The sequence below is a fragment of the Canis lupus genome, chromosome 24 (genome assembly GCF_048164855.1).
Source record: "Canis lupus baileyi chromosome 24, mCanLup2.hap1, whole genome shotgun sequence".
Lineage (NCBI taxonomy): Eukaryota > Metazoa > Chordata > Mammalia > Carnivora > Canidae > Canis > Canis lupus.
The window spans coordinates 29,814,434-30,886,965 of record NC_132861.1 but is presented as its reverse complement, the minus strand read 5'-3'; the positions used below and the strand labels follow the sequence as shown (position 1 = coordinate 30,886,965).

Sequence of the window (1,072,532 nt, the reverse complement as noted above, 5' to 3'; positions counted from 1 at the left end):
TTTCTTTCTTTTTCTCTCTCTCTTTCTTTCTTTCAGATTTATTTATTCATGAGAGACACGGAGAGAGGCAGAGACATAGACAGAGGGAGAAGCAGGCTCCCTGAAAGGACCTTGATGTGGGAATCAATCCCGGAACCCCAGGATCACACCGTGAGCCAAAGGCAGATGCTCAACCACTGAGCCACCCAAGGCATCCTCCCTGGAAAAGAGATTTCTAACTTATTCCTCTTCCATTTCTAAGACACTGATTGGGTGATATTGTTGATCAGCTTTAGGGGAATAGAAAATGATGGGGAAACTGAAAAAGTGGCCAACGTTTCCAATAGTTTGAATGTCTGAATCCCAAAGGCTCTGAATTTTTCTTTACATTTTTAATGTAAGGAGGAAGGTAGAGCAGAGGTGTGCTCAGAAGGACAGATGGGGATACCTATTCAAGGCCTGATGTCATTCTCTGATTCATAATGATAGGTATAGTAAGAGTGGCCATTCATTCAGTGAGACTGGAAATATAGATTAGTACAGACACTGTAGAGAACAATTTAATATGAAGAATAAAGAATTTTTAAAATATTTGCATCCTTTGGACCTTTAAAAACTGAAAATGGTTACAACATTTTGGTACAAAATGGTACAGCTATACAATGTTTGTATAGAACTATAACCAAAAAAAAAAAAAAAACAAAAAAAAAACCTCGATGTGCTCAAGGAAATGAGAAATGTTTATATGAAGCAAAAAAAAAAAAAACACTCAATAATTTGCACAGAATTCGCAATTCTGTAAAAATATATATCCATAGCAACATGTGAAGAAGTAACCCAATATGTACGCCTTTGCTTGTGAGTAGTGAAATTGTGGGTGCTTTTTAAAAAAAAAAAAAATTGGTCTAATTACTTACACTTTTCTGTCTTTGCCACAGTTTACACAGTAAGCACATACTGCTTTGATTCGATGGTGGCGGAGGGAGGTTGAAACTGACCTCAAATCTCCCCAGTTTCCTTCCCAATTCTCTGCAGGTTGATTTCCTCCAAGACCCCTCTTGAAAGGTTTGAGGGCGGTCCCAGCCCGGTGGCTCAGGGCCTGATCCTGGGGTCCTGGGATCGAGTCCTCCCCCTCCCCCGCAGGGAGCCTGCTTCTCCCCCTGCCCAGGTCTCTGCCTCTCTCTCTCTCTCTCTGGGTTTTTCATGAATAAATAAATAAAATCTTAAAAGAAGAAGAAGTTTGGAGGGTCCCCGCGGAGGAGCGGGGCCGGGGCAGGAAGGTTGGAGAGGCCGAGGCCAGGCGGCCCGGCTCGTGGGGTGTCTGCGAGTCCGCGGCGAGCTGCACCCACGCCCCGCGCGCCCCGCCCGCCCCGCCCGCCGGCCACGCGCCGCCCCAGCCCCGTCCCTCCCGGGGGCGCCTCGCCCTGGGGTGGCGGCCGGCGGAGGCGCCCGGGCCGGGGAGGCAGAGCCAGGCCCCTCCCCGCCAGCTCAGCCTCCCGGCGCGCGAGGCCCGAGGGCGGCGGCGCGGACGTGCCCGGGCCCACGGAGGCCTCCCTGCGCCACCCCGGGCGCGCGGCCGGCGGGCGGGGAGGGCGGGGAGCGCGGGGAGCGCGGCGGGCCCCAGGCCCGGGCCCCGCCGAGGGCGCGGGCGGAGGAGGGGGAGGGGGCGGGGGCGGCCGCGCTCGGCCCCTTTGTCCCGCAGTCGCTCCGGCCCGCGGGTCCGAGGGCTCCCGAGCCGGGCGCGCGCGTGGGCGCCGCTGCGGGGCGGCCTCGGGGCCGCCGGGGGTGCGCGCTCGCCTGGGCCTCGCCGTGGGCGCGCCTTCCTCGCCTGGGCCGCTTTGCCCCGGCTCCCCGCCGCTCCCGTGCTGCGTCCGACGCGCCACGGGCCTTGAACCCCTCGGTCTCCACTTCTGGACCCGCACGCTCCCCGCAGCGGCCCCGGGTCCTCGCCGCCGTCCCCGCCCTCCGCCGGCACACGTGCACGACACACTGCCCCTCTCCCTGTCCTCCCCAGATGTTCCCCACGGAGAAAAGAGTTTACGCCTGCTCCCTCAACCTGAACCAGCTACGCAATTGGCAGAGGCTACAGGGCAAGATGAACCCGCAGGACTCCCGCGGGGGGCTCAGCGGTTTGGAGCCTGCGGTCCGTCCCGCGTGTGATCCTGGAGTCCAGGGATCGGGTCCCGTCGGGCTCCCTGCGTGGAGCCTGCTTCTCCCTCCTCCTGTGTCTCTGCCTCTCTCTCTCTCTCTCTCTACGTGTCTCTCATGAATAAGTAAATAAAAGATTTTTAAAAAATGTTAAGAACTTCAAGAGCATTAAACCAAGCCAGGGGCCCTTAAGCGCAGGAGCCTGTGAGTGATGGCACCCAGGAAGCTGGCCTTGCCAGCACATCTCTATCCTCAAGCCTATGCCCTAACCTACCTCCACCAATGTCCCCTGTTAAAAGGACACACGAATAGTCATAGTCTCTTCCTTGTGGCTAGTTATTAGAACCGGGGATCTTTCCTCTTGGTCAGCCATCTCCTTTAACTTCTTCACAGCTTTCACACAGCTGGCTGGTCTTGTCCCTATAAAATCCCCGTTTCCTTTGGTTTCTGTAATGGGTCACTATTGCGTTTCCCTCACTCTCTAGTGCATTCATTCCTCCAAGGCCTTGCCGGCTTCCCTTTCTCCCATTCTGCAACTGTGTGTGTTCCAAAGCTTAGGTCCTCATTCTTTCTAATGCCCCTGGAGAGATTGTCTTTTGTGTTTGGAAAGTTCCAGGCTTTCTCTGAAGCCCAGATTTCCTCCCAAGCCCTAGTCTCACTTTCCTAATTCTCAGGTGTCCTGGCAACCCCAAAGTAACAAGTCAAGAATTGAATATATGCTTCTTTGCCCTTCCCTTCCTTCCTTCTTTCCTTCTTTGTGGGAACTGAGCAAAAAATAAAATAAAATAAACCAAGCCTGGGACCCTTCTAAGTGCAAGACCCAACGCAGCTTCACAGGTGGTGGTGCCATGAAGCCAGTCTTGCCACCACCTTTCAAAGCATCTCCTCATGAAATAGTTTAGTAATTAGGCAGGGAGATGAGTAACTTTACCATAGAAAAACCTGTCAGGTACCGTCTTAAGTCATGAAAGTCAACATCACAAGCGATGACATAAATCAGTACTGTGTGGGGCACCTGGGTGGCTCAGCGGTTGAGCATCTGCCGTTGGCTCAGGGAATCCTGGGGTGGAGTCCTGCATCCGGCTCCCCATGGAAAGCCTGCTTCTCCTTCTGCCTATGTCTCTGCCTCTCTCTGTTTCTCTGAATAAATAAATACAATCTTTTAAAAAAAAAATCAGTACAGTGTGCCATCTGATGACACAGTGAGCTTGCAGTCATTTCTGTGGTATTCCAGTCAAAGATGCATAACCTGGTCTAATCATGAGGAAACACTGGACAAACCCAAACCAAGGGACAGCCTACAAAAGGGTCTGTAAAAAAAAAAAAAAAGTCAAGGCCATGAAAGTAAAATCGAGGAATTTCTGTAGAATGAAGGAGATTTGAAAGACATGACAGTTGGGTGCAATCCATGATCCTATGTTGGATCCTTTTGGTATAAAGGACATTATTGAGATGACAGGCAAAGGGACTATAATGTTTATTTTGCACTATTTTATTTATTTATTTATTTATTTATTTATTTATTTATTTATTCATGATAGTCACACACACACACACACACAGAGAGAGGCAGAGAGGCAGAGACACAAGCAGGCTCCATGCACCGGGAGCCTGACGTGGGATTCGATTCCGGGTCTCCAGGATCGACCCCGGGCCAAAGGCAGGCACCAAACCGCTGCGCCACCCAGGGATCCCTATTTTGCACTATTTTTTTAATTAACTTTTCTCAAAGTTTGAACTTACTGCGAGGCACCTGGGTGGCTCACTCAGGGGAGCATTGGACTCTTGATCTCAGAAGTCATGGATTCAAACCCCGCACTGGGTGTAGAGATTACTTATAGAAATAAATCTTTTTTAAAAAAGTTTGACATGAGTGCAGAAGAAAAAGAGAAAATTTACCTCCCTCCAATTTTGCTTTTCCCCTAGGCATCTGTTAATAACATTCTCCGATTTGTCCAAGTTTAAAAACTTTGGGATCAGCTTTGATTCCTCTCCACCTCCCAACTCCTTTCCCACAACTCTACCAGTCTTTAAGTCCTGCCAGTTATCATTATTATTTTTAGTATTTCTCACATAGACACCTTTTAAAATTAAACTTTCAGGTTTTTTTTTTTTAATGATACTTCCTGCCTCACATAATCATTTAAGGAGTGTTTGTGAAAAGAATTTGTATAACAAAATACCAGGTAAACTTAAAGTCCTATCACTCCATCTCAAACCTGGATTACTGCTGCTTGCTGCTATAATTTTCTAACTGGTCTTCCTGTCTTTGGTCATTCCCTTCAATAACCCATCCTGTATACAGTTACCAGAGTAATCTGCCTAAAAGCACACATTTATCCTTTTAGGACTTTGCTTCCCATGATGCACAGAGGGGCTTAATCCATACTCCCTGGGAAGACTGTTCTGGGAGCTGCACCAAGGTGGTCTGCCCTCATATCAAATAACCATGGCCTTTGCCCAATCCACAGAGAAAAGAAAATGTAATAGACAAGACTTCCTCAACTTGTAAGGTTTTTTACCCCTATACTGTTTTCCCATAGTGGTAGGGATCCCAACTTTCATCTGCTAGCATTAGCAGATGACAAACTGAATGAAAAAGCAGCAAATAATAACACAGATTTAACAACAACAGATCGTATTTACTCCAACAGCTTGGTTTTCTCATGGCCACATGTGTTAGTAGCTGTGATTTTTTTTTTTAAGATTTTATTTATTTATTCATGAGAGACAGAGAGAGAGGAAGAGACACAGGCAGAGGGAGAAGCAGGCTCCATGCAGGGAGCCTGATGTGGGACTCAATCCGGGAGCATGGAATCATACCCGGAGCCGAAGACAGATGCTCAACCGCTGAGCCACCCAAGCTTCCCAGTAGTTGTGATTTTTATAACGCATGTCAATTGTATAGTCATTTCTTTTCTTAAAAAATGTGTTTCTTTTTTAGGACAAAATAAAATATATTAGTTTCATCATGAATGATTTAGAGAAAACATTGCACTCCCAATTAAATACCTTGATGTATCACTACTACTCCCCTGCACGAATTCTTGACTTCAAAGTTGTCTAATCTCTGTTTGCTTTTGCTTTTTATTTTTTTTAAGGTTTATTTATTTATTCATTCATGAGAGACATAGAGAGAGAGAGGTAGAGACATAGGCAGACGGAGAAGCAGGCTCCCTGTAGGGGCCAGATGTGGGACTTGATCCCGGAACTCTGGGATCTCTCCTTGAACTGAAGACAGATGCTCAACCACTGAACCACCCAGGCGTCCCTTATTTTTAGCTTTTGCTTTGCACAGACCATTCCATCTCCTTGGAACTCTGTCCTGGCTCCCGCCTGTCCAACTAACCCCACACAGCCTTAAAGGACCAAATCAACTCTCTACTTGGTGAAAACTCCTAAAATCGTGACTATCTCTCCTAACTCACTATGTTATGTGGAGATTTCATGAGAAAGAACAGAATGGTATGCAGCAGTGTTCTTCAAACATCGAAGGGCCTAAGAAATTTAAGAAACACCTGGCAACCTTTATAAAATGCAGAGGTTTTGATTTGTTCCTGTAAGAACATTTTAAGTTCTATTCTCTTAGCAAATTTCAGTATACAAGACAGTGTTATCAAGTATAATCAAAATGTTTCATATTAGATTCTCAGACCTTTTTCATCTTACTGCTGAAAGTTTGCATCTTTTTTTTTTTTACCAATCTCTCCCTAACTCCCCTACCTCCCAGCCCCCGGCAACCACTTTTCTACTCTCTGTTTCTATGAGTCTGACTTTGGTGGTTGTTTTTTGTTTGTTTGTTTTTAAGATTCCACATATAAAGTGATACCATGCAGCATTTGTCTTTGTTTTCCTTATCTCATTTAGTATAAGGACTTCAAGTTCTATCCACATGGTCACAAAGGTCAGAATTTCTTTCTTTCTTATGGCTCAATAATATCTTCTTTATCCATTCATCTGTTGATGGACACTTTGTTTGTATTCTTATCTTGACTATTGTGAATAATGCTGCAACTAACATGCAGATGTCTCTTCCATATCCTGTTTCGTTTTCCTTCAATAAATACCCAGATGTGGGATTCCTGGATCATAGGGTAGTTCTATTTTCAATTTTCTGAGGAGCCTCCACACTTTTTCCTTAGCGCTTGCACCAGTTTGCATTCCCACCAACAGTGCACAAGGATTCCCTTTTCTCCACATATTGCCAGCACTTGTTATAGCTTGTCTTTTTGAGGCAAGCCATTCTAACACGTGTGAGGTGATAATTCATTGTGGTTTGATTTGCATTTCCCTGGTGATAACTATGTTGAGGTCCACCTTTTTATGGACTTCTTGGCCATTTTCTATGTCTTCTTTGGAAAAATGTCTCTTCAGTTTTTCTGCCCAATTTAAATTCAGATTGTTTGGGTTTTTGCTTTTGAGTTGTATGAGTTCTTTATATATTTTGGGTATTAATCCCTTATCAGATAGTTGACTTGTAAGTATTTTCTCCATTCTGTAGGTTACTTTTTAATTTTGTTGATGGTTTCCTGCTGATGGTTCCTGCTTTTACTTTGGTGTCCTCCCAGTTGTTGTTTTTTTTTTTTTTTTTTTTTTTGTTACCTTTGTTTTTGGTGTCAAATCTAAAACATCATTCCCAAGACCAATGTCAAGGGACCTCTATGTTTTCTTTTAGGGGTTTCATGGTTTCAGGTCTTACATTCAAGCTTTTAATCTAGTTTGAGGTGATTTTTGTGCATGGTGTAACATAAAGGTCCAGTTCCATTTGTTTGCACCTGGCTGTCCACTTTTCCCAACACCATTTATTGAAGAAACTATCATTTTTCCATTGTATGTATTGGGCTTCTCTCTTGTAAGTTAATCTACCACAAATAAATGGGTTTATTTTTGGATTCTATGTTGTTTCATTGATATCTGTGTTTGTTTTATGCCAATATCATACTGGTTTTTTAAAGTTCTTTTTAACAAGATTTTATTTATTTATTTGAGAGAGAGAGAGTGAGAGTAGGAGCAGGGGGAGGGGTAGAGGGACAGGAAGGAGCAGACTCCTTGCTGAGGAGGGAGCCCAACTCAGGGTTCAATCTCAGGACCCTGGGATCATGACCTGAGCCCAAGGCAGATGCTTAACAGACTGAGCCATCCAGGCATATAAATATATATACATATATTTACATATATAGTATATATTAAGCTATATATTAATTACTGTAGCTTTATAATACAGTTTGACATCAGAAAGCATAATGCGGGGCAGCCCAGGTGGCTCAGCAGTTTAGCGCCGCCTTCAGCCCAGGGCGTGATCCTGGTGACCCGGGATCGAGTCTCGCGTTGGGTTCCCTGCATGGAGCCTGCTTTTCCCTCTACCTGTGTCTCTGCCCCTCTCTCTCTCTGTCTCTCATGAATGAATAAATAAAATCTTTTTTAAAAATTATTAAAAAAAAAGAAAAAAGAAAGCATAATGCCCCCATCTTTGCTCCTTCTCAGGATTGCTTCAGCTATTTGGGGTCTTGTGCGGGTCTATAAATTTTAGGATTTTTTTCTTTTTCTGTGAAAGGTGCTTTTGGAATTTTGATAGAAATTACATTGAATCTGTAGGTTGCTTTCGGTTTTATGGATATTTTAGCAATATTAACTCTTCCTATCCATGAGCACAGAGTACCTTCTCATTTATTTGTGACTCCTTTAATTTCTTTCATCAGTGTTTTAAGGTTTCAGTGTACAGATTTTTCACCTCCTTTTTTTTCACCTACCTCCTAGGTATTTTATTGTTTTTGATGTAATTGTTAATGGAATTTTCTTAATTTCTCTTTCTGATAGTTTATGAGTGTATAGAAACATAACAGATTTTTGTATATTGGTTTTGTATCCTGTACCTTAACTAGTTTCATCTATTATTTCTAATAGTTTTTTGGAGGAGTCTTTAGAGTTTTCTATATGTATATAATATCCTGTCATCTGCAAACAGAGAGGGGTTTTCTTCTTGCTTTCCAATCTGGTTGCTTCTTATTTCTTTTTCGTGCCTAGGACCACCAATACAATGTTGAATGAAAGTGGCTCTTGCCACTGGGATGTTCTTGTCTTCCTTTTGATCTCAAAGCAAAGTTTTCACTTTTCACCATTGAATGTGATGTCATCTGTGGCCTTTATTATGACAAAGGGCATCCCCTTTATATCTAGTTCATTAAGTTTTTATCATGAATGGATTGGATTTTGTTAAATGCTTTTTCTTCATCCGCTGATATGACCATATGATTTTTCTCCTTCATTTTGTTAATGTGGTGTATGTATCATGTTGATTGATTTGTGGATACTGAGAAAGGCCGCCTATCATTTTAATCCAAAAATTTCTTTTCTTCCTTGGGTCCACTCTCCCTTATCCAGTCCTTCATCATCTTATACCTGAATTCTTGCAGCAGTGGTCAATTCACCCACCTATTGTTTTTACCTCTCAAATCTATCCTGTTTCTCACTAATCTTCTGAAAATGGTTTTACCATATTATTTCTCAATGCAACAACCCACAAGTCTCCTTACTACACCCTGCTCAGGTGTTGTCTGCCCTTAGCCTTGCCCTCTCCACCTGCCCTTCCTGCTCTGCCCTCACAGGACACAAGTCAAGCCTTGACTCCTGTCCTAGTAGCAAACTTTTTCCTACAGTCTTCTTGCTCCTACTGTTATTTCCTTGTCTCTATCTATCCAAGCCTCCCCCTTCCTCCAGGGCTTGGGTCACCTTCACAACTGCTTTTCAATCACCCTTGCCTTTGTTCTATGCTTAACTATGCTTAACATCCTTAAAATGCAACAGTCTCCTGTCTAGAAGATACACCTTCCTGCTGCATCATAGTTTTCTTGATTGCAAGGATCCTACCTTGGCTGTAGAATCTTTTAAGGGGTCTGGAAAAGAAATAACTGAGTACAATTGAGTACAAAAGGATAGTATCTTTGTTAAATACACTGATTACCAAGTAAATAGGGTCTCAGTTATTCAGTGTTTCAAGAATATTAACAGGGAATATTTATTGATAAAAGTAGTATTTATTGTATTTATTGATTCATGTTTTTCTGTAAGATTGCCTTGTAACAATTGTGATTCTCAGCTCTCTTGAGTTTGGTATCATATTACCCACCTGATATTTATATACCCCCATCATCACCATGGAGACTTATTAATACTAATTCCTAATAGGAGAGTCACTTCCCTCAGGTGTTTTGGGGTTAACATTCCCACCTGAAAGAAAAGTGAAACTCTTGGTGCTATTTATTAAAGTAATATTATTTCTGGCCACCTGGCTGGCTTAGTCAGTAAAAGCTTGGGATTCTTGATCTCAAGGTCATGAGTTGGAGCCCCACATTGGGCATGGAGCCTACTTAAAATAAATTAAAAATTTCTTTCACCTTTCTATCTACTGGGTTAGAATTGGACCTTTCTCAGAGTATATATCAGTTCTTAGTTCTTTGAGCATTAATGAGGAAGAGAGTCTGCTTGACAAAATGGGGTAGAAAATGCCACATGCAAGAATTACATGCACTTCTGCTCAGGCAGGCAGGGGGAGACCTGACAACTCACTTGCTCTTGCATAAACTTCTCTAGATTATCTTAGATTCCATTTGTGTGTGATGGTGCACCCATGCAGAGGCAGCAGTCACCAACATGGTGATAAGACTTCTAAAAAGAAAAGAATATTCATCTAGATCAAATGCTATGGATGGAGATGGAGAAATGGCCATTTGATTTGGCAGTTAGAAGGGTCCTGGGAACCTATGTGCTGTGGTATGAATGTTTGTGTCATCCCAAAATTCATATGTTGAAATCCTAACCCCCAAAGTGATGGGTATGGGGAGGTGGGGCCTTTAGGAGATGATTAGGTCATGAAGGTGGAGTCCTCATTAAAGGGATTAGTATTCTTATAAAAGAGATCCCAGAGAGCTCCCTTACTTATTCTACTATGTGAGGACACAGGGAGAATGCTGTGGCCTATAAACCAGAGGGCAGGCACTTGCCAGACACCAAATATATCAGCAATTCGATCTTGAACTGGGAGACATAAATTTCAGTTGTTTATAAGCCACCCAATCTATGATATTTTGTTTTAGCAGCCCAAATAGACTAAGACACTGTGAGAAAGCAATTGCCATGAGTTAAGGCTGAGACCAGATTTCCTGATTTAAGGTAAGTAGATATTGAAGAACAGAAGGAAGATATGCATGTAACTTGCAAGAGAGTGTTTAGCAAAATGAAGGAGAGGAACAAGGCTGGGTCAAATCATGACTTTTTTTAAAAAAGAATTTTAATATAATTATTTGAGAGACAGAGCATAAGCAGGGAGGGGGGGGATAGGGGAGGGGCAGTGAGAGAGGGAGAAGGAGACTTCCTGCTGAGTAAGGAGCCCAACACAGGGCTCGATCCCAGGACCCTGAGATCATGACCTGAGCCAAAGGCAGATGCTAAACTGACTAAGCTACCCAGGCACCCCCAAATCATGACATTTTTGAGACAAGTTGTAAAGTGTGAGGTGAAGAATGTAAGACATCTGAAAAAAAGTTTAACTGAAAAAGCATGGTCCTAGGCACCAAAAGGAATGGAGCCAGGAGTGTAGGTGGGTGGGGACATATTGCTTCAGTATTGGCCATTTCGTCAGAATCCTTGGCCCTCTCCCTTACAGACACAGCAATGTACAACTCTGAGGGTCTTCACTGTTGTATGAGGTGAGGATGTATCTGACACTGGGGTTAAAGATACATCTCTCTCTTTCTCTTTGTTTATCCTTACATTTTTATGTGTATGATTTAGTAGAATTAAGTAGATTCACATTGCTGTGCAGCCATAAATACCATCTATCTCCAGAACTTTTTCATCTTCCCAAACTGAAATTAAACACATGGTGCCCCTGGCAACCACCATTCTTTCTGTCTCTATGGATTTGACTACTTTAGGTCCCTCATCCAAGTGGAATCACACAGTATTTGTCCTTTGGTGCCTGGTTTATTTTCCTTAGCATTATGTCCTCAAGATTCATCCACATTGTACCATGTGTCCGAATTTCCTTTTTTTTAGATGGCAATAATAAATTTTATTTACCCAACAAATACATTTTTTGAGGACCTATTATACATTAGACATTATGTTATACTCTAGAAACAAAGTAATTAAAGGGGCACCTGGCTGGCTCAGTCGGTGGAGCACGTGACTCTTGATCTTGGGGTTGTGAGTTCAAGCCCCACATTGGGTATAGAGATTACTTTAAAATAAAATCTTAAAAAAAAAAAAAAAAAGAAACAGGATGATTAAGACCATGCTCTAGTTTCCATGAGCTCACAGTCTGACATAGAGTCTGTATTAACAATCACATAATGGCAGGAAGAATTTCCCTTGTTTTTAAGGCTGAATAATATCCCATTGTAGGGATAGACCACATTTGTTTTTTTTTTTTTTTAATTTTTTTTTTTTTTTTTTTGTGATAGAGAGAGAGAGAGAGGCAGAGACACAGGCAGAGGGAGAAGCAGGCTCCATGCACCGGGAGCCCGACGTGGGACTCGATCCTGGGTCTCCAGGATCGCGCCCTGGGCCAAAGGCAGGCGCCAAACCGCTGCGCCACCCAGGGATCTCCACATTTGTTTATCTATTCATCCATCAATGAACACTTGGGTTGCTTCCACCTTTTGGCTATCATGAATAATCCTGCTATGAACTTGGGCATAAAAGATACATTTCTTAAATACTTTGTTACTTTTTTTTGATCTTGCTAAAATTAGGGCTTCACAAGGTGATCTATTTCTTCTATGAGTAGAAAGTGGGAAGAATTAAGGATATTTCTCAGCTGGGATCTTAAGAGTGGTGAGGGTGTAAGATGTAAGGAAGAAGGACAGAAATGCAAAGTGAGAGGAGAGAATGAAGCCTATTGGCTGAAAAACCACAGGAAGAAAGCCCATGGTCAGAGTGGGGCTGCTGACAGTAGTTGACCTCAGGGTGGATGCAGAGGATGGGGGTGGCCACCTGGTATTTAGAACCAATGCCAGGGAAAGGAAAAACAGATCTAGTTCCTGCCCTGACTCTGTATTAACTGGAACACCCTTGCCAGGTTCATTAACATCTGTGAATCTTAGAATCTTCACGTGTATGTTGGTGATAGTAGTGTCTTGCGTGTTTGTCTCATGAAATTGTCTAATGTGTTAATAGTGCAGGAGAAAGGTCACAGTAATCTATCAAGTACTATAAAAAAATCTGGATTCTGATAAAACCAGTGCAGGGGCTAGAGAACCTAAATTATAGGAAGTAAACAAAATAAGCTTGGGGAGAATGTAGGGTGTAGGAAAGACATCATAACATAAAAACTATAATCTAGGGCATCAAGAAGAGCCTAAGAACTTATCTTGCTTTATCCACTATACATCCTTTAAGACCCAGATCACTGTTATCCCTGATTATAATTGTTCCCAGCCTCTCCCCACCATGTAGAATAAGCTGCTCCATATTCAGAACTTGCCTCTGTTTTAGTACTGATAACTATGCATTTTGAGTGTTTCCCCCCTTTATTCTTTTTTGGTGTAGTAAAACACACATGACATAATATTTACCATTTTAACCATTTTTTCCCCAATTTTAACCATTTTTAAGTGTACAATTCAGTGGTATTAAGTACATTCGCATTGTTGTGCAACCATCACCACCACCCATCTTCCAAAATGGAACTTTGTACCCACTAAACACTAACTCCCCATTTTTCCCTTCCACAGCCCCTAGAAACCTTTATTCTATTTTTATTTCTTTGAATTTGACTGCTCTAGGTACCTAATATAACTGGAATCATACAGTATCTTTGAAACTGGCTTCTTTTTTAAACATTTTTATTTTTAAAAGTAATCTCTACACCCAACCCGGGGCTCAAACTCACAATCCCAAGATCAAGAGATGCATGCTCTACTGACTGAGCCAGCCAGGCTGGCTTCTTTAATTTAGCATAATGTAGCATGTGTCAGAATTTCCTTCCTTTCTAAGGCTAAATAATATTCCAGTGTATGTATAAACCACACTTTGTTTATCCATTCATCTGTCAATGGACACTTGTGTTGCTTCCACCTTTTGGCTATTATAAGTAATACTGCTATGAACATGGATATACTAATATCTCTTTGAGTCCCTGTTCTCAATTATATCTGAATTGCTGGATCATAAACTAATCCTATGTTTAATTTTTCCATAGCATCTGTCATTTTACAACCCCAGCAACAAAGGCACAAAGGTTCCAATTTCCCCACCTCCTTGCCAACACTTGTTTTTGATGTTTTCGACAATAGCCATCCTAATGGGTGTAAGGTTACTTTTTAAAACACAGGTTTCTTCCCTAGACTTTACGTTTTTCAAAAACTGACTTGGTGGGTCTTTGTTGGATTTGAATGAAATCAAAGACCTGGGCTGAACACATATTTCCCTAAGGGTGTCTGTATAAATATTCAAAATTTCCCTCAAACCTCTCCCCAATAGTAATACAAATATGTTCTCACTGAGGTCAGTCACGTCTGAATTTTCAAGAGTATGAAATAATAGAAGAGCAGCAGCTCGCTGGACTGAGCTAGAGGGGAAGGAGCGCCCTCTTGTGTCCTTTCTCTGTCAATGTCAGTGGATCAAGGAGCCAGCTGAGAAATGAACATTTCAGACCCTCAGATGACATTCCCGTGACGACAAACTCCAGTTACACCCCTCCTGCATTAAGAAAATGTGAAAATACAGAGTGAGTGAAACTGGGGTCCTCTGAAAAGTTCCCAATCCATAAGGCGGGTGGACGGGCGGGTGGGAAGAGTAAAAGATAGGCAGAAATAACAACAGAATACTAGACGCAAGATGGATAGACTACTATGTAAATACAGGAAGATTAAGACCTCGAAGGAGATAAGTCAAGATTTATATCAGAATATAAACCTCGCTGGTTAAGAAGGAGCTGGGGTTGGCACTGGAGTTTCTCCTAAGGCTGCAGGTACAGGGTGTCCCCGACCTGGGAAGGCAGCCTCCACGTAGGGGCGGTATGGGTCCAGCTGTTAGAGGTTTCCAGAGACCCTGTAAGGTCTAGACAAGCTCACCTGTCTTTTGGAGGGAGGCCCTGGACACCCATCACGTGTTCCTTTCTTCCCTTTTGTGTCCTTCTCCTAGCTCCTTATCTCTTGACTTCCATCTCCCGACACTTCTTCCCTCCCTAAATTGGCTGTTGACTGGGACACTGTCTCCATAGCTTCCCCTGGCCCTGATACTCACAAAGATAATCACGCAGGACCTCTGGCTTTAGAGTTTTTGCATGTATAACAAGTGTGGGGACCAGTTACAAAGGATTAAGAAGCGTTCTTGCAATGCTTGCTCCTGAAAGCAACCTCAGCTGGCCTCTTAGAGTAGATAGAGTCATTCCCTAGGTCTTCATCCTTCAATGCTGAGGGCAGATGAAGTCAAGGCATCACAGTAAATGTGCAAAATATCCAATCAGGTAGAAACTAGTGCTCATTAGGGAAACAGCGTGGTGTAAAAAATCAGGTATTTATGGCCCAACACTTCTGGGTTGAAAGCCCAGCTATGCTGCTTGTAGCTGTGGCCACTTGTGCACATTACTTTGTTATAAATTTGGCAGCTGGTAAAATGAGAAAAACAACCTGCCTACCTCAAAATATTCTTGCAAAAATTAAGTAAGACCAAGTACATAAATCATTTAGGAAGTATCACGTGTAATAAATGCCCATCTTCTTCCCTCTCTTGCCCCCAGCCTCCTCCTGTTCTTGTAAGTCTAGTGGCTCTGGTTGAGATTTCTGGGTCACTGGTGTCACAATGGAGAATTTTTAGGTCAATAAGAGCTATATGGGAAGCCGAAGAATAGCTGCTTTGCTGGTATTCTTGTGTAGGGTGGTGTGGGGAAGGTCTTTCCAAACCATCCAAATTACTTCCCAAGACTTTTTGCAATTGCCCAAACCAGAAACCTGAGAGTCATGCTTGAATGTCTTATTTGTATTTCTAAGTTCTATTACTTCTCCTTAAGATATTCTAAATCCTAGGGTTTTCTCTATCCCCGTGCAATGGCTTCTTGACCAGCCTATAGAATTGTCCCTTTTCTTAATTATGCAGCAGTTGGAGCTCTTCCTACATCTACGTCTTAGCCAGTCGCTCCCTTGCTTAAGGTCACCTATTGATCGCTCAACTTCTTTCTGTTTTTTTCTTAAAGATTTTATTTGTTCACTTGACAGAAAGAGAGAGAGAAAGAGCGAGAGAGAGAACAAGCAGGGGGAGATGCAGAGGGAGAGAGAGAGAAGCAGACTCCTTGCTGAGCTGAGCTGGAGCCCAACAGGGGGCTCAATCCCAAGACCCTGGGATCATGATCTGAGCCAAAGGCAGACACTTAACCATCTGAGCCACCCAGGCGCCCCCATTGTTCAACTTCTTTCAAGATGAAGTCTAAACTTAGCATGGCTTGGTTCCTGTTTGGACTCCTGCCTACTTTTTCAGCTTGCTCTCTCACCAACCCTGCTGCCACCCCACTTCCTCTATGTGCCAGCCATACCCAACTATTTACAGTGCCATAGACCAGGCACAGTGAGTGAGGTGTTGTTACATGTGGGACTTCAGCCCTAAGACCAGGCCAGCTCTGGGCAAACCAGGATGGCAGTCACCCTAGTTTTGCCTTGGGTCTCTGTATGGTTTATTCATTTCTCCCAAATGCTTCATCTGTCACACTTCCTATTTACTACTCAATACCACTTCCTCCATTTCTGCTTGGACACCACTTGTGCAGCTCCATGTGGAGTGGTTTATTTGTCCCTTCCCAAAGCTGTAGCAGCCTGTGCTCCTTGCAGCTACTGCTCTATTTTAATGGCTGCTTTGTCTCCCTCATAAACTATAAATGGGTTATAAACCCATTAAAGGCAGGATGCCTCCTACCTACATTCCCTAGCAGAGCCTAGCAGAGAGTCTGGCACAAGGTTGGAGTTCAATCAAGTTTTCTCAAATTAACAAATATCAAGAGAAATCTATCTTTCTCCATTGTCATCTAATTCATATCACTCTGGGCGATGTTAAAAGTCCAATGCTTGCATCCCCATGCAAATTCATAGGTTGAACCCTTAGTGTGACTGTTTTGGAGATGAGGCCACTAAGGAAATAATTAAGGTTAAATCAGGCCATAAGTGTGGGGTCCTGATTTCATATGACTGGTGTCTTTATAAGAAGAGAAACCATAGAAACCTCTCTCTCTCTCTCTTTCTCTCTCTCTCTCTGCACAGGTACCAAGGAAAGGGCATATGAGCACACAGAGAAGAGGTAACCCCAAAAGAGAGGTCTCGCAAGATGCCAACTGTGCCAACACCTTGATCTTGGACTTCCAGCCTCCAAAACTATGAGAAAATAAATGTCTGTTGTTTAAGCCACCCAGTCAGTGGTATTTTGTTATAGCAGCCCAAGCAGACTAATACAGGGGATGTGCCTTGTTCATATAACTATGCTGTGGCTAATGACAAGTAAGGGTCACACAGGGAACCATCCTGAGGCAGTCTGTTCCAAAATAGTCACAATTATATTTCCTATCCCACATGTTCTTCCAGAACCTTACAATTCTGTAAAGTCTATGCCTGCTCTGCTTGAAACTGGATAAGCCTCTGTGGTCATCAGGGCATAATGGAGAAACTTCTGAGGCTAGGACAAAAGAGGTGATTCAGAGCCCACTTGTCTCTCTCTTGGGATGCTCTTCCGTAGAACCCAGCCCCCATACTATGAGAACCCTAGCCCAGATGAAGAGGAGCAGGGGCCCCTGCCCTCATCTCTGGCTGAACGCCCAGTGAAAGGCTAGCATGCACTTCCCAGCCATGTCTCTAGACCATCTTGGGATTGGACCTTCCAGCCCTCTGTCAGGAGGACTCAGAGGATGATATTGTACGGATCAGAGACAAGCTCCTCCCCAGAACGCTCCCAAACTGCTGATTTATGAGGGGAATGACAGACTGTTATTGTAAGCAACTAAATTTGGGGCTGGTTTGTTTTATAGAAATAGATAACCTAACTACAGCTTAAGACAAGATGTAGCCACTAGTACTAGACGAGCCCTTCCTTCTCTTGATAGGTCCTTGCCCCAGAAGATTCTGGTTTATTTCAGAAGAGACACAGACACACTCCAGACCGGCCCATTCAAATTTATGCCCACGATGTGACTGGATCCTGACATAATCCAGGGGGCTCAATGGGACAAAGCAGTGCAGAATCCTGGAGCTGTAGGCCTCCCAGCTACCCAGCTGCCCCTGACTCCTGGGAGCTGACCATGAGGGCTCAGCCTTCATGAAGAAGTAATCTTAACTAATAGTCATCTGCTTTGCCCATGGGAGGAATACCAGGTCTCATCCCAGGTATATATATTTTTTCTTCTCTGCCTCAGTGTCATGTTTAATATCACCTTGGGTGGTGCAAACTAATCAATTGTAAGTTGGGCATGTTTTGTCCTATACCAATCATTTGGGCATCCAAACCACTGTATCCTGGGCCATCCTTCCAGGCCATCATTTTGAACCATTCAAAAACAAGTATGTGTATATATATATATATATACACATACATACATATATATATATATATATATATATATATACACATATATACATATTAGTGTTCAACATTATTGACAAACATTTGGTTTTCTATCATTATACTTAACTAGGTAAGTAAGTATCCTAGAATGGTAACTTCTGGGACCTTGAAATGGTTACATGAGTAGGTGGTTTAGTTTAGAACATATAACTAATATTTTTGCAGCTAAGTAACATTTTCTGTTTTCCAATTACCCTTTGAAGCCCATTCACATTGCTTGAATATCAATTATAATTCCTTCTTCAAAAATTTTTACATTTCGCCCCATTGTGCTAGTTATTCCTCACTGTCTCACCCATATAATACCCCTTCCACCACACCTAGACACATTTCTCCCCAGGCTTCTTTGTGCTCTGACTTCTGGATGAGAGGCAAGTGCTGTTGGAGTGTCAAGGGATAGGGAGAGAGGGGTTGGGACTTCTCCCTCTCCCTTCCCTGCTAGGCCTTGTTTTTAACAGTGACTGTGTTCCTCCATCATAGAGTATATATCTCACTGGGCGGCCCTTCTCCTGTGGCTACAGCTCTCATGGGTTCTAGGAACAAAAGGCCCTTTCCCTCTTGTCTTGCCTCTTCAGGCCACAGGATGACAGAGGCTTCCACTGTTGCTAGTTCCTAGGTGCTTCACCATCTCATCTTGATTCTCTTACTTCTCCCTACAGTGTTGTTGTGGGCTGAATTGTGTCCCACCCCCTTAGCCTCCACCCCCCATCTAAACTCCTATATTCAAGTCTTAACCCCCAGGACCTCAGAATGTGACTATCTTTGGAGATGAAGTCTTCAAAGAGGTAATTAAGGTTAAATGAGGTCATATGGGCAGGCCCTAATCTATTCTGACTTGTATCCTTATAATAAGAGGAGATTAGGACACAGACCTGCCCAGAAGAAGACCATATGAAGACACAAGGAGAAGGTGGCCACTCACAAGCCAAGGAGAGAGGCCTCAGAAGTAACCAATCCTGCTGACATCTTGATCTTAGAGCTCCCAGCCTCTAGAACTGTGAGAAAATAAATGTATGTTGTTTATAAGCTACCCATCTATGGTATTTTTGTTATAGCAGCTGGAACAGATGAAGACAGTGGTATTTTGTGATGGAGCCCTAGCCAGTGAGACACCATGGGAAACAGCCCCTTCATTAAACTGCTCATTAAACTAGCCTTGGGAGTATGCTGTCTGTATCCTTCTGGGACCCTGCCCCCTATACCCAATATTACCACTGTAGCTATTCTATGTCCCTTTATCAATCCCATGGTATCTATCCTCACATTTATATCTAGGTTTGTAACTATATCAGCACTTATGCCATGAATACCTTTTATAGAGATACTGAGAACTCCCTTTGCCAAGTGGGTACCTAAGCTGAAAGTTAGTAATAGTCCTCTAATAGAGGACTCAAGTAACACCCAACTCTCCAGTGTGTAGAACACCTTGTCATTCTATCAAAATCCTTTCACATATCTAAATTGACTTCAGATCAGGAGCCTAGCTGGGTAAAGCCTGAAGTCCAGAGTGCCTCTGAAGATGATGCATGAGGATTTTCGTTGCTGCTTCGGTGGCTGGGAGCCCTGCCCACCAATGAGGAGACCAAGCAAGATGAGTGGGAACTTGTAGAGGGGCGCTGGGTTCTGCACTTAGGGATATCTGGGGAGGAAAAAGACATCATTTGAGTGACAGCCACTAAAACATCAGAGAGGAAGCTATATAGTTAACTTATTTTAAATTTTTTTTTTAATTTTTATTTATTTATGATAGTCACAGAGAGAGAGAGAGAGGCAGAGACACAGGCAGAGGGAGAAGCAGGCTCCATGCACCGGGAGCCTGATGTGGGATTCGATCCCGGATCTCCAGGATCGCGCCCTGGGCCAAAGGCAGGCGCCAAACCGCTGCGCCACCCAGGGATCCCTAGTTAACTTATTTTAATGATACAAAACAACTTTATCAAATTGTAGGGCTGGATGGGATTTATTGAGGCTTTCTCAATGTCACCACCCCTAGCCCCCATGCAATCTTCACCTTGAGCTAACATCAGTTTTTTTTTGTCTCCAGAGTGCTTTCACAACCATACTTTCATTTGAACCTCAAGAAAATTCTGCAAGGTAGGTAGGGAAGTATTAGCATCTCCATTTTACAAATAAATGAAACCCAAGAACGGGCTATTTAAGTGCCAGCTCAAGTTCACAGCGCAAAAAAGGTGTCAGCCAGGTCTGGAGTCTTGCGGCTCTCAGGCCAGGTGAGTATTGGTAGAGTTTCCATATTTTACACTCTCAACTAATCTGTACATGCACACATTCACTCTAAAAAGGAAAATGTTGCAGGTTGACATTCCAACCAAAACTCACAGTGAGAAAGGATTTCTCCTGGACATCTGGCTGGGAGCAGGAAAGGGAAGAAGGAAAGTTGGAGACGACAAGAGAAAGAAAGATCACAAGCTGAGCTTGCAGGGAGCATAAGCGATGGACTCTTGTAAGTTCACTCCTTTTTTTTTTTTTTGTAAGTTCACTCTTAACATTGGCCCCTACTGTACAGAGAGACATAAGGAAGTGGGACAGATATGCAGATACCGTAACCTTCCCTGAACACAATCTTGGTCCCATGATTCCATATCCAGCTGGCATGTCCCAACCATCAGATCATGTATTATATCCTTCTCATGCTCTACTAGATATGTTCGAAACACACAGGGTTTCCATTAATCTGGGGAAATCCTACTTTAGACTTTCACTGAATCAGAAACCACTTCATCCAATGACTGTTGTCTCCTGTCCTCTTGTCCAGGGAACTGGGTCCCTCATTATTCCACAAAGATGCCCCAAACGGACTGGTCTTACCTCACACCCTATACCAGCTTCACATACTCTATTCTTTATTTAAATCTAACCTGTCCTTTGAGGTCCACCTTCTCCAAGAAGCTTGGGTTTCTTGACCCTCAGGGATTTCTGCCTCAGCTGGATTCTGGAAGTCATTATTATGGACTTGGCATTGAACATATGTTCTTGGACATTAGCATTCACTCCTGACTGTAATCATTTGTCTCCTGACAAAATCGCAAACTCTGAGAACAAAGCTGGGATTTTTTTTTTTTTTTTTTTTTTTATGATAGTCACACAGAGAGAGAGAGAGAGAGGCAGAGACATAGGCAGAGGGAGAAGCAGGCTCTATGCACCGGGAGCCTGACGTGGGACTCGATCCCGGGTCTCCAGGATCGCGCCCTGGGCCAAAGGCAGGCGCCAAACCGCTGCGCCACCCAGGGATCCCCCAAAGCTGGGATCTTATACTTCAATGAATCTACGGGTTCCTATAGTAGATCCATAGTTCATTGATGATTTTTCTGGGAAAAAGTAGGCAAAGCTGGGATTAAATGTAGCAAGTTGTTAGAATTGGAGAGGAAAAGGTGGAAGAAATGGGTGCAAATAATCTTCCCTCCTTTGAAGCTTTCAGGGTTGTTTCAAGATCAGTGTACAGTAAAAAAAAAAAAAAAAAAAAAAAAAAAAAAAGATCAGTGTACAGTAAGCATTTTTGGTGTTGTTCTAAGATCAACCTAAGGTAAGAGAACAAACAGAGGTGTTCCCTTTGTGCTATCTTAGTAACAATAAAAATAAAATAATACCTGTTGAATGAAGAAAAGGCCTAGCTCTCTAGGATACAAGCACGGGCTAGTCACACATCACCTGTAACAGTTTTGAATTTAATCCTATTACTTTGCAAAGCTGATTTATCACTGCCACTGCATTTGAGGAACCCCTTTTTCCTAAGTTCCCCCGGGGTGGAGGTGGGAGGGTGGGGAGTTCACATGCTCAGGCAGGTTCCTCTCAAGATCTCCTTTTTAGCCAAGGCAGGTTGCAGGGATTCACCCTACCCCCACACACACAGACGCCCCCCACCCTTGGTAATTGTCACCACCTATCCAGACTGTTGGGTTTCTCTTCCCTCTAAGATGGGCTCTGGGAAAATCATCTTGTTAAATCCACCCTTTCTTTCTGTCTCTGAAAACAAATTTGCAGACCCTTTTCATTTTAAGGCTTTAATGTCCATCATTACAAGAGAAAAGATAAGATTTAAGAGGAAAACATGGGGAGGTTACATAAAAAAGGTATAAATCTGACAGTCTCAGATATTGATCTAAAGCATCTGATGATCTGGTTGAAATAACTGGGAATTTCTTGTATGCTAACATTGGGTATGAGATAATAGAAGAATACATATTAGTCTTGGTCCCATGTTCCTGGCACGAAGCTCCTCAAACCCTTGTAATTTCCTAAGTGATAAGAACACTTAGGAGTATCTTTTTTTCTATTGAGGTGACTCTGGATGGGCTCCTGGATGGGGGCTGATTACCAGAAAGCCCAAGCCATTATTAGAAGCTTAGAATTTTCAGCCCCACTCACCATCCTCTGGAGAGGGGAGAGGGGCTAGAAATGGACTTGATAATTGATCATGCCTCCATGATGGAGCCTCCATAAAAATCCCAGTAGGATGGGGTTGCTCTTACAAGCAATGTTGTTATAAATTATCTTTACTTATGTGCAGGTGTATCTGTTACCGCTTTTCCTTACTATTCCCACAAAGAAGGATGGAACCAGCCTACAGATCTTTCTCAACCTATGATGGGGTTATGTCCTGATAAACACATCATGAATTAAAAATATTTTAAGTAAAAAATGCATTTAATATACCTAATCTACTGATTATAGCTCAGCCTAGCCTACGTTAAACATGCTCAGGACACTTACGTTGGCCTACAGGTGGGCAAAATCATCAAACACAAAGTCAATTTTATGATAAAGTATGGAATAGCTCATGTAATGTATTGAATATTGTACCAAAAGTGAGAAGCAGAATGGTTCTGTGGGTACAGACTGGTTTTAAGTGTATCAGTTGTTTACTCTTGTGACTGTGTGACTGACTGGAGCTGCAGTTGCCACCAACCTGCATCATGAGATGAGAGTGTCATACTGCCTATCACTAGCCTGGGAAAAGATCAAAATCCAAATCTCAAAGTATGGTTTTTACTGAATGTGTACTGCTTTTGCACCATCATAAAGCTGAAAAAGTCATAAGTTAAACCACTGAGAGCCAGGGACCATCTATAATTATTTTTCTCAGGGTTTCTGAGTGCCTCAGTTGGTTAAGTGTCTGACTTCTGATTTCAGCTCAGGTCATGATCTCAGGGTCATGGGATCAAGCCCCAACATCAGGCTCTGAGCTCAGTGCAGAGTCTGCTTGACATTCTCTTTCTCTCCCTCTGCCCCTCACTGCTCATGTGAGCTCTAAATAAATAAATAAATAAATAAATAAATAAATAAATAAATAGATTTTTCTCACTGTTGATCTTACTGTTTCCTTTTCTTTTAAAGATTTTATTTATTTTTTTTCTTAAGATTTTATTTATTCATGAGAGACACAGAGAAAGAGAGAGAGAGAGAGAGAGGCAGAGACACAGGCAGAGGGAGAAGCAGGCTCCATGCAGGGAGCCAGATGTGGGACTAGATCCCAGGACTTCAGGATCACGCCCTGGGCTGAAGGCAGGCACTAAACCACTGAGCCACCCAGGGATCCCTAAAGATTTCATTTTTAAATAACTTCTACACTCAGTGTGGGGCTTGAACCTATAAGCCCGAGGTCAAGAGTCATGTGCTCTACCAACTAAGGCAGCAAGGTGCCCCCTTACTGTTCTTTTTCTAGAAATATTTACTCAATAATATCACCAATTGGTGTCAGCATGTCTTTAAATGCAAGGACATAGAAGAGAAATATAAGGCCATGCTTTACACAATAGAATTCTCCAGGCCCACTTCCTAGGCAATCAGTGCCTATGTCTTCAACTGCTAGATTTATATCTCTTGCCCCTCTGTCCCTCCTGAACTCTTGGGTCATAAATTCAGCTCTCTTCTGAATACATATACTTGTTGTCCCACGGGTACCTCACACCTAGCATGTCCTGCTGCATTTCCAATCTCAGTGGGTGGCATGAGCATTAACACAATTGCCCAACCCAGACACCTAGGAGTTACCCCTTCCTTGACAGGAAGCTTTCCTCCTCCAGCATGTAGCTCCTGGAAGGCAAGGACTTTATCTTGTTATAGTTGTGTCCCTAGCACCCACTCTTGCACCTGTAAAGTACTTGTGGGATAAGTGAATAAACGGACCAATGATTCCTCTTTCATTTCAGGGCAGTGGCTGAAAGCACCTTGCAAGTGGACATTGAAGTAGGAATAGAAAATTCCTATCTTCAGGCTGGATGGTCATTTTATTAGGCACAGAAGAGTGAGAATGGGGAGAGGCTATTGAGGCTGAGCGTCCCAAGAAGGAGTAGGACCCTACAGCAGGTGAAGGCCCAAGAAGGGCTATCACCTGGAATAACTTGTGTATACCAGCTTGAATATATCCCTGTATCTGTCACTCCCCAGTGAATTTCATTTTCTGATTCTCCATTCATGTTATTTGCAAAAATTTGCAAATGATCACTGATACAACACTATTGGATAAATGCACATAAGAGAATAGATTAGGTAAATGATTATGTGGATATGGAAAAGAGATAAATATAGTAACAATAATGATAGTCCCTGAAGTGTGCCAATCATTCTTCTAGAAATACCACCCCACCAGCCCCAATTGCAAATATCTAATGCCATACATTAAAAAAATGCCATACATTTATTATTTCTTTTTTTAATGTGTTAAATTTTTAATTTTTTAAAATTATTTTTGTTATTGGTGTTCAATTTGCTAACATACAGCATAACACTCAGTGCTCATCCCACCAAGTGCCCCCTCAGTGCCCATCACCCAGTCACCCCAACCACCCACCCACTTCCCCTTCCACTACCCCTTGTTCATTTCCCAGAGTTAGGTCTCTCATGTTTTGTCACCCTCACTGACATTTACACTCCTTGTTTGTTTCCCAGAGTTAGGAGTCTCTCATGTTCTGTGATCCTTACTGATATTTCCACTCATTTTCTTTCCTTTCCCCTTTATTCCCTTTCACTAATTTTTTATATTCCCCAAATGAACGAGACCATATAATGTTTGTCCTTCTCCGATTAACTTACTTCACCCAGCATAATACCCTCCAGTCCCATCCACATTGAAGCAAATGGTGGGTATTTGTCGTTTCTAATGGCTGAGTAATATTCCATTGTATACATAGACCACATCTTCTTTATCCATTCATCTTTTGATGGACACCGAGGCTCCTTCCACAGTTTGGCTATTGTGGACATTGCTGCTATAAACATTGGGGTGCAGGTGTCCTGCCATTTCATTGCATCTGTATCTTTGGGGTAAATCCCCAGCAGTACAATTGCTGGGTCATAGGGCAGTTCTATTTTTAACTCTTTGAGGAACCTCCACACAGTTTTCCAGAGTGGCTGTACCAGTTCACATTCCCACCAATTGTGCAAGAGGGGTTCCCCTTTCTCCACATCCTCTCCAACATTTGTTGTTTCCTGTCTTGTTAACTTTCACCATTCTCACTGGTGTGAGGTGGTATTTGTGGTTTTGATTTGTATTTTCCTGATGGCAAGTGATGCGGAGCATTTTCTCATGTGGTTGTTGGCCATGTCTATGTCTTCCTCTGTGAAATTTCTGTTCATGTCTTTTGCCCATTTCATAATTGGATTGTTTGTTTCTTTGCTGTTGAGTTTAATAAGTTCTTTTTTTTTTTAAGATTTTGTTTATTCACTCATGAGAGACACACAGAGAGAGGCAGAGACACAGGCAGAGGGAGAAGCAGACTCCATGCAGGGAGCTCGATGTGGGACTTGATCCCGGACTCCAGGATCATGTCCTGGGCTGAAGGCAGACGCTCAACCACTGAGCTACCCAGGTGTCCCTAATAAGTTCTCTATAGATCTTGGATACTACTAGCCCTTTATCTGATATGTCATTTGCAAATATCTTCTCCCATTCTGTAGGTTGTCTTTTAGTTTTGTTTACTGTTTCCTTTGCTGTGCAGAAGCTTTTTTTTTTAATTTTTATTTATTTATGACAGTCACAGAGAGAGAGAGAGGCAGAGACACAGGCAGAGGGAGAAGCAGTCTCCATGCACCGGGAGCCTGACGTGGGATTCGATCCCGGGTCTCCAGGATCGCGCCCTGGGCCAAAGGCAGGCGCTAAACCGCTGCGCCACCCAGGGATCCCTGTGCAGAAGCTTTTTATCTTAAGTCCCAATAATTCATTTTTGCTTTTGTTTCCCTTGCCTTCACAGATGTATCTTGCAAGAAGTTGCTGTGGCCAAGTTCAAAAAAGGGTGTTGCCTGTGTTCTCCTCTAGGATTTTGATGGATTCTTGTCTCACATTTAGATCTTTCATCCATTTTGAGTGTATCTTTGTGTATGGTGTAAGAGAGTGGTCTAGTTTCATTCTTCTGCATGTGGCTGTCCAATTTTCCCAGAACCATTTATTTAAGAGACTTTTTTCCAGTGGATGGTCTTTCCTGCTTTGTCGAATATTAGTTGACCATAGAGTTGAGGACCCATTTCTGGATTCTCTATTCTGTTCCATTGATCTATGGGTCTGTTTTTGTGCCAGTACCACACTGTCTTGATGATCACAGCTTTGTAGTATAACCTGAAATCTGGCATTGTGATGTCCCTGGCTCTGGGTTTTGTTTTTTAATATTCCCCTGGCTATTCGGGGAAATTTTTAGATTTTTTTTAAGTAGGCTTTACACCCAGCATGGAGCCCGACTCAGAGCTTGAACTCAACACCCTGAGATCATGACCTGAGATCAAGAGTCGGATGCTGAACTGACTGAGCCACTCAGGTGACATTATTTCATTTAATCTTCTCAAGCCTGTGATATGGTAAAGTAAGGTAAAGAAGGTGACAATCTTCACTCTGTAGATTTTACCCACTTCCCCCCTTTTAAATATCTACCCTCAACATTTTATGACACTTAATTCAAGAGTAATATGGTAGTAGTACATATAAATATGGACTATTGTGTTTGAAAATCATAAAATCTGAAGTGTTTGTTTTAGTCAGCTTCAACTCATTCCTATAAATTGCCTCAACACAGGTTGGGGACTGAGCAATAAGTAAGGGTCACTGATGGGGATACCCACCTAGAGGGGTTTCCTTTTGGAAGAGATTTTAAAAGGAATGACTACTCATCCTGGCTTCACTTCAACTTTTGCTTAATCTCTAGGATGGGGCTGCTCCCTGGATTTTTCAATCTGGGAATTCTGGGAGGAGGATCCCTGCTGTTCTCTTGCCTGCTTAGGATCCCAAGTTGCTGCCCAGACCTGTGTGGTCAGTCTTCCAGGGGGCCCCTGCTTCGTTCAACACTATGGAGGAGGTGTTCCCTTTTCTTCCTAGCTCACTCTGCTTCTGTGAGAAACAGAGGGAACATGTTGGGGAAAAATCATCAACAGAATTTTAAAGAAGCCACAGGTCTGTCTTTGCTGTTGGTTTATCTTTTAAGTAATCTTGGGGTAAAGCTGTGAGCTGCGAAGGAAGGCTAAGCAACCCTAGGCCAGGTTTTAAAATTTAAATCCAAGACTCTGTGATGGCACCAATAGGTCTCCCAAGTGAAGGAAGGCAGGAATATGTTGCAAAATGTGCACAGGCCATGAAGTTCAAAGGGTTATTTGTTAGCAATGATCGTGAACTCGGATTTCTAAACAGCTATGTCTTAGAAAATTGGCTTGTACTGTAGTTTGTGGTGAAATACTATATTACAAAATTATATATACATAATACACATACATATATATATTATATATATAATAAAAATTATTATATATATATAATTTTTGTAAGCGAGCCCTGGGTCTAAAGTGGGGCTTAAACTCACAACCCTGAGGTCAAGAATCACATGCTCTACTGATTCAGCCAGCCAGCCAGCTCATATATTTTTAAAACCCCAGAAGTAACAGTGATTAAATATCTGTCATAACTAACATGTATGTAACTAATAATATTACATAACTCACAATGTAGATCCCAAAGAGAAGCCAATTTGTGTCAAATATTTTGTATGTAACTCTTAAAAATGAGTAGCCATGATGCCACAGTCTAAATATTCAGTGAAAGAGAAGTAGGTAGAGTCATTCCTGTTGGATATACCAGGGTAATTCATTATACATAGCATCATAAAACAAGAGATAACAAGACAGAACAAGAAAACTATGCTCTCTTAGAGGTAAAGGATAAATGCAGATTCTAAATAGTGGTCCTGCCTGAGAGTTAATTTTTCCCCCAGGATTGTTAGCAATTAGGTCCTTTCTTCTCTTGGGTATCAAAAATTAACAACCACTAATATTGTAATTGACAAGCAGTGGAGTGCGTGTAGTACAGAATTCACAGCGCTGAGTTCAACATGTGTGCTCTGTTCAGCCTGAGTGTGGAATAAAAAACCCAACACTGATGAGTAATGAGTGCATGAACATATGCGTAGGCACAAGACTGTACAGAGACCATGCAGGAAAAAAGAAATACGTGGCTCACATTTCAATATATAACTACGGATGCAACCATTTTTCATATAGTGGAAACTGTGAGAGGAAGAAAAGACAAAGGGAGATAAAGAAAACTGAGGGGAACCAAAAGTAAAAGCAAGAAAAATAAGCTTATTTCACAGGTTAGAGACTTGTGCCAAGGACCCCCGGCTGCCTGGCTGACCTCTCTTGCTATAGCTTCTTATCATCAGTGCTCTCCCTCCTGCAGCCTCAGGCTGTCCTGTGGTGGGATTTTGACCTTGGTTATTGCCATTACTCTTACCAGCTATTTACTGACTGCTTCTTTGAGCAAGGCCTATGCTAAATGCTTTACATCCCCCCTCCCAACTTTGTGAGGTTAGTGTCATTACTACTAACTCCATTTTGCCTGTGAGGAAACAGAGCGTCCCAGAGGTTAATAAGTGACCCAAATCACAATCCTGCAAGGGAGGAATCATTATTCCCATTTTACAGATGAAAAAATGAAGGCTCGGAAAGGTCTAGTAACTTATCCAAAGTCACACCATTTAGTAAAAGAGCTCAAGTCTGTCTGACTGCAAAGCCCATGTTCTTTCTTTTTATTTTTTAAAAAATTTTTATTTATTTACTCATGAGAGACACAGAGAGAGAGAGAGAGAGGCAGAGACACAGGCAGAGGGAGAAGCAGGCTCCATGCAGGGAGCCTGATGTAGGACTCCATCCCAGGACTCCAGGATCATGTCCTGGGCCGAAGGAAGGTGCTCAACCGCTGAGCCATCCAGGCATCCCTCCTTTTTTTTTTTTTTTTAAATAAAGATTTTACTTATTCATTCGAGAGAGAAGCAGAAAGAGAAGCAGGGGAATGTGGGACTTGATCCCATGATTCCAGGATCACAACATGAGCTGAAGGCAGGTGCCCAGCCAACTGAGCCACCCAAGTACCCGCCCATGTTCTTTTTTACTCTGCATTTCAAATGGAATTCTCAGGAATTTCACTGCTGGAGGTAAATGATTTAAAATCTCTTCTGTAGAGATTTCTAGTTCTATACATCCAAACCAAATATATGTTAGAAAACAGGGATCCCTGGGTGGCGCAGCGGTTTGGCGCCTGCCTTTGGCCCAGGGCGCGATCCTGGAGACCCAGGATCGAATCCCACATTGGGCTCCCGGTGCATGGAGCCTGCTTCTCCCTCTGCCTATGTCTCTGCCTCTCTCTCTCTCTCTCTCTCTCTCTCTCTGTGTGTGTGTGTGTGACTATCATAAATAAATTTAAAAAATCAAAAATAAAAAAAATAAAAAAAGAAAACAAATACCTGGGGAAGTCATCAGAATTCTAAAGAAATCTATTAAAGACTGCCAGAAACCAGAGCATACAATTAAAGAAATCTATTAAAGACTGAATGGGTGACGGGCACTGGGGGTTATTCTGTATGTTAGCAAATTGAACACCAATAAAAAATAAATTAAAAAAAAAGAAAAAAAAAAGACTGCCAGGAAACCAGAGCATACAATTGTTTGGTAAATACTTCTGTTTAGAATCCAATGTATTTTCTAAAGCTCCAAGTAAAAGACAGAGACAGAAACTGGTTTTGATTGGTTGATAATCAGAATTCACGAGTGTGATGGATTCTTTTTTTTTTTTAAATAAATTTATTTTTTATTGGTGTTCAATTTACCAACATACAGAATAACACCCAGTGCTCATCCCGTCAAGTGCCCCCCTCAGTGCCCGTCACCCATTCACCCCCACCCCCCGCCCTCCTCCCCTTCCACCACCCCTAGTTCGTTTCCCAGAGTTAGGAGTCTTTTTTTTTTTTTAATTTTTATTTATTTATGATAGTCACAGAGAGAGAGAGAGAGAGAGAGGCAGAGACACAGGCAGAGGGAGAAGCAGGCTCCATGCACCGGGAGCCCGATATGGGATTCGATCCTGGGTCTCCAGGATCGTGCCCTGGGCCAAAGGCAGGCGCCAAACCGCTGCGCCACCCAGGGATCCCGAGTTAGGAGTCTTTATGTTCTGTCTCCCTTTCTGATATTTCCCACACATTTCTTCTCCCTTCCCTTATAGTGTGATGGATTCACACTAAAATTTTATATAAAGTCACTTGAGGGATCCCTGGGTGGCTCAGGGGTTTGTTACCGCCTTCAGCCCAGGGCCTGATCCTGGAGTCCCGGGATGGAGTCCTGCATCGGGCTCCCTGCATGGAGCCTGCTTCTCCCTCTGCCTGTGTCTCTGCCTCTCTCTCTATCTGTGTCTCTCATGTATAAATAAACAAAATCTTAAAAAAAAAAAAAGTCACTTGAGCTTCAGCTGTGTCCCTCAGGTATCAGAAGAGAGTGGGGAGAGAACATTTATAGGGGACTGTGAGGTCCCACTGCTCCAGACCGTAGGCTGGGATGGATTTTAAAGATGTTGGAATCCAAACTCTCATTTCATAAATGGGAAAATGAAAACTCATTGCCAGTTAATTATAGAGTGGAGGCCAGAACTCTGGGTTTTCTGATTCTTAAACCATTGTTCTTTCCATGACAAGAATCAGGTATCGATTTAGAGTCTATTCTTTTTTTCCTCCTCTTCTGACTCAGAGAAGGTGAGAAAGAAAAAGGTGAGGAAGCTTGCAGAAGCATTTTAAAAACCTTTAGTATTCTTAGAATACTAAGAATCAAGTTATCTTGGAAAGTGTTGAAGAAGGTAAGCGCAGAGGCTGGAATTAGCAGAGCACAGAAAACGATAACTTGTTATCTAAAGCAATTAGAGTAAGCAGGCAATTAGAGGCTTTTGTTACTTGGATTTAGGTGAATGCCCTGAAACAGCAAGCTCTTTGAAATCTGTGGCCAAATCAGAACCTAGAAAGTGAAGACTTCTAATCTCCAAGCAAAAGTTCAAAGTGAGATAAAAGGTATTTAAGGTTTTTATACTTCACTTGGTAAGAAAAAGAAAAAAAAATGAGATGAAACAAGATGTCAGCCAGGATCCTCTAAGTCTACCTCCAGGTCTGGGCAAGTCCAAAACCCACCTTTGGGTTTTTTGTGAATTGTCCCAGGGGCTTTTGTTTTCGTGGTCTTCTAGACTTTTGAGATCTTTCATGTGTAAATTGAGAATTTACTACAGCGATGGAAGGTGGGGTGGACATCCCAGCAACAGCAAATAAGTTCAATCAGAATGGGTCCTAGCCCCACTCCCCTACATGTCTGAGCTTCTCTCCTCCTGGCTAGCTCTTTCTCCACCACTTCTTTCTCTCCTACCCTCCACCTTCCCATTCCCAGGCAGGAGGAGAAACAACAAACTTCCTTAATCTCCTACAGAGCAGGTTTTCCCCTCCTCTGAAGTCCAGGTGCCTGTAGCATCTCAGCCCTCAAGATGGCATCCCTCCTCACAAGCTCTTCAAGGCTTTCCCACAGGGAGACAGCTCCCACCTTCCCCTTCCTGAACAGGCAGTGTGGGTCTGGCTCTTGAGATGAAAAACAACTTTTTTTCTATGTCTTTATACAAGATGGGAAATTTCCTGAAGTTTAATTAAGATGGTAGTACTTGCTATACTGTGGTAGTGTTTATATTTTTCAATTGCTTTGTCCTGTATGGAGTTTTATTTTAATAATGAAGAGTAACGGACCTTTCTTGATATGTATCTAATTTTAATAAATGGTTTTCAAAATTGTAAAGCATTAGTGATCAGGTCTAGGCTTTATTCGCATCTTCTATCAAGGATTCACACCAAAGGTGGTTTAAATGAAGCAGCTGTAGAGGCAGCTTTAGGGCTCCTGAGTGGCTCAGTGGTTTAGCGCCACCTTCAGCTCAGGTTGGGGTCCTGGGATCGAGTCCCACGTTGGGCTCCCTGCATGGAGCCTGCTTCTCGCTCTGCCTGTGTCCCTGCCCTCTGTGTCTCTCATGAATAAATAAATAAAATATTAAAAAAAAAAAAGAGGCAGCTTTAGGGTGGCCTGGGTGGCTCAGTGGTTAAGTGTCTGCCTTTGGCTGAGGTTCTGGGATCAAGCCCTGCATCAGGCCCTCCACTCAGCGGGAAGCCTGCTTCTCCCTTTCCCTCTACCTGCAGCTCTGCCTGCTTGTGCTCTTGCTCTCTGTTAGATAGATAGATAGATAGATAGATAGATAGATAGATAGATATCTTTTTTGTTTTTAAGAGGCAGCTTTAGAATTAAAAGCATTAAGAGGCAATCAGGTAGGTACCCTTTTACCCTAAGGGGATGATTTTGAAAACCAAAGCCCATTTAAAAAAATAGAAAACATCACAAGCTCGCTGTTTGGATTTGAACCTGTTTCCCCAAACAGGTTTCTCTTTCTAAAGACATCTCTCACATTGTTTTTTTGTTTTATTTTTTTAAAGATTTTATTTTATTTATTCATGAGGGACACACAGAGAAAGACAGAGACACAGGCAGAGGGAGAAGCAGGCTCCCTGTGGGAAGCCCAATGCGGGACTCAATCCCAGGACCCTGGGATCACACCCTGAGCCAAAGGCAGAGCCACCCAGGCATCCCCCTCTCACATCTGAAAGCTGTAAGTCACGATAGGCAAAGAATGAAGAAGCTGGGTCTCAGTGGCCTGATGCCCACAGTTCTGGAGAGATGGCTTAAGGAATTTTTCTCTGTACTTTCATGCTCCCGGGCTTTTTTTCTGTTCCAGTCATTCCATTTCATGAAGCTCTACCTTTGCCAAGTATCCAAGTATTTTCTGCTTACAGGAGCCAAGGAATCCTCAGTGTTCAGGTCTCAGGTACCTTCTGGGCCACTTTGAGGGTCTGTCCTTCTCATCCTCACCTTTATAATGTGTTCCCCTGAATTTTGCCGCTCACCTGTATGCCCAGTTCCTCCTACATATCTCCATACATACACCTATCTAAAGGATGTGAGAACTTTCTATTGAATGAACATGGTGTTGTCTCCATTGCCATGGCACCAGGCTGCGTCTACCACCCTCTCTGCAGTGGCAAGTCTCGAGTTCTGCTCCCTTCTTTCCTGTCCCCTAATTGAATTTCCTCAAAACCCATTTCCTCTTCTCTCAGGTCCCACATCCAGCATTTCCTAATTTTCACAACTGTCTTGCATTACTGAGGAGGTTGCTTATTTCCTCTGAGCTAGGTGGCCCACAGTGAGGGCAAACTGCCACCACGTGGAGAGCGGGCCTGAGCCACACGCTGCCTCGCGGCCCCACACAACCAGGCTTGTCATAGGCATCCTTACCGAGAGAATGATCCTAGCACGCTTCTGGAGGGTTTATTTTATTTTATTTTTTTAAAGATTTTTTATTTATTCATGATAGTTACACAGAGAGAGACAGAGAGGCAGAGACACAGGCAGAGGGAGAAGCAGGCTCCATGCAGGGAGCCCGATGTGGGATTCGATCCCGGGTCTCCAGGATCGCGCCCCAGGCCAAAGGCAGGCGCCAAACCGCTGCGCCACCCAGGGATCCCACTTCTGGAGGGTTTAATGATGCCTTATGCTCCTTATCAAAACTACCAAGCATAAATAGTGATTATAATTAGTATATTTACATAAACAATACAAGTACATCAATACAACTGCACACTTCATTTTATTAATGGCTTCACCATTCTCTCTCATTGTCTAATTTGTCCTGGTCTCCCTTAATGAGCACAACTTTTAAAGTTTATAAATATAATGAATTTTTTTAATGTACGCAAACCCTTCTAGTGTGTGACAGATGGTTAATGTCAAAAGCCCCTAAAGAAGGCTTCTGTGTAGCCTTTTATTTTGTCTTGTGTTTTAAGCCAGAGAAATGCTTGACTGTGCTGATAATTTATAAGCATACATCAACCATCAACTTTTATCGTCCTTTAAATTCCCAGCTCTCCCCTGGATTTCTCTTCTACTCCTGGCTTAGAAAGGGCTGGGAAACTGGGCAGAAGTGTGCCTAAATGGCCTGTGTGATAAGCCTCATAAAGTTATTTTTCTCAATTAATCGTTTTCACTGACAATTTTACTGCTCTGCGTTCAGCTTCTCCATTCCCTTGGGCATCTGTACATATGTCTGTTATAAACCTCATCCAGTCCAACAAAATTGGCTCCTCAATACAGACTGCCCTATTTTTTAAAAAGCTCATTTTAAAAAGCTCTCTCTCTCTCTTTTTGAAACATAACACTTGAAAATACATTTAAACAGAAAGTAATAGCTTTAAAGCAGAGCTCTAAAAGTGATTTATTCATAAGTACATACTTATTCCTCTCCCAATTGACATCTATTTTATATTAATTTTCCTTGAGTGTGTATCCTCAGCTTATTTCTAAATCTTTACTACTAAAATGAACTTTTTATTCCACCCTTATTCTTTTCTACTTTGCTCCAAAGACTCTCATACGGGCTGAGAGGGATCCACTGGGTGTACGGAACCACAATTTGGAAAACTCTGCTATGAAATAATAATGCTCCCTAGTCACAATCACTGACTTTATTAGGTAGTCAATTAGCTATTTTTAATTAGGGAAGGAAAAGTTTCTAATTCATTTTTTCTGAAGTGACTTGAAGTGCACTTTTATAATCATGCTCCACTGGTAACAGGAAAACTATGGAAAGTACACCTTTTTTCTTAGGTAAGTTGAACCTTCACTCTATAAGTTAGTAATTTATTTTATTTTTTTTTAAAGATTTTATTTCTTTTTTTTTTTTTTTAAGATTTTATTTCTTTATTTGAGAGAGTGAGTGAGGGAGAGAGAGCATGAGTGGGGAGAGAGAAAAAGGGAAAGCAGATTCCCCTCTGATCAGAGAGCCCGATGTGGGAGCTCAATCCCAGGACCCTGGGATCTTGACCTGAGTAGAAGGCAGACACCCAGGGGCCCCCAGAAGTAAGTAATTTCTAGAGAAATCTCTATAGCCCATTCTCCCTCACCCCAAAGGACTCACAGCAGAAGAATCAATGATAATAATGTTCCCTTTATATTGTATACTTTTTCACAGCAGATTCATATACTTCAGTTCATCCAGGTTTTTTTTAAAAGATTTTATTTATTTTATTTATTTATTTGACACAGAGAGAGCACAAGCAGGAGGAGCAACAGCAAGAGAGGGAGAAGCAGGTTCTTTGCTGAGCAGGAAGCCCAAGGCAGGGCTTGATCCCAGGACCCTAGGATGACCTGAGCTGAAGGCAGAGGCTTAACTGACTGAGCCATTGAAGGGTCCCCAGTTTTGTTTTTTTTAAATAGATGAGAAAATAGACTTAGAGTCTCATGGGAATAAAAAGTAGCACATAGGGAATACAGTCACAGATATTATGATAGTGTTGTATGATGACAGATGTTAGCTCTACTTGTGGTGAGCACAGCATAATGTATAGAGATGTTGAATCACAATGTTGTACACCTGAAACTAATGCAATACTGTATGTCAACTATACTTAAATATTTTTTTTAAATAGAGGCTTAGAGAAATTAAATAAAGGATGTCTTCCAGGTCACATAGCTTGTCAGTCAGAGACTAGAATTTAAATCACCACTTGATGATTCTGATTAAAAAAACAAAACAAACAAATTTCATTTCACAAATAGGATTAGAGATCTAGCAATTTTCATAAACATTATGGTACAGAAGCTTTTATAAGTAATACTTACCAGTGACTGCGCTTTTCTTAGCCTAGATCTGTCCTGCAATTTATTTTTCTTATCACGTGACTGTCGACTGAAATCTGGGTTCATTTCATGTCTTTTCCTCCTCCTGTAAATTCAAAGTCATTAGCACATTACAAACAATCATTCTAAATTTGTATAGCTATTTGTCTGTTTGATTTTGTGGTTCCTGTGGTTTAAATGATTGTTTTCATTCAATTGGAAAGGAGCCAAATATAATATCACTAGAAAACTGGTTGAATAAACTCTGGCAAATCCATGCAATGGAGCACAGCGAAAAGGAAAGCATGGTATTTCTACATACAGCTGTGGGGTGATCTCCAGGATATACTGTTATATGAAAAAAGAAAGGTGAATAAAATGGTATGCGTTGTGTATATTTTATTTCAGAAACAGATGTATTTACTTAAATTTTGTCAAATGGAAGGACTAGGGGCACCTGGGTGGCTCAGTTGGTTAAGCGTCTGCCTTAGGCTCAGGTCATGATCCCAGGGTCATGGGATCAACCTGGCATTGGACTCCCTGATCATCAGGGAGTCTGCTTCTCCCCCTGTCCCTCACTCTGCTTGTGCTCTCTCACACACTCTTTCTTTTCTTTTTTTCTTTTTTTAAAGATTTTATTTACTTATCCATGAGAGACACAGAGACAGAGGCAGAGACATAGGCAGAGGGAGAAGTAGGCTCCCTCCTGGGAGCCCAATGTGGGACTCCGGGATAACAACCTGAGCCAAAGGCAGGCACTCAACCACTGAGCCACCCAGGTGCCCCAATTAATAAAAATTAACAATAAAGAAATATGGGATACCTGGGTGGTTCAGCAGTTGAGCACCTGCCCCTGGCTCAGGGTGTGATCCACGGTCTCAGGATCGAGTCCCACACTAGGCTCCCTGCCTGGAGCCTGCTTCTCCCTCTGCCTATGTCTCTGCCTTTCTCTCTCTGTGTCTTTCATGAATAAATAAATAAAATCTTTAAAAAATAAAAATAAAGAAATATTTTTAGCATAACATTTTGAAAACTGGTTACCTATAAGTAGGATTCCCATGAGATCCAATCAAGAACAAAGAACAGTATGGAGGAGTAGGAACAGAAGCTAGACTTTTCCAAATATACTTTGTTTTATATATCTGACTTTGGAATCTTCAATTTTTCTCAAAGGGACAAAATCCCCCAAATTTAAGAACAAAATGAAAGGGCAGCCAGGGTGGCTCAGCGGTTTAGCACCACCTTCAGCCCAGGGCCTGATCCTGGAGACCTGGGATGGAGTCCCATGTTGGGCTCCCTGCATGGAGCCTGCTTCTCCCTCTGCCTGTGTCTCTGCCCCTCTCTCTCTCTGTCTCTCTCTCTCTGTGTGTCTCTCATGAATGAATAAATAAAATCTTAAAAAAAAAAAGAACAAAATGAACAAAAAAAGAAACAATCTTGTCTCTGGAATTGGTATTACTACACTGAGGAACTAGGGACTTTAACATAGTAATTTGAATATTCTTAGTAGAATATAAGGACAAAAACACAGGCAAAGAAATCTTAAACTGTTTTTAGTAATCCTATTGTTTGAATCAATATTAGTATTGATTTTCTAAAACTATCATATATATTTGGATAAAGCAAGGATCAGCAAACTATAACTCTGAGGCCAACTTGGCCCAGTGCCTGTTTTTGTAAATAAAGCTATATTGGGACATACTCATGCTTATTTTTTGCATATTATCTTTAACTATTTTCAGGCTACAATGGCAGAGCAGTTGTGACAGAGTGACGTCCTGTAAAGCCTAACATATTTATCATTTAGTGCTTTCTAAAAAAGTTTACCTGTAATAATGGACCTAGGCAATGGTCCTCAAAACCACTAACATTACACACAAAAAGAGACAACCAGAAGTTATGTGCCTCGTGATAGAAGTACATGATCTTATATACTCCAGCCTCTAGATCTGACTACCAGTATGGCCAAGTACAGGAGACAGAGGAACACGTTAAGCTGCATATTGGGAGTACAATCAGCAAAATTGAGAATGTGAAAAGTTCTACAGGTTGATCTCTATAACAAACAAATTACAAGGGAGAGAAAAAGACAGAGGGTAAGCCCCTAGATCCAAAAAAGATTTAAGTGACACATGGACTAAATACAATCCACAGACTTCGTCTGGAACTTGATTAAATAAACCAACTGTTTAAAAATACTATTTATGAGACATTCAAAGATACCTCAAAACTGACTTGATATTTGATTGATTATATTGTGGAGTCATCTATTGATTTCAATGTGATATCATATCATGATTTTTAGAAAGAGTTTATCTTTTGAGGATAGGTATTTATTGAAATATATATGAATGAAATAATGACATTTAGGTTTGTCTCCAAAGTGACCTGGGGGAAGGGCAGAGTGGGTGAGGGATAAATGAAACCAGATTGGTCATGAATTCAAAACTATTAATGCTAGCTGATGGTTACAAGTGGTTGTATTCTCTCTACTCTTACATATATTTATTTCCATTATAAAAATTATATTTAAAAGATCAGCTTTGCCCAAATATTTCTTGTTGCTTAATTTGCAAAACTTTCTCCCAACTTTTAATTAAGAAGTTTCAAACATACAAAATAGTTGAAAGAATAGCACAGTAATCACCCATACACTCTCCAACTAGATTCAACAATTAGTGACATTCAGTTATTTTTGCTTTCTCTCTCTCTATATATATAGATACATATGTATACATGCACAAGCCACATATATGTGCAGGTATGTATTTTTCGCTACACCATAGGAATATAAATTACAGACATTTCACCCCTAAATACTTCAATATTCATCTCCTAAGATAAAGACATTTGCCTCCTCAACCACATTAGTATCATGATACTTTGGAAAACGAACAGTAATTCTTTATTATCATTTAATATTCAGTCCATATTCAAATTTCTGCAATTGTCCCAAGAACGCCTTCTTTTTTGAAAGATTAGAATTCTATCTAGATTCAAACTGTATTTGGTTATGTCTCTTATGTTAGAATATTTTCCCCACTTCTTTATTTTTCCCCATGGCACTGACTCTTCGAAGAGTCCAAGCATCTGGTCTATGTCGGTGAATATAGCACATGCACTTAGAAAAAATGTGTTTGTGGAATTGTCTATCTTTTTAAAGCTGTCAATTTTTGTCTTATGTTCTTTGAGGCTTTGTAATTAGGTACATATGCATTTATAACAGTTACATATTTTCGTTTAGTTAATATTTATATTATTATGAAGTGCTGCCCTTTATCTTTGGTAATACTTTATCTTAATGTCTATTTTATTTAATGTTAATGGCCATTCTAGCCTTCGTATGCTTATTTCTTTGCATGGTACATCTTTTTCCATCACTTCATTTTCATTTATTTTTAAGATTTTATTTATTTATTCATGATAGACATAGAGAAAAAGAGAGAGGCAGAGACACAGGCAGAGGGAGAAGAAGCAGGCTCCATGCTGGGAGCCCGACACAGGACTCGATCCCAGGACCCTGGGATCATGCCCTGGGCCAAAGGCAGGCGCTGAACTGCTGAGCCACCCAGGAATCCCGCATCACTTCATTTTTAAACTTATTTGTGTCTTTAAATTTAGGGTGTGTCTCTTGTAAAATATATACAGTTGGTTCTTGCCTTTTTACCTGTTCTGATAATGTCTGACTTTTAATTGGATGTTCAATACATTAACATTTAATGTAATTATTGCTTTTCACAAAAAGTATTTGAGTTTCACAGAAAACTCAGGACAATAGCACTTAATGTACCATACATATGCCTGGGTATCTAAATTTGCCTCTCTTTCATTTACCACCATAGTTCAGACTAAGGGCCATATACATACTCTTAAATATTTTCTTCATGGATATATTGATCAATACACAGTCAATACATTCACAATGATTCAAAATTCAAGAGTTCAAAAGGATGTGCAGTGAAATTTGTCCTATCTATCCTTGTCTCCAACTTACTGTTCTCTTCCTTGAAGGCAAGTGATATATATTAGTTTATTGTGTATATTCCAGAGATATTTTATGTATAGATATTTATGAATATATACATATATTCTTTCTTCTCCATCTACTTTATTTTTTTTATTTATTTATGATAGTCATCACAGAGAGAGAGAGAGAGAGAGGCAGAGACACAGGCAGAGAGAGAAGCAGGCTCCATGCACTGGGAGCCCGACGTGGGATTCGATCCCGGGTCTCCAGGATGGCGCCCTGGGCCAAAGGCAGGCGCCAAACCTCTGCACCACCCAGGGATCCCTCCATCTACTTTAATATAAATGGTAGAATGTCTTTTAAGCTTTGATTGTACCTTGTTTTTTTTTTTTTTTCTGCCCAATATTTTCTAAATTACCAGCAAACTAATTAGGCTTTTTCTGATACAACTAGATAAAGTTCATGAATTCAAAGGCTATACTTCTCTCAAAATCAGTTAATGAGTATTGCAAAGCTAATCAGTGTTGATATAAAAATGAGTAAGACATGGTCTGCATGCTCAAAGAGTTCAATTCTTGCCTAGTTAGGGATACCACTCTCATCTCACCTCCAAAGGGACTCCAATAGTCCTGAAAATACACATGTAATCTCAATGTCCCCAAGTCACCAAACTTTCTGGAATTACTCTTTCTTTTTTTTTTTAATTTTTTAAAAATTCAATTAATTAACATAAATGTATTATTAGTTTCAGAGGTAGAGGTCAGTGATTCATCTGTCTTATATAACACCCAGTGCTCATTACATCAAATATCCTTTCTTTTATTAGCCAAATAATATAATTTTAGAAACTATCCTACAAAAGAGGTATTTACTTACTATGTGTCAGGCACTATCATAAGCATTTCACATACATGAGGATTACCTCACAGGGATCCTATGAGTTAGATATTACTTACTGCCATTTTATAGGTATAGAAACCAAGGCACAGAGAAGTTAAGGAACTCCCCAGGATCACATTAGAAGTGTGGGAGTCTGGATTTGAACCCAAGTAATATGGCACCAGAGCCTGTATACTGCCACCATCTTATGCTGCCCTGATGTTAATCTGTTGAAATATCTTCTGAAAACATGGACATATGTGTGTGCTATATACATGCACATATGTGTGTCTATCAACAAATAAACATACGTATGTATATACAGATACAGATTTATATTTTTTTACTTTTTCCTCTTTCTGTACAATGGGTGGCATACTATAGATACTCTCTTAAAATTTGCTTTTCTCACTTAACAACCTACCCTCTCACTCCTTATCAGTTCATAGAGCGCTTCCTCATTTCTACTGTTGCCTTAGTTCACCACTGTGTAAATGGACCATACATAGTTTATTCAACAGACACTATGTATGAAAATTTAAGTTATTCACAATATTTAAAAGTTGTAAACAATCCTGCAGTAAAACCCCTGCACAAACATTCTTTCCATATTTTCAAGGTTGATTCCTAAAAGTGGGATTTGGGGGTCAAAATGTAAATGCATACGTATTTTTGCTAGATAACTGTCAAACACCCCTCCATAAGGTTATGCTAATTTATCTTCCCACCTGCAATGTATGAGGCTGTTTGCCCACAGCCTTACCAACAGAAAGTACTGTCAAACTTTTAAAGCTTTTGCCAATCATATAATTGAAAAATGGTAAAATAATGAGATTTGTTAGTGGGAATGGGGGTGGAAAAGACAACAGGGTGAGAGTGGAGTAGAAGAGATGAGGATGTGAGTATATCTTTTGTGCACTTCTTGTATATTTTTATATAGTTTTAACTTTAGAACAATGTAACATACCTACACTGATGGTAAAAGGAGATATTTAAAAAAAAGAACCCAGGGACGCCTGGGTGGCTCAGCGGTTGAGCCTCTGCCTTCAGCTCAGGGCATGATCCTTCAGTCTGGGATGGAGTCCCACACCGGACTCCTTGCAGGGAGCCTGCTTCTCCCTCTGCCTATGTCTCTGCCTCTCTCTCTCTCTGTATCTCTCATGAATAAATAAATAAAATATTTTTTAAAAAGAACCCATATAACTTTGGAACACAGTATTATGAATATATGTCCTCAGACTAAAATCAAAAAGAATTATAAACAAATATTGAATTCTAATTAGTAGATTTTTTTCTTAGGATTTTATTTATTTATATGACACAGAGAGTGAGCACAAGCAGTGGGAGCAGCAGAGGGAGAGGGAGAAGCAGACTCCCCACTAAGCAGGGAGCCCGACAAAGATGTGGGGATTGATCCTAGGATCCCAGAATCATGACCTGAGCTGAAAACAGAAGCTTAACCAACTGAGCCACCTAGGTGTCTCAGCAGATTTGTTTTAATTATGAAATGGGTTAGTTATATTGAAATTCCTTTCTGAATTTGTTTTTTTTTAAGATTTTATTTATTTATTCATAAGAGACACACACACACACACACACACAGAGGCAGAGACACAAGCAGAGGGAGAAGCAGGCTCCATGCAGGGAGCCCAATGTGGGACTCGATCCCGGGACTCCAGGATCATGCCCTGGGCTGTAGGCAGGTGTTAAACCACTGAGCCACCCAGGGATCCCCTCCTTTCTGAATTTGTAAGTAAATATATACTGTTTTTTAAATGTGTATATATACTACATAGTATAGAATTTTTATATAACTTATATATGTACATATAATATATAATCAAACTCATATATGTGTATATATAACTTGTATAAATAAATATGAAAGCCCGATTTCTCACTGTCAGAGAAGGGAGGTGCAAATATGAAAAAGGAAAAGACCAGAACGAACTCTATGGTGCTAGACTGAAATTTGAAGTCTTAAATATTAAAAGAAGCTGTAACATTAAGTCATTACAGCTACAAGATGCAATCAAATCCAAATGAACAGGGTAAATTTGCCAATAGTGGTTTATTTACCTTTCAATTACTTTTTGCTTCTATGTATTGAAAGATATTTGCATTTCACAGTAAATTCTATTTTCCTCTTGTCATATAATTAAGTGCCAGCAAATTGTTTCTAACAGCAAATAAATAGAGAAGAGCATAGAGCTTCTCACCCTTGCCAGATTTGCTCAATGGGGTCACAGTTGTCCAGATAATTGAAGCGAATGATATCAGTTGGGTGCTTATCAGAGGATCGCCAGGGTGGGAGTTCTTTCTCCGCTGCGTGAGTCTTCTTCCTCAAAGAGGAAGAGGACCGGAAAGCTGATGCAGGAGACTGCTTTTCCCCTGGAGACCTGCTTGTAACTGGTTGAACATTGGCAATGGAAAACCCATCTTTTGGAGGCGTCTAGAACAAGAAAATTAATTATTTCTGGTCTTAGAACATCATAAAAATCACAACAATAAAACAAAGCAGCAGCAGCAGCATCACCACAATTACAGTGATAAAGGTGACAATAATGAAGCAGCCACCAACCCAGGAGTCCTTGTATATGCTAGGTACTGTCTCAGGAAGTTTTCATGTATTATTTTATTTAATTTTCATAATAACTCTAAAAGGTAATAGTTACTACTCCCATTTTACAGAAGAGGAAACTGAAGATAGGACAAGTAGATGAGCTTGTCCTCTACTACATAAGTAGTAAGACAGAAGGTCAGAATTTGAATCTAGGACTGTCTTGCTTCAAGCCTTTGCACTAAACCTCTTTATCCTGTACTGCCACCTCTTCCACCACATCATTGCATAATTTTTTCACGACTGCAGTTAATTGACTCATGAACACGTGCACATTCCAAAAATTAGTTCTCCAGGCTTAATTATCTGTAACACATAGGGACAACTTTGAGTTATACAGAGGTAGACTATAGATTTTATCAATTATCAAAACCTTAACTGCTCCCAAAGAATACTTTTGCTTTAATTTCCCAAATGGAAAGTCTATTTTTGTGTGTGAAATTCATAAGGTTTTTATGTGGTTGTAACCTAAGGGAAGTGGTTAATGGTATGTTGAGAAGCCATTAAAGGCTTAATTTTTGTTCTTTAAGAGATTAGGGAAGCTTTGTATGGTAAATTGGTTTGCTTGAATTGTTTGTGACAATTAAGAAATTCCCCAATCCATTCAAGCAGAATCAGTTAGTTTCTTACCCTTGTTTTAAGTGTTCTTTGTATCTACTTCTGATACAGGACAGTACTTGGTACTCAGTGTCGTAATTGGGTATTTGTCTATGTCCTAGGCCACTAGACTAGACTCCTTGAAAGCAGGGTTAGGATCATTATACTCAGCATCGACCATACAACAGTATTTTTTTAAAAAGATTTTATTTAGGGATCCCTGGGTGGCGCAGCGGTTTGGCGCCTGCCTTTGGCCCAGGGCGCGATCCTGGAGACCCGGGATCGAATCCCACGTCGGGCTCCCGGTGCATGGAGCCTGCTTCTCCCTCTGCCTGTGTCTCTGCCTCATTCTCTCTCTCTCTCTGTGACTGTCACAAATAAATAAAAATTTAAAAAAAACAAAAAAAACAAAAAGATTTTATTTATTTATTCATGAGAGAGAGAGAGAGGCAGAGACACAGGCAGAGGGAGAAGCAGGCTCCATGCAGGGAGCCCGATGCAGGACTCGATCAGTATTTAATAAGTATTTATTAATTTAATGAATGATTGTAGTTTGGTAAATTAAGAAGAAATTTTATATTTATATAAAATTATATATTTATAATTTTATATATTATATAAATTATATTTATATAATAGCTCATTATTGGTTTAATATTTAATATTTTGTTCAGGTCTCATTTAGAATGGACATTCATTTAATTTCTCTGAGCCTGGGATCCCTGGGTGGTGCAGGGGTTTAGCGCCTGCCTTTGGCCCAGGGCGCGATCCCGGAGATCCGGGATCGAATCCCACATCGGGCTCCTGGTGCATGGAGCCTGCTCCTCCCTCTGCCTGTGTCTCTACCTCTCTCTGTGTGTGTGTGTCTATCATAAATAAATAAAAAATTAAAAAAAAATTAAAAAAAAATAATTTCTCTGAGCTTATATTGAACAAAATCTGTTTTTGCTGAAGAAGGTCTAGTTTAATACTACTGGTAATAAATAATATATGATAATAAAAAATTTCAGGGGGGAAATTCAGGCATAAGTGCTAGTAATAATATATAAATAAACATTGTTCATTCTGAAAAGTAACAAAATGTTTGACACTTTAAAAAAATAGGATATAATGAAAACTGATGAGTTTTCTATATTAAGTAAACAAAAGTTTTGTTCACTTCACCTAGGGTCTTTGAGAATTTTTAAAATCATGATATTGCACTTTTGTTTATGTTTTTGTCTGCATATACTGAGGTGATTATACATCTTTTCTCTTTTATTCTGTGAATTATATATATATTTTTAATATTATGCCAATTTTACTTCCCATGGATACTTCCCACTTGGTCATCATGTATTATCCTTTCTTTATATAGAACTTGATTTAATATACTAATATTTTTATATCTCTGTTCATAAGGAATATTAATCTGTGGTTTTGTTTTCTTGTAAAGGCTTTATCTGGTTTTGGTATAAAGGTAATGGGATGGGAAGTATTCCTTCATCTTTTATTTTTTTATTTTTTTTCATCTTTTATTTTATGAATTTCTGTAGACTTGGTATTTCTACTTTAAATGTGTGATAGAATTCACCAGTGAAGCTATCTGGTTCTGGAGCTTTGTGGAAAGTTATGAATTCAATTTTTATTTTTTATTTATTTTATTTTTTAAAAAGATTTTATTTTTATTTATTCATGAGAGACACAGAGAGAGGCAGAGACACAGGCAGAGAGGGAAGCAGGCTCCCCCGGGTGGAGCCCGTTGCAGGACTCAATCCCAGGACCCTGGGATCACGACCTGAGCCAAAGGCAGATTCTCAACCACTAAGCCACTTAGGTGTCCCATGAATTCAATTTTTAAATTGGTAAAGATTTATTCATGTTTTCTATTTCCTTGTGAGACTGCTTTTGTAAACTGTATTTTAAAGAATTGCCCATTTCATCCAGGCGGTTGAATTTAGTTACATGGACTTGTTCATAATATCCTTCTTATGTTATAGGATCTGTAGTGATGCCCCCTCTTTCATTCCTATTACTAGTAATTTATGTTTTCTCTCTTTTTTCCCGTCATCAACCTAGCTAGATTGGCTCCTTCTATCTACTTTGGGTTAACTTACTCTTCTTTTTCTAGATGAAGTCTTTTTGAAATTACGTTCTTTGGATAGATAGCATAGCCTGACAGACAGTTATAAAGGTCATTCTAGTCCAGTCCTCTCATTTTAAAGTTGGGGGAACTAATATTAACCACAATCATTTGCTTGTAAAATGCTTTCAAAAGCTCTGCTGGAGCACCTGCCAGGTACAGGGTATTGAGGGAAGGTGCTTGAATGAAAGTAAATTATGCTCTAATCCAGTGGCTGTCTATGTTTGCCATCACTGGAGCAACCTCACAAGGAATCACACAAATTATTCAAGTACACATAGCGCTGATAGTTGACTTTTTATTTATTTTATTTTTTAAAAAAGATTTTATTTATTTATTCTTGAGACACACACACACACACACACAGAGGCAGACACAGGCAGAGGGAGAAGCAGGATCCCTGGTTTCCAGATCAGGCCCTGGGCTGAAGGCAGCGCTAAACCGCTGAGCCACCCAGGCTGCCCGACAGTTGACTTTATAACCTTAGTCATATGACTTAGTCTTTCTCACTTAAGTCTATTTATTAAACAGAAAAACTGGGGTGTCTGGGTAGCTCAGTTGGTTGAGCATCTGCCTTTGGCTCAAGTCATAATCCCAGGGTCCTGGGATGGAGTTCTTGCTCAGTGAGAAGTATGCTCCTCCCTGCTTATGCTCTCTTTCTTTTGCTCTCTCTCAAATAAATAAATAAAATCTTAAAAAACAAAACCCAGAAAAACTAAAGTTTGATATACCAAAGTGTTCCCTAAAGAAGTTTAATACTAAGCAATTTTCTTGCATCAGAATGATTCATCATTTTTAAATAAAGTTATGCACATTTTATAGAAAAGAATTACAACTAAAGACAAAGCTTTCAAGTCAGTTTTACAAATAATACTCAAAACGTCTTCTCCTTCTATAAGCTGGCTAATCACTTTTCTCTTCTCTGCCCAAGTATGGCCCAAGCTTCAGCTATTGAATGCCATTCTCTGCCTTCTAACTGAAAATGAAAGTTAAGAAAAGCCTTATCAGTTTTTGAAATCATAGCTATAGGGGATGCCTGGGTGGCTCAGCAGTGGGCATTTGCCTTCAGCTCGGGGTGTGATCCCAGAATCCAGGATTGAGTCCCACATCAGGCTCTCTGTGGAGAGCCTGCTTCTCCCTCTGCCTGTGTCTCTGCCTCTCTCTGTGTGTCTCTCATGAATAAATAAATAAATCTTAAAAAAAAAAAAAAAGAAATCGTAACTATGGTAATTTTTAAAACAACTTTTTCTATCACTACAGTTTACATTTTTCTTTTTTTTTTATTATTTATTTATGATAGTCACAGAGAGAGAGAGAGAGAGAGAGAGAGAGAGGCAGAGACACAGGCAGAGGGAGAAGCAGGCTCCATGCACCGGGAGCCTGACGTGGGATTTGATCCCGGGTCTCCAGGATCGCGCCCTGGGCCAAAGGCAGGCTCTAAACCGCTGCGCCACCCAGGGATCCCTACATTTTTCTTTTTTAAAAAAATCCTCGTGGCGCACACCAATTACTGAAATCAGAAAGGCTAGTTTTATCATTGCAATTGTAACAATATTAATTATGCATAGTTTATTACTATACTAAATGTAGATGGATTCTACTTTAAAACAATAAAGCTAAACCTAAATGAGCAAGTTAGGAGTTGACTATTCATCTTTCAAAAGGTTTCTTCAATTTTAAAAGGATTCACTGCAATTTTTTCATAGAATATGATACCCCTGTGGTTTTAAAAATCATTAAAAAATTTAATTTACACATAATTTTTCAGGAACTCATCTATTGTACAAAATGACGCACAGCTCTGAATGTGTACAGATCACACCATAAAGAAAAGGCTCATAAAATTTTCCCATGAGTCATCTAATTAACTGTGACTATAAGAATGAACGTAAACATTGGTTATAATGTAGGGAAAACAACTAGAAAAATTATTCTCACATTATTTACTTTTTATGATTATATGTAAATGCTTTACATTGCTTAGTTTCTAGATTAAAAAGAACTTTAGTATACTTGTTATTCCAAAATTATGGATTTATTGGAAAACTTTTCTTAGGAATGATATAAAAATAAACTTTACCTCACCTGGTAGAATCAGAAAATTTTATTTTTTTTTATTTTTATTTTTTTAGAAAATTTTAATTACTAAGGTAAAATTTGATGACCCATTGATAGCAAATGCTGCACATTGTCCACAGAGTCCTGATGTCAGAATTGCCTGGCGTGTGAGTCAGAGATATGAAAATCCAGGAATCTGAACAGAGTGAGGATCTCTCCTATCCTAACCCCCTGGGTGGAGCTGCAGTTTGGGAGTGTCCAATGGGGGCGGTCAGCTAACATGGGGATGTCTTGAAAAAGACTATCAAGTTTCAGAAAAGGAGAATTTTTTTTTTTTTTTTTTTTTTTTTAAGATTTATTCACTCAGAGAGAGCACGAGAGAGGCAGAGACACAGGCAGAGGGAGAAGCAGGCATCATACAGTGAGCCTGATGTGGGACTTGATCCAGGGTCTCCAGGATCACACCCCGGGCTGCAGGCGGCGCTAAACCGCTGCGCCACCAGGGCTGCCCAGAAAAGGAGAATTTTGAAGTAATAGTTTATTTCCTTTGAACCAAGTCCCTTCCCCAACTTCAAGTTTGATCAATTTAGTCTTAGTCCTAGAATTCCTTTTTTTTTTTAAAGTTTTTATTTAAATTCTAGTTAGTTAATCGACAGTGTGGTATTAGTTTCAGGTGTACAATTTAGTTATTTAACACTTGCATACGACACCCTGGGCTCATTACAAGTGCACCCCTTAATCCTCATCACCTGTTTAACTCATTCCTCCTTCCCCCCATATTCCTAAACAGCTAATATTTGTATGCTTGTCACTTTTTGCCCCAAATTTACCTTAGGCTTGGTAACATGAAGTTCTTTTACCATTTGAATGTAGTGCTTCTTCCATATACCCTGCTCAAAGGGAGTTGGAGAAAAATTGATGTACCAGTTAAATCGTAGACATTTGAGCATCCAGAGCTGATCCAACTCTGTTAAGTTCTTCCAATGCCAGCTCACCTGGAAAAACAACAGTTGGAAAAACAACAGTTGGAAAAACAAACAAACAAACCAACCCTACTCAGGCTACATGCCCATTTTCTCTGGGTCTTGAGCTGTCACCCTGGACCTGAGATCACTTCTTGTTCTTTTCTTCCAAATCAAAGCTTAGTTACCTGCAGTGCTTCCTACCCAGGCAGAAGGATTTTCTTTAAATGTTAAATCACACTTAGATTCAGAGTCAACCAATATTTCTTGATTACCAATATTTCTTGATTACCTACCTATTACCATCCCCCCAAGGAGGTAGGTGTTATTATTACTCTCTTGCTGCAAATGAAAGGACTGTGGCTCAGATAAGACTTTGGAACTTCCTAGAAGTTCCTGAGGTTCATATGAAAGTTATATGAGGGTTATCGAAGCTCAGATCTGCATATTATGTACTCATTTTTTGGTATGCTTCCATTTTCTCTCCATTCTTGTGATTTAACTGAATAGAAATTTTATAAGTAGAATGCAATTAGTAGTATCATATGGTGTGTCCTAGATAGTCTTTAAGATTTCATACAGCTCTGCTCATTCATTCCATTCCAATGGCATCATGGTCACTCTCGCACATCTAGCAAATGATGGAGGTGACCCTACTATGTGCAGCAGTATTTCCAATAACTTACTACAGATTTTGAACAAGTCTTGCTGAAAACTAGGGTCAAGTTCATGTATAAAGTTCAGACTAGAGGTTCTGTGTCTTGGCTATAAGAGTCGCAAAGATGACATGTAACCTTCCAACCCAAATTTCATCCTTGGAAAACTGTTTCATTTTCAACATTAAAGCATTAATAACTTTTGAACAAAAGAAAGAAAGAAAGAAACAAATACAGGCGTGGTGGGTGAAACACTGTAATATACATCCATTTTTTCTGGCCCTCCTATTCTCCCTCCTTCTATCTATCAAGTGCTGAGTTCCAGTATATTTAGCATTGTTTTCTGTGCTGAAGAAGAGACATTACAGAATAGGGGAGGACATAATTACAAGAAATAACAGGTTCAGGAGCTGAAAGGATGAAAAAGGGTAGAGAATCTGACAGAGCCCTGCAGGCAGGAATAGAAATCACATCTACCTTGTTCAATGCAGAAATAAAACAACATCAACCTTAATCCCTATATGGTTAATTAACTCAGAATTCCATGGAGAGGTGAGGTTTCAGAGGGAGGGGATGAGGAGAAAGGTTTCTCATTTCTCATTTTTTCCTCATTTTCCTTACATCTTGTTTTAACCTGGGTATTAAGTTGTTTTTATTCCCCCAGGGTAGATAAGGGTTTGTATGTTTGTGTTTTTGCTTTTTAGTGTTTTTTGTTTGTTTTAAGGTAGACAGGAATGAGGAGAATTGAAGAGTAGGTAAGAGCTTTTCAAAATTATCAGACCCACCTCTCCATCTTTTTAAACGGTTCAAAGCTCATTTTATTGCAATGACAGTATTGTTTAAATCTAGCTGAAGAACAACTGTCTAAGTCATTCCTCCCTGTCAATACTGGGAACAAATGTAATGCTGAGATCTTGCAAAACAGACATATGGTACACATATATGATAGGATTAGTGATTTCAAATAACACTTCCCTTAAATGATAACATTCACATTGTGCAAAACTTGGAAAATTCTGAGAAGTTAAAGAAAAACAATACCCATCAGTGTATCAATCAGAGATAACCTTTATTAATAACCTGAGAGAGTTCTTTTCTTTTCTTTTTTCTAGGCATGTATGAAACAAAATTGGGAGATTCTATATATAAAATTTTAAATTGTGCTTTCTTCATTTTACATATTATAAGCATCTTTGTTCTTCAAAAACATATTTTCTAATGGCCATTCAATAATTCATCATATGACTATATGATAGTCTCTTATTATTGGACATGTAGAATGCTATGCTCTTTAAAGAAATGTTTCACTTTTGGAATATGTAATTAGTGTATATTAATACTAAATTTAAAGATCCAAAAGGACATGAGGTAAAAGTCTCTCTCTCATCCCCATCCTCTGGTCACTCATTCCCCTCACTGGATGCAACCACTGCTATAGCTCCTGTGTATCATTCCAGAAACATCCTAGGCCTATTTAATAAATATGTGTATATTATTTTTCCTTTCAAAAGTAGTAGGACAGTTCTGTACCTTTGCTTTTTTCACTGATGATACATCTTAAAGATTGTTGCAATTTATTTAACCAGTCCCCTAATGATGGACATTTCCATTGTTTCCAAACTTCAGCTATTACAAACAATGCTACAATATTCTTATACAGACAGGTTTTACATATTAAAGCATTCCAAGAAGTGGAACTGCTGAATCAAAGGAAAACGTTATTGGTTGTACCAATTTATCTACCAACAATATATGAATGTTCTTATTACCTCACACCCTCACCAATACAGAATGTGATCATTAAAAAAAAAAAAAAACTCAGTTAATTTGAGTCATGAAAAATGGCATCACACAATAAGGTTTAGCATTTTATCTCTTTAAAAACATCTATAGGGACGCCTGGGTGGCTCAGGGGTTTAGCGTCTGCCTTCCGCCAGGGCATGATCCTGGAGTCCTGGGATTGAGTCCCACATTGGGCTCCCTGCATGGACCCTGCTTCTCTCTCTGCCTACTGTCTCTGCCTCTCTTGCTCTCTCTCCCTGTCTCTCTCATTAATGAATAAATAAAATCTTTAAAGATAATAACATTTAAGAATTTTTAAAAATAAAAACTTCTAAAAAAAACTACATTTCTTTATGTGAACTACTTGTTCATTTCCTTTGCTCATTTTTCTGTTGTGTTGTTCATCTTTTTTATTTGTTCTTAATACAGATTTATAGGAATTCGTTAAAACAGTAGGAAATTATCCACTCACTGGCAATATGTTTTTTCCTTGTTTATTGTTTGGGGATTTATTAATGAAGTTCTTTTTTATGAAGAAAATTTTAATGTTCATAGTTACAACTTAAAATCTAATATATATATAATGAATAAAGCAAGATTTTAAATTGTGTATTTTCTTTTAAGACTTCTGGGTATAATAATACTCACAAAGGCCTCCTTCCCTATGTTTTCTTTGAGTACTTCAATGGTTTCCTTTGATTTCATACCAATCTTTTATCTTATTGGAATTTTTTTTCAGATAGCTGCCCAATTGTCCCAACACCATTTACTGAGAACTCCCTTCTTACTGCGTTCATTTTCTTAATTTTATATTTTATGTATGTATGTATGTATGTATGAGAGAGACAGAGAGAGAGAGCATGAGCACATGCCAGAGTGAGAGAGAGCACTAGTAGTGGGGAGAGGGAGAAGCAGACTCCCCAGTGAACTGAGAGCCTGATGTGGGGCTCAATTCTAGGACCTGGGTTCATGACCTGAGCTGAAGGCAGATGCTTAACCTATTGAGCCATCCAGGTGCCTCATCATTTTAATTTTAAAGACTAAAATTAAGTTACACATACATGAATATATGGTAACAAGTAATTTCTGGTATTACCAGACTCTACAAAAATTCTCAACAAAATGGCTATCAGTTTCATCTTGTAAGTAATAGAAGTATACTTCAACAACAGTCCCTTTTCCAAGGCTGCTGGAAGCAAGTCTACTCACTCTGAACTCTGAGTCTTGTATTTTTTGTGCATACCTCTCTAGGACCTCATTTTGAGCTTTTCTGTTTACAAGTGGCCTGCATTACTATACAATTCAGAATTGTATTCTTTTCCTATGCTCTGCAACATGAAACTATCCTGCTGATGAACCATTTTATATATATGCATTTGTCTCCCCAGCAGTGAATACTATCCTGTTGCCACTAGTGATGCCTTACATCATTTTACATGTATTTTTGAGCACTAAATACAGAGGCACAAAGAAGACAGGGGCTAATTCAAACTATATGGACTACACATACAGACCATCTCATCTATTTCTTGGTTTTACATATGTGCTTTTTCTCCCCCCTCATTTTAGAATTTTCTAGGCTATCAGTACAAAATGTCGTATACTTATTGTTTGCCTTTACCTGTGCACAACGACATAGGCTTCGGGGGTCCAGGAAAGAAAAGATGTATAAAGATAACACCCTTGGAAGCTTGGTAGTAAAATCCAGAGCTTCTGCTGGAATTTTTTCCTGAAGCTTTTGACAGCAGAACTTCTGCTGTGACAGGGAGCAACGTTCTAACAGGCCTGTCAAGATTCTTCTCCGTTGAGAGTCTGTCCATTTGTCAAACTGGAAAAAAGAAAGATAAAAAAACCCTGCAGGTTTAGTCAGATACCAGAGATTCATTAGAGGAAGGGGTAAGAATGGCATAGAAAGTGAGCTTAATATTTTATTCCTAATGAATAGCATGTATATCTTCCCCCAGTTAATAAATTTGATATTTTGCCACTTACCTGTCCTTTCTCACATTAATACATATGAGCATGTGCAAGACCTGAGTAGGTACACAGAAGTGCATTTGACCTCAGAACTTGTAGTTACATAAGCACAGTAAGTTGGAAGCTGGCCATATTCATGAACTGAGAAAATATATACTTAAAATATAACTTCAAGAGAAGGCATCTTGGCAATCTCTCTGGCCAGAGTTTCTGTACTAGCTCATAAGCGCTTAACTCTAGGACCAGAAACAAAGGTTTGCATTCACAATTGGAGATAAGGTGTACTACGCAAATATCCCTGAGAAGGGGAGTATGTTGAGTTAAAGTCTCTCTAATGTGTAAATGATTGATTGGAGAGAAAATGTCAATAGGAAGACCTGGAAAAAAAAAAAAAAAAAAGAGTGCCAGGGACAGGAAGTAGATGCCAGGGTAGACTGGGGCATGCTGAACAAAAGCTTTGGTCACTTCACAATTTCCCCCAGAGAGAACTCTAAATCAGTCCCAAGATCAATGACTGATCAAAGATAAGAATTTGAGAACTGGACAAAACCAAAATAAAGGCCCTTATGGGAACACCTACCAATTGAGTGAGCCATTTTACCGGAAGTCTAAACCTTTCTTTTTCCCTTAGCTCATTTTAGAGAAGGGAAATTTTAGAGAAGAGTTTGGGGCTACCTGTATTTTGTATACTATTACATTTCACATATATATTTTTTCTATGGTTGTCATAAAGTAATGAGAATTATAAGGAACTTTATTTTTATTTTTATTTTTTTAAATAAATTTATTTTTTATTGGTGTTCAATTTACCAACATACAGAATAACACCCAGTGCTCATCCCGTCAAGTGCCCCCCTCAGTGCCCGTCACCCATTCACCCCCACTCCCCGCCCTCCTCCCCTTCCACCACCCCTAGTTCGTTTCCCAGAGTTAGGAGTCTTTATGTTCTGTCTCCCTTTCTGATATTTCCCACACATTTCTTCTCCCTTCCCTTATATTCCTATAAGGAACTTTAGTTATAATCATAAAATATACTGAGTACCTAAAAAGCATGACAAGTCAGCTTCACTAGAGCCATATGATGTGTTTTTTTTTTTTAATTGGCAAGAATACTTCTTGATCAAAACTATTCACTATTATAGATCTATTTAATGGCCCAGGAATCTCAGTTTGGAAACTACAATTCAAAGGGAAATGTAGGGAGCAAGATGGAGCCACTCATGTCAAGCAGTGACATAAGCAGCCAAGGAAGGATGTTGTAGCTAAGACCAGATATCACCCAAACCAGCACAGACTGGCAGTACTAAAGACTAATAATCAGGAAGGCCATGGGTTTCTGGATGAACCAAGAGCTGATCATTACTGGAACCAGGAGAGGCCTGCAAAGGCCCAAGACTGATTAAGCTCCTTTAAACAGAGGATTTCTGGATCAAACTGTCAGACTCTGCAGACACTGACCCTTCCACTTCTGACGGTCTTTGAAAGGCAATTGTCGCTCCAGGCCCGGCCTGATTGATCTTAAACATAACAGAGATTCTCCACTGCTTGAACAGAATAAGCAGTATGAGCTGAGAGCTGACCTAGACTGGACCGAGGCCTCACCTTAACTGTGCTCTCAGGGACTGACCTCCATTTGGTTCGTTAACTTCTTGCCCCCTGTTATAGCTTCTCTGCTGTGTGACTTTGTATTGTACTTTGTTTTGTGTGATGTGTGTGAAGCTAAGTTAAATGCGTGATGACAAATGTCATTCTGTTTGGAATCCTGACATTGTGGAAAGACAGAACTCATGTAGAGAACTTTATAGTGTGCTTGCGGCAGGGAAGAAAAAAAACAAAACCTCAACTTACAAATAAATGAAGAAAATCTATTCATGTGTGAGTATTCCCTGATTTCTCCTATCCCTATTTCTGCACAATTCATATTTCCAGCTTTCACAGTGGGGGATTTCTTTCCTTTTGGGATGGATTGTTAGAATGAAGAGAGAAGCCAGATCAGAATGACTGGGGCCAAGGAAAAAACCAAGCCAGAAAAAGTGCACTGATCTATAAAGAGCCAAGGGGAGAGTGTGAAGAGAGAGAAAAGCAGTTAGGTTTTGGCGTGTTGGGAGTTTGGGAGTTCAGAATGTCATTGCCTCGACAGCAATTAGAGACTGTGAGAGAATTGAGGTATAAAGGAAGGTATTAAAAAGAAAACCACTGTACAGTGGAGTCACTTATGTTAAGGGCCCATGTCAGCAAACCAAGATTTAATACTAACCTAATTGTATATTATATATCCCCAGGAATATAACCTTTAACCAGTCAATGCGGAATTTCCTGGTCAGCACTAGGAAATTTTCCAACAGATCCCTTCCATTTCCCTTAGGAAAGCAACCTTGCCTAAAACAATGCATTCTTTGCTAATAATTTCTGCTGTTAGGCTCCCTCTCTACTTTTTTTTAAAGAGATTTTATTTATTTATTCATGAGAGATGCAGAGAGAGAGAGAGAGACAGAGCCATAGGCAGAGGAAGAAGCAGGCTCCATACCAGGGAGCCCGATGTGGGACTGGATCAGACACTCAACCACTGAGCCACCCAGGTGTCCCTTCCTCTCTACTTTTAAAAACCTTTCCTTTTCTGTAGCTCGAGGGAGCTCTTCTCTATTTGCTAGATGGTATGCTGCCTGATTCACAAATTGCTTAATAGAGTCAATTTGATCTTTTAAATTACCCAGTTGAATTTTTGTTGTTTAACAAAAGGAGACCTGAGAACTATTGTCAAGAGTTTTGAACTGGTGCTGCTGTGATTTTTCTTTGAAACACAAAGTGGAAATTGGAATTATTTTAAAAGTTCCTTGTAGGTGGCATTCTGTGGTTCTGTAGAAACTGAGCTACATAGGGACCCAGGATGATTATGGTCACAAAAAAATTTTCATGAGATATTATCATCACTGCAAGAAAACAGAAATAACCAAAAATGCCTAACAATAGGGGATCAGATATGCTAACTATAATATATAAACATGATAAGAGAAAGTATGGGATTACAGATTGATGGTGGGTTTGGGAAGGAGGCCATTAGAAGTCTCACTTCCAGTATTCTCCTATTTCTAATACTCTTTAGAAATAAATCACTAAATCCCAGCTCTGCCACTAAAAACCTCTCAATTTCCTCATTTATACATTAAGAATAATTATATCTAAATTGTAGGGTTGTTGTGAGGATTAAATAAAATAACATATGTGTAAAATTCTTAATGAGGTGCATGACTCATTGTAGACATAGTAGCCATCATTATGCAATATTATCATTAAAAACAATAAGTACGGGGATATCTGGGTGGCTCAGCGGTTTAGCACCTGCCTTAGGCCCAGGGCATGATCCTGGAGTCCCGTGATCGAGTCCCACGTAGGGCTCCCTGCATGGAGCCTGCTTCTCCTTCTGCCTGTGTCTCTGCTTCTCTCTCTATATATCTCTCATGAATAAATAAATAAAATCTTTTAATAATAAAAAAATAATAATAAGTACGGGGACACCTGGGTTGCTCAGCGGTTGAGTGTCTGCCTTTGGTCCAGGGCGTGATCCCAGGATTGGGGATTAAGTCCCACATCTCGCTCCTTGCAGGGAGCCTGCTTCTCCTTCAGCCTATGTCTCTGCCTCTCTCTCACTGTGTCTCTCATGATAAATAAATAAAATCTTTAGTAAAAAAATAAGTATGTGTGTTAAATCAGTGTGAAAAGAATATATATGCAAGCAATTAAATTAAAAAACATAAAATTCTCATGTTTGCAGATTGGCAAGGTTGTAAAGTACATTTAGAATGATTGAGGTTAGCTCATCTACTTTCATTGCTGCCCACGAAAAAAGAGTGAGCTCAGGTGGAAGAACAGTGATTTAAAATGAATATAAAAGAACCTAGCATTATAAAATGCCAAAGAAATCTATAAAAAAAATTAAAACATTTTCCACTAGAGATTAAAAAGATAATTATGTTGGTTTCTCATTTATTTCCTTGATTACCATGGTCAAAAGTAATTTATATCTGGCTTTGATAAGTGTTCTTTGCCTTGAGGGATTTTTCCTTTCTAATTGTGTTTGTTTAGGTTAATAGAAAATGAATTTGCATTCCTTGAACTCCTACCAATTGAAGGTGAGTTGATGACTCAGAAGAATGCTTCACAGTTGGGGAAAATCCCTTTGGAATTTAAAAGACGCTAGGAATAATCCAAAAAGTAAATAATCCGTGGAAGAGTTAACTGTCCAGGAATTCGATAATCTCCTACATCTCTCCCCTCACCTTTCAAGTAAAAATACCCATAACATAGTAGCCAGGGATCCAATATGTGAAATTTGGGGAAGATACCACTTTTCGATCCTGGTATCACATATGGTACCTTTCTTCACAGTTCCTTTTTTATATTATACTACATTATACCAAGTGTATTATGTTATATCACAATTAAGATAGGGTTATATTTTATAATTATTTTAATGCCTTTTTATATGGCTTTCTGGACTCAATAGAATTGTGAAAATCCTATGTTTGGAGTAGATGTTCCAAGGATTCTTGCTGCAGTTGCAGAAAGTGAGGACATTTGCTAGAGCCTTCAGGTTCCTCTCATCTCACACTAAATGGCAAGGAAAAGTTCACAGCAAGTGAGGGACAAGAGAAGAGGAAGACTTGTTATTTTTTGCTTGTTGGTTATTTATCTCAATCTGGTTAAGTTTCTGAGTCCTAATCAAAAAACACAGGGGCGCCTGGGTGGTTCAGTCAGTTGAGCATCTGCTTTCAGTTCAGGTCATGATCCCAAGGTCCTGGGATCTAGCTCTGCATCGGGCTTTTTGTTTAGCGGGGAGCCTGCTTCTCCCTCTCCCTCTGCCTACTGCTCCACCTACTTCTGATCTCTCTGTCAAATAAATAAATAAATATAATCTTAAAAAAAATAAAGTATGGACATATTATTTAAAAGTTTCAAAGAGGTACGAATACAGTTAGACATGAAAATCCTCTGTGACTGCTCCTCCCCATCCAATTTCATTCCATTCTCCAGAAATAACCACTATGCACAATTTGATGTTATACATTTCTATGCATTTGCATACATGTAGAGCCATCAATAAGGAAACAGTTAAATAAATTACAATACACCCATCCTGCAAGATACTGCATAGCAGTTTTTTTTTTCTTAAGATTTTATTTATTTATTCATGAAAGACACACAGAGAGAGAGACAGATATAGGCAGAGGGAGAAGCAGGTTCCATGCGGAAGCCTGATGTGGGACTTGGTCCTGGGACTCCAGGATCATGCCCTGAGCCAAAGGGAGACCCTCAACTACTGAGCCAACCAGGCGTCCCAACATAGCAGTTTAAAAAACGAACAAAACATAGCCATAAATGATCTGATATGTAATAAACCCAGAGTGTATTATTTTCTCATTCATTCATGGCCTATTCATTTTCTCATTCATTCCTTCATCATGGCTATACTGCGATCTACTTACTATTGACACCATTTATGATACAAAAAAAAAAAAAAAAAACTGCAATATTCCGAAACATGCCTTTTCATGTCCTGTGTGAATATTTCTCTAGTACAGATAAGCAGAAGTGGAATTACAGGTTCAAAGGACATTTGCATTGAAAAGTTTAATCAATCCTGTCAAATTGCCTTTTAAAAGTCTTTACCATTTTACAGTCCCTCCAATTGTATTTAAGCATATCCTCTTACTCTCCAATAAATCCTTACTTACATTGGATATTATCTAGTTCTTCAATTTTTGTTACATCTCACTGTTTGGGAATCTCATTGTTTTGTATTTCTCTAATTTTAGTGAAACAGATAATATTTTATATGTTCATTGGTCATTTATATATTTTTGTATATTTCTCATTCTTCTACATAGAGGAGGGGCTGTATTTTTCTTTTTGATTTGAAGGAACTCTTTTTTTTTTTTTTTAAAGATTTGATTTATTCATGAGAGACACAGAGAGAGCACAGAGAGAGAGGCAGAGACATAGGCAGAGGCAGGTTCCCCACAGAGAGCCTGATGTGGGACTCCATCCAGGAACTCCAGGATCTTGACCAGAGCCAAAGGCAGACATTCAACCTTTGAGTACTTAGGTGACCCTGTAGAAAGTCTTTAAAATCCTAAATATTAATCTTTACCTATCATGCAACTTGCAAAATATTTTCTCCTGTTTCCCTTTTGAAATTTAGCTCTGTTTATGGTTGTTGCCAGCAAATTAAAAGTAGTACCCTCTACTTTTTTCAAATTCCTTATAACACTATTATTATTATTTTACATTTTATTCTTAAGTAATCTTTATACCCAATGTGGGGCTTGAACCCACAACCCTGAGATCAAGAGTTGCATGCTCTACCAACTGAGCTAGCCAGGCATCCCCACTATTACTTCTGTTAACAACATAGAAGGTGAGAAAAAGTTTGAGGTGCTTTCTTTTCAATTAAGGTATTTCAGCTATTGTTTTCTGGGAGTTGTTTTTCTTAGAAGCAATTGCCTTTTCTAACAAGGATTAAAGGGCAGAGAAGATTCAAGAGATAAGGAATTAAACATGGAACAGGAAAGTAGAGGAGCTTTTCAGTTCCTTTTAATTATTTTGTTACTGTACAGAACGTCAGACAAGACCATGTGCTAATATATAAACAAAAAAGACATTCTATGGCCAATTATCTTTTGGATTGCCTATAATTGGATAGGTTTTATATTATATCTTACTGCATAATGTCCAGATTATTTTTAAAAATTACTTTACTTGTAATAGTAGATTGAGCTTTTTTAAATCGATACTTGATCCCTATAATAAAAAGGTGGTATAGTCATCACTGCTGTCTAATTCCAGAACATTTTCATTATCCCCCAGAAGAAACCCTATACCCATTATCCATCAATTCCCCAGCCCCTGGAAACCACTAATCTATTTTGTGCCTCTATGTATTTGCCTATTCTAGACATTGCATATAAATGAGATCATATGATACAAGGTCTGGTTTCTTTCACTTAACAACATATTTTTTAAAGATTTTATTTATTTATTTGAGAGACCGAGAGACAGAGACAGAGAGGAAGGGGGGCAGAGGCAGAGGGAGAAGCAGATTTCCTGCTGAGCAATGAGCCAGATGCAGGTCTCTATCCCAGGACCCTGGGATCATGATCTGAGCCAAAGAAAGATGCTTAACTGACTGAAACATCCATGAACCCCTCACTTAGCATATTATTTTTAGGGTTCATCCATGTTGTAGCATGTATCAATACTTTATTCCTTTCTCTTCCTTTTAAAAATTTTTCTTACCTTTAAAAAATTTTAGTATAATATACGTAACATAAAATTTATCAATTTAAAATTTTTTAATTTATTTATTCATGACAGACACACACAGAGAGAGGCAGAGACACAGGCAAAGGGAGAAGCAGGCTCGATCCAGGGTCTCCAGGATCAGACCCCAGGCCGAAGGTGGCACTAAACCGCTGTACCACCAGGGCTGCCCAAAATTTATCATTTTAACCTTTTTTTTAAAAAAAATTTTATTTATTTATTCATGAGAGACACACAGAGAGAGAGAGGCAGAGACACAGGCAGAGGGAGAAGCAGGCTCCATGCAGGAAGCCCGACGTGGGACTCAATCCCGGGTCTTCAGGATCACGCCCTGGGCCGAAGGCAGTGCTAAACTGCTGAGCCACCTGGGCTGCCCATTAACCATTTTTAAGTGTACCGGTCAAGGGCATTAAGTACATTCACAATGTTGTACAATCATCATCCCCATTCCTCTGCAGAACTTTTTCATCATCCCAAACTGAATCTCTGTCCCTATTAAACAATAATTACACATTCCTTAAATCTCTATTCTACTTTGTCTCTATGAATTTGACTACTCTCGGTACATCATATAAATGGAATCATACAATAGTTGTCCTTTTGTTTCTGCCTTATTTCACTTAGCATATTGCCTTCAAAGTTCATCTGCACTTTGCTTATATCAGAATGTCATTTTTTATGGCTGACTAATATTCCATTGTATGGCTAAACCACATTTTATTTATCCATTCATCTGTTGATGGATATTTGGGTGTTCATACTTTTTGAGTATTATGAATAATGCTATTAACATTCATGTACACATTTTTGCATGACCATATGTTTTCAATTCTCTTAGGTAGTAGAGACAGGTGGGGCTGTAGAGGAATTTGATGAGTAGTCAACATTGCTCAGCAATTGATCATGACTGAGAGAAGGACAATGATCACTGGGACTCTGTGTCTCCTTTGAGGAAAGCTTGAGGATGTTTTTAGTTGTGTAGAGGATGCTTGTATCTTGTTAAATAAAAGCATAAAGTTGTTACAGTCTTCCTTTGGAAATTTAAATATAGGTAGAAGGGTGCAAATGGATGCTAAGTAGCCAAATGGATGAACTGTGCTGGTTACCAAGCTGTTGTCTCAGATTCAACTCACCTTTCTAAACTCTACTTTGTAAGAGATAGAAACCTACTTTGTGAGTATAGAACCCTAATTGATATACATAGAGAGTATCAGTCAAATTTCTCAGGCAATGAGTGATCACTTATAACTTTATGTTCAAACTGAATTATTTGGGCTCTATGATAATTAAACATAACATAATAGAGAAGAAATTATGTTTTAAATGGTTACCCATTTTCCAAGCAGAGCTCTTCTTTCTTCAAATACCTACAATAAATAAAAAGAACAGAATGATTTTATATTTCATGGTTCAAAATACCCATTATAAGAAAGATATCATTGAAGTATCAATAAATAAAAACTGACAGTCTTTGCATTATACCAACTGAGTATAAAAAGACAGATTTCATTCCTGAGAGGGTACGTTGGAGGTGATATTGTTTTTGTTTCTCCATGTGGAATTATTCATCTTAAAGAAAAAATAACCCTTTTTTTAAAGGCAAGAAATAAGAAAAGAAAGGAATTGTAAAGTGAAATCAATTTTAGAATTTGAAAGAAGGTGAAAAAAACTGACAAAGGAAAAACAGGAAAATGGAGATCTTCCTCCCCCAAATATCAATACTCTGAGAACCCGTGAAATTTATGAATGAGCAGCTCTGTTTTTATATTTCGATGTGTATTTATATCATGGGTGCAACACTGATATGTTTGTAGGATTAGAAGTTTATATATGTGTACCTCTGGACATACAACTCAGTGTTTATCTGTATAGGTTTGTTATTATATACAGGTTAGAACAGAAACCATGTCTTATTCATCTTTACATCTTCACTGTACAATATAACGCATATTACAGGTACTCACGTTTGCTAGATTGAATGAATGTGGCTGTGATAAGGAATATCCTTATGAATGTATTGGCGCAATGTGACTAGATTTATGTATTAGTGCAGAGGTATTTTTCTGAGCATCAGTCACATGTGTGTTTGAATGAATGAGGAAAGGAGACTGATGTGAGAATGTTTGGCAGAGGAGGGAGTTATGAGGAGAGGAAGCAAGAGAGAGTCAGGAACAGATGTGACTGTCTCTCTCGCGCCCACATTCACCCCCTCTGTCAGCTTTCACAATTGGGATTGATGTTTTTTCCCTTCCTTTTAGCACTGCCTAAGTGCTCTAGTGTTGTAAGAATGTTCCCACTTGGAGAGTTGCTTAGGCCCATTTCTTCTCTTTTTTTGTGGAGGAGGATGAGGAGCTGGTTTTATGCTTCTAACAGATAATGCTTTCCTTCCTTTTTTAGACTCTCAAACTTTAGTTTCAAAGGGCATACAAGGGATGTCTGGGTGGCTCAGTGGCTGAGCGCCTGCCTTCAGTCCAGGGTGTGATCCTGAAGTCCTGAGATCAAGTCCCGCATCAGGCCTCATGCATGGAGCCTGCTTCTCTCTCTGCCTATGTCTCTGCCTCTCTCTCTCTGTCTCTCATGAATAAATAAATAAAATCTTTTTTTAAAAAAGCTATTTAAAAAGGCATACAAAATGGGAATTGAAATAATTGCTTCAACAACCATCTAAGGCCATGAAATGGCATTTTTGCTCCCGGCCGGAGAATCTCATATATCACAGGTAGACACTTGATAGACTTTAGAGAAGAATGCCCTTCTCCCTTTCCCCCTATTAGTCCTCCCCTGGGCTATTAGGACCCTCAAATAATGGCAACAGATAAACTTGGGATTTCTGAATGAAAACAGAAGATAACCTATAGAACACAGAAGATTTTAAAATCTGGATTCAAATATTTCCTCAACTCTTGCCCTCTAACCAAAGCCTGTCAATCATCTGTTACCTGACTCCAGTCAACAGCACCAGCACTTCTCTGATACCCAGGGATCTAGCTCCTCCCAACTCATATTCCATTTATAGCCCGCATTCCACTTGGGCTTTACAGGGTTTACCATGGCTCTTTAGTTGTTTCTAGTCATTTTATTTTCCCATGCGGATTACAACCACTTTCTCCATAATCTGTCCAGGTTGCAAGGCAGGCCCTCAATAAACATCTGCTGATTGAACAACAACAAAAAAGCTTCAAAAGTCATAGAATTTTAGAGCTAAAAGGAATTCTTGAGATCTTTTCAATTTCCTTATTTTAGAGAGGACAAGCAGAGGCTCAAAGGCTTACATTTATAAATTTTATTTTACTTTTTTAAAGATTTTATTTATTCATAAGAGACACAGAGAGGAAAAAAAAAAAAGAGAGAGACACAGAGAGAGAGGCAGAGACACAGGCAGAGGAAGAAGCCGGCTCCAAGCAGGAAGTCCAACGTGGGACTTGATCCCGGGTCTCCAGGATCACACCCTGAGCTGAAGGCGGCGCTAAACCGATGAGCCATCGGGCTGCCCTAAATTTTAAAAATCACTGGTACAGTTGGCTGTCTGTTCAGCTCAACCCTACCGTGTTTCTCACTATAACTGTGGTCTTCCCTATTCTGACTTCCAGCCCTACATTTGAACTGCTGGGAAGAAGAAAATGTTACCACAACCTCCTTTCAAAAGGCAGATAAGGTGACCATCATAGTGCCCAGTGACAATATGGGGCATTGGAAACAAAGGGGCACTGATTTGAAGGGGAGAGAAGATAGTCAGCAAGAAGGTAGCAGGAAGGGGCACCTTTGGCTCAGGTCATGATCCTGGGGTCCTGGGATTGAGTCCTGCATCCAGCTCCCTGCAGGGAGCCTGCTTCTCCCTCTACCTATGTCTCTGCCTCTTTCTCTGTGTCTCTCACAAATAAATAAATAAAATCTTAAAAAAAAAAAAAGAAGGTAGCAGGAAAGGAATGGAGTGGGAGGTAGGGAGTGTTACTTAGGCTAACTAACACAGTAGTCTTTTTTTTTTTTTTAGAGGACAGAGTCGGGGAGAGGGAGAGAGAGAATCTTAAACAGGCTCCATGCCCAGTGCAGAGCTTGACGTGGAGCTCGCCCTCATATCCCTGAGACAATGATCTGAGCCGAAACCAAGAGTCAGATGTTTAACCAACTAAGCCACCCAGGCATCCCTAAAACAAGTCTTTAGAGAGCCAATGACCAAGTCGAAGCAGGTCTAAGCAAATCCACTTCTTACAAAGGCATCTAGATCCAAATAGAAACTGATGGAAGTCGGGGGGCAGGGGGGAGGAATACCACTAGACAAGCTCAGTTCTGGCTCTGACTCGACCCTTGCAAGAAATAGAATTTGGGACACACTATTTATCAGGTGTTCAGTCAGTCTTATATTCTCTGGTTTAGAGTTAGTCTAAAGACTTGCAAATGAGGTTTGTCCTCTTAAAGAGCTGAAAAACAAAGTATTGATTCAAAATAGAAATATTAAAATGGATCATCTTTCCTCCCAGAGCCCTGCAGTTTGTTTATATCACAGTTTATTCAGAGCCTGCTGTTAAGTCAAAATCCTACGGTTGTTATTTTAGTCTGTTGACACTGCAGTTACATATTTCACCATGCGACATCATTACAGTGTAGGAGTGAAACATTTAGGGGCTCCTAAATTATGAGTGATGGATGGTAACTAGGTGCTTTTTCTCAGAACACCTTTTAACATGTAACTGTACTACATCTCGAAAAAGAAATGTTGGCTACTTTCAATTAAAACACTAGATGACGGGCCACCTAGGTGGCTCAGTGGTTGAGCCTCTGCCTTTGGGTCAGGGCATGATCCTGGAGTCCTGGTATTGAGTCCCACACTGGGCTTCCTACATGGAGCCTGCTTCTCCCTTTGCCTATGTCTCTGCCTCTCTCTCTCTATGTCTCTCATGAATAAATAAAATCTTAAAAAAAAATAAAACACTAGATGGCAAAGAAATGCATACTTTAAAAACACTCTTCTCTCAAAATTCATAATGCCCAAGTTATTTTGAAATCTGTCACATTTGGCTATGCTGATCATACTATCTTTTAAGGCATGTGAATTTGAATTCAATCTCTGTGCTAAAGGCCTGCTGCAAAGTTAAATTCCTGTACCCGGTGAAGCATCAAATGTTGTATGGAAGTGTTGAATTACTACATTGTACACCTGAAACTAATATTACCCTCTATGTTAACTAACTAGAACTTAAGTAAAAACTTAAAATACTGTGACCCTTTTTAAATCTAAAATAGTTGCATAGTTTACATTTTACTACAGAATCGAACAAAGACACAATTGAAATGAGAACAGAAAACAGGACCTCAAAATTACACCGATCATTGGTGACATTTAAATGCCCTGTTTTACAAGTATAGAAAAACCCTTGACATTATTTATGCATAGACACCTTCTGGCCAGCTGCATCCTTGGCATCTATTTTTAATACATTTTACACAGAATATTAGATCTGGAAGCAACCTCCAAGGTAATCTGATCCAACATAACTCATTTTATAAAGGAGGATGGTAAAGCCCAGAGAAAGGAAGTGACTTATTCAAGTCATGTAGGAAATTATCACTGTTCTGGAACCAGAGTTTCCAATTCCCAGAATTATTGTTATCTCCTTACTCTTATTTGTATCATTTTTAGATTGTTTTAAAATTTGGAGTTTTAGAAATTTTATTGCACTATGTAAAGTAAAAAATGAAAGCTTTCTTCTTACAGGACCACCTCCCCCATTGCCATCTAACTCTTTGGGGAAAACCATGATTAATAGTTTGGCATTGGAGCACCTGACTGGTTCAGTCAGTAGAGCATGTGACTCTTGATCTGGGGGTTGTGAGTTTGAACCTTACATTAAGTAGAGATTACTTAAAAAAAATAATTTGGTCTACCCATATACAAATTTTATGTGTGTCTATGTACATCTGCACATTTATATGTATGTGTGTGTGTGTGTGTGTGTGTATACATGCAGATATTTAAATGTTAAATGTCTGATTCTTGATTTCAGCTCAAGTCATGATCTCAGGGTTGTGGGATCATGCCCCAGGTCAGGCTCTTCACTCAGCAGGGAGCCTAGTTAAGATTCCCTCTCTCTGCCTACCCCATAACAAATAAATCTTTTTTAAAAATAGAGAGGTCTAAAGAACAAAATAAATATTATCTCAAGAAATTATCATTTTGAGACAAAAACTATTAAAAAACCAAGATGAGATAATGTAATGCTTGCTGTGATCTATTGCCCAGGATTTACTCACCCACCTGTTGGGAGTGATGTTGACTGTCAGCCATGAGCTTGAGAGCTCTGCTTTGTTCCATTTGCCCTTCCATGGGACAGCTAATATCTACTGAATAGTCAGCATAGAAGTATATTTTTTATTATTTACTTATTTATTTAAATAATCTCTACACCCAGTGTGGGGCTCAAACTCACAACCCTGAGATCAAGAGTCAGATGCTGCACCAACTAAGCCAGCCAGATCCCCCAATGTAGAAGTATACAGGCAGGTGGCTACAGGGCCAGGCCTCAGACCTATGGCCTTCTCTCTCTTCCTCCCTCCTTCTCCCCTCACCCACCTCCCCCTTTTTCCCTTCCTTTCCCTGGTGCTGATCCGAGAGCCCTCCACAATCAATGCTCTACACACTAATCTCAAAGTCTGAGTCTCTAGTAAGCCAACCTGCAATGGGCAATCAGGCAATTAAGATACTTTTTTTCTCCGCAGCTGCTAAATCGACCAAGACTTCTAATTTTTCAAAGATAATTTCTGAAAATCAAGGCACCCAACAAATATGTATTTTGATTCAAGTCACTTTTTCACATATGTGTAAAACCTTCACAATTCTATGAGAAAACAGATTTCAAAACCAAACACTGAAGCTTTTTGGTAGGGGAAAGCAGAGAAGCTGTTAGATAAACTGTTGTGAGTGCCAAGAACATTAACAAACAGGTGCTCAATAAACAGTTGTTGAGCTGAATAAAAAAATACTTTCTCAATAAACTTGCAGTGTTTGCGCTCATGGCCAGATGAAGGCTGAATTTCTGTCTCTCATTCTCTGCCTTTCCTTTTGTTTCTCCTGGTCCCTCCTCTTAGTCTATGTATCATTCTTCTTTTCTCATTTCTTTTATCTTTTTCCTTTTCAGTCTCTCTCCCTTTTATTTCTCACTATTACGAGGGCTACACTAATATCTCTCTCCTCAAAATTGCTAATGTTTCATATCAGAGAGTAGAAACAGAAAAGTGCTGAACAGGAAGGGTCAGGACTGATGCTCTTGTTTTGCCAGGGTGGTAGCATATCTACTCACTTTCAAGGCCGAGGCTCAAATTCAAACTAAGGAAGGAGGGATTTAGAGACTAGAAGGAGAGAGACAGTGAAGGAGGTCCCAGGGAGGATGGCTGAATTCTGACTCCATCTTTTGGAACTATGTCAGGCATGGAAAATGCAGAGAGAAAAGATAGAATCACAGCTCTTAACACATTACAGTCGAGTGGGAAAGTTGGTAAACAGTGATGAGAGCAAAGAGAAGCAAGCAGGAGGAGGCTCTCCCAAGAAAATGACATTTGAGTTGGCTAGTAGGGGAGGCATCAAGGGGAGCAAAAGAGTGGAGGTGTGAGAGACCAGGGCTCATCTGGAAGCCACTTAATTGGCCTGAGCATAGGACAGAAGGAAGCAGTGGCAGGGCTTGGAACTGAGAGGTTAGCTGAGGTCAACTTACAAAAGATCCTCATTGCTAGGTGTAGTGATTTGGAATTTACTCTGTGGAGCAGGGTCTGTTATCAGTTTCACACTGTAGGATTCACTTGGTATTTTATTTTTAAATTTTATTTATGTTACTTTTTTTTATTTTGATATTTTAGAAAAATCATTCTGGGGCCAGACTAGAAGATGGATTGGTAGGAATTGAGGCAAAGAAACCAGTTGGGAGTTACAGCAGTGCATTATGCAAAGGGTTATGAGAGTATATGAAACAATGATGTGAAGCTGGAGGCATATGTAAATGAATGCAGGAAAGGGGCCCAGATGAAGAGGAAGACTTCTAGAACTTGAAAATGAATTAGATGGGGACACCCGGGTGGCTCAATTGGTTAAGTATCTGCATTTGCTCAGGTCATGATCTTGGAGTCCTGGGATCGAACCCCACATCCCTAGTCAGCAAGGAATCTACTTCTCCCTCTGCCACTCCCCCTACTTGTACTCTCTTGCCCTCTCTCTGTCAAATAAATAAAATCTTTAAAAAAAATGAATTGGATGTGGAAGTGAGGAGTGAGGGGGTACTGGTAGACACACCTCTTTGGGCCTCCCTCTTATACTCCTAAATATCTTGGAATACTAAGGGTGCAAGGTCTTCATTGTTCTTTCCTTGGGACCATTTTTCCAAGGTACATTTGGAGTAAGACAACCTTGAGTAATGAGATACTATCTCTCTTTGGGGCCAAGGGTGGGCTTGCTTACTGCTTAGTATAAAAGCAGTGGATTCCCTGGGCTCACTGTTTCTTAGTTGTGAAGTAAACCCATGGTGTGTGTAGTATTTTTTTGGGCCTTCTGGAGCACTCTTGTGAGAAAAAGGCAGGCAAGAAGAACCAATGCAAATGTGGTGCTCCTGCTGCTTGCTGCACTGTAACAGAGATTTTTGTCTCTGACCCAAGAATCTTGTGTTTTCCTGTGAAAGAGTAGTGTCTTCTATGCCATAAGTAACAGACTAAGTTATTAGCATGTAAATTGGGGAAAACCAATCCAGAGCTGGCATGGAGAAGGATAATTTCTGGCTTGAGTGACTTGGTGTAAAGTGATGCCTTTTACCAGAAGGAGGAACTGGTGTATAGGAGCAAGATAATCAAGTCAGTTTTATTGATGTTGATTGTATTTTACTGACAACTAGGTGTGGTCCTTGTAATAGGTATTGACTATAGGAGCTCACTGACCTGTTGGTAAATTCTGCCCTTAAGTGAAGTACGAATAGAAATCCCCAGAGGTTGGCCAGTCTCACACACCAGCATGATACTCAGCTTCCCATCTCTGCAGTCCTTTGGTGCATTCTATTAGTGATTTCCCGGAATGCAGGTAGGAAATAAACTTCTTAGGCGTAGCTGAGTAATGTTAGTATCAATTGAGATTTATTCATTTTATTTGGTTAAATATGCAGCATTATCCAGTAACTGAAACTCTAGCAAGAAAATCTTTTTTGAGAACTCCTCACAGACAACCCTTTCCTCTCTCATTCCTGATGGTTCCAACAGAGAATCAGTGATGGAAGAGAAAAGCATTTGGGATGAAAGAGAGAAGAGCAGTGACAGTAGATATGGGTGAGGAAAGAACAAATCTAACACATTTTCATCATGGGCAGGGATCCTGTCTACTGCCAGCCTTGCCCACATAGCAAGGGCTCAACTAAGTTTTTTTTTTTTTTTTTTAATTCTCCATTTGCTCCTTTTTTCCCCGAAGATTTTTTTTTTTTTTCATGAGGGACACTGGGAAAGGCAGAGACACAGACAGAGGGAGAAACAGGTTCCTCAAGGGGAGCCCGATGTGGGACTTTATCCTGGGACTCTGGGACCACACCCTGAGCCGAAGACAGATGCTCAACCACTGAGCCACCCAGGCATCCCTCCATTTGCTTTTTAATCAATTACAACAATCCTAAACAATTCTTGTTCATATTTTGATAAATAACATTTTAATACTTTTTTTTTTTCTTTAAGGCATGGATACAATGGATTAAATGGCTCCAGTCACTTACCCGATCATTCAAAAGCTGATGGTTTAGGGGTGTCCAGGTACTCATCTTTGTCTGCATTTTGGGACCATCTATGCATTTTGGAGGTGCAAATGCCATCATAAAATAACTGAATATCCTTCCATAAGAAAAATCATACCTATCAGAAGAAATGAATCATGTAATCTTCAGAATATTGAAAGCACTAACACCACACCATCTTTTAGTATGTTGACAGAGAGAATTGGGGGGAAGAACATTTACTGGGAGCATTTTATAGGTCAGGCACTTTATATCCATGCTAAAAGTTCATAACAATTTGAAGAGTTGGTAGGTTTTAGCTCATTTTATGTATGGAAAAAATGAAGCTCATTGAAGTTACATACCCTGCCTAAGTTTATACAGACAGTAGGTTGTGGAATTAGATATCATACCAGATCTGTTTAAATCACTCCTACCTAGAATATACTGTACTGGCCAGAAATAAGTATTTTAATTTATAAAATCATAGTGCGACAGAAAGCACTCTATCCCAGTCCCTTGTGTCTTTCTTCCTCCCCTCTTTCTGATATCTAAGTAATAAGGGTTCTAGCTTGATACCATATTTAAGAAGTAGAATGGTGTAATGGACAAAGCTAAGCCTTTAGAGATGGATAGATTTGGTTTTACTAGGGGAAATGTGCTGTTTTTTAAATGCCCACTATAGGTCTACATTCATTTAATTAAAACACTTTAATTCTCATGAAGAATTACTTTGCCCTCAGTGCTTAAAATCTACTCATTTGGTTAATCAAGGTGGCCTCCTCTTCCTCAGCCAAGACATGGTTATGAGACCAAGCTAGGCCAGTTGGACTGACACTGGCTCATCCTTATTGGACGGCTGAGGTCGTTGTTCACAGTAGCACTGATGTTCTGTCAAATTGCTCCTGCTGCCTTACCCCTCAGAAGCCCCTTGTCCCTTCTTGCTCATTTCGTGAGCTACCTGACATCCTTGCAATAAATTTCCTCTTTCTGCTTATTTATTTACATTGCAAACATTACATTTGCTAACATTAAAAATTATAAAACTTTTAACCTTATACAGGTTTGATCTTGGCTCTAAAACCTACTAGCTGTATAATGTTTTGCAAATTATTCAGTCTATCTGAGCATTTAATCTATTTGCATCTACCTCCAACCACTGTTTCAAAGACTGGAGAAAATGGGTCCAGCAGAAGGCCTGACAAATGGATGGTCTCAATAACTAGTAACTTCCCTGTAACCTTTCCTAGAACTTTCTGTCATTTACAGGGTGCCTCAAAACCTATTAGAGAGCCATAACAAAATATTTAAAGTGGAAAACATTTAAAACGGGTTGATGATAGTTTCAATATATATCTTCAGAGTATCTGCTTTCTTCTGCCTTCCTTCCTCTCTGAAGGTGGGTTTCTATCAGAAGGCAGTGGTCGTGACCAAGAGAGCCAGGGCTTGCCTGCCTGTTCTTTCTTTTTTTTAAGATTTTATTTATTCATTCATGAGAGACAGAGAGAGAGAGGCAGAGACATAGGCAGAGGGAGAAGCAGGCTCCTTGCGGGGAGCCCCATGCAAGACTCAATCCCAGAACCTGGGGATCACAACCTGAGCCAAAGACAGACGTTCAACCACTGAGACGTTCAACCTTGCCTGCCTGTTCTATGGGCTCCAAAGACTACTCTACAGAAGAAAAAACTAGACAATTAAACACACACACACACACACACACACACACACACACACACACACATTACTTTTTGGCTGATATGGGATTTCCCTGAAAGCTAGATCTGAAATCTTTGAGGCTCTCACTTGACAGGTAATATTCTCTCTTGGGTTTGAGTTATAGCAGAAGATAAAGCCAATGTTTGAAAACTACAGGGGCATCATTACACAATTCCCTCTTGGCAGTTGCCTCCTGCCACCACTCCACTGGTATAAAGAAGACTCACATCAGCACTCACATTTTCCCCAACCTCTAACAGTTAATTATCTGAGTCACATGTGAGCCAACTTGCAAAAGGTATAAGAAATTATTTCATTACAGTTTTGTTAATTGGCAGCTATAAAAGTACGTGCGAGTGGGCAAGTTAAAGATACAAAGCATGGTCTTTGAGCCTAGATCTGCTCAGTTAAAAAATCACCTATTTCCTTTTGTTTTGCATTGTTCTTACTTATGTTTGACCTTTTTTCTCTTTAAAACAGTTGTTGTTTTTAATCTTTTTTTTTTTGAGGGTCATAAAGCTCTTGGAGAACATGATGAAAGCTATAAATCCTTTCCCTAGAAAAATGCACGTTAACACAAAATTTTGCTTAGCCCAGGTGAAAAACTCCTGCTGTAAGCTGAGAACTTTTCAGTTTGTGTAGGAAACAAGCTAGGCACAATTTCTGAATGAAGACAAAATAGCTTCTCTTGAGCTTCCCTAAGGTCCTGCACTGGCTGTTTTCCTTTTCCTGGTTCCTAAAAGCTAGAAATTATTTGATTAGCCTTTCTTCAATCAACTTGGTTTTCAGGAGATGGGGCTGGCCAGGAGAAACAGCTCTCTTGGTAATACAGTTCTGCTGAAGCATTCAAATGGGGCTGTCCTGCCCTTGCCTTCGTCATTATTCTTTTGTGGGTTTTTTCCTCCTCTTCCCATTCCAGAAGATGTGCAGTGTACATACCTGCATGTACACACATGTTCACAGCACACTCAGGATTATTACAAAGACAGAATTTTTATATAACATACACAAGAAATAACTGTCCCCACTTTTTGTCACCAAGACAAAGCAAGCTGTCTTCCTCTCCTTCCACATAGAAAGCTTGCTCCTGTTTTTTGTGTGACCTCTTTCCTCTTTAATGGCTGTCCCTGAATGCTGATCTTTAATTTTCCTTTAAATGAAAAGGAAAAAAGAGGGTCTTTGGCCTTAACCCCCAAGGTATGGTTCTAGTTCCACATTCAACAGCAAGGATGGGTCCTCTGGTGAAGTTTCAGGGGTTACAAACCTCCAATCTCATTTTCAGACCCACACTGTCACCATTATTTGACTTTACTAAGGACCTACTAGTCCTGTGTTAGGGGTACAAATATGAGTCTTTGCTTTAATAAAGCATGCAGTCTACTGGAAGAAAGGTTTTAAAAAAATATTTTATTTATTTATTCATAGAGACAGAGAGAGAGAGAGGCAGAGACACAGGCAGAGGGAGAAGCAGGCATCATACAGAGAGCCTGACGTGGGACTTGATCCAGGGTCTCCAGGATCAAGCCCTGGGCTGCAGGCGGCGCTAAACCGCTGTGCCACCGGGGCTGCCCTTTTTTTTTTTTTTTTTACAAAAAATGTATATATTTAAGGTGTACAATTTGATGTTTTGATATATGTATCAATTTGATATATGTATCAATGTAATCATTGTGAAATTATTACAATCAAGGTATTTAACAGATCCATCACCTCTCATAGTTAGCATTTGTGTATGTTGAACACATGAGAGCTACTCTTAGTTTTCTTTGTTTTTTTTTTTTAAGATTTTATTTATTTATTTATTTGACAGAGAGTGAGAGGGCACAAGCAGGGGGAATAGCAAAATGAGAGGGGGAAGCAGACTCCCCGCTGAGCAGGGAGCCCAATGTGCGATTTGATCCTAGGATCATGCCCTGAGCTGAAGGCAGATGCTTAACTGCCTGAGCCACCCAGGCACTCCTCTCTCTTATTAGTTTTCAAGTATAAAACATATTATTAATTACAGTCACCATGCTAGACATTAGATCTCCAAAACTTATTCATCTTATAACTGAAAGTTTGTACCCTTTAATCAATGTCTCCCTACATCCCCTAGCCCCTGGAAACCACCATTCTACTAAGGGAAATATTTTTTTTTAAAGACCAGTTGAGAGCAGCCCAGGTGGCTCAGCGGGTTAGCACCGCCTTCAGCCCAGGGCGTGATCCTGGAGTCCCGAGATTGAGTCCCATGTCAGGCTCCCTGCATGGAGCCTGCTTCTCCCTCTGCCTGTGTCTCTCATGAATAAATAGATAAAATCTTAAAAAAAAAAAAAAAAAGACCAGTTGATTGTACCACTTTTCAGCTCAAAAACCTTCAGAGGCTCTCTGATGGCTACAACATAACCAGACTCCTTAGCATGGAAGTCTAGGTCCACTATGAGTTTACCTCAATCTACCTTTTCAGCCTCATCCCACTCTTTCTCCTCAATCTACCTTTTCAGCCTCATCCCACTCTTTCTCCCTTCACGCACTATCCACCCAGACACACGGAACTTTGGTACAAAACAACTAGTACAGAACTCTGATGCTTCTTTGCTCATGTGGTTTTCTTACATTGCTCACCTGAATCCTAATCCCAGCACTACATAATCGGTGCTCAAATATTTGTTAAATCAACTGACTGAATGAACACAATAGTGGAGAAGAAGCAGTTTAAAGATTAAAACTAATACAAAGGTAGGATAAAACTCAGAACATTATGAATTGAACACTGGAATTAAACTCAGGATTATTGGATTTTTAATTTGGAATTAACAGACCAAAATAGGATTGAGTTTCTCTGCCAACACACATTGTGCATTGCCTTATCATCAGAGAAGGAAATAATATTATCAGAAAATTATCAGGAAACAAGGTATGGTTAGATTTCAACCATATATATAAGATGAATTCATCTTATATTCAACTAATTAGAGCAAAGCAAAAACTACACTAGATCCAAAGAGCTAGTGTCTGATAGGCACAGAAATAATTAACTGTTGTTAATTTCGTAAGTATGAAGCATCTGGCACTTAAATTGCAGCTGAAAGGGAGCAAAATGTAATCCCCAGGAGCACTAACAAGATTTGTGAGAGGCCCAGGAGAATCTCAGAGTGGAGCTCTGTAAAGAGTCTCCATCTTTTTCATGCACTGCCCACTGCTCTCACCTCTTTCAGCTCACCTCCCTCTTCAAGCCTCAAGCGCTGGTGTTGCCATGGCAGCTTTTTCTTTGACTCTGTCCAGCCCCCACCCTTCCTTCCAGTAGTCCAATCACCATCTATAGATCCTTTCTCTGGCATACGGGGTCTCTTAGGCAACAATGTGTGGTCTCTTGATTGGTCAAGAGATTCAGGAGGGCTGGCTCCAAAATTGGGCACACGGAGAAAATTAAAAAAGCCCGAGTGCCAAGAGGGTGGGAGGGGCTGCAATCTCCCAATATAATGCCGCAAGAAAGATGCGTCCAATCTGGACACTTAGAAGCACTGACAAACACTCAAGACATATTTGTGTTCCAAATGAGGGCAACCTACTGAGCATGCCCAATTACATTTCTCTGGCCATTCCCGAGCTCCAAAATGTAAATTCCACTTTTCCGGGTTTTAAGAGTGGCCAACAGGTAAAAGAGGGTGGGAGGGAAAAAAACAACAACTCGAGACTAGTTCAATAAAAGAATAGCACCTGCAGCAGGAAGTGGAAGGACATGGGGAAATTGCCTAACTGACAAACTCACAAATGCTTCAACGTGAATTTCAGCAGGAATTCGGGCTGACTGACAGATACACCAGGGAACCAGCAGATGGCATGGCTTAATAAGAATAACTCCAAATTTGGAAAATTTTACAGACCGGGCTCATTTAAAATTCTTGAGCACCCATCATATAATTAGGGGCAGAGTGAGAACATAAGGATAAAAAAGATGAGAAAGACTGGAAAATGCAATGTGTAAATAACTAATATAAGACCCACATTGTTAACTGTTGTTGATAGAACTACAAACAAGTACTGGAGAACCACCAAAAATTCAAAATTCCAGACGGAGCTTCTTTGGTACATATAAAGGAGTTCCTGTGGGCAGCAGGTAACAACAAAAAGAAAAAAACAAAAAATCCCCAAACTTCACTATCTTATGCTTCCAAAAACAGATAAGAATATGCTCTCCTCCCAACTTCAGTGTAAACCTATGTTTCATAGTTTTGAGATAGGCAGCATTTGTGTATCTCCAACTTGAAAAAGGAAAGTGAAGCTCATAGAGATTGTTGCTTTCCTTGAGTTAACAAAGGATCTGTACTTGGCCAAACTGAAATTGGAACCTAGGCTGTCTGAATTCCAGCCCAGTGGTTTTTCCACACGATCAGGTTGTATGTAAACGAATAAACAAAGCCTTTGGTGGGGGATGGGAACCTGAGGGAGGTAGTAGATACAACGCTAAATTACCATGTACAGTATTACCAGTTAACATTTATGCTTTCAAAACGAGTTCATCCAGAAAGAGACCTGTTTTAACAACATGCTGCTTGAGTGCTATGTCTCTCTGTGAAGTTCCCACTCATTAAAGACTTTCTATTGGGGGTTATAACATTAAATGAAAGGGATATGGGATAAAAGAAACCATCTCACTTTATCCCTGTTGAATTTCAGTAATTTTACACCTGAAAATAAGTGCCATGTCGACTCTCCTCTCAACCAGCACCCTCTGGGTGTCCTCTGGTCCAGCACCTCATCCATCTAACTGCAGATGCTCCCTTTGCCCTGATCTGAAGTGACATTAGTCAATGTTCATAGTGAGCACACCAGCTTAAAGTCTGAAATACTTCAAACATAACAATTTAGAGACTACATAAGAAATACCCTTTATCCCCATCAAAAATTTAAAAAATATTAACATTTGCTTTGTGTGTGATTAACGGTTGAAGCCCCTTTTGTACACTTTCCAGATCTCATTATCCTCCTGCCTTTCTAGAGGTAACCACTATCTATGGATTGGTGTGTAGCCTACTTGCCCATTTTTTATGCTTTCTATATATACATGTTTGGTCTCATAAACAATACAGCCAGGTGTTTTAAAAGAGATACCATAATTTACCTATCTCATAGTTCGCTTTTTTTCTTTGTAGTTTGCTTTTTTCAACGTTATATTTCTGAGATATAAACATGTTGATACATGCACTGATAATTTCTACATCACTCCCACCCTTCCATGTGAGAGCTATGATATGTCCTATGTCTGACAGTTTTCACAGAATGGTGTGTAAAAATACATCTAGCTGCATATCTTTAGGTTCTGCAGGTATAAGGGATCTGGAACTACATAACGAACACATGCAGATTTTCATATATGCTATTTGCCTCCTCACCCACCCTCAGTGGAGGCAGTGTTGGCTCAACATGACACTTAGAATCAACTGAAGGATCAGTGTTATTCAAAAACAAAACAAAACAAAAAAACAAAAACAAAAAACAAGGGACGCCTGGGTGGCTTAGCTATTGAGTGTCTGCCTTTGACTCAGGGAGTGATCCTAGGTCTGGGATTGAGTTCCACATCCGGCTCCTGCATGGAGCCTGCTTCTCCCTCTGCCTATAGCTCTCTCCATCACTCAAGAATAAATAAATAAATCTTAACAAAAAACCACCACCAACAAACTATCACTGCATAGGTATTTACTAAGAAAATTGAGAGCTCACTTCAGAGCTCATTTATTATGCTTTTCCCCATACCTCACCATCCGACGTTAAACTGTGACTATCAAAGCTCCATACTCATTATTTAACACTTATGGAGCACCTTTTAAAAATTGTGATAAAATACACTTAACATAAAATTCACCATTTTAACCATCGTTTAAGTGTATAGTTGAGTAGTGACAGGAACATTCATGCTGTTGTGCAACAGGATCAATATTCCTTTAGGTCCTACGTAGCTATCAACAGAGCAAAATGATGCCTGTGAATTCTAGCTTGCAAAGAGAGAAAGAGAAACAAAGGCAGGTAAAACAGGATAATAATAATAATAATAAATAAAAATAATAAATAATAATAAATAAATTAAAATATAATAAAAATAATTAAATAATAATTTTAAAAAGCTTTGGCTTTTTTTTTTTCCCCCCACTAAACAGTTGCGTGACTCTGGGTAAGTCATTTCACCTTTCAGAGCATTCTTTTCCTCATCTGAAAAAATGAATGATTGGGTTTAGATCATCTTTAAGAACTCTTTCAGCTCTGAAATGATTTAGGTAGAGGAAGAGAGGGAAGACATTTCCTAATGGAGAAAAGGATGGGGGAATGCTACCAATGACCACAAGCTCCCCCTGTGCACTGTGTTGACAACGTGGATGAAGCTGTTCCCAGGCAGGTAGCCCGTCTGTTGCTCAAGCGTGAAGACCTGCAACAGGCCAGATGCCTACTCCTATCTGCACCCGGGGTCACCCTCGACATATGTAACCCGATTCATGACCACTTCCAATCCCTTCCCTTGCAATGAGAGCATCCCAAGCTTTAAGAGAGACTTAGAGAGAGAGAGAGGCAGAGAGATAACAGGCTCCATGCCGGGAGCCCGACGCGGGGCTCGATCCCAGGTCTCCAGGACCGCGCCCTGGGCCAAAGGCGGGCGCCAAACCGCTGCGCCACCCAGGGATCCCCCACCCCAGGCTTTAAAGAGGAGAGTCGCCGCGCTATCTCAGCAGGGCAGGGAGGGCCTTGCAAACAGGGCTGCGTGCATTTTAGAATAACATTTCCAGAACTGGAAAGGCCTCCGCCGGGGCAGGGCGGCGCGAGGTGTCACCCCACGCCCGAGGCGGAGAAGAACCCGGCGGAGGGAGCTCCGGCACCTCGCAGCGGGCCTCAAAATGGGAGCGTTCGGCCAAGGGTGCGCAGCGCGCCTGCGCCGTGAGTGTGCGCGCGCACGCGCGCTCGCTCCCCGCGCCGCGCGCCCCGGCGCTCCCGAACGCTCGCGGTCGCTCGGAGGCGGCGCGCGCTGTCGGTCCGCGCTGGCTGGGGTTTACCTGAGGGACTCGCGGCCGCCCCGGGGGCCGGCCCTGCAGCACCCCCCCGCCCCGCCGCCCTTGGAGCCCGGCCCTGAGGTGTGAGGTGAGCGACGAGACGTGCGGCTCCCCGTCCGGCTTAGCTGGAAAAGGGGCGCGGGCCGTGTGGGGAAGGAGGAGGCGCCGCGGCGGCTGCCCGCTCCGCTGCCGAGCGCAGCGCTGAGGAGCCACCAGCAGCTCCGGCACCTCCTCCTCAGGGATCGTGATTCTCGTCGCGGCCAAAACAAAAGCCTTCGGCGCCAGGCTGCGGCGGGTGGTCGGAGGGGCTCCGGGAGCCGCGGCGGGCCGACGGGGTGCGGAGGACCCGAGTGTGCGGCGCGGGCTGAGGTGGGCAGACGCGGGCAGACGCCGGGGAGGGTGTTGACCCTCTGCATCCTAAACCCGCGCCGGGCAACCTGTGCGAGTGTGGACCGCGGCTCCCTCGCCGTCCCCCTCACCCCCCACCCCCGGCCCAAACCCGAGGCGAGGGAGGGGGTGTGGGGTGGGCGCCCACTCCCTCGGGCCGGCGCCGCGGGGGCGTGTGGCGCTCGCCGGAGCGGGGGCGGAGGACGCGGCGCCGGCGGCGGGGGGAGGACAATGCGTCCAGGGCTCCGGGGCGCGTGGGGCCGGCTCGGGACCCAGGTTAGGGTCGCCGCTGGCCTAGCTGTGGTGTGAGCGTTTGACCGACCTCTTCTTTCCAGTGCCCAAAAGTTGTCCCCTCAGTCCTGTCAGTTTCCAAAGTGTGCACACCCTCCCGGAGGCTTCCCCCCGCTGCCCCCGTTTATGCTAATGTGTATTTGCCGTGAGGGTACTGCTGGGTAATTAATAGACGGCCTCTCCTAAAGGTGCTGTAAAAACACTTCAAGACATTCTAAAATCTTCCCAGAAGCTCGTTAAATTTCAGGAGTCTTGGAGTTAGGTGCCTCCTCTGTAGGAGAAAGAGGGTTGTTGTTTTTTTTTTTAATTCACAGCCCCCCCCCCCCCCGTTTTTTTCTTATTTTTTTTGAGAACAAAAGCGCAGGCCATGAATTTACATATGGGATAGATTTGAAGTTGAAAGATATCCACCCAATAAAAGGGGTCCTTTTTTTTTTTTTTTTGCCCAGAATTAAAATCAAATTTTGAATTTTGGTTCCCTTCCTGAATTGGGGCAGAGGCAGCAGCAGAGCAAGACCCACAGCTCTAAAAATGACTGTTGTAAAAAAAAAAAAGTATCCAGACAAAAATCTTATTTTATGAAAAGTAGTTTTGATAGACCTGTTAGGTTTATTAGTAGGAATCGGGTGACTTTGCAAAGCCGATACCACAAGAGCAAGGGAACAAAGACCCTGACTGACATGAGGGATGGTTTACCTCCTTGCTTTCCAGGCTGCTTCTAGGCTTCAGTGGTGTGCTGTCAGTCTGAGGAATAGATAAATCTTTAGTTCTGTTATTAGGAAGTAAGATAATGCTTTTCCTCCATACTTTTAAGCAAATCAATACTATTTTTTTTTCCCCCGGAGGAAAAAAAAAAAAGCATTTACATGAACCACCAAGCCATAATGTAAGAGTAGAAAGATTCAGAGTTAGGGAAAGTAGGAAAGACCAGTGAAAGCTTAAGGGCAGGTTTGAAAGGATGGTGCTGAAGATAAAATATAATTAAGATACAGCCCTTCTCTTATCTTTTGCCTTTTATTTAGTGAAATACCATGTACCTCTACCCCCCACCCCCACCCCAAGTGTTTTGAAACTGTCAGGAGAGTAAGCGAATAATAAAATCTACCATCCTACTTTCACTATCCTACTATTTTTTAATTTTATTTTTACTTATTTTTTCAAAGATTTTATTTATTTATTCATGAGAGACACACAGAGAGAGGCAGAGAAGCAGCCTCCATTACACGCGTGGAGCCCGATGTGGGTGGGACTTGATCCCCGGGACTCCAGGATCACACCCTGGGCCAAAGGCAGGTGCTAAACCGCTGAGCCACCCAGGCGTCTCTATTTTTTATTTTTTTTAAAATATTTTATTTATTCATGAGAGACAGAAAGAGAGGCAGAGACACAGGCAGAGGGAGAAGCAGCCTTCCTGGGGATAGCCTGATGTGGGACTTGATCCAGGACCCCAGGATCACAGCCTGGGCCAAAGACAGATGCTCAACCACTGAGCCACCCAGGTGCCCTTTCCTACTATTTTTTAAAATCTCATCTGCTTACTGGTATTTTCTACGTGTACACCTCTTTGAAATCTCAGTGTCCCATTAATACTAGAAAAAATGATGGTTGGATTCTTTCATTCTTTTCCCCATCTTAGCTACGGTATTCTTTTGAGCTTTATTTTGTGCTTTGAACACTTAGGTAGATTTTTCTTGGGAGTTCCATGATTGAGATATTTGAAGTAGAGAAGGTTGAGAGGAATTTAATAAAGTACACATTCTTCCTTTATATAGTATGGTGCAGAAGGCTTTGTCATTGGGGAAGGAGAAAGGAGTTTTTAACTCATACTAAGTCCTCTGTTTCCTGCTTCAGGAAAAACTCTCTAGTCAAATTTCATATTAGTTAGGAAAACTGTAAGATTTTTTTTTTATAAAGTTTTTTATTTTTATTTTTACTTATTTATGATAGTCACACACACACACACACACAGACAGAGGCAGAGACACAGGCAGAGGGAGAAGCAGGCTCCATGCACCGGGAGCCCGACATGGGATTCGATCCCGGGTCTTCAGGATCGCGCCCTGGGCCAAAGGCAGGCGCTAAACCGCTGCGCCACCCAGGGATCCCCTAAAACTGTAAGATTGCATATTCAAAAGTAATTCTGAGCATATTAATTTGTTGGTGATAGGCTTCTGTTGACTTTATTTTCTTTAGGAAACGTGGTAGGAAACAGCTCTTGTATCTTTACTTTTCACAGAGGAGAGTGATGTTGGCCTCATGTTCTGTTTTGTTTTTTGTTTTTTAACTCCTAAAACTCTAGAACTATGTCTGGTTAAAGTTACCCACAAAAAGAGCAATAATACAAATAAAAAGACTGATTTGGAAAATGTCTGTTGAAGAAATTATTCATTATAGATTTGAGAAAAGAGTAACAAGTCTTTACTGGCTAGGAAGGAAGGAGTTTTAACTGATGATTGCATCAAAAATACTTTTCACTTCTTTATACTGAGAACTTTTGACACTTGATGTATCTAAGGAATGAAGTATTAACTAGGCTAGTGAACTTAAAAAAAAATCCTGGTTTTTAAATTTTATCTCCTTGAAATAATTTTATTTTATTTTTTTTAATTTTTATTTATTTATGATAGTCACAGAGAGAGAGAGAGAGAGAGAGAGAGGCAGAGACATAGGCAGAGGGAGAAGCAGGCTCATGCACCGGGAGCCCGACGTGGGATTCGATCCCCGGTCTCCAGGATCATGCCCTGGGCCAAAGGCAGGCGCTAAACCGCTGCGCCACCCGGGGATCCCCTGAAATAATTTTATTGTCAAAGCATACACACCATTCAAGCCTTGGTAAGGGAAAAAGTTGGGCTTGATGTTATGGGATTTTCTGATGAGTAGATTTTTAATTAGAAGGGGAAACTGGGCTAGAATTTCAATCCAGAACCTTTTTTTTTTTTTTTTTTTTTTTTTTTACGTTCAGAATCTTTTAACACCCTCCCCCCCTTTTTTTTGAAGATTTTCTTTTTTTAAGTAATCCCTACACCCAGGTTGGAACTCCCAACTCCCAAGATTAAGAGTCGCATACTCCACCCACTGAGCCAGTCCGAGGCACCATTAACTTTTCATTTTTCTTTTCAGGTTAGTTTGAAAAGATCTTCTACTTTCTTCGGTCTTAAAAATAATTTTTAATTGTAAAATGGATTGGATTTTGATGCCTATCATTCATTTTATTTTGAACCTAGGTGTATTTGTTTTTCCTGTTTCTTTTTTTAAAGCCCTATCATCACTCAGCACATTGGATGATTAAGTTATTTGTGGTAATAGATAGATGCGCTGATGGACTTTAAAAATTAGAGAGATGAAGTAGAGCAGAAAAGAGAACCTCATTCTGAGATTAATAGGAATCCAAGCCCTCTGAATTAAATATGAAGCTATAGGGGGATCCCTGGGTGGCTCAGCGGTTTAACGCCTGCCTACGGCCCAGGGCATGATCCTGGAGTCCTGGGATCAAGTCCCACATTGGGCTCCATGCATGGAGCCTGCTTTCCCCTCTGCTTGTGTCTCTGCCTCTCTCTCTCTCTCTCTCTGTATCTCTCATGAATGAATAAAATCTTTTTAAAAAAATATGAAGGTATATAAATTTAGCAACCAGGAAACAAAATTTTGAGAATGAATTTATTTTTTAAATAATAAGATGTGGAAAATAAAAGACCAGAGAACACGTGGATTTTAGGAAAACAACACTTAGAAGTGTAATATGCTCTGAGTACGTATTTTGTTTATCTTACAATACATTACTTTCCCTTAGAGGAGAAACTTCATTAGAGTAGTCATTGCTAATCCTTGCAGTGCATTCTTGGAAAACTGAAAGAAGACAAAGAACATCTCTCCTGTTTCCACAGTAGCCACTGTGTGTGAGGCAACCTTTGGATAGTGTTTCTGAGTTGGAAAGGCAAAATGTTGTTTATAAGGTGTCAAGAAAATGAAATCTAAACAGAATGATGAAATCGATCACTTTCTTTACAGCAAATGTGAATTGGAATAGAATTACTGAACCTGATCTTTTGCAGGACCCTATTGACAGCCCTCAAGACCTACTTTGTCAGTATTTCCTCAGGATTCAGCCTGCTTTCCTCTTCACAGTTGCCACTTTCCGCTTTTCTCACCTAAGTTGAGTCTGGTTTTGCAGCCAGCCTGGAAACACAGTTTTCCAAGATCTCCAAGCCCTTTATTGCTGTTTTTCAGGACAAATACTCAGCTTATTTTATCTTAAAGGCTTTTATAATTTATAATCAAAAGAAAACTGGTAATTAGGAAGTATCAAATTCCTATTGTTACACATTCATAAATATTAGATGTATCTAATCCTTTTGTTTTCTGATGGGATGGTAATCCGGTAACTTAATCAGTTTTCCAGGTATCTTACATTGGTCCTTGGAGAAGTGAGTGTGCCTCTTTTCTCAAAGGTAGGGTGTGAACAGCTGTTGCCATATCACTCACTTTTTGATGGTCCCTGGCCCCTGAAGCTATTCTCTCTAGTTATGTTAACTCAGCAGATCCCTTTATTTATTTGAAATATTGCAGATTCCTGTAGTAATCCGTATAATATCAATAAGAATGCCAAAATGACTGTTTACTTTTGTTTAATGAGTTACTGTATCTTGGCCGAAACGTTTTGGGTCCAGGATCTTCTCTTTTTCCTGCAGGTCTGGAACTTCAACTTACAGGTTTTCCATAGATGACTCTACCTTAGGAAAAATGACTTTTGCTACCCATACAATCCTGTTTAGAAGCGGTATCTTGTTATTGAAGAGCAATTTGGACTATATATATCAAAAATTCTTTTTAAATGTGCATACCATTTGATTTGGCTGATAGGTGACCTGTTTTTTTTCAATATTGAAAATCAGTTTTTACTCAAACTAAATTGATCATCACTTTTTGCTTTTCTTACTGCCTGCAGTAGGTACTAGAGTATCCCTTGGCTGGTTGCTTAATTAGCATCCAATAAATCAGTGATTCAACTAGTATTTATTCTTCTTGTTAGCTAGTCAGCACACATGGGCGGTTTAGCAAAGTTAATTATTCTATACACAGAATAATATACCACAGGTTCTTTTATAAAATCTAAGAGCCTTTATAATGTTTTATTTTTAAGCAATTGAAATAGTTTTATTCTGTGCATATATTTTTTGACAAAAATGGGATATATGTGCTGTTTAGGAAATTGCTTTAATTTTGTTTTTTTACTTATTGTATTATTACTGTCTTACCCTGTCAGTAAATAGAGATCTTGCTCATCATTATTAGTGACTATATAATACTCCACTGTGTGGTTGTACCATAGTTTTGTTTTTTAATGAATCCCTTATTGATAGACTTTTGGGTTTCTAGTTTTTTATTTTATAAACAATGTTGCTCTAACATTTTGGTTATGCATGTGTACTTATGTGTTTACTTAGAATAAATTATAGATTAGACTTGTTGCATCAAATTGTGCACATTTTAAGGGCTTTTAAGGTAAGTAGCCAACCAGTACTGGTAAAAATACCAACCAGTTTACAGTAGTATTTCAAATTGTTGGAATGTTGAAAATATTCTTTTTTTCTGTACCCTCTGCTATACTGTGTTATTTCACTGTTATTTTTGCATTTGGCAAAAATGTTCTCTTACATTTGCATTTTTTTATTAGTAGTAAAGTTGAATACCTTTTGGTGTGTTTATTGGTTATTTGTAGTTCATTTATAAATTTATGTCCTTTTCCCATTTTTCTATTGAAGTATTATTCCTTGTCTGCTTTTTTAAAAAATTTATGTATTCTGCTAAGCATATAAGTATATTTAAATATACCTATACTCTTTTAAATTACTATATTTTAGGATAGCATTCTCAAAACATAACATATAAACTGTTTGTAATTGTATCTGAAGTAATTGTTAGAACGTAGTTCATTCTCCAGAAATTCAGATTTTTAAAAAAAAATTATTTTAAAGATGTTATTTATTTATTCCTGAGAGACACAGAGACAGAGAGAGAGGCAGAGACACAGTCAGAGGGAGAAGAAGACTCCGTGCAGGGAGCCCAAAGTGGGACTGGATCCCAGGTCTCCATGATCACGCCCTGGGCTGAAGGCGGCACTAACCACTGAGCCACCTGGGCTGCTCTCAGATTTTTTTTTTTTTTTTAAGATTGTATTTATTTATTCATGAAAGACATAAGCAGAGGGAGAAGCAGGCTGGTGGGGAGCCCAATACGGGACTCGATCCCAGGACCCTGAGCCAAAGGATCACGACCCTAGCCAAAGGCGAATGCTTAAACCACTGAGCCACCCAGGTGTCTCCAGAAATTCAGATTTCTTAGACTTCTGTAAGGTGATCTGTAAATCTGCTACACGTTAAAATTAGGGAATCTCTTATTTGGAGGAAAAAGAAACTGTTTTAAGATTTTTACTTTTTGTCTTAACTTGAATTCACTTTTATTTCAATAATCATAAACTGTAGTCTTAAAATAATAAGATTTTCATCTGACTTGAGCCTAACAATAGATTTTACAGAAGAGTTTTGATATATGGTAATTTGGGTGTTGTAGTACATAAAGGAAACACTTTTATAAGACTGTGGGAAGGGATCCCTGGGTGGCGCAGCGGTTTGGCGCCTGCCTTTGGCCCAGGGCGCGATCCTGGAGACCCGGGATCGAGTCCCACGTCGGGCTCCCTGCATGGAGCCTGCTTCTCCCTCTGCCTGTGTCTCTGCCTCTCTCTCTCTCTCTCTCTGTGTGACTATCATGAATAAATAAATAAAATCTTAAAAAAAAAAAATGTGGGAAGCTTCATTTGTACATGAGGCCAAAGGAATAATTGAGAGGAAATAAGGTAAATAAAGTAGGTATAAGTATAAGGGGATGTCTTCTAGTTTTAAAAACCCAGGGAGGTATTCACATTCCTTCTTTTATATGATAGTCTTTGAACCATAAATTTGAAACACTTAATTGTTTGAAAAATTAGCCTAAGTGAAATTTGAAAAATTCTTTAGTCTAAATGAAATTTTAAAAATTCTTGATATTGCTATAAATATATTTTAAAAAGGAACAGTGTTCTCTTTTGTTTAATTGCAAGCTGATGAGCATGCTGCATGAGCAACAAACTACAAAGATTGAATTTTTACATAGATATTTTAATACTGTAACCAGATAAAGCTTTCAGTAGTTTTTTGACACATATTTAATGATATGCATAATTGTTACTGTGTTGCACATAATTAAGCTTAAATATAAACGACTGTGTTTACTACCAGTTTTTTATAGCCAGACCTCACAATTTTGGGGCCAGCTTGAAGGAGGAAAAAAATATGGCAGGCCAAGAAACTGTGGCAAAGATCTCTGACTTAGAGATTTTGCATAGAGAGAATAGTCATTTAGGGCAAAGATTGCTCATAACTTTAATATTCCTAATTTTAATTCTTAGTATTCCTAATTCATAGACCTTGTCCCTTCCACCACTTAATACCATGTACTACAGGAAGAAATTGGAAAGGTTTAGCCACTGCTTTATTTTCTCCAAATATTATTTTTTTTCTACTTAGTAACTAAAGCTTGGGATGTAGAGGTCCCAAGCATTGATAGTGAACTAAGAACAGTTTCTTTTCTTGCTTCAGTGAAACCAGTACAGGTCTCAAAGTCTAAGCTGTCATGGGTCCTGGTATTTAAGTTGTCCTGTTTATGTGGGTCTCTCAGAATTTCTGAACCTGAACTTCTCATGTTTTCTGAACAAAGGCTCTTCACAACAAACACAGAAATAGCCAATGCATATATAAAACAAAATGAAATTAAATTTAACCATTATTAAGCCAAATGAAGCCATGATAGCTTAGTAAATGCTGTTTTCCTACCAGACCTACCTTTCATTCTACCCATTCTACCCTCTCAGCCCCAAACAAGATATGTATTCTTGCCCCTGGAAAAGTAGGAGCAAATCAAAAGAATCTAAAGCTTAGTGGAAACTGTAACTGGGAATCATTCCTATTCCTGCTGTGATTTTTCTTTTTAGGAATGATTTTTATTCTCTGCAGCATGGCTGTGCTGTGAAACATTTGTTAGTCAGATATTTCTACATCTAGATACTGTTTCTGCACTAAAAAGATGATGTAATGTTGGAAAAATTTCTTGATAATACTTTTAGAACCTTCTGTTTGCCAGTTCAGTATTGGTTGATGGAGATAGCCTTTGTATCTTGTATCTTGTATCTTTGTAGCCTTTGTACTTCAGTAATAAAATTACTTAATGTTTAATGCTGCTTTACTATTTTATAAAGTACTTTTACATATATTATCTCATAATTCATTTGTATATCATACTTGTAAGAGAGAGAGTATTTTCAGGAAGAAAAATTCTGAGTTCAGAGAAGTTAAATGATATGTTTACACTTAACACAGCTAGTAAGGGACTTGAATTCATCCAATTTATTTATATTTCAACTTTTTCACAGATACCTTCTGCCAAATCAGTTAATGTAGAAATGCACCATTAATGATTAAAACACATATAATACATTTTAAATTCAGTAGTTTTGGTTATAAATATGGCAGATATTTAAATTTAGTACAACAGCATAAGAATTTTTCAAAATGGATCAATTATATTTTGTGACAAATGAGAAACTGCCATTCTAGATAAGGAATTAAACCATATGTTATATAAGCAACTGAGGGAAGAAAATTGCCTTTAAGTTCTGGTTAAGGATATCTACAGAATAAATGATAAAGGAGAAAAACTATACTATGTCTCTGTGAAATACTGATGTATTTTGTTTATTAAGTCAGTATGATATCTCTCATCAAAGATTGTTTTATTTCTCTTTCTCATAGTTCATTGTTGGTGTGTGGAAACACAACCGATTTTTGTATATTGATTTGTATCCAGCAACTTTACTGAACTCATCAAAGGCTTTAATATCAAGTCTACAATATTTTGAGAAGAAATTATTAATATTGCCCATTAAAAAAATACTTTGCAGATATTTCAACCAAAGGAAGAAATAGCTCTCCTAAGATGGAATCTGTTGTTTGGGAATGTGGTTGATCAACTTGATATGTTGGCCAGATATGCCCTATGTAATAAAATGAAAAGAAGAGACAAGATGATGTCATTTTCCCGTATTGTGAAACCAAAAACAAATGCCTTTTGTGAGACCAAGCTAACAAACCTCTGATGGTCAAAGAGTATTTAACTGTTTGAAGAACTTAACAGTAAGATATAGAAGAAATACTTTCAAGCTGAGACCTGCAGGTGAATAATGATCTAAAATACATATTGAGTAGGCCTGATCATCCAAATCTCATTCAGATCCAGGAAGGATGGCTATGAGTTGGATTGTCTTCTACTTTTGGCCCTTGACTATGTTTGTGGGACATATAGGTGGGCACAGTTTGTTTTCTTGTGAACCCATTACCTTGAGGATGTGCCAAGATTTGCCTTATAATACTACCTTTATGCCTAATCTTCTGAATCACTATGACCAACAGACAGCAGCTTTAGCAATGGAGGTAAGACTTGATCTATTATTTGATGTATCTTAATGGTGATTCTTATAATGTCTTGTTAACTACTCTAATGAATGTGTTTGATTAAAAACAGAAGAATGTTATTTTTAACTATATCTTATACATTAAAAAGTTATATGTTTAGGTTCAAACTGTAATAGATTGAAGAATTCATGTTTGGGGAATGTTACTCTTGACTTATTTTTAGATGTGTTTTTATAAAGAAATATGAAACATTGGAACATGGAAGTTAATAGCCATTGAGAAGTTTAAAATTGTCCAAGTTATGATATTACATTTTTTCTGTTTGATAATAAAACCTCAGATAAAGAGTAGAATATAATAATAGTCACACTTCATTCCTTAAGTATTGAAGGTAACATGATCTTGTAAAATAAGTTCTTTGTTCAGCCTTTAGGCTGGTGGTTTATGGTATTTAAATTTTCTTAAAAACTTTGAAAAATGTTTATGATTTTACCATCACATCAATTTAAGGATGATAACTCCTGATGAACAAAAAAGGTTTAAGGTTTGGTTGTATAAATTTTAACTGTTCTTGACCTCTCAGAATTTTATGAAAATGTGTTGCCTTTCTTGAATATTTCTAATAGTAGTTCTTCAGATAACTTTTTAATGATTTTACTTTAGAAACTATGACAAATTAATGAACATAGTTAACAATAGGTTTAAATAACTATGCATGCATTTCTACAGAGATTTTAGAATTGTGGACAAGGATAATATGCTTACCAGATAGGAGCCAGGCGGCCCCCGATGGTGGCAATAGGAAGCATAGGCTTTGGAGTTATGCAAATAGGCTTGAATTCTAGCTTTATCATTTTCTAGCTTTATTACTTTGGGAAAATTATGAGAACTTTCTTACCATAGCTTCTTTGCTTGTAAGGTGGAATTAATAATAATTATACAGAGAATGTTTTGTACTTTAGTCTGTAATCTATTATTATAGTGCTTTCAGCACATTGAAGCCTATATGTTTTGGAATGCTTCATTTTATGGTAAAACCCAAAGATTCATTACTTCCAAGTAGACTAACATAAATGTGCCTGGGAAAATTTATAGAAAGACTATTATTTGCAGATTTTGAAATGTGGAGGATATCTTATATATTCCAAATATTTGAAAATATTACAGAGATTGAGCATTTTCTACTCTTCTGACTATGTAAGGTCTGATACAGGGAGATTTGGTATACACTATCAGATTAGGATATGAAAATGGATAGTGTCTTAATACATTATTTTGGTTCCAGGTGTAGTGTTCCTTGCTGTGTATTAAAACCATCAATTCTCTTATCAAAAAAATTGGAGTAGAAATACCTTTGTTTTGGGATCCCTGGGTGGCGCAACGGTTTGGAGCCTGCCTTTGGCCCAGGGCGCGATCCTGGAGACCCGGGATTGAATCTCACGTCGGGCTCCCGGTGCATGGAGCCTGCTTCTCCCTCTGCCTGTGTCTCTGCCTCTCTCTCTCTCTCTCTCTCTCTCTGTGACTATCATAAATAAATAAAAAATTTAAAAAAAAGAAATACCTTTGTTTTTAGTATCATTATAAGTCAGTATAACTCCTTTGGAAAGCAAATAGTGTAATAAGAAGCAAGTAATCAAGATGTTTGAACTGATATGGGTTCAACTTTTGGTTCTGCTTTGTAGTAGCTTTAAGACTTTGAATAGTCACTTAGCCTTGGTTTCTTCATTTGTGAAAAGGCAGTAATAACAAAAAACCTTGAAGGGCTGTTAGGATTAAACTTATAAAGTAGCTAGTACAGGGAATGGCACACAGTAGGTTAACTACAAATGTTAATTCTATTCCAATTCTGTTTCTAAATGATCCTAAAGAGAAAGTACCAGAAAGATAATGTATTTGTTCTAAATGAACTTGCATTCCTATGTGTAGGCTTTTGGGACATTCATAATAATGGCATAGTAAGCTATCACTACCTTCTTCTCACAGTTGCCTGTGTAGTCTAGATTGTTTATTGGCAATAAGGTTGCTTCTTTTTAAATTTCATACATTCTGGGGAGAGCACCTAAGTGGGCAGTATTTTCTAAGAGAAGGCTCCAGTTCTTTGACTTAAATAATATTGCAGATAGTTGTTACATGGTTGTTATATCAAGACAATGATGCCACTGACAGAATTGTCAGTTTGAGAGTGTAAAGTTTCTGTAATAGCAAAGGACATGGAAACTCAGCAGTCAACAAAACATCCTTCTAGATGGAAGTAGGGATTCTTGGGCCCTTATAAGGACAAGAATCTATCTCTGATTCTAGAATGTGTCTGTCAACTTTTAACAGGAGCAAGTAGTTGGAGCAAACAGTGGGAGCACATTTTTGAGTGTTCACTGTGGGTCATAGTGAATTGAAAGATAATTTCTTAGGTGCAGGCCCATGTTTCAGGTCTGCCTTAGGGTCATTCCTGTATGATTTGCTGAGTCAAAATGAGTGCCTGGAATAGAATAGTATAGGACAGTGAGCTAGGGATACCACAGATGAGAGGAAGTACAGAATCTGGGTTATTTCACATATGATTATTCAGAGTTAATAAATTGGCTGTTCTTTCATTGTAGGTATAAGATTCTTAGTCTATACTTTCATTGAATTTGGGACATATTTAAATAAATGGGATAATGTAAGTATCAAGTCATTAAGTTGGAAAAGAAGATCTTTACTAATATGTTTATTTCTCTATCCCCCCCCTTCTAAAACATACTCATCTATACAGAAACACTAAATTTTTATAAGTTCTTGACTTGATGTTTTTTCCTCATGAGTGGCTTTTGACAGAGAAAAAAATTTCTCATTCCTGAGTTTCAAACCATTTGGGCTGTCCGAATTGCTAAGTAAATTTTTGGGAGCTGTCCAGCACAGTCAAGAAAGTGTTAACAAATTGTTGGTAACTATCTTTACCAACCGCATGTTATCAGGTATTTATGACTGCAGTGGTAATAAAAGAGATCTGAACAGCCTTCCTCCCTATACTGGATAATTAAATGCAGTTGAATAGGAAGAGACAGTTTAGTGGAAAAAGCACTAAATGAGGGATAGGAAATTTGTTATTTTGCCACTAAATAGTTTTGTAACTTCTTTGTGTTAGTTTCCTCTAGGAAGTGAATTTTTTTCCCTGTCCATTTTACAAGGTTAAGATTCAATGATGTAAGTGATGTGTATATTTAAAAAATTTGAAAAGTTAAAGTGCTGTATAAATGCAAAGCAGTACTCCTTGTTGCCTGTCACCCTATTTAACTTCAGTTAATATGTGGAACAAGCATTCTTACCTTTTTATGAGGTTGATAACTTGTCTACTCCTTTTTTTTTTTTTTTTTTTTTGAGAGAGAAAGAACATGTGCAAGTGGAGTGTGGGGGGTGGGGAGAGGGAGAGAATGTTAAGCAGGCTCCATGCCCAGTATAGATCCCAATGTGAGGCTTGATCCCATGACCCTAAGATCATGACCTGAACCGAAACCAGGAGTCAGATATTTAACCTACTAAGCCACACAGGTGCCCCTTGTCTTTTTTTTTGTTTGTTTTTTAAGAGAAACTAGACCACTCTTAGGATAATCAGAGGATAAACTCTTGGGATTGTTTGTGTTTGCCTCCCATTTCCTGTTTTCTTTTGTCATTCTCAAAGATTTTCTGTAGCATGGAAAGTTGGCAGTGGGATAGATTCTGCTGGGAACACAGAACCTAAAAGGTCAAAATCCTGGTATCCTTTATGATTCATTAAGAACAAAGCATGTTTTTAAAAAAAAAAAGAACAAAGCATGTTTGAACCAATCTTCATGTTATCCAGACTCAAACTGTAACTTAAAAAAAAGCTTTATTATAGATAATTTTAGTTATATAGACATATAGATAATAGTATAATGGACACCATATACCCATTACTTACCATCTAGCTTCAAAAATTATCAACTCAAAATCTTAAAAAAAAAAACAAAACAGCCCGGGTGGCTCAGCAGTTTAACGCAGCCTTCGGCCCAGGGCATGATCCCGGAGATCCAGGATGGAGTCCCATATCAGGCTCCCTTCATGGAGCCTGCTTCTCCCACTGCCTCTTTTTCTCTCTGTGTCTCTCATGAATAAATAAACAAAATCTTTATCACAGCTAGTTTTGTTTCATTTATGACTGCATATCCCAACTGGGTTACTTTGAAGCAAATTTCAAACACCATAATTCCATCTACAAATATTTCTGTATATATCTCTAAAAAAAAGTAAGAACTCTTAAAAAAATATATAAACACCTTACCTGGGATCCCTGGGTGGCGCAGCGGGTTAGCGCCTGCCTTTGGCCCAGGGCGCGATCCTGGAGACCCGGGATCGAATCCCACATCGGGCTCTCGGTGCATGGAGCCTGCTTCTCCCTCTGCCTGTGTCTCTGCCCCTCTCTCTCTCTCTCTCTCTGTGACTATCATAAATAAATTAAAAAAAAAAAAATAAACACCTTACCTTTATTACTTCCTCAGTATCATCAATTATCCAGTTAAATGTTCACTTTACTCTGACCATTTCACGGTTGTTTATATAGTTGACTTTTCAAATCAGGATTCATATATTGCATTCAATTGATATGTCTTTCTTTTATAGTTTCTCCTTTTCCTCTCTTTTTTTCTTGTAATATGTTTGCCTTATAGAGTTTCCCATTGTCTTTATTTGGTTGATTGCATCCCTGTGGTTTTATTTCCCATGTTCTTTTGTCTCCTTTTTTGATTTTTTTTAGGAAAATACTTCATGGGCACATAATATCTGGTTGTCACTTTGTAATTTTGGAATGCATTCATGATCATCTCTTAGATTGATAATTTCATTAAAGTTTTATAAAAATGCTTATAATTTAATTCTGTCATTCTTCACTTCTCAGCTGGAATGCTTCATAAACAGAAAATTCCACTCATTGACTGTTGGGCTGCTAAGTTACTCTCATGTACAGTCTATATAAGAAAGATAAGATAAATACTTGGTTATTCTCAAATATTTATCAGTATTTATTCGTTTTTCAGATCATGACTTGATTCCCAAACATCCTTCAAAGGTGAACAATGAAGTCTTTTTTTTTTTTAAAGGTTTCATTATAAACTCATAGATTTAACATATTTGGTTTGTTTCAAGTCCATTACAGTTATTATTCCTACTTGGACTCTAACTGTACTTGCTATCTTTTGTAGTGGAAGCCTCTTCAAGGTAGCTTCTAGGTTTTTTTTTTTGTTTTTTTTGTTTTTTTTAAATTTATTTATTTATGATAGTCACACACAGAGAGAGAGAGAGAGGCAGAGACACAGGCAGAGAGAGAAGCAGGCTCCATGCACTGGGAGCCCGACGTGGGATTCGATCCCAGGTCTCCAGGATCGCGCCCTGAGCCAAAGGCAGGCGCCAAACCGCTGCGCCACCCAGGGATCCCTAGCTTCTAGGTTTTGACGCTACCCTAGTAGTCTGTCATAGGTTCCTTGCAGGGTGCCTGATATGGGACTTGATCCTGGGTTGAGGCAGCACTAAACTGCTGAGCCACCCCGGCTGCCCAGAAACTTTTTTTAAAAGAAAGTACATCCTGAGTTTATATTGATACTTTCAATTCAAATAATATTGCAGAGTTTTTAACATTATAAAATCTTATTTTTTCTTTTTTCTTATATTGAAGCTTTATGATACACATACATTACATAAGAACAATTATTACAATATGATTACTGGAAGCAGTTTGTTTGTTTTGTACTTCTTTTTGTCTTTAGGCATGTAACTCACCAAAGATATACTGGCAAATTACTGTGTTTTAAAGTTAAATACTTCTTTGTGTGGTTAAACTCAATACACATTTAGATTCATATGTTTCATTTATTGAGAAATGACTTTAAAATTTTTTTTAAAGTTTCTTTCTTTCTTAAGGACTTTACTTATTCATGAGAAACAGAGGGAGAGAGGCAGAGACATAGGCAGATGGCCATGCAGACTCCCTGCGAAGAGCCTGATGTGGGGACTCGATCCCGGGACCCTGGGATCAGGCCTTGAGCTGAAGGCAGCTGCTCAATTGCTGAGCCACCTAGGGGTCCCAAAACTTTCCTTCTTTCTAATTGTGTTTTAAAACTGTATACAGGGGAAAAAAAATTAAAACAAACAAACAAAAAAACTGTATATAGGGGCAGCCCATGTAGCGCAGCAGTTTAGCGCCGCCTGCAGCCCAGGGTGTGATCCTGAGACCCAGTATTGAGTTCCACGTCGGGCTCCCTGCATGGAGCCTGCTTCTCCCTCTGCCTGTGCCTCTGCCTCTCTCTCTCTCTGTCTCTCATGAATGAATAAATAAATAAATAAGATCTTAAAAAAAAAACAGAAAAACAACTGTATATACAGGGACACCTGGATGACTCAGCTATTGAGTGTCTGCCTTTGGCTCATCGAGTCCCACATCAGGCTCCCTGTATGAAGCCTGCTTCTCCCTCTGCCTATGTCTTTGCCTCTCTCTCTGTCTCTCATGAATAAATAAAATCTTTAAAAAAAAACCCCAAAACTATATATACAGAACAAGATACATTCAGAAAAGTCTAGTTTCTGGACCTTTCCCACTCTATCTTGTTCTTTCTTTCCTCTTAAATGTCATTGAAAGAGTTTTGTTTATTTTTCTATTACAAAAATTTAAATATAATTTAATATTTATATAAGATGTTCAATATTTGTTCATGTATATTCTTTTGCCTTTCTTTGATAATAGTGTCATATTTGTCTTTTCTATCTTGTTTCATTTAACAATATATCATGGATATTCCATAGTAGTATTTATAGATATTGGTTATTAAAATGTTTTTTTGAACTGTAAAAATACATACAAAGTTCACCATTCCAACCCTTCCAACTTTAGGTATACAGCTTGGTGATATGAAGTATATTCATCTTGTTATACAATTATGATCTCTATTCATCTCTAGCACTTTTTAATTTAACAAAACTGAAACTCTGTACGAAGTAAACAATAATTCCCCGTTTTCCTCTCCTCCAGGCCCCTGGCAACTACCATTCTTCTTTCACTCTGAATTTAATTATGCTAGTAGGTACCTAATATATGAGGAACGATACAATATTTGTCCTTTTGTGACTGGCTTATTTCACTTAACATAATGTCTTCAAGGTTCATCCATGTAGCAAATGCCAGGATTTCCTTTCCGTTTAAAGCCAAATGATACTTCATTGTATGTGTATACCACATTTTGTTTATCCACTCATCCATCAAACACTTGAGTTGCTTCTACCTTTTGGCTGTTATGAATAATGCTGCTATGAACATGGGTGTAAAATACTTGTTTGAGTCCCTACTTTCAATTTTTGGCGCTATATACCCAGAAGAGGAATTACTGAGACATATGATAATTCTATATTTAACTTTTTGAGGAACCGCGATACTGTTTTCCATAGCAGCTGCTTCCATTTTACATTCCCATCAGTGCCACAGAGGTTCCAATTTCTCCACATCCTTGCCAGCACTTGTTATTTTCTGGTTTTGTTTTTGTTATAATAGTCATCCTAGTGGGTATTAAGTTATCCTCATTTTTTTTTCATTCAGTTTTCCTATTGATGGATATTTGGGTTGTTTCTGTCTTTTGCTTTTGAAATCAGAGCTTGTCCTTATTCATCTTCGTATGTCCAGCACCCCACACACACAGTCCAGTGACTCACAATAGGAACTACTAAATAAATTGCTAAAAAATAAAATGCTTGAATTAATTAATGAACTTTACAAAGTCTTTTTTTTTTTTTTTTAAGATTATTTATTTATTTATTTATTCATGAGAGACAGAGAGGCAGAGATACAGGCAGAGGGAGAAGCAGGCTCCATACAGGGAGCCCGATGTGGGACTTGATCCCAGAACTCCAGGATCACGCCCTGGGCCAAGGCAGGCGCTAAACCACTGAGCCACCCAGGCATCCCCTACAAAGTCTTTTAAGAGATGATAGTAGTCTTGCTCTAAGCACTTAATCTGCCGCTGTAAATAGAAGGTGCTTTATGGGGATGGTAATCCCAATCCCAAGAGTACCATATAACTGTGAACACTAGTATTTTACTTTGCCTTTTGAGAGGTGGGGAGCAGCTAATCAAAGTGACTCAGAGCTTTGGGCATCATGTGTTTGTACTTGTAAGTGTTGTAATTAAGTAAAAGAAAAGCGCAACCTGTCTTTCTCATCTCTAGGCTTTAATGTTCCTTATGCCTTAATCTTTTCTTGATCTTTGTCAAAAGATGGTTGATGGTTGTACTGATGGTTGTACTTTTCCTACGTTATGTAGGAAAAAGAAGATAGGAGTGGATATCATTATATGTGGTATCATCCCATTTTTCTTAAAAAATATGTGTGTGTGTGTGTGTGTGTGTGTGTGTGTGTGTGTGTGTTTATGAAGAGTAAGTGATCTGGAAGGATTTTCACCAAGGCCAACAGTAGTTTTCCTGAATTAGCACAATTTATTTGTGTTTTCTGTGTCTTATTTAATGTTTATATTTTTAAATTTTTCTGTAAGAATCATATTATGCTTTTAAAATAGTAAAATTAGTGAAGAAACTTTATTTTTAATAACCCCAACAGTTCTTTTTTGTTTAGTTCTCAGTTACAGTGGGCAGGAGTTAGTATATATTAAATATATTTTGATTGAATGAGTGAAACACAAGAAGAACTTGGTAAGTACCACCGAAAGAAGGCATAAAGTGCTAAGGGGATTTGAAAGAGAGAATTTTCTGTGGAAGGAATCACTTGTAGATGGTATTTGAATGAAAGACAGGGTTTCTTTTTGTTTTTTGTGAGAGAATAGTGTAATATACTCCTATATGGTAGTAATTATTAACATTTTGTGGATAGGCCTTTTAGAAAATGAATTTGATTGCAATTCATGGTTTTTATCTTCAGAATACATGCATTATCAGATTTGCTTCTCTTATTGTCTTTTGTTAGTTTACTGTTTAGATGGTATGCTTGAAACAAACAACAATCTAGTGAAACGGCTTAAGAAGTCAGGAATTAAGAATCTTGTAAATTGAAAAATGTACGTAAGGTATTGGAGAATTAATAGCATTTAGTTATTTCTGACTTTAAGAAAAAAATAGTATTTTAAGTTTTTTCTTTGATTTTCTTGTGTGACCAATCACTTTAAAGGAATACCTTTAAAATACTTATTTTCAATTAAATTATGAAGCGTGATAGAATTTTGATCATCAGGTTTTATCTTTTGAGAGTGATCATAGTTCAGAACTGTTCATGGTATTTGAAATATTAAAATTTACTTCCTTAAAGAAAAGTCAAATTTATGGGCTCTTCTGGGAATTCCCCTTTGACTTAAGAATATAAATCTGTTCCTCTCATAATGGCAAATTTCTATAAACCAACTTACCGAAATACTGTTGAAAAGTATTTAGTACACTGTCCTCAAGGCATTTTTAAAAATTAAGATTTGCAAAAGAAAAAAATCTGTAGGATTAAAGGTATTTTTCAAACCTAGAATTTTTTTTTTTAAACCTAGAATTTTTAAATACAAAATAATTCTTAAAGTTTTAGATCTCTTTTCCTATGAGAATTTATTTTTACAGAAAAGGAGTTTTTTAAAGATCTAATTTTAAATCACTTGAAATTATTCTGAAAAGTTGTTTTTGAATAACTTCTTATTCTAGTTTGGATCTGAAATAAAATGAGTACCATTTTTTGAGTTTCCAGGGCCACTCCACATTTGGTTTCGCTTTTAGTGAATTTAGACAAATATTCCCGAACGCAGTAGGATACAGTTTCTATGGTTACCAGACACTTTGTAGAGTGACAAAGATCGGAATTCTGATTCTCATGAGTCAAAATTTGGCCTTTGACTCTGTCCCCTTTTCATACCCCTTGCTAAGCTTGGGCTGTTGCTGTGCTTGAAGGCTTGTCAGCTAGCAGGTTCCTATGGTAACGGGAATGGAAATTTGAAAGAAGAAAGAGAATGGGAGCACAAAGGCTTGGTTGATTTGAATTTGAACAAAGAATGGAAGGTTCCGTGTAGTGCACCTTTGTTATAGAAACCAGAAATTTAATTTTAGGAAAGTTACTTTTCAGTTTGTAAACTTCTATACCCTGGTCTTGATTTAGCGAACAAAAAGTATTACTGTTTAAGGAGGTATGCAGTAGAAATCTTTAAAAAATTAATCAGCTAAATTGTTTTTCTATTTGATAAAGCTTTAATAGTATTCCTAATCTAATATTTCTCAACTTTACCATATGCAGACTACCTCATTTAATTTTGATTTTGCTTAGGTTAAAAAATTGTTAAAGCAATTTGCTCATTTGAAAAACATTAGTATTTTTGTTTTTATATAACTGCTTTATTGAGGTATAATTAGTGTACAGCAAACGACCCATTTGAAATGTTCAGTGTTTTGACAAATGTGTATGTCCATGAAACCATTAATACAATCAAAATATAGAACATTTCCATTACCCCAGAAGCTTTCTTGTGTGCCTTTGTAGTCTACCCTCCCTCTTCACTCCCTGCTCCAAGCCACCACCTGTTTTCTGTCACTGGATTAGTTTTCATTTTCTAGAGTTTTATATACATGTAATCATATGTTATCTACTTTTTTATGTCTGGTTTCCTTCACCCAGCATAATGATTATGATATTCATCCATGTTCTGTTTTGCTTTTTAATCACATCATTCCAATTGACTTTCACTTGTTAGTGACAAGGGAATTCAAATTTAGCCGGGTTCCTTAGGCCCACCGTATAGGAAGGATAGCTATAGCTCTGTTAACTTGCAGCTCTTTCCTAATCCCCTTTTAAGCTTTACTGGGTTCTGTATGCTATTTTATATACTGTTATTTATATGTTATTAAAACCATCTTACAGAGGAGAAAACTCAAGTTGAGAGATGTAGAACAAATTGCTTAAATTCAGGGGCTCTAGATAGGAATGCCAGGGTCTTGACTCTTGGGTCTGTCTTTGTAGCTCTGTGATCTTGGGCAAGTTACTTAATTTCAGGTCTCATTTTCTTCATATGTATTATAAAATGTGATCAATAATTATAGTACCTACCTTATGGGATTATCAAGAAGATTAAATGAGATAATATGTGTAAGGCACTTAATTTACTGCCACTTTACTGTCAGTAAATGCTAGCTGAGATACACAGCAGAGGGTACTTACAGCTAATAAGTGGCAGGAGCATAAACTTACAGCTTTAGGCTTATTGCAGGCAGCACAAAATAATCACTTAAATCAGTTTTATAATTCATCAGTAATTCACAGATGGAGGTTTTACTAACATAGTAACATAATATCAAATTGGTTGATATTTTATTTGTTGCTAAGTACCAAGCAAGTTTTGAGACTTAAGACATACATAAAAATAAGGGTGCTTGGGTGGCTCAGTTGGTTAAGTGTCTGCCTTTGGCTCAGGTCATGATCTCAGGGTCCTGGAACCAAACTCCACGTTGGGCTCCGTGCTCAGCAGGGAGTCTGCTCCTCCCCATGCTCATGCTTGAGTGCTCTCTCTCAAATAAGTAAAAACATACGTGTGTGTATGAGATGTATGTACATACATCAACATGTGAATATAATAACGTTTTTAACTTTTAATTTAAAAATAATTAGAAACTCATGGAAAGTTGCAAAAAGAGTACAGAGAAATTCTGTGTACCCTACCTAGCCCCCACCTTCAACCCCCAGTCTTCGTATCTTATATAACTGTCATACAGCTCAAAACTAGGAAGTTAACTTTGGTACTATCTATAGAACTTATCATATTTCACCAGTTTTTACATGTACTCATTTTGTGTGTGTATATGCATATATCTGTGTGTGTAGTCTTTGCAGTTCTTTTTCAATAAGCTCTATGCCCAAAGTGGTGCTTCAGCTCACAACCCCTAGATCAAGAGTCACATGCTCCACCAACTGAGCCAACCATATGCGCTCCTAGTCTTTGCAATTTTATCACATATATAGATGTGTATAGCCACTTCTACAATTAAAGAACTGTTTTATCACCACTAAGGGATTCCCTTATGTTTCCTTTTTACCTCCTTTCTTTTCCCAATACTAAGCAACTACCACTTTGTTCTCTTATCCATAATTTTGTCATTTCAAGAATTTTATATAAATGGAATCATACAGTATGTAGTCTTTTGAGTTTTTTTCACTTAGCATAATGCTGTTTGAGATCTATACAAGTTCTGTGTATTAATAGTTACTGTTTTCAATTTCTGAATATTTTGTTATACAGTTATACCACGTTTTGTTTAATCAGCCACCCATTGAAGAACATTTAGGTTGTTTCAGCTCTTTGCTATTACAAATAAAGCTGCTATGAACATTGATGTACAGGTTTTTGTGCAGACATAAATTTTTATTTTGGAGGGATAAATGCCCAGGAGTGTGATTGCTGTGTCATTTGATAAGCATATGTTTGGAATTTTAAGAAACTGCCATTTTCCCTAGTGGTTGTACCATTTTACATTCTCACCAGCAATGTAGGTGAGATTTACTTTCTCTACATTCTCACTACCAGTTAGTATTATCATAAATTTTTAATTTCAATTTTTCTGATACACATATAACAATACCTCATGTGGTTTTAATTTGCATTTCCCTTATAGCTAATGATATTGAACATCTTTTCATATGCTTATTTGCCATTCATATGTCCTTTTTGGTAAAATATCTGTTATGTCTTTTGTTCATATTGCAATTGAATTGTTTCTTATTTTTGTGTTGTTAGAGTTCTATATATAGTCTGGTTACAAATCCGTTGTTGGATATATGGTTTACAAATAGTTTATCCTACTCTGTAGTCTGTCTTTAACTTTTAACAAGGTCTTTAAGAGAACAGAAGTTCTAAATTTTAAATAAGTCTAAAACTTCCAGGTTTTTTTTTTTCCTTTGGTGTAATTTCTAAGAAATTCACCTAATTCTTAGTCTGGAGATTTTTTCTTGTTTGGTTCTCTTGGTTCATTCTCTTATCTATAAATATCCACTTCTTCCAGCACCATTTGTTGAAAAAACTATCCTTTCACCATTGAATTGCTTTTGCTCCTTTTTCAGAAATCGATTGTCCATCCTTGTATAGGTTTAATTCTAGGTTCTCTGTTACATTCTATTGATCTTTTGTATCTGTGTCTCCACTGATATTGCACTGTCTTGATTACTGTTAGCTGTATAGTAAGTCTTAGAATTGGATAGCATGATTCTTCACACTTTTTTTTTTTTCAAAGTCTATTCTTTTGGGGGTTTCTTTTCATATAATTTTAGAATAAACTCATCTTTACTAAAAGTCATGCTGAGTTTTGATACAAATTTCATTAAATCTGAAATCATTTAGGGGAGAATTGGCATCTTTACTGTTGAATCTTCAACCCAGAAATAGTGTTATTATGGGTTGAATTGAGTTGCCCTAAAATGCATATGTTGAAGTTCTAACCCCTAGTACCTCAAAATGTGACCGTATTTGGAAATAGGATCATTACAAATGTAATTAGTAAAGATGAGCTCATACTGGAGTGGGGAAGAGCCCTAATTCAACATGACTGGTGTCCTTAGCGAAAGGGAAATTTGGGGGCACCTGGGTGGCTCAGTCGTTTAAGCATCTGCTTTTCGGTTCGGGTCAGGTTAGGGTCATGGTCCCAAGGTGCTGGGATCGATCCTATGTCAAGTTGCCCTGCTCAGTGGGGAGACTGTTTCTCCCTTTCTTTCTTTCTTTTTTTTTTTTTTTAAAGATTTTATTTATTTATTCATGAGAGACACACACAGAGAGAGAGAGAGAGATGCATAGACACAGGCAGAGGGAGAAGCAGGCTCCATGCAGGGAGCCCAACGCGGGACTTGATCCTGGGTCTTGAGGATCACACTCCAGGCTGCAGGCGTTGCTAAATTGCTGTGCCCCCAGGCTGCCCTTTTTTTTTTTTTTTTTTTTTTTTTAAGTGTTTCTCCCTTTCTGCCCCTCTTCCTGTTTATGCTTTTTGTCTCTCTCGCTCTCTGGCTCACTTTAATACATAAAATCTTAAAAAAGAAAGAAAAGGGAAATTTGGACACAGACATACTAGAGGGAAGAACCCGTGAAGAGGCACAGGGAGAATGCAATGTGAAGATCGGATTTATGCTATCACAATCCAAGGAACTGCCAGAAACTAGGAGAGAGACCAGGAGCAGATCCTTCTCTTGCACCTTCAGAGGGAACATACATGGTTCTGCCAACATCTTGATCTCGGACTTCTAGCTTCCATAAATGTGAAACAGTGAATTTCTGTTGGTTAAGCCCCTCAGTTTATGGTACTTTGTTACAGCACTTCTAGCAAACTAATACACTGTGTGTTTGTTCATTTATTTATATTCCTTCTTTTATTTTGTCATCATTTTATATTTTTCTGCGTACAGGTTCTAAACCTGTTTTGTCAAATTTATACCTAGGTGTTTCTTTTTTCTTTCTTTTTTTAGTGGTTGTAAGTATTGCTTTAGTTTTCTTACGCTTTTTATATTTAGAATGCAATTTTACATAGAAGTAGAATTAGGCCGGGGTGCCTGAGTGGCTCAGTCATTTGAGAGTCTGATTTTGGCTTAGATCGTGATCTTGGGGTCCTGGGATCGAGCCCTGTGTGTGGCTCCCAGCTCAGTGGTGAGTCTGCTTCTCTCTCTCCCTCTGCCCCTCCCCTTGCTTGTGCTCTCTGTCTCTCAAATAAATAAATAGAATCTTAAAAAAAGAAAACACCCTAGTTAGGGGCGCCTGCATGCCTCTGTCGGTTAAGCATCTGACTCTTGTTTTTGGTTCAGGTTGTGATCTCCTGGTCGTGGGATTGAGCTCCACAACTGGCTCTGTGCTTAGTGGGGAGTCTGCTTGGGATTCTTTCCATCTGCCCTTCCCCATAGCTCATGTGTGTTCTCTCTCCCTTAGTCTCTCAAAAAGGACAAATAAATAAATAAATAAAAGAATTGTTTTTTTTTTGTATGTTTTTCTTATGTCTTGCAACCTTGCTGAACTCACTAGTTCAAGGAGCTATTCTTTGTAGATGCCTTGGGATTTTCTATGTAGATATTAATGTTAACTGCAAATAGGAACAGTTTTATTTCTTTTTCTTACATCTATACCTTTTCCCCCCTTTTCTTGCTTTATTGGGTTGGCAGGATTTCCATTACCATATTGCATAATAGTGGTAAGAGCGGGGACACCTGGGTCAGTGGTTGAGGATCTGCCTTTGGCTCAGGGTATGACCCTGGGGCTAAGGATCTAATCCTGCATTGGGCTCCCTGTGAGGGGCCCGCTTCTGCCTCTATGTCTCTGCCTTTCTGTCTCTTGTGAATAAATACATAAAACTTTAAAAAAAAAAAAAAGAGTGGTAAGAACAGACATCCTTCCCTTATTTCTAATCTTAGGGGTAAGCAACTATGTTTCACCGTTAATTATGATAGCTATAAGATGTTTGTAGATGCTCTTTATCAAGTTAAGGAAGTTACCCTCTGTTTCTAGTTTGTTGAAAACTTAAAATCATGAGTGCTTCCTCTGCATCATTTGGCATTATAATGTATTTTTCTGTTAGCCTGTTAATTTGGGATTAATTGATTTTTGAATATTGAACCAGCTGTGAGTTTCTAGAGCAAATCCTACTAGGTTGTGGTATAGAATACTTATATTTTTGGATTTGCTTTGCTGTTACTTTGTTAAGGACTTTACATTTTGTTTCTGAGGAATATTGGTTTGTAGATATATGAAAGCATTCTATTTTGATGAAGTCTGATATATCTATATTCTTTTGTATTATCTTTATTTGATTTTAATATTAAGCACCTCTTGCTTTGTAGAATTAGTTGGAATATGTTCTCTTCTTTGCTGTTTTCTTGAAGAGATTATGTAGAATTGGTGTTAATTATTCTTTAAATGTTGTTAGATTTTATCCAGGAAACCATCTGACTTGGACATTTCTTTTTCTGGATGTTTTTAACCACAAATTCAAATTCTTAGTAGTTACAGGTTTCTTCAGATTATCACTTTAATTTTGGGAGAGTTTTTGTAGTGTAGCTTTGAGGAATTTGTCTACTTCTTCTAAGGCACCTAGTTTATGTGCATAGGTTTGTTTGTAATATTCCCTTATTGTCTTTTTAATGCCTACAGAGCCTCAGTGACATCTCTTTTATTCTTGATATTGGTAATTTGTGCTTTTCCTTTTTCTTTGTCTTTTCAGAACCTTACCAATTTTATTGGTAGTTTCAAAGAACCAGCTCTTATTTGAGAATTTCTATTTTCTGTTTTCAATTTCATTGATTTTTCTAATTTATTATTTCCTTCCCTTTGCTTTATTTTGTTCTCTGGGCTATTATGAATAATGCTGTTCTGCTGTGAAAATTCATATACAAGTTTTGCCTTGGGGATGCCTGGGTAGCTCAGTGGTTAAGCGTCTGCCTTCAGCTCAGGGCGTGATCCTGGAGTCCCAGGATCGAGTCCCCCATAGGGCTCCCTGCATGGAGCCTGCTTCTCCCTCTGCCTATATCTTTGCCTTTCTCTGTGTGTGTGTCTCTCATGAATAAATAAATAAAATCTTTAAAAAAAGAAAAGTTTTGCCTTGAATACCATTTTTAATTTACTTTTACTTTTAACTTATATTGAATATCATTTAATAATTAATATACCTAGGACTGGAATTGCTGGATCATATGATAATTTATGTTTAACTTTTTTTTTTTTAGGATTTTATTTATTTTAGAGAGAGAGACAGAGATAGTGAGAGAGGAGAGCATGAGCCGGAAGGAAATGGAGAAGCAGGCTCCTCACTGAGCAGGGAGTCAGACTGGGGATCCCTGGTTTATGACCTGAACCCAAGGCAGACAGTTAACTGACTGAGCCACCCAGGTGCCCCTCTGTTTAACTTCTTAAGGAATCACCAAATTTTTTTCTGTAGTGGTTCACATGATTTACATTACCATAGCAACACATAAGGGTTCTGATTTCTTCACATCCTTCTCAACACTTCTTATTTTCTGTTTGTTGTTCGTTTTTTTATTTTCTGTTTTTTAGATCACAGCTATCTTAGTGGGTGTAATATAGTATCTCATTGTGGTTTTGATTTGTATTTCCCTGATGATCAGTGACATTGAACATCTTTTTATGTGTTTATTAGCCATGGTATAACTTCTTTGGAGAAATGTCTATTGAAGTTTTTTTGTCCAAAAAATTGGGTTGTCTTTTTGTTGAGTTGTGGGAGTTTTTTGTTTTCTGTGTACTAGACACTTACCAGATGTGTTTTATAAATATTTTTTTCCAGTTTGTGGATTGTCTATGTACTCTCCTGATAATGTCCTTAGATACATGAAGCATTTTATTTTGATGAAGTCTAATATGTCTGTTTTTTCTTTTGTACTTGTGCTTTTATTGTCAAATCTAAAACCATTGCCATCCAAGATCATGAAGATTACCTCTGTTTTCTTCTACAAGTTCTATAGATTTAGCTCTTAAATGTAGATGTTTATCCATTTTTAGTTAATTTTTGTATGTGGTATAATGCAAGGGTCTCCAGCTTTATTCTTTTGCATGTTTAGACTTATGCCAGTACCAGAGTATTTTGATTACTATAGCTTGTATTAAGTTTTGAAATTGGAAAGTATGAGTAGTCCAATTTTGTTCTTTTTTATTCAAGGTGGTTTTGATCAGTTCAGACGCTCTTGCAATTCCATATGAATTTTGGGATCAGCTTTTCCATTTCTGCAAAAAAAAAAAAGGCAATTGGGATTTCTGAAGGGATTAGATTCAATCTGTAGATCATATTAGGGAGTATCACCATCCTTTTTTTTTTTTTCTTTTTTAAAGATTTTATTTATTCATAGAGAGAGAGAGACAGGCAGAGTCACAGGCAGAGGGAGAAGCAGGCTCCATGCAGGGAGCCCGACACGGGACTCCATCCTGGGTCTCCAGGATCACACCCTGGGCTGCAGGCGGCGCTGAACCACTGCGCCACTGGGGCTGCCCGGAGTATCACCATCTTAACAGCATTATCATTTAATCCATGAATACAGGATGTCTATTTATTAGGTCTTCTTCAGTTTCTTTCAGTAACACTTTATAGTTTTCTGTCTTGTACCACACTGGTTAACTTTCTTAAGTATAGGATGCTATACTTTCTTTTTGATGCTCTTAAAAATGGATTTTTTCCTTAGTTTCCTTTTCTATTGGTGATTTTTTAAAATTTCCTTTTTAATATATTCCTGGAATGTAGAAATATGACTTTTATCTCAATTGATTTTTATATAAAGTGTTTGTAATAAATTCATTTATTCTAATGGTTTATAGATTATCTTGGATTTTCTTTGTAACAGGTTTTATTAGTCTAATTCTGTTAGAAGACGGAAGCACTCAATGATTTAAACAAGGGAAGAATAAAATAAAGAATAAGTAGTATAGGAGAGTATAAGATAGCTCAACAGGGTTCTCTGGGGCAGAGGGACAATCTTGGAAGGGACTACCAGACCCCAAGGCTCAGACCTTAATTATAGGTGATATAGTTGCTGCTCAATGGGTGGCAGAGAAATTCACTGGGTTAGTTGGGCCAGAGCTGGTCCACAGTTGCTGGGCAAGCAGGAAGCAAGTCTTAAGGTCATGGGGAAAAGTTAGCTGATGATTCAGCAAGAAGAGGGAGTCAGAGCACTGTTACAGGTAGGAGGCCTTGAGCATGCAGTGTCTTTATTGGAAGGGCTGCAGGAAGGGGGTCAACAGGCTACACAGTGATTGTGAGGCTACTCAGAGACCTTTCTGGGTACATGGGGGGACAGAGCACCATAGGTTTCTTTACATTTCCACTGCTGCCTGACTGTGCAGCAACCACAACCAACAAGGAAGCCTCTTTGTTCTGCAGTATTCCTCCAACATTCTTTATTGATAAAATTTAAATTCATGTTTAATGTAAAGGAGAAGTGGTGAAATGAATCCCATCTATTATCATCATTCAGCTGATATTGAAGGATGAATTTGGAACTGATAGGTAGAAGTTTGGTAACTGGAACACTAGTCATATATGAATAATGATAGTTTCTATCTGATCCACCTTTAATTTTTATATTTCTTTCCTTCTAATTCTTTTACATTTTTTTCTTTTTCTTTTCGTACTGTCCTAATGAGGACTTTAAATACAATAAGATGGTGATAAGAGATATTTTTGCCTCATCTTTGATCTTGGGAAGCTTTCAGGAATTTACCACCAAGTATGAGGTTTGCTGTAATTTGATGTATGTACTCTCCATAAGATTTGAGGAAATTTCATCTTACTCTGCAAAGAGTCTTCATCATAAATGAGTGTTGAATTTCATCTAATACTTTTACTACATCTATATTATTAATGGATCATGTGATTCCCCCATTTTTCTATTAATGCTATTAATTACATTAATAGGTTTTTCAGATGTTAATCAGTGGTGTATCCTTAGGAAAAAAGTTCACTTGGTGAACTTTAAGATTTTATTTATTTATTTATTTATTTATTTATTTATTTATCAATCAGAGAGAGAGAGAGAGCATAAGCAGGGGGAGCAGCAGGTAGAGGGAGAGGGAGAGGGAGAAGCAGGCTCCCCACTGAGCAGGGAGCCTGATGTAGGGGCCTGATCCCAGGACCCTAGGTCATGACCTGAGTCGAAGGCAGACGCTTTAACCAATTGAGCCACCCAGGCGCCCTTATTATTTCTTTTTTACATATTCTGGATTAATTTACTAACATTGGGACATGATTTTTTTTTAAGATTTTTTTATTTATATATTCATGATAGAGAGTCAGAGACAGGCAGAGGGAGAGGCAGGCTCCATGCCAGGAGCCCCACGCGGGACTGGATCCCAGGACTCCAGGACCACGCCCTGGCCCAAAGGCAGGTGCTAAACCGCTGAGCCACCTAGGGATCCCCGGGACATGATTTTTATATCTATAATCATGAGGAATAATTTTCCTTCTTAGATAGTTCCTTTTAGGTTTTATTATAAAAATGAGGGTGATTTCATAAGATCAATTAGGAAAGGTTCCTTTTTCCCCCTTTTTAGGAAGAGTTTGTGTGTGATTACTGTGACTTCTTGCTTTGACATTTGACAAATTTGTCTAGTGAAGCCATCTTAACCTAGAGTTTTCTTTAGGGGAATCATTTCTAATAATGCATTAAGTTTCTTTGTAGATAGAGGATAGATTTTCTTTTATGAGTTTTGGTGAATTATGATTTTTTCCCCAAGGCATTTGTTCATTTCATCATGTCAAATATATTATTTATGGTTATCTACATTACTCTCCTTCATTCTTGATATTGGTAATTCACATTGCTGGTTGTTGTTGTTGTTGTTATTATTATTGCCTGTACCTTCTCTAAGTTTGGCCACTCTTTTTCTAGCTTCTTGGGATGGAGTTTATGTCATTGATTGTTTTTAGGCTTTCTTATTTTCTGATATGTGTATGTCAGGTTGTAAATTTCCTCTGAGTACAGCTTTTGCTGATATTTTATTGTCTTTATTTACTTTTATATATAGATTATATAACCTATATAATTATACATATAATTTAAATTTCAGTTATGATTCCCTTTGGTGATTATGGGTATTTAGAAGTTTGTTGTCCAATTTACAAATTTTTGAGCAATTGGGTTTGAGTTCTTTATTTTTAAGATTTTATTTATTTATTCATGAGTGACAGAGTGAGAGAGGCAGGGATGTAGGCAGAGGTAGAAGCAGGCTCCCCACAGGAAGCCCAAAGTGGGACTCGATCCAAGGACCTCAGGATCATGACCCGAACCAAAGGCAGACACTCAACCACTGAGCCACCCACGAGCCCCAATCCAGTCATTGTTGGGTATCATGATTATAAATATGTTATTTAGATCAAATTTGTAATTGGCTTGGTTAGGTTTTTGCATTCTTACAGAATTTTTGTCTTCCTCTTCCATCACTTACTGAGAGGTGTATCAATCTTTCCTCTCAGTGTGGGTTTGTACATTTTCCCTTTTGGTTTTGTCTTCTGTTTTTTATTAAAATAATTTGAAGCTGTATTAAGTGGTACATATAGGTTTAGATTTGCTTTTTGGTATTAATGTATTGATTCTATTCTCTTAGGAAATGCCCTTAACTCTGGGAATACTTCTAGTCAAAATTTACTCTGTTTTGGTTGGTTCTGGCATTACAACTTGCCTTTCCTCTACTTTTAACCTGTTTCTTTCTTTCTATTTTTTTTAAACATGTTTCTTTATGTTGAAAAATGTGTTTGGGGCTCCTGAGTGGCTCAGTCAATTAAGCATCAGCCTTCAGCTCAGGTTATGATCCCAGGGGTTCTAGAATGAAGCCCCCATATCAGGCTGCTCCGCGGGGAGCCTGCTTCTCCCTCTCCCTCTGCCTGCCACTCTCCCTGCATGTGCTCTCTCTCTCTCCCTCTGTCAAACAAATAAAATCTTTTAAAAAAGATATTGTAAACAGCATTTTTTTTTTTAACCTGGTCCAAAACTCTTAGTCCTTTACTTAGAGTTTTTAGTCCATGTGTATCTAATATAATTATTGGTGTATTTGAGCTAATATTTACTGTCTTACTAATTGAGTTCAATGTGTCCAAACTGTTTTGCATTTTTTTCTTTCCAGTCTTGCCTTCTTTTGTGTTATCTTATTTCCCTTATTTACTTCATTATGCATTCTTTTATTGTTTACCCTAGAAATTATGATATGTACTCTGATACTCAATACTCTAATAAAATCGTTATTTTAACCACTACCCATTAATGTTCTTTTGGCCTCCCATCTTTTCCATTTTATTATTATGCATATTAATATACCTGTGTTTTGTATGTATTTTAAGACATTATTATTTTGTAACAGAACAGAGAGTATTCATTTATATTTTTCATATATTCACCCCTTTTTTTGCTTTTAAATACTTTTGAGTTTTCATCTTTGATGTTCCTTTTGTCAGAAGAACTCTGAAGTATTCCTTGTAGTGTAGATTTCCTGCTGACTAATTTTCTCCCATTTTTTTGTCTGTCTGAAAATGTCTTGTCTTTGCCTTCATTTATGAAGGATTTTTTTTTTTAAGATTTTATTTATTTATTCATGAGAGACACAGAGAGAGGCAGAGACATAGGCAAAGGGAGAAGCAGGTTCCCTGTGGGAAGCCCAATGCGGGACTCAATCCTGGACCATGGGATCACACCCTGAGCTGAACGCAGACGCTCAACCACTGACCCACCCTGGCACCCTATGAAGGATATTTTTGTTGGCTATAGACTTGTAAGTTTGCAGTTACTTTCCCTTAGTTCTTTAAGTCATTCTATTGTTTCATGGTTTTCTGAAGTCAGCTCTGAGTGTTAACTGTTGCTCTGTTAAAGATAAGTTGTCTTCTCTGTCTGCCCCGCCCTCCCCAGGGGCTGCTTTTTAGGTATTTTTCTTCAGTTTTCAACAATTTAAATAACATTTTCCTAGGTGTGATATTCTTATATTTAACCTTCTTGGGGTTTGCAGAAGATTTTGAATCTGTATATTGTTGTCTTCAATTAGTTTTGGAAAATTCTCAGTCATTATCTTTTTATATATTGCCTTTGCCCATTCTCTTTCTCCTCCCCTTTTGAGATTACAGTTATGCATATCTTAGACTTTTCCACATCTTTTACATGTGTGTTATGTTCTTTTATGTATTTTTCAGTATTTTTTGGTCTGTGTGCTTCTGTTTGGGTATTTCCTATTGCCTTGTGTTTTCTGTTTTGCCGATTCTGTCTTCTGATAAATCCAATGAGTTCTCAGTTCCAGATTGTATATTTCAGTTATAAAATTTCCACTTGATTCTTTTTATAATAGATTGTGTGTATATATATATATATATATATATATATATATATATATATAATAAAGATTTTATATATATAATGTAATAGATATTATAATTTCAATTTCTGGTTGAAATTCTTCATTTTATTTTCTTGACATATTTGACGTAGTTATATACAGTCTTGTGTATTAGGTCCAATAGCTGGATCACTAAAGCACTATAATATTTTTCCTTGGTTTTAATCATTTGGCCCTCTCTCTCTCTCTCTCTCTCTCTTTTTAAGATTTTATTTATTAATTTGAGAAAGCCACAAGAGGAGAGAGAGAGAGAGTGCACACAAGCAGGGTGGGGAGGGGCAGAGGGAGAGGGAGAAGCAGGAGATTCCCTGCTGAGTAGGGGGCCCCACACAGGGCTCACTGATCCCAGGACCCGAAGATCATGATCTGAGCCAAAGCCAACTGCTTAACTGACTGACCACCCAGGCACCCCATATGGTCCTGTCTTTTGAAATGCCCAGTAATTTTTTGTTGAGTGTTAGACATTACAAAATGGTGAAGTTCTAGATGATGCTATATTACTACAGAGGTTCACCTTTCTTCTGAATAACAGATAAATGGTGGATCATCTTAATTCCATCAGAAGGGTCTGAATTGAGGCTGGGTTGCAGTTTTGGTAGGTCTCTGCCTCCTTTGATTTGCCCCTGCAACTGGAGTGTAGCCATTCAGAGGCTTCCAGGTGGGAGTCTACTTAGTTCACATCCCCTGGCAGGACTTGAACTTTAATCCATGTTTCCATGGTAAAACTGCCAAAATCTCCACTCTCCCTTTCAGAAGTTTTCTGCTTAGCTTCTTAGCTCCTACAGAATTTTCAGATATCTTGAAGGGAAAATTGGCTGTGTCAGACTCAGTCCTTGGCACTTTCCCTTCTCACCTACATCTTACTCCTTTCATTTTGAATTTTGTCTGTAGCCTTGTAGACCACCAAAGCTGTGCTGTTTTCTAGTACCAGCCTAGTCAAAGCCTGATTCTCAGCCTCTTGCCTCATGCTCAGATATAATAAGTGCCTCCTTGGAAAAGTAGTGGCACTTATCTGGCCACCTTTCCATATTTCCCTGCTCTCTGTATTCTTGGTCCCTCCAGTTCTTTTGCTTCAACCGTTCTTCAGTAGCTTTAAATAGATATTTTAAAACTTTTTTCCTATATTTTAAAATTGTTCTTGATGGAAACATTGTTTTAACACAAGCTGCTCCTTCATTCTTGGGAGTGATGGTCACATATAGTTTATTGTTACATATTGAATACCATATCCATTATACAGTTAATGTCTCAGTTTCTTTAAGTGACTCTTGGTTTTCTGACTGGATCTTGTATAGGAGGCCTTAAGAAAATACTACATATCAATGTAAAAACTGATTGATTCTTATTCAGTAGAAAGGCTTAGTAGTGAGAATATCTATTATCAGATCAAAATCAGCAATGACTCTGTAACTTATATAAATAAGTGGAAAAATAGGAGCACCTAGGTGGCTCAGTGGGCTAAGCATCTGCCTTCAACTAAGGTTATGATCCTAGGGTCCTGAAATCAAGCCCTGAGTTGGGCTCCCTGCTCAGCGGGGAGTCTGCTTCTTCCTCTCCCTCTGCCCTTTCCCCTGCTCATGCTCTCTCTTTCTCTCTCTCTCTCTCTGTCGCAAATAAATAAAATCTTAAAAAAAAAAAAAAGTGGAAAAGTATTTGATAGTCAAAAACTCAGGTGCATATTTATTGGGATATTTGATGTGTTCCTGTGGTTTTAATGATTATTTTAGCATCGTTTTATGTCTGGGGCCACTGTTTTTTCTTTTTGTTTTTCTTAATATCAGCTTACAGTGTCCTATTTACATTATGTGATATCAGAGTTAAAAATTTTTTTTAATGTAACAAGGACAAGAAAATATGAGACAAATGTGAGAGATCCTTCCCTCTCCCTCACTCTCAAAATAACTACTGCTATGTATAACTACTTCTCTTCCTCCACCCCCACTCCCTTTCCTCTTTTAGCATTTTGTCTGCTCTCTCCTGTTGATACTTGTTAGTTGAAGAAAATTTAGAAATCGAGATACATAAGAAGAAGAAAATTAAAATCTCTTAAAATTCTGTCATCAAGCAGTAATCACTTTTTGAGCATTTGGAACATATCTTTTATGGTTTTTTTCCCAGTGTGATTCTCAGCACTGTCTCTTCATTAATATCACCTCTAACAATTAAAATATACATATAGGTTCTGAAATAAACCTCAGTTTTAACCAATTCAGAAGCTTTAGGGATATAGCTGAGAGGATTTTGTTTCAAAAAAACAAAAAGTTGCCTTCAGAAATTTTTAAACTGGACGAAAAGAATATTATTCTATATAGGAAGTTTTAACTTGTATACAATTCTTTCTCTAATTATTCCATTTTAACTTCTTCCTAGCCATTCCACCCAATGGTGAATCTGGATTGTTCTCGGGATTTTCGGCCATTTCTTTGTGCACTCTATGCTCCTATTTGTATGGAATATGGACGTGTCACACTTCCTTGTCGTAGGCTGTGTCAGCGGGCTTACAGTGAGTGCTCGGAGCTCATGGAGATGTTTGGTGTTCCTTGGCCTGAAGATATGGAATGCAGTAGGTGCGAAAATCATAGATTTTCATGGATCATTGCTTAATGCTATATAGTATGTTTAAAATTATTTGTCTTCTAGTTCATCAATTTGAAAAACTTTTTTGAAGTATTTATTACCATTAATTTTGAAAAGCAGTTTCATGACCTCAGAATTGTTCATTTCCTTAGAAACTTGAAATCACAAAATGAAAACATGGAAAAGAGAAAAACGTTTGTGTGAAGAAATTTTTAAAAGAATTAAAAAACAATGAAGACATACAGTTGATTTTTCTTCCTCAAAAAATTTCTTTTCTGGTTATATAAGCAATGCAATTAGAAAATAGAAGAAAATATTCATTACCTCATCATTAAATGTCTTTAATGATGACTTAATGGAAGTTACATATCTGTATGATTTAAATGTGTTAATGACTAAAGTAGTTCTGTCTCTTTTTTTTTTTTGTCATGTATTAACAAACCAGAATTAGAAAATGAGAGATACTTTTCAGATCACTTCCAGTATATAGATTATAAGCATTTCCTAAAGACTTGAGGATGTTTACTAGATAATCTTATAGATTTATATGAGAGAATATTATTGTTAGTAATAATGTGCATAGTAATACTGTATTTTTTTACCTTTTTGTATTGTGAAATATTTCTAGAATAAGGAACAAATAAGATAAATGCATATGTGCCAATTGTCTAGCTTCATCCAGTCTTAACATTTTGGGATACTTGCTTTAGTCACTTTTTTTCTTTTTAAGAAATAATACAGAAAAAAAAAAAAAAAAGAAATAATACAGAGAGAGTTGAAAGTTCCTTCCTTGGTATCCCATCTTGATTTCAGTCCCTTCTTTCCTCCCCAGAGATGAGGTAATAATTATGTTGACCATGTTGTTCATCATTCTTATATTTGTTTTTATATTCTTACTACATATATATATATCTGTAAGCAACATTGAATTTTTAAAAATGTATTTATATCTGTAGATTTGGTTCATTCCTTTTAATTACTACATAATGAGCTATTAATATTCTGTAGTTATTTAGCCATTTCCTACTGATGGTCATTTAAATTATTTCTGGGTGTTCTCTGTTATCAGTAATGCTGCAGTGAACATTCTTCTTCACGTTTAAAATTAATTTTGTCCTCTCAAAATAGCTCTTGGGGGTAGGTGAAAAGCAGGTGCTATTCTCATTTGGCAGTTGGAAGAACTTCAGAAATAAAACAATAGTTTTGGGACACCTGGGTGGCTCAGTGGTTGAGTGTCTGCCTTGGCTCAGGTTGTGATCCCAGGGTTCCAGGATCAAATCCCACATTGGGCTCCCTATGTGGAGCCTGCCTCTCCCTCTGCCTATATCTCTGCCTCTCTTTCTGTGTCTCTCATTAATAAATAAAATCTTAAAAAAATTTTTTTCTTAGAGTCAGTTTACTGACATTTTGCTTTCTCCTATTTGTCCACTCTATTTCTCACTGTTCAAATGGTTTTCTTATCTGGTCCCATATAACCATCTACTTTCTCCCCTAACACATGGTAGTGTTTACATCCCTCTTTTAGAAGTCTGTTAATTTCTTGATGTTTGTAACAACAGCTAGAATTGCTTGGGCAGGAACTCTATTTTATGTTTCTTGTAGCTAACTCCCATTATTTAGTGGTCTTTTTATAGTAATAGTTTATATACAAGTATAGAAATCTCATTATCATCTTTATTTCTTTATTTTGATGGGATTAAATCTATTTTATGTCCTCACTTATTGCCTAGCACTAAGTAACTATGAAACCTTAAATTCTGGCAAACTAGTCTTTCATAACAACCTTTCATTCTTCTACATCTCTTTCACCTGTCTCCTATACTTCTTCAACTTCATAGAAGTGGTTAGACTTTGGGTTTGTTTGTTTTTTATAGCCTCCTAATAACTCTCTTCCTAATTTCATTTGTTTCCTTACTTACTAAGCTTTGTGGTCTGTCACTTGAAATGACACTCTTGCTAGCAATTTCAACTCATTCCTTCTATTGCACTTGTTCAGATTTCCAACTGGATTGATTCAACCCATTTCTTACAAATTAAGTATGCTCTATATTTAATGATGCCAACCATAGCAGTTCCTTTTTTAAATGATATCTATCGGGATCCCTGGGTGGCGCAGCGGTTTGGCGCCTGCCTTTGGCCCAGGGCGCGATCCTGGAGACCCGGGATCGAATCCCACGTCGGGCTCCCAGTGCATGGAGCCTGCTTCTCCCTCTGCCTGTGTCTCTGCCTCTCTCTCTCTCTCTGTGTGACTATCATAAATTAAAAAAAAAAAAAATGATATCTATCTATCTATCATCTATCTATCTATCTATCTATCTATCTATCTATCTATCTATCATCTATCTATCTATCTATTTATTTATGAAACAGAGAGAGAATAGAGGGAGAAGGAGAGGCAGACTCCCCACTGAACAGAGAGCCTGACATGGGGCTCAATCCCAGGACCCCAGAATCATGACCTGAGCCAAAGTGAGATGCTTAACCAGCTAAGCTACCCAGGCCACCTCTACTGTAGCAATTCTATTTGCTGTTTGTCTTTGGCACATTTCCAGTTTTGTCAACAAATAATTTCTGTTTATTCCTCTCAGTACTTCTGCCAAATCTATATCACTCACTTCAAACCCATATTTCACCCTTATTCTGTATTACATCCTATTCCCCTTATCTCATCTTGTCTTCTTTTCATGAAAATCATTTAAGCCATCATATGTGAACTATTGTGGTTTGCTACATCTCACACCAGTTATTCTCAATTTCTTTTTTTGGATCCTTTTTCTCTTTTACCCCTTGAGTATTGGTGCTTTCCAGAGTTCTTTTCCTGTTCTTTTTCATTCTGTGTGCTTTCCCAGGATGATCTCATCTCACTCATTTTAACTCTTACTCATCTGCTGCTGACTCCTACACCTAAATCTGTAGCCTTGACATCTTCTTTTTTTTTTTTTAAAGATTTATTCATTCATTCATTCATTCATTCATTCATGATAGACACACACACACACACACACACACACACACACAGAGGCAGAGACACAGGCAGAGGGAGAAGCAGGCTCCATGCTGGGAGCCTGATGCAGGACTCGATCCCAGGACTCCAGGATCGTGCCCTGGGCCAAAGGCAGGTGCCAAACCGCTGAGCTACCCAGGGATCCCCCTGTAGCCTTGACATCTTCTTGCTGCATTCCAAATCTGCATATCTAGCAACTATTGGAAATCATAGCCTGCATTTGTCTCAAATGCCTTAATTTCAACATATCTAAAATTGATTTATTCTGTTGCTCATTTTTTAATTTTCTATAAGTCAACTTCTGTTCCTCCTTCATTGAACTTAGCTCCCACATCCAATCAGTTATAAACTCTATTGTTTTTATCTAACTAATTTCATATCTGTCTCATTCCACCTGCCTTATATGGTTTTTATTTTACTTTTTAAATATTTATTTTATTTTTTTTATTTTTAAGTAATCTCTGCACCCAACATGGGGCTCAGACTTAGAACCCCAAGATCAGGAGTCGCATGTTCTACTAGTCAAGCCACCCAGGCACTCCGCCTTATCTAGTTTTAGTTCTTATTCAGCTAATATCTCTGCTCCCATTTTTGCCCAAGTCTGTCCTCCACACTGCTCCTTGTCATCTTTCTAATTACTTGGGTTGGATCTATATGAATATTTTATTTAACAACCATTAACTCAACAAATATAATTGGATGTGCTAGGCATACTAGTCTAGATGCTGAAGATAAGCAGTGAACAAAATATAGTCTTGGTTCTTATGGAACTAAAATTCTAGTGGTGGGAGATAAATAGATAATGTCAGATGGTAATGAATGCTAATAAGAAAAGAATAGGTTTGGGTGATAGTGATAAAATATGGGGAAGCAGAAGGACTCTTTTCTATGGAAATGTTGAGGAAGGCCTTTTGATAAAGTGGCATTGGAATAGGGACCCGAATGAAATAAGAGAACAAATAATGCAGGTATCTAGGGAAGAACGACCTAGGCATAGGAAACAACAGTTAATGCAAATGCTCGTAAATGGAAGCATGCTTGGGATAGTGAAAGAACAAGGGAACCAGAGAATCTGGAACCGAGTAAGTTAGGAACGGAAGGACATCAGATCAGAAAGTACTGGCAGTAGGTTGTTTGTAGCTCCGAAACGGAGTTTGGATTTGACTCTGCATGAGATAGGAAACCGTTTAGAGGACTTTGAATGGAAGAGACATGATCATGAGCATAGGAGTGGCATGTCTGTAAAGGATCACTGACTGCTGTGTACCTATGGAGATCAATTGGAAGATACTCCAGAAGTCCAGGAGAGAGGTATTAATGGCTCAGATGGGACAGAGGCAGTAGAGGAAATGAGAAGATATAAAGTGCAGTGATAGAAATTGCTGATAGATTGAAAGGGAAAAGATTTCAAGTATGACCCCAAGGTTTTGGGCCATAACTAGAGGAATTTAATTAACCAATGGGGAAATTGAAGGAATAGAAATCAAGAGTTTGGTTTTTGGAAAGGGTATAGAGTGAAGTGTATATATGTTGAGTGGTGGCTGGATATATAAATATAGCCATAAAAACATAAAGCATAACTTTGCATGGTTTTAAATTTTATATCACTGTTTACACATTCATGCACTTGCTCACTCACTTGCTCTCTTCTGCAATATGCTTGTCTCTTGAACCTCATCTCCTGTCACAAGTCATGCACATGTCATGCTCCAGCAATATTAAACCACCCTGTTCAAATCTCTTTGCCAGTGCTTGCATTTCTTACTAGAATACTGATTGGCATACTACCAGAATTGTCAAATACTGATTCAAAATCTTGTATTTGTCCTTTACCTTATGAAGTTTTTCATAATCATGTCTTTTGGAAGAATTAATCCTTTTTATTATTTTTATACTTTATATAAATTTTGTTTGCTTTGTATATCCTACTGTCGAATTTTGTGTTTACAAGTTTGTATCTCCTTTTAGACTGCAGGATGGAAAGCCTGTGTTTTTTGTCTTTTTATGTTTAATCCCTGACATACTGCAGGATACAAACAAATGCTTAAATGTAATAAGTTTCTCTCATTTGGATTTATAATTCTAAGTCCAGTGAAGAAAATGGATTATATTAGAAAATAAAAGATTAATCAGCTACAGCAAAGGTTATGCATGTATTTGTCAAACTTAATATCAACAATGATTTCTTGGAAACTATTTGATGCGTATGAACTAGTAACTGTCTAGTTACTGGGACCCTGAAGGCTTAGAAACTCATACCAGCAAGAAAATTAAAGATGTAGGAAGTTCATGAGAATAGTGTCCTTACTCATGCCTATACCATAAATCTGTTTTATTTATCCTGTGGCTATCACACTTTCTCAAGTCTGCAGATCTTGTCCCTCTGGAAACTTGCTAAAATGCAAATTTCTGAGCCCTACCAGAAGTATACTGTAATATGATTTGTGGTGGTGGGAACCAAGAATTTCCTTATTTATTTATTTTAAAAATTGTATTTATTTATTTATTAGAGAGCACAGGGGGAGCGGCAGAGGGAGAGGGAGAAGCAGGTTCTTCCCTGCTGACCAGGGAGCCCAACATGGGGCTGGATCCTAGGACCCTGGGATCATGACCTGAGCCAAAGGCAGACCTTCAACTGACTGAGCCACCCAGACGCCCCAAGAATTTTCATTTTTAAAACAACATTAAGTTTTTCATATGTACACCACAGTTTGGGAATAACTGAGTTAGAGAATGTAATCGACTGGAGAGAAAATAGGGATGGTAAAAAAGAAATAGTTGATGTTAGAGATCTTTGAAGGACTGTAATTAACCAATATTTTAGCAGAAAGTGAATATAGGGATCCCTGGGTGGCGCAGTGGTTTAATCCTGGAGACCCAGGATCGAATCCCACGTCGGGCTCCCTGCATGAGGCTTGCCTCTCCCTCTGCCTGTGTCTCTGCCTCTCTCTCTCTCTCTGTGTGACTATCATGAATAAATAAATAAAATCTTTAAAAAAAAAAAAAAAGAAAGTGAATATAAAATGGGAAGAAAAGACCTAAAAACTAAACCACTTACAAGGATTTTTGATACTAATGTAATTCAAAACACCTTGGGCTAAGCATTTAGGGAAGATTTTTAACATTTACTAAGTAAATTCCATTGAATCTAGGGTAACTGTAGTTAAAGACAGGGAAAAAGCTACTGTTTATTACAGCTGTGTATTTATTTCTTTTATAATAATGTATGTTTATATTTTGAAATCTTTTTTTAAACTGTGTGTCCTGTGCAGCCCCGGTGGCGCAGCGGTTTAGCGCCGCCTGCGGCCCAGGGCGTGATCCTGGAGACCCTGGATCAAGTCCCACGTCAAGCTCTCTGCATGGAGCCTGCTTCTCCCTCTGCCTGTGTCTCTGCCTCTCTCTCTCTCTCTCTCTCTCTGCATCTCTATGAATAAATAAATAAAATCTTAAAAAAAAAATAAACTGTGTGTCCTAAGTAAATACTCTCTATGTATAGTGTTACTTATTGATGGCTATTTAGACTGTTTTAATAAAGAGCACTCTTTGGGGCATCTGGCTGGCTCAGGCAAAAGAGCATGCAACTCTTGATCTCAGGGGTTGTAAGTTCGAGCCCCATATTGAGTGCAGAGATGACAGATAAATATTTTTTTAAAAGGTACTGTTTTTGGGGATCCCTGGGTAACGCAGCAGTTTGGCGCCTGCCTTTGGCCCAGGGCGTGATCCTGGAGACCCGGGATCAAGTCCCACGTTGGGCTCCCTGTGCATGGAGCCTGCTTCTCCCTCTGCCTGTGTCTCTGCCCCCCCCCCCCCTGTGACTATCATAAATAAATAAAAATTTTAAAAAAAGGTACTGTTTTTGAAGCCAAAACAAAATTAAGTATAAAACCATATCATTTTTTGGTCAGCAATGGAAAACCTAGTTGTATGGCCCATAAACAAGATATCAACATTACTTTGTTCCTGCTTAATGTAATTTTACTCCAGGGATATAAGAATGAATAAAGTCATGAGTACTAAATTTGGATATCCAAATTGTTAGGTATCCGTAGATTTCCCAATAAGTGAAAATGGTTCTCGTCTTGTATTTTTTTAGGTTTCCAGATTGTGATGAGCCATATCCTCGACTTGTGGATCTGAATTTAGCTGGTGATCCTACTGAAGGAGCTCCAGTGGCAGTGCAGAGGGACTATGGTTTTTGGTGTCCTCGAGAGTTGAAAATTGATCCTGATCTCGGTTATTCTTTTTTACACGTGCGTGATTGTTCACCTCCTTGTCCAAATATGTACTTTAGAAGAGAAGAACTTTCATTTGCTCGATACTTCATAGGATTGATTTCAATCATTTGCCTCTCTGCCACATTGTTTACTTTTTTAACTTTTTTGATTGATGTCACAAGATTCCGTTATCCTGAAAGACCTATTATATTTTATGCAGTCTGCTACATGATGGTATCATTAATTTTCTTCATTGGGTTTTTGCTTGAGGACCGAGTAGCCTGCAACGCATCTAGCCCTGCACAGTATAAGGCTTCCACAGTGACACAAGGATCTCATAATAAAGCCTGTACCATGCTTTTTATGGTACTCTATTTTTTTACTATGGCTGGCAGTGTTTGGTGGGTAATTCTTACCATCACATGGTTCTTGGCAGCTGTGCCAAAGTGGGGTAGTGAAGCAATTGAGAAGAAAGCATTGCTATTTCACGCCAGTGCATGGGGCATCCCCGGAACTCTAACTATCATCCTTTTAGCGATGAATAAAATTGAAGGTGACAATATCAGTGGCGTGTGTTTTGTTGGCCTCTACGATGTTGATGCATTGAGATATTTTGTTCTTGCTCCCCTCTGCCTGTATGTGGTAGTTGGAGTTTCTCTCCTCTTAGCTGGCATTATATCCCTAAACAGAGTTCGAATTGAAATTCCATTAGAAAAGGAGAACCAAGATAAATTGGTGAAGTTTATGATCCGGATTGGTGTTTTCAGCATTCTTTATCTCGTACCACTCTTGGTTGTAATTGGATGCTACTTTTATGAGCAAGCTTACCGTGGCATCTGGGAAACAACATGGATACAAGAACGCTGCAGAGAATATCACATTCCATGTCCATATCAGGTAAGGGAAACCTTGTTCTAAATTTCAAAATGTGTAATAGTGAAAAGAAGGCATAGAACTGTTAAGACCTAATCTTAGCTAGTTTTTTTTTAAACTGTGTATGAACTTCAACCTGTACATTAAAATTTTAAAGTAAAGATAATGAACAAATACATTGTAGAAAGAATGTAATACACATGTTTCTATAAACCTCTTCCATTTAAAAAGATGACTTTTATAAGAAAATGCTATGGGATTTTAAGCAAATTACTTCTGTTGTCACAAAACAATTTGCTTGGTGATTGCTTAGAAGTCTACCGGTTTGAGGGCAAGAAGCACCTTACCAGCTGTCTTTTGTGAAAATTTTACTGATGGTTGAAAGAGGAATTCATTGTTTTAACAGTTTTGCAAAAGTAATAGAATGCAGTTGTACAAACCAACTCATCTCTTAATTGGCCCTGATTTTTCTTTTTTTCCATACTGAATATATTATGATTTACTTTTGAATTTAAACAGTTCAGATTATCATAGTCACAGAATCATAGAATTTTAAGTCTAGAAAGAACTTTAGAGGTCATTTATTCAAGTTTCCTTAGTAATTTAAAGTTCTTGAACATCTATCTCATTTGAGGCTTAGAAATGTTAAGGGACTTGCTTATATCCAGACTGGGATATAGTGTTAGGAGAGGAATATAGCAAAGAAAGTAGTTCAGAATAGTTGATGCTAAGTATTTCTCTATCTTAAACCTTCTCTAGAACCCATGCCCCTAGCTGTCATCCTCTTTTCTTTGTAAGGCAAGTTTTCTTGAAAGACTAGTCTCCATTGCTGTCTCCTGTTCATCATGTTCCAAGTTAGCTGTTAAAAGCCATCAGCCACTCTTTCATCTCCCCTGACCTTAATGTTTTAATGACCCTATTAAATTACTTATGTATTATAATTTTTATCTCTTTCTCCTGCTACACAGTGAACTCTTTGAAAGCAAGGACTTCTTTTTCATATTTTCGTATTTTTGAACATATATTCTGTAGGTTAGTAGATGATAACATTGAGAATGTGACTGTATAGATGGAGAAAAGACTTTTTTTTTAAAGATTTTATTTATTTATTCATGAGAGACAGAGAGAGAGAGAGAGAGAGGCAGAGACACAGGCAGAGGGAGACAGACAGAGAGAGAGAGAGAGAGAGGCAGAGACACAGGCAAAGGGAGACGTAGGCCTCCATGCTATGAGCCCGACGCAGGACCCAATCCTGGGTCTCCAGGATCACGCTCTGGGCTGAAGGTGGCGCCAAACCGCTGAACCACCTGGGCTGCCCAGAAAAGACACTTAAGAAATGGTAGCCACTTGGGTGGCTCAGTTGGTTGAGTGTCCAACTCTTGGTTTTGGCTTAGGTCATATACTCAGAGTCCTGAGATTGAGCCCCCCTGTGGGGCTCTGTGATCAGTGGGGAGTCTGCTTGAATTCTTTCCTTCTCTCTCTTACTCTGCTTCTGTCTGCCATCCCTCCCTACCTCTACCCCCGTCCCCCCAACTCTCTCTCTTTCTCTCTTTAAAAATCTTCTCTTGAGATTAATCTTTTTTAAAAAATGGTAACAGTGGTACCAGGGACAAGGAGTGTGTGTCATTAGCACATAATCAATGCTCATAAATATTTGACTGAAAATGCCAATTCTCTTTCTTTTGTTTTGTGGTATAAATAGACCTATACGAAATGATATTTTTATTATATAAGTATTAGCTATGGGCTTTTTTAAAAAACATCTCATATTGAGAGACCAGAATAAATGAATAATTGAAATTGAATTTCTTGACAGAATGACTTATTAAAAACTCTTAATATGAGTTTCCAGACCTGAAGCTAAGTAATGGAATTTTGCCTCTAATGAGAGAGAAAGAGATGGTTGAATTACATCATGCTTCTTTATATAAGTTATCTAAGATTCCAAATATATATTACCTTAGAACTATTGAAGAAATGATATTTGGTTACAAAATAATGATCTAAAAAATACCAAACCTCAAATATAGAAAAGGATGAATTAGAGTGGTTGGGATGCCACTATTTTTAGGACATTCCTAGGATTCTTTCAGCATCTTTAGAACCAGTTTGAGCTGCACAGAAATCTGTGTGTGTGTATGTGCATTTTTTTTTTGTGGTCATGGGTTAGAAAGTGTTTTTCCTTTCCAACATGCAGAAATAACATTGGAAATGAATTATTTACGATATACTGAAAAGAACAGAGACGTGGTTATTAAGCTGTAAACTCTGGAACACAAATCCTGGCTTCATATCTTACTTTCATTTTTTACTAGCTTTCAAACATTAGGCCAACTCCATCCACCTCTCTCTGCTTTAGTTCCTTGTCTGTAAAATAAATAACAGAATCCAATACTAATACAATAGTAATAGATAGTATTAGATAGAAGCAGAATCTCCCTCCTCAGGTTGTTCTCAAGAGTATACATGCATGGACTTGGAAGAGTGCCTACCACATAAGTGCTCAGATGTTAGCTCTCATTCATTTTCTTCATTTCTTATTGTTTGTGCTGTTGTTATTTACATACATACATCTATATAAATATGGGTTTTTAAAAATCATCCAGTACCAAGTTTTACCAAATGCCATATTTGCTTCAGACATACATTTATTTATTTAAAAAAATTTTTTTTTTAATTTTTTAAGTAAACTCTGTGCCTAGCTAGTGTGGGGCTTGAACTCACTACCCTGAGATCAAGAGTCTGATGCTTTACTGACAGAGCCAGTCAGGTGCCGCTTGCTTCAGGCATTCATTCATTCATTCATTCATTCATTCATTTTATTTATTTTTAAAGATTTCATTTATTTATTCATGAGAGACACACACAGAGAGAGGCAGAGACATAGGCAGAGGGAGAAGCAGACTCCAAGCAGGGAGCCCAATGTGGGACTCAATCCTGAGACTCCAGGATCACGCCATGAGCCAAAGGCAGACGCTTAACTGCTGAGCCACCCAGGCATCCCTGCTTCAGACTTTTAAGAGAAATCTTTACAGATTTGGCTGAAACTTCCCATGTACCCTTCCGCAGTCCTGTTACTCTGTGCCCAGAGGTAACCATCATCCTAAATGGATATATACCATTCCCATGAAAGTCTACACAACTACCAATATGTATGTAGTTGTGAAAAAACTTGGTTTTACCAAATAATACAATGATACCATACTATACATGCTTCTATAACTTGTTTTTTAACTTAAGATTTAGTTTTTGAGATGTATTTATATTAATGCTGTAGCTCTAGTTCATTTTTATTTATTTTTGAGATTTTTTTATTTGAGAGGGAGAGAGTATGAGTAGGGGTGAGGGAGAAGCAGATTCCCCAGTGGGCAAAGAGCCCGATGGAGGGCTCAATCCTGGAACTCTGAGATATGACCTTAGCCAAACGCAGATGTTTAACCAACTGAGCCACCTAGGCACCCCTCTAGTTTATTTTTTAAAATGTGTTTTCTTTTAAGGAAGTTTATATTATAAAGTGTTTTAAATATATAGAAGATAGTAAATAACATAACAAACACCTGTGCACTCATAGCCAAACTGCCTTGAAATCTTAACATTATATCATATTTAGCTGGCTGGCTGGCTGGCTAACTATCATTAAAGACACAGAAGATGCCTATCTGTTCCCTTAGGTATTCCTGTTCCTCTTCCTTTTCCTTCTCCTTCCCCAGAGGTAACCCTTTTCATAAAGATGGTATTTATTATCCTTCCCAGTATTTTTATATTGTGGTTGAATACTTACAAATCTATAAAACTTGCTGTTTGCAAGTTTTAAAAATCCATTAAGTGAAACCATTCTGTAGCTTGCTTTCTCCAATTCAGTTTTATGTGTATACCACTAATTTGTTCATTTTAACTGCAGTAATCTAATGTATAAATAAACTGCAATTTATTCACTCGTTCTTTTATGGACATGTAGTTTCCAATTTTTTTTGCTCTTATAAACCATTTTACAGTGAACCTTCTTATAATACCTACCTTCCTTGCACATCACCAAGAATTTCTATGAGGTATATACCAGAAAGTGAAATTGTTGCATTGTAAGTAAGATACAGATATCATCAAACCAGATGGTTATTTTGGGGGCTTGCTTAAGTAATAGTATATGTGCTGCCGAAGCGAGCACTTGCTTAAGTAATAGATATTGAATGAAATCTAGCTTGTTAAAAAATACTGTAGGTGTGCCTGGGTGGCTCAGTCAGTTGGATGTCCTCCAACTCTTGATTTCAACTCAGGTCATGATCTCAGGGTTGTGAGATGGAGCCCTGTGTTGGGCTCTGCGGCAGGCATGGAGTCTGCTTAAGATTCTCTCTCCCTCTCCTTCCTTTCCCCACCCTAAAAAAAAATGGAAGAAGAAGAAAGTGCTGTAAATATGAACTCATTGTGTTTAAAATCTATTATCTTACTTGATATCCACAACAGTCTTATGAAATAGTATGGCTTCATTTCTGTCACTTTAATGGGGAAAAAGTTGAAGCAATAAGAAATAATGTGGCTTACACATTAACAAACTGTATCAGGGGAGCCTAATTTGGGGCTCAATCCCAGAACCCTGAGATCATGACATGAGCCAGAGGCAGATGCTTAACTGACTGAGCCACCCGGGCACTCCCCCAATTTAAACCATTTAAAAAATAAAAAATAAAAAAAAATAAACCATTTTTAAGTGTACACTTCTGTGTCATTAAGTACATTCACAATGTTGTGCAACCATCTCCATCTCCAGAAACCTTTTCATCTTCTTAACCTGAAACTCTGTACCCATCAGTCAATATCTCCCATTCTTCCCTACCTTCCAGCCGCTGGCAGTCATCATACTACTTTTGTTCCTATGAATTTGACTATTCTAGGTACTTTGTATGAGTGGAATCATACAATATTCTACTTTATGATTCTTTAATATTCAAGTACTAGAATTTTTGTATCAGCTTTAATTCACAATTTTACTTTAGGGGAATCTTCTACAGACTTGTGAATTGAGCACCAGAGATATTAAATTCCTTTTTAAAGTCCTATCCACACATAATTGAAAAGATTTGCCATCACTGAGCATACCTGAAAGAATCCCTAGCAGGCTCTGATAATAATTCCTAACGAGAAGTTTTTTAAGTAAATATTAAGTCATGATGTTATCCTTGGAGTAGCCTCCTCAGGTGACCTAAAGAACATAGTATTTCAATATGTTTGCTTTAAAATCAGTAAGGTTACCTAATAGTCATTTTGCACATTATTGAAGTTTTCACATATTTGAAAAGAGGGTTTATGAAATAGTTAATCACATTGTTTCAGAGTACTAATTGGATTTTATGCAAAATGCATGTATTTAATTAATTTGAAGGAAAATGGGCTCATGTAAAGTCTTCTAAAATATTCAGAATACTTTATACTAAGTGTCTATTAGCAAGAACACTTTAAAAATGTATTATAATAATACTTGAGAAAGTAATATTTAATGCCTGAATCTAGAATTAACTATGAAATATAGCCTGAGTTGTCAGAATAATGAATATTTTACAGTTTAATATCAGTAGAGTTTATTCCTAGAATATATTTCCATCTTATGTATTATTTAAAGATAAACAGAGTAATTTTCCAGATACTCGGGGTGTTTTTTTTTTCTTTAAAAATAATTCCCTATATTTATTCAGTGCCTTCTAAGAGTCTTCAAGCATTTTATAAAGGAGTTAAAGTCTCAAAGATTGTTAATATTTCTAGAAAATGATTGGAATACAATATATTGGTTATAAATATGGGTCTTAAAAAATCATATAGACTAGGTTTATGTCCTGCCTCTAATAATCTGAGCTTCAATTCCTTATGTAAAATACAAGAAATAATAGGTTAAATATAGTAATATCTACGTCATGGGTGGCTATGAAGATTAAATGTGATAATGAATTTAAACCTTGTGGGGATCCCTGAGTGGCTCAGCGGTTTAGTGCCTGCCTTTGGCCCAGGGCGTGATCTTGGGGTCCTGGGATCGAGTCCCACATCGGGCTCCCTGCGTGGAGCCTGCTTCTCCCTCTGCCTGTGTCTCTGCCTTCTCTCTCTGGGTCTCTCATGAATAAATAAATAAAATCTTTTTTAAAAAAAAACAAAAAACCTTGTGATAGAGTGCTTTGCACAAAGAAAATTTTCAATACTCTGTTGTTACGAGTTCATAATTATTGAGGTCTGAAGGATTATCCCTGTCCTTCATTTTTTCTTCTAAATATTGATTTTCAGAAGAACATGCCTTTCCTAAAGTACCTCTTCACTTTTCTCATCTCTTTTGTCCATCTAATTCAGTGCTCTATGTCCCATGGAATTTTGATACTAATACCTGTGGTTCGGTACTAAATGTGTGTTATCAGAATACAAACAGCTTAGCTGAGACTGTCACATTCATATTAGAGCCATTTGTAGATTTCTGAAAAAAAATTTTATAGAAAACAAACAAAAAATATTATTTGTATTCTTTCAGTCACACAAGGGAACCCATCTGTTATTTATCTAGTCTTGATCCAGAAAAATACAAAAATAGCAGAATAATGTCAAATCTAACTTCTTATGATTTTAGCTTCATTTTCTGGTAAGAGTGCTTTCCTTTACCATGCAGTTCCAGAAGGGATCAGCAATGTGTATGAAAGGACCATGGGGCAAAATGGGTATGTCTACCCTTCCCATATTAGCAGCAATGAGTAATTCTGTATATAGTACTACTAATCTTTCTTTTTCTGCTCCTAATTTTTAAAGTGGTAAATATGTAGCCTGTGACTTGTTAGCACCAAATTAGTTTTTCCTCAAATTTGTTCAGTACCTATAATAGAGGAAAAGAGTGAGAATTCCCTGGAAAAAAATATATTCTAAATCAGGGGTGCCTGGGTGGCACAGTAGGTTAAGTATTCAACTCTTAGTTTTGGCTCAGGTTGTGATCTCAGTGTTGTGAGATCAAGCCCTGTGTCAGACTCCATGCTTGGCTTGGAGTCCACTGAAGACTCTCTCCTCCTTCTGCCCCTCCCCCACCACACATACTCTCTCTAAAAATAAATAAATCTTTAAAATATATATGTTCTAAATCTCTTGTAGGAAAATATATAGATATTATATAAACAACATTAAATAATATTAATAAAAATACTGTTATGTTCAGGTTATAAAGTGCTGTCACATGACATTTTTGGATAAATATATTAAAACCTACAAGTTGCTATTATTCTGGCTTCTGTTACACAGAATAGCCTAAAGCCATGAGTTCAATGTAAGCCTTACTTGCAGATATATCTGGTGTACAAATGGTAACACTTTTTAAGGAAAAAGTGTACTTGCCACAGTATATAGCAGGGCATAGTAAACTTTCAGTAAAAGTCAAATAGTAAATATTTTAGCCTTTGCTTGCTATAGGATGTTGTGTTTTTTTAAGCTACTCAACTCTGCTGGTATAGTACAAAAGCAGCCATAGACAGTATATAAACAAATGAAGTTCTAGTAAAGCGTTATTTACAAAAACAGAATTGTGGCAAATTTGGTCTGCAGACTATAGTTTACAAACTCTTGATCTACAGCAAGCATTATTCTATATTGCCTTTGATAACTCTTTCATAATAGGGAATGGTGACCTGTGGTACTTTTCTGTCCCATGTCAATTGTCACTGTTTCATTCTTATTACTTCTTTTGAGAATTATTATTTTACTGAACTGCAAAATGGCATTAAATATATTCAGTGTAGGAGCACTTGGCTTGCTCAGTTGGTACAGCATGTGACTCCTGATCTCAGGGTCATGAGTTCGAGTGCCATGTTGAATGTAGTTTCCTTAAAAAAAAAAAAATTCAATACAGTCTAGTGCTATTTTATCACTGTAACAAACAAATAAATTCTAGTATGTCACTATAAAAAAGATATGCCAATAAATCTTATTTCTTTGTCTTTGATGTCTTTGAAGGCATCATCATACCAATTTAAGGAAATAATTTCAGTAGTTTATGGGAATAGTAAAATAAACAACATAACGTAGTGACCATAAAAGCTTCTAGTTATTAGAAGCTTCTAGTTATCACCAGATCCTGTATTCAGCAAATTTATACACGTATTTAATCCTCAGAATAGCCCAGTACGTTAGATTGTACTCAATTTTACAAATGCAGAAATTGAGTCTCAAGTAATTATACAACTTACCCAAATTCATATAGTGATAGAACTGGGATGTAAATTGTCTTTCCGATTCCAAAGCCCACAGTTTTGCATCACTTTACACTTCTGCAAAAAAACAAAAACACAAACAAAACACTTTTATGATGAGTATTTGGGAGACACATTCCAGTTCTGGCTGCATATCTGGTTAACTTTGTATCTTTAGACAATTTATAATTTCTTCATCTCTAAAGTTAGGAGATTGGATTGAATAATGTCTAATGTTCTTAATAATCTAGCATTAAATGAATCTAGAAACTTTTCTCTCATAAACCAGTTTCTTTTTTGCCTTCCTATATAAAATTCATTAATGCAACAACCACTTATTACTTATATCTACATTCGGGGATATTGATAGTTGTTGAGGAAGCAACAGGGCTAAGATACATCTCCTACCCTGAAGGAAGTCATTAGCCCAGTAGGAGAAAATCAATATGAAAATCAGATAATTTTGTGACTAAAGTGAGTTCTTACTCTTCTATTCCTTTAAAAAAAAAAAGGAGAGATCTAGTGAAAATACCTTACATATGATATGGATTATTTTATAGCTAAAAATACAAAGTTGTTTAGTAAGTATACAAAAATTAATTTAGAAGAGTACATTTACTCTTCCAGCATGTCCAATGAAAATTTTTCATAGCCAAGTTAAAGTATGTCTGTTTATAAGTTGAGTAGGGAAAAGCTTCCTGAGATCCTAAAACCTAAAAGTGACCAGATAATCACTTTGTTTTTTAGGTAAATGTTTTCCCAAATTAACTCCAATAAAATATAGTATTTGAGTCTCAAAGGGTAACTATGGAAAAAATTAAAATAAGTAATGTCTTAAATTTATCACCAATATAAGCACTGTGCATGCAAATACATAATCTTTTGTGAACATTACAGTATATTTTGCATAGCTGATAGAATGGTGGCTATAATTTGAAAGCCCAGATTCTTGATTAGCTGCTTATACAGTGATGTTTTTTGCAAAGGGATGTGGGTGTGTCCACTATCTATCTAGAGGACTTCCTCTTGCCCTTTTTATTTTTTTTAATTTATTTTTTATTTTTATTTATTTATGATAGTCACACACACACACAGGGGGGGGGGGGCAGAGACATAGGCAGAGGGGGAAGCAGGCTCCATGCACCGGGAGCCCGACGTGGGATTCGATCCCAGGTCTCCAGGATCGCGCCCTGGGCCAAAGGCAGGCGCTAAACCACTGCGCCACCCAGGGATCCCTCTCTTGCCCTTTTCAACAAGAGAAGGGCCAAAAGAACTGCTTTGTAAATTTTTGTCCTGGATTAACTTCTGGTCTTGGCCTTATCTGTACCTCATAATTAGAGAAAGTGAGTAAAGACCTGAAAATGATAACTCTTCTCCCTCAGGCCTAAAGCTGAGCCTTCATAAACTGCCCTTCTATGTGCTTATTTTCTTCCAGATCCCTTCCTAATTCTAATAGCCTAATGGATGTATCCAATGGAAGGGATACATCAGCAAAGGAAAAAAGAGAGGATTATTAGAATTTTCATCCAATCTTTTTCAGTTATTTTTCTCTTCCTACAAAATGTCCATTCATTGGTACCATGACTTATTTGTCCTCTCCAAAGATTCCATTTTGTTCTTGGCCCATATCAGACACCCTTTTTTAGGGGTAGAACCAGGAGTTAAAACTTGAGCTCCCTCAAAAATTAGGAAGTGTCATGTGCAGATACCAATTATTCTCAAAATAACTGACTTCTCAGATTAGCTCTCTTGCTAGGTTGGAAGATATTTCCCAAGCCTTTTATAAAATAAGCTGATGACCAGTGCATAGTGGGTGCTTTGGCTGGAAGGCTATTTTCTGGAATACGTGTAGACTTCTCTTCCTTACCAATAGTTATATGTTAATGGTGTTTACTATGTCTGTTCTAAATTTATTATGTTTATTCTAGAACCTGTTGTGTTAAGTACTATGTGTTACTTCAATTTGGAATTGAATTAAATATTAGGTAAGTCAGTGAAGAATGGACTGGAAAAGAAAGTTTTGTTTTTTTTTTTAAGATTTATTTTAGAAAAAAAAAAAAAAAAAAAAAAAAAAAAAAAATAAGATTTATTTTAGAAACAGCGTGAGTAGTGGGGAGGGGTAGAGGGAGAGGAAGAGGGAATCCTTATGTAGATCTCCCCCCCACCCCCCCCACCCCCGTAAGCAGGGAGCCCACTGCGGGGCTCCATCCCAGGACCCTGAGATCATGACCTGAGCTCAAATCAAGAGTTGACTAATGAAGCCACCCAGGTGCCCCAAGAAAGCATTATTTTCATGAAAACTAAGTTGATTGCTTTGGAAAGACTTGATGAAGTCAAGTTTTTTAGAAGGGCTATTATTGAAGTTAATATAGGCAAGATGAACTGTTAAAGATTGGGTTAAGGAGACTAAAAATCTAGGATTTGCACATAGATTGCTTTATGAGTATTTGAGTTCTCTATTCACTTTAAAGAAATAGAAACTGGAAATCATGGATAGTGATAAGCTTGTATCATGTAAGAAAAAATTGAACTATTAATTAGCAGGTGAGCAATTAATGAAAAAGCCTTGACCTTACATCAGATGTTTATTTTAGGTTGAATAAATATTTGGTGTGTGTGTGATTTTTTTTTTTCAATACTAACAACCTGCTTGATCATGTCTGATACGAAATCTTCCATTTTATGTCCTTTAGTGAATCACAAATATTCTGTCAGTGATGTCATAGACTATGTTAACATCATTGGGTATACTAAAATTTTGTAAGCTTGCTAAAGAAAGAGCTAAGAAGTTTGTCCTAAAGTAGAGCATTAGCAAAATGAAAAATACACACCACTTCCTAATGACAATAAGACTTCTGACAATATGTCTGAATGGAAGCATCAGCAATTAAAGACTGATCCAATAAAATCTGGAAATAACACATTATTTGAGACAGCACAAATCTTACATGATTTAGGAGAGCTCTCCCAGTGGTCCCCCACTTCAAAAATAATTATGAATTGAAGCCAGCACAGTAAGGAGTTAGGGCTGGTCAAACAAGGGCTCTCAAGCAGATGGGAGGGGAGGCGTTGCCTGAATGTGGTGGTGGTATTGGAAATTGAGACCTGGGTCAGCTGGGAAGTTAAGAAAGTTGTCCCTTGTGAGCCTAGATCACCAGTCAGAGGTTAAAGTGTTTGCAAGTTATACTTCTTGGCAATCAGCAGAAGCAGATTCTTTCAGCAAGATCCCCACTGATTGATTAACCAAATAGCTCACATATAATGCTACCAAACACATGAGAAAACAACCCCCTATGACTTAGAGTCATTGGATAGAACAACATCAAATATAGATCAGAATATAGAAACTGAAATTGTGAGATACTGAATATGTAATATTTATAGAAATAACAGATATATATAAAAAAAAGAAATAACAGATATAGTCACAAAATTTTGTCACAATTTTTGAGAAACTACTTGGAATAAAGTTTTTTTATTTTTTGGAATAAAGTTTTTTTAAATTAGATGTCTAAAAACAACTTTTGATTTAGAAACAGTGAATTTCTGAAATGCAAAATGTAGACTGCTGTTTGAAGAGAGATTTAATGAACTATGTAGGTGAAAATAAAGTTATCTAGGATGCAGCAAGAGAGAAAAGGAAAATATAAAAGTAATATTAAGAGAAATAGAGGCCAGGGGCAGCTGGATGGCTCAGTTGGTTAAGTGTCGGGCTTCAGCTCAGGTTATGATCAAGGTCCTGGGTTGGAGCCGAAGTTAGGCTCCCTGCTCAGTGGGGAGTCTGCTTCTCCCTCTGCCCCTCCCCCCACCACTTGTGTGTATGCACTCTCTCAAATAAATAAATATCTAAAAAGAGAGAAATGGAGGGCAGAATGAAAAGTCCTAAAAAGAGGCTAATTAGAGTCCTAGGGCTGAGTTCCAAAAGGAGAAAACAGATAACGCAGAAGAGACAATATTTAAGGAGGTAATGGCTCCCAGTTTTCCAAACTACTACATGTGAATCCACAGATCAAGGAGCTACTGAATACCCCTACCAGGATAAATAAGAAGAAATCAACACTTCTGTGAAATTTGAGGGAAACAATAGAGACAAAAATCTTGAAAATAATCACAAAGAAAGGACATCATCAAAAACAACGACAAAGACCAACAGAATGGTAGCAGAGTCCTTCACAGCAATAAAAGCTAGAAGATAGGAGTATAATCTTTTAAAAATGGAGAGGAAAAAAAAGTTGAACCAAAATTTTGCACCTTGTGAAACGTGCTACGCATGGAGATGCACTGCCAGATCCCCTTCAGAGAAAGACTTGCTGCTCAGTTGCAGGAAGTGTGGTGAGCAGACACCCTTCAGCTGCAGAGAGCTGCCTTATCTGACCTCATGCCCTTCTTGGGATGGCCTGCAACTAGCAATTGTTAAGTGGGCTAGGAAGGCCTGGCTGTTGGCCCAACATGAGACCTTTTGAAGGTCATTATTTGTTCCAGGGCTCCCTACTAGTTTGTGGAGGCTTCTCTGAGAATTCACGGCAGGTCACTTGTTCCTTTGCCCAGTCCTGCTTCTACCCTTTTCCTTCACAGATCTCTTCCTCATAAATGTCTTGTACTCCAAAATTCATTTCATCTTCTTCTGAAGATTTCAACCTGTTCAAGAAACAAGGATGAAATCAAGCTATTTCCATATACACAAAAACTGACAGTTTAACACAGAGTCTTGTACTAAAGGCATTTCTAAAGGTTATATTTCAAGATTCTTGAAAATGATCTCTGAAGGATAGGAGATGAAAGGATGATTAGGAAATAAAATTGTATATAAAGCTAAACAATACTGTTTCTATAAAATATTAGTAACGATACATAATTTGGGGTTTTAAAATATATACCTAAAATCCAGTAGAAAAAAAGGACAGAATGTATATACAGAGAAGAATTAATGCTTCAGTCAATGAATTGCATCAGAAATCCATTATTGAGGGCACCTGTGTGGCTCAGTCAGTTAAGTAGCTGACTCTTGATTTTGGCTCAGGTCATGCGATTGAGCCCATGTCGTGCTCTGTGCTGGGTATGGAGCCTGCCTAAGATTCTCTCTCCGTCTCCCCCTCCCCACCTGACCCCATATACTCTCTCTCAGAAAAATAAATCAGTTAATGATGATCTAGAATCCCTGATGAAATGCCTTTCTTCCTCCACCCCCCGCCTTTATTTTTCTTTCTCCTCATCATAGGCGTCTTGTTCTTTAGGTTTTTGGTTTTTTTCTGATTAGGGTTTTTAATTTAATTTTTTGAATAGGTGATGTCTTAGCATAATTCATAATGTTAAGATATAAAATATAGTGAAAAGCAATATTCCTGCTTATATTCTTCATATTCTTAATTTTCCCCCTCCATAGTTTCTTGTATATAGTTCCAGAATTTCTTTTTCCATGACACTGTTTTGAGAAATAAGTCATAGAATACTTAAAAGCTCAGCACACAGTAAGAAGTCACTAAATTTAATTCCCTTTTTTCCTTAACCATTTTATGACCTTAAGACCCAAAAGCATAATTAACCATATATATTGCTGCTAGGTGTCATAAACTTTTGTTTTATACCTGTAAACATAAATTAGAACCATAAAACCATTTTCATGCATGACATAGTCTTAATGAAAACTTCAAAGAGCTTTCCTAGCTTTGGCCTAAAACTAATTAAAAAGGAAAAATATTTTTTAAGTGAATATGATTAATAGAAACTTATGTGCTTTTTGAAAAGCGATTCTGGAGTTTCAGAAGATATTCATGAAATTAAAAAGTTTAAGTATCAAATGTGAGATCAGGGAACCTGGCTGGCTCAGTCAGTGAAGAGCACAACTCTTGATCCCAGTGTTGTGAGTTCGAGCCCCACATTGGGTGTAGAGATTACTTAAAGCCAAAATCTTTTAAAAATATGTGAGATCAGGGGATCCCTGGTTGGCTCAGCGGTTTAGCGCCTGCCTTTGGCCCAGGGTGCAATCCTGGAGTCCCAGGATCGAGTCCCGCGTTGGGCTCCCAGCATGGAGTCTGCTTCTCCCTCCTCCTGTGTCTTTGCCTCTCTCTCTCTCTCTCTCTCTCTGTTTATCATAAATAAATAAATAAACAAATAAATAAATAAATAAATTTTTGAGAAATATGTGAAATCAGTATTTTTAAATTGAGGTATAACTGACATATTAGTTTCGAATGTACAACATAATGTTTCAATGTTTGTATATATTGTGAAAGGATCACCACAATAAGTCTAGTTAACTTTCATCACCATACATAATTATAAAACATTTGTGATGAGAATTTTTAAGATTTACTCTCTTAGCTTCCAAATATTTAGCACCGTATTATTAACTACAGTCACCGTGCTGTATATTACATCCCCAAGACTTTTTTATTTTATAACTAAGTTTGTACCTTTTTACCCCCTTCATCCATTTCTTAACTACCAATCTCTTTGTATCTGTGAGCTTGGTTTGTTGTTGTTTGGATTACACATACAAGTGAGATTGTATGTCATTTGTCTTCCTCTGTTGGACTTTTTTTTTTTCTTTTTTAGCATAATGTTCTCAAGGTCCATCCATACTGTCACAAATGGCAAGATTTCATCCTTTTTTATGGCTAATTTTCTTTATTCATTCATCCGTCAATGGACTTTGGTTGTTTCTATATCTTGGTATTGGAAATAATGCTGCAGTGAATGTGGGGGTGCATATATCTTTTCAAGTTAGTGTTTTCATGTTCTTTTGAGAAATGCCCAGAAATGAAATTGCTGGATCATATGGTATTTCTATTTTTAAGTTTTTTGAGGAACTTCCATACTGTTTTCTATAGTGTCTGCTCCACTTTCTACCAGCAGTGAACAAGGGTTCCCTTTTCTCCCTCCTTACTGACACATTCTTATCTTGGTAATAGTCCTTCTAACAGGTGTGAGGTATTGTGGTTTTGATTTGCATTTCCCTGATATCAGTGATGTTGAGCATCTTTTCATTGCCTGTTGGCCATCTGTAGGTCTTTAGGAAACTGTCTACTCAGATCTTCTGCCTATTTTTAAATTAGATTGATAGTTTTGCTCTTAAGTCATATGAGTTCTTTAGGTATTTTGGACATTAATCCTTATCAGCTATATGATTCACAAATATTTTTTCCCATTCAATAGGTTGCCTTTTCCTTTTGTTGATGGTTTCCTTTGCTGTGCAGAAGCTTTTTAGTTTGATGTAGCACAACTTGTTTAGTTTCGCTGTTTTTACTTTTGATTTCTGATCCCCAAATTCATCTCTAAGACCAATGTCAAGGAGCTTACTGCCTAGGTTTTCTCCTAGGCCTTTAGGGTGTCGGATCTTACATTAAAGTCTTTTGAATGTAAGAGTTAAATTTTGGGTTAATTTTTTCAATTATTTATTTATTTATTAGAGAGAGTGAGAGAGATCACAGAGGGAGAGGGAAAAGCAGACTCCCTGCTGAACAGGGAGCCTGACACAGAACCCTGAGATCACGACCTGGGCCAAAAGCAGGGGACTGAGCCACCCAGTCAGCCCCCATTTTGAGTTAATTTTTGTGTATGGTTTAAGATAGTGGTCTAGTTTCATTCTTTTGCATGTGACTGTCTAGTTTTCCTGACACTGTTTATTGAAGAGACTATCCTTTCCCCATTGTATGTTCTTAACTCCTCTGTTGTAAGTTAATTGACCATGGATGACATGGATGAGTCAGTGGGATGTATGCATGGTTTTTTTTTTTTTAAGACTTTATTTATTCATGATAGACACAGAGAGAGAGAGACAGAGACAGGCAGAGGGAGAAGCAGGCTCCACGCAGGGAGCCCGACGCAGGACTCGATCCCGCGTCTCCAGGGTTGTGCCCTGGGCCAAAGGCAGTATGCATGTTTTTTTTTCTGGGCTCTCTACTCTCTTCCATTGATCTATGTGTCTTTTTGGTTTTTGTTTTTTAAAGTTTTTATTTATTTATTCACAAGAGACAGAGAGATAAAGAGAGGCAAAGACACATGCAGAGGGAGAAGCAGGCTTCATGTAGGGAGCCTGATGTGGGACTCAATCCGTGACTCCAGGATCACTCCCTGGGCCAGAGGCAGGCACTAAACCGCTGAGCCACCCAGGGATCCCCATCTGTGTGTCTGTTTTTATGTCAATACTATACTGTTTTGATTGCTGTAGCTTTGTAATATAGTTTGAAATCAGGAAGCATGATTCCTCTAGCCTTGTTCTCCTTTCTCAAGATTGCTTTGGCTATGCAGGGTCTTTTGTGGTTCCAAACAAATTTTAGGATTATTTGTTCTATATCTGTGAAAAATGCCATTGGAATTTTGATAGGGATTGCATGTCCATAGGTTTCTTTGGGCAATATGGACATTTTAACAATATTAATTTTTCCAATACGTGAGCACAAAATACCTTCCCGTTTATTTGTATCTTGTATTTCTTTCATTAATACCTTATTTTCTTTATCTATAAATCATGAGATTGCAGAACAATTTTGAGGAGTTTCAGAGAACTCATTTCTGAATATGGTCTATTGCCTAAAGAGTTTTTATAAAGCTGGGGAAATTGATCTGCTGTGGTAATGCATGGCAAAGTCTAAGCCCTGTTTTCTGTTACATTATTTTATACTTAATGACAAACTAATTTATTTTCTTCAGTTCATATTTGGAAGAGAGAATGGAACTTTTCAGAATGATTTACCCTTTATCTTTGTTTTGGGGGAAAAAGACTATTTTTTAATCTAAAAGAGAAAGATAATGCTTTTCACAAGATGAACGAACATTATTATATATTGTGAATGAAGATTAGAATTCTTTATGTGCATCAAGATTAAGTATAAATTCTTATAACAAAGCTTTTAATTGTTTCCCAGTTATTGTTATTACATACATATTGTAAAGTATATGTATGTAGTATACATTTCCATTTTCTAGTTATATCTAATTTGTAAGACTAAAGTGACATCAGAGTGGTGATTATTTTTTCCCTCAGGTAAAATTTGGATGAAAATTCCGGTGATGTCCTTTGTTAATCAAATGTAACTTCTGAAGAAGTGAAATTTTCTGTTTCATAATGCCATCAAAACAGAAATAGTAGAATAGAATGAAATAACTATAATTTTAGTTTTCATTTTAAGTTCTTAAATTTTGGCTTTAAGCCTTTTCTCACGTTGTTTGTGAGTTTCTATGAGGTTAGATAATAGGCCCTATAAAATCCAGATGTCATGATTTTTGAGATAATAATATTCTATGGTTTTCTGAGCACTTACCCGTTAATTCCTTCCTAATCAGCCTATTGTACGTATTTTTCACAGTATTACAATTAAATTGATAGGCCTAGGATGAAAGAAGATAAACTTAGAAAGTAAAAGAAAGATACATAGATACAGATCTAGTGAAAAATGTTAATTACTGACTAGCTCTCTATTTATCCTACATATGCTACTTTCATTTTAAAACTATTGCCTCCTAAGAGGAAGAAAGTATTATAATTATAGGATCTTTGACTTTCTTTTTTGTCTTTTCTTTTTAAAAGATATTATAAATGTATCCAACTTACAGATATATGTAAGTAATAATACATCAAATACCAGTAGATTTGCCAGCCATTTAATAAATAAAACACTAACAAATCCTCAGGTCTTGAGGATTGAACCTCTCTTCTAAGCTCTCATTATTTAGAACTTTGTGTTTTTGTGTTTTTACTTCTATATTTATTCACATGTGGTTTTTTTCTAAATTATATATAGTATTAGTTTATTTTCAAACTTTATAAAAGTGTCAAAACTGTAAACAGCTTTTGTAGTACATGGTTGTGAGACATGGTAATATGTATGTTTATTTGCTCTCTCTACTGTTCAATATGAATACATCACATTATCTGTTTTACTCAGTGGATATTTAGATTGTATCTTATTTTTCCTCTTTTATAAATAATGCTGCTGTGAATATCCTTGTTCATCCATTTGAGCTTCTCTAGACTATATACCTAAAAATGGAATTGTTGGGTCATAAGATATGTGATCCTTCAGCTTTACTAGGATGTTGCCAAATTGCTTTCCAAAATGGTTGTACCAATTTAGAACCCCATATGAAGATACAGAGAGTTCTCATTGTTCTACATCCTCCATTGCTTGGTGTCATCAGACTTTTTAATTTTTGCCAATCTTATTGGCAATTGTCACCCTATTTTAATTTGTATTTCTCTAATGTGGGAATTTTCCAAATTCCTAAATTTGTATTGCTACTGAGATTGAACTTCTTTTCTTATGTTTATTAGCTATTTAGATTTCCTCTTCTGTGAATTGCTTTTTTTTTTTTTAATAGACACACACAAATATGCACACATATATTTCTGGATTACACTTGTCAGTTTATATGTCACAGATATCTAGCTTGGCTTTTTACTTTCTTAATGGTGTCCTTTGTTGAGCTGAAGTTTAAAAATTTAATGTATGTATTTTTTCTTTGTTTTTTAAAAATGTATTTTAAGAAATCTCCATCTGATGGTTATAAAAAAATATTCATCTGTGTTTTCATCCCTCAGTTTTAAAGTTTTGCTTTCCAGATTTGGATTTTTAAACTATAGAATTTATTTTTATATCTGGTGTTCAGGGGAAATACCATTTTTAAATATGTATATATCCAATTAGTGCTATTTATTGACTAGTCTTATCTACTGATCTGTAATGTGCCTTTGTCATATGTCAAGTTTCCATATGTGAAACTTGTTTCACTATTCCATAGTTTGTTTTCTGTCCTTAATTTTCTACCATTGTCTCAATTACTATAGCTTACCATAAGTCTTAATATATGATGGGGCAAGTAGGTGACCTTTCAAAGCAAAATAAAAGGCAGATAAAGCAATGTAGTATAATCAGTGTGCAAAATTTGGAGTCTGACCTCCATTCTAAAACTGTTGTCACTTACCACCATGATAGATTCCATATGAGCCTGATCAACAGTTTATTTTTATGTGGGCTTTAGGGAACCACAGGCTTAATATAAGCCAACATTTGTAATGAATCTTTTAAAAAAGAAAGCAAACCAGACAGAAAATAATGTAAAAGAAGGTTATATAAGATGACATTAAATAAATAATAAATACAATGAAAGCAAACCTAATGCAATATGTGTATCCACCAGTATAGATTCCATTTGATAGGGAAAATGGCCAAGGACTCTGCAACCTGATTCAGAGCCAAAGTCTCAGAAACAATAATTGAATTTAGGTCAGTACAACAGCCAAAAATACACCCTTGGTGGTTTTTTTCTTTGCAAGGCTTTTTTCTCCCTTAGAATGAATATTTTTTTCTATATAATTAAAAAGAATTTAAGTCCCAGGGTCTTTGGTGGATTAGGATCTAATTTTGGAAAAATGAAATATGGAAAAATACCTTCCTATTATGGTTGAATAAAGTCATATTGCAAAATTCTATTGATTAAAATTAGATGGCTTTAGAGGAGATCAGTTATTCAGTAGAGTGTATGTAGGCTTTTCACAGCTAGCCAGACTGTTGTAGAAAAATTACAGTAATTAAGGAGCTTAGAGTGGATGGTGATTGTTTCCCTTCTTTTCTGGGACGCTCTTTTGGTTCCCAGTAAATAGATCAAAGAAATATATCAGGTGAGGTTTTTTTGCATTGTTAAGGTGTTTTAAAAGGACAATTATAAATGAGAGAATAAAGTTTCTCTTTTGTCCATTTTAATTGTATGAGGAACTAAGGTATTTGGTGGGTTTTTTCCTCAGAAAAAAAATCCATGGTCATGCAATTCATTATAGGCCTATTTTTATTTATTTATTTTATTTATTTTTAAAGATTTATTTATTTTAGAAGGAGGGAGAGAGAATGAGCTGGGAGGGGTAGAGGGAGAGGGAGAACCTAAGCAGACTCCATGTTGAGTGCATGGAGGGGCTCGATCTCACAAGCCTGAAATCATGTGATCATGTGATCAAGAGATCACAGTGGCCAGGGTGAACTTTTTAAAACATAAATGAGAGGATGTTGTGCCTTCAAACAAAACCCACCAATGACTCTTAGAATAAAATTTATCATTTTTACCATTGCCTGCAGGGTCATTTTTTTTTTTTTTTTTTTTTTTTTTTTTTTTTTTATTTATGATAGTCACAGAGAGAGAGAGAGAGGCAGAGACACAGGCAGAGGGAGAAGCAGGCTCCATGCACCGGGAGCCCGACGTGGGATTCGATCCCGGGTCTCCAGGATCGCGCCCTGGGCCAAAGGCAGGCGCTAAACCACTGCGCCACCCAGGGATCCCTTTTTTTTTTTTTTTTTTTTTTTTTGTTTTTTTTTTTTGTTTTTTTTTTTTGCCTGCAGGGTCATATTTAATGTGGTTCCTGCCTACTTCTTTGACTTACACTGCCTACTCTTCTCCTTGCTTGCTTAGCTCTAGCTACGCTGGTCTCCTTGTTACTGTTCTTATGAAACAACAGATTTGTTTTCTCAGGATTATTGTCATTGCTGTTCCTTCTGCTTAAAACACTCCTACTGCAGAGTATACTCCAAATCCCTGTTTAAATGTGTTTTTGGAGATACCTTTTCTCACAATTTTTTTTTTAAATTTTTATTTATTTATGATAGTCACAGAGAGAGAGAGAGGCAGAGACACAGGCAGAGGGAGAAGCAGGCTCCATGCACCGGGAGCCCGATGTGGGATTCGATCCCGGGTCTCCAGGATCGCGCCCTGGGCCAAAGGCAGGCGCCAAACCGCTGCGCCACCCAGGGATTCCCCCTTTTCTCACAATTTTGATTGAAAATATATGGCCCATGCACTGCACTATCTCCGAAACCCCATTCCCTACCCTGCTTTAGTTCTGAGTTAATTACTCCATGGTATTATATATATTTTTTTATTTCCTTGTCACTTGGCAACACTCTGACCTCACTCTGTTGCCACCTCTCTCTAGAATGTATGCTCAGTGGGGCAGGGAATTTTCTGACTCACTTACTGTTGTATGTCTTGTACCAGAACACAGTAGGCACTCAGTATTTAAGTGACTGAATTAGTGACCTTGAACAAATCAATTCACCTCCCTTGACTTTGATTCCACATATATATAAAAGGGATTAGACTGTATAAGATCTCTGAAGAAAAGTATTTTAGGCAGATGACCAGTCATCTGTAATTGAAGGCAACCGCAAAGTCATTAAGTTCAAGCCTGCTATTCTTTAAATTATTTTTTTATTTTAAGATTTTATTCATTTATTCATGAGAAACATAAAGAGAGAGGCAGAGATACAGGCAGAGGGAAAAGCAGGCTCCCCTTAGGGAGCCCTATGTGGGACCCCATCCCTGAACTCCAGGATCACGCCCTGAACTGAAAGCAGAGCCCAACCACTGAGCCATCCAGGCATCCCTATTCTTTAAATTATTTGACCAAGGTCACATTGCTCCGGCCAGTGCTCTTTTCACATTACATAACACCTCTGATTCTGAGCTCAACTCTGATTAAATCTCCCTCCATACTTTACAGTTTTACTAGTTTTAATTTTTATGTTTTTGGCCTTCTTCCTCACATTTACAAATAGTTGTTTTTCTTCAGTCATTGTTTTTTCACCATTCACCAAATACAGGCTGACGTGATTTGAAACATGCCTCTCAATAGCCTCATTCTTCCCCTTATCTCCCTCCATTTTTTTTTTAATTTTTTTAACTTTTATTTATTTATGATAGTCACAGAGAGAGAGAGAGAGAGGCAGAGACACAGGCAGAGGGAGAAGCAGGCTCCATGCACTGGGAGCCCGACGTGGGATTCGATCCCGGGTCTCCAGGATCGTGCCCCGGGTCAAAGGCAGGCACCAAACCGCTGCGCCACCCAGGGATCCCCTCTCCCTCCATTTTTATAGGAACTTGCTTTCTCTTCGTTGTGAGTCAGAAATGTATAGAATTATGGTTAAAATGTATGTGTTAACTAGTATGATAGATTTTTAAATAATAGAGAATAGCTTTTGGAGCAAAATAAGATAGACATAATAAAAAATTAGAGGCTAGGCTCTAATTCCCCTAGAAAATTTTTCAAGTTTAATAGGGTTATAGATTATTAGAATAAACTTAGGATTTACCTATTCTAACCTCTTTAGTTTTCAGGTGGGGTAATTTAAGTGTATATAATAGCATGAGAAACACTAGGATGAATGAAGATAAACAGTTGCTTACTTCAGGACTTCTCAGAGCCCTAATTATCTGAATGTGCATGTGAATCTCCAAGGAGGGATTATAATATCAAAATTTTATTTTACCATGGACTATCTTATTATGGACCTTTTAGTATCTTTTGGGATAATAGTACTCCATATACCACATGTTTGAGTATTTATTAGGTGTCAAGTACAGTTCTAAGTACCTTACATGTTTTAACTCATTTTATATACTACCTATAGTCATTTGTTCTTATTACTATGTGAAAATCTGTGTTTAAGAAATAATGTGCCATGGTGGAAAATGCAGGGAAGTCACAAAAAGGGGTGTTTGTGTGTGTGTGTATACAAATGCAGAATATAAATCCTGGGCATTGAGTCCTGTACAGTTCATCATCATGTTTTCAGTGTAGTTGATCATTGATCTGTTTATCTGAAGCTTAAATATTCACTATATACTTTATTAAATATGAATATAATTTTTATATTTTCCTTAGAGAATTCATTTATAAAACATTTACTGATACTACCATAATCCAGATTTATGTTATATGACATGAGTTTTTGGCATTCCATTAATATGATGAAAAGTTTTCCTGATTAATATGTTTTATAATGTTTATTATATACATATGGTTTTCTCCACTTAATAAAATATTCCAGAATATCAGGAAAAAATTATTGTAAAACATATTCAGAGAAAAAACACACCTCCCCATCAATATAACCAGTATTTATATTTTTCTAACACTTTGATAGCTTCTCTAGAGATATACATTCTCTTGCCTCCAGCCAATGAACTACACATTTTGCTCTTGTGTAGTTCTTTTCCTTGAATTGGACTTTCTTTGTGACTTGCTTTTGATTAGTAGAATGCAGCAGAAGTGATTCTGTATGACCCTTGAAGCTAAGTCATAAGAAGCTTTGCCATTTTTTTCCAAGTTTTCTTGGAATGCTTTCTGTGGGAGGAAGCAGCCTCTAGTAAGAAGCCAACCTGCTCTGAAATCACAAAGTGTGGAATTCCAAACTAGTCATGAGATATACGGTAAGGCTGTGTGAAGTGAGGAGGAGAAGGAGAGTGGAAGAGAGATCCCATCCAGCTCCCACCTTTTCCAGCAATCCTAGCTGAGATTCCAAGTATTTCAGTGAAGAAATACTTATATATATGTTCATTTTAATATTACATTTAGATGATTCCAGTCCCATCTGTCATCCAACTGCAACTATGTGACAACCCAGATGAGAGTTACCCAAATGAACGCAGTCAACTCAGAGATGATAAGTTTCTGTTTTAAGCTACTAAGTTTTGGTATGGTTTCTTACTCACTAATAGATAACTAGAACAATCTATAGTGGTATTTTACAAAAACACCAAAAAGTCATGTTTGACATGTATATAAATAATAGATATTATATAGAATTTTAAAATTATAAATGTGATCATATTTGACACATTCATCTACCCTTAGTAGTGTACTAGAGCTGGCTTACACAGACTCACAAGAGATAGTTGTGCTTATCTCTTCATGACTTCACAGTAAGTGATGTCACACTGGTAACTTGCAAGTGGCATGGTTGGTGAATTTACACTACAAAATTTGTAGATGCTGCAAAACAGGACTCTCCATCCAGAGAACCAGTTAAACATTTACAAGCATATCACTATATCTTCCTTTTTCCACTTTATGTTACCATTATTGAATGGCTACTTATCTGGTTATTTGAATCATCTTAATTTATTTGAACAATCTCCTAGTATTAACCTATTTCTTTAGAATATATTTAAAAAAAAAGACTTTGTGGCTCAAATGTTGTACACATTTCACTTTTTAGTAAGTATTATGAGATTGTCTATCAGAAATATACCAATTTATATACTGCCCTCCAATGGGGATTTTTTCTCATATCCCATCCAACTCTTATTTTTATTTTTGGAATGCTCAGACTTAGAAAAATGAAGTTCTCTATTTTTTTATTCTTAAAAACATGGGTCAAAACCTAAAAGTAGAGTATATGGGAAAAGGTTTCGCATTTATGCCTGTCTCCCACCTGCCTAGTGCCCTTCCCAAGATGACTTGAATGTCACAGGGAATTATATGTACTTTCAGTGATGATTATACATGTGCAAACAAGTATATTCCTTTTTCTTTTGTACTTGAATGGTAACAACTATACACACTTTTCCATCCTGCTTTTGTCATTTAACAATATACCTTGGAGGTTAATACCTAAAGTGAAAAGGTTCCCTCAGTATTTGTTATGACCTCATAATATACCATGCGCTGGATAAACTACATTGTCTCTAATATTTTACTATTTCAAACAGTTTTTGTATATCATTTCACATATATGTGAATAGATCTACAGCATAAATTTTTAAAAGAATTCCTTGATCAAAGGGTTTAATTTTTTAGATATAATTGACATATGACATTATATTAGCTTCATAAAGGATATAATTTTGATAAATATTGCTAAATTGTGTTTTATAGATGTGACATGAATTTATATTTTCATCTCCAATATATGAGAGTATACCTCTCCACACATTTGCAAATACAACATACTATCAGACTTCGATCTTACCTATCTAATTGGTAAGATTACCATCAAATAATTTTTAATTTTTTAAACTATAAGTGAGCTTGAGCTCTTATATTTGTATTTCATTTCCTATAAACTGTTCATATCTTTTGCCAGTTTTCTTTAGTAGACTTTTATTTATAGAATTTATTTATTAACAAAATTAGCCCCTTTATCTGCCATAAATTTGTAACAATTTTATATTAGCTTTTTGTCTTTTGACTGTTCAGGAAGTTTTAGTCATGCAGAAATGTTGGGGTTTTATGTAGTCAGATTTATCTATCTTTACTTTTATGGCTTCTAGATTTTGTGTTATAACTAGAAAGTCATTCTTTACCCTGAGAATATGAAAGCTTTCATCTTGAACTTTGTGGTTTCTTTTTGTTGTCATTTAATTTTCTTTTACATTAGAATTTTTGATCTATTAGAAATTTATCTTGTTATGACATGTTATGGCTTCAGTGCTATTTTTTTCTAGATACCTATCTAGCATCCACTTTTTGAATAATTTCTCTTTTTTTCTGAACAGTTTGGAATATCATTTAAATACTCAAACTGTGCCCATTATTAATTACACAATTATAGTTCAATTTTACATATTTCTATTCTCTTTCAGCATTTTCCTGTTTAGACGGACTTGTTTGTTCTTCTGTATGAACTTTAAAATCATCCTGTTTAATACCCAGATAACTCTGTTGGTATTTTAATGAAATTGTGTTCAATTTAATGGCTAAATCAAGGAGAATTTGCATTTTTATAATAGTGATTCCTTCTAGCCAAGAGCATGTTTTAAGGGGAGTACATTTTAAAACTTCTTCCAAAAATAAAAAAATAAAAAATAAATAAAACTTCTTCCAGTACATCACTCACTTATCTTATTAAGTTTATTCCTTACTAGGTGTTTATCTTTTTTGTTACTGTGATTGTATTAGTTTCCTAAGGCTGCCATAACAAAATACCACAGACTAGGTGGTTTAAACAACAGAAACTTATTTTCTCAAAGTTGTGAAGGCTGGAAGTCAAAGATCAGGGTGTCACCATAGTTGGTTTCCTCAAAAGCCTCTGTCTTTGTTTTATGAGTAGTCATCTCTATTTCCTCACATATCTTTTCTAGTGTTTTTTTTCTTCATATGGTCTTTTTTCACATGGTGAATCCTTGGTGTCTAGGTGACTAAATTTCTTTTCTAAGGATACCAGTCAGATTGGTTTAGGACTCACCCATATAACCTCATTTAACCTTAATTACCTCTTTAAAGTCTCTATCTCCAAATAAGTCCTTTTGAGGGACTTCAACATATGAATTTTAGGATGGCACGGTTAAGCTCATACAATGGCAAATGAAGCCCTTTTTTGCCTACATATATATGAAAGTGATTTCTGTATTTTACTTTGTACCTCACCACCTTGCTTATGATATGTAATAGTTTTTATCTTATCTCTTAGATTTTCCAAGTATAAAATTATATTACTTATAAATTAAAGTAATTTTATCTCCTTTCTATATTCATAATCTATTTCTTTTGTCTAACTTCAGTCTGTTAGAACTATTGAAACAAGGTTAATTAAGAGTGGTGCTGGTACATATTATTCTATTCCTGACCTTAATGAGAATATTTAGTGGCTCCTGGTATTCCCATTAAGCATGATACTTTTGGATTGAGGGAGAATTATTTTGTCACGTTAAGAACTTATTCACCATCTATTTGTATGTTTTTACAACTCTTAAAAAAACAAAAATAGGTGTTTAGTTTATTAAATGCCTTTTGGCATACGTGAAAATGATTATATATATTTTTTCCCTTTGATCCAGCAATGTATGGAATTTATAAATTGGTCTCTTAATACTGAACCATCTTTGTATTTTTGGTTTTGGTCATGGCATATCTTTTAAATTTGCTGTTCAATTCTATTTGAATAAAAATTCATAAATGAGACATATAGTTTTATTTATATAATTAATTTTGTTTATATTTTACTACCATTTATTTTTGTTTTCAGGTTTATTTGAATGGAATTGAGCAAAGTAATCTCTTAAAGCTATTTTAGTTTTGTTAACATTGTTGATATGTATATCCTTGTATGTGTGTGTATTTGCTATTTTCTTCCCTTTGTTCTATTTTTACTCAGTTTCTGTTTCTTATTTTGCTTTATTGACAGATAATATAGTTAATATTCCTACTTAGTCATTAACCTATTGATTTAATATTTCTTGTTCTGCAGAAGTTTTAAGTTTTTAACATTCAAAACTATTAGTCTTTTCCTTTTATGTCTTTTTTGCTTCATGTTACTTTTTAAAAAGGCCTTCTGCACCGCCATTATAAAAATGTTCTTCATTCTTTTCATACTTTTATGATTTATTATTATCTGTCTAGAGTTTATTTTTTTTCTTGTGAGAGGTGGCATCTAAATTACTGTTACCAGGTGGATTGCCAACCATACTAACATCATTTATTAAACAATCTATGATATTTTCCCCATTTGAAATACTTTATCATATACTTTTAATATTCCATGAAAAAATCCTATTGCTCTTTTTTGGATTGTACCAAGCTTATAGGATTAATTTGGGGGATAATTGAATTGACATATTTAAAACATTAAATCTTTGCATGTAGAAAGATGGACTGTATCTCTAGTATTTCAGTTTTTCTCTGTGTTCTCTAATAGCATTTTATCATTTTCTTGTATTTCTTGCTGGGTTTATTCCTAGATATTTCTTGCTTTTGTTTGTTATTATAAATGAAATTGTTTTCATTATGTTTCTTCTCTGGTTACTGATACGTAAGAAAACATTTGATTTTTTTATATTAATCTTGCCCAACTTACTGAACCCTTTGATTGTTTCCTTTTTCTATTGATTTTATTGGATTTTCTGGATATCTTTTTGTCTCATGGTTCCCAATACTTACACCATGTTTTTAAGTTTTGTTTCTGGCAGGGCATCTTATCGAATTGACTGGGACTTTTGGAATGGTAGCCTTGTCCTTGGTAGCAAAAAAGTAGGACACATGGGGAGAATAGCTAAAGCTACTTGAACATGAAAGAGGCATACTTGTATTATTTTATCAATACCACCATACTAATTATATTCACAGAACAACTATATTGAAGCAAATTAGGTAAAGAATATGAGTAGATGACTTCTAAGTTTAAATGATTAGTTGAAAGTGTAAAGAGAGAATCGAGGAGTGACTTTAAGAACTCTTGTATAGAGGGTAGTGGGGGAGCAAAGGGTAGAAGAGCAGGAGTAGGAAGTCAAGAAAAAAAGTAATGAAGTAAGAAAATAATGCCTCATTAGGAGAGTAATCTGACTATGCAGTGTTATAGAAGCTGGTGGGAGGGGACAAAAAGTTTTGTAATGTATGAGATCATCAATAAATGATGCTATATATAGAAGTATTTTTTTAAAAATGTGAAACAGGGGCACCTGTCTGGCTCTATCAGTAGAGTATGTGACTCCTGATCTCAGGGTTATGAGTTCGAGCCCAATTGGGTATAGAGATTACTTAAGAATAAAATTTTTTAGAAAATGAAACAATAGAAAGCCTTTGTACTTTTTAATGGGGAGGTTATTTATGATCTGCTTTAGTATCTCTTCACTTGCTTCTTAACTATAGTTCTTAACTATTCAGTGTTTTTTTTAATTTGCATTTTCATTTAGATCATCAGCTTGGTAGGAACATTAATCAAACCTTACATCTGTTTTATAAGTCACGGGGTTTTGAACAGAATTATTCTTAGAGTAGTGGATGATCTATAAATATTTGCTTTTTGATTTTTAGGTAAATTCTAAAGGAATTACACCAAAATTCTAGGTTATAAGTATAATTTAAGTTCTATGTTTTGAGCTTACTAGGCTAACTCTAATCATATGCACTTATAGATAAAACATAAAATCAGTTATATATAAACCATAATAAAAGTTTTTAAATATAATCAGTCTAAAAGACAAAATAAACTTATTTGTGTAATAGAAATGCAAATTGAGGGATCCCTGGGTGGCGCAGCGGTTTAGCGCCTGCCTTTGGCCCAGGGCGCAATCCTGGAGACCCGGGATCGAATCCCATGTCGGGCTCCCGGTGCATGGAGCCTGCTTCTCCCTCTGCCTCTCTCTCTCTCTCTCTCTCTCTCTCTCTGTGACTATCATAAATAAATAAAAAAATAAAAAAAAAGAGAAATGCAAATTGATGACTAGGATGAAAAACATGGGCCTCTTGAACTCCAGCTAGAGGTGATTGGACATCCAGTTTCTGGGGTATAATGGGAAGTGTGTCATATGGAAGTCAGAGGGCCAGAATTAGCCTCATTGGTTAAAATTAGAAATTGGAATTGAGGCTCCCCTGCTCCCTGTTCCTGAAAGGAAGTGTGTAAAAAGTAATAACAACTGTTCCCTGAAGCTGTAGTTAATATAAAAATATTTATCTAGAGATGTGAGGTCGCCAGTACAGCTGTAAGACCAATACTTAAGCCAAACTGCAATGATTCAGTACTGAGTCCCCAGTAACCAATAACGTCTGAAGCTCACAGTCACCAATATGGAACCTGGTTTGTTTGGTTTTTTATTTTTGGAACCTAGTTTTTGAAGATGTACCTGTGTGCACTGGTGAAGACAAAAAGTCATGAGACAGGCTAAGATAAATGGAGGGAGGAAGGGAGAGAGAGAGAGAGAGAGAGAGAGAGAGAGAGAGAAAGGAGAAGAGGGAAAATTCTCAAACCTGCAAACTAAAATTTCAATGCACAATTCAAAAAAGAAAAAAGCCAAACCTAGAAAGCATACAACAAAATCAACAGTCAGAAGATGGATTTGCTCCCAGATGAAATGAAAGTAGTAAACGAATTTTTTAAAGACTTATTTAAAAATAAGTATGTTTAGGGACACCTGGGTGGCTCAACAGTTGGGTGCCTGCCTTCAGCTGAGGGTGTGATCCTGGAGACCCAGAATTGAGTCCCACATCGGGTTCCCTGCATGGAACCTGCTTCTCCCTCTGCCTGTGTCTCTGCCTCTTATTTCTGTGTCTCTCATGAATAAAATAAAATCTTAAAAAAAAAAAGTATGTTTAGGATTCTCCAAAAGGTAAATAATAAAAACCATTTTAAAAGAATAAGAAATAATGATACATTAGCAGAAATGAAATAAGAATACACAAATATAAGAACTAATTAGACATCTTAGAATTGAAGTTATGGAACTTAAATCAGTAGATAGAATGAATCCTAACATAGACATGATTGAAGAGGGAATTAGTAAAGTAGAAAATTCCTCTAAAGGGTTCACCCGGAATGCAGAATATAGAGAGACATAGAATGCTAAAAATTATGTAATTATGTAGTTAAGAGACCTAAAAAATAAGGATTGAGGAACTTCAGTATACACATCTAATGGGAGTTATAGAACAAAAAGCTGTAATAATGTCTAAAAAACCTAATGTCTGAGAATTTTCCAGAATTGAAAACTTGGGTCCTTAGATAAAAGTACACTCTGTATGCTAAGCAGGAGAAATAAAAATCAATCACAATGAGAGACATTCAATGGGAATATAAGGTGAAAAAGATAAAGAAAAATTTTAAAGCTACCAGAGAGGAAATAAATCTCCAAAATATTATCAATTAGACTTCTTAACAGAAACAATAGAAACTCGAAGATAATGAACTAATGTTTTTAAAATGCTGAGAGATAACTTTACCCATCTATACTATCATTCAAGACTGAGGGCAAAATAAGGACATTGTCAAAGACTAAAATAATTTATCTCTGGCATACCTTATTTGTAAGAATTTCTAAAGATCATCCTTTAGCAAGAAGTGAAGGGAACCCAAAGGTAGGCATAGGGTGTACTTTTTAACAAAGTTATAGATAATAAAGATAACTATTTTTACAAAGGTTGTTTTGAATTTCTGGAAAATAATAAAGAATATAGGTAGCTAAAGTATGCTAGGAGTATTTTCTTACTCTAAAAGATGGAGATGCTGATCATTTTAACTAATTTTTAAAAATAAAACCAAGTATATTTTAAATATGTATTTATTGAGTACCTACTACAAGCTGGCACTGGTCTAGATGGTAGGGATAAAAGAGTGGGGAAAGGGCAGCCCGGGTGGCCGGGTGGCTTCAGCCCAGGGCCTGATCCTGGAGACCCACGTCGGGCTCCCTGCATGGAGCCTGCTTCTCCCTCTGCCTGTGTCTCTGCCCCTCTGTGTGTGTGTGTGTGTGTGTGTGTGTGTGTGTGTGTGTGTGTCTTTCATGAATAAATGAATAAAATCTTTTTTAAAAAAGGGGGAAAATAATCTTTTCATGGGGTGTACGTTTTAGTGGGAGTAAACCATATACTACTTAAAAGCAGTATAACCAAAAGAGACAGACTTGAAAGAAATACATTGGCAAATAGGAAAAGATACACCTTGAAAATATGCTGCCATGATGAAGTGAAAAGCTGATTTGGCTTTGGTAATGTCAGATAAAAATAGTTTAAGGTGAAGAGCATTAATAAGCAAAATGAGCAGCTAGAGCATTATTGAATTTAAACACCTAACATAGGCTTGAAAGTGAAAACTGACAGGATTAGAAGGAAAACTGACAAGTCCCTAGTTATGTGAGAGATTTTGCCATGCCTCTATTAAAACAAGATTGGTAGGAAAAAATAATAAAAATAAAATAAAACAGATTGGTAGGGACACTTGGGTGTCTCAGTTGGTTAAGCATCTGCCCTTGGCTCAGGTTATGATCCCAGGGTCCATCAAGCCCTGCATTAGGCTTCCCTGCTCAATGGAGAGTCTGTTTCTTCCTCTCCCTCTGCAACCCCCTCCCTGCTCGTGCATGCTCTCTCAAACGAATAAGTAAAATCTTTTAAAAAATAAAACAGGTAAAATTAATTGAGAATACAGAAAAATTGAACGACAGAACTAATAAAGTTGATCTAATACATATAGAAAATTTTGTACCCAACAGAAAGTATGTGCTATTTTTTTTTAAAGATTTTATTTATTCATGAGAGACAGACAGAGAGAGAGAGAGAGAGAGAGGCAGAGACACAGGCAGAAGGGGAAGCAGGCTCCATGCTGGGAACCCGATGCGGGACTCAATCCCGGGACCCCAGGGTCACGCCCTGGGCCAAAGGCAGGTGCTAAACCACTGAGCCACCCAGGGATCCCCAAGTATATGCTATTTTATTTTATTTTATATATATATTTTTAGTATATGCTATTTTAAAGTTCACAAGAAATACTTACAAAAATTCATAGTGTCTTAAATCAAAAGGAAGCCTTCAAAGTTTAAGGTAACCAGAATGAAATAGACCACATTTTCTGACCACAATAATTAAACTTGAAACCAACAATAAAAAGCAACTTTTAAAAACTCATCTGACTAGAAACTAGAAAATGTACTTATAAATAACTCATAGGTTAAAAAGAAAGCTTGAAAACACCCAGCAGAGTAAAATAAATAGGTGGGAGGAAGGACTATAAAAGATAAGAACAGAAATTAATAAAATGGGAAAAGATTACTACTTTCCTACTCTTACATTGTAATGACCAATGATAGGACTAACAGAATTAGCCGAGAAGAATATAGGTATTATTTGAGCCTCTATCCCTATTCATGGCTTGTATTCTACATTAATAATCTTTTTCTTTAGAAGATAGCATTGTGGGCAGCCCGGGTGGCTCAGCGGTTTAGCACCACCTTCAACCCAGGACATGATCCTGGAGACCCGGGATCGAGTTCCACGTCGGGCTCCCTGCATGGAGCCTGCTTCTCCCTCTGCCTGTGTCTCTGCCTCTCTCTCTCTCTCTCTTTCTCTCTGTGTTTCTCATGAATAAATAAATAAAATCTTAAAAAAAAAAAAGCATTGTGAGCTAAGAAGAAAAATATGACTCAAAACATATGTCAAATTTTCAAAGTGTGTATCTTTTCCATATAATGAGAAAATTAACTCTGGAACTCTATAAGTGAAAATATCAAGTCTGTAGAATTACTATTTTTTTTAATTTTTATTTATTTATGATAGTCACAGAGAGAGAGAGAGAGGCAGAGACATAGGCATAGGGAGGAGCAGGCTCCACGCACCGGGAGCCTGATGTGGGGTTCGATCCCGGGTCTCCAGGATCGCGCCCTGGGCCAAAGGCAGGCACCAAACTGCTGCGCCACCCAGGGATCCCTAGAATTACTATTTTAAAAAAATATTGATAATGGCCTTTGATAGAAAGTTCTTTTTACATATTTAAAATATTTTTCTTTCCCTTCTTGTAGGTTACTCAAATGAGTCGTCCAGACCTGATTCTCTTTCTGATGAAATACCTGATGGCTCTCATAGTTGGTATTCCCTCCATTTTTTGGGTTGGAAGCAAAAAGACATGCTTTGAATGGGCCAGTTTTTTTCACGGTCGTAGGAAAAAAGAGTAAGTTGAAATAATCACAGTGTTCACAAGCCTCATATTCACATAAAATGTGTTGCTTATGTGAAAACAATTTGGATTTGGGGGATGTGTTTCAACGTGATTGTAACCTCAGCTGCTACCAGTTATAATCTGATTAGCAGAGTAGCATGTATTAATGAAAGTTTATCTAAGAAGAGAACCAAGTAGAACCAGGCTTAAGATCTACACCTCACTAATTCAGAATATTTGAGAGAAATCTAGTCTCTTATTTTCAAAAACTTAAATTACAATTTTCTTAAAAACAAATTAATGCTTTTATATATATTATTACTTGATCTTCTCAATATTCCTGGGAGGACTGGTATGTATTATTTCTGTTTTATGGATCAAAAACTAAGACACAGAGGTTAAATGCTTTGACCGAAATCATACAAGTATTAGGTTAGACTTCCTTTCCAATTGCCCATTGTTCTTCCAAGTATACCAGAAATTATATGGATAACATGTTATTCCATTATGATAAAGTATACATTAAAGCCAAAATAGAAAAATGATATTGAATATATTATAAAATGATAATGAAGTGAATCAAAGAAATTATTATAATTCATCTTTGGCCACACTGTGTATTAGAGTGTCATGGTAAAAATATAAAACTTGTCAAAGCAATCTCTTGAGGACATATTTATGGAATCTTTAGTCATGAAGCAAAAGAAAGCAAGCCCCTGGAATATTCATAAAGGAATAAAAGATTTCAAACTTTTTACTCCGTTTAAATCTTATGTGGATACTATACCTGAATTATCTCAAATTCCAAGTTAATGGAGTCTATATGCTTATGATTTTACTTAAACTAAGTCTGTGGAAAATAGGTTTGAGAGATAGTCTATAAAACTCTTCAGGTTGTATTTTAAATTGTGCCTTATATGGGTTAATGTACTTTTCCCATACAACTTAAAATGCCTCATTAACAAAATCTGTATTTTCTAAAGTACCAGTAATTATCCATTTCTGTTACACAGATTAGACTGAGACAAAATAATCCCATTTTTTATTTTTATTTTTATTTTTTATTTATTTATTTTTTTAATCCCATTTTTTAAATATACATTTCTTACTACTGTATCTGAGGCTGCTACTAGGGGTACCAGATAATGCATTTCTCCTTTAAGTAACAGTTTCATTGAGCACAGAAGGAAAGAAGGGAATAAGAGTTATTTAACAACAACAAAATGTGTTTCCTGGGCATTCATTTTTTAAGAATGTCTTGATAGAATGCTTACTATGTACCACGAACTATGTTGTGATACCAGGGATGCCAAGTCCCTGCCTTCATGGGAAAATCCTTGTGGGATTTACTGTGACTTATCTGTGTATTCTTTGAAATATTTACATTTTAATCACACTAAAAGATAATACTGAGGAAAATGGCTTGTATTAAACATTCCTGGTCATCTCTGGACCATACACAAACAATTCTTTAATAGCATTATATTGGAAATTCTAGATAGAACTAATCCCACTCTTATGGGGCTACTCCTAGTTATTTGCTGGATGCTGGTTGGGCCAGAATATTTTTGAAACTGGTTAGAATTCCCAAGACCCTTCTATTTGGTTTTCTGTGACCATGGATCCCCACCTAACAAAGTCATTGTGGTTCTACAAGCCAGGACTATGCCTTAGACTAGAGTGGCAGTTCTTTATCCTGGAGCTTGAGTGTGAGCATCCAATAGCTATCTCTAGCTTTTAAGTTATCTGCTTTAGCCTTGAGAAATAGCTATAAGGTAATTGTGATAATGGTTACCAATTAATTGAGCACATTCAATTCTCCAAGTACTGTTCTAAGCATTTTATATATTATTAAACCATTTAATCCTTCAAACAGCCTTGTAAGAGAGATCATCATTTTATAGAGAAGGAAACTGAGGCATGGAATCAGGGTTTCATAGTGAATGCTGAATTGAGATTCAGACCCAAGTAGTCTGACTCTAGACTCTCGTCTTTGCTCTTATCCCTTTTGTTATGTACTATGCTATAAAGAGACTAGTTTCTAAAATTGTGCTAATTGAATTAGTGTTTTCCCCCTAAGTGAAGCCACATTTAAGATTGTGTTTAGTAATTCTGACACTGAAATATTTTTAGAAATCTTATTTTGGAATTATCTAGATCGTATCATTTAATTTCTCTATTTTCTTATCTATGAAATGAGGGGACAAAACTTTACCATTTGAAGATGGAGTAAATTTTTGGCATGACCAGATGTCAGTCTGAACTAAATTAAAAAAAAAAATAAGTTTAGAAAATAACGTTAGCAACCAAGACTGACTTGGGATGTATGATTATATGATTAGGGCCATTGATGACCAGAGAAACATATACTTGTTTGGTTGGTTTTTTTAAAACTGTCTTTGACTTGTTCTTTCTTCTATCTAGTTTTTGAAACTTTGATTTGAGGAGATATGTGTGTATATATATCTGTGTGTGTGTGTGTGTGTTATATATATATTATGTGTCATATATAGATATGTTATATAAAATATTTTATCATTATAAATATATTTTATCATTACCTTACATTTAGCTTTTAAGTTATTTAGAGTGCAAGAGTGTGAGGGAGGGGCAAAGGGAGAGGAAGAGAGAGAATCTCAAGCAGGCTTCACACCCAGTGTGAAGGGCTTGATCTCACAACTCTGAGATTATTTTCAGAGCTGAAATCAAGAGTCAGACACTTAACCAACTGAGCCACCTAAGCATTGCTTCTTGGCCTTTTGGCTAAGATCAAGTGTGAGCCACCCTAGCACCACCAAGCTATTTAAACTTAAGTTTGACTGTTGATTTTGTTGTATGACTTTGGAAAGTTCTTTAATCCTTTAGGACCTCAGTTTTTTCATCTATGACATGGAGATCACAGTATTTATACTTAATAGAGGTCTATTCACAATAGATATATAATATCCTCTTAGAGATACCCTCTTAGAACATTGATCTCCATAATAAAAACATTAAGAAGGATCAAAGGAGACTTTATGTAAAACGCCTGGCACAATGTGGGTACCCAACAAGTATTAACCATTCTTTAGCCCTTCTACCTCACCACTAACAACAATAATAGTAACAACAATCCTTTTGTAATCTGAAAATTTAGAATATATGCACTTTCTCAATGTATGATCAAATCCTTATATGTCAGAGCTTTATTTTTTCATTTGTTTTTCTGATTCTAACTTTAACCCCTGATTCTCAGTCGTTTATTTACATAAACTGAGTCTCTGATCTTTGTGACTATTTAACTTACTCTTTTGTCAGTTTAATTGCTGCATTGTTCATTATCATAAACATTTATCTGCTTTTAACCTTTTCATAGCAGTTAAAAGCTTTTGTTCTTGACAATAATTCATCTCCTTAAATTATACACACAAACACACACACACACACACACACACACACACACACACTCTACAGTGAGGCCTCTAATACATCCATAAACTTCAAGAAAATGTTTCTCTACTTTATTGTAGTATCTTTATAATATTTCATTGTACTTGAAGGGCAGTGGGGTGGCCCAGTGGGTTAAATGTCTGCCTTTGGCTCAGGTCCTGATCTTGGGGTCCTGGGATCAAGCCCCAGCGGGGCTCCATGCTCAGTGAAGAATCTGTTTCCCCCTCCCCTTCTGCTTCTCCCCCTACTTGTGCTTGCTCTCTCTCTCTCAAATAAATAAAATCTTTAAAAAAAATTTCAAAGTCCTTGAGAATCATAAATTTCTTTAATTGAAAGTGACTTTAGAAATGATGAAATTGTAGAGCTTCATCTTATAGATGAGGAAAATGAAGGAAAGGGGATAATGACCTGCATGAGATCATGTATTTAATGAACTAAAATCCAGACTTTCTTACTCTAATACAGGCATCTTTCCATCATGCCACTTTAGAATACAGATTCTTTCCTCTGTCAACAATATTATATCTCTCCTAAAGACATTTGAAAAGCAATTAATTTCAAGAATAATGTCATTGTGTCACATTTATTGGTCTACAGGGATGTTATTCTGTACCTTTAACTTAGTATTTTGTTTTCTAGGATAGTAAATGAAAGCCGACAGGTACTACAGGAACCTGATTTTGCTCAGTCTCTTCTGAGGGATCCAAATACTCCTATTATAAGAAAATCAAGAGGAACTTCCACTCAAGGAACGTCCACACATGCTTCTTCAACTCAGCTTGCTATGGTGGATGATCAGAGAAGCAAAGCAGGGAGTGTCCACAGCAAAGTAAGCAGCTACCACGGCAGTCTCCACAGGTCCCGTGATGGCAGGTGAGTTTCATTGGTAGCTTACTTTATTTTATATATTGAATTAGAGTCACACAGCTTAAGAAGGAAGAGTAGCCAATTCTGAAAAAGAAGCTGAACATTATTTGTATTTTAAAATGTTTTTTAATTGAAGTATAATTAACATAGTATTATTACTTTCAGGTATACAATATAATGATTCAACAATTCTATGTATTATTACTCAGTGCCCATCATAAAAAATGTACTTTTAATGTCCTTTATCTGTTTTAGCCATGCCCCCTACCTACTTCCCCTCTGGCAACCACCTGTTTGTTCTCTGTATTTAGGAGTCTTTGTTTGTTTGTGGCTCTTTTTTCTTTATTTATTTATTTTGCTTCTTAAATTCCACATGTGAATGAAATCATATGGTATTTATCTTTTTCCATCTGACTTATTTCACTTAGTGTTATACCCTCTAAGTTTATCCATGTTGTCACCAGTGGCAAGATCTCATTCTTTTTATGGCTAGTAGTCCATTGTTTATATATACCCCATCTTCTTTATTCATAATGCCGCAGTAAACATAGGGGTGCATATATCTTTTCAAACTAGTATCTTTGTGTTCTTTGGGTAAATACCCTAGAGTGGAATTACTGGATCATATGGTAATTCTATTTTTAATTTTTTGAGGAACCTCCATACTGTTTTCCACAAAGGCTCCACCAGTTTGCATTCCTACTAATAATGCACTAGGGTTCCTTTTTCTCCACATCCTCATCAACATTTGTTATTTTTTGTCTATTTTATTTTAGCCATTCTGACAGGTATGCAGTAATATCTCATTGTGGTTTTGATTTGTACTTCCTAATAATTAGTGATGTTGAGCATCTTTTCATGTGTCTGTTGGCCATCTGTATATCTTGTTTGGAAAAATGTTGAGCCAAAATGCTCATCTTTTAATTGGATTCTTTGTTTTCCTAGTGTTGAGTTGTATATAAGTATTTATATTTTTTTGGATATTAACCTCTTATTGAATATATCATTTGCAAATATCTTCTCCCATTCTGTGGGTTGCCTTGTTTGTTGACAGTTTACTTCACTGTGCAAAATTCTTTTATTTTGGTGTAGTCCTAATAGTTTAATTTTGCTTTTGTTTCTTTTGCCTGAGGAGACATATCTAGAAAAATGTTTCTATGACTGATGTCAGAGAGATTACTGCCTATGCTCAAAGGCATCCAAATTGGTACTAAAGAAGTAAAACCTTCACTATTTGCAGATGACATGACACCATATATAGAAAACCCTAAAGACTCCACCAGAAAATTGTTATAACTGATAAATGAATTCAGTAAAGTCATAAGATACAAAATTAATATACAGAAATCTGTTGCATTTCTTTACACTCATAATAAAATAGCAGAAAAAGAATTTCAGGAAACAATCTCATTTACAACTGCACCAAAAATAATAAAATACCAAAGAATAAACTTAACCAAAGAGGCAAAAGACCTATACTCTGAAAACTATAAAACATTGATGAAATAAATTGAAAATGACACAACAGATGGAAAGATAGTCCATGCTTAAGAATTGAAAAAATCAATATTGTTAAAATGTCCGTACTACCCAAAACAATCTACAGATTTAATTCAATCTCTGTCAAAATACCAATAGCAGTTTCCACAGAACTAGAACAAGTAATCCTGAAATTTGTATGGAACTACAAAGGCCCCAAATAGCAAAGCTACCTTGAGAAAGAACAAAGTTGGAGGCATCATAATCTCAGATTTCAAGATATACTACAAAGCTGTAGTAATCAAAACAACATGGTGCTAGCACAGAAATAGACACATGAATCAATGGAACAGAACAGAGAGTCCAAAAATAACCCCACACACATAGGCTCAATTCATCTATGACAAGGGAGACAAGAATATACAATGGATAAAAGACCATCTTTTCAATGAGCGGCATTGGGAAAACTGGACAGTAACATGCAAGAGAATGAAACTGGGCCACTTCCTTGCACCATATACAAAAATTAATTCAAAATGGGTTAAAGACCTAAATGTAAGACCCAAAACCATAAGACTCCTAGAAGTTGGACATTTTTAAGTTTTTTGAACTTTGCTAAGTATAGTTGCCTTGGATTATGGTCAGACTTAAAGCCTTTCAGAGCAGTTTATGGTTTAGACCTGATGCAGTAAGCAAACATGGAGGCATTGAAGGGTACTGAGCAGGAAGAAGGCCAGGGTGAAAATGGATGTTAGTAAGATTAATTTAGTAAACAATTATGGAATATATACTATATCGAGCACTATGCTAGGCTCTGGGAATAAGATGATTTAGGCATGATCTTTGTTCTTAACAAAATCAAGAAAGAAAATATAGACAGTATTACTGTTGTTAAAAACATAGAGTCTAGAATGAAGATCCTCAGTCTCCTCATCTGTACAGTGGAAATAGTAGGGAGGCCTGGGTGGGTCAGCGGTTGAGTGTCTACCTCTGGCTCAGGGCCTGGTCCCAGAGTCCCAGGATCAGGTCCCACATCGGGCTCCTTGCATGGAGCCTGCTTCTCCTCCCTCTGCCTCTCTCTGTGTCTCTCATGAATAAATAAAGAAAATCTTTTTTAAAAAATGGAAATAGAAATATCTGCCCCTTTAGGAGTGTTGTGAAGAGTAAATGAGATAATATGTGTAATTGCTGGGAATAGTGCTTATCTCAGTAAGTACCTGATAGCAACTTCTATTATTATTGTAAGTGAACAAGTAAAGTAAAATATAAGTATGGTTATAGAGTCTAGAAGTTGGCAAACTTTTTCTATGAAAAGCCACATAGTAAATATTTTAGACATATGGTCTCTGTTGTACCTATTCATTTCTGCTGTTGTAGCATGAAAGCAGCCATAAATATATACAGTCAGAATGGGAGTGGCTTTTCCAATTAAACTTTATTTATTTATCAAATAAACTTTATTTATAAAAATAGGAAGGGGCCAGAGTTGACTGTGAGCCAGAGTTTGCCAACCCCTGTTGTATAGGAGCAATAGTAGCATGGAAGGGGGAGTAAATCTGGTCAGGGACAGGGTCAGAGAAAGCTTCACAGAGTATGTTTGAGAGAAGTCTGGATATGTATTCTTGTTAAATTTGATGATAGAGACACTAGAATTAGAAACTTGTTAGGAGCTTCGTAGTAATTCAGTTGATAGTTGATGAGGGCTTATTAGGTAGTAGAGTAGTGGCAGGGGTAAGAGAGAGCTAATTTGAAAGATGTCTAGAAAGAAGAAATGAAAGTAGTTGGTTATAAAAAAAAAAAAAAAAGAAAGTAGTTGGTTATAAATTAGTAACAGCTGGATAGAAGGAATGTGCCAAAAGTTTTTTTGTTTGTTTGGTTTTGGGGTTTTTTGTTTTTAAGATTTCTAGTTTGGGAAACTAAAGGAATGAAATGCCTTTGAAACTAAAGGAATCCTAATGCCTGAAATGGAAAGTATTTTTTTTTTTTAAATTTTTATTTATTTATGATAGTCACAGAGAGAGAGAGAGAGAGAGGCAGAGACACAGGCAGAGGGAGAAGCAGGCTCCATGCACCGGGAGCCCGATGTGGGATTCGATCCCGGGTCTCCAGGATCGCGCCCTGGGCCAAAGGCAGGCGCCAAACCGCTGCGCCACCCAGGGATCCCTGGAAAGTATTTTATGCTCACTTTAAAACATCGTTGTCCACAAACTGTCTTACATTCACCTTTTACTCTCTCTTCTCTGTCCTCTGAGTGTAGGATATGATTTCTATACTTACTCTTTAAAACCTGCTGTTTTTTTCTCTCAAATTGCTTTCTTTTGCCTTAGAACTTGGTCAGCTTTCTGTGTTTTTTTTTTAAATAGTGATATTTTTTATTTTATCCATTTCTTTTTTCTTTTTTTTTTGCCAGATTTTTAAAATGAATATTTTTAATATTTTCTTTCTACCTATTCCATCCTTCATTTCACATATACCTAGTCTTTTTTTTTTTTTTTTTTTGCCTTCTTACCCACCTAAACTGTACTTTCTACAATCACCAGTGACCTGTTTTTAACCACATTCAAAGATCCTTTCATTTTTTTTGCCTTTTCCCTTCCATTCCACTCTTATATGAGAAACGCTCTTCTGAGTGTTAGGGACACAGAGATGGAAGACAGAAGAGTAAACAATTGTAATATACTTTAACGGATATAATAAAACCATATACAAAATACTTTGAGATCCCAGAGAATACCATTTAATTTATTACTGAAAGTCAAAGAAAACTCCACAAGCAGGATTTCTACTTTGAATAGGAACAGAGGAGGCAGTTGAAATTAAAGACAAGGAAACCACATGAATGGAGGCAAGGAGGACAAACAGGCAGTTAGATACCAGAGTATATAGCTAGAGCACAGTATATATATATATTTGGACAGATGAAACATGATGAAGAGTTTAGATTTTTTCCAGACAGTAGTAAGAACCTATTAAAGGACTTGGAGCCTTGAGGTAATAAAATCAGATTTGTGTTTTAGAAAGATCACTTTGGCAACAACATAGGAGAAAAGATTGTAAGTAATCCAGTTAGGAAGTTTCTACAGTAATTTATGGGTCCTATCTTAAGATACTCAAGGAGAGGGGATCCATGGGTGGCGCAGCGGTTTGGCGCCTGCCTTTGGCCCAGGCGCGATCCTGGAGACCCGGGATCGAATCCACATCGGGCTCCGGTGCATGGAGCCTGCTTCTCCTTCTGCCTATTGTCTCTGCCTCTCTCTCTCTCTCTCTCTCTCTCTGTGATTATCATAAATAAATAAAAATTTAAAAAAAAGATACTCAAGGAGAAAGGGGATTTGAGAGTCTTTAAGAATATGTTTTGTCAACAGCACCCTCTGTGAACTAATTCTCAGCATTATTTTACATTTGACATTTTTAACCTCATACTTTTCAATAAGGAATGAACAATTATTTATAGTATACCTCCTGTGCATATGGCATTCTGTGTATAAAGAGATATATAGGAGAAAGGTAAGGTATAATTTCTGCATTCCTGAAGCATAATCTTATAGGAAAGGTAAGACATTTACCTAAGAGCCAATTATATAATAGTACAAGTCAGCACATAATTTAAACAGTGAGTGCTAGAAATGATTGATGTTATAGAACTTAAGAAAAGGGAAAGATCACGCTGCCTTCAGCCCAGGGCCTGATCCTGGAGACTCAGGATCGAGTCCCTCATTGGGCTCCCTGCATGGAGCCTGCTTTTCCCTCTACCTGTGTCTCTGCCTCTCTCTCTCTGTCTCTGTGTCTGTCATGGATAAATAAATAAAATCTTAAAATAAATAAATACATAAATAAATAAATAAAATCTTTAAAAAACAAAGGGAAAGATCAGATGGCCCATGAAAATAGCTTAGAGGAAATATATAGGATGAATGAATGGTAATAAAAGATAAATTCATATTGAGTAGAGAATTTCTGAAGGCAATAAAATACAGGGTATTTCAGCCTCTGTAATCTGAGTGGAACTGGAACTTAGGTTAGAAAGTTTATAATCCTTAATATAAGGTAATTGATCATTAAAATTTTGAGATGGAATTACTTGAAACATAGAATAGATCAAGAATGAGACCTTGGTGTAAATACTTACAGTAATAATAATACAAGAAGAATAGCCAGAAAGTGATTCAGAGAAAGTGCTATTGACATATGAAGGAATCTATAAAAGTATAGTGTCATAAAAAACAAAAGATAGATTATGACTCCTATAATGCTGTTTCCTACCTCTCTGCATAATCAAAATCATACCCATCCTTTAAGGACTGCTTAATTCCCATATCCATGGCAGTTAATTGCTTTTTAATCATTTTTTGGAATATGACCTATTTTCCATACAGCTATCTTTCCTCACCTACATTTGTAACTTCTGGAGAATGAGAATTAGGTGATAGACATCTCTGTATTTCCCCACAGTACCTAGCACAGCGCTAAGCATATATCTCCATCTGCATATCTGTTTATCTATCTGTATGTCTGTCTATCCATAGACCAATCTATTAAATAACTAATGACTTTAGAAATAATATGGGCATTTAGGGGTGCCTGGCTGGCTCAGTTGGTAGAGCATGTAACTTTTAATCTTAAGTTCGTCAGTTTGAGTCCCAAGTTGGGTGTAGAGATTACTTTTTTTTTTTTAAAGATTTCACTTATTTATTCATGAGAGACACAGAGAGAGAGAGAGAGAGGCAGAGACATAGGCAGAGGGAAAGCAGGGTTCATGCAGGGAGCCCGATGTGGGACTCAATCCCAGGTCTCCAGGATCAGGCCCTGGGCTGAAGGCAGCGCTAAACCGCTGAGCCACCCGGGCTGCCCGAGATTACTTTTTAAAAAAAGAAAAAAAAGAAATGATGCGGGTGTTTCCCAGGAATTCAGACTCCAGAATTTAAAATGACAGCCTATGAAGGGTGTTCTCTGTGGTACACAGATACTCCTACTAGAAGGCATCCTTCCGTAGCCAGAACATAAGAGCAGATCTGAAAGATTCTGAGACCGTGTTGGACTTAAGAGTCTAAATAGGGGTTTTCATAATTCCAGAAATCATCTCATGGAGATTTCTTTCTTATCCGTCAGCTTTTAAGTTTGCATGTTAACACTATCTTTTAGCCATTGTTCTCATCATTTAATAGTATCTGGTTATGAAATCTCACACACACACACCTGCTTCTCAATATTCACTCTAGTCCAGACTCCTTGATGGGTAATTATTAATCTCATTGCTACATGAAATAAAGTAGACTAAGGTAAATACACCTACACATGTATGTCAACTTCAAAGAATAAGTAATTGTTGGTTAGATGAGATGATGTGTAGAAAAGGAAGTAGATGAGTAGGTAGGTGGAGGTTTGGGAATGAGTGTTAGGTGATAGGTAGGTGACATGACAAGGGAAAGCTAGGGAATGAATAATGAGACACTGGTTAAACCAAAATGAATTCAATTATTTATATTAATGGCAGTACTTAGTATAGAGAATGAAAAAGACTAAGTTATCTTATGTTTCTTTCATTTTGATGTTGGAATATACCGTATTATCTTTTCAGCGAATTAACCTTTCCTATCATTTTTGCTAAGCTTATATTAAAATTAATGTACATTTTTATATTGCATAGTAGAGTAGATGGTCACAGTGTTGTGGTTTTATGTGTGTGTTGTTGTTTTTTTTTTTAGATTTTATTTATTTATTCATGAGAGACAGAGAGGCAGAGACACAGGCAGATGGAGAAGCAGGCTGCTCCAGGGAGCCTGATGTGGGACTTGATCCCCAAACTGGGATCACGCCCTGAGCCAAAGGCAGACACTCAACCATCCAGGCATCCTGTGTTGTGGTTTTTTTAAGATTGAGAAATCTGAAAGAGAGAAAGAAAGAAAGAAAGAAAGAAAGAAAGAAAGAAAGAAAGAAAGAAAGAAAGAAAGAAAGAAAGAAAGAAAGAAAGAAAGAAGGAAGGAAGGAAGGAAGGAAGGAAGGAAGGAAGGAAGGAAGGAAGGAAGGAAGGAGAGAAAGAAAGAAAGAAAGAAAGAAAGAAAGAAAGAAAGAAAGAAAGAAAGAAAGAAAAGGAAAGAAAGGAAGGAAGGAAGGAAGGAAGGAAGGAAGGAAGGAAGGAAGGAAGGAAGGAAGAAAAAATGATTGAGAAATCTTAAGGGGACAGAAGGAGAGGGGAAGGAAGGACAGAGGGAGAGAGAGCTAGAGAGACTTAAGCAGAGAGCAGAGTCCATGCTGAGTGTGGAGCCTGAGGCAGGGCTGGATCTCATAACTCTGAGATCATGACCTGAGCTGAAACCAAGAGTTGGACGCTTAGCCAGTTGTACCACTCAAGCACCCCAGTCACTGGTTTAAATGACTGGCAAAAGATAAATAAATCTGATAATTCCCATATATACGATTGAGATTAAATGCTATAATTAAATTTATTTTTCTGTGTAGTTGATTCCTAATTATCCATAGGCAGGTTGTTCATATTCTAGAATTTTGTGGATAACCTTAATATTTCACTTAAATAAATAAACATAAGAACTCAGCATAGTAATTTTTTCTATGGAAAATATATTTTTGAGTCTTATTTGTTAGACCCAAAGATTTAGGTTTTATTTTAGAAAATACCCAATTCATATTTTTAAATAATGATTTGTTTTTATTTTTAAATTACTTTGATATCATTCATTAAACTGTATCATACTTTGCTTTTTTTCCATTTGCCATATTCATTTTAAATAGATACTTATGAAGTCATTTGAGAGGTTTAAGATCTCAAAATTACCTGGCAAATTATATTTGGAAAAATCTTTCACTTACTTTAGGACAAGAATTATGATGCAGAATAGTAATTATTAGTTAGAATAACAAGTTCATTCTGAAATATTTTCATTTGCAAACAGTGTAATTTTACCAAAATATACAAATCAAATTTAAAACTATTTGTCCTGAATGTGAAATATCTTTTAATAGAAAAGAATTAAATACTTTTACCCACTTAACATAAAAGATTTTTTAAATATTTAAAATGCATTTTTTCATTCTTAAATTTTCTTGTTTGCTTTATTCAAACTGGAAACAAAAGACATGCTTTCTTTTATCATTTTATTTTATTTTTTTTTTTAATTTTTATTTATTTATGATAGTCACAGAGAGAGAGAGAGAGGCAGAGACACAGGCAGAGGGAGAAGCAGGCTCCATGCACCAGGAGCCTGATGTGGGATTCGATCCCGGGTCTCCAGGATCGCGCCCTGGGCCAAAGGCAGGCGCCAAACCGCTGCGCCACCCAGGGATCCCTCTTTTATCATTTTATTTTATTTTATTTTATTTTATTTTTTAATTTTTTTTTATTTATGATAGTCACACACAGAGAGAGAGAGGCAGAGACATAGGCAGAGGGAGAAGCAGGCTCCATGCACTGGGAGCCTGACGTGGGATTCGATCCCGGGTCTCCAGGATCGCGCCCTGGGCCAAAGGCAGGCGCCAAACCGCTGCGCCACCCAGGGATCCCCTCTTTTATCATTTTAAAAGGACTTCTGGGGCACCCTGCTGGCTTACTTGGTGGAGCATGCAACTCTTGGTCTCAGGGTGGGAAGTTCAAGTCTCACACTGGATGTAGAGCTTACTTAAAAATAAAATCTTAAAAAAAATAAAAAATAGGGGTGCCTAAGTGGCTCCAGCGATTGGGCTTCCAACTTCTGATTTTGGCTCAAGTCATTATCTCCGGTTGGTGGGATCAACCCCATGGGGGCTCTGCACTCAGTGGAGAGTCTGCTTCTCTCCCTCTGCACCCCCTCCCACTCATGTGCTCTCTCATTCTTTCTCTCTAAAATGAATGGATAAATCTTTTAATAAAAATAAATAGAAATAAAAGAACTCAACTTCTTGAGAAAATATTTATTTATTTGAGAGAGAGAGATTCATGAGCTGGGAGGAAGGGCAGAGGGAGATGGCGAAGCAGACTCTCTGCTGAGCAGGGAGCCTATAACCTAATGGCTGCATCCCAATACCTCAGGATCATGACCTGAGCTGAAGGCGGATGCCTACCCCACTGAGCCACCCAGGCACCCCAGGACTCCTCAATCTAAACTCTTGTGATCTGACAAAAACATTATTTGACAAGCACTTCTATAAAACTAGATCACCTCAGTAGTGTCTGAATAAGTCTTTAAAATCTTTAAATTGGGAGACCTGGGAGGCTCAGCGGTTGAGTGTCTGCCTTTGGCTCAGGGTGTGATCCTGGGGTCGGAGATCAGGCCCACATCAGGCTTCCTGTGTGGAGCCTACTCCTCCCTCAGCCTGTATCCCTGCCTCTCTTTCTCTGTGTCTCATGAATAAATAAATAAAACATTTTTAAAAATTGATCTAGATCTTAATAAATAAATAATAAAATCTTAAATTTTATAAATGATTCATATTGAGTCATGATTGTAATTATTGTGAAAACATGATGAATGATTTTTGACAGCCAATAGGTCTTCAGCTCCTAATGATTCATTCTTTTGATGAATTTTTTAAAAAGTATTTGTTTAGAGAACAAGTATACATGTGAGCAGGGGGGCGGGGTGGGGGAAGGGGCAGAGGGGGAGGGAGAGAGAGAGAGAGAGAGAATCCAGCATGGAGCCCCACAAAGGGCTGATCTCACAACCCTGAAATGATGACCTGAGCCTAAACCAAAAGTCAGATGCTTAACCACCTGTGCCACCCAGGTATCCCTGATGACTATTTTAAAAAGGAATGACCTGCTTTTTAATTTTAAAAAATCCTTTTTAATTTTAGAAATAAGATATATATGTTAGTCAAAGGTATAAATTAGATTCAGTTACATTTTCTTTGAGCTTGATTATCCTAAATTAAATACTTTTTTACAAAGAGGTGTATACAAATGTATGTTTTCTTATCTTTGATGCTCCCACTGTTGCGTTTCAAGATAAGCACAATGATGGAGAGAAGACTGCCTGCCTGCAATAAGCATTGCAGCCCAGTTCACATACATTCTACTTCTCAAAGGCTGAGTCTTGGGCTACACCTAGAGAATTTGCAGAACACCTGGGTGCCTCAGCGGTTGGGCGTCTGCCTTCGGCTCAGGGTGTGATCCCGGTCTGGGGATCGAGTCCCTACCGCATCAGGCTCCCTGTGAGGAGCCTGCTTCTCCCTCTGCCTATGTCTCTGCTCTCTCTCTGTGTTTCTCATGAATAAATAAATAAAAGATCTTAAAAAAAAGAATTTGCTTTATCTGGAATATAGGGTACAAATGTTTTGAGGATGTTACTAGAATACTTAAGTAGATGTAGCTTCTATGAAATAGCATCTTCACAGCCTCAAGCCCTAATGAAAAATAATTAAGACATTTACAGGTAGGTAGTTGGTTAGCTGTTAACTGGACTATCTAGAAAGAAGCTGTCAGCACATACTGTCATCATTGCTTGCTAATTCATTCACTTTTTTTTTTTTAGAAATACACTAATTTCTCCTCTAATTTCATATGCTCCCTCTTTCAACCCTAGTCTTTCACTAAAATTTGAGTATGTTGTACTACTGATTATAACCAGCCTTATAGACTTCCAGGGACAATGCTGTATTTCTTCTAATATTGTTCTCCTCTGCCAGAACCCACCCCACAACCCAAAATTCATTTGAATGAGCAAAGTATCCATACTTCACACATAGCTGTTTATCAGCCAACTCTGTTTATTTTTTTTTTTTTTCAGCCAACTCTGTTTAATCTTAGCTTCTGTCCCTTTGCAAGGAATAAGACCTTAATTCTGAATTGGATGAGATGGGTTTCTCCCTTTCTGGTCAACCATGTGAATAAATCTACTTTCTGAAATTACTGTAAATCATAAGTTGGTAGTAACTTGTTGGTTTCCTAATCATTTTACTTAATGAGGCATTTTCATGACAATTCTTAGTTTTATTGTCTCGTGTGTTGTGTTACCTGCTTCAAAATAAACTCTTGTATGTTAGGTACACTCCCTGCAGTTACAGAGGAATGGAAGAGAGACTACCTCATGGCAGCATGTCACGACTGACGGATCACTCCAGGCACAGTAGTTCTCATCGGCTCAATGAACAGTCACGACATAGCAGCATCAGAGACCTCAGTAGTAATCCCATGACTCACATCACACATGGTACTAGCATGAATCGAGTTATTGAAGAAGATGGAACCAGTGCTTAACTTGTCTGAAGGTGGAAAACCTGTGCTGTTTAAAAAGCAGATTTTATTCTTTGCCTTTGCATGACTGATTGCTGTAACTCACTGTTATCATGCTTTCAGTCAGGTACAGATTATGTCCACTGGAAAAATAAATTTATGCTTTTTATATTGCATCAAATTTGGAACATCAAGGCATCAAAAATGCTAATAATTATATCATCACATAAATAATTCTTATTTCTAGGTTGTGAAAAGATAATTATTTGTCTGGTAAGCATTTTTATAAACCCACTTATCTTTATATTTAGAAAAACCCTAAACATGTGGTGACTGCTTTGTAGTGAACTTTCATATGATATCAACTAGCTGTGAGATAACATTCTGGTAGTTGTATCAAAAAAACAAAATTTCAGAATTAAGGAAATTTTCTATGCAAGGTTTATTTCTCAGATGAATAGTTGGACTTTGTAGTTTTCTTTCTACTAAGTTGAAAAAGAACTATGTTTTTAAACTGTAGGAGAATTTGATAAATCAGCAAGGGTATTTTAGCTAATAAGATATAAGATCAACAGAAGAATCTGAATAGTCCATTGAAGGCTCTTCAAAAAAATCCTATCAAAATAATCTTCATCCAGAGACATACAGGATTAGGATTAGCAGTGGAATAAAAGCAGAGATGGACATTTTTTTTCTCTATAATTGTGCTGTCTTTACTACTTTTGTAAATATTACTTTTACTGGCTGTGTTTTTATAACTTAACCATATGCATGGTGGAAGAAGTTTAATTTGTAGCCATCTTTTCCCATGTAGTAGTATTAATTCTCAGAGAACACCATGTTCAGATCTGTTCCATGGAGGCATGTAATTAGATTAGCATCATACATTATAAGCTTTTTTGTGGGAACTACAATTACAAATGGCAAAATGTTTTCTCTATATTCATTGTTTGTATTTTTCTACAGTGAGATGTGATCTTGCCAAAGCCGCCAGATCTTGGTACCCAGGCCCCTCCTATTAGTGACTTGATTGTTTGTATTCGCATTTCCCAGTAGCCATGAGGCTATAGCTTTTTGCCCCACATTCTTGTTTCAGATTCTAGATCTTTTTTTTTTTACAGTTGAAATATATATAACCTAAGTCCAAAGTGGTGATTAATTTGAGATATTTGAAAAATCATTGTAACTAAATGAAGCATGATTAGTCTTGCTGTAAAGTATCTTTTAGTCTTACCAATATCAATTCAAAAATGTTTGACATTTTCTCATGTAATCTTTAAATAATTTACAGTAAAAACTATCAACTTTATTAGGCATGAAATTGATCATAAGGGAAAGAAAAATTATGGAAAATGCTGGATGTGTTTTATAGAATAGCATATTTAAATAAGTGGTCCTCAGTCCTGCCTACAGATAAGAATTACTTGGGGAACCTCTAATGTTCAACACCTTCCTCTCATTCAGAGGAGATTTGTTTTTTTTTTTTTCTTTTTAAAGCTTTCTAGGTGGTTCTAATCTGTAATCAAGATGCAGGCTGTTTCAAACTAACTTGCCCCCTGATAATGAGCTGATGGCATCATATTATATCACATAAATATCTAGCTGGACTCAATGTTGTGCTTTTATATCATTACCTGATATGGCAATTGTTCTTCACTTTATTGTCCATTATAAAATGTGGAATTTAGGGCACCACTCTTAAAGATTCTTACTCAGTAAGTCAAAGATGGTAGGACTTTTAAAGTATGTAGTTGTAAGAATACTACAGGTGATTCTTAATGCAGGTAATACAAGAATCACACTTTGAAAAATATTCTAGACTCTAGAGAGGCCTGGCTTTCCCATATGCCAATTTTTGACCTTTATAAAGTAAACTTCTCTGAGCCTCAGTTCCCTTGTTTATAAATGAAGATAGAAGATAAGTACCTACCTCACAAAGTTGTTGAATGGGAGTCAAATGAAAAATCATATGAAAGCTCTTTGAAAACTGTAAAGCATTGTGAAATATAAGGGATTAAGATTATTAAGGATTTAAGAGATTTGTTTGAAGGCTACTATAGTACATTCCTTGACATGTGTTTAATTCATGTGTACTTTTTTCTTTTCTTTTGAAAAATACTAAGAAATTGGGTGTTGCAAAGTTTTCTGATGATTTGTATATCATATTTTTCAAAGTACATATATCTTATGTTTATGATTAACTCTTTATAGAACATATTTGAACAGTTAGCCCCAAAGTATTTTTCTTTTTCCTCTGTCTTCATTGTCTTTGTCCTTGGAACTAACTGGAGTTAGTACTGGATAAGCAGGGTCTGAATTCCCTCATAACTGACAATTAGTAAGTAAACCTTTCCTCTGAAGGCCAAACTTACAACTCATTTATATAATAACTCAGTAATTCATAGGCTTTTTTCTGAGAATCTCTCCTGAGAACAGCATGAGAGGAACAAAACAAACATTCAGAAACAAAAATAAGAAGTTAAAATAGAAGGTACCAGTTTGAGCTCAAAGATGCTGTCATCCGTTACCATCTGCATTATATTATCAATTGCCAAAATGTTAATTGATTTTCTTGTACAAGTAGGCCAAGTGTAGACAGTTATGTGCACATCCCTGTGAAAATCTTAACTTTGTGCTGTTTTTTATATATTCATTACAAGTTCTTTATTAAACTCGCTGTTGTAATATATATAAATGCTATGTTGACCTTTCAGTTACTCTCAGTATCTTAATTTTGCTCCACAAAATTTACTTAATATCATCAATGAATTGTTTTAAATAACAATATGTAGTTTGGGTCACATTATTTATCAAACTGATGTTTAAATTAATTTTTTTAAAGAAACTGTTATCTATGTCAAACCAGTAATTGCAAAGTCTCAGTTCTCTTAAACCAACTTGAACAAGTTGAGACAGCTTTCTTACCATATGTTTAACTTTAATTTGTGTTTTGATTGGCATGTGATAATGTTTAGTATTTGTTCAGCTGACAACTGAGAAAATAATAGTTGTCTCTAAAATGTTAATATATAATCAAGAGGCTTTCAAAAAGTACTTCGATTTCACCAATACTGTTTAATTTACTTTATTCAATAATCAAAGCAAAGGGTAATATAAACTCAAAACAATAATTGGTTTCAAGGAACAATTGATTAGTAACAGCTAGCACAGAGCTTAGTACATTGTAGGTCTTTCAATAAATATATTTTTTTCAATAAATATTTATATATGAACTACTCATGTCATAAAACTCCCTCTTTAGCCTTAATAGTGAGAATCTCACCTAAAACGAATTTGAAGGATGTAAATGTAAATTGAGTGAAATAATGTCTCTATCAGAATAACATGTGGCAAGTAATAAATATGTAACTTGCACAAGAAATATATACACAAACTTGTACCAATACTTTATATTAACTTAAAAGGTGAAGAGCAATTCTTAGAAGTATTTACGTGCTTGTTGAGTGAAGTTAGATCTTTGTATACTAGTTGGGTAAGTGAATATTCAAACAAACCTGTATTAAGAATGATTTTCTTTTTCTGCTTCTTAGAGCAGATATGTGAAAATTCTAAGAATCTCTTTAAATTAGAAAAATATACTACATTTTGTCCTACTTCATTAGTTTATTTGTGATAAGAGCTGGGTATAACAAATTGTAACTATCTTGCTTGAGGCTATATCCCTGTGATATAAAAGGAACTACTTAAAAAAATTTTTAGTGGATCATTGACCAGAGCTTAGAAAACAATAACATACCAAAATTTCATTATGATAATATTTATACTGCTTTTGACATGCCAAAGATACATTTATGTATTATCACTTGGATGACTTACATCAAGTGCAGTGAAATTCTGTTAGGCTTGGAATTCAACGACCCATAATTATGATGTGAGGACAAGTCATTTAGTCTCTATTTATTCAGTATAGAATGAGGATAAGGTAATTTTTGGTCCCAAAACCTATCTCACTGGACTTTGGTCATAAGGATCAAATGAGACAACATGTATTATTGTGCTCTGTATCCTGTAAATTGCTCTATGGATATTATTAGTTTTTGTTAGAATTTGGAGGTTATAGAAAACAAAGTTATGGTCTTTAGTAGTATTTAGCAACAACAACAAAATAGGCCATTAGACCAGTATTTATTTGGTATAATCTTTAAATCAACAATCCAATTAACCTTTTAAAAAGAGTAGCTATGCCCTTAAACTGTGTTAGCTCTTTAATATATGTATACCAGAGTATACTCTCAAATATTATACAGTTAAATTTGTAGTTCACTCTCAACAGAAATTTGGGGATCTCCATTATATTTTTCTTTTGACATGGAATTATATAAAAACATTAGCTTGATTTCATTGAAACATAAGAAAAATATAGAGGAGGGATGCCTGGGTGGCTCAGTGATTGAGCATCTGTCTTTGGCTCAGGGCATGATCCCAGGGTCCTGGAATTGAGTCCCACATCAGGCTCCCTGGGAGGAACCTGCTTCTCCCTCTGCCTGTGTCTCTACCTCTCTCTCTGTGTCTCTTACGAATAAATAATAAATAAAATTGTTAAAAAAAGAAAGACATAAAAATATAAAGGAGTATAGGCCCTATAACTTTTTTTTCTTTGAGAACTTTCATGTGCTTAATTCTGATAAAGAAAAAGTTTTAAAAAGGTAGTAACTGTAGCTTGATATTAATCATGGCAGACCTTTAGATTTTAAGCTGTAACATTATCTTAATTGTATGTTTGTATATATAATTTTTAACCTACATAAAATAAGGAGTTCTCCATTCTTTTCCACACATCAACACACAAAAAAGTATTTTATGGAACCTAGATTTACAAAGGAATTAATGACTCTTTTAAACTTCTTTTATGCCATTTTACAACTGATTAAAATAAGAAGAAGTGTTTACATTCAATTCATGTTTCCCAGTAGCCACCTTTATACATTATTATGTCATTTCTATTTTATATGAAAATAATTACATTGACCTCTCTTCATAATTTACTTCTCTTCCTTCTTTGTTCCAGTGATACGAGAGGGAAAGGAATAGGAGGACTAAGCAACCCTTATCCTTCATTTAATTGTTTGAAGTCTTCTGGGATTTTTTCTAATTTAATTTTAATCCTATACTTCTTTAATAGTCAAATTGATATAGGATTATAGTTTTCTCCCAGGATCCAAAATCTTCTAGGAAAGAAAATGTTATACTCTACCTAAAATCAGCCATTTCTTAAACATTCCTATTTGGTTGATTTGCAGAGATTTAATATAATAAGTTAATGAGCATGGTTTCTATTCTGTGATCTCTAATTAGAAAATAAAATTTTTTTGCCATAAAGATAAAAGAAAGTAAAGCATCACTTATATTTTAGTCAAATCCCATACCAATACATTACTTCCTACAAAAGAGAGTAGTTCAGTCTATTTAAATGCATTAAAGAATAGTTCCCTTCAGATTTTTTTTTTAATAATCATTTATCTCAAGAAATCTATTGTGTCCTTTCTTGGAGATTTTCATTGGTACGCTAGCATTGCTCTTAATTTATTCTAATTTTATTGGCTACTGTCACCAGTTTTTCCTGATAAATAAGTTTTTACTTTGTAATAATTCAGAATTTGAAGATCCAGTGTTCCATTATTTTGATGATTACCATTTACTAGTAACTTCAGTATTTATAAGACAGTGATATTTCTAAGCTTGTTATTTTGTCATATTTCCTGATGATAGGTGAACTACTTTATTATTATTGTTTTTGCTGTAGCAGCCCTCGGGTTTTTGTTATATAAGTCAGTTTGTTTATATTGCTAACTTGCAAATATTACTTTAATTGTGTTGTGCTTATTGGCTTAAAAGAAAAAGCTTTAGAGCTTCATAATTTCTGTTTTCTGAATTGGCAGATTTCTTTCCCTAATGCTTAGTAAAAATGCATTATGTTATTTTTTAAGTACCACAGAATTTTGTATCAGGAAGCCTGATTTCTAGTATTGCCTCTGTTTTCAAAGAGCTTTGTAACTTTAAAGTTTTACCTTTTAGGACCTCAGGTTTTCTGATCTGAAAATGAAAAAAACAAGGGTATTAGATTAGGTAGTGTCTCAAATTCCACTTGCCTGTAATTTGGTTGTCCCTTGACCATTTTGTAATCACTATTTAGGCCTACTTTTATTCTTGTTATTCTTCCCATGAACTATATTTACTAGGTCAGCCTGTACTGTTAATGCAATCTATACTTAAATTGTAGGATTCAGATATGTTAACTTTGTTTTCCAGTTATGATTTTGAGTAATTTTAAGGAGGAAATTATATTACAGATAATAAAAGTTTAAGGAAATGAAAATGAAAGAAAGGTTACAAATAATTGACATGACCTTTTTTTCCCCATAGGAAGAGTCTCCTAAAGCACCAACATAAGCACCTTAAAACTGACATACAGGAGAAAAATGATATAAAATTCTGTGGTCTCTGTTCTCTTAAATACAAATATAGCTAGGTAGCCAAATTTTAAACAAAAAATATTCACAATAAAATTAGCAAACAAAGCAGTGATAGTGTTGGCCCGTATAGCTAATTAAAAAGCTTTTAAGTTTTACCTACATTAAAATAATTATAAAATGTAAAAATAATTTCAGAGGAGTAGATTGAAATTTTTCTATTCAATAATTATTCTTAAAATGTTCTTAGATTCATTGAATAAGTATAGTTGCCAGATTGCCATAAGCAGTTCCCGCTTTAATATATTAGAGATAAATGTGTTTCTTTTTTTTCTGGTTACACAGAAGATGTTTTCATAAAACCTTCTTGACTATCTAATAAAATCTAGAGATTCCATTAGTACAATCTCTCAGCAGAGTTCTCTTGTAGATTTGTGTTCTCTGAGAACTAGGCCAAAGAGGTTCCTGTTACTTTTAAAGATGATTGCCTTTCTCTAATTGTCTGCATTAGTTCATATCAATTTGTTGAACACATTGACCTGTAGGTTTATAATCTAGGTATTGGGTTCAGTGTCTGATGGGTTGAGAAGAATAATGGAAAGTTGATGTAGGAAGATGTACTGGTTTCTGGTGTGATTTCTTTGGTTATACTTGATTCCTGTCTTTGGTCAGTTCACTGTATCAGGCAACTTTCCTGGCTTCCAGAAATTAAATTAGATGATCAGCTTCTCTCATTCAGGCATAGCTATGTTACAATATTATTTTGATTGCTTGTAAAGAAGAAACAAACCTTTATTTTCAGTTCTTTGGCTCTGCATGTTTCGTTATTACATTTATTAAACTTGAATCTGAGGTCCAGACATTTCATTGAAGATTTTCTGGGTTTTGATAATGGGATAATTTGTAAGATAAAGCAGATAATCCTAGTGTGATTTAATTTGTATTTATCCATTGACCATTTTTCTATTTCTCTGACTACTACTCCCCTCCTCAGTTTTGAAAACAACACTTATAGTTGTCTTCCTTTACTCCCTTACCCTGCCTCAGATCATTTTTCCCTACACTACTCTTGTCAGCAGAAATAGGAAATAATTCTGTATTTCTAAAATAAAATCAACACAGAAGTTCTTTACATTGAACTGAGGTGAATATGTACTTGAAGATACTGTATTTTCTTTATATGTGAATTTAAAATTATTTTTTTAATCATAAAAAGGAGTCTCACTTGAAAATATTAGTCTGGAAGTCCTCGTCATCAGGTGCTATTTCTACCTTTGCTGTGAGTTATCAGAGTAAATCTGAATTCTTTATCATTTATCTTTTTTAAAAAATCAGCTTCTCTAGAATTATTCCATTTCACATGTCTTCAGCACCAACTTCAACTTTTCTGCTTTTGTTTTCAAATGCCAAATTTTATTTTTGAGAGTTATATTTTTTCATTGAAGTTTCAAAGTATTGCATATGTGAAGGAGTGACTGCAGTTTAAACATTTACTTTGGTATTATAAAGATACTACCACCACTATTGCTTTTCCCCAGCCCCAAAAAGAAAAGTTCATTTGACACTCAAAAGTTATTAAATTGTCTTATTTTTATTTGAAAGAGCTATGGAAACTGTTTCTTCTAATTTAAAAATCGTTTAATTTAGAAAATACTGACTTGCTGTATTTTAAGCTGATATTGAATTTAGGGGATTGCTTATATAAATATATGTTACAATTAATAATAGTTATGAGTTGTTTTACTTTCTGTATATGTGATACCTGAAGCTTACATTTATTTAATGTGAGCTTTTGTGTATGTCTGTGAGCCTTTGTTTTGTCTTAGTGTATATTAGGTTATTGTGGTCATCTCAGCAGATAATCCTTTGTAGATGGCCTGATTCTCAGAAAGAATAAAGAGATTATACTGTATCATCATAATTGGATAGTATTATTCTGAACTCTGCGAAATTGCCAGTTTTGCCAAAAATGGTGTTTCCAATTTCATAATACATATTCAAGAAACAAGCAGAAAAAATATCTTTTAGAACAAATATATTGACTCCTTATTCCAACTCTTCTTATCAACCTACCAGTGGCTTTATGAAGGAGATTCAAACCATAGATAACCACAGGTCTATCAGGAAAATTCTCCATTTTGTAGTTAAATTGCTTAGTTTTAAGAATATTTAAACAAAATAATCTTTGTAATTGAACAAATACCTTTTGGGAATACGTAAGTTACATTAAAACTTTAATAACCTAGGATATCATCATATATCAGATGATTAGTCTATAAATATTTAGAGGCAAAATAAGTATCCACACATACACACAATTTGTAGTATAGACTCAAATTTTGTGAGCCATAGAATTTTACCTTCTTGGTAGGCATTCTAAAATAATGAATACTACAATGTTACAGAGTCAACAGATTTGCCTTACAATGCCATGTAAAGATTTTCTTTGTACCTATGTTTCAGGTTCTAAGAATAACAGTATATGAGTTTAAAAATGCATGTAAAAAATATGAAGCTCCTACACAGAAAATCCAGAATTTTAGAAGAGCTATTATCTAAGAGATTGTAAATTGGATTGTTCTAAGCTCACATATCTTTCCTCATATAAATAATACTGTTATGAATAATGAGGGCAACAGATTAGACAACAAGACTGACCTAGAGCACTTCATATTAATTAGGTGTCTCAATTTAGGTATACTTTTATGGTGGAGAGACTTGACTTGGGTCTTTCAATAATTACTTGGTACACTTCTTTCTAGGTGATACCCTGAACCTTGTGCCATCTGGCCTATTCCTCAAATGCTACATTCCTCAAGACCTTCCTACCTGCCTTCTCTCCCCAGTCTTCCTTATCAATACTCCTGAAGTATAATCTATCTTCAAGTGTTAAGAAGATAGAAATTTTCTTTAATTCACATTCAAGTGTTAGTGACTATCCCCCTTTTATCCTTCTTAAATATAAATCTGCATTAAAGACAAACACAATGCTATTAGCACAAATTACTATCAATTAGAATATTAAGCTTTAAAATGAAAATGGAAATAATTAGTGTTGGTGGGACTCCTGAGGTGAGAAATACCATTAAGTAACCTAATTTGGGAATCTCTTTCTCTTTCACTGAACCTATGTGATGTCTGAAAGTGCTGTATATTTTGAGTGACCTTGAAGAGGGAGCTAGTCATTTGTATCTATTGGTCATTGAAGTCAGGGCCTTGCTGATCCTCTGTTTTTCAGTTCAAGAAATATGTCAGGAGCATTTTAGATATCGGTCACAAACACTCTTTTAAGACTTTGTATTTCAGTCTCAGTTTTCCTGCTGTCCAGCTAAGCCTAACTATCTTCCATCTCTGCTCATTTGGTATAGAACTATCTTTCCTCAGTTTATGTTATCAACATGACCACCACCTTCTCCTCTTTTCAAGAGATACAAAGGTAGAAACGATATTCCTTTTTTCATTATTTAAAAAAAAACTATTATTGTTAAACACCTAGCACTTGGCAATTTAGTTTTCAAACCGTATTTTGAATTAAATTTAGAAGGTGATTCTACAATTCTAAAATCTTAATCTTGCTTTTATCATATAAGCATCTAGTTAGAAAGTGTTTATGCTAAAGACTTGTATTTTGTGGCATTAGTTCTTCATGTTTCTTTTTTATGTGTTTAAAATTGTTCATTCATTTCCGAGTGAGTGGGAAAGTTACTGTTGTTGAGATATGTATAGGGCAAGTGCACTTGATTAGAGCATGAACTGTACTTTTACATTAGCTGGATGTGCTTTGCACTCTGCTCTTGTAGATTTATTTTGTTTACAGTAGACTGATGTCAGTTTTTGTAAATGTTTTTACTTAGCACTTTAACTGTGAGTGTATAAACTGATTTTAAATGTAGTGGTTGTATATTTTGGTTATAAATTGGAAATTTTTAATAAAACTAAATAATTTGTTCTCTATTTTGTCATTAGTACCTGATTGCATGTAATTTTCTTACATCATCTCCTAGACTACTTAACATATTATACTGCTATTTTTTAACTAGGTTTCATATTTTATATCCTAATATTACTAACATTTTTCATTTATAATAACATATATTGGTACTGTAGATATACAATAATTCTTTCACAGGATTATTTTCTAGACATTTGAGAAAAGGTATTCTGTTTCCTCCAAATCTTTTCCATAGGCAAAACATGTCCAATTATCAGGGCTCATGGGGGTCTCAGGCACTTGAGCGTCTGCCTTCAGCTTAGGTCATGATCTCAGGGTCAGATCAAGCTCTGCTTTGGGATCCGTGCTCAGCAGGGAGTCTACTTTACCTTCTCCCTTTGCCCTTCCCCCAACTCATCCTGGTACACACTCTCTCAAATAAATAAAATTTTTAAAAAAACAAAACATGTCCAATTTTTCAGTTTGTGTCCTATTTTCCAATTTTCCAGGACTTCCTGTCAGACCCTAGTTCTCTTCCAAAATACTCCAGTTGTCAGTATTCCTCTTAAAATTTCCATAGTGCTGAGCATGTATCTCCAGATTCTGTAAAACCAACATATCCAGGGATCCCTGGGTAGCTCAGCAGTTTAGAGCCTGCCTTTGGCCCAGGGCCTGATCCTGGAGACCAGGGATCAAGTCCCACATCAGGCTCCCTGCATGGAGCCTTTTTCTCCCTCTGCCTCTCTCTCTCTCTCTCTCTCTCTCTGTCTCTCAGGAATAAGTAAATAAAATCTTAAAAAAAAAAAAAGGCTTAAAAAAAGAAACCCCAACATATCCTGTATACTATTACTTCTGTTCACAGAAGTATGGGATAGGGATAACTCTTCTTCTTCTTCTTTTTTTTTTTTTTTTTTTTGGTATATTTTTTTATTGGAGTTCAATTTGTCAACATATAGTATAACACCCAGTGCTCATCCTGTCAAGTGCCCCCCTCAGTGCCCATCACCCAGTCACCCCATCCCCCCACCTAACTCCCCTTCTACTACCCTTTGTTTGTTTCCCAGAGTTAGGAGGCTCTCATGGTTTGTCACCCTCTCTACTATTTCCCACTGATTTTCTCTCCTTTCCCCTTTAATCTCTTTCACTATTTTTTATATTCCCCGAATGAATGAAATCACATAATGTTTGTCCTTCTCCGATTGACTTACTTCACTCAGCATAATGCCCTTCAGTTCTATCCATGCTATAGGGTAACTCTTATTGATCTCCTGACAAATTATTTCTAAGGTGAACCAAACATTTAATAAAGATGGGAAAATACCCTAAATTATAGTTTTATGGCTGCTAAATTGGGAAATTTTTTTAGTGTTTTGTTTTATGTTGATAACTATACAAAATTTTAATCATTTACAGTTTGAGTACTCATCATAGTGTGTGCTGGGTTACATAGATACAGATGCATACACTCTTTTCATCTGTAAAATGAAACTGTTGGATTAAGCCATTGGTTTTTAGCCATGGGATCTTTTTGTCAAATAGTATATGTAGTCTCAGTACATAAAATAGAAAAAAAAAAACAGACTGCTGTTTAAAGAGAAAGTGCCTGAAATAATAACTATTTGACCTAGGCCTTTTATCTCTCTTTTCACTACAGCATCGTTGAATCACCTATATGGAACTCTTAAGAGTTCAAAGAACCCACTTTGTAAGTTGCATAATCATTCTACATCTTGACTGTGGTTGTGGTCACAACTTTATACATGTAATAGAATTGTATAGAACTATACACACACACACAAATGAGTGCTTATAAAACTGGTGAAATCTATATAAAATAGATGGATTTTATCTATGCCAATTTCTTGATTTTGATATTACAATATTAAGTTACAAAAAATGCTACCATTGGGGGAAACTGAATATAGGTATTATTTCTTAAAGCTGCATGTAAATCTATAATTATCTCAAAAAGTTTAACATTTTAAAAATAAGTGATCTGTGGGTACCTTCTAAAATTCTACTATTAATGCCCCATTTATCTTTTAGCTGTCTTTTTCTTTCTGTTAATCCTGAAGAACCTATTAGAATTTATTTTGAGCACACTCAGTGAACGAATGTCACTTACCCAGGAATCCTTCAATTCTTGATTGGCTCTTCTAATTTAATGTTCTCACATGAAACAAGACCCTACTAATGTGCTTCATGCATTTTATTGTTCCCATTCCTCTTCTTCCTCTAAGGTTTCTAGGAGCAATAGTCAGAAATCAAATTGCTCAGTATCCCATGCTTTGAATGTGGTGAACAGAATAATGGTCCCCAAAGAAACCGTGAATGTATTATTTTCGTGGCAAAAGGGACTTTGCAGATGTATTTAAGGTTATAGACCTTGAGATGGAGAGATTATCCTGGATTATTCATGGGGGCCCAATCTAATTACATGAGTTCTTAGAAGCAGAGAACTCTTCCCAGCTGTGGTCAGGGAGGTGACAAGGGATGAAGGGTAAGAGCAATGCAAATGAAAAGGACTTAACTCCCCATTGCTGGTTTTATTAAAGATGGAAGAAGGAGGCCATGAGTGAGGAAATGTGAGTGGCCTCTCGAAGTTGGGAATGGCTTTGAGCTGACAGCCAACAAGAAAACATAGATCTCAGTCCTACAGTAGCATGGGACTAAATTCTGCCAACAACTAGAATGAGCAAGAAAATTAATATTCCTGTAAAGTCTCAAGAAACTACTGACATCTTCATTTTAGCCCTATGAGACCTATGTCAGACTTCTGACCTACAGAGATAATAAATTTGTGTTGCTTAAGCCCCAAATTAGGGTAATTTGTTACAGCAGGATTGAAGAACTAATAAACTGAGCCTCATATCCCCACATCTGCAGAGTGTAGGCAGTGAACAAATAAGTAATGGAAAATGGCCCAAGGAGTCCATTAAGAATCAGAAGCATTTCAGGGAGCTGGCAAGTTGCCTGAAACAGACTGTTGGGGGTGGAGACAGATTGGAGGTTTTGAGTAATAAGAGCAATCAGTCCCTGGTGCCTTTCTTCCTAGTCTCTTTTCTTCTTCTTCATGTTTCTCACCATTTTCAGTTTTTCATTTATTCCCATTCCTGCTCCTACCCTCTACACAAAAGGAAACGAAATTAAGGCGTTCACAAATATTTGAAAATAACAAAAGCGTTTTTCTAAGATACTGATTAGTCACTCTCTTCTATTCTGCTGCTGAAGAATTATGCTGAGTGCTTTTCATTTATCTCTGTAGATAGCTCAAAACTAAAGACAGTAAGGGGCTAACAGAAAGCTCATCAACTTCAAATAATATTAGATGAGCTACTGTACAGTAATAAATATAATAGAAGCATTTAACATCACATGAGGTTAATCAATGAAGCATGTATATTTTTATTTTAAGAATTTTCTAACCAGATTTATTAGAAAGTATTTGTTGGAGGGGTGCCTAGGTGGCTGAATTTGTTAAGCATCAGGCTCTTGATTTTGGCTCAGGTCATGACCTCAGGATCGTGAGATCGAGTCTGCATCCAGATGGAGCCCAGCATCAGTATTGGGCTCTGCGCTTAGCAAGACGTCTGCTGGAGATTCTCTCTCTCTCTCTCTCTCTCTGCCCCTTCCCTCCCCTGACTCTCTCAAATAAATAAATCGTTTTTAAAAAATGATGTTTCATGTTTCTGGTAGCATTCAATAGCATTCATTCATTCATTAATTTATTCAGTAAATACTCATTTATTTACCTACTCCTTCCCAGGTAGTAAGATCCCAGGAATTCAAAGAAGAAAATGACACGATTATACTCTTGCAAAATTCACACTGCAGTTTTTAAACACCTGAGTAGTATAATACTGGTGTGTTCAAAGTGTTACGCAAATGTAGAAGTTACCTCTGCCATGAAGACTGTGCATACAGACAACTTGATGGAATATGAAAGAGTTAATTGATAGGTATTTATTGGTCACATAATTGCTAAGGTTATGGTAGGGAACAAAACACACAATTGTTCTGTTGCAGTTCTGTAACCAGAATGTAGAGTATAAAAGGACACAGACAATAAGAAATTAACAGATTAGGTAATAAGTGCTATAACTATCCTATAGGGAGGGGCTTAAAGGTCTTAGTAAAGATTACAAATTTTCAAAATGCAAAAAGATGCATTAAAGCATTTTAATTAAAGAATTAACATCACATAATTTTCCCTTAAGAAATTATTCTGGTAGTATATGAAAATGGATTATAAGGATTGAGAATGCACATAGGGAAACCAATAAAAAAAAGGAGTTTAGTTAGTATAGGTTAGAGATAATAATGACTTACCCACAGATGGTATTGTAGAGGTAGACAAAAAAGGGAAGACTTAGGATGTCTTTTAAAGATAGAGTTATTAGGACCAATATACTGGGGGCACCTGGGTGGCTCAGTTGGTTAAGTGGCTAACTCTTGATTTCAGCTCAGGGTTGTGAGCTCCAGCCCTGCATTGGGCTCTCGCTGGACGTGGAGCCTGCTTAAGGTTCTCTTTTCCCCCGCTGTTCCTCCTCCACACACACTCTCTCTTAAAAACAAAAACAGGGGATCTCTGGGTGGCTCAGTGGTTTGGTGCCTGCCTTTGCCCCAGGGCATGATCCTGGAGACCCGAGATTGAGTCCCATGTCCGGCTCCCTGCATGGAGCCTGCTTCTCCCTCTGCCTGTGTCTCTGCCTCTCTCTCTCTCTCTCTCTCTTTTTCTCTCCGTCTCTGTGTCTTTCATGAATGAATAAATAAATTTTAAAAATCTTTTCAAAAAATCTCTCTCTCTCTGTCTCTGTGTCTTTCATGAATGAATAAATTTTAAAAATCTTAAAAAAAAAAAGAACCACAATATACTAGGTGTTATAGATGAGGAAAAGAGAATGAATCAAAGATAATTCTTAGTTTTTTAGCCAGAGCAGCTAGGTGGATTATGGTGTCACTGAGGTGAAGACTGGAGGAAGAATAAATGTTAGAGGGATAAATCAAATGTTCTGTTTTGGACAGGTTAGGTTTAAGGTCACTATCAGTGATTCAAGTGAAGATGCCATGTAAGCAGTTAGATATGAGTCTGGAGTTTCCGTTGAGATTTTGGCCTGTGATAGAAATTTGAGACCCATCAAGATGTAGATGGATTTAAAGCCATCAGGCTATATGAGATCATCTTGGAGAAAAGTGGATAGAGAAGAGAAGTTGTGTAGGGGACAGAAAGTCAGAAAGGGAGACCAAGAAAGAGAGGCCAGTGTGGTAAGAAGAAAATCAAGGGAATATGTTAGGGAAGCCAAAGAGAAAAGTGTTCTAAAGGAGGATACAGTTCAACTTCAAGTAATGGATAAAAATCAAACAAGATGACTGAGGAAGACCATGTGATTTTACAACATGGAGGTTATTGAAAAGTGTGCGAGAAACCAGTATGGAGTGGATTGGAGAGTAAATGCATTTCCATCAGTTGGAAAACTTTGTACATACTTTGAATGACCCTCCCAATGAAAGCAGTCAAAATGCTGGATTATATAAAAAATCATACTAAAGGAAGTCCATTAGGCTGAAAGGAAATGACACCAGGTAGTTACTTAAGTACACAGGAAAAAAAAGGATAAATGGTAAAAATGTGGGTTAATATGTTTTTTAAGGTTCCCAAATCCATTTCCAATAGGGTTGGGAAATGGGGTGGGGAGGCTATTTTCCACATAAACCACCAGTAATTCTCAGTCATTAGCAGGATGTCCAAGAGTTCAACTCAATTCTGAAACGATCTACCCAGAGATAGCATCAGATTCCATGGGTTAAGGGTTCAGTCCTATAAAGCTACCCCCCAACCACACTGTTGTTACCTGTGCTTCTGACATACCAGCTACACATTAGAGGCTCCAATGACCTCCATCTTAGGTTTGATTAATTTGTCAGGGCAGCTCACAGAACTCAGGGGAACACTTTCTTGTGTTTACCAGTTTATTAAAGGATCTCATAAAGGATTACAAAATAACAGCCAGATGAAGAGATGCATAGGCCAACATCCCAAACACAGGGGTTTTCTGTCCTCATGGACACCAAGCTCAGCTTGGTGGCACATGAAAGTGTTTCGGTTCCAGAAACATAGAATCTCTCTGAAAAGGGCTAAAAATCTGTCATCTTGGATTTTTATGGAGGCTTTATTACAGTTTATTTCAAAACTTGTAAAGCCACAAGAAACAAGATTGTGTGGTACTGCTACAAAATAGGCAAAAGCAATAGAACAGAACTGAGAGTCTTAAAAAAAATCTTTAATTATGGTTGATCAGTCCTCAACAATGGTTCTAAGAAAATTCAAGAGAGGAAAAGATAGTTTTTTTCAACAAATATGTTGGGACAAGTAGATATCCACATGCAAAAAATAATGAACTTAAACCCTAACCTCGTGCTATACACAAATGTTTAGCTAAAATACAGCATTCACCAATATGTAAGAACAAAATTAAAAAGCTTCTTTTTTTAAATTTTTTTTTTTTTATTTATGATAGGCACACAGTGAGAGAGAGAGAGAGGCAGAGACATAGGCAGAGGGAGAAGCAGGCTCCATGCACCAGGAGCCCGACATGGGATTCAATCCCGGGTCTCCAGGATTGCGCCCTGGGCCAAAGGCAGGCGCTAAACCGCTGCACCACCCAGGGATCCCCAAACTAAAAAGCTTCTTGAAAAAACATAGGTATAAGTCTTTATGACCTTAGGTTGGTCAAAGAGTTCTTAGCTATGACACTAGAAGCTCAATCCATAAAAATAAAATTGATAAATTGGCCTTGCCACAATTAAAAACTTTTGTGTTTCAAAAGACATCACTAAGTACATTAGAAGACAAACCACAGGGTGGGAGAAAATATTTGAAAATCATATAAAGGCCTTGTGTCAAGAACATAAAAAGAGCTCTCACGATTCAGTAATGAGAAACAGGCCAATTTTGTAAATGGCAAAACATTTAAATAGATATTTCCCCAAAGAAGATATATGCTTGGCTAATAAGCACATAAAAAAGTGCCTAATCTCATTAGTTATTAGGAAAATTCCATTTAAACTACAAATTAAATGCTACCCTAGCAAAAATGGCTATGCTCAAAAAGACAGATAATAGCAAGTGTTGATGAAGCTGTGGAGAAACTGGAAACTTCATCATATGTTGCTGGTGAGAACATAAAATGGTATACATACTTTAGAGAACAGTTGGGCAGTTCCTTAAAAAGCTAAACCCAGGGATGCCTGGGTGGCTCAGTGGTTGAGCATCTGCCTTCGGCTCAGGGTGTGATCCTGGAGTTCCAAGATCGAGTCCCACATCTGGCTCCCTGTACAGAGCCTGCTTCTCCTTCTGCCTGTGTCTCTGCCTCTCTCTCTCTCTGTCTCTCATGAATAAATAAATAAAAGCTTTAAAATAAAAAAGCTAAATATAAATTTATCATACAACCCAGCAATTCCACTCCTGGGTATTTGCCCATGAAAAATTAAAACATATGTCTACACAAAGACTTACATGTGTATGTTCATAGCAGCATTATTCATAATAGCCCCCAAAATGGAAACCATCCAAATGCCCATTAACTGGTGAACAGATCAACAAAATGTGGCAGATCCATACAATGAGATTCTATTCAGAATAAAAAGGAACTATTGCTCTATATTATAATGTAAATGAACCTCAAAGACATTATGTTAAGTGAAAGCAGCAAAATACAAGACGTTACATTTTGTATGATTCCCTTTACATGCAATGTCCAGAAATGACAAATCTATAGACACAGAAGATAGATCAGTGAAATAGGCATAAGAGATCTTGGCTATGATGAAAATGCTCTAAGATTGTATTGTGATGGTTGCATAACTTTGTATAACTTTACTATAAATCATTGAATTACATACTAAACAGGTGACTTTTTGAGGTAAATGATACCTCAATAAAGCTAAGGAAAAAAAAAGATTGACTTTAATTGTGGAGCCAATACCTACAAAGTCATCACTGAAAACATGAGTCATTATTCAATAAAAATAAATTGATGGAAATTCCGGGGATGTAATGGACAGCATGGTGACTATAGTTAACAATACTGTACATTTTCAAGTTATTAAGAGAGTAAATCTTAAAAGTTCTCATCACAAGAAAAAAATTTGTAACTGCAGGAAGTGATGGATGTTGATCATTTCACTATATATATATATATATATATATATATATATATATATATATATATTCTTTTGTTCCTGATCATCGATTGCAGGGAATGTGTTAAGGGGGAGGGTTCCCCCCACACCAACCAATTCTCCTGATACCAGCTGGGTGTCCTACATTCAACTCAATTCCAACACTATCTATCCAGGGATAGCAGGGAAAGGTTCACCCAGACATTGCAACATTTGGAAGTTGGGAAGATAAGAGGAAACCAGCAAGAGGGACCAAAGAGTGGCCATAAAGGTGAGCAATGTGTTACTCTGGAAAACAAGGAAGGAAGTTTTTCCAGGTTAGTTGTATGCTCAGCTCTCCTGTCGAAAAGTGCTGCTAAGTCAATTAAGAAGAGGACTGAGAAAAAGCCATTGATTTAGCAACTGGAAGGCAGTTTCAGATAAATGCTTTTGGTGGAGGAATGAGGCAGAAAACCTATTTCAGGTGAGAGAAAGAGTGGAGATAAGAAGTCTGGGTATGTCCAGACTACATGAGACTGGGTGGCCAAGGAGGAGCACCGGAATTGGTTACTGGACATGAGATAACTGAGGCTTATTAATAGTTTGGAGTCTAACAGATAACAAAGAGTTGCAATTAAGATGTCCTTTTTCTACTTGAGAGGGGGCTTCTGCATTCATTAGTTCATCAGCATGGATTCACTGGATTCCTTTATAGCTGAACATCTCTATTTCTGATTAGGTGAGCTAAAGATAGGAAATTCTGTAAGGTAGAAGGAAATAGAGTGATTTAGCCTGGGGATGTAAGCCCTGTGCTAGGAAAAGCTTTCAATGGGGACAGGCCAAAGGCTATAGGCACCCAAACCAGCTTCATCTACTTCACTGTTTTAGACTTTGCCAGTTTAAAACAAGGGAACAAACAGACTGAGCAAGGAATCCTGCCTTCTCTGGAATTCCCTTTTTACTTGTCTTTTCTTTGATACTAATCACTTAGTGCTCAGTCTCCAATGTTGTCTTCTTCCTCTTTTATGTCTGGCTTTCCTAAGTTTCCCCAATCATGCCAAAAATAAAAGAAATTATTGATACAGAAACAAGATAAATATGTCTGTGGAAGGGGCGATTAACTCTCTTTTAAAGAATGTCAGGGTCAGAAAAGGCCTTAGAAATGATCTGACTTGGGACACCTGGGTGGCTCAGCAGTTGAGTGTCTGCCTTTGGCTCAGGGCGTGATCCCAGACCTGGGATCAAGTCCCACATCGGGCTCCCTGAGAGGACCCTGCTTCTCCCTCTGCCTCTGTCTCTGCCTCTTTCTGTGTCTCTCATGAATAAATAAATAAAATCTTAAAAAAAAAAAAAAAGAAAAGAAACGATCAGACTAAGGACAAGCAGACTTGTTCTATAAAGGGCCAGACAGTAAATGTTTTAGGCTCTCAAATTACAATAATCCGCATCACAACCACTCAACTCTGCTGTTTTAGCACAAAAGCAGCCAGAGACAATACATAAACAGGTTCCAATAGAACTTGATTTACAAAACCAGGCAGGGGGCTAGATTTGGTCCAAGGGTCGTAATTTGCTGACCCCTGATCTAACCCAAGAGATGATAAAACAGACCCAGTGAGCATGAGGGAAAGCCAGGACTAGGACTCTACCTTTCTTGGGTCTCAGAGAAGAGCTCATCTTACTAGAACAGAGATTCTCAAATTTTTCTTTGCATAAAAATCACTTGGGGAGAGAAGTATGGAATTGTAAAAAACAGATTCTCAGGCCCACTCCTCAGGGGTCTAGATTCAGTTGGTCTGAAGTAGGACCCAGGAATCTGAATTTATCTTTTTTTTTTTCTAAAGATTGTATTCATTTATTAAGAAAGAGTGTGTTCAGGAGCATGAGCGGGCGAGGTGGGGTGGCAGGGGAGGCGGGAACAGAGGGAGAATCCCAAGTAGATTCCACCCTGAGCATGGCGCCCAACACCAGGTTCAATCCTACCATGGAGGATTATGACCTGACCCAAAACTCAAGAGTTGATTGCTTAATGGACTCAGCTACCCAGAGCCCCCAGGGAATCTAAATTTAAAATCCTGATGCCTATGGCCCAAGGGCCACACTTTGAAAAATAGCCCTCCCCCCACATCATAGATTCTTGAATCTCCTAGGCAGTGAGTAAATCCTCTGTATCAGATGAACAAATGAGTGGGAGATGAGGAGTGGTTTTGTATACTCCTTTAGATTTGTTTCCTGCCCCCTTGCTCCAGAATCCCTTGGTCTGCAGCAGCTTGCCTGTGCCATGGGACGGGCCTGTGGGAAGTATGCCCACACCTGCCAGCTGGCCTAGTGGGTGAAGTACAACTCTAGCGAGGTGACAGGGCAGTTTTGAGCCAGCTTTCCTAATGAGCATCACTTGTTGACTGACTAGAGGGGAGGAGCTAGTTACTCACTTTTGGCCTGGAGCCTTCCTTTGTAGAATTGCAAATGAATGGATGCCCTAAGACTTCCTTGTTCACCTCAATGAGAAAAAGAGGAAAAATCATCAAAGCAACAATATAGTTCACACTTCTCATTGAAAAGGGTCAGATTGTCTGGAAGGAAGCTTGTGGAGGTTGTTTGGCACAGAATTTTCACACTTGATCTATTCCTTTCTTTCTCAATCCATTACCCCTGCCCAATCCACCTTGATCCCTTGAATGGGGATATTGTCTGCTCCAAATCATCCAAAACAAAGCCTCAGTTCTTTTGAGTAATTCCTGCCCCCCAAACTCCCAGATGCTTAGGAAATATAACCCCTAAGAAAACAACCTGAGGTTAAGAATAGGAGTCCCTATTCCTGTAAAGGGGCTGGCCTAATCCAGAAAATTTGTTTCTTCTATTATCCCTACAGTACCTTTTCCTCTTAGCTCTTCATCTCTTAGTAAGAACTCTAGAGCCAGGTGTATATAATGGAGTTAAAAGTTAAATTGTCAGATAAGATGGAATTTGTGGAGCTCAATTTCAAATTGCTTTCCTGGGCCATCCCCAGCTGACTCTCCGAGGAAATGGAAGAGGCCTGAGGCAAAGGTCAGATTTAGATACTTTAGGTTGATGCTTTCTTTTCTTTTCTTTTCTTTTCTTTTCTTTTCTTTTCTTTTCTTTTCTTTTCTTTTCTTTTCTTTTCTTTTCTTCTTCTTTTTTTTTTTAGATTTTATTTTTTTTTATTCATGAGAGACACAGAGAGGCAGAGACATAGGCAGAGGGAGAAGCAGGCTCCCTGTGGGGAACCCAATGTGGGGGGGTACTTGATCCCAGGACCCCAGGATCACAACCTGAGGCAAAGGCAGATGCTCAACCACTGAGCCACACAGGTGCCCAAGGTTAATGTTTTCGATATAGATAGCCACCTTCTTTAGCCATAAAACCATACTAACAACAACAACAACAACAACAACAAAAAACCATACTATAAAGGAAGGTTCCTCCCTCCCCCACAAAAGAGAGTTCCTTCATTCCTATGTTCATTTCTGCAGCCCACAGGTGCTGGAAGGCAGAGAAGTCTTAGCTTGTCTTTCTGGCAGCCTTTGCTCCTTCTGTCTCTCCATGACACCCAGGACTCCTACTGACTGACTCTGGGGACAACTTCTAAGCTGACATCATGGTGATTAAAAAATGTCCATTTTCATCTATGTGAATCCCTTCATGGCACCCATTAGAAATGGGCTCTCTATTATTTTCAAGTGCAGCCCTGGTGGCCTAGTGGCTTAGCGCCAGCTTCAGCACTGGGTGTGATCCTGGAGACTGGGGATTGAGTCCCGCATTGGACTCCATCCCTGCCTGGAGCCTGCTTCGCCCTCTGCCTGTGTCTCTGCCTCTCTCTCTCTCTCTCTGTCTATGTGTCTGTCATGAATAAATAAATAAATAAATCTTAAAAAAAAAGAAAAAAAGAGAAAAGAAATGGGCTCTGTGAGAATACTGACTGGCTGAAATAACCCTCCTCAGGAATATGGCCTCCTTTTTGATGTTACTCTAGAACCAGCTTGTGTCAATAATCTCTAAGACCACAGCATATATGGGAGTATGTCTGCCTGAGTGAGAAGGGATGGGGAGATCAAACAGCACTGGCTCAGCTTCAAAGGTAAGCTCAGCGATGGTCTGGGTGTGAGAGATGGGGCCAAAACCAGAGCTGGCCCTTCTCCATGGCGTTCTTTCCATCCACCTCTCCATCTTTCTGCCTCTGCAGCTTTCTCTTGTTTCTCCCTTCTCTGGAGCCCTTTTTAGACCAGGAGTTCTTAACCTGTGGTTCATGGGGCCCTGGAATATATAAACATATGTGTATTTTATGGGAAAAGGACTCTCATTTCTTATATCCTCAAAGTAGACTGTAATGAGAAAAAGTTAAGAACCATTATTCTAGACCTTTGCTCCTCTCTGAGCTCCCTTTGCCTCATTAGGATTCTGACTGTTGATCTATTTTCACCCTCTTTCCTCAGCCTGTCTTCCTGTCCCTCTTCTCTCATGATTTCTCTCTTTCTCCTTCTATCTTTGGCTTCCTGACCTGTCTTTTTCCTTCTGAAATCTGCCTATAGTACAAACCTGAACACTAATAATTGCCATGTGTTGAGGTGTTCAGTAATTAAAGGCTTAGGGTCCCTAATTGTGTTCCTTATTTTAAAAGCCACTGAGTTGGACATTTTATATTTATGTAAAAAAAAATTCATGAGGGGTAGTTGTTGGCTACTTCTTAGCTTATCCATGACAGTTGATTTTTCGCCTGTGAACCCACAGCTGTCAACAAGAATATAGCTTCCCGACCTTGGTCTAGTTAGACATTTGGAGCACGCTTGCTCCCCCTACTGTCACATTTTTGGGTTGCATATTACCTGGAGGAGGAGGAGAAGCCAAAGGGCAAGAAACCTAATGGAATTTTAGTCCATGAGCATGAATGGTTTCCAGCAGCTTGCTGGGCTGTCAGGACAGGTGGCTGCAGAGATACAGAGAGAAAAAGCAGAGGAATCGAGGAAGGGTCTGACATATGAACCGTCTGAGACTCTCCTTGATTTACCTCAACAATTAGAGCAAATCTTTGACTTTCAAGTATACAGATTGCAATCTCACTTTTTGGTGTTTCAATGTTTTGATATATTAATATTCCAGTATCTTTGTTTACATGATGCTGCCATCATGGTGTTTTTAAAATCATACAAGGTGCCTGGGTGGTTCAGTCAGCTGGAGTGTCTTGTGATTTCAGCTCAGGTCATCATCATCTCTGCGCTCAGCAGGGAGTCTGCTTGAGGATCCTCTAAAATAAACAAATCTTAAAAAAAAAAATCTTTGAAAAAAAAATTGGAAACATTTACATCCTGAGATGTATTCAGAAAATTAGATACATTAATTTTCAAATGGAGTAAATGTGTATTCATTTGGGAAGTGTGCCTTTATGCCTCTATAGTGTCCAAGAAAAGAAAGAAAAATAACTGACAAAGCATCTTTTGCAAGAATGAATTTTTGTTTTCAAAGACTTTTAAACAAGCAGAACATGAACATGACAATATGAGAATTGATACAGATGACTTTGCTTTAGAATCTTCAGCTTTATGTGACAAGAGCAAAAAAGGTTAAAGAAATCCAGACAGAAACTTTAACAATGAAATAACTGATGTCCCTGTGGGGAAAAAACATGAGTTGATACTAAAAAGATTTTTTTTAAGTTATAAAGCATAACAAACAATATATATCCTTTGAAGACAGATTCAGAGGAAAATATTTGGAAATAGCTTATAAGTATTATTTTCTCACTCTTCCCCCAATGAGGATAAAGTTCAAAACTGCTTTCTCAGCTATGGGGAATTTTTGCACAAAATATACTCATAAGCAAACAGTGATATTATTGGAACATTTTGCTTTTTAATTTTTCACTTAAAAAATATTTTACTTATTTAATTATGAGAGAGAGAGAGTAGGGAGAGGGACAGAGAAATGGGAGACAGAGAATCTCAAGGAGACTCCATGCCCAGCATATGAGCCCCATGGGGGCTCCATCTCATGACCCTAAGATCATGACCTGAATTAAAATCAAGAGTCAGATGCTTAACCAACGTAGCCACCCAAGTACTCTTAATTTTTCACCTTTTTTTAAGAGCTGAAATTGTATTTAATGTTCAATTTTTCATTATTATTTTCATCATTTTAGTATAATCAAATATCATTTATAAATTTACATATACTACTTGATGGTTTTATGTGTTTATAATTTTTTAACTTGAAATGTATTCAAGTTTTGTTCCATTGATACTTAATTTCACAAATTCTAAACTTAAACAAAATATGTAATACACGCTAAGCACTGTTCTAAATGCTTTGCATGTATTGACTCACTTAATCCTCACAGTTCTGTTATCATCTCCATTTCACAGATGGGGAAAGTAGAGGGAGACCAAGTGAATTTTTCAAGGTTGCACAGTCAGTATTGGTGGAGCCAGGGTTTGAACTACGCAGTCCGTCTCCAAAATCTATGCTCTGAAACACTATGTCACACTGCCTCTCCAAAAACTGAAACATAAGTATATTACATGAAATAAATACTCGTATTTTGCTTTGGCACCAGGATTGTAATCAGCGATTCAAGAGAAATATATTCCAAAAGCTTCACAAATTCCCAGTTCACAAATTCATCTGAGATATAGTTTATAGATCAACATAGTTCAGCATTTAAGAGATTTGCTTCCACATTTTAAGGGCAAGTAAAGAAGGGCATACAGAGGAACAGCATTTTATGTACTTCTTGAAACTACTCTTTGATGAAGGGATTATCACTGCTATTAAAAATGATCCCCCCCCCCAAAAAAAAGATTCCCAGTTCACAGAGTCAATGATATTAAATCTGAGAATGGCAGTTGGGTGATATCTATATGATTAGGTTTTGGAATATAGGTAAGGTTTGGTGGGGTGAGGTCAGGGGCCCACGACCAAGAAAGAAGTCTTGAGATGTCTTTGGTGCAAAATGGGGACAGGACCTGTGGGCAGGAAAAACGGCTGCCTCTGGCCTGTGAAGCATGGCTGATTATATACATGGGAGTTGGGAGGGGTTTGGGGATAGTGTACTCTTTCAGGAATTTTGGAAGAAAGGTTTCCAGGACCTTGAGGGGGCTAGCTATTGTTGGGAAAAGGTCATTTATTACCATCTAATAAAACCTTAGTCATGAGACCCATGATTGCCAACACATACCTTGGGGGGGTAGAGATAAAGGACATTTCTAAAAGAATTTTTATACATTAAAGTAGACTTACAGGATCCTGGGGGTCAGGCTAGAATTGCCTTTTGCCCTTAGCAAACTGTCCACATTGAGGCAGTTGAATCTGTAGAGAAATGTCATGCCTGTTTCAAGAACTTGTCAATGTGCTGCCCCGGGCTTGTGCTTTGTCCTCGGCTAGTCCTCTGTACCCCCATCATAAGTGTACTTGATCATGTTCCGCACAACCCATAGATGTGTCTTGCCTTATCACCGTGTTCAGCAGCTATGGGAAGGGGGTAGGGGTGGGGAGCTGTGCCTGTGCATAGGCCGTGCTGTCTGGTGAAGCATTTTCCCTTTCTTATGTTTAGCAATTGGCATAATGTTACCTTGACGTTCAGCAGTTGGGAGGTAACCCAAGCTGTCTGCCTCCTTTGTGTCTAAGGACAACTTTTTATGGCATATGTAGGTGTTCCCAGTATTATCACGTTTCCCCTTCAATTCTCTGCCCCACCCTAAGTCACATACATGCATCCTTTCTTACTTTCTCTTAACCTCCATGTCTTTCCTGCCTCTCTCCTACACCCTCTATCCCACATACTTTTCAGCCCTCTTACATTTTCATCCAGTTTCAGCTACACCCCCTCATTCCCAAGAAAGATCCCCTGCATCTCCTCTTTCCTTCTCTCTCTCTCTCTCTCTTTTTAAAGATTTTATTTATTTATCCATGAGAGACAGAGAGAGAGAAAGAGAGATAGAGACACAGGCAGAGGGAGAAGCAGGCTCCATGCAGGGAGCCCGATGTGGGACTCAATCCCCGGTCTCCAGGATCATCCCCGGGCTGAAGGCAGCGCTAAACCGTTGAGCCACCCAGGGATCCCTCTCCTCTTTCCTTCTCGTCTCATGATGGCCTCTCATGAAAGGGGCCCCCTCACATGCCTTTTCCCTCTGCCATTCTCTTACATCTTCTTTGACAGAGATTCTATTTGAGGTATGAGACTGCTCCTGAGAACTTGGGATTTGGGATGTTCGGTCTAAAAATCCTGCATAGGGGATCCCTGGGTGGCTCAGCGGTTTAGCGCCGCCTTCAGTCCGGGGCGTGATCCTGGGGTCCCGGAATTGAGTCCCACATCGGGCTCCCTGCATGGAGCCTGCTTCTCCCTCTGCCTGTGTCTCTGCTTCTCTCTCCCTCTCTGTATCTCTCATGAATAAATAAATAAAGTCTTAAAAAAATAATAAAAAAATAAAAATCCTGCATCACCCTGCCCTTAAGATCCCAGAAATGCCCCAGGGAGGAGTCCAGAAGTTTGCCCTCATTTCTGTAATTTCCTGACTCTGAGCCCTGCCTGCACCACTTTAGCTGCATGTGGGTCTCACGCTCACCCAGTAAGAGCTGTCTCTGTTCTGCCCTGAATCCACCCAGAAATGAGATTCAGCCTTTCCTTGGTTTCTACCCAAAGTCTACTTCTAGGAGGCACCTGTGTGAGGAACAGACCTAACTGGATGCTCAAGAAGAGGGGATCACAATGCTTTAAGGAAAACCGTTCAAAACAGATATCAGAAATTTCTGTTTGTGAGAGAGACTATGGTTGGCAGGGGCTGTGGAGGAAGGGAGGAAAATGGGTGAAGGTAGTCAAAGGGTACAAACTTCCAGTGATAAGACGAATAATGTACAGCATGGTGACTACACTTCACAGCATATTGGGGCTTTGAAAGTCGATAAGGCAGTAGATCTGAAAAGTTATAAACTTCATAAACTCACACAAAAGGTAACCATATGAGGTAAAGGATCTGTTTGTTTTTTAAATTTTATTTATTTATTTATTCATGAGAGACACAGAGGCAGAGACAGGTAGAGGGAGAAGCAGGCTCCCTCTGGGGAGCCCGATAGGGGACTCAATCCTGGGACTCAGGGATCATGACCTGAGCTGAAGGCAGATGCTCAACCACTAAGCCACCCAGGTGTCCCAACGTAAAGGATCTGTTAACAAACCATCTTATGGTAATCATTTCACAACATATACATCTATCAAATCATCACAGTGGACACCTTAATGATATCAGTAAGTCTGGAGAGGAAAAAAAATCTGTTTTTCAAAGTCCATCAGCCAGGTTGCCAGGTTTTGTGAAATGTGTTTTGCTCATACTGTATAAATAATAAGAGCTATCTTTAAAAAAAAAAAAACAAAACAATAGTCTGTAAGACACTTTCTAGCTCTAATGGGTGATCTTAGCTCCAGGGCCCCCTTTGCTTAGCCAAAACTATCAAAGAGCTCAGCAGAATAAAAGGACCTGCCTCTGAGCATGACCCATTTTTCTTGAAGGCAGTTTGTAAGATGATTTTAAAATATACCCTAACAGGATTCCCATTTTCTGAAGTGGTGACAATTCTGTCAGGTTCTGAATATGACTGTAATAAAGTAGAACACTTTGGCTACTACCTATTTTTGCAACTGGTTTGATGTTGCTGTTTGACTTAGGGACTTGGGCACATAAATCAGCGGTGTCCAACTATACAATTGTTTGCTTCTCTGTTTGTTTTCTTACTAAGTAACGTGCAGGGCTCACATCTCTCTGGGAATGGGAAATGTAAGTCATCAATAGGAATCTCAGAAAAGGAGGGAGGATAACTGTTGGTGATGTTTCTTAAGGTGAAAAAACAATGATGGCATTTTAGGCCATATTAAAACACTCCTACATCAAAGCAGCTGCACCAAGCTGTCCCAAACCAAATAGAACAGGAGAGGCCACCATGCCGGAAGCAAGCTGGCCCTGCCTACATGGGGGAAGTATATCTTGATTTCAGGCCAGGTAGTCTGGAGGAAATAAACTTACCAACTCATCTTTTTTAAGGGACATGAGTGGATGGAGTGGAGTAGGGTGAGAGTGGGAAGAAACAACACTTACTGAGCACCTTAACTTCTATGTCCCTGGCACTGTACCTCATTTAGCTCTCAAAATACTCCTGGGTGAAAAACAAACAAACAAACAAACAAAAACAAAACAAAAACAAAACAAAACAAAACAAAACAAAACAAAACAAAAACACACACAAAAACTCCTGGGTGGCAGGTATCATTATTATTCCTAGTTTTGAACATTTGGGAGCTGAGAAACAGGTTAGATGGTATGATTCTTCCAAAATTCCCACTGTGGACATTCTAAAGGGGCCAAGGATGGCTATTTGCGAGCTGAACCAAAGACGGACCCAATTGCCCAGACCTCATCCTCTAACGAGTGCTGACACCTACTGGAAATGTAGCGAGGTAGAGAATGTTCTATTTCCAGCACTTCTCTTGGGGGAAAGCAGAATGAACAGCTGTGAGAAATAGTTGGTGGGCTGCTGGCAGCGGGGTAGAGTTAACCCCTGGCTGCCAGAGGGTCTTCTGGAGTGTGGGAGAGGGTCAAGCTGATGCAGGTTCTGGTTTGCGGGATTAAAGACAGCGCTCCATTCCTCGGGACCGCGGAGGGAAAGCTGAGCAGCTGCCGCCAAAGGGCGCCCTTCCTGCCTCCGGACCCCTCCACACCTGGCAGCCCTGCTGCGCCCTCCCGCCCAGTCGTGAACAGGTAGTTAGAGACTGCGGGCTGGAAGGCCAGGTAAATCCTCAGCCTCCTGAGGCAACTGCAGCCCAGCCCTGACTCCATCTGTCTCTCACCTGCCTAGTTGCACGCGCATCCCTTTCATTTCTGCAGTCTGCCCCTCCCCGCAGGGAAGCCCCCCACCTGTCACCCCCACGACACCCCCTCCCACTCCTTTCCCTGTGGGTCATAAAGTAGAAATGAAACAAATCTCCCATAACTGCTTTTCCACCGCTAGGCATTTTGTAAGTTATTGTGTATATAAATTGAGGCCATTTAGAAATTTTATGTGACTTTCACTTTGAGTAAATCTTTTCAGTGCTTAATACCAGTGTTGCTGGAAATTGTTTTCCTAAGGAGAAAACAGCAAGCCCACCATACCACAACGACAATAGGCTTCATTTTTCTAACTTAAGAGTGACAGCTATGCAGTTTAAAAATCAAATGTCCGTGCAATCATGTAAATGAGTCTAAATGAACAGGAAAGGTATTTTAAAAAACAAAAATCTAGATTTTCCCCCAAATTCCTTCTTTTAAATGAAATCATTCAGAATGCTGTAGAAAGTCGTTTGAAATGAATGAGAAGATTGGGAAGAGAAAGGGAATCACAGAGGGACAGGGATATAAAGAAGGAAAAGAAGGAGGAAGATAAAGAGGGATCTAGTGGGAGGAGGGCAGGAGAACGTTGTGAGGAAGAGGGCAAAATAGGTGATGAAGGGGAAGAAGGAGAGAACAGAGGCATGCTGGGTACTGTACCACACACCACTATGGTGAATTAAATGGGTAGACAGTAGGGCATGGGTATTGCTGCTTTAAGAGAGAGTTTTCCTTGGGGCATCTGGGTGTCTTGGTTAAGCCTTCAACTCTTGATTTGGGCTCAGGTCATGATCTCAGGGTCCTGGGTTTGAGTGTGTGGGGTCCCTAGTGGAGCCTTCTTGGGCTCCCTGCTCAGCAGGGAGTCTGCTGGAGAGTCCTTCTCCCTCTGCCCCTCCTCCAGTCTGCACACACACTCTCTCTCAAATAAAGAAATAAAAAGAGAGAGAGGTTTTCCTTGACCATGAGGTACAGTGTGAGAGTGAAATCGGAGGACAAGCAAGGAGGAAAGTAATCATTGAGAAATGGCCTATTCCACCATCTTTCTCAGGGCATATGCTCACCTTCCCTATCCACAGATGAAGAAATTGCAGAAGGAAGGTCCAGATCTATTCCTCTCACAAGGTGAGTATGCTTCCATCTGCCATGCTGTCTGCTTGCTTTGCACATTTTCCCCACGTCATATGCTAGCAGCACCCATCATATGCCAGCCTGGCACAAATACAAAAGGAGGACACAAAATTAGAATGTAGGGGACAGGGATAGAGCACAGCTTGTTTTGGAAATTGTGGCAATACATGGATTACTTTATTTTTTTACATCTTAATGTATTTTGGGGGTGCCTGGGTGGCTCAGTCAGTTAAGTGTCTGCCTTTGGCTCAGGTCATGATGCCAAGGTCCTGGGATCGAGCCCTGCATCAGGCTCCCTGCTCAGTGAGGAGTCTGCTTCTCCCTCTCCCTCTGCCCCTCCATCTGCTTGTGTTCTCTCTCTCTCTCTCTCAAAAAAAGAAAATAAATAAATAAATAAAATATTTTTAAAAATGTAATGTATTTTTTAATTCATGTGTAACTTATGTAAAGTGCACTAATCGTGACAGCTTTTTACATGTGTATTTGTACACCACCACAAACCATATAACCACCACAAACCAGATTAAGATACATAACATTTCTGAACTCCAGTAGGATCCCTTATGCCCCCTACCAGTCAGGATCTCCCCAAAGGTAACCACTTTGCCAGTCTCTATCCCTACAAATTGACTTTGCCTGTTTGATTTATACATATGCCGGGGGTGGGGTGGGGGGGAGGATGAAGAAGAGGTTTGTGTGTTTTGGCTTATTTTTCTCATCATTGTTTTGAGATTCATCCATATAATGTGTTATGGATAGTGGTAATTTTTTTTTGTGGTGTATATATGTAACGTTGTATACATATGTTCATACTTTATCCATTTTGTTGTTGATGGACATTTGGTTGTTTCTAGCTTTGGGTTATTATGAATAAAGCTGCTGTGAACATTCTTGTACATGTGTTTGGTGGACTTAGATACTCATTTCTCTACCATGTATACCCGGGAGTGGAATTACTGAGTCAGAGGGTATAGGCATATTTCGCTGTGGTAGGTAATGAACCCCTGGTTACTTTAATCCAGAGGGCCTTGGAGAGACCAGAATTCTCCATAGAGACTCTTACCTGTGGTTTTGTAGAAGACTCAGTAAATTGTGAGAGGATAGGGAATCGTGAAGGACATAAGGAGTAAAAGGAAGGGAGACGGTAAAAGAAAAGAAACAGAGAAGGAAAGAAAACAGAAGGGGCAGGCAGGGCTCCAGCATATGGAATGAAGACCTGGCGATGGGATGTTGAAGTCAAGGCAAGTGAAGGTGATAGAGAGGACACTGTGGCTGTTTTGGGATGGCTCTTCAGTATTGAATATTCTCTTGCCAATCACAAAAGGGAAAAAAATGGAGAATACAAAGCCTTTATAAGAGAATAACATTACTCAAAACTATGTCATTTGCCTGTAAAAAATGAGTAAATTCATTTCCCTGAAGACAAAAATAAAAATAACTATGCCCCTGAAATCCTGCTTATGTGGCCATCCTATGGTGATGATGGCAAAGCCTTGGTTATTGTAGATCAAAATTTAATGTCCCCAACATGGATTTTCCAGTCTTACTTACCTAAAATGTATGTTTATTAAAACAGTTTAGCTTAAAAAAAAAAAAACAGTTTAGGGGATCCGTGGGTGGCTCAGCGGTTTAGCGCCTGCCTTTGGCCCAGGGTGTGATCCCGGAGTCCCAGGATCGAGTCCCATGTCGGGCTCCCTGCATGCAGCCTGCTTCTCCCTCTGCCTGTGTCTCTACCTCTCTCTCTCTGTGTCTCTCATGAATAAATAAATAAAATCTTAAGAAAAGAAAAAACAGTTTAACTTAATTATTTTAAAGATCACATTCTGGGGACACCTGGTTGGCTCAGTGGTTGAACGTCTGCCTTTGGCTCAGGGTGTGATCCTGGAGTACCGGGATCGAGTCCTACATTGGGCTCCCTGCATGGAGCCTGCTTAATCCCTCTGACTAGGTCTCTGCCTCTCTCCTTCTGTGTCTCTCATGAATAAATAAATAAAACCTTTTTAAAAAATCACATTGTAGAACAACTTTGTAAACAGGTACCAAAGTAAAATTAGACATGTTCTTCATTAACCTAAAATTTTCATATATGAATAGATAGATCCTATCTTACCAGTTAATCTTCAGCTTTCAGGATTACTGGACATCATATACCTTGGACACCTGTTAGGGGAAGTCTGTTCCTCTAGCCTGGGTTAATTGAGTGAATCATAGCAAGGTTTTGGCTTGCCTATTTCAGACTCCCAGTGCTAAGAGGAAAGAAGGTAGCTGTAAATGTGTGTAAATGCTGTCAGAAGTTTAAGATCGCCACCCTTGTCTGTTCTCAGTCCCAAACTGGTGGTTAGCCACCACCTGAGTAGGAGTGATACTTTCCCCTCTTATTCCTTTATTCATTTTACTAACACTTATTGAACACTTCTTCTGTATAAATACCTGTGTGATAGTTGCTAGGAGAAGATAAAAAAAAGAATGATCTGATTCTTCCCTCAAGGAACTTATAATCTTGTGGGGTAATTCTAGGTATATAAAAGTAATGATAAGGCAAATAAAAGATGTAAAGGACTTATATACAAAAGGGTAATGGAATCTGGGAAAGCATTGGCTTATCAAAGAGTTTCTCAGAAGCTATAGCATTATAGCTGTGTCTTAAAAATGAAGAAATAGGATTTCAGTAGGTGGAGAGTGGAGGTGGGGTGAGAAAGAGCCTAAATCCAGGCAAAGGTATGAAAGTACTCGGCATATAGTGAAAATAGGAAAAGTTCACATTTGCTTTAGATAACTGAGCTTTCTTAACACCTTCTAAACCCTAGCTTGAGATAGCCACTCCCATTTGGAATTATATCATTTAAGAGAGATCACAGCATTTACATAGCAGAGAGCATTTGGAACATAATTTAACTATCTTTTTTGAGGGGGAGAGGCAGAGGGAGAAAGAGAATCTTAAGCAGGCTCCACACCCAGCATGGAAACTGATGCAGGGCTCAATCTCACAACCCCAATATCATGACCTGAGCTGAAATCAAGAGCCAGATGCTTAACCAATTGAGCCACCCAGGTGCCCCTAATTTAACTGTCTTTAAACCGATGTTTGAGTTGGTCTCATTACAGAAACACGTAGAGAACTACATTTCCAGAGGTCTCCTGGTAGAGATGCCTTTGGATGTCCAACCAATTGAGATTCTTTAGAAGAAGATTCTTCTTCAGAACTTGCCTGCTCTCTTCTCATTCCTGTACTGCTGCTTGACTGACCTGGTGAGTTTCTGAACCTTGGGAACTTTTTGTGAGATACTCTTGGGATTCAGTTGAAATGGACACTCTCTCAAGACAATCCTCTTTAGTTCACTTTTGGTGGTTTGGAGTTTATTACTTATTCTATTCAATCAACAAATATTTGTTGAATGACTTCCATGTGCCAGAACAGTGTTTAAACACTAAGGTACAGGATATAAGGTAGATTGCCATCTCATAGAGCTTACCTTCTAGTAGAGTGAGACAGATAATAACTAAAGAAATAAGCAAATTATCAACGAGTGATAAGAGCACACAGAGAATTAAAATAATGTAACACAATAGTGAATGGGTGGCTTCTTCTATGGGTCATTTGAGATAGTGACATTAAACTGAGTTCTGAAGAAGCCCTCCATGCAAAGCTATGAGGGAAATGCATTCAAAGCAGAGGCACAGCTAATGCAGAGGCCCTAAGGCAGGACCAAGATTGGTATATTTGAGGAACAGAAACAAGGGGAATTTGTCCAGAGCACAGTGAGCAAACAGAGAGTGGGTATGAGATCTTAGAAAGACAGCCTGGGGCCAGGTCACTGAGGACTCAGTGACTCAGAGGAAGGAATTTGGAATTTTTTCTAAGTGCAGCACACAATCGTCAGAAAGCTTTATGCAGAGGGATAATTTGATCTGGTATATATCTTTAAAACATCATTCTGGTGGGTTTGTGAAGAGGGGACAAGATTGGAATTAAGGAGACTGGCTAGATTGATACCACAATGGTAAAACAAATACTGACAGTGGCCTGGACTTGGGTAGCAAGTGGAGTTGTGCCAGTAGAGATGGAGAGAAGAGAACAGATTGGGTGCCTTGTGGATGGAGATTCTACAAACAAGAGGGAAGATGAAAGAAAGAGATCTAGGAAATTTTCTAGATCTTTGACATAAGCAATTGAGTAGATCATGGTGCTTTTTTTCTGAGATAGGGCTCCCTGAAAGAGGAGCAGATTTGGATGGGGGGAGGGTGGAATCAAGAATTCTCTTTTGAGCGTGACTCTTAAGATGGCTGTGACTCCATACAGGTGTCATTCTAGAGTTCTAGGCAGAAGTCAAGGCTGAAAATATAGATTTGAGGAGCCATAAGGCAATAGGGTGATTAACCTAATGCTCTTCATTAAATTATTGCCTCTGTCTTCTTCTGCCAACCCACTCTTCTTTCCAAACCCCTAACCCTACTCTCTCAAGCTCGGGAATCCACCTTTTCTCTACAAATATGAAGACCTGAGCTGACCAAAGTCCTTACTGCCTCTGATCATTTTTCCATTTAGAATAGGACCACTTCCCCATCCTCATTCTGAGATACACCTGCACACACACACACACACACACACACACACACACACACACACACATATTTCTCAGTTCTTACAGCAAATGTGGACATACATACAGATTAGGGAAAGTTCACTGAATTTAACAGTTGGGAAGGCTTCCAAAATACCGGCTAATATAAATTTTAATGATCTTTGTACTGTTTCTCAGAAAAATTAAACTATAGATGGATCTAGGTTTTCATATATAGTTTATCAGGGGCAGAGGCAGATGCTAAATCCAGTTGAGTGTCTCGTATGGCAGGTTTCCTATCTTAGTCTTCACACCCGTCCTGTGATGTGATTCTTCTTATCCCCATTTCACAGATGAAGAAGCAGGGACTCAGACTGTGAAATGAGCCCAGGTCTGCTTGCTTCTGTTACCTTCTGTTGTCTCTCCTTGTTGTATGTCCTTTGGCCAGTCTTTTAACCTTTTTTGGGCTGGGGTTCTCATTTATTAAGTGGGACATGAAAAAAAAAATCAATTTTTATGTCCTCGTCTAGCTCTAATAGTCTGGATTCTAAATGCCTTTCAATGTGTTTAATTTTTTCAGTTTTCTGAGCCAGAGTTTTGAACCATACTGTGACAAATGCTCTAGCCAGAGCATGATTTCCACCGCTTTGTGGCAGGAGAGGATAATGACCTCAAATTTGGAGCATCTGGCACAAGGGATTTGTTATGCTGATGCCCAAAAGTAAAAGGCCATAGAAATACAAAGGACACTGTCATACCTTCTTTGTTCCCCTTACAGCTCTTGATTTGTTTTCTTTCTTTATCACTGGAAAATACTTCTCATTTTCCAAATCCTTGTGCTTTGAAGACCAACTTGGCCAGAGAAATGTCAAAGGAGACACAGGGTTAGAGACAGAAGTGATTTTGTTGACTTCCAGCAGCAGAAGCTTTCCACTGTTGCCCCAGACCTCATGCTCTTGCCTCCACTGTGAGAGGCTTGACGTTCCACGGTCATCACTTCCTTTAGATTCTGCCATCAGCAAAGGGAAATGGCTCTTTCTTAATTGATGTTTGCCTTCTTGGGGCCAGAAGGGCATTATGATGGCAGAAAGGAAAAGCAGCACCAGTCCAGTGGCATGAGGTTTTGGTCAAAACCTATCTTCAGTGCAAAAGTTATCTTAGGGTTTGAATAAGTGATTGTCCATTCATAACACATTTTAAGACTCTAGAAAGGCAAGTCTTTTCTCTCTTAGTATTCTTTATTCAGGTGAAATTTAATACCTATCCTATTAATTTTTTTAAAAAGTTTCTTTATTTAAGGTATCTCCACACCCAATGAGGGGTTCAAACTCACAACTCAGAGATCGAGAGCCACATGCTCCCACCACTGAGCCAGCCAGGCGCCCTTATCTTATTATTATTTTTTAAAAGATTACTTATTTATTTATTCATGAGAGACACACAGAGAGAGAGAGAGAGAGAGGCAGAGACACAGGGAGAGGGAGTAGCAGGCTCCATGGAGGGAGCCTGATGTGGGACTCGATCCTGGGTCTCCAGGATCAGGCCCTGGGCTGAAGGCAGTGCTAAACCACTCAGCCACCCGGGCTCCCCTTATTTTTTTTCTAATAGAGGATCTAACATGAATATTTTTTATCATGAATGGATTTTGTCAAGTACTTTTTTCTGCATCTATTCATATGATCACATGATTTTTCTTCTTTAGTCTGTTGATATGCTGGATTACATTAACTGATTTTTGTGTGTTGAACTAGCCTTTTACACCCAGGATGAGTCCCACTTGGTGTGGTGTATAGTTCTTTTTATACATTGCTGGGATCAGTTTGCTAATACATTTGTTAAAGGAGTTTTCCATCTATGTTCAGGAAAGACATTGGTTCACAGTTTTCCTTTCTCGCAATGTCTTTGTCTGGTTTGGTATTAGCATAATGCTGCCCTCAGAATGAATTAGGAAGTATGCCCTTTGCCTCTGTTTTCTGGAAGAAGTGGTAGATAATCGATATTTCTTTCTTTAATGTTTGTTGGCAGTCATCAGTGAAACCATCTGGGCCTGGTGCTTTCAGGTTTGAAAAGTTATTAATTATTGATTCCATTTCTTTCTTAGATAAAAGCCTCTTCAGATTATAGATTTCTGCTTGTGTAAGTTTATGTAGAAATGATTTTGGTAGAAACACTTGTCTTTTTTGAGGATTGATCCATTTCATCCAAGTTATCAAATTTGCAAGCATGGAATTATGTATAATATTCCCTTATTATCCTTTTAATGTCCATGGGGTCAATATTTATGGTTTTTAATTATGTATTTACATAATGTATTTATGCATTTTTAATGTACATGGGATCTTTCATTTCTGGTATTAGTAATTTGTATCTTCTCTCCATTTTGCTTGGTTACTCTGGCCACAGGTTTATCCATTTTATTGATCTTTTCAAAGAATTCACTTCTAGTTTTGTTGATTTTTCTTTATTGATTTTCTGTTTTCAACTTCATTGATTTCTACTCTAATTTTTGTTATTTCTTTTCTTGTGCTTACTTTGGATTTAATTTGCTCTTCAGGTTCTTCACTCCTTTTTTTATTTTTTTAAAGATTTTATTTATTTATTCATGATAGTCACAGAGAGAGAGAGAGAGGCAGAGACACAGGCAGAGGGAGAAGCAGGCTCCATGCACCGGGAGCCCGACGTGGGATTCGATCCCGGGTCTCCAGGATCGCACCCTGGGCCAAAGGCAGGCGCCAAACCGCTGCGCCACCCAGGGATCCCCACTCCTTTTTTTTAAAGTAGAATCTATGCCCAGTGTGGAGCCCAACATAAGGCTTAAACTTGCAACCCTGAGATTAAGAGTCAGACACTTAACTGACTGAGCCACCTGGGCACCCTAATTTGCTCTTCTCTTTGAGTTTCCTAAGGTAGAAGCTTAGAGGATTGGTTTCAGATCCTTCTTTTCAAATGTATGCACTCAATGCTGTAAGTGTCCTTTATGCACTGCTTTTACTGCAGCCTACAAATTTTGATGTTGTACTTTCATTTAGTTCAAAATATTTAAAAATTTCTTGAGACTTCTTTGACCTATGTGTTCCTTAGAAGTGTGTTGTTTATTCTCCAAATACTTGAGAGTATCTTTATGTTATCAATTTCTAGTTTAATTCGGTTATGCTTTGAGAGCATACTTTGTGTAGTTTCTGATTTTTAAATTTGTTAAGATGTGTTTATGGCCCAGAATGTGGTCTGTCTTGGCAAATATTCTGTGTGACCTTGAGGGGAATGTGTTTTCTGTTGTTGTTGAATGAAGTAGTTGGTAGATGTCAATTATGTCTGCTTGATTGGTGATGTTGAGTTCAACTTTGTCCTTACTGATTTTCTGCCTACTGGGCCTGTCTGTTTCTGACAGACTGCCATTGAAGTATTCAACTGTAATAGTGGATTCATTTATTTCTCCTTGCAGTTCTATCCATTTTTGTCTCATATATTTTAACCCTGTTGTTAGGCATGTACACACTAAGGATTATTATGTCTTCTTGAAGAATTAACTCCTTTATCATTATGTAATACCCTTCTTTATCCCTGATAATTTTCCGCTCTAAAGTCTGCTTTGTCTGAAAGTAGGATAGCTACTCTAGTGTTCTATTAGTGTTACCATGGTATAACTTTTGCCATCTCTTGAAGTTTTAAAAAATATTACATAAGGGGCACCTAGGTAGCGCAGTGATTGAGTGTCTGCCTTTGACTCAGGTCATGATCTCAGGGTTCTGGGATCAAGTCCCGCATTGAGTTCCCCACAGGGAGCCTGTTTCTCACTCTGCCTCTCTCTCTGTGTCTCTCATGAATAAATAAATAAAATCTAATTTAGAAAAATAAAAATAAAATATTAAATGAAATCTACCATTGATGAAATTATTTCTTTGGAAAACATGATTACTCTTGCAGCATAGTAAGCTATTTTCAGTCATTCATACTTTAGTATGAATTAGTACATAAGATCCTTTTAAAGGTAAAGATAATTTTATGTGGAAGGAAATGGAGAAGTTGTAAGAGATTAAGGATCTGTAACTGAGACAGGGAGTTGGAAGCTCCATAGAAAGAAAGGAGAGGTAGTCGAATGTAAAAGGCAAATCTTGTGCTCTTTGAAATTCATGCATTTATGGATGCTTTAGAGCTTTCCTTTCTAAGTGAGTTTGTTAGCATTCTCCACTGAGTGTGCACTTGGATATGGAGAGGGAGCTAGGAACGCACAGAGGCTCCAAGGGATAACCTGGTGACACAATGGCTCCTCATAGGTCCATCTTAGAACTTGCTGTGGTTTCTCTCACTAAGCTTAGGAAATTGAGAGAAAGACAAAGTTGATCCCAGACTTATTCCCCAAGGTTCCTTTTTCCTTCCTTCTTTTTAGCCACATCCTCTTTTATCATCTTTAACCCCTTTTACTCAGACCGTATCAAGATAGCATCAGCATGTCTAGTTATACTCAACTCTAAGAAGGAGGATATTTTTTCAAAGCCCACTTCCTCTCAGTGTCTCAGGCTTGAGAGGATCTATCCAGGCAGGACTGGCCTTTCAGCCAAGCTGATTATATGTTATGTCTTGATGGTATGATTTTGAGGAGTGCCAGCAAGGTTGCCACATCCAAAAAATTATTTTCTATTCATGCCTAAAATTCCACCCTTAATGATTCACACCTGGTGCCTGGAAGGAAAAGACACAGAAAGGAGATACTGGCTGTTTACTTTCAATTTTGCTTCACAATAACCCATGACTAGTGTTATAAAGGGACTTTTTCTTTTAAGATTTTATTTGTAAGTAATCTCTTTACCCAACGCAGGGCTTGAACTCACAACCCCAAGATCAAGAGTCACATGATCTACTGACTGAGCCAGTCAGGCACACCTAAAGGGACTTCTAAGTATACAAATTGAAATGTCTTACAACTTTGCAGTTAATGCCAACAACATAAAATACAAAGCCTCAAGGTTTTGGGGCAGGAGAAAGAGAAACAAAGAGGCTTTCAGTGAGTATTTCTTAGGGGGAAGAATAGCAGCAATGAGCTGGGTTTGACCAAGTTCAGACTAGATCATACATTTAATATATTGTCAATTAAAGATCCTTGTTTGTATTCAGTATGCTCTATTACTTATTTTCATGTTAAAGCAGATGAAATAAAGTTGCATGCTGGCATCCTGCTGCCTACTTTGTCTTTATTGGACCATATTTATTGTTATAGTACAATTTGGTAGCTTGACTAAAGCTCTGCTGAGTGTTCCCATGACCACTTACTCTAATCTCTCTTCTCTTCTGTCTCCCATTCTTTTCTACTCTTCTCCTGTCAACCAATTCATGAGGATCAAATGCAGACCCATTTTTGCCACCCTTGGCCCAGGCCCTTGCTCTGACTCCTATTTTTGGAGTTCCTAAACAGCCTCCTCAGGCTCTGTTCCCTGTAGTCCTCCTGCTTTCATTTTGATAGTCCATCTAGGGAAGCCTGTCATTCAGTGGGGCAAAGTAGAAATATCCCTGGTCACAGTCAGGAGTTTTGGATTTGGTTTCCTGTTCCACCACTCTATGCATAAGGGATTCTCTGACATAAACAGAAGTTAACCAGGTCTACAAGAGAAAGAAGATCTTACCACATGGAGGGAAGAAGATGTGAAGAATATGCCAGTATTCACAGCAGCATTATTCACAAAAGCGCAAAGGTGGAAACAACCCAAGTGTCTATCAACAGATGAATGGATAAACAAAATGTAATATGTTTATACAATGGAATATTATCCAGCCATGGAAAAGGAATGGAATTCTGACACATGCTGCAACACGAATGAACCTTGAAAATATGCTAAGTAAAGGAAGTCAGACACAAAAGGACAAATATTGTATGATTCCATTTATATTAAATATCTAGAGTAGGCAAATTCATAGAGACGGAGAGTAGATTCAATGTTAGTAGAGGCTGAATGAATGGGGGTGTGGGGAATTATTGTTTAATAGGTACAGAGTTGCTGTTTATGGTGATGGAAAATTATGGGAATGGTGGTGATGGTTGCAGAATATTTTGAATGTACTTAATGGCACTAAATTTCTCACTTAAAAATGGTCAGGTTCTTTTGAGGGGGGGCACCTGGGTGGCTCAGTTGGTTAAGCATCTGCCTTCAGCTCAGGTCATAATCCTGGGGTCTGGGATCAAGCCCCACATTGGGGCTCTGTACTTCTCCCTCTCCCTTCCACCCAGCTCATGCTCTTTCTTTAAAAAATAGATTTGTTTATTTATTTTAGAGAGAGATGGGGTGGGTGGGGGAAGGGGAGGGGCAGAAAGAGTCTTAAACAGACTCTATGCTGAGTGTGGAGCCTGAGGCAGGGCTCTATCCCATGATCCTGAGATCAAGACCTGAGGCAAAACCAAGAGTCGGTACCCAGGTGCCCTAAAAATGGTAAGTTTTATGTTATATATATATATATTTCCACAATAAAAAGATAATTTTTAAAAACCCTAGGAATTCTTTTTTTTTTTAACCCTAGGAATTCAATAATAAAACTATAGATGTGACTTAAGAAGTATGGCATGGAAATAGGACTCACAGAACTAGGAAAAGAGCGAAAACTTACAGGGAACACAAACCTGAAGCCCTAGAATCAAGAAAACATAGCTTGTTTGGGAATGACAACCTGGATAAGGTGAAATTACCAGGAGCAGAGCAGCAGTTAAAGCTGGTGGATGAGGGAGTTAAAGCCTGATCAGGAAAAGCCTGTGTGCTGAGGGAGGGTGAACTTGATCCAGGAAAGAATTCTTAAGTAGGAGGAACATATGTGTGATGATCAGGTTTGCCTGTGAGAGAGCACTCTGGCAAGTGTGGGGGATGCAGTGTAGAAGAATGATATTAAAAGCAGAGTGGGGCAGCCCAGGTGGCTCAGCGGGTTAGTGCTGCCTTCAGCCCAGGGCCTGATCCTGGAGACCCAGGATCGAGTCCCACATCAGGCTCCCTACATGGAGCCTGCTTCTGCTTCTCTCTCTGTGTGTCTCTCATGAATAAATAAATAAAATCTTTAAAATAAGTAAAAAATAAAAGCAGAGTGATGAGCATGGACCCTGCCAGGTTAGGCTAGACAAGAATGAACAAGCATGGCTCAGGTGCACCACATACACCATATACAGGGCCCCGGAGGTCCAGTTTAAGTGTCAGGAGACCCACCTAGTTGCGTCGGTTTTCTTACCTGCCTTCGCACAAGCTTTACTCTGTTCTGATGGGGAGGAAGTCAATACACCTGGAGGAAGTCCATGTGGGATTTAGCTCAGGTGACAAGAATTATCTGTGTGAGTCCTGGAGGCACTAAACGAAATCTCTCTTCCTGGAAAGCTTCTACCAGAAAATTGGCCTAATAAGAGAAGCAAAAGAGGGGTGTTTCCCTCCAGTCTGAGAAAATTCTGATTGCCTCACCTGTGCCGTGAAGCTGCCTGTCCTACTTCTCCTACCCAGACTGGGTGAGCCTCTCTCAGCTGGGAAAGGATGCACTTCCCCCCTTTTGCCTGCTGTGTTCCATCTCCCTGCCCATTTCCCCTGCCCAAGTGGGCAGGACCTGGAGGCTGTGTGCGGACCCTGCTTCTTATTGAGTCACCCCACTGCCCATGGCTTGCCATTAGCACAGCTGGCCTGTTGGAGCCTCTGCTCCCAACCCACAAGAGCTGCCCCTTCACCTTTTACTGGGGTGCTCCCAGCTCTGGCTCCATGCCAGCAGCCTCCCAGCCTTGAGACTCTGTTAACCCAGTTACCTGGGGTTGGTGGTGTGCTGGAGCTCCAACTCTGCGTTCTGTGACCTCATGTTGGTAGCTTGATATTGGCAGTGGTGGGAGTATTTACACCGCAGAAATCCATAAACACCCCGCATCAGAGCTTTTCCTTCTGGAGAGCCAGTTGTCCTTTTAAATCAGTACACTGCTGACTGGGCTTCTGGTTCTTTCAGAATTTAAACAAACAGATCCAGAAGTATCGGGCAGCGCTTCATCTATCTCAGAGATCTTCTGGGTCCTCATCACCTCAGAAAGCAGGAGGCAGGGCTCAGTGAAAATTTCGAGCTTCTCATGCCACCTATGTGTTAAGGTTAATTGGAAGAGACTGGCTCGGTTCAGAGATACCACATTCCACCCTTGTAGGGCATCCTCCCCAAGCTGCAAGGGCTCTCATCAGTGTCTTGCCCTAAAGCTGAATTCTGCAGCAGGAGGGTATTTGTGTGTGCCCTCCAGTGATGGGGCTCCTGCTTCCTGTAATTCTCAACCCATATTCTTTCTGTCCATGTTCCTGAGCTTCAAATGCAAGGAGTCCTGCCCTCTTCCCAGGCATTTGGACACATCTTCAAGCCCTTTCTGCAGGAGGCTGGATACACCAGATATACTATTTATGGAGCCTCTAGGCTATTTTATCTCATTAACATCCCTGGTTTCAACTAAAAAGGCCGGCATGGTGTTTCAGGACAGAAGGAAGAAAGCTGCAATTAATTTGGTTTCACTACATTTTTCAGTTCTTAGGGTTTCGATACACGTGAGATTGTATACATTATACATCATACTATTGCTTGTCATTCAGCGGGTGCAGTTTTATAAGATTACATTGGAATCCTGTGATGGGTTGGATTGTGTCCTCTCTCTGTTCTCCCAAATTAACAGATTAAAGTCCTAATCATCAGTACCTCAGATCATGACTGTATTTGGAAATATGGTTGTTGTGGACATAACTAGGTAAAATGAGGTCATACTGGAGTAAGGTGGGTCCTTAATCCAATATGACTGGTGTTCTTATGAAAGGGGAATATTTATTTGAACATAGGCACACATATAGGAAGAACACCATGTGAATGTGAGGATGGCCATTTAGGAACCGAGAGAGTGGCCCGGAACAGATTTTGTTTCCCTCACAGCTTCCAGAAAGAACCAACCCCACTGACATTTTGAGCTCAGACTTCCAGCTTCCAAAACTGTGAGAAAATACACTTCTGTTTAAGTCACCCAGTCTCTGGTACTTTGTTACAACAGTCCTAGCAGAGAAAAAAACCTCCCCTGCTCCCTTCCACAATAAATTTATTTCCTTTTGTGTCCCACCAGGATTTGCAGACAAGTAAAATTATCATGGCTCACTACACCCTGAGAATTTTTTTCTTTTTAGACAACTTCTTTTTATGACTTACAGCGAGGTGAAACTGAAGTACTGCAGTGCCATCCCACATTAGAACTAGTCCCAACAATTTAGCAAATAAAAGAATCTTAAGACATTAAAGTCTATATTAAACTCTAGAAATAATTTACATTCCTCTAAAGTTTTTTTATATTTGTGAACACATGCATTTTCACATGGTTGGAATCATTGGCCATGTGGTTCCCCCACCTACTTTTTTTTTTTTTTTTTTAAAGTAGTGTCCAGCACAGCAGGCAGCCCAAGGTGGGATGTTAACTCAGAATCTCAGCTGATCAAGACCTGAGCTGAGATCAAGAGTTAGGCGCTTAATCAACTGAACCACCCAGGCACCCAGCCATGTACTTTCTTGTGTTCTATGTTTTTCATTTAACATTATTTGATAGAAATCATCCTACATAATGATACAATTCATATTATTTAAATAACTACATATTATTTTTGTACCTTTCACCTATGATTCATTTGTTATTTTCTAATTTTTCACTATGAATACTTTTGTATAAGCCACTTTTTTTTTTCTACTTCTTTTGAACTATTTCCTTGAGGTATACATGCTCAGTAGAGAAAGTCCTGGATTTCAGTTTCCTAGTTCCTGTTACATTTTTCCCCTCATATTCTCTAGACAGATTGAGCCCATCTGTGATTCTACCAGAAATAAAAATTAAGTGCAGATTTCTTCATAATCTTGACGTCATTCAGTCTTACAATTAAAAAAGTATTTTCCCTAGTTTAAAAAAGCTTTCCTTAGTCTCCCAAGTTCCTTTAGTTTGCAGTTAGGTCACTGCTAAGGGAGGGGGGCTTCGGGGACTTTTGAAGCATCTGGTTAAATTGTGATGTTTCACGGAGGTAAGGGAGACCTGCAGCGGACCCGGCTCGCGGGGGCGGCGCTGGGTGCAGGGCCTTCCTCTGGGCTGCAGCCGCCGCCGGCCCCGGGGCTCCCTCTGGAACTGCGCCCACCAGGGGTCAGTGTCCGCTCGGCTTCGGGCTCTGGCTTCCCACAATGCACCGGGCTCCCTAGTCCCCGCGCTGGGAGGTGACCGAGCTGCGGCCGCGGCGGCTGGAGCCCAGAGGGTCTGCGGGGCGCGGGGCCGCCGGCCGGGGGCGGGGCCTCAGCCGGGGGCGGGGCCTCAGCCGGGGGCGGGGCCTCAGCCGGGGGCGGGGCCTCAGCCGGGGGCGGGGCCAGAAGCCCGGAGCGCAGCTGTCGCGGGCCGCTGTGCCCCTCCCGCGGGCGCCGCCGGGGCTCGGCTCGCACCCTTCCCCACCTCGGAGACCTGTGCACCTGGCGCTGTAGCAAGGTAGGGGGGCTCCTCAGGACCATCCCTTTTTTTTTGGAGTGGGGGAGGTGTGGAGTCTCTTCTTGCTCAAACTGGAGAAGACTTAAACTGCCAAAATTTAGGCATGGAGCAGCCAGGTTGGCTCGCGGGGATGTGCTTTAAAACTCTTTTGTCTGCGTCCCTTTCTGGGCTCGCTCCAGGCTGCTGGGCTTTGGGGAGCCTGATTCGGGGGTCCGTGCCTGGGCAATTTCAAGCTCCTGGCTCATCCGTTCTGCCTTGTGTGTGGATGCAGACTCCGGGTGGGGTATGAATGTGGGAGCTCTTGTGTGGGTGTGGGCTGGGTTTCTTCGGATACGTGCGTGTGTGAGAAGTCGGGAGGATGTAGACGGGGGTCCCGGTCTGATTCACAGTGTGGATGGGGATCCTGAGTCCCCGCGGTTTCAGGTACCTGTGAGCGGCGTCTGTCCGGTGCGCCGCCCTGTCGCCTATCGGGACGTGGCTAACCTGTGATCTTAAGGCAGTAGGTGTCAAGTTCTAAACTGTCCCCCAGGACTTCTCAGGACACAGCTTCCCAGCAGTCCCCACTGCCACAGCCCCCTCACAGCACGGCTGACCCTAGTATGGAGATCCTACAATTTGACCTTTCCAAAAAACGAAGTTTGGCAGATTGAATGCCCTGGAATAGGGGGGCACCTGCGAAAGCTTGAGCTTGTTGGTGTCTGTCCTTCTCAGCCTGTTTCTGGGTCACACTGCAAGGCTCCATTCATTCAGCCTCACTTCCTGGTAATAATGTTCACCCTGGTAATAATGCCAACCCTGGATAATTTCAACCTGAAAGCTCCAGGCTGCGGTTCTAAAATGAAGTCCTTTTGCCCACATCTAGAGGCTCAGAAAAGCCCTTTCATCCTCTGATGTCTATCCCCAATGTAAAATATATTTTTAAAGATATATATATATATATATATTTAAAACCCCCACCCTGTTATACCCATTCCAATAATTGTCAATTGATTGATTTTAATTGTGAAATCCAAGCAGTTTCTTTTTTCTTTTTTAAAGATTTATTTATTTATTTATTTATTTATTTACTTATTTATTTATGAGAGAGAGAGAGAGAGAGAGAGAGAAAGCATGCAGAGGGAGAGGAAGAAGCAGACCCTGAGCAGGGACCCCAGGATCATGACCTGAGCCGAAGGCAGACCCTTAACTGAGCCACCCAGGTGCCCACGAGCAGTTTTATTTATTGTTTAATAATAAAGATTATAATGAGGAAAATTAAACAGTATATTCTTCAGGTGAACATGATCCAAATTAGCTCATCATAAAAGGCAGAAGGTAGGAAATCAGACAAACTTGATTCTACAACATTTCTGCCTCTGAGAACATTGGATGATTAAATTTTCTTTATTGTTCTTTCCAAATGTAAAATGCTATGAATGAACTTATTTCTCTTTTGCCGGACACACTTATTGATTGGAGATAACAATCAAAAATAAGAAAAGTCTTTCAAACTATTATCACCTTTGAAAAAAATATTTATTTATTTATTTATTTATTTATTTATCTATTTATGAGAGGCAGGGTTGCAGGGCAGAGGGAGAGGGAGAGAGAGATCTCAAGCAGACTCTGTACTGAGCATAAAGTTGCTTGGGATCTTGATCTTAACTACCCTAAGATCAGGACCTGGGACCCGGGGATCACAACCTGAGCTGAAGACAGATGCTCAACCACTGAGCCATCAGGTGCCCAAAAGATACACATCTTTAAAAAACTAAAAACAAGGAGAAAATTTGTCTTAATATACATCAGTGCTTCCCATCATGAGGTCCTCAGTTAGGAGCACTAAACCCAAAAGATAAAACCAAAATCTAGTTAAGTCATTAATCGTCACCAACACACATAAGAACTAGAGGGCACTAAAAAAAAAAAAAAAAAAAAAAGAACTAGAGGGCACTGTTTGAAGCTTAAAAGGAGCAGTTTAAGCAGGTGTTAAAGATAACTTTGCACAGTAGATTATAAGCATCAGTAAGCCCATAGCCCATAGCCTCAAGAGAGTCATATGGAAAGATACTGATACCCATATAAAGAAACTTAAATACAAATTCATGGGCTCACTAAAAATAAGCAGATCACATGTTTCCTACATCAACTGTAAATATATGCATTTTAAGTTACCATAAACAGTCCATTGGTTTTACAATCTTCCAATGTCCTTATTATTTTCAAAAACAGCATAGCTGGAACAGTTCTTACCTCTGAAGGAGATAAATTTAAAAATTGACCTCTAGCCACAGGCTGGAGTTTACAGCAGTTAGCACAAACAAGTGACTCATAATTTACTCCTTCCTTGAGCAAACATTTATCAAGCACCTACTAAATGCAAGATTGGACTCACTGCTTTAGTTCACTCCTAGTGAAAAATAGGCATAGCCCCCTTTTTGGGGGCTGTGTACTTCAGGAGCATACAATTACGGGCAGGATATTTCTCACCCATTAAAGAAGCAAAAGCATCTTTCAGAAGAACTGTGAAAACCAGAGGACCTCAACTTAAAAACACATTTTTTTTTTTGGAAAGAGAAAGGGATAGAGACAGTATCTTTGAATATATCTCCTTTGGCTTCTATCCCTTGTGGTGCTAATTAACAGCAACAACAAAACCTCCTCTTCATTAAATAGCATGTTATTAGAATTGTTCTAATAATAGAGTCATGTAATATGAGACTATTAGAAACAGTTATTCTGATCAACTCAAGAGTTAATCATATGTGAACTATTCCAACTTTATAATAATAAAAATACCACCTAATTTATTCATATTCACATATTTATTTATTCAATAAACATCCTAACACTGTGCTAACACTGGAAATGCAAATAATATAACCCCTGACTTTAAGAAGCTGATTTAGTTGGGAAATCAATCTACAGATAATTACAAGAAAGCGTGTTCTTGGTATAGTGATACCTGCTTCTGCTGCTGTGGGCTCCTACTCTGGTCTCATGGGGTCAGGAAGGCCTTCTGGAAAAGTCAATGCCTGAAATTCATATTAAAGGATGACTTTTAGGCAGGAATGGAAAAAGAGTTCTCCAGGTAGAGGGGACAAGTATGAACAAAATCACGGGGATGAAGTGCAAGATAAGAGGCCCGGAAAGACTAGGAATAAGAAAGACTGAAGAGAGAGGTAGGTGTCAAATTAGAGAAGGCCAGTAATGGTGAGAGGAGCCACTGAAATATTTAGTAAGGGAACAACAGGATCATATGTGCTTTAGAAAGTCATTCTGAGGCCTGAGCGAAAGCTAGACCGAAGAGGCCAGGAGGCAGGTGGCTGTAGAAGTGATTAGAAAACGATGAGGGCTTAGCATCTATAGAATGGCTTTCTCATATATTATTTCATTTGGGTTTTAGAACCCTTTGCAATCAGTAGGGTAAGATTAATATCTTCATTTTGTAAGTGCTTACCTCAGTGCTTTGAGTACATCATCCTCGACCCTTATAAAAACTCTGAAAATTAAGTATCATTAGGTCATTTTACAGAAGTTGATACTGAGACAGGGTGAGAAGCAGTTCCAGGTCGAGTGTCTAGTGTGGGATTCATTCTGAATAGCAAGTGGGTCCTCCTCCTCTTAAGAATGAGGCAAGACAACCCTTCCACGCAAATCTATATCCTTGAAACCCCTCTTGGAGTCAGCATGACAATGAGCCTGCAATGCCCAGCTTCCTAAGTGGTTCTGTCTCTGCATTTAAAAGTCCCATTGAACAAAACAGCTGGCAGTTCCTCAAAATAGTAAACAGAATTACCATGTGATCCAGCAATTCCAATTCTCTGTGTATACCCAAAAGAAGTGAAAGCAGAGTCTCAAAAAAATGTTTGGATGCCTGTGTTTATAGCAGCATTATTCACAATAGTCAAAAGGTAGAACAAGTCAGTGGACAAATGGCTAAACAAAATGTGTTACTCAGCCTTAAGAAGGAAGGAAATTCTGACATGGATGAGACTTGAGGATATCATGCTAAGTGAAATAAGCCAGTCACAAAAGAACAAATACTGTATGATTCCACATATGGTAGAGACAGAAAGTAGGCTGGTGGTTGCAGGCCAGGGGAGGAGGAGAATAGAATGTTTAATGGGTAGAGTTTTGGTTTGGGAAGATGAAAAGAGTTCTGTGGATGAGTGGTGTGAAGTGGCCCAACAATGTGAACGTGCTTAATGACGCTGAACTATACACTTAAAAATGGCTAAAGTGATCAATTTTATTTTACCACATACACACAAAAGTCCTACTGAGCATCATGTTATGGTCAGATGACCACATTCCAGAAACTTAATAAATTTGTGATAAGAAGACTAGGAAGTACAAGTCAAAACTCAAAGCGGACATGTTGAAAAACCCAGCCCAAGAAAAGAATGCTGGCTGGATTCCCAGAGGACAGATCACAGAAGTGTAAAGTTAGAAGGTTCCGGAGGCACCCACCATTTAGTTCAACCTCCACTTTTACATATGAGCACAGTGAGGCCCAGCGTCATCAAGTGACTTGCCCAAGGTGACAGAGCAAGTTCAGGCAAAGGGAGAATTCAAAGCAAAAACCTGGCCTCTGCCAGACATTCATGCCTGGGACTGACGGGGAAACTCTTTGAGCTGACAAAGGTGTGTTCTGGCCTTCTTTTTAAGCAGAGAGAGAAAAACCAAGCTTTCCATCTTGATCAGTCTTGCTGCAGTCAATTCATAGGATTACAATTACTGAAGAAAGTCAGGTGCTTAGAACTGATGTTCAGTTGCAGGCTTTGTCAAGGTAGCAAGGTGGGAAAGTATGATGAGTTAGAGTTCATTCATTCATTCAACCATTCATTATCAAATGCTTGAGGGCCTACATTGTGTCAAATATCTTTTCCAGTTTCCAGTTTTTTCATCAGGTAACAAGTGTCTGCCAGCTTTATTCTAGATGCTGTCCTGACAGTCGCCCTTGGATGTAAACTCTATATTAACCTTCATTGACTTACAGAAAGGTCAGTAGGGGAACAGATATAATTGGAGGGGAAGTGACATGAGGGGAAGCAGGAGGGTGGCAGATGCCAAAGAGAGTGATGATTCCGGTGAGGAAATCACACAGGGCTAAAGGATTCTCATTGGGACGTGTGTCTAGGGGCTGCAAATGCAGCAGAATGGGAGTCCTGCTCGTGTAATTGGCACAGACAAGTGTGGGAACTGCCTAAAGTTCTTAATGCCTGCATAGAGGATCAGTGATATCTACAGTGGGAACTCCAGAAGATAAACACAAAGAGTGATACATGGAAACAAGCAGAGATAGAGAGAGAGAGATGCAGAAGACCACGCGAGATGGAAAAGCCCTTCATGGGGCGTTATATTCATGGTATTACACCCCAATCGTGTGACCTGTAAGGATAAAGCCCGGTTGGCTCTTCACAACTGTGTGCACAAAGGTGAATAGAGACTTTTTCTTTGAAATATAATATTTGGAAAAAAATCCAATATTTGGACTTGCCAGCTTTCAGAAGACCTTAGGTATAGGATATGAGGTAAAACAGGGCTTAAACAATAAGGCACTAGGGTAGTTTAGTAAAACAAGGGCAAGATTTGAAACCACTTAAGAAGGAAGGGGACGTTAGGAAAGTCACAGTCCCTCACATAGAGGAGACACACAGTATATTCTATGTAGATTTGAAACTGTAAAAGATAAAAGTGGTCATAGCAGTGAAGCAGAAATAGATTTTACTAGGTACCTGGGATGAGATGCTTTGGCATGGGTTTGGCTGTATGCTTCTTGGAAGCCATAAAAGGAAACAGGTTGGGTTATATCATATTCTTATTCTGGCAAGATAAAATATACAGATTCAACTATAGAGAAGACTTTTTTTTTCTGTAACTAAATTCAAGGAAGGATTTATCACATGGGCTCCCTTGAATATAATTTTGAAGCTGTAGACAATATCTCCAATACCATTTTATGGTCAACTCTGAAAACGTCACCCAGATGAATGGTTTTTATTGCAACAACACTCTTAGCTTTGCGTAGACACTACCTGGAGTTGTCACTGAAAGTGTATTTTTCTGTCAGAATGCTACTGCAGTAGGATCCCAGGAGAGTCACTTTCAGGAAGTTACCAAAGGATGAGTCACCAGAAGAACCTGGGGAAATGGGCCGAATCGGACACCTGAGCAGGAAAAGGCTTAACTGTCCGTTGAGCTTAGTCATCTTTACTGTCATAGAGAAGACTATCCCTTGGCAGGAAATAAGAGCTAAGTGGTCCAACAGGCATTTAAGCTTTGAAGCAAGAATAGAATAAGCCTGTGCTACTCTTGACACAAAATGGCAGACTCCAGGGATGATAATTCCTGCTGCTCTTGGGTAGACCAGCAATTAACAAGCAGCTGGTGAATTTACTCTACGTAAACTAAACAGGAAGTGATATAGTAGAAAGACCATGCATGGACTTTGAAGTCAGATAAATCAGGTTCAAATCCTAGCTCTGCTACTTACTCTCACAAATTACTTAATTTTTCTGATCCTCCATTGGATTTTAGTATCATCCTTTTATGAGTCATTTTAGTGATCAGAGATAAGATGTATAAACAAAAATAATAATAGCAGTTAACAATTATTGATGCTTACCTCAGATGCAGCATTATGTTAAGTGCTTTACCTGCATTATTTTGTTTATTCTTCAAAGCAGTTCTCTGTGGTACATATTACCTGGCACCTAGGTGCTCAACACATGGTCAGTATTAGTATTATTAGTATCAGTTATAATAATAGACAAATTAGATAACAGTGGAAGAGACCATCTTTGCCTTGGGAATTAGTTCCTGGAAAAGGGGTTGGCAAACTCATCCACAGGCCAAATCATGCCCATATCTGTTTTTGTATAGCCAGTGAGCTAAGAATGGTTTTTATGTGTTTCAATGGTTGAAAAAAAAACAGAAAAATAATATTTCATAACATATTAAAATGATATAAAATACAAATTTCAGGGTCTGTAAATAAAGTTTTTTTTTAAATTTATGGCATTTTATTTTTTTGTAAATAAGGTTTTATTGGAACACAGCCATGTCCTTTTGTTTACATATTGTCTGTGGCTGCCTTCATGATACAACAGCAGCGTTGAGTAGTTGTGACGGAAATATGTATGGCTGACAACATCTAAAATATTTACTAAGTTGCCTTTTACAGAAAGTGTTTGCTGATCCCAGATCCAGGTGCCAAGGCAGTTACAGATTAAAAACTTAATCCATTTCAGTGTAAGCAAGGCTGCCCAAGAGTGAATAGTAAGAGATGGGATCTAGAAGGAATGAAACTCCATTTGGCCTTGTGTTTGGGCTACTGGACAAAAGGTGCAATAGGCTGTTTCAGTGCCAACTTGGATGGGTTGAGGAGAGAAAGCCTGGGATAGACCATCGATCTATGAGCTTTATGACCAAAGCTGATCTGGGGCTGGAGTCTGGGACCTGTGAGCTGTTCTTTTTTATGCCTTTGTATGTTTGCTTTGTGTTTTTGTGTTTGTTTGCTTTTCTCTTTGTGTTCAACAAAACTTCTCTCTTAAAAATTCTAATCTTATCCAGTTTAAGGGAAGGGGAAAAAATACTGTTTCACACTAGGACTAGGATAAAGTCCAAGCTCTTAATGTCTCAACTACTCTTAAGCTCTGTAGTGTCTGGTCTGGTTCCTTCTCACTTGTTGAACTCATTTTCTGTCCTCTTCCTAAGCTCGGTGCTCCATTCATGCTGTGCAACTTACAGCCCCCAGAAGTAAGCCTATTCTACATGCCATGCTTTTTAATACTATGCTGTTCTGTTTTCCATGCTCCCTCATCTTCCCTTCCTTTTTTTTAAATAACTTTTTAATTTTTATTTTAAAAAGATTTTATTTATTTATTCATGAGAGACACAGAGAGAGAGAGAGAGGCAGAGACATAGGCAGAGGGAGAAGCAGACTCCATGCAGGGAGCCCGTGTGGGACTTGATCCCGGAACCACAGGATCATGCCCTGGGCTTAAGGCAGGTGCTAAACTGCTGAGCTACCCAGGGATCCCCTCACCTTCCCTTCCTTGGGAAATCCTCATCCTTCAAGACTCTGCTAAAATATCACCTCCTTCATGAGGCCTTCCTGACTCTTTCTGCTGAAGAAATGATCACTCTCACATTTTTGCCTTCTACCTCCTATCACAGCACCAGTCCCTCGGTATTTACTTAGGCTACAAATTCTTCAAAGTTAGAAAAGATGTAATCACTTACTTCTGGGACATTAACCTCAGTGTGTGAAGGCTAAGGAGAATCAGAGTACTCTAAAGGAGGAATGAACTTTCTAGCTCAAGAAACTGGAAAGATAGGTAAGAAATGAGGCAGATAAATGAAAACCCAGGCAAGGAGGCAAGGATGGCAAAGTTCCTGCCTGGTTTTCTGTTTTTGTTTGTTTTTCCTTTGTGAAGAATATTGAATAATTCTGCTTAGGAGATACCCTCAACCCTAAAAGGCAAAATACACTATTCAGAGTATTAGTATCATAGCTTCCTGCAGATAGTTATCACAAGATCACATTGTAATTCAGAGAAGACACTTCAGGAAGGGTTGAGATAATATGGTCCCCACAGCATATGATAATGATAAAATGTGGCATATGGACAGAACTTGGATAGATAGCTAAGTGGCTGGGAGAGGCCATCTTTCAATGCAGATGTCTCATGTGAGTTTTTATCACTCTCATCTGAAACTTAAGAGTTGACACTGCAAGGCAACCTTATCAGTAGCCTTTTGGTGTTTGGCATTTGGTCAACCCAAGGGTTGTGTCTGCTCTTAAGAGAACTGTTGCTGGTAACTTGGATCTCTTCACTGGGCTGCCCCTAAGATCTCAAAACCTTTATTTTGCAAGCACAGTTTGAGTTTCGATTTGTTTTGTAAACCCAGATTCCTTCTCCTATTCCAGCCTGCTGAATCTTATTGGCCACTTTGCACTCTTGTCACACCATTTTGTGATAACTTCCTGTGGTTTCTCTTCATCATGTTGGCAGTTTATGATGCAGAAAGGCCGAGGGTCATATCACAAAGCTTAACAGTTCCTCTTTTAGATTTAGTAATGAAGAGTATTCCAGTACTAGCATTTAAAAAAATTTATAAAAGAGATTGTTTTATAAAGGTCTCTTATGTAAATCAGATGTCTCAGAAAGCAAACTTTCTTTTAGATTCCATTCTTTCTTTGACTACCAGATTTAGGTAAAACCACGGAATGGTCTCTCTCATCAAGTGAGCCCTTGTAGCTCTATGTCAGCTCTTTTTTATTTTCCTAGTCTCTCTCCTTTTCTCCACAGCAAGTTTGCAAACACCTTTCATTCTCCTTAAACCTCCCACCACCAAAGTTTCTGCAAAGGACCATGCCTGCTACTTCATGGAGAAGATAGAGGCTGTCCAGTAGAAACACCTCAGGTTCCTGCTGCCACACGAACTAGTCTGGTTAATTCTGCGTGTATCCTCTGCTCTTTCTATACAGTCCCAACTCAAGAGATATCCATCCCTTGGGTTAGGGCCAACTTTTAAATCTGTGCCTGGGCTGGTGCTCTGAACCTTCTCCCCTCATCCCTCAGGGACCTTTCTCAAGGATTGCTGAGTCCTTCTCATTAGCCTGTATATATATGTCCCCATCTCATCCATCTGAAAACCTCCTCCTCTTCACACCTCAACTTCTTTTTATTTATTTTATTTTTTATTTTTTAAGATTTTATTAATTTATTCATAGAGACACACACACACACAGGGGCAGAGACACAGGCAGAGGGAGAAGAAGCAGGCTCCATGCCGAGAACCCGACATGGGACTCAATCCCGGGTCTCCAGGATCACACCCTGGACTGAAGGTGGTGCTAAACTGCTGAGCCACCGGGGCTGCCCTTCTTTTTATTTTTTAAAAAGATTTTACTTATTTATTTGACAGAGAAGAGAGATTGAGAGCACATGTAGGTGGAGCAGCAGGCAGAGAGAGAGAGAGAAGCAGGCCCCTCACCAAGCAGAGAGCTAGACTTGGGGCTCGATCCCAGGATCCTGGGATCGTCACCTGAGCTGAAGGTAGATGCTTAACCAACTGAGCCACCAGGTGCCCCTCACAACTCAGCATCTTAAATTTAGAATCGTTTCTATTCTACTTCCTTATCTCAGCATCTAGTTCCCTTTAGTCTGTCTTGTATCCTTGTCACTCCACTGAAACTGTCCTCACAAAGGCCACAAACTACTGTCTTGTTGCTAACCTCAATGCATTTGTCTTATCTCTCAACAGCATTTGACTTTACTGACCACACGCTTCTTTTTGAAGAACTCTCTTCTCGGTGCTGTACTTTCCAGGTTCCTTTTTCTTCTTGCTTTCTTCTTGGGCTCTTCTTCCTGTGTCACCTCTTCAATGGTAGTTATACCCTGGGCTCTGTACTCCCACTGTCTCCACTCTTCCCAAGTTTTTTTGATTCCAAGCAAGTAGGACCCCAACTCAAACTTAACAATCTACCAACCAAACCACCACTACCACCACCACCAAAAACCATAGTCAAGGAAAATACATTGATTCATGTGCCTGTAAAGTCCAGTGGTAGAGCTGGGATAGCTGGTCCAGAAATGTAAAATAAGGACATAAGGAGTAGCCTCATTCTTCCTGCCTCTTAGCGTTGTTTTCGTCTGTGTTGGCTCCATTCTCAGGCAAGTGATGGCACAGTGCCTGCCAGCAACTCCCAGCTTATATCCAATCCTCTTAGCAAACAATGGAAAAATTTCTACCCAATTTCTTAATCTGGAATTCTAGGAATCATTTTTTGACTCCTCTTCCCCCACTGCTTAATCACCAAGTCCCATCCCAACTTCTAAATCTCTCTCCCTCCCTGCTGCTGGTATTTCAGTTCAGGTCATTACCACTTTTTGTCTAAAGATTCCTGCAACAGCCTCCCAGGGATTTTCTTGATTTTTTCTTCATATCACAGCCAAGGTCGTCTTTTTTTTTAAAAAAGAATTTATTTATTTGTTTGTTTGTTTGTTTATGTACAGAGGATGAGTGAGGGGGAGAGGAAGAGAGAGAGAGAGAGAGAGATATTGAGAGAGAGAGAGAATCTTAAACAGGTTCCATGCTGAGTGCAGAGCTGGATGCGGGGCTTGATCTCACAACTAAGATCATGACCTGAGCCAAAATCAAGAGTTGGACACCTAACCAACTGAGCCACCCAGGAAACCAACCAGACTAATCTTTTAGAAATGTTAATCTGATCCTATCACTTGCCTATATAAATCTTTGATGACCCCTGCTTTGGTAGGAAGTTAAAGGCAAAGCTGCCTGTTAGATTCTGTAAGCACTTGGGTGGTATGGCTCCTGCTTACTTCACTTTTCACTTCCTCCCTTATTCCAGGCAGTTCAGCCACAGATGCCAGATTAGCCACCTATCTCCAGCTCTGCACCTTTTCACATAGTGCTTCCTCCTCCTGGACCATGTCCCTCTTGAGCCCCTCCTCATGACCCCTGCTTACTTTCAGTTCACATTAGGTATAACTGTACTTAGAAAAGCCTTCCATACTGTAGTATGTACATATTTCTTCCTGTTAGAACATTCTACTTCCCCATCTTAGCAATTATAATACTCTATTGTAATTGTAAAATCATCCGTATCCCTCAGCAGACCATAAAGTCCCTGAAGGGAGATATTTCCCTTGTTTTGGGAAGTATCCCCAGCATCAGAATAAGACACCCAATAAATATTTGTTTGAATTGTGAAACAAAATGGGGTATTGTTGTACTAGGAGATTTTCCAGTTTTCTTCTAGATTTTAGAATCTAGATTGATTCTGTAAACTACTGGAAAATCTAGAATACAATATCTACTGCCTTTTAAAAAATGTGCTTTTTGGTCCTCCTTAAAGAATAGTAGAGTTTCAGAACTGAAGAGAGTCCTAGTTATCACCTGGCACTATTTCACTTCATTTGGTATAGCTCAAAGGGACTAGAACTTGTACAAGCCCCAGACCTAATTGGACTAGAACTCAGAGCTCATAACTTTCAGTCCAGAGTGGTTTCTTCTTCCATGGTATCATGATATCAGCACTTTTAACAGACTAGTGTAGTATGATTTTTATATTAATTCAGAGAACTCTTACTGCCTCTAGCTTCACATGTTTTATATTTTTAAATGTACTTACTGATCCTGTACATCTCCATAGATTCCAACAACTGTTTTCATCTCAGGATGAAAACTACTCCCTGGTCTGTAGAGGCCCAAGTGTCTTCTGGAGTCCTGTTCTCCCAAGTAGGGTTGATCATGGGTGCCATTGGCTTTCAAATGCACTGTCCACAAAAAACTAGAAGTTACACACTGGATTCAGTTGCTTCACTGCTTTTGCCTCAGAAGGGTAATTACTGAGTAGATGCCATCTGGATTTGATCTGTGGAACACTCGTGTAAAGGAAGTAACAGACTTCTGTTTAACTTGTGTGAACTCTGTTCTCCATTGCCTCTCTGAGGCTTACTGACTGATGTCCATTACAAAATAGGAGCTTGAAAAGAGAATTGCTTCTGTGAAAACCTAGTTGAGGTATGGAAAAGACTGAATAAAAATAACTTACTAAGAATAATTATAATAGAATTGGATATGGGTAAGGGGTGCCTGGGTTGCTTAGTTGGCAGTGTCTGCCTTCATCTCAGGTCATGATTTCAGAGTCTGGGGATGGAGCCCCACATTGGGCTCCCTGATCAGCGGGGAGTCTGCTTCTCCCTTTCCCTCTCCCCCTTCCGCACTTCCCCCCTTCCTCCGTGCCACATGTGCACACTCTCTCTCTCTTGCAAAGAAATATGTAGAATCTTTAAAAAATGAGATATGGGTGAGAAAACACATATTAGGATTGTTAATTAAATATTATTTAATTTAAAATTTTAATTATTAACAAAATTTTTTAAACTTTAAGGAAACCAAAAAATGGAGCCACTTAACCAAAGCATTATGATATTCCAGTTAATGGACCTATTCCAAAGAAAGCTCCTTGATGGTTCATTCAGATATTGTGCATAAATATTCTTCAAGCATTAATTTAAAATGAAATGTGCAACATATCTTTTGATTATGATGCCCTGCTTCTCAAGGTCTAGAACTAACCCAACATATTTCATTTCTTCTAAATCTTATTGTGGGGCCTCATGCAACGTTCTGCATATGCCTCTGATGATGGAATTTTATTTCCCTAACTATTAGTGGGGTCAGCTACTCTCTTTGTTTCTTTCTTTTTTTGACTGGCCATGCACTTTTATTATTCCTATTTGAAAAGTGACTGTATTACCAACTAGTCTTTCTTACTCTGGGTCAACATTATTGTGTTGTTTTCATCTTTACTCCCTTCTTTGTAACTTGCAGACACTGTTGCTTCCAAAAAAGGAGAGAGAGAAATGGAATATATAAGATGTTCAATCAACCAGTCTCTATCAGGAGCTTGGCATGTATTTGTAGCTCTTGATACTAAAACAGAAACTAAAAATGAAGTGAAAGACAAGTTAAAATATATTTAAAACACATGTTCGGGGATCCCTGGGTGGCGCGGCGGTTTGGCGCCTGACTTTGGCCCAGGGCGTGATCCTGGAGACCGGGGATCAAATCCCACGTCGGGCTCCTGGTGCATGGAGCCTGCTTCTCCCTCTGCCTGTGTCTCTGCCTCTCTCTCTCTCTGTGTGTGACTATCATAAATAAATAAAAATTAAAAAAAATAAATAAAACACATGTTTGTGCTTAAATACAAAAATTCCAAATGCAACCCTTTGACCCAGCAAGTCTACTTCTGGAAATCTATCCTATGGAAATAATTAAATTCATGCAAAAAGATTTAGCTTTAACATGTTCAGCTCACCCTTGTTTATAATGGAGGAGAATTAGAAACAACTTGAATTTTGAGCCATGAGGACTTAACATATAAATACAAGGGGATTCCTCAGCTAAAAATAATATATTTACTTACATATAAAGATAGTTACATTTTATTAATTAGAAAAATGTAAGCTATAAAATGTATACAGTTTCATCCCATTTTTGTAGAAGAAAAATATGCAAAAATGACTAGAAGTTTATACAAACATTATATGGTGGTAGTGAAATTAATTTTTATCTGTTTTAAATTTTTCCACAATAGACTTCTATAAAGTTATTTTATATGACCTTTTTCTTGAGAAGTAACTGATTATAAATAAATATGGAAATATTTGAGGTCTTACGAAAAGGAAAGGGTTACTTTCTTGCCTTGATATTGTTTTTTCCTAGATGCAGTGGACTCAAAATCAAAAACTAGGTTAGTTGGAGTCTTGTGAAGAGAGAGCAGTGACTTGGGTTCTATTTCTAGTTTACTTATTAATTCTCCTGATAACCTCGGGACATTTATTTTCCAGCTTTTTGTCCAGTAACTCTCTCTGTAAAATGTGGAAAACTTCCTCATTACTACCCCAGCAGAGATATTGGAAGTATCATTGGCCTCCACTCCTGGACTGGAACATGGTCAATCTTTGCCAATAAGCCATAGATACACATAATAAACACTAAATTAAGAATAAACAATTTATTGTAAAATTCATAAGAATTCACCTGGCTACCCAAGGTAACTTATGCTAACTACTCTGAACATTGACTAAATTGTCAAACTAATTCTGAGCCATTATTGATTAATGAATTCAACAAACATCTGAAAATTTACAGCCTGGATTCAAATCCCGGCTCTTCTTGGGGAAGCAATTAATTTCCCTGGGCCTCAGCTTCCTCACGTATAAAATGAACAGTATTGTTGTTATAGAGATTATAGGACATACAAAATGTGTAATGCCTAGCACATCATAAGCTCTCAATAAATGTAACTATTCAGTGCCTAATATGTGCCAAATACTGAGATTCACATTCATTCATTCAACAAACATTTATTGTTTAGTATGGGCCAGAGTTATAGGTCCTTGGGTCACATCAGTGAACAAAAGAGACAAAACAAACTTACTTGTTATCGTGGAGTTTACATAAGCAAATGCAAAGATTAACTAATACATGGTAGTCCAACCCATGGTTATTGGGTAATAAGAATTTATATTATTACTATTAATTATTAATAAGTTATTTGCCAGCCACTGTATAAGAGATTTTCATATATAATCTTATTTTCTCATTAACCGTGTGAGGGAGGAATTATTGTTATTTGATGGTGTGGAAACTGAGCATGAGAGATGTAATATAAATTAAGTCAGGAAATAAGCAGAGGAGTTGGTATTGGAACACACTTAACTACCACAACTCCCTACCTTCTCTTGGTGAGTCATTCATTGGTGGTTGTTATTTTTGCTTATGGTTCTTTCTTCACAGTCTTGGCAACACTTTTTGATCAGCAGTAAGGAGCTCCAAGGAAACGAAATTTGAGTTTTCCTTATTTTGTATTAAAATACTTAATTATCTCTGCAGGAAATGCTTGGAGAGGGAATAAGTGACTCTCCTCCATGTGTAGAATAGGGGTCACAATTAGAGGGAGAATTGGGAAATACAGCCTTGAGAGAGGTGCATGGATGGGGTCTGGGGGAGACTCCCAGGGGAATTCCCTTGATACTGATCATCCTACCAGGAAGGAAACAAAAAGTTGATGCCTCTGGTTTGTATCTTATGGTGTTGCATCATCTACATTTCCTGGCTCCTTCAGCTCTAAATCTCTCTTGTCCTCTGCAATTGCCCAACTATCTGGAATGTTTATGTCCGCAAAGTCATGCTGGATAACTACTGCTAGGATTTCAAAAATTATTATTATGAAATATTTCAAGGACCTAGAGAAGTATAAAGAACATAATGTACTCACAACTGTTTGGTCAAGTCTTAATATTTTGCCTTTTTTTCCAGTTCCCTTTTTTAAATAAAAAATATGAGTGTAGCTGACACCTCCTGTGTACCTCTCCCCAGTTTCCCTCTCATCTCTTCCTCCCTTGCAGAGGTCCACTGTTCTGAATTATCATTATAGTGCATGCTTTTGTCCTGTCACTTGCTACATATAAATGCAAATGTGTGGATAAATACACATGATGCTCTGGAGCACATTTTTTTTTAAAGATTTTATTTATTTATTTGAGAGAGAGTGAGTGGGAGTACAAGCAGGGGGAATGGCAGAGGGAGAGGGAGAAGCAGAGGCAGGGAGCCTGATGCAGGGCTCCATCCCAGGACCCTGAGATCATGACCTGAGCCAAAGGCAAATGCTTAACCCACTGAGCCACCCAGGTGCCCCTGAGGCACATTGTTGTAGCCGTGTCCTTGTCTGCATGGGTGGGAGTTTCTCTAGCAAGAGAAACTGTTTGTCTAGTGCTGCAATGCTCGGTCATAGTGAATGCACACTAATGGTCAAATTTCTCTCCACGATGGTTGTGCCATTTGATGGTATGTGTGACAGCTTCTGCTTTTGCTCTGACTTTTAAAATGGCCAATCTGATGCATGTGAAATGATCTCTCATAATGGTTTGTATTTTCCTTATAAAGAGGCTAAACATTTTTTCATGTGGTTATTGGTCATTCGTGTCTCCTCTTGAATTATTTGTTCATATTCTTTGCTTTTTTGTCTGTCATGTTGTTCTTTTTTATATTGGTTGAAGTAGTTCACTGTATATTCTGGTTACTGATCTTTTACAAGTCATACACTGTGCAGAGATCTCCAAATCTCTTGCTTGTCTTTTGCTTTGTTATGGGGTATTTTGATATACAGACAAGTTTAATTTGAAGACAGTCAAGATTTTATAATCTTTATTATTTGTAGTTTCAAGTATTATTTAAAATTTTTTCTCTCCCACTCCAAAATCATATGTATATTTTTCTTCCTAAAATTTTTTTCAAGTTTTGATATTCACATTAATCATGTAATCCATGTAGAGTTTATTCTGTGATTGGTATCCACTAGGGATCCATTTTTCTTTTTCTTCCATACAGAAAATCAATTGGTCCAGCACCTTTATTATAAAGTCTATTCTTTCTCCACCAATCTGTTATGTTTGTCTGAAACCTAGTTTCCATACAGTAGAGTTTGTTTCGGAGCTTCTTCGGTTGATTGATCTAGTTGCCTATTCCTGCACTAATAGAACACTCTATTAATACAGTAACTTTTTGTACATCTTGATATCTCACAGGGAGAGGGGGCCTGGTTGTTTTTACTTTGTTCAAAATTATTTTTTTGTTATTCTTAGTTCTTTATTCTTCCACTGAGTCTTAGGATCAGCTTCTGTTGTACCAGAGTGATACATGTGTTACAATCAGTGAACCTATTCTGATGCCTCATTATCTTTCAAAGTTTATAGTTTTATATCAGGGTCGTGAGTTTTGATAAATGTATAATGACATATATCCACCATCATAGTAGCATCTAGAATAAATTCACTGCCCTGAAATCTTCTTTATCTCACCTATTTATCTCTTTCACTTCTACCCTTCCCTTTGCCCATTTTAAAAATTAATTAATCGATTAATTAATCTTGATTTTATTTATTTATTCATGAGAGACACAGAGAGAGGCAGAGACATAGGCAAAGGGAGAAACAGGCTCCCCCCATGGGGAGCTCAATGCAGGATTCAATCCCAGGACCCCAGGATCATGACCTGAGCCAAAGACAGATGCTCAACCACTGAACCACCTGGGTGCCCCCTTTGCCCATTTTAAAACTGGGTTGTTTCTGTGCTGTTGGATTTTAGGAGTTCTTTATTGTGAATATTAAACTTGTATTGGATATATGACTTGTGAATATTCTCTCCCATTCTATGGTTTGTCTTTTCACTCTCTTGAGAGTGTTTTTTGATGCACAGTTTTAAATTTTTGTTAAGTCCAGTTTATCTATTTTTTTCTTGTGTTGTCTGTGCTCTCAGTATCATACTTAAGAAACCATTGCCAAATCCAAGAGCATACAAATTTGCCCCTATGTTTTCTTCTAAGAGTTTTATAGTATTACTTCTTAAATTTAGGTCTTTGCTTCATTTTGACTTACTTTTTGTAAATGGTGTAACATAAGGATCAACTTCATTCTTTTGCATGTGGCGATCTGGTTTTCCCAATACCATTTTTTTTAAATTTTTATTTATTTATGATAGTCACAGAGAGAGAGAGAGAGGCAGAGACACAGGCAGAGGGAGAAGCAGGCTCCATGCACCGGGAACCCGATGTGGGATTCGATCCCGGGTCTCCGGGATCGCGCCCTGGGCCAAAGGCAGGCGCCAAACCGCTGCGCCACCCAGGGATCCCCCAATACCATTTTTTAAAGAGACTATTCTTCCCCTTTAGAGAGGCACCTTTATTGACATCAATTGATCATATATCCACGGGTCTATTTCTAGGCTCTAAATTTTATTCCAGGGATCCCTGGGTGGCGCAGCGGTTTAGCACCTGCCTTTGGCCCAGGGCGCGATCCCGGAGACCGGGGATCGAATCCCACGTCAGGCTCCCGGTGCATGGAGCCTGCTTCTCCCTCTGCCTGTGTCTCTGCCTCTCTCTCTCTCTCTGTGTGACTATCATAAATAAATGAAAAAAAAAATAAATTTTATTCCACTGATTTATATGTCTATTCTTATTCCAGCACTACAGGCTTGATTACTATAGTTTTTAAATAATTTTTATTTATTTATTTTTAAATTTATTATTATTTTTAAAAGATTTTATTTATTTATTCATGAGAGACACAGAGAGAGGCAGAGACACAGGCAGAGGAAGAAGCAGGCTCCTTGCAGGAAGCCGCAGGGAGCCCGATGTGGGACTCGATCCTGGGACTCCAGGATCATGCCCTGAGATGAAGGCAGAAGCTGAACCGCTGAGCCACCCAAGCATCCCCTTGTAGTAAGTTTTAAAATCAAGTGGCATGAATTTTCCAAATTTATTCTTCTTTTTCAAGGTTATTTTGGCTATTCTGGGTTTCTTGGAATTCTGTATGAATTTTTAGCATGGGGTTTCCATCTCCAGAAAAAGGTCCTTGGGATTTTGATAGAGACTACATTGAATTTAAATATTGCTTTGGGTAGTATTATCATCTTAACAACATTAAATCTTCTAATCTATGAACATGGAGTGTTTTTCTATTTATTTAGAACTTTCTTTCAAGAATGTTTTACATTTTTTCTCACAGATTACTTATGTTGGTTGTTTGCTGGTAATTGCTAGGAAAAAATAGCAAATCTCTATAATACAACAGAAGAGGTTTTTTTCCTGAGATGTTAAGTCTTATAAATGTTACCTAACATGATAGAAAGCAATGTAGTATTACTTTTAGTACCAGAATTGATTTCCCTAGTAATGATGATTTTTTAGGATTCTTGAATTAGGAAAAAGAGATAGAAACTTCTCTGGTTTACAAATTCTCAGGAGATTTTGTTGACCTCATTATTCTCAGTAGGTCACAAGAGATTCGTTTCCTCTCTGTTGAATTTGACTAAAATAACAAAAAAAAAATTTAAGGAAGATTTTCTTGTTAAATCCATGTTCAATAATGCAAAACCTTCCTTAATTCCATTATCTATCATCATATTCCTGCTGTAATCTATATCATATCATAATGTAGGACAAAATATTCAGGTGTTTGATCTGAAGCTCTATCTTCTGTCTCGTATCCCAAGTTAGTTGTAATCCTAAACATTTACACTTATTGGCACATGCCACAAACCTCTCCTACCCCATCCTTAAGTTCATAATATGCTGTGAAAATTACTTAAGTTACTCAAATTTTACTAGAATATTCAGGGAATTAGCATTCTCAAGCTTTTCAGTCTCCTTAAATACAGAGTCTGGCTATATCCAGTCCCAAGAAAGAGTGACTCCTTTTCCCTTCAGATAACTTTTTCATCAAACCAGTGCTTAACCAGGAGAACCAAGAGCTACTATTTAGTCAGACCTTTTAGGCTTAGAGGAAAAAAATGGCAGATTTTTGTTTGTGAGCCCCAGGAACATGGGAGAAGGGGAACTGATTTAGTCTCTGGCCCTCTGCATTCCCCCTTGCATTTGCTTATTGACCTTCATAAGGTCAGCACAAGTCTTCTAATGTCAGAAGCAAATATTAAATATTTCCTTAATATTCTGGGCAATTTAAAATCCATTATCTATTTTAATCTTTACAATAAATCTACAAGACAAATATTATTATGCCAATATTATAAGAGAATCAACCTCAGATGAATTGAATAACTGGTGATGGTCATGCAGAGAGTCAGTGACAGGGCTGGGATCAAACCAGAGCTATCTGGTTTCAAAACCCATGCTCTTGTCATTTTCCTGGCCTTGGCTTCATTAATCTTAAACTTTGGGACTAAAAATCATTTATTCAGGGTGCCTGGGTGGCCCAGCGGTTAAGTGCCTGTCTTCAGTCCAAGGCGTGATCCTGGAGACCCGGGATCAAGTCCCATGTCGGGCTCCCGGCATGGCGCCTGCTTCTCCCGCTGCCTGTGTCTCTGCCTCTCTCTCTCTCTTTGTGTCTCTCATGAATAAATAAATAAAATCTTTTTAAAAAATCATTTATTCCTCATGAGTATTTTGTCAAACAAGAGCCTAGGCATCCTATTTCTCTTTTTGGTATTTATAGAATGATTCAACCTGGTTATATTGTCCTGAACTAGGACAGTCGTAGATTAAGGGAAAGGGACTAAAGGAAGGGTTGCTATTGACATAGAAACAATAGGAGTTAGATGTGATCGAGTAGGTGGGAAGGAACAGGTGGTGTCAAGATGAGTCAGAATACAGGCTCATTGAAAACCATTCTTCCTTTTTATATAATCTATTCATTTCAGAAAAGCACCTGCCATTAAAAATGCTTTTCTCTGAGGCATCCTAGACCCTTATTATTTATAATTTACCATCTGTGAGCAATCAGAAGTGCATGACACATAGCAGTTTAGATTGGGCTAAGGTGGAATGATCTTAAATTGTATGTGCTGTGAGGCTGGTGTATGGGAGAGAGGTTCTTTGTTTCTGAGAGTGCCCAGGCAAAAGTCCAGCCTTCTTATCTCACTGCAGCTTTGCTGCATAGAAAATAAAAAAGGACTCACATAAAGGTTGAAATGTCATTTACATTTTTGAGTTTTAGAATATTTTATACTGGAGTGTAGTAGCCCTCTGTTTTTTCTTTTTTCTGTTGTTATTGTTGTTTATTTATTTTGGTCTGTCTAACATCCTCTGAGTACTGAGATCAGGTATTCTTCACTCCAATCATGTGATTCTAGGAGGAACTGCCATGATCTTTTTTTTTTTTTATTTTTTTTATTTTTATTTTTTTTTTATTTATGATAGTCACAGAGAGAGAGAGAGAGAGAGAGAGAGAGGCAGAGACACAGGCAGAGGGAGAAGCAGACTCCATGCACCAGGAGCCTGACGTGGGATTTGATCCTGGGTCTCCAGGATTGCGCCCTGGGCCAAAGGCAGGCGCCAAACCGCTGCGCCACCCAGGGATCCCGGAACTGCCATGATCTTACAGCTCATTGGTCCAGGGTGGATATCTGACCATTGCTGGTCAATCAAAGATTCTTTTTGGGATATTTGAACTTGAAACCAGAAAAATTTGAGCAACTCCTTGCCAGTGGTGATACTTGACCAAACTTTCAGTGGCCATATTTTTATTATGTGGAGCAGGCAATGAAAATGGCTTGCATGGAGAAGCATAAGTGAGAGATGGACAGAGTCTTGGTGGTGTGTATGTCCCTGAGTCCTGTTCTTGTAGTTGCCTACTGAACCTCTGTCTTTTAAATTTTTTTGTCTAGCCATTCCTTGAATTCTATCCTCCAAATACACCTTTTCTGTCATTTGAGTGCCTATCATTTATAATCAAAAGACTAATAAAGGGGAAAGTTTTGTGTGATAGTATAGTTCTCACATCTGGAATTCAGGAAGTCTTTAGACTAGATCCTTTGCAAACATCAAGGTCCATTCTATATTTTTTCAAGTATTGAGGGGCTCGGTTTTCCATCTAATTCTATTTTTTACTAAGATTTTAAATTTATTTATTTGAGAGAGGGGAGATAGAGAGAGAGAGAGAACACAAGCAGTGTGGGAGGAGCAGAGGGAGAAGAAGAAGCAGACTCCCTGCTAAGCCGGAAACCCAATGTCGGGCTTGATTCCAGGACCTGAGATCATGACCTGAGCTGAAGGCAGATGTGTAACTGACTGAGCCACTCAGGCACCCCATACTGACTTTCCTTTAAATAAAACTTGTTTTTTATTTTATTTTATTTTTTAAAGGTTTTATTTATTTATTTGAGAGTGAGTGAGAGCCAGAGAGATCACAGAGGTGGGGACAGAGGGAGAAGCAGACTTGCTGCTGAACAGAGAGCCTGATGTAGGGCTTGATCCCAGGACCCTGAGATCATGACCTGAACCAAAGGCAGATGCTTAACCTACTGAGCCACCCAGGCACCCCTAAAACTTGTTTGTTAAATGGTGAAAAACATGTTAGCCTCAGCTCTGCCCAAACCTACTTAGATAATTTGAATATTAGCTCACTAAAGGAGCTGAGAGAGAAACTGGCCAACTTTCAAAATGTATTTGTTACAGTTCTGAGATGAATAGGACCATCATCATCATTTGGGTTCAAAGTGCTAGATACCGAGTTTCAGACCCAGTGAGAGGAAGACAGAGGAAGCCCTGACTGTGGCCTGGAGAGTTAGGACAAATGCAGGCATCCATTAAATGACTGCCCTTTCCTGCCCTGGAACCATGGACAGTTCCACACTGCCCAGCCTAACTAGGCAAGTCACACCAACTTACAGTCAGGTGACATCTTCAGCATTATAGGAAAATTTTTTAAAAATATAATATTATTATTTTTACCATTTCCAGCTGTAAATTTCTTTTTCAATTTTTATTATTTATTATTTTTTAAAAAGTGGGCTCTATGCCCAACGTGGGGCTTGAACTTACAACCCCAAGATTAAGAGTCACATGCTTTACTGACTGAATCAGCCAGGTGCCCCTACAGCTGTGAAATTCTTATGCTGCCCATCTGACCTGCCTTTCTTTATCTTTCAAAGTTCCTGAACTATTTAAGAATAGTGGTTTGGTTTTTAATATATACATCTTTCACATGGTGTGCAATAGTGTTTGTTTTCTAAGGGTAATCTATACTCATTTAAAAATAAAATTGGAAAGCACATCAAAGCATAAAAACCAGGAAAAAAAAATCTCCCATGATTACACAACCCAAAGCCAGCAGCTTCCACATTTGGGCAGATTTTTCTGGTATCTTTGGGGAGTATTTTCTAAGCTTGACTTGGCAGCCAGCCAGGCATCTGTCCCCGACTCTTTGACCTCCTGCACTTTACTCTTCCCTTAATAGAAATTTACTTAATCGACTCTGCCCTCCCCCCTTCTGCCCTCCCACAGTAAAAATTAAAGCCAGCTGCTTGAGGATTCTGGTAACTGGTGAGGATGGCTGGGCATGAACATCTTGGCAACAAGGCAGGCAGGGAGGGCTGGGATCCAGGCCCTGGTGAAGGAGAGGCACCAGGAGGGGAAGAATTTCAGCTGGGCAGTGGCTCAGAAGCCTTCAGACATCATGGCACAGCAGAAACAGCCCAATAGTGCACTGCAAAAACTATGTGCTCTCGGTCTCTTTCATTTTCCCTACCGTCCACAGACCTGGCCAAAGCTGAAGTCCATGCCCGAAACAGGGCAAGGGGGAGTCTCACGAAAACCAGCTTCATCCTCATTCTCCTGGGCTTCCTTGGAGAGTGTTTTTACATTATTCTCTTCTTAATTGTTTTGAATGGAAAAAACTACCACATATAGGTTCCAAAGATATCTATGCATTTTATGCAGTAAAAGTCTCCCTCTTTCCCTTCCCCATCACCCTCTTTTCACCCTCTCACAACTCACTGCTGGTCTCGGCTTTTAGTTTTTGTGTGTATTCATCTAGAGTTCACTATGAATATTAAAGTAAATACAAATATATTCTACATTCTTGTTTTTCCCACATAAACAAAAGGGTGCATCATATACACATTTTCTGCCACTTGCTGAGTACCCCCACCCCTTTAATAGGTTTTGGAGACTTTAAAAAATACTGTTCATTGAAAGCTTCCTTGTACATGTTTATACCTTCAGAATATTCCATTGTATATATATATAGCATGATTTATTTAACCAGTCCTCTATTCAAGGGTATTTGAGTCCTTTCCAATCTTTTGTTATTTTGAATAATGCTGCAGTGAGTAACTTTGTATATATGTTATTTCTTAATATGTTGGAAAGGATACATTCCCAGAAGTTAAATTACTGGGTCAAAGGAGAAACTTAGTTGTAATTTTGATCTATGTGCCCAAATTCCTTCCACAGGGGATTGTACTAATTTATACTTCCACTGGGAAAGTATGAGAGTAGTTGTTTCTCTTATATGTTGCTTTGAATTGTTCTTCAGTTATTTTAACTTGGGTGTTGTCCTCCTGGTTAGATGGCAAGTTTATTGAGAGCAATGGCCAAGCATTCGCTGCTTTTGAATCATCTGCATTTATAAAATAATATCATATGGCACCGTAGGAGCACAATGAATTTATTTGCAGTGTGATTCGGAAAAAGAATCCAGTTAGATCTTCACGATAAAAGATTTGTGTACTTGGTGAGAGTTCAACTGAACTGACTTCTACCCCCAAAGTAATTATGAGGCCTTGTTTCATGGAGTTCTAGAATGAATCCTGAGATGAGGTGGCGTGACCCAGGCTTACAGTGGGACCGCGTGTATGCTGGCTTCTATCCTGGAACCCAGGGTCATTTCACCAGGTTCAATCCGGTGGCGCTTCAGCATCCACAAGTCTAATTGCCTGCTTGTCCTGTCATCTTTTTTCTTTCACATGTGCTGGTGCCTGCCCCACAGTAAGCAGGAGAACAAAGAGCTGCTTTTAAACTTTTTATGTCTACTGCATATGTAAACATTACATCATTGTAATCTAGCTTTCCTGTATTCTAGTAGCAAAAATATACTGATTGTTCCTTTGTTCTCTCAGTTTCTACTATGTTGGCTTTACCCAAATGTATGATCCCGTGTTGGCGTCCGGGGGTCTTCAGACAATAGCAGAACAAGCTGTCCTTTACACATCAGAAATTTTGTGTCATGCCTTTTTTCCCCTGAATTTGCAGTTCCATTCTACTTCCCAGATAGATTTTTCTCATGTGTATTTTTTAAGCTTGAAAATCTTTCAGTGGCCACCCTATTGTACTGCAATAAATAAATATATATATAAATTGATATTAATATTTTTATTTCTTGACTGTAGCTCCTATGACCATGGAATAATCTCTTCTGATGGAGTTGTCATTATAATTATTAGTAATATAGTTGGTCAAAACAGCAATACATATTTCAAATTAGTAAGCAATTACTAAATATAAAATTCTATTTTCGTGGAAATACATCCTTTCATGAGAGAGACGGCCTTTTTACCACAACGAGGTTACATATCTGGTTTAATTATTACTCACTGCTCGAGTGGGTCAGAGTTCAGTATCAAATGTGTTTCTGAGTGGAAACACAGAGGAATCTTGTTCAGATGAAAAGAAGAATGGAAAAAAAGTGTTATAGCACTCTCAGTTAATTCTTTGAGCTCATTTGAGCCAAAAAATCCTATATTGACCTATTGTCAAAAATCATTCTGAATGCTCTGTAAGTTTGCGACTCTTTTAAGCCTTTCCTTCAGTTTTGTTGAACACAAAGCATCAGAAACCCCCTGACTTGTAGAAATATGGGCTATTCAGTCCATACAGCTGCTTGTTCCCTTAGCATCAACACTGATATTCCTAATCCTCTTTCTTTTTTTATAATAAAAAAAGATTTTATCCATTTATTTGACAGAGAGAGAGAGAGATTGAGACTGAGAGAGCACAAGTAGGGGGAGTGATAGGTAGAGGCAAAGGGAGAAGCAGGCTTCCCAGGATCCTGATGTGGGGCTCAACGTGGGCTCGATCCCAGTACCCTGGGATCATGACCTGAACCAGAGGCAGATGCTTAACCAACTGACCCATCCAAGTGCCCCCCATCCCATCCTCTTTCTGTTTGGTGCCCAGGGAAGTGAGCCATGGTAAGATTAGCACAGGTGAGAGGTGTTCTTGTCTTTCATCCTTTATAAAGTGGATAAAGGACTGTTGGAGAAAGGAAGAATCTGCTTGGGCAGCACAGGCAAGAGCTCAGGCAGGGAATTTTTTTGGATTTATGTCAAGGATCTGGTAACTGATTCCTTAAGCTGTTGGTGTCTCTTACCCTGTAGAAAGTGTTTGCATACCCCCACTTGAAGACCAGTACTTGTTGAAACCCCTCATTTCTTCCACTTTACAAGGTCTCCTTTAAACCTTCCCTCAGTGGAACAGGTTTCAGGTAGAGGTTGTGGTTATCTCTTTTTTTTTTTTTTTTCTGCTTCGTAGCAGGGCTGAGGAAACTGCTGGTCCAAGCTGGTCACAGGACTGCAGACGCTTGATCTCTAGATTCCATCTAAGCTTAAAAATGCAGACTCCAGAATTTGGCTGCTCTAGCGGATAGGAGTTACAAAGAGGCCCTTGGGAAAAGAAGAAGAAAATAAATGAGAAAATATTGCTGTCTTCTTATCCTTTCAAAATACAAGTAGGGCCTGACCCGGTGTTAGCTCCGTCTTCTATCTTAGCACTGTCAACAAAGCAAATGTGCCTACTTGTCCATTTAAGTGGATTCTCAAAGCCGATACACAGTGGAAAGTAAAATTACATTTTATAGCATCTCTATACTTATTTAAGCCATGGCTATTTTCAGAAGGGTGAGTTTGATGTTTAAAATCATGATAGATACATACCTAAAACTAATGTAATGTTATATGTCAATTATATCTCAATAAAAATAATAAAATAAAAATTATGATAGATGTTCTGTTGAGTGAGGGAAAAACTCCTCACCATGAAGCTAAAAAACAGTTTGGTGAAATTTAGTAGAAATATAGTTGCTGGGAGAGGTGGGGAAGGAAGAAAAAGTCAATCCCATAACTCTGTTATGAATTTATGAATATGGACTTTTTAAAAGGGTGTTTATAAAAGAGGCAGAAGCAGAATAAGTAAGCTGATGAGGCTTTAATACTAAAATATGAATATTGGGATGCCTGGGTGGCTTAGTGGTTTGGTGCATGCCTTCGGCCCAGGGCAGGATCCTGGGGTCTCAGGATTGAGTCCCACATCGGCCTCCCTGCAGGGAGCCTGCTTCTCCCTCTGCCTATGTCTCTGTCTCTCTCTCTCTCTCTCTCTCTGTGTCTCTCATGAATAAATAAATAGAATATTTTAAAAAATAAAATAAAATATAAATGTTTATTTTGTAGAAGGAGCTATTCACTTCAGATATTCAACATCTTCTCTATCTGTGACAGTGACCACTGATAAAAATGCACTTGACAAACACTTGATTACAGAATGAGCAGAGAGAAATCAAATGGTATTTGGCTGAGTGTCAATCTGTTTGGGCTTCTATTAAGAGAACACGGTAGACTGGGTGGCTTATGGACAACAAGCACTTATTTCTCACATTTCTGGAGGCCGGGGAGGCCAAAGTCAAGGCAATGGCAGATTCACTGTCTGGTGAGTCAGCTTCCTCACTGATGCTGTAACCTCACAGCAGCAGGGCATTAGGGATCTTTCTCAGCTCTTTTTATAAGGGCACTAGTCGCACTCATGGAGGATTACACCCTGTCAAAGGTCTCACCTCCTAATACCGGCCCACTGGGGATGAGGTTTCAATATATGAATTTGGTGGAACAGAAACATTCAGTCTATAGCAGTGTGCTTAGGTGGTTCAAACAACAGAAATTGTCTCACAATTCTGGAGGCTGGAAGTCTGAGATCAAGATGCTAGCATAGTTAGGTTCTTCTAAGAGTTCTCTTCCAGGCTAGCAGGTGCCACCTTCTCGTTGTATGTTTACAGGGCCACTCTCAGTGTGTGTGTTTGTGGAGAGAGAGACTGAAATCTTTCTCTCCTTTTAAGGCCACCAGTCCTATCGGATGAGGACCCCACTTTTTAAAAAACGTTTTTTGTTTATTTATTTGTTTGTTTATTTATTTTGAGAGAGAGAGAGAGAAAGAGAGAGAGAGAGAGAGAGTAGGGGACCACCAGAGGGAGAGGGAGAGAGAGAATCCCAACATGGGGCTCAATCACATGGCCCTGAGATCATAACCTGAGCTGAAACCAAGAGTTGAATGTTCAGACAACTGAGCCACCCTGGTGCCCTGAAGGTCCCACTTCTATGACTGCATTTAACCTACATTATCTCCTAGAAGCCACATTGGGGGTTAGAGCTTCAACATATGGATTTGGTCATGGGTGTGGGTGTGGGTGGTAGTGGTGGCATAATTCAGTCCATAGCACCAGGAATCAGAAGATGAGGGTTCTAACCCAGACTGCCACTAAGGGACTCTGATACTGGTGGGCATGTCACTTGATTGTTTTTCTGGGTTTTAGGGCAAACATTTTGATTAGGGGGAATGGTGACCCATTCCATGGTAATACGAGATCCTGAATGGAGGAACAAATTGTATTTTGTTCACTTTATGTTTACTTTGGCAAAAGAGAAGATGAAAACATTCAAAACTATTTTTAAAATTATGAACACTGAAAGAGAATCAGGAATTTTTAAGGCACTAGTAAGAAAGTTCAATTTTCCAGATAATTAGGATTTTATAATACCCCAGCACCCAAAGTATGACAGAAAGGGGGCGGGGAGAGTCTGTGTAGGGATGGAGTGATTAAAGAAGAGAATAAGTCTAAAGTCCAAGTGTGAATTTGGTGACTAATTTCTCAGCAAGCACCAGGGTGGAAAGAAAGAACAAATGATCCACAGAGGAATACTGAGCATCTCATTCATTAAATTGCCTGCTGTGATTTCATGAAACTTGTATCACTCTCTCTCAGATTTGTTTCCTTTGTTGCAAGCAAATACCTGAAGTAATTTTTTCAGATAGGATGAGTATTGTAAACTGAGTGTTTATGGATCTGAATATTATATTTGAATGACTGTTTAACCACAGAATTCAGAGCTCCAGATATTCTTTCTCTCAGGAGTTTGAAGGTATTGCTCCATTGTCTCTAGCAACCCATATTGCTGATTAACTTTGGTGCTAATTGGATTCTCCTCTTTGTATACATTTTTCCTTCTCATTGGAAACTTTAAAAATTTCTTAAAGTTTGAACTTCCCCCCAAAACTCACTAAGTTGGGTGTTTATTCGTTCATTTTTCACAGTACTCAGTGGGCACTTTTATTTTTATTTATTTTTTAAGATTTTATTTATTTATTCATGAGAGACATGCCTGCAGAGACATAGACAGAGGGAGAAGCAGGCTCCCCATGGGGAGCCGGACGATGCAGGACTCAATCCCAGGACTCTGGGATCACCACCTGAGCTGAAGGCAGATGCTCAACCACTGAGCCACCAGGTGTCCCTCAATGGGCCCAACTGAAGACTTGAGTCTATCTTCAGTTCAGAGAGGTCTTCTCTAATATCTTTGATGACTTCCTTCCCTTCCTTGTTTCTTTTCCTCTATTTGGAATTCCTTTTGAAGGAATATTGGGCTACCTGAATTTGTCATCCATAAGCCTTATCTTTTCTCTCTTATTTCCATATATTGATCTATTTACTCTTTATTCTGAAAGTTCTCCTTTACATCCAATCACAAATTTAGTCTTTGCCTGTGCACATTCTAATAAATACAATCCTTCTATTGGATTTCCTGCCCCTGTAATTACACTTTAATTGCCAAGTGTTCTTTTTTTAGACCTGTTTTCCATGGTTAGCTGGAGGGCAAAAGCTAAATTTGTTTAGGTGGGGAACACTGGAGGTTCCCACTTCCCCTGTGGCTCAGAATGCTGCTTGTTAACAAATTACTCTGATGATTGTCTGTGGGGCACTTCTGTACTTTCTGTTGCCACCCAGTTTAAAGATTCTATGGAATTTCTTTTTCAAGACCTATGTTCCCGTGAGGTGTTTAAACTGCGGTGTCCTTAGCTCCTTCTTTGTTAACCCTTTCTAATGCTCTCTATGCCCTCTAGGAGTTCTCAGGATTCTGGTCTTCTGATGGTCACCTTTCTTATTCTTGTATTTCTGCTATTACTTCACTCTTTCTCAAAATATCTTCCCAGAATTTCAGTGGGATTTTTGGATGGGAGAGGAGAGGGATCTTGTACCCAGTTTACCAGTTTAAACTGGAAGGCTCCTTTCTTCCTTAAAATTATAGGCTGGTCCTTGCCACCTCCCCCTGCAACTCTTTGGCTTATCTTCTTACCATACAGGACATTTCCTACAGTCAGGGATTCTGGACAAGCCTCTGGGCAGGCTGGACTTTGAAGCTCCCTGTAATGGTAGGTTTGTTGAGTCATCACCAGGCACTCTATAACTGCAAAGATGAGAGAATATGATTGTACTCATAGCTCTTCCAGGATTTGCCTATGCTCTGTCAAAGGAAATTTTTATCAGACAAATTAAATAGACAAGGAAGACTTTATTCAAGAATAATGCATTAGAGGTCAAGACTTGGGATAGGGGTGAGAGACGAAACTCAATTCTGAATACACAGGAGTAGTTAGGGGTTTGTAGCCAGTAGGCCGGATGGAAAATTACTAAGAGCAACTTCGGTAGATCCCAAGGGTTGGGGGATCCTTGCTAAACTGGCCTAGCAGGATTGTGCTGAACTGGTTGCCGGCTGAGGTTGGTAGACCCAGGACACAGCCTGGTCAAAAAGAGAGCTCAGAAGAGCTGGACCAAAGTTTGATCAAAAAGGGATCCTTTGGGGTGCCTGGCTGGCTCAGTCAGTAGAATACATGACTCTTGATCTTAGGGTCATGAATTCAAGACCCAAGTTGGGTGGAGAGCTTACTTAAAAAAGGGGGGGATACTTGGCAGCCCCTTCCTCATTCTGTGTACAGGTACTAGGAATATTTCTGTTCAGTCCTGCGATTCTTGTCCTCCTGACCAAGTGGCTATCATTGTAATTGGATGAATAGCCTAGACCTAATGTGATATCTCATTCTTATTTACATAAATTTGATTGGTTACATTTCCTCAAAGATAAGTCATTCCTAGCACTTTGGAAGGCAGAAATGAATTGTGGTTAAGAGAAAATGCTCTGGAATTGGAAGCATTTGGGGTCAGATCTTTGCTGCTTATTGGTTATATGACTTTGGGCAGGTCATGTAAAAATACCTTCTTCTTAGAGTTAACTATTAATGTAATTATCACTGCTCATTAGATGGAAGCTACCACTAATACTAGGTTATTGTTGTTGTTTGTTTGTTTTTTTCAAAAAGGGAGTGGGGACGGGTAGAGAGAGAGGAAGAGAGAATCTTAGGCAGGCTCTACACCCAGTGTGGAGCCCAAAGCAAGGCATGATGTCACGACCCAAGCCAAAATCAGGAGTTGGATGCTTAGTTGACTGAGCCACCCAGGTGCCTCTAATATTAGTCTTATTTTGACTCAGACGCACATATGGATCTCCTCAAGCTAGCCTCAACAGTATTCCCTGTATCATGACTAATATACAAATTTCTCTAGCCCTGGCAGATTGATGAATATCCACTAGTTACCAGTAACCTCTAAAGTAGCTCTGTTTGCTTTGGTAGAAGCAGAATTGCTGAGTCCCTCAATGGTAGCTCTCTTCATCTGAATGGTATTTAGGGTAACTTCAGCTTGTACTATGCTAGCTATAAGGAAAGTGTCCTAACTTTATTCCAATGGTGTTGTACATCAAGACCATTGGAGCACTCTTTTTTATGGGATAATTACTGAAGTGGTTACCTATGTTAGTACTTAGAGTGGAGTGTTAATGTTATACAGCTTATCTGCTCTTTCATGCCTATCAAATGCTTCTCTTCAACTTATCATCTCCTGGGAGATGCTGGTCCTCTTTTTAATTAACTGATATGTCCTCCATGGCTTCTTTACTTTCAAAAGTACAACCAAAAGCTTTCAGAAGTTTGAGAAGGTGTGTGTGTGTGCGTGCGTGTGTGTGTGTGTGTGTGTGTGTGTGAGCATGCATACAGAAATGGAACAGGATCCTTGCAAATTATGGAGACTGCAAATATTATTTATGCTATTGATATTTCTAACTTCTCTACTCTCAGATAATAACAAAGAAAAATCAACACTACCTAGGTTATTACAGTGGATATCTTAAATGAGCGTATGTTCCCCTTTTGGCAAGTCTCAACCTTGATGTCACTTCCAGGGCTGACAACACAAGGCTGAAATCACCAATAAGTCACTGAATCAGAATCATCTCTGCTGAAATGTCAAGTTATAGACATCCTTTATTTTTTTTTAAGATTTTATTTATTTATTTATTTGACAGAGAAAGAGAGCATAAGCAGAGGGAGAGGGAGAAGCAGACTCCCTGCTAAGCAAGGAGCCCAATGTCGGGCTTGATCCCAGGACCCCAGGATCATGACCCAAGCCAAAGGTAGTCACTTTACCAACTGAGCCACCCAGGCATCCTACCCATGCCCTTTAAAGGGACTTTGGTAGAGGTTACTATAAATGGTGATTTTTAGTGAAGGAGAAATTAAAGCAGAAAACAGGTTATTTAGAAAGAAATTTTTGTCCAGTGCTGTATTAGGATTCTTCAGAAAAATAGGATCAATGGGATGTGAGTATACATGTGTGTAATCTCTCTCTATATAAAGAGATGTATTATAAGGCATGGGCTCATGCAATTATGGAGGCTGAGAAGTCCTAAGATCTTCAGGTAGCAAGCCAGAGACCCAGGAGAGCTGATGGTGTAAGTTCTAGTCCAAAGCCATCAGGCTTGAGACCCGAAAAGAGCCAATGTTTTAGTTTGAGTCTGATGGCAGGAAAAGGATCCATGTCCCAGCTCAAGGTAGTCAGGAAGGAAGAGTTCACTCTTACCCATTTTGTTCTGTTCAGGCCTTCAGCTGAGGCTTCCCCACACTGGGGAGGGCAGACTGCTTTACTCAGTCTACTGATTCAAAGGCTAATTTCCTCCAAAAAGACCCTGGTGGACATACCCAGAACCATGTTCAAATAGCTGGGCCCCGTTACCACTCCCTCCCTCCCCCCCGGGCAAGTCAAGTTGACACATAAAATTAACCATCACAAATGCCTCCTCCTCTGTACTATTTTGGCATTTTGGATAGTCCCTTCAACTTTCAGAAACATAAAGGAATGGTGTGACAGCAAATCCTTAATTCTTTTCCTGGGATCACCATAGTACCTACTTTAAATGTTAATTGGACCCTTTCTTTAAACTCACCTGATGTTAACACGTATGTGAATTACTAAACTAGGATAATAGAAGTAGCTACTAAAATTCTTCTTTTCTCTGGCAGCACTCTGAGAAGGAGGAAGAATGGGAGCTTCTGGGAGTGATTTCTTTACAGCCTTTGCTGTGGTTGTTTTTCAGAGGATAGTAGAATTTTGAGTGTTGGGACCTATGATCCTCTTGCTTTTCCACCACTTAGCTTTTACATACCAGCCAATGTTTTCCTCCCTTAAGTAGCATGGAATAGGCAGAGGCTTTATAAATGTATAATTGCAGCGATTTTTGCTTTTCTTATATGTTTTTCTTGAGGCACATCGGATTAGTCTCTATTGGTGGTAAAGATTGTCAGGTACAGCAATGCAATTATACCCTTGACTTTACTGGTTCTCAGAGTGTAGTCCCTGGATCAGCAGTATCAGCATCACCTGGGAATTTTTCAGAACTAGAAACTCTTTGGTCTCATCCCAACCTACTGAGTCAGAAACTCTAGGGATGGGACCCAGAAGTTTGCGTTTTAAGACAAATTTAACAAGCCTTCTGGGTGATTCTGATGCATGTCTAAATTTGAGTGAGAACTGCTGATGTAGTATGTTTGCAATTAATGCTTATTGGTGGTGTGCCTATCCTGAGACTGACCAAAAAGTTAAAAAGGCAACCATGACCATTAGTGTGGTATATAAGCCATAATTCTAAGGAATTCCTAAACATCCTTTCTCAGAGCATATATTTTCATCACTGTATGGTAAATATAAGCCTTGCTCAGTTATATGTCCTTTTATATGTTTTTATTGGCCGTCAGTGTGATGAAGGGAGGATCACCCACAAATAGAATTTGTCATACTTCCATGTCCTTTAGTGATGAAACCATCCAGGGCACCTGGATGGCTCAGTCGGTTAAGCATCTGCCTTCTGAGGCTCAGGTCATGATCCCGGGGTCCTGGAATTGAGCCCCGAGTTGGGGCTCCCTGCTCAGCGGGGAGCCTGTTTCTCCCTCTGCCTGCTACTCCCCCTGCTTGTGCTCTCTTGCTATCTCTGTCTCTTACTCTCTAAAATAAAGAACTAAAATATTTATTTATTTTTATTCTTTATTTTTTAAAAAGATTTTATTATTTGTGAGAGACACAAAGAAAGAGGCAGAGACATACGCAGAGTGTCTCAACCAGTGAGCCACCCAGACATCCTAATAAATAAAATCTTTAAAAAAGTAAGAAAAGAAACATAAGTTACACTTCTTGTGGCCTACATGGTGCAAAATGGATGAGGGAGAAGAGATGCAAGCAGGTGATCTTGCCATTGTGATTGTGCCTTGTAGCATTGTCTTACCTCTCTATCAGCTGACAGAGCTTCTGAAGATTGGGTTAAAGAAGCTCATGAAATGGGAGTAGTGATGGAACACACTGGTTGTGACTGTCAGCAACCAGAGGTCTTACTGTTTCCTCAGATCTGTTTGAAAGAAAAGCTGTTGTGGGGCTCCTGTTTACTGGCATGGGGTCTGCCATGGAGAAATCATGCGGAGGGTTATTTTCACATTTTTCCTTCTCAGACTTATGTAGAAGGAGGGAGATTTACTCAAGACAGACAAATGTGTCTTATTGGCAGTAATGTCAACAATTTGATATTGGTGATAGTCTTTAAAAATAAATACGATAATCCTTCCTTGCAGATCCAAAGACTGCATATATTACCAAAGGCTCAATTAGATTACCACAAGACTTATTTAGGTGTCACCTTATGTAACTCTCTAAGCTTATCCCTCTTGGAGCATGGAGTACACTATTAAAATTATTGGCTTACTTGTTAGCTTCTTTATTGGATGATAAATTGTTAGAGGGCAGAGGGTTTTTGTCTTGCTCATTGTAACCACGATGCTCCTTGCATGATGTACGTTCAGTGGACTTTTGTTGCATGAATGAATTAACATAAGGAGAATTTTTTTTTAAACACCCCCAATGTCAGAGCCTGAGCTTGGTGCTGGCTGTACAAAGGCACATAAGTCAGACTTCTGGCCATCAAAGTGATCTAGTCTTACGGAGGAGATAAACATTTTAGTAAGTACTCTAGGGTGTAAGGAAGACCTCACAGAGGATTTGACCACTGACTGGGGTTTTAGGGGATGAATAGAACTTTGCCAGGAAGACCAGCTGAGATGGGAAGGTATAGAGGAGGAAGAGCATGTTGGAATCAGGTACCAGTAGGTACCAAGACACAAACAGGTGAAGCATCATGAGCCATTCCAAGAACAGGAGATAATTTGATATTACTGATATACTTGTGTGTTGAGGAAGGGGAGAATGGATGGGAAATACATTTGGAGGCGAGGCCAAGTTAGAAGTTATCATGTAAGGGATGATGTCAGGAAAAAGATCCATGTCCCAGCTCAAGGTAGTCAGGAAGGAAGGGTTCACTCTAACCCATTTTGTTCTGTTCAGGCCTTCAGCTGAGGTTCCCCCACGTTGGGGTGGGCAGGGGTGGGTGAGAGGAAACAGGATGCTGAAGAGTTCAAGGTGGGTGGCAGGGCTACCCTACAACACAGTGTGTTAAAATAGAGGCAGAGTGGGTATAGGGGAAGATACTGGGTTTGTTTTAGACATATCAAGTTTAGAAACCTGTGCAACATTTTGGTAGAAAGGCCCAGAAAGTGACTGGACCTTCTGGGGGGCTCCAAGATGAGGCCAGGGATGGAGGAATTCTCAAATTTATGCACACCTGTGCTCAAACAATGAAATCAATCTTTGGGTGGCTGAGATCACATAGAGAAGGGATCCAGCTCAAGAAAAGAAGAGGCCAGGACAGAGCCTTGGGGAATTTAACTTTAAAGGGACAGAGGAAGGTGTTCCAAAATGGTGAGGAAGCAGAGACATGGCCCACAGGTGGCAGGCACTTTTCAAAATTGAGTGTGCCTTGAATCACCTGGAGAGCATGTTAAAGCACAAAATCTTGGATCTCCACCCACGGAGATTGTGATTCAGTAGGTCTGGGTGGGCTGGAGGATTGCATCTCAAACGTACTCCCGTGCACTGCCGATGCTGCTGGTCCCAAGCCACACTGCGGGTGGCTCTAGAATATATAATGAGGTAGCAAAGAGTGGTCACTGGAGGGTAGTTTGAGGCTTCTGGGGATGTAAGAACCTTGGGGTTGTTTATAGATTGAGGTAAAGGAGACAGGGAGAAGTTGGAAAGTGTGGACAGAAAGGCAGTGATTTGTGGATGAGATTGAGGAATGGACCAAAAGAAGATGGAGGGACCAGAGATGGTCCCGGTAAACATCTTAATGGGCTTTTGTGTCCACTTTAAAAACCAAAGCCCCTTCAAGTAAGCTGACTTTCTTGTGGCTTCTCCTTCCTCTGTTTTGTTTTTATCACCTACCTCCTCGAGCTGCTGTTCCGTCTTACCTTCTGGCTCTCCCACCATGCCTAGGAGCCTTCATCTCTTTTGTCAGAATTCTCCCCGTGCTGTCACTTCCGTGTACAGATACGTAGGGATGACTTGCTACAGATGAATGATCAGTAATGACTTTCACCAACACAAGGCACTTCAAGGATAAAAGAAAATTTCAAAAAAATGTTTGATCATTATTGCTAAAATTGTGTTTCTACCACCTTCTTGCTAGAATTGCTGTCAGGCTGCTTGACAGCTCCCCTGGGATTATCACTCCCTGGTATTGCAATCATAGTGAAGCACAAAGACACAGCTCGCTCTCTCTTCTAATGAAAGCCTGCTTCCTTATAGCCTCAGAGCCCTTAGACAAACCAGAAAAGCTTCAAAAATCACTTTGTATGATTAAAAAACACAACCACCACCGCCACCACAATGATAGCTATGAGCAGTTATATGCCTGTGTGCGCGTCACATTGTCTGAGTTCAAGACAACAAAAATTTATTGAGGGCTTGTCATAGAATAAGCCACCACTGAGATTCAAAGATTAGTAAAATATTGTTGGGATTCTGAGAGAGTCCCTTCATGTCCCTTTGTTTTTCAAGTCCTGGACCAGAAGGATAGAGTTAGAAGAAATCAACTGGGACTGAAATATCATCTTTCTGGCTGCAAAAGCACATTTGGACAATGTTGCTTGGACCCGAGGCCAAAGCTGGCTTCTTATTTCTTCTTCCAGGAATTGAACTTTCCCCCTGGACATAGGCAAGGTTACTGGAAACTGCTTTACCCGCCACTGCATGGGGAGAGAACACATGGCCTGTGGTGCAGACCTCTCTGAAAGAGAAACACAAAAGGAGCTTAGGTAGTCAGTGTATAATGACCCTGTATATGGCCTCATCCATTATGTAAGTAATTTGTTTCTTCCTTGAGTAAGTAAGGGAAGTGGGCAGAAAGGATAGAAGCTATCTTCTTAGTATATGGAAAAACACTGTTGCCTATATTCTTGATCAAAGCAAGCATGGGGAGATGAGAGGGGCATGGTTTTGCCTACACTCTTCAATAGTTTGATCTTCTAATCCATGGGTTTTTATAATTAGCCTTATGGCCAACTGCGGATGGGGCTGCCCTCTTGTTACACATGTGTTGCAAGTGATGACAGATATATGGGGGGTTGTATTCCAGGCATCAAGAGCAATTTGGCTCCGCTTTCATGGGACCTCTCACTCATACATATAGCACCCTTGTGTATCTGCTTAGGGCCAGAGGGCTACTGAGCTTTGCCAGCAGAAGTCTCCATAAAGGGACAGAACAGTACATTGTAAATCAACTCCAGTACTTTCCTATGCTCTGTTCTCATTCTCATTTCAGGAATGTCCAGCCGTGTTTTGCCATGAGCCCAAATTGTAGTGTCAAAGTACTCTACGAACACCATGCCAGCAAATAAAATTGCCCTGAATTAGAATATTTCTCCCATTATTAAATTTCAAAAGGTAATTTAAGTTCCTGCCCCAAGAAGCTCTCAATCTAATTGAATAAGACAAATGCTTAAATAATTACAACCCAATCCAAGCATTTTAGAGTAAAAATTGACACATCTATAGTAGCTTAAAGGAGGCAGCATTAATTCTATCTGGGAGAGTGGGGAAAGATTTTACATAAGCAATAGTTTTTTTAAAACATTATTTTGAAAAAAATTCAAACTTATAGAAAATTTGCAAGAGCGATAAACATTAACTCAGATTTACCAGTTGTTTACATTTTGCTGTACTCTTTCGCTAGATTCACATGTTTTAGTTATTATTTTGAATTTTTCTGAAACAAATTAAAGTTGCAGACATTACCATCATTTGCCCCTAAATACCTCAGGATATATCTCTTCTTTAAAAAAATTTTTATTTACTCATGAGAGACACAGAGAAAGAGGCAGAGACACAGGCAGAGGGAGAAGCAGGCTTCCTGCAAGAAGGAAGCCTGATATGGGACTCGATCCCAGGACTCCAAGATCATGCCCTGAGCTGAAGGCAGATGCTTAACTGCTGAGCTGCCCAGGCATCCCTCAGGATATATCTCTTAAGAACAAGGACATTCTCTTACATACTCATACAGTGCAATTTTTAAATTCAGGGAATTTAATATTACCATAATACTATTATATAATAAAGAATCCATTTTCAAATTTTACCACTTGTTTCTATAATGTGTTTTATAGTATTTTTTTTTTCTAATTTAACATCCAGCCCAGGGTTACACATTGCGTTTAATTGTCATGTTTCTTTAGTCTCCTTTGATCTTGAACATTTCCTCAGCCCACCCCCCCATTTCCCTCCTTCACTCTCAGCTTCCTCTTTTTTTTTCACGACATTGACATTTTTAGAATCTAGGCCAGTTGTTTGATGAAATGTTCCTCAACTTGGGTTTGTTTGATTGTTACCGCATGGTTAGATTGCCTAATGCTTTCTTCCTTTTTTCTTTTGAAATAATTTCAAACTTACATATGAACCAGAATTATATAGAGTTCTGCAACTTTTTTGTAAATTCCAAATGATTCTTACCCAGATTCACCAATTTTTAACATTGTGTTACATCCACACTTATTCTTTCTCCCTCTCTCTGTCTCCCTTTATGTGTGTTTGGTGTGTGTGTGTGTGTTTATTGTGTATGTGTATACAGAACAGTTTTGTTTTTTAAAGTAAGCCCTATGGGGCTGATGATCCTGAGATCAAGAGTCACATGCTCCACCAACTGAGCCAACCACCCACTCCTAGATAATTGTATGAGTTTTTTTAAAATATGAACCAGTAAAGAATAGGTGTTACCCTTTTAATGACAGTTTATTTTAAATCAAAATTTTTATATTTAAGGTATATAACATGATGTTATAGGTATATTCATAGTGAAATGATTTCTGCAGTCAGGGCTAATTAGCAAATCCACTTCTTCACCCAAAAATAGTTACCTTTTTTTTTTTTTTAATTTATTTATTCATGAGAGAGGCAGAGACACAGGCAGAGGGAGAAGCAGGTTCCATGCAGGGAACCCGACATGGGACTTGATCCCTGGTCTCCAGGATCACTTCCTGGGCTGAAGGTTGCGCTAAACCGCTGAGCCACCCAGGTTGCCCCAATAGTTACCTTTCTTTTGTTGTTGTTGTAAGAGCACCTGAAATCTAACCTCTTAGCAAAATTCCACTATTCAATACGGTATTATAAACTATAGTCATTATGCTGTACATTAGATCTGTAAACTTATTCATCCTATATAACTGCAACTTTGTACCCTTGACCAACATCTTCCCATTTCCCCCACCTCCAACACCCCTGGCAACCACCATTCTACTCTCGGTTTCTATGTATTCAACTTGTTTAGATTCTACATATAAGTGAGGTCATGCAGTCTTTTTCTTTCTGCATCTGGTTATTTCACTCAGCTTAATGTCCTTCAGGTTCATCCAAGTTGTCACAAATGGTAGGATTTCTTTCTTTTTTAAGGCAGAATAATATTTTATTATTTATATGTGTATGCATGCACATAGACACATATACAATTGTTCACTTATGTATATCACTATTTTTTAATGGATTTGTCCATCGATAGATAATTAAGTTTTTTCCCTATCTTGGCTATTGTGAACAATGCTGCAGTGAACATGGGAGTGCAGGTATCTCTTTGAGATACTGATTTCTTTTTCTTTTTCTTTTTTTTTGATATATACCCAGACCAGGGATTGCTGGACCATATGGTAGTTCTGTTTTTTAATTAAATTAAATTTCTTTACAGTAGGCTCCATAGCCAGCATGGAGCACAGTACAGGGCTTGAACCCACAACCCTGAGATCAAGACCTGAACTGAGAGCAAGAGTTGGATATTTAACCAACTGAGCTACCCAGATTCCCCAGTAGTTCTGTTCTTTTTTTTAGATTCTATTTATTTATTTATTCATGAGAGAGAGAAAGAGAGGGGGAGAGAGAGAGAGAGAGAGAGAGAGAGAGAGAGGCAGAGACACAGGCAGAGGGAGAAGCAGGTTCCATGCAGGGAGCCTGATGTGGGACTCGATCCCTGGACTCCAGGATTACACCCTGGGCCAAAAGGCACAGTAGAACTGTGTTTAAGGAATAGTTATTTTGGGGAGGGGAGGTGGAAATCTCCTTACTGTTTTCCAAATTTGCTATTCCAATAGTGTACAGAGGTTCCTTTTTCTCTACATCCTAATACTTGTTATCTCTTATCTTTTTGATAATAGTCATCCTAACAAGTATGAGGTGATATTTTGTTATGGTTTTGATATGCATCTCCCTGATGATTAGTGATGCTGAGCACCTTTTTTGTACTTGTTGACCATTTGTATATCATCTTTGGAAAAATGTCTATTCAGGAATTTTTCCATTTTTTAATTGGGTTGCTCAATGGGTTTTTTTTTCCCAATGAGTTGTAGGAGTTCTTCATATATTTTGGTATTAACTCTAATCAGATATATGGTTTGCAAATATTTTCTCCTAATCTGTAGATTGCTTTTTCATTTTATTGGTTTGTTGTTGTTGTTTATTTGTTTATTTTTTTGTTTTTTGTGGTTTTGTTTGTTTTTTTGCTGTGTAGAAACTTTTTAGCTTGTTTATTTCTATTTTTGGTGGCTGGGCTTTGGTTACCATATAAGTGATAGCTTTTCAGGTAGGTCTTGAGGGAGATGAAGAAGCTTTCCAAGTTAGACAAAAGAATTTGGGTGTGGGAAGGGAATTATAGCCAGAAGGATCCACATGTGCAGAGATTTAAGTCAGTATGTACATGAACTAGCTGGTGAGCAGCCAATATTTTGAGTAACTGGTCTGGAGAAGGGACCAAAAAGCCAGTTGGAACTTATCATATTAAGGAATTTGGACTTTGTTCTATAGGAAAAAGGAAAATGTTGAAGGTTTTTAATCAAAGAGATGATAGTATCACATTTATTTTTTAGAAAGATTAACTCTAGGGCAATTTGAAGGAGATAAGGGCAAAAGAGACCAAATAGGTAGATAACGCACTGTAGCAGGTGGTGAAGAGACCTGAAGAAAGGGGTGTAGGGGAATGTTTGCTGAAGTCCTGTAGTGTGCTGGCCATTTTGCATGCAGTGTCTCATTTCACTATCACAAAGCCCTGAGATCAGAGAGGTTAAGTAATTTGGCCAAGAACCATCGAAGTTAATATTTGGACCCAGGACCATATGACTCTAAAGCCCACTCGGAACTACAGTGAAGTCACAAGGAATGGAGACAGGAAGGATCACAGCTGGTGTTAATCATAAAAATGACTCCCTGGGAAGGGAAAGAATTGGGGAGGTCAGAGAAAATGATGACTACATTAACAGTACCTGTAAATGTGGTTTGGATGGCTGGGTTTATGAAACGCCTATGGAAAGATACCTACTGTGCAGTTTGGCTCAAGAGTTCAGAAGAAGGATCTTGGCCCAGGGTAGAGATTTGGCTGTGAAAGTCACAAATACATGCTCCTAGTGAGTGCTAAATAAGAATAGAAGATGACTAAGGGCAGAATTCTTGGCACATCTACATTTAAAGGTGATGAGGAAAGAAAGGTCAGTGGGAGGAAAGAGAAAGGGTGGTGAGAGAGCAATGTGATGAGGAGCCAGGATTGGACCATTTCAAGAAGCTGGGTGACGAGGACTACCAAGTCCTGCAGAAGAATTCCAAAGGGAAGTCTGAAAAGATTCACTGGCATTACCGAAAGAGGAAGTCTCTGGTTACCATAATGAGAGCAATTTTAGTAGTTTGGCAGAAGCCAGCCTTCTGGATGTTACAGAGTAAATGGTGGTAGAGGAGTGAACATAGAGATTACTCTTTTGAGAATTCTGATGCATGATGATGACAATAGCAGTTAAATAAGAAGGCTTACTATTTGCCAGACACTGGGCTTACAATTTACACTCACTATCCAGGTTAATCCTTACCATACCCCTATTCGATATGTACTGTTATTATCCCCATTTTCTGATGAGGAAATTGTAGCCAAGAGAGTATAGAGAGGTTAAGTAATAAGTCCAAGGTTTATACCACTAATAGTAGATCAAAGATTCAAAATCTAAATCTTTTGGAGCTCAAACCTGGTGTTGTAAGATGGTGGTAGTTTGGGCCTGAGCCTGTGTATAAGAAGTGGGGGAAATCCCTATAGTGAGGAGAATATTGACTATATATATTAAAGAGAATAATTGATGGAGCACGGTCACAGGAAGGAAGGATATAGCAGATCACATTAAAAAACAAGAGTGCCTAGTTTTGGAGTGCCTAGTTCTTCTTGGAGAAGAATCCATGAATATGGACCCAGATGTCAGCTAAAGTAGTTTTGTTTTGTTTTAGATTTAAGTAAAATTGGCTTAAGATCCCATTCTGCTTTGGGACTTCATTTGAAAGTTCAGTGTCTGTTCCAAGATCTTTGTTAATTCCTGGAAGTTCATCTGATGGTTTCTTTGGCTTTTGAGAGTTTCTGCTTCCACTAAATTCTTCAGCTTACTTGTAATTCAGTTTTCATGTTCTTGGTTTTCATTTCCTTGGTTCCATGCTGACCCAGCTGTAGGACTTAGACCACTCTCCTTTGCATCTTTTTTCCTTGATTTCCCTCAAATCACTCACATAGGGATTTGTGCATGTATCAGATTTTTACTAAAGATTTTATTTATTTATTCATAAGAGACACACAGAGAGAGGCAGAGACACAGGCAGAGGGAGAAGCATGCTCCTCGCAGGGAGCCTGATGTGGGATTTGATCCCTGGGCTCCAGGATCATGCCCTGAGCCAAAGGCAGACTCAACTGCTGAGCCACCCAGGCATTCTCCATGTGTCAGATATTACTGAAGGCTTCAGGGATTTTATATCCTTAGCAACACAAATAATGTGAAGTCCAATAATAGAAATTTCTATTTTAAACATGCTTTTAGCTCCCCCATCGCTGGAACTCTCTCCCCAGACTTCAACCTCCCACACCATTATTTAAGCCCCATCTTTTCTTATACTCCTCCCATTTCCCCTCCTCTTTGCCCTGTTCCAGTCTTCACATTCTTCTTCTTTTTAAAAATGCAGATCTGTTTAGCTATCTCCTTGTTTCACAGTTTTATTACAAGCCAAGCTTTCTTCTTCCATGCTCCAAGTATCATATCAAGGTAGTTTCCTCAATAAGGCATTTTCTTTCCCTAAGAGGAACTCTGGCATCGGCTGCTAAAATAATAATCTTTTCACCTCAGTACTTAAAGATGGTTTCAATGTAGGAGGAGAGAACTTAAAGGGATTATGTCTGTTGCTTCTATATTCTCAGTGAATATGAGATATGCTCTTCTTTTGAGGTAGGGATGTGTCTAGGAGAGATCTGACAGCTAAGGTGAGGGATTATGTCAATAGAAATTTACCAGGTTTTGAAACTATGATAAAATACCATATTTACATAAAATGATTCCTTAAACTCAGCCTACAGATCTGTAGAATTGATTCCCTTGCTGGAGATGGATTATTCAGTTTACTGAGTACTCTGGTCAATATAAGAAAGATAGAAAAGGCAATGGAGAAAGAAAAGTCAGTGTAAGTAAACTAAAGTCAGGATAATGGGGATCACAGTTCTTGTTAATCCTTTCTCTCCCCTACCACTGGCACGAATACATACATGCCCAGCAGTTTCGGCATTGCTCTGGAGCTAGATAGCTGTTCATCTTCCAGCTAAAAAAGGGAAAAGGAGTCACGTTAGTCACATTCCATTACAAATGACCTCAAATGTAGTAATTTAAAATACAACTACTTATTATCTCTCAGTCTCTGCAGGTCAAGAATTCAGGAGCAACTTAGCTGGGTGGTTCTGGCTCAGGATCTTTCATAGGCTACATCATCTGAAGACCAGACTGGGGCTGGAGCATCTGCTCCCAATCCCACTCACATGTTTGCTGGCAGAAGTTTCAGTTCTTCACCACATGGATCTCTCTACAGTGTTGCTCATGACATGGCATCCAGCTTCTTTTAGAGTGAGTGATTAAAGAAAGAAAACCACCAGCTGAAATGCCTTCTATAACTTAATCTCATGAATGACCTACCATCACTTCTGCAGTGTTCTGTTGGTCACATAGATCATCTGTGGTACAGTGTGGAAGGGGACTACACGAGAGTATGAATCCTAGGGGTGAGATCAATGGGGACATTTTGGATGCTGATTACCACAGGAGTCTTTCCAAGAAAGATTGTGTGTGTGTGTGTGTGTGTGTATGTGTCTATGTGAGTTCATACCTTAAAATGCCATGAAGGGGGTGTAGTTAGAAGGTTAGCTGACTTCTGGATTTAATGGACTCGTAAAATAACAAATATTTGGTGGCGGTGGTGGTGGCACCAAAATAAATATGTCTCAGTATTTTGTCATGTAGGGAAGATTTTTAAAAAGCTGCCATTTATCATCACTTTAATTTTATAAAAAGGAATTTTAAAAAAGATTTTATTTATTCATGAGAGACACAGAGAGAGAGGCAGAGACATAGGCAGAGGGAGAGGCAGGCTCCCACAGGAGTGGGACTTGATCCCAGGACCTCAGGATCACGACCTGAGCCAAAGGCAGATGCTCAACCACTGAGCCACCTAGGTGTCCCTATAAAAAGGAATTTTAACATAAGAAAGGGGAAAGGACATCATCTCAAAATAAAGGACAATCTTTAAATTGAATATTTAGCTTTATTAAAAGCTTGATAACTTGCCTTTGTTTTTCTCATTTAACTGTGGACTGACAAAGTTTCATCCTATCTCGGCCCACAGACTGTCAGTCAGAAGCTACTGAGGACAGACTTGAAATGTTCTAGTACCTTTAGAGATAAGTATGAAAATCATGGAGAAACATGCAGTAATCCATTCAAAGTAAGTGCAACAAGGAATTGAAATGGTTGATACATAAAGATAGCAATTTTATAAAATTATGCTTGTCAACTGGAAAGGCACGACAGAACTGGCAAATATTCATCGGTCTTTGTGTTTTTTTGCTATTTGTGTTCCTACTAATATTTAGATGTTTATTATTTAAAGATGAAATATAAAAAAATTGAACATCATTGCAGCATATTTAAATGTACATAAAAGTAATACAAATGCATGATGTTTGAACTTTTAAAGTATTTTCATATTTAGTATATTTTACATATGGTTAATATATTTTTGGATTATTTGCATCACTTATTTCATTCATCCTTTTTATAAATAATCACCTCTTCATTTTATAGATATGCATTCCTTTATAACCCACACCATGTTATTATGTGTGTCCCTTATTACAGAAGATGGACTATCTGGGGATGCTGACGTTCAGTTGGTAGAGCATGAGACTCTTGATCTCTGGATTGTGGGTTCAAGCCTATGTTGGGTGTAGAGGTCACTTTAAAATATATTTTAAAAGATGAAATATCTGACACTATCCATTTGAGGTAAACTTTGGATTTTTCTCCCCCCAGAATTGGATTTGTAGAAATGTCACATTTTCATTTGGTTTCATTTTTCACCTATGGTACAGTGTTTGCAAGGCTGAAGGTGTGGAATGAGGAAGAGATCAATGATTCACTTGTCCTGGCACTGACTAGGTCCCACTAGAATCATGCTCTTCTCACTTCAGTTGAAAATTAAACTTGAGCAATATTTAGGAAAATAGTGAAAAACTTTCTCTATAATAAAATCTTACTGTAGGGCAGCCTGGGTGGCTCAGCAGTTTAGCGCCTCCCTTCGGCCCAGGGCGTGATCCTGGGGTCCCGGGATCGAGTCCTGTGTCGGGGTCCCTGCATGGAGCCTGCCTCTGTCTCTGCCTCTGTGTGTGTGTGTGTGTCTCTCATGAATAAAAATAAATAAAATCTTAAAAAAAAATCTTACTGTAAACATTCATGAATTGGTTTAGCCTACACATTTTCTTCTTGATAATCTGTTTGGCAGAAACTTTTTTTTTTTTTCCAAATGTACATGAACTTCATGTTATGACTAAGTTATATATATTTTTAAAGCTTTAAAAAGTTTTTTTTAGCATTATTGCTTTTACAAATTATGCTTCTAGGGAAAAAAAATATGCTTCCAATTGTGATTTTATAGCCATATTGGTTAACTAAGAAATTAGCTGATGTTCTCTAAGTACTTCTATGACATTTTGCTGATTTTCAGTTGGAATGCCTTGTTTATTTGAGGCATTTTTAAGTGGAAGTAGCAAGCATTTGATTTTTTTGAATCTTGGGTAGCTTTTTTTTGGTGAAGGATAATACTGAAGTCATAGAACTGCATACAGTATGACATTGAAACTCAGCCATCAATGCTCTCCCTAGTTTTTCTTCTTTTTTTCTGGTTACAACTCTCATTATGCTAAATTCTACAAACACTCAGACATGCCATGTTGTGGCATGTTGTGTCTAACTGAGCACATTTTTGCTACTCACTGGCATAATTCAGGGTAAATGTTAGGTGCCTGTATTTTTGCCTCAGGGGAACATATGTATCATTATTTGGAACTTCCAGGAGCAAACTTAGGAAATTTTGATGGCAATTTGATATCTACTGATCGTCAAACATGAGTGCCCCTGCAAAGCTATGCTGAGATGGTGGGGGAGAGAATAAAAAGTCACAGGAGAGACAGCACTTGAAGGAAGGAGGGACCTTAGAGACAGATACATTATATTTTAGGGACAATTAATTTTTAGAATGTTAACTGGTCATTACAGATTACATGTCTTATGTAGGTAACAGGTTTGAACCAGGTTAAGCTTCCTAATGAATGTGAAACTAGTACAAAATTTCTTTTTCACAGCCACGTGCAAGATAGCAAGTACAATGACATGAAGCAAGGAGTTAACAAATCCTTTTTTTTTTTTTTTTTTGACAGTAATGTGTTTTGTTTTAGAGGTGATGTTAATTCAGTGTTCTTACTACGAATTATTTGCAAACCATCCAAAACTATTCCACATTTTGCCAGATAAAAAACAGCCTCTCTTAAAAGCTAACATCAAAGCCAGGACTTTCAGAGCGAGCCACTTAGCAGGCTAATGAGTGCTACCCATGGAGCCTCAGAAGATGACCTTTTGTCTTTTTGGCATTGATGGACCAAAGAAAAAAGAGTAACCTTGAAACTCCAATCTAGAAATTGTCATCCATTGTTCTAATTATAAGCCACAAAATTGCTCAATCATTTATATATAGAAAAGATCTTGAATAGTGGCTGTCAGCACTTTCCTTTAAAATCAAAGCTTTACAGATAGAACAAGTTCTTATCTGACTTAAATTCACGGATAATTCCTGAATCCTACCTTTTGAAGGTTGCTGGGGGTCCCCAGTGGCTTGCCTGTGATTGATCTAGAAGGCTTGCTGAGTGGATTGTGGGTCTGGCAGCCATCATCATGGAGAGTGACCACGAGCGCCTCTTTCCCTAAGACTTTAAGTTAAACTTTTATCGATTTCTCTTTCCATAAGACTAAACCCCTTTTTTCCTGGATATTAACATTTTGGGAAAAATAGGTAATCAGCTGGGATCTTATAATGGAGTTCTTTGCTGAAATCTATAAAATAAATTTCCTGGCATAACAACATAGTCTTGTTACTACAATCTGTCACACTATGTGCATTTTATATTTCTCTAACATCTACGACTTAAAGTATAATTCCCTTGCGAAAGAAAGAAATACCAACTTCTTAGGCAGCCAGTCTTTCAATCTTTTTGTATCATTTCTACATTTGACTCATTTAACAGAATCAGATGCCTCTGTTTAATCCATTAATGCAGCATATAATTCACATTGCCATTTTCAGCATTTCTCTTGCACTGCAGTGTAGTTATAGCTGTTAAGATTTCAGGCTCCAGAGTCAGACAAAGACAACTTGGGTCCAAATCCTGGCACCACCACTGATCAGGTGTGTGATTTGGACAAGTTATATAACCTCTCTGGCTTCAGTTTTCTCAGCTGTGAAATGATAATCATAAAGGTACTTAGTATGTAGGGTTGTTAAAAGGACAAAATAAGATAATATATTCCACAAACAGAAATGTAATCACACTAGCTTAAATAAGTAAGATTTTCTTTTCTTTCTTCCTTTTTTTCCATAGTAAGTCTATGTGAGTAATCCCATGGATACCCAGTGACCGCTGGGATATATGACCAGAGCTGGAGAGTGAGCAGCCTCTGAGGCTTCTCCCTCCATCTCTCACAGGTTTGTGTGCTTCCTTCTGTATGTTGACTCTGTTTTCTGCAGACCTCACTGTTCTTGGCTTATTACTGTACATATGTCCAGAAATTCTTTCCACCAAATACATTTAATTTATTAGATGAAGCACTCTTCCCACCTGACTCCTGCTCCCAAGTTTCCAGATGAGAAGTCCAATCAGCTGGGGCTGGAAGGCATGGGGTCTTGTGATAGGAATGGTGGCTATTTCCAAAGGCTGAGAGTGGCATAGGGTCTCTAAAAAGGTGGTGTAATGGTGAGGGTGGGGTGGCAATAGTTGACAACTCTAGACTATTCATAGTGACAATGTTCCAGGGTACTTAAAGGCTCCTTATTTTGACCATGAATTACTTATTTGAAAAATCTTATTGAAGGAGAATATACATACAGAAAAGGACAATAACCTAAGTGTACAACTTGATGAATTTTGACAAGCTGATAACCAATGTGACCAGCATGCCAGCTCATCAAACAGAACATGACCAGCACCCACATAGCTCCTTTTGCTCCCGTCTGATCACTGCTCCTTACGGGTAGTTTTTCCTGTTTTTGTACTTTATATAAATGGAATTATAACCCAATGTACTTTTTCGTGTCTAGCTTCTTTTGTTTAACCTTGTGAGATTCATCAGTAGTGTATGTATTTGTAGGGCATTCTCATTGCTGTGAAGTATTCATTTGGGTAAATACACTACATTTTCTTGATCTAGTCTATCACTGATGGACATGTAGGTAGTTTTCTGTTTCTATGTCTTCCTTATGGTGCTGTTGTGAATTTGTTTTTTTTTGTTTTGTTTTTTTTTTTTTTTTGTGAATTTGTTTTGTTAAACACAGACACGTTACTGCTGATTACTTTTACCACCACAAGCTCGTGCAGGGTTTGCTGAATTATTTTCCATCACATATAATTGAATTGATGGTCTCTTACAGGTGAATATTGTTATGCCTTTTATCTGGTGATTTCTTTTTATGTTGTACGTTTCTTAGTATGAGGGTAGGGTTATGTTTTAAACATTTTGCATACATGAAAAAAAAAACCCTGTATGTGTTTTGAGAGGGTGCTCAACTATTTGTTGGTGGAATAAATGAATAAACAAATGAACAATGGTGTATGTCTTTTCCTTTTCTGGGAACATGCTCTATTTATAGGCTCTAATTGTTGTATTTAGACAAGCCTGACCTGTTGCTTAGCCAAAGCTGATTGGTCAAGGGGTCAACACAGGACTGAAGCCAGGACAATCATGTCTCTTTTCCAGGAATTTAATATCTGGAATGGAAGGAGGGAGACTGGGTACTGCAAAGTCCATCCCTATGACTGTGCTCTAGAGAGAAGATCCATGGGTTCCTGCTATTTGGTACCAAAGGCACACTGGTTTCTGTTCTTCCCTACTTCCTTGAAAAATATAAAGATCTGCATATATGACAGTTAAATAACAATGCAAAACTATTTTCAGTTCCAAAATGCAAAGTAGAGACAATAAATGCTGTGAAAGGTCACAATATGGAGAGATCAGTGAAGACTAGCTTCACCGCATACCCTGTTGTCTTGGTTTTCTTTCCGGAGGAAAGCTACTATGAATGTGATTGTATTTTCCAAGCCAGAAATTGCAGAGTTAAGGCAACAGCCCAAGAGAAGAGTAATGAGGACTTGGATCAGGGAAATAAGTGTGGGACTGCAGAGAAGAGACAGAAGAAATCCTATAGGTGAAGGTGTTAGTCTTAGAAATTGATTTGATAATGATGGTGAAGAGAGAAGTCAAGATGGTACCAGGTTTTGTGTTTCTATGATAGCAAAGATAATGGTAACACCATTATCAATAAGAACATTTGAGGAAAGCAAAGGAGGAGGAGTAAAGATGAGTTCACTGTGGGATATATTAGGTTTGGTGAGACAGATTGTTCTGGTCAAGAATACTGGCTCTGGAGTTCAGAGGACTTGGAGTTCCATCTGTACCTTGTGTCCCACTCTGTGATCTTGGGCATCTTATTTATTTAGCTTCTTTAAGTCTCAGTTTGCCATGTATACACTGATATCTCCTTGTAAGGATTAAAATGAGACAATGCCTACAAAGGGGTTAGCTTATTGCTTTGCAAGTAAGTATTCATAAAACATGCATTAATAGGATGATGATGTGCTGATGTCTGGAGTGCAGCCTGAAGACAGGGACTGGAGTGCCGCAGGGAGGAATCTGCTCAGAGGTGCATATGATGCAAAGGAGCTGATTGACATTGGCAATAAAGCATGTGTGGAGAGGAATCAGAAAGTAGCTTGTCATATCTTTTCAGGAACTGAATGAACTCTTAAGAGTCAGGAGAAGGAACAGGAGCCAGAGGAAGAGGCTGAGGCTACAACTCTTCGAGGGGAAGAAGAAGTGAGAGAGGACAGGCTCAAAAGATCCAAAGGAAGAGAGGTAGCACCCAGGGCTCCAGTGAAGTCAAGGAAATACCAAATTTTGGTTGGGTATCCTTTTTCTTCCTAAAGCTTGACTATCCTAAGCATCAAATAAATCACCCATAGGGGCAACAATGTGTTAAGTCACTCAGATGTGTGAGAAGACATTTAGGCTGAGTCCTCCAGGTAGCAGCTTCTGCAGGTCCTCTCTTGTCAGTGAGGAGATGAACCAATACCTGGTAATTCTTACCGTAGCTTCTGGGCTTCTGTGTGTCTCCTCCCACACTGCCAGACTTGTGCCTGCTGCCACAGATCTCTGGAGGAGAGCCAAGAAGATGAACTGTTTAAAAAGAGAGAGAGAGAGAAAGGAAAAAAGACAACTTTAGATTATTCAGGATAGTTGGGCAACAGTTTTCTTTATTTTCATTTCCTGGAATGCTTCTGATTTTTTAAAAATTTGCTTCCCCCCTTTTCCTGAACACATTGGTAAAAGTTAGGTTTTTGTACATATGCGATGGTGGTAGGACTTTGAATATTTGTTCATGGTGATATACTATTACAATAAAGGAATAAAGGTGAGGGAAACAGTGGGGTATGAGAAGAAATGGAAATAGGGGTGAGTAAGGAGGAGTCAGGAAAGAAGAAAAAGGAGGATCAGAAAGAGGAGATGGGTTTGGAGAGATGAAGAGTGTGTTCTGGAAAACAGTTTGCTAGGGTTTTTAGTTTTGTTTTGCAGATGGAATCCTGAGCTCAAACTTCCCTCTGGGAAACTAATCAATCTTCAGGATTTTCTCGGCCTCCTAGCTAGAGCGTGGGCCTGGTCTCCACCAAGAACAGTGTGTGGATGGGATATGGCAGCTGTAGAGCTGTCTCAGGGGCTGCAATCCGGGTAGAGTACTAGACCTCCCATGTGTAGGAATAGCAGCCGCCCTCTGGCCTTCCCCAGCTTCTCCAGGTTCTGGTGTGTGTTGGGTTCCCTACTTGGGAAACCCTGGAGAAGAAGCCCTGCCCTCTGGGGATTTAACACATGTTTATTTTTATTTTTTATTTTTTTAAACACATGTTTAAAAAAAATGTTGAAGCAAATTTGATCTTAGATTCTATTGCATTTATAGATTTTTTTTTTTTTTTTTTTTGCATTTATAGATTTTAAATAGTGGTTTAAACTCATTCGCGGGGCACCCGGGTGGCTCAGTGGGTTGAGCGACTGCCTTTGGCTCAGGGCATGATCCCGGGGTCCTGGGATCGAGCTCCGCATCGGGTTCCCGCAGGGAGGCAGCCTGCTACTTCTCCCTCTGCCTCTCTCATGAATAAATACAATCTTAAAAAAAAAAAAAAAAAAAAAAAAAAGCTCATTCTTGAGTTAACAATAACGATCAGGTGTGGCTTTCAGGATTGGTAGAGTTCCTTCCTTCGCCCACTCCATTGTTTCAGTTACCCAAAAACTCTTGTCCTGACTTTGCAGGTGTGGGAGTATCTCTTAGGACTGTAGAATCTGGCACTCTTGGGTTCACAGGGATTGGCTCTTAAGAGCCAATATTTCAAGTATTTCAAACGGTATTGCTCTCCCCCCTCCTCCTAGTTTTGGTTGCTCTTGCCACTGGACTGCATTAAGTCATTGTTTTTGTAAAGGTGGGTTGTTGTTGTTGTTGTTGTTTTCGTTAACCATCCAAGCTGCCCGGCCTTTTCTTTGTTGCTAAATATTCAAAGTGTTTCAGACCATTGCTGGCGACCGTCTGCTCATTTAGAAAGGCCTTTTCCACCGATACGGATTTATTTTTGCATTTAAATTTCCGCCGGCCGGCTCCAAGCGGCTGGGGCTCCTGCAGTGGGGCCCGCAGTCCTAGGTAGGGGTCTCCAAAGGGCGAGGGGCATCTGCAGGGCGCCGCTGCGAGGGCTTAGGCTCGGGCTCGGGCTCGGGCTCGCCGCGTCCCTCGTCCCGGCTGCCGGGCGGGCCGCCCTCGCCCTCGCCCTCGCCCTCGCCCTCGCTTGGCCGAGCGTTTCCCACAATCCCCGGCGTGGCCGCCGCCGCCGCCGCGGCTCCCGGACTCCGGTGACCCCGCTGGCGGAGCCCGACGCCTCGGCGGCCCTGCGAGCGCCGTCCGGAAAGTCCCGAGCGCCGCTCGGCTCGCGAGCGCCCGGGTTCGGCCGTTTCCGGCCATTTCCGGCCCGGCGCACTTCGGCAAGTTCCGCAGTCGCTTGTCGGAAATGGCTGCTCGCCGGCAGGGGGAGCGGAGGATCCGGCGCGGCCTGGAGGGCGGGCGGCCGGCGGCAGGAGCGGTTCTCGGGTCCCCGAGTTGCGGGCGGGCGGCGGCGGCTCGTCCCTGAACTGGAAGCGGGTCGGACTCCTGGCGACCGAAGCGGCGGCGGCGGCGGCGGCGGGGGCCGCGAGCAGCCGGGGGCGGCGGCCTAGAAGCGCTCGCGGTAGGGATCGCGGGGCTGGAGCGGGGCCGGGCAGCGGGCGGGACCTGGTCCGGCAGCGCTGGGGCCGCAGGAGCCCGGGGCAGGCTGCGCCCTGCGCGGCGGGGGCGTGCAGCCTCGGCGTAGGCCTTCCCAGCCGTCTCGGGGGCCTGGGGGAGCACCCCGGGGCCTTAGCCGCCAGCGAGGAAGTAGCCCGGCTCCGGGGGGCTCTCCCCTCGACCCTCCCTTCGCCCCGGCGCCCCTCGTAGCCTCAGTTTGGGATGCCCACCCCTGCCTCTTTTCTGGAAGCTCGGCTTCAGCTGTGCAGCCTCTCCCGCTCCCTCAGCCCTCCACCCTGCCTTTCCCCCAGTGTTTGTCCAGCTGTTTGTGTAAGAGCATCTTCCGTCGACGAAGGGGCGGCCCGGGTCTGCCCCCCTTCCCCTGTCCCCCCCGCCCCCCCCGCCCCCCCTGCACACACTACCACCATCTGCTTTGCGCCGCGTTCAGACACGGTCGCCTGCAGCTGCTCCTCCTTTGGCTCTTTCCACGGGGTTCACCTCCTTTGATCATAAGCCCGCAGTCAGAATAATAGCCACTTCCTGTCCGAGGGTCCAGGTGCCGCTGTTCTCTGCATCTGGCGCTCTTGCGCCCAGGCCCGGCTCCGTAGCGATGGGCCGGCCTAGCGCTGCCCGGGCAGGAGAGGGGCCGCGGAGTGCACGTCTACACTGCTGAAATCTTAGCCCGGTGACCCGACCCCGTGCGCTGCAGGGGACAGTACAAATCCCGAGCCCTTTGAAGATCAGGCTGGGCTGCCAGACTGCACATAGTGTCTGTCTCTTCTCCACGCTGAGCCAGTGATTCAGTTCCTCTTTGTATATCTGTAGCTCTCAAAAGACTTGAATTTGGTGGATCTGTACTTCTTTCCCTTTAAAAGATTCTAAGGGATTCATCAAGTCCTATTAGTTAACTCCTATGGAGGAGGAGGAGAAGGAGGAAATGCAGAACAACGCCTCCCCCCCCCCCCGCCCCCGCGCCCCGTGTGTGATTTACTTAAGGGGTGTCTTTAGCAGTTCTTCCACTTTGTTCTGTTTTCCCTCTAATTTAGGTAGCTTCAGTTTTGAAGGCTGGGTTCCCCATGTTTTCTTTTGTTTTAAAAAGATCTTTGTGTGTTGCAGTCATGGAGACTATCTGCGTTTTTCCCTGTTTTGATCAATGATTAGTCTTGCACTCTGTCCAGTTATTATACAGTATATCCGGAGCGCCTGGGATAGGAGTAACCTGTGGGGCCTTGATAGTCTTGGGTGAAGCTAAGCATTCTCAACTTATTCAGCAGGGGGACTTTTAAGTATTTCCTGATGAAAGAAAGACTATCTTCTAAAACTCTTATTGGTGAGTTAAAAATACCATATCCTGTAGGAATTTCCTGATCTTCCATCTCTGTGGGAGTTTGAGGAATCATAAGTACTCATAAGTTTGTGAGAAACCAGCGTAAACGCTTTCTAGAGAAGAATTAGAATTGTGAATTGTCAGAATCTTGAAACATTTATTAATATCTGAAAATGTGCTGTCAGGGGGCATGACTGCTAACCAAATGATTGACAAGAGCCTGTCTTCATTCCTTCATATTTCTCTCTGTTTTCTAGGGAAAAAACTGGCATTAAATGTGTGGCATGCAGTTGGAATATCCTAATGATTAGACCTCAGAGTTTTAACCTATGAGTAAAAAGACTATACGTGAACAGGTTAGAGAGCAATGAGTCACGGGTTAACTGAGTAGTGGACTTCTAGGACGTGGTGGAAGGTTCAAAGGATGGTTGGAAGCCATCAGAAGAATGTGGGGATTCGATAAGGACGTGCCCTTTCCCTCAGGTCACTAGGCTAGCTGTTGAGTGGAAAGTCATTGAAGGGTGGTACAGGAGTGAGGTGGTGGCAGAGGTGTGTGTGTGTGTGTGTGTGCCCTATCTGAGGTGAGACTGGCAAATAGTCCCCTGGAGGAGGGTTGTAAATACTGCCTGAAATAGAAGTAGAGTCAGATATTAGGAAAAGGAAGATCCCTCTAGATCCATTGTTGGTAGAGATTTGAGTGATTGCACATAGTAACTTCAGAGTGAGGCAAGGAATATGGATCTTTCATAAAGTCCTAAAACTGCACTTATTTCTGCTGAATATTAAGTTTATATCAGAAAGCTTCTGTTAGCATATTTATTTCCATTTTATTTTTATTCCCTCTTAGTTTTTGGTAACGGTTTTGAAAACCTATAATGATAGGATAACTAAGAGGAAAGAGGATTTTTCACGTTTTTGAATGTTCCATGAAAATAGTGGAGTTCAGACACATGCAAGTTGAACTTAAGAGGGACAGAGGTGGGCTCACCTATAAGCATAATCTTTTCCTGCCTGAACCAGTCCCACACTCCTTGTACAATGGGAATTTTTCATATCTCTTTGGTGATGTTACTAGGTGGAAGGGAGGAGCAGTATTAAAAATTTTGTGATCTTGAGTGAATAAGAGGAATATGGAGTCTCCATTTAGCACATTATTTACCTCCCCTACATTCAGGCCATAATGTTTAGTGTGGGTTTTCACTCACCTGCACCAAAATGACCCAGTAAAATCCCAGGGATAGAGCCATAGGAAGATGGATGATGTCTCCGCGTTTAGTCACCTGTGTGGTTTTTAACCTGAGAGTACTTTTACAGGAAAGTAAGTAAACTGTTTCTGTAAAGGGTCAAATAATAACTATTTTAGGTTTTGCAGTTCTTCAGCTTTGCTTTTGTAGAGTGGAAGCAGCATACACATGATACATATATATATGATAAATACATACAATAGGACATAAAATCCGTAACTGAATGAGCAGAGCTGTGTTCTAGTGTAACTTTATTTACAAAACAGGCAGCCAGATGTAGTTTACCAGTGCCTGCCCAGGTGTATTGGCCCCTCATACACATGTCATTACTTTTGGATATTTTTCCATTTGTGTGCAATACTTTTTAGACTGGTCAGTGATATTAATGATTAACATCCCGGACGTTTGTTTTGGTGACTGTTTCTCTGTTATCCTACCTTCTTATATCATTTTACCCTTGTTCTCCAACTTCCTTTTAAACATTTTTTCAACGAATATTTGATATTCTGTGGGAGGAATAAGAAATGAATTAGGGAATATATCCTTAGCTTTTATGATAAAAGAAATACATAAATACCTTATGATGTCAGGTTACAATAATGTCTTATTACTATACCATCATACAGTACTTTCATATATTCCTTTTTTTGTTACATGGATTTTGATCTTTACAGTAGCTCTGAGAGATAGGAGGGTAAATGTTAACACTATTCCTTCTTTTGACGGGGAAGGAAGGTAGGAAGGAAAACTGAGATGTGTGGAGGTTTAGTTATTTGACCAAGGCCAGTGGTAGTAAGTGCAGAATTCTTGAACTGGCCAGTATTACTTACTGACCTGTCTCCATTTGAATGTGCACAATGAAATGAATCTTCCTGGGCAGAAAAAGACTAGCTTTCTTTTTCTTTATTGACGTGCACTTGGCCTCTCTGTAATTGTCACTTTTTAGGGAAGCATAAAACAAGTCTATGACATTTCTTCAGATGTTGGAAGGTAGCCATCATGTTTTCCCAAGACAAGAGTTGCAGACTTGTGTGCATGGGTCAGTGAGGCCAGCACACATATCATTTGGCTGCCCAGTTTATGCAAAAACTTAAATTGGGAACGGTCTTTTAAAGATTTTTATTTATTAATGAGAGGCACAAAGGGAGAGAGGCAGAGACACAGGCAGAGGGAGAAGCAGGTTCCCCATGGGGAGCCCTATGTGGGACTTGATCCCAGGACCCCAGGATCATGACCTGAGCCAAAGGCAGACATTCAACCATTGAGCTGCCCAGGCGTCCTGAGAATGGACTTTTAGAAATGGGGAAATTTCTCATAAAAATTTCTTTCTGGCTTTTCTTGAGAAAAAAAAAAAGATTCAGTGATACAGAGCTCATATTTCTATCAGTAGTAATCTCCTTTAGGTGCTAAATATACTTTCCATTTTGCTAAAGTCTCTACCTGCTGACTTCATTCATTTACTTCATTTTGAGGGCTTCTGTCATTATTAAGATTTCTGGCCTTTTCCTAGATCTTCCATTCTACAGGCTAAATATTTCCATTTCCTTCAAATGTTTCTTTTCTTTTTAAAAGATTTTGTTTATTTATTTGAGAGAGTGTATGAGTGCAGGGGAGAAGCAGAGAGAGAGGGATAAGCAGACTCCCCGCTGAGCAGGGAGCCCAACATAGGACTTGATCCCAGGACCCTGAGATTATGACCTGAGCCACCCAAGTGTCCCCAAATGTTTTTTATTTGACAGATGCCCTCATCAGCTTCTTAGTCTTCTGCCCTCCATTTACTTTGTTAATGCCCTTCTTAAAGTGCACACAACACAGCTTATAGTCGTCAACATACAATGTCACCTTACAGAGTGGAGAGTAACCTTTACTCTTTCCTATTTTGACACTAGGTTTAAAAAAAAAACAAAAAACAGAAGAACAAGATGATAAGGTTTCTCTTTCCCCAAGCAGTCCTACATTCTTGACTCCTGAAATTATAGTCAACTGAAGTCACAGCTCTGTGTTGTATGTATGTGTAGGCTGATGTTAAGCCACATCATTTCCATGTAGTTTTGGGGTCTAAGTGATGAACTTTGCCTTTATCTCTATTAAATTTCCATCTGCTTGGATATTCCAGACTAACAAAATCTTTTTGTATCCTGATTTTTTTTTTTTTCCAGCCTTGACATACTCTTCCCAGCATGACTTTGTCTCTGAAGTGGAGCTGTAAAATATAAAAAGCACTGTCGCTTAGAAAGTAGTTAATGAGGACCCTGTTATTAATGGAGCCAGTGGACAACTTTGGGGAGGCCCTTAAAGAAAGCATTATGCTTTAAAATCTTGGAGGTGAAACAAAAGGAGGTCTTGGGAAGAGCCTTGCTGCCCTGAGTTGATGTATTGGTAACATTTTATCCCCCCAGTAAAATAGATACGTATGTGCTTTCTTGTGCTCCAGGCGGTTGTAAATCCAGTGGGGTCCAAGAATCTAAAAGGATCCTTGAGGTCATTTAGTTCAGTCCTTTGATTTATGAGTTAAAAAAGGATAAGGAGCATACAAGTGAAGAAGGACAAGAAATTGTGAAATTGGGGGACCCAGTGAATCAGACAGTAATGAGAGAGGGACAGCAAAACTGGAGTCTTGAGTTGAATTCACCCATGAAGGTTGCAGTTGGATACCTGAGTCATAAACCTGATTTATGTATCACTTACCACACTTTTATATCAGTTCTCTGTCTCATTCATAGCATAAAATAAAAATCTTGTTTTCTTGAGACACAGAAGCCTGAGACAAATTAGTTTACACTCCCGGCACTTGCACATCGAGTTGACTGCTCCAGGGAGATACTTTAGCAAAATCCATCTGAAAACCTTATTTTTAAAAGCCTGTGTTTTCTACCCCCTCCCTCCCTCCCTCCCATATAGTAGAATCTATGTTTTTCTTCTTACTGTGATATTGTGAACATTTTCCAATTTTATTTTAAATGATTGGAAAGCTAATCGACAGCTCAATAGTCATTTGAATGACATGGATTTTGTCATACTTTGTACTTAACCATGCTTCTAATTTTGAACATTTAAATTTTTATTATTCTTTTTGCTATTAAAAATAAAGTTGTGTTCACGTGGAATACATTCCTAGAAAGTGAAATCGCTGAACATTTTAAAGATTTCTGTTACAAATGGCAAATTACTTTTCTGTTTACCTTCCTACTACTAAAACAAGCAAGAGTACCTGCCTCACTGTGTAGCTGCCAGCGTATAGAGAGATGTACAGGACTTTATTAAGTGGTATACTTTGTAATGTTTTAGTGTGAATATTCTTGAAGTTAAATTCTTTTTCTCATTTGTGATTCTTAATAATAATTTCTGGAAGTGGAATTATAGGGTTAGAATGTAGGCACAGTTTCAGGGCTTTTATTACTTACTGCCAAATTGTGTTCTGGAAGGTGTGCCAATTTTCACTCCCAGTAGCAGAGTGTGGGGGTGTTATCCTTGATCCTGGTTAGCACTATATATTATAATTTTACAATTCTTTGCTGATTTATACATGGAAAATGTCATCGTATCTTATTAACATGTACATTTCTATGATTGCCAGGATAATTAATCATTTAAAATTATTTATGACTTGAGCCCATTCTTTTTGTATACTTGCACACATCAGACATTGCAGGTTTGGTTCCAGAACCCTGCAATAAAGTAAATGCCACTGTAGAGCAAGTCAGATGAATTTTTTTTTTTTGTTTCCTCATGCATGTAAAAGTTATATTTACATTGCAGCATAGTCTATTAAGTGTACAATGGCATCGTGTCTAAAAAATGTGCATGCCATGATTAAAAAATATTGCTAAAATATGCTATCATCTGAGCTTTTGGCAAGTCATATTCTTTTTGCTGGTGGAGGATTTTGCCTCATTGCTGACAGTTGCCGATGGATCAGAATGGTGGTATTGAAGGCTGGGGTAGTTGTGGCCATTTCTTAAAATAAGACAGCAGTGGAGTTTTTGCCACATCAGTTCACTCTTTTTTGTGTGAACAGTTTCTCTGTAGTGTGTGATGCTGTTTGATTGCATTTTATGCACAGCAGAACTTCTTTCAGAGTTCAAGTCTGTCCTCTCAATCCAACTTTATCAACTGAATTTCTGTAATATTCTCAATTCTTTATTGTCATTTCAACAGTCTTCCAGCATCCTAACCAGGAGTAGTTTCCATCTCAAGAAACCAGTTTCTTTGCCCATCCATCAGAAGCAACTCTTCATCTGTTCATGTTGCCACAAAGCTGCAACCATTTGGTGTCATCTTCAGGCTCCACATCTAACTTTCGTTCTTGTTTCCACCACATCTGCAGTTATTTCTACCACTGGAGTCTTGAGCCCCCCAAAGTCCTCCATGAAGATTGCAATCACATTCTTCCAAACCCATTCACGTTGGTATTTTAACCTTTTCCCACGAATCACAAATGTTCTTAATGTCACCTACAATGATGACTCCATTCCCAAAGGTTTTCAGTTTACTTTGCCCAGAGAAATCCATCAGATCCATCCAATTTACTTTGTCCATTAGAAAAATCACTATCTATGGTAGCTGTAGCTTCACGAAATGTGTTTCTTAAATAATATGATTTGAGAATTGAAATGACTTCTTGATCTGTGAGCTGCAGAATAATGGATGTTGTGTTCGCAGGCATGAAAACAACAGGAGTCTTATCATCCATCTCCAGCAGGACTCTTGGTCATGGGTGACCAGGTGCATTGTCAGTGAGCAATGTTTTGAAAGGAATCTTTCTTCCTGAGCAGTAGGTCTTAGCAGTGTGCTCAGAATATTCAGTAAACCGTGTTGTAAACAGATGTGCTGTCATCTGCTTTTTTCCATTTATAGAGTTCCTGCAGAGTAAATCTAGCACACTTCTTAAGGGCCGTAGGATTTTCACAATCATAGTTAAGCTTTGGCTTCAACTTAGCCACATTAGGCGCTAACAAGAGAGTCTGTCCTTTGAAGCTTTGAAGGCAGGCATTGACTTCTCTTAGCTAGCTATAGAAGTCCTAGATGACATCTTTCAATAAGTGGCTGTTTCATCTACATTAAAAATCTATTGTTTAGCTTAGCCACCTTCATTAATGATCTTGGCTAGATCTTCTGGATAACTTGCTGCGGCTTCTCCAGCAGCACTTGCTGCTTTACCTTGCACTTTGATGTTATGGGGGTGGCTTACTAAACCTCATGAACCTGCCTCTGCTAGCTTCAGACGTTTCTTCTGCAGCTTCTTTGCCTCTGTCAGACTTCACAGAATTGAAGACCATTAGGGCCTTGCTCTGGATTAGGCTTTGGTTTAACAGAATGTTATATGGCTGGTTTGATCTTCTATCTACAACACTTGTTATATCAGCAATAAGGCTGTTTTGCTTTCTTACCATTTGTGTGAAGGTTTTTGATTTCCTTTAAGAATTTTTCCTCTACTCTCACAACTTGGGTGTTTGGCACAAGAGCCCATCTCTTGCTTTTGGCCTATCTTGGCTTTCAGCATGCCTTCCTTACTAAGGTAATCATTTCTGGCTTTTGATTTAAAGTGAGAGATCTGTGACTTTCCTATCACTTGAACACTTATGGGCCATTGTAGGGCTATTAATTGATGTAATATCAGTATTGTGTCTTGGAATAGGGAAGCCCGAGGAGAGGAAAGAGGGAACAGCATAGGTGGAATGGTCAGAACACACACAACATTTATCTTACTAAGTTTGCCATCGTAGATAGGTACAGTTGGCGGTGCCCCAGAGTAAATATAGTAACATCAACTGATCACAGATCACCTTAACAAATAAAATAATGATGAAAATGTTTGAAATATTTTGAGAATTACCAAAATGTGACATAGACACAGGAAGTGAGCATATGTTGGAAAAATGGCAAATAGATTTGTTTAACTCAGGTTGCCACAAATGTTCAACTTGTAAAAAACACAGTATCTATGAAGTGAAATTAAAAAAAAATAAAATGAGGTATGTGTGTAATTTCCTGTTTATTTCCTTTGACTACTGTCGTATTGCTTTTACATCTATTAAAGTAATGTCATGCTGCAGATGCTTTTAAACCTTTTAAAAACTAAATATATAGAAACCTTTGCTTCTTTTTTTTTATTTTTTATTTTTTTTAAAATTTTTATTTATTTACGATAGTCACACACAGAGAGAGAGAGAGAGAGGCAGAGACACAGGCAGAGGGAGAAGCAGGCCCCATGCAGGGAGCCCGACGTGGGACTCGATCCCGGGTCTCCAGGATCGCGCCCTGGGCCAAAGGCAGGCACCAAACCGCTGCGCCACCCAGGGATCCCCGAAACCTTTGCTTCTTATGTAGTCAAATCTGCTTAACTTTTACAGATTCTGTTTTCTTTGGATTCCTGTAAAAATATTACATGTATTCCTTTTGTTCTTTTTATGGTTTCACTTATTACAATTATCTCTAGAATGCATTGGGATTTATTTTTGGATTTGGTTTGTCATGCAGGAATCTGACTTTATTTTTCCAAAAAGCTAATTGTCACATTATTTATTGAAAAATCTAGTATGATGTACTTTATAGCAACTGCAGCAAGATAATATTTTTCTTCACAAAATTGATACATGCCTATTGTAAAATGAATGTTGCGTAAACAAATAGTAAATATGTGAGTAGTAGGGTATAGGTCAGATAGACCTGGATTTGTACCAGGGCTCATCAACTTGCTTGCTGTATGGCCTTGAATAAGTTACCTAACCTTAGTGATTCCCACTTCTTTATCTGTAAAGGATAAATAACAATACCTACCCTCAGATGGTTGATGTGAGGATAAAATGAGATACTATGTGTAAAGTGTGTTATCTAGAGTACATTGTAAATATAAATAAATATAACAAGTGAAAAGTTTCCCCTACCTTCCATGTCTTCCAAAGGTGTATAATGTAGTCCACAGAATTCTTACATGAATAAGGTATATTGTTGTTTGTCTTCCTTAGTTGTCTGTAATTACATTGATTCAGATGTCATCAATCTGAATGAAGGTTGTCATTAATTCTTTGTTAGTCCAGTGGTTTTGAGTTAGAGTTGTGTACCCTGTGTTAAAATCACCTTGGAGTTTTGTCAAATTACAGAAGACTGGGCCCCATTTTTGGGAGTTCTGATTCAGTTAATGCAGGCTGGGCCTGGGTTTATCATTTGAAAAAAGTCCTTAAGTGAGTTGTGAATCAGATTTGTAACCTTAGTTAAAAACTGACTGGTAAGACAATGTGATTTTGGTTTATAGGATGTTATCAATCCAGTGGGAAGGATATAGGAAAAGACACAATTTTCAAATTGGAGACTTACCCAGGCTTTGAGACTTCTGGTTTCAGGTTTATTGCTGACTAAACAGATGACCTGGGTTAATCAAGAATCTTTGTTTACTTATTAATACCTTGATTTTTCCATGAGTAGTATATGTGGAACATCTTTGGCCTTAAAGAATGCTTGTTTTTCTCTTTCTAAAAGCCCTATAATAAGGGTGGCTTAACAGTGGTTCTCTGTGATTGTATCATAATCTTGACTCTCAACTCAGTAGGTCAGAGTACAATCAGTTTTTCTTACCTGATTTTGGTTTTTAATTGGTGACAACTTTCTATTTCCCTTATTTTATATCCAGATTCAGTTTATGCAGTAAATAAGCTACTGTGGTGGTTGTATTGTGAAAAACACATGGCCCCAAAACTGCTAGAACTGATACTGCATTCAGTCAAGTTGTGGGATACAAGATCAATGTGCAGAAATCTGTTGCATTTCTATACACCAATAATCAAGCAGCAGAAAGAGAAATTAAGAAAACAATCCCATTTACAGTTGAACCAAAAACAATAAGATATCTAGGAATAAAACTAACCAAAAGGTGAAAGACCTGTACTCTGAAAACTATAAAACACTGATGAAAGTAATTGAAGATGATACAAAGAAATGAGAAAGCATTCCATACTCATGGATTAGAAGAACAAATATTGTTGAGATGTCTATTCTACCCAAAGTAGTCTACACATTACAATCCCTATCAGAATGCCACCAGCATTTTTCACAGAGCTAGAACAAACAATCCTAAAATTTTTGTGGAACCAAAAAAGACCCTGAATAGCCAAAGCAACCTTGAAAAAGAAAAGCTAAGTTGGAGACATCACAGTTCCGGACTTCAAGTTATATTACAAAGCTGTAGTGATCAAAACACTATGGTACTGGCACAAAACTAGACACATAGGTCAGTGGAACAGAATAGAAAACCCAGAAATGAACCCATAACTATATGGTCAACTAATCTTCAATAGAGCAGGAAAGAATATTCAGTAGGAAAAAAAGTCTCTTGAACAAATGCTGTTGGGAAAACTGGACCACTTTCTTACACCAAACACAAAGAAACCTCAAAATGGGTTAAAGATTTGAATGTAGGACTTGAAACCATAAAAATCCTAGAGGAGAAAACTGGCTATAACTTCTTTGTTAGCTGTAGCAACATTTTTCTAGATATGTCTGGATATGAGGCAAGGGAAACAAAAGCAAAAATAAACTATTGGGACTACATAAAAATAAAAAGCTGCACAGCAAAAGAAACAACAAAACTAAAAGACAACCTATGGAATAGGAGAAGATATTAGCAAATGATGTATCTGATACAGGATACTAACAGGGTTAGTGTCCGAAATCTATAAAGAAGTTATCAACTCAACACCCAAAAACCAATCTAGTTACAAAATGAGCTGCAGACATGAATAGGCATTTTTCCAAAGAAGACATACAGATGGCTAACAAACACATAAAAAGATGCTTAACATTACTCATCATCAGGGAAATACAAATCAAAACCACAATAAGATATCACCTCACACCTGTCAGAATGGATACAACTAAGGAAACATGTTGCTGAGGATGCAGAAAAGGGAACCCTCTTGCACTGTTGGTGGGAATGCAAATTGGTGCAGACACTGTGGAAAAAAGTGTGAAAGTTCCTCAAAAAGTTAAAAATAGAGTTACCTTACAATCCAGCAATTGTACTACTAGGTATTTACCCAAAGAATACAAAAGTACTAATTCAAAGGGATACATGCATCCCAATGTTTATAGATAGCATTATTTACAATAGCCAGCATTATCTACAATACCCAAGCGTCAGCCAAGTGTTCATCGGATGATAAATGGATAAAGAAGAGGTGTGTATACACACACACACACACACACACATATGTTTACATATAAACACATACATCCACAGTGGAACATTGCTCAGCCATAAAAAAGAATGAAATCTTGCCATTTGCAGTGACATGGTGGAGCAAGAGAGTATTATGCTAAGTGAAATAAGTCAGAGAAAGATAAATACTATGCACATGATTTCACTTACATATGGAATTTAAGAAACAAAATAAGCAAAGGGAAAACAGGCAAACTGAGTAACAGACTCTTAACTACAGAGAACAAACTCTGATGTTTATCAGAGGAGGGGAGTCAGGGAATGGGAGAAATAGGTGATAGGGATTAAGGAGGGCACTTGTGATGGGCACTAGGCATTGCATGCAGGTGTTGAGTCACTATATTGTACACGTGAAACTAATAATTACACTGTTAACTAATTGGAATTTAAATAAAAGCTTAAAAAATAATCCTAGTGGAAAAAAACCAACAACACATGGCCTCTCTGTCCTTTAATTTGTGAAGTGCCTACATGCAGTTCTTACCAGTCATGCTTTATTTACAGTTAGCTTCTCTGGAAAGTGCCTTTTGTTATTTTGAACAATAGAAGAGAGTTGTCATAGTCAGCATCTTAACAGTAGTGCTAGCTAGATTGGGGAATTGTTTTAGTGCTTATTAACACATTTCCTGATTTTTGAATTAGGTACTACCTTGCCATAACAGGCTGTTTGTCATGCCTCTGTTTGGTGGGAAATCAGGAAATGATGTTCTTTTGGGTTGTTAGTATTTAAAAACAAAACAAAGCCTCTGAAATATTGCTTTCAACAACCTTGCTGAAATGATTTCCTATACAGAACTATGTTTACCTAATTTGAAGGGCTTGTGGCAGTAACAGCAGGAACGTACAAGCAGTTCCGTGGAACCTGGCACCTGGGTTGTAATGAAATTCTGCCTCCTTGATGGGCCAATTTTGTTTTACATGAAAAAAAGTAGTACTACATACACCAGATACACAGGTAAGTCATAGGTACACCAGCAAAGATATTTTGCTCTGAGTATGTTATTGTCTTGTTTTGTTTAGCAGATACATACTTTTTTTCTTTTTTTTAAAATTCAAGTTAGTTGGGGCTCCTGGGTGGCTCAGTCAGTTAAACGTCTGCCTTCAGTTTGAGTTGTGATCCCAGGGTCTTGGGATTGAGCCCTAAAGGCTCCCCCCATGGGAGCTTGCTTCTCCCTCTCGTTCTGCCTGCCACTCACCCTCCTTGTGCTCGCTCTCCCTCTCTCTCTGTCAAATAAATAAAAACCTTTAAAAAATTCAATTTAGTTAACATATATTATTAGTTTCTAGGGTAGAGCAGATAAATACTTTAAATATGAATATAATATTAGCTTTAGGTTCTGAAGTAATATTACTGTGTTGTAATTATAATTATTATCCATGGTTATAGTAATAAACAATAGTAATATGGATAATTTTAAAATAATTTATGCACGATATAAATGTGTACTGTGTTCCTTGATTTAATATCATAGGCAGTTCACCAAAATGGTTAAGGGATTAAGAGTGTGGGCAATTCTAAAATCAGCCCTCAAATCAAAGCAGATCTAAGAGTTTGATTTGAAGCCAAGTTTTATTTAGTATGGATGATCTTAGGCAAGTTATGTAACCTCTGTGCTTTGGTTTCCTCATATGAGAATTGTAGTAGTACTTATTTCATAGGATTGTTGTGAAGATTAAGTATGTTAAGGAATATAATAAGTTTAACTGGGTATACAGTAAACATTCAATAAATGTTAGCTATTATAATTATTGACAATTTTAAAGTCAGTTGAAAGTTTCATTTGGGAACATCTGGTAAGTGTTGAGTTTCTCTGTTTCTTGCCTCATTCTCTCTTCATACCCTTCAAATGTGATTATATGATGGCAGCCCCGTGGAACCAGCCATTCCCTTTTTTCCTCCCTTATGCTTTTTTTCTCTTCCATTGAATGTTTTACTTTAGTTCAATTTAGTTTTGTTGGTTTTTTTTTCTGGTATGAAGAAAATTATACAAGTTTATTGAAAGTCATAAAAGAATAAAGGAAAAAAAAAAGAAAGTCACAAAAGAAGACCTAAATAAACAGATATCCCAGATCTGTCATAGGGAGTTTCAGTATTAGAGTGTTTTTTTTTTTTTTTTTTTTTTTCAGTATTAGAGTGTTAAAAGAAAAAAATCCAGTCAATAAGATAGTTGTATTATCAAACTCTTGAAAGCTAAGTAAGTCCTGATCACAGGTATTGTTCCTTGCTGATAGTTTGCCAGTTGTGGTAAGGAATGTTAGAAGAGAAGACCACTGCAAAGAAAAGATGGTAATAGAGGGCATTGGTATGTTAAGTATAGGAGTGAGAAGATGAGAGCAAAATACAAATGCACGCAGAATTCTGAATTGGAACTGTAAATTCCTACTTCTCAGCTTACTTTTTTGACTTTTGGTTTCTTTTGTTCTTTGGTTTTATTTTTTAAAGACTATTTATTTGAGAAAGAGAGAGGAGTTGCAGGGAGAGGGGCAAAAGGAGAGGGAAAGAATCCTCAAGCAGACTCCCTGCTGAGCATGTATCTTGATTTAAGGTTCCATCCTAGGACCCTGAGATCATGACCTGAGCCATAATCAAGAGATGGATGCTTAACTGACTGAGCCACTTAGGCTCCCTACCTCTTGGACTTTGAATTGAGTTTTTGCTTTCCAAGAACTAAGCTTGTTTCAAGCCCTGAAGTGAGTGGCTGGCAGATAAAGAATAAGAATTCTACTTTGTATTTATAAGCAAAATGTATTTAGAATTTTTTTTTTCTCTTTCTGCTGGGAGAAGAAACTTAGTACTGCAACCTCCTTATAATCATAGATATACCCTTACTGCCATTAGAACATTAAGGTGTGGGTGTCTCTATTGCTGACCATGGAAAAGAGATATTGGGGGGGGAGGGTACAAGTATAGAGAAGTAAATTTGGGAGTCATCCAGTTAGAAAGGCTAATTGAAGCTAATTGGCTAGCTCTAGTAAGTGAAGACAGAGAAGAGGACAAAGGAGGAACTGGTGAAGAACCACTGTCTTTAGGAGTGGTGAAAGGAATCAGAGAAAGAACTGTTGGGATGGAGAACCAAGAGAGCAGATGATTAAAAAACATAAAATACAGATTAACTTAATATGAGATAAGGTGTGTGTGTGTGTGTGTGTGAGAGAGAGAGAGAGAGAGAGGGAATGACAGAACATTTTGACAGAAATCAAGGAAGGTGTGAATATTCCATTTGGAGAGGATTTTCATGCTTCTGGATAAGATTAACTATATGAAAATAATCCTTAGTCTTAGTTCAAGGAAAATAAAATACTATAAAATAAAAAGAGAATTTCACAGCCAGGAGGAGGCTTGAAGGCCACCTGGACTTGCAGCTATACTATCTGGCTCAGGAGTCCACATAGCCTAAGACTATCTAGGCTATAAATCTTAAACTTGAAGAGGAATAAAAATGTAAATTAAGACTGGAAACTAGTATTTTTATTTATTTTTATTTATTTATTTATTTAAAAAGATTTTATTTATTTATTCATGAGAGACACACAGAGAGAGGCAGAGACATAGCCAGAGGGAGAAGCAGGGTCCCTGTGAAGATCCTGATGTGAGGGTCTCGATCCCAGGACCGCAGGATCACAACCTAAGCCAAAGGTAGATGTTCACCTGCTGAGCCACCCAGTTGTCCCTAGGATCATTATTTATTGAGTGGTGATAAGTTACCTGAACTTTGTAGTAGTCTGTAGGGGGATTTCAAAAGTGGTGAGAAGAATAGTTTCTTTCTATAAGGAGGTTTTTTTTAAAAATATTTTATTTATTCATGGCAGACAGAAAGAGAGAGAGAGAGAGAGAGAGAGGCAGAGGGGGAAGCAGGCTCCATGCAGGGAACCCGACGTGGGACTCGATCCCGGGTCTCCAGGATCACACCCCAGGCTGAAGGTGGTGCTAAACCGCTGAGCCACCAGGGCTGCCCTCTATAAGGAGTTTTAATCCAGCTGGTGAGATATAAATTACTTAAATGAAACTAATAAACAGTTAGGTTCTGAATTCTCTAATACTGAGTACAGTGGGTATTTAGGAAGTTGTGTAATCTAGTATAGTTGGAGAAACTTTTATGAAAGATCAAAGTCTTTAAAAATGACTCCAAAGAAGTGCATAGGTGGAAAAGAGGAAGAATGTCAATCCAGTGTCTTTTGGTGTGGCTATTGGAGGAGAGATGGAGAAAATTGGAGAAAGAGTACAACTTGAGTCAGCTCATTCTCTGCAATGGGATAATGCTTGAGTCATGATTGAAACATTTTTGTATGTTTCGTAAGCATGTCTATTCATGCATAGAGAAAAGACTGGAAGAGGTCTCTGGTTCTGGCAAAATAGCAGACTAGATAAACAGAAACCCCTCACTGCTACAAAATGTACATTGTGCTTTCAAGAAAAAAAATAGTAAAAATAAAATAAAAACGTATGGTGGAAGCAGGGAAGGTTGGGGATTGAAAAGGCATGTGATGTGCAATTAGGTGTTATAGCCCCTTACAGTGTTTGCTATTTTGCTAGTCCTAGTAACTTGCATTTTAGTTTCCATAGAGACAAGAGAACAACCCTTAGGCCTGTGAGTGTTAGAATTGAGACACCAGATAAGAGTATAGATATTCAGAGGGCTGAACATTCACTAAAGAAGTAGATAGACGAGAAAAAATCTGCCTGTGATCACAGAGACGTTTCTGTTAGCTTGGATCTTGAATTCATTGGGGAAGGGAATATCTGCAGAGAACTCAAGACCATGACTTTCTCTTCATTTTGGTATTATGTTCAAATTTGCAATACCTGTGGAATCTGGGAGAATCTCCAGATTGAGAATTGATGTTAAAAAATGGTTTAAGGCTAATAATATGACAGAGGTGTCTGGAAAACAGAAACTGTTCAAGAGGGGCATATCCTCAACTCAGAACATGTTACATCCTAGAATAAAGCACTACCAAAATGAACTCAATATAGAATTATGAAGCATGTGAATAAACAATCCATTACTCTTCTATAAGCAAGAATTAGCAGATAGAAGAAACTAAACTCATGAAGAAAAGGAATAGAAAACATGAGAAAGATTAGGTGCTATTATAAACATACGGCAACTTTTAAAAAAAGAGCCAGTAGAACTTCTGGAAGTGTAAAATAGTCATTGAAATTAAAACCCAGTGGATAAAAAACCCCCCCAAAAAACCCAAACCCAAAACCCAGTGGATAGGATAAACAGCAGCTTAGATACAGAAGAGCAAATTAATGAACTAGATCTGGATTTGGCAAACTATGGCTTATTGGGTGAATCTGGGTTGTAGCTTGTTTTTTTTTTTGTACAGCTTACATGGGAAGAATGTTTTTTTTCACTTTTAAAGGATTATTTTTTTTAAAGGAAACAAAATATTCTATTTACACAGACTTTATGTGGCTCCCAAAGTTTAACATACTTAGTTTGTGACTCTGTATCAATTTCCTGACTCCTAACCTGGGTTGATCTGAGGAAATTTCCAGAAAGTAGCATAAAGGACAAGGAGGAAATATGAAAGAAAGGTTTAAAGACATGGAGAACGGAATGTGGAAGTCTGACATGTATCTAGTCATCTGAAAGGAGTTCCAGAAGGAGAGAATGAGGTACGGGCAAAATTCAAAGAGATGATGGCTGAGAATTTTCTAGATTAATGAAAGACATGAATCTTAAGAATTAATGTTTAATGAATACTGAGTGTCCCTCCCCCTAGTGCCCCAGATGTATATGTACATACATAAAGAACTCCATAGATGAAAAGATCTTAAATGCAACCAGAATGAAAAGTCAAATTATCTATAAAGTACAACCATTAGATTGACTTTCCCTTTTCAGCAGCAATGATAGAATCCAGAGGATTCTTCACTGTTGGTGGAAAAGAATTGCGAGTCTAGAATCGTATATCCAGCTAGATCATCATTGTGATTTAGGGTAAAATAAACTGTTTTCACATAAAAACAGTTTACCAACAACAGTCTTTCACTGAGGGAACTACTTAAGGAAAAAGAAAAGCAGAGGGAAGGAATGAAATGCAAAAAGGAATGGAATTTCTGAATAAGGAAATTGGTAAATATATGAGTGAATCTAACCAAGTGTGAATTCTTTTAATAATAAAGGCTAATATTGAGCATAAAATTAAAATATCAGTCAATAATGATGTAAAAAAGTCAAAAGGTAGGTCACCATAGGTGAAGATGATCTTTTATTAATTGAGAGGAGTGAGGAAATAGACATTTTTAAACTTTTGACTCAAGAATGCATGTTAAAACATTTTAAGAGTAACCTCTGAAGAAGATAAATTGGATATATAACTTACAGACTGGTAGAAAGGTTTAAAAAAAGGAATAAAAACCTTGATCAACTAAACGGAAGACAGGAAAGGGGTGAGGAGCATAGAAAAATATAACACAGATTAAGATTGTTATAAGTAAATCTTAATGTATCACAATAAGTGTAAGTGGATCAAATGCCAGTTTAAAGACAAAGATTGTTATATTGGAGTTTTATTTAAAAAATGAAATTTTGTTCTCAAATGTTTATAGGGGTACCTGAAACACATGGAATAGAAAGTTTGCTAGAAAGAGAATGGAAACTGTTAAGCTAGGCAAATATTAACAAAGACCTCAGTGTCTGAAAGGTGGAAACAACCTAAGTGTCCATCAACAGATGAATGGATAAAGTGGATGTATATACACACAATGGAATATTGTTCAACCATAAAAAGGAATGAAGTTCTGAGACATGCTGCAACATAGACATGCTGAAACATCATGCTAAGTGAAATAAGTCAGGCACGTAAGGACAGATATCGTATGATTCTACTTATAAGAATATTTAGAAAAGGCAAATTCGTAGAAGCAAAGTAAATTAGGTTACCAGGAGGGGAGAGGGAAAGGGAGGGTTAATGCTTAATAGTTATAAGAATTGTAGCTGTTGGAATCATTAAAAAGTTTTGGAAATACATAGTGATGATGATTATACAACATTGTGAATGTAATTAATACTGCTGAGTGGTACATTTAAAATGATTTATTTTTAAAGTTTTTTTTTTTTTTTTTTTTTAAAGACTGGGCTTATTTGATGGAGAGAAAGAGCATAAACAAGCAGGGGGCGTGGCAGGAAGAGGGAGAAGGAGAAGCAGGTTCCCTGTTGAACAGAGAGCCTGATCAAGCAGGGCTTGATCCTAGGACCATGGAATCATGACCTGAGCCAAAGGCAGACACTTAACCAACTGAGCCACCCAGGCACCCCTTAAAAATGATTTAGATGGCAAATTTTATGTCATGTATATTTTACCATACAATAAGAAATTATAAGATTTCAAAGAAACAAGTAAATATGACCCATGATTAAGAGAGGAAAAAATAGAGTCGAATTCACAGGTGCCCTAGTAGCAGATAAGGAATTTAATTTTTATGAATATATTAAATAATGGAAAAGATGGGAAAAAAAGTGAATAGATGGAGAATTTCAGTAGGGAAATAGAATCTCTAAAAAAAGGGCCTAATGGATATTCTAGAACTGAAAAATAAAATACCTAAAATTAAGAATTTATTGGATGAGGGGTGCCTGGGTAAATTAAGAATTTATTGGATGAGGGGTGCCTGGGTGGCTCAGTCAGTTAAGTTATCTGCGTTCAGTTTAGGTTATGATCCTGGGGTCCTGGGATTGAGCCCTATATAGAGCTTCCTGCTCAGCAGGGAGTGTACTTACTTCTTTTTCTCCCTCTGCCCCTCACCCTGCTTGTGCTCTTTCTTTCAAATAAATAAACTCTTAAAGAATTACTGGATGAAATTAATGACAGACTAGATTTGGCAGAAGAATTGGATTGGTGAACTCAAAGGTCAATTGAAATTATTCAAACTGAAGCACTATTAGATGAAATAGAAAATACTGATTTAGGAATGAAACAGGATAAATTGATGGAGAATGTGAGATTAGCATTATGGTTTGTTATGGTCCAGTACTAGATTGAAGGCAGTAGGGATAAATACAACATTTTTGTAAATTATTATTAATGCTATTATAAATATTATTACCATAATTATTATTATTATAAGAAAGAATGGATATAGTTTGGCAGGAGGTCAGATGTGAATGTAAGCAGTTGGAGGAATTAAAAATAACTCTAAGGGGCACTGGGTAGCTGGTTAAGTGTCTAACTCTTGGTTTTGGTTCAGGTTGTGATCCTCAGGGTCATGAGATTGAGCCCTGTGTCAGGTTCCATGCTCAGCCCAGAGTCTGCTTGAGATTCTCTGTCCCTCTCCCTCTGCCCTTCCCTCTCATGCTCTCTCTATCAAATAAATAAATAAATAAATAAATAAATAAATAAATAAATAAATAAAATAAATCTTTATAAAAATAAAAGTAAGTCTAAGACTTGTGGCTAATAAGTAGTCTACTATATGTCAGATATTGTGCAGGTTATTTTTTATTTGCTATTTCTAATTCTCATAATGATCCTGAGCATGACTATTACCTTTTTAGTGATGAAAAAAACTGTGGCTCAGAATGATTAGGTGACCATTTATTTAATAGCTTACAGAGCTGAGATTTGATCCAGGTCTGGCTAGCCCTGAGGTCTATACTCTTTCTTATATATCATATTGTTTCTAGTTGGCAAGACAGGAAGAAGGTAGTATCATGGGCAGAACTGTAAGTTATTGGAAAGATGAAGTACTTGGAATCATGATTGTGATATATATCTTAGGAGAGATATCCTTTAGGGAGTTGGAAATGTTGGTCTACTAGTGCAGAGCAGAAAGGCTAGGGTCAGAGTAATAGCTTAAGGGGTTGAAGCCATTTAAGTGGATAGATTCAGTACTAGGTTATGTTGAAAACCTTAGGGTATCATTTTCCATATGAGGTAAGAGGAGTACTGGGTAACAACAAAGCAGAAAGGAAGAACAAGTCAGGGAAATAGGTAGAACACCAGGAAGTATGGTTTCATGGTAAATCAAGTAGAAAGTAGAATGGGAAAATGATCAGTGATATAATTAATTTATTTCACAGATATTTATACAGCACTCACAGTATGCCAGGCACTGTGCTGGGTACTGGTGTTGTAGCAGTGATCCAAGCAAATGAGATTCCTGTCTTCAGGAGTTAAGTGAATTAAATGAGAAGATATTATGAATTAAAAGATGTTATGAAAGAAATCAATAGATGAGTGCCAGAAAGTGTTAGGGGGTAAGAAGAGCTACTTTAAGTGGGAATAGCAAGAAAGTTAAGAACTGAAGGATAAGGGGATCCCTGGATGGCTCAGCGGTTTAGTGCCTGCCTTCGGCCCGGGGGTGTGGTCCTAGAGTCCCGGGATTGAGTCCCACATCAGGCTGCCTGCATGGAGCCTGCTTCTCCCTCTGCCTGTGTCTCTGCCTCTCTCTCTCTCTTTCCCTCTCTCTCTCTTTCTCTGTGTCTCTCATGAATAAATAAATCTTAAAAAAAAAAAAAAAGTACTGAAGGATGGGAGTATGCCAGAGAAGTCCTGGGGAAGAGCCTTTGAGACTAAAAGAATGGCTGGTATAAAAGTTCTGAGGCGGTAAAGAGCTTGGTGTAGTTAAGGAATTGAAAGGAAGCTGGTGTAGATAAAGTTGAGGAAGGAAGTGGAACAGGTGGTCTGGATCTAGTTATGAAGAGCCTGGCAGTACAATGGAAAGCCACTGAAAATTTTTAAGGCGGGGAGAGACATGGTCTAATTCATGTTCGTTTCTTTGTTTAATTGATGTGTAATTGACATATACTATCCTATTAATTTTGGGAGTACATCACAGTGTTTTGTTATTTTTTTTTAAAGATTTTATTTATTTATTCATGAGACACAGAGAGAGAGAGGCAGAGATATAGGCAGAGGGAGAAGCAGGCTCCTTGCAGGGAGCCTGATGTGGGACTCAATCCCAGGACTCTGAGATCATGCCCTGAGCTGAAGGTGGATGCTCGACCACTGAGTCACCTGGGCGTCCCCATGTTTTGCTATTTTTATACGTTGTTGAAGTGATCCCCACAACATGTCTGATTATCATGTTACCATACAAAGTTATTATATTATTGATTATATTCCCTATGCTGTACATTACATTATATCCCCATGACTTATTTATTTTGTAACTGGAAATTTGTACATCTTAACCCCGTTGACCTATTTTGCCACCTCTACCCCCACCCAGGGGCCCCCTCTGGTAATTAAGTTTGTTTCCTGTATTTATGAGTCTGTTTCTCTTTTGTTTTGTTTTTAAAATTACATATGTGTGAAATCATACAGTATTTGTCTTTCTGTGTCTGACTTATTTCACTTAGCATTATACCATCTTGGTCCATCTATGTTGTCTCAGATGGCAAGATATTGTTCTTTATGGCTGAGTGATAATTCATTGTTTATATATACCACATCTTTATCCATTTATCTATTGATAGACACTATGATTGCTTCCATAGTCTTGGCTATTGTGAAAATACTACAGTGAATGTGGAGATGCATATATCTCTTCAAACCACTGTTTTTTGTTTTTGCCTAAATACATAGAAGTGGAATTACTGGATGGTACATTAGTTCTATTTTAAATTTCCTGAGGAACTTCCATATGGTTGTTCATTATGGTTGTACCAGTTTACATTCTTATGACATACTCTTTTCTACATCCTCACCAACACTTGGAATTTTTTGTCTTTTTTGATAATACCCAATCTGATGATTCCCTGATGATTAATAATGAGCATCTTTTTGTGCCTTTTGGGCATCTGTATGTCTTCTTTGGAAAAAATGTCTATTCGAGTCCTCTGCCCATTTTTTAATTGGGTGGTTTGGCTCTTTATATATTTTGGTATTAACCCCTTATCAGATGTATGATTTGTAGTTTTAGTATCCCCGCAGACTTCAGGATATTTAAATGATCCAAGAAGCTCTTGTGAAGATCAAGTTTTCAAATTTTTTACTGGGAACATCCTTAGGTCACCTTTGTACTCCCAGAAGGCATTCTTCTAGCAGTGTCTGTGATTCAGGCATCCATCTTTCACCTGCAAATTGATGATACTCATTTGATTTTTGCATAGTTTTATACTTGAAACAGTTATCAATATCTAAACCTTAAATGCACTTTACTTGTATGTTGACTTGATTTCACACTGTGATAGGGCAGGCATACATGCAGTTATACAGTGAGGTCTCTCTCTTTCACATGAAAGAAATCCCTGGGATACATTTGATGACCAGTAAACTAAAATGCATTCAAACCAATCTCCCCATATCTTTTTTTTTTTTTGAAGATTTTATTTGTTTATTCATGAGAGACAGAGAGAGAGAGAGAGAGGCAGAGACACAGGCAGAGGGAGAAGCAGGCTCCATGCAGGGAGCCTGATGTGGGACCTGATCCCAGGTCTCCAGGATCATGCTCTGAGCCAAAGGCAGATGCTCAACCCCTGAGCCACCCAGGTGTCCCAATCTCCCCATATCTTGGCATGGGAATGCAGACTGGGAGCCTTTTGGGGACCTTATGGACGGTCCCATGGACAGTGTGATCTAGGCCAGGCTGCAGCCCTCCACACATTTAGGTAATGGGATCCTCAAGACCTCTCCCAGCTACAGTCATGCACCCCTACCCCAATGTCCTGCCTAGGTGCCCAAGAGTCTGTGTATCTTGAACAACTTGCCATTCTGGAACCCCCAACACAGCACATTAGCAGAGAGCAGAGGCAAGAATAAAAGTGACATTTTATTATTTTTGATAGAATTGTAAATGCAGTTGTTTTCATAATGTCTCTTTCTGCTCACTCGTTATTAGTGTATAAAAATGCTACTAATTTTTATATGTTAATTTTGTATCCTGCTACTTCACTTGAATTCATTTATTTTAGTGGTTTGCTGTTCGAGTCTTTAGGGTTTTCTAAATATAGTAATCACATAATTTGCTAATAGTGTTTTATTTCTTCCTTTTTAATGTGAATGCCTTTTATTTCTTTTTCTTACATAATTGCTATGGCTAGGGCTTCCACTACTATGTTGAATGAATGGCAAGAGTGGACATCCTTATTTTGTTCTTGATCTTAGGAGGAAAAATGTTCAGCTTTTCACCATTGAGAGTGATGCAAGTTGTGGGTTTGTCCTGTGTGGCCTTTATTATGTTCCTTCCTTCTGTACCCACTGAGTTGAGAGTTTTTACCATAAATGGAAGTTGATTTTGGTCATATGCTTTTTCTCCAACTATTGAAATGATCATCTGATTTTTATCCTTTGTTTTGTTAATGTGTTGCATTATGTTGATTGATTTATAGATATTGAACTATTCTTGCATTCCTGGAATAAATCCCACTTGACTGTGGTTTACGATACTTTTAATGTATTGTTGAATGCAGTTTGCTAATATATTTTTTAAGTTTTAGTTTATTTAAATTCAGTTAATTAACACAGTGTATTATTAGTTTCTGAGGTAGAATTCAGTGATTCATTAGTTGTATATAACATCCAGTGCTCATTATATCACGTGCCCTCCTTAACACTCATTACCCTGTTACCCCACTCCCTTACCCACTGCCTTCCAGCAACCCTCAGTCTGTTTCCTATGATTAAGAGTCTCTTATGGCCTGTCTCCCTCTCTGATTTCATCTTATCTTATTTTTCCCTCCTTTCCTCTGTGATCCTGTTTTGTGTCTTAAATTCCACATATGAGTAAAACCATATGATAATTGTCTTTCTCTGATTATTAGCATGATATCCTCTAGTTCCAGCGACGTCATTGCAAGAGGTAAGATTTCATCCTGATGGCTGAGTAATGTTCCATTGTGTGTGTGTGTATGTATACACCACATCTTCTTTATCCATTCATCTGTTGATGGACATGTGGGCTCTTTCCATAGTTTGGCTGTTGTGGACATTGCTGCTATCAACATAGAGGTGCAGGTGCTCTTTCAGATCACTATATTGGTATCTTTTGAATAAATACCTAGTAGTATGATTGTTGGGTCATAGGGTAGTCCTATTTTTAATTTTTTGAGGAATCTCCATACTGTTTTCCAGAGTGTCTGTACCAGCTTGCATTCTTACCTGCAGTGTAAGTAAGAGTTTCCCTTTCTCTACATCCTCATTAACATTTATTTCCTGACTTGTTAATTTTAGCCATTCTGACTGGTATGAGGTGGTATCTCATTGTGGTTTTGATTTGTGTTTTCCTAATGTTGAGCATTTTTACATGTGTCTCTTGGCCATTTGTAGTCTTCTTTGGAGAAATAATCTGCTTATGTCTTCTGCCCATTTCTTGACTGGATTATTTGTTTTTTGGGTATTGGATTTGATAAGTTTTTTATAGACTTTGGATACACTTTATCTGATACGACATTTGCAAACATCTTTGCCCATTCAGTAGGTAGTCTTTTGGTTTTTGTCAACTATTTTCTTTGCTGTGAAAAAAACTTTTTTTCTTGATGAAGTCCCAGCAGTTCATTTATGTTCTTATTTCTCTTGCCATTGGAGATGTGACTTGCGAGAAGTTGCTGAGGTAAAAGAGGTTGCTACCTGTGTTTTCCTCTAGGATTTTGGTGGATTCCTGTCTCACATTTAGGTCTTTCATCTATTTTGAGTCTATTTTTGTGTATAGTATAAGAAAATGGTTCAGTTTCATTCTTCTGCATCTGGCTGTCTAATTTTCACAACACTGTTTGTTGAAGAGACTGTCTTTTATCCATTGGATATTCTTTTCTGCTTTGTTGAAGATTAGTTGAGGGTCTGTTTCTGGGTTCTCTATTCTGTTCCATTGATCCATGTGTCTGTTTTTGTGCCAGTACTGTACTGTCTTGATGATTACAACTTTGTAATATAGCTTGAAGTCCGGAATCGTGATGCCACCAGTTTTGGTTTTCTTTTTAAACATTCAGGATCTTTTGTGATTCCATATAAATTTTAGGATTATTTGTTCCAATTCTGTGAAAAATGTTGATGGTATTTTTTTTAAATTTATTTTTTATTGGTGTTCAATTTATAACATACAGAATAACCCCCAGTGCCCGTCACCCATTCACTCCCACCCCCCGCCCTCCTCCCCTTCTACCACCCCTAGTTCGTTTCCCAGAGTTAGCAGTCTTTACGTTCTGTCTCCCTTTCTGATATTTCCCACACATTTCTTCTCCCTTCCCTTATATTCCCTTTCACTATTATTTATATTCCCCAAATGAATGAGAACATATAATGTTTGTCCTTCTCCGACTGACTTACTTCACTCAGCATAATACCCTCCAGTTCCATCCACGTTGAAGCAAATGGTGGGTATTTGTCATTTCTAATAGCTGAGTAATATTCCATTGTATACATAAACCACATCTTCTTTATCCATTCATCTTTCGTTGGACACCGAGGCTCCTTCCACAGTTTGGCTATCGTGGCCACTGCTGCTATAAACATCGGGGTGCAGGTGTCCCGGCGTTTCATTGCATTTGTCTCTTTGGGGTAAATCCCCAACAGTGCAATTGCTGGGTCGTAGGGCAGGTATATTTTTAACTGTTTGAGGAACCTCCACACAGTTTTCCAGAGTGGCTGCACCAGTTCACATTCCCACCAACAGTGTATGAGGGTTCCCTTTTCTCCGCATCCTCTCCAACATTTGTTGTTTCCTGCCTTGTTAATTTTCCCCATTCTCACTGGTGTGAGGTGGTATCTCATTGTGGTTTTGATTTGTATTTCCCTGATGGCAAGTGATGCAGAGCATTTTCTCATATGCATGTTGGCCATGTCTATGTCTTCCTCTGTGAGATTTCTGTTCATGTCTTTTGCCCATTTCATGATTGGATTGTTTGTTTCTTTGGTGTTGAGTTTAATAAGTTCTTTATAGATCTTGGAAACTAGCCCTTTATCTGATATGTCATTTGCAAATATCTTCTCCCATTCTGTAGGTTGTCTTTGAGTTTTGTTGACTGTATCCTTTGCTGTGCAAAAGCTTCTTATCTTGATGAAGTCCCAATAGTTCATTTTTGCTTTTGTTTCTTTTGCCTTCGTGGATGAATCTTGCAAGAAGTTACTATGGCCGAGTTCAAAAAGGGTGTTGCCTGTGTTCTTCTCTAGGATTTTGATGGAATCTTGTCTCACATTTAGATCTTTCATCCATTTTGAGTTTATCTTTGTGTATGGTGAAAGAGAGTGGTCTAGTTTCATTCTTCTGCATGTGGATGTCCAATTTTCCCAGCACCATTTATTGAAGAGACTGTCTTTCTTCCAATGGATAGTCTTTCCTCCTTTATCGAATATTAGTTGCCCATAAAGTTCAGGGTCCACTTCTGGATTCTCTATTCTGTTCCACTGATCTATGTGTCTGTTTTTGTGCCAGTACCACACTGTCTTGATGACCACAGCTTTGTAGTACAACCTGAAATCTGGCATTATGATGCCCCCAGATATGGTTTTCTTTTTTAAAATTCCCCTGGCTATTCGGGGTCTTTTCTGATTCCACACAAATCTTAAAATAATTTGTTCTAACTCTCTGAAGAAAGTCCATGGTATTTTGATAGGGATTGCATTAAACGTGTATATTGCCCTGGGTAACATTGACATTTTCACAATATTAATTCTGCCAATCCATGAGCATGGAATATTTTTCCATCTCTTTGTGTCTTCCTCAATTTCTTTCAGAAGTGTTCTATAGTTTTGAGGGTTTAGATCCTTTACATCTTTGGTTAGGTTTATTCCTAGGTATCTTATGCTTTTGGGTGCAATTGTAAATGGGATTGACTCCTTAATTTCTCTTTCTTCAGTCTCATTGTTAGTGTATAGAAATGCCACTGACTTCTGGGCATTGATTTTGTATCCTGCCACGCTACCGAATTGCTGTATGAGTTCTAGCAATCTTGGGGTGGAGACTTTTGGGTTTTCTATGTAGAGTATCATGTCATTGGCGAAGAGGGAGAGTTTGACTTCTTCTTTGCCAATTTGAATGCCTTTAATGTCTTTTTGTTGTCTGATTGCTGAGTCTAGGACTTCCAGTACTATGTTGAACAGCAGTGGTGAGAGTGGACATCCCTGTCTTGTTCCTGATCTTAGGGGAAAGGCTCCCAGTGCTTCCCCATTGAGAATGATATTTGCTGTGGGCTTTTCATAGATGGCTTTTAAGATGTCGAGGAATGTTCCCTCTATCCCTACACTCTGAAGAGTTTTGATCAGGAATGGATGCTGTATTTTGTCAAATGCTTTCTCTGCATCCAATGAGAGGATCATATGGTTCTTGGTTTTTCTCTTGCTGATATGATGAATCACATTGATTGTTTTACGGGTGTTGAACCAGCCTTGTGTCCCAGGGATAAATCCTACTTGGTCATGGTGAATAATTTTCTTAATGTACTGTTGGATCCTATTGGCCAGTATCTTGTTGAGAATTTTTGCATCCATGTTCATCAGGGATATTGGTCTGTAATTCTCCTTTTTGGTGGGGTCTTTGTCTGGTTTTGGAATTAAGGTGATGCTGGCCTCAGAGAACGAATTTGGAAGTACTCCATCTCTTTCTATCTTTCCAGACAGCTTTAGGAGAATGGGTATGGTTTCTTCTTTAAACGTTTGATAGAATTCCCCTGGGAAGCATCTGGCCCTGGACTCTTGTGTCTTGGGAGGTTTTTGATGACTGCTTCAATTTCCTCCCTGGTTATTGGCCTGTTCAGGTTTTCTATTTCTTCCTGTTCCAGTTTTGGTAGTTTGTGGCTTTCCAGGAATGCGTCCATTTCTTCTAGATTGCCTAATTTATTGGCGTATAGCTGTTCATAATATGTTTTTAAAATCGTTTGTATTTCCTTGGTGTTGGTAGTGATCTCTCCTTTCTCATTCATGATTTTATTAATTTGAGTCTTCTCTCTCTTCTTTTTAATAAGGCTGGCTAATGGTTTATCTATCTTATTAATTCTTTCAAAGAACCAACTCCTGGTTCTGTTGATCTGTTCCACAGTTCTTCTGGTCTCGATTTTGTTGAGTTCTGCTCGAATCTTTATTAACTCCCTTCTTCTCTTGGGTGTAGGATCTATTTGCTGTTTTTTCTCTAGCTCCTTTATGTGTAAGGTTAGCTTTTGTATTTGAGTTCTTTCCAGTTTTTGAATGGATGCTTGTATTGCGATGTATTTCCCCCTTAGGACTGCTTTTGCTGCATCCCAAAGATTTTGTACGGTTGTATCTTCATTCTCATTAGTTTCCATGAATCTTTTTAATTCTTCCTTAATTTCCTGGTTGACCCTTTTATCTTTTAGCAGGATGGTCCTTAACCTCCACGTGTTTGAGGTCCTTCCAAACTTCTTGTTGTGATTTAGTTCTAATTTCAAGGCATTATGGTCTGAGAATATGCAGGGGACAATCCCAATCTTTTGGTATCGGTTCAGACCTGATTTGTGTCCCAGTATGTGGTCTATTCTGGAGAAAGTTCCATGTGCGCTTGAGAAGAATGTGTATTCAGTTGAGTTTGGATGTAAAGTTCTGTAGATATCTGTGAAATCCATCTGGTCCAGTGTATCATTTAAAGCTCTCGTTTCTTTGGAGATGTTGTGCTTAGAAGACCTATCGAGTATAGAAAGAGCTAGATTGAAGTCACCAAGTATAAGTGTATTATTATCTAAGTATTTCTTCACTTTGGTTAATAATTGATTGATATATTTGGCAGCTCCCACATTCGGGGCATATATATTGAGGATTGTTAAGTCCTCTTGTTGAATAGATCCTTTAAGTATGATATAGTGTCCCTCTTCATCTCTCACTACAGTCTTTGGGGTAAATTTTAGTTTATCTGATATAAGGATGGCTACCCCTGCTTTCTTTTGAGGACCATTCGAATGGTAAATGGTTCTCCAACCTTTTATTTTCAGGCTGTAGGTGTCCTTCTGTCTAAAATGAGTCTCTTGTAGACAGCAAATAGATGGGTCCTGCTTTTTTATCCAGTCTGAAACCCTGCGCCTTTTGATGGGGTCATTAAGCCCGTTCACATTCAGAGTTACTATTGAGAGATATGAGTTTAGTGTCATCATGATATCTATTCAGTCCTTGTTTTTGTGGACTGTTCCACTGAACTTCTTCTTAAAGGGGAATTTTAAGAGTCCCCCTTAAAATTTCTTGCAGAGCTGGTTTGGAGGTCACATATTCTTTTAGTTGCTGCCTGTCTTGGAAGCTCTTTATCTCTCCTTCCATTTTGAATGAGAGCCTTGCTGGATAAAGTATTCTTGGTTGCATGTTCTTCTCATTTAGGACCCTGAATATATCCTGCCAGCCCTTTCTGGCCTGCCAGGTCTCTGTGGAGAGGTCTGCTGTTACCCTAATACTCCTCCCCATAAAAGTCAGGGATTTCTTGTCTCTTGCTGCTTTAAGGATCTTCTCTTTATCTTTGGAATTTGCAAGCTTCACTATTAAATGTCGAGGTGTTGAACGGTTTTTATTAATTTTAGGGGGGGGATCTCTATTTCCTGGATCTGAATGCCTGTTTCCCTTCCCAGATTAGGAAAGTTTTCAGCTAGAATTTGTTCAAATACATATTCTGGCCCTCTGTCCCTTTCGGCGCCCTCGGGAACCCCAACGTAGGTTTTTCTTTCTCAGCCTGTCGTTTATTTCCCTTAATCTATCTTCATGGTCTTTTAATTGTTTGTCTCTTTTTTCCTCAGTTTCCCTCTTTGCTATCAACTTGTCTTCTATGTCACTCACTCGTTCTTCCACCTCGTTAACCCTCGTCCTTAGGACTTCTAGTTTGGATTGCATCTCATTCAATTGATTTTTAATTTCTGCCTGATTAGCTCTAAATTCTGCAGTCATGAAGTCTCTTGAGTCCTTTATGCTTTTTTCTAGAGCCACCAGTAGCTGTATAATAGTGCTTCTGAATTGGCTTTCTGACATTGAATTGTAATCCAGATTTTGTAACTCTGTGGGAGAGAGGACTGTTTCTGATTCTTTCTTTTGAGGTGAGGTTTTCCTTCTAGTCATTTTGCTCAGTGCAGAGTGGCCAAAAGCAAGTTGTATTGGGAAAAAGAGAAAAAGAGAGGAGAGAAAGAAGGAAAGAAAAGAGAAAGAGAAAAAAAAGGGAAGAAAAAAAACGAAAAAAAAAAAAAGGAAAAGAGAAAGAAAAAGAAAGGAGAAAAAAAGGGGGTGGGGGAAGGAAACAAATCAAAAAGCAAAACAAAACAAAACAAAACAAAAAAAAAAGAACCACCGGGGAGTATCTTCTGATTCTGTGTACTTTAAGTCCCTTGGCTTCTCCTGGAAGTTGTCCGTCTAGCTGGTCTTCTGGGGGAGGGGCCTGCTGTGCTGATTTTCAGGTGTTAGCAGTTGGGGGAGCTGCTCTGCCCCTGCCTGGTGCAGGGCTCAGTGGGGGTTGTTTGCCCCGTGAGGCCGCAGGAGGAACAGCCCCAGTGGCGGGGCAGCTCTGGAAACCTGGATTCAGCTCCGGCAGGAACTCCGTCTGCAGGGCCTGGAGGCTCCGGGGCGGGGCCGCTGATCTGCTCAGCTCGGGGCAGGAGCGTCCTTGCTGTTCTGGGCCCTCCCGGCCTCTGCCTGTCCCAGGGGAGGCCGGATCCTGGGCTGTGTCCCGGCGCCCTGTGCTCCGGGGCCTGCGCTGTTGGATTCGCGCTCCCGCCCCGCAGCCCCCTCCGCGGAGCTGCCGCCCGAGCCCCTCCGAGCTGCTCCTGGAACCGCGCAGCCCCCTCAGCACGGAGCCTCTTCCTCTGCCCGAGCCCCTCCGAGCTGCTCCCGGGGCCGCGCAGCCCCCTCAGCACGGAGCCTCTTCCTCTGCCCGAGCCCCTCCGAGCTGCTCCTGGAACCGCGCAGCCCCCTCAGCACGGAGCCTCTTCCTCTGCCCGAGCCCCTCCGAGCTGCTCCGGGTCCCGCCGTGCGCGCTGCAGCCCTTAGGGAGCTCGGCGCACTCTCCTGGGCGCGCAGTTGCTGTTACTGTCCCGGGGAGCCCGAGGGCATCCTCGCCCTCCTGGGTCCTGCTCCACCTCCCTGGGAGCCCCTTTCCCCCGGGAAGGTTGGTGCAGCTCCTGCTCCTCCGGGACGGGGCTCTCCTGTCCTGGGGACACTCGCCCCGGCCTCAGCCCGGCTCCTCGCGGGGCCCCTCCCCCTTGGAGGCCTTTGTTTCTTTATTTCTTTTTCCCCGTCTTCCTACCTTGATAGAAGCGCGAACTCTTCTCACTGTAGCATTCCAGCTGGTCTCTCTTTAAAATCAGGCCGAATTCATAGATTTTCAGGATAATTTGAAGGTTTTCTAGGTAATTTGGTGGAGACAGGTGATTTGGAGACCCTACTCTTCCGCCATCTTGCTCCTCCGATGGTATTTTGATAGGGATTGCATTGAATGTGTAGATTGCTCTGGGTAGCTTAGACATTTTAACAGTATTTGTTCATTCAATCCATGAGCATGAAACATTTAAAAAAAAAAAGATTTATTTATTTGGGAGGGAGAATACAAGCCAGGGGGAGAGGCAGAGGGAGAGGGAGAAGCAGACTCCCCATTAAGCAGGGAGTTCGATGTGGGGCTCAGTCCCAGGACAGGACCCTGGGGTCATGACCTGAGCCAAAGGTAGACTCTTAACTGACTGAGCCGCCCAGGCACCCCGAACATGGAACATATTTCCATTTCTTTGGGTCTTCCTCAATTTATTCCATGAGTGTTCTGTAGTTTTCAGAGTACAGATCCTTTGCCTCTTTGGTTAGGTTTATTCCTAGGTATCATATGGTTTTTGGTGCAGTTGTAAATGGGGTTGACTCCTTAATTTCTCTTTCTTCTGTCTCATTGTTAGTGTATAGTATTGCAACTGATTTCTATGCACTGATTTTATATTCTGCCACTTTGCTGAATTCCTGTATAAATTCTAGCAATTTTGGAGTGGAATCTTTTGGATTTTCCACATAGAGTATTATGTCATCTGCAAAGAATGAGTGTTTGACTTCTTCATTGACTATTTGGATACCTTTTATTTCTTTTTGTTGTCTGATTGCTGAGGTTAGGACTTCTAGTGCTATTTTGAATAACAGTGGTGATAGTTGACATCCCTATCGTATTCCCGACCTAAGGGGAAAAGCTCTCAATTTTTTCCCATTGAGAATGATATCCAATGTGGGCTTTTCATATATGGCTTTAGTGATATTGAGATATGTTCCCTCTATTCCTACACTGTGCAGAGTTTTAAGAAAGGATGCTGTACTTTGTCTAATGTTCTTTCTGCATCTATTGAGAAGATGATATAGTTCTTGTCCTTTCTTTTATTAATGTAGAGTATCACATTGATTGATTTGCAGATGTTGAACCACCCTTGCAACCCAGGAATAAATCCCACTTGGCCATGGTGAATAATCCTTTTAATGTACTGTTGGATCCTACTGGCTAGTATCTTGGTGAAAATTTTTGCATCCTTGTTCATCAGGAATATTGGTCTGTAACTCTCCTTTTTGGTGGGGTCTTTGTCTGGTTTTGGGATCAAGGTAATGCTGGTCTTATAGAAAGAGTTTGAAGTTTTCCTTCTATTTTTTGGAAACAGCTTCAGAAGAATAGATATTAATTCTTTAAATGTTTGGTAGAATTCCCCCTGGGAAGCCATCTGGCCCTGGACTCTTGTTTTTGGTAGACTCTTGATTATTGCTCCAATTTCCTTGCTGATTATGGGTCCGTTTTGGTTTTTTATTTCTTCCTGTTTCAGTTTTGGTAGTTTATAAGTTTCTAGGAATGCGCACATTTCTTCCTGGGTTGCTTGATTTGTTGGCATACAGTTGCTCATAATATGTCCTTATAGTTTGTATTTCTTCAGTATTATTGTGATCTCTCCTCTTTCATTCATGATTCTATTTATTTGAGTCCTTTCTCTTTTCTTTTTGATAAGTCTGGCTAGGAGTTTATTGATTTTATTAGTTCTTTCAAAGAACCAGTTCCTAGTTTCATTGATCTGTTCTACTCTTCTTTTGGTTTCTATTTCACTGATTTCTGCTCTAATCTTTATTAATTCTTTTCTCCAGCTGGGTTTAGGCTTTATTTGTTCTTCTTTCTCCAGCTATTTTAGGTGCATGGTTAGATTGTGTATTTGAGACTTCTTGTTTTTTTGAGAAAGGCTTGTATTGCTATATACTTACTTCTTAGGGCCGCCTTTGCTGCATCCCAAAGGTTTTGAACAGTTGTATTTTCATTTGCATTTGTTTCCATGCATTTTTAAAATTCTTTAATTTCTTATTTGATTTATTCATTCTTTTTTTTTTTTTAATTTTTATTTCTTTATGATAGTCACAGAGAGAGAGAGAGAGAGAGAGAGAGAGAGAGAGAGAGAGGGGCAGAGGGAGAAGCAGGCTCCATGCACTGGGAGCCCGACGTGGGATTCGATCCCGGGTCTCCAGGATCGCGCCCTGGGCCAAAGGCAGGTGCCAAACCGCTGCGCCACTCAGGGATCCCGATTTATTCATTCTTTAGTGGGATACTCTTAACCTCCATGTATTTATGTTCATTCCAAATTTCTTCTCGTGTTGAGTTCAAGCTTCAACACATTGTGGTGTAAAAATATGCAGGGAATAATCCCAATCTTTTGGTACCAGTTAAGACCTGACCTGTGACCTAGTAGGTGATCTATTCTGGAGAATGTTCCATGTGCAATGGGGAAGAATGTGTATTCTGTTGCTCTAGGTTGGAATACTCTGAATATATCTGTGAAATCCATCTGGTCCAGTGTATCATTCAAAACCCTTCTTTCCTTATTGGTCTTCTGCTTAGATGATCTATCCATTGCTATGAGTGGGGAGCATTAAAATCCCCTGCTACTATGGTATTCTTATCAATGTGTTTCTTTAATTTGGTTATTAAATGATTTATATAATTGGCTGCTCCCATGTTAGGAGCATAAATATTATAATTGTTTGATCTTCTTGTTGGATAGATTCTTTAATTGTGATATAGTGTCCTTCTTCATCTCTTGTTACAGTCTTTGGTTTAAAAATCTAATTTGTCTGATATAAGGATTGCCACCCCAGCTTTCTTTTGATGACCATTAGCATGATAAATGGTTCTCTATCTTTTCGGTTTCAATCAGAGGTGACTTTGGGTCTAAAATGAGTCTCTTATAGACAGCTTATCAATGGATTTTGCTTTTTTACCTAATCTTATACCCTGTGTCTTTTGATTGGAACATTTAGGCTGTTTATATTCAGAGTAACTCTTGAAAGATACAAATTTTGTGCCATTGTATTACCTATAAAGTCACTGTTTCTGTCTATTGTCTCTCTTCTGATGTGTTACTTTTTGGGCTCTTTGTTTAAAGAATCCCCTTTAATATTTCTTGCAGGGCTGGTTTAGTGATCACAAATTCTTTTAGTTTCTGTTTGTTCTGGAAGCTCTTTATCTCTCTCTCTCTTTTGAATGACATCCTTCCTGGATAAAGTATTCTTCGTTGCATGTTTTTCTCATTTAGCACCCTGAATATATCATGCCAGTCCTTTTTGGCCTGCTAGGTTTCTGTGGCTGGGTTTGCTGCCAGCCTTATGTTTTTACCCTTGTAGGCTCAGAACCTCTTTTCCTGAGCTGCTTTCAGGATTTTCTTTTTGTTTCTGAGATTTACAAGCTTCATTATATTACATGTCGAGATGTTGACCTATTTTTCTTGAGTTTGAGGGGGTTCTTTGTGCCTCCTGGACATGAATGCCTATATCCTTTCCCAGATAAGGAAAGTTGTCAGCTATAATTTGCTCAAATAAACCTTATGTACCCCGCCTTTCCTCTTCCTTTGGACACCAATTATTCTATTGTTTTGCTTTATGATATTACTGATCTCTTGAATTCTCCCCTTGTGATCCAGTAGTTGTTTATCTCTTTCTCAGCTTCTTTATTCTCCATCATTTTGTCTTCTTTATCATTAATTCTCTCTTCTGCCTCATTTGTCCTAGCAGTTAGAGCCTTCATTTTTAATTGTCTCAGTAATAGCCTTTTTTATTTCAACCTGATTAGATTTTAGTTCTTTTATTTCTCCAGTAAGGGTTTATCTAGTATCTTCTATGCTTTTTACAAGCCCAGCTAGTATCTTTATAATCGTTGTTTTGAATTCTGGTTCTGACATCTTACTTATACCCGTATTGATTAAATCCCTGGAAATGAATACTGCCTCTTTCTCTTTTTTTTTTTTTTTTTTTTTTTTGTTGGGGGGGGTGAGTTCTTCTGTTTTGTCATTATGTCTAGAGAAGAATAGATGAAAGAGAGAAAAAAATACAAAAATAGCAACAATGACACTAGAAAAATACATACTAAACACATCAGAAGAGATCAGAAACCAAAAAAAAAAAAAAAAGGAAAAAAGAGTACAAGAAAGAATAAAATCAAACAGAAGGTGAGTAGAACGGAACAATAAAGTAGATCCTGGGTGTATTTTGGTCTGTTTGTTAGAAGAAACTAGATCCCCAAATTGGAAAGTAAGAAAAATTTATATACATATACAAAAATAAAATTGAATACAATGAAAATAAAAAATGAAAAATACATATATATAAAACATAAATGTAAAAATGAAAATAAAGGGGTGCTTGGGTGGCTCAGTCTGTTAAGCATCTGCCTCTGGCTCTGGCTATGATCTCAGGTCCTGGAATCAAGTTCCACTTGTCCTTCTCACTCTCCCTCTATGCTCTTGCTCTCTCCCTTTCAAATAAATAAAATCTTAAAAAAAAATGAAAATTAAAAAAGGCTTAAAAAGTTTACAAAATAAATTAGCTGAAAAGGAGGGATCCCTGGGTGGCGCAGAGGATTGGTGCCTGCCTTTGGCCCAGGGCGTGATCCTGGAGACCCAGGATCGAATCCCACGTCGTGCTCCGGGTACATGGAGCCTGCATCTCCCTCTGCCTGTGTCTCTGCCTCTCTCTCTCTCTCTCTGTGTGACTATCATAAATAAATTAAAAAAAAAATAAATTAGTTGAAAAGGAAAAATAATTTTAAGCTGAAAGGCTAAAGAATTGTGAGAAAACCCCCACAAATTCTATATACTATTTTTCCCTAGCGCTGGAGTTTTGTGGTTCTCTATGTACATTAAACTTGGTATTAGCTGGATATTTCTGCTGGTCTTCTGGGAGACGGGTCTGTTGGGCTTATTCTCAGGCGTCTTTTCCCCAGCAGATTTGTACCCCCCTTGCCAGTGGGTGAGGCTCAGTGTAAGTGACTCTGGATTGTTCTATGTGGCTTTTGTTCCCCGAAGGCTTTCGGCACTGATTTGGGGGATGAAAATGGCGGCTCCCCAATCTTCGCCCCGAAATTGAAAGTTTTCACCCCCCACTCTTCAGTGTACCTTCACAGAAAAGTAGTCAATCCCTCTGGTCTCCCCAGTTTCTATTCATACTCTGTGTTCACCCAAACTGTAACTGAGCATTTTTATCTCAGGTATGTGATCCAGTTTCAAGTTTCTAAACTTTATAGACTCTTGTGCTGTCATTCTTCCCGAGGGAGGGAGACGGGGGGGGGGGGGGGGGGGGGATGGGCGTCTTACCTGATTTTTCTAGGTCTCTGCTCAGAGAGCAGTCACTTGACTGGCTATGATTCCTGGTTTATGGCAACACTGAGCACAAAGCTCACACCTGGGCTCACTGTTTGCAGCCAGCTTCTCTGCTCTGATGCTTGGGAACTCTGCTCTACTCAGGCACTCTAGTTCTTTTTGTGACCCCGGGGATCCTGAGATCATGCTGTCCCACCTGGGATTCTGTCCCACTTTGCCACCTGAGTGCCCATCAGGAAGGGACATCCCCCACTGGAGCATACTTCTAAAAGATCTAATTTTGTGCTCCATTTGCCTATATCATTTTCTGGTACCCGGCTTATGGAGGCTCTCTCTACCGGTGGTTTATCTTCTGATAATATGTTGCTTTGGATTCAGTTTTCCACATCTCTTACTTGCAAAAAGTGGTTGCTTTTCTCTTTGTAGAATTGCAGCCCCTCTTTTCTTCTGTTTGAGTTCGCAGGTGTTCAGAATGACTTGACAGCTATCTAGCTGAGTTCCAGGAACCAAACAAAATCATAGTCCCTTACTTCTTCATCATCTTACCTCTCTCCCCAGTTTGCTGATATCTTGTTGAAGATGTTTGCATCTGTATTCATCAGGGATATTGGCCTGTAATTTACTCCATTTTTGTGGTGTCTTTTCCTGGGTTTTAGTATCAGGGTAATAGTGGTGTCATAAAATGAGTTTAGAAGCTTTACTTCTTAGGGGTACCTGGGTGGCTCAGTCTTAAGGCTAAGCATCTGCCTTCAGCTCAGGTCATGGCCCCAGGGTCCTGGAATCCAGCATCTCATGGGCTCCCTGCTTGGTGGAGAGCTTGCTTCTCCCTCTGCTGCTCCTTCTGTTTGTGCTCTCTCTCACTCTCTTTCTCTCTCTCTCTCTTTCTGTCAAATAAAGAAATAAAATATTTTTTAAGAAAAGGAGTTTTCCTCCTTCAGTTTTTTTAGAATAAATAATTTAAGAAGGATAGGTAGTAACTATTCCTTATTTAAATTGTAGAGTTCAAAAAAAAATTGTAGAGTTCACCTGTTGTAAAGTCATCTGGTTCTGGACTTTTTTGAGTTCTAAAATTACTGATTCAATTTCATTACTTGTAATTGAGCAATTCAGATTTTCTATTTCTTTGTTATTTAGTCTTGGAAGGTTGTGTTTCTACGATTTTATCTACTTTTCTATGTTTTCCAAATTGTTGGTGTATAATTGCTTGCAAGTCTTACGATCCTTTGTATTTTTATGGTGTGGGTTGTAACTTCTCTTTTCATTTTTTATTTTATTTGGGTGCTTTTTTTTTTTTTTTTTCCCTTGAGGAGTCTGGCTAGAGGTTTATTGATTTTGTTTATCTTTTCAAAGAACTAGGTTTTAGTTTCATTCATCTTTTGTATTTTTTTTCTAGTCTTTATTTCATAATTTTTATTCTAATCTTTCTTAGTTCTTACCTTTTACTAGCTTGGGGCTTGTTTTTTTTTTTTTTAATTTATTTTTTATTGGTGTTCAATTTACCAACATACAGAATAACCCCCAGTGCCCGTCACCCATTCACTCCCACTTCCCGCCCTCCTCCCCTTCTACCACCCCTAGTTCGTTTCCCAGAGTTAGCAGTCTTTACGTTCTGTCTCCCTTTCTGATATTTCCCACACATTTCTTCGCCCTTCCTTATATTCCCTTTCACTATTATTTATATTCCCCAAATGAATGAGAACATATAATGTTTATCCTTCTCCGACTGACTTACTTCACTCAGCTTGGGGCTTGTTTTGTTCTTTTCTAATTCCTTTAGGTGTAAAGTTAGATTATTTGGGATTTTGTTTGTTTTTTGAGGTAGGAATGTATTGTTATGAACTTCCTCTTGGAACTGTTTTTGCTTGTCCCATAGATTTTGTAAAGTTGTGTTTCTGTTTTCATTTATGTTAAGTTATTTTTCAAATTTCTTTTTGATTTCTTCATTGATCCCTTGTTTTTTATAGCATGTTATTTAGTGCGCACGTTTGTATATTTTCCAGTTTTCTTGTAACTAATTTCTAGTTTTATACTGTTACAGAAAATGCTTGGTATGATTTCAGTCTTCTTGAATTTACTGAGTCTTGTTTTGTGGCCTCACATGAGATCTATCCAGGAGAATGTTCCATCTGCACTTGAAAAAAAAAATGTGTATCCTACAGTTTGTAATGAAATGTTTTGTGTGTATATATATATATAGTCTCTCTGCCCAATGTGTTAAGGCCAATGTTTAATTTCTGATTTTCTGTCTAGATAATCTATACATTGATGTAAGTGGAAGTATCATGTTCCCTACTATTATCGTATTATTGTCAGTTTCTCCCCTTTATGTTCACTAATACTTGTTTTTAATATTTAGGTGCTCCTACATTAGGTGCATAAATATTTATACATGTTATATCCTCTTATTGGATTGACTTAGTCATTATGTAATGCCCATCTTTGTGTGTGTTTTTTCAAGGTTTTAATTCATTTATTGGAGAGAGCACATGAGTTGTGGGAGGGGTAGAGGGACAAGCAGGGTTTCCATCCCAGGACCATGGGATCATGACCTGAGCCAAAGGCAGATGCTTAACTGACTGAGCCACCCAGCTGCCCCCCTTCTTTGTGTTTTGTTACAGTGTTTTAAAGTCTATTTTGTCTCATTGAGTATTACTACTACAACTTTGTTTTCATTTCTATTTGCATGGAATGTCTTTTTCTAGCCCTTTGTTCTCAGCCTTTGTATGTCCTGAAAGATCTGCAGTGAGTTTCTTACAGGTAGCATATAGATGGGTCTTTTTTTTTTTTTTTTTTTTTTTCAGTCCATTCAGCCGTGCTATATCTTTTGATTGGAACATTTAGTCTCTTTACATTTAAAGTAATTATTGATAGATATATACTTATTAACATTTTGTTAATTGTTTATTGTTTTCTGGTTGTTTTTGTTGCTCTTTTCTGTTCCTTTCTTCTCTTGGTCTCTTTTCTTGTGGTTTGATAGTTTTCGTTACTGTTTGTTTGGGTTCTTTTGTCTTTATTTTTTTGTGTATCTTTTGTAGATTTTGGTTTGTGGTTACTGTGAGGTTCATATATGTTAACCTATATACATAGCTGATAATCACTTAAGTTCAAATGCATCTAAAAACACTATGTTTGTGCCTCTTCCCGTTTTATGTTTTTGACTTCATATTTTACATCTATTTATTTTAACATCCATTAGCTATTTATTGTAGTAGTGGTTAATTATCTTATTTCTAGTTATGGCCTTTTCTTTTTCAGTTAAAGCCTCCTTAATGTTTCTTGTGAGGCCAGCTGGAGTGGGCATGGACCAAGGGGGCCTGTGGCATGTTGCACAGGAGCTGCCTTGCTGGGACACCTGGAGCTGGTGTGGGTTGCGGATCTGGGGTATGCTGGGGACACCCTAGCAGGCCAGCTAGAGCACCTGTACCTTGCTCCTGTTCATGCTATCAATGTGGAGTCTCTGACCCCATAGAGTTCTAGCAGTTTCCCTCCTGTTTGGTTATGCTCAAGAGTTAGTAAATGAATTTCTTTCACTTGTGGTATAGTTGCCTCGTAAATGACTATTTTCTTGCTGTGCCTTGGGATACATGAGTCAGTGCACGGGCCCCTTAGTAATAATATCCCTCCCTACTGCAGGATGGTGTTTTGGGGTGAGGTTCCTGTCATTATGGGGTCTCTGTCTCTTCTACCCTTTTCCGTGTATTTATTCTGTTGTTTGTTATGCAGAAGCTGTTCAGTGATCCCTTAGTTCTTCAGGAGGAACTGCTTTATATGTAGGTATATAGATTCAGTGTTTCCTTGATAGGAGATGAGTTCATTGTTTTCCCACACTGCCCTCTTGAACCACCAAAATTCTAGTTCATGTTTTAAAGGTGATGATTCTGGTTGTTATGTGTAGAATATGTTGTAGGGGAAGGATGACAAATTAGGTGTTCACAAGGCTGGGGCAGATGGCAGCGAATAGAGCAGGTTGTATTATATTTGGAGTAAAAAAAAAAAAGTCTCTGGAGATTGCTCCTTATCAGTATTTCAATGACATTTATTTCTAGATCCTAAGAACTTCATCGTCATTTTCCAGAGAATGACAGAAGAGATTCCGAGGGTTTTCTTTTTCTTTTGTGCTTGAAAATTTTTAATTAGCTGTTGAGGAAAAAATGGTCATGCTTTTGGACACTGATGACAGATTTTGCTTTATTCCAATTAAAGGGATGGAACTTGATGGGGAGAAATTCCTTTGACTTATTGTTGAATTATTGGTTCCCATTAGAACATTTGTTTATATTTCCACCTGTGTTCATGTAAGTTGGTAGCACTAACAATATTAGCTTAAGTCTCATCAGTCTCCAGATGACTTGTACAAAAAACATTTTGTTTAGACTCTGTGTAATAATATATTTTAGAGTTTTAGGTATGAAAAATTTCAAACATATATAAATGCAGACAACATTATAATAGACTGCCATGTATCCCCTATCATTCAGTGTCAAGAGTAATTAGCTCATGGTTAATCTTGTTTCATCTGTACTTCCAAACACCTTTCACCACCCTCTCTCATCCTGTTTATTTTAAAATTCCAGATAAATCGTTTTCTCTATAAAAATCTCAGTATATACTTTTAAAAGATAGGGACTTTTTTTTTTTGTTTTGTTTTACATTTCAGTGTTTTAGTTTATTCTCTCTTCTTAGAACACATAAAAAAGTAATTGTATATCTGGATGGTTTGTTTTTGGGTGTCAATTTATGCCTCTTGTTCCAGTGTAATTACTAATAGCACCCTATTCACTTAAAAGAATGTCTCTGAATATTAAATACCTTATATACATAACAGAAGGCTTTTCATAACTGTCAGTAAATATATTCATTTTATTTTATTCTATCTTATTTTAATTCTGATATAGTTACTATGTAGTGTTACATTAGTTTTAGGTATACATTACAGTGTTTCAGCAATTCCATACATCACCCAGTATTCATCACAAAGAGTGCACTCCTTAATCCTCATCACTTCTTTCACTTGTTTCCCCCCCACTTACTTCCGTCCCCTCTGATAACCATCAGTTTGTTTTCAGTAGTTAAGAGTCTGTTTCTTGGTGTGTCTTTCTTTTTCCTTTGCTTGTTTGTTTTGTTTCTTAAGTTCCATGTTTGAGTGAAATCTCATATGGTATATGGTAATTGTCTTTTTCTTATTTCACCCAGCATTATACATTCTAACCCCATCCATGTCATTGCAAATGGCAAGGTTTCATTCTTTTTTACAGCTAAGTAATATTCCATTATACATATATACACACCACATTTTCTTTATCCATTCATCTCTTGATGGGTGTTTGGGCTGCCATAATTTGGCTATTATTTTTTTAAAGATTTATTTATTTATTTATCATAGACAGAGAGGCAGAGACACAGGAGGAGGGAGAAGCAGGCTCCATGCCGGGAGCCTGACGTGGGACTCGATCCCGGGACTCCAGGATCGCTCCCTGGGCCAAAGGCAGGCGCTAAACCTCTGAGCCACCCAGGGATCCCCTAATTTGGCTATTATAAATAATGCTCCTATATATATAGGGGTGAGTGTATTCCTTTGAATTATTATTATTATTATTATTATTATTATTATTATTTTGGTAAATAACCAATAGCATAATTACTGGATCATAGGATAGTTCTATTTTTAACTTTCTGAGGAACCTCCATACTGTTTTCTACAGTGGTTGCACCAGTTTGTATTCCTACCACCTGTGCAAGAGGTTCCTTTTTCTCCACATCCTTGTCAACATTTGTTGTTTCTTGTATTTCTGATTTTAGCCACTGACAGGTGTGAGGTGATATCTTATTGTAGTTTCCATTTTCATTTCCCTGATGTTGAGTGATGTTGAGCATCTTTTCATATGTTTGTTAGCCATCTGTATGTCTTCTTTGGAGAACTGTCTGTTCATTTCTTCTGCCCATTTTTTAATTGGATTGTCTGTTTTTTGGATGTTGATTTGTATAAGTTCTTTGTGTATTTTGGGTACTAACCCTGTAACACATATGTCATTTGCGGGTATCTTCTATTCCATAGGTTGCCTTTTAGTTCTGTTGATTGTTTCTTTTGCTGTGCAAAAGCTTTTTATTTTGATGTAGTCCCAGTAGTTTATTTTTGTTTTGTTTCCCTTGCCTCAGAAGGCATATCTAGAAAAGTGTTGCAACTGCTGATGGTCAGAGACCTTACTGCCTGTTCTGTCTTAATGCCTGTTCTCTCTTCTAGGATTTTTATGGTTTTAGGTCTCACATTTAGATCTTTAATCCATTTTGAGTTTATTTTTATGGATGGTATAAGAAAGTAGTCCAGTTTCATTCTTTTGCATGTTGGTGTCCAGTTTTCCCAACACCATTTGTTTAAGAGACTATCTTCTTCCCATTGGATATTCTTTTGTGCTTTGTTGAAGATTAATTGACCATACACTTATGAGTTCATTTCTGGGTTTTCTGTTCCATTGATTTTTGTGTCTGTTTTTGTGCCAGTTCCATACTGTTTTGATTACCACAGCTTTATAATATAAACTGAAATGTGGAATTGTGATACCTCCAGCTTTTTCTTTTTCAAAATTGCTTTGGCAATTCAGAGTTTTTTGTTGTTTTTCTTTTTGTAGGATTTTTTTTAATAATAAATTTATTTTTTATTGGTGTTCAATTTGCCAATATACAGAATAACACCCAGTGCTCACCCTGTCAAGTGCCCCCCTCAGTGCCCACCATCCAGTCACCCCCACCCCCCTTCCACCACCCCTAGTTCGTTTCCCAGAGTTAGGAGTCTTCCATGTTCTGTCTCCCTTTCTGATATTTCCTACCCATTTCTTCTCCCTTCCCCTGTATTCCCTTTCACTATTATTTATATTCCCCAAATGAATGAGACCACATAATGTTTGTCCTTCTCCGATTGACTTATTTCACTCATCATAATACCCTCCAGTTCCATCCACGTCGAAGCAAATGGTGAGTATTTGTCATTTCTAATGGCTGAGTAATATTCCATTGTATACATAAACCACATCTTCTTTATCCATTCATCTTTCGATGGACACCGAGGATTTTTTGTTTAGTTCTATGAACAATGCTATTGGTATTTTGGTAGAGATTGCATTAAATGTGTAGATTGTTTAGTATAGACATTTTAGCAATATTTATTCTTCCAATACATGAGCATGGAATATCTTTCCATTCTTTGTATCATTTTCAGTTTCTTATATTAGTGGTTTGTAGTTTTCAGAGTACAGGTCTTTCATCTTTTTGATTATGTTTATTCCTGAGTATCTTATTATTTTTGATGCAATGATAAATGGGATTGTGTTCTTAATTTCTCTTTCTGCTGCTTGATTATTGGTGTATAGAAATGCAGCAGATTTCTCTTCTTTTGTTTTGTATCCTGTGATTTTTACCGAATTCATCTATCAGTTCTTAGAGTTTTTTGGTAGAGTCTTTAGGTTTTTCTATGTAGAGTATCATGTCATCTGCAAATAGTGAATTTTACTTCTTCTTTACCAATTTGGTTGCCTTTTATTTTTTTATGTTGTCTGATTGCTGTAGCTAGGACTTCCAGTACTCTGTTGATAAAAGAGTACCACTCTGTTGGTAAGAGTGGACATCCTTGTCTTGTTCCTGACTTTAGAGGAAAAGCTCAGTTTTTCCCCATTGAATATGATATTCACTATGGGTTTTTTATATATGGCCTTTAATATATGAAGTATGTTCCCCCTCAACCTACTTTATTGAGGAATTTTATCATTTATAGATGCTGTACTTTGTCAAATGTTTTCTCTGCATCTGTTGAGTTGATCATATGGTTTTTGTCTTTTCTCTTATTGATGTGATTGATATGTGACATTGGTTGGTTTGTGGATATTCAGTCTGCAACCCTGTGCCTTTTGATGGGGTCATTAAGCCCGTTCACATTCAGAGTTACTATTGAGAGATATGAGTTTAGTGTCATCATGATATCTATTCAGTCCTTGTTTTTGTGGATTGTTGCAGTGAACTTCTTCTTAAAGGGGAATTTTAAGAGTCCCCCTTAAAATTTCTTGCAGAGCTGGTTTGGAGGTCACATATTCTTTCAGTTGCTGCCTGTCTTGGAAGCTCTTTCTCTCTCCTTCCATTTTGAATGAGAGCCTTGCTGAATAAAGTATTCTTGGTTGCATGTTCTTCTCATTTAGGACCCTGAATGTATCCTGCCAGCCCTTTCTGGCCTGCCAGGTCTCTGTGGAGAGGTCTGCTGTTACCCTAATACTCCTCCCCATAAAAGTCAGGGATTTCTTGTCTCTTGCTGCTTTAAGGATCTTCTCTTTATCTTTGGAATTTGCAAGCTTCACTATTAAATGTCGAGGTGTTGAACGGTTTTTATTAATTTTAGGGGGGGGATCTCTATTTCCTGGATCTGAATGCCTGTTTCCCTTCCCAGATTAGGAAAGTTTTCAGCTAGAATTTGTTCAAATACATATTCTGGCCCTCTGTCCCTTTCGGCGCCCTCGGGAACACCAATTAAACGTAGGTTTTTCTTCCTTAGGCTGTCATTTATTTCCCTTAATCTATCTTCATGGTCTTTTAATTGCTTGTCTCTTTTTTCCTCAGTTTCCCTCTTTGCTATCAACTTGTCTTCTATGTCACTCACTCGTTCTTCCACCTCGTTAACCCTCGTCCTTAGGACTTCTAGTTTGGATTGCATCTCATTCAATTGATTTTTAATTTCTGCCTGATTAGCTCTAAATTCTGCAGTCATGAAGTCTCTTGAGTCCTTTATACTTTTTTCTAGAGCCACCAGTAGCTGTATAATAGTGCTTCTGAATTGGCTTTCTGACATTGAATTGTAATCCAGATTTTGTAACTCTGCGGGAGAGAGGACTGTTTCTGATTCTTTCTTTTGAGTTGAGGTTTTCCTTCTAGTCATTTTGCTCAGTGCAGAGTGGCCAAAAGCAAGTTGTATTGGGAAAAGGAGAAAAAGAGAGGAGAGAAAGAAGGAAAGAAAAGAGAGGGGAAAAAAAGGAAGAAAAAAACGAAAAAAAAAAGAAAAAGAGGGAGAAAAAGAAAGGGAAAAAAGGGGGTGGGGGAAGGAAACAAATCAAAAAGCAAAGCAAAACAAAACAAAACAACAACAACAACAACAAAAAAAAAAAAAAAAAAAGAAAGAAAAAAAGAACCACGGGGGAGTATCTTCTGATTCTGTGTACTTTAAGTCCCTTGGCTTCCCCTGGAAATTGTCCGTCTGGCTGGTCTTCTGGGGGAGGGGCCTGTTGTGCTGGTTTTCAGGTGTTAGCAGCTGGGGGAGCTGCTGTGCCCCTGCCTGGTGCAGGGCTCAGTGGGGGTTGTTTACCCCGTGAGGCCGCAGGAGGAACAGCCCCAGTGGCGGGCCAGCTCTGGAAACCTGGATTCAGCTCCGGCAGGAACTCCGGAGGTCTCCGTCTGCAGGGCCTGGAGGCTCCGGGGCGGGGCCGCTGATCTGCTCAGCTCGGGGCAGGAGCGTCCTTGCTGTCCGGGGCCCTCCTGGCCTCTGCCTGTTCCGGGGGAGGCGGGATCCTGGGCTGTGTCCCGGCGCCCTGTGCTCCGGGGCCTGCGCTGTTGGATTCGCGCTCCCGCCCCGCAGCCCCCTCCGCGGAGCCGCCGCCCGAGCCCCCCAAGCTGCTCCTGGAACCGCGCAGCCCCCTCCGCACAGAGCCTCTTCCTCCGCCCGAGCCCCTCCGAGCTGCTCCAGGAGCCGCGCAGCCCCCCCCCCGCAGGGAGCCTCTTCCTCCGCCCGAGCCCCCCCCCCAGCTGCTCCCGCCGCGCAGCCCCCTCCGCGGAGCCGCCGCCCGAGCCCCCCGAGCTGCTCCGGGTCCCGCCGTGCACGCTGCAGCCCTTAGGGAGCTCGGCGCACTCTCCCGGGAAGCAGGTGTCTGTTAGTGTCCCCGGGAGCCCGAGGGCATCCCCGCCCTCCCGGGTCCTGCTCCACCTCCCTGGAGCCCCTTTCCCCCGGGAAGGTCGGTGCAGCTCCTGCGTCTCCGGGACGGGGCTCTCCTGTCCTGGGGACACTCGCCCGGCCTCAGCCCGGCTCCTCGCGGGGCCCCTCCCCCTTGGAGGCCTTTGTTCCTTTATTTCTTTTTCCCCGTCTTCCTACCTTGATAGAAGCGCGAACTCTTCTCACTGTAGCATTCCAGGTGTTCTCTCTTTAATTCTCAGGCCGAATTCATAGATTTTCAGGATAATTTGAAGGCTTTCTAGGTAATTTGGTGGAGACAGGTGATTTGGAGACCCTACTCTTCCGCCATCCTGCCCCTCCTCGTTCGGTTTGTGGATATTGAACCACTCTTGCACACCAGGGTTAAATCCTACTTGATTGTGAATGTTTTTTTTTTTTAATGTATTTTTTGATTCTGTTTACTAATATTTTGTTGAAGATTTTAATTTTTTTTTTATTTTTTTAAAAATTTTTTTAATTTTTATTTATTTATGATAGTCACACACAGAGAGAGAGAGAGGCAGCGACACAGGCAGAGGGAGAAGCAGGCTCCATGCACCGGGAGCCCGACGTGGGATTCGATCCCGGGTCCAGGATCGCGCCCTGGGCCAAAGGCAGGCGCCAAACCGCTGCGCCACCCAGGGATCCCTTGTTGAAGATTTTTATATTGATGTTCATCAAAGATATTGGCCTGTAGTTCTTTTTTTTTTATATGTGTGGTGTCTTTAGTTGGGCTTGGTATCAGAGTAATGCTGGCCTCATACAATGATTTTGGAAGTTTTCTTTCCTCTTCTACTTTTTGGAATAGTTTGGGAAGAATGGGAATTAACTCTTCGTTAAATGTTTGGTAGAATTTGCCTGTGAAGCGGTCTGATCATGGACTTCCATTCTTTGAGCATTTTTTTTTTTTTTTAACTGATTCAATCTCCTTACTGGCAATCGATTTATTCAGATTTTCTATTTCTTCCCATTTGGGTTTTGGTAGGCTATAGTTTTTAGGAATATATCCATTTCCTCTAGGTTGTCCCAGTTTGTTGGCATTAGTTTTTCATAATATTCTCATAATTGTATTTCTGTGGTGTTGGTTGTTTTTTCTCCTCAATGATTTGTAGTTTTGAGTCCTTTCTCTTTGTTTTTTTTTTTTTTTTTTTTTTTTTTTTAATATTTGAGAGAGAGAGAGAGAGAGAGTAGGGAGAAGGGCAGAGGGAGAGAATTTGGTGTAGACTCTATGCTGAGCACAGAGCCTGTTATGGGGCTTGATCTCATAACCTTGAGATCATGACCTGAGCTGAAATCAAGAGCTCCTGGATGCTTAACCTACTGAACCAGGAAGACACCCCTATTTTTGTTTTTTGATGAGTCTGTCTAGAGGTTTATGAATTTTGTTGATCCTTTCAAAGAACCAGCTGGTGGTTTAGAGATCTGTTCTACTGTTTTGTTTTGGTTTCTGTATCATTTATTTCTACTCTGATATTTATTATTTCCTTCCATCTCCTGGGTTTGGGTTTTGTTTATTGTTCTTTTTTAGCTCCTTTAATTGTTTATTTGAGATTTTTCTTGCTTCTTGATGTAGGTCTGTATTGTTGTAAACTCCCCTCTTAGAACTCCTTTTGCTGCATGCCAAAGGTTTTGAGCCCTTGTGTTTTCATTTGTTTCCATGTGTTTTTTGCTTTCTTCTTTGGATTTTTGGTTGACGCATTCGTTGTTTATTAGCATGTTATTTATCCTCCATGTATTTGTGGTCTTTCCAGATTTTGTATTGTATTACTATTGATTAGTTTTTTATGTTTGTTATTAACTTTTGTACATTTGGGTACTCTCCGGTTGGGTGGGTAGATATTTACAATTGTTATACATTTTATTATTTCCATAATAAATATCTCTCCATTCCTTCACTTTCAGTCTGCAGGTGTCTTTAGGTATTAAATGAGTCTCCTGTAAGCAGCATTTAGGTGGGTCTTGTTTTTTTTTATTCATTCTGTCACCTTATGTCTTTTGACTGGAGCATTTAATCCATTTACAGTCAAATTAATTATTGATAGGGACACCTGGTGGCTAAGTTGATTAAACATCTAGCTCTTGATTTCAACTTAGGTCATGATCTCAGGGTCCTAGGATCCAGCTGCATTGGGCTCTGTGCACTGTGGGGAGCCGGCTTGAGGATTTTTCTCACTCTCTTGCACCACCCCCCTCCCCACCCTGATCCTGTGCACTGTGTGTGTGCACTCACTCACTCTCTCTCAAATAAATAAATTTAAAAAAAAAGTAATTACTGATAGATAGGCATTTATTGACACTTTAATCCTTGTTTTGTGGTTCCTTCTGTTTTTCTCTGATTCTTTTCTTTCTCTTTCATGGTTCATTACTTTTCTTTGGTGATATATTTTAATTCCTATCTCTTTATTCTTTTCATGTTATTAGTGGTTTTTGATTTGTGGTTACCATTAGGTTTATATATATAACATCTTCTGCATATGTCAGTGTATGTTAAGTTGATGACCATTAAAGTTTGAATTCATTCTTTACTCTTCCCACGTTTTAGATAGATGGTGTCATACTTTATATCTTTTTGTGAGTGCCTTAACTGAATTTTTACAGAAATACTCATTTTTTATTGCTTTTGTGTTTCTTACTTTCATACTATCACTTTGGATCTTTCCTTTCCATTCAAAAAATCTTTAATGTTTCTAGCAGGGCTGGTTTAGTGGTCATGAACTCCTCTAATTTTTGTTTTTTTTTTCTGAGAAACTCTTTATCTTCCCTTCTATTCTGAATGATAGCTCTGCTGGATAGAATATTCTTGGCTGGATAGAGTATTCTTGGCTGGAGATTTTTCCCATTTAGTACTTAGAATATATCATGCCACTCCCTCTGGCTTTTGGAGTTTCTGCTAAAAAAAAAATCTGATGATAGCCTTATGGAATTTTCCTTATGTAACTCTTCTTTTGCTGCTTTAAAATTTTTTTCTTTATCACAACCTTTTGCCATTTTATTTTAATTTTCTTTTTTTTAAAGATTTTATTTATTTATTCATGAGAGACACAGAGAGAGAGAGAGAGGCAGAGACATGGGCAGAAGGATAAACAGGCTCCATGCAGGAAGCCTGAGGCGGGACTTGATTCTTGGGCTAGGATCATGCCCTGGGCTGAAGGCAGCGCTAAACTGCTGAGCCACCTGGGCTGTCCCCTTTTGCCATTTTAATTATAACATCTCTTGATGTGGATTGGCTTCTGTTGATTTTATTAGGGGTTCTCTGTACTTCCTGGATCTGGGTAGCTTTCCTTCCCCTGATTAGGGAAGTTTTCAGCTATCATTTCTTCAAATAAATTTTCTGCCCCCTTTTCTCTCTCTTCTTCTGGGATCCCTATGATACAAATGTGATTATATTTGATGGAGTCACTAAGTTCCCTGAGTCTATTCTCATTTTGTATAGTTCTTTTTTTCTCTCTTTTGTTCAGCTTGATTGCTTTCCATTATTCTGTCTTCTATGTCATTAATTTGTACCTTGCTTCTTCCGGCCTGCTTCATTCCACCAAGTGTGTTTCTTATTTCATTTATTGAGCCCTTTATCTCTGCTATGTTATTCCTGATCTCTGTGTTAATCGTCCCACTGGTGCTTTCCAGTCTTTTCTCAAGTCCAGTGAGTATATTTATGATTATTACTTTAAATTATCTATCAGGCATGTTACTTTTATCTGTTTCACTTATATCTCTGGCTGTGGCCTTCTCCGCATATTTCCTCTAAGACACATACCTCTGTCTTCTCATTTTCTCTAAGTCTCTGTGCCTGTTTCTCTGTGTTAGGAAGGTCAGTTATGTCTCCTATTCTTGAGAGTAACGCCCTTATTTTTTTTTAATTCTTTTTTAAAAATATATATTTTATCTATTCATGAGACACACACACACACACACACACAGAGAGAGAGAGAGAGAGAGAGAGAGGCAGAGACATAAGCAGAGGGAGAAGCAGGCTCTGTGCAGGGAGCCCGACGTGGGACTCGATCCCAGGTCTCCAGGATCGCACCCTGGGCTAAGGCGGCGCTAAACCGCTGAGCCACTGGGGCTGTCCAAGAATAATGGCCTTTTGAAGAACAGGTCCAGTAGTGCCCTGCAGTGCAGTGTCCCCATTCCCCAGGGTCTGGCACTTCAGAGAGTGTCTCCATTGTGTGCTGCCTGCACTCTGCTGTTGTTTTCTGGTTACTTTATCCTTCAGGTGCATCATCTGCAAAGGCTGCCTTAGTTGTGAGCAGTGTTTGGTCCCTGGCCTGAATGTGATGAGTTTTTACTAGATGTTCTCTGGTCTGCTTGTGAAATGAGACCTGTTGCCACTGTTGCCTGAACTGAGGCCCTGCAAAACTCCCAGGTTGGGAAATGTGGTATGGGCAAGGGGTTGTTCCAGTCTTTTGGAGTAGGGGACCCACTGTGCTGGAATTGATGCAAACTTGATTGCGAAGGGCAATTCCACTGGAGCTCTAGGGTGCGGTGGGGCTTGGTATAAGCAAGTTAGGCGGTGAGGTAGTGTGTTGGTTCCCGCAGGTGACCCTGTACTTATGCTGAGTGGTGAGGCAGGAGGTGGTGGTAACAGGCCAGTTTCTTCATTCCTGGAGAGGTGTCTCTGCAAACAGTGCTTCTCTGGGGCTCTCTCTTGGATGAACAAATAACTTCCCCACTGTGTGTCCCAGGTGCTCTTCAGATTGCTGTTTCCACCCTGTATGTATATCCATATCTACAGGCTGTTTGCCCTGCCTTCTCTCCAACAACAGTCCCAGTGTTTTCTAGGCTCTCCCTAAACCAAGCCTGTCACTTAAAATTCCAGGCTTTAAGCCCCATTGTTTGCAAGAACTCATGAAATTCGGCCCCTCTTGCTTTCTGAGCCTTTGCTATGGGAATATGTCTTCTGTGTGTGGGTGTTGGTCTGCCTCTTGCCCTTCTTCACCACTTGGCTCCCTGCCCACCGCGGTGGCTGGGATCTGGGCACCTCCTACCTTTGTCATGTGGTTTCTTCTCTATCTTTAGTTGCAGAATTGGTTCTTTGAATCTTCAGGTCAATTTCTGATATTGACATAATTTGATAGTTACTTGCTTGTGTTCATGGGATGACAAGGTGAGCCTAGGGTTCTCCTACTCCCCTGGCATCTTCCCCTTCAGTAAATATATTCTTTAATAGTACCTTTAGTATTGAGTATTTTTCTAATAGCATGTCACTTTTCTATTTTCTATCAGGAAAGCAAGCCCTGGATCTGGAGTTCACTATGTCAAGAAATTATATGCTGAAGTAAAATGCTTTATGAGTTGGAAAAAGGAAGAATCTAGAAACTTATGGTAAGGAGGGAATGAATCAAGTGAATTTCCTTGATGCATTCTTTTACTTCCTCCACTTCCTATTAAAGTTTGAATGCAAGGTGCAGAGAGTATTCTTTTGGAAACAGAGATTTTTAACATTTGAATTAGAAGGATAATGCTTTAGAAATATTGACTTATATTCTCTGGGATATTTGCTTAGCTGTTAATTATCCAAGGCTTGATCCACCAAATTTAAGGTTTTTTGTGATCAACAGATTGTTTTCTGTTGTCCTTATCTCTTGTTCTACTTAGTTAAGCCTTTTATTAACACTGGAAACTTTTCTTATTTAAAAGAGAGAAGACTGTATCCAAACTAGTAATTTTACATCTCTACCAAACACAGAAGCTAGAGAGAGGATTGAGCATCTGTGATGTGCTACCTACATTATACTGCCTTGTAGTAGTATCCTTGCTATTTGTTTATATCTTATGTCTTAGGTTAAAGAAGGTTCCATGAGGTCAAAGATTATTTTACATTCTCGCTTCTTCCAGTTACACTGAGCATGTCTTAGACATGTTAAAAGTATGGTAAATACTTTTTGGAAGAAATGAATGAAAGAAATTGGAAGTATTCTTTGGCACAGAATATTAGGAATTCATTTCTAGATATTTGAGTTTGAGATGAAAGCAAGTGAAAAGCTTTTATAGCCAGTAGTAGTAAAATTTGGTAAATGAACAGAAGTGGGAATATTTCAGGATTTATTAGCTAAAAGTACCCTCACATCCTCTGTCTTTTCTTGTGATAGCAACAAAATATATTGTTTCTGTCTCAATACATGTCTTTCCTTTTTGGGAGATTAGGAAACTGAGGTATAAGGTTTGATAGCAAATCTGTCTCCAAAAAAGAAGAAATAATGCCCTTCATTTCTAAGTATAGTAGTCTTTCTAAAAGACCAAGTTACTATTTATATTTTAAGAAAGAGCACATGATGTCTGCTAGCAGAAGATAAATGAGAAGCAAACTGGGAAATACATTTTGTCTCTGGATTAACGCGTCTACTACTGGGTAAAAATCAAGAGCTCTCTTCAACTCATTTCAACTCTGAATATAAAACACTGAGCTTCTCAATTTTTTTTTTTTTTTTTTTTTAGTAATTCAAAAGAAGACTCATCTTAGGAATAAACCTGGCTTTCAAGACTGGGCAGGACAGTGTTTCTGTCCATCTAAAGATGCTACCTTAGTCTTGTTTGTTACAGATATCTTTGCACTCTGTTGAATGTGGCTGATTTTCATTTTATAGAGCTCTAATTCTGATCTGTAGGACGAAGGAGTATGTATGTCTGTGTGTGTAAAATCTGAAGCTGTTTTTGGACACTTATCCATTTCTTATTAACCACAAGTAAAATATCCATACTGAACACATCCTAAACTGAACTTAAAATATTCTGTGAGACACACACCCAATGTTCCAACTGTTCCTTTACCTTTTAAGATAAAAGCATTTTCTAGAAACTGAGGGAGTGTCGGGTTGTTGAACATAATCTTTTCATAACTGACACAGTTCTCTTTCTTTTGCAGGCCTGATTGTTGGCAATGACATCCATAAGAGTCTGGCATTTATTTCTGTTCTAACCAGTTACTTTATAACTGTGAAATAGTAACTATGCATATTTATTGGTCAGCAAAACCAAGGAACAAGAGCTATGGCAGTTGAAAAAGTCTGTCTGATTCCAGGTTATTTTTCCTGGATTTCATCATCAGAGACCTCCTCCTTTTCATCTCATCAACAATATGGTACCTTTTACCATTCGATAAAAAGTAAGGACATGTTCATTGGTCAGCAACCAGAACTTAAAATCTGCTGGAATAAGGTCAGAGACCATTTCAATTACAGCTGAAGAAAATGAAATTTCCATTTTATTCCGTGCCTTGTACAGGGAGCACACTAACTCTTAACGGAAAGGTGTGACTGAAAAGAGATTGAGTTTGTCTAGTAGAAACTCATGGTTATGGCGAGTGACCCAACGTGATTGGAGGGGGCAAAAGCCACACAGGAACTCATGACGGGCTATACCATGTTGCGGAATGGGGGAGTGGGGAATGGAGGTCAAACCTGTATGTTGCGGTGGTCCAACCGGATCCGACTCACATGGCTCAGTTTTACACTCTTCATTATTCTGGTTTTCTTCCCCCTAATTGCTCACTATTATCTCACCACTCTGGATGAGGCTGATGAGGCAGGCAAGCGGATTTTTGGCCCAAGGGCTGGTAATGAACTATGTGAGGTAAAGCATGTGCTGGATCTTTGCCGAATTCGTGAGTCTGTAAGTGAGGAGCTCTTGCAGCTGGAAGCCAAGCGACAGGAGCTGAACAGTGAAATTGCCAAGCTGAATCTGAAGATTGAAGCCTGTAAGAAGAGTATTGAGAATGCCAAGCAGGACCTGCTTCAGCTCAAGAATGTCATTAGCCAGACTGAGCATTCTTATAAAGAGCTGATGGCTCAAAATCAGCCCAAACTTTCTCTGCCTATCCGATTGCTTCCAGAGAAGGATGATGCTGGTCTTCCTCCCCCAAAGGTCATACGGGGATGCCGGCTGCACAATTGTTTTGATTATTCTCGCTGTCCTCTCACCTCTGGTTTTCCAGTCTATGTATATGACAGTGACCAGTTTGCCTTTGGCAGCTACCTGGATCCCTTGGTCAAGCAGGCTTTTCAGGCTACAGCACGAGCCAGCGTTTATGTTACAGAAAATGCAGACATTGCTTGCCTTTATGTGGTATTAGTGGGAGAAATACAGGAGCCAGTAGTGCTTCGGCCTGCTGAACTTGAGAAGCAGCTCTATTCTCTACCACATTGGCGGACAGATGGACACAACCATGTCATCATCAACCTATCACGGAAGTCAGATACACAGAACTTACTGTATAATGTCAGTACAGGCCGGGCCATGGTGGCTCAGTCTACTTTCTATGCTTCCCAGTACAGACCTGGCTTTGACTTGGTAGTATCACCACTAGTCCATGCCATGTCAGAGCCCAACTTCATGGAAATCCCACCACAGGTGCCAGTTAAGCGGAAGTATCTTTTCACCTTCCAGGGTGAGAAGATTGAATCACTGAGATCCAGCCTTCAGGAGGCCCGCTCTTTTGAAGAAGAAATGGAAGGTGACCCTCCAGCCGACTATGATGATCGTATCATTGCCACCTTAAAGGCTGTACAGGACAGCAAGCTAGATCAGGTCCTGGTAGAATTTACCTGCAAAAACCAACCTAAACCTAGTTTGCCTACTGAGTGGGCACTGTGCGGTGAGCGTGAGGACCGCTTAGAATTACTGAAGCTTTCCACCTTTGCTCTCATTATCACTCCTGGGGACCCTCACTTGGTTATTTCATCTGGCTGTGCAACTCGGCTCTTTGAAGCCCTGGAAGTTGGTGCTGTCCCTGTTGTGCTGGGGGAGCAAGTACAGCTTCCTTACCAGGACATGTTGCAGTGGAACGAGGCAGCCCTGGTGGTGCCCAAGCCACGTGTTACTGAGGTTCATTTTCTGTTACGAAGCCTCTCGGATAGTGATCTGCTGGCTATGAGGCGGCAAGGCCGCTTTCTCTGGGAGACTTACTTCTCAACTGCTGACAGTATTTTTAATACCGTGCTGGCTATGATTAGGACTCGCATACAGATCCCAGCTGCTCCCATCCGGGAAGAGGCAGCAGCTGAGATCCCCCATCGTTCAGGCAAGGCGGCGGGAACTGACCCTAACATGGCTGACAATGGGGACCTGGACCTGGGGCCAGTGGAAACGGAGCCGCCTTATGCCTCACCCAAATACCTCCGCAACTTTACTTTGACTGTCACTGATTTTTACCGCAGCTGGAACTCTGCACCAGGGCCTTTTCATCTGTTCCCCCACACACCCTTTGACCCTGTGTTGCCCTCAGAGGCCAAATTCTTGGGCTCAGGGACTGGATTTCGGCCTATTGGTGGTGGAGCTGGGGGTTCTGGCAAGGAGTTTCAGGCAGCACTTGGAGGCAATGTTCCTCGAGAGCAATTCACAGTGGTGATGTTGACATATGAGCGGGAGGAAGTGCTTATGAACTCTTTAGAGAGACTGAATGGCCTCCCTTACCTGAACAAGGTAGTGGTGGTATGGAATTCTCCCAAGCTACCGTCAGAGGACCTTCTGTGGCCCGACATTGGCGTCCCCATCATGGTAATAGAAAAAGAGCAGTTTGTTATACTGCATGAGATAGCATTTCACTCTCAATCCTTTTTCCAAATATATATATCTTTATAGATACACTTTTTTTTTTTTTAACTATACAGATTTCCTTTTGCCATGGAATTTATGCTCACTTTTTTTTTCGTCCTTTCTGGACTTGCCAGTTCCATCTCTGCTACTCACTTCATAAATCTCCTAAGACACTCCAGAACAGAAATTGCTGTTGGCCTCACGAAGGTTTACAAAAGCTCTTCAGTTACCCTGTTGATGTTTTTCCTGTCGTAATAAAGATGTTGATGAGAATGATGATGACAAAGTTAACACTTAGGAAGTACATATGACCCAGGCAATGTAATTTAGGATTTATAGAACGTTATTATGGTTTCTTCACTTTATAGCTATGAAAACTGAGGCTTAAAGAGGTTAACTCTTTTGCCCAAGGTCATAATCATGATGAATCATAGATGAGCTGAGCTTTAGTGTGTCTGATCCCAGAAGCTGCAGTTTTAATTACCTCCTAGATTTAGCAGGAAGACCCATTTTTTTAATCAGGATATTGTAGAAGTTTTTTGGAACAGTTGGGATTTGAAATATTCAGGAGTTGGAGATCCTGAACTTTTTCTATAGTCTCTTACACATTCTTTCTCATTTTTTACCTTATCTGTCATGATTTAGATGCTGTATTTTACAGGAAAAAAATAATAATTATGCAGGATAGGGCTTTAGTTTTGAGTACTTTGTTTATCTACCTTCTGGTATAAATTTGGCAATCTAGAAGATTACCCATTTATCTTAAACATGAGGCCTTTAGAACAAGTTGTAAGTGGCATAGATACTTTCCAGAAAAAGGTAGCAAAGACAGGCAAAAGTTCTGATGGGCTCTGTATGGCTAGAAGCTCGCCTAAGAAAATTAGTATAGTTTTGGGGATGAATTTGTTTAGAAGGGGAATGTTTCGGCTAGACTGGTTTTTAAAATTATATCAGCAGGAAACTAACTCATGTGTAATATTTTCTGAGCAGCAGCATAATATAATAGGATAGTATGAATTTTGGAGTAATACAGACCTGCAGTTAAGTAATAATTTTGTGATCAATGATGACTTAATGAACTTCTCTGACTTATGGATTAAAGAGGAAAATAAAATAATATCAGTGATGAATCTAGAAAGGTGCCTAATAATTGTTTGATTCCTTCTTATCCCTTCATGTCCAAGAAGATGGAAGGCAGTATGGATATGCTGGCTAGGTTGTGGACAACTTCAAATCACTTCACTTGATAAAGGCTTCTAATGTCCTCTGCATAATTTCCTTTTGTGTCATAGCTGTTACCACTTATCTTCTGTAGAAATCTTTGTTCTAGAAAAATTTTGTTTAGAAAGAAATTTTCTTTCTCATTACTGCTACTCCTTGCTTACTACTGCTGCTAGTCTTTTCTTGTATTTTATTTAATTAAATTTATAATCTGAGGCTCTTCGGACTAGGATTCTAAAAACTTTTGATCTCAGAATTTATCTTGTATATTAAAAAAAAGTACTGTGAATAGAGAGATTTCTTTATAGATTTCTTTCTAAATAATTTTCACTTTTTTTTTAGTTACTTTTAAAATGTCACTGAAGTTAAAAAAACACACACACATATTGAAGTTAAAAAAAAAAGCATTTGTTGTATGGAAGGGGGATGCTGCTCACATAGAATAATAGAGCAGCCTTTCTTTTCCATTTTTCCTGAGTTTTCTTTGAATTTGATAGGGATGTAGAGAAGCTGATGCCACCCTGTTAACAATGACTGAAATTCGTTAGAGAACTTACCAGAACTAATCCTTTCTTTTAACTTTGGTGGGAAATAAGTAGTCCTCTTTGATTACTGGTCAGCTCATGGCAATTATACAATGCCTAGTTGGTAAATGCCAGAAACTTTCCAAATGGGGAGCCATTCTGAATAGATTGCTCATATTAGCGATAACGGTTTTTTTTTTTTTTTTTTAGCTCTTCTGAAAAAGAGGAAACAGTTTTAAGCTGAAGAATTCATTGTATTCTCTTAATATTTTGACTGTGCTTTCTATTTAAGAGGAGCAGGTTTTTTGGACTGCAGTTGAATTCCTGACCTCTTTGGCATAGAGCCAACACTAGCGGGTATCAAGACGAGGAGGGATGGGCAGCTCTCTCCCCTGTGGAGAAATGGCACTATTATGAGATGTTGTGGAGTAGTTTTCCTAACTGGGATGCAGACGTACCCCATCCATTATTTTATAGTTAACAGCTCTTATAAAATTAGCAGTAGGGTGGTTCCCAGGCAATCTTTCAGATTCTCATCTTTCAGGGAAAATGATTTGAAATCAGCATATTTGAATCAACCCAGAACCCACATACCATTTCAGAAAATGATGGGCCATGTATGTTTCTCTGTGTTCGGGTTCTCATCTAAGCATTAGGCATAAATACTAAATATTTGTGGGCTATGAAATCTATTGAGCCCTAGGTTTTTTAATAGAAAGGGATTGTCTTAAGGGTGTCTCCTGGCACTTGTATATTAAAATTCCTCATTCTTGTCTATTAATTAGATAAAGGGGAAACTACATTGGATATAGCTTTAGAATAAGTGTGACCTTTGTTGCCACCATCCTTGGATACTCTTGCCCCAAATGCTTTAATTCTCATCAGTTCGAATGGCATAGGGCCTGGGCAAGGTGATTGGACTCCAATCCAGATGGGGTATGGTGAAAGTGCTGCTAGATGAAGTAGCTATCTTGTCAGAATGGTGTAGGGCCCCTGAACAAAGGTGATGGGGGTGCTGACTGCTCTCTCTGTCTCTTGCCTGTTTTCTAAATAAGTTGAATCAGGTTCCTTAGCTCTGGGAGCATAACAACAAAGACTATCTAATGGAAGTCAAGAGGAGAGTAATATTATGCCAAGGGATTTGAAAGCTAGTTCATTCCAAAAACAATGCAAAACTCATTGCATCTTAAAGATGTTCCTCTGTTTTCAAGACTCTGTTTCTGATGGTATGTCTGGTTTTCAGATTTTTTTTTTTCCCTGTATGGAATATGTTCTTTTTCTCTGGCTGCTTTCAAGACTTCTTCTTTATATTTGGTTTTTAGCAGTTTGAATATAATATGCCTTGCCATGGTTTTCTTTGATTTGTATTCTGACTGGGGTTTGTTAAACTTCTTAAATCTATCAAACTTTTTTCATCATATATTGAAAAATTTTTACTTCATTATTCTGATTTTTTTTTCTGTTCCATTCTTTTTCTCCACTCCTTGGGGGGCTCCATTATATGTATATTAGACACTTTGATTTTATCCCACAATTCTTAGTGTCTGTTCATTTTTTTAAACCTTTTTTTCTGGTACTGCAGTTTTGATCTTTTCTCTTGATTTATCATCAGGTTCACAGACTTTTGTATCATCTCTTATAGTTATGATAGCTACTTTAACATCTTTGCTGATTCCAACATATAGGTCACTTGGTGGATTTGTTTGAATTGATTTTCTTTTTTCTTGAGAGTCACATTTTTTTGGTCCTTGGTACATCACACAGTTTTGTACAGTGTGAGTGTTATATTGTGAAGACCATGGATTTTGTTTTGTTTCTTTGAAAGGTATTGATATCTTAGTTTTTGCAAGCAATTTATTCAGTTGGACTCAAACTGCAAGTTCTGTCTCTTGAGCAGCAACTCAAAGTTTAGCTCAGTCCTTTTATCTTTTGTTGGTCTGCTTACAGACAGCACCAAGCATACCCACATGGTTTAGTGGTGGGTCAGAGGCTGGGTAGTTATACAAAGAACTTGCAACTCCCTCTATCTGGCTTTCTCTTTTCTGGAATTTCCTATCTTTCGAAGGGTTGTTTTTGCCCCAGACTCTTCCCTCTTGTTCTTCAGGCCAGAAAGACATGGATGTTGTATGTGAGTTTAGCTGTTTTGCATGATGCTGACTCTGGCCTGTTGTCTGGGTAAAAGCAACTGTGATTCTACTCATGTTGTTAATTCCTTCCCAAATTTCAGCTCCTCTCTGTAATTTGCCACCTTCTGCTCACTGTCCAGTGCCTTCAGGTAATTGCTTTTTTGGTAATTTTGTCCAGAGTTTATAGTTACCATATACAGGAAGTTTGGATCTGGTAGGAGCTTACTCGGCCATCCTGAAAGCAGAAACCTCCATGTAATCTCTTTTTGATACATAGTCCACCCCAAATTTTGGTTCGAGTTATTAACTTCATTCTAACCAGTTAACACATCGTCCTTACTCTGTTATGTATTCTGGAAGATAGTAATAAATAGGTTGGCTTTATTTGGAGCACTCTGGAAATAAGAACACCAAAACTTGTCCTTATGGAGTTTGAAAACTTGGGTTGTTATGAAGGAGGACGTTTCAGTTATTAACAGTGTCTTGTTCACTCAAAACACCACTCATCTTCACACTGCATACTTACTCATTTCTCAGACAGTCTTGTGGGCAGCCAGTTCCTCAATTCTAATGCTCTTTTCCATAAAAGCTATGGTTAATTTACATAGAGTGCCTAGGAAGGCCTCTTTGAAGAGGTGACATTTGAGCAGAAGCTTGAATGAAGTAAGGGAATGGGCCATGTAAATTCTGGAGGAATAAACGGGGAATGGCAGATGCAAGAAGCTTGTTATGTTTAAGACACGGCAAGAGTGTCCTGTGTATCTGGGTGTTTGAGGAGAGCATTTGAAGGCAGGTTGGAGAAAGCAGAAGTCAGCACATGTAGGACCATATAGGGCCATAATAAGGATCCTAGATTTTATTTTATTTTATTTTATTTTATTTTATTTTATTTTATTTTATTTTATTTTATTTTATTTTATTTATTTTATTTTATTTTTTAATTTTTTTAAAATTTTTATTTATTTATGATAGTCACAGAGAGAGAGGCAGAGACATAGGCAGAGGGAGAAGCAGGCTCCATGCACCGGGAGCCCGACATGGGACTCGATCCCGGGTCTCCAGGATTGTGCCCTGGGCCAAAGGCAGGCGCTAAACCACTGCGCCACCCAGGGATCCCCTAGATTTTATTTTAGATGTGTTAGGATGCTGTTGGAGGTTTTTTTTTTTTTTTTTTTTTTGGAGGGTTTTGAGCAAGGAGTAATAGGATATGTGTGGGGGAAAAGAGCAGAATAAACAGTTCAAAGGCTATTTATTGTTGCAGTAGCCTAGGGGAGTGGTGTTCGCAGCTTGGACCGGGGCACTAGTGGTGGAGAGGGTAAACTTAGCATATCACATCTCCCTTGTAGACTCCAAGGTCTCTGTGGAAGTGGTAAGGCCAGAATGCGCCCATTTTTCCAAATGAAAACTATATAAAGAGATATGAGATTATTTTTCACTGCCCCTTCTCCTTCCTTCTCAGCCCTTGGTATTAGAATTGAAAAAGGAGGATTTTATTTTGGGACCCTGATGTCATGCCACGGTGGTTATTGTCATGTCATTCGTCATGCTGGTAGTCAACTAGGAAAAAAAAGAAGACTGGAAGAGAATTCAGTGTCATTTAATATTCAGGCTTGGGTCTCTGCCAGTCAGGCTGTTAAAGGCTTTACTTCTGGATAGACCTCAGGCAACGGTAGAGATAATTCCAAAAGCTATTCCTTAGAAAGTTGATACACTTTATTTTTATCCATGTGCATTCTCCTTTAAAAAATACTACTTGAATATATCAGATGATAATTTCCTAAAATTGTGATTTTGAAGCACAACAGGAAAAAATTTGTCCAGCTTTTCCAGGTCCAAGATTAAAGTCTGGTAGACTTCATTCGGTATTGGCGTATCTGGGCTTGGTTTTTGTTTTTTGACATTTTATTTAGTAACTTTATAGCTATGGCTTTCTTTTTTTCCATTCAAAAAGGGGCTGCATGACTGTGAAGGAGAATTCTATAAAACAAAGCTACCAGAAATCAGAAATTAATAGCAAAAAATTATAAATGTGTAGCATAAAGCAATTGCTGAAAAGTCATGTTGCATAAATGATTTCCTAATTGCTACAGATCAGTTCTTTAGGTAATATCTCCCCTTCTTAGTCTATATGTACTCTTCTTATTAATTCAAAGTAAAGAATCTGAGACTGAAATTTTATTGCTTTAGGTCACTTTAATTAATATTGAAATTAGAACTTAGGACTTCTGACCATGGTCAGCACATATTTTTCTTTTTTACCAAATCTAAATTTCTTGAATAAGGTTCAGTGTGTGTGTGTGTGTGTGTGTATATATATATATATATATATATAAAATCACAAAATAAAACCACTAAATAAAATAGGAAGAGATTGTATTAATCTTATGTGATAATAAGTGTTAACAATTTTTGAGCATTTTCTGTGTGCTAGGTCAGCACTGTGTTGTGCTCTTCATGTGCATTCTCTCATTTGCTGGTGAACCTCTAACTATGCAATTTTACCTACAGTTTCATAGGGATCACGTGTAACTTTTTGTCTTCTATGAGTTAAAATAGACTTATAACCTAAAATATATTATTTTTTAATACTGCATAGACCCAAATTTAAAGTTAGTTATAAATAGAAAATTTATATAACACAATTCATTGTGTTAACTTTCCTATTCTTTTCCCTTACTTTTGTGCATTTCCTTTTTGTCCCTACCACTTGGTGTTTACTGAACGAGTCTCTTGAAAAATCAAGATATCTTAATACTACTTGACCTTTCTCTGTTGATCACCATCACCTCAAGCTCTGTTTCACATGGGTTCTCACAGCGAGGTACATATGACTATGTGCTTCCTTTTGGACTCACTTTCTTGATTCTCAAGCTCTATGATGGGTTTCTTTTTTAAGTTATAGGAAAGGGGAGGATGGAAGACAAAAGTGAGTTTACCTAGTTGCCTGTATGATAAGGAGAGGAAATATAGTTTAGACCTTTTTGGTTAGAGATTAAGATAGAAGATTTTATTTAGAAGTGACTTGACATAAAGTTTATTTTCAGAAATGTATTCATTACAGAAGTGTATTACACATGTGTATGTTTTGAGGCTGGAGACTTTTGGCTTTGGTTGGGCAAAATTTGATCTTACAAGAGAAAAAGGGGCACCTGGGTGGTTTAGTCGTTTAAGCCTCCCAACTCTTGATTTTGGCTCAGGTCATGATCTCAGGATTGTGGGATTGAGCCCCACCATTGGGCTCCATGCTGGGTGTGAAACCTGCTTGGGATTCTCTCTCTCCCTCTCTTTAAAAAAAATAGAAAAGAAAAAGAGAAAGGATAACATTAAAAATGTATTTAAACTGCTGGATTTAGTCAGTGGCATTATGTGTTTTTATGGTGCTTTATATTTTCCACATACATTTTCTTTTTAAAATTTTTAAAAAGATTTATTTATTTGAGAGAGAAAGAGTGAGCACGTGTGCACATGTTCTTGTGAACCAGGGGAGGGGCATAGGCATAGGGAGAGAGAGAATCTCAAGCAGACTCCCTGCTCAGCATGGAGCCTGATGTGGGACTCCATCTCATGACTCTGAGATCATCACCTGCATCGAAATCAAAAGCTGACCACTTAACTGACTGAGCCACCCAGCAGCCCCTCCACATACATTTTCTAATTTTATTACTTCTCAGGTATATTTTACCTTCTTGTGTGTTGTTGGTCTACTGTATGACTTGGGTTAATTCACTTAATCTCTTCATGCCCTATTTTTCTTGCTTACTGACTTCAGAGACCTGCCAGTGGCTAGTCATGAGCTGCTTTTATAAAAGATTCCATATTTAAGTACTTCTTTTTGAATCCAAATTCATCCTGCTATACTTAAGCAACTATCACTTACTAATGGTTGAAATATTTTATTGTTCCTTGTTAATAGCAACTACTTACATTTCCATCCCTTAGATATTAAGAGATATTTGTTTACTATTAATTGGGCACCAAGTTTATCATTATAACTAATTAAATATTTATTTAAATTGATACTTTCCTAATTAATCTGGATTTGCTGATTCTACCTGGATTTAAAAGCCAAATGCCTTGTTAGCATACTAGGAGAAAGGATCCTATTAGAATAGTAGCTCTTTATCATTCATAAATTCTAGAATTTCTCAAGAACCAACTCGAATGTTACCTGAGGTTACTAATTATTTTTTGATCATGCATACACTTGCATACATTTGCATATGGTGGGGTTCCAAGCCATGACTGCTGTACTGTTCCATTGCAATGGGAAGAGAGGTGCAATGAGTAAAAGTCAAGGCTTTTATGAATGATGGTAAATGGGAGAACTAGTGAAGCATTTAAAAACCTTTTTTTTTTTTTTATTGGAGTGCAATCTCCAACATACAGCCTATCACCCAGTGCTCATCCCGTCCAGTGCTCCCCCAGTGCCTGTCACCCAGTCACACCATCCCCCTGCCCACCTCCCCTTCCACTACCCCTTGTTCGTTTCCAAGAGTTAGGTGTCTCTCATGTTCTGTCACCCTCTCTGATATTTCCCATTCATTTTCTCTCCTTTCCCCTTTATTCCCTTTCGCTATTTTTTATATTCCCCAAATGAACGAGACCATATAACGTATGTGAAGCAAGAAAAATGAATATTAGGGAGCACTGCTCCTGACTTGATTGATAGTTGTAGGTTGGAGGATAGTTTTGCTGTAGAAAACTAGATTAAATACTAGGTTTCAGTATATAGAATGTTATAGTTTTGATATATAAATTATCAAGTCTTTATTTCTATATTCTGAAAATAGAATCGACAGGGCTAAATTAGGGCTTATTTCCTAGTCATTTGTTCATTCATTCATTTATAAAATGTTTGTTGAATGCCTACTGTATACCAGGGTCTATATATTATGGTCAAGGTCATAACCAGTAATTCACTCAGTAACATGAAGATCAGTCTTCATGTTTACAGGTTACTAAGGTATAATCAGATGGCATGAAAAAATACACATTGTTGTGGAAGAAGTTTTTTAATTTGAAAAACAAAACAACGTCAACAAAAATGAGAATATTTCCTAAACAAGACTTACCACTCTGGATGACTCATTTCTTTCATGTTCAACCTGCCATTTCTCAAACTCTTAAAGGCCAATGCTGATCTGCAGGTCTGCATTACAAATGTTTAAGTTTTTTTGCCCTTATGATTTTGGTGCCAGAATGATAATGGTTGGTTTGCTGTGCTTGTGTCTAGCCATTAAACACTATGAGCTTTGAAGTAAAACTGTTAGAGCTTTTACTCTTCCCTTCTTTAATTTTAGTCTATATGTGCAGGGATTATAATTGCAGGAGTTTCTTTTTGGTTATGAGGAAAGGTGATTTTTCTTCAATAACAAACTACATTTATTCTTTGAAGTTTGCTGTACTGTCTTCTGATCATTGACTCTAAATCAGTGTGTCTCAGCTGTGGCCCTAATGACATTTAGGGCTGGATGATTCTTTGTTGTGGGGGTTGTCTTATACTTTGTAGGATTTAGCAGCATCCCTGGCCTCTGCTCACTAGGCATGAGTAGCTTGCCCCCTTCCACCACCATTTGTGATAACCAAAAATGTCCACAGACATTGTTTTAAGTGTTTCTTGGTGGGTAAAATCACTCAGAGTTGAGAATCACTGCTGTAAATTCTTAAAGCAGATTTATTGACCACAGTTGTTTGTGAGCTAACCAGAAATAAGATGCTGCAATTCATAATGTTGTGTTTCTGTGAATCCTGAAATATTTTCTTTTATTCTGATGACTATTGTATCATTTCCCTAATCCTGAAAATCGTGCTGCGATTCAGCCCAGAGGAATTGTGCCGGGATGAGCAGAGGCAGTATGTGTACTGCATTTCTGGAATCCATAATAGTTGTTGTTGTTCCTTCTTTTTTTTTTTTTTTTTAAGATTTTATTTATTTATCTGGAAGAGAGGGAGACTGAGCATGAGAGAGAGAGAGAGCACCAGTAGGGAGAGATAGAGAAGCAGGCTCCCGCTGATTAGGGACCCTGATTAGGGAGCCTGACGTGGAGCTCAGTCCCAGGATTTGGAATCATGACCTAAGCCAAAGGCAGTTGCATAATCTATTGAACCACCCAGGTGCCCCCATAGTAGTTGTTCTTAATGGACTTGACTCTTAATTGACTTTAATAAACTTGCTAAAAAAAAATGGATGTGAAATCTAGGTTAAAACACATTTGGTATTAGATCTTCAGTTCTAAGTCTTCCAAAGAACGGAAGCAGGTCCTCTTGATTTGATTTACTTTGTAAATTGGATAAAAATTTTGGAAATGTTTGTGGCCTTAGATCACAACTATTTTAGTTTTTGTTGTTACCTCTTGTGTTTAGAGTAGGTTAGGTTGTTTATAAGATTGTCAAGTTTGGATGATAAGCAAGTTCCATTTCTCCACACAACATGGTGCTGTATTCACTTAGCAGAAAGGGTGCTTGCTTATCTTTGTACAACAAGGAAGTGGTGGAGTTGGAATTTGAATTTAGGCTTTTCTGATTGACTCCAAAGCCTTGCTTTTTCCTCTACCAACCCTCTCAAAATTTAATGTGCATAGGAATCATCTGGGGAATTTTGCAGGTTCTGACGTGGTAGGTTTGGGGTAGGCCTGCACTTTTAAGAGAGTTCTAGGTGTGGCCCATGTTGCTAGTATTTGGCTCACACTTTGAGTACTAAAGCTCCATGCTGTGTTCCCGGATTACTAATTTTGCTGTAGATAATCCTCCTGGTGTCTAACCTGCAAAACTGTTAATCTACAACTGAATATTCAAGAACTGGATTTTTCAGTTATTTCTTCTTCATTTTAAGCTATGTGTATTCATTGCTAGAGTTGAGCAGGGAGCTTTGTTCACCTGAACTGACAGAAATGCAGTTCTGTATTAAGTGAATGCTAGGCGTGTTAGGGAAGTGAAATGAAGTACCAAGGTTGTTTGTTGGGTGTGGCTGAGCAAACAGCTGCCATAGTTCCATTAATTGTAAAGTGGACATTATTAACATTTTAACATCTCTGAAATTGGGTGCATCTTAAGATACATGGCATTTTATGGTTGCTGAGGTTGGCATTTGGCTTCTGCTACTTCTGACCACTTTCCTGCTCCCTGGGGATGGAGCCCAGCTGCTGCTATGGTGAGTATTTGATCATCTCTTCCTCCTTGCGCTTCTTTTCACCCTGACCCAGACCTCAGTACTTTGTTCTGTACCTGCTGAATCTGGGCTTGGGAGACCTAGGCTTTAAGCCCAGGGATTTTTTTATACTGGTCAAATATGCTTCAGGGCAAGGTGAATTTCCATGTCTGTCACTGTCTGATATCTGTTCTCTGTAGTAGCAAATCTGTTACATATCCTTTCTTGTCTTGGGAGAAACTCCTCTGTGGCTGAGGCAGAGTCTTAGAAAGGTCTCTGATAAAGTGAACATTCTAAGTGATAAACTATTTTATGTGCTTATTGGGCAGCATTTTTCTTTCTTGACGGTACACAATGCATTTTCCATAGGGCTCTGGTTTGATGAGATTTCTAAATTTAATGTAAGTTTAGTAGAAAAAAGACTGCTTTGGAGTTAGAAGGCACAAGTTGGTGTCTGGCTCTGCCATTTGGCCGTGTACAAGATAAGAATTGGACTGTAGGATCTCCAAGGCTCTTTGAGCTCTGAAGTAATTGGATTCTAAGTGTGTTAGAATGAATTAATTGAAGTATGTGGACTCTAAAAACATAGAAGTGATTCATTTTGAAGAGGGAGAAGTGACAGGTGTGTGAGCTAGGTCTCTAGGGAGAGTAATTCTGATAGAAAAATAGTAGAAAAAGTATTTTAAGCTGAAGAGCCAATATTTGTGAGGCCATAGGAGTACCTTTGAAACCATTCGTAGACTTTTAGACCCTGAATGTAATTCCATTCTTCAAGCGAGGTAGAGCTTCCTCTCAGTTCAAGTAAATTTCTGTTGAAAGTAAGGTGACCCTTTCTGTTTTTCTAAAAAGATGATTCCTCAGGAACTTCTCTTTGTTTTTTTTTTTTTTTTTTTTGAGACTAAAATGATAGTTCCTTTTTTGTTGGATTAATTAGATATAGATACCATAAAAATAAAATGAACTATTAAAGTACTGAGTATGGTCATCCTCATTTAAGTTTTGGGCAAGTTGAATAATAATAGCTACCACCTATGTTGTAGTAAACTATGCTTATCTAAATTTAAAAAAAAATATAGTGTAGTTCTGTTTGGGCACTAATCTTTGTTTAGAAGAAAATACTGCTTTGTATATGGATCATTTTGGATAGAAATTCTTTGAATTGGGATTTGCTGTGGACACAGCTTTTAGTTTTTCTGAATTAGGTACCCCTTGAAAGAAAAAAAGCTTTTGTATGTGTAGTTAGTACTGCAGGTGGGAATTGCAAAGGTGAGGTAATTAACCTCAACTGGATGGGCTCTCCCTCTCTCTTTTTTAAAATACCAGAAAAGGCCTTAAAATTAGGCATCAGAAATGACACAGACCCAGGGAATTTCTGAGTTGGGTTTTAAAATTTATGAGCAAGCCTGAGGATTCCAGAGCTGGGAATTATAACCTCAGTTCTACTCTGCCACCTTGTGTTCTCTTGGGAAAGTTATTAATTTCCCTAGACTATGTTGCTTATGTAAAATAATCCTCAGCTTTAGCTTGTTTCACAAGAAATTAGCAAATGAATAAAGCTTAAAATATGAAATATTTATACATTTGCTAAATTATAAGGCAGTTTCTTTTTTTAAGATTTTATTTATTCATGAGAGATACAGAGAGAAAGGCAGACATAGGCAGAGGTAGAAACAGGTTCGCTGCTGGGAGCCCCATTCGGGACTCCATCCCAGAACCCCAGGATCACAACCCAAGCCAAAGGCAGATAGATGTTCAACCACTGAGCCACCCAGGTGTCCCTATAAGGCAGTTTCTATTCCTGAAAGGCTTATGCTAGGTTTTACAAGCCGTAGGCAACCAGGCATGATTATTTAGTAAATTCAGTCACAGTCTCCTTTGACCTAAAGGCAGTTTTGGTTTTGCATTCTATAATGCAGCATTGATCGTTAGTGTTTTTCCTTCTTCCTTACAGGTTGTCCGTACTGAGAAGAACAGTTTGAACAATCGATTCTTGCCCTGGAATGAAATTGAGACAGAGGCCATTCTGTCTATTGATGATGATGCTCACCTCCGCCATGATGAAATCATGTTTGGGTTTCGGTGAGCAGCTGATTTTCAATTGAGAAATACCTTTGTTTGCAAATGACAGAAAACTAACTCAAACCTGGATTAGGCAGCAAAAATAATTTCTTGGCTGATAGTTATAGAAACCCTCAGAGTTAAAGGCTGACTCAAGACATAGCTGGATTTTGGGTCTTAGATGATATTAGAGAACTCCATTTCTCTTCATCTTAAGGTTTTGCTTCCTCTTTGTTGCCTTTGATCTTGCAAAGGCTCTTTGTTTGAGACCAGGGAGATGGATTCTGTGATTGACTAGACTAGGATTACCTGCCTGGCCCTGGAGCTGCAAGTACATCATCTTAAAACCACAAACCACATGGACTGAGTGGAGGCCAGGGTAGTTTGCTGAAAGAAATGTGAGGTTTTTGTGTTTACAATGTTGGGGAATAGCTCCCAGTCAGGCAGAAACAACATGTTAGAGCAATGGAATGGTGCCAGAATCCCGGGGCTTGAAAGATTTAGGAAAAAATGGTGTTAGGTACAAAGAGCCAAGAGAAAAAAAGGGGAGCAGGAGGAAGTTCTGATGATGACAGTGCATGACATTTATTGGACCCATAACTGTGTGCCAGAGACTAGCTGAGCACTTCATGTGATTTATCCTAAAACTTGATTATGTAAGTTGTACTCATCTCCATTTTACATAGGAGTAAATTAAGATCCAGGAGAACAAAACTATGATGCTAGAAAGTAAGTGGCAAAGCTGGAATTCACATGCAGGTTTGTCTGACTCCAGAACCTGGAATCAACCACTAAACTAACTATATTGTTTTCTTGAATCTTAGTAGTTCTTACTGGGGCTTATATATCCCAGTTGAGGGAGCATTACAGTTAAGAAAATGAACTAGATGAGGGCTATTCAGAGTGTGTCATGGAGTGGTAGGCAGGCCATGGACACTTTATTATCTGTCCACAGTGAGGTAAGTATAAAAATTGAGGGTAGGCCTTAGAAACTTTTAAAGCAGTTTGACATTTACTGTGACATCCAAGTTTGTGATCATTTTCTCAAAATTCGTCGGTAGTATTTATTGAATACAATTCAGATGTCCTACAGTTCACTCATTTAAGTGTATCATTCATTGGTTTTTCGTATATTTACAAAGTTATGCAACCATCACCATGATCTTTTTAGAAATCTTCATTACTCCCAAAAGAAATCCTGTGTACCAATAAGTGGTCCCTTCCCATTTCCCTCCAATCTCTCTTAGCCCTAGGTAACCATTAATCTACCTGTGCTCTATACATTTGCTTGTTGTGGACATTGACTATAATTGGTACCATATAATATGTGTGGTTTTGTAACTGGGTCCTTTGACTTAACATAGTGTTTAAAAGGTTCATCCATCTCATAGCATGTGTCAGTACTTCATTTTGTATAGATATACACATTTTGTTGGTCTCTTTATCTGTTGATGGACTTTTGGGTCATTTCTGCTTCTTGGTTATTGAATAATGCTGCTATGAAAATTCATGTACAAGTGTTTGTATTCACATTTCCTTTCTCTTGGAAATATAGGTTGGAGTGGAATTGCTGAATCGTATAGTAACTCTTTAACATTTTGAATAACTGCTAACTTGTTTTCCGCAGAGGCTGCACCATTCTATATTGCCACCAGCAGTATATAAGGATTCTAATTTCTCCATGTCCTTGACAATACTTGCTATTTTTCATTTTTTTATTTATAGAGATTCTACTGTGTGTGAAGTGGTATTTGAATATCATTTGCATTTTCCTGATGACTAATGATATTGAGTATCTTTTCATGTCTGTGGTAACCATTTGTGTATCTTCTTTGAAGAAATGTCTTTTCAGATCCTTTGCCCATTGTTATTTGGGTTGTCTTTTTATTGTTGAGTTGTAAGAGTTTCTTAACAATCATTGGAAATTCATGGTTTAGCTTCTGGTATAGAACTGGAGAATTACTTTTGGCTGTACTGCCTAATCTTTTATCACCCTGACTCTTCTCATTTGTTTGGGCATCTCTGATCTAAGAGCTTTTTCTTAACTTTCCAATTTCCTTTTTTCACTTGAATGAGAATGGAGCAGACCTAGATTCAAAAGGAAAAGGCAGCTATAACAAGAACTCTCCCCTCAGGCAAAAAGAATAATATGGGTTTGGCAAACTTCAACTTACGTAGCAAAGAAAGAGGCGGATAGATTCTTCTTCTTTTTTTTAAGATTTATTTATTTATTTATTCATGATAGACATACACACAGAGAGAGAGAGAGAGAGAGAGAGAGAGAGAGAGAGGGGCAGAGACACAGGCAGAAGGAGAAGCAGGCTCTCCGCTGGGAGCCTGATGCGGTACTCGATCCCGGGACTCTAGGATCACGCCCTGGGCCAAAGGCAGGCACTAAACCGCTGAGCCACCCAGGGATCCCCGAGGAAGATAGATTCTTAACAGACAGGTAAAACACAGGGGCCCCAAGAGAATTGAAAACATATGCTCATATTAAAGCAGTACATGGATGTTCATAGCAACATTATTTATAATAGTCAACAAGTATAATCAACACAGAAGGATAAATATCATATGATTCTTCTTATATGTCAGATCCATGGTGACAGATAGTAGAATGGTGGTTGCTGGGGGCTGGAGGAAGGAGGAATGGGGAATTAGTGTTTCATAGGCACAGAGTTTCAGATTGGGAAGATGAAAAACTTCTGGAGATGGATGGAGGTGATGATTGTACAGTGTGAAAATGTGCTTAATGCCATTGAACTGTGCACTTAAACATGATTAAAATTGTAAATTTATTGCATATATTTTGCCGCACACACACGCAAATCAGTTGTTAAACAAACAAATGAAGTGTAAACAGCCCAAACATCCATCAGCTAATGAATGGATTAAAAAAAAAAAAGGTCGGGATCCCTGGGTGGCGCAGCGGTTTAGCGCCTGCCTTTGGCCCAGGGCGCGATCCTGGAGACCCAGGATCGAATCCCACATCGGGCTCCCGGTGCATGGAGCCTGCTTCTCCCTCTGCCTGTGTCTCTGCCTCTCTCGCTCTCTCTGTGTGACTATCATAAATAAATAAAAAAAATTAAAAAAAAAAAAAAGGTCAATATATCCATACAACAGAATACTATTTAGCAATAAAAAGGAGTGAAGTACTGATATGAACTACTCTGTGGGTGAATTAGAAAACAGGCTAAGTGATAGAAGCCAGGTGCAAAGGCCACATACTGTTTGATTTTGTTTATATGAAATGTCCGTGTAAGGCAAATTGATGGAGTCAGATAGATGAGTGGTTGCAATGGGCTGGGGACAGAGGGAGATGAGGGCTGAGTGCTAATGGGTATGGGGTTTCTTTCTAGAGTGATGAAAATATTCTGAAATTAGGTAGTGGTGGTGGTTGCACAACTTTGTGAATGTACTAAAACCCACCAATTCAAATGCTTTTTTTTACATTGAGTGAATTTTATGGTATGTGATTTATATCTCATCAAACTTTATTGGGGAAAAAGGGATCCCTGGGTGGCGCAGCGGTTTGGCGCCTGCCTTTGGCCCAGGGCGCGATCCTGGAGATCCGGGATCGAATCCCACGTCGGGCTCCCGGTGCATGGAGCCTGCCTCTCTCTCTCTCGCTCTCTCTGTGACTATCATAAATGAATAAAAAATTAAAAAAAAAAAAAAACTTTACTGGGGAAAAAGAAAGAAAGAAAAGACAGCACAAGCTTAAGAGGAGGTATGGGATTATGGTCTGGAAGGTGGGTTTCTCTTCCTGGATCCAAGTATCTCTATTGTCTTGGAGTGAAACGTTCGAATTCTGCAACAGGACGTTGATCTTTTTCTCTGTAATATCATGGCTCTGCTTTATGGGTTTTCTTTTCCAAAGGGAAAACTAACCAAAACCTTTTCCTTTGCCATGGTTTAGTATAGGTTCCTCAATATCTTGTTTTGGAGAGAACGAAAAGTAATATATACTATCATAATATAAGATAAATACAAGAAACAGGGGGCTTAGAAAAGAAACTCTTGTTTTTTAGATAGGAAGCAAAATCTCACCTTATATTTTTTTACACATTTTGAATTATTCGTTGCTTTTACACTTTGTTTTTACTGCATTTCAAATCATTTGATTCTTAATGAACTAGAAAGAACTAATATGGACTTTATCATACAAAGAGACATTCTCATCCTTGTTGGTTATACTTCCATGTTTTCTTTCTTACATTAAATGTAATACTTTACATTTATGTACATTATTACATTTACATTAGATGGATGTATACTTTAATATAATGTAATTCCTTAAATATTTACTGCTTTAATCAAAACTGCTTTGCCGAAGTTTTGAAGATCATGAAATCAGCTTTTAATTAAAAATTAACAGTAATAGGGTACCTGGGTGGCTCAGTCAGTTAAGTGTCCAACTCTTTATTTCAACTCAGGTCATAACCTCAGGGTGGTGGGATTGAGCCCTGTATCAGACTCTATGCTCAGTGTGGAGTCTACTTATCCTTCTCTGTCTGCTCTTCCCCCCTTCATGCTCTCTGTAACATAAATAAAATCTTTAGAAAAAATCAACAGTAACATCTTTTGCTTCATTCAGGTAATTCATTAAAAAGTTGTTTTGATCTCACACACTTGCTTAAAAATATGTCTTTATTTAAAATATATAATATTTTGGGGTGCCTGGGTGGCTTATTCAGTTAAGTGTTTGCTTTTGGCTCAGGTCATGATCCTGGTGTCCTGGGATTGAGCCATGCATCCAGCTCCCTATTCAATAGGGAGTCTGCTTCTCTCTCTCCCTCTGCCCCTCCCCACCCTGCTCGTGCTCTCTCTCTCACTCTGCTCTCTCTCTCAAATAAATAAATAAAATCTTTTTAAAAATGTAGTATTTGAAAGGTTAACTTTTTTTTATTAAACTGTACTAATATGGAAATGTGTGGTAAGTGATGTGTCAAAGTTCATATCACAAAAAGGTTGAATTGATGTACTTATTTCTAAGATGATAATATTTAAATTTGAAATGTAAATAGAAGAATATCACTGACGATTCAGGTTATTCAGTGGAATACTATCTTGATTTCATTATTTCTAAAATTTTCCTTAGTTTTTCAAAGTTTCATTTATCTAGCAAATTTTCTGTTTTGAAGTTTGAGCTATAAAATTACCTTTGAAAATTTCTTCCTATTATAGTGTGTTAGAGGGCCCCTGGGTGGCACAGTATGTTAAGCATTGGACTCTTGGTTTACCCTCAGGTCATGATCTTAGTTAGGATTGTGGGATTGAGCCCTAGGTCAGTTCTGCGCAAGGAGTCTCTCTCCCTCTGCACTCTGTACCTCCCTGTGCTCTCTCTCTAAAGTGAATAAATAAATCTTTAATTTTTTTTATTTATTTATTTATTTATTTATTTATTTATTTATTTATTTATTTATTTATTTATGATAGTCACACAGAGAGAGAGAGAGGCAGAGACACAGGCAGAGGGAGAAGCAGGCTCCATGCACCGGGAGCCCGACGTGGGACTCGATCCTGGGTCTTCAGGATTGTGCCCTGGGCCAAAGGCAGACGCTAAACCGCTGCGCCACCCAGGGATCCCCGAATAAATAAATCTTTAAAAAGATAGTGTGTTGATAGTTAGAACATTAACTCATTTAAGGAACAATTCATTAAAGGTAAAGTATACCAAATAATATGGCATATACATTCCAAAATATTTAGTGCCAAACACCAAAACAAGCCAAAAGGGTGCCCGGGTGGCGCAGCAGTTGAGCATCTGCCTTCAGCTCAGGGTGTGATCCTGGGATCTGGGATCATATACCACATCGGGCTCCCTGTGAGGAGCTTGCTTCTCCTCTGCCTGTGTCTCTGCTTCTCTCTGTCTCTCTCATGAATAAATAAATATTTTTTAAAATTTAGTGCAGCACAAATTTGAGTATGATGTTAAGGAATTTGATTACATGCAACATTTTTATATGTAAAATTGTAGCATTATTTATAGTTGGTATTTTACTTATTTTTTTTAAAAAGATTTATCTATTTTAGAGTGCATGCACATGAGCGGGGGAGGGGGAGAGGGGGAGGAAGAGGAGCAGATTTCCTGCTGAGTGTGGAGCCCATTCAGCTAGATCTGAGATCGTGACTTGAGCCAAAATCAAGAGTCAGACACTTAACCAACTGAGCCACCAGTGTGTCCCTATAGTCAATATTTAAAATGCCTAACTTACTTCTTTCTTTCTCTTCCTTCTCTTCCTTCCTTCCTTCCTTCCTTCCCTTCCTTCCTTCCTTCCTTCCTTCCTTCCTTCCTTTCTTTCTTTCTTTCTTTCTTTCTTCTTTCTTTCTTTCCTTTTTTCTTTCTTTCTTTCTTTCTCTTTCTTTCTTTCTTTTTCTTTCTTTCTTTCTTTCTTTCTTTTTCTTTCTTTTCTTTTTTTTCTTTTCTTTCTTTTTCTTTCTTTCTTTCTTTCTTTCTTTCTTTCTTTCTTTCTTTCTTTCTTTTTCTTTCTTCTTTCTTTCTTTCTTTCTTTCTTTCTTTCTTTCTTTCTTTCTTTCTTTCTTTCTTTCTTTCTTTACTTATTTGTTGGGTGGGGGGGGGGTGGAGAGTACAACTATGGGGAGTGGCAGGCAGAGGGAGAGGGAGAAGCAGGCTCCCAGCTGAGCAGGAGCCCAATATGAGGCTCAATCCCAGGACTCTCAGATCATGAGTTGAGCCAACAACAGATGCCCAATTGACTGAGTCACCCAGGTGCCCCTAAATGCCTAACTTTCAAATATCCACTGAGGCCATACTATCTAAAACTACTGATGTACTGTCCCAGGAATTTAAGCCTTTATCTGAGTTTATCTCATACCAGTACTACTACTACTTTTTTTTTTTTTTAATATCGGTACTTCCATATTGATTTTTCCTTATTATTTAATAAATAACGTCCAGTTGACTGTGTAATGGTTGACAGCCCTTAACAAATTAGATATGTTATCTTTTGATATCATGTAGCCAATGAGATTCTGGCTTATTGAGAATTTATTACATTATTGATAGCAACCAAATCAGATGATTGAAATATTGTTTCCTATTCTGCTGCTTGAGGACTAGTAGGAGCAATAGGCATTTGAAGAGATAAGCATTTTTAGGAATATTGATAATATTTGTATATCCCAGTGGTATTTATTAGCAATTCTTACATTCTATAAATATCAAAATATATTGAAAACATCTTACAGCTTTTAGGTTAGTCATTTGGAGTTATTTTTAGGAAGTAAGTTAGGGCTCAGGTAGGACTTGGGTAGGAGATGCCAGAAGGCCCATGAAGAAGGCAGTTATATTGTGATACAAGTTGTGGTTTCTCATCTATAGGATTCAATTAATTGCCTTCAAACTTAATAGCTGAGGAATTCTTTTGGAATGACATCTTTTGTGTTTTATGAATTGAAGTTCTATGTGAGTGATGAGAGTTTCTCGAGCAGTTTATTTTTTTATTTTTATTTTTTAAAAGATTTTATTTATTCATGGGAATAAGAGAGGCAGAGACACAGGCAGAGGGAGAGGCAGGCTCCCCATAGGGAGCCCGATGCAGGACTTGATCCCAGGACCCCAGGATCACGACCTGAGTTGAAAGCAGATGCGCAGCCTCTGAGCCACCCGAGTGCTCCTCTTGAGCAGTTTAAATCTTGTTCTGGAGTGAGCTGGATTAGGGATATAGCAGTTTTTTTTCTTTACAAGACTCCTGAAGCACTTCTTTAGGGCCATAGTGTTCTATAGAGTATAAGTGCTTTCAGCTTTATGATTTTAGCCTGTAAAGTTGGGGAACTGAATTACTTTGCTCTACCTTATCTATAAATTTGGGGGTGATATAAAAGTTTATCCTGAAAACATGCTGTCTTTTCAATGTATTTTTTTTTTTTTAAAGATTTTACTCACTTGAGAGAGAGAGAGAGTGCAAGTGTGCACATGAGTGGGGGGAGGGACAGAGGGAGAGGGAGAAGCAGGCTCCCCGTTGAGCAGAGCCCAGTGTGGGGCTTGATCCCAGGACCCTGAGATCATGACCTGAGCCAAAGGCACATGCTTAAGTGGCTGAGCTGCCCAGGTGTTCTTCAATTTATTATTTCTTGCATTTATGAATCTTTCATTTGTATGGTCCTGTAGATCACTTTTTTGTTTTTTTTTATTACATTTTTAAATTTAAATTCAATTTGCCAACATATAGTATAATACCCAGTGCTCATTCCATCAAGTTGGATCACTTCTTTTGATGGTACAGGTTTCTGCCTCAGGTCTGCCCAAATCAGGAACTAAGACTGTTGCACCTTACTCCAGGCAACAGTCTCCTGTGGTTAAATCAGTGTTCTGCAAGCTTTTTTCTTTTTATGGTGTATCTTCCAGTAAGAGAAAAGTTAAGTATGTAATATACATAAATTATATACAAATCCTATTGTGCTCATTAAAAACAAAACTTTTCAGAAGAAAAATAAAAATAGAAAATAGCACAGAAAAAAATCAAAACTGTTTTGAGAATTAAGATTAAAAATAAATAGAACTAGAAATTGGTATCTTCTTCCTGCTTCTTAGCAGATTGCTGTATGTATGCCATTTTGGAGACTCTTTAGTTATCTCCTTTCCTATTCTGGCTGATTCTTTCTGTAAAGGCTGGAGAAGTGCTGGCTGCCAGATGTTAGAAGAGCAACAAGCAGATGGATATTAAAGAAGTTACATGTAGCACTGTTTGCTTGTTCTTATCCAGTTTGGCCTGTGATTGATTTACATTATTTAAAAATTTTTAAGAGGAAAAAAGAAATAATAGCCCAAGGGGGCCAGAGCCTGCAAAATAGAAGCAATAATTTCAACTGTTTCTGAACATCTTAGAACTTTGTACTCACACTCAGTGTGCATCTACTTGTGTTTTCTGAGGGTGTGGAGAGAAGCACGGGACCGCATTGTGGGTTTCCCCGGCCGTTACCATGCATGGGACATCCCTCACCAGTCCTGGCTCTACAACTCCAATTACTCCTGTGAGCTGTCCATGGTGCTGACAGGTGCTGCCTTCTTTCACAAGGTAAGAAAATAAGATTGGTGTGAACTTGGTTAAGAGTGAGCCTTTGTGTGTTGGTGAAATGTTGCCCTAAAGTTAGCCCTCCTAATGTTTCTTATATGTCTCTTTTATGTCAGATGTAAGTTATTTCTATTGTTAAAGATTGTATACAAGATGCTCAGAGCAACTCTGGAATAAAAAGTTAAGGTGGGAAGGCTCCCTGCACAATTGCATATAGGCTATTAGGGAAATTAGTTTGTCTTTTTGGGTGTTAGTTCTTCTTTTGTAAACTTGAGAGCTTTGGGCTAAAATACTGTTGTTTTACCATTGCCATCTCAGATATGGCCTGGTCAGCAGAAGGCTGGTTCTCTTCTGACTCAGGCTAACCCATCACCATCTCAGACTCCAGCATGAGCCTCTGTTGTGGTTTGGCAAGTTTTGTTTATTCCTTGGAGCTTTCACCATGGCATACATCCCAATTTTTATTGAATATCCAAAATGCAAACCCCTCTAGTCAGTATTTCTCTCCTGTATTGTTATTGCTAAGATTTTTTTTTTTGTGTGTGTGTGTTTTCCTGATTCATCTTTCATCTGGATCTTTTCTGTTCTGTAAAGCAGCCACTGGCCACACATGGGTATTGAGTATTTGAAATGAGACTGGTCAGTATTGAGATGGTTGTTAAGTGTAAAGTGCACACCAGACTTTGATATGTTAAAATGCAATTATTTTGGATACACTGGGTTAAATATATTCTAATTAATTTTACTGTGTCTCTTTTTAAAAATGTGGCTAGTCGGGATACCTGGGTGTCTCAGTTCAGTATCTGACTTTGGCTCAAGTCTATCTCAGGGTCCTGGGATCGAGTCCTGTGTTGGGCTCTGCTCTCAGTAGGAGGTCTGCTTGTCTCTCTCCCTCTGCCCTGCTCATGCTTCCTTTGTCTTTCTCACATATAAATTGATAAAATCTTTTAAAAAGATGTGCTATTAGAGAATTTAAAGTGACAGATGTGACTCACATTATATATCTTAATGTTGCTCTATACCTTCCCTCACAAGTACTTCTTCTGGGCTCTGAAGAATCCCTCTTCTGAGATAGTCAAGTTGCCTGCACCCTCCACTTCACAAATGCCTCCTCTATCTCCTTGATCTGATTAAAATACAACTATTTTCTAAGGCAGTGCTTCCCCCTTACCTTGTTCCTGTATTTCTTCCAGGGACAGTGATTGAGTCTATTTATTTCCCCAGATATGTACTTTGGGGAAGAGAAGGTATTAAAAAACCATTTTTATTGCTTAACGATGACACTTCTAGACAATTCTCAGCTTTCATATAAAATCTAGTTTGAGGCTCATAGCATCTGTCTTTTTGCTGCCATCTAGCAGCCTCCTACCAATTTTTTCCTGGTCATCAAAGATATTGGCACATGGCCCATTCCCCTGATCTCCCCTCCATGCTCTCTCTTATTTTGGTCAATTTCATTGCCCTCATGGAACACTTATGCACCACATGGTTTTCCCCATAAATGTCAGAAGTATCTCAGGCTTCTAGCTTCTGTATTTAGTGCTCTTCTTACTTTGTGTCTCTTCCCTAGATGTTCTCTCATATCTCAAGGTCTTGGCTGAGTACCTCCTATAGGCTGATAATTTCTGTGTCTGTATTCTAGCCTTGTTTGTTCCCTGAAGCCTGTACGCATATACTAATTGATTTCAGAACCTCCCCTGTATGTCCCTCTCGTACTTCAAACTGACATCCCAATTTTCTCCAGTCTTTGTTATATATTTCATATTTCAGATGCTGGCATCTTGTGACCCACCTCAAACAGAGCCTTGAGAGTCATCTTACTAGGGACATTTTGAACCAGCCTAAGAAATCATTACATTTTCAGCTTTCTTTTTTTCTTTTTAAAACTTAATGTGTGAAGTTGTTATGCTTGTCCCACTCTTGAACCTCACTCTTGTGCTTATTTTCTAAACATGTGTGAGCTTTGGTTAGGGTGGGGGGATGCTAGTAGAATTAGGAAGTATCTGGCTGAGAAACCATACCTAACTAGGAGTCCTTTATTTTCACATTGGTCATCTGAGAAAGAGCCACCAATTTCAGCATTGTCTATTCATACCTTGAGAATTTATTGGTCTTCTAAAAAGTCTGCCTGTTCTCAAATTCTTTAAAGTTACAATAGCCAGATCCCCTCACTTTCAAGTAATAAATAAATTACTTAGTAGACCTTAGAATTTTTTTTTCCATTTGAAAAACTAGAGCAAAGGTTATAAAGTAGCAGCCTTCAAGTCTGTGGTTTACAGAAATGTTTATTTAGTCCCCCAGTGCTATCCCATACACTGCCAAGTTTTAAACACCAGAGAATTTTACAGAATCATCTGGACCTCAGTAAACATGAAGACCAGGTTGGACTTGGGCATTGTTCCTGCCAGGCACCAATTGGCTTAAGCTGCATAGCCACTGTTCCCTGTAGATAGGCGTGTATTCACTTACTTGCTTCACGACATTTTATTTTTCTTTAAAATGTCACTTACTGAGGCCCCAGCATGGCTTAGTTGGTTGAGCATCTGACTCTTGGTCTTGGCTCAGGTCATGGTCTCAGGGTCCTGGGACCGAGCCCCACAATGAGCTTCACACTTGTCATGGTGTCTGCTTGGGATTCTTTCCCTTCCCCTCTGCTTATCCCTCTGCTCACACTCACTTGCTCTCTCTCTCTCAAATAAATGAATAAAATCTTGAAAAAAATGTGACTTATTTACTTTACTTACCTTGTTTGGTCCTTGAAAGCAATGAAGTTGGTCATCCTTAATCCAGAGATCAAGTTTTTTTTTTTTTTAAGTTTTTTTTTTATTATAAATACCTATCAATAAAAAATTTTAAATGTGTACCACACAGATGTGTATACTTATTTATAAATTAAATTTATATATGTACTACTGTACTTATGGAAATTTTTATAATGTTGAGATAAAGGTGAAATAAAGTTCCTTTTTTTTTTTTTTTTGAAGATTTTATTTATTCATGAGAGACAGAGGGAGAGAGAGACAGAGAGAGAGAGAGAGGCAGAGACACAGGCAGAGGGAGAAGCAGGCTCCATGCAGGAAGCCTGATGTGGGACTTGATCCCAGGACTCCAGGATCATGCCCTGGGCTGAAGGCAGGTGCTAAACAGCTGAGCCATCCAGGAATCTCCTGAAATAAAGTTTCAAAGTATTCTCACTGAATTCTTAAATTTTAGTGAAAGCAATATGATTGAATATGCTTTATTTATTTAAAGCGTTTTTAAAAAAGATTTATTTATTTGAGAGAGAGGGAGAGAGTGCAGAGGAGGAGGAACACAGGGTGAGGGAGAGAGAGAACCCCAGGTAGACTTCCCACCCATCAGGGAGCCTAATGTGGGTCTTGATCTCATGACTCTGAGACCACAGCCGGAGCTGAAACCAAGAGTCAGACATTTAACTGATTGAGCCACTCGAATGCCCCTAACATTTCAGTTTTGTTTTGTTTTGTTTTGTTTTTTTTCTAAAGATTTTATTTATTTATTCATGAGAGACACAGAGACAGACATAGGCAGAGGGAGAAGCAGGCTCTCCAGGGGGAAGCCCGATGCAGGACTCAATCCCAGGACCCGAGATCATGCTCTGGCCAAAGACAGACGCTCTCAAACACTGAGCCACCCAGGTGTCCCAACATCTTGTTTTAATTACAGTTAGTTAACATACAGTGTTATATTAGTTTCAGGTATATTATTTTTAATTCTGATTTGACACTGTTATGGTAAGTCAGGGCTCTATTTCTAAATTAAACACATTTTGGATAATTGATTTTAGTCACTGTTTCTGTATTGCTGTGCTTATTAAGTCATGATGCTCATCCACTGAATGTGTTCAAATTGGACGAGAATTATCATCTTCTTTATTGCCATTTAATTTTTTTTCAGCAAACTAATGAGAAAGTGTTACTTTTTCTTAGAGTAGGTTTTAAATCCATTGAAACTTCATTTAAAATATTTTAAAACAGCTTACAAAGTTTTTATATGATTTAAAATGTATCAATATGAAGGTGTTTATTGATTTATGGCATCAATCATAATCACATGATGGTGGAAATACTTCTAAATATTTTTTTTCATGATGCTTTCTCCATTTTTATAAAAAAGGCAATTCTTCTTGTTATGTGTACTTTCCCTTGTTGAGTATATGGATTGTGTTCAGTAAATATATTCTCATTACCATACTAATGACAGCACTGGACATTTAAGGGATCAACAAATTGCAATTGTCTGTCTTTTTTTTTTAATTTTTTTTTTTTTTTTTTTTTTTTTATTTATGATAGTCACACACACATTGAGAGAGAGAGAGAGAGAGAGAGAGAGGCAGAGACAGGCAGAGGGAGAAGCAGGCTCCATGCACCGGGAGCCCGACGTGGGATTCGATCCCGGGTCTCCAGGATCGCGCCCTGGGCCAAAGGCAGGCGCTAAACCGCTGCGCCACCCAGGGATCCCCTGTCTGTCTTTTTATAAAAGAAAAATATAATTCATCTTTTAAGTTCACCATCTTTTAAGTTCTTTGCCACAAGATAACCAGCAAACCACTGTGTGGTACAAAGATTTTCTGATCGTTATTTCACTACATAGATTCTAACTATTTAAGGTAATAAAATATATATAAATCAGTTTTATTGGGCACCTCACCTAATCATTCATCATCAGCAGCATTACAACACATCATAGTTAGTATGTGCCTTGTTTATAGCATTTGTCCATTTCTGTGGCATAAATATTCTTACCATGGTTGATTTCAAGTTATAGACAGGAGTCACTGAACTTGTAGTAGGGAAAGGATGGGGAAGTTCTGTAGTATTTTCACCGTATAGATGATAGACATAAATAACCTCAAGATAATAGTAAAATGTAATAAACAATAGTAAAATGAAGCTAAGAAATGGTGTACTTTAGGTATTCATTGGTTATCAATATAACTTGTTTAATTTTAAGTTTATATAATTATATTTTTAATAATGGCTATTTTTCATAAAACCTTATGAAATTCCTAAGCAGTCTCATAAAATTCCTGAAAATTTATCAGTTGACATTCATTGACAGGTGTGAGCCAGCTTTAGCATACCATTTTGTGGGCTTTTCAGGACATTTTAAGAACATAGGCCTTTATTCTGGGTGAGATGAAAAGCTATTGAGGGGTTTGTAGTGACATATTCAATTGGACTTATGTTTGAATATGATCACTCAGCTGTGCATAGAATGGACAGGAGGAGAGAAAATATCGGAGCAGGGAAACTGTTTAAGAAACTATATGAATAATCCAGGCAAGAGATGATGGTGGCTTGGAGCAGGGAGTAGCCAGTGGCAATGATTAAGAAGTGATCAGATTCTAGAATCCATAAGTGGAAGAACTGAGGGATTGGATGTTTTATGGCTCTATAACCAGTTTTCCCCCTTATTCATCTCTTATTGCCATTGTCACAGATAGAATGCTGTTCAACTAAACCACTGTCCGACCTAATTTGATAAATCATTATATTATTGTAAAATCACTGAGGTACGAAGGACCTCAAAAGCGGGTGATAATGGCAATTTGGATGGGAGGATTCTTTATTGCAGAAGATCTGCCTTATAGGATAGCATTCCTGGCCCCAACTTCCTAAATAAAGGGAGTAGTGATTCCATTGGTGATTGTCACACCCAACCTCCTCCCCACCCCCCCTATGCTTCCCAACAGCCCCTAGATTCATGTATATTTTGGCTGAAAGCCAAAGAATTTTGGCCTCTAACAGACTATGTGATTCTTTTTCTACTCCCAACAGTATTATGCCTACCTGTATTCTTACGTGATGCCCCAAGCTATCCGAGATATGGTGGATGAATACATCAACTGTGAGGACATTGCCATGAACTTCCTTGTCTCCCACATCACTCGGAAACCCCCCATCAAGGTGAGGGTCCCAGTACTTATTGGATTGGGGGGTGCATGTATATTTAATTCACTTATGTTGCAGTAGTGTGGATTGAAGCTCACCCTACCTCAGAGTCCTCATCTGTAATTGTCTTTGGGTTAATTTTTCTTTGAGTTGTTAATATATGGACTCTTCACTACTAAGGCATAAATGGACAGAACTCAGGGGGTTTGGAACATCGATGGGAAAAATGTTCTATCTTTAATTTTTGTTAATATCCTAACTGGGATTTAGCATTCCCATCAGTTAGGAAACATGTGTCAGTTCCTAAGAGTATTTGCAGTAACTGTGATTTGTCACCAGTAGAACTCATAGATATTTTCATATCATATTACTTTTGTTGCTACATCTTAAAGTATTATTTATGTTCATTAGTACTTTATTTTTTTTAAAGATTTTATTTATTCATGAGAGACACACACAGAGAGAGAGAGAGAGAGAGAGAGAGAGAGAGGCAGAGACACAGGCAGAGGGAGAAGCGGACTCCACGCAAGGAGCCCAACGTGGGACTTGAACCCGGGTCTCCAGGATCAGGTCCTAGGCTGAAGATGGCGCTAAACTGCTGAGCCACTGGTGCTGCCTGCCACTGGGGCTGCCCTAAAGCAGTGTTTTCTAATCATGTGACCCATCAGTAAAAAAATTTTGAAACTGCAACACCAATGTATTTATAAAATACATTTATATATTTTTGTATATATATGTTATAAAAAACTATATTACATAATAAAACATACAAAGAAAGGAAATTAAGAAGGATGATACAGGAGCTATCTTATAAAATGAAGTTTAAACATTTACTTAGCCAATATAATGGATTATATTTTATATGGGAACATTCCAGGTAATTTAGTCTATGAGAAGTATTAGTGTCATGCACAGTAATAGGAAAATCCTTTAATAGATGTTGAGAACCTCTTTTACCAGAGAATTAAGATGTTTACTTATGCTTCCTCCCTCTTTATTACCTAAGCCACCCATCTTCTAAATGCCTTTTTGAAATCCTTTATTCTGAATGAAGCCTATTTATAGTCTAGATCTTTCTCCTTCTTGAAAGATAACATTATTCAAACCAATAAGAAATTAACTCCCTGTTCTCTAGTCAATTTTGTGAAGATATTAACATTTTTGAAAGAACACTGCTCATCACATGAGTCATATCTTCTCAGTCATAACAAGGAAAAGGATAGTAAAAATCTGAAGTATTTATAGCAAAAAAAAAAAAGAATGACTATTTTACAACATAAAATAGTATAAATATCTGGCACTATTAAAGTTAAGTAAAATTAGTTAAAATATTTAGTTCAAACTGATTCTATATTATCAAGTATATAACTGGACTCAGAATTTGAAGACATTCTTAATTTATTGAGCTTTTGATTTTTTTTTTTTTAAGTAAGCTCCACACTCAGCATGGGGTCCAGTGCAAGGCTTGAACTCACCACTTTAAGATGAAGACCTGAGCTCAAATCAAGAGGCAGATATTTAACCGACTGAGCCATCCAGGCGCCTCTACTGAGCTTTTGATTTAAAAAAGTCATCTTACTCTTGAATCAAATGCTGCTTATATTCCCATAAGGTTGAGAAAATTCACAGAGAATACTCATTTGTCAAGTTTCATTTGGTAAGGATCATGGATAACGTGCAAATTATTTCTGTCCCACTCTCTACACTGAAGAGACAGTTTGGCCTAATAATATGGTAGACAAACACGCTTTAATAAGGATGAAAAAATCATCATGTCTGTGAATGCTTCAGGTGACTGGTGATATTATTAGGGACCTAATCACTCAGATTACTTTACATTTTCATGGATAATGTCTTCAGATCTACTAGGGAAGTATAAATAGAAGCATACATCTTGGATGAAGTTTAATCCCTGGCCACATAAGAAAAAAATAAAAGAAAATTGCATTGATCATTAATTTCTTTCTAAGACCACTATCTCCCTACCTTAAAGTTTGTAACGAAGTGTGCTTTTCATTTAACATCATGTAAAATGAGAACAAATATTTTCGTTTTATATTTATTTATTTTAACATCTATCCCTGAACCTGGGAAACACATTATTACACTTCTATATAAATAATTGTAACAATTATTATCCACAGTTTAAAAAAAGTTCATGCATTATTTTGCTACTTATTTTTCTTTTGTGAGGCTTTAGCAGAAGGCCCAGGAATAGGAAAAACTATGGAGTAATCGGGAGTTAATGCTGGACTATACTTAGGAAAAGGTTTGATTAGGTATAAATGGATGCATAAGGCCCCCAGATTGCCTTTCTCTCTCTCTCTCTCTGTTGCATGCACCCAAGGTCCTCTGTTTACTACTCTACTACCACTAAAGATATGATTTGAGGGCAGCCCCGGTGGCGCAGTGGTTTACGCTGCCTGCAGCCCAGGGCGTGATCCTGGAAACCCTGGATCGAGTCCCATGTCAGGCTCCCTGCATGGTGCCTGCTTCTCCCTCTCCCTGTGTCTCTGCCTCCCTCTCTCTCTGCGTCTCTATGAATAAATAAAGTCTTTAAAAAAAATAAAAATAAAGATATGATTTGAGTATCATTAGCATAGGCTGGTGGTTACTTAATCTATAACTTACCCTCAAAATATAAGAAGAATAAAATATCCACCCAATTATTATTAACTCATGGCACTGATATACATGAAGGTAAAATTATTTTATAAAATTAAATAATATGCCTTTTAACAATAATGGCAATAAGATCTTAATCATTAGCTTATTAACCCTAAGGACATCAGGTATAAATCTATAATATAAATACTGACAAATCATAGTCGTAGATACTATTAGTTTGAACCGACAAAGAGATTCTCAAGTATTAACTGTTGCAAAGTCTTTACCAGGCCTCAGTCCCTACCAGAAGAGCTTTCACTTGTCTAAACCTACAATGATGACCTAGAACTGCACTTTCTGTGCACTAAGTATGAAATTATTATATTCTGGTCAAATCTGATCACTGACTCAAAGACAGAACTCAATTTTTTAGAATTCTGAGGGCACTTGTGATTTTTGTTTTTGAGTAAATATCTTTCATAGTATTACTTATGTGCCTGGCATACACTCTCTCTCTCTGTGTCTCTCATGAATAAATAAATAAAATCTTAAAAAAAAAAAAAAAAAGAAAACACTGCTTTAGTGAAAGCAGTATAAATATCTTTTTGTGTCAGATGAAATAATTTGCAGGGTTATGGACTTTTCCCCTGTGGTTGGATGCTGGCATCTGGGATGAGGAGAAAGATTTTTAGGTGTAGAACCAAGTAGAATCCCATACATAGACACAGTTTGATAATATTCTTCTCTTGACACATTCTTGACAGGGAGGGTGGTGGGAAGAGTGGTAACTCATTGCTCCCTCTAAACCACAAGAGTCCTGTGGGAACTGGAGAAGTAGGGAGCCCTGGTGGGAGTGAGACGGAGAAGTGGGAAGACTGGTGGGTTCCTTCACAGAGCCCAGTACTGTTAAAGTCCTGTCTCCCTCAGACTTCTGGCTGTGTGGTGAGCTGCCCTTGGAGCACTGACCGGTGCTCACCACTTTTTCACCTCTGGAGACTCGGGTTGTGACGGCTGTTATAGGCTATATGTGATGTTTACTGTTTAGTTAAAAATTATGGGATGGGCCATTCAGTCTTGATTTTTTCCCTCAATTTATAATAGTAATAATAATTTTTAATTATTTGGGAAATGACAGATATATTCAGAAAGATATAGAAATTACTCAGGCCTTTTGGCATGTTTCTTTTGGGTTCTCTGGTTCCATGTCTGGTGGTAGCTTCTTTATTTTTTTTTTTTAAACATGTACTTTTTTTTGTAGTCTGCTTTTAAAGTTAACAGTAAATTTTCTGGTTCTGGCAATATTGTGGACTAGGCAACCTAAAAAATACCATGTTTTTAGTGTTCACATAGCAAACTTTTTTTTTCAGTGTATAGTTGGGCTTGTGAAGTAAGAGAATTGCCAGAAAGGAAGAGAGAACTAAAAATTAGAGTGGCAAATGTAGGGTGTCACTGGTGCTTCCTTGGGAGGGATGCTGATAGCTTATCTTCTAGAGGCTTGTGTTTTATCACTCATATGAAAAAGGGTGAAGAAGCTTTGGGCCTATTAAAGGCAAAAAACTGGAACTGAGATCTCCTACCTGTTGTCCCAGGAAGATGGCAGGCAACTTGTTGATTTTAACCTGTATTTTGGAGGTTAAAATGGGGAAAAAGAATAGATTGAGAATTTTAAATAATCTGAGCTTTCATAGGTTTGGAGACTCATGCTGTATGAAAATTAAACCTAGCCATTGATATCTTTTGACTATTTGACAGAATAAGACCAAAACCTGCCTATTAAGAGACATTCCTCACCTCAGGCACACAGAACACCCACAGGTAAAGCCTCACTGCCGATGAGCTTGAAATCCGAAAGTACTAGCCACATGAAGGAACAAGTGACCTTGAGCAAAGTTAACAGATTTGACAAACAGGTTAGCTCTCCAAGAATCCCAAATAATCAAACCAATTGGCCAGACTATAATTAAGTAGGTTTTAAATGACTAAAGATAAAAACTAAGGAATTGAAAACACAAAAAGCTACAAATTGCTAAGAAAAAAGACCAAGTGGATTTGAAAAACCTAACTAGAACTAAGGAAATGAAAATTAGAATTACTAAAATGAAAATTTCTGTGAGTGGGATAGAAAGATCAGACTTAGCTGAAGAGAAAGTTAATCAGCTAGGAGAAAAATATAAAAAGTTTCTCAGAAAGAATTTCAGAGGGATCCCTGGGTGGCGCAGCGGTTTGGCGCCTGCCTTTGGCCCAGGGCGCGATCCTGGAGACCCAGGATCGAATCCCACGTCAGGCTCCCGGTGCATGGAGCCTGCTTCTCCCTCTGCCTGTGTCTCTGCCTCTCTCTCTCTCTGTGTGTGACTATCATAAATAAATAAAAAAATTAAAAAAAAAAAAAAAAAGAAAGAATTTCAGAGACATGCAGAGATAGAAAATAAGAAAGAGGTTAAGAGACATGGAGGATATAAGAAGGTCCAACACAGAACCAAGAAAGGAAGAATAGAGAGGATAAGCGACAGGCAATTTTGAAATTTCTAGACTTTATTAAAAACATGAACATTATAGCAAACATAATACTTAATGATGAAGCTTTAGAAGATTCCCATTCAAATCGATATAAAGTGAGGTGATCCACTAAACAAATGGAAATAGAGACCATGTCTGTTTTCGCGATGAGGAGCTTGTATCATCAGGATAGCAGTTCTCCCCAAATCTAAAATTTCAAGGTAACTCTAATCAAAATCCTATTAGGATGTCTTATTTGGTTTAATTTGGTTTGGTGTGGAACTTGACAGACTTCTCAAATTCGTAAAGCAAAGGAAAGGCAAAAGAATAGCCAAGGCACTAGTGAGGAAGATGTGTACTTGCCTTGTTAGAACTCAGAAAATGCGATATTGGCACAGGGATTGGCAGGCAAACCAGTAGCACAAAGTGGAGTCCAGACACAGATCTGTGCATATAGGGAAACTCAACATATGATAAAGATGCCATTTACAGATGTGTGCTGGGATAATTGGTTATCTGTATGAAAAAGAAATTAAGGAATTTTAAGAAGTAGAAAGTACAAAATATAGAGGAAAAGATTGGTTTGAATACATTAAAATGAAAAACTTTGTTCAACAAAATTCAGTATATGAAAAAACAAGCCGGGGGATCCCTGGGTGGCGCAGCGGTTTGGCGCCTGCCTTTGGCCCAGGGCGCGATCCTGGAGACCCGGGATCGAGTCCCACATCGGGCTCCCGGTGCATGGAGCCTGCTTCTCCCTCTGCCTATGTCTCTGCCTCTCTCTCTCTCCCTGTGTGACTATCATAAATAAATAAAAATTAAAAAAAAAAAAAAAGAAAAAAGAAAAAACAAGCCACACACTGGGGTATTTACAAAGCCTATAAATGACAAAGAATTAATACTCAGAGTAAAGAATTTCCAAATAAGAGAAAGAGCAGATAGATAGAAATAAAAGTATATATGGATGTACAGAACCAGCACTGCAGACCACTGAGGTATGAGTGTGAACTCTGTGTGTAATGCAAATTGTTAGGAAAAAATGAAATTGGGTTCCTATCTTACACCATATGCAGACTCACTTCCAGAGTGATTATGATTTACATACAAAAGGGCAAAACCTAAAACTTGGAAAAGTTATGGAAGGGGGCATTTTTAAGACATTGGGGTAGAGAAAATTAATGAACTGTAGCTGCAAATATCAGTTGACGACTAAGCTCACATATAGTGAGTTTTTAAAAAGCTAACTGTAGAAGAATGCTTATGGTTTGATTTCACTTACATAAAGTCTAAAAAAATGCCAATCATTTGGATAAATACACATGTGGTAAAACCACTTTTTTTTATTTTTTTATTTTTTTATTTTTTTTTAATTTATTTTTTATTGGTGTTCAATTTATAACATACAGAATAACCCCCAGTGCCCGTCACCCATTCACTCTCACCCCCCGCCCTCCTCCCCTTCTACCACCCCTAGTTCGTTTCCCAGAGTTAGCAGTCTTTACGTTCTGTCTCCCTTTCTGATATTTCCCACACATTTCTTCTCCCTTCCCTTATATTCCCTTTCACTATTATTTATATTCCCCAAATGAATGAGAACATATAATGTTTGTCCTTCTCCGACTGACTTACTTCACTCAGCATAATACCCTCCAGTTCCATCCACGTTGAAGCAAATGGTGGGTATTTGTCATTTCTAATAGCTGAGTAATATTCCATTGTCTACATAAACCACATCTTCTTTATCCATTCATCTTTCGTTGGACACCGAGGCTCCTTCCACAGTTTGGCTATCGTGGCCATTGCTGCTATAAACATCGGGGTGCAGGTGTCCCGGCGTTTCATTGCATTTGTATCTTTGGGGTAAATCCCCAACAGTGCAATTGCTGGTCGTAGGGCAGGTCTATTTTTAACTCTTTGAGGAACCTCCACACAGTTTTCCAGAGTGGCTGCACCAGTTCACATTCCCACCAACAGTGTATGAGGGTTCCCTTTTCTCCGCATCCTTTCCAACATTTGTTGTTTCCTGCCTTGTTAATTTTCACTGGTGTGAGGTGGTATCTTAAAACCACTTTTTTAAAGGGGGGAGGGGAAGGGAATTTTTAAAACAAAATTCAAGATAGCAGTTTCTATGGAAGGAAGATGCAGGATGAGATGATGGGATTATGGGTACTGAAAATGTTAGACTTCCTTTTTTTTACATGAAAGACAGGTACATACTTAAAGAATTATATATGTCTATACAAATATGAAGTACTTATATATGAAACATTTGCTACTACTGATCTATAACATATGAGTGAAATGTTTTTTAAAAGGGAAGAATATTAAAAAAAAAGGGAAGACTATAACAAACATGCATACCCAGCAGTTTTGCCAAATATTGACATTTTACCCTATTTCAGATGATATATTTTCCTAGTTTTTTAAAAGAAACTGAGTTACCTGGGTGGCTCAGTCTGTTAAGCATCCAACTCTTGATCTTATTGTCATGAGTTCAAGCCCCTCATTGTGTTCCAAGCTGGGTGTGGAGCCTACTTAAAAAAATAAAATAAAAATAGGCACCTGGGTGGTTCAGTGGTTGAGCATCTGCCTTCAGCTCAGGGAGTGGTCTCAGGGTCCTGGGATCAAGTCCCCCATCAGACTTCCCCTTGGGAGCCTGCTTCTCCCTCTGCCTATGTCTCTGCCTCTCTGTGTGTCTTTCATGAGTTTCATTCTTTCATTTTTACATAAAAATCTTCAAAAAAAAAATAAAAATTTAAACATTATAAATAGCGTAGATGTCTTGTATCACCTTCCCTCCCTCTATCCATTCCTCTCTTGCTAGGTCATGGGATACATGTACCTTCAATTATACTTGTTAATACCAAACTTTCTTCAAAATAGACATACCAATGTGTACACACACCAGCACTGTATAACAGTTGCCTTTTTGACACACCTTTACTAACGTTTGGTACTGTCACACTTCCATTTTTGCCTGTTTGGTGGGTATAAACTGTATCCCATTTTTTAATTTTACATTTGCCTGGTTATTACAGAGGTTGAGCGTCTTTCTCCATGTTCAGTAATCCCACTTGCACACCATTGTCACTGGCGGCGGGGCGGGGCGGGGCAGGGTGGGCCCAGGTGAAGCTGGGTTCCTGTAGGTGGGAGGCGCAGCTCAGAGCAGGCCGCAGAGCTCAGCCAGCAGAATGGCAGCGAGTCCATGTCTTTTTTCTCTTGAAGGATCAGTTTTGCCTCTTTTTGAACTTCATCTAAATGGAATCATACAGTATCTTGTCTCCATATCTCTCAATCTTGCTTTCATATTTTTTAAAGCTTTTGGTCAATATTTTCTATTGTGGGTAATAATTTTAAGTATACTTTTCATCACTAATTTTCTTCACACCCATCCATTCAGTATGCCTTTCATTCCTGTTCTGTTTGGTTCTTTTCGAGTCCCTTCTTTCTCTATCACACTTTAAGTAATCTTTCAAAATTTCAGTGCATGTATACCCTACTGTGCTAGTCACATCTGATAATCCTGCGATACTGCAGGCCTTTGGGGTCTGATTCTGTTATTTATTTCTATAGAGTCTCCCTCATGTGGCTCATTCCCTTTTTTGTGACTTTTGATTGTGAAATCATAGTCTTTGGGATTTTAGTTATGGCATTTCTAGGAGGCCTGAGTTTATACCTGAGAGGATTTGCATTTGCATCTGCCATATACCCTCAGTCAATACCTACTTGAGACCTGTTTAAGCTAAATTAGCATCTTGGTGCTTTTCAGGACACACAGGTAACATAAACTCTAGCCTCATGTGGGTGAGGGCCAGTGTGTGGTTCTACATTCTTGGAGGTGATGTTTCCTCTTTCGCTTAGAGCTAAGATGGGGAAAAAGACTGCTTTCTATGGAGCTGCCTCCAATCTGTGCAGCCTTCCATTAATTGGGTCCTGGTGTTTTAAAAAAATCTGCAGTAATGTTTTGTGGCTCTTGCCTCCCAAGCCTTTTAAAAACCAAAGTTCCTGGCTATCTCATTGGATTCAGGCTTTTCATTATTTTGGCCTTTGATGATTTAATTTCCGTCCTTAAATTTCATTTCCTTTCTTTCATTACAAGCTTGGCCATACATTTAAAGAGATAATTTATATAGTTACATTTAAAGAGATAATTTATATAGTTCGTCCTGCATTCTCAGGTATTCTGTGCTAAGGGAGTTTTTATGTTATTTGGTCTGTCACATTGCTGATAGTGAAGCTGTGATATTACTCTTTTACTCTTCTAATTGCTTGAAATTTCATCAGTGTCATCAAAACTACTATGGCTATAATACAACCACTTTCCCATGTCTTCAGATAAAATTTTTCTAAATATATTTTTTAGTGGATGTGTAGTATTTCATAATTATTTAACTTATTTAACTAGTCCCTTTTTATGGGTACTTTTCCAGTATTTTGCTGTGAAAAACATTGATGAAATGAACAACTTTATATGTACATCTTGCTGTGCAACCCAGGTAAATACTAGAGGTTGAGCTACTGAGACAAGTAATACTAAACGTTTTGCTCTCTACAGGTTAGGTTATTCGGAAAGAGCACCCTTTCCAACAATATGGCTATGTACGTGGGGGAAGGGAGCCAAGGCTTTGGTTCTCTGGTGAACGTGGCCACCTGGGGTCAGTGCGTTCACCAGGAAAATGGAAGCATTGGATTGGTTAGGCTGCAGGATTTCCATCCATCCTGGTAGCTGCCATTCTCACTGCGCTCTCTCTTCTCTATTCCCAGGTGACCTCTCGTTGGACTTTCCGATGCCCGGGATGCCCTCAGGCCCTGTCACACGATGATTCCCACTTTCACGAGCGGCACAAATGTATCAACTTTTTTGTCAAGGTGTATGGCTATATGCCCCTACTGTACACTCAATTCAGGGTGGACTCTGTGCTCTTCAAGACCCGCCTGCCCCACGACAAGACCAAGTGCTTCAAGTTCATCTAGGGGCATTGCAAGTTTTGGGGAGAGGATGAGCAGAGTTGGGGAGATGGCTCCTAAGGTTCCTAGACATTGAAGGACCTCAGGGACATCCGCTGGGTGGGTGGCCCAAACCCTTTATGGGGAGAGGCAGCGGAAAGAATGGAAAGGAAATAGCCTTCTTTCTCTTAAAGTCGGCCACACTGGGCCTGGAACCCTGGTCAGAGGACACAGGGGTTCCCTATACAGGGCACTGATAGCTTACACTGAGGACCATGGGGACTCCAGAGAGTCACTCACGCAGTTCATAAGCCCAGGACAGCTGGTTTGTGGTTTTTAAATTCAGTAACAACTATTATTATTATTTAAAAGGAGAAAGTTTCAGATTTGCCATTTGAGGCTTATTTATAGATGTGTGTGTATATATACATATACATATATGTACATATATGCACACACACTCTCACATACATATACATATACGTATAAATATATATATTTGGGGGGAGTTTGAAATTTCTGCCTGTTTTACAAAGTGAGGGACCCACCAAGTCTTCTGATGTTCTGTACATTGGTGGAGATGGATCCTGGCCTTATGATATCTGGCGCATCCTTAAAGATCATCTCCGTATTCCCCAGGGCATCTGTGTGCAGAAACAAAAAAAGCCCGGCTTGGCCCTCCTCTGGGGCCCTGGACGAGAGAAGCCCTGTTGGTTTGTTCCTTCCTCCATCTGCTGCCACCTAGCGATCTGGAACTCGCATCCTCCTGTTGCTTGAGTCCATGAGGAGGACCTGCACTTTTGGGAAGAAGGGGGCTTCCCCGTGCTGGATTCAGTGTTTTTGAGGATTCATCACTAGTTCGTGCTGTCCCAGAACCTGTCCCAGCGCTCCCATTCTCTCCCATTTGAAAGAGAAGAATGAGGAAGGAGCAAGACCTGAAGACAGTGCTCCCAGGTGGCTTTTTTGTTTGGTCCTCCTTTTAAAACACATGTTGTACTTTGGCTTCAGGCTTTCCTGAAAGTTCTCTCTTGTGTAAGAGAAGAGAACTGGCAGCCTGCACTTTTGGCTGTGATCTGAAGTGCTTTGCAGGTTGGCCTAATCTCTGGCGTAGAAGGAGCAAGCACCCTTTGAGGACCCCTACCCGGCTGGCCGGGAAGTCTTAGAGCAAGGCACCTGCCTTGGGATAAATACCTTGGTGAAATTCACCTTCCCTTCTCCTTTGTCTGGACCTGTACCCCGTGTTACCTGTAGTTTTTAGATCCTCTAATGCCAGGTTGGTTCCAGGACCCCTCGAAATTTGGTGTGTGCCAGCACGGTAGGAAGATACAATTTGTTATGTTGAGCTCCAGTCCAGCCTGAGATGTTACAGGCGTTCATACCCATGTTACCACTTTCCACTCTGGGTTTACATTTCTGTTCCCTGGCTGAAATGGAAAATAAGCTATTTTTATTTTTATTTTTATTTTGGTGGTGGAGGCAGTAGGGGAACTGAAGAGGGTGTTAGTGGCATCTGGCAGGGGTTTAGCCCATGACTTCTACCATTCTCCTGGACCCCACTTTCTTGCAGTGAAGTTGAATACAGGTGGTTTCCCGCAGCTGGACAAAAGCTCAGGTCTGTCCTGGTCATGTACATGCCTTAAGCCAGTTCCGTCTTCCCCAGACCTTGACACCCTGTGCTTCTATTTCTTGGGGGCACATTTTCCTCTGACCTGTCTTTACCAGCGGGGCTCTTCAAGTATCATTTTGAAGCCAGACTCTGACCGGTTCGAGGGCCAGCTGGACTGAAGGGACCTCTCCTTAATGGGCAGATAAGACCGGGGCTGCTCCTAGGACCTGTGTCCTCCAGAGGTTCCCACTGGCATTTTCTTGTCACTCTCCTACAGAGGCAGCTACCCAGGAAATCCAATTCTGCTTCTCAGCAGCCCAGCAAAGGAGTCCAGACTCCCTGCATCCTAACTTTCTAACTACCCTTTCCTAGACTCCTGACTTTATTCTTTTTAGCGGTAGCCTTCTTCCCTCCGGGGAGCCAAAGAGTGTGGTGTTTTGAGCTATATATGTGGCTGCTATTTTTATCTTGTTTATTTTAATGTGAGAAACTCATAAACTGACTTTCAGTGGGACCTGGTGAGAGAAAAGAGCAGTCTGTGTTGGGACCCCCGATAGTGGAGCTGAGTTGTTGGGTCCCTGAATGCCATTGGTAGATGCAGGAGTAGCCGAGTGGTCTGAGATGATGGGTGACATCAAAGTCTACTGCAGAAAGGGTTACAACATCAGAGCCTCAAACAAAGCATATGCAGTATTTGGACCTAACAGGACAGTAACCTGAGGACTCCCAACAGCAGGCTCTGGCGGACACTGGCCATGTTCCTCAGGGACACTCTCAGTAGCAAGGGGCTGGGCAATCAGACCTTTTACAGTTGCTTGGTTAGGTGCTCCTGGAGAGCGGCTGTGTTTGGCAAGGTGGATCAGGGTGAGGCGCAGCTCCATGCTGCGAATGCCCTTGATGCCGATCTGTCCTGTTGGGAAACACAGATGTCATCTATACCACATAACTGTGACTGATATGGAACATGAAAAACAGCTCTGCAGATTCACATGGGTTTCCCCAGCTGTCCGCAGGTAACACCTCATTGCCTAGTCTTTGCTCCCAGGGCCCAGGACATCCTTGTCCCCAGCTAGCCAGTTTGCTCCTCACTGAGAGGGGCGTTCACCCAAGTGAGGGCCTCCCTGAGGTGCTCATCAGGTCGTTCTGAGCTTCTGCGCCCCGGGCAGCAGTTCTCCATCTGGTGTGGATGGCTCCTCATGCCGAGGCCGGCGCACAGTCGGTGGGGTCCTATCTGGGTGGATGGGGAGTAGTCTCTTCAGTAGCTGCCTGCATGTGTGCTTAGGGAGCTCCTGGTTTGAAATGAGGATATTTTGCAGGGGGAAGCTCTCCGATGTCCATGCCATGTCCATCCATCCCACCCCCTTTTCCAGTTCATGAGCACAATAGTCTTATGTTGGATTTTTGTAAAAAAAAAATAATAAAAATAATAAAAATAAATGGAGACTTTAACTCAAGCAGTGTGGAGGTCCTTTGTGATTTTTTTCAGCAGGGACAGAAGAGTGATCCAAGAGGAGGTGCCTGCCTGATTGCGGGGAACCACCATCGTGCAGCCAGGTGGGACACCTCCCAGCATATGTCTGTGGGCTGTGTGATTTTGGTCCTGGAGCAGCCTGTGCACTTGAACCTGCGTGATTCTGTACACATGCATGGACATGGGCAGCCTTGCCTGGGCCTGTTTTTCTGGGGTTAGTCATTTGATCACCCAGAGAGGAATCTAGGTGTCCTTTTCTTTTTTTTTTCCCCCTAATGTCCTTTAACTGATGTGAGTAGACTATAGGATGCTATGTACCATTTATATACCTCCATCCTTTTTTCATGGTGATTTATTTATTTATTTTTTTAAAAGATTTTATTTATTTATTCATTGAGACACAGCTAGAGAGAGAGACAGAGACACAGGCAGAGGGAGAAGCAGGCTCCACGCAGGGAGCCCGATGTGGGACTCAATCCCAGGGTCTCCAGGATCACACCCTGGGCTGCAGGCGGCGCTAAACCGCTGCGCCACTGGGGCTGCCCTCATGGTGATTTAAAAAAAGTGTGTGGCATGGTGCTGAGGAGGTAGTATGTTTAAATCTCAAAGAGAGGGTGGAAGTTTACATAATAAGTGCAAGAAGTCTGGTGTGTGGTGCACAGTAGAAATGAATGATTACTGGGGTGACGTACTGAGAATTTCTCTGTGGCTCTTTCTGCATTCCATGTATCTTAACACCAGCTCATTGTTCCAGACTCAGTGGAAGGCAGGTTTCAGGAAGCCTTCCTGTCTCAGAAACCACTGCTTGCCCCTGCCCTGTCTCCTGTTCAGCAGCTCATCCCGAGCACAATAGTGGTTCCTAGCCCTGCGTCCCACTCCACACTGTAAGCCTCCTGAGAACAGAACACAGAGTAAGTGCTGAATGGTTTTTTGATGAATGATTTGACAAAAAATCCAAAGAGGGTCCCAAAGGAATCAGTAGTGCTTTTGGAATAGAGCTAATGTATTATCAGATAGGTAAAGGAAGCCTGGCACATGATGGCTGAGAAGTCTTTTTTTTTTTTTTTTTTTTTTAATCTTCATTGACAAAGGAAGATGAGAGCATACCAAGAATTAAAGACACAGAATGGATTCCAAAAGACATTATTAAAGTAGGGCGGGAAGCCTGACCATAGGGCCGGTCTGGTTTGTTACATAATTTCATCTGTTTCTTGATTTGGTTTGGTTTGTTTTTCAAGTTTTAAAATTTCAGTTAGTAAACTCTTGTTTTAATTCAGCAAATGGTTTTATCTTTCTCAATTTGTCTCCATGTTTGTGAAAGTACAAATTCTGGTCATACTGCAGGTCATAACATTTAACAACATACTGTTAAATGTTTAACATCCAACATTTAACATGTCATGTTAAATCTTAACAGGACAACAACTGCAGGGTTATCATGTTAAGATTTAAACTATTTAGATTCTAGTTATTTAAACTATTGGTCCCAATATTTCATTATGTAAAAATAAGTATCTTATTTATAGTATAAATCCATATACCTAACAACCAATTTACTATACTTGCTTTGTATGTCTCTGTGTATCTATCCCTCTATCCATCTATCTGTCTCTCTATTCATCCTTTTTCCATCCGATTTTTGGTGCATTTCTAAGTGAATTGGTGACCTTAATACACTTTCTTCCAAATACATAAGCACACACATCATTAACTGAATGTCAATATTAGTTTCTATGTGTTTAATGTAAAATTTAAATACTAAATATACAAACCAAAATGCACAAATCTTAAGTGTACATTCTCTTGAGTTTTGACAAATGCTTCCACCTGTGTAGCCCTATCCCCTATCAAGATCTAGAACATTGCTGGGGCACCTGGGTGGCTCAGTCTGTTGAGCGGCTGCCTTTGGCTCGAGTCATGATCCCAGGGTCCCTCCTCAGTGGGGAGCCTGCTTCTTCCTCTCCTTCTGCCGCTCCCCACCCCCCACTCTTGCTGTCTCTCCCTCTCCTCTCTCAAATAAATAAATAAAATCTTAAAAAAAAAAAAAAAAAGATATAGAGCATTACTGTCAAACCCAGAAAGTTCCTGTATCAGTTCCTGGTCAGTTTCCACATCTACCTCCTAGAGAAAACCAAGGATTTGATTTTTTTTCACATTGGATTTGTTTTCCCCATTCTAGAATTTCATATAAATGGTGTCATAAAATTTTTACTCTTTTTGTGCCAGGCTTCTAGAAACTTGCATATTTTTGAGATCCACCCAATGTCATGTTTTTTACTAATTTGTTCCTTTTATTGCGGAAGAATACTCCCTTGTACAGCAGCATTCATCCTTGAGCTGTTTCCAGTTTTGGGCTATCAGGAATAAAACTGCCATGAATATTTGAGTGCAAGTCTTTTTGTGGATTTACAGTTTTCTCTCAGGTAAATACCCAGGAGTGGAATTGTGTGACAGATAAGGTAAGTATATACAAATTTAGTTTTATACAAAAAGCTGCTGGACTTTTTCCCAAAGTGATTGTACCCATTTTGTACAACAACCAATAATGTTGAGAATTCCAAATACATCCTCACCAATCTATGCTGTTGTCAGCCTCTTTAGCCATTCTGGTGGGTGAGTAATGGTATCGTAATTTCCATGTGTATTTCCCTGAAGACTGAGGACATTAGGTGCCTGCCTTCCTGTTTCTTTTTCTTTTTTTTCTTTTTTCTTTTCTTTTCTTTTCGCTTTTCTTTCTTTTTCTTTTCTTTTTTTTAAAGATTTTATTTATTTGAGAGAGAAAGCAAGCACAAGCAGGGCGAGTGGCAAAGGCAGAGGGAGAAGTAGACCCCCTGCTGAGCAGGGAACCCGACATGAGGCTGGATCCCAGGACCCTGAGATCATGACCTGAGCTGAAGGCAGATGCTTAACCGACTAAGTCATCCAGGTGTCTCCATTAAGCACCTTTCTACGTGCTTACACCATTTATATGTATTTCCTTTGTGAAGTATCTGGACAAATCTTTTTGCCCCCATTAAAAAAAAAGTTGGTTTGTCTTTTTTTTTTTTTTGTATTGCTTAAAAAATAAATCTTTAACAGACTTTGGTTTTTTGAGTGTTTTTAGGTTTACAGAAAAATTGAGTGGAAAAGTAGAGTTTCTGCTCTCTCTTATCATCTTGCATTAGTGGGGTATATTTGTTACAGTTGATAAACCAGTGTTGACATATTAACTAAAGTCCTAGCTTATGTTAGGGTTCATTCTTGGTGCAGTGTATTCAGTGGGTTTCAGCAAGAGTATGATGACCTAAAAAAAAAAAAAAAGTATGATGACCTATCTCTACTATTCTAATATTCTACAGAAGTTTCACTGTCTTCAAAATCCTTTGCTTCTGCTGCTCCTTCCTTCTGCCCCCTGGCACCCACTGATCTGTTTACTGTTTTGCCTTTTCCAGAATGTCCTATAACTGAAATTGTGCAGCATGTAGCTTTCACACATGGGCCCCTCTCACTCAGCAATGTGAATGTTGGTTTCTTCCATCTTTTTTGTGGTTTGATCACCCATTTCTTTTTATTGCTGAATAGTATTCCATTATCTGGGTGTCTTATCTTTTTATTGATACTGGTCCATCATCAGATGTATGTTTTACACATATTTTCCCCCGGTTTGTGGCTTGCCTATCCATCTTCTTTATATCTTCTGATGAGCAGAAGCTTTTAATTTTGATGTGGTCTGTTTATAAGTTTTCTCCTAGATATTGCTTTCTGTTACTCAAGAAAGCCGTGCCACGAGTTCTAAAGATATTGTTTTCCACTAAAAGCCTTATATGAAGTGTTAGCTTTTATACTTCAGCCTAGAATCTAGCTCAAAATAAATTTGGTGGCATGGAGTGCAGTGGTCAAGGTTCTCTTTCTTATTTTCTGTTATGAATTCTAACGCCATTTGTTACAGACTTTATTTTCTCCATTGAATTACTTTGAGGTCTTTGTTGAAAATGTAGCCACCATGTGTCGGTATTTCCGAGCTCTCTGCTGTCTTTCCGAGCTCTCTGCTGTCTTCCATGGACTTACCAGTCCTTGTTGTTAGCTGTATTACCCCAGCTTTCCCCTCAGCCTTCAAGGAAGTTAAAGTTTCTCCAACTTGCTCAGTGTTCTCAAGATTGCTTTGGGTTTTATTGTAGTTACTTTGTAGTTCTAGAAATAAATTTTGGGGTTAGTTTGTCAATTTCTTGTAAAAAACCTAGAATTAAAATATGTTCATTCTGGTAAAATTTATGTAACTTAAAAATGACCTTTTAACCTATTTTTAATTGCATGATTCAGTGGTATTAAGTATACTCATGGTATGTGACCGTCACCACCAGCAAGTCCTGGGGCTTTCTTATCTTCCCCACAGGAAGTCTGTGCTGTTAAACAACAGCTCCCTACCTCTCACTCCCTTCAGCCCCTCACCACCTCTATGTGGCCTCAATGAATCTGTCCATTCTGGACATTCATATACATGAAATCATACAAAAGTGAGTCTTTTGTCTGGTTTACTTTACTCAGCATGTTTTCAAGATTCATCATGTTGTAGCATTTGTCAGAACTTCCTTTTTATGGTTGGATAATATTCCATTTTACACACACACTCACACGCAGTCTTGGAAATTTGTTCCTCCGTATTTATGAGAAATTAGGAGAAACTTATGTTTTGTCTGTTACTCTGTGAGCTATATTCAAGAGAGACAGCACAATGCACAGATTATAATAGGTGCCTAATACATGCTCACTGAGGATTGGAAAGGCTTACTGATGATTGGAAGAGACTTTATTGTAATGTCAAAAATACTGTGTACACTGCAACTAGTTACTAGATTAAAAATTAGATAATCTCCAACATGTCAGCAAACTTTTAGTTGATAATGCTTTTAGTAATTCAAAATTCGTATATTCAAAATAAAGTTACTTTTATTTGTGATTGATTTCCTAGTTGGACGTCGGGAAAGTTAGGAATTATTACTGTGGTTTGTCGTAGCGAAGAGTAAGGGATAAATCCTGCCACCACAAGAATTATTGTGCACAGGCTACACACCTCCATTTCCTGCAGTGGTCTCACATAACAACATAAGAGAAATGAGAAGCAAGTCTGCGTGCCTAATGACAAGATGTGGGCAAAACACTTTTGAAGACCTGTGGTACTGTAACTCCAAAAATGCTTCAGTTTAATACATGTAAAATAATGTGTTTCACTAGCTTTACTGGTATTATTGACCTAGATAATGTGTAGGTTTAAGCTGTACAGCGTGATGGTTTGATACATGTACCTTTTGAGAAACGATTACCACTAGAAGGTTGGTTGACAGCTCCATCCCCTCACATAATTACCATTTTCATGATGATAACTTTTGTGGTGATCCACTCTTCTAACTTTCAATACAGTAGAAGCTACTGTATTGTTAATCACATAGTCACCATGCTGCCCATGGCCTAGAGCCACAGAAGTTACTCATCTTTTTGCTGAAGTTTGTACCCTTGGACCAACATCGCCCCATTGCCCCACCCCCCAGCCTCTGGCAAACACTATTCTACTCTCTGAGTTTGCATTTTTTAGATTCCACATATGAGTGAGAACAGACAGGAGTACCTTGGAGATACTGCAGGTTTGGTTCCAGACCACTGCAATAAAGTGAATGTGGCAATAGAGAGTCAAATTAGTTTTTTGGTTTCCCAGTGCCTATCAAAGTTATGTTTATAGTGTAGTCTATGAAGTCTACAACAGCAGTATGTCTAAAAAATACATACCTTAATTTAAAAATACTTCATTGATAAGAAATGCTGACTACCATCTGAGCTTTCAGCAAGTTGTAATCTTTCTGCTGGTGGAGGGTCTTGTCTTGGCACTGACAGCTGCTGATGGATTAGGGTGAGGGTGTCGAAGGCTGGGGTGGCTGTGGCAATTTCTCAAAATAAAACAACAGTGAAGTTTGCCACATCAGTTGATGCTTCCTTTCATGACTCCTCTATAGCATCACATGCTGCTTGCATTTTACCCACAGAATTTCTTTCAAAATTGGAGTCCATCCTCTCACACCTTCCTGCTGCTTTATCAACTGAGTTTCTGTAATATTCTAAATCCTCTGTTGTCCTTTGAACAGTCTTCCCAGCATCCTCACTGGGAGTAGACTCCTTTTCAAGACTCCATTTCTTCGCTCATGCATAGAAGCAGCTCCTCACCTGTTCAAGTTTGATCATGAGATCGCATCAGTCCAGTCCCATCTCCAGGCTCCACTCCTAATTCTAGTTCTCTTGCTGTTTCCCCCACGTCTGCAGTCACTTCCTCCACTCAAGTCTTGAACCTGTGGCTTGTAAAAAATGCAGTATCTGCAAAGCACAACACCACGAGGTGTGCCTGTACAGTATTTGTCTTTCTTGGATTTATTTCACATAGCATAACACCCTTAAGGTCCATCCATCTTGTAAAAGGCAGAACTTTCTTGTGTGGGCCTTTTTTTTTTAAATAGTTGAATAATATCCCATTTTGTGTTTGTATGTCCCACATCTTCTTTATCCATTTCTCCATCGATGGACACTTAGGCTGCTTCCCTGTGTTGGCTATTGTGACTACTGCTGCAGTGAACACGGGGGCTGCAGGTATCTGAGAGAACAGCTCCATTTCCTTGGGCTATATGCCTAGAAGTGGAATGCCAGATCATGTGGTTGTATTTTCAATTTTTTGAGGTACTTCCTACTGTTTTCCATAGTAGCTGCACCAATTCCTACCAGCAGGTCACAAGGATTCCCTTTATTCCACATCCTTGCCAACACTTGTTATTTCTTGTCTTTTTGAGGATAGACATTCTAACAGGTGTGAGGTGGTATCTCATGTTTTTGAACATTTATTTTCCTGACAATTAGTGATGTTGAGCACCTTTTCATGTACCTGTTGGCTATCTGTATGCCTTCTTTGGAAAAATGTCTATTCAAGTCCTTTGCCCTTTTTTAAGTCAAATTTTTTTTTTCTTTTGAGTTGTATGAGTTTTTTTATATACTTTGGATATTAACTCCTTGTCAGATAGATGGTTTACAAATATTTTCTCCTATTTGGTAGGCTCCCTTTTCATTTTGTTGATGGTTTCCTTTGCTGTGCAGAATTTTCTAGTTTGATGTAGTTTCACTTGTTGATTTTTGTTTTTGTTCCTTGTGCTTGGGGTCATATCCAAAAAATTATTGCCAAGGCCAGTGTCAAGGAGCTTTTTCCCTATGTTTTCTTCTAGTAGTTTTGAGTCTCAAATTTAAAGCTTTGATCTTTTTCAAGTTAATTTTTGGTGTAAGACAGCAGTCCAATTTAATTCCTCTTCATGTGGTTATAGAGTTTCCCATTTATTGAAAAAAACCTCTCCTTTTCCCAAAGAGTATTCTTGGTTCCCTTGACAAATCTTAGTTGACTGTGTAAGTGTGGGTTTATTTCTGGGCTCTCAAGTCTGCACCATTGGTTTATGTGTCTGTTTTTATGCTAGTACGATACTGTCTTGATTACTATAGCTTTGTAATAAAGCTTGACATCAGGAATTGTGATGCTTCTATCTTTGTTCTTTTTCAAGATTACTTTGGTTAAATATTCAGGATCTTTTGTGGTTCCACACAAATTTTAGGGTTGTTTTTTCCTATTTCTGTGAAAAATGTCATTGGAATCTTGCTAAAGATTTTATTGAATCTATAGACAGGAAGATAATGTTTTTATGATGTGACTAAACCCATAATGCGCTACTAAGCAGCAGTAGAGACTGTGGTATTTAATCTTTAGTCTCATGATCGATGTTGGCTCTAGCTAGCCTCTGGCAAGATTAGACATTTTCGGCTGAGTTCTACACTGCCTGTGTCTAGGTTTTAGCTGCCACTTCCTCTGGAATTGTAGTTGGTTATTTCTAACCTCATTCTGGGTTCAAAGAAGAGTAATGTTGTTTATCCATAGGTTCACTGCAGTGAATTTGAGAACATCAGATGTTTCCAACCTACCCACAGTGGCATAAAATGATGAGCCAACATTCAGCTTTGTTTCTGGAGGCAGGAGAAAAACTGGACTTGGGGCCAGAGGAAAGAAGCATCTCCCTTTCCTGTCCACCAGTTTGCCTGGCTCAAAGGAATGTATCATCATACAGCATTGGAGGCTTCTTCACTCTTGTTTCTAAGTTTAATGCTCTGCTTAACGCAGAGAATCCTGACCATCTGTGGGAAAGGCAGTGGTGGGTAATGATTAACTAGCAGACCCTGAGCTGTGTGTTCTGGACCTTTCCCCAGAAGGTTAAGGCTGCTGTTACCAATCTGTGTTGGTGTTTTTTTTTTTTTTTTTTTTTTTTAATTTTATTTATTGATTTATTTATTTGAGAATGCAGGAGAGGCGCAGAGGGGGAGGGTAGGGGACAAGCTAACTCTGTACTGAACTGGAGCCCAACAAAGAGCTCAATCTCAGGGTCCTGAGATCATGATAGGTGCTGAAATCAAGAGTTGGATGCCCAACAGAGTGAGCCACCCAAATGCCCCCATGTTGGGTGTTTTTTTTATACAGATGTGGCTCATATAAAGTTAAGCACATTTTCATACAATTTAAGAAAAATATATGAGTTTTCTAAATAATGTTGGGTTATATGCTTGCACGCACCAAACTAAAATTTGCTATGGTATTTTTTTAAAAGTAGATTCCATATCCAGTGTGGAGCCCAACAAAGGGCTTGAACTCATGACCATGAGATCAAGACCTGAGCTGACATCAAGAGTCAGATGCTTAACTGACTGAGCCATCCAGGTTCCCCATTATAATATTTTCTAAGTTTATGCTGTTCTGTATAGTTTAATACTTTTCCAGACACTAAATCAATGTGTACATTCGAGGTTCAACAGAGCACAGATACTTCTATAAAAAAATAAGTTTTATTAACAAAATGGGCTTATGGTATAAAATACAAATAGATGGTTCGTTATACCAATTTTTTTGGATCATCTTTCTTATTAGGTATAGCACTGTAGACAAGTAAATAAAACACAATCCAATGCTAGTTCCCCTGCCCAAGGCCTAGGACACCACGAAAAACAAACACAGACTGCTTACGTCATTCATCTTTTCACCCCTCCTTCCACCATTCACTTCTGGGAAAGCTGCTGCTTATGCTACTCCTCAGCTTGCCGCCTTTCCATCTTGGCCACCCAAGGGAGGCAGGTTTGGGAAGAAAAGGAGTTTAAGTTTAAAGCATAAGTCCTTGCCCACAACAGTGCTAAAAATCTAGCCCAGGAGATTCTGGCTATATCTGTGGATAATCGTATTCCTCAAGGGCCACTTCTTTATTCCTTAAGCCAGAAAACACCACAAAGACGTGGCCAACTTTTTACGCCCTTCCTCAGTTTGTGCTGGGCAGCCACAGCGAAGGACTGTAGGATTTCAGTGAAGTAGAAATGGCTTAGCTGTTCCATTTAGAACTTCTGTAGGAATTTGAGAACGAGGTCCCGCAGTCGTACCCTGAGCACCTCATCATTGTCACAGATGATATGAGTTGAATCTTCCTCAATCTGGATGAGTGTCTCAGCTTCCTGGAGCAGGACAATATGGCCCTTCGCTGTGTCTTCTACCTTAATATCGCTGAAGCCATGCTGCTCCAAAAGAAAAGAGAAAGGAGGATGATGGATACTCTGAAGCAAGGGGTGGACTGAAAGGCAGGAGGACATGGGAGCAACTGACGGTTCTGAGAAATGACACTTCGTAGCCTTGGCTAAACTGAACATTCTAAAAACTGTCATTTTTTTATGCTCCCTAATATAATTCTTCAGACTTGTCATAGGACCTTCTACAGCAATGGAATTCAAACACAGCTTCATATACTTTAAAAGAAGCCTCCAAACATCCAAGATCTCATGCAAAACACAACAAAGTTTCTACAACCCGCTTAAGCTTTTGTGAGCTATCTTGAGGAGCACATCCAAGAGCTTGGTTCAGGAGTCTAGGACCCTGGGCTTTCTATCAGCAGCCTCCAAACTCTGCCAATGGTCCCTGATTAGAAAAAAGCTCCATCCTGTCCCAGGAAAATACCATTCCTCAAAGCAAGATACCAGTGACCTTGTGATTTGGCAAATCCTTCTTGAGGGAGGAGACAAGGCGGCAGGGCAAATACTTCTCCAGCTACCTTAATGTGAGTTACAGAATTTTCTTACACATCACACAAAGTTGAGAGAGAGGAAAAGAAATAGAAATAAGACTGACTTGCTTGAAAGGGCCACAAGATAGGTAATGGACATAGGCTAGGGAATCTCAACCCTTAGTCCTAGAAAGCTCGTGTGCAGGCTGGGGCAGGCACTGCTATTCCTCTTGCAGGAGGAGATGACGCAGAAATGGTGGAGAGAGTCAGGGTCAGATCCTAAGGGTCAACTGCTAGATGAGCCAAGCAGAAGAACTAAGTGCAGGGGATTCTGGGAAAGCAAGTTGTTTTGAGCTTTTAAAAAACAAGTCAAGCAGAGTCCTACCAATAGGGGCCAGAGCACTGCTCGGTCCCGAGGAAGCCGGCCCTGCCACGTCACAGCATCAGTGCTAACTCCCATACAGCGTTTCCACCCTCGGGCCAGGAGAGCCGCACAACTTGGCTGTGGTCTCTCCTTCAGGGAAGATTAAACAACTAATGGCTGGAGGCTGACACCAGAGGACCGCCTACTGCTTCCCCTTCTTGCCTCCTGTCTGCTTCTCCAACTCCCAGGGATCTAGTAGCACCTCTGTCCTCACTGCCCCCCAGTCCCGCGCCTCCCGTCTCCTGTGACACAGCCAGGCTGGCGCTCTGACAGCAAGGATCTTCTTGAAAAGTGAGGCTCCAAGGGGCAGACTTACTAAGTTTTCTTTATCTGGCCTTTCCCCCCTGCCCATCTGTCGCACCTAGGTTTCTGAAGGGCCTTCCTTGGTCTCGTTCCCATAAGAAATGGGGTGTGGTGAGGCAGTCTTCTAGGGGCCTGGGGTCTCACGGGAAGGAAGGGGCTGGCAGAGAAGAAATGGGGGACCTACAGGGAAGAGGGGGCATGGTCTTCTCTCAACTCTCTGGGACCCTCCCCTGGTTCTGTTCCTGCCATGACCCTGGATCAAGCAGAGGCTTCAGGGTCAGTAGCTCAGACAGTGGAGATGGAGAAAAAGGAGCAACATCCGGCTCCTGTGCAGTCTGGGCAGCACTCACCTTCTCCAGCGTCTGCACAAACTGTTCTACAGGGATGGAGCCGCTCAGCAGTGGCTTCAGCACTTTGCAGTCTGGGATGTCATCGCTTGCCCGCTTTCTCTTCTTACCACCTGTGGGCTGGGTGGGCCTGGGGGGAGGCTAGAGCCGGAGAAAACACAACCTCATCAAGCCCCTCACCCTGAGTACAGGGGAGGTCAGCGCAGGCCACAGCCAGAGCCCATCTGCCCATCCCTCCCTGGGCACTGCTGCCCTCCCTGAAGGAGGCCCCAGCACCCCGGTCCGGACTCATCCCTGCTGTGAGGTCAGCTGGCCCTGGAGTTCAGGGTTGCCAGGAGCTGGGGGCTCCACGAGGTGTTCTTTATAACAGAAGCTAATGCCAAAGCATCCACACAACATCAGTGCCTTTTCTGGCAAAGAAATCTTCCTTTTAGCAAGACTCATTTTTAATTTTTAAAGGATTCATTTTGGTATTTTCTGAGTAAATTCTTAATAATAAACTGTGCTGATAACTGTAGGTGTGACAGCAGCACGGTGGCCAAGGCCACCAGCTATGGGGTCAAGCTGATGGGTTAAAATGAAAGTCAGAGAAACTGCCTATAAAGTGATGGTGATTTTGTGAGAATTTTGTGAGGATGAAGTGGGAAGGTGAGAAGTAAGGATGACAAGGACCTAGGATGGCACCTCGCATATTTTACATGGCAGCACAGTCCCAAGTGTAGAAAGAGTTCTTCTCAGGGGTGAGGAGCAGGGCCCAAGGAGCTGCCCCACGAGGCGGTAAACACGGGGTGGAGGTGGGGCACGAGGTGCCGGGACAAGGCGCTGCAGTCTGTGGGCTGGGGTGGCTCACAGGTGCCCAGCTGCTGCCCGCCCCACAGGCATGTTGGGTAGGGGAGGCCTCCTGGGGCCTAAGGGCTGCCCACCACTCTGGGGGCTCCCGCCGCCTGGTGCTGTGCTCCGCACCGCGGGTCTGAGGAAGGTGCCCGTGGGAGCTGTGAGCACCACCAGTACTTTCGGAGGCGGGAAGGGCACTCAGGGTGAGGTGCGGCCCCAGCTCCATGAATAATAGCTGCTCTTCCCTTTTCTCTGAGGCATGTGGCCAGAGAACAAGTAGCGAAGAATTTATACGCAGTGTTCTCTCTGTTTCACATCTCATCCATTAAGGAGTCTGGTCTCTGGCTTGTGCTGGCGGGAGTCCTGGGACCACTGGTGGGGGTATCTGGGGGTTCCTGGGCTTCACAGGCCCCAGCGGCTCCTCAGGGACATGAGCCCGGCCCACCCTCCCCCGTACCTGAAGGACGTGCTTGTTATCTTTCGTGTGCAGCACAGCCGAGACGGTTGCCAAGGAAATGCCAGGCTTAATCTCCATGGGCACCAGCGCATCCGCGAGCTGGAAGCAAACGGGTTTCAGTGGGCCTCAACTAAATGTGGGGGGCGAGGTGCTGCAGCCTCGCCACCCCAAGTCGGGACCAGGAGGCCGCGCTGGGCCGCGGCTCGGCCTCCTCAGAGCTCACAGATGGCGATGGCTGGTGCCAGCCAAGGCCGGCTTTCCACACCCACTGGCTCGTTCCCGGCGGGAAGGGAGCTGAGCCTTCTGTGACCACCATTCTTCATTTTCTTTTCTTTTCAACTTTTGTTTCTATCACTGGAGTCTAAAATACCACATAATTTTAAGGACGAAAGAAGGCAAAAAAAAAAAAATCTAAAAATAACTTTAATCAAAAATACATCACACGGACGAAAGGAGGTAAGAGAAGCACAGAGGAGAACGAGCCTGAGCCCGACGTTCTTAGACCAGTGTGGCTGCTCTTCCTGGAGGCGGCCCACGACCCTCAGCAGCCACCTCGAGCAAGCTTGTGCCGTCGCATGCTGGGGCCCAGCTGACCCTTCTGCCTCGCCCTTTTGTTAGTTCACCCCCAAATGATGAACCGCCCACAACCTGCCACGGCCTCGTACCCTGAACCGCCGCACCTCACAGCCACCTTTCAGATGACTTCCAGGCAGCTCCTCACACTTCCACAGGATCTCTCAGAAACCTCTAAGGGCTTCTCCCTACTCAAAACACCTGTTGGGTGCTGACTTTTCATGCCGGCCTCTGCCTCTGTCCTCAAAACCCCGAGGTGACTAGTGTCAGGCAGGAAGGATAGGGACATTTGGACTGAGTGAACTAATTCCTGGTAGTCTGACTTCTCCCAAAGGTGGAACAGTCAACCTTTAGCCGGGGGAGCCATCTCTTTCCCTACCTGAGTCCGACAAGTACCCCCTTCTAGAACCTAGGCAGCTTTAGAGCCCTGGCGCAGCCACTGGCAGCAATGCCTGACCCTGTGAGAAGCCCCAGCTCCCAGGCTTTGCTGACTATTGCTCTTACACATGTAGACTCCGAGCTATCCAAGTCTCCTTTGTAGAAACAAAAATAAATAAATACACAAGACGTCATTTACATCAATATGAAGATCAATATCCCAAGGGCAGAGGAAGCAGCTTAGGGTATTTGAAAGGAACAGGAGAACTGTTTCACGAAACTCCAGTCTCCCAACAACGCCCACCCGAACACATCCTCTTCCTCCCGACCCTGCAGTTACTCCCCTCACAGGGCAGGCTGCCTGGGAGGCCTTGGGAAGGGCACCATGGGAGTATGGGCAGCCCCGGGAGCGAAATCTAAGAGGCCGCTGTGCCACAGGGCAACTCTACCCGGAGCCCACAACAACCACAATGTCACTCAGAGGCCTCTGCGGGGGGGGGGACGCACCCCTTGCCGCCCTGAACAGAGAGGGTTTTCCTACTAGAACACGTGCACAAGGGCGGGCACATCAGATCTCCTGCCTTGCACTTTACAGGGACAAAGGAGGAGGATTATGAGGAAGCTGCAGAGGACACACTCATTTGGGGGAGATATAAGTATCCTTTAGTAGTAGCAAAACCTGACGGGTGGCGGCACATTTTTAACCCCTGCACCTCACACAGGCCTCTCCCCCGCAAAACTCCGTGACGCTTTTAGTTCTCTCTACATTCTGTACACGGACAAAGATTTCTGTAAAAGAATATTTCTGAAAGCATGATTTGTAATACAGAAAAAGCAGATATAATAATAAATGTCCCCCACGGAAGGAAGAGTTAGGAAGCTGTTACGTCGCTACCTGGAAAATGAGATTCTGAAGATCCCACCTCTCTTCCCAGTTCCTTGCTTAAGGGCCTGCGTTCTTCGGCTCATCCGCATTTGAAACAAAACCAAAAGAAAGCCACCTCTGGGACAGGCCTCTTTCTGAGACCATGTGGAAAACCCTGGTTTGACCATGAGAGAGAGAACGGCTCACCTCAGGCATGATTTCGATCTTCTCGTAGCGACGCTTGAAGGGCAAGGCAAGGACCTCGGCCCGCCGGTACGACATGGCAGGTGGCTGGCAGTCGATCATCAGGTCCATCCGGTGGGACTGCGCGGGGGGCGGCTGCGTGTACTGCTCGGGGCAGACCACGTGGAGCGGCTGAGAACACACGAGATGGGCGGGGTGAGCAGGGAGGCCGTCCACGTCCCCTGGCACCACGTCCCCCGGCACGCTCGCTCGCCTCGCCTCTTCTGGGCCATCAGATCTCTCCTCTCAAACCCAAGTAACGGGTAGCAGGAAAGGTGAGCGCAGTGCGGGAAAGGAAGAAAAATTTCAGGGCAAAGCCCTCAACTGCCAGCCACATAGGCTAGTGGGGGATCCACTGCCTCTCTTTCCATTTGTTTTTTATTTTTTCAGTATTTTTAAGTCATTCTGATGGTGACTTCCATGGGCCTATTCTCAACTGGCCCCTAAGCCCCTGAGGGCATAGTCTTCTTGTCATACCTGCCATCACTGACTGGTGGGGCAACTGTTGGCCGACAGGCAAGAACTGCTGACTTTCACACTAGTCCAGTGTTCTGGGGTTGGGCATTGTTCTGGCATCTGCAGGCCCACTGGTATTCGACAGAGGGCACTGCTCAGATCACATACTCAATTGTGTATGTCAGGACAGACTGATTCAGAGCTTTTTTACAAAATGTCTGTCATTTTGAGAGACAAGAATAGTAAACCAATGACTACTGAGGACAAAGACCACACAACCGAAAATTGATCCTGGTGGCCCACTGAGTCATTGTATTGCCACTGCTCACTCTTAAGATCTGGAGCTCGCTTTCTCTTCCTGGAAGGAGGCCTTCCAGCAGGCCAACCGGATGCATTTAAAATAGCACTTGTTCTGTTGGGCTCACACGTGTCCTCTTCCTGACCTGGTGGTATGCTGTGACTCTTCTCAAAGCCACCCGACTGCACAGTCACAGCCTGAGGACTCCAGCCACGTTTGCCCCTTCTGCAGTGAAGACCAGGTGGCCGCCAGTTCCCAATGTCCCTGTACTGCCTGGGGCTCTGGGAGAACAGAGCTGCTGTAGGGACGGTGGGGGTAAGGTGTGGTGTTACTTAGTGACGAAAACCACAGGCTTTTAACTGTTTCTGCCCATGTACTGATGCATACATGGTGGGGTATCGAATCACCGAATCAGCCCAAACTTAGCCACTGCTCTAATCATGTCTAGAGAAAGTCCATCCTCTTTTCTGGAGGGCCAGCAAGCTAGTGATCACTATAAGCCACCGTCTCTGCATTCCTGAGGCTCCTCAGCTTCCCATTCCTTGTTGCCCGAGAGTTCTGTGGTAGTGCCACCCATCCCGAGGTCAAAGACTCTGGGAGGAGGAAAGTACACTTCTGACCTAGGCCAAGGAAAGTGAAGGGACTAGCCATACTTTGCTAAATTACTAGGTCAAGCGACAGGAGACAAGCCAGGGCATCCTGGCGTTCACTCAGCTCTGGAGGCAACAGGGAAGGAGAATTCTCCCTCTGGCCTCTTTCCCTCCCCAAGCCCGCCTATATATGCTGTGGGGTTGCTTGCCCAGCACGGAGATTTTAAACCCCTCCCACCCCCATGCCCCACTACAATTTTCCTTTTGTGCACATGGCCTTCCTTTTACCTACCACTTTACCCAACTACTTCTGCCCTTTCTCCACGGCAGAAAATGCAACTGGAATAAACAAATGAAAGCAACAAAAACCAAGCCAAAATAAATCTCTAGTGCAAAGCAAAGTAACACTGTGTGTGGTCCTAATCCACAAGCACAGCAGGGCCCCATACAGATTTCAGCTAAACTATCTTTTGGCTCGATGAGTAGGTTTCTACAACAATTTTTTTGGTGGGAGAGGGGGCAATTTGCTTTTAACTGGACACAGATGGTCCTCATCAAAAATAATAGACTGTTTATGCGTGCTTCTCCTCCACTTTTGATTTCTTCAGAACGGAAACTGCTTTCAGAGTGGAAAGCTCATTACTTTGAAGGGTAACTAAGTAGTACATGTGCCAGCACTTTGCAGATGCTAGAGAAATGAGGAAGGCAAGAAATGCAGCAAGACAGCCGGCCCTCGCCTCACAGCAACACAAACCACATAGGGGTGACAGGGCCACGGGGGAGACACTGGCAGTCCCCCTCCTTACCTGCACTTCTTTAAGCAGCTTTGACACTTGGATGAAATTCAGTCGTGTATCAATGGGGCAGTAAATGCATTTCATGGCCAAGGGCTGGTAGGGAGCCAGTGCTTCCAGGTAGGAGAAATCGGGTTCTAATGAGAGCACAAAAAAAACAAAAACAAAAACAAAAATCGAAAAGCAGGCAACAGAGTGGCTGCCCAGTGAGGAGGCAGCTGGTGTGGTCAAGGCCAAGCAGATGGTGGGGTGGTGGGGAGGGTGAGGCAGTTGTAAGTGCCCAGAGGCTGGTGGGAGCCAGATTCCCTATCGCTCAAGAGGAGTGATTTACAAATAAGGGAAGGGAGAGTCAGAATGAATAGCGCAGGGTGGATGTGGAATTCGGAGGTATGGGTGTGAGCTTGAGGCTTTCAACACAGAGCGAGGAAATAATAAAATGAAGGGTAACTAAGTAAATGGGGAGAAGCAAAAGCTTTTTTTTTTTAAATGTCAGAACGCCAAACAAACATATAGAAAACAAAAAAAAAATCGCCATTTGGCAACCATCACAGTAATAATTTATTCCGACCCAGGATCATATATGATGCTAAAATATTTAGTAAAAATTGGGGGAAGAGCAGGATATATAGTCTCAAAGTGTCTCCCCGGGGGCCTGCCAAGATCATGATTAAATATAAAAACAGTGAACTTCACAATGGAGAAACCTGACACAGGCCACTTGAATCAAGTGCTCAAAGTTAACGCACAGCTATGAGACAAAGCACATACCACTTACCTGACAGGATGCCCCAAGAGGAAAAGAAAAGGATCCCAGCCCACGTCACCGGATACTCCTGCTGCAAAGCCTGGCACAGCACGACTGGGAACCACGCCTGCCGGGCTGGCCCATTCGTTACCCCCAGAACCACTCACTGCAGCCTGCTTGGCAGGGATGGTTTATCCACTCGCCCACCATGAGCCAGAGGAACTGACACATTTCTGGTGTGAAAAATAATACTTCGATTCCCAACAGCCTGTGTCTCCACTTCTTATAGCCCTCGGGCTTACGCTCACTTGTCCCACTAACTTATCCAGTGCATTTGAGAAAACTGATGGAACATTCAGATTTTTAAATTAATCTCCCTCCAGCAGCTCCTGTTTCCCTAAGAAGCATACCCCTCCCTAAATGAGGCAGGCACACATACCTGGGAGAGATGACTGACTCCCATTTATTTATTTATTTATTTATTTACTTACTTACTTACTTTTTTGACTGACTGACTCCCTTTTTATGTGGACTATGTGAGCTTCAAGTCTAACACGGCTGTAATGCAATCTGCAAAAGTGGTCCAAAACGCATCTCTGACACTACCAGGCTTCACAAATGACCATGACACAGCCTTTGACTTCTTCATAGCTGGCTAAAGGAAGATTTATACAATAGCAAATACTCTGACCGTACCTATATGAATACTGTACCCACTGTTGTATCAGAGTCAACAGCTCCTCAAAAAGAACAGGAGACACCACCCTTAGGCCTACTAGACAATGTTCTTCAGATCACCTCCTGCTTAGCAAAACTTGGCAATGGTGAGGTTCTGGGTACCGTGAGTCAATGTCTTGTGGCCTGAGTTCCTCTTTGCCAAAGGGGGCTGGGAAAGACAGAAGCGGCCCCTGATGGCTGCTTTATTTATTTATTTTTTTTTTTATTTTTTTTTTATGAGCTTTCCTGGCACTTTCTACTAGGCCTTGGTGTTAGCCAGAGCCTGCCTGTCACTCATGGCTAGGCTATGGTGTTCTCCTGTTGGACACAAACAATTTCACAGAACACTAACACCAGACATGGCCACTTGGTGACCACAATGGATCAAAACAAAAACAAGAACCTGTCTGTAATCATGCCTGAGCACAAAACCACAACACTGTTCAAACCACAAAATGAGCAAACATTACCCTATCTAGCTCCATTCTTTTTGTCTTTTAGATAAGAATTATTAAGATACTCATCATATATAACTACTCCTATTTCCTGACAGCAGCCAATTCAGAGCAATGTCCCACATCTGTGAACCCACCTCAAAAATCACCCAACACAAGCCCAAATCCATAAGTTCTTTTCAACATGCTCTGAGATGCCTCCCACTTCTTCATGGTATGTGTTCTCCCCAGCTGCAATGAGTCAATAAAGCCAACTTTGTTTGACTAATAATGTGTTGGAGGTCTCTGGCACTCTTCACGCACAGGCTGAGCACAAGGAAGGGCCCCAGTGTCCCTGATCCTGAAGCTTTGGGGATTTATTAGACTCTCTTCCATCATTCAAGTCTTAAAAGTAATGAGAAAGAAGTTAACTGATAACTTTCTCAATAGCTTTTATGTGCCAGGCAGTATATGAAATGTTTCTTATAACATTTCACTAAATGCACAGAGCTGCCCAAGTAAGGAGCCAGCATAACCCCATGTCACAAGGAAAAAAGTGAGGCTCAGAGACACGGGTAACTTAGGTTAGGTTACAGTCCACTGGACCAGATTTGGGTCAAGGTTTTTTACTTTACTGCCCATAAGATTTCCAAGTCCCAAGGAAGACCTGAAATTGATAAAATAATATAGTGCTTAAGTAAAACCCCTGCTTGACCTCATTAAAGAATCTGTTCTACTCTGAGGGGTTTGTCTCCAGAAGGAAAACTGTAAGCCAGAGAAAACTGTAACTGAAGGAGAAAGGCCAAATTCAGGAAATAATTCCTAAAAGGTAAAACAAGAGTGGTTACTAGAATTATTGCTGTTCTTAAAACAGCATACAAAAATCTTCTCAAAAGGAGTTCAGTAGAAGTCTGTCTCAGGGAAAATCTCTGAAAATTGGTATGAAAATTTTGTTCAGTACAGTTTCCTAACAGTCCGTCTTGCTTTTTAATTCTTACTCTTTCCCCTGCGGTTTCCTCACCCTTTGGTATTTATGACAGATGAGTGTTTATATTTCTAACTGCAAAATTCGTCCCTTGGTCTCCACTTGGTCAGTGCATTGAGTGACGGTCCTAGCAGAAAGGGCAAAGTTTTGTTTATTTACCTGTAAATATGACAGTGTTGAGACTAGATTTCCCCCAGAGCTCCATGAAATGGACCACGTCCCCAAACCGGAGGGAGGGGTGCCCAGTGAACACCACACATGGCTGGCGGAAATCACTGCTGAAGTCTCCGTGGAGGCTGGGGTAGTGCTTCAGCTTGTTGGTCTGAATGAGCTACAATATGTACAGAGAGGCACACAAAGAGATGTTAGTCTGTGTAGCCCGAAGGAAGAACCACACAGCATGGAAGAGGGAACAGAAGGAAATTAAAAATACAAATGAATCTGATTAACATTTGCTGAAAATTGAGATTTTCAACCTAACAAGGTGACTTTCTGAACAGATGAGACCTTTTGGTACGTATTAACATATTCAATGGATACTTTTATTCAGGCTGTTAATACCTGATGTAGTCTAACTCTTCCTTTAGATCTTCTAGACACTCCAAGCCCTGGCCCCAGAAGCTCCCAATATGAATTATTTGAAGTACGAGTAGCTTTCCCATAACATGTGAAACACTAAGTTCTGTCGAGAATAAACATCTCACACAAGAAAAACTATTTATGCACATAGGACTACCTCTTGAGAAGTTATTGCAGAAACTTAATAAAGACAGAGGCCAAACTGGCTGTCAGAAATTTAGGATGTGACATCCTCACGACACAGGTATAGTAAGAAGTAGGCCATGTACAGCCTCGAGCTTGTCTTAAAAGTGTATGTTTTGAACCAAAAAGACTTCCCTTCCAGCACAATACTTGGCAATACTCGCCCAAAGTCATGTCCAATCCAAGGCAACACCATATACAGTAACAGCCACAGATGATGTCTTGTGACATGGCTCAGAAGCTCTTCCTGCTGCCCTGACCCTGCCTCTACCTTCCCACTCTAGCACCGAAAGGTCAGATGACAAACACTCAGACTTCAGACACCCTAAATACCACCTAAGTCAAAGGGAGTACTGCCCTGAGATATTGTCTGATGGATAAGGAAATGGTCTGTGGTACTACTTAATCCTGAAGCAACTCATAATGCATAAGAGGGGAAGCCCAGTCAACCCCCAACTCCAAATAAAGTCACCCCAATAGTGAGGTGTGGCCAGAATGGCACAAACCCCAAATGGAAGCCAAAATCTCTTCACTTTAAAGATTAAATCTTTAATTCAGAGACTGTTTTTACTCGTAACACTTCAACACTACCCCAGAGGTCATAATCAGGTGTCCAAGGTTGGATGGGATATGTGTGTAAAGATGGAGCAAATGCTAAACTCTCACCTTCCTTCCAAGTCATATACAAGTAAACTGACATTCTTTTTTTATAACTGATCTAGCCAAAATCATTACTTGCCCAGTTAAATAAGGGTAAGCACTGTCTAAAAGACTAAGTCTCCTGTATCCATTGCTGTCACAGAGATGAATGGAGTTCTAAGAATAGCACTGGGTCTTTGCACATAACTTAAATCACTTTTTAGGCATTACCTACAGTTCCTGAAGTTCTTCTGATCAATGCACAGAAACGAAGATAAATTCATCTCTCTTTCTCACTTTTTTGCCAATTGGACCTACCTTTCCAGCTGACTTATTACATATGACCATCTGGAATTATCTCTGTACTTCTTTAACATCCAAACTGTACAGGCAATGAAGCTGTAGGGTAGGAATTCTGTAATGTTTTTTATCAGTACTAAGGGCAGAACTATATTTTCTCATGGGTAGTGGCCACAATACCCAGGGTCAACTCCATCATGCCCTAACGTTGGCATGTGCATTTCAGGAACCCAGATGACACAATTATGGCCTTTTCATATTCATAACTGTAAATGGGACAAAGGTCATCTGTGACATATGTGGGTAAGAATGTGTAGTAACACTCAGAGGACAAAGAAAGGCTAATTGTTTGGAGGGGGAGGAGAAAAACAGACTTTTAGTGGTGAAGTCCACCACAAAATACGTTTTGCCACACTTCATTTTCTGACATTACTGCATTTCTAGCCCGAATTTCACTGTGGTAATGACAGAGCTTGCAAATACCTTGACTGCAATGTACGGACTGAAAAATGACTTCATCAGAAATTTCCACATGAAATTCTGGTTCATAAAAGTCCTTTGGAGTAGGAATAAGTAAGAGTAGTACAAGTTGTCAAATTTAAAATAGCAGAATATTTGTTGCAGTTTTCCCAGAAATTCTCCTTTTTCCCTTTCTGGGTACTACTGCCCTATCCCTACCTCCAGGGTAAGCACTGTCCTGGCTTCCAATACCATAGGTAGGTTTTGTGTGTTTTTGATCTTGTATATAAAGAAAATCACATCGTGTCTACTCTCTTATGTCTGACTTATTTCATGTTTGTGAAATATGTTTATATAACTAAGTGTAATTGGAGTTCATTCATTCTTACTGGCATAAGGTATTCCATTGTGTGAATATACCACAAAACCCACTAGACTGCTGAGAGCATTTGGCCATATTTCTTTCTTTCTTTCTTTTTTTTTTTTTTAAGATTTTATTTATTTATTCATGAGATACACCATACACACACACACAGAGGCAGAGACACAGGCAGAGGGTCCATGCAGGGAGCCCAGTGTGGGACTCGATCCCGGGACTCCAGGATCATGCCCTGGGCCGAAGGCAGGCACTAAACCGCTGAGCCACCCAGGGTATTTCTGAACTACTATTAAGAGTGCTCTGAAGATTTCTGGGTGTCTTTTGATGGCACAACTATGTATTTCTGTTTGGTATACACTTCAAGAACAAAACTGAGGAGGCACAAAGTATGTTTTATATGTTCAGCTTTAGTAGTTACTGCTAGTTTCCTAAAGTGGTTATACCAATTTAAACATCCTTTTTAAAAATATCACAAAAAAGTAGGAGTAACTCTTTTCTCGGATAGTAAGAGAATAGTTAAGTATATTATATTATAATCTGTCCATATGATATGCTATGGAACTCTAGGCAACAATAATAATGATAATAATGATAGGAAGCACAGAAAAATGTCCATCATAATACTATTTGGTGAAAAACAATGAAAACAAAACTGGGCACAAACTGATATAAAAACACTCATCCATTCTGTGAGAAAGGTATAATCTTTCCATTTAAAAAAAACCTAAGGTATAAGTGACATATAATGTATTAGTTTCGGGTGTACAGAATTTTATCTATTGTGAAAAAAATCACCACAGCAAGCCTTATAGTTAATATCCATCACCATACAGAGTTACAAACTTTTTTTTCTTGTGACGAGAACTTTTAATATCTGCTCTCTTAGCAACTTTTAAACATGCAACACAGTATTGTTAACTCCAGTCACTGTGCTGTACAGTACATCTTATGGCTTATTTATTTTATAAGTGGAAGTTCATTCCTTTTGACCTTTTATTTTCTAAAAACTTAAATGTTATTATTTTCATCATTAAAACTTCACATCTGTGATCAACATAACTAACTGGAAAGAAGACTTTGACAATAAATAAATCTGTTGCTAAAAAGTTAGTAGCAGGTATTAGATAAAATTCCCCACCCGGTCAACACAACAGAGTTAGGCTATGGACTGCAGACACACACTGGTACTATAACGTGGTAATGAGAAGGGGAAGTGGTGAATCTTGAGTTAGAGTACTTCCCTGTTGTCTCACATTGGAAACAAAGGGCTATATGAGCCTATGTAAGGATTTTTTTTTTTTTTTAATTTTTAGAGAGAGAGCGAGAGCGAGAGAACAAGAGAGAGAGAGGGAGAGAGAGAGAGAGATGAGGGTCAGGGGTAAAGGGAAAATCTTAAGCAGGCTCCACACTTAACATGGAAAACTGAAGCAGGGTCCCATGACCATGAGATTGTGACCTGAGCAGAAATTAAGAGTCGGACACTTAACCAACTGAGCACCCATGTGCCCCAGGGTTTTTAAAATCTAATGACCTGCTATCTCCATCTTGAACCAATTACCTGTATTTTTTCTTGCTTTGACCCAATAATGCCATTTTCTTTTTTTTTTTTAAATTATTTATTTATTTATGATAGTCACACAGAGAGAGAGAGAGAGGCAGAGACACAGGCAGAGGGAGAAGCAGGCTCCATGCACCGGGAGCCCGATGTGGGATTCGATCCCGGGTCTCCGGGATCGTGCCCTGGGCCAAAGGCAGGTGCCAAACCGCTGCGCCACCCAGGGATCCCTAATGCCATTTTCTTACCTCTGCATGAGGAAAAGGTGGTTCTGGAAGATACACCTTAGTCTGTTTGTTGTGACAAAGCCTTTTGAAGAGGAAAACCAGATCAGTATGTTAGGTCGGGCACACAGGGTCATTTGTTGCCACCTAGTGGTAGCAGCGCAAACACTGAATACTAAAGGTTATTTTAAAATTTTCCTGCCAGCGAATCTCACTGTGATTAAAAGCCAGAGTCCACAGAGTACTCAGAACATAAATGTCTTGTGTGAATTTTTTAACTGCTAAAATTCCTTAATACATTTTTGCCATAAAAAATAAGCTTATTTTGGAATAATTTTAGATTTACACAGAAAAGTTGCAAAGACAGTACAGATTTCCCTTGTGCCCTTTGCCTAGTGTTCCAATAATGTTAGCCTCTTACATTACCATGATACGTTTGCTGAATGAAGAAATTACTATTAGTGCATTACCACTAACTAAATTCCACTTTTGTTTGGATTTTGCCAGTTTTCCACTAATGTCCTTTTTCTGTTCCAGGGTCCAATTCAAAGTATCATATTCCATTCGTTATGACTGCTTTTGAGGAAAAAGTGAAAGGCTTTTTCTCAGACACACAACTTTCTGTTTTGCATACCCACTAAGCAGCACTGGTAACTCAAACTGGAGAGTAATGACATATCTCAATCTGGAGAAGCTGTGAATGTTTTAGGTAGTCTATGCTCTTTCTTAGCCAGATCTGACATTTAAAATACAGAAATGACTGAATAAAGCAATTGTGGCAAAAGTTAAAACTGATAACTCAAGAGTTATGGGTGTTCTGTAGGTTTGGCATTTTTAAAAGTTAGAAAAAATATATGTAATGATGTATGTTTGTTAGCACCCACTTGTGAGAATTTACTAAAATAGTATTAAAGTATTTCAACAGGTCTAACAGATACTACACTTTTGAGGTGGTAGTAGTTCAGGACCTACAAAAACAAAAACCTAAATGCACTGGGGTATCTTGGCCTAGATCCTGGGGCAGAAAATATTAGTGGAAAAACTGGTATGTTCTGCATAAAGACTGGAGTTCAGCTAATAATAATATGCTAATGTTCATTTTGTTCTGTTTAATGAACATTAGAACATACTTATAGTTTTTGTTCCAGTAATTCCATGTTTAGTAATTGGCAGAAGATGCAGTCACATATACATAAAATGATATTAATTGAACATTTATTACTAAAAGGAAAAAACTTGGCAAAGCTGGTCTGTCCAACAAGAAGACAATAGTTAAGTAAATTATACAATATATAAATGAGGCACAAATGATATAGTAATGAAGTCATGTAAAAACTATGTTCTGGAAGATTTTATAATGCTCTAATCTCATGTTAAAAATTTTAAAAGCAGGATCCAAAATTAAATAATCAGCACGATCCCCCCCATATAGAAAGAAAAAAAATCCATCAGAACGACAACAGTGATACTACTTTTGGAGAGTGGGTTTATGGGTTGTTTTTTCCTGTTTTCTGTAACTTGTATTGTTTTCTCTAGTAAATGTGTTTATATATATATATACACACACACACGTGTGTGTGTGTGTGTGTGTGTATATATATATATGAAATGAACAAATAAAGAGACCCAGAAATACAAAAATGACCTACACTGATTTTCGTGGTCCTGACTTCTATCCTATCAGATATTCTGACAAGAACAGAATGCGCGGCAGAAGGGTAGCCTTGAGGAACATACTAGCCCCTGGGCCTCGCAGGGCTGGTCCTGGAGTTTTTTTTTTTTACTAAGGACCTGGATGAGGAAATTCAGAACATGCTGATTAACTGTGCAAGTGATACTTAGGGTAGGATACTAATTATTCAAAATTAACTTTCTATGTTGGGGGAGAAAAGACCTAATGCAAAGGATAAAGTTCAGGAGGCACCGATAAAAGTGACAGCCCTACGGACAAACATGAATAACACGCAGGTGGGATTGAAAAGCTTGTCTGAATTGAGATAAAGAAAAAAGGTCCTTGACTACAACTAAATGGGGAGGAAAAAGGTGGAGGAGGCAGGCAGTATGTAGAACATGTAATGACAGAATGACGTACAAGACACTTAGTAGAATACTGTATCCATTAGGCTCTCACACAACTAAAATGGATTAAACACACCCTGTAGTATGTGTGTCCCACTCCAGTTCTAGAAACACCACTTTAAGGTACTGTTGGGTCGACTGTAAAAGTTAATATATTTCCCCCATTCCTCCCCCCCCTTTTTTTTTGGCCAGGTCAGTTAGACTCAGACATGCAGCTCAAGGATTCTAAAAAGGCTCACTGATTTCATACTGTACAATAATTTACCCACCTTAGGACTGGATCAAACAATTTCCTACTGTAATAAAACTTAATTTTGTCAAATATCATGCTATTGAAATGAAAAAAAAATCTAGCTTTTCTTGTCAGATTTAGTGTTATAAATTCCAGACAACATGAGCTTGGGTTTTTGAGCTTCTAGAATGTCACCTCACTTTGTAACAGCAGAGGGTAGCATGTGAGAAGATAGATGCATAATATTTTTGTCACTGATTCTGAAAGTGCTGGCTAAGTTAAATCTTTGCCTTTCATCCTTCTCTCCTTGCTAACTATTCTTCGGAACCGTAGCAACATAACAGATTTGGCTTTCATTAATACAATTTTCACATCACAGACACAGAAAGACAATAGAATGAAAGTCTCACAATAATGTGAGAATAAAACCCTATTTCTGTTCTTTTTTCAGTTAAAATTTTTTTTTTTACATTTTCAATCTTATTGCTTGAATGTACTGAATCATGGAGAAGAACACAGACATACCACTCAGCAAAAATCTGGGAAAACTCAAGTGAACTGTTGGCCACAGGGGAGATGAAGTAGAAAGGGATGTTGGAGAGGCCGGCTGAATCAATATACTGATAGAGACATTCAAGGAGGTCATAGATCACACCAGAAGGGTAACAGGGCACCAGCACGTTTCCTCCATTCCGGACTGTCAGTGCTAGAAAAGTTGAAGCCAGAGAGAAAACAGTGGCATCAAAAGAATAGTTTTATAAAGGTAGAACGAAACTTTCAAAATAATAGTTGGATTTCTTTCATTTTCCTACTTCTGTTTATACAATTTATTTTCCATTGATAATGATCTGCTTCTTTTAATGAATAGCATGGGAGTGGGGGATTCCAGAGGCTAACCATCAGCTGGGTTTTTACTTGATGTCTCAGTCCCTGGGAACAGGGCATGCAGTGAAGGTTTTGGGTTTTAAAGGTTACCAATGGCAGTCGAGCTTCAGGACAGACCCTCCAAGCTCCTTCTCTTTTTAGCTCCTGCCCAAAACTTTGCTGGATTTGTTTCTGTCCAGTTTCTGACCACTGCTGAATGACCTATAAGGAAATAGGTCAAGTTTTTCCGTTTGATTCATTTGAGTGACATTTTCTTTCATTAATGTGTTATCTGTAAGAAAATCCTCCAGACTTTAAATACTTAAATTGAAACACACAGCTTTTGGGCACAGATCTTGAAGCCTCCAATATCTTGGATCCTCTTCGTTCCCAAGTCCGACGCACAGGTTCTTGCAGATGCTTCACCCTGAGCACTGGCTGACTTGCCATTTGTAGGGTATGGTACCATGCAGAGAGACACTGGTCAGGGCTCCAGAGACCTGGCTCTATTTCTGCCTTTGTCACAAGCTATTGGATCTCACATAAGCCGCTGATACCTGGCTGGGCCTGTTTCCTGACTGGTTATGGGTTGAGTGAACTAGACCAGTGGTCTTCAAGCTTTAGTATGTGTGAAAATCGCCAGGGAACGTGTTGAAAATGCAGTTTTTCTGCTGGGTCTTTCTTCTCCCTAGAGAATCTGACTTACTAGGTCTGTGGCAGGGCTTCCAAACTGCATCTTTAATAAGCGGTCTCACTGATCTTGAGGCAAGTGGTTAGTGGACTCCGAGAAACAGTAGTAGATTAGATGTAAGGTTCCTTTCAGATCTAAAGCTCTTATTTTTTTTAAATTTATTTTATTTTTTTTTAGATCTAAAGCTCTTTGAGTCTATGATTCTAGATTATAAATAAATGAACATAAAAATCAAAGATGCTATTTGAGACAAGTCCAATTCATTTTTTCAAGGAAGAATAAATTGTGTGTGGCTTAATATCAGCAAAGAACAAAAAAGACTATGATTATTGGCATGGGCGACTGAATTTCCAAAGGATACTGCCATTCATGTAAATATTAAGATGATGACCATTTCTTTTCCCCAGAGCAGAGGTGACAGCACTTACAGTTGCTAGGGGTGGAAGGTCTGAGCTCATTAAACTCCCTTTGGTACATGTCACAGACTGAAGGTCTGTGTTCCCATAAAATTCATATATTGAAACCTTAACTCCTAATGTGATGGTACTGGCAAGGCGGGAGGGGGGTGGGTGGGAGGTAACTGGTTTTAGATGATGCCATGATGGTACGGCCTTCATGACGGGATTAGTGTCCTTATAAGAGATATGAGAGCTGCTTCTCTCTGCCAAGTGAGGACACACTTGTAGGCATCTACAAGCCAGGAGGAGGGCCCTCACCAGAACCTGACCATGCTGGCAACCTGATCTCAGACTTCCCAGCCTCCAGAACTATGAGAAAGAAATGGTGTTCAAGCCACCCAGTCTATGGTATTTCATTATAGCAGCTCAAGCTAAGAAAGTGAGCAATCTATACTTTTCTAAAAGTATAGGATAGCAGGATTTCTCAGCCTCCAGAACTATGAGAAAGAAATGGTGTTCAAGCCACCCAGTCTATGGTATTTCATTATAGCAGCTCAAGCTAAGAAAGTGAGCAATCTATACTTTTCTAAAAGTATAGGATAGCAGGATTTCTAGATTTTACAGACAATTTTATCTAAAGAAATATATATTTCTTCTAGGTAGCAAAACCCCAGCAAGTCTCTCCTCCAAATTTAAAATTTAGTCTTCTCCTAAAGAAAAAAAACACACCAAATATTGGGGGGAAAAATGATCTGTTCAGTGTATCACTGTTGTAAATACAAAGCAAAGATGTGATTCTTCCTTCCCTTTTTTGACAAGTGCTACCTTGTATGCATCCCCATCCTGCATCCCCTTCCTGCCACCACGAAGCAAGAAGAATAAATAACAATTTTCAACATAAAGGGGAGAATGTTGAATATTGGTTGCATAAAGTGCTAACCACTTGAATTGACCCTTATGACAACCATTCTGACATTCTTCAGATTTATGTTGCTTAAGAACTGCTTCTTTTGCTGACAACAGCAAGCTTTGAAGGACAGGCATGAAGGGTGGAGCTGGCAGGGGGAAAGCCTTGCACGAGGGCACTGGAGGGTATGAATATGAAGGGAAGGAGCACAAACTACAACAGAAGCAAGGTCTCCAAAGTAAACCTAGCAGATCTCCCATTCATGGCCGAGCTGCCTACGTACCCAGATTGCTGCAGAACTCTCCCACCATGCCGTCTGGGTTCGCGGTGGGGATCTGGGTCAGGCCTGTCAGAATGAGAACGTCGCTGTTTTTCAGAGAAGCTTGATCCATGGGCTGAAAAACCAGAGAGAACTCTGCTCAGTAATTAAAAATGAAATGGTAAGTAGAAGTAGTAAAAGGAAAAAAGAATATAGTCATTGCTCTTTCTATGGACTCAGCATCCTATCCTCTTACAATGAAGTCTGTCCGTGGACAGTAGTTGCCCAGTGGGGATGAGGGAGGCACGAGGGAACTCTATGGAATGATAAAAGAGTTCCCTGCCTCGACTGGTGTGATGATCACATAATGTGAAAATTCATAGAACTGTATGTTTAAGATCTTTGGGTTTCACTCTACATAAATTTTATATTGATGAAAAAAAAAAAAGCTTCCTATCCCCAATTTCTAGAACACTTTGCTCTTTTCAAAATGCTAACTCTCACATACCATCGGTGGGTCTCCAACTTGCGTGCATATTAGGGTCACCTGGAGGGTTTACTAAAACATGGATTGCTGGGTGCCAAACCCCCAGTTTTGAGGTGGGCCACAAGTTTGAAGTGGGCCTAAGAATTTGCATTTCTAACAAGCTCCCAAGAGATGCTTCTGGTGGTCTAGGGAACATGCTTTGAGAATCACTGCACTATATAATCTGATTCTTGACAACTCTGCAAAATGAAAACAAATGTAAAAACTTGAAATAAATATACAAAGTAAGTTTACATTATGAAAACACAAGCCGGGACTCAAAGAGCCAAGGTGATTTTCCCAAGTCTCAGTGGCAGAGGAGCCAGGAAAAATGCTGAATTAGGAATCAGTATATATAGGGATCCCTGGGTGGCTCAGCAGTTTAGTGCCTGCCTTCAGCCCAGGGCCTGATCCTGGAGACCCGGGATCGAGTCCCATGTTGGGCTCCCTGCATGGAGCCTGCTTCTCCCTCTGCCTGTACCTCTGCCGATCTTTCTCTCTCTCTGTGTCTCTCATGAATTAAAAAAAAAAAAAAAAAGGAATTGGTATATATATAAAGCCTCCCTCCCATTCCCTTACTAGTCATGAGACCTCAGCTCAGGCTCTGGGCTGGGTTTCTTATAACATGGGCATATTTGGTGACACATCCTGCTTCACTAATTTGAGAGTCTCAGGAGCTAATATAATCTTCTTGTAAACTGTGAAGTCCTGCAGTGCACTATTATGTGATCCTTAGGATGTTGTATTTTTATTTTTACCTGGTATGATTTGAATTTAATTTTGACTGTTTTCAGAGCACTTAAAAAAAAAATACTAACTACCTTTTCCAAACAAATTGAGATTCAGACTGAAAATAAAAATGAAGGCCCATGGATTGGGATGCTGGAGCTATTCTGTAACACATCTTTTCCTCAATATCATTTCACATACTTACCGGAACATAGAAGAAAAAAGCCAGAAACCCAGTTCAGTAAGAAGCCTCCTCCCTCCTTTCTCTGTTCTAGCCAGGTTTTCCAATAAAGAAAAGTCCAAAGAATAGCACTACAAAGACCCATCACCTGCAATGTTATCTGAGTATACGTGCCTTTTGATGTATATTCTTTTAGCATTTTTATATAAACATGGATATAAGGGCTTTGTTATTTTTAAATAACATGACTGCAGTTATGTAAGCTTCCTTATAACCGGAAAAACACTTCTTTTTAAAAAAATACTTTATTTATTTATTCATGAGAGACACAGAGAGAGACAGAGAGACACAGGCAGAGGGAGAAGCAGGCTCCATGCATGGAGCCCAACGTGGGACTCAATCCCGGGTCTCCAGGATCACACCCTGGGCTAAAGGCGGCGCTAAACCACTGAGCCACCCGGGCTGCCCGAGAAACACTTCTTCTCTAACATGGATGCCGAAAAGTATGGTTGTGACCAGCTATATTGAATAGATTCTAATTCCTATTTGCACAGATGTATTACACTACTGTATACAAGAGCTTTTCTTCTGCTTGGGCAGAACTGATCTATTTGTACTTATCTAAAAAATACATATGCATTTATTGTTTCCAGAGAAGGAAGAAGTAAAGTACATAGGTTTATAGTAGCAGATATGCTATGAGTCTGCAAGTGTTCACTGTCTGTATGTGTCAAACAGAAGGAACCTGGAATGGTGACAAAAGAGATCAAACTTTGTTTGCATATTTGGCTTAAAATGACAATTTTGTAAGAACCTTGTTAGAATAAGCCGACAATGACTCACAGGGCAGATGCAGAAATTCAGAGGGTCTAGGAAGCCCCTGAAATAGTATATACAATTCTGTGAGTGCCAATGTACACTTTCCCATAGATTTGATCGGATTGTCACATGGGGCCATGATCCCCAAAAGGTTAAGAACTACCAATTGGAATGAAAACATAACGGAGAGCAAATGTAGCCCTGAAAACAACATTATCTCTGAACCTCAGACAGAGGTTGCTTTCCTTTGAAAATTAAATGCCCATAAACAAAAGCAGGACTACAATAAGAATACCATGGAGTTGGAAGTTAAGAGAAATACATCATGATCAGATCCGACCAGATGTTTGTTTTTTAGCCCTATACTTGGGGACACTTCTTGTTGATTCCCAAGGCTATTGTAAAGAATCAGTTCTAAAAGCCTTTTAGTGACACTCTCAGAACCAAGCCGACACCTCCAACATCTCCATTTCACTACCAAAGGGCAAATGTATATATTTTATTGGTGTAAATAGCAACTTACTGAGTACTTCAAGTGGGAACATTTTGTTCAAACACAAACAGAAAATTCCACTGTGTCCAAGAATCAAATAAAAATACCTTACAAAGTTGAGAGTCACAATCAAACTTGTAGAATAAAATTTTTAAAAATCCTAGGCCCAAGGATACTGTGGTCATTATGTTAGTCCTCTGCTGGTTAATTTCCACTGGACATTTTGCACAGATTATGAAAAAAGGAGACTCAGTCTCTAGGCCCTAGGAAGAAACTTACAATCTAGCTGAAGAGAAAACATATACATATCATCAAAAAAGGAGTTTTTTGGGCACCTGGGTGGCATTGTTGGTTGAGCGTCTGACTCTTGGCTTTGGCTCAGGTCCTACCTCAGGGCTGTGGAATCCATGCTAGCATGTAGTCTGCTTATGTTTCTCTCTCCTCCTCCCTCTGCCCCTTCCACCCCCCCACTCTCTCTCTAAAATGAATGTTTAAAGAAAAAAAATAATTATACAAAAAGCTATAGAAAATATAACATGAATTTTCAGAGTTTGAACTGAACTGATTCTCTAAGTCCCAAGAGGAATGCAGAGTAGAGGGCCACACCAGGCCAGGTGGGGCCACTTAATACATGGCTTTCTCACAGATGAAGCTTTGCTTCTAGTTTTCTTTCTTTCTTTGGCTAAGGAACTTAAGACTCAATTTAAGACAACCTTTGGAATGGCTGTATGACATCCTTTTCTTCTCACAGCAAGATGCCCCTTCTGCATATGCTCCCATGGCCTCTAAAACTTTCTATACTAGCACTAATCACACTGAATCATAATGGCCTATTTACTTGTCTGTGTCCCCCACAGGACTCTGGAGCTCCGTGAAGGCAAGGATTTGGTGTCTCTTAATTCCTAGCAAAATGCCTGGTACACAGCAAGGAGTAAAAAACATTTGCTGAATAAATGAATGCATGAAAAAAAGATGGTCCAGTAGGAAATGTGAGAGCACTCCATACTGGAAAATAGTCCAGGAGATATCAGCAAGGTAAGAATAAGCAGGTTGACTGTGGCAGAAGGGCTGGGAGGGGGTAGGCAGAAGGCAGAGAAAGGCAACTTGTAGATGCCAAATGAATTTATTTGGCTGAAATGACAAGTTTATCGTGGGGCTGAGAAAAGAGATTAGTAAAAATGAGGGAAAGTGTAACTGGTAAAGAACCAAAAAGGCCAGAATAATGAAGACAGACAGAGGGGGCCATAAGGAATCAACAGTCTGGAGCAGGAGAGTGCCATTTTGGCAACAATAATTATAGGTGACAGCTGAGGAGGGGGTGAGACCAAAAAGAGAGAGAACACTCAGAGGTCCCCTGTGGCAGCCTAGACAAAAAGTAGTAAAAATTACTGGTTGCCTGGGTGGCTCAGTTGGTTAAGCATCTGCCTTTGGCTCAGGTCATGATCCTGGGATCCTGGGATGGAGCCCTGAGTCGGGCTCCTTTCTCCATGGGGAGTCTGCTTCTCCCTCTCTCTCTCCCTGCCACTCCTCCCCCCGCTTGTGGGTGTGTGTGCTCTGTCAAAATAAATAAGTAAAATCTTAAAAAAAAAAAAAAAGGGAGGGAGATTGTAATTTTATGGCACTTGAGGAGATGGAAGAAGCAGATCTACACAACATCACAAAAAAACAGTTAACAGACAGGTGGGAATGGACTGAATATACTGGACAATGGACGAAGCAAGTCCTTAAGATGGTTCCAAATTCTCAAGTCAGAAATGCAAAGGGAAATCAGAACGAAATGATTTAAAAGAATAAGGAGGCAATAATAAGTCCAGTGTCAGACTGTTGCAACTGGTTAGGGGATAACAAAATGGATTTATTAGGTGAATAAAAGAGAAAACAAAGGTGCATGATAGATATGGAGATTTGCTATGTACCCTTTATCAAAGCATTTCACAAAAATGTCAGTTTATTCCAGTGAGGAAAGTGGAATATGTCTAGGACCAAGGCTGTGGGACCTCATAAGGTAAATGGGGAGAGAAGCAAGTAAATAACAAGTACATAATGCAGCAAAGAGCCTCCCTGCCTGTAAAAATGAGCGGTTTGGGAAAGATAGCTTTATGGTGCTTACACCCTATAATATGACAAAATATCAAGTGGAGTAAGAAAACAACAAGGTTGCCCCAGAAGCCTGGACTGAAAAGGATTTTAACCAGAGACTGAGGGACAATGTCAAATGCAGCTGTGAGATGCTGGGGAAAACAGAAAAGAGTAAATTTGGCTGGAGGCTCATCAGTGTTGGGCTAGAGCCGTGAAATAAGATCCATGAGGTAAAAGCAGTTATGCAAGACTGAGCTGAGCAAGGTGAATAGGAGGAACCTCAGCTTAGTTAAGAGACAGAGAATCCCGGAGTGAGGTGATGAGTCAGTCCACTGGAAGCCTTTCTCCATATTAAATGCTTCAGGTTTACTTAAAAGCAGAAAAGAAGGAATGAGTGAATGACTCAATGACCTTAGACTTCTTTGATGAGATAAAGGAAGACATAAATTTGAGATCATGAAACACATCATCTCTAGCTTTAGTTTGGAGAATTGGGCTCCAAGCTAATTCAGACCAATTCAAAACCCGCTCTTCAGTGAGGTCTCCCTAATTCCCCCAGGAAGGGATTCATCCTCCTTCTGAATCTCACAGCACTTCAGCGAATTTCTAATCTGACAGGATTGACCACTTGCACCCTGGAGAAAAGTCCTGTAGGTCTCCATCTTTTTCCTCTGTTGTAACTTCCATAAATGTAAAACCTACTGATCCATGTTCCTCTTACAGCCTAGCATGTTCCACTGTCCAAAGTTGGGGTTTAAGAAATGCCATGGACTAACGAAGGAAGGAGTGACTGAACAAATAAATATAAGTAGCATATTATTATTTTTGAGAGAAGGAAACAGAGTTGATCATTGGACAACATGGGGTGGGGGAATCCACATATAACTTCTGACTCTCTCCAAAAATGTAACTGCTAATAGCTTACTGCTGATGGGAAGCCTTACTGATAATGTAGTTGATTAATACAGATTTTGTATGTTATATGTATTATATGATGTATTTTTACAATAAAGCAGGGTAGAGAAAAGAAAATATTAGGAAAATCATAAGAACAAGAAAATATACTTACAGTACTGTAAAAATCCATATATAAGTAGACTCATGCAGTTCAAACATGTGTTTTTATGGGTCAACTGTACTCTGCAGAGAAGCTATCCATCAGGTGAGAGACGAAACAGCAAGTGTGGAAAGAAACAGATTGGAGTCCAGCAGCTGTCTAGTTTCTCCCTGCTTATTCTTGGATCTGCTTCCTGAGCCCAATTCTCCAAACTAATCATGCATCATTAGTAGTTCAACTTTTCTACCAGCCCCAAATATAACAGGCTACACTTACTGATTGGGACTGTGTTGCCAGTGAGGACAAGAGCTTTGTTTCATTAGGACTGACCTAAGGAGGTGTTATTAAAGCTTTGGGGACTACTTGGAGTTAGGTCCACAGAGAGAAAAAAGTTTGTCTGTAGCCTTGACAGCTGAGGAGGGAGCTGGATGCTGTGTGGCTTGTCCTGAGATCTTTTCTTTTTGTTTTTGTTTTATATATATATATATATATAGAGAGAGAGAGAGAGAGAGAGAGAGAGAGAGAAAGAGCGAGCACATGCACAAGTGAGCATGGTGGGGCGAGGGGGAGGGGCAAAGGGAGAGGGAGAGAGAAATGCAAGCAGGCTCCAAGCTCAGTATGGATCTCAATGAGGCACTCAATATCATGACCCTAAAATCACGACCTGAGCCAAAATCAAGATTTGGATGCTTAACTGATTGAGCCACTCAGGTGCCCCCTGATATTTCTCTTAAATACCACTTTGAGGATGTGGCCATGTCCTTTATCCAGGAAGAGCAGGCTCTCCTAGACATATCTCAGAGAAAGCTGTGCAGAGATATGAGGCTTGTCATATCTTGATATGATATCAGTCACTTGTCCTCCACAGATGATTTGAAGCCCAGAGAAATAAACTGATTATTTCATGCAGCCCCCTCTTGAGTGGAAGGGCCCCAGGTGTCCCAGGGCCCTTGCAGTTCCTGAGTGCAACAAGGGTACAAGTAGAAAATGAAGAAATATTTTCAAAACTTTGTAGTTTCAAAGTTCTTTTTCTTGAATTTTATATCTATCCAAGCTATCATTTAAATGTGAGGAAAAATTAAAGATGTTCTTAGTACTTCAAGGCCTCATAAGGTTTACCATTTTAAGACCCTCTTGGTGAACATTGCTCAAGTACTCCTAAAAGAAGGAAAGTAAATCTAGAAGGATTATGAGATACATGGGAAGTAAGATTGAAAAAAACTCAACAAGTTTCACTGTTGTCTATAAATAAACAATATATTCAGCAGTCTATGTATATTCTAAATAACCCAGAACTAAAATTCCAGACAGTACAAACATGGTAGGGGGAGCAGGAAGGAGGAAGAGGAAAAAGATGGCAGGGACAAGAGTGAGATGTGGCTCTGGAGGAAAAGGAAAAGATATTGATAAGCTCAGGATACTCAAAGAAAAAATACATTAAGGAACAACTCAGAAGAATAAAAATCAAATACTTGTATTCAAACTTATAGAAAGAAATTTAGCCATCTAAAAGAAGAGAAGAAAGGATAGGGAAAAGAATGAAGTAAATGAAAAAAACATGAAATAAGATTGCAAAAATAAGCCCCTGATACAACAATAATTATAAGTAAATATAGTTTCATCAATGAAACTTGGTTAAAAAAGAAAAAAAAAAAATCAGAGCACCTGGGTGCCTCAGTCGGTTAAGCATCTGATTTGGTTTTGGTTTAGGTCATGATCTCAAGGGTCCTGGGATCGAGCCTAAGTCAGATTCTGTGTTCAGAGTGGGGTATACTTGAGGATTCTCTCTTCTTCCCCCTCTGCTTCTCTCCCCACCTGAATGCATGTTCTCTCTAAAATAAGTAAATAAACCTTAAAAAAAGAAAAGGAAAAAAAATCCCTTACAATGGTGTCTATAAGGGATTCACTAGAAAAGGATATAAAAAGAATGAAAAGAAATATGGATAGGAGACAAAGTCTCTTGGCTTTTAATGCAGTTTTGAGAGAAAAAAAATCAGCATCCTGATAAGAGGCATAATTGCTCAATAAAACATAATGATCATAAACATATATACCTCTGATTATACAGCTTAAAAATATAAAAAGCAGTAACTGGTGAAAGTACAGGAGAAACAGACCAACAAATAACACATCCTTTTCAGAAACTGGAAGCTAAGCAAATATATGAAAGAAATAACATAAAAAGCTCAAATGAATAAATACATATAGAAAACTTTTTCATTCAACAGTGAACATAGTCTTTTCCACATACACAGAACACTTACAGAAAGAGACTGTGTTTCAAAGTAACACTTCAATGAATTAGTATACTCTTATCCTAATTCAAAAGAGAAAGAAAGAAATTAAGAAAGAAATCCAGAAACAGTTATGTATGACTTGAAAAAAGTCTCTCATCTAACCCTAAGTCTAATCATATTGGATGGACTAGAAGCAAACAGCAGCACTACAAAACAACCTTTGGCTACTTAAATTATGAGCATTATGAAGGAAATTATGATATACTTAGAGATGAAGACAGAGCACACGTATCAACAATTTAACAGAGTTAAATGATACTAAGAGAGAAACTGATAGCTTTAAGAACACTTACTGGAAAGCACAGAAGGATGGAAATGAATGAGATAAATATTAAAAGAAAAGCAATGGAGTAAACCCAAAGATGGGGGGAAGGAAATAATAAAGGACAGAATAGAGAATGAAAATACAAAAACAATTAAACACAAAAACGTATTCTTTGAAGAAAATCAGTAATGCAGACATACTGGCCAATTTATTCCAGGAGTATATTTTAAAAAGAATAAACTGTGATCAAGTAAGATTTATCCCAAGACTACAAGGATGGTAAAATGTGAGAAAAACTAGTATTATAATTTACTACATTATTGTTCTAAAGGAGAGAAATCACATCATAGACTCAGAAAAATCATTTGATAAGGTACATCTACATTCGATTTTTTTAAATCAGAAAACTGGGAACAGAGGAGAAACTCCTTAACTTGATAGCTAAAAATATAGTAAGCCATCTTATTTAATGAAGAGGCTACAAAAGCATTTTAAAATCTGGTACAAGACAAGGCTGCCACTATCATTACTTTTGTTTACCTGGAACTAAAGTAATAGTTGTGAGATAGGAAAAAGAAACAAAAAATAGAAGGATTGGAAGAAAAGTGACAAAACTGTTACTTCTTTGCAGATAATATTATCATCAATAGACAAATATTAGAATATAAGAATTTAGCATTTTGTTGAATATTAGATCAATCAGAAAAATTCGTATAGAGATAGTTCTTCTCACTAAAAGCTAGTTCTCGGGGATCCCTGGGTGGCTCAGCGGTTTAGTGCCTGCCTTTGGCCTAGGGCGCGATCCTGGAGTTCCGGGATCGAATCCCACGTTGGGCTCCCGGCATGGAGCCTGCTTCTCCCTCTGCCTGTGTCTCTGCCTCTCTCTCTCTCTCTCTTTCTGGCTATCATAAATAAATCTTTAAAAAAAAAATAAAAATAAAATAAAAAATAAAATAAAAAATAAAATAAAAAATAAAATAAAAAAAATAAAAGCTAGTTCTCTCCTTCCATTTGGATGCTGTACCTTTGTGGGTCTCAATTCTCCTCTAACTGTCCATTCCTTTTTTTTTTTTTTTTAAGATATTATTTATTTATTTGAGAAAGAGAGAGATAGAGAGAAAGAGAGAACAGGAGCAAGGAGGGGGGCAGAGGGAGAGGCAGGTTTCCTGTGGAGCTGGGAACCTGATGTGGGGCTTGATCCCAAAACTCTGAGATCGCAATCTAAGCAGAAGGCAGATGCTTAACCAACTGAGCCACCTAGGCACCCGACACTAACTCCCCATTCTTATTCAAGATCATTTTTCTTCCTTCTACTTTCTATGATAAATGTTCCCCACAGCTCAGTCTTTCCCCTTCAGCTCTTTATTTACATACTTTAAAAAATTTGATGCTTCAATTTGTCTCCAGGCTTGCCTTCACATCCAAGTTCCAGTTCTATATTTTCATCCGTCCCCAGTGTTCACTCAAATTCTTCTTCATCTTACCCACTACCTCCTCCTAAAATCAGAACCCCCTCTGCCAACTCCTCCTTGTTGACTGGATTGGTGTTATCATCACCATTCTTAGCATGAAAGAATTGGGCCTGTATTTTTCCTTCCCTGAAGACAGAAAGCATTCAATAAGTATTTGTTGAATTAAAGACCTGCCAATGTTTTTCTCTGTCACTTCATTCTTACCAATTCAGGCTTAATCCAAAGCCCCACTACCCTATGTTTATAGATTACCACAGCAACCTATTCCCAGATAGGGAGGTTCCACTCAAGTAGGTCCATGGTTGGCCTTTTCTGTAAAGTTTAACTCTAAAGCAGAACTTTGCTGTTCCAGTGTGCAAGCAGCCATAAACAATCCATAACTAAATGGAGGTAGCTGTACTGCAACAAGACATTATTTACAAAAACAGGTGGCAAGCCAAACTTGATCCATGGGCCATAGTTTGCTGACACCTAAACTTTTATTATTTTTTTTTAAAGATTCTATTTATTTATTTGAGAGAGAAAGAGAAACACAAGTGGTGGAGAGGAAGAAGCAGGCCGCCCATTGAGCAGGGAGCCTGATGTGGGGCTGATCCCAGGATGCAGCTCATGACCTGAGCTGAAGGCAGCCCCCCTTAACCAACTGAGCTACCCAGGCACCCCTACACCTAAACTTTTCTTATCCCTACTAATTCAATATAGAAGACAATTATCTGGGTTTAAAAAAATCTAATTCATTATCTTTTTTTACATATAACACTGGTTTCCAGCTAGAAATTAAAATTAATTACTTAGGTATGTTGGTCATTACTTTCAAGACCTTATTTTCCCTTTAAATTTATGAACCTTGGAAGAATAATTTACTGGAAATTACATCAGTAGTACTGTAAAGGCTTTGATCTAAGCGGGACAAATCGGAAGAGTTGGCAGCCAAGTAATCTTTCTGTCTTTTATGGAAGAATATATCAAGAATGATAGAAGCTGCCAATAATGTATTTTGATTCAATGAAGCAAATTAAGATGACATTGATGGGTTTTTGATTTCAATAAGCGGGAAAGGCCCAGAATTCTGCTAGCTATAGGAAAAAAACAGCAACTTGTCCCCTCTAGACCTTGAGATGAAACTTGATTATAAAAGAAGGTATGAAGAAAGCCAGTACAAAGTGGCAGCTCAGATGCATCCTTTTGTTCTAGACCTATAACAGTCATTTCCCCCCTTCATATAAAAATAGGATATGGACTTCCTCAAGTTATCCAGGTATGTACCCATCCATCAGCTAACTAATCTTTTCTGCCCCTCCTTTTACAAGCATGGAAAGAATCAGGATACGAAATGAATGATAAGACCTAAAAAGGAATAAAGAATACATTTATAACAATGTTTATGTATTTAACTACTTGCCAAATAAGACTGTTAACAAATGGCCAACTTAAAATCTTCCAATAGTTGGGCAGCTCGGGTGGCTCAGCGGTTTAGCGCTGCCTTTGGCTCAGGGCGTGATCCTGGAGACCTGGGATTGAGTCCCGTGTCGGGCTCCCTGCATGGAGCCTGCTTCTCCCTCTGCCTGTGTCTCTGCCTCTATCTCTCTCTCTGTCTCATGAATAAATAAGTAAAATCTTAAAAAAACAAAACAAAAACCTTCCAATAGCTTCCCTCTACACGTTAAAATAAAACCCAAGAGTACCTGGGCGGCACAGTGGATTGGGTGTCTGACTATTGCTTTTGGCTCAGATCGTGAGATCAAGCTCCATGCTCAGCATGGAGTCTGCTTGAGTTTCTTTCTCCCTCCCTCTGCCTGCCAGCTCATGCTCTTTCTTTAAAATAAATAAATCTTTAAAAATAAAATAAAATCCGATCTAAATTTTTCATCATGGCCTACAAAGTTTCACATGACCTGGCTCTGCTCATCCCATGGATACCCCTGTTGACTATACTTGGCATGCTGCAATCACAACGGACCTCTCTGCTCTTCTGAACACAGATTTCATGAGCTGGGACTTTGCATATGGGTCACCATTGATTCCCTAACACCTACATAAGTGCTTGACACATAGTAGACCCTCAGTAAAGAAATAATTAACACTTGCTGAGTAAACGAGTAACCATTTCTGTTCCATATCAGGCTATCATTATTGGAAGTAGTAGAAAATCTCAAAATCCTAGAGATGAACCTAAAGGCAGCAGGATCTTCAGAGGAACTTGTAATCCTAAATATTGGGACATGAAGAATGTAACTCTCATGAAGAGTGTCTATAGAACATAAAGTTTCAGTTAAGCAAGATAAGTTCTAGAGATCTGCTATACAACACTGTACGTATGGTCAACAATAATGTATAGTATAAAATTATTAAGAGGATAGATCTCATGTTAAACATTCTTACCATAACAACAAAAATTAAAAAAAAAGATACATGTAGAAATCAAAATTAGAAAGATTTAAAAACTGATGATCCTCTAGATACATTATAAATTTGGGTTAAATAACTAAAAAGCTTAATTGTTAAAAGAGAATTAGAATTACCTGGGGATGTGTGGTAAGCAAGGAGGATCCGGATACATACGATACTTTCTCATAATGGGACTGGATAATCCAGTTGGAACTTCCAAGGGCATAGCCTGAGCTTAGCGGAGTCACCTGGACTGCACCAAAAAGCTCCTAGAGAAGAACCATAGTAAGGATGTGTGATGAGCTTTCAGCAGTGCAGTCACACTGGGTAAATCTTTGCAGGAAAAAAACCCAGAAATACCCTTCACTTACAGAAAATTTAAAGTAAAACAGACAGTATAAAATAAAGCAAAAAACCCAATGGAGACTATATGGTAGACCCAAAAAGCAATCCTATAGTCTTTACTTGCCCCCTCTCTTGAGTTTCAGTCTATCCACAGGTACCAGGCACCCAGGCCTTATTCATCAGAAGACAGAGATGACAGATTACCAGAAAGACTAAAGAGACAAATACTTTCCTTTTTTAGGTTAAGCATTCATCTTTTGGTCATTCTATATGGAGTGGCTCTCGGTACAAGTTAACAAAAATGGGAACCCTTAATATGAGATCAGAGTTCAAAAGTTATACTTGCCAAATTGCTTCTTGATCGGTTTTATGCTCTCTGGTTCCTGTTTCACTTGCCCCAAATCTATAACGTTGCACTCGCTGTTCTAAAGTGAATAGGATGAGATTTCTTTCTCCTGACTCATTACAAGCTGGTCAAGAGAACACTGACTAATGCTGGGGAATGTGAAGGTTAGGAAAGAACACTGATAATCTGGAGGATGAAGGATAATGACAGATGCTCTGACTTTTCACCTTGTACTAGAATAAGATTCTCAGTGACTGAAGAGCTACAGGAAGGGAACTATAAGATCCTCCAAAAGGGGAGCAATATGAATTGAAAGCATTCATGCCATCACTTAAAATCATATTAACACTCACAATTTTCTGAGAATATCCCACCAGCTGGATTTTGCTAAGGGCAGAGTTCACCTCTTGCATCGTATAGCATCTTCTCCAGGTTGATACTTCCACTGCATCCTTGAGTGGAGAAGGCAGCAGCCTATAAACGCATCACAATGCCAATTCTTTATGTTATCAAGGATTTCTTTCAAGTAATTTGCCCATTTCCTTTAAGTTGTCCAACTTACTGGCACAGAATTGTTTACAGGATTCCTTTATAATAATTTTTATTTCTGTAAGGCTGGTAGTACTGACCCTCTTTCACTTCTGATTCTAGTAGTTTGAGTCTTCTTCCTTTTTTTTTTTTTTTTTTTTTGGCCACTCTGGCTTAAGATTTGCTAGCTTTGTTGATCTTAAAAAAAAAAAAAAAAACTTTCCTCTATTTTTTTCCTATTTTTTATTTTGTTTAAACAGCATATAGCTGGATATTGTGTGTATGTGCGTTTTTAATCTAGTCTGGTCATCTCTGCCATATAAATTGCTTAATCCACTCACATTTACTACTGATATAGCTGGATTATGTTTACCAATTTATTTTGTTTTCTCTATGTCTCATGTCTGTTTTGTTCCTTTGTTCCTCCTTTATAATACCTTTTGGTACTAAGTGAATATTTTCTAATGCAGCCTTTTAATTTCCTTCATGGTTTTTCACTGTATTTTTTTGAGTTACTTCCTTTATGGCTGTTCTAGGGCTTATCATATGTATCTTAACATAGTGCATTTCTATAGGACATTTCAAATTCTCTTCCCTATTCATGAATGATAAATGAAATACACTTTGCTCATGGGCCTGCAAAGCTATAGAAAAGGACTGAGTGAAACACAGCTGAGGTGTGGCATAAAGGAGGAAAATAAACCACAATTTGTGACTTTTCAGATCAGCATCAGGAGTACCCCTTAAAACAAACAAACAAAACTTTCTCATTAGAAAAATACTATATCATTTGCTCTAACAAAATCAGGAATAGACCTGGGAGAGTGATTTCCCTGAAATACCACTGAACATAGTGAAGGGCTTTGCACACACAGGCACACACACACACACCTTCAAGACAAAGAGAATGAGAGAAGAGGCAAGAGCACTGGCATTTTAGAAAGTGGAAAGTATAAAGACAAATAATTAGCACACACAGGAAAGTTTAATTCAAATAATTTAAACTGCAGAACCCACAAAAAGCTCAGCAATCTGAAACAATAGATATGTCTGGAAGTAAGGTGGAAGGTGAGCCTAAAAACAAGGGGATTTGGTAAAAAAAAAAAAAAAAAAAAAGACAAAAACAAAAAACCCCGATAAATAGAAGCTTCCATGGCACAAAGACTTTTATAATCAGTTTTTTACTCTCCAACTCCTAAACATGAGCCAATAACCAAGGATCAGCATACATTTGAGGAAAATATCTAAAATGATAAAGGTCAAAACAAATGGAGGGAGGACAAGAGGAAATAAATTAGGCTGCTAGAATAAAATTTTAAAAAATACTATCATTATCCATAAAGAGATAGATAAGATATTATGTCTAAGAAATGAGAAGTGGCTTCTATTAAAAAAAGAGCATTAAGAGAATAAAAAAGCTCTTGGACATAAAATATGACAGCACACAATAAAAGCATGCCAATAAAACCTATCAAAATTTTAAAATTAGTTAAAAACATAAAAAAATTATAGAAGACACAAAAGAACTACATAAAAGAAAAACCAGAAAAGCTTCAAAAAAAGGTGATAGAACTTAATAAAGAATTAGAAATTTAAAACATTTTTTTCAGAAATGGAGACTGAAGTAACAGAATTACAAGACTGGATAAACACACAACAGGTAATGGCATAAGAAGAACATAGGAAGAAAAGATTAAATGCTAGAAAGAAATGAAAAGTTAAGAATTTGAAAGAAAGGCAGAAAATGAAGACAGGCAAAGAAGAAGCAACATACAGAGAACAGGAGTTCCTAACAGAAATCCAACCAAGGGAACAGAACAAATACTAAAAACTAATTGCTAAAATAAAAGAGGCTTGAAATTATACACTGAAAGAACTTTCACAGACCTGAAAATACCGACCCAGAAGAACTAACACCAGATATATTCTGAAAATATTTACACTATAAATAAACTTCTGGGAAGCTAGGCAAAGTGAGCAAGTGATTTACAAAGGAAAAAGTACAACACCAGAGTTTTAACAGCAATGCTATTTTACTTAAAGAAGTGAATAAAATATTTTAAGACATTCACAGAAAGAAAATGCAAGCCAAGGATTATACAATTAACAAAACTGACTTTCAAGGTTACAGAACACAGTAAACAATTATTAACCTGCAAGAACTTAAGGCATTTTATTCTCATGATCCCATCCTGAGATATCTTTTGAAGAATGACTTTTAGACAACCTAAATGACTATAGAAACATCAATACATCAGCTAGTAGTGAGTATTAAACACAGTTATGTAGAAGTAGGACCAAATGAAGATTAAAAGGGAGAGAGGATAGTATGTAATGCCTGTATATTCTGATAATATAAATATAATAAAAGCATGAAAAAATAAGGGAAGGAAAATACATATTCCCTTTCTTCAAAAGATGACCTAGAAATAATGACCAATCCAGGAGTAATGAGCAACCACAATGGGAGCTTAAAATTCCATTTCCTGGGCAGCCCAGGAGGCTCAGCAGTATAGCGCCACCTTTCAGCCCAGGGTGTGATCCTGGAGTTCCGGGATCGAGTCCCACGTTGGGCTCCCTGTGTGGAGCCTGCTTCTCCCTCTGCCTATGTCTCTGCCTATCTCTCTTTCTCTCTCTCTCTCTCTCTCTCTCTCTCTCTCTCTCTCTCTCTCTCCTCTCTCTGTGTATTCTCATGAATAAATAAAATCTTAAAAAAAAAATCCATTTCCTACTAAAAGACTATAGAGTATTTTAGAGAAATGGGTGATACCAGATTTAGGGTAGGAATATACCAGTGCAGTCTTAAATATCCTGCTTAAGTATATAGCAAGGAAACAATCAAAGGGTCAAAGGTCACAATAAAAGGACACAGCAGACAGCATGAAGAGGCTCACTCTCCAAAATGGGATAATCTGAGCTGCAAAAAATGACAGTATTGCAATGGGTTGAAATCCACGACATATGTGTCAGAGTGGGTTGTAATTAGATTGGGGCACAGAGAGGATCTTTTGAGTTACTGGAAATATTCTATTTTAGACCTGGGTAGCAGTCATAAGGACGGTTGCTTTACAATAATTTATTAACTATATATATGTTTGGTTTTTTGTTTTATATTACAATAAAAAAAGTTACTTTAAAAAATAGAAAAGGGACACCTGGGTAGCTCAGAGGTTGAGTGTCTGTCTTCAGCTACGTCATGATCTTGGGGTCCTGGGATAGAGTCCCGCATTGGGTTCCCTGCAGGAACCCTCCTTCTCCCTCTGCCTCTGTCTCTGCCTTTCTGTGTGTCTCTCATGAATAAATAAATAAAATCTTTAAAAAAAAATAGAAAAATTTATGTAAAAATAAGAAATTATGACAGCAGAAATGAAAAACTCATGGATAGGCTGGGAGGTTAAAAGAATTTCTCAGGCAAAAGAGCAAACAAAAATAAAGAGATGGAAAAGAGGACAGAAAAAAAATCTGAGTTCCAGTCCAGAAGGTTTAACATCTAAGTAGTGAGAGTTCCAGAAAGAGGGAACACAAGACATGAGAAAGAAAATTTTAAAAATAAACAAAAAAATTTTTTTGGCCAAAATTGAAGTTGTCCATTTTTTAGACTGGGAGGTCAGCAAACATCGTTTGTAAAAAGCCACAGATATTTTAAGCTCTGTAGACCACAGTCTGTCACATCATTCAATTTAGCTGTGTAATGCCACAGGCAATATGTAAATGCATGAGTGTGGCTGTGTGCCAATAAAACTTTACTGCTAACAACTGTGGCAGGCCAGATTTGGCTCATTAAACAAGAGCTTAGCCACAGTTGGAACTTCTGTACTAGATGGTAAGGACCCACTAAGTACTCAGCACATGAATGAGAACTGTCCTTTATTAAGACACATCATCACAAATTTAAGGAACAAGATTCTTAAAGTTTCCACAGAGGAGTAAGTGGGATACATACCAAAGATCTAGACCCAGAATAGTACTGCCCTTTTCAATGGTATTTCTGGAAGCTAGAGAAAATTATATCAAATCTGGATTGCTATCATTGGAGGGTGAGGGTAGAACAAAGGCATTCTAGGCATGCAGGGTCTCAGAAAATTGACCTCCCATGCACTCTTCCTCAGAATGTGCCTGGCAAAATGAACACAGGAACAAGAAAAAGGCCCAGAAACAGCTTCCAACAGTAGAAAGAAGTGAAAATATCTTCAGGATAATGGTGAAGAAAATCCTAAACTGAGAGCCATGTAGCAAGCCTAAGAGCAGCTGGGATCAGACTAGAGAAAGAGAGGTGGCTTTGGGAGTGGATTTCCAAGAAGATAAAACAATACCACTAAGTTTGAACATACCGAGTGAGGAGAAACTTGTACAAATGGCAGACGGGTTGTAGATAAACTAGTAAGAAGTGCACAGGAAACTAAGCAAATAAGCATACAACAAGATCATTATTAACTCAAGGGAAAACAAAAAGTTGTGCAAGAAAGAAAAAAATAATCCTAACAATGTTATATAGCCAGTGAGTTGCATTTATACAGTCATAATTTTGTAAACACTGAATAGAAGTTTAGCTAATGTAGCGCATAGATCACATTGTTTCTATTCTATCTTTGTTTCTCCAGGACAAAATACTAATAATTCTTCTCTTTACTTTCTGTATAAACAGACACACGAAGATCTTATTTCACTTATCTGTCCTATGTACACTGGATTGCTTTAGGTTTTACAATATTTATTCAATCATTATTTAGCCCTGACTATGGCCATAGCACTGAAGTGTTATAAGGGATATAAGAGGAACAACATAGAGGCTTCTTCTCCTAAGAGCTTAAGTCTAGAAAATTTTTACAATGGTATAAGGCAATATAAAGAGATGTCAAAAGCCATGAGTCATCCCTGCCTGCAGACTTGCCTTCCCTCACAGAAGGGTCTAAATGACATATTAAAAATGCAAATCTTAACACACACACACACACACACACACACACACACACACACACACCCTCCCCTCTTTCACTTTAATGGCTTTCCATTATATTCAGGATAAAATCCAAGGCTCTTAGTATGACTTTATAAGGCCCTTCTTTATCTGGGTCCTGCCTCAGCCTCTATTCTATATAATAAGCTATACACAGCCCTCTCGGTCCCAGGCTCCCTCCCTCAAGCCTGTAACCTACCTCACTGTCTTCAGATTTTGTGGGGACAACACTCCTTTAAAATCTAGACCACTTGTCCCTTTTTCTCAGGTCTTGTGACAGCGATCAAGACCAGGTGCACACCCTATGTACTCTTTGGAAACATAGCCCAAGTGTGTATCAGAGACAGGGAAGTGGTACAGAAGGTCCCTCTGGATGCAGCTACCGGTGTCAGTGGGGGTTGCTGCTACTGCTTCTCTTCTCCTTCCACATCCCTGTTGACTCTCTGCCAACCATTTGGAGGGAGGTTTCTCTCTGAGGCACATGATGGAAAAAAACAGGATTTACAGACTTGTCTGGATATAAATTCCAGTATTACCTCTTCACCTCAGTTTACTCATTTGTGAAATAAGGAGAGTAGCACCTTCTTTTAGAGTTGTTCTGTGAGGGATAAATGACATAATGTATGTGAGTGTCTGGCACAGAACAGATGCTGAATAAAGATGGGTTTCTAACAACCCCCCACGCTCCCTTATGCAGCCACCACAGCTCCAGGAGTATAGTTTCCCACAATATCATAGTAAACTTCAACCCAGGGTGATTTACTTCAATGAGCAGCAAGGACTCTGAACTTGAGTGGCCCAAGCACTACTCGACACAGTCTCAAGGAAAAACCTAAGCTATTCCCCTTCTTTAGCTCTTCTTTAAATGCCTTAGGATCAGGGAGCAACCATGGCTTGGGGCTCCTAGAACTGAACTGCATTAAAAATAAAGACTTATTTCGGGCTGGGTAGGAGCAGAGGGTTTCTTAACTTTATGCCAGAGCTGGAAAGCTATTACAAGAGTGGCCTAAGAGGGTGGGGAGGATCAATAACACCTGTAGGCCAACCACATCTTTCAACCTAGTTGAATTCGTCTTAAACTGCCCCCAGCTTTGCCAAGCTGCTGCAACTGAGTCACCTCTGTTAGAGGTTGAGCAAAAAGTCATACACAAAGCTAGGTTAGATACGTTTTCTTTTTAAAAATTTTTATTTAAATTCAATTTAGTTAACATACAGTGCATTAGGGGTAGAATTTAGTGATTCATCAGTTGCATGTAACACTCAGTGCTCATGATATCAAGGGCCTTCCTTAATGCCCATCCCCCAGTTACCTCTCCCTGTTCATCTCCCCTCCAACACCCTCAGTTTGTTTCATAGCATTCGGTATCTCTTATGCTTTGCCTCCCTATTTTCATTTTATTTTTCTGTCCCTTTCCCTACATTCATCTGTTTTATTTCTTTAATTCCTCATATGGTATAGGCCTTTCTCTGACTTATTTCACTTAGCATAAAATCCTCTAGTTCCATCTGTGTCATTGCAAGATTTTATTCTTTTTGATGGCCCAGTAATACGACATTGTATATATGAGACCTGCCTCCTTCCCATCCCTCGACAACTAGTACTGCCATTACTTACTTCCCTTGATGGCTCTTCCCAGCATACACTCCTCCCTTCCCATCTAGGACGATGTCCTAAATTAAGCAGATTAAAATCTGGAACAGTCTTTCTCCAAATGAAGGATTTGGCTAATGTTTCTATTCTCTGTTGGAGATTAAACAATCACATATTCAACCTCCAGAATAAGCCAGCAAATGCTCTGAGTCCTTGGTAAGGGAAAAATGGAAGATGGGAAATATTAACTACTTCTGTCTTCAACAGTCCAGAACCTACTTGAAGAGAAATTACTGGTGTGTTTCAGGTAGGAAAACAATTTCCTTAAGCAAAATAAAAGACTTGTGAATAATTCAGGTATATTTCAACTTGGATCTTTTCTCATTTTCCCTTCAGGGTAAATAGCCCAGAAACAATAAATTTAGGTTCTGGAGAAACTAAAGAAAGCATCTGTTTATAGAGAAACATTCATGATAATTTTTTTTAGATAATTTTTAATAACCAGTTTAGTATAGCACTGTTGGAGAGAACAGTGTTGTTAAATAAAACAACAAAAACAGTATGTTTTTATTCCAATATATCATACTACTCACACAGTAGTATGTTTTCACATTTTCATATCCTCAGCACTGAGCAATGCCCAACACAAACACTCCAAAGACAAAACATCTGTTCATTTGTTGCCCCAGGAAAGGTAGGAACCATTGAGTCAATTAACAAGTTCTATCTGAAGTGCAACGTTAGTTTGGCTTAGAGGTGAGCCAGAGGAGGAGAGCTATGCAGGTCCCAATGACTCTGGTCTAAAATATGACCAATTAGGTTTAGGGTTTTGTAGCTAGCATGGTCCCTAAGGATCCCTCACTTCCATATTCACCCCTTTGTGTAGTCCAATCCCTTGAGGGTGGGTGGACATAGGATTTGCTTCTAGTGAAGAGCATATGACAAAAGTGAAAGGATGTCACTTCCAAGATTAGTTCACTAAAGACTGTGACTTCCATCTTGCTTATTCTGACAAAACTGCTTTGAGATGCTCTATGGAGAGGTACACACATAAGGGCCTAAGAGAGCCCTCAGTCCATCACCCCTGAGGAATTGAACCCTACCATTACCCCTGTGAGTGAATCCTTTCCAAGAGGAGCTAGAGATAGCTGCAGCCCTTACAGGAGACTCAGAACAGAAAACCCAGTGTTTTTAATAACTTAAGACTTTTCTGGCCCGAGTTCTAGTACAGAAGCCGTGTTTAAATACCTTAACTAAGTCTGGGCTTTCCTGAGGTCTCCTCGATGACATTTCTATAAACTCTAATTGTAGAACTTCTGTAGAATGGTGTTCTTCATATCCAATTTAACTGGGATTTTTGCCTATTTTTGTTGCAATATTGAGCAATTTACTTAACCTTTTCTTCTCATCATATTTCTAAACTGAGGGTAAAATACTTCCTTCAAAGATCATTGTGAGGACTACAGTAAATAAGTGGTTATATGTGTGTGTGCATGTGTGTAATTATTACATATAGGATAAATATGAAATTTGCTTTATGCTTTATGAAATTTGACTTTTCTGAAAAGTTTTATTTATTTTAGAGAGAAAGAAGGAAAGGGAGAAAGAAAGAGACACAGAGAGAGAGAGAGAGAGAGAGAGAGAACGTGAGCAGGGGGAAGGGCAGGACGGGAAGAGAAGCAGACTCTGTGCTGACTGCAGAACCCAACATGGGGCTTGAGCCCAGGACCCTGAGATCATGACCTGACCTGAAATCAAGAATCGCCACTTATTCAACTGACCTACCCAGGTGCCACTGAAATTTAGCTTTTTTATGAAATTCAGGGACTTTAATATCCTCCCTCACCCTTATGCTTAAATTCTTTGGGTATCTTACTCTAGCAACTTATACTGACCATACTACTTTCAGATTTAAAACTAATTATTTTGTCATTTCTCTAGTTGGAAATATCCAGGTTTCCTTTTTCATATAGGCTTGGTAGACAAAATTTTCACAATTTTGGTGAATTTTCTATCAGCTACAGAAAAGATTTAAACTAGGAATTAGTCAAATATACTGTTAGCTTTTTCAAAAGACCAAAGTTTCCATATTCTTTTGTATAATGTTAAGTTCCAATTCTTTTTTCTCTTTCCTGGCATGCACTGGCTGATTTTAACCAATCCAGTCACCTTTCAGTTGTGCCGTGTTGCCATGTTTTTGCCCGTACCCTTCCCTATCTTAGGATCCTCTCTTCCCTCTTGGATACCCTACTTAATCTGCAAGCCCAAGCTAAGTCTTGCCACTTAGTACATAATCTTTGCTTGATAAGCTCCTTGGGTACAAGGACTATGTCTTAAACTTTCTTGGGCATTTTCCTGCAAACTTATCATAATGTCAGGCATTTGGCAGTTAATCAACAAATAAGTCATCTGAATTCCATATTTATACCCCAAAATTCCTTTTGCTAACACTCTTTTCTTATTCCTTTGAGATATTTAGTCACTTTGTCACTACTTTCATCTCCTATCATTCTGCCTAACCTAGCTCTCCCTAAAGTTCTGCTTCTGCTTACTTGAGGCCATAATTATAGAGAGGCATTTATAGAGCCATTTGAAGCCATTAAGATTATTGGCTGATTCAGGATAAGTTGGATAAGGAAACCCAGTGGGAACTAGTTCTATTTTTTTTCTGGCTTTCTAATTTATCAAAGTCAAATTCTCAGAGTCTAAATGTTTAATAAGTACTTTCTAAAAGATTTCATTGTTTTGTTTTTTCTTATCAGACTAGAGTGCTTAATAAACTTCCCCCCCAGTGCTCTGACATCATGCCAGAGCTCTGCTGTCTCTTCTTCCATCCTACCAGCAACCAACAAGCAGAAAAGACCATGTGTTTGTGTTAAAGAGTAAGACCTTAAGTCCACAGGGACCACTTAAAAATTTATAGATAAAACACTGGTTGGGTTTTTCTAAGTGTGTGATGAATGAAGGAATCTGCAAAATGAATATAAGAGCAGAATACAAAGAATGTAAGAAGCAGATAAATCTTTTTCCTTTCATTATAGCAAAGTGTGCTTTATTAATATACATGGGGGTGGGGTGGACTGGAAATGTGTTAGCAGAGTGATGACCTTTATGGAGTTTACCAAAGTGGAGCCTGATAATCAAGCATTTCTCAATACTAACCTGAAAATACACAATCCCTGATTTTTGTTTTAGGTCAATTTATCTCTAAAAAGGACAAAAGCAATTGCTTAGGCTACCAAAGCACAATAGAAACAATTCTCCAGAGTACCTAAACTGCTTCTGCTTTGATTCCATTCTTATCAAGAAAACTCTTATCTATAACTTAATCTCTTAAGTGGACTTGCTGACCAGACCAGTGTCCTATAGAGATGAACCTTTTTAGTTCTGGAGCCAGGCAGATGTCTCAGTATAAAGTAATTAAATGGGATTTTTGTTTGTCAGTCAATATCCTGCGAGTTTAGTTAGCCTGAATCAGTCCTTCAGAGGCTAATCAACTCTGAGTGAAATGAAATGATTAAGTTTCTGGAACTGCAAAGCTCAAGGACAAGCGGTGATGACTTCATCAAAGTACTGCCATTCTATGAATGCTGGCTGAAGGAGCCTCTCCCTTCCACATTTTTAAAAATTGTAACCTAAGTGAACTCAGAGATATTTTAATTCAATTCCCCTGTTTTACAAAAAAGGAGATTGAGTTCCAGTATCTGGATGACAATGCTAACAGCAGGCGAGAGTGAGATTAGAAAAAATGGTTTTCCTTCTCTTATACTACCTTGCTTTCATCAGAAAGGTGGCATCTAAAGATAAATTAGGCTGTGGAAGGCAGATGTGTGCTGATTACTGAAAAGGGGTTATGTGAGTCAAGTGTATCATTAAAGGAGAAACGGATGCTGGTGTTTATGGAGCACCTACTATGTGTCTGGTGCTGTTTTAAGGAGTCTCATGCTAATTTAGTCCTCACAGCAATTCTGCAGAGTTGCTGATATTCTTATTTTATAAATGAGGAAAGAGAGCCTAGAAGAAACAGATTGTTACAGCGCTACAGCTACTAAGAAGCAGATATGAAATTTAAACACTGGTCTGTTTGATCTCCAAGCCCATAGCTTTAATTTTTTCCCTACCATATAGTTAGACCTGATAAATTCCTCTATAAATGCCCACGGAGCATCAGAGCAGAGGGACTTCAACTATGTCTTTTTTTATGTCTTCTATAAGGTATGAACCCACGTTTTAGGCTCTGACTACTGGAAACTGCCGCAACATTTCAGCCAAGAATGTATCAGTGCATATTTCCTTAATGCTGGCAAAAGGGTTACGACAATATCCTGTTTTTATCCTTAATTGTAACTGTAGATTTCTAATCTTATACAGAAAAATCCTACTTGCTGTTTTAGTTTCTTAAGTGGAACATTCCGCTTTAAACTGACCTATTATAAACCCTAAACTTTAAAGTGGGTATGAGAAAGTCAGAAACTCAAAAATTACATTGCAAAGGGAGCTTCCCTTTCCTACCCATCAAAATCTCTTTTTCAAGAAGCGTAAACTGCAGCATCAAAATGAAGAAGAAAGATGACTAACTTCTAAATAAATCTCAAGGAGCAGTGTTGACTGAGGCAGGGAATCAGACAGCTGCCAAAAGCAAGAGTAATAGCTTCTTTGGGTTTACATACTAATACTAAATCAAATGCTAACTCAAACTAACTTCAAATGATTTAAGAGAATTTGTCAGATCCCTCTGACCAATGAGTCTGAAAGATTTTAATTTATTATTTTCTTTAGTTCATGGTCTTATTAAATAACAATCTACTAAAATGCATCAATTCTAGGCACTTAACCAAGAGACAGCCTGTGTAAAGTTTAAGTCAAAAACTGGGGGCTTGAGTCTCAAATCCAATTCAGAGGTGTTTTGCTTGGATCATACAGGATTTTATTTTAATGTGTGAGCCAACATTTTAAAAAGATGAAAAAAAAATCACATTAAAAACATCCAGATTTTGAGTTTCTCTTAAAAAAAGAAGAGAAAAGGAAGATTTGGCAGCAATGGGCTCACGTTTCCATATGGCCACGATCTGCTGAAGCTGTGTGTCAGCTGCCCCTTTAGATGGGTGTGGTCGCTGGTCCACAGTTACCCAAAGTCCACCTCACTCCTGTATTTACCTTCCCCATCCCCAGGAGACACCGGAGTTTGTGCTTCCTACCTGAGAACCCCTCTTGGATAAACTAAGTACAGGCATTAAAGAGGGAAAAAAAAGGGGGGGGGGATGAAAAAATAAGACAGAGCTCATATCACTTGGGAAAAATGTCAATGTAATAGCAAAAAACAGTGTTTCTCAATTTAGTTTTGCCACAGTACTTTGGGACACTAGATAGAAACTGGCTTGAGACAGAGAGAAATTTTAAAATGATGTAAATCCTTTGGCATAAATGTTATTCAAATGAAGCACTTTTAGTATTCTGGCCCAAGGTTAAATTCTAGGTGAATATTTCAAAAGAACTCTTTTTGTCTGATGTCAATTGCAAAACAGCTCTTCAACTTCCTCTACCACTTGTAATATTCATGCTGAGTTTATCCAGGAGAAAAAGAGGACATAGCTTGCTTGGTTTGTTTCTCTACCACCACAGCATACCCTTTCCAATAATTAGACTCCTCTCTTTCTCTATCAGTAACGGTGGCTCATCTTGTGCTTCAAGAGCCAAAACAAAATACCTGACCAGAACCAGAAATATGGTTATGATACATCAAATAAGCAAAGAAGGTCTTCTCCAATAGTGCAAGTTATTCTCCTTGCTTCTCTACCAAGTTGGCTTTTAACAGTTTCAGATTTTTGCCCACCAGGTGGCGAGATAGCAAGTTCAAGGTTTTATCTTTCAAAAAGCACCCCCCCCTTTTTTAAAGCACCCTTTTTTAAAAGGGAGATTTCCTCAGCATCTTAGGAAATAAGTTTCAGGCTCCCCCCTGCCACCCCATCCTCCTAGCCCTCTGCTCCTCCAAGTTCTTTTTTTTTTTTTTTTTTTAAGATTTTATTTTTTATCATGAGACACAGAAAGAAAGAGGCAAAGGCACAGGCAGAGGGAGAAGCAGGTTCCAGGTCCCAGGACCCCAGGATCACGCCCTGAACCAAAGGCAGACACTCAACCACTGAGCCACACAGGTGCCCTACTCCTTCAAGTTCAATTCAATTCTCCCTAATAAACGGTGGCACTTCTTTTGTAAGCCAGTTATCTTGTTGTATTTTACAAAGAATGGGAGGCAAAGGAAAACTGCCAAGGACTCTGCCCAAGGTCATAGAAGAAAAGGCAAAATAAGGATGTTGGACTTCCTAAGACTTGGCCCAGAGTTTGGAAGCCAGGAAACAGTGACCTTTGAACATCACCTCTAGTGTGCCAAAATTATTTGTGGCAAAATATCATAAAGGGTATAAATTTAAAAGGAGGAAGTAAGGGAAGCCAAGGTGTACGTGTTCCACATAGAAAACAAAGTCCTAAAATTTCTAAGGAGGGAAAGGTAGACAACTATGTCTGATGTGGTCCAGTGGGCTCTGGGAGAGAGAAAGAAAAAGGGAACGAGGGGGGCACCCAGGTGGCTCAGTCAATTAAGCATCTGCTTTTGGCTCAGGTCATGATCCTGGAGTCCCAGGATCAAGCCCCACATCTGGCTCCCTGCTCAGTGGGGAGTCTGCTTCTCCCTCTGTCCCTCACCCTCCATTTCCTGCTTTCTCTCTCTGTAATAAATAAAATATTCCAAAAAAAATTAAAAAGAAAAGGGTTAGGAGGGATAGCAATGGGCAGGAGGAAAAGCAGCTGAAAATAAGAATGCAAAATGAGAAGGGGAAGGGACCTTGTTATAAGCAGGTACACAGCCAGATCAAGGAAGTCATTTACATACAAACACAAGACTCAGACGTGTGTGTGTGTGTGTGTGTGTGTGTGTGTGTGTGTGTGTCCAGAAAACATTTCCTTCCATGAAGACATACGGACACCATATCCCTGATCAAGGAGAGAGAGACACAAAGAAGATCCATAAAACAGAAGAGAAAATGTGCAGTTACACATACCTCTCCCTTCCCTCTCATGAGGGGGCTCACATGCACTCCAGAAGAGACATGTATACCCAAGAGGGAGCCCAGCACAATGGTTAAAAGCACACACTCTGCATTTGAGTTCAAATCCTACAGCCTAGTTGGCTGACCTTGAGCAAGTTGCTTAACCTGTCTGTGGTGGTTTTCTCTTCTGTAAAATGATGTTAAAGAATTAAATGAATTAAGTAAAACATTGAGAATAGTGTCTGGCACACACCAAGTGCTATGTAAGTTAAATAAAACAGCACATACACAAAGGAATGCACAGAGGACACTTATGCTCAAACTCTGAAAGAGTTATAGTATAAAAACAAAGCATATTCTCTCAGCTACATACACAAAATCTTTTTAAAAAAGGATTTATTTATTATTTGAGAGATAGCGAGAGAGAGAGAGAGAGAGAGAGAGAGAGAATGCACATGTGCACATGCGCAAGAGGGAGGAGCACAGGAGAGAATCTTAAGCAACTCCCTGCTGAGCATGGAGCCTGACTGGGGCATGCTGAGATCATGATCTAAGCTGAAATCAAGAGTAGGAGGCTTAACCAACTGAGCCATTCAGGTGCTCCTGCATATACATGTTCTTATAGAAGGAATATTCACAAAAACCAAGACATTCCAAGTTTTGATAATTAGAGAGCTAACAAATCACTGACCTAGAAGGAAAAAGAACTCAGTAGCATGGTGGCTGGAAGAGCGTGGACTTGGATAGGCATTAATGGAACACTCATTACCTAGAAAGCTAACGACACATTTTTGTCTGACAGTCCTAGCCATGGTCTTCTGCTCTTGTCTCTGCGCCCCCATTCATCCTCCACGCTGCTTGCAGAGTTACTTTCCCCGTAAACAAATATGTGATCACATCATTCTCCTCCTTATAAACCTCTACCAAGGGACTTCCTACTCTCTGTAATATACAACTCTACACATCAGATTCGTCATTATCTTGTTCCAACGTACCTCTCTAGTTTCAACTCTCACCTCTCCTCTCTGCTTTCCTAATCTAATTCATCCTAAACTTCTCACTAGTTCCCAAATATACTATATCTCATCATGCTGTATCTGGATGCACTTCCTGATCTTTTCTATCAGGAAGAGTCCTTTTCGTCCTCCAAGATCCACCTTCATTGTCTTTTCCTAAGGAATGTCCTCCTCAGCTTCCCTACTCAGAAATTCTTCATTTTCTGAGCGCATATAATACTGTAACAGGCACCTCTTACAATACATGCCATCTAAGACTATAATTTACCCATTAATGGTCTGATTTCCCATCAACCCCTGAGTACCTCAAAGACAGTGCCAATTGTTTCACTAGTTTTTAAAAATTCTCAGACCCAGCACAATACCTCAAACATGGCACAGTTGCCTCTCATAATATGCTGGTTGAATCAAACATAGCTCTCCCCTAAAATAGGGAAAAGTGAACCTCTGGTGCTAATAGTATCAATGTGAAAGCATAACATGAGAGAACAAATGAGACCGTTTTGCAAAGCCTAAGGGTTGACTGTCAAGGGAAATAGGCCTACTGCTCACCGCTGAATATCCTTGTTCTTCCACAAGGAGGCAGACTGAGCCTTGGGCACTCTTTCGATGAAATTCACCAGCTCTTCCATGAGAAGCCTGAGTTTAAAGAAAAAAGTGGTGAACAGTCATAAAAGAATGAGAAAAACATACACTCTACATTGTAGCCAAGACAAATGGGCTTGTCTGCCTTTCCCCGCTGCCTCAATCATCTTTCTCTCTGTTGCATATAAACTTGGATACTGTTATACATAAAACTGAACAAAACCCCAACCATCTCATTAAACTTCCACGTTAAACATTTAGAACATAAATGAGTTAATTCAACTTTAAAACAAGCCTGGCATGTATCTTATCTTTGAACACTGAAATATACAAGCCTGTGATTGAAATCCTACTCTTAAGACCTGTGCCATTAGAGAAATAAAAATACTAAGGGAGAAAAAGTCATGTGACGGTGAACTACCTGATTTTTGTGGCAGCATGGGTAGGTAGGGCTGTTTTTTTATGGCAATGTTACATGGACATTTTAAACTGGAAAATGCATTTTAGGAATTTACAAAATTCCAGGTGGAAGAATACTCTAAGGATTCATACTAAAAGCCTAACTCAAAGACCTGCCAAAGGACCAGCTCTTTGTGCAGATCACAAGATGGACTCTAATGGAATCACAACTGAGGCAACCTAAGAAATGCTTCACTTGAGAGGATCAATGATGCATGTGCTCTGAGGAATACATGGCACAGAGAACTGTTAGAATCCTGGATGGCCAGAAGATGACCAAAAACCAAGAAACAGATTTTCAACATCTTGAATCCCCTTTCAGAATCCAGTATAGATGATCCATATTAACTTAAATCTTCTCCCAATCAACATATAGCTATAGCAAGCCATCAATTTACGAGCATTTGAATGTTGAATAACTTCATTTCATTTCCACTGATTTATTTATTCCTAATCCCATCTCCTCCTTTCATCTTGAGAGAGCAGCATTAGTTCCAGCACTCAAAGATCTGGGACCTAGGCGCCTTATCGTTCTGACTGTAGCTCTATGAAGAACAGTCTGGTGTGTCCTTCCTCATGCTTTAACTTTTTCAGACTAGAGTCTAATGTTTTCAGCTTATCCTCATTGCAACTGATCCATCTCTTGTGTTTTACTTCCCTATAATGTCTCTTCCTCAGATCCCTATGTTTCTCTGTACACATTACATGTTCTTTAATGTGAGCTGACACAAAAATGAGGACATATTTTGTTTCACCTACGGTAATTCCATCTTGTTATACTTCTGCAAGACATGAGAACCCAAAGCTAAGAGTCCATATCAACATCTTGATCTCATATTTTGAGTCTTGATAGCTTCACCTGACACCATTCTTGTTAGTTTGCTTCAACTCTTTTTTTCTGGGGTAGGTGATTTTCTTCACATAACTTATCTCACTGAATGATGTTATGGGTACTTGAAGCAAATACCTGTGTCATGAAAGCTTGGGGGAATGCAGAGAGAGAAATGGCAGAGCATTCTCAGAGTCAAAGGAAGTTTTACTCCTTAGAGTTCTGAGTTGCACTCTGTCAAAAGTACAGTCAACTTAACTGTCTAAAAAAAAAAAAAAAAAAAACTTAACTGTCTAATTACTTATCCTATTTTCTACAAGCTGTCTCCATTTATAGTCTGCATTAAATCATAAAGGGGGAAAATTCTGAAAACAAAGTAATAAAATTTATTCTTTTCTTAAATGTGCTACGCTCCTTTCTCCTGAAGCTCTTTGCATCGCAACTCTGTGGTGTCTTAACTCAAACGTTACCTCCCCTAATTAGTATCATCTGCACAGAGGATCTGTCTTGGTGAACACCTTCCTCTAGTCTTTGTTTCAAAAACAGAAAAAAAAAAAAAAAAAAAAAAAAAAAGACTAAGACAACTCACTGCATTAATCTCCAGGCAATTTCAACGAATACTTGTTTTATTTAGAGAGTTGTCTATTCATGCCAATTCTTTGGGTTAGCTGCTCAGAAGGAGACACCAATCCCTCCTGGCACAACACTCCATTACACAGTCACCACAGAAAGGAGTACTTTCTCTTAGGATACGGATATACACTCTCACCTGCCAATCTGAACGGTGGGTTCTGTGGCATACACTGTGCCTGTGAAACCGGTGTGCTCAGTGATGTAGGGCAGTGCCATCATGCAGTGGTAGTTAGAGATGAGGATCACATCTACTGTAGACAGATCTATTAGCTCGGTCTGAAAAGAAAGGGGAGGGAATGATACATATCTGTTCAGGGCACATAGATCAACGTGATGTGACTGAAAAATGATGCTGTCAGAATGCAGAGAAGTCGTTTTTGTACTACAGAATAATGATGCCTTTCCTGCAACACTTCTATTCTCTCATTTTAGGATATTTCCTAATACTGACATTAAGTAGCATGACAGGATGGCTAAGAACGAGAATGCAGCCAGTGCACCAGCAGCACTCTGATTTTACTAAAATAGAGTTCTGAGTTTGACATATGAGGGTAAATGACAACAGAACACTTCAGCAGCTGCTGCCTGGCAAATGCAACCAGTTACCATGAAGCAGAGAGAGCACAACAGAAGCTGTGAGGGGAACCAGAATATAATGCACCACGGCTACTGGTTTATTGGCAACAGAGAGAGCAGCATGCAGAGGAAATGCATGCAAGTCAAATGCAGGAGTAAACATTTTTTTTTTTTTTAAGGTAACTTTTGAACAGTGCTGGATGTAGAACAACAAAAAAAATTTAGTGGCAGAATCACAAAAGGAAATTATACTCTCATATTCTGCCCTAGGCTTAAACTCAAATCTACCTTTTACTCCATTGTTAGGGTCACGTGAAAGAGGAAAATGCCACTGTTTAGTAAATTTTATGAAAACCTTTTTAGTAGAAGGAACTGTTTTTCCCATATATTTAAGTCCTACCTGTCTTTTAAGGCTCAATTCTCTTCTTCCATTAAGCCTTCCTGATTTGCCCAGATAAAACAAACATTTCTTCCTCAGAACTGCCAAGACACTTTATGGATGTCCCTCTTATGACAGTTAGCATTCTGCCCAACAGCTCCTCAAAGTACCACTTGGACAGTATTAAATGTCTCTGAGGTTAAGAATCTTGTGTGACTCATCTCTGTCCCCTCCCAGTGGTGGTAGCCAGTGCAAAGCAAGCCTTGGTGCACTGTCTTTGGAGGAATGCAACATTATGACTAGCACCTTCCATAGGAAAAAGTGAGTTGCTATGGTTCAGAGACATCATCTTAGTCACTAAAGTTCCCTCTAGAAACTATATGAAGCACTAAGGGCAATATGGGGTAAGTCAAGGAAGTGTTTTAGTTAGGAGAATGGGTTATTGAACTAATATGTCTCCCACAGAGAAAAAGTAACAAAGATGTTCATGACATCTTTGCAAATAATAGAGATGATGCGCCATTTTGGCTGTCGGTATTTTCTAGTTGAATGATTTTACATGCAAAATAAGTTAATTTAAAAAAGCCACCAAGACATAATCAGCTCCTGAAGACAGCATGTAGATTAGAGGTCAGAAGCTACCCATTGCTAGGGCAATGGCAATCTGTGTGAATAAAATGCCTAATGATAGCTATAGTTAATTTATACCACCCTTAACTCTATGTTGTATGCCGTACACTTCCAAGACAATACCCTCATAATGAGGGGTCATGTAACATTTCACTAGTTCTGTTCCCTACTCTCTCTCTAGAACCATTTCTAAATAAATAAGAAAATTAAGATATAATTACAGAGTGACAGATCTGGAAGATAACAAGGGAATAACAGTTGAAGCAACAAGAAAGCTCAAAAGCATCTCCACTCTCCCTCTTGCATTTAGAAACTGGGTGAGTTTGAAATTTCTCTTTAATATATAAGAATCAGCCCACAGAGTCTAGAATGATGAAAAATCTGGTGAGGACAGCTGGAAGAAAAAATATATATATATACACTCTGTATATATATCAAGAGTGCCTACATAAACATTTTTCTTCTGAGAAATAAATTTAACATCCAAACCATGTTTATATACTCACATTTATATATTTGCTTACATTCTTTCACTTGATGAAATCCAATGAGGATTATTTTAATTTTCAACTTGTATATAGACACTTGGGTTCTATAGATCATAAACTGGGTCAAACACTCATAATTTACTAGCTGCTTACTATACTGCCCTAGACCTTACTCAGTCTACAGTGTGGACTTTGAGGCATACAAAAATGTTTAAGGTAGTTGTACTAGATTATAAATTCCATGAAGACTGGGAGTAGGTCTGCCTGGCTCACCTTCAAGTCTGTGAAGACTGAATTGGAGTAAGTACCTCTCTCCTGATTCTGTGACTCTCTTATTTTCTCCCAAGCATACAATGCCCTACCTCTACCTTAAAATAGTGACTATTACTAACTTGATACAAACTACAAGGCAATACGAGTTGAAAACCCTTATATATATAGCTCTAGAAGCCTCAATAGATCAATAATCCTTTAGCCCAGCAAAAGATGAACTGTGAAATGATAATTGTTTAATTCCAATTTCTAATAGTTTAGTACTTTATGGAGCAGGTCAGAAAGTCATCAGAACATCAATTCATAAATTCTACATTGTTGTCCACGAACTGAAGGTTGCAGCAGTCAGTACTGTACCGAAAATAAATGTAGCACTTGAGATTAGGAATCTTTGAACAGATGGGGACCTGTCCCACCAATTCCTAAATGACAGATAAAGGTGACAAAAGATTTGAATAGCAGTTAGGAAGAGACCAGGATTCTTGGTAACTCTTTAGCTTCACCCTTATTCTCATTACTTTATCTCAAACTTTTTCCCTTATCTGCCATCTTCAATTACCATACCTTGCTTTGTCTTTCTTCTTCTCTTTCACTCCACTATCCCAAAAGGGCACATACACATACTTCAAAGCAGAAAAGTTTATCTACAGAGTATCAAAGAAAGTGTTGAAATGGAAAGAGAGGCAGGAAGAGAGTACAAAAATAAGGGAAACAGTACTCCAAATTTTCTTTTGGCACTGAACTGTGAAAGTATCTCCTATAGGCACTATAATCCACTAGGTGCATGGAAAAAATAGAATGGTAGCCTCTCGTTGATTTCTTCAGGAACCTGGGACTTGCTAACTACTGGTCTTCCTATACTGTCTGTTGAGAATGCCATCTACACCACTCTAGAGACCAGCATTGTTGAGGGATTAGCTGTCTTTAAAATGAATGGAAATTGATCTTCACTTCCTTTAAAATGATAAAACTGGCCCCAAACTCGTAACAATCTCACTGTGATAATAATATGTAAGCAATAGGTACCTGTGGCTCAATTCAGAATCTGTGAATTTTAAGCAATATTTGATATGATATTTCAAGTCAGCAAGAATTTTTACATTTTACTATATTGGCTGAATTAACAGCAATTCCCAAATACCCACTGTAAGCAGGACTACAAAAGGTATGGCTAATCTAAGACACAGGCATGTAATTACAAAACTGAGAGGCTTGAGCTATTTCTAAACCTTTGTATGCCCTGGTACAAAGTATCGGTGGGGATTACAGAAAGAACAAGGAATACAAAAAAGCAGAGTTAAATTTCTTACAGATAATATAAAAATCTCCTAAAAAAATAAAAAAATAAAAAGCTCCTAAATGATTATATTTTAGCTGCATAATAATGTGCCTAGAATAATAGATTCATTTCAAATTGAAAACAAAGCTAAGCCCCTTAAAATTATTTCTTGACTTCATTTTGAGAGATATGCTTTGTTTCTAGTAAGAATCACTTTCATCTTACCTCTGGTAGGCAGAATTCAGGCACAGAATCCACAAATACATGACCTGAGCACTCTTTTAGCTCCTAAAAGTAACAAAAAGGAAAAAAATTCTAGAAGAGATATCCAACAGATACAGCACCAAAGAAACTTCATCCCCAAACCAAGCTTTCCATGAAGAATCATAGATTGCCAAAGAGTTAGAGGGCAGCTGGAAGGTTATTCAGGCCAACTGTTTTTCCTATTTAGGCCCAGGGAGGCTAAGTGTCTTATTCAGGATAAAAAATGCTGTTTGGTGGCTAACTTAGAATTTGTACATTTCTTGATGTCTCTTCAAGGCAGGTGTGGACATATGCTACTTTCTAACTCATGATGCAGTGCTTTCCAAGTAATAGTCATATAGCCTGTACAGCAAAATCAGAATGATCTGGTAATACTCATGGAAGTAAAGATACCTGAGTCCCATCTAAGACCCAAGGGATCAGAAGTCTGGGGATGAGGCATGCAACCTATATTTATAATAAGCAAATCTAGTGATTTTATTATGCAATCAGCTTAGGAGTTCTGGTCCTAGACAAATGACTTACAGCCTCTTTCTCCTCCTACCAAGGGTTGAGGGGTAAGGGGTAAGCAAGGACAGAGAAGAAGAGTAGAGGGTAGGGATTAAACCATCACCACCACCATCACCTCCATGAACATAATCTTTGTCTTTGCGGAGCATACAATTTATTCAGGGCTATAAACCAAAGGTCTTCATTCAAAAGAAAAAAGTATACTTACGTAGAAAAAAAAAATAAACTACAACTCCCCACTCTGCTCATGACCTACCATATTTAATATGCCTTAGTTTGGATTTCCTCAAAAACAGATGTCAAGAAAAGGGTGAGTGCAAGCTTATCTGGAAGCGCTGAGAAAAGAGCAGGATAGGTGAGTGATTAAGGGAAAGGACAGGAGCAGAAAATGGATATGTTACTGAACTACATACCACTGTGGGCAGCTGGAACTTACTCCCACAGGAACTCTAAGAAATGGTGTAGAAGATACACCTTGGAGTCACACTCCCCAAAGGCAAAGGATCTGGGATATTTACATGGAAACTTCTGCATTTTGTGTAGCTTCACGGAAAAAGCTCTCTGGCAGATTGGTAGACATACTGGCAGCTGAAATTATGAGAGAATAGCACAGGGAAGAGGCATGAGTGGGCCACCAACAGGGTCTGCTACAATGCCTCCAGAGGCCACTAGAGATCAGCTGTCAGCTGATACACATGCAGCTAGAGTTGCTGTCTTCCCTCACTCCTACTTTAAACTGAAATCAGTGGAGGATTTTTTTGGTTCATCAAGGTTAACATTTTTTATGATTTTATAAGGAAATGAGTGAAAATCAGTATTTGGCTGATAGTTTGCTCTTTCCAGAAAAAGAGAAATACTGTTGGAATTTTGTTCCATCATGTTTTCATTCATCACTGAACATGCCTTTCTATATAGTCATATATGCGTGTCTTTATACATTAGAGTCTGAATGGTTTTACTCTTAATCTTTATCTAAAATTAGGGTATTAACTATGTGTTATTTTCCTTTTGAATTTTACAAGTCTCATATCAGAACCTTGACAGAAGATTTCCTCCCCTTGCCTTCCACTGTAAACTGGCTTCTCTCTATAGAATTACTGTTTAAACAGTGAAAGACGGAGCCAAAAACGGACTGAAACAGTTCTTAATTATAGTGTACCTGTTAGCTAAAAACAAATGAGCAATTATGTTTAATGAGAGAAGACTTCCAACTCCCTTAGGATGAGGCTAAATATGATTAAAGACAAATCATGGGAAATTTCAAAGTCCTGCCTGGTCTTAAATTGGCTATGTAATCTTCTTCCCCATAATGTTACACATTGGAGCATGTCCACCTCACATGACAAAGCCTCCTCAGAGGCTCTCCTCTTTCGTGGCCTGGAAAAGCGTATTTGCCATTCCGTGCGCTCACAGTGTCCCTGTATTTTATTCACCACTCCCTTGTAATGAAATGCTCCCACATACACATGCAAGTCATTTTCGCTCACAATGTACTGGTAATGGGATGCTTCCAAGCCTTTCTCAGGGAACAATGATTTATAGCCAGCAGGAGAGTCAGGCTGAAATCAGGTGCACAGGTCCCTGAATGTCACATAATTTTACAGTTAACTATGAGGGAAATCTGGTTTCAAAATACGCATTTGGCCTGCACTGGAGGTTGGGGTGCAGTTATAGAAATTAATTCTATAAAAATACCACCCCTTTCTTTAACAATACCTACTACAAGAAGAAAATGCCTTACACAGATTATTCTTTTTAAGAATCAAATTTATTCAGTCTTTCAGTTGTGAAATTTGTGGGCAGCCCAGGTGGCTCAGTGGTTTAGCGCTGCCTTCAGCCCAGGGTGTGATCCTGGAGACCCAGGAAGACCCAGGATCGAGTCCCATGTCAGGCTCCCTGCATGGAGCCTGCTGCTCCCTCTGCCTGTGTCTCTGCCTTTCTCTCTCTCTGATGAATAAATAAATAAAATTAAAAAAAAATTGTGAAATTTGAGAGAGGAAGAATGATTTAGAGGACGAAGAGTGGCATGGATGAGCTTTATAGTTTTTAACCATCCTTTACTTTGGATCTTTTTAGTAGAAAATATGACTAGATTACAGTTTTAACATTTTTTGTATCTTTGGCTCTCATTTATAAATTGACTGCCTAAAAACTGATCTGAGGAAGGAATTATTATGATGAAGATAATCTAATGTCAAAAACTTAATAGCCTCAAAGAAAAAAGTTATTTGTCATTTACTGTAGGTGTAGTCAGTGATTAAAGTCATAACAGAACCCCAAACCCTAAATTCCTAGAACTGTACCATTTTTTTATGACCTACATAAGGCTGCCCATTCTAGGTTACCAGGAAAGGCTGGAATAAGATCATAGTTCATAGTTGAGAAGACCCTTTTTTACAATTTACCCAAGAACATACCCCTCCCCCAACCAAAAGAACACACTGCCTGGGAAGTTAAAACACTGGCTTCGTAGTCTGTTCTTTACATGGCAGCCAGAGTGATCTGATCAGACAATGATACTGCCTTCTTAAAACCTTCCATGGCCTCTCCTCACCCAAAGAGTAAGAAGCAAACTTTGTTCAAAGCCCTACCTTACCTAACTGCCGACAGAAGCAGTTTAAAACTCACATACTTGAGGATTTTAAAGTTAAAAAAAAAAAATTCTACTCCTTCCAGTCATGGAGTTAGTACAGCCTGAAAATAGAACGAACCGGATGGAACTCTCTATAGGCATTACCTTTGAAACTCTCATTGCATTTCTAAAAATAATAGTTTTCTTTCTGTGGTGATAAAATGTATTTGCAGCAGAAGTTCCTAGATTTTTACACACAAGCAAATTGGACCTGAATCTGAACACTGAGATTCCCTAAAAGGCTCTTAAAAAACAATAATCGCCAAGTTTAGATTATTTCTAAAGAAATAGAAGACCCTACACATGGATCTCGGGATTTTTCAGAGAATACACAGAGGGAAAAAAATGAGCCCACCAGTCACATTACAATAGGGGTGGCTCTGGTATCACAAGATGGCTTTCCACTGGGTGTAGATATGCCTCGGTTATCATTACCTTGTCCAAAAAAGCATTTCCATCCTTTAGGGACCAGCCAGGAAGATTAGACAGCCTGGGACTGCAAAACAAAAGATTAAATTATCCTAAGTAGATTATAGTCCTCAGTGATTTCATGGTAACTGTATCGTCTCCATAAAGTTAAAAACAGTTTCAAATTACTGGCAGCAATGTCCACCCAAAATACTAATAGAAAAGATGAAAAATAACCATGTTGTAACAAGCTTAAGAATTATGTGGCAACAGAACATTAAAAAGCCAAATAGTTTAGCTCTAAACTGGGAAGATGAAAGACTCCTATGCAGAATAATAAAGGGAAAGAAGAAAGATGAGACACTAGAACATTTTATAGTTTTCCAGTGACTGCCCATGACTTCACCTTGCTTGTGCTTGACAAGAAGCCTGAGGGGAGAGCTGAATGGGATCATCATATTGTGGATGAGAAAACAGACTCAAGGAGTCAGGTGCTCTGACAAGAACACTCAGCTGCCTATCAGCCTGAATTCACTGCAAATAAAAATACCTGAATTTCAGTCAAGTCCACATTCCAGATTCACTGTTTATAAATGGATTAGTCACTTCTCACCTGTGGCTTGGGTTTCCAATTCTGGAAAATGAACCTAGTTTTCCTAAGTATTACAAAATGACAGCATATGTAGGTGAATACTTTCTAGATAGTGAGGCTGATTTCAAGTACATGTTACATTTAAGAAATCTAGATTCAGATATCATTTACTTCTGGTAATCTCAGAATTTGAGTGTATGCTATTAGTTGACTAGAAGAATTATGCTGAAGGCTGAAAATGCAAATAACTTAGGGAGAAATGCTGATGAAAAGAAAAACTTAATGACCAAGGTGTTATGTGAAGAAAGCACATCAGTAGTACAAGTTGGATGGTGACAGGATGTTAGCAGTTCATCACAAAATTAGTCTCTAAAGTAAAAAATTAAGGGCAAAATAATGGTGTGGGACTAAAAGACTCCATAATCAGAAATCAAATTAATATACAGTCCCTCATCTTTTTGCCAAAATAGTTTTATCAAGTTCAGACTTTGTAATTAGGGTATGAAAGTCAAATAGAAACACAAATATTGTTAATATTTTCCAGTCTTTTAGAAAAGGTTAAAAACCCGAGTAAAATATGCATCTATCTAATTTTAGAGAAAAATAAGAATTTGAGGGATAACTTTTAATTCTGACATAATTTCAAATTTACGGAAAAGTTCTAAGAATGTAAGGATAATGAAGTCACATACCTTTCCCTATTCTCTGTTTACATTTTGCTTTTATTTATCAAAAAGTGAGAATTTTGGATTTCATACTTAGGAATGAAAATTACTAGTAGCAGAATAAATTTGGTTTGTATAAAATATACCTGATAAGCTTGTTTTTTAAAACTGTGGGAGTTCTCTGCTCTAACCTCTCAGAAAAATATTCTATCATTAATGGTTTAATTTCCATCTCATTTCATGGTTACATGTGTGTCTTCACTTCTAGACTTCTTGAAAAATGTATTTACTGTCAGATCAGATCTAAAAACGAAGCACTCAGATGAAAGTATAATGACAAAACAAAGGGAATACTGTTCTCATCTCATGCCCGCTAACTCTCTAAAGAAAGGTTGTAAATATCCACTTTCCTTTGTAAAGAGAACTGGATCACAGGACATGCATTGTCTGTTCCCCACACACGAATCAGCCCTCAAATTATAGATGACTGATTCAGCAGTCTTCACATGTCCTCACTGCTTATCAGACAATTCTTTTTAAAGTAAAATGTTCAGATGCTGTAGGTTTCTTTTTATTTTCCCCTAAGATTCTATTTTTAAGTAATCTCTACACCCAGTGTGGAGCTTAAACTTACAACCCTGAGATCAAGAGTCACATTGGTCCTCCACCTGAGCCAGCCAGGAGCCCCCCAGAAGCTGTAGTTTTAACTCTTGTTAAACTATTTTTTAATAACATCAAAGCCTTCTATAAAACACCTGTAGTTATTCTGGATTTGAGAAATTGCCAGTAGATGGAACTGATTGCTCAAGGAAAAGCAATAACCATGTCATAACAACAGTATCAAAGATGATGGCCACAGAAATGTGTTACCAAATGGCAAAGGGATGCTGACTACAGAGATAAAAAATATTTGGTCACTGAGTTTTACTCATTTAATGACTAAATCATAGTCAGTACACTTTAAGCTACCAAAGGGAAAGGGATTTATTATACTGCTCTTAATGATCACACAATTTTCCTGTGTAATTATTTTTTTAATTTTTAAAAAAAATTTTAGAGAGAGCTAGCATGTGTGTGCATGGGGGGTGGGGTGGGGGATTGAGAGGCAGATGAAAAAGGAGAGAGAATCTTAAGCAGGCTCCACACCCAGGGTGGAGCTGACACGGAGCTTGATCTCACTACTCTGAGATCATAACCTGAGCCAAAATCAAGAGTCAGACACAACCGACTGAGCTATCCAGGTGCCCGACTGTGTAAATTTTGTAAAACAAGGAGACAGAAGTCTCCACAGAAATTTACTTTAATAAAATATGGGAGAAAAATTATGATTATAGATGAAATATCTTTGCATCTCCCATTCAACAATTTTTTAGAAAAAGTGCCATTAAAAATATTATAGTCAAGAAAAAACATGTATACAAGATCTGCCATTTTAGTATTTATTGATTCAACAATTCTATACATTACTAAATGCTTACCATGATAACTGTAGTCACCAAATGTCACCATCCATTATTTCAATATTAATGACTATATTCCTTATGCTGTATTTTTCATCTCTGTGACTTATTTACTTTATAACTAGAAGTCTATGCCTCTTAATCCCCTTCATCTATTTATTTAAAAAAATAGGTAAAATATTCCTGTAAGTATATAAATAACCTAAGGCATTTAAAAGTAATTTATTGCCTAAAAAAAAAAGTGAAAGGTAGAATGAACATGATATGCAATTCACTTTCTTTTACTTTTCATTTTTCTAACTTTTTTAAAAAAGATTTTATGTATTTATTCATGAGAGACACAGAGAGAGAGAGAGAGAGAGAGAGAGAGAGAGAGAGAGGGGCAGAGACACAGGCAGAGGCAGAAGCAGGCTCCATGCAGGGAATCTGATGTGGGACTCGATCCAGGGTCTCCAGGATCACACCCCGGGCTGAAGGCGGCCCTAAACCGCTGGGCCTCCGGGGCTGCCCTCATTTTTCTAACTTTCTACTTTGAAATGTATTACTTTTATAATCAGAAAAGAATGTAAGAGGCATACACATTCCTTCATTCAAAAAACATTAATAAGAGCTTACTCTTGAGCAAAGTATACAAAGTATAAGCATATGACAGTACACAAAATAATCCTTAAATTTTAGGAGGGCGCACTTTAATACAAGGAGATGGTAAACAGCAATTACAATAGAATAAAATATAAACTATGAAAGGAGTACGCCTGGGTGGCTCAGTGGTTGAGCATCTGCGTTCGGCTCAGGGCGTGATCCTGGGATCCAAGATAGAATCCCACATCAGGCTCCTCCCAGGGAGCCTGCTTTTCCCTCTGCCTGTGTCTCTGCCTCTCTCTGTCTTTCATGAAATAAATAAATTTTAAGAAAAACAAAACAAAATGAAACTATGAAGTGGTGAAGTGGTAATCAGAGGTGTTATAGGTTCACACAGAAAGGGCATGTTTGACAGTGTGGGGTATTGTGCGAGAGCTGGGAATAAGAGTTAGGAGGTGAGAGTGGAGGAGGTGCTTCCATAAAGAGGGAAGAGGGAGAGAACAGCCTTAACATGTGGTACAGTACTGTAGAAGAATGAGGTGTTCATCTTCACTCATTTAGTAATGAATCTTTATTTGTCAGGTACGTAGGTTCTGGTGATATGACCATGAATAAAACATATCTGTCCTTCTGAGTAAGCAGGGAAGACAGACATATCAAGTAATCATACAAAAAGAGTACAAAATGCTAAAAATGATGATGCAATATAGTAGAAAGTTCTCTAAAGAGGAACTGGTCAAGGCAGCGTCAAAAGAATTCTCTGGGGGGATTCCTGGGTGGCTCAGTGGTTTAGCACCTGCCTTTGGCCCAGGGCGCGATCCTAGAGTCCCGGGATTGAGACCCGCGTCGGGCTCCCGGCATGGAGCCTGCTTCTCCCTCTCTTTCTATGTCTCTCATGAATAAATAAATAAAATCTTTAAAAAAAAAAAGAAAAAAAGAATTCTCTGGGCCTACAATGACTGAACTGAGATCTGGACAGTTCTAGATTAAAGGGGAAACTGAGTCAAAGGGCAGGGTTTGGAGGGAATAGAGAAAGACAGCTACAAGGCCTATACTCTCTTCCAGTCATTCTGACCAGCCTTTGGCATGGATATCTTATATAAAACGTTATTCAAGTGAAACTTCATAAAGAGGCCCACTTACCCTCCTCTCTGTCTCATCCAATCAGAATGCTATCTTTATATTCTTCCTACAGAAACTGGAGGTATAAATGCTCTTCTGAAGTAGGCTAAGGGAAGGCAAGATGGGGGAGGAAGAAAAGAATCTTTATGGCTGAAAGAAAAATATGTGGATATATGATTTCTTTGAAACTGAAAGGAAATGAAAAGTGAGCTACTAGAGGGGTAGATGAACTTGGTATTTATCCTAAAAGCAATGAAAACCACTGAAAGGTTTTAAAGAGGTGAGAGACAAGATTAGATATATATTTCTAAAAGTTGATTCTGAAGAAAATTGACACCATGTGCATTCTGGTAAAATATAGCACATTTGTGTGGTATTCCTATCCAAATAACCCCAATCTAATCATGAGGAGATACCAGACAAATCTAAACTGAAAGATGCTATATAAAATAATTAGGCTATACTCCTAAAAATGACAAGGTCATAAAGACAGACTATGAAACTCTTCCAGATTAATGGAGACTAAAGACAGGACAACTAAATGCAATGTGTGATCTGGACTGATCTTGGACCAGTAATGCTATTCTTTTTTTTTTTTCCTATAAAAGGTATTAGAGTGAAATACGCATTGGTATAACTTGGGAAATATGAAAAAGGTATACAGCCTAGACACTAACACAGTGTCAGTGTGTTATCTGGATTCACTGATTTTGATTATTATACTGTGATTGTATAAAATAATTTCTTTTTTCTTAGAAAATAGGCCTCAACTATTTAGGTAGTAAAGGAGCATCCTGTATCTTTCAAATGGATCAGAAAAAATTATAAGCATACATATCAAAAGAAAATGATAAAGCACATATGATAAAATATTAACAAGGGTAATTGGGAGTTGTTTGTACTATTCTTGCAACTTTTCTATAAATCTGAAATGATTTCAAAATAAAAAGTTATGCAAAAATGGGTCTGGATTCAGATGAGAGCAAGATTAGAACTGAAGAAACTGACTAGGAGGCTCTGGCAGTAATGTCTATAAAGATGGTCATGCTTATAGCAGGACTAAAGAGAAGTGACTGGATTCTAGAGTGTTTGAGAAGGTAAAAATAACAAGGCTTCATGAAAGACTCGCATATAGGCAGTGAGAAAGAGTGGCATATCTAAGTTAACTCCCAGTTTTCTGGCTTTTGTAACAGCTTGCTAATCACTAACATAGGGTACTGAGGAGGAAAACCAGATCTGGAAAGGTCTTCTCTCCTCTTCTGAACCAAGTTTGCTCATGGACTCAGTTTGAGGCATGCTGAGTTTTGAAGTGACTTCAAACCAGATCCAAGGAATAAAAAAAAACTCAGTAGTTGTTTCGGGTATATGGATCTGGAACTCAGAAGAGAATTATTAACTAAAGATATACATTTGTAGGTTATTGTTTAGATGGTTATCAAAGCCCTAAGCATTTAGGAAATTCCCTTGGTGGAGACTCTACTGGCCAAGCACTGGATATTGAAGAATTCTGATATATGACTGTAAGTTAGAGAAAGATGAATCTCCGGAGTAGATAGAAGAGGAAGTCAGAAAAGAGGAAAACAGAGGAGCTCATTATCATGGAGGAAAGGTCCAGCTGATGGCCAGAGAACGGACAAATGTGCATTATAGGAATGAGAACGGACAAATGTGCATCTAGTGACATGGAAGTCATTTTTGACTCTAGTAAGCAATGTTCTGGTAGGTGGTATGGGCAAAGTATAGAGTGGAGAGGAGTTAGTAATGCTGAAGGGGAAAGTAGAGTTGAGAGAAGGTTAAAAACTTTTTTAAAATATATTATATTTGGGACGCCTGGGTGGCTCAGCGGTTGAGCATCTGCCTTTGGCTCAGGGCATTATCTCGGAGTCCCAGGATCGAGTCCCACATCAGGCTTCCTTCATGGAGCCTGCTTCTCCCTCTGCCTGTGTCTTTGCCTCTCTCTCTCTCTCTGTGTGTGTGTGTGTATGTGTGTGTGTGTGTCTCTCATGAATAAATAAATAAAATCTTAAAAAAATTTAAAAATATTAAAATTAGAAGTGACTGAGTATAATTAAATGGGAAGAACTGAATCAAGATGGAGAGGTTCAAGATAAAAAAGAAAGATTAAAATTAATAGCAAAATCGCTCTTTAAGAAGGGTTGGGATTCAGAGAAGATAAAAGGATTCATTCTTATGACAAATCTTTACTGAGTAGCTAATATATGCCATGAACTATTTTAGGCATCCCTGACCTTAAAAACTTTTAGTGGAGAAGATAGCTAATATATAGACTAAGTATGTACATACACTATAAGTGCTATGAAGAAAAGCCAAGTAGGATGAAGGGCCAGGGAGGGACTGGGGATACTATTTTAGCCAAGTTTATCTCCAAGGTTTCTGGCCTAAGCAACAGAAAATACTCTTTATAAGGAACTACATATGGACTGCCAGTCATCCCACAAGTATAACCTCTCTCTGATAGAAGAACGATGATAAAGGGAAGAGAGTATAAGGGGATTCCAATGCTGAATCAGTGCTGTGAGAATACAGAATTAAGTAAAGACAAGAATGAATAAGAAAGGGAAAATATGCAGACAGAATTGTCTGCCCAATTCAGGACTGAGCACCAAGATAATTCATGATCTCACAGAGCATGTAGGAGCCCTTTCGGAAAATCTTTTTGTACCTTATATCTTATTTTTTAGCAATTATCTCAAATATATAGTTATTCTCTTAACACAAGTATAATGAAATCTTCAACTGTAAAATACTTTCTCCCCAACAGAATATAAGCTCTATGAGGAAAATAAAGTTGTCTTATTCATGTCTGTATCCCTTGGTTCAGCACAGTGCAGATTCCTGATAAACACCAAATAAACGAACACTGTAATCTGAGGGGGTGGGGGAGTTGAAAGAGGGCACATAGACAATAATATCACGCTATTTTAGTAAGAAATAACTTGTCAGTCATTTTTTACAGAAATATATGTGATACCTACAGTATCTGAAACAATTATAAATATATATAGATAGATAATATCTGTGGATAATAAATGTATTTCTAAGTATTGGGTGTGATTATAATTGAATTTTATCAGCTTTGCGTAAAATGTAATCTGGAATTACCTCTGAATTCTCTGTCCCCTTATTGTATCCCTTATCTCAGAAAAAAACCCAGAGGGTGAGTTTTAATTATACTTTTTCTAGAAGGTTATCATTACGAATAATCATTGCATATAGTGATGTCTTCAGGAATGAATGAAATACATTAGATAGTTTGCTCAGGTTGCTATGCTTTTAAGCTCTTAAATCTGCTTTAGATAGATTTTCTGTCTCTCCTATGTACCACTTTTTGTTACTGGGAATGTATTTGCTTCTGTTAATTACCCAACTCTCTTATAAATTGCTGTTTTCAATTAACTGCAAGCTGGGAAACCAATTTCTTAAAGTCATAGTAAGAGTAAACAGTGGTGACTATAGGCTTCAGGTAATCTATCTGCTTTAAGACAAGGACTTTGGCTGCATATATTATTCTATAATTTCTATTGCTGACTATTATGAAAAAAACACATAGATACCTATCAAAAAGAAATGTCGGCTCTATGATGTCAAGTCCCTGCAAAGGCAGTTAAATTATTCTAAAATTCAATTCTTGGGCTCATCAGTTGACCATTTATCAGCTCTTATATGAATTAGCAAGAAAGATGAAATATACATGACCTTACTTGCACGGAGCAGTTGCAAGAACATTTACAGAAGCTCAGAAGAAGTTATAATAAAGAAGTCAATCAATAAATCCATACAACACTTTCCATCAACCCAGCCAAAGGAAATAATTCTGATGAAGAACATTTTTAAGGGAACAAAGTAAACTAAGGACAACACACAAGGTACTGGTAATCTTTATGCTAATCAGTATCATTTTTCAGCAAACCAATGCTCATTTAGTCTCAGATGCAGCAGCACATACCTTTGAACAAGTGGCAAAGGAAGGAAATTGAGAGTGGAAGTCATGTCCAGTCCACAGTCCAACATAATGGTAGTTGATTTGAATTTAAGCACATTGCACGGTAAGGTTGGGTGCCCCGACAGGCAATACTGAAAAAAAAAAATCACATATCAATAATCAATTATAGAAAAAAATGTAAAAAGTATAGTGAATTAAGTAGAACTGATCATCTTCTCTTACAAGAACAGCATGTAAATTCAGCTAATATTCTATGGAGCTTCTCCTCCCTTTTCCAGCTCTGGATATCACTTTCCTCAGCAGTTCAAAAGTCTCAGGTCATAATTTTTCACAGGATGCCAAGTTCTATCTCAGGCAAGCACAGTTCTGGAGGGACTAAAGTTATTCCAAGTAGAAGGTTTACAGGGTTTAGTTATCTGCCCCCTTCTCACATGACACTTACAAGTCCCCACTACCCCACAGCACCTAAGTACTGCCTAAGGCTGTAGAGGTCAATTAAATTCTAAGCTGGATCCTCAAACAGTTAGGTGTTCTCCTGTAAAGAAGTCAAGTGATTTCCTCAAAGAGGAAGTGATTGGGAAGGGTTAACAAGCAGTATCAGTAAGGAGTTATGGCCCATCCTTGTCAGAAGAAATGACTCAAAAGGACAAGTGACTTCCCTGATGTGCAGATACTTAAGCAGGAGTGAGGGACACCTACTCCCAACCAATCAAGAGTCTCTTGCCTGTGGCAGCAGACCTCAGAAGTCAAAAGGGCACAAGCCACAGTGGCATATTCAAAGGAGAGTGATGAGGCAAGACAATACACTGACCTCGAACATTTCTCATGTCCTTTTCAATGTAGTGAGGATGACAGATCTGCCACACTGCAAATTATTTATATGGGATGTACCCTGTCACCATTCATAATTCTATTGCTGCTCTGGAGAAAAGAAATGAAAGAAGGAAAAGACCTTTCCCCCCATTTTTAAAGTCATCCTGTAGAAGCCTCCCTTCAACAGCAAAGCCCAGAAAATGGAGGGATCAAGGCTCTCAATCCCTCAACAAGTGCATTCTCTCTTACTGATTTAAGTACAAGTCCAAAACAAGTCAGGGTAATGTGACATCAATGCCTGGCCCCACATGGCCACAGTAGCTCAGGCTGTTTTTTGAGGTATTTGCTGCTGTTGGTTCTGACACTGGATAAATTTCCTCCTTTTCTCCACAGGATATTACAGGGACTGATTTTTTTTTTTTTTTAAACTGCATGTTCTAAAAATGAAAAGGACAAGAGCCAAGAATCTGTTATTCTGTAAGCTTTTTCTTTATTCCAAGTTTATGTATGATGATTGTATTTTCCAAACCAAAACTCACAACACATGATCAGAAATGGTACAAGATAACTTGCAATGAAAACATCACAAGTTATTTAAAATCGTAATTGTCCTAAAAAATTCCAGGAAGCATGACTTGGGTAATTAGACTTTACTAAGTTCATTCTTTGACAGGTGTCAGAATTATAGAAATAAACTATCCTACTAATTAAGATAGAGATATCCTTACCCCCATTCTCTATCTGGTTCCCTCCTGGTGGCTTAGTCTTTATCCTTTTATAAGAATTACTAATTAATGGTAAACTATCTCAAAACAAACACAAAACATCATTTTAAACTTGCCCCAAACATAACAAACATTCTAATAAGAGCTTTCCTAGATTTCTCCTTTTTAAAAATCAGATAAAAATACTGAAAAAAATTAAAAAGAAATAAAATGAAACATAATGGTTACTTCTAGATAGAATGATTATGGTATAATTTTTTCCTTGCAGCTTTTCATATTTTTCAAATATGACAATGACCATTTACTACATTTTTATAATGGAGAAAAAAAAGATTAAAACAAAACTGAAAATCTTGCCAGCCACAGTGAATGACAAAAGATTTTCTTCTTTCATCCTTAACCCTAAATTATAGACAAGGTACACCAGAAGACTGATGTGTAAAAGCTGCTGCTCAAAAGGTTTCAGGTAAAAGAAGTTAGCTGAAAGACTCTATATTTGCTCTCATCATGTGAGGATAAAGAAAGTGAGGAACACCTTATAAGGGCCATAGATGAATGGAAGGAACATTTTCAGAGCATTTAAAGGAGCACCAGACCTTGACCTCACTAGCTCCATTTTTATGGATGAGGAAACTGAGCTTTACAAAGTTTAAGCCACTTGTCTAAGAGCCAAAGACATACAGCAAGGTTCCCTGACTCCAGATTCTACTCATGCTTTGCAAATTGCACTGCTCACTTCATGGGTCAAATGAGGCAGCTGAGACAGTGACTGGCCGAGGTTCCTGCAACCAGTAAATGAAGCACCTGAAAAGTGCTTGAAATTTGCCTGTGTTCAATGGTGCCCTTTGCACGTTTTAAGCATGCTGCTGGCAATCACCAAGCAGCTTACAATCTAGTGAGGGTTAGGAGATAAATACACAAAAACATTTTTATTAAGTAATCATGTGACTTGATTCTTAAAATTAGGAATAAATATGTATTACTAAAAGCTTGAAAAACAGAAGAAAAATATCACCCACGATCATTTTTGTCATTCTTTTTTCATATTTGTAAAAGCTATAATTTTAGTGCACATACAGCTGTGTGCTGCTTTGAAAACTCAAGATGACTGTGTTTTCTTTGTCTATGTTGCATCACACTTCATCTTTATTGGCTGCCTAAGTAAATATACCATGGTGTGTTTAATCATTCCTTTACTGATGAACATTTAGGGTTGCTTCCAGTTGCTCTATTACAAACATGGCTGTGGTGATCACTTTAGTGCTTATGGCTTTTTCCATATTAGACTATTTCTTTAGAAGATTCCCAGAAGTGGCATTAACTAGGTCAAAAAATATGAGCATTTTATGGTTCTTGAAATATGCTGCCAAAATGCTTTCCAAAAAAGGCTGTACCTATTTACAATGCCATCAGTTATATATCAGAAGATCTGTTTCACTGCTTCTTCCCATCAGCATTATGGTCAAAACCATCTAGAATCTATACTAAAACAAAGCTGTAATGTTAGTAGCAGCTATCTTGAAGCAATTAAATGGCCCTACACAGGAAAGTCAACTACTTGATACATGTCTTTAATTTTGAGAGGGAATTTGGAGGAATGATTTAAAAAGCAGAGGGTTTGAAGTAAGACTGGGCTCAAATCCTGGTTGAGCTCATTATTAATGTGTGATTTGGGGAAAATCACTTTACTTTGCAAAGACTGAGTTCCCTTGTCAGTAAGATGCAGTAATAGAAGCTACCCTCCTGCAGTTATGAGGATCGAATGCATGGAAATAGTGTCTGACCTGTAGTATGTGCTGCTAGTTACAGAACCATTAAGGGGCTGAAAAGGCCACCTATATTTGGGGAACCACCTAAATTTATCAGCATTTTAGAGAAGAAAGTCTGTTCTATAGCAGCATTCACTAACGTCTTAGACACTTCTGCATCCCACAGACTTTGCTAGTTTTCCGTCCAGGAAGATACAGTCACTAGTGAGTACAGAAGTGAGTCATCTAGCCAACATAAGGGTCTATAATTTTTTTCTAGCTTAATAAACACACGGCAATACTTTCATGCTAATTTTATTTCTAATAACAAAGCTGCAGGTTTTTCTGTGTAATGATTTACTATCAACACTTCCTTGTATGCCTGTTGATCTCCTTTTTCTACTGAATAAGTAGAATGTGGTTATCGGGGGATCCCTGGGTGGCTCAGTGGTTTGGTGCCTGCCTTTGGCCCAGGGTGAGATCCTAGAGTCCCGGGATCAAGTCCCGCATCAGGCTCCAGGCGTGGAGCCTGCTTCTCCCTCTGCCTGAGTCTCTGCCTCTCTCTCTGTCTATCATAAATAAACGGATAAATCTTAAAAAAAAAAAAAAAAAAAAAAGAATGTGGTTATGGAACTTATATATGCTTAACATATATAAGCATTGTTTGTATTTTTGGATAGAAATTTTTTCAGTTAAGCATACTACATACCTTTCTCATTCTTTTGCTTTCATTAAAAGATTATGGAAAATTTCAAACATAAAAGTAAGCAAAATTAGTATAACGAACTCTCATTACTCAATGTGGATAGGTTTAACAACTATTCGTATTTTGCCTTTCTTTGCTGCTTTCCTTTTAAACTGACACATCTCAGGAGGATAGCTATTATGGTCACAAACCTAACTAATCTCTGAGAATACTGTTTTCGTAAATAGTCCTAAATTGATTTCTTATCCACAGCTGGGATAAAAATATATGTCCATTTTCCTCAATGCCCTACCAAAATTCATGAAAGGTGATTCTTTTCACCTTTAAGTTATTCTTGGTTTGTAACATACACCTCCGAGTCCTATAACAGATTATATATTTGAAGCCTCTATTTTGTCCTTTGGGCTTTTTTTTTTTCCCATTTGACTCCCAATGATGTAATGTTTACATTTTGCAATATTTTCAAGTAAGTCAGAATGACCAGACTTCAATTCTAAAGACACATTTTCCTAAGGATGGAGGCTACATTCAATCTATATATTAATTTAGGGAATGCTGCCATTTTTATTATACAGTAACATTTTTCTGAGCCAGGAGCAATGCAGTATTTTCTCTTCTTTTTCTTTTACAACTTAAAATATGTTCTTCCTTTAGTACATAAGCAACTACTCAGTTATCAATAAATATATTTTTGCTTTTCAATTTCTATTTAATTTTTGCTCAGTTTTATTGTTCTGTCTTGTTAAACTGCTATATTTAAAAAATATCTACAGTTGGATGGGTAGCTGATTAAAATATGCATTCAGGCTACAAACAGCCCTCTGAGTGATGCTCTGGATGTGTTTTTCAAGTTTATATTGTATCTTTAATGTATCCATTTCTAAATACTATGTAACTTTCATTATGATTTCTTTTTTGAGCCACAAATTACTTAGAAGTGTATTTGGTTTAATTTCCAAATATACAGGTGGTAAAAAACAAAACAAAACAAATATACAGGTGGTAATGATTATCTTTTGGTTGCTGACTTCTAATTTTATTATGTTCAGAGAATAGAATTTGCACATTAATTTCTGGATCTTTATTGAAACTTGCTTTGTAACTGTCTGTATACAATAAACAGTTGACTTTTTAAAAAAATATTTATTTATTCACAAGAGACACAGAGAAAGAAGCAGAGACATAGGCTGAAGGAGAAGCAGGCTCCTTGCAGGAAGCCTGATGCGGGAACTCGATCCCCAGACCTGGATCATGCCCTGAGCTGAAGGCAGATGCTCAACCACTGAGCCACCCAGGTCTCCCAAATAATTGATTTTTTATAAATGATTCAATTTTCAATGAACATTGAAAAGACATTATCTAATTGGATATACAGAATAGATTAACTTTATTATCTTATTTAAATGTCCCATACTCTTACTTGAGTCTTAGGGAAGAAAAACTTGTCCATTTCTAATTTTCTCAAATGTTGCTTTATATATTTTGAAGCTTCACTGCTAGGTATAGGACTCAGTATTATTACTAGTGAATGGTTTCTTTTATCACTATGTAATGCTCTTTGCTTAAAATCTAATTCTTCATTTATTTCTAAATAATTTAGCTATACTGATTTTTCCTTTGGTGAAGCATTGTCTTGTGTTTCTTTAAGTGAAATTTCACACATACACAGTTTAAATTAATCAAATAGTTTTATAAGCTATAAAAAAAATCTCACAGTCTCATTCTGAAAGGTAACTACTTTTGACTCTTCTAGCTATTTCTTCTAGTGTAACATGGCTATATTGCTATTTCTTGATTTACTGAATTTTAGTTATTGATTTTTTTCTACTATGAAAGCTATCCACAAGTTAAGGAAGCTTTCTCTATCATGATTTAAAGCAATTTACGTGAAGGTAACTGCCAAATGCCTTTGACTAGATAAAAGAAATTTCAAAAGAAAGGGAACTTAGTGTAACAGATTAGCCTAATGATCAGTGCCCTTATTAAAGCACTATGTCATGGTTTAATTCTCATTACTGTTTTGTCCTTCCTTAATGCTATGTAAATAAAGATATGTCTTAACAACAGTACCGGTAAGTCAATGACTTTACACTATTTTTCACAATTAATGATTATTTACCAATATATCTTTTTGAAGATTTTTATTTATTCATGAGAGACACACAGAGAGAAGCAGAGGCACAGACAGAGGGAGAAGCACACTCCTCACAGGGAGCCTGATATGGGACTTCATGCATGGACCTGGGATCATGCCCTGAGCTGAAGGCAGATGCTCAATCACTGAGCCACCCAGGCGTCCCTATTTACCAATATTTTAAGCAATCTTTGCTCAACAAGCCTTATTATATCCTATTTCTTCCTTTTGGGTTCAATTCTCTTCTTCCTGAAATATATCCTTTAGTATATACCACCTTTGGCGATGGTGTTCAAAAGGTAAACTCTTAGTCATTACTGGTCTGGAAATTTCTTACTTTAACTTTACTCCTCAACAGTGATAGAAGTAGAATTATAGAGTAGCAAATTACCTCAGAACACTAAAGACATAAATCCAACTTGTCTTCTGGCATCTATTATTGCTGATGAGAAATCTGCAGCCAGTCTAACTGGTGTTACATTACAGGTTGCAATTAAATTCTTTTCTTTGCCATTAATGTTCTGATCTTTCATTAAAATTTACATAGGCATAACTTTTTTTTTTAATTTATGCTTCTAACATACAAGGACTTATCTTTCACAACAATCATTTTGAATATTGCCTCTTTCCCATTCTTTCCAGTTTTTTCTACTAGTGAAATGCCTATAAAGTATATGTTGTAATGTTTCATTTTACTCTCCATCTCTGTGACTAAATTATCCTTTCATATTTTGCTTTTTTGAGCTCTGTGAATTCTGGATACTTTTCTCAGCTCTATCTTAGGGTTAATTAGTTCTTTCTTAGTGGTGTCAAATCTGCTATTTAACTCCTCTACTGAATTTTTTTCAGTTTCTGTTTTTTATTTCTACCTTTTTTTTTGTTTTTTTTTGTTTTTGTTTTTGTTTTGTTTTGTTTTGTTTGAGAGAGAAAGAGCACTCAAGTGAGTAGGGGCAAGGAGGGACAAACAGAGAGGGAGAGAATCTTCAGCAGATTCTGCTGAGCACAGAGTCAGGCATGGGACTCAATCTCACAACCCTGAGATCATGACCTTAGCTGAAGCCAAGACGCAGATGCTTAATTGCCTGAGCCACCCTGATGACCCTAGAGGTTCTTTTTTTAAAAAATAGCATCCTGGCAGCATCTGGCTGGTTCACTCAGTAGAGCATGCAACTCTTGTCTCAGGGTTGTAGGAGTCTCATGTTGGGCACAGAAATTACTTAAAAATAAATTAAATAAATCTTACAAAAGAGCATATTCTTTTCATAGGTTTGATATTTCCATATAGGTCTTTAATCACTTTAAGATATTAATTCTGGAATCTTCATCAGACTATATACAATTTTCTGAAATTCTTGGGAGTCTTGCTATACCTGCTGAGTCTCACAGTGGATTTCATTTGCTGCTGTTTTAGAAGTTTGGAAAACCATCTTCGGTGGACCTTTATTGGGAATTCTATGCAGAATGGATTGGGGCAAGTCCCAAGAAATATCACCATCTTTAGATCAATTTTTATGTTTATTTCTCAGCTAGAATATCTCTAATTGTACAAAGGACCTTATAACCAGACTTTCAACACTCTCAAAGCATTGGCTCAAGCTCTTTGCAGAGACAATCTTCCTTATTGACTTTGAGCAAATGAACAATACTTTTCTAGGACTCCTTCCACTGAGGTACACATCCCTTAGGGGTTTCAGATGACTGATCTTGAAACATATGTTTCTGTATTCAGACATCTATTCTGTATTACATCTATTACTAAAAAGACTCACATCATGACCTTAGGTTTTAGCAATTCTAATATGAAGACAAAATGATGGCCAGCCAACTTAACCTCATAAAAATCTTCAAAAGCAGTATGAATTGCTGTAAACTTCATAGAAAAAAATAAAAAATTTAGCAAATTAGTACATTTGGTAAACTTGGCAATTTGGTCATGGCAAATTGGTCAGTTGGCTTTGGGGAATGAGTCTGTCTTTTGCAGAAAGAATCATGGACCAAAATATCACATATGTTCTATTCCCCAGTCTTCTCTAAAATAATTATAATATACACAGTTATTATGGTATGGTGTTTATGCAGTATCAGGCACTCTGAAAGAGCTTTACATTTAATTCCTTCAATCCTCCCAAGAATGTTATGAGGTAGGAAGTGTGTTCTTATATTACAAATGAAGAAAATGAGACACTGAGATTATGCAATTTGTACATGGTCCCAAAACTGTAAGAACTGTACCAGGACTTGAATCCAGGACAGTAAGATCCAGAAAGAGTACACTTAACTACCATGGCATCCCATGCTACACAGAGAAAAAGAAGAGGAAAAAAAAAAGTGCTCTAAAATGATGTGCCCTAGAAGGCCACACTTTAAATTGACAAGAATGTAGACTGAATTTATAATCTGGTTGTGAACAAAGAAAATTAGTTAGCTAGCTAATGTAAGATAAAGCAAAGGTCCCAAGTAAATTAAATTATTAAATTGGTCTACAATCCATCATAGCAGTAATTTTCTTTTGTTGGGCTTTCTCTTCCATTAAAAAAAAAAAGTGATAGGATTCTCTCACTGTAAAGTAGTTTTGCTACTGAAACTACTTTTAATTATCTTTAATGTAACCTATAACCTCTAGGTTGAGCTAATGCCAAAAGCTCTTTAATATTGTTTGGAAGAATTGCACAATACCATAGAGGAACTGTTTTTTACAGGCAATAGTGTTAATGAAATAAGTTATAAATGATGTCACCATCCCCCGCCCCCCCCCCCCCACCCCTTCTCTCCTTTGTCTATTTAACTAACTCATATATCTGTTGTGGAGATCCATGAGCAAAGAGAAAACAGGTTCAGTTTGCTTTTCTCTCTGGTAGTAGAATAGAGGAGTGACTTTGGTTGTTTCTGATTCAAATACAACGTTAAAAAAAATTATTTTAGCCAATTGATTTTTGTGTAATGGTTTTGCTCCCTGGTACAACATCAGAAAACCTATTGGTATAATTCACACATAAATGAATATAGGGAAAAAAAATCTCAACAGATTCAGAAAATGTATTTGAAAAACACAACATTGATTCTAGGCAAAAGCTCTTACCAAACTATAAATGAAAGGTATTTCTTTAATTTGATAAAAAGTTCCTTAACCAAATCCTACATCACAGTTAATGATGAAGTACATAAAACTATTTCCTTAAAGGCAAGAAAAAAGCAAGGATACTCACGATGACTGCTTAAATTTAACACTAATACCTGGAAATGCTATACAATGCAATAAGGCAGGAAAACTAAAAAGTTAATAAGAAATGGAGAAATAAAAAGTCATTCCTCACAATTGATATGATTAGAAGCCATTCTAGAAACAAACTATTATAGCTAATAAGAGAGCGCAGGGCAGCCCTGGTGGCTTAGCGGTTTAGTGCCGCCTTCAGCCCAGGGTGTGATCTTGGGGTCCTGGGATCGAGTCCCACATCGGGGTCCCCACATGGAGCCTGCTTCTCCCTCTGCCTGTGTCTCTGCCTCTCTTTGTGTCTCTCATGAATAAATAAATAAAATCCTTAAAAAATAATAATAATAAGAGAGAGCTCACTGAGGTTGCTGGATACAAAAATCAATGTACCAAAATTAACTGAGTTCTTATACAATAGCAACAAATAGTAAAAGTAGTAAGTTAAAAATTACAATACTATTTACATGACAAAAAAAATTAAATGTATCATAGAAGTAAAAAAGAAGTGTAAAATATTTACCAAAAAAAATTATAAAACTCTACTTAAAGATAATATTAACTGGAAAGGAAACAACTCATAAAAAATAGCAATTCTCACAGATACTTTTTATGCAATTTAAGAATCATATGGAAGAGTCAAGGGCTAAGTTACCTAGGAAAATATTAAAGACCAATGATTAGAGGCGAATTAAATTTTCTGATATTACAACTTACTGTAATATAATTAACAGTAGGATGTTGTACTATGATAGCTAATGAACCAGTGAAATAGGAATAAACAGTAAAGAGATGCATACAAACCTATGGGCTTGACATATGATAAAAGTGGCATTTCCAATTTAATGGTACTGGGGAAGTTTGCAACCCATTAAAAAAATACTTTGTATTATACACAAAAATTAATTCCAGATGACTTAAATATTTAAGATATGAAGGCAAGAACTTTAAAATTTTAGTGGGAAAAAAAAAAGGGTAAATGCTGTATTACCCTGCGGTACTTGAGAATTTCTTAAGAGACAAAAAAGTACAAACCATAAGAGAAAGATTAAGAAACTTGACTGTAGGGCAGCCCTGGTGGCGCAGCGGTTTAGTGCCACTTGCAGCCCGGGGTGTGATCCTGGAGACCCTGGATCAAGTCCCACATCGGGCTCTCTGTATGATGCCTGCTTCTCCCTCTGCCTGTGTCTCTGCCTCTCTTGCGCTCTCTCTGAATAAATAAATCTTTAAAAAAAAAAAAAAAAAAAAAAAGAAACTTGACTGTAGTACTTTAAAATGGAAATCTCCAAAGGATACCAATTACAGAGTGAAAACACAAGCCAGAGATCAGAAGAAGATATTTCCAACACATGTTACTAAAAAACCACTAGTAACCTATTCAATATTAAAAACTCATACAAATCAACAACAAAGATTTTAAAATGCAATGGAAATGAGGAAACAAGAGTGGGCAATAAATGTAGATATAAAAAGCTCAAAATCACTAGGATCAGGTAAATGCAAAATAATAATGAGCAAACGGACTAATGATACTGTTGAAGAGAATATAGTAAAAATGGGGTATAAATTGGTGTGACTTTCAAGAGTAATTTGGCAATACCTAATAATATTGAATACGTACTGTAACAAACTAAACTAATAGAAGCATGAACAGTTATAATACATATCAACTTGAGGAAGGCAGTAACCTAGGAAAAGGGAGGAAAACTGAAGGTTGGGTTTTATCTTAGCTTTAGATATAACTTATGTCTTTAAAGGGGGGCATGAGAGGGAAGATCTGATTACTCAAAAAGGGGAAACTATTAACATCTATTTAAAGTTAGTAATGAAATACTAAGATGGGGTTTTTTTTGGTATTGTTATTAGACACTTCCTTAGACATTGGAATTATGTAACTACCTTTCCTACTATTGTCAAAATCTGTAGTGCTATTTTCCTTACAATAAGTCTCATCTTTTGTTGTACAAAAATAAAATCCAAGAGATTGTAATGGGTAAATATTTGAGTATTAATATACCATTTGCTAGATACATTTGTTAATTTCTAACGAACTGTGCTGAGTAGTGATAATGGTCCATAATTTTCATTTTGATATTATATGTGTCCTGATGTAAAAGTAAACAAGACTTAAAACTGCCATGTCCACTGACATGGCAATGGAAATGGAGAAATGAGAATGCTGCCTCATGAGAAGGATGATTCAACAAGATAGGGCCTTGGGTGGGGGTAGGAAAGAAAAAGCGGTAACTCCCAGATTTTTAGTCTAAAATTCTGAGATTATATTAGTACCCTGATTCTTCCTAGTCTTTGGAAGCCTGGTAAAACACTTCACTAACAAGATTCGGCAAGGCTTTATAATTTTACAAGAAATTTTTCAAATGATGTTGATCATTATCTAATTACCAGAAATGTTATATTAACACGATAGCTATATTTATAAAATATACATATTCATAAAAATACAAATTAATGCTGACACTTGAAAAGGAATTCTAAAAATAAAATTAGACCCTACCTTAGAATGGAACAGCAATTGAAAATTTCATTGTATGAATTACCTTCACTAAAAATAAGAATTCCAGACAAATATTTTCTATCCAATATTTAATTAGCTCTTTCCCAACAACTGAATAAAGTAAATGGTACAGATACCAACTCAATTGTCAAGGCCCAAAATCACACAGTTAATAACAGACTGAATCTGCACAAGTTCTAAATGTCTTCTCTTAAAGCATTTCACTAATATACTAGAAGAAAACCAATGATAGTGTACTATGATAAGAGCAACAGGTTTAATATGGATACGATAGGTAAATAGGAAAAAAAATCTAAGAATCTCAGAAGTAACAGTGACTAGTTTTTTTGTAGTCATCTTTTCTAACTTCTCTCTCAATACTGTTTTCCTGTTGTACCACTAGCCCTTGCTAGATTATTTCGAAGGCAGATAGCTTGAGATAGACCAAGAAAGGAAAATATTTAACTAGTTAATTAAGCTGCTGATACTGTCATTTCTATATTTCTGAGAAGTTGTACCCTAGTACAACTTTAACGTTTTTAAAATGTGGTATTTCCTAATGACAAAATTTATAAATTAAAAAAAATTCTTTTTTCTCAGTCTTGCTTATGTTCATCACTCTTAGCTTCCATAAAAATCATAAAATATGAGGGCTAAAGGGGTCTTTGAATTTGAAATGAATCATAGAACTAAATATAAGAGCTAAAACAATAAAACTTCTGGAAAAGTACAAGCAATAGAAATGCAATGCATGCCACAGACATAATTTTTAATTTTCTAGGAGCTAAATTAAAAGAGAAAAAGCAACAGGTGAAATTATTTTAGTAATATATTTCATTTAGCCCAAATATTTCTAAATTTTCATTTCAACAGATAACTGATATAAAAACATTAATGAGACATTTTTACATTACTTCATGGTACTAAGTCTTCAAAGCCTAGTGTAAACATTGTACTTGTAGCATATTTTAATTCAGATGCTAAATTTTCATCTGAAATACTTGATATACATTTAGATTGCATAAAACTTAGTTGAAGAAGTAGATCCATATACTCAAATTCTTTCAAAAATATTAAAAACTTTCTCAGTAACTGAATAGAGTATTAGCTTTTAAAGTTTAATTAAAATAAAAAGCCATACGGGGCACCTGGGTGGGTCAGTTGGTTAAGTGTCCAACTCTTGATTTCAGCTCAGGTCATGGTGGTCTCAGGGTCCTGAGATGGAGCCCTAATACCCATTCTGTGCTCAGCAGGGAGTCTGCTTGAGATTCTCTCACTGCCCCTTCCTCAGCTTACATGCGTGAGTGCTCTCTCAATAAATAAATAAGTAAATAAATAAAATCTTTAAAATAAAATATGATTTTCATCGGGTTCCCTGCATGGAGCCTGCTTCTCCCTCTGCCTGTGTCTCTGCCTCTCTCTCTCTGTATCTCTCATGAATAAATAAATGAAATTTAAAAATAAAATAAAATATGATTTAAAATTCAGTTCCTGGTGTTCCTGAATGGCTCAGTCAATTAAGTGCCTGCCTTCAGCTCAGGTCATGATCTCAGGGTCCTCATCAAGCTCCCTGCTCAGTGAGGAGTCTGCTTCTCCCTCTGCCCCTCTCTCCTGCTTACTCTCTCACATAAATAAAATCTTTAAAAAAAAAAAAAAATTCAATTCCTTAGTCATACTAGTAACAGTGTGTTTGAAAGCCATATGCAGGAATGCTGAGAGGGCTCAGTGGTTAAGCGTCTGCCTTCAGCTCAGGGCGTGATCCCATGGTCCTGGGATCGAGTCCTGCATCGGGCTCCCCATGGGAAGCCTGCTTCTCCCTCTGCCTCTCTCTCTGTGTCTCTCATGAATAAATAAATAAACTCTTTTTAAAAAGCCATATGCAAATAAATGAATAAGTAAATAAATAAAAATTAGAAAAATAAAAGCTATATGCAGCTGGTGGATACTGCACCTGACAGGGCAAATCTAGAAAAACAGAGAAAAATCTTTGTGCTTTAAGTTAAGCAATAATTTCTTAGACACACTATTCTTCAAAAGACATCCTTCAGAAAATGTAAGATAACTCAGACTGGTAGAAGATATTTGCAAAATACTTATCTCATAAAGAGCTTGAATGCAGAATTTTTACAGCTTCAAATGTTTTCAAATGAAAAGATGCTAAAAATTAGTCCTTAGAGAAATATAAATTAAAACCACAACAGAATACCACTATATTCTTAGTAGAAGGGTCAAATCTAAAGACTGACAAGCACTGGCAAGGATGCAGAGCAATTAGAAATTTCATATACTACAAGCATAGTGCTTTTGAGATGCATCCTTTTTGTTGTTATCAGTAGTTCATTCCTTTTACTGCTAAGAAGTAGTCCATTGTATGGATGTATCAGAATTTGCTTAATCCATTGACAAACCGATAGACATGTGGGTTGCTGTTTCCAGTTTTTGCTGATATGAAAAAGCAGTTATAGACATTCATGTATAGGTCTATGTAGGCGTATGATATCAATTCTCTTCAGCAAATATGTAAGAGTGACATTACTGGGCTATATACATTTAATTTTATAAGAAACTACCAAACTGTTTTCCAAAGTAGAAATTTATTTTTGGCTTAAAAAATATAAATGAGGCCATATGAATAGCTCTGTAAACTTTTTTTCCATCAACTCTAATTACTTCTTAACATTTTTAAAGTTCTGGTACCAGACGGTATCCAATATAAAACATTAGTTCTAGGCATAAAGTATTAGTTCTAACTTTGCCTCTAATTTGTTATTAATCCAAATAAATCCCCAAATTCTTTGGGCCTCAGATTTCTTCACCTGACAAATGAGGAGACTTAACTAGATTATTTCTAACCTCTCTCCTAACACAAAAATGTTGCTTCTCATTATTCCATCATTTCACTGGGTTGACCAAAATGCCTCGGTCTTTTATACAAATCTTTCATCAAGATGTGTTTATGCCACTGTGTTTTTTACAACTGACTTTCAGAAAATATAAGACATTATACAATTTATAAGCTTTAAGGAATTCTAAGATCTAGTCCAAATATCTCTTTAAAAAGTGAGGAACCTGGCCCTTATAGGGCTTATAAACTTTTATCTGTACCAATATCCCTGAGTATACATACATTTGTTGCCATCGATAGTTATAGCTCACTAGGAGATACTCCATGCCCCAATAGGATGTATAAGATTTTTACTGTGGCAGGGAAAGAGAAGAGAACACTCTATTGAGAATTTCTGCCTTATACACACCATCTTGAGTTAAACTGGCTTCCACTGAGCCAAATTTGTCTAATTTGGAACTATTACCCTGCTAAGAATTTTGGGCCAGGCCCTCCAGCACTCAGAGACTTCTATAAATACATCTCAATTTTATTTGGTAATCTTTCACTTTCTTTCACTTTATGTCTTGATTTTATCTTGCAGGAGAGCCGTTAAATGTGCCAATCATACTCACTGTCAAGCTGACTACACAGCTGGATAGAGGGATAATTTTCCATTTGAGCAGAAAATCTACAGCATGCATAGTGAACACACTGAAACCACTTTCTGGTTGGAGAGTGGCTAGATAACACACTCAGCTGGGTAACTGACACTTTCGGCTGCTCCTTCACACTTATTCTCTTCCCAGACTTGGCTCTCCATGCAAATGAGTTAAGGAAGCAGAGAGGGGTCATAAAAACACAAACAGCCCAACTTAAGTTCAGGAAGGGTGGGCATGTTCACAGTAAATATTAAGGATGGGACAGGGAAAATAAGTAAGGGTTGGCTTGGGAATGAATCACTGGATGTCTGGTACCAGAACTTTAAAAATGTTAAAAAGTGGAGTGGATTGAAAAAAGTTCACAGAGCTATTCATATGGCCCCATTTATGTAAATACATACATACATATGTAATTAAAAAAAAAGACAAAGCACATATCACACTAGTAAAACTGGCTACTGCATGGGAGGGTGGTTGAGCGTGCAACTTTCACTTTCTACTTTAGATACTACTGTATACACTTTAGTTTTTTAAAACCAGATTTCCAAATAAATAAATAAATAAATAAATCCAGATTTCCACCAGTTGATTTTTTTTTTTATCAGAATTTTTCCCTCCTCTTTTGGAATACAGAATAATGCCCACAGAAGTTTCTATTGGCAACAAAGTTTATTTTTAATTAACGTATAGTGTATTATTAGTTTCAGAGGTACTATAGGTCAGTGATTCATCAACTGCATGTAACACCCAGTGCTCATTACATCAGATGCCCTCCTTAATGGCAACAAAGTTTTAAAAGAGGTTGAGAGCAAAGAGGTAACAGTATTTAGAGGAAATAAGGAATATGGGAGACAGAGATAGGGGGAGAAATAGCTAAAGATAACAATAAATTAAAAAAATAAGTACTACTTTAACCTAATCTTTCATAGATTGATTGATTGATTTAGAGAGTGAGGAGGGGTAAAGGGAAGAGGTAAGAGGAAGAGAGAATCTCAAGTAAACTCCCTGTTGAGCCTGATGTGGGGCTCAGTCCCAGGACCCTGAGATCACGACCTGAGCCAAAACCAAGAGTTGGACAGTCAACCAACTGCATCACCCAGGCACCCCTCTAACTTAATCTTTCATACAAACTATGTATATCTACACTTCAGAATAAAAGTTGTGCTCTACTACCACCAGAAAAGAAATTGCATTAAAGATCATATATGACAGGCCTATGAGCTGGTTTTGTTCTACAGGGTTTGTTTTATTTGTGATTGGTTTTCAGGTGTTTAATGAACATTATTAACCCAGTGTGTTCTATAAGAACAAAAGCAGCAAGTGTGATAAAACTGCTAGTAAAAAGTCACATATGATTATGATGGATAAAGGTAAAGACACCTTTAAAAGGAAAAAAGAGATATGGAAATGTTAAGTATTATTTATGGGATGAATATATGCAAAAGTAGAGGCAATTTGACGGCAATGGAATTTATACAAATTGTTGAAAATCTGCAGCAATGACAATGAAGAAAAAAAGGAAAAAGGTTAACAAAATGGTAAACTAGTAAGTGGCTAAGATCAGCATCAACAAGGAGACTTCTTAATTTAATATTAATTCAAGAGTAAGCTAGGAATTTATTCTAGTCATGTTTTAAAAAAATCGTGCACTTTCCCCTCCCCAAACCACAGATAACGCATTGGCTCAAGGTTCATTGTCCAGCCAATGAAACCAGAAAGGAGGTCTGGAGATCCTGCAGTCTTTGCAGCTAGGCAGAGGAAGCGACAGTTGAGATGGCTAGAAAACTGGAGAAGCAGGAGAAGAAACACTTGATGAAGAAAAAACAGCTGGCCGCCCTTGCCATCATATCTCCAGAAAACAGCAGTAGTACCCTGGAGGAGTGTGAGGAGACCCAAAGTGAAAGACCCAAAAAGAAGACAAAGCAAAAGCCCCAGGAAACTCCACAGGAGATTGGAATGGAAGGCCCATCTGTCTCCTTTTTCCAAGGAGGAGCCGGTTAGTAGTGATGCTGAAGAGACAGTAAACAGGAACATCCCCCCACCCCCACCCCCACCCCCAAAAGAGGAAATTCTAAAGAGAAGCCACTCAGCAGTGGACCTGAAGAGGCTTCTGGCAGCAAGAGCAGCTCCAAGAAAAAGAAAAAGCTTCAGAAGCTATCGCAGGAAGATTAGAATGGACATTTACCAGGTGAGGCATAACCCACATAAGGTTTCCAAACCCATCCCTTATATCCCAATAAACATAATTCACAGGAAAAAAAAAAGTTGTTTGTCTAGAAAATTGTGGACATCAGAGTCAACCATGCAGGAGAGAGCAGAGATACCATGGTCACAAGGGAGTTTCCTGGGCATTTGTGTAGATAACTGGAAAGAGGTGTTACCTAACTGAACAGATTTTCTTTTCTTGTCTTTTAAAGATTTATTTATTTATCAGAGAGAGAGAAAGAGAATGGAGGGGGTTAAAGGAGAGAGAATCTTCATGCAGACTCCCTGCTGAGCTTGAAGCCAGATGCGGGGGTTCAGTCTCACAACCCTGAGAGCATGAGCTGCGCTGAAACCAAGAGTCGAATGCCCAACTGACTGAGCCATCCAGGTGCCCCTTGAACAGACTTTCAATGTTGACAAAACTGTTCTATTTAGAGGGAAGGTGCCAGAAATAATGCATATTAGCAAAGAGAAGAATATGCGTAACTCAATTAAATGAGTATGCTTCTAGATGGATTGGGAAGAAGCCTCTTTCAGTCACTTCAGATTTTCAAAGAAATGAATTTACAAACTGCTTTTGATTAAGTGAAGAAGTTTATAAAAACAGCTACCATTTACCGAGCACTTCATGCTGGGTTCTTCACATGCATTTATGTCTGGACAAAAACCAGGCTATCAGCAATTAGTGGTGGGGTCTAGAAAAGGCTTTTGGACCAAAAAAAAAAAGTCACACCAGTTAACATGTCAGGGGTCAGAGTAAAGAGTTTTCCTTTGCCTGTACCACCTGGGTCCTTGGGAGAGAACAGAAGCAGCAGCTTCTTTTACTAATTAATATTGATTCTACAAAAATAGCAGCAGGGACACCCACACTTGCTAGAGGATGTAGTTTAATTTTGATTTTTCACTTTGTTGTGGTTGATAAAGCAATTCTTGCAAAGTCTTTGTACAGAATGCACGTAGAGGAATTCTAAAGCTTCAGGGAAATATTGGCATATATTAAAGTCCTGGCATAGAAAAGGACTTTTAAGTACCATCCTAAAGCCATGATCTGAGAATTAAGTAACAATAGATTTGTTTATTTTACTAAAAACTTTGGTATGGCTGAAACTATTCTAAACAAAGCAAAAAGTGATACACTGGCAAAAACCATTTATAAAGCCAAGACAAAGAATCGATAACCTTAATATATGAAGAACTCTAATAACTGAGTAAGAAAAAAGACAAAGATTCCAACAGAAAAACAGGGAAAAACCATAAACAGGTAATTTGTAAAAGAATAGAAAGGGCCCTCAAAACATACCCAAATCACAAAACACCAAAAACTAATGCAGAGTAGTCAACTTTCTACAAGTAATAGAAGTGCAGATTAAAACTACACTTGTGAGAAAATGGTCTCACATGAAGAAACTAATCATGAAGATGTGGGAAAATGGAAACTCTCAGTTACTCTTGGTGGATAAAAATGAAAGAATTTCTGAAAAGCAATACCAAGTCAAAATTTAAAATGTGCATATATAGTCCTTGACCTCACAATTCTACTTAAGAAACTCACTTATACTAAGCAAAAAACTAGATAGGTGCAAAAAAAGTAAATAAAAATATGTTCTCTTCAGCATTGTGCAGGACAGTAGGGGACAGAAACCACAATGTCCAAAAGCACAATAAATTCATGTAATGTAATACTATAAAAATACCCCAAATGAGTGATACAGATATTTAAAATGGAAAGGCTTGTGACACAGTTGTCTCATTATCTGTATCCCTCTCTGTCTTTTTACAGGAGAACCTCAAATCTCAGCTGGAATTATGGCCACCTGGAGTAAAGACTATTTCCCAGTCTCTCTTGCAACTAGATGTAGCAATGTAAATTCTGGCTGAAAAAAAGTAGATCTAAGGAGTGTGTTCAAGTCTGAGAAACTAACAAAGGGAAGGGGCATCCTTTCTTTGCCCCTTCCTCCTGGCTAGAAATAAGGACCTGAGTCATATTGCATCATAGAGAGTGAGCCACATATTGAAGATGATGGGGCAATAAGTCAGCAAAGAGTTTGGGACTCTAAGGATCATGGACCTGCCATATCAGCCCTGGACTACTTACCCTCAGACATCACTTACTTAAGAGAGAAACATCAACCCTATTTAAGCCCTATTTCGGGCTTCCTATCACTAAGAGTAGAATCTTATCCTAACAGATTTATTACTTTAGAGTTACTGATATAGAACGCTATCTGTGCACACATCCACCAGAACAGATTATACACCAAAACGTTAAACAGTGATTATTCTAGGTAGTGAGATGACAGGTGATTTTTGCTTCCTTCTTTATAGCTTTCAATTATATTCTGAAAAAAATTAAGAGTATTTATTGATTCTATAATAGTTATTTTTGAGAAAAGCATTCCAAAATTCGAGTGAATTAAAGAAACAAGCTTTATTTAGTCCCTCTGTAGAACTCTGATAGTTCAGTCAGATCGATTTCTTTCTAAAAGAAACCATGTTGTGTTTGCCCGACAGCCTCCTACGGAATCACAGCAGCTTGCCAAGCCCAGAAATAGGTTTTACCAGGCTGAATGTCTTAGGGTCCCTTCAGGAACCCTACAAAGAGATGGTAGTCCCACAGGCAGTTTGCCAGTCCTCTAGGAAGTTGCTCTTTATACACGGGTGACATAGGTTAGCCAACAAGTCAACAGTTTTCATCCTTCAAAACTTTCAGGTCAACAACATGTTGAGTTAAAGCCAGACACAAATGAGAACATACATGGAAGTATAACTAGATAAAAATTCATCAAACTATATGCACACTTGAAATTTATGCCACTTTAACTGTATGAAAATTATATCAAAAAAATCTGAGGATGGCATCACACTTTCTAGTGATTTATCTATATTCAAGCTGTCGATGTAACCAAGAATATTCTATGCATTTATCAGTTTTGCAGGAAAGAGACTTTTGCCCAGCTTTTACTCAATAAAGGTGAATGTCAAGGAATTCACTGTCTCTGTTCTTTCCTTTTTTTCCTACCTAGGTATTGTTCTTAAATGGTGCCCGTCAACTGTTCCCATTGATTCTCTGGATTCTTTTCACTTTCTGATGTACCTACGAATTCTGTTACTGCTTATGAGGTCTCATAAAGTGCTTAGAAAAATCTTGTCCATGAGGCGTCTACGTGGCTCAGTCAGTTAAGCATCTACCTTCAGCTCAGGTTATGATATGAGGGTTCTGGGATCGAACCCCACAAAGTTGGGCTCCCTGTTCAGCACGGAGTCTGCTTTTCCCTCTCCCTCTGATTGTGTTCTCTTGCACTGTCAAATACATAAATAAATCTTCAAAAAAGAAAAAAAAAAAGAAAACTCTTGTCCTAAGCAGGGTAAATTCTGACTCTGCATTTGTTTTGATGCATTTGCTAAACTGCCTGATGCTTCTTGTTTCGATTATATTTCACTTTTCACAATATTTTCTATAATTGCAGTGAATCATACTTTTTGATTTCACATCCCAAAGTTTTTCTTAAGTGTGTAAAATACAGTTCTTCTAACTCCTTTGTCCTAGATTTCCCAAGGGATAAATTTAAAGGCTCCAGGTATTTAAACATTCTTACAGTAAAGCTGTAAAGCTCCCAAACTCCCTTAAAATATATATTTTTTATATATCCTTATTCTGCTACTGTCCAAACCACTAAGTCTCGTATTCAGTCACTACTGTGGCTTCAATCTACTTTTGTAATTTCATTCCTGATAACCCCCAGCAAGTCCATCCCTGACCCCAATGGCAATGACACAAAACTCTTCCTCTGACTTATTTGCCAGCCAACATACTTTTCAAGGCCAACTCAAATTATACTTCTGTAGGCAACTTTGACTTTCTGTTTGGAAAACATCTTTTATAATCCTAAAATTACATACACCACTACTGTCTTTATCACAGTCTTACTTAAAACTGCATACACTTAGTCACATACGTATATAGCATACACAATACACTCTGTCCATGGTTTGTTAAATATTTACTGATAGTAGGATCTATGTCTTAATTCATCGTTAGCTCGTCCCAGGGCATCAAGGAGGTTTTATAGGAGATATGCATTTAATAACATTTGTTGGCTCATACAGCCAAACAAAGGATTTTTGTTATTGCTTCTCTTATCTGTTAATTTTAACCATCACACAGTTGTTCACTGACAGTTTCTTCCTATTGGATCTACATAGCTTGAATCAAATATAGCCTAAAATAAATAAGCCCCTGCCTAGGGCTCTGACCCTTTTTTCGTTTCTACAGAGATTTTTCTTTTCTTTTTTTTTTTTTTTTGGTGTGGTAATTATGTTTATTTTAACAGACTGATTTGTTTACATTTCTTGCCTTTATCAGGCCTGTCTCTTAAGTACAGAGAGAGACTATTTCTGGCTTTTCTGTTTTCTAAGGAAACCCTGCAATTTTCTCTTAAGGTCATAGAAGTCTTTTATTTCTGTGAATCTGGTATACACCACCCAAGACTTTAAGTTATAAAAACCATTGTTTTCTCAAAAGTCTGGAAATAGCTTGTAAGATATAATTAACTGCCTAGAACAAACAATACGGTACAACACAAATAGATCTTCCCCTTAAAAAATAACTTATTGTTGGTCTATGTGAAAGAACCTCACTTTATTAGTGACTAGAAAATTCTGGAGCAAGAAAGTAGGTAGCTATGGCATGTAAATTAAAATATGCAAAATTTCAAGCCAAAACCTGATATAACAGTGACATGTTGCATTAAAGCAGCGTGTCCATTTATGTCAGAAATAGAAAAGAGATGTCTACCACCACCATTCCTATTCTGAACTAGACTGCAAGTATAAGCCAGTGAAATTACACCACAGAATAAAAACGAGGTTTAAGATTATCTACAAAGTTATACACCAGGAAAACGCACTGAACATTAGCTGGAAAAACTACTAAAAATTAAAATAAAGAATTCAACAAGGGGTTGTAGAGAGGATACAAAAAAGAAATACCCTTTTTATATGTAAACTATGTAGGAAAAGAGTCCAATTACAGTAACAATAAAAAATATAATGTTTAAGAAAAGGTTCAAGTAAAGGAAAAGACATTTGTTCTTTAGGCTTGATATGTTGTAAGTCAATTCTCTTCTTACATTTTATAAATTTAGCCTGATTCCAATAAAAATATGAGAACGATTTTACTGGGAACTAATAATTCTCACCTTTATAGGACATCTAAAATTCTAAATTTTATATGAAAAAAATAAATGAGAGCAGTCTGGAAAATTCTAAAGTAGTGAGCAATGAGTGGGAACATATACTACAAAATATTAAAATACACTCTAAAACTACAAAAATAAAAGTGTAGTACTGTAAAATAGATCAAGTGAGATAAAAGAGTTGAGAAGAAAACAGAAATACAGATGTTTTTGTAGACACATGAAAAGATGTTCTACATTTTACACATTGAAGAAAAGTTTTAAAAAGTATCATAACAGATCATTTTTTCACTTTTCAGTGAGAGAAAAAATAAGACAGTTTGACGGTAACACTGTAGTGGTACACTGGGATATGCTGTTGGAGATAGTGTAATCTGATAAGTCTCTAGGGGGCTTTTCAGCAATAAAATGAAATTAAAAACGCACATACTCTCTGAACCATCCATTTCACCCAGAAATGTATCCTACAAATATACTTCCATAGATGCTCACAAAGGAGATTATTGTGCAACATGATTTCTAATTGCAAAAGACTGGAAACAACATAATGCTCATCGATGAAGGTTTGGCTAGATAAATTATGGCATATCTAAACAACAAAACACTGCGCAACTGATTTATTTTCCAGCAATGGTATGAACATATTTTTGAGGTATGTTGACACTAATTTAATATGTTATGTTTTATATTAGCAAGAAACCATGCCCTAAACTTTAACAATGAATGATTTCAAAATTGTAGTGAGGGATGTAGGTGGGATAGTAGAACTTTATCTTCCAGCTTAACATCCATAAGTCTAAATTCATCTTTTAGACAATGAAAATACAAAGTGTGTGTTGGAAATATTTTTAAAAATATCTGAAAGGAGCAATGAAAATATTTCATTGTCTACAATGGAGTACTGTGAAAACAAATGATCCAAGACCTTATTATTATGATTATTATTTTTAAAGATTTTATTTATTTATTCATGAGAGAGAGAGAGAGAGAGGCAGAGGCAGAGACACAGGCAGAGGGAGAAGCAAGCTTCATGCAGGAAGCCCGACGTGGGACTCGATCCCGGATCTCCAAGATCAGGCTCTGGGCTGAAGGTGGCGCTAAACTGCTGAGCCACCCGGGCCGCCCCTCCAAGACCTTATTAAATGTAGACTTTGATTCATTAGGTATGAGTATGTAGTGTTTTATAAAACAAACCAGTTCTAGATATTGATATGAAATGATAGGTACGATACATTTCTAACTTAGAAAAAGGAATTTGCAAAACCAGTGTGGGTAGCGTCTTACTATTACATAAAATATTAAAAAGGGATGGATATTACATAAATGCAAATCCACAGAATATCTCTGAAGGGTATACAAGAAACTGATAATAGAGATTGGGGAGGAAGATAATGATAGGAGCAGGTCTCTTCACTTTTTCTTCTCCCTTAAACCTGTACAGTTTTATTATTTTATTAAACAATGTACATATATTACCTATCTCAAAACATACAAAAATGCTCAACATCACTAAGCATTAGGGAAATGTAATGAAAATCACAGTGAGACGCTAGTTCACACCCATTAGGATGGCTATTATCAAAACAAACAGAAAATGATAAGTGTTGGCGAGTGATGAAAATGTGGAGAAATCAGAACCCTCGTATACTGTTACTGGGAATATAAAATGGTGCAGGTGCACATGCTGTTAAAAAAACCAGTATGTTCATGCCTCAAAAAAGTCAAATGGAGAATTACCATGTGATCCAGCAATTCTATTCCTGGATAAATATCCCAAACAATTCAAAGCAGAGATTAACAGATCTATGTACAACCATCTTCAAAGCAGCTTTACTCATAATAGCCAAAAGGTAGAAATGACTTAAGTGTGCATACACAGATGAATGGATAATCGATATGTAGTATAAATGTTTGTGGAATATTATTCAGACTTAAAAAGGAAGAAAATTCTGAGACATGCTACAACATGGATAAACCTTGACGATGTCATACTAAGTGATATCTGGGGATGGATAGTAATGGTCACACATCCATGTGAATATACTTACTGCCTTTGAACTCTACACTTAAAAATGGTTAAAATAGTTAATCTTATGATGTTGTGGATATTTTACTACAATTTCTAAAAAGTGTAATGCACAAACAGAAAATCTGAAGAGACCCATAGCAAGTAAAGAAAGTGAAATAGTCAATTAAAAATCTGCCAACAAAGAAAAGCCCAGGCCCAAATGGCTTCACTGAAGAATTCTATTACAAATTTAAAGAAGAACTGATATAGGGACCATCTGGGTGGCTCAGCGGTTGAGCGTTTGCCTTCTGCTCTGGGCATGATCCTGGGGTCCAGAGATTGAGTCCTGCTTTGGGCTCCCTATGAGGATCCTGCTTCTCCCTCTACCTATGTCTCTGCCTCTCTCTGTGTGTCTCTCATGAACAAATAAATAAAATCTTAAAAAATAAAGAACTGATAAATTCTTTGAGCACTCCTCCAGGAGGAGGGAACATTTCCCAACTCATTCTAAGAGAACAATATTATATATTATACTCTGATACCAAAGCCAAAGACTAATTACAAGAAAACCACAGAATATCTCTTGTGAATATATATGCAAAAATCCTCAACAAAATATTAGCAAACCAATTTGGCAATATGTCTATAAGATTATACATCATGACCAAGTGGGAATTATACTTGGAATGTAAGACTGACTTACCATTGAACATATTATTCCCTTATATTAATATAAAAAAAGACAAAAAGTATATGATCATCTTGATTACCCTCAAAAAAGCATTTGATAAAATCCAAGACCTATCCATGATAAAGATGCTCAACAAACTAAGGACAGAAGAGAACATCTTTAACTTGACTAAGGATATCTACAGAAATCCTACAGCTCACATCATATTCAATAGTGAAAGACTAAATGTTTTCCCCTTCAGGTTGGAAACAGGGAAGACTGACAAGGATGTCTGCTCACACCACTTCAGTACTGTACTGGAGGTTCTAGCCAGTGCAATCATGCAAGAAAAAGAAATGAAAACATGGAGATACTAGAAATGGAAACCTTCCATGCAACAATAGCTCCAAAGTGAAAACAAATGTCTATCCAATGTTTATCACATGGATAAACAAAATGTGGTATACTCATATAGTGGAATATTATTAAGCACTATATGCTACAATATGGGTGAACCTCAAAAACACTATGCTAAGTGAAAGAAGTCAGACACAAAAGATTGCATATTGTAGTAGTCAATTTATATGAAATGACAAGAAAGGGCAAATCTACAAGACAGGAAGTACCTAAGTGGTTGCCTGAGCTTGGAGGTCGTAATGGGGATTGACTGCTAATGGGCACAAGGGATCTTTTTGGAGTGATGGAAATATTCTATAACTGGACTGTGGTGATTGTTGCACAACTCTAAATTTACTAAAAGTCACTGCATAGTACCCTTTAAGTGCATGAATTCTGTGGCATATAAACAATACCTCAATAAAGCTGCTTTAAAAATGTAAAAAGAAAGGTAATGGTTATAATAATAATATCCTCTACATTATTAATACAACTGTTTGTTCACTCATGCTGGAAAACATATGGGAAGGAAGACTTATTAAATTAGAACATCTAATTATGCCTTCCTCTATTTTACTGAAATAGAAAAATGCAGAAATGTTGTATTTAGGAAAAGAGAATCTGCTTAGGCCATACATAAATCTGAGGAATGGATTATGCAAGAAACCTGTTATTATTCACCTCCCCCCACCCCTTTATAAACATGAGTGATGAAAAAACAAACTGTATCTTAAGGGCAAAGAGGGTTTTTGTTTTGCAATTCCTTTTTTTTTTTTTTTTTTAAAGATTTTATTTATTTATTCATGAGACATAGAAGGAGAGAGGCAGAGACTTAGGCAGAGGAAGAAGCAGCTCCATGCAGGGAGCCCGATGTGGGACTCAATCCCGGAACTCCAGGATCATGCCCTGAGCTGAAGGCAGTCGCTCAACCGCTTACGGACCACCCGGGCATCCCATGTTTTGCAATTCCTATTAAAAAATCAGTTTCTTGAATATCATCTATCTGACTACATATCCTTGAGAGCGCTAAAGTTCATTCAGTTGTGCTTTCAATAGATTTAAATGTTTTAGACTTTCAAGGCATTCCCTTCAGATATATGGTCAATCAGGGACACCTGAAACTTCCTGTTTTTCTCACAGTACAGTTCCCACCACAGTTCTTAGACTTGATCACTGAGTGCCTTGGGGTTGCTTTTCAAACTGTCTTGTTTCTCCTTACAGTCTTTCTTATTTCCCTTCATCCTTTTGGTTTGCAGTCTTGCTTTTTTTCATGATTTCTGCAAATTCTGGCATCTATCTTTTCCTTAGTCCTTCCTGATATGTGAAATTCTAGCTTCATCTCACAGATTATTCCTTTTCTGGGGATGATGCAGGATCTCCTCTGTCATTTACACACACTTGTCCTGGCTGCCTCTCCAATCCATTTGATCCCATGATACTGCTGCCATCTTAATCACTACACCCATGCATCAGCACTATCATTTTTTTTTAAGATTTTATTTATTTATTTATTTATTCATTCATTCATGAGAGACACACAGAGAGAGGCAGAGACATAGGCAGAGAGAGAAGAAGGCTCCTCGCTGGGAGCCCAATGTGGGACTCCATCCCAGACCCTGGGATCATGCCCTGAGCCAAAGGCAGACACTCAACTGCTAAGCCACCCAGGCGTCCCGCATCAGCATTTTCAAAGCAATACCACAGATTCTTTTTAAAGATTCCTTTTAAAGATTCTTATGACACTATTTTTTTATATATGAAGAAATGTGTTCCCTTTTCTGGTACATTTCCCACATCCATATACCACTACCGTAAGGATGTTTTACTAAAAATGGCTGAAGTTTAAGAGACAAGAGGGTGTGAGGATTGATGAAAGAAGAAAGTTGCATTAGTAAGACACATAGTAAGAGTAAAGAAACAGATGGCATTGTTGGCAAGGGGGGAGGAAATGCATTCTCATACACTACAGGTACAATGGTAAACTAGTGGGCAAGTTGGCCATAACTGCTAAAATTTTAAGAAGGCATATTTTTGGATACAATTAGATGCATTATTTGACCATTACATTAAAAAAATACTTGAGCCAGTGCCCGATGATATCTCTACATCAGGAAGTTCACTGTAATATTGTTTGAATTGCACAGTAAACCCACTAGACGTTACTTTCCATAAAGGCAGGGAGTAAATGTTTTGTTCCCTGCAATACACCCAGTACCTTGAGCAAGGCCTAGTGAGACTGGTGGTAGGAAGATTTGTTGAAAGAATAAATGAATAATAATGGGAGATCTGAGGGGCTGTGTACGTCTGGACCTCTGTTGGCATTTAGCAAGCCAGGAGCAAATTTTCCTTCTGGAATGCTGGGTTTAACTGATTTCCATGCCATGTGACATTCTTGGTCCTTGTCAAGTACACTTCACTAATCATCAGAGTCAACAGCAGCAGCATTTGAGTGCTCAAAGCAAACCAAGCACAAAACAGATGTGTTATATGCAACACTAATGCTGTCATGCTTATATTGTGAGTCATATTTCTCAACTCATTGCTGAAAAAGATCTATTATTGGTACACCTTTTTTCATCTTAAGTATAAAAGATTTAATCTTCTGAGTTAACAACAATTATGACTTTGAAATGCCCCAAAGTAAAATATCCATTTTTATCTCACAGCACTGCTGAATAAAGTGTGTGACTTGGCCTTACGTTACATATTGCTTTTCAGTTTGAGAAAAGAAAGAAAAAACACCTACCATACAGGGGTGGTGATAAAACACAACCTTTGGGAAGCTCAAAATGATATTACATCATAAAGACACATGAGGGCACTCTAATCAACCAGCAAAGAGAAACAGAAAAGAGTGAAATCAGGTTGACATTTTAACAATTTGTATCACAATAGGTGAATTAATAAGCACTGGTAAAATTGTGAATGTTTGTAATTTATAGCAAGAGATTTTCTATTTTTGATCCAAGTTCTAAGAAGCCGAAAGCATTCTACAGTTCTGTAAATTAGAGAAATAATCTATCATTCTCATATCTGAGGTGAGGAATAACCACACCCCTTTCTAATGATTTATTAAATTAACCTTGGGGCAGAATTTGCCCCTTTCAAGCAAAGATCTTCTAGATCATCTGCAACTCCAACTGGTGTTTTATTTGTCCTCCACTGGGAACACTCAATGAATACATTTCTTTGCTCCATCTGTTTTCCTAGGAGAAATGTGAGTTAAAAGTTTGAGCCTTCCCCAAAAAGCCAGTAGTAATAGCACTTTGTATAAATGAGCAGGGATCACTCAAGAACATCTCCTGGACTTCTTGAGTTTTTAAATCTGTAAATACAACTACAACATATAATTTCCTCCATTAAATTAAAAAAGTATAGGGACGCCTGGATGGCTCAGTGTTGAGTGTCTGCCTTCGGCTCAAATCCCAGAATTGAGTCTCACGTCACACTCCTTGTATGGAGCCTCCTTCTCCCTCTGCCTATATCTCTGCCTCTCTCTGTGTGTCTCTCATGAATAAATAAACACAATCTTTAAAAATATATATAAATAAAAATGAATAAAAAAGTATAGCATAACAAACATTTAAAAGACCTTTCTTTTAGAACTTTAACAAAAGAGCTACAAAAACTACAGAGAGCCATGGATTCTGAGGCTATTAGGCTCATTCACTAAGGATTATCACTAATCTTTTTTTTTTAAGATTTTATTTATTTGAGATAGAGAAACCAAGCACATGAGGGGGGGAGGGGCAGAGAGAAAGAGAGAAGCGGGCTCCATGCTAAGCAGGGAGCCAGGAGTGGGGCACAAGCCCAGGACCCCAGGATCATGACAGGAGCCAAAGGCAGACGCTTAACCTACTGAATCACCTAGGCGCCTGGATTATCACTAACCTCAGTCATACTCAAATTTGTGTTTTGGCAAAATCACAAATAATTTCCTGTCATCAATCTTTGAGGTCGAATGTAAGAGTTAAAATGGAAAGTATTAAAACTTTGAATGCCAACAGTATACTGTAGTTGCATAATAAATCTTTGTTGACTTAATAAATTAGAAGATTGTCTCCATCTCCTGATCCATAGAAAGTATGACACATGCTGCATTTTTTTTTCTCTTTAAAGATTTTATTTATTTATTCATGAGAGACACGCACAGAGAGAGAGAGAGGCAGAGATACGTAGGCAGAGGGAGACATAGGATCCCCGGGAGGAGGCTGAAGTGGGACTTGATCCCGGATCCTGGGATCACACCTTGAGCCAAAGGCAGACGCTCAACTGCTGAGCCACCCAGGCGTTCCACATATTGCTTTCTTGAATTGCTTCTTACTATCTTAGTCACTTTAGTCTTCATCTCTTTGTATGACTAAATTCCTGGATATGGTATTTCAAACTCAATTTGTCAACGTATTCAGTATTTTTTTGTTCCATGATGTTTTGCTAAGGACCCTGATGAATTTTAGTTTCTATCCTTTGCTGAATTGGCCATCAGGCTCAATTTATACTAATAATAGAGCATGCTATAAAATATGCTAATTTAGAGGATACACTTCGAATTTTTCTGTTCTTTAAAAATAATTCAGGTTAACTACAGGTGCCAATAAGTTTTCTTCAGTTAAATAAAGCTGCCTGAATACTGCATTAGATTATAGCCAGTAATTAAAATCCTTTGAGATGGTATCTTTCTAAGGAGATATTCATGGATTATTTTATAATGACATCCATAGTCTTCCCTCGGGTGTGTGAAAAGCCATCAAGAGAGTGATGTGTAAAGTTAGAGCACTGTAAATGGTATTACAGAGGTTAAATTGGGTAGTATAAAAACTAACTTGGGCCTTCAACTCAATTGGTATGGTCTGATATGGAGCCCTTTATATTATCAAGGAAGTTTCCAAACTTTAATTTTTTTTAACAATAATCTTTTTAAAAGATCTTAATTTAATCAAACTCATATTTAATGCTAATTTAAAAAATAGCCTAGAATAAACTCTCACAGTGTGCACTCTGGTCTCCTTTTATTAAGAGATAACATATATCATGTACTTTGAAAGGTGCTGGAATCCCGGCCCTCATGAGGCAAAAGAGTCTGAAGGAAGGAATCTCAGATTCAGATCTTGGTTCTATTACATTTTTCATCTGTGTAACTTTGAGCCACTCCACTTTCCTGATGCTCAGACTTTTCATATGTAAAATGGGAATACTATCACCCAGATGGAAGGAGTAAGTGGGACACCACACCACAAGTACCTAGTACAGTGCCTGGCACACAGTAATTGCTCCACAAAAGGTAGCAAATATATATTTTTTTACTCCAAAGGATACCGCTTATTTTAATGTTTTAGATACACTCCTTAATCTTTTCTTATCAGTATTCACAGACCTTGACAATCCTTCAGAAATTATTTATTCAAGTACGACTCAGTGGGATCATACTATGTGTCAGGCCCTGGGACTATATGAGGGAGGACAAACATAAAACCCATAATTACCAGGGCTACAAAAAGAAAATGTGCCATGGAAGCACATAACAGTGGCACCCAATTCAAGGAAACCTTAAAGAAGTACTAAACAGAGACCTGAGACAAATGAAGAAATTAGGCAGGCAAAAAAAGCACTGTATGCAAAGCAACACACTTAAGAGTCCCTGAGGCAAACACATGGTGAGCTGAAGGAACTGGAAGATGTACAATATAATTGGAACCAAGAGAGCAAGGGAGATGAAGGCTAGGTACATGAGCCTGGAGAGGTAGGCAGGGCCATATTCTGCAGGACCAAGTAAGCCAAGTTAAAAATTATAAGACTTTATCCTAAGGGCAAAGGAAGATACTAGGTTTTTATGGAACTCTGCAATTTAACTTATGGGATGCAGAGTAAAGAACAGACTGGATGGGGTGAAGTTTGAACGCAGGGAGATCAGTTAGAAAGTATTGTTGAATTCTAAGTGTCAAGTGAAAAGAGTCAGTCCAAAGGCAGTATTAGTGGGATGGAGAGAAAGAGACTTGTTCAAGAACAGAAGTAGAATCAATCAACTGGTCATAGATTGTGCATGGGGAGGGTATTTTGGGAAGTCATTATCTCAAAAACAATGATATCCTCAATAAAATGTATTTCTGTTTTTCATGATATAAATGTAAATAAAGCATTTTACATAAAGTATTACTACATATTCCTGAAGCAGTACACAAAGTTAAAAATTTTAGGCCACGAGATGATTTATTTCAACTTTATGAGGTATAACACACGAGAAGTCTTACTGAGTGAGCGTCAATGTTTTTGAAATGCTATGTTGATGGTAATTCTGCATTAAAGATCATCTAACAACTACCAAATGAGTTTTAACATGTAACACGTGGATTGAAAATAAAGCGGGAGGGACCATAGATATAATAAACACTTCTTCTTTCTACGAGGCATATTTTGGTTCTTCAAGGAAAAAAAATAAGTTTTTACTCTTTTCCCTTTTTACGTGTTTCCACGTCTGTAAATAAATTAAGCAGGAGGATATTATGAGCAAACCAAAGTATACATAAAGTAAACTTTGGCTCTCTGATACTCTCAGCCAAGTGCGTTTTTAAGGAAAAAATTGTTTCACACTTGCATGCCTTTTCACCAAGCATACCAGTGTGATTTATTGTTTACTGGGGAATCATGGTTTGTGTTCCATGATCATTCAGGTGCAAGCTTTTTTGTACCTATAACCTGAACCCTCTTCATGGAAGGCCCTGGCCTACTCATTTTTCTTATCAGTTCGAGTCCTTTCCAGGAAGCTGTCTTCCACCTTTCTCCCACCTCATTATCCTCTCAATTCCCCAAACCCTGAACACATCTTTATTTTACCGTGAATGCAATGAATTAATTCTGGCTTTCTTTTCTACCTTCTTCATTCAATTGCATGCTTCTACAGGGCAAGGCAGTGACTTTCAATTCTGCATTCTTAAATGTTTCCCACACAGATCCAGAAGCAAACGAACATACATAACCAGCTTTAAATGGCAGCAGGTTTGGAATTGAATCTCCTTTAATACTTTCTCATACTTCTTTTCAGGAAACAGCTGACACTGTACAGAGTATATGCGGGGGGGCGGCGGGGGGGGGGGGGGCCGCACCGGAGCATACATTTTGGAAAAGTATGTTTAAATAAGAAAATAAACCTTCGGGGAATCCCTGGGTGGCTCAGCGGTTTGGCGCCTGCCTTTGGCCCAGGGCGCCGTCCTGGAGTCCCGGGATCGAGTCCCACGTCGGGCTCCCTGCATGGAGCCTGCTTCTCCCTCTGCCTGTGTCTCTGCCTCTCTCTCTCTCTCTCATGAATAAATAAATAAAATCTTTTTAAAAAAGAAGAGAAACCTTTTGTTTTTGTATAAACATCATAGAAAGTAAAGCCTAACATACTTGGCTGCAGGATCTTTAATTTTAAATGGTTGAGAAACAGCATCTAACACCTCCTAATTAACGCTGTTATTAATTCCATACGGGTAGAATAAACTAGTTGGATCTATGCAGAGTAAGTAAAATGCCCTAAAATAAAGGTCTGAGAAGCTTTTCTATAAGCAATGTGTTTAGGTTTTGCGATGCAAAGACTTTAGGTACACTGGCATGTTCCCTCTAACCTTGACCCATGCAGTCCCTAGGGTGGAATGCCTTAAAACCTCCTCTCGGCCCCCTATACGCAGGCTTTAAGACTCCAATCCTCCTACATCACACCCTGATTTCGTCCTTCTCTAAAGTCCTAGGGCAATTTTGTCTGTCACACAAAATTTAATAACTCCTCTCTGCCCAGTATTTTCTGCTGTCTGCTCACATCTAACAAAAACAGCCTCAACAGCGGCAGGGAGAAACGCTCGAGTGCCAACAGTATGGAAAGAAGTTAATCTAGTTCAACACTCACGTGGAGCTGAGAAGTCAAACCTAGCTCAAAAAGCCCAACCTCCGTTTGTAGGAGAAAAAACGCGACAGAGTCAACGTCTTATCTAACCAAAGGGACCCGTTAAAGGATGGAGATCTCCAGGCAGCTGGGGGGGGGGGGGGGGGGTTGGGGGTGGGGATTAGATTCAAACCTCCTCAACAACAGCAGCGCTTTCCTTGGCTCACTCCATTTTCTACTCCCCTTCCCAAGGTGCAAACGAAGAAGTCCAAAAGGATACGGCATCACCTTTGGCCTCTGACCTAGGAGCAGAGACTCACCAGTTTCATATTGGACTTCTGGTTTTCAGCACCAGACACTCCACTTCTCACACGCAGAAAGCGTCTTCCGGTTCAATCTCCGCCACCGGCCAGCCGAGAGCATCGCGGGACATGCAGTCCTTTCTTCTCCACGCCCCCTTCCCCGGGACATCATGGGAAATGTAGTCTTCCCTGGGTGCATCTTGGGAACTGTGGTCATCTTTCTCTTCCGTCCCTTTTCCTCTCTAACGCCTCCTTCGGCCAACTCAAATTCATCCCCGCCGCCAATTCATCCTCCCTCTGCACCCCAGCATGAAATCATGTCCCCTCTGTGGGTCTGGGACGCATGGTATTCTGGGATGTGTAGTCCCCATGGCTCTGGCGTCCTCCTTTCCCCCCCTCCCTGTGGGAAGGCGGATTGGCGCGGGACTTGCCGGGAGCTGTAGTTCCCTGGGGCCCCTGGATGTCGAGTCCCAAGCTTTTACTCAAGGGAGGCAAGAACTACAACTCCCAGGGCCGCCCGGCTGCAGCAGGTGGGAGCGGGGCTGTTGATATCAATATGGCGGTTGTCAGCCAGACAAAGACAGTCAGTCTGATGTGATTGAGACAAGGGAGGTTTTCAGGGGGAGACTGGGAGATAGGGGCCTCCCCTCCCCCGTCTCCTCTTCCTGCGCCGGCCTCTACCCCTCCCCAGTCCCCTTCCGACTGGCGCCCCACGCGGAAGACACCCCTCCCCCTCCCGCTTTCCCCTCCTCCCTGCCTCAGCCCTTCGTACTGGGACGTTGGGGAGGGGGTTGTGCCGGGCGGAGAGAACTCAGCAAGGATTCAGAGGTGAGTCGAGCGGTTCTGAAGCCGGACTACCCCAAGTCTCTTTCCTCACTTCTTTCTCTTCACTTTTTTGTTGTTGTTGTTGTTGTTGAGGGGTTTTGGGGGAGTAAGTGAGTGGGGCTGGGGCTGGGTCTCTTAGGCGGCCGGATTGAGAGGAGGGAGGAAGCAGGGGGCTTCCGAGTGGGTAACCCGGGCGCAGGGTGTGGGGTGGGGCAGTTTGTGGGGGCGGCAATTGAAAGGCGTCGGCTGCTCCCCAACTCTCTCTGTTTTTTTTTTTTTTTTTTTTTCCTCCTGGTTTCTCCACTGTGGGCGGAAGGTTTGAATCCTGGAGGTGGGGTCTCCTGTCTGGAGTTTGTGAAACTGCGAGGTGAATTGGAGGTGCTGTGTGGGGTCTGTTTGGGGTTTGTAACTGTGTTTTAAACTGTGACGTGTACTTGGTGTGATGTGTTAAGCCTTGAATAAACGTGTGTTCGGTGGGAAGTTAGGTAGCCGGAGTCCTAGCTTTTATCTGGGCCTGGGCAGAGAAGCATGTGCGTGAGGTCCGGGTCCTGGACCCCTGGGCTCGGCGGCGTGGTGCGGGGTGGCCGGGGTGAGCAACTCGTTGGGGTCCCATTACCCACCCGCTCACACTTCTGCTCCCCGCTTCCGCCCCCTCCCCTGGACAGATCTCCACGCTCCACCCCCCAAACTCCCGGCTGAAGAATTTTAGACATGAGGTGGTGTGGAGCTGGATTTTTTTTTTTTTTTTTTGGCATCCTTTAAGTCCAGAGGTAGGTGGGAAAGGAAAAGTGTTCTTTAATATTTTATTCCGGAACCGTGTTTTGGTTACACGATTGGGGCTACTTTGAAAGGAGTCCTCCACCCACCCTCACACCCCGAAACAGTAGGTGGATGTGTGTCGCCGGGTTCACGTTAAACGCATCAGATAACAGCACTCGAGGTTGGCGGGCGTGCGGCGGGGGTCTGGAGTGCTGCTGACACGGGTATGCGTCTGTCTGCTGCGTGCCTGCTGAAGACACAGGATGACGGCCGTGTGTCTGGGGACAGGGGACACTTATTTTCGTAGTGGGGGGGAAAAACTGTTGGAGATTATTGGGGTGGGGTTGGGGGGAGGCGAGGGGAGTAGCTGATAGGCGCTGGTTGTATTTTTCGTCTACCCCACCCTGTTCTGTCTCGGATTTGCCTGAAAGCTGGTATGGAAGAGTGAGGAAGCAGTGGGTGAGTGGGGAATGGAAGGCAGTTGACATTAAAGATACTATACTGTATAAAGTTGAATGGTATAAAGTGATTGCTGGTTTTGTTTTTTTTTACCTTGAAGCTTTAAAAATTCTTATGCATCTAATAGGGTAGAGTGATGTGTGTGACTAGTTCATCTCTCCGGGATCCTGCAGGTATAGAAACCCCTCTTCCCTTCCCTCCTTTCCTTCCTTCCTTCCTTCCTTCCTTCCTTCCTTCCTTCCTTCCTTCCTTCCTTCCTCCCTCCCTCCCTTCCCTTCCCTTCCCTTCCCTTTCCTTTTCCTTCCTTCCTTCCTTCCTTCCTTCCTTCCTTCCTTCCTTCCTTCCTTCCTTCCTTTCCTTCCCTCCCCTTCCTTTCCTTCCCTCCCCTCCCTTTCCTTTCTTTTCCTTTCCTTTCCTTTCCTTTCCTTTCCTTTCCTTTCCTTTCCTTTCCTTTCCTTTCCTTTCCTTTCCTTTCCTTCCCTTCTTTCCTTTCCTCCCCTTCCTTCCTTTCCTTTCCTTCCTTCCCTTCATCCTCCTTCGGTCCTTCTCTTCTTTCTTGGCGTGCTACCTTTCTCTTCCCGGATGGACATGATGCCTCCTGTGCCTGTTTTGTTTCGTTTGCGCTAATAAAGAGTTGTGCTTTCCGTGATTTTACTATAAAAATGCATCATTAGATGAAAAGGACTTGCATTTGTTTTTACTTGCATTTATGCCACAGGTAATTGTCACGTCGGATTGAAGTGCTTTGCGTTTAAACTGATTTTAAAATGACACAACTAAGTTGTTAGATCTAGTTGAATTGTGTTCATAAGCCAAGTTTGGGAAATTTGAATTCTGATTTTTTTTTCTCAAGTTTCAAGTAGAGTTATCTAGGCAAGAAGAATGAAATACCATCTTTTTTTTTTTCTCACAGTCTTTAATATTTAATGACATTACACCAGAATTTAAGACCATGTATTTTGTAGTTTCTTCAGTCTGAAATAGAAGTTTTTCAGTAGCACTCCTTCAGTGACAGTTTTTTTTTTGTGTGTGTGTGTGTGTGTGTAATGGACCTTTACATAACTAAAGAAATTGGTATAATTGCTCTTTTGATTGTTGAGACTTAGGGTATTTACATATTTGCCTCCAAACTTAACAGTTCTGGAACCTGTCAGTAAAGGACCTTAGATTCCATAAAAACTGAAAGTCACATAGATACAGTAGGTAGTCTTATGATGTGTTTTATAAGCTTTGATTTGAAATTTCTGCAATTGATCATTCACACAGATTGGCTGACTGTAAACGTGAGGTAGAATATATATTTAGATTGACCTGAATAGAAAAAAAAATTGATGTCTTCTAAATCTCAAATTTAGAATATAACTATGTGATACAAAGTCAAACCTTTGGTGGTTTTTTTGTTTTGTTTTTGTTTTTTTTTTTTTTTTTTGACTAGGATGTCTAGAATTTTTTGTTTTAACCTTCTATCTTACTCTGAAACATTACTTTGCCAAAACTGGAGGAAAATCCTATGTAACTACATAATAAAGTATATTTTTGCTGAAAGATATTGTTAGATGTGGAGTTTTTTAAATGTTCAATACTTGTTTTAGAAATAAAAAGCTAAAATATTTAAGAGTTGGAAAAACGAAACAGTATTTCTTTCCCACCTACCCGTACCTCAGATTTTCTTTTTATTTGTTTTCTTCCATGAAAGTGCAGAATTACTGGGAAGAGCTTTCATTAAACTTTTCTGACTAGTAGTCTGGTTAAAATCACTAAAAGCAAACCAAACATATTCCTTGCATTTGGCGGGTGGGGGTGGGGGTGGAGGTGGGGTTATTCTGTTGCATTTTAAGCACCGAGCATTAAAATGATGTAAAGCCTTTACTGCAGGTTAAAGCATAAAACATTGTCAGCATGTGGAAGTCATATGGTTTATGAAAAAAGTAGAAAATCAGGGCATTGGTGCCTGTCCAGCATAAAATTTCATCCCGTAACTGTGAAAGACACATTTATTTTAATATGATTGCTTCTAAAAATGTTGCCTGTATTATGGGAAGTTGAGAATCCAAACTGTTTTTAACCAATCTGTTGCTAGTTTAGTGTACTGTGTATCATGAATACTGTGGTTGCAAATGTGCATCAGGGAGCCTTTAGGGGTCAGCTCTATGTTGAACGTCTTTAGTGAGGCTTCGTTCTCATTGCTGTATGAACAGATTTCACTCTTAGCACAAACCCTTAGTTGAAGCATCACTAATAGAAATTTAATAGCCCATTATTGGTAAGTTATAAAATATATTGCACCAAATCTCTATTGTTTCATCATTTAAAAAAAAATAGAAGTAGCCAGTTTATGACAATTTTTGTGGCAAGTATCTATTGGAATGGGATTGCTTGTGTCAGTAGTTGTTGAATACATTGCGGATGTTTATGCTAAATTTGTTCATTTGGGGTCTTGTGTATTTTATAATCAGTCCATCCAATTTTAAATGTTGCAGACAACTTCCAGGTTTCCTGTAAAACCACATTTGCTTTTTTGATTCATTTCTTTGCAGCTCTTGCTTCTATTATTTTTGTATGCAGATCTTTAAACTTGAGTTATTTTTCTTGGAAATTAGAAATGTATCCTAAGATGTCATTTTTCATAAATGAAAGTTGGTATACCACTCAGCTTTTTAATAATGTGAATGCTTATAGGTAAAGTAGAAAGTGCTCAGTGAGAATGTGTTGGGTTTGTTTAGAAAAACTGCTTTATTTAGGTTTTTTTGGCTTCCAGAATTATTTAGCTTTTTTTTTTTTTTTTTTTTTTGCTTTTTGGCCAGATTTTTCTCTTAACTGTTGGCTTTTGCTTTTCAATTTAGTAGAACTTTAATTTGTAAAAAAATTGTTATGAGTGGGAATCACAGCTAGTTTAGAGTGTCATATAGCTACATTTACATACTCACTTACATAAAGCATCTTTATGTTTGTTTATATGTGAAATTGGTCTATATCTATGAGACCTGCAACCTGTAAAAAAGGAATCTGAACCACAAATAACAGGACACCAAACAGTGGCTCAAACTGGAAGCCAGAGTAACTACCACCATATGCTGTCCACATTATAGAAGCTATGGAGATTTTCAGTATCATTATAAATTGTTGTTTTAACATATTCTGCCAAAATCTGTTTCTCTCAAAATGGAAGCTATTGATACTGATTTTTTTCTGAAAGTAATGTTACTTAATATGTGACTTAGATTCCCAGGTTCAGCTGTCTCCCCACCTGACCCATACTGGTTATGCGGCCCATCATAAGTACAGAGTAAAGATTTTTCTGACTGATTATTTGAGGTATAACTTTTAGTTAGAGTCTATTTAACAGAATCCAGTACTTTAGATAACTTGTTTTTCTTGATCTTAGATGAAACAAGTTGGAAATTTACTATAGTATGGTCTTGGACACTTTCCAAGAGTATTTAGTTACTGGAAGGCTTTGGCTTTAGCATAGTTTTACCCTTACAATGTTAATAAGTTTGAAGTTACAGTAAGTTTTTCCAGTAGTTATTATAATTCTAATGCAGTACTTTACAGGTCCTTAACTTGGGGTATAAGGATAGTGTTTTTTGTTTTTGTTTTTTCATTTACAAACAAAAGTTTAAAAAATATATTTAGCTTGAAGTTATGAGTTATATACCTTTTTTGAATTTTAAAACAGGTGTCCATAGATCCCTGTAAATGATATAAATGATAAAATGATTCTAATTCACTCAAAGAGCATTTAGATTTTTTTAACTTAGAGTGCTGATTATGATAAGAATGTTTACTAAGTTGCACATATTCTCTGTGGCTTTTCTGTTTCTTATGTTCAGTGATGGTCTGGAGACGGTTTATGGAAAACATTTAATAGCTCTCTTTATTGTATGCATATTAAACAATTAGTATGGAGTTGCCAAGGGGCAATAATTTTAATGTATATAAGTTACAGTTTTCAAAGAGGTGAAAGTCAAATGCTATGGCTATTGCTGAAATGAAGATGACATGAAACTACATTTTTCTGCTTTAAGATTTTGATAAAATAGTGATCTGATTAAAATGTGAAGCCGTGGAGTTGGGCCCACTTAGTCAAACCTTGAGTCAGTCATTCTGACTCTCCACATCCAATCATAGAATCAAGTTGATTTTACATCCTTCGTATCTGTATCAATTGACTTCTTTTTATTGCATGCTTTTCCTTAATTCAGGCCTTCATCATTTTGTCTTGCCACATCAATTTCTTAACTAATCTTCCTGCGTTCAGTATTTTTTAAGTCATTTTTTACTACTATTTGAGAGATCTTGCTAAAGCAAAATGTAAATTTGATTGTTAGCCATACTTTGCCTGTAATCCTTCATTGGCTCCTCAGCCTTTCAAATTATTCCAAACTGTTACTCCATCTGTGTCCAAATCCTGGCTTTGCCAGTTACTAGCTATGTGACTTTGGGCAAGTCATTTAATCTGTTTCTCAGTTTCCTCATCTGTAGAATGGGGATAAATAGTCCTCACTTCATAGGATTATCATGAGCCCTTAGAATACTGTTAAGTCCTTAGAATGCTTTAGGAATATCGTAAATGTTTCTTATTATTATCATGTTACATGATGTATTTTGTGTTTTAGTTCCTGCCTTATATTTTATCATTATCAACCCCAGAACCTGTGCCTTATGCATGCCAAACTACTGGTAGGCCAAACAGGCACTTTTTAGCATAGCTAAGGACGATGGGGTATTATTAGTCTGTAAGGGTTGCAGTTTTTAGTAATGTCTTCAAAAGTAAAGAATTAATTGTGAACTTTAAAACATATTGCTGTATAAAGAATGATAGTATATTCTGTTGCCCTGGTTTCTGTTTTTTTTCTTCAAAATAAAAGGCAATGTGAGTTAGATTATTGCCTAATTCAGGCAATTTAAAATTTATTTTCTTTGCCTTGTTAATACATTTTTATGTTTCTAACTTAGATTTCCCCCTTGGTAATCCAACATTTTTATCATCTCACCTAACTTCATGAAAGACCCATTTGATTTCGTATATTTTTTTTCACTTTTATTCCACAAATCCAAATTTTCTCTCCTTTTTAGGTAATTTTTTTTTTTTTTTTTAACATTGCTATTGAGACAGTTGAATAGTTGCATTATATGATCTGGAAGTCTCTTTGACAGACATATGTTTTATTTACATACTAATGTTTATACTTGAGGTTGGGTGGCTAGTTTATTTCCACTGCTTCAGTTGGTTTTCCAAAGTGGTAGATGATACACATATGGTGATTTATATCAGTGTCTCATTCCTCCCTCAAGGAGGAGAAATAATGTCCTGTTTTGACCACACTGAGACAAGGATAAATGTTACCCAAACCTATGGTATAGAAGTGGAAGGATGATAGCTGAGGTATCAGTCCAGACTTTAGAATGTAATTTTTGTAGGAGGCTCTATTATTACTATAGTTTGCAACCACTAATTTAGCCAGCATTTACCTTCATGGAACATAATTATTCATTGTGGAGAACCTGAAAGTAGCTATTCTGAATATTACCTTTATTTGGTTGAAAACCCATTTTCTGGAGTCAGAGATAGCCTATGTTTAGTTTTACATAGTATCTATTTAGAACCACTCAGGACAAGAATAGTTGCTCTACTATTCTGTTGTCCAAGGAAGACCTCTCTGAAAAGATGACATGATCTTATTTATTTGAAATTCTGTATCATCTTTTCAATAAACTGTCATTTTCCTCCAAAGGTAGTAGGTCCAAGGTTAAATAAAAATATCTTTGAGGTTTTTTTCCCCCCAGAATGGTACTCTTACTTTAAGTATGATCATTTAAAAAAAATAAATAATTGCTTTTATTACAGATTAACACAGGTATCAACTGACCTGGTCCTCTTCCCTAAAATAAGGAATTATTTAATGAGCACAGGTTATTGGTTACTTCCGATTTTAAGTTCCATTTTCTGAAACAGAATGTCTTAGTTGACAACATGTCAATTAAATAACTTTGTTATTGATAGTTTAAGTTTGTATGTATAAATGATTAGGTTTTTGTTTTCTAGTCAACTAAACAGGGTATTTAGGTTAATTTAAAAAAATATATAAGGCATTTTTGTTATTAATTAAAGTAATAAGTTGTTTGCTTATTTATTTTTAATTTTGAAATAATTATAGGGGCACCTGGGTGGCGCAGTGGTTGAGCGTCTGCCTTTGGCCCAGGGCGTGATTCTGAGGTCCTGAGATAAGAGTCCCATATCAGACTCCCTGCAGGGCGCCTGCTTTCCCCCCTGCCTATGTTTCTGACTCTCTCTCTCTCTCTCTCTCTTTTTTAAAGATTTTATTTATTTATTCATGAGAGACACGGACTAATAGAGGCAGAGACATAGGCAGAGGGAGAAGCAGGCTCCACTCAGGGAGCCGGATGTGGGACTTGATCCTGGATCCCAGGATCACAACCTGAGCTGCAGGCAGGCGCCCAACCACTGAGCCATCCAAGCATCCCTCTTTCTGTATCTCTCATGAATAAATAAATAAAATCTTTTAAAAAATTATTAAAAATTATAGATTCACAGGAAGTTGCAGTGGAGAGGGCCTATACCTTTCACCCAGTTTCCCCTAATGGTTGCATCTTATGTAACTTTAGTACAGTATTAAACAGGAGATTGACGTTGGTACAGTATGTGCCTGTGTAGTTCTATGCCATTTTAATCATGTGTGAATTCTATAACCAACACCACAATCAGGTACTATTGAAGAACTCTTCTGCTGTTACAGAGATTGAATAATGCCCCCTTAGTCATAAATTTTGTCTTGTCAAATATAACTAAGGAGAAGGACATCGATTATTGGATCAGTAATTTCACTCTTTAACCTTTTGTAGTAGTTCAGAAATTCTTTTGGCACATCTTGAAGTTTTTATGGAAAATTGTAATTAAACTTGGTTGTGAGAATTTAAAAATTGGCAAGCTTTACATAATTGAGGATTTATAATATTAATGACCATTAAACTTTTTAGTAAAAATTAGTAACGTTGAAAATTTCTGTAAAGAAGCATGTAAGAGGGACGGACGCCTTGGTGGCTCAGTGGTTGACCGTCTGTCTTCGGCTCAAAGTGTGATACTAGGGTCCCAGGATCGAATCCTGCATTGGGCTCCCCTCAGGGAGCCTGCTTCTCTCTCTGCCTGTGTCTCTGCCTCTCTCTCTTTGTGTCTCTCATGAATAAATAAATAAAATCTTAAAAAAAAAAAAAAGCATGTAAGATTTAAATGAATTCAAAGCTTAAGTGATATATTTCTTGCCAGACAAGAAGTATGTTAGAATCGGTATTAGATAAGCAAAATTGCAAGTATTCTGATGTTAGTTTGGTCTTTAACAGTGTTAAAGCAAATTTGTCAGATGAATTGATAGTGAGCTCATACCGTAGTTTTATTTTGATTTGTTGTAAGGGGACTCTCTCTGGAGAAAATCAGTTCAAAGATTGTTTCTAGAGAAAGAATCTTTAGAGGAAGAAAGGGGTTCTAGATACTCTTGTTACTCTGGGTACAAGAAAGGACCATCAAGTTAAAGGCTGATTACAGGACTGGCCTTTGCCTTTCCTTTATCAACTGTGTAGGTTATGAAGCCTGTCTTCAAAGACAAGGCTATTAATTTAATATACTACTGATTATTTTAGACATCGGACAACAAAGATCTGCTTTAAACAGGCTAACAAAATATTTTGAAATATGTTACCAGAAAAGATCTATCATGTGGGCTTTTTCTCCTTTGAGTTTGAGATAGTTTTTTATGCACACTGATAATTTTCTTTGAAAATATCAATTAAATTCTAATTTCTTTCATTGACAAAAATATGATAAGTATTGGTAGTATTTTCTGATAAGTCGGATTCATATTTAGAGAACTCTTTGGCTAACCTGAAATTTCACTTTCTTCCTGGTGCATTTTTTTTCCTCTTTGGATTTATCTGTTGCCAGCTTTTTATTTATCTTGGTGTACATTCTAAAAAAAAAATAGTGCTTTAATCAAGAGTTCTTTGGCTTCAAAGAAGGTTGTTGTAGGGATCCAACTGTTTGGGGTTGTGCGAAAGGGAGATCTGTCAGGAATCTGAGAAGCTAGTCTCTGGCTCTCATTCTGGGATATATGGTTTCTTGTCTTGCCTTCTCTTTTTATGTCTGCATTATCAAGCTTTGTTACTTCTCATTCCACTTCTGTTTGCCTTACTGTAGTTTTACATGGTTTCTGCTACTCTGTAACTTTGACTTGTAGGTGGATTTGGTTTGCCGCTGGTGCTGACCTGAACTGTTTGTTCCTTTTTTTTTTTTTTTTTTTTCATGAGAGACACACACACACATACAGAGAGGCAGAGACCCAGGCAGAGGGAGAAGCAGGCTCCATGCAGGGAGCCTGATATGGGACTCAATCCTGGGACTCCAGGCCTGTGCCCTGGGCCCAAGGCAGGTGCTAAACTGCTGAGCACCCAGGGGTCCCCTTGTTTTGTCCTTTTAAAGCTTGTTTACTCTGTTAGTGGTGACAGTGTGCTTCTTTTAGTTCAGGTGGTGAGAGAGAAATCTGAATGCATGACCATGAGTTAGATGTCAATTCTATTCCATGACCTTGGGGGTAGGACACAGGGGGAAGTCACCTTTTATATAAGGCTAATACTTTTTGGGTCCTCTGCATGAGGAGGATTCTCTTGGAGGAGTTGAACAGGGCACTCAGTTAAACATGTCAAGTATAGCAGTGCATGTTTAGGTACTCTGTGGGATACAAAGATTAGTTGGATTTAATCCTTTTCTTCAAGGATCAAATAATTTGTAGGAAATGGCAAAAGTCTCCCAGTGTAATTTAGTGTTAGCTTTTTATGTTAGTTACCTCAGGCAAACCAGAAAGATGACAAAGTAGGACTATAGAACTAGGCAGGATTAAGGAAAGAACCAGAGATAACACTAGAGACATGGCTGTTCTGTCTCAACAATTTGAATCACAGACCTGCTAAAGCATGAAAGTATCCTGAAGCTATTCTTTTAGGATCCTAGTTATTGCTATCAAGGAGCATCCCTTGTTGACTAAAGAGGCTCATTTTTCGGTTTCACCTCTTATCAAGCACACAACCTTTTGGCTACCATTTGCCCCATCACTGAGGTCAAAAGACATCTTGAAAGAACTATTTCAGAAATAGGAACATTCTCATAGACACAGTCTATATGGTGACAACTCTACTCTTAGAAAGTGTCTTTCATATCTGACAAGCTTTTGTGGTAAATTAGGACAGAGACAGGATATTTGTGCCGCCTCACTCTAGAGGCAATAAACAGGAATTTTCATATGGTGAGTCTATAGTAGTGAGCATTTTTTTTTTTTTTTTTAGTACAGATCTGGCAACATAACAATGACATACTGGGTCAACCCAGTGTCTCGTCAACACCATATGTTAAATTTAACAGAAGATCCATGATATCAGGCAAATGAACTACAAGTTTTTTCTCCCTGTGTCAAAATTGAAGTTGATACGGATTTCAGGGCTAAAAACTCCAAAGCCAAGTCTTAATTATGTCAACCAAACCAAGACTGAGATTTTAGAATTAAGCATAAGTCAAGCATAGGCAATGAAAACTTGGAAGATCGGTTTCAGATTATAAAGCCATAGAAGATAAACAGTTGAGGAGTCATAGAGTTCAAATACTTAGGCAACACAGGAATACAGTGCATCTCAACTTTTGTGCAAAAGAATTGCCTGGCAAATGTATTAGAATTTTTGTTTTCTGAACTCCACTCCCAGATCTTTAAAATCTCAGATGGGCCCAAGAATATGTCCTTTGTAAGCCTGCTGGGTAATTGTAATAAGGTGGTCTTCAGAGTGTTTGGAAAATGGATAGACATATCTACTGAGAACTTATGTGCTTGGTTTTCTGGTAGAATACTTAGTAATCTTAAATGCCTATATAACTCTTGGAATGTTTCCTCCCTGACATGTACCTGACTTTCCATATCCAGGGACACCTGGGTGGGTCAGTGGTTGAGCATCTGTCTTTGACCCAGGACTTGATTCTGAGGTCCTGGGGTCAAGTCCCACATCAGGCTCCCTGCAGAGAGCCTGCTTCTCCCTCTGCCTGTGTCTCTGCCTCTCTCTCTCTCTGTGTCTCTCATGAATAAATAAATAAAATCTTTTAAAAAATAAAAATAAATATTTCATATCCATACTATATAACTGCTTATGCCACTAAATTGTGCCATGAGATGTGTTTTGGTCAAGAATGGCAGTTTTTCTAGATGTTATATTTAATGGTTAGTGTTATATCCCAAACCATCTAGTCTTTATGGTTATATGTTACATTTATTTTCTTAAATTTTTATATTTTTACATACCAGCTCTTTAGACCATCCTTCCCCTTCCCCTTCCCCCACTCCTACTCCCCGTTAGTCCGTAAGTTCTCCCTTATTCTAGTTTTCTAGATCTACTAAGCAAGGTTTTTTTAAAAAACGTATGTGCTTTGGTATATCAACCATCTCATGAACCTTTGCCCTCACAAATTAATTTCTCACCTTTTAAAAATATCTGTCATCATTCTTCTCAGAGTCTTAATTTATCCTAGAATATTGAGCTGGTTGAGAACATGGATTTGGGAGCCACACTACGTGGGTGTAAATCTGACCTCCACAACTTACTCTGTAAGTGCATAAACCTCTGTAACTCCATTTGTAAATTGGAGATAAATAGTAGTACCCATATCACAGGATTGTTGTGAGTATATGAGGCAATATTTGTAAAGTGCTTAGAAGACTGGTTGCACAGATTAAGGCACATCTTATCATTTTAGTATTAGTTGGCCTGTGTTTCTGTTTCTAAAGTATTTACTCTCTTGAATCATTAAAATTCTCATATGTTGCAAATGATATCTTCTAACTAACTTACTTTTGTTCCTTGATTTTTCTTTTCAGTTATCCTTTCGTAGGCTTTATTTGCATTTAATGCAAATGCCTATTTCCTTTTGGTTAAAATTCTTTCTATCCAGATCTTCTTCCTTCCGTCATCTTTTTAAAAATTTACCTCCAGTCTTGGAGTTCTCAGATTTTAAACCTTTAAAACACCCTTTTAGTACTTTCCTTTTTATACTACTTTCCTTCCTCCTCTATCTAATTCATCTGCAATGTTCTGCTGATTCTTTCACCATCACATCTCTTAGATCATTCTCTTTTTACATCTATAGTTGCCATCCTCATCACTTCTTGCTGCGATGATTATAGCAGTAAAACTGGCCTTTCTGCCTCTTCCCTACTCTATTCCATGGTGCACAGTACTGTTAGAATAATTTTCATCAAACACTTTTCATCAAGTCATTCAAGAAGTTGCTGTACCTTAGTTTGAATTGTGTTATCTTCCAATTTTAATCCCTTTGCTTTTTTTTTTTTTTAAGTTTTTTTCCCTCCCTTACTGGCATCCTGTTTTTCTTGTTCCTAAAGACTTTTTCTCAATTACATTCAAGTAAATTACCTTTTTTTCCTGCTGTATGTTTTCAGCTTTCATTTCTTGGTATTTGCTACTTTCCCCACTTAATGTCTTTGTATATCCTTATCTTGACAGTTAAAACTTTACAATGAACGGTCACACTTGAACCAGTCATTTACTCCAAATATAAGCTGTACCTATGCACCCAGTTAATAGTATATACAATTTGTATTTACTTGCAACGTATATCACTTTGTAAATATTCTGGTTTTTGTTTCATGTGCATGAATTGGATTCTAGTTTAAGTGAAACGTCCCTGAGTCTCCTATTGACTTACTCCCCTCTGCATTCTTTTCCCTTCCCCTTTAATTTTTGTAGTTTGTTGATTGCTTCTCATTCATCTATATATAAGTGTGTGTGTGTATATATATTTCTAATTGAATTTAGTTTTTATTTATTTTTATTTTTTTTATTTTTATTTTTTTTAAATTTTTATTTATTTATGATGGTCACACAGAGAGAGAGAGAGGCAGAGACACAGGCAGAGGGAGAAGCAGGCTCCATGCACCGGGAGCCCGATATGGGATTCGATCCCGGGTCTCCAGGATCACGCCCTGGGCCAAAGGCAGGCGCCAAACCGCTGCGCCACCCAGGGATCCCTAGTTTTTATTTTTTTAGAGAGAGAGAGAGAGAGAGAGTGAGTGAGGGTAGGGGCAGGGGGAGAGAGAGAATCCCAAGGAGGCCCTGCACTCGGCATGGGCGGGCCAACACACGGTGCCATCTCATGATCCTGAGATCATGACCTGAGCCGAAATCAAGAGTTGGATGTTTGGTTACATGTTATATAAGACATAAGCCTAGACTTTAAGTACTTCATAGTTTGGATTTAATAAGATCTGAACCCAGAGGTACAGATTTCAATGCTGTACTTCAGTTATCCTTGTTTTAGTAATTTCTCTAATCTACTCTCAAAAATAGTAATTAACACTAGATAGATTGCTAAGTTTAGCTTCCTGACAAATGATTTTGGCTGTAGAATGTTGGTACAATGATAATGGTTAAAAATGGACAGGTTAGGGCAGCCCCGGTGGCACAGCAGTTTAGCGCCGCCTGCAGCCCAGGGCGTGATCCTGGAGATCCTGGATCAAGTCCCATGTCAGGCTCTCTGCATGGAGCCTGCTTCTCCCTCTGCCTGTGTCTCTGCCTCTCTTTCTCTCTGCATCTCTAGGAATAAACAAATAAATAAATCTTTAAAAAAAAATGGACAGGTTAGATGATAGGTACGAATTTTAAATTCACTCTTTTCTGAGGATAAGCTTAGTTTTTTCCTCTTTTTACCAGAACAGCAGGAGATCTATGGATTTAGGATTGCAATTATAAAGTTATTACATATAAAAGAATCCAAACAATGAAGAAGCATGTACAAAATAGCAAGTGTAACTGCCCCCTCCTCTTTTAACATATTCTACTCCAGTGTTCTTTTACTCATAACAAACTACCCCAAAACTTATAGCTTAAAATAGCAAAAAGATTTTATTATTCTCTTGCATGGTTCTGGGGGTTGGTTCAGTTAAGTGGGATCTCTTACCTGGAGTTATCTGAAGGCTAACTCACTCATGTGTCTGATGCCGTGGTTGGGGGAACTCAGAATAACTGATGGCTGATAGTCTCTCCAGTATGATGGCTTTAGAATAGTTGGACTTGCTACTTGGTACTGCAGGGCTCTAAAGGCAGGTGTCACAGATAGAAGGAAAGTCAGGCATATCATTTTTTATGACTTGGCCTTGGAAACCACGCAGGATTATTCTGTATTCTGCTTATTGAGGCAGTACTGCTGGCCTGCCTATGTTCTAGAGCAGGGAACACAGAATCTTCATAGGAGGAGTGGTGAGGTTCTAGAAAGATCATGTATGAAGGAAATATCATTATACCAGTTATGAAAAATGAACACACCAGGGATAACTGCTATTTGCGAATTGGTTTACTGTTAGATCTTTTTCTTTGCATGTACAGATCATATTTTTAAATGCCTACCTAAATAATTGTATCATACTCTAACTTATATTTATTTAATGATATATGATGGTGTCATTACATAAAGATTCACCTTATTTTTTTTGGATATTAAAAATGAGTGAATCATAATTTGCCATAATAGCAGACATTTGAACTTTCTGGAGTTTATGCATAGGAACCTCTCTTGACCCATGTTGGATGAGCCTGCAGTAAATGTTGTGGTAAATAGGACTGAGTAGTTAAAGGTAATAAGCTTTCTCTCTATGCTACTCTTCCAACCATCTGGAAATTGTTTTTTAAATTTGTTTCTTTTACTGCTTCTGCATTCTCTCCCTGCTTTGACCTATTCAGTAAGTTTGTACTTCTGTTTTGATCCCAGAAAAGATGTGCTAGAAATGGGAATATTATCATATATAAAGTTAAGCTATCTTATTATCTTATCTTACAAATTCAAGAATTTTTTTTCTTTCTGTTATGTATAGAAAAGCCATCCTAAATAATTTTTTAAAAGATTTTATTTACTTATTCACGAGAGACACACACAGAGAGAGAGAGAGAGAGAGAGAGAGAGAGAAATAGCGCGAGAGAGAGCAGAGACACAGGCAGAAGAAGTAGGCTCCATGCAGGTAGCCTGACGTGGGACTGGATCCTGGGCCTCCAGGATCATGCCCTGGGCTGAAGGCGGCGCTAAACTGCTGAGCCACCTGGGCTGCCCGCCATCTTAAATTATATAATTTGAATTAGTAGCTTATCAATTAATCAAAAAAGTTGGTTATAGTAAAAATCATTAAAACCTATTACTTAAACATTTTACTTTAATCAAAATACATAATTATACATGTATTCATCAATTGTTTGATACAGGGTAGTGGTTCTCATTTGGGATAATTTAATTGTCACTGCTGGGTGGGCGTGCTGCTGTTGCCATCTAGTGGGTAGTAAAGAAGCCCAGGGATGTGCTGCTGAACATCTTAAAGTTCACGGGTCTGTATTGCTCCCCCTCCTTCCCTTGCAATCCCCAAAGAATTCTTTAGTCCAAAATGTCCATAGTGCCAGGGTGAGGAAACCTTGATCTGAGGTTAAGGCCTTTTCTTGGTATATGAATCCATAGATTGGCACTATACATTAGATTTTCATGCATAAACCATACCCATATGTATTATTTTATGATTTTAAGTTTTGATTTCTTGAAAATGAAAGGAGACCTTAAAGATGCTTATTATATAATCTGTGAATCAAATCAATCCATTATGTTCCCCAAGTTTTGGAGTAGACTCACCCATATCCAATTCAACTTTAATGAATATTAAATATTATATACTTATGTATATAAATATATAATGATTTATTTTTCTATTTGTATCTATTTATATATATATAAGTATAATAGGTTTTAATTAAATTATCTATTATACCAAAATATTCCATCTATTATTTCTATTTAATTTTTATAAGAACTATTCTTCATACTCATATTGTTAGTTTAGATAATATATAATTAAATTTCACAATTGCATATAATAGTGAGAGATATAAACAGAGAGAGATATAAACATATATAAACAGTGAGAGAACAAACCAACCTGTTCTTGGTTGGCACAGAAAGGAGTGTATGAGATAGTAGCTTTTAGCATCCCATATCTGTTTTAGAAGGGGAATTTAGAAGGCACTGTTTGGTTGGAATAGTTGCTTAAGTGGAGATTGGCTAAGAGCTTCTAGGTGAACAGTAAGGACCCAAAGAATTTTTTGTTGTTAAAGTTCACTGAAAACCAACTTTTAAAGTTCACTGAAAACCATTTCTTACTTAAATGAACAAGCCAGAAACCATACACACACATAAAACGAACATAAACAAAAAAACCCCACAAACATAAAATAATGCTATATTACAGTAGAATTTTGTCTTACCCCGCACTGGTAGAATTTGTGATGATAATCATGGAGGATAAGCAGAGAGACAATGCCATTGGTGACCTTTAAAGGAAAGTAATGATCTTCAATAGGATTTTGGTGATCTTGGGTGTTTGGGATTATCAGGGAGCCTTTTCTATCTAAAAATTAATATTATTGTTTTGCTGAGTTCGAGTCCCTTTCATGAACTCCATTTAATCATATTTTTTTATGTGTCTCAAAGACTCTTCCCAGCTGGCTGTTTCCTATTTAACAACTCTATTTTAAGCAGGTTAACTTCCATGATTGTCGTGTGTATTTCTAGATTACCTTAATCTGGACCTTTGCATATTAAACCCCATCAGCCAGTCTTCTGCTTTTTACCAAAACATTTCTTATGCTTTAAAATACTTAAAGTCAGCATCTCAGTTTTCACTAATTAAGTAGTTGATTCAAACACTTTCAGTCTCTGTATTACTAGCACATTTTTTTAGCTTTGATTTTATGAATTTTCAGAATATATGCATAATTTTGGCTACATGAACTTGTGCAAGCTGATTTATTGCCTAATAAAATGGTATTCTTTAGAATTTCATCAGAGATTAAACAGAGAAATCTAGAAAGTGACGCTTTAGATATCCTAAAATGAGTTCTCTCTAGTAACCAGTATCCAGTGGGAAATAGAACCTGAATACATGGTTAATCTTTTCAGAGCTAGATTATTAAGCTAAATTCGAATAGGATTGTTAAAGTTGTTAATTACTATTTCTATAGTTGAGGAAAAATATTAGCTCTTTTTTCCCTGCACTTTCTGTTAATGATGATGTTTTTTTTAATCTAGAGAAATAGGAAGAGAACAATAAGAGATTACCTAGGTCAGCATGACTGGGTTAACTCTTAATGAGATTTTTAAAAATAATTTCTTGCCTTCAAGCTTACATAAAAACAATATATTGTGTAGAAAATTATTTTATTTGTGTATTTATGCAGTTGTCTTATATGACATTTATAAAATGTAGTACATAAAAAATACTCATGGAAACTTTTTTTTAGTCTGCATATCCATTTCCTCTCTCTTTTCAAGCATAATAGTGTAAGTAGAGATTCTTGGGAAGAATTTTTTGGAAATGATGGTTTTGAACAAATTATCAAACTAATGATTCCTGACTTATCAAGATAATAAATTTTAAGTCAAACATATTTTAAATGTTATCAGAGTTATTTGGAAAATAATGGGAATTTTGGGAGGAAAAATTAATTTACTTTAAATGAAAGATTATTTTCCAAATGAGCCATATATGTAGCGTTCAGTTTAGAAGAGGCACGGTAAACATTTTCAGGCCATTTATTGAATGTGTATGGTAACCATGTTTTTCATTGTTGGTACTTGTATCAACAAGCTGTAATGTAGAATTCTTGAAAGGGAGGAACCAAAATAATCTAGTTTATCACTTGTGTCCAATAAGGAAATGAAGGGAGAAAGATGTTCTTGTTTTATTGCCAGGATGGAACTCAGGTTACTTATCTCATTTCACATTCTCTCTATTGTACTACCAGTTACCAGAGGCAACTGAAACTTTCTAATTCAGTGTGCTCAGATTTCTGCAAATATGTGATGGATATGTAGGGGATTTGAATAACTTCCGTTTTTGATAGATTTAGACTTTTAATAGTGTTTCAGTTTATTGCTTTTGATTTTATTATTTATTGAATAATACACATTGTCTAAATATTCTTATACAAGTGATATAAAAGTGATTTGTGCAGTCATTGATTTCTTATATGCCTCTGCACCTGTGTATCATAGGAGGTCTATGGGCTGCTCAGCAACTCTCTGGGATCTTAGGCAGCTTCTTTTCTATTTTTGTTTTGAGTCTCTAGCCATTTACATTATGATGTCCCTCTCCTAGAGATCTCTTAAGTAACATATATATGCTTGGTCATTGTATTGCCTGGTTTAATTAATTGATAGAATTTGCAACATCATGTTGTATAATGTCTAAATAATGGTTTATATCATTTTTTGTATTAATTTCCATATGAACATAGGAACATGTTGTTTGATTTGGCTTGTTTTTTTAATTTTAAAATGAGGGATCCCTGGGTGGTGCAGCGGTTTGGCGCCTGCCTTTGGCCCAGGGTGCGATCCTGGAGACCCGGGATCGAATCCCACGTTGGGCTCCCGGTGCATGGAGCCTGCTTCTCCCTCTGCCTGTGTCTCTGCCTCTCTCTCTCTCTGTGTGACTATCATAAATAAAGAAAAAAAAATTAAAAAAAAAAGGAAAATATAATCAACTTGACTTAGAGGACTTCCCTAGGACCATAAATTATCTGAATTTAAAGACTAGAGTTTTCTCCTTCAGATTCAGACTTTTTTTGTTGAGGGAAAAGGAAGAGAATTGACGTTAATTAGGTATACACACTTTGAACTTTTATCTTTTATTATAAACTTGAAACTCTATTAATAAAACAAAAAAAAATAGATGACCATCTATTAAAATCTGGTTATGTAGAAGGCCTTAAAATTTGATGTTAATAAATATACTTCCAGAGTATTTGGAGCATTTGAAGACATGTTTTTAAAGAAAAGTTAGTTTGACCTCCTCTGATAGTACAATAGCCAGTTGTAGGATAATGAGAAAGCCCTGTAAATAGTTCTTCACAGTATCTGTGGCAACGCATTATGTTTTAAGTTTCTAATCACTGGCTGACTGATTCTTATGTAAACTGTAATAAAAATGAATGGCTAGAAAAATGAAATGGAAAAATAACTAAAGAAATATAATATACAAGTATCCAATATTTTATTATCAGATTCAGCAGATGCAATAATACTACTTTGTCAAATTGTTATTAAAGTTTCTAAATATGTATTCTTAACTTCTGTGATTTCCTAGTAATGGACCAGTTTCATATAGTATCGGTGCTCATAAATAGGCATTGGTTTTCTAAAACTTCACTTTGAGAAGCACTGTTTTAGAATATACAAATGTCACAAATAAGTAGGCTACAAAGCTCTCTTTTTGGAGCAAATACTGTTCCTGCAAACATTATACAGGTGCCTGAACTGCTAAAGTGCTGAATGGTGTCCTGTGACCAAAAAATGAGACATGGAAACTTAGAGGAAAAACACAATTTTAATGAGATGTAATTTAGAAGCACTAATCTCCTTTTCTGTGACAATAAATTTGCCTTTCCTGAACATTTCGTGTAATGAAATCATATAATATATGTCTTTTGTGTTTGATCTTCTTGACTTAGCATAATATTTTTGAGTCTTATACATGTTGTAGCATATATTGGTATTTCATGCCTTTTTATTGCTAAATAATATTCCATTGTATGGAAATAACACATTTTGTTCTTTCACCAGCTGATGGATATTTGGGTTGTTCCTGAATTGGGAGATATTATGAATAATGTTATGTGAACATTGCATGCAACTTTTTGTATGAGCATATTTTCATGTTTCTTGGATAGATACCCAGGAGTGAAATTGTTGGCTTGGATGGAAAATTTCTATTTAACTTTTTGAAACTGCAAAATTATTTTACATTTTCACCAGCAGTATATTAGTGTTGAATTTCCTCACATCCTCGTCGAAACTTGTTATTTTCTTTTTGATTATAATCATTCTTGTGGAAGTGAAGTAATATCTCATTTTGGTACTAATTTGTATTTCACTAATTATATTGAATGTCCTTTCATGTGCTTATTGGTCATTCATGTATCTTTTGTGAAATATACATTCAGGTATTTTGCCCATTTTATAATTGGGTTGTTTGTCTTACTGAATTGTAAAAGTTATTTATATATCTTTTTCCAGATATATGATTGTCAGATGTTTTAACTAATATTTGGCTTTTTCTTTTCTTTCTTTTACTGATATATTTTGAAGTAGAAATCTTCTGAATCTTGGTAATAGTGTTCCTTATTTTATTTTATTTTATAAGATTTTATTTATTTATTCATGAGAGATGCAGAGGGAAAAGTGGGCTCCATGCAGGAAGCCTGATGTGGAACTCGATCCCGGGACTCCGGGATCACACCCTGAGCCAAAGGCAGAGGCTCAACTGCTGAGCCGCCCAGGCACCCCTTTGTTCCTTATTTTAAAGAACCATAAGTGTGGCACCTGAGTTGCACAGTGATTGAGTGTCTACCTTTGGCTCAGGTTGTGATCCCGGGGTCCTGGGATTGAGTCCTGCATCAGGATCCCTGCAGGGAGATCTGCCTATGTCTCTGCCTCTCTCTCTTTCTGTGTTTCTCATGAATAAATAAGTAAAATCTTTTAAAAAAATAACCATAAGGACTAATAAAATGGGAAACTTGTGGCTGGATACCTTACTCTGTTTTCGGCTCTATTTCAGAAAGGATTTACATAATCCTCGAGTTTGCTTGCTGAATGATGTATAAATAACAGTATTTCAAACCAGATATTCTCATATGTATGTTGGGGGAGCTGTTTTACCACCCTATCATTGACAGATCAACTTTTGTTGTAATTCCTCAAGCAGTCAGGTTTCGTAGTTGGAGCAACGAAAACTGACTACAGCTATTTAAGCTAAAAGTAAATTTATTAAATGGATGTTCAGAATCTCTCAGCATTTCTGGGAAGACCAGAGAACCAGGCTTGTACAATGGGAATAACTGTTGGGGGCTGTCCCCTAGCAGGAAAACCCAGCCAGGACCTGTGCTGCTGGCATTAGACCAGTGATGCTGCTGCTTAACTTTTGTTGCTGCCCTGAAACATAATCTTGCTGCAATGATCTTTCTACTTAAGATTCTTTCTGGTTGTTTGTGACACAAATTCCCAATTCACAGACTGAGTTAAGTACATCTGCCTATGCTCTGGAAATTGGGAAATGAGTATTTGGCATTTTCAAGCTTGCTATGAGACAAATCCTATCTCTTATTGGTGTTTAAAAATGCTCAAGTATTTTCTATCTTAAAAAGAAAGCAAAATCTTTCTCAACCTCATTTTCCTATCCAGATTCTGTCATACATCTCTCTCTTTTTTTTCTCTTCTCTGTAGATGATATTGACTGCTCTCACTTCCATTTCCTGACCTTTCATAGACTCCCCAATTCACTATTCTCACTAATCTCCAAAACTGTCTTCTACAGTATAACTAAAATCCATGGACAAATTTCAGTCTTCTAGTTTGATATCTCAACATTTTGTCAACAGTCATGCCTCTTTTTTGAAACATTTACTTTCTTGACTTCTTTGATACCCCCATCTTTTGGCTTTTCTTCTTAGTCTCTTGGAGGCTGCTTCTTGCCCTCCAAATTCTTCAAGTTCCTCAAGGGTCTGCTCCAGGCCCTGTTATCATTGCACACTTCATAGGCAAGCTCATCTATTCCCATAGCCTGTTACCACTTACTAGTCCAGACCTCCCTGTTGAACTTCACAGAGAACTCTGTATCCAGCTAGCCATCTCTTCTTGTGTGTCTCAAAGCCATCCCCAGATCACCATTTCTAGAGGCCACACTCAGGTTTTCTCTTCTTCTAGTATTGTTTGAAATGACACCACTGGGGCACCTGGGTGGTTCAGTGAATCTGCCTTTGGCTTAGGTTATGATCCCAGGGTCCTGGGATTGAGTCCGGTATTACGCTCCCCTAAGGGAGCTTGCTTCTCCTTCTGCCTATGTCTCTGCGCCTGTCTTTGTGTCTCTCATGAATAAATAAACAAAATCTTAAAAAAGAAAAATGAAATGACACCACTAATCAAACATCTGTTTAAGCTAGAATCCTGGAGAGTACCTCTGGCTTTTCTGTCTCCTTCATACCACATCTTCTAGAATTCCATTTTAGTGAAAAATAACTTTGCAAATTCATGAATTCTCTCTCTTACTCTTATAGCCCAAGCCACAGTCCATGGTGGCCCGAAATGGTTACTGTAGAATTTATAATAATACTCCCTGGTACTGGTCTTGCCCTCTTTCCCATAGGCTAGCTAGGTGAATAATGTTGCTCCTTAATCTTTTAATGGTAATCCTTTGCCCTTAGGATAAAGTCCGAACTATTTAATGTGCCTTATAAGGCTCCCTAGGATACCTGCACCTACTTATCTGTGGAATTCTTTATATCTACTTTTCTTCTTGTAATTGGTATTCCAGCTATACTGAATTTTAGCTTCTTATTTGGACGGTCCTCTTCCTGCCTCTGTTATCTCATCTGCTATTTAAGTATCTTCTACTTCCCACTTCTTCCCACTTCTACTTTCCCTAAATTATAAGCCTGAATTATCAAAATGGATATTAGAAAATTATTGCAACTTACATAATAAAATCTGTGTTTAGGAACTTAAGAAGAAATTGTAAGATCAAATATTCTGAGATCAAATATACCACCTACCTATTAAAGTATGGTCAATAGGAAATTAAACTTATCAATTAAAAGTTTATGAAATTTAATCCTATTAGAATAATCTTTTCACACTTTTAACCCCAGAGAGTCACTATTGTGCAAGGGAGGCAAATATATGAAATATGCCTTCACTCTACTTCTTTATCCTGATAAACATCTGTATCAACTTCAGCCTAGCATCCTTTGAACCATAGCACTAGCGGCAGCTATTACAGATGATGTGGCAATGAAACCTCTTTGATATCCTTTTCATAAGCACGGGCTACTCATTTTGAACTAATAAATGAATGTTTTCATTTCAGTGAGAATTTTTTTTTCCTCTGTTCTTATTTCGGTGAGAACCTATTTATTTGCTTAGAATTTATTCCACTTTATTTGAAAACAGTGTTGGCTTCAAATACCTATAATGGAAATGAAGTGCTTTATAAAAGTGCTTTAGTAAAAAATGAGTGTAGTATAAACATATGCAAATAGAATGAAAGAATTACAAAGAAAATTTCTACAGAACACCAAAATATTGCCATTTCAGCATGTAATCAGCATAAAAATTATTAATGAGATGTTTTACATCCTTTTTCATGCCACGTCTTCAGAATTATTATATGTTCTACACTTATAACACATCTCGGTTGGGATTAACCACCTTGCAAGGGCTCAGTAACCACATATGGCTGGTGGCTACTTTTAGTAGGCAGTGCAATTTTAAAGTTTCTGCTTTATCTGAATGCTGCCTCTTCCATTTCCTCAAGTTGGTCATCTGTAGTCAGCCAAACCATCCCAGCCTAGAGTTTTCTTTGTTGGGGATTTTTAAACTGGAATTCAACTTTAAGAGCTGTTGGACTATTCAATTTATTTCTTTTGGTAATTTATATATGTCAAGGAGTTGGTCCATTTCATCTTAGTTGCTGAATTTATGGACATAGGTTTGTTTTTTTATTCTTTTAAATCTCTGTAGGGTCTCGAGTGATGTCTTCTCTTTGATTATCAAAAAACCATAACTGATGAAATGTTTGAGCTTCATTTTAGTGTATAAATATCATTTTACCACTAACATACCAAGCTTAAATGCTTTCAGCCTTTCACTTAGTGTAAGTGTCTAAAACTAGAAGAATTGAGGTCATTCAAAAAAATAGTCATTTTCTCTTTACTATTAAGCAAGCTGATGGTTACCAGAAGGGTTGGTGGGGATATGGGTGAAATTCGTGATGAGGATTAGAGTGCACTTTTGATGAGCTCTAGGTATTGTATGCAAGTGTTGAGTCACTGTATTATACACCTGAAGCTAGTATTACACTCTACGTTAAGTAATTGGAATTTAAATAAAAACTTAAAAAAAGGACAAACATAGTTATCACATGACTAAACAAATAATTTAAAAAGGTTTCCTGTTGGTGTTAGCAAAGTAATTTAAGCATGTGAATTCAGTGAAGACTACTAAAATCATAATCCAGTTTTAAACAGCAGGAGCCTCTTCTGAAGACATTATCCAAATATTGTAGCAGTTTTTATAGCATCTCTTTATACTGTCAAGTCTAAATTGAAAATTAGAGAATTGAAAAACATGGAAGTTTTTTTTCTTGGCCAAAGTACCAAGAGGAAAGTGACAGAATAGAATATTGGTTGCTTAGTGTTCCTGTCATAGCCAACTTTCCTTGTGCAGTGAAGGATTAACTCTGGTAGCAGAAAATGCAAAAGAAAGATATAGGATATCCACAACCTGAATGACCTGTTTATGATTCTGGATGTCAAAAAATACACCGTTCAACTTTCTTTCAGCCAAGAACATATCCTTGAAGGGTAAATAATTTGAATTGTTATATTACCAACTCTTGTTGAAAATACCCTAAGGGAAAACAAGTAAAGCTAAAAAACTTCCTTTTTAAAAATTTTTGTATAAAATCAGTACTCACAGATCTTTGCTAGAAAAATTTAGTCTTTGTTTATCCTTTTTAAAGTTCGAAGGTAACTGTACATATGGATATTGTTTAGGTGAGTTACCATTACCTTAATTTAAAAATGAAAGCCTTAGTCAAAAGATCTTTCAAATGTTAAATATTATAAAGAACAACCAGAGTGTTTTTTTTAAAGCTAGGCTCAGAGATGTATTGCATACAAAATTGGCTTATGAATAAACAATTATGTTTATTGTGACAAATATAGCATTTTAAAAATATTTCTTCCAAGACTTAACATTAGCCGGGTAAACTTGACAACAACTCTAGTTTCAAATCTGTATGTGTTACCCTCTTATATATTCTTTATTCAGTTCACCAAATTTCTGTTAAATTCCTACTATGAACAAGATACTGCAGTGGGGCTAGGATGCAGTTGTGAATAAGACAGACTTGGTCACACCAAACCAATAAACTGTACTCATAAATTAAGACACTGGACAATATTTGTTTAAAATGTGAATACTCTATCAGTTGTATTATTATGAGAATTTTTTGTGTTAAGTTCAAATTCAACAGTAACTCCTGTGATATCCAAACATGTTTATTTATACTCACATGTTCATGCATACCTGTACATATATACATATGTGTATTGCCATGTTTGGAACATAATTAGACTATAGTAGTTGACAGCATAGACTCTGAAGTTTGAATTCTGGGTTGAATTCTGGATGTGCTCTTTCTAAGCTGTGTGATTTTAAACAAGTTAATATTGTCACCTGTCCCATAGGGTTAGATTTAATGAGCTGCTTGATGTGAAGCACATAGATTTAGTGCCTGTTGTATACTTAGGGCTCTGTATGGTCAACTAGTTAATTAGTATGTCAACTAATACCTGTGTTTTGCCAGAAAATAAGTGATTTTATTAATTTGAAAAAATTAGAATAAAGCCTATGAAGTCTCTCTTAGCTGCAAATGAGCTTTTTCTTGTGTTAACTGAACTAGTTACATTTGTTTGGAGGTTTTTTTCCTCCAATTCTGACCTAACAGATTCTTTCTATTTTAATTTCATAGGCCAGAACTGTGTTATATGGACACCTCTACTCTTCTTTCTTCCCCCAAGATTGATTGATTGATTATTTATTTATTTATTTATTTATGAGAAAGAGAATGTGTGTGCGCATGTGAGCAAGAGCATGGCAGAGCCTGGGGATGAGGGAAGGAAGAGGGAAAGAATCTCAAGCAGATGGAACACTGAGCTCAGAGCCCGACTTCGGGCTTGATCCTGCCTGCAACCTTGAGATCTTCAGCCAAAACCAAGAGTCAGATGCTTAATCAACTGAGACACCCAGGTACCCCAGGACACTTCTACTCTTAAGAGTGGTGACTCCTATTGCTACCATAAACAAAATCAGAGTTTTGTTAGTAGAGAATAAAAAAAGATTTTTAACAAGCAGTTAGCAATATCTGCTATAATTATTTTCTGTAGAATAGTATTTCTTTTTCTTATTTTCATATCATATCAGGAATTTCCTTCCAAGCAAAACAAAAAAAGCTTGATACAAAATAAAAGTACTGGAAATAATTTGATATTATTATAAATGCATCATGTGCCATGCCACCACCTTTTAAGTGACATGGTGATGTTATAAACAAAGATTGATAGCCACTTGGTCCTAAATATTAGGTGATCTTGACTCCAATGAATTTTTAATTTAGCCTCTCTTTTCTGAAGAGGGAGGATAGTTTAAGTACATCATACATATTTTTTGTACTTGAAATATATGTAAGGGACAAAGTTATTTTGGTACTGGTTGAAATTTATCCCATGACTATTTTGTGCTGACATAGTAGAAAAGACACAGGTGTTATTATTATTATTAAGGTATTATGTGGTTGGATCATATTAGGAGTTTAATCTTATTTAATGATTCTGTATGAACATGTATCCCTCATACCCAAATATTTCCTCTAAAAAATTAATGAACAAATACCTATTGATCACATAACATACTAGAGATTGTGCTTAGGTTTTAGAAAAAAATAATATGAATGAAATAGTATTCTAACCTTATCAGATTTACTGTCTAATGGGGGAGATAGGAATATAAATGAAGGAAGCAGTGTGATTATTTCCATAGTAGAAGTATGCCCAAGGTAGTATAGAAGCAAAGGGAAGGAAAGTGCTTAATTCTGGTTTGATTTTTGAGAGGAGAGTCTCAGAAAGGGTTTCATCTATCTTTAAAGAGACTAGAAGTTCTGTAAAATAATGAAGGGATGAAATAATAATAGTGGAAAACCTAGGATAGATGAAATTGCTAACTTCAGTGGAGATTTATTTTACTTCCTATTTTGAGTTCCTATATTGAAGTAATCTTAAGTAAACTAAACAGAGAAGAAAACTGTATGGATTCTAGTATAATTTGTAACAACTAACTGCTTCTGAATGCCTGTAACATTGTGATGATCAAAAAAGAAAGCTTTTATTTTTTTATTTATTTATGATAGTCACAGAGAGAGAGAGAGAGAGAGAGAGAGGCAGAGACACAGGCAGAGGGAGAAGCAGGCTCCATGCACCGGGAGCCCGACGCGGGATTCGATCCCGGGTCTCCAGGATCGCGCCCTGGGCCAAAGGCAGGCGCCAAACCGCTGTGCCACCCAGGGATCCCAAGAAAGCTTTTAAAATGAACATTTCATCAACATTTAGATTGCATTTAAGCCAAACATATTTCCATAGTTCCCTTGTCATCATTTGATGTCAAAATGATGGCTAATGACCTTTCATTCTTAGTTTGCTCACACAATGAGTAGTGTGGTATAAAGGAAGCCCGTAAAGGTTCTGGAAAGATTTTAGTTTCTTTCCCTACAGGAAAAGTAAGCATTCACGGACAATACTGATAGTGCGGTGAAACATTAGTAAATATGATTGACCAAATAAGACAACATGGTTAGGAGTTACTTTAGTAATGACTTTGATAACTGAAGGTGTTTGATTTTACTTAATGTTAAAACTGCAATATTACTCCAAGATACATATGTCATTTGAAATACAGAACATGAACCATGATAAACAAAACATGTTTGTGGTTAATTTGAAAAGAAATATATAGAGCATGTAAAAATAATTATCTTTTATATTCTTGGATTACTAAATAACAAAAAAACAAACCTCTTATCATTGGGTACCTTACCATTTTATGGAAGTTGAGAAGATCTCCACAAACGTGTTAGTGATCCAGTCAGCACGTACCAAAGTGTTGAATTATACTAAATTAGCAAATGAGAATTACATAAGAAACCATCACAAAGATAATACTTAAAAGAGGAGTAATAGAAAAGAGAAATAATTATGAACTAAAGTCTTTAGGAAAAACTTCAGAGAAGAGGCTGGACCTAAGCTTAACCTTGAAATAATAAATCATTACTTTGGTAGGCTTTTATTTCTAAATTCTACTTTTTTTTTTTAAAGCACTTTATCTTTGCAAAGACAAATCTGTGCTTTGAGAAATCAAACAAGTCATTCTCTTGTATAATGGAATCTTTGTGGCTTATCAGTAGTTGGAATCAAAAAATTATGAATTCTGTACTTCTAGTGATAGACACATGGATGCAAGTGCATGTGTGTTCACACACACAATTTTCATATAATTTCAAGCAGTTCTCAGATCTCTGGTTAAGAACACACTAGGCGTTACATTAATCCTGTAGTTGTTTTCTTAAATTATTCTATAATGGGGACTTTGAACCCATAAAATTTTGTTTGAAGAAGAGTGACAATGGGGGTGCTTGGGTGGCTCAGTCGATTAAGCATCTGCCTTCAGTTTAGATAATTATGATCCTGGGTCCTGGGATTGAGCCCCAAGTGGAGCTCCCTGCTCAGTGGGGAATCTGCTTCTCTCTCGCCGTCTTCTTCTTCTCTTGCATGTGCTTTTTCTTGTACTCTCTCTTTCAAATAAATAAATAAAAATCTTAAAAATAGGGATGCCTGGGTGGCTCAATGGTTGGGCCTTCGGCTCAGGTCATCATCCCAGAATCCAGGATCTAGTCCTGCATCGGGCTCCCTGCGGGGAGTCTTCTTCCTCTGCCTGTTTCTCTGCTGTCTCTCTCTCTCTCAGTCTGTGTCTCTCATGAATAAATAAATAAATCTTTAAAAAAAATCTTAAAAATAAAGTGACAATATGTTACTAATCTGTCAGCTACTGTAAATATATACTACTATATATTATAGAGTATAGTAATAGTATAATAATGCATTCCGTATTCTACTGTGAATTCTGTTTTATCCAGAATGTGTTTTGGTAGCAATCATACTTTTCTGGAATAGTATAAAGTGATGCCATGTACCCAATCTCATTTTACACATGAAGTAATAAATCATGTGTAAAGGCTTGTAGGTAAGCATTTTCCCCTTCTTGTTCTTGTTCTTTTTTTTTTTTTTTGTTCTTTTTTTTAAATATATATATATATATATATATATTTTTTTTTACTGTGATGAATGCATATAACATTTGATCATTTGAACAACTTTAATGTATACAGTTCAGTGACATGAAGTACATTCACAATGTTGTGCTATAATTACCACTGTTTAATTCCGGAACTTTTCATAACTGCAGAAGGAAACCTTATATTAAACAGTCTGTCGGTCTGTCTCAGTTCTCCCCTCCACCCCTCTCCCCCCCTGCAAGGACTGATCAACTTTCAATCTCTATAGAGATTTGCCTATTCTGAGAATTTCTTTTTTTTTTTTTTTAATTTTTATTTATTTATGATAGTCAAACAGAGAGAGAGAGAGGCAGAGACATAGGCAGAGGGAGAAGCAGGCTCCATTCACCGGGAGCCCGACGTGGGATTCGATCCCAGGTCTCCAGGATTGCGCCCTGGGCCAAAGGCAGGCGCCAAACCGCTGCACCACCCAGGGATCCCTATTCTGAGAATTTCATGTGAATGGAATCATATGCTGTGTAGGTTTTATGTATGACTTATTTTACTTAGCATAATATTTAAATTTTTAAAATATTATTTTTAATATTATTTTTAAATATTTTAAAAAATATTTAATATTTTTAAGGTACTGATTCATGTACAGGAATCAGTACCTTATTCTTTTTATGGCCTAATAATATTATGTTATATAGGTATGCCACCTTTTGTTCATTCATCAATTGATAGGCATTTGGGTTGTTTCTGCTTTTGTCTCTTATGAATAGTGCTGCTATGAAAATTTGTGTACAAATTTTTGTTTGAACATTTGTTTTCAGTTCTTCTGGGTTTATACCTAGAAGGAGAATTTCTGGAACTACCACATAGTAATTTTATGTTTAATTTCTTGAGGAACCACCAAACTGTTTCCACAATGACTGTGCCATTTTATATTCCCATCAGCAGGGGCTCCAATTTTTCCACATTTTCATTCACACTTGCTAGTTAACATTTTTAAAAAAATTCTAGCCACCATGGTGAGTATAAAGTGGTATCTTATAGTTTTTCCCTGATGACTAATGTTGAGCATCTTTTCATGTGCCTGTTGGTCATTTGTATATCTTCTTTGGATAAACGTCTATTCAAGTCCTCAGTCCATTTTTGCATTTGGTGGTTTGGTATTTTTATCATTGACTTTTAAGAGTTCTTTGTAATTTCAAATATTAATCTTTGTCAGATACATGATTTGCAAGTGTATTTTCCCATTCTTTGGCTTGTGTTTCCATTCCTGTGATAGTGTCCTTTGGCGGACAAAAGTTTAATTTTGATGAAGTTCAGTTTACCTGTTTTGTTTTGTTTTTTGTTTGTTGCCCAAGGTTTTAGTGTTTTCTAGCCAAGAAATCCTTGCCAAATCTGATGTTATAAAGATATTTCCCCTATGGTTTCTTCTAAGAGTTTTAGAATTTTAGCACTTTTATTTGCATTTATATATTCGGGCCATTTTGAGGTAATTTTTATATGTGGTTTTTCTTTTTCTGATTGTTGAAGAAAGTGAAGTTCAATAAAATCATGGATCACATATAAGTAACAGAATGGATTATCTGTCATATTAGTAACTTTTCTTCTACACCATGGGTTCATAAACTACCAGAGGCCAAGTCTGGCTGATCACCTGTTTTTGCTCAGGAGCTAAGAATGATTTAAAATTTTCAATATATGAAAAAAATCAACAAAATATTATTTTATAACATATAAAAATTTCATTGTCCACGAATATAGTTGTAGTGGAATATACCCAAGCTCATTTATGTCTTATTTGATGACTAGAGTATATCAGGTGTTTTGCATCAATGATTAAGAGTTGAGCCCCTGAGGAATATCTTGAAGAGACTAAGCCAAGATTTACATCTGATCAAACTGGTTTGCAGAGAAGACTCCCTGCCCCTCTCTACCCACCCCCTCACCAGAGTGTTTTCCTTAATCCTCGTTTTTTTCTTTCTAAACTAGAGCCATATAGTTACTGTTTAATCTTTTCTTTTGTTTCTTTATTGGCAAACAGTATATTTCTTGGTGCCTGCTTTCAGCTATGTGGTGGTGATAGGAAAAAAAAAAAAGATTTTTTTTTAAGCACATCGAGTTCTATAGGTGAAAATTAAATGTGTTTCTAAGTAAAATACTACAGGTAAAGCACCTTGCCTCAGTCAGAAATATTGACTTAGTCATGAAGGTTTGACTAAAAGCACCAATAACCCTGAAAGTCATTTGTGAAGATATATCATTATTTTATAGGCATCCATCTGTACTATTTCTTTCTCATGATGTTGCTTCTTTTTTTTTTTTTGGTCTTTTTATGAAAGGCATCTTTTATTTCAAAAAAATATTTTTATTTAATCCTTATAAAGTTAATTTGTCCATGTTTTTAAAACAAATATAATTCTAAAAATAAGCTACTTGTGACTAACGGCTGTTCTCTTCAACTATTGTGTTTGATGACCTTGAATCTACTACCTTTAAATACTTACAGTAGGTGAAGGGTTGGATTCAATTAAAGTTTAGTGTGCAGATGGCAAAAATATTTACTCAAATGAAGCACAAACATTTACCAGCTTTAATTCTTTGATATTTATTTGATTATAGTAAAATGAATCTGAATTTGTTGCTGGCCTTCTAAAAAATTTGGTAAAACCCTTGAAGCATTTGTATTTAAATATAAAAGAATTTTGTGACTTTATTGATGATTATACACACATACCCAACCATACCCCCTATGTATGTATACATTCCTTTAAAAGGTTGATAGATTAGGGGTGCCTGGGTGGCTCAGTTGGTTAAGCATCCAATTCTTGATTTTGGCTTAGGTCCTGATCTCAGGGTTGTGGGATAGAGCCCCATGTTAGGCTTCACACCCAGTGAGGAGTCTGCTTGAGAGATTCTCTACCTCTTCTTTTACCTCTCCCCTGCATTTGCACCTTGCACCCTTACACATGCACACGTGTATGCTCCTGCTTTCTCTTTCTTTTATATTAATTATTTATAAAAAAGATTGATGGATTAAATATATTAAATTTATAATGTTTTGAGTTTTTACCTTTGATTTTGAGAAAATGCCTCTGTCATAAAAATGACAGTACTTCCATTGGAGAAATACGAATTAAAACCACAGTGAGATACTATTACCTCACACCAGTCAGAATGGCTAAAATTAACAACTCAGGAAATAGCAGATATGGATGAGGATATAGAGAAAGGGGAACCCTCTAACACTGTACTCTAACACTGTTGGTGGGAATGCAAACTGATGCAGCCACTCTGGAAAACAGTTTGGAGGTTCCTCAAAAAGTTAAAAATAGAGCTACCCTATGACCCAGCAGTTGGACTACTAGGTATTTATCCTAAAGGATACAAACATAGTGATTAGAAGGGGCACATGGGCCTCAATGTTTATAGCAGCAGTGTTCACAATAGCCAAAATATGGAAAGAGCTAAGATGTCCATCCACAGATGAGTGGATAAAGAACACACACATGCATAGAAACACACACACACACAAAGTAATATAATGGAATATTACTCAGCCATCAAAAAGAACAAAAATCTTACCATTTGCAATGATGTGCATGGAACCAGAAGATATTAAGCTAAGTGAAATAAGTTTGTCAGAGAAAGACAAATACCATGTAATTTCACTCGTATGTGGAATTTAAGCAAAAAAAAAAAAAAAAAAAAGATGAACATAGGGGAAGGGAAGGAAAAAAGACAAAAACAGACAGGGAGGCAAATCGTAAGAGAATTATAGGAAACAAACTGAGAGTTGCTGGAGGGGTGATGGGTGGGAAATGGGGTAATTGGGTGATGGACATCAAGGAGGGCACTTGAAGTAATGAGCAGTAATGAGCATTGGGTGTTGTATGCAACTGATGAATCACTGAATTCTAGCTCTGAAGATAATAATACAGTATATGTTGCTTAAATTGAAATTAAATTTAAAAATTTTAAAAAAATACAGTGCTTCTAGCAACCTCCTTACTTATTCCAGATCTAGTATAAGAAGCATTCAATTTAATTCTTAATTTACTAGACTAGACTTTCTAAGATAAGGCTTTAATACTATGAGTTCAGTAATTTGTTTTAATTATTTCAGTAGCAATTTTTATGAGAACAGTCTTTAATCAGATAATCCATATAAAAATATGAAATTGCCACTGAAACAACTATAAAGAACTACTACTACCATAAACAACTACCATAAAGAAGACTTACATGGTACTATGCATGCTAGTTGGACCTAGTCTAGGAAGTCAGTAAAGACTTTCTTGTCCTGAGATCTGAAGGATGAGTGGAAGTTAACTGATCTGTGGGAGGAAAGAAAATCATTTGAAACAGAAACTCTGTGGTAACTTGGGAGTTTGACAAGAATCAGGATCAACCAGTATGATTATAGAGGTGAAAGATCTGAAAGATCTGATACAAAATAAAGCAAGGAGAATAGCATGGGGTCAGATTATCCAATGCTTTTTATATGTCTTAAAAATTTTGGTCTTTATCCTAAGAGTAAGTCTTTTAAGCAAGAATATGTGTTTTAATGTTTTGAAAAATGTTACTCTGGTTGCTCTGTAAAGAATGATTGTGGGAGGGGAAATGAGGAAGCAGGACTAATCAAAGTGATGGTAGCTTGCACTTGGATGGTAGTAGTCATGATCTTGGCAGTTGATGGAGGTAAGTGACAGAGTCCAGAAGTATTTGGTAAATTAAATTGGCAAGACTTTGAATGGGCAAATGAAAGAGTGTTAAGATATCAAGTATAACTTCAAGGTCTGGCTTTTACAGTCTTCTTGGAGGTTGTTACCATTTACTGAAATAAGACAGTGGTTTTGGATTATTTGTTTAGGATATGGAGATTGGGGAGTGGGAAACATTCCTGCATTCCCTATGGACTTGTTTGAGTTTCATGAACTAGATATTTATGTCTGGAGCTCAGAGTACAGAGAGATATGGAGAGATTTATGGAGAGATAAATTTGTGAGGTCCCCTCTGACTACCCATTTTACAGTGAAACAATGCTGTCCCTTACCCCATACACTCTTGGTTTTTCTGTGCTTTTTTCCTCTCCTACAGAACTTATTTTCTAACATGTCATTTGTCATGTCATATGATACAACATATGTCACACAATGCCTATGTTTATTGTTTATCATTTATATCCTCCCCCAAGTCCCAATAGGTAGGCTCCAGGAGGGCAAGAATTTTTGTCTTCATTGTGTCTCCCATGTGGAGATCAGTGCCTGGCATTTTAGTAGGCCTTCACTAAATATTTATTGAATGTTAAAAGAATGAGTGAAGGGAATGAGACAGAGAATGTAGGGCTAGCTTGAGATAAGAAAAAGGATATTTTACTATTGTTAAGAGTTTTAGGAAGAAAGAATAGGATGGATACAATTGTAGGTATGTTTTTTGTGTTTCATGCTGGAAAGATGTCAGTTCTTGCCTACTGGTTATTTTCTCTAGAGTTGGAGAAAGGTCATCATTCACAAGAGAGATGACTGTCAATCAGAGGATCAAAAAATGGAGATTTGCAATAGCTGTGATGGCATGTGGAAGAATACATTAAGCAGAGAAATGTAGGATTGTTCCCTTGCATGGAGGTCTCCTTTGAGATCAGTAGTGATGAGTTAATAACGGAATCAACTCACCCTTTGGAGATCCTCCCTGGTAACTGCTTGGTTGCTCAGGTGCAGTCATGCATGGAGAAAGTAGATAATAATAGGATATCTGAGCTATTAATTTTGTTGGAATAGCATTTTGAGTGATGATCAGGGTCCAAAATTTTACCTTGGCAATGGATGGTTAAAGTGGCATGAAGGAGAGTATCACTGGAGATGACCCAAAGGTGTACTGTTGGGAAAGCAGTTCTCTTGGAATTGAAAGTATCTAGGATGATGATAAGGCTTAGGGAAAGGAGGCTGTAAACTGGATTCCAAAGACTTACCCAACGAGGAGAGAATGACCAAAAAGTTAGGAAATGACAGCAGGGATGAGGGGAGAAATAGTAATAGAGCTGAAAGGTGAGAGGATCTGTGTATCAAAGAAATGGGTTTTTGTTATTTAGCGTGATGATAAAAGAGTCATTTTTGGAGGTTATGCTGGGACCAAGGAAACCCATTTTTCCCTCCAGGCTCTGAGGTAACTATCTTGTGGGGAAAAACACACACACACACACACACACACACACACCCATACACACACACCACTGGATGGGCTGCAAGTAAGTATTGTACTTGGAGGGGAATCAACTTTATTTTGAAGTAAGGGGGTACAATCAGAAAAAAGCTTTGAGATAAAATATCCAGGTTATTACTAAAGACATGCCAGAGGCACACTGGAACGGTTTGGAAGGTAGAGAGGCATAGGTAGAATGAATTGGCAGGAAAGCACAGGGCATTCTGGGCATAGACTTTTAACATGATGAAAAGCATTTTGTTCTTATTTTAGCTGCCTTTTTTTTTTTTTTTCAATTGAAATGAAATTCACATAACGTAAATTAACCATGTTAAAGTGTACAAATCAATGGCTTTTAGTGTGTACACAGTTTTGTACAGCCATCACTTCAGTCTAGTTCCAAAACATCCCCAAAGGAGACCCCATATAAGCCATCGCTTTCTATTCCTTCCTCTCGTATCAGTTGTCATTTTGAGGTTGTTAGGCCCTGAGCCTAACGGCAGAAAAACATGTCTTACTTGGCTAGGTGATGGTGGACATAGAACACACTCATTGAAATGTGTAATAGAGGCTCTAGAAACTGGATGTGCCACTGTTACTTCAAACATATTTCTGAAACCAGACTCTGTTACTAAAAACAGCTCCTCTCCATCTGGACTTCCATATCATTCTCCTAGTAACTGAGTCTAAGCTCTGGCAGACTTTTTACCTTCTCCCACAGTTATCACCATACTCTGATAAATTTCTTCCTTCCTTTCTGTTCTCACTGCTTTCACTTTATCCTGCATCCTTATTTTTTTTTATTTTTTTATCCTGCATCCTTATTAACTTATGCCTGATCTTTCATAACAAGTTTCCTTGCCTCCAGTTTCTTCTTTATCCTCTAATGGATGGCGTAGTCCATTTCAGAAGCTGCTGCTGAATATAATGTGATACCCATGGCATTCTGTAATCCACCCTTTCTCATATGGTTGTTTTGGTGATCAAATGAGATAATGTGAGTGAGATATTGTATAAATATCAATTATTTGATACTTGTACTAATTACTCTAGTTATTAAAATTCATCCTTTTCTCTCATTGTTACCTTTACCAGCCTCTGACTTCCGTCAGACCGGTGTAGTCAGTATACCACTTATTTGGTGTTAGGTCTTTCTGCCTTAAATTATTGTTGTTTGGGGATCCCTGGGTGGCGCAGCGGTTTAGCGCCTGCCTTTGGCCCAGGGCGCGATCCTGGAGACCCAGGATCGAATCCCACGTCAGGCTCCCGGTGCATGGAGCCTGCTTCTCCCTCTGCCTGTGTCTCTGCCTCTCTCTCTCTCTCTGTGACTATCATAAATAAATAAAAATTTAAAAAAAAAAAAATTATTGTTGTTTGTTTGTAATTGTATCTGAGTTTTCTTGACAATTATGTTACAAGTGTAGAGAACCTGTTACTCAATACCTGAGTATTGTGAATATAAATTATAAGCAAATGTTATGTGCTTATGATATAATATGCTATTGAGAGAGTCCCCAGAAATTCTTTTAGGAACTATGGCTGCCCTTTGTCCTCAATTCCCTTTTTGTTTGTTTTTTGTTAGCATGTAGATTTTCAGCATATTTTAACTAGAAGCATTTTTTTTGCATTAAATTAATAATATCTATTTATAATCTTATTTCAGGAGAGAAGATTTAAGACTACATTATTTTTCAGTATGTAATATATCCCATATGATTAAAAATTAACAAATGTAAGAAATTACATGTTGACAGTTGGAAAGTCTATTTGCTCCTTACCCACCAAGTTCCTTTCTACATTCTGTCTTATGTCACACTGTTGTTAGATTGTTGTATATCCTTCCAGAATTGCCTTATGCAAATACATACTCTTATTTTCACTTCGTTTTTCAACAAAGGTAGCATATTTTATATGTTTTTCTTCATTTTATTTGACAATTATATAATCGCAATTTTTTCATATCAATGCATGAAGAACTTCCTCATTCTTTCTTACATTTGCAAAGTGCTGCATTGGTTGGATATATTATACTTTAAGTAGCTCCATATTGCCCATTCCATTAAGATTTGGCTAGGATAAAGATTAGTACCACATTCTTCTATAATAGTGCTTTTAATTACTTACAAGAGCCATAACCTAGGGGATACCAAGAGAGGAAAAAAAACAATGACCATCAGATTTGTGTTTTTTATACACTTTGCATAGCAGATTTAAATGAAATTCAGGAAAAATCATATGTGTGGAATGCTTGCCAAATTCTGTAGAAATGTTTATTCTCAGAAGTTAAAATAACTTGGGACGCCTGGGTGGCTCAGTGGTTGAGCGTCTGCCTTCAGCTCAGGGCATGATCCTGGGGTCCTGGGATCAAGTCCCATATTGGGCTTCTCACAGGGAACCTGCTTCTCCCTGTGCCTGTGTCTCTGCCTCCATCCCTGTGTCTCTCATGAATAAACAAATAAAACCTTTAAAAAAAGTTATAATAACTTTTTAGAAGTGAAAATCTTTGGCCTGACATGTGTCTAAAATATGAATTTCTCTTTTCCCTAGTAAAAAATAACACACAAATTTTGTTGATCATATTAATTGGAGACTTTCACGAATTGCTTCAGGAAATTGTTTTGAGTTCAGTTGGGAAACTCTAATACAAAAAATATAGTTGGTTTTTTTTTTGTTTGTTTTTTGTTTTGTTTTGTTTTTTTTTAGAGAGGGAAAGAGAGAGAGAGAGGCAGAGGGAGGGCAGGGAGAGAGAGAATCTTAAGCAGCTCCATGCCCAGCGCAGAGCCCAATGCAAAGCTTGATCTTACAAACTGGAGATTATGACCTGAGCTGAAATCAAGAGTCAGATTCTTAGCTGGCGAGCCACTCAAGCATCCCCAAAAAGTATAGTTAATCACCAACTGGGTCGCAAGTTAATTAAAAGCTCCCAGTAAACAGTATTGTTTTGAATGGTAGGATCATAATAGACGACATGGAGAAGAGTGGAAGTTGTTTTGTTTTGTTTTGTTGTTGTTGTTTTTAGATATATTTATTTTAGAGAGAGAGAGCATGTGCTGTGGAGAGGGGTCAGAGGGATAGGGAGAGAAAATCTCAAGCAGACTCTGCACTGAGTATGGTGCCTGACACGTGACTCAGTCTCTTGACATTGAGATCAAGACCTGAGCTGAAACCAAGAGTCTGACTCCACCACCCAGGCACCCTAAGAGCAAAAGTTTTTAGTTGTATGTTAGATGTTCCAACTGAAAAGATCTAGAATTTACAATAGTTCTTTATTATTGGTGTGCAAAAAAAAAAAAATTCCTGTAAAATGCAAAAAAGAGGAAAATCAGTGGCAGGAAAAGAAGGAAGGATGCAACAGAGAGGGAGAACTAAAATGGTAAGTGCTGAGGTAACAAAAAAATTTTGTTGAGTGAGTATGCAGCAAACTGAGAGGAAAATTCAGGTAAACTAGGAATTGTTGGGAAAGTGGAAAAAAACAGAGACAAAGATTTTCAGGGGATATTCAGGAGTCGTACAGATTTTGCCTATTTCAGAAAAAACACACATTAGCAAATACCTAAATATTCAAAGCATCTAGATTATAATACAGGCATACTTTGTTTTATTGTGCTTTGTAGATAATTATGTTTTTTTTTTTTTTAATCAATTGAGTGCTTGTGGCAACCATGTGTGGAGCAAGAATATCAGAACCATTTTTCCAAGAGAATTTGCTCACTTTGTGTCCTCATGTCACATCCTGGTAATTCTTGCAGTATCTCAAACTTTATATTTGTTAGGGTAATCTCTGATCAGTTATCTTTGATGTTACTATTATAATTGTTCTGAGGCATTATGAACTGCTTCTATCTAAGAGAACTTAATCAATAAATGTTATGTGTTTTCTGACTACTTTCACCAACTGGCCATTTCCATATCTCTCTTCCTTCTTGGGCTTCTATGTTCCCTGAAACGCAGCAATATTGAAATTTGGCCAATTAATAACCCTTATGGTGGCCTTTAAGTATTCAAGTGAAAGGAAGAGTCACACATCTTTCACTTTAAATACAAAGCTAGAAATGATTAAGCTTAGTAAAAGGAAGGCATGGTGAAAGCTGAGATAGGCTGAAAGCTAGGTCTCTTGTGCCAAACAGCCAACTTATGAATGCAAAGGAAAAGTTCTTGAAAGAAATTAAAAGTGCTACTCCAATGAACATAGACATGATAAGAATGTTAAATAGCCTTTTTGCTGATAGGAAGAAAGTTTTAGTGGTCTGCACAGAAGATAAAACCAGCTACTACATTCATTCTCTTAAGCCAAACCCTACACCAGAGCAAGGCTTTGACTCTTTTCAATTCTATGAAGCCTGGGAGAAGTGAGGAAGTTGCAGAAGAAAAGTTTAAAGCTAGCGGTGGTTCGTGATATTTAAAGAAAGAAGGCATCTGCTTAACCAGAAAGTGCAAGGTAAAGCAGAAAATCTTGCTTTAAAAACAGAAGATCTAAGTAAGATAATAAAGATGACTATGCTAAGCAGCAGATTTTCAGTGTAGATGGAACAGCCTTCTATTGGAAGAAGATGCTATGTAGAACTTTCATAGCTAGAGAGGAGAAGTCAGTGCTTGGCTTCAAAGGAAAGCTTACTCTCTTATTAGAGGCTAATGCATCTGGTGACTTTAAATTGAAGCCAATGCTCATTTACTGTTCTGAAAATCCTAGGGCCCTTAATGATTATGTTAAATCTACCTGAGTTCTACAAATGGAATAAAAACCTGGATTATAGCACATGGCTTACTGAATATTCTCAGCACTGTTGAGACCTACTGTTCGGAAGAAAAGATTCCTTTCAAAATATTACTGATCGTTGATAATGCATCACGTCAAGAGCTCTGAGATGAATGCTGTTTTCATGCCTGTTAACACCACATGCATTCTGCAGCCCATAGGTAAGGAGTAATTTCAATGTTCAAGTTTTATTATTTAAGAATTACATTTCATAAGGCTCTAATATAGCTACCATAGATAGGGATTCTTCTGATGGATCTGGGTAAAGTAAATTAATGTTTTGGAAAGGTTTCATCATTCTAGATATCTTTAAGAATATTTATAATCTGGGGTGCCAGGGTGGTTCAGTTGGTTAAGCCTCTGACTTAATTTTATCTCAGGTCATGATCTCAGATTTGTGAGATCAAGCCCTGTGTTGGGTTCCTCACTGGGTATGGAGGTGTTAAAGATTCTCTCCCTTTGTCCCTACCCACCCCTACCCTCTGCTCTGTGCTCGCTCTCTCTAAAAAAAAGAATATTTGTGATTCATGGGAAGTGGTCAAAATACCAGCATTAATAGGACTTTGGAAGAAGTGAATTCCAACCCTCATGGGTGACTTTGAGGGGTTCAAGACTTCAGTGGAGAAAGTGACTACAGATATGGTAGAAATAGCAGAAGAACTAGAATTAGACTGGAACCTGAAGATGGGATTGAACTGCTGCAATCTTGTGATAAAGTATCAATGAAATTGCTTCTTACAGATAAGCAAAGAAAGTTTCTTGAGATAGAAATTGCTCTTGGTGAGGATGCCTTGGTGGCTTAGTGGTTGAGCAACTACCTTTGGCTCAGGTCGTGATCCTCGGGTCCTGGGATCGAGTCCCACATTGGCCTCCCCTCTGCCTATCTCTGCCTCTCTCTGTTTTTATTCTTTCATGAATAAATGAATAAAATCTTTAAAAAGAAAAGAAAGAGACTACTGGTGAAGACTGTGGAAATGACAACTGATGAGTTAGAATATTATAGAAATTTAGATGTTAAAGCAGTGGCAAGGTTTGAGAGGATTGACTCCAATTTTGAAAGAAGTTCTGTGCTATCAAACAATACCGTATGCTACAGAGCAATTGTGAAAGGAAGAGTTAATAACTGTGGCAGACTTTATTGTTGTTTTATTTTAAGAAATTGCCACAACCATCCCAGCCTTCAGCAGCTACCATCTTGATCTGTCAGCAGCCATCAACTTTGAGGCAAGCACCAGCAAAAAGATGATGACTTGCGGAAAGTTCGGATAATGGTTAGCATTTTTTTTAGCCATTGAGTATTTTTAAATTTTATTGAGAGAGAGAGAGAACACAAGAAGGAGGGGGGAAGGACAGTGGGAGAAGGAGAAGCAGACTCCCCACTGAGCAGAGAGCCTAATGCAGGGCTGGATACCTGAACTCTGGGATCATGACCTGAGCCAAAGGCAGATGCCTAACCTACTGAGCCGCCCAGGTGCCGTAGCCATAGAGTATTTTTAAATTGAGGTACCTAGGGATCCCTGGGTGGCGCAGCGGTTTGGCGCCTGCCTTTGGCCCAGGGCGCGATCCTGGAGACCCGGGATCGAATCCCACATCGGGCTCCCGGTGCATGGAGCCTGCTTCTCCCTCTGCCTGTGTCTCTGCCTCTCTCTCTCTGTGACTATCATGAATAAATAAATAAAATCTTTAAAAAAAAAAAAAAAAAAAAAAAATAAATTGAGGTACCTACATTTTTTTCTCAGATAGGCTATCGCACACTTAGTAGATAGTCTAAACATAACTTTTATATACACTGGGAAACCAGAAAATTCATTTGACTTGCTTTATTGTGATATTTGCTTTATTACAGCAGTCTGGACCCAGACCTGTAATATCTCCAGGATATGCCTGTATTCTTACTGAATGAAATAGTACAGTAGACTCTTGAACAACATGGGTTAGAATTGTGTGGGCCCACTTATATACTGGAAATGTATTTTATGATTTTCTTAACATTTTCTTTTCTCAAGCTTACTTTATAATAAAAATACAGTATATAATACATATGACATTCAAAATGTGTGTTAATCTACTGTTTATGGAGGTGCCTGGGTGGCTTAGGGTCCTGGGATTGAGCCCCACATTGAGCTCCCTGCTCAAGAGGAGTCTGCTTCTCCCTCTCCCTCTGCTCCTCCCCCCCCTTGTGTGCTCTCTCTCTCTCAAATAAGTAAATAAAATCTTTAAAAAACTCTACTGTTTATGTTATTGCTAAGACTTCAGTCAACAAAAGACTATTACTAATAAGCTTTTGGGGAGTCAAAAGTTATATGCATGGGACGCCTGGGTGGCTTAGTGGTTGGGCGTCGGCCTTCAGCTCTCAGCGTCCCAGGATCGAGTCCCATATTGGGCTTCCTGCATGGAGCCTGCTTCTCTTCCCTTTGCCTATGTCTCTGTCTCTCTCCCTGTGTCTCTCATGAATAATAAATAAATAAAATCTTAAAAAAAAAGAGTTATATGCAGTTTTTCAACTATGTGATGGGGTGCCTCTAACTCCATGTTGTTCAAAGGTCCACTGTGTATTGACATACTTTAGTGGAATTGTCAGTAATCAACTATTATGGAATATTGTTGCTTTAAAATTAATACTTACATGGAGCACCTGGGTGGCTCAGTAGATTAAGAGTCTAGCTCTTGGTTTTGGCTTAGGTCATGACTTTATTGGTCACAGGCCCTGCATTGGGCTCCAGGCTCATTGGGGAGTCTGCTTGAGTCTCTCCCTTTGCCCCTTTCCCCAACTGTGCATACTTGTATACTCTTTCTCTAGAATAAAATCTTGAAAAAAATTAAATTAATTCTCATGTAACAAGAGTATTTAGAAAGGACCCATCCCTAGTCATTCCAGGTTTTTGTTTTTTTTTTTTAAGATTTTATTTATTTATTAGAGAGAAAGAGCACACACAAGCAAGAGGAGGAGCAGAGGGAGAAGCTGACTCTCTGCCAAGCAGGGAGCCCAGTGTGGAACTTGATCCCAAGACCCTGAGATCATGACCTGAGCCAAAGGCAGACACTTAGCTGAACCACCCAGGTGCCCCTTTGATCATTCCAGTTAAATACAAGTTATTGTAAATAATTGTAGATGAGGTCACATGAAAAGCTTGAAATGATAACTTTAATATTGAGTTTTACTAAGAGTGGAATTCTGGGTAATTGTGTTTGGCATAGATACTCATAATCTCTCTTTTTACTTTTTTTACTTAAGTAATTTTAAATACTTGCATATAAGTGATGATCACATTTTTGTGTCCAGAGTACTAAATTTCATTTATTGAATGCCTGTGAACCTGGATTTCATTCTTCATCTAGCTGCTAACATGTCTACCAAAAGCTATGTAATTATGTGAAGTTTTATGCGTGCATTTATTTGGCCATTAAGTACTATTCAATTCCACTATGTGATTAGTACTATAATAAGATATAGAAAAGAAATACAGCTGCTGTGCTGCCTGTGAACTTAACACAGAGCTCATAAGTCCAAGGTGTCACATTTCAGACAGCCCTTAAATGGTCCCCAAAATTATTTCAGGTTGCAGCATGAAATTTCCCCACACCTAGAAATGTCTTCATACATGGTACATAGTGTGTACATTATAAAAGTTACTGAGTAAAACTTTTCAAATGTGCCATTTTTTTAAAAAAAGATTTTATCCATTCATGAGAGACAGAGGCAGAGACATAGGCTGAGGGAGAAGCAGACTCCATGAAGGGAGCCCGATGTGGGACTCAGTTCCATGACTCCAGGACCACGCCCTGGGCCAAAGGCAGACGCTAAACTGCTGAGCCACTCAGGGATCCCCCTTTTTAAATCGTCTTAGACGAGAGCTCCTATGGAGAGATCAAATCACAGGATCTCCAGGAAATTCATGTGATTAAAAAAAAAAAAAACAAAAAACTTTCTTTCTTAAGGGGTAGGTGGTATAATCAAAGGGCACTTTCTCCAAAGAAATCCACCATCAGGAATTAGGGTTAATTCTGTGGGAGCTCTCCAATACTACTGGGAAAGAAGAGGACCCACTCCATTTCCTAGATCATGGAGCCTAAGTGATTTTGTTTGCTCTAAAAGTATTTCCACTTGTGCCCACTGAAACACCATGAACATCTTTATTTTTTTTATTTTTTTATTTTTTTTTTATTTTTATTTATTTATGATAGTCACAGAGAGAGAGAGAGAGAGGCAGAGACACAGGCAGAGGGAGAAGCAGGCTCCATGCACCGGGAGCCCGACGTGGGATTCGATCCCGGGTCTCCAGGATCGCGCCCTGGGCCAAAGGCAGGCGCTAAACTGCTGTGCCACCCAGGGATCCCCAAGGACCATGAACATCTTTAAACTGTATTTTGCAAAGAAAGGCAGATGGACTCTGTAATAAGAGATGATCCATCCTCATGAAGATATACTGAGTGTGACAACAATGTAGAGACAGAAACTGAACAACTCTGCTATTAAAAATGGCACATTTGGGCAGCCCGAGTGGCGCAGCGGTTTAGCACCACCCTCAGCCCAGGGCGTGATTCTGGAGAGCCGGGATCGAGTCCCACGTCAGGCTCCCTGCATGGAGCCTGCTATTCCCTGTGCCTGTGTCTCTGCCCCCCCCCCCCGAATAAATAAATAGAAAAACAATTTTTTAAAAATGGCACATTTGAGGGACGGTCCCTGCGTGGAGCCTGCTTCTCCCTCTGCCTGTGTCTCTGCCTCTCTCTCTCTGTTTCTCATGAATAAAAAAATAATTTTTTTTTTTAAATAAGATGATCTAAAAAAGTTGAAATGTTTGCTTTGCTTTTGAGACCCAGTGACTGGTAGTTTAGACTCTGGTTTTTAAATAAATAATGTACCAGGAAACTTTTTGTTTTTTAAATTTATTTTTTTTTAAAGTGGCATATGACTTTTTTTTTTTTTTTAATAGACACACAGAGAAAGAGAAAGAGGCAGAGACACAAGCAGAGGGAGAAGCAGGCTCCATGCACCTTGAGCCCGACGTGGGATTCGATCCCGGGTCTCCAGGATCGCGCCCTGGGCCAAAGGCAGGCGCTAAACCGCTGCGCCACCTAGGGATCCCAGTTTTTTAAATTATTGATGCTACACCAAAATAAAAAGCTTTTGCACAGTGAAGGAAACCATCAACAAAAGAAAAAGGCAGCCTATTGAGTGGGAGAAGATATATGCAAATGGTATATACAGTAAGGGGTTAATATCCAAAATATAAAAGAATTTATTCAACTTAACACCAAAAAAAGAGAAACAATTCAATTAAAAATTGGGCAGAGGATTTGAATAGAGATTTTTAAAAACAATATTTTATTTATTTGAGAGAGGGAGAGAGAGAGAGAGAGAGAGCATAAGCAGGGGGCGTGGCAGGGAGACTGAGCAGGGAGCCTGATGTAGGGCTTGATCCCAGGATACTGGGATCATGACCTGAGCCTAAGGCAGATGCTTAACCAGCTGAACCAACCAGGTGCCTCTGAATACACATTTTTCTTTCTTTTTTTTTTTTTGAATACACATTTTTCTAAAGAAGACATACAGATGGCTAGCAACACATGAAAGATGCTCAACATCACTAATCATCAGGGAAATGCAAATTAAAACCACAACAAGATATCATTTTACACCCAGCAGAATGGCTAAACTAAAAAACACATGAAACAAGTGTTGGTGAGGATGGGGAGAAAAAGAGAAAAACTGGTTCACTGTTGGTAGGAATGCAAACTGGTGCACCTACTATGGAAAATGTTATGAAGCTTCCTCAAAAAATTAAAAATAGAATTATCATGTGATCCAGTAATTCTGGTACTGGTTATCTACCCAAAGAAAATGAAATGAAAACACTAATTCAAAAAGATACAAATGCTTTTGTTTATTGCAGTATTATTTACGATAGCCAGGATATAGAGGCAACCCAAAAAAGAGGTGGTATACATATACACATACATACACAGGTACATACACACACACAGGAATTTTACTCAGTCGTAAAAAGGAATGAAATCTTGCCATTTGTAACAACATGGATGGACTTAAAGGCATAATACTAAATAAAATAAATCAGTTTAAGATAAATACCAAATGATTTCACTCATATGTGGAATTTAAGAAATGATCAAAGAAAAAAACCAAAAAATTGGGTATTATTAGACATTCAGAATTTAGTGAGTTATTTTTAAAAATAAACATATCAGCAATGTTGTTTTCATGTGATAGAATGAGTTTACATATTTTTGCAAAGACTTTTCAAATTTGCAGAATGTATACCCACGCACAGATGGGTTTAAGAATAATGTATAGATTCATTTCCTAAAAGCCATTAAACATTACAGCAACAGTTTGTAAATGTAACAGAATTAACTTTTTTACTTTGAAAATTTAGCACTTTGACCCATAGTTAATCTGGTTTTTATCTTTTATTTATTACTCATTTTTTCTTGTTCAATAATCCCAAAGTACTTGGGATTCATAGTGCCAGTTAGAGTTGAAAGACAGCCCTGAAATGTAAGAAGTAGCAGTCAAGAACCAAACTAGAAAGTTACAAAGCCCTCTGACTCTTCTATATTGTGATGTTTATTAATCGACAAACAGTAACAGTGTGTCCATCTTTATCTGACCTTGATTTGCAGGTGCCTCTTCTACATCAAGACAAGTTAGTACTTTAAAATATTTTTTGAAATGTTTGAGTGACTCTGTTACTTGATATAGCTTAGTGCAAATGATCTAGAAAGAAATGTGCTACATTCAATTTGGTCTCCTTTTCACTTAATATTGTACATGAGCGTTTTCTGTGTCATAAGATTGATTTAGAAAATTTTTCCTTATGAGTATATATTATTGAGTTCTATAACTATGTTAGAATATATATAATAATCATCTGTTGTTGGACATGTGAATTTCCAATATTTCATTATTCTGAGTATCCTTGTAGCTTATTATTATATTTGCCCACACCTATGTAGCTACATACCAAATTTGAAACTCTCTTATATGTATATATATAGTATTTTTTTAAAGATTTTATTTTTATTTATTCATGAGAGACACAGAGAGAGGCAGAGACATAAGCAGAGGGAGAAGCAGTCTCCCTTTGGGGAGCCTGATGCAGGACTCTATCCCAGGACCCCAGGATCACAACCTGAGGCAAAGGCAGACCCTCAACCACTGAGCCACCCAGGTGCTCCTGTGTAGTCTTATTTTAATATTGTTCAACTGGTGTCTTCACACATATTAAATAAACCTACTTTGATATATTCTTTCAGTATAAATTTTAATAAAGATAATCTTATATCAGAAGAATAATTTAAAATGCTAGCTAATTATGTAAGTCATACATGTAATGTCACAGAAGACTTGAGTACTCAAGAAAGACTTTTTGAAATACCAGTATTTGTGATTGGACCTTTTTTTTTTTTTAAGATTTTATTTATTTATTCATGAGAGACACAGAGAGAGGCAGAGACACAGGCAGAGGCAGAAGCAGGTTTCATGCGGGGAGCCCAATGTGGGACTTGATCCTGGGACTCCAGGATCATGCCGTGGGCCGTAGGCAGGCACTAAACCGCTGAGCTACCCAGGTGTCCCTGTGATTGGATCTTTGTGTAAATACTGTTAGCTGCCTAGTCAGTGGGTCTCTCTTTTTCCCTCTTGCAGATCTCTGGTTGATATTTTGTAGGTGGGTGTACCTACACATGGCCTATCTATGGCTTAACAAAACATGTAAGCTTTTTTTCTCAATTGGAATGGCAGAGCAGGGAAAAGGAACTCTAGGCAACTGTGCCTAGAGTGTGGAGAGTGAAGGGCAGAGGCCAAATTTTGTAAGACAGTGTATAGCATGGTAAAAGAATTTAAATTTTATTCTCTGTACACTGGGAGGCCACTGCAGAGCTTTAACTAGGAGCATAACATGATTTGAATTTTATTTTTAAAAGATCACTAGGCTCCTATTGAGAATGGGTTATAAGGCCTGTTTTCTAAAGAGAGCAGAGATAGCATGCATTGATAGACAAGGTAAAGCAAGTGTATAAATTATGGGAAGCCCTATTTAAGTTCTTCCACCTCATACTCCTTCTTTATTTTTATTTTTTTACTTTTGTGGTTTTTAGTGAGTATGTTTGACAGTATCTCAGTTGATTTAAATCTCCCTTAGGTTTTTTTTCCCTAATCAACTCCTTAAAGAAAAATTTCTTTTCATCTGTTTTTCTATCAAGTACTCAGTAGTTTCAGTTAGCTACAGATTAACCAGCCACTTCAAAACTTAGTGATTAAACAACACAGATTTATTATTTCTCATGATTTTGAGAACTGTCAGGACTGCTTCTCTTTGGCTTAGCTCAGGCTTACTCCTGGAGCTCTATTTAGATGGGGGTTTGGCTAGGCTGAAGGTCCAAGATGGCATTACCTACATGTCTGACTGTCAGCTGACATGCCTTGGTTTTCTTCTGTGTGGTCTCTCAACTTCCAGTAAACTAGACCACCTTTACATGGTAGTTTTAGGACAACTCTCCAAGAAAGTGAAAAACAGAATTTATCACAGCTGTTTGGTCTTAGAAGTTGTATAACCTCTCTTCCATCACATCCTGTTAGTAAAAGCAAGTCTAAGGTGCAGATTCTAGTCCTCTCTCTCAATGAAAAGAGATGCAAAGTCACACAGCAAAGGAGTAATTATTATGAATATCTATGAAAATAATCTACCACAGTCTACTTTCTGGCCACTGTATTTTATAATTCGCCCACATACAAAATGCGCTTATTCTCTCTCCCAAGTTCCAAAAAGTCTTATCTGACCATAGTCATGCTTTCCAAGTCCATCGGCATCAGGTGCAGATGTGATTAAGCCTCTCAAAATTCAGTTCCTGTGGTGCAGAAACTTTTGAGTTGGACTCTTGTGAACTAAGTAGAGTACCAAATCAGCAATGTAAGTTTCTAGCTTCAGAAATCAGATAAAGATGAACAAATTTGCCTCCCAGAGTAAGCCAAGGGAAAGAAATAGTCAAGAATAATAATCAATGAAATAAAAAGTACGCAAGGAAATCTATGAAACCAATAGCTGGTTCTTTGCAAAGATCCATAAAAGTGACAAACCTCTAGACAGATCAAGAAAAAAAGAAAAGACACAAACAACCAATATCTGGAATAACAACAAAAAGGATATCACTATAGATCCTAAAAACATTAAAAGAATAGTAGAATATTATGAACCAATGTATGCCAGCAATTTTGACAACTTAGATAAATGGTCAAATTTGTTGATGGGCACAAGTTATCAAAGCTCATTAAAGAAATAGATTAACCTGAAAACCCTTATATCTATTACATAAATTAGATTTGTGGTTAAAAACTTTCCCACATAGAATATTCCAAGGCTTCACAGTGAATTCTCTCAAACATGTAAAGAAGAAATAATGCCAATTCCACATAAAATTTCAGAAAATGGAACAGAAAAGGAACTCTTCTCAACTCATTTTATGATGGCTGTATCACATGATACCAAGACAAAGACTTGACAGAAAAAAATCTCTAAACCAGTATCCTTCAGGAACATATGCAGAAATTCTTATTAAAATATTAGGAAGGGATAAATAAAATAATAAATGAAATCCAGCAATATAATAAAAAGTTAATATATTATGACTAATGGAATCTAGCAATATAATAAAAAGTTAATATAGTATGACTAATGTAATGTCAAAATATGTAAGGTTGATTTAACATTCTAAAATCAATGTGATTCACCATATTAACGGCCTGAAGTAGAAAAACTATAACCATTTCTTGCAGAAGTTGCAGAAAGATGCAGAAGATGCAGAAAAAACACCATTTATTATTTAAAAGCAAAAAACCAAAATTCAGCAAACTAGGAATAAAAAGGAACTTCCTTAAACTGCTAAAGGGTATCTACCAAAAACCTAAAACTAACATCATACTTAATGGTGAAAGATCACATGCTTTTCTTTTATGATTGGGAACACAGCAGGAATTTCTGCCCTTACCACTTCTATTCATCAGTGTACTGGAGTTCCTGACTATTGTAGTAAGGTAAAGAAAATAAATAAAAGACCTATAAACTGAAAAAAACAAAAACAAAACTATCTTATTCATAGATAACCTGCTTGTGTTTATAGAAAATCCTAAGAATTCTATTTTTTAAAAGTCTTTAGAACTATTAAATCAGTCTAGCAAAATTGCAGGATATATGGTCAATATATGGAAATCATTTTTAGTTTTGTAAACCCTTATGTGGTACTGGCAATGAACAACTGGAAAGCAGAAGTTCAATAACAGTGTCATTTATAATAACATCAAAAAATGAAATACTTAAGAATAAATAATAAAAAATAAAATAAAATAAAGAATAAATAACGTGTACAAGACCTGGTGCTGAAAGTCTCAAAATACTGCTGATATAAAGAAGAAGACCTAAATAAGTGGAGATGTGTACCATGTTCATGGATCAGAAAACTCAATAATTTATAAATTTCATTCCTCCCAAAATTGATCTATAGTTTCAACACAATGTCAGTCAAAACCCTAGGAGGCTTTTTGGTAGAACTCAATAAGCTGTCTATAATTTATATGGAAATTCAGAAGACTTCTAATGGCACATTAAAAAAAATTGGAAGGATTAACATCTTGATTTTAAGATTTATCATAATAGAGTTGTAGTTATAATAGAGTTAGCATAAGGACAGATGAGTTGAACAGAGTCTAGAAAAATGTACACATTTATGGTCAATTGAGTTTTGACAAAGGTGCTAAGGCAATTCACTGAGCATATGGTGCTGGAGGGGACTTAGGGACCAGGAGTACTTTGATCCTTCTGTCATAGTGTATCTAGAAATTAACTTGAATGAATTATAATTGTAAACCTAACCACTAAAACTTATTATAAAACTTATAGAGGGCAGCCTGGGTGGCTCAGTGGTTTAGCACTGCCTTCGGCCCAGGTCCTGATCCTGAAGACTCAGGATTAAATCCCACATTGGGCTCCCTGCATGGAGCCTGTTTCTCCCTCTGCCTGTCTCTGCCTCTCTCTCTGTGCCTCTCATGAATGAATAGATAAAATCTTTAAAAAAAATAAAAATAAAAAATAAAACTTATAGAAAAGACTGTGACTTTGAAAAGGCAATGTTTCTTAGAGAAGACCCAAAAAGAATGAATAAGAGAATGAATATTGATAAATTTCATTTCATGAAAATGAAAAACTTAATTTCTTTGAAAGACATGTAAGAAGCTACAAGGTCACATTACAAACATGCATCCTGAGATAGGTGTAATTATTAGCCTTATTATGCAATCTATCACTCCAGTATAGTGTAGAAGAAAGAGTGCTGAGGCTTAGACTCAAGAACTTCTCATATATAATCCTAATTCTGGTACTTATCAAAGATATAGTTTATGAAACTTAGTGGTTTTTTACAGTCTTTGAGCTTTGGTTCATTTTTTCTTTTTGTAAATTGTAATAGTAATGCCTATTTTATAGGATTATAATGGTGGTCAAATAAAAAATAGATGTAAAAGTATTAGAATGCAGTTGCTATTCTTAGTGTATCATTGTCATCAGTATTTGTTATCAGACACTAATGAACCTTGAAAAATAGTATGAAAGGACCTCTCTTTTTCACATAACCAAACTATAATTATCTCTTAAGGAGAGTCTAACATTTTTAAGTACTTTTTTAAAATATTTTTTTTATTTTTAAGTAATCTTTACACCCAATGTGGGGCTTGAACCTACAACCTTGAGAACAAGAGTCGTATGTTCCACTGACTAAGCCATCTGGGTGCCCCTAAAATTTTAAATACTTTAATAGCTGTATAAACATCCATTAACTCACTCCAGTGATCCTTGTTGACCATGGAAATCAAAAGTGGTTGTAGTTTTTTGTTTTTTGTTTTTTGTTTTCATTTTCTCTTAAGGGACAACTGGTTCACACTACTTTTGTGAATGCTTAGAGTTTTATACCAAGCCAGCATTTACTTTTTATCAGCATTACTTTTATGAGCAATTGAAAAAACATTCTCTAAAGAGGTAGAGATAATAATAATCATGTCATTTATTATTATATGAATAAATATAAATGTGTACTATGTGTTATATATTTAAAATGTAATAATAATAGAAGCAATTGGTCATTAATGTACTTTTTTAGTGTAGTGAGATTCATCTATACATGTAATAATCCACTGTAAGAAATGAAAGATAGTTAAGTGGTTCCCGAGAACATACGAGGTACTTTGAGCTAAAAAGAGAATAGGTTTCATGTCAGATGAGATGAACTCTGTTGCTTCACAAATCCACTTGTCTTTGACGTAGAAAAAATTAGTTTTTTAATATCTAAAAGTTAGATTGTGGAGACTCACCCATGAATCATCCATTATATATGTAAACTTTCTGTATTACAGAGGTTCAGAACCTTTGTTTATCAAGGACACTGAATGCCAGGGTTAAAAAAAAAAAAACAACAACCAAGGCCACTTTCAAGAAAACCAAATTAAGGGATTTGAGGGCAAGAAAACTAGAAAACATCATCATTCTACTTTTAAAGTCAATATATATTTTATATTAGGTAGATAGGATATAGGACGTTAGAACTGAAGAGAACAAAAGGGAAAAAAATGTGGTATTCTTTGTGTCTTCCTTTTTTCAGTTGTTGGTTAACTGTCTTTTCAGTCACCCAGCTTTACTGGGACAGGGTGAGAAAGATGGATAAGATGAAGGATGTAAGATTGGTAATGAGGATGGTAAAGGTGAGGTGGAAAAAGATTTATAAACTGGTTCTGGAGGATTTAAAGTGGGTATTAGTATTTCTTTAGAGAGATCCTTATAAGACCTTTGGATTGTGGAAATAAGTTACTACGGTTTATTATCTGTACTCACTGAAATTGCCTTTTTCTTATTAGCAGTTAACTGTTACTCCACTTCTGCTCTTTCCAACTTTATTCTACCTTTACTAAGGAAAATTATTTTATATGTACAATGTTGTCATTTTATAAAGTAATTGTTACAGCCCAGATAGATTCATAAGCAAAAGGCACCCCTGTTCCTTGAATCAGTCTCTCTGGGATATGGATCTTCTTACTCACAGCTTTGAAATTTTCTAATCTATAGAAAAAGAAAGTTCTTTCTGTTTGTAAGAATAAAGTCCAGCAGATTTTCTTGACTACAGTCTAGTGATTAGACCTCCTGATGTTGCCAAAATAAACCTTTGAGATTGGAGACTTTGTTTTTGTATCTTCCATTAATATTTTACACACAAAATAGAGGCTTAATATTTATTAGTAAAAGTAGGACTTTATATTTGCATCATTTAGAATCCTCATATGTTAGAAAAGGAAAAGAAGAATAAGTGTGTTTGATGGCTAAGAATAGCATTGATTTTCAAAGTATGATCATCAAGAGTTTTCGTGAAGGCAACTTCTGGAAAGAAACTGAAAAATCATTTTAAAACATTAGAAATGCTGCTTAAGATTTCCCTTATCTGTTCATTTTTGTCCCTTGTTATTGTGCTTTGTTTTGTTTTGCCCTACCCCCCCCCCCCACACACACACATACCCTCTTACCCACAGTTGCTTTTTTATATCTCCGTTGTTAGGGCTTATAAGGGATGCTGCATTTGAATCCCAGTCTCTCTTTATTTTCTCTTTCTCTCTCACTGTCTAAGAAGACCACATATCCATCATTACCTTCATTTAATTAAAAAAAAATAACTGGCGTTTGCCTCCAATTATCATAACATGGTAGCATTCTTCTGTGTCTTAGTATCCCAGGCCAAGTCAGTTTTCTGTATTTCAGATAACAGACATTGAAATCTGTTTCACATCTTGATGATTAGGAATCTATAATGTTAAAAGGAAAAAGTGGTGTTGAAATATGACCTTGCACAAGTTCAACCTCATTTAGCTGGCTTTCTTTATCTGCAAATTTGGGAAAATTAATGTTTGTCCTTGAACCTAATAGAATCTGTTGTGGGTATAAAATTAAACAAAGCTTTGTACGCTGCACAAGACCTCTGCAACTTTAAGATATTATGGGGATGATATGTCTAAAGTGCCACTTAGAAAAGGCTCATTAAAAATAAAACATTCACACTCCTATGAAGCAGCAAGGGGCATCTTTTCAGTCTCTTCATTTTTTTATCTGTACTAGCTTCCCAATCCTCTAAGGAAATTCAGTCCACCTCTAAAAACCTAGGGCACATGTTACCACCTCCATAAATTCTCTCTTTGTGCCCTAAATTAAAAGTGATTTCACCCCTTAGAATTCAGATGATTTGGCAACCTTTTAATGGATGTAGCAGTTGCCTTATATTTTTATTCTTTTCGATCTACCCACTGTTCTTGAGTAAAACATCTGATATTGTAAACTAAATTAGGCAGAGTCACTCCAACCTTAAATGTGTCTAAGATGACTTGGGGAATCTTGGTCTCCTTGGAATTTAGGAGGTCAGGCCTTCTACTTCAAACACACTGTACTTCTGTTTTACATGGTCTCTTGTGTTTTACATACCTCCCCACCCTCAACGTAGGTCTTTTGCGCCTGATGTTGCCTTAGTCTAGAATCAATGTTTCTTTTCTCTCTTTGTTTGTGTGGTACCTATCCTTCAGATCTGAGCTTTATCATTAATTCCTAAGAGAACCCTTTCTGTCCTAAAAGAATCCTAGCCTATTACCAATTCCTAGTGAATCCTTTTTCCTAGGTCAACTGTCCCACATTGTATACCTCAGAACATTCTAGCACAGCACTCATCACAAGTGAAGCTTTGCCATTTGTTTGTAAACAAATGACTTTCAATAATGACTTTCACTAAACTGGAAGCTCCATGAGAGCTGAAATTATGTATGTTTTTATGTTTTTGTTCCCTGTTATATTGCTGTTGCCTCCATATATACCTATTGCCTGTAGTTCCTGAAACATAGTCTTAACTAGGTAAATAGTGTACATAGTTGTATAAATAGTCCACAAACATCACTTTGACAAACATTGGACCAGAAGCTCTGGACCCTTACATTTTGTCCCTGGCTTACAACTGACTTGTAACTTCTCTCTTAACCTTTCTGTCTTGGTATCTAAAACTGAATAAAACCAGTTCTACTTATGGGGTGTGAACATTAAATGAGAAATGTGAGGATACTATGAAAGTATAAAATGCTACTCAAATATAAAATTATATGAAACAATGTATAAGTGGAAGACAACTGTCATGGATATAGAATATAATACATGGGCCGTGTCACTGTTATTGATTCTTTAAATCTAGGAATAGAGTTCAATCTCTACTTCCTGTACTTTTGATTTCTTGCTTATTTTACAAATTATAGCTCTCACTATCCATTGTTTAAAGTAGTGAATATCATTTATTTCCACTTGTGAAAAGCATATGAGCCTAAATTGCCTAAGACTAGCCTTCAGATTCCTGTTTATGGTCCAGCAAGCCGTATGAATACAGACCTCATCTTTTGCAAAACGCTTATCTCTTTGTTTATAATTACTTAATACTACCTGCTGTGAGGCATAAAGAGATTGTATATGTTATTTTAACTGGATAAAATGGAATAGGAAAACAGTTAAACAAATTGAATGGATACTTTGTTGTATTTTTGGAACTGGGCAAGATACCCTCAACTTTTAAAACAAACTGTTTGGTCATTCCATAATTTTCTTCTACTAGCCTATTAAAATATATTTATGTTGCCCCCCTCTGTTTTCTGTTCCCAGTTCTTCCTACCTTCACCCTTCTTCATTCCTCCCAATTTTTCTTCTTTTTAACTTCAACAATTTGGGTTGCAGGGGAAAAAAACCTGGCACTTAATCAAGAACATGATCTCATTGCTTTCAATGGCTTAGAAAAGAAACATTTTAAAGCAGTTGAAAGATTTCACTTTGGAAAGTAGGTACTGCATAACTAAGTGTGTTGGTTCCCAGCAGAGCCTTGAGTAACCTCTTTCCAGCCATCCTCGTGTTTTTTCTCTTCTACTTCCTGTTCAGTGAGCAATAGCCTAGGTTTAAAAAAAAATAAAATAAAAAAAGCCAGTAAGACTTCCCTTTGGCTCTCTTGCAAGGGTATTGTTTTCTGTTCTTTCATCCTGTACATAATACTTTTATATTTTTGTAGCATAATTATTTCTAGGCTTCATCACCTATACAGACATAAAATATAACTTTTAGTTCCCTTCTGCTCACACAAACCTTCCAGCCCTTTTCAGAGTTCCCTTAGGTATTTCTGGGAATCTTTGAGTAGAGTGTAACGTGTTCAAAAACATGAAGTGAATATTCTTTTCTTACACTCTGCTTAGGAAGTCCATCCTCCTCAAGCCACCCCACTGTGGTACCTTCTCACTGCTATTGCTGCTGGGTCTTCTGTGAGGGACAGTAGCCAGGAATTCTGTCTTTAGTGCTTTCAGAGTTGCCAGTCTTCAGAGTACCCAAGAGGTGCAAGGTTGAATTAGAGAGTTCACGCTACCTCCCATCTCGACGCCACACTTTGTTCCCAAATCCCAAAGCAGCAGAGTTTATGCACACAGTTTCAGCCTCTCTTGAAAAGGTTTCTTATCTTTTCCATCTATCCTTTTATTTCTGGGCTCAAAACCAGTTCAGAGTGCCAGATAGAAAAAGAACACCATGCCATTTCTTCCATTGTGCTTATTTCATCTCACCCTTCTACTGCTCATCCTCTCAACTGCCTTTAGATTCCTTCTGAAATTTGCATCATCCGTAGTAGTTGCTGAATTCTTAATTATTAATCTTAATTCTTGTAATCAGTTAACCTGTTACATCTTTAAAAACTGGTTTTTGAATAAGTACCTATTGCTACAAAATTCAAAAGATACCAAAGTATATCCGGTGAAAAGACTCCTAGCACCTCCATCCTACGGGTATCAAGTTCCCCACTCTGGAGGAATCAGTATTACCAGTTTCTTCTGTATCCTTCTAGTAATGCTTTATGCATGTATAAACAAATCTATATAGTTAATATATATAGTCTTCCCCTTCTCCTTTGGAAATAACATATATACTTTCCTTGTCTTTGTTCTCTTCACTTGAAGACTGTTTTGTATTAGTACATCAGGAATTTCCTTATTTTTTTGTGGCTGCATTATATGGTTATATCATAACTTATTTGTCTTGTTCCCTAATGGTGGACTTTTAGATTGCTTCTAATCTTTCTGTATTACAAATAATGCTACAAGGAATAACATTTAACATAAGTTATTTTGCCCATGTAAATCTGTGGAGTAAATCCCCAAAACTGTGAGTTGGAGGTTGAAAGTTATATAATTTGGAGTAAATCCCCAAAACTGGAGTTGCTAGGTTGAAAGTTATATAATTTGGAACCTGCTACATTTTCAGTTACTAAATTTTTAGCTTTTGTTTTTGATTTCTAGCTTATATTCTAGGTTCCTTCTTTTAATAAATGAGCAGTATTACCACCTCATTTTATTTGGTGATTGCTTAGGCAGTGCTCAAGAAACATAAATAAGTGGAATAAGGAAAAAATAGATTTAGTTTTTGTTTTCATACTTTTCATAGAGATAAACGTATAAAGAATTATTTCTCTATCCTGGAACAAACCTCAGTATAAGCTCAGTGATAAATGGCAGCTGATACTTAGTGTCTAGAGGTGATAGGGACTGTGAAGAACTGGAGGATGAATGCCTTATTTAAAGGAGGGCACTGCCATTCAGCTTCAGCCAGTTTTTGGCACACAAGGTATTACAAGCTCAGTGGTGACTCAGTGGTGAACAGATGCTGCAATTTTTTTCTTTAAAAACAGAAGCCTTCATATTTATATTCAGTCTCCTAACTTTAAAATTCCATGTAGACCAAACAAGACACTTCCATGGGATTGATCCAGCTTGCTAAGCCTCCAATTTATGTCCTCTGCTGTTGTACATACAGAGGTGGCTTTTGGGTCTATTTCTCTAGCTCTAACTCCCACACATTCTGGTTCTTCATCGTCTGCTATCAACTAGATACTGCCTGTAGATGTTCCATAGATAAATATTCAATTCTGCATATCATTGTCTGTATTAAATCTTTATTTGTAATTTCCTTACCCTTGCTGGCAATATACAGAATCATGAAGTTCTAATACCTCATTTCTATTTATTTAGTCACCATATCCTATGACTCCCAACAAGCATTTTCTATTTTAGAGGTGTAGACTGTTAGAACTTTAGCAGGCAAGATCAGAAAATACAGCTATTCATTACCTTTTCTCCATGATCTGTACCAGAATTCTTTCTAGATTTTGGTCATTATTTGAAGGGACTGGGAGGATACAATCATAGGTGTTAATAAGTATTAAAATAAAACTTAGCAAGTAAGGTTTTTCCATTTGAAGTCACTGAATGTGTTTTGTTTTATGAGGTATTGGAAGAGTAATTAATACTTTGAGCCAAAGTCTCCAAATACTGGATTATGATTCCCATTGGATCGAAAACTCTTACCTTCATGGTTTTTTTTTTTTATTCCATGTTTCAGAATTTCCTACTAGAGAGGGTTACACAGTTTGCCAGTATTACCTCTTCCCTCCCTCTTCTCAGAGACTTCCATTGCCCCCATCCCAATCCATCAAAGGTGATTGCACAGTTTTCAGGAGGTAAAAAGTAATTCCTTTCAGATGGTTGGAAACTGCTGCCATTGATGCTTTTTCTCAAATGGTCAGTCATTTTTTATTCATAATTAGAGTAATTAAAAGGTTAGTTAGAGGCACTATAAAGAATTGAATTTGGGGGGAAAAAAGACAAACTTGGGACAATGAGTTCTTGCAGTTACTGGGGGAAAGCAAGCCTTGTCCAAGCAGTTCTTGGCTGAGAGTTGTTTAGCTCTCGATTTCTGCATACTCATGAAACTATTTTCTCATAATTTAGTTTTCCAAATAAACTCCCCTTCTTAGACACAAGTATTTTCAATACAAGCCATTACATTGTTTTTCTGATAGTCTCCTTAAATTAGTTTTCCTTTAGGTTACAGTAACCTTTTTGAAAGATTGATGGTTCATACCTTCAAAGGAGCAAGGGAACTAACATTTCAGGGTGCCTCCTTTGGGGGCCTTCTTTACATTATTTGATTTTAGTCCTCATAGTGACCCCTTGAGGTAGGTATCACTGTTCACAATTCACAGAGGAGGAAACGCTTAGTCAGATTAAGACGTTTGTACAAGATCAAACTGCTAACAAGTGGTAGAACCTGAGATTTCAAACATGAAACCCCCTTGCTCCAAGTCTCTTATTCTTTTTGTATTATTCCATTTTACTCCCAGTTTTGAATTTTAGAAAGATTATTTTGTTAATGATGAAGATTAAAAAGATTTAGAAATCTTTATAACAAATCTTTAGAATGATTATTTTGTTAATAAGAAAAAAAATGGTGATAGGGAGGACAGTTGGAAACCATGGCACTAATATAACAGAAGAAGTTTCAAGTAAGATAGAGAAGGTCATAGATAAAAGAATCTGCTAAGGGGGAGGGGGGACACCTGGGTGACTCAGTGGTTGAATGTCTGCCTTTGGCTCGAGTTGTGAACCCAGGGTTCTGGAATCGAGCCCCACATGGGGCTACCTGCTCAGCAGGGAGCCTGCTTCTACCTTTCCCTCTGCCGCTCCCCCTGCTTGTGGACTTTTACTCTCTCTGGTAAATAAATAAATAAAATCTTAAAAAAAAAAAAAAAAAAAGAACCTGCTAAGGGGGATAATTAAACCATTGGTTTAGCATATACTTGTATTGTTTTAGTTCACTGTATAAAGAGTCGATTTTTCAAGCTATAAATTACAATTTAAAATGACAACCTATCAAATATATGTTGAGGTTATTAACGCTTAGTATTTGGGGATATGGCATAAAGTATAAATCAGAATTTTAAGACTGAATCATTCTCTGCCCTTTGTAGAGATTGTCTTTAATACGAATGTGCTTCGTAGGTATTTTTAAATCTTTCCTTTTATTTATACATAACTCATATAAAAGAAGTAGTAAAGAGCATGGGATACGGATTTAGCACATTTTTAATGATGGTTAGACATAATATGAGAGAATTTAAAAGTGATTTGAGTCTGGAAATTATTCCAAAGTTTGAACAAGTCTTGCCACTTATACTTAGATATAAATCCATAGTACAGAGAATGCTTTTTGAGAGCTAGTTGTATTTGGTAGCATATAGTAAATAATTTAAAATATTAATACTTTATATTTGCAAGGTACATTATACTTTATAGTTGTCATTATAGTGTGAGAACTCATCGGTTTGTCAGTAAATACCTGAGGAAAATAACTCAGAATAAGGGAGCTGAAATATATGGAGATTATGTTACAGCAAATAAAACTGAGATAAGCCATTATGATTCTGGAGTAGAATTTGTAATCTTGCTGGGAATGGCCAGGTCATGGGGAACAGAAAGGAACAAAAGAAAGAGAAAATGTCATGGTATCTGCACCCCTAGAATTTTAAAGATGAACATGAGAAAGCTGTGGGCTCCCTAACTCAGGCAGAGAGCCTTTTCTCATGACTTGAGATGCTTTTTATGTCTGTTCAGTCAGGCAATACAAAATGTGAAGCTCTAAAATAACTGTAGTAGACTGTGGGGAATGCAGGGAATAAGAGAAAGTGCAGTGTCCTTGGGATGCTTATAGTGTTATAAGTATTGGGATAAAGTATAAGCTGGCTCCCTGGAATTTGTCTGATTTAGCTTCAATTGTAAAACATAATCTGATTGGCTACCTCCTTATTTTGAATATATATTAGCATATCCTGAGATGTGGAAGGTAAAATACTTCTCTGCTTCTCTTACAATGGAGAGCATATGAAATCCTTCATCCTCTGCCTTTGTATCCTCCTTTTAGCACTCACCTCCTAGTAAATTGACAAGAGGATGCTTCAAAGCTAGTCATAAGAGTAGTTGATGATGCTCTCTAATGTCAATTTAATAGATGCTGGGAATGCCCCAAAATAACATTTCTGTTAACCTGTTGTTGATATTATCAGAAATTCTACCATTACCAATTCATGCTATTTCCTATTAATTTGGGTCATCCCTAGTAAAGCTATTGATTTAATTTCTATCTATCCAGGATAATATTTTGTATTTTTAATAGAAATTTTGAGCCATAGGTTCCTCTTTGATCTGGCCTTCCTAGTAGGTCCCACTTCTCTGATTTCATGTTCTGTTGTTCATGCAACTCTAGCCACACTGTCCTCAGTGGTATTTTTTGAACATGATAGTTTCTACCTCGAGGTCTTGATTTTGAATGCTTTTTCCCCTTTATCTACATGACTTGCTTCCTAATGTCATTCAAGTCTTTACTCTGATTTAATTTTATCACTGAGGCTTTTCTGAGCACCCTGTTTAAAGTTGTAACCCCACTACCCACAGTCCCTAAATGCTTTCTCAGCTTTGTCTTTTCTGTTGTACCTTACTATATGTTTGACCTTTTTTTTTTTTTAATTTGCCTGTCTTTCACTACGAGAATGTAAGATTTATGTGGACAGGGAATTTTTTTTGTTCATTGCTGTATTTCCTAATGTAATTTCTCACATGTGATAGATGCTCAGTAAATATTTATTGAAAACATAAATGCGTGACTACAAAGTACTGCAGGATTGAAGCTTAAAAATGAGTGCCTCTAGGGAATGTGGATACATTATCTCATAGTATAGTTTTTCTTATGATGTTATTTCTCAAAGTATGTTAAATTTTGCTAATTCCTTTCCAAGAAATACTTGCCTAGAGCCAACTATGGGCAGTTTCTGTTTGCATATTTATAACAATTCTGAACTCAACAAAACCTTAAATGACATGCATTTAAGCAGACCCTATGTTTCTCGATGACTAACTTCGAATTTTTGCTTGCATTTATTGGTAAACTAGTATGAGCACTAACCTGGGAGTCAGGGTTTCTGGCTCCTAATATCAGATTTTTTATTCATCTATAAACAGAGGATTGCAAAACACTGTTAACATCTATTCTAGCTTTATCTAAGATTTTATGATTTCCCTTCCTATAGCTTAATGAAATCTCTTACTCCAATTCTATAATTATTTCATTTATTAAACATTGGAAAACTGCTAGGATAGGGGAAATGCAAAAAAAAAAAAAAAAAAAAAGGAAGAAAATATTGGCCCTTTCAGAAATGCAGAACCACAAGCTTTTGCTTTGGAAGTTGTTTATCAGTACATTATATACTCGCCTGCAAAAGAAAATAGAGGCTTCAAAGTCATGAATGTTAGCCATGGATCAAGGCATGTGGATTGGTTCTGTGAGTAAATTGTTATATTTTAACATCAAAATATCCTAGATGTATGTCAATAGGAATTTTTTTTGTGTATGTTTTAATCCATGGGATAGTTCTATTTTTGAATGATAGTAACACAGGCTTTAAAAATTATTTATAATGGTAATAGACTCTACCTTCAAATTAAATTTTCCTGTTTGTAGTGAAGTAGAATTCTATCAAATTTACCTTCAGTTATGAATAACTTTTTAAGTTTATTTATTACCTCAGCAGTTTAAAAAGTATTAATGCAGGGGTGCCTGAGTGGCTCAGTCTGTTAAACATCCGACTCCTGGTTTCAGTTCAAGTCATGATCTCAAGCTTCTCTGTGTCAGGCTCCATGCTTAACATAGAGTTTGCTTTAGATTCTGTTTATTTCTCTCTCTACCTCTTTCTCCCCACCGCCTCTCAAGCAATCAGTCAATCAAATGAAATCTTAAGAAAAAAAAAGTGTTCATGTACCGCTGTGTCATATTATTTGGGTTCAGTAAATCCAGAGTTGACTAGAGATTCTGTGTGTTTAATTCTGATGCACAGCACAGTTTGGAACAACTGTCCTAAACTGATGTGGAGAAAAAGTGCTGCCTGCTACAATATATTTATACTGCAATTCAATGAGAATGAAGTAGGGTCATTGTGAAACTTAACTGTAACAAGAGTCAAGTACCCTTAGATGTTTATGGTAGGGAATGGAAAATAGTATGATATAAACAGCCACTTCATGTATTTTGAACTTAAGTAGATTTTTAAATCTGAAACTACAACTCTTTCAGATATAAAAGCCACAAGAAAATGGCATCTAAACCTACACTGGTATAAAGGTGGTCAGGAGACAAGGCCACATATAGAAACAGAGATGTTGGCTCAGCCTCTGACCTAAGGATAAGTATTCCCTAACATTTCGCAGCATAGTTTGATAGAGTTTACTGGTGACCTTCTATTAATAATAAAGGAATGCATATTTTTATTTTCAGGTTACATCATTATTTTAGAATGGAAAAAAGTAGGGAATATTTTGAAGGTAACATCAAAAACCACTATGTATTTTAAAATAATCAAACCTGTAACTAGGGCAGCCTGGGTGGCTCAGTGGTTTAGCGCCGCCTTCAGCCCAGGGCGTTATCCTGGAGACCCGGGATCCAGTCCCATGTTGGGCTCCCTGCATGGAGCCTGCTTCTCCCTCTGCCTGTGTCTCTGCCTCTCTCCCTGACTCTGTGTCTCTCATGAATAAATAAATAAAATCTTAAAAAAACAAAAACAAAAACCTGTAACTTCTTTATTAAACCACTGTAGTAAATTCTAGAGGGCATGTGGCAGTCATGTGGCTCCTATGATTAATTGTGTTTATTGATAAAGCTTTAAGGTCATCCAATAATGAAGCATAATAGTTAGAGACTCCTTTCTAGAAGCCAAAAAAATAGAAATGTTCCACCTCTTCTATTCATGAATTAGTTCAACAAATACTATAGTGCCTGTTATGTTCCAGATACTACTTTAGGAGCAGATACAGATAATAGACAGTTGTGACACAGATAATAGACAATATAAATATATAATATGCCGAAGATTAATATTTGCTTAGAGGATAAAGAAAGCAAAAGTGAAACTCCTTTGCTTTTTTAAAAAAGCTGAGTGGACGGCCCCAGTGGCGCAGCGGTTTAGCACCGCCTGCAGCCCAGGGCATGATCCTGGAGACCCTGGATCGAGTCCCATGTCGGGCTCTGCATGGAGCCTGCTTGTCCCTCTGCCTGTGTCTCTGCCTCTCTCTCTCTCTCTGTGTCTCTATGAATGAATAAATAAAATCTTTAAAAAATAAAATAAAATAAAATAAAAATAAAAAAGCTGAGTTTAGGGAAGGGAAGTCTGGGATGAAAAGCCTGGTTTAGTTAACATCATAGATCACTGCTTCTTGAATGAATGTGCAGAAAACTTTTGTCTGCAAATTTAGTACACACAAAATTGATAGTGGGAGAAAGTAATGTAATGTAATTTTAGCTCTAGGACAGGAAAACTAATAGTTCCCTGTATTCTGCTCTGATTAGGCATTTTGCAGAAGTGTTGTTGAATTTGGGGAGCCACTTTCTGAGAGAAGACAGGATCATGACAAACTGTGTCAAACTAGAATCAGGACTGGGAATATTTAGCATGGAGACTCTTTGCAAAATTATATAGATAATTTTAAAAGCTGCCTTGTCGAAGAGAAAAGAAGAAATTTAGTCTGTATTGATTCAGCCAGACAAGTGGCTGAATTTATAAGTTATAAGAAACTGTTTAGAATTTATAAAAAAAAAAGATCTTTATCAGCAAAATGCTCCCATTAAATTTTCCTGTTGCCGGAGATGTAGGAAAAGCTACATGAGTATTTATATATACGTCTTTAAAATTTTGAGAAGTAGTATATGTAATAATTCTTTTGGAATAAAAATTTCCATGATATGCAATATCCTTTAACCATGAATTATAATGAGTAAAACTTGATAAAAGCATTAGACTTTTTTAGTGGTGTATCTGTTACTCAACTTGTTGCACAGAATCTATCACAAACATTGCCCCAGAAAAATGATAAAAAAACAAACTGTATCCTTAAACTTGTATTTGCAGAAAGGTGAATGAAGCCTGACATAAGTACTTAATAGTTACAGTTCTAATAAGAAAAGGGAAGTCCATTAGCTGATTGATGTTGGGCAAGTAGTGTTTTGTCTTAATTACCTACCTTAGGGGATTGTGAGATTAAATGAGTTTATATGTGTAAAGCATTTATCCGGTGAGTATCTGGCCCAGGGAAGTATATATTAAATAGTGTTAGTAGTTGTTGTTTACAATTTTAAACTACCTGGAGGCATTATTTAAGAGATTAGTATTCTTATCTAGATGAGTTTTTAATTTGTAATATCTGTGGTTCTGTTTTCCTCATGTCACCAAGCAGAACTCTGCATGTGCCTCTCAAATAACAGCAAAATGTGATAAGGCCTCATTTATCTACTATTGTCCAGGGGTAAAGTGTTTAACATAAGTGAAACACCTTCTGATTAACTTCCTAAAATGTCAACTTCTAACCATTTCAACTTTTAAAAATCAGTGTATCATGTACTTTCCTGCCTTTTGTATTTAAACAAAGACCTTAAACATGGCTTTAACTTTTTGATGTTAGCGTTTTATGTATGTATCTGTAGATCTATCTATAATTATAATTTGTTGTTTTCATATATTTTATCTTGGTCTTTTCAGGGAGCTATCATTTTTTTCTGTGGTAAAGCCTTTTTATACATTCCCAACCACTTTCTAAATTTCTGTGTCTAATCTACTCTGGGTTTGAAAACCAGATATTCAAGCTTGCTAAGAATTACATGTTAAAATGATTAAAATGTCTGGAATTTGCTTGAAAATAATTATCCACTCCCCTCCCTTCTCCCCTCCCTTCTTCTTTTTTATTTTTTTATTTTTATTTTTATTTTTATTTTTTTTTGCGGGCGAGATGGCCGACAGGGCCATCAGGCCGCGCCTCCCCCCTCTTAATTATTCAAGCTAGGTGATAGGCACTTAAGCATTTATTTCTCTGTTCTAACTGCCCCTGTATATTTTTGCAAATTTTCATAATAAAAAATTTTTTAAACCACCATTAATTAATTTATTTATTTACTCAATACAGGTTTGTGTGTTATGTTTATTGACATCTTTTTTTTTTAAAGATTTACTTATTTATTTTGGAGAGAGAGAGCATGAGCAGGAGGGGTGGAGGGAGAGGGAGAGAGAATCTCAAGCTGACTCCAAGCTGAGCACGGAGCCGATGAAGAAGGGCTCAATCCTATGACCCTGAGATAACAACCTGAGCTGAAACCAAGAATTGACTTGGGTACCACCCAGGCACCCCTTATGTTTATTTATATATTTGTGTGTGTGTGTGTGTGTGTGTGTGTGTGTGTCTTAATGTGTATCTAGTCAGGAAGAAGAATCAGTTCTGTAAATTCTGTGAATTCACAATCTATAAATTGAAAAAACTAAGAGCATCTAATTTATAAGATCATGAAGTTACATATTTTAACACATATTTTACTTTCTTTTAAATAGTCTCAATGGTAACACTGAGTTCTGTGTGAAGTGCTGACCAAGCAATAAAAGGAGCTCTGTAATGGTTGTTTTAAACTTCTGAGAATTCTTTTCTGGTCCAAATCTGGGCATGAAGGGGGTCACTGATTGATGTTTGCAATATCTGCTATCACTTCTCCTTTTGATGGCTTGCTTGTTGCCTATGCTATAGCCAAGCTATGTCTTTACCCTCTTTTATGCTTCACTTTCTTCCTAAAGCCTTATACTCCTTGTTTACTTCTTTCTTTTCTGACTTAAATATTCTGTCCTTTCTATGTTTATTATTGAGTGAAATAGATGCATGCTGAACTGCACAGTATAAATTCAATTGTAAATCACCACTGATATACTGGATTCACAATTAAGCATTTCCTGAGGTGGGAGTATAAATTATTTCCTCTTTGGGAGTCAATTTGAAAAAACCCTATCATAACTTAAAATGTATATAATCTTTGTCACAACTGTTTCTCTGCTGGTAATTTATCATAAAGTTATACTCACCCTTGTACAAAGATGTATGAAGAAACTAAACAGTGGGTGGGTGGAAGAGAAAATGGAGTTTGAGGGTGGGAGACAGGTTTACCTTTTATAGGTCTTTTGAAATTCATCTTTTCCTTTTTTAAAAAAAAAAGAAAAAAAAGAAATTCACCTTTTCCTTTACCCTACTTTTTATGTTAAAAGGAAAAAGTAGGGCTGAAAAAAAAGCCTTCTTGCTACTTGTGGATTATACAACATATACAGGATCTTTAGATTACATTTTTCTTCAGGGGTCAACAATGCTGACAGTAGGTTTCTTCATTGTTCAGCCTGACTTTGTACAAGGTTTCAACAACCCTAAATTAATTATTTGATAACTGAATCCATTTCTGATAGTAGGAATTTTTTACAATTTTATTGCATAAATGTATGTATGTATATTATATAAAAATGTCTATCCTTCTTGGCCATATTCCAAATACACATACCCATCTTTAACCTCAAGTCCATTACCTGATGACTACCTGTTTTTCTCTGTATGCTCATGTACTTAAGTAGATGTGTATGTATGCATATAGCTATACCACTGACATAAGACATATACACATAAAGAGGATTTTTTTGGTTGTAGTTTTTTTTTTTTTAAGATTTTATTCATTCGTGAGGGACAGAGAGGCAGAAACCTAGGCAGAGGGAGAAGCAGGTTCCTTGAGGAGAGCCCAATGTAGGACTCGATCCCAGAACTCTGGGATGACACCCTGAACTGAAGCCAAATGCTCAACCGCTGAGCCACCCAGGCATCCTATATCATACTCATTTGATTGCGTTTTTCTTTTTTTTCTTTTCTTTCTTTCTTTTTTTTTTACTCAATAAGTGCGATATGCAAATCCCCACCGAGTTACCTAATAAAACTAATTTACTCTTTTTAATTATTGCATTGTGTTAATTGATCAAATTGTATTTTATTCAGCAATTCCTGTATTGATTGAAACAACTCTGTTTATAGAGATGAGAAATTGTAAAGTAAATGATAGTAAATATCTTTGTACATATTATGTATGATTACTTTTATTTCTATATAATAGATTCCCAGGAATTAGACTGCTAGGTCAAAGGTATAAGTACATTTAATTTGATAAGTGGTCCAGATTCCTTCCAAAAGAATGTCATAATTTATTTGGACAATGAATAGGACAGTGCCTTTTTGAGAAGATACCAATCTTTTAAGTTTTAGCTGAAGTGATATCTCATTGTTAAACCATGTAATTGTTGTTTTGCCTTTAGCAAGTTTGAGTATTTTTTATAAACTTGACAACTTGGGTCTGCTCTCTCTCTACATGTCAAATGTTTTTTCCAGTTTAATTGCTGAGTTTGTTTATGCCTTTTTTCACTTTTTATGTCTAGGAAATTTTAAACTTTTATGTCTGTCTTCAAATTTCTGCTCTTGGTTAAGATTGTTTAGAAGACATGTCATCTTATAAATTATGTTGTAGAATGTATTGCTGTGTTTTATTTTTTTCATTTGTCCTTTATCCTATCTGGAATTTATTTATTTATTTTTATAAATAATGTTAAGATAAAGATCTATTGTTTTTTGCTAGATGATAACCAGTTTTGTGATGATTGTTTTAAAAAATAATATATCCTTTTCTCTAGAAATAGAATTTAACTTCTGACTTGTACATTTTTTTCATATGTTCTGGAATCTTTATTTAAGTTCTTTATTCATTCCACTCATTTGTGTGTCTATTCTTAAGCCTGTGCCATATTCATTTAATTAGTGTCTCTTGAATGTATTCTGATATGGTCAGGGAAAGTTTTCTCACTTTTTTGGTGGTCCTTAAGCTTTCTGCTTTATAACTTTAAGATACTATTTTTAAATTAAAGAATAAAGCTTTTGAGGTTATTTCTCAATGAATGTATAAATGCTGGGGAATAGTACTGTGAGTGAAATATTTTTCCCATTATTTTTGTAGGTGTTTCTCTACAAACTAGGGAGATTTTTAAATTAATTTTAACTGTATTGTATCATACCTCTTCTTGATAATTTATTTTTATTAATTTCAGTTTTATTTTACTAGAATTGCCTGCATTTTATAATATTCCATTAGGTCATTAACAAAAAGATATTTTTCTCTTTCATTCTGATATTATGCCAATTAATTCATTTTCATGTCTTAATTAGTTTCTATAATCTTCAAGTCAGTATTGAATTTTAAAGGGGTTAGTGGACTTCCTGTTCTAATCCCTAAATTTATTAATTTGATTTATTGAATGAGTAATAGCATTCATATGGTTAAAATAATAAATAAGTTTCCTGTGAACAGGCTCCTTCCCACTCTTTCCCTAATCTTTTAAGTTTTCACCCTGCACTCAGTAACCACTGTGATTGGATCACTTCCATAGATCATCAAATTTCCATACAGAAGCAAGTTCTTGATATACATATAAACATGCAAGTGCACATTTATGTATACTATATGTACATATATATGGTGTTCATGCAACCTTAATTTTATTTGAAATGGTTGTAGTATTTTGCTATATGTGGTACTTGCTATTGTTCTTTTTTCAAAAGGCTTAATTTTTTTCCTATTTTTTCCCATAGAGCTTTTATTAAAAATGGTGGCTGAATTTTATCAAATGCCTTTTGAGCATCAACTGATACAATGATAAGATATTTTTCTCCTTAATTTGTTGATGTATTGGGTTTGTTGATTAAAAACGAACCACTCTTGGGACGCCTGGGTAGCTCAGCGGTTTAGCGCCGCCTTCAGCCCAAGGCCTGATCTTCGAGACCCGGGATTGAGTCCCACGTCAGGCTCCCTGCATGGAGCCTACTTCTCCCTCTGCCTGTGTCTCTGCCCCCCTCTCTCTCTTTGTCTCTCTCTGTGTCTCTCATGAATAAATAAATAAAAATCTTAAAAAAAAAAAGAACCACTCTTGTATTTCTGCTATCAATTATGGTAGTATATTACTTTTGACATGTGGCTGACTCTGTTGTCTAATTTGATTTTTTTTAATTTAAAATTATATTTAACTTTTAAGTGAAATTGGCTTATGAGTACCTTTATTAGATTTGGCATTGAGTTGCTTTGACCTCATAAAATGACTTGGAACATGTTTTGTATTTTTCTATGGTTTAATATTATTAGAATTCTGGTTTTTTGAAAGATTAAGAATCTGCTGAGAACCCAGCTGGTCTTGGTATCTTTTCGTATAGTAGTTTTTTTAATTACCTTTAATTTGTGGTACTTGGTTCTACTCAAGAATTCATTTCTCTTGGGTTAATTTTGATATTTTCTCTTGCACTGGGAAATCATCTTCTCTTTCAGGTTTTCAAATTAATTGCCATGAAATTGTATTGTGTTGTTGTGGTTTATTTTAGTTTTGTCTTGTTTTCTTAATTATCACCTATGCTTATGGTTTTATTTCTCTTGTTATGAATCTTGTGAGTTTTCACTCTCCCTGGTCCCCCCCTACCTTTTTTTTTAACCCACTCATTAGACTCTGAGTGATTATTTCATCATTTTTCAAAGAGATTTATAGATTTATGTTCTCTATAACCTCTTTATGTTAATTTTATGTATTATCTCTTAGTTTCTTCTTCGTAGTTTTTTTTTGTTTTTAAGATTCTGTTTATTTAAGAGAGGGAGAGAGAGCCAGAGCCTGGGGGGTGGGGAGAGGGAGTTGGAGGAAGAGGGAGAGGCAGACTACCCACTGAGCAGGAGCCCAGCTTGGGTTGGTGCTCAATCCCAGGACCCCAAGATCACAACCTGAGCCGAAAGTACACACTCAACCTACTGAGCCACTCAAGCACATCTCTCCCTAGTTTATTTTGGTATATTTTGTTTCTTTTCTCATTTCTTTTCACAGTGTTTTTCTCCCTTGCCTTTAAAAAAAAAACTAAAATTCTTAAAGGCTGTTAAGCTTACTTCTGAATATATTTTGCTGGAATTAAAATCCCATGGATTTTAATTCTTTTTATTGTTTTGTTTTTGTTTTTGTTTTTGTTTTTGTCATAGGTTACCACAGAGAGCATGATTTCCCTTTTGATTTCCTATTTGATCCATAGACTATCTAGTATCATCTCATAGTTTTAAGAAAAGATATTGTAATTTTTTTCCAAATTGTTTAGATATATCTCTGAAATTAGTTAAAACTTTCATTATGAGCATGTTTATGATCAATCATGAAATGAACATAGGTAGAAATAATCTGTTTTTTGTTAGAGGGTTATAAAGGGTTTTAAAAATCATGTTTATTGATAATATAATTAAATTTATTTTTTCTTCTTTCCAACTGTATTTGTTCATTCCAAAAGGTATACTGCAATTACTAAGTGTACTTGTATTTTTAAAAATAAATTTATTGGGATCCCTGGGTGGCGCAGCGGTTTAGCGCCTGCATTTGGCCCAGAGCGCAATCCTGGAGACCTGGGATTGAATCCCACGTCGGGCTCCCGGTGCATGGAGCCTGCTTCTCCCTCTGCCTTGTCTCTGCCTCTCTCCCTTTCTCTGTGTGACTATCATAAATAAATTTTAAAAATTTTAAAAATATTCATAAAAATAAATTTATTAAAGTTCTAATAAGTTTTACTTTATTACCTGCTATGTTTTTTGGTATATACAGTTTTTTAACTCTTATATTTTAGTCATAAACCACATATTTTATAATTGTATAATCTTTTTCTTTACCCCAGTAAGTACTTTTGACCATAAATTATACCTTGACTGATGTGTGTTTCCTTGCAGTTACCTGAAAACAAAATACCCTTTTCCCCCAAAAGATACTCATTGCTTTCCCTGGTTGCTGTGTAACCTTGAAGAGATAAGACCTTCAGAATACTTTTATTTTCTGCCTCTCTTCCTTTTCCACCTTATCCTCATGAGATCTTGGAAGTATTTTTACCTCTGCCTACCTTCATCTCACATGTCTACAACTCTTCTACTTTGAATAGTTTAGAAATTTATTAATATTTCTTTTATGATATAGTCTTTTTGTTTCAAGAGTCTTTATCATGTAAATTATACATTCCTAGACGTATATAAATGTGTATTATATAACAAAGTGAAAATTTCATTAATTACAATATTACTCTTTCTCTTCATCGTCTGTTACTACATCTCTTTTTCTGGTTTATTTTTTTCTTCGTTAGAACCTTTCTCAATTATTGTTCTTAGTTGGGCTGCCTGAGAAAATACACTGGATTTTTGCATATTTGCAATTTTTTTAATGTACCAAAATCTAAGCTTTGTTGGTACAGAATTATTTCCTCTCTGTCATCTGTGAATGTTCTTCAACTCTTTTTTTTTTTTTTTAAAGATTTACTTACTTTGGAGAGAGAGAGAGAGAGTGTGTGTGAAGGGGGCAGATAGTGGTAGTGAGTGAGGGAGAGAATCTCAAGCAGACTATCCATTGACAAAGAGCCTGAGAAGTGGGTCTCAATTTTATGACCCTGAGATCACAACCTGAGCCAAAATCAAGAGTCAGATAGTTAACTGAGCTACACAGGCACCCCTCTCTTTTTAAAGATGAAGAGTCCGGGATCCCTGGGTGGTGCAGCGGTTTGGCGCCTGCCTTTGGCCCAGGGCGCGATCCTGGAGAACCGGGGTCGAATCCCACATCGGGCTCCCGGTGCATGGAGCCTGCTTCTTCCTCTGCCTGTGTCTCTGCCTCTCTCTCTCTCTCTGTGACTATCATAAATAAATAAAAATTAAAAAAAAAATTTTAAAGATGAAGAGTCCAATGAGGAACTGGTTTTTTAACTTTTATAGATACTTGCTTTTTAGAGCTAGATGCTTAATGTGATCCAGCATCCATGAACTTTTATCCCTAAAACCTCTTTTTTTGTTTTTAAATTTAGAGTTCTTTTGTTTTTTTCTGACTATAGTTGACACACAATATTACCTTAGTTTCAGGTATACAACATAGTGATTCAACATCTCTAAATGTTATGCTATGCTCACCACAAGCGTAGCTACCATCTGTCACCAAACGATGCTTTTGTAGTATCATTGATTATATTCCGCATGCTATGCCTTTTATTCCCATGACTTATTCATTTCATAATGGGGAAGCCTGTATCTCCTGCTTTCTTTTGTCGATTTTGCTCATTCCCCCCACCTTCCTTCCCTCTGGCAACCATCAGTGTGTTTTCTGTATTCATAGGTCTGATTCTGCTTTTTGTTTCTTTATTTGTTTTATTTTTTAGATTCCATGTATGAGTGAAATCATATGGTATTTGTCTTTCTCAGTCTGACTTATATCTGACCCTCTGGATCCATCCCTGTCTCAGATTCCATTGTTTTTTATGGCTGAGTAATACTGCATTTATATATATGGCACATCTTTATCCGTTCATCTGTCAGTGGACACTTAGGTTGCTTCTATATTTTGGCTATTGTAAATAATGCTGCAATAAACATAAAGATGAATATATTTTTTTATTTATTGTTTTCATTTTCTTTGATAAATACCCAGTAATGGAATTACTGGATCATAAGGTATTTCTATTTTTAATTTTTTGAGAAACCTCCATACTATTTTCCATAATGGCTGCGTCATTTTACATTTTTACCAGCAACACAGGAAGGTTTCATTTTTTTCCACATCTTTGTCAATACTTGTTATTTTCTGCTTTGTTTTTTTTAAGTAATGGCTTTCCCCCCATTTTTTTAGATTTACGTATTTATTTTAGAGAGGGAAAGAAAGCACACATGAGGGTGGAGGGGCAGAGGAAGAGGGAAGGAGAGTTGTAAGCAGATTCTGTGCTCTTGATGCTGAGCCTGACTTGGGGCTAATTCTCAGGACCCTGGGATCTTTTTTTTTTTTTTTTTAATTTTTTTTTAATTTATTCATGATAGTCACACATAGAGAGAGAGGCAGAGACACAGGCAGAGGGAGAAGCAGGCTCCATGCACTGGAAGCCCGATGTGGGATTTGATCCTGGGTCTGCAGGATCGCGCCCTGGGCCAAAGGCAGGTGCTAAACCGCTGCGCCACCCAGGGATCCCAGGACCCTGGGATCTTGACGTGAACCTAAACCAAGAGTCATATGCTTAACTGGCTGCAAGCGCCCCTGATAAGGCCTTTTTAATGGCTGTGATTTTAATCTTTATTTAATTTTTAAAAAGATTTTATTTATTTATTCATGAGAGACACACACAGAGAGGCAGAGACATAATAGGCAGAGGGAGAAATAGGCTCCATGCAGGGAGCTACTGATGTGGGACTCGATCCCAGGACTCCAGGATCACACCCTGAGCCAAAGGCAGATTGCTCAACTGTTGAGCCACCCAGCCGGCCCTTTTAAAAAAAAATTATATAATCTTTATTTAATTATTAAACTTGTTTTTTTTTTTATTAAACTTGTTTTTAAAACAATTTTTAAAAATCTATTAATTAAATTAATTTAAAAAAATCTGTTTCCTATGCAGGGAGGGCTTTGTGACATTGAGCCTGAGAATAGAGAACTCAGCATCACCTTACTTGTTTTTGCTTTTCTGTCCTTAGAACATTTTAGTTCTATTGAATATTTTAAGCCCATTTATATCCATAATATAAATAACATAAAGTCCGTGATTTGCAGTTACAGAAGTCTGTATCAGTGACTTCATCTCAGTTTCCTTACCTGTGAAATGTGAGTTTTTGGTAATTTACTTCCTAGAACATCTTGATTCAGTTCTAACGTGGTCCTCATATTTGCAGAATAAAGGTCAGGATTACTTTGAGGCATTTATCAGCCCTCCACAGATTGTGGAAGTCTTCCCTTTGTAGCCTACGTATTTCTCATGCATATATGTAAAAAGGCTGGTCACATAGGTCTACTTAATCCCTATACCTCCTTCATTGTCTCCTGTAACTATTCCTTCTCCCTGGAATCTTTCCTCCACTGATTCTCACTTCCCTTCACACCTTGGTTTGGTGGAAGTCTTATTCTGATCTTCAGATAACAACTGCAGATCTCACTCTAAGAAATCTTCCCAGTTCTCTGTAGCCTAAATTAATCTCTAAATTGTTACTCTCATAGACCTTGTATTTTTAGTCTTATCACATTATGTATTTTATTATAGAAGAGTGTGCGTGTGTGTGTGTGTGTGTAGTTTTTATTTGACCTTCTCCTACAGTTTAATATGCTTCTATACTATTGGGACTATATCTTACAGTTTAATATGTTCTATACTATTGGGACTATATCTTACTCTGTGCCTATGTCAGGGCAAGTCGATATTTCATATATTTGAGCTGAATATGAGCAAGAATGAAAAATGTATATTGACCAGTAATCAGTTTCACAGCTTAGTTTTGATATTCTTACAATCAGCAACACTTTCAGTAAATTTTCTTTGTACTTTATATCTACTTTTTTAGGGCAGGTATTTCTTAAGTCAGCAAGAAAATTAACTACAACAGGAACTTCATTAAAGCTACAATTTAGGATATGCAAATGTGAAAGGTTTCTAACTTTATCCTGTACATTTCGCATATATCATTAGTCACTGTTAGACACTTTGGTCTTGCTTAATATAATTCAGTGCTGAATGTGTATTTTAATGTGAGAGTTTTGACATCAACATTTTTAACTTTCATGTAATTTATAATCTTAACTTTGAGTTAATGGAAATTGTTGCTTCTGTAGATTGTGGTTGGAAACTGCTAATAAGTTCAGTCAGTAATACATGATCTTTAGCTCCTAAGCCATGAATAGTAGATTTCATTTTTTGTTAAAATCTATGTCTGAACTGAAAGGGGTCACAGGGTGTGAATGGTGAATAAAGCAGTAGGATGCTAATCAGAAGATAGAAGTACTAGACTCAACTCTGTTATTAACTTACACTGTGTTCAGTAAAGTAACATGGATACTAATCTCCTTTTTTAATTGGTAATAATAGCCTTGCTACTTCATAGCTTGTGAAGTGCTTTTATCACCATTTAAAAAAATAATTTAACTTCTTATAGCTCTTTGAGGTAGTTATTGATCATCCCTGTTTATAGATGCAGAAATTGAGATTTAGAGAAATTAAATCACTCAAGATTTGGCTGGCAGTCCAGTCTGGAACTGGACCCCAGAATTTACCCCAGAATTAAGACCTTTAGCTCTAGTCATGCTATGGTGAGTTTTTTGCTTATAGGATGCTACATAAATGCACTGATATTATCAGTTTTCTCAGGTGTCACAATAATATATACGTTCCATTGCATGTTTATATCTGTTTTCCTTGGTGGTGTCTGATAACATTAAATTTCAGGAGTATGATTTTTATTACTTTTTCCAAGTGAATTATAAAAGCTATTAGTGATATTTTTTAATTTTTTAAAATTTGCTTCAAACCATGATTTCATTTTAAAAGTTCAAATTAATTTTATTATTTTTTCAAAATAATTTTAAAAACATGATTACCTAATGCTGACTGTTAATATCTTTAAGTTATATAGTTAAAAATTTTATTTAACATTTAATTAACAAGTATTTCTGAATTTTCTGTCTTTATTCTACAGAATGGTAAATAACACTGATCATCTCTAGTAAGGATATTGATTCACCTCATGTAAAGTATGCTCAGTTCCTTTCCAGTGGTGTAAGTATCTAGTCCTTTTCTTAATATTTATATTCTCAATTTTAATAAAGTAAAGAAATAATCATGATTATTATCCAAAAATGATAGCAAGCATTCAGAGTTGAAAGAACTTCTTCATAATCATGTGGAAAGGAATGGATTTTTAAATCTATCAACTTTCTCTTTTACCATTTGTTTTCAACTTTGAAGTCTGGCATTCATTTTCAACATGAAAAACTACATTTCAAACTGCCTAATAGGGTAGAAACTTACAAAACAGATGGCTAGCTACTACTAGATTCCTTGTGACAAGGAGAATAATGGAAGCATGTTACCTTAACACTGCCTTTGTGTGCAAACTCCTTAGCACCTTAGCCATTTCCTTTACCTCCTGGAGATAATAATATAGTTAAGCCTATTAGCTAATGTTGGTAGCCTTTCTTTGAAGTCAGGCAAAAAAATACAAATTGATATGGTGGTATTATGTTGAGAGTATTTTGTGCTAGGATATGAACTATAACCACTAGTTCATATTAAGTAGGCCTCTGAATAAAAGTATTCCGGGAATTTCAGATATTAGAGAAGATAAAGTATCTATTAGCTCATTAAGTGCATCTTTAGAGTCTACTGCAGAGTGCCTTTAGCATAAGTATTTTCTAAAATTTGGTGCAGTCTATGTTTCGATTAAATTCCTTCCGTTTTGTCTGACAGTTCTGTAATCCAGTAAGTAGACATTAACATAGATTTTCTTTATTATTTGGATTTTTCATTAAAGTTTTTTCCTCTGTCATCTACTCTATCATATATCGAATAGGCCCAGGGGATGTGAACTGAGTTTCTGCTAAATAGCTATATCCTTGGGAAATGGCAAGGCAGTGCATTGCTTTGAGCCTTAGTTCTTCACCCCCCAACCTTTTAAAAAAATGATATACCTGCTAATGGCTGTTTTTAATAGCCATTAGAATGTAAGCATCATGAGTCCAGGAGTTTTTGTCTGATCTGTTCTTTGTTGCATCCTTTCTGCCAAATACATGGTCTGACACATAGGGCATATTCAATAAGTGTTGATTGAATGAATGATTTTTCTCTAAATGGTGTTTAGTTCTCTGATTCTACTCTATAAACTTGCATGTTTTTACTTGGATTTTTTCCCCCAAATATGTATAAGGTGGCTGCAATAAAAAAAATTTCAGTCTTAATTGGTGGTAATTTAAAAATAACTGTTATAAAGTGTGATTGGCTGATTAGAATATAATCTCATTTTTCTCAAGTCTTTTTATTATGAAAAGAACTTTTTCATAATAAAATGAAGTGAATTTCTATCATAGCCCCTATTCTTTTGTTTTAGTCAGTTCTCCTATTGGTTTGAATTATAGATTTATCTTATACTGTTATGCTCAATTCCCACTAAATCTTCATTTCTTACTTATTCTCACTTCTTATCATTTTTATACTTTAAGACTCCCATTCATTTGATGGTAATAATAACTGTGAAAGAGGCTAATGTGCCATAACTAGTAAGAAGGGTCTGAGTACATCTTTAGTTGATGAATATTATGATTAATTCTAGATTGTGTTAAATCCTCATGCAGTAAATACCAAGTATGCAAACAAAACTAACTTATGACTAGGTCATATTTTGCCTAGTCAGTCTAGATAAAAAGATAGCAGAATCAAGCTGAAGAAAATGCTAAGTGCTGTAATTTAATAAAATATTATTAACTGTTAATGCTTTGCAAGTAAAGTAGTGATGTTATTTTTGCACAGGTGATTTCAAGATTAATCATTTGTGAATGCTTTAACCTTCTTTGCTCTATATGTTTGTAAAAGTTAGTTTAAGAAAGTGTTCTGGACCACATGCTGATTTAAGAAGGGTTTAGGTATATCCAAGTAGGGATAAAATTTATTATAAAATAGGTTTACTATTATGGTCCGATAGTATGGTCTTTTGAAATATCAGTTAATGAACTGAGCCATAATCCCTGAATTTAATTCTTCTTTTATGCTTTAAACATTGTCTGTGTTACTACAGTGTCAAAATTCTTCTCACATCATTTTCTATTATTGTTGGCCTGAGTCTGCATTCAGATTAGTAATTTAAAGTGAAAGACATTCCTTACTCTATGAACAGTTCTTGTGCTACATAAGAAAATTAATTTAGTTTTTACAGGTTATCTTTTTCTGTCATAAAAGAATTGCTGGTGTCGTGGACTTAGATGACCGTTGTAGGTCATTTACTGCCATAATTTCAGGATTACATGCTTAAACTAGGTAAATTATGAGAAACAAAGTGTGGAAGTGACAGGCTGTACCTTTGCTCAATGCACATTGAGATACTATTCTTGATACCCAAGAAAACCTCTAATCTTAGCATTTTTCTCAGTGAAATATAGTACCTTCAGTGCCTTATGCATGATTTGATCCTGCTTATTCCATTATCATTCTACTCTGTAGTGATCATACATTCCATTTTAGCAATTATAGATCTTTTTACATTAGTTCTGTCTTTGTACTTGGGATCTCTTTTGGTGCAAGGCACAAATATCTAATTTAAACAAGGTGTAGAATAAGGTGAAATTTATGCTTCTATATAACATACAGCAAGAAGGACAAGAGATGTAGCAGGCACTCAAGAATTGCTAGAATAAAGAATGTGAATGCTGCAGAGCTTTCTCCTTTGCTCTGCATTTCCTACTATGCTTTATTTGACAAAGTCACTTTTTCCACATGGTGAAGAATGTACCAGACTAGTATCTTCCTGCTGCTGAGCACAGTTATAGTGACTGTCCATTTTCCTGCTGATCTAACCTAAATATTTTAGGAAAGCAAGGCTTAGCTTCCTTGTGGGCCCACCCTTTGGCCAGGAGGCAGGATATTACAAGTGGCAGTCCCAGGAACATGTGGTTGGAAACAATGAGGCATTCTAGGCAGACAAAATAATACGAATATTCTGTTATCACCTTTCATGGCTTTTGGAATAAAAGTGCTTCCCATGGTGAATCTCAATTGACATAAAATACTAAATTGTTTCAGATGCTTTGGAATCGTTAGTTTTGATAGTTCTAATACAAGCTTTAGGGTGGATACTTTTCAATAACCAGTTATGGGAACCTGGGTGGCTCAGTGGTTGAGCGTCTGTCTTTGGCTCAGGTTGTGATCCTGTGGTCCCAGGATCGTGTCCCACATTGGGCTCCTCACGGGGAGCCTGCTTCTCTCTCTGACTCTCTCTGTCTCTCATAAATAAGTAAATAAAATCCTAAAAAAAAAAAAAATGAGTTAAATTCATATAAAATTTAGTTTAGTTTTATGCTATCACATTGCTTCTTACAGAAAAGGATTTAAAGAATTCCATACAGATACTATCTGTTCTAATATAAATAGGATAGGAAAATACCAGGATTTTTTTTTTTTTTTTTTTTTTTTTTTGTCTGTGTAATAAAACAGTTCTTGAAGTCTCATTTAAACTAAGGTCAGTTTATGAAGTATTTTGAAAACATTAAGACTGAAGTTAGTAAAGGACAGGTCTACTTTATTTTATAAGGGAAAGGAATAATGTGTAAAAACCTCAGTTTACCAAATCAATAAATTAGTTACATTAATTTATTTTAAAATTTTAAAAAATATTTTTAAAATTTACTTATTTGAGAGAGTGTGTGTGTGTGCATGAGCAAGAGGAGGGACAGAGGGAGAGAGAGAGAGAGAAGGAGAAGCAGACTCCCCACTGAACAGGGAGCCCAGTGTGGGGCTTGATCCCAGGACCCCGGGATCATGACCTGAGCCAAAGGCAGACACTTAACTGACTGAGCCACCTAAGTGCCCCTATTTTTTAATTTCTAATTTTAATTCCAGTATAGTTAACTACAGTGTTATATTAGTTTCAGATGTATAATATAGTGATTCACCAATTCTATACATTAGTCAGTGCTCATCATGATAAGTGTATTCTTAATCCTCTCACCTATTTCACCCACTGCTCACTCACCTCCTTTCTGGCAGTTTCTTCTCTGTAGTTGAGTCTGGTTTTTTGTCTCTTTTACCCTTTGTTCATTTGTTTTGTTCCTTAAATTCCACATGAGTGAAATCATGGTATTTGTCTTTCTCTGACTTTCTGTCCATGTGGTTAAAAATGGCCAATTTTCATTATTCTTATGACTAATATTCCTCTGTATGTGGTTTATCCATTCATCTAACAGTGAACACTTGGGCTGCTTCCATAATTTGACTAATAGTAAATAATGCTGCAATAAACATAGAGGTGCATCTTTCTTTTTGAATTAGCGTTTTCATTTTCTTTGGGTAAATACTCAGTAGTGGAATTACTAGATCATAAAGTATTTCTATTTTCAGTTTTTTGAGGAACCTCCATACTATTTTCCACCCTGGCTGTACCAGTTTGCATTCTTACCAACAGTGCGCAAGGGTTCCTTTTTTTCTACATCCTCATCAACACTTGTTTCTTGTATTTTTGATGTTAGCCATTTTGACAGGTATGAGGTAATACCTCATTGTAGTTTTGATTTGCATTTCCTTGATAATGAATGATGCTCAACATCTTTTCATGTGTCTCTTGGCCATCTGTAAGTCATCTTTAGTAAAATGTCTCTTCAAGTCCTCTGCCCATTTTTTAATTGTGTTGTTTGGAGGGGGTTGATGTTAAGTTGTATGAATTCTTTATACGTTTTGTATACTAACCCCTAATTGGATATATCATTTGCAAATATCTTCTCCCATTTATTTTTATATATTTTTTAAAGATTTATTTATTCATGAGAGACACACACGCAGAGAGAGAGAGAGAGAGAGAGAGAGGCAGAGACACAGGCAGAGGGAGGAGAAGCAGGCTCGCCGGTCTCTAGGATCAGGCCCTGGGCTGAAGATGGCACTAAACCGCTGAACCATCCGGGCTGCCCTCTTCTCGCATTTAGTAGGTTGTCTTTTAGTTTGGTTGGTTGTTTCTTTTGTGTGGAAGCTTTTTATTTTGATGTAGTCCCGATAGTTTATTTTTGCTTTTGTTTCTCTTATCTCAGGAGACCTATCTAGAAAGATGTTCTGGCCAGTATCAGTGTCTGTGCTCTCTTCTGGAATGTTCATGGTTTCAGATCTCACATTTAGGTCTTTAATCCATTTTGAGTTTATTTTTGTATATGGTATAAGAAAGTAGTCCAGTCTTATTCTTTTGCATGTAACTGTCCAGTTTTCTCAAAACCATTTGTTCACTTTTTCCTATTGCATATTCTTGCCTCCTTTGTCGAAGATTACTTATCCACATAATTGTGGGTTTATTTCTGGACTCTTTATTCTGTTCTTTTGACCTATGGTATCTATTTCTGTGCCAGTACCATACTGTTTTGATTACTAGTGCTTGGTAGTACATCTTGAAATCTAGGACTGTTATACCTTTAGTTTTCTTCTTTTTAAAGATTGTGGGTCTTTTGTGTTTCCATACAAATTTTAGGATTATTTGCTCTAGTTCTTTGAAAAATGCTGTTAGTATTTTGATAGGGATTGCATTAACTCTGTAGATTGCTTTGAGTAGTACAGACATTTTAACAATATTGGTCCTTACGGTCCATGAGCATGGAATATCTTTTCATTTTTTTTGTGACGTTTGGCAGCTACTGTTAAAGAGAATTTCCTAGGATTAGCTTTATTATATTACCAAGCACTGATAGAGCAGAAAAAATGGCTAAGGTTTATAACAGAAACTAAATGTTAAATGTCTCTTATAAGCCACTTGGAAAATGTTCATGTAGCTTTCTCAGCAAACTTTATTTAAGCCTAATATGCCTGCTGAAAAATTCACAAATCAGTAGTCACTGCTTGGTGGATGTTCACAGTGAATATACCAGTGTAATATAACTAGCATGGAACATTACCAACACTGCATAGCATTTTAGTAATAGATCATTCATACTAAACCAGGTGTATTGTTCTTTTGAAATTGGTCAGGAGAAGTTTTCTCTTCCCTCCCAACCAGATGATGATATATTAGGGGGGGATGTATTAAGCTAACAAGTAGTAAAATACAATTGTAATAGCCAAAGCATTTCAAGATTTATTCATGTCAGTGATACAGACTGAGTGCATGATTAGATGCTGAGGAAGGGATAGAAGGAGAGAATCTTCAAGACTACTTCTCACTGAGCCAGGAGACCCATGCAGGGCTCAACCCCATGACCCATGAGATCATGACCTGAGCCAAAACCAAGAGTCAAACATTTAACCGACTGAGCCACCCAGGTGTGCCCCATAGTCAAAGCATTTAGAATAGCTAATGATTGGAAATAGTCTGTGTGTCTAAAATAGGATAAACAAACATGAAGTATATTCCTATAATGAAGTACTACTCAACAATATAAAGGACAAACTACTGATACATACCTATATCATACATGAATCTCCAAAACTTTATGCTGAGTGAAAAGAGTACATAGAAATTCCATTTATAGGGGTGGCTCAGCGGTTTAAGCACCTGCCTTTGGCCCAGGGCATGATCCTGGAGTCCCAGGATCGAGTCCTGCATTGGCCTCCCTGCATGGAGCTTGCTCCTCCCTCGGTCTGTGTCTCTGCCTCTCTCTCTCTCTTTCTCTCTCTGTGTCTATCATGAATAAATAAAATCTTAAAAAAAAATTCCATTTATATGAAGTTCTAGAACAGGGAAAACCAATCTGTGGTGGGAAAAGTCTGAGCAGTGTTTCCCTGTAAGAGAAGGGGTTAAGGATTAGCTGGAAAGGGAGCACTTCTTGGGATGATAGCAATATTCTGTATCTTCAAAGGCATTTTCAAAGGCTATGTATTTCTTTTTTACAATGTGTACTTCTCAAAACTCATAGAGTGGTAAACAAAAGATTTGTGTAGTTTTTTTGATGTAAATTTTACCTCAGAAGATAAAACCTGAACAAATACTGAGCTCTAGTTATTGAAATGCATGTGGAAGTATTTAGGAAGAAGTGTACAAATGTCTGTAACTAATTTTCAAATGTATAAAAAATAAGATGAGTATAGGTATGGATGCATAAGCAAATGGATAGTTATGTTATAAAGCAAATGCAATGTTAACAGTAAAATGTAGATAGTATGTGGGTGTTCACTGCAAATTTCCTTCAATTTTTCTATATGTTTAATGTTTTTTATTATAAAATGTTGGAGGAAAAAAACCCAGGCAATCAAGAAACAAAATAATAGTCATGAAAATAAGACTTTTATCATGGCTAGCTTGTCACAGTGAGTATTGGAAGAAAGCAGAAGATAATGTTCAGGTGTAAGGCAGACACACACTGTCCTATGACCACAACTGGCTTGCAACATGTAATTTGTGGTCCACAAAATACATTTGTTTTTATTTTTAATTAACCTGTCTCGAAAATAAGAGTGATTTCACATAAAAATTTTAGATTTCTGTCTGCTTATTTTTAAGAGGATTTGAAAGATAAGTCAGTCAGTCGATAGAGAATAGAGAATCCAAAGGCAGATAGAGATTTGTGCAGAAATTTTATATATGAAAAAGATTGTATTTCAGATGAGAAGAGACATATTACTCAGTAAAGCATATTGGACAACCACCTATGCATTTGAGAAAAAATAAAGCTCAAATCCTTTCACACTCATTAAGTAAATATAAATTACAGGTGGAGCAACGATTTAAATGTAAAAAAAAAAAACTATTACTAGAACCCCTAGTCCATCATTAGGATGGTTGTATCTAAGTGATTTTAACTGGAGACTTAAAAGAGTTTGATAGCATATATCCCAAACCATAGGTTTCCAGTAAGTCCTGAAATATGTTGGGAAGCAGAATGATACATGCTTTGGAGTCAATAATATCTAGGTTTAAATCTTTTTTCTACACTTACTCAGACTTTTTGCAAGGTACAGAACCACTCTGAGCCTTAGTTTCCTCAATAATTAATATACAATTTTAAAAATCTTCCACAGAGGGTTGTTGTGAGGATCAGATGAAATTACATTCTGTGAAATTCTTGCGCAGTGCCTGCCTAGAAGTGAATATTCAATAAATTTTTAGTATAGAGTGAGGAAGAAACAGACTTTGAACAGCTGTAGGGAACTGGCCCAGAACAGATGTTTCACCTATAAAGGATGAGAAAATTCTTTGACATTTATTTCCATTAGCAAACATTTATTTAGAACCTACTGTATGCCATGCATCCTATTTGGCATTATAACTATAAAAATAAGAATAGAAGAAATTACCACTTCAAAAAAATCTTAAATTAGGAAAGTCAAATTTTATAAGAAAGGAAATCAAGTAGTAAGAATTTTTATTTTATTTTATTTTGATTTTTTAAAAAGATTTTATTTATTCGTGAGAGACGGGGGGGGGGGGGGGTTGGTGGGCAGAGACACAGGCAGAGGAAGAAGTAGGCTCCATGCAGGGAGCCTGATGTGGGACTCAATCCCGGGTCTCCAGGATCACACCCTGGGCTGAAGGTGACACTAAATCACTGAGCCATGCTCACTGGGCTGCCCAGAATTTTTAAATTCAATAATTCCCTTAAGCTTAATATTATTATGTCTCTAACATTTTCTGGCATGCTACAGTTTCTCCTGTTAGTTAAAGGAAACATAATGTGGAAGCAATTTCCTAAGAAAACTGAATAGTTTGGCTACAACCATGAAAGATCCATTTCTCGGGATAACTATTAAGAGAGAATGCATTACAGAGATGAGATAACTAAACGAAATTGCTAAGTGGTGGGTGAAATGGTACTTAAGTTTTTTTATGCCTTTCTTACTTTTCCATTTAAATATTTTTGCTGGTTGTTAGTATTTGCCTTGGCTTACTTTTCCATGTCATTTGTTTACATTAAATGAAGATACAACTTCCTAGATAATTTTTTCCCCACATTTAGTAAAACAAGATAACACAAACTGTTTTTTCAACAGCATATCGTTAATAGTACTCTAATGTAATGAATTTGAGATAGAAAACCCCTTGTGAGTAATCACGAATAGGCTAGGATTAAAAGTGTATGTATCGGGATCCCTGGGTGGCGCAGCGGTTTGGCGCCTGCCTTTGGCCCAGGGCGCGATCCTGGAGACCTGGGATCGAATCCCACGTCAGGCTCCCGGTGCATGGAGCCTGCTTCTCCCTCTGCCTACGTCTCTGCCTCTCTCTCTTTCTCTCTCTGTGTGTGACTATCATAAATAAATAAAAATTTAAAAAAAAAAGTGTATGTATCTAATCTGCTATTTTGGTATTATTGCCATAACTGAAATTTTGGTTCAAATATTTACCAGATTGAGGAAAATGTAAATTGTACACCATATGAAATTGGGTTTTAGACATTAAACCTAATGTCCATCTGCCAATAAACTCAGTAACTGTGCCAATCTATTTGCCGTGACAAAAATATTTTAGCATGGAGTGATAATAATTTATTATAATTATTATGATAATGTGTTGTTTTCAGTAAGAAATTTATTAGGAATATTTTGCGTTTTCTCCTGAGTATTCTCTATAATGATATGTTCTTTGGTACATGTTATAAATAAAAGATTTATTTTTTATTTTTTTATTTTTTAGTTTGCTGGAAACCATGTCTCACTATACAGATGAACCCAGATTTACCATAGAGCAGATAGATCTGCTTCAGCGCCTTCGGCGTACTGGAATGACTAAACATGAAATTCTCCATGCCTTGGAAACTTTGGACCGTCTTGATCAAGAGCATAGTGACAAGTTTGGAAGAAGGTCCAGCTATGGAGGAAGTTCTTATGGGAATAGTACCAACAATGTTCCAGCATCTTCTTCTACAGCTACAGCTTCCACACAGACCCAACATTCTGGAATGTCCCCATCGCCTAGCAATAGTTATGATACCTCCCCACAGCCTTGCACTACCAATCAGAATGGAAGGGAGAATAGCGAGCGATTATCCACGTCCAATGGAAAGATGTCACCCACTCGCTACCATGCAAACAGCATGGGTCAGAGGTCATACAGTTTTGAAGCCTCAGAAGAGGACCTAGATGTAGATGATAAAGTGGAGGAATTAATGAGGTTAGTTCCTTTGCTTACTCAGAGTCCCCCAAATGTCTGTGTTCTTAGATTGGTTTTTAATATACTGTATTTCAGCTACCCACTTGTAAGAACTAGGATTTCCCCCTGCTCCCCTTGGAGATGAAAGAAGATATTTTCAAATTTTATGATTTTACAAATTTTGTCTTCTTTACCTTAGCCCCTTCTCTTTGCTGCCTGATAATAAGCCTTTTCCATTCTGTTTATCAAAGCAGAAATTAGCCTTCTCTTTATAGTTCTAACTGCTAACATCTGAATTTTCTGAATTGTTAACACATTCTAATCCTTAGAGTTTTCTGAGAGAAAAGATGTTTTATCATGATACAGAACTTGTGCGATTAGTTTTTCACTCTAACATACCACATCAAAATAATTTTGAGCACCTATTATATAAAAACTTGTGTTCTTAGGAAGAAAAATAGACATGCTTCCTACCCCTAAGAAGCTAAGGTTCTAAGTTAATAGATGCCATATATATTATCTATTACAAGGTAAGTTTAAGCCTTTGTTGTTTTAAACACTGAGAAAAGAAGTCCACTTTCAACAGATAAAATTAAGAGAGACATCACATTGGACCTGGAACACTCTGAGGCCAGTAACCATGTGTTTTCGAATGTTGTGTTTCCTGGATCTAGGACTGTCCTTGGCACATGGTAAGGGTTTAATATGTTAAGTGAATTGATGAATTTGAGCTAAATTTAAAAGGATAGCTTTTGTTTGGAAATATAGGAACTTTATTTAAAGTTAAGGGAATAGTAAAAGGTAGAGAAGGCAAGGCATGTTTATAAAGGCTGCTTGAGCTAGACTATGGTGATAAGAATATTAGGATACAATACAGATTTGGAAAAATTTGAGTTCCACACAAGTAGTTTTATGTTTAATTTGGTTGAAATTAAGGATTTTTTACAGGTCTATAGGAATAGACATGATAAAAGCATTGTTTTCAATAGATTATCAGTACTGTAGTGGAAGGAAATCCTGCAGATAGATTAGTTACAGTAGAGAAGCTGTAGCATGAATTTGTCAGAATAAAGTTAAAACCTATAATGAGTTATAGTTCTTCCTAACGATTTTAGGGCTTGAAAATAGTATAATGGTGACTAAATATTGAATATAGAAGATCGGCTCTATAATACCACAGTGGTAAAATCTTTTAAACAAACTGTCCCAAATTTATTTTTAGGGTAGCACTGCCTTGTATGAAATTGTGAACTGAACAGACTATCTAGATTCTAATATAATTCTTATAATGAATAGTTTCATAGAGCAGCCATAGAACTCTGTTATTTAAACTTTTAAAACTTTAAGAGATCAATTTGATTTTGAACTCATTTGTACTTGTTAAAGCAGCTGGCCACAGTTTAGATGTTCCTTTTGAATTTAACATGTGTATCATTGTCATGATTGAGAGGGAGAACTGTTGCTGCAAATAGACGGTTACTTAACTCATTAAAATATAACAGGGTTAGCTTTTAATTATCCTGAGTAGAGAGGATATTATATCAACAATAAAATTTATATGCTAGCATGTTTTTTTGTTGTTGCTGTCATTAATCAGTTTTAATAAGCTTTTAACATAACAGTTATTCCCAAGTGTGTATTAAACTACCACAAAATTTGGGGAAACTTCGTTATTAACTAAAGGCTCTGAGATTGGCCAGGGTCTAAAACTTGACTGCAAGGATCTAAACACTTAACTATTAGCTCTTACATTGGCATAATATAATTCAACTATGTTCTCAAAATCAACAGTAAACCTCTTTAGCAATCACTAGGATTTGTAGTTAAATCCCACAATTAATACACATTCAAGTTTTATCATTAAAAATATACAGGTTTTTGCATTGTTACCAGCATTTGGTTTACTAACTGCCACTTATTGCATAGTTAGTATACTTTATCTTTACCCTGTTCTCAACTTCTTTCTTTGAACTGCTACTTTGGTTCTTTAATCATCTAAGGGTCTCACTGAACCTTCTGGCTCTCTGTGGTCCTCTGCCATTGTGTCCTCTCCCACACCTGCACTCCTCCTTTATGCCCACCTCTTATTTTTCTCAAGTTTGCACATAACAACCTTAGGTCAGAGGAATAAGTTTACTGCATGACTGTTCTCACTTTTAATCACTGTAACCATGCTGTGTATGAGGTGGAGGAGAGAAATTGAGATTCATAAAATTTAAATAACTGGCCCAAGAAAATTTAAATATTAAGTGGCAGAGCTTGAATTCTAACCCGTGTCTTTATTGCCATGTCTCTGATATCTGTTGCCTCTGTAAATAAGTTTTTCATGTCTGCAGATTCGAGTAAGATTTCAAGAACGGTGGTTGATATAACACAAATCAAAGTTGTGAATGCCTTAATGGGCTGTTCCTCCTTCCCTCCACCTCCCACATGATATTTGCCACTTCAAATCAATTACTAACCAGATGAATTTTTATTTGGTAGAATGCTAGAGAAATTTTTTAGTGGATCTTTCTGAGTATACTGTGCCACATGTTGCTCTACTGCCCTCGCTAATCACTCAACACTATGGTGATATTGTAGTAGATTAGATTTGATGGGCTATAAGTGGGGGAGAATGGGTAACTGAATGCCTTCCTGTCTCCTTTTATAGATAATCATATATAATTCACATCTTGCATGCTCACATTTCCCAACCCCCATAGCACTCAATCATATGTTAAATATTTTTCAAATCACGTAACCCACTGAGTTGATAGACTTAACACCTAAAAATTTCAAGGTGCACAAAAGACATTTTTTGTAGAAATTAAGTGTATGTATACCTGATCAACCTGTTAGGAAAGAATCAGAAAGAAACTGCTACTTTTCCCATTTTTTAATTGATTGAAGTGAAAAAAACAAAACAAAACAGATAGTTCTCAACAAATTATTGAATTGAATGTATAACATTTTAGGAAGGACTTTACAGCCAAGAGCTAGAAGACCCATTCCACATATTAATATTTTAAAATGCATCTATTGACATACATATTTATATATTGGTATATATATATACATCTGTTAATATTATAGTGTAGATTTGTTCCTTCATGTATACATTATAAAATAATAATTGAAATGAGGCTTATCAGGAATTCATAAACAATGCCATATATTAAGGTGTTATTCTTAACTACCCATTACTAAATTTTATGACTGTGTTTATATTTTGTATAAGATCCAAGACTTTATTCCAAGTGATTAACTATATGCCCAACAATAGGTGATTTAGGATATTGATTTTCTAAATTCAGTTACTATGTTGTGTATACAGATAGAGTAGCTTTCCTTTTAAAGTTATCTTAAAATTTTTTATATTATCTCCTTTATCTCCCTGAGTAGAAATGAAGGGAAACGGGTTTTTATTCAAAAGTTAAAGAATTTGTATGTAACTATATTTTCCCACCTGTGAAATAGTCTTGTCTTTGTAGGTATTGCTCAATCTCTGGAAGACTTTGAAATAGATGGCTCTTTAAGGAGTCCTAAAGAATGTTTAGCATACATACCAATTGAGAGAATATGGAAGATCTTAAAGCACACAACTTTTTTTTTTTTTTTTTTTTTTTTTTTTTTTTAAGCACACAACTTTTAAACATGTAGTCTTTAATCGTCTTTGTTCCAGAAATGGAAGGATTGCCATTTTGAGCTAGCATAAATAATTTTTTCCAATCTGACTTGGGAAGCTTAAACATATTTGAGATGAAGAACTTAGAGCTATTTTATAAATTATCTAGATCAGGTTTGCCATTTTACAACCTTTTATCTTCAACTATAAATTTGTTCATTCATTGAACAAATTAAACTCTATTATATGCAAACTCCATGATGAATAAGACACAGTCTTTGTGCTAAAAGACTTCACAGGCTAGTAGGAGCAATAAGACCAGATCAGGAACAACTATAATACAGAACAGCATGAAACATAGTAGCATGTGAGTAATATAATTGAAATGATAACGTTAGCTGTTGGAAGAAAGATCTTTTTTAGCTATGAGGATCAGGGAGAACTTCTCTGAATAGATGACAGTTAAATTGTGTCTTAAGAGTGATTCTACAAAGAGGCATTACTGATTAATTCATTTGGATATTAAGAAAGGTCTATAGGTAACAATGGAAAGTTTAGCAAGTTATAAAAATAATGGCAGTGGAGGGTGGAAAGGAGAGTTTTATCCTCGTGTGGAAAGCACCTCAGTAGATGAATTCTGGATGGCTGTGATTTGGAAAAGGTGGTAGGAAGAGATGACATGGATTTTAAGTGGTTTAATGCAAATAGAATGGTAGCTTATCTTGGAATTAAGCTATGGAATCCAAGAAAGATCAACTTGTGTTTCACTTCAATTTCATAAAACTTAAGGAGTACAGATCATGAGGATACGAGATTTTTATAAGAAGTGAATTGTGAGGAGTCCTGGGTGATTAAAATAAAAACTTGAAAAAAATTAGTTCTCAAAAAAAAAAAAGAGAAGAAAAGGGATTAAAGAGGGTGAAAAATTTCAAATGAAGGGAGAAAGAAAGCAGTGGGAGGGTATAAGAAAATTAGATTTGGAAGGAAACAAAGGAGTTTTCACACTTAAGAAACCAGTCATTTCAGAGTTACTATGTGGACAGTAGGAGAGGCAAGTTGTTAAGGAAGACAGAATGAGGGGGAATATTTGAAAGTTTAAAGAACAAGTTAGCCCTGCAGAATGGAGGTCTCTGAAATATACAAGAGAATTGGACATAGTGAAGGTTGAATACTGTTACTATTTTGAAAATATAGGTTCTTCCCACTATTGAAAGCTTGAGTTACACCACTTCACTTTAGGAAAGACCTCCATTAGTCCCTGTTTTCACTAACTGAAGAAAATGTGAAGGGTATTTTTTACTTCTACAAAAAATGCTGTTAGTACACTAATGCGGGTCTTTTATAAAAGCAGAGTGGAATAATGTGAACTTTCAGAAAGCATAGGATACCTGTAACTAGTGAAAATACTAAGTGACACATCACTCACTGTGTCTAAATTGACATCACCGAAATCTTTCCATGGTGCCTTGAAGTACCTCATGCAGATATTTACATCAGTCATAGGTAGTTACAGCAGATCGCTCATGTCTTCTTTACCTGGGAATCTTTCTGGGGTTTATAAAATAATAGTCATTGTTTATTGAATGGTTTTACAGTTTCAAAAGTTTTTACATTGAGGAATTTTTAATTTTATATATTATACACATATATACACATGTACACACATTTAATACTACATTTCATTTAAAATTAATTTCAGTGTGTGGAGAAAAATTTTAAGACCCTTGTGATTGGGATATTAATGTTTTCATTTTACTATATGATGAAACCAGGGTCTAGCTGTATTAATGACTTGCCCTAGAGTTACCTTACTTTTTAAGTCTTACGTTTTTCTTCTATTTGAAAACGCTTCTCTCTATTGACTAAAGAGGTTTTGTTATTATTATTTTTTTAACTCATTGTGGGTACTTACAAACTTGCCAAGTATCTAAAAATATAGTCTGTGAGAGGGTAAGTGAATTGCTGCTGTTTTGCAGACTTTTTCAAGTTCCTTCTGTCTTGCTGCAGTCCTTGATAAATACCATACTGCAAGGCTGTGAGTAATTCACAAACTGGATATTTCCTATTGGAATAATTGAGTGTTATCTCCTCTTTATGATTTAGTGTCTACTCTAGGTGAATTTGACTTAAAATAAATTGATTTAAATTCCAATTTAAATCAGTAGCCAAGAAAATACTATTTAATCATTTTTCCCATAAAAGCACATTTTTTTATTTAACCTTAATAAATATTCTCTTAAACTCAATTTTTCACTTTCCTAGAAGGATATTCCATATATTGCAATGCAGGGCTTTATTTAAAATTTTCCAGATTAATCTTGAGGTTGTATCAGAAACCAAATGATTTGGTTATTTTAGTTACATAAGGCAAATGAAATTCATACTACTGAAGTTATCTCTTGCTCAACTGGTTTTTGGTGAATTTTTGAGAGCCTTTTGGCTTATGCTACCTGTATTTTACTGTGCAGTTTGTTTTATTTGACTTTAAAGTGTATGATTTGTGCCTCTTTCTTTCAAATATACAGTTTTTAAATAAAATAAGAATGCATATTTTTTAAAGAAATACTTCAAATATAAACAAGTGAAAGTTTTGGAAAGAATCTAGCCATACCTAGTTCAGAATCTAGATGAGTATGAGAAATTTTAAATATTGAATTAGGCAGATATGACTATTTTCTTTCTTTAGAAATCTTTTTGATTAGGTAGAATTTCCAACCAGTAGATCAGGAATATACTGTAGAACTTCAGATTGAATGTTGTCCCTACTATTGCTTCTCTGCACTTTTCCAGAATTCCTGAAAGGGAACATGGAATCAGCCAACAGAATGGTAGATTCTCTCCTCACCAAGGGGCTAAAATACCTGCTCTTAAGTTAAATCACAGCTAATTCTTTTTGGATGGGATCTTATCTTTCGTTGCTCCAAATAATCTTTAGGGAGACTTGAGCTCCCATAAGAAGTTTGTGGTTCATTTACAAAATGATTTGTAAAGATTTAATGACCCCATTGTCTCAGATCAAGGGTCAGCAAACTTTTCCTGGGGAAGACTGGATGGTAAGCATTTTACACTTTGTGGCCAAATTGAGGATATAATACACATACTTACATCTAAGAGAAAACAAAAAGATCATGCATTTTTATTGATAAAATTTAATATAGAATAATAATAGTTGAATATAGTTTTTAAAATATAGGCCAACCAATGAGAAGAATGGAATTTTTGTGGGGAGGATATGATACTTTGCTTAATTCATGTTCAATGTCAGTGCTTACTGTCATCAAGTAATGATTACAAGTGTTCATCTTTGAAAACCATTCTTAGTTAATAGATTGTATAAAAACAGATGGGAGACTGAATTTAGCCATATTTGCTGACTCTATATGAGATTATAAATTACCACTCTCCTGTGTTACTTTCGAACTTGATGAAAAATCAGTGCTTTACTTATCTAATCCTTTTGAACATAAAGCATTCAAAGAGAAATTGGTTTGTTTTAAGGGTTCAAGTATAAGTTTTACTTAAGTATTTGTTCTGGTGGAGAAATAGAAGTCTTGACTTTCATTGTTATTCTAGTGAATGTCTAGTCTTTTGAGAATTTGTTGTCTTAGTGGAGGAAAAAATGAGTCTATAATATGTAATCTCAAGGATACAATATAATATATTCTATATATTATATATAATAGGAAATAAATAAGTGCCTTTTTTATATTAAAGTTCTATATTCACCTCATCCAACTTAAATTTTTTTTTTTGGTTTATGTAGAAAAAAGGCAAATTAAATTTGTTAAAATGGCTAATACTTTAGCAGTTGTAAGAATGATGATTTCTGTTCCTTTAACAAAAGTTTTAAAATGACTAAACATTATTTATGCAGTTATGTAGTTAACATGTAAGACCACAATCTGCTCACAACTGATCTTTGTTGTTGTTGTTGCTTTTTATTTTTCTAGGATTTCTGTCTGTGTAAGGTATATTCATTCCTCAGTAATGAAACTTAGTATATACCATATGGCAGCCTTGTTCCTAATGTGAATTATACACAGCATGTGATTAACCATCCTCTGGTATGAGACTTATATCTACTGTGGCATTCACTAAAGCGTCTGTCTGATGGTGTGATGTTTTAGGACTTGAATATTTGGTGTTTCTTGGTTTGTTTTAATTTCATATTTTCACACAAGCTTGGTCTGTTTACCTTTATTTTTGTGTCTTTTCTTTCTATGTTCTCCTCACCTCTCTACTTCACCTTTCTTAGCAAAGATGAGGATTTCTACCTTCAACATACATTGTTGGTCTTGTCTTCTGTTTTTGTTAGGAGGGACAGCAGTGTGATAAAAGAGGAAATCAAAGCCTTTCTTGCCAATCGGAGGATTTCCCAAGCAGTTGTTGCACAGGTAACAGGTAAGAGCTGAAGAGCCCTTTATTCTGGAATCATGTCTAGTCTCTGCCTTTTGGTGCAGATGTTGGAATATTACTTGCATTTCTGCATTGCAGTACAGACCTGTCAATTTAGGCATAATAATGTATGCCTGTGATTTAAAACCCATTGTCTCTGATATCATGGAACTTCTCCAGTATTTTTTTTTTACTTGTGCTAGTAAGTTTTAGAGCATTTTTGATAAGCACAAAATCCCCCATTTTATGGCTAAAAAAAGGGTTCTCTGGTTTTCTTATAATTGTGACAGAGCTCATGACACATGCACATCCAACTGCTATCTACAGTTCATATTTTTAAAAGGTTTACAGTCCTCCTAATTCCTGATTTTACCAATTAAAAAAAATGATTCATGAGAGTAAAGGAAGTTTTTTTAACCACCTTTCTGTATGTGAAAGCTTTCCTCAAACCATTACGGAGAAGATAAGAGTTATCATTGTCTTCTCTTTGTTCTTTATATCCCATCCCATTACCCACCCCACTGCAGCCCCATCTCAAGTATGTGGTGTATATGTGTCATTCTCTATTCAGATTGCGTTTTTTATGGAATTCTTAAATTTAGGGGTAGCCTGTCTTCTTTGTTGGTATGTAGTCTTCCTTTCTTGGATATTAGTGGTTTATAAAGACCTTTAAAATCAACTATGCCTTAGTCATGAGAAACTCTTGTAACTACGTTTTGTAGTTGATACATTGTTTTATGTTGTACATTAGTAGATAATGAAAATTAATTTTTTCCTCCTTCCACCCTTTTAAAACTTGCCAGTAACAGCTATGTGACTTTGGGCTTTTTAGCCTCTATGCCTCAGTTTCTTACCTTTATGATGAAATAGTTGGATCTGATCACATAATACCTTCCCATTTTAAGGTATCATTTCTGTTCTCTAGACATCAATATATATTGAAGCTAATTTACCTAAAAGGTTGTTACTAACCATCAGTATTGTTAAAAATGAAACTTGAGATTTCAGAAGTCTTAAATTTCATCCCAAAAATCTAAGGTCAGCCAGTCTTAATTTGTGTATAATATATAATACTAGTAATATATTTTTATAAATGATGCCTTTGTTCATGGTAAAAGATTTTAAATAAAGGCATATCTTTCCATGTAGAAATCTTAGAGGGATGATGTGTGAATTTAATTTTTGTAATTTTCAGTATATTATTTAAAATAAACTTGTACCTTTATCTTCCAGGATTAAGGAATATGCTAAGGGCAAGTTAAGTGGGCTTTACCAAAACCCAGTGATGTGCACAATGAAAAGATTGAGTGTTGTCTTTTAGGCTTTTACTTCGCCTCCAAGATCAGAAGCAATAGTATCTTCTAGTCTGCCAGCCAACAAAAAAGAATAAAATTATAGTGTTATAAAACAGCATTATAGAGTTCATGTTTTCTTTCAGGTCGAAATATTTCTGAGGATCTTGAGTACCCTGAATCTTGGATCATCTTGGACTTTTAAAATAGTAGCTTTTGAAACCTATCTGAAATTGATGCAAATTATAATAAAATACCTTTAAATAGAATTTCTTAGGAATATCTAAAAGGACTACCTATAGTATAATGGATTAAACATAGTAGCATTGTGTTTTTGAAAAGGGAAATTGAAAGATGCTTTAGCATCTTGCTACTCAAAGTGTAGTCCATGAAACAGCATTATTTGGAGCTTGTTAGAAATGTAAAAATACAGAGTACTACCCTACATGTACTGAGCCAGAATTTGAATTTTAATCAGATCCCCAGGTAATTTGGGTTGGAGAAGTACTATTCTAGGAGATTGGTAAGCTTTCCTGACATTTTCAATGGATTGGCATAGTTTTAACATTGTCGTACTCCATAAAAGTCATCATGATGCTATCTCCTGTTTTTGAAAATATTTTTACATATTTATTATCTGTTTATGACACGGACCTTTCTTTTACTGCTATAATCATAGGATTTGGTACTGTTAAAAACTTCTTCCCCATATCACCCTCGGTCCAACTTATCCTTCCTCCTCTTCATTCCTACTCGAAAAGCTTGGGTGCATTTTCCCTTCATCAGATATCTTTGATGGTTCTTCATTGTCTGAAAAATGAAACTCTTTATAGTCTGATTCCAGCCTCCTTTTTATTGTCATCTTTATCTTCTATTCAGGATTCTCTAGCTAAATTAGGTACTTGTGTTTTCAGAATTCTCCCCACTTGGATGCTTACAGATCATTTGTGCCTAGGATGCCTTTCCCCTTCTTACCTCAGCCTTATAAAGTCCTGTTTATCAAGATTACTTGTTGTTATCCTCATTTTGACTTGTTTGATCACTTTAGCTCTTGTAGACCTCTTTTTTTTCCCCCCCCGAAATTGATTACCTAAGTTCACCACCCTTAGGTACTAAGCCTCATTTCAATTATGCATTTTGGAGTAATGTTCTTTAAAAACAGCAGTCTTTCTTGTACATCCCATCTTGTGCAATAGTCTAGCATTGTACATGCTCTCTGAAGATTTCATGTTTACCTAGCTGCCTAGTGCTGTCTTCTAGAGTAAAGGGAGTTTTAGTGAAGCTAACACAAGCTATACATATGGAGATTTGCCCAATATGACTTTGTCCAGTGACATTCCCTCTCTGGAAATAGTTATTTATTTGCTTAACAAATGCTGCATGAGTTTCTGCCCTTAAGAAATAACATTTTTCTTTTATCTGCTTTAATTCAATTATTTACATAAGGCAGGGACATGAGGATGATTTATAACCATGTTGCTTCATTGTCCCATTGATCAATTTAATGAATTCATGTATTTCCCGTGGATTATTGTGTTACATTTTCACCCAGCTTGTCCAGGCATCAGGCTAGACTCAGGGACAGGGCTTTTCATTTTAGAAAAGAGATCCAACTATATAATAGTGAGTTGGTGAGAACTGGTATAAAGCCTGGCCCTCATAATTGGCATACCTGGGATAGTTAGCCTATTTAAGGAAGGCTTCTACTCATCTAGGACTCACTCACTATGGTTATCTGATCTCCATATATAGGCACTTTTTTGCCTTTAAACAAATTAGCCAAGTGTATCTTAGAAGAATACCTCCTACCTGATGAAATCTATCCCAAAATAAAGTTTAAGATGTGGCACTCCAGAATCTCTGTCCTATTATGGAGTCTTTTAAAAGCTAACTTCAGCTCTAATATGTGAATTAATGAAATAAATCAACCTTGAGATAAAAATGAGAACAGGCATAACAAAAGGAAATGCTAAATAAAAAAAAAAGTGTAGTGAGGTGCAAAATTATAACACATGTGCTTGTTCCAGAAACAAATACAGAGGCTTCTTTTTATAGATTTGGAGGATTTCTATAATAAGATAAACAAGAAGTTCATGGGTGTGGTCTGTATAAATAATATCCTACTGATAGGAAAAATGACAGAATAAACAGGATATAATAACAGTGCCTGCTGAATTTCCCAGCATGTTATTTGTAGCTTCTTTCACAGTCACAGCTGCTCCCACCAAGGGTGGATTTTTACCTCTGTTAGAGGTCGGGCAGGATTATAAATTCTGACTGACAGTGGTGGGATGGGGAGTATAGCCCTTGCTTTAGAAATAACCCACACATGGGACATCTGGGTGGCTCAGCAGTTGAGCATCTGCCTTTGGCTCAGGGCATGATCCCAGAGTTCCGGGATCAAGTCCCACATCCGGCTCTTTGCGTGGAGCCTGCTTCTCCCTCCGCCTGTATCTCTGCATCTCTGTCATGAATGAATAAATAAAATCTTAAAAAAAAAAAAAGAAAGACCCACACATGGGTTTTATATTCACTTTCAAAGAAATGTAAAAAAAAAAAAAAAAGTAAAACATTTTCTTTGGCTTTTAGAATTACTAAAACATGATTTTCTTTTTAAATGACCTCTGGGAAAAATCAAGCAGGCAAAATAAATGAGTAAGTGGGCAGAGCTTGAGTGAGTGTTTATCAGCCAAAGAAACACACTAATTGGATTTATATCCTCTTAAAATGGAAGAAGAAAAAATTTTATATCTCTGAACTTTAAGAAATCTAACACAATTTTGTTTTCTTGAATGATAGTAGTATAATGAAAAAGCAGCCATGAAACTTTAGAATACCAAAGTTCTAGTCCTTCTGTCTGTAGCCTTGGGGTCCTGGAGAGAATCATGTAGCTTTTCTGAGCCTCATTTTCCTTATTTATAAGATGAGGGGCTTTGACCAAATATTTCCAAGAATCTTCTTGAGTTACCAAATTCTATTCATTTTGTTTGTTTGTTTGTTTGTTTTTTTAAAGATGCATTTATTTGTTTGAGGGCAGCCCAGGTGGCTCAGCAATTTAGCACCACCTTCAGCCCACGGTGTGATCCTGGAGACCGGGGATCGAGTCCCACGTCAGGCTCCCTGCATGGAGCCTGCTTCTCCCTCTGCCTATGTCTGTTCCTCTCTCTCTCTCTCTCTCATGAATAAATAAATGAAAATCTTAAAAAAAAAAGATGCATTTATTTGTTTGAAAGAGAGAGCACATGAACAGGGAGAGAATATCCAAGCAGATTCCCATAGAATGCGGAACCCAGGGCAGTACTGAATCTCATGACCCATGAGATCAGGACCTGAGCCAAAATCGAGAGTGGGAGGCTCAACCAACTGAGCCACCCAGGCGCCCCAAATTCTATTCTTTTTTTAAACAAAGTTCATTTAACCAATGTGCATCTTACTGTTTCGTTCCCAAAATGTAAGAGTAAGTGTAAAGAGAAGTTCTGAACCAGTTTTAGAAATGTTACAACTGTACTTAGATCACTTCCCTTTTTTAAATTTATCTTTAAAATGAAGTTTGAAAACGCTGCATATTCAATTTAATTATAATAATTTCCCTACAAAATAAGGTATGTATTGATCCTCTTCCTAAGCGGAGAACTTCAGGCCAGATTTTAAAAACCAACTAAAGTGTCAGTATACCTTTTTTAAAAATAGGCTTCATTTTTTTTAGGCAGTTTTAAGTTCACAGCAAAAGTGAGTGGAAAGTATACAGTTCCTGTTTACTCCCTACCTTCTACACATGCACAGCCTCCCTACCAGCAGCATCTGGCACCAGAGTGCTACATTTGTTATCATGTGTAAACCTACATTGACATCATTATTGTCACCAAAAAGTGCATGGTTTACATTACGTGTAAATAATTTTGTACATTCTGTGGGGTTTTAAAAAATGTATAATAACAAGCATCCACCATTATAGTATCATAATATGACGCTACAGTTTCACTTTCTAAAAATCCTCTGTGTTCCGCCTATTCATATTTTCCTTCCTCCTGCTAACCCTTGGCAACCACTGTCTTTTTACTGTCTCCATAGTTTTGCCTTTTCAAGAATGTTATCCTAGAATATATAGTTTTTTACATTGGCATCTTCCTCTTAGTAATATGGTTTTAAGATTCTTAAATGTCTTTTCATGACTTGATAGCTCATTTCTTTTTGTTGCCAAATAATATTCTGTTATATGGACATAACATAGTCTATTCTCTCATTCACTGCTGAAGGACATCTTGGTTGCCTCCCAAATATTGGCAGTTACGAATAAAGTTACGATAATTTTGGTAGCACATATATCACAGACTGTAGAATTGTCATGTTGTCATACAACCAAATATAATTAGTTATTAGGCTCACTTAACAAGATTTTATCAATTCTTACATAATGAATTTTGCTAGTTTTAGGCAGATCTCCAATTTGAAAGCAATTAATCTGTCTACAAAAGGTAAATTTCTATGTTTGAGATTTAACTTCTGTCTCCAGGTTGAAAAAATTTGGAGTTTTTGTTTGTTAGGAGAAAACTTCTTTTCAGATCTTTGAATGGACTTCAGTTATCAATAATACAAATATTTTTGCAGAGTGCGTTTAGGATTTTCTCTTGTTTTGCTGCCTCTAGAGAATAAGAATAGGTGTTTCCTATAGTTCAAAAATTCTTGCTTTTTTATCTTATTTTCTTCTATCTCCTGCAGTTTGCCAGCAAACTATTTTCTTGTAAACACAGCACATAACGTTATTTCTTTTCTTTTCCCAGAGAAAACTATCCAGCCTCTATGTCTGAATACCCGTACCTTTTCTCACTTTGGTGATAGCTAAGTGAAAAATTGGAGTGAAAATAATTTCAGAGGATACTTCCGTTGTTAGAAAATCAGTTTGCTATAATTTTTGAAACTCATTGTCCTTCCAGGGTTTTCATCATCACAAATACAGTGTATAGGATTTTTAGTGTCAAAGTTATGAAGATTGGTTTGGAAATAAGAACAAGACTTTTCCTCCACCTGTATTTAAAGTTGAAACTATATTTAAAAATTTTTTATTCCACCATAAGCTTTGATAAAAGTGACTTTACAAAGGTTACATGCAAATGTGGTTTTTTCCCATTAGTAATTTTCATTTTTGCTTCTCCCTAATTCTTGTTTCTTAAGATTATGAAAAAAAGTCTTTTTTTTTTTTTTTTTTTTTTTAAGATTTTACTCATTCATCCATTAGACACACAGAGAGAGGTAGAGACACAAGGCAGAGGGAGAAGCAGACTCCATGCAGGGAGCCCGACAGGGGACTCGATCCCAGGACCCTGGATCGTGCCCTCAACTGAAGGTAGACGCTCAACCACTGAGCCCCAGGTGCCCCAAGAAAAGTCTTTACTTGAGGTATAATAGTCCTTCAGCAGTTTTAGGAACTATTTCTAACTTAATATAAGTTAATTTTCCTTATATTAAAAAAAAAAGCCACAGGGATGAATGACAGAAAGAATACCCTAGTAAATAAGTCAGAAGGTTTCTGTGTCTGATAAAATAGCAAACTCTAAAGTTCAGCTATAGTCCATGTGAGTCATCAGGCAATATTAATAAGTAACTTCCTGCAGAAGAAAGCTAAGAAGGGATAAATACCACTTTTTGTAAACTATAGATATGGTCTCATTAAGGAATTACCTGTTAACTCTTGAAGTTTACTCAGTGTTAGATCTTAATTGAAGGATTTGACCTCAGTTTCTACAAATAATTTGTTCTGTCACAAAGACATACTAGATTTAGTAGTGTGTACTTACTAGCTTTAGTCAAATAAGGAACTGGAGCTTGAACTAACCAAAGTAACCAAATTTGAGGATGGTGATATCTGAGAGGTGTGTAAAATTGTGAAACAATCATTCAGATTCTTATGACCTATTTAAGAAAACTTTTAATCTCACCATGTGTCAACTTCAGCTAAATTTGACTCTATCATTTGATCCTATAAAATAAACCAGGGGAAATGTGATTTTTTTCTGAATTTTATTTACTTTCATTTAAGATAAAATTTGTCTAAGAGTAGAGTTCTCTTAATTGTGCCAGATTTATACAGTGGTATAACCAAAGTCAAGAGGTAGAACATTTTCAGTATTTCATCAAGTTTTCCTTCCTGCCTCACCTCACTGCAAGTCCCTACTGACCACAGATCTGCGTTGTCAGTATATTTTTGCATTTTCTAGAAAGTTATGTAACTGGAATCATACAATACATACCTTTTTTGTATGTCTCATTTCTTTTTGTTTTTTTGGTTTGTTTGTTTTTAAAGATTTTATATACTTAATCTGCCAGAGTGAGGCAGAGACACAGACAGAGGGAGAAGCAGGCTAGGCTCTCTTTGGGGAGCCCGATTTAGGACTGGATCCCAGGACCCCGGGATCACTCCCTGAGCTGAAGACGGATGCTTAACCACTGAGGACCCAGGAGTCCCTCACTTCTTTCACTTATGATACTTTTGAGATTCATTAGTGTTGTTACATGTATCTGTAGGTCATAAGTTTTAAATGCTGAATACTAGTTAATTGAATGGATATAACAAAATTCATTTATCCATTAATCAGCTGATGGCCATTTGAGCAGTTTTCAGATTTTGGCTATTATGAATTAAGCTGCTGTGACCATTTGTCTACAAATGTTACATGGACATATGTTTTCTCAAATGTAGGAGTGGGATTGTGCAATTATTGGTAAGTATGTATTTAACTCTAAGAAACTGTCAAACTGTTTTCCAAAATGGCTATATACTATTTTGTACTTCCACTAGCAGTATGTGAGATTTCCAGTTACTTTGTATTCTCTTCAGCACTCGGTATTTGGTATTTGTATTTCTAGTGCATAGGTAATAGCATCTCACTCTAGTTTTATTTTGCATTTTTCTAATGATTAATTATGTGGAGGATCTTTTCAGATGCTCATTTGCTATTCATGTATCTTCTTAGGTGAAATGTCTGTCAAATCTTTTATCCATTGTTTTTTAATCAGGTTGTTTCCCTTACTATTGATTACAAGAGTTCTATGTATATTCTGGGTACAAGTCCTTGACTGTATGGATTTAATAGTTATCCTAGTCTGAAGTTTGCATTCATTTTCTTTCAAAGAGCAAATGTTTCTAATTTTGATAAAGTTATGTTTCTCTTTTTTTTTTTTTTTCTTTTATGGTTCATGCTTTTTGTGTCCTAAGAAAATATGCCTAAATTAAGTCTCAAAGAATTTCTTATGTTTTCTTCTGGAAGCTTTAGTATGGGCTTGTACATTTAGGTCAGTGAACCATTTCAAGGTAATTTTTTGTGTACGCAAAAGATAAAGGTTAAGATCTACCTACTTTTTTTTTTTTCCTATGGATATCCAATTGTTGGAGCACCATTTGTTGAAAACAGTCAGCAGTGGTCAAGAGACCAGTCTTGCCCTATTCAATTACATTGGCACCTTTGTCAAAAATTAACTGAATATATATGTGTGGGTCTTTTTCTGGACTGTCTATTCTATTATGTTCTGTTGGTCTCTATCCATATAATACAAAACTGCAAATTTTTGTAGTCTTGAAGTTTCTTTCTCAACATCACTATTATTCTAGGTCTTTTGCATGTATTTCCATATACATTTTTAAATTGCCTTGTCAGTTTCTACGAAAAAAATATTTGTAGTGAGGTTGGGATTGGGATTGTTTTGAATATATGGGTTAGTCTAGTATTAGGAATTGACATCTTAATGATACTGAGTATTTTCATCCAAGAACATGGTATACCTCCATTTGTTACGGTCTTCTGTATTTCTCTCTCAACCATGTTAGTTTTCTGTGTCTTGCACAGAGACAAGTCTTGCACATAAGTCTTGCACAATAAGTCTTGCACATATTTTCTTAAATTATCTCTGAATATTTTATATTTTTAATATTGTCATATTGGTACTATCTTTAGTGTCAATATTTAGTTTCTTGTATCATAGAATAATTGTTTTGGGTATATTGATATTCTATTTTGCTAAATCCATTAATTCTAGTAGCTTTTAAGAAAATTCTTAGGATTTTCTTTTTTTTTTTTCCTTAAAGATTTTATTTACTTATTTACTTACTTATGAGAGACACAGAGAGAGGCAGAGACATAGGCAGAGGAGAGGGAGAAGGAGGCTTTCTGCTGGGAGCCCAATGCAGGACTTGATCCCAGGACCCTAGGATCATGCCCTGAGCTGAAGGGAGGTACTCAACCACTGAGCCACCCAGGTGTCCCTTCTTAGCATTTTCTATGTGGGGAGTCATGTTATCTATGAATAGAGATAATTCTACTTCTTCCTTTCAATTTCTTTCTTTTTCTTGCCTTAATCTGCTGATAAGCACCACCAGTGTTGAATATAGTAATGAGGACAGACATCTTTACCTTTTCTCCAAACCTAGGGAGTAGGCATTCACTTTTTCACCATTAAGTGTGATCTTAGCTGTAGGTTTTTCATAGCTATCCTTTATCAAGATGCCCTTCAAGGGGGCAGCCCAGGTAGCTAGCGGTTTAGCGCTGCCTTCAGTCCAGGCCATGATCCTGGAGACCTGGGATCGAGTCCCACATCAGGCTCCTTGTGGGGAGCCTGTTTCTCCCTCTGCCTGTGTCTCTGCCTCTCTCTCTGTCTGTGTCTCTCATGAGTAAATAAATAAAATCTTAAAAAAAAAATTAAAAATAAGATGCCCTTCAAGGGAAGTTTCTTTCTGGTTTCTGAGAATTTTTATCATGAAGGGATGCTGTACATTATCAAATGTTTTTTCTGCATCTATTGAGTTTACCACCTGATTTTTCTTTTTTAGTCTTGTTAATATGGTAAATTACATTGGTTGATTTTCAACTATTAAAGAGAAGTTTCTTCTCTTTCTGGTTTCTGAGAATTTTTATCATGAATGGATGTTGTACTTTATCAAATGTTTTTTCTGCATCTATTGAGATTACCACCTGATTTTTCTTTTTTTTAGTCTTGTTAATATGATAAATTACATTGATTGATTTTCAACTGTTAAACCAACCTTGCATTCAAGAAAGAGTTCCATTGACTCATGATGTTTTGTCCTTTGTATATGTTTCAATTCAATTTGCTGATATTCTAGTATTGTAGAATTTAGTACCTATGTTCATTAGAGTTATTGTTCAGGGTTTGTTTTGCTTTCTCCATTTCCTATAATGTCCTTGTCTAGTTTTGTTACTATGATAATGTGGGCTCATAAGATGAGTTGGGAAGTGTTTCTTTTCCTTGCGTTTTTAGAATTGATACAGAATTGGTGTTATTTCTTCCTTAAATATCTTTGAAACTGCTTTTTTTTTTTAAGTGATTAAATAGTGACTTAATAGTTAAGCTGTTACTTAACTAAAGGATCTTACCTTTTAGTGCTTGTACCTTGTACTGGAGGCTTCAGATAGAATATAGACTAGTGGAGATTATCAGGTCCTTAATACCTCAAAGGTTGCCAGCACTTTTTCTACATGATTTTATCCTTGGCAGAAATACTTTTCCCCTACCCAGTTGCCTAAAATAGCAAGATGACAAACCACAAACCAAATTGAATTTGCTTTTTTTTTTTAAAAAAAAAGATTTTATTTATTCATTCAGGAGAGACACAGTGAGAGAGAGAGAGAGGCAGAGACATGGGCGAGGGAGAAGTAGTTTCCATGCAAGGAGCTGGTCGTGGGACCTGATCCTGGGACCCTAGGACCATGCCCTGAGCCGAAGGCAGGTGCCAAACTGCCAAGCCAACCCAGGGATCCCGTGAATTTGCTTTAGATAGAACAATAACCCTTCCCCTATGCTTGAGTAGAACATAGTTTTCACTCACTTAAGCTATGAGATTTTACTTCTTGTAGTAGCTTTAAAAATATTGAGTGACCTATCTCTAAATCTATTCCCCAGCAGATCTGTGGACAATTTCTTGGTTTTGAACACATTGATTTTTTTTAGCACATTGATTTTAATGTACATATTCAATATAACGTTGCCCAAGGCTTGTCATCATTTTTTTTTAACATTTTATTTATTCATGAGAGACAGAGAGAAAGGCAGAGACACAGGCAGAGGGAGAAGCAGGCTCCCCATGGGAAGGCTGATGTGGGACTCAATCCCCAGACCCAGGATCACGCCCTGAGCCAAAGGCGGACCTTCAACCGGGAGCCACTCAGGTGTCCTGTCATTGTTCTTAATGAGAAACATAGGAAAGAGTTTTTAGAAACATCTTAATGTGATCTTTAATGTTTTGAGACATTTTAAAGACTAAAATATGCTGTTTTCATAAAAGTGCTTTTTTTCTCCTTTGTTGTAAAATATAAAGATTGACCATTGCACCCAAGCCCTTTCATTGCTAAATATTTTTTGGGAAGATATAATTACCAGTTTGTCTTGATTTTTCTAGTACCGTAAAGAATGGCTTTGAAATGTTTGAGTGCTATGTGTTAAGATAATTATCACGCATAATAATATTTAGTAAGAACAATACCTCTTGAACAATTGTTGCCCATGCTTTTATTTGTCTTTAGCTCAGCTTTATCATTGTGTGCTAGGTAACTACCAGGAGAGCATATAGAGCCCTTAAGTGTTATGGATGACCAGTGGCTCTGCATTTTACTGCTGTGCACCTTGTTAGCTAAACCTCCCTTTTTGGAGGGTTTTTATTTTTAGCTGTAATTTATTTTAACACTTACCAAGTGCTAGATGCTGTGCTAACTGTTTTATGTATTTGAGAGGCAGGTGTTAACTTCTTCAGTTACAGGCAAGAAAACTGAGGTTAAAGGAGAGTCAATTATTTGCCCATTGTCACACAAATAATTACTGTTTGTCTTGCTTCAAAGCCAGGTTTATTACATAGCATTTCAGCATATAAATGCAGTAAAGTGCAGTGGTCTAGAACATGATTTTGAAGATTCAGAATATGATTTCTGTCACTTACTAGTTATATATCTTTGTGTAGGTTACTGAACATCTTAATAATCATCATTTTCCTCTTTTGGAAAATGAGAATGATAATAATACATACCTAACAGGATTTTTGAGATTAAATGAGTTGGTCCATATAGTTTCTGGCACATGGTAAATGCCATAGAAGTTTTTTTTTTTTTTTTAAGTTATTGTCTTTGTTATATTCCTTAATCCCTCTCCTGACTTTTCTGAAGCCAAGCTTCCTGAGACTAAATAAGTTTGTTAGATAGATATTGTTAGATAGTACATAATGTTTCCAGCCTTTGGCTACTTAATAATGAACTTTTTAAAAAATATATGCACTCCCTTGTTCATTGTAGCATATTTATAAGTTATGGGATGAAAATAACCTACACACTGGAACATTATTCAGCCAAAAAAATAGAGGAAATCCTGCCATTTGTGACAACAAATGGATGGACCTTGAGGGTATTATGCTAAATGAAATAAGTCAGAGAAAGATTATGAGATGTCATTTATATGTAGAATCTTAACCCCAAATTTACAGATAAAGAGAACAGATTGATGTTTACCAAAGGTGGGAAGGAGGGGGTGAGCAAAGTGGGTGAAAGCGGTCAAAAAGTACAAACTTCCACTTATAAATATCCTGGGGATATAATTTACAGCATGGGCACTATAGTTAACAGTGCTCTATTGTATATTGGAAAGGTGCTAAAAGAGTAAATCTTAAAAGTTCTTATCCTACACACATAAAAATTTTAACTATGTGTCATGATGGATTTTAACCAAATTTATTATGGTAATCATTTCACAAGAAATAATCAAGTCATTATATTGTATACCTAAAACTAACATAATAAAAAATTCATAGTAGATTAGTGGATTTTAATGTAAGAGTGTGAAAAAGCTTGTTAGTGAATTGATGGCAGATTTAACATCACAGCTAACCTTTAAGAATGTATTACTTGTCAAGTTTTCGTGTAGTATCAGAGAATATCCACAATCATTGGGAAAAAAAACTATTAAAATACTTCCTTTTCCATCTGAAAAAAAAATACTGTGTAAATCTCATTTTGATACTAGTATGGGAAAAACTCTTCATCATTACTATTCCACAGTTTGACATATATAAAATTGCCTTAAAAATACTATTTATATAATTACAGCTAGTACCTGAGGAGAGTTAGAAATTAGGAGGGGAAAAATCCCGTTCCCCTTGTAACAAGATTTTCTGCATAATTTTTCTACTTGCTGACCTTGCCAGGGTTCTGTCTAGTATCCTCATTTTATTATTCAAAAGGAGGGGAAATCATCTGGGGTGGTGGTTGTACAACAACACTTTAGATATACTAAAAATCATTGAATTGTACATTTTAAATGGGTGAATTGTGTTATGTGTTAAAGATATTTCATTGAATCTATTTTAAAAGGTAGAAGGAAAAAAAATAAAAGATAGAAGGAGAAATGAAAAATCATTCAAAAGTATCTTTTTAACAGAGGTCCCTAAAGTGGATTTTTAAATTTTTCTGTGTATTTTTATTACTGAAATAAAAGCCTAATAAACTAAAAGTGAAAAATTAAATTAAAAAATATAAATTTACTTTTATATTACTATATGCATGTGTATATATGTATATATATATGTATATATATATATATATATTTATGTGGTTTAAACTTCAGATGTACATAAGGATATATAGTGCTAAATCTGTCTTCTATCTCTATCCCTCAGCCATAATTCCCTTCCCAGAAGACAGAAATGTTACCAGTTTCTGGAGAGATACTTCATGCATTTAAAAGCAAATAAGTAGGGCACCTGGGTGGCTGTCAATTAGTATGTGCCTGTGGCTCAGGTCATGATCCCAGGGTCCTGGAATTGAGCCCCACATCAGGCTCCCTGCTTTTCCCTCTCCTCTCTGCTCATGCTCTCTCTTACTATCTCTGTTGCTATCTGTTTCTCTCTCTCAAATAAATACAATCTTTAAATTTAAAAAAAAAGCAAATAAGTATAGGGGTGCCTGGGTGGCACAGTTGGTTGAGCATCCTCCTGTTGGTTTTGGTTCAGGTAGTTATCTCAGAATCATGGGGTCAAGCCCCACATTCAGCTCCACGCTCAATGTGGAGTCTCCTTGAGATTCTTTCTTTCTCCTTCTGCCCTTCCCACTCATGCTCACACTCTCTCAAATAAATCTAAAAAAAAATTAAAAAGCAAATAAGTTATATCCAGAGTCCTTTCTCCTTTTTGGCCAAATAGGTTGTATGCTATTTACACTATTCTATACTGAGCTTTTCTAACTTGGAAATTATTCCGTATCAGTACACAAAGAGTATAATCACTGGATTTGGGTTTTTTTGTTTGTTTTTTTAGTGATGTTATTCTTTTACTAGTACATAAAATAACGATCACCTTATGATCATTGTTGTCATAGATCTGATAAAGTGTGGTGTAAATACTGATGAACATCCTGCTTGGCTTGATCTCCCAATCAGTTGGAACTTTAACCATTGCTGTCTATCTTTGCCAGTAACTAGTACATTGTTAGATATTGTCATGTTTGCTAACATAAGAAGAGTGAAATAGTATTTCACTGCAGTTTTTTTTTTTTTTTTTTTACTTTTTATTGATCAACAAAATTAGTTTCAGGGCTCCTGAGTGGTCACATGTATGCCTCAGCTGAAGTCATTTGATCCCAGGGTCCTGGGATTGGACCCCATGTCTGGCTCCCTGCTTAGTGGGGAGCCTGCTTCTCCCTCTGCCCCTCCCCCTGCTCATGTTTTTTTTTTCCTCTCTCTCAAATAAATAAAATCTTAAAAAAAAACACATTAGTTTCATGTGTACAACATAATGATTCAAGATTCAAAATCTGTATATATTGTGAAATGATCACCACAGTAAGTCTAGTTAACATCTGTCACTACATAGCTACAAAATAATTTTTGCTTGTGCTGAAGACTTGTTAAGATTTACTCTCTTAGCATATTTCATCACTGTAGTTATAAATGCATTTTTCTGATTATTTAGGTTAAACATCACTTCATATTCATTGACCATTTATACTTTCTGTGAATTGCCTGTTTAAATCTGTTGCCAATTTTTTAGGGGCTGTCTTTTTCTGTTTTGTTTTTAGTTTAAAATTTTTGATAAATTGTATATATTTAAGATGTAAAATATGATTTTACACATTTTATGACTGTCAAAAAATGCATAGTATCCCATCTTCTACAATACTATAATTTTCAATCAACTGCTAACATTTAGCAAATCAGTAACTACTTTAAACTATTTGCTTTTGCTTGTATCCCACACACAGGCACTAACTACATACTTGTTCAATAAATTAAATAAAATTTAGATAAAGATTTTGATAAGATTCAGCTTGATAATAATAATCATATTCTTTTAAATATTTTTTATTTATTCATTTGAGAGAGAGGGAGAAAGAGCATAAGCAAGGTGAGAGGCATAGGGAGAGGGAGAAGCAGACTCCCTGCTGAGCAGGGAGTCCAATGTGGGGTTTGATCTCAGGACCTGGAGATCATGACCTGAGCTGAAGGCAGATGCTTAACCATCTGAGCTACCCAGGCACCCCCATATTCTTTTAAATACACATATTCTTTTATATGTGCAACATACTTAAAAAAATGTTTATGTACACTCCCTTTGACCGTGTAATTTATCTTATAGGAATTTATCCAATGAAATAGTTGCTTATGTCTAGAATGATAAATGTGCAGGAATATTTATTACAGCATATTCTATTTTAGCAAAAGATTATAAATAACCTAAGTCTCTATCAGTAGAAGACTAGTTAGGTAAGTTTTAATATATCATATTATGGAGTACTGTTTATAAAAGAATAAGGCAAATCTGTATGTTTCAAGTAGAATGGGGAAGGGAATGTGTTGTAAAGTATAGAAGAGAGGTGACTGATTTTATTTTTAAGTACCAATTTTTAAAACATATACCATGTCATAGGCTTATCAGTAATAATGTGCACTGGCTAGATTCAACTCAAGTATTACCAATTTGTTTTGTGTGCTCTTTGATTCCAATCAGAGTCACCATGGAAATTTTTTTTTTTAAGATTTTATTTATTTATTCATGAGAGATAGAGGGAGAGAGAGAGAGGCAGAGACACAGGCAGAAGGAGAAGCACGCTCTGTGCAGGGAGCTCGATGTGGGACTCGATCCCAGGTCTCCAGGATCAGGCCCTGGGCTGAAGGCGGCACTAAACTGCTGAGCCAACTGGGCTGCCCAAATTTTGTTTTTTTAATAGAACTTCGAAATTCAGTTCTAAGAGAGTTGCCTGGGTGGCTCAGTTAAGTGCCCAACTCTTGGTTTCAGCTCAGGTCATGATCCCAGGGTTGTGAGTTTGAGCCCCACATCAGGCTCTGTGGTCAGCAGGGAATCTGCTGGAGGTTCTCGCTCTCCCTCTCCCTATGCCTCTCTCCCTGCTCTCTTTCTCTCTCTCTCTCCCTCAAATAAATAAATAAAATATTTTTAAAAATAAAATAAAATTCAGCTCTAAGAGAAAGTACATAAGCATAAACTAAAAACTAAGAACAGAGGAAAGAGAACAAATTTGCCCTACTAGATATTAAATGGTTAGAGTAAGTAAATAAGATCATATTGTACAGAACAGAATTCATTAATACATCCTTGTATATCGGGAAATTTAGCTTTAAATAAAGGAAGTGTTTAAAATCTCTAAGGAAATGGTGTTTTCCATTGGTTGTTTGTTTGCAAACGAAAAAATCAAAATAGGTGTCAACATCACACCAGAAACAAACATTAATTTCCATATGGAATAAAGAGCTGGGCAGCCCCGGTGGCACAGCGGTTTAGCGCCGCCTGCAGCCTGGGGTGTGATCCTGGGGACCGTGGATCGAGTCCCATATCGGGCTCCTTGCATGGAGCCTGTTTCTGCCTGTGCCTCTGTCCCCATCTCTCTCTGTGTCTCTATGAATAAATAAATAAAATCTTAAAAAAAGAATAAAAAAAATAAAGAGCTAGTTATATATACTTTAAAAAAAGATTTATTTTAGAGAGAGAAAGAGTGCAAGTGGAGGGTATGCAGAGGGAGAGGGAGAGAGAATCTCAAGCAGATCCCCCACTTAGTGGGGCTGGACACAGGGCTTGATCTGAGATCATGAACTGAGCCAAAATCAAGCATTGATGTGCAACTGACTGAGCGATCCAGGCCCCCCCCCCTTTACTTTTTAATGTTGGATAAAAGTTACTGTTATATTACTGTTAACAAGAAAATAGTGAATATTTTTGTTATTTTGCAGTAGGAAGCTTTTCCTATGTAATACATAAAATCGAAAAGATAAAATTAGGTGGAATTAACTGTGTAAAATTTTTAAGATATGTCCAGTAAAAGACACTAACAAAATTCACACAGAAAGATATTTGCAATAATAGCAAAGGATTAGTGTCAATGATATATCAAAAGAATAATTACATGTTATTATGAAAACAATAAATAATCAATAGAACAATTTACAAAGGCTATCAGTATATAATATACAGAAGATTTAATATAAATGACCAGTAAATATACAAAAAGATTTGCAGCCTCTTGGAAAATTAAATAAGAATAATCAACTGCAAATTAACAGCATTTTTGTTTGGTTTGCCCGTTAGATCAGCAGACCTTAGAAGATTGAGGGATACTGCTGGTTTAAAATAGCAAAATAAAATTTTTCTTTACTTCTGGTTATCATAGCCAAGCAGAAATAAGAGAAATATAAGAAAAACTGTTTTGATGAAGCAGTAACTAGAACCTTAAAACACAGACTAAATTAAATAAGAATTCTGAGTCAAATGAGAAAATGGTGGGCACTGAGACATGCTTCCTCCATTCTGGAGAAAGAAATAAGTTTGTCTGAAAGTATCTTAGTTATGAATAGTTCATACACTATTTTTGGTTTAAGAATAACACCTCTAGGGGTGCCTGGGTGTCTCAGTCGGTTGAGTGTCTGACTCTTGGTTTTGGCTAGGGTCCTGAGATCCAGCCCTAGGTCAAACTCAGCACAGAGTCTGCTTGAGATTCTCTTTTCCTCTCCCTCTGCTTCTCACCCCACTTGCACTCTCTGTCTCTCAAATAAATAAATCTTAGAAAAAGTTTGAAAGGGATTAAGCAACAAGAATAATGGGAATATTCCTGTATAAATAAAATTTAACATGGAGAAACTACATACCCGTAAGTCATTCCCCAGTTTTTTATTCCCTCAGGTCCTGGCAGGCCCTGACTGACTTTCTGTCTCTATAGATTTATCTAGAGACAAATTTCTAGTCATTTCATAAAATAGGCTCATACACTCTATGAACTTTTGTGTCTACCTTTCATTTACTTAGCATAATGTTTCCAAGGTTGTGAAAAGATTACCTGTTATGATGTCAGTACTTCATTTCTTTTAAATAATGAATGATTTTCCAATATCTAGATATACTGTACTTTATCTGTTAATCAGTTGATGGATGTTTGGAGAATTTCCCCTTTTTTGACTATTATGCATAATGCTGCTGTGAACATTCATGTACAAGTTTTTGCGTGGACAAATTCTCTTAGAATATACCTAGGACTGAAATTGTGAGTTCTGTGATAATTCTGTGTTTAACATTTTGAAGAACTGCCAAACTGTTTTCCATTTGACAAACCCACAAATATATGAGGGATCCTGTTCCTTCAAATTATCACCAATGCTTGTGATTATTCATCTGTTTAATTATAACCATCCTAGTGGTCGTCAAGTGGTATCTTGTAGTTTTAATTTGAATTTCTTTAATGACCAATGATGTTGACCATCTTTGCATGTGCTTTTTGGCCATTTGTATATTTTTTTCGAGGAATGTCTAGTCAAATCTTTCATTTTTTAATTGAGTTTTTATTTTTTAATGTTGAATTGTGTAAGACTTCTTTATGTATTCTAGGTAAAAGTGCCTTGTCAGATACAGGTTTCACATTCTTATTGGTGCCTTTTGATGCACACAAGATTTTAATTTTGATAATATCCATTTTTTTGTTGTTGCTTTTGGCTAAGAAACCAGTGCCCAGCTCAAAGTTACATAGAGTTATGTCTATGTTTTCTTTTGAGAGCGTTATAATTTCTTACATTTAGGTCTCTGATCAATTTTGAGTTAATTTTTGTGTATGATGTAAGGTGGGAATCCAACATCCGTTTTTTCTGCGCTTGAATATCTAGTTGTTCCAGTACTGTTTGTTGAAAAGACTGTTCTTCTCCTATTAAATTTTCTTGTCAACTTTGTCAAATATTAGTTGGCCATAAATGAATGTATGGGTTTATTTCTCGACTCTTAGTTCTGTTCTACTGATCTGTATGTCTGTCTTAATGACAGTATCACATGGTGTTGATTATATAATTTGATAGTAAGTTTTGAAACTGGGAAGTATGAATCCTCCAACTTTGTCCTTCTTTTTCCTAAGATTGTTTTGGCTATCCTGGGTCCCTTACATTTCCATAGGAAATTTAAGATCACTATATTAATTTCTGCAAAAAAAAAAAAAAAAAGCTAGCTGCAATTTGAATATGAACTACATTGAATCTGTAGATCAGTTTGGGGAGTATTATCATTTTAATGATATTAAGTCCTTCAATCCATGAATATGAAATGTCTTTCCATTTATTTAGATATTCTTAAATTTTTTCAACAGTTTTTTGTAGTTTTTGTTTTACAGGTTTTGCATTGTTTTTGTTAGATTTATTCTTAAATATTTCATTCTTTTTGATGCAATTGTAAGTGGAATTACTTTTTGAATTTTTTATTCATTGCTAGTGGATAGAAATAAAATTTAATTTTGTATGTTTATTTTGTATTCTGTAATCTTGGTGAACACATTTATTAGTTCTAATAGTTTTGTGTTTGTGTGCATTCACATAGTTTCCTTCAGATTTTTTAATATCCAAGATCATGTCATCTGCCAACAGGTTGTTTTATTTCTCCTTCCCCAATCTGAATGCTTTTTAATTTCTTTATCTTGTCTTATTGTTCTTCTGGCTGGAACCTCCAGTGCTATATTGAATATAAATAGTAAGAGCAAACATCCCTGTGTTGTTCCTGATCTTAGTGGCAGAGCTTTCAGTCTTTAACCACTAAGTATGATGTCAACTGTGGATTTTTCATAGATGTCCTCTATCAAGGTAAGAAAGTTTACTTCTATTCCTAGTTTGTTCAGTGTTCTATATCACAAAAGGATGTTGGGTTTTGTCAAATTCTTTTCCTGTGTCTTAAAATTATCCCATGGATTTTGTCATTTACTAATATGGTGTTTTATACTGCTTGATTTTTATGTATTCAGTAAACCTAGCTTTCCTGAGGTAAATCCCATTTGGTCATGGTGTATAATCTTTTTTATATGTTGTTGGAACCAGTTTGCTAGTTATTTTGTTGATAATATTTACATTTGTACTCATAAGGGATATTGATCTATAGTTTTCTTGCAGTATCTTAGTCTGGTTTTATCCTTACAGAATGAATTGAGAAGTGTTTCCTCCTTCTTTGAGTTTGTGAAGGATTAGCATGCATGTGTGTGTGTGTGTGTGTGTGTGTGTGTGTGTGTGTGAATTCTTTTTGAAATACTTGGTAGAATTTACCAGTGTAGTCATATGACTTTGTGGGGAGATTTTGACTAATTCAGTATCTTTACTTGCTGTAGATCTGTTCAGATATTGTTTTTTTTAATCAAATTCAGTAGGTTATTCTAAGAATCTGTCCCTTTCATGTAGGTTATATATAATTTGGCATATAGTTGTTCGTAGAATTCTGTTTTTATTTCTGTAAGGTCAGTAGGAATGCCCTCTCTTTCATTCCTGATTTTAGTTCTGAGTCTTCACTCATTTGAGTCTTCTCTCATTTTGCTTGTCAACCTATCTAAAAGTTTCTAAATTTTGTTGGCCTATTTCAAAGAATCAATTTATTATCTTGTTGATTTTTTCTATTATATTTCTATTTTCTGCTTCATTTATTTTTCCTTTATGTGATTTTATTTCCTTCATCTTCTTATATTGGATTTAGTTTGCTCTTTTTCCAGTTTTTTTAAGGTGCAAGCCTCGAGTATTAATTTGAGGTATTTTTTCTTTTTTTCAGTAGAGACATTTACAACAAATTTCTCTCTGAGTACTTCTTTAGCTTCATCTCATATGTTTTGGAATGTTGTATGTATATGTATTTTAATAATCTCAAAGTATTTTATAATATCCCTCATAATTTCTTCCCTGACTCATTGGTTAGGACTCTGTTAATTTCCACATATTTGTGAATTTTCCAGTTTTTTCCTGTTACTGATTTATAATTCATTCTGCTGTGTTTGTAGAGCATACTTCATATGACTTAAAAATTATTGAGACTTGTTTTGTGGACTAACATCTATCTATCCTGTAAAATGTTCCATGTACACTTGAGAAGAATGTGTATTCTACTCTTGTTGAGTAGAATGTCTTTTAGCTGTTAGGTCTAGTTGGTTTATGATGTTCACATCTTCTGTTTCCTTTTTCACCTTCTGTCTGGTTGTTTTATCTATTATTCAAAGTGGAATATTGAAGTCTCCAGCTGTTGTTGTTTAATGTCTATTTCTTGGAACGCATGGGTGGCTCAGCAGTTGAGCATCTACCTTGCCTCTGGAAATCCGAGATTAAGTCCCACATTGGGCTCCTGCATGGAAGCCTGCTTCTCCTCCCTTTGCCTATGTCTCTGTGTCTCCCATGAATAAATAAATAGAATCTTTTAAAAAATTGTCTATTTCTCCTTTCAATTTTGTCAATTTTTGCCTCATATATTTTGGGGCTCTTTTTTATATTTATATATTTAGTTTTATCTTCCTCATGAATTAACCTAACCCTCTTGTCTCCTTACAAATTTTGTTTTTAAGTCTATTTTAGCCAAACTTTCATTGGCTATGTTTACATGGTATAGCTTTTGTCATACTTCTACTTTCAGCCTATTTGTGTCTTTGAATCTAAAATATATCTCTTACAGACCACGTACAGTTGGATCATGTTTTTTATCCATTCTGCCAGTCCCTGTTTTCTTGCTGGAGTGTTTAATCCATTTAAATTTAGTATAATTATGATGAGGTAGGATTTATATCTGTCTTTTTGTGTTGTGTCTGTTTTGTTCCCTTATTGCTTAATTACTTCATTCTTTTGTTAAATATTTTCTAGTGTACCAGTTTAAATCTCTTGCCATTTCTTTTACTATGTGTTTTTAAGTTATTATCTTAATGGTTGCCCTGAGGATTACCATTAACTTATAATTATATAATTATAAATATATTTATAATTATATAATTATAAATTATATAATTTATAACAAGCTAGTGTAAACTAATAGTAACTCAATAATATAAAAAAACTTGACTCCTTTATGGCTTCATTCTCTCTCCCCCTGCTTTGTGCCATTATTGTCGTACAAATTACATGTTATACATTGTTTGCCCATCAACTTAGGTTTATAATTATTACATTATCCAGTTTTAAATCAAATAGGGTAAAAGGAGTTATAAACAAAAAAATACATTTATATTGTTTTTTATGTTTATTATGTCATTGCTTTTACTGGCACTCTTTATCCTTCATGTGTATTTGAATTACTATTTAGTGTCCTTTCATATCAGCTGAAGGAATTCTTAGTTTTTCTTTTGTAGGACAAGTCTGCAGACATCAGATTCTATCCAGTTTTGTTCATCTGGCAATGCCTCAATGTCTGTTTCATTTTGGAAGAATAGTTTTGCTGGATATAGAGTTTTTGTTTGACATTCTTTCTTTCTCCCCTAGGACTTTGAATATATTATTTTATTGCTTTCTGAGTTCTGACAGTTTCTAACGAGAAATCAGCTATTAATTTTATTGAGTATTCCTTATACATAATGAGTCACTTTTCTCTTGCTGCTTTCAATTTTTCTCTTAGTCTTTGATTTTCAACAATTTATGTTTCTAGGTATGGATCTCTGAGTTTACCCTTCTTAAATACTACTGAGCTTCTTCTAGGTTAATGTTTTCTTACCAGTTTGGGAATTATTTGGCCATTATTTTTTTATAATCTTTCTTCACTTTTCTGTTTCTCATAATAGGTCATCTCAGTCCACCTGTCTTTAGATTTACTGATATTTCTTCTGCTAGTCCACTTATGATGTTGAAACTTTTTAGTGAATTTTTCATTTCACTCTTTGTACTTTTCAACTCCAGAATTTCTATTTGATTCTTTATTGTAATTCATATCTCTTTATTGATAATCTGTTTGATGAGACATTTTTCTCAGACTTTCCTTTAGTTCTTTAGACATGTTTTCTTTACTTCTTTGAATATTTTTAAAATAGCTGATTTAAATTTTTGTCTAGTAAGTCCAACATCTGGATTTCTTCAAAGACGCTTATTGACGGCTTCTTTTATTATGTTTGTGTTATTCTTTCTTATTTCCTTGCATGGTTTATAAATTTTGTTTTGTTTTTCAAACCTGGGCACTTTTTAAATAATATAATGCGGAAATCTGGAAATCAGATTCCTCGCCACACCCTTTGTTGTGGTTGCTGTTTGATATTGTTGCTCTTTCTTTTTTAATGACTTTCCTGAACTAATCCTGTAGTCAGTATTCTTTATGGTGTGTGGCTACTGAAGTTTCTTGTTATCTTAGTTATCAGCTAATTATTGGACAGAGATTTCCTTAAATGCCAGGAGCCAATAAATTTGCCAGCTTTTGAAGGGGCTTTGAATGTGCTTTGAGGCATGCCTTTAATACTCAGGTAGGTACTTCATAATTCTGCCTCTGCTTTCACTTTCTCTTTACATCATGCTTCACTTAGCCAGAGGTGAGACCTTAGGGCTTTCACAGCTCTTTCCTGTGCATGCACATTACTGTGATCATGCATGTAGACCTAATCATGTACACAGCACTATACATATGCCTGGTCTTTTAGATTTCCTAAAAATATGTTAGAGCTTGTCAAAGTTACTCATAGACCTCTCATTCCTCAGCTTTTTAAATATTTTGGTCAGTTCCTTGTTTGCCTCAAATGTCATTGTTACCTCAATTAATATTAATGCAGTGTTAAATGATTGTCACTGATTGTTTTCAACAAACCACCTCCTTTCATTCTTTCCTTCTTGAGAAAAGGTTATTTACATGAATGAGGTCTGAATCAGGTCAAATAAGGGCAAGCCTTACAAAAGGGAGTTTCCAGGGCATTGCCAAATAGGTCAAATAATGATAGTTCTCTTTGAATGGTGTTTTGGGGAAAACCTCCAGTGACTACTTGGCCACTCCTGGTTTTCACTGTGATTGCAAGAATATTGGTTTTCTTTTTTTTATTTTTTATTTTAATTTATTTTATGATAGTCACAGAGAGAGAGAGAGGCAGAGACACAGGCAGAGGGAGAAGCAGGCTCCATGCACTGGGAGCCTGATGTGGGACTCGATCCTGGGTCTCCAGGATTGCGCCCTGGGCCAAAGGCAGGCGCCAAACCGCTGCGCCACCCAGGGATCCCAGAATATTGGTTTTCAAGTCTACTGTGATGATGGGAATAAGTGTAGGTCTGGTTAAAAAGTCATACAACTGGCCTTACTAAAATTTAGCTTTTTATCTTGAATAAGGACTCCTTGGATTGTTGCAAACCTTTGGTTAAGTTCCAGAGTTCTGGAAAAGTTGATTGACAATTTTGTCAGTATTTTTATAGTAGAGCCTCTTTTGCTGTTGTTGCTTTTATAGAGGACTTGCTTTTCAGAGGTCCTTACTTGGCCATTCCCACTGACATCACTATAGTTTAACAGAGTTTGAAGGAAAGACTCTTCCCCTCCAAGTTATTTCCCTTGTAGTGTTGTTCTCAAAAAATAAACATAGAAGACAAACATAAGCATACAAGGACTGGGAGTACAACACCAATAAACCTGTAGTGATAAAAACTTCTTAATGGAGAAATCTTACCAACCAAAAATTAAATTGAAAACATAGAATTTAGGACTTAACTGGAAAGGGACAGTTATTTTATTTTAGGAAGCATGAAAATAATGGTCACATGTGCACACATATGTCAAAAGCCATTGAAATATATATATATTTAAGAGCAGTGTCCTTTAGGTAAGATATATTTCAGTTAAAAACGAAAAAAATGTACTGTAGGGTAAATCTTGAATTCGTTTGAATCTAGAACTATGAATAAACAACTATGGGAATTATGAATCCAGAACAGAACATAAACATTGACTATGCAAAAATATCTTCCAAATATCAGGAGCTAGTGTATAGGCCAGGGAGAAATACGGGGAAAATATAGTATCTGTGTATGTATTTGTTATCTATTGCTGAATAAGAAATAACATTAGGTCTTAACAACTTGGAACCTAAATCTCAGTTTCTGTGAGTCAGGAATCCAAAAGCAGCTTAGACAGGTCATTCTGGTTTGGGGTGTCTTAGGAGGTTGTAGTCGCTAGGAGACTTAACTAAAACTAGAGGACTCATGTCCAAGATGCCTCACTTGTATGGTTCTCAGTAGAATGCCTCGGTTACTTGCCATATGAGCTTCTCCACAGGTCAGGTTGAGTGGGCTCACAGCATGACACCTAGCTTCCCTTAGAACCAACCATCAGAGCAGGACAGAAGCTGTATGTTGTTCATAACCTAATATCAGAAGTCACAGACTGTCGTTTCTGCCATATTCTGTGGTGCACAAACCAGCCATCAAGCAGGGTTGAAGGAGATGACAAAGAGGGTCATTAAGGGTCATCTTAGAGCCTGGCCACCACTACTTGCTAATTTCCTCAGCTTTTTAAGCCAGGAGCCATTACATATTGCCCAGAAGTTAGAAAGTAATGCTTCCAACCTCCTGATGTTTTTGTAAAATCCTTTTCCTTGCTTTAATGTATTCCTTTAGGTACCTTACTTGCCTTTAAAAAGCATTTACTAAACCTGAGTACATCTTTTATTTCCACTCTACTTTATTAAAAAATTTTTTTCTCCATCCAAATCAAATTGGATTTTATATTTTAAAATTCTGCATATAGTATGTCATACAGTATGCATATGTCCACCTTTAGCAATTATTTCTGCCTACCCAGGGTCTACATATGCTTGGAATGATCTTGTCATGAGTGTGGTTATTTCTAAGTAGTAAGAATTTGGATATATGTGTGTTTTTATTAGCTTTCCTCTTAATTTTTTCTTTCCTCTGAATTGCTTATAATTCTTTTTTAATAATGAGCATGCATTACAAAAAGTCAGACTTTCAAAATAAGTTTTTTAGTATTCAGTAATCATGAGAATGTATAGAGACAGTCTCATCACTATTGGTTAGAATATAATATTTGGTACAACCTTTTTTGGGGGCAATCTGGTATTTGTCACAAACTTCAGTGCCCGTATGCTTTGAATAAAAAATTCCATTCTTGTGAATCAGTCCTAAAATAACCATTCATATATACAGAGATATACATGGAGTGCTTATTGCATCATCATTTATAATAGTAAACCATTAGCAACAACTGGAATGTTTAATAATAGGTAAATATGTAAATGGATTTTGGTGTAGAATACTATATCATCATTAGAATGATGAAGATTCATTATGTACTGCATAAAAAATTCCAATTATGTGAGAAACATTGTTATGTATAGAATAACTCCAAATATGTGTTTAAAAAAACTTAGATGTATATGTATGTTTATGTTCGTGTCTTAAGTGTGCAGGAAACAATCAGGAAGGATTCACACCAAATAAAACTCTAGGATAGGAAATAAGGGAAAAGTTGGGATGGAGGATGGATTTTTTTTCTGCATGTTTATGAATTATTTCTATGGAGAATGTGTTTTAACTTAAAATTTTGCGATATAACTAGTTGCACTGTAAAAGGTAAATTGTAGAGATGACTGCAGTTCTCAAGTAGAAAACTGCTGAAGAATCACATTTTACTTTTTCAATTGTGAAATGATCCTGTAATTAAAAAGGATCTGATCATGAAGATTTTGTCTTTGTTTATCTTAGATGGCTTGTTCTTTTATCAGATTTATTTCAGTTGTGTAGACAAAAGAGGCTGAGATTCCAAACATCAGGAATGAGGATTGGAGAGAACATAAAGAGAATTTTAAGAAGGGATTGGATATGGTAATCATGTGAGGATTGGAGGAAAGAGTAGAGTGGAAGGTAGAATTGAGATGGGGGACACGGGAAGAAGAGCAGATTTAAAGGAAGATGATATTAATTAAATTAATGATATTGGAGACTGGGAAAAATCTCAAGAAGCCATCTCGCAGAAGGTTTGAAAGAACAGTCTGGTGCTCTGGAAGTCATTGGCATTTAGAATTTTAAAATCATGACTTGATAGTTGTGATGACCAAAGGAAGAGTGTATAGAATGAGAGAAGATTCTTAGAGATGGAACCCTGGGGACACTAACATGTAAGGAGCTAGCAAAGCAGCCCCTGAAGCTGACTGAAAAGTTACACTGGATGGTTGTATCTAACATTTCAAGGGTGAAGATGATGTGATTGATTGGTCAGTAGTGACACATTGCACAGGAAGTGGAAAACATTTAAAATTTTAGTATTAGGGATTTGTGCCAGAATGGGTTGTAGTAGAGAGCCCTCTAGTGGAAGGGAGCATGGCATTTGAGGAACTGGAAGGAGCATGATGAAACTAAAGCTCAGAAAAGAATGTAAATGAGAATGATATTTTTCGTCTTTTGAATGCAGTGTGACCAATCACTTTCTTATTGGAAAGAAATTAATGGGGAGTTAGTTTTAGTATCTCAGTGTAAGAGAGTTATGAAAATTATATGTGAATTTTTCTTCTTCCCTGTGAAAGGTGGAGAAGAGGTTTTGAAGAGCTAAAACGTGGAGAATGACTTTTTTCTTTTTTCATCGGGGGGGGGGGGGGGGGGGCGGGTAGTGAGGGAATTTTTCTCCCAAGGAGAAGTACCAAAGCAGACAGAAAAGAAAAGCAAGTCCTTTTGACACCTAGATCAACTAAAGTTCCAAAGGCTTGAACTAGCTACAGAAGGATGAGTGTTAAAGGAACCTTATCAGCAAGCTGCTAATTTAGAAAAATCACTCCAAAGTGTGTTGTTGTACATATTTAGTTTTTATAGTGACTCTTCTGGAAAAAACTACTTTATTACTTTATTTTCTGTATATACTATATGAAAATTAATACTAAATTTACAGGGAAGACATTCTTTATTTCCTCCTCACACAAAAGACTAGATAGGAAGATATTCTTTATTACATTTTTTTCCATTTGTTTTATCAGGTTGGTTACGTATGGAGAAAGTTGTGGAACAACCTATGTTAATAGTTAACATTGCTTACCTCAGGAGATTGGCAAGAGAAGGCTGAAAGTAACTTCTTTTGGCACATATCTGTTGTTTAACTTCATTACAGTGTTTTTAAAACAACCAATAAAGCATGTAGTGTTTATAGGGAAGGGCTAAAAATAAAATAAATTAATACTTCTTTGTAGGAAGATTAAGAAAATAATATAAAGGTATGCAATGTAGAAAGAATCTGCCACTCCAAATTCCTATTTTGTATCTTTGGCTATGTAAAAATATATTTATAAAACTGTATACTTTTTCATTTGTATCATGGTCATCTACATATTGATACATACCAACTGAATTTTTTAAACACTGCATAGAATTTTGAAAACTTTTTGGGGAAACTTTTTTTTGATTGAAATATATATAAAGTGTCCAAGTTTAATTACTTTTACAAAGTAAAGACATGTATAATTACCATCAAGATCAGAATCACTAATGATGCTGGGGCACCTGAGTAGCTCATTAGGTTGGGCATTTGCCTTCAGTTCAGGTCATGATCCTGGGGGTCCTGGGATGGAGCCCCTCATCCGCTGTCAGGCTCCCTGCTCAGCGGGAGTCTGCCTCTCCCTCAGCTCTTCCCCCTGTTCTTGTGTGTATGCTCTCTCTCTCAAATAAACAAATAAATACTTTTTTAAAAATAAAAGACCAGTTAACAATGCCAATCACTACATAACCCTTTTTCATAACACCTCCCAGTTAATTATAATTAACCCCTTTCCCATTAATATAGATAAGTTTTATTTATTTTTTTAACTGTATATAAATTGAGTAATATGGTTGTGGGTGGCTTTTTTATGTGTATGTCTGACCTTTTATTTGGCCTTTATTATTTTTGTGAAAATTTTTTACATGGTTTCATGTAGCAGTCAGTGGTTTATCCTTTTTCTATTTGGTATGGTAGTCTTTAGTAGAATGCATAAATCATGATTTTTATGTATTCTGTTGATAGATGTTTGAGTTGTTTCTGATTGGGGATTATTATGAGTAATGCTCACATAAGCCTGTATGTGTACAAGATGTATATGCCTTGTGCCCATGTTTCTGTTGAGTATGTACAAATTTCTGTGCTGTATCAAGGAAAGAAATTGCTAGGTCATACAGTATGCATATTTTCACCTTTAGTAGATACTGCCCAGGTGTTTCTCAAAGTGGCCCTGACATCTAACTTTTGTCAGCAATGTGACAGTTTCATAGACTCTATGTCCTTGCCAACACTTGGTATTGATGGCTTTTTGTTTATTTGATTTGTTTTTGTGTTAGTTTGGTTTTAATGGCTGTCTTAGAACATTTTAAAAGTCTGCCCAGTATTTTATTATGGGAATGGACCATAATTTAACTCTTTTTGATGAGCTTTCGCCCTCTTCCTCTACTACAGCACAGCCAGACCTGGACAGCTCCAATATCCAGTGGGCTCTGTGACTTGTGTGCAGAAGATTCAATACTAAAAGTTTCTGAATCTCTGTATATTCTTTTTTTTTCTTAAGAGATTTTTCTCATATTTCCTATTTTTGAGTAGTATGGTACCAATATGAAGAATCCATATAAAATAGTTTCATTTTATGACATGAAAACCATGTTTTATTTTATGGTGGTAAATGATTGTTTTTTTTCACCCTTGTTTAAAAGTAAGGTCAAAAGGGATGCCTGGGTGTCTCAGTGGTTGAGCGTCTGCCTTCGATTCAGGACATGATCCCAGAGTCCTGGAATCAAGTCCTGCATCAGGCTCCCTGTGAGGAGCCTGCTTCTCCCTCTATGTCTCTGCATCTCTCTCTGTGTCTCTCATGAATAAATAAATAAAATCTTAAAAAAAAAAAAAGTAAAGTAAAAAGTAGTATAAAGTTTGAAACTAGACTCTCGGTGAAAGCATTGCTAAATGGCTAATTTAATTATATGGAATAATTTGCATTCTCTTAGAACAAGCATACAGTGCTAGCTGCTAACACTTGCATCTCATTGAATTGTAGTCCACTGGAAAACTACTGTGTGAATTACTTGAGAATGTTATCACCTAGGTTTTGGAAAACTGACTTTCATCCTTTGAAAGTGAAAGTTATTTCCAGTCAGAGAAACTTGCTTGAAAAACTCCAACCTTTCTTTTAACAATTCTCCTCTCCTCAATTTCCTCAAATTTTCTTGTAACATAGGTTTTTAAGGTATGAAACTCTGGGGGCTTGCTTTTAATGAATTCAGTGTGATCACCAGCCCTCTTCTTTCTTCTCATGTTAGGAGGTGTGTTATTTCATGATAACCATTCTTCCTGTTGTGCATTATATAGCTTTAAATGAGTGTTGGCACAGGTGGCATTCAGTACCATCCAGTTACCATAAGTAATTCCTTGGGAGAATTTAGATACTGTTAACCCTCTATGATAGCTGAATAGTCTTTTGCAAAGTACCTCGGGTATGTAAGACAGTTTTATTTTCCCTATTACTCTTTGCTTTTGCCAGTTGTATGTTGAATTATTCATTTTTTTCTATAGCTATAATGACCAGAAGAAGCATGTGATTCTCATACTAGTAAGTTTTAGTCATGGTTTTTTACTTTCACATGTGGAGGTTTTTCACATTTCTAATTAATTGCTGTCAAGAACTTCTTAGAGGTAGCTGAAAACTACTGCTTTATATTCTGTTCAGTTTTTTTTTTTTTAATAAGTCTGTGTCTTAGAAGAATGTCTTTACCTCTTGAGATTTCTTAATAGGTCGTATTGTAGCATAACTCTAAAATTCTTCCAGTTCTTTGTTACCTGTAGTAATAGTAAGGAGTCTGAAAATGCCTACATGAATTAACAAATAAGCTAGAAGCCTTATTGAAGAGGCTATTTTCAATGACCTCTCCTTTCTCAGTCCCTAAATCTTTTTTCTCAGTATTGATAATGAATAGCTAAACTTGCTGGCTTGATTTTTTTTTCCTTCTTCTTGTATCTGGTAAAAGTTCTAATATTCTAATATTCTCAACCAGGATTGGGCTTCAGGTAGTAGTAGGAATACAAATCTAATCAGCTTCCAACATACAACTAGTAAGAATCTCTTTATCTCACATGAACTTAGCTTATAGATTAATTTTAGAGACCACTTTCAAGTCTTGTTTAATAAAATGCTTTGCTTTGTAGATCATTTCTGAATATATTCTAGCCAGTGCAGTCATTTACAAAAAAGTTCAATATTAGAGAGTTTGCTCATGGTGCTTTGTTATATAGAGTGACTCAGAGAATAAAGCACGCAGTAACCTAGAACCAACAGTGCCCTCACAGCTGTTTCTCTCTCTGCCACAGGTATCAGCCAGAGCCGGATCTCTCACTGGCTGTTGCAGCAGGGGTCAGACCTGAGTGAACAGAAGAAAAGAGCATTTTACCGATGGTATCAACTTGAGAAGACAAACCCTGGTAAATATCATTTCTTCATTTTATTGCATCTGAAACAAGACAAATGTAGTTAATTACTTTATTAAATCTATGTGCTGACTGGTCTTCACTAAGGTGATTTCATACTTTACTGTTGTTCCTTTTTCCCAGAGAGCACTCCTGTCTACAGCCATATCACCCTGAATGTACTCCGTCTCATCCAAAGAACATTAACTGTAAAACCTAAACCCTCATAATACCATTTTTTAACTTAGTGTCTAATACTATTTAGTCATGTTCACTCCTTCCTCCAAGGCACCTCTTTGTTTCCAGGTTGTATGCTATTTCTGACGATAGTTTCAAAGACAGATCATGATTGTCAGTGGCTTCTTTCTATTTTTCGACTAAAGGTACACACATAAAGATTCCATATCTTTTTTGGGGGCGGGGTAAATGTTATTTTAGTTAGTAATGTAAAATTCATACTTTTATTTAGTTATTGCTATACTGTGTCCAGTGATCTCTGCTAATGATTTTCTGTTCCTAATTACCTGGGTGATAAGCATGTTTTCGGACTTTAGAGTGAAGCTGCTCTCATGACTTTGGAAGCAGCAATAGGTTGAAAAGTAGAATGAAATGCGAAGGAAGATCACTGAAACCTTTATGTCTGGAGGCACCTGGGTGGCTCCTTTGTTGAGTGCCTGCCGTTGCCTCAGGTCATGATCCAGGGGTCCTGGGATCGAGTGCCGCATCAAGCTCCCTGTAGAGAACCTGCTTCTCCTTCTGCCTACGTCTCTGCCTCTCTCTCTGTGTGTCTCTCGTGAATAAATACAATCTTTATAAAAAACAAAAATAAAATCTTTATGTCTGAAGTTGCCAGGAATAGGCAAGACCTATTGTAGGATACTTTTAACAAATGGTACATAAAGTCTGAAGTTGTATGGCAGCCTGTCTTAATCTATACATTATGCAGACTGGTGGCAATGAGCATGATCTCAAGTTTAGCCTTTTGTAATACTATATAGCATTAAAGCCTTTGCTTACTATAGATTAAATCATCAGTTGGAATATTGCATATTGAAGACTTAGCTATTAATAGCATTGACTCTGAGGTAGAAATAATATTAGAGAAACATGCGTGGTAAGATTTTTTTTTTTTTAAAAAAAGATCACATTCCTGGTCTGAAAGGCCCAGACAGGACAAAACAGAACAGACATATATCAGCCTCTCTACAATGAATTTTTTATTTACCCTGCCCCCCACTTTCTATTTTGAAATGTTTCAGTTGTATGGAAAAGTTCAAAGACCAGCAGAGTGAACACTGTTTACTTTCTTCTTAGATACAATAGTTATTAACATTCTGCTATATTTGCCTTATCCCTAGAAAATAAATAAACTTAAATATGTACGTATATGCATGTATACGCATCTCTTTCTCTTCAGCATTCATAATTGTAGTCCGTTACCATAGTCCTGCATAACCACAGTCCGTTACCATATCTAAGAAAACTAATAATAATTCCATAATACCATCTAACATCTAGTTTATATTCATATCTCTCTAATTGTTACAAGTATGTCTTTTTCTTATTAAATAGTATCTGATTTAGATTGACAAATTGGAATTTGTTATGTCTTTTTAGACTCTTAAATCTAGTCACTCAAACTTTTTTTTTTCCATAACAAACCTGTTAAACCATCTAATCTTACAGAATGTCCCATATTCTAGATTTTTCTGTTTCTTCTTAGTGTCAATTAATTTACTCCTCTATAGCCCCTGTATTTGCTGTAAACTAGAAGTTAGGTTTAGAGGCTTGATTAGATTCAGGTTAAACATTTTTGGCAAGAATACTTCATAGATTATTTAGAGAGGGCTTGTAGTAATGTCTACAGTGTACTCTGAAATGCATCAAAATAAAATGGATAAGGAGATGGATAATGTGATAAAGTAAGTAAGTAAAATATATGATTTGAGTATAGATTTTCATCATAAAATTCTTTCATTGTTGGCTGTATGTTTGAAAATTTTCACAATAAAACATTGGAGCAAAATGCTTTGTCGGTAACATTTACCTCATATATCAAGATGCGTGTAATGTTAGGTTGTAGCACTGTTCATATGCTAAGTTTGGGCATTTGTTAAAATAATGACCACCAGGTCTTGTCTTTGTAGTTTGTAAATAATCCATAGGGCGTCATTTTGCCACTGGATGGATAGCCTCTTTGACATCAACCTTTTGTCAGTGGTCTTAGCATCCAATGATGAGGCTTACCTAAATGAGTTATTCCAGTGGGGATTGCAAAATGATGACGATCTTATTTAAATCCTTCAGCATTTATTAGCTAGCAATTTTTTCTGCAAAGAACTTTCATTTTTAGGTATTCTTCTAATGATAGCTGGATATGTAAGCAAATCTCTCGAAATAATGACTCTTTTGTTGCTGCTATTGGGTAAATGTTCTAAAGCAGCACAATTCAGTGGAAATATAATACAAATAACATGTAATTTAAAATTATCTAGTAGCTACTTTAAAAAGTAAGAGATAGCTAAAATTAATTTTAATAATATATTTTATTTAGAAAATATGTATTAACACTTCAACATTTAATCAATACTTTTAAAAAGTACTGAGGCTTCTTTTTCTCTCTCTTTTTTTTTTAAGTAAATTCCACACCTAGTGTGGAACCCCCACTGCAAGGCTTGAACTCAACCAAGAGATCAAGACCTGAGCTGAAATCAAAATCAAGAGTCAGATGCTTAACCGACTTAGCCATTCAGGCACCCATCTTTCTTTCTTCTTTTCCTCCTTTCCTTCCTCCCTTCTTCCTTTCCTTCCTCCCTCCCTCCAGTTCCTTTGTTTCCCTCCCTTTCTCTTTCTTTTCCTCCCTCCAGTTCCCTCCCTTCCTTCCCTCCCTCCTTCCCTTCCTTCCTCTTCCTTTTTGTACTGATTTTTGAAATCAGGTGTGTATTTTACACTTGAAGTATATACCATTTCCAGTCAGCCACATTTCAGGTGCATTACAATGACCACATGTGGCTACCAAACTGGATAGTCTTAAGATAAATCATACTTGAAGCAACACTTCAAGTGCAGCTCTAAGCAGTCTTCCCAAAGACCTCAATCCTCCCATGACTTGCACACAGCAAAGCAAATCAGATGGTGAGTGACAAAAACTTGGCAGTTGGTCTGCTTAATAGAGCAGCTTAGGCTGATAGCAAAGGTATGATTAGGTAAATAAGGAACTGTTACCTAGGGGTTTCATAAATGTGGTCACATTTCAGCAGTTGACTGCCAGGGGAGGAACACCAAAGGGATTGTCAACATGTTCAAAAATGTATAGGACAGAACATGAAGACTTTGGAGGACAAACATTAGTCAACTGTGTCAGGCAATCAGCTTCCATAAGAGAAGGGATTTTTGTCTCTTGGATTTGGCACTTAGAATACTGCCTTGATATAATCTAATCACAGTTGGTGAAGCTAAATTCCCATCCCATACTGAGATTTCAAGGCTGGGCTCCAATCCCAGGCAGGGACCAGGATACCAGGAAAATGAATTCTCACCAGAAAGAGGAAGAGGACTAAGGTGCAGCTATCAGGCCCCCACAACTGACCTGATAGCACTGCCAACTGCAGAATACCTCTATTGGAATCCCATTTTTAGCACTGGGGTAGTATAATGTTTTTCTGAAGCTGTTTTATTAAAAGATTATCTTTTTGATTTTGATCTTATTTTTTTACTTCAGTCTGTCTTGAACCAGAGTTAGGCTAAACCATCATCAGGAAATTGGAATGAAGGTGAAACTAGGCCATTGAAACAGGAAAATAGGAAAGGACTAACAGCATTCATCCAGCTGTTGATAAGGAATAGCTTTCTTTAAGGAGATAATACCTCTTTTTTTAAAAGATTTTATTTATTTATTCATGAAAGACACAGAGAAAGGCAGAGACGTAGGCAGAGGGAGAAGCAGGCTCCAGGCAGGGAGCCCGACGTGGGACTTGATCCTGAGACCGCGGATCATGCCCTGAGCCAGGGGCAGACGCTCAACTCCTGAGCCACCCAGGCATCCCAGTACCTCCTTTTAAGAATAAGTTTCCTAGGGGTGCCTGGGCTAGCTCATGCCTTGGCAGAGCATGTAACTCTTAATCTGGATTTGAGCCCCATATTGGGTGTACAGTTTCTTTAAAATAAATTTTAAAAAGAAAGAATAAGTTCCCCTAATTATGTGCATTTGCTTTTTAATGAAGTTGTATTACTGATTTCTCCTCATTAAAACTTTCTGGTTTTTATTTGAAAACCAAATCCATACAGGTTTTGTAGGACAGAATTTAAAGTTAACTGAAGAGAAGAGGATAAGTTTGTGATTGTCATTTGATAGTTTTCATAGCATCAACAGTAGTTGGATGTTACCAATTAAAATTTAATATTTAGAAGTTATTCTTTGCATTTTTACCTTTATTGTAAGACCTAATATGATGGAATTCTTTCTAGGTGAATGCACCTTTGTTGATTTTAAAATAACCTTTAATTATAACTAAAGAATCGTATTGTTCTCCATGGACACTGAAATGACTATTCTGTTTGGATAAGATGAACTAAAATTATGTTAGCACCTAAAATGAGCTTATCCACTATCTGGTCATTAAGTGTTTATAGTATATAAGAATCTTCTTTGCAGGTCATTGCAGAGGTGATTGGAATCTACCTAAATATCTCTCAGTCATGAACTGGTTAAATAAATGGTATATCTGTACAATGGAATAGTATGGAGGGTAAATAGCTATTTTTTTTAAAGGAGGGCTTTATATGAATTGAATTTATATGTGGTAATATCAAATTCATAAGTAAATAAAGTAAGGTGCAAAACAATAGATACAGTATACTGTCTATATATAGAGGGAATACATACACATACATACATGCTTATATAAACATAGAACACTTCTAGCCAGCTGTATTTAGAACTAAAGAAGGCTCTATAGAGCTCTGAGAGACTGGAAATACAGGATGGCAGGGAGACTGTTAACTATATAACATTTTTTGTCTTTATAAATTTTGTACTTGTACTATATATGCAAAAGGTACATATAAAATTTCATGAAAAGGTGAGAGAGAGGAAGAAAGGCAAGAAGGAAGGGAGAGAAGGAGAAAGGCAAAAAAGAAATTAATCTGCCTTGTTAACAGCTTCAAAAACTGAAGAACCTAGGTTCACATAGTCCAGACCTGCTTATTGATAGGAAGTTCTTTTATTTCACAAATTTTACTTGCTCATCCGAATAAATGTAAATGGTGCTGTCCCATTGCATATATTCTGGGGAAAAATGCAAAATTAAGAAAAATCACAAAATGAAAAAGTGACTTTTTTTTTCTTTTCTGTAAATGTAAGCATTTAGAAAATAAATTAAAAATGTTTGTACATTCTGTGCCTCTATTTTTAGACTCCGTGCATTTCTCTTTGTATACCTTGATTGGAGTTCTCTTTTTCAGCCTTTTTACTCTGGATCCATTTGGATATATGGGTTGTTTTTTTTCCCCTAGTCTCTTTCTAAGTGAACTCAGCAAGAAAAATAATAATAGAGTGGATATTTAGGTTATTTTTACTGATAACCCAATAGTTACAGATATACTGTAGTCCTCTAATAAACAGACCATCATTAGAATTTCCCAGCATATCCCAAAGCCTGCCAAGGGGTATGAATAAAATAGACTGATGGAAACTGATCAAATGCATTTTATCTTGTTTCTTATGAAAACATTTACAAGAAAATGCCTATTTTTTAAAAGAAGTGGGTACTAAATTCAGTATGGTTGACATCAAAAACCCTTTATTTAATCAAATTAGGCTCAGCAGTCTTTTTCCTTGTCTAATTTAAACATTGCTATAACAGACAGAGTTTGCTGAGTTCCTCTTGGCTCATGGCACAGATTTTGCCTATTTCTAAATTAAACAAATAAAGTTTGCCAGGAGGCTCATGCAGCAAGCACATGAAGTAAATTTGGAGATCAGAAGTAATGCCTCCTCCCTTCACTATTGCAGAGTGTCAGTGCCTCAGGAAAATCGTGTGTGACATAGGGGACAATGAGAAATTACTTTTGGAGAAGGTAGCTTCTATGAACAGGATAGTAATGACATGCTTATAGTCATATTTTATTAATTGACTGGCAAAGGCTCACTCAGAAGTAAATCTGATAAGAAAATTATCATATATACAAAGGGAACATTTATCAAAATTTAAAAATCTATCAGCAAATTAGGGAGACTTTTTTCCTCTTGGGTTTAGAGTTGCTAGATAAATGTGCAAAATCTTAATGAGAGCCCAGATACAAGAAGGGAAAAAAATGTTTCTGTAAAGAAAATAGATAACAAATTTCCTGTAAAAAAAAAAAAAAAAAAAAGTGGGTTTTTTAGCCAATCCAGAACTCCCATATTTTACTTCAGAGAGATTTAAAGCCTGCATTCTAGTATCTTTGTATTTTTCTGTCAGAGTCTATAATTTTGGACCCATTCTTGGGTTATTCATTGCTCTCCATCCGCTTTGACTAAAGCAAGATTAACTAAGGTTTCTAGAACAAATCTGTGTTTATTGGAGTGTTTCCAGAATGCTGCTTGTGCTATTTTTAAATACTGCTACATTGAAAAAGAAAAAGGAGCAAGAGAAAAACTTCAGAAGTAATACAATAATATTATGTTTCAAATTCAGTATGTTTATAAGTTTGAAATTACTGAGTTTCTACCCGTCTGTGCATAAGTTGCCTTGATTTCTTTTTAAAGTAATTTATTTCACCTAAATTTCTTTATATAGAAAAATTGGATATTATAGAACATTATAAAGAAGTTACGTGACCAATAAACACCAGTACCAAGAAAGAACCATTATTATCAGTTAGCTGATTTTCTTGAATCTCATGATTAAGATTCTTTGTATTCTTTATTTTATTTATACTCAACTAAGAAAACATGCTATAGTTATAATGTGGCCTTCTAATTACAATTTACTGACCTATTTTCTATCTTTTACCCACTGAAGCCCTGAAATTCTATTGTTCTACCAGAAGTTAGGCCTTGGATGAGAGGACCTATTGCCTTACCCAGTCTGTTTTACCTTTCTCTTGGTAAAGAGAGATAGCTGCTTGGCTCTGCCTTGAACCTTTTATCATGTCTGTTGGAACAGAATTTATATAATGTAACTTAGGTAGATTCCAGAGCCCATGTTATGTTGTAATTCCTGCTTGCATTCAGAAAAGTACCAAAACAAAGACTTTGAAACTCTCCAATCCCATATTTTCTCCTTATGCCTAAACTTTGTTAACTTTGATGCAAATGTAGGGTAATGTAAATTCAACATGTAAATGAATGAGTATGGCTGTGTTCCAGTAAAACTTTCTTTGAACTATGGTAGCAGGCTACAGTCTGTCATACATTTAAGCCATGAATCTCTAAAGCATTGTGTGGTGACACACTTGTCCTTTTGAGGAACAAGTTAAATACTTATTTTGCATCACACACCACAGGAAATCATTTTTGTATCTAATAAATATATCTATTAAAGGTTTAAACAATAAGAAAACTATAAAAATATTCTGAGTGATACAAAACAAACCACAAAAGAAGAGGTTGACAAATGTGACTATGTAAGATTTAAGATCAGAAAGCACACCATAGAGCAGCCCAGGTGGCTCAGCGGTTTAGCACCGCTGGGTGGTGTGATCCTGGAGACCCGGGATCGAGTCCCATGTTGGGCTCCCTGCATGGAGCCTGCTTCTCCCTCTGCCTGTGTCTCTGCCTCTCTCTTTCTCTCTCTCTGTGTCTCATGAATAAATAAACAAAATCTTAAAAAAAAAAAAAAGGAAAAAAGAAAGCACACCATGAAGACAAATGACAAACTGGGGAAAAAGTTGCAATCTCTAGAACTAGCAATTGATATTGTTTCAACACACCATTAAATGGATACCTCAAAAGAAAAAGACAAAAGATATAAATTCATAAGAAAACATATATAAAGTTCAGTAAATAAGATGCTCTTTCTTACTAATTGTGAAATCTCTATATTAAAGGAAATTTTTTCCTGCCAAATTTATAAATGTGAATAATTAGTAATAATCATAATAGTATATTGGGGAATATGGGAAATAAACAATTAGAGATGGTTATAATGTCTTATATTTGTTTTATATTATTGTGCAACAGATTGCCCTACAACTTAGCTAAAAACAACAAACAGTTGTTATCTCACAATTTCTGTGGGTCAGGAATCCAGTAGTGGCTTAGCTAAGATGGTTCTGCTCAGAGTTCTAATGAGGTTCTAGTTGAGCTGTCAGCAGCTGGACAGTCTGCCTCTAAGACCACTACCATGAGTGATTTGGCAGGCCTCAGTTTCCTTTCTGCCTGTTGCCCAGGGATTTCAATTCCTCTCTACCTAGGCTCCCTGAGTGTCCTTAAAACTTGGCAGCTATTTTTCCCCTGAGCAAGTGATCTAAGAGGCAGAGCTACTAAGATAAGATACTATGGTGTATTCTATAATCTAATGTCAGATATAATATATATTCACTTCTACCATATGTTTTTTGTCACACAGACTAACCTGGTGTAGTATGAGAAGGGACTACACAACAGGGTGAATACCAGTAGGCAGAGTTCCTTGAAACCACCTTGAGGGCTGACTACCACATGACTCTATTGGTACTAGGGCCTTTCTGTCAGCTGGGTTATACAGTTCTCTACATGGTGTCTGCTGTGACTGGAATACCCAGAGTGGCTTTTTTTCCTCATCTGTGGCACCTGGGGGTAGCTGGGCATCTTTCACCCCATGCGGCTAGCTTGGGCTTCCTTACAATATCACAGTCTCAAGTTAGTCATACTTCTTATATGGTAACTGGTTTCCCCCCAGAACCTGTATTCCAGGAGATGTAGTTAGAAGCTGCAAGCATTTTATGACCTAGCCTTGAACTCTTTCCATTTTCTGTTGTCAAAACATGTCACAGGACCAGCTTAGAATTCAAGGGTATGATTACCAGGAGGTGTGACTTATTGTGAAGGGCTATCTTTGGAACCTATCCCAGAAAGTTATGCTTTGGAGAGATGATGCTGGCTTATTCTAAAGCCTGTTGACGTAATATAAATTGATCTGAATCTGTATATACTTTGAAGATAAAATTAACAAGGTTTGCTATATTCTGGATATATGATACATAGGAGAAGTAGAGAGGTCAAAGATGTATCTGCAAATTTTGAGCCAAGCAATTTGAAAAATAGGGATGCCATTTACTCAGCTGGAAAGGGCTGTAAGACAACAGGTTTGGAGAGGAAAATCAGGATTGGTTAAAATACTGGGCCTCTGTATAACAATGCATATAAATATGTAGCTTACATTAAGGGTGGGGGGGTCTACAAAGAGAGATCTGAATGTAGTAAAATAGAAAAACCACCCAACATATTAATTACAATGTGTAATAATAAATAGTGTATGATTCCTCTTATGAAGAAATCAATACATATTTATTATGTGCATTATTCCACATACTTCTAACAATTTCTAACCTATCTTTCTAGGGCTATATTAAGAGTTTGTATTTTATTCCATAGGCAGTAGGAACTTTTTGAAGGCTTTTTGATCATTGGAATGCTATGATCATAATTATACTTTGGGAAGACGAATTTAACGGTATAGAGAATGAAGGGAAACAGTGGGAGATCCCAGGACTGAACTCTATGAACACATATCAAGTTATATTTAAATTCATTGAAATAAGTCTACAGAGGTCAGAAACAATGTTGGGTTTTTTTTGTTTGTCTTTAGGGTTTTGTTTTGTTTTTCTAGCTTCTAACCTAGAGCAAACCAAAAGAAAGATGGTGGGAGATGGTGAATTTAAGAATACATGCATCATTAGTAAGTAGTTCATTATTTAAGAAAAGAGTAGTCTAGGGCAGCCTGGGTGGCTCAGCGATTTAGCGCCACCTTCAGCCCAGGGCCTGATCCTGGAGACCTGGGATTGAGTCCCATATCAGGCTCCCTGCATAGAGCCTGCTTCTCCCTCTGGTAGTGTCTCTGCCTCTCTCTTTCTCTCTCTGTGTCTCTCATGAATAAATAAAATCTTAAAAAAAAAAAAAAAAAGAAAGAAAAGAAAAGACTAGTCTAAATTAATAAAATGTCCTAATTACATTTTTCCCCATTAGTTTTATTACATTGAAGAGGTAACAGAAACCAGTATAGCTATAACAGGTAGTAGACCTATAGAGATCTAATTTTAGTTAACTAGTAGACAAATCATATTGAATACTACCTTACTGTCTTTGATGTTATATATTTGACTTTTTTTAAGAGTTTACCACAATTAGGGCTATTTTAAATTCCATCTTCTATCTGCATACATTCTTTAAGGGCTCTATTTTCTCAGTAACAAGAGTCCTTTGAGTGGTAACAAAAAGTTCTGATCATATAGTGTATATTGTTCGAAAGATTAAAACTATCGGGAATTTCAAGAAAGATTTTTCAGAAGATACTCTTAATTAATTAGTCACTGGTCCAAAGACCATACTTCCCTTTTCCCCTAAAGAGATAGATTTTGGGCTTTATTTCAAAAAATTATATAAACAAAGATAAAAGACAAGTGACCCAAAAAATGACATTTTAAAATAATTATAAACTTTTTAAGGAAGAGTTTCTGTCCCTTGAATTTTTGTTTGGGTCACATTTTCCCCCCATAGTGCAATCTGCTTCAGTGCCCATAGCCTGTAGCACAGAGGCTAGGCAGTGGTTTCAAGGGAACAGTTTGCATTGGCGTGGGACAGGCACTGTGAGACCCCCAGGGGATTTTTTTTAATGTAAATATCAAATGTATTTGGCTTGCAAGTTCCAATGGAAGGACAAAAATTTATTGTTAATTTCATGATTATATTTGTCATTGATTTTAATAACTTGCAAGATATTTGCTAAAAATGTCTTGTTTATTTCAGGGGCTACACTAAGTATGAGACCAGCCCCCATTCCGATAGAGGACCCAGAATGGAGACAAACACCTCCCCCAGTCTCTGCCACATCTGGCACCTTCCGACTACGACGAGGGAGTCGATTTACCTGGAGAAAGGAGTGCCTGGCTGTCATGGAAAGGTACATGTGTCCTTTCCCATTAGCAATCTCCCAACCTTAGCAAAGAGAGAAACTTTAGATAGATTGGGATAGTCTTCATTTCAGACAAGTAATTTGGAATCTAGGTTCTATCTCTAAGTATATTTTGGAGTATTTTAAATGCTGTATTACTGAAATAAGATGATCTTGTCATTGAGAATTCATAAAACTGGAGTTAACATCTATAAATATAACTTAATAGTGTTCTCAGTAATTTCAGAAACTTTGGAAGATTTTATTTAATTTAGATCTTTATATTGTATTTTGGAAACACTCTTCAAAGTTTTATTTTCATCAGAAATATTGAATATTTGTATAGGAGACCACTGAAATTTCACTTCTTTCAATCAGGAGCTTAGTCCCAAAGGTTACAATACATGTTTTTATTTTGATTTGGTAATTTATCTTCTAACTGTAGCACTAGTACCTGATCCATAGTAAATCCTCAGTATGTTTTAGACTAGAATTTGACCTTAGCTTCAGTTATCCTATCTGGAATGATATAAGTTAATTAAATATGATTTTAAATGTTCAGTATATTTAAGGTGGATCCTGTAGTAAAATTATTCTTTTAGTCTCCTACCTACAAGGAATGTTTATAGAATTTTTTTTAGATGGAGAGTTTTATATTCAATAAGGTAATAATTTTCCACTAGAAAAGTATTTACTTCCTAAGATTAAATATAGAAAAAAAGATATCAGGCAAAGATAAAAACAATTGAATTTTCATATTGAGATTTCTTAATAATTTAAATAATGGGAAAAATGGAATTGAATTTTTAAAACTGAGTTTAACTGGATAAAGCATTTAATAACTCAGTCAAAGACCTGAAACCTTGGTTTGGCTTTGCCATTTAACCAGCTGTGCAACTTTGTCTAGGTCACAAACTCTGAGCAGTAACTTTTTCATCTATAAAATGAAGTTTTTCAATAGCCAGTAGAGAACCATGTATGTCTCTAGGACTTTTGCCATCTCTCTTCCTGCCTCTTTCCTAATCTCCCAGCTCATAAACATCACTACCTGAAATAAAGGGAGATTGAAAATGTCAAAATTAAGGCCATGGTTTTGTTCTTGTGATTGGGCTGAAATTAAAAAGTTTGCTTAAAGTAGCCAAAATGAGATTGTAGATTATTCATTGATGTTATCCTATGTTACTTTCATTGCTCTCTTTACTGTAAATTCCAGTAGAGGCCATTCATTGAGTAATGAATCCTTATATGCTTGAGCAGCTAAGTAGAAGAGGGAGACTTTTTTCATCCCAGAGTCCTGACATTTACAATCTGCTTTATTTTTCGTATCTAGAAATTTTGATTCTTTTAAAAACCTTCTTCAGAACTTCTGACATAATAGACATGAATTTAAATACTATCAAATGTAAAGTATTTGCAGCATTATATATTTTCCTCTGGGTAACAGAATAAACTTTGGTATTAGTTTCTACTTGGTATAAGTTCTAATTTTGCTACTTATCCAGCCATTTAATTTTTTCATGTCAGTGTGAAGAAAGATTAATGTTAAAATTGATAATATTAATAATGATTGTGATATTCCTAATGTATTTTCAAAATTAAACCTTGCAATCTTTGCATTTCTTTTTATTTTTTCCCAAATCAACAAAAACTACCCACAAAATCACATTGGTCAAATTTCAGCTAAAAAGATACTGAGGGTTGCCTGGGTGGCTCAGTTGGTTAAGTGTCCAACTCTTGATCTCGACTCCGGTCTTGATCTCAGGATTGTGAGTTCAAGCCCAGCCCCACATTGGGCTACACGTTGGGCATGGAGCCTACTTTAAAAAAGAAGAAGAAGAAAAAAAAAGATATGAGCACTTACCCTGTATAAGACTCCCATTTAATCTTAATTTTCACCTTTTGACCTTAATTTTAATTAATAAGTGTCTTTAATCCAGGAATTGGTTATTGGGTTTAATTTTATCTTACTTGGCACAACCAGCAAGAACGTATGTGGTTCGTTCCAGTAGCTGCAAAAATGCAAAAAGCCTTTCAAAGTATTTAATAGCAATAGATCACAGTATGATTTCATTCTGTGAAAGTGGAACTTTATATCTTCAGAACATGGAATGTAAAATTCCCTGGCCTCAGAGTAATGTGTGATGTCTTTCACTATACTGAATAGGCACATAAATATGCCTATTTACAGGCTGTAAAGCCAAGCAAAGTACTAAGCTGACTTACTGGTATAAGTCAAAAATTATTCATTCTTCATGTCATACACCAAGACAAATTTCAAATGAATTAAAAAAAGTGAATCCATATCAATAATAGAAGAAAATACAAATACCCTGGAAATGGTGAAATTTTTCCTAAGTAGGACTTAGGAAAAAAACATTTGCTGGTATGATTAACCTTAATGTGTAAAACAACTTTTAAAAGAGAGAGACCACCAAATCTGTAGGAAACTAAAGATACCAGCAGAAAAACAAATGCAAATGCCTCTTAAACATATATAAAAGAATGTTCAGTTTAACTCACAGTAAGAGAAATTCATATTAAAATTACACTGAGACACTTCTTCTCCTATCACATTGGCAAAACTCCAAAAGTTCCATAACATTTTTTTTATTGATTGATTTCCATTGATTGGAAAAGGGCACTCTCATACATTACTTGTGGGAATGCAAAACGTAGTAATTTCCATGGATAGGAATTTGAGAGTATTGGGGATAATTACCCATGGATTTGCCCTTTGACTCAGCATTCCCACTTTTAGAAAATTATCCCAGAGACAAGCTGACAAAAGTATAAATATAGGAGCCCTGTTTACAATAATATCAAAATATTGATTACAACCTATGTGTCCAGTAGTGGGCTGGGTGAATAAATTACAGTTTACCCATATGTTGGTTCCCAGGCTCAAATAGTACAGTACTATGCAGCAGCAAAAGAAATGAATTGTCCTTTCTACAGAATGAAAATCATACGTGTCCTTCTGTACCATAACTTAAATATTTTGTAAGGCTTTTTTGCATTTTGGTAACCATCGAAATGAATACTTTTCTGTATACAGTGATCTGCACAATATAATGTTAAAAAAAACAGTGTCAAATGCAGGCTATCACTTATGTATTTATGTATTTGCTTTTAATTTGTTTTAAAATGAAGGAATATACCATAAAATAAAATGGATTACCAATAGGAGAAGGGGAGGAAGAAAAACAGATTGTGGAGGGGACAAGAACAGAACTGGACTTCTCTAAATATACCATGTTTTCACATTGTAACCATGTAAATATTTTATGTAATTATAAAACAAAATTAGATTGAAATGGAGGGGAAGATGACCCCTAAAAATAGCTAAAATGAAACAAATCTGTGAACTAAACATTCCTGAACTGTACCAAATAACTTTATAACACAGTATTTTGACTATGCTTCTTGGTGGGATACAGTTTAGGAATAAAAACTACAAAAAAAATCTTACCTTGTTTTTACTAATGTTGGTAATATTATTATTCAGGTACTATTTTTATTTGTATAAATACAGATATAGGTGAGACAATCATAGTGTTACTAGGAATCAAGTTTTTCAGTGTAAACCATATAAAATCAAAATAAGTAAAACATTATTATCTTGTGTATGTGTGTGCATATAGAAATTTATCTTTAATTTATACTTTTAATAACAGCCTTATTGAGATATTCACCTAATTAAAGTGTACAATTCAGTGCTTTTTAGTGTATTTACAGTTTTGCAACCATCACCACAATCAGTTTCAGAATATTCTCTTTACCCCCCAAAACCCTTTTACCCAGTAGCAGTCACTCTTTTTTCCCATTCTCCCCCAACCCTACATAACCATTAATCTGTTTTCCCTGTATATAGATTTGCTGAGTCTGGACGTTTCTTATGAATGGAATCATACAAACGTGGCTGTTTGTAGACTCACTTTTTTCACTTAGTATAATGTTTTCAGCGTCCATCCATGTTGAAGGTTATTTCAGTATTACATTTCTTTTTTTGCCAAGTAATATTCTATTCTGTAGATATGCCATATTTAATTTATTCGTTCATCAGTTGTTGGACATTTGGGATTGTTTCCACTTTTTAGCTATTATTGATAGTACTGCCACCAATGAAATTTGTGTACTAGTGGAATTGCTGGGTCATATGGTGAAATTTGTGTACTAGTGGAATTGCTGGGTCATATGGTCAAATGTATGGTGTTTAACCTTCTGAGAAACTGCTAGACTGTTTCCAAAGCAGATGTACCATTTTACATTCCACTCAGCACTGTATGATGGTTCCAGTTCCTCACCAGCACTTGTTATCGTTGTCTTACTAGTTATAATCCTCCTTGTGTATGAAGTAGATTCTCATTGTGGTTTTGATTTTCATTTCCCTAACCAGTGATTTTGAATATTTTTTTTATATGCTTATTGGCTATTTGTATTTCATCTTTGGAGAAATGTCTTTTCAGATCATTTGCCCATTTTTTAAGTTGGGTTATTTGTCTTTATACTGAATTGTAAGTTTTCTTTATGTATTCTAGGTGCAAGTCCTTTATCAGACACATGGTTTCCAAATATTTTCTTCCACTCTGTGGGTGCTCTCTCACATTCTTGATGATGACCTTTGGCATATGCAAGCTTTTAATTTTCATGAAGTCCAATTTATTTTATTGTCTGTTATTAGTACCTTTACTTTTTACCTAAGAAAGCTGTGCCTATGGGATCCCTGGGTGGCGCAGCAGTTTAGCGCCTGCCTTTGGCTCAGGGCGCGATCCTGGAGACCTGGGATCGAATCCCACGTCAGGCTCCCGGTGCATGGAGCCTGCTTCTCCCTCTGCCTATGTCTCTGCCTCTCTCTCTCTCTGTGATTATCATAAATAAATAAAAGTAAAAAAAAAAGAAAAGAAAGCTGTGCCTAAATCAAAGGCATAAGATTTATTTCTGTGTTTTTTCCAGGCATTTTATACTTACAACTCTTATTTAGGTCTTTGATCCATTAAAGTTAATTTTTGCATATGATGTGAGGGAGGGACCCAAAATCATTCTTTTGCTTGCTGCTATCCAGTTTTCCCAGCACTGTTGAAAGAACTATTCTTTTCCCATTGGTTAGTCTTGGTACCCTTGTCAAAAATCATTTGACTATAAATTTGAGGGAGACTCTTCAATTCTGTTCTGTTCCATTGATATTTTTACCACACTGTTACAATTACAGTTTTATTGTAAATTTTGAAATCTGGAAATACCAATTTTCCACTATCTTCTTTTTAAAGATTGTTTCAGCTATTCTAGATCCCTTGTATTTCCATATGAATTTTAGGATAAGCTTGTCAATTTCTGCTAAGAAGCCAGCTATCATTTTTATGGGTCCTAAAATCTTGAATATGAATTATAAATAATAACGTGAATTTGTTATAGTTTCCCTTGAAAAAAGGAGAGGTGTACTTTCCACCTTTACGTACTCAAAAAACCCATAGACAATGATCAACCTAGTAGAAATTAGCAGGCCTGGAGCCCAGATTGTGGTCATAAGTACCATTAACACTCCTTGGAAAAATGCCTGATTCTAGACTTGGGACAAAAATATACATGGTTAGACTAGGGATCTTGTTAAAGCAAGAAGGCCATTACAGATAGGTGTACAAAAGATACAGATGGTATCTTTTTGATACCAAAAGAACTCAGGAACTAATTTGAAGAGGCTCCCCCTGTCCAAAAATAGGGATAACTTAAGTATCAGTAATAATACCAGTGGTAATAGATTGAAGCCCAGCAAACTTATTAAAAATCCATATGTAATAATGATACTAAAAAAAAATTATTGGTCACAACTAGAGAATGTTAGAGTACCAACTAAATAATTAAAAGTGGTAAAATGAAAGAACTGAGCATTTAACTTGTTTTGCCTATGAACCTTATCTATGATTAACCAAAAAGCCTTTTTTAATGAAGGATCCCAACTAATAAATGAAAAAGGAATAATATAATTAGAGTATCATCACTTTGTAAACTCCTAATGAAATAATAGATCTGACAATGATTATGAATAGCTGCTAACAAAAACAGATAACCAGGCGTTATATACCTCTTGGAGGATATAAATACCACCTCCCACAGAGTATTTTTCTAACAAAATCAGAGCTGAATCAAGTCAGGCCTCTAGGTCCAGTTCCAGGTTTGTAGGAAATATGGAACAAAGTTCTGTTAAACAATACTGTTGCGGGGGGAGAAGGGGCATGTGTGACTCAGTCGGTTGAGCAGGGTCCTGGGATCAAGCCCTGCCTTGGGCTCCGTGCTCCGTGGGGAGCCTGCTTTTCCCTCTCCCTCTGCCTGCTGCTCCCTCTGCCTGTGCTGTCTCTCTCTCTGTCAAATAAATAAATAAAATCTTAAAAAAAAAATACTATGGGGAATTCAGGTCAACAAAATCCATGACCCTAAGAATATAATAACTGAATTTCTTCAAGTTTTTAAAAATGTATTAGCCAAATGATTCTTGATTCAGTTATGATAATGGTTGCTTATATGTAAGTGATGCTACATTTATAAAAAATAGAGTTCTTGTCTTTTGAAAATATGTACTGAAATATATAATATGATGAAATGGTATGATACCTGGGATTTACTTCAAAGTAACACAAAATGAAAAGGCAGAAGCAAGAGTGTGTGGATAAAAACCAAGAGTGGTATCTGCGGGTTGGTGGTTTCTGTAACTTGGTAATGTTTACTTGAGGGTTCGTGGCACAGTTATCTCTACTTTTGTGTGTGTGTGTGTGTGTGTGTGTGTATAGTATATGTGTGAAGAATCTAAATTTTGGGTCAAGTTGTGTGAAATTATGAGAAATGGAGACTTCATTATCACAAAAACTCAACTACACAATGTTATCTAATAATAACATTTTCTTAACAAGTAAATGAATGTCACTCTACAATACAATTGTGAACATAAGTAATTCCTGCAGTCTTGGGGTTTACAGTCAGGTTGGAAAGACAGACATTAATCAGATAATCACACAAATCAAAGTAAAATTGCAACAATAATATATGTATGAAAGGAAAGGTTCATGGTGCTGTGAGATATTATAATAGGGGATGTAGTGAGAGTTGGTTAGGTAAAAGGAAAGAGCAAATGTTGCATGTAAAGAAGAGAGCTGTAATCATCTAGAACTGCACTAATACGGTGGTGATGGGTGGCTATTTAAATTTAAATTATTTTAAATGAAATAAAATTTAAAATTCATTTCCTCAATCACATTAGCCACATTTTAAGTGTCCAGTAGTCATGTATGGCTACTGACTATAGTTTTAGACACTATTTCTATCATAGAAAATTTAAAACGGAAGGTATCTATCATTGCAGAAAATTTATTAGATGGCTCTGATAGAGAACAACTGTATCTCATCCCCAGTAGAAAAAAATAATGGTATATTTGCCCCATAATTATTTGTTTTTGTCTCTTACTCAAAATCATAAGGCAAATACAAATATAAATGAAAAACTAGGGGTACCGGGATGCCTGGGTGGCTCAGCGGTTAAGCTCCTGCCTTTGGCCCAGGGCGTAATCCTGGAGTCCCGGTATTGAGTTCCACATGAGGCTCCCTGCATAGAGCCTGCTTCTCCCTCTGCCTGTGTCTCTGCCTCTCTCTCTCTATGTCTCTCATGAATAAATAAATAAAATATTAAAAAAAAAAAAACAGGGGCTGGGTGGCTTAGTGGTTGAGCATCTGCCTTTGACTCAGATCATGATCCCAGGGTCCTGGGATCCAGTCCACATCAGGGTCCCTGCAGGGAGCCTGCTTCTCTCTCTATGCCTCTGCCTCTCTCTGTGTGTGTCTCTCATGAATAAATAAATCTAAAAAAAATAAATTAAAAATAAAACATTAAATCTGCTGAAATATTTTAGAAAATTTTCTATATGCAATGACACAGATAAATATTTCCCTCATTCCCATATCAAACTTATTTTGCTTTTGCATCCTTTCCCACATCTAGCCCTGCTTTTCAAAGTTTAAGATTTAATGATTTATTATTAAATTGGGTTTTTTCTTTAATTAGCATTCATTCATTCATTCTTTCACCTGTTTATCAAATGTATTTTTACAAGCTGCATTTGGTGGATGTATGTCTTGAGTCTCTTAATTTGTAACAGTTCCTTACACAGATATACACACTTTGTTCATGCTATTTATTTGTTGGAGACACTAAGGCATTTGTCATATGGAATATCTCACATTTAGATTTGGCCAATTATATCCTCATATGTGTCTCTTAGCATGACCTCGTATTTTCTGTAGACTGGTAGTTAGATCTGTAGTCTCATTAGATTCTGGTTTAGCTCTTTTGGTTACATAACTGTTACTTTGCTCTTCCTAGTACAGCATATAAGGAGGCACATTATATCTGGTTGACCCTTTTTTAGTAACTATAAGATAATCTTGGAATTCAGTGCTATCATCTTAATCCACTTATTAGAAAGTTCCCCATTTAGTGAATAGTTTAAGGCCAATGATTCTTAACTGCAGATTAGGATCACCTGGGAGCTTTTAAAAATATCAGTGAGACATTACCCTTGACCAGCTGGGACATAGGTAGAGTTATATTTGAAAAGTTCCCAAGTGATTTTGAAGTACAGCCAGGATTGAGAATCACTGTTTTGTCATCCATTGATGATTTTTTCCCAGTTACTTTTTTGTTTTGTAACAGTTACATTCCAGTTTTTTCATTTCTTCTGCATTAATCAGCTGGAATTCCTCTATAAAGAACTTTCCCTCATCAACTCTTTAGTTACCCTGAAATGTAATCCCTCACAAACTTGGTGTGTGTGGGGGGAAGCACTATTGTATAAGCAATTATAGAACTGAGGAATAAAAGCCGTTATAATAATGGATACTTGAGTTTATGGGTTCATGATATGCAAACAGGAAAGAATCAGATTTTAACAAAATGATGACATTCTGGCTGCATTTTGATGGTTGATGAATAGGAGTTTGCCAATCAGAGAACCAGAAAAAGAATATTATAGATTAGCACAGAGTTCTTTGTGTCAGAACTTTGTGATAAAGACCAATAGAGTTTTTCATTAAGAGCATCTCTACTTGATTATACAGGACTTGGCCATACTGTGCATGCTATAATTAAATAAGTACCGTACTTAATTATACCACAGTTTTGGTTTTCAGGCTTTTTCATTAAGGAAATTATACCTGATCAGATTTTTCTATTAGGTAATATTAGTGGGAGTATGGAAGATAGGCAAGAAACAGCTAATCAAGTAAGTATTTGAACACATGTACCAGATGCCTAGAACCAAGGGAAAATAAATTTAAAATAAATATAAGGTATAGTATCTGCCCTCATATCTCTTAAGGCAGTAATGACTTACATTTGAGTAGGATTTTACAGTTTGTATATAATTATTGATCTTATTGACAGTTCTTCTGTATGCCATTTGACCTTATTTATCTTCAAAATTTTGTACTTTATATATTTTACTATTTATAGTTTATATATAAGAACCTCAGAGAAAGGAAGTGACCATGTACACATGGACTTGAACGTGTAAATGGATTGGGAGAGGGATAAGTGGAGGCCAGGTAGGAGGCTGTCCGAGTAATCTATGTATAAATGATTAGGGCCCCAACTATAATATCAAAGCAAAGAGAAATAAAGTGGGTAGAAGGTAATAGGTATCAGAAAAAATATGAAGAAAAGAACAACCTAACCTAGATACAAATAGAATATAGTGATGACAAAGCAGGAAATGTAAAAGAGAACTTAACACTGGTGATATTCATAGAGCATTCCTCTGGGACACAGTATCTTATACCATTAGAAAATAGTTTGACTTTGGGCAGATCATTCAACATCTCTTAACCCCAATTACAAACAATATTTATAAAAAGAAGAGTTAAGTATTATGATCTAGTAAAAAGCAGATGGGCTTCAGAGTCATACAGACTTACTGTTTAGTCCCAGCTTCATTTTTTTTTTTTTTAAGATTTTATTTATTCATGAGAGACACAGAAAGAGAGCTAGGCTCCCTGCAGGGAGCCTGATGCAGGACTCAATCCCAGGGCCCAGGGATCAAGTCCCGAGCCAAAGGCAGATGCTCAATCACTGAGTCACTCAGGCATCCCCTCAGCTTCATCTTAATGTTAATCCTTGGGAATTTCAGTTTTCTGTAAAATGGAGATGTTATTATGAAAAGCATTGCATGAGATCACATATGTAGAGCACACAGTAGAATGCCATCCTCATAGCCAGTGGTGAGCCAGTGTTCGTTTTCCATTAAAGTTCGTTCCACTTAGAGCTTTGACTGTGAACTCTTTTCAAGGTGTTAGGAGATGTCACTGTCTTTGGAAATGGAAATTTAAGAGGTATCATTATATAGGTACAGTTAAAGCCACAAGTATGAATAAACCCTGGTCGAATCCACCTCTTGCATTTTTGCTTATACTGTTTCTGCATTTTTGCAGCTAAATATGGCTAGAGAAAAATTTTGAACCCTGTGGACCCATCTCATTTTAAATTCATGACCATGAACCTCAAGTGGGCCTTTAATTCTGCCAGACAATCATACTATACCCACCTGGATCAGTCTTTGCCGGTCTCCTAAACAATTATTTCACACTTTGTTCTCTCTGTGAACTCCCATCCTCATTCTCATGTTGATGTGCTTCTTGTTTAAATGAAGAGAGTGAAGTGCTCAGTGAAGTCCATAAACATGTATAGGTTTGAAATTTTCCATAATTAAAAAGATTGTTGTTATAATTGTTTAAAGAGGACCTGATGATTTAAATGGATAAAATAGAATTAGATAATTGACTAATATTTATTCAGTTATTTGTTTATATAGCATCTGCTCTGTGCTAGCAGTGAGGTAGGCTTACCTCCAGTAGCTTACATATTCACAAGGGCAGAAAATATCATGTGTATTGTATGTCAGAAATAGCTGCATGTGCAAATAATGTAATGTCAGACATTCAAATGTGGATTTTTTTTTCCCAGCAAACTTAACCATCCTTTTGTTCATTCATCAAAGTGCTTACTAGGTATAAGGCAGAGTGTTGGCGATAGAGAAAGGGACACTTTCAGGTGTCAGGAGTAGAGGGATGATGAACCTAGTTGACTTGCAATGTCTTTAGAGTTTATGGTCAGAAGTGTTGGAGGCTTATGGCCTAGGAGCAAGGCTTCTAAGGTACTCTCCTTTTTTCCTTTCATTTACCCCTTCAGCTATTTGAGCAGGGTATTCTTGGAATATCCTGTGGAAATAAGTGTGGCTGTGGAGTGGAAGGATATGACCAGGACACAAAAGTGTGAGACCTGACTATGTACCCATTCTGGCCTCATGGGAGAAAGATAAAAAGAACACTTAAAAAAAAAAAAAAAAAAAAAAAAAAAAACACTTCAAATATAGGTTTTAAAGCCCAATTAAGCAAGATAGAAAGAGAAACAACAACTTGGAAAAGACTTTAATAGATACAGGAATACATGCAAGACTACCTAGCTGTGACAGGTAGAAGTAATAGTGTATAGTGGTTGAGAGTAGTAGTTTAGAAGCTAGATTTGTGTATATAGGGTACTTACTGCTGTTAATTCTCATCAAAGTAGCTAAATGATGAATCTGTGTCTGGGCATGTCCAGGAAAATGGAGGCAAAATGAATACCTCTGTGTGTGTTTATAATTAAAACTATGTATGTTTTATTTTTTTATGAAAACAGTATACTTGTACTATGTTTTTTGTTCCTCTTAATTCTTTCCATGTTCATCTTCAGTGAGCAATATAAAACAAAATCATTACTAAAGCTCAGAACCCTCTGAAATTATAAGGAAAACATTTTTTTGTGTGTAATATTTGTCAGTCTCCAAAACAACTTCTAAAAACAAACCCAAATATTTTCCCCAACAGGCAAAGAATCAGTATTAAAAATTTTAGCTTGGGAATATCTCTTCACCTAAAATTTAGACATCTAAAAACAGCTTCTTAGGATAAAAGTACCTCTTCATGAACAAAAATAGCATCACAACCACAATAGTATAACAAACCAAAATTAAATCATAGCTCTAAATTTGGTGTCACTGCTATTAACCTGACATGTTATACAGTCTGAATATATAATCTGAATTAGAGACATGGGTCTAGTACACAAATACACTTTATATAAGTGTGTTATACATCTTAGTAGAATCAGCATAGAAGAGACAAATCAGTTTGTACAGTGTGTTTCTAGAATGTTGCTTGAGGCTTCTGTAATTTAATTCTCTTGTATTTACTGCATTTTGGAACTCTTCCCAGGACAGTTTATTAGTACTTGGATTTTGGTTTCAGTCTCTTTCCTTTCTCCTTTTTACTTTTAATTTTTTCAGTGAATACTTGGACTGTGAAGGTTAAGAAGACCAATAGTTCCAGAAACTAAATTCTATATTTAACTGCAGACTGGGTGTGGCTCAGACAACTGCAGTGCAAGCTTGCTAGTGTTTTGCCAGTCATCAAAACCCTGACCTGCAGGGAACATTCCTTTTCCTGGTCTTCTGACTTTGAAATCTGCTGAATTATGATGATATGATGATACATAGTATACACTTTGTGTGTAATTAAAGACAAAAGAGTCACATAGGTTCATACTTGAAGTGGCTCTGGAAAGTCTGTTTGTTCTGTGTTCTTTTATAGTAATCTCCAAATGATAGTAACCCATCCTCATTTCATGGTGCCACTTCCCATCATTTTTTTATTACTTTTAATTACCGCTGTGTGATTTAAAAAATTTTTACACGAGAAGTCTTTAGTTCAGCTCACATTTCATGAAACCATATTTTCTTTTAATGTTCTTTTCTTGTTTTGCATTAGATAGTATAGTTATTAGTATAGTATAGCTTAGACTTTCTTGTTTACCATAAAAAAATGAAATACTGCTTATTTTCCTAGTAACATTTTCCCCTCTTTAAAAAAAAAAAAAACACCTCTTTTTTTTTTTTTAAGATTTTATTTATTTATTCATGAGAGACAGAGAGAGAGGGAGAGACAGGAGGGAGAGGCAGAGGGAGAACCAGGCTCCATGCAGGGAGCCTGACTTGGGACTCGATCCCGGGTCTCTGGGATCAGGCACTAGGCTGAAGGCAGTGCTAAACCGCTGAGCCACCCAGGCTGCCCCAAAAACCTCTATCTCTTGAACAGAATCCTATTACTTTGTAAAATGGAAAAATAATCACCTTTTTATTCCTTAGCAGTATCCTGTGTTATTTTGTGTAGTGTTCCAATATTATTTTGTATCATTCATACTATACAGAAGTCCATGGAGTAAGAGACACTACTCATTTCAGTAAGATATACCCAGCCAGAAAAAAAATTGGGGCAGAAACGCTAATAATGCTTTCTTAATACTCCTCTTTTAAGAGATTGAAACCTAACTAGATGTTTCTTTGAATGACAGCTTATATGAACAATAAAGGGACTAATTTGCCTTCGTTGTACACAAATATATAAATTGCATCTACTGAGCACTGATTTAGTTTTAAGCAGCACTTAAGCTAAAAACTTTTCCTTTGATTTTATTTACCTATGTTTGGTCACTATTTCTGCAAAGAATAAGGAAGAAACCCTAAAAATCATCCAGTTCAAATAGTTTACTTTTAGACCAAGAACCTATAGTTAATTAACTAAGAGGTTAATGAATTTAATTAAATCCACAGAAGAAATGAGATTAAGTTGCTTATTTTAAATCTATAGTCATGTGAACCATAGAATATGATTTCTAAAAAGTATATTCGTTGAACTTCTCAACCCCTTTGTTTGTTTGTTTGTTTGTTTATTTACTTAAGTAATCTCTGCACCAAACTTGGGGCTCAAATTCACAATCCTGAGATCAAGAGCCACATGCTCTTCCAGTGGAACCAGCCAGGCGCCTCTCAGCCCTTTCTATCCTCTTTAATTGATAAACATTTATTGAGTGTCTACTGTATGTTAAACTCCATGTCAAGAATTGGGATGCAAAGATAAGTAAAAGTCCCCTTACTGCATTTCACTGAATTTCTTTTTGTCTGTGCTGCTTTATTCATCTCTTATTTCTCTCATGGCCTGTAAGTCTTCCTTTTTCCCCTCCCTTACTCTTTCCATTCTTTAAGCACACCTTCTACCATCATACTTCTGTTCTTAGCTGCTTCTTAGTTGATCATAATGTGAACTGACATATATGCTTTAATATTTCCTACACTTATTGAATAAAGTATTATGCTCCTATTTCATTTAAAAAGCAAATTGGTCAGGGCGCCTAGGTGGCTCAGTCAGTTAAACATCCGACTTTTGAATTTGGCTTAGGTCATGATCTCAGGGTTGGGGGATGGAGCCCCACCTCAGACTCCGTGCTCAGCATGGAGTCTGCTTATTTTTCTCTCTCTGCTACTCCCCCCACACTAGCTCTCTTTCTAAAATAAACAAAATAAAATCTTTAAAAACATTGGTTATTATATTTTTCAAAAAGTTGGTGAATGTTATATAATTTTCAAGGATCTTTCAAGTTCTCAAATTGTATTGCTCTATGATTTTAATTCCTTATTTTATGTGGAGCCTTTGTTCTTTCTTAGACCCAGTCACTTTTGATAGGAAAATACTGCCCATCCTAGAATTAAGTCTTTGGAAAATAATTGCTGCTTAGCATAACAACACGAATAGACTAACTTCAAAGAACAAAATCATTTCCATGATAACTAAGTTCTGTCAGAAGACCAGTTATCTGCATTTTATGTATATCCACATGATCTATCTCAGTACAGTACCTTGGGGTGCCTGGAGGATGGCTGAGTAGGTTGAGCGCCAGACTCCTGATTTCAGCTCAGGTGATGATCTCAGGATTGTAAGATTGAGCCCTAGGTGGGGCTTCATGCTCAGTGGGAGCCTGCTTGAAATTCTTTGTCTCTCTCTCTCTTCCTCTCCCTCTGCCCCTCCCCTGGCTCATGCACATGCAAGCTCTCTCTCTCAAATAAATGAATAAATATATTTTTAAAAAACCTATCTCTATACATTGCTTGGCAATCAACTTGTATTTTGATCTCTTGATTTTTCTTTTATTTAAAGATTTTATTTATTCATGAGAGAGAGAGAGAGAGAGAGAGGCAGAGACACAGGCAGAGAGAGGAGCAGGCTCCATGCAGGAGCCTGACGTGGGACTCAATCCCAGGTCTCCAGGATCACACCCTGGACTGAAGGTGGCGCTAAACCACTGAGCCACCGGGGCTGCCCTAATCTCTCAATTTCTATGTTCATATATTAAAGTAATGAAATACCTTAAGGAGGGACACCTTGGGTGGCTCAGTGGTTGAGCATCTATCTGCCTTTGGCTCAGGGCATAATCCTGGGGTTCTGGGATTGAATCTCGCATCAGGCTCCCCCACAGGGAGCCTGCTTTTCACTCTGCCTATGTCTCTGCCTCTCTCTGTGTGTCTCTCATTAATAAATAAAATCTTAAAAAAAAAAAGAAAGAAAGAAAGAAATACCTTTAAGGGTACTGCAGTCTGAAAGTGCAAAGAGATAACTCTTCTACCTCTTATGAGTTTAGGTAGTGAGAATTACTTCCTTCTTCCTGATAAAATGAGAAAACGAAAATGTTCTCACTGCTTAGAAGAAATTTGCTTCTCTCATTTTTCATTTTATCTCTAAAGTACTTCCTTCAAGTACTTTACAATTGTGAAGAAACTTATATCTCATTTTCTTCTTTGTCATGTTGCTGCTGAATTAAGTGGACTAACTGAAGAGAATATCATCTTCACATCTAGGACCAAAGAATTCATGTGTCTGACCAACATAGTAATTTTGTTTGGATAGGAAATTCAGAAAATTTTTTCTTTAAACTTCTTCATGTGTAATGATGATAGCTTTTTAGGAAGTGGCTGAGTCCATGATGATCAGTCTATTACGTGGAATGTCATGATAGAATGTAGCCTATGTAAATTCAAATAAAAATGTAAGTAAAATATTGTTAAGCAATAAAAGAAAAATTGCACTATTATAATAATGTAAAAAAATCAAATGTACAAAGATAAAAATTGGAAGAGATAATAAAACTTCTCAATAAATGATTTCCCCTAAATGTTAGTTTGTAAATTTTTATAACACTTTTTATCTTTTTGCTTGTTTCTGATAAATACAGGGTTAAAAATACAGATATTTGAATTAGTAAGATTGGAGTTCCAGTTCTGGCTGTCTTACTCACTAGCTATATATCCTCAGGGAATTCTTTGTTATAAAATGACTATAATAATCATACCTATCTTATAGGAGTGCTGTCATTTAATATTAAATGACAGTGCATTTAAAGTACAAAGCATGGTACAGGAGACACATGTAGGAGTTTAATATATGCCTCCTACTACAAAAGACTCAGTACGGAAATAACAAACAAATAAGAACTTTCAAAAAGAATTTTGAATGTCTTCAAATGGAATTTTCTGAAGTTATTTTTCGTATTTATAAGCTTCAGCCAATAAAAGTCTATTTAGCATTGTTTTACTCTAAAGAAAGCCATTCATCATCTATGTGCCAAGCACTATAACGAGTGAGTGCTAAAATATATTTAAACATCTTTAAAGATAGGGTGTTACCCCAGTAGGCCTCATTTTATTGGGGGGAATCAGGCAAAAAAAAAAACCACACAGAAGAGATAGGTACCAAGTGCAGTAGGACAGAGGAGAGTAGCAACATTGAAGTGACACTCAAGCAGGGTCCTGTAAAAGGAGTATGATTTGGATGGGTTGGGAAGAAGAAGAAAAGCATTCTTGGCGAAGATACAGAGACGTGAAAAATTGAGTAACTGGAGTGTATGGTCAGGCAGGCAGAAAACGAGGCTGGAAGTGGGTTGCATCAAGATTGCGGGAAACCTTTGAATTGCCACAGTTGCAACATTTGTCTCTCTCAAAACAGTCATATTAACATCCATGCCAAAGTATGCTGGTTCTAATGATTGTTGATTGGGGGGGGAGGGGTGGTTGTGATTTCTTAATCCATTTTCTAGGTTGTTGGTCACATTTTCCTCCCACATATAAAGCATCACTAGTAGATTTTTTCTGACAGGGACCCAAATTATTTTGGGGATCGCAGCAAATTTTGGATCTAATGTTTGTGAAACATTCTAGGAATTAAAAAATTGAAACTATTTTGAAGTATCTTCTCAGCCTTCCTTTTTTAAACATAGGGCCTAAATCATATGCCCTTTTCTCTGTGTTCAAGGAAATATGTTGAAATTCCAGCCATTCAATTTTTAATTTTTTTATTTTTATTTTTTAAATATTTTATTTATTTATTCATAGAGACAGAGAGAGAGAGGCAGAGACACAGGCAGAGGGAGAAGCAGGCATCATACAGAGAGCCTGATGTGGGACTTGATCCAGGGTCTCCAGGATCACGCCCTGGGCTGCAGGCAGCGCTAAACCGCTGTGCCACCGGGGCTGCCCCCATTCAATTTTTTTAAAGAAATCTTTTGACCTGTTTTCCCCCTGCTGACTTGCATTATAAAAGTGGATTATCATAAAATTATAAAATCCAATTTTTCTACTGACTTCTGTTATAGAAGAAAATTTGGGCCATATCTTCACCAGAATGAATTATTTCACTGTCCATTAAGTAAATTTTACCCGGTACTTCAGTAATGAAGTTTTTGTGTTCCTGCAGGCTCAGGTTTTGTTATATTTAGTTGGCTCCTAGGCTAGCACAGTGCTATGCCTGAAATCTAACATCAGTAAGTGTTGCTTGAACTTGATTGAATATGTAAGAAAACTGTACAACTTTAACATAATTAGAAAATGTTATGCTCCTGTGTCCCCAGTGAGACATATTAGGCTCAAAGTAGAGGATAGAATGATACAATATTTCCTAATTTTGTTAAAGTTGTAAGTCCTTCAATTCAGTTCAGTTCAATGATGAATAATAATTTGAGGGATCCCTGGGTGGCGCAGCGGTTTAGCGCCTGCCTTTGGCCCAGGGCGCGATCATGGAGACCTGGGATCGAATCCCACATCAGGCTTCCGGCGCATGGAGCCTGCTTCTCCCTCTGCCTGTGTCTCTGCCTCTCTCTCTCTCTCTCTCTCTGTGACTATCATAAAAAAATAATAATAATAATAATAATAATAATAATTTGATGATTTAAAGTGATCCAATCGAAATGACTCAAAAACAGCAGAAAAATGACTTTCCAGTGCCTCGATGTCATTTTTCCTTAGCCTGATCATTGTGCCGCTCCCCCCCACACACACACACACACAAACCACTTTGTGGGAATAGAGTTGAGTCCTATAAAATCGAATGTTTGTTCTGGTCTGTAATGTATGAGGACCTAAAATATATGTACTCTGCCCTCCCTTAGGTTGTCTTGCCATCGCTGCAACCCCTGGCAAGCTGGTTTTCGTTCCCTCACTTCTGATGTCATTGCTGTTGTAGCATGGAAAATGCTGCAAGAAAACACTATAAATTTTGGAATTAATGGATGCTGGAAGTTGAATTTTAAAAAGAGTTCAACCTCTTTCATACTTCTTATGGAATGACTCGGGTAGAACATAATGAACTACACCTCCTGTATCTCTGCAAATAGAAGGAAGTTCTTAACATTTATATAAGACAGCAGGAGCCTGGACATGACCTCATTTCAATCCATTAGACTATTTGAGGAAAAAAACAACAAAACTTTCCCACTTATTGACAGGTAAAGTTATCCCAATCCATTTCTCATAGCCAGTAAAAAGATGAACTGTCCTTAAATGCATTTTAAAATTGGCAAATTATGCTTCCTGGTTCCTTTTTGGTCAAACAGAAATAGCTGAAAGAAATTATCACAATGTTTTTGAGGCAGATTAAAAACTCTCCTCATCCTCCTATAGATTTGCCAGTAGTTTCATTTTGTACAAACAACAGACCTCTCATTTCTCTAGTCCCTTGACCAGTTAAACAGGACAAAGACCCCATCCCATGTTCCTTATTCTGCTCTATGGCCACAGTTTACAAAGAAATGAAGTATAGTTTGGGAAATACTGGTGTTTTGTGTACTGAATCGCCAATGAAGATATGATTCATCCCAGAAGGAGAATTATAAGCATCATATTATAAATATTAATATTGACAGAGACCAATTTATAGACTAACTGAAAAATCTTCACAGAAAACTAGTGAGCATTTTCTTTTTTAAACTCAACAAATAGTTATTGAGGTTCTATTTAGTACCACTCATTGTAATAGACACTGGCAGATACAATAATTAAGACAGATGTGGTTCTGACCCGTGTAATAGTGCATTAGGAAATTATTATTGATAGACTGAACATTCACAGCATTTACCAAGGTTTACATAGGTGTTTGATGTTTTGGTAGAATATGAACTTAGTAGATATAAATATTGTTTCTGTTTTAGTTGCCTTTTGGTTAAGGATGTGTAATTACAGTAATAGAAAGTATTTAAGAATGGTCTTTATACTTTTAAAACCTGTGTACCATAAAAATCCCAATCATAATAGTACATCATCCAGATACTATATTTTATTGATTCCTACTTTGATATGTCATGCACCAAAGGTTAGACTAACAGATAGTTCTAACCATTTTGAGACTGTCCTATAATTATCATCATTATAGGAATAGAAACTATAATTTGTCACCAAAACCTCTTCCTTAGAATATAACTATACCCCAGATTTGCTCTGTAGTATTACCGTGAAGGAATTTAACTTGTATACAGTTGGTATTGTAACCTTTCAGCTCTGACAACATCAATGTAAGTAGCATGTTCTTTGTCAGGTGTTAACAGAATTAATTTGGCTTTTTAAAAGGCAATTAGAGTCATTTATCCTGAGTAGTTTGATTTGACTCTCAGTAAAAACAGCAGCAAACCTATGACACAGAAAGTAAAAGGTTGGGCAGCCCAGGTGGCTCAGCGGCTTAGCGCCACCTTCAGCCCCGGGCGTGATCCTGGAGACCTGGGATCGAGTCCCACGTCAGGCTCCCTGCATGGGGCCTGCTTCTCCCTCTGCCTGTTTCTCTGCCCCTCTCTCTCTCTCTCTGTGTCTCTCATTAATAAATAAATAAAACCTTTTAAAAAAGAAAAAAAAAAAAAGAAAGTAAAAGGTTAAGTTTTAGAGGAACTAGTAAGTACCTCTAAGTACAAGGTATTGTATTTTTCCCTCTTCAGGGAGGTAGGAGGATAATCCCCAACCTCTAATTCTCTATAAAGAATTTTGTCTTTGGCTGGTTTGCTATTTGTTGAGACCTGGGAGGACAAGTTCTCCATTTTGACACAGACTTTCCTTTTAGCAGGAAGTAATTATTTTTGCAGAAGAATAGTATCAATCATAGGGGGAAAATGTGCAGGATTTTATCAATCCTGTTCTGTTGATCTCCACTTTATAGTAAATATTGGGAGGTGCCTGGATGGCTTAGTCGAAGAGTGTGCAACTCTTGATCTCGGGATCATGAGTTTGAGCCCTACATTGAGTGGATAGATTACTTAAAAATAAATAAACTTTAAAAAAATAAATAGTTGGTCGGTAGTGTCAGACTGGTGAGTAGATCAGTTTATAATCAGTACTTTATATTTAAAAATAGGCTCCCTGCCTTAGGACAGCTTGTACATCAGGTGTAAGAAATTTCATCAGATCACCTTACAATTCTCTTTTATAACATACTTCTTACAAGCAGAGCCTGATCAAACAGGGAGAGGAGGCCATGGCTGCTACCCAGTCAGAAGGAAAGCAGATGCAGCAAGGGGCACACCAGCTTCAATGCCTTGACTTCCCTGCCTTCAGTGCCTCTGAGTGTGTGATCTGGTAGAAAGACGTAGGTCACTCTCCAAGGTACCACAGTTTCCACTGATATGAACTTCCTGTAATTATTACTCATATCTGGTAGTTTGATTAGGAAAGTAGGAAATCCATGAATGAGCAAAGCCAAACACTGCCCTCATGAGCATGTTATTAAAATAAATATTAAAATAGAGGGTTGAACAAACATTTAATGAATTCCGTGGCATGCGGTGAAGAGACAGGTTTCAAGAGAAATACTGTTTCTCAGTTGTTTTTAAGGTAGGTAGAATTTGTCAGTTTTACTGGTTTTGCCTGCCAACTCCAGAAAATTGTCTCCATTATTTTTATGGTCTTCATAGAAAGACTTATGACTAAAAGGTAATCCATACTAGAAGGAAAACCAGCTCTACAGTTGTCATGTAGTAATAAAACTCACACTAAATCTCCACCATGGAAGAACTTTGCGTAGGGCTGCATGTTCCTGGACAAGTAATAAGCCTGTTGTTTCTAAGGCTAGTGATAGGATAGAGCATGCTAAAAAAAACTCAGCTCCTAAATTCAGTATTACGATTGTAACCTGTTTATCATTAAATAGCAAGTTACAGTTAGCATGCTGCAGGTAACTAAAACATTTGGGAGATGAAAATTATATGTCTGGGCACATTTCATACATGGTATCCATAATTCTCTCATATATGGATTTTTCTTTTTTAAGCAAGTGAAGAAAGGAATCTTACCATCTTGAGATAAGAACTTGGAAAGCTTTTGCATGTGTGCTAGTATCTGAGGAGGTACTACTAACTCTTCTATGTTAGATTAACTACACCATATACATAGAATTTAAATGTGTATTGATGTTGTATTTTGAGGGGCAAGTCCCACAGTTTATTTAATTCTCCTCTGCCCAAGAAAAAAGGTAGTTCAGTCTTGTGGTTGTTTCCAGAGCAGTTAAATTTCCTTTCCCAGGAGGAAAAAGCCCCTAAGTGAGATATATAGTTGTGGTCCTGCGGCTATCCTGGGTTTCTTACTGGTGCTGTCACATCTTTGCTTCTGGAGCGCTTGTAAAATTTACAAGAGTTTGGTCTAGATGATTCATTGCTACAGAAATTTGCATCTTAAAGGGAGTCTGAAACAATACCAAGTCTTAACGGAATGATGACCATTCTTTGAGGACTTCAAGCCAATGAACTGAGTCAGGAGACCTGAGGTCTAGGTCGTGTGATCTTGAATAAGTCAAGTCTCCTCTCTGGCTCCTTATTCGTAAAGTTCATACCCTTATCTGCAAAATAGAGTGACTTGGTAATACTCACTTTCAGCTTAAAGTACTTTGATTCTTTGTCGGGATCTACTCTGTCATATATCTAAATCCATATGTAGGGAGTTATGTTATGGGAGTCTCTTGCATTTATGAATTAAGATTCCAAAATTTAACTTATCATATCTGAATTCTTTAATTTGTTCATAGGTTAACACTGATTTTTCCACTTTAAAGTATTCTCTTTTCACAGGCTTTTCTATTCTGAAATTTTAACAAGCTGCAAAGCCATGAAAACTTAGAACTTCTTCTGTAATAGAACTCATTTATATTTTAGCTTTTCCTTATAGTCATGGGAGCCTTCCAAAAGGCTGATTTGGAGAGAACTCTTGTTTATTTTAAGTCTGTAGAATTCAAAATGAACTCTTATTTATAAAAAATATATTAGTATAGAACATCTTTTGTTTGTTGTACTATAGTGTGTTTGCAAAGCAAACATTCAAAGTGTAAGTTTGTTTGTTGCCGAAAGGCATTAAGATAAACCAAGAAAATTATTTTAAAATAATTTTATGCAATTTAATTTTGTTCATGCTTTGAGACATCAACCTTTATTTTCAAATAATGGTTTTTTAAATTACAAAATTAGCACATGCTTATATAAAATACGGAGAAATGGAAGGAAATATAAAGATGAAAACCTAACCACCATTTAGAGATAATCATTAATATTTTGTTGCTGTATTTTTCAGTCACTTTTCTGTTATGTATCTATCTTTTCAAAGAAGGTTATGCCAGATATGTAGTTTTATATTTAATATCATTCATATGCTCTTTGAAAACATGATTTTTAATGACTAAATCTATTTTAAGAATATATAAAATTTATTACCCATTCCCTGCAGCTGGACATTTAGGTTGGCAACTGTATCTTTATCTAATTCAGGTCCTGACTTCATAACTGGCTATGTTGACAGTTTGTAGATAGATACAAGAATGGTGAAAGAGAGAAGAGTATTTTGAAAAGCAGTTATAAAATTAATGACAGTTTTTTTGTAATATCACATAAGTCTATTTGGGGTAACATTTTTTATTAGAAAATTGATAGTTACACATTGTAAACTGTTTAGAAAACAGTTTATTGAAAAGAAAATATTTCCGTTCATAAATAACACTGAAAATATATGGATACACTTACTTTTAGTGTACCTATCTGTATCTAGATATATATTTTTTAACATAATTACAAGAAGGTGCATATGGTTTTATAACCTTTTTTTCCAACATTTCCCCTGTCATTAAGTACTCTTTGAAAATGTGATTTTTTTTAATGGCTCTTTTCTTCTTCAGATAATTTATTTAACTATTATTACTTTGCTAGACATTTAAATCTTCCCAGTTTTTTCTGTTAAATAGAACTGACATGACCACATTTTGTCTTAAGAATTAATGATACCATATCACCACCTCCCTCCAAAAAGCTGAATTTATCCACATCACTAACAGTGGCCTTGAGCATATACTGCTCCTGTCACCAGATCCTGCCTTCTGTGCATATTGTAATCATCTTTTTGGAGAGAGAAAATCACTTTGTTTTGCCTATTTAATAGGTGAAAAGCAATGTTTTATTTTGTCTACATTTAAACTTCTCTGATGACTACCAAGGTTAAACATTTTTACATGTTTAGTAATCATTCATATTTGTAGTTAATTTTTTTCTTGTGCCATTTTTCTGTTGTGTATCCATGTTTTGTTATTGTATATTAACTCTTCATAGAGTGAGAGTGTTAATGCTTTTTGCTATGTATTTACATTTATTTTATTTTTTATTTAAATACAGATAAATCCATTTCTTTATTCTTGTGCAACTACCTCCATCATGTATGCTTCCTTATTTGGATGTTTTCTTCTAGTTTTTTGTTGTTGTTTTTAATTATTTCACTTTTACATTTAACCCTAATGTATTGGGTCTGTATATTTTGAGGATCTAATTTAGCCTTATTTTTCAAATAGCCAATTTTCCCTTCCTCTAAGATTCTTCCTTTCTTTTTTTCTTTCTTTCTTTCTTTCTTTCTTTCTTTCTTTCTTTCTTTCTTTCTTTCTTTCTTTCATTCATTTTATTTATTCATTTGAGAAAGAACACAAGCAAGGGTGGAGGAATAGGATCAGAGGGAAAGGGAGAAAGCAGGGAGCCTAATGCAGAGCTCAATCCCCAAACCCCGGGATTATGACCTGAGCAGAAGGCAGCCACTTAACCGATTGAGCCACCCAGGTGCCCTTAAGGTTTCTTTCTTTCTTACATATAAAGTTATTATAATTGTTGGTTCTAGTGATTCTTGAACCACAGTTTTATTATAACTTTTATAATTTCACAGTATTTGACAAGATAGGGCCCATCATTACTGTTTATTTTCAAAATGTTCTTAGCCATTTAGATCTGTTTTTCAAGGTGAACATTAAAATCATATTGTTGATTCATACCATCCCCACTGAGAAACAGGAGAAAAGAAAAATGTGTGTTTTAATTTGATTAAGGTGCATTAAACTTAAAAATTCATTTTAGAAGAAATGACATTGTCATATTATTCATTCTTATCTAGCAATGTGTTATGCCTCTCTATTTCTTATATCTTTTTTATAACTCTCAGCAAAGTGAGTAAAATATTTTAGTTTTTTATGTGGTTTCCTGTGTTTTTCTCATTAGCTATTTTTATTTTTCTCATTTTTCTTGCTCTCTGAAATAGATGCCTTTTTTTCTGTTAGAGCATATCAAACTGATTATTACTGATATATGGGAAAGTTTTGGTATTTTCTCTATTTAGCACCCAACCATCTAATTATTTCTGAGGCATTTTCAATTTTTCCCTTAGCTTTCTTGATGTAGTATAATATGCCAATGAGAATTTTGTGGCCCTTCTTCCCAATTTGTTTCTTAATTTTGTTTCGTGTCTTATTATACTGACTAGGACTTTCAGAAAAATATTAAATTGTAGCCAAAGAAAAAATTGTGTTGAGGCTATGGGCTCTGTTGCCTGGTTTCTGATTTAACGGGGTTGCTGCTAGCATTTTATCATTTTATTATTAATGTTATCACTTACTGTTTTCCTAATATATTATTGTGAAAATTTTCAAGCATACAGTGGAGTTGAATTTTCAGTTCTTTCAATCTCCAAGATTCTACCATTAACATTTACTGAAATATTTGTTTTCTTTCACATCTTGTAGCAGATTTTTAAATTATCAATAATCTTGGTTGTATTACAGAAGTAGTTATCTGTACTTAGTGTTCCGAGATTTTTAAAAATCAACACTGCACTAATTGTTGAAAATACAAGTGAATACAGCAGTTTCTTAGCCCTATTGTTATCAGAAGTGGCCTATGTAAAAACTTTCAATAAAGCTTTGAAATGGGAGCTTATTATGAAAATTGTTCCACTGAAGATCAACATTAAGCATCAGAAGAAGGGTAGCTGTCTAACTTGGATTACAGAGGAAAAAGAATTGAAGTTAGAATTCTTCAGTATTCTACCAGAGTTTCTAGAGAAGAAAAAACCTTTGTTCAGCTGACAGACAACTTACTTACAAAAACAGCTGGTTTTGCAGTCTACTTTCCAGGTGTATTTCTACAGTGAAATACAGTCCATCAAACTATCATAAGCTGAGTCATATTAGCTCTTGAGACCATCCCATTCTTCTGCTGACTCTATTTCCCCCAGGGTATTAGTCTCCTAGGGCTGACATAAATTTCTGGGTGACTTAAAACAACAGAAGTGTATTCTCTCACAGTTCTAGAGGCCAGAATCTGAAATCAAGGTGCCAGCAGAGTTGGTTTCTCTTGGAGACTCTGGGAGGGAAACACTTCCTTACCTTTCTCCTACCTCCTGGCAACTGCTGGCAGTCCTTGGTGTTGACTTGCAGATGCATCATCCTAACATCTTCCATTTCTTCTACACTCCTCTTCTCTGCATCTATGCTCTTCTCATTCTCTTATAAGGACTCTCACATTGGTTTTAGGGCCTAGTATGATCTCATCTTGATCCTTACTATAGTTACATCTGCAAAGACCCTATTTGCAAATAAGATTACTTTCTGAGGTTCTGGGCTAACATGAATTTTTGGATGACACTGTTCAACTCCTTAAACCCAGCAATTTCCTTAGCAAGCAGTAGTAGAAAGAGCATCAGCTCAGAAGTCCAAAAGCTTGGCTCTCATCCTAGCCAGTTCCGCAGTTTTGGGGGAGCTTGTCATCTTATCACTATCTCCATTTCTCAGATGAGGATGTTGATCAGTCAATAATCTTTCAGGGTCCTTCATTTGTCCTAAAGTCTCCATTTAAATAGTGAAGAATCATATGCATAGCTGATTTCAAGCTCTTTTCCTCTTGTTTCTCTCTGGTCTCTGATTATTTCTCAAGGGTCTGATTAATGTTGGAGAGACTTTGACATCTTTGCATAAAATACGGAATATCACTATCCTGGTTTGTACGTGAATATGAATGAAGGGGGTTCCTTAGTCCTTAGGCCTTTGTGGATTAACAAAAGATAGTTGCTGTACTTGGAGATTTTCCCATTTCTTTTGTCTCGGCCTTCACTCTGTTCTTTAAATACAAAAATAAGAAAATTTAGAATTTTTTGTTGCCAAGGATGATTTAACACATAGATCTCAAGTAGGAGACCACAGATTCCAAAGTGCTCCAGTTTCATGTTCTCTTTCCTGCCTACTGCCCAGTAATTTTACTTAGTGATGAGAAAATGCACACTAGATTGTAGATAGTGGGCAATGTCTGACAGTCCTGAAACCTTATTTTGAATTACTAAAATGGTGAGGTTTAAATATTTCTTCAGGAGATATGCACATAAAGGCACAAAGAAAAGAAAGTTCATTTACATGCCATTATCCCTTGCTTAAAGAGTTAGCCCCCATCTTTTCTATATGCTCACCAAGACACAAAAGGAGGAATTTTCTGGCTGCAATTTTTATAGACTTCAGTGTTATTGAAATGAAAGTGCTTCAAGGACATTTCCATTTGTTACTAGCTTATGGTTTCTCATCTCATGTAAATTATTTTGCCACTTTTCATTTTAATTCTTTGCTGTCATTGTCTGGCAAAACGATCATTTGATTTCTGTCTGTGAAGATATTCACTGATTACTCAGCTGACAATGTCCTTTGTCTATAAAAGTGTAGTGCCCTTAGGATTTATTTTATTACTTTTTTATTACTACCTGTAGATTTCTGTTTATATTTCTTTCCCGTTTTTTGTCTTGGAAAATGACTAGGGCTATAAAATATTCTTATATGGGACAAGTATGTTTTGAACTCCAGAGTTCCAGTATAGAAACAGATCTCTTAAAATCTTAAAGTGAAATTCTCCTACAATTTGTCTATCTGGTAACAGTAGAAATATCTATTTCTTAGATATAATCTAAAGATTAAAATACGTGAAGGTAAATGATAAATAGTGTGTATTACTCCTAAAGCTATCTTGTTTTGTTTTGTTTTGTTTTTGGTATGAGGATAGAGAGGTGCCTAAGCCCAGGAGGTGAGGCCATCTTGAATTGTTACCATTCTATAATGTCTCTTGAATCTCCTTTCCTCTCTATTTCTGTGCCTCAGCCTACTGCAGACCCCCTCCTCAGCTATTGCTACTCTGCCTAACTGGCTCCTGCCTCTAGTATCACCAGAGATCTTTCCCTACAAAAATAATTCTGAGCATATAATACCCCAGCTTAAAAACCTTCATTCCCAATTGCCTAAAAAGTTAACTGCAAACTCTGTCATACCCTTTAAAATATGGGCCCAGGGTTTTTTTTTCTTTTCAATTTGATCCCCAAGTACCCCATCTTATGTACAATGTATTCCACTCACACTGAACTTCTCATTCTCAAAAACATTCTAAGCTTTCATAACTCTCTTTCTTTGTGTATGTTACTTCCTCTGCCTGGTATTAATTCACTTTATCCACCCTCCCAGCTCTTTCTTCAAGATCCTGCACAAATGTTGGTTCCTCCGTGCTCCCACATATTATATTCAGACCTCTGATACAGTCCATTCTGTGATATTTATAATACGTTTCATTACATACATACAGCCTTCAGTTACTACACTGGAAATCTTTGCCACCATTTAGCCAATTGGCTGGTATAAATTAGGACTTAATCAACATTTTTTCAGAGACTAAATTATTATTTCCAAGATCAAAGTCATGAGACTTATTTCCCAACTTCATTGATAGTCTATTGGTTATGTATAGTTCAGAAATAAACACTATACTAATGTAATTGTATTCAGCTGCATCTTAGTCTACAACCTCCGAGTATACCTAGAGAAAATACCTAGAGAAAATAGTGTACAGTATGGTGAGATCTCAACTGGCTTTCTCCTGAAAGATATTAATGGTTTTACTAAATGCCTTACTTAACTGCAATCACTGTTTATTTATTCAACCATCTGTTGGTCAAACAGTTGTTTATTGAATGTCTATTATATGCCAAGCAGATTCTTTGAGATAGAAAGAATTCTTTTTAGATAGAAACTATACTATAGTTAACCATCTTCTTTGATGCCTCCTTTTTCTGAGCAATTAACATGCCCTCTTTCACAGAGCACATATGAAAAAGACTCAAGGGATTTTGACACTAAATTCAGATAAGTCAATGATGTGATATGGTTACTGGGTCACCGTATAGTGTATTGTCTAAAGTGGGAGACTTTGGGGAAGTGAATTTGTTAATAATCCTATAACAGCACTTTCTCAGGCAAACCAAGATCACCCTATATATAATCCCTATAGCCTAATCAGATTGCATTACTAGCTGCCTTGTTTTTCAAGCACATTTTAGTTTTTTATGCCTTTGTATCTTTGTCTTTACTGTTGACTTTGCCCTTTCCTCCAGTTCAGGAGTGTCTGCATCCCTCAGAAGCCTGCCCAATTCAGTGAGCTTTCCCAGATCAGCCTCATCCATAGAAATATCTTTCTATTCTGAATTTAGTTAACTTATCATTATATCCTTAACTAACAGCCTAGGTGTATTCTAGCTTACATATTCTAGTTATGTCACTGTTTCGACTGTTGTTTTGACTCCTTCAACTGTTTATGTATTCTTCCTCAGCTGAACCACATGTTTCTTAAGGTCAGGGCTTATATTTGAGCTTATATCCACTCCTCAAGTACAGTGCCTTACTCACACTCATGTAATACATTTTTGTTGAATATTTTATTTCCTCACCTACCTATGTCTTTCCTAAAAACCCTTCCACTTTATGTCAGTATTGTGTGTCTGTTCCCACTGCAAAGAAAAAAAAAAAAGAAAAAGAAAAAGAAGAAATAAAGAAAATAAAAAGGCTTTAAGAGCTTTGCAGTGAATGTTTTTAATTACTACATCTTATATATTTACCATTTGATAAAATATATTTTATCATTTTAAATTATACTGTCTCTCTTGAATTCATATTTTGCAAACATTGAATCACTACAGAAAAACTAAAAGATATGAAAGCAGTACTCAATAGCCTGGCATATACACCTCCAGCTGTAATAGTACATTTTACTGAAAATTTACATTTTGAATAGGCCTACATTTCTTAATTATAAAAATAGCAGGCCCTTAACAGAGAAGAAAGGACTAATTGTCAGGGCTAGAGATATAAACCTATAGTGAATTCTTATATTCTTTGATTTGGAAGAAGTTATTGATTTCATTTTTACTCTGATCATCTTTATTTGTTATCATTAGATCCCAAAAATACATAGTAAAAATGATTTTTTAAGACATTTTAACACATAAAGTCATATATACCATGAATAATTGCAAATTCTAACTTAGCTTCCAAAAGTACTGTGGCTTTCTGCTAATAATCATTAGAATGGCAGTCACAATCCTAGTATTTTTTTAGATGATCCAAATACACCTCCCAAACATAAATTATGGGGTATTAATCATTAATTTAGTGTTTCAATGTTTTCCCAAAGTTCCATTCTTTAAAAAAAGATTTTATTTATTTACTCATGAGAGACAGACACAGAGAGAGAGACAGACAGAGACATAGGCAGAGGGAGAAACCCTTCTCACAGGGAGCCTGATGCGGGACTCGATCCTGGATACCGGGATCACACCCTGAGCTGAAGGCAGACGCTCAACCACTGAGCCACCCAGACGTCCCCCAAATTATTATTAAAAATTAAAAACTTATGAAAATGGGTAATGCCTGGGAGGCTCAGTGGTTGAGTGTTACGCCTTCGGCTCAGGGCATGGTCCCAGGGTCCCAGGATTGAGTCCCACATCGGGCTCCCCTAAAGGAGCCTGCTTCTCCCTCTGCCTGTGTCTCTGCCTATCTCTGTGTGTCTCTCATGAATAAATAAATAAAATCTTTTTTAAAAAAATTAGGAAAGTAGCATATGTTCATTTCAAAAACTCGACAGAGAAGTATGTAAAACAATGTGAAAACCAGTCTTAATTACCACAAATACTTCCCTGTCTTCCATCCAGCTGCAGTATTCTTGCCCTCAAGAGATAATCATTTCTTTAGTATGTTAGTATGTATCTTTTGAGACCTTACAATAACTCTATATCTCTGATTTTCAACAGTTCATTTACAATGGTATTTATTTCTTTTGGAGATCCCTACACTGGGTTGGTAGAGACTTTATCATTATTGACTTGTCAGCACTGCCATCAATGGGGAGTACATATAAGGATGAATCAGACCTGTACCTCAGGTGGCTTTCAGTATAGTAGGAGAGAGATATATATAGTGATAACTGTAATACAAGATGAAAAAAATGTGAGAGAGGAACAGATGGAGTGCTATGGGATTCATGGGGTAATATTTACCTTTGACTGGCCAAGAGCTGATACTCATTCCATATCCTGAAAGACAAGATTTGTGTTGTAGGGAGGCAAAAAGCAGATATACTAGCAGGAGAAAGGCACAGAGATTTCCAGGAGTTTATAAGGTTATTCTGTTTTCCTAGACTATATCATCCATATATGGTAGTAGCAACAGATAAAGAAGCAAAGATAGTTTAGGGGAGAACTCTGAACATCTCTATAATAAACCTTTAAAATTTTTTAACAGAATAGTGCCCATGACTAGAGAGATATACACTAGGAATATTAAGTAGACATTGGAGGGGGTGGATGGAGTGTCACTGACTTTGCTGTTAATTTGGAAGAAGTGTTGCTATAATGAGGTATAATGGCCCTAGAGCTGCTGCTGAAATAGGACCTGTAGGTCTTAACAACAGCCATATTCCATCACATCTGAAAAGGCCTTGATTGAAGACATACCTTTATTTTATGTACCAGTGAGGGACAAAAAAACAACAACAACAACAACAAAAAAAACACACAAAACACTTAATTTTCAGACACCACTAATTTTAATATATATCCTGATTTTAGAGATTATAATACTAAAGAAATGTACATCATAAAATCAGTGAAACAGTGTAATTGCATAGGTACAGGGAAAAGATGGGGCATGCAAGAAAAACAGGAGAAGAGCTGTTAAAGAAGGGAAGATGAGATCAGTTACAAGTAGAGAAGTAGATCTTGAAGAGAGTGCATCTTCCTCAACCAGGAGATGAAGAAATGAATGAGCAATGACTCAGAGAAGTTGAGACGTTGAGAAGCTAAAAACATCAAGCAAACTTATATTAAATAACCTCTGTCTTGGTAAAAGAGGAGGCAAGGTAATCTGTAAAAAGAATGACTGATGGGTATGAGGGCTCAGGACGTATGAGTGAAAAGGTTTCAGGTAAGTGGGTGTGAAAGATGGAGTATTAAAAGCAATTAGAAAGGACAGAAAGAGTTCCCATCCAAAATGAGGAGCCCAATTAAGGTTGAAAAGCACAGATTTATAAAGAAACCAATTGGCCCTATTTTATGACTTTGTCCAGGAAGACTTGGTACCCTGAGAGAAGGATGGAAGAGAACATGTGGAAGGTGCTTTCTGCAGGGTAGGAGATTGGCTGGACAGGTATGGTGGAAGGACAGAGAAGCTAAATAAGTTTCTCTGAAGGGATATTGTTGATTTGGCTCACCATGAAGTTCAGGCTAAGAATGAAAGGTGAGTCCAGAAGAATAGATAAACAGATTTTTTTTTAAGTTAAGGGGAGCATTTTAAAGGGATTCAAGATTATAAAGAAGTCGAAGAAAATATTATTTTGAAGAGGAGGAGTAGGTAAGTAGAAAGTTGATTGGGAGAATTTCAGAATTAAGATCATGGAGGTAGAATTTAGAAGGTTGAGTCTTGAAGATGTGATCTTTCTAAAACACAGATAGGTGTATATCTATCTCCATGTGGCTTGAAAATCCAGTTTCAAGATGACATCTTTATTACTGACAAGAACAGACAAGACTTATCACAAGCTGGCCCCATCCTATGTTTCCAGGCTAATATCACCTCATTTCTTCCTGTGAACCCATATTCTAACCACACTGAATTTTCTGTGGCCAGAATCCTCAGGCTTTTATCTACCTTTGGCTTTTGCACATGCTGTTCCCCTTGCATGAAATGCTCTTCCTTTTCTTTGCCTTGCAAACTCCTGCCCATTTTCAAGACCCAACTCAAGATGGCACTTCTCTGCCACATCATTCTGGGTCCCTGCGAACAACACCAAGTGCACTTTTATCTGTGCTCCAGCAGTACTCTCTTCAGACATCTTAGGGAATTTTACCACAAGCATATAGATTTATATGTCTCTCTCTTCAATAGATTGTAAACTCCTTGAAGTCAGAAACTATCTAATTCTCTTTACCCACAGTGCAAGCATGCAGTGTTAGGTACTTAATATCTGCTTTTATTGTTTTTGTTGAATTTTAAATAAATTAGCTAATACAGTGCTTCTCAAACAATGTGCATTTGAATCCCCTAGAAATCTTGTAAAATTTAGATTCTGATTCGGTCTGAGGTGGGGTCTGGGATTCTACCTTTCTAACAAGCCCCCAGTTGATGCCGGTGCTGTAGGCTCATGAAACTAATTAAAAGTGTCTTTGCCCAAGTAAATAGCACAAGTGGAGTAAAGGTCAGTAGGAATGTGGAACTGGAGCAGTTATGGGGACAGTCAATTGAACACTCCATATGAACACTAGACCCCTAAAAATGATAACAGAAAATCATGTAGGAAGAGATGCTTATATTATGGAATCAAGCAGGAGACCACTGTGGAGGATGGTGGGTGACCGGCCTGGTTATGATCTAGTTTTAGGACCTAATGTTTTAGCAAAGGAAAGGCTTTCCAGTGATAGCATCTGCTGTGTTGGGACTGCAGCAAAGGATGTGCTCCATGGAGATGGTGGGGCAGGACAGTGGGGGCAGGGGTGGTAGTGTCAGAAATCCAGATTTGGGGGATTCACAAGAAAGGTTTGCAGCCTCCAGTTTTTTATTTTTTATTCCTGGTAGAATGGCATTTACACCATCACAGACCCAGAGGGTAAGAGAAAAGAAAAGCTGCATTCTAAGAGAAGGGAAGCCCCTGAAGAAATGAGAGGTCTAGAATCTGACAAGGGATCATTTCCTGATCCATAAGCATATAGGTTCAAAGCATGAAGATCTTTTTCTTCAAATCATAGTTGACAGAAAAAGTAGCCCTAATAAACACTCTGTTCCCACATAGAGTCTCGTAGGTCTGATAATGCTAAGGAGGAGTTCAGTAACTCTGATTTCTTGTAAATACTATTGTATAGAATGTGTGCTTTTTTAACATATGGAAAAAGGCAAAAATATTTATATCTCCTCCCACTAATCCCCTTCCCCCACAATGAAGTAATTGATTTTTACAGCCTGATGAGTACTCTTCCAGCTTTTATCCATGAGATTTGTGAACACACAGATAGGAATTTTTCAAATTTCATAATGGTATTTTCCATGCACATTATTCTGCAAATTGTTTTTCTCACTTAGGAATGTTGTAAACATCCCTCCAGGTCAATGGATAGAGCTCTAACTTATTTTTTTTCCTAGTCATTTTTAAATAGCTGTGTATAAATATAGATGTCCCATGATTTGTTCTGCCATTCTCTCATTGATGCACAATTTGGTCATTTAAAACTTTTGCCGCTACAAAATATGACACACCAAAAAAAAAAGTCCTATTGTGACCAGTGCCTCATAACAGAACTCTGTGATCTCAACCACCTATATGTGTATCACAAGCAACTTTTATATCAAGGACATCTTCCAGTGAAGCAAAGCAGTAACTAGGCCTGCACTAATATAGTAGCCACTAGTCACATTTAGCAATTTAAATTTAAATTTGCTAAAATTAAATCAAAAAATTCATTTCCTCAGTCACATCAGCCTCATTTCAACTGCTCAGCAGCCACATGAGTAGTGGCTCCCCTTCTGGAAAGTAAAGGCCAGACCATTTCCATCCTTACAGAGAATTCCATTGGATGGCCTGGCCTAGACACTCATGTTACATCCTAAAGAAGAACATATTTTTCAGTGGGTTAGTGTTTTAAAGAGAGCACATTTTTTAAAGTATAAACTTTGTGTCTTAATTGGTTGCCTCTGCAGTTACTTCAACGAGAATCAATACCCAGATGAAGCAAAGAGAGAAGAAATTGCCAATGCTTGCAATGCGGTTATACAGAAGCCAGGTGAGGAGCAAGCTGCCATTTTCCTCAGTGGTGGAGCTCTCAGCTTCAGATCATCATTTGGGATGAAAAATCTTCTTTTAGTCGTTCTGTTTGGGTACCTTTAGCTCCATCCTCATCACCTTCTTGTCTAGTCACTGCCCTGTCCTGTTCAAGCAGTACTTCTTAGAGATGTAATTATGGTACTCCAGATCAAATGTTCACATGAAAAGTTTCCAGGGACTGGCCCTGCTTTGAGATACTAGACCTTGAATTTATATTTTTAAAGACTACATAGGTTTCTTTCTCCAAAAATACAGCATAACTATGTCAATTCCAAAATAATTTTTAAGTTTAGAATATTTAAGGAAGGCTTGTAAATGAAAAGATTTAGATTTTTTTTAACAAGTGTTTTATAATTCTGTATTTCTGTTTGAAGAAAGAATTCTTTTTTTTTTTTTTTTGAAGAAAGAATTCTTATTGGAGTTGGCATCTTTTTCCTTCCCACATTAGTATGACTTCTGCATATAGCTAGGAAAAATTTAGGATAGTTCCATCCTGAAGTCCTGTTGTTCCTATGCAAGTTAGCCGAGCCACTTAAACACACATGACTTTTCTTCCATGTGTTAAAATATTATTCCACATTTCACAGTTTTTGTTGCCAGAAACCATTCTCAGTCAAGATGAACAGTTGATCGTCATTTGGCCAGTTAATTTGATTGGCTTAAAGGTTATATACAAAAGTATCAATGTTTTATCATAATTAAACTGTAATTTATTCTTCCTTACCCAGAAGCCAGACTTCTAGCAATCTAAGCCCTGCAGACATTACCTCCAATGACACCTATACCCTTACTTCACACTAGCCAAAGTCCCACCCCTGAAGCTGTGCAGGAACTCAAAACCTCCCTGGAAAACACTTCACCCTATATCATCAATGTCTTGCCTGGTTTCTGGCTTTTCTACCCACTGTGGATTAAAACCTTAAAACAAAAGGAAAATGGAGGAGAGAAAGGTACAGATGGGTTCTTGTTGGTCAGCATGGTGGTAATCCATAAGAAGTCACATTTGACAGAAAAGAAGATAATAAATCTAAAATGCAATCTGAATTGGGCTATGCGTCTAGCATAGTTACAATAATGGATGGTCAGAGTACCTTTATTCTTCAAGAAAACATGGATAATAATGTTTATATAAGGCCTTAAGGATGTAAATAAACTTGAGCTACCTGGAAACTTGATGAAGATTAACATACTCATCTACAATGGTGCTAATGAAATGAAGCTTCCATGGACTATCCAATGACCTTTGAACCCTGGCAGCCTGACTTTGTGGAATTCGATAATTTTGTATTTAGTATTGGAATTCTTTAGTATTATGTGGCTTTCTGAAATATTTTATGTTATTATTTGCTATTTTTGTATTTAGTTTTTATTCATTCAATAATAATTTCAGTATATACAGAGTACTAATAAATAAAAAACAACCCACCTCCCCCTATATCTGTTATTCTGGCAATAAATGCAATCGAAAGAACTTTTCAAAAAGAAAAGTATTATTCCTTAAAACTGGTCTCAGATGAAGACTATCTGAATTTTATTGCATATATTCACAGGCAAAAAACTGTCTGATCTGGAACGAGTTACCTCCCTCAAAGTATATAATTGGTTTGCTAACAGACGGAAGGAGATCAAGAGGAGAGCCAATATTGGTAATGTATCAGAGAGGCTGCTTTCACTTTTGAAGCAGTCATAGACCTTGTGTTTGAGAGCACTGCACCTTCAGTTTAGAACTGCAGCTCTTAATGATCCTAACTTTTAAGCCTAACAAGCCTTACTTTTTTCTTTGTGTTTTTAAGAGTATTATTTGCACTATTTGTATTATACTAATAATGACATTGTTCTCAGTGTTCTAGAACCTAGAATTAGACATGGCCCCTGACAACGTGACTCCTGTACTGCATATTAAAGATACTTGCTAAGGTCTTGAGCAAGGGAATGAGACCCTGAGCTGCCTTGTTGTTATTGGACTGTGACTTAGATATTAAGAAACATATGCTTAATAGAATTGGAATGAAAAAGTCTTAATAAGGAACACAGCAAAAACACAGACTTTTAAAAAGCATTTAAGAAATGTGAATTGATAAGATTGGGGTGGGGGGTTGGTTTTGAGCTTCTAAAATTGTCTTTCATTTCTAAACTTACTCCCTCTCCATGAATATAATTCTCAAATACTTTATAGAACCCCGAGACAGAAGGGCTGTTGAATTAGTTGGTAAGTATTTATGAAGCGCCTAACAGTCAACCACTCACATGTGGCTCACATAGAATTAGGGGTTCCTCCCCTGGCCTGTGTGCAGTTGAATTCTATGTTTGCAAGTTAAAAGAAACAAAACATAAAAGAATCTGGGTTCTTGTTTAATTACATCCTAATTTCCTCAGCACAAAGGTTAATTCAGTGTTTAGGCTATTACAATAATGTAACAGATAATTTAGGGATCTATTTGCTTTTTTCGAAGAAGCAGCAATCCTGGAGAGTCATGGGATAGATGTACAGAGTCCAGGAGGCCATTCCAACAGTGATGATGTTGACGGAAATGACTACTCAGAGCAGGTGAGCAGCCAAGAGCAGAGGTTCTTGGTTACAGAGCGGGTGGGACAGTATGACAAGTCAATTCTGTGGGTGTGTTTTGTACGGGGTGGGGGAAAGGAGACAATCCAATGTCCCTCTACTCTGCTCATGTGTGTAGTTAGATTTTCATGTAATTTGAAAGGAATGTGGTAAGATTCAGTTGTCCTGTTAAATTTGTGAGAAACTGTTATTCACCCACATGGATTTATTGTCATACAACAGGATACTTGGCAAGTACGCAATGGGGAGGAGGAGGAGGGAAGAAGTTCAGAGGGAGGCAGAGAAGCAGAGAAGGTAGAAGAAGAGAGGAGGATCTGATCCAAACAAGCAAGTTACACCATCCACCACACACACACTCAATGTTTGAGAAATACTAGGGGCTACTGGGTAGCTGTAATCCATGCCTAAACATGTACCAATGCAGCACACAGTGGAAGGTCCCACCCACCACGGCCCCATTGCAGGGAGAACCCTCATGCCCAGATGAGTGGTTCTTCCAGAGCCTCTGGCACATTGACACACACATCCTTTCATAAATGCATGTCTTCTCAACTCACCCTGACTTAGTCTTCATTGCTTGAGGGGAAAAATATATTTAATTGTAGCCACTGGATGGAATAATTCAGTAACTAAGAACATGGGAATTCCACCCACCTCCCCACCCCGCATATCTCTTGACAAATTTCATTAATATTGTCATAGGACTTAAAATTCATTTCTGTTTGGAATGTGAAAAGAATGTATGATCTCTACTGGACGCCAGCAGGAAAGCTTGTTCTTTCCTACAGTGTATATATACCTCTTCCTCAACCCTCAGCCAGCTCTTAAATGTAGTCCACTGTGTTCTTCCTTCTGCCAGCCATTTTACAATCTCTGCTTACCAACTTGATTGCAAATGCCACAAGAGTGCACACAACCCCATGCTGAGCCCTTTTTAAACCCCGAAGACCTGTCTGTGAAAATGGGAATGCAACAATGATGTCCATAATTCCCCTGGGAATTACCTTTTCTCTTGGTAGGATTCCAAATCATAGCTCCACATTTTACTCAAGAAAATACTCTGTCCTTCTCATCAGAAACATTCCTGTTATTTTTCAGTCTACCAGTGTAGGTGGATCATTTCCACTGTGTTTTCCAGATGCCCTAAGGGTAGCACATCCCATGATTTTTTTTCTAAAGGGGCTTACCCTTTCCAAAGCTTTTTAATGCAGAGTTCCCCTGAAGATGTGACAGGTGAGAAACTTACCCCTCATTTGTAACACCATCTTCAGTGCCTGACAAACATCCTGCAATGCCAGTTTCCTTCACAGCTTTATTGTTTAACACATTGAGCTGTGCACGGAAGGAGCACTTCACACTCTCGCTAAAATACGACACCTGCCACTTCCCTGGCACAGCAGCCTTACAGCAGGAGAGCACCACACATTTTCTCCCAGAGCCATTTCTGGCTCTTATACTTTTGTCCTGTTGTAATTGAGAGTTTTTTGGGTTTGTTCTTTTATAAAAATGCATTTTTACCCATTAGATATTGGTGTTTGTAGTTTAGTCTAATTTTTTCAGCTCAGTAAAGAGATGCCATGAGGTCTGGTAATCTCTTTGTAAGAGTACCAATCCAGAATTTAATAGCTCACTAATTCGGCCTTCAATGACTAGTGCTATGTTCATTGCAAACCTAGAATGATCAGGTTTGATTATCATCACCAGCAGCCCTTCGGATAGAAGGAATAAAATTCTCAGAAAAAACATTTTGGTACTTCTTATTTGTTGAATCATAAAAATGTCAGTTGGAAATCTGGACCTATTTCCATTCAGTGGCTACTTAAATACATTTCACCTCTATTATGTCATGAGCCCCTCCCCCACTGTTTCCTCCCACGAATGTTCTGCCCCCCTTGCCTTCAGCATGCCTCTCTGTGAGTTGGAGAATTTTACCAATCCACTAATAACATTTGTTTCTTATTTCTGCACATCTAGGATGACAGCACTAGCCATAGTGACCACCAAGACCCCATCTCATTAGCTGTGGAAATGGCAGCAGTCAACCACACTATCTTGGCATTGGCCCGACAAGGAGCCAACGAAATCAAGACAGAGGCCCTGGATGACGACTGAGCAGGGAGGGTTGAACAGGAGAAGTTAACTTAGTTTAGACGTAGCACCTTAGCAGACTTTCCTCGGTCCTTAACATGTGTTCTTACAGTATAACTTGCAGTTTCTTGTATGTCAGTTAGCCGTTAGGGTCTTGTTCTGTGAAGATGGCATGGTGCCCTCAGCCTTTGCATATACTCTCTCAGTATTAATTCCCAGTAAATAATAACCAACCAACCAACCAAACTTCCCTCTCCCAGCCCCCGAGGCTAGAAAATCTTGCTGCTCTGTCTTAGCATTCCAAGAAAGTGCTTCCAGGTATTTAGATAGCCCTCAGTTCTCCAATATTAGGCTACGTGTAAAACCTTGGGTACCTTTAGATTCCTGTAACACTAGTCTGTACCTTTTTCCTTCCCCAAGACTGATAGGATGCAAGCTGAGGTAGTGTGGCCCAGGATTGACAGACACCATTTGGGGAGTGTCCACAGAGTAAAAGGAACACTAGAATTCCCACTCAGGGTGGGAATAATTGATTTCCAGCTGCAATAAGCCGTGCCTCATAATAGTCACACTGTGGCTAGATTATACTTCTTTGGGTGCTGTGCTAAGAATGTCCATGGAAAAACTTGATCTCAAATTTTGGTTGATGTTAACATGCCTGACACAGACATCCTTTCCTCTCACAAGCTGTGTGACTTAGTAGATAAAATACTGCCTTCTGCCTTTGGGACCATGATTCAAACAAAAAAAAGACAAAAAACAAAAGTCATTAAAAAAAAAAAAAAAACCCAGCTTGAGAGCATTGGAAAAAAACATGAGCTGAATGTCTAATGGATGTTAAGTCCAGTTCTCAGAACCACTGTACATTACATGGCACAGGTGTGTGCCTGCCTGGAAAAGTGCTGGAGGCCATCATGGAAGCTGCTCTGCCTCCTGTTTATGTCCCCTTTCCCTGCTACCAAAAAAAGTCAAGGATGGAGCTAAGGTCACAAATGACTGAATGAACTTCCAGTCTTTGTATCCATTTACTGAAGCCCCCTCAATATGAGAGGTTGATAGAGGACTTTATAGTGGGATTATGCTGACTGACTATCACAAATGCAAATACTTTCCTAAATAGGAGCAGAAAAAACAGGGGACAATTGCCACTTACGTGGCGGGTCTTCAAGATACAACGTGATGTGACTGCTTTGGTGTTCTCTTTACTCTGTCCTTGTAGAGGTGTGAAAAGCTATATTGCTACAGGCAATTTATTTAATAATTGGAAGCCATATTGATAATGGATGTGGTAATATTTGTAAAGTTTAATCTACTTTAAGCGGCAGTAACTAATGGAATTTTTTTCCTTGATCACATATGTAGCACTTTTGTTACTTTTTAAAGATATTTATATTTGATAAATCTTTTTTTCATTTTGAGAACTCAAAATACCAAACAGTGAACTTGCGTTATAAAGTCACCCTGTGATCACCTTGTCATCTAGTAGCAAAATGATGAACTATTCATGCATCAAAGAAAATTACATCTGCTGGCCTTGTATGAAAATGATCTCTTGGCATCCCGATTAAATGACACACTGTCACTGTGGGGAAGAGGAAACCGCCTTCGATGTAGCGGCGTAGGGTGCGTCTGAAGGAGGCATGACTGCTGTATACTTTCTGCTTCGTTCCATCTCTTCTTCCTACGCATGGTGAAGCCTTGCGGGGCTGGCTATTCAACAGGGCTTCTGTCCTGTCATCCATTACCTGAGAACGATTTCTAAGATGGAAAGAAGGTGCCATTTCCTTACCTCTTCACCCCTCCTCCCCCACCAAATGTATTCAGCCTAAAACCATTGAGGGAGAGAAACTGACTGACCTTTGTTTTGCCCTTCCTCATTAGTGAGATATTAAATTAAATACCCACCAGTTTTTAGCTGGTCTGACTCCATGTAAGGCACGTGCTGACAAGGGCTTCTCTGTATCTGTTTATCCTCCTTAGGCCAGTGCGCGGAAGCCTTCAAGAGGGCACGAAGATGCCACCTTATATGGGGCTGTGACTTTAAAGAGCTGTAGGCAGGGACTGGGCCTGCTTTTGTCTGTGGATTTCAGGCAGAAAGTGTATGTGCTTCTTCCAGCTTCCAAGAACTGAAGTAAAATGGGGTAGTCTTTTCTGTTTTACTGTATTACTTGAACCAACCAATTCAAGAGTAGCATTTGTTATTCTCAGGAATGATCCCCCTGCTCATTTTCTTTCTTAGTGTGTTGGACTTTTTATTTCAATTAGGAGATTATGTTATCTTTCTTTCCTTTTATATTACGTAGAAGAAATATAACATGTTGTATCTTTCCATTTCGGTGGAATTTTGTCTGCTTATTCTCAGTTGACTCAAAGAAGTGAGAAAACTATACTGTCTGACAAGCCACATCCATGATTTATTGTAAGGAGATTATTATAATTGATAGCTTCTTTATGATGGGATTGTCAGTATCATTTGTTCTTGCTGGTCTTTTTAAAGAAACAGACTCAAACTGTTAGGACAGCTGCAGTTTCTAAAGAAATACAGTGATTGCCAGAGAAGAGCTAAAAGGTTTCATTGTTTTAAGGCCTTAGGGATGGGGAAAAGCTTCAGAGAATAAAGGAGAGTCGGTATCCATGAAAGCAGTACAGGGCCCTATCTGGCAACCTGGAAAAAAAAGTGAAAGAACATGTCTACTGATGCAAGATAGCTTCATATTGGGTTCAGTAGGAACAGGAAGAAGGAATCTTTCATCCAGAAATCTTCTTTTAATTGAAGAAGACTGCTGGCCTGCTCTTAAGACCCACTGCCTTACATATAACTTTTGCTTTTTCACCAAGAGCAAAGATATAGTTCTTTGGGGCCTAGATTTAAATCTACCATTGTTGATTTGTTTTTTGGGGTTTTTTGGTTTTGGGGTTTTTTTTGCCACCAGGTTGAATTCAGCTGTCTTGTCCAGGTTACCTTAGTTCTTATAATGGTGTATACAGTTGCCACTGTCTAAGTTGTGATGTCTTTGGATAGTGAATTTGTTTTCTTAAGCTTTTTCAGGTTTGGTGGTATTTAAATAGGAACCCTAAACTGCTCTCTTACTGAAGGGAAAAGAGCCAGGGCTCTGAAAAAATCCTGTTGTGTGCTTTTTGGTTGTTGTGTCCCTCTTCTCTGGCCCCATAATGTACCTCCCTCAGGCCCCAGAGGACTTTCAGGACTGCTCTTCCATAGTAAGGAAGACTGAAAGGGGGGATGGGGAACCTGGTCAGCAGTTCTTGTAACTTGTCTGTTATTTTTCAAGGTCACTTTCATTGAATTACTGTAGTCACGTGGGTAAACTTCCTACTCTTCTTACAACACAGCCTTACAAAGGGACCTTCGAAAGATGGACCATCCAAGTGAGATTTCTACCTTGCTTTTGATAACTCTAACATAGATTGAAGGCCAAGGAGGGCAGTAGGGTACACTCTTAGCTGAGACCTTCTGGTGCCAGTCAGTACCAAATAGACATTTTGGTTTATTTCAGGTTTATTTCAGCAAAGCTTGTAATTGTTGAGTACCCCTTAGGGCAATTTTCTTCACAGTCTGAATCCTTTAAGTGGTTGGTCAGTGTGGTCACCTTCCACCTACCTATGGAATCTGTCTAGTTCCCATACATTGGCCTCGGGTGGGACAGACACCCCCCACCCCTGCCACCACATCCTCCTGTTATTCCTTAACAGGAAGAAAATTCCTGGAACAGGAAGATCCCTTTAAGGTACTTTTCACTCTAGCTCAGTCATTAGAGGTGACCACTTAAAAAAAAATGTGAGTGAGGAAGCAGCGGCTCGTCACCACTGAAGTGTACAAATCCAATACCTGAGTTCCTGGCAGATTTAGGATGGCAGGCAGTCCAGTGACCAACAGTACCACTGTTGGAGCCAGCTGTCCACATATATTTTTACCTCAAAGGGGACAACTCATGAAGAGCTCCTCCATATACTTCTTTCAGTTCTCCCTGTTTGGCCTTTGTCTTCACACTTCCCTCCTGGATTCCAGCCATCAGGCATGAAGTGTAAATAGGCTTATTTCATTTGGCATCTCCAGTTGCATCCTCTCTGTCTGTGAACAGCTCCTCTTCCATTTGCCTCTGGTCTCCAATACTAAGGCCTCATCAGGAGCTGACATTTTTGCTGGGATTTTTACTTTCCACAGTAGGCAGAGTAGGTGGGTGTGGTCCATCTCTTCACACAAGAGATGTCTTGCAGGCCATCTTTTTGACCAGCTACATATTCCACTGACCAGCTGCATTATCTCTGCCCATAACAGTGGATATAATCCCTTTTCATACACGATCCTCCCACCCCTGTCCTAAAAATGTGAACTTCAAGTCCTTACTCTCTTGGTCTTAAGGGTTTGGGTAGAAGCAGTCTTCCCATTTAACTTGTGGCTCTGTCTTTTAAAATTGCTTTTTGTCTTTTCTCGTTTAGAGAACAACCAGAGTATTTTTTTCCCCAATGAGTCTCAACAGATTCTTAGGCAATAATTTTTCTTGTTATTGATGATCTTGTGCTCAGTAGCACTCTACACTGAATAGTCCTGACCCTTCACATTGTGCGTTGGTTTTCTGTGTTAATCTCTGTCCGTGATTTAAATCTTAGGTCAGAGTGGTGATAGATTTTGTCATTTTGTTGTTGTGATTATTAGTAATGTTTTACTACTGTATTCGTTGGGGCTGCAGTGAGACCAGCCAAATCCATTTATAGCTTTACTGAGCCGAATTTGTTTATCAAGATTTCCCAAGCGAAAGTTGGGTGCGCTGACCAGCTCTGCTGGTGGCATCTCTATGGGGCATAGGGGTGGGGTGGGGGCTGCGCTGGGGCAGGGGTGTGAATTACACATTTAAAACATTCCTTTTTGCGTGCCCTCTAAATAGCAAGGATGTTTACTCAGGATTCGGGGATCAGTTTTCAGCCGTACTGAATTTGGCTGAGCTGCATGCCCTGAAAACTCTCTTCCTGTTTCTTAATTTCTGGACTGTCTAATTTACATTACTTAGTGACACCTAAGTTCTCCAGTTTGAAGGTATTGCACCATAATGAGAACACTAGGTTTTCCCAGGGAGGCAACTATAAGTGGCCAGGTTATCCTATAAGGATTTCCCTGACCGTAGCTTGTTGTCAAAGCAGAGGCCCTTTCTTTTCTGGCATTGCTCTCTGCTTCATTATATGCTCTTCTTTTCAAATGATGACTACCACTTAAGAGGGAAGATTTCTTTACCACTCTCAGGAGAACTACCATACTGAGGTTGTGAGAAAGGCTTTTTAAATACATTGAGCCTACAACTCCCTTTTCTGATTACAGAAACTCCTCTCACAAACAGGTTATGTTCAGAAAGGCTGCTCTTAATTCTCTTTACTTACAAACTAAAAGTGATTAAGCTACTTCTTTTGCCATTGATGGTTGACTCACTCACTCTGAAGGGCAACTTTGTTCCTACCTGTGGACATTCAAAAGCTGGAAGTTCATAAACTGCGAGGTTTCTACATCAGCTTCATTATTCTTTCTTGGTGGAGATGAGAAGCACCAGCAAAGAGAAGGCTAATGATCTGAGGAATCCAGTTTCCTATGACATTAGTTTTCCTTTGTAATTAAGAGGGGAGTTAATATAGTAGAGAGGAGAGGGAAACTCTGGCCACAGCAGAAGATCTTACACCCTGTTCTTATCATCACCCAAGGACTTTGAGGATGTAGTAGATGCCATGGCTAACAAATATGCAGATCACTGGACTTTTTAAATTTTTTTTTATTTTTATTTTATTTTTATTTTTTTTTGACTTCTTTTTTAGCATGCTTTACATGACACCTGAGGCCAAGCAGTGAGCAGAACTAAATCTAGTCAGTTCCATTCAAGTGAAGTCTAAGTAGCATTTTACCCTACTGACCACTAACCACCCACATTCCACACCCATTAGCTCATTAGCTAGCACAGGGCCCTAACAGCAAACAAGGATGCATCTATAGGAGGCTTTGCCGTGCTCTCCTGACGTCCTTTTTACTTGGCAAGTTTGGGGATTGATTTGGACAACAGTACTGTGCCCTCCTATCCATGGGTGTCTGAGCCCCATGGTGCAGTGGCATGGGGCAGCTGTTGAGCATGTGTGGTCCCAAGGCTGCCGGACACTGACCTGAGGAGGGTGTGCACACAACTAGCTCCCAGTTCAGACATCTCGGGGTGCCGCTCCCTTAATTCCATTTGCATTTTCTCTCTCTTTTAATGAAAGTGGCTCTGTACAGCCATAATTAACTCTCAAATTCACATTGGTGTGCTGTGATCAAATGAAGGTTTGGCTGAATCCTTTCAAATTGTAACCATGGTAATTGAGGGGGGTGGCACAGAATGAATATATAAAAATATAATGACAATTGTTCTGAATGACTGAGTGTCCTCCTGACATGTAATTAGCTGTTTTAGCAAGATGTAGATTGGCATGGTCATAATTAAAAGGATTTCTGTCCTTTATGTGATTGAAAATGGCAGATCTCCCATTCCCTGTTCCCTTTTAGCACTTAATGCTCCCAAGAACATTTGGAACAGCAACTCAGTAAACTAAAATAATGACATGGTGTTCATGTCCTCTCCTTAGTGAAAGAGAACGATTTGGAGTTATTTCAACCTCAAAATGGAAGCCTTTGCTATTGGTCCCCATTTGACTTCTACATTATTTGAAACCTCTGTCTCACATCCAATTCAACCTGCTGCACCTTTGGCAGAAACTACAGTCAGAATCCCAAACCGAGTCAGCCCCTGCCTGACAAGGCCTCCGCGACTCTGTCCCACTCCTTAGACAGCCAGTGTATTATGCGGCCTAACTTGAGGATGTTGACTACTTAACAAGCTCCCCGGGGTTTTAATAATTCTTTCCCTGGTTACTTGATATCTCCATTGTTGTCACCATCAGCAAGTGTCAAATGGGATTTTACACATTTTCTTCATTGGATCGTATGATGTGTGGCGGACACGACACAAACACAAACACATAAGGGCTTTCAACCATGTGGCATAATTAGAGTGCTGATATTTGCAGTGTCCTGAAGTAACGAGGTGCATGTGAGTCCCCCACACCACTCTTACATGGGCAACTACAAACTTTCTTGTATGCAGCCTTTTATTATCCAGAGTTCCTCTGTTCTGAGTCGGTGGGATTATCTCCCTAGCTATTCCAAGTCTTTTCTCCCTAACACTTTTCTTCCTTTCTTTTCATCTACCAGTGTCCCACCAACTGAGCATCAGGTGGTCTTGACGCCTTGCCTTACGCAGTCTCCTGCCCAGAATGTCTGTTCTTCTCCCCATCAGGGCCTCCCATCAGATGGGAGCTACTGTGTCTTGATCTAGCCTTTCTCTAGAACATGCTTTGCTTTTTCCATCACTTGTAGAGGCCTTCATTCAGTTATATCAAGAGTAAGTCTGTGCAAATACCAGCACCCACATAATGCCACATGGCCCCTCCAGCTGCTTCATTCCTGTGTGACTCCTCCTACCTTTGCTCGTGAGCCTGGCCTGTGAGCCCTTTCTTTGTTCAGGGCTGGACACTTCAGGATTAGTTAGTAACCACTGAGAAAATGTGGCTCTTACTTTTGTTCATGTTTTGCTGCTTATCCTCATACAGCCCTTTCCTCCTCAGTATGTATCAGAAAGGATCCTAACCAAATGCTAAACTTTAGTTTGATGAAAATTCTGAGGTAGGCTGCTTCTCTCTGACTGTTCTCTCCACCTGTCCACAAACACACAGAATTTGGGGAAAAGTTCTATCTTGGGGTCCTTCATTCTTGTTCCCCTCCAAAATACCTCCAAATGTGTTATAGTTGGACTAAATGAGGAAAAATGTCATCAAAAGGTCTTACCCAGTGCTTCTCTTCCTATATGATCTAAAAGCAACTTTCAGCCCTACCCCCAAACACCCACTTTCAAGATACATGTGCTGTCATTGAGACTTTTCTGTGGGATCCTGCAATTTGATGACATTTGGAATGATTGTGGATTTATGACCCCAAAGAGCAGAGTATCCCATCCCTTATTTTCCCAGCTGCTGAAAGATAACTATCTCCATTACAATTGAGAATCTGTGTTAAGATTTGCAATTCTGAGAACTGACTAGATGAGTATAATTCTGTGATTTGTGAGACATGCATTAAAACAGCCAGCAGAACATTCTGATTATCTGCTTACATTCAAAGAAAATAGAATTATCACTACAGTTAAAACCTTCTAACACAATCTACCATTTTAAGGATCAAAGTATTAGATGTGCAGCTTAGGGAATGATGCTAATAAAAAAAAAAAACTGGAGTTGGCAAGATGTCTCCCTCCGCAGGTGTTTCCAGAGGCCACCTCGGTGATTCAAAACCCCCTCCACCATAAATGCCAGTACCACCAGCATCTCCCACTAAAAAGAAAAAAGCAAAAAAGAAAGCCAACTCACCAAAATCCATGAAAACATAGGTAGTACCTCCCCATGAAATACCTATTTTTTTGGAAGAAAACACCAGAAGTTACTCTTCCAAGAACACAAGAGTAAAGATGTCATTCTAAATCATAACGCAACAAGAGACAAACCTTCAGACCTCTTGAGGCATTCAAAAGTCATGATAATAGCAGCTGACATTTATTGAGCATGTACTGTGTGCCAGGAACTGTGCTGAGTGTTCTTACTACTGTCTTGTTTTCTTGAAGATACACAGACCCTATACAGCAATACCACCTTAGTGGAGTCAAGTGAAATCTCCAGTTGCTTCTTTCATCTTAGTAGGATGTTAATTGGAGAACAGGCCACAGAGTCTGCCTGGCATTGCTCTGAATGAAATCACTGCATTTAACCTGTTTGTTTTCTCACACAACCACACTAGTTGATTCCCACCCACACACTGTCCCAGTGCTGTCGTCTCTCCGTGCCCTTCATTCCATCTGACACTGAACTGGTGTTACCATGATGATCTAGACACAAGAGCATTCCCCTTGGCCCTTCTCCTTGCCTAGTGATAGGGATAGAAAGGCAGGGACCTCAAGGAGGCTCCACAGCTGTGATGTGAAACCTCATTTCAAGCATCCTGTCTCCAGAAGCCAAATGTGAGGTCCTGCCTTTTTGGGGGGAAGAAACCATGACTGTCTCATCTGTGTTTTGAGAAGAAGTAGAATTTACTGGCACTTCTTGGGTGTAGTTCCAATTAGATGAGGCAGAGAATGTTAAAAATCTCACACACTTCCTGTTTTTCTCTCTCTCCAGCACTTCGAGCATTTTCGTAGTGCCTATTACTTTTAACATCCTGCTTCTGTATAGAAGTGTTTAGCTAAGCCATTCCAACTCATTCTGCTGTCACGTCCATCACAGTCATGAAAGGCAGTGGGGTTGAGGCAGTACTTGTGGAGATTCTGGAACTTGTATTCTTGTCTGCCCTGCATGGAGACAGGTGCCGATTCGGGCTCAGCATAAGAACTTTCTAATAACCCCAGTCTGGCACAAGGATGAGCTGCCTCAGGGTTCAGGTGGCAGCTCAGTGACTACTGTCGGGCACAGGCTTCAAGCTGACCTGAGGATGGGACTGAAATCCCATGTTTCTCTTCCTCGCTTCTCTAGCTCTTTTCCTCTTGCAAGTAAGTGGTCCTCAGGGGTTGGCTGTTCCTCTCACTCTTCTCATCCATTCTATCGTGTCCTCAGCATCCTAGGAGCCCAAGAGAGTGGAGTCCACCCAGGAGGAAGGCCCCAGTTGGCGTGACCTGGTGAGCGGATCCACCAGCTTGACTCCTTGGAATTGGCCTCTGTAATAGGTACCTTGTTTCATTAGCTGGCTAATGGGGTCTTTGATTATCTATTACCCCCACCCCCCCAAAAAAATGTGAAGGAAACAAGGTATGTGTGCCTTCTGTTTAGCTATTGATCCAGATTTGGCATCTCTGGTGGCATCTGGGTGCCACTGAAATTTTGGAATTGGAGACATTGACTCTGTCCTTGGAAAGAGCACGTGACTCTTACCAACCAGTATACATGGCAGAGATGAGTCACAAGATCTGTGTTGCCTTTATAACTTTTCCAGCTTCCCATCACTTCCAGATCAAGCCAAAATTTCAGTCTTGTTTTCTGGCTTCCTCTAAGCCCAGAAACCGCTCCCCTTCTGTTGCTTTACTGGAACTAAGAGCCCAGTATAAACTTATGAGGGTCATTTTTCCACTTCATCATTCATTGAAGCTATTAAACTGGAAACAAAACGACATTAGTGCTGTATTAATGTAAACAGCAGCCACTCTAGTGATATTACATTGAGCTCTTTTGTTTTTATGCCAGATTCATGGGTGGGGGTAGGCAGTGCATACATTAGCAGAGTGGATTGAAGGAAGGTGAGAGCTCAGCTGTGGGCTCCTTTCAAGAGCATTATTGTTAGTGATTTGCCTTGAAAACCACATTTCAATATGTTAGTCAGTGAGCCCCTTAATCCTGCATCTCTGAAAACGGGCACCACGAAACCAAAACCAAAGTTCTTGGGGGCAGGGGTTGGGGGGAGCAAGCTTCTCCCTTCAAGCATTGGCATCTCTGGCAAGGCTTTTCTTTACTGCTCCCTGGTTTTGCCAGAACACTGCTTTCGAAAGGGCCTCTTCTTTTCCTAGTAGTTTTTCTCACACAGATAATAGAAAGCAAGCCTGTGGCATGAGTCTAGAGCAGGCTGTCCCAACTTCCCACACACCTGCTCTCCCCTGTGCATTTGGCCTGGTCTCCAGAAACGGGAGAGAAAACCCCCTGCTGGGCCTAGCCCTGCTTTCTTCAGATTCACCCAGGCTGCAAGGGATGCTCCTCTGCCAGAAGATACCAAGAACATCATAGTTGCCTCCCCTGGAAGAGCCCACAGCCTTCTCTGATTCCCCCTGGGCTCCCCTCCCTCCCTTCCACGGCCATAGTCACCGTTGGGTATGCAGTACCTTCCAAGGATACATTTCTAGTTCTGTTTTTTAAGTGCCTAAGCAAGTTACAGACCTCTGGAACCTGCCAGAGAGTCAGCCCCCTGACCCCCCTGCCCCATCCTTTCCCAACCCTGCACTTAGCCCCCAGGGGTGGGCACAGACAGCCACCCGTCTCCAGATTCCCCAGCGTCCTGCAGGCGGAACCACTGCAAGGGCAAGCTCCTGGGCAGGGCGATGTCGTCGTCGCCCTGTCAGGCTGGCTTTGTCGCTCTTTCCTGTGCTTTTTTAGGGATTTCTCTGTTGATAGGGTTACAGTCTTGATTCATAGAGAATGTTAAGGAGCCTGCTTAGTGAGGTGTACAGCTACTGAGTGGGGAAGATGGGGAGAGCAAGACAGCCACAGAACAGAGTCCCGTCTGCCTTTGTCCGCAGCTGGAAAGTGCATCCAGATCCAAGAGGGCAAAGAGTCAGATAATCATAGCTAAAAACATAATGATTCATTTGCCGTCATTAATCACTGGAACCCTGGCTGCCTCTCTCCGTCGTCTCTTCCTAGATTTGAGGGATCAGGGTGTCTGCTCACAAGGGCTCAAAAAGGCCCATCATCGCTGGGGGTGAGGCAAGATCAAAAGTGTGTCTTTGAAAATAAGTGTGAGGTTATTCGTTTGCTTTTTTTTTTTTTAAAGTAATTTAAGTCTGACCTGAATTTGGGGCCTTCATTATGTGGTGGGTGTACGACGGATTATTTTGTGACTGCACTCTGTTCACATCACGGCACTAAGCAGCGCTCAGATGATTTGTTGGTGCATTAGAAAGTTTTTGCAAAATGGACAAATCCATACCCAGGCACTTTATTTTCATTAATAATCCAGCGTTTTTGTTCAGACAATGTAATAACCCAAATGGTGGGCATTCACATTTTAACAGGTATGGGCAAATTTGCCAGAGGAATTATTTGGATTTGGATAGAGAAGGGAGGCGGGTTGATGAAAGCGATCAAACGGGAGAGAACACCGCCGTGGTGGCCACGAAGGGAGGCCCGTCACGCCCACCCGGGTCAGGGCAGCGCGGGTGGCCAGGCTGTGCAGACGCGTGTTTACAGGTTCTACTGGTGCTGGTTGCTGCCCCCGGGCACATGGCGGGAGGTCGCAGAGCTGGGAGTGGGGGTGCAGGGGGAGCAGCGGGGGGGGGGGGTGGGCAGAAGAGGCCCACTCGCCTCTCCGTGAATCGCACCCAACGCCCCGGTGGCGCCTAGTGCCAGGGACTGCAGCTTTGTCTTGCTGTTTGTTGCAGGGGTTGGGGGTTTGGGGGGATGGGCTGGCACAGCAGCTGATAAAATGGAAAATGAGTTTGAGAGTCATGATCTGATCAGATACCATGGACCAGATGCCTTGGGACTGCCCGAAAGTCTTTAGCGTCCACCAAATACTCGAGTATCTGCGACGGGCTGTGTGGGGTCCCTGCCGGATGGCTTTGGGGCAGAGCGCCCTTCCCTGCCTTGGCCGTCGTGTGTCTTACTTAGTCTTTGTGTTTCCCTTTGGCGTCTCCTGGTCTTTGTCCCCATCTTGTACACCATGTGTCCCTGAGGGGAGTCGCACCTGTGTCTGAGTCTGCTGTAAGGTGTTCAGTCTACCTCAAGGGGTCATCATGGTCAACTCTGTCCCATAGCAATCCTTCTGCCATCGCCACACACACTGGAATGTATATCTGCCCCTGGCCCCGGCCCTGCCTTCCCTGTCAGTAATCCCCTGACCCCATCTTTCCTGTAATCACCACAAACTCCTAGTGCAAATTGGATGCTGCTTTAAATGTGAAAACAATTGTTCAAAAGCTATAAAACCTGAATGAAAGCTAAAGCTGAATTTATAAGCCTTGTTGCATATGAGCCAAAAGTGCAAAAAGCTCTATATAATGAACTAACCTGCCACTCGTATAAATATAAATATATATAAATATATTAAAATCAGACTGTTCTACAAAATTGTGTATTTGTATTTTTGTGTACGTACAATTTTCTGCTAAGCAGAAGGAGGATGTAGTATAGGATGCTGTGAGAAGAGATTTGGTTTAATCCTATTTCTTTGTTACTTATTTTTGTTAACATCAGATGCCTGTCTTTGTCTTCTATGTGTATGACACTGTTTGGAAAGCTGCAGTATCTCTCTTCCTTAGGTCCAGAGTCCGTTAGAGAATGAAATCTGGGGTTTAGAGAGTTGTCCAGGCCACCAAACATGGAGAAGTGGACAGAGCTTGGCCGCTCGCGGTCCTGAGGCAGCAGTGAGGCAGGGCACGGCCTCTGGGAAGCAGAATCCCGCTTCTAGAAAGCAACTTCCAAAATAAAAGATGGTCAGATCTCTCGAACATAAGACTCCACCGGGTCCATCAGGAGGAGATGCAGGACCTCTTATTCCTGGGCCAGAAGTCCGCCCAGGAAGCAGCAGGGGCCCTGCCTGGCTGTAGCGCCCAGCTCACTGGCCGTCCCCGGGCGCACCTCCTTCTTCCGAGTAGTCGCTGCCTTTTTCGGATCAGGTTACCAAAATGCCTCCCCTCTGCTGAGCTGCTGGCGCTTCATCACCCAGACCTCCAGCCCCAGTTCCCTGGAGCATCTCAGAACCCACTTTCCCGGTGCTAACACACAAGAGGGGGGTAAAGTGGCTGCCAGTCGTGGCCAGAAACCAACGTCTGAGAGGCCAGGCCGGAAGACAAGCTCTGTGTGCCCAGGGCGGCCCCGGGCCCGGGCCCCACCCCTGCTGCCCACCCAGCTCTCAGCCCCCCGGCAGTCCCTCTTGGCGTGAACCTTCTCTGGGGAGAGCGATACTGCACCTTCACCTGTGGGACTCATATTTATAACAATGTGTAATGACTGTAGCAAAAAGCCCTTGTTTCTAGATGTAAATGGTCAAAGAAACAAGCGCTCTATTGTATTGATTAAAATAGTTCAAATGAGTCCTGTATCATTGTATCTCCTATTCTGGATTAGTGCCTTTTGGACAGTAGACTGTTCTGTAATTAAAATGTAGTATACTGCTTTTTTGTACAGTTTTGTTTTAATAAAACTTTTTTTTAATTTGTGTTTATTTTAGTATTGTACCTATTAGAGAATAAAACGTATAACTGAACAATGCCTGGCCGGGATTTCTTTGGGTAAGAATAGTCATTTGGGAAGTGCCCTGACACCAACGGGGGGTGGGGGGTGGGGGGGGGGCGGCGTTCTGTTTCAGACATCAGTCCCCTTGGTCCGCCCGGGGACCCGAGGGGGCCTGGGCCGGGGCGGGGGACCATCACACACTATGTGGTTGAGAGGGGATGCGCGACGCAGGACAGCGTCCACCTCTGACCAGACTGCACTGGTTCTCCGCGTGGGTCCCTCCCACCCCAGAAGTGGCCGTTCCTTTCCTGCCCAGTGGTGCCCTCACACAGGGGGAACCCCGGCCTCCCCCGCCTTCCTCCTTCCTTCCCACCATCCCCGCCCCCCCAGCCCCTGCGGTCCTAGCGGCTTCGGCACTGCTGGGACCAGGGCCTTTTACTTCCTCGTGCTGAGCAGTGAAACCACTGGGCCTTCACCTTTAGCAGTGAAACATGAAAGAAAGCTGAAGCCTCTTTGTGTTTCTTTAAAGACCTCCAACAGCTGGGGTCACATTCTCATCCAGGACTCGAGGACAAAGTGCCCAAGCCCCCGCTCCCCCAGCAGATTCGGACTGACTCGCTTTACTCCTCCTCAGAGAAAGCCTGAGGAGTGAATGAATGGTTCTCTCTCCTTACCATACATAGAAGCAGCTATGCTAAATTTTAAGTCGTCCCCAAACACTAAGGTGCCACCAAGGTGGAGGTGGGCAGGAGATGGGGGTGCGGGGGACACCAAGAACCATCCTCACCTCATGCTCCCCCATGTAGGCCCAAACTGCTTCCTGCTTCCTTCACGCCCGGCTGAGCTCTTCCCCGCCTGCCCAGCAGAACCCCCTCCACCTCCTGTCCTCCGAGTCCTACAGACACACCAGCCCAGACGCAACTTCCTCAACCCCTAGAGCCCCTGGGGCCCCTCCTGTGCCCTCTAGACCCGGCTGTGGGACTCGTTGGCATTGCTTGTCTGCACTGCCCGCCACACGAGGCCCAGGCGCAGGACGAGGGCACGAGTGTTCACTGAGTGACCTACGTGAAACATGCCCACTGAGGCCCATTTTCGGGTCCGAGCAACTGTAAGAACTGCACAGCCTCAGGCAGACAAAGGCAATCGCGAGTTGCAAGTAGCAACTTGAAAAATCAGTCTCTATCCCAGGAGCTAGATCAGTTCCACATTCAGACTCCTGCCTCAGAGCAGGGCGGCTCCTGGCTGCCAAATTTCTGTCATAATTTGGCAGTGCTTACCCCTGAGAACAACTCTTTGGCACTTACGAGTATAAACAAGTCTTGTGTAGATGTGCCCTGCGTGGTGGCCGCCTCCAATCGGCCCTCCGTCCTCAAGGACATCTGACGTCAGCTGAGGGCCAAGTGGTTCACGGACGCAGGGCTTCCCTGTGAAAACCGCACACCGGGCGGGTGTCGGGCCGCTCCGGGGCTGGGCTGGGCTCAGGGACCTCGAGGAGGACCCCACTGGCCGCCTGAAGGGAGGCCAGCTCACCTCTAGTGCTGGGCTACGGCTGGGAGCCGCGTCCACAGCCAGCAGGGTGTCACCCAGCCCCCCAGTGCCCACAACCACTGTCTCCTCCCCAAAATGCCTTGTCAGCGAACCACGAAGGGTCAGGCGCCCTGCGCGGCGCTGGAAGTCTGGTGTGGGGTGGATCCTGTAGATCAAGGCGGATAGTGGAGCCATGGCCTGAGAACGGGGACATCCTTGCTCCAGAGCAGCAGCCGGCCCCCCACGCCAGCCCCTCTGGGCCAGCTGTCTCCGTTCACACCTGGGTCTGAGGCCATCAGAAAGTCTCCTGTAGGAGGTCTCAGCCAAGGGGAGTAGGACTGGCCACAACCTGTGCGGCCTCCCTGGTTCTTTAGTCCAAACCACACAGAGCAGAAGGGCTGGAGGAGGCGGTGCTCGGGGCCTGCGGCTTCCCTCCACCCCTCTTCTGGTCTCACCTTGAAAAGCCTCGGCCCCGGGCCACCCCTCACCCTGTGGGACAGTCTAGAATGAGCCCAAACACCCCCGTGTCTGGGTGAGTGAGAGAAAAGCAAAGAGACCAACCTCAGACATAGGCAAGAAATCATCTCGTTTTATTTTTTTATTTTTATTTTTTTCATCTCGTTTTATTTAGAGGCTGCTGGTCATGTGCTGGAAAGGCATATATGGTACAAAATTACAGAGGTTTAGTTCATTATATAATACAAATCATTCAGTCTTTACAATTCATTACAGAGTCTTTGGATTTTTTTAAACTCCCATTTCATGTGCAGCAAATCAAAGAGTCACCCAATCAAAACCACTTCTTTATGCGTGAACCCTCGTATTTACAGAACTCGGCACATGGAGATCTTCCAAGACCCCTACCCCCCAACAAAATTCGTGTCGGCAGCCGGGCTGAAGGCTCGATGGGCTTTTCTGAGAAAGAGACGCGTGGGGATACTGGGGCCAGGGTGTTGGGCGCCGCGTCCCGGGGAAGGCACGACAGACCCGTCCCAGATGCGGGCCGCAGGCAGGCGCGGCTCCTGGGCCGGCGAAATAAACACCTTGAGCTCCTGCGGGCCTCACGCAGGGGCCTGGAGCCCAGAGGAGAAGGGGCAGGGAAGCGGCGGGGCTCGGGGCGCCCGGGCCTGTCACCCTCTCCCAGGGTCCCAGTCTCGGCCCAGGGGGCGCAGGGGTCTCCGCAAACACGCAGGGCCCTTCACCTTCACGGCTGCGCCCCCGCGGCCGGCGGGCGGGGATCCTGGGCAGCCCCGGGGGCAAGTCCTCGAGCTGTCGCGGCCGCAGCGGCACCCGCTGGACCACGGGCCGAGGCCTCGCGCCGCCGCTCCGCTCCGCCCCCGCAGCCGCGCCCCGGCCTGGGAGGGAGGACGGCAGGTCCCCGGCCCCCGCGGCCACACCGCCCGCCGCACCGGGGCTCCCCGGGCTGCCCCCGACGGCAGCGCACAGCCGGCGACCCCCGCACCCGCACGGGCCTGCAGGGACGCGCCCCCCTCCGGGGGCACAGCGGGGCGGGGCGGGGCTGCAGTGCGGGCGCGGAGGGACCCCCGGGAGGCGGCCGGCGACCCCCCGCGAGCACAGGGCCCACAGCAGCCCCGCGCCCTTCCGGCCGCTCCGCCGAGGCCGCAGCACGAGCCCGCCCGGGGCGGGGGGGGGGGGGGGGCGAGCGGCTCCCTCGGGCCCACACGGCCGCAGGCTCCAGGCGCAAGTCCTACCGGGACGCGGGGTGTCGGGCGCGTCGGGGCGGGGGGGGGGGCGGGGGGTCAAGCGGAAGAGCGGAGTCCGCGCCCCCAGCGCCGGCTGCAGGCCCCCCCCCCCCCCCCCCCGCTCGCCCCGGGACTCCTGGCGGCCGCGGAGGGCAGCGCACGGCGGGGGAGCGGACACCCACGACCCGGGGGGGGCGGGGCGGGCCCGAGGGGGCACCGGGTCTCAACCGGAGGGCACGGAGCGCCCCTTGGCTTCAGCCCGTCCCGGGGGGGGGCGCTCGGAGGCCGGTCGGGGAGTCGCCGGGGCCGGGGCGCCGCCACGGGTAATGAACCGAAGCTAATTAACGTCGGGCTCCTCCGGGGGGCGCGGCGGGGCGGCCGCACACCTGGGGGCGTCCACGGCCCCACACGGCCCCACACGGCCCCACACGGCCCCACGGGGGTGGAGGGGGCTTCAAATCCCTAGAGACCTGGAGACTTTTCGTTTTTAAAAGTCCGAACGTGAGAACTAAAAACAGGCCCCCAAGAGTGCTGGGCACCAGTCCTGGCCCAGGGCCCTGCCCCCCGCCCCCAGTGTCCTCTCGGCTCCTGCTCACAGCTCGGGGCCACCAGTGGTCGTGACGACACGCAGGCAGGTGGCTTCATGCTGGCACCAGGTCACCCGGCTACTGCTGGACCAGGGCCGGAGGCACTGGCTCTGCCGTGCAGGCCCCCCCAGCCCTGCCGCCCGCCCAGCTCCTGTCCCCCCACGGAGCCACCCCCACCGTGGCGGGGAGACACCAGCCCCCTGCCCACTCCCACAGACCCCTTCCCGGAGAGCCAGAGATACCCCAGCAGGAGGCAGGCAACGATCCTGGAGGTTTCATGCCGTTTGGGCCAGGTCTGTGGCTCGGCAGGGACCGTGGGGAGCTCTGCAGAGCCACAGCCCCCAGGTTCAGGCAGGGAATCAGGGTAGAAATTTGCCAAGAAGTTAAACCAGTCTAAGGCCCTTCCAAGAAACCAAAATTGCACCAAATAAGGTCACAATGCTTCTGACTTCATCATTGCAGAAGCACAATAACCTAATTCTCCAAGTTGTCATGGTCAGTTTAGGGTAAGGCCACTTGTGTATCTGTGTCAATAAGGACATAAGGAAGGGCCCCTCTGGGAACCCCCACCAGAGGCAGGAGGCTGGCAGCTCCCGAGTGACCTCAGAGGCTGGACACTAGAGCCCGGGCAGACGATTGTGGCTCGCAAGTGATTTCAGATTTGCAAAAAATAAATATAAATAAATATATTCCAAGCACTCTGTTACGGGAATAAATGGCAAAGAGAAAACACTTCCCAGGTATAAAGACACTAACGCACCCACAAAGAAACCCCTAAGAAACCTTGTAGAAAGGCAGAGGGCAAGGCCCTGGGAGGGGTCAGGCCCAGTGCCCCTTGCTGAGGCGCCCAGGACCTTGTGCCAGAAGCCCCAAGAGGCCAGCCAGAGGCACTTCTGAGACCTTGTTATGTGGTGTGGAGACCTTGGGGGCCAGAAGGATGTAGTGAGCCTAAGGAGCAAGCCAGGACCAGGGGGGTTGGCAGGGATGCTGGCTCTGGAGGCACAGGGAGGATGCCCTGCCTCTGTGGGAAAGAAAGGCACTGGTACGGTTAAGAGGTTAATGGGGTCATCGAAACAGAAGAAAGGAACAGCAGCCCCAGGGGTGGAAAACCCAGGCCCGGGGCCAGAAGGGCCTCACTCCCCCAATCCAGGACTGCTTTGGGCTCCTGGGATCTTCAACCCCTCTACCTTGCTGGGATGCCTCCCCATTCTCTGCACAGAGGAAGAAATGAAGCTTCCAGAGTCACGGGAGGGGCAGGGAGAGGTCACTAGCCCCATGTTATGCAGAAAAGACTCCTTGCCATGCTCCCCTGGGAAGGGGGGTTTGAGGTATCCCTGCCCACTTGGTTCCCAGCTCCACCCCAGGGCTGGCACTGGCTGCCCCCCTCTGTCAGCCTTTGCCTGGGAAGCAGAGGGAAGCAGGCCAACAGCCCAGGAGGATGCAACCCAGGCCAGGAGGGGGGTGCTTAGCTGGCCCAGGATTTTCGGTTCTCAGGGTTCTTATGGCTCCTAAGCGCCGTGGCGCCCTCTGCCTTGGCCAGAGCCGCCGTCAGGGAGGCCAGGTTGTTGGCGGAGCCGGAGAGGGTGCTGCTCCTGCGGGGCTCGGGGGCGCCCTGCAGCCGGAGCCCCGCGCTGCGCCGCCGCCCCGCACCCGCCGCTCTGCGCACCCGGCCTGGCCTCACCAGCAGCCCGTAGCCAGGGTTGCACTTGAAGTACTGCTTCCCTCCGATGGAGCCGTCATTTTTACCTGAAGGGAAAAGAGAAGACGACATAGAGGTGGCTTCCCATGGCCCCTCACTCCAGGCCTCTGTGTGCCTGATGGCTCCCTGCACTGCTGAACACGGGAGGCTGGGGTGACCATCTCCAGGCAGCGCCTGGTGGTCCCCAAGGACATGCGGCCCCAGGCAGCCTCAGGCGCCAGGTCCGTGTGCCAGACCTGCCATTTCCGATGCCCAGGTGCAGGCAAGTCACGAACACAGAGCTGGCACCGACCCCACCCCACCCTGGGGTACGGACCTTTTTCAACCTGACTGGTCAACATGTAAACCTAGGATGGATGTCGTTGGTGGAATGATTATTTTTCCTGAATCTATTAAATGGAAACTGGCAAATGACCAAATTGTAGCTAGTAGATGTCATGCTTGATCTATCAAGATGCGGTGGAGAAGTTTCTTTTGTAAGAGCAACAGAAAATGCATTAAGGTGAAGAATGAGAACCCAGTGCTCAAGTCAGTAGACGGAGAGGATGCCTGAAGAAAGAGGCCCCCTGACCCCTAAATGTCAACATGCTACAGGGATGGGTTGGTGGAGAACATGATCTCTGCAGCAAAAACAATCATGAATTTTCTGCACTCTGCACACCCTGACCTGCCCTTCCCCCACAAAACCTCCTCTCTCCATCAGCCAGGGTCCCCTCAGTGCACCTCTCAATGCACCTAACAGACCACCTGTCTCACTATCTGACCACCGCTATCACTTGGCTCTCAGGGCACACCCCCCACCCCTGCCCACTGGCTCCCTGCTTCCGGGCTCCCCACCATCCTGCCTGCTTACCCCATTTCATTTTCTTCACAGCACTTATTACTATCAAAATTTAATTATTTATTTGGTTGTCTACTTGGCAATTTTCTCCAGTGGAAATCCAGTGAAACCAGGGGCTGTGTTTTGTCTCTCAAGGTATCCTTGAGATCCAAGATGGTAACCACAACATGGTAGGTGCTCAAAACGCATTTGCTACATGAACTATCTATTAATCGGTTAATCCCTCTTTAATTCTTGAGTTCACCTGTAGATAGAAACTTCTCTCCTAATTCCCCTGCACATCTTAGCAGACTCTTCTTTAAAAAAAATATCTAGTCTGGGGGACATGACTCTTCTTCTGACAGCATTTCCAACTCTTCCTCTGACAGCACTTCCAACTTACAGCGTTATTCACAATAGCCAAAAGTTAGAAACAACCCACACATCCACTCACTGACAAATGGATGAACAAAAGGTGGGCCATCCACACAACAGAATATTATTTGGCCACAAAAAGGAATGAAGTGCTGACCCAGGTTGTAACCAGATAAACCTTGAGAAGTCATGCCAAGTGAAAAAAAAAAAAAAAGTAACAAAAGCCCACATACTATACAATCCCCTTTACGTGAAAGTCCAGATTAAGATGTTTCATGTAAATTTAGAGGGATCAGAAACAGATTATTGGTTACCCAGGGCTTAGGAAAGGGAGTGCCTTGCAAATGGACTTACGGCTTTTGGGGGTGTTGTTGACCAACCTGTTCTAAAATTAGACTGTGGTAATGGTTGCACAACTCTATACTCAGAACCATTAGCCTGTACACTTTTAACAAGCAGACTTTACAGTATGTGAATAGGTATCATAATAAAGCTGTTTTTTTTAAGATTTTATTTATTTATTCATGAGAGACATAGAAAGAGAGAGGCAGAGACACAGGCAGAGAGAGAAGCAGGCTCCATGCAGGGAGCCTGATGTAATAAAGCTTTTTAAAAAAAAAAAAACACCTGTGGGTGCCTGGGTGGTTCAGTTGATTGTCTCATTTTGGCTCAAGTCATGATCTCAGGGTCCTGAGATCCAGCTCCCTGTGGGGCTCCCCACTCAGGAGGGAGTCTGCTTCTCCTTATCCCTATGCCCCTCCCCCGTTCATGCTTCCTGTCTCTCTCGGATACATACATACATACATACATACATACATACAAACAAACAAACATACATACATCTGAAGGACCAAGTATTTCCTTAAGTTGTGGCTCTGGCTTTCCAGAAAATGGGGATTGTAAGATGTGTGGTTCTGTAATGAGACTTAAGAGACTGGTGAGCCTGGGCACCTTAGATCACCCCACCTTCTGTTCTCCAGCCCAGGCATCGGAGTATCCCCACAGGCATCAGTGTTTGCAACCTGGGCACACACAGCACACAGAGCTACTGTTAAGATTGTTACAGTTCAAAAGCAGATGCCTCTGAGACTTAAAAGGGGGGGGGGGGGAGAGCCTTATATTCATTACTATATTGATAGTAGCTTTCAATTAATGACTTAGGTTTCTGAAAAATGTCAGGAGATTAAACAAAGAGAACACATTGGAAACTCTTATTCCTGATTTTGAAAAGCAGTGACCTGGAGGCTCGGGGAGGTCAAACGACATGGCCCAGGGCACACAGCAGCCCCGCAGGGCTGGGCCGGCCCTGACAAGCACCGCTCACCTGAAGGTAGGTCCAGCTCCACTCCGATCCACGTCCCCTCCTGAAAGTCGGTGGGCCCGATGTATCTCACGATGCCCATCTTGTTGGTGCCCACGGTGACGTACTCCCCCTCTCTGAGCCACTCCGGGACCTCGCTGGCTTCCTCGGAATCCGAGGACACCTCCAGCCTGCCCAGCGCTCCAGCCCCCGGCCCGCCGTCGCCCGGCGCCCCTGCGGCCGGCAGGTCCTCCTCCGCGGCTGGGGCTGGGGCTGGGGGGCAGCCGGGGTCTCCGCCCAGCATGCGCGTGAACGACTTGAGCTCCGAGGTCCGCACCTTCTGGATGCGGAACGGGGACGCGGGGGCAGCGGGCGCCCACAGGAGGTCGGGGGGCCCCTGCGGTTTGCAGGCCTCGGGCTCCAGGCCGGCGGCGGGCTCCGCGGGGTGCTGGGGCCCCCCGAGGCGCTCGGGGGCGGCCGGGGACGCCTCGCCCGCGCCGTGCGGGCCGCCCGACTGCCCCGGGGGGGCCGCGGCGGGGAGAGGAGCCGGGGAGGCGCCCGCCTCTTCCTCCGGCTTCCCCGGGGCCACCGGCTCCGAGGCCTCGCCCGCGCCCGCGCCCGCGCCGCTGCCGTCGCCCCGAACACCCTGCTTCGCGGGGACTGGCGGCGGCACAAGGCTGTGACCCTCGGGGCGGCCGGCGGCCGGCGGGGGGCCCGGCGGCTCGGTGTCCGGGGTGGCCCGGCGCAGGGCAGGGGGCGGCGAGCCCGGGGTCTGCGCGCCATCCAGGCCGGGGTTGCAGGCGTCCGACAGGGTGGCGGAGGAGACGCTGTGGGAAAAGTACCCGCTGGAGGCCTCGCTCAGGGGGCTGGGCGGCCCGTCCTGCGCCTCGGGGGCCTGCGGGGGGGCCCGCGGGGGGCCCTGCGGGGTCGGTGGGTCCCAGAGCTTCACGGGCGCCGCGCCTGTCCCCGCGCGCTCGCTCTCCCGGGGAGCCTGGCGCAAGAAAGGGCGCAAGAAGAACTGGTTAGGATTCCGAGTTTGCGGCTCGTTTCCAAAACAAGTGCCACAGATTTCTGTCAGCTGAAACATTCCGGCTTGGAGGGTGAAAAGAGACGGCGGTGCAACAGGGCGGAGCAGGGCCTGCCCCGTCCGGCCGCCTCGGTCCATGTGACCCCCTCTTCAGGCCCGCGTGGCAGGGGCCCCGCGCTCTGCACCCTGCACACGCTCGGTGCTGAGAGCCAGCACTGCCCACCGCCGTGGGCCTGCCCCTTCCACCTCTTCACCCTTTATATACACTGAACAGTCTAACCGCTGCCTGTGATGGCCTGACTTAAACTAAGAAATCCACATTTGGCCTTCATCCTGTTTCCGGCACAGAGCTCCTGAAACCCTTGGAGTTTCCTAAGTGGTAAGAGCAATAAAGGTGTCTTGATATTCCTAACAAGCCCCTTCCAACACCACCTGAGTTCCTGTTAATGAGGTGACTCTGGCACTGCACCTAAGGATGGAGGCTGGTTGCCAGGGGAACCAATCTAGTGATTAGAGCTTCAGCCCCACAGCCTCCATGGGGGGGGGGGGGGGGGGGGGGCTGGCGGTGATTTAATCACTAATTGCCAATGATTGAATCAATCATGCCTATGTAATAAGGCCTCCATAGAAACCCATAAGGACAGACTTCTGTTGAACTGGAGGAAGTGTGGGTAGAGCGTGGCACCCAGGGAGGCACTAAAAGTCCACACTTTCCCCCTACCCTGCCCCATGCCTCTCTTTCATCTGGCTGCTCCCAAGCTGTATCCCTTGTAATAAACTGGTGATCCAGTTTTACATCCAGTAAGTAAAATGTCTCTCTTGAACTCTGTGAAGCATCCTACCAAGTTAATCAAACCCAAGTGGAGATCACTGGAACCTCTTATCCAGGGCTGGTTGGTCAGAAGCATAGATGACAACCTGGAATTGTGACTAGTATCCAAAGTGGGGGCAGTCTTGTGGGCCTGAAGCCTTCATCCATGGGATCTGACCCTGTCTCTGGGTAGACAGTGTCCAAATTGAGTTGAATCATAGAACACTCAGCTGGTGTGGGACAAGGACTTGGAGGTGGGAAGAATGAACACTCAATGGCCACGTAGGGTCAGTGGGGCCTGACAAGGCATGAAAAGGCCCTGACCACAGGGCGCAGTGCACAGTAGGTGTACACTAAATCTTCAAGTCCCTCCTTACCCACCAAGCACTCCCAGCCTTGCTGCACTCAGCAAGGAGTGCAAGGAGTGGAAACAGAACCCTGCCCACCATGGGCTGCCCGAAAAACTGAGAGAATCACTAAAGGCCAAAAGAGCACTTTCTCCTGTGAAGCTGGAATGAGGATCTCCTTGGAAGATGTACAAGTGACTTAGCACAGCTTTACCAGCACAGCCTGACTCACGGCTCCTGGCTGGGAGTCAGGTGGAAAAAGAGGAGACAGACTGCCTGCAGGCCAGTCCCATGGCATGGGGTGGGGACCCTCCCTCCTCCTCCAGGGAGACACAGGCCAAGCAGCAGCCTGCCCCACAGTAAAGAGGGGCTGAGTATGGTGGAGCCGCAGAGGCTGGCCTCTGTACCATTCATCTGAGTCACTCTAGCAGAAACACATGCACAGCCCATCTCACGGGGAATGATGGGAGCCACTGCTTGTCCACTACTGTTTCTGGGGTACTGCTAAGGTGTTCCTTCGTTGATAACTGAAGCCATTTGAAGAACGGAGCAGATTATCTTTCTATTCCCAATTCACAATGACAGGGGCAAGGGAGAGGAAGGCAAGAACCGGGAACAGGGTTGGTGTACTGGAGAAGGGTGCTGTTCAGAAAAAGAAATATGTTTTCCAATATTTACGGAAAGATTATTTATATTACAGGAATGGCCATTTTCCATTTGAAATACAGGATTTATTTGAACTGGGAAACAGCTGAGATCTATAAGTCTCTTACAGTTACTTGGCTTAACTCAGCAGTTTGATAAATCATGCATTTTCACGTGAATTGTCATTTATATTCCTGTCTCCAGAGGCTCTCCTTTCCCCACAAGGCACACTTTGAGGGTACAAAATTAACGGCACCTCTTGAGATTAACAGCCCATTTTTGTGATGGATCTCTAGGCTGCAAAATTTACTAAATCCAATAGATCAATAACTGTCACCAGCATAAATACTCTAAAAGATTAGGCAATCCTTCAATCATTTTTCTTTTGCAACTTGTACATGTTTTATTTATTCTTTTCTATTTTATTTTTAATATCACTGACCAGGCAGGGAAGACTATACAAACAAAATCACAAGAGCCTAGATTCAGAACAGGAACTTTGGTTCTGGAAGCGTGAGTGTTCCCTCTTCCCCTGGTGGGTAATACCCCATCAGTACCACATAGACAGCTGTCTGCTAAGGGCCAGCTACGTCCTGTCCTGAGGATCTGACAGTCTAGCAACAGTGCCTTAGATGTCCCTGGTCATTATCCCATTTGCTTCCACATGAATCCTTTAATGTAGGCCAGGAAGCATTACCGTATGCATTTTACAACATGGCCCAGACAGGTTAAAGGATTTATCCAAAGCTTCCAGTAAGTGACAACCAGAGATCAGAGGTCAGATCCACAGTGACAACAGAGACCAAAGGTGGCAGAAGGCAGCCCTGATTGCACCATTCTTTCCTGCTGAGCCCAAGTGCAGCCTCAGATTCCTTCCGTGAAAGCACGGCGGGAAACCGCTCCCACTTGACTGGAGTTGATATGTGAGTGGAAACTTATTCCCCATCTTTGGGTTATTCCCTTACCACTGACACTTCTGGAGACTGCCATGAAAGCCTAGCCTTGCGAAAACCAAGACAAACAGCAGAGTTGCCCTGAGCTGCAGAGGCCCTGGCAGGTCTGGTGCCCTCGCCAGCAAGAGACTTGGTCTCCCTCTGTCCCATTGACCTTGGGGCCCCAGTCTTGCCTCAGCACACTAATAAACACCACTCATGGGGGAAGAAGGGAGGCCACAGGAACACCTAATATGTCCTAGATTGAAAAGGACCTTTTAGAAAGGGCTGAATCTGTGGAGGTCTGAATTCCCTTCCAAATTATTTGCACTTTTTTGCCGTTGTTTTAATAAATAAAATTTTCCGATGAAGATACAGCATTTCCTAAGAGAATGAACGCACAGTGGGAGAAAATAGATTTGCTATTCATAAGATGAGAAGTGCTGTTCATCTGTGGGAGATCATAAGAGACTATTTTCTCCCCAGCTTAGCATTAGTCTTTTCACGCTGATATCATGAATCAGAATGAAATGTAAAACTGAGAATTAAGCAAACACTTGGAATAAGGAGATTGTTCTGTTTATAGAAATCGCCTTTGCCTAGCAGTGGGCTATTAAAGCAGCAGACTACATTAGCAGTCAAGCACCTAAAAGTTTAGCAATCATATGATTAACAAGTTGAAAATAGAAAAGTGGAACAAGGAAAATATAGAGGGAGAAGACAGTGACCTATATTATAGCTAATTATCAAAACGGGAACGCTAAAATGAAAAACCCACGGGTGTGGACTCAATAGTTACGGCATCGGGGCCACCCACCACATGTGGGGCGACCGCCAGCAAAGGCGTCACCCCCCACCCGCCAGACTCACCTCCACCACTCTGGTCGTCCCGGCATCCGAGAAGGCAGACTGCACCATGATTCGGGGCACGGGCTGAGAAAACAAGTGAATAGACGGGCATGAGGGATCAAGAGAAGGAGAACCGAAATAACCAGAGAAGGTTTTCACTGAATAGACAGACTGGAGAACCTGTCAGGAGGACCCACTTGAAGTGAACTTTTACAACTTTCGGGAATTCTCACATGTTGCTGCCAAGTAGGCATGCCAAGGGCTAGGGGTGCCACACGACACAGGGGCACAGCAAGCAGCTTACCCCCAGTGAGCAACACAGGGCATGTGCTGCAAACAATAACACTCATGGCATGACATTCTCACACATGCACAGGCTCTCTCCACTCACAGCGCATGTTCATCAAGGGCTGTTCTGCACATATAAGTGTTACAGGATGCTAGAGAGAAATGACTGGAACAGGGAAGATCGGGAAAGGCTTCAGGCAGGAAGTAGAATAGAAACCAAGCCCTGATGGCCAGGGAGAGCTGGTGCCCAAGCAGACCAGCGAGTGTAGTCACAGGAAGTGAGGAGTCCCACCACGCTGAGACTTCACATCTCCCCTTACATTTCCCAACACTATCAGTCACCCCCGATGACCGCTTCTTCACCAAGCAACATATCTGCCTCATATCTGCCAGTCTGGCTACAGCCTACTTTTGGGGCATAATACAGAGCAGGATATATTGATGGAGGCTTTGGTATTCTAATCAGGTAACAACGAGGACCACCAGAGATGCCTGAATGAAGAAAGCAGGAGCTTAAGAAGATGGATCTGCTGGTAGAGGGCAAACTGGAGAAATATTTAAAGGCCAAGGTAGGAAGATCACTGATGAGATTCCAGCAACAGAGCAGATGTGAGGGAATAAGGGCCTGAATTACTGGGTGTGTAAGCAGCAGTACAAGAAAGGGCTTCAGTACTTACGGACATGTGGTTCAAGGAACAACAACAACAACAACAAAAAGTAAAAAAATAAATAGCACCAGGATAAGGACATGTCAGAAGAAACAGCTGGTATCTTCGAAGGAGAAGAAATCCGACATTCTTTTAGAGCTGCTGGGTTTACAATGGCAGAGGGAGACAGGATTCTCTCAAAGAAACCAGGAATCCACTACTTCTGCCTTTATTCCATCAACCAGATCTCCCCGTTCCAGCGCCAGAGTCTGGATCTCGCCTCAGAATGCTCAGCTCCCAGAGAGCTCCGTCCTGGCAAACTTAGGTGTCGCAGTTTGTTTCCGTGCAGTAGGAGCGTCTTTTCTCTTGTTGGATCCAAAGGTAAAAGAGTAGCTAACCACCTAACGACTCATCTCTTACCTAACCTAAATTGCCTAAAGAAGCAGATTTCATATCCTTGCATTTCCCTTCTCCTGGCCCTCAGTACTCCAGGTCCTCCCAGTTCCCATGATGTATCCGGGTGCCTGAGGCTTCTATGCCATGAAGATGCTCTGGACGGTCTGCAGGCACTAAGGCTGGAAGGCCAGAGTCCGGTGTCCTACTGAGTAGCCCAGACTCTTACCTGAAGGGACAAGAGCCCACCTGGAACAAGATGGTTCACTTAGGAGGTTAATCTGAGTTCACATCACCAAATAACTGAGTTTTAGCAAAGGGCACCACTACCACCAATGATGCCTTGTGACTGCCTTTGGGAGAAAAGAGCTAGAAGAAATTAATTCTGCTGAATTGGGAACAGCACTGGGATGTGAAAAAAGGCACAGAGGACAGGCAATCAAGTAGGAAATGGTAGGAGATATGACTAAAGAGATGGAAAGACCTAGGGATAGACTAAAGCAACGTATGCGGGATCCCTGGGTGGCGCAGCGGTTTGGCGCCTGCCTTTGGCCCAGGGCGCGATCCTGGAGACCCGGGATCGAATCCCACATCAGGCTCCCAGTGCATGGAGCCTGCTTCTCCCTCTGCCTGTGTCTCTGCCTCTCTCTCTCTCTGTGACTATCATAAATAAATTAAAAAAAAAAAATTAAAAAAATAAATAAATAAATAAAAATAAAGCAACGTATGCTATAGCCTGCAAACACTGGGGAGTTACTAGGGGCTGAGGACAAGGGAGAGGTAAGGTAAGAGGTAGGGTTAAGAAACACAATGTGAGGGGCCAATGGAAGAGAACTGAGGTGGGGGCAAGGCCACTGCACATGACGAGGGCCTGAAGCACATGACCTTCCAGCCTCTCCCTGGATCCCTGGACCAGGAAAATCCCTCCTTTCAACTCCCATGATGCATCGCTCCTCCCCTCTCTCACAGCACCTACAGGAAGCTCTGCTTCTCCACTCTACTGGCAACCTGGTAGGCAGCGACAGTGGAGTTATTTTCAAGCAAGTATCCTCCACTGCACCTTACAAAGTCCTTGAATACAGGGGCCACCATGTTTCTTTTTATATTTACTTTCTCTCATCGTATCTGAAGTCCCCCACAAATGCAAAGGTGTTCACAGCATATTTCCTCGTAAAGGCAGAAAAAAACATTTCGTAAGCTCAAACTCCAAAATACTTTACACTCTTCAGTTAGACTTCATTAAGGAGGACAAGACTGCAATAAAATATTCCTCCTTAAAGCATAAATATGTAAAATCCCACCAAAGGTGGAACATAACCACCCAGGATGAAGCCTCTTCTAAGATGATATGGCTCCTACCCTCCTGAACAGAGCATAGAAACATAACTTACACTTTTCTCTAGGACTCAGGGGAATTAGAAAACTCCACTAAATGGTTAAAAAAAAAATCTGACATGAGTGAAGGGACAAGCCTGCCTGTGACACCATATCATCCACGGACACACAGGCCTCCAGGTACCCAGGGCCCCATGACATGGCTCCAGGCCACCATGCTGAGACATCACATCTGTCCTTACATTTCCCAACACCATCAGTCACCCCCAATGATCACTTCTTCACTAAGCACTTCTTCACCAACACAACTTCACCATCTGCCTCATCAACAGGCCCACCCCAAGCCTACCATTCAGAGGAAGGGAGAAGCAGGACACAGGATGATGACACATGTATGAAGTGGCTAAAAATAGTGCCAAAAATAAGATGGGATGGTGTCTGAATGGATCCTGAGTGTACTGTCAAGTACTTTGAGCACACCTACTTCTCTGGTTCACCTGCTGGTAACTTCGTGGGGCTCCCTCTGTGGGGAGCAAAGTGGTGGTGGCTACCAAACCAGCACTGGCCAAATAAGCATCAGATAGATACTTCTCCAATGGAGAACTCTGAAAGGTTCATGCTGAAAAGGATGAGGTACAGGCATATAAGATTGGCTACATATTGATTTTTACTGAAGCTAGGTGACAAGCACAGAGGGCTTCACTAGTATTCTATGTATTTCAAATTTGTCCGTAAGACTGTCCTACGTGGGGGCACCTGGGTGGCTCAGTGGTTGAGCCTCTGCCTTTGGCTCAGGTCGTGATCCCGGAGTGCTGGGACTGAGTGCCATATCAGGCTCCCCACAGGAAGCCTGCTTCTCCCTCTGCCTATGTCTCTGCTCTCTCTGTGTGTCTCTCATTAATCAATAAATAAAATCTTTAAAAAAAAAAAAAAAAAGACTGTCCTACATGAAGAAGATAACTGGGACTCTGAATCAATGTACAAATTCAGTTCAACAAAGACTCAGCTCCCACAGGGTACAGGGCATTCCAACAAGTGCTGTGAAGAACACAAAGATCACAAAGTCACAGGCCTAGCTCTCAGCAGACTGGCAAGGACACATATGAAAATAACTGAAACACTGAGGAAACTGATAGATATTAGAGTGACAGCTTCAAACGCAGAGAAGTTTCAGAGGAGGAAGGGATGATAAATGAAGCAGGCCTAGAATACCCTCATGGGGGCGATTTCACTTTGAGACAGGCCCTGAAGACTGAATGGCTTTTCCAGGGGCAGAAGGCCACTTCGAACATGAGTAATGACACGGCGGAGGCAGGGTGTTTTGTGGGCCTGATGCGTTCCGTCTACCGCCACCTCTGCCCCAAGAAAGGCTACTCAATCTTCCAGGAGGTCTTGGGGAAGAGAGAATGATCCAGAGCGACCTGCACAGGGCAGAGGGAAGCAGGTTAGGGCCACGTGCAGGAGACCTTGTGAGCTTTTATGGTTTTCACCCTCAGTAATGAGCTATCAAAGGTAAATGAATGAGCGGTGATAAGGGTTGTGCTTAGAGGAGATTCACCCCTAAAAATGGGGGAGATATGAACGAAACAGGGAAAGATCAATTAAGAAGTTGCTTCAGTGGTTTGGTGGAGAGCTAATTAGAGCCTGAACTTAGATGATAAAAGGAAAAGGAAATGAAAACCTAGATATGAGAAGATGACTGAACACTTGGAAACAACTGGCTGGGGAGGCTAGGGAAACAAAGATGATGCCCAGGAAGGATGAGTGACCAGAAGGAGGGTCACAGTGGTATCAGGAGAACCCGGATGCATGTGTGTGTGTACACCTGTGCATGTGCCTATGCGCCAGGGTGTGGGGACCCTGCATTCTGTGTTTACCAATGGCCTGTGATGAATTCAGGAATTTCATTAAGGAGACCAAAAATACCTACAAAGTGTACTGAAATCTTAAGTGTGCCATTTGTCCTTCACACCTAAGAGCTCAAATTTCCAAATGTGTATTGTTTGCATTTTAATGCTCTTTTACATATCCCCTGTGCAGGCAGTTGCCTCCTATTTCAGTAGCTCAAAACATTTCAGATCATAAGTTCATTAATCCTTACGACACATCTGGCAACTATTAATAAAAATGACTGCGAAGTATTTTGCAGCTATAAATATTAAGGAGAAGTCCCACGAGGCAAGCGAATATAAGTATAATTATCCACATCTCACACTACAGAAAGCAAGGCTCAGAGACAGTCACCTAATGGTTACAGGCATCCAGGCTGCCCAGTGAGTCAGTGACAGATGGAAAAGGACCAACTTCTCAAGCATCAGCTGAACCTGCAATCATGCTGTCTGCCGAGCATCACTAGAGCTAGGCAGATGAGTAGGTTACAAGAAGAGAACTGCTTAGAAGTATTTCAGGGAGAAGATGAGGGTCATTCTTGTATCACAGCCCATCATTTTTTTTTAAAGATTTTATTTACTTATTCATAAGAGACACAGAGAGAGAGGCAGAGACACAGGCAGAGGGAGAAGCAGGCTCCATGCAGGGAGCCTGATACAGGACTCGATCCCAGGATCCCAGGATCATGACCTGAGCCAAAGGCAGGCAGTCAACCACAGACCACCCAGGTGCCCCACAGCCCATCATTTTTAAATTCTGGTTTTCATATGTCACATGAATGAAGAAAACAGGGCAGATCAGCTCAGAATTTCAACTAGGCATATGAGTCATTGGGAGATCCTCCTGCCTAAAACATAAGGTTTTAACACCTTGGCAATACATAGACCCTCACCTCTCTGTGAGGCTGGACCCTCTCCTTGGCTTGTTATGCTAACCCCACTCTGAACTGATTACACTGCTTTGCCAGAGCATTCCTCGAGCTCTTCCTTTTCCCTAGGGAATCATGTTCTACCTGGTGAGCCCCTATTCATATCTGTCTTAGCTCGAGTGTGATCCACTTCCTGAAATTGCCTTCACCGTGCCAGCCCCAGACATACGTGTATTACAGCATCCAGAACATCACCCTATTTAGCTCTCCCAAGGGTAGAGTTTAGGGTTCATTCATCTCTGTATTCCTGTACATAAATGAATAACTTCATGTTTGTTGAACGAATAAATACATACATTAAGTGAACAAATCAATTACTTAAGTGACATGAAGAAGACCAAATTGTACAGTTACAGAGAATTTGGGAAAGATAAGACATTCTGAAATTTGGGCATTTGGGTAGGTAGAGGGGAGAAATATTTTAAAGCAAAAAACAATCACTTCGTTCCAAGACTACTGAATTTTCTGATGCGTTTTTTTCTTGTTTGAAAATGAACCTCTCCTCATAATCACCCCTTACCCTGAATTGGATAAATTCTTAAATGTCATCTTCCAATGGGTTCTAAGCAAGTATAATCTTCTATGTCTTTTTTTAAAGATTTTGTTTCTTTATGTAATTTCTACACTGAACCTGGAGCTCAAACTTACAACCCCAAAAGCAAGAATCACACAGTCTACTGACTGAACCATCCAGGCACCCCCTTTTTGTACAATTCTAACCTATCATTTAAATCCAAGCATAAGAATATAAGATGTACAATTTACCTTTCCTACAAATAACCAGTAGACAACCTGGGATTTTCATGGTGCTAATGTGAGAAAAACATAATAAACAAAACCAAGAAAGGGGAGTCCATATAACCAAAATACTTCCTAATCTTTGAATATGTTCTGATAAAAGTTACAAACAATGGATAAAAACAGACACGTACAATTACCTAAAGATCAAGATTCAGCAATAACCTAATCAATATAAACATACTTTTTAAAGGTTATGTTAATCAGAGGCAGGGTGGTTAGACTGGAAGAAGGGGCACTGCAAAGTCACAGGAGGAAAGCTGGAGGAAACACCCGGCACTGGTCCAGAGACTGACACTTCAGTTGCCTGCGGGATCTGGCTCACACGAGCAGCTCCCCACTCACCAAGCAGCCTCAGGATTCACACTCTGGCTTTACAGGTGATCTGGTGAAGATCATGTTTTTATGATGACACCAGCACTTTTGTCCATCTGGAAATTATATTTCTTATTTTAAATAAGTAACTCAGCATTTTACCTGACCCATTAGTCATTTGTTCATGCAAACCTGGTCACCTCTGGGGTTGCACATCTGGAAGGTGGTAATCCAGCCCACATGCATTCTCTAAGCAATGCCTCCCAGAGAGGATGACAGGTGGCTGCCAGCTGGTCCCTGCCAGACACACTTTTACCCTACCTGCCACATGCCCCTTTCAATCAGTGACATCAAAGTATCAATGTGCCAGGCATGGGAAGGTGACTTAATTTTTCTGCCCAATATTACAATGCCTCATGAGGTTTTCTAAATAGACTTGAAGAGATTCAGGTTTTATCCTCTTCAAATCTGCCCTCCAAATTGCAGTCAGAAGAGCTTCCTGAAATGCAAATTTGATCACATCACTCTCCTGCTATAAAGCAGTCAATGATTCCCCATTGCCCACAGATAGTTTTTTTAAAAGATTTTATTGATTTATTTATTTATTTGAGAGACAGACAGAGAGAGGGGATGAGCACGGGGAGGGGCAGAGGGAGAGGGAAACGGGAAGGAGACTTCCCACTGAGTGCAGAGCCCAACATGGGCTGAGTCCCAGGTCCCCAAGATCATGACCCAAGCAGAAGTCAGACGCTAAACCAATTGAGCCACCCAGGCACCTCTACAGATAATTTTTTTAAGAAAGGAATGGGCAAGAAAAGAAAATACAGGGATGCCTGAGTGGCTCAGTCGGTTAAACATCTGCCTTTGGCTCAGGCCATGATCTCACGATCCTGGGATGGAGCCCCACATCGGGCTCCCTGCTTGGCAGAGAGCCTACTTCTCTCTTTCCGTCTGCTGTTCTCCCTGCTTGTTCTCTTTCTCTCTCTGTCAAATAAGTAAAATCTTAAAAAAAACAACAACAAATAGGCCCTATTCTGTATTTCCATGTCTTGACCAGTCCCTTCCTCAAATACTTTAGACTCATTCATTCTACAATATAATCACTTGCATATTTCTAATCAGATCCAGTGAAATCTCTTAATATCACAATTGTGCATGCAACTTTGCTTCTTGAATATAAATCTCAGTATGCCACTCACTAGGCTCTGTAACCTGAGACAAGGTGCTTAATCTACCTGAGTCTCAGTTTCCTCAATATCTGAGTATCTAATATCACCCTCTAACTCTGTGCCATGGTGGCCACCAGCTCTATGTGCCTACTGACCACTTGAAATGCAGCCTATTTGACTGAGAAAGTGAAGTTTTTGCAACAAAAATTTAGTATGCAAATTAAGATGTGCTAGAAATGCAAAACTACACACTTAATTTCAAGAACTTTACAGGGAAAAAAGGGAAAATATCTCAGTAATTTTTTATATTGATTACAGATTGAAATGACAATATTATGATTATAACTAAGTAAATTATATTACTAAAATTAATTTGAGCTATTTCTTTTTACTTTTTTAAAGGCGCTTACCAGAAAATTTAAAATGTCATGTGTGGTTCACAAATTTCTACTGGACAGCACTGATCTAATTCAGCACCACTGTTGGGCTAATGCATGTAAAATCCTCGGCACACAGTAAACATTCAGCACATTTGTAAAATACTATGGTTTTCCTAATCACTGGAATGTTGTGGTGTTTTCCAAGATACTTCTAGCTTTGCTTACTATATAAGCCCAGTTTTAAACAATCAACAATTATATCTGATATAAAATATAAATCAAAAGATTTTATTTGTGTTATCAGCCCCCAAACCAGTCAGGATATAATACTGATATAATACTGAAATATTTTCTTTCAAATAAAGAACCTTAGATATTGTAAATTTACTCATTCACAAACATGTATCAGGTGCTGCTATATTCCAAAGACTGTGCTAACAGCTGGGGGGAATACAGTATGAACAAAACCTCACATAGAGTTCCTATGCTCCTCAGAAATAGGCACTCAGGGCCTAATATCTGATATTCCCATTTAAATTTAATTATAAAAAACAACTAAGAGGCCTATTTCTTTGATCAACAAGTAAACTATTTTATCAGTGGGTAAAAGTGAATAAGACCATCAAAACAGACTTTTTATTTCACCATATTATTTATATATGTGTTAGTTCAACTTATTTGAGGTACTACATATAGAAAATATGAATATTTCTGGAGTTGTCAGAAAGGATTCTTATTTTTATGGAATCCAGTTTACTTTTTAAACTTCCATATGAGAATTGTTAATAGTCACTTAAATACTGATGTGAAAAGAACAACTTATGGGGCACCTGGGAGGCTCAGTCAGTTAAGCCTCTGCCTTTGGCTCAGGTCCTGGAATTGAGTCCTATGGGCTCCCTGCTCAGCAGGGAGTCTGCTTCTCCCTGTCCCTCTGCCTCCCCTCCAGTGCACGCATGCTCTCACTCTTCTTGCTTACTCTTTCTCAAGTAAATCTTTTTTTAAAGCTTTTTGTTTGTTTGTTTGTTTATTCATGAGAGACACACAGAGAGAGGCAGAGACATAGGCAGAGGGAGAAGCAAGCTTCCTGTGGGAACTCAAGTCCAGAACCCCAGGACTATGACCTGAGCCAAAGGTAGACACTCAACCACTAAGCCACGCAGGCATTCCTCAAGCAAATAAAATTTCAAAAAACAAACATTTTTTTTAAAAAAGAATGTAATTTCACTTTATTCAAAATAGTGGTTATTAGTTTTTCAAGTATCTATGAAGGATGTCTACTTAGAAGACAGAATATTTGTGAATCTTAAAAATCTTTGGTGCGCCTGAGGGTCAGTTAAGTGTCCGACTCTTGGTTTTGGCTCAGGTCATGATGTCAGGTTCATGAGATGGAGCCCCATGTCCGTGGGGCTCCATGCTGATCATGCAGCCTACTTGTAATCTTCTCTCTCTCTCTCCCCCTCTCCCCCACACCATCCCCCTTTCACACATTCTCTCTTAAGAAAAATAAATAAATAAATAGGGTCTAAATCTAGACTATTACCTGTATGGCATATCTAGTAAGTGAAGAATAGTTTTTACATTTTCAAATTACTGAAATAAAAGAATACTTGTGACATGAAAACACTATATGAAATTCAAATTTGGGGGTTATAAATAAAATTTTCTTTTTTTTTTTTTTTTTTAAAGATTTTATTTATTTATTCATGATAGTCACAAAGAGAGAGGCAGAGACACAGGCAGAGGGAGAAGCAGGCTCCATGCTGGGAGCCCGATGTGGGATTCGATCCCGGGTCTCCAGGATCGCGCCCCGGGCCAAAGGCAGGCGCCAAACCACTGCGCCACCCAGGGATCCCTTCTTTTTTTTTTTAAAGATTTTATTTATTTATTCATAGAGACACAGCTAGAGAGAGAGAGGCAGAGACACAGGCAGAGGGAGAAGCAGGCTCCATGCAGGGAGCCCGATGTGGGACTCGATCCCGGGTCTCCAGGATCACGCCCTGAGCCTCAGGCGGCGCTAAACCGCTGCGCCACCCGGGCTGCCCTAAAATTTTCTTAAAATACATTCAGACTCACTTATTACAAGTACTATCTATGGCTAGTTTTGACAGGACTGCAAAGCCTCAAATAATACTATATGGCCCTTCACAAAAAAAAAAAAAAGTGAGCCAATCTCTAATCTAGAGACTCATACAAAAGTGCACAACAACAATTTCTGAATAAAGAGACTAAGGTCAGGGGATCCCTGGGTGGCTCAGCGATTTAGCGCCTGCCTTTGGCCCGGGGCATGATCCTGGAGTCCCGGGATTGAGTCCCACGTTGGGCTCCCTGCATGGAACCTGCTTTTTCCTCTGTCTGTGTCTCTGCCTCTCTCTCTCCCTGTGTTTCTCATGAATAAATAAATAAAATGTTTAAAAAAAAGAGAGAGAGAGACTAAGCTCTCTTCAACCAACTTCTGTACTGCCTCAGAAACTCTTATTTTCACTATTTAAACTCCTATATCTGATTGTGAAGACAACCCTGTCAACTCACTACCTGTCAAAACAGTATCCATACATTTCTGGCGTGAAGAGAGCAAAATGTTATGATTTGGGGAAACTATCAGTAGTAAAAGTGCCTAAGAATTCATCCCTAAAGCAACTGAATGGAAATCATTTGCCTTGAATTAAAAAATTAAAAAAAATATTTTGTACTCAAGAAAGCCTGTGCAAACTTGCCTGTTAACTCAAGAACAAGTAAATGTAGCATAACACATCCAAATATACTTATTATGTGTGGTTTACTTACAAAATTACAGGGGGAAAATGCTCATATACATTATTATTTTTTAAATATATTTTTAAAAGATTTTATTTATTTATTCATGAGAGACACAAAGAGAGAGGCAGAGACACAGGCAGAGGGAGAAGCAGGCTCCCCACAGGGAGCCCAACGCAGGACTCCATCCCAGGACCCTTGGATCACGACCTGAGCCAAAGGCAGACGCTCAACCACTGAGCAATCCAGGAGCTCCTTTTAAATTTTTTAAAGATGTATTTATTTAAAGATTTATTTATTTGAAGCAGAGTGAGTGCACATGTGCAAGGTGGAGGAGCAGAGGGAGAGGGAGAAGCAGATTCCCCTCTGAGCAAGAAACCCAATGCTGGGCTTGATCCCAGGACCCTGAGACCATGACCTGAGCCAAAGGCAGGGGCTTAACCCACTGAACCACCCAGGCACCCCCATATACATTATTTTAAAAATAACTGAACAATTAAGGAACACTGAAGACTAGAAAACAAGGCATAAATTCTTCTTTCTTATTTTAATTAGTTACGATGACGAACCATTGGTGATGATGACATAAGGATAACCATTTATATGGTTTGTTTTATCAAAGGAGTCCAAGTATGAGTAGCCCTAAAACACCATTTTTGTGCACAAGGGAAGAACTAGTAGTTGGTTTATTTTTTCCCATTTTATATATAGAAGGATCACAAACATGAAAGACAATATCACTAACTACATAGGCATCTTCTCAATCAGCATCAGAGAAGTGCAGAGTGCTGCTCTCGCCCCTCAAGTCTTTGTCCATCCTCTACAGTGGAAGCAGTGTTGAAAATGGAGAAAAATATCCCTGTGGTTGACAAGACAGTCCCCAGTGAAGTGCAGGACACTGAAAAGGGATAGGCCGTAACACAAACATAGGCTAGAAATGTGACCGTGCTTTTGATGGTGGAAGTTAAACTGAATATTATTAACTCTTTAATTCTCTAGATGAACCAAAGATACCATTTGGAGTCCTACGGTTTGAAGTACATAAATAGCTTCATCTGAACACAAACTTCTAGATACATGAAAAAAGCTATTATGCCAAATTAATTCAATCTAACTAATTAGAGAGCAGGAAGTTCTTTCAATTATTTTATGTGCTGTCTGAGAAACACACTTGAATATGAGTAGAGATTTCATTAATTGCAGTTCATTATTTTCCAGATTAGTTACTAAACTTGCATCAGAAGGTCAAAGACTGCAATTTTGTCAGCTGCCACCTCTTTCAGTGCAGAGTCTTTGCATTTCTGGAATTTAGAAATCGATTACAAACAAAAACAAATTCCCATAAAAATGAGAAACATAAGTCTTCATGAAGATGTTCAAACCAAGACGTTTTATAAAATATATGAATCTTTGTTTTTAAATCTTCAGAATAAACTAATTTCTACCCTATGCAGAAAGATCCACAGATCTTTTCAAATATTGAAATAGAATGCCAAAAAATAATAGCATCTTGTTCTGAAAAGCTGCTGACTCCAAAGAACAAGTTAATAAACATTAATCTTTTCGTTAGAGTTTCACCATGGATATATGTTTGTATCTTTCCATGAGGGGAGGGTATCGAACACTCTTGTTTGAAAATGTCAAGGACACACTGATTAAAAGTACTTTTTTGAGAATCATCCCCCCTTCATTACACAACTGCTGCTTCTCTTCTACCTAACATTGGAAACATAGCAATGACTGGTAGAAAGAGGTCCTATCCCATTCCTCAGTTCTTACCTGAACTATTTTTATTTCCTCAAAATCTTATTTTTAAAAAACAGAAGTGACAGAAATTCCACAGCGTTCCTTTTTTTTTAAGAGAGCACCCTGCTATCTCTAAATCACCCTACTTATTCACAGCTGCTACCATTCTCTTTGTTAATTTCATCTCTGTCATTCTACGCCTTCCACCCCCTGCTGTAGCGAGCCATCCTTACACAGTTCTCCCCGCCTTGGCGCTGCCGTCCCTTGAATGCTTATACAGTCAGCTCTCTTAGTCATTGTTTGGTCAAGCTATAAATAACTCCTTTAATCCTTCCTCATAAATCATTTCTGACGTTATCCCCTGAAATAATTCCAATTGGTCAATGGATTTCCCGTAGTAACATATCCCGAACCAAGTGCAGTAATCTAAGTGTGGTCTAATAATGCCAAGGGTGGCATTCAGGTGAGTCCATGGGGGTTTCTTCAATATTGTGACTATTTCAGAGGACTTTAAGCCTCCAAACTAAACTGGGACAGAAATACAGAAAAGGAAGAAGTTTTAATATCTTTCATCATAGTTCGATGGGAAATGGAGAGAGAAATAGCTTTCCAAATGATAAAAAGAGAAAGTTGAGGGTGGGGTAGAAATAAAAGAATGTGCTACCATACATGGTCTATTTGGTTACCATGTATTGTTTCTGTTGATTCTCAAACCATGTGGGGGGGGGTTGTTTTTGTTTTTCGTGCTGTTAAACATTACATATCTTCTGCAAGGTTACTATCCATTTATTATCTCTGAGTCTTATGCAATATTAATCTCATATTTATTCTTTCCCATACTGTAAAATTGATCCAGATTCCTTTTAGGCATATGCCCTGATTTCTATTTTTCCTGGGTTCTGTCTTTAATGTTATTCTATAACACATAGTTTTTTTAGTCTGGTATTGATTATTTAATGACTATTCATATAGGCCACTGAAATGAGTGCATTAACAAAGCACTAGCAGCAAACAAAACATGGAATTAAAATAGAAAGCAAACTTCACAATATTTGTGTATTTCTTTACACTACTGGTAAGTCATACCATTAGATACCTCACACAGAGCTATGGCAAAGCCAGGTAGTGAACATATAGTCTAGGAATGTTGGTCAGCCTGAATGTGCTTTAGGCTTACAAGACTGGTGATACAGAGAAAGGCCAAGACATGGTGTTCCTTTATTTCCATAATGTATCTAACAAAGTCTCCCATGGTCTCTTTGGTAGAAAGAGGAAGAACTGTGGATTGGAGGTGGCAGTTAATGAAAATACAGAACTAAAACATCCTGTGACTTGAGGAGTGATCCTGAGTTGCCTATGACAAGGTCCTCCTCTCTCATGCCCTCTATTGTTCAATATTCTGTTTATGACCCAAGTGCAGACAGACTATGCCCTTAAAAAGTTTGCAGATGATAGCTAGAACACATGTATTTTTTTAAATAATTACTCAAGAAATATCTTGACATTCTAAGAACATTAGAACAAAATTAAGATGAAAAATTTTAAAAATGGATCTAAAGTTTCTTATTTAAGTTTTTTTTTTTATTTTTTTTAAGTATTTTTACACACTGATTAAACAACATAATAAAAAAGGAGAACTGCATTGCCAAGAGTGTAAACAAATAAACAAGCAAACAAAAAAGGGAATGCTAACTGTCCAGAAGCACAAGCTAATACTGGCCTGTAAAAGAAAGTACAATTTATATGCTACTTTGGTAGAAGTATGTCATTTAGAAAAGAAAGATCATAATTGCACCATTTTCAAGTGTGGGCTTGAATATACTTCTGAGCTTCCCACTTGAAGTAAGACCCAGACAAGTCAACTGAAGAATGATGAAGCATTTATTATCTGAGATACAGTGGGCTAATCTATAGCTGTTAAGTCTAGAGAAAACCTCCTCTTCCCTCCTCCTAACTCCTGGGTAATAGCAGAGGAAACTCTGAGGCAAAGACCGGTTGGAAATAAGCTGATCTTTTTCCTGGAGGAGTTGGAGGTTCCACAAGAAGGGGCAGGGTAGATCATCAAAAAAAAGTAAGACTCTCAGGCTTAGGTATCAAATCTGATTTCCAACTAAATGGGATGGCATTATAGTAAAGACTACTATTTAAAAAAAAAAAATTGGAGGGGGCACTAAAAAATCTAACTAATACAGCATTGTTCTTATTGCTGTTATTTTGAAATCCCATTGGCACTACAATGCTCCATTTCCAAGGATGAAACACCATTCAGATGGCAACGACTTTAAAGTATATTTAAAGTGGCTCTAGTAAGGGAAACTTCTATTTAACAATGTCATTTAAAATTATAATTTACTGCTCTTAGAGCTTTACCAGAAATAGTTAATATAAGTTAGATGAACACAAGCATCTTTGGTCAACTAAATCCTAATGATAAGCTTAAGTTGTCCTCTCCTTTAGGAATAGTTCTTTATAAAGGAACTTCTATCAATCCAGGAAAGAAAGTTCATAATTATGTCTTGATATCGCAAGTGCCCCCTCAGATGTGATTCTCTCACCTGTAAACATTCTTTATACCGCTGGATGACACTGATACAAATAAACTATCTAATATTATAATCTGAATATATGTCAATGGTCAACCAATACACATTTCATATCAACTATGCCCCTGCCCTCAAGGATTACATTCTAGAGAGGAGTTAAGCAATAAACATATAACATAATAACATCCAATGAAAAGATTAAATATGGTAGTAGTGTACTGATGTGATGGAAGCTGTTGTTTTAATTTAATTGGTGGAGGCCACTCTAAATGCAAATGTACTTCCTTAAACTGGCCTATCCTGGGAACCCTGGGTGGCGCAGCGGTTTAGCGCCTGCCTTTGGCCCAGGGCGCGATCCTGGAGACCCGGGATCGAATCCCACGTCGGGCTCCTGGTGCATGGAGCCTGCTTCTCCCTCTGCCTGTGTCTCTGCCTCTCTCTCTCTCTCTCTGTGTGTGACTATCATAAATAAATTTAAAAAAATTTAAAAAAATAAAAAAAAAATGGCCTATCCTGACTATTCTAAATAGTAGATCACTCTACTAGAGATCTAGCAATCATGCAATGACTCTGGCAAAGAGTATTCCAAGTAGAAGGAAAGGCAAATGCAAAAAATTCTTCAGATCAAAATGAACTTCATGTGTTCATGAGATAAGAAAGAGGGGTGCCTGGGTGGCGCAATTAGGCAACTGCTTTCAGCTCAGGTCATAATCTTAGCATCCTAGGATCAAGCCTCACCTCAGCCTCCCTGCTTAATGGGGAGTTGGCTTCTCCCTGTCCCTCTGGCCCTCCTCCCTGTCCCCTGCTCATGTGCTCTCTCTCAAATGAATAAGAAAGGAAGGCAGGAAGGAAGGAAAGAAAAACAAAGAAAGAAAAGGCCAAAATGGCTTAGTATGGTGAACAAAGAAGAAATAAAGGGCATAAAGATGAAAGGTCAGGGGATCAGATCATATAAGACAATGGAAGGCACAGCAAGGAATTTAGATTTTATTCACTTTCTTTTTTTTTTTTTTTAAGATTTTATTCATTTATTCATGAGAGACACAAAGAGAGAGGCAGAGACACAGGCAGAGAGAGAAGCAGGCTCCTCACAGGGAGTGGTGGGACTCGATCCCCACACGGGGATCACGCCCTGAGCTGAAGGCAGATGCTCAACCACTGAGCCATCCAGGTGTCCCGATTTTATTCACTTTTAGTGAGAAGCAGTGGAAGATTTCAAGCCATGAACTAAAGTAAGACTTTGGAAGGCCACTTAGGCTACTTTGTGAATAAAAGACTTCATGAGGCAAAGAGTGTCAGACAGACCTGTATGTAGGCTGCTGCAATCATCTGGACAAGAGACTACGGTGGCATGAATGACTGATGAGAAATGGAGATGACCAGGAGTTGCTGGATTGGAATCAGTACCTACGAAATCTTACTGATGGACTCTTTGTGAGGGATGAGCAACTAGGTGGACATCTGTGCTATATACTGAGATGGGCATGTATTTTTAAGTCTTCTGTGTGTTGAGAGTAAACAGACTTGTGAGCTGAAACCAAGAGTAATGTTCTGGACTGGTAAAATGTGAATGCCTAATTGATTTAGAAGTGGGAAAGCTTAATGGGCAGTTAGCTCCATGAGGCCAGAGCTCAGGGGCAAAGTCAGCGCTGGAGATAGAAATATGAACATTGTCAATACATAAATAGTTAAAGCCATGGAACTGAATGAGATGACCCATGGAGAGAAGGTCCAGGATGGAGCTCTGGGCCCCTGAATGTTACCAGCCTGATGGAATAAATGGTCCCCAAAAAGGCAATTGAGAAAGACTGAGCGGTCAGCAGGAGAGAAACCAGGCAAATGTCACCACGCTGAAGCCTAGAGATGAGTGTTTCAAGTATGATGCCATGTCAGAGGACACTGGAACGGTGCAGGCAAGATGCAGCTCCCTGGTGCCCTTCAGGAAAGGCCCATCAGTGGAGTGGAGTGGGGGTTTCACAACCAACTGGACCATTTAGCTCCACCATTGGTGTCTTCATTAGGACCAGTTTTGTATCTATATTTTCATTTATTTATGAAATATGAAATATTTGGGGTAACTTTCTAATATTTTTGCTCACATATGCTCAAACAAAGTAAACTGAATGGACAAATATTGTGCAAGAGATCTTCAAAATATCTCATGATCACCTTTCTTAAACTGGACATTACAAAATGCAGCTATTTGCCATCACTACGTTTCTTTTTTTTTTTTTTTTTTTTTATTTTTATTTATGATAGTCACAGAGAGAGAGAGAGAGAGAGAGAGAGGCAGAGACACAGGCAGAGGGAGAAGCAGGCTCCATGCACCGGGAGCCCGACGTGGGATTCGATCCCGGGTCTCCAGGATCGCGCCCTGGGCCAAAGGCAGGGGCCAAACCGCTGCGCCACCCAGGGATCCCCATCACTACGTTTCTAACACATGACTGTACCTCTCATATCCAGAAGAACCAATCAATTACTCGCAAACAGTAAAAATAATTTACTGTAGCAAGTGATCTGACTTGCCATATCAAAAATTCAATGCAGCTTTTACAAACTAACTATAACTATGGTAGTCTGATTCAGTAACTTCTAATGCCATACCAACTTCCTTTAACTTCTACAACTCTGTCTTCACCAAAGAGTGACTGAAAGAGTACTTATTAAACTTTACATCTTGGTAAAAATCACCTTGGATGCTTATAAATACAGATTACAAAGGCACCCCTACATGGAGTCTGGGTTATAAGGTAAGGCGGTTATTGTTGTTTTAAAAGTTACCTTTCTTAAAAAGCTACCATGGAAATTCTGACACAGAGAGTCCATGCATCATACATTATAAAACAATGATGTAGAAGTTTAGGACAAAATAACATATACAACAGCAAATCCTTGGAAAAATCATTTTTACCTAAACCCCAACTGAGTATTAGACTAGTTATTTCTTTTAGCTCTCGTGGTCATAGATTCTTTGGTAACTGTCAAGCATCCCTATGTGCTTAAAGTTAGTTCAAACATCCAAAATCATGACGTTTATTTTTTTCATACACTATGTGTACACATCTGCTTAAGTACATATTTATACAATGCTAGATATAAAAAATTATATATCTGTACAGCAGCCTTACAAAACTAATACCACTATCCTTGAATATGCCTTCATAAACTCAGAAAATTCTTTTAAATAGTTAAGGTCTAGGACAAGGATTCACCTGCATTTCTGCAACTTGAATGTTTTAAGTGAATGTGGATAAGCTAATGTCAAAAGACCTACTTCAAAAACTGAACTTGCACTGTATGTGTTTTTGAAGGAGTATAAATAAATCCTCATTTATCATTTTCTGCTGAATTCACACCTATATAAGGCTGGAAATTACATTTCCAACAGGCTTCCCATTCACCCTTGCATAAGAGCAGTTTCCTGATTATGTGGAAAACTCTAAGATTTTCTCTAAAACTTATTTGAAGGTTGGGTAGAGAGTTTCAAGAAAAAGGAGAAATAAGACAAGTGATCACATTTAATATTTTAAATGAAGGAACAGGTAAACCACGGCAGAGGGAAAAGAGGTGGAGACGGAAGGACAGTGATGATATAAAATTGTTTGAAATAAGAAATGAAATCAAGAATTAAAAATAGAATTACATTTTCTGTTTGGCAATACACAAACAACCCTAAGTGCACTTCATAAATTTTACTATTGTTGCTCTAAGTAATATTACCATAAATCACATTAGCAGTGTGCTCGGCATTTTTTAAAAGCAAAAAGGATTGAGATTGTCAATAAGTTTCAACAGCTCTGTTACCTCGGAGAAGAGTAGAGGAGAAATGATCACAAGCTTTTACTAGGCCTAAAAGCCCAGTTCCATCCATGCCATCCATCTCCCTCTAGCATCTGTGCACTAGAGAGCATCGTTCCACTGGGAAGTAGAAAATGTTCACAGTTCCTTTCCTGATGCTTTTACCTGATGTGCAAGGGGAGAAGGCTGTTTGCCCCTTTTCTCATCGCGGACAGGAAAGAGAGACTTCAAGAGCTTTGGCATCTGTGGCACAAAGGATTTTACTGGATTCAGGTAGGAGGCCGCTAGGCTACTAAGTCCTGTCAATAATACAGAAAGGGAAAGAAGTTAAGGGTAAACAACAATGTAGACATTTTCTTTCCTACAAATTTGCCAAGTTTCATTTGTAGTGAACCTAATAACATCAATTCTTAAAAAGTATCCTTAAAAAATATTAGAAAAACATCATATTATTATAGCTATCCTCAACCACAATGTTGTTTCCTTTTTCCAATTAAATAACAGCAATGAGGGTATTTCTAAAACATCCAATATCCAATGTTTCTATTAGTATCTGAAGGGTAATCCAATCCCAGTCCTTGTCACTAATTGGTTCATGTGCTAACTTCTGCCCTAGAATAAGACGGGTTTTTTTCATTTTTAAATCATATAGCTAATGACACACATGTATTGTTCTTTATCTAGACTTTAACCTCTTTGAAGTCAGGGACTGTGTTTTCTCCAACTTTAGCTTCTCATATCTACTTACTGAATAAAGATGATGAAATGGACCTATTGTTGTTTTGTTTTGTTTTTATATTTTTCTTTTTTTTTAAAGATTTATTTATTTGACAGAGAGAGAGAGCACAGAAGCAGGGGGAGGAGCAAAGGGAGAGGGAGAAGCAGGCTCCTCACTAAGCAGGGAGCCTAATGTGGGTCTCCATCCCAAGACCTTGGGATCATGACCTGAGCCAAAGGCAGATGCTTACCCGACTGTGCCACCCAGGAGCCCTGAAATGGACCTTTTGAAAAGAGGGTGATGTCTGGGCTGTTTTCACAAGAAAGAGATCAAAGTTCTGAACCAACCATGTTCTTACCTACTCTAAATTACCAAAGGCTAGGAGCAGTCATGCAGACAATGCCTATGATATAAGATTTGTTTCCCCTTAGTGAATAAAACTAAATTTTTAGGAGAATGTAATCTAACTCATAAATGATAAAACACTATATCCACATAACACTTTTAAAAGAACAAGCAAGTCAACCTGAGGAATTTGTATGTGAACAGAAGCACTGAACAGAAGCACACAAGCATCCACATACATGCCTCTATCCCACACTGACCCCTGAAATGACTCCAAGCTTATTGGTAATACACTTGGTATATGGACCCATACAGTTCCAAGGTTTGTACATTTTATATAAGGTAGTATAATATTAACTCTAAGTAGACAGTGAAAGGATGAAAGTATTTTATAATCATGAGAGCCATCACTAAAAACCTAAGGCAAAGAGATAAATGCCAAGAGATATGTTAAAACTGAGTCAAAAAGTCAAATAATTTACAAGGCAAAAATAGGAAAGAGAAAAACAAAACAGAGAAAATAAGTTTGAGATGAATAAAGAGCCAGAAGAACATAATCATCTAAATGCTAAAAGAAAAAAATAGGGACAATCTAGAGTTCTCTATAGAATAAATTAACATTCTACACTGAGGATGACCCCTAATTAAATAAAGATCTAGCCAATAATCAATCAAATGCTGCATATATCACAAAGAGAGACAATCAGATATGATGTGTCTCCTGAGATAAATACACAAAACTACTCTTTCATTTATTCTACTTCCCAGCCCTCCCTCAAACTGGCCTGAATCTGTTCAAGACCATAGAACTAACTACCAATTCACAGGAAATAAGGTAGACAGAAAACCATGTTTTAAAAACCTCATTGGGAAGGAACCAGCGAAAGTAAGAATACAGAGGGACTACTGTACAAAGACTTGGTCTCTTCAATATATATAATGCTTGGGGGAAAAAGAGAAGAACATAAATATTAAACTTTAACTCAAGATACATATCAACCCATCACAATATATGAACCTTACACTTAGATTTTTCATTCAAAATAACTAAAAATATTTTTGATCCAACTAGAGAAATATAAACACTGACTAGATATTTGATGATATCTAGGACTTTTTTTTCAAGTTTTCTTAAGAGTGAAATGTTATTGGGGGTATTGCTTTAGAGATACATGTACAAATATTTACAGATGAAATGATATCTGAGGTTTGCTTCAAATTAATCATTAGAGAATGTAGAGAAGTAGCAGGAATAGAGATAAATCAGATTGGTGATGAACAGATCATTCTGAAGCTGGAGAGGGGTACATAAGGGCACATTGTATTACTCTTCTACTCTTGTTATGTTTGATATATATACCATAAATACCATAGTAAAAGGATTCTTCAAAGTGAGAGCAAAATAAAAACTTCAACATATGAAAGAAAGGGTCTGTCACTAATAGACAACTGCTAAATGCACTGATAATGGGTATAATTCACAAAAAAGAAACTAAACTTAGAACAAAGTAAGATGCAAGAAGCAATGATGTGAGCAAAGCAAACTCATAAATATGTAAATCAAGTAAGCATTAACTAAAAATTTTTAAATTTAATCTTTAAAAATTATTATTATTTTTTAAGTAGGCTCCATGCCAGTGTGCAGCCCAACATGGGACCTGAACTCACAACCCTAAGATCAAGACCTGAGCTGAGATTAAGAGTCGGATGCTTAACTGAATGAGCTCTACCAGGCACCCCTATTACAATTTTTTTAAATATTTTATTTATTTATTTATTTATTTATTTATTTATTTATTTGAATGAAAGAAGAGTGAGAAGGAGAGAGAATCTGAAGCAGACTTCATGCTAAGCACAGAGCCCTACATGGGCTCAATCCCATGACCATAAGATCATGCGCCAGGCCAAAACCAAGAGTCAGACACTTAATTGACTGAGCCATCCAGGCACCCCACAATTTTTTTTTACAACAAATTTGAGGCATCTGAGTAGATAGTTGGTTAAGCTTCTGACCATGATCTTGGCTTAGTTCATGATCTCAGGGTCGTGAGATGGAGCCCTACATGGGGCTCCATGCTAGGCATGGAGTCTGCTTAAGATTCTCTCTTGCCCTTTGCCCCTCCTCCTGTCCATTGGCACACACACATGCATGCTCTCAAAAAAAAAAAAAAAAAAATTACAGAACTTTAAAACAAGATGGTACTCTATGACCTAGTAATTTTATTCCTAAGTATTAACTCAAGAGAAATGTTCACAAAAATGACTTGTACAAGAACAAACTTTATTCACATTAGCCAAAAACTGGGAAACAAACCAAATGTCCACAAACAGAAGAACTAATTAAAAATTATGGTAAATTCAACTGTGAAAGTGAAGTTATTCTCAACAATAAAAAATAAATTACTAAAGGATGCAACAGTATGGAGACATGAACAGAAATGATGAATAAAAGAAGCTAAACATAAAAAGAGTATATAATGTTAAGACTCCATTTATATGAAATTGTAAAACAGGCAAAACTAACCTGAAAGCATAAAAATCAGAATATTGGTTGATTGTGGAGAGTAACTAGAGTCATATAAATCTTGTATATCTTAATTGGAGTATAAGTTACACAGGTAAATACAATGGTCAAAACTCATTAAATTGGACCCATAGTCAAGAAAAAAGCAGTCAAGAAAAACAGACCATGAAATGGTCCAGATACTGGAAAACCTTAAAGCAGCTTTTGTACACAGGTCCAAGGAAGTAAAGAAGAATCTGATCTTAACAAACATACAGGTAAAGAATATCAGCAGAGAAATTGAAACTTAAAAAAAAAAAAAAAAGTGGAAATTCTAGAACTAAAAAGGATAATCAATGAAATAAAATATTTTCTGGATGTGCTTAAAAGAAGGTTGGAAATGGCAGGTAAATTACGTAACCAGAAGAAATAAGAGTAAGATTAAAAGATGAAAAATACATTTCTTTAAAAAATAGAGCTTCTGTGACCAGTAGGGTAATATTAAGCAATCTAACATATGTGTAATTTGATTCTCAAATGGAGAAAGTGGAGAAAGAAGAAATGGTTAGGGGGAATAATTTAATGAAGTAATAGCTGAACATTTTCTTAAATTTGTTGAAAACTTCAACTTACAGATCCAAGAACATCAATGAAACGCAAGCAAGATAAGTACAAAGAAAACCATACCTAAGTATATCATAATCCAACTGCTGAAAACAAAGATAGAGGAGCACTTGGGTGGCTCACTGGTTGAGCATCCACCTTTGGCTCAAGTTGCAATCCCGGGGTCCTGGGATCAAGTCCCACCTCAAGCTCCCTGGAGGGAGCCTGCTTCTCCCTCTGCCTACGTCTCTGCCTCTCTCTCGCTCTCTCTGTCTCTCATGGATAAATAAACAAAATCTTTAAAAATAAATAAATTAAAAAATATAAAAATAAATAAATAAACAAACAAACAAAATTAGAAGAAAAAAAACGAACTAGAGAAAACTATGAAAGCAAACAACATAGCAGAGTAAACAGACATATTACATGTAGGGAAAAGAGACACAAATGATGACTGAGTCTCAGCAGAAAAGGAATCTAAAAGATAACATAACATCTTTGAAGTGCTACTAGTGGAAAAATCCTTCCAAAAAAAGTGAAATCATAATCCCAAAAGGGGAGAGCATTCTTCTCCAAGATAACTGCACAATAAGAAATACTACAGGATATTCTTTGGGCTAAAGAGAAATGATATCCATAAATATAAGACTTCAGGAAGGACTGGATAGTGCCAGAAATAATAAATATGAAGAAAAACATAAAAGATTATCTATAGTCTCTTAATTTCCTTAAAAGACTGTGGCTGTTTTAAAGCAAAAAGAGGGGACACCTGAGTGGCTCAGCGGTTGAGTGTCTGCCTTCAGCTCAGGGCGTGATCCTGGAGTTCCGGGATTGAGTCTCATATCGGGCTCCCTGAATGGAGCCTGCTTCTCTCTCTGCCTATGTCTCTGCTTCTCTCTCTGTGTGTCTTTCATGAATGAATGAATGAATGAATGAATGAATGAATGAATAAATAAATAAATAAATAAATAAAATCTTTAGAAAAAATTAAAGCAAAAAGAGTAACATTGTAAAATGGGTACATAATGTCTGTAAAAGATATAACAACAATAATATAAAATAAGGGGGGTCTAGGAACAGGCAAATAGAATTATACTCTTACAAGATTCTTTTATTTGTGCAGTGGGAGGTGATATATTATTAATTCTAAGTAGACTATGATAAGTTAAGAACTCATACTACAGTCCTTGAGCAAAGACTTGAATAAACAAATACAGAAATATCAAAGAGCCAGAAATGTAAATAAAATTAAATACTAAAAAATATTTTTCAATTAACCCAAAAGAAAGCAAAAAAGAAGTTACAGTGGGGGAAAAAATAGAAAGGCCAAAGAGAAACCAACACTGATGAGGCAGACATAACAATAATGATATTACATGTAAAAGAACATGCCAGTTGAAAGACAGAAATTGATAGACCAGATAAAAAAGAAAAGTTAGACCTAACTATATGCTGTCTACAAGACAATCACTTTAATTTAAAGAAAAAATATAGGCCAAAATTTAAAAGGCTGAGAAAAATATACACTATTCAAACAATAAGCAAAAGACAGCTGATCAGTGGGGATCCCTGGGTGGCGCAGCAGTTTGGCGCCTGCCTTTGGCCCAGGGCGCAATCCTGGAGACCCGGGATTGAGTCCCACCTTGGGCTCCCAGTGCATGGAGCCTGCTTCTCCCTCTGCCTATGTCTCTGCCCCTCTCTCTCTCTCTCTCTCTTTGTGTGACTATCATAAATTAAAAAATAATAATAAAAAATAAAAAAAATATTTATAAAAAAAAAAGACAGCTGATCAGGAGAGACAGATTTCAAACAGGATTTCAGAGCTACAAAGAGGCAGTTCATAATGAAATCACTTAATGAAATGAATATCACTTTATCAGGAAAAAAATAACAATCCTAAATATGTATATACCCAACAGAGTTCCTAAAAGAATGATACAAAAACAGATATAATAAAGGGAAAAATAGGTAATTTTCATGATCATATTTGGAGATTTAACGCCTTCTGTCTCACTGATTGATGGAACAAATAGAAAAAAAAATCAGTAGAACAGAATATCTTGTTCAAATACAGATTTGAACAAGGTTATCAACCACCTTGACCTAATTGATATATACAGAACACTATGCCCCAAACAGAATAGTTTCTTTTCAAGCATGCATAGAATATTTACCAAGATAGAACATAGTCTCAAAAACATTCCAAAAGACTGAAATATTGAAGAGTCTTTCAGATTGTGATGAAATTAAATAAGCAATCAATTAATAAAAAGAAGTTCCTCCCCCTTTAGACATATGAAAATAAATTGACATGCTACCCAATAACCCATGGGTCAAAGAATAAATCAGAGGGAAATTAGAAAATATTCTGAATAAAAACGAAAGAACCACATTCTAAAATTTGTGAAATGCAGACAGAAATAGAAATCAATGAAACAAAACAAACAATAAAGAAAGAAAGACCAGATTTGACTCTGGGAGAAGACTGAGAGAATGAAAACCTATCTCAAAAGTATTCATGAAAACCAGAAAGAAAACAAAAATTATCAAAAAATTTTTAAAAAGGAACATCACAACAGAGCCTATAAACATTAAAAGGGCAATAGGGAGCATTATAACATTTATTGAAATAAACATAAAAATTTAGATGAAACAAAATTTCCTGAAAAACATAACTTATAAAAACTGACTCATAAGAAAATACAATGAGTTAAATAACCCTATCTTAAAGAAATTGAAGCCATAATTTAAAAGCTTCCCAAGGAGAAAATTTCAGAACCAGAAAGTGTCAGTGGTGAATCCTGTCAAACATTTAAGGAAGTAATACAAAGTATATAAAATCTTTCAGGAACAAAGATAATAAGGAAATATTTCCCAAGTCATTTCATGATGCCAACATAACCATGACACCAAAACCAATCAAAGGCATTATTATGAGAAAAGACGAGTAGATATTTATCATAGAACACACACACACACACACACCAAAATCCTTTACGAAATACTAGCAAATAGAATCAAGCACATGTTAAGGATAAGACATTGTGATAAAGTGATATTTATCAGAAGGATACAATATAAATTCAACTTTCAAAAATCAATGTAACTCAACATGTTAAGACAAAAAAGGGAAAGAGTCAGATGACCATAACTAGCAGGTCAGTGGTTATGTGGTAGGAAATCCTGATTTAAACTATTTCTGGAAGATGCCCAAACTTCATGATGGTGGTTGACAAGTGAAAATATAACTTACCTGGGTCTGGGGAATGATTATTTGGGGGACTGTCAGGGAGGGATGGGGCAGCCGGAGCTATTCCTCTGGAAACTACAGTTTGTGATACATCCTGTTGACTTTCCCATCGACCCTGTTAAATAGGACAAAAGCAGTGTTTTTTATTCAAATAGAGCAGTTAACAGAAGAACCTAAAGATATTTAAGAAAAACCTGTCATCCATTATGAAAGCTTTATTCCCTTCACAAGATATGACAGGTTTGACTGTTTAAGTACCTATCTTCTTATACTTTTCATCATCAGAGTATTAATTTCCCAAATACTAAGAATACATAACACTGGGATAGTCCCTCCAGTTCAATTTCCAGTCTCCTCAGTTCTGTCCTAACATTCTTTCTATACATCATGTTGCTTCCCACAAAATATGGATATATGAAGACATTCCTTTTAAAATCCTCCCTTACGTTCTGTCTCATAGGCTGTTGCTGCTCGTCTACCTCAAGATACTGTCTCATTTCAGATTCTCAACTGAAATTGAGGAACAATCCTTACTAACACTGTGGGCCTCTTCTCCCTTCTCCAGGGTCTATCTTTCTATCCCATTCAAGTACTGCTCATGATAGTAAAAATTCTAGAACAGTATATTACCAAGGCTCTTATTTTCAACAGATTATATTAAAGGGAAGTTCCAGTTAAACACAAATCAAGTAATCACACTTCCCAATAATGGAAGTCTCTGGATTAACAAGTTTTACAGTACCCTCAACTTATTTTATAAAGTCCCATTAAAGAGATTTCACTGCATAATACAAGAACAATGCCAGCTGGGTGATGGATTCATCGACCAATCTAGAACGGGTGGTGAGCCACAAAAATGGTGATATCATCAAAGCACTTTTAACATCAGTCCCATCAGGTAAAGAAATAAACCCCAACCAAATGTTACAAACAAAACCGAGGTAATGGAGATGAGATGCAAATCTTCTAAAAGCTTCCCTCTTTGATCCTTTGATAATCACTCTGACTTCCTTTTCATCAGAATTAAATAACAGTATTTTATATTAGTTTAAGCTGGTATTCCACAGATGAGTGACCCTAACAACATTTGAGTTTTCCTTAGTAATCGCCTGCAAAGCGATTCAGTGCTCCTAATGATGGATGGAAGTGGAAAGGCCTCTACAGTTTCAGATATGTATTGGAAACCTATCCGCTTTTAGCAGCAACCTAAGTACTGATCATAAAATCAATAAACCTTAAGTGATCTGGATCCTGTTTACCTCCGAGAATGCCACTTTTCCCTAGGAACTCTCTCGGCACTTGATATATTAAAAAAAAAAACTATGATGTCTTAGCATTAGGAAGCCAGGAAACAAAACAGACATGAAGAGATGATTTGGGAAGCATGAACTCTGAAATACTTCACTGTAGGAGCATTTGTGTTACTATGAATCACACACTGATTTACATACGTTAGTGTTTTGTTAATGTCTTTTGCATTTAAACGTAATTGTCTGGGAAGCCCTAGCCTTGTGTTCTTTGGGACGTCACAATCAGGTAAGCTAAACACTAAGGTCAATACTCTTTGGAGCTTCTCAGAGGAAGAAGAGCTTCATGCTTTGCTTACAGCGTTAAGCTCATACAAGGTTGTTTTGAAGACAACTTACTTAATTTGAGAATAAATCCATTTTTCTTTTTTAGATTTTTCTTTCTTGTTTGGCAGCTGTGGCACTCTGTTCCTTAGGCAAGCTAAGTAGCTGATTTGAAGTCAGCACCTCAGCCATTTGGTGTATAATGGTCCAGTGACAAATAATGGAGGTGTCATCTCTTCCCCAAGGCGCACTCGGGGATCCACTAGCTTTTTGGGTAATATTTCCCAGTTGGCACTCCTAAACATAATGTGACTAACAAATCAGAATGGAAGCCATAACTTTTACTGTCTCAAATATACAAATATCTCAAGTGAGAACATTTGAAAGGATGCACGCAGTATACACATCCCTCCTTAGCCAGACTGCTATCCCTGTCGGATGATGAAAAATAGAAACACATTTCACTTCATCCATCCTACCTTAACCGTCATCTTAACCTTGAGGAATTTCACATGCTAACTGTTCCCAGGTCTCGCCAACCAAAGACCGGGACACAGAGTGTCTCAAATTGATCTTGAAAAGAACAGACTGCTTCAGAGGGAACAACAAATTTGGATGATAAACTGGGTACGATGCTCCTCCCTCTTCCTTCTGACACCCACAGATCTCTGGGGAAATATTTTACTGAAATCATTCACTTATGCTTTTTCTCCTATAGTACATGTCCATTCTCTCACCAGAAATGAAACCTGTGGTTCAGTGTCTAACTGCACACACACTGCCCCTCGGAGACAAGGCAATTAGTGTCTTTCCAATAAATTTTACATCCCTGGCTGTTCCAGAGTTATTTTCCCTTTACTGAAAGTTGGAGGTGGCAGAGGAAGGATGCATTCCAGTTAAACTTCAAAGGGAGATGAACTCAGGGCAGTGAATAAAAAGGACTTGGCCAAACACTGGATCTTTCTGCTCTTATGAGCTCAGTTCTCAAAGTGAGAAGAATATGGTATATATACATATAATGCCTGGAATCTGAAAAGATAAATCTGTGATTTCTTTCTAACATTCTGCATGTCTACCAAACTTCAGAAGCAGCCAAGATGAGGAAATACAAGAGGGAAAAGTCTGGCTTTGTTTTAAAGCCTTAAACTAGCTTCATACTTATTAGGGATTATTTGTGCTAACAGGCTGAATTCCAAAAAATAAAGCCCTATTCGAGATAGCAATTATTTGTAGCTGGCATCATATATAAAGACAAAATAGAACAGGGAGAAGCATGAGAGGCTCTCAGCTGACTTGAAAAGATGCTTTGGTCTTCCCCAGATACCTATAGTTCTCCTGTTACTATTCTTCCCAGACACAAATTCTTTGGGTTTTCCAAATTAAAAAAAAAAAAAAAAAAATTTAATTTTTTAATTAAAAAAAATTTTTAAAAAAAGGTCTGCTTTTGATCAAGAAAGTGTCAAAGAGGTAAAGAAAGAGAGGTGCCAGTTAAATCCCAGGTCCAAAGGTGGTTTCTAATACAACTAAAGTGACTCATATTTGGTTCCAGCCTTTACTTGCGCCACACTGAATAATTGCAGTTTTCAGGAATGTGATGCAGCCAAAACACACAAAAATCAGTTTTGTTAACTGAATATTCATTTAGGCTTTTGGATACTTTTAACTGCATCAAAAACTCCAATGAGAAGATGATAAGCACAGTATCTTACTAACTTACTAAAAAGTATAATTCCATCTAAAATGGCTTTAGAAATAACATTTTTAAGTTGACAGTGTTCCTTGTATTGCAAAAGGAACAGCCAATTTTTAAATGGAAAAACAAACAATCTGCTGAAATTAATTCTGCAGCTATGTCCATCTTGGTAGACTGGTCATAAAAAGCTTGCTAAGTTTTCATTATATCTATCTAAAAACTGCTTTATAATAATGATGAAATAAATATCCAGTAACAGTAAATAGCAACATCACTGCAATTATACACATTTTTTTTTTCATTTCTCAGTGCTCATCAAGATAAGTGCACTCTCAATCCTCTTTATCTATTTCACCCATTCCCCCAACCTACCTCCCTTTTGGCAACCACCAATGTGTTCTCTGTATTAAGAGTCTGGGTTTTGTAGTGGGGGGGGGGGTGTCTTTTTTTGTTTGTTTCTTAAATTCCACATATGAGTAAAATCCTATGGTATCTGTCTTTCTCTGACTTCGTTCACTTAGCACCATAACCTCTCAGTCCATCCATGTTGTCACAATGGTAAGATTTCATTATTTTTTATAGCTGAGTAATATTTCATTGTATATTATGTATGTGCTTGTGTGTGTATATGTCTTTGTGTGTGTGTGTGTGTGTTATACACACACCCTACCTCTTCTTTAACCTTTCATCTATTAACAGCCAGTTGGGTTGCTTCCATACTTCAGCTATTGTAAATAATGCAATAAACATAGGGGTATATATATCTTTTTGAATTAATATTTTTATTCTCTTTGGGTAAATATCCAGTAACAGAATTACTGGATCATATCGTAATTCTATTTTTAAGTTTCTGAGGAACTTCCATATTGTTTTCCATAGTGGCTGCACAAATTTCCATTCCCACAACAATGCATGAGGGTTCCTTTTTCTTCACATCCTCATCAACACTTGTTATTTCTTGTCTTTTTTATTTTAGCCATTCTGACAGGCATAAAGTGTTTCAATTTGCATTTCCCCAATGATGAGTGATGCTGAATATCTTTTCATGAGTCTATTGGCCATCTATCTATATTCTTTGGGAAAATGTCTATTCAGATTCTCTGCTCATTTTTAATCAAATTATTTGGGGGTTTTAGTGTTGAGTTGTATAAATTCTTTACATATTTTGGGTATTAACCCCTTAATGGGTATTTGATTTGCAAATATCTTCTCCCATTTGGGGGCACCTGCGTGGCTCATTTAAGCATCCAACTCTTGGTTTCAGCTCAGATCATAACCTCAGGGTCATGAGTTTGAGTTCTACATCAGGCTCCATGCTCAGTGTAGCGTATGCTTAAGATTCTCTTTCTCAGGGCAGCCCCGGTGGCGCAGCGGTTTGGCGCTGCCTGCAGCCTGGGGTGTGATCCTAGAGACCTGGGATCGAGTCCCACATCGGGCTCCCTGCATGGAGCCTGCTTCTCCCTCTCCCTCTGCCTGTGTCTCTGCCTCTCTCTCTGTGTCAATGAATAAATAAATAAATACAATCTTAAAAAAAAAAATTCTCTTTCTCCCTTTCCCTCTGCCCCACCCCCTGCTCATGTTCTCACTAAAATAAATAAAATTAAATATATATATATTTAATAATTAAATATATATATATACACACACACACATACATATATATCTTCTCCCATTTGGTAGGCTGCCTTTTTGGGATTTTTTGATGGTCTGCTTTGCTGTGCAAAAGCTGTACCTTTTTATTTTGGTGTAGGGCCAATAGTTTATTAGGGATATATTTTTAATTGAAAAGCCTATCGAGAATGACTTTCTAAAAATACTAATTCAAAAGGATATATGCACCCCAATGTTTAAAGTAGCATAATCAGGGCAGTCCCAGTGGTTTAGCGGTTTAGCACTGCCTTTGGCCCAGGGCATGATCCTGGAGACCTGGGATCGAGTCCCACATCGGGCTCCCTGCATGGAGCCTGCTTCTCCCTCTGCCTGTTTCTCTCTCTCTGTGTGTTTCTAATAAATAAATAAAATCTTTAAAAAAATAAAGTAGCATAATCAACAATAGCCAAATTATGGAAAGACCCCAAATGTCCATCAATTGATGAATGGATAAAGAAGATACAGTATGTATGTATGTGCATATATGTGGAATATTACTGTATATTAATATATATACTGTATAATAGTATATATTACAGTGTATATACTGTTTATATATATATATAATGGAATATTACTCAGCTATCAAAAAGATGAAATCTTGCCATTTGCAACGACACAGATAGAGCTAGAGAGCATTATGCTAAGTGAAAGAAATCATATAAAGACAAGTACTATATGATTTCACTCATATGTGGAATTTAAGAAACAAAACAGATGAACACAGAGGGGAAAAGAAGAGAAGCTAACTATAAAGCAGACTCTTAACTATAAAGAACAAACTGAGGATCGCTGGAGGGGAGGTGGGCAGGCGATAGGCCAAAAGGGTGATGGGGAATAAGGAGGGCATTTGTTGTGATGAGCACTGGGTGTTGTATGTAAGTGATGAATCACGATATGGTACACCTGAAACTAATATTACATTGTATGTTAACTAACTGGAATTTAAGTAAAAACTTGAGGGGGAAAGAAAAATAATGATTTCTTTTAGGCCTTAAGGTATATTTAAAAGTTGGGAGTCATTCATCAAATTCAATTTATCTTTTTAAGATTAACTGGTCCATCAATTCAATCTTGGTGGAGCTCAGTAAAGTGATTACAATTCTAATATGTAGTGAGCATCAATAATAAGGATGTGTAAAATATGGCTGGGCAAATTCCAAGTGTCATGGGCCAAACGAGGAGACTGTTTTTAGTAGTTCACCACTTCCTCTCACCTCCTCAAGAGCCCTAATTCTATAAAATTCTCCATCGCCGCTTCCTTTCCATGACTTTTAATGTCACTGTGTCTTAAATGCCTCATCTTTGCCATGATATCAACTGAAAATCAGGAGGGGAAAGGGAGATGCGATCCTCTTCTGTGGCCTCTCCTGGCTTCTGAATATTGTTTCAACTAACCTGAAATGTTCTTGTCTTACACAGGGGAAGACAGCACATCAAATTCTGTGGCCTATAATCCTGCTTTCATAATCAAGATCAGAGGAACAGGGATTCCTGGGTGGCGCAGCGGTTTAGCGCCTGCCTTTGGCCCAGGGCGCGATCCTGGAGACCCAGGATCAAATCCCACGTCAGGCTCCCGGTGCATGGAGCCTGCTTCTCCATCTGCCTGTGTCTCTGCCTCTCTCTCTCTCTCACTGTGTGCCTATCATAAATAAATAAAATAAAAAAAAATTAAAAAAAAAAAAAGATCAGAGGAACAGACACATACATTAATAGATACAGAACCTAGAAATAGGCCCATATAAGTTTGCAAGGTAGGTGTAACTAATAATCAATTCTTTCAAAACACATTTTCTAGCACCATAAGCATCATCAACACTAGGTTAAAATTACATTTCTGACTCAACTCTCTCTTTTTTTTTTTTTTTTAAATCTATCCATTTATTGTTAATGATGGCAGAGAACACAATTGTCAACCAAATGGATGCTCATCATTTAAGTTAACTTATCTTGCCCATCTCTGTTTGAGGCAAAACACAACTTCCAACAATATGGCCGTTCTGGGGAACATCTGGGAAAGAACAACAGAGACATCAGTCTGGCTTACAGTGGTCAGGAAATGAAGTGGTTCATTCCTAGCAACGGCCCATTTTGTATCTTGGAGGCAGAGATATAAACAATGGCAGGCTTTGCAAAAGCAGCTGCAGTCCTGACTCAACTCTCTTATGCATTAAATACTTTCATGCAAAGAAACCAAGATGGGGCTTCTGAGAAAGTTCTGTAAGTCAAAAAGAATGCCCAAAGCACGTTTGGCATTTTACTCTTCTTTGGCTGCCCCATACTTAAGAAAAGGACAAGTTCTCAAATATGTACTTGTATTATTTGCTTAATGTGAATTAACTCCAACTCCTCACATCCCAGAGCCTTCAAAATTCACTAACATGCCTTAGTTCCTGGGCTCTTTTGACAGATACTTTTGCAGTCTTAGAACAAGAAGCATGTGAAAAGAATCCTATATACTGACTACCAAAGTTATTTTTACAAAGGAGTAAGAGCCAAAAAATTAGTACAGTGCCAAACTTAGTCATCTTATAAAAACCACATTTAGAAATTCATTCTTATTCTCAAGGTAAAAACAAGTATGATGCAAGTTTTAGGTAGTAGGATGGTACTTATATCCTACTCATTAGGAAAACCTAATGGATTAATTTTCTCTCCTTGGATCTCTGAAAACTTGAAGAGTTCAGGCAGTACCCCAAAGAGAAAAAAAAAAGAGCCTTTGAGATTTTTCAAAATAATTTCTTTTAGGATTTTGTGTACAAATTATCATAGATAAAGCAATTCGAGACCTTCTCAAACCATTATACACAAGAGAACAAAAACTTCTAGCTACTTAAGAGAGCAGGTAATAAAAATTTTCTTTTTTTTAATTCTTTTTTTGGGGGGGGAATAAAAATTTTCAATCCTAATATTATTTTTTGAAAAACTGTTGTACTTTGAGAAATGTTTTTTTCTGCTTCTATTGAGATTTTCACACATGTATATGTTTTTAAATCTGATTTTTAAAAAAATAGGTAATTTGTTCACACAATCCAAAAACCAAATAATATAAAAAGGCATAGTGAAAAATCTCCTACCTCTACCCCTACCTGTTCAGTTCCCCACATATTTCCACCCTCTGCCCAGGCAGATAAGTAATGGTATTAGCTTCTTATATATCCTTCTAGGGATTCTTATGTATATGTAAGCAAATCTATAAATAATCACACACACTTCTCTCCTGTCTCCCTCCTTTTGTAATATAAATGGCAGTATACTATTCTGCACTTCATTTTTATTTATTTTTTTTTAATTGGCTCCATGCCCAATGTGAAGCCCAACATGGGACTTGAACTCAAAACCCTGGGATCAAGACCTGAGCTGAGATCAAGAGTAGGACATTTAAAAAGAAAAAAAAAAAAGAGTTGGACATTTAACTGACTGAGCCATGTAGGAGCCCCTCTGCACTTCACCTTTTTTTTTTTTTTTTTTTTTTTTTTTTTTTTAAGATTTATTTTTTAGTGAGGGCCATGGGAGGGGCAGGGGGAGAGAATCTTCAAAGGGACTCCCCAGCAGGGCAGGGAGCCCAGCTCTGGGCTTAATCCCACTACCAATGAGATCATGACCTGAGCAGAAACCAAGAGCTGGACACCACTCTGCACTTCATTTTTAATTATTAAGTATATCCCAGTAATTTTTCCATGTTATCTGGACGGGTTCCTAATCATTTTTATAGCTGCATAGTATCCCATTTATTTATTTCCATGTATGTGTGTGGGGGTGTGTGTGTATGGCATGTGCCCATTGGTTTGGTTTGCATTAATTAAATAGGTTAAATACAGACCAAACCAATGGACATTTAGTTTCCTATCGTCTGATTAAATAGGTTAAATACAGACCAAACCAATGGACATTTAGTTTCCTATCGTCTGCCATTATAAACAATGTTTCAATACTCTTGTACATATGTCATTTCACAGGTACATAAGCATTGCTGCTATGTAAAGGGGTTTAACAGGATTTTAATAATTTGTAGGTCAATTAGTTTAAGCACGACCTAATCTTGAGGAATTATATTATGAATAGTATTAAAAACATCTTGAATACAAGGCAATGCTGCATATGAAACTGTTTTCCATTGTTTCATTTAAAGGCCACAGGGAGGACCTCTGTTCCTTGCTGCTATTAGCAAGGGAATGTTTTTTTTTTTCTCCCTAGTAAGAAAGTATAATTTTAAAAATATTTATTTTTCCTGAAAATCTTTTAAGATGATCTGCTTTAGATGATAAAATTACTGAGGGAAGCCCTCCTCTGAAAATGGGAGAGCTACTCTATACTCCCTTCTGAAGTAAGCCTGGAATCAAATCCTCTTTCCTTCATATTCCTTTCACTTTGTTTTCTAGCATCATAGTTATAATCTTCTATTGTCTGAATTTCCTTACTCATTAAACAGGCCCATCCCATAAAAATCTGTCTTAGAAGAGTTTTCCTCTACCTTTCTCCTACTGAATACCTAAAGGTCTCTAATTATGATATGTGGATATTCATTCAACCTAGCAAGAAGTCAAGGCATGTTCATACCGATGAGATGTTGACGAAAGCTACACCTAGTAACCTTCAAGGCCCATGGATACGAGGAGTTCAAAAGGAGATAAAAATAATAGTTCACAACTGAATTGGGAGCAAAGTTAGTAGCGGCAAACTGGCACCTTCTGTTTTCCCTGACATACTTCCAGAGAGTGGGGACTGGTATGATTGGGGAGTGGCAAGCAAGGTCATATTTTGAGGAAAACTGGGAACTGCTGCAATGAGGGGAAAAGTTATTTGTTTGAAATATATGACATCTCAAAATATACCCTGAAATACAGTGGAGGGATCCATATCCTTGTTGCTGTGATGGCACCACGATATCAGTAGAACCTGAGAGGGTAAAAAATCAGATTTTTCCTCATCTTCCCTAGGATATCCCAAGAAATCGAGAAGATAAAAAAAGGGAAGCTTCTGGTAGAGTAACAAAAATGTGTAATGTTACATTTACACATTTAATATGACATGTCCCCAAACATCCACAGAAATTGCCCTAGGAACAGTCTCTAAGAAACTCTTTACTGTCACATCTGAAACAGCTTTTCAGTTCTCATCTTATAGTCTCTGAGGAAACTGGAAGGAGTCTTTCTTAAAACTTAAAAAGCCAGGGCACCTAGGTGGCCCAATTGGTTGAGCATCCGACTCTTGATTTCAGTTCAGGGTTGTGAGACTGAGCCACATGTTAGGCTCCCCACTGAGCAGGGAAGTCAGCTTGAGATTCTTTCTTTCTCCCTCTCCCTATGCCCCTCCCCCTTCTCATGTGTGCACATACCCTCTCTCTCTAAAATAAGTAAATAAATAAAATCTTTGGGGAAAAAAACCTGAACAACTTAAAAAGTCCCTTCTGGCCAAGTTTCCAAGCCATTCTCTGCTGGGTCTTCTTTCTTCTTTGGTGACTCCCTCTCCATGCCCCATCCAGCTTCTCCTCTGGCAAGTACCCATGAGTATTATCATGCCCTCTAGCTCCCATTTTAGATCTGATGCCTCACTCAGTTTCAATTATGCCCTCAGCTCCTCAGTCTAGGTTTCTAGACCCTTCAATTGGCAGATACCTTATGTCAAAAATTGATCTACTTCATTTTCTACCCCAAAACTGCCCCTCCTACAGTTCATCTCTCTATTCAGTCATCCAGAACTCCACACGTCACCCTCATCTCTCCCCTCCCCCAACCTTCCTGTCCATGGAGTTATAGAGATTCTATCTCCTTAATTTAACCTGAATCACTCTCCCTCTCCCTCCCACTGCTGAATCTCACCCTGACCTGATCTCTCCATCTGCAAATTAAGTTTTTTTTTCATATTTTTGCATTAGTAACTGTATATACTTATATTGTATACTTTAAAGTGACTTTATGGACCAACCAGGAACCTGAGTGGGGGTTAGGTGGACTGTTAAAAAACATTTGCTAATTCAACTTTAACCATGTTATAGCCATTACTCCCTTCAGGGGCTCCTCGTCTCCTCCATTACTCCTTGGTACACTTCTACAATCAGGTCTCTTTTCTCTGGGTTCTACCCCACAATAGTAGTCACTATTTCCCCCTCCTTTAGTCACACCGCATGCAGTGTCATAAACACAGCAAGCCTGTTCATCCCTCCATGCTTTTGTTCACACTGTTGCATTCACTCCTTCCCTGCCTCAGATGGACCTCATCATCTTTCAGTTTAGGGGGGATTATCACCTCTCTGCAGCTTCTCCTGATCTGTGAATAATGCCTATAAAAGTGTCCACTCCCTCCTTCAGTCTCGTACTCTATCATACTTCTAGTATAGCATCTATGTTTATTTATTCTATTTATTTGGTGTAGATGAAGCACAATAACTTTCTTTTAAGTGATACTATTATTTGCTCTATTTAAACATAAGGAAACTGGGGGTATATAGAAAATTCTGGCCACTTCTTTCAAGGAATTTATAATATAATTGAGAATTTGGATTAGATGTAATTTAAAAAAACAAAAATTCATTTTTTCTTCTATTTTCCTTAGAAATTTTCATTTACGTACATTTAAAAATAATGACACAATCAATTTCCCCAAAACTCAACTTTGTTCTCGTAATCATAACCTGTGCTGTGCTTATCAATAACTAATCAAACCTATCACTGGATCAGTATAAAGTAGTAGTGCTTATAACACTTTCAGAGACATGATAGGTAATCAGTAAATTAATGAGTTGGAGAGGAATTTATATGTCCATAAACATGGATATACATACATGTAGCTCATTTTAAAGATCTAGGTTACTAGGAGTTTTTTTTTTTTTAAGATTTATTTATTTATTCATTCAGAAAGAGCGAAGAGAGGGGCAGAGACACAGGCAGAGGGAGAAGCAGGCTCCATGCAGGAAGCCCGATGTGGGACTCGATCCTGGGTTTCCAGGATCACACCCCAGGCTGCAGGCGGCGCTAAACTGCTGCGCCACCGGGGCTGCCTGGTTACTAGGAGTTTACCTGTAACACACATATTGATGAGATATATATATCCCATTATTTCAGGCAAACCCCTAGTAATCTAGACCTTAAGAATAAGTCTAATTATTCATCAATTGTTCTTTTTCTTAAGTTTTTATAAGGAAAATTTCAAACAAAGAAAAACAGAGTGCAGAATAAATAATAATAGTAGAAAGGGTAGTATAGGGTGCCTGGGTGGCTCAGTCAGTTAAGCATCTGCCTTCTGCTCAGGTCACCATTCCAGGGTCTTGGGACTGATCCCTGTGTCGGGCTCCCCACTCATCAGGGAGCTTGCTTCTCTCTCTCCCTCTGTACTCTCCCCTTGTTTCTGCACTCTCTCTCAAATATATAAAAAAATAAATTCTTAAAAAAAAAAAAGGAAGCATAACAAATTCCATGCAGCTATAACCATTATCATTAAATAACCAATCTTCTTTTATTTATACCCCTATCTTCCCCCAAGATTATTTTGAAACAAATCCCTATCAGGCCATTTTATAAGACATTGTTCACTTTTAAACTCCTCAAGGGTTAAGATTTCAATACAGAGTGTGTTGCCTACAGTTAACAGTACCAACATCTAACTAGGTCCCTCAAAAAACATCAGGCATAAAACTATGATATAGGAAAAAAAAAAAAAAAACAAAAAAAAAAACTATGATATAGGACATACAGTTATGATAATTTCGAATGTGATCCCTTTAAGTAACAGATAAAGAATTCTCAATGCTTAAAACTATTAAATTGGGGAACACTAACATTAAAAATAAATCCCAGCTAAAACAAGTTTTGTTCTTGTATTTTAATTTCTTCTGGCAAATAAGATTAACTTAAAGACAAAATCTTATTCCTCACACATTTGCAACATTACATGATTATTTTACTATTAAAACTCTGATTTAAAGTTTTTTCTTGACGAAACAGGAAGAATATTTTACATAGAAATATGAACTTCAGCAACAAAATTGGTTTTTAACCCTTAAAAAGTAGAGTAATGAGGTCTCATAAGCCTTAATTTAACTGGCAGATAAAAAAAATGAACTATAAACACTTTCCAATAAATTTCACATGGCATAGAAGAGTAGGAGAAATTTTGGCATGCAAAACAAGCGTGTGATATTTGAGTGAAAAGAGGAAAGGTGAATGGGAAATTAGTCTAAGGCCAATGGAAAAATAGTTATAAAAACTTACCTTGTTGCTGCCTAGACTGTAGGATGGAATAAGATCTTGTCGGCTCCCAGACAACTGAAGAAGAAATAAAGAGGGGATTAGTCCTTTAAGTGTGAAAGTGCAGAAATCTCCAGTCCTGGAAATACAGGAATTTGAAAACCACATCAACAGAATGTTAAAGTCGGATGGGACCAGAGACACTGTCGAGACCAAATTTGTAAACTGGGCTAGCTTATACTTTGACACATTATCACAATTTTTCCGAAAGATTTATTTATTTATTTTGAGAGAGAGGAAGACTGGGCACACACGATCTGGGGGGGAGGGGCAGAGGGAGAGGAAAGAGAATCCTCAAGCAGACTCCTTGCTGAACACAGAGCCCTGACGTGGGGCTCAATGCCAGGACCCCAAGATCATGACCTGAGCTGAAGTCAAGAGTTGGCAGCTTAACCAACTAAGCTACCCAGGCACCACTCACAATTTTTTTTTTTTTTAACTGAACTGAACTTTAAGGTGGGAGGTTTGTATAAGATCAGATACCCAGTTTACACTGAGGCAACAATCACCTAGGCCTGGGTAAGGGATACTTCATCTGTGTATCCCCTTCTATTTAAAGGATACAGGTTACTGATTATTTTACCATGCCCTGATCTTACAACTTCCTTCTCTGGTATTTGTAGCAGACGTATAGACACAGACCATTTATTTTAAACCACAGAATTCTAAATACCAAATCTCTGCAAATACCTCTGTATTTTAATGTATCATTTTCTGAGGAAATGAGAAGATTTAAGTTGAAAGAAAGTGATATTTCTTAATGTCTGCGGAAGTTCCCAATCTTTCATCTGAGATGATTAGTGACATCATTCACTCACTCCGGGGCCACATGTACCTTCCCATTTGATACTCTCCCTACCACTCACTACAGTCTCTCAAGCATTAAGACTAAGGTTCAGCTGCTCTTTATAACAATGCTTATATTGTGGTTTTTCTTGGTGTAAAGTTAGACCAAGCTAATATTTCTCATATCCACATCTTTGTCAAAAGTAAGGAAAGGAGAGATAAATCACAGGGCCACAATCATATTTCTTTGTGAAGAATTATTTGCATGCTTAATATGCACATATATTATACCTATGTTTTAAAAAAGAATAACAAACTTAAGACACTGTTATGAAACATACCTAACTTATTTTTACTCATTTATACTATCCTGGATTGCCTTTAAGCAATTGAGTTTGTAAACTAGTCCAGATTTCTCCTCAATTTAAAAGTAATTAAGTTAGGCCCAGAAAATTCAAATCGTTTGCCCAAGGCACTCGGCTAGTTTTGCTTTATTTAGTTCAACAAACACTGAACACCCAGTCATTGTGCCAGGCACTGCTCATACAAAAATTAGTGAGAAACATTAAAGATGTGATTAAACAGACACTTTCCCTATCATATTGGTGAGGACAATGACAGAGGTCTGCACAGACGCTACGGGCGCCTAAATCAGTTCAGAGAAGGAAATGATATCTGAGAGGAGAGTTATAGGATAGAAAAGAGTCATCCAAGGAAAGAGGAACAGGGAAGGAGAGCCCACGCAGAGCAGAATGGGGAGTCCATGTACTTACTCTGTTCACGTTTGGAGAGCTTATACTCCTCCTACTCAGCTTCCCCTTTCCTGTCAACTGCTCTTTCACTGTAACCTCCTGTCAGTACAGAGGAAGAATACAGATCAGAGATGCACCTCCAAAGCAATACCACGTACAGCAGTCTTTCAGCTACCATCACTACATATATATTCCTAGTTCTTTAAATCATGGCTGTTACTTAACACCGTGGAATGACCTTATTCCAATCACTGTGGAACATTCAAAGTTAATTATTCAGCTGATGGGTTACCTAGATGATTCTTTATCTACTGATGGCTCCCTTGAAGCTGGCCAGAAGTTAGTCCCAGGAGACAGATATGAAAATTAGGTCACTTTTATTTTTCATAAGGCTCTTTGGTTAAAACCGAAAGTCTCAATATTGCTACATAAAATGAGGTAGAGAGTTCCACCAAGTAGTGTACTGCTGGCATCTCTATTACCCCTTCTAGAGACCCACTCCAGGGCTGTGGTGAGCGAAAAAGGGCCCAATCTGCCACATTCCTACATATTTCTTTAGCAACATTATTGTCCATCGTTAAAGGACTTTTAAAATAATTCTTTAGCCATCAAGCGTTAAATATTTCCCCCCATTACCTCAAGGCAACTAGATATCATTTAGCATCTTGGTGAAAGTAACTTTCCAAGTGGAGCTTTTGTATGTTCACAGACTTAATTGACAAGTTTAACCTAAATTAATATGCTCCACTTAAAGAGATGCTTCAAAAGTTTTTTTAAAAAGATTTTATTTATTTATTCATGAAAGACACAGACACAGAGAGAGAGAGAAAGAGACAGAGAGAGAGGCAGAGACACAGGCAGAGGGAGAAGCAGGTTCCATGCAGGGAGCCTGACGTGGGACTCGATCCCGGGTCTCCAGGATCACACCCTGGGCTGAAGGTGGCGCTAAACCGCTGAGCCACCTGGGCTGCCCCTCCCCCCTTTTTTAAGATTTATTTATTCATGAAAGACACACACACACACACAGAGAGAGAGAGAGAGAGAGAGAGAGGCTTCAAAAGTTTAGATGTAAAAACAAAACAAGACAAAAAAACCATAAAATTTTAGATGTAACAACACTGTGAATTGCAGAGAGGTAAAGAGAATAAGGCTGGGTCAGCACCACTGCTACCAGCTATGTTGACTAACCTGGCGGAGACGATCTAAAGTGAGAAGGTTCTCCACAGCCAGCACACTTCTGAGGTATTTTTCAATATAAGCTTCTGAGTCAGCAGAAGCCGTGTTTTCAACATTAGCTGCCATTCTTGCTAATGTTTCGCGTTCCTCTACTCCCTGGGCATCCTGGAGAACAGAAAGTTGGGTATTAAAATGAAATACTTTGTAGAAGAAAACATAAAAGCTTCTTGATCTATACAAATACACACACAAAGAGTACTAACAAATGGGATGGTATTCCAAAATTCCAATTTAACACTAGCTTTTGGAACTCAAAACTCATTTTCCCACAGAAATCATGATATCAACGGTGGTTAGGTTAACTTGAACAGTTAACCACAGTGCCACTGAAACACAGCATATTCTCAATAACACCATTCTCTTCTATATTTCTATTGTAAATGAAAACATTACTGGCTAGAAAGGATTTGGTGGAAAAAGCTGGAAATATAACTACCACCACACTTCAGAAATACATCATGAGGGGCAAAAGACAGGAATGAGAAGCTGGGATCCAAACAACTCTAGCAGGAAGCAGACACAGGTATGGAGAGTAAGAATGAAAAGTAGGTTTGGCTTTCAACCATGGACTACATATTCAACATGTGGCAGCTTGTAAAATTGGTCTCAGTCCGCAACTCTGGAGTAACCGGGGCCAAAAGCAAAGTATCTAGGTAAATACTCCCTCACTGTGCTTTCCCACGGAGCCCACCCCCACCCCCACCCCACTCCTCTAGAGTGATGGCCCTTGCGTATAAATGGGGTGTTCAAGTCAGGAAGGGTCCTTGCTAGTGCATTTAATCATGTCAGGCAAACTTGGTTCATAACAAATTACTCTTATCAGACAAAAACTGATACTTTATTTACTTGTGAATTTGTTATAATAATGCCAAAAACTACAAAATATATAGCCATAGGCTATGCATCTGAAGTTGCCATCAACTTCAAGGAAAAAAAAATTACATACCAATAAGGAGAAAAAAAATCTGCCAATTAGTTTTAAGATATCAATTTTAAGATGTGTTCTAATGTCAAAAGTATTCTTAAAAATTTTAATGAGCTTTAGAACAGATAAAATGTGGAAGAATTTGGAAGGTGGCTTAAGTTTATAAAACTTCTATCTTGAACCTACTATGGTTCATTTGAGCCTTTTAATAATCCTGAAAAGAAGCAATCATCCTTATTTTATAGATGAGGAAAGGCGACCACATAATTGACAAAAGAGGCAAGACTAGAATTTAGGTCTCCTGATTCCTGATAAGAGTAATCCTTTTACCTCTTAACACAGAATACTTTTTGGTGTCTGAAGGGAATAAATATTACTCTGATTTTGTAAGAAAAGGGAAACTTGAATTTTATGGAAACGTATACACTCATGTTACCCACATCACTATCAGGATACAAAACATTTCCATTACCTTAGAAAGTTCACTGACAGCTTTCACAGTCAATCCCTACCTTTCCCCCAAGGCAGGGGTCATTTCTTTCCCCACAGATTAGATTCACTTGTCTTAGCATTTCACATAAATGGAACCATACTCTTTTGTATCTAGCTTCTTGCACATGGCATAATGATTCTGAGATTCACACAAGAAGTTCATTTCTTTGTGTAGCTAAGTGGATATGGATATACCACACTATGGATATACCACAATTTCCTTATCCATCCACCCCCAATAGATGGTTGGGTTGTTTGCAGTTTTAGGTGACTCTGCATTAGGCTGCTATGAGTGTTCTTGTACATATCTTTATGGACACACATGGTCACTTCTCTTGGGTAAGCACCCAGAGGTGGGAGTAACTGGGCCCTGGGGTAGAATGGTGGAACCATCTCCTGCAGTCTGGCCCATCATCAGTTCTTTCTACCACCAAGCTTTCAGAGCTACTCTAACAGGGAACATAAAGAACTTCTCAAGGATTTTTCATGATAAATCTCGCTCCTTAAGGAATCTGTTTATTTTGCTTTTAAATAAAAAATAAACTAAGTGTGGTCCTTTCTCTGTAAGTTTTAAGTCTCACTGTGCCTTTTTCTTTATCATCAGGATTTGATATTGTGAAGAAAAAAAAAAAAAAAAACACTTGTCAACTTAGATGTGTAGCTAATTATTAACAGGTAGCTCAACGAGAGAGGCTATCTGCTTATCTCCCAGCTGATTCCCCCTCAATATTTCCTCCCTTTGAAAACTATCACCCAGAGAACAAAATCATTTTTAAAGGGGATAAAAAAATCTATAATCAGTAAGGGATGAGACAGGAGGGTAAGGAAGATGAGAGAAATGGAAAAATGTAAGGGAGTCTACTATAGGGGTTCTTTAACTGCATTCAAACCATTTATAGAGTTAAGATATGAAACAGCCAGAAAGACACATAAAACATTCAGACACAGAGAATAAATTGTAAGTCTCTAGCTGAGCACCTAAGTATACAGAGAGTAATCTACTACAGACCTACGGTTTTGCAGCCAGTCTAACAGACAGAAGACAGACTTGGCTTTTAAATGTTTAGCTGACTCCAAATTAAATAGTTAAGCAGCTAATATTTACTGTGGAAGTCTAACACTTTGAAGATCCAGTATAAGATTTCTTATAGTACAAGAAATCTAAAACAAAGCCTATATCCTAGGTAATCTTTTCAGTCTTCCAAAAACTAATCTCTCTGTTAAAATATATTTTGTCCACCTATTGCTCAAATGCTCAACAGAATCAACAACTTCCAGCCCTCAAAAATGAAGAGACTGATGATGTGGACAGTGTGGTTAGCAGGGAGTGTCCACTTCCAGTGCACATTTCCACATCTCCACTCCCAAGCAAAGTACAATCTGCACCTCCTCACTTACTCCTTGATTTCAGATAGTGAGTATAACAAAAGGAAGTGCTCTTCTCTCTCTTTTCCAATATCCTCCTAATAGAATCCTCCTTACCCACCCCCCCCACCCCCAGCAAGGAAGGAAGGCCTCCATTACCAGTTGTGCCAAAGCCCAGGTGAATAAAATATTAGGAAGCATATATAAACTACACCATGCAGCCAGCTTCCGTCAGGGGCTATTTCAAACTCCATGTGTTTGATTCCTATGACTTTCTCAGTTCAGAAAGAGAAATAAGGAGAAGAAAATAATAATAGGAGCTATAATGATGGCAATTACAATTGACTGTTTAGTGTGTGCACAATGACTTGTGACATCATCTCATTTAATCCTTAAAAACAAAACTGTACAGAAGCTATCATTAACCCAACTAAAAAATAAAAAAATTAGGCTCCAAGTAACTTACCAAGTTCATCTCACTAAGAAGTGATACATTTCTGTGTGATCCCAAAATAAAAGCCTGAATCTCTATTTTGTGCTATGTTGCCTCCCTTTTTTTTTTTTTTTTAATTTTATTTTATTTATGATAGTCACAGAGAGAGAGAGAGAGAGGCAGAGACACAGGCAGAGGGAGAAGCAGGCTCCATGCACCGGGAGCCCGATGTGGGATTCGATCCCGGGTCTCCAGGATCGTGCCCTGGGCCAAAGGTAGGCGCTAAACCGCTGCGCCACCCAGGGATCCCTGTTGCTTCCCTTTAAGGATTACAATAGTGTTTCCCTAGGTCTACTGGGACTGAAAAGGAGTGCTGTCTTCTAGGAGTGTTGATTTGCTTTTCAAAAGGAAGTTCTTTAACAAAATACTAAAACCAGAACCCTTAAAGCCACAAATATATTTTACTATGAATCACATTAAGACTAGGAAATTTCCCCTACAAATCTATAGCATTTGACCAAATATACATTTTCACTGACTATATATTTCTTAGGTAGGTGACTTTCAGGGAGTTAGCTCTTTTTACATGTTTATTTTTAGTAAACTCAAACTTCATATGATCCTTCACCTCTGGAATATTGGAGACAATTTCAAAAGTCACTCCACAGCCAGGAATAGAACTTCGATGTGACATCTTTTTTAGGAGACTCTGAGCAAAACCCTAGAGAAAAACAAAACAGAAAAATATGGTTTCCTACCTCAAAAACTGAGTTTACATTAACAAAGAGACAGCACAAAGGATACTACATTCATTCTAATCAAAAAGAAACAGAAGAGCATATTTCCAAGATGAACAAGTTGAAATCCAAATCACTAAATATAGGCTTTTCAACTTTGTTTCAGCACACAAAACCAATTTATTAGGTTTCTGCCATGTGACAGGTCCTATTCCCAATATATGAAGAATGTGAACCCAAAATTCTGGAAACTGACACTGGGCATCTGGTTCTGCTCTGCTTAAAGCTACAGAAATAAGACTGTTGACTTCGACACAATAAATGCCCTTCTAAGATGTAAGTGAGGACTGGTGACTCTTACGCTTTCTTTTTTTTCCAGTACAATGGACATCTTACAGCATGAATATTGACAAGTTCAGACATTAAATTCTTGACCAAAGCAGGATCGTTATGAAGAATGATTTAAGAGTGCATGGTCATTGTTTATGCTGACTGTGCTCTTCGCACAGTTAAGAATTGAACTGTTGAATTAATGCATAGATGACTCATTTGAAGATGCTGCTAAGACTGAACATCCTGTAGAGGTTGAAGAGAGCACGGATGAGGGCAGAATACAATTGGTGAATAAAGATAAGAAGAGAGAATATTAAACCAACACCCGACCTTTTTCCCTTATGCAAACGGGAAGTATCAAATATGTGAAAAAATCCCCAAAGAAAATAGAAAAATCAAGTCATTTGGCCTTATAAGTACATATTATCATAAACCTACTTAATAATACTTTCTCTTCAGTGATCTTTAGTTACTTTTTAAAAAGACTGTAGCTCTTAGAATGCAAAGAGACCACTGATTTCAGCCCTTCACTCTCTCAACTCGAGCACTGCAATGCTGAGCTGGGTCAGGGCACAGCTACAGCTTTTGTTTTTAACGGGTGGAATGGGGAGGTGTCGGTGCTGTTGTTACTTTACTTTTTATTTTCTTTCTGTATGGAACTACAGAAGCTGATATACATATATTAGCGTCATAAGAAAGTACCTATTCTTGCTATCAAAAAGCAATTTTCAGGATTGAAATACCTGAAATTGGAAGGGAAACTGGCATGCCCTAATCAATCATGTCATTCAGTATCAATTTGATAATATCAAGTCATTTCAACCAGGGGAAAAAAAAGTGGCAACTTCTTATCATTAAAATAAAAAATTAAAAATTACTTAAAAACACACCAAAAAAAAAAAAAAATGCCAGAAGAAGCTTGGTGACTCCATGATGCATCTTTTCTGTTAAGGATTCCATGGGGCTGGTGGTTGTACCAGGTCAGTCTCAGTGCCTGGCAACCAGAATCTCTAGCTCAGGAATGGCAAATAACTCTTCAAAATGCTCCTCTAGAGCAACACGTCTTTTTCAATCCCTTAAACACTTCCGAGAAAAGAGAGCTGGAGAAAAGAGTGAACAGGAGGCATACCATATACGTCTATAGCTACCCTGATGACCTGGATTTTATTGATGCTGGATTGCCGAGCTAAAGAGCTGCAATTTTAACAGCATTACCGCCAGTCTTCATTTCAAAGATTGATATCAGTGTGACATTTAGAACTAAAGATTAATTTTTAGGGGTGGAGATTACATCTAGGACTCTGTCAACCGTGACTGTGCTCTTTTAAATGAAAAGATTTCTTTTCATCTGTCCTGGTTTTAGTCAGTGTATTGAGAAGGCCTCAAAAAAAGTGAGCACAGACAGTTAAAAGAATCCCTAGAATGAGCCTCCCAAATCCTGTATTTGCAAAGTCAATGACAGAAATAGTTTATGTTCTTCCCTAGAAGTGTCCTACTAAACCCAATCATCTGGCACCAGGACCTTCATAATCCAGCTGCAACTATGTGGACAGCGATGGCCTTGGCCTCTGCAGCACGACCCCGTCACATTGCTGTCACACTGTCTGTCGTCACATTCTGCTGCTCGGGGTCTGAGCCTGTCACACCCTGTCCTTCTCCTCACAGCCTCTGCACACCTCTGCACAAAACAGCCCATTTCTCTTCCTCTGCCTGCCAAACATCCCCACCTGCAGAGGAGTGGCTGGCATGCTACCCCACCCCTCTCTGACACCTTCTCGGAGTTGCTCGTTGGGCATTCTCCATTCCTCTACCTGCCGTCTTCCAGCACTTGGGGAGCACCTGCAGTGCTATCCCGACAGAAACGCCACCTGTTTATTCAGCTACGTATGCTGACAGACATTGGCTGTCTCAAGATGCAGACTATTTCTTAACTCATCTTGTTATACAAAAGCTCCACAGAGTATACTCTCCAAATATATGAATCCACGAATTAGCAAGATGACTGAGAGGCAACAAAGATGTGCAAAGCAGAGGCTAAGTCCAAACAACGGCCAATCTGCAGAGAACCATCACATCTTGTACAATGCAAATGAAAAGTCAAAAACAAAACCAGAGAATTGGCTTTGACAGAGCTATGTGGCACCCAAAAGAATGTATTTAATTTGTGACTATGGAATACGAAAGACTCATGTAACAACTGAATACTGTCTGGGAGGAAGTCAGGATGGCAGGAGCCGGGAATGAGGCAGGCATGGGTACAGGACAGCAGCAGTTGTGTCGAAGAGAAAAGCTCAATGCTGCACAGAGGCTGTTTGGACAGGAGGCCAGAGCAATCATTCTTGGCCCTGCCCTCATGCTGGACCTGTGATTAAAGTCATTTCTTCAACTAGGATTAACGACTCACCTGCCGGCCGTGAACATTGACACAAATTCGTTTCCGTAATACCAACTGCATGTCAGCAGGATGGCTAAGCTGGACTGTCACCCGCACAATCAGATACACTCGCTCATCCGCTGGGGTGCCTTTACTGAGCTGAGGACAGCTGTGCACTGCAGAGTCCCAAGAGGCTTCTGCTCTCACCTGAGGAGAAAGACACATATTTTTCCCTCTCCTCCTTGAAAAAACTTCACAAGGAAACATCTTAGCTTGGCTAAAGTTATACATACTGGTCATGAGTGCAGATCTACTAGAACTGCCCTGAGGGACTACGGAATATGAGCATGTGGTCTCCATTTCTTTAGTCTGGGAAGTATAGATGATAATGTTTCTGGCTGGCTGGCTGGCTGGCTTTTAAAATGTTTTCATTTTGGGGCGTCTGGGTGGCTCTGTCGATTAAGTGTCTGTCTTGGGCTTAGGTCATGATCCCAAGGCCCTGGGATCAAGCCCCACATCAGGCTCCACGCTTAGTGGGGAGTCTGCTTCTCCCTCTCCCTCTGCCCCTCCCCCCCTGTTTCTGTGCTTTCTCTTTCTCTCTCAAATAAATAAAATCTTTAAAAAAATAAAATGTTTTTATTTTGAAAAATGCTCAAACATAAAGAAAAGATGTGAATTCAGGACAATGAAGTCCTGTGTTATCTTCCACCTGAAATCATTAGCTGTTAATATTTTGCCACTTTTCCTTCCTCTTTCTCACAACTCATAACACACAGGCAGGATTATTTTTTTGGTGAACCACTTTAGAGTAAGTTACAGAGCTGTAACTCTACATGTCTAAATTCATTAGCAAGAACCTTCTAACAGCAAGAACATCCTCTGACTTAACCATAGGACAATTATATTCAGGAAATTTCCCATCGATGCAAAACGATCATATGATACATAGTCCATATTCAAGTATTTCAAAAGTTTCAATCCAGGATCACTAATTGCATTTAGATGTCATGCTCCTTTAGTCTACTTTAATCTGAAATGGTTCCCCAGCCCTTTGTCACTCAGGACACTGACTTATTAAAGAAGGAGACAGGCCCACTGTTGTACAGAACGCATCACAGTTGGGTGTGTTGGGTTTTTTCCCTACTATAAAGTTTTGCATCTTAGGAATACTACTAAGGGATGATGGGCCCTTCAGAGCATCACATCAGCTTTCCTTATTTAAACTATTTTCCAATTTTTCCAATATACTCAAAACTAGAAAATAAGCCCCCACTATACACCCATCACCCAGATTCAAACATTATCAAGATTTTGCCACACTGCCTTCATTTATTCTTCTTTTTCTCTTCTTAAGAAGTTTTTACTAAAGAATCTTAAAGCAAATACCCAACATTGTATTGTTTTATCTGTATGTACTTCAGTGGCATTTCCCCGGACAGGGGACCACTACTGACCTGAACTATGAATACTAACAGAGATCCTTTACCAGGAGGGGAACTAAAATGGTCAAGGGACATAATCTGGCTGTCTACTCCTTCTGGAAGGGATTCTGCTCTTTCTGGAAGTCATAATGAAAGGCTTTCATATCTATTTCTTGAGAAATATAAGCATTAAAATGATGACACTGCTGATTGTTTCAAAAGCTGCATGGAAAGGTTAAAGAAACTACTTTTCAGCTGATTTCCCCTAGTTATATTTGTTTACCTCTCCATCATGCTGTTTTACAATCTGCAGTTCAAAGAACTCATCCTCTTCTTCCCCAGCAAGGGTAGCATCCCATCCACCAGCTTCTGGGTCATCAAGATTATCTTGGGAGCTGAAATCATCAGCTAAAAGCGAAGAAGTTCCATTAAATCAGAGATCATTTTAAAGGATAACCCCTACCAGCTAAATTTCAATGTGCTTAGTATTAAAATTCTACTGCCTCAAATTTCATTTGCTTTTGACTCTAAAATCTTACATGACACGGAAGAGGTCCATTAAACAGTTCACAGTTCTTAGAGATGGATAGACTCTCAAGAAATTATCTTATCCAATCTCCTACCTTTATGCCTTATTTTACATGGAAGGCAAACGAAGCCAAGATACCCAAGAGGTTATTCAAGGTCAGCCCATAAATGTTAATGATAGGATTATAACCCAAATTCCCTATCTTTTAGTGCATTGAAGAAATGAGAAGCGAGGGTGATTCCAATTATCTGACAGTTAAGTTCAACAAAAGAATCAATTGGCTACATGAGCCAGAAACTTGGAGGGTTGCCCCTTGGCCCTTTAGTTATTTAGTTCTAAGTCTGGCCCTCCCAATCCCCTATCTATCTGAAGCTTGTGAGTAGGGATCAAAAGTATCTTTCTAGTACATGAGCTCGTGCAAGAATGGGCATAAGGCTGAAAAAGCTCTTCATCATGTGTTGGGATATCCGTACAAACAGGTCTTTTATAAGCTATTATTGTTTTCGACTATTACCCTTCTAAACACATGCACACACATGCACACACATGAGCACCTCACCTGTCTAGGAACCTAATATGAGAATAATCTGTAGTAACCCTCAGCTTCCAAAGTGTCAGAGAACAACAAGGGAGGATAGAGGCAAAACACTCTATCTGAAACCCTCTCAGGTGGAGAGACAGCAGAAGTGGCTAAGCATTATTTGTTAATGCTGGTTGCGTATAATAATTTTATATAATTTTATAATAAAATAATTTTATTTTATTTATTTATAAAATAAATCTATAATTGTATATATAATTTTCCATATGTCTAAATAAGCTAAATAGTACAAGATGCTAAATAAATACCTCAGATATCATAACTTACTTTCAGCTAGATAGAAGAAAACCATTGAGGATACCCAAGCTTGTCCATTTAGGATAGTTCATTGTACCACACGTTTTTTCTGCAAACGTTTTAGGAATTTAACTGCTGACTTTTACCTTATTTTTAGCTCTTTAATCTATCTTTTCAGTTTTATTTTCCTTCCTTGAACAGAGCAAATGTAAAATGTAGCCACATCCAAAATATTTTACGTGAAGGAGAAAAAAGTCAGAAAAAATTGACAGTTTCTCATAAACAAGCAATGCAGGAGTGAAGGGTATAAGAACTCACAGAAAAAGTGAGAAATTTGTTAGACAATGCTAAGAAAATACCACATAAAAGAAAGCATGCTACGTAAGCATCACTAGTTTAACTAGTCTTTTTCAGAGAGAAGTCTTTTCCTAAGAATTAACAAAGACAATACTCTAAGTGCAGGAAAACACGACTACTCCATCCTAACATGATAAGAACAAAGCATACACATAAGTACAGATTATAGAATGAAATGTGAGAATGCGACAGGATAAACATACCTAGTACGGTTAAAAAATTATTATTCTTACAGAAAATTCATTCTTTGTCAAGGGTTAATGTCCCTCAGTGTACACAAAATGGACTCTAACCTTGGGCTTACAGTAGAATTGCCTTACTGCAAACTTTGTTGGAATCTAAGTATTACTTGGACACTAATTTGTCAGAGGCAGGACTTCAGAAAGCACCTCCTAACTTACCATTTAAGTCAAGGAATATAACAGGAATGTGTGTTTCCATCCCAGGAACTGGGGTCCTAAAACAATGAACAAATCGCATCTTAAATAAAGCAGACTTTCTCAGCAACATGTACTTCGAGATGCAGCGCTAACCCACACTGAGAAGTATTACAAGTTAAGCCAATGATAACTGTGGGTATCATGTTTTTGTTATATTTTCACATTAGAGATGCTCCCAAAGACCTACCTGTAACTGCTGCTTCTTTTCACTGGTGCTCTCGTGTATAATTATCATATGTTCTGATACTAGAATTCAGTATTATAAGATACATGTACCTGTTTATAATTGAAGCTCCCTTGTTTAAAGTTACTTTCTTAAAAAATTATATACCTAAGGACCCCATATGCCTGAATTTACTATTTTTAATTTCTATAAACTGGCACAGAACATTTGCTGACAGTACAGTTTAAGCCAGCACCAAAACCAAAAACTCCTGGAGATGCAATTTTATTATGACCAAATGGTCTTTTAAGGGAATGACCCAAGTAATTAACATATTAACTTTTTTTTAATGCTAAGTGCAGTGGTATTAAATATTGATTTAGATTCTCAGAAATCTTAATTACTTGGGCCAATAACAATATTATTTAATAAAACACAGTTTTAGGCCATAGTTATTCCAACTCATGAAAATAATTTAACACTTCCTCTAATTCAAACTTGTTTCCCCAGTACTATGATGAGTCTTTCATGTATTGAAACATAGGCAAAATTCACACAGAAAGCAGGCAGCTCAGTGAGTATCTGGAACATCAGAAGGCATGTGACAGCATTCATACCATTCTGCTGGGGCCCCTGGAATGCCACTGCCAGCAGAGGGCACCATTACTGCATTCCGCTCCTCCGTCAGAGTTAGCCTCATCTCTAGAAGTTGAGCTTCTCGGTCAGCATCATCCTCTGTTTTATCTAGAACATCAGGAATGAGGATCAAATACAGATTTCTCACCTGATTTACACTTTCATCCTGCGTATCAATAGGATTTGCCTGTACTTCAGTTACTGGTTGATAATGGTTCACCAAAAATTTATTACTTCCCTAATTAGTGATAAAAATCACAATAAAAAATGAATGATAAGCTGAAAAGGTTGGTGTACTTTTACAGAAAGGCCATCTTAGGTTCATGGAAGGCCAACATGGACCAGCACATGAATAATTTCTTCCAGAGTTAGAAGATTCTAGTGCCTTTGGGTAAGAAATCAAGAACATTAGCATCCTCCTTAATTTATTTTTGAAGGACAGTGTTTATATACTGTATTTTCTCTCTTTGTTGGGGGTGGGGGGAGACCTATAGAAAGACATCATTACAGTTAAATAAATGTAACTCTGAAAGGATATGATAAAAATAAGTAACACTCCTATGTTCTTGCCATCCTCATTATTGATGTGTTCATCTACTTCTAATTTATGTGGCTGCAAATGGAGATTAATTATGCACAGATTTGGGCAGGGGGAGGAAATATTCAATTTGCTTTTCCTACCATGTTTACTGACAAGTTTCTGCAGTTGTTGGTCTAAGTACTCCTGACGTTTTGTTAATGCATTTAGCCATTTTCTTCGCAGTCTCTCTAAATCCCGATCCTAAAAGGAAACAAGGGAAATTATGGCAAATATAACCTCAAGACAAGATATTTGAAACCAATGCTCCATTTACCTTACTCTAAGGTTTCAAAATTTTCAAGTATTATACATCAATCAAGATCTTTATGACCACTACTAGTTAACTCCAATCATTATTCAGAACAGAAAGTTCCAGAAACCAAAGCACTGTTATTCTGGAACAAGACAGCTTCTGAAAGGGCATTCTCTGATATCCAGAACCAGTTTTATTTCTATTGGTTCAAGGGACAGAACTCCAAGTAACTAAGATCTGTGATGCTCCTTTGCTGGATAGAAATCACAAATATTGGGGCACTTGGCTGGCTGTCAGAAGAGCATGCAACTCTTGATCTTGGCGTTGTGAGTTTGAGCCCCACACTGAACATAGGTATTACTTTTAAAAATTAATAAATTAGTACAATTTAAAAAAATCACAAATACTACTCAATAATCTTCAACTCTATACCTTTGTGAACCATCATAAGAATTCCTTCAATTTCTTAACTTGTTTTAGCCTTCCACGTGTTTCACTAGTAAAATATAAATGCTTCTCTCCCTTGTTTCTTGTGGGGGCATTTTTGGAGGACAGAGGGGGCATTATCAACAGACTAAGAAGTCTACCAGCCAACACTTGACTGTACACCAATCTTGCCTCATTTCCTTTTATAATAAAGTTAACAAAACTGGGTAGATCAGTGGAATGCTGAGGATATAGTGTGTATCTGGATTTCACTAAGGCACTTAACCAAATAGCTCATGACATTCTTGTAGACAAGATGGAGAAATGTGCAATGAATCTACTTGAATGAAATCATAAATGACTGAAATATCACATCCAAAGAACAGGGATTAATGGAATAATGTCAGCTTAAAAGAAATCTCTATTGTTGTGCCATAGGACTCTGTATTTAACCCTATCTGATCCAATATTTTTATCAGTCACTTATAGGAAGGCAGACATTTTTATCAAATTAGAATGATGCAAAACCAGGAGAGTGACTACGCTGGATGACATAATCAGGATCCGAAGAGCTCTGACAGTCCTAAACAATGACTAGCAAGACTAACAAGATAGAACTTGACAGACATAAACAAAATCTTGCAGGAGATTAGGAAGAGGGGAGTTGGACAAAACCAAAGTTGTGTGACTGTTTGAAGTGGGGAAGGGAGACCTGGTTTAAAAGATGGAAAATACCTAAGCAGTGTGGCTTGACAGAAGCTCAGTATAAGACAGCTATTATAGGGAAGAGGGTGGATGACTCCATTCAAGGAAAGAAAGTGCAAGGAAAAGGATCTGGGGACATAGATCTGTGGGAAACTTGGATGAGGAGCTCCACGTTTGGAAAAGGATAACAGTCACAAATGATTTTTACACTAAAGTCTGCAAAACTCTGTTTTAATTTGAAAAAAAAAAAAAGCAGTATTTGATTCAAAATTAATTGTCTAATTCTTAAGTAACAGTACGACTGGACTCAGGAATGTGTAATCTAGCTCATGATGGTAAGGTGCTTCCTTACCTGGTAGCTGTCCATGTCCTCCTCTTCCTCCTAGAAGAAAAATATATTACAGATAACTAAAACAATTATTTTTTCCAAGAATCAAGCTACCCACAACAACCAACCTCTTCCCAATACCTTCTATTTTCTAATTTAATGAATAAATACTATTTCATCTCCCACCCATGCTCACCCTCATTCTCAGTTTTATCATTTTCAGGAAGTTGGAGTAAAATCTTAAGCTTCTCATAGGAAAGTGAAGAACACTCATTTGACCTTTTCAGGAACCAGTACAATACTTTCCCTGCTGGGTTTATAGTCCCACTCCCCAGGAGAAATCAAACACCTGCTGGCAAACAGTCTTTATAAGCCAGTAGGGGGTTTTTGCAGAGAAGGTCGGTAGTAGGGGAAGTTAATCACTAGTAGGCAACTGAGGAATTTCTAGAGACTGTGATGTCTTAACCCTCAGTTTGCTATATACCAGGGCAAAACCAACAGTCTGGTATGGGTGCAGTGACTCTATGCAAATGTAATATAGTGTAAAAAAACAAAAACAAAAACAAAACAATAAAATATTAAAGAAAAGTGAAAGAAGAATTGTTCATGGAAGGTAGTTTTCTGGCAGGTTCCAAAAGACTCTTTCATCTCATCAGGTCTTTCAACAAGAACATACCTGGCACAGAAACTTACATGAAAAGTCTCATGAGTCTTGGGGGATTTGAGCGTTCTAACTTTTACACATCCAATGCCAACAGACAATATACATTCTTCCATCAGTGGTAAAGTCCCAGATTCCTGCACAGACTTCACTTCCACTTGGACTCGCCGGGACTGTCCCTGTATCAACACACAATTCTTAAAATCAGTGTAATTTCCAAAAATTTGGTTTAGAGAGACCCCTACAGGCTGATGTTGAAAAAGTGTTTAACTTTGGAGACACTGTCAGCTTTAAAAGTAGTAAACTACAAATTGAAAAACTAATCAGGAAAAAAATTTTACCTTTTAAGCAAGTAGAAAGACATGGACTATATGGCTTGCATATTTTTTCAATAAAAAGAAACATTAAGAGGAAACATTCTAACAAAGGAAATGCAAAAAAGCAAGGGACAATAAAACTGTCCAACTCGCAATCAAATAAATACAAATTAAAATAAGCACGATACACCTTTATTTTCACTTACTAAACTAAGAATTATCTTTTAAAAAGGCAATTTCTGATACTGCCCAAAGTTTACGAATCAGGCAATTATATACATTGTTGGTGGGAAAACAGACTGGTAAAAGCTTTCTGCAAGGCACTTTGCCTTAAAAGTATAACTAACCCTTCACCCAGCAATTCAACTTTCTAAGAATCTGTTTTTAATAAATAATCATATATGTATATAAGGAATCTTAAAGCAATGTTAAGAATAACAAAAAACTAGATACAAATAAATGTATAATATTAACAACTGTTTAAACTATGATGTATATAATAAAATATTACATTGTCATTAAAATATTGCTATAGAAAAATATACGTGATATATTAAGTTAAAGAGATTGGGGCACCTGAGTGGCTCAGTCGGTTAAGCATTCAACTCTTGATTTCACCTCAGGTCATGATCTCAGGGTCATGAGATTGACTCCTGCACTGGTATCTGGACTAGGTGTGGAGCCTGCTTAAGATTCTCTCTCCCTCTCCCCCTGCTGCCTCCTCTGTCTCTCTCAGGAAAAAAAAAAAAAAAATTAAGATTTTATTTATTCATGAGAGACAGAGAGAGAGAAGCAGAGACACAGGCAGAGGGATAAACAGGCTCCCTGTGGGGAGCCCGATGTGGGACTCGATCCCAGGACCCCAGGATCACGCCCTGAGCTAAAGGCAGACGCTCAACCACTGAGTCACCCAGGCATCCCGACTTTTTTTAAGTGGATTACCAAACCCAATATACATAGTATTATCTACTTTTAAAAATAAGCAGAGTCAGAAATAAGAATGATAACAACTATCCTGGGTTCACTGCTCTAATCCCAAATAATTTAAAACCATGCTGTAAAATGAAGAACTGAACAGAGAGAAACTGTTCCTTCTCACACACATTTTAATAATATTTATGCCACCCTGTATGTTTACAATGAAGAAGTATTTTAAAAGAAGATACCCCATGTTCCTAAATTACTGACTTCAAAGTTGGTTTATAAATTTTAGGAATGTAAAACAGAATTTGAACAATGGAATTTGAATATACAATTTCAAGTCAGTTACTCTTCCCTTCTCCCATCAGATTTTAATTCCCAAGAGCTCTGCGTTATCAGGGAAATCAATTTAGGCAATCATTAATCAGAAGGCTAGATTTGAAGAGATGGGTTACAGATGTCTTTTGATTTAATATTTTCCAAGGACTATGCATCAGATATTTTGTGGAAAGAGTACCTCAGGAAACATTTTAATTGTCTAAAACAGTTTAGTCATTTCAATTAGCTACATTTTGTTTACTTTGCCTAAAACAGAAAGTAGCCTACTCCCTGTGTGCATCCACACTGGAAGGGGGAAGTACAGGCACTGGGGGGTTGGAGGTTCAAGGTAGGCAAGATCCAGGAACAGCTCACTGTGCCACAGAAAAAGCTTTAAACAGTACACTTTAAACTAATGAACTGAACTTCCTGTAACTACTAATATTTGAGCATTTGTTAACCACAAAACCAGCAATTTCAGATGGTTAACATAATCAGTTCTCCTCTGCTGTTTTCCTGTTCAAGAACAGTAGGTTCTGGTTTTGAAATACATTAAATTCAAATGAGCCTACCATCCAAGTCATTCTATGAACTAGCCACATATGCTTCTATAACCTGTGTTACTGCTTTCCAGATTACTGCTACATGTTATTTTCTCCCCAAACTTACCTAATTCCAACTACTATAACTTTATTGTTGCTGTTTATGTATGAAAAAAAGCTTTTGCATTATTGCTTCAGCACCCAGATTAAGACTCACATCTTTCAAAAAACCTTTCCTGATGAACTCAATGCATCTTTGAACACTTTGAGTAGTAAAGGCTGTCAGAAATATGACAAATCCTTATATATTCTATTTATACTAAACCACAGAAAATGATCTGGTCTTGCCTTCCAGGCAACGAATTTCTGAGGCATCCAAAGAAGACAGATAGATAGATATATTATATATATAGCTTCAACAGATGTTCAGAAAAAGATGTTCTTCACACCCTTAAGAGTCCTATTTTATGTATATATCTGATGCTATAATTTAAGCTAATTTCCTTTTGATTTAGTTCTTTGCCCATACATGAATGAATTTGCTAGAATTTATTTGCTGGGGTCAGAGAACAAGTGCTTATCACCTTCCTACTAAAACATTCAGAAACTTAAATATTTGAGCAAACTTTTTAAGCAAAATTTCTTTTCCCTTTAATCTTTTCTCACATTCTACCTTGAATGATTTCAACATTCATTTTTAAGAACTATTCTAATAGTTTACCATTGTTCTAAATTATAGAAACTATCATAGGAGACAATATTCTACTAAATGTCAAATTAATGTAAAGTATAGCAAAAAAAAGAGTTTTTCCAAATCTTCAATGTAAATTCTATTAAGATAATTTCTCTTTAGCTGGTGGCATAGAAACTTGACAGATTATAATCTGCCTGGGGTTAAGTGACAATTCCCACATATTTCTCAGCTACATTGATTTCTGGCAGGTATTCATATCTACTCAGCTGCATTTATTTTTTTTTTAAGATTTTACCTATTTATTCATGAGAGACACAGAGAGAGAGGCAGAGATACAGGCAGAGGGAGAAGCAGGCTCCCTGCAGGAAGCCTGATGCGGGACTTGATCCCAGGACCTTGGGATCACACCCTGAGCCAAAGGCAGATGCTCAACCTCTGAGCCACCTATGCACACCCCCTCAGCTGCATTTATTTAACACATTTGAAGACATATAGAAGACATCTGGTCTTTGTCTTCAGATCCTGACAGAGAGCTCCTAAAACTCAAAACTTCCTGCGTGATAATGATTATAGGTGCATCTTTTAATGATGGAACTTTTAACCTGGCAATTCTTGGTAGGCCCCTAGATAGCTTCAGGAAGGGAGCTGGTAGCCAGAAACAAAACAAAAACAAGCCTTGATTAGAAGTTTGGAACAGGGCGGGGTATGGGGAGGTGCCTGAGTGGCTCAGCTGGTTAAGCGTCTGCCTTTGGCTCAGGTCACAGTATCTCAGGGTCCTGGGATCAATCTCCATGTCGGGCTCCTGCTCAGCAAGAAGCTGCTTTTCCTTCTCCCTCTGCCACTCCCCTTGCTCATGCCTCATGCTCTCTCTGTCTCTCTCTCTCAAATAAATAAAATCCTAAAAAAAAAAAAAAAAAAAAAAAAGAGAAGAAGAAGAAGAAGTAGAGGTTTCGAACTGTCAGCCCCATCCCAAAACCTCTGTACAGAGCAGAGAAGGGACGGAGATTGAGTTAATCACCCATGGCCAATGCTTTCATCAGTTATGAAACATAATAAACATCCAATGAACATCTAGAGAGGACATGCAAGCTCTTTATCCCTCCTACTATACTTTGTCCCACAAATCTCCTCCATTGGTCTATTATTCTTGAGTCGTATCCTTTATTTTTAAAAAAACTAGAAATAGTAAGTAAAGGGGAGAAGAGTTGGGCAAACTCCTAACTTTGCAGCCAAGTTGGAAAGAACTGAGAACCCAATACTTGGAACTGGCATCTGAAGTGAGGGCAACCTTATGCTTAAATCTGAGCCCTTACACCTGTGGTATCTGACACTAACTTCGGGTGGCTAGGTCTAAACCAAATTGAACTGTAGGACACTCAGTTGATGCCTGCAGAGAATTAGAGAACTGACTGGTATTAGGAGGAAAAGAGCCCTTTCACCTCCCAAGTACCAAGCACTGTGCTTCATATATGGTACCTCTAACCTCATACTAGTCATACAAAGTTGATGTTATCATCACACCTCCACTTTATTTCTAAGGAAAGGTTCTGAGAGGTCACCGAATTTGGTCGCAGATTTAGGGCTAAGCCAGGGGAGATCAAAACTGAACCCTAGCATGTTACTAGACTGTGAAGTGCTTGTTCCTTCTGCCATGTCACATTGTTTCTCCTTAGAGAATCTTTAGAAATATTCTAATGCTGCTTGATATGTTTCCATTGTTTCCTGCAATTTAATACTGAGTCATCTTTTAAAGCTTATCTTTTTGTTTACTTAAACCTAAAAGAAGTTGGTTTTAAAATAATATAATTAGTAAAATTTTTTAAAATGAAAGAAAACAGACATGAAATAGGAGGCAATTTTAATACAAAATATGGACTTGGCTAGTCTAGATTTCATTATCACCAATCTGACATTTCTGCTAATAGGAATCCAATATTAAGCCTTACAGTGCCAAAGAATTTAATGTTAACATTCAAAATGATAACTTTCACAATCTTGTTACCTGCCGGAGTTGAAAGATTCCTCCTGTTGGCACATCCTTTGCAGAAATTACTTCCACAGGGCAGTATTCGCCATTCTCATTCTGTTCCAAGATCTGGACCCAGAATTCCACTTTTCTGGTAACTTCACTCCATCTAGGAAATAGTTGAAGTTCTTGGAAAATCATACATTTCTATTTCAATACAGGCAGCTTAGGATCCTTCACATGAGAACTAACAATGATAATGAGGTCAAAACAGAATAATTCAATAGAATGACCTATAGTTCAGTGAGTTAATATACTAGCAAATATAATTAAAAGCAAAACAAAACAAATTTAACATCAGAACTGAAATGGTTCCTTCATCTCATTTAAAAAGGTATGATAATCACCAATCTATTCACCAATCTATTCAAAGTGGTTCAAATATGGTAATCAGAGGCCCAAAAGCAAGTACAGTGATTATCTTTTCATAGATAAAGGTAGTGATATATACGCTTGATTTTGTAACTTGACAAGCATCTTTGCTCAGATTAATAACAGAATCAAGAAAAAAACTCAATGTCTAGTTTAGGATCTACTGAAACATTCTAAATGCAAAAAAAGAACATCTGGTTCTCTTCTATAGTAAGATGGAAAGCACAAACCATGCTCTTTCAGTCATTCCCTTTTAACTCTTCCTTTTTATAATCCTGGTCAACAAATAAGCCTGCCTCCTTCCATGATTGATGGCATTTCAAAAGAACTTTGTGCTAAAGTCAAAATAAGTAAAACCTGAATTCTAGAGTATATCTTGATCCATCCTCCCTACAGTTGATTAATTAGAATTCAGAATAATAAGCAATTATTCTCCAAAAATTCATTCATTCTTCATTCTTAACTAACTTCTCTTCCATCACTCTTCAAAGTTCACTCCTCCAAGAAGTTTAAATGTGCTATAAATACCCTGGAAACAATAGTATCTATCCCTGGGATACTGATAACGCACAGGAAAGGGTTATCTTTATAAATGGCAGTATTAATCTCTAGCAATTCTTTAAAATTATAAATGGAAGGGGGACTGGGGTGGCTCAGTTGGTTAAGCATCTGCCTTTAGCTCAGGTCATGATCCCAGGGTCCTGGGATCAAGCCTCATGTCAGATTCCCTACTAAGCAGCCTGCTTTTCCCTCTCCTTCTCAGCTCATGCTCTCTCTCACTATCTCTGTCTCTCTCTCAAATACATAAATAAAATCTTTAAAAATAAAATAAAATAGGCAGCCAGGGTGGCTCAGCGGTTTAGCACCACCTTCAGCCCAGGGTCTGATCCTGGAAATCCGGGATCGAGTCCCATATTGAGTCCCATATCGGGCTCCCTGTGTGGAGCCTGCTTCTCTCTCTGCCTGTGTCTCTGCCTCTCTCTCTCTCTGTGTGTGTGTCTCTCATGAATAAATAAATAAAATCTTTTTAAACAATAAATAAATAAAATAATATATGGAACCAGAAGGATATCTAAAATTCACCTATCCCGAAGACTACGTGTTTTTGCTTGAATAATCCCCAAATCCCACAGGGCTGGGTTTTTCCGAGGATCATTCATCTTATGGCCATATACTTCAATTGCCAATGCTCCTTCTGAAAGATGCTCAATGAAGTCTTCAGTAATGTTAACAGAAAACTCCTGAAAAAAAAAGTAATTATAGAAAGGAAATACTTTCTGGTAACTTTATGATTACTTATATCCACCATCATATAGCTACTTCATCATGGAGAAGAGAAATGAAAAAAAAATGTTTTAATTATAGAACAGAACTATCATCTAACATGCATAATGAATGCTCAGATGGTCTAAGGTTCTTGACTTTAAACATAAGTCTAACCCTGATTTTTTAAAATACTTTTCACTTTGAAAATCTATTATGGGGATCCCTGGGTGGCGCAGCGGTTTGGTGCCTGCCTTTGGCCCAGGGCGCGATCCCAGAGACCCGGGATCGAATCCCACATCGGGCTCCCGGTGCATGGAGCCTGCTTCTCCCTCTGCCTGTGTCTCTGCCTCTCTCTCTCTCTCTGTGACTATCATAAAAAAAAAAAAAAAGAAAGAAAATCTATTATGAAAAACCAGTATTGTGTTTTATTTTGTTAGCAATATTTGGGAAGCCATTTTTAAAGTATAAATAATTATATTAAGAATTCCAGGGCAGCCTGGGTGGCTCAGCAGTTTAGCGCTGCCTTCAGCCCAGGGCCTGATCTTGGAGACCCAGGATCAAGTCCCATGTCGGGCTCCCTGCATGGAGCCTGCTTCTCCCTCTGCCTGTGTCTCTGCCATTCTCTCTCTCTCTCTCTCTCATGAATAAATAAATAAAATCTTAAAAAAAAAAAGAATTCCAACAATGATCTACAATGTCTTGATATAAAAGTTATTAGAAGCAATAAGGGAGCAGTGTGTTAGAACAACAATTTTTTCTAGCTTTTAGGAAGCTAATTATCTCCACTAATAGAGTAAGGAAATAAATAATGATCATCAATACAAAAAAATCTAATTTTTAAAAATTCTCTTAATCTGTCCATCTTTACAAGACACATATGACAGCATTTTATAGTAAGCATTAAGCTCCAAAACAGTTTATTGTAAAAAGTCATAGAATATACACTTTCTTTCTCTCTCTCAATCTTTAACACACTAAAGGTATTTCTACGTTTAAAAGAGATTAGAAAGAGACCTCTCCCTCAAAAAACTTGAGATGGATCAACTATGGTATAGTAGAAACAAAAAATCTAGAGTCTGACCATCCTGACTCTTCTAATTACTAGTCATGGGAAAACGGACCTCTCTGAACTAGCTGCTTCTGCTAAAAACAAACAAATACTATCATTGAATACAACTGTGGTAAAGATCAAGTGAAAGAATAACAAAGTCCTTAGTAGAGCGTTAAGTGTTCAATAAAGTACATTTTTGTCTCTTTTCTATCTTCACTTTCTCTAAAACACTAGTTTCCTAAACTTTTTAGATGACAATTTCTCCAATAATCTTATACAAAACATGGATTCATTTGAGTGTGTGTGTATACACACACACACACACACACACACACACACACACACACATATAGTTGACCCTTGAACAACATGGGGATAACAGGTACCAAACCCCCGTGGAGTCAAAAATCCACACACTAACTTTGACTCCCGAAAAACTTAACTACTAATAGCCTATATTGACCAGAAAGTCTTTCCAATAACATAAACAGTTGATTAACACATATTTTATATGTCATGTATATTATGTAGTGTATTCTTACAATAAAGTAAGCTAGGGAAAAGAAAACATTATTAAGAAAACAAAAAAAAAAAAGAAAAAGAAAGAAAGAAAACCAAAAGGGGGGCACCTATGTGGCTTAGTAGATTAAGCATCTGACCCTTCATTTTGGCTCAGGTCATGATCTCAAAGTTGTGAGACTGAGCCTCACATCAGGTTCCGGGCTCCTTATGGAACCTGCTTGATTCTCTCTCCCTCTGCCCCTCCCTCCCTAAAAAACTAGTCAATTAAAAATAAGTAAAATATTTTTTTAAAAAAGGAAACCAAAAGGAAAAGAAAATGCATTTACAACCTGTGTTGTGCAAGGGTCAGCTGTATATATATTGACATAAAAGTAAATTTTTATTGTGGAGGAGTTAAGGAGCACTGACACTTTAGTGTTCCGTCCCCCCGCCCAGCTTTACTGAGATACAGATGACATATAACACTGTGCTAATTTAAGGTGTACCACTAGTGTATTGATGACATTTCAGGTTTTGACTCCAACCACACTCTAAGAAATTCTGATTCAAGATCTATGTTGATACCATATTATTCAACAAAATAATGCTCATTTTACAGTCAGTCCTGTTTTTACCTAAGTAATCAAATGTTAACCATGTCTGGAAAACCAACTTACATTGCAGTGATCAAAGACAACCATGCACTGAGGCTCCTTGCTGACAGGAGAGGAGGAGGAGGTATCCACTTCAGGTGCAACAGTTACTGGCTCCTGCTGATCCCAGAAGCTATATTTGCAGAACACAAAGTGGGACAGATGCTGTGGCAACCCAGTGGCCTGGAGTATTTTAACCTGAAGGAAAAGTGAGGCTCTGTTTTTAACTCAGAAAAGGTGCAATAATAAGTACCTTGAATTAGATATGGGTCCCAGTCTTGGCTGTATTACTACTGGTTTTTGTTGACCAAATTCCCTTCACTCTGGGCAGTATTTCCTCAACTGCGTAATGCTGACAAGAACTGTCGTGTTTAGTAAGAGGTTGACACATGGTAACAATGACCTTGACTATAAACTCGGGATATTTTCAAGCATTTAGAGGCCAATTCTAGTTTCTTACAACATCACTATGATCATCATATAATGATAATAATAATAATAATAATAATAATTGGCTCAAAAAAATAAAAGTTCTCAACCATCAACACCATTCAATGATATGAATTCAGCTAACTATGGACAGGTCCCAAGAACATAAGATTGTTAGGAATGATAAATGAAGAATGAAATCAGCATAGGTGCCAATAAGGAACATTCAGTAAAGGGCAAAAAACATTTATTTGATATTTTGAAGGATAAAAAAATAACAAGGTTCTTGAGTAGAACATTACATGGTACTAGAGAATTTTTTGGAAAATTTTAAAGGCATTAGGAAGGTATACTTTGAAGATCTGGAGGGACAAAAGGAGGAGATTAAAGATAGTGAATGTTGATCTCTGTACCAACTCTTACTGAATGCCTTCTCTATGTGGACTTAGGGGCGATGAATCAAAGGAAATGCATCCTGGGCGTAGGAGTGTAGAATTTTGTGATAACAACATGCAGTTAGAAATAGATGTCTAATCAGACCCAAATGCACCAGGAATAAATGCCCATAATGGATTTAAAGCAGTCAAATATTCTAAATATTTCTTTTGGTCAGCAGTGACAGGTTGATTTTTAAGTTGGAATTTTTGTGATAAGTTGTGACATTCTAAAACTCCTCCAACTATAAAGGAAACTAAATTCTAAAATTAATTAAGCAAAACTAAATTCTAATTTTAGAATTGACTGGGCTGACTTTCATATGATTGAGCACTGATCATTTATTATGTTTTTCACTTGGTCACTTCCTGCATGTTGTATGATGTGCTATGCATCCAGTAAATAAATTTAACAAAAATAAACTTGAATATGTGGCCAAAGCTGATGTAGTTCAACAACCACAAATATAATTGTCTTAACGTTTTAGGGTGCATTAATAATAACACAGAATATCGTGCAAAGCAGATGACTATTTTCTTCTATACCAGGCACTTATATAATGGGTAGGCAACTGTTGAGAAATCCTATTACTGTTCATTTTTCCCTACAATGGCAACAAGAGTTTGAAACATTTAGATATCAATTCTCTGAAAGGCTACAAAAAGACAGATTGACTAATGCAATTTATTTGTCCAAACCCAAAAGAGTGAGCAATCAGTGTTTGGCAATTAATTTTTTGTTAAATTTTAAAAACCATCACTTTTTTCATTAAGTTTTAAAAAAATTTTTAGTATATTCTTCAAGGTGAGACAATGTGATATTTGAGAAGATTACAAGATTTTTGTAGAACAAAGATCTAAATAAAACTCTCTGTCACATATTAGCTTCTGTTTTTGAGCAGATTAAATTCTTAGTTTTCTTAGGCTGAGATTTCGCCTATGTGAAACAGGATAGCTACCTACCTAATGATGATGTAGTGTGAGGAATGATGCTGGTGTGAGGAATGACTGTACAAATAAAATGAAATGAACAAAATCACATCCAAGTACTGAATGGACAGATGTTTGATACATACTTCTCTGTGATTAAATTCCATCAAAAAGCCAATATTTTTTCTTAAAAATCAATCTCAATTTTAAGATCGAAATACATTATAAGATTTTATATGCTGACCTATATTCTACAGGCAACTTTCAGGAATAAGACTGCCAGGAATGAAGAATATCAGGAATGAGGAATAGCCTCATACCCAGAACATAGTTTTTGTTTTTTGTTTTTTAAGTTTCTGCATACAGAAATCAAAATCACCACAAGGTGTCAGAATACCATAGACTTTGACTTGCCACTGCTCAATATAAAGCCCAAGAATGTCAGAAGACATGCTGTTTGGGGTTTTAAAACATACTAATTTAATTTAATGTAAAGATATTTAAAGATATCAATATTTAATATGCACATACTTATTTTTCATCACAAAAAACACAATCCAGACTACTTTTATAAGCTGGTGATAAATTATCACCTATTATTAAGTGTCCCAGACTGATTTCATTTTTTCCATCAATATTTTTGTCATATAGTCTATCTTCTTCCTTTTACACAAAGACTATTACATGGTTAGAATATAGGAAATGCCCATGGGTTAGGGTTGTGTCAAAAGGACTCCAAGACAACTGAAGAGAAGCACATGGGTCAAAGATGGGATCAACTGAGGTTCAATATAGGTAATAAATACAATGGATTGAAACACATCAAATATATCTAAATTGAAGAGCTCATAATGATATTTGGCTGAAAATAAAGTAAAATCTCACTGGTTACTTTTGTATACTAGAAGGAAAACCAATTAATTTTTCTGAAAATGAGATTTTTTTTAAAGGAGAATAGAATGGAGTATTTACCCTGCCTTTCCTATACATATCTCTGAAGAGCAAAATACTTGATTTAATAGGAAAATTCTCTCTAGAAAAGAATTCTAGCTAATAAATGAGGGGTGACAGAATTATAGTATCATTCTTTTCTAACTCCTAATGAAATATCTAGGTAATAATCACCAGTAATTGCTAACATCCCCAAAAGAAAGCCTTCTGATGGAAGAACACCCCACCACCTATAAAATGTCCTTGCTATTCTCCTTCCCCATTTAACATCTTCATATCTAATTACCAATTTACAGCAAATACATCTTAACCCATTAAATAACACCCATCAGCAAAATCCAGATTATGAGAAAATACAAGACAACAACCCAATTTCTACAACAGATAAATTGTAGGGTAAGAGAAAAAGAGAGAATGAGAGAAAGGAAGCAAGCAAGCACAAGTGCCAGCTCCTAAAGATTAAGATAGATTTAACAGACACCTCAAACAAGACAATCAAGGAAACTGGGTATCTCAAGAAAGTATTAATTTTTGATTATGATATAATGGCTTTTTTAAAGTACTCTTCTTTTGGAGATACATACTAAACTAGTATAGATGAAATATGATGTCTGGAATAGCTTCAAAATAATTCATGGGAAGGGGATAGTACAGAGTAGCTTAAGTGGATGAGTGAAATAAGACTGACCATGAGTTGATAATTCTGAGGGAAGGTGGGTGGGGATTAATAACACTTTTCTCACTACTTTGTCTATGTTTGATATCTTCCATTAAAAAAACTTAAGATATTTAACTTTATTTTTTGTAATCTTTTTTATTTTTATTTTTTAAAATTTTTATTCATTTATTCATGAAAGAGAGAGGCAGAAACACAGGCAGAGGGATAAGGATGCTCCATGGAGGAAGCATGACATGGGACTTGATCCCCGGACTCTGGGATCACACCCTGAGCTAAAGGCAGATGCTCAACTGCTGAGCCACCCACATATCCCTAACTTTTTTTTTTTTTTTTAAGCTTATGTTATCCAGGATATACTACTTTTTTCAGTGATGATTTTTTTCCAAGTGAGACAGTATCCTTGTACTAATGTAAACTTTCACACAGCTGCATTTACTAGTCTAACATCTTTTAAATGGGCTGTTATGGAATGTCATCAAGTCTATGTTCCAACATTGCGAATCATATCATCTCAGAAAAAAATGTTCTAGAATCATGGATAACACAATGAAAGATTCACCTTTTAATGAATTAAGAATCCCCCCCCCCCATTCTGAAGTATCTGCCTTAAACATTTGAGGCCTTAATATATGCAAGCAAAGACCCATAGAAAGGAAGCCATCTCTAATAGCTACAGCTTCCGCATAGCTTGCCTCACTCCTTTTGGTATCCATTCTAGAAATATTTACTGAGACACAGGACTGGACTGAGATGGATTATGAAATTAGAGTTAAGTTTAGGATTTTTTTCACTGCACTTTTTAATCGCCTTCTTCTCACTTGTACACTGTTCCTATGACCCTCATGGATTTCTCTTCCTCAAAAACCTTTTAAGTGGTTCCTCCAGTGATTCTCAACCAATGGCACAAAGGCCCAGCGAGGGTATATTTAGAAATGTATGAGAGGATTTTTTTTCATTGTCATAATGAGTAACAGAGGTGGCACTGACTACACCAATTGGATAGGAGTTCAGGAATATAATGACCTACTTAAAATTTACCTAGCAATTATCCATGAAAAAAATAAAGCACCTCATGGAGAAAGAGTTTTACATAACATGCTCTCCTTCAGTTTCACTCTGAGTCTTGTTTCCAGAATTTTTCCTCAGACTTTACTCTGAGTTAATTATCTCTCCTCTATGTCCCAAAACATATCTTGTCTACCTCTCTCAGAGCACTTGGGTCACATGATATTGGGAATCTTCTGTTCACTTGTGTGTCCCCCTTACACATACACACAAACTACACAGGTTGTTCCTTAAGAAAAGAAGTCCTGCCTTTTTCATCGTTATATTCCCAGCATGATGTCTGACACATAATACTCAACAGTGTTCATGAATGGCACACCTCGGAAGGTTAGAAAGAGTAGGGTTTGAGGTCAGCACATCTGGAATAGCATACGCAAATGCACATTGGTAACGAGAAACAAAAAAAAAAAACGTGGAAAAACAGTGTGAACAGAATCGGGGCTAGGATGAATCACAAGCATAGCAGAAGTCAAGAGGTCTAATAGGAGGAGGAAATTTATGTGAAAAAAAACTGTTTTTCTGCAGAGAAGTTCAGACAAACATCCATATAACTTTGGAGCAGAATGGTCCAGAAAAAAGAAGTGACTTATCCTACAGGCTTTATAGAGGAAGACAATGGAAGTACCTAGCTGAGTGGTAAATCAGTATATACAGGGACACCTGAGGGCTCAACAGTTGAGCATCTGCCTTTGGCTCAAGGTGTGATCCTGGTCTGGGGATCGAGTCCCGCATCAGGCTCCCTAGGAGGAGCCTGCTTCTCCCTCTATCTCTCTGCCTCTCTCTGTGTGTCTCTCATGAATAAATAAATATTTTTTTAAAAAAACAGTATATACAATGAAATATGGTCTCTAGAATACCAATACTAAAGATTTATTTAGGAACAGATACTTTCAAAATTTGAAAAAGAACAGCATTTATTGTCTAACTACCTACAACCCTCAAATCAGCTACACTTCCACTGCTTCGAAATGAAACTGGGACTTACCATGCACACAAGTCTGTTTTCTTGGGTTTCCTTATCACAGGAAAGATCTATGCTGTCATCACCTCCAGCAATTCTTTCCCCAATGTCACCACTGATTCGCATCACCTCTACATGCAGCCGACCTGCCACCTATAACAACAGAGGAAAAGCAGGTACTCTTTCCAGATTTTGTTCTTTCTTCAGCTTTAGAATCAAATGGTTGGGTTAAAAGTAAATGACAATTTAGAAGCCTAGGTTCTAACAGTTACTTCTCCTCAAAGTACTGGAATAATCACCATCAAGAAGATGGAAAAACATGTATTAATAATACACATAAATAGCATTTGTTATTAATGACAAAGAGTCACAACAATATCCTATCAACACTCTACTGCTTCTTAAACTTTTCTCTGAAGAGTACAAGGCATGAAAAGACAACTAACCTCTCCTTTCTGGTTGACAATTGGAACAGCATACTGTAACTTCACATCATAGAAGAGTGACTCGAGGAAAACATTCGCCACCCCAATAAGACTGTGATTTTCCTGCTCATCATAGAATGGATCAGCACGCTTAAAGTAAGATCGTATGACCTTTAAAGAGATTTTAGACATTGCAACTTCAGAAATCACTTAAATTAATTCAACCTACTACCACTTTTTGATGGCCTCTAATAAAGTTATTAAACTTAGGTTAAGCATAGCACTGGATTACACACACTATTCCTCACTCCCTATTTTAGAATAATGGTCAACATCCTTCACCCATGACAGCCATCTCAGAAATATGTCATTACATTTATCACTTCTTTTTCGTTATGTGGAAATCTTGCCATAAAAACAGAGAAAACCAATTGACTAAAAAAGTGAGTCGAGTATACAAAAGTACTCTTCAGTTTTCATTCATGTCTATTCCACTTGTTCCTGCCAAATCATAAGATACAGTGCCACCAAGGAGAGCTGACCCCCTTACATGAGAGTGCTTTCTTTTTTGTAAATTGTTAATGTTTTATTTCTAGGCTAAAATATAAGAAGAGTATGGAAGAAAAAAGAAAAGGGAAAAAATTTTGAAGAAAAAAAATGTCATCTAACTATAAAATATCATTTTTATTGATGACAATCTGGAAAAAATAAACATGTTTTTAAAAAACAAGATGCTAAAAATAAAAATAACAAACAAGAGGGAAATAAACAACTCTATGTGGAAACAAGACCAGTGTTGAAAATTATAAAAACATACATGGTATGTATTTCTGTTTTAAAATATGCACAAGTACGTGGCTGACCTAAATGGGAAAAGCTGCAACTTGAGAAAGTTCGACAAGTACAGCTGTACAGCACCCATCTTAGGATCAAAACTCCTTTAAAATCTGCTCTTAGTAATATAAATATTAAGATACCACTGATGTTCTATTCAAAAAAGAGGTATTGTAAGTTTCTGTTAGCAAAGTGTGGAGAAGTGGGGAGAGAATGAATAAGGTGTGGTCTCTGTCCTGAGTAAATTCACAGTCCAGTACAGAAGCAGACACTTGTGACACCAATAGATGTCAGAATGGAATGTAGAAGATTCTACTAGAAATCCAGAGAACACAAAAGGAGGAAAAGAAAGAAGATGCCAAAAAAAATAGGCTATTAAGTTTCTTGATTAGCCAAATAATTTAGAGGATTAAAATAAGTATTATTCTAGATTCAGGATTACTATTTTAGAAGAATGAATAATTCTTCCCTAAAAAAATGGGTAGGCTCCTTCTTGCTTGATTCCTTCTATAACTACCAGTTATTTTTCTCAGATAACTTACTGGGGTATCTTCTTCACACTCCTTCCACTCCTGATAAAGGTCTCTCATATCCAGTAACCTGTTGTCCAGTTTTTCTAGAGACCAAATCTGTTTTCCTTTTCCTTTTCTTCTCACCTGGATTGCAGGTTCACTAAGAAGAGAGCCTCTCTGTAAAACAGAAAGAGTGATCATGTGACACACAAAGATATCCTCATGGAAGTCAACCCTGAACATTCTATACATACCAGTCAAATGTCATCAACCAAACTTGAAATTGCTATCCTTCTCTATCCAGTTCAGTACAAACCTTCTCAGAAATCTTACAAGCTTATTATAATGCCATTATATCCAACTGTGATAAAAATTTAAATTATGTAAATTAGATGTAATTTTATAAAGTAAATTCATATAGTAAGTTATTCATCTAGTAAACTGGATATAAATTTAAATCATATTTATTTATTCTTTTGGGTTTTAAACATTAGTAAATCAACATGATTTAGTCTTTTGGATTTTAAACATTTGGGATTTAAACATTAATAGGAAATTGTTATTTGTCCATCATATGATCAGAGTATCAGTGGGTAGGAAAAAGAGTCATAAGCATTGAATAGCAAAGGAAAGTTTGCTAGGATGCATACCTAAGAAATGATCACTTACTTTTCAAAAGTTTTAATTTAAAAAAAATTTTTAATGGGTAGTTTCTTAATGTGTGGTACAAAACACAAAATGTTTAAAAGAGCAACTGTGAAAAGAATCCCATTTACCCATTTCGAGGCAACAAATTATAACAGTTTGTAGATATATATAATTTAAAATTTTTAAAAAAACCAGTATGGAACTAGATAGAGATGTTGGTCACACACCACAGTGAATGGACTAAATACCACTGAACTGTTGACTTCATCTTTTTTTTTTTTTTTTTTTTGAAAGATGGGAGAGATGGGGATAGAGAGAATCTTAAGCAGGGTCCAAAACCCAGCACAGACCCTTAAGATCATGACCTGAGCCAAAATCCAGAGTCAGGACTCTTAATCGACTGAGCCACCCAGGTATCCCTAAACTGCTCACTTTAAAATGGTTTATTTTATGTTACGTGAATTTTCCCAGGGAAAAAAAACTCCTAGAATTTAATGAAGTTTTTCCGGTTTGTAAAAGCAATAAGGGTTTGAGTTTTTTTTTAAGATTTTATTTATTTGAGAGAGAGAAAGAGAGAGACCATGAGTGAGAGGAGCAGAGGGAGAGGCAGAGAAAGAATCTCAAGCAGACTCCCTGCTGAGCACGGACTCCCCCCTCTCTCCCCCTCTGCCATGTGGGGCTCCATCCCAGGACCCTGAAATCATGACCTAAGCTGAAACCAAAAATCAGAAGCTCAACCAACTGCGCCACCTAGGCACCCCAGAGCAATGTGTTTTTTATATAGAAACAGTTTTTAAACTCTTAAAACTACAAAGTAGAAAATAAAAATGCCCTTGTGTATCTCCCCCAGAGCGAAGTTATCCATCAATTACCTAATCAATTTAGATTTACTGGATCATTTGTCAACTATTTAGATAGGTGTACTCAGAACTTTAGGAAATTTTGAAATACACCAATGTTACTTTAACATCTTACTTATTATAATCCTTTCCAAGAAACCAAATTTACATAACAGTAGATTCTCAGTTCAGAGCTCAAAAATTACCACCCTCTCATATACTATAAAGGCCCTTCTACCTTATACTCAGCCAGCTAGGGAATTAATACAAAGAGCTCATCAATGATCCACAAGGAGTGGTATTGCAGGCAGAGAATGCTAGAATGGGAAGAAAATGGCAACCAGCAATATGCTGCAGCATCATCATGACTTGGCCCTCCTGCAACTATAACAAGAACTGGGAAAAAGAAAAAAGAAATTTCTGCCTCTTACCAAAATCATGAGAAAGAGAGTCGAATACAAGACCAAGAAGAGTAAGACCAAAACAAACAACAGTGCTCACAGCATGGCCAAGACATTAAGTGAAAAGAAGCTTGCAAGTACCAAAAACAAAAGATTTTGTTGGACAAAAGGTTTTGTTGGCCTGGCCTGAGTTCAGGAGACTCTCTCCGTAAGAAATAACTTCCTTGTCCAGCTCCTCTCCTCTCTCTGAGGGAAATCTGAAAATACTAATCTATTAAATCGTAATATAAGCAAAGATTAGTAGCTATTAACATGTTAACAAAGGCTGCCCTCACTCCAGTAATGTACAGCATCTCCATCAGCCTTGGAAACAGCTCAACGAACACAACATCAGGGGTATAGGAGAGAGAGATGCAAATGATGCATCACTTCTAGGTATTGACTTGACTGCCTGGAGGCAAGGTTGCTTCTTTCAACAAAGCCCGAGCCAGGATACACAGGAAAAAGCTACAGACAGTCATGCTTAATGGGGAAAAAATGGTTATGTTTCTGTTTTTCCAACTGAAACACTACAGAATGGAAGAAGACCTTGCTCTGCTCAGTATGCTAGAAGAATCTAAGCCCTATACCTTCTGCCCATGAGTGGTTTTCCTCTACTGCTTTTTGTCTGAGTTTCACTGCACCCATGGTTTGCCCTATAAATACCAACAAGCAAAATAAAGTTCTAGGTTCAAATTACACAGAGAATAGGTATCAAAAGACACATCTCCATAAAGCAATGAGTGCATCACATTCACAATACCTATATTACTCAAAACATTAAGCATCATATTTGCCAAGTATCTATTTTGTGAAAACATTGACCTTGAGGCTGTGATGTCACAAGAAGAGAGATGTGGTCATGGCTACCAAATCAGAATAGAATACCCAAAGGATTCATTAAAGCTTTGCTGTGTCGAATACTGTGGGAGAAACAAATCACATGGACCCTCAAAATATTTATCTGAATACCAAATTCTATATACTATCAAAAATTATATATGAATATGATCAAGAGCTAGAAAAGAGCCTTAAAATCAAAGAAAACAACTGGATGGCAAAGATAGAAATTTTTGATGGGATTTCCACCTTCCCTACATTTTATTAAGGTTACTACATTACATAAAAAAAAATTGTAATCGTGAATATACACATAAAAGAACTAATAAACAGTTTTGCAAAGCAATCAATTAGCAAGTAAAAATAACATGATATACACAAAATAAACACAACTTAAGTGGCTATAGAGTGGTAACAGAATGGAGGGCAAAAACCACTTTCCAAAGATCCATCAGGAAAAGACTTTTCAGAAATCATATAAACAGACTGGAAGAAAAGGGAGCTGAGTGAAATAAATTGGTGGGGTGTGGTGGGAAAAGGTGGAGAGGATGGTTCTAGTGGACAAAGAACACATATGCACAAAGGCAGAGAATTAAAAGCAAATGAATTCTACTGAAGAGTGGAGAACATGTACAGAAGGATGTAGACTGCAGAGAGTGTACGTAAGGATGAGGGCAAACCCATGGGTGTTGAAATAACATGGGTGAAACAGACAGCAGTTTGTCTCCCATTGACAGCAACCTCACCTTCCTGTTGGCATCAAGGCTGGAGGCTGGAATCTGCAGGGTTACTTTGTACTCTGTTCTTTTATCCAGTTCCTCTGCAATGTAACTCGCTTCTCTCACCAACAGATTGGCTTTCACAATTTGTTCTCTCAGCCTTAGCAGACTGTTATTCAGTGTTGCCTCTCTTTTAAAAAAGGGGGGGGGAGGTGAAGGATAACCATCAAGCAGCACATCAGAGTATTAGGTAGTACGCAATATGTTAATGCCAAACTGCGAACCAAGCTCTACAACCACCTTTTGCATACAGGGAATATATTACTGACACCGACCCATGCACGCTCGTGTAACAAGCTGGCCATTGATTAGGACAGTGTTTCAAAAATTTGATGGTGTCTACAAACCTCCCCCAGGGGATCTTGAGAAACTAAAGATTTTGATTCAGCAGGTCTGAGGTGGGGCCTGACACACTACACGTCTATCAATCTCCACCTGACAGAGATGCTGCCTGTCTGCAGACTAAACTTTGGATAGCAAGAGGTTAGTTAAGTACAGTTGGTAACCATGGATGAGACATTTGAGTGCAATGCTAATTAGCCCATAGAGTCAAACTTGCAATCTGCATCTCATTAGCACCATGCTTTACCTACCTGAGCTAATCAGTCCAGATAACCACATTTCTTTTTTTTTTTTCCTTTTTTTAAAAAGCATCTACCCAAGCTTCAGAACCTAGAGTATAATACAATGATAAAGTATAACTTCTAAGTACAAATACTTGCTTATTCAAATCCAAAAGCCATACAAACTAAAATGGGGCAGCACTTCACATGGACAACTTTAAATAAATCAATCTAAATTGGTAATTCTCATTCTCATTTTTCTCAAAAATGAAAAAAAGATAATGCCAAAAAGTTCTTATTAATTAAGCTACAACATTCTTTCTTAATATAATTCTATTTCAAGTAATGTCTAGATTTCTCCGTACTGTGTCTTACCTAGGTAGGTTAAAGTGTTGAGCATATGCTATGCACACTTAATAAAGGCCCTATGCACCTACCTCTCTTCAGCCCACTGTCTCAATCGCTGTTGAGCGCTGGGTGAGTGGAAAGAAAACCTGTCCCCACTACGACAGTTTTGTTTCTCAGGAGACAGCCTTCTTCGTAATTGCTCCAATTCATGTTCATACATAAGCCTCTGGCGTTCTAATGCAGATCGTTTTTCTTCTTCATGCTGTTGTTCTAGGCTGTTCAATATGGACTGCATTGGATCTAAACAAGAGTTTTTTTTTAAGGTAAATAATGAACAAAAAGTAACAGTATAACACAATAGATTTCAAACGTTGTTCTATATTGCTATGCAGTTTGTCATCCTAATTAGTAAGTGAATATTTCTTGAAGAGAGTGTGGAATAAATTCAGTTTTCCTTACTCCCAACCACTCATCATATCATCTATACTGTCAGATACATGCCAAACTGTCTTCCATACAGGAAAAGCAGGCCTACTGCACGTTCTACACATAACCTAAGAGTGGCAGTGGCAGTCAAGTTTCAAACCTGAAAAATTCTATCAATGAGAACAAACTTTGCAGTGATTTGTAATCAAGGCTGAAAGAATGAAAAGTTTTTATAAATGTTATAAATTAAAAGAATATAGAGAATAACTAAGATTTCCTTTTTTTTTTAACATTTAAAAAGTCTCAGTCATAAACATTTTTAGCTTTCCATCAACTTTAAAAGATTCTAGAGGCACCTGGGTGGCTCAGTAGTTGAGCATCTGCCTTTGGCTCAGGCCTTAATCCCAGGGTCCTGGATCGAGTCCCACACCAGGCTCCCCGCAGGGAAGCCTCCTTCTCCCTCTGCCTATGTCTCTGCCTCTCTCTCTGTCTCTCATGAATAAATTAAAAAATACATATTTTAAAATGCACAACAGATCTGCTCACCATTATTACCCAGGGCCTTCATAGTGACCTCCATTTGTGCATATTCATAATTGAAGTTGATTTCACTGGACACCTCACTGGAGGAGTCTCCATCTACATCCAGCTGCTCTGAACTGGTTTCATTCTTCATGGAGATATCATGTTCATCATCCTCTCGATCTGCTTTCTTTTTCTTTTTAGGCAAATTCAGTCTTGGTGGAAAAAAAAGAGTATTATTTTTAAAATAAAGATATGCATTTATTCCATTCATTAAATACTGGTATTTGCTAGATGCCAAGGGGGTACAATGTAAGGGTAAGGCAATTAATTACTATACTCAGGAATTTTATCCTCTAGTAGTAGAAATAAACACACACGCATGAGCAAATAGTTACAACAGACCATGTGACTTGGGGCCACATGACTGTGACAAGCTAGGTGCTGAAGAAAAGCTGAGGACCACTGAGGAGTAACAACAGAAAAGATGACAGAGTAGGAAGTCATCTGAGCCAAGTCTTAGAAAATAAGGAGAAAGCAGGGCAGTTAGGGCAATGGGAACAGCATAAGAGATATAGAGCTGGAAACTCTCATAGCCTCTGGAGAAATTATGAATAAAACAACATAGTGGTATGTGAAGTTTGTACAGAAGAGGTTATGGGAGATAATACTGGAAAGATCAACTTATCCCAAATTATGAAGGCCTTGAGTACTAAGCCAAGCAGTTTACACTTGATTTAGTTTGAGAAGGAAAAAAAAAGGAAAAATATTTTCTGCATACTTTGTACCCCTCTACCTTTTCCCCAGTAATCAAAATATCGACTGGCCTACAAGCAACTGATCTCCATTAGCTATAAGAAAAGTCAGTCTGATATCCCAAGCATGGTGACCAGTGACAGGAAGAGAACCAGAGCAGGATTTCAGTTCTATACAATCTCTAGCCCATCCTTCCCTGGCAACACAACAGCAATTTTCTATGGGAAACAATGTGTGCAGTCCCAGAACAGGTACTTTCTCAGCCTCCCTTGTAGTTAAGAGGCATATTCTAGCAAATGAGACAAAAAATGGAAGGTTGCTAGAGACTCTGGGAAGACTTCCGCTTTTTCTGATCAAGCAGATAGGGCCTTCTCCCTCATTTTCTTCGTATGTGCCTGGATGCTGCTTTGATACCTGGAGTGGCATAGCCATCTTTAGACCACAGGGAAATGCCAAGACAATGAGATAGTGACAAGCCTTCTGCTATGACAGTTTTGAGAGGCTTATTAGCCAATGCCAATAAACATCCACCTTGGGATTTCTTATTTGGTCAGTGAAACAAACTGTTTAAGCTATTATAGTCAAGTTTGCCATTATATATAGCTGAAAACATTCCTAAATGAAATACAAACTTTATATTTTTTAAAGATTTCATTTATTTATTTGGGAGAGAGAGGGAGAGAGAGAGAGAAAGAGAACAAGCAGGGGGGAGGGGCAGGGGGAGAGGGACAAGCAGACCCACTCACTGAGCAGGAAGCCTGACATGGTGCTCAATCCCAGGACCCCAGGACCATGACCTGAGCTGAAAGCAGGCATCTAACCAACTGAGCCACCGAGGAACTTTGAACCTTATTTTGCTTTACTGTTTTTCCGAATTTTATCTTACAAATTAGGAAACTAAAACTACTACTTTTCCCATAAAAAAAATAAACAAATTGAAAGATAAGCATGTCAGAAAAAAAAATTAATTAATTCTTTTACCAGACGGCAAAACAATCATCTTCCACGGGGAAATAAAAAGGAAAAATAAGTAAGTAAACTCCTTATTTTTCCTGAGTATATTGTTCTAATATCTCTCAGGCTCAAAGCATATAGTGAACAAACCATATACAGTCAGTAAATATATATGTCCACAACAAACAATACTTTCATTGGAGTTAAGTTTACCTTCTAATATACATTCTTCCGTTTCAAGGTATAATCTTCAATAATTTCTTTTTAAGAGCCATGAGTAATGTCATACCTGAAGAAGTGGTTGTTTCCCCATAATATCCTGTCCCCGTGGTGTAGCTGTATAGGGCTAGATACGGAAGAGCCATTTACAAATGTTCTGCAGGGAGAAGAGATCAAACATGCAAACAATGATTATCATGTATTCTCCTTTAATTATCCAATACTATAGAGATCTATGTACTAGGAAAAACAAAATAACCAATTCCCCAAAATAAAACCTGCCCTCGGTGAGTTTTATTATTTGTATTTACTTCTCTGCTGATTTATTTAAAATGCTTAAGGTGCTAAATATAATAAATTATTATCCTCTACTTTTCAAAGTTCCAAATTTGTCATATAACATATTAATGAGTAAATATGGAGTCATTACAGACAATACTAAAAAGCTGGTAGTGGCATATATTATGACTCAAATGACTATGTCCAATCTACATGAATAATAGCCAATTAACCAATTACACTCTAGAAATACAAGAAACGAGACCAGTGCTAAATTCTCTTCTGTAACTTCCTAGAGCACAGAAAAACATTCATATCCTATCAATATATAAAAGATTTATAAGGTCTACTTGACTGCTTATCTTGACAATGGTTCAACAGAAAGGTGAATAGAAGGATATAAAGGGAAGAATTTGCAGGGGCAAGAAATAAACAAAAATTATGCATCTGAGACGTCTGGGTGGCTTAGCGGTTTAGCACCTGCCTTTGGCCCAGGGCATGATCCTGGAGTTCCAGAATCGAGTCCCACATCAGGCTCCCTGCATGGAGCCTACTTCTCCCTCTGCCTGTGTCTCTGCCTCTCTCTGGGTGTCTCTCACGAATAAATAAATAAAATCTCAAAAAAAAGTATGCATCCCACTATAAGACTGATATTCGGAGGATACCAGTTTTATCAAGCCTCTCTCCTACTAGAGGACTCATTTGCTTAGATATAGGATATAGGTCAAGTTCTTTAATTTGGCCCTCAAGGCCCTACAAAAGGAAACCCTGTTTACCTCTTTCTTTCTTTACCCGTTCTAGTGAATTCTCAACTCCAGTCAAAAAAAAAAAAAAAAAAAGATTTATGTTCTAATCACTAAACATGATTGATTTTCTTTCAAAGCCAGGGTTAGAGAAGAACACAGGCAACACCCTTTTTGAACTCGGCCATAGTAACTTCTTGCAAGATACATCCATGAAGGCAAAAGAAACAAAAGCAAAAATGAACTATTGGGACTTCATCAAGATAAGAAGCTTTTGCACAGCAAAGGATACAGTCAACAAAACTAAAAGACAACCTACAGAATGGAAGAAGATATTTGCAAATGACATATCAGATAAAGGGCTAGTTTCCAAGATCTATAAAGAACTTATTAAACTCCACAGCAAAGAAACAAACAATCCAATCACGAAATGGGCAAAAGACATGAACAGAAATCTCACAGAGGAAGACATAGACATGGCCAACATGCACATGAGAAAATGCTCTGCATCACTTGCCATCAGGGAAATACAAATCAAAACCACAATGAGATACCACCTCACACCAGTGAGAATGGGGAAAATTAACAAGGCAGGAAACAACAAATGTTGGAGAGGATGCGGAGAAAAGGGAACCCTCTTACATTGTTGGTGGGAATGTGAACTGGTGCAGCCACTCTGGAAAACTGTGTGGAGGTTCCTCAAAGAGTTAAAAATAGACCTGCCCTACAACCCAGCAATTGCACTGTTGGGGATTTACCCCAAAGATACAAATGCAATGAAACACCGGGACACCTGCACCCCAATGTTTATAGCAGCAATGGCCACGATAGCCAAACTGTGGAAGGAGCCTCGGTGTCCAACGAAAGATGAATGGATAAAGAAGATGTGGTTTATGTATACAATGGAATATTACTCAGCTATTAGAAATGACAAATACCCACCATTTGCTTCAACGTGGATGGAACTGGAGGGTATTATGCTGAGTGAAGTAAGTCAGTCGGAGAAGGACAAACATTATATGTTCTCATTCATTTGGGGAATATAAATAATAGTGAAAGGGAATATAAGGGAAGGGAGAAGAAATGTGTGGGAAATATCAGAAAGGGAGACAGAACGTAAAGACTGCTAACTCTGGGAAACGAATTAGGGGTGGTAGAAGGGGAGGAGGGCGGGGGGTGGGAGTGAATGGGTGACGGGCACTGGGGGTTATTCTGTATGTTAGTAAATTGAACACCAATAAAAAATAAATTAAAAAAAATTTATAAAACAAAACAAAACAAAAAAGCCAGGGTTATACATACTATTCGTGCAACCTGGAATAGAGTTCCCGTCCCTCACCATCCAACTCTCCAATTCCTACTCAGCTTTCAAAGGCCAGTTGGTTCTGCTTCATCTGTAAAAGTTGCTCATCACTCCAGGCTACACTATCCTAGTTTCTTTACCTTCCTAAAACACTTAACTGGCTTTATATTGCTAGTTACTCTATATGTGTGTGTGTGTGTGTGTATATATATATATACACACACACACACACACACAAAATTCTACTCTCTATACCTGGATTTCACTTAGCATGTAGATTTTTAAACAGTAAAAGTAATTGGTCCTTCTATACTCTGATTATTCAAAGCACGAGCTCAAAAATTATAACAAAAGGGAACCTAGTAAAATTAGCAGATTTTACCTTTTATGACACAAATTCCTTAAATACCATGAGGAGTTCAATTAAAGGCAAACATACATAGATGCTAATTTTTAAAAGCTACAGCAGTTAAGCCATAATTAGTAAATAAAAGCATGATTATAATAATAGTTTTCAAAGTGTGGTCTCTGTGGGGTCCCCAAGATCAAAGCTATTTTTATAATAATGCTAACCTGTCCTTTTTCACTGTGTTGACATTTATACCAGCAGAGTGTAAAACTGCTAGTGTTTTAGCACAAACCAAAGCAGTGGCCCCAAACATTACTAGTAGTCACTGGACTACTCACTGCCATGCACTCACAATTTTAAAAAAATGTTTCTTTTGAGGATATCCTTGATGAAGCAGTAAAAATTACTACTTTTTAAAAATCTTGACCTGAATGCACAACCTTTTAAAGATTTCAAGTGACAAAATGAGAAGTACATAAAAAGCACTGTGTTCATTCATACCAGAGTATTATGGTGTCCTGAACAAAATACAGAAAGTGGTATTTTCTTGAAAATGGACAAAGCGAGGAAAACAGCTGATAGATTGTATCTAATGCTAACTGTAAATTTCAAGTGAGAATTGGGAGTTTGGAGACCTGTGTCAATGTCCTCTACCCAAAGGCCCCCTAGGAGCATTCCTGTAGCTGAACAAGGTGGGCTGGTTATGCACGCACAGGGAGAAGACACAGCTGCAGGAACCATGGGGTGTCCTAGTGATAGCATGCTCAGAAGGACTGTTACAGGATTTGGGCTTTAGCTAGACAACCTGGCAAAGGCTCTGAGAGACAGAGGTTATGTATATGTTGGATATTGTCAGAAAGCAGGCATACTTTTACGATTGGACATTTCAAAAAATCCTATCAATAGAGGGGAGACTAGAATAAAGATAAAAGTTGTGACTGGTAAAGAAGTAATCACTCATCTTAGCCAAGAGAAGGTGTTTGCTATTTGGTGTGTGGCAGAACAACCTTGGTTTCTGCCTGCACCGAAACAAAATTCTTACGTGGCCTGCTTTGTCATATTTTATGACAGCCTCAGAGTAACCTTGCCTGAGGCTGGTATTCTGTGAGATTATTTAATAGGAGAATAGAATACCCAGGCTGGGAGTGACAGGCCCAGCTTCTACTCTGTTTTTTCCCCTTCCTCATTTGCATCCTTCACCGTGAGTTTCATAGCTTCCCAATATTTAAAGACTTTTTGGAGGGGATCCCTGGGTGGCGCAGCGGTTTGGCGCCTGCCTTTGGCCCAGGGCGCGATCCTGGAGACCCGGGATCGAGTCCCACATTGGGCTCCCGGTGCATGGAGCCTGCTTCTCCCTCTGCCTGTGTCTCTGCCTCTCTCTCTCTCACTGTGTGCCTATCATAAATAAAAAAATAAAATAAAATAAAATAAAATAAAATAAAATAAAGACTTTTTGGATAAAATTAGTAATTATATGTTTTAAAGATCTATTTATTTTTAAAGACTTTATTTGAGAGAGAGAGACAGACAGAGAGAGTGTGTGTGTGGGAGGGAGAGAGAGAGACAGAATCTGAAGTAGACTCTGCACAGAGCCAGACATGGGGCTTGATCCCACAACTGCGAGCTCATGACCTGAGCCAAAATCAACAGTCAAATGCTTAACTGACAGAGCCACCCAGATGCCCCATGATTTATTTATTTTTAGAGAGAGAGAGAAAGAGAGCAAGTGCACATGCTCAAGCAGGGGGAGGGGCAGAGGGAGAGGGAGAGAAAGGATCTCAAGCTAACTCCTCGCTGAGTGGAGCCCAATGTGGGGCTCTCTCTCTTACAACCCTAAGATGGTGCTCTGAGCTAAAACCAAGTCAGATGTTCAACCACTTGAGCCATCCAGGCACCCCAAAATTAGTAATGATATTGATTATTCAGTATCATATAATGAAATGGATCAACATTTGAAAACTCAATATAAGTCAGTTAACAGGTTATATATGCCATTATATAACAAGGCAACAACAGCTTCACAGCTCAAGGAAGCAAACTGACAAACATTTACTTTATATGTTATGCCTCTTCATTCATTCATTACTCATTGAGCACTTATATACTAGTCTTCTATTACATACTAATGACAAAAAAACAAAAAAGAAAGGCCTTTGTCCTAAATGAGCTCAGTCCCCTGGGGTAATAAAGGTTAAAAGCCCACAAGGACACAATATGATAGGACACCTGGTATCTCAGTTAAGCGTCTGGCTCTTGATCTTAGCTCAGGTCTTGATATCAGGGTCATAAGTTTAAGCCCCCCACTGGGCTCCACACTGGGCATGGAGACTACTTAAAAATAAATAAATAAATAAAGTAAAAAAAAAAGAATAAAATATGAAGTGTTAATATAACAGGAAGCATAATGTGTACAGGGAATATATACTAGGGCCCCTTCGTGTAGACCAAACAGGGAATTCACCCAAAGTGGATAATGACAGAGCTTAGTCTTCAAGGTCAAACAGGAGTTAGCTGCCTAGAGGAACAGGAGACAAATAATAGGGATATAAGGGATTTTGTATCAAAAATAGTAGAAAGCCATCTGGCTGTATGGTGAGTGACCTAGGAAAAAGATTAGAGCACTGGCCTGGTTCCCATCAAGATCTGATGAAGGTCTTATTTAAGTAAGGCCATGGTAGTTGAGTACAGAGAAAAGAGATGGGTTTAAGAGATATTAAAAAGTGAAATGTAAAGGACTAACTGGATAGCTTCATTAAGTAAACTTAAAAACAAAGGCTGAACATGCTACGTAATACCCACAACTAGTACACTTTTTCTTTAAAATTATTGTGACATTAATACTAATTAAGGTACATTACCTGGTGTTCTTCTGAGGAGTCAGCATAACCTGGCCTTCTGCTGTGATGTCTATAATACAATGTTCAGGAAGAATTCCCATTCCACATAGTTGGATATCTTGGGAATTTGCTGAACCTATCAATGTATGTTCCTACAAAAAAATCAAAGTCACTGATTTATATTGTATTCTTACATGTACAGAAATTGAAATCACCTCCTCTGAGCCCTCTTATATTGATCCATTATCTCAGTTAAAAGACTTCTGAAGAAAAAATAAATAAATAAATAAATAAAAGACTTCTGAAGTAAATGGAATGGGGTAGGGAGAATTTCTGGCTTCCTCTGAAATATATTCTACAAGTTATATTTGCTTATAAAGCATAACGAATTGAATTGAGTTATACCTTTGAAACCCAAAACTACAGTTTTATATTAATGTCCATACTATATTATTTTCCATTGCAATTTTGATTCCGAATATTTTATATTACTCTAAGAGCGTGAGCCACACGTCAATAAGGTACCATAATATGGGTCTGAAAACTATAGTTATTTAAGTTGTACATCATATACCTGGTGTCAATCAAGATGAGTCAACTACAAAGATAAAAAGCTATCCAGGGCAGCGCTGGTGGCACAGCGGTTTAGTGCCACCTGAAGCCTGGGGTGTGATCCTGGAGATCCGGGATTGAGTCCCACGTCAGGCTTCCTGCATGGAGCCTGCTTCTCCCTCTGCCTCTCTCTCTCGCTCTCTGAATAAATAAATAAATAAACCTTTTAAAAAAAAAAAAAGCTATCCAAATCTAAGGAGTGTGGAAAGATTAAAACTATTTCATAAACCCAGTCTCCCTAATCCTCATAGAAGATATGATGGATATGTTCTTCTTGCTGTAGAGCCGCAATTACTCATTTCTTGAAGCCCCAGTTACAGCCTTGCTTTTTGGCTGGCAACTGAGAAAGCAGGCATAAAAATCAAGCTCCCTCTTACGCACCTCAACATTTGGCTACCCGTACATAATTAAACATTGATAACACCCATGTCCTTAGGCCACCTTCTCCTTCCATACACCTAAATCAGGAGTCAGATACAAAATACTTTAGGCTTTGCAAGTCATATGCAGCCACTGAACTCTGCCTAGTAATGCAAAAACAGACAATGCACAAATGAACAAGTGAGGTTACTTTCCAATAAAACTTTATTTATGAACACTGAAATCTGAACTGCATATAGTTTTCATGTGTCTGAAATACTGTTTCTTCTAATTTTCTTCAACCATTTAAAAAAAGATGTAAAAAAACATTCTTAGCTCCCATGCCATAGAGAAGCCACTGGCTAGATTTGGCCAGTGGAATAGTTGCTGACCCCTGATCATGAGGACTTTATCTAGTCCCATGGATTTTAAATACTGCTGAAACAGAGACCCCATGAAAAACTGGTTTGTTTTTTTAAGAGTTTTTATTTATTTATTCTTGGTAGACATAGAAAGAGAGAGAGAGAGAGAGGGACAGAGACACAGGTGGAAGGAGAAGCAGGTTCCATGCTGGGAGCCTGATGTGGGATTCGATCCTGAGGCTCCAGGATCACACCCTGGGCCAAAGGCAGGTGCTAAACCACTGAGCCACCCAGGGACCCCCGAAAAACTGCTTTTCTGCTCCTTTTCCTGCTCCTATTCTTGCAAGGACCTATAACCTCCTCTCTCCCCCACACACACCTTATAGAACTGCTAATGTATGTTCTCCTTGTAAAGGCCAAGTAGTTAATGCTTTCTTTGGAGTCTTGCAGCACAACAGATATCATCCAAGGAGTGACCAAGACCACTGACTCACCAAGACCTCTGGCTCTAGGGCATAAGTAGCTTATGGAGGAAACCTAAGCAGTGCTCTTTGTTCCTGTATGCCTGAGAAGACATAATCCTCAATAAAACACCTCAGGCCCCAAGCAAAAAGAAGTACTCTCCTTTCCTTTCCGAATCTCCCAGAATGCTTTCTCTGTTTTCAATAAACTCTGCCCTCTCTTCTTCTCGGCTTTCGTTTGATTTCTACCCTGTGTGAAGGCAAGTACCTTCTTGGCTGGTCCTGCAGGACCCCATCTGGGTCCTTAGATTCCACCTGTCTACAACACTGTCTCTATATAAATTAAATCACCAGCCAGGAACTAGAGACTTCAGTTCCATTATTTTCCTGCCTCCACTATCACTATTCCACTCTCACTAACCTTTATTTCTTGCCTACGTGGCTGCTTAAAGATATTTCTTCCTTTTTTTTCTTTTTTTTTTTTTTTTAGCATTTTATGTAGGTATGTATGTATGTATGTGAGTGAGAGAGGCAGGTGAGTGTCTAAAGACATTTTAAAGTGAAAGGGCCAAAGCAGAACTTTTGCTCCCCCAACCCCAACCCAATGAATCTATTCTCTTCTCCTGATAGTCAGCTAAAAAGCTTAGATGCTACAGAGTCCTCTCTTTCCCTTACTAGCCTATCACTGGGCCCATGTCAATCAGAACATCCCTACAGACTGTTCCTCCAAAACACTGAGAATCAGCTCATTCTCTCCCACCTCTACTATCACACCCTGCTCTTTTGCTGGGGTGAATATATGAATCTTCTACGATTTCTCCACTCCTAATCAATCCTCCAACCCCATCTACTACTAGGACAACAGCAGATCATATGATCTCCCTATTTAAAACCCTCTAGTGGTTTCCCTTTGAACTTCTAATGAAGTCCATATTCTTAATCAGGCTTACAAAAAAAAACACTCAGTGATCTGGCTCCACCTACCTCTCCTATCCTAGCTCCTACCACTTCCCCTTCTTCTAGAGGAAGATAAGACCACACTGACCTTTTATCCGTCCTTTGAGCACACTGGAGGTTTCCTTGGTCTGAACCCCGCCCCCCACCTTGATATTGGTAGTTTCTTATCATTTCTATCTCACTGTTAAAGGGCACATTCACAGAGAGATATACCCTGAACCGATAATCAGAAATAACCACCCCATCGTTCTATTTCATTTCCTTACATAGAATTGACTGTCAGGTTCAGTGTCTATCTCCACAGCTAGTCTGGAAATGCCACAAAAGAGGAGAACAGCCTGACCCGCTCTCTACTGTAATCCAAGCATATAACACAAGCTTACCACAGTTAAGTATTAAATAAATATAAAAGAAAAATAAATGAATAATCATTTCCCTTCAGACTCCATGGAAGATGATTCACTCTCCTTCTTTACTAATAACTCTATTAATTATGTTGTGGATCCCAGTGCCTCCCATCTCTTCTGGGACCTCAATCTCATAAAAGGGGCCCTTCCCCACTAGTATTTTCATTTCCCCTTCTCCAGGGGTTTCTTTACTCAACTATACTGCAGTGGTATTTCTAAGGAAACAAAGATTTGGGATCTAGAGCTGTCCCATGTTATCTTTTTCAATCCCCAAGGAGTGTATATAATATTGAGGACATTCCACACATAAATCTTTATTCCTCACTATTGGCTAAGATTTCCTGGCCAATCCCCACACTTTCTTAATCTGGAGAACAAGACTTGACTACGTGGAAACTGCCAAGTAATGCTTATGATGTTTGGTAGCAGGCTTAAAGAATCTATTCCATGCCTGTCTCCATTCCCCACTTTGGTTCTTCCCTCCCTGCCTTTACAAAACCAACCCTATGGTGGAGAGAAGTTCCAAAAGGAGGGGGGAAAATCTAAAGAGAAGGGTGCCTGTCTGGTTCAGCTGGAGGAACATGTGACTCTGTATCTCAGGGTTGTGAATTCAAGTCCCACATTGGATGTAGAGATTACCTAAAAATAATAAAATCTTAAAAAAAGAAAAAGTCTAAAGAGAAAAGGGGCCCCAGGTCTCCTAAAAAAGAAGGAAACATCCCCAAAGCACTTGGCATAGGCCATTTCCAAGTATAATCCCATTTGTCCTCCTGTAAGAAATTCTAGGCATCTTAATAGTGACTTTGGTGGAAGTGGAGGTGGAGGTAATCCTTGGGCTATATGCCCTAGGTTGGAGTCTGAGTATAGAAATAATCCCTACTACCATACTTCATCCACATACAGGTTCAGACCCATGTCTGTGCCCTTGCTCTTGTTTTCTTTGCCTGAAATACTCCCTCTTTGCCTCATCTAAATAGAAATGTCTTTCAATAACTAGGTCTAGTGTCATCTTCTACTTGAAAATTTCACCGCTGGGCAGCACTGACTTCTCCCTTCTCTGAACCTGATTACACTCAGAGTGGGTACCACATTACGACCTCTTGCACAAATGTTTTTTTTTTTTTTTTCCCTTTATTTAGACAGCAACCTTTTACAGGACTCCTGTATCTTCTCCAAAAATAAGCACAGTACATGATACATGGTAGATGCTAAGTATTTGTTGATAGACTGAATTAAAAATTATTAGAGACAAGTATTAACACAAACATGCAAAGGTCTAATCGAAATTCTAGAAGGAAAACTTCATTTTTTCAACAAATATTATTCTGAACACCTATTATGAGCTGGGCACTGAGTCACTGGAAACAAAAGAGAGACAAAGTCCCAATTTTGTGGTGCTTACAATCTTGGTGACAACTTAAATCTCTCATTTGAGGTTATAATCTATTCTGATTTGGATGATGATTCACTGGAATCTCAAACATTAAGCTCTAAAAGCTCAATCTGCCAAAGCCTTACAGTTTGATATTTAAACAAGTTAGACAAAAAGCTTTTTGATAAGTTCCTCCTATTGTGCTCTAAACCCTGCAATAAAAATACTGATGAGGGAAAAAATAAACTTATCATGGATTGGCACAGGAGTTTATCTAATGAATAAATGTTATGAAAGTACAAGGTAATCAAAAATAAGATAAAGTTAATCAAGGGTGGCTTTTTGGTCTCTATGTGATATATGGATATAAGGATTCTTTTCTTTTTTTTTTTTTTAAGATTTGTTTACTTTAGAGAGAAAGAGTCCCAAGTGGACTCTGAGCCAAGCACAGAGCCCGATGTACGGCTTGATCCCACAGCCCTGAGATCATGACCTACACCAAAACCAAGAGCTGGAGGCCCAACCAACTGCACCACCCAGGCATCCCTGGATATGATAATTCTTAAAGTATACTAATTTTAGAGAAAATTTTAACAAATATAAAACACCAGATTTAAAAATCTAAGAAATAATGAAAAGCTAGAAATGGCTTTTTAACCTTTCTTTAATCCACTTAAATTTAATTTCACTGGAGATGATGAACTCTTCTATGAATTAACTAAGTACCTTTGCTTCTTTTATAAATCAACCATTTATGTTGCTCTTTTGAGAAACTCCCTCTGATCAACTAAGTCCTAAAAGACAGAGAGAGGGGCACGGGGAAGGGAAAGGAGGGAGGAAAGAAAGGAAAATAAAGAGATAGGACTTGTCCACAGTGACATATTTCACAGGGCAAGCTTTTCCGAGCCTGCAAGAAGGAAAAGGTGCATGTCAGTAAAGCCAGTGAGGTCCCTCAGCCTTATCAGTATTCTCAGATAATTTCTGAAGGAAAAGGTAAGCGAGTACCAGGGACACTAAGCAGAAAAGTACTTGTTATTCTTCACATATCTAAATAATCAAAATTCTTTAATAAAGAAATCACACTGGCTTAACAGAACCAAGACTCTGAGGACAGCTTTTCTGGAATGGTGGTGAAAAAGGCAAGAAGGTATCTTTCCATCTCTTATAAATTCAAGTTGCCAACCCAAAAACTCTTAATGTGGCATAACTGTGTCTTGCTTCTCTTGGGGTCCTCAAAACCTACCCGTAGCTCCACAAACACTGAATGGCTGGTGCCACTGCCATGATCACCTCAATCAGTGACTGAATACTAACAAGGACGACACCAGGCAGTTTACCTTCAATGAGAGAGATGCTATCGGATCGACATGTGTTTTAAAGCTACTGCTGAATCACTTATCAAGGTATGAATCTTGGGACTCCTGGTGGCTCAGTGGTTGAACATCTGCCTTTGGCTCAGGTCGTGATCCTGGAGTCCTGGGATTGAGTCCCCGTGAGGAGCCTACTTCTCCCTCTGCCTATGCCCCTGCCTCTCTCTCTCTCTCTCTGTGTTACTCATGAATAAATGAAATCTTTTTTTTTTAAAGGTATGAATCCTTCTTGAGTATGTACATGTACAATTTACCTCAAATCCTTCAGAATCAGCCTAGTTTCCCAGGCCATTAATAGCTGACTCATGAAAAGAGCAGATTCAGAATTGCAAAAGCAAAATAGCCCTCATGAAAGATTTGGTGGATAATTCTGAGGCATGCTTAAAATCAATCCTACTTTGATCCTATTTCTGTAACATAAAAATATGTAGCAGTATAAGTCTATAGATACAGAATAGATCCAGAGGATATGGATAAAACTATTAAATATTAACTGTGGTCATCTCTGCATGTTGGAATCTGGGCATGAATCCCCCCTCTTTTTCTAATATGTGTTTATAAAACTCTTTAGAAAACAAAGTGTATTACGAGCATAATGTTTTTAAGGTAAGGGAAGCAGTTCTTCCCTCTAGAAGCCCAGCCAGTGCTGGTATAAGTCTCCAAGTCTATCTTAGAATCATAGGCAGTCCTTGCTTTGCATAAGAACACAGGACTATAAAAATAACTTAAAAAAAAATAACTTTGCAAGGAGATCTTAATATTCAATGGGGAAAGGATGCCTGAATGGCTCAGTGGTTGAGCATTCTGCCTTTGGCTCAGGACGTGATCCCGGGGTCCTGGGATGGAGTCCTGCATCGGGCTCTCCACAGGGAGCCTGCTTCTTCTCCCTCTCTCTGTGTATATCTCATGAATAAATAGATAAGATCTTTAAAAATCATCATCATCATCATCATCAATGGGGAAAACCACAATTATTCTGTGACTTTTTAAAGTATCTGTAAAAATAATAATAATAAAATAGCTAATTAATAAATTTTAAGTCTGTAAAAACATCATTAAGAATTATCTTACTGTTACAACATACAGAGAAATGAAGAAGTAGTAAAACTATTTAGAATACTGTAATTTAGAGTATCAGACACATTGAAATTTAAAGCATTTCCTTTGTGTAAAACTTATCCAGAGTAGTTGAACAGTACTTGCCTTCTTCTCAATATATATATATATATAAAATACAATATAGAGTGAGCATATTTTGAGCATATTTTCTGTGCTGTGGAAAACTGTGATACTCCTTTTTAAGTGTCTACCATTTTAACCTCTGTGCTCCTGATGCTTCGAAATATTTCCAAGAGCTCCTTTAATGTGAAGTGTTCTCTGGTGTCACTCCCTCTGGCATATCTTCATCCTTCTCATCACACTTTCACAATTTACATCGATAAACTCACCCTCACTAAATTTCTCTGGCTGCATACATAGAATTTCACGAACAGCACTGGCATCAACATTATTTACTAAATTGTGGTAACTGGAATTTGTGTGTGTTGGAACCATGCAACACGAGGACTGCCCATGCATGCAAATTATATGCAAAATTATCTTGTGAGTTATGTTCCATCTATGGTTTGGCCACCATACTCTGTCGCTGCCAGTTCCAGACTAAATAAATAAATAGAAGATTCTGGAAGAGTATCTTACCACTTGGAACTAGAAAGAACATTAGAGGTGATTTAATCCAGTGCCCTCATTTTATAGATGGGGTGCTGAAAATCACCCAGGGATGTGAAGTCATCTGCCCAGCATCTAAATTGATTTCAGAATTCGAAGGCAAGAAATAAAAAAATGCTCAGCCTCCAAATTCCTCCTTCCCACATCATGGTATCACTTTACTGAAGCAAAAAACTGTTCTTGGACTGAGATCATCCTTCTGAATGTGCTTGGTCATGAATATGCTTTTGTCGTGGGGTTAGCTTGGGCAGTGAAGAAATCAACACTGCCTCAAACTCTGCCAAAACAGGGTTGACCACACAGTCTGAAACAGAATCCCGACACCTCCACACAAGATGACCAGAAATATTCTGACTACTCTCCAAAAGTCTTTAAATAGTTTCTTTGTTTGATTTTTTTAGTTAAGGAACAGATATGAATCAGGTTTTTCTCTTGTTGGGCGTATATGTTTGTGTGTTCCAATTTGAACTTCATCACCTCAGAATGAAAAAGAATTCAGAGTCCTGGGAAATAAAAAGGGCAGACTATTTGAGTCTTAACTATATACAGCACCTCTCCTAAAGCATTTGGATATCTATAGCTGAAACTCTAACACAAAATGCTACCATCATCATTAAGAAACACAGAATGTGATGTAATCATTTACACTTTTTTCAATAGACAAGGATAATATATGGTGCCACACAGAGTATCAAATATGAAATATGGAATATTTATATAGTGCTTCTGTTTATAAAGTACTTGTATATATCAAATCTCATTTAACCCTCACAGGAACCTTTGAGGTAGCCAGACAAAGCATCCATTTATAGAGGAGGAATGTATAGACTGAAAGGGGCAAAAGACTTGAGATCACACATTTGTTAAGCAGCACCCCAGACAAAAACATCAGTCATCTCCCAGCTACTCTCATGTTGCTCCCATTCGAGCACAATACCTGAAAGTGCACACATACTGTATGTATCAAAAACACAATTTAATTCATAGCGTAATAAAACATGGTATCAGACGCTCATTAATAATGGGGCTTCAGCAAAATAACACAAACCTAATTATGACAAGATATCTTTGATAAAAACTGGGAACTAGCCAATGTGTCGTGAATTCTTTAGTCTCTTTAGAAATGAAGCCACGGTTTTGTTTTGTTTTGTTTTTTTATTTTTTATTTTAAAGCAGTTTCTAAGTTCACAAGCTCATTATCTTTAACTTCCTAGTCACCTTAGTTAAACCTACATATATAGTGACTATTTTGTAAGGGGGGGGGACTTCCTCCACGTATTTACTAACCACATGCCAGAATCATGTAGTCCCTTATTTAATTCACTTATGCTCTGGCCATGACAAAGCAATTTTATGAGCTCCTAATAATTTATGTAGTGTCTCAGGATTCCCACTTATTCTGAAGTTGTCTCTTGTCTCCCTGAGATATCTCACAATTTACAGATTTTAACATCCATCACTACTTGGGGTTTTTTCTGTTTCATACTCTGGTCCCCTCAATCTTTTAGTGACTTATTTTTTTATAAGTTGATAATAAAACTTTTAAATTTTCCTAAATTACTGGAAACACAAAATTCATAGTAAGTGGCCTCACACCATAACTTTCTTTAAACATTTCCTCTTGCAATCTAACCATTTACAAAAAATGTGCTTCATATATACCATGAAAGCTTTAGTCTACTAATAAATCATTTAGTTTTAAAAGCCATTCTTTAAGTTTTAAAGTCATCTCTTTAACTCCCCAGTATAATTCATAGTCGATAATAGTAGCTAAACTACTTAATTTCTTGGAAATAATATCAGAATATTATTTTTTATATTACTAGGTTGAATTAAATCACTCAAAGACTAAAAAAGGGAAACTAATCCCAGAAACTCAAGATTTTTCTATACTCCAGCTTGTTCAAATAATAACAATTTGCTAATTCATTATTTTGGAACAAGCATGGTTCTCCAAGTTTAAAAAAATACTATGAAAAATTGTTCTGTATTATCGCAGTAAATAGTAGCAAAGCACCTTACCTTTAAATAGTAAACCAGAAGTTCATTCAGAGCAGGATCAGCATTCAGATTAACAAGGAAGCATTTATCATCCCCAACTTTAATCCCAGAAGATTGAAGAGATATTCCAAGACTCTCAAGCTGTTTCTGTCGCTCCTATAAATGTATTAGAGAAGTATTAATTCTATAGCTATTGACACAGCAAGATATTAAAGATCTTATATCGGAATAATTACTAAATAACTTTATGATTCAAATATATAATCTTAGGACATAGTATTATAAATTATAGCACTTCTTCTCTTCCTAAACTTCTCTTTCTAAATAAATATGTAATAAATATGTTATTTTATTTTGTTAATTAAAACTTTATTTTGAGAAATAAAGCCATTACCAATAGCAACCAAGTATACCACAGAGTTCTTAATTTTCATTCTTGAAAATATCTAACATCTTGAATTCGTCTTTCTCATTTAATTCTGTACATACACATTTTACCAACTGTGATCTTTCCAAAAGGCCACATTTTCAATACAATCTCTTGCTAGCCTCAGTGACTCCCCAACCAGGATAAAGGCCAAACTCCCTCAACAAAGTCCACAAGGCCCTTTGATCTGGCCTGTTTCCTCTGTCTTCATGTTTTATCACTCCTACTCTCAGAGTCTGTGCTATAGTTATATGGAACTCTTCCAGGTCCCTGAAAGAATGTTCTCCTTAGCTTAAGAGATTTTACACCTGTTTCTTCTATCTGAAGCCTACTTATTCTCATACTTGGTAACTCATACTTGTTTACTTGATCATTTCTCAATGAGGGCATGGATCCTATCTATCCACCATGAATTCCTAGCACCTAGCACAGTACATAACACACAGTGAGCACTCAAAACATCAGTCTTTTGATTGTTCCAAAATAAAACTTGCATACACATTCAAGTACTATTTTCATAAGAATATGAACCTTTCCTTTTTGTGCCTACCTGTCTCTGAATCCACACAACATACAAATGTATGCATATAAGGGGATACTCGTGATTCCTGCAATCAATGCTCTAGGATTAAGGTATGTGAATTGGGGCAGAGCAGGGTATCTTTGACTATATATAAATAGCAAGTGGTAATGAATCACAGGCACCAAAAGCCTTTGATGTGAGGAAAGACAAGACAAACTAAGTCATTTAACTGGAGCCACATAGTAAGTTTGCAGTATAATTAAATCACAGCCTGAGGATTTTGCTATTTTTAGGGACACCATCCCAAAGTTATCTGACCATGGACCATTTTTCTTCCCCAAAGACTTATTAACAATTGGTGGCTATATTGCCAGAAATACATTTTAGGAAATGCTAGTCTCTTTAAAAAAAAAAAAAAGGTCAATGACCAAGAGACCAGGTCTTTTCCCATGAGAAAGAAGCAAGTTCAGAACCAGGAAAGCCTGGGGGCTTGCAAAGATAAGGTGTTAAATGAAGTGTTGGATAAAATCAGGCCCAGTCCTCAAAAGGGACATCTGACAGAGGAAGAGAACAGTTAGGTAAGAAAAGATTCACCAGCATGAGCACTCCAATTTCACTTAAACCTACCCTGCTTGTATCAGCACAGCAACTCAAATACAATAGCACTTCAAAGTCAATGGTTTTTTTTGGAGTAGCTCAAAAAGGCTCACACAAATTAGCTCTACACTGGATAATTAGTAGAATGACTTATAATCTAAGAAAAACAAAAAGTGAGATATAAAATAAGAAATAAAATTCATGTACTGGGATATTCTCTTGAGATTTAAAGGATATGGATTAAAATAACCTAGTTTACGGATACAGATAAGGCAAGATTGGATCATATCCTGATTTTCAATGAAACTGGGTGATGGTACATGTGGATTCATTATACTCTTCTCTTGTTTTTATCTATTTTGAAAATGATCATAATAGGGCAGCCTGGGTGGCTCAGTGGTTTAGTGCCACCTTCAGCCCAGGGCGTGATCCTGGAGACCCGGGATCCAGTCCCACATTGGGCTCCCTGCATGGAGCCTGCTTCTCCCTCTGCCTATGTCTCTGCCTCTGTCTCTGTGTCTCTCATGAATAAATAAAATTTGTAAAAAAAAAAAAAAAAAAAAAGAAAGAAAGAAAGAAAAAAGAAAGAAGGAAAGAAAATGATCATAAAAAATATTTTAAAATTAGCCTGCACTACTATAACACCTACTTTAAGCTACTTAATAGTAGTACCATCCTACAACACTTGATGTATAGGTCGATTCTGGACAGCACATTTGAGGATGGAACCTTCTGGGTGACAAAAGAAGTAGCAAGTTCTATGTATTTACTAATATGAGGAACAGTTGAAAACACTATTTTGTATGTATTTTGTATGTTCTATGTATTTACTAATATGGGGAACAGTTGAAAACACTATTTTGAAAAAAATAAGTTTTTTTATTTAGGGGGATCCCTGGGTGGCTCAGCAGTTTAGCGCCTGCCTTTGGTCCAGGGTGTGATCCTGGAGTCCCCGGATTGAGTCCCACGTTGGGCTCCCGGCATGGAGCCTGCTTATCCCTCTGCCTGTGTCTCTGCCTCTCTATATATATATATCATAAATAATAAAAAAAAATCTTAAAAAAATATTTTTTTATTTATTCATTTGAGAGAGAGATAGAGAGAGCACAAGCAGGCAGAAGGGCAGAGGCAGAGGCAGAGACAGAAGCAGGCTCCCAACTAAGTTGAGAGCCCAACATGGGGCTTGATCTCAGGACCATGAGATCATGACCTGAGCTGAAGGCAGACACTTAACCATCTGAGCCACGGAGGCGCCTCCTAGAGATTTTTAACTTTAGAAAAGGAGGGGAAGAAGCAGAAGTTACCTTAAATATCCAGGTAATAACTGTCCCTATATTGTAGGGTTGATGGGGGGGATTAAATAAAATATTATAATTTAAAAGGGCTTCACATAGGGCCCAACACAGTATACTCAATAAATATTTGCTATTATTATTATTACTCTTAGTTACTCTATATATGTGGGGCACTCATTCTCTCAGCTTTGGAAGATCAAACTAAGGACCATGAGCAGAAATGAATAAAAGATTTTGATTAAGTAGCTAGTATTAGAGTCATCAGAGCTGTCCAATCATGAAAAGGCTGCTTGAGGGGGTACTGCTTCCACATTGCTACATATATTTCTAAAACAGAGGCTGAATACTCATCTAACAGGAAAGCACGGAGTAAAGTCTTTTACTAAGTGGACAACTGGACATTTAGGATTCTTTTCAAATGCTAATGTTCCCACCCTAAAATTTCATAACTCTGTTTTAAGTATTCTTATTTTTAAGATTTTATTTATTTATTTGATAGAGGGAGAAAGAGCACAAGCAGGAAGAGTGGCAGGCAGAGTGAGAGGGAGAAGCAGACTCCCTGTTGAGCAGGGAGCCCAATGCAGGACTCCATCCCAGGACCCTGGGATCATGACCTCAGCCAAAGGCAGACACTTAACAACTGAGCCACCCAGGTGCCCCCTGTATTAAGTATTTTTAACATGAGAGACAGCTCAGATTTAGGTATTTCATATTACTTTTACTGAGTTGTCATAACAAAGCCAGAGGCTAATATCTTAATTACCACTACCAATTTTGTAGTTTGGGTAAGTTCCTTAAGTCTGCAAAGCACTTAATAGAATTGGGGGTTCAGAGTCAGAGGCTACAAAGTAGTTACTTCCTTTAAAAAATGTTGATGACCTTGAAACTATTTCTTACATAATGAACTATTAATTGTAATTATGTCTTCTTTATCCTCCAAATTACCTTTGTAAAGTACAGACTCTTAGATCTAGGTTCTTATTAATGGTGCTAGATTTGCCATCTTCAAGGCTAAAAATCAAAAAAGGACCCAGAAATGCCACCTGAGTTACACTGCACAAATTGCCATGAGCTTTCTCTCGCTTTAATCAGGAGGCACGAACCTGTGCAATCTCCTCGGTTTTCCTTAGTTTCTCCTCCCAGGTCACAGTCATTTCCTGGATTAGCTTCTCTGATTCTTCCAGCCGGTCCTTTAGTTCTGGAGATTTCATTGCCTACAAGCAAAAAATATTTGTTACATGAAATGTCTGTACCAGACCCTGAAGAAAGCATTAACTAAATCCAGAACGAAAACGTAACAATCTGCCTCCTCGCAGCTCTACAGTTCACAGAGATCTCCGATCTACCTAAGACAGAACAATGTATGTCACTGATGCACAGAATCCAGACTGGATTCATCCCATGAGCTCATTCAGTTACCTATGGTGGGCTTGAAAGGAAGACTTCACTGCTTTCCTCCAACCTACTGTTACTGTGAAGATCTAATTTCATTTAGCTTGAACAGAAAGTTCAAGCTCTCAAGGGCTTATTTTTAAATTCCAAAAGGTCATATATCTAGACTCAGATGTGGGATTCATTCTAATCTTTACTGATGACTTCAGGTATTGATTCTGGTTTACCAACTTACTACCAGAAAACAGGTTATAAGAAAGAAAAGGACTATGGTCCTGACCCCAAGAAACAGTTCCACAGCGTTGCAAAATCGTGAGTAAAGAATATTAATTAAACTAGAAATCCTGAAATTGGTATTTTATTTCACCTTTGAAAAGAGAATGAGAATTCTGTTGTAGGTTAGAACTGTATAGGTTTCAAATTCAATAATGGAACATAAACACCTTACATTACAGAATGTACAAAGGGTAGTGGAAATAGGGTACCTCTCAATAAATGGGTATTTCTTTTTTTTTTTAAAGATTTATTTATTTGAGAGAAAGAGAGCGTGAGCATGAGGGGCAGAGAATCTCAAGCAGACTCCCCACTGAGCACAGAGCTCTACAAGGCAGTGCTCAATCCCATGACCCTGAGATCATGACCTGAGCTGAAACCAAGAGTCAGCCACTTACCTAACTGCGCCACCCAGGCGCCCCTAAATAGATAGGTAATTTTGCTATATTTTTTCTAGGGCCTGGCATCATCCACAGGGCAAGATGGCCACGACAGGGATGGCCCTGCCCCGGAGGGGATGGGGCACTAGACCAGATACGCCGCAGCCTTTCCAGAAGGCCATGTGGTCCGAGGATGTGAGCTCACAGCCCAGTCCACAGGTGGCCGTGGGGCCATCCCAGCAAGGTCTTGGCCCTGACAAGGAGTCCCAGCATTTTGCAGCCCTGACCTGGACTGCAGTGTACGCATCCTGACGGAGGCACATAGCCAGTCAGCTGAGCAGAGGCTCCTACGCAGGCAGAGAAGCAGTCAGTGAGCACCTCAAATCTACTGTGCTGGCTAGCGGAAGAGTTTGTGGTGGCAGAGGAATGTGCTCTGTGTTCTACTTTTCGCGTCAAAACCACCTGAGTGTGGCTCTACAGGGTAGGTGGAGAAAAATCACATGCAGCTCCTCTAAGAGGAATGAATTCAAAAGCTACGGTTTAGCTCTGATGGAACAACACTTATTCTGGAAATCTGAAGGGGCCGTGGTGGGTGTGGCCCTGGTCTCGCTTTCCTTGTCGCCATTCATCGGCAATAGCTGGACAGAAAGCTCTGGAAAAGGTCCAGAAGCAAATCAAGTCCATATAGCTACCTCCCACTCTTTGATGGGCTCTAAGGGATTGTATCTCAGACACAGACAGTAGAATGAACAAACTTGTGCCCCTCCTTCTTGGGAACTTGTGGTGGCACTGCCTTCTCTGTCTCTTGTCTAGATCATTAATCAGCAAAATATAGAATAGTTTTCTTCTCTGTTATAATTTGGTTTGGGACAGAAGTCCTAGAGGCAGAAATGTGAGAGCAACCTTAGGCCCCAGTTTACCAACTACCTATCTTCCCCTTCTTCTGCTACTTATTTAAAACTTTCAGGATATAATTTTGGGAAAACAGTTTATTCCTCAACCCAAACTTCTGTTTCCCCTCAACTGTAACCCCACAGAAAAAATAAAATTGAAGATATATAACAAAAAAGCAAAAAGAAAATATTTTTTTCTACAAACCTAATTAAGCCACAACATGGAAAAATTAATTATTAAGATATGACAGACTTCCTTAAGATATCCATTCTGCCTTCAACCAGTGAACAAATAATACAACAAATATATGCTTGAGTCCTCTTCCAGTAACTCTCTACCATTTCCTGCACTAAAATTGCATACATTTTGTTTCAAGCATCTCCCTCCTTTATTCTGTTATACCTCTTCTTGGCTGCAGCCTTTACTATGGAAAGAAACATTTTCTCCATTCTCTTTATTCTCTCCTCTTGTTCAATCCTTTCACTGTTAAAAACTCTCTAAATTTCAACTATGACAATCTATGTGTCTTTATTACCAACCATCTCAAATTTCTCTTCCTATAGGAAACTCAAAAATTCTAAGTAGAGTACTTATCGCTTAACAGCTAGTAAGGGGAAGAAAATTCAAATTCTAGCTTTTCCTAGACCCAGAAAGTGTGGCTTGGCTGAGCCTTATACCTCTGCTTTGGTTAGTTGCTCTCGGAGCTTTTCTACTTCTTCCCGGAGATCCCGGATAATTCGTGCATTAGGATCTTCATTCACCACAGCATGGTTCACGATGTTCTTGGCGCGATCTGCATACCGCAGAGTTGAAAGGGTTTCATCGTAGTTATCGGCTGCTGGACTGACAGTGGCCACCATGGCTGTCTTGCTGTTACCCCCAAGACTGTCCTAGATGAAGAAAGAAATTGAGTAGGATTTTTAAATTGGAAGAAAACATCATATGAGAAAGTTGAAGTCAGAAAGGGTAAAAGAGTGTTCCAAGGTCAAATATGTATTTAAAAGACAAAGCTAGGACTAAAATACAGATATACTGACTCATGTCCCATGCTCTTTCTTCTCTGCCAAGCTACTTTTCTGCAGAAGGGAGATCTGGTTTTTAAGAAAAGACAGGGAAATACGGAGAAGCTTACATTTATTTTAGTTTAATAACAATTGGTTCTAAGCAGACTACTCAAAAAACAATGATTTCTTAAATGCCTAAAAATCTTCCTTAGAGAAACTAAGCAATATTATTTGTTATGTGATCAAAGAGTGATTACCAATAATCTACTCCATAATGCCATGTACTTGGAAGCCTAAATAATGGCTTGGAAAGTGTTGGCTGTTACAAGCTATCAAGAACCTTATAAATTTTTCAAACATAAGGTATAATTTGTTATAAAACAAAGGTATATTGAGGTACCTGATTTTATTCCCTCTGATAGCACTTCAAAAACTACTATAACAGGCTTATCTTCTACACAACCACTTAGACCACCCCTGTTCAGACAAGGGTGCTAAAAAAAGACAGTCATCTTCATTATGCTAAAACTGATAAGTATGGTGAAATGGGCATTAGAATGGGCCCCAACAAATTCAAAACACTACTTCCACTTGAGAACATTAAAAAATAACTAGACATAACTCAAAATTACCAAACTAGAAATCCAGTCCATCCTGACTCTACTTTACAATCCAAAGGCTGTGTGTAATCTACCTGTGGCAAGTAGCCTCTCAGACAGCCCCCAATTATTCCTACCTCTTGGTATTCATACCTCAGTACCCCATTCCCTACCCTCGAGTGTGGGCAGGGTTTACCTGATTTACCTCTATGGAACAGAATACAGCAGAACTGATGGCATGTCACTTCTGAGATGAGATTGCAAAAAGATCATGGCTTCTGTTATGGGTGTTTTCTCTTATTCTTGGGAAATCACTGTCATGAGGTGAGGTGGCCCTATGAAGAGACCTCAAGAGGGAATTTGGAAACCGATCTCCTGAAGCCTGCCAACAACCACTTAGATAAACAGATCTAACCCTACTCAAATCTTGCACTGACCACCTCAGATAACACTTTGATTGCAGCCAGTTGAAAGATGCCAGCCAGAACCACTTGATTAGGCCACACCCAGAATCCTGACCCATGGAAACTATGAGATAATAAATGCTCGTTGTTTCTAGCTATTAAGGTTTAGGGGCAATCTGTTACACAGCAATAATAATTAATAACACACTAATAATTAATAACACACTAACATATGGTTCCAAGATGAAAAATATTACCCAAAAAAAGTGACTCAATACCCTCCTTCAGCATAGACTATCATTGAATTATAGATTCTCAAGATAATCAAACAGGCTGATATGGGGAATCACAGGTCATAAGAAAGCTAACTCTACTTCGGGCAGCAGTTACAGATGTAAAATTCTTACTTCTGAAGATATAAAGTTTTTCCAATATCAATATATCTACAATTTGTTTCTGTGAGCTGTGATTTATACCATCTTCGCATAAACTTGACTCAGCCCTTGCAGCTTTTTGTGAACTCAATTATTTTACTGATTAAAAAACCCAGAGGTTTGTTCTAACAGAGGTCAAATACTCTACTTAAAGATCCAGAACTCGTAAACTGAACAATATTCTAATCCAATGGTATTCTTCCTTCAAGTCCAATATGATTTCTACTCTCCCACAGCTATCCTCAATTACAGAGTAACAAAGTAACACTTGGCAATGTAGAAAGAGCTCAGACCTGAGGAACAAGTACCATGACCATGACCGTGACGGGACCAGCCTTCCAAGTTATTCTGTCCTACTGTCAGAGACAAAATAATTCTCTAGGTGTTGCTAACAGTTCGATACAATCACAGACAATGTGTGTGTATGACTGACGTGCCAATCCACTACTGAAAATTGGGTTTTGCACTGAAAACACTGCTTAATTATACCTTTGAAGGAAATACAGTCAAATGCATGAAAAGGAAGGAAACGTAAGTAATTTCGGCTCTAGAAAGCAGAAGCAATTTCCACTAAGTCTGTATGATTGCTTGCTTTCCTCTTCACTTCTAGACACTGATCTTACACTGTTGGTGCCCACCTTTGGCAACTTCAAGAAGAGTGTCAAGATGTACACTAATGACATTCCAATGTTATATATAAAGATCACAGGAATTACATCTCAGATTACAATTCAGTCACTAACAGCACCATAGTAGAATGCTGCCCTTCAAGAACTACTGCACTGTTAGCCCACATGACAGCAAAGGTTAAGGGATAAAAGGGGATTTGTGACAATGACTACCAAAGGCAGTTATATTGTGCTTCAATTTGTGCAGGGAGAAGGAAACCTGGCAAACGATAAATACTTGATATATATTTTTAATACTTGATATTTTAAAAGCCCTTGTGCATAAGGAACAATATGCTTATATTAAAAAATGGCCTCGTGCCATTAGCAAGACAGAAACAGCAACAAAAGAACTGGCACTCATTCAAGGAGAAAGTATAAAGCTTCCTGTTACTCTTTAATTGTTTAATTAGGCAAATCAGATGAGTTTTGTTTCCAATGTAGCAACTGCAAATTAAATGGACATAGGAAAGAAATTGAATTTTGGAAGGCAGGATTTTTTAAAGCTGAAAGAACTCTTTGAAGTCATCTAATGTAATTACTTCATTTTACAGATGAGGAAGGAACCCAGGAAGATTGACAGACGGACCAAATATCATAAAGCTAGTTCAGAGCAGAACTGAAAGTACTTATTCACTCAGCTCTTCATAGAGTTTACCATCTACAGGGTGACACTGGAGAGCAAATACTATATGGCAAGAACTACAGTAGGGATAAACACAGCATGGTCATAGAAAATAGAACAAGCAGAAAGCCCAGTCTTGAAAGGTTAGGGATGACTTTCAGAGAAAGTGACATCTGAGACCTAAAGATGAATAAGCAGTGTCCAGATAAAGGTTAGTGGGGAGGGGAGTGGAAGGAGAGATTGAAGAGAGGAGGATGTTCCAAATAGAGTAACAGTAAAATCCTAGAAGAGTACTCATCACTTAGCTAGAATTGATCTTAGCAAGAGCAAGACGAACAATAAGACATGAGAAGGGGTCAGATTACTGAAGGCCTCATAAGTCACAAGCCATTAAAGAATCTGGACTTTATCATAATAGCCTGTAAGAGAGTTACTCAAGAGAGTGAAGTTTAAGAAGAGTATTAATTTTAAGATATTATAACTTACTATAAAGAATGGAATGAAAAGCTCGAAGGAGATGTTTCAATCACCAGGCAAGATGAAAGTCGTTTTCATTAGATAAGTGGCAGTAATAATGAAAAAAGGTGGATTAAGTCAAAAGATACTCATTATTTGAGCATTTATTACCAGAAATTATTTGAATGTTAAGAGGCTTATATTGAGAAGGTTACATAGAGAAGCAAAAGACCTCTTGATAAGAAATGGTTCTCCACTGACCACTTACCAAATGAGTAGCCACTCAACCCACTGAGAGAAGAGCTGGAGGAGAGTGAGAAGAGCTCTCACATCCATCTCCTGCCAAACCACCATGGACAGTCATTTTCCCTGACTCCCAAATGTAAATATCAAGAGCACAACACAGTTATAATGCAAATACAATGCAAAAACTCTTTTTTTTTTAATTTATTTTTTATTGGTGTTCAATTTACTAACATACAGAATAACCCCCAGTGCCCGTCACCCATTCACTCCCACCCCCCGCCCTCCTCCCCTTCCACCACCCCTAGTTCGTTTCCCAGAGTTAGCAGTCTTTACGTTCTGTCTCCCTTTCTGATATTTCCCACACATTTCAATGCAAAAACTCTTAATGACGGCAGCCCGGGTGGCTCAGCGGGCAGCCCGGGTGGCTCAGCGGGCAGCCCGGGAGGCTCAGCAGTTTAGCGGTTTAGCGCTGCCTTCAGCCCAGGGCCTGATCCTGAGGTCCCGGGATCGGGATCGAGTCCCACATCAGGCTCCCTGCATGGAGCCTGCTTCTCCCTCTGCCTGTGTCTCTGCCCCTCTCTCTCTCTCCTCTCTGTGTATTCTCATGAATAAATAAATAAAATCTTTAAAAAAAAACTCTTAACGAAACTGCAAACCATATAAAGGATGAGCAATTTTATGAGTTCAATGATATTTATGCTGGAGAATATACTAGAATCATATGAAACTGAACAAGGATCAGGGAGGCTCAGACTAATTTAGAATTAAAGAAGTAGAGAGCAAAAGGAACGTAAAAGCCACTTCAAAGGAGAATGATTTGGATACCAATGGATTCCAAGAGGACTTTGGGAAAATTGTTTAAAGATCAGAATAAGTTTTGTGAAAATGTCCCACTTCAGAAAGATCATATGTTTTTTCAGTAAAAAGTATGACAAAAATGAAGAAAACTTCTTTTTTTTTTAGCCTAAGAATTAACACACAGAGGTTACAATTAGAACCCAACTTTACTAAACAGAAGATAACATGAGTTTTTAAAATGTTTAGTTTTGTTCCTCAGTTCAAGTATTTTCACAAGTTTCTATTAACATCTGGTAAAAGTGAAGTGCTTCTCCTTCTAATGAAAAGTGACCTTTGGCAAGATGTACAATCATAGCCTAGGCAAGAGAAGATGGGCAGCGAAGTCAGTCCTGATTCCAATCTTGTTTCTGTAACCACTGTCACATCTGCAAAATGGGAACACTACCATTTGCCTTCAGAGAAGTAAATAAGATAATGCACATGAAACATTTTGCATGGTATTTGATTGTCCTGGCCTCCAGCCTATGGAATGGATACTCAATAATTACCTAGGCCATTTAACTATATGAATTAATTTGATAAAAGATATTTCCTTGCATTGTTTCAATGGCCTTAGTAACACTGAAACAACAGAAGAACGAGTATTATGTCTTTTATAAGTCCGGCATATCCAGGGAATAGTCATGAAGGATCAGGAGATCCATGACTTCATGATGGAAAGTCTGAGGAAGAAATAAGAATCTTATTGAAATTCCTTCTGGAAATTAAACAAATGAGATTTCAAGGTTAATTCCTGACATGTGAAGACCAGCACAATTATTTCCTTGGTAGTGCAATGTTTCGTAATACCCCTTCAATTCAAGAGTTACCTACAAGTGGTTTTTAATTACCAAATTTTGTTTATCCTTTTGTTTTAAATTTCTAAATTTTTTTTTTTGCATTTTGGCCAAAGGAAATACTCTACAATTTTCTACTGTGGCTAGTTTCACATAATAAAGCATGCTCAAATAGTGTGCAGGGTTTTAGAAAGTAAAGCTGAATAAATACCAGTAACCCTTTGAAAGAGTAGAAACTAAAAGAAAACTCAACTTCTTTTACGAACATTTCATGGACTAAGTCAAAATTGTGTCACCTTGGAAGAGCAAATATAGTTAAAATGTCTATATAACCCATGAAATCTACACATTTCATGCAATCCCTATCAAAATACCAATAGCAGAACGCTTGAGTGGCTCAGTGGTTGAGCATCTGCCTTCAGCTCAGGGCATAATCCCAGGATCCGGGATTGAGTTCCACATAGGTCTCCCTGCAGAGAGCCTGCTTCTCCCTCTGCCTATGTCTCTGCCTCTTTCTCTCTGTCTTTCATGAATAAACAAATAAATCTTTTAAAAAAAGCCAATAGCATTTTTCATAGAACTAAAGCAAATAATCCTAAAATTTGTGTAGAACCACAAAAGACCTCAAATAGCCAAAGCAATTTTGAAAAACAAAAGCTGGAGACATCATAATTCTGGACTTCAAGTTATATTACAAAGCCGTAGTGATCAAAACACTACGGTACTGGCACAAAAACAGACACACAGATCAATGGAACAGAATAGAAAACCAAGAAATAAACCCACAATTATATGGTCAATTTATCTTGGACAAAGCAGGAAAGAATATGCAGTGGGAAAAAGAAAGTCTCTTTCAACAAATGGTGTTGGGAAGACAGCTACATGCAAGAGAATGAAACTGAACCACTTTCTTAGATCAGTCACAAAAATAAATTCTAAATGGACTAAAGACCTAAATGTGAGACCTGAAACCATAAAAAATCCTAGAAGAGAGCACAGGCAGAAATGTCTGACATTACCCGCAGCAACATCTTTCTAGATATGTCTCCCGAGGCAAGGGAAATAAAAGCAAAAATAAGCTATTAGGACTACATCATAATAAAAAGCTTCTGCACAGGGAAGGAAACAATCAATGAACTGAAAGCAACCGACTGAATGGGAGAAGATATTTGCAAAAAACTTAGGTGATACAAGGTTAGCATCCAAAATATATAAAGAACTTAGGCAAATCAACACCAAAAAAAAAAAACCAAAATAATCCAACTAAAAAATGGGCAGACGACATCAACAGACATTTCTCCAAAGACATACAAGAAGGCCAACATACACATGAAGAGATGCACAACATCACTCATCATCAGGGAAATACAAATCAAAACTACAATGGGGTATTAGCTCACACCTGTTAGAATGGCTAAAATCAAAACCACAAGGAACAAGTGTTTGGTGAGGAAGTGAAGAAAAAGGAATCCTCTTGCACTGTTTGTTGGTGGGAATACAAACTGGTATAGACACTCTGAAAAACAGTATGAAGGTTCCTCAAAAAGTTAAAAATAGAACTATCCTACAATCTAGGAATCCCACTGCTGCCATTTACCCCAAAATACAAAAACACTAATTCAAAGTGATAAATGCACCCCCTATGTTTATAACAGCATTATTTACAATAGCCAAATCACAAAGGCAGCCCAAGAGTACATCAACAGACTAATGGATAAAGAAGATGTGATATATATACACAATGGAATATTATTCAGTCATAAAAAGAAATAAAGGGAACCCTGGGTGGCTCAGTGGTTTGGCGCCTGCCTTTGGCCCAGGGCGCGATCCTCGAGTCCCGGGATTGAGTCCCGTATCAGGCTCCCAGCATGGAGCCTGCTTCTCCCTCTGCTTGTGTCTCTGCCTCTCTCTTTCTCTCTATGTCTATCATGAATAAATAAATAAATCTTTTTAAAAAATAAATAAAATATTGCCATCTGCAAAGATATGGCTGGAACTAGAATGCATAATGCTATGCAAAATAAGTTAGTCAGACCAAACACCGTATGATCTTACTCATATGTGGAATTTAAGAAACAAAACAAGCAAAGGTGACCCAAAAAAGGGAGAGAGGGGAAGACAAATCAAGAAGCCAACTCTTAACTAAAGAGAACAAACTGATGGTCATCAGAGGCAAGATGAGTGAGGGGATGGGTGAAATAGGTGATGGGGACAAAGGAGGGCATTTTTGATGAGCAACAGTGTCATATGGAATTGCTGAATCACTATATTGTACACCTGAAGCTAATGTAACACTGTATGTTAATGATACTGGAATTAAAATTTAAAAATAGCCCCCTCCCCTAAAAAAACACCGAAGTTGTGTCTTCTACTAAGCGATCTGTGCTTAGCTCATCTTTATATTCTCAACCCCTACCACAGTGAGTAGCAGGCATACAATAAATTCTTGATCAATGACAGAATAACATATTACAAAACTACCCAGGACTCATAAAATTATTTCTTCGTTAAAAAAAAAAAATAAGGGGCAGCCCTGGTGGCGCAGCGGTTTAGTACCGCCTACAGCCTGGGGTATGATCCTGGAGACCCAGGATCGAGTCCCACGTCGGGCTCCCTGCATGGAGCCTGCTTCTCCCTTTGCCTGTGTCTCTGCCTCTCTCTCTCTCTCTCTCTCTCTCTCTCTCTCTCAAATAAATAAATAAATAAAACATTAAAAAAAATAGGAATAGGAACACCTGGGTGGCTCAGGGGTTGAGCGTCTGTCTGTCTTTGGCTCAGGGTGTGATCCCAGGGTTCCAGGATTGAGTCCCGCATTGGGCTACCTGTGAGGAGCCTGCTTCTCCCTCTGTGTTTCTGCCTCTCTCTCTGTCTCTCATGAATAAATAAATAAAATCTTTTTTTAAAAAAAAGGAACAAAAGGAATATTAAGAAAAATATTTTGTTACAGGTTGGCAACTCTATACAAAGTTAAACTGTCACTGGATTTTCCATCTTCTAGCTCCCAGTCCAATATCCAATTCACCATGCCACCTCTATGGACTAAAGGGAAACTTGAAGACTGGAAGTGACCTGGAAATAGCTTCTCTCTTCACCAAACTCCTATCACGTGTTCTTATTATCACTCTAATGGAATCACTGACTCTTGTTATAATATTTTGTGTTACATAAGACACAACTTATCTCCCTTACCAGACCCTGAGCAATCAGAGGGCAAGAAGGGTCTGACATTTCTGTACATTCTCCTCATCACACTTCATAGCTTTTGTTCTTTCTCATTTGTATTTCTCTATACATATTGAATCAATTAACAAGTGAATGACTATGTGCTTTACTCTGTATCCTTAAACAACTTATGAAGCTGAAAGTAAATTAAAATGATCATGAGTAGCCTTGACATTAAATAGAAAAACAGGTCTAAAATGTCAGTCAAACAAAAGGAGTCTGTGAGAAAGAGTAGTCCAGCTGAGTCTGTAAGACAGTGGAAATCCTTTCCTATGACTCACTCAGCTATCAGATTGGCACAAGGTCCTTCTTCTACCCCAAAATCTCAAAGGCACCTGTGTGGTTCCGTGTGCCCAAATCCTGTTGCTTCCAGGTTATGGTGAATCAGATGCTTCATCTATTAAACCTATGATTATCCTATGAGAGACTGATGATTTTAAATTTGAACATTGGTAGAAGAAATGATAATCAGGAGGGATTAAAAATCTACTCTTCTCTTCCTTTCTACCAACCACCAAGAGTGTGCCAGAAAGGGTGGGGGTGGAGAGCTTACTTTGAGCAGCCAAGTGAGAACTGAGTCACGATATGGAACAAATTTATTCTTGTTTTTGCCAGCACTCTGATCTGCTAGGGCTGAGATAACCAGACCGAGGGTTGTGAGGGACCTGCATGGTGCAACAAACCGGAATAATCATAAAAAACTGAGTATATCAAATGTCACATTTCACACAAAAACTGAACACTGAGATGTACGTGCATGAAAACAGCACTGTTGTCAGCATTTTACTGCTCAGCTTAAAAACACGTAAGCTCTAAAAGCTGATATCCTTCAAATGCTACTGCAAGCAGTAAAACTGCTTAGCTCAATTACTTTTTTCCATTTTTGTAAACAGCAACATGAGCTGTAAACCTTTAGGTTAAGATAAAGACACAAACATCACATATCTTTAAGAGAAGCCACAAACATAATACAATTAATTAAAACTTAGTACAAGGCAAAAACATTTGCATATATGTGTGTGTGTGAGGTATCTATATATATCATATATATCTATACATGTATCATACATAATATCATACATATATGCATATCACCACTCAATAATAATAGCATAGCGTCTGGATGATAATTTATGATCTCCAGTTGGTTACTCTGGTTATGTGTCTTTTTGGATTTCTGCCCACAAGGAGCTAATAATTTAGCTTTGAGATAGAAAATGTAACTATATGAAGAAATTGGTACACAAAACACTACCTTCTAAAACGCTAGCTTCTTGGTGTAAATAAGCACCACAACAGTCATACAAGGGAAAGCCCAATGTGGCTAGGACACAAATTGATGTTGGTTTGACAGTGACACCCAGGTTGAGATCAACATTTGGACTGTGATAGACAATTACCTTGGTTGTTTTCCATAGTTTAGACCAGTGGTTCTCAATTGGAGCAGCTGGCAAGGCCCCCAGAGAGGTTTCCAAAGTCACAACTGGGGGTGGGCAGGTACTACCGCCATCTAGTGGGTAAGGCCAGGGATCCAACTAAACATCCTACAGTATACAACAACAGCCCCTGGGACAAGGAATTACCTAGCCCCAGATCTCAATAGAGCTGCCATTGAGAAACCTCTGACTTGACTGTGCTCCTTAGTCCCATCAGGCATCTCAAAAAAACAAAACATGCTCTGGTCCATTAAAAATAATAAAATAGGGATCCCTGGGTGGCGCAGAGGTTTGGCGCCTGCCTTTGGCCCAGGGCGCGATCCTGGAGACCTGGGATCGAATCCCACATCGGGCTCCCGGTGCATGGAGCCTGCTTCTCCCTCTGCCTGTGTCTCTGCCTCTCTCTCTCTCACTGTGTGCCTATCATAAATTAAAAATAATAATAATAATAATAAAATATATATATATATATATGGAAAAAATTCTCAATTGTTTTTTCATTATAGCCTCAATCATTCCAGAATCTTATTCTTTTAATAACCACAGAAGTTCCCCCAGTTGGCTCTTAAATCCATAAAGTAATAAAAGCAAGCTTCTGGAAAACTTACTTGTTAATGTTGCTACCCTCCTTCAACCTGTCCCCCGCAGCTCCAGTCTTTGTTGCTCGCTCACTGCCTGCTAAATCAACCAAGCTCAGTTTGCCCACTTTCTCTCCAGATGTCTGCAAAGTAAATCAACAAGTACAAATCAACAGTTAAAGAATATAGTAAGTCCTACATCTCTACTGAATAAGCTTATTGTCTAATCCTTAATTAAAACATTATTTACTGTTATTTCAAAACTAGTTCATTCTGCTATAAAACAGTCTAAGAAGGGGCGCTTGGGTGGCTCAGTTGATGAAGGCAGCCAACTCCTGGTTTTGGCTCAGGTCATTATCTTGGGGTCCTGGGATCGAGCCCTGAGTCAGGCCCACACTCAGCGGGGAGTCTGCTTGTTTCCCTCTCTCTCTGCCCCATCCCTGTTCGCACATGCGAGCACTCTCTCTCCAAAATAAGTAAATCTTTAAAAAAAAAAAAGCAGTATAAGAAAACTATATGGTCTAGTGGTAGATACATCCCAAATTATACACAACTCTACTAATCCAGGTAAGAGTGAAAGTTATCCCAGAAAAATAGCGCCCTTCAAAATGGGACATTTTGAAGGGAACCCAGTAAAATTTTCATGGAGAATTATATAAAAGCACTTACAAAATATAAATTTTAATATAAGACTGCTTCAAATTTCAAAATATTTACCAATAACCCTAAGAGAAAATATTTGCAATTCTTATTGGTAGAAAAAAATTAATATTTTACAAATATGACCTCTTAAAAACTCAACCTTTTCTTACATTTTTCATATTATTTATATATAGTAATTCCCTTATTTCATAGTTTCAGGTATTAAATTTACATATTTTTCTAGTTATTATATATACACATATATACTGATTATTTCCTTTTATCAAAAGTATTCTGTAATGTAATCACACACATAACATATTTTATACTTCAGCAACAATACAAGAAATGTGAGAAAGCAATGCCCAAATCTATAGACTGGATCATTTCTTAAAACTTTTAATATATATATTTATATTTACTTCCATAAATAAACATGTTGCTAACAAAAGGATATTCAGCTTCCCAACTCAAAAGTATTTTTGGTTAAAAAAATCAGTATGTTTTTTGTTCTATGCTGAAAAGGAAATAGAAAACAAAGAACTTTTTGTTGTTGCACTAGTCTTGCTGGGATGGTAAAAAAAGAAAACTATGCTTTCAGCAAATGAAAATCTTGCCAAAATATAGCATTTTGCCAGCATGATTATTTTAGCTTCTGGTATTTGAAACCAATTTGCTGGGGGGTAGGCGTCATAATAAAATACGCAAATATTCACATAAAAAGTAGGAAAAAAACAAGAGAGGTTTTCAGTGTGGTAGGAGCATATACATCTCTGGCTCTGTTTACTCTTCATAATTTTCAAAACCAAATACTCAAAAAAATCATTCTACAAATCTACTAATTTTATAATACAATTTCCCCAGTATAGTTTGTTCCTTCTAATACTTAACTATTTAGCAGAAGGTAACATTTAAAAAGAATCTCTACTAAATCAGCTAGAGTTAACATTAACTTATACAGCTAGCCATCCAAGTTTAAAGCTCAAAAAATGCTGTGGCAAAGACTGTGAACCATCAGCATGTTTAACTTCTGTTTCACCTTCCTTTAGTTGGACAGGGTGGAACTGAAAACTATATTTCTCAGACTCCCTTGCAGCCAGAGTTCAGGATGTGACTTGGGTTCTGTCAAGCAGATATACTTGCTTCAGATTTGGAAAGCAGAAACAAGGTAGAGGTCATCCCTTTGGCCTATCTTGGCTTTTTTCTGCTGGAGAGCAGGATCATGAAAATATGGGGTTTTCTACAAATGTCTCAGCTTACATTCTCCAGCTTCCAGGTCACTAAGAGGCAGCTTTACTGACTCTTATGTCCTTGACCACAGCTATTAGGCAGACCTGGAACTCACAGCTCTAGTGGTGGCCTCAGAGGTAGTACCATTCTTGGATGAAATCTACATTGTTATTCCTAGAGATTCAGCCTAGAATCCATTCGTCCTCAGGTATTCTAACAACTCTGTAATCACCCAATCCCTCCATTAAATCCCCCTCTCTTAACCTACAGTGGCTTCTGTGTCTTGCTGAGTCCTAACTGATAACCAGTCTGGCTAGGACTTTAAGTCATCTAACACTTGAAAGGAATGGAATATGATAAATCATGATCCACTTTAGAAATATTAAAAAAAAAGAAAAGGTCAAGCAAGTGAATACCTACCCCAGACTTCACATCGTATAAAGTATGTGTAAGGGTGATTTTGAAGACCGCATGGGATCGGCTGCTCTCCTCATTCATGTTGGTGGCAGCAACTGTACGAGACTTGTTACCCTCAGACATCAAAGACTCAATATCCTAAGTAGAAACAAGTCACAGACACACATCTCTTTATCTGTCAAATAAATATCAAAACCCTGCTATCCTATCAAATGCATTACAAGCTTCACTACTCAGTCAACCACATTTGGAGTTTACAAATTTACACTTTGTTTTTCAATGAACATTAAGCCCCACAGAATATGATAGCCAATACTGTCTCTGAAAACTCAAAACACATTTATTTTCTGTAGGTGCCAAATAAAGTAGCAGAATCAGAGAGAATTAGAAGGTTTAGAAGCCACATTTGACCCATAAGATGGACAAATACAGCATGCCAACCATTATCTAATATAAAAATTTCAAAATATTTATTTTCTTTAATGACAATAGACGACAACTGTTAAATTAGATTATACGAATAAACAATAAACAAAAGTAACTGTAACCCCTTCGTGCAAGCATAGCACTGTGTCACCACGTTGGTATGTATTATACCAGATCTGTTTCTGAAAACAGAATATCAAGAAACTAATTTTCTACACAGATTTACTACTTCGTGGCCATTACTGGTAAAAAAGAGATAGCATGATGCACCTGAAAGATCATGAGATGGGATCTTCATTTTTTTTTAATGTTATAAGCTCTAAAAATAGTTACTTAACCAAATTGAATTTTAGTTTCAAAAATAACAATACAGAGCTATAATATAATCTACCTTAGAAGGATTTTAATGAGAAACTAGAAAGATGGTATGTATGAAAGAGTAGACTAGTTGCCTCCTCTTACCCTGTCTCATTTTCTTTCTAGTAAAAGAACCCAGAGCTGAGCACCCTGCCATGGAACTAGATTACATTTCCCAGATGCCTTTGCAACTCAGTCTGGCCATAGGACTAAGTTTTAGTGAAACTGGGACTTCTTAAAGGGAATAGTTATGCTCTCACACCTTGGTTCTAAGCGCTAAGATCCTCACCTATGAGAACAAGGGCTTTACCACAGAGCTGGCTCTATGTAGAGAGCTGGAAGGAATCTAGGTCCCCAACAGTATCTTTGGAGTCACTGTATCAGCCCTCTCACCATTCATTCTTTCATTCACTCATTTGTTCACTTAAATATATACTAAAGTCACCTATTACCATGCCAGGTACATTTTGAATACTGAGAATAATGAACAAAATATATAATAATTCATGTTGCAAAGAACTTAGATTCTATTATTTTTTTCATATTTTCCTATTATTTGCAGCCAACACAACCCTGACTCATATATGAAAAACTTTAAAAATCATAATTTTCTAGGGCAGCCCGGGTGGCTCAGCAGTTTAGCACCACCTTCAGCCCAGGGCCTGATCCTGGAGACCTGGGATCGAGTCCCACATCAGACTCCCTGCATGGAGCCTGCTTCTCCCTTTGCCTGTGTCTCTGCCTCTCTCTCTCCTTGTGTCTCTCATGAATAAATAAATTTTTTTAAAAAATCATAATCTTCTATTTTGCTGTATCAATGAAAAAGAATAATGTTTAAACAGCATAACATCTATAAGCATCTTGAGGAGATGGACCATCTCATTCACTTTTTATGTTCTCAGCACCTAACACAATGTCTGGCACATGACAGGTGTTCAACAGATGTTTACCAAACAAAGTAACAAATGTTTATTACTAAATGAAGTATCATTGACCAAATGATACAAATGATAAATGAACAAAATACAAATGGACGTACCTGTTAACATGGTCAAGACTATAAAACTAATTTCCATTTTAAAATTTTGGGACAAAGAGGCTTAGTGAGATAGATGATCCAGAGTCATACAAGAGTCACACAAGAGGATTAAGTGTCACCAGATCAACATTCTCTGAGTCTTAATTCAATGTATATTACATCACAGCATCTCATTCCACCCCCACTTCCCCAACACGCAAAGCCTGATGGATCCACACAAAGCAGAACTGTAAGTTTGGAAATGAAGAGAATAAAAGGCCGATGAGTGATCCTCTCAAGTTAGCAGACTTGGAATTCCAACTACCCAATTCATATATTTTATTTCATTATATCAACGAAATAATAAACAACTTCATTGTTTTATGCACTTCTAGGGACAAAAAATGCTGCCATTTATAATTTTAAGATGCAATTATAAGGAATATCACAATTTTAGAGCTCATAAAATATGAAAAAATGTGCATTTCACAATAGATGAATAGGTATGTTTTCCAAATGTGTACACCTTTTCTCAAAATTAAACTGTCATAATAGCCGTATATAGTTTTTTAAGACTTTTGTATAAAGTAGCTCATTAAGTAATGCTACTGTAATATTTTTTAATTTCAAGAAAAATAATCATCACAAATTAAACAAGAAATAATTTGCTATAGTGAATGTAAACAGTTTACATAAAGGATGTTATTACCTTGTAGCTTGTGACAGCCAATTTAGAGAGTCCATCGACATAGGGTCCCAAAACATTGTGCTCTCTGACTTTTAACGTTTGACGACTTCTGCTCATTAAAAAGAAAGAATTTTAAAACAATAACCTGTTTTTAAAAGGACTCAATCGTGCTCCATAAAAATATGTAGTGAACTCAACAAAGATCCCAAGTAAAAAGAACCAATTAACTTGATCTAAGAAGAATATAAACCAAAATTTAAAATCTTGACTGGTAAGAAAAACTTCATAATGTGATAAAATATCACATCACTCAAAAGGGTACACTGTGGGATGTCTATTTACTACCACAAAGAATGCAGAGTCAAATAAATACAATCAATCTACTTGTCATTTCACAGAATGTGGTACAAAGAACAGAGAAACTCAAGAAATGTTAACTGTGCAAGAAAGAAAACCCAGACCAATTTCAATCACAAATAAAGACAGACTGAATTTAATAATGATTTAAAAATATAACATTAGGCTGATCCCAGGGCTACTGGGTTGTTTTAACATTGGAAAAAGATTCATGCCCTTTACCATACTATACTAATAGACTAAATGGGGGGGAGGGGGCACATAATCATTTCAATAAATGCAGTGAAAAGGATTCAATAGAGTTAAGTACTTATTTGTGGTTAAAAAACAAATACCGCTTAGAAACAAAGAACTAATAAACCCAGCAAGGAGCATCTGTCAAAAGCCTAGAATATACAGTATGCTTAATTATATCAACCAAAAAACATTAAGAAAATTCATCGATGATTGCATGGAATATACATTCTATCTCAAAAAAGCTCTGTAAAAATATAACATTACAATAAAAAAAGAATATTTGTTGATAGTGAGAGTGATTCTTATTTTATGAGCTTATTTTCTAATGATCTAGAATCCTCTAGTACTCTAGGATCAGCCACCAAAAACTTCATTTACTACTATAAAACTGTACATGAAGTAAATATGGAACAAATATTTGATTTAAGTCTCATCTCAGGATATGCCATATTATAACTTTAGCCTTTAATTTTTCCTTTTCTATTAAAGATAACGTATATTGTATTATCTTCTGGATAAAACAACATAATTACATCATTATTTACAGTGGATATGGAATTCATAAAATCTGTATTTAATTTAAAAAATTAACTTCTCTTTCTCTCCTTCTCCCTCTACCCCACTTTTTTTTTTAATTTTTTTTTCCTCTGCCCCACTTGTACACACGTCCTCTCTCACTTGCACTCTCTCTCTGACATACGTAAAGAAGTCTTAAAAAAACAACTAAGTTCTCTCAAATAGTCTTTCACTGAAAAAGGGATCACCTTTAGTTTTTAATCCATTCACTTTGACGCTTTAGAAACACTGCAAAAATCCTCAAGAAACTCTCATGGAGGAGACAACAGTGGCAGCTAGCACTTATTGAGTAAATGTTCTAAGACCTCAGGTGTATCATCCCAGCCTATCTCCACAACAGCCCATTGTGGTATTATGTAATATTATCATCCTTGGTATAAATGAGGCCTAGAAAGTATAAGGAACTTGCTCCATAGATAACAATTAGAGGACCTGGACGCAGAGCTACGTGAACCCCAATCCCATGCTGTTAATTACTAGCTATACACAAGACAAGCATAACAAGAAATTACTAAAGGCTCTGGGCAAGTTATAGACAAAATTCAAGCAATTCCACACAAGTCCTATGGAATACAAAACACAGGAATGAAGTCAGCTAAGAATTTCTGGCAAGAGTAGGCCTGGGATCTCAAAGAAAGTGAAGCTTGGGGTTCCTGGGTGGCTTAGTCAGTTGAGTGTGTACCTTTGGCTCAGGTCATGATCTCAGGATCCTGAGATGGAGTCTCAAGTTGGGCATCCTACTCAGTGGGGAACTGCTTCTCCCTCTCCTTCTACCCCTTCTCCCCAGGCTTGTGCTCTCTCCCTCTCTCTCTCTCTCTCTCTCGTTCACTTTTTTCTCTCTCTCAAATAAATAAAATCTAGAAAGAAAGAAAGAAAGAAGAAAGAAAGAAAGAAAGAAAGAAAGAAAGAAAGAAAGAAAGAAAGAAAGAAAGAAAGGAAGAAAAAGAAAGAAGAAAGAAAGAGAGAGAGATACTCTTCACAGAGGTGAAGGTGCAAGGACAAGTATTCATGGCAGAGTCAAGAAAAGTACAAGGACAGAATATTCAGCAAGATGTGGGTACCTAGGCTGTGACCTTCCCACCTCTGGCCTCCTTTTGTTCTCTGATTTGACTTTCCTGCTTGGTGCCCTCCAGCCACACTGGACAGTGAGGTCACTCTCCAAGCAAGTGATTTCTTACACCATGCTTTAGCACAATCTGTCCTCTATGCCTGGTTCTCACCTAACTTCTTAGTGGACAGACTCCTACTCAGCACAAAAAATCATTAAGCACCTTCTGTGGAATCTTCCCTTCTCCCCATTCCATCTTTGCTCTCAACTATTTTGTATAAGGCTCTTCCACAATTTAAAAGCATTATTACATTGTATTATGATTATTTGTTTCCAAAACTTTCATTCTGTCCATGCTATGAGATCTTCCTCTACAACCTGCATATTGCCTGGCACATAATGATGATCATTCAACAGATGTTAAGTTTTACAAAGGAACATTCAAGTGCTAACTGAATGTCACTGTGAAAGGCCTGAAGATCATCATCTTTGTCAAAGAAAACAGATATCAGTGAGGGGTTAACATGTTTTCTCTTGATTGAGCATCACTACAACGCCCTGCTTCTAAGACCACCTTTCTTTGATTGTCTTCTTCATCTAAATATAATTAAATGTCCCCTGTAAGTAACTCTGTACTTCCTGTAAAACCTCAGCTCACTTGGCTCTTTGACCTTACAAACACCATTCTTACATCCATAAGCCACAGGCTGTGGTTATTATCAGTTTCTCTCTCATCATAGTTGTACTTCCTTAAAATATGACTCAGAAAACTCTGTGCAATGGACAGATTTCCTCAGATACGTCTTATCTTCCTCATTAGGTTCAGTTATGACTGCAGAGTGAGAATAGCATTTTCTAAGGCTTTCTAATACTTTTGAACCACTTCTCTTTCAAAGTCTATGCCATAAAAGGAGACACACTTTCTCTCTGGGAATTTTTTAAATTAACTATCATGAAGTCCAGGTTTCAAATCTCTGATTATGCCTCTCCCTTACTTCATAGCCTGCAAAGAAAAAACAGCCAATTCCACCTGAAATTTCTTGGTCTTTTTTAAAAAAAGAAGAAGAAAGCCTTACTTGATTAAGAATACCAGTCTGATACTAAGTAACTTATTTTTCATTGCATAATTTTTTGTTTGTGATTCTGGATATATCTGAGGAAGGCAGTATGAGGCAAATATATGCATGTGACAACACTTCCCTGCCCCAACTCAGCCTTAAATGCAAAAGCCAGAACTGGCTGCAGGAAGCTGCTCAATGTGACTAAAAACAAAGTCACAAGGACAATAACTAGATAAACAGATAAAAGCACAGAGACAGTAACTAGATAAATAACTCTACCAGAGTTCAATATAAAAAATTTCACTTGAACCAATTTATAAGTCTGTATTAATCCACAACACTGTAACATTAGAGTTTCAAAGTCCTTTACCCTTTGGGATCAAGAAGATCTCTAACTTTTTCATTATAAATTTCCATATAGGACACTTCTACTTTAAAACTCTGCTCTTCATTTTCCTCTTTCTGAGTTCGTTCAAAAAGTCCACTACAAAGTCTTGGAATTAATCCAGGTTGGTCAGCTGTGCCCATCATGGTATAAGATTTTCCAGATCCTAAAAAAGTGGAAATCACAGTTATTACTGTCTCTGAGAAGTTTAAATACATAACCCTCTTTCCATTGCTCATAATAAATTACTAGCACTTAGCAAAATGCCCAAAATAAGAAATATACCCAAATAAAATGACAAAACTAATAAATATAGCAACTTTCCTACTACACATGTAAAATCTGAAGTAAACATCTTTTAGGAAGAAAATTAAAATTTTCTTTAACCATCTTTATACTTAAAAAAAAAAAAAACTAAAATAACTGAAAAACAATGAGGTCTGAGTAGCTTTCTAAAATTAACTAGGGAGATCCATATGATGAATACTACTCTGACTGCTCCTAGCCACTAATCATAGCACAAAAAATACACATTATCCCTATAGGCCCCAGAGCAAATTAACTTGCTACCCTTTGGCAACAGTGTAGAAACCAAAGAATAATCTTCTTTTTCCACTATAATATTATTTTCTCCATTGTACCAAAAATACATATTCATTAAAGAAAATTCAGAGAACACAGGAAAGTAGAAAGGAAAATACTAAATCACACATAGTCCTAACTTAAGTCTAACTCTTTTTCCTTCTTTAGAAGCAATGCTTTTATAAATGTATTTTTAATCATACAAATTGCTGCTTTTATCACTTGACACTCTATCAATGTCATAGTAACTAAAACTAAAACAGCACTTTTTAAGGACCAGGCTGTTTCTAGAAGTTTTCAATGATAAACTCATTGTGACAACCCTATAGGGAAGGCCTATACTTACCAACAGTTTACAGAAAAGGAAACTAAAGGAGCTGGGCTGGAGATGGGCTATCCTGTACCCTGGCTCAGAATCCATGCTCTTTTAATCATACCACATACTGCCTCTTAAAAATATCAGAAGCATTCTTCCATAAAAAATAGTTTTCAACTGGACAAACTATATACAATATACTTTTATAAAAATGACTCTTTCACTTTATTTTTTTTTAAATTTTTATTTATTTATGATAGTCACACACACAGAGAGAGAGAGAGAGAGAGAGAGAGAGAGAGAGAGAGGCAGAGACACAGGCAGAGGGAGAAGCAGGCTCCATGCACCGGGAGCCCGACGTGGGATTCGATCCCGGGTTTCCAGGATTGCGCCCTGGGCCAAAGGCAGGCGCTAAACCACTGTGCCACCCAGGGATCCCCGACTCCTTCACTTTAAATAGATTTTCTTTCTTGGTAACCACAGAGGTACAGAAGTCAAATGCTCCTTATCAATTTTAACTGATAAGATGCTAACAATATGTATTCTCTTTGTTAACTTTCTCTGTTATGATCTTTAAAGCTTAAATATGTATGTATAATATTTAACATTACCAGTCTGTCCGTAGGCAAAAATACATGCATTGTAACCATCAAAAGCATTCTGAAGGATATTCTCCCCAAGGCACTTGAAAACATCATCTTGACCTGAAAAAGAGAGAAAAAAAAATACGAAAGGATACCTTAAGCCAAAACTACATATGAACAATCTTTTGAAAACCAAAAACAACTGCCTCACAAATGCACTGTTTCTTTTTTTTTTTTCTTTTAAGATTTTATTTATTTATTCACAAGAGACAGAGAGAGACAGAGAGGCAGAGACACAGGCAGAGGGAGGGAGAAGCAGGCTCCATGCAGGGAGCCGGACGTGGGACTCGATCCTGGGACTCCAGGATCAGGCCCTGGGCTGAAGACAGCGCTAAACCACTGAGCCACCCAGGATCCCCCCAAAATGCACTTTTTCAAACTGTATCTCCACACAAGATTTTTAGACTCAATGAATGCTTCCAAAAGTTTATGGCTTTTGAGTATTTTCTAGCTAGCACATGATAGGAAAAGAGTAAAAAGTTCCTGATATATGAACTTGAATTAATAAACACTGGCCAAAAATCATCTGCAATGCAAAAAGCTAATGAACTGCTAATTTTATAAACAATGGTTATAAATATCCAAAATTTATACTAGGGACCTCCATGGATCTGAATTCAACTACATACCACCAGCTAATGATTTATTCACTGGGTACTAGAATTCAACATAATCATACATCCAATCTCCTCTCCTTTTCCTCAATGACAATTTTTAATTATAGGGCCTACAATACATACTAGCTAGAGCAGGGAAAAATATCCTGAAAATTTCTTCTAGCTTTCATTCATGGACAAAAATGAAATGAAAGGTTCAACTTCTCCTCCACAGGCTAAATTACATATGCCAATAATCAAAACAAAATCATTCAATCTCTCTTTGAGTCTTTATTATAATATGAAAGAACTGGATGTTGCTATGTCTGTTATACTTTGAATTCTATAAATAGCATTCCATTATGCCCCACTTCCTAGTTAATTTCCCAGATTAGTGTATCATCATCTTACTTCCCATACAGAAGCAATCTGTAAGCAATCCATTGGGCCAGCTAGAGCAAATTAACTTTAACTTTTTGAACCAGCTGTAGTACTACTTTGTCTCATGACAAAAGTCAATACAATATGACACTCAATATTTAAAAGATACTGCTTAGAAACAGGTATCATAAGCAGTTACAAATAAAGTAAAATAAAAGGCTGTCCCTGCAGTCTTAAATTTGTGGTGTAAAGGAGCTTGAGACAGTCATTGTTGAGGAGCTTAAGAGAATTAACAGAATTCCAAGTAAATTTAGAAAATCTCTTTAAAAAAAAAAAAAAGATTTTACTTATTTATTCATGAGAGACAGAGAGAGAGAGGCAGAGACACAGGCAGAGGGAGAAGCAGGCTCCATGCAGGGAGCCTGATGTGGGACTCGATCCCAGAACTCCAGGATCAAGGATCACACCCTGGGCCAAAGGCAGGCACTTAACTGCTGAGCCACCCAGGGATCCCCAGAAAATCTCTCTATTAAAGAGAGAAATGGAACACTGAAAACTTAAGTGATTTGCTTAGTCACAGCAGCAGGCAGAAGCAAAGCCTAGACTAAACTACAGGTTTCCTTTTTCCTTGCTCAACTCTCCTGTACCAAGCTCTCTAGACCACATCACAGACATCTAAAGGAGTCTGAACAGCTACTTTGTGCTGCAAGTACCATGTAAAGTCTGGGAATGTGTGTGATAATCTCAACTGTGTACCCTATTCATCTACCTTTACTGTCTTATAACATGAACAGCACATTGTCAATCTCCTATTTCCCGATCAACGTAAAAACAGGAAAGATGGGAAGAAATTCTCTATATAGTTTTTAAAGTTACACAAAATAATGCTGTAATACTTATGGGAAAAAAATTAAAACACCTTTCCTATAGTAGTTAACTGGATGCTGTACTTACCTGCATACTTTTCTCTGACTGATTCATCCATAGACCAGAAACAGTGATCATATGCAAACACCTGTTGAAAAATAAACATATAGTATATACTAAGTACAAAACCTTAACATACTTATAATGTTATAACAGTGTTACAACACAGATAATACTGTTCATAGTAGTGAAATAAAAGTACCTTCCTGCTTTAAAAAATGAAGTTAGTTAAATTATTTATGGTACAGTTTTACGATGAGCAATTAAACATCCTATAAATGATATAGACCTTTATTTCACATGGAAAATCCTTCACAATGTTAAGTGAAAAAAGGAGAAGTTACAAAACAATATTTATAATATGATGACTATCATATATACATATATATGCACACACAGTTACACATATAAAGTTTATTTCTGCATAAGATTAGTGGTCTTTGTCTTCTTTATGTTTTGATGTATTCTCATTTTTACTTTTCTTAGAGAAAATAAAGATATTTTTAAAAGAATGAAATGTAAAGATTACTACAGCATGTTGAAAGTAGTTATAAAACAGCAGATTCAAAAAAATCATAACACTCATGTGCAATATTGCATAGTCTCAAAACTACAGAACACTGATAAGAAAATGTTCATGTAAGGGAGACAGAACATGAAAGACTCCTAACTCTGGGAAACGAACTAGGGGTGGTGGAAGGGGAGGTGGGCGGGGGGTGGGAGTGACTGGGTGGCGGGCACTGAGGTGGGCACTTGACAGGATGAGCACTGGATGTTATTCTGTATGTTGGCAAATTGAACACCAATAAAAAATAAATGTATTAAAAACAATAAAAAAATAATAAAATGAAAAATAAAAAAGAAAGAAAATGTTCATGTATTAATGTGGAAGTAATGAAAGTCTGGACCATGATCCCATGTTTGAACCAAAATCTGTATAGATAAAAAGTACTAAGACTACACCTTGGAATCTGGATGGTGGTTAATGCCACCTGGTGGAACATCACAGATCCTCTCTGTTTGGATCTTTTACATTTACTACTTTCCAAAATATGCATTTTTGGTGGTGGTTTTTTGTGGGATTTTTAAAAATCCTTTAGGCTTTTTCGTTGAATTTTCTTTTTTTTTTTTATTTCATATTTTATAATCAAGTCTCTAAGGATTTTAAGGGTAATTGTTTTTAAAGATTTTTTTTTTTAATTTGAGAGCGAGAATGAGCACAAGTGGGGGGAAGGGCAGGGAGGGGTAAGCAGATTTCCCAATGACTGTGGAGCCCAAGGCAGTGCTTGATTCCAGGACCCTGAGATCATGACCTAAGCCGAAGTCAGATGCTTAACCAACTGAGCTACTCAGGTGCCCCAAGTGTAACTGTTTTTAAAATCATTTCAGTTTGTAGTTCAAACTCTATAATTTTTGGAGTCTGTTACCTCTTTTTTTTTTTTTAAGATTTTATTTATTTACTTGAGACAGAGAGAGAGAGAGCACAAGCAGGGATGAGGATCAGAGGGAGAGGGAGAAGCAGACTCCCCACTGAGCAGGGAGCCCAATACAGGGCTTAATCCCAGGACCCTAAGATCATGACCTGAGCTGAAGGCAGACACTTAACCGACTGAGCCAGCCAGGCACTGTTGCCTTACTTCCATTTTTTTTTTAATAAATTTATTTTTTATTGGTGTTCAATTTGCTGTTGCCTTACTTCCTGATGACAGTTTTCCTCTTGGGCCTTTATATGTTAGTTTGCAAGTGCATCTGAATTGGGAGTTTGTTTCATGGTTACGTGGTTGCTTGTTTTTTTCCTCTCCTTCTGGCCATCTTTACATGACTAGTCACACTGCCACTCCCAGCTACTGAAGCCCAGATTTTGGTCTTCCCAAAGTCCAATGTCTCCACGCCCTGCAATTTACACAGACAGCTCAATGTTGCTGGCCAAAACCCTTTCCTTTAGCCTTCATTCATGTTGGAGCCTCACTCAAATCAGTTTTCACATGGTGAGTTCCCCGGTCCTCCCTGATACATCAGGCCCCCTCTAATCTGCAAGAGGTGAACTTCTATCACTTCTGAGAATCGGCCTCTGATCCCAAGGCCCAGTAAATATGCTGCTTCAGCCCCAGCTTGCTGCTGGTCCCGGAAGTTACATTATGTTGTTTTTTAATATGATGACATGAGTTTAATATTTTAAAATATTTTCTCTGTTGCTGCCGTGAGTTTGAAGTTGGCAGGATATTGCACCTGTCTGAACTCACAATGTTACCTGGACCAAAAGTCTAAAAGTTAATTTTTTAAAGAAAGGAAATTGGATTAAGGTGGTAAATTAAGTACGCATACTTATATCCATCTCCTGCCTGAAATTAACTCAAAATGATGGAAGAATACAGGAAGGCAAAGGGCCAAAGGTGGAAAGAAAAAAGGAAAGGAGAATTAAGTTTTTGAAAGCTAGATTGCTTGCTTGTATCTAGATAAGAAATTGAGACTCCCTGAAAAATAGTTACAATGAGACTAAGGAGGGGGGGTAGGATGGGTGGAGTAGGGGCCACATGGATACCACAGGCCAAAACACTGCAGAAAAAGATGGCTGCAAAGGTAAGACCTGTTCTGGAAGGCACACAGAGAACAACTAAATGAGCAACATGAAGACTGCAGGGGGCGGGCAGGGGGGAACCCCCAGGATGACTGGTTAAAAAGGCCTTCAAGGCAGGAAATGGTCAAAACATTCATATCTGTGCACAAAGCAGCAGGCAAGGAAGGCATTTGTTCCCTGGAAGGGGGCAGTGATGAGAAAGCTAGGCCTAAGAGGCAAGGAGAAGGCCAATGGTTGACAAGATGTAGGAAGGGGCAGGAGCCCTGGAGCCCAGAAGCTATCACAGGCTAAAGCACTATGTTGTCCATTACTAATCCTCCACAGGATTCCAAAGCGAAATACGTAGCTGTCAAGAGTGGTGGCTCACTGTGTTAGCAATACTCCAACAGGGTTAGGACGAAAAGAAAAAGGAAGATGGAAGGTGGTCCCAAAGGACTGTGGATCACAATTCCTGGTAGGGGCTACTTTTCAAGCTAAAATTTGTCAGCCATAGTGAGAATCATTATTGCATGGTTAGAATAAATAAAATGTAAAGTTCAAATTAAGTTTCTTCTGTTCTGTTTTTTTTTTTTTTTAAGATTTTTTTCATTTATTTGAGGGACAGAGTGAGTAAGAGACAGCACATGAGCAGGGGCAGAGGGAGAAATAATATCGCCTGCTGAGCAGGGAGCCCAACTCAGGGCTCGATCCCAGGGCCCTAGGGTTATGACTTGAACCAAAGGCAGATGCTTAACCAACTGAGACACCCAGGCGGCCCCCTGTTCTAGCTTTCAATTCTCATATCTTAAACTTTTATTTAATTCTGTTTTTAACAAGGTTAAGTAGACACTATATTACTTCTTTTTTTCTGTAAGCTTAGCTCTCACTTCAAAGGTGCCATCACCACATGGTGTGTAGTTATCAGAGAGTGGGCTCTAAGTGGCACTCCTCTCTCAATTATTATGGGGTTTTTCTTTTCTTTTTTTTTAATTTAGGAATTTCCTTAACAACTGCATTTCTAATTCTCAATTCCAGTAGAGAAGCTACCATTAAAATAACCATTAGAATAGCCAGTACAGGTGCTAGGCCCTGTTCATAGAGCACTGAGGTACAAACAAGTGGAGACCCTGATGGCTGGCAGGTGGGGAAGCTGGGATTAGGAACCAGCCTTTCCACCAGGGATCTGTTTATCACCAGGCTCTCCATCACTAGGCTGGATTGGCTCCATTCCCCCAAATTATATGAAAGCACCACAACCTGGTACAAAGTTAGGAACTACTGAACACTCAGTTCTCACTTACAATGCTGAATGATCCTCTTTAAGTTTTAACAATTTTGCAATTATAGGAACCTTTAAACTGTTCTAGGAATCATCAGCCAAGGATTTCCTAAAGCAGATAAGCCCTTTTCTTTCTAAATATTATCCCTTTAAAATTAATTTTTTTTTCAAGTAACAGTAAGGAAATATTCATTGCACAAAGTCAACACAGAAACAAAAGGAAAAAATAAAGATCTCCCATTCACCAAGCATACCTCTTCCTAGAAATAACTACTATGCTAGTAATGTGGTGTTGGTCCTTCCATAATTTTTATGTCAAGTCAACATTTTCTCTAAATATCAAAACACAACTGAATTAAATAAAACATGAATAGTTTTTAAATGGTCATGTAATATTTCCTCACATCTTTACTGCAATCTCTGGTCTCTGGCTCCAACAAAAAAATCAGAAAACTGAAATAATCCAATACCTTTTCACAGAAGAGATAAAACTAATAAAGTTGGGATCCCTGGGTGGCGCAGCGGTTTGGCGCCTGCCTTTGGCCCGGGGCGTGATCCTGGAGACCCGGGATCGAACCCCACATCAGGCTCCCGGTGCATGGAGCCTGCTTCTCCCTCTGCCTGTGTCTCTGCCTCTCTCTCTCTCTCTGTGACTATCATAAAATAAAAATAAATTAAAAAAAAAAAATTTAAAAAACTAATAAAGTTAATTTGACATATATAAAGAAATCCAGTGCCATATTAAACTATTAAAAAAAGTATTCAGTCCCAAAGAGCTCTGTCTATACATATTTTAGCAATAGAGAATGGAATTATAATTCAACCATAGACTCAAAAGCAAAATCCTAAGAATGTAGATAAAAATCTGAATTTCTGACAAGTTCCAAGTAATGGCAGCAAATGGTCAATTCAAAAATACAGACCTTGTGCCCACTCTGGCACACCTCTAAATTCCTTAAGAGATACAAGAACTGATGGATTCCACTGAAGTTTCTTTAGAATCTGAGCTTAAATCTAAGATGAAAGCACATTTGCCTGACGAAACTGTGGGCCAGGGCAGCTTTCTGTTGGCCTAAGAATGTGTCCCCAGCTGTCTGGGGAACAACATGGATGAATCTGCCTAGCACGGTTTTGACCACAGTCTGGAACGACCAGTTTCAAGCCAATCCATGGTGAACAGCAGAGCACAAAAGGAATCTGTGTTGTAGTTGCCAAGAAACTGGCCAGAATTGGTCAAAGTACAAATACGGCTTTTCCATAAACCTCCAGTCCCTCCTATGCCAATAAGTGATTTCTGATTTATGAACAAGCTGACACTTTGCATTACTTTTACAAAAGTGACAGAGAGAAAATATTTTTGAGAAGAAAATTACCAGTATTTCAAAAATATGCACATAAGACCCTTAGAAGCATTGCATAATAAACCAAATCTCTTACCTTTGGCTGGCTTCTGCATTTCCAAAAGAGATGTCATTGTGGATATGAAAGAAGAGGGAGAGTTAATTTTGGTTAGAAAACAATTTTGAAGGCTAAAATGATAATAAATATCTTATAAATTTTTATTAACTTTGAAATCAAATAGTAATTTAAAATAAAGGAAAAATTAATATCTACTAACTAGTAGGGTAAAGTCCTTAATTATAGAAAACTTGTACCTCTCAGGAAGAAGAAACATTATCTAAGCACTGGATAATTTTTAAAGTCCTAATATTTCTGCCTTCTGCATTCTGCTTATTCTTGTATCAGTCTTATAAATACACAATTTAAAGTCTTTACTTTTTAAATCATCTGATTTCACTTCCAAGTAGTCTTCTCTCCTTTGATATAGCAGCAGCTCACTAGATAGGCCCTTCTATAAAAAAATGAATTCTGGGCAGCCTGGGTGGCTCAGTGGTTTAGCGCTGCCTTCAGCCCAGGGCCTGATCCTGGAGACCCGGCATCAAGTCCCACGTTGGGCTCCCTGCATGGAGCCTGCTTCTCTCTCTGCCTGTGTCTCTGACTCTCTCTCTCTCTCTCTCTCTCTCTCAATCTCTCTCTTGTCTCTCATGAATAAATGAATAGAATCTTAAAAAAAAAAAAAAGGCGAATTCTGCTCTGGCTAAGGAAAAACGGTTAAATTACAGAAACAACTAATTTTTTGCCAGTGAATTACTACTTACTGAATTACTCACTTATCACTTATTGATCTATGCTTATCCAGGTGCTTCTAACCTCCCTCACCCCAAAACTATGACTCAAACTTCCTCAGAGTACAGAGATATAACTAAACCCAGTATACTTTTGAGATAGTTTTAAACTTAGAGAAAAGTTTCAAGAAAATCACAAAGAACTCCCTTCACCCAAATTCACCAAGTGTTAACATCACCACAGCAACTATATCATTCTCCCCTCCTCCATATACAGATATGTACACATACATATTAGTTTTCTCCTAATCATTTGAGAGTAAGCTGTAGACATGTCCCTTAGTGCTAAACACTTCAGGGTCTAATTCCTCAAAACAATTATGTTCACTCTTGTAACCATGGTACAATGTCAAAATCAGAAAATTTAAGAATAAAAGAAAGGACTTGAGACAAAAACAATAACTGAAGCTTTAGGAATCACTGCTCTCTCCCCGAGGATCAAAAGGCCAACTCAAACCTAAAACTTGAAAGTAAACTGAACACAGAAGTGCTTCCTTCTAATTGTCCATACAACTTCCTGTCCCTCTGTCTCCTAATAAATTTTCTTCTAAAAAAAATTTAGTACATATTTGCATCGAATGATTTCAGATAAGGACACTAAAGCACCAAAGAAAGTCTACCAAAAAACGACACTTGCCTAATAGATCCTGAGGTGATGGGCAATGTGGCTGACATATAAAAGCAAGTAATTTCTCTGGAGTAAAAGATACAGAAAAACTGCCCAACAAAAAGGTCCTGTAAGATGCTGTTTGAGGTCACTGACATATGCTGTCATCTTTGTGCTTTTCTTTTTTGTTTTTCCAAGTTTTGTCAGTTGTGTTGTTGAATACACACAATGTTAATTAATGTAACACAATGTTACGTTAATTTCAGGTGTACACCTAGTGACTGCGCAAGTGTATATATATACACTAGTCGCGCTCTGCACAAGTGTGCCTACCATCTGTCACCACACTATGCTATATCCCCTATGCTGTGCCTTTCATCCCCATGACTTACTCATTTGGTAACAAGAAGCCTGTATCTCCCTTCACCCGTTTTGCCCAACCACCCCCCTTCCCTTTGGCAACCATCAATTTGTTTTCTATATTTATAGCTCTGATTCTGCTTTTTGTTTATTTATTCATTTAATTTGGTTTTTTTAGATTCCACATATGAGTGAAATCATATGGTATTTGTCTTTTTCAGTCTGTCTTCCAGTTTTACAGAGGAGAAACTCAAGGCTCAGAAAAGTTAAATGACCTGTCCAAGACACAATAATAAGCAGTGATGGGATAGAAAACTAGGTCTTCTGACTCCCAAGTCCATGTTCCTCCCTCTTCCATCCACACTGATCAAAACAGCCTCATCAAGTTTCTTCTAGACTTAATCTATGAGTCATACATTAACAACTGTTCTTGCTAACAGAAACCTTTCCCAATGTATTAATTTCCTCCATTCTAATTATTACCAATAAAAGGTTACCACCTGGTGCTTATGCCAGTAGAAGTTTACATATTCATCATATTTACAAAACTCCACACTGGTCTTTTTCTGAAGAAAAAATAATATATTTAGTATGATATTTCCAGCTTAAATAAAATATCTTATACAAAAATCAGCTCTTCCTAAGAGACAATCAACAAATACAAAATTCAGTAATACAGGACACATCACAGAAGAATCCATGAGACTAACCTGGATATAGAACCTAATAATAAAAACAGAAACAAACCAGTAAATTAATTACAGAGCTAAGTTTCCAGCTAGGGATTCTAGTGACTACAGCAGTTAAGCTCAAATAACCTACAGAGCTACTGGAAACCCAAAGATGTAATTACAGCTCCGTACAAAAATAAATACGTAAATTAATTAATTAAACAAAACCTTCCAAAGTATAGTTGCAATCCAATATATGGTAATGGCTAACTTCTCCCCAAATCCCTTATTTAGAAACCTCAGCTATTCAGCTCACAGCGGAGATTTAGGAAGCAAAGAAGACCAGCCCCTGACCAATCAAGAGAGCCATCACAAAGTAAAACCATGAAAGTCTTAGTTTCTCTCAGCTGAGTTGAATTACTTTTTGTTGTTGTTGCTTAATTTCATTTTAAATACCTTCAGGCTCACAAAACATTCCAAAAATAGTACAAAGAATTTCTGTGTACCCTTCACCCAGCTTCCCCAAAAGTGATGTCTTACATAACCAGTCATTACAATCAAAACCAGGAAACTAATCATCAACACAAAACTTACTAAATAATCTAGAGCCAACCTTATATAAACATTTTGCCCATTGTTTTCCACTGATGTCCCTTTTCTGATGATCCAGGATCACACCTTGCATGCAGTTGTCTGTTTCCTCCCATCTGGGACAATCTCTCTCCCATGACTTTGACACTTGAAGAGTAAGTGTCTTTCAATGTGGGTTTCTCTAATGCTTCCTCCTAACTAAATTCAGGTTATGCATTTTGACAAGCACAACACTACAGGTAATGTTACACCCTTCTCAATGCCTCATACCAGAAGGCACATGACGGTGTCCATCCATGTCTCAAAACTGATGATGGTTACTCTGTGATCACTTGCTTATGGCTTCATCTACTAGGTTTCTCTGCTGTAATATTACTAGTTTCCCTTCATACACTTTTCTTGTTGGGGGAGACCTTGAGACTATATAAATACCATTTCTCATCATACTTTCACTCACGAATTTGAGCATCCATTGATAAATCTTCCCTACAACAATTACTGTTACCCAAATGGTGACTACTTTTAGTTACTGGAAATATTAACAGTGCAGGTGGACCGACATGGACAGATGTGGTTTTTAGGAAGAGGTCAACTTGAGAAACAAATGATTTAGCTGCATAGTTTGAGCAGAACAGTTATCTATGAAGGAGCTACTCATCTTCTTTTTACTGACCTGGCTTAGGAGTACAGGTCACTTCTCATTTAAATAATACATTATAACATAAAATTAAGTCCAGTTACACTTTTGATTTTTTAAATGCCACAATATGAAGAAGGAATTTAATGATTATTTTTTAAAGAGGTTTCTTTTTTAAAAAGATTTTATTTATTTATTCATGAGAGACACAGAGAGAGAGAGAGAGAGAGAGAGAGAGAGGCAGAGACACAGGCAGAGGGAGAAGCATCCATGCATGATGTGGGACTCAATCCCAGGACCCTGGGATCACAACCTGAGATGAAAGCAGACATTCAACCACTGAGCCACCCAAGCACCCCTAGTGATGATTTTATATAAGTTACTGATCTCTGGAAATTTTTGTTGATACTTCTGACCATACAAAAATAAAATCAATATTGGGTCCAAAATAAACCACACAGTATTCTGTACGTGTAAAACACAAAGCAGGATCAGTAGAACAAGTTACAAATCAATTCCTGCTGTCCAACTACCAAAATTGAACATCCTATCTAAATATCAACACCTCCTTTAATTTTAAAGATTTCTTTAAGTTTCTGAAACCTTCAAATTAGAAATATTTGGAATCTCTATTTTAACAGGCTCTCTCTTCAACCCACTCCATAACGGATGTATACATCACAAAGAGCTTATTCTGATACAGCCATACTACGTAATGATATTGTTTCTGTTTCAGACTTAGCTGGCAGTACCAGCAACCAAACAACAATCTGTCTGATGATCATTTTTTCTTGGTCACCCATCCCCGATGTGCTTTCTGTAAAAGGAATAAAGCTAATCTGACTACAAATTTCAGCAATGACTCACAAAAGAGTCAATCTTTGCTTATCTCACCAGCTTTAATAAGTATAAACATCACCAAAAGCCCTGTTAATTATTTTGACACTTGGAGTACTCTGTTCATTTTTGAAGACTAAATTTTAAAAGCATTATTGAGGGATCCCTGGGTGGCACAGCGGTTTGGCGCCTAGCTTTGGCCCAGGGCGCAATCCTGGAGACCCGGGATCGAATCCCACGTCGGGCTCCCTGCATGGAGCCTGCTTCTCCCTCTGCCTGTGTCTCTGCCTCTCTCTCTCTCTCTCTCTGTGACTATCATAAATTTAAAAAATAAATAAATAAATAAATAAATAAATAAATAAATAAATAAATAAATAAATAAAAGCATTATTGATAAAGTAGAATATTTTGCAGAACAGCACTGAGGATGTAGAAGGGTTTGAAAACACTACCACTGAAAGGGTAGATTAAAGAGCTGGAAATATGTAGCCTGGTGCAGGGAAGACTCAAGGAAGACATGATGTCATCTTCAGATTGGAGGGGGCTCACACACTTGGGAGCAGGAGGAGAAGCAGACTTATTCTAGGTCAATTGAGAGGCTGAATTTGATAGAACCCACTGGAGAAGGCTAAAAGAAGAGGAATATCTCTCTAATACAAGAATAATTAGCACTATGTTAAACAGCCAGCTCCCCATGAGTGGAACTATATAACAAGAGAAAAGTAGCTGATGAGGATGTTGCAGGAGTGAGAAGTTATACACCAAACCACTCATAGAACTCTTTTCATCTAGAATAAGAACACGAACACCAAGTATTCAGCAAGTTCTATTTCTGGTTATTTTTAGCACTGACACTTGCTGACCCCTGGTACATCAGAGGTAAACCAAGTTACTGGTCAAGCATCATCTCCCACATCACAGCCCAAGAAGATCCCTCCTCTCCAGCAAGCTAATGTACTTCCTGTATTCCACAGACCTACACTCATAATGCCACTCCCTCTGACAACTCTGTTTATCCAAGCCTTACCCCCTATGAGAAAAACTCAGATCAAACTCTAGTTCCCTTTAAGAAACCTTCCACAAGAAACCCCAGCAAAAAGTAAGTTTTTTCCTCCCCTAATTCCTTCGAGTCAAAACTATCTCTAGTGCTCACATACTACCTATCATTTGGTCACATGGTCACATTTTTAATACATGGGTCATCTCCTCAGCTAGACTATAAGAGGTATACATAGTATACCTCTCTGCCTATATCAGTATCCAACACAAGGCTCTTTGTTATTCAGCAAGTACTGTTTTAAGCTCTTCCTGTAGCCTGGCCCCTGCTTCTGTTTTATCTGCAATCTGGCACTGTCTGCCTTTTGGCCACACTGACCACCTCTAATTGGCCCAAGGTGCCCAGTTTCCTAGATTTTCTTTCTGCCTTGAAATCTTAAGAGGCTAACTCCTATCCATACATCATTTCTCAGCTTAATTATTATTTCCCTACCTCTATCTTTCTTAAGCATCCAATCTATATTAGGTCCCTTATGTTATTCTCAATCGCACTTATTTCTAATAGAATAAAACCATTCCCATCACCATCTCTGCTCTGTAAAATCGTTCCCCAAACAATAAAGCAAAGAACGAATACAGACTCCAATCAAGTGAGGAGATAATTATAATGAAATACATTACATGAAGACAGAAAATGCATCCAGGGAATGTAAAAGAAGATCAGAAATGGGCAGTGCTGAGTATCCCAGAAGTTGAGTGGGGAGGGGGGCCCTTAAAAAACAGAAGAGCTTTTGGGTCACTATCTCTGATATGCAGTCCTTGCTTTAAATCAAGAGAAAAGACAGTTTGATTATCTTCTATTAGAATCTTCCACCCACGCAAACTACAACTGGTTGAGAATAGAGGAACATCCAAAACATATGGCCAATGAACCACAACTGGCATATTTCACAATCACAAAACTTTAGAAGTATGAAAATCCTTGTTTATAAATTCCACACTTTCATTACCAATACTGGGATAGTGTAATTCAAAAAATATACTCACTATTAACTCAGTCATTTGTAAATCACCTACTTCTTTCTGTCTGTCAAACATACAAGCACAATAAGTTTTAATCTACTGTCCACTTGAGCTCTAAGAAACTTTAAATCTGGCCAAAGAATTAAATGAATATAGATGTACTTGGAGATGGGGGGTTGTGAAATATATTTCATATCTATGTTAATAAAATAGTATATATTCATTTTAATAATTACATGTTAAAATAACTTCAAGGTACACAATAGACTAGGATAGATTACTGAAAGACTAACCTTAGACTCCAAGCAAGGAAAATTCTTAGAATTACTTCTCTCAGTTTTTGTGATTATCTTTGATTTCTAATTTTATGAACCCATATTTCTCCAGTTTTACTGTGTTGGATTTCTCCTTGATTGGACTGGATTTACAGGAAAAAGTTTTAGCTGAGTATGAAATTAACTCTCCTGTCCCCTTACTCTCTCTATGCAGATCCAGACTTCAGCCTCTAAACCAGAAGTACATACTGAAGGTCCCATAGGCCAAAATACAGCCCACAGCTGTCTTTTGTTTAGTCCTCACAGTATTGACCAAAAGTCAAAAATCATAAGATTCCACATTAAGAATTCTCTTAAAATTCGGAGGATCTGGAAACACGAGGCCTAAATCCCCACACATAAACAGGGGCTACATCTCAACTACTGCCATCTTCCACATGTATCTATCTGCCAGGTAGCAGCAGTTTTAAATTCCTACTATTCAGAAAGAAAGTCGAACAGGGTTTTATTTGTACTCAAAGAAAATGAAGGCTTGCAAATTCACAAAAATAAAGAGAATGTTTCTAAATCCAATCCCAAGAACCTAAAGCAGAGGGCCTTCACAATTCTATCAGATTCTCCCCACCCAACTAAATAAGACTTTGATATCTCCACACACAATCCTGGCTATCAAGGAATCCCAAACTCAAATGTCACATGTCATTAGGTTTAGTAGCTATAAAAAAAGAATTAAATGGCTTACAATCTTCAGTGGCTCAGCTGGTTAAGCATCTACCTTCCACTCAGGTCATGATCTCAGGGTCTTAGGATCCAGCCCCACATCGGGCTCTCTGCTCACCAGGGAGTCTGCTTCTTCCCCTCCCTCTCCCTTTGCGCTCTCCCTCTCTCAAATAGAGTGAAATTTTTAAAAAATAAAGAAAATCAGAGTTAAAAAAAGATCAAAACTAAAGCTTATCTTCACTATGAGCAGGAACAGGCCTAGAATTCAGACTTGAAGTGGAAAGGCTGTGGACTTCAAGGGAAAAAAGAGCACATGTATCATGCCTGCTATCCATATATTCCTGCATGCTCAATTTTGACTCATGAAGCAATCTTAACTTGGTTTATGTCAGCAAGCAGGTTGAGAAAAACTGTAATTTCTAGCTCATTACTATAATTACTCTCCAAATCCATTGCTTAGCAAAGATCTCCTTAGCTTCCTTAAGTAGAAACTCAATTTACAAGCATTCCCCAACTAAATACTTCACTGCTTACAAGAGTAAAAACTGCTTAGCTAACTAACTGAAGATTGCTGTGTTTATCCTTCTCCTGAGACATGATTTTCATCTTTGAAATCTCTCTCAAACCCATCCCCTCTTCCCTTGTCACATTCACTCTTTCCTTCAGCAACATTTACTGAATATCTACGATAAGCCAGGTCCTAATCTCAGTACTGGCAAACTGCATTGAACAAATCAGACAAAAATCCCAGCTCTCTAAAGAGCTTAAATTCTACTACAATTGAATGAATGAATAATGAATGAATAAATGAAGGAAGGAATATGTAACACAGTAAGTGCTACGGGAAACAAAATAAAGCAGGTAAGAGGAGTATGGAGTGAAGCTGAGGTTGGTGTGGTTTTTTTTTTTTAAAGATTTTATTTATTTATTCATGAGAGACAGTGAGAGAGGCAGAGACACAGAAGGAGAAGCAGGCTCCTCAATGGGAGCTCAATACAGGACTCGATCACTAGACCCGGGATCACACCCTGAGCCAAAGGCAGATGCTCAACCACTGAGCCATGCAGGCAGGCATCCTGGGGGTTGACATTTTAAACAGGATGGTCAGGAGAGGCTTTGTGGAGTGGTGTTTGCACAGAGGCCTATGGGAAGTAAGAAAGCATATGGAGAGGCAGCAGACACAGTGACGCCCTACTTTTTCATCCACCTCTAGGTCTACCTATTACATAGCTTTCTAACTGTGCTCATGCTGCCTCCTATCTCTTCTCTGCAACTACTCATCCACTATGTAGCTAAACTACATGACTCAGCAGGTCATAATTCTGCCCAAAACCCTTCATTCGCTCCCTATCCCCTAGAAGATAAAATCCACTCCTCGGGATCCCTGGGTGGCACAGCAGTTTGGCGCCTGTCTTTGGCCCAGGGCGCAATCCTGGAGACCCAGGATCGAATCCCACGTCGGGCTCCCGGTGCATGGAGCCTGCTTCTCCATCTGCCTGTGTCTCTGCCCCTTTCTCTCTCTCTCTCTCTCTTTCATAAATAAATAAAAATTAAAAAAAATAAAATAAAATCTTAAAAAAAAAAATCCACTCCTCAAGCAGAAAAGGCTCTGATGCACATTTGTGCCCATTCCATAAATGTTAAATATCATCATTATTGTGATTTGATTAATGATGCAATGTTAACTTAGGGTTTAACCTCTTCCTACCTCCCAAGCCTCAGTCTCCTACTGCTCCCTCCCCACCCCACCCCCACCGCCCAGTACTCTTGTACTTTACACATACTTGGACATGTCACATCCTTCAGGTTTGGTTACTTCTATACTTTCAGTGACCTGTGTACTTTTCCCACTTCTCGCCTGGTGACGGCCTACTTGTCCAGAAAACCAAAAAAGTATCTTCTCCATCCATTTTTGGGAGCTCTTCTTTCCTAAGAAAGTGTATTATAGCTGTATTTCCTCCCCTTGACTATGAGCTCCTTGAGAGCACAGGGCAGCGTTTCATCCTTCATTTTCCTAGTGCCTGATATTTGGTAGGCACTCAACAATGCTTTCTGGAATCTACCATCAGATGATGAGCTTGTATAAATTGTTCAGGTCTCAAATTAACTCCCAATTTACACTAACCCCAGGGTCTCTATAATTATTCTAGTGTCGCAATACACGACCAAAAAAAATTGCTATTAGATACATATAGTAATTTTTAGCCAGATCAGAATACCATTTATCAACTATTCAAAATATATTTGAATCAGAAACAAAACATGCCTCCAGAAACAGGAAAAAAACAAAAAAAGATGCCACACTTTTCTCTATAGAGGAAACCAGGACTAGGCCACCTGGGTGGCTCAGTCAGTTAAATACCTAACTCTCAATCTCAGCTCAGGTCATGATCTCAGGGTCGCGAGTTCAAGCCCTGTGTTGGGCTCCATGCCTTTAAAAAAAGCGGGCGGGGAGGGAGGGCGGAAAGCACCTGGGTGGCTCAGTCAGTTGAGCATCTACCTTCAGGTCTGGTCATGATCCCAGGGTACTGCGATGGAGCCCTGCATCAGGATCCCTGTGCTCAGTGGGTAGCCTGCTTCTCCCCCTGCCCCTCCCCACCCCTGCTCATGCACACACTCTCTATCTCAAATAAATAAATAAAGTCTTTAAAAATAAAAAAGAAATTAAATAAGGAAGAAGTCTTTCCCCTTGAGAAGCTCTTCATGTTCATCATGAAAAACATTGTAAGCCATTATTATCCTCCATCGATTTTTACCCTATTAGGGAAATAAGATGTGTTTTAGAAAGCTTTATATAAAAAAACTTTTGAAATGATAAAAAGTTCAATCTTTTTTGCTATTGAATGAGCTTATTCCTCAGTATTACAGAATGTTGACTCATCTAGCATATCACCTCCCATGATACTGCATAATAATGGTAACATATTTATGTGTTTAAACACATTTGCATATATACTTGTTAACAGTGACTCCTACAGTATAAGGAAGAATGTAATAGTAAAAAATTCACAGGAACAAAATATTGTATTATAGTAACAAAATCAGGAAATTGTTAAATATGCATGAAAATAATTGAGATCTTTGGTCCATGGACGGGCCTTAGTAGGTCTCAGTAGGTCTCAATTCCTGAAATTGTTTTTCTGGGCAGAGGAGCTATAACTTTCAGATTCTCTAAATAGTCTATAACCCAAAAAAGGTTAAGAAGGAGCACTGTTTTCCTAAAAGCTATGGAGCTTCATGTCCTAACCCACATCTGGCTTGAAAGACGGAATATACAAATGGATGATGGCCAGAACATATATGATACTAAAACCCACAACTTCTGTGGCAATTGACCCAGAACAGTCAGGAATTGGTCAATGACTGCCAGCTTCCCCCTCCCCCCCCCCATTTTTTTGGCCCTGATTGCAACTCAGGACCATCCAGAAAAAAGCCAAATATACTCCCAAACCAAACACATATGACACCTGCTTCTAGTTAACCTGTCGCTGGCTTCCTCATGCCAGCAAGCTCCATCAGAAGCACACCTGAAGTCCTCCTTTTTGTTTTCCTTTTTCTTTTTTTTAGTATAAAGCTTTTGTGCTCCTCTGCCTGCCTTTGAGTCTCTGCCAAAACCAAGTGACAGTAGCAGACTCCCTTGCTATGGTAAACATTGAACAAATAGCCTCTATTCTCATTTGCATGGTCTTAGTTTAATATCCACAGATTAGCTAACATTTTAGATAAGAAATAAGAAAGCTCCAAATATAAATGAAAGGCACCAGAACAATAAGAAAATAACACTACCTTGCAAATTTATCTGTAATAAGATACTCTGAAAAGAAACCAAAAAGGAATGACCATAGAAGGAGGAAAACCAGGTGAGAGAGGCATCACAGGAAAAAGAAAGTTTCAAGAAGGAAGGAGCATAAGCAGTATCCAACACTATCGAGAGAGCAAGCAAATTAAGGAGGGAGGGGCAGAAGGCTCCTTTTGGTCTGTCTCCCAGTTGTTTTCTTTAAAGCTCTTGTTTATTTATTTGAGAGAAAGAGCACAAGCAGGGGGAGCAGCAGGCAGAGGGAGAGAGAGAAGCAGGCTCTCCATTGAACAGAGAGCCCTGTGGGGCTCAATCCCAGGACCCTGGGATCAGACCTGAGCCAAAGGCAGACACTTAACTGATTGAGCCACCCACATGCCCCTGTCTCCCAATTTTGATGCAGACTCAGCCACTCCTCATTTATTTTCTGTGGCTTACAGTGGACCAACCTACCAAAGCCTCAGAAATTCAAGAAAAAGCTCCACCCATCTTGTGGTGCATCCCAGATTGGCATTAGTTAAATGTCACAAAGGCTTGCAAAGGGCAGGTTAACACAGCAGGACTGGGACTCTTAAAGTCCACTTTAAAGACCAAAGAGCTGCTTTAATTACACTCCTAGAGCTCATTTCCCCTGTGATTCTGTGAGACAACTTCCCACTCAGACTCTCCTCCCCAGGTAGGATATAACTGCAAGATACTTATGTTGCTTCTCTTCTTTTATAGCTAGTCACCAAAATGTGGCACAAGCTTTGGGCAAGTACCTAGATGGTGAGCCCTGAGAGCCATGAAGCTGTGGAATCGGTAGTCAGACTACAGTGGATCAAGGAATGAATGAGAAGTATAATTAAAACACAAAGTATTGTTTTATTTGAAAGTTTGCTAGATCTTGAAAGTTCTCATCATGAGGAAAAAAAATTATAACTGATGATAGATGTTAACTAGACTTATTGTGGTGAAGTTAGTAATACATACAAATATGAAATCATGTTGTACACATAAAACTGATATATGTCAGTTATATCTTTAAAAAAAGAGCCCTCTGGGCTCTAAAATAAAAATTTTTAGAAATATTATTCATTATACCTTTTTTTGATTGCCAAAAAGCATGAATTCCAGGTACCTTTTCAGAGCACAAAGCCAGTCCTGTAAGCCATCCCCCCTACACAGAAGGCTGTGTGGCTAAATGTTTCTGTAAGGAACACCAACACAGGAGTTTTTTCTGATCCTTTCCAGGTGAGGTCATACCCAAACACACTCAATACCACTGTTAGCCTCACTGCCCAAGATAATACCCCCAGGAAACACCTCATTCCCCCCAAATTTATAGGAAAATTTATTTTGTTTAGTTTGACAGAAACAAAACGTGTGTGGCAGACAACATTTGTTTCAACAAACTAATGAGAACCCAAAGGAAATATCTGGTCTTAAGATATTTACTAATACAAGTTCCTGAGACAGCCTCCTACCATGGTGATTCAAAATAACATGAAGGGCCTTTTTCCTTTCTTATTAAATTTATTTGACCCCTTTTTGAATGGGGGATATAAAAAAATTTCCACCAAGTCTTCATCAACATATGAGGTACAACTGGAGTACAAATGTTTCAGAATAACAGCATTATTTTCATTTGCTCCAGCAATTTACATTCTACCTGCAGCTGAAAGAAGAGGCTGAGGAAGACTTGTGTCATGTGAAGGTAGACTACTGGCCATGCCACACAGTTGTATGTCTGCATACTTCACAAAGGCAGCTGGCCCAGAGGTTCAGTGGGAGCTAAAACACAGATCCTGCTATAAGGACCAAGCAGTAAACAGGTCATAGCAAAGCAAGGGGCTCAAAGACAAAGGCACTATTTGCTTTTCCTAAGGCTAGGACAGCTCAGAAGGGATGCCTGTTCCTTACTGGCCTGGTCAGAGGGGTACCTTCTCTTAATTTGCACAGAAGCACTATTTGCTATGAAAGCCCTGCAGGGTACTCTGACTTCCAATAATTGTCTGCCATGGGAGCTACAGGAAATGTGTCTCCTCAATATTCAACTAGGTAAGCTAATATAAATCTGAAATTCTAGCCAAGACTTAGAATAACTGGTTCTATCTAGCTCTATCACAAACAAGAAAACTACACAAAAGATATGAAACAATGTTTTCATAAAATGGGTAACAGGCAGTGTGGGATTATGATCTTGGGGAGAAGGCAAACAAGTGAATGGGGACCCTACAACTGCCCAGGCTTTCTACCTAGAGATACTTTGTACAGGAAGAGGGAGCCAAGCCAGGAACAGGTTGGCCTGGGCAGAGAGGGTAAGATTGGATGTCTGAGGCAGCTGGAATTTGCTGGCCAGAGAGAAGGAACAGTCCAGAGGAAGAACTCCAGGAATGTGCAGGGGGCCCAACACTGTCTCTGACTGAATACTAAATTGCATACACAGAAGGGGAGAAGCCAACAGGCCATAAAACTACCTGGTAAAGAACTATTGCTGGAGAGTTAGGTATACCCTGAACAATTTGCAGAGTTCACACAGGACTCAGAGACATGTGTTCCAACCAGCCACAGTGGACAGATCTCTTTGAACACTAGAGGAGCATTTGATAGAGAGCCCAAAAAGGCCACAATTTAGGTGTACAGCTAAACTTGCCCTAGAATAAAGGCTGCTCTAGCCCCAATCTAACAGAGCTTAAAAACAGGCCAAGATCCAGCTGATCCACAAGTAGATTATCCATGCTTTGAGAACATTCCCGTCACTCCAAAAAGTTCCCTCATGACTGACTGCAGCCAATTCCAGGACCTACTCCCAGCCCCAGGCAACCGCTCATCTGCTTTTTGTCTTTCATCTTTTCTAGACATTTCAAATAAATGGAAGCCTACAATGTGTGGTCTTTTGTATCTGGTGTCTTTCACTTACTATGTTTTTGAGGTTCATCCGTGTTGCAGCATGTCATTGATTCTCAGTTCCCTTTTATTGCTGCTGAATAGTATTTTGTTTATCTGTTCATCAGTTGATAAGAATTTGGATTGTTTGTGGCTTGGGGCTATTATGAATAGTGCTGCTGTGAACATTCAAGAATGAGTCTTTGTGTAGACACTTATTTTTATCTCTCTTGAAGAGATGCCTAAGAGAAGAAATGTCAGGTCACAGGGGAGTGTGTATCTACCTTTCCAGGAGACAATCAAACTGTTTTCCAAAGTATTAGTACTGCTTTACATTCCTGCCAGCAACAAGTGAGAGCTACTGCTGCTCTACATCCTCACCATCACCGAGTATTATCTGTCTCATATATAGCCATTCAAGGGGCATAGAGTGGCCTCTCACTGAGGTTTTAATTTACATCTCCATAATGACCAATGAGGTTGAGTCTTTCAAGAAGTGTTTGTTTCACTGTAGAGAACAGAAAAATTCTCATAATTGAGTTTCTATCCTTACTTTAAGACTACTATAAGGATTGATAAACTGCTGGTCAAATCCACACTTTTTCTTTATTCTCTTTCATACTTATTTCTCTGTACTATTTCTAACTATTATTTCATTCATTTCTTCTCTCTCTTAAACCACTTCTGAGCCACTTCACAGTCTTTGTGTAGACATTTTTATTTCCCTTGGATAGCTAGGTCACATCGTCAGCATATATTTAACTTCACCTTTAATACTTTTTTATGGTCCATATGTGCAAAACTCCCCACTCAAAATTTAGACCAACCTTTTTTGGACCAAGCTCAACATATATACATTAATTTTAATAAACTGTATTTAATTTCTCATGTCCACACGATGACTCAACACATATACTAAATCACTATGCTAGAACAAGTCTTTATTGCTTTCTCGCCAATTTCTATTTAAGCATCTATGATCAGATGGTACCATGCACTTAAATCCTCAAGTAGCACAAGACAGTGGATAAAATAACAATACACTAGACATCAAAGACACTGTCTTCATGGCATGTTGCTGGAAGAAAAAGTACTCTACACTAGCACTAAGTAGATACCCTTCTACAGGTTGTTTCTGCCTTTCACTAGCTTTATGATCCTAGTGGTCACTTAACCTCTTCGAACTTCTCTACTACTTCAGTAATCTGATGGAACCACTACTCCCTATATAACCAGCTTCACACTACTGTGCAATGTCATGTGTGTGCATGGCAGAAAGAACTCTGCTTGCAACTAAGCAGACTTGGGTTCAAATCTAGATCCAATAAAGGTTTGTGATCTTCCTGAGCCCAAGCATTATTGTAAGCGCATTCCATGTATTATTTTCTTTCATCCTCACTACAACCCTAAAGGATAAATCCTATTATTGTCTTCATTTTATAAGTGAGGAAACCAAGGCTTAGAAAGATTAAGTAACTTGCTCGAAGTCAACAATTAAACACCAGACTGGGGATTCAGATCGAGAAAGCAGCAGTACTCAGCTGGAGGAATAAAAATCTCACAGGTCTTGTGAGATCATAAACATTGCATTTTCTTTCCAGGACCAGGTTGCAAAAGGCAACTTTGTGCAGTGGATCTTCCTTCCCTGCATTAGTTTTTCATGGTTTTGCTTTGGTCCTCCTTCCCTCCCTCATAAAATCTGGTTTCCTGAAGAGGGAAACAAACCTTGAGGAAATAGGTTCCAGCCCCCAAGCCGACTAAGTGATATGTGGGGAATGGCGGGGGGCGGGGGGGAGATACAGGTGCAAAAGATTTATTTGTCAAGCCTACCTAACAAAAAGCAAAATACATCATTTTTTGTGCAACACAGCAGTGGGAACTGGGGGCAGGGGAGAGAGAACAAGGGAAATATCCTAGGAAAGAAAAAAAGCACCTACATCCTTTGTTTATTGTAAGACCCAAGATAAAACGAACAAACTCTTAAATAGTCATGCCTTCAGATTTTATGGCATTCTTCAACTGGGCTAAAATGTTTTGAAGAAAGCAGCAGCAATCTTTGAATGCATTAGCTTGAAGGACAAAAAAGCACTGGGAGTTTCTGAATGCAAATTTAGACTTTTAGAAATAAAAAATAAATGAGGATATGAATTCTTAAATTTAAAGCTCATTTTGCATACAACATAGAGATAACCAGTACACACAGAGGAGGCTTACTGGCAAATTAGTTTCACGCTCTCACCTTCAGATACAAGTGTGCCTACAGACAACCAGATAAATTACCCAAATATTAATCAGTATTCCCCTGTCCCCGCAGTGTTGAAAGGAGACCTGCCTAAGGAACTTGCTTGTGTAAAACAGATGAAATTATTTTTTAAGCATTCAACAAGTTTAAGTCTGTATTTTTCATATCTTTATTAACACAAGAAGCTACCTTTTGTTACTGTGTGGCAAATACCTGGCATACTTTAGCTCTGATCCTCACACCAACCCTGCATGGTAGGTCTTGGGCTCTCTATTTTATAGGGTAATAAGGAAAGAACAGTACAGAGAGATTAAATAATTTGTTTAGAGGCAAAATGGGATTCAAACCTAAGTTTTTCATTCTAAAACTATGCTCTTTCCACTTAAGCATTTTGCCTCTCTCTCTTTATGGCCTATGATGTGGGAGAACAGGTTACAAACAGCTTTGCTTGTTTCAGGAAACTTAGGGATGGATATTTGTTTAAAATGACCTGCTTTGGAGTTAATCAGTTTGTTGTTTTTTTTTTTTTCTCTTGCCTTCAAATGGAAATGGGCTGCATAATAAAGTGGGCTATAGACTGGGGAAAGCTATATGGTTAAGAATGTAGTACAGTGGCACAAAATTAAAGTTATGTGAGCTACAGGTGCTTAGTTTAAGTCTTGTTTGTGGGGAAAGACTGCCCTTTCTCCAGCTCTTACCCACCTATACTAACTCCCCAAAGAGTTAGTATAACTCTGGCCTTTAATGAAACAAGAGTACTAAGGAGAGGATATTTAATTCCTCATTCCTCATGTTTCCATGCAGAAGAATTGGAAGTAACACTCCTGATGCCTCTAAGCCCCCTCACTCTGTCCTCCTAAGGAAAGGAAGGGTGAATTATCAAATCAGTGTGTTCAAGAGAGAGAATGGTTTTCAAGAGAAGGAAAAGTGTATACAAGATCGTTCCTCCACACCACAAGGGAGGTCTGCAGGTGTCAAGTTTGCCTGTGCCTGGGAAAATCTGCAACTCAGGGGTAAGGAATCAGGAATCCCATTTGGCCAACAGTCCAAAAGCCATTTTCTCCATCAGCTCTATGAGTAACTGATGTGAAATGAAATGCAGAAAATAGTGGTAAAGAGATCAGGCTCTAGAATCAACTTGCCTGATTTTGAATCCCAGTTCCGCCTCTTACTATGTGACCTTGGGCAGCTAACCTAAACTTTCCATGCTCCAGCTTCCCTAATCTGTAAAATGCAGATAATAAGGGAACCTATTTCATAGGATTGCTATGAAGATTAGAACAGTGTCTGGCACATAAGAACCACCACGTGTATGTTTTTATTTTTGGTTTGTATTATTTCCTCTATCTTACTAATCCCCATGACTACCTCACTTCAGAATTGGGGTGGAGAAAAATCTCAACAGAGAAAGAATCTCTTTCAAAAGTAAGATGGGATGGGCGCCTGGCTGGCTCAGTCAGCAGAGCACGCGACTCTTGATCTCAAGGTTGTAAGATCGAGCCCCAAATTGCGCATGGAGCAGGGAAGGGAAGGGAAGGGAAGGGAAGGGAAGGGAAGGGAAGGGAAAAAGAAAGTAAGAGCTGAGGAAGGTCTTTTAGTTACAATGACAAGATAATTTAAATGTCTTAATTTACTCTCTGGTGAACTAGTTTGGAGGAAACTCCAGAATAAGAGCTGGGCTAGGGGAGGCAAGGCACTAAAGTGCCTAGTTTAAAATCTCCGCAGTCATATTCCACCACCTGGAAATTCATTTGCAATAATATAGTCTTTTCCAGGGCAGAGGGCTATCAGGGCACACTGTTGAAGACCATTAATGCTTTGCTGTATTAATTGGATAACTCACTAATAGTAAATACTAAGTAGGGTGACTTTTCCTAATACCAGCTCCCCCCTTCTCTCTCTTTTATGGATTGAATATCAATGGAACTTCTTAAACCGGTTGTGTTTTTTTTAAGATTTGCTTATTCATTTGATAGAGAATGCGTGCACACAGAGGGGAAGGGCAGAGAGCGAGGAAAATAGAAACCCAAGCAAACTGTGTGAAGTGATCTCACAACTCCAAGATCACTACCAGAGCTGAAACCAAGAATCTGACGCCTAACTGACTTCGCCACCCAGGCACCCCTTAAACCTGTTTCTTATCTGAAACACCCACTGTGTCTTCAGATATTATAAGCATAATTATATCATGTTTATTGGATAAGATAAAAGAGTTACACCAGTAAAGGATTAAAATACTATAAAGTTCCCAGAATTCCTTGAATATGTTTCCTTATAACATGGATTACTTTATAACAACTACTTACAGGTGCTTCTGCAGCCTGCTGCTTCCATACCAGCTCCTTCATCTTATATTTCAGCACCTAAATTTAGCCCAGTCCCTGCCAAATTGTAGGCAGCAGTGAATGTTCATTGAAATGAGAAGCTAAGAGTTAGGTTAACCATGACTACACCCTGTCTAAAAAAAATCTTTCCCTGTAAGTCTCTCCTCAAATCTTCAGCCACCACTTTTCCTATGTATATTCTTTGTCAACATCTTGTCCTTCCTGAATTGTTACACATTAGACTCCAAACTACTAATTTCCTTAAGAAACCATGATCTAAAAATTAAAAAGAGACACAAAATGTTAATTATTCCTCACTGAATTCCAGATAAGGAATTATATAGGAACAGGTCTAGAGAGCAACCAAGGACAGAAGGCTCTGAGGCAAAAATCTTTGGAGGACATTAGTAAATGGTACAGCTAACAATTTGGAAGGAAAAATTTAAGAATATACTAAAGACAATAAAAATTTTTTAAACTGCAGGAAGAATAAAAAGCTATTCAAATAAGTCATGGTCCAAATACAAAGCAAACAAAAATGTGGTACAATCTAATATAACTAATGGAATTTAAGAAGAGAGAACTAGTTACACTTTATGCTAGAACAATCTCCATCAAATAACCAACCTATGGGTTGTGATACTGAACCCAGCGACAAACAAGCACTGAGAGATAAATGGATGGATGGATGGACAGACGGACAGGCGGGCAGGCAAGCTGGCAGGTGGGTAAGTAGATAGATGGATACATACACACATCATATAAAATAATGTCAACTTACAAATAAAGCAAGTAGGTTGTGAAAGGGATAGACGGGAGAAGGACAGAGTCCTTAGCTTGGTAAAGAAGTAGTGCACCTGGGTGGCACAGCTGGTTGAGCGTCAGACTCTTGGTTTCAGCTCAGGTTGTGATCTCAGGGTTCCAGTACAGTGTGTGTGTGGTGTGTGTGTGTGTGTGTCTATACATATATACAAATAGATACAGATATTATATATATATATATCTTCTTTATCCATCAGTTGACGAACACTTGGGCTCTTTCCCTAATTTGGCTATTGTAGATAATGCTGCTATAAACGTTAGGATGCTTATATTCCTATGAGTTAGCATTTTTGCATTCTTTGAGTAAATACCCAGTAGTACAATTGCTGGGTTGTAGGCTAGTTCTACTTTTAACTTTTTGAGGGGCCTCCATACTGTCTTCCATAGTGGCTGAAACAGTTTGCATTCCCATCAATAGTGCAAAAGTTTTCCCCTTCCTCTGCATCTTTGCCAACACCTGCTGTTTCTTGCATTGTTGATTTGAGCCATTTTAACAGGTATGAGGTGGTATTTCATTGTAGTAATGATTTGTATTTTCCTGATGATGAGTGATTTTGAGCATCTTTTCATGAGTCTGTTGACCATCTGTAGCTCTTCCTTGGAAAAATGTGTATTTGTGTCTTCTCCTTTTTTAACTGGATTATTTATTTGGGGGGCACTGAATTTTATAAGCTCTTTATATATTTTGTATATTAACACTTTATCAGATATGTCATTTGCAAATATCTTCTCCCATTCCAAAGGCTGTCTTTTAGTTGTGTGGTTTCCCTTGCTGTGAGAAGCTTTTTATTTTGATGAAGTTTCAATAATTTATTTTTGCTTTTGTTTCCCTTGCTTCAAAAGACATATCTAGAAAGAAGTTGCTATAGCTGATGTCACAGCAGTTACTGGTTGTGTTCTCTAGGATTTTTATGGTTTGTTTTCATATTTAGGTCTTTAATCCATTTTGAATTTATTTTTGTATATGGTGTAAAAAAGTAGTCTAACCTGCACCCTGATGTTTATAGCAGCAATGTCCACAATAGCCAAACTGTGGAAGGAGCCTCGGTGTCCACTGAAAGATGAATGGATAAAGAAGATGTGGTTTATGTATACAATGGAATATTACTCAGCCATTAGAAACGACAAATACCCACCATTTGCTTCAACGTGGATGGAACTGGAGGGTATTATGCTGAGTGAAATTAGTCAATCGGAGAAGGACAAACATTATATGGTCTCATTCATTTGGGGGATATAAAAAATAGTGAAAGGGCATAAAGGGGAAAGGAGAAAAAATGAATGGGAAATATCAAGGAGGGAGACAGAACATAAGAGACTCCTAACTCTGGGAAACGAACTAGGGGTGGTAGAAGGGGAGGTGGGCGGGGGGTGGGGGTGACTGGGTGACGGGCACTGAGGGGGGCAGTTGATGGGATAAGCACTGGGTGTTATTCTATATGTTGGCAAATTGAACACCAATAAAAAATAAATTTATAAAAAAAGAAAAAGAAAAAAAGTGGTGTAGTTTTTGTGAACACATTTGTTCAAGAGACTGTCTTCTTCCCATTGAATATTCTTTCCTGCTTTGTCCAAGATTAACTGACCACATAGTTGTGAGTCCATTTCTGGGTTTTCTATTCTGTTCCATTGATCTATGTGTCTTTTTCGTCCCAGTACCATAGTGTTTTGATCACTACAGCTTTGGAAGTCCAGAATTGTGATGCCTCTGGCTTTCCTCTTCTTTGTCAAGGTTGCTTTGGCTATTTGGGGTCTTTTGTAGTTCCATACAATTTTCAGATTGTTTGTTCTAGTTCTGTGAAAAATGCTGGTGGTATTTTGATAGGAATTGCATTGAATGTGTAGATTGCTTTGGGTAGTATAGACATTGTAACATTTGTTCTTCCAATCCATGAGTGTGGAATGTCTTTCCATTTCTTTGTGTCATCTTCAACTTCTTTCATCAGTGCTTTATAGTTTTCAGAGTATAGGTCTTTTACCTCTTTGGTAAAGTTTATTCCTAGGTATCTGTTTTTGGAGTAATTGTAAATGGGATCGATTCCTTAATTTCTCTTTCTGCTGCTTCATTATTGGTGTATAGAAATGCAAGATTTCTGTACATTGATTTTGTATCCTGTGACTTTACTAAATTTATGTATCAGTTCTAGCAATTTTTTGGTGGAGCCTTTAAGGTTTTCTACATAGAATATCATGTCACCTGCAAATAGTGAAAATTTTACTTCTTTCTTGCCAATGAGATCCCTTTATTTCTTTCTGTTGTCTAACTGCTAAAATAACAGTGATGAAAGTGGATATCCCTGCCTTGTTCCTGACTATGAAGGAAAAGTTCTCAATTTTTCCCCTTTGAGGATGAGATCAACTGTGGGTTTTTCATATATAGCCTTTATTATGTTGAGGTATATTCCCTCTAAACCTACTTTGTTGAGAGTTTTTATTATAAATGGATATTGTACTTTTGTCAAATGCTTTTTCTGCATCTACTGAAATGATCATGGACATCCATGGTTCTTATCCTTTCTTTTATTAATGTGGTGTATCCCGTTGATTGACTTGAAAATATTGAAACACCCTGGAAACCCAGGAGTAAATCCTTCTTGATTACAGTGCAAGATTTATATATATATATTGCTGGATTCTATTTGCTCATATTTTATTGAGAATTTCTGCATCCATGTTCATCAGGGATATTGGCCTGTAGTTCTCTTTTCTAGGGGAATCTTTATCTGCTTTTAGCATCAGGGTATTGCTGGCCTTATAGAATGAGTCTGGAATTTTTCCTTCCTTTTCTATTTTTTGGAATAATTTGAGAAGAATAAGTATTAACTCTTTCTTAAATGTTTGGTAGAATTTGCCTATGGAGCCAAATGGCCCTAAACTTTGTTTATTGGGTTTTTATTTTTTATTATTGATTCAGTTTCTTTGCTCACTCAGCATTAATTCTATTCCTGTTTTCTTCTGTACTGAAGCAAAGCACTGAAAACTTTGCTCAAATATATAAGGTACGAGACTAGAAGGAGTTTTGTTATAGCAGCATCACTCAAATCCTTGCACGTCTTCCATGGTACATGTCCAAAAAAAAAAAAATCACATAGTGATCTACATCAAACGTTATTTTTAATAATCTATAAGCTAATCAATTAACCTCCTGAAACTATCTGACTTGCAAGAGGAGTTGTACTCAGGTCACTAAGTACTCATTTTCTCAATTTCTTGGATACATGCCAAAGACTTCATCATAACAAGTTAATCACACTTGCTATAGTTTTACTTAGTAGAACTCTGCTTAACCTCTGAAACTCAGAAAAAAAAATCAAACTTTAACTTCATTACACCTTTGACAAAATACTACTACTTGAAAAGATGTCATCTTATGACATGCTTTAAATATATCTTCCTTAAAACACTGAAGCTGCATTTTTAGCTGATTCAATTTATGGAAAAGTTTGTCCTATAATCTGATGGGAATGTGGCTTCATTAGCAAATCTTTATCTTATGCATCTTATCAAATCTTGATTATCTTATTATCAAACTAACCAGGTAAATAAAACATCTTTTCTACACAATATAACCTGACCTCTTATTTAAATTCAAATAAGTTTTAACACTCATTTCAAGAACTATATTATGTAATCCATTTTGTAAAATAGATTACTAAAAATAATCGGATAGGGACCTAAATATGTCAATATGTTGTTTCTCATTATTTGATTTATAGCAATAAAATTTAATGTATAACTAAAAGTAGAAGCTATTTACAGAACAAGGAGTATGATAAAGATATAGTATTCCTTGGGTTAACATGGGTATCAAACTCTAGTATATTGAGTTCTTGAAAATAATTAAATGGGAATGAGAAAGAAGTCTGTTATCTTTATTAAACATTGACATTAGACTTTTCCTACATATTTAATGAAAGAGTATATAGAGCTGTAAACTACTCTAGCAGTTGGCATAAAATGTTTTTTGTTAACAGGTAGCAGAAAACATTAAATATTTTATAGCTTGAAATGAGATGAGGATTGACTATAATTGAAATAAATACTTCATGATGTGATTTAATAAAAGTACTTTTTAACTACCTTACTGAATCCTTATTAAATAAGGTACATCGAAAACCTGAAAGAAAAGGCATAAAAATTTTATCTGGACATTTAGCCAATGCATTCCTAAGGGAATAATTCCAGTCTTCCTGCTTTAGCTGAAAGTACTTTGCCTTCCAATTAACAGTTTGTCCCAAGGATGAATATTAAGAATAGAAAAGATTTACTTCTATTTTCCACCCTAGAAATCTACAATTTGGTAATTAACAACTAGATCTAAAAAAAGGAAAAAAGGCAATTTATTAAGAAACCATGATTTAAATAAGACCATTAGTCTGTCAGCACAAAAGTGAAAAATAAAAATATGGAAGTAAAAATGGGAGTACAGAGGAGAACATATTTGGATGACTATGAGGGTGAAAATTTTAGCATTTAGTATTGACTGACCTGAAAATCCTCATTGCTTTATGGTGGATTAATAACAAAACTACCATACTTCTGAGGAGAGATATCAGGGAGTCTGAGATAAAAGGAAGAGCTAAAAGGACTATGTGGGTGAGCATGCTGGCAAAAGACATCCATGGGTCTTCCTGCCCACCCACCCCACCCCACCCCGCTGCCACAGGGTCCTAAGAAATGTCCATCCAGTCAATGAGGCCTGGAACTGAATCTGGGTCAACTAATAGAAAGCTTTATGATCAGGAACCAATTTACTTAATTCCTGTAAATGCAGGATGTGGATTAGATATGTTCTATGAACTTCCAGTTAGTGCCAATCATCTATAATGTGGAGAACCATGAACCTTAGTGATTTATCTCCCAGGCAGCCATGCAAGTTCACGTTTTTGAGCCCTCTTGAATCTATTAGAGAACTCACTATACTGCCAGGAACTTTGCCTGGGCTTAGGAAATCAGGACTTACTGAGGACTTACTGAGGAATCTGCCTCATTTTACATCAAGCATGAACCAATCCTGCTCCAGATCCAGAATATACTGTTAGTCTGCCCCTTGCTCTTGACTTTCCTCCTACTTCTCTGGAGTTTTCTCAAAACAACTGTTAGCAAGTAAGCTAGATCTTGAATGTTCCCTTTGCTGTGACAAGGCCTAGTTATGTATATCTTACAACTGTGGGTTTAGTCACCATACAATATAATACCTGGAAAGCTTTCCACTGGTTTCCTATCTAGACATATGGCTAAGGGGATGCTTACTGTAAACACTAACTGGTAATTACAATAAAATCCTGCCCATGATGAACATTCTTCAGTTAGTAAGAGATACTTGTAAATAAGAATTAATCCAACCAAGTAAGTATTTTAAAACAGGCTGGTAAAAATCTCTACTCAGAACCCTGGACTTTCATTTCCTATTTTGCGGATGTTGTCTAACTTGAAAACATAAACATCTAGATTTCCAAGCTGGAAAATTCTTTTCACCTGCTCCCCCTACTCAGTGTTCAAGCCACATTTACGATCTCTTGCCAGTATCACCTTAACAGTCTCTGACCTAATTTTCCTATCTCCAATCATACTCCTGCCTACCCTATACTCCACACTGTCATCAGTGTCATCTTGTATTGTGTTGTTCTGAGTCCAGCAGAGCCAGATAGGCCTAGTTTTTATCTCTGGGCAAGATACTTAATCTCTCCATGCCTGTTTCTCCATCCAAAATATGCAAATAATAATAAGACTGCTGTGAGGGTTAAATAATTTAACACGTGTAAAGTGCTTACGGCTATGCCTGGATAACTGTCACTGACATGCAAAAGAATCTTCTGTGCCCCCGCCACTTCATGTGTGGCTCCATTCTGCCTTTCTAGCTTCCACTTGCACCATCATTCTATTCTCTGTATCTGAAATACCTTCACTTCTAAACCAGACAGAACAAAACTTTTTAATCATATATTTTTCTGTGATGTCTTTTTCAACCTCAAAAAAAGAATGCAGTAATTACAACTTTCATTCTTTCTTATTTTTTTCCAACATCCATAGCATACATCACTATATTCATGTTTATCTAGATCATGTTATCATAGTGCCTCTATTTTAGACAATAATTATTTTAAACAATCTTTATCTTCAAACACTCAGCACAATCCCATAGCACTTCACAACTTTCTCATCACACAGTCTGTATTCGTTATTTGTACAATGGCATCATTCCTTCTGAATTATACCCAAAAAAAGGAAAGTAGTGATAAATTCAAATGTTAGTTTTAATCCACATGGAGGGATAATTATTTAACACTGGATATCCTAATCATGAATATATACTCCAGGGTTGACTAGGTAGTATATGAGAGATTTTTTTTAAGATTTTATTTATCTATTTATTCATGAGAGACAGAAAGAGAGAGACAGAGAGAGAGAGATAGGCAGAGACACAGGCAGAGGGAGAAGTAGGCTCCATGCAGGGAGCCCAACATGGGACTCAATCCTGGGTCTCCAGGATCAGGCCCTGGGCTGAAGGGGGCACTCAGCGTGGCTGAGCCACTGGGGCTGCCCCATATGAGAGATTCTAATCAAGAATGCACACCCTAGAGCAAGGAATCTTAAACTGGATAGAATGAATGAGCTTCTATGAAAACAGATGAGCTTCTAACTGAAGTGTAGTGATTACCCTCAATTTTTAATGTAGACATAATAAATTATAGTATTAGCAGTGACTTTGTCACCAATAAAAACCATACCTATTTTCATGTCACATGAAAACTTTTTTTAAGGTGTGTTTTTTTTTTTTTAATAATCTCTATATCCAATGTGGGTCTCAAACCCAAAACCTCGAGACCAAGAGTTGCATGCTCCACTGACTGAACCAGCCACGTTTCAATTGTTACAAATATCTTGCATTTATATTTGTCACAACTGTGTAATTAAAAGCAGCAATTACTCCCAATACAAGATCTTGGTAGTTAAAATACAGTAATAAATGAGCACAGGTTACTATATCACATATATTTTATATATTTTAAAATATTTTCTAATTATTATCTCATCATATTTGGTTTCTTTGGTAATCTTTGCATTTTATGCTTTTGAAAGATTATTCAGAGGCACCTGGGTGGCTCAGATGGCTAAGCATCTGCCTTCAGCTCAGGTCATGATCCCAGGGTCCTGGGTCCGAGCCTTGCATTCAGCTTCCTGCTCAGGGGGAGTCTGCTTCTCCCTCTCTCTCTTTGCCCCTGCCCCCACCCCAACTTGTGCACTTGAGTTCTCTCTCTCTCTCTCTCTCTCAAATAAATAAATAAAATCTTTGAGGAAAAAAAAAGATTATTCTGGGAAGAGCCCACAGACTTTGTCAGGCTGCCAAAGGGGTTTATGGCAACGAAGGGTTAAGAATTTCTGCTCTAGAGGCAGATTTAACACGCCTTCAGCTACTTTTTCTGTGATCAGCATGGAAGGGTTTGTCAATCAACACAAGTAACATCAGAAATAATTTTTCACTGATAAAACCGTATCAGTTTTATCTGATACAGTTTTCACTGTGTTAAAACTATGTAGACTGACTAGAAATATGATATAGGTACCTCCATTCTTAAGAGAACAAAGTATAGGACTCTCACAAACCTAGCTCCTGTGCCAGTGAGATGTGTTCTTGGCCTAGGGTTCTAGCCTAACCTGAATTCAGATTCTGTCACATAATTCTAACTAGGGGTGCCAAATCCTGCTACATTTGTCTCAGGGAAAATTTTCTAACAAGATGGCTTATCTGAAAGCTATGACTTCACTAGGTGTATAGGAGCAGTCCGTCTGACTAATGTTGTACCTACCTATTAGTAAATATGTAGCAGAATTTAGTCAGGACTTCTTGGTAACAAACCCCCTGGTAGTGGGGGCAGACGGCCAGGGAGAATGCCTATAAGCAATCACCTAGCTCTAATCCTAGGTGATTATATCTAATCTATATATAATCTGATTATAAATAATCAAAATGGCATTTCATAATACCCTTGCTAGACTAAAAAGCTCCATAAACCTAGAACTAAATTTTCTTTTGTTCATCATTATTTTCTTAGTGTCAATACCATCCTGACACACACAGAAGGCACTCAACAAATAGCTGCTGAATGAATTAATGATTGTGATATACTTAGCTGTGAATGGGTTTCCCTAACTCCAAACTGTGAGTTCCAAAAAAAAAAAGAGCATGTCAGAGAAAGATATGATTTTACTATATGTGGAATCTAGAAAACAAATGAACAAACAAACAAAAAGCAGAAACAGACCCATAAATACAGGGAACATAATGATGGTTGCCAAATGGCAAGGGGTGGGGAAATGAACAAGATGGGTGAAAGGGAGTGGAAGATACAGGCTTCTTCTGGTTATGGAATGAATAAATCACAGAGATAAAAGGTACAGCAAAGGGAATACAATCAACGGTATTGTAACAGTGGTGCATGGTGACAGATGGCAGCTACCCTTGTGGTGAACACAGCATAACCTATAGAGTTGCTGAATCACTATGCTGTACATCTGAAACTAATGTAACATTGTGTGTCAACTATATTTCAAAAAATAATAAAATTTGAAAAAATAAAAGCAAAAAGGCTCTTTAGATTATCAAAGGAATAACTAAATAAAATAAAAGACTAAGAATATTCCCTTTAAAAAGAGAAAACTTAAAGCCAGATATAGAAAACATTTCTCAACAAATCTCAGATTACCTAAACATTGAAATTAAAAGTTCAGTATGGGGATGCCTGGGGGGCTCAGCGGTTTAGTGCCTGCCTTCAGTCCAGGGCGGGTTCCTAGGGTCCCAGGATCGAGTTCCACATCGGGCTCCCTGCGTGAAGCCTGCTTCTCCCTCTGCCTGTGTCTTTGCCCCTCTCTCTCTCTCTCTCTATCTCTCTGTGTCTCTCATGAATAAATAATTGGAATCTTTTTAAAAAATAATAAAATAAAATAAAAGTTCAATAAATAAATGTATGTATGTATGTATGTTCTGGTTGTATCTTGGACAAGTCTTTCTTTTGTGCCTTGTTATTCCAATCCTCAGTCTCAAATGAATTCAATCCTCAAAAATGTAAATTTCAAGACCAGGGTACTTTGTTTTATTCACTGTATATCCCTAGCACCTACAACAATGTTCGGCACATAGTAGGCATTCAATAAATATTTGCTGAATAAATTTTAAAAAATAAACAATAAAAGAAATTGGGTAAGGGGTACATAAAGGAACTCTCCGTAATAGCTTGGCAATTTTTCTGGAAGTCTAAAACTATTCTAACTATATTTCAAAAAAATATTTGAAATACTTTAGTTTTAGTTTAAAAAAACTTTTTTTAAAAAAAGAATATGGTCAGGGCACCTAGGTGGCTCAGTTGGTTAAGCGTCCGACCCTTGATTTCAGCTCAGGTCTTGCTCTCAGGGTCATGAGTTCAAGACCTGTGCTGGGCTCCATGCTAGGTACAGAGCCTACTTAAAAAAAAAAAAAAAAAGTTAATTAATGACCTAATTTAATAAAATGAGCATGTCATATTTATCTTTCTCTTATATGGCACCTTGCCAGAGTTGCATATGTTAAATATTAAATCAATAATTGCTGAATGTCTATAGTTTTGCTCTAATCTGAATTAACCAATTATAATTTTTTCAAATATTTACAAATCAAGAAGAAACTCTTCTGTAAAATCTTAGAAGGCAGTGAGGAGCAGTGAGCTCATCTGACCTTGGAAAAATGAGCTCAGGCAGACTTCAGTTCAAATTCTAGCTCTGCCACTTACTAATTGTGTGATCTTGGAAAGTCCTACTGCCTCGTTCCCCTCCTGAAAATTATGAGAAAAGATGGTGCCTGTATCTTTTATTTTAAGTACTTTGTTGTACTTTCAGGTACTTGCAAAGGATTTAACACACTATAAGTAATAATGCCTCTAAGTAAGTGCTATGTATCAACAATCAGAAGATTCAAAAACTAAATTCTATTCACTCCTTGTATATCCAAAAACTCTATACTCGCTAAGAGTTCCATGTGTTCAAAGACCTTGACCACTGAGTTCCTCTTACTATGATAATAATAGCTCTTTGCCCAAAACAAGAAAACCAACTCTGAGAAATAGTATGCAAATCAATTACACTTCAGAGGAAACCCACAATCCCTGAAATAAACATCTGTAGTTGCTATCTGGAAGGTTAAGAAACTAAAAACTGGGGCTTAAATCACCTAAGATTATTGCCAATTATTATTATTTTTTTATTATTGCCAATTAAAAGCAAAAGTGCATTATTTGTTATTAGGAACATGATATGATAGTTTACTACATGTCTAACCCAGCCAATAAATATCTACTGAGTATCTAGCATATGCCAGTGTTTGAAAAAAATCACTTAAGATATGACATATTTCAATAAATAAATATTTTATAAAGTTGATCAAAACAAATCAAAGAATAACAACAGCAACTACCATCTACTAACCTACTATGTGCCAGGCATTTTATTTTTTTAAGATTTTCTTTATTTATTTGAGAGAGCACAAGTGGAAAGGTGGGGGCAGAAGGAAAGACTCCCCATTGAGCAGGAGCCCAAGGTACGGCTCGATCCCAGGACCCCAGGGATCATGACCTGAGCCGAAGGCAGATGCTTAACTAACTGAACCACCCAGGTGCTGTTGTGCTGGGCATTTTATATAAATAACTCATTTATGCCTACAGCAATCTTAAAAGATCCATGTTATCGTGTTACCACCTCCATTTTACAGAAAAGGAAGGTGAAGGAAACTTCCAAATATACATAGCATACATGGTAGACAAAGAACTCAAACCATAGTCTGAGTCACACTTCTCAAATGCTCACACTCTCAACAACTCTTGCCTTCTCCTATCCTTGTAGGCAATGATGATGGTTAAACTCTATCAGCAGCACCTCAATCCTAGATCATTGCTAATTCTCACCATCTTAATAAATTTCAAAATGAATCCACTCTATAAAGAATAAACTTATCCTCTTCCTAACTTTTAAGTTCAGGTCTTTATTATTAGTGCCAGGTCAGGCCAAAATACATCAGACCAACTGACAGTCACTTTAATATATAATCAAGAGAACCTGTTAGTACGTAGAGCAAGGGCATACAAAAAGAATGTTCTCAGTGGAGGTCCCTCAGGAGCAAAACCTAAGGCTTATCATGGAGCACAGCCCCAAGGAAGAGAGGGAAGGAGAGGGAGGCATGAAGTGTCAGATTATGTCCGCAGAAGTTGGTCAGGGTCCAGTTTGACTTGGCAACGGCCAGGGCTACAATGTGATCAAAGGCTCCAGGGAGAGCGAGGCCAGGAAGTTCTGAAGCAGCACACAGAGGTGCCTGATACAGAGGACGAAGGAGAAAGTAGAGTCAGAAAACCTCTGAAGCTCATGGAAATGACAAGGCCTTAGTTCAGGGCCAAGGTATGACCTAATCTTGAACCAGCCTCTGTCCCAATATGCTACTTTTAGGCATCCTTCCTGATGCCAGTTGATAAAGACTAGCATATAGATTCAGTCCTAATAAATCAAGCTTTCAGGGAAAGGATTTTCACACAATAGGGTTTTCCTGTACTACTTACATAACTTAATTAGAATGACTAATGTGAAATAGCACCAGATGAGTAGACAGGTCTCTGGTTCCTTCCATCTTGTTGCAGTTTCCAATCCCCCAAAGAGGAGAGCAGAGTGCAAGGGGTAGCCATAAGTGGCCAAGTGACTAACTGGGAACAATAACTGAGCAGGCAAAGATTCTGCTTCCACACAGGGTTTCTGTTGTGGTAATATCTGATGAGACTAAAGCTGAGCAAGGAAGTTTGTGACATATGACCAAAACATCAAGTTACCCAATTTTCTACACTGAAGAGAATGTAAGTAAAACAAAATTACAAAGTATAAGAACAGTAGCTATTCTGCAGATTCTTCTTTTCTTTCACTTTTTTTTTTTCTAAGCTTGTATTTATTTATTCATGAGAGAGGCAGAGACATAGGCAGAGGGAGAAGCAGGATCCCTGTGGGGAGCCTGATGTAGGACTCAATCCCAGAACGCCAGGATCACGACCTGAGCCAAAGACAGACACTCAACCACTAAGCCACCCAGATGTCTCTACTCCAGATTCTTTTTTTTTTTTAATATTTTATTTATTTATTCATGAAAGACACAGAGAAAGAGAGAGAGAGGCAGAGACACAGGCAGAGGGAGAAGCAGGCTCCATGCAGGGAGCCTGATGTGGGACTCGATCCTGGGACTCTAGGATCACACCCCAAGCCGAAGGCAGATGCTCAACCACTGAGCTACCCAGGCATCCCTCTACTCCAGATTCTTATGGTGCTTTTCATTTCATAGATAAAACTTTTAAAACACTTGATAATTTTTTTAAAGTTTATAACATCTAAAAAATGAAAAGGAAAGGTTTGCCTTATTGGAGATTTAGATATACAACTAATACTGCATAAAATTGCTATAAAAGTCATATGCTGCAAAAGAAAGAACTCCCATCAAAAGTGCTTACGCATTACAAATTCAACTTCCAAAAAATCTGTAAAGTTCCAGCTACATAAAAACTAACCAAGGGGCACCTGGGTAGATCAGTTGGTTAAACGTCTGACACTTGACTTCAGCTCAGGTCATGATCTCTGGGTTGTGAGATCAAGCCCTGCAACAGGCTCCACCCAGGACATGAAGCCTGATTAAGATTCTCTCTCTTTCTCCCTCTCCCACTGTCACACCACCCTTCTCCCCTCCCTCTCAAAAACAAAAACAAAACAAAAAGCTAACCAATATCATATCCTGAAACTTGAATTACTATATTTCCAACTAAAAACAAAAACCCTTTTCTCCTTCACAGTGACTACATTCTGCTGACATCTGAAATATTTACAGTTATCAATCTTTCTAGTTAGGAATATTTTTAAGGTTTTTTTGTTAAATTACTACAAATTTTTAAGCATATAAATTTATAAGCAAATCTATCTTACTGAAAATAAGCAGAATTTTTGTCAAAGGTTTCTTCCTTTCTTAGATCATTTTTGATATACACTCCTTTCTTGCCTTCTCTGTCCTCCTTAATATTTTGGTAGACATAGAACTTCCCATCACTCACCATGAAGAACAGGCCTACTCTGGGAATCTCTCACACCCAGTAGAGCTCCATCTTGAAAGGTTCAACAGAGACCAAGAGAATCATCAGAACTAGCCCTCCTTCGGCACCGAGAACTGCAGGCCAAAGTTCCTCCAATAATCAGCACTACAGTTAAAATATATATAAGCTTGTCTTCTCCACATTTACTCTCATAAGACTTTTAGAGCCTGCCCAATCCCATCCCATGAAGGCGATAGTAAGAGATTAGGCTGAGGACTTTCCATTTTCCTCTTAGGGTAAGAGGACAATACACATCATTTTTTTTCAATCCAAAAGTATTGCTTCAGCATCTATCTGTGTGCCCAGCCCTATGCTAGATACTAACACATAGAGAAACTCTATACCTATAAATCCTTTGAACCGTAAGGCAATTGGATAAGTTTCAATCCTTAACCCAAAGGAATCTAAAAACATAGTTGGACAGACAAGATAAGGGTTTGCAACTAGACAATAAAAACATGCTTGTGTCAGGAGTATACATACTGTCCTACTTTGACAGCTGCCCAACTGAACTGATCTGGGAATTCCCCTGCACTCCAACAGCTGTGGGAAGGTCTCTCTGTACTGCCTATTTTCCTGTCTATCTCCCTACAGCAGAAGCAAAGGAATTCCTTTTCTACACCCATATCTTGCTTTAATGGTTCTAGTACTCCAGTAATTTAAGGCAAGGACTCTATATTGATGGAAAAGAGTATACCAAAGTGGAGAGAGGGGAAAAAAAATGATTCCCTCCTTGATCCTCTGCTGGGGACAAGTAATGGATGAACTGATAGAAAGAAGAGGGAGAAGGAGAAACGTGGGGTAGTCATGGCATCACGCCTTCTTTTCCAGGCTGCTCATTCCTCAAAGGGAAGGAGGTAGGTGTATCTCAAATCCCTCTAGTTTTTAAGAAACCCCAGTTTTCTTCTCCACAATTGTCCATTCTCTTACCTCTGTAAGCATCTGAATCTCATTTGAAAGCCCTCCCAAAAAAATCTCACGTCACAAAAAATTACATCTCAGTTCTTCAAATCCTCTTCCTGCTGTTTACCAGAAAACTCTATCAAGGGCAAGAGAACAATCAGAAGGGCTTAGAACCAGGTAATCCCTGACCCCTTAACCCAAGAGAGGGTTAGATTTCTTGGCATTCTTAACTTGGAACTCTGAATCAAAGAATTATTTGCTTAAAATGTCTTAAAAAGTACCATACACTTCAGAAATACCATGGGTTATTAAATAGGCTCTTGCAGGGACCTAGATTTATCCATTTACACAACATTGCTTAATGTTCTAAAAGTTTGGTGAGAACCTCAGAAAATTTTAATTTACCTGGGCTAACATATTATCCTTTAGGATCAGAGACTCTCAAACTTTTTGGTATCAGGACTCCTTTATACTCTTAAATATTACTGAGGATCCTAAAGAGTGTTTTTTTATATGAATCATAGCCCATGGAAAAATTTTTGAATGACAAATTAAAGCTGAGAAACTTCTAAAATATTTTATTAATTCATTTAAAAATAGATTACATGTTAATTAATATTTTTAAGAAAAATACTTTTCTTCAAAACAAAAATATATATATGCAAATGTATATTTAGTAAATAGTATTGTTTCATATTTTTACAAGTTAATGTAATGTATTAAGTTGAACATTTAATAATTTATAAAGTCCTGTCAACAATTATGGAATTCACATGGCAAAACTTAATAAGCTAAAGAAAAATTGAGAACATAACATATTCAGAATACAGAAACTGATGGTCTCCAAAAGTAATGTGAGCCCCAAAACCCTGGGCCAAGGTCAGGAAAGAACGTGTTTTATGACTGAAGCCAATAAGAATCTCCACCAAGAGTTGTAATGGAAAGGTCCACAGGAGCCAGATAAAAAACATAAGTGAGGGGGTTGACCAGCTTGGGAACCTGAGAGCTTGTGACCTTGTCAAAGGAGGCAATAAGTCCAATGTCGCCAGATTTTCAGGCTGTCTTAAGAAAAACTGCAAATCTGAATTTCTATATGAAACTTTCTGATTATTTTAATACTGAAACTGCAAATCAAACAAAACACATCTATGGGTAAATGTAACCCATGGCACCCCAATTTGCAAAATCTATTTATTATAAACAGAATTATTTAATTTTTAGGAAATTCTTCCCAAAGGAGATTTATCCTACAGTACGATCCTAATATTAGATCACTAGGAGAGAGTAAACAAATATAATGAAACAGCATTGAAACAAAAGGTTGTTGTCAAAATGACAAAACTGAAACAAAAGCCATGGTGCAATGGAAGTAAATAAGTGACTATATCTAGTCAGCAAAGATGCTAGAAAACCACCCTCCATATGGTAGAGTGGATGGAGATGGCTCATCAGGCTCTACCATTGTCTTGAAGAATACTCTTCAAAAAATCTAACTCCTACACTTACAAAACACCCTTCCAACTACTAATTGGGGGTAGTATCAGAGCGGGGGACTTTCAAGAACAAGCACTAATACAACAGCTATACTCAATCAAGAGCCACTCACTGAGCACCTTCTGCTTGGAAAGCCCTGTAAGTGGCACAAAGAAAAGAAGTGGTCTCAGCTTTCAAACAGCCAGTCTAAACGGGGAGGAAAACTCAAAACACACAAGAAAAGGCTAAACAATACAAGCACTGGAAAATAGGGCAGGACAAACATAAAAGATGTCACCTAGACACTGACATTTCTTAACTACTAAAAATAATAAATGCTCTAAATTCAAAAGATTCTAGATTATAGGATGGAGAAGCAATCTTGAAGGAAAATCAGTCTGGTATCAGTGGGTTCCAGAAATCAGTTAAACTATGTTGTAATCTAAAGATAAGGCAATTATGGTACTTAACTAGGGTAATATCAGAGAGAGGAAAGGAATGTTGGGATAAAAATACTCACCAGAAAAATCAGCATGATTTGGCATCTGACTAAGGATAACACATCATCTGTAATAAACTCACCTACTCTATCTAGAGAACAAGTGACCCAATTTCTTCAACAACTGAGGGAGCAATAAATCAAAACCTATAAATAGTCCAATCACAATGTACAGACCATATTTACACGCTATTCAAAACAAAGTACAGGAAAAAAATTTGATCAAATAATTAGACAGGTAAACACTGAAAATTTGATGCTATTACGTATCTATTGTGCTATTACATCACTAATGGTGTTGAGGTTACGTTAAAAATAATAAAAGATGGGATGACTAGGTTGTTCATTCAGTTAAGCAACTGCCTTCAGCTCAGGTCATGATCTCGGGGTCCTGGGATCGAGCCCCATGTCCGGCTCCCTGCTCAGTGGAGAGTCTGCTTCTCCCTTGCTTCCCCTTTTCTCCTCCTCTGCTCATGCTCTCTCTTTCTCAAATAAATAAAAATGTTTCATAAATAAATAGATACAAATAATAAAAGACATTAAAATATTTGTGGTTAAAATGGGATTTACTTCAAAATAATATAGGAAAGAAGAAAGAGTTGAAGATTGGTTAGGACTTTATTAGCCATGGATGAATGGTTTTGGAGGCTGAGTGACAGGCACATAGGGGTTCACTAGACTATCCTGTCTTCTTTGGTGTATCTTTTAAAATCTCCATAACAAAAAGTTTTTAAAAATTAAATGGCAAATACAACTTTTACCTACCCAATGATCTTTTGTAAATTCTACTTCTGTTTTCCTAAAAGTAGAACAAAAGGATTACTGACTTGTTTCATATATGAGTCAAAACCGGAAGACAAAAACTCATTATTGCTCTTAATTGTGATCTATTTTATAGAGGTTTTTATTTCATTATAAACACATATAAATGAGATTTGATTAAAGGAAAGCAAAAGTAAAATTCACCATCATACAAGAGACTTCTTTAACAAACTTATGAAGAAGGGCTCCAGAACCATAAACTACTAATTTTCAAAAAAAATCATTTTTCATGTTAGCTAAATATCACTCTCATAAAAAAATGCATAATGCTCAAAATTAAACAAAAGAATCACTTCAAATCTGACTCTGCAAAACTCTAACCTTACAAAGTCCACAAGAGACAAATTCAACTTCTCTACTCTTCAGTTTTCTGTTTTGCTTTGTTTTTTGTTCTACTAGTATGTTTATAGACATTCTGTGCTAAAAATGATTTGACTACAATTTAATGGAACTAAGGATTAATAAAGATTATCCTAACTCTCAGCCTGATACTTGGCAAAGAGCTGATGTTCAACTGTTGAAGAGATCATAAAGATTCTTAGGGTACTATGATAAGCAATTTTTGGGGTTATATTGGTTTCTCATGTGACACTTCCTCATGGAGTACTGCTACCTCCATCTTTAAAAAATAAGTCTAGATTCTTATATCTAGTTTATATTAGCAACAATTCCTACACTATACACTAGAGACTGAGACAAAGAACGCTTAAAAAAAAAAAGCACTGCCAAACAAAGAACAAAGACAATTTTAAAAACCTCAATAATGGAACTTGACGGTTTTATCTAAACTTTATTTGTAATTAGTTATCTAATATACCATATATTATCTCATAATTTTATGCTTTTCTGAGTAATTTCAAAACATTTAATTCCTATGAACCATAACTTAAAAAAAAAAAAAGATTTTATTTATTTATCTGAGAGAGAGAAGAGAGAGAGGGAGAGTGTGAGCAGGAGGAGAAGGGGAGCAGACTCCCTGCTAAGCAGGAAGCCAGATATGGGGGTCTATCTCAGGCCCCTGGGATCATGATAAGAGCCAAAGGTAGACACTTAACTGACTGAGCCACCTAGGCGCCCCTCCTATTAACCACAACTTAATCTAGTAACTAATCATGCACATACAAGTAAATACAAGTAGTATTTCAGGCTCAGTGATAGATATTCTCTGTTCTTATTTTTTTTAAAGTTTATTTCTTATTGCTGTTCCAAAAAAAGAATGAGATAATATTTATGTAGCCAAGGACAATGCTAAAATATCACCAATTCTACTATGATAGTCTAATTTTTGTTCAGACAGGTTTACTGTCAGTTCATCTTGGCAATCTACTAACCTTTGCTGGTAAACTTCAAAAAATCTACATTTGTTGTAATGTATTATTTATTACTATTAATTGTGAAAAGATATGAATACAATCTTTTAATATCTTTTTAGCTTTTAAGAGTCTCTCTGATCCATTTTCACAACTATATTCAAAAGTAGCACATGATTTGTACACTCAATGGTCATAGTATTTTTTTTAGAAAGGGAAAAAGTATCTAAAATTTGAGTACACCAAACAATGCTCTCCCCACTATGCTCTGACATAATCAGGGTAGACAGGCACCCCAAGGAAGAGCCTCTTTATGAAATTAAAACATACCACATACTGTTCTCCAGAGGAGTAAATTCTATTTGGGCAGAATTATTAGCCTCACTCAAGTCATTTCACAGCAGAGAGAACAAACAGGTCTATTGTACATACCATAATTACATTTTGCATGACTTCCTTCAATTAAAATCTTTGCTTTAAATTAGTATCCATGTAGCAGTAGAGAAATTTTAAAAGTCGTTATCTAATATGACCTAATGATGCCTTCCACTAACAAGGAATTACTCTGAAAATGGCTTCTGATATTTCAAAGCAATTATCAGCATTAAACCTCCCCGAGGCAGCATTACCCAGTACATTTGCAAGAGAAACGTATGTGCACGTGTCAGCCTCACTAGCTTCTGCATATATTTGAATATATATGCATATAGTAATTCTTCTACTAGGATCAGAGTACTACAAACCTCCAAAGAAGGACTGAGTGTGCTTTGTTCATGTTAAGCAATAATGACTTAACTAAACTAATGTCTAGTATAAAATCAGAAGGAATAAAGAGATTTTTAATGACCTTACTGGCCAGTACTGGTTGAGATCAACAGCTCAGATATTATTCTCAATAGAGTAACAATTATCACTTTCACACATATTAATTAAACTTTAAACATAACCAAATGGGGAAAAAAGGAACTACCATAGCTTTACTATAAAACAGAAAAACTGCATATCTATGCCATTTATGGCTAATTCCATCCATGTTGAAGACTTTCCTACATGTATTAAAGAACAGGTCGTCTCACAAAATACCACAGAAATCAGTGTTCAGATTCATTAAGGTCTTGAAGTCTAACTCACAAATGTTTTCTACTTCAGAAAACTCTCATCTTAAAATCTTATAGTTGATGGGGCAGGGTAAAGAAGAATTGTAAGAGAAACTCCCAAGTTAATGATGTATTAACTCTTGTAGTGTTACACACAAACACACACACACACAGGCCAGAAAACACAGGGCTAAAGAGGAAAGCAGATTAACGGACCTAGGTACTGAACAATGCTATTTTTCCTGAGAATTTCCTTTCCTCTTAGGTTTCAGTTCTGGTGTTTAGAGCAGCACCTCTAACAGGCACAGTTCAATGATCCACAGTCTCCTCAAAGAGTTGGAAGTACACTAAAACAATTTCACTGCTACTCTTGCTTCCAAGTCCCTGCAAATAACAGATGAGGAGGGAAAAGCTTTTGTTTTGGTTTGTTTTTTTCAAAGGAATAAAGGAGGAATAGGGTATTCGATAAAAATGAACTTAATATTTTTTCTTAGCTCCTATTAACTTTTTTTTTTTTTTTTTTGCTTTTAAAAATCAGGCATTAGCCAGCTCTTTCTAACTGTGAGTCTTGCCTCATGCTATAAATCAATCAACCATCAATCAGGCACTATGTAAATAGTCAATCTTTGAGTCACATATCTGAACTTCTACTTAAAAAGTCATTTACATATACATAATAGTATGCAAATAATTTACAAATCTATATATTGAAAATATAAAGAAATACAAGGGAAAGATTTTTTTTAAAAAAGACAACTTCTGGAAGTGGTTAATGGTGGTAGAGAGGAAAGGACTAAAACTGAAGTTCACAAAAGGCTTAAATTGCATTGGTAAATAACCCAATCAGTTAACATAAAAGTGTTTAGGTTAAAACAAGTGTTTTTTTTAAAACAAAAAACAAAAAAACATAGAAGTGTTTTATTCTTGAAACCTCCGTGCATACTGTTACTTCTTCAAATTTGTTCAATTTTTAAAAACCTGTCAAGAAATATGGCTCAGTAGAAAAGTATACTAAGAATCTGGGATTCCAAATCAGCAGCCAAGGGCTGAATCTGGCCAAGACCTGTTTTGTTTGGACAGCACAATGTTTTGTTTTGCTTTTTAACTGTAATTTGAATGCCTTCGGGCAGGGTATGCACTCTCCAATTAGCTGGAGTCACCACCATTTTCCTTTCAGTAAATGAGAGTTCTTTAAAAGCTTAAGAAATTGTAATCCTCATTCCTACTGCTGGTGGGAATGTTAAATGGTGCAGCCACTTTGGGAAAGTATGGCAGCTCCTCAAAATGTTAAGGACCCAGCAATTTCACTTCAAGAGATCTACCTAAGAGAAATGAAAACATATGTCCACACAAAGACTAATATGCAAATGTTCACAGCGGCATTACTCATAATAGCCAAAAAGTGTAAAAAAATCTAAATATCCATCAACTGATGAATGGATAAACCAAACAATACAATGAAATATTATTCTACCATAAAAGGAATGAAGTACTGATAAGTGCTACTTGGATAAACCTCAAACATCATGCTAAGTTAAAAGGAGCCAATCACAGAAGACTGTATTATTTCATTTACATGAAATGTACAAAATTGGCAAAACTCTAATCTATAGAGACAGGAAGCAAAGTGATAGAATGATAAAATGTCATAAAATTGGATCATGCTGCTGGCTGCACAACTCAATATAATATAAAACCACAGAACTGTTCACTTTGAAGGAGTGAATTATATGGTATATTTATTACATTTCAATAAGTAGTTTAAAAATAAATAAACCAAAGACATCCATCCAGTTTTTTTTTTTAAGATTTTATTTATTTAATCATGAGAGACACACAGAGAGAGAGAGAGAGAGAGAGAGAGAGAGGCAGAGGCACAGGCAGAGGGAGAAGCAGGCTCCATGCAGGGAGCCTGATGTGGGACCGGATTCCGGGTCTCCAGGATCACACCTTTGGCTGAAGGCAGCACTAAACTGCTGAGCCACTCAGGCTGCCCTCATTCAGTGTTTAGAGCTTATGAATTAATGCCTAAGTTTGATTATTAAATTGTCATGTGGTAAGACAACACAGTTCTTGGGGTAAGAACTATTTTCAGATAATACCAGTATTTGCCTTTTTCACTGTACTGTCCTAGTACTCATGATGCAAAAAAACAATGGCGTGTAAAAGGGTTGGCACTTTTGGCCCAGTGACACCAAAGTACACTACTTACTGGTAGCATTCCATTCTTCATTGCCACACACCCAGAGCCAAAAAAATATATATATATTTTCTCACTTCAGGATGCTCCTGAATCAGGAGGAAAAATGAATTTTATTCAATCTCAACTCCTGAGTACACATCTTTTTTAAAATTACATGTGACAGGGGTGCCTGGATGGCTCAGTTGGTTAAGCATTCAACTCTTGGTTTCAGCTCAGGCCATAGTTTCAGGGTCCTGAGGTTGAGCCTCATGATGGGCTTCTAGCTCTCAGCACAGAGTCTGCTTGGGATTCTCTCTCTCCCCCTGCTCACTCATTCCCTCTCACTCTCTCTCTCTAAAAATAAATAAAATCTTTCTAAAAAATAAATAAATAAAACCACATGTGACAAAATGGCAAGTAGCTATGAAGCACTTCTTCTGCATACCAAAATATGAAATGTGTGATTCTATGAGTCGTGGGCCAAACTAGTCACTTTTTTAATAGAACAGCATTTTTACCAAAAATAACTATCAATTCCTATGGGAAAATGTATTCGCATTTCGTAACTTTTATAACACAACTGTTTCATAAAGTGGATGCTGCACTCTCCATGGGAAATCACACCTTACTCCTTTTTAAAACATTATTATTACCAAAAAAAACAAAAAAAACAAAAAAAAAAACAAAAAAACCACAAAACCCAAAACCCAATATTAGTATTTCAATTAACTTTGGCCAGAGTTAGCAAGAAAGGCCTGTTTGGTGGGTAGAGAACGGAGGGAATAAGGCAAAAGGCAGAAGATAAACCTTAGCCTAAGAAACAATTATGCCCTATCATGGTGACAGGCTAACTAACTAGCATTAACACTTATTATAGGATAAAAGCTTAATAAGTTTTAAGAGTTTAAGTTTTGTTTTAATTCAAACAAAATAAGGCTTAAAGATTTATTTAGTTATTTAAAAGGGGACTGTTCTAGGGGCACCTAGCTAGCTCAGTGGGATGAATGTGGGACTCTTGATCTCCAGGTTATGAGTTCAAGTTCCATGTTGGGGGTAGAGATTACTATATATATAAACTTAAAAAAATAAATGGGGACTGTTGTACACCTTGGTATTATTTGTAACTAGTTACAGAAGGGACTTAAAGTGATCTTAAATCCGAAGATTCAAACATTGAGAATTATGCTTGTAAAAATCTACTAAAAATAGATCATGAATTGGTCACTTATTAGCCCTAAAAGATGATTTAGAAACATGTCACTGATGAAGATTTGAAAAATCCCAAGGACCAATCTGGAAAACTAAACTGATTCAAGGCAAAAATAGTAATTCTAAAAAGGCATTTAATTGTACTAGTAGTCTAAGCAGTGTGGTGCTGCACTGAGAAAATACATAGGGCAAATCTCGGAGTGTGTATCTGGTGCTCCACATGTAAGGAGTGGAGTACCACATCTGGTGGATGCAAGTACATCAGTCTCTAGCATTTCAGTAGAGTGTTGTAAAACAGAAACAGTTTGTCCTTAATCTTTTCCATATTTGATAAAATGTCCCTTTGTTCTTACCCTATGCTAAATCAATGTTTTGAGCCAAAGTTTTGATCTGGTTTCCCAAGTTAGTTGATGTTTTATTCACTGTAAACATCAAATCAGGGATCATAGCTCTCTAACAGACGGCAGGTTATTCCCTAAGAATCCCATCAACTTGGGGCAAATTAAGTTTCTGACTTTGCAAAGCTGAAATCTTTCTAGAACTAGATAATTTTTTTAATTTTTTTTATTTTTGAGAGCATGAGTGGGGGAGGGGATTGGGAGGAAGGGGCAGAGGGAGAGGGAGAGAATCTTAAGCAGGTTCCACACTCAGTGTAATAGCCCAACCCTGAGACCACCACCAGAGCTGAAGAAATCAAGAGTTAGACACCCAACCCACTGAACCACTTAGGAGCCCCTAGAACTAGATAATTTCTTGATTAGCATGTATACTCTAGTCCTGAACTTAATACATTTTGGTTTAAAAAATTTTATTTCCTTGATGAAGTTCTAGCTCACCAAACAGATCATAAATGTAGCCCTTAATAACAGTAATATTTAAACATTTATATAAGGTTTATTTTATACCAGGCACTGTTATCTTACATATTTTAATTTGCTTTAATTGTCCTAACAACCTACAGGAAGGTACTATTATAATCTCCACTTTACAGATGAATAAAGTGAGGCAAAGGGTAATTAAGTAGCCTGCTCCACAGCACACATGCTAAGTGGTGAAGGTGATATTCAATCCAGGATTTCTGGCTTCAAAGTCAGCATTCTCAATCTCTTAGCCTGTGTTATCAGTTTTCTGAATTTTAAGCATCTTATTTTTCAGAACAGTTTTGAAATTCCACATATCGCACAGCAAGAAATGTTTCCCAAATCCCCATGATTAAGCTGTTAAAGTAGAAATGGTTTACCTATTCATTTAACCATGGCTTCTATTAGTTTTAATAACCACAAACAGCAAATCATGAAGCTGTCAGAAGTTAATACAAAGTTAATCAGAAAAATATACAAATCATTATAAAATGTATATATGTCCACTTTCAAAGTATACTAACTTGAGTTGTTAAGTATACATATAAAATTAGTCATGATTTTTAGATTAATAGAATTGGATACTACCCTAAAAGCAAGGATTTTATAGCTTTTAAAGAAAAAATACTAATTTGAGCTTTTCTCACTACTAATTTAAACTGACTCAAATCATTTACATGTTAACTTCAAATTCCTAACTCTCTAGTTATAAATATAGCTCCTATAAAACCATAACTTGTTTTATGGATTAGTCATTCTACAAACTAGAATGTAATTAACTTCATATCACGTAAAATAGCTTTTAATTTATGTTTCCTTCCAATTTTTTTTTCCTTCCAATTTTTCTTCACATTTAATGAAGTCAACGTGTACCACTGGGCTGCTACATTCCAAAATTTCTATTTTCTCCATGATAGTATATTAAAAGAAAAAGTACTTCTCAAAAGGCAATCTTTTATTGTACTAACAAGGTTCTTGTTGGTGTTTTTTTTTTTAAGTTTATTTATATTCTTTAGTAATCTCTACACTAAACATGAGGCTTGAACTCACGACCTGGATATCAAGAGTCACATGCTCTTCCAAATGAGCCAGGCAACTGCTCTAGCAATGTTCTTGGTTTTTACCTGGGTGTTATAAGAATTATGTTCAACTTATGGAAATTCAACAAGCTATATATACTTCACTCTTTGTGTATTACATACATTGACTGAAAGCTGTTTTTTAAAAATCTGTGCTTAACTTTACTTCATCAAAGACCATTACATACCAACCTTACTGGAAGTTGTCACTTTTTAAAGTTTTTTTTTATCAAACAATCCTCTGTAGTGCTGTGTGATATTAAATTTGTATATGCAGCATATGGAAAAAAAGATACTCTATGGAACCAAGAAGAGCTATTAAATTCTTTCACAAGCCCCTGAGATTTAAAGATCTCAAAAGGAAAGAAAATATATTTTCTCAGCTTTTTATGTCATCATTTTATTCTCACAACAACTTTATCGGGTAGATACTATTATATACTTGGGGCAGACTGTGTTTTCCAAAGATAGCCACAGTAATACATGTCCCATCCCAAAGGCTTTTATGTGATATTGATGTTCCTCCAATAAAAGATGAGTCTGAACTCCTCTTCTGGAAATTGTTTAGAGCTTTATTTCAGCCATGAGTAAAAAAATGTGAAAAAGATACTGTGTGACTCCCAAGATCAGGACATAAAAAGCAATACTCCTTCCACCTGGCTGTCTTGCTCTCTCAGGACACATGTCCTTGGAACCTGCCACCAGATCGTGAGTAGGTGTTCTGTGTTCTGCCTACTGCCCCAGCTACATCTCCAGCCAATGGGCATCATAAACCACCAAATGTGGGTGACAGCCTTCTCCAATGATCCCAATCCCAACCTTTCAAGTCTTCCAGCTATGCCTCAGACAGCATGGGGCAAAGACAAACGATCCCTGTCATGTCCTGTCTGAATTCCTGACCCACAGAAACCATCAGATAATAAATGATTACTTGCCTTCGGCCACTAAGCTTTCAAAGATAGTAGGTCATGCAGCAATAGAAAACTAAAAGACTTTATAAATAAGGAACACAGGTAGGTAACCAAGCTACCAAGTGGCAAAGCCAAAATCTGAATCCAAGTCAGCCTACAGATAAAGCCTACCCTCTTTTTATGTAAAATACTGCCCTCAAGTTTGTTCAGAGGCACCCACAATTACAGAGCACTTTACAAAGCACTTTAACAATCATTAATTTCGTCTTCAGAAACCACTTCTATGCTATAAGGAAAGCAAATACCATACATGTATGGTATATCATGTATCATGTCTCAAAAAAGTTAAAAATAACTACTAGTTTAGAAGCTACTAGTTAAAAACAACATAGTTAAGTACGGGTTCAACTTAAGATTTTCTGACTTCAAGTCTAATGCCCTTTCAACTCAATTACTCAACCTGAAAGAACATTTATGGAGTGCCTTCTGTATTTCCATACACAACATTGTCTCTGAAGTTTAAGTTTAATCTACTTCATGCAAAGCACCATGGAAGGCACTAATTTGTGCCATTCACTTCCAGGGTCATTAGAAAAACATCTCTGAAATCAAGTTGATCTCTATGAGAAGCCAGCCAGTCTTCCTCCACTTGGCAACCATTCTCTACATGGCCAACAGACAACTTTTTCCGTATCCACCTCTTTAAATACAATATGAAAAAACTGTCAAAGATGACATCTTACCCACCAAAATACAGGCCAAATTCCCTTACTGTCTTTCAAGGTCTTCTGTAATCTGACCCTACCTTATTTGATTAAATTAACTTTCCGAGTTACAAGCAGCAATCCAAAACATATAATAATAATTCAGTCGGGTAGTACAAATGATAGCTTACAGGGATTCGGAGGAGAGGAATCACTGCAGGATGCAGGAAAGCCTGGGAGAAGAAGGAGTACTTGAAATGGGCTCTGACAGTAGCAAAATTTAAAGCAACCTAAGCTGAGGAACAACGTAAAGGCCTTCTGTTCTACCCCCACTTCTTCCCATTTACATCTTGCTGATCCTCTGGCTGCCACCATCTCCTTCAAGAAGGCTTCCTCAGTTACTTCACCTTCTGACTTAAAGCCCTCTTTTCTGAGCTTCTGGTACAATTGCTATCTATAACACTCATTCTAGCACTTGGTCATTCCATACTATACACCTCACTCTTAGACAGCTTTATGTCTTCACACTGTAATTAAGCATTTGCTATTTGCTAAGCTGAATTCAGCTCAGGAGCCATCATCGCACTCAGTCATTTAAAAAAATCCACCGAACAGAACATTGTGTCTTAACTTACCGGACATCTCCTTTGGAAAGATTAGTATTTACAGGACTAAGTATAACTTTGTTTTCATCTACATCCACCACACATTTGGTATGCAAGTCAATTTCTGCAGATAAAAAAGAGAGAGAGAGAGAAAAAAAAAAAAGAGAGAGAAAATAGTCATTTTCAAAGTAATTTTATTCCAGAAAAATCATTTGACAAAAATCCAACACTCTTTCATGATAAAAACACTCAAACTAGGAATAGAAGAGAACTTCTCAACCTGATAAAGAACATCTACTAAAATCTGCAGCTAACATCATGCTTAGTGGTGAAAGACTAAATGGCTCACCCTCAAACATCAGGAATAAGACAAGGAAGTTCTATGGCAGTAACTTCTACTCAACACTGTTCTAGAAGTTCTGGTCAGGGCAGTTAGGCAAGATAAATAAAAGGGATCCAGATTGAAAAAAAGAAGTAAAATTATCTCTATTTGCAATGATGTCATCTTGTACATAGAAAATTCAAAGGAATCCATTTATTCTTTTTTAAAGATTTTATTTATTTAGTCATGAGACTACACAGAGAAGAGAGAGAGAGGGCGAGAGAGAGAGGCAGAGACACGGGCAGAGGGAGAAGCAGGCTCCATGCAGGGAGCCAGACGCGGGACAGGATCCCGGGTCTCCAGGATCACGCCTGGGCTGAAGGTGGGGCTAAACCGCTGAGCTGCCCTCGAAGGAATCCATTTAAAAACTATTAGAATAAGGGAACCCTGGGTGGCGCAGCGGTTTAGCGCCTGCCTTTGGCCCAGGGCGCGATCCTGGAGACCCAGGATCGAATCCCACGTCGGGCTCCCGGTGCATGGAGCCTGCTCCTCCCTCTGCCTATGTCTCTGCCTCTCTCTCTCTCTGTGTGTGACTATCATAAATAAAAAAAAAAAAAAAAAAAAAAAAAAAAAACTATTAGAATAAACAAGTCTTGCAAAGTCATAGGATACATGATCAACATACACAAATCAGTTGTGTTTCTATACACCAGCAATATAAAACCCAGAAGCAGAGTTAAGAAAACAATTTATAATAGCATCAAAAAGACTTAACTACTTAGGAATAAATTTAAAAGAAGTATAAAACTTGGGACACCTGGGTGGCTCAGCAGTTTAGCGCCCGCCCTCGGCCCAGGGCATGATCCTGGAGTCCTGGGTTTGAGTCCCACATCAGGCTCCCTGCATGGAGGCTGCTTCTCCCTCTGCCTGTGTCTCTGCCTCTGTGTGTGTGTGTGTCTCATGAATAAATAAATAAAATCTTAAAAAAAAAAGTACAAAACTTATACAATGAAAATTCCAAAACGTTGAAATTCAAGACTGAAATAAATGGGAAGTTATTTTACACTCATGAATTGAAAGACTTAATATTATTAAGATGGCAATACACCCCAAATTGGTCTACAAAATTCAAGGTAATCCCTATCAAAATCCCAGCTAGTTTTTTTTTAAGCCAAGCTAATCCTAAATCTATATAGAAATGTGTGAGACCCAGAATAGCCAAATATTCTTGAAAAAGGACAAAGTAGAAAGACTGCACTCACTAATGTCAAACTTAATTAAGAAGCTACAGTAATCAAGATGGTAGTGACTACTATAAGGGCAGAAGGACAGACATATAGATCAATGGAACAGACAGTACTGAAATATACTGTCATATTTGTGACCAGCGACTTTAACAAGACAATCCAGTGAGGAAACTACAGTCTTTTCAGAAAACAGTCGTGGGACAACTGGATATCCACATGCGAAAAGAATGAACACCATACACAAAAATTAATTCCAAAAGATCAGACATAAATGTGTAAAAGCTAAAACTAAAAAATTCTTAGAAGAAAACATAAGGGTAAACTCACATGATGTTGGGTTAGGTAAAGGTTTCTTAGACACTAAAAGCACAAGCAACAAAAGGAAAAGTAGATAACTTGGAGAGCATTAAAATGAAAAACTCTTGTACTTCAGGGCAGCCCAGGTGGCTCAGCAGTTTAGTGCCGCCTTCAGCCCAGGGTGTGATCCTGGAGACCCGGGATCAAGTCCCACATCAGGCTCCCAGCATGGAGCCTGCTTCTCCCTCTGCCCGTGTCTCTGCCTCTCTCTCCCTCTCCTCCCACCCCCATGAATAAATAAATTAAAAAAAAAAACTTTTGTACTTCAAAGGATGCTGTCAAGAGGGCAAAAAGACAACCCAAAGAATCGAACAAATTTGTAAATAATTTGTAAATTATATATTTCATAAGGAACCTGCATCAGAAAACATAAAGAACTCTTACAACTCAATAATAAAAAGGCAAATAATCCAATTTTTAAATGGCAATCAAACTGAATAGACATCTCTAAAAAAAAGTGGATACAAAACTGGCCAAGAAGATAAGAAGCCCAAAATCATTACACATTGGGAAATGTACATCAAAAATACAATAAAATACCACTCACACTCACTAGCATAATTACAGTAAAAAAGACAGATAATAACAAGTGTTAGTGATGATACGGAAAAATGGAACCCTCACACATTACTGATGGGAATGTAAAATGGTGCAGTTACTTTGGAAAACAGTCTGGCAGTTCTTCAAAAGGTTAAACAGAAAGTTGATATATGACCCATCAATTCCACTTCTAGGTATATATTATCTAAGAGATATTTATTATATTATATTATATTATATTATATTATATTATATTATATTATATTATATTATAGAAATTACAACCTAGGTCTACACAAAAGCTTATCCATAAATAACACTAGTATTTGGCTATTCATAACAGCCAAAAAGGGGAACAATCCAAATGTCCATCAACTAATGAATGGATAAATTTAGTATATCTATAAAATGGAACATTTGGCAATTAAAAGGAATAAGGTACTGATACATATTACAACATGAATGAAGCTTGTGCAAAGTGAAAGAAGCCACGTTATATGATTCTACCCATTTTGAAATGTCCAGAATAGGCAAATAGAGACAGAAAATAGACTAGTTATTGCCTACAGCTAGGGAGTGACTGCTAATAGGGATGGTGTTTTGCTTATTTTTAATTGAGGTATAATTGACATATAACATTATATTAGTTTCGGGTGTACAACATGATTCCCTATTTGTATACATTGCAAAATACTCACCACACAAGTCTAATTAATAATTAACATGTCACCATACATAATTACAAAAAATATTTTCACTATGAGAACTTTTAATATCTATTCTCTTAGCAACCTTCAAATATGCAATACAGTATCACTAACTATAGTCACCATGCGGTTACATGGGTATAGTTTTCTATTGAGGGTAAGAAGATGTACTAAAATTGATTATGCTGATAACTGCATAATTATGTGAGCATGATAAAAACCACTGAGATGGTTGAATTGTATGATATGTGACTTATATCTCAATAAAGCTATTTTTCCTTTTTTTTCCAATAAAGCTATTTTTTTAAGTATGGCCATGGCATGTTTATGTTCTCATATTTTTATATTCTTTTTTTTAAGACTTACTTTTTACTTGAGAGAGACAGAGAGTGAACATAAGCGGAGGGAAGGGCAGAGGGAGAGGAAAAAAGAAACACTCAAGCAGGCTCCACACTAAGCACAGGGCCCAATGACATAAGTCTTGAGCTCATGACCCTGAGATGATGACCTAATCCAAAATCAACAGTTGGACACTCAACCAATTGAACCACCCAGGCGCCCCTCATATTTTTATATTCTTATATTTTTCTGACGCAAAGTATGAAACTGTTTGCCTTATCTCCATTACCAAAAAATAAGCTCTAAGGAAAAGAGCTGCACTACATTAGTGCTATTTTGTATTTCCCAAAGAACCTTGGCCAAATGTCAATGTCATACTCATTATAACTTAAGAGCATTTCCACTGCCAGAGAAGGTCATTTCTTTCATTTTAATTTACATAACTGAGTTATGTAAATACAAAAAAGCAAAAACAAAAATCTCCCTCCCTGTACCTGCCACAATGTTTCTTATATTGGTTTTTCTGCATTTGTTCTCAAAGATACATTCTAGAAGTACAAAAAATGTAGTGGTCTTTCTTTTAGCCAGCACATCTTTCAGGCAAAGAAAACTGAAACAGGGATCCCCAGGTGGCACAGCGGTTTGGCGACTGCCTTTGGCCCAGGGCGTGATCCTGGAGACCCGGGATCGAATCCCACATCAGGCCCCCGGTGCATGGAGCCTGCTTCTCCCTCTGCCTATGTCTCTGCCTCTCTCTCTCTCTCTCTCTGTGTGACTATCACAAATAAATAAAAATTAAAAAAAAAAAAGAAAACTGAAACAAAAACTACAGAACTATGTTTTACCTAGGTGTGGAAGACTAATCCCAAAGCAGCAAATAAATGTTCCACTGTGGTTAACTAGCACTAAGGTCTATAGGCCCAGAGTTCAGGAAAGTTTGTGATCATCACACTTTCTTAATACTACTCCTTAATGGTTTCTGACCATATTGTATTGGCTGGTCCCTGACAGTCAAACCCATATCATACACAAATGTATTACCAAATCTCCGGAAATTATACTGTATGACTCAGAATCTACTTACTATCTCACCACCCACCACAAAGTTAGTTATTAGTGTCTTGCGAGAATGTTTGGTCTGAGCAAGGGAGTTGCATGTATAGTTCTGCATGCAGTTAGAATGCATGACTGAAAAACTGTAACTCAAATATTTTCTCACTAACTGCCCTGCCTTCATTTCAAATGATCTTGAATTGAGAGGGAATCCAAACATTTTCCTTCAATATATTTGTATGCTTTTCCCCTATCCTCCTCACAGCTCCTCCATTCTCTGCCTCATGACTTCATTAAATAGAACTAATAATTTGGAACCATTAAATGCCATGATGAACCAATCCCTGGAAAACCCTATACAATACATAGAATCACCTTATAACTAATATACCCAACCCAAATTCATTTTGTCCTAAAGACTGCAACAGTTACAAATGTCCCTACATCTAACACCCATGGAAAGTGGCCTTTAAGATATAAACACTATCTTCACTTTATTAGCTCAATTTTTAACCAAACAAAATTCCCACTCTGATTCTACTGAGTGATGGATAGATATTAAAACAAGGCTGCTTATAATATGGGTGGAACATGTAGGACACACACCCAAGCAAATAAAAGCAGTGAAATTTGAAGAAAGTTTAAGGGTCAGAAATGAAAAACATTTATTATAAATGTTATAGGTAAAATACCATCACATGTTACTAGTTGGTTGATTTCAATTATAGTAAAAGGGGCACCTGGCTGGCTCAGTCAATAGAGCATGCAACTCTTGATCTCTGGATTGTGAGTTCAAGCCCCACGCTGGGTGTAGAGATATCATAAAAATAAAATCTTAAAAAAAAAAAATTACATTGCAACAAGACTCTAAGTACGAAACTTTCTCCATTTAAAACTTCTTGCTCGGGATCCCTGGGTGGCGCAGTGGTTTGGCGCCTGCCTTTGGCCCAGGGCGCGATCCTGGAGACCCGGGATCGAATCCCACATCGGGCTCCCGGTGCATGGAGCCTGCTTCTCCCTCTGCCTGTGTCTCTGCCTCTCTCTCTCTCTCTCGCTCTCTGATGACTATCATAAATAAATAAATTAACTTAAAAAAAAAATTTAAAAAAAAAATTTTTTTTTAAATAAATAAATAAATAAAAAATAAAATAAAACTTCTTGCTCTAGGGCAGCCCGGGTGGCTCAGCAGTTTAGCGCCGCCTTCAGCCTGGGTTGTGATCCTGGAGACCCTGGATCGAGTCCCACATCAGGCTCCCTGCATGGAGCCTACTTCTCCCTCTGCCTGTGTCTCTGCCTCTCTCTCTCTCTCATTAATAAATAAAAAACCTTAAAAAAAAAAAAAAACTTCTTGCTCTACACTGCTGAGAAAGCAAGCAGTAATTAACAATAACAAACTTGGACCTTAAATTTAATCTGAATTTTAAAAACTAAAAAGAAAATGTTTTTAAATGCTTACTGAAAATCCAAAAGATAAATAGGTTCCTTAGTTTGGAACAATTCTTAGATTAAAAAGATAAGGACCTAGCTGCTACAAGTGCCTTTGCAAAAACAGCATTAAAGTAGTTCCAGGTTCATAGTAGCATTCACAACAACCAAAAGGTGGAAACAATCCAAGTGTCCATTGATGAATCAATAGAAAAACAAAATGTGGTATAATTCAATGGAATATTATTCAACCTTAAAAAGGAATGAAATCCTGCTAAAAAACATAGATAAACCTTGATATTATGCCAAGTGAGATAAGCTAGACAAATACTATATGATTTCACTTATATCAGGTACCTACCTAGAGTGGTCAAATTCATAGAGATAGAAAGTAAGATGGTAGATGCCAGGGGCTGGGCTTAAGGGGCAACAAATACAGAGTTTCAGTTTTAGAAGTTAAAAATGTTCTAGACACAGAGAGTGGTGATGGTTACATAACAACTTAATGCCACTAAGCTGTACACTTAAAAATGGTTTAAGATAGAACACCTGGGTGGCTCAGTGGTTGAGCGTCTGCCTGTGGCTCAGGGTGTGATCCTGGGATCCTGGATGGAGTTCCACATCGGGCTCCTGTGGGGAGCCTGCTTCTCCCTCTGCCTATGTCTCTGCTTCTCTGTCTGTCTCTCTCATGAATAAATAAAATCTTTACAAGTAAAAAATGGTTTAAGACGGTAAATTTTATGTTATATATGTATATATACCACAATAAAAAAAATAGCACTAAATGCTCACCATTATTATAATAAGTAACACATGCACAACAGTTTATTCCTAGTAATCCTGTAATAATGAGATTGGGATTTAATTAGTACTATGTCTAAAAACCAATAAAAAACCAGAGTGATCTTAAAGTTAAGTAATACTATAAGTTTATGTCATGACTTCTGAAGCTCTACTGTACTTAGAACCACGAATGCTTCAATGTAAGCATGAGTCCTTAGAAAAAAGAAAGAAATTTCCTTCACTAATATTAAAGATCCCATATTATTTCCCAAACACGATCCTTTTCTAGTCAAGTTCCTCAAGATGAGTATTAAAATATTAACAGCTGACAATTCAGCTTACTCAGCCAGCAAATTAGTCACCCTGTAAAAGTGAACAATAATTTGAAACAAGTCCTCCTTCAATGTATAAATCAGCTATGGCTCATTCCTCAATGACATCATAGTGAAAGATGGGCGGGGTCTGGGATACTCCCTTTACATAACTCATGCTCCATCTGAGGAAATGCATCTTTCTCAGTGAGGATAAAGTAAGTCTGAATTGCCCACTTAGTAATCTGTTTTCTAATTCTCCAGAAAATAATAATTTTCAAACAAAATATACTACTCAGAAATATAAATGTACCTCCCTTTACCTCCTACCAGTCATGTTCCTAAAAACCTAATTGTAACTTACTCTTAAATTCAAGTCAATTGATTTTCGACAAGAGTGCCAAGACAATCCAACGGGAAAAGTACTGTCACTTCAACAAATGGTGCTGGGACAACTAGATATCCACATGGAATAGGATGAACTTCAACTTCTACCTCACATCACATTCAAAAATTAACTCCAAATGGATCAAAGACATAAATATAAAGTCTAAAACTATAAAACTCTTAGAAGAAAATACAGGCATAAATCCACATGACCTTGAACTAGGTCATGATTCCTTATATGATGTCATTTATCTGCTAAGGGACTAGCATTCAAAATACATAAATAATTCTACTAGCTCAATAATAAAAAGACAAAACAATTTTTAAAATGATAGTTTGAGGGGTGCCTAGGTGGCTATGTCAGTTGAGCATCCAACTTTTTTATCTCAGCTCAGGCCTTTTTTTTTTTTAAGATTTATTTATTTACTTGAGAGAGAAAGAACAAGGGGAGGGACAGAAGGAGAGAGAGAGAGAGAGAGAGATAAAGAGAATCCTCAAGCAGACTCCCAGCTGAGCTGAGCACGGAGCCCAACGTGGGGCTTGATCCCAGGACCATGAGATCGGAACTGAAATGACCTGAACTGAAAGCAAGAGTTGGATGTTTAACCAACCAACTGAGCCACCCAGGTGCCCCTCAACTCAGGTCTTGATTTCAGGGTCAGGAGCTCAAGCCCTATGTTGGGCTCCACACTGGGTCTGGAGCCTACTTAAAATAAAAATAAAAATAAAATAAAACAATAATTTGAATAGAAATCTCTCCAAAGATCTACAAATAGCCAATAAATACATGAAAAGATGTTCAACATCATTAGACACTGGAGAAATGAAAATCAAAACCACAAGGAGATACTACTTCACATACACTAGGATGGCAATAATCAAAAAGACAGACAAAGCATGGGGATCCCTGGGTGGCTCAGTGGTTTGGCACCTGCCTTCGGCCCAGGGTGTGATCCTGGAGTCTCGGGATCGAGTCCCACATCAGGCTCCCTACAGGAAGCCTGCTTCTCCCTCTGCCTGTATCTCTGCCTCTCTGCGTGTGTCTCTCATGAATAAATAAATAAAATCTTTTAAAAAAAAATGAAGTGTTGTTAAGGACATGGAAAAATCAGAACTTTCATATGTTGTTGGTGAGAATATAAAATGGTGCAGTCACTTTGGAAAACAATATAGCAGTTCCTCAAAAGTTAGAGTTACTGGATGACCCAGCAATTCCACTTCTATGTATATATACACCCAAAAGAAATAAAAATATACATCTACACAAAAAGTTATACACAAATGTTCACAGAAGCATTCATAATAGCCAAAAAGTGTAAACAAGCCAAATGCCCACCAAGTAATCAATGAGTAAACAAATGCAGCATATCTGTATCACGTAATATTATTCAACTTTAAAAAGAAATGAGTACCGACTCATGCTACAACACAGATAAACCCTGAATACATTATACCAAGCAGGAAAAAAGTCAGATACAAAAGTCCACATACTGCATGATTCCATTTATATGAAATGCCCAGAATAGGCAAATCCATAGAGACAAGAAGTAGAGCAATGGTTGCCAGGGGCAAGGAAGAAGGACGGGTGTGTTTGGGGGGGGGGGGGGTGTAGACAGTGACTGCGAGTGGGGACAGAGTCTCTCTTTGGAATGATGAACATGTTCTGCAACCAGATATTGGTGATGGTTGCACAACTCTGCAAATACACCAAAACCACTGAATTGTACAGTTTTGATGAATTATATCTCAAAAAAATTAGAAAGAATGATCTCACAACCCTCAATAGATATAAAATATGGTTAGAGTTCTTCAATTTCTAAACACTCACTACTCTCAAGATCCCAGTCAAACCAATTCTTCTCACTCTCAAATAACCTCACAATCTACCTCATCAAGAAAATTATGCTCTCCAGGCCTTCTCATTACATAATTATCCTCTTCTTCCCGTACTTCAAAAATTTCCCTATTGGTTCTGTCTATAATGAAGCTTGAACATCTCATTAAAAAGGTCTGTTCCTAATACAACTCCAGATACGACTCTTTACCCTTCCCTTCTAAATGAAGTTTTTTGAAAAAAAAAAAATTGTGTATTCACTGCCACCATACTGGCAACCCACTTATTTCTCAGCCCACTATTATTAACACACAAACACTAATTCATTTATCCAGTCAAAATTATTCTGAAAATTACCACTGATTGCCATTATGCCAAATCTACTGAACACAATTATTACGTGCCATTCCTGTGTTATCTGGCTACCAACTATTCATTCTTTGACATATTTTCTCTCTAGGCTTTCCTATTACTTTTTTTTTTTAAGACTTATTTGCTTATTTATTTGAGAGAGAGAGAGTGAACAAGTGGGAGGGGCAGAGGGGGAGAGAGAATCCCAAGCAGACTCTGCACTGAGCACAGAGCCCAACATGGGGCTCGACATGGAGCTTTATCTCACAACCCTGAGATCACAATCTAAGCTGAAACCAAGAGTTGGTCTCTTAGCCAACTGTGCCACCCAGGGGCCTCCTGGGCTTTCGTGTTACTTTAACTTGCCTCTCCTCATATGTCTCTCTTCTTGGCTCTATGACCTCCTCCTTCACACACACCTTAATTTGGTACTCTATCTTCTACCTACAGTAATGACTCCCAAATGTATGACTCTACACACATCTCCAGTCCCTTAGGTTCAGACTCATATGCAACAGCATACTGGATCCACCCACTTGACTAGACTTCAGACGTCTAAAACTCAACAAGTCTGTATAGTTTCTTCCAAGTATACACGATACCTTATTTATATTTGTAGGTGCAGCATACAGCCTGTGATAAGGACTAAATATTGTTGAATATCCAAGAATAAAACTCATCATTTCCTATACCTCCACCTTAAAACCTGCTTCTCCTATATTTCTGATGTCAATGACCCCAACATTCATTTACTTAGTCATCTAAATCATCTAAACCAGAAACTTTGCAGTCTTCCTGTATTTCCTAAATTTCAGTTGCTTCCATGTCACCTTGACACATTCTTGCTGGGTATACCTAAAATGCTAGGCCATAGATGTTCTTTATCCAACCCCTCACTCAGGACTGTGTTTGTAGCCAGCAACCCTGAGGGACAAAGTCTTCCTTCTGGACAAAGAGCAGGCTTGCTTACCACTTAAAACAATGGATTCCCCAAGCCCAGTGTTCCTCAGATGCAGCACAAACTCACTGCTTGCACACCATCTATCTGGACTTTCCACACCCTTGTGGGATTGGCAAGCAAGGGGAGCTGCTCACACTGCTTGCCATGCCATGAGTAAGTCCTCTGGCCCAGAAGTCCCATGTCTCCTACCAACAACCATGAAACAGTTAACTAGCTAACTTATAAGCTTAGCAGGGTAAAAACAGATTAATTCCAATGACTTGTGTACCCCATCTACCTGCCCATGGTCTCCAACACAGTCCTTACCACTCTCAAGTCTTACTCCTATTCCTTTAATTCATAATGCACTAGCATCACTGTGTACATATATTCTTATAATTGACTCACCTGTGCATCTCTATTACCAAGAAGACAGTGAGCTCCTTTAGTCAAAGATCATGACTTATGCTTCTCACATATCCTACACATCTTTGAAAATTATGTAAACTCAAAAATGCAAGGTCCCTTTAAAGATTATCATGTCCAAAACAATAGTGAAAGCACAGGGTTTAATGGCACAGTAGGTGAAATTCAGGCTGAAAATATTTGTCTTGTAATTCTGGGGAAGTTTACTTGCCCCCTCTCTGAGATTCTGTTAAATGATTACTCCATTTCAAAGTTTTGTTTGAAGAGTATCGCTTAAAAAGTACCAAACTCTGGGGCACCTGAGTGGCTCAGTCAGTTAGCATCTGCCTTTGGCTCAGGTCATGATCCTGGAGTCCTGGGATCAAGCCCCACATGGGGCTCTCTGCTCAGCAGGGAGTCTGCTTCTCCCTCTGTCCCTCACCCCACTTATGCTCTTTTTCTCTCTCTCAAATAAATAAACCTAAAAAAAAAAAAAAAGTCCTGAGCTCTGTAGCTCACAAACAGAAAACTCTCACAAACAAGTAGCTATTCTTTTCTTCAATCAACACCTATTGAATGGGCTAATACCACTTTTTAAAGATATCTACAGCACCTGAAAGCTCAAGCCCAGTTACCAATTAAGTCATGGTTTTGTGTCCCAGAGGCCAGTGAGTGTCACACATTTCCCCATAAATTACACTGCTCATCTCTGCCAAGTTGTTTTTTTTTTTTTAATGTGCTCTGTTGAACACAAGGGGAACACGATCAGCAAGCTGAGAGATCAATAATAATCCATTTCTACTCAATAAACATCTCCATTCATCAGCTTAATGAATAGTTTTGTCAGTGGTTTCCTTCATCTTCAGATCTTAAGGACTGGAAAAGTTAGATATTCGTCATTGCTTTGTGGAGGTAAGGGGGGTAAAAGTAAATGCCAACTCAAACAAATTTTTATTTTATCATATAAATTTGTACTTTCTTCTCCAAAAGCCTCTTACCCTGTATGTATAAATCCCAATTTCAGTCATTGAGTGGACAACAGAAACAAAACAATGTTGTAATAGATGTGTGTCTCATTCTCCATTAGCATATCAAGCAGATGCTAGAAAACAAGGATCTTCTGTTTTAGAAAGTATGTCAGAAATTTCCATCCATAGACAACCTCAACTCCATTACCAGTTATTCTGTGGGACCAGCAATGGCCTCAGGGTCAAAACCACCTTCCTGTTTCAGAATCTCACTACCTAGCCCCTTCATTTCCTAAGGATCACCTGTGTCTTTACAGACTGCCAGAGTGTTCTCTCAGCTTCTTGCTTCCTCAGTTTCACCTGTCTTCTGAGTCACAATGGTTTACCTAAGTTTTGACCAGCCTCCTGATTCTTCCTATTCACAGGGCTTCATTTTCACCACCCTGCTCTTAAATGTTACCCAGCTATGCCCTGAATCAGGCATCTACCCAGGTTTTCCATCCTGCCCTGAGACCTGGCAATCTTTCTCCTTCATCCTTGTGTCCAAGATCCATGGAAGTTCTACAGGGCTAAATAGACCACATGAACTAGCCAACCTAACCCAGACTTCTGGGCTTAGCTAGCACTCAGGGCTCCCCGCAATTCCACCCTACCTTTCTTTCTTTTTTTTTTTTAAGACTTTCTTTATTTATTCATGAGAGACACAGAGAGAGAGAGAGAGAGAGAGAGAGAGAGAGAGGCAGAGACACAGGTAGAGGGCAAAGCAGGCTCCATGCAGGGAGCCCGATGTGGGACCCGATCCCAGGTCTCCAGGATCACGCCCTGGGCTGAAGGTAGTCGCTAAATGGCTGAGCCATCCAGGGATCCCCCACCCTACCTTTCTAATCTCATCCTTCTCCACTCAAGCTCACAGAACCCTCCTTTCTGGCAGGTTTAGCCTGCCTCTGCCATCTAAACTTGCCTGGTTCATTCCTGTCTCTGTGCCTTTGCTCTTGGGCCATACTTCCTCCCCAAAGAACCAATGCTCTCTCTTCACCTGCTACCATGAACCCCATTCCAATCATTAGATTCCTCCCTCCACGTCTAATCAAGGTTCTCCCTCCCCACAGAAGCCTTCCCTGATCACCAGGCCTCCAGGGATCTTGCACTCCTCTGGATTCCTGTATTTGCCGATCACTCACCTGGCAATCTGCAATAGATGTTTGTTTACCTTTTAATCTTATCTTTTCATGTGTGAGCCACTTCCTCATGACCATGAACCATAAAGCACAACTTTAAAAAGCTGAGTACTATAAGAGAAGTCAACACGAAGAGTTTTCAGGACTTAAGGGTCTCTCGACAAGAACAAGCAATTTCATTTTTTCATGTTTCTTTCTAGCCCTTGCCATTCCTGTTTACATTTTTACAGAGTAATAATCATCATAATGCACATACTGTTTTACATTCTGCTTTTTCTGCTAACATAGAAAACTGTCTTCTTTGTCAAATAATGTTGATTTTCAACATTTTTAATATCTCCATAGCAATCTTTGCCCTGAGATTCTAGGCTACAATTTACTTAAGCATTGACTTTTATCAGACAGTCACATTCTTCTGTCTCTTTGTGCCTTTCACTGCATCAAGTACTATAAAATGTAAAGTAAACCCTTGAGAAATGCCTGTTGAAATATATTTATTATCCATCTTCCCTAACAACTGAATTAACCCCTTTCACTATCCAGCTAAATATCCAATGTAATTTTTGGTTTCACTACCTTAAGCTAGATAGGTAAGAAACAGATTTTCCAAACACTTTTGATGTAAATGTATTTATTTTGGTAGTTGATCTTATACACATTTAAACATGGGAGGCCCCCTGCAGAAAGGCAATAAGATCCCATCATATCTAATATAAACTAGACACCTGGCAGGTATTCGGTAAATATTAAATGTTTTTTAAACCACCTGAGTTACAAAACATCAAATTCCTAAACAGGAGAGTGTCACTGATCTAGCCAGTACTATCAATTATGCTTGTAAACCTTTCAGTTCATTTAATAATTACACTGGTTAATAATGTATGAATGGGTGTTCCTTACAGTATATAGAAGAACACAACCGGAGTTACCTGGTGAGTTGTCCAAGTCTGAAAAATAACATGATAAACCAAACAATATCTGCAAGCAGAACTGCAAGATCTCATGACAAAACAATTTTACAGCTGTTCTTCAGCGTAAGTACGTATTTCAAATGAAGAAAAGCAAAAACAAAAGTTGCAATATTAGAAGTAGGTAAAATTACATGCATGTGAATACAAACCAGAATGGAAATTAGAAAATGACAGTGTGAATTGTTAGAATGGAAGGATGTCATAGACTTTTTCCCTTTTATGTTTTGTTAGTGCAATGTTAAAATATATAAAAAGAAAAATACTATTAACAAAAGCATATTCATTAGCCATTATAATTCTTGCTATTATTGAACTAGAGCATACTGCTTAATGTTGTTAAAACAACTATGTTTCCCAAACCACATATAATTTAGCATAAAAGACCAAAACTCTTACTTCCATGATCAATGTTAAATAATAAACCGACTAACTACCTTAATACCTTAGCAGAGAAACTGAATCACATGAAGAACTTAATGGTACACTAGAAGTTTATTGCAAATTTCAGATTTCCTCAAAGAGCAGCCAATATGATTCCAAACATCAGAATCTATATGCCAAAACTTCCTCATCCTGATAACCCATTCTCTACTCATTCTTATTTGTGAAGAGTGATTTCTGAGTTTGCAGCTTGAACTGATAGGTTAAAAGAGAAAAAATCCTGACTAGAAGTTTACTATTTGTCGTAAGTATACACTACTACTTACTTATTACACTATTTTTCCCAGAAGTAATGATTAGTCAAAGTAATATGATTCTTTCCAAAATTACTGGAAAGAAATGTACTTCTGTTTTAGTCTTTTTAAATAAATTCCAGATAGCAGTTTAAAAATCACTGGCTTTACGGGAGCCTGGCTGGCTCAGTCAGTGGAGCATGCAACTCTTAATCTCAGGGTTGTAAATTCAAACTCCACATTGGGTGTGGAGATTACTGAAAAATGAAATCTTAAAAAAAAAAAAAAAAAAAAGAAAAGAAAAGAAAAGAAATCACTGGCTTTAGAATTCCACTACAATGTATTCCATTGCATTCGAGATATATGTAAATGAGGACTTCATGACAAAACAGAAATAGAATCAACTTTAATTATCTGTGGTAATCACAGCAAAAAGAAGTCCATATGCATTCAGGAAATACAAGGCTAGGTAGAGATGGCACTAAATGAAGGGGGAAGCAATTTGCCACAATAAGCCACTTCTATTTATAGAGTAATGGATCCATGTATAAATCTTCATTTGAAAATGAATTCAAAGGAACATCCAATCCACAGCTAAAATTATTATTCTGTGTGTCCTCTGAAACTCTGATACTGCCAATTATCACAATCTAATGACAATTTAGAACAACAGTACTTCCCCTCAAAAAATGAAATTCACGGCGGGGGAGGGGGCGGGGAGAGGGAAGGATTCTCTAATTATGTGAGATAGGTCTTTTGTGATGGTTGGTTAGCTGCAACTTTTTAGCACTGACATTTCCCAGTTTTTTTCTGAAAAGGCAATTTTAAGAATTTGCTCAAATCACCCTTTCAGAATCAAAACCCAAATGAAGTTGTTTTATGTGGCTTGCTTTTTCGTTTTTTTCTTAATCATTATGACGGTAATAAACTTGAGTAAAGATGCCTGCGCACGTAAGGACAGAAGCTTCTGAAATTTTTAAAGTTCACCTAAGATCCTTTAATTTTGTCAAAGGAAAGACTTGAAAACCCGAAACTGCACTAGTTTAAGTATGGGGGGGGGGGGTGCTGGGGGAAGGACGCTTCTGTCACGTGACAGCCTTAAACAGACCTAGCAGGCACCCGAGGAATCACCCACTCCAATATAAGATACGACTCCAAGAGATCAACCAACTTTCACAAGGGCAACCCAACAAAACATGCTGTCGACTGGTTGATCTGTGTATCTCAATATATACAAAAGACAGCAAGGAAAAGGAAAAGCTGAAAACAACTCATAATTTCTAGAGAGACTTAACACTTATGAACAAAGAAATTGCAAAAACGTCTTAGAAGTGACTCTGACACAAGATTTTGATTAGTTCAGAATCTTATCAACTGAAGCGTCATCTCCTGGGATTTTAACAGTGACCTCAATAACACACCACTGTATAGAAAGGGTTTGCAAAAATACATTATCTCATTTAAAGTCACTTGCCCAACCAACGCTGCTACGTAAGTAAGGAAAGCCATGACCCAGCCCACCTCCTCTTGGTACTTCGCGTTGGGGGGGTGGGGGGGGGGGTTCTCTTCACTCCATTTGACTAAAGATCATTTAAAATGTACTCGATTTATCTGCTTTCTCTACCCTCCCTGCAGAATTGAGAGAATGTCTGAAAGATACAATTTCACAAGAATCTTGGCACTTAAACTATTTATTGTTGGAGAGATGACGAATATGACTGCAAGCAAAAACAAAACTATCTCAACAAGTGAAAAAAAAAAAAAAAAGCAAAAAAGCAGGGAGGTGGAAGGGCATCTGTTTTACCCAACTTTAAAGTCCTTGCAATTCTTTATGACCGTCCAGGATAAATGTACAGAAAGTTTAAAAAAAAAAAAAAAAAAGAGGCATTTTTTTTGCACTTGAGTGCTTTCTCGGGAGTAAACTAAACTCCCTGCCATTTTTTTTTCCTGCCGCGGACACAAAAGTGTAGGGTTTGGGGGTGACCGGGCCACAGACGTGGGGGCCTCGGGGTCCCCGGCTGCTCCGGCCAGGCTGGAGGGGTGAGGACCCTCTGACAGCCGGCGAGGAGAAAGCGGGGGAGGGGGGCGCGGCGGGGCACGAGCGAGGGGCAGGGGTGCGGAGGGGGGAGGAGGAAGCGAGCCCGGGGCGCGGGACCAGAGCGCCCTCCGGCAAGGGCAGGGGAGGCGAGAGGGCGAAAGGGCGCCGGGGCGGGGCGGGCCGGGCGCGCCGGCGGAAGGGGCAGCGGACCGGGACGTGGGCCCCGCGGCGCCCGGGACGCGGTGCGGGCGAGGGGAGGGGCGTCCCCGCGCAGGACGAGATTTCGGGACGCGCCGGCCGCTCTCTCGCCGGGACGCGCGGACTGCAGGGGCGGGGCCGGCCGGACCCCACACGGCGGCCGCGGCTGAGGGAAGGGCGCGCCAGGCACCTGCCGCCTCCACCGCGGCGGCCCCGGCAGGCTCGGCTCTCACCTCTCCGGTTCATGGGCCGGATCCGCACGGCCACTTTCACTTTGGAGTCCCCCATCCTGCTGCCGCCGAGGATCTCCCTCGGCTTCCGTCTGCCGCGGCCACCGGGCAACTCTTCGGGACTGGCCGGGCGGGAGGGGGCTGCGGGCGGGAGGGGCGGGGCGGGGGCGGAGCCGGGGCGGGGCGGGGCCGGTCGCGGGGCTCCCGGCGCGCGTCCGCGGGGCATGATGGGACTTGTAGTTCCTGAAGGTGGTCGAGGGCTTGACAGCGGCGGAGGAACTCGGCGGGAGAAATCGGGCGCTCCGCGCTGTCTGGAACGTGTCCATGCCCGCTCTGCTTCTACGCCGTTCTGCTCTGACAGCTAGCACTGAAACAGAAGCCCTCGATAAGCCGATACCGCACCTGAGGACAAAGAGTGGAATAGACGGCATCGCAGCCCCTGAGAGTGACCTCATGAGGACTCTCATTTCCTGCCAACCTTAAAGCATGATCCCTGGCTCGACTTCTTCGGCCGGGATTGCACTCCTGGCCCTGTTTGCTGAAGTCATCCTTCAAGACAAAGCGACTTCTGGAAGTCTTCATAGATGCACTCGTTAAGCCTAGACGACCCCGCCCTCAGCCCCTTCCAGTTGAGACCTTGGGCTCTGCAACCAATCTGAATTCAAATCCTGCGTCAGCAGTTCCCAGCGGTGTGACCACGGACAAGTGATTTGACCGCTTAAGGCTTGTCTTTTCATAATTAAAATGAAAACATTTATGCCTATTTCATAGGATTGTTTCAAGGCTTAAATGAGTTAATACATGTAAAGTTCTTAAAAAAAAAAAAAAAACCTCTGGCACGTTGGAAGTGCTCGATAAACGTAAGTCATAATGATCTTTGCTTTGTTTTAGCATTTATCCTGCCATTATTTGCTCTTGGATCATGTCATTTTTTAAAGATTTTATTTATTCATGAGTGACACAGAGAGAGGCAGAGACATGGTCAGAGGGAGAAGCGGGCTCCTTGATTTGTGGGGAGCTTGATGCGGGACTCCATCCCAGGACCCTGGGATCATCCCCTGAGCCAAGGCAGCCACCCAACCACTGAGCTACCCAGGCATCCCTCGGATCATGTATTTTTTAAGCCATGTCTTGTATGTGTAGCCTTGCCTGTATTAGACACTTAGTAAACATTTATTGCTTAAATGAATAAATGCGTGAATGAGGCCGCACTAAAATTAGCGCCTTACTAACCCCAAGCAGAGACTGTGAACTGGTGGCCTGAGGGCAAGATCTGGCTTGCAACTATGTTCCATTTGGCACAACAGTACTGGCCAACGCATGAAAATTAGGAGACTTGTCCATTCCATTCTGGGTCTACATTACATATTAGGAATAATGGATTGGAACTGGGTCCCTGTGGCCACCTTCATGAGAGGCAGGGTTGTCCGTTTCACCATCGCCTCCTTCCACTCTGCTTTACCACTCCTGTGTCTGAATCCCATAGGTTTGGGATGCCTACTTGGATACGTTTAAATGATAGCACAAAACTCAGAACTATTTTACAGATGCGTAAATACACGAAGCCAGCAAGACTCACCGTTTTACCAACCATCCTATTAGTTGACAGAGCTTCAACCCAAGTAGAATTGTCAAAAAGGTTGAAAGCACATTAAGAGGAATGTAATTCTCATACCACATATAAATGAACATTGAAGACATCGCACTTTTTGAAATAAGCCAGAAATCACACGCAAAAAGCACTTGTGGTTTCATGTATATGCAATACCTAGGATAATGAAATTCATAGAGACATAAAGTAGAATGGTAGTTGCCAGGGACTGGGGGAGGGGGAAATGGGGCATTAGTGTTTAATGGGTACAGAGTTTCTGTTTGGGAAGATAAAAAAGTTCTGGAGGTGGATAGTGGTGATGGTTGCACAACAGTGTGAATATACTTGATGCCACTATACACTTAAAAGTGGTTTAAATGGGAAATTTATGGTATGTATATTTTACCACAGTTTTTTTAAAGGGTTAAAAATAGAGCTATGCCAGAATGCCCTCTTTAAAAGAAGGGAATTTATTTCATAGGGGCACTTTCTCTGAGGTTTCAGTGGGCTTTCTCAGCTGCAGAAGCAGTAGATATTAGTACAATAAGTCTTTTGATTTTCACAGCCCAATAAAGTAAACAAATAAAAGTATTAACTTAGGATTTCCAGCTTTTTTATTTTCTTTTTACCAAGTAAATTTCTTAAAAACAAATGCGCACAATTACTACCTATAGTCACTATCATTCTTTTGAGACCAAAAGAAAAAGGTCTCAAAAGATATATTTTATACCGAAATTGTTTGCTTGATGAAAAACCTCACTACCATCCTTTTGCTTTTTTTTAGCATTGAAAAAACTTTTGCCATGTCCCCTTTACTCTAATAACCATCTTACCATAGTCAGATTATAACAAATCAGGGTATGCAACATGTCAAAGTCCTAGGCAGCCATTCTTCCCTTTATATCTCTTTTATAACCTGGCAAATGTTGGTTTTAAAAGGCACAGAGTGATGATAGCTTGAATCTGGCTTTTTAAACAGAGGCCAGACAGGCAGAAAAAAGAGAAGGCTGAACAGTTTCTGTGGGAACACTGTGTTTAAATTTAAGCTCAAATTTCAGAGAGAAGAAAGCCCCTAAAGAGTTGAAGTGGAGGTGGGGGAAGAGATTAACAGGGAAGAGGTGAGGACTTTCTCTAAAGTTCCAAAATTATTCAAATTGTCCTGGAAACATTTGATTGTTCGGTAGTAGCTTCCCAAGGGACTCTAGAGAAAACCCCTCGTGGGCCATTCTCCCTTCTGACTTCTATTCACACTAACTTCTCTCTTTTGACTTCTGCAAAAAAACACAAGAAGAGAGGATTCTTAGAGCAGAAAACCTAAGACCAGAAATGCCTTCATCTTCCCGTGGAAAGTGTTCCTAAGATAGGCCCGAAAGAAAGGACTGAGCTGCAGGTTACAACCTGCAGCCCAAGAACTCAGGGGTTTCACCAGGTGAAACTGGCGTGCTGCCTCACCACCACCTGGGAGGTGTGGGCTCAAGCTCCAACAGGAGACAGGGAAAGTCACTGGGCTCTCTCTCTTTTCAAATCCTCAGAGGAAAGAGGAAAAGAACTTAGTAAATAAAGCACTTCCTTGGACCTTTGTTTTGTAAAGCAAGTACTTAAGAAATGAACCAATATTGGGGCACCTGGGTGGCTCAGTGGTTGAAAATCTGCCTTTGGCTCAGGTCATGATCCCTGGGGCCTGGGATCAAGTCCCCAAGTCTGAGTCCCACATCGGGCTCCCCACAGGTAGCCTGGTTCTCCCTCTGCCTATATCTCTGTGTCTCTCATGAATAAATAAATAGAATCTTTAAAAATAAAAATAATTTAAAGATAAATTTTAAAAACTTTTTTAAGTCAACTGACATCTACGGGGTAGATACAGCATTTCAAGGCATTGTGATAGGTCTGTTTAATGTTGAATTTTAACTGTGTCAATTTCTCATTTTTTGCCCCAACATTTTGCAAATCTACTTGTTCTAAACCTGACTTCTAGTTTACTTTTTGTTGCTTTGATTCACCCATTCAACAGTTTCTGGTGGTCCGTACCTAGATTGAGGAATACATTTTGCCTTGTCTTTGTAAGATCATCACTTACAAAATAATAATGGCTAACATACGTTGAATGCTCACTATGTGCCAGACACTGTCCTAAGCGTTTTACATGAATTAATTCATTTAATACCCACACTAACTCTCTGAAGTACTTACTGTATTATCCCAACATTACAGATGTGGAAACTGAGGACCTGAGCAAATTATTGAAGGAGCCCCTGCGTTGCTACTGTGTTCTGACCTCCCACTCTATAGTCTTTCACAATGGGGAGAGTCATAGGCATATTGCTCAGCTCGTGGGAATTAGAAAAGATCCAGTTTTCACCATTTCTACTTTCCAAAATAGTTCCTAAAACTCCATTACTGTGAAAAAATGGGAACTGTGTCTTAAGTTCTATTTTTGCCTTTAAAAAGGAGGGAATAAATTAATCAAGGCGAAAGATTTCTTTCCAGAATAAATCAGAATTGACCTGGACTCAGGTCTCAGACTTAGCTTTGCCAGAACTTAATCTTCCCAGTTAGAGTCATCCCTTGCTGTCTCCCCAGCTATACTGTGAACACAAGGAGAGAGTCTTCTGCAAATCTGTTTGTCTCCAACACGTAGGATCATGCCTGGAACATAGAAGGCAGGCACCTAATACATTTTGGGGAATGGAGACATAAGCAACACAGCATCAAAATTAACCTCAGACAGATTAGATGACATGCCTCAAGTCACATAGGTACTAAGTGGCAAGGTTGGAATGCAAACATAAATTTGATTCCAAATATCTAAGCTGTTGTCACAAAGAAGCCATCCCCATATGTCCTTTCATGCAATTCTCATGTTAGCACCTTTTCTACCATGTGAATCCTTAGTGGGAGCCTTGGTTTCAATGACAGCAGTTATCATGCCATAGCTGTTATCTGTGAGTGCTTATGTGCCAGGCATTGTGCTCAGCACTCCCCCTATGTGATATCATTTACCTTTCACAACGATCCTGGGAATGATAGACTTTGGCACATGGGCAACTGAGACTTAATAAGGGAAATTAACTTGCCCAGTGGCCTGAGAAAGAAATTCCTGAATGCAAATCCTAGGTGTCCCCAAACACTGTGTGCCATTGCCTAAACTGCCAAACCATCACCACTCCCCTGCCCTGTCTCTTCATGTAGTATCTGGTGCTCTGCTGGGTCTACCAGCGTTTACTGACACTCCTCATCAACCACCCACTAAGAGGACCACACCTGAATCTTGCCATGATCTAAGACAGTACCACCTGTGAAATTCAATACCTCCCATCTATAACCCCAACCTCATCCAACCTGACTCCCTCTCCTACTCCCAAGGACCAAGTACACTGTTCTTAAGCCTCTAATCCCTCAATTTATGCCTTTTCTCATACTCAAACTCCTTCAAGGGTTTGTTTTCTTACAACCTTAACCTAAACCTCCCTCTTGACTATATCATCAACGCTCATGACTTGTGAATCCCTAAACTTATGTAATCAATTTCCTCTATCTCATGTACCCAGGAACCCAGCTGGGAAATCACACATCCATGCACCATTGTGCCCTCACAAATCTGTGGTCTTTGATCTCAGTGTGGCCTTCAGTAGCACTAGAAAACCTTTCTCCTCCTCAGCCCCCCTCTCCTGTTCCTCCAGAGGCCATTACCATCATCATCACTTTCTTCAGGCCCCCAAACCAACATGGCCACCGAGGCCAGCAGGGCCACTCCCAAATCATGGGAGTACATTGCTGCAAAAACTCAAGGCTCTCAGGTAAAAATTCCCTAAATTTCCTATGCCCACAACTTCATCTATGACTGCATTAGCACCAACTTTTCCCCTCCAGTCACAGAGGAAGATGTGTGCCTTCAGCTCCAGGCTAAGGCCTCTGTCCCATGACCTTTCATCCTACCTCCATGGCATAGTTATTCGGTTAGTCATTCCCTGTCTAACTAGATCAACCTTCCCTTCTCCATTAGCCCCTTCCCCTTCGCATGGGAAACTTCCCATGTGAAAACCAAAACAAAAAGGTTAAAAAAACAAGGACAACTTTCTATCAACCCTTAGCCTACTTGTAGTCACCAGTCTCTGCCTCATAGCCAAGCTCCCCTCAAATAATAATCTACACTCACTGTTTTTCCTTACCTATCATTACTCAACCAACTATTAATTTAATCATGCTTTCACCCACCCTCACCCCTCTAATAAAACCATCATGGCAAAGTATACTATCACCTTTCCGATTGCAAATCCAGTAGGCTGTCTTTTGGTCCTCATTTTACTGGTTTCTCTGTGATATTTGATGTTATTCACCATTCCTCTTCTCAAAGCCTTTGAGTCCCTCGCTTTCTATGACATCACTGTGCTCTCCTTGTTTTAATTAATTTATTGTCCTATGGGACACCTCAGTGGTTGAGCGCCTGCCTTTGGCCCAGGGTGTGATCCTGGAGTCCCGGGATCGAGTCCCACATCGGGCTTCCTACATGGAGCCTGCTTCTCTCTCTGCCTATGTCTCTGCGTCTCTGTCTCTCATGACAAAATAAATAAAATCTTTTAAAATTATAATAATAATTTATTGTCCTAGTCAACAAATTTCCCCACCATGTGCTTGGCACTACTGTATGGGGTGCCTGGCACACAAGTATAAGAAAGACATGGTAACTGTTCTTAAGAACTAAAAGTTTTGCTTAGCTTTCTGGAAAATTTATAACTTCTTCAACTTCTTTTGCTGCCTCTTTGCTTTGCTTCTCAATGCCATGTGGGAACCCCCTTTAAAGACAATGTCCTCAAAAAGGGGTAGGTTCAGTATGCCAGGCCTAGGAGATCACACAGAAGGCAAACCTAAGGATAGCCCAGCCAGTTCCAGGGTTTGGGAGTGGTGGGAAAAGCCAAGAGATGGGATGGGCAGCTAAGAAGTAGAGAAAGTAGGCATGAAAGAAAGAAGACAAAGAAAAGAAACAGGTCTGCATCAAAGAGTACCTCAAGGACATAACTTGCAAAAAGTTTATGTGGGGGATGCCTGGGTGGCTCAGCAGTTGAGCCTTGGGCTCAAGGCATGATCCTGAAGTCCTGGGATAGAGTCCCACATAGGGCTCCCTGCATAGAGACTGCTTCTTCTCTGCCTGTGTCTCTGCCTCTCTCTCTCTGTCTCTCATGAATAAGTAAATAAAATCTTAAAAAAAAAAAAGGTTATGTGGGTTCCTTAACATCAAAGCCATGGCTTTGGCCTCTGTTAGTTCTTTCCCTATTACCACTTTCCTATTCTAGGCCTTTGACAGTTCTTACTTTCAAAGCCTCTGTATGACGACTCCCCAAAAGATACCCCTGGGCAGCAAGTATCCCTCCATTCTATGTTTGGGAATCTCTTTGGGTCATAGAATTGGATTTCTCCTAAAAGGATAAAGTCCCAACCTTGGGTCTTAGGAGGCTGAATGCAATTGGCTTGGCTTTCAAGAGATTTAGATGATTAGAAGGGTCCTCTTGTGTGTTGGAAGTTAAAGATGTCTTCTGAAATGTGCTAGGTAGGGTGGCCCCAGGAAAGGCCCTCTTTCCCTGGAATCTCATTTGGAATGAGGTATGTATGGTTTATGAACCCAGAGAGCAAAGTATACCTTGTAAACTCAACTATTTGTGTACCAGTTTCCTTTCTGTTCTCTCTTTGCATTTAGTAAACTTTTCTCAAACTGTGTTTATTTGACCTATGCTAAGGGGAAGCAAAGGAAGGGACTTTTTGACAGATCTTTAAAAGGGAAGAAGTCTACCTCTGAGACCAATGTGGTAAGAGCAATGGGAATTGGGAAAAGACCACAAGAGTCAAATCAGAAGTATAGACTTGAGATCACAGGGGTCTGCTCCAGGAGAGTCCTCTCTTTGTGCTAGCCTCACAGCCCTGGGTTTTACTTTTTTTTATGGAAGGTGGCATTCCTCATCTCCCCTCACCGCTCACTACTCTCTTCCTGGTTGGTACAGTCTCTATTATCCCACATGCTTGCTTTGGTTACTTTCACTCAGTGATCCCCTCCCTCTGCCAGTTGAACTCTAACCATTCAAGTCCCGTTTTCTCCATAAAGTCATCCTTCACTAAATCCTACACACATTACAATTTCCCTTTTGGAAACTTCTCTAGCACTGTATATTAGCATCGGATTACCAGCCAAGTCAATAATGGATATAGGCCTTATCTTCTCCAATTAGATTGAGAACTTAGAACAGGAATGATGTCCTCTCCTCCTTGGTATTGCTCAAAGCCAGGAGCACACAGCCAACACGACATATACGAGGCAACTGAATTGTTCCAACTAAAAGGCACAGAAGTGGAGAGCCACGAGACAAGAGAAGGGCTCTATGTTAATTATTTTGATTGAATAAACTTGGGGATAGAAGATCTTTAGAACATCACTTGACCCTTTTTTAAAGATCTTATTTATTTATTTGACACACACAGAGAGAGAAAGCATAAGCAAAGGGAGCTGCAGGCAGAGGGAAAGGGAGAAGCTGGCTCCCTGCTCAGCATTAGGGTTAGGGTTAGGGGCTCTATCCCAGGACCCTGGGATCATGACCTGAGCCGAAAGCAAATGCTTAACTGACTGAGGCAACCTCATTTATTGAGGACATTTCAATTCCTCCCGATCTCTGAAGATCCAGAAGTAAATGCCCTTCCAAAACATACAGGTTTTACGCTAAACTCCCCCAAAGTGTTCGCTATGTGTACAAACAGAAACTTCTTCCTTTGTTGAAAAGCATATCTTAAGGACATCAATAATGAATCTCTGATAGGCCTAGTTCATCTCCATAAATCATTTAGGAACAGGGGTCAGGAGAGGGTATTCTTTTGAAATTATTCAAGGCAGATTGTACAGATCAGGCCCCATAAGTGAGCACAAAAGGACACCTATAAAATATTCATAGGCTGCAGTACAAAGGCCCTGACTGCTTGGGGGGGACCCACTGTACTGCCTAAGGGATTAGATAGTCATATCCATGGTTGCAGTGGTCTGCTCTCTTAAACTCAGAGGTTTCCACAACTCATCAACAAATCTGATTTAGAATTTAAAGGGATTTTTTGAAACCACAGAAGAAAGCCTAGGGCAAGCTGTAGGTAAACTATTTGGCCCTGGGCTCCTTGCCTAAGGGAAGCAACTGACTTTTATTTCACAAAAAGGGCTATCTGGAGAAAGAGCAAAAATCTCCTCTGGGAAATCCTGGATAGAGCTGGAAGAAAATTCATCTCCTAGGAATATATCTTGGGATGAATCTTTGCCATCAAAGACACTTTCATCCTTTTACTCATTTTTTTTTAAATTTTTATTTATTTATGATAGTCACACACAGAGAGAGAGAGGCAGAGACAGGCAGAGGGAGAAGCAGGCTCCATGCACCGGGAGCCCGACGTGGGATTCGATCCTGGGTCTCCAGGATCGCACCCTGGGCCAAAGGCAGGCGCTAAACCGCTGCGCCACCCAGGGATCCCCTTTTACTCATTCTTGATATTTTTTGATCAAATATAATTCAATCTAACCAATATTTGATTGCATATATAATCAAGTTCTTGCCTGATAAGAAAGCAAAAAATGAGTATGACATGCTCTATATTTCCAGAAGGTTATAATTTGTTTGGAGATAAATATGCTGTTACAATGGAAAGAAATATCCATAGGCTTCCACCTTTGATACTGGCCAGGTAATTAAGATCCTGTTTTCCCAGGGAGGTTGTCACATATTGCAGCTGCGAGTGGGTGGGGTGGAAGCCTAAGTGTCGCTGGGGAGAGAGGACCATTCTGAGTCACCCGAGATTTAGATCTAGAAGGTGTCACCCAGGCAGGAAGCATGAAGGTGGGGCACCCAAATCCTGATACTAGAGGGAAGGCAAGAGCAGGGGGAAATGTCCCAGGCTCCATGGATGCCACATGCGGTTTTAATCTTCCACACAGCAGGCATGAAGTGGTTAAAGAGAAACCCAAGACAGCTGTAGCCTGGGGGCTCTGTAATAGGAAGTATCATAGAGTTCATTTTTCTGTCACCAAGGGAGACTTTTTTCAGCTGGGACCCAATCTGGAAGCTATTCTACCCACTAGAAAGTCAGGAGCTACAAACCCGCCCAGTGCCACAGTATGACTCAGAGGCAGCTGAACAAGCCCCAGAACAGAGCGGGGACAGCTGCAGTCTTCTCTCCCTGGCACACCATCTATGGGAGGAAAGCAAAACCTCCTTCAAAATGTAGAACGATATAGCCATCACTCACCAATATAAATTCCATATAGATCAAAGGCTTACGTGTAAAAGTATGAAAAAATAGAGAAACGTGAAAGTGAATATTTAGTTGATCTCAAGCAAGGAAGTCCTCAATAATAGTACAAGTACCAAGAAACTTGTTCCAGGTCTTTATAGGTGGAGGCAGCACTCAAACGTGGGTCTGTGCAATGCCGGATCCCTAACTCTTAACCCCTAAAAAAACCCTGCTTCTGTGAGGAAAATGAAAAACAAGTATTTCAAGAAACAAAGGTTTCTAAAGTATGCCCAAAAACTTCTCCAAAAAATGGAAACACCGAGCCACAAAGTGGGAAGTATGGCAATTTTGATAGACATAGAATTATAGTCCTAAAGGAGGCTCATAAATCAAAACGAAAAAGACAGAAAGAGACCAATAGAAATTAAAAAAAAAAAAAGTTAAGACCAATAGAAATTTTGACAAAAGAAATAGGCAGTTTCCAAAGGAGAAAAAAGGTAGATAATGAACTTGTGAAAATGTTCAGTCTCCTTCATATTAAAGAAATGCACATTTGACAAAGACATGACATTTTTCTTTCTAACAAATTGTCAAAATTCTAACAAAAAGTTAATGCCTAGTTTTTGATGACATAAGGTTGGTAAAGTGATCATCTTTTTAGAAAACCAATCTAGGACACAATGATACCAGACAAAAAAATTAACGAAAGGATAACTAGACATGCATGTGGTTATTTTAACATAAAAATATGAAAATCGGTGTTAATCTAAAGCTGTGTATTATTCTGTATTGTTTACTTATCTGTTATATAAATGCTATTTAAACAAAACCACAATGAGAGTAGTTAGCAATGGCAACTTGTATAAGTAGTAACAAGACAAAATAAAAAATGATGTGCAAGAAAAATATGATTTTTAAAAATATTTTTAAAAAATATTTTTTTTGAGATAGAGCATGATTAAGGGGGCATATGGAGAGGGAGAGAGAGAGGGAGACAAGTAGACTCCCTGCTGAGCATGGGGGATGACCCAGTGATCCTGAGATCGCTACCTGAGCCGAAATCAAGAGTCAGGTACTCAAATGACTGAGCCATCCAGGTGCCCCTAAAGATTTTTTATTTTTAAGTAAGCTCTACACCCAACATGGACCTTGAACCCACAATCCCGTTACTGAGAGTTGCACACTCCAACGACTGAGCCAGCCAGGCACCCCCCAAAATATGGTATTTTTATCATGTTTCTTTTGATTCTTTGATACAGCAACTTACTTTAACCTTTTTTAACTCTTTATTGGCTGTTTACATCTCGGAGGCTATATTATTGTGTATGCTTAAGATACACAAATGTAATACTTTTCTAAAGGGGAGTGTAAATACAATAGGATTAATTAAATAAATCTTAACCTGTATTTAATAAAAAAAGAACACAGATGTTTCTTTCACTCCCATAGTACCATAGGATATTTTTACCCTTTCTGTTTACTTTTACAATAACTTAGAGACTCTAAGTAGTAGTAGAATGAATGTATTCAAACGTAAAAATCAGTTTGATTTACGAGTTGCCCTTATCAAGCCCACATTAGACTAATTTCTGGTGTCAGCTCAATGTTATGGAGATAGGGTTTTAGACATGTAGGAATTTGTATCCAGCTCTCCAAAAATGTTCATCCCCTTTGTATCTATAGGCTTGTTTTGTCGGACAGCCATTTGTCAATAATGTCCTTTGGGGCTGTACATTCATCTTATTGACCATTTACATCTAAAGTGCTCATCACTTATGAGGCACCTGGTCGGCTCAGTTGGTTGAGCATCTGCCTTGGGCTTAGGTCATGATCCCAGGGTCCTGGGATCGAGCCCCAAATCAAATTGGGCTCCCTGCTCAGGGGGCAGGCTGCTTCTCCCCCTGCCCCTCCTCTGCTTTTGCTGTCTCTCTTTCATGCGCACGTCCGCTCTCTCTCTCTCTCTCTCAAATAAGTGAATAAAATCTTAAAAATAAATAAATAAAATGCTCATGATTTGTAAACACACCAAAGCAAACCATTCTACAGGCCCATGTCTCAGAAGGCTATACAAAGAAGATTTTTTATAAAGTCAAATTTCTCATTAAGTTATTCTGCAGTTGTCAGGAGACTGAAATATAACCAAAGCTTTTGTAATGAAAATCTTAATTTCATAGGTGAACAAATCACATTCCTCTTTAACAATGTGGTGTATCAGGTATGCAAAACATTTAGCAAGAAAGATCTTTTTTCATTGTCTTTGGTAAGAAATGTATGGGCTGAATGGAATTTGGCAAAATTTACATTTTGGACTGTCTGCCAAATATGCAGATAGATAAAGCGTGGTCCAGTTTACAGTTGGATAATACATTAACAATCTTTTGTTTTATATTTTTTATAGTTTCATTAAAGTCTCGTAGAAATTGAGAAGATGGATTGGAATTCCATTTTTTCCTACCAAAGTGCCTAAGAAGTAGAACATTTTTTCTTTTTTCTTTATTTTTTTAAAGATACTTATTTATTTACTTGACAAAGAGAGAGAGGGGTTTGCACAAGTAAAGGGAGCAGCAGGCAGGGGGAAAAGCAGACTCTCCACTGAACAGGGAGCTTGATACAGGGCTTGATCCCAGGACTCTGGGATCATGACCTGAGCCCAACGCAGACCAGACATTTACCCAACTGAGACACCCAGGTGCCCCGAAGTAGAACATTTTTTGTTCAGGGAGGAAAAGTTTTCCTATATCCTATTAGTTCAGTAGCTGGGGGCTGTAAATTAAACAGACAAAAGACCAATTAATAAGGAAAAAGGCACAATTTTTATTTCATATTTGTGTGCACAGAAGTTCATAGAAAAGAAGTGAACCTCAAAGAAGCAGTTATACTTGTGGGCTTATATACCATTTTAAAAAAGGAAAGGAGGTTTGGGTTTTAAGGGATGAAATATCATAGGGAAGTAGCTAGGAAATATATAGGGGAACTAATGGAAGATAATGGTTATTTTAGTAAGGTTTGTTTATGCAAACCCATCTCAGTGTCAACACACTATTTCTGATGAGACAAGTGCTCTTCTCTTCCTGGTGCAAGGGGTGATGTTCAGGGGAGGGGGAGCAACTTTCTCCAGGGGAAACTTATACAGTGCTTTGAGGCAGATGGGAGAGGGCAAAGAGCATTTTTTGCCTCTGCTGTTTCTCAAGACTTCAGCCCAAAATGATATGCCAAGATGGCATATGTTGGAGTGGCATATCCTTATCCCCTTTATTATCACTATTGTTGCTGTGATTTAACTCATCACTGGATATGCTGTAGAGAGCATAAAGGCTGGCGAGCTCTGCCAGCATCAGCTCTACATTGCAAGAGGTCAATACATTTGTTATCAAAATTTCCTCTTTCAGAAAAAAATGAGTGGGAAATATCAGAAAGGGAGACAGAGGGATCCCTGGGTGGCGCAGCGGTTTGGCGCCTGCCTTTGGCCCAGGGCGCGATCCTGGAGACCCGGGATCGAATCCCACATCAGGCCCCCGGTTCATGGAGCCTGCTTCTCCCTCTGCCTGTGTCTCTGCCTCTCTCTCTCTCTCTCTCTCTCTCTCTCTGTGACTATCATAAATAAATTAAAAAAAAAAATTAAAAAAAAAAAAAGAAAGGGAGACAGAACATGAGAGACTCCTAACCCTGGGAAACGAACTAGGGGTAGTGGAAGGGGAGGTGGGCGGGGGGTAGGGGTGACTGGGTGAAGGGCACTGAGGGGGGCACTTGATGGGATGAGCACTGGGTGTTATTCTATATGTTGGCAAATTGAACACTAATAAAAAATAAATTTATTTTAAAAAAAGTAAAATAATAAATAAAAGCAAGGATAAATGCAATAAAATGAATTTTTAAAATTCCTCTTTCATTCTCTCCTTCTCCCACAGGACATTTTATTTTTAATTAATTTATTTATTCAAGTAAACTCTACACCCAATGTGAGGCTTGAACTTGCAACCCCAAGATCAAAAGTAGCATGCTCCACCAACTAAGCCAGCAAGGTGCCCCGGGACACTTTAGTTTTATCCTCTGAATCAGGAAATGTGACTTCACAAGGACACAGAGCAATCAAAGAAATGATATGGAAATGTGTGTTCCTTAGTGTGGTATGTTCGCAGGAATTCAGTGGCCACTCCTGTTCACTAAGCATTGGTGCCTTTTGGAGAAACAAACAAGCAGACTGTTGATTGATTTAGAACTTGCCCATCTCATCCCAGACTTTTGAGATTCATACTTTTACATCTTCTTGGCCATGCCTGACCCCAAATTGCTTTCAGCTCCTGCATAACATGCTCTGTTTTAGTTACTTACCTCCACAATCACGTCCTTGTGACCTTTCATCTGTTAGTAAACTGACACCAATGTTTTGCCTTTGTTTTCAGTGACTTCTGGGTCATACTGGTGTTGGTATTACAATCTGAGTTCTTAGAAAACATGATCACGATATTCACAATGTTAAAAATTAAAATTAAACTAGCAGTCAATACAAATTCTCAATACAAACAAAGCACAACAGTTGATCCACAGACAAAAACAAAGGCAGAGTGTTAAGCTTTGTGGTTAAAAGGAATGCTGCGTTACACACTTAAATTGAATCATGCTGGTGATGGCAAGGAACTGAAAGTCATGGCGCCCCAAATCTGCAATTGGTGACCATGGAGGAGAGCTAATCTATGCCATATCCATTTGACACTAAAGGGAGTGTTGTTTTCAAACCCTATGTTTTAGTGACCATATGCATTTTGTAAATTTCCCCCAGCCTTCCACACCCATCTGAAAATTAGGACCTTTAGAGGGGTTTCCTGGAATGTGGAACTTTCAATGTTAAAACCACAGGTGGTAGTCCCTGTGAAAACAGTACTTTCAGATATTTCTGGTGGAAAGTATACACTGGCGCAACTTTTCTGGAGAGCAACCTAGATGTGAATTTCAAGAGTCTTAAACATGTTTATACCTTTGAACTGGTCGTTCTACTTCTAGGAAGTTTATCTTAAGGAAATAATTAGAAGAGGTCATAAAAAACATTTATGATTATGGATAATCAGCTGGATTTTATTCATAATATTCAAAAACTTAAAACAGTTTAAACTTTCAACAGTAGGGAGATAGATAAACTCTGATGTGTTTTTCACAATGGGATACAGTCATTACAAGCAATTATTAAAATTCACATTTTGGGGGAATGTTTAATGGCATGGAAAGACATTCACACAATAATTTTTTTTTTAATTTTTATTTATTTATGATAGTCACACAGAGAGAGAGAGAGAGAGGCAGAGACACAGGCAGAGGGAGAAGCAGGCTCCATGCACTGGGAGCCTGACGTGGGATTCGATCCTGGGTCTCCAGGATCACGCCCTGGGCCAAAGGCAGGCGCCAAACCGCTGCGCCACCCAGGGATCCCCACACAATAATTTTTAAAAGCAGTTTTTACCTAAAATATGAATTTATACCCACATACATACCTATACATTAAAAGAAAAAGAAAAACTAGTTATATCCCAGAATGTTAGTTTTTAGTTGGAAGGATTATGGCTAATTTTAATTGGTTATTATACTTTTCATATTTTCCCAAGTTTCTTTTTTTTTTTTAAAGGTTTTGTTTATTTATTCATGGGACAGGTGGAGACATAGGCAGAGGGAGAAGCAGGCTCCCTCCAGGGAGCCTGATATGGGACTCGATCCCAGGACCCCAGGATCATGATCTGAGCCAAAGGCAGATGCTCAACCACTGAGCCATGTAGGTGCCCCTCATATTTTCCCAAGTTTCTGTAATCAATAAATTTTTCTTGACTTTTTTGCTTTTGTAACACAACTATTTCATATTTTTAATTACATATTTTAATGATAAAGTGCTATAAAAATAAGAAAACAGGAGTGCCTGTGTGGCTCAGTCAGTTAATTACCCTACTCTTGATTTTGGCTCAGGTCATGATCTTGGGGTTGTGGGATCAAGCCCTGAGTTGGGCTCCACACGAGGCATGGGGCCTGCTTAGGATTCTCTTTCCTCTCCCTCTGACTCCCCAACTCATGCTCTCTCTCTCTTTCTTTCTCTAAAAGAAAAAATAAATAAGAAACCAAACTTCTCCATACTATAATGAAACTAGAGCAGTTTCAAAGCATGACCAGATTTCTTGATTAGCCACTCTCAAGATGAAAAGGTTAAAATAGAATTTTGATAGATATCATCCAAGGAGTGAACGAATAACACCAATATCCTATCCATCAGGTAACTTCATTCAGCTACTTGGGATACATTTTGCATAAAATTCAAGCTGATCTTCATTCACATATGCTTCCCCTCAGGTTCGGAACCATTGTTTCTTTCATAGAAGAGGCAGACAAGTAATGTGATTATCCTTCAGACCCTCTCTTGTAGATTTGCCTGATGATTTAAAAAAAATAATCAGATAAAACATTTTAATACTGTCTTAAGGCTGAGCAATTGCCAACCATGAATGTGAGTTTTCTGAAATTAGTCATAAGAGTCATAATGGAAGGAAATGACTTTTTTCATTACAGGCTAATATGGGATTCTGATAATGAAGTAAACCATAAAAAAAAAGTAGGAGACTGAGAGGAAATTTGTCTGAGCTTTCACCAGGATTTAGGGAAGAAATTAATACCAAAACACTACTCCATATTATTTATGGTTATTATTTAAATAGTTACATTTAAGCCAACTAAAGAGTAAACTGTACACAGTTCTCATTCCATAGTGTGGATTACCTTATTCTTAATAAATCTTCCAGTTGCCTGTCAAGTCTTAAGCTAAAGAACCTGGAGGTGTCATCTCAGATGGATTTGTGAACGAGGTTACCCTCAGCTGACAACTGCAGAAGGAATGCAGGTGCCAGAAGTGAACTGATGAGAGACACAGCACCCCTTCTCCTAAAATGGGACTTGTGGCTTAGGTCTGCACACCACAAGGCAAGGAGGTTAGAGATGACGATCTCAAGTCTACTGCACAGGCTTTAATTAAAGAGCAGGGCCCTTTCAGGTTAACAATACAGACAGTCCAGGAAGGACCTGTATGAATGTCACCTGTCACTTTCTTGGCCACTTTGCAGTGGGTCGATTTGATTCTGAAATCTTATTTTGCTCTGCACTCTAAAAGAAATTTGGAGATCTTACTTAGGGCCATGTGTTATGTGTGATAAAAGGGAGGAAAGCAATACTGGAATATACAAGGGGTGGAAAGCATGCTGTTTAGATAGGAAGGCTTGTGATTTTTGCACAGTCCACTGGAATATCCTATGTGTTGCCTACTCTCAAGGTTCCTGACACACACACAAATGGAAATTGTGCTGGGCCACCCCCAAAACTGGCCCCTGGGCTCCCTCTCTGAATTAACTTATCCCAGATCTCTCTTTTCCTTGCTGTTCAAAGGTCAGCTCACCACCCAGTTCTCTATTAGAAAAGTAAGTGGAATAAGGTGACCCCAAATGCACCCACGGCTGGGACTGGGGGCTAGCATGGGATTAGAACTGTAAAATGGGAGCTAAGGATTGAAAAATCTCAGAAGGCTGAGGGCTATCCAAAAAAGTCTTAGAAGCCAAACCAATAATCAACTTCTGCTAGTTTGAGACCAGGAAGGAGCTCAGAGAACATGAGATTCCAGGCCCAGGCAAGGGGTGAGTAGGTCACTGCAGGTCAGAAACTGGTTCTCCAGCCAGGATGTTATCAGTAAAGTGTAAACTGGATCAAGAGTCCAGGAAGTTATGAGGGTGAGTCAAGATTATTTGCAGCCTGATTTGAAGACAAGGCTCGTTAGCCTCAGAAGGTCCTTCTTTATGAATCCTTCAGGGTAGGAACTGGTGTGTCTTGGGCCTATACCAGGCAACTGGGACAGGAACAGCCAGCTAAAAAACAAGAACCGCAGAACCATGTGGTTGCAGGTGAGTTGGCATGATGGTTCTACCAGATATGATAAAGCACAGGTGACAAGGGTGCCACTCAACACTGGCCACATATTAGGCTCACTTGGGAGCTTGAAAAAAATCTCAAGGTCCAGCCACACCCCACACCAATTAGATTGGAATTTCTGGGGGTTGGGTATGCTTTGGTATGCTTTAAAAAGCTCCCTAAGCAATTTTAATGTACACCTGAAGGTGGGAACCACTGAGTTACAGGTAGGTTCTCAGAATGCCTCCCTGAAAGGTTAATTCTGATAGATTAATTTCTTGTGATCAGCCTTAATTACAAAACAAATTTTGCAAAAATGGTGTTAAAAAAAAAAAAAAAAAAACCCAAACATTTAAACAGGGGCACCTGGGTGGCTCAGTTGGTTAAGCATCTGGTCTACCTTGGGCTCAGGTCATGATCCCAGAGTCCTAGAATTGAGCCCCACATCAGGCTCCCTGCTCAGCAGGGAATATGCTTCTCCCTCTCCTTCTGCCCCTCCCCCTGATTGGTCTCTCTCATGTGTGGTCTCCCTCTTTCTCAAATAAATAAATTCTTTAAGAAAAAGAAACAATAATAAACATGTTTATTTAAGTCTAAACCAAAAATCAATACCTACTGAAGCTAAGAAGTTGGGGCTTCATCCACATTGAGCAAGCCCCTGGAGGATTTTTGTCAGGAGAGTGATATGACAAAAGTGACAATGTAGAGAGAGTAACTGGACATTAATGTATAAGGTAGAGCCAGTTTAGTTCAATGAGCATTTGTTCATATTGGTAGCTAGTGTTTATTGAGACAAACTCTGAGACAGTCTTAATCCTGCCAACAGTCCCACGAGGTGGGTACTTTGGTTGCCTCATTTTATAGATAGAGAATCAAAGGATTAGAAAGATGAGATGACTTGCCCAAAGTCACAGATGTGTGAAGAGCAGAGTCAGGATTTGAATCTAGGCAGTCAGACTCCAAAACTCCCTTCATAACCACTTTGCTGCATGGCTTCCTGTTCCATGAATGACTGTGCCCGTGTATTCTTTGGGGACACAAAGATGGATGTCTTGCCTTCAAGAGAGGGGCAGACATGTCAAGAAATAACCACAACGCTGGGTAATAAGTGTCTAGTAGTGGTGTTCTGAGAACACAAACAAGGCACAATTAAGTCTGCCTAGGGAAATGATGCTGGAAGAAAGCAACAGCGGACATTTCTTTGATCTTAAAGAAGAGAAAGAGTGGAATTGGGAAAGTCATTGCAATAATCAGTTTAGGAGCTGGGATTGTGGCTTTAGGGTTGGGAAGGAGGGATCAACAGGGGGGACTAAGGCGAGCATCCTAGTTCTTTCAGGCTGCAATAATAAAAATACCATAGACTGGATGATGTATAAACAACAAAAATTTATTTCTCCCAGTTCTGGAGGCTGGAGGCCCAAGATCATGGTGACTACAGATTCAGCGTCTGGCAAGAGACTGCTTCCTGGTTCATAAGTGGCCACCTTCTCATTGTGTCCTCACATGGCAGACGAGAAGAAGGAGTTCTCTGGGGTCTCTTTCTAAGGGCACTAATCCCATTTACAAGGGCTCCACCCTCATGACCTGGGCCCTAAAGAACAAGGATTAGCTAGAGGAAATCCACCCTTTTCAGGGTTGACCTGACTGACCTTCTTTCTCTAATTTTTTTCTGTATTTGGCTGAGGGGAGAGCCACTGCTCTCCAGGTATATTTATGCTAAATTGGGGGTTGGGGTGAAGGTCAGTCCATGACACGGATGGACTAGGTGGGGGTGAAAAGACCCCCACTCACCATCATAGCTTCTGTGTCTGAGAGTCAGCCACTCTCTGGGCCAATGAAGAAGAGACCATAACCCATGACTTGGACCAATAACAGGGTCTGTAACATTACCATGTATCTGTAGTATTTGTTGGTGAGGCTGCCCCCATTTTCACATCGCATACAACCACTTAAATTATGTGGTTCTTATGGTCCTTAATTACTAGTCAATAATTGTATTTCTTGATTTCTTGATTTATTTATTAGTTTTTAGAGACAGAGAGAACAGGAAGGGGGGAAGGGGCAGACAGAGAAGGAGAGAGAGAATCTCAAGCAGACTCCACTCTTGGCGCAGAACCCTTCATGGGGCTCAATCTCACAACCCTGAAATCATGCACTGAGCTGAAAAGAAGAGTCAGACACTTAACCTACCAAGCCATCCAGAAACCCCTCCTGTGATTTTAAAAGAATATAACATACCTACCGTTTACTTCTCTTCCTCTAATGAAATTAGCCATTCTGATCATTTCCCATTCTTTAAGATACCCTTTTTGAAAAAAAAAAAAAAAAAAAAAAAAAAAGATACCCTTTTTGAAAGTTGCCTCCTCCTGATTTCTGAAACTTTTATTTCTACCTAGGCAGGAATTTTCGAAGAATGCCCTATGTCTGTTTTCTTTGTTTTTGTGACTAAAATAGAATGCTGAATTATAAAATGGTCCCTCTTTTATCATTTCTAGTGGCACTTTTGTGGCTGTTTTAGGCTATGCCAGCCTAGTGGCTATTGTTAAAAATCAAATGGGATGATATATGTGAAAGCACTTTAAAAAGCATTGAGGACACCACTCAGAATGACTCTTGTTGGTGCTGTTATTCCAAACAGATTTTTAAAAATTGTGTCTTTTTATTTATTTTCAGGATCATATATATTATTGCTTGTTGCTATACATAACCTAACAGAAAGCAACTATCAGAAACAACTGTCAGTTTTATTGTTTTTCTAAAGATGATTCCAACATTTTTCATGAAATAATTTTTTATTTTATTTTTTTTTTATTTTGCGGTTTTGTTTTATTTTTAAGACTTCATTTTTTTTTGTAGAGCACTTTTAGGTCTGCCACAAAATTGAGAAGGGACAGAGATTTTCCATATACTCTGTGCTGCCACCTATTATGCATAGCTTCCCCCACAATCAACATCCCTCCCCAGAATGGTACATTTTTTACTAAGGATGAACCTACATTAACACATTGTAATTACCAAAGTCCATAATTTACTTTTGGGTTCACTTTTTTTTAAAGATTTTATTTATTCATGAGAGACACACAGAGGCAGGGACACAGGCAGAGGGAGAAGCAGGCTCCCTGCACCAGCCACCCAGGCATCTCCCTTTGGGTTCACTTTTGATGTTGTACACCCCCTCGGGTTTGGACAACAGTAGATTGACATGTATCCATCATCATAGTATCACACAGAGTATTTTCACTGCCCTCAAAATCCTCTGAGCTCTGCAGATTCATTTCTTCCCTCCCTAACCCTGGCAACCACTGATCTCTTTACTCTTTCCATAGTTTGTCTTTTCCAGAATGTGCTATAGTTGGAATCCTACAGTACATAGTCTTTCAGATTACCTTCTTTCACTGAGTAATATGCAGTAACATTCTCTCCATGTCTTCTTGTTCTTGACAGTTCATTTATTTTTACTGCTGAATAATATTCCATCAGCTTATTTATTGCGGTTTATTTATCCATTCATCTCTGAGGACATCTTGGTAGCTTCTAGGTTTTGGCAATGATAAACAAAGCTGCTATAAACATCTGTGTGCAGGTTTTTGAATAGACATAAGCTTTTAACTCCTTAGGATAAACACCAAGGACAAGATGATTGCTGCATCTTATGGTATATTTAGTTTTGTAAGAAACTGACAAACTGTCCTCCAAACTGATGTTAACTGTTCTGCATTCCTACCAGCAATGAATGAGATTTTCTGTTTCTCCATATCATTATCAGCATCTTGTGTCATCATTGTTTAGATTTTGGCCATTCTAATAGGTGTGTAGTAGTATCTCATTATAGTTTTTTTTTTAGATATTATTTATTTATTCATGAGAGATACAGAGAGAGAGAGAGAGAGAGGGAGGCAGAGACTCAGGCAGAAGGAGAAGCAGGCTCCCGGCATGGAGTCCAATGCAGGACTCAATCCTAGGACCCTGGGATCATGACCTCAGCCAAAGGCAGATGCTCAACCACTGAGCCACCCAGGTGTCCTTTATTATAGTTTTAATTTACATTCCCCTGATGACATGACACAGAGTATTTCAATTTAAAAGACATCACCGTTTCCTGCAGAATGTTGATTAAAAATGAATTGCTGGACTGACCTCTACTTTTCCTTTTTCCCTTCATTGATCTCTTTAAAAACACACAACTATAATGTATATCAATCATAACATTAGATTGTAAGCAATGGGTAGGCATAGATTGCGCTTCTTTGTCCATCGATTAAATATGTGGTACATGCATAGGAATATTACTCAGCTATCAAAAATAATGAAATCTTGCCATTTGCAATGACATGGATGGGGCTAGAGAGTATTAAGCTAGGTGAAATAAGTCTGTCAGAGAAAGACAAATATCATATGATCTCACTCATATGTGGAATTTAAGAAACAAAACAGATGAATATATGGGAGGGAGGAAAAAGAGGGAGGGAAACAAACCATAAGAGACTCTTAACTATGGAGAACAAACTAAGGGTTGCTGCAGAGAGCTGGGTGAGGGATGGACCAAAAAGATGGTGGGGATTAAAGAGGGTACTTGATAGGAGGAGCACTAGGTGTTGTATGGAAGTGATGAACCACTGAATTCAACTACTGAAACCAATATTGCACTATATATATATATATGTTAACTAATGAGAAATTAAATGAAATCTGGAAGAAAAAAAAGATTGCATTTGTTTTCTTCCTGACACTTTTTTCCTCAAATGAGTCTTAGTCTCTTATGAATGAGTGCCCAGTTGTTTGCATGTATGAGTCCATGCCTCAGACTCTTTGTAGTTTAAAATTTTTCTTCATACTCCATAAATGCGGGTATATCACTTAGGGGTCTTAATTATAAGAAGTAGACACTGACTTGAGATGATTCAGCAGAAAATAAGTTTATTGCAAACACATTAGGCAGCTTCATGGAGAGCAGTGCTGGAGGACCCAGCTGGGGCTCAGCCTCCAGAAGCAAAGTCAAAACTGTACTACAGAACTAGTCTGATGAGGAAACCCCTGCTGGGGTCACCATGACCAGACTCTACAGTTCGTACCACTGCCATTTCTGGGCCCCAAACACTATATCATATCTGCTGCCTTCTCAATATTCCTGCTGCCCCTCCTACCTCAAGACAAAGCAAGTCCTCTTCCCTCCCTTCTTGGTTCAGGGCTGTCTGTGCCCCAGACTGGGAGAGGGTCATCCGACTGGCAGAGCTGGTCATATGTCTGTGCCCCAGTAGCAAGGGACAATGGGAAAAGGAGGCATTTCACAACATGAGAAACTCCTAAGATATTGGAAAGGTGTTAAAAAGATGCTGGATGGCCACAAATGTGACAAACATCCAGTATGGTGGGGGTGCTGATCACATTTAGGTAGATGATGTCCTTGTGGACCTTATCAATTTATCTGGCATCCCATTTCTCATTTGTCATTTGCATAGTCCAAACCTGTTTCTTGAAAAAAGAATTTTTGTTGTCCCACTCCTCTCGCTGTCATAAGAGTTCATGTACCTCCTAAAACAACGGTCAAAATCCTTTGAGCGGGGAGAGACCCTTAAAGAACTGAACAAAAGCTATGAATCTTCTCTTCAGAAAAATACATAGTTTGGGGAGGCTTGTGGGTCCCCAGAAAAGGTCCCCTGTCCTCAAAGAGGGCTAGGGCTCAGAATAAGGCTAAGAAGGAGAAACACAGTGTTCCACAATTTTGTTATCCATTTGTCAGATTTGGAGTGTTCCTTGGGAATCAACTGGTCCTGAGTTTGAGTCCTACTTGCTCCTCTGGCTTGCTGCACGATCTCGGGCAAGTTACACAGACTGAACGTTAGTTTCCTCATCTGCCAAGTGGAAATAACACCCAACTATTATATTGATATGAGGGTTCAATAAGGTGTACCCGCATAACACCTTGCAAGGTGTCTGGCCCACAATAAAGCTTCCAGAAAAAAATCCTTGCTCTCCCCACCCTTTCCTTGTCATCACCTATCTCCACTTCTTACCCCACCTCTCTTCTCAGAGATTCTTAGTTCGAAAGCAACTCCAAATTCATCTGCTGACATTTATCTACTCTCCTCAGTCTCTCTTTTCCTCTTTATTTTGTTTTAAAGATTTTATTGATTTATTTGAGAAAGAGCATGAGCAGCAGAGGGGCAGAAAGAGAAACAGACTCTCCATGGAGCAGGGAGCCAGGTGTGAGACTTGATCTCGGAACTCCAGGATCATGACCTGAGCCGAAGGCAGATGCTCAACCAATTGAGCCACCCAGGCGCCCTGTCTCTTCTTCTCTTCATTTTTTCCTCTCTCCTTTTTTTTTTCTTTTCCTTCTCTTTTTTTGTTGTTGTTGGTTTTTTGTTTTTCTTTTTTCTCCCTTTTTTCCTCTTTAAATAATAAGTAATGCATCTGTCCTTCTACCCTGCCCTTGCTGTGAGCACTGATGCCTCCAGCAGTTCCCCAAGGCTTTGTAGAGCTCAGAGGAATGAGCGTAGGTACCACTCTTCTTGGGTGTTGTTCCCTCGCTCTTCCTTACATTGTCAGCTGTGATGTTGACTTCCAAAGCACCCTTCATTCCCTTAGCACTAGCTTTTCCCTCAGCCTTTAGTCTACATACACATCTCCACCAGTTCCAGAAACACTTCGTTATGGAGCTCCTTTGTTAGCAGTCACCTGGCTGCCAGTTCTAGATGAATCGGCTTGTTTTTACCCCTTAAAAGTCACTCATCCACAACTCCCTTTCAACTCTGTAATGTTAAGTTGAAAGTGTCTTCAACACTCCTCAAAGGAAGCAAGCTACTTTCCAGAATCTCTTACCTTTTATGGCTTTTTAAAGCTGGGAGGGCAGATGATCTCATTTTACAGGGGATGAGAATGAGGGAAAACCCTAGATCCATAATCTTAGCACTTGTGGTAACTGGAACTTTGTAAATGTGAATTTTGGGAGGAAAAGCAGGATGTCATTTGAGAGCTCTAGAGAGGATATGGGTCTCCTTTCAAAACTGTGATTTTTCTCTTTGAGGGAAAATTATGCAAGGCCTTGACCAGAGCCACTGTCTATTTACCTCTTGCTCTTAGGACCAGAGTGTGCTTCACTTGGACTCACAGTGGACTGTTAACCAACAAAGTGTCCAGCTGCCTTATTTGGCTTACACAAATGTGATATGGGCTACTCATTTAAAGCCAAGACTTCATAGCTAGAAAATTAGGCAGTCTGTCTCATTCACTTGCTCAAATAGCCTTCCTATATTGAATGTGCCTATTATGTGCCAGGCTTTATTTAAATACTGGGGATATAGCAGTGTGTTCTTTCCTGGAGCTGATGTTATGGACAAGAACATATGGCCATGAACAAATCAACTTACAATGTAATGTCGGTATGAAGATAAGTAAAGCAAGGTAGACTGAGAGGGATGTGCTTTCCAGAGGTGGTAGACAGCACAGGCCACTCAGGGGAGATGACCTGGGAATACGGATGTGGATGAGGTGAAGGAATGAGCCAGCACAAACCTGGGGCATCTGGATGCTAGGCAGAAAGAAGAGCAAATGCAAATGCTCCAGAGAGAATGTTCTTGGGATGTTCAGGGAACAGCCAAGAGGCCATGGTGGCAAAAGTATTGGAAAGTGTGGTCATTGCTGCTTAAAGGGTGTCTGCCTCTACTATATGGAAGAGAGGCCAGCCGAGGCCATGGGAGGAAGCAAGGAGCCCGTTTAGGAGACCAGTGCAGGAGCCCAGGTACCCAGGTGAGAGACGGTGTGCCTGGCCTTGGAGGCTGATGGGGGCTGTGGTGGAGGTAGTTGCCTTCTTTATCTATTCTGAAAGTCAACGGGACTTGATGAATTAGATGGAGGATGAAAGAGAAACAGACTTCAAAGTTGAATCCTGTTCTTGTTTAGAAATTTTTTAAATTGGGTTAAGCGTAATAAACTTACCATTTTACTAACTTTAAGTGTACAGTTCAGTGGCTTTAAGAACATCCACATGGTCATGCAATCATCACCACCATCCGTCTCCAGAACTCTTTTCATCTTTCTGAACCAAAACTCTACCCTTTAAACAATGACTTACCATTCTCCCACAGCGCCCTGTCCCTGGTAACCACCATTCTACTTTCCATCTCAATGAATCGGACTCCCCTAGATACCTGATATAAGTGGAATCATACAGGGGCACCCGGGTGGCTCAGTGGTTGAGCGTCTTCCTTTGGCTCAGGTGGTGATCCTGGGGACCTAGGATTGAGTCCCCCATCTTCTCCCTGCAGGGAGCCTGCTTCTCCCTCTGCTTATGTCTCTGCATTTCTCTGTGTGTCTCTCTCATGAATAAATAAAATATTTTTAAAAATCAAGTGGAATCGTACAGGATTTGTCCTTCTGGGACTGGATTATTTCACTCAGCATAATGTCTTCATGGTTTATCCTTGTAGCTCTCCCGGGTTTCCGGCTTGGCAACTTGGAGACATCTTTCTACTCATTTGGCGGTGAGCGCCCCCTTGAGGGCAGAGACTGATATCTCATCCCTGTAGTTCTGAACGCCAGGCACAGGGTAGGTGCTCCATAAAATGACTGAAAGAAATGTAGTCGTTCATTATATTTTAAACCTTTATAATTGAGTAGAAAAATATGGTCCTGAATGTGCGGATCTAAAAAGTAGGAATAAAAATAGAATTATAAACTTTTGGTAAGAATAGAGAAGAGAGATAAGAATAGAGAGAAAGCTATGGGGTTGCCTGGATGGCTCAGTGGTTGGGTGTCTGCCTTTGGCTCAGGTCGTGATCCCAGAGTCCCTGGATGGAGTCCCGCATCAGCCTCCCTGCATCTCCCTCACCTGCTTCTCCCTCTGCCTATGTCTCTCTCACTCTCTGTGTCCCTCATGAATAAATACATAAAATCTTAAAAGTAAAACACAAACAAAATATAGACTCAGAGAGGCACTTCCAGCAAACGCCTGGAAACTTGATCTATAAATTTTCTATAGGGTTTTCTTCTAGAAACGTTTCCATTCCCACTTTGAGAGAACTTCTGTGTCAGCAATGTTACTCTGTGAAAAGATGGGATGGCTTGATGAAGGCCTCATTGAAATATTTGCTGCTGCTTGCAGGGAGCTTCAAAGGACAAAAAAGTGAATGCACAGGTGAAAATTTTCTTCCAGAAACATTGCCAATGAAGGTATGATTAAAATGGTCCAAGATACTTTCTTCTTTCATTTACAGTCAGGAGAGAGTGGGAGCCATGGCAAGTGGCCCATTTAAGTACATTAAACAAGTAGTTTCTCTTTTCTTATACTGTGTAATGGATGAGACATGTGTTATTTCTGATATTGCTGTGAAGTTGAATGTGTGTGTTAATGAGAAAGTTGAAGTCAGTGGCGATCTTAATCTGTGCCATTTCAACTCCAAATACAGGTGCTGACATTTTTAATTGCTCAAAGGATGTTTTGGGGAAAAATGGATTAAAAAAATTTAGTGGGATGCCTGGGTGACCCAGTTGGTTAACCTCTGCCTTCTGCTCAGGTCATGATCCCAGGATCCTAGGATCCCAGGATCCTGAGATAGAGTCTGGCACGGGGCTCCCTGCTCAGCCAGAAGCCTGCTTCCCTCTCTCCTTCTGCCGCTTCCCCTGCTTGTGCTCTTCCAGACTGTACACACTCTCTCTCTTTCAAATAAATAAATAAAATCTTTTTAAAAAGTTTAGTGGATTCATATGAAAAGTATTTGTAGGGATGGACCTCTCTGCCCTTTCCTGACATTAATTTTTTACAGTCTTTGCTGGCAATTTGCTTTCCTCTTTTGAGTTAAAAAACAAAATGAAATAAAAACAGTGTGTATAGTAATACTTTTATACAAGTATAAAAAAATAATACACGTGCATAAACTGGCATGCATAAATGCTGTTTTCTAGAAAGGTATGCCAGAAGGAGCTTGGCAGAGAAAAAACTCTTGCTTTTATTTTATAGGTTTTTTTTTTTGTATGGTTCTTGTTTGTTTAAAGATTTATTTTTTATTTATTTGAGAGAGAGAGAAAGAGAGAGAGCACAAGCAAAAGAATGGGCAGAGGGAGAGGAAGAAGCAGACTCCCCACTGAGCTGGGAGCCTGATGCAGGGCTCAATCCCAGGACCCTGAGATCATGACCTGAACCAAAACCAAGAGTCAGACATTTAACTGACTGAGCCACCCAGATGCCCTTGTAGGTATTTTTTTTTTTAAACTACATACATATATTTTATTTTATTTTATTTTTGGTTAATATTTTGGGGTGATGGTATTATGAGTCTTTTTAAATGCTTTTCTGTATTCAAAGGTTTATTTACACTTTCCCCCACCCCTTCTGTTGGAACAGGCTCATGGCCTCCCTGTGTTCTCTCTCCTTCTTTGCTTCTTTCTTGTTTGCTCCTCCTCTTGCTGGAAGTTATCAGGAAAGTCTTGAAAGTCAGGCTCAGAGGCGCCCAGTACACACACTCAGAGACTGTCTTTCTTTCACTGCAATAACCACTCAAACAGTGTTTCCTTTGCCACCTCTCATTTTTCACTATAGATTCTACTGACTCTTCTGTAGCCACATTAGTTGTGTCTTCTGATGGGAAGAGCACTCCTAATTTTCTCCCTTCATTCTAGAGCTCAGAAATTGATGTCATAAAATACTCTGATATTTTTGCTTTTGCTTTTTTTTTGGGGGGGGGGGGATGTTAAAGAAGGTCTGTTAATGGGCATGTGATCTATATCTATGTCTCCTCCTCATATATATGTCACACTGGGGCTTCTCTCATACATGTAGCCGTCCTGCTTGTGGCCTCTGCAGTTGAGACTTACTTGCCTATTAACCTCTCACCTTTACCTGATGATCCTGTGGGCTGTATTGACTACAGTTTTTTTGGTTGTTGTCCCTACTGGTTATAGCACTAAGTGAAAATTGCTAGAAATGACTCCATGAATGGTCTGCTTTCTGAGACTCAATTTTTCACATATTCCCACCAGTCCACACCCCAAACAGGCCAGAAAGGATCCTGATAATGATTAGCTGTAGAAATGTCCTCTGATGAAGCCACTGGCCTTGTGGGCTCTGCTAGTCCTTTGAGAATGACAGGGAAGGCCCCTCATAAAATGAAGCAAAATTACCCCGGGATCCAGCAATCCCACTTCTGGGCATATACCCAAAGGAAGTGAAAGCAAGGTCTCAAACAGATATTTGTATACCCACATTCATAGCAGTATTATTCACAATAGTCAAAAGGAACAAACAACCTAGGCCCATGGAGAGATGAATGGATAAACAAAACGCTGCTGTACACCTTCAGTGGCTTATTATTCAGCCTTAAGAAGGAATTCTGTCACAGGCTACAGCATGGATGGAACTCAAGGGCCATCATGTTAAGTGGAATAAGCCATTGTCAAAATGACAAATACTGAATGACCCCATTTAGAGGCAGAGAGTAGAATGGTGATTGTAGGGAACCTGGGTGAGGGAAGAGGGGAATAGGGAATCATTGCTTAATGGGTACGGTTTCAAGGCACCTGACTGGCTCAGGCAGTAGAGCATGAGACTTTTTTTTTTAAGATTGATTGATTGATTGATTTTTATTTATTTATTTTAGGAAAGGGTAGGGGCAGAGGGAGATAGAGAGAAGCAGAGTCTCTCCTGAGCGTGGAACCCTACCTGGGGCTCCACCTCACGACGTTGAGATCATGACCTTAGCCAAAATCAAGAGTTGGACACCTAACCGACTGAGATACCCAGGCACCCTGAGCATCTGACTCTGGATCTTAGGGTCCAGAGGTTGAGCCCCATACTGGGTGTGTAGTCTACTTAAAAAATGGGTACAGAATTTCAATTTGGGGAAGTGAAAATTTTCTGTGGTGCTGATGGTTGCACAACAATGTGAATGTACTTAATGTTACTGAACTATATGCTTAAAAATGGTTAAAAGAGTAAATTTTGTCTTATTTTTATCACAGTTTTATTATTTTAAAGAAATATGTTTAAAGATTTTATTAATTTATTCATGAGAGACACACAGAGAGAGGCAGAGACATAGGCAGAGGGGAAAGCAGGCTCCCTGTGGGAAGCCCGATGTGGGAATTGATCCCAGGACCCTGGGATCACGACCTGAGCCAAAGGCAGATGCTCAACCGCTGAGCCACCCAGGTGCCCTTTTATCACAGTTTTAGAAAGTGAGAGAGAGAGGCAGGCAAGTTAAAAACAAGATCAGTGTGTTAGTGTGGAACAGGCATGTGATCCAGGCCCTTTGGGGTGGTTGTGGGAGGGAGGAAGCACTTAATTCTGCCCAAGGCTGCCAGGAAAGGCTTTTCTTTTCTTTCTTTCTTTTTTTTTTAAGATTTTATTTATTTATTTGGCAGAGAGAGAGAGCACAAGCAGGGGAACAGCTGAGGGAGAGGGAGAAGCAGACTCTCCACTGAGCAGGGAGCCAAGACCCTGGGATCATGACCTGAGCCAAGGGCAGACAGGTTACCCACTGTGTCACCCAGGTGTCCCTGGAAAGGCTTTTCAAAAGCAAGTTAATTCTTCATGATGTGGTGAATTCTTTCCTCAGTCTACCTTCTTCTATCCCTTCAGTGTTACAGGGCTATGCACTGCTTAAAATTCCTTATATGTGCACCCTTCCCACATTCCTACCATCTCTTCTGTAGATTATCAGTGGCATGCTGGAATCACTGGGGAGCTGTGAAAGGCACTCATGTCTGGGTCTCATCTCAGAGATTCAGATTTAATTGGCTCAGGATGTGCTCTGGGCATTAAGGGAATTTTGAAATCCCTCCTGCTGACAACCTGCTGCCCAAGCTAGGGACCATTGTACACTGAGGTCCAAGATCAGCAGTGCAGGAAGTGAGAGTGGCAACTTGCTCAAGTGGGGCTCTCCTCTGTCCTGCATTTTAACACCATCCCCAGGAGATCTATTTGCAAATTAAAGTTTGAGGAGCTTCATTCTTAGAGGATGCTCATCTTGAACAGGGTGAAATCCATACTCAGGAGATTGGGTCAGAAGTCCCTTCAAGGGCTTCTCTTTGCTTCCAGCTTGGGGTCCTGCCAGTTTGCCACACTCGCTCACTGTTCAGCGTGCACACCTGCTCTTGAGTTCCCTCTGGTCTAAATTCTTTTCCCTTTCTTGTTTACCCGGGAACTCTACTAAATGTCCCCTCCTCTGGGAAGCCTTCCCTGACAGCTTTGGGCAGAATTAAGTGCTTTCTCTTTCCTTCACCTTTGAAGGGCCTTGATCTGATGTATGTCACAACCAGCACATTGTTCTCCCTGTCTCTCCTGCAGGGCTCGGAAACCTGCCTGGCAGCAGTCAGTGGCTTCATCTCTGAGTCCTTTGGTAGCTAGCTAGAGCCTAGTACACAGTGGGAGCTCAAAGTACGCACTGTCTCATTGATGGAATCCAACAATCTTCATGAAAGTCACATCAAAGCCTAGGCCCACTGGTTTACAGGATAGAGTAGCCTTGATTTGTTCAGAGAAAACCAGAGACCAAATTTAAAAAAAGAATGTTTGGCTGATTTAAAGCTTTCTCAGACTTCCATTTTTTGCTTAGGAATTTGATTACTGTGACCCATCTAACTACAGTAATAAAAGCAATGCAGGAATTTTTTTCTTTCCAAACAATAGCAAAAATACAGTTTTTACAAAGTGCAACATAAGGTGCTTTACCTATATTTAATTCCCTTAGTTCTTACACAACTCTATGGTGGGCTCTTCTTCTTCTTCTTCTTCTTCTTCTTCTTCTTCTTCTTCTTCTTCTTCTTCGATTTATTTATTTATTTGAGAGAAGGAGAGAGAGTGGGGGCAGGAGCAGAAGAGAGAAGCTCAAGCTGACTCCACACTGAGCTCAGAGCTGGAGGCAAGGCTCAATCAGATGACCCTGAGATCATGACCTGAGCCAAAACCAAGAGTCTTAAGCTTAACTGACTAAATGACCCAGGTGCCCCAACGCTCTTATGAGGAAACTGAGGCAAAGAGAGGTTAAGTAACTTGTTCCAGTATATATGGCTGAGTAACAGAGTTGAGCCTCAAACCAGGCAGCCCCCAGCTGGAGGTGAGTGTTCTTTAACCACTGTGTCGTGCTGCCTTAGCATCCCAATAACTTATAGTAAAAAACCCAACCATGAGCATATTACTATGGAGACCCTTCATTGGTTCTTTATTTTTTTAAATATTTTATTTATTTATTCATGAGAGACACAGACACAGGCAGAGGGAGAAGCAGGCTCCATACAGGGAGCCCGACGTGGGACTCGATCCCGGGTCTCCAGGATCACACCCTGGGCTGAAGGCGGCGCTAAACTGCTGAGCCACCTGGGCTGCCCCCCTTCACTGGTTCTCACCAAGAGCCCCCCTTCCAGTGAAGGGCCCATCAACCTCACCTTCTTCACTGAAATCTGTGGGAGAGGCTGCACAGGCAAAGCAGAACGAGTATTCGGGGAGGAAGATGGATTCAAATCCCAGAGCTACCACCAGCAGAGCGCCTTCAGCCAAGATAGTTAACTTCAGTTTTCCCTCCATAAAAATGGGGCTAATCATAGCTTCCCATAGGACTTCATGAAGATTAAAGAAAGAATGGCCCAGAGTAGATAGAAATGAACTCAATGTGTTTGGAGAGCAGTGGGCAAGTGGGGCATTTGGCTGAATTGAGCCATTCATTTATTCGCTTTCACATTTGAAATTTTTTTTAAAAGATTTTATTTATTTATTCATGAGAGACACTCAGAGAGAGGCAGAGACCTAGGCAGAGGGAAAAGCAAGCTCCCTGTGGGGAGCCTGATGCAGGACTCGATCCCAGGACCCCAGGATCATGCCCTGAGCCAAAGGCAGATGCTCAACACAGAGCCACCCAGATGCCCCAATTTGAGACTTTTTACCTTTATTGCAGTTCAGCTTCACCTCTTAGATCTAGCTAATTGTTACTGCTTATTTTGGTTGTTCTGAGTTGTGATTAAAAGTATATGGGGGCGCTTGGATAGCATCTGCCTTCATCCTGGGGTCCTGAGGTGGAGCCCCACATCTGGCTTCCTGCTTAGCATGGGGTGGGGTGGGGGAGGTGGAGGGGTGTCTGCTTCTCCTTCCCCCTCTGCCGCCACCCCCCACTACTCCTGTGCTCGCTCTCTCTCACAACTAAATAAAATTTTAAAAAATATTTTAAAAAAGTGTTTAATAACCTTCTCTCATTTGTGTTATTGAAACAGGGTCAAGGTCAAGTGAAAGACCTTTCAACTCACCTCTGGAAAGCTCCCTCCATCCTCCTGTACACATTTCTTTCCTCCACAAGGAATAAGACCTGGCAGTGTCTTACTGAATGACCCCCTAGAATAGAGACAGAGGGAGACTCCAGCCCAGGCCTCCTAGCTGAGTAACCCTGTGAGACATAGGAAATGAGCTTCTACAAAATTTGTTTCCCTCTTTTCCTCCTCTGATAAAATCAAGTTGAGTCTCGGACCCAAAGGTGGAGTCCGGCTGTGGTTTTATTGTTCTGCCCATCGTTCCCATCCGCCTCCCACTTTTCCGGATTTAGTAATTTAAAGGACTGTGAAGGCCAGTTAGCAGGCTGGGTTGAGACACTGAGGGTGCCAGCAAGGACCGAGGCTGAGAATGACGCTAAGGCAACATTGCCACCTTGTGACCAATATTTTTTACTGCAGCCAAATGCCCCAGCAGTAGACCTTCTGGATCCTAAGGAATATATACTGTATTTCTTTTCAAATGCTCTGAGTTTTGTGAACGGATAAAGTCTTTTTTTTTTTTTAGATTTTATTTATTTTTTCATGAAAGACAAGGGGAGAGGCAGGGACATAGGCAGAGGGAGAAGGAGGCTCCTCTCAAGGCGCCGGATTTGGGACTTGATTCCAGGACTCCAGGATCAGAACCCTGAGCTGAAGGCAGCCCTCAACCACTGAGCCACCCAGGCCCTCCTCAATGGTTGAAGTCTTAACTTGAGCAACTGGATCGTATATCTAAACCATGGAAGTATAATATATTACCCATTTCCACACGTACCTTGAAAGTTGTAGACTCTGGAGAATTGATGCTATTTATTCATTAGTGGCTTATTAGCACTTCTTGGTATTTAATATGTTATCATCAACCCATTTACACTGTATACCAAGCTCTGTAGTGGTATTGGAGAAAACATGACATATAACATGACATCATAAGTCTCTGACTTCAATCCCTGCAAGCTTGTACTGAAATTCAGCTGATTCCACATACCACCACTCAGCTCCAAAACATTCATCATTGGCCAAGAATATATGATTAGGGGTTTGTTTGAGCTGGAAGATTTCCTCAACACATGTTTAGTTCTTCCCTAACCCAAGGAAGTTCTATCCAAGGACACATGCCTGTCCTACATTGAAAAGGAAAATAGAAGTATCCTAACCTGAGGAGATAGTTGGATTTCTCTGGCTAAAACTGGTTTTTCCCAAAACCAGGGTTTCTGGATTCCAAGGAAATTGGGAAGTCCTATGTGTCTCAGATTTCATCTCTCTCTCCCTCCCATCCTCTACTCCTTCTTCTCTCTCTTTCTTCTGTCTTTATTTTTAGTTTTAAGCATTTCAAAGCTTCACTGGATATTGTACATTTCCCCATGAGAAAGCTAACTAAAAAATTGGGGGGAAGGGGTGGAATTTTATAACACCAGTTATCTCAGAGGGATCTGAAATGTATAATGGTTATTATTTGTATTTCTGATAAATAAAAAATCGAAACCCAAGTTGATTATTTCTTTATAAACTCTGTTTGGCAGACAAAATACCTCAGGGCGGTTAGTCTTTAGAGGAGAAAGGTAGGAATTCTCCTTTTTAGAAAGGGGTGAGTGCTGACCTCTAGTGGACCTATGTAGCATTACAGCCTATGAGCGAGGCTCTTTCCTGGGCAGGAAAGCAGTTGCTTGACAAGTGGCATTTTGCAAGGAGTGCTCTGTTTTCTTCTTTTGAGGGTTCCTTGATATCCTGAAAAGTTCTTTATCTTCTGAACCATCTTCCACATCCGAGGAGACACAAAATATCTGCAATTCTCTGGCTGATAAGCTACCTAATCATCTAGCTCTTATAACTAGTAACTTGCTTCTTGCCTGTGTGTGGCTTGATCACAATTTTCTTATTCATAAAGCATCCAGATAACCCATTATCCAGGGCTCCTCCTAATTCCATCCAATGTCATTTCTTTTTAAAAAAAATTGTTTATTTAAATTCAATTTAGTTAACATACACTATATTATTAGTTACCAGGGTAGAGTTTAGTGATTCATCAGTTGCACATAACACCTCTTAGTGCCCTCCTTTATGCCCATCACCCACTTACCCTATCCCCCCACTTTCCTTCCAGCAATCCTCAGTTTGTTTCCTAGAGTTCAGTGTGTCTTATGGTTTGCTTCCCACTCTATTTTTATCTTATTTTATTTTTCCTTCCCTTCTCATATGCTCATTTGTTTTATTTCTTAAATTTCACATATAACTGAAATCATATGGTGTTTGTGTTTCTCTGACTGACTTATTTCACTCAGCATAATATCCTTTAGTTCCATCCATGTGGTTGCAAATGGCAAGATTTCATTCTTGTTGATGACTAATATCCCATTGTGTGTGTGTGTGTGTGTGTGTGTGTGTGTGTGTGTGTGTGTATACCACATCTCTTTATCCATTCATCTGTTGATGGACATTTGGGCTCTTTCTATGGTTTGGCTATTGTGTGGACATTGCTGCTATAAACGTTGGAGTGCATGAGCTCCTTTGAATCACTGTGTTTGTATCCTTTGGATAAATACCTCATAGTGCAATTGCTGAGTGGTAAGGCAGGTCTATTTTTAACTTCTTGAGGAACCTCCACACTGTTTTCCAGAGTGGCCGCACCAGTTTGCATTCCTTCCAACAATGTAAGAGGGTTCCCCTTTCTCTGCAGCCTCACCAACATCTGTTGTTTCTTGTGTTGTTCATTTTAGCCATTCTAACCGGTGTGAGGTGGAATCTCATTGTGATTTTGATTTATATTTCCCTGATGATGTTGAACATCTTTTCATATGTCTGTTGGCGATTTGTATGTCTTCTTTGGAGAAATGTCTGTTCATGTCTTCTGCTCATTTCTTGACTGGGTTTTTTTTTTTTATGTGTTGAGTTTGAAAAGTTCTTTATAGATTTTGGATACTAGCCCTTTATCTGATAAGACATTTGTAAATATCTTCTCTCATTCTGTAGGTTGCCTTTTAACTTTATTGACTGTTTCCTTTGCTGTGCAAAAGCTTGTTATCTTGATGAAGTCCTAATAGTTCATTTTTGTTTTTGTTTCTTTTTCTTTTAGAGACATGTCTAGCAAGAAGTTGCTGTGGCTGAGGTCAAAGAGGTTACTGCCTGCATTCGTCTCTAGGATTTTGATAGATTCCTTTTTTAAAAAAAGATTTTTGGGATCCCTGGGTGGCGCAGCGGTTTGGCGCCTGCCTTTGGCCCAGGGCGTGATCCTGGAGACCCGGGATCGAATCCCACGTCGGGCTCCCGGTGCATGGAGCCTGCTTCTCGCTCTGCCTCTCTCTCTCTCTCTCTCTCTCTCTCTCTCTGTGACTATCATGAATAAATAAATAAAATCTTTAAAAAAAATAAAAAAGATTTTTTATTTATTTATTCATAGAGACACAGAGAGAGAATGAGAGGCAGAGACACAGGCAGAGGGAGAAGCAGGCTCCATGCAGAGAGCCTGACGTGGGACTTGATCCAGGGTCTCCAGGATCATGCCCTGAGCTGCAGGTGGCACTAAACTGCTGCGCCACAGGGGCTGCCCAATTTTGATGGATTCCTGTCTCACATTTAGATCTTTCATCCACTTTGAGGCTTTTTTGTGTGTATAGTGTAAGACCCTGGTCCAGTTTCATTCTTCTGCATGTGGCTGTCCAATTTGCCTAACATTTGTTGAAGAGTCAATGTCCATTTCTTTCTGCTTGGGCAAAAGATGGAAAACAAAGGGAATAAGGGGACTCAAGCAATTTCTCTTCATTGTGATCAGCCAATTGCTGTTGGTCTTATACTCTTGCAGCAAATATCCATTACTTCATAACATATATAGGCAATTTATACAAAACACATTAGTGAGCAAAACCCAAGAAGGCATTTTCCCTACCTCAAATAGCAAGGGAAGTGAAGATAAAGTACTGTAAAGTCTTTTGGATGAGGAAATGAACTAGGTTCTAGCTCCAGCCGTACATAAATGTCCATGGGGCACTGGGCAAGTCTCAGTCCCTCAGCTTCCTTAACTGTAAAATGAAAGCATTGAATTCAATGAACTTTAAGAAAGAGTTTAGTTCTACTTTTGTAGCTTCAGTTTTACTTTTGTCTGGCCTCCTCTTGAAATTTCTCTTCAAATCCTCTGAGAATTGATTTATCTGTTAGTATATAAACATGCCCAGGAAGACAGTGTGGTCTCAGATAGACCTATCAAATATCAGACTGCCTCCTATTCACAGTATATATTTGTTATCTATTGTGTAACACTTTACTCCAAAGCTTAGTGGCTCCAAACAACAACACTTATTATCTTGCAGTTTCCATGGGTCAGGAATCTGGCCATGATGTCGTTGGACTTTCTGGCTCAGGGTCTCTCAGGACACTGCACTCAAAGTGACTGCTGGGACTACAATCTCATCTGAAAGCATGATTAGGGGAGGACTTGCTCTTACGCTCATGTTCATTGTTGTTGGCAGACCTCAGTTCCTCATGGGCTGTTGCACTGAAGGCCTGTTTCTTTACATGGGCCTCTCCATAGGAGAACTCATGACATGGTAGCTTTCTTCATTAGATTGAAAAGTGAGAAGAGCTAGAGGGAAATACAGACAGTGAGTTGAAAGTTTAATCTTTCATAACCTAATCTCAGAAGGGACATCCCCCCATTTTTGCTTTATTCTGTTGATTAAAGTGAGTCACTAGTTTCAGCCTGCTTTCAAGGAGAGGGGATAATACATAGTATGGTGCAGATACCAGGAGGCAGGGATCTTTGGGAGCATTTTAGAAGTTGCCTATTATACAATGTGACTTCAGGAAAGTGAATGTCTTCCTACTTCAGTTTCTTCAGTTGTAAAGTGGGGATAATAATGCCTGTCTCATAGGTTTGAAGGAAAAAATAAATGGAGAGTACTGGGCACCTAGCAATTAAGAACCCAATGACCATTAGTTCCTATGTATTCCTGGTAGAATAATTTCCATATAAATAACTGTAGAATTGAATTACTCAGGGGGCACCTGGCTGGCTCAGTTGGAAGAGCATCCAATTTTTGATCTTAGGGTCATGAGTTCAAGCCCCACATTGAATGTAGAGATTACTGAAATAAATAAAACTTAAAAAAAAAAAAAGAATTGAATTACACAGACTTTTTCGTGTTTTCTCCCCACATAGACTTTGAGGCCTCTGAGGAATAGTAGCAAACGGAAAATAGTGGAAACACAATGATTTATTTTATCTTAAAGTTATCAATCAAAATAATAAAATAATCTTTAACCTGCCAGTTATTTTTATTTTTTTTTAACCTGCCAGTTATACCCAGGAAAGAAATTAAGTAGTCATTAGAAGGCTGGTTTCTGTATTTCTCACAATTGTATTCCTACCACCACAATATCTGATTCATGGCAGACACTCAATAAATATCTCTTGACTTATATGCTTTTTTAAAATATATATATAAACTGTTTCCCAAGGAAACTGACATAACATGTTGCTTTGACTTCGAGGGACCGCTTCTTAATATCACAGGGAATGTTATTAAAAAAAAAGACATTACTGTTTAATCCTTGTTTAAAGCTAGACATTTCTAGACATTTATCCACATGGAATACTGACATGTCTGATACTTTAAGAAGAAAAGTTCCTACTGAAGGATATTTTGAATGATGGTCATAATCTCAAATTCAAAGTGCCATATCTTTAGGGTAAGGGTGATCTGACCCTCAAAGGGATTTACCCCTCAAGTTCATACCATCTTGGGGGTTTAGGAAACTTTGGGCAGTGTTGGAACTGGTGGTGTCTCTACACCAGAGAGGAGCAAATGCAAATCCTCTCTGGAAAAAGAAGCTTCACCTGAGGCCTCAAATACTTCCTATAAATAATTATTTCTAGTACAGTAGTAGCATACATAGATAACAAATGCAAAAGGAGAATAAAACTGTGACTGAGAACCAGAGGAAACAACAGGACTAACCTCACAAAGGCATAAGCTATTGGAATTGTCAAGCACAATTGAACAACTGTACTTATTATATTTAAATAGATAAAAGATATAGGGAAATGAAAATAAACAGCAACAACAAAGATAATTTGATAAAAAAAGAACAAAATAGAGCATCTGGAAGTAAAATATATAATAACTGAAATTAAAAGTTCAGTGGATGGTTTCACCACCAGATTACACATAGCTGAAGAGAGAATAAATCATCTTGAAGAAAGGTCTGAGAAATTTTCCAAAAGGTAGCACAGAGAAACAAAAGGATAAAAAACACAGAAAAAAAATATTAAGGGATGCCTGGGTGGCTCAGCAGTTGAGTGTCTGCCTTTGGGTCAAGGTGTGATCCCAACACCAGGGATTGAATCCTGCATTAGGCTCCCTGTAAGGAGACTGCTTCTCCCTCTGCCTATGTCTCTGCCTCTCTCTGTGTGTCTCTTATGAACAAATAAATAAAATCTTTAAAAAGAAGAAAAAAGATAAAAGAGTAAAAAAAGTCTAACATATATTTAATCAAAATTTCATAAGAAGAGAAAAGAGAGCAACAGCAATATTTGATGAGAGAAGGGCTAAGAATTTTCTAGAAATTTGTAGAAATTGGGGATCCCTGGGTGGCTCAGTGGTTTACCATCTGCATTCGGCCCAGGGTGTGGTCCTGGAATCCTGGGATCGAGTTCTGCATGGGGCTCCCTGTGTGGAACCCGCTTCTCCCTCTGCCTGTGTCTCTGCCTCTCTCTCTCTCTCTCTCTCTGTGCTCTCATGAATAAATAGTTAAATCTTAAAAAAAAAAAAAAGGAAATTTTTAGAAATGATTTAGAGATAGCAACCCAGAGATGTAAAGCCTTAAGAATCACAAGCAGGTTCAATTTTTTAAAAAAGTCCATGTTTAGGGGTACCTACATGCTTAGGTTAAGTGGTTGGTTAAGTGGCCGACTCTTGGTTTCAGCTCAGGTTATGGTCTCAGAGTAGTGGGATTGAGCCTCACATGAGCTCCATGCTTGTCAGGGAGTGTGCTTGGAATTCTTTCTTCCTCTCCCACTGCCCCTTCCCCTACTTGCTGGTGTGCTCTCTCTCTCTCTAAAATAAATCAGTAAATCTTTTTTTAAAGTTCATATTGAGATTAGAAGACCAAAAACTAAGAAAGATCTGAAAAACTACCCAAGAAAAGGATCTTCAAAGGTATGACAGCAAGACTTACAGCTAATTTCTCAATAGTAACAATGGAATCCAAAAGATGATGGAATGATATTGTCGAGTCATTAAAAGAAAAATCCCACTTTATATACAATAAAGATATATTTCAAGAATGAGGATGAGGGGCGCCTGCATGGCTTAGTCAGTTAAGCTCAAGTCATGATTAAGGGTGCTGGGATCAAGCCCTGTGTTGGGCTCACTGCTCAGCAAGGGGTCTGCTTCTCTCTTTCTCTCTGCCCCTCTACCTACTCATTCTCTGTCTGTCTCAAATAAATAAATAAAAAATCTTTAATAAAAAAGAATGAGGGTGAAATAGAGATTTTTCATAGAGAAAAACACAAAGTGAGAGAGTTTGCTGTGTCAGAAGCTCAATAAAGCAAATTCCAAAAGATGCATTTTCAACAGAAATAGTGTGATACCAAATTAAGAAATGAATAAGTGAAAAAGTGGTAAATATCTAGGTAAAATCTTAATTAACACAAATAAGATAGAACAATAATAATGCCTTGTGAGGTTTAAGGTAAAATTAAAATACATGACAATAAGAGCAAATGTGTTGGACAGGGATAAATGAGTTAACGTGTTCTAAAGGCTTTTTGTCCAGAGAAAGAATACATATTGACTAATTTTAGCATTGGGAAGTTAATTATGTATGTTTTAATTTTTAGGTATTCATTAAAATAATAGGATCAGAATATATAACATAAAAATCCACAGAGGGAAAGAGAGAATGATAAAACATAATCAAGTGAAAAGAGGCAAGGAAAGGGAAAAGAAAATAGATGGGAAAAAAAGAGAAAGAAATAGAGAATAAATGGTATAATTAGAAAGCATAGCATAAGGTACTGGATTAAAATGCAAATGTATACAAGCAATTGCATTAAATATAAGTGGACTGTATGTTCCAGTTACAAAACAAAGATTGTCAAACTAAGCAAAATTAAATCATATGTGTTTACAAGAGACTAAGCATAAAATAATAAAAGTATGAGAGAAGGGGCAGTGTATTACTTTTCTATTTCTGCTGTAACACATCACCACAAATTTAGAGGCTTAAATAATAACGGTGATATCTCACTCTGCTAAAGTCAAGGTGTTGTTGGAATTGTGTTCCTTCTGGAGGCTCTAGGTGAGAATCCATTTGTTTGCTTTTTCTGATTTCTAAAGTCTGCCCATGTCCCTTGGCTCATGGCCCCCTGTCTTTGTCTTTCAAGGCCAGCAATATTGGGCTGAGTCCTTCTTACATTGCACCACTCTGACCACTCTCCTCATCTGCCTCTCTATGCTACTTTGAACAACCTTCTTGATTACAGCAGGCTCATTCAGATAATCTGGGATAGTGTCTCTATTTTAAGGTCAGCTGATTAGCCTGGTCATCTTAATTCCATTTGCAACCTTAATTCCCTTTGCCATGTAACCTATCATATGCACAGGTTCTGGGGATTAGGATGTGGACATCTCTGAGCGGCCAGAGGCAGGAAAAATACACCATGCAAATATTGACCAAAAGGAAGCTGGTGTAGCTATATTTCTACCAGGAAAAATAAACTTTAAGAAAGATATCAAAGAAAACCTAAATAAATGGAGGCATATTCTTTGTTCACCAATTAGGACTCAGTCGTCCTCATCAGTATAGTGGTGAGTATCCCCGCATATCACATAGGAGACTGGGGTTTGATTCCCCAATGGGGAGGCGAGATGCCCTTGGGGCGCCTGGGTGGCTCAGTCAATTAAACATCTACCTTCAGCTTGGGTCATGATTCAGAGGTCCTGGGATGGAGCCCACATCGGGCTCCCTGCCCCGTGGGGAGTCTGCTCCTCCTCTCCCATATGCTTGTATGCTCTTTCTCTCAAATGAATAAATGAAATCTTAAAAAATATATTGGAGTACTTAAATTCATTAAGATTTCACGCAATTTGATTTGTACATTCAGTGCAACCCCAATCAAAATCTTAGCTGGAGTTTTTGTAGATAGACGAATTGAATCTAAAATTTACATAGAAAAGTGTAGGAAATAGGATAGTCAAAACAATTTTGAAAAGGAAGAAAAGTTGGAGGATTTGTATTGCTTGACTTCAAAAATTACTATAAAGCTACAGTAATGAAGACAATATGGTATAGGTGAAAGAATAAACTATGTATCCATACAAGCATGAAATAGACTCACCAAATACAGTCAATTGATTTTTAACAAAGTTAAAGGCAGTTCAAGGAAGAAAGACTAATCTTTTCAACAAATGATACTGGAGAAATTGGACAGTTATATGCAACCTGTGCCCCAAACAAACAAACTCCCCAAAACCCTTGGCCCATATCTTAGATACTATATAAAAATTGATTCAAAATATATTATAGACTTAAGCGTAAGGCATAAAACTATAAAACTTCCCAAAGAAAACATATGAGAAAAAATTTTTGTCTTTGAGTTTGAGAAAGTTTAGGACATAGCACCAAAAGCATGATCTATAAAATAAAAAAAGGGCAGCCCAGGGGGCTCAGTGGTTTAGCACCGCCTTCAGCCCAGGGTGTGGTCCTGGAGACTTGGGATGGAGTTCCGGGTCAGGCTCCTTGCAAGGAATGGAGCCTGCTTCTCCCTCTGCCTGTGTCTCTGCCTCTCTCTCTGTGTCTCTCATGAATAAATAAAATCTTAAAAAAAAAAGAAAAGAAAGAGACTTCAATAAAATTAAAAACTATTGATCTGTGAAAGACATTGTTAAAGGAATGAAAAGACAAGTCACAAAGTGGAAGATACTTGCAAATAACCTTATATGGCAAAAGACCTGTACATGGAACTCTGAAAACCTAACAACAAACACTAACCAAAAATTTTAAATGTGGAAAGGTTTGAACACTTTCACCAAAGATACAGTAGACACACATGCAAAGTTGTTCAGCAGCATTAATCATTAGAGAAATTTGAATTAAAAACCCAATGAGATACTACTACATACTTAATAAAATGGTTAAAACAAAACAAACAAAAGCCTGATAATACAAGAGCTGGCAACAATGCACAGCAATCAGAACTCTCATTCATTGCTGGTGGCAATGCAAAAAGGTGCAGCCACTTTGGAAAATAGTTTGACAGCTTCTTACAGAGTTCAATGTACATGTACTATATCACCTAGCAAGGCCATCCCTTAGAGGAAGAAAAAATTTTGTTTTCATGAAAATTTGTATGTGAATGTTTATACCTTTTTGTTTTTAACCATCAATAAAACTGTAATAAACCCCAGTGTTTATCAATTGGTGATTGGATAAGCAAACTTCACTGCAAGTATACAATGGAGGGGTACCTGGGTGGCTCAGTGGTTGAGCGTCTACCTTGGCTCAGGTTGTGATCCCGGGGCCCTGGGATCGAGTACCGCATCAGGCTCCCCATAGGGAGACTGCTTCTCTCTCTTCCTGGGTCTCTGCCTTTCTCTCTGTGTCTCTCATAAATAAATAAATAAAATCTTTAATAATAATTTTTAAAAAAAGCATACAATGGAATACCACCTAGCAACAAAATAAATAAATTATTTATATATGCAATAATAAGGATGAATCCTGAATGCATGCTCATTGAAAGAAACCAGACACAAAAGGCTGTATACATCACAGTTCATTTTACGTGATATTTTGGAAAAGGCAAAACTATAGTGATGGAAAACAAATCTTTTTACCAGGAATCAGTAGTGGAGGTGTATACAGAGGAACAGTACAAAATCATTTTGGAGGCTGAAAGAATTGTTTCATACCTCAATTGTGGTGGTGGTTACACAACCCCATGCATTTGTCAAAACTCATAGAACTGTACCAAAAAGAATATTTGTAAAATAATATTTGTAAAATAAAAATAAATAATAAAAGGACTTTAAGGCAAAAAGGAATATTAGACATAAAGAGGGTCACATCAAAATGATAAAAGGTCAATTTATCAGAAAGGTTGATTAATTTCTAAATTTGTATTTACCTAATAACCATTCATAAAACTTAATGAAAGATCATTTGACAGAATCATAAGAGAAATAACCAACCTACAATTATCCTGGATGATTAAAAAAAACCTTATCTCTCAATAATATATAGAAGCAGCAGCAAAAGAATCACTAATGATAAAGATTAGAACATCATGATTAATGAAAGAGAACTAATGTAAATATTTAGAACAATGTTTCCGATAATTTCAAAATAAAAAAATATTTTGAGTGCACATACTTTTAGAGTTGACAATGTTCTGGGCCACAAGTGAAAATATTTTAAAGTATTGAATATGAAATTCTTATTATTTGAATAAAATATGAGTAAGCTAGAAAGCAATAATAGAAATATAACAAAGTAATCTCCATAAACTTGGAAATTAAGAAATGTCCCATTAAATAACCATGAATTTAAAAAGAAATCATAACAGAAATTTTGAAATATTTTTAATTGAACAGTAATAAAAATAGTGCATTTCAAAGTTCATTGTTACAGCTAAAATTATACTTAGTGGACATTTACAACTCTTTTTTTGGTAGATTTTATTTTTAAATAATCTCTACCCCAACTTGGAGCTGGAACTCACAACTCTGATATCAAGAGTTGCATGTTCCACCAACTGAGCCAGCCAGGCTCCCCTACAACACTTAATAGTTAGTTACATTATAAAAAAAAAAAAAAAGACTGAAAATAAATGAGCTAAGCATCCATCTTAGCTATTAGAATATAATAATAAAATGAACTTTAGAGAGTAAAAAACAAATTAGTTACGACAAAAGCAAAGATTAGTGTAATGAAAAATGAATCCACAGCAGAGAGGTTTGATAAGGCCAGATACTACTGTTCCCCCCAAAAAGATTAATAAATTTGGCAAACCTTTGGTGAGACTGATTGAGGAATAAAGAAACATAGTAAAAAAATGCAGAAGTGGAAAGGAGATATAACAGTATAAAAACTAGCAATATAATAAGGTACCGTGAACAACCTTATGCCAAAACACTTGGGTCAAATGGATGAATTCTTAAAAAAAGACACTTTACCAAAACTGAGTTTGGGTTCTAAAACAAGATTGTGGTTATAGTTGCACAACTCTGCAAATGTACTAAACTATTAAATTATAAACTTAAGATGCTTGAATTTGATGCTACGTAAACTATATCTCAATAATGTTCAATATGAACATTGACTCTGTAAGAGAAAGCAAACCTGAAAATTTGTATAAACGACTGGAACGATTGAATTAGTAGTTAAAAATCTTCCTACAAGCATAATCCCAGGCCCTGCTGGCTTCACTGGAAAGTTCAATCCGATATTCAAGGAATAAATGATTGAAGTCTTACACAAACTTTTTAGAAAACATAAAAAGAGTTTCCTTCTAATTCATTTCTGAAGCTGTCATAATCTCAATATCAAAATCTGATAAGTATGCAAAAAGAAAATTATAGGCCAATCTTACACAGGTACAAAAATTCTAAACAAAATGTTAATAGAATCTAGCAGTGTACAAAAAGGATAATATATTAGCACTAGATTGCTTTATTCTGGGAATCTAGGGTTGGAGAAATATTAGAGAAACAATGTAAATTACCACAAGAACAGATTAAAGGAGAAACATTTGTAATCATTTTAAGAGATGGAGAAAAGGCATTTTATTAAATTTAGTGTCCATTCATGATAAGAACCATAGCCAAAGTGGCAGCTGGGTGGCTCAGTGGTTGAGTGGTCATCTTTGGCTCAGGTCGTGATTCCAGGGTCCTGGGATGGAGTCCCACATCAGGCTCCCTGCAGGGAGTCTGCTTCTCCCTCTGCCTATCTCTCTACGTTTCTTTCTGCTTTTCTCATTAATAAATAATAAAATCTTAAAAAAATTCACAGCCAAATAGGAATAGAAGGATATATCTTTTTTAATTTTGTAAAAAGCTACCTACAAAACAAAACTAATGGAGCAAAATAAACAAATAAAAAACAAATCCTCAGCAAGCTACACACTTAATGAAACTAGAATCCACTATCATTGCTTTATTCAACATTATACTAGAAGTCTGAATCAGCACAGTAGTTCAGGAAAAGCAAAATTATTTATTTTCAACTTATTATTTCAACTTATTTAGTTGAAACAAAATTTCCATCATTTTACATGATCTGATTGTGCACATAAAAATTCCATAGGAATTTACAGTTCAAAGATTAGAATAAAAAATAAATAAATAAAAACCCAAAAGCAAAAAACAAAACAAAACAAAGATTAGAATCAATGAACGTGGGATCCCTGGGTGGCGCGGCGGTTTGGCACCTGCCTTTGGCCCAGGGCACAATCCTGGAGACCCGGGATTGAATCCCATGTCGGGCTCCCGGTGCATGGAGCCTGCTTCTCCCTCTGCCTGTGACTCTGCCTCTCTCTCTCTCTCTCTCTCTCTCTGTGACTATCATAAATAAATAAAAATTAAAAAAAAATAAATTTCAAAAAAAAATAAAATCAAATTTATTTAAAAAAAAAAGAATCAATGAACGTTTAGTCAGTTGACTGGATGCAAAAATCAGTTATGTTTTTATACTGCTTGTCACACAGAAAACGAAAACAATTTAAGAATAATTTTATAATATCAAAAAATATGAAGAACATAAAAATATCTATACAATCCTTTTACCAAAATAAAAATCTTTAGCATGAGATATTAGAGCATACCTAATTGTGGAGAAAAAAGTGGAGAAATATCCTATGCTTGTAGTTTGGAAAACTCAATATTATAAAATGTCATTTCTCCTCAAGTTCATCAGTAGCTTCAATGCAATCCAAACAAATTGTTAGTAAAACTTGATAAGCCAGTTCCACGATGTCTATGTTAATACAAGAGCCAAGAAGAGTCAAGGGGCTCATGAAAAGAAATATGAAGCATTTATTTTACAATTTATTGAGAATAATTGTAAAGCTGTAATAATGAAAGCAGTGTAGTACTGGAATAGAAATAGGCAGATGGATCACTAGAACTGAATATATATTAAGAAACATTCAAGGATACTTTATGTGTTCTAGAGTTGGCTCTGCAGAGTAGTGGAGGAAGAATGGTATATTTGGTAAAGAGTACTGGGGGTGAATACATACCCATTTGGGGAAAAAATAAGGTGGATTCCTATCTAACATCATTTACAATAAAACATTCCAAGTGGAAAAGTTTTTAAAGTGAAAGGAAAAATTTAGGAGATACTGTAGGAGAATATTTTAATAATCTGGGAGTAGGAATGGATTTTTTACATAGGACATACAAATTTCTTGACCTTATGGTGAGGAAAAAACCATATATTTGATTACATAAACATTAAACATTTCTATTTATCAAGACTTTATAAAGAGTCTTTAAAAAAGGCGGGGGGGTGCCTGGGTGACTTAGTCAAACTCTTGCCTTCAGCTTGGGTTGTGATCCCCAGGTCCTGGGATCAAGTCTTTTATCTGGCTCCCTGCTGAGCAGGGAGCCTGCTTCTCCCTCTTCCTCTGCCCCTCGCCTCCTGCTCATGCTCTGTCTCTCTCAAATAAATAAATAAAGGTAAAATAAAATAAAATAAAAGTCACAGAAAAGCAGGTATTTATTGCAGCACATACATTTTACAGGGGATAAGTATCTAGAACATAAAAAGAACCTTTGTAAATCAGTAAGAAAAAGAAAAACAGCCTTCTCCAATGATCAAAACACTTAAATAAAAGGAAATTCAAAAGCCCAATGAATATATTAAAAAGTATTTAATGTTAGGTAATCAGAAAAATGGAAATTTTAAAAAATACATTTATTTATTCATGAGAGACACAGGGGGGGAGAGACAGAGACATAAGCAGAGGGAGAAGCAGGCTCCATGCAGAAAGCCTGATGTGGGACTCAATCCCAGGACTCCAGGATCATGCCCTGAGCCAAAGGCAGATGCTCAACCACTGAGCCACCCAGGCCTCCCTGGAAATTTAAACAACCGTGACATACCAATATACATTCACCAGCTGGGAGAAATTAAAAAAAAAAAAAACCTGACAACTATCAACCATTTAAAGAAAAACTAATACCAATTCTTCACAAACTCTTTCAAAAAACAGAAGAGAAAGGACCACTTCATTTTATAAGGTCAGTATTATCCTGATACAAAAACCAGGCAAAGACATCTCAAGAAAAGAAAACTACAGATCAATATCTCTTATGAATATACAGGTGACTCTTGAATAAGATATATAGAAAATCCTAGGGAATCCACCAATAAATTCATTCTACAATGTTGTAGGATACAAGATCAATGTACAATGGTTATTTATGTTTCTATATGGCAGCAATAAACAAAAAAATGAAATTTAGAAAGCAATTCTATTTTCAAAAGAATAAAAAAGAACAAATACTTAAGACTAAATTAACAAATGCAGTACAAGATGTGTAAACTAAAAATTACAGAGAATTATTGAAAAAAATTAAAGACCCAAATAAATAAGAAGACAGTTTATGTTCATGATGGGAAAGATTTGGTATTGTTAAGATGGCAATATTCCCCAAATTGATATACATAGTCAATGCAATCACCATCAAAATTCCAGTTGACATTGCAGAGATTGGCAAGCTGATCCTAAAATTCATATGAAAATGCAAAAGATCCATGATAGCCAAAACAATTTTGAATAAGAAGGACAAAGTTGGAGGACTAATACTTCCCAGTACAAAATTTACTACAAAGCTGCAGCAATTAAGACAGTGTGATATTGATATAAGGATAGACATATAGATTAATGGAACAAATTGAGAGTACTCTACAAATAAGCTCTCACATTTTCAGTTAATTGTTTTTGACTCAAGTGTCAAGACATCTCAATAGGAAAAGAATTATTTTAACTGGTGGTATTAGAACAACTGAATATCTACATGTAAATAGATATCCACATGGAATAAAATTAGACTAATATCTCACATGATATATAAAAATTAATTCAAAATAGATAAAAAATCTAAATGGAAGAGTTGAAACTATAAAAATTTTAGAAGAAAATTTAGAAGTAAAACTTCATGGGCTTGGATTAGGCCGAATGGTTTCTTAAGTACAACACAAAAAATCATAAACAGTATACAGAAAATATAGGCAAACCCGACATTACATTTAAAACACTTGTGGGGGATCCCTGGGTGGCGCAGCGGTTTAGCGCCTGCGTTTGGCCCAGGGCGCGATCCTGGAGACCCGGGATCGAATCCCACGTCGGGCTCCCGGTGCATGGAGCCTGCTTCTCCCTCTGCCTGTCTCTGCCTCTCTCTCTCTCTCTTTCTCTCTGTGTGTCTCTCATGAATAAATAAATAAAATCTTAAAAATAATAAAAATAAAATACTTGTGGTTCAAAAGACACTAACAAGAAAGTGAAGACAACCACAGTATGGGAGGAATTTTTTGCAAATCATATTCTGGTAAGGGAGATATATCTATCTTACAACTTAGTAATAAAAAGACAGCCCAATAAAAAAAAATGGCCAATAGAAAAAACACTTCTCTAAAGAAGATATACAAATGACCAATAAGCACATGAAAAGATGCTCAACATCATCAGCCAACAAGGAAATGCAAATCAAAACTATAAGGAGATCCCAAATCACATCCACTAGAATGATTATTATATAAAAAAAAAGATAATAACAAATATTGGAGAGGATGTGGAGAAACTGGAGCCATCATGCATTGCCGGTGAGAATGTAAAATGGTGCAGCCTCTTTGGAAAACAGGCTGGTAGTTCCACAGTTGGAAAAATGTAGAGTTACCATGTGATCAGGATCTCCACTCCTTGGTATATTAATCAAGGGAAATGAAAACACATGTCCACACAAAATCTTGTACTTGAATGTTCCATAGTAGCATATTCATAATAGTCCCCAAAGAGAAAGAACCCTAATGCCCATCAACTGATCAATGGCTAAATAGCATGTGGTATATGCATACAATGGATTGTTATTTGGAATAAAAATGAGATACTAATATACTAATACATGCTACAATATGGATGAACTTTGAGAAATTACGCCAAGTGGAAAGGCCAACCACAAGGTTATGCCAACAACAAAGGTCCACATAACATATGATTTCACTTACATGAAATGTCTGGAACAGGTGAATCTATAGAGTCCAAAAGTAGACTAATGGGTGGAGTTTGGAAGATTGAACAGTGATATCTAAGGGACATAGGGTTTTTTGTTCTGGTGGTAATTAAAATGTCCTTAAAAATTTCAAAATATTGATTCTTGGGACGCCTGGGTGGCTCAGCAGTTGAGTGCTTGCCTTCTGCCCAGGGCGTGATCCTGGAGTCTCAGGATCGAGTCCCACATCGGGCTCCCTGCATGAAGTTTGCGTCTCTCTCTGCCTATGTCTCTGCCTCTCTGTGTCTCTCATGAATAAATAAATAAAATCTTTTTTAAAAATTAAAGAAATAAAAAAATAAAAATATTGATTCTCTTTTTACAGCTTTGTTGAGAGCTTTTTTATAACTGATAAATAAAATTGTAAGATATTTAAAGTACATTTCAATGATTTGACATATGCATTAGAAAATGTTCCAGGGATGCCTGGATAGCTCAGTGGTTGAGTGTCTACCTTTGACTCAGGTCATGATCCAGGGATCCTGGGATGGAGTCTCACATCGGGCTCCCTGCAGGGAATCTGCTTCTCCCTCTGTCTATGTCTCTGCCTCTCTCTGTGTGTCTCTCATGAATAAATAAATAAAGTCTTTAAAACAAAGAGAGAATGCTCCAAAAATTGATTGCGATATTGGAAGCACAACTTTGTGAATATATTAAAACTGATCAAATTACATTTTGAAAGGGTGAATTGTGTGTTACGTGAATTATATCTTAACAAAGTTGTTTTTAAAAAACTCTGACAGAAAAGATAAAAATAAAAATAAAAAAATAAAAACTCTGACAATACCAAGTATTAGGAGCATATTGAGCAATGAGAACTCTTAGGTGCTGTTGCTAGGGGTGCCAATTAGTATAACCTCTTTGGAAAGATGTTTGGCAATGTAGTTGAAGATATGCATCCCTATGACTCAGCAATTTTACTGCTGAGTATACCCCTAGGGAAACTTGTACACACATGTTCCAGGATACATTTACAAGAATCAGCATTGCTTGTAATAAACAACCCAGATGTCCATCATTAGTAGAACGTGTAATTAAGGTCTAGTCATATAATGGAAGACTATCAAGAAAGAAAAGAAATGATCTAAAACTGTTCTCAGAAAACAATTTTAAAAATAAAATACAATAAAAATAAAACTGTTCTTAGCAAACATGGATAAATCCTAAAAAAACCTAATGTTGATGAAAACCTAATGTTGATGAAAAACACAATAAAACACAGAGAGTCCACTTACATAAAGTTCAAAACCAACCCAAACTGAAGTTTAGCATATAGGAGTATATCCATTGATGGTAGAACATAAAGAAATGCAAGATAGTGATGATCTCAAGTCCAGATAGTGTTTACTTTCCCTTTGGAGGGAAGGGACGGACACATAGGGGATTTGGAGATGCTGGTAATGTTCTTCCTTGACCTGGTTTGAGTACATAGCTATTCCCTTTAACATAGTTCATTAAACTGTGTATTTATATATTTTTGTCTTTTTCTGTATGCAATAATACACAAAGAGTATTATTTGTGTGTAAGAGTAATACAAAAAAGAGTCAAAGAAAAGTTTGAAGAAAGTTTTAGAATGAATACAGGGAGCACCGTGTTAATATTTTAAACTTGTTTTTATTTATTATTTATAGGTATTTGGAGTGAAGTGGGAGAATGATATGTGCTTACATATAATACAGCCCTCCTGACCCAGAAGTTGATATATTGCATTATAAACAAAAGAACTCATTGCCTGTAGCACCTGGAATGCGACTATATGCTGAAGTTCAGGAGGGGTTTAGATGAATTGATGAAAGAGAGATCTCAAATGGTGATACATAGGATAAATTCCTAACCTTTTGAAGCAGATGTCAAAGAGGGTAATTGGATTCCCTTCAACATGTTTCTTGTTGCTGTTGTCAGATAGAAAGCTAGACTGGATCGATGGAGGGGCTGACCCGGGAAGGCAAATCTCATCTTCTTCTGTAACTACAGAAGATACAATTCTTCCCCAGAGGATCTCAGCCTGTGTCAGGTGCCCAGAATGAAGGTTGCAGCTGATCAACTAGCATTTTCCATACAATCTAGGACTAGAGGAGATTCTTGGTCCTTGTTTTCAAAGAATTTACAATCTAACTGGGGAGACAAAATGGACACCTGAATAGAAACCTTAAATTTTGAGTTATATGGTTTTAATTATAAATATATTAAGAGGGAAAATATTTGTACATAGATACTATGCCAGAAAAATGTACAAATTGTTAAGAAAAATATAACAGCCCAATAGAAAAATGTGCAAAGGACTCAAGTAGGAAGTTCACAGGAAAAGAAATTCAAACAGCAATAAGCATATGAAAAGCTCCTCATCTTCACTCATAATTAAAGAACTGTATACTAAAGCTATTCCTTATCACCTATCAGATTGGCCAATATTTACTGGTTTGAAAATAGCTGGTGTTGGTGAGGATGTAGGGAAATAAATATTGTTTGCTGCTGGCAGAAATGTAAATTAGTATTTACTGAGTCCTAATTAGTATTACTAATTCTCAGATTGATATTTACTCATCACTAATATTTACAAATTATATAAGTACAAATTTTTGAAGAACAAGTTGGCAGTACCAATGAAAAGCCTAACAAAATCACATACTGTTTGACCCAACAATTTGGGTACTTGGAATTAGCTCTTGGATAGTCTCTTAAATGTATGACCAATGCAGATATAGGTAAGAAAGTAACATTAATTGCCTCTATGGAGGGGGAACTGAGACCTGGTGGTTGTGCAGGAAGGGTGTGGAATGGGGATTACAGGAAAGAAAAAGAGACTTTTTACTCTATAATCTCTTGTACATTTGGATTTTGAACCATGTGAATGTGTTATTGTTTTTTTAAAAAAATAAGACTTAAACGCGGGACCTCGAGACAAGTTCAATGGAACAGGATTATAGCAAAGAATTGAAAATTGCCCAAATATCCACCAGCAGGGGGCTGGTTAAGTAAATATACATATGGTGGAATACTATGCAGTGGTTGAAAACAGTGAGATCAATTCTATAGAAAACATCTCCCAGATGTATGCAACAAAAGTAAGCTTATATATACATACATACAGAGTAATTCCATTGTGTGTGTGTGTGTGTATAAACAAAATCTTAACTAGGGGTGGCGGAAGGGGAGGTGGGTGGGGGGTGGGGGTGACTGGGTGGCGGGCACTGAGGTGGGCACTTGACGGGATGAGCACTGGGTGTTATTCTGTGTGTTGACAAATTGAACACCAATAAAAAATAAATTTATTTTAAAAATCTTTGGGAAGAACTGGGATTGAGATTTATTTATCTTTATTTTGCAGTTTCTATATTTCTTGAAATTTTTACGTTTTGCATGATTTTTATTTTAAAACATTTTAGTAAAAAAAATAAAACATTTTAGTAAAGTCCTTCAGAAGATCATTAATTCAGCAAACACTGACATTTGTTGTCTTCCAGACTCTCTGCTAGGCAGAAGAGATGAGACATGAAAAGGCATAAAACCTTTGCTGGAAGAACTCAGTCTAACTGCAGACCACAAAAGTATTTACAGGTAATTATAGGACAACAGAGTAAGCCCTGCTTGTAAAGAGTGACTAACACTGTCTAGAGAGTCAAGGAAGACCTGGATGTTGAAGAATCTGTAAGGGTGTCCCAGGCAGTGAAGAGAATGTTGCCCTGAGCCAGGCAAGTGATGATCAAGATCCAGTCTAGGGCAGTAGCAATGAGGATGGAGGATGGAGATGAAGGATTCCAATTGTTTCAGTAGTAGAATTGACTCAACTTAGGTGATTCATGGGACGTGGGTGGGGCTAGGCAGTGAGGAAGAGGGTTATTTCCACGTCACTGGGTTAGAGACATCAACTGAATTTGGTATTATTTTCAGAGCAGCAGAAGCTGTTATGCATACTGACTATGCTAAGTGTTGGGATGCAAGAAATGTACAATATGGTCCCTATCCCCAAAGAGGGTTACAATCTTGTTGATAAGAAAAATAATATTGGCTTCTATTGACTATTGGTTTAATGCACTTTTATTGACAATGTCTGCCATGCAACATTTGTTAACAAACACCATCAAAATACTTTCATCACGCAACATTGCCACTGTGGAACTGTGGAGTCATACTGTCTGACTTTGCCACTTACGATCTTGAGTAAGTGACCCAACTGCTCTATACCTCACTTTCCTTATTTGTGAAATGGGCATGGTAATAACACCTGTGAATCAGGCTTTTATGGCAATTAAATGATCAAAGATGTGTAGGGAGCTTAGCACAGTGTTTGACACATATTTATGCTCAATACATATTATTCTTAATTGTTATTTGCTACATTGATACATATAGTTATTATGTTATTTATGTTATAAAATTGTAGGGGTAGGACTTTAGATCTTCATTAGCAAAACTCTTCCTAGGTATTTTTAAAATTTTATTTATTTATTTATTTATTCATGAGAGATACAGTGAGAGAGAGAGGCAGAGACACAGGCAGAGGGAGAAGCAGGCTCCATGCAGGGAGCCTGATGTGGGACTCAATCCCAGGTCTCCAGGATCACACCTTGGGCTGAAGGCGGCCCTAAACCGCTGAGCCACCAAGGCTGCCCCTTCCTAGGTATTTTAAATTGTGAATAGGCAGTAACGCTATTTGAGCTATGAAGACTGAATGCATACATGCAGAATTTGAGAATAAAATCCACAATAAGGTTGGTCTACCCCTCTTAGGGAAGTGTATATTTGTTGTTGTGCCACATGGTAATTAGATATATACAGCAATCTATTTGTATAAAAAATAATTAGTGTAAAGATGAGTAAATTTCTCTTTTTATAGGCTGAACAATATTCCATTATACATATATACTACATTTTGTTTATCCATTCATTTGTTGATAGATATTTTTGTTGCTTCTACCTCTTGGCTGTTGTGAACAATGCTGCTGTGGACACAGATGTGAAAATATCTCTTTGAGACCTTGCTTTCAATTCTTTTGGATATATAACCAGAAATGGAATTGTTGGATCCTATGGTAATTCTATTTTAAAATTTTGAGGAAGTATCATACTATTTTTCATAGTAGTTGCACCATTTTATGTCTATCAACAGTGCACAAGGGTTCCAATTTCTCCAAATTCTTGCCAATACTTATTACTTTCTTTCTTTCTTTCTTTCTTTCTTTCTTTCTTTCTTTCTTTCTTTCTTTCTTTCTTTCTTTCTTTCTTTCTTTCTTTCTTCAGATTCCATGCCCAATGCAGGGCTTGAACTCACAACCCTGAGATCAAGAGCCTCGTGCTCTACTGGCTGAGAAAACCAGGCTACCTCTCTCTCTCTCTCTCTCTCTCTTTTATAGTAGTTATCCTAATGGGTGTAGGATGATAGCTCATTGTAGTCTGGTTTACATTTCTATGATGATTAGCAACACTGAGCATCTTTTCATGCACTTGTTGGCCATTTGTAGAATTATCTTTGGAGAAATGTCTATTTAAGTCTTCTGCCTTATTTTTAATTGGTAATTTGAATTTTTTTGTTAGTTATGGGAGTTCTCTGCGAATTCTGAGTATTAATCCCTTATCAGATACATGATTGAGAATATCTTCTTACATTCTGTAAGTTTCCTCTTCACTCTATTGACTGTATTTTTTGATGCACAGAAGTTGTAAAGTTTGATATAGTCCTATTTGTCTATTTTTGTTTTTGTTGCTTGTCCTTTTGATGCTATATCCAAGAAATTATTACCAAATCTAATATCACAAGTATTTGTGATTATCTGTGCTTCTTCTCGTAGTTTTATCATTTTGGGTTTCATGTTTAGGTAACACATTGATTTTTTAAATTTCCATGAGTCTATACTAATAACTAGAATGAAGATAAAAATAAAATTAATGATAGAAGAAATGATAGATAGCAATTATATTTAATCTTGATTCGGGTAAGGATTATGAATGGATGAATACAATTGTTGAAGAATAACATATTTCTATGGTCTCCACGTATTGCCCCTCAGAATCTTACTAATTACCAAGGGCAACATGTACCTTTAGAGTGGAGAGAACTGTGGGTCATCACTTGAGTTCAGAAATGAAATTTAGCATCACTAATAATGGGACACCCTGACATTCTGCACCTTCTGATGTGATGCAACAAGGGGTACACAACATTGTCTATGATGTACACTTGCCAAAAATGTCTGACTTGAAACTAAGTTATGAGGAAGCAATAAGACAAATCCAAAATATGAAGCATTCTCTAAGACAACTGGATAACTCGTCTAGACTTGTCAAAAATTAATATAACTTAATATAATATAATATATTAAAAAGGCAATAATACTGTTTTAACTTAAGAGAGTAGTAGATCATTATAACAAATGCAATGCATGACATTTAATTGAATCTTGGATGAAAATAGAACAACAATAGCACAACCATAAGTATTCTTGGTCAACTGGAGAAATTTGAATATGGACTGTATACTGGATGATGTAAAATTATTGCTAATTTTTAAATGTGATAATGCTATTGTGGTTATACAGAAGATGTCCTTTTCTTAAGCAATGCATTATTGAAATATTTAGGGAAGAAATATCACAATATGGAAAGAATGAGCAAAATGGCAAATATCAACTGGTGAAGAGTTTGTAGAGTTTCTTGTATTAGTCTACCACTTTTTTGAATGTTTGAAAATTTCAAAATAAAATGTTGGGAGAAAAAGGAAATTTTTGAAATTTTAAATTTGTGTCTGATGTGCAGCAGATGATCAAAAAGTCATTCTTCTGATTATCACATTTTCATCAGGCTATACAAATGTTCTTGCTTATGTAGCTCTTAAGCATTTTTTTAAAAAACTATGTTCTCTCTGACACATTTTACTTCATTCTTTAAAAAAAAGGTTTTATTTATTTATTTGAGAAAGTGAGTGAGAGAGAGAGCATGAGCAGGGGAGGAGCAGAGGGTGAGGGAGAAGCAGGCTCCCGGTTCAGCAGGGAGTCTAGGATCATGACCTGAGTTGAAAGCAGACACTTAACTGACTGGCACCCTAAAACTAAAACATTTCTTTAATAGTTGAAAGTTTTGCATAATTCCATTTCTCCTTGGAATTTATAATTGTCCTAAACTTCCTGCACAGAATTTTGTCCTAATGTGACTCTTTTTTAATGTTTGCAGGTTCTTCGTTGATTATCTTATCCTACTTGACTATTATAAAAAGGTGTGTATAATGTGAAATGTTAAATTTGAAATCATAAGTCTCTAATATTTCAATAATTTTTTTCAGGGTTGAGTTAGTATTATTAACATACGATCAAAACAACCTAAGAATTTTGTAAATAATTATTCTCTTCGCATTCTAGTCCAGGCTGGGAAGTTAGGCTGGAGGCTCATTATTTAACCAGAAAGAGATTGTCAGGATTTTGTCTAGACTTTTCCTGCACCACAATCAGTTTGATTCTTTTTTGGAGAAATGCATGATGTTGTGGAAAAGTGTGCTTGAAATTGAGGGATTTCCCAGGATGCAGGATTTTGGGAGATAACACTGGGATAGTCCCAACAAACCAGGACAGTTGGTCACCCTATGTCTGGTTACAAAGTTCCTGATTTGGATTCTGGCTTGGCTACTACATCAGTCAGGGATCAACATAAACAAATTATACCACTCAAATTAAGAGAATTCAGAAGGGCAGTCCTGGTGCCTCAGCAGTTTAGAGCTGCCTTCAGCCCAGGGAGTGATCCTGGGGACCTGGGATCCAGTCCCATGTCCGGCTACCTGCATGGAGCCTGCTTCTCCCTCTGCCTGTGTCTCTGTCTCTCTCTCTATGTCTCTCATGAATAAATAAATATTTAAAAAAAAGATAATTCATGTGGGAAATATCAGAAAGGGAGACAGAACGTAAAGACTGCTAACTCTGGGAAACGAACTAGGGGTGGTAGAAGGGGAGGAGGGTGGGGGGTGGGAGTGAATGGGTGACGGGCACTGGGGGTTATTCTGTATGTTGGTAAATTGAACACCAATAAAAAATAAATTAAAAAAAAAGATAAGTCAGAAAACTAAGGGGTGCTTGGCTGGCTCAGTCAATAAAGTATGAGACAGTTGATTTTGGGGTTAAGTTTGAGCCCTACATTGGCTGTAGAGATTATTTAAATAAAAAATAAATCTTAAAAAAGATATTTCAAATAATTCAGATAATTTAAAAGTGAAAGAATAGTATAAAAGATACCCATAAACCCATCACCTGCTAACATTCAGCACATTTGGATACATCTACACTCTCTCTATCAAATTAAAACAATCTAAGAGGCTTTATTTACAGAGGAACTCATTTAAAAAGTGTGGTTGGGTAAAGAGGAACCACAAGAATGTTGCAGGAACAGGAGGCTAGCAGCATTTAGAGGTGTTACCACTTCTAAGCTTGAAGGGAAGAAGTTACCAGAACTGGGAAGGAAAGTTATGTAGAAAGGTTGCCTTGAAAAGAGCAATGACCTTTGGTCCAGATTCATAGCCTTCTGAGGTAACTTCTTAAGGAGAGAAACCAGGGGAATAAATATCCTGACCTCAGTCCCTTGCCTTCTTCTGATCCCTTGCCAAACTCCCCACTGGCCAAAATCAATGAAAGTCACAGGGCACAGAACCCTGCTGGTCACATTAAATTCAGCTGTGACACTGACAGGGTGGAAAAAGTGGATGTGGAGGGGCAAAGAGCAGGTGTCTGGCACATGTAGGTATTGGCTTTGTAGTTCTGGGCCCCTTTACAGGGTTGTCATACGAAGTAAATGGGGCGCTGCCTGTAAAAACATTGGCTAAGCCATAAATAGTTATTACATCAATTCTATTTAATAAAACCCCTATCTGCTCCAAATTAAACTCATTACTTCTTGTCTTATGCAATTCCTAGTGTGGTCCCTAGTACCTAGGAGGAATCTGGTAAATATTTGTGAATGTATATGATTGGTGGGGGTAGTTAGTGGAAGTGGGTTGGGTGGATGGAGGATCTGGTCATAGCTAAATACCAGGATATCCTGGGCCCATGTTATTACTCTTATAATAAAAAATAAAATAAAATACAATAAGAAGAAAATGCATTGTTAACTCAGAGAATAATGAGGGAAACTTTTGGTAGAGAAAACTTAGTTGTTGGAGTGAAGATCTAAGGAAGAAGCCTCAGAGATTCCATGCTAAGGACAAGGGGCTAAAAGCCCCAAAACCAAAATGCTAAATGAAAGGAGAAACATTTCTGCAAGAAGAAGAATCTTAAGGCAAAATGCATGTGTGGGGTAACGGGTCTATGGGAAGTCTCTGTACCTTCCCCTTAATTTTGCCATGAACCTAAAAGTGCTCTAAAAAATAAGGTCCATTAGAAAAAAGAGTGAGAAGGGAAGGATAGGGGCAGGCAGTGACCTTTTCTGCTGCCTAAAATGTCTCTTCAATGAAAAAAGCATCTATTGATGAGCTGTAGTTCATTCCTTCACTTGACATTTGGAGATGCTTTGAGAAATCCTGCCTCGGTATATCTGGGGGCTGCATGCTAAAGCCTGTCTAATCCCAGATGGCTGCATGGGGGTGGGTTTCTTTCCTCTTGTTTTCTGTGCCAAAGATGCCTTTCGAATGACGATTCCTTGGCCTTATGAGAACACAAAAGAGAAAGTGGACTCGGTTGGGTGCAGAAAGTCAACACTGGATGGAGTAAAGGATATGGGGACAAGTTGCAGGGCTTTTTTGGTGGCCTGTATCTCCATCACTGTGCCACATCTTCAGAGCCTTGCTGACATGTGTCCACACAAATACATTAGCATGTCCATCTCAGCAGATGTCTATTCAGCAACAGTAAGTTCATGTGCCAATGTGTGTGCTGACCCAACATGATCCTTCCACCAAAAAGTGGAAAGTAGGCCATTGCATGAAATCAACCCTTGAGAAGCAATACAACTTTGTTTCTCTTGCTTTTCCCAGGGACACCCATTGACCTACAGGTGGTCAATGTTACACTCATGTGCAGAGAGAAGAAGAGGAGTGGAACACAGACGCAGTTTACAATTTATCGAGAGTGCTGGTGGCTGTGCTTTATTTAAAAAATCTTTCTATATTATTGGCCCCTTTTAGAAATTTGCAATGTCATTTTTAAAAAAGATTTTATTTTTAGGTAACTTCTACACCAAAAGTGGGGCTAAAACTTATAACCCTGAGGTCAAGAGTCATACACTCCACCAACTGAACCTTCCAGGTGCCCTGCAATGTAACTTTTTATGTTAGGATCTACAGTTACACTGCTTGAGGCCTATGAGTTTTTAAAGAGCTTACAAAAAATGAGATAGAAAAAAATGGATGGCTCCAAAATAAAAACAAACAAACAAACAAACAAACAAAAAAACAAACGAAAGTAGCAGATACTGAACTAAATATTCACAAAACATAATTTTATATTAATTTAATGAATTACTAAATTTATTGTTCATAAAATACATTATATTTAAAAGCTATCTGTAGGTTTGATTTTTCTCAGTTTATGAGAATTCTGGTATCTACTAAGTGATTACTGAGAAGTGGGTGCCTGGGTGGCTTAGTCGGTTAAGCATCTGCTTTTAGCTCAAGTCATGATCCCAAGGTCCTGGGATCAAGTCCAGCATTGGACTCCTTGCTCAGCAGGGAGCCTGCTTCTCCCTCTGTCTCTGCCTGCTACTCCCCCTGCTTGTGCTCTCTCTTTGTTAAATAAATAAATAAATAAATAAATAAATAAATAAATAAAGTCTTTAAAAAATGATTGCTGAGAAGTCATAGCCAAATTAAATGTGTTCTTCAGAGCTAAATTATTTCTTTTTTTTTGAGCTAAATTATTTCAAAAGCAACTTATAAAACCCCTTTAAACTTTTTACTGCAAAAACAGTGATGTTTGATGTGAGCTGGAGGTGCATTTTACAATGTTTGGTGTGATGTGGAATGGGGCTGTAAGAAAAGATAGGGCCTATGAAATCTTAAAATGGCAATATATGCAAATACCCAACTGCAAAGATGTTCATCACAGTGCGATTTACCTACAAGGCTATTCATCACAGTGATTTGAAATAACCTAAATACCAACAACTGGAGACATTTTTAACAAATGATAGTACCACACAATAGATGACCACTGAAAATGAAGTCATAGGAGAATATTTAATGAGCTAGAAAGTTGTTCACAGTATATCAAAATATAAAAAGTTTGCACAATATGATTGTTCTTGTATGTAAATGAAAAAAATACTCTTAGGTAAAAGATTGGCAGGATATATTCCAACATGGTAGTGATTAGTGGCTATGTGTAACGGTAGAATTACAAGTAAGTTAAGTTTTCTTTTCTTTTCTTTTCTTTTCTTTTCTTTTCTTTTCTTTTCTTTTCTTTTCTTTTTTTCAATTCTTTCTATTTTCTGCCAGCAACACTGCTGGCAAATTTCTGGAAAGCAGACAGATAAGATTTATAAAGATGGAAAATCCTTTTGATTTGATGGCTTTTTTCTCTGACAATTAATAAATTCTAACCCAAAAGGCTTATGTTTGGCTTGCATGGAAGCTGCTTCCTTTTGCCTCTCTCATGTCTGAGGTTGAACACCATGGAAACATCATTTCGATGTAGATTCTTACTGGATAATGGCCATAAACAAACAAATAATGGCTTATTTTGATGCAACCAGTAGTTGGAGTAAGCCATTTAAAAAATAAATTGAATTTTGCAGCCTTTAAATGTCTTCTTAGGATAAGATCTGAAACCTTTATCAAAACCACCCCCTTCTCTGAAACTCTGTATGTGTCTCCAGGGTCTTCTTTAGCTGCTCACACGCTCCAGTGTGAGAATCTGTAGTCATGAAAAGATGCCCCTACTGCACCGGTGAGGTACAAAGCAGATTACAGAATAGTGTGGATGGCTTATTCCCATTTATGGAAAATTGAATACCTATGTTTTAATCTGTATACATGACAGAACTTTCTGGAAGGATATGCTAAAAATGTTAACTGTGGTTACCCTTGGGTATTGTCATTTTGAGTAACTTCAAAACATATGGTTTGAAATTCTTACAGAGTTAAAGTGTCATTTTCAGGGAATTGATCTGTAACTCTTACATTGTTTGACTCACTGTTGTTTACTTTAGTAGTTCTGATGGAAAAGAGCAAATGAAATGAGGTCTCAGAAGTTAATTTTTAAAAAGGGAAATGGATGGAAATTGTTCTAGGGCAGTAATATGAAGTAGGGCTGCTGAACTGTTTGGTTTCCTTCTGTGGGTCTGTGTCTGGTCTTAAGGCTGAAGTAACGTGTTATGAGGGCGACCCAGGTATTTGTTGATTTTTCTCTTTGGCTAAAGGCTCAAGATGTCAACACTGCTGAGGCTACTATTCTCCCATAGAGGGGCATAGGGTCAGTCTGCTTTAGGCAAACGCCACGAATATACCCAAGGGCCCCACCATCTTGGAGGAGGATACCAATTTGCAGGCAAAGCACATAAAAGAGAAAACCACCTTTTGAGAGCTGAAAATTAAACACTTATTTAAAGGTTTGTGGGCGGTGCTATAGAGAGGTGGTTAATTGGAAGAATCTGGGGTCAGAGAGGTTTCTGTTCCAAGTCTGCCTCTACCACACACTAGCTGTGGACCTTCTTTTTAAAAACCATTTCTTTAAAAAATATCTTATTTATTTATTTGAGAGGGAGAGAGAGAGAGCGAACATGCGTGCACAAGTAGGGGAGGGGCAGAGGGAGAGGGAGAAGCAGGCTCTAGCCCAGTTGGGAGCCAGATGCAGGGCTGGATCCCAGGACCCTGAGATCATGACCTGAGCTGAAGGCGGACACTTAACTGACTGAGCCACCTGGGCGACGACTTTTCTCCTCCTTCTTCTTCTTTTTCTTCTTCTTCTTCTTCTTCTTCTTCTTCTTCTTCTTCTTCTTCTTCTTCTTCTTCTTCTTCAGATTTTACTTATTAATTCATGAGAGACATAAAGAGAGGCAGAGACACACAGGCAGAGGGAGAAGCAGACTCCCTGTGGGGAGCCCAATGCAGGACTCAATCCCAGGACCCCGGGATCACATACTGAGCTGAAGGCAGACTCTCAATCACTGAGCAACCCAGGTGCTCCCGGCTGGGGACCTTCTTAACATTCCAAACTCAGTGATGTGCCATCTATGTCTCATGTCAATGAAGGACTCCTTGTCCTAATTGCTGGAAGTGTGGTGAGCAGATTTTTTCTCAGCTTCCTTGGGGTCTGCTTCATCTGCAGAGCCACCTTGCCCGAAGTCCACCCTTCTGAAGGATCCATGTCTAATGACTGATTGAAAGGGAGTATAAAGACCTGGCCATCTCAGCCCAGTTTGCAACAATGCCAAAGGGCCATTCTATCTCCAGAGCTTCCCATGGGTTGGCTGAGGCTGTCAATGGGCATCACAGCTCAACTTGTCCTATTCCCATCCCCTCTGCTCCACAGATGCTGATCTCGAGGGCACTCCCTAACAAACATCCTGCATAATAGCTCCAGAGTCTGCTTCCTGGGGAGCCCAATCTGGGACATTTAAGTTACTTAATCACACTGAGCCTCCACTTTTTCATCTATAAAAAATCAGGATGATAATAATAGTGCCCGTTTCATATGGTTGAGAATTATATGAGATTATGTATGTAAAATGCTTGCCATATAGAACATATATTCATATGTTATATATGTGACATATAGCAATTATTCAATAAATGCTAACAATTATTATTGTAATTGGGAAAGAAATAGCCTATCCTTAACAATTCACCACCATGTCAACAGTTTATCAGAGTTTGCCTCAAGGAGAAAGGTCTTAAAGATGTAGATACAGGATAAAAATATGTTGGTGGAATATAAAAGGTTGGGAGCAAAGAGTTTTACCAAATAAGGACAGACTAGAGACCTACATCCTCCTAGTAAGAGAGTCTAGACATCTGGTTTATCTGAATCTTTTACCAGTTTGGTCAGCACAAAGCAGTCCTGCAGAGCCTGGCCACTTTTGAGCAAACTGATAAGTTGAAGTCCTGGCCTGCAAGGCTGAGAGAAGGAGCTAGAGCTTCAATGTCTCCTGGAAGACTGAAGAATCCTAAAAAGTTCATCTTCTTGATGCATCATAACTGACAATGTCGTATCATCATGTCTGCCAATGATGGCCCACAGTGTAAGGCTGTGCACATAGTAGGGCCATGGATACATGTGAAGCCAGGGTCTCACACTTTAACAAGAAATGGACATCAAGTGGGCCGTGTTGTTAGAGGAGCATACACCCTTCCACTGTTACTGCTGTGTTCTATTGACCTCCACTCACCCTGTACATTTCCAGGGCTTTGGTATCTAGTTTGTGGTCCTCCATCCACCCCCTCCCTCCCGCCACGTACATGTGGTGCTTGATTCTGACAGAAGAGTGATCGATGACTTTATAGTGACTGGAACTTTTTGTTCCCTGGGTTGTTTTTGTATCTGCCTTGGCTGCGTTTTCCTCTAGAAATCTGTGTCCTGGGTATAGCTTTGGCTTTGAGAGAACTGTCCATCTGGATTTGTTTGATTGTAAAGTGCTGTCTTGTATTTAAAGCTATGGTTGTTCATGATGAAGAGCAGACCTGTGGATGTGGTTTTCTAGCCCAGAGATTGCACAAAGCCTCTGGGGCTTAGATGAATATGGGAGGCGTGTGGTCTGTAAAGTCATCTGGTGTTCTGAGACACCCGATTTGTCCCTGAGCTCTGGCAAGTGATGCTCAGAGCAGCCTTTGGCTGCCAATCTCTTTACACAGTGCCTATAAATTTTAGAAATTTTACTTTAAGGATATCATTTCACTAGGACATCATTTTTCTGATGGTTTATTGACACTCAAAAATAATGTTTGCAATATTCCAAGTTTGGACTAATGTGCATTGATGGTCTACCATCTGGCATCATTAGGAAATAAGGTAGTCCTCTCTTACAAAAACAATAACCTATTAAACAGAAAAGTCACTTTCAAGATAAATCTAATACATAATGCATACTTCTCCACTTTTTCTTTCCTCTTAATAAATTTATTTATTTATTTATTTATTTATTTATTTATTTATTTGAGAGAGGGAGATGGAGAGGGAGGGAGAGTCCCAAGCACACTCAATGTGGGGCTCCATCTCACCACCCTGAGATCATGATGTGAACCAGAACCAAGAGTCAGATTGTTAAACTGACTGTGTCACCCAAGTGCCCTTCCTCCTTTTTTCAAAAATTCCTAGCATTATTGAATACTCATTCTCTGCCAGCCCTATATATACATTATTGAATTCAGTCCTTAACAACCCTGCAAAGTAGGGATTATTATTACCCTTTATTCAGTAAGAAAAACAGAGGCTCAAAGAACTTACGTAACTTGGCTAAAATCACATGTTGGCTGAGGGCCAGAATGGGGGTTTGAATCTAATTTGTCCAACTCCAAAGCCAATGTTATTGGTACCACACTGTGATAACTCTCCTACTTTTCTCTCTTTCTTTCTTTCTTTCTTTCTTTCTTTCTTTCTTTCTTTCTTTCTTTCTTTCTTTCTTTCTTTCTTTCTTTCTTTCTTTTCTTTCTTTCTTTCTTTCTTTCTTTTTTCTTTCTTTCTTTCTTTTTTCTTTCTTTATTTTTCTTTCTTTTCTTTCTCTTTCTTTTTTCTTCAAATTAGTGATTATCAAGTACAATTTAACCTTTTTTTGATGAATTAGAGATGAGATTCTAAATGTTAGTGATAACACAATGCTGAAGTACTGATTTAGGTGAGACCCTTGGTTGAAGTAACAGAAATGCAGTGATACTCATGTAAGCAAAGGAAGGATTTATGAGAAGACAAGGTAGGTTGTGAGGTGCAACCAGGTCCCAGTAATGAAGAACTGGGACATGAGACTCAGGCTCATCAGACTTTCCCTGTTCCTCATCCTTGCTCTACTTATGCATGTTTTCTATTTTCTTGTTTCTCGTTGTGTAGTCTGGTCTGAAGGTAAGCAGTCTGGGGTATAGTGCTGCGGTTCTAAATCATCAAAGACCTAGATACCTCATAGCTGCTCTGCCTTTCTTTTGCTTTTGTGCCATTATCAGAAGATGGCTGCTATATTTCCAGACATCAAGTTCTTATTTCAGGCTAGAAGACAACGGGCAAGAGGGAATTTGCTTTTTTATTCAAAGGATGTTCTGTCGAACAGAACAACTTCCTCTGTCTTTTTTATGGTTGCATAGTATTCCAATATATGTGTTTACTACAATTGAAGTGAATCTTGAGGACTTTTAAAAAATGCTCATGCTCTGGGTTTTCCCCAGATTTAATACCTGGATAGAATGTGCAGAGGGATGTAAGAACCATTGGTGTTGCCTACTGGCATCTTTCTTCTTCAGTCTTGGACAGAAATGAGGCTGGTTTCCTAGAATTCAGAAACCTGGTTCAGGGTTCCGGAAAGTGAAATGAAGAACAGAAAGCAGTCATAAATAAGACTCTCATTAGCAAGACATAGTCACAGGAAATTGGGAAAAGCTGGCTTGAAGCCCTGGACCTGTACACAAGAGGAGAGCAGGGGATTGCATGGTGCAGTCTCCAAGTATGCAGTCTGCTTTTGACTTACCAGATAGTAAAAATGTAGACTGAGGGTCATAAAAGGAAAGAAGCTCTTGCCAGACTCTCTGAGCTGCAGAAAAGTAGCAAATGAATTTCAGCACGGCTACATAAAAGACAGAGTGTTGAGAAAAACAATCATCCAAACTATACTTACAGTTTCTTGGCTAAAATATCTACAGATCATATTAGACTGTTCTCTGAGCTTCTCAGCTTCAAGTAGCCAAAAAAGTTAACTAAGTGTAGGGCCCAATCAAGAAAGGTATTAAAAACACAAGGGAAAATATTATCATTGTACTGTCACATAAAAGTCTTGTGTTCTTGAGTCTGATTTGTGTGCGGAATTTCGGTCAACACATCTCAGAAAAATATGCTAGGACTTGGGAAGGGTGCTTTAAAAACTGAAAGAATCAGGCAAGGATGAGGATAAGAAAGGAAACAAAGCATTTAGGCTTTTGAGTATGATAAAACTGTTGGCTGAAGGTGTAATTTTTAAGAAAAAATATTGTAAAGTCAAATAGATTTCCAAACTGAAAACATCCCAAACGTCCTTCAGTTCAACTGTGCTGCATATATACTATGAAATACTACTCTGCCATAAAAAGAAACAGATTATTGATATGTGCAGCTACTTGGAAGGATCTCAAATCTCTAAAGGTTACATCCTGTATAGTTGCATTTATACAACATTATATAAATAAGGGACGCATGGGTGGCTCAGCAGTTGAACATCTGCCTTTGGCCCAGGGCATGCTCCTGGAGTCCCGAGATCGAGTCCCACATCAGGCTCTCTGCATGGAGCCTGATTCTCTCTCTGCCTATGTCCCTGCCTCTCTCTCACTCTGTGTCTTTCATGAATAAATAAATACAATCTTAAAAAATTATATAAATAAATTATAGAGATAGAGAACAGATTAGTGTTTTCCAGGGATTAGGGAGCAAAGTGAAGAAGGGAGGTGGCTCTGAAATGGTAGCATGAGGGGTCTTTGTGGCAATGGAACTGTATTGAAGCTTGATTGTGGTAGTGAATACACAGATCTACACATGTGATAAAATTACATAGAACTAGACACACACACATACAAGTGTATGTAAGATTAGAGTCTAAATAAGGTCAGTGGATTATACCAATGCTCAATTTTCTCGTTGTGATATTGTACCATAGTTACACAAAATGCTTCCATCTGTAGGAGGTTGGGTGAAGGATGCATGGGATCACTCTGTATTGTTTCTTACTACTGCATGTGAATCTACAATTATCTCCAAATCTAATTTAAAAAATTAAATAAGCATAGAACGTTAGCACTAGAGAAAATTAGAAGTGGACAAAGCAACATTGACATTGCTTTCTATCCAATTCAGAAAGGGGCAGCTCTTGACCTTTAATATAGTTTTAAAACCAATGGGACTATGCATCTTTTAATGCATTGAGTAATGAACTTAGGGGATGTATTCACCTAAAAGATGTGAGATAAGTATACTTTAAAAGATATAAGTATACTTTTAGAAAGCCATAATGGGTCTCTAAGACACCTTAAGATGTTTTGGAAGCTTTTTGAATCTTGGAGCTTGACACCACAAAGAATCACATACTTTCAACAACAGGGTCACGATGTGAGATGTAGGAATTTTTAAATTAATTCAGCAAACATTTGCTGAGCTATTTTGTGTCAGGCACTGTCCCAGGTACTCTCTGTCAGAAAGGCAAAAGACACAGCCCTGTCCTCCAGAAGCTCATTACCTAGAGTTCTTCTGTAACTCTGTAAATGTTCCACTGTTCAGGAATTCAATGTTGGTGACATTATTTATGGAACAGAAATGAATGTCATCCTGACAGATATTATTTTTAATGATATCCTGATTAATAGTCACACTTGAGGCTATTTTAAAAATGGAAGCAGTCACCATGAAGTGTGATAGGAGTTACCCCAAAATAGACCATTTTATCCTCTGTGAATAATTTAGACCCTGGCACTCCAAATGCAGTGAAGAGCATGAGGATTGTGGAAGAGCTGATTGGGAGCTTTCAGAAAGCAGGCTCTGCATCTGATCTCTGCATTACAGGACTTAACAGTGTGTGGTTGGTATGCAGCAGGAGCTCAATAGATGCTGAATTGACAGTATACAGGATCTTCTTACTCTAATTTTATATGAGTTTAGGCCAGAAGGAGGTTATGGACTTACCTTTAATGGCTAAAAATTGATTTTGACTAGTGTCAGAAGAATCTAGAGTGGGATATAAATGAAAAATCTGAGGAGAGATGTAAAAAATCTTTGGCACAGGACTGACTTATAATTGTACCTGGGGAATGCTTTTGACAACCGGACACACTTGGGCCTGCACCAGCTCATCCCTGCACACTGGCCGCTCTGCTACCATGAACTTGAGTTTCTCCTTTCCTTTCAGAGATAACACAGGGATGTGTCTTGACTGGCCATTTAACTTTCATGCAGAGAGATTAGCCTGGCATTGTGAACATTATAAAAATGATACCATGGCAATGGCAAATCATTGTGAATACTTCTGGGTGGTGAGCTTCTCAGAAGGCAATTATCAAAGAAATTATATGGGACAAAATGTGAAGATGGCCTTTAGCACTTTTGCCTTTGTTGACTGCCATCAATGGCAGTGCTGTTTTTGATCTGTAGGAGAAAATAACAAACATTTACCAATATGGTGGAGATTATGCAGTGATAGGAAGTTCATCTCTGTGATTAATTGGCACAACTGGGTATTTAGATCAACAAATAAGCAAACAAACAATTGAAAAACATTATGTGTTTATTCTTTTGTTGAATGTAACTTTTTTTTTCTTTCTGTGCTGTTGGAGTCAGAGAAGGCCTAGAGCACTGCAGAGTAGTGACCATACCTGGCAGACCTCCAACTGTAGGGGTCATAAGTAACCAAGGGTCCCAGCTCTTTGCTCTGAAATCTGCAGCAGTGTTTGTGCTGAGTCCAGGCTTCTGTTGGGTGCTCCCAGTCAATGACTAAATGTGCAAGGATACTGACAATTGACCTTGGCTTCAATACTCCTTGGTGGCCTTGCAGAAACTTTCTTAGACTCCATAGCAATCCGGGATGCTTTCATCTAGCCTCCCTTCCTCCCTTTTTCCCTCAGTTGGGGTCAGACCTGTTTCATGATCTGACATGGCTCTCCAGGCTTTTGGGCTTCCTTCTATTTGGTCTCCCATAGACATTTCCCCTTGCATGCTTATTCCTTTCATGGTGTTTGCTTCTCAGAGGACCTGAACCAACATAAGTGGTATTGCGAGTGGTGTGAGAAAACCAGGGGCGAGATGGGGATGGGGGACTGGATACGCCACCACCCAACATAGGAAGAATAAGCCATCTTGATTAGGAGGTGAATCACTATAATGTGGTGGCTCATTTGTCAAAGATTTCACTGGTGGTGACTCGGAAAAATGTCATGGTGGAGGGGAATGCTGTGGCAGGTGTAATGATGCAGGAATTTGAAGAAAATGGAGGAGAACAGGGAATCCCTGGGTGGCTCAGCGGTTTAGCTCCTGCCTTTGGCCCAGGGCGTGATCTCTGGATCCTGGAGTCCCAGGATCGAGTTCCGCATCAGGCTCCCTGCATGGAGCCTGCTTCTCCCTCTGCTTGTGTCTCAGCCTCTTTCTCTCTGTGTCTTTCATGAATAAATAAAATCTTAAAAAAAAATGGAGGAGAACAGTGCCTACAAAGACAATGGAGCCGAGTGATGACTGCAAAGTTGTACTGATGCTCTGCAAAAGGATAATGAGAGACTGAAAGCTATTAACAAGCAGATAATGGCCAAATGCAAGAGCCAGAATGGCTTGGTGGTAGTTGACAAAGAGGCAGACACACTTGAGCAGCAGGCTGAAGAACTCATTGCAAATCATAGAGCTCCAAATATATTTGAATGCTCTGCTAAGGCAGGTCTGTTATGCAAAGAATAGGGCACTGGGAAAATCTGTGCTATGAACTGAATTCTGTTCCCTTCAAATTCATATGTTGAAGCTTTAGTCCTCAATGTTACTGTATTTGGAGACAGAACTCTTAGGAGGGAATTAAGGTTAAACGAGATAATAAGGGTGAGACTCTAATTTGATAGGACTGTGGTCTTCCAAGAAGAGGAACAGAGATCTCTTTCTGCCATGTAAGGACACAGCAAGAAGGCAGCCAGTCTGCAAGCCAGGAAGAGAGATCTAGCCAGAAACCAAATTGGCCAGCACCTTGATCTTAGACTTCCCAGGCTCCAGATCTCTGAGAAAATGACTTTCTGTTGTTTAAACTGTGTAGTCTGTGGAATTTTGTTATGGCAGCCCGAGCAGACTGAGATGATCTGGGACCCTAAAACATGGGACAAGGGCATCTAGATGGATGTTGAGGATGTTAACTCTACAACCACTATGAGGCCTTCTGGGCTTGAGGAGGTAGCCAACCTTTCCCTAGTAAGGTCTAGACTTTTTTTTCTTTTCTTTTTTTTTTAAAGGTCTAGACCTTTTGTTTTGCTGGAAGATGCTGCAGAAATCACTCCCCCAGGGGCATCTGGGTGGCTTAGTTGTTGAGCATCTGCTTTTGGCTCAGGTTATGATCCCAGGGTCCTGGATTGAGTCCCACATCAGGCTCCCTAGAGGAAGCCTGCTTCTCCCTCTGCTTATGTCTCTACCTCTCTCTGTGTGTGTCTCTCATGAATAAATAAATAAAATCTTAAAAAAAAATCATTCTCCTACAAAGCGTCAGGTGCTCTCCCTAAGGAGTTGATCTCATCTCCTCTCCTGACTGCCAGGCTGATAACTAGTTAAATCTCAGCATAGATTTAAATCTGACTGGAGGTATGCTCAGCCAGATGAAGAACAGAGACTCTGCACCTAAAGAATTATATAAACTAGATGACATGTACTGGCAGGATGCAGGGGGGCATGTCTGGGATAGGGGTACTTGATCAGAGGAGTTGGAATATGAAGCTGGATAGGCAAGAATGCATTGACTTGGAGGCACTTGAGAGCATGAGATTTAACACTCTATTGATGACCCCACAGGATGGAAAAAATTCAGCTGCTTGCTGGGGTAGCTCTTAGAATCCTGGAAAAAACAATGGCCAACACTGAGCAAAGTGAAAAATATCTGAGTTATTCTGGAAGATGGTAGTAGAGGGCAGAAAGGGGGAAGTGGGTATACTAGAATAGATATATAATATAGGGCCAGAAGAAGATCCATTAGAGGTTTATGTTCAATGGGCAGGCCCAGAGGATACATCATTTTACTATGGGCATTAGGAGTGAATAAGGAAGTTCAGTGGTGGTTCTTGTCTGCAGGCCAAGAAGGGTATAAGAATTGACCACAGAGCTAAGCCCACTAACCCTTATTGGAATGAAGAGTTCTGAGTAATAGAGGCCAGGTGGCAGCAGGTAACTCCCAGAAGCCAGGAGGCCACAATAGCTGTAAAAAACACCAGGGATGGAGAGATAGCCAAGTGGGCTTGACCCTCAGGGAATTGTGGAAATGGTTTGTAGAGCATGGCATCTCTAGAGGAAGAATAGACAGGTGTCAAAAAGGATGCTGTTTTAACATCTATAATAAAAAATAAGGCAAGAATGGAGGTTAGTAGCCTGAGGACAGCTACTCCAATAAAAAATCAAAATCCTTTGTTCAGTTCCCTGGCTTGAGCCAATTTTAAGATCGGAAACCCATTGACTAAAGAGATAGTCCCTAGAATGAGAGAACCTACAATATCATGGCAGTATAAATTGTAATGATCTCCAAGTCCTTCCCCAAGAGGCCCAATTATTTGGGTAATTGAACATAGAGGAAAGAGGAAAACAATATATATATATTTTTGAAAACAAGATATATTGTTTGTTTGTTTTTTAAATTTTATTTATTTTTATATTTTAGATTTAAATTCAATTAATTAGCATATAATGTATCATTGGTTTCAGAGGTTGAGGTCAGTGATTCATCAGTCTATATAACACCCAGTGCTCATTACATCAACTGCCTTCCTTAATGCCCATCTTCCAGTTACCCCATCCCCCATGCCCCCCCCCTCCAGCGACCCTTGTTTGTTTCCTATGACTAAGAGTCTCTTATGGTTTGTCTCCCTCTGATTTTGTCTCGTTTTATTTTTTCCTCTCTTCCCCTATGATCCTCTGTTTTGTTTCTTAAATTCCACATATGAGTGAGATCATATGATAATTGTCTTTCTCTGATTGACTTACTTCACTTAGCATACTATCCTGTAGTTCCATCCATGTCGTTGCAAATGCAATATTTCACTTTTTTTCTGATGGCTGAGTACTGTTCCATTATATATATATACCACATCTTCTTTATCCATTCATCTGTCAATGGACATCTGGGCTCTTTCCATAGTTTGGCTATTGTGGACTTTGCTGCTATAAACATTGGGGTGCAGGTGCCCCTTCAGATCACTACATTTGTATCTTTGGGGTAAATATCCATAACCAGACATTTTGAAGAGCATTAGAGCCAGGATCTGAGATGACACTGACACTTGGAGATCCAAGGTATTCTTACATTCCCTGGTAAGAAAAAAGGCCTGTGAGGGCCAGGCAATAAATGGGGTCCTGGTACACTTAATGGTGGGTCTACTGGGTCTTTAGATCCACTTGGTGGCAAATTCCCCAAGTTTAAAGTGCATATTTGTAATAGATATGCTTGGCAATTGGAATAACCTCCACACCAGTTCCTGACCTATGTTGTACAAAGCCACCATAATGCAGAAGGCCAAATGGAACCACTGAAACTGACCCTCTCCCAGCCAAAGAAGTAAATAAAAAACAATATCATGTCATAGTGGGGGTTGGAAGGAAGAGATGATTAAAGGATGTAGCAGTAGTAGTCCATTTAATTTGCCTGTCTGGGTCCTGTAAAACCTGGTTGGATTCTAGTCAATGACTATACTACCACAGACTTATATCAACTAGGCCTTGATTGTAGCTTCTATATTGAATGTGGTATCACCATTAGAGCAGGTTAATCAAGCCACAGGTACATGATATGTGGCCTGTGATTTGGGAATGTATTCTTTTTAAATCCAATTAGAAGAGGATTAGAAACAGTTTGCATTCTTGTGGGGTGGACAATGTTCATTTATGGTTTTGCCTCAGATCTATATTAACTCTGTTTTCTGTCATAATATAGTCCAAAGAGATCTGGATTACACTACTATTGATGACATCCTGCTGTTAGGATGAGCAAGAGGCAACTAGTCCATATTGCTGGAGGCTTGGGTAAGACATATGTACTCCAGTAGGTGGTAAGAAAGCCCTATGAAGATTCAGGGATTGGGCACTTCAGTTAAGTTTTTAGGAGTCCAGTCATCAGAGCCCTCCAAAATAAAAAACAAATTGTGTATCTTGCATCCTGTACAACAATGAAGACAGCCCAGCACCAGTCAGCCTATTTGAGTTCTGGAAAAAACATTCCACTAGTAAAAACATTGCTCTGGCTCATATAGTAGTAACATTGAAGAGTCCGGCTTTGAGGATGACCCAGAACAGGAAAAGGTAATTTAGCGAGTCTAGTTGTGGTGTAATTGCCATGCCACCTGGGTCATCCAATCTTGCAGATCCTTTGGGGCTTGAAGGTGTGAATAAAGGAAAAAGACACCCTATAGAGCTTATGGCAGCACCCATGGGAGAATTACAATGCAGGTTCTGGGATATGGGAGCAGAGTCATGTCATCATACTCAGAGATTGCCATGTCCTTTGAGAATCTGCTTTCAGCATATTACGAGGCCCTAGTGAGAATGGAACACTTGATCATGGGATACCCAGTGACCCTGCACTCAGAACTGCTTATTATGGGCTGGGTCTTGTCAAATACACAGAATCATAAATTAAATTGTAGCATTCCATTGTAAAATAGAAATGGTACATCTTAGATTGAGTCTGAGCTGGACCAGAGGGCATGAGTAAGCTGCAAGAACAGGTAGTCCAGACCCTTATGTCATCACCCATCACACTTGTCCCAGTGCCCCTCCTCCATGGTTGTACCAAGGGCTGTGTACAGGATCTTGCATGACCAGCTGAAAGAGGGAGGAAATCCCAAGTTTGGCTTACAAGTGGGTTGGCTTGATATGTGGGAACAAACTAAAAATGGATAAGAGTCACATTCAGGGATAGCCTGGAAACTCATTTTAGAGAGAAAGTCTTCTCAGTGGACAGAGCTGTGGGCAGTGCACTGAGCCATCCACTTTGTATAGTACCTTAGTTGGATGTAGGCTGATCTGGTCAGAGGTAGAGACATGTGCATATACAAATAGAAGGGAGTACAAAATGTGAATAATTTTGTAGCACACTTTAATGTCCACCCACAAGCATCTGCTATGGGAGAGGCTCTGAGCAATCAATTAGACAAAATGATTTGGCCGATGATGTCAGCTGTCATTGTCCACCCCAGAACTGGCACAATAGGTTCATGAACAGAATGGCTGAGGTGGCAGAGATGGAGACAATGTATGGATCCAACAGCATGGACTCTCACTTACCAAGGCCAATCTTGCTACTGCTGGCTCTGAATGTCAGCCATAAAGCTGCCCTTGAGACAGCACTGTTCCTCAAGGACACCAGCCTGAAAAGGTCACTGACTCATCCTCACATGGGTAGACACTAACTCTGGGCATGGATTTACCTTTCTTGCTTATGATGCCTCCACCAGCACCACTACCTGGGGGCTTATGTAACTCCTGATCTACAGTCATGGATTCCCATATGGCATAACATCCAACCAAAGGGACACATCCCAAGCTAAGGAGGTTCAGAAGTGGGCCCACGATCATGGGACTCCCTAAGTGTATCACATACCGCTCCATCCTGAGACAGCTGGTCTCACAGAATCCTGGAGTGGCCTTCTAAAGGAGCAATTGAAATGCCAGCTTAGAGGAAGTAACATGAAAGGATGGATGCCATGCTTCAGTGGGCAGAGATGTATATGTGGTACATCTTCCTATATATAGGAAGGATTCACGAGTCTAGAAAGCAAGAGGTAGAGGCAGAAGTGACCTTACTTACCATCATTCTCAATGACCCATGGGTCAGATTTTGTGTCTCTTGTTTCTGAAACTCTGTGCCTTGCAGGGTTGGAGGTCCTGGTCCCAAAAGAGGGCACACACTTGCCAGGACACACAGCAAGGGTCCTATGAAACTACAAGTTGAGGTAATCACCAGGATACTTTGGAGTCCTTGTGCACAGAGATCAGCAGATGAAAAGGGGAGTCACCATATGGACAAGAATCATTGACCTTCATCAGCAGGGGAGGTAGGAGTGTTTTCACACATTGAGGGGCAGGGAGGAGCCCAGGCCACCACTGAGGCACCTCCTGCGACTCCTTTGTTGCACTGCAGCTGTGACTGGACATGTGTAGCCACTCCAAAATGAGAAGGGTATGATGATCAGTATTTAAGATGCTTTAGAAATGAAGTTCAGGGCAGCCTGGGTGGCTCAGTGGTTTAGCACCGCCTTCAGCCCAGGGCGTGATCCTGGAGACCAGGGATCGAGTCCCACATCGGGTTCCCTGCATGGAACCCGCTTCTCCCTCTGCCTGTGTCTCATGAATAAATAAATGAAATCTTAAAAAAAAAAAAAGAAGTTAGACCCTCAGGTAAGCCACTGACACCTGCTGAGTTGAGAGCTAAAGGTGAGGAGGATTTAGAATGAAGAATGGAGAGAGATGAGTATGCCAGTTGCAGCCCCAAGATCAACTGCAGTGATGGGGGCTGTGGCTTACCCCTTAGGAAGCAAAGCCCATGGGAACCTTCAAGGAGTTGTTTCCTGATCCTCCCTGTGTGGTGCAAGGGGTGGACTGTGGTGATAGCGAGAACAGGCCACGTGGACCACCACCAACAGAGATCACGAATGACTTAGGGTCCCAGATGCTGGGCTCAGAAATCTATTGCCACATTTACACTGAGGCCACACTTTCCATGGGCTGCTCCCTGTAAATGACCAAGTGCTGCAGGGATACTAAGACAGGCTGGTTCCTGGGACACCTACACTGAGGGCCGACTTGGGCTCAAGGACTCCCCAGCAGCCAAGCAGAACCTTTCTTCTAATGCTTATATAGTTTATGATGCTTCCCCCCAACCTCCTTTTCTCTCTCTTTCCCTGGCTTGGGGTCAGACATGCTTTGCTGTCTGACATTGCTCTCTTGGCCTTTCCCATTTTTTTCTCACACAGGTGCTTTCCCTAATAAAACCCTTCCGTGTTTAATCCCATCTTGGCACCTGCTCAGTGGTGTGTGGTAAACCGAATCTCCAAGAAACAAAAGCCATGATTTGTAGCAATGGCTGGCGTCCACGGTATAAATACTCCCACCGTGGCAGGCCTCCACCAATGGCTCTTGCAAAATTCCTAAATAGCTCTCATGAGTGGTATAAGCCACCCCAGTGCACCACTTCATCTACCTCTGAGGGCTGAGGGGATCTGGACCAATAGAAGAGGGATGAACCTAGAGGAGATTGGGTAGGACAAGTCAAAATTTGGCTTAGGGGGCATTTGCTGACTGTCAGCATTTGACTTCAATAGGAAGGTATATTTTCGGTGCTTGAAAGTCCCTGGTGTTTCTGGCACTTTTTCATGGGAGTGGGGGCTTAACCTATGAACTTACAGAAAGATGACATGTTCCCCATCCTTAACAACGCATCATCTACTCATCTCGCCATTTGTCTCTATTCCCTTCCATCTGTTCACTTGCCTGCTGTCTGATGAGCTTCCCTAAAACAATCTCTGACATTAGAACACCCCTGCTCAAAAATCTCCAACAACTGCCTTGTCCTGGAGAGATGTTTTTCAATGTATGGAACTCCCTTTTGGAGGATGTTAGGTGTTGTGAGAATCCAAGGGTAGCATGAGCAAATGAATTCGGGCAACACTAAATTAAACAAAACTTCAGGATTATCACTGATAAGCTATTGTATATTGCTCATAGGGCTACATAGCATTTCCCAAACTTATTCAATTATGGCTCCATCTTCTTCTTTACCCACAGCATCTCATGGAACCAGTGTTATGTGGAACACACTATGGGAAGGCTGGCATAGAGGATAAAATATTGGACTTTGAGGCCCGGTTGTCTAGTCTTCAACAGCTATTTGAACTTATTTTTTTTCCTGAACCCTCATTCCAGGAAACAAACTTCTCACTGTGCCTATTATGAATACATCACTGCCTTTGGACATTTCATGCTCTTCCCTCTGTTTCTATTGTCCTTTCTTCTCTTTACATGGTGAAATTCACCTGACCTTCCAGGCACAGCTCAAGGCTACCTCTTCCAGGAAGTCTCCTCTGAAATAACACCATATTTTTAAAAATTGTGGCAAAATACACATTTATAAAACTTACCATCTTGGGCATTTTTAGGTGCACAGTTCAGCACTATTAAATACATTCATATTTTTGTGCAAGCATCACCACCATCTATCCACAGAACTCTTTGTCTTGCAAAATTGAAACTTTGTGCCCATTAAGCAAGAACTCTCCAACCCTCCCTCCCCCCAGGCCCTGGTACCACCAGTCTCCTTTCTGTCTCTATGAATTTGACTGCTCTAGATGCATCATATACATGAAACAAACCAGCATTTGTCCTTTTGTGACTGGCTTATTTCAAGTAGCGTAAGGTTCATCTATGTTTTAGCCTGGGTCAGAATTTTATTCCTTTTCAAGGCCAAGTAATATTCTGTTGTATGGATACTCTGCATTCTGTTTATCTATTCATCTACTGATGACATTTGAATTGCTTCCACCTTTATGGCTATTGCAAATAGTGCTACAATGAATGTGAATGTGTGAGTCCTCGCTTTCAATTCTTTTGGATTTATACCTAGAAATGGGGTTGGTGGATTCTATGGTAATTCTATTTGTAAATTTTAGAGGGTCTATTGGTTATACTGTTTCCCACAGTGGCCACACCATTTTGTATTCTTGAAACTACATGATGTTTTAACAGCAGACTGTTAGTTATTACTTTCTGTTATGTTTTCAGCTCTTTCTACAAGTCTTCTCTTCCCTGTATTATTTCTAGAAACTAAGAAATCCCCAATCCAGATGTTGAAACTTTAATCCCCAATGTGGTGAGTGGGACCTTGGGGAGGTAAATGCATTTGAATGAGGTCGTGGGAGTGGAGCTTCCTTGATGAGATTATAAGGGGATGGAGAGGTCAGAGCTCCCTCTGTGCCATGCGAAGACATAGGGAGAAGGCAGAGATCTGCACACCAAGAAGAGAGTCCTTACCAGGAAGCGAACCTGCTGGCACTTTGATCCTGGACTTTCCAGCCTCCATATCTATGAGAAATAAGAGTCTGTTGCTGATGCCACCTGGTCTATAGCATTTGTTTTAGCCCTAACTGACTGAGAAGTGGTACAAGGTCAAGTTTGATAGCTGGCCTTCGGCTTCCATTCTCCTCCTGGAGCACTGCTTCCCTGTTGAACAAAGATGGGGAAAGTCTCCATCTTTCCTACTTGAGAAGGAAACAAGGGTGAATGGGGAGCAGATCCTCACCATTTTTGATCCTTCCTACTTTGGGAGGAAGACATCCACCCAGCAGGCCTGTCTTTCTGTTTTCTTCATCACATTCTTCTCCCATAACTACTATTCTTCTTTCCTCAGGTTAACGTTTAACGGGGGGGGGGGGGGGGGGGGGGGGGGCGGAATGTCAGCTACTTAGAATTTTGAGCAAATGTTAATCACCAACAGCAGTTTTAGTAATCTGCTTTTAACATTTCTCCTGAGGTGGGCAAGGCTAATTTAGCTCATCAGTGGAGGTTTTGTCTGCTATTAACCTCTTCACCTCTTTGTCTTTCCTGAGTCTCTTTGCTTTTGCAGGGTTTAATTGGATTAGGGTTAGGGTCTCAGATACTTTCAGATCTGGAACCTTTATTAGATGAGACAATGGGAAACAGGAGGTATGGGAGGGTGGGGGGACAGTAATTCAATGCCTGGCCTCAGAGGAGAGAATTAAACCCAGAATTAGTGAGGCTTGGGAGCAGGGCCTTTCCATGGGGATTTCCTTCAGGTCCCAGATTGCTCTCTGTCCAGGAACCCCTGGTAGATGAGAGCTTAGGCATTTATGCATTTCTGATGTTTCCTACCCCCCCACCCCTTTCTTTTTTAGGCAGGAGACAAGACATATTGGTGGTTTGCTAGGGAGAGAGCACAGTAAGGTAGGAGTGTAGTGTTGTGAAAAGCACCAAATGTTATACAGTTGTTTTTTTTTTTTAAAGTAACAATTTGTGGGATCCCTGGGTGGCACAGCGGTTTAGTGCCTGCCTTTGGCCCAGGGCGCGATCCTGGAGATCCGGGATCGAATCCCACGTCGGGCTCCCGGTGCATGGAGCCTGCTTCTCCCTCTGCCTGTGTCTCTGCCTCTCTCTCTCTCTCACTGTGTGCTTATCATAAATAAATAAAAATTAAAAAAAAATAAAGTAACAATTTGTAATCTTCACAACTCACTTCTATCATAAACTAAACTTGACCCTGAAGCATGCTGGGAGCTTGGCACCAGCATCAGGAGCAGTGGTCAGCATTTCAAACCACGGGACTCCAGAGGATGTGATGGGATCTGGTGTTGAGGCCTTCTGAGGAAGGAGGATGTGGGAGGGAGATGCTGGTCTGGTGGATTTGAGTCCAGAAATAGGATATTCTCACCAGGACCTCTGCCACACAGTGTGTACACCGTACAAGTCCAGGAGCACCTTCCATAGAACATTGGTGGTCATAGAACATGGTGGTATTATTTAGTACCTTTTCCTAGGTGGCTGCTCCTCCCTTACACCCACAGTTACCATGGGAGCTCATGCCTACACCTAGCTCACACTTGACCAATTGGGGGTTTCCATCTCTTTGGTCAAGTTGATTGGTCCCAGGGTGGGCACCTGACCTAAGCTGGGCTATAAAATGTAAAACCTGGGAAATCCCAAAGGCCACATGTCTTGCTGTGTGGACTTGGGAAGCAGAGGCCAGTTTGCAGAAAGAGAAGAATTAACTACATGCAGAAAAGCATGGAGATGGAAGACTCAAAGATGTTTAGTCCCATGTTTCCAGCCATTCTTTAGTTACTAGATTCTTGCACAGGGTCCATAAGTTGCTAAATTCTCATGAATGTGTACGCTGGTGCAAATTGGGTTTCTGTCACTTGAAATTGTCAGAGTTCTGAATAATATGCCAGAGGTCATGGTCAAGGATGTAAACATACTACTGTCTGAAGTCCTTCATCAGATATGGAACAGGAATCCTCCAGAGGTCAAGCCTCCCCCTCAGAAATTGGAGACAGGCAAGAAGGGTTTCAGAGAACCCAACAAGGAGGTAAGTTTGAGGATTTAAGCATATACTACCAGGAGACCCATGGTGATCAGCAGGCATGCAGGTGACCAGGGCAACTACCTGATACTAGAGTTAGGACCATAAGATTTCATTCAGTGGACAAGGGGCTGCTGACGCTGCCATTTGTTGCAACTGCCTCAGATTTGACAAAGTAATGATTGTCACAGCAGCAACAAAATCAAACAATCCAATTAAAAAATGGCAAAGAACTTGAGCAGACATGTCTCCAAAGAAGATATATACATGGCCAATAAAAAAAAAAAGGCCAAAAAAGCACATGAAAGGATGCTCCAACACCACTAATCTTTAGAGAGAGCAGATCAAACCACAAGATGCCACCTCACATCCATTAGGATGAGTGCTGTTTTTTAAAAAGATCTTATTTATTTATTCATGAGAAACAGAGAGAGAGAGAGACAGAGAGAGACAGAGACATAGGCAGAAGGAGAAGCAGGTTCCCTGCAGGGAGCCTGACTCAGGATCCTCGATCCTGAGGTCCTGGGATCATGACCTGAGCTAAAGGCAAAAGCTCAACTACTGAGCCACCCCGGCGTCCCAGGATGACTGCTATTTAAAAAACAACAGAAAATAACAGATTGGCAACGTTGTGGAGACATTGGAACCTCATGCATTGTTGGTGGGAATGTAAAATGGTGTATACTATGGAAAACAGTATGGTGGTTCCCAGAAAAAATTAAAAATAGGATTTCTATGTGCTGTGAACTGAATTATCTCCCCCCAACCCCAACTTCAGATGTTGAAGCCCTAACCTCCATGGGATGGTATTTGGAGACAGCAAATATTATTTGGGAGTGATCAGGTTTAGAAGAAGGTGGGAACATCATGATGGCCCTTATAAGAAAAGACCAGAGTTCTCTCTTGCTCTTTGTCACATGAGGACACTGCAAGAAGGCAGCCATCTGCAGGCTGGGAAGAGAGCTCTCACCAGAACCCAACCATGCTGGCACTCTGATCTTGAACCTCCAGCCTCCAGAACTGTGAGAAAATAAATTTCTGTTGTTTAAGCCAGCCAGTCTGTGGTATTTTGTTATGGCATCCTGAGCTGACTAAGACATTATATGATCCAGCAATTCCCACATGCAATCTGGCCCCAAACTTTCTTTCTGATGTATTGTCATTATACCTAGGCTTCGTCCTGCTGACTCTCCTCATCTCTGGGATGGTGCTCAAACTAATCTTACCATTTAGGATGCTCCTCCCAACCCCCACTTCAATATCCCACCTGCCTCTTGAAGTTTCCCTAACCCTCTCCTTGGAAAAGGCATCTCTTTCATTTGAGCTCTCCTAGCATTTTGACCATCTCTCTTATATGACACCCATCACATTTGGCTTCGTCATGATTATTTTCATATTTGTCTTAGTTTTTCTTAGTCTGTAGGATTATTGAGGACAGAGAGGGAGTGAGTCTTATGCATCTACACATTCCTCCTAGCTGACATCAATATTTGACACACCGCAAAATTTTAAGAAAAACTGCTTGAAAAATGAATATGAGAAAGTTAGAAAAGATCTGTAATTAACAGTATGAGAAATTAGCATGGAATTAAATTTAGGAGCATGTCCCATACTCGTGTCTATTTTCTCTCACATACAATTTGGTCTGTGAATAGGAACAAATGTCAGTCACCAATGTGACCACGCTAGTCCTGTCATTTCTGCTGCACAGATGTACCAAGTTATTGTTGCCAAGAATAACCCTCCACAAAAGCATTGCTATCCCCACTCCTGACACATGCACATAGTACAATAATCCTAGAGATTCCAGAAGGCTTCATGGAATCACAGTGGGAAAAGTCAGGACGGGCTCACCGCAGAGACCATGGGCAGGGCAAAGGACAAGGTTGGTCCAACTCAGATTCTGAGGGAAGAGAAGGAGTTGTTTCCTGTGTCTGGGGAGGAATGGGCCTTGAGTATAATGGCTAGTGAGCATTTATTGAATACTTACTATATGCCAAGTATTATACTAAAACCTGTACTACCTGGCACAGGAGCCACTAACCACATGTGTCTACTGAGCACTTGAAATATGACTGAAGAGTGGAGTCTCTCATTTAAACTTAAAAACAGATACTCTGGGGGCACCTGGGTGGTTCAGTGGTTGAGCTTCTGCCTTTGGCTCAGGACGTGATCCCGGAGTCTGGGATGGAGTCCTGCATCAGGCTCCCTGCAGGGAACCTGCTTCTCTCTCTGTCTGTCTCTGCCTCTCTCTCTCATTCATGCTTATGAATAAATAAATAAAATCTAAAAACAAACAAAAATCCCCAGATACTCTGTTTGGTTATTAGAAGATATTTAAGGGCACCTTAGGTGGCTCAGCTGGTTGTCTCTACCTTCAGCTCAGGTCATGATCTCAGGGTTCTGGGATGAGCCCTGCATTGGGCTCCCTGCTTGGAGGGGAGCCTGCTTCTTCCTCTCCCTCTGTGTGCTGCCTGCTCCCCGCCCCCCCCCCAGATTGTGCTCTCTCTCTGTGTCAAATTTTTTTTTTTTTTACAGAAAATAGAATGGTGAGAACTAACTTGGGCATGTGAATTTACCTCTTCAGCTACAAATTCTATGAAACCAAAATATGAAGCAAGTTATTTCTGATGAAAATTTAGCATCTGAATTGAGATGCATGAGTATAAGATACACATCAGAGTTTGAAGATTTACTATGGTAAAAAAAAAAAGGTTAAATATCTTAGTATGGTTTTTATATTGATTGCATGTTGAAATTACAATATTTTGGGTTATATGTATTGGGTTAAATAAAACATATGCTTAAAATCCATGTCAAATGTTTCTTTGTACTTACAATATGGCTACTAGAGATTTTCAATTTCCATATATGCTAGCATATAATTTTATTGAACAGTGCTTTGTGCTATGCTAAACATTTTAACATGCGTTGTTTATTGAATCCTGACAACAACCCTATGAAGTAGATAGCATTATTATCATCACTTTTTTACAGAACATGCTCAGAGAGGTTTAGCAACTTACCCTAAGTCACATAGCTTACTGAAGGAACCATGAATCAAGCAGAGGTAGTCTAATGCCAAAACTTGCAGTCATATGCCCTAAGCTATGTTCTCTCTGGGGGCTGAGGGCTAGGCCTGAGCATACAGGACTTTCTTCTTGGGTGCCAGAATCACAAAGGGTCTCATAGGAAGACTTTTTAGTAATATCTTTGGAAGATGCTACACATACCGTATAGAAAGCAGATATTAATCATGTAATTTCAAATTCTTTTTTTTTTTAAGATTTTATTCATTCACTCATGAGATACACAGAGAGAGGGAGAGAGAGGCAGAGACACAGGCAGAGGGAGAAGCAGGCTCCATGCAGGGAGCCTGACATGGGACTCGATTCTGGGTCTCCAGGATCACGCCCTGGGCCAAAGGCAGCTGCCAAACCACTGAGCCACCCAGGGATCCCCTAGATTCTTAACTATAAGTATATAAAATACACCATAAGTTGGGTGACTCTGCTTTTGGCATTTCTTAATTTTGCAATATCCTGGAATTGTCAAAAAATGGAAGAAACCAAATTCCTCTAGACTTCTGAGAGGCCCTGGTATTGCACTAAATGATGTTCCTAGATGCCCCACATGCTATCTTGGATAGTTTTTAGTCAATAGCATGATGAGTGATTCAGGAATTGAGTAAGACAGGTTTAACGCAATAGGGATGCAGTATGGCCTGGCAGCAAGATCATGCTCGTAACTTCTCATGCCACGCTGTTGCTATTGATTAATTGTCCACATGAAGGTGGCAAGATGCTGAGATAGAAGGGAAAGAGTGGAAAGATGGGAGAAACGTTTGACGTTTTCCAAGTTCAAGTTTTCTCAGAGGTTGGCAGAAAGCTCGAAGGCAGTTACTGTACGTGCTGGAAATAAGTCACAACCCTTTTTGCTTCTTGCCCTCCAAGAACCTGCTCTGGCCCTGACTTTGCCATTTTTGGAAACACAGATGCACTGTGGGAATAGGACACAGTCAGGGTGTCAAGGAGAAGGGGGAGCTCTTTTAGACAAGGGAAGGACCAGCTAGGAAGAGAGTGAACAAAACCAATGCTGGATTATGGCAAAATCAAGCTCTGTCCAATTCCAATTTTGCCAGGAACACCTTTGAGTCTGCTTTGGATTTCTGGAGTGATGTGGGTTCACCGTGTCACATAGTCCAGCATTTAATTGAATAATTAATTTTCATTCATGGAATTGTGAAATCAGAATTCACAATTATGCAAAGTGACATGAAAGGGCTGGCTTTAAATGTGGTGGCCTTAATCTGAACTGGATTCATTATGCAAAATAATAAAGTTTTGCATTTATTAAGCAAAAATCACATCACAGGTGTTTTTGTTAACTGGCTCTGGGTTCTCCTCCCTGCCTTCAATTGGGACTAGTAGGCCATCAGAGCTTAAGGAGGGAAACAACGAGATTCATTTGGGGTTCTTGTATATTCTTTTACTTTTTTTTTTTTTTTTAAGATTTTATTTTGGGTGGGGGGCACCTGATGGCTCAGTTGGTTTAGTGTCTAACTTTTGGTTTCGGCTCAGGTCACGATCTCAGAGTTGGGAGCTCCAGCCTGGGAGCTCCAGCCTTACGATGGGCTCTGTGCTGAGCATGGAGCCTGCTTAAGACTCTCTCTTCATGGGGAAAATTAACAAGACAGGAAACCACAAATGTTGGAGAGGCTGTGGAGAAAGGGGAACCCTCCTGCACTGTTGGTGGGAATGTGAACTGGTGCAGCCACTCTGGAAAACTGTGTGGAGGTTCCTTAAAGAGTTAAAAATAGATCTGCCCTACGACCCAGCAATTGCACTGCTGGGGATTTACCCCAAAGATACAGATGCAGTGAAACACCAGAACACCTGCACCCGATGTTTCTAGCAGCAATGTCCACAATAGCCAAACTGTGGAAGGAGCCTCGGTGTCCATCGACAGATGAATGGATAAAGAAGATGTGGTTTATGTATACAATGGAATATTACTCAGCCATTAGAAAGGACGAATACCCACTATTTGCTTCGACGTGGAGGGACCTGCAGGGTATTATGCTGAGTGAAATAAGTCCATCGGAAAAAGACAAACATTATATGGTCTCATTCATTTGGGGAATATAAAAATTAGTGAAAGGGAATAAAGGGACAGGAGAGAAAATGAGTGAAAATATCAGTGAGGGTGACAAAACATGAGAGACACCTAACTCTGGGAATTGAACAAGGGGTAGTGGAAGGGGAAATGGGCGGGGGGTTGGGGTGACTGGGTGATAGGCACTAAGGGGGGCACTTAGCGGGATGAGCACTGGGGGTTATGCTATATGTTGGCAAATTGAGCTCCAATTAAAAAATTAAAAAAAAAGTCCCCTCCCCGTTCACATGCTCTCTCACTCTTAAAAAAAAAAAAATTTTTTTTAAAAAGTAACCTTTACACTTCCACCTGGGGCTTGAACTTACAGCCCTGAGATCAAGTTGCAAGCTCTACGGACTGAGCCAGCCAGGTGCCCCGAAATGTGTTTTCTCATGAACTATGTCATATCTGTGTGTTTGGAGCATTGGTCTGTCTGGAATGAAGGGGCAATGAAGCTTTCCTCACATAAAAAGTGGGGATGCTAGTGCTCTCCTGCTTTCCCACTTTTGGATGCCTTTATTAGAAATTTCTACAACTGAATACCACAGAAATATCTCTGGGAAAGTTAAGAAACTAAGCAAATCGCATATTATTGTTGAGATGACTTAACCTCACTGATTTTCTCCTAATCCCTGTTGACCACAGAGAATATGAATGTTTTCAAGGGACTGGAGGAGGACAGCTGAAGGAAAAAGTTGATATTTATTTATTTATTTATTTATTTACTTACTTACAACACACCACTGCGTCGTTAGGCAGACCTTGGATGAGACATGAATCCGGGGTGATGAAGGGAGAGATTTGAGTAGACGGGTAATGACAAAGTAAAAGAAATATTCTGCAAAGAGGATAGGAAGATTTCAAAGAAGAGGTTTTTTTGCTCCTTGAATTTTTGCCTGGGATTGGGCACGCATGCAAGTCTCTCTACCATGCACACACTGTCTGAAAATCAAACTCCAGACCTCTGGCTGAGTCAAGCAGGGCTGAGGCTCAGGGATGAACTGGACACACTTTTAAGCCCCTTCATTCCCTGTGAGGTCACTCTATCTGTCCTCTGCCCACAAGACCTTAATGCATAATTGAAGCTTTTCTGCAAGAAAAGCAGGACAGCTGCTGCTAATTTAATTACATCCAATTTGGTGGTATTTATGGAGCCTTATGTGTAAGGCACCTTCTTAACAGCGTCCCAGACCTCCACAACATTCACTCCCACTTCCTCCCTCTGAAAAACCTGACCATTGGATTCCCACGCCAGGATGTCTTTGGCCTCCTCTGGCTTCGTCTGAAGGGGGTGATGGGCTTCCAGGTGGCAAAGGGCAGCCCCAGCCGAAGCCAGCTGCTCTGAAATTTTGTTTTCTTTCCATCGATTCTGACGCTGATACTATGCAGGTTGCTACAGAACTGCTAGAGATCAATGTGAGAGCACGTTAGAGCATTTAGGGCGTTATTTCAAAATGGGGGAAGCAGGGAAAACAGACAAAGAAGAATTTTCCTGCCGTCATGACTTTTTACTTTTATTTTCCTGTTTCCAGAACACCAGGAATGGGAAGCGCTTGCTTCTGTATGTCAGTGAACTCGGAGCACACAAATAAAATGAGGCAAAAAAAAAAAAAAAAAAACAAACAAACCCAAAAAACAAAATTAAAACCCCAAAAAACCCCCACACCACTTTTTAAAAAAAGGCTCTGGCCCCCAATTGCGTCAGCTCCACCCGGTAAGGAACTAAAGCAGGAGCTGTTTCCAGGGCATCTGTGGGAGAGACAAACGCTCCCTCCTCATCTCTGAAAATGGTGCCTTTTCCAAATTGCTTTTTCAAGTTTCCCTCCTTGAAATGTGGAATGACAAGGTCTGGGCACAGGGTGAGAGCCGATGGTGTTACACATATATATGTGGTAGCTGTCAGCCGGGCCCTGGGGAGGTAACAGGAGAGCCAGGAGGGAGGAGCAACTCAGGGGCCAAAGCACTGCACTGGCCTCTGGCTGAAACAGGCTACTCCAAAAATGGCTCCAGCCAAAGAAAGCCCAGAGGTGGTGAAGAGAGAGCAGAAAAACTTCAATATTATATTTAAAAAAAAAAACCTGGGAATTGTTGACTTCACCTGCAAAGAAGAAATCTCCCTCCAAAGGAGGAAAAAAAAAAAAAACCCAGCTTCAAAGTCCCCCACCTCCCCCAACTGTGCTAAGTGCGGGGACAAACAAAATGACTGATGTGCCCTGTAAATCAGCTCAGGGTGGGGGGAGGGTCTGAATAGAGGCGAAGGAAAGAAGCAGAAGCCAGGCATAGTGTTAGCTGATTCCAGCAGAGGCAGTAAGCAGCAAGGGGCCTGGGCTATGGGATACATAATTGGCTAACGAATAATAAAGCCAAAATTGGATATTAACAGCAATTAGTTTCTGTAGAGGCACTGGGGAAAAAAGCTGCAGAAAACCCCATTGGGCCTTAAACTGAGGCAATCTGAAATTAAACCAGTGTCTCAATTAAATGGGAATAAATATTGCCACATCAATCTGTGGAAGTGTGAGAGGGGGCTGAAGGGAAGCCTCCTGCAAAGTCCAGGTGCACTCTCCCGCGAATCAGAGGCTTCTGGTGGAGTGACCTCTGCCAGGCACGTTCTGGTCCGGACTGCAGTCTCTTGAGGCCAATCGGCCTCCTTTCCTTGAGCACATGACCTTGAGACCAGGGCTCTGAAGGTTATTTCAGGGCACTGGCCTGTTAATTCCAAAGAGCCTCACATCACTGCCTCTGCACCGTGGTGGGCCTAGCAGGTGAAGAAAAGGAGGGAATTCAGTTCTCTTTAGAAGGGAGACTGCGTCCAGGGGACCAGTGGACGGGAAGGTGGTGCATCTCTTCCGCCTGGGCCTGGGACCCCAGCAGGGGTTTGGAGGCTTATGAGGAGGGAGCTCATCTGCTCCCCCCTTTTAAAAATATTTATTTATTTATTTATTTATTCATTCATTCATTCATTCATTCATTCATTCATGAGACACAGAGAGAGACACAGGCAGAGGGAGAACCAGGCTCCATGAAGGAAGCCTGATGCGGGACTCAATCCCAGGTCTCCAGGATCAGGCCCTGGGCTGAAGGCAGCGCTAAACCGATGAGCCCCCCCGGCTGCCCTCTGCTCCCCTTTCTGAGGCCGACTTCTCCTCTGGCAGAAGACTAGCACCAAGGCTGAAGGAGAAATGTGTCCTCTTTCTTCCCGGTTGAGGATTTTGTGATGGTTGTTTTGGCTTCTTCAGAGTGTAGTGGGGGCGGGGGAGGAGGATATTTGGGGATGGTGAGGACCTAGATGGGGTGGGGGGTGTGGATTGCTGGGTCCTGGGGGACAGTGCCCAGCGACCTGGCCCCAAGGCTGGGGGATAGAGCAGGCTGCGCGGTGTAAAGGGGTCACAGAGGACTTACTGAGGAAGAAACACCGCCCCCGTCCCAAAAAATCCACCCCCAAGGAGCTTCCACCCGGCCGGAGCTGGCTCCTGGGATGCCCAGAGGGGTTGAACAGTGCCTTTTCGGTTGGGGTCCTCTCGCAACCTCCTCCCTGAGCTGTGCCCGCCCCTCTTTCTCGGACATTCTGTGGTTTTACGGGCTGCGGAAGGAAGGAGATCGCAAGGAGATGGTGGGGACTGCAGCTGCAGGTCCTGGAGCGGACAGGGAGGAGGCCTGGAGAAGGATGAGGGGAGAGGGACTGCCCCGGGGGGCCCCCATCCTCCGCGCGCACCAGCCTGGCCAGGTCTAGGCCGCGGCCTGCGCCTCCGGTCGGCCACGTCCCGTTCTTCCAAGCTGTACCCCCGCCTCGACCCGCCCCTCCCATCCCCGCCCCCGGACTCCGTAACCATCTCTCACTTGACCTTCGTGTATCCATCTGGCGCTGGAGCGAAATTGGGGGAACGGGGGTGCGCGGCAGAGGGAGAGAGGGATGGGCCCTCTGGGGCTGAATCCGCCGCGGGAGCCTCCGCGCCCAGGGCGCCCAGCTGTCTCCGCGTCTACGCGCACTTCGGATCAGTCCGAAGCTTTAGGAAATCCGGGACGACTCAGGGCTTGGGGGCCCCATCTCTTGATTTAGGTAAAAAAAAAAAAAAAAAAAAAATTAAGGCTGGGGAGACAGAAGCAAGAGAGAAAAGAACGAGGAAACCAGAGCCTGTTCTTCGCCTTGCTCAATTTAGAGGTCTCAGGGGGCATGAAGAGGAAGAGAAAGCCTCGTGCGCTGGAAAGCGGGTCACTGGGAAGCCCTGGGCGTGGGGCCGCCGCCCGGCGGATGGCAAGGCCTAGCCCGCACTCCCGCCGCCCAGGCTGGACAGCAGCACGCTCGCTGCTCTCCACGGAGAGCGGCCTCTAACAGGCTACATGAAGTAGCAAGCGGAACTTCCAGCGAAAATACCGTCTCCTAGGTTCTAGGTCTCAGTATTTGTACACGTCTAAGAAATAGACTGGATTCTAATTTCAAATAAACCTGTCCCCGTTCTAATTCTGAGAAAGCCCTTAGTGATCCTGGAGGTTTGTTTTGGGGATGGGGAGGGGGAATGCAGCCATGAACCGGATCCTCATTTTTTGGGCAAACGTTTCTAACTTAAGATGAAAGGGCGAATGGTAAGAAAATGTAAAGGCGAACCTACTGAGAGCTGCTGACACTTTATTTCTGACCTGGAACACTTTTTGCTTTCAGTAAGGCCTGCATTTTTTTTCCAGGCCATCTAAATTTGGTGCAGATCTCTCCAGGCCCCCAGCATCCGGGTAAGGTGGCACAAAGCAGCACACATTGATTGGACTGAATCCCATTTGAAGTCCTTTTTCTTGTTCTAGGCCTGTATTGGAGATGCAATTAACTCTTAAATTTTTTTTTTTTTAACTGGAGTCAAATGGGTAAGACTTGGCAAAAACACCCAAATGAAAGAATTATAGATGGGTCTTGGAAGAAAAAAGATCTTTATTAGATATCATAATTCTCATAATTGTTGTTATTGACATACTCATCACCATGAATCAACGAGGGAAGCCTCAAACACACATACCACCAGCACAGCCCAGTCCCAGTTGACTCATGGGGCTTTAAAACCACCCACAGAGTAGATGAGGAAGGGAGGCTCCATCTGTCCTAGGGAGAGTGCTTTGCAGCTGCCCCCAGAGTACTCCATTCTAAGCTTGGAACAAGGGGTGGGGGTATTACATAAGCTCAATAGTGGGAAAGAGAAAATTATGTCTTTGTGGAGACAGTATAGATAGATATGTGTGTTGTGTTTAAATGCTTTCCTATAAATGTAAGCAATGGATATAGTTAGGAGAGAAAAATATATGTATATACGTGTGTATATGGGCTTATGCCTGCTGGGAAAGCACCCCTCTGCCCAGTTACTCAGTTCTCTGGCTAAGGCTCCTCATGCAGCCACAAAAACTGTCCCTGATCCCCATCCTTTGGTGATAGAAATGATAGAGGAATTTCCCTTGGCTTTTGTTAAAAGATCAGTTTCTTTTCTGCTTAAACAGAGATATGGGTCTGGGCCGTCTCTGGCAGGAGAAATAGTATTATCTTAATATATCTGGTACAGTCACCTCAAGCAACATAGGAGCTCCCATAGTCATGGGGACCATAATGATGGTGATGTGTGTGGACTCATGGGGGCCTTCTTAGCATATTCAGTCAGCAAACCTCAACATGTCCTATGTTTTAAAAATATTTTCTCCTTCGTTTAATGCATAGGATGTAATTAGAGGGACTCAAGTAGATGATGATATTGAGAGTTAAAGAAATGCCTTGGGTGACCATAAATCTTCAGTTTTCTTACATAAATATCACTAGGTACAAACAGTCCCTGAATATAGCAGAAGGGAAGAAGCTAGGACTGACCTTCACTCAGATGCCTCTATTTGGTGAACACAAAAGGGGCCTTGAAATTACACCAGGGGCAGAGTGATGCATTCATCTCCACCATTCCATTTTCGGCCATTAGAGCCCCACATAAAAATGCATCTCCTAATGAGACCTGGTGAACACTGGAAAACCCCCACACCCGTGCACACAGACCCCGCAAATGTAGAACATTCCCACACCCATTAAAGCTTTCTGGAACAAGAGTTTACATAAGTAATAAAAAATATGCTTCTCCCTTCCTAGTTTATCAGCAGCAGGAACCTGGCGGGCCTTGTCCATGGTGCCTGTGGTTTAAGCTCTCAGGGAGAAGCGTGTTAGGTTTCCACCTAAAAGGGCCATTACTTGGGGGAGGCGTCTGGAGATTGTACTGACCAATAGGCACATTAGTGAAAGGACACGGCTATGTCTGATGGACTTAGGGAGAAGCAATTACAGAGACAAATCTCGGTATTATGGATAACCATGGGGCAAAGGGTTGGTCATCGGAGGCTTAAACCGTGCCCCCTCCCCCTAACACAAGAGCAGCCTTCTTGGGGAAAGAGGGAGGGAAGAGGCAAGGGGATTTATACCCCAAGGAGGCACCATTTGGAAGCTGGTCTGTTTTGAAGGCAATGGCTGCCACTGCCCCTTAGGACACCACTGGCTAAGGTTCAGGGGCCAGAGAAGCTGCTTTCTTTTCTGTCCTTTGGCCAAACTTGCCTTCTGGAACTTGAGGGATAGCACCGTGCCTGCACTTTGCATGATGAAAAGGCTGCCTTCTCTCTGCAGGGGCGAGCAGGTTGTTGCACATTTCCACAGAGAATGTTCTGGGAGTATCTAGAAGGGGTGCATTACCCTTAACCTCACCTGATCCCAGACACTCCTTTAGGAGGGCAAAGGAAGAACCTAAGATATAATAATTACACATGATTGGCACATAGTATGTACTCAAGAAGTATTTGGGAGGAAGTGAGGCTAAGGCTCCGTGGTCTCTCCTTAAATACTAATTTGCTAAGTGGGTTAGACCGAGGCTTTGCAGAGGAAAGTAAGGAAGCTTCACTTGAGACTCCTTTAGGCCTCAATTAATGTGTCAGAAATCAAACTAAAATCCCAAGCATCCCTTATGGTCTTGGCCTTGCAAAGACAGGCCTCTGCCAAGGGTGGGTAAAAGGATGCAGCAGGCTTCCTGGTGAAAGGATGCAGCTCTTGGCCTCCTTTCTCTGCAGGGACCTGCCCCTTGACCATTTCCTCCACCTGGAAATTGATGAGTTTAGTCTTGCCACCACCCTCTGCAGCTAGGGGGGCTCCCTAAGACCAGCTGCTGCACTCCATCTAGTGCTGGGGAGGCAGGCCTGAGTGGGGAAGCAGGTTCTTCAGGACGGAGGGCTAAACCTTTCCATGACAGCCTCTTTTAAAACAGTCTTTCCTCAGAAACAACACTTGTGCCCGATCTGTTTTTCCTTCGGTTCAGATTCAAGAAGGAATCCATTCCCTCCCCCCTTTGGTACATGTAAGTTACTGCGCCTTTCCCTTCCTCTGCATCTCCTGGATCTCTGCCTGAAACTACAATTACAGCCGCAAGGAGGAAGTGAGATGCTCCTAAGAGCCCTGGCCATGCTTTCAGCCCCGATGGAGCTTGTGAACCGTCCAGAAGTTCCTTCTTCGTCATATATCCCAGTGACTTTCTCAAGCTTGTCAGGTGTCCCCAGCTCTACAGCAAAGAATGACAAACACCTCCCTCCTCCCTTCCAACTGGCTACCCACCCTCCTCCCCCCCAGTCTCAAAGAGAACACATTAGATCTGCAGTCCAAGCCCTGGCACAGGCTGCCAGTCTTCTGGATGCCAGATCATTTTTTTTAAAGGGCAACCCAAAAGCTAAGCCCAGAACAAAAACACAGCCACGAAAGGAAGGTGTCGACCCACATACAATGTGCCCCCAGCCCAGAGAAAAATACGCACACAGAAGCAGTCCGTAATGCGCTCACAAGCAACAACCCCCCCGCGCCCGCCCGCCCCCATCGCATCTGTGCTTGCACAGATCTGTGTTTCTGTCACAGAATCCGCTTCTCTCCCTGAGTCGGTCTGCGTCTCTAAGCCCCCTGTCTGTCACAAGCTGCACACCTCCCCGTCCCCAAGGGCTCCGGTTCCGGGCAGCCCAGCCAGCGGAAGCCCGGGACCCCTCCCGCCCGAAGCCGCGGCGCTGAGCTCTGCGGAGGACGCCTCGGCTCTGCGGCTCCTTCCCGGCGGGCCCTCTCGGACCGACGGTGCTCAGCCAGCCCCATTCTTGGCATTCACCGCGTGCCTTAATTGTATGGACATTTAAATCAAGGTCCGCTGTGAACACGGAGAGAGAGGCCTTTCTCCTGAGGAAGGAAAGGAGGAAGGAAGGACAGGTGGAAGAAAGGATGGGGGGTGGGGAGAAGATGGAATGAGAAAACAAGGAAAAATAAGTAAAAAGAAGCGCGCGTGCGTGCGCAATGACAGCGGGGAGAGGGATGGGGGTGGGGAGGCAGGGAGAACAGGACCACAGCATCCTCCCTACCGCAGCTCCCCCAATCACACAGACAATGAGATAACAGCGACGTCTTCCAAAGGCTCTTTGTTCTCCCCCATCCTTTCGGATCCAGGCTTTTTCCTGCAAAGCGGAGGGGGTGGAGGGTTGGGGATGTGGGTGGAAGTGGGAGACGGAAGGGTGCCTCCCCCGTGTTAATTACCCCAACTCCCTTAGCCCCTTCCTCGCGCCTCGCCTCCCCTGCAGCTCCAGACAATGAAAAAAACAAAAAACAAAAAAACAAAAAACAAAACCAACCCCACCTCGCCCCAGCACAGCAAACCCTACCCACCCATCTCTCACCCTCACTTCAGCCCAGTAAGCTGAGGGGGGCCAGGAGGAGGAAGTCGAGGGCGTAGAACACGGAGGGCAGCGGGGGCTTGGCAGCGGCTGCCAGGGCAGGGCGCGCCGCCGCCGCCTTTACCTCGCAGGCTGAGTGCGGGCGCAGGCTGGCCGGGCGTGCCGCAGGGGCGAGCTGCCGCGCTCCGGGCCGGGATCTGGGGAGGCAGCCTTCTGAAACTCTCCTGCTGCAGTCCTCTTGCTCAGGTCCCAAGTGGTGGAGGGGAAAAAGGAAAAGAGGGGGGAAAAAAGGAAAAAAAAAAAAAAACCATAAGAGCGAGGCCCATCTGGCCCCTCATCAGCTTTGTCAAGTCTTGCATACGCTAAAATGCTAATGACCTAGATAGCTCATGCAAAATGCAGCAGGGAGGGAGGGAGGGAGTGAGGGAGGTGGGAGGGAGGAAGAGAAAGAGTGATGGGGGGAGAACGAGGGAGGAGGAGACGAAGGGGAGGGGAGAAGGGAGGAGGGAAGAGGGAGGAGAGAGGAAAGAGGGGAGGAGGGGAGGAGAGGAAGAAGGGAGGGGGAGAGGGGGGAGAGAGAGAGGAGAGAGAATATATATGTCTTCGAAACACCCCTACCACCCTCCTCACCCCACCCCACCCCACCCCAAACTGTCAACGGGCTTTACCAGGTAAAGGGTGGGCGTAGATTTAAAAGGTCACTCGTGTCTAATGGAGCTGGATCCCTGGGTCAAAAAAAGGGGGAGGGACAGAGGATGAGAGTCCCCAAAGCCAAAGGGATAAGAAGACATTATTTTAAGCCCCCTTCCTCCATGCCCTCTTCCACCTCTCAAGTCTGTTTACACACAAATCCAGATGCCTCCTTATGTGTGTACATGGACCTATCAATTCTTCATCAATTTCTCAGAGCTTCTATCGACAGTCAACCATATTCTCCTCCCCAGCAAAACTCATCCTGTGAACCCAAAGAGGGTTTAAAAAAAACAAACAACAACAACAACAAAAACCTCTTCTTTTCAAAATCTTCTTTCAGCTGGCCGGTTCCCACTCACCCGTCGCCCCACTCTTCCCTTAGTCCTCCGGACAACATCTCCTGTGTCTACTTTTTTCTAAACCTTCTGCTTCCCAGTCTCTTCTCAGACACCCGGGTCTCGAGAAGGGGAGGAAGGGGAGCAGGAAAGCCAACTTAAGTCTACCTGGTCTCCCACCATTCAGCTCGCTTTCCCGGAAAAATTAAACCAAACCAAACTCTACCCCTCTCCAGCAATGTCACTGTTCAAGCATGCCAAAAAGATAAATAAAATTCAATCCGAATACCCTCAGAGGTCCGCACGCTGGATGGGCGCTCTTGGGCACCCGAGATCACTCCGGTTCGGAGCCAGCGCTCCCGCGCGTCCCTTCTTGCCGAGCCCAAAGTGCTTTGTCCTGGGGTCCACTCAAGGTCTTTCTTCCTCTTTTTGTTCTTCTTTTTAAGAGACTGGTCGCAGTCCGCAGCGTTTCAGCCAGCCCAATGGAAAGGCAATAGATCTACTGGAATAAAGGGATCAAGATATATACATGCAGATGAAAGAGGGAGGGATGCGGAGAGGCAAAGGAAGCCCGCATCCAGGGAGCGGCCGCCAGGGCCGGGCCCGAATCGCTTCCTTCCCTGGGGAAGGGGCTGGTGGCGAGAAGGCGCTGGTGGTCGCTCCACCTGGCAGGAGGAAATGATAACCGCGATAAGGAGCATCATGAGGGTGATCATGAGCATGATAAAAAAAAAAAAATTCAGATTCTCTCTTTGGTGAACCAGAGCATGCGTGCAGGAGGCACTGCACTGCTGGCGGCGGCGGTCGGGGGGAAGGAGAGGAGCGCAGGAGGCAAAGGTTGTGGCGGCAGCACCCTCAGATGAATAATAATAACGCGCAGCGCAAGTTGCGGTTCAGCCTGAAAATCCAGCCCTCCGCGTGAACTCGCGTCGAGTGCGGATTGCAGGGGATGAGGAAGAAGGGGGGAGGGGAGGGAGGTGAAGGGAGGGGGAGGTGGGTAGAGAGGAAGGCAGAGAGGGACAGAGAATTTGGAGCCTTTTAATTTATCCTTACCAAGCCCTAATCTCGTTCGCCATCCTCTTTGGGTGAGGTCGATCTCCTTTTTAAAAATTATTATTCCTTTAACGGATTATTCAGCTAAAAGAAGCCACATCTGCTGACTGTACCGAAAACAAGAGGATTAGGAGCCGGTCCACAGAGCGGGGCCCGCAGCCCCCCACCCGCTCTCTGCACCAGCACACGTCATTCTCACTGCCCCCGGGTACCTCCCTCTGCTTCTTGCTCCGGGAGAGCTGTGCCAAGGAAAATGCGGATTTGGGGAAAGTGAGAAGTGGGAGCGCTCGGAAGAGCGGGAAAGCCAAGGTTGGAGGTGGCAATTCGCACCCCCACATTCACACGCGCTTCCGTTTATCCGTTTCTATCCTGGGCGAAGGGGGCGCTTTCGCCGTGCCCACAAGCGCGGCACCTGCAGCGATGCGTGCCCTCCGCCCCCTAAACGTAACCCCGGCTGCACCAGTCCCGGGCAGACTCCCTCCAGCAGTCCTGGGCGTCAATCCTACACCCAGGTCCACCGCCCCCCCACCCCCGCCCCTTCCTCCGCCCCGGTAGCCGCCGCACCACCGATCGTCCACTCCCTGTCTCTCCCGCTTTCGCAAATGGAGTGGGGGGCTCAGGACACCGGCACGCCCCCTGCTTCTCGTCCCAAGGCTGGAGGCGCCAGACTGGGGTTTCCGCCGACCGCGGCGCGGGCGAGGCCCGAGGTGGGGGTGGGATGGGGGAGTGCTGCGGAGGATGCGGTTGACATCACTGCGGAGAGCACGCGGCTGTCCGGCCGCTGCGGCGACCCGAGCGCCTTTGCACCTCCCCTCCATCCCTCCCTGCCAGCCCCTAGCAGCGTCTGGGCAGGACGGCGGCGGGGGTGAGGTGGGGAGAAGGGTTGGTGCGGATGGGGGAAGGTAGCCCCATCCTCCGCCCCCCTGCAGTCAAGGTGAACGTGAAGGAGAGCGGGCGCGCGTGCCCGCGCTCTGGGTACGTGCGCGCGCCCCTCCCGCCTCCCCTCCTCCCGCCCCCCCGCCCGCCCGCGCCCGCCGGGGCCAGATGGACTCCCGAGATTAGAGAGGCACAAAAGTGCTTCTCCACGTCCGGCCGCCACCCGTCCCGCGTACATTTAGACTCACTTCGGGGAGGCGCCTTTTGTTGTGATGGTTGTGGCCGTGTTGTGTGTTTTTTCCGGGAGCATGGGGTTAGCTTGGTCTTAGGGAAGGGCTCAGAATGCGTCTGCCCAGAAAAACAAAACCCAAAGACACCCCCCGCACCCCACCCCACCCCCCGCCTAAACCCCCAACAAAACCCCAGCGCCAGCAAGGAGAAATCTGTCTTCCCGGAGAGTCCGTTCCGCAGCCGCGGGAGTCAGCCCCAGCCCCAGCCCCAGCCCCAGCCCCAGCCCCAGCCCCGGCGGTCTCGGCGCACGCAGGGCCCATCTGCTTCTCATACTCCGGCTTTTCTTCTCTAATGACTTAAAACAACAACAACAAAAACAACAAAAACCGAAACTGTTTCTTGGGCAGCGCTGGATTCAGAGCCCCGAGAGATGGCTAGGTAGCGCCAGCCCTGACAGCTAAAAGCAGCATCCTCAAATCAGACGGCCCGTGCGGGGCGGCCGAGAGCGGTCCTGCGGGGGTCACTGCAGATGAGCGCCCGCAGAGCCACAAGGGTTCAGATGCACGGTGACCCTGGGCGCTGTCCCGCCAGCTTCAAGGCCGTTTGGGCTGTTGTCAATTACTGGGTGTGTGTCCCCATGAAAGAATAGCAATCTCGAACCCCCGTAGCCCTGGCTTTTTGCCTCCACCAATGTACCACGAGAAGCTTCAAAATCAGCAGTTTTTCCTTTTCCTAAGAAAAGGAAAGCTTTGGTTTCAGTTGAGGGCGAGAGCGAGACAGAGAGACGGGGAGAAATAAGAGAGAGGAGAAGAACAGAATATAAAACACTCCTGCAATAAGTGCTTAATTTCTGAAGACTGTGTAGTTAGTTGGAAAGAGCCATCCATCCTCGTGGGATATCCTTTTGGGGAAAACTTACCCTTCGGCTAACGTTCCTCTCAAACTAAAATACTTTTCTGGTGGCCAAACTATATTGGCGGTAGATTAGTTCAGGACTTCCACCATTTTGATGAGGGTTTTAGATTCAGGACTACTTATTTTCTAGTCACTAAGAATTCCTTAGGCAGTTTCCGAACCCCTTCTACGTGGAGGGATGGGGCTGCCGCTTGCAGTTGGTTTTGCCCGAGAGGCAGCAGGACACACTGCTGCTGGCCTTCCCTAGGTTTTTCTTAGAGGCCTGGTTTTGTTTAGCTTGAGGACGGTTTCAATGCAGTCCTCCTGCGCTGTTGCTGCAATGCAGGATATTTGCTCTCTCATCTTGCGGCATGGGGGGAGGGGAGCAGAGAGATGGTTTTGTAACGGGCTCTGCAGGCCTGAGTGGGAACGCCTTAAATGATGAGCCCTGGGTTAAAAAAAAGAAAAGAAAAAAGAAAAGAAAAGAAAAGAAAAAGCAGCTGATGCCGAATTAATAGTTACAGCATACCCCTGGGGCTCTCTCCAACCAGGGGGTCAGGAGTCCTTTCCCCTCCCCCAGTCACAGATTTCTTATCTGTTTTTAACCAGTCTGATCAGATGCTGGGACATTTGTGATGGCTTCTTAAAACCTAAACCCTTGGGCTTAAGAGCTGTCTATACCCCTGATCAAACTCACCCCAAATACTAGCACGTTAAGAAATTACATTGTAAAACCTCCCCAAATCCGATTGACTGGGCTGTTGGGGCCCATATGGCTGGACAGCTGTGCAGCTCCACGTGAAAAGACACCATTGCCCCTCGGATGGTATAAAGCGGGGTTCCCCAGAGAGCTCAGACATGACCTAAGTATTAGCTTAGCCTGGGGTGAAGACTGAGTTAAATCTCTCTCTTCTTGGGGTTAAAATAAAGACAACAACAAAAACCAAAAGAGGTGCACTTTTGAATTCATTGTAAATTGCATGCCTCCCGCTGGTTCCACCAAAGGAAGGAGAGAAGACCCGAGAAATAAACTCTCTTCAGCTTACCACAAGCATGACGCTAGGCAAACTGAAGACACAGGAGATTTGGAAAGAAATATATTATTTGCCAAGCCTACCATGTGTCTGTGACATTTGTGGTTCCCTGTTCAGAGAAGCAGGGTTCTGACCTCAGCCGATGCCTCAGTGTTAACCATAAAGAACAGCCATTAGAACGCAATTTCCATGGTGAGAAGATGAAACCGTGCTTTAAAAAGGAAAGCCCATTATGAAATGCAGCCGGATTTAATTTTTAATATGATGGCGGATCCTCTAACGCATTCTTTGCTGGTGTTTGCATTCAGGAGGAGTGATTCATTCAGTGGCAGAAATCAAAATAACACTGCAGTACTTTTAAACGGGCTCCTCGGTCCTATAGGTGTCCTGAAATAGAATATTCTATAACCTTCAAGTTGTGGTGGCCAGAGAAATGGAATACAGAGCTGTGTTCCTGATGTGTTCAGGCTAGATAAGAACCAGGCTCATTCTTACTTATTTACGTGTGCCCACACATACTGCTACCCCATATTTCTAGTTCTCTTCAGGGCCTAACAAATATTTTTAACTAAGGAAGAGGGGAAAAAAATAAAACCCCTCACAAATCAATCTGGAAAGTGAAATGGGAGGAAAAAAATGCTGGTTAGAGGGTTAGATTCATAAGCTCTTCATCCCAAGTCAGTCACCATTGTTTTGGAGAATTATTTCAATAGTGAAACTACCTCCTTTGAGAGCTTTACATAAATTTATCAGACACTAACATGTCAGTTCACATCTTGGAAATAGCTACAGATAGTTCTACAGTTACTGTGGCTTCCAAAAAATAAGTCAGTTTTGGAGATAACATTGGAATGCCATAATTAATGCTGAAACCCTGGAGATCATTTGGTTTTCTTCTTATTCATACAAAAGAGGAAAAGCAAGAGAAAAAAACTAGGCCTAGAGAGAAGGAAACATTGCTTCTGGATATCATGTGGATGGTTTGTAACAAATCCAATGTTAAAGTTAAAAACAAAACCAGCTCTCTTCCTTACTTGCCTGCATATTTTCCTCCTATCACATTTGACCTTTAAGTTTTCTTATGATTTTAGCAAATAAAAGAAATAGCCAAGCAACCCTAGCAAGTACATTTAGTGCATAGCTTGGATTTAATTTTGAAATTCGAGTCTTTCTATTTAAATGTGTCTAGTTTTAGTGATATTTCAGAACATATTTAGAAAAACACACACTACCAGCCTCTTGTGGCCCCAGAGGGATAGGGCAAGAGTCACACAAAAGTTCCAGAGCCTTTGGCCAATGGATTGAATGCCACAACATGCCCAGAAAATAATCGCATTAAAGCCAGGACCAGAGGTTTTGAGGAAGGACCCCCCAAGACAGGTCTGGCAAACAGCATCCTTTCATAATCATTTTGAGGGAAGGATGAGGCACATGGCAAGAGTATCTGACACAGATCTAGCTTATCAGGTGGCTGTTACCAAGTCAATTTATTTTGTTTCTGTCTTATTCAATAAATTATTCACGTTGTACAAAACACAATCTTTAAGAAACCAAAGAAAATGAAACAGCTGTATGATGAAGGTGACTCGGATGACCTTGGGCAGGTAAGTCCCTCTCCTCCTTGTTTCATATCCTCTTATAAAGCATGAGGTACTTGGAGTAGATGACTTGTGAAGTCCTTTATGACACATAGTGTACGATTGTATTATTTAAGATAAAATCCACATGTTCCTGAGCCTGAAAGATATTCTCTCCCTTTAAAAATCTCTCTGGAAGACACTATTCAGGGCCTGAAAAGTTGAACACAGAAGGCTTAGAGAAAAGTTGTGTGTGTGTGTCTGTGTGTGTGTGTCTGTGTTTAAATGGCATTCATTTGAAAGTACAACCCTCTTGATTCTTGATTACTCTCTGGGTTAGGAAAAGGTCCCTCTATCAGGTGAAAGCATCTTTCTTCTATCCCCCTTAGAATGCCTCACCACAATGTGTCTGCCTCTTGTGCCTTCACATAAACAGACTCAACCTGAGCCCTGTAGCCGATTTAAAAGCCCTTCCCTTTGGCTCCATTCTGACCTAGATTGCAGGATGACGACTAATGATTCATTTGCAATGCTTATGATGGGCATCTACTGCAGGACTGTCCCCCCCCCCCCCCCCCCCCCCGCCCTGGTTCAGAAAGAAACCCTGTTACCCTTATCATCTGATATTACCACAAGTAAATATTTTTGTTCAATTGCTACATAGGGCATGAGGCTATTTCCTAATGAATTATCTGCCCCAGGGAGAAGATCTATAACTCGCCAGTGCTTCAGGCAATTTTTAGCATGTGTCAGATTGTGTTTGCATTGGAGAACTTGGACTGTTTTTTTTTTTCCCCCGGTACAGACAAACTGTTTTTCTTTTCGTCCTTATGCAGAGATATACAATTCAACATACCTTTACAAAAAGAAAAGCCTTATTTTGGGCTTAAGAGTCTGATTGGAGCATGCAAACAGTGTTCATATGCATAAAGGATGAAAGCCTAGAGAGGATATTCTGTTTGTACTCACAAGCCAGATACTGTTTTCATGCAAACTGGACAAGGCTTTCTTTGAGTTTCATTTAGAAGCAGCTACCTTGTACTGTAAATTATGAAGTCAGTGCATTACACCAGAGAAAAATGATCCTGACTAATAATGAGGTGCCGATTGGTGTGTTCATTAGATATACAGATTTGAAGCAGAATTAGTAGAAATTACTGAAATGGAAATCTTGTCAATCATAAATGAGACAGCTGACAAGTCAGAGGGAAAAAAAAAAACCCAACCCTGAATGTGATTCATATCTTGTAGGATTGTGTCTGAGGATGATTTAAATAAATTTGGACATTAGGTGGTGACAAGATGAAAATGAAAAATAGCATCCAATTGGGCAAAAGACTGTAGTAGGCCTGGGGGAGCGTAAAAAAAAAGTAAAGGGGAGAAAGGAAGAACGAGGGGGTCGTTTGGAGGATAGCTTGTTTGTAATGAATGAATGAATAAATGAAATCTACAATATTTATTTCCCAGTAGCCGACACTCAGGAGACATCCAACTATTGTTCATAAAATAAAATCAGTGTCCCTTCTGTGTTGAGCAGCATCAAACAGATTATCTGCATATATAACTCTGCTGGAAGGCCAAAGACTCGTCAGCCAGAAGTATGGTGCAGGGAATGTCAGCTTACTTTCAATCTTTAATTTCAAAATGCGGTAAACAGACATTTAAAAACACTGTATGTGGAACAAAGGAGGCTGCTGCATGCCAGTCTGCTGCGTGCCAGGCACAGTGCTGTTTAGGTGTTTTTCATATATTATCTACAATCTCACAGCCTTGCTAACTCCATTTTACAGAAGAGGTGGCTGCTTCCCAGAGCGGTTAAATGACTTTCTCAAGTGCATAAGCTGGAATTGGAATTCAGTTATGACCGGCCCCAAAGACTCTGCTTTTTCCATTACAAACTCCATGCTGCAGGCTTCCCAGAAGGAACAAGAATAACATTATATAATGTAAAGCTGATATAAAAAAATTGTAAGCGTTTGTCCTGCCTCATGTACCAAGTTGAAGCAAGCAGTGTGAGACTGACAGAGCAGATGAGAAACACCACTTAAGATAATTTTTCCTGCTAAACTCTGTTGTACACTATGCAAATATGATTGCAAAAGTGGAACATTATCAACACTTTAATGCTAGTTATCTTTCAAAGATGATACTTAGAGTAATCAACATAAACTTAGTATACTGTATCCTAAATAATAAAAATGTTGGCTTGCATCATTCTGACATCTTAGTACGACCTAGAAAACTGATCTGGATGATATATGGTGATAATAACATTCTGCATTTAAACAGCATCTTAACCAGTCACAGTGTTTCATCACCTGGGAAGGGTGATGGGGAGAAAGGAGTTGGAAAATAAGAAGGACTTAGGGGCTCATTTGAGGGCAGAGTTTCCCAGGGGAGATTCTCAGGAAAGAGGACTGTAAACCAAGGTGAATACACTTCTGTTTTGTTCTGGGTGATCTCCTGCTTCCTGGTTCCCCCAAGGCCGGGTAGATAAGCAGAACTCCTGCTTGGTGGGGATGTGCCCCTGTCTCTGAAGTCTGATCAGATACTCTGAGCTGATACAATACCAGAGGAAGAAGTATCACTAAAGCAAGTGATAGACAAGGTAGGAGAGGATGCAAAAACAACAACAACAACAAAAACAATGGGAATTTCATTTTTATGGGAATTTTTTCTCTGTTTAAAATATGCTTTTAAATTATTGGGCTACCCTAGGACAGGAAAAGATGGCATTTATTCCACATTTCTTACTCTTCACAGGTCAACAACCACAATATTACCCAGAGAATTCCTTGCCTAATAAAGGAGCTAGTGTGTGGCAAGACACTGTGCACTGTAGGCTAGTGGTCTGGGAGTCAGGAGGCCTGGGTTTTGGTTCTTCCTTTGCTACAAACAGTGACCTTGGACAAGTCATTTACCCTTTCTGAGCCTAATACCTCTCTTACTGGGAAGTAGAGGGTGTAGGGCTCTTTCCACTCAGAGTTCCAAGCTTTCTTTGTTCTGTTCTCTCCTCTCCTTTGGTGAGGCTCCCTCCTGATGCTTCCAGAACAAGATCCCAGCTCAGTAACCCACAAATACCTATGTTTTTTCTCTGAAAGAAAATTTTAAAAGGCTGCGACATCAATTAATAGCATTTTGGGAAACTGTAAACCAGTGAATGATGGCTATTTGGGGAAAACAGAAGATGCTTTCTTGACACCTGTGAAATTGTGCAGGTTTTGCATAGGTCTTCGGCTTCTACAAGGAGAGTGGATTTTATAGGAGAACAAGTGTGGGTTTTAGAGCCAAGACAGATGTGAGAGCACATACTAGTTGCATTACTCTGGGCTAGTTTTTCATATGTAATATGGGGATGATGATAATGCTGGCATCCTATAACTAATATTTACTGAGAGAACATGTATACTCTTCTGTCTTTCTGCCTTCTCTCTGAAGGTGGGCCCAGAGAGAACTCCTGCTCCTTTCCTTTCCTTTCCTCCCCTCCTCCACCCCAGAAAAAAGAGGGGGCAGGGAAGCAGGCAGGTGAAGTGCATGAGCACATGCTGTGTGGTCCAAGGCAGCCCCAGTCTGAGCAGAAGGGGAGCCTAGGAAAGGATTATTTTACGATGTAACCCATAGTGGACCTACAATCTGACTGAACAAGCGTTGCAAAAACAGCACAATACAAACCAGGGAGAAACACGGCTGTGAACTCCTGAATTCTGAGGGAAAGTTTATGAATCTGGAGGGTGCCAGAAGCTCCTACAGAAACACAGCTCTGCCTCCCCAGGCTGACTGGCAGTCTTGGCCACGTTTTGTTCACGTGAAGTGGTCAGACATGAGAATCTTAGAGCTAAAAGATAAGAAAATTGAGGCCCAGGGGAGTAAAGCACCTCGCTCAAGGCTACACATTACTAAGTGGCGAGAAGTCAAAGACAATAGGACTGCACATCTGTGTAGGAAACCAGAGTTGGGTACAGATGAGAAGAAGCAGAAAACTATGTTGGGAAACTATAGAGTCTATCGACTTGCTTTCTTACTGGGCCTGAGCACAGCTCTGCTAGAACTCCAAGCTTTGGAGGTTCCGTTTTACAGGGATAGTAGTTACATCTACTTCAGAGAGTTATTGTCAGGATGAAATGACATAATGCAAAAAAAACAAAAAAACAAAACACCTCACCACAGTGCCTTGTCGTAGTAAGTGCTCAACAAATATTAAGGCATTGATTTTTACCTTTAAAAAAGGGTAGCTTTTTTGCTATTGGCAAAGAGAGACTATTAGTATAATTTGTTCTTGATGAAAGCCAGAGAAGTTCCCCAATGCCTTGTGGTAATGGCATTACCATTAATTGCAGAGAAGGCCAATTGTAACCACATTTTCCAAGGGTCTAAGTAACTCTATTTCTCTTGAAGAACTGAGCCTTAAAGTTAAGGTCTGTTTTCAAGGAAGTGCCTGTCTATAAGATCTACTTCATCATCATTTCAGTTCTGGTACAATCTATTAGCAGGAATAAGAGGAGACCCTGAAGACTTCAAATGTAGATGTGAAGTTCTTTGGGGATGTCTGAGAAGGACAAGATGAAATGTAGGACTTGTTTGATGTGATGGAACAGCTCACACTAAGTGAGAGAAGGGGCTAATTCTTAACACCACAAGGGAAGAAATAGTAAGAAGTACCCTTAGAAATCTTAAATAACAAGGGGATCCCTGGGTGGTGCAGCGGTTTGGCGCCTGCCTTTGGCCCAGGGCGCGATCCTGGAGACCCGGGATCGAATCCCATATCGGGCTCCCGGTGCATGGAGCCTGCTTCTCCCTCTGCCTGTGTCTCTGCCTATCTCTCTCTCTCTCTCTGTGACTATCATAAATAAATAAAAATTAAAAAAAAACTTAAATAACAGGGCCCTAGGCCCTTCATTTCTGGCAATAAGAAACCTGAAAACCTCCCAGAAGTTAGTGTCTACAATTTTTAGATAAGATATATGAATATTCTTTGAATGGCATAGTAGAGCTTGAAGGAAATAAATATAGCTGGACCAGAAATAAAAAGCTAGCTATGGGCTGTTTGCAAGAGATGAATAAAAAACATGTTAACAGAAAGGCTAAAAGGAAAAAGGTTGGGAAAAGAAATAATAGGTAAATACCAGCCAAAAGAAAAGTACTGTAGTTTATTAATGTCAGATAAAATACACTCAAAGACAAAAGGCACTACTGGTGGTTAAGATGCTCTCCACATAAAAACCACTGGAAAAAGAAGAGTTAAGTAGAAAAACAATTTTAAACTTGTATGCCCCTAGAAACATAGGTTCAAAATGTAACAGTAAAAAAAATGAAGTAATTTTGGGAAGAAAAAGACAAATTAGAAATGATAGGAGAAGATTTCAGTGTACCTCTTTTGGTAATTGATAAAACAGTCAGAAAGGATATGGAATATTTGAACACCACACTGTCGAGCTTGTTGTAATGGGCAAGCTTGGAAATCTCTTATTAGTAATTAGAAAAATTACATTATTTTACACATACATGGAACATTTACAAAACTTGATCCTATAGCAGCCCACAAAAGAAGCCTCAACAAATACTATGATATGATGTCATACAGATTGTATTATTTGACTACAATATGATTTAGTGAGAAATCATTAGCAAAAAGAAAAAAAAATCCACTTCCTTCCCCCCATGCACTTGGGGAAAAAAAAAAGACATTTCTGAGTAGCTCCCTGGTCTAAGAAGAAATTATATTGTAAAATATTAATTAATTAAAATACTACATATCAAGACTCTGTGTCTTGCAGTCATTAGAAATGCTTAAAGGAGAACTTAGTTTTAAAATGCTTATATTAGTACAGAAGAAAGGCCAAAGATTAATGATCTAAGTGTCCAATAGAAAAAGTTTAAAAAAAAAAAAAACAGAGTAAGCCTAAGGAAAGGAGTATAAAAAAATAATGAGAGGAGAAAAAAAAAGGAAGGACAGGTGGCGAGATTTATACTCCAATACCATCTGGAATAGGTCCATGGCTATTTTATGGATGAGGAGAAAAATCCCCCATGCAAATACCTTTCCCTTTCAACAGAATATAGTCTCTCCTCTGAAGGCCCTTCTCACTGAATCTGTGCAATCTTTGCTGCAGACTAAAACTGTTGTGCGCATGTCTAAAGCCTTCACATCTAGCACAGATACTTAACAATTCTATTCAATGACTTTGCTTCTTCATATTTCTGTATTTGACCCTTTTGCTAGATGGCAAGCTCTTTGAGGCTGAAAAGATATCTTTCTCATCTCTGCTCCCCCACAATGTGTAAGCCAGGACTTGTGCAAAGAAGCTACCTGAAATTTAAATGTGTTTGAAGTTGAATTGAGTTTGTAGACAGAGCTTTAGCTTATAGGCTGGGAGAAAAATGAGAGAAGAAACATGGAAGTGATTTCCAATTCTTCTAGACTTGGGGATCTCATCATAATTCAGAATCAGCTACTGTTGACCTTCAACACAGATAGGAACTTTCCCAATGTGCGGGCATTATTTTGTGGCTTCCTAAGAAACTAAAGAAACCAAACCAACAAGAGAAAAGTCTAAGCCCTCCATTAGGGAGGGAACACATTCCTTTCTGAGTCTTGTCTGTGGTGGGGATGAATGAGGAATGGCTGGGGTTAAAGGTTTTGGAGTCAATGCTATCTAGGTTAAATTTCTCCACTGCTATATTTGTTATCATGGTAAAATACAGATAACATAAAACTTACCATTTTAACTATTTTATTTTATTTTATTTTAGTAGGCTCCATGCCCAGCCTGGAGCCTGATGTGGGGCTTGAACTCACGACCCTGACATCAAGACTTGAGCTGACATCAAGAGTCAGACATTTAAGAGAGCCATCTGGGTGCCCCTTAACCATTTTAAATTGTACAATTCAGTGGCATTAAGTACACTCATGATGTGGCATAACCACTACCACTATCTATGTTCAAAACCTTCTCATTATCCCAAATGGAAATTCTGTCTGTACTTCTTTTTAACTGCAGTTTTGGTCAAGTTGCCAGTTTCTTCATCTGTCAATAGAGGCTAATCATATGATCTACTGAGGATCATTGTCTGGATTAAATGATGTAATACGTGAAAACTATCCAGCATAGTGCCTGGCACTGTGTTTTATCAAGTAATACTCAATAAATGTTATTATAGAAAAGAGCAGGGGGGAAAGGAAATTCAAATTATTTTGATCTGGGAGGGGACTTGAGGTAGGGCGTACTTAGTTCACAGAAAGCATGCTGGACAGCATCTTGATGGAGCTTGACCAAAACTACACTGGTGCAAGTAACTTCTGCAGGCATGAAAGGTGTGGGGCTGGAGGCAGTGCTCTGTAAAATTCTTTCCACCACTAGCATTACATCTGGCACATCATGGGAACTCAGCAAATACTTGAGTAAGTGAATGAATGACCACATATGCAACCATTTCAATGCTCAAAGGGAGGATAGAGATAACTTGGTCTTTGTTGTCAGTTTATCAATGAGAAGACTCAGAAAAGTAAATTCAGTCCACGTCACACAATCAAGAGTAGAGTTATAGGAAAAAGCCAAGGCTCCTAAGCATGTTGTGCAGTCTTCACTTGAAGCAGAATCCAGAAAAAATAGGAGAAAAACCTGAGAAAACCCCAAAGGCCCCTACAATGCCTAATTTAGAGTCAAAGTCTGCAAATGTTCAATGTCATTCTCCCTAATCTGACTACATATTTGATCCAGAATGTTGCAGATAAAGGCTTTTTGTTAAGGAGAGAACATTTCCTTCCATTTCAGGGGCAGTGGTCATTTTGGTAAGGAGGATCACAGAAAATAACTATTTTAAAATCATGATTCTTGGAAGAACTAGGAACTTTTAAAAGAGACCCAAAATAGCCTGCATATGTGAACCTCCCCCAGCCTCGGTTTTACTTGTCAGAGATGGGTAATAATGCCTCACAAAGCTATGATGAGAATGGACTGAGATAAAGAAAATGATGGTGCCTGGCATGTGGGTGGCATGCAGCAAATATTTGATCCAAGTAAAGGGGGGATATTATTGATGAAGCACACTCTCTAACCCTATCAACAGCCCACTTGACCCTGCTGGGAAGATTTGCTGGTGCTGTACACACTTTGTTTGCAGTGTGGCGGGAAGAATAACCTTGGGGGAAGAGGTGGCCATTACGACGGGAGCAATTTATGGCAAACACGTGCTGCTGTTTTGCTGCTGTTCCCCAGGTTTCAGTGAGTTAGAAATGGCTTCCCATGTTTACTGGAAACATCGAGAAGGGTCTTGGTGACACTGATGCTGTGGCTGCAGATTTCAGTCTATTCCCAGGGATATAGGTCACTCGGTGTAGAGGCAGTCATCTTATACCCATGTAGAGCAATGGGAAGAATCTTGCACTGGGCATCAGGATACTAGGTTCTAGACCTGGCCACTTTATTAACTCTGTAATCTCAGGCAAGGGGCTTCACTTCTCTGAACCTCAGGATCCTCTTCTATGAAATAAGGGGCTTAGAATGCATGATGTCTATGACCCCCTCCAGTTTGACAACACTACATTCTATTCATTTATTCCACTTACAGCTTTCCAAGTATTGCTGCTCAGTGACAATATGAGTGCCCATACATGTGCACAATTACACATGCTCTCTCTCTCTCTCTCTCTCTCTCTCTCTCTCTCACTCACACACACACACACATCCTCTTACACTCAAAATCTTCACTTATGAAAATAGCACAAAAACCTAATGCCCCAGTGAATAGCCATTTTACTCACCACCTTTAGAGTGACATAGCCCAGCTGCTTCTGGACTAGAACCTCATCTTCCTTGTGACTCGGTGCTTCTGCTGCCAAATGAGGTAGAAATGGTGCAATCTGATTTCCACCCCCTAGAGCAACTAGAGCAACTGCTGCTGCGGCTGCTGCAGCCGCCCGCCTTTTTGACCATGGATGCTGCATCAGCACAGAAATGCTGAGCACAGCACATTTCTGAGCTTTGGGAGGCAGACTGGATTGCTGCAAGAGGCAAATGGGTTTCCATTCTTCCAACGGCTATTTTCACCCAGTGAGTTTTAGTGGTGAGAGGAAATTTTCTCTTAAACATTGCAACCCCCAAAGGGATGACTTTGAGAAACCTTGGCTTTTGCCAAGATCAGCTCCCCGCCCCTCCTCCCCTTGTGAAGTCAGATTCAATCATCTGGGACTGTGATCTCGCTTCCTGCTCCAGACTTATACACTAAGGCAACATTTGCGTTTGTTGATGGGGATGGTGACAGTGTGTTTAAAGCATCCTAGGACAAATGCCTGTTTTTTTTCTTAAAAGATGATGTTTCTCCAGGCTTCCAGGATTCAGGGCAACATCATTCAGCCTGATAGAATGAGATATTCTTTGCGGTGCTGGCTTTCCTGGCATAATCTATTGGGAATAGACCAGGGCAGAGCCTGGGACTCAGTAGCCATGGAGGTGGAGTTTGCTTTTTAATTTCCACAGATGTTTGCCTGAATTGCTCACTCAGCTTTTGGGGTGCCAGTTTCATTGGTGGCTGGTCTTCACTTCCACATAAATTTTACAGCTCATGTTCTCTGGGCATTTTTGCCACTCTGAGTTTCAGTTTTCTTAACTGCAAAATAATACCACTCACACGGTGATGATCATGAGTTGTTGAAATGACTTATGGCAATGGTCTCCAAATCTTTTTGAGAATGTTTTCCATCAGTAAAAATGTATTTGCATGTGTGCCCCCAATGTATGTATATTTATATATTTGTAAATCACATCGCTTATTTCATTAGCTAATATCTCAAGTTGTAATATACATTAAGGATAAGGTTCATTATTAATGGATGCTAAATGGCATTTCAAACAGTTATGATAATTGCAAAATTTTTTGACCAACTTCTTAGATACAAGTAAGTCATTATTTTGATCTTATAATGTGATTGTTATAGGGCTGAGTTCTTACTAGTAGTGGAAAAGCCCTGCCTTTTCCTATTGCTTGTGTTATAAGTACTCACTTCCATTTGGGATTTCTTTCTGAGCCAAGCATCCACTTTGTTGGCGAGGGAGGGGTTAGTTTAATCAAAACTAGATCATATAATCTGCAATGCCACATGAGCCTTCCATGTTGTGGAGCTCCTACTCTTCTCTCAAGTCACATGATTCCTAGAAGTTACGCCTGGGCTTTTGACACAGGAAGAAAAAGTCATCAATGCCGATCCATGTATTAGATATTAATAAAAATCAATTTCTGGTATTTAATGTAACACAGGAGCTCTGATGTTTTCTTTCCTGTGTTTCAATGGATGGTTCTGCATATCCCCTGGCATATGTACATGCTTGTGCCCTTTTTGGGGCACAAGTTAGTGGATGCAAATGTTTTTTATAAGCTGCAAAGCACTGGCTATGGAAAGCAATGGTGAGGATGTGAATTTGGAGAGGAATGTTTTCATGGGCAGAGATATGCTTTTCCAAAGCTCTATGAACCTCTGAACAGGTTTTAAAGAAGAATTGGTGCTCAGAGTAAGAATAGGCCTGGTCATTCCTCCTTGGTGATTGGAGTCTCTGGCAAGCGTGGGGGGTGTCACACCCAGACCTTTTCGACTCCAGACATGCTCCCTGCATGACTAGTAGGAGCACCTTGAGTGTAGATCCCAGTTCCTCCTCTGGATTAGAGGCCTAAGAGAATGCTCTATAAAAAAGATGGCTTCTGTGAGTTTAGTGTGGCTATAGAACTGAAAATGGGAAGAAAGAAAAAAAATGCTTTTGCACTGCAACTTTGGAAGGCTTTGTTGGAGTTCAGAGAATTGGAATTATTACTTTAGTTCTAGGATTTTGGACAGAAAACTCAGAAAGCCTTCCCCAGATCCTGACAAATCCAGTTCTTTCTTCAAAAGCAATTAGGTTACAAGGTTCTGATATAAAATAAGTGAGGTCAGGCTGTGTTGGGCATTGAGCCAGAAAAGATGCTGCTATGACCAGCCAGACTTTGGGAGAGAGCAGTAGAGTATTAAAAAATTATGACATAAGCAAAAATTTAACCTGGCAAGTCTCTGTAGCTCATTCTGCATCACATACATAGGGAGAAGCAAAAACTCTAAGCCATTGTGCCCTCCAAATTTTATTGGGCATGGAGAAACTCTAGAACCTAGGTTTTTTTCTAGAACAGAGTGGTAGTCTCTGAAAGTCTCTTGGATAGTTTCTGGTCATTACAGGGGCAGGTGAGAAAGACTTCTAGAGAGCATTCTGGCTTGAACAACACCTTGGAGGGAGTGATTCTCTCTGGAGTAAATTTGGCTTCAGGAAGAATAATAGGGTAGGAGAGTCTCAAGGAACATGCGTTATCCAATCCCAAAGGGAGGAATAAAACAAGAGATAATTTTAAACATATATTACATGAAAAAATAAATAGCATCTCAGGCCCTCTTAATATGCCCTCTCATAGATAGTGGAACTGTGTTTGGGCACATGCTTCATGGTAAGACTATATTCTCAGCTTCCCTTGCGATTAGGTGTGGCTATATGATTGAGTTCTTGTCAAAAGAATCTCAGTCACTGCCAGTTCTGTTACTTAAAATATTGCTGTGTCTCCATCATGCTCTCTATCTCCCTCCCATGACATGAACCCAGACAAGATGGTGACCCAGCTTTGGAAATATGGATGATGACAATTTTCTGAGGGATGGCTAAACAGTGTTTGGATCCTTGAATGGCCACGTAGAATAAGACTGCTGCTGCCCTTCCAAAACCTGAACTACTGTAATGAATCCTGTGGTGGGCTGCCTACATTTTCCCTTTCAGGCCTGAAACACTCATTCCCCCAGATTCTGGGAATCCTGGCTGCCGAGAACTCACATTTGGATTTTTCAGGAATTTCTTCTGGCAGAGAGAGCTGTCCCACCTTAAGTTCCCCTCCCTCCTCCAGTGGCAGCTCACATCCAGTAATTGGTGGATGCGTGGTCAAAAGGTGTGGCCCCCATGACTCTATTTTGGACAACTGTAAAGGGCATCTCAGCTCTAGAGCTTCCTGTGGTAGTGGCTGAAGCTTCTGTTGCAAATGCAACAACCCCTCTGCCAGTTGCTCCTCCCAAAAGCACACCCCAGTAATGCTCTAGCATGCAAGTCTCCTTCTCAGTTTATTTCCTGGGGAATCCAACCCCGTATACCACTCACATTGTGGTTATTACATGAATGGAGAAAAATTCTTATTCATTCTTCAAGTCTCTGAAGTATTGGGTTTATTTGTTATAATACCTCAAATTTCATCTTATTTCAATTATTGAGCAGTGAGAAGCAAATTGACCTGTGAATTAGAAGACTTGAATCCTAGTTCTATTTTCTCAGGAACTCATGTTTTGACTTTGAAATTCACTTCTCTTAGCCCCAATCTTATCTGTACAATGAAGGTGCTAGATTAGATAATTTTAAAGGTCTCTTCCAACTTTAATAATCTGTGGTTATGCTCTTTCTAAAAAGTATCTCTTCATGAGGCTATAGCAATATCCAGTGGCTGTTATATCAGTTGAAAATTTCCACCCAAGCAAAGGATTTAGAATGTAACCCTATATCATGACCTCTCTCTTTTGCTTCTCCTCATCCCATCTCTTTTCCCTTCTGCCTTCACCACCTGTCCTCTATTCCTTTCTGATTCATCTCATCCACCAGCCAGAGAGTAGGTCCAGAAAACCTCAGTCATTTCTTTGAGCTCAGCTGCTGCTGTATGCCTCCAGCTGAAATTCCATCTGGAGCTACTGTTTTAGGCCAACTCCTCCTGTGAGAGCCGTTTCTTTTTTTTTTCATTGCACCTCTCAGCTCTTGTACCCCAGGGATGGCTTGGGCAGCACTGGCCACTAAGGACAAACATTGGCCTTTTTCTTTCACCAAGTCAGAGCTATTTTGGAATCAGACTGTTCTTGATATCTCACCCTGGGAATATGATGCTTTGTTAGGCCCTGTAACCAGTGAGAAGAACCCAGCCCTGCCTTCATGGCACTTACACACAGCTTACACATTGTCACTCGAACAGTCAGAATATGGTTAGCCTTTTGTTTAATAGTGCTTTGCAGTTTAGGAAGCATTTTCATATTATCTCAGTCCATCTCTGAAATAACTCGGTGAGTCTAGTATTATTATTTTCCTCACTTTGCATACAAAGAAAGAGAAGCTAAATGACCACACTGTCACTGGCAGAATTAGAACTGAAGCCCCTATCTTCTAACCACTAAACCTGCACTTTTTTTCCCCTTTTGCCTTTTATTAACCTAGTAAACTTATTTTCTAGATCATTGCCTAGATCCTCCAGGCAGGTCTCTGGGCTTCCATAAAAATTGGATCATGTCCTGGTATGTAAATAATTAGTTTGCAAGATGCCACCCACCCCCTCAACTGGATTGGGAAATTTTTGAAGATAGAACCTGTATCTTGATCATCCTTATATTTCATTTAAGTGACTAAATAAATATTTTTGATTTATAAGAAGTTTAATGCATTTTCCCCCATGACACTAAAATCTTTCACATTGTGTGATGGTAATAGTAACGAGGACTGCTTATATGTAGAGATGATAGGAGGCTGCTTATGGGTGTAACATTCAAAGTCTGGAGAATTCCTTCCTTCCTTATTACCTCCCAAATACCTTTCTTAAATGGTGATATAACCATTCATTTCATGGCATATAAGTTCTCAAATGACTTAAATCCACTCTGGTTTAGAACAGATTTCTCTCAGGCTCTCTTCCAAGAAGAAGAGAAGTGGGTTGTGGAAGAAGTGTGCCTAAGACGGGGGGAGGAGGAACCACAGGGAGAGAAAAAAGGACATAAGAAGTGGATTTTTGAGATATTAGCGGAAAATGATCTAAACTGCCAGTTTGGCTGGTATATGTCTCAGGGCTTCAAAAATCCCTTTTCTGTTTCTTCAGGAAGCTGGTGAGAGCAGTAGGAGTAAAGGTAAAGGTGGGTATTTGAGGCATTTTGTACCAATTCTGAAACAAGCAATTCCAGGGTTAAGGGCAGTGTGACTCCAGCTAAATCAGAAGTGGAGCACGGTGCAGCCTGAAATCACCCTTGCTGCCTCTGCATGTTCAGGCACCAGGTTGTGCTACTTCAGCACCGAAGACAGCGCCATGAGGGCCCCCTCAGAAACTGATTTGGACCTCTGTGGCTCTTAACATTGGGGAGTTCTGCATGTTTGATTCCGCGTCCTTGGCAAGCTGTGCTGAAGCTGGAGTCTTAAGGAAGGCTCAGTATCTAGGAATCTAACTCAGATTCCTTTGGCTTTTACTCTAGGCTAGTAATCCTTTCCCTTTTAAGTTTATTCTTCGGGCTTTAAGGCTCATCCTCCCAACTCTCACCCCCACCCTTTCCCCCAGCCGTTTGGGGCATTTATCTAATCCTTTCTGTCCCATTCTATGAGAAAAATGATGGAATCCTGCGGCATCTTTCCCCCTCCCTGTCCTCTGTAACTAATCTCATCCCTTTTGGTTTAAGTATGCTCTTTCATTCCTTGGATCTCTGGCTCTCTGTTTTCCATGTAAGACTTGGCTACATAGCCCTAGATTTCAGGGAGGCATGGATAGTCTGTGAAATATAATTGACAGAGAATTGGATGCCATTTATTTTCCATTTTCCAAAGTAGTACGTGGACCCTATGGCAGGGATCTCCTGTAGACATGGCATCTTAGCTCAATGAACATGTTCCCACTAGTGGGAGTTTCAGGCTCAGTTTCAGGACAAGCTGGGAGAAAGTCTCTAAGAATCTCCAGGGCTTCAGAGATGCCACAAATTATGCAATAAAAGCTACATTGCAATTCTGTCTCTGTGAAAGGCCACCCTGTGTATAGATTTGATTCTTCAACAAACCATGAAGATTAGAACAGATCACTTAACTTCCTTGAGTCTCAGTTCCCTCAATTGTAAAGAATGAAAACAACAACTACCTGTCTTATGTAAAAATTAATGAGATCATTTATGAGAATTATTTTGTTCACAGCAGAGTGTTGCCCAATAATTAATAATAATAATCCCTGCAAAAACTTTGAAGGGTAGATATTGGAATTTCTGGTTTCCTAATCCTTATGGGTTATGAAAGTATCAAACCATGCCCATCAGAGATGTGCAGATAGTGATTACAGGACAATTCAAAAAGAAACTTGTTATTCTGCTTTGTGTTGGCTATTGCCTGTGAACTTGGCTTTGGCCTGTTCTGTATCTGAAAAAAATTTTTTCTTCCATTAACTTAATAAGCCAGGGACACTCACACTGACACCCTTGATTTATCAGACACAGTGCTGCTGGAAACAGCTAGTGACACATCCCCTCCTCCACCCTCATTTCTCACTGTCAGTTAGACATCTCAGAACCTTGCAGAAGCCTGTGGGTTTTATTAGTCATTGTCCACATGTTCTCATCCTTCCCCCAGCTACCTTCATGTCACTTCCACTCATTGCTGCATATCTTTTGGATGATTTGACCTTCCTTCGGACTTCCTAAGAATGACCACTTTGTGCTGTCTCTAAAGAAGGATAAGCCCTATCATTTTTAGGTCTGTGGAGAATGCAATTTCTGTCTATATGCTCATTTAGGTGTTTAACACTCACCACTCATCCTATTATGTCCTTGAATGATTTGTATAATCATCCTGCTTGGTTGTCTACACAGCCTCCATTTCCCCTTCTTTCCCAACAAGGCTCCAATTGTGTTCATATATCCTCCATTCCCTGTGTAGTCATGTGCCAAACTTACCCCAAGCTCCATAGTAGGCCTGAATGGGGGAGGAGTATTCCTCTTCCCTGTACCAGTGGCTAATGCTGTGAGGTCTCTACAAAAGGCTTTCTTACTCTTAAGAGGCCGTGGAGTGTGTGGATGAGATGCTGAGAATTGCTGCTGCCACGTTGCTACCAGCCTAATATTAAAGCCAACACTGCACGTGACAGGGCACAGAGATGAAAAGAACCTGGGTCCTTAATGACATTGCCAAGCCCCTATTTCAATCAATTGTGAAACCTGCTTTTCTTTTGGCCTTCCTGTTATGTGAGCTAATCAAGTTCTTTATTGATTGAGCAGGGGTTTCTGTTACTTGCAGCTAAAAGCATTCTAATACACCAAGTTTCTAGTCAGGAGATGAGTCTAGGTCATTTGTTAAAGACACAGCGCACACTCGATCTGCTGTTGAGCCCCACCATCAGTACTCCAAATTAATCTACAGAGCTTCTTAAACCAACAGCATTTTCACTCACGCCTGCCATATTTAGCCATGTGTGTCTGACATTAAGCGACAGTAATTAGAAGACGTATTTTTTTAAGATTTTATTTATTTGAGAGAGAGAGTGCCTGCACAAGCTGGGGGGAGGGGCAGAGGGGGTAGGAGGAGCAGACTCCCCAGTGAGCAGGGAGCCAGATGCGGGGCTTGATTTCAGGACACTGAGATCATGACTTGGGCAAAGGCAGACTCTTAACCGACTGAGGCACCCGGGTGCCCCTAGGGGAAGTATTCTCTCAGTTTGTGGATTTTGTTGGGGGGTATTCAGATTCACTCTTAATCATAACTGGTTCTATTTCCTCCAGGTGCCAAGCCTCATTTGCTACCTTAATTACTTGATCTGTGTAGTTTTCTTTGTTTTTGCAAGAAATAGTTCCTTCAGCTATGCAGAACAATGAGCTAACCAGGGAAGAAGATATTCGTCAAGTAGGGAGACCCTTTCACTCCTTGAAGCTTGTTTAGGGGCCCAGGATTCTCTATGTTAAAGATTTCTGGCGGCCACATTTATTAAACTTCCTCAAAGGAACATGTTGAGAGGATATCATATCCACCCTTCTATGGAAGACTCTCTAACCAATGATCTGTCAGCTGAAACAATAATTTCTTTTTCGCAACTGTGGTGTGCTGTCTGACTCACAGGGGTGGTAGAAAGTGAAGGAAGCCATTTTTTAAAGACTGATTCTTCACACTTGTAGATAGATGATTGATAGGCTACTAGATGGAACTTAGAAAAGAAAGGACAGATAGAGGATCTGGGGGACAGAAGAAGCTGCTAGGAGATGAATTTCATACTTCCTACAGATCTAATAGTAAAATCCAGTCCAGAAATCATTTTGAGTGCCTGCAAGTGCAAGTTTTGTTGAAAGGGTCACTGAGGCACTTTCTCTATCCTTGGGGTTTCATAGTCTAGTGAAAGATTGTATAAATAAGCAGAAAGTTACTTTTTACCATAAAACTAACTGAATAGAAGATATGAATAATTGTTCAGGACAATAGTGAAAGAGCTACCACAAAAAGATAGGTCATTAATTTTTCAAATTTTCAAATGAGCTGTGTAGATTATAATCTAGAGAAGAAAGGAAGTTGGGGCTACAATGGTCTAGGAAATTATGGAGGATATGGGAATGAATTCACTACCATTACTGTCTTAATTACTATTATATTGCTACTCTGATGATAACAGATTCTATTAACTGAGCATCTACTGTAATCTAGAGCTAAGCACTTTTCTATAGTCACTCAGTCTTCACAACAGCATTATCTGCTTTATCCCCACTTTATAATAGGGAAACTGAGAATTAGAGGCTGAGGAATTTTTAAAAACAGTTTTATTGATATATAATTCACATACCATAAAATTCACTCATTTAAAGTTTACAATTCATTGCTTTTTAGTATATTCACCACTGCTCAACCAGCCATCACCACAATCAATTTTCAAATATTTTCATCATCCTGAAAAGAAATCCTAAATCCATTAGCCCCATTTTCCCCCAAATCCCCAAACCTCTACTTACACATTTTAACTCAGGCCTGTTGGGCACTGAAGGATTTGTAAAAGATTACAACTCCAGAATTACTATAATATTATTTAGCTCCCCAAGCCTTACCAACTTTGAGACTGATCTGACAAAATGGGTAAGTAGATGGTTTAGTTTAAACATGAGGATGAATTGCTGGATGAATTCTTAGCCGCATCTTGTCTGTTGTGCTGAGTTTTCATATGTATTGACTGGGATAAGAAGCTCTACACTTGTGCTTATAGGCCATTTCTCTCTTCTCTGTTTATGTGCTGCCCAAGGCTGGGACTCTTGCAGATTTCAAATAAAATTTCCTTTGCAGTTTGGGCTGAGAGTGGAGAGCAGAGAGCGCTGATTCACAGATGACTAAACAAATAACGTTTAACATCCTTGGCCTCACCTTCAAACTGGGAGATTGGTTACTAAACAGAATGCTTTGCTGAAGCAAAAGCTCCGTCTCTTCCCCTTTCATCAGTCAGTGGGTTAGCCAAGTTGGAAATTGGTATGTGTTCCTGTTATAGAACTCCCAACAGATCCCTCTGTATTGAGAACCAGTCGGCAAGACTTAAACCCTAATGTCTAAATATAAAAACTTGGTGAATTTGAGATGTGGAATCCAAAACTGAATGTTAAAAGCATTCAAATTGCAAACACTAGGATCCCAAAGCATAAAGCAAGGATCTGAAATTTTCTGATACCTTCTTTTAAGTAAACAAGGACAGGAAGTTGGAGAAGAAATGGGCCCGTCCAGACTGTCCTCAGTCCTGAGATTCAGAGAATATTAAGTAACTTGTCTAAAATCACTCAGCTGTTCAGTTGAAGAAGAGCTGAGCTTTAAATCCAAGCCTCCCTGATTCCAAAGGGCATTTTCTTTCCACTATACCAAGACGTGAAGAGCAAGTAGAGTCATGGAGGAGAACCAAAGAGCCAAGAGACTGAGTGATAAACAAAACATACTCAGAGTATCCTAGTGGGGGGTGGAAATTGCTTCTTCCCACCAGCAGGAAAGGTGGTCTCAATATCTAGAGGCAGTTCTGAAGGCTGGTAGCAAGAGCTCCTTCCCTTTGGTTTGCTCATTCTCTCAGGGCTTCTGTTTGTTCTGGGAGATGCCACCTGAGTGCTGGGTGGGGGGAACGGGGCTTGAAACAGTAATATCTCTAATCTCCAACAGGCTACCAAGCTTGCAGCATATTTATTTTTTGATGTTTTAAACTTGATGGAACAAACCATGGCCCTCACAGAAATTCCTACTTACAGGTAACAGTGCCAGCAGTGTGCCATCTTTTTATCTTTCATGCCAGGCAGGAGAGGAGCAAAGAGGAACACGTTCAGATGCATGGGTGGGAGGCCATGAGCCTCCCTCTAGACGCAGCCCATAGAGAATCAGCCCCATCTCTCCTCTGGGCTTTCGCTAAGAGCCTATGGAGAAGAATGCGATCATGTCTGAAAAGTGAACTGAATTTGCAGCAAGAAGCTGAATAACTCCAAGACCTACAAGTGCCATTATCTGGCTCCCATTTCTAGTCCTGATTCAAGGACCAGATTGAGTTTATCTTTTAAAAGAACTGGTCAGCTCTTGAATCAAAGAGCCAAGCCCTCTTATTTTCCTCTTCTGGGTTTTTGAATAGTGGTGAGAGCCCCCAGTGCCATGGTAACGGAGCTGTGGAAAACCTAAACCAGAAAATGGGATGGGAATGACCCCAGGGGGGTGGCAAGCCTCTGAGAGATAAGGGAGTCATCCTTGTGAAGGCAGGTGGGAAGCTGGTCCTTTGCTCCATTGTGATGTCGCTCACTCCCACTAAGATCGCGGCGGGTGGCATAACAGGGAGGCCAAACCTGCAGTGCTCAGACTGAATGCCAGCTCTGATACTTACCAGCTGTGTGACATTTGACAGGCTGATTAACCTCTCTGAGCCTACGTCATGGGACTGATGTATGGATGATATCAGAGGATGAGTGATTATAAGTGCTTGGCCCATATTAGATGCTGAACAAATAGAAGTCATTGTGGCTTATTTTAAGCATGGGCTTCTTATCTCTCACCCCAAGTTCTCTCTGATGATATGGTTTGTCTATCTGAAAGAGGTATGAGGGCCCCTGGTTAGCACAGTCAATTAAGCATGCGACTCTCAGTTTTGGCTCAGGTTGTGATCTCAGGGTTGGGAAACTGATTTCCCACATCAGACTCTGTGCTCAGTGGAGAGTCTGCTTGGGATTCTCTCTTTCCCTCTCCCTTTGCGCCTCCTGCCCATGCTCTCTCTCTCTCTTTCTTTTTTAAAATTTTATTTATTTATTTGACAGAGAGAGAGAGCACACAAGTGGGGATTGGGCAGAGGGAGAGGGAGAAGAAGGCTCCCTGCTGAGCAGGGAACTCAACATGGGGCTTGATCCCAGGATCCTGAGATCAGGACCTGAGCCCAAGGCAGACACTTAATCGACTGAGCCACCCAGGCGACCTCTCTCTTTATCTAAAATGAACAAATCTTTAAAAAAAAAATGAAAGAGATATGGGTGAGAACAAACTCCCATATCATAGGCTTACTTTGATCTGGGAGGACCCAGGGAAAACTAGCTGGTATTTTTCTTATATATGAAGCTGTTCCTGTTCCAGACCTGATGAGAATGGAAGAAAAGAAAATTTGTAGACAGAGAGTCAGAAATGGAAAAACCCAGATTTCTACAGCCCCAACTTACAGACAGACCCTGGGCCAGGCATTTCCTTTCACTGACTTTAGACTTCTGCTATTACATGGGTTCCAAAAGATAGCAAGCTCTTTTGAAAAAACACATATTAGGGTTTGGACGAGGTTACCCTCCTCTGTAAAATACCTTTCTACTCAGCTCCTTGTGGACTGACACCCTGCTGCCAGAGTCTTCTCCCCTGCATTGGGATTTTGTCTGTTGGGCCAAATGCAATCACTGAATGAATCACTGAATACATCACAGCTCTGGGGTGGGGGAAGGACCAGACTTGTATAGGGGGAGGAGAGACAATAACTGAAAAGCCAAAGCTACAAGGCCCGAGTGCATCCTCTACCTTTAGCATTTCCCTAGAGCTGGCCCATTGGCCACCTAGCAATGGAGCCCTGGTGTATTTATCAGTCCAGACCACAGAGGGACTCAGGAACTCCCTGTCACTCCATCTCACTGGGTGGAAGGTCACTTGGGAAGGTCACTGCACCTCACTGGGTCCCCAACTCCACTTCTGTGAAATGAAAGCATTGGCCGGCTTCAAGTCTGGAACTCTGATGGTGTGCTTATATGGGAGGATGCTCATATGGGGTTCCCAGTGGGGAGAAGGGTGAGGGGGGTTGGTTAGCAGCCAGGAGCTCTGTGATGAAGCCTTTAGCCCCATTCCTTCTACTGCTCACAGCTTGCTCAGGGGGAAAGGCAGAGGTCACTGGTGAACCATCTTGCAAGCCCTGGATTGCAAAGGCTGACTGGAGAGAGAGGAATTCTACAGGAAGTGGGTGGTAGTGCATTGAAGGAAGCCCCTCTCCCTTTCTTATCTAATGTTATTTTATTTTTTCAATAAATATTTATTGAGCACCTATGGCATATTGGGTCATTGTTCACATCAGTGTACAAATACACAAAGATCCATGTCTTTGCAAAGCATATGGTCTAGTGCGGGAGATAGATGGTAAAAATGAGTGTAGAAAACACTAATTTACGATGTCTTCTTGGTGATAAGGACCATGGGAGACAGAATGAGGGTGGTCATGGTGGGGTTTTGATGGGGGTGTGGTTAAAATGAAAATAAGTGACTTTCAAACAAAGATTAGAAGGACCTTGGCTGGCCAAGGGGAGAACATTTAGAATGCAACTACATATTAATATTCACAAAATGCCCTTTAATGATGCTATTCATTAGTGCTACTTGTTTATTAATAATTAATAAATGAGCCATCATCTGTTCATTCCCTTTTTTCCTCTTTCGCAGAGGCTTGTGCACGCTTTGTGTTTCCTCGGCTGTCCAACTTTTCTCTTTGTCTCCCTCTTCTTAGGGATGCTCCTGTTTCTTCCCTCATTTCTTCCCCGTCACCTGGGATTTTTCCACCGTGGTTCCCGCTCCTGCCGCGTCCCTCCCCCCACCCCGCCCCCCTTCCCCCGCGGGCTCCCCGCGACCCCGCTCTGCTCCAGCTCCCCCGCCAGCCTGTCAGTTTCAGTCCGCTGCTGCCCGCAAACAGAGTGGAACAGCCGGGCGGGGAGAGAGAGACGCGAGGCAGGAAAACCCTCCAGCCGAGCCGCCGCCAGGGCGCATTGCGGGTGCACCCTCCCCTTCCCCCTCCCCCTGCCCCAGGCTTGGGGGGGCCTTCCGCTCAGCTCTCCTTCTCAAAGTGATTAGGGCGCTGGGGACAACCCCAGGACGAGGCAGCCCCCACCCCCCCCAAGCTCGCATCCCCTTTCAGATGCAGCAGGCCAGCGCGAGGAAAGACACCCCAACTGCAAGCCTCTGCCTCCTCACATTCAGAGTCAGGATGATGATGATGTTCATCATCATATCGGCTCAGTGTTCTTGTGAAAGTTGAATTAAAAAAAAAAAAGTATGCGACAGTGCTTTGGTAAATGTCACACTGAAACTCAAGATAACATTCCGGATGCAGGGCAGGTGTGTGTGAGGGGGGTGGGGGTGGGGGGCGGGGGTTGTGCTGGGTTCTGAGCGGGCTAGCAGTGAACTGACCCGCTCTTGGCCGGCGGGAGCCTGCGTTTCCCTCTGGGGGAGAGAGAAAGAGAGGTGTGCCACTGGCTGTGACAGAGTGCAGACAGGGATGAAGCCCACCACAGAGCTCTATTCTGGCCTGAGGATTAGGAACCACCCTTCTTTGTATTGGCCTGGAGTGATCTAAATGTAACTGTGGTTGGAACGCGGTAAGGTTCCAGTGATGATCAGACTGAGGAGGGGCAATGCAAGGACGAGCGTCCATGTGCGATGGGGCTTCCGTTCCCCCTAAGGAACTTGGTGGCCTGACATGCCAGGGAGCACAGAGGATGCTGGGCCCAGCAGGATGCAGGTAAAAGGGCGGAGGATGTGGTTAAGAGGCTCCCGGAGAAGCCCTCTCCCGCCTGTGGGACAGCTCCTCACTGATGCTCCGTCCAGACACTGCTGATCCTTCAGAACCCTTGGTGAAGGGACGCCTGGGTGGCTCAGCGGTTTAGTGCCTGCCTTCCGCCCAGGTCGTGATCCTGGAGTCCTGGGATCGAGCCCCACATCCCACATCGGGCTCCCTGCATGGAGCCTGCTTCTCCCTCTGCCTGTGTCTCTGCCTCTCTCTGTGTGTCTCTCATGAATAAAAAAAAAAAAAAATCTTATAGGCATGGTAATAAGCTAGGAAGCTATTAAAAAAAAAAAAAAGAACCCTTGGTGAAGAGGGCATAGTTTTACATTCTGTTGAGACAACGATCTTATGCACGCATATTTGTCATTGTATTTGGTTCTGGATTGCCTACTTGTGCTTTGTACCCATTTTCCATTGCTTATTTGTATACTGTTTTGTGGGGATTTTTGCTTTTTTTTTTAATTTGTTGGGGCACTTAATATATTATGCGCAATACTCCCTTTCTGGCTTGCTGCCAGTAGTTTTTCCAGTTTGTGTTTTAATTTGTTTATAGTATTTTTGACACCTTTTTGGGGTTTAGTTGGTGTATAATAAACTGCACATATTTAAAGTGTTCAATTTTATGAGTTTGGAAACGTGTACATCAGTGAAACCATCATCACGATCAGATTAACATGCATTTTTATCACCCTCCAAAGGGTCCTCCAGGCAGTGGTAATCCACGCCTTTTTTTCTGCCCTTATCCCCAGGCAACCACTCCATCTCCTTTCTGCCACTATAAATTAGTTTACATTTTCTAGAATGTTACATAAATGGCAATATACAGTTTGTGCTCCTTTTTGATCTGGCTTCTTGCACACAGCATAATGATTTGAAGATTCATCCATGTTGTTACATGTATCAATAGCATGTTCTTTGTTACTGAGTGGAACCACTGCATGGATATACCACAGTTTGTGTATCCATTTACCTGTTGATGGACATTTGGGTTGTTGCCAGTTTGTGGCTATTAAAATTTTAGCCCCTGTGAATATGTGTATGTCTTTGCATGTCAAGTAGGATTTCGACAGCTACAGATGCAAACATATTTAAGACAGAGGGAGTACATAGCCGCAGAGAAGTAAAGACAGAACATGGACAGGGAATGGTGTTGTAGCAGTCTGGGGTAGGTGGAATCCAAGATACTCGCTCAGAGGGCAAGGGGAGAACAGAGAGCAGGTTAGAGTTGAATCCCAGAGGGTTTTGGAGTTTCTGGTTTGGGTTTGTTTTATTCTATACACAAAGGGGAGCCACGGCAAGTTTTTTTCTAAGGCAGGAAAAATACAATTAGAATTTCAACTCTTTTCAGATGAACATCCCCTCAATTCATATTTTGCTGAATAGTGAAGCCAAATGGTCAGTTTGCTTTTAATGTTAGCATTGGGAAGCAATTACTTAAGCAGAAGCTTGGAGCTAGCCAGTGGCAGAGCCCTAGGGTCTTGGGGGGAAAGGATTGTCCTCTCTCTCTTATTTTTCCCACTTGTATAAGAAAATAATCATAATGAACTGTCCCTTGTCCAGGTATGCCTTTCTGTAGTGGCATGTATGTATTCCAAAAACAGCTCATAAGATGTAAAAATGGATTTCTGGCCAATAAATTCTAATTTCTCATTTATTTCCATTGAAAAAATTGGTTACATGTTACTGTAGAAAAGTGTCATCTTACAAAAATCATCCTTATAAAATGAATTAGTTAGGGTCCCAACAGGAAAAAGGCAGCAACTCAGAATGGGATAACTCAAAGGGACTTTTTTAAAAAAAGAACTCTTTACAAAGGCATGGAACTTTGGGGGCCACAAGAGATAAGTGTGTGTGATAGTCAGAAAGAACAAGTGGAAAGAGTGTTTGTCATTGGGACCGTGATGGAGACTCATGTAGTAAGCCTCCCTTTGTTGAGGTAGAGATAACAAAACACACACACACACACACACACACCTTGCTCACACTCTCATCTTTGTTAGTGGCCAAACCCAAGTAGAAGTTGGAGATCATGGGATGTTGCCCTTTGATGTGGCCCATATGAGCTGAAAGTAGGCTGGAGAAGGATAAGAATACCATTGGGAGGTGTGTGAAATCAGCTTCTATTACCTTTGCCTCAGGTACCCCCTTCTCCTCCTGATCCACTCTCCATCCTTCACTGTTCTGTGCCTCAGGGTCACCTTCACCCTCTGGCTTCTGGTTAGATCTGACCAAGAGGAGGTACCATAGAGAGTGGTGTAGTATTTGCTCCCCTGCTCTCTGCTCGCTGTATTGCTGCAGGCTGGCTGTGCCCTGTACCAAAGGATGCAGCTGCTATTAGGGAGCATCTCCCTATACAGTTACTTTTCCCCAGGGTCTGGCAGCCAATACTTCCCACTGGCCCTATGGGTTCAGGAATGAAAACGGGTCTCTGATATTTAGTCCTGGGGTACAACATCATCCCTGGTTAGTTTGATCTAATCCGACCAGCTTCTTTATGAATAGTTTCTTCCTATCTCTCCTCTTTAACATCCTTGGGTCGCTATCCATTTCCTGCCAAGATTCCAACTGACCAAAGTCAAATACAAGAAAAAATTCACTTGGCTCTCCTGATTCACCAAATGATTCCCTGTACCTAGGCAGACTAACATAGCTCCTGGGACAGTTGGCCCATCCTACGGCATCTCCTGGCCGCTGGAGGCCTTGTGTTTCCCTGCAGATTGTTTTGGAACCTCAGGAGTGCTCTCCTACTTCTGCCTCCTACATGTGACTGCTCCATCTTGCCTGATCACTTTTAGGAAGCCTTTGCTTCAGGCCTGCTGCTCCCACACCCACCCTATGCAAGGAAGCATAGGGATGGGATATCTCAGTTTTTCTCTGCTTTATGTTCATAGCCTCTTCCAACCCATTCCAACTTGTGTTGTGCAGAACCGAGATCTTTCTTCGCAAGACAAGGGAAACCAGGCCATACCTTATTTTTTTGCTGGCATCTCTATTGTTAATATAATTAAAGTGAGGACTAAGATATAATTGTTCATTTTTCTCTCCCAAAACTCTCATGTTAAGTGGATACCTCTATTTGAAATCTTTTTTTTTTTTTTTTTTTTTTAGTTTCAGAGGTAGAATTTAGTGACTCGTCACTTACATAGAACACTCAGTGCTCGTTCCATCAAGTGCCCTCCTTAATGCTCATCACTCAATTACCCCATCTCCCCCACCCACCTTCCTTCCAGCAACCCTCAGTGTGTTTCCTATGATTAAGAATCTTTTATGGTTTGTCTCCCTCTCTGTTTTTGTCTTATTTTTCCTTCCCTTCCCCTGTGTTCATCTGTTTTGTTTCTTAAATTCTACATATGAGTGAAATCATATGATATTTGTCTTTTTCTGACTCAGGCCATACTTTTGAGTGAGACTTGCTATTACAGTTTCTCCTATCAGTGAGCAGCTGATAGGAACAGAAATTGCATTATGACTATGTTGACTAAAGATCTTAAAATAGGAATAGCAGGCTAGTGGTTTCATACCTGTTCTAATTTATCTTTTTTGACACGTGGCTCTGTCTCATTCCTTGTCCATTTTTCTTAATTAGACTGCTGGTACGTTCCTTACTGTAGAATTTTTGTTCTCCCCAGAGTCTATCATCTCGTTCCCCTCTCCGCCCTGTCCAGAGTCTTCTTGTCATTCCTTGTCTGGGAGAGGTATGTCTACTCAGGCTTCTGGTAGAGTTGCACAACAGAAGAGTTTCTCTTCTGACTCCTGGTTTTCTTCCAGTTGATGGAGGGGTTAGGAAAGGCCAGGTATCACTTCATTATTAGTGAGTTCATAGTCCTTATGAAGCCAGGCACTTGGGTTATGCACAAAATACAAACAAACAATAATAAAATAACAAAATAAATATTTACAATATTAATAAACAATAATAAACAATAAACAATAATAAAATGATAAAGATATTTGAAAATGAAAATAAATGGAAATTAGGAGTAAGTTTATTTTTTCACAAATATCTACTGAATATATACTATGTGCCAGGCATTGTTCTGGTTACCAGGGAATGGATTGGGCCCATGGACTATTTCCAGCCTAATAATACTAGTATTAGGCTAGTATCGATAGGTATAATTAGGTGTTAGTGACTTATTAATTCATTAGCAAATCCCTAGATAAATAATTAACTTAGGGACTATTTAGAACATACAGTGCTATTATGGATTTATTGGGTTTCGTAAGGTTAACTGAGGAATGTGGTTTACTGATGCGGTTTACTTAGAACCTTGTCACACATCACACCTGTAAGATAGCATGTTAACAGGCAATGTGTATCACGTATTGTGGTTAAGAAGACAAGCCTGGCAGTATGAAAATCTGGGTCTGCTTCCCATTATTTGTGTGATAATGGCACTCTGCCTTAGTTCTATTCCTTGTCCAATGGGAATGACTGGAGTATCTACCTCAGATAGATGCTTTCTGAATGGTGACTGTTTACATACACAGCCCTTATGACCTGTACAGTCTCCTTGAATTAGAGTTGTTTTTGTACACTTTGTGTCTCTTCTATCTGATTGCGTGTAAGTTGTCTTAATTCACTCAGGCTGCTCTAATAGAATACCACCAACTGGGTGGATTATTCAGAAGAGAAATTTATCATTCACAGTTTTAGAGTCTGGGAAGTTTTTTTTTTTTTTTTTTTTATTTATTTATGATAGTCACAGAGAGAGAGAGAGAGAGAGGCAGAGACACAGGCAGAGGGAGAAGCAGGCTCCATGCACCGGGAGCCCGATGTGGGATTCGATCCCGGGTCTCCAGGATCGCGCCCTGGGCCAAAGGCAGGCGCCAAACCGCTGCGCCACCCAGGGATCCCGAGTCTGGGAAGTTTAAGATCAAGGTGCCAGCTGATTCAATGTCTGCTGAGATTCTGCTTTGTGGTTCATAGATGACTGTCTTCTCATTGTGTCCTCACATGGTAGGAGGGGCGAGGGAGCTCTGAGGGGTCTTTTTGATGAGGGTACTAATCCCAATCATGAGGCTCCACCTTCATGACCTTCTCACCTCTCAAAAGCCTCATCCCTTAATGCCATCACATTTGGAAGACACAAACATTCAGTCCATAACATACCTTTAGGGCATCCCCATATTTCTTTTTTTTTTTTTTTTAATTTTTATTTATTTATGATAGTCACACACAGAGAGAGAGAGGCAGAGACACATGCAGAGGGAGAAGCAGGCTCCATGCACCGGGAGCCCGACGTGGGATTCGATCCCGGGTCTCCAGGATCGCGCCCTGGGCCAAAGGCAGGCGCCAAACCGCTGCGCCACTCAGGGATCCCCCCATATTTCTCATGATGCCTAACTTAGATGTTTGACTGGTGATTACTGACAAATGGAAAACAGTTGCTGAACCCTTACTGCATGCTTACTGCATGTTAAATTGGCACTGTTCTGACCTTTTTTTTTTTTTTTTTTTTTTTAAGATTTAACTTGTTTATTTGACAGAGAGAGAGAGAGAGACAGCATGGCAGACAGAGGGGGAGGGAGAAGCAGGCTTTTCGATGAGCAGAGAGCCCGACTCAGGTTGGATCCCAGAACCCTGAGATCATGATCTGAGCCAAAGGCAGATGCTTAACCAGCTGAGTCACCCAGGCGCCCCATGTTCTGATCCTTGATGTAAGGACAGCCCTATGAAGTAGGAACTGCTAGTATCCCAGTTTTACAGTGAAGAGAACAGAGTACAGGGGATGTTAAGATTATCACGATAGTAAGAAGCAGAGTAAGGATTTGAACCCACAGGTTGCACTAAAATGTCTCCCAGAGATGTGTTTGATGGGGCCCTGTATTGAGACAATAACTGTAGGGATATAGGGATGGATAGAGGTAGCCACACAGGCCCTCACGTTCTGCATGCTGCGGAATGATACAGCTTCCTTATGTCTCTGTCTGCTTCCTTATTTGTCTTAATTTGGTTCCAAGGCCTGTTCCATGTCTGGCAACTGCATTTGAAGAAGTTGCTACTGACAACTTAGAGTAGATTTGCTTATTCTTTTTCCTCCAGTCAGGCATATTTACCTGGACTTCTCCTAGTCTCTTTTATGCTTTTGCAAAATTCAGGGCTTAGATTTTGAGTGAACCGAACTAACCGAATGTGCGCTCATGATTTTTTAAGTTCTTGTCAACTTCTGCTCCAATCCTGGAAGGTCTGCCAACTCAAGAGGTAGTGGTCTAGGACTCTAGCTGGGAGCTCAGATATTTGGCCTTCGTTGTGACTCTGCTTTTCATCAGCTGAGGGTCAGACACAAGGAATTCATCTTCTTTGAGCTCCACTATCTAGTTGTAGAATAGAAAGGCTTTTTCCGGCTTGATGTTTCTGCCGGCGTGCAGTGTCCGCCTATCTGGCTGACTGTATTCCCCAAACATTTATTTGAAGGTTGTAAGCACAGCTAAGTAGGAGTGAGAGATGATTTTTCATATTCCATAAGGAACTTGTCTGGTGGTCTTGGAGAATTGATACATTGAAAAAGGGATAGTCAGGCATCAGAACAAGCTGAAGTGTCAGCTAAGAATGCAGATTCCTGGGCCCCTCCTTCAACATATTGAATTAGGCTCTCTGGTTCTTATGCACAATAAGGTGGAGGATTCTTGCTGTGTTGTATTTGGATGCTGGTGGTGACAGAGCACAGATGGAATGCCCAGCAAGAGGTAACTGCCCCACAGAGGATGGCATTCGTCCCTGTGCCACCTTCATGCTTTTTGCCATAACTATGTGAGACTGCTCTATCATTTAGTTTATAGTGTTCTTTAAATCCATTTATTTAATGATCTGAATTATACCCCTCAAATGAAAAATTTATGCCCTAAGAGTAGATAGTAAACAGATACTTCTTGTCACAATGGAAGGCAACTGTAAAGGGAACAGAATGGAAACAAAGTTATGCAATGCCAGCTAGACACTGCTTTGAGTCCACATTTTCCCAGTTAAAATGGGAAATTAGCAAGTGTTTGAGAGATGGGAGCTTGTGCTCAGAGAGAGGAAGCATGGTTACGGAGTGGAGGTCAGTCTGATGTTGGTGATGCAAAACCCTTGAATGTTGATCAAGAAGAGAGCTTTTCAAATGTATTTTCTTGACCTTTCTTCAGAAAGCATTTTATAGAAACATCAGTGTGTAAAATAGATTAAAAACAACAAGAAGAAAATAAAACCCACAACAGGATAAAAACCAGGATAGTGGATCCATTCCCTACTTTGTCAGAGCCCAAAAGCAATCAGACTGCAGCTTGATAAGCACTGGCTTCAGGCAATGGGGAGATTTGGGGGATGTGGTAAACCAGAGTTTGATGACTTGGGTACAATGACAGGACCCTGCAGTCTCAATGACAATTGAGAAGTATAAGGGGTAATAGGCAAGAGTGAACTATCAGAAGAAATTAGCCAGACTTGGGGTAGGAGGAGGGTTATGAGATTTCTGACCTCAGAATTAGGCTATTTTATGCTATTTTATTTTACTGGTTTCTTTAGATCTACAGAGGCAACAGGGCAATGTTCTCTTAGTCTAGAGCAAAAGCTGGACTTGTCCTTTTGTTCAGGAGGGACAAGGAAATCTAGACATGGTGGTTAAGAAAGCTGGATATATATTTTAGATTATTTGTTAAGGAAAAGGTTCTTGGAATTTGGGATTACTTGAGGCCTGGCTCCTGTCCCTGTCACTCTGGCGAATCAGGAAATCATTGAAGCCTAGAAAGAAACATCATGTGATCATCCTAAATGCTTTTACGGAATCTTTTATGATATCTTATTGAAAACCCTTTTTACTCTGGAAAAAAGTCTAGGGTGAATCAGTGTGTTCAGTTTTGGAGAAAAACCAGAGTTAGATTTATGATTCTGTTTATTTATTCATGAGAGACACACAGAGAGAGGCAGAGACATAGGCAGAAGGAGAAGCAGGTTCCTCACAGGGAGCCTGATGAGGGACTCCATCCCAGGACCTGGGATCGCCCCCTGAGCCGAAGGCAGACTCTCAACCACTGAGCCACCCAGGCATCCCTAGAGTTAGATCTAATTGTAAATTTTAAGATGGGAAGTTTAGTCAAGATGATAGCCAAATTTAGTGGATACTGTAGGGGTTCAGAATGAGTTACCCCAAGATATGCCACTTTTGCATGTGAATTATTTTGAGTTGAAAGCAATCAAGGCCCAAAAGACTCAGGAAGAAGTTTCACCTTCCCTCTAATTGTTTAAAAGATAGAAGACTTGCTCCAAGAAGAGGGCTAGCACCATAAATAACTATATTATAATGTGAACTAGTTCTGGTAGACAGGAAGGAAACTAGCAAGGCCTATTTGACCAAAGTCCTTTCTACGTCCCACTGTTTCTGGATGGCCCAACAAACATTTGTTTACCAAACATTCACGCTTTCCATTCTTCCTGTGAATTGCCTTTCTTCCCTTTGAAGCCCCAGACCCCTACTCTCCTTCTCCTTAATTCAGGATGACATGTATACTTCATGTTGCCCAATCTCATGTCTTTGAAATCTCATGATTATGTGGATTCTCCATATTTATGAAATTAAAATTGATTTTCTCCTGTTAATCTGTCTCATGTCAACTTGATTCTTAGGCCAGCCAGAAGAACCTTGAAGAGTATAGAACCTTTTTCTTACCCAAGAATACTGTGGCATTCCACTTACATTTCTGGCCACTGGGAAGGGCTGCGAAGGACTGAGAGTTCCATCTCTTGCTGAGCTTTGCTCTTGGCAGCAGGGAACTGCCTCCTCCAAGGTTACATCCCCCTCAGGAGGCAGCCTGCATGATGACTGGCTGATGCAGGAATACAAAGGCTAGCCCCTTGGCTTCACTTTGGGATAACCCTGAAGGGGCATCCTCACTTCAGAGCCCTCTGGTGGGTTGATTCTGGTCTCAGTTGCAATCTCATCCTGGGTCAGCTCCCATCTTCCTGTATTCTTGGTGACATCATGATATGAAACCAGACAATGGAATTAAATAATATTAAGTTTCCAGGAAAGTGAAATTCTCCTGAGGAATAAGGATGCCTCCAGGCAACAAAACTGCTTGGAGCTGCAGAACCTGTCTTCCAAGCCTCCTGTATGGGGTGGCTCATCCCTGTATTCAGAGGACAAGTAATAAAGTTTGGGTGAATACAGATAACACCTGAATGTGTGTCCATAGATACACAATTCCAATATAAAAGTAGCATCTGTGTTCATCTGTGTGCAGTCTGTCCAGATCCAATTTATACTTCTCCCTGATTTGCTTAGTATCAACTGCCCTCTAGTTCTTGGCCGTCTGATCGGTGAAGAACCCCAGCTGCTTCCTCTGTCACCTCACCTCCTAACACTGCCATCTGTCTCAGCCTCCCCCGAGTGAGGGCCAGATTTTGGCAAGGCCTCTGTAACGTCTGCTGTGGTGGTAGCCACAACAGTTCCAGTGTGTGTGGGTGACCTGATACACCCATGGAAGCTTAGGTGCCCTCATGTCTGGTTTCAGAGGTAGTACCAGGTCATGAGTATAGGACTTGGTTTCCTCAGTGGCTGTCCTGAGGATGTGGATAACACAACCTGGAAGCGTAGAGGGGTTTTAATATCCATTGGATGAAGTTTGACCAAGAGACAAGAGACAGGAAGGAACCAGCAAATAAATGACTCCCCTTTTCTCCTTCTCATGGACTTTTTCAGGTGGATGACTTCATGTGGTCTTTCTGGAGACTTCCGGTGTGACTAAGCAACAGGCTCTGTTGTTTTGTGAAGTGGTAGCCAGCTCGGTGTTTGTCTCTGTTCTTTCCCCCTCTCATTTCCGCTTTCCCCCTCACCCTGGTGGCCCTGGGATTATATGACTAGTAATATGTTGGCACATAAAATTTGCTTCAGACTGCTTTCTTGAGAATCTGGGCTAAGGCAGCATCTGAGGACTTTCTTGTACATTTAAATGAATATTTTATGTTTAAGTACTGTGTTTAGCATTCAAATGTGAATAAAATACCAACATGTGAATAACAACTGAACTGAATGTGTGTGTAACAATTGAATGAGTATGTTAACATCTGAATGAATGTGGGAAAGAGCTAAACTAGGTGTGCAGAGCTTGTGGGGGTCATACATGTTAAAACTGGTGCATTAGTTATCTATTGCTGCATTACAAATCACCCCAAAATATAGCAGCTGAAAACAGCAAATATTTATTATCTGACAGCTTCTAAACTGGGTCAGGAATCTGGAAGTAGCTGAGCCAGCGATTCTGGTTCAAGGTCCCTTAAGCGGCTGCAGTCAAGTTGTCAGCTCAAGGTTCGACTGGGGGAGAATCTGTGTTCATGCTCACTCATGTCCCTATGGCAGGCTTCAGGTCCTCACCATGTGGTCCTCTCCACAGGGCTGCCTTGCAACGTGGGAGCTTGTTTCTACAGAGAGCAAGGGAAAGCTCCAAAATGAAGCCATAGACGTTTTATAACTGCATCTTGGAAGTGACATACCACCATTTCTGCCATGTTCTATTCATTAGACATTGATAAATCCAGCCCACACTCAAGGGGAGGGGATTACGCAAAAGTGCAAAAAATACCAGAGGGTGGGGATGACTGGGGGATATTTTAGAGGCTACCTATCATATTGGGTGTAATATTCCAATGTAATAATACCAACTGTCTCTGCTTAATCTTGGAGAAATCTCCGTGTCTTATCCCAGGATCCCCTTGGATTTGTTCTGGAGATTGTTCTGACAGAGCTGAATAATTCTGCTGTTTTTGTTTCCAACTCTGTGGGATCTGAAAATCCCATTTCTCCTAACTGTGGTGGTCATCACAGGTATTTTGTTCAAGTCTGGGAGAAGCATGGCATTTATGTGGGAGCAAAGGTGGACAGGCTCTCTTGGAATGCCATGAGGACAAGTCACCTTTGAGATCCTGAGAGTGAAACTATGGGCCTGAAAAGTGAGTATTTATCTTTCTAGATGGCATGACCAATTTTGCCTTTGTGTTTAGGAGGCAGGGAGTTTTGTACAGCACCTTTCACTGAAACCCGCTGTCTCAGCATTGCTCTAGATTACTGTGAGGAATGCACAAATGAATTAAAATAGAATCTCTGTCCTCATGAAATTTACTTATATGAGCCTAGAGCTGAGAGGGAAGTCAAGGCTACAAGCATACATTTGGTAAAAACATCAAGCTATTGATGAATATTATAGAGGAGTGACTGTAGATAGATCCCAATGGGGCTGAAGATAGCCTTGGGCACTCTAATATTTAGTGATTGGAAGGACCCAGAAGAGAAGGGAAGTCAGGGAAGTCTCATCTTATTTGTCCCTAAGCACATTTGACCCTACTGGGTCAGCAATTGATTTGGTTAGTTCCTGGTTTTGAGACTGTCTCTGGGTCCTCCTGCAGCCAGCTGCAGGTCCTCAGACCCTAAATTTAGAATAGCCACAGCCTCAGGGGACTCTCAGTAAAAAAAAAAAAAAAAAAAAAAAAAAGAATATATATATTCTTTTTAGACTGGTTTTAGGGTCACAGCAAAACTGGGCAGAAGATCCAGAGATTTCCCCTAGACCCCTGTCCCATATATGCATAGTCTCCCCAACCGGAGTGGTACATTTGTTATAACTGATAAACCCACATTGACACGTCATAATCACCCCAAGTTTACAGTTTACATTATGGTTTACTTTTGGTGTTGCACATTCTATAGGGTTTGAGCAAGTGTATACAGACATGCACGTAACCATTCTAGTATCATTCAGAGTAATTTCACTGCCTTTTAGCCCTTTTGCTCAGCAGTTTTTAAAGCTTTTTCAGAGCAAAGTGGAAGGGATTGGGGAAGTAAAGGGGCACTACCCTGCATATGGCTTCAGGGAAAAAGCAAGATGTGATCCTCAGTCTTACAAAAATACTTAGGGTGACCACTGTCTACAGGGGTAGAGTTTCCCACTGCCACTGTCTATACAAGCTATACATGTTTAAATGTTTTCTTTTTCTTTTTTAAAAGATTTTATTTATTTATTCATGAGAGACACAGAGAGAGAGGCAGAGACATAGACAGAGGGAGAAGTAGGCTTCTCGCAGGGAGCCCGATGTGGGATTTGATCCCTGGACCCAGGATCATGCCCTGAGCTAAAGACAGATGCTCAACAGCTGAGTCACCCAGGCATCCCTGTTTAAATGTTTTCTTAAAAATGTGCTCTCTATCAGTGCTATGTGTTGGAGTAGATAAGTCCACCAAAATTTGAACTCACCATATCATCTTGACTGCAAGTTTCTGGATGGTCTTTTTTGGAGACAGATTTGCTTTCTTTTGATGTGAGTGATCCCTGAATCTCAGATCCCATGAATTTGAGCCTAATGACAGGCACAAGGCTGAATTTGTTTAGGTTATACCAGAGAGAGGTGATCATTATGGGTGAGGGAATACTGATTTTTGATTACAAAATAAGAAAAATAATATCTTGCTTTGCACCAAGTCTCAATGAAATAATATATGTGGAATTGCCTTATAAACTGTAAAGTGACCTATGATTTATAATTGTGACTAAAGAAATGTCATTGACAGGGAGATTTGGTTCACAGAAACCTAGGGTACTCAATCTAATTTATTCAAGTAAAGTAGAGTAAGCAGAACTCTGTGTTTAAAAAATGCACATTGGTTCCTCATTCATTCCTCCCTTCAGCTGTAACCAGATATGGACCCGAGGCCATGCCAAAATGAAGGGAGAACATCTGGCCAATTTAATCAATCCAATAAAAGCATCCTTTTAAACTGGTCCAAAGATTCGGAGTCCAGATCTCTGGTAAATGACTGGCTAAATTTTCTGATTCAACTGATAAGATGTTTTGGGTTGTGTAGACACTACTTAAGAGATCAAGGGTCAAGCAGCAAATGGAAAGTCTAATTGGGATTAAAACTTAGAGTCCTTGTGTTGTGCCAGGCTGAGCTCACCACCCAGGTCTTGAGAGGGGCCCCCGAGTCTATAGGATGGAAGCTAGGGAGTCAGGGAGATGAGCCCTGGAAGAAGCTCAACTGGCTTCACTTTTCCGAGCATAAGTCAGGGAGCTCCTTTCTGTTATCCTTGCTGTCTGATTCTTCCCAGCTCTATTTTAAGTATCATAAGTGATGGATCACTTCCTAAGGGACACCCCTTCTTTAATGCACCTGGTCTCTAGGGAGCTCTTCTTTTCTACTCTCCTCCTTGAATGCTTCCATTTGAGTCAAGGCCACCCAGGGGGCTCTCAGCTTATTGAGACCAACCTCTTCTTTTTCCCAGAATCACTTTATGGACTGAAATCAAAGAGGCTCAGAGACCCCACATGGCAGTAAGAAAACTCAGGAAATAGAAGCCATAATGATTAGGGGAAAACTAAGGCAAGGAAGGGAAAAATCAAAAGACCTCTCCATAGCACTTTGTCTCAATGAGATAATACATGCAGAATGCTTAATAGAGCTCCTGGCACACAATAAACACTCAAACCATGTTAGGTATTATGATTATTATTATCATCATTATCATCTGAGTTTCTCATGGCTGTTTGTTCCTTTTCACTTTGTAAGAGTGACCTGAAATTTAGTGAGATAATGGATGCAAAGCTCCTAGCATTGGGCTTGAAAGTTGGTGCTCAACGAAAGTTTTCTCCTATGTATATGTCTTCTAGGCTTCTCTGTATTTCCCACAGTGCCTAGCATAAAGCTGATGCTGGATTCAATCTTCTGACTGAATGGATATACTTTATTTTATTTGACATACCAGCAAACAGGCTGTTCCAAAATGATTCTCAGTTAAGAGCAGGTTTTTCATAGGAAGGGAATCATGGCCACTTGTATCACTGCGTGGATGAATAGCATGGGGCCAGGTGTCTGCAAAGACAAGCACTGCCATTTTCTCCTCCCTGGGTAATCCAGGGTGGGCGTGTCCTCTACCCTTTCTTCTAGGAAGCAAAACAGCCTTCCTGGATTTCTCAGTGAGTAATGGTAGCTTCTCCCTGCATTATATCTTTACATACCTAACTCCACCCCTAACTGACTGCCCTCAAAATATTGTCCCTGAATTTCACTCAGAGGCCTCATCATACCTTGTGGCTAAGTAAGATCCTGACCTCTCTCAGAAAGCTGCCTTTCAGATGTGCTTTCTGCCTCTCCATGCTCTGAGTTGTAAGAGATCCCGAAGCTTGTACAGTTGAAAAGACTCACTCAGTCAACCAATCAACAAAGAAGCCATCAGAACCCAGAGCTTCATACTCTCCATCCAGTGCTCTTTCCATTTTACCCAATCTAGCTTACACTTTCTTTCAAAATATGTAACCCACGTGAGGATTCTTTTCCTTTTGTTCTTGGTTGAATGTCTATTTAAAAGGGAGTGAACTAAACCCATTTCTAATAAACTTAGCATGAATAACATCTCACAGAGATGTAGTAACTTTTCATGGTGCCCTCATGTGGTATCTTCTTAGGTTAGATGGGAGAGTGTCTTTCGAGAAGGATTCTTCCTGAGATGATAAGAACCTGTAGGATGGTTGGAAAGTTGGCCAGGAATTGGTGGTGGGTGGATGGGCTCCAGAATTGAGAGCCTGGATCATTTGTCAGCAGGTTGCAGGACAAGGGTATGCCATGGTTTTTGCCTCATTATAGTTTATGCTGAATATCCCTCTTCCCTAAGCTGATCTGCAGTAGTTTATTTATTGAAAGTACAGGTTACAGAACAGATCTACTTGAATGTTCTTTTTGATCATTCTCTGTGTCCCATTTTCGGATAGCAGAAGGGTCAAGTACATACAGTAGGGTGCAAAAGGCAGAGATTTGGAATCAGACAGCCCTGGTTTCCCTTACTGGCTCTCTTAGATTAGCTTAGTAGGGATAATAGTACCTATGGGTTGTTTTGGGATTAAATATAATATATGTACATACTATGTGTTTCATAAATAGTAGTTATTATTGTCATGAACGCTGTTATGTAATCTTGTGGAAGTTACTTAACCTCTTTGAGCCCCAGATTTTCCTCTGTAAATTAGGGATAATTTTATTTTCAATGTAATCAAACATATCAGCCTTTTTTGGAAAAAATTGTCTTGGGCTCTGAGGTCACAAAGATTCAAATTTCTTATGACTTTTGTATTGATGGACACCTTTCTTGCCTCAAAAATTTCTTTATAGACATTAACATCCCCTTGTAACCCAGATTTTTGCTGGCATACCTCCTGTAACTATGGAATATCCAGTGTTTAAATTGGGGACCTGAAGTGCCTGTGCGTGTGTCCTATGGGAACCATGCCATGTAGCTTTCTATAATCTCTATGAAATAGGTGCTAGAATGATTCCACTTTTTAAAAAGAATATATTTATTTCTCTGCCGGGGCGGGGGAGAGAGAGAGAGAGAGGGAATGAGCACAAACAGGAGGAATGGCAGGCGGGGAGAAGCAGGCTCTCGCGGAGCAGGGAACTTGATGTGGGACTCGATTCCAGGACCCTGGGATCATGACCTGAGCCGAAGGCATACACTTAACCTACTGAGCCACTCAGGCACGCTAGAACAATTCTACTTTCTTTTCTTTTTTTTTTTTTTTTTTTAAAGATTTTATTTATTTATTCATGAGACACACACACACACACACACAGAGAGAGAGGCAGAGACACAACACAGGCAGAGGGAGAAGCAGGCTACCTGTGCAGGCTCCACACAGGGAGCCTGAGGTGGGACTTGATCCCGGGTCTCCAGGATCAGGCCCTGGGCTGAAGGCGGCGCTAAACCGCTAAGCCACCAGGGCTGCCCACAACTCCACTTTCTAGAAGTAGCTTCACAGTGATATGTAACCTAACAGTGGTTGTCTTTTTTGCTTATGACAGACACATTAGCTGATCATGTTAACCCCATCTTGCCTTGCCTCTTTGACTGCAAAGGGTAGGAAAGCTAAATATTCATTCTCCCAGCTTCCTTTGCAGTTAGAAGTGGTCATCTAACAGTACTGGCCAATGAGGCCTAAGTGGGGCTCTCTGGATGCTTCCCGGAAAACCCTGTTTTCTTAATAAAATGAACAGATTTACTAGAACGACATCCCTTTGTCCTTTTATCTTTCTTGAATGCAGATCTGATACCTGGCACAGGGGCAGCTGTCCCGAGACCATTAGTGGCAAGAAGCCAACAAGCTAAGGCTGGCAGAGTTGAAGATGGATTCAGAGTTTCTGGTGGCATTACTGGGGTCTAAACAAATAACTACCTACCTCCAGTTAACTCTATTTTTTTTAATAAAGATTTTATTTATTTATTGAGACAGAGAGAGACAGAGACAGAGACACAGGCAGAGGGAGAAGCAGGCTCCATGCAGGGACTCGATCCTGGGTCTCCAGGATCACACCCCGGGCTGCAGGCAGCGCTAAACCGCTGCACCATCAGGGCTGCCCCAGTTAACTCTTTAAAATGAAAAGTTATCTGGACATCCTGTGGGGAGGTGTGAGCTGTTCTTATGCTAAGAGAGGGTCACAAAACTTGGCTCTGCCGCAGGGCAGATTGAAAGGGGTGGCTGAGTGCACAACTAGGAAGTTTGCTTTCTTTACTAAGTTTTGAACAAATTTCTAGGCCAAGCTTCAGAGAGGGCCCCCGCTATGAGCTGTCCACCCGGGTGGTGCTGATATGCACATTAAGCTGCCTAGATAGGAGCTGTCCCTGCAATTGCCACGGCATGGCAGCAGCAAGGAGATAGCAAGGTGCGTGTGTGTGTGTGTGTGTGTGTGTGTGTTTGCGTGCGTGTGTCAGAGAGAGAGAGAGAGAGAGAGAGAGAGATTCTATCATTCCAGTGAGAGTCATCCCTCACAAATGGGATAGCTCACTGGCCATGTCATTTCCAGTCTTCCCAAGGAAGAGAGAATCTTATGGGGATGAGGGTTGAGAGTTCTTGTGGGGGTGCCCCACCATCAACTGTAAGAGATCCTGCTTTATTTCCCAGCCCCTTTTGTTCAATGTGGAATAAAATAAGGGATCTGTGAAGACCAATTGCCTGGGGGATTGGTTCTGATTTTCAGGTAGGCAAGGAATAAAATCCTGAAGCATCTCAAAGACATGTCCCACAGGGGCCTTCTGGGACACACTGTCCTAAGGACATGCCTGGACGATAAGAACAGCATTTAGGTTTTGGTTTTTCTTTTGAGAATCCTGAGGATTGGGGATCCCTGGGTGGCGCAGCGGTTTGGCGCCTGCCTTTGGCCCAGGGTGCGATCCTGGAGACCCGGGATCGAATCCCACGTCGGGCTCCCAGTGCATGGAGCCTGCTTCTCCCTCTGCCTGTGTCTCTGCCTCTCTCTCTCTCTCTCTTTCTCTGTGTGACTACCATAAATAAATAAAAATTAAAAAAAAAAAAAAAGAGAATCCTGAGGATTGGACCTTTTGCTCATCCTTTTTGTTATCCTGTATTGTCACAACCTTGCCAAACAGGACATAGCACATATTTTTTCCCCTTTGCCTCCCATCCCTCAGTGAATGCACAATCCTAAGCATTTTTGCTGAGATACTGACATGGATAAAAACAAAACAAAAACCAAACATAGGTCAGTTGCTAAGTTACATGAAGTCGTAAAAGCTTTTGAGAAATGGCTGGTACTGATCTTGGTTGAAATCTAAATGGAGCTTCTTTTGACTCTATTTAACCTCTTTCTGACCCTTTCACTGACCTATCTCTTGGATTTTTTTCATCCCTTGAATTCTTTTTTGATTCGATGGACTGGTGCTTTTGTATCTCTCAACCTCCTTCTCATTCAGCTTTTTGCTGTAGAAAGGCAACATTCTACTTTATGGAAAGTGTGAGGTATTGAGGAGGCTGTGATGATCCTAGGTGGCTATTGGGAAGTGAAATGTGCTTGGTCCTTACCTTCACCCTAGGATCTTTCTTGGAGTCCCATTCCATGCTTATAATTGGATTGGTTGATTGATTAATTGATTTCAAAGTCTAGGACTTGTGCTTGGTTATTTATTTATTTATTTATTTATTTATTTATTTATGATAGTCACACGGGGGTGGGGGGCAGAGACACAGGCAGAGGGAGAAGCAGGCTCCATGCACCGGGAGCCCGACGTGGGATTCAATCCTGGGTCTCCAGGATCGCGCTCTGGGCCAAAGGCAGGCGCCAAACCGCTGCGCCACCCAGGGATCCCGTGCTTGGTAATTTATTTATTTTATTTATTTATTTTTTATTTTATTTTATTTTTTTCCGTGCTTAGTAATTTAAAGAGAGAGTCTTAAATAGCTATACTTCTGGTTTTAATTCTGATAACCTTTTCCTACCTTCCTTTCCAAATTACCAAATTCTTCTCATGTTTCAATTTTCTATTCAAGGCCCCTTTTATTTATTTAATTTATTTGAGAGAGAGAGTATGAGCAGAGGCAGGGCAGAGTGGGAGAGAGAATCTCAGGTAGACTCTGAGTTGAGTGTGGAGCCTAACTCCTAGGCTTGACCTCATAACTTTAAGATCATGGCTTGAGCTGAAACCAAGAGTCAGTCGCTTAACTGACTGAGCTACCCAGGTGTCCCAATCTCCATTTTTTTCTGTGAAGGTATTCCAAAAAGTCACAAGATCACTCAATTAACAATAAATTACTTGTGTGTTGTATTGCTCCCAACAAGAATGTCTTTCAAGCTAGTTAAGAACTCACAGATGCTCATCAGGTAATTAAATTGACAGTATTTTAAAGCATTTTGGATACCAGCACTAGAAATCCAGAGATGAGTAAAGGAGGATTTAATCATGATTTAAGCATAGCTTCCATTTTTTTGAGGTCATTTGCCCTTTTTGTCTGTCTACCTCTTATGTACTGTCTACTAATCAATATACTCTCTCCTTACTGGCCTCTCACCTGCTTATCTTGACCTGGGATCTTAGATTCTCCTTTAGTTACCAAGTTGTGTGTTCTTTCATCTACTTACATATCCACTTTTCACCAAGGCAGGAACTCCTTTGAGCACAGGTTCCCTAACTGTTGGACTCTCTTTACAGAGCTCAGTTCTCTGGCACACAGACAAATTGTACTGTCAGATATCCATGGGGTGATCCTCCAGTCGTAGTCTGTTTGGGAACTTCAGCTTTATAGAACTCTAGATTTAACAAAAGCTTCATTAGTGGGTGATTATCCATTTTATAAAGATTCCTTTAAATAGCAAATTCCCAGAATGGCTTAAAATAGGTTTAATTTAACCCCAGTCCAATTGTGCACCCTGTTCAATAACATGCTGATTGTTAAAGATGAGGTACACTTATGCTTATTTATAGACTAATAGCTTGTTTGTCCTTTTAGCCCCCCTAATTCTTACCTACTAGATCATACTCCCTTTTCCAAACTCTTCAAGATTTGCTCTTTGGGAAGATTATCTTCTGAGGAAAAAGAATGCTTTCAGGTAGCTTCAGTTTAGTCCCATCATCACTTATTATCCATGATCAAGGAGAAGAAATTATCGCCATCAAAGGCCACCCCTAGACACATAGCCTCTCCCATATCTTTTTTCAGATCTCTATCCTTGTGTCATTTTTGGGTCTCTCTATCTTTCAACACACCCAATCAGCAATTGTAAAGTTCATAATTGACTTTAATCCAGGTCTCTGGGTCCCCAATAACAAGATAGTGTTCACCCCACACATGGTCTTTGAGATAACACATAGAGAAAGACAATAGGCGCATTGCTTATACTCGTCATAAAGCTAGGTGAAAGGACTTCTCCCTTCTGCTGAAATTGTACCTGAAATTCTACAATAGATATCACTGCATATTCCAGTGCTCATGGCCTGTAGATCTTATGCTATGGTTAGGTTTACAGGATTCTTACTAAGCTGGTAGAAAATGAGGGTAAGTGAGGAGAAAACTCAGCTTATCTTTACAAGTATTTTTTGAGCATTTTACTTATCAACTGAATGTTTTGGAAGTTGGTCTATAGGTAGATCTGTGCATAGGCACATATTAAAAAGCCATTTAAAAGGATGATTTAACAAATTGTTACCATAGCCTTCTGACTGGTCTTCTTAAAATCTCACCTCTTTTTCATGAAAATTTTTCTTTAACTGTGAACCTCAAACTTTAATGCACGTGGATCATCTGGGGAGCTTGTTAAAATGCAGATTCTGATTTAGTACTTTTGGAATGGGAGCTGGGATTTTTTAAAAGTTTCTAACAAGCTCCCATGTGATGCTGATGATGCTAGTCTATGGATTGCACTTTGAGTATCAAGCCTCTATGAACTGCTAGAGTGATCATTCTAAATGTGAGCCTGATCATATTCTCCTACTTGAAATCCATCAATAACCCCATCACTTCCATGGCCAAATGAAAAACCCTTAGATGGCATATAGGGAGCTTTATAATCAGCTCTTTGCCTACCTTCCCAGCTTCCTTTGTCACTTGTGTTGTTCTCAGAACTAGTCATGCTCTTCCTCACTTTAGCACAGGTTATAGACCCCATTGACCTAGCAGAATTTCACTCACCCTTCTAGATTCAGCTCATAGTTGTCTTCTCCAGGAATCCTCATCTGTCATCATGAGGCCTCTATACTTCCTCCTTGTGCTTCCCAAGTACCTGCTATATATCTCAATTATATATTGCATGGGTGGAAAGTTTGGTCTATATTTCTTTCTCTCTGTTAGAATGTTAGTTCCTGCAGGGGAATTGGCCATAACCTTTTAATCTCAGACTCTTCAGCCCCTAGCACTGTGACTGGTGTACTTAATAAGTACTTGAGTTAATGTTGAAACGAGCTGATAGTTTTGTCTTTTTTGCTCCCTATATGGCACTTGCTCAGCTGAGGTCAGCCTATCCCTGATTGTTGTCTGCCAAAACCTCATGCTCAGAAATCCATGTTTTACTTTCTATCTGGGGAGATGAATCCAATGCCTAAAAGTCATGTCTAATTCCATGGCCTGAACATTAGCAGCAGTTAACTCTTTACTGTTTTTCAGAAAATGTTAATTAATCAACATGATTTGTAGGGTGCCCAAGAGAAAAAGTTAAACTATTTTAAAAGCACTGTTTACCTCTTTAGGTAACTAAATTCTGTTAACTAAGGCAGTGGGTCTTAACCCAAGCTACCCACTAGAACTACTTGGGGATATTTTTAAAAATACTGATGCTTGGTCCCAACCCCCAGGAATTCTAATTTAATTGTTCTGGATTGGGGCCTGGCATCAATATTTTAAAGAACTACCACTGAAAATCATTGCACCAAGTTAAATGTCATAACTAGCAATCATATCTCTTTCCTAATAGGGTTGCCACTTATCTGATGATGGATTATCCAGCCATTGTTCCTCCCTGGAAACTCTTGATTTAAATTTCTTCTTGACATAATTAGCAAAAATGATAAAGTTCTTATTTCAACTTATTCAGTAGCTCTCATTTAGAGTTATGCTTCTGTGCAGTCTATAATTTTACTAAGAGGCCTTTTGAATTAAAACCCTTGCTTATCAACTCCAGTTGGGCTTGAATCAGAGAGAGGGAAAAATCAGCTTCAGGTTGCTTTACATCAACCCCAGAAGTGTTCACTGCTTATCTCTAGAATGTAATGTACACAAGTTTGAGGAAAATTTCAGGTAATGGTAGGGGTACAACTTTTTGGCTTTCTCTGGGTCAATTTGGATGGAGTGATTTCTTTGTAGTGCAGTCTTAGAGCCACCAGACATGATTTTTCAATTAGTTATAATTTTGAAGTAAAGCTGTTGATATCCCTCTTTTGGCACAGAGAATTGACAGTAGAATTTACAAAATGTTACCATAGAATGTTATAGAATCAGAGGTGCTTTCATACATAGGGGGCCTACTTTCCCCTCAGGGGGGATGAATTTTGTTAGGGCCTGGTTTGGAAAGGTGCCTCTCACCCTCTTTTCTCTCCTCACTTGGCAGATATAGGTCAACAGGGTCCCGGGAGCCACCATCCCATAATGGGAGATTTGGAGGAGGTCCATAGACACCAAGAGCATCATCCCACATTTTATATATATATATATATATATATATATATATATATATATATATATATATATATATAATTTAAGTTCAATTTGCCAACTTACAACACCCAGTGCTCATCCTGTCAAGTGCCACCCTCAGTGCCTGTCACTCAGTCACCCCTTCCCCCCACCCACTTCCCCTTCCACTACCCCTTGTTTGTTCCCCAGAGTTAGGAGTCTCTCATGTTTTTTCACCCTCTCTAATTTTTCCCATTCATTTGCCCTCCTTTCCCCTATAATCCCTTTCACTATTTCTTATATCCCCTGTATGAGTGAAACCATATGATTGTCCTTCTCCGATTGACTTAGTTCACTCAGCATAATAACCTCCAGTTCCATCACATCAAAGCAAATGGTGGGTATTTGTCCTTTCTAATGGCTGAGTATTATTCCATTGTATACATAGACAACATCTTCTTTATCCATTCATCTGTCGATGGACACCGAGGCTCCTTCCACAGTTTGATTATTGTGGACATTGCTGCTGTAAACATTGGGGTGCAGGTGTCCCGGCGTTTCACTGTTTATCTTTGGGGTAAATACTCAGTAGTACAATTGCTGGATTGTAGGGTAGTTCTATTTGTAACTCTTTGAGGAACCTCCACACAGTCTTCCAGAGTGGCTATACCAGTTCACATTCCCACCAAAAGTTTAAGAGGGTTCCCCTTTATCCACTTCCTCTCCAACATTTGTTGTTTCCTGTCTTGTTAATTTTTGCCATTCTCACTGGTGTGAGGTGGTATCTCATTGTGGTTTTGATTTGTATTTCCCTGATGGCAAGTGATGCGGAGCATTTTCTCACGTGCTTGTTGGCCATGTGTAAGTCTTCTTTGGTGATATTTCTGTTCATATCTTTTGCCCATTTCATGATTGGATTGTTTGTTTCTTTGCTGTTGAGTTTAATAATGTTCTCCACTAGGATTTTGATGGATTCTTATCTCACATTTAGATCTTTCATCTATTTTGAGTTTATCTTTGGTTATGGTGTAAGAGAATGGTCTAGTTTCATTCTTCTGCATGTGGCTGTCCAATTTTCCCAGCACCATTTATTGAAGAGACTGTCCTTTTTCCAGTGGATAGTGTTTCCTGCTTTGTCAAATATTAGTTGACCATAGAGTTGAGGGCCCATTTCTGGGTTCTCTATTCTGTTCCATTGATTTTTGTATCTGTTTTTGTGCCAGTACCACACTGTCTTGATAATCACAGCTTTGTAGTACAACCTGAAATCAGGCATTGTGATGTCCCTGGCTCTGGTTTTCTTTTTCAATATTCCCCAGGTTATTTGGGGTCTTTTCTGATTCTACACAAATCTTAAGATTATTTGTTCCAACTCTCTGAAGAAAGTCCATGGTATTTGGATTGCACTGAACATGTAAATTACCCTGGGTAGCATAGACATTTTCACAGTATTTATTCTTCCAATCCATGAGCATGGAATATTTTTCCATCTCTTTCTGCCTTCCTCTTTTTTTCAGAAGTGCTCTGTAGTTTTTAGGGTAAAGATCCTTTACCTCTTTGGTTAGGTTTATTCCTAGGTATATTATGCTTTTGGGTGTAATTGTAAATGGGATTGACTCCTTAATTTCTCTTTCTTCAGTCTCATTGTTAGTGTATAGACATGCCACTGATTTCTGTGCATTGATTTTGTGTCTGGCACACTGCCGAATTGCTATATGAGTTCTAGGAATCTTGGGATGGAGTCTTTTGGGTTTTCTATGTAGAATATCATGTCATTTGTGAATAGGGAGAGTTTGGCTTCTTCTTTGCCGATTTGAATGCCTTTTATTTCTTTTTGTTGTCTGATTGCTGAGGCTAGGACTTCTAGTACTACGTTGAATAACAGTGGTGAGAGTGGACATCCCTGTCTTGTTCCTGATCTTAGGGGACAAGATCTCAGTTTTTCCCCATTGAGAATGATATTTGCTGTGGGCTTTTCATAGATAGCTTTTAAGATACTGAGTAATGTTCCCTCTATCCCTACACTCTGAAGAGTTTTGATCAGGAATGGATGCTGTATTTTGTCAAACGCTTTCTCTGCATCCGTTGAGAGGATCATATGGTTCTTGTTTTTTCTCTTGTTGATGTGATCTTATCACATTGATTGTTTTACGAGTGTTGAACCAAACTTGCATCCCGGGGATAATTCCCACTTGGTCATGGTGAATAATCTTCTTAATGTACTATTGGATCCTATTGACTAGTATCTTGGTGAGAATTTTTGCATCTGTGTTCATCATGGATATTGGTCTATAATTCTCCTTTTTGATGGAGTCTCCTCACACATTTCTTAAGACTGTTATACTTTCTGGCATTAAACACATTGGTACAAGGGCCTAACGTGAGGGACAGGGCATAGGCCAGTAAATTTGTTGTCAATAATTGGTAGTTTAGAGTCACTCATAGTATCTAATCTGGTTCAAAGGGAGGTTAGGTTTTGGATCATACATGTTCCCAGCAGATTTCCCATCTCCAATTTATAAAGCTGTCTCCTGAATAAGATCAACGATTTAAAGTGCTTTTGACTTGGGCTGGTAATACCTTGATAATTGTAGAATAAAGTTGAGAATTTCTTTCTTTTTTTTTCTTTTTGGTAAGTTTATAGGAAAGCTTCAAATGCAACCCCACTAGATATAATTTCCTTGAATATAGGTGACTGTTTTATTCACTTTATATTATTCCCTTTATGGATAGTCATAAATGATAGTAAATAAATACAGCTAAAATTTTGAGCACTTACTACATACCAAGTACTTTACCTGTAACACCTAATTAAATATCATCAGTAACTCTGAGAGGTCAGTGATATCAACCAGTTTTACAGATGGCACTATTGAGGCTCAGTGAAATAAAATAACTTTCTCAGAAAGACCATACAACTAGTAAGTGGCAGAAATGAGATTCAGCCTCCATTTGTGTGATTGTAAGACATTTGCTTTTTTTCAAAAAAGATTTTATTCATTTACTCATGAGAGACACAGAGGAGGCAGAGACATAGGCAGAAGAAGAAGCAGGCTCCCTGCAGGGAGCCTGATGTGGAACTCGATCCTAGGACCCCAGAGTCACGACCTGAGCCAAAGGCAGATGCTCAAACACTGAGCCACCCAGGCACCCCTAAAACATTTGTTTTTAGTTTGTCTTGTGCATACTAAATGGTCCTAGGAATATCTTAGTCAGAATCATGAGGTGGGGAGGTAATTTGTAGCAATGCAGATTTCTGACTCAATTGGTTTGATTCTGATTCAGTTGGTTTGCTGTGCGACCCAGGGGTATGCTGCCTTTCAGTTACATGCTTGTTGAATTGCCTGGCACATCAACCCAGCTTTCTTGGCAAATAAGCATCTTTGTCTTCATCTCATGTGGCTGCTGTCAGGACACCCAAAAACAGTTCAAAATTTTCAAGCTCAGACTTTCCTCAGCAACATTAGCCCTCTCCACATCAAGAAGAGTTCTTGTGTAGCACAAACACATTTCACCACAGTCTCTTATGAGGCAAGTAGCTTCACCTGTTTGCTGAAGTGGGCCCCATATTACCTACATCAGTATTAATGTATGAATCATATACAGTGAAAGCTCTTGGAATGCATCAAGGAGTTCCTCAATATCCTCTATCACTGTAAATTGTGCTCTTGTATGTTTCTCAAGTGTGGTATTTCCGTCAGCCTTAAATGTTAATCTTGCATCAATTTATAAAGGTGTTGGTTTAAATTCTCAGGTAATGTGGGCTTCTTCCTTCCTGTGAGTTCTAGAATGTGACTTAAGAAAGACTCTTAGACTGAACAATGGAAGGAAGCTTTGAGATCCTTTTCTGACTTCCCACCTGCCCTCTGTCTGATAGAGGAGATTGGCTATACATGTCTGCTCCATTAGGGGGTGCTCACCCTCTCTAGAGACTGTGAATGCCATTGGTGGACAGCTTCAGTTGCTCCTTAATTTTTTTTTTTTATCTGTAGAATGTATCATACACATAAAAGAGTGCATAAAATGTATTGTGTACAGTGGAAGAATAATAGTGAATGGACACCATGTATAGTCTTCACCAGATTTCAGCAATAAAACATGACCAGACCCTGGAAGATCGGCATATGTACCTCTCTAGTTCTATTCCCTGCATTCCTTCCTCCCAGAAGAGTTTTGGGGTTTTGGGGTTCATTCTTCTGAAGTTTTGGGGTTCATTATTTCTTGATTTTCTTTTGATGCTATCACTTAGATATGAATCAAGTTGTTTCCTCTTTTATTGTAGAGTCTTGTGACAGAGTTGACTAGTGTGGACTCAAGAGCCACACTTCGTGGGTACTCATCTTACCTGTCACATACCAGGTGTGCAATATTGGGGAAGCAACTTATCTTCCTTATCAGTGAAATCAGAGGAATGGTAATAGTTGCTGCCTTACAGAGTTGTCATGAGAAGTAAAAGAGTTTATGTTGCAAGCATTTATAACAGGACCTGATACATAATATTATGGCAGTGTTATTGTTCTTTACAATAAGCTGATGTCTATCTTCCTGTAGGTCAGTGCTTCTCAAATATCTCTGTGGTGAAGGATTTTAAAAAAATTTTCCAATCCATTGTGGACCAATAATTTTGTAAAATATGATAACATCGAATAGCTAGAAAAATGAGATAAATAGACATATAAAATTCAAACTCCAATTTTTTATTGTTAGAGTCAACAGAAATAAAATTACTATATCAAATTGGTATAAGTGTTTTTAGATAATTACTTTCAATTTCTGTACTTACTTGTCATGAGCTGGTAGCAAACAGCTTGTGGAAGGTCACCAACTCACGGGCACACTCCAAGTTGCCCTGCTCTAGACTTCCGCACACTGGTTTTTGCCTAGTTCTGTAAGAGGCCTATTCTTTGATTTGGCAGTCTTTTGTTGGGTAGCCCTCAGGAAGTTGTTTTTCTTCTAACTGCTTTTCACTTGTTAGAAATGATTTTAAAATAAACAGACATACTTAATCAGTGCTTAGATGTCACCATAGAACTTCTCTTCCTTCCTTTCTTTTCTCTCCCTCTTTCTTCCCTCCCTCTCTCCCTCTCTCCTTCCTTCTTTCTTTCTTTCTTTCCTTCCTTCCTACCTGCCTTCCTTCCTTCCTTCCTTAACACCTTCCTGTTAAGAAATCTTCTCCATAAAGACAAGGAGAAATATACATTCTAATTTTTCTACTCAGGAGTAAGAAAAGAGCAAACTTCCAATTTTCTGAGTCTTGAAATAGACTGTGAGCTCTTGAAGCCTTCTGTCTCCTTTTCCTCCCCTCTCTCCAGTAGCATCTTGAGTCCAGTGGACATAGTGGGTATTCACAAGATAGCTGTTGAGAGACCCATTAATGTTCTAAGGCTGAACACCACATGAGCTTGCCAATGCCTTACCATTTTTGATGATGATAAAGGCAATTTCATGTGGTTCAATCTACTATTTAGGTTTTCTGGGTTTGACCCATTTCATCTGGGGCCTCTCCCCACAGCTCTTTTGAGTCATCCTTAACCGGGAATGGAATGATCCAATTTCTAGATGCTCACAGAAATCTCAAGTCCTGAGTGGGGAAGGATTGTCTGCTGGCCTCATCTTGCCTCTGTGTCCTAGCTTTTCACAGTTGCTACTGGAACCCAAGTCCAAGGAATGACCTTCCTCCCACCCCAGGTATCTGTAAAGAAAGAATCAATTTTACCATTAGAAATGGACAAAACCTGGCTGGTGTGTGACACTCATGACACTTGTTAAAGATAGTAAGGAAGACTTTGTTCAAGGACAGCTCCTACAAGGGAGTTCTGTTGTGGGAAAGAGAAAGATAGGACTCAACTCTGAATACAAAGGGAAAAGTGGGGATTTGTAGGTGAGGAGCAAAGGGGGGAACAGTAGATAGAACATTTACTAAGACAACACAGCGGGAATAGGGAAATTCTTGCTAAACTAACTCAACAGGATACTTATTGAAGGCAGGGCATGGAGATACCATGTTATAGGGTAAGGAGGTGATGGCAGATGAGGAAATGTGATCAAATATTGAGGGTGGTCAGATCTTGAGGGCGGGGATTCTAAACTGACTCAGAAGGATGCTTGCTAAAACTGGAATTTTGAAGAATAGAGATGGAAGCCCAAGGTTGGGCCTAGTGGAGGAGAGGGCTCAGAGGAGCCTGACTAAAAGGAGAGAGTCTTTGTCAGGATATAACTGTTGATCAAAGTCAGGATGCTTGAGTTCTTCCCCAAGCTCTGCTCTGAATTTGTAGCCTAGGTCATTCTGTCTCCTAAATACATCTACATGTGACTTAAATCGGGACTTAAATCACAGTAGTTCAGAGCTTCTTCTGAGCTAGGAAATCTGCTATTTATTTTTAAACTATTAATGTTCACACCAGAGTAGGGGGTCAGAGGCTCTGTCCATCTGATGTGAAAATAACTGTTTTCAATTCTTAACAACTGATCAGTTCTGTGGGGGGGAAAATCACAAAGGCTGTATGAATTTTAATCAAATATTGTCAATCTATTGACCCTGGATTAACATGTGTGTTTTCTGAAAGCCCCAAGAGAAGAATTTTCATTGTCATCCTTTCTGAAAGAAGGGACATGTCAGTTTCTGCTTGCCGAAATCTGCCATACAAAATTCATGCCTGCCACCGGCCCTCAGACTGAAGGACAGGCTGCCAGAGGCTGTCACAGGTTACTGATCCTGTGTCCAGAGGTGTGCACTTGAGGGAGCAGCAGCATGACCACCCTGTGGTAACCTCAGCTTCTCTCCTTTATGTGTCTTTCATAGAGACACATGCTGAGGTTTGCACACAGTCACATTTGCCCAAATGCACACTTTTAGGCACAAATACATAGATCACCCACAAACCCACACAGACCCACACTCACACCATATGCCCTACCACACCCTTCACTGCTACCAGGAAGGGAGCATAGAAAGTTGGTTAAACTCAATCTCAGCTTAATTAGTGGACAAGGTCTCAAATGGAGCAAAGGACAAGGAAGACAAGAACAAAGAATTGTTCAATTCAGACAAGTGGCAAGAGAGAAAAATTAGGAGGTGGAATAAGCAGCAGGCTGCAGGCTGAGATGGAAAAGTTACCCAGCAACATGTACGTGACAGCATTTCAGTGGCAAGTACTTTGCTTTGAGCAGGAAAAGGTATAAGCTGTGCAACTTTGGGGCAGCGACTTTATCTCTCTATCTCAGCTTTTCTATCTGTAAACAGTCAGTAGGGAGTGTGGGAATAGCACGGGAGTTCTCACATCTTAGATTTGGTCAGATTCACTTAGGAGACTTATTAAAACAGATTGCCTGGCTCCACCTCTAAAGTTTCTGACTCTGGGGACGCCTGGATTGCTCAGTGGTTGAGTGTTTGCCTTTGGCCCAGGGCGTGATCCCAGGATCTAGGATCGAGTCCCACATCAGGCTCCTGCATGGAGTCTGTTTCTCCCTCTGCCTGTGTCTCTGCCTCTCTCTCTCTCAGCCTGTGTCTCTCATGAATAAATAAATAAAATCTTTTTAAAAAAATAAAGTTTCTGACTCTGTTCATGGGGAGCACAGCTTGAAAATTTGCATTTCTAACAAGTTCATAGGTGATTCTGCTACTCCTGGTCTGGGGACCACACTTTGAGAGCACAGATATAGAGGACTCTCTGGTCCTTATTAGGTCTGGAATCCTGCAACTGTGGGCAGACACGAGGGCTAAATAGAACTTTAAGTTATCGTGGTGCTCAATTGCCAGTGAGTTTGTCCTGCAGAAACCATTTGGCCATATCTGGAGACATGTTTGATTGTCTTCGATCAGGGTGTGTGCAATTGACATCTAGTAAGCAGAGGCCAGATAAACAAACAAACAAACAAAATATATATATTAAGATTTTATTTATTTATTCATGACAGACAGAGAGAAAAAGAGGCAGAGACACAAGCAGAGGGAGAAAGCAGGCTCCATGCAGGGAGCCTGATGTGGGACTCCATCCTTGGACTCTGGGATCACGCCCTGAGCCGAAGGCAGACACTCAACTGCTGAGCTACCCAGGTGTTCCCAGAGATGCTGTTAAACATCCTATAGGGTACAGGACAGCCTGCTACCCCCAGCAAAGAATTATCTGGTTTAAAGTATCATAGTGCCAGGGTTGAGAAACCCTGTTGTAAGTGATCTAATTCTGCTAGGTTTGAATTTGGATAAGAATGGGATCCCTGGGTGGCGCAGCGGTTTAGCGCCTGCCTTTGGCCCAGGGCGCGATCCTGGAGACCCGGGATCGAATCCCATGTCGGGCTCCCGGTGCATGGAGCCTGCTTCTCCCTCTGCCTGTGTCTCTGCCTCTCTCTCTCTCTCTCTCTGTGACTATCATAAATAAAAAAAAAAAAAAAAAAAAAAGGCTGATCTCAGAATACCCTGGGTGTTGAGTTTCCATTTCCCAGGAAGGAAGGGTTCATAAAAACTACCCAAGATGCTGTAAGTTAGATTCTGCTCCTTGTTCCAGGATCTCACTCAGGGCTGAGCAGGGCAATTGTGACTCTTGGGAAGTTTGCAGATATCAGGTCCCAAGGAGGTGGCCCAACAAAGCACAAGAGCTGGTTCCCAGCAGAGCACATTCCCAAAGCAACATCCATCCAGACCCTGCACTGGATTAGGACAGCACTAAGGTGTTGATTGCATTGTGTTTCCTTTCTCTGCTTCCAACTCATGGGTGAGCGAATGAGGGCAGCCCATGTGGGTTCTGATTACAAGCTTCACATATCAAGTCCCTAAATTTGCAGAATGTTGTAAGCCAGAAAGACTGTGTGTCTGTGTGTGTGTGTGTCGTGTGTGGTGAGAACCACATATTCAAACCATTCCCTATTTCTGCACCTCATCCTGCCAATTACAATCTGCTTGGTGGTGTGAAACTGACAGCCGGCAGCAGTGATGGAGACAGGAGTACGATGAACAGGGCTTTGTGCATTCTCAGCTTTAGAGAGAATGTTCAGTGGGGCGGACAGGCATGTAACTGGCAGGTTTAGGAATCAGTAAAAACCAAGAACTGGAAGTCCTAATTTATTGTCTGTTTCAATACAAGGCTAGACACAGGCTATTTAATATAATGCATTGTTTACAAGTGGAGGAGAGTGGAAGTTATTGATGCATTACAAATGCAGGCAAATGCATCTCATAAGCCAAGGGGTAGGTAATAACAATTGCAGAAGACTAAATTTGACTTTAATCCCCTGAAGAATGGCATGCATACAGCTTAAAATGATAAAAGCTGGAGGGGGTCTGGGGGAGAGGGAAAGAACGTAGGGAAACGGAAGGAGACAGGAAGAGAGAAAGAGAGAGACAGAGATAGAGAAATGAGAGCTGATTTTCTCCTGGGATTATGTATTTCTCAATTAGGAAATAGAGTGGAAATTGAAAGAAAAGGTTTTTTAACCCTGTTTTGATAAACAGCATCAAGCTTGGCAGGGTGTTTTCAGTAGCAGGTCTGGCGTGGTGGTCAAGCAGCTTGGAGTGATTTAAAGACCTGCCAATCCCTTAGATAATCCCAAAGACAGAAATAGAAAACAATCCTTCATTTGATTAGTGCATGTAGCCTATTCTGTATCCCCCCTTTCTGGGGTTGTTAGAGCCACGCCACAGTGGCTAGGTGTAAACAAGCTTGCCCTGAATGGTGGTTAAAATTCCCCACTGCTGACACTTGGTGCACGATGCTTTGGAAAGAGCAGGTGTCCCGTGAATGTTGGCTGAGCGAACAGGGGTGATGCAGAAGCCCATGAAGAAACTCCATGTTTCAGTCTCGTCAGCCAAGTGGCTGTAGAGTAAGCAAACTGAGCCCACTCCCCACCCACGCCAAAATCCCCTCTGAATATTATTGACAAAAGGGTCCACATGCTGAGGAAAAATCATGTCATAGGGCACTGCTTGCCCCTCCAGCAGCCCAGTCCTTCATGGAATGGGATTTAATAACTGTCAACATTTATTGTAAGTACCCTTACTATGTGGCAGTCACTGTGCTAAAATCTCCATGTAGTTTATCTTTATGCTTATATCCAACTTAGGAGATATTAAACATCGTTTTCCTTTAAAGGTGTGGAAATTGAGGCACAGAGAGTTTTCACAGCTGGTAACTGGTGGAGGGGGCAGGCTCTGTAGGTCACACTCGGAATCACTGAGGACATTCTTTGTGCCGACCTGAAGTTTGTTTCCCATTCCACCCAGCAGACCCACTGCAGGCGCCAGTGCCACGGACTGGTGTGTCCAAAGTTGGATTTCTATTATCAACATGGTTCACATTTGCCTGGTTTATGGATGTGTTTGCAGTGCACCATCTGCCTTCTCTGGTGATCCAGTGGCAAACAGAGGGAGAAAGAAGATTGGCACCGGAAGATCTTTCTATGACAGCTTTCTAACTGTGACAGCCAAGTGCATCCAGCCGGGGTCATGGAACGCAGAGTCCTTGGTCATAACTGCAGGAAGCCACTGTTTGTGGATCACTCTAAGATAAACAAGTGAACTTACTCTGGAGAATGAGCAGTGGTCTCAGTGACCCCATCTGTGTGCTTAAGCTGGTTGAATCCTAAGGGGAGCCAAAATTTCACCTCTCTAGGCTAACCCCAATATAGTAGGCCCTCAGTAAACATTTGTCGACTATCTGATCTGACAGCATTTCTGCTGATATTAATGCCGCCAGCCTGTGTGCTCAGAAAGGCTGAGCCTGGAGAGAGGAAACATTTTTTATTTGGAAGAATGATCTTGACTATTTGTGTGTGACTTTGGGGTAAGCAGACCTCACAACCCGGAGTCCTGTTACCTCACCACTGGCTTATATTTTTGTACTTTGTGTTATCGTGTTATTGGGTGTTTGCCCCTCTAGGCACAGTGGGAGTCTCTGCTTGCTCCCGATTTCCTATGGAAAGCTATAGACAAGTTACTTCCCTCTCTGGCATAAGAAAGTCCTCTCTGGATGCTTCAAAGGGTGAAGCTAAACAATTTCAAAACAAAATATATGGCATACCTCCAAACCATTGTGATTATTTCCTTCTCTTTCTGAGGATTGTTTTTTTCTAATGGAACTTTACTTTTTGCAGTCAAACAAGCTTGAAAAATGAGAGGTATCTTTGTCTTCTCTCCTGTCTCTTACATCTAATCAACCGCCCATCGTAGTGACTTTAGTTCAGAAGTATCTCCTAAACCAGTTTGGGTCTTCATTGTTTCTCAGTTGAGCACTTGTGGGAAACTTGTAACTGCCTTTCTTGCCTCCAGCGTTCAATCTACTTTGCTCCTGCACACAGGCAGAGAGAGCTTCCTAATGTGGTGATTTTCAAACTATGCCCCAGGAGCCCTAAGGTTTTCCATAAATGTCATAAGGTCTTTTCAACGAGTGAGAGGCCAGGGCTCCAGTCTAGAAAGGAGCCCTCAGTGTAATTCAACCAGTTCTAATTTGAAAATCTTTTGAGATTTGAGAAATAGAAAGACTTAAGAAGCCAAAGATCAGCTCTACTTTTTAATCTGTTGTAGGACTTTTGTGTGAAATTTCACTTAGAGAAATCTATAACTAAGATTTTTGAAAACCCTAGTCTAAAACACAAGGCTTTCTTGAAGAAACTATAAGATGGAGGTTTAGTCTAGTTTTGAAAGCTTTCCAGGTAGGAGAACCATTTTCTCAACTTACCTCTTTGGTTTCCAAAAGCTAGTGGGACCTGGGGACATTTGGGTTTCTTATAAACCAAGGTGGGGATAGTGGGAGTGAGGAGAGTCCAAGGAAAGTTGGTTGAGTTGATTCAGTTGGTCTAAGGCTTGTTATCTAATCCCTGGAAAGACAAAACAGGAAATGGTTTGAACCAAAGCTGAAGTTGAACAGGGGAACCACTTAGATACCCCTGCCACACACCAGTGAAAGGCATTTCTTTCTTCTCCTGGTGTTGGTAAGGTGATGTACTTTGAATTTCTAGAGAGGAAGAAGATGTCTAATGTGTTCTTATCTCATTTGTGTTTTACAAGCAAAACTAAAGATGATAACAGATGATAACAGATGTGTCTATGGACACAAAGATGATAACAAAGTGGAACACAAGAAATGAAGCATTTGTTCTCTTTCTTTCTAGTCTTGGAGGTTTCCCAAAGTTGGGATCAGGTGTGCACTGCCCTGGAAAAGCTGTGACCTTTGTTCAGGAATATTTTACACGTTCTGGTTGTCATATATGTGACCACATCCTTGCTAGGATGGATAGTTGGAATAAATGAGTCAGTGAATGTGAAAGGAAATCTAATGTTTATCAGATGCATCCTCTGTGCCAAGATTCAAAGCAGGTCGGTCAGATGGCCATGCCTATGTTCTTATCACCACTAGCATGTCACTGAGGTAATTTAGAAAGTCTAATTGCTATATGACTGTGAGGTATTATTACTATTATTATTCTCTTAGTGTTTGAGAGCATACAGGTCTCAAAGAGGAATGTGGTTGTATTTTTAAATGATTTTACTATGAGCTCTCCAAAAAAGATTTAAATTAGTTCAAAATAAAAGACAGAGCTAATAAGACTTAAACCATGAAAACAAGAGTAAGAGAACAAGAATCGAATAATAAAAGGGAGCCAGGAAGTATTTATAAATTAACAAATGTAGGCCAGAGAGCCATTTGTCCTGACTTCTAAGAGCCAATTGTGAATATCTGCTCTAAACTCTCAGCTCAAAAATATTCCATTGGAAGTAGCAAGTGTGGGAGTATTCATACCACAGAAATTGGCAAATGCCTCAGATCAGGATCCCCTCACCCAGCAAGAGCTGGTTGTTAACTATTTACCAGAACTTCATGGGGCTATAGACACTGCTACACTAGCCTGGTATGCTTCTGGCATTCTGACCAGCTCCCCATGAGGTGCTGGCTCCTAACTCCCTATAGTCACTGGGAATGCTTTCCATTGTGACTTCTGGAGGCAGAGTGATGGTATCATCCTGTTGAGTGAGTGGCTAGGATGAAAAGCATTATCTCAGAGACTCTGTTTCTTGTGCACAAAACCCATGAAAACTGGCCTAAGCCAAAAGAGGTGTCTTTTGAAGATCCCAAGGACAGAGTACACACTTGGGTCTCAACCAGCAGTTGGAAAGCCCTTAGGAGGAAGGCTTTCTCTGTGTGTGTCTCTCTCTCCCCCAGCCCCCTTTTCCCTCTGTCCCTCCCTCTTTCTCCTCCTCCTCCTTCCAGGACGTGTTCTCATTCTGCTTCTCTCCAGAGAAGAGAGAAGCAGACCACATTTCTCAGTTCTACTTCCATATGGACACAATATAGTCTACTTTGTCTTGACCATGTTCCAGTTTAAGTACTCAAAGGAGGCTAGCTAGAATTTCTGAGACAATGATCGCTTCTTGGAAGAGAGAATCTGGTTGGCACAGTTTGGATCAGGTGGTCGTCCTTGGTCCAGCTGGCCGTGGTTGAGGGGATGAGGTCACTTGCTAGTGCTTACTCAGCAGGAACATTGGGAGAATGCAATGCAAGAAGAAGTATGCATTGATATCTCCTGGTGTTTGTACCAATACTGAGGGATGCAGAGGCCAAATCTGAATAACAAGACATACTGTATTGGTTAGATTATCTTTGAATGTACGTAGTCATCCCCTATGACAAAAAAAAAATGAATTGTATTACAGGAAAACTTTATTCTTAATCTTTTATTTTCTTTTATTTTAAAAAAATTATTTATTTATTTATTTATTCATGAGAGACACACAGAGAGAAAGAGAGGCAGAGACATAGGCAGAGGGAAAAGCAGGCTCCTCATAGGGAGCCGGATGCAGGACTCGATCCCCAGACCAGGATCACGCCCTGAGCCAAAGGCAGATGCCCAACTGCTGAGCCACCCAGGTGTCCCTATTCTTAATTTTTTAATGTTAATATTTCAGGTAGTTCATTCTTCATAAAAAGAAAGAGAAGGACAGTGGAAAAAGGGTAGGACAGAGACAACCAGAGCAGTGAGGAACCACGGCAGTGAGGAAAAATATCAAGCAGTCTTCTAGCATGGGCCCTGTCTCTTGAGAGTGAGCATGTCATTTCCTCCATACAGATAATATGTCATATTTACCTCTTGCGTGTGAAAGCCTGATGCAGCATTTATTAGTGAAGAAATTCTGACTGTATATGTGTTATTTCCCTAGTTTTCCACACTGATAAAATGAGAGATACCGTATGGAGAAAGAACCTGGGTAATCTTCTATGCGCTCTTTACCTATGGCTCTGAGCCGAATGTCAGTTCCCAGGGAATGGGGTAGGAGGCACAGTGCAGCTGTGTAGTGAGGCATGATATATGCCACTGTGTTGGGATGTAGACATCATGATCACGACTATCATTTATCGAGCACCTACTATGTGCCAGGCATTGCTCAAATGCTGTTCATACATAATTTCTAATTCTTGCTACAGCTTTGCAGTATAGATGCCTGCATAGATTATCATCCTTATCTTGCAGATCAGCAGCTGGGGTTCCATAGAGAGCCAGAGCTACATAGTTGGTACTTGGCAGGACCAGGAATTGGATCCATCTCTCTGGCTTTAAAGCCCACCCCTCAGTTCCCCTCCTTTTTTGCCACATCACCCTCCTTCCAGAAATAGTCAAGAGATGGAAAAAGGAATCAAAGGCAGAGTCATCTGCAAGTTACTGAGAAAAAAAAAAAGGTAGGGAAGGGGAATAAGGACATATTTTTGTTAGGATTTCATTTAGGCTTTATTTTATTCCAGCTTCCACATGGTGATGATACATGCCTTATGTGGAGTTGCTATCATCGCCAGTTACTATAAGACAGGTATTGTGGGACCTTTAAAGGTCTTTCTCTATTTTTTATTTATTTTTAAAGATTTCATTTATCTATTCATGAGAGACACACACAGAGAGTGGCAGAGACACAGGCAGAGGGAGAAGCAGGCTCCTGCAGGAAGCCCCATGTGGGACTTGATCCCGGTACTCTGGGATCACGCCCCAAGCCAAAGGCAAACGCTCAATCACTGAGCCACCCAGGCATCCCGAAAGGTCTCTCTTTAAAAAAGAAAACATACGTATGTGTATATTTTATTTCTTTGGAGAATTGGCTGCTGATGTGAAAACATTTCTAGAGTATAATCAGACTGAAGAGTGGTGGACAGGGTTGGGGTGGGGGGAGCCCAGGGGGCCTGAGGTCTGAGAGACAGAATGGTAAACAGCACTGCTTCTGGGGGCAGAGGCTTCACACAAAAGAATAACGTTCCTGTGTGATTTGTTGTGAAGAACTAGTTGCCACACATTTGTCTTTTTAGCCATGTCTGCTCCCTTTGAGGGGAAAACAGCAAGACGTACTCGTTTTAATTTTGAAGAACTGAAAAGGCTTTTAGGAGGACTGTCCAGAAAGCCAAGAAAAAACATCGGTGATTTATTGCTCTGAACTTTGAAATCTTTGTACGTGGATATCACTACATTCCTGTATTCCTGATGCCTAGATAGTCTGCATTATATTGTTGAGATTAGGTGGCAACTAAAACAAGTCGTTTCAACCACCAAAGCCAGATATTTTGGGGAAAATTAAAAATTCTCACTTGAAAATGAATTTTTACATAATATTTTCAATTGTGGTGAATTACACATACCACAAAACCTACTATTTTGACCATTTTATTTTATTTTTTTAATTTTTATTTATTTATGATAGTCACACACAGAGAGAGAGAGAGAGAGAGAGAGAGAGAGGCAGAGATATAGGCAGAGGGAGAAGCAGGCTCCATGCACCGGGAGCCCAACGTGGGATTCGATCCCAGGTCTCCAGGATCGTGCCCTGAGCCAAAGGCAGGCGCCAAACCGCTGCGCCACCCAGGGATCCCCATTTTATTTTTTTTTAAACTTATTTGTTTATTCACGAGAGACACAGACTGGGAGAGAGGCAGAGACACAGCCAGAGGGAGAAGCAGGCTCCTCACAGGGAGCCTCACGTGGGATCAGGATCCCAGGATCACGACCTGAGCCAAAGGCAGGTGCCCAACCGCTAAGACACCCAGGCGTCCCTATTTTGACCATTTTAAAAGAAGATTTTATTTATTTATTTAATAAAGAGAGAGAGGAGTGAGTGAGGTGGGGGAGGCAGAGGGAGAGCGAGAAGCAAACTGCCCGCTGAGCAGGGAGCCTGCCTTGGGCTTGATCTCAGGATACTGGGATCATGAACTGAGCTAAAGGCAGATGCTTAATTGCTGAGGCACCCAGGTGCCCCCATCTTAACCATTCTTAAGTGTACAGTTCAGTGGCATTAAATACATTCACATTGTTGTGCAGCCATCAGCACCATCCATCTCCAGAGTTTTTTCATCGTCCCAAATTGAAAGTCTGCCCCATTGAATAGTAACTCCTCATTTCTGCCCCCAATCCCTGGCCACCACCATTTTATTCTCTGTCTCTTTGAACTTGACTATTCTCAGGACCTCATATATGTGGAATCATATAGTGCTTATCCTTTTGTGCTTGGCTAATCTCACTTAACATAAAGTCCTCAAGGTTCATCCAAGGTATGGCATGTGTCAGAATTTTGTTCCTTTATAAGGTCAAATAATATTTGTCCTATGTATAGATCACATTTTATTTATCCATTTGTCTCCTCCCAACAGGCACCAGGTTGCTTCCCCCTGGAAATGAATTTTAAAACAATGTTTTATCTGAGAACAAACACTGATGACTCACAGCGATGACTGTCTTAAGCCTTTTATTGGGCCATCAGAACTATTTTGATAAAAATGCTGTTTTACAGATTCAAGGTCCAAACATTTTCTGCAGGACTGTAGTCAGGTTGCTCATATCTAGATGCAAACCAAGGCGGGGGCAAATATACTCGGTAGCATACATTCTGTCATTGAAATACATTTGATGAAAGTACAGTTTCTGCCCATGGGAGTCTACCCTCAGCCGATCCCTAGATAGTGAAAGACATATCAAGGCAAAAAATGCGATTCACTTTCTAGGGTTCTGTATCCTTGAAACTTTTCTGGTCTTAATTTAATTTTTGATGCAATTACACTACATTACCAGAGTCAAAATGCAAGGAGAGCCCACTAAGGCCAGGGGCAAACTTGGAGAGTTTGTCCTAACACAAAAGAGGAAGGGAAGTGGTTAAAGAATCCAATCTAGGGCTGCTGCAGGCAGGGAGGGGTTACCAGAACTAGTCAGCAGCAATGTTTCTACAGAGGTGGGGAAGGGAAACCAGATCTATTTGAATTTACAAATTACTATTCCCATCAAAAGGAGCAAGCTTAGAAGTTCCTCGCCTTCCTAGGATTCTCAGGGAACACAGGAGGTTTCAGGGAGAGACAGAAAGCCACAGTCCCGTCGGAGGAAAAAGCAGTCCTGAGGTGACAAATGACTGGCAAATAGGCATTCAACACTGAAAGGAAAGCAAGCGCTCTTCTCCAGCTGCAGTGGATGAAGACTTAAAAATCAGAGACCAAGAGACAGGTATTTTCTGAAATTAGTAATAATGACACTGATCTCAGGAAGCAACCATTCCAGCACAGAATGGCATGGAACAAGAACAGCTTGGCACGCAGAGGACCAGCAGAACCTTAAATCATGTGAGAAGAAAATAAATCCCCTCGAGACCAGACAAAAGCAGTTCCCTGCCCACCACATCTGACTGGGGCTTTTCACCAGTTCCCCAACCGGGGTGGGGGTGCGGGTGGGGGTTGGGGGGGTTGGGGGGCTGGGAGGGAGATTAGAAGTTAACATCAGAAGGCTGCTATGTATTTCTTGTTGTTGTTTGTATCATCCTGTTTAAGTTAACTATATATGAAACCCTGTGTAGTTCTCATTCCACGGTGCAGATTCACTGATTTCCAACCAACCTCTTTGTTGTTTTCATAATGCCTTGAGTTAGAAAGCCTCTTCAGGTGTTCTTGTAGCCTGATTTGTGAACCAGCTGGAACCTTCTTACTTCTGCAGGCAAAATTCTGGTGCTGAGCATCTTCCTTATGGAAAACAGCCTCAGCCTGGAGTATTCCCATCTGCAGGGGCTGCCCAGTACCCAGCTATTGTTATTGTTATGGAAACTGAAAATCGAGCTTCAGTTTATTGTCTCCCTAGATTTCTGTGTCTCCCATCCTTTTTTTTTTTCTTTCTTCCCAGTTCTTTCTTGATGCTCCTAAAGATCTGAGCAGATGTAACACAGGGGTGAGGAGACATACACTATACCAAGATCTGAGTTCCCCAAATGGCTTCAACCTCGATAGGAAGCAAAGAAGAGAAAAGGCTAGCTGGGCTAGTAATCACAAACTGAGCTAGGGACTGGGTAGAGGCCATTTGCAATGATAATGCAGCAGCCTGAACCCCCGGCAGGGAGCAGTTTCGGGTGGCTGCAGGTCAGCAGCTGTCTCTTGAGGTACAATCCTTAAAGCTTATTAAAGCAATTAGCCTTTGGGGTTGCCTAAATCTTCCCTCCTAAGTTCTGTTAACATACCCTGATGCAGAGCACTTGCTTAGCTAAGGTAACATGTCCCTTTGGCAGGGCTGCTCTGTGCCCATGTATGTTCCCTGTACCCACTGCCCTCAGAAGCTGGCATGCCTGCCGGACTTCCATGTATGGAGACGTTGAAATTAGTTGTTTTCTCCCAATTCTTTTTTTTTTTTCAGTGGAAAAAGAGAAAATGGATACGGGTAGGCTTATTTTCCAGAGAGTTAGAGCAAATCGCCTTTTATTTTTAGTTGATTCCTTGGGGGCCTGTCTTCGGGCATGCAATATGATTTTCGTTCATCAATTTCTGAGTCACAATTGATTTTCTGGATCACCTCAGATGGGACCTTTCTTTTCACCCCTGTCTTGACATCTGTGAATTGGAAAATTTCTGGTCATTTTTCTGTATACTTCATGGGCATATAGAACAACCAACAAAGCTGTGTTCTATAAAAGTAAAACGAGTATCTTGGGGAAAAGAGTCTAGACTCAGTTTCCTGAGTTTTCATAGACATGAAAGGCAAGTTGAGAACATTTACACTTCGGTACCCTCTATTACATATGACAGAACTGTAGTCCAGAAAAGGTATGTGACTTGACAAAGGTCAAAGAATGGCTTCATGGCAGAGCTGGGTCTGGGACTCGAAGCCTCTGACTCTCAAATTATGTCTCCCCCTGACCCCCATTGTGCTTTGCTCTTTTCCATTGTCTTTGTTTAATGTATCTTGTCAATTCTGAAACCCCAGACCTTTAGGCTCCTGTGTACACCAGTCAAAAATGATTCTATGTAGAAATGAATGTAATTAAACTAGCTTTTCCTTAACAATGGGGTAAGATTGACATTTTAGCAGCTTAAGTCCTTTTTTCCCCCTGACAGATTATTTTCTTTATTCAGATAAAGCCTGTGTTCTATTTTGAATGCTGGGAGAATGTAGATTTTTTTTCATTTAGAGTTTGAGGCAATTAGAGCCACAAATTAATTTCTCACATTAAGAGGAATGTTTTGTCTTTCGATCTGCACCTGCTCAATCCCATTTCCAGCGATTTGTAGGTTGTAATACTAAAGAGGGAGAGGAAATACTTAGGCAGGGTCAGAGGGAATTACTAATGGCTGATCAATAACTATGGAGTATTTCAAAACTCTAAAGAGGCATGGCATAGTGTTGTGGAAGACAGTGGGACCACTTAGTTGTGGTTTCACTTCTGTGGGGTTTCCGGAAGGATCCAGAATTGATCACCAAGCATCAAACAACTCCACTTATGTGTCTTTTAGTCACTTTAAACTCAAGGACACATTCATGTATCTCCATTACCTCTCTGCCCTACTCCCAAATTGACGTCTCTGGATTTCCAGTCTTTGTTAAGGGTGTCAATGGCTACAGCCACCAGAGCCAGGAATCTTGGTGCTGTCCTTGGTACCTCCTTGGTACCTCATTCCTTCCCCTCCATCATGGACAAGAATTGGCTTCTTCCCCTGCATCTATTCCTTTCCTTTCACATTGTTCACAGCACCTCAATTTCCTCTGGGGAATCGCTCCTCCCACCCTGTATTTGTTATGTGGTTTGGGTAGAATTTACCTTGTCCCTACCACTGATGGCGGGCCCTGATTAATTAGAGTCAATCAACATAGTTCCATCTCTCTTGCCACAGAGATTGGCTCAGAGGCCCAAGCCATTTAGTGTATGGCCCTCCCCGGGCCCAGAAATAGGTCCAGTTTGGTCTGAAATAGTGTAAACACAGGAATTTTGGATGATGGCTGCAGGAAGAAAAACCTCTCTTTTGCTTTGAATGGAGTGATATGCCACTATGAGGTCTGGAGAAGCTGAACCCATTTTGTTACCATGAACAAGGCTGGTGCGAGGGGATGGTCTACTCACCAGGGATAGCAGAGCCAAGTGAACCGTGGAAAAACAGAGTCAGAGCCCAGGGTGTCTCTCACTGAGGCATGTCTGGAGCCCATTCTACAGCTGGATTCGTTTAATTACATGAGTGAACCTGTTTCCTTTATTGTTTATGCAAGTTTATGTCGAATGTTCTAGTAATCAAAGGTATTCTTAGCTAACATACTTCCCTCCAAACATTTGCTGCATCCTATTGATTTTTATTCCTTAGTAGATCTCAAATCCAGCCTCCCTTTGTTCTCCATAGTGTACTGGATAATACATTAGACAGTCACTATCTTAGTTATTGGGGCCCAACTTGATTTTTGAAGCTACGTTTTTATGATTGAGAAATTTTTAAATAATGCAGATGCCCAGTAAGTCGGAGATTAGAAAGCTGACTGATGATCCCCAAAGCTTCCAAAGGTGTGGAGTGTTTTATATTCCACAAAAAGGTCTTATGTAAACAAGGCCCTTCATGAGTTTGTTCCTATCTCCTGACCTCACTTTCTAAGCCCCTTATCCACATGCCTCATGTTACAACCACCTCACGTCTCTTGGGGTTTCTTGAGTTCCACACTCGTTCATGGCTCTGTGCTTTCTACTTCTTTTTAAAAATATTTATTTTCTTATTGCATTAAAAAACAGGTAACACAAAATTTAGCATCCTAGCCATCTTAAGTGTATAGTTCAGTAGAACTATTGTGCTATTCACAGTGTTGCAAAATAGATTTCCAGAACCTTTTAATCCAGCAAATATGAAACTCTATACCCATTGACAACAACCTTTTACTCTCCTCCTTCATCCTTTCGTATCCACCATTCTACTTTCTTTTTTTTTTTTTTAAGATTTTATTTATTTATTCATGAGAGACACACAGAGAGAGAGAGGCAGAGACACAGGCAGAGGGAGAAGCAGGCTCTATGCAGGGAGCCCGATGTGGGACTCCATCCTGGGTTTCCAGGATCATACCCTGGGCTGAAGGCGGTGCTAAGCTGCTGAGCCACCGGGCCTGCCCATCCATTCTACCTTCTTTTTCTATGAGTTTATCTACCTTAGATACCTCATATAAGTGGGATCATACTGTGTCTTTTGTGACTGAATTACTTCACTTAGAATAATATCTTCAAAGACTTATCCATGTTATAGCATGCAATAGTTTCCTTCCTTTTTAAGGCTGAACAACATTCCATGTGTGCATAGACTACATTTTCTTATCCATTTATCTGTTGATGGACAAATGGACATTTAGGTTGTTTCTACCTCTTGGCTATTGTGAGTAATGTTGCTATGAACATGGGTATGCAAATACCCTTTCAAGACCCTGATTTCAATATTTTGAATATATACCCAGAGGTGGAATTGCTGGATCATATGATAATTCTATTTTTATTTTATTTTTTGATAATTCCATTTTTAATATTTTGAGGAAACTCCATACTGTTTTCCATCTCCTTGTACCATTTTACAATCCCAGCAGCACTACTCAATCCCTCCTTTTTCTACCTGGAAGGCTGCCACTTTTCCTGTAGTACAAACTGGAGATGTTTTAGTCTGCTACATCAAGACAGATGTAGAGACACAGGCCTGACCAGGACCAGGGATGAGAATAAATTGACCCCAAGTTCTTGAATCAGGTGGTCCAGAGACCAGTGATGGAAGCATAAACAGAGCTCAGGTGGATCTAACAGCTCCAAACAGGCCAGAGGGCTGGAGGATCCAGCAGAGTTAGAAGGGGGTCACACAACAGTGACCCAGTTAATGGTGCATCTGAGCAGGAGCTGAAAAAAAGAGGGCAGACCTCAGAGCTTCAGCCCTGAGCCCACTGTGTGGATAGCCCTGAGCCCAGTTTGGTTAATCTGAACCAAGGAAGGAAGTCAGAAGATAGGAAGAGAATCCTACCCTTGATTTAGGGACTGAGAGAGAGAGATGCTGAAATTAATTTCAAAGGTTATCTTTTTTTTAAAGATTTTATTTATTTATTCATGAGAGACACAGAGAGAGAGAGGCAGAGACATAGGCAGAAGGAGAAGCAGACTCCATGCAGGGAGCTTGATGTGGGACTTGATCCTGGGACTCCAGGATCATGCTCTGGGCCAAAGGGAGGCACCAAACCGCTGAGCCATGCAGGAGCCCTCAAAGGTTATCTTAACTTAGGATATGAATAACAAGAAGGGAAGGCTGAGGAATGGCTCAGAAATCACGGTTGCATGGGCAAAGAGTGGCCCAGGTTTTGGTTGTTTTCAAAAAGAATTTGTGAGACCACTGAGAAGAAGGTATCCTCTCTCTAAGGGATACTTGGACTAGGGGACGGTGGAGATGGTGATGTGTGTATTTTAAAGAAATTCTTCAAGTAATTCTGATGTCCCCTCCATCAGGATTGCCCCATGGGGATCCTACATCTGCTTCCATCTTTGATTCTTCTGCCCTTACTTCTTCCCTATATTGTATCAGACTATACAAGTCTCTGCTTTTACTTGTGCTGTTTCAGAATATTCTTTTTCCATATCATCCTCCATCATATCCCAGCTCATTCTATCATATCAATCATTCTCAAACATTCTATTCCTAATTCAGTCCCTAAACTTCTCTATCCCTCCACTCCGGGGTTACTCCACATGCCCTCTGCCACTACAACAATCTGACATTCCACTCCAGGACTTGTTTTTGTCTTGCTATTATCTACTTGCCTTTATGTCCTACCAGAGGTGAACTCTTTGAGGGCCAGGACTATGTAGTAGGTTCAACCACTAAGTCCATGAATATATGGATGGACCCATCCAATGGAATAAAGGCTTGAGGGCACTTGGTAAAACATAAAGTGTAACAAAGATGGAAGGCATTATCACCGCTAGTTAATAACGGTGAAAAATCTCAGAAGTGTTCCAATTTTACATTCCCCTTAGAGAGAATCAATGACTACTTTCTGGGAGTTCTTTCAATATGCAGCACTTGGCATTTTTTTCCAGGATGTTTTATGCAAAATACCAGTTTATGCCGCTGTCTCCCTCAATAGCTAGAAAAGCCCTTTAGGGATCCTTCCTTGGACCCACCTCAGTGCTCTGAACATTAATATTAGTGGGCTTCCTGCCCTCCTCCCTCTCCAGAGCAAATATCTTTATCTGCACCCACCTTCTCTCCTTCCTTGCTCTCAGAGGAAGCAGCAAACATTTACTTTCATGTGCCCTTGGGTGTTGAAGATGGGGGTGGGTCTAGAGTTTCCTTTAATCACTGACAGCTAATGTGTCTGCATGATGGATAAAGAGAAGAGGTCTCCTTGGCTCCCCGAAGAGAGGCCTTTATGCTCTGGGAGAATTAGGACAGAGAAGGGACATGGAGCCATGCGGAATAGAGGACTTTAGATGGTGAGGACTTCCTGAGCAGCTGAGGGAGCCCAGTGAGGGCCTGCTGGTGTCTGTGCAGACCCAGAAGCATCCTTGATGGGGACTGAACCTGGGATTGGCTAGATATAATCAGGTTGCACAATGCCATGTGCAAGCTGACCTCTGCATCGAGCCTGGGATTCAGTGTTTGCCTGAGCTTAACATAAATAACATTACCCTGCTTATTGATCTTGTCTGTCCATGTTGAGGCAGCTGCTGTTTTCCTCAAATGGAGGCCTGTGTGAGTGCTGTGAACTGATGTCCAGCCCAGGGAGGAGGCTGGGGGAAGAGGGAGACCCCAGTTACAAACAAAGCCTGGAGCCTCAAGGATGGCAGATGGAGCTAGCTGGCATGATGCAGAATCACGAGATTCTGGGGGAGGAGGATTGAGATCATACAGTGCACCATTTAATGGAGAAGGACCTTACAAATGAGGCCCAGAGAGGTTAAGTGACTTGCCCAAAGTCATTGAGATAGACAGATCCTCAATGAGAACAAGTCTTACAGCTGACAGACTAGAGCTCTGTTCATGGTACCACCTGATTGGGCACCCTTGTAAACAATAGGGCTTCATGGAGGTCAAACCAAGGACAACTCTTCATCCTCAAGGGCTGACAGTCCATGGATGGGTCAGGAGAGAAGCTGGCTTTGACCAAGAAGTTATTGGGATGAGGCAGAGAGTGGGATGTGACATCTCTCTGTGGTCCCTTTCAACAGTGATGGGTCTTACTTATCTTATCCTGCAGCTTATTAGCTCAGTTCTGTTACTACGTGCTACTTGTCTATTCATGATGAATAAGACTGATTTCCTCCTTTTCTCTGTCCTTCCTTTCTCTTTCCCCTCCTCCTCCCTCCCTGTCCTCCCTTCCCTCCTCCATTCCTTCCTCTGTTTTTCCTCCTCCCCTGCCTTCTCCTTCCTTCCTTCCTTCCTTCCTTCCTTCCTTCCTTCCTTCCTTCCTTCTTTCTTTCTTTCCTGAGCACCACCCATATGCCAGACATTGTGTAATTTTGATTCAGAGATGGTATGGAGGAGGAGAGATAGGCAAGGTATGGTATGGAGGTATGGAGGAGGTATGGAGGAGGTATGGAGGAGGAGAGATAGGCAGTGCGTCCTCTTGAGGATTTAATCTTTGGCTTGAGGACTCCTCTACATGGAAATATAAAAGAGAATTTCTAAGATAACTCTGAGAATAAAACAAGATGCTCTTAAAGGCAACCCTCACAATTCAGTGTGAGAATCACTCACATATGATTCGTACACACATATATTCCCCCCCTTCTCTGTTACCTCCTTGAATTTATTCATTTATATTTGACCTTCAGCAAACTTTCATCCACGTTCATGCATTTTTATAAATACCAAGCAAGCAGAAGGGCCATGCACATAGATACACATTTATGGAGTGACAGCCCTACACAAATACACATTGCTCCACAAACATTCATGAGTATAAATGTGTACAAATGTCAGTTTATTCGAGGACATATTACAGATATAAGCAGAACTACATAAATACACACATACATACATGAACAAAGCTGTATTTGCATTTGCATAACTGTGTTTGGGTTGGGGGAAGGACAGTTCAGTGCTTTGTCAAAACAACAATGACAATGAGGACAATGACAACACAACATACTTGAAGAAACATGGCCAGCTTTCAAGTGATTTACAACTTTGAATGCCTCAATTCTTACAGGGGAGATCCATCAGAGTAAATACTTCAAAAAAAAAAAAAAAAAAAGCTGGGATTACCTCAAAAGGAGCAGTAGAAATCTGGTTTCTTCTTTCAGAGGAAAGGAACCCAGAATGCGTTTGGCTTCATCTAGCTCCCTCAGCACTTTGTGTGAGGGAAGCCCTTCTGCTGTCATCACTGGCTTATTGGTTTGTTTCTGCCACTAGACCATGAATTTCTTAAGGCACCCAGTGTTGTAGTCATCTTGGTATTCCCAGCTCCTAGCACAGTGCCTGATGCTTTTTTTAAAAAGATTTTTATTTTTTTAAAATAATCTCTCTGCCCAACTTGGGACTCAAACTCACAACCTTGTGATCAAGAGTCACATGCTCTACTGAGCCAGCCAGGTGCCCCACAGTGCCTGATTCATAGTATGGGCTCAATAAATATTTAGTGACTAGTGAACATGAGTAATCAAAAGCAAATGTGACATGCATACACACACACACACACACACACACAATGGAATACTAGTTAGCCATAAAAAAAGAAGGAGGAGAGCCTGGGTGGCTCAGTGGGTTAGCGCCGCCTTTGGCCCAGGGCAAGATCCTGGAGACCTGGGATGAGTCCCACATCGGGCTTCCTGCATAGAGCCTGCTTCTCCCTCTGCCTGTGTCTCTGCCTCTCTCTCTCTCTCTCTCTCTCTCTCTCTCCCTCTAATTCTCATGAATAAATAAATAAAATCTTAAAAAAAAAAAAGAAGGAAATCCTGCCACTTGCCATGGATGGACTTTGATGGCATTATGCTAAGTGAAATAAATCAGACAGGGAAAGACAAATACTGTATGATCTCACTTATATGTGGAATCTAAAAAAAGAACAACACTAAGGGACAAACTCAGATATAGGAATTAGATTTGTGCCTAGTAAAGGTGAGATTGGGGATATTGGGAAGGTAGTCAAAAGGTACAAACTTCTAATATAAGATAAATATGTTCCAGAGATGTAATGTACAATATGATGACGATAGTTAATTGCTATATAGACTATAGTTAATAATCATATAGTTAATGATTATAGTTGATAAAGTAATATTGCTTTGCATATCTGAATATTGCTATGAGAGTAGACTTTTAAAAAAAGTTTTTATTTATTTATTCATGAGAGACACACACAGAGAAAGGCAGAGACACAGCAGAGGGAGAAGCAGGCTCCATGCAGGGATCCCGATGTGGGACTCGATCCCAGGACTCTGGGATCATGTCCTGAGCCAAGGCAGATGCTCAACCGCTGAGCCACCCAGGTGTCCCTAAGAGAGTAGATTGTAAATGTTTTCATCACAAGGTAAAAAATGTAAATATGTGAGGTGATGGATATTAACTAAACTTATTGTGGTGATCATTTTGCAATATACAAGGTCACCTCCTTAATTTTATGTATTTTCTTTCCTCTCAGTGTAGAAGATAGTGTGGTTGGGATCCCTCAGCCCCTATTTCAACCTCCTTTTCTTTTTTTTTTTTTTTTTCAACCTCCTTTTCTTTAGTATCCTTGGATTACAGTCTGGAAAGTCAGGAGTGACATTCCCCAGACTCCTTTGCATCTACATTTCTGGATGTGATTTTGATGATATTAATCAGCTACATTTGTGCGAGACCTGCAGTTGATGCTGAGAGGGGCAGAGACTGCATTGCAGCAGACAGTGTGGCTTTGGGGTTCACTGATATGGGGTTAGTTTTCTACTTCATCCAGGAATTTCCTGATTGAGGCAGGAAACTTGGTCCAGTTCTGCAGTGGAATTTTTGCAAATGGTTTTGGAAAGTCAGTATAGTCTGTCTCTGAAGCTTTCTTTCTCTGATACCATGAGCCATGCCTGTTGTAAATCCCTTTCTGTTCAAATCAGGGAGAATGGATTGTGTTCTTTGCAACTTATCCTGACCAATCCACAGTTGCAGGGACAAGTGTCATCTGTGCCTAAATTTTAGGGAAGCTGAGAGCAGAGTTCACATTGAACAGATTAGCCTTCTCATTACTGTTTCCATGTGAAATAGTCACAAGATACAAAGACTGCCCATCTTCTCAGATAATAAAATCTGACGTGTTATTTGAGATACAGAGATGACAAAGACCAGTTAGCTTACAGTCTAGAACTGAGGGGGGAAAAAAAAACCCAGGAAAGCTGCTAGGAGGTGGTTAGGCTGCCAATCTAGTAAGAATGCAATAGAAAGTGGGAGTCGGCTGACATGCTGGGACTCATAACGATCAGGTGCTGTAGGAGGATGCTATGGACTAAATATTTGTGTCCCCTCAGGATTCACAGGTTGAGGCCCTAATTCCCAATGTGGGTTTAGCTGATTTGTTGGGAGAATGGAGTCTTTGGTAAGTAAGTAGGTTTGGGTGAGATCATGAGTGGAGCCCCCGTGGTGGGATTGGTGCCCTAATAAGGAACTGAAGAGACTAGAACTCCCTGCCATGTGAGGACACAGGGAGAAGGCAGCCATCTACAACCAAGAAGAAGGCTCTCATCGGACACCAAATCTTCCAGCATCTCCATTTTGGACTCCTAGCCTCCAGAAGTGTGAGAAATAAATGTTTGTTGTTTAAGCCACTCAATCTATGGTATTTTTGTTATAGCAGCCCAGCTAAAGGAGAGGGGTAACTGATGCAGCAGTGAGCAAAACAGACAAAGTACTTGACTTCCTGGGGGCTTATGTATGTTTGCCTCAAATTTTCAGGGAGTTTTAAGAACCTCGTGGGCAAATCCTACCATTTTGTGACCCCAGAATAATGCTTAGCTCTAGATTCACGGTAAGTAAGAGATAAATGCTTGTTGACTTATTACTTGAGGCTAGCTGGATTTGCATGGCAAGATAGAATTACATAATTCCAAATGCTGTGGACAATTTGCCTCTCAGAGGGTTGGAAGTAATATCTCTTGCTTTAAGATCTATGAATTTTTTTCTCTGTAACTACCATGATTGTTTTAAAAATCAAATGGTACAAATATAGGCTGAACATATATTACATTATTTTATCATGACTTGGTTAAGGAACAATATAAAAGGAAAGAGAAGGGATTTTATTAAAATCTTTATAAGCACTATCCCCAAAGTACTGCTCTAATATGTGTTATTATCCTATATGCTCCCCTTTAAAATGGATTTTTTCCTACAAACCTGCATAAATTTTGCTTTATAGCTATTTGCCTTCTATATCTATATATCATTAAAACTTTATTGCTTTAATACAAAATTGTATGCTCCTTCTGATTACAACCAAGCAAAATGATGTGTGCACATGGACAAAAGCCAGAGGAGAATCAGAAAAAAGGAAGTCAGTTATTAGGTGAGGCTATTGAGACCAAGGGTAGTTCTTTCTCCTCTTTCAGATGAGTCTTTTATGCCCTTATCTCATATTTATACAAGACTATATTTACTATTAATTAGGTTTGAAAAAGAAGTTTCTCTGAAAATTTGACTGAAAAGCATTTAAAACCCAGCAGAATGACCTGGAGAGCACTGGCCTGTGCCAAAATGCTGCTGGCCTCACTGAAGCAGGCTGATGGGTGTCCTTGCATGCACCCTACATACCTAGAGGATGCAGAACTCCTCAGATGTTCCAGCCTCACAAGTCCAGGATGTTCAGAAGGGCCTCAGAATTCTCTGGATCTGGCCTCAGTCAAAGAAAGCACTGGGCAAGGTGTTCTCTGGGGAAGCCACTGCTATCGGAGGCCCCATTGTATCCTTGTTTATGTCCCGTATTTGATTCTGCAGACTCAGTGTCATCATTTTGCTCTTCTTCCTTCTTCCTCTCCCCTACCTTCAGCCCAAATATGTAACACAAAAAGAAAGGAAGTAGAAACCTGGAGAAACCTCGGATTCTAGTTCTGGGGCTGCCACTAATTCTTAGCGCATCCTCTTAACAAATTACTTAATTTCTCAGAGTTCCAGTTTCTCACACACAAAAATGAGGATGTTAGGTGATTGTTTCCTGTATTCCATGACTCTACAATTCCAAGAATAAAAAAAGAAAGTCATGCATTTTGTTTGTCAGGCAGAGCTTTGGGGCTCAGTCTGAGAATACTACTGTTGTGGCTACCAGAGAGGCCCCCAGACTCTTCAAGGTAGGTATCCAATCCAGTCTCTTGAAATCAACAGTACCTTCTTATTATTAATTAATTAATTAATTAATTAATTAATGAGAGAGAGAAAGAGGCAGGGAGGGAGAGAGAGTGTGTGAAGGGGAAGGGTAGAGGAAGAAGGGGAGAGAATGAATCCCAGGTGGGTTCTATGCTTAGCAGAGCCTGATCCATCTCACTGCCCTGAGATCACAACCTGAGTTGGAACCAAGAATTGGATGCTTAACTGAGTCACCCAGGTACCCTACACTGAGCATTTCTCTCTCTCTCTCTCTCTCTCTTTTTTTTTAAGATTTTATTTATTTATTTAAAAGATTTTATTTATTTATTCATGAGAGACACAGAGAGAGAGGCAGAGACACAGGCAGAGGGAGAAGCAGGCTCCATGCAGGGACCCTGATGGAGGACCTGAAACTGGGTCTCCAGGATCACGCCTTGGGCTGAAGGCAGCACTGAACCGCTCAGCCACCCGGGCTGCCCAGATTTTATTTATTTATTTGAGAAACAGAGACAGAGCAGGAGCAGAGGGGAGGGACAGAGGGAGAGGGAGAAGCAAACTCCTCACTAGCAGAGAGCCTGATGCGGGACTCAATTCCACAATCCCGGGATCACGACTTGAGCTGAAGGCAGACTGAGCCACCCAGGTGCCCTTATACTGGGCTTTTTGAAAGCAAGTTCCAGGGGCACTTGGGTGGCTCAGTGGTTGAGCATCGGCCCCTGGCTTAGGGTGTGATCCTGGGGTGCTGGGTTGGAGTTCCATATCGGGCTCCAAACAGGGAGTCTGCTTCTCCTTCTGCCTATGTCTCTACTTCTCTGTGTCTTTCATGAATAAATAAATAAAATCTTTTTTAAAAAAGGAAAGGAAAGAAAGAAAGTTCCAGAAGCTCAACTCAAACGTAGACTTTATTGGCTTATGTTATGAATGTGTTCCTCAAAATTCATATGTTGAAATCCCAGGCCCATGGTGATGGTATTAAGAGGTGGAACCTTTGGGAGGTAATTAAGTCATGAGGGCAGTGTCCTCACAAATGGAATTAATGCCTTTATTTAAGAGGCCCTAGATGGATCCTCTGCCTCTTCCACTATTTGAGGTTAGAGTGAGAAGACTGAGGAAGCTGTTCCTCACCAGATTCTGAATCTGCTGGGACCATGATCTTGGACTTCCCAGCCTCCAGAACTGTGAGAAATAAATGTCTGTTGTCTACAAACCACCTGGTTTATGGTATTTTGTCAGAGCAGCCCAAAGAATGCATCAAAATAGCTTACATGATTAAAAATCCAGTTTCTCATTCAGCTTGACTGAGGGGATCTAACAATATCCTTAGCTCTAGATTGTTTTCTTTCTATCTCCTGATCCTGGTTGCTCCATGTTGGCTTCATGCTCCCTCAAGGCAGCCTCAGGAGCTCCCAGCACAGATCATGCTCACTCCCAATCTTACTCCCTAGGGCAACCACTTTTTCAACCATTCTTGTTTTGGGTTCTTTCAGTTAGTCACTTTTGTAATCTCTAAAATAAATACTAATATAACAATATCAACAAGCTTATGGCGCTGCTTCTTAATTTATCAAAGTCAATTTCTTTTCATGATAGAGAAAGATCAGGTCATTCTTATCATGACTGGCCCAACAGAGTTCTATCACTGTGCTTGGTTTCTTCTTCCCTGGGTGACTTCTGTAGCTATAAACAACATATTTACTCTTTTTTAAAAATTTTTATTTATTTATGATAGTCACAGAGAGAGAGGCAGAGACATAGGCAGAGGGAGAAGTAGGCTCCATGCACCGGGAGCCCGACGTGGGATTTGATCCCGGGTCTCTAGGATCGTGCCCTGGGACAAAGGCAGGCGCTAAACCACTGCGCCACCCAGGGATCCCAACATATTTACTCTTCATTCTTGTTCCAGCCACTGTATTTTTACTCTCTATTTTATAAGATGAGGAATCCTCTGTTCTCCTCCTTCCTTCCATCCCTCTCCACTCCCTTCTACTCCCTTTACCAGTTAATAAGAGCTACCTCACATTTCATAACCACGATGGGTTTTTCCAAGATTTCTCGATGTGTTGATTCTATCAGCTTAAAGCCAGGAAGTATTATTTACATTATAATGATCATGTAAATATTGTTCATTGATGTGTAATGTACCACGCTTGGGTTTATTCTCTGGGGGTATAATACCATTGCCACTCCCACTCGATAGAGACTATGCCTAATGTTTAGTTCAAATAGATAATTTTCTACACTCCACTACTTGCTTTTATCATATCCTCAACTTTTGTAAAACTTTGAATCCTATTTTTATTGTTGTTGGGGCTATAGTTTATAGTAGTGTATGTGTTTTATTTCTTCTTTTCTGCTTACTTTTACAATCTCTTTATCCTTGGTATTCTGAAATTTCATCATGCCATGTCCAGATAGGGATCTTTCTTCATCCTTTGAGCCTTTACTCAGAGGCTCTCTCTTTAATCAAGATTTGTGTCTTTTTCAGTTCTGGTATGTTCTCTTATACTATTTCTTTGATAATTTCTTCCCTCCTGCTTTCCTTGTTATCTCTTTCCAGACCACTTGTTAATATAATATTGACCTCCTGATTTGATATCTCTCTCTTAAAATTTCTCTTATATTTTTCAAAATTTTTTTCTTCCAATACTCTGGGAAATGATCTCAAATTTATCTTCCCATCCTACCATTGTACTTTTTAAATCTCAACAAGCGTACAGCCAGATTTTTGAATTCTAAGAGCTCTTCCTTATTCTCTCTTGGCTCATTCATAGAATATAATTCTTGGTTTTACAGATTTTGCTTTGCTTATGTTTTTAGTTTTCTTCTGTTCCCTGAATTTTTGTGTGTGCGTGTGATTTTTTTTCCTGCTTGATTTTTTCCTTTACATTTGCAAATATTTATTTACATTTAATACCAAAGCAATTGAGACCAAATTGGGAGTTCAGTGTATAGAACTGGGGTTGTTAACTGTTAGGCTTTTGGACAGGACAGGTGGGGAGCAAGTTGCTATGGAAGGGGGCTCTACATGGAATTAAATGAAGGACTCTTCTCTGTGAGGATACTGCTTAGTGGATGTCCTGATTTTCCTCCAGATTGCATTTAAAATTGAGAACAACTTTTCTTAAAAAATTAAGAACTCAATTCCTGGCCAGGGAGAAATGCCTGACTATGGCTGTTCTGCTCACTGTACTGGTGGGGAGTTGCTGGGAGAGGTCACATATCCAACAATCAGGCCTTCATTTGCTCCTGGTGTTCTCAGCACTGCTTACCACACATGTGCCCAAGTCACCTGCTTTCTTAGAATCCAAAGTTGTTCAGGTCCTGCAGATTCCTTCACTTATACCCTAGGCTGATGCATCCTTGGGTTCCTTTCCTTGGTCAACATTCTTCCATCTGTGTTATGTCTTCCAGCAACTCATCAATGTTGGCTCTTCTCTTGGTTCTTTTGGAGTTATATCTTTCAAATGATTTTATCATCTTTTTCATGAGATCTTGGGAAGAGCAGAGATACCCATGTGTGCTTGGCACCTCACCCTGAACCACCCAACTTTGTGCTGATGTTAACTTTGTGTTGAGATGACTTTCTGGATTTTCAATTGATTATGAATATAAAGAGACTTTGAGTTTACTTCAGAATCCTCTAGTTTAGAACTGGAAGGAACTTTGGACTTTAATAAATAAATCCCATCACCCATCTCTTATTTTCTTTATCAGTCATGGTTCAATCAGAGAAGCACAACCACTAGATATTCATTTATTTATTATAGGAATTTGACCTTACACAACTGTGGAAGGTGATTAAAAGTCTCTCTATGACTGTTGTCTTTGAGTTTGATCCTGAATTTGAATTCTGCAGGGTGGGCAGGAGAGATAAATATAAAGCAGGGGAGAGTCAGAACAGGGTGGAACTCAGAAGCATGAGCTGGAGCCCATGAGGATGGATTAAAACAAACCTGTGTCCATTCTTTTTGCCTTTGACCTTGAAAGTGTGGATGTCCTGCTGAAGAAGCTGGTGCCTTTAATCACAGCAGCAAACACATATCTATTCCAGGTTATGGAAAAGCTAATTGAGGATCTGAGGGAAGGCAGAGAAGCTTTAGACTGACTGTGGCCCACACCAACAAACGGAGCCAGCAGGTAAGTGATAATGCACACGAAGTGCCTGGTTCCCTGCACCAGCCTGCTGAACATAAGAACAATATGGCTACTATTTTACTGCTACTTTCTAATTTTGGAGATCTGTCCCAACTGGGAACTTACAGGGAAAGGAATTTTAGGATCCAGTTTAGTTTCATCAACTTGACACATTTGAGCCACCACATTTTAGATTTGAAAAATTAGGCTCAGAGATGTGATGTGAATTTTCTAAAACTCAGTAATTTTTTTGTGGCAGAACTTGGACTAGATCTAGATATTATGATTATCAGTTTAGATATCTTCTAAAAAGTTTCTTCTCCCTCATTATATACATAACACATTCTTACTAAAAAAGAAAAACGAAAGAATTAAAGGACTACCCAGAGTTCCAACATTTAAACTCAATCATTGTTAATATTTTAGTATGTTTCCTTTTTGTTCCTTTTCCTATGCATATCTGCTGACATTTTCATAATTATACAATACATACATATATATGAATAGTTTCTTATGCATTAAAATCCTTTTAAGCATCATAAGTAATAATTTGATTATTTGACATTAAGAATATTTCTAATTTTCTTGCTACTACAAATAATGCTGAATAATACAAACAATGATGAGTATCCATACATATACATTTTTATTCCCATTTTACACTTCTGATAGAATGTTAAGATCGACAGCAATTACTCTGAAATTGCTTTCAACAAAGATCATATCAATTTATCAGAAGTGTGAGAATATCTGTCTTCCTAAACCTTTGATGGCATTGGATATCATCTTTTATATATCTTTGTTATCAAGTTTTATCATTGCTTTAATTTGTATTGCTTTGAATACTTGAGAGAGTGAAAATCTCACCTGAATTTCTTAATCCTTTGTATTTAATTTTGGCTCATTATTTATCCACTTATTAATTGAGGGCCTTAATTTTTTGTTTTGTCTTTCACTATATTAAATATATTAACTCCTTGTTTTGTTATAGACACTTTTCTCCTGAGAAAGTTAATGCTTTTAGTCATAACCATGCCAGAACAATGGGCCCCAGAGAACAGAAGCACACCCATGTGGAAGATGGGGACAAGTCAACATTTAGAAATATTCTGGTCAAGAATTCTGATTGCTATTTGTTTTTTGAGGATGCTGGTATGAAGTCCAGCTGAGTCATTAGGTTTAATAGATAACTGCTGTGTAGATTAACAAAGTCATGTAGGGAGCAGGGCAAGCCCAGAAGCTGGTGAAGGGCACATGCCTTGGGGCACCCTTAGAATGAAGAAAAGTGGATGTAATGGGAACAGTTGGGGAATGTGACTCTGACAACTTAGAGTTATAGGCAAGCACTGTCCTCAGACTTTGGGGGAAGTGTATTTGAAAAAGTTCAGATGACAGATGGAGGCAATGTACCATTCCCAAGGATGAAGGAAGCTGCTCAAAAACAAAATTATGACAAATGCATGTAAGAGGATCCTAAAAACTGAAACTTAGAAGAAGCAGCCAAAGCATTTTGCTTTTCAATGTAGGGAGAGCAATGGGAAGTATGTTTGGATACAGATTTTATTCTCGAATGACCAATGAATTTTCTACATATTGTGTGGGAATTGATATTCTCATCTACACAGCTTGTGTATATCATCATGTATCTCATATATATTGCAAATAGAGAGGTTAGGACATAAAACATAAATGATTTTTCTGCTTCCTTTGCTGGGGATAATTCCCTTCCTTCTCTTCTCCATCTAGTGAACTCCTACACATACTCCAAGAGACCATTCACTTTTCACCTGTTCTTTGAAACTTTCCCCGGCTCACCAGGCATAATGAACTCCACTTTTCTTAATGGACAGCTACCATATTGAATAATTAATAGTTTCTATGTGATTATAAACTCCTCGAGGTCTCTGTGCTCTCTATATCCTCACCATCTAGCCCTGAGTCTGCCAAGTATACCTAAATGACTGAAACATGAAGCACAGAAAGTCTTCATGGTGAACACACTTTGTTTCTTTTTTACTTTTTTACGTGGAGAGACTGAGAGTAATCTTTCCGGCCTCCCCCTGCTCTGTTCCCGCAGTCATGTGTCCCCAAGAGAGGAGGAAGGATGCCTCTGATTAGCTTGGGCTTCTGGGTTAGCCTTTATGCAGTTGGCTTTGACTGAGGGGTGAGTCTAATTCCAGGCGGGAGTATGAGGGCGTTCACTATGGCCCTGCACCTGAACCTGCTGTAGCAGTAATAAGTCTGACAAGCAGATCTTGGTCTGGCTGACTCCCTGTGTCTCTCTCAATTGGTTCCTGACTCAGGAATGGAAGAAAGGCATTATCTATTGCTCCCCTGCTAAACCCCCAACGTCTGACATTTGTACAGTGCTTTCAGTTTACAAAGCACTTCCACATCCATTATTTCAAGGGTTGTAAATAAGGTAACAAAGTGCTATGGGAGTTTGGGGGAGCAAGTGATTAATTTCAGCTCAGGAAGCTACAGCTCACGCATGTTTGTAGGCCTTGTTCAGCACAGGTGTTGGTCTGGAAGGTCTCTGAATTCTGCCCCTGCCAACCCCTTATTATGTCCAGCAGAGGACATTAACCCATTTCCAGAATTTGCCTTATCTACTGCCTAATTTACCTTTTGATCTACCACACATCTCATGTGTCTTCCCCGATTTCTGACATCTATTAGTTATGCACTGGTATTTCTAAGTCTTACCTCAGAAGGCCCTGGCTTTGTCGGTCCCTTTGGACATGCTACTGTGACATGATATGGCATCCTATGGGTCAGGACTTGATAATAACTCTCTAGGAGCATGCTCCATGACTACTGATCCTTTCCCCAATCTTGCTGCCAAAAAGTCAGCTGGCACCGACAGCTTTGAGCGCTAATATTCTATCACTGGCCTAGTAGCTTTAGAAGCAACTGGATCTCTTTGCTCAGTCACAGCAAAGACCTCATGACATCAGAGATATTGTCACACTGGAGGCACACACTGGGTGACTTTGTAGATGCCAGCAGTTTTCCTAGGATGTGGGTCCACCAATAGACACTGCCTTGATGTGGATGTGCTAAAAGGCATTTTGGAACAAACAGCTTCCACAAAAGTGCCAAATTCTAATTGACATTGTTTTTCAAAGTGTTAGAATATAAATTGAATTTCAAGGCAAAGGAAAAAAATTAGAATTGGAAGTAAAGAAAGTGAATCTGCAAGCAGAAATGAAATGAGTCAATCTAATTTCAAAGCCTGTCCTGAACCAAGGGTAAAATAACAAACAGTGTTTGTGAAAAAAGAGAATCTAATATTTATAAGGGGTTCAACATCTAAGGGATGATAAATTGCACTTGAGAGGAAACGCTGCATTAGATAAATTTTATCTTGACACTGAACCCTTTAACATGCCTGTAGAGCTTGTCTTGTACATCTGCTGTAGCCCACATACCAGTCTGTCCCTGGTAGTCACCGAAGGGTTATTTTACTGAGAAAAATCTGTTTGACTTAGAGGCTGGAAGAAAGGAGAGGGAAGCTGAGAGATTGGAATCTAAATGAGTAATAGAAAAATTTCAAATGCCACCATGGCAGGGAAAAGATGAACAAGCCTACGATAACTGACACCTCTTCTTACATCTAATTCCATTCTATACGATCTCCAAACACATTCTTAGCCTGGTTTAACATCATTTATGTCTCTTTGGAATCACAATAAAGAATGGGACAAAGGAAATTGAATCAGTGAAGTGCATTGTTGGGTGAAATTACCTGTGGAGATCTAGACCCATGGAGACCAGACATGAGGTGGTCCTGTTTCACTGTGGGCCCTTGGGACCTGTAGTCCTTCTTTGATAACAACTGTGGATGGGGCAGGAAGGATGAGGAGGGAAGGACAGAGTCCTAGCTTGGGAATATATAGGTTTGGGTGAGTAGGGAGTAAGGGCCTAGCTAGAATCACATGTGTTTGCACATATCTATAGCAAATATAGAATGAAGATTGAGATCTAACAGGTAGGATGCCCAGTTGCAGTCAAGTGAGGTTATAGCAGTAGTATCTGCTACAGGGTCTCCTTTCTTTGCTTCATGATTCGGCTTCCTTAGCTGTTGGCTGACCTCCAGAAGGGACACGTAAGACAATGCACTTAACACAAATAATCCAAACTGTGTTTATAGGATAATCCAAGTAAAAGGTGGACATTAACCAGTGTTTATTCAATATCAAATATAATACTTTAATATGCATGCATTTTAGTTAAATAATTTATTCAATATAAATAATGAGATGATTGTGATGTTTTCATACCTTATAAGTATTTACTGATGAACATTTGATTTGACACTATAGATATTAAATAGACCTGGATTCTAATCCAGTTCCCACCTTACCTTGGGAACTTTGAGTTTGTTGAGCCCTGTTTTATCACTTGAAAAATGGAGGTAAAATCCACCTTGAAGACTTGTTATAAGGACTACATGAAAAAATATGTAAAGGGCCTAGAACACATTAGGTGCTTTTCTCTTTCTACATTCTGGATAAGTTAAATTTGGTCTTTATTTTAATTTATTTATTTTTAAAGATTGTATTTATTCATGAGAGACACAGAGAGAGGCAGAGAACAGCCTCTGTGGGGAGGTCTTCACCGCTGCATTTTGCAGATGAGGAATGTTTGGTGCAAGGTCATAGAGCTAGAGAATGGCAGGGCCAGATTTTGAACCTGGGGTTGGTCCCACACTTCCTTTTATATTGGATTGTCATCTCTGCTGAAATTGATGTTAAAAAATAGGTGATTTTTGACTCACAAGCAACAAGTCCACATTGAGTTTTACAGAAACTCACATGGTAGCAGAGATGGGCGTATCTAAACTCTTGTTCAACATAAACACCTTTGTTCCCATGATTCCAGGTAGCCTGTGGTTGACTCAGTGTGACTCAAAATGACGGTTTTATGTGCTTCTGAGGGAGAACTGGTAGACTAATAGGTAGTTGAGAAACCTTTTACACACAAAGAGCTCAATAATTTCCCACTTTAAAAGTGTCACTTGCAGTTACCGGTTAACAACCGGCAATGGCTGCTCAACAAATAGACATTTATGATGAGTGCTTCAATGTGAGAAGCTGGACAAAACGACCTCTTGGGGCCCTCCCCATGGATGTAATCAATCTCATCAAACCTCAAACTCAGTCAGAGCCTGGAGTGGAGGGCTTCTCTCCTGTTTTGTGCTCCTATACCAGTGTTTCAGAGGACCATACCTTATCTCTCCAACTAGCAAACTCTGTGGGAGCAGAGACTTGACTTTGGTTTTCCAAAGCACTGGGTGCAGAGTTGAGTGCATAGTAGGCACTCAGTAAACACTAACAGAATGATTACTCCAAGATCTTGTAACTCCAGGGGCTTGTAATACAGGGACACTCAAAGCCAGGTCAGAGCAGGAGGGCTCTAAAGAAGGATCCTTCAGAGCCATTATAAAATAGATTGGGGGAGACTCCTCAGAAAAGCTCCACAGATGACATTTCCTACTTGAGAGATCTAGCAGCCACTTTGTTATTGTTGTTGTTAAACATGGACTCAAGTAAACGAATATGTCTTTTTTCTCAACTCTGATTCTATTTTGGTCTCAACCCTGACAACGTGTGATAAAGAAATGAGCCTGTCTTTGCCCCTAATAAAGGAAGTTTCTTGAGTTAGAACCGCTAATCAGTTTTAACAAGTTTTAGAGATGTGTGACCCAGCATCAAAATTTGTGTCACCCACCAGGGCTACAAGACACATCTTTGTAAAGAAGGCACAGTAAAACCAGATCACAGGATCTTCTTTCAACAGTACCTGATGGAATGAACAACCACATTAAAAAGTCAAGACATAATAAAACACACAAAAAAGTTTTTAAAAAAATGACGAGCTGCATTTAAACAAGAAAAAAATGTATTATTTAATTTATTTATATTTGATCCTAGTTTTATAAAAGTCTTTCTTCTATCTAGTTTAAATATGCACAGAGGACTGCCGGGATGATGTGTACTTTAGTAAAAGGTGAAAGATTTATGCAATCTGAAGAGAAACCAGAGTACCGTGCGCTTTAATATTAATAATGATTTATTTCATGCTGGGGTGTTTGGGCTAAAACTTTACTTTTGCATATTCTGTATTGCTTGAATTCTTTGCTATGTATATGCATTATTAAAAAGTCAATATATATTTTGAATGCAGCATTAGCAACTTTGCAGGGTACTGCAAATTGGGACAATGTCCTCCTCCTCAGGTACTCCTGCTCTCATGGCCTTAACAATAGCTTCATTTTTCTTACTCCAGAGACTAGTCAATGTGTGCACAGCTGATTCTAGCTGTAGAGTTCTCATCCCCAGAGTTCTGCCCTGCAGCATTGCTATAGACTGATTGTTCATGACACTTCCACCCCCTCAAATCGTACACTGAAATCCTGACTCCCAAAGTGTTGATATTTGGAGGTAAGGCTTTTAGGTGTGATTAGGTTAAGAAGGTAGAGTCCTCAAGAATAGAATTAGTGCCCTTACAGAAAAGACCCCAGAGAGATCCCTTTACCATGTGAAGACACAGTGGGAAGGGGACCAGCTATGAATCAGGAAGCAGGCTTTCATCAGACCTGAAATCTGCTAGCCCCTTGATCTTGGACTTCCCAGACTCTAGAACTGTGAGAAATAAATTTCTGTTGTTTACAAGCCACCCAGTCCATGGTATTTTGTTACAGCAGCCTAACGGAATTGAGACAGGTGTCCAGTCTGCCCTTGGGTGGCCTTTTCACCACCATTTTCTTTTTTCCTTTTTTTAAAGATTTGAGAGAGAGAGAGAAAGAGAGCGCATGAGCACATGTGTGCAAATATGTGCCAGTGGGGGAAGGGCAGAGGGAGAGAGAATCTTAAGCAGATGCCCTACTGCACACAGAGCACTGAGTGGGGCTCAGTCTCATGACCCTGAGACCATGACCTCAGCAAAATCAAGAGTCCAATGCTGGGGATCCCTGGGTGGCTCAGTGGTTGAGCATCTATCTGCCTTTGGCCCAGGGCATGATCCCAGAGTCCTGGGATCAAGTCCCGCATCAGGCTCTCTGCATGGAGCCTGCTTCTCCCTCTGCCTGTGTCTCTGCCTCTCTCTTGCTCTGTTATGAATAAATAAACAAAATCTTTAAAAAAATGTCCAATGCTTAACCTACTGAGCTACCCAGGCACTCATCTGGCCATCATTTTTTTAATGTTGGAGTTTTACATTGCTTCTCCTAAGGATGGCAAATTTAACCTCTTATCACTGTTTTTCTACATAATTCTTTGTTTATAACTTTGATTACTTTTTAGGATAAAATCTTAGAGGTAGGGTCAAGGGTTATGACTTTTTATTTTTAGTGTTCATGATCTTATATAGCCAAATTGATTTTCAAAAAGGCTATACTAATTGATGCTTTCACTAGAGGTATTTATAAAAGTGCCTCTTCCATAACTCTCTCACCAGCACTAATCATTTTTTGTTTGACATTTGTGCCCATTTGATAAGCAAAAATGATACTTAATTGCTGCTTTAATTAGCATTTTTATTATTAGTGAGGTTGTTTTTTATATGAGGATCACATTTTTAAAATTTCAGTGGAATTCTGTAAGTAGGCAGACAACATTATCATATTTATTTTTTAGCACTGTAATTTGGGTGAGGGTGTTGAAATTGGGTGGCAGGAGGAGCCCCGAAGTCAGGGATACCAGAGACTCAGATACTAGGTGGGTGTCCTTCTGGTAGGTGATGAGGGCTTGAAGCAGGCAGGGGAGGCAGGAGGTCTGACAGCAGTCCACCTCCACCTCTGACTTCCCTGATTCCCTGTTAAGTTTTTTTTCACTTTGAAAAATTAGCATAGCAATCACACTTTGACCCAATCAATTTCATGATGTTTTTGATCTCCTTAAATTTGGGGGAAGTTTTGTAATTCTCCTGAGAGATCCATTTCCACACTTCACATCTAGAGAATCAATAATTCAGAAACAAATTTGACTGCCAGGTGATGTATTTGTTCCCTATGACACCTATGTGGGAAAATGTGGAAATGGATTCTATGGCTCTAAATATGATGAAGAAATACACTGATCTGTTATTGGCTTTTGCTAGTACTGGTTAGTCTCTTGGCTTTTGCCTTAGACTCCTTGTATGTTACATATTTAGACTAGAGAAACGATACGTAGGTTTTAGCCAAAGCAAATCCTGATGAAAAAAAAACACCAGCCCTCTGTCATTCTGAGCTGAATTGTAATTCTTTGTTCTCTGTAGACTTCAGATAAAAGGATTCATGTGGGATGGTAGATAGGGCGGTTTTAATTTGGATCAACTGGACTTACTGCTGGATTTTACACCAGCCATGCTGTGAGGCAGGTTCTTTGTTTTCAGCAATTATCAAACTAAGCCTAATTAAACTTGCTTTGCTTTGATGTACTGTAATGTTTTCCATAATTTTATATTCTGAACCATTTTCATAAGTCCTTGTTTGAAATCAAGGATAGACTAGGGATTCATTTTATATCTGTCATGTCATGATTTAGTATGTATCTAATCAGGTTTTTAAGATGCTTACTTTTGGTCGATGTAACTCAACATTCTTCTTGGTGTTGTGTTTTTGCAATTGGGACCATGGAATTGCTTTTAAATACAATATGCTAATATAATAAATACAATAGATGTATGTAGAAGGAAAGTGCCAACTTTCAATCCTACCAATTAAGTATACATCTTAAACTAAACTCTTCCATCTCATAAATTCAATTTATTTCCCTTTTTGTTGTGTTTTGTTCCTCAAGGGGACTTAAAAAAAAAAAACAGCTCATTTGGCCCTGTTGACTCTGTGTATATTTCTTTTGTGTAGATGTGCTAAACAATGTACTTTGTTGTCTTTTTTTTATATTCACAAGTTGTTCATTTCCCACTTAGTGGAGTGTCCATTAGATCTCTTATGCTTTATGGGTGCTAGCATAGGAGATGTGAGTGTTTTTCAAAGAGGATTTTTCTTCACCATCACATAGAAATAATTTAAAAAACACATTTGCTTCATTTATCTACTATCATACTTGGGGCTCTTGTTGTCACAATGCCCCTTGCTGCCTTTCAAAATGGACTTAACTGTTTTTGTAATTTTAGCCTAATTTCCTGTGGCTTTTAGCTTATCAGTTGAAATTGGCAAAAGATACAAAACTTGATCAATCATGTTGCACAGATCCTTCTTTCAGCCCAGATTGTGGAGGGGATTTTGCTCTGAAGATCCTTTTAAACATTTTTGAATGAAGTAATGCCTCTCCTTTCAAGATTTGTCCTGAAGAAATCTTATTCTTATCTGTTTCTATAAAAATCAAGAAAACTTAGAGCTAAATTGTTATCAATATTAGAAAAACTTTGTGTTGCTGGGCACAATTCGATATTTTTAAAAACTCTGTGTTGCAGTACAGTACATAGAGAAAAGTGAGTGCACAGTTCAATGAACTTTCACAATAATACCTGCTTAACTAGCACTCTGGTGGAGAGAGAACATAGACAGGATCCCAGAACATCCCTGTCATGCTCCAAACCAGTTACTGCTTCCCACAAGTCACCCCCAGAATAACCACTTTCCTGACTTCTAACAACATAGCTTAGTGCTTGCTACCTGCTTTTGGGCAATATACACATGAATTACACAGTATGTACCCTTCGATGTCTGGCTTCTTTCATTTAACATTATATATGCGAGATTCAGTTGTATTTTTCAATATAGTTGTAGATGTTCATCTGCATCACTTTGTAGTTATCCATTGTATGACTATACCACAATTTCTGTGTCCATTTTTTCTGTTGAAGGGTAGCTTTATGTGGTGCTAGGAGGTGGTGAGAAGGCCCTGGAAGAGGGGTCAAATGACTTTACATTTAATTCCTGCTCCAGTATTAACAAGAATTGTACACAAGTTAAACAGATCTGGTTCTAATCTCTAAGTGTTTGCTCATTCTAGATAGTAAATACCTGGAAGACAGATACTAGCTTAGTTTATCTTCTTCCCCAAACTGAGTGCCTCCTACCAAAGTAGTCAAATGAAGGTTGATAGGATTCAAGATTCTTCTTGCCCCAGCAGAGAAGCAATAAAATGCAATTTTGCGGATGTAAAACATAGACATGAAGAAAATAGTACAGGAGCTTCCAAAAGAAGAGATGGCTAAAGGATAGAGAAAGGAGAAAAAAGATATAACATAATGGCATATGACAATGGCATAAGACAGTATTTATTTTGCAGTCATGTAAATGAGCGTAATTAAGTAGATTCAGCATTACTGAATCATCTGATAAAACGTATAAATAGAACTGTTTTGGTTGGCTATTTTCTTGTTTATTATACAGTAACCTTCCTTGGTCTCCCATCTATGATTATTTTAAATGTATTTTGTTCAGGAGTGCCTGAGTGGTAGCAGTGGGTTACACATCCTACTCTCTTGGTTTTGGCTCAGGTCAGGATCTAAGGGTCCTGGGATTGGCCCCTCTCTGGCTCTCTACTGAATCTGCTTGATATTCTCTCTCTCCCTCTCCCTCTGCCCCTCCCACTCATGTTTCTTTCTTTCTCTCTCTCTGTAAATTAAATAAATAAAATCTTTAAAAAAATATTTTGTTCAATTCACATGATTTTTTTTCAAGCCCCCAAACAGCAACTGAATGGAATAAACCAGTAATTGTATAAAGTTGACATTCATCACAGCCATATAAATGTTTGGTATTTCAGCCAATTTTGCTTTTCCAGTTTGTTTTTGTATCATGCTTCACTGTGGATCTTACAAATTCTAGTTTTTTGGTTTTTTATTGTTTTTTTTTTAGAACACATCATAACTTCTATTATTTTTTCTTTTATCAACTTGATTGAAGTCACTCCACAATCTCAATAATCAGAACACTAATGTTTGAATAATTGTTATGTCCCAGTAAGAAGAGTAAGAAAACTGTAGAGCCAATACCAGTGCAGTAAATAAATAATTTGTTAAAACATACAATGCCTATCTGGATCTATTGTTGCAGTCTACCAGCAAACATCTATTACTTTATTGGAGATTCTCATTTTGATTAAAAAAAAAATTAAGACACCCCATTCATTCTGATAAATTCTGACCGTTAATAATTTGGCTGCTCTAGGAATTGACCTCAAGGGAATGTAAACAAGTGACAGACATGAAAGGAAGGCAGGGTAGAATTTGATTTGGTTGATTTCTGATTTATCTTTGTGTATTAGTTTGCTGGAGAATAGAAATTTATTTCCTTGCAGTTCTGGAGGCTGGAAGAACAAAATCAAGATGTTGGCAGAGGTGGCTTCTTCTGAGGCTTCTCTCCTTGGCTTGTAGATAACCATCTTTTCCTTCCATTTTCACATGGCTTTCTCCCTGTGTGTGTCTGGATCCTTATGTTCTCTTCTTATAAGAACACCAGTCAGATTGGATCACAGTCTCCCTAATGACCTCATTTAGCCTTAATTAACTCTTTAAAGACTCTATCTCCAAATACAGTCATATTCTGAGGAGGTTCTGGGGGCTAGGACTTCAACATCTGAGTTTTGGTGGGGAGACACTTCACCCTATAACACTCTGTTGAAGACAAAACTTGAAACCCATATGAAATACTCAGATCAGGCACATCTCATACTAAGATGTCTCTCAGTGTCATTACTTCCTGGGTCTTCAGCTGCTTGTTCTGTCTCAGCTGCTGCTCTGGTTTCCTTCCTATGGGACTGCATGGCTCCATTCCCTGGAAGTGACCAGTCCCTGGAACCTGCTACACAGCCACACTGACCAGTCACAATCCTGAGTCTTTGCCCTCCTACCCTCCTGCATCTCACATGGATGAGATGCTGTGGGATGGGGCATGGGATCTCATTTATGGAGCATCAGCCAAAGGGGCTAGAAGATGCAATCCAGAAACTCAGAGGAGTTAAGTCCCCATTGGGGCAAACTTTGACCAATTGAAGGAAATAAGAGATGGGAAGGAGCTGGGTGGATGGATTATTGCTTCTTGCTGTTTCCCATGGCTGATCCCAAGCCATTGTATCTCTATATTAGCCTGTCTAGAGATTCTGGCCTGGTGGGCACATCTACTGAGTAGTCAGTTTTCTACCTTCACAGTTAGCAAAGTGGTGGCCGGTGCTGTAATACACAGGGTCTTGGAGTGCTACTCATCCCTCCCAGCCTCACATCCCTTTTCTCTCACTTTCATTGCTTTGAGACTGTACCTGTTAAGTAAAGCATTAAGACTCAATCCTTGCCTCGGGCTCTGCGTTCTAGGGAATCTGGTCCAGGATATTATTTTACCCATTATAGAAATTTCACCCTAATTAGAGGGGCAGGAATAAATTTTATAGAGATTATGTTTCTTCAATATTTGCTGTAGAGCATTTGATCATTTTTCTTGAGATCTTACTAGCAAGGGGGAGCACAACAAAGTTATGACAAATTGCAGTGAACAGTGATAAATATTGAATCAGTTCCACACCTAGACTTATGTAGCTTCATCAAGTGGACTCATCTGCTTTGCTAGGTAATTTTTTATTTTAGTTTTTATGAGAAAATATGTTTATAGGCTGAACAAGATTATTTCTTAAACTACACCTTTATCTGTGACAAAGAATGTGTTTCTCTTTCTAGCAGAGTCCATGTTGCTATCCATGAGATCATGTCATAATGGAGGAACTCCATAAATAAAATTTCTTGAACTATTAAAAAAAACTCATCAGAGGAGCACTTGGATGGCTCAGTTGGTTAAGTGTCTGACTCTTGATCTCAACTCAGATCTTGATCTCAGGGTCATGAGTTCAAGCCTCACATTGGGCTCCATGCTGGGCATGGAGCCTACTTAAAAAAATAATAAATAAAAATAAAATCTTAAAAAATTCTTCAGAAAATTTTACCTTCTTTGAAAGTCTCAAACATTGATATATAGTATTTGACTAATTATTTTGTGAAATTACTAAGTAGCACTAGTATTTGGCCACTTGAAAGAATTTCCTGTAAGTTCTAGTTTTCAGAAAGTAATTTTTCAATTCCAGTGAATTCCTCAGACATCTAGTATATAGTAAGACCAAGGTGTGTCTGCTTATATGCCCATATGCAAATAAAGTTCATTTGAACTAATGGGTTAGATTGCTGTGCAAACTTTCTGATGCATTGAGTAGCATTAATAAATAGGCAGGAAAAACTGTATATTTGATAAGGGGTTTATTATTTATTTCTTTATTTATTTAAAGATTTTATTTATTTATTTATTTATTTATTTATTTATTTATTTATTTATTTATTTATTTGAGAGAGAGAGAGACAGAGACACAGGCAGAGGGAGAAGCAGGCTCCATGCAGGAAGCCTGATGTGGGACGCCAGGATCAGGTCCTAGGCTGAAGGCGGTGCTAAACCACTGAGCCACTCGGGTTGTTCGGTTTATTTATTTTTTAAATAAGGGCTTTAATATCCAAAATATATAAGGGAAGTATACAACTCAATAATAAAGACGACCAAATTAAAAAATGGGCAAAGGAACTAAATAGATATTTTTTCACAGAAGGCATACAAATGGCCAACAAGTACATGAAAATGTGTTCAATGTCACTAATCATCAGGGAAATTTAAGTGTAAACCACAATGAGATATCACCTTGCACCTGTTAGAATAGCTGTCATCACAAAGAGAAGAGCTACGAAGTGTTGGTAAGAATGTGGATAAAAGGGAACCCTTGTGCATGGTTGGTGAGAATGTGAATTGGTACAGCAATTATGGAAAACAGCATGGAGGTTCCTCAAAAACTAAAAATAGAACTACGATACAGTCCAGAAATCTCATTCCTGGATATACTCAAGGGAAATGAAGTCATCACCTTAAAGAGAGCCCTGTACTCTCACGTTCATTGCAGCATTATTTGCAATAGCCAAGATATGGAAATAGCCTAAGCATACGTTGATCGATAAATGGATAAAGAGACTATGGTATGTATACAGAATATTTTTCAGTCTCTAAAGAAAAAGGATAGTCATACCCTTTGTGACAACATGAATGAAACTGGAGGATGTTATGCTAAGTGAAATAAGCCAGACACAGAAAGGAAAAGACTATATGATTTCACTGATATGTGGAATCTAAAAAAGTCAAATGAATATAAAGTGGAGATTAGAATGGTGCTTACTAGGGTCAATGAGATGGGAAAAATGGGGAGATGTTGGTTAAAGGATATAAAGTTGTAGTTATATAGGATGAGAGAGTCTAGAGATCTAACAGCACGGTGACTATGGTTAATATTACTGTATTGAATATTGGAAATTTGCAAGATGAATAGATTTCAGGTTCTCTCCCCCACCCCAAAATATGGCACTTATATGTAAGGAGATATGTTCATTTGCTTGACTGTACTAATCATTTCATCATATAAATATATATCATATCATCATGTTTTATGCCATAAATGTATACAATTTTTATTTAAAAATGGATGAAAAATGAATTGCCAAATTCATGACATATGTGAACATTCAGCATTCAAGAATGAGAGAATCTCTGGGAACTTCCAGGACTTCCCAAAGTCATACCTTCTATTGTAATTTTTAGTACTTTACTCATGAATTAAAAAAAATGAGTGGCCATAACAACAAATAGTGAATTTCTGGGATGGTGTTATACATGGGTTTTCTTTTCTTTCTTTTTAAAGATTTTTTTTTAAATTTATTTGAGAGAGACAGACAGATAGACAGAGACACAGGCAGAGGGAGAAGCAGGCTCTATGAAGGGAGCCCAATGTGGGACTTGATTCTGGGTCTCCATAATCATGCCCTGGGCTGAAGGCAGCACTAAACCACTGAGCCACCCGGGCTGCCCATACACAGATTTTCTATACAGAAAAATCTACCCCATGTAATATGCACATGATATATTCATATCTGGTTTATATGAACTGATATATTATGAAAAGATTATACATTTCAATAACATGCAGAACAATGTTTTTTTGATACAAACACCTGATAATACAAAACACCAAATAAGGGATCATTTGCACCAAATAAAGGCTGAATGAAAATCCTTTAAAATTTGAAAGATAACAGAAATATTTCATATTTTAAAGTTGTCATTCTAAAAGTAAAATTTTGAGGCACAGTAAACATTAATTTTCTTTTCCAATATTGGGATCTCTGTTTTGGTACCAATGTTTCAGATGTAAAGAAATTTCTTTCATTTTACATATTTATTGGTAGAATTGTTAAGGGTGAATCTAAAAGCATCTTCAAGTTGGATATCAGGATTTGTGATGCTTCATTTAAGCTCATTTCTTTTTTTTAATGTTTAAAATAATTTGTTGTTCCCTATTTTAGTCTTGCTATTGAAATCAATATTGCTTGGGGTGCCTAGGTGGCTCAGTCAGTTAAGTGATCGGCTATTTCAGGGCAGGTCACTATCTCAGGGTTATGAGCCAGTCTCACTTCGAGCTCTGTGTTTAGCGCAGTCTGCTTGAGATTCTTTCTCTCTCCCCCTACCCTCTGTCCCTTAACCCGCCTGTGCTCGCTCTCTCTCTAAATAAATAGATAAATAAATAAAATCTTTAAAAAAGAAATCACTATTGCTTTCCTCATTCAGATTTGAGGTCAATTTCTAATTTCATACTGAAGCATTCTATGACAAGTTTCACATCTTATTCTGTTTGCATTTTTTTCTGGTAAACTATTTATAAAAATCTATATAGTCTGTGGATAAAATTCAAGCACTAGAGAACACTAGTAAATACTATTGGGTGTGTTTCAGTAGCATAATATTTGAGTATCCTAGTAAATTTAATAGCACTATACAGAATCACATGTTGGCATTGCCAATTTAAGGTCTTATTTGGCTTCCAAAACTTGTTATTTCTTAGAACGTCACTCATAAGATTTTTACATGTGTTCAAACTTAGTAATTTTATTTGCAAGAATGATTAACCTGCCTTTAAGAGCAGACTGGCCCCATGAACATACACTTACAACAAGACAGCTGTAAACGAGACCACTTGGTGTTGTGATCGCTTTCCTGTTCCATGTCCTCTTCCTGGTTCTCAGAAAGAGAGTCTCCTCATGGACTCCACTTGTCAGTATGTCCTTCTCTTGCTTTTTTTTTTATTTTTTTAAATTTTTATTGATTTATGATAGTCACAGAGAGAAAGAGGCAGAGACACAGGCAGAGGGAGAAGCAGGCTCCATGCACTGGGAGCCCGATGTGGGATTCAATCCTGGGTCTCCAGGATCACGCCCTGGGCCACAGGCAGGCACCAAACCACTGCGCCACCCAGGGATCCCGCTTCTCTTGCTTTTAACTGGGTGTCAATGGATTCCTTTGAACCCTGTCTGCCTGATGATGTTGAGCATCGATTCTCACAGGAGAATTCTCATTTTTCTTGACTTTGACGGATTTCTTGGAATTCAGGAAAATGTAAATTCCTAAGAAATTCCAGGAAGGAATTTCCTGGAAATGTATGGAAACACCAACAAGAGATGATAGGCCTTCAGTAAAATATTTCTTTATTGCTAGTGGTGGCTAGTCCCACTGTATATCTAGGAGCTGTTGGAGGTCCACTTTGAGTCCATCCTGGGAAGTAGACTCATCTAGGTATATCCAGAGGTCTGGTGGGGTGGGCCTGCCAGAGGCCAATATTCTTTTTTTTTTGCTCATCTTGTTGTACATATTTTATTTTTATTGTGCTGAAATATACAACAACATAAGGCTTACCTTTAAACCACTGTTTTAAAAATATTTTATTTATTTATTTGACAGACAGGTAGAGAG

The 1,072,532-nt window shown here is 38.8% G+C and overlaps 6 protein-coding genes, 6 long non-coding RNA genes and 1 other non-coding gene across 53 annotated transcripts; 7 read left to right on the top strand and 6 right to left on the bottom strand.

Annotated features, from left to right (window-relative positions):
• Positions 1–12,954: 12,954 nt before the first annotated feature.
• On the bottom strand, positions 12,955–75,697 carry FBXO16 (F-box protein 16). Of its 7 annotated transcripts, none has more exons than XM_072796146.1 (8): positions 75,305–75,441; positions 70,393–70,528; positions 61,996–62,031; positions 52,992–53,198; positions 48,801–48,965; positions 42,793–43,025; positions 35,731–35,833; positions 12,955–19,366 (listed from the first exon to the last, which is right to left on the bottom strand). In XM_072796146.1, the coding sequence occupies exons 2-8, from the start codon at positions 70,489–70,491 to the stop codon at positions 19,208–19,210; spliced, it is 1,002 nt and encodes a 333-aa protein (XP_072652247.1). In that variant the 5' UTR covers positions 70,492–70,528; positions 75,305–75,441; the 3' UTR covers positions 12,955–19,207. The 7 variants fall into 7 exon arrangements, with proteins under 7 accessions (XP_072652247.1, XP_072652246.1, XP_072652248.1 ...); XM_072796145.1 differs by having other exon boundaries at positions 75,291–75,420; XM_072796148.1 differs by lacking the exon at positions 70,393–70,528 and adding an exon at positions 20,065–20,090 and having other exon boundaries at positions 19,237–19,366; positions 75,291–75,694.
• A 3,363-nt stretch (positions 75,698–79,060) lies between these two features.
• Positions 79,061–186,102, top strand: FZD3 (frizzled class receptor 3). Of its 9 annotated transcripts, XM_072796138.1 has the most exons (8): positions 79,061–79,209; positions 88,643–89,320; positions 114,513–114,709; positions 121,817–122,834; positions 155,990–156,138; positions 160,195–160,428; positions 184,083–184,133; positions 185,936–186,102. In XM_072796138.1, the coding sequence occupies exons 2-7, from the start codon at positions 89,132–89,134 to the stop codon at positions 184,111–184,113; spliced, it is 1,818 nt and encodes a 605-aa protein (XP_072652239.1). In that variant the 5' UTR covers positions 79,061–79,209; positions 88,643–89,131; the 3' UTR covers positions 184,114–184,133; positions 185,936–186,102. The 9 variants fall into 9 exon arrangements, with proteins under 9 accessions (XP_072652239.1, XP_072652238.1, XP_072652235.1 ...); XM_072796137.1 differs by lacking the exons at positions 184,083–184,133; positions 185,936–186,102 and adding an exon at positions 171,877–182,451 and having other exon boundaries at positions 88,792–89,320; XM_072796134.1 differs by lacking the exons at positions 184,083–184,133; positions 185,936–186,102 and adding an exon at positions 171,877–182,451.
• LOC140616655 (U2 spliceosomal RNA) lies at positions 158,870–159,051 on the top strand. Its single transcript, XR_012017070.1, has one exon. It is a non-coding gene; the product is annotated as a U2 spliceosomal RNA (small nuclear RNA).
• Positions 186,103–217,475: 31,373 nt separating the features above from the next.
• Positions 217,476–369,084, top strand: EXTL3 (exostosin like glycosyltransferase 3). 2 transcript variants are annotated; one of them, XM_072796104.1, is made up of 7 exons: positions 217,476–217,614; positions 323,641–323,739; positions 325,280–327,909; positions 340,918–341,045; positions 349,921–350,065; positions 355,861–355,989; positions 365,842–369,084. In XM_072796104.1, the coding sequence occupies exons 3-7, from the start codon at positions 325,762–325,764 to the stop codon at positions 366,049–366,051; spliced, it is 2,760 nt and encodes a 919-aa protein (XP_072652205.1). In that variant the 5' UTR covers positions 217,476–217,614; positions 323,641–323,739; positions 325,280–325,761; the 3' UTR covers positions 366,052–369,084. The 2 variants fall into 2 exon arrangements, with proteins under 2 accessions (XP_072652205.1, XP_072652207.1); XM_072796106.1 differs by lacking the exon at positions 217,476–217,614 and adding an exon at positions 270,978–271,194.
• Positions 369,085–377,968: 8,884 nt separating this feature from the next.
• INTS9 (integrator complex subunit 9) lies at positions 377,969–479,126 on the bottom strand. Of its 3 annotated transcripts, none has more exons than XM_072796107.1 (17): positions 478,821–479,123; positions 444,840–444,967; positions 436,479–436,539; positions 432,863–432,925; positions 429,149–429,288; positions 427,059–427,145; positions 411,725–411,845; positions 410,815–410,949; positions 398,399–398,510; positions 395,781–395,961; positions 392,969–393,029; positions 388,786–388,957; positions 385,758–385,882; positions 383,572–383,739; positions 381,549–381,647; positions 380,261–380,398; positions 377,969–378,701 (listed from the first exon to the last, which is right to left on the bottom strand). In XM_072796107.1, exons 1-17 carry the CDS (start codon positions 478,827–478,829, stop codon positions 378,525–378,527), a joined length of 1,977 nt encoding a protein of 658 aa, XP_072652208.1. In that variant the 5' UTR covers positions 478,830–479,123; the 3' UTR covers positions 377,969–378,524. The 3 variants fall into 3 exon arrangements, with proteins under 3 accessions (XP_072652208.1, XP_072652210.1, XP_072652209.1); XM_072796109.1 differs by having other exon boundaries at positions 478,694–478,834; XM_072796108.1 differs by lacking the exon at positions 432,863–432,925 and having other exon boundaries at positions 478,821–479,126.
• A 200-nt stretch (positions 479,127–479,326) lies between these two features.
• HMBOX1 (homeobox containing 1) lies at positions 479,327–670,603 on the top strand. Of its 21 annotated transcripts, XM_072796112.1 has the most exons (13): positions 479,330–479,630; positions 505,523–505,800; positions 556,190–556,269; positions 565,793–566,269; positions 574,171–574,256; positions 606,075–606,185; positions 617,101–617,254; positions 651,785–651,867; positions 653,459–653,554; positions 654,365–654,456; positions 654,697–654,768; positions 656,449–658,185; positions 666,247–670,603. In XM_072796112.1, exons 3-12 carry the CDS (start codon positions 556,247–556,249, stop codon positions 656,584–656,586), a joined length of 1,332 nt encoding a protein of 443 aa, XP_072652213.1. In that variant the 5' UTR covers positions 479,330–479,630; positions 505,523–505,800; positions 556,190–556,246; the 3' UTR covers positions 656,587–658,185; positions 666,247–670,603. The 21 variants fall into 21 exon arrangements, with proteins under 21 accessions (XP_072652214.1, XP_072652226.1, XP_072652212.1 ...); XM_072796113.1 differs by lacking the exon at positions 505,523–505,800 and having other exon boundaries at positions 479,327–479,630; positions 654,368–654,456; XM_072796125.1 differs by lacking the exon at positions 505,523–505,800 and having other exon boundaries at positions 479,327–479,630; positions 654,368–654,456; positions 654,697–654,801.
• On the bottom strand, positions 533,487–572,611 carry LOC140615952 (uncharacterized). Its single transcript, XR_012016469.1, has 3 exons — positions 572,467–572,611; positions 571,282–571,403; positions 533,487–533,694 (listed from the first exon to the last, which is right to left on the bottom strand). It is a non-coding gene; the product is annotated as an uncharacterized lncRNA (long non-coding RNA).
• LOC140615953 (uncharacterized) lies at positions 575,139–575,661 on the top strand. The gene is made up of 2 exons (XR_012016470.1): positions 575,139–575,288; positions 575,484–575,661. It is a non-coding gene; the product is annotated as an uncharacterized lncRNA (long non-coding RNA).
• A 5,239-nt stretch (positions 670,604–675,842) lies between the features above and the next one.
• KIF13B (kinesin family member 13B) lies at positions 675,843–875,847 on the bottom strand. Of its 2 annotated transcripts, XM_072796102.1 has the most exons (40): positions 875,701–875,847; positions 858,470–858,563; positions 812,129–812,141; positions 806,883–806,943; positions 804,919–805,011; positions 803,395–803,575; positions 799,767–799,854; positions 797,260–797,394; positions 794,998–795,110; positions 793,507–793,618; positions 784,339–784,551; positions 781,826–781,936; positions 777,902–778,036; positions 768,272–768,402; positions 762,810–762,896; positions 760,835–761,025; positions 759,952–760,162; positions 758,919–759,081; positions 755,436–755,582; positions 754,081–754,230; positions 753,659–753,787; positions 748,210–748,383; positions 745,798–745,955; positions 744,319–744,451; positions 739,557–739,703; positions 738,888–738,917; positions 737,253–737,352; positions 736,553–736,679; positions 735,734–735,789; positions 733,892–734,016; positions 732,218–732,394; positions 729,372–729,464; positions 725,481–725,633; positions 724,314–724,391; positions 722,719–722,772; positions 709,598–709,709; positions 702,341–702,474; positions 683,213–683,275; positions 678,605–679,571; positions 675,843–676,132 (listed from the first exon to the last, which is right to left on the bottom strand). In XM_072796102.1, the coding sequence occupies exons 1-40, from the start codon at positions 875,753–875,755 to the stop codon at positions 675,852–675,854; spliced, it is 5,775 nt and encodes a 1,924-aa protein (XP_072652203.1). In that variant the 5' UTR covers positions 875,756–875,847; the 3' UTR covers positions 675,843–675,851. The 2 variants fall into 2 exon arrangements, with proteins under 2 accessions (XP_072652203.1, XP_072652204.1); XM_072796103.1 differs by lacking the exon at positions 812,129–812,141 and having other exon boundaries at positions 875,701–875,807.
• Positions 865,683–875,194, top strand: LOC140615947 (uncharacterized). Its single transcript, XR_012016467.1, has 3 exons — positions 865,683–865,741; positions 872,489–872,624; positions 874,867–875,194. It is a non-coding gene; the product is annotated as an uncharacterized lncRNA (long non-coding RNA).
• A 53,461-nt stretch (positions 875,848–929,308) lies between the features above and the next one.
• LOC140616475 (uncharacterized) lies at positions 929,309–936,640 on the top strand. Its single transcript, XR_012016945.1, has 4 exons — positions 929,309–929,521; positions 930,863–930,996; positions 933,131–933,173; positions 935,910–936,640. It is a non-coding gene; the product is annotated as an uncharacterized lncRNA (long non-coding RNA).
• Positions 936,641–966,890: 30,250 nt separating this feature from the next.
• LOC140615945 (uncharacterized) lies at positions 966,891–973,552 on the bottom strand. 3 transcript variants are annotated; one of them, XR_012016465.1, is made up of 6 exons: positions 973,327–973,552; positions 972,763–972,869; positions 971,999–972,211; positions 971,350–971,406; positions 970,806–970,922; positions 966,891–970,465 (listed from the first exon to the last, which is right to left on the bottom strand). It is a non-coding gene; the product is annotated as an uncharacterized lncRNA (long non-coding RNA). The 3 variants fall into 3 exon arrangements; XR_012016466.1 differs by having other exon boundaries at positions 971,999–972,208; XR_012016464.1 differs by lacking the exon at positions 973,327–973,552 and having other exon boundaries at positions 972,763–973,020.
• A 21,427-nt stretch (positions 973,553–994,979) lies between these two features.
• On the bottom strand, positions 994,980–998,036 carry LOC140616474 (uncharacterized). Its single transcript, XR_012016944.1, has 3 exons — positions 997,962–998,036; positions 997,675–997,745; positions 994,980–996,551 (listed from the first exon to the last, which is right to left on the bottom strand). It is a non-coding gene; the product is annotated as an uncharacterized lncRNA (long non-coding RNA).
• Between the last annotated feature and the right edge of the window lie 74,496 nt (positions 998,037–1,072,532).

What these genes read in the sequence shown, in the direction of transcription:
- FBXO16 (XM_072796144.1), bottom strand. Translation starts at nt 75,422, where the DNA reads ATGCCAGAGAAAGGATCTATAGATGGTGATTGGACTACTGGAAGGAAG. An exon ending in TTCATGTTACCAAGCCTAAG is followed by an intron (nt 43,026 to 48,800) that starts GTAAATTTGGGG and finishes TTCTTGTTCTAG; the next exon opens with ACGCCTCCAAAAGATGGGTT. An exon ending in ATTGAGCAAATCTGGCAAGG is followed by an intron (nt 35,834 to 42,792) that starts GTGAGAAGCTCT and finishes TTGAATTTACAG; the next exon opens with GAGGAGGAAAAGACATGAAA.
- FZD3 (XM_072796137.1), top strand. Translation starts at nt 89,132, where the DNA reads ATGGCTATGAGTTGGATTGTCTTCTACTTTTGGCCCTTGACTATGTTT. An exon ending in ACATTCCATGTCCATATCAG is followed by an intron (nt 122,835 to 155,989) that starts GTAAGGGAAACC and finishes CCCTTCTTGTAG; the next exon opens with GTTACTCAAATGAGTCGTCC. An exon ending in CACAGGTCCCGTGATGGCAG is followed by an intron (nt 160,429 to 171,876) that starts GTGAGTTTCATT and finishes CTTGTATGTTAG; the next exon opens with GTACACTCCCTGCAGTTACA.
- EXTL3 (XM_072796104.1), top strand. Translation starts at nt 325,762, where the DNA reads ATGACGGGCTATACCATGTTGCGGAATGGGGGAGTGGGGAATGGAGGT. An exon ending in GAAATCATGTTTGGGTTTCG is followed by an intron (nt 341,046 to 349,920) that starts GTGAGCAGCTGA and finishes GTGTTTTCTGAG; the next exon opens with GGTGTGGAGAGAAGCACGGG. An exon ending in CTCGGAAACCCCCCATCAAG is followed by an intron (nt 355,990 to 365,841) that starts GTGAGGGTCCCA and finishes CTCTATTCCCAG; the next exon opens with GTGACCTCTCGTTGGACTTT.
- INTS9 (XM_072796107.1), bottom strand. An exon ending in TGCTTACCACACATCCCCAG is followed by an intron (nt 398,511 to 410,814) that starts GTAATTCTAATT and finishes CTGGTTTTTCAG; the next exon opens with CCCATGGATCAAGCTTCTCT. An exon ending in AGCTGCTTAAAGAAGTGCAG is followed by an intron (nt 383,740 to 385,757) that starts GTAAGGAGGGGG and finishes GTGTGTTCTCAG; the next exon opens with CCGCTCCACGTGGTCTGCCC.
- HMBOX1 (XM_072796110.1), top strand. Translation starts at nt 556,247, where the DNA reads ATGCTCAGTTCCTTTCCAGTGGT. An exon ending in TGCGGTTATACAGAAGCCAG is followed by an intron (nt 651,868 to 653,458) that starts GTGAGGAGCAAG and finishes ATATATTCACAG; the next exon opens with GCAAAAAACTGTCTGATCTG. An exon ending in GAAATGACTACTCAGAGCAG is followed by an intron (nt 654,457 to 654,696) that starts GTGAGCAGCCAA and finishes GTCATACAACAG; the next exon opens with GATACTTGGCAAGTACGCAA.
- KIF13B (XM_072796102.1), bottom strand. Translation starts at nt 875,755, where the DNA reads ATGGGGGACTCCAAAGTGAAAGTGGCCGTGCGGATCCGGCCCATGAAC. An exon ending in TATACGATGTGAAGTCTGGG is followed by an intron (nt 795,111 to 797,259) that starts GTAGGTATTCAC and finishes TTTACTTTGCAG; the next exon opens with ACATCTGGAGAGAAAGTGGG. An exon ending in AGCAACTAACCAAAGCAGAG is followed by an intron (nt 781,937 to 784,338) that starts GTATAAGGCTCA and finishes TTTTGCTTGTAG; the next exon opens with GCAATGAAATCTCCAGAACT.